Genomic DNA, 864,114 nt, shown 5'->3' on the forward strand with positions numbered 1-864,114 from the left:
GAAATATTTAAGTACTATTTATAAAGAAGAACAAATCCCAAAATTGAATAATATTTTAACGTATTATCTCTTTCTGGGCTCACAAGTAACCTTTTCCAAATATAAAATAATTTTTGCTACCCATGTTCCAATCCTAAAACCTAAAACCTATGAATTTTTCCATTTATATCCTATAATCCAAAATCATACAATATTTATCCCTCCTCAACCTTACTTGGCCAGAAGTCAAGAAGAAGTTAATTCTATTAAAGAAGAATGTCCGGCATTAGAAGAGAAATATTATTGTAAAGAAACGTTTAAGTTTAAAGACAATTGTATTATTGAATTGTTAAAAGGACACTCTGCTGAAAATTGTGTTGTTAGTGTGAAAGTGAAATTTTCTCAACCAACATACAAATTAAAAAAGGAAAATCGATAATATTATCGAAATTAAACTTCAAATTTTTAAATAATTAAATTTATAAATCTCCAAATTTAACTAAAATAGATTTTGACAAATTATATGAAATAAATAAAATTGCTAGAAATATAAAACCAATTCATGAAATTTATAATCCGCAAAGCCATGTATCAATTGGACTATTTACTATAATAATAATAATTATGGTTAATTCGAAAATATAAAAGTAAATTTGTAAGAAAACAGAAATTTGAGGAAAAGAAGAAAGAAAACATCGAATTAAAAGAAGGAAGACAACAAGATATGAAAAATACCTCCGTCATTTTTAATTCTTAGGGATGGAGGAATTACATGGAGAAAATTCTAGAAGGACATTTATATAAAACGCAATTGTATTAAATATCATAAACACTTTATCAGCAATTATTTTATTATAAATACAAATGATTGTAACAACTTGGCAATGAATATATGTATTGTTCTTGAATATATAGTTCATTCAATGAATATTAGTTAGTTCGCTTGTGAGATTAATTGTATTCATTCAACTTATTGTAATGTTGTGTAAAATAATCTTTTAAATAATTTTCGAAAACCGAAAATTATAATTGGTCACATTATTTTATTTCTGAAACACACACACACACACACACATATATATATATATATATATATATATATATATATATATATATATATATATATATATATATATTGAGAAAAACCCTACTATATTTGAGATTTAAAAAAATTCTTTTTCGTAGCTATTTAAACATCAATCACAGTTACAATCTAATCTAAAGGACATCCCCAAAATAATCAATCAAACCAAATAGACGATCTTTAACTAATTATTGAACCATTCTTAAATGATTCTGATATCTCTTGATATCAAATGAATTCATGTATAAAATCTTTTTTGTATCTAGTTATTTATTTTTGTCTTCTAACATAATATAGATGTTGAAAGAGTTACACAGAGTGTACCAAATAATAGTTGATGTCGTTAAAAATCATATTTGAAATTATCTCGAACTACTCAGATTGTTACAACTCCTTTACAAACCAAACATATTATTTTGTTAGATGGGAGCTCCTGTATAGTAAACCGGATTGATCACATTTTTTGAAGAAATGGTAACAATTATGGTTCACGATAAATTTTAGCAATTTTCTTATAAATTTAACTTATATGGAATACTAAAAAAAATTACACGAAGATAAATTACAGTGTGATACATTAGAAAAAAGAAATATAATGAGAATTTCAATTTTGGGCTCACTTTGTATATAAAATAAAAATTATTACAATTTAATCGACTACGATGATATTGCATCTTATTAAAAAAGTCAGTTAGGTAAATTCTTTTTAATAACTTACAGAGGGTTTTTTTATTCAACTACCTCTCATATAAATTTGTATACACCTCTCAAAGGAGTAAAAAAAGTTTAATCTCATTTTCAAAAAATTATGTTTCGCTTGTTTGAGATAATTTCAAAGTAAGGACCTCAAAGACCTCTAATAAAAAAATGTTTTTGATGCGTATTAAAATGACCCCCTAATACTCAACTTTTTAACAAAATTGGCGCACCCTGTATATCAAAACAATTTTCTATTGGAAACAAAGAGAACTAAGCACTTAACAAACAATGTTTCCTAATGAAATTAATACTCAAAATTTATGGAATCCAACTATTCAAGAAGAGATGGCACTATTGAATGACGTTGAATGATGAATTAGATGGCACTAAATTCAAACAACAAATTATTTTCAGTTTCCTATATGTACTAATTATTGTACAAGACGAACAAATACCAGAAAAAAATATTTGAAACCTTCACTTGGAAAGTTTTCTATGAAAAAGAAAACTCGATTATTAGTTTAGTAACAACCTTTTAGCTAATTATGTATTGAGTATCTATCAATCAAAAAAAAAATATGTGAAAAACGATTAGATTAAGTTTTTTTATTAAAAGATCCCCAGTTTAATGCATTTGAAATTTCAAAGTTCCAAAAGAATGGCCGCATATGTAAAGAACAAAAAATAACATTTCTTTTATTTGGTATTGAGAATTCTGTGATTTTAAAGTTTCCCATATTTGGAGTGGTCCTCATCCCCAAATTAAACAAACGACATAAAAAAATATTCTATTGAACATTATGTTCCTCATTAACGTCAAAAATAAATTCAAGATGTAAAAAAGTAAAAGTAAATGAAAAAATTTTTTAACAAAGACAATGGCATCTAAAAAGGGTCTGCACGGTCAATTTTCGTTATCAGTATTATAGCCTCAACATGTATACTTATTTAGGTATTAGTACGATTATTTTTCTAGAATACAGTGATTTCAAAATTTTTCATATTGGTTGGTCCTTTTCTCCAAGTTAAATAAACACACAATTCTTGGAAAAGAGATAAAGGCTGCACGGTCATTTTTCATTAGCGGCATTAAACCCTCGATATAATGTAAACAAACTATTCTACAAACTGATAAAAAGGGTTCCAAAACTGCACCGCACGTGTTGTTTTTCAAATATATTTTACCTCTTATAAATTCTCGATAACCAATGTAGAAAAATCAATAAAGGATACTTTTAACAACAAAAAAGGGTCTAATAATGGTCAATAATAGAATATAATATGTATAAACGAAATATTTCTAAAATAAACACACCGGACTCCATTGTAAACCATTAAAAATATTGAATACTTAACACTCTATAAACAACATAACAATTTCTTATAGAATAACCATTGTTTTTCTGAACATATATTGGCTAAAATTACTAATCAGTGAATAGGATTTCATATTATAATACATCTTTAGTGATTTTTTGAAAAAATATCATGTGATCCTCGTCTCTATCTTAGTATCAGAAAAAAAGTGATGGAGCGTTAGATTGAGCGGATGTTCTTCGTACAAAAGATTACAATTGGGCAACACATATCTTAAAAATCACATACCAATTTCCATTTTCTATGGAAACTTTTCACTTTATACAACTCGATATTATTTTAAAACACGAAAAAGTACCGAATTATTTCACTAAAAAATTCCGTGTATGTCAAACCTTCAAAGAAAATCGCAAGAAAGTTAATTTAAAAACGATTTTTGAAAATTCAATCGGAAATGTACATTCTGTTACCGCCGCCGCCCCCGCCGTCGAATACACATTCATACTAATAATACCTTAAAAGGTAATTAGACTTGAAATCAATCGTTGACTAATGAGTCATTTTTCAAACAAGTGTTGTAGTTGACTACCACTAACATAATACCAAATTTGTTTTTCGCGCTACCCCGTATTTGAAATTTCATAATGTGTACTAGTTTTCATGAAGATTTTTCGACAGATCTTTCTGGAAACAATTGAAAAATCACCAATTACCCTGAATAAATAATTTATATTGAACAATAATTATCACTGGATTTAAAAGAAAAGCCTTTTTACATAGCATTTCAAAAAATTTTAACATAATGAACCTACATTCAAATTAGTGAGAAGAAAATAGCTGTTTACCATACCAATATACATTTACATTCTTTATTTGGGAAATTTAAGGACGTCCCATTTTGTATCAAACTTTTTGTACTTCAATATCTTAGTTTTTTCCCTAGTTTTTTCTTGATTTCATTGTTATTTACCATCGTGAAAATGAACAAGATTCGAGGTAATTCAACCTTCCCCAAAATGTATTGAAACATGTCAAATATCGGGGTGCTGTTTTTCTGTGATCCACTCTGTATAAATTTTGTTGTAACCAATTGACCAAGTTCATCATATAACTCTAATGTGCCCTCCAAAGTATTCTGTTAGTGTCAATTCTCAAAAGGTAATTTTTTTATAATGGTGGTGCAATAAAACATCTGGTTCATATACATAAGAATATTTATTCAAAAAGGTTCAATATTCTGAGTGCTTTTTTTTATATCTATCTGTAATTTGGTATGGATTAAATAGTTCAATTACCAATTCTTCCTTACCAATAACAGGAAAAAACAAATTGAAGAATGTCATGCCTCGATAAGGAACAAGTAAAATGAAAACAAAGGTACGAATTTACAAAGCCACAATCGGACCAATAATGACCTAGAAATGGCTAGAAACATCGAAAACGAGACGACTCTTAAATACAACACTACAAGACCAAAAAAGAAGCAGAAACAATAAACAATATTTGACGAAGACAACGTTAATGAATTATCATCTAAGCTAAAACTTAATTTGATACGTGAAATGATTTATACTCACATAACTTTGTCCACAAAGGAAAGCCATTTTCCATTTCCATGATTTCCATCACTTAAAATCGAATTGATTGTGTTGATTGAATATTTTCGAGTTCTATTTTCGCCATTTTAAGTCGAATCACATCAATTCTCATATATTTGGGTGAGTTTGTATCTTATTTAGTCATATATCGTCTATTTACATCCATTAAGCCGATTGAGGTTGATTGAAAATTTTCGACGTCTAGTTTCGCCGTTTAAATGTTGATTAATATTTTGACATGGCGTCGATTGAGGTCGAATCACATCAAGTCTTATTATTAATTATACTTACAGATTAAATATTAAGTAACCACAATACTCTACTTTCAAATTATCAACTTCGAAAACACTTTTTAGAAATTTTATTTTACACAAACTAATCATAGAATGATTACAATTTACTGTAAATTTTCACAACTGACTGACTAAAAAATGTGTGAGAAAATACTCTTATATTAATGTAAAATGCTGATGAGGTCCTCACACTATGATTCCGTGGAAGGTTTTTGTGGGAATGGTCGAGATAATTCCTCCCCTCATAAATTTAGCTTCCGCAGCTAGCGAGGAAGTTGAACTGTAGAATGGTCCACTTGAGAAGAATTCTCTTCGTCCGGGTTGCAAAATGTCGATAACCATTTCTTGTAAATGCAAAATACAAAACTAAAAAGTAATAACAAGTAAATTAATAAAGTCCATATGGTAAGGTTTTTTGAAATCCAAATGTTAACTTAGGTTGGTTTTCTATGAATTTGTTTTTTAGAGGTTGAAGGTTGTTGAGTTCTATTTCTTCTAGATGGAAGTCGGAGTTTGATGCGGTTGGATGAAGAGTACTGTTATCCAGGTTTAACAGCAATATCGGTTTGCTGAAGCTGCTATATAATTTTTGATTGTTTATGATCGTGTTGTGTGCTATTGACATCCCAAAGGTATTTCCAGAATATAAGTAAAAGTTGTCAAATACTTAGTTTCTTCTTGATTCGGACATTTGAAATTTGCTGTATCGTGGGCTGGAATGATGTACAACCAATGGAAGTTGTTTAATTGCTTTAGAAGTGGTATCGATAGTCGAATTTTGTATCTCTCACAGGCAGAAGTGCGTTCCATTTCCAATAAACTTATTTCACAAAGCATTTCTTGTTGAATTTCTTGCAGATCTATTCACGGGCAGACGTACTGCTGAGGGAGAATCTCTTTGCATGGTTTGTTTGAATATGTGATTGTGATTCATTGTGATTGGGATGAAAATGGCACGTCATATGAAAATGACATGTCATCTATATCGCGACCTAAAATAGTATCAATTTTTTTCTAAAATTTTTGATCATTGAGAATTTTATTTGTTTCCTTAGTATCAATTCATATTTTGGATAATGCGCCTGCAATAAGTTTCCCACGTTTGTATACAATTTTATGGTTGCATTTGTCTAATGTTATTCGCTATTTAACGAGTTTGGCGTCTGGGTTCTTTAGAGAGAAGAACAATTGGAATGGTTTGTGAACGCAAACAATGGTCAAAAAGTTCTTTTTCCGTGATCATAATTACGTTGGGATCGTTTTGTGTATGTGATGCGTAAGCGATTGTAAGATCTTTTCCGATAGTTCCTTGCCAAAATACTGCCCCAAGATCTACGTTACTGGCGTTTGTGGTCAGATAGAATGGTTTTGTGAAGTCGGGAGACTGGAGAATCGGATCTTTGGTCTCGAAGCATGATAGAAATTCGTTATTGTGCCGAATTTTTAAGAAGCAACTATAGTATTTTATTTGTCATTTGTCTTGTGGCCTTGGGTATAGGATAATTTTTAATGGCTTATATTTTATCTGGGCTGTAGTGAAGTGGAGAAAACGATTATATCATCAAAGTAGAATAGGCATTTTTCGTTCTTTATACCTCGCAGTATATTGTCCATACCTCGCTGAACATTAGCTGGAACTGTTTTCAATCCGAATGGCATTCTGAGAAACTCCCAGTGTCCGGATACGGAGCTAAAAGCTGTTTTCTCTATGTCTTTTTCGGCCATCTTGAGCTGATGGAATCCAAAGGCTAATCCAAAGCTGTAAATTATTGACATCTGCCTAGCTTGCCTAATTTTTCCTCAATCGTTTTGTTGCTAAGATGTCTATAGTCAATTACTACACGAAATTTAACTTTATATATACTATGAAATTTTTGATGTGGAATTATAATTTCGCCATTTTTCACATTGGTTTTTGTTTTGATAACTTTTTCCATTCTAGAATCGGTAGTACTAGTATTTATGTCCTTTTCAGTTTTATGAAAGTTTTAAAAATTTTATTCTTTTTTGTGGAGTCATTAACCAACCGCGGGAAAGGTCCAAGTTGGCTTTTAGCAATTTTGAGTTTTCTAGGCCAATAAGCCTTTGGAATAAACTATAAAATTTGAGATTCAAATTACCATCGGAACAATTGAAATTTTTTTTTAAACGGGATTAGAGTGCTATCTTCATGGGCAGACTCATGATAAACTCATTCAACAATAAATGGGTCATAAATTTCCTGAAAAATATTGAAATTCACAATCGGTATTTATGAAGGATCTTGTTGATACAGAATCTATCAATAGTTTAATGTTATACTCGGGGAATATTATATAGGGAAACTCACTGAATTTAAAGATATCGATTTGGGTGCTAAGACTTGTCTGTTTTTTGCGGCACTTTAAGAAAATTTGTAGAATCTTTTGCTCTGTTTTGCTCTTCAAATTGATATTGCTCTTCTCCGGGGTATGAATCATTAGGATAATAATAGTGTTGGAGTCTCGAATATAGGCGTTGGAATTGTTTTGTGGTCGAAAATTTCGGAAACGATTTGGATTTGAAGAACTTGGGTGTGACTTCCTAGTACATGAAAGCATTAGTTCATTCTTCAGTGTATTTCTTGTAAATTTGGATTTTGATTTGGTTTAAAAACGTTATGACTCTGCTGCGATCTGACAGATGGATATGGTTTTTGTCTTCTAAAGGATCTGAAGAAATTATAGGGTATATGAGCCTTAAATTGAACTGGATTATGAATATTAAAATTGTGTCGTTGTTTACAAATAACAAACATTATATATATATATATATATATATATATATATATATATATATATATATATATATATAACGAACATTATATAGAGAAAAATGTTTTAGATTATAAAATAATAAATAATGCAAAAATAATGAAGTAGGTTGATACAGTCCATATATATACATATATATACCTCAAGGGGTCGCACTGCGAATACGGGCGTGGCAAGCCCGAGGTACTCTAGCTAGGCTCACATCTTACTCCCAAGTTGTGAAGTGATCCTTCCCAAAAACCTTCAAATTTCCCTTTTCTCATCCTCCCCGATGCTATTAGGTTTACGAAGGCTAGGGGCTTCCTCTTTCTATCCTTCCCAAAAAAAGAAGAAAGAAGAAAAAGAAAATATGATATATGAGTCAACCCAATGAAACAAAGATGCTATGTAACCCAAGAGGGCGACCAGGCTGGGCTGCTGGATACTGATACTGGAAGAGCTGAGAAAAACCCATTCGAGAAAAGTTCTATGATCGACAGGACACCCCCATCGAAGGTGAGAACTCTATCCTTACCTGATCTCAGCCCACCGGGATTACTGGGAGATCGATCGCTGATTATAGAACAAAAATATAAGAGAAAAAGGGAAGAGAGCACTCTGAGCCTTTTGTCTAAAACCAAACATGCAAAGAAAACTACTCAAGACGTCGGAGCACAAATCTTGAACATAGCGTATAACCTAGCAGAGGAAGCAAAAGCTCTAAATCGCACTGTCCATGAAAGTTCTAATACTAAGAAGGAAATCAGGGAAATATCTGCGAAAATACTACGCCTAACGGAGCAATTCGGAGGATATGAAATTCAGGAAGCCCTAAGAAGCCTCTTGTATAAAAAGCAGACAAAAGAAAACGCCAACGAAGAGGCTAAAATAGAACCAGTTGCTAGAAGTAGCACAGATATAGGAGTACAGTCTGTTAGTATAATGAAGCAGAACAAGGAAGCGCAGACTAATAATATGGACGTCCAAGAAAAACAAATGACGCTACAAGAGATACAAGAGATATCTGCTCCTGGCATAAATAAAGACTCTTTGCAAAGCATTGTTGAGGTACCCTGGGACGAAAAGTGTTTTGTCCATACAAACGTTATCCAAGATAACCTAGAGAAGATAGCGGTTTCAAATAACCTTGTAGTGTATCTAGACCCAAAAACGGCAGGAAAATCAATGGCCATTCGTAAAGTTGCAGAAGCCGTGCCTGAAATTAAAAGACTGGGTTTAATGAACAAACCAGAACCACAACAAGTAGCTTATATTGAGTCTACTAGTAAGGTACACTTTGATGAAACCGATTAACTACAAGAAATTGCGAAGAGTATATTTGTGCCGGAATAGACGAATCCAAAGAAACAATGGAAGTGCTTTTTGAAATATATTGCTTAACGGCAAAAATAGGCGAACTTGCGCAGAAAAAAGATATAAAGAAACTTACGGTAATATTTCAGAAGGAACTGAATTTATCTGAAATACGTAAAGCAGTAGAAATTGCTCTGATGCAGTTTGAACTAAATGTAGAAATTTTTGTCTCAGACGGTATGACACTAAAAAAACAAAATAAACGAAGAGAGTCAAGGGACGAAGCTTTATATATCGAGAGAGGAAATCGTTCTTATGCGGAGCTTTTGAAAGCAGTTAAAGAAGAAGTACATAATAGAAACTTGAACAATAAAATAAAGGCAGCCCGAATGACAAAGGCCGGAGATTTGCTACTTACAATGGAGCGAAATAGCGGAGGAGCAGACGACATAGCTAACGCATTAAAAGATATAAACGGAGAAGGGAAGATAAGAAAACTTGGGGGACAGGAACCACGAGCGGTCTTACACGTCAGAAATATCGACGCGGTCACAAGTAAAGAAGAGATTGAAACAGCAGTGAAGTCACTTATGGCCGGAAGCGAAACAGATTATGTTTCAGTCAGTAATCTTCGTCCTGGTTTCCGAGAGACTCAGATTGTAACCGTTCTAGTTGACAAAAAAACTGGTAAAAAACTTACGGATAAGGGAAATATAAGAATAGGATTTGTAAGCTGCACCGTTAGGCAGAGAGTTAATGTGCTAACATGTTACAAATGCTGGGGTATTGGACACACGACGTGGCAATGTAGCGGACCTGATCGATCCAAATGCTGCAAAAACTGCGGAAAGGAGGGACACCAAAAGAATAAATGCACTGAGAAATCTTACTGTTTAATGTGTAGTGAATCTGGTCACAGACTACACACCATGCGTTGCCCAAGATACCGAAGAGATATCACAAAAGGCGATATAGTGGGAACAGGCTAAGAAATGGCTAAATTTGTACAAATAAATCTAGGTCGCAGGCGACCTGCACACGATCTGCTAAAGCAAACAATAATAGTGAACAATATAGACATTTCAATAGTGAGCGAACCGAATAAAATACTCATAAAAGACTCAAAATGGTACGTTGATGAAAATTTTGATGCAGCTATAGGCATTACCAATAACGATATTCGTGTCCTAAATAGCGGACGAGGCAAGGGCTTCGTGTGGATTGAATACACAGAATTAGTCGTTTTTAGTTGTTACATATCACCTAACCTTACATTAGAAGTATTCGGAATAATTCTGAACCAACTCAAAGACGCCATTGGAGCGCGCAATAAAAAATGCTTAATAGCTGGAGATTTTAACGCGAAGGCGGCAATATGGGTGAGGGGGTGATATGTTGTCTGAATGAGCCGCAGGCCTAGATTTGGTTTCACTAAATCATGGAAATACTCCTACTTTTTCCCGAGGAAACAGTTCATCACACATAGATGTCACCTTTGTCTCAAATGATATAAACAAAATGTTTGCGAGTTGGCAAGTACTGGACCAAGAAACATTGTCTGATCACAATTACATCTTCTTTGAGATAACGTCTTTAGAAACACAAAAAGTAGCTCCTGAAAAAATTATTAAAGGATGGAAAATAGAAGAAAAGAAAATCCAATACTTCATATCTGAGATAAAACAAAAAATACGAGAAGAAACAGACACCCTAAACCCTCAAGGTCTCATGGCGGCTACTAAAAAGGCTTGTCAACGCACATTTCAGCCCACATACAACTATAGTGGGAAGAGAAAACCAGTATACTGGTGGTCATCACAGATCAGTGAGGCCAGAAAAGAATGCCTTTGTAAAAAGAGATACATGACACGTGCAAACAGAATATCCGGAAGCACAGTCGAAGAAAGAGATAAACCAAGAGCCGAATATAAAGAAAAAAGAAATTACTTGAAAAAAATGATAAAAGACGCGAAGAAACACTCCTGGAAAACTGTTATAGAGGAAGTTCAAAACGATGTTTGGGGAAAAGGCTACCAAATAGTGACAAAAAGATTTCTACTAAGACCGAAAACAGAAATCTCACAGGATATCATACTTAAGGAAGCAAGTGGACTATTTCCAAAATATGAAATAACCACCTGGCCACATATTGACATGGTGAGGACGGATATAATACCATGGACACAGGAAGAACTTGTAACGGCAGCAAATAAAATAAAACCAAAGAAGGCGGCTGGACCAAATAAGCTATCACCAGAGATAACTAAGTGTGTAGTGAAATACCTGCCAGAAAAGTTCCTCGATGTGATGAACAGACAACTGTATGCGGGGGAATTTCCCAAAATATGGAAAGTGGAGAAACTAGTGCTAATAGAAAAGCTCAAAAAAACGGACGATTTAAAAACGTCATACAGGCCACTATGTCTCCTGAACTGCATGGGAAAAATTCTTAAACACCTCGTCAAAAATAGATTACTTGCAGAAATAGAAGCAAGAGGAGGTTTTAGCAACTCTCAGTTTGGGTTTCAGAAAGGTATTTCCACTGTGGATGCACTAGCTAGAGTTCTAGAAATCGCAAAAGAAGCAAACATGTGGCATGGGCAAACCGTAAGATATGCTTACTTGTAACGTTAGATGTAAGAAATGCATGGAGAGGTATAGCTGACAGCTTGAAAAAGCGAAACATATCGCCATACCTAATGCGCATGATCACAAGTTATCTAACGGACCGGACACTACTTGTAGGTAATACCATTATGGATGTAACCTGCGGTGTCCCACAGGGCTCGGTACTTGGCCCTCTCCTTTGGAACTTATATTATGACGACTTGTTGCAACTGGATATGCCAAGTAGCGTAAAATTGGTGGCCTACGCTGACGATCTTGCAGTAGTAGTAACAGGAAAGATAAAGACACAGGTAGTAGTAGAAGCTAACATCGCTATTCAAAGAATAGCTGAATGGATGCATTTGAAAAAACTTGGTCTCCACAAACGCGCTGTTAGTGATTTCAGAAATAATACCTATAGAACTGCAGGCTGAGGAACGATACAAAACAAAAGGCAAACAAAGGAATGAGAAGATAGAGATACGTACTGAAACATTAAATCGGTGGCAGGACAAATGGGAACAAGCAGTAACTGGACAATGGACTAGAAGACTGATTCCAAATATTAGAACGTGGGTAAACAGAAAACATGGAGAGGTGAACTACTATCTTAGTCAAATGTTAACAGGACATGGCTGTTTTGAAGCATACTTCCACAGGTTTAAAATCAGTAATACAACGGAATGCACGTACTGTAGCCAAATGGATGACGCCGAACACACATTTTTCGTATGTGCAAAATGGAACCCACAGCGAATTGAAGTTGAACAATATGTAGGAGAAACACTTACTCCAGATAATATTTTACACCATATGTTACAGGATGAAAAAAAATGGAACATAGTATCGGTTATGATCCAGAAAATAATAGAGACAAAAGAAGAAGATAGAAGTAAGCACAGACTAAAATAAGTGTAAGGCAACGCTCGGAATGCTAAAGTAATACTTAACGGTAGTTCCAGCACTCTTCTCAGCAGGTGAATCCACGTATGAGGGGGAAGGGTTTAGTCGGTCGGCAGTACAACAGCCAATAGCCAACCCGACACTATCTAGGCACAATATTGATCAGCCTAGATGTCTGAGAGCAGATTCCTAATCCCCTACCGCCCCCCCTCCCAAAAAATATATATATAACTTAACTTTTAATTTACTGGAACCGTGTTTTTAAAAACTAACTTTATTTCTAACATAAATTCTACCAACAACTTCAATTACAAGACTGATATTTTTTATTACAAACGTGAATTAAATAATCTTTTGGTAAACACAAGCTAAGCAATTCTACAATAAAATAAGTTCTTAATCAGCACAATATACTGTCCACCTAAGGGCAATGGCGTAGGTGACACCTCCCCCTTTAGAAGGAAGCTTCTTCTGGAAGCTGGATCCCATCTTCTGTTGCCTGCGGGTGATTCTTACTTGTCCTTCCTGAATGTTTCCTCTTATACAAAATCCACAAGAAGGCCAATATCAATGCTATATAAAGAAGAATAGTCCAAATACTGGGAATGTGAAAATTAGTGTTATCCCTGAATATTGGCGTTACCAGTTGATTTGGAATATCCTTTAATTTTAATTTTTTTAAATCAATCCTCATTGGAGAAACGTGTAATTGATTTAATTTCAAATTTAATTCATTTATTACAAAAGGTTGTCCAAACGTTTTTTGTTGAAATATTAACTCTTGGTTCCTAAATATAATTTTACATGCTGAATTTTCTATTAAATAAATGCCTTTAAGAGTTCTCACTTCAGTTTCTTGCTTACATTTTATGATTAATTTTTCATCTACGGGAAATATTGCCAAAAATTGATTTATCTCCGGAATAATTTCAATGTGATTCTTAATTATTTCAATTTTTGTATATTGACAATATGTAGAATTTCCTGCTAGCAATATGTTCTCTTCGCATCCATAATTATTATTGTCTTGCAAATGGTTAGGACATTGAAATATATTGCCGCGAGTACAAATGTCATTTAGAGGTTTAATGACATTATTTGATTTAAGTAAAAATTTTGAATTAGGTATTAATGTTACGTATTCTGATTCAATTTCTGTAGTAGTTATAGGTAACATATAAAAAAGATTAAATAAAATATCATAGTTAATGGGTATCGATAAAAAATATTGAATTTGATTATTTTCTACTTTACAAACTACGTCTATGACGGCTTCAAATTCTAAAATATTTTTATGTTTTAATTCAAAGGGTAATTCCGCTTGGTAGTAATAATGCACTTTTTGCAACTCAACAAATAAATCGTGAGATTTTATAATACTTGGATGTAATGTTCTAAGTTTACAGAAGGTCAAGGAATTTTCAACCGTTTCTAAAATGTCTTGAATTACATTGAATGTGATAAGAAGTTCGTTGAATAACTCTTTTAAATATTTAATATTTTCCGCATTTGCTTGAAAATCTAGAATATCTCTTATCTCAAATATTTTCGTTTTTAATAATTTTTCATTATACTGAATGTCCTGAATTGTCTTATTAAAATTATCAGTTATTTGGCGACTAACAGAATATTGCATTCTTATTTGATTTTGCAAGTTTTCTTGGTTTTGTTTTAAATGTTCCATAATTGAATTAATTCTTTCTCCATCTTCAGAGTCCAAGTTTCCTGTTATTGTTTTTACTATTGATCCAAGACCGTTAATTAACCCTCTCTTTGGTCTATCTAAGGTAGAATGAATATTAATGTTATCAAATTTTTCTTCTATACTATTCCTAGTGTACTCTATTATATTTACAATATTTTCTGTTTCAGAATGAAAAAATGTACTATTAGACATATTATATTTAACGTGATTATATTGTATACTTAACTTATTATATTCTACGAGTAGTGGACTTAAATTATAAAAATGAACAAAAGTATGACTGGATTTCTGCAGCTTGGCATATCCAAGATTTATGGGAAGTATTCCCAAGTTATGGGTAACATCTTTTATATTGACTGTTGCGTCTCCGGCGGTGACGAACCTAAAATAAATTTATAAGGAGTCTTTTTAGGACGTTTTATGTTTGAAAGATGAATATTTTCTGAAGTATTTTTGTGTCTAGTAGCGATTTTAGCTGTTTTTAGTCGGTTATTTTTGCTTTTGATTTCTTCACTTTTATATTTATTTTTGGTTTTACCTTGTGCCTGTTTATTACGCACATAGACTTTAGTGGGTATTGTATCTGGTAATTCTTCACGGCTTTTATTTGCTTTAGAGATTACTTTTGATTTATTTTCCTGTAATTTTTTATTTAAATTCGAGTATATAATTTTCATTTTATCTTTATGATTTTGTATATAATTATTAACTACTTGTTGATCAATTTCTATATCGAAAGGTGTGTTACTGGTTATGTGTCCGGTAATTATTTCGTTTGGTTTCAATTTTGTTGCAGAATGAACGCTATAGGCTAATAATGCGTAAAGTATTTTATTTTCAATAGTCTCATTTTAAAAATCTGTTTGATTATTCAAAAGTCTGACGTGTTCAATAATCGTAGAGTGGAATCTTTCAGCAATTCCATTCGATTCTGGATGTTGAGAGCTTATGAAATGAATTTTAATTTTATGCGTTTCTAATAGTTCTTTTACAACAGAATTTTTTAACTCAGTTCCATTGTCCGAAATTATTTGTTCTGGTATACAGTGGTGTGTAAAATATTTAATTAGACTATGAGCTACCTCTATTCCTTGTCTAGATTTTAATCCATACATTTGACCATATTTGGAAAATGAATCTATTATCGTAAGAAATTTACTATTTTCTAAGGTTATCGTGTCTAAATGCAAAATTTGAAAAGGTTTAGTAGCTGTGGGGGTAACATTTAAAAATGGTTTTATTGGTTTTCTATCATATTTGCTTAACTGGCAAACTTCACATTTGTTTATATAAGTTTGTATAGATGCTCTTTGATTTGGCCAGTAATACAAAGTTTTTAATTGATTTTCAGTTTCATCTAGTCCTCTATGATTAGTCTTACCTTCGTGGTAATTTTGAATCACTTCTTTAATTTCATTTAAGGGAACATCTATTAATTTTTTATTACATTTAACAAAGTCAATTTGAGAATCTTGAAAGTGATTTTGTAGAACGACAATGAATTTTTCATAAATTGGGTCTTCGAAATAAATATTTAGTTTTTGGTACTATGTATTCTTTTACGAAATTAATGACATCTTGCTCAAAATTGTTTTTAGATAATTGCACAACAATTCTTTGTTTATTTTCATATAGTTTCATAATAGTAGGTACGGCTGGTTCGAAATTTACTTCCGAAAATATTAATTGATTTTTACCAACATTTATCGCTGAATCTGAAATTGGTATACCAATTACAGGATTTTCCTCATTTGTATGAACAGTTATATCTTCATCGTCATTCTCATTATTATTACTTTCATTATCTGTTTCAACTATTAGCGATACATTATCATCGGTAGTTGATGAGAGTTTTTTATTAAATTTGTCCATATAAACTAATAATTTTTTAGAACATTGAGGTTCTTGTAATTTAGTTTCATTAATATTTAGTTCAGTTCTAACTTTCGAAACATCAAATTTAACATTTTCACAATAAATTTCATTAAAATTTGGGTTGAGGGTTTGTTCGTATTCATCGAATGTCTCAACACTAATAGAAGGGCTTAAATCTACTCGAAAGTTGGATTCTGAAGGATTTAAAATTGTACATAAAGCTATATTATTTTCAACATTCAGGGATTTCTAATTTCCCAATTCGTGTATATGGTATAATTACATTACCATTTTTTACATTTTCAATATTTAATTTAATTACTTGTTCACAACGTGGAGGCACTACTATACAATTCGTGGATCCAGTTTTAATGTCAAAGTAATTCAATTTAATTTGACTATAAGGAGTCATAAGCAAATTATTATTTAAATCGATAATTGCATTAAGTATTTTTAAATTATCCAATCCTAACAAACAATCAAAATGATCGTGAAATTTGAAAACGCAATATTCTAAATTGAGCGGTCTCCTATAATTAAACATTTTAGGGATTGGTATGAGTGTGCAGAAATTTTGTTGACTGCTACCAAAGGCAGATTTTACATGGAAGGGTTTTTTGACATAAGATTTTTTGAAATATTTCTCAGCAACTGCTGGTGTCACAAAGGATCTTGTGCTACCAGTATCAATTAAAACCTTAAGATTTTGTTCTGGAAAAATTATATAGGGTAACACGCTTTCTGAATTATTTAAGTTTAACAATTCGATAATGTTTGGTTTGGTTCCGAGGCTGGTGTCTCTAAAAAATTATCGGATTCATCATTAGTGCAATCAGAATCGTCTATATTATGGAGTTCTTCCGAGATAAAATTTCTAGGTTGATTCGGATTGTGTTGGAACCTATTTTGATCATTTTAAGGGGGTCTAGATGTATTTCTTGTAGACATACTCATTGGAGTTGGATTTGGAAATCTTTGGTTCTGATTGGGTTTAAAGACGTTTTGATCATTATTAGAAAAGTTTGAATTATTCCTATTAGAAGGAGTGTAAGAAGTTGAAGGACGCTTTTGCGGGTTTGATGCGGAATTTCGATTAGTATATTGATAATTCGGAATAGAATTTTGCCTAGGAGGTGGCTGCCTATATGCCACATTATTTTGGAAATTGGTTTTATTTTTATGTGAATTATTTTGCGTATTCAAGGGTGAAAAAACATTTTTCGGATGATTATTCTGGGTCATATAAACTTGAAAATCATTTGTAAGAACATTTAAAGCAATATTCAAATTTTCTGGATTTTTCGTACGCATTAATGTGCCTAAAGGTTCTTTTAAACCGCGTAGCAATACTCTGAGAGCCAAATTTTTAAAGTAATTACCCAAAATTAAATGTTCACTAACATTAGGATGTGTCGTGAGATAAGAAATTTGAAGATTTAATAAATGTTGAATTCTATTATAAAATTCGAAAGGCGTTTCATTACCTTGTTTCATTTCTGAAAGTTCTATACTTAAAGTGTAAATATCTCTTTTGTCAGCATAAGTATTAAGAAGTGCATCTTTTAGATTTTCCCAAGTTCTTATCGTACAAGAAGAAATGTTTATGGCTGCTTCACCTTTTATTTTTGCTAAAATGCTGGACATCAAATATTCATTTTGAAAATCCCCTACATCCACAGTATTATAAAACTTACTTACTAATTTCTCTGAAATTTCTATAAATCTAGGAAGTAATGCATTGTTTCCATCAAATTCGGGTATCATATCAAAATACTCCTTTTTTAAAATAGGTAATTGTGGAGTAGCCATTTTATTAAAATTGTTCGTAGAAAAAAGTTTTGGTGATGCTAAGTTAAATTTTATTTTAGTATTAACAGAGTTTGAGCCTGAATTTGAGTTATTTGAATCAGAATTTGAGTCAGAATCGTCAGATGTGTCAAGTAAATAATTAATATTTCCTCTATATGACATTAAAAACACTTACAGCAATATAATGAAGATCCTTTCCATTGGCTCGGACTGCACAGGAACAACCAATATCCTCTTGATTCTTCCGGTTTCTAGCACAACACAGATCTTCTAGTTGAGTTACTCAGTTCGCCCAACTAAGAGTTCCAATAATTAAACTTTATTTGTTCGAATAGTCAACAAATCGTAGAAACGAACCGAATGTTATATGCTTTAACTTCCGATTGACTATCCTACTGACTGCGCCACTTAACTTTTAATTTACTGGAACCGTGTTTTTAAAAACTAACTTTATTTCTAACATAAATTCTACCAACAACTTCAATTACAAGACTGATATTTTTTATTACAAATGTGAATTAAATAATCTTTTGGTAAACACAAGCTAAGCAATTCTACAATAAAATAAGTTCTTAATCAGCACAATATACTGTCCACCTAAGGGCAATGGCGTAGGTGACATATATATATATATATATATATATATATATATATATATATATATATTATATAGAATATATATACATTATACAGAAAAAAATGTTTTGGATAATAAAATAATAAATAATGCAAAAATAATGAAGTTGGTTGATACAGTCCATATATATATATATATATATATATATATATATATATATATATATATATATATATATATATATATATATATATATATACATACATACATATATATATATATATATATATATATATATATATATTACAGTGCTTTTCAGATAAAAGTATCCACCTTTAATAACTTTTGTAATACTGGTATTTAGAAAAAATCCAAAAACACGTCATTTATGTTGGAAGGGGCAAGCATTATGGCTTATTTAAACTTACTGGAAAAGCCACCCCCTCACCCCTAGCAGCATCCCCTTTATTTTTTTAAATTACTTGTCATATTTTTTATGTAAAATTTGGATACTCCTCTTTGAGCTGATTTCAAAAATGTATAATACTTGTAGGTTAAAGTGGTTAGTTTATGAGATAAACAATTTTTCTTTTAAGAGCACAAATTTTACTTATTATTTACTTTCACCTTATTTGCCTGTACTAAAATGGGTTGTACAACAGTTCAAACTCTTTAATCTTTTTAACTGTGCTATTTATTATGAAGTTACAATAAGTGTTCAAAATGAGTACCATTCACTTCCATACAATGGTATAATCTATTTTGAAATGCCTCTCTGACATTGCTTAATACGGCTGGATTTAATTGTCGACATTCATTTTCTATCCTCTCTCGTAAATCATCCAGAGATTCTGGTTGGGTAGCATAAACTTTTGTTTTTAAATACCCCCATAAAAAGAAGTCTAGGGGTCTTAAATCCGGTGACCTAGGTGGCCACTCCATCATCTGCCCCCTTCTACCTATCCAACGAGCGGGGAATGTTTCGTTTAAAAATTGTCGGACAGGCATAGCATAGTGTGAGGGAGCTCCGTCTTGTTGAAATACCAGTAAATCTTCGGAAAGGTTATCATCATTTTCTATTATTGTTGTAATACGTGGGTCAACCCCTTCCCTGAGTAACTCAAGATATGATTCACCATTTAAATTTCCGTTGATGAAGAAAGGTCCGACAATGTGGTCACCTAGGATACCACACCAAACGTTTAACTTTTGGGGATGTTGTGTATGGAATTCACGCATAATATGTGGATCACTTTCAGCCCAATATCTACAATTATGCCTACTTACTAAGCCATTTAATGACCATGAGCATTCATCAGAAAAACAAATATTGTTTAACAATTGTGGATTGTTATTGATAATTTGCGTCATTGATTCGCAAAACTCTAGACGACGATCAAAATCATCTTCATTCAACTCGTGCACCAACTTAACTTTGTATGGGTGGTACTTGAATTTATGTAGAACTCGGAAAACTGTAGAAGATGAAACACCGATCGCTCTACTTATTCTTGACAACGATTGGGGTTGTTGAGCCTCTAAACTTGCCCTAAAATTGCCACTTGGATTGCTTCGTTATTTACGAGTCCCTCTCGCTTATGCACTTTATTGCAAACAGACCCTGTTGTGGTAAATTTCTCCATCAGTTGAATTACATACTTATGAGTTGCATGTCTTCCGTCATGTAATTCGTTAAATATTCTAGCAGCAGCACAATTATTATTTTGGTAGTATAAACCTACAATTTCAATTCTTTCTTGCAAAGAGTAAACCATTTCAGAGAAACAAAATAAATAATGTATCAAATTACACTATCAATAGTGACTACAAATTCTAGTTGACAATGTCAAACTTTAATAAAAAGTAGAGTTTTTTGTTGTTTGGATTTTTTAAGTAGAATAAATAGCACAGTTAAAAAGATTAAAGAGTTTGAACTGTTGTACAACCCATTTTAGTACAGGCAAATAAGGTGAAAGTAAATAATAAGTAAAATTTGTGCTCTTAAAAGAAAAATTGTTTATCTCATAAACTAACCACTTTAACCTACAAGTATTATACATTTTTGAAATCAGCTCAAAGAGGAGTATCCAAATTTTACATAAAAAATATGACAAGTAATTTAAAAAAATAAAGGGGATGCTGCTAGGGGTGAGGGGGTGGCTTTTCCAGTAAGTTTAAATAAGCCATAATGCTTGCCCCTTCCAACATAAATTGACGTGTTTTTGGATTTTTTCTAAATACCAGTATTACAAAAGTTATTAAAGGTGGATACTTTTATCTGAAAAGCACTGTATATATATATATATATATATATATATATATATATATATATATATATATATATATATATATATATATATGGATTGTATCAACCTACTTCATTTTTTTTGCATTATTTATTATTTTATAATCTAAAACATTTTTTTCTTCGTCTAGTAATGTATAGAAGTATAGTAATGTGGAGTGAAAAGAAATTCGAGTGCATAATCAACAAATTTATATTTCAAAGTGTAGGATTCATATAACACTACTAATGTGGCTAGACTAAGTTATAGATCAGATTTGATTGACAAAAACAGGACATCGGTTGACAAATGATACTTTTAATTTACCAGGCTGTTGTTCCCAAGGTTCACCATCTACTTGCATTGGAGCTTTTTGTTTCAAGTGAATCTGGAAGATAAAAATAAATAGTTTTAAAATATGGATTGTGGTAACAAATAATCTATCTTTTAAGTAATATAACCAAATAAACATGGCATTATGATTTAAAGATGGATTCAATCGAAATACGATTGAATACATCCCCCTATATATTTCAAAATAAGTTTTGAATTTAGGCGTCAACATAAACTACATTTATAACAGTTTTTAGCTTTGAGGAGGGAAAAAAACTGCAGGATTATATATATAATGAACGAGGTCACACAATATATGAAAGAGTAAATATACACTACTTGAAATTGAGATTACAACTGCCAATCGCAAACAATTTATGAACACATCGAATAACAAATTCCCAGTCTTAAATCCGCCCCGACAATTTGAAAGTAATGCACCAAATTCATAAACAAACCAATATTCATTTAAAAAAAAAATTACTTCAAATTTGTCAAAGTTCTATTCATACTAGCTTTGAAATTTGTAAGATAAGATTTTTATTCAATTTCAACAGCAGGCATTTGTCTTTAAGGTGGTAAGTTGAACTGTGTAAATTATGTGGATCGTACATTTGAGGTTAAATTCACCACTCTGCCCATAGTCCCAAATGCCTAGAGATGCGAACATCGGCCGCCGCACAAGACATGTAAGCCAGCAACAAGTGTATTCACAGAACTTAAGCGAAGAAAGACAAAATATAATAAGAGAAAATGCCCGATTGAGACAACGCGTGAGCACACGAAGATCATTGGCATCATATAATCGCTTGGCATTCCAATATGATCCCACTGCGAACTACAGTGATGATGAAAATTTAGATATTGGACTAATGACGACTATATGCCGATATTGCAATGTGCTAAAGTTCAAAAGAGAAACGGCTGGATTGTGCTGCGCAAGTGGAAAAGTCAAACTGGATCCATTACTTACACCACCACAGCCACTGAAACCATTGTTCGATGGAAGTGATCCCGATTCCAGCCATTTTCTTCAACACATCCTTGAATACAATAACTGCTTTCGCATGACTTCCTTTGGAGCTAATATCATTCGAGAAGGCGGCTTCATGCAAGGTAAAAGATACAACACACATAACCAATCACTCACACCAACACAATGAATTGCAACACATAACAACTACATATACACCACACACTACACCATCACACGATCAGAAGTTACACCGTATTCTTCAACAAATGATTGTTTGCAATTACAGATACAAGGACAAATATATCATTTGCATGGTTCAATGGTGTCAACACCAGATGAACCGCATCAACTTCTGCAAATATACTTCATTTCGTCGATGGTGGATCAGCTGAATGTGCGGTGCAATATACAGGGAACACAACAGTTAAAGAGACGAATTATTGAACAGTTGTAAGCATTTTTTCACGCTAATAATGCTGTAGTTGATATGTTTAAAACAGCATTGGAACGAATGCCATCGGATACGCACAAATTTGTCATAAGAGCTGATTTTACCCCAACAGGTGAAGATTCAATGCATCCACCGTTAATGATGTTGCTGCAATTATTGTTGGCGATCCAACTAAATCGCGAGACATTGTCGTTCAGCGAAGAAGCAATATCATGCATCGTGTAAACGTTTGTGTGATGCGTTACAATATCCAATATAGCGTTAGCAGTTGATTTGGAATATCCTTTAATTTTAACCCTTTTAAATCAATCTTCATTGGAGAAACGTGTAATTGATTTAATTTCAAATTTAATTCATTTATTACAAAAGGTTGTCCAAACGTTTTTTGTTGAAATATTAACTCTTGGTTCCCAAATATAATTTTACATGATGAATTTTCTATTGAATAAATGCCTTTAAGAGTTCTCACTTCAGTTTCTTGCTTACATTTTATGATTAATTCTTCTTCTACGGGAAATATTGCCAAAAATTGATTAATCTCCGGAATAATTTCAATATGATTCTTAATTATTTCAATTTTTGTATATTAACAATATGTAGAATTTCCTGCTAGCAATATGTTTTCTTCGCATCCATAATTATTATTGTCTTGCAAATGGTTAGAACATTGAAAAATATTGCCGCGAGTACAAATGTCATTTAGAGGTTTTATTTGATTTAAGTAAAAATTTTGAATTAGGTATTATTACTTATTATTATTATTAGGTATGTTACGTATTCTATTCAAATTATGTAGGTATATACATATAAAAAAGATTAAATAAAATATCATAGTTAATGGGTATCGATAAAAACAAACTACGTCTATGACGGCTTCGATTTCTAAAATATTTTTATGTTTTAATTCAACGGGTAATACGCTTGGTAATAATAATGCACTTTTTGCAACTCTACAATTAAATCGTGAGGTTTTATAATACTTGGATGTAATGTTCTAAGTTTATAGAAGGTCAAGGAATTTTCAACCGTTTCTAAAATGTCTTGAATTACATTGAATGTGATAAGAAGTTCGTTGAATAACTCTTTCAAATATTTAATATTTTCCGCATTTGCTTGAAAATCTAGAATATATCTTATCTCAAATATTTTCGTTTTTAATAATTTTGCATTATACTGAATGTCCTGAATTGTCTTAACAGAATATTTTATTCTTATATGATTTTGCAAGTTTTCTTGGTTTTGTTTTAAATTTTCCATAATTGAATTAATTCTTTCTCCATCTTCAGAGTCCAAGTTTCATGTAATTGTTTTTACTATTGATCCAAGACCGTTAATTAACCCTCTCTTTGGTCTATCTAAGGTAGAATGAATATAAATGTTATCAAATTTTTCTTCTATACTATTCCTAGTCATTATATTTACAATATTTTCCGTTTCAGAATGAAAAAATGTATTATTAGACATATTATATTTAACGTGATTATATTGTATACTTCGCTTATTATATTCTACGAGTAGTGGACTTAAATTATAAAAATGAACAAAAGTATTACTGGATTTCTGCAGCTTGGCATATCCAAGATTTATGGGAAGTATTACCAAGTTATAGGTAACACCTTTTATATTGACTGTTGCGTCTCCGGCGGCGACGAACCTAAAATAAATTAATAGGGAATCTTTTTAGGACGTTTTATGTTTGAAAGATGAATATTTTCTGAATAATTTTTGTGTCTAGTAGCGATTTTAGCTGTTTTTAGTCGGGTATTTTTGCTTTTGATTTCTTCACTTTTATATTTATTTTTGGTTTTACCTTGTGCCTGTTTATTACGTACGTACACTTTAGTGGGTATTGTATCTGGTAATTCTTCACGGCTTTTATTTGCTTTAGAGATTATTTTTGATTTGTTTTCCTGTAATTTTTGATCTAAATTCGAGTATAAAATTTTCATTTTATCTTTATGATTTTGTATATAATTATTAACTACTTGTTGATCAATTTCTATATCGAAAGGTGTGTTACTGTTTATGTGTCCGGTAATTATTTCGTTTGGTTTCAATTTTATTGCAGAATGAACGCTATTATTATAGGCTAATAATGCGTAAAGTATTTTATTTTCAATAGTCTCATTTTAAAAATCTTTTTGATTATTCAAAAGTCTGACGTGTTCAATAATCGTAGAGTGGAATCTTTCAGCAATTCCATTCGATTCTGGATGTGGGGAACTTATGAAATGAATTTTAATTTTATGCGTTTCTAATAGTTCTTTTACAACAGAATTTTTTAACTCAGTTCCATTGTCCGAAATTATTTGTTCTGGTATACAGTAGTGCGTAAAATATTTAATTAGACTATGAGTTACCTCCATTCCTTGTCTAGATTTTAATTCATATATTTGACCATATTTGGAAAATGAATCTATTATCGTAAGAAATTTACTATTTTCTAAGGTTATCGTGTCTAAATGCAAAATTTGGAAAGGTTTAGTAGCTGTGGGGGTAACATTTAAAAATGGTTTTATTGGTTTTCTATCATATTTGCGTTACTGGCAAACTTTTCCCTTAATTTCATTTAAGGGAACATCTATTAATTTTTTATTACATTTAACAAAGTCAATTTGAGAATCTCGAAAGTGATTTTGTAGAACGACAATGAATTTTTCATAAATTGGGTCTTCGAAATAAATATTTAGTTTTTGGTACTATGTATTCTTTCACGAAATTAATGACATCTTGCTCAAAATTGTTTTTAGATAATTGCACAATAATTCTCTGTTTATTTTCATACAGTTTCATAATAGTAGGTACGGCTGGTTCGAAATTTACTTCTGAAAATTTTAATTGATTTTTACCAACATTTATCGCTGAATCTGAAATTGGTATAACAATTACAGGATTTTCCTCATTTGTATGAACAGTTATATCTTCGTCGTCATTCTCCTTATTATTACTTTCATTATCTGTTTCAACTATTAGCGATACATTATCGTCGGGAGTTGATGAGAGTTTTTTATTAAATTTGTCCATATAAACTGATAATATTTTAGAACATTGAGATTCTTGTAATTTAGTTTCATTGATATTTATTTGAATTCGGGATAAATAATCGCTATTGGTATTTAAAGCACCCTTTTCGTATACGATATCATAATCATAAGTTTCAAGCGCCATCTAACAGGTTTTGAACTTGGATCTTTAAGTGAGAATAACCACTGGAGTGGTTTATGATCAGTAACTATTGTAAATTTTCTGCCAAAGAGATAGGGGCGGAAGTATTTAGTTGCCCAAACTATGGCAAGAAGTTCTTTCTCGATTACAGAATAGTTGCATCATTAGGGTTCTGCTGGCGTAAGCCACAGGTAAATCAGTGCCTATTTTTCCTTGACAGCACCTAAAGCATAATTGCTGGCGTCTGTGGTAAGATTAAAGGGTTTTGTAAAATCTGGACATTGAAGTATTGGTTCATTCATCAACAGATTTTTACACATTTCAATGCATTCGACGTAATCTGAATTATTTACATTTATAAATACATCTTTTTTCAGTCTAATAGTTAATGGTTTAGTTAATTTTGAAAAATCTTTTATAAATTTTCGGTAATACCCTAGGAGTCCAAGGAAACCCTTTAATTGTTTTGAATTTTTTTGGAATTGGAAATTTTTGAATTGCTAAAATTTTATCTGGGTTCGGTTTTACACCTTCTGGCGTGACAATATGTCCCAGATATGCTACATCTTTTCGCAAGAATTCGCATTTATAAATTTGTAATTTAAAATTTGAATCTCTTAATTGAATACTTCTTTTAAATTTGTGATGTGTTCTTGTAAACTGGTACTGAACACAATTATATCATCAAGGTACACCAAACATTTTTCGTTCTGTATACCCATTAGGATATTGTCCATGACCCTTTGAAAGGTTGCAGGAGCTCCTTTCAGACCCATGGGCATGCGCACATATTCATAGTGCCCATTTTCTATATTAAAGGCTGTTTTCGGAATATCCTTCTCAGCCATTTCAATCTGATGGAAACCAGAAGCGAGATCTAATGTTGTAAAATATTGACAACGTCCAAGCTTATCTAGTAACGTTGTAATATCTGGCAATGGATATCGATTTCCAATTGTGATCTCATTCAGATTTCGATAGTCAACAACGAGTCGAAACTTCGGCTTTTGAGAAGCATCTAGCTTCTTTGGGACTATCCAAATGTTGCTAGACCATGGAGAATTGGATGGTCTAATAATATTATCACTTAACATTTTTCGTATTTAATTTTGAATTTCCGTTCGGTGAATCTCAGGGTACCTGTATGATTTTGAGTAAATAGGTATTTCATTAGAAGTTTTATTTTACTTGTGAAGGTGAGCTGATTTCCTTCAACATGAAAAATATCACTATACTCTTGAATTAATTTTAATACAGATTGTTTCTCTTCGGAATTCATATGTTCAGTTCTAACTTTCGAAACATCAAATTTAACACTTTCACAATAAATTTCATTAAAATTTGGGTTGAGAGTTTGTTCGTATTCTCGACATGTCTCAATACTAATAGAAGGGCTTAAATTTACTGGAAAGTTGGATTCTGAAGGATTTAAAATTGTACATAAAGCTATATTATTTTCAACTGAAACTGAAATAACACGTACCTGAAGAGGACTTTCAGATATGTGACTTTCTGCGTGACCGAAGATTCTTGATTTCATGGATCTTTTGCTTCACAACCCATGACGAATCTTTGGATAGACTAGATTTTGATTTAGAAGGAATTTTTAAAGAAAAACAGAATAAGAGTAAGAACTAAAACTATTGAATAGCATCTTACCACAAAAATCATACTTAACCTGAAATATTTAAATGGTTTTATACTGCATTTATAATGACAGAGAAAAATAATAATAAATATAGAGAAATTGAAACAGCTAAATCTATAGTCAGATGAATTGGATGTTGACGTGACCGTCGGTAATACAGTGCAACGGAATTACAGAACTCTGGATTGGAACTTCATTACTGAAACGCTAGATGGCGTTGAAGCAACTAGATCTAGAGATTTTTTGACAAATATCTTCCGTAAAGCATATTTTATATGGAAAATATTCTATGTTATTTCTAATACTAGACCTGTCATTTTGGATTTTATCTGCGGAAAAATTCCTAGTGATTTGATTTTGCAAATATCTCGCGACCTATTCCTCGGAGGTTGTTGAATTTCTCTGAGCAAAATTGAATCCTATTTTACAAATTATTTTTTATTTTAGTATTTTAACATTATGCTTAGATTTTATGTTTAAGGAAACTTAACATTTAGTTGAAAGATATTTAAGAAAAGGAAAAGTAAGTCCTACCTCTGTTTTATGACCCCGGACACATGGGTCACACAAAGGACTCTTTTACTTTTCGGAGCATTGCATATATTTTAGTAAAACATCTGTAATTTTACGATTCTTAAGGAGAGGCTTAGACCTCATTGTAAATATTTTATTATTAGTTTTTAAATAGTACAAACCGACTCTTTCAAGCGTGAGGACGCTTCTCGAAAACGTAGTCTTTTAAATAGATTTAATAATAGACTTAATATATGAATGTTAAACACTGTGTATTTCATTTATAAATATAAAACCTAATAATCACGATTACCTATCCATAACTTTCAACAGGTTATGGGCCCAGATAACGTGAATAATTAAATCGTGAAAATAGTGAACTTAAATAATAATTTGTGATCGAAATCAAACTTGTAAAAGTACTTGTTAGACATTCCACAATTAAGTGATAATTGTAGTGTGTGTATAAAAATATTTTAAATAGAAGATATATTAAGTGAATTATTTATTGTGAGTGAATTGAGATAATTCGACACAATGACAAATTCGAACTTAAATTCGCAAAGAGGAATAACTCCTTTTAATGGACAGAATTATAGTATTTGGAAGAAGAGAGTGCGCCTACTGTTGAAAGAGCACCATATACTCAGCATTATTGACGAAAAAATTCCTGTGTTTCCAAATGATAAATGGAATAAAAAGAATGACGTTGCCCATAGTATTGTCGGTTCGCTTTTGGCGGACTCGCTGCTTCATCTTACGGATGTGACATATGCTAAGAATATTTTTGAAAAATTAGATTCTGTATATGATCGAAAAAGTCTTCCAACACAAATGATGATGAATCAAAGACTTTCAGAATTAAAATTAGCGCCTGATATGCCACTAAGAGAACACTCTTGTAAAATCGCGTTTATTGAATCACGAAATTAAAGTGAAAGGACAAAATCGTGATACTAGTACAAAAATATTAGTTGCCGAAAATAGTGATAAATCGAGTGAAAAGAAGTTTCCCTTTCGGAGATCAAATTATAATGGAAAATCAAAATTTAAGAATGGTCACAAGCCATCCAAGAATTTTAAAAACTCTTTTAAAAGTAAAAATAAAACAAAATGCTATCAGTGTGGCCGCATAGGACATATAAGAAGAGATTGCATTTACTTTAAGAAAAACCAAGAGTACAACGAACGAAAAACAACTAAGGCTGCTCAAATTGCTCAATCAGTGGAACCGAATTCGCAAGCTATCACTTTTATGGCTGGTGGAAATAAATTAATTGAAACAAATCAAAATAAAATTGTTTTCTTGCTAGATTCCGGAGCATCCGATCATATTATTAACAGAGAAGACATCGCCAGAACATTTGAGCCACTTGAAACACCAATTAAAATTTTGGTTGCCAAGAGCGAGCAGTACATTTCAGCAACCAAACGAGGTTCAATTAATGTGACAACCAACAAAGACGTAAAGGTGACAATTGGAGAAGTTCTTTACAGTCCAGAAGTCCCATAAAATCTACTGTCGGTTTCCAAGCTCCAAAAGTCAGGCATGGTCATCTTGTTCGATCAGCATGGAGTGAAGATAAGTAAAAATGGTACACTTATCATGCAAGGTAAGCCACTAAATAGTTTGACGCAAATAAACTTTACTATTGAAAATTACGAAATAAATTCTGTCGTCAAAATACTCGACAATAAGAAAATAAATTATGACATTTGGCATAGGAGATTAGGTCATATAAGTAAGGATAAATTTGTAAAATTAAAGATACATAGTATGATAGACGATTTCGAAGAAATAAAAGAAATTAATCCGATTGATAAGATATGTGAAGCTTGTATTAATGGCAAGCAAACTCGATTACCTTTCAATAAAGTTAAAAATCGAGATCATGTAAGAAGACCATTGTTTATTGTACATTCTGATGTATGTGGTCCAATCACTCCGACGGCACTAAATGATAAAAATTATTTTGTCTTATTTCTTGATCATTATACTCATTATTGTGTAGTATATTTGCTTAAACATAAATCAGAGGTGTTTTCAGTATTTAAAGATTTTGTCGCGAAAAGTGAATCACATTTCAATCTCAAATTAAATTACTTATACATAGATAACGGTAGAGAATATTTATCAAATGATATGAAAGATTACTGTAAAAATAAAGGCATAACTTATCATTTAACAGTTCCGCGAACTCCTCAATTAAATGGCGCTGCTGAACGTATGGTTAGAACAATTACAGAAAAAGCTCGATCAATGATAGCTGGATCTCGTTTAGATAAAGTTTTCTGGGGTGATGCAGTTTTAGCAGCAACTTACTTGATAAATATTATTCCGAGTAGAGCATTAAAAATAATGAAGACATCTTATGAGTTGTGGCATAGCAAAAAGGCTTTGTTTAAATATTTAAAAGTATTTGGTTCTACTGTATATGTACATAATAAACTCAATAAAACTAAATTCGATAATAAATCTTGGAAAGGTGTACTGGTTGGTTATGAACCAAATGGTTACAGAGTATGGGATGTAGAATCTTATAAACATGCCGTTGTAAGGGATGTTATTGTGGACGAGACAAATTATTTGGTGTCTCGGCCAGGTATAAAATCTGACAGAACAAATAAGGGTTCCGCAGATGAAACTGATTCATTTGAAGTTTCAGTGATGGAAAATAAATCTGGTAATGATGAACCAGATAGTTTCAATAAATCTGATATTGAGAAATCAGATAGTGTATATAAATCTGATGATGATAAATCAGATAATGTATCTGATATTGAGAAATCAGATAGTGTATGTAAAACTGGTAATGATAAACCAGGTAATGAATCTGATAATGAGAAATCAGATGTACTCTGTGATCCCAGAAATAAATTTCCAAGATTAGAAATAGAAAATAGTGATTTTGACGCCAGTCGTCGGAGGAGTGAAAGGATCAGAGGTCTTCCTAAAATATAATATGATGAATCTGGTAGTCCAGAAGAATGTATGTTATCAGCTCAAATAATAATAAGTGCTGTACCGAAGTCATTTGATGAAATTAAAAATAGGCCGGATAGAGTTCAATGGGAACAAGCTATTGAAAGTGAACTTAATTCACTTGATACAAATAATACTTGGACATTAGTACCAAGACCTACTGATAAAAATATTGTAGACTGTAAATGGGTATTTACAATTAAGAATAATGAATTTGGTAGTCCTTGTAAATATAAAGCTCGCTAGGAGCAAGAGGTTTTAGTCAGGAATATATGGTAGACTATGACGAAACTTTTGCGCCAGTTGCTAGAATATCTAGTTTTAGATTCATTGTCGCTTTTGCCAACCAGAATAATCTGTTACTACACCATATGGATGTAAAAACAGCATTTTTGAATGGCAAATTAAAAGAAAAAATTTTTATGAGAGTACCTGAGGGCGTTCAATGTAAAAAGGGTCAGGTCTGTAAATTAAACAAAGCACTTTATGGTTTGAAGCAGGCAGCCCGGTGTTGGTTTGAGGTATTTGACAAAACTTTAAAATCAATGAATTTTCAAAATTCTCCAGTAGATCGGTGCATTTATATCTTAGATTTGGGGGATATTTCCAGAAATATTTATGTCGTACTATATGTTGATGATCTTGTTATTGCCACTCTGAATAAAGATACGATGAATAGTTTAAAAGAATATTTAATGCATAAATTTCAAATGGTAGATCTTAAAGAAATAAGATTATTTCTAGGTATAAGAGTTTCCAGAACAGAGTCAGTCATAACATTAGATCAAAGTGCGTATGTAAAATTAGTTCTAGAAAAATTTAAGATGCAAGATTGTGATCCAGAAAATAGTCCTCTTGAAAACAAAATAGATTATGAAGCTTTAAATTTAGATAAAAATTGTAATAAGCCATGTCGAAGTATTATTGGTTGTTTGATGTATTTAATCTGAGTTTTTCAGTCAATATTGTTAGTAGATATATGAACAAAAATAATATTAAATTATGGCAATATTTAAAAAGAATCTTAAGATATTTAAAGGGCACAATCGATTTAAAATTAGTATATACCAGAAGTCATTATAAAAATATAATAAGTGGATATGCTGATGCTGATTGGGCGGGTAATATTAATGATAGAAAAAGTACGACGGGTTATCTTTTTAAATTATACGAAAATTGTATTATCTGTTGGGCTGCGAAGCGGCAGACTTCCGTGGCAGGCTCTACTCCGGAAGCTGAATATATGGCTTTGTATGAGGCTGCACGAGAAGCTCTGTGGTTGCGATCACTAGCAGAGAGTATAAAAATATTTATATCAGGTCCTATAATAATATATGAAGATAACAATGGATGCATAAGTATTGCAAATAATCCATCAAGTCACAAAAGATCGAAACATATCGATATAAAATATCACTATTCTAGTGATAAAGTAGAAAAGGGACTAATCAAATTAATTTATATGCCTACAGATCAGCAGATAGCCGATGGATTGACTAAATCACTGACAGGGGCAAAATTTATGGAGTTCAGAACAAGAATGGACTTGAAATAGTTTTTAAGAATATTTTTTGTAACACTATTGTAAATTGGTCTGATAAGGTTTTCCCATGAGACGTTGGGTTTTCCCTTAAACCCTTAAGCAACAAATGTTGGACCAGGTAGAGTCATATAAGTTGATGGACTACGTTGAGAGAAGGGTCATTAGGTTTTTATTCAAGTAAAGATAATATTGTAAGAAATGTATGGAGTACTTAATACTTAGGATTTTAGTTGTAAAATATTATTATGTAGACTGTATTTTTACAAGTTTGTTTTTATGTAAGGGATTTATTTTTGAGGGGGCGTGTTGAATTTCTCTGAGCAAAATTGAATCCTATTTTACAAATTATTTTTATTTTAGTATTTTAACATTATGCTTAGATTTTATGTTTAAGGAAACTTAACATTTAGTTGAAAGATATTTAAGAAAAGGAAAAGTAAGTCCTACCTCTGTTTTATGACCCCGGACACATGGGTCACACAAAGGACTCTTTTACTTTTCGGAGCATTGCATATATTTTAGTAAAACATCTGTAATTTTACGATTCTTAAGGAGAGGCTTAGACCTCATTGTAAATATTTTATTATTAGTTTTTAGTCAGTACAAACCGACTCTTTCAAGCGTGAGGACGCTTCTCGAAAACGTAGTCTTTTAAAATAAAGACTTAATATATGAATGTTAAACACTGTGTATTTCATTTATAAATATAAAACCTAATAATCACGATTACCTAAGCTAAACACAAGCTAAGCAATTCTACAATAAAATAAGTTCTTAATAGCACAATATACTGTTCACCTATGGGCAATGGCGTAGGTGACATATATATATATATATATATATATATATATATATATATATATATATATATATATATATATATATATATATCGCGGGAGGAGCGCACCAAACTCTAGGGGAAAATAATGTAAAAAAATCATATGTTCTTTTCCGATTTTCATTTGTTTTCAAGTTATAGCATATTAAGAAATAAACAAATTATCACATAAAAATTTTCTTTTTCATAGCGTTCTTTCAATAAATGTTCAAAAATACCGCCATTCACTTCTAAACATTTTCTGCTTCGTCTACGAAGAGCGTTTGTTGTTCTCTCAATTGATTCATTTCTTTCTTCTTTAATATGGGCTGCAGTATTATCAATTCGTCTAATTAGTGCATCCCGTGTGTCCACTTTTATTTTGTAGACTTCATTTCTCATCCAGCCCCATAAACAAAAATCTAGAGGTGTGAGGTCTGGAGATTTTGCAGGTCAATTAATGGGACCTCCAAGACCAATCCAACGCCCTGGAAAACGTCCGTCCAAATGTTGCTTGACCTGACGAGCGACATGTGCAGGAGCTCCATCGTGCTGATAGTACATCTGCATTCTAATATTTACAGGAACATCCTCTAGTAGGCCTTGTAATTCATTTTGTAAAAAATTTAGATAGTTGTCTCCTGTGAGACGATTCTCCAAAATAAAAGGGCCAATTAAATAACTGTCAACCAAACCACAGCACACGTTTACAGAAAACCGATGTTGAAAATTGCTTTCGACTGGTGCGTGGGGATTTTCGTTCGACCATACATGATAGTTACGAGTATTATTAATACCATCACGGGTAAATGTAGCTTCATCCGTAAAGAGTATACTCGATACTCACGATGATTATTATTTATCAATCGACAAAACTCCATACGGTTAGCGTAATCCTCTGTATGTAGGTGATGTACTATCTGAAGGATATAAGCCTTGTTCTGGAGTGTGTTTATTACCCTTTTTTGTAGAATTCCCAATTGAGTGACAATTCTCCGTGTGCTATTAGTTGCATCTTCTCCTACTAGATGCAGAATATTTTTTACTTCTACCAAACCTTATCGAGTAGTGCGTTCAGATGATATATTAGCACTGGGAAGCTTACCAGTCTCGCACAATTTATTAAATACTCTAATAAATACGTTTTTATCAGGATATCTTTGGTGTGGGAAACGTTGACGATATTCTTCAGCAGCAGCTGTAGCATTTCCGTTACAGAAACCAAAAGCACCATATTTACATATTCGAAATTTGAATAAGTTTCTGGCATTTTGCAACACTAACAATCACATAAATTCGAAATTAAACATTCAGTTAGTGTTCACTGTACACTGACAGTTCATCAAAACGTCAGAATTATCACATGCCTTTGAGCCTTGAACATGGCATACTTTGATAATGTTAAAATTCAGATATAAGTGGAAAGCTAGATGAAATTTTTAATTACTCCATAACTTGAAAACAAATGAAAATCAGATAAGGACATATGAGTTACATTACATTCTTTTTATGCGTATAATACACTCCTGCGTTTCTCCCGACTCACCCTGTATAAGCAGTTTCTTATTGGGAGCGTGGCAACAAAACACCAAAATGGACTAACTTTAATAAATTTTCCGAGCCTTCGATAACTTATGTATTCATCGTCTGGGAGTAAAATTATGGTCAAATACAATATAAGAATTATATATAAATGTATAATAATAATAATAAAATTTTACTTATAATATTAAATTAAGATTTTCGGTGATTTTTGATAGTATTATTGCTTGTATAAAATTTATAAAATTTTAAACTCATAGAATTCAAAATTCAATATTCAAAATGATGTTGATAGAAATAATGATTGATTGAAATATTGATTCTGGTTACTATATGAATTTTCATTAATTTTTAATTGGTTAGATTTGAATGACGTATAACTTTTATAGCTTAGATAAGGGTAAGTTGTAGTGCTTGATATTCAATATTGATTGGTGAATTTATGGATAACATCAAATTTCAATAGGTTAGATCGTTATGAATGTTTTTTGTAGATTCATAATTCATATTGTTTCCTTCATGATAGACATGAGTCGTTAATGAACATCTGTAATAGATTGAATATTAAGTGTTTGACTATATGCTAGTTTAATATTGTGTTGTTTAAAGATTCCAGAAAGTTTAACGAGTAACTGATTTTATATATGGTAAAGGTGTATATATATGGAATAGAAATGTTGGAAATGACGTTTGAAAATGATGATTCAATGTTTATGTCAATGTCAGATAAATTGTAGAAAATTCGTTTTAAAAGATATGGAGGTTATCAGTTTTCATAAAAAAGTTTGTAAAGTATTTTAATGTTTTTTTTTATGGAAAATTGGATCAAAAATTTTGAGGACTCTATTTTTCATCTGTTTGATCAAATTAATTTTAGTGTTACGTGGGTGATATGAATGATAATTGATATTCAAATTTGAAAATAACTCTCACAATTTAAAAGCCGAATAATTGATACAACAAATGAATTCCCTTTGGAAAATTTTTCGAGCAGACAAGTTATTCATAATAAATCATTTCATAAGATTAAAAACAAATAAAATTAATAATCTTATTAAGAAAAAAATCAATTCTGTTCTTAAAACCCACCACCGAATTATGTATTGTTAGGATTGGATGTAATATCCCTATTTAGTAATGTACACTTAAATATATGCCTTACAGCTCTACAACATAAATGGAGCGATATAAGTAAAAATTGCAAATTTAATAAAGAAACTCTATTAGAATTGATAACATTCATTTTTAACAATACATATTTCTCTTATAATAATAGAAATTACAAACAAATTTTTGGAACACCAATGGGGTCTTCAATATCCCCTATATTAGCAGATTATGTAATGGATTCTATCTGGGACTTTGTAATATCTGTTTTACCCTTCAAATTATTCTTCATTAAAAAGTATGAAATACTTTCGCTAATCAGTCGGCAACTTTCCAAAAGAGTGATAGCAGATTATATCCTGATAGATATTCATTAGCTACTAATGTCTATTTCTTAAGTTGTATTTGACCATAAGAAGCCGCTCCAAATAGTGATTATTACTTACTTCCACAACTTTAGCTTGCCCTAATCTTAACGGTGCTGAAATTCCTACTTGTAGTTGGGCCATATGAAATGAAGAATAAATGCCAACAACTTCTAAAATACCATCATTATACGATTGCAATGTATTTTCTGAACAAACATCAACACACATACCTGAAAATAGAAAACATACGATATGTTAATGATAATTTATCAAAAAAAAATTACTAATTGAAGGTAATAATATAATATTTTATTTTATCAAGCTTAATATTGTTTGCTATTCAAGAACTACCTATGAAGGAAAGGACTGGACTGCAGCTTATACTAAAAAAAACAACAAATACTTCATAAGTAACAAAAGTTCAAGATTATTATCTTTTCTCCTCTCGTAAAAGAGAACTATGGAAAATAAAAAAATCCCACTGTATAATGAAGAATTCTGCTATCTAAAATTGAGGGTATATTTTGAATTAGACGTTGAAAGAATTTATTTTGATCTATTCTTTTATTTGTTTTATGTTGAAAATTCCATGGTGATTAAACTTTTGTGTCTGTCGCAATTCTAGCCTTCTATTTTTTATTCAGTACAGATGGTACATTGAATTTTTCTTTCCTTCAACAATAAGCATAATTGGTAGAATCTGATGTACAGTGATCTTTTTCAAAAAACGTAAGAAAAAATATTAAGGAAATTGATAACCTAATATGAAAATACAACCTTGTCGATAGAGATAAAATACAAAAAAATCTATTGAATGCTGAAATACCAAATGTGAATAAAGTTTTATCTGTAGGTCCTAATTTTGTCCGAAATACAGTACCAGTCGGCTAAATAACTAAACAAGAAATAAAATAACATCTGGTACTTGTAATATTATCTCTTATTCTAAAAATAAGTTGGAAAACAAAAGAATGATATTGAGTCTCGAAATGAACTATAACCAAAGAATTTATAAAACAAAACAAACATCTCAAAATTCTGAATGCAGGTATAATAAAACCAGATTATCTTTATATATGTATCTTCTGTACTTGTGTTTGTAATTTAAATCCTTCTAAACGGCTAACCGATTTTGATTTTTTGTGTGTATTCAACGGGGTTCGAGAATGGTTTAGATTCACAATTCGATCAACTAGATAATGTTTTATCAATGAATTTATTTATTTTTAAATTGTTGTTTATGTTAGAACGTAGAACATAGAATTCCAGTAGACTGCGCTGCAGTCGTGTCAAATATTCGAAAGTTTATTTGAGTTTCAGTTGCGCCTGATAGATGGCGCTGAGATCAGATTCTAAGTTAGCTTAAGTATATTCTAAACTATGGAGACTAGACAACTCATGTGTATGGTGTATAGTGTCTAAACATTCATACTACTATGCTACGATACATATCTGAATTGAGATTCATAAAGGTCAGTTCGGCTGAACACATTTGTTACTTTTTGGTACGTCCATTACATTCTTCTTACGGATATTACTTGAAACTATTTATTTCGAAATTTGTTACTGTTTGGAGGAACATAATTCTTCATAACATTTTCCTAACCTACATAACTATCCTAACCTTCAATTTCTTTTTGTAATTTATAGATTTCAGAGATACAATTTCAAAATTATCTCTCATTTTGAATTATACTGCACTGGAAATAGTGAATATACAAAACTAAGAAATGAAATTATAATTACAATATTTGTTTAGCCCTGTAAACTTTCACTTTTAAAAGTTACCTACATTGATTGTTGTGTATTTTTCATAGTATTTTATTTCTACACAAAAGTGCCACGTCTTCGCGGAAGAGCAAGAAATATTTGGAGAACTTAGAAATTTAGAATTTAGAAATTTAGAATTTAGAAATTTAGAGAACTATCTACATTATAAAAATGTTGCCGCCAAAGCAACATTAATATTCAAGAAAAAACAGAAGGAATGTTGGCTTGAATATTTAAATAGTTTAATTTTGTCTAATATATGGAACAAAGTTAAATGTATTAATAATAAATATCACCAAACTAAAAAACCAAACATAACTCTAGATTAATAGATCAAATATTAGACTCCTTAGCTCCGCCATCAGTTTTAAGCCCCCCATTTTTATCATCAGAAAATTATAATTTTTCATTTCAGTCAAAATCGTAATTCATAGGAAAATCATTTATTCTAGAAGAGCTGCATACTGTACTAAAAACGTCGCGAAATACTGCTCCCGGTATAGATAGTTTCACATACAAAATGATATATAATATTCCTGAAACAGCTAAAATATTTCTTCTCGATATATATAATAGTTAGTGGCTTGGACAAGATTATTCCGATAAATTGAAGGAGATTATTATAACGTTAATACTAAAACCCAATAAAAAACCTGATTCACCGACATCTTTTCGAATTATTTCTTTACTCTCATGCATAACAAAGACTTTTGAACCTTTGATTAAGAATCGGCTGCAGATTTTTATAGAAAGTAACTCCTTGGCACCAAAAGTCAATATGGTTTTCATAGAGATCAAGGAACTGTAGACACTCTAACACAACTTGTCTCAAATATCCAATTATCTATTTCTAAGAACGAATATTTGTTATATCTCTTTATTGACCTAAAAGGAGCCTACGATGTTGTAGATCTCAACATCCTATTTTCTAAAATGAATACGATGAGTATAAACTAAAAGGTATGTGCTAACATTTTGGAACTCTTTAAAAACCGTAAGATATTTATTCGCGATAACAGTAATGTATTACATAGCCTTAGAATAGTAAATAATGGTTTACCTCAAGGATCTATTCTTAGCCCTATTCTTTTTAATATCTATACCACAGACTTGCATGACATTATGGACGATAATATAAAAGAGTCAAAGGATGTTGTACAATCTTGGTTTTAGACTTGCACCAGAGAAATCGGCAGTTTTGTGCTTTACGAGACACCGGCTTCAACTTGCAGAAACAATAATAATCAATAATACCTCCTTTCCTATAGTGGATCATTATTACTTATAAATATCTAGGCATTGTCTTAGACAAAAAACTGATTGGTCTAATCATGTTAGATTTGTGAAGGATAAATGTGAGAAATCTTCGAACTATTTCTAAAACAAAATGGGGAGCTGATGCAGGCATCTCACTTGTCTTTTACAGGGCTTATGTACGCTCGCTCATGGATTATGGTTGCACGTTATATGGATCAAACTCTACCACAAACTTTCTCATTCTTGACAGAATCCAGTACAAAGCCCTGAGAATATGTTTAGGCGTTATGAAATCTTCCCCATGTCATGCAAGTAAGGCGGAAGCACAAGAGCCTCCACTGAAAGTTAGAAGGATTTATTTAGCTTGTTATCAAATCATTAAATACAGAGCATTTAATTCAATACTATTTTCAAAAATAGTGTATACAAAATCTTACCAACAAATACTGGATAAAAAAAAACTCTTCGCCACTAGCTGATGCTTTTGTTGACAACCAAAATACTATATATATATATATATATATATATATATATATATATATATATATATATATATATATCCCAAATAATGAAATATATCCAATTTATAGATGCAAATTTGAGATTATCTTTGTAATCATATCTGACTCCAAATCAGTTCTGTAAGCTCTTCAGGGCTCCCCCTTCAAACATTTCAAAAACAATGTAATTTTCAACATAAAAAACTTACATATTTCATTAGTTCTTCAAATATAAATATAACATTTATCTGGACTAAGGCTCATGTAGGGATCATAGGTAATGAAAAAGCAGATTGTGAAGCCAGGAAATCTATCACGGGAGCAGTTACATACTATCCCCCACAGTACTCTGATCTCATTAGTAATTACAGAAATCTTATTAAATCGGGTTGGTCGAAAATATATGATGATATCGCTAATAAATCTAAAAATCAATACTTTCTTATTCACCCTGATAAAATTCATAAAAACAAATCATATAAACATATAAATAGGGTTAAATTTTAGTTGCTATACAAACCAAAATTATTATGTGGCAAATAGCAGAAGCTGATGCTAGCCGCCCCCACTAAACACACAAGCAGAATGCATTATTGTGCAATGTGTATCGGACAAGCACTTGGAATATATTAAGGATGCAAAAACTGCCGTTGACATGATGAAATCACTAAGTAATGTTTTCGAAAGGAAAAGTCCAAATAATACATAATGAAAAAATTACTGAAACTGAGATGCACTTCTGAGATCTCCAGGACTACTTTATGTAAGTGGAGAGAGTTAGAGGCAGCCGGTGCTAAGTTGGACGAATCTGATAAGGGTTGTTAATTGTTGCTTACTATGCCCGAGAAATATTACACTGTCATAACTGCCATAGAGACAGTCACTACTGCCATAACATTGGAGTTCGTGAAAAGCAGACTTATTGATATTGAGTTGAAGTTCAAGGACAATCATCATAGGGTTTCCGAGAACAAAAACTGTGCACTTATTGCTGGTAAGCAGAGATATACCAACAATGATGGAAAATGCTTTTTGTGTGGAAAGCCAGGTCATTTTGCCTAAAATTGTCACAAAAACAAACATGAAAACAGAGGCAGAGGTCAATTCAGAGGAAGAGGTAGAAAGTATGGAAGAGGATACAGGGGACCAGCACAGACAAGCACTACAGATGATGAAATTGTAGAAAAAGAAAACGAAGAAGATATATGCTTCATAACGGAAGTGGTTAATGCAGGTATAGCAAAAAATAATGAAGCAGAAAACCAGTGAGTTTTTAGACATTCAATTTATTTTAGACAGTGGTACAACTGATCACTTAGTAACTAAAAATGATTTACAGTATATGACTGATATTGTTGATTTAAAGAATAAAATTAGAACTAGGGTTGTAAACGGGAATATTTTGTCAGCAAATATGAAGGGAAAATTAGTAGTTTATTATAAAAATACAAGAATGAATTTAGAAGCTTTGGTGGTACCTAAATTAACACATAATTTGTTAAGGTTACAAGGTTATCTTTCAATAATCAAGTTCTTCCTAGGTCCAAGCACATTAGAGAGTTAATTCATACAGACATAGCTGGCCCAATCTGAGCTCCCACACAGAATAATGAAAAGTACTATCAAGTTATAATTGATGATTTTTCACATTTTATTACAGTGAATCTATTACAGAAAAAATCGGAGGCACAATTTAATTTAATGAATTATATAAGAGAAGACAAGGTTATAGGTGTTCTAGGATAAGGTGCGATAATGGAGGGAAATTCACCCCATCAGAATTGAAAAATTTTTGTCAACAGAAGGGAATTAGACTAGAGTACACTCTACCTTATACGAGCCAGCAAAATGGAGTGAGTGAGCGAGCAAACCGAACACTGTTAGACAAAGTCTGTTTGCAGACACTAATTTGCCAAGGTATCTATGGGGAGAGGCGATTCGAAGCACAGCCTACCAGCTAAATATGTCACTTACCAGATGTCTAAATGGAAATACACCAGCATATGTATTTCTTGGCACGTAGGACCTAAACAAACTGAGAATTTTTGGAAGTAGAGGTTGGTTTTTAAAATCGCCAAACTCTGGAGACAAACTGGAAACGAGAGCTAAAGAGTGCCGTATGGTAGGATACAGCACTAACGGATACCGTGTATGGGACCCTGAGACAAATGAGATCATTATAACTAGAGATATTAGGTTTGATGAGACTGACATACTATATAATGAAGAAAATGAAGATCATACTAAAAATATAGGAAACAAAGATTGAGAAACAGAAAAACATGAAGAAAATAATGAAAAAAATGAAAATAGAGACACTAAAAGAAACGAAAATGGAGGAAATGGAACTGAAAATAATAATGACTCCGAAGAACATATTTTTGAGAGAAATGCGTATCAGAGATCTGAAAACAAGCGACAAATAAATGTACTAAAAAAGTTTACTGACTATGAACTATCCTCTGCATACTGTTTCATAACAGTAGGAGATAAACTAAATAGTTATGAAAGTGCAATCAAGAGTGGAACTGACTGGCAATGTGCAATAAAAAAGGAGCTACAAGCTCATGAAACACGTGGTTTCCAAATAAACGCAAAATTACCGGATAATAAAAAGCCATAGGCACACGATGTATTTTTAAAATAAAGCAAAACAACATAAAAAAGGCTCGACTTGTTACAAAGGGATATCAAGAAGAGTGGCATTACAACGTCTATGCACCAGTAGTCAGATACCAGACAATACGAATGTTTATAACATATGCATTACAAAACAATTGGAAAATCACCCAACTAGATATACCCACCGCTTTTTTGTATGGAAATATTGAAGTTTACATTAGAATACCAGAGAGAGTAACAGTAAAAAATAAAGAACACAACTGTTTACTGTTAAAAAAGGCACTTTATGGACTACGAGAAGCTCCCAAAATGTGGAATGAACGTTTTCAAGAATTTGCCAATAAAAACGGTTTGAAATGCTCTGGTGATGATTTTTGTTTGTATATGGGGGTTGATGTGTATTTACTTATTTGGGTTGATGATATTATAGTAGCAGGTTCACAAAATGATAAAATATTAAATGCTCTTGAAAAAGAATTTTCTGCTAAAAACTTAGGTGACTTAAAAAATTTCTTAGGTATGGAAACCAAAAATGTTAAGAATAACAATACTGCAGGATTGTGCTGCCTTAGTAAAGTAAACTTCCATTATTAACTGCGCAATATGAGCCGTTGCATTCATTGCTTCGTGGCAAAAAACCCAAATAAAGATTTGTTGTGCAACGAAACACGTTTGGTTAAGTATATATAAACGGTGAACGGTGTTTTATTGGGAACGTGGCAAGGAAACATCAAAGTGGACTAACTTCAATATATTTTCAGAGCTTTCGAATACTTATGTATTCATCGTCTGGGACTGAAATTATGGTCAAATACAATAAAAGTAATAAGTATGGATGTATAACAATAATAAAATTTTACTTACAATAATTAGTTAAGATTTCCGGTGATTTTTTATATTGTTAATGCTTGTAGATTATGAAGATTGTAGTTTATAAGATTATGAATGACGTTGATTTTTTATAGGTTAGATAAGGATATGTTGTATTGAATGATGTTTAATATTAATTGGTAAATTTATGGATAACATTAAATTTCGATAGGTTAGGTCGTTATAAGTGAAGTTGAAATTAAAAATTAATGAAAATTCTGATAGTAACCAGAATAAATATTTTAATTAATCAATATTACGATCAACGTCCATTTGAATATTGATTTTTGAATTCTATGTTTTTAAAAATTTATACAAGCATTAATAATATCAAAAATAACCGGAAATCTTAATTAATTATTGTAAGTAAAATTTAATTATTATTATACATTTATACATATTTCTTATATTGTATTTGACCATAATTTCTGTCCCAGACGATGAATACTTAAGTATTCGAAAGCTCTTATACCGCTTAAACTAAAAAACTAATTATATATATATATATATATATATATATATATATATATATATATATTGTTTTTTAGTTTTTTAGTTTAAAAAAAAGAGTAAGAATTATTATTTTCATAATCATTGTGGAGGTGATCTATCAATTAATATAAATGCGCTAATTGTCAGTGTCAATATCATATTTTGATAAAGACTTAAAATTAGTCAAAACCTCAATTTTTACCTATCTTCTAAAAATGATTAGAAAAAACTAATTCTGAAACATAGAGACCTGCCGTTTTTCTAGTTTTTCCCCTTTTGTTAGTGGCAATATATTTTCGATATTATTTTAATCTTGGGTTGTAAGCTCCTCCCATTGCCAACCTTCGCTTTCTGCGTTTAATGTTTTTTTGGAATACTTTCCCATATTTGGAACGTTTTCATCTATTATAGTTTCCCCTTACTTATTTTTTGTATAAATAGTGTTGTGCTCAGCTTGCCCTCTATTGAATTTTTATTTCTTTGTAGAAATTCTTCATTTTTTGTTAAGAAAACTTCCTTGAAAGCGTCTAATTATGTTCTCCATTTCTTTGCGTTTCTTTACTCTACACGTCTTTTTTGTTCTTTATACAGTTTCTCATCTTTATCTATTTCGGTCTGTAACTTTTCTGTTTGGCTCATTTCCTCTTCTCAATTTCTTCTTTAACTTTGTCATCGTTCCTTTTTCCCTACTTCATTTTCTGTGGTATTAATGTGGTTTTCTCTTAATGTTTCCATTCTTCAATATTATAGCTCTGTTGTTCTGCTAGGGTTCTATCCCTTCGAATTTTTTTGTTGTTTTATTATCTATGAGCTTTCCTACTTGTAGTCTTCTTTTTCGTCCCATCTTTCGATTTTTTTTTGTTTGTCCGCATTTGCTCCTCTGTAGGTTCTTACATCTTCCTATTTTCATTAATAGTAGGTCTACCAAGAAATGGTCTATTTGATTAGAATAGTTCCTGCTTGAAGCTATGTTCCTTTGTGTGTGAACTTCGTGCCATCACCGTTGCAAAATTAACCCGTCCTTTTCGTTGTCGTTTGTTTCTTCGTGCTTACTATGTTTTCCTATTACTGGCATATATAATACCTCTTTGCTTATTTTTGCATTGAAATCGCATATCACTGTTTTAATGTCTTTCTTTGGCATCGCGTTAAACTTCACCTTCTTCTCCTTCAGTTTTTGCATGAATGTTCAATATTCTTATATTTTTTTGTGTATTATGATTTCTAGATAACACTTTCGCTCAATATTACTATAAACTTTTTCACTTCTCCAGCATTATGTCTGTCCTTATAGCCCTTGTGATATCTCCACTATTAAAGAATATGATGTTTCCTACTTCGTTTACAAATTCCCCTTTTTGGTTTCTTTCTTTTATCGCTAATATATCGATTTTATATCTATTTATTTCCTTTGTTAAAGCTTTCAGTGTTCTTTTAGCGTATGTACTCCTAACATCACACGTTTCATTGCCCGGTCTGATTTTTGTCATACGTTTTGCTGCGGTGTTTGGTACTGCTAGTTTTTTGATATTATGTTTTGACTTTTTTCCAGCTTATTCTCTTCCAAGTGTCTTCTCCATTTTTGCGATTCAATGAATATTTTCCTATATCCAATTTTTACCCTTTTCCCTGTTTTTTCTTCCTTTGCTTTAGTTCTGACTTTTTTATGTAATTCTCGGTCTTTGAGTGACTGGTCATCCTGTATATATACTTTCTCTTCTCAATTTTTGTTTGTATATGATCACTTTATTTTTGTCTTCTTGATTGACTAATCTGGCTAAACATGTTTTCTTTTCTAACTTCATAGAGAGCTTTTTACTGCGACCTTTACCTGAAGTTCTTTTTCTAGGAAGCTTGCCATTCTGATTCTTAGTTCTTCAAGACACATCCATCCGTTCTCCGATGATGATAAAATTCTTCTACTTTACAAATGTGGAACTACTTCTAAGATGACACAAACATTTAAAGATTAGTCTTCAGTTGTTCTAGATTTTCTGGATAAATATTTTTGCTACTTTATTGACACTAGACCTTGTTACAAGATTTGTATTAGCACATAAATTATTAAAGAATACTCAAATTGAACTATATTATTCAATCGTAGAACTCCCAAATTATGGCATTCAGGTATAGAAAATATTACATGAAAAATAATCAGTATTTCTTAAAAAATAAAAAAAACTCACTCTATATATATATATATATATATATATATATATATATATATATATATATATATAATTTTGACGTTTCGACTTTTCTTTAAGTTTTTATCAAAATATGATATTGACGCTGATAATTTGCTTATTTATATTGATCTATAGATCACCTTCATCATGAATATCAAAATAAGGGTAAAATCAACTTAATTAATTTTTTCCTCAGTCCTTACATCTCAAATATATTTAATTTATTAGAATTTACAAAATAGAGCTATAAATTTTTCTTAAATTTTTTAGATCTTTTTTATCATTTATAGCTTTTTCGTTCTTATGAATGTGAACCATTTCTAAAAATTCCCTCTTTCGTGTATTAGATTCCGTTTCAAGAATTTTTGAATCTTTATAATTGCATTTATGTTTCTTTGATATTTCATGGTTCGTTAATGCAGTTCTATTTTTTTTTATCGTATTGATGACCTCTTAGTCTATTTTCTATGTAGACGGCGTCACAATTAGTACAAGGCACTTGATATATAATATTACTTCTTTTGTTTTTTGGTATTTTAATTTAGTGAAACATTTGGATAGTGTATTATGTCCTCTATGACTTATACTAATATCATATTTATTGAAATAATTCGATAATTGTTGGAACGTCCTTGTACATATGATAAGGAAAAATGTTTTATGTTTTAATGTTTCGTTTCAGTTTTGTTTTTAAATTGATTTTAGTATCTGTTTATCCTTTTCTTGAATATGTTTTTTATCATTTTTCCGGATAATTATTTTCTTTCAATGCAGTTTTTGCTTTTGAATAGCTAAGCATCTAAATTCAGGATCTGATAGTTGGATGGATCTATCAGCCAAACTTATTATATATGTGTATAATTCTGTTTGTATGCTATTCTTTATTTTATATAATGTGACAAGAAAATTGATTCTATATTATTTAGCTCAACCTCGATTGTGAATTGAAATTATTCATGATAGGAATTGAATTTTTTTACTTATGTTTTCAATTTAATTCTTTGGTACAGCAGTAATGCAATCATCTACATATTGGAAAAAGAATGGAATATTTATATCAAGTTTGATTAGAACCGTTTCCTTAAGATCTTCCATTACTAATTGTGCTATAACACTTAAAATAAAAGTATAATAAAAGTTTGTATATTTCATTTTCATATTTGAAATATGTTGTTGTAAGTGTGAGTTCTATAGCTTTTATAAATTCACTTTAAGGTATTTCTGTATATTCTTTAATTTTGTCTCATTTTTTTATTAATTTATTTTTCACAATGATAATATGAATATTTGTATATAAAGAAACCAAATATAACGAAATAAATTCATATTCATTAGGAATTTTGAATATGAAAATGAAATATACAAACAAATTGATGGTTGTGCTATAGGAGCTTCCATTTCAAGTGTTATAGCACAATAAATAATGGAAGATCTTAAGGAAACGGTTCTAAGCAAACTTGATATAAATATTCCATTCTTTTTCCGATATGTAGATAATTCCATTACTGCTGTACCTAAGAATCAAATTGAAAACATAAGTAAAAAATTCAATTCTTATAATGAAAAACTTCAATTCACCAGCGAAGTTGAGCTAAATAATATAGAATCAATTTTCTTGTCACATTATATAAAATTAACAATAGCATACAAACAGAATGATATACGAAACCAACTTTGTTATCAAGATATTTGAACTTCAATTCGTTCAATTCATGTCATTCTATGTCACAGAAAACATCAGTGATAAAACTTTGGCTGATAAATCTATCCAACTAACACTTTTTAATTGGTTAGATTATGAATGACGTTGAATTTTTATAGGTTGTAGTGAATGATGTTTAATATTTATTGGTAAATTTATGGATAACATTATATTTCAATAGGTTAGGTCGTTATAAGTGAAGTTGAAATTTATAGGTTAGGTGCGGTTAGTTAGTTGTTAATGGCGTTGAATTATATAGAATTTGTTTTTTAAAAATATAAAATATATGCATGAATTACACTAAGGTTATTAAAATCAGTTTACTTATTAATGCATTGATCATTTTGGGCCATATATGTTGTTTGTAAAAATAAACGTTTTTTTTTTAGATTTTTCAGTTGTCAATACTTTGGCAGATACTTAATTCATATTGTGTCCTTCATGATAGACATGAGTAGCTAATGAACATCTATCAAGATATAATCTGCTATCACTCTTCTGAGAAGTTATCCGACTGATCAGTGACCTTTTCGACTGACCTTGTACTTTTTATCACAATTTAAACAAGGTATTTCGTATATTATGTTGGACAATGTATTGATTGCTATTTTATCTTTTACTTTAGTAAAAATAGATTGAATATTAAGTGTTTGACTGTATACTTTTTTAATACTACGTTGTTTAAAGATTCCAGAAAGTTTAGGAGTAACTGATATATGGTAAAGGTGTATAAATACATTAAATAGAAATGTTAGAAATGACGTTTGAAAATGATGAATCATGAAAAAATTGTAAAGTATGTTATTTTTTTTTTCATGAAAAATTGGATCAGAAATTTTGAGGACTTTATTTTTCATCTGTTTAATCAAATTAATTTTAGTGTTACGTGATATGAATGACAATTGATATATCTTCCAAACTTATTGGTTTCCTATACCAGTCAATTAAAAGTTTATTACCTTCGTTTCTTATAAATTTAGTATCAAAGAAAGGCAACGATTTTTCAGTATTCTCCTTTTCTATAATAAATTGTATATGAAGTAAAATAATAAATTATCAATTTCATTATATGGAGGGGATAAAATTATATCATCTACATACTTTTTAACGAAGAATAATTTGAATGTTAAAACAGATATTACAAAGTCCAAGAAGATATAATCCATTACATACTCTGTTAATATAAGTTGTTCAAACTGGAGATTACTATTCGATATTACTGAACACTCTACGGGAAAAAATTTAAGAGTAAAGACGCGGAAAGTTATCCAAAGGTGTTTAGTCTTTGCAAAAAATTAGTGATTTACGGTTATTCACCAGGTTTGGCTCCGTCCATCTATCATCTCTTTCCTAAGCTGAAAAAAAAGTTTAAAAAGTCGTGAATTTTCTTCCAACGAGGAAGTGATAAAAGCTGTGAAGGTCTGGTTTGCAAAGCAAGAAGAAACATTTTTTTTGAAAGGTCTAGAAACGTTGCAGGTTCGCTGTAATAAATATATCCAATTAAGAGGAGAATATGTTGAGTAATAAAATATTTTGACATTGAAATTTTGTTTGGTTCTATAGTAGGCTAAGAATTTTTCAATATATCCTCGTATCCTACTCATATCTATCATGAAGGACACAAAGTTTTGACAACTGAAAAAAACTACAAAAAACGTTCATTTTTAGAAACAACTTATATTTCCCAAAATGATCAATGCATCAATGAGAAAACTGATTTAAATAACCTTTAATAACCGTGTAATTTATGCATATCTTTTAGATTTTGAAAAAACAAATTCTATACAAATTCAACGCCATTAACAACCAACTAACCTCACCTAACCTATAAATTTCAAGTTCACTTATAACGACCTAGCCTATAAAATTTATTGTCATTTATATTCTAGCCAATGAATATTCAACTACATTCATAACGACCTAACCTATTGAAATTTAATGTTATTCATAAATTTACCAATCAATATTAAACATCATTCACTACAACTTATCCATATCTAACCTATAAAAATTCAACGTCATTCATAATCTAACCAGTTAAAGAGTGAACTGTTAGTTGGATAGATCTATCAGTCAAACTTTTATTACTGATCTTTTCTGTGATATAGAATGACATCAAATGAAGTTCAAATATCTTGATATCAAGTTGGTTTCGTATACCATTCTGTTTGCTATTGTTAATTTTATATAATGTGACTTCAAGAAAATTGATTTTATTATTTTGTTCGAATTCGATTGTGAATTGATGTTTTTTATGACAAGAATTGAATTTTTTATTTATGATTTGATTATTTGATACGGCAGTAATGCAATCATCTACATATCGGAAAAAGACTAGAATATCTATATCAAGTTTGCTAAGGACAGTTTCCTCGAGATTTTCCATTACTAATTCTGCTATAACACTTAAAATAAAAGTATAATAAAAGTTTGTATATTTCATTTTCATATTGGAAGTACGTAGTTTTTAGTGTGAGTTCTATAGTTTTTTAAATACGTTTCGAGGGAATTCTGTATATTCTTTAATTTGGTCCCATTTTTTATTCAATATTTTTCACAATGGTAATAGGAATATTTGTATATAAAGAAACCTAAAGAATAAATACATATTCGTTTGGAATTTTTATATTTTTAATTTTTACTTTGAAATCTCATGTGTTTTTGTTATAGTATTTGTTTTGGTATAAAATATTTTTCAAATTAGATAATGGGATAAGAGGAGTTTGAATACTTGAAACAATCGGTCGAAGAGGAATTTTAGGCTTGTGCAGCTTTGGTAAACAATATATTTAAGGGGGTAAGGCATTGTGAATTTTCAGTTTTTTTGCATCTCATGGCGAAATAAATAGTTGTTTTTCCCTAGATCGAATTAGATCATTATTGTGTTTTTGATAAGTATTCGTAGGGTCTTGTTTGATTTTTTTTGTAAGTTGTCTAATCGTTTAATAATTTCATCGTTCTATTATTATAATCTCCTGATTTTATAATAACAGTTTTATTAGATTTATCTGCTTCCAAAATTTTGAGATCTCTGTTACGATTGATAAATTTTTTGATTTCAATTATATTTTGGGGTTTGATATTCGTCCAACTATCAGATCCTGAATTTAGATGCTTAGCTATTCAAAAAGTAAAAACTGAATTGAAAGAAAATATGATATATGATAAGTCATGAAGGATATAAATACGTTATCCAAATATTTCACTAAATTAAATTAAAAACACCAAAAAACAAAAGAAGTAATATTATATATCAAGTGCCTTGTACTAATTGTAATGCTGTTTACATTGAGCAGAGCTCTCAATACTTAGAAAATAGAGTAAAAGGCCAGAAATACGATAAAAAACGTGAAATTGCATTAACGAACCATGAAATATCAAAAAAACATAAATTCAATTATAAGGACTTCTTGGAAAAATTCTTGGAACGGAATCTAATACAGGAAAAAGAGAATTTTTAGAAATGACATCCTATGTCTCGAAAAAGTTTGGCTTATAGATTCATCCAACTATCAGATCCTGAATTTAGATGCTAAGTGTATTAAAGTAAGCAGCCAACAGTTTGAACAATTGAGATTATGAATAATTTTTATTTGATTCGAACTACTCACGCTTAATCATTATTCGAAATTAAATGAATATTTAATTAATTTGTAAATTACTTACTTCTTTCAACTAAAAATAATTAGGCAATTTAATACAAAATTAAAAAAAGAATTTGCTCGGGTGGAGAAAAAAAATAGGGGGATAAAAGTGACAACAAACCCTGAGAGCGCGCCACTGGTTACATTTTTTCAGTTTGTTTGTATCAAAATATCACTTTATTAAGGAGCATATTGGTCACCAAATTTGAAAAAAGACAAAAGTATATTATAACATAAAGTATAGAGGGGATGAAATGATGTATTAGAAATTGGTGTTGTTAAGATAGATGATACAAAAAGAAAAAATAATTATTTAATAAATAATTGCAAAGTTGAAATTACAATTGAAATATTTCCTAATTCATTGATATCTATTAAATTGAAATTTGAGGAAATTTCTAATGATCCAGGTTAGGTTATGTTAGGTTATCTAGGAGTATATAAGCAAAGATTCATTCTAAAAGAGGCTTATTATAACCCATAAAAGTAAACTTGAGATCTGAGCGAAATAGATAGTACACAAGGGAGCTCATGTTCCAAATTAACTCTAGCTGGCTATACCTGCCAATCAGAAATGAGAATGATTATTAAAACGCAACTTTATAGCATTTAGACAGAATATCTTTCATTCACACACGAATAATCGATTTTAATATAAAAACTTGGAAGGTTGAACCTAATGCTATTTATTAATTTGGTTGATATCGGATTCCAATTTACGAAACAACAGCCGCAAGTTGCCATGATTGCTATGAAGAATCGTTTAACGATTGACCACAAACCACAACTGCAAAATCGATTTTTATAACTAAAATTCTTGATAGTCCTCTACCATTCTGGTATTTCCAAAATCCAAATGTCCTGATATTGCTCAGAGAAGTCAATGCGGTGGTGCCAGGAGCAGGCTACGCGAAGTCACACAGGTTCCTGGAAAGACAAAATCCTGGCCTTCCCTGCTCCCAGTGTATGATTAGTGCTGGACACAACAAGTCAGCGCAAACTATATAAGCGGAAGAAGGCTCGCTATTCTATAGCATTCCCAAGACCTCCATTTATACAGGGTGTTACAAAAAAAGTGATTCTGTCTCTAGAATAGATAGAAAAATTGAATATATTTGGGTTCTGCTCAGTAAAACATTTTCGTAACTCCATCCGTATTCAATATAAAGGGCGTTGAAAAAAAAAAGTATACGCGTTTTTTACAATTTTGCCGCAATTACTGGCAATATTGTATTGAAATTTTATACGAATATATTTTGGAAGCTGATATATCCCATGAATTTGTTTTTATGTCTGACTCACATATAGGGCGCTAGTTACACGATTTTCAACAAGTAGTATTAAATAATTTAAGTAAAATTTATAGATCTATTTTGTAAATTCTAATAAAACTACAAACAATTTAATTGAATACTGTTATATATTTGAGATGTAGGGACCAAGGGAAAATTAATTTTTCTTATTAGAACAACGTTCTAAGTTGATTTTATCCTTATTTTGATATTCATGATGAAGGTGATCTATAGATCAATATAAATAAGCAAATTGTCAGTGTCAATATCATATTTTGATAACGACTTAAAGAAAAAAATAAAAAGAAGCTTTGCTTCAAGAAAATAAATGGGACTTTGTTTCATTTAAAATAAATAGAAAATTTAAATACAAAATAAAATTATACAGTCCACTTCATTCAATACAACATTTTGGTCATTCGAGCCGATGATTAACAAATTATAAATAAATAAAATTGTGTTGTGCACAAGAAGATCCTTTCAAACTACCGCATCAGGAAGAAGAAACCTGTAAGTCCTTTCCATTTTATTATTTATTCCTCCTCATAGTGTCGTCGATTTCTGATGGAAGAGTTTTTTATTATTGCTTTGCAGTAAATAATATATAGTTCAATACAATTGCAAGATAAAATATTTCAGGTTAACGTTAAACAAAACTATAGGTATTACCTTGTCGGTAAGGCACACTTATTTGACGTAAATTTAAATACAGGTAAAAATTGGTTTCAATATAGGAATATAGTATTGTTCTTTACTTTATTATAAAAAAAATTGCCTTATTTTCTTGCTCAAACATTATCATTCAATATTAAGGTATCGAGATGAATTCACAAGTAATTTGCAATTAATATAAATATCGATTAATACACAACAAATTATTTTGAATTATTCATGTTGTATCTTTAGAAAGGTATTTGCAATAGTTGCATCCTAGATCCTAGTAAGAAAGTAATATACTCCGTTTTTTTCATTAGCCAAGTAGACAAAACATTCGGAGGCGCCAGCGGAGCGGCTAAGTACAAAAAGGTCGCAGTTTTTTCTGTAAAGTTATTACTAGTAAACAAATCAAAACTCATTTCATAGGCGCGCGATAAAAATAAAATAAAATGGCCGAGTCGGAAAAAATGAAGAATTTATATAAGAAAAGGTCTATTATTAAGGCATCAGTTACAAGGTTTGAGAATTTTTTGAAGGAAATCGAACAAGATCCCTCAAAAAGAATTTACGTAGCCGATAGATTCGAAAGATTTAAAGTATCTTTAGACGATTTTGAAACAATTCAATCGGAAATTGAGGAAAATTTAGAAGATACGGAAAGAAATCAAATTGTTTTTGATAAGGATCGTAGAGAATTTGAAAACAAATTTTATGAGTTACTAAATGATGCTAAAACCTTGATGAACACGAACAATGGTGTATCAGATATTGAATCCTTGATAGTCGATAGTTCTAGGCCGCGATCAGGTATATCTCATAATCTAAGATTACCAAAAATTTCCTTACCATCTTTTTCGAGTGAAGAAAATTGTTGGTCATCATTTCACGACCGATTTAAATCACTAATTCATGATGATTCGAGTTTGTCTACAACAGAAAAATTCTTCTATTTGCAATCAGCAGTAAAAGGTGAAGCTGCAAAATTAATAGGTGACTTAGAAAGTAATGATTCAAATTATGAAATAGCATGGGATATGTTAAAAGACAGGTACGAGGATACAAAATCTTTGATTAAAATCCATTTAAAAAATATTTTTGATTTGCCTAAAATCAATAAAGAAAATTTTTTTGACTTAAGAAATTTCTTAGACATATTCAATTTAAATTATAGAGCATTAAGGCAACTAAAAGAACCCGTAGATGAATGGGACAGAATTTTATTATTTTTATTAGAAGAGAAACTTGACAAATATACACGTAAGGAATGGGAAACTGAAATACATAAAATAAAATCCCCGAAAATTGATTTATTTGTTGACTTTTTAAAGGAAAGATGCAGCATAAATAAAAATATAAATAATAATACCAATGTAAAACAGAATAAAGTGTTAAGTCACGCTTCTTTACAGACTAAAGGTCAATTTTGTATATATTGCAATAAATCTGATCATTTCATTTATAATTGTGAAAGTTTTTTGCAGTTAGATGCAGTCTCTAGGCTAAATTCAGTAAGGAAATTAAAGGGTTGCGTAAATTGTCTTCGCAAGGGCCACTTTGCTAATGTTTGTAGAGGATACAATTGTAGCATATGTAACATAACGTATTATTACATATAAGTGAAGCTAGTAATGCAACTAGATTTTTTAATACTAAAGGAAATTTGTCTAATACAACAAATAACGAAAATGAACTTGAAATTAAATCTACAATCGTCAAAAGTGGTGAAACTGCATCCGAAATTAATAGTTTGAGTTATACAAGTATTTTTAATAACTTATTTTATCCACTGCATTGATAGATATCTTCGATGTTAATAATAAACCAGTGCGGTGCAGAGCTCTTTTGGATTCCGGAAGCCAAAGTTCATTTTGTACGACCGAATTAGCACATGCATTGAATTTACCATATAAATCTGTTTCAATTCCAGTAGTAGGTATAAATGCAACAAATTCTACGAATGTTTCTAAAATTTTTCAGGCAAAAATAAAATCAATTTATACTGAATTTGAAGCAAATTTGCCATTTTTAGTCATAGATCAAATTACAGGCAAGGTACCACAGTTTAATATAGATCTTTCAAACATTAAAATTCCTAAAAATTTATTGCTGGCTGACATTACTTTTGATACATCAGCTAAGATTGACATTTTGCTTGGTTGTAATATATTTTACGAACTTTTATTAAGCAATCAAATCAAGTTAGGAAAGAGGCTACCTATTCTACAGGAATCGCATTTGGGGTGGATCATTTCAGGAAATTTTACAGCCCCTTCAATGGCTACATTTTGTAATCTTTCTAAAATAGACGTTCAGGAACAATTAGAGTCCTTTTGGAAAATTGAGGAAGTTTCTAATACGAATCAATCCGTTTACCTAGTAGAAGAAAATAATTGTGAGGAGCATTTCGTAAAAAACTTTTATAGAGAAGGTGTTGGCCGATTTGTTGTTAAATTACCTTTCAAAAAAAAACCTATTTTTGGCCAAACTAGGGATATAGCTCTAAAGCGACTGAAGTCTGTAGAAAAAAGGGTGCTGAATAATAGTTACTTGAATACGGAATATTCTAAATTCATGGAAGATTATTTCAAGTTGGGGCATATGTCCTTGGTAAACGAATCTTTGGGGTCAGAAGTTAAATTCATTTTACCTCACCACTGTGTACTAAAATCTAGTTCTTTGACTACTAAAGTACGGGTAGTTTTTGATGGTTCCTGTAAATCAACTAATAATATCAGTCTGAACGACGTTTTGATGGTGGGTCCAATCATACAACCTGATATATTTAATACATTGTTAAGATTTAGAAAGCACCAAATTGCCTTTACGGCAGATATAGAGAAGATGTACCGACAAATAAAGTTACATCCCTCGGATCGACAATTTCAACATATATTATGGCGAGAAGATAAGTCCAAATCGGTTCAAGAATATGAACTTAATACTGTAACTTACGGCTTAGGTTCCTAGTTCATTTTTAGCCACCAGATGCTTGAAGCAACTGGCTATAGAAAATTCAAAAGATTTTCCCGAGGCAAGTCACGTTATAGAAAACAATTTCTACATGGATGATTTAATCTCAGGAACCGACAGTGTAGAAGACGCCATTTATTTAATCAAACACTTGATAAATATTCTAGATTCTGCTAAATTTCCACTTCGAAAATGGACGTCAAATAGAACAGAAATATTTGAAAATTTAAATCTGGATCTCTCTTCCTCTGAATTTATGATTAAGGATGGATCCAGTACAAAAACGTTAGGAGTCTTTTGGTTCTCCTTAGAGGACGTTTTTAGTTATTCCGCTAACAAATTAAGTATAAAAACTTATACCAAAAGATCGATTCTATCTATAATATCACAAGTTTTTGATCCGTTGGGATTAATCGCCCCGGTGACAATAACGGCAAAAATTTTACTGCAAAAATTGTGGTCACTCAAGGTAGATTGGGACGATGTTTTACTGGATTACTATGTTAAATCGTTTTTAAATTTTTATGACAACATATGTGAAATTAATAAATTAAAAATATCACGTTGTCTGATAATCAATAATGCCATTGAATTAGAACTTCACTGTTTCACTGATGCCTCCACAAGCGCTTATGGAGCAGTAATTTATATTTTATCCCGAAATAATATGGGCTATAAGGTAAGTTTAGCTTGTGCAAAATCCAAGGTAGTACCTTTGAAAACAATTACCCTTCCCCGTCTGGAGCTTATGGCAGCACTTTTAGGTGCACAATTAGCTTCAAGGCTACTGGAATCATTGAATTTATCCTTTGATAAAATAATGTTTTGGTGTGACTCCACAATTACATTGGCGTGGATAAAAAGGGAACCTAGTACTCTTAAGACTTTTGTAGCTAACAGAATATCTCAAATTCAAAGCTTAACGATGGACAATGAATGGAGATATGTGCCTTCTTCGGAAAATCCAGCCGATTTCGTATCAAGGGGAGTACAACCTTCAGAAATTAGCTCATATAAAATGTGGTGGAATGGGCCCTCCTTTTTGCCGCATTCTAGCCAATGGCGTTTAGCTCCAAATAATGGTATTACAAATTTACCAGAAACAAAACTTTCTATAAATTTAACCTTGGGAGCACAGATATGCAATGATTTTGACTTAATATCTAAATACTCTAATTACAAAACTTTATTGCATGTGACTGCGTATTTATTTAGGTTTGCATCGAATTGCAAAAGGTCAGTAAAACTCAGAAATTTAGGTGAACTAACTTTGGAAGAAATTAATATCGCTAAATGTACTTTGATAAAATCAGTACAGTACAAGAATTTTAAACCAGAAATAGACAAACTCAAATCAGGAAAACAGATTTCACGTAAAAGCAAATTGCTTCCTCTTTCACCACTCTTAGATTCCGAAAATATATTGAGAGTTGGTGGCAGGCTGAACAAATCTGATCTATTTTATAACCAAAGGCATCAAATTATCTTACCTTGTAAGGATTATTTCACAGAATTAATTGTTAATCATGAGCACAAAAGGCTTTTTCACGCTGGTACTCAAACAGTACTAGCTACCATTCGAAATGAGTTTTGGCCTCTTTCTGGTCGCCAAGCTATCCGCAGAGTTTTACGAAAATGTGTAAAATGTTTTCGAGTACAGCCTACTGGACTAATTCAAAAAATGGGTGAACTACCTTCATCAAGGGTTAACCCATCAAAGCCATTTCATACGGTAGGTATTGACTATGCTGGCCCATATTTAATAAAGGACAGCAAGCTGCGTAACAAGAAATACATTAAGTCTTATATATGTTTGTTTATATGTTTTTCTTCCAAGGCCACTCACTTAGAACTAGTTAGTGATCTTACCGCTGATGGCTTCCTTAATGCATTCAAAAGATTTATTTCTCGTCGTGGTTTATGTAGGCACATTTATTCAGATAATGCAAGTACCTTTGTAAAGGCAAATAAGGATTTATTAAAGTATTTTGAATTAAGCCAATCTCTAGTTGTTCAAGAGTTTATAACCGATAACTTGATTACTTGGCATTTTAATCCTCCTTACTCTCCTCATATGGGAGGATTGTGGGAACGTGCAATTCGCTCTACTAAACACCTTACTTACCTTACTTATGAAGAATTTTATACTCTTCTATCTCAAATTGAGGGCATCCTAAATTCTCGCCCTCTCCTTCCTCTTACCGAAGATCCTGATGATCTACAGCCTTTGACTCCAGCACATTTCTTAATCGGTACTGCTATTCAAACAATTACAGAGCCAGCTGTTCCTGCTGACCATAAAATTCAGTTATCTCGATACAAGCACTTTTGGACTAGGTGGTCCAAGGACTACTTGAACTTACTCCAGCAGCGACCCAAATGGCGAGTTACTCAAATTGACTCTATCCAAGTGGGATCTATGGTGCTCTTAAAGGAAGATGATACCCCTCCAATGAGTTGGAAATTGGGATGCATAGTAAAGACTCATCCAGGCAGTGATGGACTTGTTAGAGTAGTGACAGTAAAGACTTACAGTGGTATCACTAAACGTGCTATAAATAAAATATGTGTTTTACCTATAGACGATTAAGGGTTATTTGGTTGTACTTATTTTTTACTTGTATATAATTTTATGCTATGTTTATTGCTTTAATGTATATTTTTTTTCTTTTTGAAAGCTGGTACTTTCAAGGCCGGCGCTATGTTTGATTTTGTTTTAATTTTTTATTTAGAAATTCATTCTACTCTACGCCTCTGGCAGTCTCTCTTTCTTCGTTACTTGTCGTTTTTATGTAGCGAGACGAGAACGTAGTATATGTATTACATAGAATGAAGTAAGAACGTTTGGTTCTAATAAAAAGAAGCTTTGCTTCCAGAAAATAAATGGGACTTTGTTTCATTTAAAATAAATAGAAAATTTAAATACAAAATAAAATTATACAGTCCACTTCATTCAATACAACATCTACATCTAGTTGGATGTTCATTAAAAATACTTCTAATTTTTTTTAAATAACTTCTATTCTTAATAAAGTATTATATTTTCATAATAATTGGATAATGTCAATTTAATGTAATTTTAGTAGCCCATATATTTTAGTAGATATGGCATTATAAATTACTATTTCTTCTCATTTGTTGCTGTTGATAACAATAGGCTCAAAAAACAACGTACGAATTTATATGCGGCTTTATTTGAAACGTCATTGGCGGTGAAGATTTTTTATGTATGTATATAGCAGCAGACTCGGAATTTTTTTAGAAAGAATCAGAAAAAATTTGGAATTAAGCCTAATTTAAGGTGGCTTATTCATATATTTTATTCTCATTCGGTACATTCTTTATAAGAACATATTCATGTTATCAAGCAGTTCTGGTCACTTGTGCTCCATGACTGGAATGAAGAAAATTACAAGGAAATCAATTTACCATTCAATTTACTCGTTAATGATTGAAATCTTTGTATTTGGAAAATATTCTTAACTTTTCCGTTCATATTGTCACAACCAATCGTTATTTTTTAGAGTATAATACTGTTAGATACATATATAAAATGTTTCATACTTTACCCCACAAATTCACTCCTGCTCCCCATGAAGAGATATTCAATACAACCACAGATTCCAATTCTGGTAATTCTACTAGCCGACCATCAAGATACAAATCTAGCCGTCGTTCCAAATGTTTACATTCTGATGTTACAGCTTGCTGGGTGCCAAATGTAACATACAGCATCTAGAAAATTCATACTGTTTCATTTTATTTTTTGTAATATTTTTTATCAACACATTTTTTGATAAAACTCACAGCGGTTTTTAACAATAACATTTACACAGAACAGTTTTTGAAACTGTGATACAAATATTTTTATATTTAAAGGAAAATTGAATTCTAGGTACTGAAAATTATTGGTGGAATGATTCCGCAAATAAAGAATGGAAACGTTTTTGTGAATTTCTTTTTCAAATAATAATGAAATTTCCTATTTTCTAACATAATTATTTATTTTGGAAGTAGACTTGTTGAAATAAGTACCGAAAAATGTTAATAAACCAGAAACCAGAAAACAGAAAGCAGTTTCAAGAATGAGTAGAGTAAAAGAACTTCAAACATATTTTAACATCATTATTATGAGGAGAAAATTGAAAGTAGAAAAAATATTCCCGCAATAATGTAAAGTGATACTCAATAAAACATAAAATCTTCATATTCCCTGCATGTGGACGGTATTTATTTTAGCGCAGTATTGATTGATAATACACACAGGAGGTGCACCGATGTAGTTTTTTGGGGGTGGGACATTATAGCTATAGTTCAAATTCCTTACTACACATTAAATAAATTACTGTTATCACTAGCCTTTGGATATTTTGTTCAAACTTATTTTTGCTAAAACTGTATTTACAACCTTTTTAGTTATCAAGTTCATAACGTTACTATCTAAATACTTGTAACTTTTTTAAATAAATAATTTTTTGACACTATTTCTGAAATTAACAGATGGCAACTATCAGAATTTCAAAGATTCTTTAAAATATTTGTTTTGAGACTGAGGTATTTTAAAGCTGTGGGGAGTCGTCTGGTTTGGAAATATTTCTAATCGTACTAAAACTGTGCAGAAAGAGGATCATCACAGAGTAGCCAACTTTTTCATAGAGAATCTGAGTACTTTGTAACCAAAAACTGATTATCAAGACAGACTCCGAATTCAACAACTGATCCAGCAAGTTTTATAATAGCATGAAGGGCTCTGTGGAAGTGAACCAATTCTTACCTAGCTACCTCAAGATAAAATACCTAAAAAGTTGGGTTTCGAGAAAAAATTTACCTCAAAACTAAGAACTGTAGAAGAAAATGGCTCCAAAACAGCACACAGAACTGGAAAAGGATTGTAGGGCCCAGAACGAAGCCCTTGGAGGGCTTGAGCAATACACCAAGTATTTCAATGTAGAGATGGAATTACTGTAAATAGATTATCATCTTGTTCAATAGCCAAGCAACTATTAGAGATCTAGGATCCAATATCATAAGATCCAAGATAGTTTCGGAATGACTGGACTAGTTGGATGATTTATTTAAAAAGAATAAAATAAAATAAAATTGAACAGTTGATGTTTCATTATTATTCAGAATTTTGAGAGATGTATCCACATGAGGAGTATTTTTGGTCCATAAAGAATCAGGGAAAAAGTATTTGAGAAATATCAGTATCACAAACTATCAAAAATATGACACGTGTCTATTAGATTATAATTGAGAAATATTGAGTAATATTTAATTACCTGCAGCCTTTGTTTAGAGGCAAATTTCTGCAACACCGTTCATTTCAGCTCCATAAAAGGTTAAAGGTTTGTCTATGTCAGAATATTACTTTATGGGAGCATATTGGTCACCAAATTTCAAAAAAAAAATTGAAGGCGTTCTTGATTTATGACAAATTTTTAATTTTGATTTAAAATTTTTATGTGGTAGAGCGTTGTCGGTCGAATATAGAGACACCCTGTATTTACAGTTTGATAGGATAATACCAAAACAGCACAATGAAGTAGTAATTCTTAAAGTCTTGTCCATAAAGACCATTTGTTTCAAATTTGAAATTTTCTACGGTGCTAAATGTAATCCTATGTTATGTACAAAGTTCAGGATACTCATTTATGAGTAGTAACACAAAGCAGATTCGATAATGGTAATAGGAAAAACAGACATAGGAGGCAGACAATCGGTTGTGACTTAATGAGGTATGGCATGCGTTGGGTGCGTGCATATGTGCGTGAATGTGTGTGTAATTTTTTTAGAGGTGGGAAAATACTTTTACGTACTTCAGGTACGACGAAGCATGTCGAAGCCTGGACATGTGAAGAATAGTTGCTCCGCATTTTCGTCGACTCTTACACAGGTTGGGTACTCCGGGGAATCTTCATGTTTCCACTTGTAAAGGTATTTACTGAAGCATCCATGTTCGGAGATCATTTAAGTCAGATAATAATTAACCTCTTAATGGGTCCGGCTGGCAACTCTTAGGGCCCTTAGCAGATAAACCGATGCTACTTTCCGTCGTGAAGCCTACGGACTACGGACTCTGTTTGCAGCTTGAAGTTAAGTCTGGGATCGATCATCACTCGGTTAGAATGTGATCTTATATTCCCCAATTTGCAGCATTTATTTCTATTATCATAGTACTTTTTTAGTTCGTCTTTTCCATCTGGCACCTGAGATCGCTTGCAGTGTTGATGACGAGGTCAATGGCGTTGAGAGTGGAGCGACATCTGCGGAAGCCGTATTGGTTTTCTCTTAGTAGTGGTTCTACAACGACTTCTATTCTTCTGTGTAGTATACGCTCAAGGATGGTTCGTCCAGTGGCCAATTGTGTTAGTCTTTCGAATTGCTCCCCTATTTCCATTTTTAGATAACTCCCAGAGTATAGGTAGATATCCGATACCTGCCAGGAGTTGTTTCCTCTGACAATGCTGTTGCTCACGTAGGTGACGTCCACCATTGAGCTCGCCTTTCCTCTGGTGCATGTAGCTTCTTCGCCGCTGTTCAGCAAGATGACATCCAATGTGGGCATCGCCTCCAGTAATTTTTGGCCCCTCACGTTGGTTTCCTTACTACTCCAAGCGATTGCCACATGAGACCGTTGCTTGGCGTCTTCAATCAGTCTATCCAGGAGACTGGTGTATTCCTCAAGTGAGAGACTGGATGGAGCATAGAAATGGATTCCTCCTAGCTTTGCTACTATGAAGCCTGCATCACTATCGACTGTGCACTGGAATGGGAAGTTTCCGCATGACCAGATCACAGACTTAGCGGTGGTATCAGCTACCCAGCACATATTGTCTATATGGCTCCTATATCAGTGAAAGATCAATCTTTAGCTTGTGCACCGTGCACCGCTTGGGGGCCGTTTTTTCTCCCTTTTATGCCTCACTTCTTCTGAGTCAGAGGTATTATATAGTTCCGCCTTTTTGATTGGTTGAGTTTAGATTTTCACGACCGTTTTCGACTTTTTGTGAGTTGTGTGAGTTTCGCTTTCTTTGTAGGCCCCTTCGTATCCGCTAACCTCCATTGGATGACGCCTCCTCATATTCAATCTTCGTATCATTTGCTGTTGTTTCATAATAAATTCTGATATGCGCCAGATGCAAGGTTTGCACCGATAATGTTGGCGTAGGCTCTACACTAGTATCTTCTATAGTTCTCAGCTTCATGGCGGCATTACTAATTGATATTAGCTTGGATTTAACCTCGCTGTGCACATTCATCTTGTGTTTAACAAACTCATGTAATTCCTTTATAAGCTTTCCGCATCGGTTCCAATATTCCGATCTCGTTATCTTCTTATGTTCATTAGGAACTTGTTTTGAATACGTATGTGTGTGCGTGTCCGAGTGTGCCTATGTGTGTATGTGGTGTGCATATGCTATACAGCTCTTTCAAGTCAATTTTGCTCCATCCTCCTTTTGTTTAAAGTTTTCCCACCAATTCAGCGGAGAACGTGCCTATTTTTATGTAGGCAATCTCTGTTGAGGCATCACTTGTACTCTGTTTCCCAGGTAGGGCGAAGTATGCTGAAGCGCGAGCATATAAAGAGATCATTTTGAGCATTTGCTTTGAAGTTTTTTATTTTTGGTTACAAATTTGTTATTGTTACATATTTAAGGAATAATAAAATTTTTTTACGAAAAAATTAATTGAATTTATTGAACTTTTTAGAAGCAAATAACTCGATAACCGATTGAGTTACACGAATCAAAGAAGAGTAACTTTTTTTTGTAGAATTAAACGCTTTTTAATATTTTTTTATTATTTTAGTTGTAAGTTTAGCCCAAAAAAGTTTTCTTTGATTTAATTAACACAAACAAGTGCAACTAGCGCCCTCTATTAGCAATGTTAAATTAGAGTGCAAATTATGATTCCTCATGCCAAAAAATGTAAAATTGCCAATTTTCAAAGATAAATTGTGAAAACACAAAAAATTATTGCGAAAATCAAAATTTAAACTTTGAACACCCCATATATCGGAAACTAGCAATATTTGCATAAGGCATGTTGAGCAGAATCATCATATTTTGAGGTCTAGAATCTACAGTTCAGAGATTGGAGATTCTTAATGAATCACAATATATATATATATATATATATATATATATATATATATATATATATATATATATATATATATATATATATATATATATATTGTTATGGTATGAATATATCCAAAATAAATTATTAAATAATAATAAGATATAAATAAAGCAATAAGTTCAGTTCTGTTATTCGGTTACTTAGAGCAGTTTATCACAAAAAAATAAATAACATTCTTTATATTAAGTTTTGGCCAACACTATATTCTAAATTATTATTTAATTTTGACAAATCCTGTATAATCAAAGAATTTAATCCATAAATTGACAGATAAAAACAGGAGCACCAACTTCAAAAATTTGTGTGACATACCAACATAAATTTTAAGGTTATAAATGATAAAATATAAAAATTTTGACAACTGCAATGATAAAATTAATAACATAGGAATGAAATAAATACAACAAAGAAATTATAGAATAATATTATTTGAATATCACAATAATTTAAAAATTTAGAAATGACAATTTAGTAACTAACTTTTAAAATAAATATCATTGGTTAAAAAAAAATCAAGAATCAAAAAAGAATCAACAACGAAAAAAAGAAAGATTTTTTTTTGCAGGAGAAAAAAGAGAAAAATAATTTTAATTGAAATTTAAAAAATTAAAATCTTGATAAAAAAGGCATAAAATATTCAAAGGATTGATAATTAATAATTGTATAAGTGTAGTAATAAGAAATTAGTGAAAACAATTAAATAAAGTGAAATAAGTGAGAATACTCACAAAGGGACAATTTCCAAGATAAAGAAGTTATGAAAAGGAAAAGAACAGGAGTGGAACTACAGCGGAGTATCTGTTTATTCTGCAAGGCCGTAACAATTTCCAATTTAAAAAAAAATTAAAAATACAACATAACAAACACTTAAGGTACTGTTCTATTAAGTTTAAGTATTTCTTTTAGTATATAATATTTGAGTTCACATTTCCATATAATTTAGTTTTATGAGTGTAATTACGAGCATGAATGAATGAATGAATGTTTGTAAAATAAAATAATTGTAATAGCTAGTTAAGAAATTGTATATTTTGAATATTTTATTCATTATAAAGAACAGACCCGGTCTTAAAACTATTATCATCTGACCTTATAACCATAACAATTTATCGCAATAAAATTTTTTAATTTGACCTCACAATATAATACCCTGAGAATAAAAAAAATAATAACATAATAAAATAAAGAAATTCAAATAATTATTAATGGCGCCCAAATTAAAATCTGATTTTATTTAAAAAAAATTTATAAAAATAAACATTACACATTATCATACCATAACAATATATATATATATATATATATATATATATATATATATATATATATATATATATATATATATATATATATACATATATATATTTGTTAATTTCTTATTTCTTAGACCTTTTGATACATTAATGCATATAAATCTTTCTGTTTTAAAATTAGTTTTTTTTTGATAATTTTTAAAAGAAAGATAAATTTTGATGTTTCGACTTTTCTTTAAGTTTTTATCAAAATATTTTCCAACAACTAAACTATAAATAAATATAACCCAAGTATCTAATTCACTTTAGAAATTGAAAACAACAACAAAATGAATTTCTTAGACATGACAGTTATTAAAATCAATAATAAAATAAAAACTAAATATTATACAAAAGAAACATGGTCTGGAAAATATCTTAATTATAACTCATGCCATCTCAAATCACAAAAAAACAGCGTCGTTATAGGATAACAGTGCATTAAAATTAACTTCTCCATAATATCACCGTGAAGTAATAAAAAAACTCAAAAATACTTTGAAGAATAATCAATACCCAGAAAATCAAATTAATAGAATCATCCGACAACATACATATAAATTACACAATAAGAACAATATAAATTAAGCTACACAAATAAATTCAAGTAAAGAAAAAGATACATATATAGCACTCCCCTATACATACCAACTATCAGAAAAATTGAAATACATTTTATCGAAACATAACATCAATATAAGTCATAGATCACACAACACATTATCACCGCTTTTCACTACACTAAAAAACAAAACTAAAGACACTAAGAAATCTGATATATACTAATATGTTTTATCTATTCTACAAATATAATTAAAATTAAATATTCTTTAGAAAATCCTCCCAAGGAAGGAGCGAAACGTTAAGCTATACATATAGATGTGACATTTCATCGAAGTTTTATTATTTTATCTACGGACCCAAGAAATTAGAAAGAGGAATATGAATATATATGATATAATGAATATATATATATATATATATATATATATATATATATATAATATATATATATATATATATATATATATATATATATATATATATATATATATATATATATTTCTGAGGAAACCTTTCATAGGATTTCCCATGTTACCATTTAAACTCCATGTTAACTTCGGGTCGCCTACCTGCGCGGCCAGACCCTTCTCGCTTCGGGAGGGAGGGCCGGTCGACCACCGACCTTCTCTTGTCAGTCTTTCTACTTGTATTTTATTGTTAATATATTAAATAACAATTTTTTTTGTACATTATTTTCTATATTTTTAATGCTATTTTATTATTTATTAAGCGCTATGAAAATAAATTTATTTTGGTTTTGGAATGAAAAAAATCGAACAACTTTTACAAATGACAGGTATTTACTAATAGCTTGAAACTGTTTTCTTTTTTGTAGTTTCAAAGTATGAACAAAAAAATTGTTATTTAATGTATCAACAATAAAATTCAGGAAAGACTGACCTGAAAAGGTCGGCGGTGCTAAAATGGTCTGGCGGCGCAGGTAGGCGACCCTAAGTTAACATGGAGTTTAAATGGTATCATGGTAACATGGGAAATCCTAATCCTATGGCTGGTTACCTCGGAAAAATATTGTATATATATATATATATATATATATATATATATATATATATATATATATTGTATATTGTATATAAGTTATCGTCTTCATAGACTGAGTTTACTTGGTTATCGAAACGCGCGTCAGACATTATAATTGTTAGTGTTGGTGTCGTGATAATGTAATGAGTAACTACGAGGAGGTATTGATATCTAGTTAGCCAAGACCATTCAATGCATAAACAAAATATTGCGTTACCATAACAACGAATAATAATTTATTAGAAGTGTCAGAGTAAAGTTTGACGTCAAAAAAGTAAACCAGAGTAACGCAACAAATTAAAAGAAAAACATTCATATAAACGCGTTCATCATATAGTTCACGTCAATTTGGACATGAGAAAAATTGCTGCAAAATGGATCCCCAAATGTTTGAATGTTGACCAAAAGCGTGCAAGGGTAGAAGCATCGCGTTATTCAAAATCAAACCAATTAAAAATTATAAAATCCCTATAGTAACCAAAATAAATATTTCATTGAATTTTGAATTCCATGAGTTTAAAAATTTTTACAAGCTTTAATAATATCAAAATTAGTTAGTCCACTTTGGTGTTTCGTTGCCACGTTCCCAATAAAAAACTACTCATAATATAGCTGGCAAAGACTTCTTTACAATTCATATATATATATATATATATATATATATATATATATATATATATATATATATATATGTGTGTGTGTGCATAAGTGTGCGTATGTGTGTGTGCATAAGTGTGCGTATGTGTGTGTGCATAAGTGTGCGTATGTGTGTGTGTGTGCATAAGTGTGCGAATGTGTGTGTGTGCATAAGTGTGCGTATGTGTGTGTGTGCATAATTGTGCGTTGTGTGTGTGCATAAGTGTGCGTATGTGTGTGTGCATAAGTGTGCGTATGTGTGTGTGCATAAGTGTGCGTATGTGTGTGTGCATAAGTGTGTGTGCGTACATAATCTTATTGCAAAATTAGTTATATTACCTATTATATCGGCTGAGCTGTTCTATGATGAATTCTATGAAAACCTTTCCTACCTTATTGATCAGTCTGCTTCCATAGATATAGAAACCACTCTCCCTTGTCCTATGAAAATTTAACGCCACTTGAGCGTCTACTCCAATGCTCAAATAATTGTACATAAAATATGTTTTATTTTGTAATTTTAATCCCAAATGTCTATTTGAGATAACCTCCAATTTCCACCTGGAAATAATAATAATAATAAGTTCATTTATAAATACTTATGCCATTCAGTAGCATCCATATATACATATACATATACATATATATATATATATATATATATATATATATATATATATATATATATATACATATATATATATATATATGTATATGTATGTATATATATGGATGCTTCTATATTGCCACTAACAAAAGAGGAAAAACTAGAAAAACGGCAGGTCTCTATGTTTCAAAATCAGTTTTCCAAATAATTTTCAAAAGATTGAAAACAAAATTGACACTTCAACTAATTTCAAGTTTTTAATCAAAATATGATATTGGCACTGACAATTTGCGTATTTATAATAATCAAAAGATCACCTACATCATAAACATCAAAATGAGAATAAAATCAAAATAGAAATTTATTCTATTAAGAAAAACACAGTGTCACAATTAGTAAAAGGCATTTGATATATATTACTTCTTTGGCTTTTTGTTGTTTTAATTTAGTCAAATATTTGGATAACATATTATGTCCTTTATGACTTAAACCAGGGCCATAGTGATTACTCCAGTAAGTTCCGACGGCCAAATCCATATTATCATTGTTGCCGGTGGTAATAAGTGAAATAGTCCACTGATGAAAAAAAAAAGTCTGAAAAAGTATGCAACGTTTAAAAAAAGCTGCAAATCGGACTAATGTCCGCAAGACGGCAACACTGCATATTTTCCTGTCATTATCTGTAATTTCTAGATTAGTCGTAGAGTACGAGCCATGAGGAGTAACGTGACACGACATTAGGTGGACACAAGCGGAAATAGATAGTACCTTCTATTGCTAACAGATGGTGCTAATAGCACGTATAGAATAATCTCGTTGGTTCGAGAAAGTTCAGGTGTCTTCCACTCACTTCTAGATGGCAGTAATTGGAATATATAAGAAGGCTAGTGGCGCAACCACAAGTGACACTTGTGAAATAAAATTGTGCGTACCTCCTTAAAACGTGTTTGTGAGTGTTTAAGTTTAAGACATCTTTGTAACAGTATTTTGATTTGAATTGTTGCTTTTGTGCTTGATTTAGTAGTATGGAAAAGAAGCGAAAAATTGATAGTGAATTCAGAAAATTCAAAGATCAATGGAACTTCAGTATATCGTAATGTCCAGTAACAAGGCGCTATGTTTGATTTGCAATGAAAGCATAACTGTTCTCAAAGAATATAACATTAAACGTCATTATGAATCAAACCTAACCCCGGAACTTCAAATGGAAATGATTAATCTACAGTGCACTAATATCATTAAGAACAAATATCAAAACTCATCTTTGTTGGAATTTTATAAGAGTCTTCCACTGACATAATTTGATAATTTGCATAAATTTGCTCGTGGGCTGTTTTCTGTTTTTGGTACTACTTATTTGTGTGAGAAGACAGACTCAAAATGAAGTACACAAAAAATGTTTACAGATATAAATTAACTAATGAGCATATTAAATCTCTTTTAATAATTGGTAGAAGTAAAATTAGTCCACAACTACAAACTATTGTCAGGGGAAAATCTTAATTACATAAATCTCATTAGTATTTCTTATGTCATTACGATTGTTGTAAGTTATGTTTTTATTTAAAATGTATAAAGTGTTAGTTGGATTCATTTCAATAATTTATTAGTTATTATATACTGAAGTTAAATTTTCTGCATATTATACATGTCTTTACTCATTACAATTCTGTGTTTCTTTATCTAACTTATCACAAAAGCAATAAGAATAAGCATACAACAATGTTATGAGTAGTTAGCCCATGACCATATCAATGTAGATATCATATTAATAATTATTCAACATAAAATTAGAATACTTCAGTAAACTAAATTTAATTTGCTATAAAAAATATGTTCTCTACAAGGAGTTTTCAAGTATGGATATGGCCCTCGGGCCGTAATTTGGACACCCCTGACTCAAACTAATATCATATTTATTAAAATTTTGATAATTGTTGGGAAAGTCTTTGTACATATGGTACAAGGACTTTCCCAACAATTATCACATCATTTTAATAAATATGATATTAGTATATGTAAGTCATGAAGGACATAATACAGTATCCAAATATTTCACTAAATTGAAATCTAAAACACCAAAAAGCAAAAGAAGTAATATTATATATCAAGTGCCTTGTACTAATTGTGACGCTATTTCTATTTCTATTTTGATTTTATTTTTATTTCGGTGTTCATGATGTGGGTGAACTATTGATTAATATAAATACGCAAATTGTCAGTTTCAATATCATATTTTAATATAGACTTAAAATTAGTCTGAACGTCAATTTGTCATCAATCTTTTAAAAATTATATTACTTTAAAACAGAACAGACCTAAAATCAAGAATATAACTTATCAAAAGGTCTAAGAAATGAGGTATTAAAGGAAATTAATTTGCATATATTTATATTTCAAATACAGTATTAGAAATATGTATAAATGTATAACAATAATAAAATTTAACTTATAATAATTAACTATACATGACCATAGTGGCAGTACAGACGATGAATACATAAGTATTCAAAAACTCGGAAAATATATTAAAGTTACTCCACTTTGTTGTGGCTTTAAACAATGGAAACACTTTACTTATGTACAATGTAAATGAGAGAACTTGAGGAGATAATTAACAACAGACTTCTATGGCATCTCGAATCAGAAAAATTAATATTACCCGAACAGTGGGGCATCCGTAAAAATCGGTCCACGTTAGATAATCTTATAGATCTAGAATTAGACATACGTGAGGTTTTTGCAATAAAACAACACTGCATCGGAATATTTTTTGATATTCGTAAAGCGTAGGATACAGTCTGAAAATACAAAATCGAATCTCAATACATTATTTCTCATAGGGATAAATTCGATTATTGCAAACTGTAAAACGCAAAGAAGATCGAACAAACAATAGCTACAATAGAACATTGATGAAAAACAAGTGGGTTGCGATTCAATACATCGAAAACAAAAGATTTTAAGAAGAACTCAGCTTCAGCCCAAAACTTTATATCTATATAGAGAAAAGTTAGAATATGTGAAAGAACTTCCTAGGAATGATACTCAATCAAAAATTAACATGGAAAACAATATTCTGACATTGCCTACCTGCAATTAACATACATAACAATAGGACACTAGCATCCAAAAACTGAAGTGCAGACTACTCAAGTTTACAACACATATACAAATCATTGATAAGATCTAATCTTGACTACGGAGCGATCGTCTACAACTCTGCTAGAAAAACTATACTACAGTTACTGCAAGTTATTCACAACACAGTACTCCGCTTCTGTTTGGGTGCCTATCGTCCCATCAAGACCCATCCAAGCTTATTTAGAAACTAGGGAGTTACCACTTTCTTACCGAAGACAATATCTGAGCATCTCATACGCGGTCTCTGTATTATCAAATACAAAAAATCCTGTAATCCGTAACGCCATATCTGAATGCTTTAAAAAGAAATTCTCAACCAACTCAACTACTCCTCCTCTTTATCACAGAGTCAACATATATCTATACAGTATGAATCTGTAATTTCCAAATATCTATGATATGTCATCAATAGATGATATCCCCCCATGGACAATACCTCTCCCTACTACAGACCTAGAGCTTGCCCTCCTCAATAAATCAGGAACACCAACAAACGTAATAAAACAAGAATTCCTAAAAACCTTAAGTAAATACGACAACTCTTATAAGGTATACACAGATGCTTCGAAAAATCAAGATGAAACTAGAGCCGCCTTCTACTCCGAAAACCTGTCTAAATCCTTTGTACTCCCTTCTATTACATCTATCCACTCTCCTGATCTGTTTGCCATTCTAGAAGCAATTAAGGAATTTCAGAAAATTGGATCCAAGAAAATCCTTAGAATAACAGATTTTCAAAGTTTACTAACGCTAATCTGCCAGCAATATCCGAATCATCCTCTTACCAATCATATTAAGAAGGAGCTACTCACTTGCAGTAGCAACAATATAAATGTTAATTTCATGTGTGTTTCATCCAGCATCGGAATCGAGGGAAATGAAAGAATAGATGAATTTAGCAAAAAATGTATACAACAATGAGCAATCAGAGAAGAGTAACTATATAGTACATACCGATTTCAAACCATTTTTTAAGAAGAAAATCCAACAAAAATGGCAAGAAAAAGTAAATCAGAACCAACAGGATCTCACGAAAGCGTTAAAAATTATCACGACTCCAACAACATAAGTAGAAGAGAACAAGTGACCCTCTTCCGTCTAAGAGTATCATACATGACTACCTATTAGCGGGAAATCACAAACCAACGTGCGAAATGTGCAATAGTGAATTAACACTGAAACACCTCTTAGTCGATTGTTTAAAATATGACAACGAACGAAAAGTGAATCAATTACCATATTCACTGGGGAAGTTATTTCAAGAAGACCCAAAGATTGTAAAATAAGTAGTAAAATATTACTAACTGTTATTATGAAATCAGAAGATTATAATTATAAACGAGATTAAACGAGAAGACATTTACAAAAAAATTAAACAAGATCCTACGAATTCTTATTAATAGCAAAATAATGATCTAATTCAATCTTTTGAAGAACAACTTTCGCCATCAGATGCAAAAAAATTGAGAATTTAGAATGCCTTACTCACTAAAATGAATGGTTTGCCAAAACTGCACAAACCTGACATATTCCTATTGTAATTGTGAAAAATATATTAATAAAAAATAGAACAAAATTAAAAAATATACAGAAATACCTCAAAATGTATTTATAACAGCTATGATATGTGATATGGGAGCTTCCATTTCAAGTGTTATAGCATTATTAGAAATGAAAGACCTTGAGGAAACTGCCCTAAGCAAACTTGATATACTCGTAAATATTCCATTCTTTTTTCGTTATGTAGATTATTGCATTACAACATAAGTAAAAAATTCAAATTTTATCATAAAAATTCCAATTCAGAATAAAAATCGAACACATCAACAATCAACAATAACGTAAGAACAGAATGGTACACGAAAAGAACTTGGTCCTAAAGATAATTGAACTTCAATTTATGTTACCCTATGTTACAAAAAATAAGTAAAAATAAGTTTGGTTAAAAGATCTATGCTTAGGTATTCAAAAAGCGAAAATTGCATTAAAAGAAAATAGTTTTCCGAAAAAAATGATATTCAACATATTCAAGAAAAGTATGAACAGATACTACAATCAATTAATTTCTTTTCGTGAAAATGTTCTTTCATCATTTTTCTAGATAATTATAATAATTAACAAAGCAGAAATCAGACCATAAAAATTTTTTCTTTTCCCTACCATGTGTACAAGGATTTTCCCAACAATTATCGAATTATTTCAATAAATATAATATTAGTAGAAGTTATAGAGAACATAATAATATGTTATCCAATTATTTCATTAAACTAAAATCTAAAACAGCGAAACAAAAAACGTAATATTATATATCAATATATCAAGTGCCTTGTACTGATTGTGATGCTGTCTACGTAGGGCAGAAATCTCAGTATTTAGAAAATAGAAAAAAAAGTCATCAATATGATGATAAAAACTGAACTTAGAACGAAACACGAATTATCAAAAAACATAAATTCAATTATAAAGATTCAAAAATTCTTGAAACGGAATCTAGTACACAAAAAAAAGAATTTTTAGAAATGGTTCACATTCATAAGAACGAAAAAGTTATAAATGTTAAAAAAGACTTAATTAATTTAAGTAAAATTTATAACTCTATTTTGTAAATTTTAATACAACTACAAATAATTTAATTAATGACTGCATTTTTGAGGTGTAAAAATTAAGGAAGTCGCCAGTAGATTATTTAGGGTAGGAAATTGATAACGAGGTATTTCCAACTACACAAAAAAGGCTACCTGCTATTAAAGAGGCTCCTGAGCCTATTAATTTGACACAATTAAATTGTTTTCTCAAATGCGTCCTTTTGATAAATTGTTAGAAAAAGGTGAAGAAGTCCAGTTTATGACAAAGTTGAGCTTAACACAAGCAGCTCTCAAGTCACTACGATCCGAATAATCCGATAATCGCACCGTGTTAAAGTGGGTGCTATAAATATAGATGGAGTTTTTAGTCAAAGAGTCAATGGTGTTCAGAAGCCGGTATATTTTATACCAAACTCTTTTTGAAAAGCTGTGCAGAATTAATTCATAGAAGTTTTCGTGAAAATCTCGGAGCAAATAAATTAAATCTGTAGTCACTTATTTTGAAAGGAGGGAAATACTATGTTAAGTATAGTTTAGCGTTACACCATTATATTATTACCTGACAGTCAGTCTGTTGGGGATATTCGAGAGAAAGTACCATTAGCTTAGCTTAATCTACAAGAATTTGATTATCCATATTTGTGTATATATGTTACCGGCAATGTGTATAATTCAGGTATTGTATACAATCCCTAGGTAATGTATACAATCCCTGGGGCGTCCAGGCAATGTATGAAATATCATGAATATCATTGTCCATTTCATACTTTACCTAGGTATTGTATACAATTCCTAGGGATTGTATAGAATACCTCCTGGTTCACCGGTAATGTGTAAAATAAATAAATCTTACGACTAAACTAATGTTAGGTAAGCCGGTTAATATCAATAAATCTTAACAGACTTACTTATCAAATAGCGGACAAATAAAACATGTTGTATTTACTTGAAATAACCTTTATTATCAACTTTGAGTGTCAGCTGTTTCAGTTTCTGATGTCTCAGCCGCATCTATTACAGATTCTGAAGATGACTTCATCACTTTTTCTAAATCTTCTTCGCTCTCCAGGTTGTGAGTATCCTCAAAAGGCAAAGATATGCCAACTTTTATTTTCGACCCAAAAAGAGCTTCATAAGGTGTTCTTTTGATTCCTGAGTGAAACGCCCTATTCTTCTTGAGTTGTACAAATCGCAGACCATCACTCCAACGTTCGCTATCGTTATCTTGCATCCAAGTTGTAAGCATGTTTTCAATGTCCTGGTTAGCTCGTTCGACACTCCCTTGACTTTGGGAATGTCTAGGCTTGCCATGCACAATTTTTAAGTTCGGCCAGTATATTTTAAGATTACTGACCACTCGGTTTGCGAATTCTCGACCGTTGTCCGATTGTAAGATGGCTGGTGCACCAATCAGTGTAAAAATATCCAGTAAATTGTACGCTACTTCCTCAGCGCGTTTTGTTTTCAGGGCTCTTAATATGACAAACTTTGTGAGATGATCCTGATAGACCATTATGAATTTATAATCCCGGTCTGGATGAGATTGATAGTCTATCAAATCTACTTGACAGCGAGAATTAAATTCTGTTGAAAGTATGGGCTTCACGACAATCCCTTTTTTTATTCCTTTTTGTTTTTGCTGGCAGGGTTCGCAAAGTTGCAAAAATAGTTCAACATCGTGGCGAGTTATATTCTTATATCTTGAAGAAAGCTCCTTCAGCATTCTGTCTCGTCCTCCATGGCCGATACTTTGATGTGCGTCGTGAAGTATTTGAAATAATTCAGTATCAGCAACGTAGTATATAATATTGTTATTTGTAGTAGCATCCACAGGAAAAATCAACTTATCTTTCTGACCAACAGTTATAACATCATAATGCTTCAATAACCAGTAATCCCGAGAAGCCTTTTTTTCAGCCGTTTTTGCATTTTTTGTTTCTTCTATCAATTGTTCATAACGATTTTTTTCAATAAACGTGCGATTTTTTGTATTTGCTGCTTCTCTTTTTATTTGTAATTGTGAATAAAATCTTTCTCTCATCTCAGCTATTCGTTGTTCGGCCGCCATTTTTTAATAAATTAAATTACTTTCCTACCTGACGAAAATTAGCAAAAATAAAAACTATGGCGCAAATAGCTCAATACACGTGTTAACAGTATCATCGCACGTCGCGAAATGAAATGGAGAAATGCGGCTGTTTGCTTAAATAGTGTCGCGGTATCCTTTTTCTCAAGCGGCGGCTCCTTTGAACTGACCGGCCGCCAGCCCGCCGCGCCCACGCCGTTTCTTGTCAAAGGATTTAATTTTATTTACAAAGGCTACCGCGTGCGGCGTACACCCGAAAGTGAAATTGACAGTTTTATATCGAAGCGCCTCCCTAGTGAAAGATTGTGTTTGTGAACTGTTGTACTACGAATTGAATTTATCCTCAAAAAATCCGACATTTGATAAGATTCTGGATAAATTACACCTATGTACTTACTTCCGTAGCAACCTACAGACGCTCCAGCCGTAAGTCAAACTAAAAGAAAGTATTAATAAAAAAGGTAATTCCACATTTATGTGGAACATAAGTATACGTAGTTCACGCAATTACAGAAGAAAATAAGTACCTAAATATTTTGTTTTGGATTCAGAGCGTGATAATGGCTCTCTTATTAAAAATACGGGTGGTAGTAACTCTGACAGTTCGAGTGATAAAGAATTGTGGTGTAATTTTACTTTGAATTTACCTACTTTCGCATATTTTTGATTAAAATTATCTTTGCACCTAGCTTGTGTGTCCCGATAATTTTTATTCGTATTTTGTTTTATTAAACACAATTGCGTTCGGGTGTACCGACATTATCTAAACGAACTAACTTTGATCGCGCCGCCTTGGCGCCGTACCGTCTCTTGTCAAAGGATTTAATTTTATTTGCAAAGGATACCCGCGTGCGGCGTACACCCGCGAGTGAACGGTCATGCTAAAACGATTCACTTCCATTAATGCTTGAAATGGCGCCTCTAGGATGGGTGTCAGGGTTCTATGAAGCTTACCGTACTTATTTGTTTGTAATAACCACAATTGCGTTCGAGTGTTACATTACCTGCTGCAAGTTTGGCATTGTATAGAATACCTAGGTAAAGTGTAAAATAAATTCTATTTCATACTTTACCTGCCCGTTCTAGGTATTCTATACATTGCTTAGGTATTGTATACAATACCGGATTATACATTACCAAAGTTAGCACTCGTTTGGAATGCATCGATTATCTTGGAAACAACTTGTACGACTTTTATAAATTTTTTTGCGCAATGGTCTTGTGATACAGCCGATATTATGGTGATATCTTCATATAGATCACCCTATATATTTTGTGTTTTTGGAAATCCTTGAGAAATACTATACCATAATTTCGCAGTTATAACTCCATTTACAGTATCTCCACCAAAGTTACAATAAATATTGTACACTTAGATGGCTACGATTGAATACACACGTTTATTTGAATATTCTTTGATAATTTATGTGCTAATACAAATTTCATAATAAAGTATAGTGTCAGTAAGTTGAAAAGTTTAACGAAATTTCCAATAATGAAGTTTTTTTTCTTTAATCTAATTGAAAATACGAGTCAATTCAGGTATTATATTATTTTCCAATAAATCTAAATACGCTGGACTATTTAAGTTACCCTCAATGAAAAAGGGACCAATTATTTTGTTGCCTATTATTCCAGCCCATACATTCAGTTTTTCGGGATATTGGGATTCACGCATCAACGAGGAATGTCACGTGACCAGTATCAACAATTATGCCGATTTACGTTTCTATCAATACAAAAAGTGGCCTCATCGCAAAACATAACATTACTTAAAAATTTTGGATCGTTTTGATTATAACATTGTTCCATCATTAGGTCTATAATCTCTTCACGTCTAAGAAAATCGTCATCTGAACACTCTTGAACCAACATTACTTTCTATGGATGGAATTTATTATAACGTAAAATTGTGGATCGTCTTCTGACAGGACACAAACATATAAAGATTTGTTTTCAGTTGATGTAGTTTTTCTACGCCCTGATTTGGAATAATTTTTTACTGAACAGTTTCGTTTAACTTTTTTATTAATTTACTGACAGTAGATTTCGGTTAGGATATGAATTATTGAAGATATTACACGTTTCTTGTTGCCTTCTACGCCTATCACCGTATCCTAATATCATTAAAATATTAATTCGTTCTTTGTTAGATAGACGATCCATTGTGGCTTTCAATAAACTACAATAATAGTAATTTATTGAAACTTCAAATTTGTTATTGTAGCAGTCATAGCCACATAAATGTATTATTTCAACTTCGGTGGAGATACGCAAATGTAACTATAACTCCGAAATTATGGCATTTGGGTCTAGGGAACATCAGATGAAAAATAATCAGTATATTTTCGAGATTTCGAAAAGCCATAAATATACAAGGAAAGATCTGACAACAATGTAAATACAACCATAATACCGGCCATATAACCATGTACACAAAAATTTATAAAAATCTGTATGTAAAATTCAAATCATAGTTGAGAATTGAAAAGTTGTATTACAAATTTAGCAATTCTCAGACCAATGTTTATACAACATCTAGATAGTTACCTGTCGAGTTCCGAAGTACTGGCCTCACTTATATTTTTCATAACCGCCTCAACGTCGATTTCTGTAGGATATGCATTGCCCCATCCTAACACTCTGGATAAATCGTTACCAGTACCCAATGGTATTATGGCAAGGGAAGGTTCGGGCTAAAATAATAATAAATATTGAATTAACAAATATATTTGTTTATTATGATTATATTTATTTATTATGATGATGTATTATGACGGGTGCCCAACAAGTAGGGAATTGGTTTCAGTACATCTCGGTTAAAAATTTTTAAAGGAAAGCTCAACAAACAAAAAAAAAAATTGTATCAAACTTTCTCAAAATCTCAAAAAGAGCATTAAACATAATATCATAATTAGTAACAAGTGAGAATATTATCATGAAAAAATAAAAAAAGCCAACAATCATTAAAATGGACCTTTTGCTTGTAAATAGTCTCATTTTCACCTTTCTTAGGGAAAAGCAGCATCTCCACCCCTTAAGACCATAGAAGAAAAGATGATGCCATTGTATATATTTTGGTATGTCATGAAATTCTGCTATAAGTCAGTCGAAGTTATAACTGTGATACTGTTGTACAGAACAAACATTGTCGGGATAGTTGATTTTGTAGTTTGACTTAGTAAATATAATTTTTAAAAAGGAGTTCTCCTCCATCAATTAAATATTTGGCGCAGTCAGTAGCATTATTCGGGTCGTGCGTATTGAACGTCCGATATTAGTTTTAACGATTCACCGAGACAATTGAATCTCGTTAGTTATAAAAAATCGGCCTATGTACAGTGTAAATTAAAGATTTTTGGAATTGTTTAACAGTCTATTGAAGACCTGTTCCAGTTCATCCAAATCCAAGAATTAGGACCCACATCGCCTAGTTTCTTCAAGCAGTACAATTTATGAGTTCAGTCAATTTTTTATAAGTAATTCAAACTGTTTTTAGTAAATTTAGGGTTGGTCCTCTATCTATTAGTTCAAACTCAAACAAAACATAAATAAAATTTCAAACATAAATAAAAAAAGGCAAATATTCTTAAACTACACACCGAAGATAATTTTGATGGTAATCTCAATGACTTAAGCAGATTTGTCTTTTAGAGTGAATCAATTATTGCTCATTTCGAAGATAAGGAAAACCCCATTATTTTTCAGAACATTTATCTTTTAAATTCAATAGTATCGAAAAATAAAGGAAATGCTAGACTGTAAATATGAAATGAAAATATGGAGGCTGCTAGATTCCTTAAAATCACATTATATCAAAATTCATATTTTCAGAACCGATTCTAGTTGAAAATTTTAACGAAAAATATTCAGAAAACAATTTTGAAATTAATAACTTAAGAGTGCTCTAATGCAACTTCAGCATAGCCAAAAATTCGAACCACGCATGATGGAAAACAAACTTCGACGCCTTTGACGAAAATAATACGGTACATTCAAATTTTGACGAAAATCCTATAATAGGTATTCCTATCGCCGAATGTGCAGTCAATTAAGGTAAAAACCAAATTTTCACAGATTCAGTATCGCCCTCTTCAGCAAACCTGAAATAAATACTCTTTTTGGAAACAAACAATTATCCAAAAACAACTGTGTTAACGACGCAATAAATTTTATCAAAGAATATATTGTTCCATTAAATTAGAAAAATGTACTAGGAAACTTATCGACGTTACGGAAAAACGAGATATATCCGAAACAATAAAAAACTATAATGAATGAAAAAAATAGTTATTTTCCTAACAAGTGCGGAAAGTGATACTTGACTGCTTGCCCGAACTCCGCTCCGCGTCGCTCGGGACAACTGCAGTCGCATGCGGGAAAGACACTTTACGCATGTGTTAGGAACATTATTTTTTCTACGACCGTATATACAAAAAAGTATACCAACCCATTTTTCAAAAATTATTTTATTCCAACAAACATAACAATATAAAAATCTGTAACTAAAAACTACTAATTATTATAAATATTAATATTGAAAACACAATTTGTTGTATTCTGTAGACTAGTAAGAATTGCCGATCCAGAGGAGTTATTTGGTTTCAATTACGTGAACAGTAATGTATGGGATATATTAGGTATCTTAAACAACAAAATATCAGATACAGAAAAAATAAATTTCATAACGTATCAATAGATTTATAACAGAACAAATACTTAAATATTTTCTCATCTTCTAAGATCCTTAATACGCCTTTTGTTAATATGTTGCGGATTGATGATTTCTGGTAACAAACATTTGAAATAAAACTCCTCTAGATGCTTACACATTTTTTGGTCCCAGAAGTTGTCATCTCGAAATATCTAAAAAAAAAACAATTATGGTAAGTATTAGTTATAATATACTTACTGGATAAACTTACAATTTCAGACTCAATTCCAATAGGTGTCCAAACAATAAAAATACAATAACGACGTTGTGTTATATGGAGTTGCTCTTGTACTTGATAAAAGTAATTGCTGCTACGTTTTAAAAACATACGTTCTTCCCGAGGTTCTGCAAATTTAATAATTTGTTTTTGGATGACGTCTATAGGTGTCGTTTTAGCTGCTGAATAAGGACACTTCACCTCAATAATGCCGTTATCTCCTATTAGACCATCAAGTGTAGCTGCCAAATAGGGCTTTTCAGCATCAACGAATAAACCGCATTCTGCTACAGCGACGTTGTGAATTTCTTCATACAAACGAATTGCAACTTTTTCATGTTCTTTGCCCCAGTTTGTGACTATATTGCCGTGAAATGGATTGTACAGAATTGTTTTAACAACAGCTGCGTAGTGGGTATTTGCAAGTTGTTTGCAAATTTGTCCGAAAACAGAAGCTGTTAGTCTCTTAGATCTCTCTTCTTTCCACAATAAACAGTCTGCTTGGCCGATTGTCTTGTTCTGTAAAATCTCACATTCTTCTTTGCTCAGATGAAGGTTATTGAGGAATTCTTTAACTTTTGATTCGTATTCTTCTTCATGCATATCTGATGACGGAAATCCATAATCTTCATCAGCCTCTGTTATTGCTTTTCTCTTTTGTTTTATTGTGTCAGAAAACAATGTTCGCCTACTTTTTTTCCATGTAATGTTTTGTGCACGTCTTGCAATGATCTTTTTGGTATATATTCCAGGGCTCGCATGGGTCACTTTTTTATGGATATAGCGCGGAAATTCGCCAGCAGGTACGTTGTAGGATATGGCAGCCGCTTCACATCTTGTTGCATAGGAGCGTCGCGCCGTATAATTGATTCTTTTCCCGCCAACAAACTTTGCTACAACAGAATTATAGCATTCTGCAGCATTGTTGTCCATATTTAAAATCAAACTTTCGGCATTTCGCGTAACACGTTCTGCGACATACAAAATATCCTGGAACAGTCCGGAAGCTTTCATTTCAGTTACCCAATCATATCCTTTTTTCTGTTCATCTTGGTCAATGTTTGTCATTTTAGAACAGAAATATGTTTCACATTTTTCGTGGTTTCCAAAAACGTGGTAAGGTCCGTTGTAAATGTCTTTTTTCAATAATCAGACTTTCTCAGCATGGCACTCTTCGCTTTTTTCAGTGGTAATATAATTGATCGCTTCAATAATCCCACTGCGTAAACGTTTTATACTGTTCATCAAAATATTCCTTTGTTTAACACTGACAGGCAGATTTTCGGAACTTGTTTTTTTCTGGGTTAGTGCGCGCAACCGTGTACAATAATTTCGCAACAAGTGATTGTGGCATTCGATTTTTGATACTGGTGCATCGGCCAGTTTTTTTGTCACGTTACTATCACCATCACCAACAAGATATAAATATTTAACACCATGCATCTCGATGCTCTGTTTGAAACCTTCAACTATGATGTTAGATTCCATGCCTGTTGATGGACCAGACCAGTTTTTAAAACACGTGTGTGCAATTGGTTGTTCTTCCTTGTTTTCGGCTCTTGCACACAAGCAACAATATTTGTTGCGTATTCCTAGGAATAATACCTTTTTGGTTTCTTGACCAATGATTACTCCCCCTCGGTGATGTATGGAATGGAATCTTTACCTATGTGTCCCTTTTCGATAGCAATTCTGCGTTTTTGTACGCCAGCTTGTTCTATTATTTCCCAAGCTAACTCGTGGATACTGTCGGCCAATTCATTTTGTATTTTTTGGTACAAATGTGAGCTCATTACAGGCAAATCGCAAAACCCCAATTGTTCCTCTATTTGTGCTAAACCGCCACCAGTGGATATTGCACCTAAGACAATCGCTTGATTCACATTTAACATAGTAGGATCGGGATCAGTGTCCACCCTCTTAGATTCAAGACAGTTGAGCCCTATTTATCAAGGCATGCGCAATAGCTCAAAAAACGCGTACAGCTGGCATTTAGCGTCCTTGTCTAACCAGTAACGTCGTGCACTCACTCTTTGTCACTTTATTTCCAATACCTGGCATCTTTAAATTAAGGAAACTTCAATTTGCGGTTTTATTTTTACAAGCACCTTTATAAAATTAAATACAGAAAAAAATTAGCTTTAATTTGGTGTAAATGAAATTAATATACATAAGTCAGCAGCAACTGTGACTTTTCAAATACACTGTTTTAAAGTGCTATAGGTTGAATTTCCATAAGATGTAAACGAAATGTATTAATAAAATTCAATTAATTAGATTTTAATTAATAGTACTCGCGGGTAATTTTTAATTGGCACCTTATGAAAAATACATTCTCCTACTTATAAAAATACCTTCCAATCAGATTTTGATTGTGTACATTCTTCATGTCATAATTTTGCAGCGGGATCTTAGACTATATTATATGTATAACTGAATAAATAAACTTATAAAACAGGTGTTATACCAAATCTGACATATGTATCAAACTTGGCGTTAAATTTTTTTTGTGAAAGTATTAAATTTACAGTCAAGGTGCTAACAAGTACCATAAATAAAAGTGTACAATTCAATTCTACTTCAACTGCATTCAGTATTGATACAATTATTCAATTCATGTAAATTAACATAATTCAATTAATTCCAAACACATTTTTCCAAATCATTTGGAATCTGATTTTATTCGTACCAATTCAAATGCAATTTTCAGAATTCAGATTCAATTCTTACCAACTCAAAGTCAATCTTTACCACTTCAAATGAAATATTTACTAATTTTAATTCAATGTTTAACAATTCGAAAAAATTCCACCGTTGCATAAAAATTTACTTCATTTCAATTCTTTGTAATCTAATTCAAAGCTTATTATAAGTTGATTACAATGCAATAATAATTCTTTTCTGAAGTGATAATGAATTAATCTCTTTGTGACTGTACCAACCAATTCTTCAGTTCTTAGACCCCCGTTTACAGTTTTTCGGAAATGATTACGAAAACTCATATTCAAAAGTTGATAAACAAGTGCACCTGCAAACCTCGCCTTCGGCTCGGCTTTTGACACTTTGCGCTCGGTTTACAAGAGAGATCACTTTTTTATTTTGGTTTGAAGCACTTTCACCTACCTTTTGCTATAACGAATTTTTTTCATTCTCTGACGTATACGAAGACTAAATTGGTCTTGTATTTTGGCATATTTGCTTGAATAAGTTTCGCCACACAAATATAGTTAAATTCACTTTTGTGTTTTTTGCACTGCACTGCACTGAACTGTGAGATAATTTCGTGAAAATGCGAGAATGAAAAGACGTGTTTTCAAGACAAAGTTCACTAAACGTCTGTCCCTTATAATACAAGGTCAAAATCTCTCCACTTTATGTGGGGAGTTTGTTTATATTACGTAAAACACTTCATCTCTTATCATTATAGCTTTGGTTCTCACCCAAGTGCTCAGCTAAGGGTGGTTTACCACCAAAATCGTGCATCCAGACTAAACAACCGGCCACGCTTCCCTTCGCGTTGATTTTACAAACATTCAACGTCCACTTTTATTCGCAATTTATCGGGTTTATATTATTAACAGTAACAGACACCGATGGGAAATAAAAAACTGTTTAATAGTATTAAATTTACCAAAAGGTGTATAACAGAAAATTTTAAACGTTAAACATATTATTGAGAAACGATATGTACCTAGATAATTAGAAATATATTTTTAAACTAAGTAAATATTAATTTTTGTTTTCTGTCCAGTCTGTTTAGGCACCACCCTGATATTTCAAGTATATTTAAGGAGTAATCTTCAGCATTTCTAAATTACTCACTTCTGTGAGTAATTATTAATAACAGTGTAAGGGACAGTCGCGCGCAACAAAAGTGAGTCGAACATCTGTATTTCAGTCTCATGTCTTTAGCTACCTACACAACGCTCATTTACACTTTAGAGCGGTATCTCTTTCCGAACTTTCGTTGTGCAGTCGACGAAAATATTCGTCGGCCGTCCATTAACGCCTTAAGTCCTGAATATGAGCAGGTTTTGTTTTATAAACAATGTGAACCAATAGGAAATAGTGTAAAGGGTTCATATCGGGTGATCGCGCGGGTCATTCGATAGAACCACTCCTCCCAATCCATCTTCTAGAGATCACATTATTTGAGTATTGCCTCACCACACACGCATAGTGAGGTGGGGTACCATCTTATTGTAGCAAAATATTGTCATTTGGGATATTGCCATTGTCTAAAAATTTCTAATAATGAAGTTTTTTTTTAAATTTAATTGAAAATACTTACTTGGATTTGGAAATATACATGCCAACTCAGGTATAATATTATTTCCCAATAAATCTAAATGGACCATTTAAGTTACCCTGAATGAAAAAGGGACCAATTATTTTGTTGCTTATTATTCCAGCCCATACATTCAGTTTTTCGGGATATTGGGTGTGGGATTCACGCACCAACGAGGATTGTTACGTGACCAGTATCTACAATTATGCCGATTTACGTTTCTATCAATACAAAAAGTGGCCCCATCGCAAAACATAACATTACTTAAAATTTTTGGATCGTTTTGATTATAACATTTTCCCATCATTAGGTCTACAATCTCTTCATGTCTAAGAAAATCGAATCTCGAAAATCTGAACACTCTTGATCCAACATTACTTTCTATGGATGTAGATCGTCTTCTGACAGGACACAAACATATAAAGATTTGTTTTCAGTTGATGCAGTTTTTCTGCACCATGATTTGGATAAATTTTTTACTAAACAGTTTCGTTAAACTTTTTTATTAATTTACTGACAGTAGATCTTGTTTGGGATTTCGGTTAGGATATAAATTATAGAAGATATTACACGTTTATTGTTGACTTCTACGCCTATCACCATATCCTAATATCATTAAAATATTCGTTCATTTTCAGATAAACAATCCATTGTGATTTCCAATAAACTTAAAAAATAATAATTTATTGAAACTTTGACAAATTGTTATTGTAGTAGTCATAGTTACCTAAATGTATTATTTTAACTTCGGCAGAGATAACGCAAATGTAGCTATAAATCCGAAATTATTGAGAACATCGGTTGAAAAATAATAAGTATTTCTTAAGGATTTCGAAAACCGAAAAATATACAGGGTGATCCATTTGAAATTACAAAGTATATTATTTTTCTGGAAAAACGATATAAGTGACAACAATGCAAATACCACCATAATATCGGCCGAATTACAAGACTCTTGCGCAAAAAAATTATAAAAATCGTGCAAGCCGTTTCCGAGATAATTGAGGCGTTCTTTACATAAAATTTACTCTGTATAAAGCAGAAGCTTACAAAGAGCACTTATTGAATTTTGGAGAGGGTATGAATTTGAGAAAAATTAATTCGGTGTTCGGTGTTCGAAGCAACAAATGTCATCGAAACACACTTGAACAGCAGGCAGCTAAAAAAAACAGAAATTGGTTTGGGCGATAGTAAAACCACGTCGAAACACCACAATCCCCAGCGGTCCGCTCAAAAATCAAACCAGCCCCATTTGAATATGAATCGCCTTGATCTTGAGGAGAAGCGCTGACGAAACATTAAAACAGTTCAGTGCCGATATCATGCGCTAGAGAAATCGGTTTTCCCATCAGTAGCGGATAATTGTCTGAAAAGCATGGTGGTGGATGTTTTTGCCGATAGTGTCGAAGATGTCCGAAGCATGCCTATTTTAACACGATTAGATCACACTGATGAGAGCATTGTAGTTCGAAGCGGTCAAATGGAGCCTGACGAGACGTACAATAAAGGTCAGTGATGCGAATGTTGAAGCTTGTCACTTTCACGTGTTGAAACACCGAATTACTAGCACAAATGACTGAACGACTGAACTCATCAAGGAGATTGCTGAACAGGATTATCCAAATAGACGTTCAATCAAATGATACAATTACAACTAAGTGTTTCGCATGGAGCTATAACCAACGTACAAAATCAGTACGCCCTGAAGAAAATACATACATACAAACAATACATTGTTGCAGCTATAAAGAAACTCGTGATACTGCACATGGACTTCATGAGTCTTAAAATGATCGTATTAGATGGTAAAATAAGTATAAGGATTGAAAATGTGCAAGTAATCTTAAAAATTATTGGTGAAGATAACACCATAGTTCGTCAGATATTTCTCTCAAAAAATTTTGTATTAACACCGAGAAGCGAGATGGTAGTTACCGCGGAGCTGGAAAAAAAAGATGCGATGAAACGGTTGGAGTCCTGGAGCCAGTTTCTAGTAGATCAGGCGACAAAAGAATTATTCTAGGAAGACTATCTCGGCAAAGACCAGAACTATCCCGGCTAGACTGTTAAATACAAAAGGCTTCAAACAGAAATTGAAGAAGGTCACGGTTATTGACTTATTGCGAAAGAGCCCGTTTTGTCAGTAGAAAGGATGATGAGAAATGAATTTTTAAACATGGAATAGGCTGTTTGCACGGTAAGGCTGATGTTGCTTGAACAAGAACTTGCAAAACTGATCGCAAGCACCGTTTCCAAAGAAAATAGAAAGACATCTTGAAGTGTAATCAAATTGTTGCAACCCAAAACTACATTTTATTATAAAAGCTAATTAATTTTTTTATAAAACGAAAACGAAAAATATGTTTGAAAAACTCAAAGCTTCTAAAATATTTTTCTGTAAAAATATCAAAATTTATGAGATCCCTTAATTTTATTTTATGTGAGATATATAGATGAAATGTATTAACAACATAATTTGGAAAGAACTTTACAGTTATTGTGATTTGGAACGTAGAAAGTTTATCATTATCATCATAGAGTTTGACTAATAATTCTATGAAACCCATTCATATTAATTGTATTTACAATAATTGGAAAATTGGATAGCTATACTTTATTGATAGTAATTGAACATGATCTTACGTCCAAATCTAGTTTATATGAAGTGGTTAACATCCAAGAAATAGTACCATCTCCTCCTGCCACCAGAATATTAACTTTTTTGGGGGACAAAAGAACACACAATTGCAATGCAGCAAGGGGTTTCCTTTCATTTAAATCTATCACTTGTATTGGGTTGAGATATTTTCTAAATTCCGATAAAATGTATGCACCATCTCCATTTCCAGATTTTTTATTAGCTAAAAAGATACAAAACCTATAAATATTGAATCCCGCGATGTGATTTATTTGTTTATATTATCAATAAATGATAAGAAAAAACTTGAATAGAAAACCATGAAGTTGAATCATTAATATACATATAATATTGCTATAACTTGTATTATTTTTGCTTGACATTCAAACAGTTCGGCTCTTTCCCTTCCATCTGGCTACTTCTATTTATCTAACAGTACGGAGATAAATTATATAATTCATCTGAGCTCCTCGATCTACATATTGGTTATTCAACCATAGGTTAGCTTAATCTATATTTGTAAATTTCTTTCAAAATATAGAAAAAAATAAATAGATCTTCACTAATGTATTTTGTCACAGATAGAAAAAAATTAGTCAGATTTTTTCACTAGACAACTGCTTGAATAAGTGACAAAAATATTACACCGCCCAATCTTCTGAAAACTAGCACCAAAATTGGTTTTGTGTCTGTGGTATGCATCATTAATATCAATAGAACTATTATTTGTATTATTTGTAGAACTATTATTTATATTTTTATTTGAGATATTTTGGATCTAATTTAATTTTTTGATAACACTTCTGACATTTAGTAATTATCATTTCATCATTCATTCATTCAAGTTTGAGTTTTATTATGTTAGCGTTTACATCAATTATAATATTACCTTTTGTATGATATGATTTATGTATGATTCTATAGATTCAAATTATGGAATTATGGAATTCAATTATAACTTCAATAAAATATTGTCTCGAATAAATTTTTTCGTATATTTTGTAAAATCTCTAATGGTGAGAGCTGATGTCATGGGGTAATATGTTCAATGCATCGCCCTGAATTTATATTTTTCAGCTGAACATACTGCTACCAAGTTTAGAGGGTCTCATACTTACGGCTTATGATTGATGATGATGACATTGAATTTTTTATAGAGTATAGAATATATATGCATAGATATTTAAATCAGTTTATTTTTTAATGCACTCATCATTTTGAGCAATATATGTTGTTTGTTAAAACAGACGTTTTTTTTTGTAGATGCTCTTAGTTGTTAAAACTTTCACAGATTCATAATCCATACAATGACCTACATAAAAAACGTGAGAGGCAAGAGAGCATCTATGTAGATATAATTTACTCGCACTTTTCTAAGAGGTTAATGATTGGTGCGTGACCTCTTCGATTGACCAATGTTCTTCTTATTTCAATTTAAACAAGGAATTTCATAAACTATGTTAGGCAACTTATTGGTTGGTTCCTTATCTTTGATTTTAGTAAATGCTCATTAGATTGTCAAATATTTTTTGTAAGCTAGTCTCAAACTGATGAATCCATAGTCAGTCAGTCAAAATTGTTGAGTTTAGATATAAAGTTTATCAAACATGAGTGGGTTTCAAAGTAATATACCAATGACAGTTCAAGGGTATAAAGAAACTTTAGCTTAAGATTCATTAGATGAAAATAGCTTTAGTCAAAATCCTGCTCATTTTCCATCAGTTTTCAATATACGAGGATGTATTGATATCTAGGTAGCCTAGAACAGTTACGCAATAAATTAAAAGAAAAAAGATGTCCGCCGAAAGTGTGAAAATTGAACAATTATAGTATCGAGCCATCATTAAGTACCTGTATTTAAAAGGGTAAAGAGGTAAGCAAATTTACGAAGATATGCTTAATACCCCTGGTGATCAATGTCCTTCGTATGCGACCGTGAAAAATTGGACTGCAAGCTTAAAAGAGGTAAATTTTCCATTGAAGATGATGACCGATCGAGAAGGCCAGTATATTTCAGATAACTGAAGCACTGAATATTTCATACGAACGCATTCATCATATAGTTCACGTCAATTTGGACATGAGAAAAATTGCTGCAAAATGGATCCCCAAATGTTTGTTGACCAAAAGCGGTCGAGGGCAGAAGCATCGCATTCGATCTGTGCTCGATTTGAAAACGATATAGACTTCTTAAACCAATTTGTTACTATGGATGAGACTTGGGTACATTTCTACGATCCAGAAACAAAGCAACAATCGATGGAATGGCGATACTCTGGTTCTCCAAGACCTAAGAAGTTTTCGTTTCCAAAACTCTGCTGGAAATGTTCTTGCTTCAGTTTTTTGGGATTGTCATGAAGTACTCATAATTGATTTTTTGGGTAAGCGTAGAACATAACTGTAGATTACTATTAGACATTATTGACCACTCTAAGGGAAAAAAGTTAAAGAGAAAAGACGCGGAAAGCTATCCAAAGGTGTTTTGTTTTTGCAGGACAACGCCCCTGCACACAAATTTCATGTTGCCATGCAAAAAATTCGTGATTTAGCGTTTGAATTACTAGAGCACCCCCCTTATTCACCAGATTTGGCCTCGTCCATCATCTCTTTCTTCAACTGAAAAAAGTTTAAAAGGTCGTAAATTTTTTTCCAACGAGGAGGTAATAAAAGTTGTTGAGGTCTGGTTTGCAGAGCAAGTAGAAATTTTTTTTTGAAAGGTCTATAGACATTGCAGGTTCGCTGTAATAAATGTATCCAATTAAGAGGAGAATGTGTTGAGTAATAAAATATTTTGACACTCAAATTTTGTTTAGTTCTATGGTAGGCTAGAAATTCTTCAATATATACTCGTGGACATTGTCGCATACTTGGTATTAACAACTTAGTGTGATTGCATTTTTTCACCCTACGACGCCCATTTCTAAATAGGCATCATCCCATTTTCACAATTAGTTAGTTTCCCTAATTGTTATCTCGCCTGATGCCTAAGTCATTGACAGATATAGGATTCGTTTCAAAAGAGAATATGAGTTGTAATGTAAAATTTTCTAAAGTATTTAAAGATTCTTTCCAAAAAATATTGGATTAGAAAGTTTGGGGACTCTATTTTTCATTTTTTTGATTAAATTAATCTTAGTGCTACGCTAGTGATATGAATGAAACTCAATATATCTCTCAGAACTTATACCTGTAAATTGAAATTTTATTATTTTTGTTTCGAATAAATAAAGTTAATATTTATGTCATTGCTATGAATTTAATAATATTTTAAAAGATAAAACAAAATGAAAGGCACCACAATTCACCATTACTGAATGTATGTAGTTTTATTGTTTATTGTCATACTTTTATACATATTTTTACATTGTACTTTGATCATAATTTTAGTCCCCGAAACTTAAAATAGCGGAAGAATAAAACAGATGATGCTCCTTCTTGCAATTTCGAAAAAAATACATTCTTACTACTTTTCTACAAAACAGCATTAAACATATATAAAAATACTCATACGCTAGGAGCAAGACACCAATGTCATCTATAATAGGTTAGGTTTTCAAAACCCAAGACATTTAGATATTTCAAAAACAGAGATACCTAGCAATATTTTACAGTTTCTCACACTTGGCCCTAAATTTAGTATTCAACCTATAATTTAAATTAAAACAGTGTTAGCTAATATTGATTACATATCCTTTTTTCTACAAAATGATCAAGAAAATACTATCGTTATAACCAACCAACTAACATGTGCATGAATCTAAACAATTTTCTATATTTAAAAAACTATTATATAAAAGCAAAATATTTTTAAAAGAAAGTCCAAATTTGATAGTCATATCATTTGAAATTAATGAAACTTTTAATTATAATGAACCACCACAGATGTAATAATACTTTTTAGTTATTCGACTTAAATATATGTCTAACAGCTCTACAGCACAAATGGATTGATACAAGTGAAAAAACTCTTTTAGAAATAATAACATTCATTTTTAATACTGCATATTTTTCTTATAATAAAAAAATTACCAGAAAATTTTTGGAACACCAAGGGGTTATTCAATATCCCCTATACTACTACTATTTTAGTCTTTATTATATATGTTTCACCCTTCAAACTATTCTTCATATAAGAAGAATGTAGACGACATAATTGTATCTCTCCCGTACAATAAAATCGACAATTTGCTATTTTACTTCAATAGTTTCGATCCTCATAAAGAATTGATATTAGAAAGAGAGGATGCTGAACAATCGTTACATTTTCTTGACAACAAAATTTATTCGAAACAAAAATAATAAAATTTCAATTTATTATCATCCACGCAACAGTAAGATTAATTTACTCAATCAAATGAAAAATAGAATCCTTCAAATTTCTAATCCAATATTTCTTAAAAGGAATCTTGGAATATTTTACTTATATCATCCATATCTTTTGAAACAGATTCTATATAATACATCTAAGACTGATTTTGAGATTGGGCGAGAAAAAAATACTTGATCTAACAGTACTATCTTACCTATTTATACACCCTTACTATATATAAAATCAGTTACTCCTAAACTTACCGAAATTTTTGAACAATATTATTTGGAGATAGCTTACAAACGAAATATGACACCTCAATCGCCTTTACTTAACTCAAACTTGTTCAAATTGTGATAAGAAATACGTTAGTCAATCTAAGAGGTCATTCACCAATCGGATGAACTCTCACTCGCGTTTTTTATGTAGGTCATTTTATGGATTATGAATCTACAAAAGTTTTAACTGCAACTACAAAAAAAGCCTATTTTAAGAAACATTATCTATTGCTTAAAATGATCAGTGTACTAAAAAAAACTGAATCAAATAACCTTAGTGTAATATAGTGCATATATTTTAGATTTTGAAAAAACAAAATCTATGGAAAATTCAATGTCATCATCATTAATCATAATCAGTAAGTATGAAACCCTCTAAACTCTTAAAATTTTGACAAGTGAAAGTAACTTCAAAAACGTCTATTTTAACAACATTTGATCAGTGTATTAAGGAAAAAATTTAAGTTTCCTCACGGAAATTTTAATTTTAGATTTAAAAAAAAATTTTATAAAAAATTCAATGTCATCAGTAACCATCTAATCTAACTTATAAAATTTGTCGTGCGTTTAATTACGTTCACGCTGCACGGAAAAAAATTATCACTGCAAATTTTCTCTTTACATCAAACACGTTTTCATAGCATATAAATCTTAAAACAGAAAAATATATATATATATAGTTTAAAACTAAAAAACCTTTAAAGCACACTAAACTAAAAAGTTGAAAATAATGTTTTTTAAAACAAGCTAAAAACAATAAAGGATGGAAATAAATACTAGTATTGTTATTGTGAATACATGGGGCACTTTGTCCCATAGTTCTCGTACTTCAAGCGCCCGATGATTTTTTCGTAATAATACTAATATTTCTAATCCATTATTTTAAGCTTATTAAAAAAAATATTTTAATTTTTAAATTTTATATGTGCTAAGAGGAGCATATTTTTTAGTTTTTAAAACTATATTTATTTCTTAGATGCTCCCGGTAGGACTGAGAAAGAGTTTTTAATATCATTGATTTCGCAAAACGGTAACGCACTTGTACTTGCCTCGTGAGCAGCTACGTTGTTGGAAGGCGATCGAGCAGGATATAAATGAAATACCAACCTGCAACCTCATGATGATATGTAATACATACGATATATGTATACTGCACTTTGAAATAATTAGAAAATTGTTGTTGCTGTCGCTCCAAATATTTACATGGTGATTTGAAATTTAAATAGTTCATAAAACGTGATTGACAACTGACCATATTTGTAGAATAAGCAATTAAAATGTCAACTTTAAATTATGTTATCAATAAATAGCAGTAAGAGTTTAAAATTGAACGTGTGTGTTTTATTTGAGCAGAGTCAAACCTAAGTCCCAATTACATCACAACAAACTGGAATTTTATATGGCGATCCTATTAGTGCGTTAGTGGCATTTTAAAAAACAAAATTCTATTTGATGACAATAGGTAAAACTCAGTAGAAAGAAGTTATTTTTGCACAAAGTGGACATGGTGGCGGTGTTACTACTGATGGACACAACGGCACATTGTGTTAATCGTCAGTCTTATACGTTATTTTTGTCCTCGGTCCATAAAATCTCTATAATTAAGAAATAAACGAGAAATTCTTTGGCAGTTAAGAAATCGTTAAGTGATGATGTACTGCGTCGTGTCAATAGACGATTGTGACCATCTGAGAAGAAAGTGTGGACTACTTGAGAGTAAGATAAGACAAATTTATTAATTCATTGTTTCTCATGACCTCGGAAATTGTACTGTTCTTCAAAGGATAAAAAACTACTTTCCTGGCTAATGCCTCGACCAATATTGAATTACAACTTCTCTGAAGAGCGTGATGTCGATTGACTTTTTTGTCGATACTAACATCCCCAATAGCTCGCCTCTGCAAGGAGAGGTTATAACTATTGACTAGTTTCGACATTATTACGTTTCATCAGAGCAGCTTAAAAACCCTAGTTCGGGCTTGAAACCCGAACTGAAGACAACATCAAAGAACGTCGCTATTTGGTTCATGTAGTTAAACATTCCGCAGCGAACGCTAAATGGCGCCATACTCACATCGAACTGTGAACCACTGGTCAGGTAGAAATCTAGCGTAATCGCCGATAATATAGATACCTATGGTAAATGAGGTGTGTAAAATGTATCAAAATAAAAGATTTCTACTATTCACCTTTGAAATCATTTCGAAATATTTCGAATATGTATCCTGCCGTTCTTTAAAAAATAAAACAAGTAATTTCCTGTCTAATGCCTCGACGAATATTTAATTACAACTCATCTGAATATCGTGATGTCGATCGACCGTTTTGTCTTCCCCATTTGCGATTTTTAAATTCATAGGATTCAAAATTCAATATTTAAAGTGACGTTGATAGAAAGAAAAATTCAGTTACATTCATAACGACCTAGCCTATTTAAATTCAATGTTATTCATAAATTAACCAATTAATATTGAACATCAATCACTACAACTTATCCTTATCTAACCTATAGAAATTCTTATAGGAACAAAAATCTATATTTCAATTCATCAATATTTCTATCAACGTCACTTATTGAATTCTATGAATTTTTACAAGAATTAATACAATTATTGTATCATTGCCACGTTCCCAATTTCAAATATATAGCGGTGATCAATTAAATTATTTATATATATATATATATATATATATATATATATATATATATATATTTATATATATATATATATATAGATAGATAAAAATTGACGTATTTTAAGTCTAATGTTTTGACTTGAAATTTTTCATCAATCTCTTAAAATTATTAAGAAAAACTAATTTTAAAACAGAAGAGACTAATTTTAAGTCTGTATCAAAAAATTAGACTTAAAAGACGTCAATTTTAACTTAATAAAAATTATTACATAAAACTTGTTATGAATCAGACGGAAAATCAAGAACATTTAGATCTATATATCAATATAACTAGACTAGTATAACTAGGCAAATTGTCAGTGTCAATATCATATTTTCATATTTTGTAAAGACTCAAAGAAAAGTCAAAACGTCACAATTTATCTTTCTTTTAAAAATTATCAAAAAAACTAATTTTGAAACAATATATATATATATATATATAAACTCATCGCCTGGATACATCATATTTCATAGCAATTTTTGTCACTGAAACTAAGGTCGAACTCATCGAGAGGGTTTTTCCAAAAATTGCTCAAAATTACTAAGATTATGTTGAGCAAAAGAGTTATATTGGCTGCAAAAAACGTTGATGTCAACGAAATGAGTTTTCAGATTCAAAATTAAATAGCTAGCGAATTAATGACATACAAATCAATTGATTTCCGTATTAACAAAGATTATTTGCTCAACTATCCAACGGATTTTTAAAATCGTTGGAATTGTCGGAATAACTACTTCGTAATTTGCAATTAAGAAAGGATCGGTAATCATTATGTTGCGAAATACATATCAGTAACGTCTTTGTAAAGGCAATTGACAAAAAATAATGTAATCAAAATTAAAAAATAAACATGTTTTTGTCAATAGTTGCCAATAATTGTTTTAATCAATTTTTGAATTTCAAATTTTCATTCTCATTATATTAGAATAATAGATTAAAACTTTAAATTTTATGTAGAATATCTATTCAACCGTTATTCCATAGAAAGATAAAATAAATGTATTTGCGACGACCCTGTTACTATTCATTTTAATATTTTCAATTTAGAACATTCAGATGATTTCTGTTCACAGGTAGGAGGAATCATTTATTGACAGACTTCACTCGCGTGCTGTATCGTCAAGAATTGGTGCAAGGATTATGGAAATCAGATCGGATATAGCGTTCTCAGGCATAAGTACAGAAGAACTCAGCAGTATTAGCTCAGAAATAGTCATTCCTTTTAATCAAATACTTTATCATTCAAAGACGTGCTAGCCATCTTTTTCCAGCGATAGAAACGATTTTATAAATATTTGAACCTCTTAAGTCGTATTTCATAAAAAAGAAAATAATAATACATCCAGAACTTTGAGAAATTTTTTTTTAAATGGCCAGAGGAAGCTGATGTAAATGAGGTTATTGAAAACTGTTCTGTGATAATGAATTGCAGAAATACAAAAATTGAACAAGACCTTTGCCCACTGAAAGTTATTTCCATTTTGCGTAAATTCAAAGACAACAGCGTTCAAATAAGATATTAAAACATGTACATTATTGCAGTACAATATTTACTATCTTAAACTGAAAACTTATACTTATACTAACTTAACTTATACAAAGACACAAAACATTTCACATGAATGACTTTAAAAGATGCTCCTCAAGTTCCCGATACTATAAGTATCCTTCATGCAAAAACTTATGAGTTAAGATAGCTTTTTTCAATTCCTAACTGTTTGTTAATATTACTTAGCTATAGGACATAACGCAAACGTTGAAAGAGCTTTTTCCTTGATAGGTCAGCAATGAACGAAAGAACGCAACAAAAAAAGTTTGATTTTACATACAATGTTTCGTCGCACCTATTGATACTAAGACAATGTCCTCAATAATGTAAGGTGTCCAGCCTTTCTACCCAAATGTCCGGCTAAACTGACGGTCCGTCCGTCCATCACGATACCGTGATATTAATTTTTCGTACTTCATCTCTCTTTCAGTCGAAAGTAGAGAAGTTCATTAACAAATTATACATATAATGCATACACATGCACGCAAACATCAAGAAACTATATCACTTAGTGCGACTTTTTGATATATGTTAGATCTTGCTATAGTCAACTAGGTACCGATAAAAAAGTAAATACTTCGAGATTTATTATTTATATCAACGTTACCTTATTTGTCTATTTTGGAGTGTAGCGCAAGTACATTTTTTTCTTTGTAAAAGTAGATATGGTATGGGAGCAAATCTTTTTCTTACCGACTATTATTAGTGGACACCATTTATCCCAGCAGGGATCCCTAAGAGCTCCTAACAAGAGATGTTTATTTAAAGGTCCTTTACGTTGTATCGTCTGTACACAAGCCGGAGGTATTATTATGTTTCTATATTTACCAAAATCACATTCCTAAAACATAATCACAATTTTTTTTTTAAAATGGCAGTGCGAGGAAACAATTAAATGGAAGGAAACACATTGATTTTTCAGATCTAAGCAAAAATAACATTTTTAATGACACAATTATAAATTGACAAATTAATTGTACGCGGTTGATATCTTCCAAAGTTGTTTGCTGCTCCAATTGATCCTAATTGGACACAAGAAACAAGATCGGCTACTAAAATATTTTATAGGATACTTGAAGTGGTGATAAAGTAGGAATTTGGGAGTATCAAAATATTTTGACAAAGGCCAAAATTGAGCCAGGGCTTTAACAAATGTTTCTTCAAAAAAACAGGTTATTTTTTGGAATAAGTGGGAGTACCATCTTTTCCAGATTTATATTAAAAATAATTAGTCAATTATGGAGATCCTTTATCTCCCCTTCACGCAAATTCTGTAGAAGAAGAGAATAATCATTAATAGTTTAAAAGTTCCCCTCTATTCCGAATGTCTTGTGTTCCTTGCCGCTAAAAATATAGGACTAAAGAATAGTATTATCACTCTATTGAAAGTCGTCAGATAATTTGCTTATTCTTATTTTGCCAAAACATCAGCCATCATTTTATGGCCTTTTTTTCAGTGCGAATTGATTTATTTAGTATACAGTTTCTTTCATTGCAAAACGTAAAAAATTGTTTCCATGCTTACTTTTTCATTTTCACAATATTATGATGCTCAATATTTTGTATCCTTTCGTATGTTGTATTTGATGATAACTATAATATTGAACTAATTTTTGACAACTATTGATATGGGTCAGAATTAAACGGCTCGGTTAATATGATTCGGGCTGAAAATTAATATATACTGGAGAGTACATCAATTTTTAGACTTGATAGTTCAAAATATATAATACATATAAACAAATTGATGGTTGTGCTATGGGAGCTTCCATATAAAGTTAGTAGCACAATTAGTGAATGAAAATCTTCTGTTTTTGTGTTATTATCAATTTCAAATAATAATAATAATAATAATAACAAAAAAATTATAGTAATAATTGTATATAAAGAAACATCTAACAGAGATAAATACATATTTTTCAAATAATTAGATAACGGGGTGAGAGGAATTTGAATACTTGATACAGTTGATTCTGTATACAATTTTGTTTTTATATTATCAATTTCAAATAATATGATAACAAATAATTTAATTTTATTATTTTGTTGAATATCGATTGTGAATTGAAGTTTTTTATGATAGGACTTGAATTCTTTAATTATATTTTAAATTTCATTTTTCAGTACTACTAAAATATTTATGTAAGTTTGCTTAAAACAGTTTTATCAAGGTTTTACATAGTACAACCATTAATTGGTTTATATATTTCAATCTCAGATTTAAGTATGCTGTTCTATAGCCTTGAAAAATTCGTTTTGAGGTCTGTGTGTTTTCTAATCTTATCCCATTTTTTTAATAATATATCCTTCACAATTGTGATAGTAATAATTGTATATAAAGAAACGACGTCTAACAGAGATAAATACATATTTATCAGGAATATTTTTCAAATAATTAGATAAAGGAGTGAGAGGAATTTGTATACTTGATACCATTGGTCGCACTGGTATGTCAGGTTTGTGCAACTTTGGTACACTATAACTTTTAGAGGTTATGGCATTATCAATTTTTAATTTATTTGCATCTATTGGTTATTTTGTTCTTGATAATAGTTTGTAGGGTCCTTTCTAATTTTTTTTGTAAGGTGTCTTATCATTTAATAACCTCTTCTTTTTATTATTATATTCTTCTGATTTTATAATAACAATTTATGTACTTTGAAAGTTTTGAGTTGTTTGTTTTGTTTGATACATTTTTTAATTTTTGTTTTTCAACTTACTTTCAAAATTAGTGTTAATATTACAAGTATCGAATCTTATTTAATATTTTGTTTTGTTAAATACATGATTGGTGCTGTATTCAATATTGCATAAGATATTTGTCACAGGAATAAAAAAACATAAACACTTTAATTTATAAATTAAATTTATAATTCTATTTCTCAAAATAAGTATGAATAATTTAATTAAATATTGCTATATTGAGATATAACAACTTAGAATAAAAAATTATTTAATGCAATAGAAAATAGATTTTTATATTTGATATTCTATTGATTTGTATAATAATAACAATAGAGGGAATTTTGATTTTTGTAATATATTTAATTCTTCTGAATCAAGAAATGATAAACCTAGAATAAAATAAAATTTACCTCAACCAAAACATTTACCTACTTTACAATAATTTAAATAAAATGGCAACTCCACAAATACCTGCTTAAATAAAGAATACCTGGACATGATTCCAGAATTCGATAGAAATAATGCACTACCTAGATTTATTGAAAGTTGGGAGAAATTGATTGATAAATTTTATAATACTATATACTATTTCAAAATGAATATTTTATGTTCAGCAACATAGCGAAAATTAAAGGTGCAGCAGCTAAATATTTCTTCTTGTACTATAAGAACTTGAGAAAATGTTGAAGATACACTTCTTAATACTTTTACTGATAAAGACATATTTACGGGCTAAATATAAAACTTTCAAAAATTAAACAAGATATCGAAATACATTCCGAATTTTATAATCGAATTAAACATGTTAATGAACATAACAGAGTGGTTTAGAACAATCTTTAGGTACGTTAATGCAATATATGCCGAGCTTTCAATCCCAGACGATAAATACATAAGTATTGGAAAGCTCGGAAAATATATTGAAGTTAGTCCACTTTGGTCTTTCCTTGCCATGTTCCCAATAAAAAACTACTATGTTTTACTTATGTCTTGTACCTATTTCTACTTTATCTCTCTCTGAGAAAAATATTATATCTTCTTCCGTAGTATCCAAGAAACATTCGGGTCTAATTCCATAATTGAGCGCTTCTCTATTTACGCTCTCCTATTTTGTTAGGGCGTGTTGTGTGTGACCTATTAAATACCCACATATTACACCACACCAAATGTTAACCTTAAACTCGTGCTGAAAATGTGCAGTATTCTAAAAATAGCTGATTGGCTTATACCTGTTTGCAGACTTAATCGGCGAGTACTAATATCTGGATTCTCCGAAACACAAATTAAAATTTCATCTTCTTCTAAGCGGTTGTAAAGATTTCGGTATAGTTTGTAATTGGGTTGCCTTCGATTTGGGTATAATTGTGAATATCTTCGAGCCGCAGCTAGACTTGATTTGTGTTGTTCGTTAGTCGTTAGCCTCAGAAAACTGATTCTGTTAATATTTGGTGGACAAATTCAGTGAAAAATGTCATCCAGCCAAATTCAAGTGCCTATATTAGAGGCGAATAATTCTCAAAAGGGAAAATTGCATTGAAGCATTGTGTGACCATCCAGACACGAACACGTCATCAGATAATGAACGGAAAGTGTTTCAAAAGGCTGACATTAAGGTCACAGTCAATAATAGTACAGTGGGTAAGTGATAAGTACCTAGATATGATAAAGGATTGTGACAAGGCAAAAGCCCAGCTAAGAAAATCTCAAAAGTGTATTTGAGCGTACAAGCCCCTTTACACGATTGTCTCTGTGGAGGAAATTGGTGACATTAAGACCAAATGCGAATGATAAAATGGAAGACCACTTCTTAAAATTTGAAACTACCTTAAGAGACTTAAAGGAGCAAGGGTCAAACCTCGATTAGGCTGACCAGGTGTGTATTATGTTAATGTCACTTCCATCCAAATTTGACAGCGTTGTGACGGCAATCAAAACAATAACTGGTGCTAAAATGGATTTTGCTAAATCCAGATTTCTTGATGAAAAATTAAAGCTGAACACGAAAGTTGAGAGCGGTGAAAATGAAGTAGCGTTTCAAGCGAGCATTCCAAAAGGGTGTTGCCCCAACAAAAATTCAAGACAAAGAGGAGTACAACGAGGAGGGCGAGGTGGTTCTAGATTTAATAATAGAGGACGTTCAAGAGGTCACTACCAGAATAAGCCTCAAGACACAAAACATGAAAAGAAACAAGAAGCCCACGCTCACACAACAGAGGAAAAGGCGATTGTGTTGTATGCAGCAAATATATGTGATGAGAACATGGGCAAATTGTCATTTTTATTGGATTCTGGTGCAAGTAACCACTTTGTCCAGGAATATTTAGAAAATTACATGTATGACATCAAAGAAATTGATCATCCAACAGAGATACTTATTGCAAATGGAGAAATGGGCAGATATCTGGATTCTCCGAAACACAAATTTCATCTTCTCCTAAGCGGTTGTAAAGATTTCGGTACAGTTTGTAATTGGGTTGCCTTCGATTTGGGTATAATTGTGAATATCTTCGAGCCGCAGCTAGACCACTATAATTTGTCTGAGCAAACACACAAATCATATCGCGCATCTCATTATTGGAAAAATTGTTATGCCTAGGCATTATTTGATAAATAACTATTACACTTGTTAATTACTGAATTATTAATAAATGGTATACTAATGTATTACTTATTCTTATTATTATCCAATTTTTGCTTCTACACAAACTGTCTAAAAGTGACACAAGCCTACTTAAAAAAAACGAAAAATTAAACTCTACAAAAACTGTCTAAAAGTGACACAAGCCTACTTAAAAAAAAACGAAAAATTAAACTCTACACAAACTGTCTAATAGCGACACAAGCCTACTTGAAAAGAAAACGAAAAATTAAACCACGGCTTAATTCACGAATGTGATTTTGATATTAAGATATCATTACGAAAGCGGATCATAAAGTGTATTGAAGTAAATGGTGGGCATTTTGAGCATTTGCTTTGAAGTTTTTTATTTTTGTTTACAAATTTGTTATTGTTACATATTTAAGGAGTAATAAAATTTTTTCATGAAAAAAATTTATTGAACTTTTTAGAAGCAAATAACTCGATAACCGATTGAGTTACACGAATCAAAGAAGAGTAACTTTTTTTGTAGAATTTAACGCTTTTTAATATTTTTTTATTATTTTAGCTGTAAGTTCAGCCCAAAAAAAGTTTACTTTGATTTAATTAACACAAACAAAATCAAAATTTAAATTTAAACTTTGAACACCCTGTATCTCGGAAACTAACAATATTTGCATAAGGCATATTGAGCAGAATCATCATATTTTGAGGTCTAGAATCTACAGTTCAGAGATTGGACATTCTTAATGAATCACCCTGTTTAATGCATTTTGAAACTTTTGTGAACAGAATAATGATCATAGGACAGAATGTAATATGATTTATTGTTTGCATGATTGGCTTAAAAAGCTAGCTCATATCAAATACGATCAAATAAGAAAGGTTCTGAAAAACAGTAGAATAAAATATAAAGAAATAAGTAACCCTTCTGTAGAGATTGTTTTGGATAAGACGATGGGTTCATTTTTCTAAACAGTCAAAGTAGAGCTAAGAAGGATTTATTGAAGTTTCATGAGTTGGAAAAATTAGTTACATGTTTTTCCTAAAACTTGAATATGAAAGTGTAGAAAGCATTAAAAAGTATGTGACTATGATAGAAACACAAACAGAAAACAAGATAAAAAAGATAAGAACAGACAATGAATTAGAATTTGTTAATGCTGAACTAAAGAAACTGGCTGAAATTGACGAGTGAAGTAATGCTAACACACCCTAACAAAATAGGAGAGCGTAAATAGAGAAGCGCTCAATTGTGGAATTAGACCCGAATGTTTCTTGGATACTAAGGAAGAAGATATATTTTTCTCAGAGAGAGATAAAGTAGAAATACAAGACATAATTTTTATTACAGAAAGAGACAAATAGGTACCAAATTTTGCAAGAGAAGAAGAAACAACAATATCTCTATGTTTTAAGGAGAAAGAAATATCAAATGAGAATCGACCTGATAGATAATAGTAACGGATTTAATAATGGAAACCAGGATTTAGACGATGAAACTGATTTATATAGAGAAAATGAAAATCTTGAGATTGCAAACTAGCTAGATGAAGATTTCTGATAAGGATAATATTCAGGATTTTGTTGTCAGGAAAAATAAAAAAAAACTAAGCAGCCTTCATGGATGAATGACTATGAACTTAATGATGCTAATATGTGTTTCTATTATCAGGAAAAGGAACCGTTGACCTATGAAGAGACTGTCACAAGTAACAACATAACTAAGTGGCAGAAATCGATGGAAAGGAGCTTATTGTTCTGAAAGAAAATAACACATGATGTGAAGGTTCTTGCCCAAGAAGAAAAAGTGATAGTGACAGTAAATGAATCTTTAAGGTGACAAATAATAGTAAGTTTAAAGCGATGCTAGTGGCTTGTGGTTTCCAACAAGAAAGTTACAAAAGTTTATATTACAGAAGTGTTCATGAGTTTAGAAGATGAAACAAAAGACAGTTTGCTCTTTAAAGATCAGTGATTATAGCTTTAGTTGATAGATCAAACTAACTATCAGATTCTGAATTTAGATGCTTCAAAAAGCAAAAACTGCATTGAATAAAAATAAATATGCGGAAAAAGTGATAAATACAATATTCAAGAAAAAGATAAATACATAATAAAATCAATAAAGAAACTAAACATCAGAACATAAAACATATTTCCTTGCCATATGGACACGAACTATGATATAGAGGACATAACAAATTTCGCAAATATTTCAAAAACATATAAAAAGGTCTAAGAAGTAGAAACTTAGAGAAAATTTAAATGTTCTTAGATCAGAAAATGATTACTGTTTGTATTCCAAATGCAAAAAAAAAATCAGGAAAGATACAATACAGCGGAAACTGCGAGTAAGCTTTCAAGCAATTCACGAAAATTAGAATACTGAGTTTTTTTTAGAAATTATTTTCTGCTATTGCGTTCAATTTTATTAATCATGAATGAGTATTTTCTAAAATAACAAAGTGACAACCCAGTGAGCACTGAAAAATAAAAGGACAAACTTGAAGCTTCCGATGGAGTTTTCATTAGATAAAAATATTTTAGTCAGAATTTTGCTCATTTTCTACCAGTTCCAATATACTTGCTATCCAGACTGTATCTACAGTTTATCTACTTCAAGCACAACACTGTATAGTCGAAAAATACAACAACAAAGCCACACCGCAATGCCATGAGTGGTCTCCTGGATAGATTATACCAATACTGAAGGGAGGAAATCCCAACATATGTAGTAATTATAGAGGTATTAGTTTGCTTAATACCGTATAGAAAATACTAACAACATTAATAAATGATAAGAATGAAAAAGGTAGTGGAACCAGAAATAGGGGAATACCAAAAAGGTTTTAGGCAACGAAAATCAACAGTAGATAAAATACATATTATAAACCAAGTGATAGAAAAAAGGTATAAGCACAATATTAATATGCAAATGCAAATACCTCAAGTCAAAATTTATCTTACTTTTGTAATATGTTGTAAACAACCAGTGTGCACTGTAATCTGACACCAACAACATCTAAAGTCTATTAATCCAGGATCTCTTGAACATTCTTCATTACAATAACTACAGATGGCAGGAAAAGGTAAATTTCCTGAAATAAATAATGCATTTTCAGATGATAAAATATTAACCAAAAACAATTCATACAGAAAATCATAGAAAATAATTTGAGCATATATTTTTGCAAATTATAATGAAAATATTTTATTATTCTTCTTGTTACCCTCAGACAACTGTACTATAAAATATATGTCCTCAGTAATTATCTTACAAATCAATTCAAAAAATTTTGATTAAACCTTGTACCACCATTAATATATCTCATAGAATAGGTGAAACCAACCTTAATTTTATAATAATCAAGATATTCTCTCCGTTCAAATGATCTTATTGTTAAATATTTAGTGTGTATTTTAACACTTTTCATGTAAACACACCTTTAGTTATATTTACATTTTACGGTTTACTTGTGAACTTACGTTTGTAGTAGTCTATTAAAAAAAATTGATTTTTGATAATGTGGTTGTAATTTCGAAAACGAAATGTATTTAATTGTGCCTTAAATACTTTAAAAGGTTATGGGCCCAGTGAAAACAGTCTGTGCGTGCGCGAATTAATTAAAGATAATTTTTCGTGTGAGACTGGAAAAGACAGTATCAGAAGACTGATCTGTTTGTGGCGTTCCGTTGCGTGGCTCAAGACTTGATTTGTGTTGTTCGTTAGTCGTTAGCCTCAGAAAACTGATTCTGTTAATATTTGGTGGACAAATTCAGTGAAAAATGTCATCCAGCCAAATTCAAGTGCCTATATTAGAGGCGAATAATTCTCAAAAGGGAAAATTGCATTGAAGCATTGTGTGACCATCCAGACACGAACACGTCATCAGATAATGAACGGAAAGTGTTTCAAAAGGCTGACATTAAGGTCACAGTCAATAATAGTACAGTGGGTAAGTGATAAGTACCTAGATATGATAAAGGATTGTGACAAGGCAAAAGCCCAGCTAAGAAAATCTCAAAAGTGTGTTTGAGCGTACAAGCCCCTTTACACGATTGTCTCTGTGGAGGAAATTGGTGACATTAAGACCAAATGCGAATGATAAACTGGAAGACCACTTCTTAAAATTTGAAACTACCTTAAGAGACTTAAAGGAGCAAGGGTCAAACCTCGATTAGACTGACCAGGTGTGTATTATGTTAATGTCACTTCCATCCAAATTTGACAGCGTTGTGACGGCAATCGAAACAATAACTGGTGCTAAAATGGATTTTGCTAAATCCAGATTTCTTGATGAAAAATTAAAGCTGAACACGAAAGTTGAGAGCGGTGAAAATGAAGTAGCGTTTCAAGCGAGCATTCCAAAAGGGTGTTGCCCCAACAAAAATTCAAGACAAAGAGGAGTACAACGAGGAGGGCGAGGTGGTTCTAGGTTTAATAATAGAGGACGTTCAAGAGGTCACTACCAGAATAAGCCTCAAGACACAAAACATGAAAAGAAACAAGAAGCCCACGCTCACACAACAGAGGAAAAGGCGATTGTGTTGTATGCAGCAAATATATGTGATGAGAACAGGGGCAAATTGTTATTTTTATTGGATTCTGGTGCAAGTAACCACTTTGTCCATGAATATTTAGAAAATTACATGTATGACATCAAAGAAATTGATCATCCAACAGAGATACTTATTGCAAATGGAGAAATTCTAAGGACCAAAAAAAGTGGCAAGCTAGATGTCAGATGACAAAATTACGTGATGGTGATTGAATCCCTAATAGTTCCCCAGATTAAACATAACCTATTATCTGTTTCAAAAATTACTAACGATGGACATAAAATCATCGTTGAAAAGCAGAAGACTGCTATAGTTAAAGACAATTTTGAATTAATTTGTCAAAGAAAAGATGGGCTATATGTTTTGAGTATAGATGACATCATAGGCAAGAACCAAACAGTGACAGTGACACAATTAAAGGGGAAAATTATTTCCAAGTAATACTAGATTTTTCCCACTTTCTGATTGTTAAAATCTTATATGTGTATATGGGTAACGGAATGAATAGAATTATTATATGCAAAAATTGAATGATTCATTAATTGATCTGGTGTTAAATTTTTAGTAGTTTCTCTTAAACAACGAAAATGTTCACTCAAACTGGAATGAAATCTTTCGACTGGTGAATTAGAATTACTATTTTTGGCTGTAATATAGAGCAATTCAATTTTATGTAATTTACAAAAGTCTTGCAGGTCATTATTCTTGAACTCTGAATCACAATCAGCTGTTATCTTATACGGTAAACCGTAATGAGTACCATAATTTAATAGATTATCAACAATGGAAACTCCGGTTACACTTGAAATAGGATATGCTTGACCGAATTGAATTACTGAGGGATTTCTATCGAACTTATTCTCCACTTATACTCCACAATTGTTAAGAAAATTTTCTATATATTCTAACATTTTCGGCCAATAATATTTTGCACTTAATGAATTTTTAAGCTCATTAATTCCTTAATGTCCTTTTTAATATATATATATATATATATATATATATATATATATATATATATATATATATATATATATATATATATATATATATATATATATATATATATATATATATATATATATATATATATATATATATATATATATATATATATATAAATGACAAGAAATTGTTCTGGTTTCAAATGGTCTCGAAAATGTAATGTATATAATTATTTTGGATCAATAAATTCTTTAACAAATTGAATTACATTATTTTCCAAATATCTTCTTGATAGGATTACAAACAAACTTATTTAACCGAAATATTTCTCACTTTTTGTTCTTATACTGCTCACCTCGCTACATGTTAATAATATCTGATTGGATTTGCTAAAGAAGAATGGATAGTTTCCAAATCAGAATCATCTTGTATTGGTGGTTGTTCTTGAATATCAGATATAATATTTATTTTATTATCGTTTTTATCATCTTCAATATTTTTAATTTCTTTGTCTCTTACAACTTCCTCAAAATCATCTAAATATGATAAATCCGGTAGCAAATATATATCCATTGGTTCCTTCTCATCTGGTAAATTTTCAATTTCTCTTTGAATTATAGAATCAAGATCATCAATGTGAACATCTACTGATTCTGTTTCCAATGCATTCATGTCACAATTCGTGATAATAGATCGGCCCCAAGTTTACATTTACCTCTTTTGACACTTGCTGTCCAATTTTTCCCGGTCGCATACGAAGGACATTGATCAACAAGGGTATTAAGCATATCCTCGTAAATCTGCTTACTACTTGTTTACAAGTATTAAAATATTTAAAAAATTCTTCTGTATGTTCTACTTTTTTGTCTTTCTTTAAACATGATCTCATTGGTTTTGTTATTCTCGCAAAATTCTTAATAGATTTCCTGTAATATCCTAGGAGTGCTGAAAACGATTTGATTTGTATCTGAGTGTATAGTATAGAAAAAATTTTTATTACTTCAATCTTTTTCGGATATTGTTTAGTTCCTTCCGGTGTAACAATTTGTCCAAGTAATTCCTCACATTTATCTAATTGGATTTTTAAATGAGCTTCTCTTAATTTGTAAAATCCTGCTTGTAAATTTTGAATGTGTTCTTGCAAATTTGTACTAAAAATGATAATATCATCTATGTATATTAAACAGATTTAATTATGCAATTTCATCGATGACGTTTTGAAATGTGGCAGGGGAATTTATCAAGCCAAATGCAACCTGAGAAATTCGTAATGTCCATCATCCACACTAAAGGCTGTTTTACTATCGAGTCTTTTGACATTTGAATTTGATGAAATCTATTTTCCAGGTCCAAGGTTGTAAAATATTGAGCTCTTCCTAATTTACCTAATATATCAGTAGTATTAGGAACTGGATATTTGTCGGAAATAATTTTTCATTTAATTTCCTGTAATCAACTACCAAGCGCCATTTTTGTTTCCCTGGTGCGTCTAATTTTTTACTTAAAATCAAAACTGGTGAACTTCACGGAGAATATGAAGCTCTTATAAATCCTTTTTCTAGCATTTCATTAAATTGTCTTTGAACTTCCTTTTTATAAATATACGGATATGCGGATATCTAGTATAGTATTTAGGCCAATAAAAAGGGCTAGGAACTTCAATTATCGTCCACTAAGGGGGGTGAGACTCCCAAAATACGCGTCAAACTTGTTTTTTGTTTTTGTAATTTCAGAATATCTCAGAAAATCATTGTCTTATCAAAAAAAACTGTAGATTAAGAAAGTGCAAAAAATTTTACAAAAAAAGGTCCTTACAACAATTTCGCCAAATTTCACCGTATTCTGAAAAAAATTGTTGAAGGTAAGCGTTTTCGCGATCTGCATGGCGCGCGGTAAGCTGCATTATTTCAACTAGCGCGGGGAATAAAAATCCATAACTCCCGATTAAAATGTACGATTTTGACGAATCTTACGTCATTTTGAAGATAAATATTTCAGCTTTATATTGACATATTATTATCTCTCATACGCAAAGTGAGCAGCAGCAAAATTGCTTAAGCTCTCATTACACTACTATTTCTAACTGCGTGAAATAATACTCAAGATCATTGAAATCTTGTCTATCTTTATAGCGAGTAAAATTAAGAGTTGAGAAGTACTTAATTGTTAAATTCCATAGCATTTAGTCGGTACCAGTAATGCTGGTTTCAAATACGATTATTATCGAAAATTCGCTTTTTTGGGTTATAAAATCTTGACAGTGTTGATAACTTCAAATGTTGATACCTCAGTAATAAACGCACGTATTAACATGAATCAAAGTGGAATCTGGAAGGAAATATTTACTCTTTTTGAAAGGCTTTATAAAAATGCGCTTACTTGCAGCGATTTAAAATAAAACTCAGTCAATCTTGTAGTAGCTGAAAACATAACTCTGTCGACGTTTACTCGCATTGCATCTTATCTGGGGGAAAATAAAATCAGTCCTCGGAGGGATAACGGCATTCAATAACGGGGAATTCAATACACCCAAAAGAACTATTCAGCAATGTACCTGGGAGAAACCTAGTCCGAGCGGCAGCTGGCAGGCCGCTGTATGTGCCGTGTCTGTGTGTGCGTCGACCGGTTCCGCAGTGGGCGGTCTGCTACAATGCCAGCAGTAGCACGATGTAAACACGACGCTCAGTCCACAATTATTGCTGGTTAAAATCGAAGTTTCGAAAGTTCCCAGTACATGGTCTAATTATGTGTAATGAAAATGATGAGACTTCTAGCTTGACAATTATATTAGACAAGTTTTAGAAATAAAGTATTTGCATTCTCCTGCTGTGTTATTTTATTTATCAGGTCTGTGTTTCATGTCCAACCAAGCTCCACTTTATATTAAGTATTAAAATTGTAAAATATGAGTTCCATGTGCAGGTGAGATGAATGTGTGTTTTCAATAAGTGTATATTGATGTCTGGTCATGGTATTTTCAAAGGTGCAACTAGGATTTAGGAGGAAATGTTAAAACTATTATTGATATTTTATTCAATGAAACTTGACCAACTATCTGATAAGTTTCAACGATTATCCATTTTGCCAAGAAAATTTACTATTTCTTCAAACAGCGACCGATTGCGACACTACATCAGCATATTTCGGAAAGGGAAAGAAATCTTGCATGGATTTAATGGAAAAAAAAAATCAAAATCAAACGAAGATTTGAAAGCAGCGATTGAGTCATTCAAGATTCCTAACCAAAAAAAGAAACCATTTCCGATAGCGGCCTAAAATTTTTATTATCTTTAAACGGGGCACCTGCAAAAATAAACTCAGATATCTGTAGAAAATACTCCCAAGAAAGACATTTTATCGATTTGGGGAGGGAGGATGTGTCACACCAAGGGATTGACAATGTTGCAAGGAATTTTTTTTCTAATAAACTAATAAATTGGAAATTTTTTACAGAATATCCCCTCAAAATACGTTTTTGCCATTTTGTACTATTTCAATTGCATTATGATTATGATTTTTTGTATAGTTTCTTTTTCTTTTAATATTTCTGTTAAAAAATTAAAGTTATGGATTTTGTATTTTGTAGTTTTGAAAGGATATATATTAATATTATTAATAGTTCAGTCATTTTAAGTAGATTTAAGCAAAAAATTCGAAAAATCGAGTCCCAACTATAAAGTCGTTTAAACTTGTTCATTTGACATGCTAAAACTCCTCTCAAAACTCGCATATAATTCGATGTGAACAATCGGGGATCAAAAGTAAAAAAAAAATCGATTTTTTGTACAATTTTTGCAAATAACTCGTTTCCTATGTGTTTTATGCTATTTGTATTTGTTATCAATATTGTATAGCATTAAATTCTCTACAACTTTTGATTCAAAAATTTTTTTATACGGGGAATCGTTATTGAGATAGAGGGCAGAGCGCGCGCGCTTAGAATCCCGTTTGAAATCAACTGGTAGTCCCGATAAAAATAATCTCTGCTCAATTATTTATTTCCAATCAAGTATAAATTCATTTAATAGCACTTACCTACCCGTAGGTAGGTACCTACTTACCTTAGTTACAAAATCGTAAAGAGAAAAATTTCAATCATATTATAATTAAAATCTTATTTATAGTAATTATTCTTGAATAAATAAAAAATAATAGGAAAGTAATAAAAATGTAATTAATGTTTATTAAAAAATGTCATTCGATACATTTGTGATTGTTAAAATTAAAAAAACAAATAAAAAATAATTATACGGACAGTGAGTTCTAATTTCAATTTTCTTCTTCCTCATCGTCGTCTTCCACAGCTCTAAAATTCCAAGGTCGTTATCGTCTTCAATGATATTTGTTTCCAATTCTTCCATGATTTCTGGATCAAAGGTCTGTCTTCATTAACATTGGTTTCATATGGCACAGCATTAAAATATACTTGTCCATAAACTAGTCACAAGCTAAAGAAGACTGCAAACCCGCTTTCCTGCATCCACATCTTGAACCGCAACCACTCTTGCAGTTACAGAATATAGTGTTTAGTAATTCATCTGGAGCAGGTGGTAAGATTGTTGTGACCGGTTTTAGGAACCCGTTACGCATTGTCCAACCCAATTCCTGGGGTTCCAAATAATGTCCTAACCAAGTTTGAGCTTGGTAATAAACACGATTGAAATGTTGGTGAACAACTCCGCATGTTGGTGGGGGACTAACTGCACAGGTTTTTTGAGCTTTGTTAACTTAACGTATTATGCATAGCAGAGATGATTGATACTGTCCACAAATTTTGGAGTATTATAAACTGCTAATAAGGTTTGCAATCCACTTTCAAATAATCTTTGAACTGCACAGTTTTCTTCTTCGAATTCTGCTGCAAGTTCATCCAAATTAGACAGTTTCTCAAATGTCCTTAAAACCTTTTTTTTCCTTTGTTAGAGAGCGCACAAGTCGTGTCACTTAGTGCATGTAGAAACATAAAAAAGGTTTTTTTTAATAAGGATAATCATCGAAACTTCTTGAGGAGTATATTTTCGGTTTAACATTTGCTTTGCCTATTTTTTTGGGAAATTTCTTGTTCATGACATCTTGTACGCCCAATTAAAATCACAAGTAAACCTATATCTTCACCTATTATTATAGCTGTTTTTTCATGTTTCGATTCTTCAACAGCTGTCTCAATGATATCCGCATCATCTCTGGCCTGTTTTGTATTGATATTAAGAGCTTGGAATTTTTTAATAAGCATAGTGATTAGCTTTACTTTATTATTGCGGTTTGACAGGAATTTTTCTTGGCTAATTGGTACAATCATGGTTTCGTCGAAACAAACTTCATATGTTTTCTAAAGTGCAGCAACTCTTCTCTGCAGCTCCATTGCTTTTATGTTTTTGCTGTAATCTGAGTATCCATCAAATACAACAGTAATCGATTTATAATGAGTTTGTAAATACTTAACGTATTTGTCTAATATAATTGAGAAAGTATCTTCTTTACACCATACGACTCGATGTAAGAGAAATCCACCATCAATAATAAACTTCACATTATTCTTATAGAGATGAAAGTCGATAGGTAACATATTATTAGTATATAGTGATGATTTTGTAGTTTTCCTCATCATACCATCATTGTGAAATAGCGCGGTTGGATACGGACTCAACTCATATTGAAGATATTCTTTAAGATTGCTCTCAAATTGCTTGCTGACTGTTATTCTTTGGAATAGTAATAGTGAATCAACCGAAACTTCACAATAATTAATTTTGACTGATTTTTTAACAATTGGAAGTGAATACCTTATCAGAGCGTTTCAATTTTATTTTGTGAAATATTCAATATTCAATTGCATTTTGATCATGTTTTCAAGTCCTATTATTCCATCAAAAAAGTCTTAAAAATTATATAATATGAAATCTATTGTACCATGATAATTAAATTCTTTAAAAGCAGGAATTTTTGCTTGATATCGAATTATTCTACTAATTAAAGGTTTAGTTTCTACATTTGAATGAAAAATACAGTGAGGATGATATTTTCCAACAATTGAAGGTCTTAATAAAGATTTATTACAACCGATATCAATTAATAGTTTTGATTTAGGGTTTTTGATTTCTATATAAGGTAACGGGCTGTTAGCAGCAATATTTATTCCAAATATTATACTTCATTATTATTCTTCTAATTCAAATAAATTTTTAAAATTAATACCATTTCTTCGTTTTTGTCATCATAATAATTATTATAAAATTGTTCAAACGTAAAATTCGGTTTCTCATTTCTTGATTGAAAATATTTAATAATATGATTAATATTAATGTTTCTGGTAGGTCTGCCTGTGAAATTTCTTGATATCATAGACATCGATTCCAGATTTGGCAACTTTTGCACAGATATTTGGTTTGACCTATTATAACATCGAACCTTAGGCTCATAGAATTGGCCATAGAGTTTCTCAAAATTTTCACATTCATCTACATGTTCAGTATTCGGTGACGTTTTTTCGCAATGATTGATTTGACATCGTTTATCTATCTCTTAAATATAATTTGTTACTTATCATTTGTATTGTTTGACTTTTCAAAAGTTTAGTCTGTTTACGGCCTAATCATTATTATTTTCTTCTAATTAAAATAAATTTTCAAAGTTATCTTTCATTTCTTCTTGATGTCGTAAACGTCGGTTCCGGTTTTGGCAAATTTTGCATAGGTATTTGGTTTGGCCGGAAAACGTTTATTCTAGAACATCTGTGCGTTAATCGGATAGTTTCGTCATTGATTGGTGGACTGGGAAAATTATTGTAATTATTATCATTATAATCAGTGTAATGATTATTTCGTGGGTAGTTAAAATGATTTTTATTATTATACTGATGATGATATGAATAATTATTTAATGACATTATTATTATGCGAAAGACTTATGCACTACTCAGCTTAGAACCGGTATTATTTACCTATCCCGGATACAAAGTATCAAAAGGATTAGGCTCGATCCACATAATGAACTTGCGCACTGTGTAGCAAGTATTCAGTATTACAGGCTTCTGGATGTCGGCGAAGGTGTTTTTTGGTAATCTCAGTTTGGCGATGCTATTGTGCATGGTCTTAGGCACGACGCCAGTTGCTGACATAATAACTGGGACTATTTCCACATTTTCGCTGTGCCACATCTGTTTAATCTCAATTGCGAGATCCGCGTATTTGGCCAGTCTCTTGGTGTTTGTTGAGAACGTTGTGAGTGTTCGGTATAGCTACATCGACAAGAAGGACTGAATTGACTCTTCTATTAACCACCACAATGTCAGGTCTGTTATTCGTCACCTGTCTATCGGTGATAATGGACCTATCGTAGTAGAGTCTAAAATTGTCATTTTCGAGCACCTTCTGCGGCTGGTACTTGTAATACGGTGTATACGTATTGAGAAGACCGAACTTGTTGGCCAGTTTCTGGTGGATGATGTTGCACACTTGGTTATGCCGGTGTAGATGTTTGTTGGCACTTTCTGCATTTGTCAAATTGAGTGTTCGGATCCTTAATAATATTTTTCTTGTAGTTATTAGTGTTAATAACTTGATCCTGGATAGTCATCATGAGAACTTCGGTCTCTGGAAAGAGAGTTGAGGGGTGAATAACCCTTATCCGCTTTGGATATAATCCGGTGCAGAGTTGAGATTTCCGATTTAGTATGAAATAATTCACGTAGTTTCATTAGCTGTCGAGAGTGCAGGTTAATAAGGTCAATCAAGCCTCTTCCACCCTCCTTTCGGGGTAATGTTGTTCTAATAGTGGATGACTCTGAATACCCTCTAGCTCTGTTTTCGTCCACTTCAGGATTCCAAAAGAGTACGTTAAAACAGGTATGGCATAGGCGTTGATTGCCTGGACTAAGTTGCCTGCATTTAATTCGGATTGCATAAGTGACTTCACTTTTTTGGTGTATTGATCCTGGATTCTAGCTTTTGCCTGCTTGTGGTCCAGCAGCTTAGCCTGTTGAAATCCTAGATATTTGTAGGTTTCTCCGTTTTTCATTGCCTGTACGATACCTCCGTTGGGAAGTTGGGCATCTCCGTTCATGATAATACCTTTCTCGATATGTAGAGTCTGGCACTTAGACAGTCCAAACTGCATATGTATATCGGTGAAGAATCGATGTGTTTTATCGAGAACATGATTGATTTGATGCTTCTTATTATTATTATTATTATTATTATTATTATTATTATTATTATTATTATTGACTTCTATGTGGAAATTCTAATCAGTAGCGTACAATATGTCGTTAACATCGGATGTACTTATATTTTTGACTTTTTCGAAAGGTATGAGAGATTCCAAATCTTCATTAATTGCTTTTCAAGAAAAATATAATTTATCAGTTGATGGAATATTAAATGATGAAACGCAAGATTTAATGTCAAAACCTCGTTGTTCCCAAAATGAAAATAACTATAGAATTTATTCTAAATGAAAGAAAACGACTTTATACTGGTATTTTCTAGTTAATTTTGAAAATCTAGCAAAGAATGTGGGAAGAAAATTCAAATTTACACTTGTATCAGAGTAAAGATCTTAGACGTTTCAAACCGGACATTGCTATATTGTTTGGCAGGTAGATAAGTACTTAAGTTTAAAGCAGACTGCAGAGGTTGATGGGCGTGTCCAGCACCGTCTAATAGACCTGGAATTATACTTGCTCATGGTTATTTTAATACAGCTGATAGTCAGTGTATCGATAAAACATGGGGTTAAAGCGAACTAAGTTCTTCAAAAGATGATTCACATAGTTTATTGATGGTTCCAGCTCATGAAATCAGCATACTCTGGGATTGAGGCATACTGATACTGAGGCAATTATTTATCCTTGGTACCAAGACAGCATTTAACCGTTTCATGAAGATGATATTATAGGAATGGAAGCTCTATAATTTCCTATACCCATTTTCGTCTATACGTAGGACACAATGAATTTTTGTGGAAATTTTGATCTGAAGAATATGAGCATACCTTCAAATCCTGAATACCTTAGTCTTCCAAAAGAACTCACATCAACTCCGATTGCTCATATCTTTCAGAACTCCGCAAAAAATTGGTAACCTTTGACAAGCAATCGCATCGAATATACACTGCTTCCTTATTTGAATATTGTTGACGATTTTTCGTTAAATTTATCTGTTTATAATTTTATTAATACAATATTTCAAATAAATAGGGGTAGGACTTTCCTATTTTACAATTACCCTGTATATTATTTCTTGATAAAAATTAATATTATTTTATTTTATGTATTCACCTTGTATTCTGTGTGACATGAAATAATAATTGCTTCTCCTTCAACAAGCTTACTTTAGTTTTGTGGTATTTGTGAACCCTGAATACTGAATAATTGTGATGTAAACGTTGAAGAAATTGCACATGCACTTGTATGACATTTTAGCGAAATTATTATTGGTCTGCACGTGCTCATAACTAGAAATATACATAACATTGTATAAGATTAGGTAATCGATTTGGCGGAAATCATCACGTTCCTTTATAATAATAGTCAATATTGAAACACACTTATTTGTTTTTTGCATAACCCCCTACCTTAAAAAAACTTCTTCGCTTCTTCTAAACCCCCTACAGATACCTTCTACACGTAAAAACATACACACTTATTTACTTTTTGTGTCAGAGAAAATATGTACATATTATCACTACTTTCATTCGACATTATAAATCTTTCAATAGTGTCAACACATACAATGTCAAATGACTGTTGGGGAGTACGTGATAACGAGAGACTCATTTTAATCATTTTAAGATTGGAAATAAGTGGTTTCACAAAGAGATTTATTAAACCTATGACAGTTAACTAACCTATATAAAATACTTATCATATTTTTGAACAGTATTGAGAGGTACCAGAGCAAATTTTACTTGTTTTTCATTTGTGACGGGAAGTATATTGGATAGACTAAGAGATCCGTTATTGTCCGGTTTAAAGAGCACAAAGCTCATTTAAAATATCTGACCGAAAAAGGATTAAACATGTATCCAATAATAAATTGTTGAATGTATTTCAAAGTATTGAAATTGCTAAATGTAAGAAAACAAATGGACAAAAGACAAAGGGCTAATTCCTTACAGCCCACTCTATAGTTTAGTAGTATAAATGTGAAGATTCCCGCCAAAGAGGTTTTCAAAGAAATAAATGAAATGTACCCATAATCCCTTTATCAGAAATAATATTGAATGAATGCTAATATAATACTTTCGAGTCTCTTATTCACAGAACTGGCAGAAAATGTGAACAGCACGCAGTCTTAAGAACGTGGAATTTAATTGGTAAATTGAATAACTTTATATATAATACATATATAGACATGTCTTTATATCAAATATATCTTTTCAAATTAAAATAAAGTAGGTATACAGCATACAATTATACTTCACATTTTGATTCCAACGTGACGTCACATTGTGCGAAGAGATAGAGCGTACCTGCGCATAGGCATACATATGTGTATCATGCATACTTTTCCTGCTGGAATTAATTTTCGCAGAAAAAGGTTTGTTGGTAGAAAAATTCAGTATAAAACAGGTAAGTCAACTTATTAGGTTTTTTTTATTTACATTCACTCTCTGAAGACGATAACTTGGTTATCGAGACGCGAAATAAATCACCGAAGGTGGAAAATCAATTTTTAAAAAACTTTATTTATTACTTTACACTTAAAAAACTCCCGACAATAAAATTTACGTTTTCTTATATGACAACTAACTGACTGACTAATTAACATGTCTGTTTTATTTATACATAATGTGTACGTTATGATAAGCGAAATTTTATAGTGTCGTCAGCTTCTTCTATATGGGGTTCTTGGAAATGAGTGCCATAACTCCTCCCTCCTGAAGTTTCAGCTTCCATGGGGTGCAGCTAAGGAAGGTGAACATCTTCGGGTTGATTTTCTTGGATTGGTTTTTTGCGTCGAATTATTTTAAGGGCCCAGTATAAACATAGAAAGATTAGGAGACAATAAATTATTATCGTCCAAGTGCTTGGAATATAGGAAGGTGTATAGTTCTTAAAATTTGGAGTATTTCTGAAAATTCTTTCTCGGAGAGTGTTGAGGTCATCTAGGTCTATTTTTGGAAGGCTAAAATTAGGAATCTTGTTAATGACATTTTCATGATTGGGTATGTACAATCTTGGGATAAAAATGGGTTGGCTTTCAGCTTCTATCGGACCATTATTTATTATAACTTCGGAATTTATGGTAATTTGACAGGATGCTGGGATAGTGGCTAGGTAGGTACCAATGTAGTTGAGGATTTCTTCTTGTTGGTGACAGCTTAATCGGATGTTTGTGTTCTTGGGAAGGACGACGATCCACTGGTTTGATTCTTCGAGTCTTTTTGATAATATTTGAGAGTTACTTAGGAGCATCTGACGGCAGGTGGAAGTGGTCTTGAGGTTTAGAAGTTGAACTTCACATGGACTGTTGGAGTCAACTCGATGTAAGTTCATCTCTTGACACATATATTCTTGTCTAGCTAATTTTACGCATGGTTCGTCCAAAAGTTTGTAGTACAATTCATTTTTTAATAGAAATTTATTTTGAGGAATGATAACCTTCAACTGACTCTCACTCTGAATTGGTATGGGATACAAATGATAAAGTTCGAAATCAAAAGCATAGGCTACAGGTACATGTAAAATGTATGTGATTTTGTTGTTTCTTATGTAATAGGAGACTTATTAAATTTTCAAAAATTGGAATATTGTTTATCTTTAGTTTTATAGGCACTCGATCTTTATTGACATTACCGTATAGTTTTTCCAAAAGTTTGAACAATTCACTAGGTTTTATTATACTTGGGTGCATGATCCCAACTTTTGCAACTGATACTGAATTTTCTATATCTTGTAATATTGAATTTAATATTTCGTACAAATTCAAGATTTGGAAGATTACGTCTCTTATGAAGGCAGTTGTCTCAAAGCTAGATTGATTCCCTATATATGAATCAATTGATTCCAATTTGCGATGTAATATAAATTGATTTTGGTTTATTTGTTGAATACTTTTATTAAAATTGTCTATTAGAGATATTGCTACGGAATTTTGAGTTTTAATTTTATCACTTAATTGATTTTGGTTTTGTTGAAGTTGTCTAATAAGGGTGTCGTAACGTTCTCCGTCATTAGAGTCTAAGTTTCCACTAATAGTTTTGAAAATTGAACCGAGTCAATTGATTAACCCTCGTTTGATTCTGTTTTCGTGAGGTAGTAATTCTGCTAATTTTGTTTCTATTTTTCTTTCCGCAAATTTTAAGAAATGTTTGTGACTAGTTATTTCATTTTGACAAATTTTGTTTTTGATTGCAGTATCAAGAATTAGTATTTGCTTATTTTTTAAATTTTGAAATTGTGTGACTATGGGATTTATATCATAATAATAAAATATTGTTACTTTTACGGTGCCAAGTTTCACGGGTAGTAGACCAGAGTTATCTTGGAGGTTTCTAAGTGTAATTATTTCTTTGAATCCGAGGATTCCGGGTAACCTGAAATGATAATTACGTGTCAAATGAATATATTCTTTTTAAAGGCCGTTTTATGTTACTCATATGAATTTTTCCGTGTTTTGCCGTCGAGACTACTTTGCGTTTGGTATTTACTGATTTGATACTAACCGGTTTATGAAATTTGTTTGCGTTTTTCTGTCTCTTTTTCTTTTTTATAAAAATCTTTTGGTTTGCTACAAATATTTCAGGACCTTCTCGATTTTTATTTATTATTTCTAATCGATTGTCTTTTTGATTAGATAAATCAGCATTGATTTTGGCATACAATAATTTGGAACGTTCTTTATGTTTATTAACATAGTCATTGATTAGAAGTTTATCGATCTCGATATCGAATGGATCATTGTCAGTAATATGTCCGTTAATTACATCCATTGGTTTCAATTTAGTAGCCGAATGTAATGTATTATTATATGCTAGTATAGCATTTGTCATTTTAGTTTCTATAGATGTGTTGGAAAATCCTTCTGAATTTAACAGTCTTAAATGCTCTATTATCGTTGAATGAAATCGTTCTATAATTCCGTTCGATTGAGGGTGATCAGGGGAACAAAAATGAATTTTGATTTTATGTAATCCTAGTAATTCTGTAACTACCGTATTTTTGAATTCTGTGCCATTATCGCAAATAATTTGATTTGGTATACCGTGATGGGAAAAGTGTTTTATCAATTTGTTCGCTATTTCTGTGCCAGAAAGTGTATTTAACTGGTATGCTTGGGCATATTTAGAAAAACTATCAACTATCGTTAAAAATTTTGAGTTTTCAAAAGTGAAGGAATCTATGTGGATGATTTCGAATGGTTTATTCGCAGTCGGTGTCAAATTCATTTTTAAATTTACAGGATGCCTATCATATTTGCACTGTTGGCATATTTCACACTCGTTAATAAATGTTTGAATAGATTTTTTCATTTCCGGCCAATAATACCTTTCTTTGATTCTTTGAAGGGTTTAATTAATTCCGCGGTGGTTTGATTTACTTTCATGATAATTTTTTATTATTTCTTTGATATCGTCCTTGTTTGTGACATCTAGCAATTTTATGGTACATCCTTTTAGTTTTATAGATGATGACTTGAAATATTTTTGTAAGCAAACTGAAAATGGTTCGTAAAGGCTAGGATCTTCGAAGTATAGATGATATTGAACATTTGGAATTATATATTCTTTAATAAGATTGATTACATCATTTTCAAAATTATTTTTAGATAGCTGAACTAGGAACCGTTGTTTATTGCCGAATAAAACGATTCTTTTTATTTTTGCGGGTGAATGTAAAACTGATTTAAGGAATATTTGATTTTTGCCATAATTAACAGCACATTCAATCGACGGTATGCCTATAATTGGATTTTCATCATAATTCGAATGTATTGTATCTCCGCTATCAGTTACATCTTTATTTTGTTGGTCACTAGAGTTTTCCTGAATGTCGTCTTCTGCAATTGTTTCTTCAATGTTGACTATCATTGAGAAATCGTCATTGTCTTGTAAGGTATTGTCGATCGTGGTGTCGTTTATTTGTTTATTGGTAATTGGTGAAGGGGTATTTAAGGTTTGATTCGTTTGTTTTGACGTACTAGGGTTATTGTAATAATTTGAAGTTTCGCCTAAAATTTCATCGACATTTTTCCAAAATGTCTTATCGTTCCAAAATGAATTGGTATCTTTGGTATGGAGTTCTGTTCGCGATAAACCATCTACATTATTTGATTTTCCTTTTCTATAGAAAATTTTATAGTCAAATTCTTCTAATTTAATTCTCCAACGAAGTAATTTGGAATTTGGTTCTTTTAAAGAGTTTAACCACACGAGAGGTTTATGATCTGTTATTATATTGAACTGGCGGCCATATAAATATGGACGAAAGTATTTTATTGCCCAAACAATAGCAAGTAGCTCCTTCTCAATTGTAGAGTACTTTTGCTCTGAGTCATTGAGTGTTCTTGAAGCATATGCTATAGGGAGATCTTGTCCGATAGGACCTTGTGAAAAGATAGCACCTAGTGCTACATTAGAAGCATCGGTAGTAAGATTAAATGTTTTATTGAAGTCTGGGTATTGTAATATTGGTTCGTTAGTCAATAGAGTTTTACAATTCTCAAAACATGTCAAGTATTCGTTGTTAAGTTCAATTTTTGCACCTTTTTTTAAACATTTCGTGAAAGGTTTGGTTAGTCGTGCAAAGTCTTTTATAAAACGTCTGTAGTATCCAAGTAATCCTAAGAATCCTTTGAGTTGCTTGGGTGTTTTAGGAATTGGATAGTCAAGTATTGCTTGAATTTTTTCAGGGTTTGGCTTAACTCCAACTGGCGTAACCACGTGGCCTAGATAAGCGACTTCTTTCCTTAGGAACTCCGATTTATCCAGCTGAACTTTAAAGTTTGCTTCTCTGAGTCTTTGGAAAACCGTTTTTAAGCGTTCTAAATGTTCTTGTAAGGAGATTGAATACACAATAATGTCGTCTAGGTATACAAGGCACATCTCGTTTTGTATACCTCTTAATATATTATCGGCAACACGTTGGAACGTTGCTGGTGCATTTTTCAATCCGAAAGGCATGCGCAGAAACTCCCAATGGCTATTTTCGGTGTTGAATGCTGTTTTTTCAATGTCCTTTTCTTCCATCTCTATTTGATGGAACCCACTAGCTAGGTCAATTGTAGAAAAGTATTGACAATTTCCTAATTTACTAAGTAGTTCTGTAATATTTGGTAGTGGGTATCGATCCTCTATAGTCTTCTCGTTTAATTTTCTATAGTCGATGACTACCCTCCATTTTTGTTGATTACTGGCATCTAATTTTTTGCTTACGACCCATATAGGGGAAGACCAGGGTGAATTTGAAGGCCTTATAATATTAGAATTTAGCATCTTTTGAATTTGATTAGCAACTTCTTGCTTATGTATGAAAGGGTACTGATAAGTTTTTGAATATATAGGTATTTCGTCTGTTGTTCGTATGTTATGTTTAATTTTATTTGTAAACGATAGTGGTTCGCCCTCTTTATAAAATATATCGCTATATTCTTGACAAAGTTTTAGTATTTTTTCCTTTTCTTCTTTGTTCATGTGATCCGTTCTAATTTTGTTAAGGTCTAATGGTGTATTGTGTGAGTCAATATTATTTAGGTCAACGTTTTGTAATTCGTTTTCGTCAAAGCTTTCTACTTGAAATGGTTCTGAAAAATCTAATGATACGGTACTGTCGGATTTATTTAATATTGTTGTTAGAGCATATCCATTTCTTGCAGTAGTAAGACATTGTGGAATTTCACAGTTATAAAAATTTTGATAAGGTACAATAATATCTCCATGAGTGACACTTGTTTTTATTCTAACAACTTGTTGTGTTCTAGGGGATACAGTTACAAGATTAAGGTCAACGTTAACTTCGTGATAATGTAGTTTTATTTTACTAGGAGTGATAAGAAGTCCTTTTTGGAAATTTAATTTTGCTTGTAATATCTTTAAATTGTCTAATTCTATAAGTCCATCAAAAACATTATGAAATTTGAAAAGATAAAATTTTAATTTTGTTGGACTCGGGAGTTTAAATATGTTTGAGGCCGGAATGTCGGCTCGATATTTATGGGCAGACTTTTGGAATACTGTTGTTACTACGAAAGGGTCATTTTTAATTTCGCTAGAATAGTATTTAAAAGCCAAGTCGGGATTTATAAATGATCGACTTGATCCGGTATCTACGAGAAATTTTAGATTATATTCAGGTAAAATGATATAAGGTAATTCACTTGATTTGACGTTATTAAAAGGTATTATGATAGGATTGTTATTTATAGGCGAATTTTCCGAGGCACTTAACGAAAATTTTCGTTTCTATCTACTCTATCGTCATTATTAGAATTAGAATTATTTAAGTAAAGTTGATATAATACATAATTATTATTCAAATATTCCCAATTTTCGGTATCATAGTTTTCTTGAATATCGACGTTATATAATTCTTCAGAAGTATAGTTCGGCCTTTTAGATTGTCTAAAATTATTTGTAGATGGCGGCGGCCTTTTATATATTGGTTCATTTTGAGTATTTGAAGCGGTAGCTCGCGTGCTAATGGACATAGGTGTTGGCTTAGGAAAGTTTGCGTTCGGATTTGGCCTGAAGACGTTTACATTTTGATTGGGCCTGTTGAAAACTTGCGACGCTCTAGGAAAATTTTGATATGTAGTTCTTGGATTTATTGGGATTGGTTGTGAAGGAAAGTTCTGCTGTCTTGTGAACAAATTATTCGGAGTTTGAGAATTGAATGTTTGTGAACTGGAACTGAGCGAATTAAAATTTCGATTCTGATTTTGAATAGGTGATTGATAATTAGGTTTGAAATCATATACTGGTCTCGAGTTATTTTTAAAAGGTTGTATTCTATGATTATTTCTCGATGGATTTTGTAAATAGTGCATGTTTTCCTCTTGTAAAACGAATTGCATTGCTTCGCTTAACGAGGTTGGTTTCATACAACGTATTGTAGTCCCGATAGGTTCTTTTAGTCCAGAAAGAAAAGTTTTCAAGGTTAAATTTTGGTATAATTGTCGTTTTAAATGTTTACCTTCTTCTGTAGATTCGTGTAAGTTTACATAACTGCAAAGTAAGTTCAAAATGTGTAAGCACTTATCGTAAAATGATTGTGGGCTTTCATTAGAACTTTGTCTTAACATTACAAGATCCCTATTGAGACATACTTCATCTCGCTGATCCGAGAAATTTCTCATCGAGACATCTTTCAATTCGTTCCAAGTATTACATGTTTGGATATTAATTACTGTCTTAGCTTTACCCTTTATTTTTGCTATTATCGAATTCAACAAATAAACATTTTGGAAATTATTAGGATTAGTTCTATCAATGAAATTGCTTATGAGTGATTCGCTAACAGAAATAAATCTATTCAAGTCATTTGGATTTCCGTCAAAATCAGGAATACAATTTGAATATTCCCATTTGAAAGATTGTACCGCCATATCTATTTGATTATTTACTGTACTACTTGAATTTGTCGGGTTAGTCAGTAGTGGTTTCTAATAATAAATTATTCAATGCTCGAGTTAGTTCGTTAATAGTTACTTCAGAATTCATAAATTGTACTTACAGAACATAAAGGATGATTTTAAACATGCCTTATTAGCTATGAGAACTCACGACAGGATTCCCGCAGATTTTGGGCAATATGGGTCCCAGATCTCGTTGAATAGTTGGTAGCGGCTTGAACAGATCCTCAGTGGATGGAAGAGACCAAAGATATGGTAACTCACTGCACAAATGTCCTCTACAATAATTCAGCAATTGTAGCTAAGTGTTCGATTTATTTCGGTAAATCGTTAAAACGAAATCGCACATACGATATGTTCGACCCGAAAAATCTTACTGACTGCGCCAAATAAATCACCGAAGGTGGAAAATCAATTTTTAAAAAACTTTATTTATTACTTTACACTTAAAAAACTCCCGACAATAAAATTTACGTTTTCTTATATGACAACTAACTGACTGACTAATTAACATGTCTCTTTTATTTATACATAATGTGTACGTTATGATAAGCGAAATTTTATAGTGTCGTCAGCTTCTTCTATATGGGGTTCTTGGAAATGAGTGCCATAACTCGCGCGTCAGACAGTGAATTATGAGAGTTGGTTGTAGTGGTAGTGTTTATTTTAAAATAAATAGATAATGAGGGAGAGGAGTTTGAATACTTGAAACAATTGGCTGAAGATGTGTGACAGATTTGTACAGTTTTGACAGATCATATATTTCAGGGAGTATGGCATTATGAATTTTCAATTTCTTCGCATCTGATGGCGAAATAAAATGCTGTTTAAATTGTTTGTAAGCTGTCTTATCATTCAATAATCCTATCAATTTATTATTATAATCTTCTGATTTCATAATAACAGTTTTATTAGATTTACCTGCTTTAAAAATGTTGAGATCTTTTTTTTTGTTTGATAAATTCTTTGGTTTTAGTTTAGTATCGTTTTGGAATTAATTTTTAAAATTAGTGATAATATTACAAGTATTAGATTTTATTTTTAGTTTAGTTATTTAGATGATTGGTACTGTATTCAATATATATTTGTCACAGATAATTCTTCGTGTACTACAAATAATTTGTACAAAAGTGGGAGCTTCATTAACTTCATTTCGTATTTCATTGGTGAAATCATCAGTCAATAGGTTGTTATTTCAATATTAGATTATAATTTTTTTTAATATTTATTTTTTAACATTTTTCAAATTTTTGTAAAATATTATTCTATTATATTATAAAAACGAATAATTTGCACTATTATAACACCAAATATATATTTTCTTTCCACAAACCCAATAACCACTTCAGAAAACTGGATGTGTGTGATCATATGATCTCAACATTTATCACAGTAGCCTTTTTGCAACTTAATCAAATAGATTTTGTATATGAGGCTGTGTATTACGTATTTCAGTAGGTTCACCATTTTTATTTTTCACATATTTCGGGTGAGTTTTAACATTTTAAGGATACTTTATCTCTATACTGCTATCTTCACAAATTGCATCCTGCGACCCTGCCCTTGCTTATTAGAATACTCACAGTTTTCAGACATAAAATTCTTCAATGCTTCATGACTGCTGTTGTACTATACTATCTCCGATTAGCAATAAAATGAGGAGTCACGTCGTTTTTCTTACAACAGCTAATTTCAGATGCTCAACATGCTCTAAATCTGCCATAACACACTTCAAACCAAAGGCTATTTCATATTTAACAATATTTTTGTCAGAGATGACTAACCACTCAGTATAACTTGTTCAATGCAACTAGTACATATGTAATAATATCCATATTTAAGTAACTCACAGTTATCTAGTTTTCTTCTCCTTCTAATATCTAAAAACTTATCTAAAAAGCTATTGTTTGGTAGTAAGCTAGATACATCACTATCATTTACTTTAAGCTAGTTCCCACTATTGATAATTTTGATTTCTGTCAATAGAAATGTGACAACAGTGCATGTTGGTTCTTCACTCCTCAGGTGGACACACAGGAGGAAAACATTAGTGTACTTGCATCCTTCTTGAGAAGCCCTGGCATTCCACAGAAGCAATAGCTTCATCTTCGTTCCCAATTACATCTCTCAAGTTAGCAGGACAACTATTCAGAAAATGACTTTTGACTGGACCAAAAATTGCCGCTCAATTGCCGTTTTTTATTTTAATTATTTTTTAAAAAAATAGCATGGTCCGCTAACTTGAGACTCAAGTTAGCGAGACACCCCCTGGAAAATGACTTCTCCGTGTACGACAATTAATTTGAAGTGGATAGATAATTGCCGCTTGATTTGCCGCTCACGAAAATATCATTCCCAAGGTCGGGGTATGATGAGGTCTGGGGCAAAACGGAAAATTTGCAATTCTCCATCTCAAGTTAGCGAGACACCCCCTGGTAAATGACTTCTCCGTGTACGACAATTAATTTGAAGTGGATAGATAATTGGCGCTTGATTTGCCGCTCCCAAAAATATCATTCCCAAGGTCGGGGTATGATGAGGTCTGGGGCAAAATGGGAAAATCGCGATTCTCCATTTCAAGTTAGCGAGACACACCCGGGAAAACATATTTTACATGCTTCCTTGTGTACTCTCTATACTTTCTTATCTGATAGATTTTATATCATTATTTGATCCCGAAATACAACACACTTCTATTGTATGTAAAAACCACCAATACAAGAATGGATGTTGCTGCCAAATGGAGAGCCCAAGAAATCCTTTAATTTATAATAAAATGGGACTTCAATTAATTGTTACCCTATATATTGCTTATACTTCAATACTTTTTGACCATTTACATCTTGGTTGCATCATGCAATAGGAGTTTTCATAACTTAAAGTAATTAAAAATTATCTTCCATCTACAATGTGTCAATAACGACTGGCTAATCTAGCCATGTTTTCAATAGAAAGAAAAATTTCAAAATAAATCGATTTCAAAGAAGTTATTGAGGAGTTCAGTAAATCGAAAGCACAAAAACACATAATAACACACTACAAAAAATACAAAAAACTATCTGATTTGTTGAATCTAATTTTTTTTTGTCGATTGATTCGTATTTTAGTTTCTTCACCCATATCCATTATGTATATATATATTATGTATATATGTTTATTTAGCCTAAATAATTCAAGTCGAATTTAAATTTCAGGTACCAGATTTGAATGAAATGAACATAAACACTTATACATAAAAATGTGAACTAAATCAACAGCTTGTAAAACTACATTTTTTAAAGCTGGGGGGCCTCATTCAACGTTGCCGCCCCGAGCTTCTGACGGGTTTAGTCCGCCACTGTGTAAGACCCACCAAAAATTTTAGGATAATTCAATTGTGGTAAATAATATTTCCAAAACTAATCTTTCATTTAACCATTGTAGAATTTAGAAAATCAAGTAAATAGTGTACCTTTAATCCAATGATGTAATTGATTTTGATCATTGCTAGATATTACTTTACACTTTAATCCAAAGTTAGCCTTTTTCACACAATCTGGATCAGCGCATACGCCACAACAATCACAGTATACTCCAGTTCCATTAAGTAACAAAGTTTCACATATAGAACAATACCATGTCTATAACAAAAAAAAAAAATTAGAAATTGAGTAATTACTGGGTTAAAGTTTAGCAAACTAGAACATAGTAGCAATTAACCTTTGCAGTAATTTTTACAGAACTCCAACTATGTCCCTGTAGGGTCCTACTAACAATAATTGGTCCATCTCCACTTAGTCTTTTGAATATATAAAAACTAATGATACACAATAACACCGCACAAAAGAAACTTGTGAATCCGTAAGGGAGAAATAATTCACCCATTACCCACATTTTAGATTTTATTCCTGCCTAGATTTCAATTCAAATATTGCTAACTTTTTACACAAAATGATTGAATACATAGTGATTGTATTTTACTTGTATATATTTGACCACAGAATTTATTATTTGTGAATCAACAAAACACTGCCATTTTTAACCAAACTCTTGTTTATGTTTTACACTACGCTATAGGAATGGATGATAGGAGAAGGGAGAAAATAATCAACAACGTTGCCAAGTCATAATATTCTATTCACATTCCAAACTGATTTATGTATCCTTGTTTTATAATAAGGCGTTAATATATATATTTTTCATTTTTATTACTGTTTATGCGTTAATACTTCTATATTTATTTAGTTAATGTTATATAAAAGATTCTAGATGTTTAATAATTGTTACTGAGCAGTTATCAACGATTTATCCATTCCCATGGATTTTGCTCTTTATATAGAAAGTTTAATACCAATAAGCTATTTTTATGTAGAAATTCCGACAAATATGAAAGCCACAAACTTCAGTAACTTATAAATTACACTACTCATATTAATTAATGATTAGAAGACAACCATACAAGGGGAATAATAATTTTTAAATTTCTAAAAACCATAGTCAAATGAAACAACCAATCAGTTGATCACATTTACTCATCAGTCTACCAGACCTTATAGACCCTTGCAGAGTAATGGTTAATATTATATAGAGTCGAACATAATTAACTTCATTTTTATTTCTACTGCCAAAAAAATACTACTAAATAATTTGTACGTCACAAAAAAACGAAGATATTATGTTATACCTGCTCTCAGAAAACGTATATTTCTGGCAGAAAATGAAAGCTTTAAATTGAATCAAGTAGTAAATGCTTATTCTAATTCATCAACAAATCTTCTATTTAAACTCTTCTTAAAATCGAGAAAGGATTATAAGGATTATAATTTTTTAGGGAGCTCGATACTTCTATGATTTCTCCATTTTACCTGAGTGTAAATTAGTTGATGATTAGAATCATTTATGATTTTTTTTAAATTGAATCATGATTTTCTACCGCACATGCTCATACGGTATGATCATTGTAGCAGCTGATCCACACTTGAAAAATAATTTTCAAGGTTTTTGGAGGGGTGCAAATAGAAAATTTGACATAATTAGATGGTGCAAATTTATATAAAGCTACATATATAAAAATAGGTTTTCCGAGAGCACTTTTTTTCTTTGCTTTTTTGGAGAAAGCAAATTATTTAATAGTATTTTTCTGATAGTACAAATGGAAACTAGCCTAACCATTTATATAAAATTAATCATTATTCTGCCAGGTTTTATTATGTCTACCAGAGAAGAGAGGATCTTATTATATGATTACGACCCGATTAGTTTCTCAACAACAGTGAACTTGATCCAAATCAGTTTCGGGTTAACTGGGATTCAGGACACAGGGATTCGTGTTAATTTGACTTAATTTGTAATATAATAGTGAAGTAAAATAATGTGAAACCTTTAACCAACAGCTCAATGAAGCAACTCATTTGAATACACAAAAAATATCAAAACAACATCAATGGGTGAAGGAGTTTTGAGAAGAAATTGCAAATAGACACAAAGAAAAAATGGTGGATATGAAAAGGGAGTTCAGTTTATCTTAAAAATGGGTTGAGAAGTCTTGACAAGTGATTTTAGTTTATGTACCCATATTTTATTGTCTTAGATGTATTGTGTTACATTTGATATTTGGAAATTTGTTGTTTCTTAAATTTTTAAGTATTCTATGTCAAGTGCTCATGGAATATTTTGTCTCAATTTTCATCCATTCTTATTCCCAAATTACTTTGTCAAAGTACTCTTGCATTATGCATACTTCCATGTGATCCTGAAATATAACATTTTAAAACATAAGTCAATACATTAATTTTCTAATACGATGCATACCACAAAGTTGCAAACAGCTTGCATTAGGACTCAATAATAGCCTTTTCTATTCATGTTTGATTCTGGATTCCTTGTCTGTTTACATACAAAGTGTTAGTTTAGGGATTCAAATCCAGAGGGCAGATAATTTTATTCAGTGGATGTACGAAAATGATGAGGTGACATAAACTACAGATGACAAAAGTTAGGTTAAACTTATAGATGATGTTATTTATGTTTACTTAAAAATGGTAAGACCGTGAAATGTTTTTTGTACCAATAATAAATATGAACCGTTTTTAATTCCAGTCTGCTATATTCAGTTTCCAAAGTTTATTAACAGTAACACTGTTGATATTATGTACATGTACTTACTTAAAAGGCGTATTTCCTAGTATTCTAGATAAAAACAGAACTGGGTGAGTAAATGTAATTTAATTTGATAATATTAACTTTATACATTATGAATTAAGAGCTAAATAATATTCCGAGTCTATAGATGTTGTATTGAAAAATGAAGATTCTCTATTAACACAGAAGTTAAACGTAAAATTCTCAACAATCATTGTGAATTAATTCAAAAGTCTAAAACAATAGAAAACTATCTAAAAGATAAACTTTTGATCGAATAAATCAACACAATGGGCATCAGATCTCTGAGTGAGCCACGACTAATCTAGATAGTATTACCTGCACTAACATAACATAATTAACTTCTAAATAAAGAAAAGTAATAATTATTCCTGTTTTGAGATGGATTAAATGTGAAGGATGATTTTGTAATACAAATTTGAAAAGTAACTTGACAGGTTCTAAGGTGTTTTATCATTAGAATAGTAAATATAATATTTATACTGATGCAATGACAATTTTACAATCTCCAGTAGCTTCATTTTCACTATATATATGTAAAGGGCCACTTATTAGAAGAAAGCTAATATTTTTGCTCTTTATTATTTTCTACAATAAACTTAAATAAAAAATAAAATGCTGGCTGGTTTCTGACAACTCAAAGACATCAACTCTGCTTTGACATCCTCAGGTAGTTCATTTACTTCTACCCATGTTTCCAATTTCTTGTGGGATTGAAGTTCTTTCTCAATAGATTCTCGGCATTCTGGCTCTTTAATAGCTTCTTGATAGATTTCTGGTTCCCCTGTTACTGAACTAAGGAAAGAATAAGCGATATATATGTCAGTTTTCTCTAATAGATCTTTTACAAGAATTCAAAATTTCACGTTTAATAACTTCATGATAGTGTCTATCTTTTTTTAATATATAAATATAAATAAATTTTTGTTACCATATGACAAATTGTTAATCCTATTTTGAGACTGCTTATTTTGCTATTTTCAACAAATATTTTCGCCTTGTTCTAGTAGTTGAACTGATTTTATGTTTTAAATTTTTTTTGTGGCAGTTAAAACCATATATTAGAGATTTAATTGTTTTTAAAAACAAATAAAGAAGATATACTCTTATTTTCTGAAAGCCTTGCCGCACAAAGAATGGTTATTAAAATACCTTACTGTGTATTATACAAACCAGTAGAGTCTGCTGTTATTAAATCAAACATTAAACATTATGCACTTCTACCTTATATCACTTGAAACAAATACTTCTTCTCTCACCATAGAAGCAATTTACTGTTCACCAAGACAGTCTAAATCAGGTATCATGATTACCTACAAACTCTTGGCTCAAACTTCGTAGTTGCAGGAGACTGGAAGGCCAAACATAACACATACTAATGTGAATTATTTATTCACTGAAGAGCTAATATATGTCAGCAAGATTCCGGATTTGGTAGACTTAGTTGTAATAAAAAGAACTGGTGAAATTCAGAGGGCAATAGAGTCAAACTTCAATTTAATATCAGATCATAGCTCAATAATAATAACTATAAGTATTAGGGTTGGTCAAAAACTCTTAACTTTAATAAGAAGATCCTCTGTATCGCACTTTTTTATTTTTTTCTCAGTCCAATTCATACCTCATCATTAACTGATTGTACAGAAAAATGTTACTGATTTTTGTAGGATATTTGATGCTCTACAAAAAAGGTATCTTACATTTTTTCTGTAAACCTCACCATTTGAATGATATTGAGGATTTAAATTTGATTATTTTAAATCAAATGTCATGATCATGATCAAAATTTTTAATGATACAAATAAATAACAGTAATTTGTAAGGTCAAAATTGAAGCATGTCATTGATGATTCCAAACTTGAAATTAAAAGTACACCTCAATATTTTAATCACCACTTCATTTTGTAGAATTTCAAACAGCTACACTGCAGGTTCAGATCAGTTTTCACATCAGTTTTATTGAATTATTCAAGTCAATAGTATAACATCACTCAATAAGTCACGTGACTGACACACTGCGCTGCCATTGTCAAATCCATGGTTAGAACTCCCAACTTTCAAAAGACTGTGTGATATTTTATGACATTTTGATTAGTCAGAAAAAAGTGACAGCCATTTAAGAGAAGCTTTTTTTGTTATTTTCAAAACAATGGTTTGAAAGCAATTTCGTGTGTTAATTTATCATTGCTTCTTGATGAGAAAAAAAATACTGCACAAGCTCAGTAATGGCTTCAAAACCGACACTGGAGAATTCCTGTCGCAAGTTATCGTTTACAGAGACTGAAGGTGAACTAAAACCTCTTGACTTGACTTATTTTATACTAAATTTTCCCACCAATGAACCTTCTTCCAACGTAACAACCTCTTTGGCGGGAATCTTCACATTCATTCCTTAACTACTAAACTATAGAGTGAGATGTAAGGAGTAGGCCCTTTGTCCCCATTTAAACTGTTCTTACATTTAACAATTTCAAGGCTTTATTATAACTGGCAGCGTGATCGGCAACACTCTATTTTTCGGTTCGTCCATATTTTAAATGAGCTATGTGCTCTTTAAACCGGCTACTAACGAATCTCTTAGTCTGCCCGACATACTTCCCGTCCCAACCATTACAGCTAATTTCACATATACCACTCTTTTCCAAATTTAGTATTTTATCCTTAGGATTACCCAACAACTTCTTTAATGTATGGTTGGATTTATAAACCAATTTAAAACCCACTCTGTTTATAATTCTTTCCAATTCTTTTGTATAAACCGGTTTGGAAAATTTTCTTTTTCTCTATATTGATTTTGGAAAATGATGGTTTCACAGAGATTTCTTAAACCTGTGACGGTCAATTAACTTATCTATAATTCTCATATCATAACCGTTGAATACCAGAAAAAAATTTTCTTTTTCTCTACATTGATTTTGGAAAAGGATGGTTTCACAGAGATTTCTTAAACCTGTGACGGTCAATTAACTTATCTATAATTCTCATATCATAACCGTTGAATACCAGAAAAAAATTTTCTTTTTCTCTACATTGATTTTGGAAAAGGATGGTTTCACAAAGATTTCTTAAACCTGTGACGGTCAATTAACCTATCTATAATTCTCATATCATAACCGTTGAATACAACTACATCAATATCATCAGTAAAGGTCCTTTTCTTATTGTATATCTTGATGTTTAGTGGAAAGTGAATTAAACGAAGTATCAGGAAATGGAGACTAGCCATCTTTTGTTTGTACGTAGCCGTGTTTTTCCTAAACACATCAAATTCTAACTGATTACTCTTCTTAATTACAATAAGTATCTAAAAATGGCCACTATCCATTATTTTCCATTTCGTAAGTGAACTTTATTGATGGACATTTTGGATTGAGTTTCATTTGTTTTTTTGCCTTTTTCGTATTCAATATAATGAAAACATCATAACTGTACGGATACCCTGAGAAAATACTGAAATTCTTGACTAACTTGCTCATGAATAGTTCAGCCATAAATGTTGTTGAATGTAAGAACAGTTTAAATACGGACAGAAGGTCTATGTCTTACAGCCCAATATACAGTTTAGTAGTTAAGGAACAAATGTGAGGATTCATGCTGAAGAGGTTTTCTGCTAGAAATATTTTTCGCGGGAAAAGGTTAAGTTAATAGTGTAATATTTTTTATGTTTATTTACTGTCTCTTAAGCTCTTAATTTATTTAAATACTTTACACAACACTAACTTATAATATAATTCACTTATCACTTTTACTTAACTTAACTTAAATTATTTATTTAAATTTTCCGACTACATTCTATTTCGGTCTGTCACTACGATTATTTCTTATAAACTGAACTAAACTGCGGTACATAAACTAATATATTCCAAAAGAATAGGGTACTTGAATACTTTTTTATACCTAACTACGTTAAGTATATAGTTCTTAACCACACTCTATTTTTTAATTTTTTTTAAACGGTGTATTAGTTAAAAAAAATAAATTTAAATATCTAAATGACGCGCCAAAACGCATTTGTTGTCATATGAATAAGTGTGACGTAAAAAAGTAAGTAAACAGACTTAAGTGAGGCTAGAAATAAATACAGGTTAAACAGAGTTGTTGGGATTCTTTAAAAAAACAGGCTGTGAGTATTCAATTTTGTAGAATACAAGATGACGTATCGTTGGTGCATTATACCAGAATGTACAACTAGTATAAAAACACCAAATAAAGTTTTCCTGCAAATCCCCCGAGAGAAAAAGCGCCAAAAACAATGATTTCAAGCCATACGAAGAGATTATGCAAGCGTCAAACCTGGCAGCCCAGTATATGTTTGTGAAAACCATTTCAATTTAAGTTTTATCTATTGGTATAAAAAAATGTTAACTTATTGTTATTTTTAACTGTAGCTTGAAACAGATTTGGAAAATCATATGTTGTAGAAACTAACCCAACGCAAAAAAAATTGAAAAAAACTGCTGTTCCAACCAAATTCGATTGCCAGAAAGACAGGGAGAAGGCATTTCGTGAAACACCTCGTTCGTTGCCATTAAAACGACCAACGACGAAAAAAAAACCTTCAAAGCTATCATCTTTATGACTACATTTTAATGAAGTTCAAGAAAACAAATGTGATAATAAGGTTACTATAAGAAGGTCTAATTAGTAGTACTTACCTATTTGCTTTTACTCCACGTATTTTAGCCGAAGTAAATAATCGATTATTAGCAAACTATGTAGCAACCATGCATGCATCTACCTTAGGTAGATTGTCCGATCTTGCTTCGATAAATCTTATTTCGGCCATCATTTCAATTGAAATAGTCTTTGAAATCGTTACAAAAACACAAATCGCACTAAACAACCAATGGCGTTTGAAAGGCGACACGCGGCGACCACGTTTCAGTATTTACTTACTTTAAACGTCACAACCGCTGTAACCAATAGAGACATGTTTTCTGTCACGTGTTACTATTCAAATTATCATCAATATATATTTACGATTTATAATATTTTAAGTTATAATATACAATTCAACCTAAATTCATAAATAAGAAATGATATAAAAATTTTTAAATATGTTAAATACCCATATTACCGATCACTGCAAGGACCCAATTCTCAAAAGATCTAGAAAAGAAAGAAAACAAATAAATAAATAGACCTTCCTAGAAATTTTTCAAAAGAAACAATGTAAATAAACCGCCAGCTATAATAAAAAATTATATAAAAAGCAAACATCAAAGGCGGCGCTTTTGCAGAATTTTAGAATTCCTGATATTTCATTAGTAGGTACATCAAAGGTTGCCGCCTTCGCCGAATTTTAGAATAACAATATCCGGACAGGGTCGGCTTGAGGACCCATTTCGCGAACTTGTTCATCACTATAGGATTTAGTTTTCTTTCAGTCTCTGGTAGTTTAAAAAGAGTGTTCAGTATGAATATCACCAACGATTCCAAAAATTCCAACTTAGCTCGTAATTCTTATTAAAGTAAAATTTTTTATACAAATATGGAGTTTTCCTATGTTTATAGTTCTATATATTCAAATTTTAATATATAAATAATATAATTTTTAGTATTATGAAGACGTTTTGGAAATGTGCGAGAATAGGTGAAAGAAAATCACCTTGGATATCAGGATTATGTATAATAATGGCAGTTTCAATATTATTTTTTAATTAAAGTTGTTAATAAATTACAGCATTTATAAAAATCTTTGTAATATTAATCTATATAATAATGAGTTATTTTGTAATGTATTTCATTTTTGTTACTCTATATCTTTTCCAACGGTATTTTCAGAAGAAAAATCGAAAAAAGTCTTTATAATCTTAGTCTGGACACCAGTTATTTAAGCCCCTTTTACTCTACAAAAAAATCTCTAGTCTTGAAAGAATATCTTTAAACTGAAACAAACCACTCATTATTTAATTAAGATTGAGTTGTTTATTGAATCGACATAATAAAGGTTTATATACGAGGACGTATTGATATCTAGTTAGCCTAGACCAGTTCCATGCAAAGTTACCATAGCAACGAACAATAACTTTATTAAATTAAAAGTGTCAGTGTAAAGTATGTATATAATAAATGTATCCAATTAAGAGGAAAATATGTTGAGTAATAAAATATTTTGACATTGAAAGTTTCTTTGGTTTTATAGTAGGCTAAGAATTTTTCAATATATCCTCGTAGTGTGTACTGTGTAGCTGGCGGAGAACAGTTATCCAAATCGGACCTAGCGTTTACACACCTCCAACCTATTCGATAATTCAATATGGTTTATCAGAACAAGAAGTGTGTAATGTATCTTCGGGCTAACCAATGATAGTTGACCATATTTGTATTGAAGCATTAAAACTACTTTATAAAAAATTATGCTAGAAAATAATTTATAAAACTTGGTTTCAATAATCCGATTACCGTACTCGATAAATGCCAAACTATTAAAAACCTCGTATTTAACAACCGCTCTAAATACCAAAATCGTATTGTACACAAAAGCTATGAATAATTATATTTATGGTCGTTAGAGTCACATCAATATGAAAGTAAGTAATTTGATACGTTAATGGAACGTCAAGTGTCTAAGGGACACTTGGAATCACTTAACTATGACGTTGGTTCCCATTAGGTCAGTATACAATAAATCTTAACGAATACAAGTTAAGTAGGTATCTTTATGATTCTTCACAGTCACATTAATCTGAGACGATACGTTAATAGAGGATAAAATAAGGGACACAATCGGATTTGAACAGTATATTTTTTTATATTCGGAAGCGTGTTGTTCAGGAGGCTATGGGGGACCTGGAGATGAGAGTTAAGGTTAATGGAGTGTAGATTAACAATATCAGATCATACATATACATACACATATACAAGATTTCTAAATGTGACATATCCACATAATGGCAGAATCCTCAAAATGCCGTGAAACTCTAGGTCAATAAATGAAGAGATACTAAGACGTATTAACAAACAACTAGAACTTTTCGAAATCATTAAAAAGTGGTAAATGGCATACTTACGGAATATAATTGGAAATATCAATCTCTGCAAATGTTAACCTTCCGGAGGCGCGCCGTTGTAATGAGTGCTATAGGTGTTTTGTTTCGGTTTTCCCTTATACCTGAAGGATTAACATTATTCCACCCCTACCACAATCTTTACACAATAGAAAAAAAACAGCAGTGGTTTAGACATAAACAACCAAAGTGAAAATATTGAAGATTAAGTTATGCGTTAATATTTTTATGTTGTTCAAATAAAACTTGTTTTCAATTTTTGTGATTCTAATACTTATTAATATTATCCTCTATAATTATCATCTAATAGTTTATATAAATAATAAAATATCATTCTATGGATTAAAGGAAGAAGAAATAAAACTACAGTAAAACAAGCACTAGGAGTTAATTTCTGGGTATAATTCAGTTAATTCATTGTTAAAAACTCAGGTTAGAGTAAATAAACTATTTTAACAAAATTAAATGTAAAAATGAACATTCACTTGAAGGTTTTAAATAAAATAAACTTGTGTTGTACTCAGTACAACGCGCGCCTGCTGGGGTCGTAATAAACAGAGACGCGCCCGCCGAAAGGTTAATTGGGGGAAAGATTGAAAGCCGGAGGGGTCGGAGCAAGCATCCATTTATAGGTTGTATTAGAAGAAGAAGATAAAGATAATGTTCGGCATATTGATATAGAATATTGTACTTGTAATATTTCTTGCTAGTGTTGCTACAGAATTAGTATACAACTGTTAAATTCCGATTGTGACAAAGCTCTTGAGAAATTTACTTTGTTCATTAACAATATTTGTAAATATAACCTAGTTTTTAAATATATTTTTGGCTCTTTCACTTCATTCATGTTTTCATTTTTCCATATGAGTGAGAAAAAGGTTGTAAAAATACAAAAACAGTATTTATGAATATTTTTAATATAAAATTACATATCAAGGAATAATATACAGTGATCTACAAAAGAGATATATTATACAAAATTTGTTACATGACTTTTTTAGCTAAAAATATAGAAAACTGTTCTATTCTTATTTATAAAATTAAGTTTTAAGCCTAAACTAAATAATTATACAAATTCTTTATAACATTCTCATCAATATTAGAAATGTACTAACACGAAATTCAAAATTTCTAGTTGTCTATTGATCAAAGAATGGATAGACATAAATAAATATTTGAAATTATACTATCCAAATTAGGTTTTGTTGCAGATGTACACTTTTTTCATTTTAAATGTATTGATAGTCAACAGTAACCTAGATTTTCAGTTACATTGCCATAACCAAATTATAATATTACGCTTCTGATCTAAAGCTTGGTTTATGCAGCCAAAATTAAAAATTACAATTAAACTAACAAATTGAATTACTAGTTACAAGACACTGAAATGCTACTTGTAGTTCATGCAGTTCGCCAGCTTTTAACTTTTTAGTTGGTTAGTCAGGAACTTTCCACATTTGTATGATAAAAAGGATCTATACAGGGAATTTCTAAAAATTTACAATTATCCTTAATTTACTACTTAAACCAAAAAATTGCCACCAAGAAAGTCTAGTTAATTGTTTTAATTTTCGTAACGTAAGGTTACTTAATTGTTTCATAGCTGTCGGTGAGATATGACTTGTTAAAGAAAAAAAGTGCTGATATATTACATAGTGTTAGGTATACCTAATCAAGGAGGTAGATGAAATGGAAGATAGCTGTTAAGACCACATACTAAAATTATGAACTTCACATGAATTGCCTTTTTAGAAAACTCTAAATTTTACTCGTGTGCTGAAACATTTCCACAAAAGACTAGAAAAGTGTGTAAAGTAAGAAAAATATGGATATTTCTCTTTAAGCATACTTTTCAATACAATATATAAACTCTTTTAAATATTGTTCCAAAAAAAAAAAACAAATAAACATAACCTCACATCGGTCGATTCAACGGTCACATGAAATTATAGCACATTGCACTAAAAAAATATATAAAATTTACTATGCTTTATTTATTTGATATTTTAAAGAAGTCTGCTCATACAAGGCACGACATATTAATAAGTCCAGCCAAATAATGAAACATATCGTATGCAAGGTAAATATTTTGATGCAACGGTGAGCGTGAAATTAATCGGTAAGTATAAATTTCAAGCCAACTATTATCGTAATTTTCCATTAACGTAGAGAAAATGGTTTCAACTTTTTTTGTGCAAAAAATGCCAATATTTGTTTATTTTTTCGAACTTTATCTAGTTTTCGAAAAATTAATTTTTAGAACATAACAATCATAACAATAGAATGAGGTGAGAGTAGGGTATGAAATTGACATCTTGCCTTTACTCGTGATCAGTTGAAGAGCAGCCAATAGCAAACTGGATATTCGGATAACTGCAATGGTTAAAACCGTACCATGAATATGGTCTTGATGTATATTAAACTACACCATCCAAGACAGCACTAAAATTAGAACAGGGTGCATATAGGATGAGGTAACAGTATGGGGAGGACATGAAATGGCATCTTCCCATTACTCATTTTACATAATAGGTAATCATTAGTTCATCTATGGATAAGATTGGTTATAAAGGTGCATTATTGAAAACATCAATAATTGGTTGAAGTTTGGTCATTTTGTGCCTTCGATCTAAAGCGGTGTTATCTGCATATTTCCTCAAATCGGTTACGCCTCATTGACTGCGACACCGAAGCATTATGAATATCTTCAGCTTCTTCCCAAAATATTCTCCTGCGTGGTAAGGGAACATAAACACTAACCAAAAGAATTGCAATAAACACATCTTTCTGCTTGAGAATTCAAATCTGCTCATAAACGGCTCAAAACTCAAAGGGGTGGGTTCTTGAAATCGACGAAGTCACCTTTTTCCCATTGAAACGTTACTTCAGTCTTATAATTTTTTTCTAACAGGTTGAACGTGTTTACTACTTGATTGATTATTAACGAATATAATTTCTTTGATTCGCTTAAAATTTTAACAGGGTATCTTTTGGATATTTCTCTATCGATTATCGTTCTTGATATTTAACAAAATACGCTTATTCTCTCTACTCTCCTTCTGGTTTGAGTTGCCGGCTACTCAAATGATTTGGATCAGTATCTTCTTCGTCTTCTGAGTCTAAGTCTGTATGTTCGCCATTATTATCAGAGGGATGGGTTATATATATATATATATATATATATATATATATATATATATATATATATATATATATATGTATGCCTTTTGGAAATATTTGTTCATCATTTATGTGAAAATTTTCGACTTCATCTATCAGATCAGCAACTGCGGTTTTTTCCTAAAAAACAATAAAAAATTACTATAGGTGACCAAGGGGTCGTTAACGACCCTGTAAAAAAACAGCTCGTTGTTTTCATAGAGTATTATAGAATCATATAAAACTACTCACCAATAATAATTTGAAACAAGTGGTGTGCCTGGAAGAGTCGCGTGGTAGCGATAATAAACCTATACGTGTATTTATAACTCAAAAAAAGCTTGTGTCGCCATCTGATATTGTAGCAATAACCAGATTTTATTTCTTGGTTCGATAATGACCCCTTGGGCATTAATGGATTAACCACAAAAATTAAATTATTTTCAAAAAATTTTAATCTCCTAAATCTGCCTTTCAATAACCCAAAACTGTTTTTTATTACAATTCTTGAAGAAGAATGCCTGTAAATGAATTATTTTTGATTATGAGTTAATTGTCTATTGTTTGTAAAAGGTGCTATTAACCACGTCAAGCAAGGATATGCAGAGTCGCCCAATAAAATATCATTTTGAAATAAGTCTTTCAAACCTTTCTCATATAAGGAAGACATCCTCAGAACTCGTGAATCATGCATTGAACCTGCTTCACCACAAAAAAACATCTAAAAACTTTTTTTTATTATCACATTCACCTTGAAGTAATATGCTGTAATCACTTTTTCTATTATAATACACATGAGCTTGGTCTGATACTGGCCGTTTCATATTAACGTGGGTTCCATTAATTGCCCCTATTATACCATTCATTTTTTATAATTTAAAAAATTCTTTTTTCATAATTTGTTTTTACTCACAATTAGACCAAATAATGTACTTGGGTAAATAGTCGACTATTTTGGAAACCACACGATGAGCAGAACTTTTAGTTATATTGATCAGCAATTTGTCTACATGTTTCAGTATTTGCAAAATACCATATGGTCATGTAAACAGCCTTCTTTGAAGATTTTTTTTTCTTCCAGATTTTTATAATCAGACAAAACCTTTGCATTTCTGATTTCATCTACAAAAAGGAAATTCTCTTATTGAACCTAATAATAGGATTATTTGAACTGTACTTAATTCATAATTGCTTTCTTAAAAATTTCAAATTACTGTTAGCATTTGTAAAAGTGCATTCAATCACAACAGATACGCACAGATAGTCACAGACCTTTGCGTTGAGGTTACTTCCTGGCAATTGCATTTTGCATTGCAATTAATTTTATTTTGGTCGCAGGTCAGGAAAGTTTATCGCGTCTCGGTTTTGCTCACAAATGGTGTTGATTTTATTTGTGGACGTCTGAATAGCTTTATGGACAGTATAGTGTAAAGTGTTAAGGGATAGTACTGATGATGTCAATACATAGTTTAAAAATTTTAAAAACCAACATTTTCGTCTTTGAATTTTGAGGAGGAAATACGAACCACTACATATGGAAGACCTACGCCAAAATAAATTATACGACCTGAAAACTACTATGGAGAAATCGGGATTTATCCGAACATTTAATCCTGAAAATTATGGTGAATTGCCCTGGATGTGCGGAAGTTATTCTGTTGGTTTAGAATTCGGTCAAGAATGGATATTCAGATTCGAATCATTTGCATACCGCAGTACAACGTCATCCAAGTTCTGAATCGCATTTACTGGCATCGTTAAAATTAAAGTCATTTGGTTCAACCCGCATAGATTTCAAATTTTAAAACAGAACGAGAAGGTGCTCATGTAACCGGGGCAATTATATGCTATGAACCCATATGATATGCATCACTGGCACGGTCTATGACAGCCAGGTATAGAAAGCGTGTTCACTCAACCATCGATTAATGCTAATTATCCATTCCTTTGTCGTTTCTTGTAAAGAGTGAATGTATAAGACAATGTTCATAATTATGAATATAAAATTAATTTCAATAGTGCCCTCATATTTATTATTCGACTGCCCGGACAATCCAACTACATCAGAAGTGGTAAACAGTGTCTAGAAGTCGTATTTGTGTAGAATGCCGAAATATCTAAAAAATTCGAAGAGACATAACTCAACATCCGGTAGCGATAGCTCCAGTTCCCCTGATGCTGAAAAACAATCATGGAAATCATAAAAATCTAATCCAAGAGATCACATAGGAAATCTGATTACAGGTACTCTAACACTCCTAATGTCGATCCAGAAATCTACCACGGACAGCAAAGCTCTTATTTATTTTTATTTTACTTGCATTGATAAGTTAGTTTTAGGTTAGAATAAAATGAGTTAGAATGAATATCTCAGTATCTATTTGACCCATCATATCAAATCTGTCATTAAATCAGATTTGCTTGTACAACTTCCCAAAACACAGAAATTTAGTTTCTGGATATTTATTGTGTATAAAATATTCGTAATATAAATGATTAATCTATAAAAACTATCAAAAGAGTCATAAAAGTTTACTCATACAAATTCATAAGAACATAATGAAATATAAATGCTTTCCATTACAATAAAAACAATCATTTTGATTTTTTTTTCGTGATGATCTTATAACATTAATTAAGAAGTCAAAAGAATTCATACTTTTCATTCTTTAATTTAGTATACTTGTTGTGGATAAATAATCAAATTATGCGATTGAATTTGGATTGTTTAAAGTAAATTTTCGTGTAAATTGGATATTGTTTAGTTAATGAGGTATTCAAAATCTTTGGTTACAGTAGAAGAACTACATGACCTGAATTCTTAATTCTCGAGTCGCAACCACTAGTCTCAGATAGATTGAGCTAATTAATAAATTTCTATCTGAATTAAATATTATTGAGCACAAGAGAATTGTACCAAATCATACTGTCACTAACCATTGGAAACAGTAGCAAATCAACATTAATACATTTACTAGTCACTATAATAACACATTTTCAAGATGGGAGCCTCAGCTACTAATCTTAACATAATTAAATTAACTAAAGTAAATTTTCATCAAAATTTAATGTGGTTAACTATTTATATATTAAATGAAAGATAGTTCAGTAGAAGACAGACAAACCATACTGACCCTAATTTACCAAATCTGAATCTCAACGACTAGTCTCAGTTAAATTGAGTTAATAAAAGTAAATTTTCATCAAAATGTCAGGAATCTTTAGTTACAGAAGTCAAAATACATGAACCTGAAGTTCACGCATCTACCACATTTTCCAGATCTGAGTCTCAGCGACTAATTTCAATGGAATGTCACTAATCGTTGGTCATATTATCAAAACTACAAATAAAGAATTACTAATCGCTTACTCATCTACTACATTTTCCAGATCTGAGACTCGAGGATTGGTCTCAGTTAAATTAAGTTAATAAAAGTAAAATCCATTAAAATTGGATGTTGTTAGGTAGGAGAGTTATCTTAAATCAAACTGTCGATAATCTCTAGTTGCTGCAGTAAAACTACATGAGGAGAAAGTCTGTTAGCTTACTCATTTACCGCATTTTCCAGATCTGAGTCTCAGCGACTAATTTTAGTGAAATTAGGTTAACTAAATTTAATTTCTCATGTAAATAGAATATTGTTGAACACTAGGGACTAATTCCAAATAATACCGTCACTAAATGTGAGTTACATTATCCAAATTATATGTAAAGAATTACTAATCGCTTACCCATTTACCAAATTTTCCAGATCTACGATTAGGTGACTAATTTCAGTGAAATTGAGTGATTGAGAATTGTTTCAAATCAACCTGTCACTAATCTTTATTTAAAGCAGTAAAACTATGAGCAGTATGTCAGATAGCTTACTAGTCTATCATATTTTTCAGAGCTGAGCCCGAGTGAGCACTCTCAATTAAATTAAATAATTTCTATTTAAACTGAATAATGTTGAGTAGTGTTATTACAAATAATACTGTATATAATCATTAGTTTCAGAAGCAAAACTACAGGTTTTTTAATCGCATGTCCATCTATTATAGTTTTCAGATGTAAGCCTCAGCGACTATTATCTTTCAGCCTCCATGATAATTCAAAGTAAGAAAATTCAGTACAAATGATTGAAACATCATATAGTAAATAACTAAAGCTAACAAAAAGTATTAAATCTGACTTCTTAATAATCATCTAGGTAAAAAGTGACATTAAACTATTTTAAAAAGTTTTTTCTTGGCTTGACTCCTATAACATTAACTAATCTTGTTAGAAATCTATTGACTTATAAATAAATTTAGTTTTTGGCAGTCTTATCAAAATTAATTAATATAAAATGTGCAGTTAAAATTTTATATAAAAACAAATAGACAACAAAATTATCAGAATAAAAGTGTTATACTTTAATAAGAAAAGACCATAGGTTGCATTCTAATATAGAAACTACTGAACATTAAATAGGACAAATAGTAAAATTTTAAGTGAAAACGTCTCATAGAACTTATCGATTCTGGGAGAGAGAGACATCCCTTAAAATATTTTATTGACCCAAACGATTGCAATGAAAAGTTCAAAATCACATTTTGTATGATCTAAAATGACAATCGAGTGATCTATAGGGTTATCAGATTATAAATTATTCATATTTACTTATTATTGGTGCACATACACATATTGTTTTATATATAAATATATATATATATATATATATATATATATATATATATATATATATATATATATATATATATATATATATATTATTTCTAATGAATGAATCACCCTGTATGACTAGTAGATGAAATTCATTGAGAATAAAACGATGAAATGCTGTTGGGGCAGAAGAATGATCAATTTTTACCAAAAATGAATTTTGAGTACCTTTTTTTACATTCGGTTTTTTTTTTATTCATGAAATGGTCGAATATCAAATTACGTTTTCAAATTTGATTGTCTTTTTACATACAGAACGACTGCCCTGGCTTAAAAAAGGAAGAGATCAAAACAAAATTAGGTACTAAACTGTCACATTCTCACTCTAGTAGTAACACTCGACGAAAGAAAAACCCTGTACATAAAATATATAACTTAAAAAAATAGTGAAATGTTGATGAAATGGCAACTATGTATACATTAGAAGCTTTGTATTTTGTATTAAATTGTAAATATTTTAATTTATCTACATCAAGTTATATGATTTCACCGTAAACCATTTTCTTCCTGCATTTTTGAAAACAATGTTCTGTTTCCTGCTCTACTCCATTCAATTAGACAACACATGATCCTAAACTAGTCCGAGAATAAGAGACTCATAACAAGTCTAAACATTTCAATATGTGTACTCAAAAACCTGCTGTTAAAATGCAGATTTAATTAACATTAACAGTCATCATAAATCGAGTAGATTTCAAAAATAGGTGAAATTATCTCTTAAGACAATGATTATCTTTCGATTAACTTAAATACTGTCCATTTTCCTTCAAAATTTGCCTGACACATAATAATTGGGGTATGAACTTCACGTTGAGTTTTCACAGAGTCCAAGTTTAATTTTGAAATAAAGAAAAAAAATGGAAAAGTTTCCACACTTAACAGCAAACTTTTAATAATGTAGAAAAATAAACCTGCTACTTTTGAGAAGTTTATAAAAAAAACTCTGGTAAAATATTTAAATTTTCAAAATAAAAAAGAAATATTTTGAATGGAGTAAACATTATTAAGCTATTAATGCCCAGATATACCATACGGTATCAATAAATCAACTGTTGAGGATCAAATTTTATTCTCGATCTGGCTTAATCCTTTATGAGAGATATGGGTTCAATATTCGCCCACATCGGATGAGTTTAGCTTTTTATATGCTAAACAATTTCAAACAGTGAGCTTCTAGTGCTGTTCCAGACACACCTTCTTTTTCTCTCAAATTTTTGTGGTTTTTATGGTTAAGGCTGGTGGCTTTTTTTGAAAAAAAAATACCTAAAGATGCAGTTTACAAAAATCAATTCATTTTATGCCGTACACTTTATGACTTATGGAAAATAATCAGTTTTTATTGCATAACCTCAAAACCGCAGTAACTTCTGTGTGCTATAAATTCTAAATTTGTTCAATTTATGATTTTTTTAGACAAATACAGGGTTTGGCAATGATACGGAAAGATTTGTGGTGGGGCTTGCAGCGCGCGGTGAAGTGGTAGGGAAGACAGTCACAGGTCTGTCGGGACCCGAGTGGCGTGCCATTTAGTTTTCTAACATTGTATATCAAATGGCTACTCTTATTTCCCATTAATGTATCAAATTACAAAAAAAAAATATTTGGAGTTTACTCCTTAAGAATCGATTTGCATATATAAGGGGCCCGGTACGAGAAAAATGTGATGAGTAAAATCTATCGATGAATGACCTCGTTACGTTTTTGGTGCGTATCCTATGATGCGCAACTTTCTAATTTGTCAGTGTCAACATACTTATATTGCTGTCATTGTGAAGTTCTATTATCATTGTGTTCCGCTAAAGTGAACTGAAAGTATTTTCAAATACCTATGGCAGAAAGAGGTGTAGATGATATTGCCGGAACATCTAACAAACACGTGGTTGCAAGGTACGTTATAATTCATGTATTATATGTATGAGCATGTGCAATTTGTATTTATTAAATATTTTAATAATTATAGATGTAGTTCATATAAATATATATTTGAAAACAACACATAAAATTAGATAATCAACCCAACATGAATTATCGAGCGCATTCACATAAAATAGAAAATTTCTAACCTAACCAAAAATTAATTTTTTTGTCGATGTCTATAAATTCTTCCACGTTATTTTTATATTTTTTGACTAGGAAAAAATCTAAACCTCCAAAAACTCCAGCCGAGAGACAGCGAGCTTACAGATTAAAAAAAAATTAATGAAGAAAGCCCAAAACATTCTGGCAATCGACCAACCCTCAGGATCCGTCGCACCCGTGATTGCTGCACAGTTGCCACCATCAAGTCCTGATATAGGACCCAGAATCATAGAGCACGAAGCAGTCATCGAAACTGTACCATCGAGGCCATCAATAAAACGAAAACCTCAAAAAAGAGTCAACGTTTCGAGTAAAAGACGGAAGCAACGTTCATCAGAACTTAATTTTGATGAAATCCTCCAACTTCCAAGCCGACCTACACTGTCTTCAGGTCTGCCAAATGACGAAATACAACAAGTATTAAATCAGCCAATAGAAAATGAAGATGTTGATGCGTCAATGCAACCGCAAAATCTTCATGATGCTGATGATAGCGTGTACGCTGAGTCAGTCATTGAAGATGAACAAATTGATAATGAAGATGATTTGAATCTAGAGGATATTGTATTGTTTTGATAGACGGGGAGTGACACCGAATAAACTTCTTTATACTGCGATGAAAATATTGCGACTAAGAGTTTGTGACGGTTTAAAAATTGGGTTCAAGCATATCGGTACGGATACCAATATTTCTAAAGAGCAAGTTCTATCTGAAGAATATATAAATACCTGTTTAGAGAGCAACGTAGCTTTTATGAAATGAATTCCTAATTCTGCAGCTTATTGGTCTGCACGTAAGCGAGATCTGTTTGCAATGATGCGGCAGTTGGGTAATCCAACCATGTTTTTGACGATTAGCGCTAATGAAATAGGATGGCCGCAACTTTTAAAACTTCTGCATAAACTCAAGAATAACGGTGAAATATTAACGGTAAACAGATTGAAACATTAAATTATTTTCAAAAAACAACCTTGGTCAATGAAGATGCTGTAAGTTGCGCAATTTACTTCAACAAGCTGGTAAATGTCATCATGTTAATTTTACAATCGAAGAAAGTGAGTCCATTTGGAAAATATAGAGTACTCAATTACTTCAAACGCATTGAGTTTCAACATAGGGGTAGTCCACACGCCCATATATTATTATGGTTGGATAATGCACCTAAGGATGCGTTAGGAGAAAATTATCAAGAAGCAATAGCCTTAATTAATGCTCTTATCTCGGTAAGTTCATCAGAAGCATCTGAACAAATAAAACTTCAAACTCATAAGCATACTTTCACGTGCTTTAAAAGTACACGCGCAAATGCTCGGAAATGTCGGTTTGAGGCGCCTTTCTTGCCTATTCGTGAAACAACAATTCTTATACTTTTGGAGAGCGAAAATCCAGAGTTGAAGAATTTAAAATTACAGTACCAAAATATACGGAAAAACTTAGAAGATAATAATTACGACAACTGAAGAATTTTTACAAGCTAATGACATATTATCAGATGAGAATTACATGAACTTTATTCGAGCTGGAATAAATCGACCGCGAGTATTTATCAAAAAAAAACCTTCTGAAAAATGGCATAAATGTTTCAATCCTTTTATTCTTAGTGTGGTTGGGTCCAATATGGATTTTCAATTCATCACTGAAGAATATTCATGCGCCCAGTATGTCGTTGATTACATCAATAAGACGAATAGAGGAATTAGTGACTTACAACAGAAACTCGTTGATATAATGAATGAGTATCCCGACTTTGACATTATTTCTGCAACTAAAAAACTCAGCGTCAACATACTCAATAGTGTCGAAATGTCAAGTCAAGAAGCTGCGTGGTTTTTATTACGAGAACCTATGTCCAAAGCGTCGATAGCTGTTGATTATATACCCACTTATTGGCCACAACACCGAGAGCGAATCAGAAAAACTCTAAAGGAACTAGCACAACTTGATGATGACACACACATTTGGAAGGAGAATTGGTTTGACAAGTACGAAAAAAGACCCGTTGAACTTGATCACGTCACTTTAGCCCAGTTTGTTTCTCGGTATAATGTTACTGCTAAAGGCATTGTAAAACTCCGGAAGTTTCCAAAAATTATAAGATATCGAAATTATGATATGGGGAAAGAATTATCGGAATATAAAAGAGAAATGGTTACTCTACATATTCCGTTTAGGATTGGAGAAACTGATATTCTGGCAGACATGAAATTTTTACGTATTTTTGAAGAAAATCAAGACGTCATAATGGAAAGAAGAAAAGAATTCGAATCTAATTTAGACATTGCTAAAACTATGGAAATTTGCTCTCGGTTATGTCGGGAAGAAATTGAGCTCAATGATTCACAGGATCATCGGAATCAAGTTTATGTCGAGGAAGATCCGTACCAACTTCTTCTTCAAGATCCTCATTCAAGGATTAATGATGACGTGGTATCAGCGACGATGAATAAGCTCGGTGCGATATGGAAAAAGAAAGAAAATTTGATGTAGACTCGAGACTTTCTTGAATTGATGAGAAAAACAAACGCGAAGCAGTACGAGTTAGCACAACATGTTTATATGGTTGTTAACTTCTCCCAATCCCGTCCCGTTACAGCTTTTTTTAACTGGTCCTGCTGGATGTGGAAAAACATTCTTAATAAAACTTGTCATGGAAATCTGTAATCGGTTCACTGATACGGATGGTTATTGCAATGCTTATCTTGCATGTGCATCTACAGGAAAGGCCGCAGTTGCTATAGGAGGCACGACTGTTCACACTGCTTTCAAAATCACTCTTTCGAGTTTTCAAACACCATTATCAAATGAGGTTAAAGGATTATATAGGTGTTTATTCAAGTTTGTCAAGATGATACTAATTGATGAAATCAGCATGATCGGGGCTGAAATGTTAGATCGTATTGATCTTAGACTGAAAGAAATAACAGGCAATTTTGAAGCTGCTTTTGGTGGATTACACATAATTTTCATCGGTTATTTGAGACAACTGCCCCCTGTAAGAGCTACTCCTATTTGGAAACAAAAAGTTCAACGAATTGATGGTCGGCAATTATGGAGAGGAATCTCTTTTTATGAATTGAATGAAGTCATGCGACAAGAAAATGTTGAATTCTCATCACTGTTGACGAACGTCGGTAATGGAGATCAATTAAATACACATCAGTTGGATATGATTGAGTCAAGGTTCTGTTCAGGCAGAAGCAGAAGAACGCTGTCCTAATGGAATCCGGTTATTTAATGACAACCACTCAGTTGACGCTTATAATTTAAAAATGTTGAGTTCATCTGATGAAATGACCAATTCAATTGCTGATGACGAAATAATTGGATGTTATGGAAATCACGAAAAAGAAAGAGCTGCTAGAAACAGGCTTCATAAGCTTGCTACAATCGACACAGGAGGATTGTCCTACGAAATTATTTTCGTTGTAGATAAGCCATATATGATAACAACCAACATCGACGTAGCTGATGGCTTAGCCAATGGAGCGGTTGGTAAACTTTCGTGTTGAGTTGGATCCTCAAAATCAAGTACTGCGAGTTTGGCTTCTATTTCCAAAAGGTGTTGGTGTTAAAGCTCGCGGGAAAGTGGCTGGTTATGCAAACTCAAAAGGAATCAGTAGAGAATTTGTTCCTATCAACCGTAGATCTGCAACAGTGCCTCTGAACCGAAATAAATCGATTCATGCTAAAAGAAATCATTTCCCACTCAAACCAGCTTGCGCGTTGACCATTCACAAGTCACAAGGAGGAACATTTGATGAAATTGTGTACAAATACCACAAGACACATTCGCAATCTTTGGTCTACGTAGCCTTATCCAGGGTCACGTCTCAAGAAGGCCTTCACATTGTTCCTACTGACAACATTCAACGTTTCTATCATGGTAGACGAAGCAACGCATCAATGGCCCTTTTACGCCAAGAATTTATGAGGCTTTCCACTGCTCAACTCACAACAGTTGATCAGGTTATACTTGATAAAATAAATGATGGAAACATGATTCTCTTCTCACTCAATTGCCAAAGTCTCCAAGCACATGCACGTGATCTCCGTGGTAACGTTGTACAAAAAGCAGATATTTTAATATTATCAGAAACATGGCTTCGCAACGAGGAATCCGTTGAAATTGAAAATTTCAGATGTATATCCCAATATCGACGACCTCACATTAATCGAGGAGGCGGGGTCAGCATTTATCAAAATTTTAATGATTCACACCATGTACTTACTGGCAGTAATGATACTCTCTTAAAAAACAGTATGCATTACAGTCAAACACATTCTTCATTGGGAGACATATGTGCTGCGAGATGTGCTTTGCCTAACGGTAATCACATTGTTATAGTTTCGATTTACATTCCTGTTAATCAAAAGATTAATGATGTAATAGATTTCATTCATGAGGCATTATTGTCTTATACAGAAGGTGGATCAAAATTACTTAGAAAAGAATACCATTTACTGCCGCTCGTACTGAGTGGCGATTTTAATAAAGATGATGGATTGACATTAATAAAATTTTTAAAATCTGAACTGAATTTAGATATTGTTTCTGATAGAGCAATGGGGACAACGAGGTATGGTACAACCATTGATGCGGTATTTTCAAGATTCGTGAACCACGTATATACGAACGTCCATGTGTCTTATTTTAGTTACCATAAACCACTTGTCACTGTAATTAATAATGCAGACAATGTTGATTAAATTAATATTTAAAAAAATGATAATAGTCTGATAATAATAATTACATAATTTATCAACATTCCTAATGATATATTTATGCACATCTGAAATTGACTATTGTAGAAAGTTTAATGTAAAATATTTCGTCGATTAGTTATAATAAATGTATATGAAATGAATAAATTGGATAAATATATATTTATATATGTATATTATTTTCATTAATTAACAAATTTACCCTTTTATACAGTATCAATCTTTTTTAAGTTAAATAAACTCTTTTTGCGTCTGGTTAGACTATCGAACTTAAGGAGTAAACTCTAGTCGTGCGTCGGAGCTGACACACACAATTTTTTTTCAACAATAAAATTATTTACGAAATCAGCGACTTTTTTTTCATTTTTTATAGAATCCAGTTTAGTTTTGTTCAGTCAGAGCCGCCACCGACTAATGATCATGATTATCCTTGGTCCAAAAGTCCGTATATACCTCACAGCTTTGAAACCTTCATCTTTTCAGGAACATATGTTCCAAAAAGGCATACAAACCAGTCGCCAATAAATATTTTTTCAAATGTCCTTGGCGATGATTTTTTAGAATTAATAGTGAAATATCGCTATGCACAACAGAAAAAAATGCACTTGATTTCACTTTGGCAGAGTTGAAAGCATTCATTGGAGATAACTATTATGGGGTTGAATCCACTGCTATGTCTTCGAATTTATTGGTCAACAGACCTGAATATTGCAAATCACAGAATATCAAGTTTAAAGATACTAAAAATTCTTTCGTCTCCTTCACCTCAATGACAATGATTCTATGCTGTAAAAAGGTGATGAAACGTTCGATAGATTATATAAAATTAGGCCCATAATCACCCATTTGCAAAAAAGCTTATGACGGTGGATGAGAGTATGGTTGCCTTCGAGGGCAGAGCACATTTGAAACAGTAGATACCTCAAAAGCTAATAAAGAGAGGCTTTAAAATATTGGCATTATCGTGCTCTGTTACTAGATATCTTCTCAATTTTTCAGTCCATGAAGGAAAAAGGGAGAGCACTAAAGAAGGATCGGTTCGGTACTATATTTGACAAAGAAAAATCGGGTTTTTTGACTGTAGCAGGAGCTTGCAAAAACAATTTTAACACCTAGGGAAATGGTTATGTATCAAGTTCATTGGAACAGAATAGCCATAATATCAAAATTGTAAAACAGTCTAAGGAATAACAAAGAATAGTGATAGACATTGGAGAATATGTGTGCTGGTACAGAACCTTTGGAAGAACCATGTGCATAAAGTGTGATGTTATGTTATGTGTTCCTTGTTTTCCTCAGAATCACTCAAATTAGTGAACATTTACACGTCCATATGTATCTATGTAGCTTTGTATTTACACTTGTTCTAATGATATTACATAATATAAGATTTAATTTACAAAAGCATAAAGATGTGCTTTTGTGTTAATTCATTGTACCTTAACCGCCCCAGTGATACCATATGGTAACAGCTAATATTATTGTTTTCGATTAAATTTATTTTGTTAATAATTTTTATAATCAATACTCTAACCAATATAGAGCAATAAATATGAAAATAAAAATAATTCCGGGCGCTAATGGGTTCAAATGAGTTTTGCATAATGAACAATATGCAGACGCTTTAAAAATTGAATTATTTGATAAAATAATGTTATTGCCAGTAAGCTTCCCAAATGCATTCATCGTTGCCAGTTCATCAATTAAAATCAATAACAAAACTCATTTATCAATTCTACTATCTGATCATTTCCAAATATTTCTGCTTGTGTTTGGCCAACATATCTGTCACAGTCACCAAAGTTTTAATGTTGGAATTCAATTTACCAACAGCTTGTAATTCAGTTATGTGTGCCACACATATGTGATGTAAAGTTGCTAGTTCTTTGGCAGTATCTGGGACTGTAGTGATGCGCGGTTCTCCTGGATCTCCTACCATGGAAAGCTGATCAAGGAAGACAACCATACGTTCTTTATTTTTGAGTATAAACGGATTTACCACTTCCATATAAGGTTCCTAAAAGGGAAAACTTGTTATAAACAGTGCATTTTAGACATTTGATAAATTTAATAGTTTATGTACATTTATGTACTCAAATCCAGATGTTTAATGTTTCAAAATGCAAACCCTAGCCAATAACCAATAAATTCAAACTTTTTCTGAGGATTCAAATAAAGTAGAGAATAATAATGATTCAACCAAAAAAAAAATCCAAAATATTTGATAAACATACCATTGATCAATAAGTCTGTCGATTAGAAGTCGCCATTAATTATATTTTTATATATTTTCCTTGATGTAGACATCATGTTTCAAACGTGTAACATGCTATTCGGCTTGTTACGTTTTTCAAACATTTTGAATATTTCTTTGTTCACGTATTTTGGCAAAGTAGTCACTTCAGATTTATTTATTATAAGTTTCGAGTTTTGAATAAATTAATTTTTTATCGACCTCACACTTATTCGAGAAATTCAATAAAACCTTGGAATTTATCGAATTCAACCCCTACCTATCTACACTTTAAATCAAAGTAAATTATAGTAAATTTGTGGTGATTTTAATCTTTATATTCTCTGGTAAGTTCTATATAAATTCGCATTTTCTATTTATTTGGGGAATAGAACAGATTCTTGTTTAGTTATATTAAAAAAAATATAAATCAGTTGTTTTATATATTAAGAGTATAAGCTACTTTTATTCATATCTGTTCTTTCTACTCGTTCCTTCTTCAGTAATTTCCATTTGTGTTTCCTTCCTCATTTTATTTTTTTCCACAGTTCTACAGCTGCCAGGTTGGAGTTTCAACCACACCCAGAGTATTTAATCAGTACATCACAAACAAAGAAATTCAACTCAACTCCAACAACTGGGAATTCAGTTGAGGGCTACAACCATCCCGATTTCCATAGATAAGTCCCCAGCATAAATAAATCTGAGTTGTTTTTAATTTATAACTGCTTTTTAGGATACGCAGTTAATGAGAATTTACTATTTTTTCAATAAATTTCTAACTTTATAACTTTTTTTATTGTTCTTAACAATAAATATTAATTTGGATAATCGTGTCCGGGGATAGTTTTTATAGTGTTTAATTTTTATTTTTTATTCAATTCAGAGATGTTTCCAGCTTTTTTGCCTTTTTTTTATTAATTGTAATGCTGTTCATTAAAAAAGCTGGTGGCGTTCAATTTAATACTGATTGTTCACCCCATTTGAGTACCAGTTATTTAAATACTTTAACTGAAAACAACTCCTGGGTTTTTTTAACAATGGAAATTAAACAAAAAGAATTCAGTATTCTAAGTATTGTTTTTATTCGGGAAAAATATGGTTAGACTAAAGGCTTCACTTAATTAGTATTGTGGTGAATCTTTTCAAAGAAAATCAACAATCATTAACTGGTACGTGGATGGTTAACTATCGGGACGACTGCTACCTGACTGGTAAAATGTCAAACAAGTCTTGAAAATCGAGATGGAAAAGCACAAAGTGAAATTGAGAGAGAATAGATATCACCAAAATGTCATATGGAAGTTTTTCACTAAAAAACAAAGGCTGTTTAAGCAAAATGAAATTTTTAACGGTAAACGTCAAATGCAAATATAGGCTTCTTTTTGGAAAATTTTGAAAACTAGAAGGTTTATGGCACAATGGCTAGATATCGTGATACATAAAGTTTAAGCTTGAGTTCCTCAGATGAGAAAAATATTATTTTCCGAAGACGAAAAATATGCCGACCGAAAAACTAGCCGGAAACATACAACGTCTTGGATTTTTTCCAACGATTTCGAATAACGAAGTCCACATTTATGGCATTATTGAATCAAATTCGGGATGAAATAGGACCACCTACAAATAAGTAAAACACTAAGTATGATTCCCATAATTAATAAATTGTTATCTTACTGTCCATGTCATTTTAGGGTTGGCTGCATTCAAACTTTTATACAACTTCTACTGACTTAGCGATTTTTAGCTACAGGAAGCATGTTGATAACTGTTGGGAGATTTTATAGGTATTGAGAAATATTCTTCAAGTTGAATAGTGCGGAGATTATGTGAAGCAATGGCACAACCTAGACAGACAGACAGACAGAATATTGTCCGTAATACCTCTCAGAAACTTTAAAAATACAGCCGGGCTTGTTTCCTTTAGAGACTATTAGAATTCAGTTATGGGACCCCTTCACTTTAACAACTAAGTTAAGGGACCCTTTAGTTAAAGTGCCAGTAAGCTTGGGATTTTGAAACCGGCCGTTAGAGAGGTTATGTATTTAAACCAGTTTTAATTATCGGAATTATAATGATTGGGGTTACTAAACAGCTAATGATAAAATGGTTGTGTGACAAACTCTTGGCAGTATGAAGAAAATGCGCTTAAAAATTGAAAGTATTATAATTGATATTGATTATAATTGATAATATGGTCAGAGTGTTAAATTGAAAATAATGCAACTGTCAGTGGGATTGTATAGTATAATACTCTGTTTTTAAACTAGGAGGACCATTTTAGGAAATCTGAAATCACACCACTAGAAATCACTGAGAAGGTTACTAAATTGGAAGGTATGACATAAAATTTCAAAACAATGATAATATCTGAGTTGTTTCTGATCAAATGTAAATAATTCAGAATTAAAGAACCATAATAGACGAAAATTGCATTATTCAGAGAGTAGAGGATGTTTATTTTTCGAAAATTGAGTTATATGAAGCATGAAGATGAGTTTAATAAAAAATTGGTAAAGTCTAAAATATATGAAAATGTTCCATTGCAAGTACACGAACTTATTTGATTTAAAAATAGGAATAAATCATCAAAAATATCTTAATATGATACACTTTGGCAGAATAATGTATTTGTTATAATTTTTTGTATAGATTTCTTAGTTGGAATATTTCATAGCAACATTAGGTAGTTATATCAAACAGGAAATTTCGAAATAGAATGAAAAAGGGCCTATTTTTCAATAAACAACCTTTTACAGTTAATCCTCATTCTGAACATGGCATTTAAGTAATTAGAATCATTCAACTATTGGCATAATTTTTATTAAATATCATTTGTCGCAAATAAATATCAAATAAATATTTTACAGTATATCAGAACTATTAATCACATTGTTTATTATTTGTTAATTAAATAAACAACAAAATTTATATAAGATTTAAATAATTATTCACTGAGAATCTGCCTAACTGTCATCACTAGAAAAAGAAACAATTATCGGTTCTATAAGATCATCCACAATACTATCTAATTTAATCCTCTTCTTTTATGACATATGCAACACAATTTTATCAGTGAATCTTCATCACATTTTCCAAACATATGAATTAAACTTATCTTTAGGTTGTTTTATAATATACATAAATTCAAATCGAACCATATTCATATCAAATAGTATATTTTTAGATTGTAACCATTATTGCATATCTTTTTTTTTTAATGTAGATATGGGAACCTTTTCTGTCCATTATAATTGCAGCATCGTCTGACATTTTTTTTAGAAATTCAGAAAACCAGTTTTCAAATACCAAACCATTCATATCTACAGTATTTTTAATTTCAAATATTAGCAATGCATCTTATTGAAATTATTATTAAAAATTTGCGATTTCCAGATTGATTTTACAAACTTGTAGACAATCCTTTAAGAAAAGCATCTTTTTTTTCTCTCAAATAGATGTATCTATCGATATGTTTTAATTTGTATACTTTTATTTAGCCAGGTTTCATCAAGGTTACAAATGAGTCCCTATTCTCGCCTTTACTGTTTGATGGCTCTAAGGTAATTTCTTCTCCATCTAAAAATGTAATGTTAATAGTACATACCATAAAATAAATAAAGGATCATTCAATTCATATAAAAATTATTATAATTTATGGCTTACCTAAAATTTATATCTTTCACAACAAAGCTCCATTTTTGGGTCTGCCAATACTTGGAATATCTGAGTTTATTTTAAATTAGTTCTGACAAGAACTGTTTTTATATTTTAATAAAACAACAACAAAAACGCAAGTAATTACAAAATGACACTATTTGTTTAAAATTGTCAATAATTTCGAATGGTGCTACAGGTTGAGGACTCAAAATACAACTGTCAAGAGTTTTTTGAAATGCCAAATCAAATAAAAGATCGAAACATTCGCATTTTGAAAAACTCTTGGACATGTTTATTTTGAGTCCTTAACCCGCAACACCATTTGAAATTACATACTAGGAAGTACAATGAAGTCAACAATGACATTGTCAATAATAGTTTATGTCAAAAGTACGATGTAAAACCAATTTGACTAATCAGAAATCTACAGAATTGCCAACTTAAATTCAAATCAGTCCTCCACGTTTCAAAACAGGCTATAGTAGTAAAAAATATAGATATAATTCTCAATTTCTCACCTTTCCTCCAAATTCAACCAAATTAGCTAAATTCTGTAAGCATTTAGCGACCATAACCAAACTTCTTGTAGCCGATGGGGATGGCTGTTCGCTTACCAAACCAAATTGTCTCGGATTTAGTAAGGCGGGACATAATAATCTTAGAAATATAAAACCTGAAACGACACGTGTGCGTACGAAACGTTCATCCGGCCATTTTGCGACGACCGCTTTTTGCAAACATCCACAAATATATCGTACCGATCGTGGACAAGCGTCTGGAGACATAAATATACTAAGCGTTACCTAAAAATATATTCGAAAACGTAAAACTTTTATTTGGATTAAATTAGTAAAATATTTACCTGGTCTAAAATTTGTAATAAAAATTCAGCATTATTGCAAGCGTCATCCAAAGACTCCATTTTAGCTGGATTCAACTCAGCACTTTGCTTACTTTCTAATAATCTCAACACTGTTTCCAATACAGCAGCTTGCAGGAAGCCACCACATTCTGCTTTCATGAATAGGTCCATCAATGTTGTCGCCAAGGATGCAGCTCTAAATAAAGTGGATGTTTCCGTTTCCCTTAATATCTAGAATGAAAAAAAATCTACTGCAATGGATCTTTATATTTTCATTTATATTGAACTGAACTTTTCTCTTGCCTATTAACGTAAACAACTCATTTTACACTGTTTTTTTATTTGATGACATGGGTCATTGACGTCTGGTTTACAAATAATTTTTTATTATACATAATTCAATTTAACCCAGAAGGATCAAGATTTTTTTGCGTTATAGGAACATCAGTCTCTAAGACGAAGATGAAAATTTAGCTTCTTTTTTGTACATTTATTTATTCCATCTTACAGTTTTTGTTATTAGCACATAAGATAGTTCATAGGTAATTAATAAAATCATTGAAAAAAATTGTTTACTCTTCAAATAGAATGTGGAACAAAACATCAGTCCAACACCAAAGTTATAATATAAACAATAAAAAAATGCCAAATATCTCAAAGAAGTAGCTATTAAAGTAAAAGTCAAAACAAATATTTAACATATAAAATTACTATTAATCAAATATAAACGGGTCATTCTAAAATCCGTTGCAGAAAATCATGACATTAAATCTAGATTTCAACAAAAAATGAATTACGTTTAATTTAGATATAAAGGTATTCATGTTATGTGGATAACATTATAAAATGCAATTTTTCGTTTGGCCGCGATCTTTTTTCTCGATTTTAAGAGGATTTACTAGATCTGGGTACAAAAAATAACAATTCTGTTACCATAATATATTTACTAGCAGTTAAACAAAACCATTTTGTTATTCTTCTTGTATGGAATCTATATTAAATAAGTCTCTATTCTCATATTTCACACACTCTTTTAAAATTAGGAGCATAAAAGTAACAGAGTTGTAGGAACAGTAACATATATAACTTCACTTTGCTACTGTCTTTCAGAAACTAATAAAATGAAAAACATCAGGAATATCTTTCCTAACAGCAACAAGTTGATCAGCAGTTCGCTTAAGAAAGCCACCAACACCGTCTGTCCCCCCTTTCCATGTCCGGCCTCAAAAAATTCCAAGTAATTTTAACAAAATTATACTTCAAGAATAGTTTTGTACATGTCAGGGAGAAATTTTGTTTTTGGCGATATTGAATTGCAGGTCCAAAAAAAATAAATGTTCTCAAATAGATGAGTGAAGATGACTCCAAATTGCCGAAGGGCCGTGTAATAGGTTGTTTGAAACTGTGCAAAAAGATTCCACATCTATATTTTGACTTTTCTAACTTAGTTGGATAACACACCAGTATGTAAGGATACTTGGTCTCGATACATTTTTCTATTATATGTTCTACATTGGATTTTATGTCTTCTGTTACATTCTTAGTTATATTTACTTTTTTTCCCGATTTTTCCACAATTTCAGTTTTCCTTACCCATTGGTGTTATTTTGCAAGAATTTCGTTCTTTGTTGTATCATACTTCAGTTTTCTATCAGGACATTAAAAGCAGTTTTCTGACATACACTGCAATGAATCTACATCACAAACTGGTTCATGAATAATCTTGTTCAAATTTAACGTACTAATAAGCTTAGTCTTAGAAAGTGTAGTAGAGAGGTGCGTTATGTTAGTTTCTAGTCGGGAAAGAAACGTTTCCCTTACATCCACCAAAGGAGGCTTTACATAAAATGGTCTGTTTGCAGTGAAATTGCTGTAACAACAATTTTGGTCAGGGTTTCTCGCTAAAATGAATGGAACAGATAGCGTTTTTGCATTTTTGACTTTTAATAAGTTAGTTTCTTTTTTACCCGCGGCGGCCCTAGATACGTCACATTAATAATAATAACTTACTTCTGCTGTATTTAATTCTTTCAATAATTCAGTCTCTCTTCCTTCTGCTCTGAAAACTCTTAAAAGAGCTGTCGCTAAAGGAGCTCTATCGGAGTGACATATTTCTGCTAAAGTTTTGACAGACGTTAAACCAGGTTCTATTAATAATTGTTGCAGAGGACTATATTCTTCTGCCGGCATAACCAAATCATGTAAATACCTAATCAAGATAATTAAAAGTTAGTAATATTTTTATAACGATTTTATACTTAAAATTTCCTTAGGATCATGATTTTTTTAGTAAATAATGAGTGAACTGATGCTTCTGTGATATATACCTTGTTTTAAGTCTTAATGATCCCCATTCGCCCATGGGCGTTAGTCCAGAGAGAGTATACCATTCTTCTCTTTCTTCTCCATTACCTAATGTTGATAATTCCACATGGAGTTCCGCCACTTCCTGCTCTTTTCCTCTCTTACCTTTATTGTGAACAGTTAAAGTGAATGATACAATATCACATGGCACATCACTAGATGGAAAAATTGATCGAGTTAGTACATTAAAATTTACCCACATTTATAATTAATTCTAATTTAGTTCCTATTAACTTCTAATTGCAAAATAATATGTAATATAGAAGAATGCAAGAATTTTCGTTGTGGTTGCTAGTTAATCACTTTATTAAACAATGCAATAAGCTTAAAAAAATTGAAGGAAATAAAATAAAAAAGGTCAATTGCAAACATGGATAGAGCTAATAATTATGAAGAGACTATTAACTATTAACAAATAATAAACTATCAACAAATTCCACACAAGAACCGAAAAGGAAGATGCAAAGTTAAAGGAGATAGGAGAAGAACAATAAGAAAAAACATGCGAAGCTTTACCAAACAGGAAGAAAAATTAAGGGAAATAAAACAAAAATAATAAATTACAAACAGGGGTAGAACTAAAAATTTTGGAGAGTCTATTATGTCAACAAATTTCACACAAGTACCGAAAATGAATATACAAAGTTAAAAGAAATTGGAAAAGAATAATAAGAAATAACACGAAAAGCTTTACCAAACAGGATGGAAAATTAAAGGAAATAAAACAAAAACGATCAATTGCAAACAGGGGTAAGACTAACAATGATGGAGTCTACTACGTCAACAAATTTCATACAAGAACTGAAGAGGAAGATGCAAAGTTAGAAGAAACAGGAGAAGAACAATAAGAAATAACATGAGAAGATAAACAAAACAGGAAATGCTTATGGAATGGCAACTTTATATAAGGTAGGTGAGAGAATAGATTAAAGGTGAAAAATTGTGAATTAATCATGAATCGAATAGCACATATTAAGGGAACGGAAAATAATTTAACATTAAATATTCATCAAAAGGGGCAATAAACTCAATAGGAAAATTATAAGGTGATATATTTGGTACAAAAAGATTAAACTCTATTTAAAATTGTGAAAAAAGACTAAGACACTGATTAGAGCTAAAATTGAAACAAAGAGTAGATTTTAGATTGAAAAAACCAATGATTATATGTTTATCACAATATACTTAATAGAAAGAGAAATAAATATATCTGGTATTTATTGATTCATTTTCATTCATTATGACTTTATGATTATATAAGAAATATGACTAATAGTATTGGAAATTAAAATACTAGACAATTAAGAAACACAAATAAGGTGGTTATTGCAGAGGAATAAAAGGAGAGGACAGTTAGAGTCCATTAATGTTTATAATTATCTTGGAATCTTAGACAATATAGCCTGACAAATTAGTCTTTATAGCAAATTCTAAAAATAAAATCCGAAAGCTAATGAAGTTCTGGTCTTCAGAAATATGAAAATTGAAATCATCATAAATAAAATCAGAGTTGTGATAATGAACAGATATCAAAGCTATAAATAAATTAAAGAAATAAAATATAAGAATAAAACTCTAGAAATAGTAATGATATATGAATATATTGGAAATATACTAACAGAAAACAAGATAATGGATGCACAAGTAGCTAACATGGTTAATGAATTAACAAAAATGTACTACTTACTAAATAAAACAATAGTGGAACATGATTATGTAGCAGAAGTTGGTCAATAAAGGAGAAATAAATAAAAAAGTAATAAACAAAACAAAAAAAATTAATGAAATATCTGAAGAGAATAGAGGAAAAAAATATGTTATACAAGTTTATTCGATATAATTTCAAAAACTATGAAAAACCTAATTTTAAAACAGAAGAGACTTAAAATCAAGACAATTTAGAAACACAAACATATATAAAAGGTCTATGAAATAAAAAATTAAAGAAATTTATAATTTTAATTTGATTGTTGTATTATTATATTTTCAATTCTAACAGTCTAAGAAAAATTATTTAAGTTAGTTAAGTGATGGTGATAAGTGAATTATTATAAGTTGGTGTAATGTAGTGTTTAAATAAATTAAGAACGTAAGAGACCGTGTTTATTAATTCACCCTACGAATAGAAAGAGAGTAAATAAATACTAAAAACGTTACATTATTTTTTTAAACATGACACTGAGTAAAAATATGAGTCAAAAACGTATAGTAAAATAAAAGTTAAAGTTAGCACATTCTTTCAGGTTTACTCATATAATAATTAACTCAAATCAATCATAGTATCACATCAGACCAACAAACATAAAATACAGTCCACTAACCAAATCAAAACATCCAAAATAAGTGAAAAAAAAAACAATTAAATTAAAAAGAAACAGCTGAATTTAATGGAAAATAATAAAGGCTGAAAACATCATTAAAAAATAAAGAGAAGACTAAAAATGAGGAGCTGGGGATGAGATTGGAAAGAACTTAAGATTGTAGACGATAGACAGTGTAAAAAAAAGGTACAAAAGAAACCCTTTTCAGATACCTGAAAAGACAAAAGAAAAGAATTTTCAAAATGTCTTAGAGAAAATTTAAAGCTTGAATCCCAATTGTATTAAATATTTTCTTTATTTTATATATATATATATATATATATATATATATATATATATATATATATATATATATATATATATATATATATATATATAATAAATTGAGCACACTTACTCAAAGACAAACTCTTCATCCCACACGGGATCAGGCCCTGATTTAGTTCTAGTTCTAGCAACTCTAACCTGATTGTTAAGTTGTATGGTAACATATGGTTGTGGCACTAATTTATATGGCAACCGATGTGCATCTATAATATGTAATGTGAGACAACGTAGTTCTCTTAATCTTGGCACTTTAGATGTAGCTTTACTTAATTGGGGTACACAAAGGGGTTTAAGAGCATTCACCCAATCTTGACAATCTTCTGTGGAGCGCGCAGCGAGGTGAGTAACAGTTGCCAAACAAGGAAGTGCCCTTTCTACTAGTTGAAGACAATGGGAACGTTCCCAGAGGCTATCGTGAACCTAAAATTGAAATATGAATTATTTTTTTTCCTGTTTATCAGACTTTAGGTTATGGATTCATTTTTTCTATTTGTAATGTACTGTGGGTAAAAATTTTCCTTTCCAGATAAAGCTTAGTTTTATGAAGCAATTTGTGACGGCTCTAAACGAAGAAGACAATTGAAAGAGCCGAAGTATCAAGGAAAGAAGAGTATTAATGTGGCTGTTAAACTGCCCAATGAAAAGTTCATACTGCAAGCATAGCAGAAGCTTGGCATGGAAAAAGTAAAGTTTTCTTTTGTCAATAATAATTCTTTTAATAAAAATAATAAATAATCCTTAGAGTCTTTACTTCTGATTGTTTTTACTTGATTTTTTTATGTATCAGGGATAGCTACAGCAATTCAAGGGGATTCCGGAGGCAAAATTGGAAAATGTTGATGATTTTGTTGTCAAGTGTCTAAGCAAATAGATTTTAGTGAAGAATTGTTACTTTCACCTTAGCCATTATTAAAAAATTGTTTTAAGTGATTTTTACAGAAAAAAAAATGCAAATGCCTATACTTAAATGTAGTTAAGTATTTAACATTATAACACCTGGGAACGCTTGAAATAGAAGATCTCTGGGAATTAAAGCCATTTAGAATTTTTAAAAGGAGTGGGATTAATTGATCAGCTGTTAACACTGGGTTCCTCAGTATGGCAGCAAGAAAGGGGGACACAATAGATCCTTTGGGTGGCAGTGTATACGAGACCCCAAATCTATATATACATATACATATAATGTTATAAGAATTCAAAGAACATAGCTACTACGTTAAAGTATTAGAGATAAAGAGCTCCATGCCAACGATCTCTGGGTGTGGTTTCCTTGGTCAAATGTGTTGTAACAGTATCGATGCTTGACCTTAAAATACTCAGAGACTGATGTCTTGTTACATTTACCTAATATCACAATTACAGAAAGATTTATCACAAATAAAATTAGGTATAAACAGAATGTTGGAAAATCTCATTATTCAACTTTCAATGTTTGAAATTTTCCTGTTAAAAAAATATATCCCAGATTCCCGAGGGGGGACGCAAGTACCCCTACTATCCCCCCTTGTAGGCGCTCCTGGAATGTATATTATGAAAAAATTTCAACAGTATTTATTATTAGTAACTCATATAACAAACAGAATGGAGACTGGATTTTTTTCACATATTCTATTAACTTACTTGGTATAAATAAGCACATGAGAGATCTATTAGTCCTTTGGGTTTAGTCCTTTTGGGATTATCGTACAAATATAAATGAGTATCAGTTCCATCTACTAAAAGTACAAAATACAATAGTTTCCATTTCTTAGCAGCCTTGTCAGATTTCCTGTGTAAGTATCCTTGATGTTTGATACCTCTCATTTTTTTCAAACCAGCTTGATCTCGACATTCTCTGAGAGTGGCGTATATTTTTTCGGCTTCAGATTTGGCTTTTTGATTTTCAGGCACCCAATCAAGTTGTTTCGAACCATCAACTACAAGCTGAAGCACAAGAGTAATTATTTTAAAATATATCAATTAAAATTAGTACAGTGGTTGATTTCAAACATATTAGCACACTATATACACTTTAAGTAAAATAAGATTGTCTTTGGTATTTTGAAAATCCAATGGATAAAGCAATTTGTTGTTGTATATACCGTCGATGCCCATTTTTAAAGTTTGCAATCAAATTTCGGATTTTTTTAGATGAATTTTCCAGAAAAAAAAACCACCCTACTTGTGCGACTATGATCTGAAACTACTGAATTAATATTTTTTCTATTACACCATTATAGCTTGTCACCAAAAATAAAAAAGTGGGTGGGCTAAGTCACCTCCATGATAGGGGTAACTTTGCCCCCCTCTACATTTTCCTATGTTTATAGGTTCATATTCCCCGTGTGAGCAGTTTTAAACTCTGACATGTTGGAAGGACCAGGATTGAAGGGAATACAAAATTAAATTTACTTTATTCAGTGTATATTTTTATAAAGAAATCTTCATAAACTTGAATTACACCAAATTTAATTCTTTAATTAACTCATTTAGATCACACTTTAAAAATACCTAATGAAAATTAAGGATGGCCAAAGACACTTTAGAAATATTTGAAAAAATCTTGAAAAAAATGGAAAACTTTTCTTTCTTCTGGAGTATCTGCTTTGAGAACAATGTCTGCTCGTTGAATGCTCGCCTCATCTAAAATTCTAGGGAATCTGAATGTTTTTCCCTTGTCAGATGTTCGTAAGGATAAAACTTTTATGTCCCCATCAATACAAAAGCTGAGTATTTTTGCACATGTAATTTGTCACTGATTTCTTTCCTTTAAGTTCAACAACAAGGAAATCGCCAACATTGTATGTGATGCTATCTGGTTCCATAGGTTGGCCAGAAGAAACAGTCTCCAGTCTTCTTTTTCATGGTCCGTCTCGTTCTAACAAGAAAACTAAGGTATATGGATAGAATCCTAAACAAATGTTTGAGATTTACTATAATGAAGCAAAAATTAAGTTTCTACAAATGTGGCCTGAAGTCCCATATACAGTTTGTATTCATATGGTACTTATGTCTATGTCTAAAAAAATGGAAGATTATGAAAAATATAGAATACTGATGAAGAGAAGTACAAAGTTAAACAAAAGCAAGAGAGAAGTGTGGACTAACAAAATATTGGAAGAATTAGAAGAGAACAACAGAAAAAACTACTCAAAAATTTACCAATACACATAACAATAAAACAGGAAAAAAGCTACAGTACAGGCAGATAGCAGGGCTGGGAACAACACTTTAAAAATATTCTAGGAGAAAATGATTTGAACACAGAAGGGGTTTTTATAGACAGAATGGACGGAGACGAACGATTAAATAATTAGAGGATACCATTAAAAAATTGAAACTGAACAAAGCAGGAGGACCAGACGAGATCGTCAAAAAGATAGTAAAATTCGGTGGAAATGAATGCAAAAAAATAAGTAGATGTACTAAAATCAAAATCTACAGAACAGCAATAAAGCCAACAATAACCTATGGAGAAGAAACAATGAATCTAACAAAAGTTTATGAAAAAAACTTAACACCTTCAAAAGAAAAACGGTAAGAAAATACATGGGCTAAGAAAGGTGAGTGATGGACATTATAGAATCCTAATGAATGCAGAAATTAGAGAAATCTTAAATGAGGAGACTATCACTAGATATAAAAAATCTCAGCAAATACGATGGCTAGGACACATAGAAAAGAAGACCAAAAAGCAATTGGGAAAATCAAGTAATAAGTAATCTGAACAAATTAGGAGTCTGTGGATAGTCGAGTAATACCCCAGACACAATACAGTGGAGACTAATTTTAATATATTTTCTGAGCTTTCAAATAGTATTATTATTGCGCCTCATTTCTCCTACATTTTCCAATCATCTTTCTTCTTGTTTGGCTATTATTTGTTTAAGCATTTGATTTTCTTGTTTTAATTCATCTATAATATATGCCTTCAGATAGGTCCATCTTGCCCCACTTGACATTACCAAAGGCCAATGTCCTTTGAGAAGCCTATCAGGCGTTTTGGCTTGAACACTTTGATGTGATTAGTGACGCTAAGCCAGGCTTGTCCAAGTGTTTGAACCACGCACGTATAATTGCAGAGCACTCACCGATGACTTGGTCTGGGGTTTTGTCCTCCATGCCTCAACGGCACTCTGGATTGTCCGTGAGGCCCAAGGTATGGAGATGACGTCTTAAATAACAGTGTCCGGTTAGTAGTACGAGCAAAAATCGTGGTGTGAGACGCGAAGGTGCCTTCGCTTGTGTCATGCCAGGTGTCTTTGATGAGCTCGACTTGCAAATAGACCATTGAGACACGCGATGGCACGCTTTTAGCCACACCAAGGATGGGTTCTGGGCCCATCGTTGAATTCGCCCGACCCAATCTGGCGAGTGAGTATTATAATATAGGGAGAGCCAACACCTAAATAATTGTTATGTTTGTACTATCAAAGTAAATTGACACAAAAAACAGTTTTGGCTTTACTTAGACATATTAACGGTTAATCAAGCAATTATTTCACAATATTTACAAGGATTTCAAATAGTAGATTGTCAAAATACTGAGATTAACACACCGCTACACTTAAAAGTTTTGTTCGATTCCAATTTTATGAGTTGATAATGATTACTGTTAAAGAAAATGCTCAATTTAACCATTTACAACATTTTTAAATAATATAATTAATGAACATTTCACACTTACTGGATGTTGCAATGTGTACCCTTCTACGATCTGTTCCTTTCTATATCTATTAATAACAGCGTCTAAACATTCAAAAATTCTACCACCCATTAAATATCTAACACCTTTTTTTTCAATTCTGAATCGTTGAATTTGGTTATTGATGTGGAAAAACAGTGAGTAATCCCCTGGAGAGTTATCACTAGGTCGTACTAAGAAGCTACCAGGACCAGCTATTTTAATAACAAAATTATTAGATTATTATGATATAAGTTACATAACATGATTTGTACCTTTTACTAATAAGTCTACTGCCTCATTTTTTGTGCAGCTCGGATGAAACCATGGAAATACTGTATTGGGATCTATACTATCATCTAAATCTTCTACTAGTTCCCTAAATATCATTCCTTGTTCACCAGTTCTATGAGCTGTTACCCATAACCAACCATTGCCCATATCATTGTGTACAAAAAATATGTCACCTTTTTTGAAAGTTAGTTCATCAGTATCTGGCATCTTTGTGTATGGTAATATAGCAACAACTCTCTGAAACACATAAAAAACTGTTATACATAACTCTACTAACAAAATTATTATTAGTTGTATAGTCATAGATTAAAGTCTCCATAGATACACACAGCCCAAATATTTTTATGTAATGTTTATTTGGAATCCTGATGGGATCAGAAGTTTGAGCCATGTGCCGCTAATGTTGTGAACATTCTCAATTCATCGCAAATTCAATTCTTTTGAACTTTCCGCTTACAGAACCGAAGTTACCAAATGTAGTTGTTGGCAGTTTTAATATATTAAATTCTATGTTGGTAGGCAATTAAAACAACCAACTGTGTCACCATGAAATCTCTCATAACAGGAAAATTTCCTTCTGCAATGGCGTTGTATTTAAAATAAGTTGTGCTACCATATATACTAGAAAGAAATTGACCAATATACATTTGGTCAGATTTAAAACGTTGATAGATAGGCAACACTTTAAAATGAAACTTAAGGAGACTGTGAAATATAAATAAACAGTTTTGAAGCCAGAATAAAATATTTGCTTTACAAATTCTAGAGACATCTGAGTATTTATGTTTTCATTAGATAATGTGATGTGCAAATCTCAATTAATGTATGGTAGTTTTTATTTTTGACCACATATTATATAGGTTTGATATTGTCGAATTAGTGATTCTTACTTATTTAAACAACTATTCATATTTGAAGCAGAAATTTATTTGAAGGTGATGAATTATATAGATCAATACGCATAGTTTGAGTTAATGATATTAATAATTAAGATTATCAAGATTCCAATAATTATCTTTCTACATATGTATTAATCAAAAAAAAGAGTACATGTTGTTCAAATTTAATCACCATTAAGAAATAAAATATTATATTTCTCACAAGAACTGTTTTTGCATAAGTAGACTGTAATGATACTGATTACTCACATTTTAAATTTTAATTATAATAAAATGACAAATAATAAAAAGATACAATAAATTCTGATACATGTTTACATATTAGTGTGTTATATGTTAATGTCTCTGCATTCCCAAGGGTTGACACTTGACTCTTGCCACTATCTGGCGTAAAGTTTTGGCCAAAATTCATCTATATTGAACAAGAAGAAATCTTGACTTATGTAATTATCTACTTAATATTGACAGCTTGAAGGCATCAAGGCATTAAGTATGACAGATTCGTAGTACCCTCATTATTGCTAAGCATTACTTGCAGATATTTGAGGCCACATAAAAATAAGGGTGATTTAATAAGGGTTGGGTATTATACAGGTTTGATATTGTTGAATTAGTGCTTCTTACTTATTTAAACAACCATTCATATTTGAAGTAGAAATTTATTTGAAGGTGATGAATTATATAGATCAATATGCATAGTTTGAGTTAATATTAAAAATTAAGATATTGAAGATTCCAATCATTATATATCTTACTACATTGTCACTTTTTATAATGTATCCAGAAAGGACTTTGTAATGAGCTGCTTTTGATTTTATTAAAAGCTGACTATGTTTACAATAGTATACTTTTGTCCGTAATACATTTAGAGAAGAGGAAGTAAATTTATATACATTCCATGAAACCTTATTATTGTTTTCAAATCTATTCAATATGAAGTTTTTGAATACTCAGTATGAATAAATATATATAAAAATTTAGTGTGTTCCTATATCATTACCTTAATAACAAGAAAACAGTTTTGTCTACATTAAATGTTTTTTTTTCAAAGAATAATATTTCCCTTTAATCTTACTCTTTCAAAGAGATAAATGGAAGTGTTTTAATTAAATACCTGTTAAAATATAATTTTTAAGCGATTATATCAGAACTATTTAGATGAAATATGATTAAAGGAATTTTTTCTGAAAATGTATTGATTGAGAAATAAATGAATCATCATCTGATAATCATAGTTCATTGCACTTTGTTAATATTTGTATAAAGTCAACAGAATATTGAGCAGAAAATTTACATTACCTTTTTGTCATTAACTGGCTCTGGGGGTGGAACAGGATGAACCAATCTTTCCCTTTTGAGTAAATCACTACATTCTTTATAATACCCAACTAAATCATTCAAAGAAACAAATTGTCTACCTCCTATATAAAAATCTCCACAAACGGCAGTGATTCTAAAATGATTCATGCCGGTTCGTCCCAAATAGGATAAAACATAGCTGCCAGGTTTTCTATCACTTTCCCTTACTAAATAAGCCCCCAATTTATTACATTCCCAAAGTCGTTCCTCAGCTTGGTACCTATCCAAACGTCCATGGTACCACTGTGTTTCAGGGGGAGCATAGTGTGCGCTGTCTCCTAAATCCGGTTCTTCTTGTTCAGGTTTGATGGCCCCCTGGGTTTCTTGTTCATTTCCATCTTCACTTCCTGTGCTTGGGGACCCTAATTTATCTTTATGTATACCGTGATTGTGACCACTACCGGCACGTATAAGATCAGCCATTTTCAAGTTATATCACTGGCACATTACAAGCTTTATATTAACAATCACCTTTTTGGTGACTTAAATAAACTAATTGACTTAAAATGGTTTTTCAGACATTGTTTTATATTCAGATTCGGTGTATTGACGTTTTATGAGTTGACAATACAATTGACAAGAATTTTTTGACATTGACGTATAAGAAGACACATTCTTCATTTTTTTAGTTTGTTAGATTACCATTCTGATTATTTTCATTCGAATGCGTCATTAATTGAAGTAATGCATGGTCGGAAAGATAGACTTTCATACAAATGCTATTGGACTCAGAGATCATAATAAGTTGCATAACTCACTCGATAGGACCTCGTCACGTCGGTCAGGTTTTCCTGGAATCTGGTGAATTTTTTTACTAGCCAAATAAACTATGACGGAAAATACTACAGCTTCGACTTCGCTGTATCCGCCTCTATACGCAACATGTAGTCAATACACCCTAAAAGGACTTTGGTCATCGAACTTTGTTTACAATTTACAATTACAATACGCATGCACGAGTGTCACATGAAAGGAAACCATCCTAAAAATCACCCCAATTTCAGTTCCGCAGAGGAAGAGGAAAATTTTTCCTAAATCAAGCTCATTATTAAAATAAACCATATCTCATGAAAATGTCCCTATTTCCCCCAATAAAATAATCTCTCTCCAAATATTACCATAACTTCTCTAAATTCAAAACGAGAACGGATATTTTCAACTTATAACACAACAAGAAAGCTAATCAAGGACATTTTTTTTAATTGGCACACAAAAACAATCATAAGTTAAATAGAGGACTGTTACAAAATCTATTACAATGCATATATTAAATTACATTTTCTTATACAGCTTGCTGGCTTTGAGAAACTCCACGATTTTCCTTATTTCCGTCGGGCAGTTAAGTGTCTCCTTGAGGTTGGGGAGTCTTTTTATTGTCTCAGCTTCTATTCAAAAAGTTTAGGGAAAGGTGAGAAGTAGATCATTGGCAAGCTGAACTGGAATTTCAGGATGATTCTTTGTGGCTTCTTTGGCATAGCGATCGGCACATTCGTTTCCAGGAATTCCAGTGTGCGATGGAAGCCAGATGAGAGAGATTGTTATATCAAGAGTAATGAGAGTTTGGTAGATGTCATGAATGTTAAGACGAATTGTCGTCTTAAGGACAGGGTGGCTCATTAGCTTCAACATTGACACTAGCGGCAGGGCTTGAGCGAAAGGCACCAAGGCAAAGGCGAAGAGCGGTGTTGTGTACAGAGTTCAATAAGTCAGTTTTAGACTTGGAAACGGAAATATAGATAAAACAACCATAGTCAAACTTTGAGCGTATGAGAGCTCTGTAAACTCTTAGCAGTATAATTTCGTTGGAGCCCCATTGAAGGTGGCTAAGGGTTTTAATTATGTTCAGCCTCTTTAGGCAAATGCCAGTTGAGTCGAGAATCAAAAGTCATACCAAGGATTTTGCACTGATTCACAATAAGTAGAGGGGAGTTATCAAACAAAATTTGAGGTGAGTGAATAGATGTTCTTCGAGAGATTTTTATCAGCATGGATTTGTTTCGGGAAAATGATAATCCTAGGTAGGGGGATCTCTCTTGTAGTAGATTTATTGCGTTTTGGAGCAGTTGGCATGTAGAGGGGACGTATTTACCATGGCAATAAATGATTAGGTCATTAGCGTATTGGATATATTTTACGGGAGATGGGAAGTTGTTACATAGCTCATTTATTGTGAGAATTAATAAAGTAGAGCTTAATACTGAACCTTGAGGGATGCCAATATTTTGTGGATGAGGATGGGAGAGCTTACCGTTTGCGGAAATCCTGAAAATTCTATCAGTTAGGAAATTATGGATGAATGATAATATATGTTACCTTGTAGATTGTATCGAGTAAGTTTATTCAGTATTGCACGTCTGGATATAGAGTCAAAAGCGCCTTCAATGTCGAGAATAGTTGCAATGACGTCCTGATGGTCATTTAATGCAGAGGAGATATTTGTTTGCAAGAGAACAAAGTTGTCGTATGTCGATTGATTACGTCGAAAACCCGATTGTGCGTCGGGAATAAGTTTGTATTTTTCAAGGAACCATTGGAGTCTTCTATTGATTATTTTTTCAAAGAGTTGCAAGTAGTGCAAGTGAGTGAGATTGGACGGAAAGACTTTACCTGCTTTTTTAATTGGAATGATTATAGAGTTGCGCCATGCATCAGGGAACTGGTGAGTATTCCAAATAATGTTATAGATGTCAAGGAGCTTGGAGAGGGACGAGTAGGATAGTTTTTTGAGAAATATAGTTCATTTAAATTAATAGGAGCATTGACAGACGCAATATCGAGAGGATTTAGCTGGAGTGTGGAGGAGGGCTGAATATGTGAGTTATGAAAATCGGACGCCGGATTATGGATGCTGAAATTTTCTTCAAAGTGTTGTGCGAGTGTGTCAGAGATTTTTTGGGTGTCGGTGATAAGCGTTAGATAATAAAGAAGGAATTTTGATATTAGTTTTTTTGCCTTGGATTTGTGCAATTTTTTTCCAAACTTGACTGGGATCTGTACTGTGGGTAAGGGATGAAGTATAACTTTGCTTGACAATAAATTTAGCTTTAGCTTTAGCTTTAAGCCTTTCATGTACAATAAGGTTTTCTTGTGTTTTGTGACGTCTAAACCTATTAAGAGCATGTTTTGATTCATGTATGGCATTCGCAAACCGGACTCCACCATGGAACAGCCCTACATGCCGAGGAAAAGACCGTTTTACCAATGTGAGCTTCGGCAGTCGCAAATATGCTCTTAGTGAACATATTTAGCGTATCGTTTATATTCGTAGAAATGATCAAAGATGATAAGTATGCTTCGAAGAGAGAGGTAAACTCGGGTCAGCTTGCATTTTTTATATGCCAGAAGCTTTTGGCAACAGTGGTTGCCAAAAGAGAAAGAGCAGTTTTAGGGTCACAGAAGCTGAGGTCAATAGCAGAAAAGGAACCTGGGGAGATGTTAAAGTGAGTTTTGGATCCAGTATTTAACAGACAGATATGAGTTGAATTTATGACTTTTTTTTATTGTGTTGCCTCTAGTGCGAGTTTGGGTGGAGCCCCACATAGTGTGATGTGCATTAGAATGTATGGTTGGGGAAGCTGACGAATTAGGTCAGTTAACTCTTTTTCATCAAGGGGGTGGTCCGGTGGAATGTATATATTGCAAATGGTAAATTTATTGGGGCATCAAGTAGTGACAGCTACTACTTCAAGGTTTGTTGATAATGGGAGGTGGGATGAGTATATGTCGCTGGATACAAATATTGAAGTACCGCCACTGGCTCTTATGCCGTTGGTACGGATGTAATGATATCCTTCAAAGTTTCTCGAATTGCATTTATGATCAATTTTGAAGTTGGTTTCTTGGAGACAAAGTAAGTCAGATTTGTGGGAGGAAATGATTTTCTGAATTCTTTCTAGTCGAGGATAAAATCCATTGCAGTTCCACTGTATCAGGGAGAATGTACTTGTTTAGGAAGCAGGGAGAGAGTATTTACTGAGATAATGTCGAGGAGTCAGTGGTATTCCCATCATCAGTAATAGACATTTCGGAAGGAGTTTTTTGTTCGGGGTGTTTAAAGTTAATTCTATTGATTAGACGTGTAATACGGTTTTTTAAAGATCTTTCTTTTATATTAGGATAAATTAGGGACAAACCCTTCAGAAGAAGGGTTATGACGGAAATAAATTTGTTAGCTTCGGGGAGGGGGTCATTGATGCCATACGTGTTATCAAGAAACGCAATAAATTGGGTGCCTGTAAGGGAAAATGATTCAGGAGAATCTTCGAATTGTTTATGTATAACGGAGCGTGATTCAGGGCTTATGAAGTGTCAATCGTTTTTAGTCAGTTTAGATTTTTTGGTTTTCTTTTTTGCAGGGTTTCTGGAGCTGGATGTTGAAAATTCGGGGGGAGGCATTGGATCTGGATGAATATTAGTAGGAGATATAGACTATGGTGAGTCGAGGCTCCTGTCATTCGAACGGGGACGTTTTTCGCTAGTTTTTGATAAGGAAATTAGAGAGGGAAAATGAGAAAAGGTGTCCTCCGAGGATACTACTATTAGTAGTGGCAGTAGAGTCAGCACAAGAGGAGGGAATAAGGTTGACGGAATCATTCGATTTGGGAGAGGGATCTTGAGGGATGGAAGTGTTGGTGCATGAATCAGCAGTGTGCCTAGCCTGTTTGCAGGGAAAGCATTCAAGTTTGTCGGTAGAAATGAATTTTCTGTGTGTTTTGTTTGAATTAACTAGGATGCTTTGGTTGGTTTTTAGAAGTTCGTCGACTTGAGTCGTCGATGATAAATAAATGCATATGCGTCCGTGTGATATTCTGGATGCGAAAATGATATTTTTAGGAGAGACAATGCTACCTATTGATTTAATGTAGTCAAATAGTATAGTGTTGGGGATAGAAGGCATAATGATGGCCTGATCTCGTGAGGGCACAGAAGGCGGTGGAGATTTTGCTGAGGTAGCTGCAGCATATGATAAAGGTGGAGAGTGAATATTTGGATTAGTTTTTGGTAGTGAGGGAAGATTAGACATATTGCTGTGATCTTGGTTGCCATAATCACAGTCAATAGTTGAAATAAATAAGAGAAACGGATCTTATATATAAATAAATCTCAGCTCGAGAAAAACCAAACAGTCTGTGTCTCAGTGATTGGCCTATTGATTTCCAGATACGTAAATAACTTTAAAGTATATTTACCAAATTTTATGATAAAAACGCTGCCTCAACAATTTGTGATATCACATTTTAATTATAACAAAAAGTGAAGAATTTATTATTGTTGGGATTTAACTTAACGATCTGAACCTGACGAGGTATACAGAAAATATCAATGACATTATACTATGGAAAATCTTAAAAAGTTCATTTTTCTGAAGTTAATTCTAAAATTTTAACGATTTTAAATAATAATTGGTTGATTCAGGCTTTGTAAACAAAGTGCTATGTTTTCTGCTTCGATTTAAAGCCGCTTGACATAATTCAATACAACGTGCAAGAAATTGCAAGCAAATCTCTGTAAATAGTAAAAATAAACAAATTCCTAACCTCAAATTTTAACTAATATTTTTTACCTAGTTTAACAATAAAAATAACAAAAAGTTTAGTTTTACGGAAGTCAGCTGATCTGTTAAGCCAAAACTAACTAGATTGCAATTTGCAAGCAAAAAAAAGGCACAAAACCGATAATGTCAAGATCTTGCTTGAAACAATTAGATGAACTTCATCTGCGCATAATAAAAATTCAATAAGTTAATCAAACAAATACCTTGCTAATATTTGATTCATTATTTTGTGACCGGTTTAACAATGATGATAACAAAACTAAGTAAGTAACTAACGAAGTGAAAAAGTGGTCTGTGGATGATTGTCAATAATTATATCTACTGCTATCTTGACTGAAACAATCAGATGAACTTGCTTTTTGATGAACTATTTCAAAATTTTATAGATCCGGACATTGGGGCGCACATAAATACAGTTGAAGGAATGTGAGAAGTAGTCCAACTTTTAGCGTTCATTCGATAACTGTTCCAAATTGTTAGAGAATTACTTACTTGAATTTAAACAGCCACAACTAGAAAACATATTTGAAGCAATATTTCGAGGCATTAAAGTATTCTGATACCTCAGTAGTCATTTCAACTTAAATGGTTTTTTAAGAAATTTATATAGTGTATGACTGGAAAACTCTCAATGTTGTCCTTTTAATCATTTAGCACCTACAGTTTATATCAATTGGTTTTTTGATTCCTGTCTTCTGTAGTACTGGAAGAGTGTACAAAGTATTACGATTCGTGGAAAACACCTAGAGTTTCAATTGACATTTCCATGTGAACATGAATCCAGCTGCGATTCCGCTAACATCGATCTTACCTACTAAAATATGTATGAACATTCGAAAAATTCTCCTAATTTTTAAGATTGTTTTTCTAAAAAAGACCTTCTTTAAAAATATGTGGATTGATGTAAACTATTGTTGTATGAACATGGCAGGAATCAGAAAATCATGACAGGACTGCTTTTTGCAGAGAAAATCTTATTTTCCCAGAAAAATATCTATGGAAATCCAAGGATTTTTCCAGGAATCATAAGTACTTTCTATACTCTTTCAGTACTCCAAAATGCAGGAAATAGAAAATTTTTGAGTGATTTGATATTTCAGGTATCTAATTAGGTAATTTAAGTGAATTCTACTTGACATTATTTAAAAATTTATCAAGATGCTGTATTCCAATGAATGAAATTCAAATAAATTTAGTATTAGTATAAGCGATATACTACTACACCACTAATAGACCGGTGAGTTTAGGCATAAAAATAGTGATCTTATAATAAAAATTCCCGGAAAGCCAAATATTGCTGGAGAGCTGGGGTTTACTATTACTGTTGGGATTATTGATTTTTGGTAGAGTTTATTGTTTATTAAAATGATCAAATAGTTTCGTTTAAGAAAAATATTGTTTATCAAAATAGAGTATGGAAGGTACGTCTATACGATCTAAAGGATCAGAGAGAACTAAATGCTTAGAACTATATTTCTATATAGATTGTAATATTTCAACAATTACAAATAAAGATTTAAAAATACCCATCGATCCTATTTGTGTTACAAAAGTTATTCGGGGTCAAAGGTCAAAATTTGAGATTGTTTGGATTTTTATCGGTAAGTTTTATCAAAAAACTTCAAATCAAATTTTTAGATCTTAAAATTCTCTATAGTTCCAACTTTGTGTGTGTAAATAAATATTGTTTTGTAACAAATAACTTTGAAAACTGTGTATTAATATACAGCATAAGCCATTTTTATTGTCGTCAATGTAAATATATAATTAAGGAACTCAACGCATAACTGTGTTGATCAATTACCCGACTAATATCCTTTATATTTATTTCGTTAAGCAGGTTGATTTGTTAGTACTACTTATTGCAAGGACTCCAATAGATCAATACATTTATTTTGTGAAGTCTGGAAGTGCTCAACAGCGAACAGATATATATTTTTCAAAAAGTTTATCTGCTTATCCCAAATGCCAAAACTATATTTTATTTTTAGATGCGATAACCGGCTGCAACACTTTGATTTGACTGACTGCACTAAAATATTTAAAAACTCATCAACACTATTTATTGCAAATAAGGTTGTAGTGCCAAATGTGGTTGTAAACAAGTCGGGTTACTGTATTCTCCAGCATGTACCAATGACCAAAGTAAGTCTTGCTCAAATGTCCTGTTGAGTACAAAGAGGAAGATTCCTGTGATTTTAACGAAGAGACCAATGACTCAGCCACATTTGAATAATTTATGAATATCTGTCAAGAGGAAGAGGAAGAAGAAGAAATCGGAGAAGACATGACAGTTGAAGTAGATTTTCAAGAGTATGAATCTGATTAAAACGAAACAATAGTTAATCCAATAATCAATAGCAATATCACTAATTAGGTAATATCTAGAACTAGACGGGTATTGTTTCCTTAAATTATCCTAAAATTGTCACGACAGTGGAGTAGGTCTACAGGAGAAACCACGGAAAAAAACGCGCCGAGTACATTATCTCACAGGTGGTGTGGAAATGTGTGCATATCATGTATAATGGGACCCTTAGAGTCGCATTAACTCAGGAATGGTAACTCTTAGAAAAAAAATCATGATGACCATTTTGTAGAGAATTTTAAGATCTACAACTTTGCATTGAGGTTTTTTTTATAAAACTTACCGTTTTCGAGAAAAATTCAAACAACCTTGAATTTTAACCTTTGGCCCCGAATAACTTTTATAGCACACATAGGATCTGTGGGGATTTTTAAAACTATATTTGTAATGGCAAACCTCAGCTTTCCACCAATATTTAGCTTTCCGAGAATTTTTCTTATTTTAAATGTCTATATTGACCGGACTATAAGCGTTCACGACACCTGTAATACTCTTTTGGGCGTTCCGCACATCGAGAACGTCACTCATAACCTTCATGAAGATCCTTGTCAAGAAGTGGGTCGAAGTGAACATTGAAAGAATTAGCGGAATGTTCAAAATTCATGCAACGCAGATTGCAACTATGAAAGTCTATCTCATTATTTGATGCAGTATGGGATAGTATAGGTATTTTTGAAGCATTCTTGTGACGCACTACTATATATTTTACTATCGCTGCAGAAGATATTTTGATTTTCCTATGTAAATTAGTTAATTACTCCACTAAAAAATTCAATAACTTACAAATTATAACATAACCTCATAAAGCTTTCGCTTTATTTTTTCTGTTTTGCTATTCCTTAATATATTATATCTCAACGTTCAAAACGCCTCATAATCCATTCCACTTGGGTTTACGCTTACGCTCTGGACTAAGTAGAACAAGAAGATCGTAGTAGTGAACTTAATTATCGTGAGTATTAAGATGCAAAAATGAAAATGTAGTTTTTGTATGTTTTCGATTATAGTAATGCTTTTTTTAAAATAAAGTAATGAATCTGTTTCTCCGGTAATTTTTACATTTATATAGGCGTATATTTTAGTTTTCTAAATCTTTCTATGTACAGAGTAACAAATTTTTAATTCTCCCACTAATATTAGCAAAAAATTAGTATCAATTTTAGTGATTCTGAAAGAATTAGATAATTTATAGCTCTTTCAACGGGATGTATAATGATAAAACACAACAATACTTTAAATAATAATTTATGGCAGTTTTATTATACATATTTTGGTATAAAAGTTCTTCAAAAACATTTACATTGTTAATATAAACGTAATAAACAAATTATACATATCTTTTTATCTGTGTAATATATAAATAACATATATACAGAAAACGTTCATGACCAGAAAAACTCACAAATAACTCTTAGAGGGAAAACAAATATGAGAAATATTTGAACTACTTTAGTTCTCGACATGCATGTTAGACTAATAAAATATGTCTCAAATCAGAGTCAACGCTTTTATCTGAAAGTTGCCTTTCATGTGAAAAAGTACACTTACTTTGAAACCTGAGGAATTTGTCAATTGTAGCTTGGTGATGATACCCCTTTGTGAGTAAATATTTTCTTTTTTTAATTAACTTCAGGGTATTGTTAATTCTTTTTAGAATAAATTTGTTTCATGTGAGGATTATTTGAATTTGAAATAAAACAATGAACTTATACTCATAAAGTAGTTCTGCAAGCTAAACATGAACAAAAATTGATGATTTGTATTGCCAGTCTCCTTTATGTATAAAAATTTGTATTGTGTTACATTGAAAGTAATAGAAACTTACTACAAAGTGCTACAGATTTATGTACATTAATATATAGAGCTGGTGGTACTTTCAAAAATAATTAGAGTACATACTTCTTACTTAAAACTTGTTTCTATATTGTGTTACATTGAAAGTAATGGAAACTAAACTAAACTAAAAAGTGGTTCAGAATTATATAAATTAATTTTTTGAGTACGCAGTACTTTCAAAAATTAGAGGAGTACTTCTTACTTAAATTTTTTCTCTATATTGTGTTACATTGAAAGTTATGGAAACTGTACTAAAAAGTGGATCATAATTGTGTACATAAATTTGTAGAGGTGGTGGTACTTTCAAAAATAATAACAGTACTTCTTAGTTAAAACTTTTTTCTATATTGTGTTACATTGGAAGTAATGGAAACTGCACTAAAGGGTTGTGGTTCCTTATTACATAAAATGTGTACATAAAGCAGTGTCTTTATTAGCTCTAAAAATTAAGGTGCTACCTTGTGTAATAAAATACATATATGATCTCAAGATAATTTTGAATTATATCAAACGTTTTCTATAAAATTTAACTTTAATTTAACTGAATAAAAAAATTAAATGGTGAAAATAATATATATTTATAATTAATTGACATAATATGTATTTTCATTTCCCATATTTGTTTTGATGTTTATAATATATTACAATAAATTTTGAAGCCTACACTTTTGAACAATAATTGAAAAAGAGATTCTGGTTTTTCTAAAATACTTTAAATAGTGAAATAGCTTTGAAATTCATATTGTATATGCAAAATACAAAATAAAAATGATGTTTTAATATTATATGTAACTATTGCCAAAATTATTTTTTAGCATTCTTTCAAGTAATATTAATAATTTTCTTTTTAATAAAAAATATCATAATTTTCAATTTATGTGCCACTAACTTCACACTCCTGTGTTGTACACATACAAAATATAAATATATGATTCTTAGAAGTTTGGCTGTTTAGTAAAATTTAGTTATTATGTAAGTTTACGGTAGTGGCGAAGGTGAGGAAGAAACTCCACGTATTTTTCAACTGTGATTCCCCTTGGGGTTTTCAAGGAGACAGATATATGTAAGCTTCTTCGATTAGCTAAGTTTTTATTTCTGGAACCCCTAGCATTCATATTGAAAACACTGTTTACACTAACACTACACCAACACCCACGATTACAGTGTCTGACGCGCGTTTCGATAACCAAGTTATCGTGTGTGTTGGTGTAGTGGTAGTGTAAACAGTGTATTCACTATTCTTCTCTTAGCGCACAAATTCGGTCTCCATAATCTCTCATTTTTCTTCTTAGGACCTGGGCACCAATGACAGAGTTTTTACAAATTTATGGTGAAATGTGGAATTTATTCTGTTAAATCAAAGCCTAATATGACACTCGAATCTTCGATAATTGAAATAAAAAATTGAAGTGAATTAATTCATAACATAATCCTTAGTCGATAGTTACATAAGAAAATGTTTTCGAAATAAAGTTTTCTTTACTACTTACAAGAAAATTATTTTTACAAAAAAATAATGTAGCTTTGAATTGTAGTTGTTACCTCTTCTTGCAAGTTCCCACACTGTGTTTATGTTTCTGGTTAATTTATCTTGACTTTGCACAGTTTCATACATAAATTTCCAAATATTCTGTACAACCTTGTCAATAGTATAAATACCTATTTATTAAAAACATGGCAGTAGACGGATAGACACGCCAATGAAAATTTTTTATAGAGGAATTTATTTTTTACTGAATTATTCATAGGTTTGTTGTTAAATAATTTTTTTGAATACCCTCTTGATTTTTTAATGAATTTTATTTATTAATTTTTCTAAGCAAAGATTATTTGAATGAAATTTATATATAGTCTTCAAACATAATTGTTCTAAATTAATTATTAATTACTATTATTAAATTTAATTTCGTTTAGGAAGATTCATTAGTGGAATATATCGCCGTTATTAGTAAAACCAGAATTTTTTACTATTTCAATGATAATAAATAAAAGGATTGACAAAAACATATATTCCAAGTAGTAGTTAAACACTGAGACATTTCATTTATCAAGCGCTGTATAAAAATCAGTGTATATTTCATAAAATAAATATTGGGCTTTAACTTTATGTTACAACGAACAATTTTAAGCACTTTTGTTATAGTCAAGTTACACTTTAAGGTTAATTTTTTCTGTTTTGTTAATACAGAAAAGAAACTGTTCGCTTTTATTCCAAAATCATAATAATAACAAAATCGAGACAACATTTCAATTTTGACAATTTCAGATTAATTCTAATTGAAGACGTTCTCAGTTAAATAATGATGCGAAATTTAGTTTATATATTAATACAACAAAACATAAATAAAAAAGCAGAGTAGTTTGCAGATAGTTTACGTCCAGTTATAAGTTATATAAGTTATAAGTATGTATATATATATATATATATATATATATATATATATATATATATATATATATATATATATATATATATATATATATAAAGGTTAAGTGAAGAAAACATTTTGCGGTATTGAAAAATGTTTTATACAACATAGGAATATAAATTTAAAATCTTCAAACAACATAATAATATTTCAATAGTGCAAGTTTCTATGAAACGTTGCGATAAATTGATCCATGGGAATTCTATTCCTCTTTACCAGAGTTTAGTGGGAATGTGTGAGTGAGAATTTATCGTTGGCTTTCATTCGCTTTCTCTGTTTCGGTATTAGAACAACGTTATTAAACGATTTCTGGTAATTTTCTGCAGTGGGTTGGTGCTCCTGAATAACAGTTTTATTTTGATAGCTGACTGGTCATTATATGGTCATGTGCGAGGTTCGTTGATATACCGTGGAACATTGTTTCGAAAGTACATAATTGCAATTTTAATATATCAGTATTTAAACAATTATTTGATGTTGACTCACATTGTTGAGCCTTTATAACTTTTACTCATGGCATCGAAAAAAGCAATTAACACATTTTCTGTGATAATAGTGACTCCTTTAGCAGTACACCAAGCCATCAACTTTTCATGTTCTTTTTGTAATTTCTTGATTTAACAGGTAGTAAATTATTTATGGCGGTAAAGACCACGTCCCGCAATTCTGGTGGTGTAAATTAAAGTTCTTCAATCGACATTTTTTCTGACTCAAGCAAACTTTTAAATTCAAATGATATTCGTCAAACATGAATCAGTGCTACCAACCGATCACCTACAGTTACGGTGTAATTTCCCTAATATATATTTATAAAAGTTTTTTTATAAATAAATAATATGTAAACAAGCCGAAAAAGATAAAATAGTATAAAACACTCGTATTCGTTTCTTCTTTGGAACTCTTGCTGGAATAAAAAGCCTTCTGTTACTTGTATTTCAATATACTATTCTAACATTTATTTTTAAATTGAGTTAGTGTAGTTTTAATAAATGTATACAAAACAAGACAAAATAGATACCGTAAAGTTTAAGTACAATTCCAAGACAATGTCAAACTGAAATTTTATGAAATTATGAAAACGAATATAAAGTTCTTTTAAAAACAATTGAGCCTATCATAAATTGTAACCGTTTACTTAATATCCCCAAAAAATTAACGACAGGAATTTTAGGGTATTACATTATAGGTGATGAAAATTTAACAAGAAATAAATAAGTCGACTTGCTAAAATATGGATACGGATTAGTTTAACAGTCCTGTTTACAAGAGAAATAATTCTAAGAACGTCGCGAATTCTTATTTTCACTGTCATGTGACCTTTGCCTACATGATTCTGTAGTGAAGTGTTTTAAAAAGCTATTCTGTTAAATTTAAGAGAATGTTATAGTTCCTCAGATTGGATGTAAAAGTAGGGCACAACAGGCTGTTAGATTTGAATAAATTTGGTTTCAAAAACAAGTTTTTCTTTGAGAATATTTTAAATAAGTGTTTATCGACATGAAAGAGTCCAAAATTTGACAAGCTAAGTTAAGTCGGAATTTCTGGAACCGTTGGCCATATTCATACTGAATACACTGTTTACACCACCACTACACCACTACTCACAATTACACTGTCTGACGCGCGTTTCGATAACCAGTTATCGTCTTCAGAGCCTGTAATCAGTGTAATCATGAGTATTGGTGTAGTGGTGATGTAAACTGTGTATTCAGTATGGCAAACTAAGGGATAAGTAATTCTATTTTGCTATTTTTGGAATATCTTTTAAAAAATTACTTCATTTTCAAGGCATTATGAAAACAATAACTTAACAATTTGTTAAAATTATATTATTTTTCACAAATTATAGCTGTACCTTTCTCTTAACTTACTTTAAAATATTAGGAATACTATGTAATGCGAATATGATTGAAGAATAGAGTGTGAACAATTAAATTCATTGTAAAAATTTCGTGTAGTTAGTATTTGATCGCAATGTTATTTTGATTTTTGTTAAAATATGTTATTCCGTTGCGGCCCTGTGGCAATAAATGTTAGTGGCGTTCTTATCTAATTGTTGTAATCTACAGAATTGTGGTTCAGAAAAGAAAATACAACCAAAGAAAAAATCAACGTCCGACGAAAGGAAGCTCAATTTGAAAAATGTGCCAGAAAGTAGAAGAGGTCCCCAGAAAGTTACCAGGAGTTTTAACTGCCACGTGACCTTCTTTTCCCCGTTGTATATTGTTATTACGATGTTAATTTCGCATATTATTTAAAATAATAAGTTTTAAATCTTTTTCTTCCAATCAGAATATTTTAAATCTCTCGCTTTCAAAATTGTATTTGTGAGCAAATAAAAGAACCGCATTGGTCAATTTTGTCAGTTTTTTTGATACAACCAATTTTTTTTAATATTTCTTTATACGACATTTCTATAAAAATTTTGCCAATTTTTTGTATTATTATATTTATTGTTTATTTTTATATTCGTATTTGGAGTCACCCCAAGGGCTATCCTTAAAAGACCACTATTTTAGTTTTATTGTTAGTAGTTTTGCTTTGCATTTATTTATTTTTTTAAGGTAGGTCCCCCATTTTCTTGTTTATAGGGGTGAATAAATATAAAGCTGGACTTTGGACAAAAACCAGCTGGCGCCACTAAGTAAAATCTCTTAACATATAGTTTTTTTGTGAACCACACCCATCTTCACAGTAAGCTAGCAGTAACCTAAGGTTGCCAACAGACAGCCGAAAAAATAAAATCGCAACAGCTGACAATTATGAAAATTTTTTAATATTTGGTTTAAATAAATTAAATTTCCTGTAATTTCTTTATTTTCAAAAGTTTAATTGAATTGACTGTTATAAAATTTAGAAATAATTTGAATGATATTTTATTATAAAAGTTTACTTAATATTGTTTTGAAAATGTGTTAATCAGGCTGTGATAATTTCAATTTATGAAATTTAAAAAAAAAAATTAGAAAAAAAGAACAACAGTAGATCTAGAGTAAAAAATCCCAATAGACCAAACACTCTATTTCAGTCGCATCCGAAACTGCATATGCTCCTCACTTTCACTGGCAGGATGGTAGAATCCTCAAAACTGTCTTTACTAAAGAAACATTATTTAATAGTTTTTAAAGATATATACACTGCCAACAGAAAGTTTCCGGACAAGTTGAAAATTTTTAAAATAAATTATTAAAAGTGAAGTTAAAGCAAGTTTTATTTTAAAAATATTAAAAGATAACATTCTACTATTACAACATGAACATATTTTGTCTCTTTCATGTTATACTGCAACACTATCTATTCATCAAAGAAACCACCTCTGACCGCCACTAATAATTTTTTAACTACACGTGGCATTCCTTTTATAAGTTTTTTTAAAACTTATCCCAAGAGCCTTCCAAAGAGCGTCCAAAGAAGTGGGATTCAATTTTCTAACTTTCCTATCTAGTTCATTCCCCAAGAAATCTATTGGATTTAGATCCGGAGATTGTGGGGGCCATTTCATTATTTCTAACTCACCACTATTTTCTTTATTTTTTAAATAGATGAAACAGAGCTTAGATGTGTCTTGCTGGAACACATACCCACGGCCAATTAGCATGCGTTTTTAATATGTAATGGTAACCATTTCTGTCCAGGGTTCCTTTAATTCCTTTTTTCTGAAGATACACGACGAGCATAAATTCTTCGCTTTTGCTCAAACATTTCGAATTTGGACACATCAGTCCAAAGGACTTGTTTCCAGTTTTCTACAGTCTAATCTTTATGTGCAAGGCCCATTCTAGTTTGAGTGGTTTCTTTGTAGAAATTTTGCTTTTTGTAAGCGTTCCTTTACTACACTTACTGATATCTGTTTATAGTAACTTTCATTGAACCGCCTTTGAATTTCCCGTGCTATAAGCTTCGTATTCATTTTGGACATTATGATTAGGGACTTATCATCTGCTTTAGAAGTTACACGGGGCCTCCCACTCAATTATATTGATTACAAGATTACTGGAAATAATGTCACAAAACAAGAAAATTTACTTATCTTCAAATTAATATAATTATGTGGAAATAATGAAATCACTACTAGAAATTGAAAAACTGCAAAAAATAATTCAGTTACATTCTAAATAGATGACGATATTATTTTGTTTTTCATAAACAGTCCGCGGAGACAGGGAGGAAAGACGATGACGAAGTTAACCCGGCATTAGACAGGTGGTATGACAAACCCTAGCCCTTGAGGAATGCAGAAAAAATATTCGAATTGACCGCCAAAGGACTGTAGCGCCTCAGTACCTTCAAACTAAGTATTCCTCTACACGTGGTTGTTGAAAGCATAGTTCCAGCATAGACACAATGCGAAAAGGACCATTTCAAAGTTGCTGGGGGTTTCACACACCCCACCTGTTTAAACTCGAAACTTTTTTTAGCAGATTTGTTTTATTTTTGTGACATCGTTTCTACAGGTAGGGTCTTCATTTTTATCAACTATGAATATTATTTGTTAATAAACGCTTGTATTAGTTCGTGTATTGATAGGAGATTACGAAGAAGAAGAACAAGATGCCGAAGAAGAAAACTCAGAAATGCAGGAGGTCGACGGCCAACAAAATATCGCAGAACCGGTTGAAATCCATAATTTTTATGGAAAAAATGGAATGACATGGTGTAAGGAATATAACGTAAGAAACGTAAGAACCAGGTCCGAAAATATTATTAATTAAATATTTAACGGAATTAAACAATATTGAAGAAATGGCAAAACTCCGCTTCAATGTTTTTTGCTCTTTTTTGATGAAATGATTAATGCTGATATAGTTGTCAACACTAATCAAAGAATTGCAGAAAAATCTGAAAATTGGAGGGCTTGTTCCCATTATGGAGTGACATGCATAACAGAAATCAAAGCTGTATTTGGGTTTCTTTATTTAGCAGAAACTTTCAGAAATAATCATCGGAATTTGTCTGATCTTTGGACCACTGACGGGACAGGCATGGACGTGCTTCGATGTACGATGAGCCTGCGACGATTCTCATTTTTGGTGTCAGGCTGCTTATTCAATTTCTGAGTATCCAACTATTGACGAAAAATTAGAATCATTTCGCGGTAGGTGCTCCTTCCGGCAGTATATGCCAAACAAACCGGCAAAATATGGCATCAAAGTACATGCCCTGGAGGATGCGCACACATACTATGTTTTGAAGATGGATGTTTATGTAGGGAAGCAACCTGATGGCCCCTTTAATATAAGCAATCGTCCGAAAGACGTAGTAGATTGACTGGTTGCTCCAGTGTCAGGAACAAAACGCAACATCACGTTCGATAATTGATACACCAGTTCTCTCTTGGTCAATCTACGTGAACGTTACAAGTTAACTGCTGTAGAAACCATAAGAAAGAATAAGCCAGATAAGGGAGAGAAATACACTCCAGTATATTTGGTTTCCAGGAGGGATACACTATTGATTTGTATGTCCCTAAAGAGGGTAAGGTTGTGTTACTAATATCATCACTTCATCATGACGATTCAGTGGACATTAATTCTGAAAAGAAACTTCCACAAATAATCTCTTTTTATAATTTGAATAAATGTGGAGAGGATGTCGGGGACGAATTGTCGACATCTTATAATGCATGTCGCAATAGCCGCAGATGACCATTAACAATTTTTTTTTTCATTACTGAATACTGTGAGGATTAACAGCATAATTATACACATGGAGAATAACAAAGTATAGAGAATCCCAAGAAGAATTTTTTAAAAAACATTAGGTATGGAATTAATCAAAGACCACCAGAGATAAAGGCTGTCTAAAACCCCAAGCTTGCTCTCAATTTACGCGGCAATACCAGAAAACTTTTGGGTGAAAATCGGAAGCCTACCTACCAAAAAGAAAAGGCCTAATCAACAGGGAAGATGCTCTGAATGCTCACGTTCACGTGACAGGAAGACTAAATATGTTTGTGAAGCATGTTTCGTATTTTTTTGCCTTGAGCATGCAGATATCTATTGTAAAAATTGTACTAATTGAATACACAATAACTTTTTTGTTACTAGTGATAATTTTATTCGGTTTTTTTTTGTTTGAAAGCCTGCAGTTTTATTTATAATATTCTGTTTCGATTTGTTTAGTATCTTTATTGAAAAATTTTCAGAAAATAAATAAAAAAAGCATCTCATTTTTTACTCTAAAAGAATCCATATTCATGCAATATTCAATAAAAACAAAAAATAATATTTTTATACAAAAATTTTAATATTACCTACTAAGAGGGCCTAGAAAAGCACTAAAATTTTTCCAAAACAGATATCAGGAAGGCATCGCTGACCGAATCAATTTGGGGTTTGCTACACCCCACGTGTCACAGCTCGTAACTATATTTGACGTGTCTAATGCCGGATAACGTGTTTATGTACCATATTTCAATTAAAAAGTAAACAAAAAGCTTGTACAGAAACTTTCCGTTGACAGTAAAACTTATAATAGTTTAAGGGTGTGGGTTGTAGCCATATTAAGTGTCTAGCAATGAGTAACGCGAATTTTTATATTGGTACAAAAGAAATATAAGTAAACTGGAATTTTATACATTTACACATTTAAGATGCACTTTTATACACATTTACTACCTGGTACCTGTCAAGTCACTACGCAGGTGTCATGAGTGAGGATCATTCTTACATGTATTGCGGGTATACATAGAAGAGCTTTCAGCTTTTATTAAAATCCAATGGTCTGGCACTCACGACCTCTTGGACTAATAGATAGATAGAGGCGCATATTTAGGATTTAAAGTTTAGTAGCTAGTTCATCATTACATTGTCACTTTTGTATTCTGCATTTGACATTAGACAATGTTGATTCTCTAGTCCATTACTACCACTACAACTAACTTCTTCGTGATATCCACAACCCCTCTGCAATTTTTTTGCTGATAAACTTTTGACATGTCAACATAAGATAAACTTAAAAACATATTCGGACATAGTATTTGATTTCTTTTATGAGAATGTTAGTTCAAAAAATAATTTCAATTGCTTTCAATCAGATTTAAATTTAGTTTTATTTTAAAGTGCTATGTTAATTAGAAAACAGGAAATAATACCGTGTCTTGATATGAAATATTAAAATGATAATGGTAAGATATTTTATTCAATTACCATATCTAATAAATTTATGAAATCTACTCAATTTTTAAGCAGATTCATATCATAATTCAAAATATAATGAATAATTTGAGTATGCTCACTTCAAAAATATCAATTTCTACAAAAAATCGACCAGTTTCCTTCAAACCTACAAATATAATGATGACATAGGATTTACTGAAATAGCATCAAAATATATTTAAAATGTAATAAACCCAAAAAAACTATTCCTTCCCATTAAAACCAAATGTCATCACATGTACCACTTAAGTTACATTTATATCCTAAGACACACTTTCTGTACCTAAATTACTAGTATGTGTCAAATTCGATTCCAGACTGTTACAATCTGAATCGTTTGAATGCGGACTAGAATAGTTTGCAGCTTCTTGAAGCCTCATCAGCATATTTAAAAGAGGATCCCCTTCGTTTTCTGATTGGGCCGATGGTCCTACTTCAAGACCTACGTCTTTGGCTGAAATGGTAGTTAGACCTTGTGGCGGAGAACCCGGCCATGGATACGTTTCTAGGACAAATTGTGTAGGATCTGTCCAAGGAGCACGACGACCGTACAGTTGAAGACCTTCACGAGCAGCTTCCCGAAGATATGGAGCTAGGGAGTAGTTCCAGACATCTGCGAACCATGCTCGTGCTGCGTCTAATTCGAGAGGACAACCTGTAAGAAAGATTAACGATCGTAAGTTATTTTCTTGTGTAACCAATTTTTCAAGCCAAGCCAGCTCTGGTTGCCAAAGCTGGCGAGAATAGAGCGCCCGTGACATCCACCCGCATACCCCTTGACGACTGCGATACGAACGCGTGTAGACGCATCACGTCATTCACGAATGTCCCTACGGTGTGTGTGTCTGTCATTAAAAGGTTGAATCGAGCTCTGCATAGTTAGAAGTAACTCATCAAAGTTTTCAGCAGTAACCCGCAACTTGTACTCAGAAAGATCTAATCTCAGTCGTTTCAGTAACAAAGCAGAAGATACCATTATAGGTCTATCGCTTAACTATTTCCTTATTTAAAGTCGTTTCGCTTTTTTTTCTTATATATCTATCAACTCTTCTCTTAATAGTGCAGAGATGTTCTTTAAACATTTTTTTTCAACAGACTTTGCCGCGAATTCATTATTTTTTAGCTTCAAACGTCTAAGAAAAATCTGTGAATGAATGGCCTCGTCTCACCAACAGGAGCCAGGCCAACGTTTTCTGGTCTGCAGGACTAGCGCCAGCATTACAAGTCTCGTATAAACTCTACTTTATTCTAAACCGAGCTGCCAAGTATACATTGGAAAAGAGCCGTACCTTACTTTGGGTATCGAGTTATTTTTTTAAAAAAGAAACCAATACTTTAGTTACTTTTGAGGAAATTTTTTGGTTGCTTGTGTATATACTCCATCACATTGACCTTTAACATGCATATAAAAAATTAAGTGGCTATTACTTTGTCGAGTGTGTATTTTTTTGTTAGCATTTTCCTTATAAAGTTTCACATTACTTCTTTAGCAATGTGACAAATTTGGATAAGAGATAGTGATACTCATTATTTTATCCTATTGTTAATTTTCAGAAAAACATTAGTTTAGATTAATCACTGTCTTTACAAATCTGCACATTTGTACTGGCAGGTTTTGAGCCACTAAGTTGGAATTTCTGGAACAGTTGATGATATTCATACTGAACACACTGTTTTCTGCTACCACCACATTAACACTCATAATAATACTCACTGACGCGCGTTTTGATAACCAAGTTATCATCTCCAGACACAAAAGATAGACTCTTTACTCCAATCAATCGTTTCAAATCAGTTTACCCTCGGTCTCTGAAGATGGTTATCTAAATGAGGGTTATTGTGAGTGTCGATATAGTGATAGCCATAAACATTGTGTTAAGTACACAGAACATCACATTTAGCAAATATACATAAAGATGTAGTGCTGTATCAATAACATATATAGATAAATATTTAATTTAAGTTTGCACTTCGGAATCTGTTTGAATTTGATTAGTCGTTCTAGAACTTTAACTTTGAGTGTTGTGCACATTTCAGGAATTTTATTTGTTATTATTTGTTTTTATCCAATTAACCTTTTAGAATCTTTAATATCTATATACACCTTCGGGTTTTCTTTAACCATTTTTCATAACTTCCCGTTCGGTTTTTCGAATTTTTATCTACTTTCGGTAACTAACTCCAACCTTTTTTTCCCGCCTTTTATATTGTTATCAAACGATTGTATTTTTTTTTATTATGTTATTTCACGATGTGTGTTTTTTGTTATACACTGAGAGTACCCTCTCGTAATTTTTTCTTTTTTATATAATTATAAGGTTAAAAATTGACAATGTAATATTCAACATTAATTTATAGGTTATATATCATTATGTTATTTTAAAAATTAATGTTGATTCCGACATCTCTATAATTAATTCTTTGTATATACATGATCTTCACTAAATGTTTTAGTACGCTACTGTTATAATTCATTACAATTGAACTCGAAGTATAGATTTAATTAATTAAATTAAATATGAAATATTAATTTATTTATTTAAAATTAATTTTAAGAAAACAATGGGAAGGTGTTGTGCTGTTCACGGTTGTCTTAGTGGCCGAAAGGCAAGTGAGAATGTAGGAAAAGTGGCATTATTCAAAGTACCAAAAGTGAGTATAACATCAAAGTAATATTCAAAATTTATGTTATTAACAATTAACAAATAATTTTAAAATTTATGTAGTTTTTAAATATTTGAAAAATATATTTTTATTTATCTGGTGGAATATAAAAATACAATTTTTTTAAGAACGTTGAATTGCTTAGTAGATGGACCTCTGCTCAGGGACAAGAATTAAAAGCTACCAGTTTTATTTGTGAATTACACTTTAATTCAGAGGATATAATTAAAACTGAGAGAGAGATTTTAAAAGATGGCAGTGTATATGTGATGAATAAGAAAAAGTTTATTTGCGGAAGAAAGCTGAGCCAAAATTACATGTTACTCATGACGAAAATGAATACAATTGTAGCTTGCTATCAAATAATGATGCTTCAACTATCTCTGATATAAATGGCGATACGATAATCGATGACTGCAGCTTAAGAAAGAATTAACGAAAAAGATAATTAATGATTTCTTAATGATGCGAGGACATTTTCTTGTCAAATGTTTCAAGCTAAAGAAAGAAAAATTCAATGTAAAAAACCTCGTTAAAATTCTAAATTATATTAATAATAAAAATTATTTATCACTTTTATATAAATATTAAATTGTGTTTTTGAATATTTAACATGTTTATATCTTATACTATTTTAATAAATAACACGTTTGACAATAATTTTTTAATTATTTTTTTTTATCAATTATGTAATACTGAAATGAATAGGCAGCATTTGGTAATTTTTAAAAATATTTTAACTATTTAGTTTCTTAGAATATTTTTTCCGGAGAGGTGTCAATAGCAACAAGACTTCCCGCGTAAAAATTTAAACGAGTACTTCTTGAAAAATGACGCACTCTACCGGCAAAAAAATCTGTCCCCTATATTGAGACCATTCGTTTAACATTACGTTAAGACTTCTTATATCTATACTTCGTGACAATTAAACATAATAAATCTGAACGTAAACATGAAGAAAAGTTACATGGTGTATATTTCATATTGTTTTTTAAATGTATGATAAATATGACGTTACTCGTTAAAAAATGAAAAGTTTGAGATTATGCGGCTTAGAAAAACATCGCTTTTACATGATATATCTGAATACAAGATATTAAAATGAATCCTTACGAAAAGAACCTAATTTATGTTGATTTCTCTTATTTCTTAGACACATCATTCACAGCGCCTTTTAGCGACTAAGATCGTTGTGATCGGGGCGAAAACGTCTTCATTACAACATTCACGACGACCCAGGTCAAGAGGTGGGTCGAAGTCAAAGATATGGAGGGGAGAAGAAACTTAGATGAGTGCGGATCCAAATTTATATGGACGCCGTGGAGCCTACATTTTGATTTTTACATGAGTTACAGCGTTGACAAATGTCTGTTATGAAATTATGGTACAGGTGTATCTAAATCATCAGATCTTCACAAATATTATGTTAAGCTAATCTATTTTCAACTATACATTTTAGAAGTATAGCTTTTATTCATCCAATAAGACACATATAGAATTATTTTTTTGAAGTAATTTTACTAAGAAATTGTCTGTACTTACTTAGAAATAGTCTAGGTCCAATAGCAACATCTCCACTACTATGTGTTTCAAGAAAAGCGTTCAAATGTTGCCACACCCTCGGTAACCAACCAAGTATAGCTGCTAGTTCTGGTTGTGGTCCTTGTTCAAGTTCTAATCCAGCTAATCGTCTTCTTAATACTCTTCCTAATAGTCCTCGAGCTGGTTCCATATGTGGCGCTACTAGTACCCATCGAAATCCATGTTGAAGTTGCAAGCTAGTTGCGGAGCAAGCACTTTGTGCCATTGTACCTAGAAGACAGGGAAGATTTCGGGGTAGAGAGCCTAAAGCATCCGCGAGTGTACCGGCTTTATGGAGATTATCCAAGACAACTACGCACGGTAGTACACTATTGTCACCACCTGCTGCTTGTTCGCTTAGATGAGTAAGGTATTGGCGCAATTCCTTACCGGACTTATTGTCGACACTGAAAAGAAATTAAATATCAATTTGTATATTTGATACATTTTACACGGTGAAGATGATTGGTGGAAAGAAGGTGGAAAGAAGTAATCATCATAAGAATACTAATAAATAGAAAATTACAAGATAAGGAAGGAACGAGATATCAGATGTCCCGAGCTTAACCATTTTCAAAAAATTAGAATTGATGAGCTTACGGGAAAAAATCTAAATATAGTGAAACAAAAATGACACAAATCAATAATGTTATTAACTACAAGCCGATAAGTGAACAGCAACAATAATTGAATAATGGGTTTATGGTTCAGTCCAAAATGGCAGTTGACCCTAACGTCATAAAACCTTAGGGTACAAAAAATTATTTCTAAAATTTTCTCTAGATCCTCAATTACTCAATATATAACCAAATTGACGGTTCTGCCATGGGAGCGTCCATTATTAACTGTTATAGTAAAATTAGTGATGAAAAATCTCGAGGCAACTGTCTCAAGCAAATTAGTATTATAAATGCAGTCTTTTGTAATAATTGTGATATTGTTTACATTTTTTAGAAAATAGACTGAAAATCATCTAAGCAATAAAGAACAATACATTAGAAAACATAGTATATTAAAATAACATAGATTTGATTATAAAAATTAAAAAAAATTTGAAGAAGTAAAATAGGAAAAAATAATAAAATTTTTTGAATTGGTTCAAATACATAATTATAAGAGATAAAAAAGTCAAACAATCTAAGTAAAGTTTAAAGTTCTATATTATAAAGTAATTAATTGGTAATTTTATATTGACAAGAAACTTCTGATCTCTTCTTTTTTCAAACTTTACTTTTCTTTATTTTGGAACCAACTGACACTCCTTTTTGTGATATAATAATTAAGGATAAAAATTTTTATTGTGGTTAAAACATGTATAATTATAAATAAAGGTTGTTAATATCAGTTTATATTTTGGAAAAGACCCAAATTAGACTCAAATATCAAGGTATGTAATTATCTATTAAAAGAGCCATTATTAACTAGAAGAGATCCAAAATCAAAACGATTTATGAGTGTATTTAGAATCTAGTATCTTTTTTCATGAAACGTTCCATAACTATAAACCCCACACATGTGTTATCTATAACGCACTTCAAGGTCAACCATATTTACAAGTTCGAATGGTTAACCTTTTGGTTGATTCAAAAGCCAGTAGTGGGAGTGTTTGTGTTCACAGTGCTTTTGATAGTAAATTTCAAACAGCTACGTACGAATTTTCATAATTTAGTTGATTCTTGATCCTTCAATATTTTTGATTTGAAGTAATGACAATATTTTTTATACATCGTCGTTGCACCTCCAAAAACTGCAATGTGCACTTTGGATAATTTTTAAATTATTTTTTATTTCTTATAAAAAAATTAGGATTCATGAAATAAAAATTATTGAATGATTTTATTTTTCGATGCAGCATTATATTTAAAAATCGGATATTTTCTATATAAATTATTTAATTAGTAAACTCAGCGGATTTTGGACGTTTTCACATGCACATAACTGTTTTCGTAAACTAAAGAAGCAAAATAATGAAGTACAATAAATCATTTGTTATAATTTCATTTAAATAAATTACATTATGATAATATTATAATAAAAAAATCGAGAACTCCAGTAAAGTTTATAAATAACAGAATCGACAATTCTCAATAAAATTCTTCTGTTTACGAGGATAGCCCCAGAAATACCTGGCTTGTCCTAGAGATGGCGGTAGTTGTTTGAAAAATACCACTGCATTAGAAAGTAGACAATCTATGCAGTTTGAGGACATCACGTTATTTAGTATTTGTTTAACATCCATCAATAGTGAACGTTTTCAGTGAATTTGTAAAAGTGGAAAAAATTAGTCATCGTTATGTGATACAATACTTTTATTTGAAAGGCTTAGCTCAACCAATAAAAAATATGAACTAGATTCTACTCTGAGTGAGAGTTTAAACGAGGCCATACGACCTGCGAGGACCAGCATCGCAGTGGTCGACCAAATGAGGTGACGACTCCAGAGATGTTGAAGAAACTCCACAAAGTGGTACTAGATGATCGTCGACTGAAAGTGCGCAGGTTAGCAGACATAGTAGGCATTTTAAAAAGAGCGGTACATCGCATATTAACTTAAAATTTGGACATGAGAAAGCTGTACGCAATATAGGTGTCGCGTTTGTTCACAATGGAATAAAAACCACGTCGTGAAGATGTTTCCATCGAGTGTTTGGCAATGTTTCACAGAAATAATGCCGAACTTTTGCTCAGTTTCATAACCATGGATGAAAAGTGGGTCTACAACTTCACACCCGAAACCAAAGAACAATCAAAACAATGGAGTGAAAAGGGAGAACCGGCTCCAAAGAAAGCAAAGACCGTTCCATCTGCAGGCAAGGTCATAGCATCGGTTTGTTGGGATGCGCGTGAGACTATCTTGAAAAAGGAAAAACTACCAAACGGCGAGTGTTATTCGCATTTATTGCAATTTTTGATCGACTTTTTTCAAGTACGATTTGTTCAATTTCAGTTGCTGCTAAAGCACAAAAGAGGGATAAAGTCGTTAGATGCAAAAGTACCATCAGCTTCATGCCGTACATAACAGTGTACGACCTTGTTATTATTCATGGTGAAGTTATGTATCTGGAGTTTTTGTTTACACAATTGTTTAGATACTAATAATTCCGGACAAAGTAGAATGCTTTGCACATCCATTGTGATCACCATTGTATTATCGGAGCACAATGAAATCGTATATTGCTTTGCTGTACGGGCTTCATCTTTTTTCTCTAAATGAAGATCTGCTTCATCGATATTCCCAGTAGTGGATTCGGCACAAGAATCAAACTGGTCCTTCCTAGGTTTTTATCGAGGTGTTCATTGAATAATTTTCTTTCTACTGCTGTTTTTCTATTTGCATCACACCATTTTTCCATTCTTTACAAACTTTGTACATTTGATTATATGGTCTGAATGTTGATTCAACAAAAATAAGTGACGTTAAGGGTCTGCAATAGTGACTTGGGACTTTTGGTAAATATCAATAACAGACTCAGAGATTGATTTAATAGCTTTGGAATTAAACTGTTCATTCTGTATTCTTTTCAATTATCTCGTTTGGGTATGTTTATTCTTTTTGTTAATTTTGATTTAATCATCTTGTCTTTCATTTATATTAGTTTCACTTAAACTACGTCCGTTAGTGCACTTACTTAAATTTACGTTATCTTGTACCCAGTTATTGAAAGCAACCTTTTTATTATGTGGAAAGTCGGTAAAAAGAACCGCCTCCAAACACGAACTCTTATTCCATTTTCATCTGGTAAATAGCAATCATATCCATTATGTTTAAGTGCCTGTCGTTGATTTGTTTCTTTTCTGCGTCTCATAATAATCGATCGAAAATCAACCAAGCATTTGATGTAATATTATTTGGAACTCCAACTTTCTAATTTCCATAACACACCAAAGTGTCGTTTCCTAATTTTTCTATTTATATTACCGCAAATAAAACTTAAACTCTTACGGATTCGTTTAGTTTCTTTATGAGAGAATGAATTCTCTTTTAAATTTCTTGCTTCATTTTGAATTTCAATGTATTCCTTTTCGAACTATTATAATTTTGTCCTCGTAGACGCAGCATTTTATGTTTTCATTTATATAACTAAAATACCAATTTCAGTTGATTTTACATCATCTTCACCAAATCAATGTGAGCTCTCGGCGATAAGATTATGATAGTTACTATTCAAAATCTTTTGCAAATAGATTTTTGTTCAATTGTGTGAATATTTTTCTCACATGTGTTTGAGAAAAGTTCATTTTCTTTGTAATATTTTGGGCTAAATGAATTTTCATTGAAATTTGTCTATATTACGTATTCACTAATTATTTATTCTCTCAGTCAAATATACAAGGTCTGGCTGTTTAATAACGAGACTGCTTACGAAAAAGCGAAAAAATTATAAAAATTATTCTATATTCGAATGTTCCTCTTCAATATACTCCCCTCCCCTCGCTACACAACTTTCCATACGTTTTTTCCATTAAACGAAGCAGTGCTGAAAGTCTTCTTTGGTGAGCTCCTTAAGGAGCTAGAAGCTGAAGATTCTAGATTCTAGAGGCACGTTTTTATTTAAGAGATTTGTTTTTTTAAGTAGAGGATGTTATACCATATTTCAATTTTTCATTTATTTGTTAATGGATTTATTCATTAAAATTAAATCCTGTATATAGGTGCTGGTGGTTTTATTTGGAAGCTGGTTTCAAGGTTCAAGAAATATAACAATAAAATAAAATAAAAACTCAACATCGTCATACATTGTTATCGGCACGAGATAAAAACGCGTTCGATTCAAACCGCTACTGCACAAATACTGTAATAGTGACGGAAATGTGTTTTGGGACGTGCATAGACAAGATATCTAGATACCCAACGCACTACTCATCTTGTACCCAACCCATCTAGGGCGCCTTCTGTTATTTAATAGCTAGACCTCGTAGTCACACGATCATGTTCTAATCTCATTAAAAGCTGGAATATTAATTGAACCTGCTTGCACATAGAGAGTTACTGCGCGCGTTTCAAATGGGTCAAAAAACGCGAAGTACAATACATTATTATTTTCTCCACATAAGGAAGACACACTTTTGCATATACACTTAGGGTGATTTATATTTTCGTTTATCTGTAACAAAAAACTTTTTCCACATTCAACTGATTTTCTATTGACAGAGTTTGATTCATTCGTTATATTAAAACACATTTCATTTTGGCAAAAAATCTAATATAGCTGATTTTGGAGGCGCAACGACGACATGTTCAACTGGCCTACTTTGAAGATCATCCCCGTTATATGCAACCAGCATCGTATCTTGGGTACAGCAATTCCACATATAACACAACAACGATAATCAATAGCATTCACATATTCTCCAAAGAATCATTTTGTCATCAACTAACTTCACCTCATGCATTCAAATGAAAGTTAATACAATAACTTACTTGAAAGTTGCTACTGCTTCGGCGGGATCTCTACCCAAACTCTGGGCGTGGAATTCGGCTAATCTAGTAGCTAAATGTGTTTTTCCCGTGCCTGGTGCACCGCAAAGTACTAATCTTCTATGTTCGGCTAATAATGAAACTAATCTTTGAGCTACTCCTTTTGGAATTAAGGCTTCGAAGGCTAAGGCTGCTACTGGTTGTAAAACGACATGCAAAGTTCCCACTCTTCCGACTGCATATCCGACAGGAAGAAGATCTGGCGGACCGGAATCGGGTTTACGCTCAGCTTCTCCTAGTTTATAACTAGCTATGGCGTCACTACCTGAAAATCAATTGTTTTTATCGTTTGTTACAACTGTTTATAGTTTGAAATAAATCAAAAAAACTTCTCGTAAGTTTATGACTTACCTAAACCAAGTCCACCTCCTGGATCTAATCGAGCGACATATTGTTTAAAGGCACGTCTTACAGAGTTGTCGAGTTGTGCCCAAGATGTCGAAGCGCCGATATTTGTATGTGCTATCGATATTTCTGTATTGGCATTATCATTTAAACCATCATACCCGTAATGTTCAGCATAATACCTGAAATAGCGAAAACATACTTTTAAATCTTATTTATAATAATTTGTACAACATTTAAAACTAGCCTCGATTTCAGGCAAAATTAAAATATTTTCGTAATAAAAATATTGGATATCGCATGCGACAGTTTCAAACGAGCAGAACGTGGGAGCGAGCCACGCAAGTATCATATGTATGAAGATAGATATTATCATCCCGCACCTTCACGAAGGGAGGCGCCATATTGTTTTTATATAAAACGTTTGAATTTACCGGTGCTATTAGGTTGGAAAATTCAAAAGGGGATTGAGGAGTATATATGTCTATAATTTCCAACATAAGCATCAAGTCTGTTTAGGTATTTATTGGAACGCAGAACCAGTTTGTTTAACCCATATTAAGAGAAACCACCGAACCAGCTTCGGTGGATGTTTTCAAATCACTGTATGAAGAGAACCATATGCTGTATAAGTGCTCCTTCAACGTCGAAAACAAGGAACTGAGATTCCCCACCTGAACCTTCGCAACAATTCCTCCGTTTCATTAGCAGACTTGGGCCTGGATTTTTTATGGAAGAGTATAATAACTCTACCCAACATGGCCAACAGTTTGCGTCGAATGGCTTTACGTAACATTATCAAAATGATACAATAAAGATCTGCTTCAGTGTGGTCAAGCTCCAAGTAGTCGATCAGGATATAATAACGATTCATTTTGGTACGTCCAAGCTCCAGACAATCGACCACAAAAGAATAACGATCTGCTTTGGTCTAGTCAAGCTCTAGGAAATCGATCAGGATAACATCGGATGTATTCCAGAATATAGTTAACTTTACAGACAGAGAGTTTCCATGTTTCCAAATTACAGTCTGAAGAGTACTTGTATGCTGAATAAATTCTCTTTCAACGTCCAACGTCGATAACAATAATCTGGACTGTAAGAGGGGTTATTTTAGATTTCCCACTCGAAGGTTCGCAACAAATTCTTCGTTTCTTTAGAAGTATTGAGCGTGGCTTTTTTATGGGAGAGTATAATATCTCTACACAACATGGCGTCGAATTTTGCGTCGGACGTAACATTAGCAAAATGATACAATAATGACCTGTTTAGGTCTGGCCTAGGTAAGTCCACGTAATCGGTCAGGATACAATAACGATTTGTTTGGGTCTGGTCACGCTTCTGGTAATCGGTTAGGATAACACAGGATGTAGCCCAAAATATGATTATCACCACTTTACAAACAGAGTTTCACCTAAAATTCGTTGTTACTGATCGAAGATGTAGCAAAATGATATAATAATGACCTGTTTTGGTCTGGCCAAGCCCAGGTAATCGATCAGGATACAATAACGATTTGTTTTGGTCTGGACACGCTTCTGGTAATAAGTCAGGATAACACCAGATGTAAGATGTATCCCGGAATATAGTCATCATCTCTTTACAGACGGAGTCTCACCTAAAATTTGTTGTTACCGATCGAAGGTTTAGCAAAATGATACAATAATGACATGTTTTGGTCTGGCCAAGCTCCAGGTAATCGATCAGGATACAATAACGATTTGTTTTGGTCTGGTCACGTTTCTGGTAATAGGTCAGGATAACACCAGATGTAAGATGTATCCCGGAATATGGTTATCATCTCTTCACAGACGGAGTCTCACCTAAAATTTGTTGTTACTGATCGAAGGTTTAGCAAAATGATACAATAATGACCTGTTTTGGTCTGGCCAAGCTCCAAGTAATCGATCAGGATACAATAACGATTTGTTTTGGTCTGGTCACGCTTTTGGTAATAAGTATAAGTATAACAGAGATAAGATGTATCCCGGAATATGGTTATCTTCACTTTACAAACGGAGTGTTACCTAAAATTCGTTGTTGCTGATGGAAGGCGCTTCCTAGTTTCTTGTATACAAATTCCATTAAATATCGCAATACATAACAAACCATAGGCATGCCAGCTCTAACGAGAGTTGCCCTTTGGTTATTTTAGACAATTGATGTCCCATTAAAGAGCTTAGTCATGTGATCTCTGTTATATTGAGGTATTCAATATTCTGTCTGCTTGATTGAAAAGAGTGAACCCATTTCAATACATGCATGCTGCCTTCTCATTGCTTTTTCACTATAAAATTCCAAAATATGTGTCTAAATGTCAGTTGTGAGGACATTATTTGTTCATAAAAAACTAATGATTGCTCATCCACTTTCACTACATACTTATACACAAGCTGTATGACAAGTTGAACCACTGTCCCTCTTTGTAGGAGTACAATTTTTTCACAATATTCGGTTTTCCTAGCGTTTTTCTTATCCTCCCTTGCGTACATATTAATCTTTGAACTATTTAGTTAGGGAAAAATATTATAATACAAATCAGTCATCATAGGCTGCATTTTTTTGTAGTAAAATTGTATTTCAAATATAAAATCTATGTTTCCAATATTTACAAACTATCTACAAGTGGTGCTTTGAGGTTAGGTGAGAAAAAAACAATACATTTTGGATTTTATAATATACACGACTTTTAACCGCCATATTTCTCGAGAAGAAAATATCTTTTCGCGTTTGAATTTTGATACTAATATTTACTACTTATATAAATACATAGTTATGATGTATTCGAGCCTCTCGCGTGTAAGTATTGGGCACCCACCGTTAACGTGATCCGCGGCATTGTGGAAAGTCTTTGTAGCCTATAGCATGAAGATGATTTTTTCAATGTCCGGTTTAGAGACCAGCCACCAGTTGTATTTCGCTCCTGTTTAAGCAGAGCAGTTTATTGATTATACAGGTAAGCGTGTCTCAGGATAGGTGTTTCCATTAATCTCCGTAAAAACTGTCTTGCGAACAGACGTCTCCGAGATGTGATGGCTACACTCTTGTCTTATCCTGATCCATTATTTTCACTCTTAGAATATTAGAGCCATTTTACATACACGGTACAAGTAATACTGTAATTTCCCATTGTCAAATCCCAAAAGCTATTTTTTTTCATACATTACAGTTTATAATATTACTGGTGGAATTTGTATTAAAATTAAAACAAAGTTTCCAAAAGAAGAGTTTTGACTATGTTGTCAAAATGTCATTTAACTATTAACCTTACTAATTTGTATTTTGCGTATAGTTGAAAACTAGGTCAAATATATCAACTTACTTTTCAAAACTTTGTGGCTGACCCAAATAAACTGATATCGCTATTCGTTTACCATCGGTTTCTACTTCTGGTGTTGGATCCTCGGTAGGAATGAGGTCACTTAAGGCGTCAATGCTATTACTGCTTCTCGTATCTGTTAAATCTGTCGGTAAATTAGTCGTACCCGTTACCATCCTTTGTAACCGTTCGTTATTCTGTTTCAAACTTAGCATTTCGCTCTAGAACAAAAAAAAACATCTCATTAGTTCAAAATTATTTTTCAAACTTTAGTAAGAAATATTTTTTATGCTGGGTTCATATAGAATAAAATAAGAGAAGAGAAAATGCAGGATGACATGACTTAAGATGACTTAAAATAAAATATTTTTTTAAATAAGACAATAACGAATGAAAAATATTAGTACAAGGTTGGCAACTAAGTACTTTCGCTTTTTACTGATAGAGAGCGTTGCTTTATTTTTCCACCACATCGAAAGCTGAAAAACAACAAAAAAATATTTGGATTACAAAGATGTTGTCTTTTTAGAGCTGCTTCCAAGGAACTAAACGATCAATTCTGATGTTTTCTATCATTAATTAATGAAACTGGATGAAGCAATCTAAGAAAAACGGCCAGAATTGTCAAATCGGAAAATTTTAGAGTTCCACCATGATGATGCAAGGCTTCACACATCTTTGGCAACTCGTGGAAAATTATTGGAGCTTGGCTGGGGAGTGATGCCACATCCATATAGCCCTATTCTGGCACCATCTGATTTGAAGTTTGCAGAATTCTTTCAATGGTCACACTTTCACAAATGACGATGGCCTTCAATCACACCTAGTTTAGTTTTTGCTGATAAGAAATTTTATGAGCGCGGAATCATGAAGCTGAAAGAAAGATTGCAAGAGGTCCTAAAAGGTCCTTGAGCAAAATATATAATTGATTAAAAACTATTCTTTGTTTATTTTATGCTATAAAACCGAAATAACTTTGCCACCAACCAATATTATTGTGAAAAAAGCATCTGGTGCTCTCGATGTACGAGAAATATGGAACAAAGCGCCTCTTTTTAGTTTGATGTGCTCAGAAGCGTGCTTTTTAGTTTTTTAACTATATTTAATTTTCAATTTTTAGTTTCCTATGTTATGAAAGCGTGTTTTTTAAACTATATTTATTTTCCACTTCCAAGTTCGATTTATTGTCAAAAACTTTTTCTGTGAGTTCCAGTCATTAGTATTGTAAATCTCAAACAGAGGGTGTACGGATGTAAAATTCTACTTGAACAACATAATAAAATTTAAGGTGTTTAATTCTTAAGTAATACTGATGCAGGTAGTATAGTAAATCTCCAAAAGAGGGTAGACAGTTGTAAAATTTGTTTCGATGTTAAAGGAAAATTTGCAGTGATAACTCGGGTAATAAACACAATTAAAGTGGTGGGATATACTAACAGTAATAAGCCACAAAGGTGAGTTACAAATACCCAAACAAACAGGCTCACATACAGGTGAACCTAATATAAGCGTGTTAACAAGAGGGTATTTAACACAAAGCTCTGTTGTTAAATCAGCGAAACGACTGCTCTATAAAGGAGTCTTGATGGGGGCAAAAGAGCTTTAAATAGTACAGAGATATGGATAGTATCGTAGACAGGAACGACTTGTCAGATATTAACCTAGAATCCACTCATTTGTTTAATAAGAATTGTCTTTTTGACAGTATTAGTAACAAGCTTCATCCTATCAAGAGGCAAAGTTTTCTCCTTAAAGCTACCTCAAGTATCATTCAGTAAAGTTTTTACCTCTTTACATCCTTCTATTTCAAAAATCTCCAAAAATAAAAAAAGTTATGATATTTCTTGAGTTATATTTACAAACCCACAGACTAGTGTTTAGGTTTGGAATGTATGGGGAAAATTTGTCAACACGATAATGTCACGACTTTCGGAGAATGCGTTTCCAACTAACATAAAATGGAAAGATAAAAGTTTCCTGAAAGTATATTATTTTGTTTTTCAGGAATGTATTATTACGAACTCGTCCACTGACGTAGACTGTGAAGCTAATTCTGTTCTATTATGTTAATAGAATTTGAAGTTTGACGGATGTGGCAGGAATTTCCTTATATTGTTTTTTTATAACTTACTTACAGTATGTTATGGCCGTTTTTAAAGAATCAATTTTAAAGAAGCCATTGTTATTTGTTTGCGGCAAATTAGAGGTTTCGAACATTCTGTATATGAATAACTATAAATACATAACAGTCAGTAAATAATTGAATGCCATATGCATCAGAAAAAGTAAATGATGATTTTGAAGTTAGTAAATAGTCAAGTATTAGTGTATAATTTACTAAATTGTGAATAGTTTAGTGTTTAGTGCATAGGTTAATGTATTTAAAATTAGTTTATAAATAAATTAAGTAAATAATGTATAAAATATGTATAAAATCACCACACTGTTATAAACTGTTTAAAAAAAATTAGAAAAAAACCTTATAGTGTCAACGCCAGTCTGTCCCTTAAAGTTAATTCTCATTTTTTATTTTATTTATTATTTTCTGTTATCTTATGTTATTTTTATTTCCCAGCTTAAGTATATCCGAACGTTCATTTTTTGTGACGGCTATTTACAGCGTCACGTTAGGAACAATGTCACTTTCAACGGGACCGTTAATAAAAAACTGTTTAAATGTACTTAATTCTTGAGCTATTCAGTATATATGATGATGTAATATAACAGGTAGGCTGAAAAGTTCGTAGGCTAGGATAGAAAATATCTTCTTAATAGACTTTGATTTCATTACCCAATATTTGTTGCCTTCAAGGTCCATATAACGATTATAGTGGTTAAACAATTTTTCGATACCATTTTATAGTACGATTTGTCATTAGTATCAAAATAGGCTTCAGTTTCGACGATAACCTCTTCATCGGCGCAAAATTTCTATCCAGCGAGCATTCTCTTTAGATCTGAGAACAGGAGAAAAGTCGATGAGGACCAGATCTTGAGAATACGGTGGATGCGGAAACAAACAGAATACTTACTACGGTTCATCACGTGTAGTCCACTCTGCTGTCTAAAATATTCATTCACGATATGTCGAACACGTTCCTTTAATATCTTTATGATCGCAGCTATTTCAATCAGCTTCATTTTACAGTGATCCTAAATTTTTGTGGACTTTTTTGATATCTTTGTCAGTAACAGTCTCTTTGATGCATCCACTGCATGCATCACCCTCAGTGCTCATTTCACCTCGTTTAAATTCGGGAAACCACTTCTAAACGTTTTATTTTTCTGGGTTAAAGACCGGATAATAATAATAATCCAATTCTTAGCTTCAATGGTATTTTTGTTGGCAAAAAACAATGCTTTAATATCACACGCAAAGATGTTTCAATCAAAATGTTAAAACTCACAAATTGATAGTGGGGCAGCGGTCAACTTTATACATGCGTCTTTTGATGATTAGGGCTAAGTGATAATCATACGGATTTAATACTTGTAGCGCCATTTATTGGTCAGACTACCTCTAATTTTGATGTGTGATGAAGATCTTTACGATCAACGAAACAACGAAAAATTTCAGGGGCCGTGAATTTCCCCTTCGACCCAATTAAGTATAATACTCACTCTCATTTTCATAACTGTATCTTTTAAACTTTCCAATTGATGAGCAGAACTCAATGCTTCTAATCGAATGTCTGTTAATACCAAATCTTTTTCTCGAAGTTGTTTCTGAAGTTCTACTACTTCCAAACCGGGATCTGTAGTTTGGACGGGTGGCGGACTGTGAGCCCTTTCTTCCGTCGTATCACTTTGACATTGTACTTTGGTGACTTTGGCATTTCGTGAAAAAGCTTTGGTGAATGAGCTCCGTAACCAACCTTTCTTTTTCTTTTTGTCGTGTTTATCTAGGCTGCAAGCGGATGAAAGACTAGATACGCTATCAGAAGAAGGTTGTCTGGCTAGACTGGAGCCTATACCAGCTTGGATGGATTGAGCACGAAGGGCGTCCATAGCCTGTCGTAGTTCTTGAAGTTCTGCTTCCTGAAATAAGTGTCTAAATTAGTATTACATAGTAAAGTGAACTAGGTATATTTTTTCCAATATCAATTGCAGCAGACAGTTAGGCGAGGAACAATTCATATTTCATAAATACGCACGGAACTTATAACAAATTAATAGATAAAAATAATGTTTACTCCTCGTATAAAATTCGGTAAACATCTAACAAACCGTCAGTCCACGTGGACTCCACGTGGCAGGAAATATTCCTGCCAGAGACAGTCTGCAAAAGCAGTGGCTTCGTTTGGTGAGATTTATTTAATTCATAAATTTCTTTAAATAAATAGAAATATGGCGTTCTCTAGACCATGGGAGAATGAAGAAAATGAAATTGCACAGTGTAGTGAGAATAAAAGCATATATGAATTTAATAATAAAGATTTAGATATACAAAAACAGCAAGTTATTTTAAATATATTCGAATGTTTAAAAAAGGAAAATATTCAGCTATCTCATAATGCTATCATAATAAGAATTGCTGAATGAACTAGAGTAAATAAATTTTCCATGTACCCAGTAGTCATGAAAGAGGTTGCTGAGGATCATTTACAGAACCGAAAAACATGTAAAGAAAAACTTAAATCAGTTAACAAAACTACTCAAGATTTTATACGTAGGACATTAGAAGAAATACAGCAAAAGGTAGCAGAATATCCAGAATACAATTATACCAGTTTAGACATTGCGTCAAGTTTTGTCAGCATGTGGTTTTAAACACAAAAAACTAAATAAACGGATGACAATAACCGAATCGTTAAGGATAGTTCGATGGCGACAAGATGATTTGCGTCAGATAAAAGACTATCAAAGTTTTAATAGACAAATGGGGTACAAAAAGTGCTCAGTTCACGTCTGGTACCCTGTTTAAATCAAACTCCCTTATAGGCAGGTACATTTTACTCGTCTATTTACAATTTATAATTTAATATTTAGTAGTAGCAAGTAAACGAGGTATAATAATGATTTTTTTCTAAGTTCTATGTACGACTAAAATAAAGTGTATGTATCTAAATAACGTCGTATAATGCAGTCCAATTTATAATGATTCGATTGTTTTTTAGTTTTTATAATTTGCAATTGATATTGGACGAACTATAATAGAATAAGTGACAAATATATATATACAGGTTGGACGCCAGTCTTTGTATGGTTTCTAGTGTGTTTCGTTCTTAGAAAAGTAACGAAATGTATTGAATATAAGATTTTTTAGATGGAACGATAATTATTGAAACTGAAAGTTTTCTGGGATCTAGGTTTGTGTCGACAGAATAATTCATTTTTTGCAGGAATGAAAAGCTGACGTGTTTCTTATTGACTTATTTCCGACGGATCCTTTTAATTTAGACAACTTTATGCTATAATAAGATATTTAATTATTAGAGATCAAATTCCAACAACAATTACTTCATTAAATCAATAATTTGTTGGGATTTTTTCTATTTAGAGATATTTCATATTGAATTGCTCTGATATGAGAAAATTTTCCTCTACAGTGCTTGGATTGGGATGTTTCTAAGTGATTATTATGCGCGCGACGACACGTATATATGTATGTATGGTCTTTGACCTAAAACGGCTCAATGGAAATAAATTATCTAAGCAAATGGATGGAGGGGCGGTTACAGCTGTGGTTGTGTTATTTCTTCTATCTCTATCGTCAGCAATTTGGCGGTTGAATGAGATCATCAGGTTACAGAGAGACTGCAGTAAACCTATAACACAGATCTACGGGGAAAATTCGGGAGTTTGTAGCAAGCCGTTGCTCAGCAGTTAAAGGGGGATAGGCCAGTTTCTTTTCGAGGAGAAGGGTGATCTGGCAGACCAGGGGTAAATAGGATATTCTAGTCGATTAAATAATACGAATTACGTAAAGATGTTAAAAATACTAAGAAGAAACAACTAGTGAACACACTGTTTATACTACCACTACACGAACACTCCAATGACACTGTCTAACGCGCGTTTCAATGACCAAGTGATCGTCTTCAGAGATTCCAGATAAACTTAGTAAACTTCTAAAGACGATAGATTGGTTATCAGACAGTGTAATTATGAGTGTTGGTGTAGTAGTGTATTCAGTATGAATATCACCAACGGTTCCGAAAAATCCTAATTGCGGAACCACTACATCAAAAACGGGAAAAAGGAAACAAAGTTCAATTTTTGCAAAAGTACGACGAATTCATCAAAAAAGTAGTAGCTTTCAATGATAAATATCTGACGGTTTGCAAAAAATACCTATTTTGTTTTATCTTATCAACTACTCTGGTATTTGGAGAAGGCCCAAAGTGTTTAAAGTATATCTTAAATAAGGACTGGATCACGCGGATCAGAATACATGTTTCAAGTTTTCAATTAATTGGAAAAATTAGACTTCAAATTTCAATAGCGAAAAACGCCCGACTTCCATGAAGTATGAAAACAAACTCTTGCAAATATGAGAAATCTGGTTTCACTCAAAAATTATCCAGTAAACAGACACGTCGTATTCAGTGGATCACAAATGTATTTGATGGGTTTTTAGAGAATCGTGATATTTATTGAATCATCACTCAAAGAAAATTTTAAAAGTTGTTAAAATTTTTATCGTTTTCAATTAGTTTGTACGAGACACTTCTGTGACATCTGGTATCTTTTATTTTAAACATTAAAGCAACAAACAAACAATGACGAATTAATACTGTCCAACGAACTAAGATCACGACACAAGCTGTCCCCCATATACGAGGGTTGACTAATAATTCTTCGAACCCAATCTGAAGATAGCAACACTACGCCTAGGCAAATGAAAGAGGAGTTAGACACTATGTAGGATGACTCACCACCATAATTTACATAAAATTCAAATGTAACTTTATCAATTTGACTGACGAAGAGAGATCTGGACTGCCATAAATCGATACTATCGATTAAGGTTAGTGAGATAGGAAAGGTTATTGGCATATAAAAAGAACTCATTTACCATAGACTGACGGAACTTGAATCCACAACTGCACTCATGAAATGAAAAAAACATTTGAGATAATAGATTGCAAAGGGGAAGCAGCTTCTAAAAAGGCAAAGTCGGTTCAATCAGTAGGAAGAGTGATGACGACCCTTTTTTGGCATTGTGGTAATGGACTATTTTCCAAAAATTAACAGAAGTAAACGAATAAATTACAAAAAGCGACCGAATTCGAAATAACAGGCGCAACGCAATGACTTTACACAGGAGGGATAGCTTAGCGCAATAAAAACAACGCTGGCCTTTCGAGCGGTCAAGGACGAACGATCGTGCGGTCATCAGTGCAGAATCGGCAGCGACTAGTGAGGTTATAGATATGATTTAACGAATTTTTTTCAGTTTTTAGAAACTGTTTTACAATTTTTATTACATTTTAACGACATAAGTGTGGTAATATACTCTGAAGAAAATTTCTACTTTGAACAATATCATAAAACTGGGAACCTGGAGTGGTGAAAAGATTGATAAATAAGATAAAAAAGTAGGGAGATATACCTTACAAAATCATTCATGACAAATTTAAAAAGAAAACTTGTGATGACAATGTATACAGAAGAAAAATTCGCAAGCTAAAAAAACTGATAAATTAATATCAATCACTAGGATTCTATTTTATAATAAAATAAAGGGTCCGCGGTGTCCTGTTTTCTAACCTTAAAGTTTCACTAACAGGAGAGATAGATTCATCAGGGGAGGGCGTTATCCATATGTAAGTTCTTATTTTAAGGAGAAAGAAGGCAACTATTATTTGGAAGGGTTCAAAAGGAGACTGAGTTGAAAAATAAGTATGATTATTTAAGAAACGTTTTGTTTCTTTATTAGGCCGAAAACTCGTAACAAAATGAGAAATTTCTAAATAAATAGATAGAATGGTGTGAAATTTTGCTGTAAATTTGTTATTTTGCAGATTTACTGATAACTGCCTATTGCCGGATTTTTTAAATGTGAACAAAATATGTGTATGTTGACCAAATTTTTATTTTTATATGGAGAATCAAATTTTATAACGGTAACCTATAAATATCTCTTTAGTTAAAAAAATCGTTTGTTGTGTTTATTGGATACTAAACATTTACCTTTTTCTCCGATGTAGCGGTCAAATGTTGAAGTCTCTGAGTCATCGAGGTTAGACTCTGCTCGAAAGCCGATACTACATGAGCCTGAAACAAACAGAATATAAATAAATTTTCAATATATCATCATCATCATCATCATCATCATCATCAAGCCTTTCAATCCTTTGGATTATGGCTATAGCTTATAGCGCTTTAAAATCCTCTTTTGAGGTGGATTACTCCTCGGTTTTTATTTTTATTTAATTTATAGTTTATCATTTGTTTTGGCTGCTTTTGTTATTATTTTCCATTCCTTCCGGTTCTGACATTTTTCTCTCCAGTTCTCTATATTAAGTGCTCTTATGTCCTCTATTTCATTTCTCCAAGTATTTCTCGGTCTGCCTCCTCACCTTTTCTACAATGGGGTCCATTGCGTTATTCTTTTGACAATTTCATTTGGTTTTCTTTTCATTATATGCCCAGCCCAGTTGAGTCTTTGTACTTTTATATATCTCACTATATTTTCCTTTCCCAGCTCTTCACTATTTCTTCGTTCTTCTTTGGTCTCCTTTCTCCCTTCTGTTTTATGATCGGACCTGTTATAGTTCTCATTATCTTTCTCTCGGTTCTTTCAAGTTCTTCTTCCCTTTTGTTGATTACTGTTGTTTCCATCGCATACGTGTTTACTAGTCTTATTAGGGTTTCGTACATTTTTTTTCCTTATATTTTTATTTTTTAATAGGTTTTAGTTTTTTCCATAGGTTTAATAGTCTTTTTTGTATCCTTTCCTTTATACTGTCTTTGGTTGTTCGTCCCAACGTTATTCGTAGTTAGTTGAAGGTCGATATTGTTTCAAAATTGTATTTGTTAGTTGGTTTGATCTCTCTTTAGTTTTCCCCCTATTTTCATATATTTTTTTAATGATTTTTCCTGCATTTATTTTTAGTCCGTAATTTATTGCTTCTTCTTCTTCTTACTTATCTCAATATATACAGTTCATTATTAAACTGGGAAACTCTAGCAACGTTTAATAAAAAAATTGGTACAGTTGCAAAAGCAAAGTATTCAAATGTTATATAATGTCTACACTAATTGTCTTTCAAAAATAAGTTTTATATAAATGTTTATGTTATCTATTGTGTCTGGGACTTGTTCAAATGGAAATTTGTGTTAATTCTTTATTTTTATAATTTTGCGGATTATCCGCGAAAGTCGCGCCATTCAATTTCGCGGTTAATCGGTTCTTCAAGCTTACTTGTAATAACGAACATTGGCATGAAGTCAGTGGAGTTATTGGTATGTAGAACGAACTAGAATTTATTTTTTCGCACGTTAATTTTTTGAGATAATTTCCAAGATGTCTATTCAAATTATTATATTAATATAAAATTATAATAATGCTTAAAAAGCTCAAGATAACTAATGTCTTCAACTTGATAAAAATAATATATAGATAGGTAAATAGCTTTCCAATTATTAAAATGAATTATACCTTTCTTAATCTTTTTATATTTCTCACTAAGAAAATAATTATAACTTGAGGTAATTAAAAATGAATAAGAAAAAGGAAATCTCAGCAGGCGAAAGTGGCATAGAAAACAAAATTTTCCATATATTTTTTTTAAAATAAAAATCGGTTCGTTACAAAGATATTTATCCTCAATGCATTTCATCCTAGTTGATCTCTCGTATATGTTAAATAATCAAAATTATAAATATCCAATAAAACGATATCAGCTTAAAGTCGAATGAAAAGTCCCAAATTATATAAATTTTGATCCCTCAAAGTAGTTAGGTCTCGATTAAATTGAATGTACTGTATGACAGGTTTAGTATTTTTTTATTAATCAATTGGTTACAATAAGTAATCATTAAATAATCTGCGCAGTCTTCTCAAAATTTTACCCTTTACCCCTATGCGACGTATTATATTATAATAAGCGTTATATGAAAACTTTTGCATGTCCAAGGATTTTATTCCAATTTTGTTAGCTATGAGAAATATCAGGTAACATTTCGAAAGTCTCGGCTTTATATAAAATATAATGTATGTGTTTTTATACGTTTCTTAAATTGCCAATTTATTGTGTTTGTTCACAACCGTATCAGTGGTATTTACGATATTTTAAATAGTAATATAATAAACAAATTTCTTGTCTATATACAGTTGTTGTAACTAGTTTGATATTATGTAAATCGGAATATACAAGCGGTCCATATGTATGGAGAAAATTCAATATTAGTATTATTATGTACTATGTGAAAAAAATTGAGACAGGTCGATTTTTATTCTTAAATTGACAATTTACAGTATGAAAATATTAACCCCCTCCAGCACTTCACTGAATTATAAGGAGCCCCTCAAAAATTTTAACAAGAAAGGGAGTCGTGTGGCACATTGTTGGCAAGGGATTTTAGTCCTCTGTTAGGCAGTTTTTTAAATTTGGAACACACATAACTAAGAAAATTAATTTTTAAGATGTAAAATTTTCATATTGTCTCTATCACAAAACTCTTCGTAGAATGAAGATAATATTGTCGCATAATATTTAGAATGTATTTTTCAATGTACATTACAATTAAATTAAATTAAATGTCCAAAATGAGTTCTGGGATTATTTTGTTAATTCTTTCCATTATCCTAACTTTTAAATCAGCAATATTGTCTGGTCTATCAAAATATACTTTATATATAATCGGATATTTTCGTATCTATTCTACTAAAACTAAAATTACCCTACAATGGATTCCGGGAGACATCGTAGCGAAGGGAAATGAAATAGCTGATAAGCTCGATAAAGCGGGGGCAGACAAGCTCTTCATGGGACATGAACCCTTCTGTGGTATCAGCTACAGAGCAATTGAAAAAGCTCTGGAAAAGTAGGTAGATAAGAGTAAAACCAATTATTATCTTCATTTTACGTAAAGTTTTGTGATAGAGACATTATCAAAATTTTCTCAATTATGATTGCACCAAATTTAAAAAACCTTATATTGCTTAATATAAGGCCTAAAATTTCCCTCCAGCAAGGTTCCACACGACCCCCTTTCTTATTTAAAAATTTCGAGGGGATGCTTATAACTCAGAGGGGGTGCTGGTGCTGGAGGGGAATAATATTTTCATATCGACCTGTTTCAGCTTTCAGTTTTTTTCATATAGTACATAATAACGTTATAATTGAATTTATTCCATCCATATGGACAGCATTATATGTTTGTACAAGGTTATTCATTGTAGGCTATCCATCCGTTATTATCGTACACTGTAGAAAAAAAATTATCATCGGCATTCACAGTAGTCTCAACTGTGTATGTACAATGATTCTACCGTTGCTTCCACAATGCACAGAATCTTTAGTTATCTTCTGAAGTTAAATCATTTAGGATTAAGAGTAGCATTACTAAAGTCAGTTTTTAAAAATATAGTTGAAAAAACTAAAAAACACTCTTTAAAAGTTAAAAATAGTTTTTAAAATAAGATTAAAACAATAAAGAAAGAAAAATATTAGTATTATTGAGAAAAAAGCGTCGGTTGCTGGATATACGGAACCAATATGAAACCAAGCGCCCCAGCTTTTTTCACACCATACCAGTATTTTATAGTTTTAAGCTTATTTAAAAAATTATTTTTAACTTTTTAGTTTGATGCGCGGACGTTTGAAAATTGGCTTGTGCGGGATATTTGAAAATTGATTCACAATTTCGCGGGAAATTTGAAAATAACTCAAGTAATTTTAAATGCTCGAAGCTAGTTGTCGCATCAAATTGTGATGAAACAAAAGTATTATGCAAAATACTTTCATTTTGCTAACATTTCAAATTCAAATATTGTTGTTTACAAGAAAATATAAATACCTGAAGTTAAAATGCTGTATTTTGTAAAATATTTTGGTTTCATTTACAATTTATGTGACAACCAGGTCCGACCATCTAAATTTCACAATTAAATGGTTTATATAAAATATAGGTAGATGGAATATTGAAACACAAGATTATTATAATTTTTATTTTGTTTTTGACATTTTATAACTATATCCACAAACAAAAAATTTTCCTTCAGACTTTAGCCCGCTTAGGACTGTCAAATGTGAGATGAATATAAAAAATTGGACAACTACATTATAGAAAATATACAATGAGTAAGTAAACACGACAGCACAACTCGCAACAAATAATAACTTTTAAATGCAAAAAAATGCAAATAGCTAATAAACAGACAATATCAAACAACTTTGCAAGATGGACGTTGTTCATTCAATAATCTTAGGTTGTTTCTCGATACATGATTGCAACTTAGTTTCAGAATCCAGATTGACAAACATTCAAAAATAAAACACCAAAAAGTAAGCTTTTAGATGTGAGCCAGTCACAGAGATGGCGTTGAAAATCGTTCTGAACTTCTACTATTCCAGTGCACAGACCCTGGCTCATACTAAAAATTGAGCTACTTTGGCGAGATATTCGTGATAACATACCTCCTTATGGAAGAACTAGATCTCATTATCGTCAGGAATGTATCCGATGGAAATTGATGATTATTTTTACGTGTAAATATATGAATATTGTTAGAAATTGTGCAAACTAAACTAAATAATTACCCTGATTTTATTTAAAAATTTATTTTTCATTTCTTAGTTTCAAATACTATGGAGCGTGTATTTTGGTTTTCTTAACTATATTCTTAAACTTCATTATTCACTTTTCGAACAATAACTCAAAGTTACAAAGTTACCGCAAATTATTCAAATAACATTGTTTACCTTAAAATTTTCCAGTTTTATAACACTAATAGTGAAATATAAGAGATTTTATAATTTTTAACTTATGACACTATTTGAGCGAAGGTGCCATATCTAGATGGTACAAATAAATATAAAGCTATTTACTTCTTGATTCAATGAAAAGCTTCCATTTTTCTGCCCCTCCAGAAGTATACGTTTCCGTGAGCATCGTCTTTGCTTTTTTGGGGGGGTGCAAATTATTTGATAGTATTTTCCTGCTAGTAAAAATAGAAACGAAACTAACCATATGTGATTTTTCCAAAAAAATTCCGATTTTCCGATGTGGAACATATCAATGTAAATGTTAATGATACAGAATCATCAATAAATTTCTAATAATGTAAAAGGCTTATTTAATTTGTTTAACTAATGTATGGCCAAAAAATGTTTTTATATGATGTTATTTAATTTTAAATCGTAGATAGAAAGCCAGAGAGGTATGACCAAAAATTATAGGATAAGGGTGTATTTCTACCCCACTTGGTTATATAAAAATTCAGCAGCCAATAGGTTTTGGACGAGTATTTACTTACTTCAATGCGTATCATTAACACATCCCATTACTATTAACCATTGTTTCGCCCACACGGTTTCTAATCTACTTTTTGTTGTTATTTCTGATTACACAATCCAAAAAAATGTTCACAACATTGTTATTCATTAGTTGTAATATTGGAATAAATAATATATATCATTAGAAATTCAAATTTCTATTTATAGTAGCTGACACAAACTTTGATAGACTTTGGCTGAGTGTGAGTCTGATGATACTTTATTTAAAGTCTTCAATATTGTTATCAGTAATGGTATAGTTAATTATTACGGTACTGGTTAAAATCGCCTGAACAAAATTTTAACCATGGATTACTTGCTAATGTCTACATTTCTTTTCTGCAGCTAGAACTGCCAGCGTCTAGACCAGGGATGGGGAAACTTTTTTCTTCGCGTGCCAATTTTTGTTAACGAAATATATGGCGGGCCAAGTAGCATTACATTATTCACTAAAATGGAAATATTGTTTTAATTTCTCTGAAACACTAAATTATTGTGCAATATTAAAAAATAACATTTTTAATTGAAATTAATTGAACTCAAGTTAGCTGCGAAGTAAAAGGTAGGGGAACACTGGTCTTTGTGGGAACATGTGACATGTGGAACTGTTTTTGTTTCTGCATGACATCATCATAAGCCGGTTCCATTTGTGATGCTGAATTGTTAACAATGGAAAAAGGAACTAAGAATGCAAACTGATCGATTTGCTGCATTTAGAGGGATTTTACAAGATTTTTTGATAATTCCCTAGATAAATATATACCCAATGATTATTTATGAGCAACGCAATGTTGATTCAGCTTATATGTCAAAAAAATGCGTTAATTTTTACAGGATCTTGGTGAATCTAATGAAAATGGAAATAATGAAGCAAAGAGACACAAACGAATTGGGAGATTCGGTTTATGTTCAAGAAATAAATAAATCTTGGAACAAATATGCACACTTTGCATGGAACACGTCATAAGCTTATCCCAAAGTTGCTTCGAAAATAAGCAGCCAAACTATTTTATATGAAAACTTTTCACCATTCTGTTTATCCTATATTTATATAAAATAAATTGTTGGAAAAAACAATGAATTTGTTGTATAATTTAAAAGTGCTCTGTATTTATTGTGTATGTTACAGTTAAAACTAGTTTTTAGATAGATCCGTTATTCTTAGTTAGATCTAGTTTTTAATGTATGCCTTTGTTAGTACTAGAATTAACTAATGCTAAAATCGTATATCAGTTAAAACTAGTTCTTTCTAGACAAAATGCGTAATTCCGAAGTGAGTACCACCACACGACAAGGACCTAGAAATTGTAACCAATGTTAATAGGCAAAGAATGGCATCCAGAGAAACTGCACATCAAAACTTAAAAAAATAAGCCAAGAGACTGACATCGATATCAGATCCAATACACGTTCCAGTAGAAATCGGTGATAATATAACTATACAAATCGCTAATGTTGGCCGAGCAAAAGCAGATCTACATAATATAGTCCGAGTGGTTTTTCAAAAGGATGATCAGGGTTTTCACAAGATAGGAACGAAATATGGAACGCTTGACAAATTATATTGCATATATGAACCTTCTTGTTGCTTCATTGTTTTATCAGTTTAATTATATCCCTTTGTTCTTACTAGTTAAATGTGATATTCAAGTCGGAATTTGACAAGTGCAAAGAAAAATTTTTGCGATGTACCGAATACAAATTTACCTTTGAAATCTGTTGCTAAGGAGCAATAGTATCAGGCCAAGGATTTATGCGCTTCGTATGCAAGAAAGGATGTATGTCAAAAATTGTTTATCTTCATAATTCAAAATGCTATGATAGTTTCTCTTGCAATAACAAGTAGATCCTAATCCTTTTTCAAATGTAAGTTTTACTGATTAGAATTCATTGTATGTTTATCTATGTTCTTTGACAATGTTTTGACATTTTATGGTTGTGTTCTGTACATTTATTTGATTATTTTATTAACCTTCTTATAAATAATATTGTCATCTTGGCAAATAATTAGTCGATGTTCCCTAAAATGTCCCTTTAGTGTTACTATAAGGTTCTTAAGTGTCTTAGATCTTTCCAATAAATATATTTGAGACTATATCTTGTTTTCAATCCCAAATTAGTTTTTCTAGAGCTAGTTTTACCTATAGCTCGATGTGACAACTAGTTTTACTGGAAATCAAATATATAAGTGGTAAATTCTAGTTTTAATTGGGTATTTCTAGTTTGAACTGAATATATCTAGTTTTATCAGAGGCATTAAGTAAAAACTAGTTTTAACTAGGGAAAACGAGTTCTAACGAAGAATGCGTTTTAACTGTAACATGATATTGAAATTTTACGCCGCACTATCTAGTTCCAGATAGCACTGGCTCACAATTCCACCAGTTATAAATACCATATTTCGGATTATATGTCTAGAGCAAATTTGTATGCAACACAATTCACCAGCTAATGTCCACAAGCTTGTGAATGAAACTATCGAAGAATGGTGGAACATCTTTCAAGAAATTATATTGATAAATAGACGAGTTGATGCACTAATTAGTTATGGCTGAAAAACTATTAATTTACCTTTAATAATTTATTGAGTTTTTTATGGATAATAATATGATAATAATTAATTTTTATTTTACATTTTTTTATACATACATATCTTTTCTAGGTTTCATTGCATCAAAAATAATGGAGGGGTGCAAGCTAGTGTATTTAAGAATTCTTTTATAATAAGTAAAAATAAACTTTATTTAGTATGCCTGAGTTTCTCTCACTTTTAGTAGAAGATATTGAGAAAACAGTCATTTAGCGATAAAACAATTTTGATTTGCGTAATTTATTTTGTACAACAAAATAAATAGTGACCATATTCCAAGTGCAAGTATAAAATAAGAGGTCATTTATTAGCAAAAATAGTCTAGAATGATAAATAACAATAAACAAATAAAAATTAAATAGGTCTGGAATTGAATAAAGAAAAGATAAGTGCCTCAATGTGCACATAAGCATTTGTAGAATTCGTTGACCCTATAAAAATAATTTGAATTTAGCTCGTTTAATAGTAAGCTACAGGGTCTTGGGTTCGTTGTGAAGTTTTCAATTATAAATTTCAATTTCTTATTCCTTAGACCTTTCGATATATTTAAGTTTCTAAATGTTATTATAAAAAAATAACAAATCGGTATTCCAGATTATTTGTGTATATGTTACCGGAATTGTATATATTTCCAATATTGTATTAGGAAATGTATAAAAATAATACTTTCTGTAATAAAACACGTTGTTAAAATGACAATAATAATTTTTATTAAAGCACTCGTTGAGACAACAACCTAAACTAACTTAACCTAACCAATAATCACGAGAAGTCTTTCTAGCTGTTATATTTTGCCATGGAAACTTCTTCAATTAACTCTTTATAACGTTCATCTTCAATATGAGCAGTATTCTTAGCGTTTGTTGACGTTCTTAATGACGCTAAAGTACTATAAAATCGCTCTTTCATAAGCGCGATACGTGATTCGGTAGCCATTTTGACCAACAGCGACTTGAGTACACACTGATAGTTAACGCGGCACTAGTATGATCGTCATTTCCGATTGCCATTTAGACAATGTATAGATTTCTTAGGAAATGTGTCTAATATAATTTATTTTACACATTTTCGTGCGATTTTCGGAATTACATACATTTCCTAGGAATTGTATACATTTCCGGTAACATATATACGGTGTTGCACGACATTTTGGCAGTCGAATTTCTCGAAAAAATATTATATAGAATACGGAATTTATAATCAGTGGAAACTTATTTTGATCGCGTTTGTATTCGGCCTTGGCAATTCATCATTTTGATTGTTTTTTCGAGTGTAATGGTGAATGCAGGTTTCATCTATAGTTATGAATCGACGCGAAAAATGAAAATGCCCAATTATTTTTTTCAAACACTACATATAAAATAAACTAGTTACTGAGTAGTATTAAACTGTTAAACAAACAATCGCAGTCCATAAAGCCACAGAAACACGCCCGTACCTGACGAGATATACAGGTTTGTACTTGTTTACGTTCATGTATCACATTTTGAGCACAGTGTTGCCATATGTTAAAAATAAATACAAATAGGTGGTCTACATAATCTTCGAAATGAAAATTAATAATATTGTAGTTTAAATATACAATTACTGCATAAAAATTCTTAAGAAACATAAAATTATTTAAAAAATACAGTGCGTCTAATAATATGGCCAGGGACTGTACATATATTCATTAACACAATGTAAAAATTAATAAATATTATTTCAAAAACTAATCACTCAACTGCCACTTATAACAGGCTGAAAAGTTCGTCGACTTATACACAGATGGCACTACTAGTATTAGATACATATGATTTTAAATTAGCCCTAACTTATAAAAATGTGACAGAAGTTGTACTATCAGTTTGGGAGTTGTAGCTTTTTAAGTGAAGTTTATTTTGTTTTAGTTTGAAGAAATGAAAAATAATTCTCCATTGATTCTTGGCAAAAAATACAATTGAAGTTAAGACAAGGCTTGATTGACATTATTTTAGCTTTGCCTCAAGAACATCAACCATTAAGAAGGGGTTTCCTAAGTTCAAACGAGGAAAAATTGGCACTGAGAACAATGCCAACAGTCATCATCATAAAAGTCTACAAAATAATTTTGGATAACCGTAAAGTAAAGCTGATTGATATATATGAAACTCTGAAGATATCAAAAGAATGTCTTGTACGTATCTTGAATGGATATTTTGGTATGCAAGAGCTTTATTCAAAGTGAGTGCCGTGCAAGCTCAGAATCGATCAAAAACGACAACGAGTTAATTATTCTGACAAATGTTTGGAGATGTATGTGCAATAAGCCCATCAATATGTGACAACAGATGAAATATAGCCGTATCATTCATCATGTCAACAAGGTTATGGCATCAGTATTATGGAATTTGTATGGTATAATAGTCATCGACTATTCAAAAAAAGGAAAAACCATAAACAGCAACTATTACGTGGGGTTATTGGAACATTTGAAGGATGAAATGGTGGAAAAACGAAGAATAAATAAGTACTGTTTCATCAAGACAAAGCACCGTGTAGCAAATCATTGAAAATTATTGAATTGTACTATGCTTCAACCGTATTCTCCAGATCTGGCCCTAAGCGACTTTTTCATGTTCTTTGATTCCAAGGGAATGCTCGCTGGATAGAAATTTTGCTCTATTTTGAGGCTAAAGACAAATCGTACTATAAAAATGGTATCGAAAAATTGTATGCCCTCTAAGGCAACTATATTAAATAATAAAATCCAAATCTATGAAAAATAAACAGATTTTCTTGTTATCTTGTAATAAAACCAAAAATTTTCTGAAATTAATCCAAACAAAAATATACAGTTTTATGTAAGTGTTATTCAAATTATACTGTTTATTTAATCGCTAGACCCTGTATAACCTCTGCACATCTTGATGCCTTGTGTTCTTTTCTCGTTAAAGAGAGAGAGACTCACTATTCATGTTATTTCAACATTAATATATTTTACATCGACCAAATTGTTCTAATAAACAACGAGGACTGAGTGACACACAAATTTAAATATAAAAAAAATTAATAGATACTACGCGTGCGTTTAGGCAATAGAATCCTAATTATAGTCTATTGGATAACTAGTCAATCATGTTGGATTTCGATGACAGATCAATTGATTAGATGCTCTTTTTAAACATGTTTTTTCCGTATATCGACGACACACACCAATAATTTATCTATTTTTTTTTAAATTAGTTGCTGGATTTTCAAACTTGATATGAAATTTTAAGTTTAGCTGACCCAGCAGACTTCGTACTGCCTCAATCGATAAATAAAAGACCTAAAATAAACTAAAATAAACAAACAAAACGAATCCTTTGTTTATTAAAACAAATAGAAAAATGCCAGCATATATATAGTTAGAAACATAATAAATATATTTATCTATCTTATTTCCAAGATATTGTCCCGGTCTGTTTGATTAGTAAGCATGGGCGAGTATTAACGATGATTGTGATGAAAATAATATTACAAATTGGCAGAAAAAGAAGAAAACATGTGTAAAGAAAGAAACAGTTATAAAGGAAAATAAAGTACGTGGTGTAGCACATATTAATCATGTGGGAAAAGAAGTTTCGGCTAGAGTGACTGTTCTAATTCATGTTATTATTGAGTAGATCTTTTGTTTTAGGTGTTCGCGTTTAAAGTGCTTTCAAAATATTAACGACAATAATCGACAGACTTTGATAACTCTATTTAATGACAACAGGGCGTCAAAGGATGAACAAGATTCTTATTTACTTGGCTTAAGATCCATGTGCTCCGCTTCGTCGTAGATCCAGAAAAGTTAGTGATACAAGTGATAATGAACCAAATGCTGAAAAAGGAAATAACAGAATGAAACTGTTTAGTACCAGTGCAGTGTTCTCTTAAAAGATAAGAATTGAAGGCAAAGAATATCCGGTATGTTTTAAGGGGTTTTTAGGCATATTTTGTGTTACTAGAAGGAGAGTAAGAAGACTATAAAATATCTTTTACTTCAATGTAAATCACCACACGATAGAAGAGGAATGCATAATAACAGGCGCAAGAAAATACCGGGGCCTGAAGCGAATTGGATAAAAACCCATATTCAGTCATTTAAAGCTCGGAAATCACATTATTTCAAAAAATCCAAATAAAATTTATACCTTCCAGAAACACTTTTTGTCAAAGCAATATATAAAATGTTTTTAGAAAAGTTTCATATTAATGTATCCTACAAAGCATATTGGTCAGTTTTCACAACATCATTTAATATTAAGTTTGGACTGCAGAGATCTGACACGTGTACCATTTGTGATAGATTTATATCAAAACTAAATTTATGAACTGACTTAGATGAACGTGTTAGTATCGAAACAGAGAAACATCTTCATCTATATAAGGATGACAAATTCTATGATATAAAAAGGGAATGTAAACTTAAAGCAAAGCAAGACCTTATTATGTGCTTATCGTTTGATTACATGCAAAATTTGTCATTGCCCCACATTCAAATTGGTGATGTTTTTTTTGCCAGCTAATTCTGGTATTATGTTTTTGGAGTACATGATTTGGCAACCAATGATGCAACTATGTTCGTTTACGATGAAACTATTGACAAGAAAGGCCAAAATGATGTTACGTCTTTGTTATTGCATTATGTATTTTAACAGAGCAGGTATAAGTAACAAAGACTTAGTGTTGTTTAGTGATGGATTCCCGGGGCAAAATTATTTGATGGTTTGATTTCTTTATGCGTTAGTCCACATTTTTAAAATTTTCAAAACCATTAAATATTATTTTCCTATTCGAGGACATTCCCGACTGCCCAACGATCAAGATTTTCGTTTAATTGAAACAAAAAAAGGAAGAACATTGCAGAAGTACAGTCTGACTGGGATAGATTAATATAAGCAGCAAGCCTTCTTAAGATTGTGAAAGCAGAGCAAAAAGATTTTTTTAATATAGCTGAAGCTCTGAAGCCATTTTTTATGCCAAATCCAAAGCTGAAGTAGACTATATATAAAATGTACATTGTTATCTCAATCTGCAATCAAACCTTGCTCAGCCCAGCACCAGTACTAGTACTGGACCTGAAGTTGAAATAGACAATGAAGACAATAGCAGTGGCGCAGAAGATTGAATAGTGATGCCGATTTTCTTTGCAGTTATTGCAAGTTAACATTTAAAAATAAACATTTCTTTTAACCTTTTGCATATTGAAATCCTCAATTCCATAGAAATTCCCTTAAAACAATCATTGTCCATAAAAAAGGAAAAACTACGTTGTTATTTGAAATATTACCAAAATTTTGATTAATTCTTTTTGGCTGACATTCGCTAATTATAACATAAAATATGTCTTACATAAGAAAAAACCAAATTAAGCAAAATGTTGTGCGCATTTTCCCAAAAAAGTCAAAAATGGACTTTGGTGGTTTTTGTAAGAAACACATCAATTGTTTATTTGGCTTTTTGATTAATATTTCAGTGATTTTTTGATTGTAACGTACATTAAGGATCATATATTCTAAATATTATGCTACATCATTAACCTTATTATGATATTATCAAAAGTTTACATCTTAAAAATTTTTTCAGTTATGATTGCACCAAACTTAAACAAACTTTATATTGCTGAAGAGAGGACTAAAATTTCTCTCCAGCAAGGTTCCACACGACTCACTAATTTAAAATTTTCGAAGGAGGGCTTATAATTCAGAGGGGGTGCTGGAGGGGGATAATATTTTCATACTGTTGTCAATTCAAGAATTTCAATTGTTTTTAAAAAGAATTTCTAATCCTCTGCTGCTTGATCAGTGGAAACATCTGTTCTCGGAAAAAATTGTCTGCAAACTAGCGTCGTCGTATCGCATGGTTCCTGCTCCAGGTGCAGACATTTATAGTGTGGTATCCGTTCTTACAAAGTGAAATTAGACAAGTTTCATAGTTTAAAGTAAGATGTGTATATAATTAATACGTTTTATTTTATAAAAGAAAACATTTCAATATTGAGGTTTTTATGTATTATCTTCTGTTTAGCCCCAACTCGGGAGAGAATTTGCAAATACATTTTAAGTCTGAATTTCTCAGTTCTTTCTTGGGAGATAATTTGCATATTTCCGTAACTATATTTATAAAAGCAGATAATTTCATTTTAATTATTTGTAGTGGCTGTTTTTAAAATTATTTTTCCTAGATTATTTGGTGTTTCAGGAATTCATATAAATTATGAATAAAATAACATTGATACCAAGATAATTTCAACATTGTACATTAAAAAAGCATTTCAATAATAACGAAAGGTGCAGATAATTAAAAACTGGTATTTATTCAACAAGATGGTCTTTACTACAAAACCATATTACCCGCATGTAATTAGTTACCTATATCTCTGGATCTGGTGGTATAAAATATCACTAATGGTTTTTTTTGATATTAAGATTTGAAACTGGTAAAATCAGATGTCCGACTTCGAATATTTTATTAAACATATATGCTGGTAGGATTTTAATTAATTCCTGATGTTTGGCGACAGGTGCAAATAAATTCTATGAGATATTATAATATTGAAATATTACAGAAACGCTTTGAAACTTATTTAGACAAATTTGGAATAAATTCAATAATTGAAATACGAGGATTGTTTGAAAAATTTCCCACCTCAGTTTGAAGATATTTACGCATTCCATTTTGGACTCTAAGCTTCTGTTTGACAATTGTATAAGTGAAGGAGTCGTCGTGAAGATGTTCTATTTTTTAGCATCTCAAAGTCAGTAATCTCAGCTTTATAATGAGTGACTTATGTTGTTATTGAGTTATTTTTTTGGTAAAGAAAATATATCAAACGAAAAGGAATCTTAAACAATGAAAAAGGGTTATAATACACATTGAAGATAATAACAGCTTGAATTCGTCAAAATAATAATTTATTTGAAATTAACCCAGATAGTATTTTCTCTTTTGGCCCCATAGATATTGTTCGATGCTATCCCGTTCTTCAGTAAGCGCCGTTTTGAGAGCCGATTTCGTGGCTGGTGCCCGATTTCTAGTCTGAATTTTTTCTATGTTCATCCCATAAATGCCAATTCATAACGGCAATTTCGACATCCTGTAAAAACTGCCGTATGGAACGTTCAGTATGAGGGCGGGCTTTGTCCTGAATTAGAATGAAATTTTGCCTTATGAAACTGGTGTAGAGCACGACGTAATCTTCTACGGTTCGCCGTTATTCCCCCTGCTTCCGTTGAAATGCCCGCCTAAAGCATCTAGGAACCTCTTGTTATTTTATGCAGCACTGCGCGAATCTTTCTCCAGGGCTTCTGTTGACTCGTTCTTTTCTATCGCTACGATGCAGTCTGACTATACTTTCGTCTAAGAATTGTTCATTAGTCCAATTGTGTCCAACTTTGGAAAATCGTAGAAAATTGTAAACAAGCATAAAAGGTTATTATATATAGTATTTAAACAATACTATTGAAATTTTATTTCGAATAATTTGATAGACAATTATGATAAAACTTCTATAAAAAAAACACATGCAATAACCCTAACTAATTTACACGAAACAAAATTCCTTTAGGACGTTGTTTAATTTAGAATATTCCACCGCGCCTCTGGTGCATTAAACAGAGGTAACGTAAGATGGTTAATAGCAGCCACACCCTTAAATAGGGGTGAAAATACCCTCTTGGTGATATATTATTAAACATGCGATGCACTTTGTAGCTATCTCTCATTTTTCATCCTTTGAGTTTTTTATTAGGTTTTTATGAAGCCTTTCCAAGCATCAAATATCTAATTTGGTTAAGTGTAATGTTACGACAGGGATGAATAGGTATTGTTATTATAGAATTCACAAGAATAATCGAGTGGAGTTCTTTAATTTACAATTACAAAACTTGCGGCATTTATTGAGGAGATTATTAATTCTATTCAAGTATTTAAATTTGTTTTTCTGCTCCCAAGTCAGTAAATGACAAAAATCGCACTATCGATATTTTTTGTAAATGACTTTCTACCAAAAATATATCTTTTAAACAACCAAGTTTCGTAAGTCAGTTCTTTTATTGTAAAAAGTTGTGAGATCCAAGTCAGTCAATTCAGTCACTATTTGAGGGACCTTTGTCTTATGTATACATAGATTTGGGGTCTTGTATACACTGTGACTCAAAGGATCTTTTGTGTCCTCCTTTCTTGCTGTTTCTTGTCTTAAGTTTTTACGTAATTAATTGAAATCTTGTAGTGACGATATAAACATTAAAAATTTTTTATGTTTTAAATATAAATATAAATCGTACTAAAAAATCTAATTCAATATAATATCTATTACATATGTGATTCATTTCGTTTTTAATAAAAAAGGTTATAATGTCTTTTGCGCGTGCGCCTACTCGTGATTTTAATCCCCGCCATGAAATTTCAACTTCTGTTGCAATGTGCCAGTTCGTGATAGTGGTTTTCATGAAGATTAGACAACTCGTGACGAAAGATTATGCAGCTTGCAACACATGAAGAAATACAATAAAAATATTAGATTTTGTATTTAGAAGAGACTAACTTGACTAACCTAACCTAAACTAACCAATTATAAGGGTGCATCATTATGATATATGGAATTATACAAATTACAGCTTCCATAAGTTTTAAAAATTCATGGTATATTGTTTAGTACCTACCTAATGCAATTTGAAGGAAGCTTCGAGGTTTTAGTTTTTGAATTTTTCACTAAATTCAAGGTAATTACCATTGATGAATCCATCACGAGTTGTATTATGTACTCGGACTACCTTTTCGTTTACCTGAAATAATCTTCTATCGACGGTGTAAAATACTGATCAAAGACAACATCAATTCTTGACGCTTTGAATTGAGCTACCAGTCGCAAAATTTTTTAGGGACTCCAAATTTTTTGGGAATATTTTTCATTGTAACAAGAAAAAATCGTCAATTATTACAGAACCTGTCTCACTCGCATCAGTTGCTGCATATGATCCCCACTCTTGCAGCTTTAGACACTTTCAATGCGTCTGGCAGTATGATAGAACCCACAAAACTGTCTGGCTACTGAGGAAACAAAGTTTATTAATTTTCTGAATAACATATCGATGATTAAATTGCAAAAGCTCGTAGGTCATTTATGGGTTTTTGAAGTGCAAATTTTTTAAATAAATTTTTATATTCCTTCAAACTGTAAAATCTCATAAGTTCATGAACAGGGCTCTTAAGACTATGTGCGAAAGTTTCAGACCATCCAGTTTATCCCCCAATAAATCTTTCCTCCAACACCAGGAGTTCTGACTCTAGGCTATAATCACTTCCAGCAGTCCGATCACACTCATAATCAATATCAATCTATCTGAAACAGTCCCAGTTTTATCTAATTTTGTCTTTCTTGGATGAAGCAACAACCAAAATTTAATACATCTTTAAATATATTTCCCTAAATGAGCTGACATATGTTGTGCCGTTCACATCAAATAATTAAACAACATCGCCCACAAGCTTTCGTTAGCGTCTCCTTAGGAGAATTACATGCAATCTTTCAAACCCTAAATTATCTATCTACTGATGGATGTAAACAGATCCTCTCATATCAATAAACTATATTAGAGAAATATATTCCGTACATCCATCATTCAGAATACGGAATTATTTATTAAATGCTATATATTTACAAAACAACCTTATCCCCTTCAAAATTCTCTCCATTACAAGTAATATATTTGTCCCAGCAGTGCTTTCACTGTTCAAAACATTGTTTGAACTCATATTTAGAGATGGCTGCAAGCTCCTGTCTTGTTCTTTTCTTGATGTCTTCAATGTTTTCAAACCGCGGTCCTTTCATGCCCCTTTTCATGCCTCGAAACAAGAAAAAGTCGCACGGAGCCAGGTCAGGCAAGTAAAGTATGTGGGGTAGTGGAATCATGTTATTTTTAACCAAAAACTGGCTAATAGTGATGGTTGAGTGTGCAAGGTGCGTTGTCTTGGTGAAAGAACCAGTTACCTGTTTGCTGAACCGAGCTCCAAGATATTTCAGACAGTTGATCAATTGTCTGTCGACGGTTTGTGCGCACAAGCTCTCGAATTCTTTCAAAATTTCCATCGATTCGGGCAGTTGATGGACGTCCAGAGCGAGGTTTGTCATCAATCGACATGTCACCATTTTTAAATCGAGAAAACCACTCATATACTTGAGTTTTCCCCATAGCATCATCTTTGTAAGTAGTTTTCAACATTAAAACAGTTTCAGCAGCGTTTTTACCGAGTAGAAAACAAAATTTCATAGCGGCACGCTGTTCACTTAAATTTGCCATCATAAAAAAACGAAGCAGCAATGAAACAGTACTAGCAAAAACGGTCACTAGTGACGATCAGAACGTGACAGGTCAACGGCCCGCGCGGCACTGTACTGGTGATGAGTTGCGCTAGACAGGCCCTAGAGGCAGAAATCAGTACTACAAAAGCTCCACCCATGGCAATACTACTCCGGTTACTTTTGGGTACCCCCTTACCCACTCGTATTTATGACTCTTACATGAAATTGAACTTGCGGATCAAGCTGCACAAGAAGCTACGACGGCTAACATCTACAGTGACTCAATACAAATTCAGAATGATCTGATATCTGTGATGGACAAGTTGTAATATGAAACTGAATGATCCATCGACACCTACCTTCCAAAGTCGTAGATATATAGTTGTTGTACGCAGACTACGTATCGGGCATAGTCCACTGGCTCACGGACATTCAATGGCCGCTTTTGACCCAAATGTTGGCATTGCAAATTATATCTCACAGTTAAGCACATACAATTTGGTCACGATACTCCAATAATCACCGTTACCACCAGCTATGAAATTCGCTGCAAGAAATTTTAAATATTCCACGCCTTATCCATTATTTGAAAGATATGAATCTATATAATGAAATATAACTTTTTAATGTAATATAAACAATTTGTTAATGTTTGTCGTAATTAAATTGTGAGTTAATAACTGTACCATGTGTCAATGATCTCAGTTGTCGAGAACATTCATTCAAGTAAAAGAAACTAATACGTATTTTTTTTGTTATGGAGATTTGTATAATTATATTCTAGAAATGATATCATACATACGAAACTAATAAATAATGTTTTCTTTATACCTTAGTTGGAAGTACGTATATTTTTTACTTAATTCGAGGCAGAAAGTTAAAGATTCATGCTTTGGTAAAGCTGCACTTTTTGTAACAGCGATAGCAACGAATACTTCGATTACCATGACTGACATTAGTCATTTCTTATTCAGGCCAGGGCACTTACGAAAAAAAAGGCTTTTGGTGACAAAATTAATAGTAGAAAAAAACAACGCCATCGTGTTCAAGGGGTTAAATAAAAGTTATGTGCATAAAATTCAACATTTTTTGTCTATGCGTTATTTTTTTAAACAATAAAAACACCAAAAAATCGGTACAAATTTTGTTTTTTGCCCAAATATTAAATATTGCCCAAAGACGAGACTTAAATAGGTTCAGCGCAAAACGCAAAAAACAAAATTTGTACCGATTTTTTGGTGTTTTTATTGTTTAAAAAAAATAACGCATAGACAAAAAATGTTGAATTTTACGCACCCTAGAACACGATGGCGTTGTTTTTTTCCTACTATTAATTTTGTCACGTAATTTCGTAAATGCCCTGGCTTAATTATTTACTATTGATGGTACTAAGACACAGTTTGATGGTAAACTGATAGTGAATTTAATTAATTTATGCAATTTAATCTAGAGAGGAACTACCGCAAACAGGAGATCATAAACCTGTCCGATAGTCAAGCTGCCGTTAGAGCTCTAAGCTCCAGTATCATAAGATCCGAACTCGTTTGGGATGGCTAAAGAAAAATTAAACGAGAGGCAGGAAAAATAGAATGATTACAGGACACATCGGAGCAAAAGAAAATGAAACAATGGAAAAGTCTTGGAAAAGAAGGTAAAAACCTATTATTGGGACGACCTACAGGGGCTGAAACAGGCAAAGATTCTTCTGAGAAACTATAACCAGAGTAGATCTGCTGAATGTATCAATCTAAGTAAGAACAATTTACAAATACTAACAGGAGTTCTATCGGGGAACTGTCGCCTCAACAAACAACTGAAGTGGCTAGACTTAATTTGAGGCAGAAAGTTAAAGATTCGTGCTTTGGTAAAGCTGCACTCTTTGCAACAGTCGTAGTAAGGAATACTTCGATTATCCCGACTAACTTTAGTCATTTCTTATTGTTTTCGTTACGTTAGTTATTTATGATTTGTAGTACTAAGACACAGTTTGATAGTGAATTTAATTAGAGAATGATTCCAAAAAATGATCTAAGTTGACGAATCAGCAGACAACGAGGAGATACTGAGAAATTTTTATAAAGTGAAACTAATTATATAATCAGATACAATACCAAAAAAGTCAGCTTTCATTACCCCTTTCAAGATGTACTTTCCAACGGCTATAAAGAAAAATAGTTTGCCCCACACGGGTAGAAGTTTGAAAGCTTTGCACTGCCCGCCTGAAACCCTCGGCTATCATAAAGTCTCAAACTTTCTATCCTGGTAGTGTAATATTCTAATTTTATTACTCATGCGGAATAAGTAGTATCTTGATACAAAGACTGGCTTGTTTATGTGCAGCTGGGGCCATGAAATCTTGCCAAACAACGTCACTAGTGATTCTACATCTTCCACCTCTCCACATAGTACTGGAAGCGTGGCAGGGAAAACATCACTTTGAATGTTTAGAGATGGAATCATCAAAGAAAACCAGTCCCTAAATAATGATCAACCCTGAGACATGCCTCGGGACGAAAAGTTTAGGTTTGAGAAAAATTTTACCTCAATAATAAACTGTAAAAGCAAATGAACAGAAATGCTATCAAAAACAGCAGACGGAACTGGAATAGGGGTGTACAGGCCCAGAACCAAACACTCTGGAAGCCTGGGCAGCGCACCAAGCATTTTTCAAGCAGAAATTTCTGCAGTTCAATCTAGAGAAGAGCTATCGCAAACAGGAGATCATCATCGATTAATTAAGTTAGTTTATTCTATAGTTGTTCATGTTCATGAATGTAATGAAAAAACGTTTTTTTAAACAGTTTTCAGGTGTCGAAATATATAATTTACATTCGTAAATGAAATTGTTATTTGAGTTTGACAAGGTTATTAGGCACAAGCAAATAATACTTATCACACTATCCCTGTTGTACACTAATTGACTGTAAGAACTGTGAATATTAAGATGTTCAATTTTGTACATTGATTGTTTCACATAGATTTATTTAGATAATTTCAAATAATTTGTTTCTATTGCTTGACATATATTATTTTTGAACTTTCCATTTTTCCACTTTATTCATGACCAAAGCGAGTTGTAAGCAAAAAAAATTTTAAAGTGGTAATTTTTGGAAAGGCCAAATTATTTACAATATGAAAATGTTACTTAACATTATTGTTTATTATAGTACCAGTTTTTATAATATGGACGCTGAATACGGCAGAATTCTTTATTATTTTTTTCTTTGTACATATCTTCCTCCTTTACTTAACCAACGTTTTCATTAACGATGTTTACAGCGTTCTGTATAGCTGCTAGGTGTGACTAAGGCACATTCAAAACTCAGAGACTCAGAGACAACATGCAATTAGACTAAGTGTATAAGAGTATACAATTAATACACATGACATCGTGACGAACATTAAACAATTGTTCAATGAACTACGGAAGTCACGTGTTTTTATCATCTCCTGTTTCTTCACATCTTGGCACACTGATACCACCCCTATTATGTGAACGTATTGTATGCACGGCTTCAAGTTTTGTTTTTCAACTTCATCAACTATAAAATTCTAATATACAATTAAATCATTGGCTAAACGTAAGTAATAAATTTCTTTTTATGTAAATAAAAACAATGATGATTTTTAATCAAGGTCGCAATACTTTTTCTCTATTACTTGTTTAAAAAATTACGATTTGGCGTCGCTAATATTTAAAATAAATTCGTATTTATTGCTCAAGAAGGAAAAATTAATTAATCGTGAATGTAAACATCTAAAACAAGACGCAATACTTCATAGACGTACCCGATTAATTTTATTTGAGTGCTGTGAATACACCGTATTAATGGAAACTATATAATACAAACTTCGTTTAAAAGTGGATTTCTAAAGCGCAAGTTTATTAGTGTAGTTTAACCTCAAACTGTCAGTTTAAGCTTTAAATGTAAGTTTGGTCTCATTATTAGATATTAGATGAACTCGACAAGATGCCTACCCTTTTCGTTTTGTTTTTTGTTAATTTTTCATTATACATATTTCTTAAACAATTGAAATTTTAAACCAGACAAGCGAATTTATTATCTTGGAAAGGTTGGGTTATATTTCTGTGGGGATGAAAACAGAGAAAAAAAGTGGGTTTAAGTGTGAACTGTAAAATAAAGCAGCTTTATTATTCGTGGTTTAAACTAGAGTTTCATCCATACTTAAATTTCAGTTTAATCTCCAGGTTTACTCTAAATTTTATATGCCTAAGGCTCAATTTTACAAGTGAGGTTTTAGTCTCAAACGTCAGATATCGACGTAAACTGCAGATATTTTTCGGCGGATTTATGAAAAAAAATATGGGAAATATCTCCCCTGGAGATTTCATATAGTTTTATGACTTTAAATGTGATTATAAACGCACTTCTTCGCATATAACTTCATAGTTCATAACTTTTTTACAAAGCATCAAAGTTCGTATATTTTTTTTTGTTAATCTACACAAAAAACATTTTGGAAAAAAAATTGAAAATGTTTATTTATTCATTTTTTATCTCTAACAGTCAACCTTAGTAAGATACCATTTTGTTAATGGTGAAAATTATCAATTTTTCAAAGTTAACGTTTAATATTGTACACTTGATTACAGTAAGTGATTTTGAGAGAACGTTATTGTTCTTATAACTTTAATGATTACTTAATAAAAAAGGTACAAATGATTATATGTGAAAAAAGATTAATTTTAAGAGAAATTGTTATTATTTTTAATTGTAAAAATATGATAAATCAACATTTTTGTATAATTTTTTTTTCAATTTGTTCGTTTTTTGTGTACATTATGAAAAAAAATATAACAACCTCATTTGATTATTTGGAGAAAATTTATCAACAATTATACGTGAATGAGTGCATTTTCATAAACATTTAAAGCCCTGAAACTAATATAAGTTTTCATTTTTTTTATTCCCATTGGTTTTTTCGTAAATCTGCCGTAAAAACGAAGACTGAAAAAAATTCATGGAAATCGGATTATTTTTCGATTTTCTAGAGCCAAAAAACGAGGGGATCGCGAAAGTAGTAGAATGAAATATAAGTTTTCATATTATAATGACAAAAACACTCCTTGTTTTTTTTTTATTTCAAAACGATACTTACTTTATACCTACTTTACTGAAATTGAATTTTCTCAGCTTATTATCAAATAATTTTCATATCAACCTATAACAATTGCACGTTCATTTACCTTGAATGTATTAATCTGAATCGAATAAAACATCAATTTCAAAATTGTATATTCACTTAAATTGATTTGTTTACAACATATGCAATAGCTAATACCAACTTTATACATCGCACTAATCCCACTAATAATGAAGTCGGCCTTCGTTTGTTTATTACAAAAAGTGGTAATATAATTAATTTGGTTAGGCACGCTAAACCCCTAATATATTACTAAATGGCTATTCTGCAAAAGTGGCTATAGAAACCAGCGCTCGTATTGCGCAAGCTTTTCATTAAGGAACTTGAAATTTTTTGGGATCAATTCCATAAGAGTCATTTCCTAACAGTTCTCAGAAGCTTTATGAACGTCGTCAAAAGTGTGTTATTTACAATGGCGAAGACTTAGAATGCCAATAAATTTTTTGTTTTGATTCTCTCTAATACCATTAATCGAACTTTCCAGATAAAACTCGTATATGCGCTAAAAAATTTCATTTTGTTAGTGTTGTATTTAAAATGATGAGTATCAATTTATTTTAGCCACGAAATTTCATTGCGAGTTAACTGGTTTTCATTATTTTTCATAATAACCTATCGTTACGTCTCTGGTATTATTAACTATGCTACTTTGAATTGAAATTGTTTTTATTTATATTCAGAGTTACTTACCAATGCCATTTGAAGCCTTAAGGCATCTAACACCTTCTTTTGTAAGTTCCAAAAAGTAGTAAACATTTGTGAATACTTTCAGATCAATAAATAATATTGGGGCTACACAACTAAGTATCTGTTTGAAAATTAGTTTTTTTAATAATTTTTAAAAGATAAAAATTGACGTTTCAACTTTTCTTTAAATCTTTATCAAAATATTTTGATAAACACTTCAAGAACAGTAGTGATTTTAAAACAAACATTTAAATTTTAAATAATGTACTATGCGAAGTAACCAACTAAAATTTCTGTCCAGTGATACATCCTGTTTTCAAATGCTTCTCGAACTTTTTGCAACGATTCTGCTGAAATAATATAGCATTCTGTCATGATGCTTTGTAGAGGGGCTTTAAGGGTCCATTCGATGGAGCCCCTTATGCCTATTTATTGTTTAATAAAAACATCTACAACGTTGCAAACTCTTATATCAGCGACGAGTCATTGTTAAACGATGACTAACATTATCTCCCAACTTGGGTTATTAAGAGATCCTCTTCAAGTTGATTATATAAGATCTAATTCTTTTTCAATCAATAAATGTTTGAGGATAATTAAGGGAGGGAATTAATAAACTTCAAGCCATCCCTTTTTTCATAGAATAAAGTGCTAAAGCCATCATAAAGATTGAAATTTTGACCTTGTTTCGGCTCTGGGTTTTTCACCTTCAACTGATTTCTGTAGCCGATTGTTCAAGTGCATTCACGTTAAAAACATTATCTATAAATAATGATTTGGATTTAAGATAGTTAAAACAAATATCTGCCCCTGAGGAAACACAGAAAAATTTTACAGGCTGATTAAAATGTTACAGTTCAATAGACATTTCCTCTTCGTTCTAATTATTGAAATTGCTAGTAACTGTAGGCGTGACGAATTGGTGGAATATTGTAGACAAAGAATCTCTTTTAATAATTGATTCAAAATACGAGCGATTAAAACTTTCATGAATTACATACAAAAATATTTAAAAAAATACATTGCCAAGGAAGAAAAGTACACCACTTTTTCTAAAATAAGTCAAATTAAAGTATTCTACTTAAGTTGTGGTAATGAACACAATTGCCAACATACCGATCAAATAGTCTAAATACTGAAATCTAAACGATGTCAATAACCAGCTAATTTACTGGTACAGAAGAGCTGAAAGTATTTAACAATTGCCGAAGTCTATATAGGCCAGGCCATTTACGAAATTACGTGAAAAAATTAATAGTAGAAAAAAAAAACTCTAGGTGGTGTTCTAGGGGTTAAATAAAAGTTATGTGCATAAAATTCAACATTTTTTGACTATGCGTTATTTTTTTAAACAATAAAAACACCAAAAAATCTTCAAAATAAGCTTTTATAAATTATTTCGATGATTTGTTGCTTAGATAATTTAACCAAAAAGAGAAAATTTTAAATTTTTCAAATTGTTTATAATTTGTTTAATTTTAAATATAAAGGTTTCTTATTCACTGAAAACCGAGATCTCGATGTACTTAACCAATGCTCTAAAGATGGGTCCTGTGGCCCCAATAGTTTTTGCAAAATGGCAATTAAACCATAGGAGACCCTTTTTTCCAAAGGGCCATACCTGCTCACCGGATGGTACTATCATCATTTGGAAAGTCGCGTTGAAAAGAAGAAGAGTTGAACTAAAAATCCCTCATCTCAGTTTTATGAATTTTTTTGGCCTCATAAAATTGTTCAAAAAAGAGGTGAAAAAAAATTTATTGTTTTTTAAGCATTTTATAAAAATATCGTAATACCAATGTCATAATCGGAAAGCTGGCAGTTTAATTTGGGGCGAAGTTAGACATTTTTTTTAAATTCAGTGCGGCTTTGTTTTTCAATATTAAGGAATGTTTTTTGCGTAATTTTGTAGGGGAAGCTTGACATTGTTATCATTAAAAATTTCAATAATCTATAATTGAAAATGTGCATTTGGTATCAGAACAAGTGACACCGTTTTTCTCCGCTGCTCCGCGACAAACGGAGAATTGAGCTAATTTTAATCTTTTTTTAGTAAACTGGGCTAACTCGTTCAGCTAAAATTAGCTGTCACTTTATTTTTTCGCTAAAATTAATAATTTCCCCAGGATTTTCCCCTCTTTGAATTTTGCAATTTTTTCTAAGATTTATTTATTAACTAAATAAACATTTATTCATATTAGCATAAAATACTTTGCATTCTACGTGAAAATACTTAATTTTATGGTTATTAACTGCTTTACTTGAACGGTTTCATACAAAAAATTTAAAAATACTCCTTTTTTGAATTTGAATTTAATAACTTCGCTCCAAATTAAACTGCCAGCTTTCTGAATATGACATTGGTATTACGATATTTTTATAAAATGTTTAAAAAACAATAAATTGTTTATAAATTTTTTTTTCGCCCCTTTTTTGAACACTTTTTTGAGGTTCAAAAAACTGAGATGAGCGATTTTTAGTTCAACTCTTCTTTCCAACGAGACTTTCCAAATGATGAAAGGACCATCCGGTGAGCAAGAATGATCTTTTGAAAAAAAGGGCCTCCTATTTTTTAATTGCCATTTTGCTAAAACTATTGGGGCCACAGGGCCCATCTTTAGAGCACTGCTCAAGTAAATCGAGATCTCGGTTTTCAGTGAATAAGAAATCTTTATATTTAAAATTAAACAAATTATAAAAAATAAAAAGTTTCTCCTTTCGGTTGAATTATCAAAGCAACAAATTATCGAAATTTAATTTATAAAAGCTTATTTTGAAGATTTTCCAATTCTCTACAATACTGCCCATGGTAATAATGACGAGTCTTGCATAGGTTCAGCGCAAAACGCAAAAAACAAAATTTGTACCTTTTTTTCGTAAGTGCCCTGGCCTAATATAAATGATAGTTTAAATGGAAAAATTGAAGCAGTAAAAAATTTTTTTCACGGACTATCGAATGTACAAATAGGGGATCATGTCAGAATATAGGGAACCAGAATATAGGGAACCAGAATATAGACCTGATATTCCTTCGGGATCTGAACTTAAAAGTAAGGACTAAACAAACTGAACAATTACCAAATTTCAAAGTGAATTATTATTCATATTTGCAAAAAAAATTATAATGAAGTGTGAATAGAGAGTCTGTAATAACCAGTTAGCATAAGCATATACAAGAGAAGCACATTTGAATTGACATTTTGAAACAGACAAGTTCAAAATAAGTTATATAGGGTTATGAGAAATTGATAAAACGTACAATATTCATTTGAATATATATAATCTTCTTCTCATGTCGTCTTCGCATTGAAGGTTGGTGACCACGCTTTTAAATGCGTCTCTGTCTCTCGCAATATGAAACAATTCTCCGACCCTTTTTTGCCCTGCATTATGTTCTGTAGCAGTAGGTATTTGTCGTTGCGTAAGATGTATCCTATATAAAATGTTTTTCTTATCTTAATAATAGTCAACAGCTTTTTTTTGCGACCAATTTAGTACTTCGTCATTGGTGATTCTGTCAGTTCAAGGTATCTACAGGATGCGTCCATAGAGCCACATTTCAAATGCCTCAAGTTTTTTGATCATTTGAGCTTTCAATGTCCAAGTTTCCACTGCGTACAGCAGTAATGATCACACATAACATCCCATGAATCCTATTCTGACGTGGAGGTTTAGATTTCTGTTTGCAAACATTGACAAATGTCTTTCGAGCCATTTCAATTCGGATCTTAATTTCTTCGTCTGAATCCATTTGAGCGTTTATGACTGAACCAAGTTTAATTTTAAATAGATACCATCAATCGATAAAATGAAACGTCAAATTTGTCAAAGTTATAGTTTAATCAATATTTTTTTTAATAGGTAGCTAGTTTTTTTACTTTTGATGTAGGTTGTTTCTCTGCATTATAAAATATAATTAAAGTAAGGATCACACAAGTAACAAGTACGAAAACCGAGAAAATTTATAAAAATCGAACTAGATATAAAAAAAGCATTTCAAAATTACTTCAGTTCCCTATAAATTAAAATTGACATTTTCAAAATGTTTTTCCAAACTAGATATATTTAGGAGGTCACTCAATATAAATAAAGAATGAGAGTTAAAGAAAATTGAGGATACTTATATATTTGAAGAATTATCAAATTTAAAACGAGGTCAGCAAATGATAACCAAAACAAAATAAGAAACTCTGTACGTCTCTGACTGGCAGCTGCTTATGATGGCACGTTCCGTCTACAGGCGGAAACATAAAAAAGAAGAAAAGATCGTAAAATGCCGTAAAATTTTATGCTACGATTATAGCTGTGGATTCGCGAAACTTGAATGTTTTGTTTATACATTATTTATCAGTTCCTTTCATTTCGTTATGATTACAACTACTTGTTTTTATGAATGGAATCGATGATAGTCGTAATGATGAAAGAACCAGCATTGAAAAAAAAAGTAAATAAAAGCTCGTTTGCCTTTTATATTAAGACAAGGAATAAAACCATTCAGATTGAACTAACAGTAAATATTATCAGTGAATAATAAAAAGAATATATAAAAGACGAAGACGAAAGTAATTTTAAAAACAAAAACATGGTTATAATATACGCAGTGCGAACTAAATTGCAAGTGTATCAACAATATCAGAAATTTTAAAAAAATTATAAACGGTGTCCCCACAATTTACTTAAACACGCCTTTCCACATAGCAGCTCTGAAGTTCGAATCAGAAAAGGGCAAGTATAGAAGTCCAATTAGAAATCAAAGTTATGTGATTCTAGTGGACCACTACTCTCAGATTCATTTAATTAACCTACTTTCATTTAGATTATATTTTAGGTTCGTCCCAACCAATCAAAAAACAGTCCTTGCTACAGTGGTAATTTTATTGAGTAGCAAAAAATAGCTGATGTGCATGACTTACGATTTGGAATATAATATAATAGAGCAATTAAAAAGATTTTATTGAAAAGTAATATTAGTATACGTACTGGTTTTTTATGTAGTTGTACTACTTTATTAATAAAGAATTGTTATGTTTATGTGTTATGTTATGTGTTTTATTTAATTCTAATTGGTCCTTCAGAGTATTCCATTTTGTTTACGTACTGATAAACTGAATTTATTCTTCAAATTACGTGCACTACTGATAAATAATGTTGACTTAAATGGAATGCAATAAAAAATTTTGATTGATACAATAGGACTAAATTTTCAGTTATAATGATAATTAATTAGCCTTAAAAAATTAATTTCACAAATAAAATATAAAAGAATAGCAAAAAATTCTCTCAAAACAATATTCCTATAAATATATTAGCATAAAAAATTAAAAAAAAAATGCATTTGCGGGAATCGAACCGAGAAAAGCAAAATCTAAAGGCTGAGATCTTGACACCTCGGCCATTCATGGATATACATAGTGTGAAGTACTTCAAAAACTTGTGGGCTGAGAGACTTAGCCTAATGATTTGTAAATTAGCTCAACCTATTTTTATTGAATATTACTTGGGAAATATACAATTGTTTTCACTGCACTAGACAGTATTGCAGCCTATAGCATGCCTACTCTATCTGTAATATCTCTTATGTTCCAATAACCGTTCTAAGAACGGTCCATATTAGCAGGTTGGAACAAACCTTTTGTTTCAATGTGTTATTTTCAGTATTGATTCATGTTACTCATTTAGTTATTGTTATAGACCTCTTAGTATCTAATGTTTAATATTTGAGATTTTTGGACCAATAGGACTAGCTGTGTGTATGTGAAGCCTCAGATACTGAACTTCGATCTTCGTTGTAACTGTACGTAAGTGGAAGTGTTAAGAACAAATAGTAACGTACGTTACTAAAAGGCGAACGTCTCTTATGTCATCTGTAATGATTTAATAACGACATCAAAAATGCATTTGAATTTATTAGATTAAAAACAGCAATCCGAATTTTACATTCTATCCAATCCAATTGAACTGTCTTTTGGCGCCATCTATCGAAAATTGGCATACCCATAATTCTTCATCGAAATATAAATCCACTACCCAGAAAACTTCGTGGGCTCATGCACAACAACTGCACACGATCAAATGCATAGCTTACAGACTCCTTTTTTTCTGTCAACCTTATGATAATTGACTTTTTGGAGGTTATCAATTATCGATTATTTCTATGGTTTTTTGTATATAAATATATATCTGTAATTATGATATTTGTGTTTTGTAGGACGCAGGAGTTAATGTCGATGTTTGTGGAGCGTTATTTCGAAAAATGGATACAGTTGAAAAGCAGTTCATCGATGTTGAAAGAGGAGAACAATCATTTGAAAGGCAAAATGTTTGTATGAATTAAATTGTTTATAACAAATAACTCGATCAGATTTGGGCTCGGTACCCTCGAAAAATCGATTCTGCGCATTAAAAAATATAGGAAAACGCTCTAAATTTGTGTGAAGTATGGTCGACTACGGGAGCCCCCGTAGCTGTCGTACTATAATGCATTTCAAAGGGCTTTTATTGGTCTTTTCTAACTGTACAAAACATTAGAAAAAGGTTTGGATTGTTCAAAAGCACTGTGTATTGAAGGCGTAGGCACATCATTAGATTTTGTTCTATGGGTACCAAAAAAAGTTAGAAATCTTATTTTAATTCCAAGAATCTCTGCCCGACAAATTTCAGCGAAAATACGATTTTAGGAGGTAATTCCATATAGTCAGAAGGCCCAAGTTGTGTATTCTGAACAGTTTAGTTTAGTTGCAACTTGCAAGGTGCAGTGTGCAGTCTATTGTGAATTCTAGTGTGATTATGGACAATTTGGGAAGGCCACGTAAGCGCCGGAAAATCAGTCTTTTAACATTTAATAAAAAACATTAATCCTTACTAATATTATAAATGTGAAAGCGTGGATGTTTGTTACGCTTTCACGCAAAAACTACTTGACGAATCATCATGAAACTTTGTACACATATTCTTAGAGGTACTAGAAGTAACATAGTATACTTTTTATTGTAAAAAAAAAATATTTTTTACAAAAATAAAAAAAAATTGTCAACATATATCAAACCCTAAATACTATATTATCGACATACGATATTACCGACAGTCAAGTCAATATCTATTTAATCTATACATCCAATTTAATTGACTATAGTTTTAGCTGTTTGGAATTTTTGAGGTTAGGTACAATGGTACCTTCAGTGACTGTCACTGAAAGCGTATGTCTAAAAAATGCCTAGGAAGCGAAAATCTTCATTATCTGGAAAAACTTATAATATAGTCTACAAAAATATTCTGGATTAATACTTAGCATCTTATCTTTTTAATTGTTAGAATTCAAAACTATTTATTTTTGTTACATTTGTAACATTTGTTTTTGTATTTCAATAAAGCATGTTTTGAAACTTCATTGTATGTAGTAATTTTTAAAATCGATAATACTAACCAAGCAATAAAATAAAGTTATCACATTGATATATTTCTATTATAATGATTTCTGATCCTTATTTAATGGATTCGATGCTCTTAGTGTTGGGAAAGCTACGATTTACAGAGTTATTAAAAAAGATAAATGTGGCGAGTTTCAAACAGCACGGAAAGCTCCAGGAAAAGTAAAATTTCAAATAGAACATCATTTGAAAGAGAGACTTCGAAAGAAAGTCCATGTTTAGAAAAGAATTTCCGATAGTAGACAAACCACGGTTTGAGATGATAAGGATTAACCTGAATTGACGAACATACACCAAATAAATTTTGGCAAGGTGAAACTTTTACCAGTCAAAGAGAGGTTTTTTCAAACGGCAGTTCAAACGGTTTTATTAAAGATGGTTAATTGATTTTCCAATCTAGTCGTTGTGCTGATGAAGACATGAATGCTAATGTTTTTAAAGAATGTTTCGAACAAATGATAGATCTTCTTTCTCAGATCGATGATATAGTAATGGATAATGCAAGTTATCAATAGCCCGCAACCAAGTGGTTGAAAAAATATTTAAAGAATTGGCTAAATTCAAAGAATATTAAGTTCAATCCTGATTCTGTTAGAAATGAACTGTTTTATTTAAAATTAAAGAGTTTTCCAAGAGTAAAATTGACGTTTAAGTTCCCTCCTAAATTTGATCAACGAATCTAATCTTAAAAGAGTTATGTTCATTACGACTTGATACGAATCATGTGTCCAGCGCCCTCTATGAAATTCAGATATAAAAACAAATTGATGGTATGCATTTTCTTCCAAAACATATAAAATTTCATTACAATGTTGCAAATTGTTTGGTTAAAATCGCGAAAAAAGTGTTTTTTTGTTAAAGTCCTTTTTGTTGAATACGATAACTGTTACACAAATTTTTCAGTTTTCTAGCAATTCTAGAAACGGGGTAACAAATACTATCATATTAAATAAATTTTGAGAAAGTGTTGGTATAAAAACCTAGAAAATAATTCTAATGAAATAATAAAAAGTATACTAACGTTCAACTCCAAACTTGGACATGATTTGTAACGATTCTTCCTCGTTGCTAATTCCCACCATGGCACATTAGGATTTCCAACAGGAGAAACACAACCACAACACTTTCCATTCGTGTACGAACCGTTTAGTCCGTTCAGAGAACCGTTTTCACTACAACAACCGTTTAAACCGTTTTTCGAGTGCGTCGATTGAAAACCGTTTTTAGAATCAATCGAATTGCTGTGAAAACTATTCACTCCGTTTCTATATTCAATATTATTATTGTGAAAACCATTTATAATATTTCTCGAACCTGTCGAGTGTCTATAATGACCATTCAAAGTTGCGAAACCGTTCAAATTACTCGATAATCCTGTGGAATCTTCAGGTACACTAGCTAATGATGGGGGTCTAGGGGGGTTTCGAGGATGACCTATTCTGGGTCGTCGAATAGTTGCAAAACCGTCGTAGACTGTTGAGACCGGCATTGTTAGGCCATTGTGGTTTTTATTTTATTATGTGACGATTAGAAATCTTATAAATTCCAGCAATGGATTAAATTTGCAAATGGATACTGAATAATGTTCAAAGTAAAAAAGAATGTATTAAATTTACATATTTCTTCACCTAAAATCTAAATTGCGATAAAATTTTTTAGCATGTTGTTACCTTAAATAGTAGAGTTCGACAAATTTTTAAAAGTTTGCGAATCTGAATAGTTCTAGAGGCGACGATTCGATTGTTGTAATACGAAAGCCGTTTTTTTTTCAAACTCTGATAGGCTACAAATAAAAGACAAGTTAATATAAAACAATAATTTTATTACCAAAAGATCGGTACACTCAAGGTTACTTTTCGACATAATCACCGAAGAAATTGAGACTTTTGTCATCTCTGGGGACAAGCTTTTCAATACCCTCCTCAAAAAAAGTTGACGCCAATATAGCCTAACCGTTCAGTGAAAATAGAGTACAAAACATACCTTGAAACTTCTGGATATTCCATAGATAAAGCAGTAATGGTGAATCTGCGGTTTTATTTAACCATTATCGTTGAACCAGGTCATCTGAAACGAAAGATTTGCGTCCTTGGCCCCCTTCATTATGCACATCATTAGGGCCATCTTTAAACTTTCGACACCATTCACGCACAACACCATAAAGCATGAAGGTTTCCCCATACACACGACTCATTCTCCGATGGATTTCTGCAGCACTATGGCATTCAGCATGTAGAAAACGAATCACACTTCGCAAAATAATGGTGGACATGTTTTCGTGGTTGTAGCACAACGCCGTCTGACGCCTGAATATCAACAATGGCGAATTGGGTAGTGCGAGAGCTTCGCAGTCGCCTACAGCGCGTGCCCGCTTTCTTCTACCCGCGTAGTATCTGCATGGGGCCATCGGGAGTTGAAAAAAAAACGGCCCTCGTATATGTTTGAACGAACTATTTATCTTAGTAGTAGTTATAGATGAAATATATAAACTAGAATAATTGATGAAGATAAAATCCAAGTAAGGTTAGGTTAGGTTCTTAGATTATAGTTGAATCCCACAATTGTATCACACAACTCATGTTGTGGAGCCATTTTGTAGACAATCAAATTACCCTAAACCAAAAAGTTGTTTCCAACAGTTTCTGAATACCAATAAAAAGAGGAGGATTCAGTTTAGTTTATAAAAACGTAAGCCGATTTAATCTTTTATAAACTTTTTTATTTTACTCACTCTCCAAATGCTATACATGAAAAAATTGCTCTTAATTAGATCTTATTAATTTGACTGGTTTATTTTTAGACTGTTCAAATTTCGTCTACAGCGATAAACGATTCGATGCCAAATTAAACGTTGTCAGCGTATATGACTTGAAGGTCTTTCTCTCTTTCTCTAACAGTAGATAATAGAAAAGATCAAGAATGATGCCGCTAATTAAAGCTACGTTATTGGCAACGGTTGGGTGCGACGAGCGCACAGGCACATTTAGAAAACATTTCGTGCTTCTAGCGCACACTACCTGTGTCGAATCCGAAAGATCATTCGACGAGCGCATAAGAAAATTTGATCTGAACAAAAATTGATAGAAAAAATTATTTTTTCTAAGAATGAGTGTATGTTTGGTTTAAGGTTCAGAATAATTAGAAAATTGCGTATTTTGAAATTTCCACAAAAATGTCTTTTAATTTAAGAATGGTTAGATTAGGTTAAGTTAGGTTAGCTTACGTTAGGTTAGGTTAGATTAGGTTAAGTTAGATTAGGTTAGGTTAAGTAAGAAGACTATGACTATAATCGCATTGATGAGACAGTATTATCAATGTGTTACTCTGTTGTTAACTCTTTTATAATTTTTTTCTTCGTCAAAAGCTGTTTCATCTCTTCAATTTAGTGGAAACTTGATTGAATGAAAGATACAGCGGAACAAAAATTTTGCATATGGGGTTTATCGACAGGTTTGAAAGTCCCATCTGAAAAAGATAAACGACTTATTATCATAGATTTTTTCACGATCGAAGCGATTAGTCCTCAGTTAATATATAATATGCAACAAATAATTTTTTTCAGGTAGGATACAGGAGTTGCTCCTCTGCAGTGCTGGGGCTATGAAGGTTGCGTGGGGTTTTGATTGCTGTCCTACTGGAAAGGAGGAAAAGCGAACGAGATTTGCCAGAAGAAAACGAAAAGAATATCTATTAAATAAAAACGGGGTTTCTTGGTTTGTTTTTTTTTGTTTTATGGAAATTTAATTTTTTTTCTGAAAAATTTAAGGGGGTACAGCTGCAGCTGCATTATTCCTTATCGTCGACTGGATGGTGAATCGGTTCACCTGGTTACAGGGAAACCGCAGAAAACCCTAACAGGGTCGGATTGTGTATAGTCCCAACGTCGTTATCTTTGTCAGTTCATTTTGAGCCATGAAACAGATAAAATAAAATTAAATAAATTGTATTAGATTTAAATTCCCCTTTAAACTATGAGGAAAATGCCAAGTATTATAATGTAATAGTGCGGCCTTGCACAATACTCAAAAAAGCCATAAATTTACGACTTTTTTGGGCACTTTTGTAGATTTTGAAAAATAGTTTACACATATTGGGAGATTATCATGAACAAATGTATGCAGAGCGTACTAAAACCTGGTGGTAAAATATTTTCTTAAATCACCCGCCAACCACTCAATGGAGAAAAGCTCATTTTGCAGATTGGCTTGCTAAGAAAAATATTAAATTTAATGAATTAATTTTGAATATAGATTCACCAAATTTAGCGCGATGTCATAAAGATAAATACATGAAATAAGTAATGGATGAAATAGCACAATAGGCATTAATGTACTTTGATTTAACCTTGCAAATTGCATTGGATAAATCGTCGAATCCGTAATTGTGGATCTAGGCGAAGATACTACTGATGAATCCGAAGACAGCTTAGACGATTCAGATAAGACTAAAGGTAATTTTTATCTGTTAACATTTTTTACACATAATAAAAATAGGTATTCAATTATGTTTATCTATTCATTATTATATGCCTAACATCTCAAAAGACTGTTACATTTATAAGAGAGATATACAAAAAGTATATTATAGTGTTTAATGTACCTAACTTCAAATTGTAAACGTGTAATATCAATTTATGAAGGTTGCTACTTAAGTTTTGAGATATGGCAACACTGATGTGAATATATCAAATCTGACATCGCCATCATAAATTTCGACATTTTTAATGTTGAACTTACTTAAACGTGTTGTTATACGAGTGCTATTTGAGTTGTTTAAAGATCGCTGTGCTTTAGAAGACGTGACAGGCGACGAATCATGAATCTATGCATATGAACCCGAAACTAAATAGTACAGGCAATTTTCGAAATTTTGGGACTTGAAACTCAAAAAAATTTTGAAACGCGAATAACTCGGAAGCTACGAGGAATTCGAAAAAAGGTGCAAGATCAAAAAGAGTAGAGCGCTAAATTCTCTACAGATTGGTCTGGTATCATTTTTTCCTAGCATCAAAATTTTCACTGTAAAATGGGTTCATGCACTCAAAAACATTTTGAATTGCGAATAATTCGAAAACTCTAAGGATTTCGACACAAACTGCCGAGATAAAAAATGTGGAGCTCAATATTCTGTACAAAAAAAGGTTTAAATTTTTTCCTAACCTCCAAATTTTCATTATAAAATGGGTTTGAATGCTCAAAAATGTTATGAATCGGGAATTAATTGGAAACTACGTAGAATTCAAAAAAAAGTGCTGGAGCCAAAACTGTGGATTACATAATGAGTATCTACGTGATTTTGAAAGAGAAACTATTAAGTCTGTCAATATTGAAATAATAATCAACCGAGAAAGAAGATTTTCCAAAATTATGCTAGTTTACCCGAGTAGAAAACAGAGATCTTCACCATCTTGAAGCATTTTGATTTTTCGAAAACGAAGTAGTTTTCCAAGTGTTAGAGCAGTTTCCACGTGTGCTTAAAATAAAAATTGGTTTGAATTCGCACTGGTGGGAATTTGCGAGCGAATGCTCCGGCTTGGACGTTGAGGGAGATTTACTCAGAAATAGTGGTTCCAACGAAAAAATAACTGAAGACCTTTTTTGTAGAAACTTTTATGCTCAACATTATTGAAAAAGTTTTTTTCGAATTCCTCTTAGTTTTCGAGTTATTCGCGTTTCAAAATTTCGAAAATTCGTGCCCGTAATTTTTTCTGAGAATATAGAAAATCAGAAGTGCCCAATTTAATTTCGGGTTTAATCCTATACTGTACTAAAACGACAATTGATTGTATGGGTATTTCAAAACAAGCCAAATCCAATAAAAGTTATGCGCGCACGAAGCAGTTCAAAATTTTTTTTTTTGGAATAACTGAAAATGTTGCCTACGTTTCATTAGAACGGCCAAATCTGAATAGTACACCAGCATTTGCTTCCAAGAAATATTTGAAAAAATCAGGGGAACCAATCGCAGAAGACTAATCATTATCCACCACGACAATGCGAGCTCTCATACATTAATTCAAACAAAAACGTTTTTGAACAGTCAAAACATCGAATTGATGAGTCATTCGCTGTACAGTCTTTGTTTAGCAACCAATTATTGCTTCTTATTACCGCAGATCAAAAATAAATTGCAAATTCAACGTTGTTCTACACATGAAGAAGCGGTTGATGCATTCAAATCACATGTTTTGGAGGTACCTCAATCGGAATGGAAAAATGATTCAGACAATTGGTTCAATCTCATGGAAAAGTGTATTGATCTCAATGGAGAATATTTTTGTTTGTCTATCTCAAAACTTAAGTACTAAGTAAGTAGTAGTGATGTAAATTGTTTTCTTCAAATCATGAAATACTGATTGAGATTTTCAAATTTGTTTTCTTCTTTATACTTTATACTTTATACTTTATACTTTATACTTTATTTATTGGTAACATAAATAATGAGAAGGCATAATTTGTAATATTTTTTTTTTCATAATAAACTCAATCGATAATTATTATTTCCACACGCATATGACCCATCGATTTTCTCTCCCGCTGGATCAGCAAAGGTCTACGTTAGAAATATGAGTCACTCTATGAATTTTTGAAATGCTGCCATTGGAAAATAGATGCATGGGACTCCGGTTTCACATATAGATTTGTATCGCATATAGTTGAAATATGTAACAAATCCTAATTACGTTTAATTGAAAACATATAGCAGCTTTGTTTCAAAATTTAAGAAAAGAAAAAGTTAAGTCAATCAACAAATTAAACAGCCCGAAACTACTACTACAGGTATAATAAAGTAATGGAATAAGTTTACAAAATTGTGGATGTTAAATCGTTACGTAGTACAAAATCATTGTAAATAAGAAAGTATTTGGTTTTTCCAAATGATTTCAGTTTTTGAAAAGTTTAAGCAAAGTACAAACGTCATCAGATTTTCTAGAAACAGTTTAAATTTTCCAGAAAAGTTTATGAAAGTCACAATAACTTTGAGAAATTGCACAAATGAACCAAAAAGAGCTCTTGCTCTGTTATCAAATTGATTTGAGGTTATTTCAGAATTGTTCACATTCCAGAAATTACCATATTTTCAAAAGTTGTTCAAATTTTTCAGATAATCTTTCAGTATAGGTAAATCTTGTCATCCTAATTGATTTGATGTAATGTCTACATAATTTTTGCCCTTAAGCTTCTTGTTTGCCTTGTTCCAAAATATGCCGATAAATTCCAGGTTTTAGAAAATTCCATGAAAAAATCAATCGAGAATAAATCGGCCGATCTTGGAGGCCACTCGATTGTACCGATTGTCGATATAACGCTATTAGGAAATTGACTTGGAGACATCGGTAAAAACCCGAGAATAAATATTTGCAATTTTGTAGTACGTTTTGCGTATGAACCATGGGACAGGTTTCAAGCCTGTTCTCGCGTCCTTGCTTAATGGAAATCATATTAACAATAGATGCAGCAATATGGCGGAACCTGTCATACAAACATCGAGGTTTACCCGTGTTAATAGATATTTTCCCAAACAAATTAATTTCGCTTAGTAGATTTTTAATACTCTCTCCTCAGCTCAGACCTAACCGATTTCTTTTTAAGTTTTTTTTTTTTTTAATTTGAATATACGTGAATAAAAGAACACTCGTCCAAAAATGGGCCATACCTGGCGCTATGGTAAAAGCCTTGCATAGCTCGTATTTTTTAAAATATTTTACGTAACATAACAGAAAGAGCAGAAAAACAGGTAAGAAAATTAGCAAGCCCATACTGTGAAGAATACCGTTTCTCGGGAATTAGTAAAAAACCGAAAAAAAAACGAAATTGTCCTGAATATACCTTAAACCAATTACTACGGATACCAAGAAGCTGTCATCACTAAAGGCCGACACATTTTTCGAATGAGAGAGTTATTGTTATGAAAGATGAAAAATACTTCACATTTTGCTATTCGAAAATCTAAGGAAACGATGGTTTTTATACGGACCATATAAAAACAAGATTCGCTGATAAAGTTCCTCATGGATCGAGTAATGGGAGAAACTGTAGATTCTGAAAGGTATATTAACAATTGCTTTACCAAATTAGTGGTTTTCATACGTCAACATCACGTTGAAAAGGATATAATGTTTTGGCCGGACTTTATCTGAAGGTAACTCAAAGTGTATGATGGAGGTTGCCAAGCAAGAAATGAGGAACAATTACGGCATAGAATTTTTAGAAAAAGACGCATTCAATATTGTTTCACGATAATTTGGGTACAAATTCTCAATCAATTCTAAGGCCAATGAGACTAATTCTAATTTCTACTCACAGCATTTCAATTTTTAAGGCATTTTAAATAAGGTGTTCTTTTTTAAAAAAATAAATTTACCATTTTTTATTGAAGACAAACATAGTTCCTTGGTGTAAATGTTCTAGTTTTCTATTCGACCTATTAAGCTATTGAATCTATTGAATCTATATAGCATCTTCTTTGTTTCTTATGGCGCCATCTATTATTGAAATTTTAAAGTTTGATATAAGAGTTATTCCGTTTCATATAAAAATCACGTTGATCAAATCACATGATATAATTGAATATTCTACCGATTTTGTTAAGAATCTTGTATTCTAATTAAAACCGAAAAATTATTCGAAGTATTGGATCTATAGATAGATTGAAAGATTGATTAGAAAATCCCATCTAAAGAGACAAATAAACAAAAAACAATAGACCAACTAACATAAAAATGAAATAAAATTCAAAATATTTTCAAACCATTATCAAGCACTAACTATGATTTATTATTTGATTCAAATACCAAGCCATTCATCGACAAATCTTTGTGCGCTACCAATATGCGTTTTATAAATGTACAAAGAACTTATCGCAATCAATTATTTTTATTGCTTTCTGCATTACTGATATGCGCTAATAGGCATCACTATTGAAGTAATGAAATAATTCGCAAAGAAAATTAAATACGATGATTTTCTGAAAAGTTTCCGACCTCAACCTAGAAATGTCAGAACTTAAGTTCAGCGATTCTGATCGACAATCGTAAAGTGAGTCGTTTCAAGGATTTTGTGAAAATAGAAATCATTCGGTATCGAAATGTAATTAAATATTTGTTTTTTTAAGAACAGACGTCTACGTAAATGAAGAGAGTTAGACAGTGTATACGAGTCTTTGCATAATCATCTATGATCTTTTGGCAAGCTGAATTCAAACGTAGCCGTATTAAGAGAGGAATATATCAAATATTTCCATCATGAAGATTGACATTATTAATGGTGAACATACTGAGAACGTGTTGTCATACAAGTGCTATTTGAGCTGTTTACAGATACTTGAAGTACCATCTCGAGCCATCTGTATTCAATCGTGTGACATACCATAAGATTGAGTTATAATTGGACATTATACAAATTGACATTTGGCTGTCAAAAATATTTGTACGCGTTGGATACCGCATAATTTGACCTTCGCTCAAATTATGCTCGTGTCGATTGATGCAAAGAAATGCCGAAAAAATTTAATCGCGGTTCTTCAAAATATGTATATAAAATCGTGATAGGCGACGAATCATGGGTCTATGCATATGAACATGAAATGAAACAACAATCGACTGTATGGGCCTTTCAAGACGAGCGAATCCAATAAAAGATGTCCGCGGACGAAGCACTTCGGTCGCCTGTTTTTTCGGAATAACTTGACATGTCGCCACCGTTACATTAGAGCAAAGTAGAACGGTCGATTCTGAATGGTACACCAGCATTTGTGTGCCAGAGGTGTTCGAAAAAACCAGGACAGCAATCGCAGAAGACAAACCATTGTCCACCTCGGCAATGCGAACTCTCACACATCAGTTCAAACAAAAACTTTTTTGAACAAAATTCATGGGTCATCTGCCGAACCCTTGTTGGCACCTTATTATTTCTTCTTATTCCTGCAGATAAAAAATAAATTGCGATTTCAACACCTCAAGCAGCGGAATGGAGAAAATGCTTCAGACAATTTGTTCAAACGCACGCAATAGTGAGAATATTTTGAAAAAGCCATATCCAATTATAAATATTTGTTTTTATCCGTCTCTCTCAAAACTTAAGTAGCAACTCAAGAAAGTTCACTAAATAGTGATGGACGGCCATCGTATTAGGGTTAGAGATATGGAAGAGATTATCGGAATTTCAAAGAATGCATTTGCTATGTGTAAGATACATGTCACGTTTACTCAGATTAGACCAAAAGCGCATTTCAGTGACCATTTTCCAGAACTTTTTGATGCGGTTTAGGTAAAATTATTTGGACTTTTGGCGTCGATTCATAACTGAAGTGGAAATTTGGATCCACCACTATACTCCTGAGATGAAAAATAATGTAAACAGTGCAGTCCAAATCGCGAACCTGTTCTGAGAGGCAAAAACGATTTCCACGTCCGGCAACTCTTTTTTGACATATAGAATTCGAAATAGTTGACAGCCATCGTATTCGCCAGATCTGACTTCCAGTGACTTTCTTCTATATTCTGACCTTAAAGTTTCACTTGGAAGATAGATTTTCAACAGACAAGGATGTTATCGCATTCGTAAACGTCGATTTTGATGAGAAAAAGGGCAACTATTAAGAGTAAAAAAAGTTAGAGCATTACTGCAGTAATTGTATATACTATGTTGAAAAATAAAAATGATTATGGAAAGAATGTTTCTGTATTAGTTTGGAAACTTTTCAAACAACCCTCTTATATCCAAAGAATACATCTAAAATATGATGTAGTCTGAAAAAAGTCTGCGTCTCCGTGACTAATATGATAAACTTCAATTATTATCTAGGTTATAAACAATTCTTCATGTAAAAGATGTGGTTAATTTACTTCCAATAGAATTCAATTTCATTATTTAAATATAGAATTCACACGATATCTGGATATTGTTATCTATCAAGTACCCTACCTGCTGGAATTGTTTTTTAAATGTATTTGTTCCTCTTAAAAGATGACTACTTCAGATACTATAGACGCACGGAAATACTCCGCTATAAGAGTTTTAAAAGCAAAGGAAATCAATTTTAATCGAGAAAAATTCCCAAGTGGGCGATTTAAAATACGCAGACGTTCATTTTAGAATCTCAAACACGTCGACAATTGAAGATGTTCAATATTAACATAATCAGCGTGTTTCTAATAGGACATTTCGAGTAATTTGGTTTGAAACGTCGGCCATATTGTCGTGGTGAACAAAACTTTTGTTTCATATATGTGTTGAATAACGCTATATAACAGCTATTTATCACATTAATAGTAGGTCTTCAATGGGATAATAAATACGAAATTGGAATTACCACACCAAACATCTAATGTGTGGTCCTAATTAAATTTTTTTAAGATTGATATGTTATAATATTTTTAATGAAAAGATTGCGTAGAGTTTAAATTTTGCGAAGATTGCGTATAGCCCACTAGGTTGATGTTTGAAGAAGATAAAACAAGGCCTGACCCTTCTCCCAATTGTCTTAAGACGGCTATAATTATAACTCTGTATAAAGGAGATAAAAATCAATAATCGGCTTTGTTTAAATATAAAATACTTTGTACCCATCAATTTGAGTTTTTAACTAACAAATGCACAAATGATGCTATTTTCTCTCTCTCTCCTTAATAATAAGTACTCTAGCCTATCCACTTAGCAACGCGGAGCATGACCTTTACCTACCTACTCCTCGTTTAGAATAAGTTAACAGCTCAATATTTTACAATGCAAAAAAATGCACTATCACTTGCGAATTGAAATCAAATCGACATCATCTTTTTCCGCGTTCCGCAATAATTTGAGGGTATATTTACTGGAAAGTGCCTTCTACTCTGTAAACGACTTTTAATTATTATATTTAATTCCAGGCATACTGCATACTGGTTTAATATTGCTATGGACTTATATACTAATTATTACTTATTACTATTACTTGTAATTTTGTTACTCATTGTGATTTTCTTCCGTATATTGAAATTTTATTTTATATGTATCTTTATTTAGTTATTTTTATGTTTGTTTTTTAGTTTTTACAAGCTTTTGTCTACAAATTCTAACAATTTTTTAATAATAAAGCATTTTTCTGTTCTCTTGAGGCGTTACAACCAAGAACCACGACTAGATGTTGACTAGAAACATGTGACTTAAACAACAAACTGATTACATAAAACTCACTAACTATAAAGCCGAGTTTACATTATCTAGTAGCTAGAGCAAGTTACTAAAGCCTGTTACTAAAATTAAGTATGGTGTTTTAGCTAGTTTTAGCTTTCTACATTTTGATAGATTTTTAGTTGCCGGAAAGCAGTGGTGGGAGAAACTACTTGCTCAAGTAAATAGAAATTGATTTATTCAATTGACTAAATATTTTACTAAATTAAGTACTTGCGCAAGTACTAAATCAAGTTGTTTTCACCATACAAGCAACTAAATTTGGCTACTTGATTTAGAAACTTGCTTTTAGCTACTTGACACGTGTAAACTCGATTTAACAAGTAGTGTGATTGTCTAACAACTAATGCTTATAGAAGTTACATTTAAATGATATATAGCAAACCTATGTTGTTGATTAAAATTAGGTTAAGTTGGGGTTGCTGTCACATTCTGCAGTCTAACTCTCTCAAACATCATTTTCCAATTCCAGCTCTACTCAATCTTCAAGTATTTATAGAGAATACGCCCATTGCTTTGTCATGATTTATATCATCAGTTATGGAAGATATAATCAAACGAAATATTTTGATAATATCCTTTATCACTTATTCTGATTTCATTTAAATGAGTTGATAATTGATGAGAAAGTACTTGTACATCCTAGTTTTGAATTTTCTCAGGAAAAATATTTTCTCTACATGTTTATACTATAGCGATGTACTTTAAATTAGAATCTGATAGTTCGGCAGCTTTATCAGCCATATCAAAAGAGTGAAAGGGAGAGAGAGAGAAATGCTTATTGTCAAAAATTGTTACAACTTATAGTCAAAAGCTTGCAAAAACTAAAAAACAAACATAAAAATAAATAAATAGAGATGAAACAAATAAAATATCAACTTTTGAATGAAATCAGAATAGGTGATAAAGGGCATTATTAAAATATTTCGTTTGGTTATATCTTCCATAACTGATGATATAAATCATGATAAAGCAATGGGCATATTCTCTATAAATACTTGAAGATTGAGTAGAGCTGAAATTTATCTAAGATTCCGTATAGCTCACCAAATTGATGTTTGAGAGAATTAGACTGCAGAATGTGACAGCAACCCCAACTTAACCTAATTTTAATCAACAACATAGGTTTGCTAAATTCATTTAAATGTAACTTCTGTGAGCATTAGCTGTTAGACAGTTACACTACTTGTTAAACTGAGTTTACACGTGAACTTGATTTGGTACTTGTGCAAGTACCTAATTTAGTAAACTGTATAGTCGATTGAATAGAAACAATTTTTATTTACTTGATCAAGTAGTTTTTCCCACTACTGTTTTCCGGCAACTAAGACGCCAACTAAACGAGTATAGACAGGTTGGTTTAGTATAGTTCATTAGTAGAAAGTGAGGGAATTATTTTTTTATTTGGTAGCGTGTTAAATTGTCTCGTTGGGGTGAAGCGACAATACTAAAGTTTGTAGAAGAATATCGCGAAAGGCGATGCGCCATATACATCTCTTCGACTCATCCAGTTTCGTAGCCAACAACGATTATTTTTATATTTCTTCTGCAAGTGTTTCTGATAATTCACAACATATGTCCAAGATACAATGCCGTATTGCTGCACGTATTTTTTCAGCCATGTTTAATTCCACAGTACTAAATGACAACTAAACCGGAATACTTATCTAAATGAAGACACTCGCTAAAAAACCGTACTTAAGTTTTAGTTACTGGCTTTAGTAGCATGCTCTAGCTACTAGATAGTGTAAACTCGACTTTATAGTTAGTGATTTTTATGTAATCAGTAAGAACTGATTTGTTGTTTAAGTCACATGTTTCTAGTCAACAGCTAGTCGTGGTTCTTGGTTGTAACGCCTCAAGAGAAGTGAGAAATGCTTTATTTTCAAAAAACTGTTACAGTTTGTGCAAAAATAACTAAATAAAGATACATATAAAATAATATTTCAATATACGGAAGAAAACCACAATGAGTAACAAAATTATAGGTAATAGTAATAAGTAATAATTAGTGTATAAGTCCATAGCAAAATTTAACCAGTATGCAGCATGCCTGGAATTAAATATTATTAGAATAGAAGTCGTTTACAGAATAGAAGGCACTTTCCAGTAAATATGACCCCAAATTATTGCGGAATGCGAGAAAAGATGATATCAAATTGATTTCGAGTGGCAAGTGATTGTGCATTTTTTTGCATTGTAAAATATTGAGCCCTTAACTAACTCTAAACCTGGAGTAGGTAGGTAGAGGTCGTGCTCCGCGTTCCTAAGTGGATAGCCGTGCAACCACCTTTCTGAAATTGGAGAAGCGTGCTTACGAATTTAGACACGTTGAGACAAAGAAGATTATAATAGCACAATGATTCAAGGGTGATTAGGTAACTAGATATGAAATAAAATAGGACCTAGTACTGAGCCTTGGGGCACCCCACATTCTATTGGCTTGCAAGAAGACATCGTTTTATCAATCCTCACAAACTGACTTCTGTTGGTAAGGTATGACTTAAACCATGCGAGAGGTGTTCCCCAGAAACCGTAGAACTGAAATTTGTTAATTAAAATTAAAAATATTTAAGTTTTTGAGATAGAATGACATTAATTCATATATCTTGACGACTAAATTGGTTTTTAATAACATTTTTTTGTTTTGTGGATTGAAATGACATTATTTTCGGTCCCCCAATATAAGAAATTATATAATCGAATGGTAATAATGGAATATTGGTAACTTAGGCATGAGTATAAACATAACTGAAATATATTTCGAGATTAAATGAAAACCAATAGTATACCAAGAGGAAGATCAAATACCAGGTGGAAAACGAAGACTGGGTGTAATGAATTGTAATGAAATAGTAAGAGACAAAAAAAGAATGGAGTTAGTGGCATAAAATCACATCGCTGCATATGATAAGCAGAAGAAGAAGAAAATACGAACTGATTTATCTTGAACAACAATAAAAACAGAACAGCAGTACTACAAATAGTACTAAACATTATTTCGTCCCTTATTAAATTCAGAAACTTATAATTTGCCTCTTTGCCTCTCTACATTTTCAATATAATAATTCTTCGAATCGATATTTTTCAAATTAACATTTATTTAGGTAACTACCACTCACCAATTATTTCCGCTAATCTATCATAAATATTTTTTTTTCACTTACATTATTAAATTCGTCCGCTAGATCATCATCTTGTCTGTTTAAAATTGCGCATTAATTATAATTTAATGCTGTCGTAAAGATAAGCCATCCATTAGCCAAACTGATTCCGACAATTTTATTCAACGATCGTGTTTAAATTTAATTTCTAGATTGATTTCGTCATTCAAATGTAAACTTCATGAAATATCTTTTAATATCATTTAATTGATTTTTGTCTGCACTAAACAGATATTTGTATCTTGTGTTAAATAGGTCTTTTAGTTGTAACTACTGGTTAAGATTTTAGGTAAAAAAGTTCGACCGACTTCTGGTGCAAAATGATTATAAAAAAGCATGAAACGTTTCGGAAAAACTGTCGAATTTGACGGAACGCTTTTATCAACACTCACAGATATCGTACTGACAACTATAAAAAAGAAGTGATTAAAAAACGGACGAAAATATAATTCCAGCTAATTTTGATTGGAATTTGATCAGAGAATTGATCGAAAAAATCACCAGAAGCGTTAAAAAAGCTCATCGAGAGACAGTTTACAAATAAAGTACCTAGTTCGGAAAAGAATGTGTACCGAGGTGTATAATTAGTTTGAACAGAAAAAGTATACAATGATGATCGTCATATCAGTGCGAGAAATGTATCTAATGTCGGGCTATGTGTGGTGCAGCGTTTCGAAATGCCACACACAAACAAATTTCTGAATGTGAATATTTTTTATATAGAATATTGATTTTTGAATACACTATATAATGATTAAATTTATGTCTTCTTGATTTTTTCCTTTTTACCTGAAGCAAAAAAGGCATATAAATAGTAAACGAGGGTTGTCTAAAAAGTTTTCGACTTTCAAAGAAACAAAACAATGATTTTCCATAATATTTTTATTTTTGTTTTTTTTTTCAAGTACTGCAATGCTCTAAACTTTTTAACTCTTCAAAAAATTAGTTGCCTTTTTTTCTCAAAATAGGCGTTCACGTATGTAATATTGTCCGCGTCTGATCTCGTGAAACAGGAACTTTAAGGTTAAGAAGCAGGGGAAAGTCGCTGTAGGCCAAATCTGGTTAATATTGTGAGTGGTGGAACAATGCTAAGTGCAATTCGTGGATTTTAGCCATGACGATCATCAAAGTGTGAGATATTGTGTTAAAGGGATTAAAAGCATTTTCTTTTTCTTCAAATGCCGTCGCATTTTTGCCTTATAAGGCAATGAGGCCTGATACTCTCCTGTTTTACCTTTTTGAAGAAAAAATTCGCTCATACCTGGTCAATAAGGACAAGAAAACGTCCATTCGAATGAGTTATCGTTCCAAATTGAGCGAACGTGTTCTTTTGATATGCTGATAGCCTCTTATATATCTCTATCTTTACACCGACGTTCATTCAAATACCAATAATCAAACTTTTTTGATGATATAGCTGATTTTTCGAGTTTTTAGCAGTCCCGAACGTGCGTCGTCGATCAAGCTGTTTCGACCAGCTTTCCAAACTTTTACGTTTTTCAATAATAGTATCTCTGTCTCTCTCTCATTCTATCTCCTCTTACATTTGCGAAGGAATTGCATTTAGAAAAGAAATATTTAACGACAGCCCGATACTCAGTTTTTTTAATTTTTTGGAGAAATATACACAACTATTCACTTATAAGCCTAATATGTGCTGACATCTTCAGGTTGAGATCGGAAACAGAAAATAGTCCGCACCGATGTTTAGAAGTGTCCATTTTGAGGAAATACTAAAACAAGTGGATTCTTGTTCTAAGGACACATTTTTATGATGCAGACATCTGTCAAAAATAAATCTTTTCACTTTCCCATTTCCTGATTTTTTAATATTGGCTATGTTTAGCATATCATTATAAATGCATTTAGATGGAGTATTCACACTCAAAAATGAAATGAAATACGCCTATGGTGCTAATGTCAAATATATGTCACATCAAAAATAGATTGAAAAAATATTTCAAAAAACTAGTAATGGTATGAATACTTGGACTTTGGACTTAATTAATTACATGGACTGCTACTCCTAAAAGGGTTCGTACTTAAGTTTTAAGATATGGCAACACTGATGTGAATATGTCAAATCCGACATTACCAAGTTTGACATTTTTAATGGTAAATGTTCTCAGAACTTATTTTTTTTATTACTAAACTCGCAGTTAAAATCAAGTGTTTTATCTGTAAATATTTGTTAAATTAAGTTAATGATCGAGATCTGTTTAAGGTAAGTAATATTTTATTTAGGTCCTAAAATTTCACGTATTGTTCCGGTGGTAGATTTGATAATTATCTGAGTTAAGAGATGGGCCTAGCCTAACCTAACCTAACCTAACCTAACCTAACTTCTTATTATACGAGTGTTATTTGAGTTGTTTATAGATAATTGAAACATTCATCTAGATGTTAGGTCTTTTAGATATTTTACCACTTTCTCCGCTAAAGTAGCAATCAATGTAACTAAGTATATATGGTATATTCGACTGCAGGACGAGTTGAGATTTTTCTTCGGAAAAGATGAGAAAAAAGTGAGAAAATATCGTCACCCAGTGGCAGTTACTAGCAATTGTGGCTCATATCTATTTATATCCTAAATAATATATGTCCTGCGGTAAGCCATTCATAGCGTTTTTAAATTTTATACTTGGAAGATATATTCGGTACAAGAAGAAGGAATGAACATAACCAAAACAGATGACCACAATTTTATGAGATTATGCATGACATAAAGAAGACAATTTACCTTACGTTTCTGTAGACGATAACTTGTTCATCGAAACGCATGTCAGGACAGTAAAATTGTGAGTGTTGGTGTAGTGGTAGTGTAAACAGTATGTGCAGTATGAATATCATCAATTGAAGAATTCCAATTTAAAATGAATACTAACCCAATTTTGCATTGAATTTTTTTGGGCAACAATATGAATCCAAAATACCAACAGTTGGTTTATGAACTTCTAGACGTCTACAAATTCCTTGGGTCTCGAATGTCATTGAAAATTCATTTCCTTCATTCCCATCCGACATTTTCTCCCGAAAATTTGGGGGCTGTCAGTGATGAGCATGGTGAAAGATTCCTCCAAGATATTAAGAACAATGGAAATTCGGTATCAAGGACGATGGGATTCGGCCAAGATAGATGATTACTGTTGGTTTTTAAAAAGAAAAAGTGCAACTACTCATAAAAGGAAAAAGTTGAGCTAATTGATATTTAAAGTAATTTTTTTATAGTTTTTGTTTTTAATAGATGTGAGGCATGTTTATTAGATATAAACTATAAATATTGTCAATATATACGATTTAAAAAACGGGAATTTTTTTTTTAATAGATATCAAATATTCTACCAATGAATATGGTTCTATAAATGTAACTTAAAAACCTCCACTATTTTGAAAACTCATAAGACTAGGCTTTTTTATCCCAATAAATATAAAGGTGAATGTCTCAATTGCGGAAACATGCAAATAAATAGCAGTAACGTAAGAAAATTCTGGGAAATCATGAGTTATGCTAATCAGTTTTGAATTACTACATTATCAATGCATAGGAGTTTATTCATTCGCTCGCAATCATCTCTTGAATAAAAATCACTTTTGTTGTGGTCACGATACTTCCGATTTAATAGAAAAATATGAAATTTAATACGATAAAAAATAAAAAAGAATGAAAGTTTCAGTTTCGTTTGGACCACTACTGATATTTAATATAACGGTTAATAGGAACGATAAAAGACTTGTACATCTTAACAGGGTATTGAGGATCGTATTTTTGACTAAACCCAAGCCTTCAGAGTGATAATACTTGTATGATTTTGAAAATAATATCGAAAATTCGGATTTTGTTAAAACATTGAATCAAATTTGTATAATAGCAGGATAAAGGAGATGCGTAAAAGGCAGTTGACAGAAAAAAATAATTTTGATTGTAGAAAATTCGGCGAAATTTACAGTAAAGGACATAGTACTGTAAGGCTAGGTGCTGGTATCCACACTATTGAACCTTCAATATGACAAAGATTGGTAATGACAAAGTTATCAAATATATCGCAGATGAAGAGGAAAAAGCACATAATACCGAAGTAGTTATACTAGCAGCAGGACGAAATATTAAAGAAATAAAAATTGAGGCAATAAGGCAATGGAAGATCATTTCACGACAAATGCCAAACGTAGGAGGACTAAGAGAATCAGCAAGAAGAATACTATTAGAAGTTGTAAAATTCGTAATATGAGCGTCCTCGAAAAGACACATGATAAAAGGCTCATGACCTTAATCTAAAAGTCTTAGTCTAAAATAGTTAATCACGGTTTTAAACACCTAGCAAGCAACCTCTATGACAACCTTACTTGCCAAGAAGTCTAGACTGCTACCTGAAGAAAATAATAATAATAAGATGAAGGATTGGGGAAAAAACTAATACCAGATCTAATATCATGTAAATTATGGACAGGTAAACTACTACCTCACACAACTACTAATTAAATACGGATTTTATTAGAAGTATCTACACCTCTTCAACATTAGTACAACGGATAATTGAATCTGCTGCAAACGGCCAGATATAACGTAGGACAACTTTCTTGAATGTAGAAATGAAAAAGAAAAATGAAAGAACCTACTTAAGACCCGCTACCTTTCAGGATATAATAAACAAGATGTTGGATAGTCAAGACAACTGAAATACGGTTCATAGTTCAGAATTAGGTTTTTGAGCGGTCAGGAACCATTGCCTGATAGGCCAGTCGTGTACCATTTAAAACTACTTTAAGCCGATGTCCATTAAAAAGCTGATTAGGCACATTCGTCGATAAAATGGCCTTCTTTCTTCTTGCACCAGCGACATTTCGGATTATCTGCGATGCCGAGAGTATGGAGAAGGCATATTTTATTACTGTGTCCAGTTGAAAGGCTAGTTACTGCGGAATCAACAAATACAGGTCTTTTCCGAATACTGGAAACTACACAAATTCGAGGCATCCCCATACTGTAGACACCACTCGAGTTTTTGCTTTGTCATAAGTCGAATTTCGCGCCTATTCAAGTTGATTTATAGATAGGTAGAAGGTGCATTCATGTGTATCTTTGCTTTTTCCATGCAAGGTGTTTCCAATAATCCATCCCCGTAGCATTTGTCTAGCGAGTAGAGTATTTGGAGATGTAATGGCTCAGAAATAATATTAATAGGGTAGCGAAAAACATATGGGAGGATACGTGGATAACTAAGCCAAAAAATAGAAAATGAAAATACAGTTGAAGGAACAATAGCTGTTCCGCTCCAAATATTGTCAGAAGATTATTTCGAGCAACAGACATTGAAACGCCTCGTCCGCCGTTCCCTTTAGAGAACAAAGTTCCAACTAGTTACTGAACAAATGTATATACTGCAAATTATGTTTAATATCTCACATTTTTTTCATCTATTACTTGGAATAATACAATTTTGTTGAATTATCGATATACCAACTGTCTTTGTGGTCAGTCCTGTATACGATTTTCTTCTATGTACAATGTCGTGACAAGGTGATTTTTATTTGCATTTTTTCCATACTAACAACCGGAATATACGTTTCGTGAAGCGGAGTTGTTCTTCAATCTATCAAATCTTTAATAATATCAACATCAAGGTCGGTTTTTCAAACTAGAAAAATTAAACAAACGGTAACTGAATGTTTTGCCTCGAGTAAAAAAGAACGAAATGAAATAAAAAAAGATCATAAACGTAACCGTAAAATAATCGAATGGTCAGTGGTAAATAGGACGGCCATTCGACAATAATTGGCAACATTTCGAAAACTATATATGTAACATTACCTTTCACACTTGAGTAGATCGAAAAAATCAATTATTTTGCCACTGAAATAGGAATTTTTGCCAAATGTCAGCTTTTCATTTCAATTGGAAAGTCATCTGCATCACAGTTAACACTTTACTAATTGACGGTATAAAGAGGTGTAGTTCCCAAAATATTTTACTAAAATTTTTACCAAAGGTTGTAATTGATTAGGGAAGATAATCCCTGAAAGGATTTTTACTAAAAAATCTTCGTTTGCCTCCCAGAACGCTTTCAAAGTTAAAACAATATTACTAAATATCTCCAAAAATATTGATTGCTTGCTACCGCTCATTAACACACATTAACTCATCACCGCACGACGCACAGTAAGCGAAAATGCTAAAAAGCTAAAAAAAATCGGATAATCTTATGGTAATATAGTAGCAGAATATTTTTGGGTCGCTAATTAGGAACTAGGCATTATTTTTACCAAAAACAAAATGGTGGATCCAATATGGCGACAAAAAAAATCAATGACAACTTGATTGCTAGGAGTAAAAATTGGTTATAAAAAGTATACAAACAAATGAAATAGCACTTATTGGAATATAGATTTTATTCCAAGAAGAAAAGAAAATAAACTAAACTTGAGCTACATTAGCAATCGCTTTCTCACTCTTCATCGCTGAATTCCGACATATGTTTACAGAAGAGAAAATAAACTAAACTCAAGCCTACAACATTAGCAGTAGCTCTCTCACTCTTCATCGCTGAATTCCGAATTATGTTTAAATCAGAGAAAATAAACTAAACGTTAAGTCTATAACATTAGCAGCAATCGCCATGCTGTTAGTTTATTATCAAAAATTAGAAGAAATGAAATTATTGATTCATATAACACCTAAATGTATCTAGGAGAATCTGCAAATATTGCTTATCTGTCGCCTATGTCAGAAAAATCGAGAAATAGATATAGAGGCACTTAATAATCCAAAATATGGTACCAAACAAAGACTGCTACGGCAATTTCAGAAACCGTGCTTTTTTGGCTTACTTTCTCGAAAAAGCTACTGCATTAAAGACTCCATCAAGGTAATGTTGTGAATCCAATCTTTTCATAGAAAAACAAACATATTACCAAATATCTTAAGCCCCGGGCATTTTTAAAAAGTAGAATGTTTGACGTTGTTGATTAAATAAAAACTTATTTCCTAAGTTTGTAGTGGAAACTTGATGAATATAGGGTGTATATTAAGTAAATAAGATATATATTTCATAAGGCATGAATTATTACCACCCAACTATGAATTTTTTAATTTTATTCTATTGCTACGAACGTGTCCCCACCCTAGAGCCAGTCCTGCCTAGATGTATTGAAATTCTAAAATTCGGACAAGGCACGCGCGGCGACTTTAACTAACTTTTTATAAACCGCGGATTCCGTTTTATGTTCTTTTGTTTTGTTTTCTATATTGTTGAACAACTTTATCACTAGACCACATTAGTTCAATTTTTTTCTTACGATGTTCTATGAATGTTTAACTTATGAAAAATCGAAGAAGTGGCTGTGCCAATTTACAACCTTGAGTATAATGTTACTTCTTGTGCCACGGTGTTAAAAATAGCGGCACGTTAAGTTCGCCTTATGGCGTTATTTTATCACATATTCATTAAGAATTTCCATTGCATATTGCAACCAACCGAAAGTCTCTTATTATTAATAATTTTCGTCAATGGCTCAAATTACCTGGTTTCTTTACTGACAACACATACAAAGGAAAATTGCGTTTCCGAAAAACTGTGTGGTCATATTCGAATGTAAACAAAAACCAACAAGTTGTGAACGTTGGAGATACAGACAGTGAGAATGAAACGGGTTATTCGGAATCCAGCAATGAAAAGTGAGAAAGCGATTGCTAATGTTGTAGCTTATGTTCAGTTTATTTTCTCTTCTGTACACATGTCAGAATTCAGCGATTGCTTTATTTTCTCTGCTTTAAACATAATTCGGAATTCAGCGATAAAGAGTGTGGAAGCGATTGCTAATGTTATAGCTTAAGTTTAGTTTATTTTCTCTTCTATAAACATATGTCTATCGTACAGTCCTTGCTTGGCATCCAATAATTTTTTCTTATTCCCGTAGATAAAAAATAAATTGGAAGGTCAACATTTTTCTACATATGAAGAAGCGGTTGATGCGTCCAAATCACATGTTATAAGATTGTAAAAAGTTATTGCTCAAACTGGAAAGATAAAGTGGAGGAGCAGAACGAGAGAATTTTGAGAAAAATTGATGAAGTTGAGTGTATAGGAAGTGTGAACTATAGAAATGGAAAAAGACGACCCAAAAGATTTGATTAAACAATTATTGAAGATATAGGAATGGCTGCTAGTGATCACTTCAATGTAAATACGTTTCTCGTCTCATATCCGAGTTAGCGAAAGGACAAAAAAATGAGATTTATCTCAAAAACCTCATTTCTCATAAAATTGATTTAGAATCAGAATAAGTGAAATTGTTCATGTGAAATGAGCTTCTCTTGCTTGAAAAGGGAACGTTTACAAATTACGTAAGTCATTTTTTTAGAATATTGGATATGCCTAGATAAGGAAACGTCAAGTTTGAAGATACCCATCCCCTCTCTTACGTAAGGAATATGGTTGAAAATATATATATATTTAAGAATTGAAATCACATTAAAAATTATATAATGACACTGCTTGGTTAGGTATATTAAATATGACTTTCAAGTTGTTTTTACTACGTTCGCGTTACTAACAGTAGCTGGTATAGAGTATGCATCAAGTTTTATTCAGCATTCACGTGCAAAAGCTTGAGCTCGCGTTTTATACATTAAGCGAGCATTTGAATCGCAGGTATTAAATTATTATGGGAAATAGCATATGTATGTAGTCAATGACTTTACGTAAGAAAAAGTAAATTTCATCCTTCCTCTCATGTCAGGTTTCATAAGGAATGTTCTCAATCCAACCCCCAATGAGCCTTACGTAATTTGTAAACGTTCCCAAAGAGTTAAGAACTTTTGCTATAGACTATGAGTCATGGAATGCTTTAGCTCTTTCTTGTATAGTCAGACCTAATGAACAAGTTTTCATATAACAATATAATTAATGATTTCGTTGTTAAACTGTGAGTGTGATGAAAAATATTCAAGGATCAAGGTTTTAATGTTACAAAGTTGAGATTGTTTTGATTGAAAATGTAATATGAATAATTGTGAGGTAATGTATTGAATTTCAAAGGTAGTTTAAAGAACTATTATGAATTTGACGTGACTCACATTGTCGTATTGACGACAACGTTAATGTATCCGATTGTTGTTAATCAAATAGAAAATCAAATTTACGGACCTATATATAGGATATATATGGATATATAGGTTTCTAAAAGAATGCGTAAATACGGATGATTCATAGCATGAAAACAAAAAAGATGTTAGTAAACAAACTCAGTTATAAGAAATTTTGTCGAGTAAATAATATTGTAATTCAATAGTTCTGTCAACTTCTAATGATACAGTTAGTTTGTTGTTTCAGCATTAAAGTTTAAATTTATGTACGTCGTATCATTTTATTAGATCATGAAAATGTTTAAGGGACGACTTACAAATAATTAAAACAGAAAATCTGATCATTTAAATATATAAACATTAGATATAATCTAATCTGGGAGTTGGCACTCGTGAAAGAAAATAGCACGAGAGTAATTTCGTGAATGATTTTGCATAAAGTTGATCGTGAAATTGAGGTCAAAAAAACAATAAAAGATATGATATTGTAAGTAAATATTATGAACTGTTTTTTATATAGTGCGATATGAGATTTAGTTTACTTATAATCCGGTTAATTTAGACATTCGACGTTACATAAATTCCCATCAAGTTTAAAATACATTGAGCATAGAATTTGAATGTTCCCCATCATTTCCGTGTATGGAAAAAAATTTATTCAAGATCCAATACGGTGAGCTGGCTACAAAAAACAGGGTCGATATGGTGCGCGCCATTTCAGCTTGTGAACTGGCGGCCCCAACTTAGTACATTACCGAACGCCACTTCTTAAAGTCAGCACAGGTCGGATGTGAAAATGCTAGCCGGTTTTCCCGAACGAAAAAATTGGCTGAAAAACCTCATAATGGGCGCGCGTGAAACCTTTTGTAACGTGGAGTTTAAACCTCAAATAAGAACGGTGTTATAGCGCAAGAAGTTTTGCTTAATGGAAAATTGTTTTTGATGTCTCCATTCAAAATATCTGTTTGAGCTACCAGAAATTAAAAAAAAAATATCATGATACGATGGAAACTCGCTCTTAAAACTTATGGGAATAGTTATACTTTTTGATAAAGTTGTTCAGTATGGAGTAACAGCTCGTGGTGCCCCAAGAAACTGCACTTAGTTGAGACCCCAAAAATCTAATAAAAAAGTTTCGCGCGCGCACGTTATGTGGTTTTTCAGATGAGTTTTCCGACACTCTCGATCACTTCTACGAGGGTTTTCCGGCCTGCAAAACTTCTTGCGCTATTACACTGCTCTTATTTGAGATTTAAACCCCACGTTACAAAAGGTTTCACGCGCGTCCTTTATGAGGTTTTTCAGCCAATTTTTTCGTTCGGGAAAACCGGCTAGCATTTCACATCCGACCTGTGCTGACCTTAAGAAGTGGCGTTTGGTGATGTACTAAGTTGGGGCCGCCAGTTTACAAGCTGATATGGCGCGCACCTTATGGACCCTGTTTTTTGTAGCCAGCTCTGGGTCTAAAAGGTCAAAAAAATAAGTTTTTCGCAATTTGCAGCAAAATTGTAAGTTTTATCATAAAAATAATTCAGTCAAAAATTGTAGATCAAAAATTATCTACGTATCAATACTTTTTTCCTACAAGCTACTGTTTCTGAGATATAATGACTCAAAAAGTTGTAAAAGTTATCGTATATAATAGTTTCACCATTTTCAATAGTAAACTTTTCTTACAACGTTGAAATGAGCCGAGACTTGTGAGTATTTGTAAGGAATTTCTATTGACTAGTGGGAACTGTCATAAGTTCATCAAATAAATTATCAATTTACTAGCAGCTTTGATATTTCTCGTGCAATCATTATAACCATTACATACGACAGAAAATCTGAAACATTATAACTTTTTAACTTTTACAACTTTTTGAATCCTTATATCTCAGAAACTGTGGTTCGTAGAAAAAAGGTATTGATACGTTTCTTATCTCTTTCTCTCTCTCTCTCTCTCTCTCTCTCTCTCTCTCCTCTCTCTCTCTAATACATTCTTTTGTGGTTTGGTATTGAGCCGCCTATATTTGAGACTTTGGGGTCATCCATCATACGTTGATATAGAGGAGAAGTATCTCAAGTGACAATGTGTGAAAAGGGACAGGGGGTTGTGATGTTACATCTCACAATTAAAAATACTAGAACGCGAAATTTAGATGTGAATAAAAAAATTAAAATCCACGAACTTGATTTACATTTATTAATAATTTAGCATTCTCGCTATGAAGTAATCTCTCATATATATATCGCCGAGATATTGAGGTCGTTAAAAAGTTTGGCGGCTATGGCATAAACACTATTTTTCGTGCAATCGTTAAAATAATCAAATAATATAATAATCAATTTGACGATTAAAAAATTTATTTTCTGAATAATTATTTCAACATAATTCAATATTAGAATATAACTTCCAAATATCATCTGTAGGTTCATTATTTGGTTTGTTTTTATTGGGAATCAAACCATAATGTCTTCTGTATGTTCCTAGTGATATACTCGCCCTTTATCTTGTTTTTTTTTGAGAATTAAACCACAATCGTTCTTTTGAAGCTTTATTTCCGATTTTCGAATAATCGAACACTGATAAGTTTGGATTAATCGATTATTTTTGATTATTTTCGATTAATCGATTAATCGAAAATAATCGATTATTTTATATAATCGATAATTGATTATATTGTTTGATAATTGTCCAGCCCTAGTGGTGATACTAATGAGACAATCAATCTAAAATTCGCGTGATGTGGGACAAATTAGACAGAGAAGCCTGAAAGCAATTTCCTACTTTTACTTCAAATGTTTGGAATAACCTCAAAAACTATTGGAACCAAATATATAACGATTATTTTTCGAAATTGTTACTATAACCTAATTTTATGTTCTTCAGAATATAAATTTCAAAATCGATCGTATTGATTTTATTTGTTGTATAGATATCACGCAAACTATAGGGTGGGCAAAAATTTTGACCGGTAGTTTAGATTGAACGTAGGGACATCATTATATTAGGATCGATTTTTATCAGCTGGATTCGTAATATGGACCACTGTGCTCCGACCAATAATGCTCTTTTTCCTTTTACGGTAAAATTTGCGGACAAGTTCGTTTCCAAACGCACCATCGAAAGGAGAGGTTAAGTACTTATCTTTGAGTTAAAAGTGATGCTTCCCTCAAATCGCCCTTATATAATAGTACATGATACTGAAATTCCTACAGGGTGTTTCAAAATAGGCGATCCCTTCTCTAGGATAGATAGAAAACTGAAAACTATTTGGCTTTGTCGTAACGCCATTCGTTTTCAAAATAAAGGGCGTTGAAGAAAAAAATTATACATATTACTTACTGGCAACATTGTATTGAAATTTTATACGAATATGTTTTGGAAGCTGATCCATCCAATGAATTTGTTTTTATGTCTGAGTCTCATAGAGAGCGCTAGTTACACGGTTTGTACCAAGTAGTATTGGACATAACTTTTCATTATTAGATTTATTAAGGAAAATTTCAAGTGAACTTAACATCATTTAATTTCATTCCAAAAAGGTACTCTTTATAAAACTCGATACTGAGACCGTTATCGGAATATTTTGGTTTGAAAATTATGGAGTAATAACCGATGCTGGTATGAAGTATTGATAAATGTATTAATTAAACAAAAAATCACGCGTGAAAATTTAAAAAACGGCTAATAACATAAAATAGAATTGAATTAGAGTAGGTGTTCAAAATTTCTTCCGTTTTTTCGATGGTGTCATTAACGCGATAAAAAATTTTCAATTCGCATAATGCTTACCAATTAATAATAATAATAATTAATAACTTAATCAATACTTTATACCAGCATCGGTTATTATTTTTTAAATTTTTTTTAATACCGTAATGCTAATTAATATAAAAAATGTTTTTATATGATTTAAAAATATTCTAGAGGTACGCCTATGTTGTCGGCGCCATCGCCACTAATGTGTATTTAATTTTTTTGGTAATATCCACATGGAATTACAGTTTTCTTATATATTATACAAGAACAATTACTCACTGAAGGTACGTAGAATCAAAACAAAATTAATGATCGTTTTCTTTATATAAATATAGGTAAGGTCGTGTGGGAACACAGTAATTTGTGGATATTGCATAAGATTGAAACGATAGGATCTGTTTTTATGTATTGCACGTGTTTGCACTGGCCGTGTAATGTATATTCTTCTCTCTTTATATATGTATATGTTAACAGGTAGTTTTGAATGCCTTGAATAAATAAATTTTGACGTTTTAGTTAAAACCTGCACCTTCATCTTAAATATAATTGCATTAAGAACTAATGTAAACTTTTTTTACTAAATATATTTTGAATATTGAACCGTACACATTGAAAGTTCGACAAACAAATCTAACAAATCTATCCAATCTGTTACGTTTATCACCATATTTATTTATCTAGATCCTGCGTGTTCCTTTAACCCGTCTACCCATCCCATTTCCTTTTTTTTTATTCCCAGGGTCTTCAATTTATAATTATTTCATTCTATCTTTATTTTTTTTGTCTGATGTGAAGCGGATTTCCATTTATGATTGGCTACCTCTTTTCTAACGTCGTTTTTATTTTCTTTCTCATCTACAAGTTTCTTTTCTTATCTAATAGTTTTAATATAAACATTTACGTTTCCATTAATTTTTGTCCTTCGTTTGACTTCGTAGGTGTCTGTTTCAGATCTACAAGCAAGGAAGAACCCAATGGCTACATAACCTTGTTTTGAGATATTGAGGGTACTTTTTTCATTTTTAAGATGTAAACTAACTTGCCAAATGCTAACCATGTCAATCTAACTAACTAAAATAATGATTTTTGTTTAGTTTAATTATAGGATGAAAAATATGGAATAGAAAAGAAAGAATGTTTAGAAAACTTTGACTCAGAATGAAATACTGATTGTCAAATTTCACTTGGAACCTGATCTTTTTTATTCCCAAAGTTTAAACTAGCGGCCGCAGGAATCAGTCTTACGCGAAAAATTCAGTGCTGAAACAGGGTCCTGGTCAAATAGTTGATAAATACCATTAGCATTCAATTTATTTTATATTAAATCTTATTTCCAAGTTTTAGTGATAAATCATTGTAATTTTAATATAAGATCTAATCAGAAACAACATTGCCTGACAAGATTTTTAATTACGGATTTCGTCTCAATTTTTGTGATAGTTTTAGCACTTATATACACTTTATTCAATAACAAAATAGAAAGCATGCTCTAAACTCATTGATTCTTTCCTCAAACTACCCTTACACATTTATTTATCGAAAAAAAAATTAGATCTCTCAGAAAAATTCAATAGTACCTCATTGGATAAGCTTATTGATTCTTCTGCTGATTCGTCCTCAAATACTTATTTATCGAAAAAATCATCAGACTGCTCATGATCAACCTGTACAGAATGCATTATGCAGGTAATACATATGTCGGTTTTCTGATTACTTTTTCTATCAGTGACCTTTTTTCCCCTCTTCTAACTGAAGGAACAACTAATTCTAAACGTGAAACGAAGACGATAAAAATATAGGTGCTATAACAAATATACTAACAACAACAATTGTTAAGATAGGAGAGGAAATCGAACAAAAGGTCAATTTTGTCTAGGAAAAAACAAAGAAATACGTAAAAATAAATTAGTGGGATAACAATAGAATGAAATATTATACACACCCAAGAAATGAAAATGGAGGAGAAAAAACCAGGAACAAGTGTCAAAACAAGACTAGGAAGATTTGAAATTAATAAAAAATGAATATGAACGGCATAAAAAGCACCGAGAGGTATGGAAAACAATGAATCTCTCGAAAAGGACAAAATAACAGCAAGAATTTTGAAATTTCATCGATAATCGGTCATTATACTCTGTTTAACAGAACACTGGAAGAAAAAATAATCTCACAACAATTGGAATTAATCCAATCAAGTATCATCTTGTTCAAAAACACTATCGATCATTAACACTCCTTATCGTAATCTATAAGCTCTTCACAAAAATATTAATTAATAGACCAACATTTTAAAGATGCTAATTCATACAAATGGCTGGCTTCAGAAAGGATTTCAGTACAAGTGATCGCATTCTGACCATGACATCTTGATAGTTAGCCAACGAATATAACATACTATATATTGCGTTCTTTGATGTTGAAAAAGCTTTTGGTAGTATTGAACACTGGGCTGTAAAATTTCTTCAATAGTGGAATCCACTACACTATATAACTATATAGGAGGATGGTCCTAGAAATATCTGTCCCAATAAAGAAAACACAATCATTTTGGAACAAAACATATTTATATTTCCCAGCAATAAGTTAATACCCTTTTTATAATATGAATCGTCAAGGTCCTCAAAATAGCATTAACTGCCGCATCACCTCTTCATTATTGAAAAATCTTTGACCACTGAGCTATTTTTTCAAATCTGGGAACAGAAAATAATCCCAGGGGGCTAAATCTGGCGAATAGGGTATATTAGGTAGCAATTTAAACTATAATTAATTAAATTTGGTCATTTCAATGATAGATATCAAACAACACTTTCTTCTTAGCCAAATGCGGCCGTTTTTGATTAATTTTTTAGCCCAGAGTTGCAATAAGCTTGTTAATGAAATAGATAGTCAATGAAAATTAACCCACGCGCATCCCTAAAAACCGACGCCTGTAGATGGAACGGTCTTTGCCTTCTTTGGAGCCGGTTCTCCCATTTCAGACCCTTCGTTTGAATATTCTTTTGTTTCGAGTATGAAGTGATAGACCCACGTTTTATCCATGGTTATGAAACACTCGATGGAAACATCATCATGACGTGGTTTTTGTTCCATGTAAGCAAACGCGGCAACCATATTGCGCACAGCTTTCTTATGTCCAAATTTTCAGTTAATATGCGATGTACCGCACTTTTTGAAATGTTTACTATGTGTGTTAGCTCGCGCATTTTCAGTCGAAGATTTACCCAGTACCACTTTGTCGATTATCTTCAACATTTCTGGTGTCGTCACCTCATGTGGTTGACCACTTCGATGCTGGTCTTAGCAGGTCGTTTAAACTCTGCTACCCAATATTTTACTGTTGATAATAAAGGAACTGTCTCACTCAGAGTAGAATCTAGTTAAGCTTTTCCATTGGTTGGGCTAACGCCTTTCAAATAAAAGTTTTGTATCACAAAACGATGATAAATTTTTTCCATGTTTACAAATTCACCGAAAACGTTCACTATTGATGACTGCCAAACAAATACTTAAAAATGTGACGTCTTCAAACTTCAAACATATGCTGTATGGACTTTGGACTCTGTGTACTTTCTAATACAGATTTATTTTTTTAAGCAACTACAGCCATCTCTAGGTCAAGCTAGATACTTATAGGCCCATTCTCCAAAATTAATTTATGAGGGAACAAAGCAGGTATGCAAAAGAAGGGGTGTGAGACAAGGAGGCATAATATCATCTAAACAATTATTCAAACAAGCCTAAAGGATATCTTGCTTTTAACAAAATTAGTTGAGCAATACTTAAACAACTTAAGGTTTGTGGATGACATCGCATTAAGAACCAATAAAAAAGAAGAACTGCAATAAATGTGACACTATAGCCATAGCTGATAGTATAGATCTCAATATGAACTATGCGAAAACTGAAATTATAATATAAACAGAGGATCACATTATTATAAGTATGAGACAACAACAAATAGATCAAGTTACTAAATATATATCTAGGACAAATGATTTTATTTTCGTGGAGCAGTATCATTTAATGACAACTTCTAATTTGATTGTAGCCATATCGTGATTTTCAAATAAATGCATGTGTAGAAGTGTAAGCTTGGATTTCAGTATGTAAATTCAAGTTCAAAACGTAGAAGTTTACTGCGAACAAGTAATGAGCAAGTATATATTTTTTATCAGGTGAATAAATTGTCGAAACCCATAACATAGAAGAAAGCGACCGACTTCTTCAATAACAGAAATCAACACAGAAGTTGAAGAAACAATTCAAAAAGATCGACTAATTTTGAGTCAGATTCAAGATTGAGAAATGATAGCTTGTATCATTTCTAATGTATTATTATTATATTTTTTCACAATAGTTACTGATAGTGTCACATTTCTTCATCGTCACCGATCTGACGACTTTTATCAATCAAATTGTTACAGGGGACAAAACTTTGCTACATCATTTTGTAACAACAAGCAATGAAGCAGATGTGAAGTGGATGACCCATAAGAAAAAAAGTTACATTCTCTGCCTATAAATTGATGGCAACCATCTTCTGCGATATAAGTGGGGTTACTTTGATTATTGTACTAATTTGGCAAGAGGTTTCGCTATGTAATGTAAAGATTAAGGTATCTTAAGTGACAAGACCAGATCTCATACTGATAAAGTATAGAGTCATATCAGTCAGTAACTATGATGGAGTATCACACATCCAACCCACAGTACTTTTTACATAATGATGTGGAAACATCTGGTGAGATCTGGATCCATCAATACCTAAATAGACTTGGTGATTAGGTCACTCAAATTATTTTTGTTCCTTTCGTTTACTGTCAATAAATATCTCTTTAATCGAGTTGTAACCTTCATTTGATGGCCCAAGTATTCCAATATTCATAATTATGATAATAGTATTCTAAATGAAACGATGACTTGCTGAATATTGTGAATCAAATAGGTCAAAATAATTGAACAATGATTAGAAGAAAATTATATAAACGCTACACAAATTGTAAGTACAAACTAAACAAATTAAGAAATGTTTTGGTTCAGAGACAAAAATTTTATAATGAATTATTATACAAAATTAGTCGTTAAGATATTACGTATGTACTCTTATAATTCGATGATAAGCGTTTGCGCAATTTGTTTACTAATTTATCTAATACATAAAATTTATAGAGACAATGATTAATGATAACGATAAAAATAATAAATTATTTCATTTACTTATTTTCTTAGTTCAAGGAAATGAATATATACACTACTGGTCAAAATATTTGTCCACCTTGTCTTTTTCGTGATACACAAAAAATATAAATGCGATCTAATTTAATATTTATATTTTCAAGGAAATTTATAGATGAGATTTTAGTAATGTTTTTGCTTTTATTATTGAAATTGATGAAATTATAAAAATCCTTTGTTCTTGTAGCCCCATCTATTAGTGAAATTCTGAAGTTTTATATATTAGTTTTATAACATCTCTTTCCAAATAAAATAAATTTCATCTAGTCACGAGATATTATTAAATAATTCTCCAATTTTCAAATTATGTATTGTCATCAAGAACGGGAAAGTAAGACAATTTCAATTAAATACACTCGTGAGCAAAAAATACACTCAGACGACACCCCTGCAATCGCAAGTTACTAGCAAATAAACTGAACACGAAAGCTAATTATATTAACTTCAAAATGATATCAAATATTTTATTGTTTTTTGCATAAAAGAAAACGTGGCTTTTTTGAGGAGGTTTCTGGATAGTTTTGGCAATTTGAATAGAAGCAAAAACGAGTTAGTTTTTATTGAAATCACGCCAATTTCATTAGCTTAATCCTAATGCAGGACCATGCTGCAGGTTCCGTACGGCAGTATATACAGGATACCGAGATTGCCGCTATGGATTGGCCAATGCATAACCCGAACCTAAATCCTATAGATGATTTATAGGATAAAGAGTTCGGTCTAGGAATCGTGCACCAGTCACAAAAGCGGCCCTCAAAACGGCGTTTACTGAAAAATGGGACAGCATGAAGTGAAGAAACTTATTCGATGGAAATACAATTTGAAGCAGTTATTATGGCCAGGAGAGGGATCATTAAATATTGATAGGTTAATTTCAATGAAATTATTATTTTTACGAATTTAAGCTTCTATTTTCTTTACTATTAATTATAATCCTTTTTCATTGTTTAATATTTTTTCTTTCTTTAGTTTTTTCTTTATCTCTAAAAAAAATAACTCAATAACAACATAGACCATTTATTATAAAGGTAATGGCCAGTGGTGGACTAAGCCCGTCAGAGACTCGGGGCGGTAAAGCTGAATAAGGCCGCCAGCTTAAAAAAATGTAGCTTTTCATTCAGTTCACATTCGTATGTATAAATAAGTGTTTATTTCGTTAAAATCTGACAAGTGAAATTTAAATTCAACTTAAATTATTTAGGCTAAATAAACATATATATCTACAATATGGAATGGAAATGGGCGAAGAAAATAAAATACGAATCGATCGACAAAAAAAATTAGATAAAATAGATCGATTTCATTTTAAAGTTTTCTTTCTATTGAAAGCACTGATAGATTAGACAGTCGTTCTTGACCCATTGTAGATCGAAGATAATTTTTAATGGGTGTAAGTTTCGAAAAACTCCTCTCGCATGATGCAACCGAGATGCAAATGTTCCAAAAGTATTGAAATATAAGCGATATACAAGGTAACGTTTCACTGAAGTCCCATTTTATTATAAATTAAAGGATTTCTTGGGCTCTCCATTTGGTAACAACGTCCATACTCGTATCGGTGGCTTTTACATGCCCGCGGTACATTTTTATTTCTTAGAAAACTTGTTCCTTGTCAAATTCACCATAAATTTGTATCAGATTGTCAACTGCTACAGCCATAGCGTCATCTGAAGCTTCTAACATGAACTTTGTTTCAATAATTTGGAAAATATTATTGATTTGTTTCATGGCCCCGTATCGTGACGACAATTCTTGTATAAATCGGTTTATGCATTCATACATTGACCGACGTATTGATAATCCAGTATCATGAGCTGATTCATCCGGAATCGTCCTTTTTATCTTCCTCGTTCAAGGCGTTTAGTTTGGTGATTCTTGTATCCAGAGTCATTTTTGGAGACTGCAAATATTGTTGAACTAAATTCACTTCCTCCGGTATAGTAAGCCAAAATTATATATAGGTTAGAAAGGTAAAATCACAAACAGCCGGCAGGAGCAGGCTTGCTCCTGATCTTGCATCTTTTGTTGGATCTTGAAAATGTTCCAAACTACTCATAATTGTCTCTATGTTCTTTTACAACTTTTACTGGCTCGTAATCAGCATTCCAGCGAGTATACGATAAACGTTTTAATTTTTTTCCAGTTTTCTCTTTCAGTAATTGCCATCTCTGTGTAGATAACGAAAAGAACAAATATAATTTCTCTAGAGAATTAACAACTAATATATCAGGGTGATGAGCACATTGCATTGCCGCGCAGAATTTTTATATTCTGCGCGGCAATGAATTGTTATGGACAAGCGTGACGCTTACCATCAGGCGAGCGATTTGTTGATCTCGTCATCTATTCTCATAAAAAAAAGACTCCTAAACTTTTTTGTTGTGTTTTTACCCAAGGGGAAACCACACGAAGGCATTATGTTGGTTATTTGTTATTGCACTACCACTAAAGACGTGTAGTTCATCTTACGTCCTGAGAAGGAGTGAGTGATGATGAGACATTACAGCTTATTTGATCGTCTTCAAAAGTGCGCTTCTTATGTGCCCTTCCATTTATTTTAAAACTTCGATGGTACTAAGCACATTTTTGAAGTCTTGTTTAGAATTTGATTAGGGGAACGCGGAGACATTTGGTGCCCCCCAAGATCGGAGGACCGGGACGGGCAACCCCTTCCGCCCCCCCTGTTAGTCCGCCACTGGTAATGGCTTTCAGATCCTATAATCAGAAACAGAATGGAAGATACAAATTAATTGCTAGAGACTTGAGTCGATTTTTTAGCTCACGAGTTTAGTTTAAAGTAATTAAAAATTCACACAAGTTAAATCAAGTGGTTTTACTTTTTTCTCATTGGATTTCAAATACTTATACGGACGAGCTATTTCAGTTAATTTTTGGAACTGTTAGAAATTACTAATTGACATCTATAACCTTGTTTTCATCGTTACTCTCTCAGTTATCTTTTCTTATCTGCGGTGAAACGACAGGATTATTGTAAATCAATCTCAAATCATGGTTGTGTATTTCGATACTTTTTTGGAACTTAACGTTAGGAGATAACGTAAATATAAATATAGATCAATTTATCAACATGTGTTTATACTCAGAGGAACCATAATTTAGAAGTTTAGAGACTGGTTTGGTGCGTTTGTATTTATTTTCTAAAAATACCAATAACCGAACAGGTGGTTGGTATATGGACGTCTATTTGGCGGCATTTCTGCTATCGGATACATTGTTTTGTACATTTTCAACGTAATTTTTCCAAATAATATGATACAATATTTTGGTATTACTTGTATGTATAGTATACATTTATGAGACAGTAATAAAATCCAATTTATAATCAAACACTTCATTTTAAATATTAATACAGAATAATCTAAATATCTCCTAAAATTTACAAATGTACCTGAGTCAATACAAATTTTCCGTCTTTTATAACCAAAAGCTGTACAGATCAATAAAAATAGTTGAGGAAAAAAGCCTTTTGTATTAAAGATAACATAGCTACATTCTGTATGCCGTTCATCAAAGGAGAAAACAACTACTTTCCTGGCTAATGCCTGGACGAATATTGAATTATAGTTCTTCCAATATAAATTGCAGATTATAAAAACTTATATAAAAACCCTTGCCGACAATTTTGTTTGATCTACCATAGGCGCAGATACCTCATTTATAAATTAATTATTTATATAAATACTTTTAAAAATATGTATATCTTATGCGACATTGTGATATGGAGAAGAAATTGTCTACGCATTATAAAAGAAATGAGAAACCAGATATTTTATTTAGATGAAATACGTATCAATGTAGAACATCCACCAAATAAATTTTGGCAAGAAGGAACTTTCATAAGTAGAAGACAGGCTTTTTAAATGAAGTTCTGTCCGATTGAAGTAGAGTTCTAATATTCGGCGGAACGCTGCGCCTTTGATGTACGTTGGAAACACACGGATTCCATTTGCTGTTTGTTTTATATAAGCTTTTATTATAGCAGGCGGTTTATTTATATGGTTTCTGTTGAATCATTTAGAGGAAGGTCTATTTATTTGTTTTGTTTCTTTATTTTATGGAACTTTCAAGAATTCTTTTGGTATATATATATATATATATATATATATATATATATATATATATATATATATATGAGTTTCTGTAGCACAGTTAGTTCATTTTATAATAAATAGTCGTAGTGAACAGACTGGAATAGATAGTAATAGAAGAATTTGAATAAATTATTTAAGTTGGTTAATAAAAAGTGATAAGTGATCTGGGGATAGTTTAACATGAAATCGAGGATCCAAACATAACTTTTTGAAATAAATATCGGAAAAATGTTTGTTATATTTGTGCCAATGTCTCTTTAAATGTGACCTAAATCTTGTTTATTCTTGGTTTAAACCGTAGTTTAAGCTTCAGTTTTATCCTAGGTTGTAAAATTGGCCCTAAATATGATATATTTTTTATAATTTGACGCGAATTTCAATAAAAATTTGAAATTACAAAAACCTCATCATTGAATATTTCCGGAAATATTGATTTTAGCGACTAAGTGTTGCGGACCTTTATTGTAGAAAATTGAATTTTCTACAAGTCTGTTCGAATTTTTTTGTAGCTCACGATATAAATACGAAAAAACGCGAATTTCATGGAAAAATCAAATTCAAAGCTCTGTACTATCACACTGGTTCGAGTTACGGCTTGGCCGCAATGGACACTTTTCTCAGCAATCAATTCTGAAAAAACTCCGTCCATGGTCGAAGTGATCCTATGAAATGCCACTGAGCCCAAACTTTCAGGGAATTTTCTATGGGGTAGCTGCAACAAAACTTCACAATGGGACTGGAAATAAATGGTTGAAAAAAAGGCACCCTAATACCCGCATGACACAATGTTCTTGATATATATTTGGCAAAATGTTACTTTAAAAAAAAATGCAATTTTTTACCTTCAGCTGTTTGGAAGAAGTTTGGAAGCAGGTTAATTAGGTGAAAGTATAAGTGTACACCCGATATATTCATTATGTTATTTCATTCATTTATGTTATGAGTTATAACTTGAAAACATAATTTGAATGTCTACTAAAAGAAGTGATATGCCTATGGATTACGAATGCCTCATTCGTAAAAATACACTATAATAAGGAAAAACCGAAAAATCGACATCAAAAATAATGAGGACAAATTGAATGAAAACGAGAGTGAGATGGGTTAGAGACCACCAAAAAGATGTTATGAGAGCTGGAGCTTAGCGCCTCAAGAAGACGTCAGGAGGCTGAATCTTCAAAATTTATCAAGACAGGGTCCTACTAAGAATAGCGAGAAGATGAAGATAAATATCAAATATGTAAGTAAATTATTTATAATGGAATGAACCACAACGAAGTACTTTTCAAAGTAATGATTACATTAACAAAATAGTTTACTACAGAGAAAATGACTGCTAGAATTTTTTCTGTTTGAATAAGATATATTCAAAGTTGAATTTAATTTTTATTGAGGATGGCTCTGATGTGGGAATATATTTCTCTGCAGGATCACACCTTATCACAGATAACCATCATACTTTAGATCTGTTAGTGAAAGTCATCAAAAATTAAGGTTTAAGAAGAATCATTAGAAAAATTATGTGGCTAATGGGTTTGCTTTCAAACTATTATCTTTTTCACACACAATTTTTAATTCTATTAAATCCACATTATCGGAGATAGAAACTTAAAATATGTCATACACCTACACAGATAGACTGAGGATATTTCAAACAGTTCAATATTCACTGAAAATTGAAACGGATGTCTAATTTTATCAAAAATGAAATGTTGATTAACAATCGCATACTTCAATGTGTACCTACCCATAATATCAAGAGAAGAACATGCTGAATGAAATGACAACTAAATGTAGTCCAGTGAACAACGGTTTTACCTCAGATTTCCATTAAGACGCAAAGTCTAATCTATGTAGATATGTGCTTTTACTCTGGGGATGAATACCACCCCAACTAGGAAGTGGTAATTTTTTTGTTGAAACTAACCGTAGAAATAAATAGAAAAAAGCATTCTAAGCACAAATTACTCCAAGGAGTTTTTTCGAATAGTTTATACTTTTTGACATTGTGATTGAAATTCAAAATTTTGGTTACAAAAACGCAAATTTTCAATTTGTCACAAATAACTCAAAATCTTTAGATTTTATCGAAAAAAATTCGAGGAGATTAAATGTAGCTTTCCAAAAAAATTATTTTTTTGGTTATAGACAGAATACAAAGCGAGTTATGATTCATTAAGATGGAACTTATTTAGTGAACCGAAGATTTTTTCTCTTATTAATAACAATATGAAAGATACGTTAAAACTGTTATAGAACAAAAAGTTAGATTTTCTTCAATAAAATTTTGTTTTTTCTTATTTTTTCCTTAACCTCAGAATTAACCGAGATATAATCTTCCAGAGTTCACATTAGAGAGTGACTAGTATCATTTTGGAGCCCTTTTAACGATTCCCTTTTAAAAATTAAGGGTTCAATGTATTCCACACCTTTTTATCCCAATAGATTATAAATTTTCTTACAAAATGGTTTTTTAATCAGCTACCTAGCTCAAATAAAACACAACAATTTAATATGAGTAATATTTTTAACTCTTTAAATAAAATCATAAATGTTTTTTAACTTATTTGCAATAACGGATGATTATAAGGGTGAAAATTTGTGATAAAAACACATTAGAGTTGAATACAATAAAAAACACTTTTAATATAAATCAAGTAGGATAAAGTACTATAATTATTTTTTTTTTCAATTTTGTCATAAGAGGGGTTTGGTTTTTAAGGGCTGAAATACATTGTTTGAGGGTAAAAAAACACAAATGTATTTCTAAAACATCATGCGATCTTTATTCCAATCCTACAAATGTTTTTCAACTTTCTAAATACTTTAACTTTTATTTTTTGAATTTTGACAATAAAGGGTAGTTTTCACCTCTTAAAATACTAATTCCAAAATTTCATGCAAATCCATGCGTCTTAATGCAATTGTGAGGTTATACCATATTTTTACCATTGTCCACTGGACTAATGATACATTTTTTAATGAAGTAAGAATTAAAATGGATTATGGAGAAAAGAAATTCTTCTAACGTAATTTGTATTTATAATTAATCATTACACTTGAAATTTATTGAATTTAGTCTATAAATTTCATAAAATTTTGTAAGTTTCCTTAATTAACTAATGTCAAAAATGTAGCTTGTATTTATGAAAAAAAAAAAACAATGAGATAGGATGTTTGAAATAACTGCTCGAGGCAGATAATAATTTTGTTCTGTGAAACTATTTGTGAATATAGTTGAAAATGTTGAGTAAACCACATTTTATTTAGGGAAAAGTACCTTCTAATTATATAACAGAAAACTTTCATCTAATTATTTTTTGATTCAGAAATAATCATACACTAAAAAAATTAGAATTATGCTATAATCATTTCCATAACAACTATCTATCTAATCATACTTTTAATTCAAATTTTAATGAGGACCAAAGTCTAGTTTTTGTATAATTTACCTTGAAAAGGATCGAAATATCTATTGTTTCCACATAAATAACAAGCCTCACTTATTTTTTCATCCACAATTTTATATAGCAGAAATAATTAAGATTCCTATCAAAGAAATTATAATCATCACCAATGCATTACTGAAGAACACTTTAAACGCATAAATTCACAAATATAAACAATATAGCTATAAAAAATATTTTACCGCACTTTTGAATATACCAACGGTATTGGGTGTTAAATTCATTTACCAACAAAATCGATGTCGTATGAATAATAACAATAATCGATTGTTAAAAATTAGAAAAAATAAGCGCTTTAATATTATTATGTCGACGAGATAACCCAACGTGTTTCAACGATAAAAACCGAACGTTGATTCTCCCGTTTACAACAAGCGCACAACTGAGACTGATTGTCTACTGTTTGAGCATTTGAACTACTATCCTCGGTATTCAGGCGGATGGATAGTTTAATACAGGCTATTTGTCACGCAGTATGAAAAGAATCTTTTGTATATTTACTGAAAAGTCGATCGATTGTTGCGTTTGTAGGGAAAAGGAAAAGATGTGATTTTAGACCGACACCATTTATAAACGGAATGTTTATTTTGTTACGATATTTTGAGACTTTGGAACAGTTAACGACATGATGCATACCTACTTGTAAAACTAAAAAGTGTGTATATAACATGTGCTTTCTATTTTTTGGCGGTATTTATTATTGAGATCTTGACAATTCAAAACTAGACTAGAAATATAAAACTGAATTCTTCTTATTTATATAATCTTGAAAGTACTCGTGTTTGTTATGCACGCAAACTTATTTGTTGACACAATTTATGAATGTTTATTTTAAAAATGACTTTTATATGTAACAATAGGTAACTATTCTCGTTTGAAATAATTTCGAAATTTAATATTTTGATAATGTATTCGGTCGTTCATCAAAGGAGAAAACAACTACTTTCCTGGCTAATGCCTGGACGAATATTGAATTATAGTTCTTCCAACATCAATTGCAGATTATAAAAACTTAAGTAAAAACCCTTGCCGGCAATTTTGTTGGATCTAGCCTATACGTAGATTTTTATAGATTTTATAAATTTATTATTTTTATAAATATTTTTAAAAATATGTATATCTTATGTGAGATGGTATTCGTTAAAAGGCAATCGAATTATTATAAATTGGACGGAAATATACACCGTTATTTAGACAGATGCACTTAATTGTAGTCCTAGTTGGAAAAAAATCATAATTATTATCATTATTACACCATATAACTTGCTAGAACTGAATATCAAATTATAAAACGTAAATAGACGAGTAAAATGTACCTGTCTGTAAGGGAGTTTGGTTTAAACAGGGTACCAGATGTGAACTGAGCCCTTTTAGTACCCCATTCGTTTTTTTTTCTGGGAAAAGGAATTTCAAAGCAAAAACCATAAAGGAAAATAAATTCTTTGCAAATAAAACACCGAAAAAAAAAACATTTCAATTCCGAAGTATCTTTATAAAAAATCATGGTAGTCCGGATCGTCTGAACTGGAGTCATCATTTGATTGAATTATTATGGATTGCAAAGAAGGTGATATATACAAAGACACATACTTACATACATACCACATTTTCTTCTTTGATATCATGTTTAACACAGTTTTTCCAAAGCTCTTGGCAGACTGTCTCTGGCAGGAATATTACGAAATTATGTCAGAAATAAAATCATAAAAATATTTCTGTGTAATTCTATAGAAAGAGCAATTTCATCACATCTAGTTAAGCACCGATGCGGAAAAACTTGATTAAGATAAACTCGTACTACCGCTGTTGTAAATGTTCCATCATGTCTGCGAAGTCAACAGTCAAGTCAAAAAAATTTTAATATTAATACAGTTTGGAAACTTTCAGTTGTTTATTAAGACACTTAATTGTATGAGGAAAATATAACGACGTTGGATAAGTGACTCCCTATGCCTATATAGTATGTAATAATACAATATTGTTTTCAAGAGTATTTTGAAAGAAGAAAGGAAACTGACAGATAGATTTTAGAAAGATTTTTGTTGATAAAAAATTATACCCATATATTTACAATTTCTATGTACCCCTATTCACACTTGTCCCACCCCTATAAAGTCCAATTTCTTGATCCATTCAATTATTTATTCAATTTTTTTCCGAGGTCGCGATTTATAATCATTTATTTCAATTTAATGAGTAACTATTGGAAGCTGCTGGTTGAATATATAAGTAATTCAAGTGAAATTATAGGAATTACCATATTTAGATATGATTTTTTTATTTGATCAATTCATTATTACTTCATATTGGGCTCAACCCATACGAGAAAAAGGAACAAAGACGGTTCCCAATAACTACCGTCCGATTGCTTTAGTCTCAGCAATTCCCAAGGTTATAGAGGAAGTCGTTAACCAGCAAATCTTGATATATTTTGAGTCTGCTAACATCATCAGCGACCATCAATACGGCTTCTGTAAACATAGCTCTACAGGTGACCTCCTGGCCTATGTTACTAACGTATAGCTATAGAGAAATATGAAGAATCCAGAGCAATCGCACTTGATATATCGAAGACTTTCGACAGAGTTTAGCATGACAACCTACTAAATAAATTGAGATCGTACAGTTTGTTGTCCTCACTTATCGACTGGCTTAATAGCTTTCTAGAAAACCATTTCATCCAGGTCGTTATCGATAGACACACCTCAGAAAGGTTTGATGTCAACGCTGGTGTTTCCCAGGGATGTATCTTGTTACGTATTTTCTGCAATCTGATTCGAGTTTAATGCAGGAACTAACCGGGCTGCTATTTTTACAAAAAAACTGGCATTGTAGTTCAGGATTTGGTCCTGTCTGGACATAAAATATCACCATTGACGAACATTCGCTTGGTGTGTGTTTAGGTTGGAAACAATATGTTCTGGCATAGTCTCGAGGCCGATTTAGTCAAGGCACCTTCACAAAAACTTGGAGGTTTTAAGACCAAAAAGCCGTAATAGCTTTTTATTCATCTACAAGGCCCAGATTCGTCCATCTTTTGAATATTGCTCGCACATTTGGATCTAGACTTCCAAGCATATCCAGAAGGTGCGGGATTTAATACAGAAGAGAACAATTCGACTTATAGGCAATACAAAGTTGACCAGAAACGTGGACAAATAAAGCACAGAAGAAAGGTCGCCGATCTGTCTCTGTTTTACCGATTCTACCACGGCAAATGCTCTAGGATAATCCCGCCTTGACCAGACCTACTTGACAAGCTGACGTGGCTCATGAACTCAGAGTTCGCTTGCAAACGCCCCGAACTTCAATTTATCGGGACTCATTTCTTTGGAGAAGTGCAAGTCTGTAGAATCAGCTACCAAGGCACATGTTTCCCGAGCACTATACCCTACAGAAGTTCAAGATCAATATTCATAGGCATCTCCAAAGGCAAGCACCATTCAAATTACTTGCTTTATACATAAATAAAAACTTCGAACAACAACATTTATCTCTGTAGTTAAAGTTATAAACAATGGAAAATATCTTTTTTTGATTGAAGTAATAGCAACCTCACCATTCTAGGTCGTAGTTGGGACTTATGCTTTTGACAGATTGCATTTGAAGTATTTGAACTATTTATTCAACTTATGTTTTTCTCCATTCTTTTCTGTTTATCTATTTCATGTAATCTACCCAACTCTGGCATCTTCCACGACTTATGTCATATGTAAATTTTGACATTTTCGGTTAGTCACCAATTTTACTTATTTAAAGTACAGTGTGTGTAGGTTAAGCTTTCAAAAACGCATGTGAAGTCAACACCAACATCCGAGAAACATGGAATATATCCTAAATGTTAATTCTCCAATAATACTAGAATACAGTTGGTATTATAGGAAACATTCATGATAAAAACAGTTCAAATTTTCTTTAACGTAACCAGATGCTGTAGTATCCGATTTCGATTCTAGTTGTCGTTGGATTGATCTATTGCCACAGTCACTCTTCGCCAAAAAATATTTCACAGAGCCTACCAATTTCAGATAACAAGCAATCTGTAAGAGGTGGGCCCCAAATATATTAATACAAACCATTTGATTGAGCACTTCGTTTTATTATACCGTATGAACACACGGTTTGTATTTTCATTTTGAGAGCACAATGATGAACAGGTACTCCTTCACCAAAAGCAGATAACTAATTCCATTAATATTGGCAACAGTGAAACTCGTTAAGGATGCCGGATCATTTCTATTTGTCGTACAAGCATAAATAGCAGTCTTTACATGGTTATCATTGATGAAGATTTTTGTTCTTCTCATCTAGAAGTTAGAAATGTCCATAAAATAGTTTTAAATCGAATTATAGATTTTCAACTGTTGCCATAAAGATAATTCCTCAATCTACATCATAAAAAATAAAAATTCCTTCATAAGTCCGTCATTATTTCCAGCTAATCAAGTTGACTTAATATTCAAGTATTATTATTGTGTCCACATTTGGAATGAATCCAAGAGACGGGCCTATAATTTATCAGTTGAAATAGTAGAAAAAAGTTCACAAGCTTTCGATGTTTGGCCTTTGTAACCGTTAAAGGTCGTTTTGTGCTCTGCATTTCTCACCGGATGAATGAGGTGTGTTCCCCCAAATTAAGTGATTTTATCGACGATTTTTGGTAGTTTGGGAGATGTTAATATCGGATAGGTAATTTTAGCTTCCCTTATAATTAATGTTTGTTGAGTAACTGCGAGGGAGACCTTTCAATAGTTTTATTGCATAATGGCGTGACTAAGCGGCTATATCTTTGCAAAATGGGAATTGGAGAAAGTTTTTTATATCATATTTTATATTTTGTTGGTTGTCTTCACTATTGTATTTAAATGTAATTTTGTATAAAAAACCATCAAAATTTTGTATTTTATATACATTTCTGTTTACAACTTTCTCAAATTTTGTTTCCACTTATAATCTTTCTAGAGCTTGAATTATTTATGAAAATTTTTTCGATTATTATTTATTATAATATAATTATTACTTAATAATTTTGCAGGTCTCGGGACTGAAAAATTATTTGAGGCATCTGATTGGCTTAAAATGTCAGATATAACAGATTTTCTCTCATATTATCCGTTTTTATTGGACATGTAGATGTTTTTATATTTTTTTCATATGTTCTTTATATTCTTGTTAGAGATTGACAAGTCTTCATAGGCATATTCGCTATTGAATTGAAACATGGCTAATTTAACCGAAAGTTAAATAAATATTTCATATTAGAAAATTATCAAAATAATGGCTAGTTCATTAAAGCCAACTTTACTTTCTTTTAATTTTAATGAAGAGAGTATCGCAACATTGTCGCATTCGACATATAGCTGCTATTTCTAACGTGAATTTTTATCTTTTTTATAAAGTGGTGATAATTTATTTTTTTACTTGATATATCAAAATGACATTATAAGAGTTAAATCTTAGTTCTTCCAATATTATTTGCAGAAGACAGTTATGCGAGGAATAATCAATATTTCATAAATACGCATGGCACTCATACCAAATTAAGCAATGAAAAATAATATTTACTTCACGTATAAAACTCGGTAAACATCTAACAAACCGTCAGTCCACGTGGACTCATCATCTCCACTGTTTACCAATGAAAACATCGATTCGTAAACATAAATGTATTTCTATTGGCCGGAAGGCGTACACAATTTCTTCGAAATATTCCTGGCAGAGACAGTCTGCGAAAGCAGTGGCTTCGTTTGGTGAGATTTATTAGGTTTATAAACTTCTTTAAATAAATAGAAATATGGCGTAATAAAATTGTACAGTGTAGTGATGGTAAAGACAGGTATGAATTTAATGATATACAAACACAGCAAGTTATCTTAAATATATTCGAACGCTTGAAAAAGGAAAATAATAAAAAAAAAGGAAATAAGAATTGCTGAATTAACTAGAGTAAATGAATTTTGCATTGCACCATCCTAAAAAACATTCGCAATTTGTGTTGTAGGTAGTGATTTATTCATATTGTTGTGGTAGATTTGTATTAGAACAAAATGTTGTGTTAGCCTTGTTACAGCAAGCGTTTTTTTTTGGTCATCATTTAATTTGTTCTTCATTTAGTCTGATCTAACCCTTTTTGGCTTTAGCATCAGCCCCCATTACTAATACTGAGGTGGCAGCACTGCTCGGATCGAACATATTGAATACTACGTTCCATTCAAGTGTTGCCAACATAAAATAGACCTCGGACTATGAGCGATGGGTTACAAAGGGGCGCCGTAGACGCCCCTTTTAACCGGTGCCCTGGGCGATCGCCCAATCGCGCCCTACCCTAACGCCGCTTTAGAAGTGCCATCCAAATACGTCTAAGTGGAACTCTTCACCACGACTCTTATTAAGAGACCTTGACCAAAGACCTTGACTAAAGGACACGTGCCTCAAGCTGCTCACATTATTTTATATGAAATGAATTTGAAAAATAAATGGATCATACTTCTTCTTCTTTTAAGCATTAAAAAAATGTAGTTTCGAGTCATTAATAATTCTCCCAAAAGCGACAGTAATAAAATATTGTAAACAAATCAATCGAGCGCGAATTGTGTAGGTATCAAATTTTAATCAAGAATTACAACTCATGACCAATTATATCCGCAATAGTTAATAAAACCGATTGTACAAATATTTCAATTAAGATGATTGAAGCTATTGAGGTACGTAACGTTCGACTGTATTAAAATTGATAATAATTATAGTTATTAAGAAAGTAATTGTGAATCTCGTGTTATGACAAGCGGCCATCTTAGTAAGAGAAACGAAATTAAACATGATCTCACTGAATCACTTAAAATCATTTATTCCATTAACATTTTTGTATTGGATCGACCGCATAATTTCTAGAATATGCTGTGATTGAATAATTAAAACATTTATAAGTAAAAACACATTTACTACAGGATGGTATTTGGAAAAATATATTTATGTTACTTGAAAAAAAGTATGATAGAACGCAATGGAATTAGCGGGTCACTGTGCACGTACAGATTATAAGAAGGAAAGAGTATATACTTGCTTTATGGACCTTAACAAGGTCTCCGACTAATTACGTTTCTAAGTAATCCTAAACATAACAAACAGATATCATAATGTTATAATGTAAAACAAATGTGATACACGACAACTCCAATAAAAATTGCTATGGTTATAGGCCAGTATTGATGGAGACATTATTGAAGATGATTGTGTGATAATAATTGTTGAGTTTAAATTTGCGAAACATCAATTTCTCGACTAGAACTTATCCCTAATTTGAATTTAAATCAGCATAAACGCCTTATCAGGTTATAACAAGGTTAACCTTATTAGGGCAATTATGACGAGGCCATGCTAGGATCCCATCAGGACAACCTTGTTTAAAATTAATTAATTTTCCATCAGGTTCTCCTGATCATGTACATACAAGGAATTTCTCAGGATCCCCTTACTGGAAAGAAGAATATTTCTTATTAAGTTATCCTGACGAAGTATACACTAGGATCACATCAGATTATCCCTATTCAAAATACATTAATTTTTTTTCATGTTTTCCTGATTGACACTGTGATCACATTAGAATGACCCCATTGAAAATAAATCATACTCATGATTCTCTTAGGATCATCTGATAAGTTTCAATGATAAATTGAGTAGCCAAAGGATGCATTCTTCCTTTGTAGGTTTGACGTGAGCTATAAACTGATCGATGAAATTCGAAAATAGCTGCTCGTTCGACCACCCACTAGGTGTTGCTCCACCTATAGAACCTGGAGGAACTCCAGCCATTATTCTTTCTTTGAAAAATACTCTCGACAAAATTAACATAGATGGAATGTAATTTCCGACAGCATTTGCCGCCCCAATAAAGGTTGCCAAGTTGGCTGTTTCGGCGGAGGTACAACCCCCAATTCTTTTTGGTTACAACATGAGATGGTGTCTGGACAGTAGACAAACCCTTTTCGTCTATATTCCATCTTCTATGGGGAGGAAATGGGCCAAACCTGTTTTGAATATTTTCCACGTTGTCAAAAAAAGCATTCACATGTGCTTTGTTGAAACTGGTCTGGATCGGGATCGGGAAAGATCTGTAGATTAGGACTTTCTAATTGACAAAAAGTTTTTACCCTGACTATGCCTTTTCATAGAAAGACGCATCCATTGCTCAGCGTCAATTTTCTCCTCTTTCTGAGGGTCTGGGATTTAAATGCTAATTCCCTAACGTCTTACTTAGTTAGACCATAGTTCATTTTAGAGACTTTTAAAATATAATCTACAAACAAAGTCTCCTCAAGTTCAGAAAATACCTTCTTGGTGTCAAAATTTGCTTTATAGGTATGGTTACATGGAGCGCTGTGATCGATTCAGTTGTCCCCACTATATACTCCGCTCCCTGCCAATAGCGAACCCATCACATGGTAATCTTGACATATGATGGGATATTCGCGAAGTTATTACAACTAACTAATTATGAATTGGTTTCGAAAACTGTTTGAAGTTAAAATATATCCAAGAAGCAATTTGTACGATTTTGGATAAACTTTCTTTAAAATAAGGTACTACTCAATTCCAATTTCCATTTGACATTTTTGAAGGTCATTTGAAAACCAGCTAACAAATTCACTCACTTAGAAATGAGTTTGTACATGGATTGGAATATTTTTAAATTTTCAGGTTGATGTATAGAGGATGAAATGATTTCAAATTGACATCCTGTATGCGTATGTCATGTTTTAGCAACAGGATTTGTTTGCAACTTTCAGATGTAACTCTGCCATATTCTCATTGAAATTCCAAACGGCCGTATTTGGAAATAATTAGGTACATCAACCATTGATCTGTGATTGCTTCCTAACGATTATAAAGAACTTATGTCAATCAGTGAGTACGAAGTTTTCCGCATGCATTAGAATGTTAACGACTAAACTATGAAATTATATTGACATAATTTAACAACTGGAGTCTTGGAATACTTATTTACGATTTCTTTGAAAAGTTGTAATTTTCACGTGTAATTTTTTGTACATCATCAATTGGTACCATCATCAATCTTTTTAATTATACAAAAACATTTAAACAACGAAAAAGATGTATTCACTGTATAGAAATATGGATATTATAGAATGAAAAATACCGTTAAAATATGGAAATATTTCAAATTTCAAAATATATACACACAGAAACTTAAACATTCTTTCTAGCTCTACGAAGCCCTTTTTCAGATAAGTCCACGAAATTTCACAAATTCAGCTTGATGGTTCAGCAGTCCTCTCCATTTTTTTCCTATCCATAGCAATCTATATCCAGTTTATGACCCTAATTCCTCCTAAATTCATTTACTTCACATCTAACAGTCTCAACTTCGGTCTTCCTCTTCCTGTTACACTCTGTATGAACTCTTATCTAACCTTCCACTTTAACTTTTCCTATATGTTCCGGTCATCACATTTTTGCTTTTTTATTATCTTCACCACATTCTCTGCTACCAGAATTTTCTTTAGTTGTTCTTTTGTATACTCAGCATCATTTATAGTCTAAGATCCCACCGTTTGATCTTGCAGGTATCTGCTTTTTGATGAAATTAATTTTAAAGGAATCTTGAGGATGTATGGATAAGAATAGGTTGCCTTGTAAAAATAAACCGCAATTACCTGTAATTAATTTTAATGTCATTAATATACTAATATGACTTGCAGCTATATGTTTTTTCAGTCAATATTACAGAATTTGAAAGAAAATGGTGTCACAAATCAAAATAAAAATGGTTGCCAGCTCTCAGTCGGCCGCAGCATTAGGGTTACCCGGTGTAAACAGGTATATTATTGTTAATAAACTACATTCACCGTTTTTTAAAACTTTTTATGCAAAATTAAAGTTTTATATACATTGAACATGAAAATCCATGGTTGCCAGTTGCACAACTTTATACTATTGTTAACAGCACGGAACAATGCGTTTGCGCTTCCACTTACATGGAGAATTCACAAAAATCATGGCAACCTCTATTTGCGGCCATTGTGCAACTGGCAATCATGGATTTTCATCTTCAATATATATAAAACTTTAATTTTGCATAAATTTGTTTAAAAAAAACCGTGAATGCAGTTAATAACCATTTTTATTTTGATTTGTGACACCATTTTCTTTCAAATGCTGTAAGATTGACTGAAAAAACATATAGCTGCAAGTCATATTAGTATATTAATAACAGGTAATTGTGGCTAATTTTTACAAGGCAACCTATCCTTAATCCATTCCATACATCCTCAAGATTCTTTTAAAATTAATTTCATTAAAAAACAGATACCTGCAAGATCGAGCGGTGGGATCTTAGACTAGGCCTCTTTCTTTGATGTAATCAATGCAGCATAAGTCATGATGGTTTTGATTATTATTTTATATATTTTTAGTTTTGTTCAACACTTTTCTATTTTGTACTAAATTCTCTGTTATCTGCTTGTATCTTATCTTTCACTTTCAGATCCGTTTTTCTCCTAATTTTCCTAATTATTATAACATTTCTCTACTACCATAATATTAACGTAAATAAATAATTGAATACCTATAACATGTGTTAACTGCTTTCCCAGTTGCTACTTCTTCTACAGCAAGATCTAGACCGACTGTTGGAGCTTAGAGCATATTACCTAAACCATCAACTTTACTATAAAAAAAAATAATGAAATCCTAATGATTATTCTTATTTTTCTGTAAATAAAGTTCAAACTAGTATTTCATAAATTTGAAAAAATAGTCTGATTACTGAATTTGATTAAATATATATTTTACGAATTTAATTTATGTCCTAATAAGAATGGCTCTCGGCCATATCTAGGGAACCGTTTATAGTACAGCTTCGGGAAAAAAAATTTATAACAAAAGTGGCCTCGAGTTACAGAGTTGTAAGTCCACCGCTAGAGGGCGTAATTAAATACCTAAAAGAGTTATAATTTCGAAACAACCTAATGAGTAACGTATACGCTAGAGGACGCTATTTATTTATTTTTTTAAATCTAGCTATCCTTGAAAAATGTTGAATGGAAACATGCAGTTTTAATTAAGAAATATAAAAGTAGACCAAATTAGCAACAGAATAGCGAAAACCACATGTCGATATCTTTTTTGTTTTACGAGATATCCTAAGAAATGTGTAAATTTTAAGCATTCTTCTTTTCCACATAAATCACTCCGGTTTGACTAAACGGAATTTAACATTTTTTGACTTCTCCCAATTGTCTTTCCTTGTTCTATTAATAATAGTTCCAATTATTGTCAATATTACTTATGCTGTCACCGGGAAACTGCGTTATGGAAGTTAAAATGGAAATATATAATAACAAGTAGTGGGGCATGAAAAAAAAAAAAAAAAACAAAAAGATATGTCTTGTATCAAATTAATAAACCTAGTAATTTGTTCATTTACGTGTCATTGTGATTTTTGTGCATTAAATTCGATATAAAATTTTCTTAAACGTTATATCTAAGATGATTCTTACAAACGAAGAAGTATTTGATATGATAGGCATTTACTTTGAATGTATAAGAAATGCAACTGATGCGACTAGGGAATATGCTATACAATATCCCCAAAGACGTCATCCCGGTAGCAGAGTTTTTCGTCGACTCATACACCGTTTAAGAACGACAGGAAATGTAAATTTTCCTATATTTAGAAGACGCGGCAGAGGTCGTTCAGAGGAAAACACAATAAATGTTTTGGCATATGTGCAATTTAACCCGCATTTAAGTATTAGAGCAATAAGTAACTTGGAAATAAGCAGAACCACCATTCAACGTATTTTGACATGACACAGGTGAATTATGATGTAAAAAGATATGTTTCTTAAACAAAATATACCCGAATAATATTATTTGTGGGCATGGTTATATGTTAACATAATAATTTATTTATCATTCCGGAAAAATATTTAATAGGACATTATATTTCTTTTAGATTTCATCCATATCATATAGTTCTGCATCAACAATTGGTTGATCGTGATTATGACAGAAGGTTGGATTATTGCAACTGGTTACTACATATGGTATATGACGACTCTCAATTACTGTCACGTATTTTGTGGTCAGACGAAGCTACATTTAGTATGGTACGGTTAACCGGCATAATATGCACTATTGATCACAGAATAATCAACGCTGGTTAAAAGAAATTCAGTATCAGGGGCGATGGTCGGTGAATGTATGGTGTGGTATTGTAGATGGTCAGTTAATTGGACCTTTTATTTATGACAACGCAATTAACGGGGAACGCTACCTGAATTTTATGAGGAATGAATTACCACTTCTAGAAGATATATCACTAGCAACTCGTAGGTCTATGTTGTTTAAGCACGATGGGTGTCCAGCGCATTTCTCTAGACAAGTTAGAGAATTTTTAGATAATGCTTACCCTGATAGGTGGATAGGACGTGGAGACCTATTTTTTTGGCCAGCCAGGTCACTGTCTTAGATTTCTATCTCTTGGGCCGGATTAAAGACCTTGTTTGTGCAATTAGACCCACTACTAGAGATAACATGATCGAGATAATACGAAACGCCATTCAGAGTATTTCGAAAGCAGAAATTGAGACTGCTGTTCAATATACTCTTTAAATAAAAACGCTTGTATCGAAAATGATGGGCGACAATTTGAACATTTATGTTTTCACTAACGAGGTACCTTAAGTTATATTTCCATTTTAACTTCCATAACGCAGTTTCCCGGTGACAGCATAAGTAATATTGACATAATAATTGGAACTATTATTAATAGAACAAGGAAATTCAATTTTGAGGAGTCAAAAAATGTTAAAATACGTTCAGTCAAACCGGAGTACTATATGTTTAAAGGAAAATGCTTAAAATTTACACATTTCTTAGGATATCTCGTAAAACGAAAAAAATATCGACATGCGGTTTTCGCTATTCTGTTGCTAATTTGGTCTACTTTTATATTGCTCAATTAAAACTACATGTTTCCATTCAACATTTTTCAAGAATAGCTAGATTTAAAAAAATAAATAAAAAGCGCCCTATATTGTGTACTTTACTCATTAGGTTGTTTCGAAATTACAACTTACATATAAAGGAGCTCTCTTCAAAAAGACTAATATGTGCATAGATAGGTTAAGTAGAACTGGACTTACAGGCGTTTTTTCATAATAAAGTTCCCACTTCACAAATTTGTAAATTATTCATTTTATAATTTTTGGTATTTAAATACGCCCTCTGGAGGTGAACCTATGATTCTGTAAATAATTTCCAGGTTTTTCTCGAGATCACTTTTTTTATAAATTTTTTTCCCGAAGCTGTACTATAAACGGTTCCCGAGATATAGCCAAGAGCCATTCTTATTGGGACACCCGGTACATATACAGCATGAAATAAATCGTTAAATAATGTCCATAGCAAGATGTGACTCCATGACCCCAATCGCATGTATTTGCATTATTTAACAAACGCCCTCATTTGTACAAACCTTAAAAAGGATAATACACTCGGATAATCCTCCCACATTCCAATAATACGATCAACATCAATACCAACTATACCCATTTCCTATCAACTGTTATCCTAATTATCTTGCTTTTACAAAATCATTTGTTATGTGAAACTGAATGTGAAAATAAGAGATCTCCATGAATATTATATAGAGAAAGTTATTAACATTATGTGTAATTACTACTACTCTAAGAAAAGGAATTAAAAGTCTCTACTTGTTAATTAAATAATCAATTATTCCAACATACGAGGGCGGTTCAAACATAATCAAGACAAACGCTGTACATGCGCGCCTGTATGTTTTGAGGGTCGCGGCTTGATTATGTATTAGCTGGGTCTATTAATAATAGTATGACATAATTTTCTTCGCGAAAACACTTTTTAAGCTCGTCCTACAACCATCAGTGAACGTCAAGTACCGACCGTCGTTGCGCAACGTATTGTCATTCGTTTTTTACTGTGAGAAGGCATTAAAAACATGGCGTTTACGAAATCAATGCGGTAGTGAGTGCCTGAGAAGGTCTGCTGTATTTAAAAGGACCAAAGCGTTCGATCATGATGGTGAAATCGTCGTGACTGAGCCGCATTATCGTCGACGGTGAACCAGAATCATACCAGACAACATTCCCTGTGTAGAACAGCTCTTTTTGGAGGATCCTAGAATGAATATTCGAAAAATTTCCACTGAACTCGGCAAAAGTATTGGTAGTGTAGATTCAACCATCCACAAACACCCTCAATACCGCAAAATAACGGCGCGATGGGTTCCCAAACTGGTGAGCTTCTTTCAAAGATTCATACGGTGAAATGTTTGACGCCACTTGCTGACACAATACGAGGCAAAGTGAATTTTCACTGAAGATGAAACTAATACCGAAAGCAATATGTCGTCTAAAAGTTTATGTGTACTGCATTCTGGGACTGATGATGAGTACTGTAGGTTGACTTCCTGCGCACACAATGTTCCAAAACGATGCTTACTACTCTAACCTTCTGAACGCACAAGTAAAATCTGCCTATCGCTAGAAACTCAGCAGCATTCCAGGTCGAAATATGATTCTCCAGGATAACGCGCGCCCTCATACCTAGTCTTACGTTCGATACAATATCAGAACTGGGGTAGAAGATCCTAGAATATCCCTCCTATAGTCTGGACTTATAACCCTGCCACTACCGCATGATGGCATTACTCAAAGAAGCTATCGGAGATCAACAATTCAAGACCAACGACGGTATCAAGAAGCAAAAATATATAACTAGTGAGGGGAAAACTGTGAATTTTTGTAAATATTTTCGATAATAAATAAATGTTTCTGAGCGTTTGTCTCGAGCATATTTGAACCGCCGTCGTACTTTAATCAATAGCTGCGTTCTCAAACGGGCTGGTGTGAACCTTAAGAATGAAAGATTGCGGATAATGAGTTATTTCTTCTAACTAAAATAATTAGTCCTCATTTGAGCCGAGAGGAGTACATTGGTTCAAACGGCCCAGAATCCAGATATTTGTGAACAATTAATATTTCAATCCCCGACCACCTTTTAACCTCTCAGGAATAAAGAAATAAAGGAACGTTTGTGAAGAATAGGACTGAAAATTGACCTTATAGTGATATATGTGGTTATTATTGAGATATAATTTGAAACAATCAGTTGACGTCTAATTAGTACAAATGAATTCATACTGAGAAAAAAATGGTAGTGACGGTTTTATTATAATAAACAATTAGAACTTCATATTAAACAAAGGTGTTTAGAGTAACTTTTATAAGAGATTTGCAATATATCATTGCGCGTCAAAATCCTCGAAATTTCTCAAAGAAATGAGACATTAGAGAAATACGTTACTTTAAATTGATATCCCATTCACGTCCTACAAAACACACCATAATTTGTTTACATTTTCCTCATTTGTTTTATTCTTCTAGTTGGGTAATTTTCGGAAGAGGATGAAGAAGTTCTTGATAAAGTTATCCGTTATTTTTGAGAGTTCTAAGCCAAAACAATTGGCCCAAAAGCGACTAATGAGGATATTCTAAATGGCCTTGTGGTCAGTTCTGGTTTAAGGATTTCCACACTGAGACTATTTTTAGAAAAATCTATAAGAAAAGTATTTTCTGAAACACATTTGTCGTTTTTTGAAGATAAACTGGCCCAAAAATGTGATTGTGATGACGACAAAGACGATTTTTTGACGGAGTGTGAACCACCCTAATGTTTACCGTTAATGCTATAAATGTTACTGAGGTTACTGTTTCACTGATTGTAACCTAAAGGATCTCATAATTTGATTCAACTCATAAAGGTACAAAAAATATTATGAACATTCCAATTCTACAAATGAGAACAATTATAATGTAATATCTAGAAAATTACAGATTTCGAACTACTATGAGGCGATTTGCTTAACACCTAGAGCAGCGATTTCCAAAGATCAATCCATTGGGGTCAAAATCTATTTCCTTTGAAACGATATAAACCAAAACTGATTTGGAACTTTCAAGATTCTGTATAAGTACCGGGAGAGACTAATATTCAAATAGGGATTATCATGTATAAGTACCAGGAGAGACTAATATTCAAATAGGGAATATCATGTATAAGTACCTAGAGAGACTAATATTAAAATAGGGAATATCATTGTGGGATTTTCAGAAAACTTAATAATGCTATAAGCATGAAGAAGTTTGTGCAAGATAATGATTTTCAGGTAAATTTTTACTACTTTGGATTACATATTTTAATACTGATACCACAGTAGAAGCAATTTTTCAGGTCGTTGAACGATGTTTTAGTGACAAATCTGTTCCGTAGACAAAATTTTTTCCTATTAAAAATGATGTTACACCAAATATGGTCGGTGGTCATCTGCGTTTCATAGCTTACTAGGAGCGGCAATTGTATGAAATACTGGTCATTAACTGCGTGAATAAGAGCCCTATACATTATGAATGCTGTCAACAAGATTTGAATTAATTCTTTGATAGCGGGGGTCCTACTAATTTTTTCCATGTATACAAATTCAGTGAAAACGTTCAATATTGATGGCTACCAAACAAATACAAAACAACGTGGCGTCTTCAAACTTGAAATATATGCTGTATAGATTGTGTAATTTCTTATACAGTGGTATTTTTCAAGCAGCTACCGCCATCTCTAGGTCAGGCCTGGTACTTCTGGGACTATTCTCGTATCAACGCTTTTATTAAGATTGAACAGATTCAAGCATTACTCAGAATCATCAATTCTTTGTTGTTCACATAGCCAAATATTCATTGACGAGGTTCAACACATTCTGTAATATCTTCAAGATATCAGAGCTACATCAAGCAGCTTTGAACTTTTAGGTTTGGGACGTGACCTGGAGCACTGGTAATAATGCGTGGTATTTGGTTCTAGAACCGTTGTAATATTTCAAGGGACACATATCTGCATAATAAAAAAAACCAATAAAGTCATTTCTCCATGAAATGTTGTAGCCATTACGAAATAAAACTGGGAATAATATTCTCTAAAATCCAATAAATAACTTCACAATACAACGCAAAATATTACGGATCAAGTAGTTGTTTACTATACAGCGGCCATTTGTAAATTGACATCATCTGATTTTGGAAATTCCTTAGATTGCTCAATTCATATTTTGCAGGTCCTTTTTCGTTTTACATTTCTTTCGAGTATTGATAAAATCAAATAAAATTTCCCAACAGACACCCTCATAAATTCGAAAAAACCTTCTAGGGCGGTTTTTGATATCTCGATGATGATATTCGTCATATTCATGACTTACTTTGTTAATACGATGGACATTATACTTTGTTTTTCTTCTACTTTTCTTTCTCCTTCCCAATTTAATATTAAATTACACAACGCGTTCTAAACGACATCTTCATAAACACTAGTCTTAATTAATAAATATTTGTGCAGGCAGTGGCTATCGTCTATAGCCGTGATTCCCAAAGTGGTCAAGGTCGACCACCAGGGGTTCACGGGATACTCGACGGGGGTCTACGTTGGGCGTGACTAAGAATGGGGATCCAAAATCGTAAGCGGGTGCCAATGAAAATTTATTTTGTTTCGACAGTGAAGAATTAAAATGTTGGTTTGATTTCTTCGATCAATATCAATTGGTTGATTTTATTATCAAATAATTAACCCTAGCAAGAAATCAATTCTGACTTTCTTCGAAAACTGAAAATTCGTCATTGAAACCCAGCCATAACGCAAATTTTTATAGATAGATCTAATCTTCAGTTTTGTTCGAGATTTGGAAATTGTTGTTAATATAGAGGGTCCAGCAAAATGTTAAAGTGGTCTATGAAACAAAAAAGTTTGGGGACCAATAGCTATAGCATCTCGCCTGCTGTCCGTCACCCGTTGTCCAATGCCTAAAAGTGTAAAGGCGGCATAAGCCATTCTCAAAAAACGCAGACGAGACAAGTGTCGCGCTCACGTGAAGCCCTAACACCAATATCAATTACATTTAGCTAAATCGGTAGAAATTTCCAGGTCCATTCATCATACTGATTTTGTTATAAAGTTCGTATCCTACTTACTATCTGTTGGACGTAAACCGAAGCCTGCTTTTTAAACCACTTCCGACTTAAGCATACTGTATAAACAAACGTTTTTTCATAGTATCTTTTTGTTGTTCTACTAGTCAAACATAACTAATAGTTTTCTTGAATGAATGCTACAAGTTATTAGTTCTCTTTAAGGCAAGAACCAGTAGCGGAAAACGACGGATGCGCGGGTACCACTACCACAATTGTATCTTTTGAAAAATTCCAATCAGCTAGTAAAAACTCGTCGCGAATAACTGCTCGTCAGGCGGCTTGCTTATTCTTTTTCCCCGTCTCTTTCTGTCACATGTATTTGAAAATTATACAGGAAGAGATGTTGAGGTAATAAACCGTACTTAGAGGTATTGGTTGATTTAAGAGTTTTATAGTTGGTGGCTTAATTGATTCTTGTTACTGGGAAACAGAAGGACCATCCATAGTTGTTAAAAAGGAATTGTTAACAATGAATATTTGAGATTTTATTTACGTACTTGTCAACATTCCGAAGGATATACATGAGAGAATTATTCAAAGATGTGGAAAAATGATGTGACGATGCCTTGTTGATAAGTTAATTTATAAAATAACAATCATGAAAGAATGAGAATTTTATTCTTGTTACAGTTATATTTATGTAAATGAAAACTTAATAGAGAACATGATTTATTATTACCTAACCATATAGACCGCTAAGTCTTCTTCCTATAATGAATAAGTTGTTAAAAAAATGACTTGTACGAGTAGAAAAATGCAACCGATTTATCGCAACCGGTCAATATAAGCTTAACCTCAAGTTTGTGGGGTTACCGCCCTTGCCCCCGGCCGCCAACTTGAAAAAAGAGGTGAAAACACGTTTTTCGCGATATCTCTGAAACTATCAATCTTACAAAAAATTTGTAAATACAAATTTTGTAGCAAATCGCATCACCTACAATTATGTCTGTGTGACTTTCTTCCATTAATTTTGTTATTTCCATAATGTTGGTACAGGTTTCTCCAGAATAATGGAGGCACACTGCGGTGAATTTGAGGCCTGATTTTCTTCAACCACATATGCTTCTACAATTTCCTTTACATCTGCAGAAAATTAATTTCATAAGATCGGCGGGTGCTGGATGGCTTCAAATTTTGGATTGGGGGACAAATGTTTCCATGCTTTTTCCAGCCCCAATCTTCAGGATTACAGAATTTTCCAAGCCATGATTGGACCTGGTGATAAACTCGGAGACTGTGAAAATGAGCTGTGTTGGTGGAAATGATGATAAACTGAATGAATTTTTTAATACTTTTAGAATCATTTGTATCTCATAGTGTCTAGAGAATTGTCCTAAGTGCCACCGTATAAAGCAAAACGTTCTCCAACGAGACTGAAAAAAGGTAGATCTTCTTTCTCGTTTCCGGAATAGCCCTTTACTACCAGATGTTTTTCCAGAATTTTTCATTTAAAACGTTGTTACAGCGCTCCAAAGTTGACTGGCTTCGCCAATGCTCATGACAACCCGGTCAAAACAATATGTTTACCTTACTTTTATTTTTTTTATTGTAAATCTATTTTCGTAAATTTGTTTTCAATCTCTACAATTTCACTCATTTACTACTGACTAATTTCCTTACTACAGAATTAAAAAAATATTATTTTGGGTTGACCAGGCTGAATCAGATGCAGATACAATTATCGTTTTTACTGCACCTGCTGCATCCCAATCCTATGATTCCGTGACTATCGTTGGAGAGGATATAGACAACCTTGCGTTGCTCACGACATTAGGAAGGAAAAAGTCAAATATTTTCTTTTTAAAACCTTCAAAAGGGCGTACATCTGTCCAGTCCAGCTCCTCAGCGTTTATGCACGGAGATTTCATAGCGGAAAATTTACTGTTTTTTGAGGATGTAACACAACATCCATCGCGTATAATATGAGTAGACTAAAATTCATAAAAATTCTGGAAGAACATCTGGTGGTAAAAGACTATTCCGGAATGAGAAAGAAGATCCACCTTTTTCCAGTTTCGTTAGTGAAGTAATTTCGTTGCTTTATACCGTGGCACCAAGAACGATTCTCTAGACACTATAGGATACCATCAATTATCCAAGAAAATACTAAAAAATTCATTCAGTTTATCATCGCTTCTTCCAACACATTCTATGCCCATTTTCGTAGTCTCCGAGTGTATCAACAGGTCTAATCAAAGCTTGGAAAATACTATAATCCTGAAGATTTGAAGATTGGGATAGGAAAAGCATGGAAACATTTGTATGCCAATCGAAACTTCGTAGCCTCCAGCTCTCCCTGATCTTACAAAATGAATTTTCTGCAGATGTAAATAAAATTGAGGAAGCATGTGCGGTTGTAGGAAATCAGTCCTCATATGCTCTGCAGTGTGCCTCCATTGTTCTGGAGAAATCTGTACCAACATTATGAAAATAACAAACATTCGACGTTTTATTAGATTATGAGCAACAGTCAGGACCATCGAAGATGAGTAGAATAGCTTGCTAATAATTTATTGATAATATAATGATGTCAAGGTCTAATAGGTCCTCGAAGGGACCTTCTTATGGTTTACCAAGTGCCTTATTAAAATTTATCAAGTGATCTTTACGACTTCTAATGGCAAGTATATTGATCATTCTTCGGGACGCTTCCAACAGATTGAGAATCTTATTTACCAGAGATTTAAAAAAAAATGATTTTCACTTATTTCCTTTTTGAAACCGATCAGTCCCAGAGTTTCATAGTGAAAGTTGAAAATAATAAGTATTTTAGGGGTTAAGAAAGTAATTGGAATACAGATAGGATTTCTAAAAACTTAACATATCCAACAATATATCTTTGTTGCGCAAATCAAAAGTTTTCTATTCCGAAGGTACATGAATTTATATTTCTATTCCATGTAGAGATTATCTCACAAGAATAACGGGACACAAGATGTACGCAATTCTTGGACCGTCCCTTGCACTCTTTTTTCAGTCTCCTACCTTCCTCCTCCTTCCACGACATGGGCCGTGAAGCCGGTCTTGTTCGATTATAATGGAATTCTAATAATCGGCGAATACGCCCAATCGTTTGTCGTTTGTCTTTAATATTAACTATGATGTATGTTTTTTATAAAGAGCGGCGGGTTGTTTGTTATTTTTTTTTAAATATAGTATCTAGAAAGTCCACTTTATTTATTTGTTTTTTAGTTTACTTTCTAGAGTTCTAGAAATGTCCACTCTGATATATATTCGAGCTTAATTAACAGCGAGAGTTAGTTTATATTAAGTCGTAGTGTACGAAACAAAGTGGAATAGTAAACAGTGAATTTGAGGTGAATCACTCAGAAAAGTAGTATTGTGTATTTACGTAATTATACAAATAGTGATGAGTTAATTATTATATAAGTTAGTTAAGTCGAGTGTTTTAATAAATTAAGTAAATAAAAGACAGTGTATAAATTCACCCCACAGTTGAACAACAGTTTAAATAAATTAAGAAATTAGAGAAACATTACAATAAGAAGACAATCTTTCAATCGCGTTTTGTGAAAAAACTACTACTTGTACACAAAATGTGAAAAGATCATTTTTGTAGGAAATTTAATCATCTTTCATTCTACAAGATTAATATCTTTCAAGTATTTATTTTTATATAAATAACTTATAATAAAAAATACATTTTCTTATTTTAAACTTATTTTTTTTTTGTTTTCCGCCACTTCTACACACTTTTTCGGTAAACAATTTAAAGAAAGTGTGTTTCAATTTTTATACTTTGCTTCTTGTACTAAACGATATACTTTATTGAGGTGATGAGACGGTGAATTCTCCGCCTTAAAAAATACTTTTAGTAACACCACAGTTACCATCATTTCAGTTTATTTCGAAAGTACATCGTCAAAAGTTAAAAATAATTATGTACGAAGTTGCTGATAGAAACCCTACATATCTTGTAATCAAATCAATAATCTTTGCTGTGCATACTTCTTCAGTGCAATATAAAGCGTGGTCTAAAAGCAAACAGGATATTGTAAGAGGCTGTTAGCACATTATATCTATCACGGTCAATAGAATTTCAATTTCAGTCAGACACGACAAAGAATAGAAAGAAGGATTTATTATAATTCAAACAGTTTCTTTATATTTCCTAATCGGTTTATGCTTTTGAAGAAAATTTCCTTTTCTGGTTAAATAAATCTGTTAAATAAACGACCTCTTTATGTATTTGATAGAAGGATTTGTTAAGAATTGCCCAGTTTCACTAAAAGCTATAAATACCCAGTAATATTTAAAAATATTTTTCTTGATTAGTAGTGCTCCCGCGCGAAATGTGGCGAAGCAAGCTATAGAAATGCAATTAACTTATATTTATTTGATCCGTATTATCCCCCCTCTAGCACCCCTTCTGAATTATAAGCACCAACTCGAAAATTTTAAATAAGAAAGGGGGTCGTGTGATACATTGTTGGAAAGGAATTTTAGTCCTCTGTTTAGTAATATGAAAATTTTTAAATTTGGTGCAATCATAACCATGTAAATTGATTGTTAAGATGTAAAATTTTGATAATGTCTCTATGAAAAAACTTTACGTAGAATGAAGATAATAATCAAAATGATCCACCATTCACTTCTTGACAATAACCAAGAAGATTTTGGAATTCTAGTACAACATTTTGTATGACATCAATTTATTTTGTTAATTTCTTCTGTTATTCTAACTTTTGAATCATCAATATTCCTATCTATTCTGCTAAACATCAGGAAAAAATCTTTGAAGATACTAAATTATTAGTCATGTAGGTATTTAAAGTTACTAAAAGAAGTCAGTCTAATATTTGTGCGAGTATTAAATTCAATTATGACGCATTTGTCCGAGACTCAAATAATTGACGTTATAACTAAGATTAGTTGTGGTAATAAAATAAGAACTCAATAGGAGGTTTGTCAAAGTTTTAATAATAAATACCCTGGTCAACACGTTTCGCAGTCTACAGCAAAATTAAAAAAAGGTTTCGTGAAATTGGACATGTGAAAAATATTGAAAAACCTGGTAGAAACGTTCAATTTACTCATTAAAAAAATTAGAGGTACTTTTTGAGGAGAATGATGAATGTAAATCATCTGTTTTGAGAGTTTTGCATAAAGATTAAAGTTCAGTTGGTTTAGAAGTTAAATGAAGATGATCCTGACAGAATACAAGAATTTTGTGTATTGATGATGGACAGATTAAACGCAGATTTGAAGTTCATAAACAAAATAGTTTTTTCTGATTAAGCGACGTTTCATTTAAACAGAACAGTTAACAAACAGAAATGTAGATATTGCAACAGATAAAATCCTCACTGGATGTGTGAGACTCTCACTCAATATCCTAAAAACGTGAATGTTTGGGCTTAACAATGAAATTATTGGTCCTTATTTTTTTGAGGAATCCAATTGAGACAGATAGATCTATTTACTACCAACAAGATGGAGCTTCCCAGCATTTTGCACGTACAGTTAGATATTATTTAAACGAGGTTTTTTCCAATAGGTGAATTGGAAGACGTGGAATAATAGAATGGCAGCTTAGATCCCCGATTTGACTCCTCTCAATTACTTCTCATGAGTTCATACAAAATGTTGTACAAGAACTCCAGAATCGCCTCCGGTATTGTCAAGAAGTGAATGGTGGTTATTTTAAACTTTTAATTTGACTGTTAAGTGTATTTAAAATACATTCTAAATATAATGCGACATTATCATTTTCATTCAAGTTTTGTGATGGAGGCATTATCAAAATTTCACATCTTAAAAATTAATTTTCTCAGTTATGATTGCACCAAATTTTGAAAAACTGGGCAGACGACTAAAATGTGTTTTTCACATCGTACTTAATAACCCTAAAATTGAATTTCTTCAAAAATCTAAAGAAATTTGAGTTTAAAATTCGTTTCTTTAAAACGAGCTCTCATGGGAGCCATAGTTAAATTCTTTGATTCCAAATTAAACCAGAATTGCCTCGATATATGAATATATGGATTTGATTGGTAAGAATCAATCAATCTTTTTAATGGTGTCAGTCGTTATAGCGGTTATCGAAAAAAAATAAGAGTTATCAGCTTTAAATTGTTGTATACATATTCAGTAACTGAGCGGAAATTAGGAAAGCATGCGAAATTTAACCACATTTTTTTACAGTTTCTTTTTGATTTCGGCTCATTTCTACACTCACGAACTAAATATATTTCAATGTAACAAACAATTATAATAACCGATGCAGTTATAGACTGGCCAGTATATAAATACACTGCATATACTATATAAGTGTATGTGTAGCAATACCAGACGCTTATTAGCTGTTGTGAAAAAATCAAACCATTATTTTAGTTCATAATTAATCAACTTAATATTTTTAAGCATAAATACATGTGGAATTGAAATTGGTAGACGCGGAAGCCTCGTAAAGACCGTGTTTCTCATTGTTTCGATTACTAATAAAATAAATGTACTTACATTGGTGCTGAGTTGCGAAGTCAACGTGTGCACTTTTTCTTGGGCCTCCGTTAATTCCCTTCTCAGTTTCCTAATTTCGTGAGCTTGTTTTTCCTCAGCCGATGAATACAAACTAGACGCCGTTGAAACCAAGCTGATTGAAGATCCGTGCACTGAAAATAATTAATTCGTAGTAGTATAATAAGTAATAAATATGATTGTAGCGATAATGAAGATCAGAATAAAAAGGAGTACACCAGACTAGGAAAAGAACTACCAGAGAAACACCACAGGAGTTATATATGTATATAGTGATTAAAAAGATGTGAAAAGCGTAGAAGGAAAAACAAACTATGGCGGATGCTGTCAATGTAGCTGCATTGACTTCAGTTAAAGACCCACAAACATCATGAAAAAGAAATTAGATATCACCTTGTTGGCGGATAATAACAAACTGATTGTCAATCCTAAAAACAAAGAACTAATTCTGTTCGTGAGACAATAGAAGATATCTAAGTAACGGGGACCAAAAATAGATGAATGGACAAGAACATTACCTACTAGACGAAGCAAAGTACTTAGGATTGATACTAGATTTCAAAGTTTCAAAACGGAATTCACGCTTTCTACAACTTCATTCTCTGAAAACTATAACTTGTTGTGTTGGTGTAGTGGTAGTGTATACGGTGTACTGAAGGAAGTTGTTGAAATTGTTGAGGACTACAATCAAAGGTAATATATTGGTTGTATACAAAAATCATAAGGTCTATCAAACAAAAAGAATCTCATGAAACTACGAGTACAACAGTAGTGGAAATCACCGGAGCCATGAAAAGTACTGCAAAAGCTTCAATAGAAGCAATCCTAAACCTGGAGCCTATAGAATTGTCCATAGAAAGAGACAGTTATAGTGCTACTAGTGATGGAATTGTTAAAATATGATAATAACACAAGAAGTAAACGTGGTCAAACAGAAGTGAACGCACGATAGTATTAAGCGCAACCATCCAAAAAACAATTTCAAAAATTATAGAAAGAACATCTTTAACTTTGTACTAGATACAAGATATATGAACATATATGAACATATATGTATATGTATATCTTCAGTTATATGTTCATATATCTTGTATCTAGTACAAAGTTAAAGATGTTCTTTCTATAATTTTTGAAATTGTTATATTTTTTTGGATGGTTGCGCTTAATACTATCGTGCGTTCACTACTGTTTGACCACGTTTATATATATATATATATATATATATATATATATATATATATATATGAAACTGGAGGTAGACACATATTAAATTTAAAGCCAACAGATCAACGCAAGATTTGATATTCAGTTTGAGACAAAAACAGACACAGACAATGGAATTAACGTTGGAGCAGTTCATTCAGAGAAAGACTTTGATAGTATAAACAAAAAAAATGTGGGAAATAGAACAGTATTTTACAACAAAAAGTACAAAAACGAAAATCTATGAGTTAGCACAAACCAATGGTAATCTGTAATTGTAAAGCCTAGGTGATAATCAACAGAATGAAGCAGAAAATAATAATATGTAAAATGAAGATACTGAAAAATATACGAGGTGCTTCAAAGCATGTGATTTGAACGCATCAACCGCTTCTTCAGGGGTAGAAAAATGTTTATTTTTGATCTGCGGGAATGAGAAGAAATCGTTGGGTGCCAAAAAAGACTGTTTAGCGGATGCTCCATCAATTCTATTGTATGGTGTACTATTCAAAATTTACGTTGCTCTAATGGAACGGTGGCGACATATCTAGTTATTCCGAGAAAACAGGCGACCATTTGCGACGAAACGTACGTTTACCTAGCGGGCTAATTTTTTCAAAAATAAAAACCTATGGTCCGCTCCCTTAACACATAAGTTAGCGAGCCACCCCCTGAAAAACCGCTTCCCTACGTACGGCAATTATATTTTAACACAACAATAATTGCCGCTTATTTTGCCGTTCAAGAAATCATGGTTGATTTATCCGGACTACATCGGGATCGAGCAAAGTCGGAAAATAGCAGTTTCCCATATAAACTTAGCAAGTCACACCCTGAAAAACCGCTTAATTTATTATTTTAATGGTTAAAATAATTTAAAAAACCGCTTCCCTAGGTACGGCAGTTATATTTGAACCTATTCATAAATTATGTTAATTACCGAAAAAGTCGCGGTATTTGTAACTAAAATACATATTGTTCGCTATCTTAACGCATTAATCAGCGGGATACCCCGTTGAAAAAAGTGCTTCCCAACGTGCGGCTGTGGCATTTCAATGAATCAATAATTATCGCTCAATTTGCAGTACAAAAAAATACCGTTGCATCGCTGTAAATGTTTCGGCGTCAACTTTAAAACGGTAAAACGTAAATTTCCCTTATGAGGGTAGTAAAACATTTGTAATGTTGAACTTTCTCTAGGATGAACACGTGATTACATCAATGTTTTTCAATTCGTGTATAAGTACTGTTCAAGAATTCATCGGTATTATAGATTGAATTTAAAATCGACATTGTCTCATCGTTCATCAAAAATATATGTGAGCAGTTCCACCGAAGTAAATAAGGAGACCCAAAACTGCAAATAAATAAAGTTAGATGATGTAAACGATTCAAATACCTAGGAAGCATAATTTAGGAAGATAAAACAACAAAAGACGATATAAGAAATAAGCAATAAGGAAAAAAAGCTGTACAAATTCATAACTCATTGCTACGGTCAGAAAAAGTTAACCTAAACACAAAAACGACAATATACAAAGTCATAGTGGAACCAATCTTGGCATCTAGCAAAATGCATTCATCTTCAAAGTTATAATGTGGTAAATACACCGTACCACAATAAATACTCAACTTACCATCATCGTTCTTGGGCAAACTGTGCCTCGGAGTACTCGAGTGTGTTGGAGAAAGCGGGAAGGTTCTAGCGCTACCAGGAGCTGGACTGGTAGGTTGAGACCAATGGCTCAAACTACCTATTGGTAGACAATAATACGGTTCAGCTTCGGGTTCAGTATTTCGGTGCATCATGGAGGGATACAGTTTTTCCGATTTTGTAGATCTGAAAGTAACAATTTATAATCAATACCACAACAGCGTTGATCAAAGTACAAGTTAAAATGCGCCTTGCAAACTGTATAGAGTGTACGTTAGCTTAAAAAAATCTAGTTAAAGTTATATACACAGGCTGAACCATATTTTTCTCTATTGTTTTTTCATATCTTTCTACCCTTGTAGCAAGTATGCGTCGATATATATCACAGAAGACATGTTTTCTGAAAACTGGCAAAAATGTACTGCTCCTCAAATAATATATTGAAAGGGAATCTAATTTTCTCCACAACAGATAAGTTGTTGGGTCGAAAACCACTAGTCCAATTCAACCAACCAACCTGATGAACGCATCAGTGGCTTTGAGGTTAAAGTTCACCTGTGACAATATCTTGAGAGGAAGTATCGAAATCATCGGTGTCGTCCACTTGAGAAAGCTTTCACTGTTGAAGTGGGATTCGACAATAGTCATAAGACATGGATGTTCGAGCTGAGAGTCTATCTAGTTTGTGCGTTGAGTATTTTAGGCGCTAGTTGTGTGATTCTTTGAAACATTAATTAAAAATATTGCTCAAGACATCGTATGTGACAATTGTATTATTAGATTATTAGACTTATTTCGATGTTTTTTATTAGTACTCATTTCTATGAAAATAACTAATATAAACATTATAAACATGATATTGGAAGGATCTTCTACCATGAACTGGAGACTGGAGCCTTCTGAGATGTATATGGAGAGTTGTCAGAGACATATTTGTTCACCAATTAAATCTCATGACGATTCAAGAGACTGTTGTGTTTCATGTGGATACTTAATGTTACATTTCTGTGAAGAGATTGTTTGTGTCAAAGTTATAACATAAATCACAAAACATGCCCAATAAGAACGTCAACTTGCTTTGAAAATTTGTAATAAAAATCTGTCGTTACTGTCAATGTCAATTGTCAAGGTAAATAAACATTTGTTTCAATTTCCCAAATGCTTTTTTGATGTGTGTTCTAAATAGTAAGAATTTTGTAAAATTCAATGCTCATTTTCGAATTATTGCTTTTGTGAGAATCACAGTTATGCTATAGAATACGGTAGATATTATGTATTATAAATTTAAATGAACCGCGAAAATAGATTAGTTCTGCAACGTACCATCAAAGGCAATGGCATCGATAATTCGCCATGTTGTTTCCACTGAATCCAACTAAGTTTGCATTTCTTCTTAGGGTATGTTCTGTGAAGTAAACTATAAAGGCATCGTGAAATATGTACAAAGTGGGTTAGAGTGTTCAAAGATAGCTGCACAAATATTTGCATTAAGTAATGCAATAACAGCTTTCCTGTCATAACTGACAAAAATTTTAAGCAAGAGAGCAGACGATTTACGATTTCCTCGTTATCTGGACAGTTTGCTGAAGTTCCTAAAAGTTTTAAGTACGAAATTAGGACGAACCATTTGAGCTATCAGTTTGGTAACAAAAATGCAGATAAAAGTGGACAAAACCAAGCATTTGGATAGCGTTTTTACTTTTCTTTTTTGCCACGACGAAGAAGGCCAAAAAACCAGATAGTAACAGATGATGCAGCATGAGAGATCTACATCTACAACATTTCCGTAAAAGTTTATATAACATGTCAATGAGCCTATGAAATATTTTGCCTATTTCATTAATTAATTATTGTGGCTCAGTAATTAATTTGTCGATATCATTCTTCAGTCGATTAGTTTGAAATAACATTAACTAATTCTCAAAATATTATTTGACAAAAAGGTACTCGAACGATGTAGTACCCACCTATAGTTCCGAAATTACCCCTTGTGACTTTTTTACTTCCTAAATTGAAGTCACATCTCAAAGGAACATATCATGGTGGTATAAACGAGATCAAAGAAGCTGTAACTGGGATTTCAAATGGGTTCACTTCATATAATTACCAAAGATGGTTTTAATAGTGAGTGCAACGCTGGAATCGTTGTGTGAAGATTCTTATTTTTATTGATAAGTTCAGAAAACTTCATTGTCACACCTCATATCTAAACGATTGAGGTCAATAGTAATAATTGCAGAAGCTTCTCTGACTAGATGCATTCTAACTTACAAGAAATATTATTTTATGAATCACAGAAATGTCATATACTTATATGCTTTAGGCGATTTATTCTGGACAACCTGTGTATATATAGTTAAATTATAATGAAATAAATGTCATTTATGGTGTATAGTGTAAAAATAAGCTCGAATACTGTCAGTTACTGTGGTTGTGTGTCTAATGAATCCATAAATTCACTAGTATCTTCATTCGTGTATGGCTGTAAGAAACAATCAAAGCGGACAATACAAACAAGTGCGAAGCTGTTAAATCTGTTTTATGATTTAATATTATGTTCTGACTTCTTGAGATAAATATATTAATTTGTAACGTTTACACTCATCATATTCTCAGTAGAATTAGTTGAGAAACTGTATTTTCCAAATTCTCATTTGAGCTAATTCATAGTTAGTAGAAATAAAAGAATAAGAAATGGTCCTGAACATATTTTAGGATGGTAAAAAAAGTACAGGATGCACTTCATAAAAATGAAGGAGCTAGTATTAGACCAGGAGAAATTGGACATCTGCTCCATTGTTGGATAAAATAATAATGTTAGAAAATCCCTGAAGCTACAAAATATTCCTGAATAGTAGAAGACATTTGAACGACTCAAATATCTAGCCAAATATATTACAAAAAACGGCTTGCACGATTTTTATGAATTTTTGTGCGCAAGGGTTTATGGTAATATTTACATTGTTGTCAGATTTTTCCTTTTTCCGGAAAAATATATATTTTGTGTTTTTAAAAATCCTTAAGAAATACTGATTTTTTATGTAATATTCTCTACACCTAAATGCAATTTAGATGGCTACGATTGAATAAACTCGTTTAATTTGAATATTCTTCAATAATTTATGTGCTAATACAAGTCTTGTAACAAGGTCTAGTGTCAGTAAGTTAGTAAAAAGTTTAACGAAACTGGTGCAGTAAAATATTTATCCAAATCATGAAACAGAAAAACTACAGCAACTGAAAACAAATCGTTAAATGTTTCTGTCATGGATTATTTTAACTTCGGCGGAGATAATGCAAATGTAGCTATAACTTCGAAATTATGACATTTAAGTATAGGAAACATCATATGAAAAGTATTTCTTAAGGATTCCAAAAAGCGAAAAATATACAGGATCATCCTTTTGAAATAATAAAGTTCATTCATCATTTTTACGGGTAAAGGAAAGATCTGACAACAATGTAAATATCACCATAATACAGCCCTTATCACAAGATCCTTGTACATAAAAATATATAAGAATCGTACATCCTTTTCGGAGATAATTGAGGCATTCTGTACATAAAACTCACTCTGTATAAGGTATCCCTGTAGCGCAAGATTTAAATTTGCCGCCAGTAAAGTGTTGACAACCCCCCCCCCCCAAAAGGAATCGAGAACTTACAGTTTAGGGTGGGTGTCCATTATTGAACAATATTAGAAAAATATTAGCGGTCGCAGTTCGAAAATTTCATATAAAATATGGTCGGAATAGTGTGTCAAGTTCGTCAACTGTGAAGAGATTAATTTAAAAAATCCGAAAGATGCCAAACTCACTATTAGTGCAAAAAAGTGTCAGTCTGTATTGGTGGTATTCTTTTGTTTACCTAACCTAACCTAACCTTACAGCATCCTTGTTCTTTGGTTATAGAAATATTTTCGCGTATTGCGCCGATTTACGCCGTGATGTTTTATTTTTAAACTGATATAAAAAAATTGGAGAAAACAATGTCTGAAAGTCAGCAATGTCCTTTGGACGATTGAGCACTGGTAGACAGTGTCAGGAGTTTTCCAAATTTGTGTGACAACAAGGACCCATACAGTAAATTTCTATTGGTTTACCAGTAATTTATAATTATCCTTAATTTACTGCATAAATAAAAAACTACCACCAAGAACGTGTAGTATAATATTAATTTTAATTTAGTTTTAATTTTGCCTTTCATAAACCAAGCTTGAGCCTGATATATAATATTGTTTATTTTATTTTTTGAAGATAGGATGAAATTGCTTAAGGAGCTCAATTTTTTCATACACATTTTAGATCATATACCAAACGACAAGTCAATGATTATAGACAACACTGGCCATCTTTCTTTCCTTTAAAGGATTTACATGATACGGCAGATCAGTTTTGGATAAATTAGTCCACCTAAAATAATTAATTACACTCAGAACAGATTGTTGTGTATTTGTACAGTATGTACAGTATAAAATCTTTAATCAATAGGTATAGTGTTTCAGTGAAATGAGAATCTAATATTAGGGAAAGCGCAGGATATTGCAATTTAGAAAATTGACTTACAAAAAAATTCTATCAACTTCTTCTCCCACGTATACAAGTAACTTGAGAAGTTACTCATTTAATCCATATTTTTATTCAGTTTATAGAAACATAATTGCATGTATAAAAATTCGAACTTTATTGTTTTTGTTTCTTCTAAAGTACACCTATGATAATTAGTACCTACTACCAGTCTCTTATCATAAAATTCAGTAGTAGAATAAATTAAAATTAAGTTAGTTGGCTCAAACTTTAATTTATACCCATTATTATATACTTGTGTGCACAGAAATCGGCCAAATGTAAACTTTTGATTTCAACTATATCTTTTTTCAAATTATTCATCAGATCCAAAATATATATATTATTTGAGAGACAATTTAATATGCTTTGATGTATGAATTCATGAAAACATATCCTATATTCAACACAGTGGAATTAATCCAACATAAGTATTCTTCTTTTTAGCTCATCCAAAAAATGCTATACGGGATTTAGGCCAGGACTATATGCTGGCCACTCCATAACCTGAAAACTCATTCTGAGATGTAATCTTGGCACGATTCTGAAAGTGTGCGGCATTGCATTATCATGCACAAATGTAAATTCGTCTCAAATGAGGTCGACGTAAGGTTCAACATGAATTTCAATATATCTATCCACCATTTAGCCTTTTCTTTCGTGAACATAAACACCTCTACGAATGAACAGGACGATTCGTGCTCCTATAGAAATTGCAACTCAGATCATGCAGGAACCACCTCAATAAGCACTGCGCTTTTTAAGGCAGAAATCTGCCAATTGCTCTTTTGGTTTTAGTTACAGTTTTCTTCTTCGGTCGAGATCAGGTTATTTTCTTGCAGTCTTCGACTTACTGTCCACTGATCACGGAGTTGTGGTTGCACTTGAATAACATTAAGGTAGCAACAGTTCGCTGACCAAGTCCATTTTCGATTTAAACAATAACTTGGGCGGTTTTTTGTGGTGTAGAATGTCACATTGAAGCATATTATATTGTCATACAAACAGCATATTTCTTTTTTTGATCTGATTAATAATTTAAAAAAAATATAGGTCAAGTGTATAGTTTACTGTGGGCCGAGTTCTATGCACACAAGTTTAATAATTTCATTCATATTGAGCTAAACATCAAACTTTTTTGTAACTAATATTTCAAATGTTAACTCTACTCAGAATATAATTAGTTATGCAAGCAACAATATTTACTCAAGCGTCATTTTCACAAAAAGGCCTTTATCCACACTAATACCTTGGAAAAGTCCTTTCTCGGAGATAGCTGTATGTGAGAAACAGTTGTGGTTATAGTATCTAGTTAGTAACATACAAAAAAAATGAATAAAAATAAAAACTTGATGCCAAATAGTGAAGTAAAATAGTAAATTTGTTTAATTTACAACCATCACAACTAATTCAATTATAAACAACCATATTATTGTAATATAAGAACATAATAATAAATATTTAGCTATCATGTTCGTGCAATAAGAGTTTATTAACTTGTCGGTGAGATCAAAACAATTTTATTTTATTTCTAATCACAAAACAGTTTAAAGTTTGACATATTAAGATAATTTCTCATTACAAAATTTGTCTCATACCATTTTTTGTGGCATCAAGTTCTTGTTTGGAATATATATGGTATTTTATTATACAACTAGCGTTTTCCGTCGCGGTTTTGCTCGTGATATGTGCCCGTTCAGTTTTTCATCCAAATCCGATAAGCAGTTTATATATAACACGAAACGTTCAAATAAAGAATAGGTATCTTTGGAGACATAATTGTACAGTAACAACGTGAAAAATGGGTTTGAATTTATTAGATGTCAATCAGCAATCCGAATCTCACAATATATCCAATCCTATTGAATTGGCTATTAACAATTGCGCCATCTATCGAAAATTGGCGTACTCACACATCATTCAGGAATCATCGTGGGCTCATGTACAATAACTTTGCTAAAAATTATCACATGATCAAATACATAGATTACAATTCTATGAAGGACATACAGACAAACATTTATTTTTATATATATAGAAGAAGATAAACAAACTTTTACCAATATTTTTATATAAATTTGTTCAATTTCTTAGACTATTTGATATGTTCTTGATTTCAGGTCTCTTCTGTTTTAAAATTACTTTTTTTAATAATTTTTGATAGACAGATAAGAATTGCCGTTCCGACTTATTTCAGACTTTATCAAAATATTTTTATATATTTTCCTTAATTTCCATACTGTTTTTTTTAAATTCTGGCAACGTCGTTTGAACATGACATCTATGAGGATTACTTTTTTTCTGCCAACCTTATGATAATTGACTTTTTGGCGGTTAATAATTATCGATTATTTCTATGGTTTCTTTGTATATAAATATATATCTGTAATCGCGATATTTGTGTTTTGTAGAACGTAGGTGTTAATGTCGATGGTAGTGAAGCGTTATTTTAAGAAATGGATATGGTCGAATAGCAGTACATCGATATTGGAAATCTTCTAATTCGAGATGAAAGTGCAGAAAGGGATAATGATCATTTGAAAGACGAATTGTCTGTACTGAAACAATGAATTCAGGTAATAATCAATGGGTTATTGTCGAAATTATTTGAAAATAATTGAAATGGATTGAAAATCATTAAACGTAGTATAAAAATAAGAGAAATTTATTGTAAAATAGCCATTGTCATTCCAATTAATTTCATATATTGCCGTGACAGTTGTTGTTACCTCAATAACATTTTTTTGATTGAGATACTGATTCCGTTGCAAGGTCGTGGTGTATTTATGTTTAGAAGAAGAATGGTATTGATACGCCAATTTTCGAGAGATGGCGTAGCTATCATTCTTCTTCGAAACATAAATGCACTTATCAGATACCTTTAATAGCACATGCTCAACAATTTTGCTAAATATCATCACACTGTCACATGCATAGCTCACGATTCTCCTCATTTCGTAGGGACAAACATTCTTTAATAAATTTACTAGCTTTTACCCGCGGCTTTACTCGCATTGAAGCCATTAAATAAGTATCAGTTATCATTACAGTAGAAATGAATCAATGTGTTAATTATATTTTATTACTTGGCAGCGATTATCAATACAATATAAGTTTCAAAAACATAAAACCTACTTTAATGAAATATCAAAAATTTCAAACAGCTGAAACTACAGTTAATAGGATTGGATATTGAGGTGATCATCCGTAATACAGTACTCTGGGTTGGAGTATGCTGGATGGCGTTGAAGAAGCGAAATTGTGAGATTTTTGACAAATAATTTTTTTATCACATGTTTTTCCATTCAACTTTTTACGTTCATTTCTCTTTTTTATCAACGAAAACCACTTAAATTAAATAGTTCTCCTAGAAAATCTGTCACCCAGAAATTTTTTCTTCCTCGGAAATTTTAAATGTATTGGCGAGCATTTAGAGAGTAAACAAATTATGTCCAGTGGTCTCAGAGGGTACTTATTTCTAGGTAGCTTGACGGATGTACTTCTGACTGGTTATATTTTGAACGTTTGACTGTAAATTAAACGAGTGTACCACATAATATTCTTTTACTTAAATTCGCTATTGTGAAATTTACTTGATTTTGATTGGATGTGAGAGTGTATAATTTTGAAAATTTTCAGTTGCACTATGAAAATACTGCATTTTGATTTATCGAGAAAATGTATCATTATGAAACTAATTGTATTGAAAAACATCGTTATAATATGGTATGTATGTAGATATAAAAAACAATAAGACGTCCATATCGGCTTGACACTATTGTATTGATAAATACCATATAATTCGAAAATTAAAAGTGAATTGTGAGGACATCTGTTAGTAAAGGAATACCTTATACTATTGCTTCGACTTAACCTTGATGGTGAATCCCTTAATAATCTTGTATGTGTTAAACTACTTCTGTGACCTGGCAAACTCGTCAAAGATTCCATACTATCCGTCTCTGATAACCTGGGAGCAACTGAATAAGTATTGCTGAAAAAAAAGAGCATAACATGAGTATAAAATATAAAGTTTCGAAGTAATATTATTCTTATGATAAGTTACATGCTTCAACAGCAATTACTCAAACAGATATTATTCCAAGAGACAAAGACGTTCATTTTGACCAGGAGTGATTATTTTCGATGCATATTTCATATTTACTGTTTTCTACTCACAATGTGTAGTTTTATTATCATTGAAGAATAATTGTTCGTTGTTATACGAGAGAAAGACATCATCAGATTTTATCTCCAGGTTATGTGGTTAGTTTTGAAAAAACCTACTATTTTACTTATAGGTAGATCATATCTGCGTTACTAATAAAACATTCAAATAAATAACATACGTCGCATTATATATGACTAACAGATTCTTAAAATTACTTCTTTTTAAAGGCACATTTAAGTTAGTTGTGAAAACAGTAATCGTCAAAAATTGCACTGTCGACACAATTATGCCAACTTATGGAATTTTTCTCCAGTCCTAGGTTTCAACATCTTCAAATAAAAACCTGTTAAACTTGTAGCAAGGGATTAATTAATTATTTAAAAAATCAGATTTGAGGAAAATTATTTATTACTTGAAGTTTTTGATAATTATGAATAAATAATTTTTAAAAATTATAGTCGTGAACGAAATTATTATTTATTGTTCAAAACTTAAAATTTGTTTAATGTTATTATTTTTAATGTTTTATTTATTTAAAAATATTTAATCATTTCTTTTATAAATAATAAAATTTTTTTAGGAGGAATCGAAATTGAAAGTTCATGTGCATGCGTAGACGTATTTTTTTTCTAGGTGCGGATTAGTCGGATAGGTTCGCAGTTGAGTAATGTTGTGTACAGGGTTTCCAATTTAAGGGTTTTCCACCAAGTTTACGGGGAAAATGTGAGAGAGGATGTTTTTAGGGTTGTTATATTTTTAGGGATTTTTAGAACTTCAAGTATATATTTTTTTAATTTCAAATTAAGTAAAATAAAGGTGTAATCGTATAGACACTGGGAAGTTATTTAATGTCAATATGTACGATTAATTTTTTTTTATTGGGGACTTAGGGAGATAACTTTCTGAGAGACGGGAACACCGGTTTTAAAAGTTGAGTGCTTTTGGATGTTTTCTCATAGATAGCATCCGGTCATTAATCAAAAAGGTGGTTTAGAAGACACGAACTCAACTTGATTGCTCAAAAAAGCTGGTAAGTAATGAAAAAAAATAACTAAGATAGGGTTAAGATCTTCAGTAAATACAAAAAAACCACAAGAACTATTACCAAATTTAAGAAGAACTAATTAAAACTAACTTAAATAGTACAAATGGGATAGTAGATGATAAAAAAATATCTCCCAATGCGGAATTATCCCTATCTATTCAGCACTTCTGGTTAATCCATTCTCATTGGTTTCTATGGTGGAACATGTTATGATATTAATGTATTGCCAATGGTCTAATGGTACTGACATAATTCCAGTTTTGGTAATAGATTCGTTCAAGTCAAAATGGTTTTGAGCGCTTTATTAAGAATTTCGACAACTATATTTATAAACCAACTACCCTATTATTGGCAGATAGTAACTACACCTCCGGATCTTAAAAAACCAATAAATGGAGTGAATATGTGGAGCGTTAGTTTTAACTTACCTATGTCTTAACCAAGGAGCATATGGACTGGTGTTTTCTATTGCTTGTGTGTCGGAAAGAGACCCATCACTGGCTTTTGGTCTGACTTGCCGCATAACCAGACCGTAATCTTGGTGCGCTCCACCAGCACCTTTTGGAAGACTTTGTGAACCCATCATAAGACGTTCTCTGACTGACTGACTGAGTTGATTAGCGGTATTACCAGTTAATGAGTAACTCTTGAATTGTGGTGGACTTGCTTCTAAAAGATATACATATAACATATATTATATGTTAAGTAGATACTGAACAAATTTGAAATTTTACGATAAGAAGAGATAACCAAACAAATGCGAAACGAATGCGAAAATTACAATAGCAATAAAAAATAATTTTTTGATCATTTAATTATTTTCTATATCTTTTTACCTATTTGTCATTATAATTTCAACAAAAAGATTGATCGTTCTAGAAATTTTATGAAGAGTTTTGTTAGTGAGTTCTCGAAAGTAGACGGTAGGGTTTTATTCAATTTTATATAGTTGTGATCGTCAAATTTCGATTGTTTTATTGAGCTGTTATTTATTATTCCTATTATCCAAACCAGTCTTCTTTGTAAGACCATCCTTGTTGATCAGTGCTTATGTAGTCTTCTGTTGGAATCTACCTATTCTTTATTATTGATTATTTATAATATAATAACGTCGGAACTAGTCTGTGGTTACAAACCCCTTCTTGCAAATGTGAGCCATCGGGGATGTTAATATCGTTAAAAAGGTCGATTGACATCACGCTCTTCAGAGGAGATGTAATTTTATATTTGTTGAGGCATTAACCAGGAAAGTAGTTGTTTTCTCCTTTGAATACCGGCCGAATATATTTTCGAAATATTAAATTTCGAAATTATTTCAGAGGCGAATAGTAGGAATCGTTTATTTTGATTTATTTTACACATACTTCATTTACCATTGGAATATATATCATCGGCGACTACGCTAGATTTCTACTTGACCAATGGTTCGCAGTTGGAAGTTAGAATGGCGCCGTTAGCGTTCGCTGGGAATTGTTTTCTACATGAACCAAGTAGCGACGCACTTTGACGTTGTTTTCAGTTCGGGTCTCAAGCCCAAACTAGGATTGTTAAGCTACTTTTATGAGACGTAATAACGTCGAAACTAGTCAGTGATTACAAACCCTTCTTTACAACTGCGAGCCATTGGGGATGTTAAGTTCGATTGACATCACGCTCTTCAGAAGAGATGTAATTCAATATTCATCGAGGCATTAGCCAGGAAAGTAGTTGTTTTTTCTTCTGAAGTAAAGTAATTTATTGCCTTTTTATATGGTACAAATCATACTTAAATCCATTATTGCCACATTTTTTTCAGTCACTCAGTGTCCAACTGGCTGCCAAGACTGAAATTGGGTTTCGGCCTGCCTATTTTTCTAAAACTTGGCACAATGAACATTCAAAACAAGTTGATCAAAAGTCTCAAGGGGCACGAAGCGCCAAAATCTACCAACCCTTCGCTGAACTAGCCCTGAAGAGTATATCGGTGCTATAAGAGGAGGGCTTTCGTTCAGTTTTTCCTAAACTTAGCGCAATGATAATTCAAAGAAATCTGTTTAAAAGTGTTAAAAGGCACGAAGCTCCAAAACCACATCCTACTATCGAAAATAACCTGTGAAGTAAATCATATAAGGCAATGCTTAAGTTACTCTGTAATCTACATACATGATACTTCAAGTTAATGAGTGACCACATTAATGAGTACTTTTGATGGGGTTGGGGGTTTGGGGTTTCGTGCCAATTGACACTTTTCATCAGCTTGCTTCAAACTATGAAGTTTCAGGAAAATTTCAGGAAAATTAGACAAAATCCAATGATCACGAGGATTGAGCGAGGTCTTTTGTTTTAAATAAAATACGATTGCTATTTAGAGAATCTTTCCACAAGGTGGAGACTATATTTTGGTGTTTGCGTGCATCGCATCTCAGTCGGCGTCCAGTCATCATTACGTGATATAATTTTTGTTCACAAAAAACTTAAAATCCACGAAAATTTATTAGTAAGTGTGTTAAGTATAGAAAAACAATATAATAATTGAAGTTTTTTATCTGAAAATTGTGTATTTAATTTAAAAACGGACGAAGAGAAAAGGGAACGAATGACTATTTCTGTTGTTTGAAATTCTTCAACCAAAGCTATTTTTATTCAGGATAGGTGCCAAATTTTTTTACAGTTTAAATATGAGTGAAAGGGGATAGGTTTGATATTTCTGAATACCTGAAACAGACATGAAGATGATGATCCATTACTGAATAAAATCGTAACTAGTGACAAAACGTAAGTGAAATACGTCAATTACAAGACAAAATAACAATGCACATAATGGGGCTCCCCCAAACAACTAATTAAATCTTTTCAAACCTTGTCACTAAGGAATTACCAGTTGGAAAAAGTACCATGTATTTTTCATCGATTTCTTGTGGTATCTCAATAAATTGTGCCTTTTCATCATACGATTTAAAATATAATATTCCCAAGTATGAAACAACACGAAAACAAGAAGCTGCCGGCGAGCGTTACCTAATGGCCGAGATTGCTGAGATAGAATTCCAGACAAAAGAGTTTGGTGACTACGTATAAAAGTAAACTTTTAGTTGACCCTTTAGATGTAGATATTTCGTTACTTTCTGAATAGATCTTGTATGAATTTATAAACTAAAGGCAATCTCATTACTGTTCAATACAAACCAATAAGGATTTTCGTTTTGCTACTACTACTTACTGTGAGATTGTTGGAGATCACTCGAACAAGTTTGAGTTCCCCCAGAAACTTTAACTTTCGTTCTGGGAACGGCGGACACAGATGCTGTTTTTCCCGCAGACTGATTTTGGATTACTGGAAAGAGAATGAAAGTTTTTAACCGTAGAATTATTTTAAGATTGGTTTAGTAAGAATTTCGAATTCCCCATTGAATAATAAAAGGATTTGAAGAAGACAAGTTTTCTTAGGAAACGTTTTTTATGTTACAAACAATGAAAGAAGTTATATATATATATATATATATATATATATATTTATATATTGTCAAAAAAACCTAAAATACCAAGAGTGAGTATTAACCTTTTTGCCTAGACCGTTCTAGTGAACACAGCAGTTAACTGATGACTCTTTCATGTTTTATTACCTTGCGAGTGTAATAATGAATGTTTTCCTTTGTTTGTATTATAATATCTTACCTTATCTTATCGTACCTTCGTACCTTACCGATTGGCATTACAGCTCGGTGTAGCCTTAACTTCCTCGACAATTCACCTCAAAACTGGTTAGTTCTTCGTCAACGTTCATACGCAGATTATATTGCAATAAATCAGAAATATAATCATAAATAAAGATTGATAGAACTTTTGAAAGATATAGAAAGAAAATGTGTATAGTTCGTTCCAGTCATTAATGAATCTAATTGAAACTGTATTCGTGAAGGAGTCGGTATCAGAAAATTATTGGAGAGAAAATTCTATAATAGATGGTAAAATTTTCAAAGGTGTCATTATAAACAACCGAGCCCAAACAAGCACTAGCAAAAACAAAGAATACAAAGTGAGCTTATTTTGGAAGCCCGAAGCTCATGAAAAACAGACTAATAACTAGAAAAAGTTAAAAATATACAGGACTCTATCAAGACCAAACTTATGGAAGTGAATGTTGGGTGATGGCTCAAAAAAAACCAAGAAATATTAAGAATATATGAGAGAAAAATTATCAGAAGAGTATAGGGAGGAATTGGAATGAACTAAACCGACTGGAGAACCGAAATAATAGAGAAATCAATGAAATACTGGACAATAAAAACTATGTCCGGTTCATTGAAGCCCAGAGGTTGAGATGGTTCAAAGAATAAAGATCAAATGAATGCCTAAGAGAATTATGAATTCCAATATATGTAGCAGCAGAAAAAGAGATAGACCCCGTATCAAACGGATAAATCAAGTTCACGAAGACTTACAAATAATGAGTGTGAGACGATGGGTAACGTTGGTGAAAACATAGTTATTAGTGTTTTTTATACACTTCGCTAAAAAAGTTTCGCACCACTCTTATAAATGGAAACATTGCTCACAAAATCTTGATTGATTTGTTCCTTATCAGTTTTTGTCTGGTACAGATTGAGAGTACACAGTTTGTGTTTCATTGAGCATTTCTAAATAGATATTGACTCTTGATGAACGTGTATGTAAATTACCTCAAACAGATATTTTCTAATTAACATAAAAAAACTGTAGCATTTAACATTTATATGAATCTTTTTTTAACATGAATGGACAATTCTTTTTGACGAACATATAAAAATGTATCCCTATACCTTGCACAGGTTGTCCATTGGTACTTCCATTAGCAGTACCGTTCACTCCAGTACCATTACGTTTAAAATATCCGAAGCTTTGCGGCACTCCTCTAGCACCCTTTCCAGTTTTTTCCTTTCCGCTACTGCTTCCATGCGGACTTGCTCTTCTTTCTCTTCTGCTTTGCGTAGGACTTCCCGGCGCAGGTGCAGGTGGAGGTGGTGGTGAGCCCACACCTAAAGAATAAACAATATGAGTGTAATTTGAAAAAAAAGAATTTCTAATACAATTTTTTTTATTGGAAAATACTCGGTGTCTTCATCTACGTATATTTTGAGAAAGTAGTGTTACATATAAATTTTTTTACTTCTTAACAATCACAAATAAATTAAATTAGAAAATGTTACATCTTCATGGTTCATAGTCAGGTCAAGTAACTTCTAAAAGTTCCGTCGTGCTCTTACTCCACTTGAAACTCAACAAACCCAACAAAGAAAACACAAAAATTCTGGAAAACTCCAGCACCATACATTTTTCCCAACGATGTTCACTAAGTTTGATACCCTTTTCATAATTCAAGCTCTTCAAAATAGCCATTAACTGCCGACATCACCTCTTTATTGTTTGAAAATCTTTGACCACTGAGCCATTTTTTCAAATCTGGGAACAGAAAATAATCTGAAGGGGCTAAATCTAGCAAATAGGGTGTATGAGGTAGAAATTCAAAGTTTAATTTAAATAATTGATGTTGGCCATTGCCATAACGGATGTGTCAGCTGGTGCATATGAAACTATACTTTCTTCTTAGTTACACTTTATCTTCTTTGAAGTTTATTCTTCCTTTTCAGTCCATTGTTTTGATAGTTCTTTTGTTTCGGCTGTGAAGTAATGGACCCACTCGATAGAAACGAGAACGCCGTTTTTGTTCCATTGTGAGTAAACGCGGCTCCCATCTTGCGCACAGCTTTCTCATGCCCAAATTTTCAGTTAATATGCGATGTAGCGCACTTTTTGAAATGCCTACTATGTCTTCTAGCTCACGCACTTTCAGTCGACGATCATCCAGTACAGCTTTGTGGAATTCCTTAACATTTCTGGAGTCGTCACCTCATTTGGTCGACCACTACGATACTGGTGTTCGCAGGTCGTACGGCCTCGTTTAAACTCTGCTACTCAATATTTTACTGTTGATAACGAAGGAGCAGTCTCGCCCAGAGTAGAATCTAATTAAGCTTTTATATTGGTGGGCTAAGGCCTTTCAAACAAATATTAAACAACGTGGCGTCTTCAAACTTTAAAAATTGTGTAATTGTGTAATTGTGTAATTTCTTATACAGTGGTATTTTCCAAGCAACTACTGCCATCTCTCGGTCAGGCCAGGTACTTCTGGGACCATTCTCATATCATACCATTGAACAGATTCAAGCATTGCTCAGAATCATCAATTCTTTGTTGTTCGCGTAGCCAAATATTCATTGACGATGTTCAACACATTCTGTAATATTTTCAAGTTATCATAGCTACATCAGGCAGCTTTCGACTTGTAGGTGTGGGACGTTACCTGGAGCACTGGTAATAATGCGTGGTATATTGTTCTACAACCGTTGTAATATTTCAAAGTATGAATTTTATTTTTCATATTCAGTTTCAGATTGTTTTTCCATTAACCAATAGTATTGTCTTAGTTTCATGCCTGTTTCCTTTTCAAAAATATGTTGGTTATCCATATAATCTTTGATCTGAATGATTTCTTAGGTATTTAACTTCATTTATCTGTACGAGGGAAAGTTACATGCACACTTTTCATTTCATTTATTTTCATTTTTTATTTGCATTTTTCTTGTCTAGAACCATTTATTTACATGCAATTGAATTTTATGTGATGTTCAGGTTTGTATCGTGTGTTTATTTCAACATTTTCATAATGTTAGATTGACAGAAAAATTAAAAGGAGAACCAGATCCTTTCTTTTAAAATAATTTGCAGACTTTTTCAGTAAACGGTAAATATATTTTTGGAATATATAAATATAATATTAACATATAGGTTTTTATCATTAAGACCAGGATCGATGGAGCAGTTTAATCTGATTCAACAATTAAATTAGATATTTAAACGATATCTTCGACCATAAAAGTTTTTACTCAAATTCAAAGTTTGATGAACTCACCTGGAGAATCAGTATAGCGTTTCCACTGTTGATGATGCGAGTGTTTGGATTCGTGTTTTGAATCTAGGTGGGTATGTTTACCATCGGAAAATGTGTGTTTTGATTCTTGTAGAGAAAGACCATTGCGAGAAGATTTGGAAGTCACTCTGGGAGCTGGTGGTGGAGGGGGAGACTCATTAGAGCCTCCCCTTCTACTGGACTGTTCTGTCAACACGGTGAGGCCGGAGGCGAGACGGGGATTACTGAAAAAAATAATATGAATGTTGAATAATTTATTACAAACTTAATGCGAGTGAATAATGTCAAAATAGTATCATATCGACTGATCAATAGTTTTACATTTTTTCGAGGAAAACTTTTATAATAGATTTTAATTTTTGAAAGAAATTTTTCATTCCTCTTACTAGTAAATCGTATTTTTGCGTTAACAGTTTATGGGGCCGTGGTCCATTAAGAGAATACATGCAATAAGGGTCATTCTAGATGAATTATATCAATAATAGTGACCTTTTCCTACATACTAGCTAGCTACGAATGCACAAATATAGCAAAATTTGGACCATATTAGTTCTGGTGTCTCGAATAAGTGTATTTTTCGACCAATGTTATGGGCAAGTGTTCTGGTTGAGTTTTTTAGTGTGTTATTGTTATAATAGTGTAGTAATTTGGAATTCTTTTATATAAAAATTACTGACTAATATTATACTAGATGTTTATTCTGAAAATTCGGAACTAACCTAAAATAATTACAGTTCATATCAATCGCATTTGTGAATTACTACAGAAATATCTAATTTTATTTCAGACTAGCTAGCAATTCACAAAAAGCTGTAGAAGAATCAGTGTTGTTTTATTGGCTTATTTGAACGGAATTGATGACATAGCATATGATGAAGCAATAAATTTAGACGGAAGAGAAAATACGAATATTCCATGAAAAGGAAGATTACAAATTGGAACTTATTTCAAGAAACAATTGATAAACACATAAATCTCAAGATTTTGACTAAATGGAAAAGAATTGAGGTATAGAATCTAATCTAAATTATTCTGAATGCATCTTGGAAATCAACGTCATCAGCACGAAAGAGATGGAAAGATAAAGAGTAGTAGAGAAAGATAAAATAATTGACCAAAAAGATCTGAAGGCAGACAACAAACATAAACTCAACAAAGCTAGCAGGGATTTAAACATTTAAGTTACAAAGAACATAACATAACAACGCATAACTGGCAGAATTTTTCAGAACCTAACAAGAATAAAAGCTCCCAAAGCCAGACAAAAAAACGAAGAATTAAGTTTATATATACTCATAAGGTATACCAATACTATTCAAGTTTTCTTTGCGGAAAAAGTTCATAAGGTTGTCAGCAGGTAAGCGATGACCTATAAAAACAGCTATTGCTCTGTAGCCTCTATAAATATCAGTCAAGCCAGGTCTGCTCTATAAACTAAAAAGTATCACCATATCGCTTTTATGAAATATTATAGTCCTATTTGCATAACAGGAAAACTTCACTCAAAATATACTGATATATAACAAATTGAATCCGCAGTACCACATGAAAGCGTATTGGAATCAGTACTGTATCTCTCGTTCACCTCAAACTTGCCAATCACTGAACAAACAGCAGTTTCCACCTTCGGACATGGTAAAGCAATTCTATCGGCTTACCACAACTCAGAAGCAGCAACCAGAAATCTCCAATTTAATATAAACAAAATAGAAACATGGCTGAAGAAATGGAAAATAAAAGCCAACGAGTTGAAATTTTAACATATTACATTTACATTGAGAAGAGACCAACGCCATTCAGTCATACTGAGTAACTACCAGCTATCACAAGTAAAGAGCGTAAAATACCAGAGCATACATCTATACAGAAGACCACCGTAGAGAAAACATATATCTAACAAAAGGAAACTTTATGAGCTTTACTGGTACAAAATCACAGTATACAAAACTATTATGAAGTACATTTGGACATATGCCAGTTATGGGAATCTGCGTCCCAATCTAATTTGAAAATCTTACAGTCTGAAGTCTATTAATAGTGAAGCAAACTTTTTAGTGAGAGATATGAAGACACATCCAAATGTGCTCGCAACAAAGTGAATTGCGCCGTTTAAACAATTCAAGCCGATAGACCTTTCGATTATGTTCATGTATCCATCCTTGTAGTTAAAACAAAGGAATAATTGAAAACTTGTATAATCATATCCATAAGGATATTGAAAAAAGATGTCCCTCTTAATCCCGACTATTTCCAAGACATGGTAAATGATTTTTCTCATGATGTAATTAAGTCACATGTGCGTTGAATCGATAGTTCAATAATATTTAATTCGTGGGAAAGTGTGGTAACCTTCATGAGATTAAAATGAGAAGTGGCCAATTTTTCTTATTGTCACTCGGGGAGAAGAAAATAAAACAGCGTATAATCAATCTGTATTTCACTACATTTCAATAGAAACTTATTTTTAATCTAATGGAACATAATAATCTCTATTAACTACTACCTTAGTTGCGATTATTTATACAGTTTGAACATTAATCAACAGCAACAAACGACACACTCGCATTTACATATTTTTTGTTAATTTCATATTCAACCCATTGTGAATTGCTTCATGAAGTAGGTCAATATTAGAAATATTTATAACTTAAATAATAGATATTCAAATAACATTCGATAAAGGATTTTTATTTGTTAGTGTACCAGGTTATTCATTATAAATTATTACCTATCTCTTATCAGTGTCTACAGAAAAAAAATTCAACAAAGTTTTGTGGTTATTTCTAAATTTTGTTGAAATACTATTAAGAGTATAGTAACTTTTACGTTTGATTAGAAATAAGAAAGTTTTTTATCGGAATATTTTGTGTATTTATAAAATATTTTTTTTCCTGATTCCATAAATTGTTTCAACATTTTAGCGCTTGAAACGATTAAGTGTTAATTATTTCCAATCCCATAAAAATATTTGATTGCAGAGTGAAAATCATTTTGGAAACAAAACAATTACAATATTTATTACAATGACAAATTTTATTTCTTGGTAGGGATAAAAAAATCACCGAACATTGGAAGTGTAAGGAATTAGATAAGATTATGTTTATATATATATATATATATATATATATATATATATATATATATATATATATAAATATATAATGAGTAGTTTTTTATTGGGAATGTGGCAAGGAAACACCAAAGTGGACTAACTTCAAAATATTTTCCGAGCTTTCGAATACTTATGTATTCATCGTCTGGGAAATAATTAATTAAGATTGCCGGTGATTTGTGATTTTATTAAAGCTTGTAAAAGATTTTAAACTCATAGAATTCATTATTCAAATTGACATTGATAGAAATATTTCGTCAATGGTCAATGGTTTCAGAATTTCTTCCATATTTTAGTTTAATGTTGATATTGTCCTGTCCCTCCTCTACTTATCTGTTAATACCAAAATTTTTTATATCCGTCATCACCTCTTCTATCAATTTCTTCTTTCGTCTTCCTTTTTACTCTTTCTCCGTTCTACTGATCCTAATAAATTTGGTAAATGTTTGGAAATACGTACTCTCTATTTTTAGTCATAAAAAAAGATAAACCTAATAATTTTTTTATTTTTTTTTATTTCTTGGCGCATTTGATATAAAAATGAGACCTAAGTGAGAGAATAAAAATTTCAAAACACTTTTTTTTACCTAAAAAAATTCAACAATCAGAAATTCCCCGATTTACTGCGAAAACTATACTGCAAAATGAGACCTAGGTCTAAAAACGAAAACTTCAACATTTTTTCTATTTTGCACGTACAGATAGAAACTATTCAAACGAGGTTTTTCCTAATAGGTGGATTGCAAGACGTGGAACGATGGAATGGTCGGCTAGATGCCCAATTTGAATCTTCTCGATTCAATGGGGTTATTTAAAATCAAAAGTATATTTGAATAGACCATATTGTATTGCTAATTAAAAAGTTAGGATAACGGAAGAATTTAACAAAATAACCCCTGACGTCATACGGAATCGCCTCGGTTATTGTCAAGAAGTGAATGGTGGTCATTTTGAACATTTAATTTAATTGTAAAATACATTAAATAATACATTCCAAATATTATGCAACATTGTTATCTTCATTCTACGCAGAGTTTTGTGATAGAGACATTATGAAAATCTTACATCTTAAAAATTAATTTTTTTAGTTATTATTCCATCAAATTTAAAAAAACTTTATATTGCCGAACAGAGGACTAACATCCTTTTCCAACAAGGTATCACACGATCCCCGATATTTTTATACTGTAAGTTCTCAATTGAATAATAAAAAGCGACCTGTTTTAGGTTTTTTTCACATAGTAGATAATAACGCTAGAATTGAATTTATTCCATACATATTATTAATATATAAATATTTATTTGTCAGATTTATGTGAAATTTCTACAGACGACATCAGAAACATGGTAGGAACCAACAATTTACTTTTCGTAGCGAAAGCGTTGTCAACTACTTCCAGATATCGTCCTCGTGTTTTTTCTTATGTCCTTATATATGAAATTTCTCAATCTACCATAGATACAGTTTATTCATATATTTAATTAGAATACTTACAGACGGATTTACAAAACATAGAAGACGTTAAAATAAATAGTTCAGTAATTTAGAAATGAAAATATTTGGCGTATGAAGAAGAGAATCAATGGCAAAATGTTCTAAAAATCATAAAATCATCATCAATTACACTCTTAATCAACTTATCATAAATTCTTAGATATAAAGAAAAAATATGGCATAAAATACGCCGTATATTAAAAAAATGGGAAAAATATATGAAAGAATGTTATGTTATGTTTAGTAGATAGTTGAAAGATTTAATTTAAATTTAACTATATATATATATATATATATATATATATATATATATATATATATGATTAGACATAAAGAATGCTAAATAACACTAACCCCCCATAAAATTGATTATTTTTTATAGTTTACAATGATAAAATATGTACTATATTACTCACCAGAAAGGACAACGTAGCTACGCCTTTTTAAAACTCGTAACTATATTTAACACAGAAAGATAAGAATGTACGTAGACATCGAACAATAGCCGAGAAACAATTGAATTCAGTTAAGAGACCAAAGTTTATCATTTATTTATTTATCCAATATCCAGCTGACATTATTACCGATTCAATTTTTTTACGGAATAATAAAAACAATAATTTATAATGCAAACGCGGTCTGTGGTCTACGACCTAGTTTAATCTTACACGTATACTATAATGTTAAATATTATTCTTAAAAGAATATTAGAAGTTCTATAAAAATATTACAATTTTTTTCTGTTTTTATTTGGTCTAGACCATTCGTCTGCTGATTTCCTATCTTAAGTTGTGTTTTCGAGAGCCTCCTTAATGTCTGCGACCTAATGGAGATTTTGCGAGTCCAAATCTTCACTATATTTCTGTTGGTCATTCTGCTAATATGTATTATCCCATAATCGATTGGATAGTTTCAGATCCAGTGACTTTCTAGTTCATAATTAGCAGTAAAATTACTTCTATTATCGTCTGTTCACATAGGCCGTGAAGGTGGCCCAGTTCAATTATGTTAAACGATATTGAAGTTTGGTGAATGCGCCAATCATAAAGCGGTATTTCTTTGTATAGTCTTTATAAATTATTTACATCTTGTTGTCACGCATTTTATAGAGATAATGCCTTTCTATTTGTTTATAGCATTCTAAATCCTAATTATCTAGAAAACCGTTGGATATAAATAAGCAAATAGTTCAGCAGCAAACTTTAGTAAATAATTTTATGTATTAGGTATCACAATGAATAGTAAAAAGTAAATGGTGTATTTAAATAAATTAGAGTGTTAGGAAATAAATAAGTGTTTAGTAGTAAGTTTTGGTGCATAGTTTAGTGAAGGGCTTCCTGCCTGTGGGTGCCAGTTTTCTCAATAATCCCACGACAAATCAAGATTCTTCGATTTAGTGATGAATAGAAACAATTTTAAACTAAGTACGTTTCCAGTTGTTGAATTCCCACGCTATATTCAGATAATGGGTGTTGAATTTACTCACATCGTTGAACATACTAGACGGATCATATTTGTAAATGAGTGAAGGGGAATATATTTTGAAGAAAAGCTACATTCGGTGGGTAAGATTTCAATGTTTAGAACAAATAGATCAATAGATATCAACAGAACACAATAAATTATTAGTTTTTACAAAATATCAACTAATACCTACAAAAGTTATAATAGGCTCGTTGACAAAACAAAAAGCGTTCTTTTTCACTAAAGAAGAGTCTCTAGGAATAATAATGGAATCTTGAAGGTTGAGGTTACGTCTGATGTCACAATTTTGAAAATTCGGACTCATTACTTGAGAACTGGAGACGGATGTCGTTTTTCAACAAATTGTTAGAATTTTTTGTTTCCCAAACGTATACAAAAGTGTGACTAAACATCACTATTGAAAGTAGATTTCAAGATTGAGTCTATGGAAATTTCTATCAACAACTCACACTCATTCGATTATAGAATGTTCAGCTCTTTGAATACAGAGAATAGGTTGAGCTCCCATTCGTATTCCTGTAGATTCTCATCTTGAGTTATTGGAAAGTAATGCTTCAATGCTTATTTAATAAGTAAGATACACCATACACCTTGTGCAAAAATGTATCACACCGTTTAAAATATATTTAAACAAATAAGTACATTACATTTTTAATAAAATATCACTTTTAGTTTTAACCCTTACGCTCCACGCTGTCACAATCGTGGAAGACTAATCGACAGGCTACATAAAGGTCATACATGCTTTTACTCTGTTGGCTCTCATATATGCTACACCCATTTTAAGTGCTTAAAACAGTTTATGTTTGGCAGCGTTTTTGTCTTGTGATTGAAGGTCATAGTAACGAATTTCGTTCTCTTCTCAATGTTTGAGCCTTACAATGGCAAAAAATCGTAAGGATTGGTCCAGATGTTATTAAATGAAGCTTTGCATGCATAATTATTCAGAATAGGCATAGTAGTAAAGATTTTACTACTTACATATTTGTAAGGTCCAGGAGTTAACATTTACAAAAAGGAGAAAAATGAGAGTGCCTAACGCTGGTATCTTTTCATTAGAGGAACTAAGCAAAATATCAACTTGGAAGAGCTTCCTATAGATCCAAAAAAAATCTACGATCTGCTTGACGAAATTGGATCCGATTTTTTCTGTTCAGATTCAATTTTTCTGAAAACTGAATCTGAAGAAAGTAGCAACGATGAAAAGCAAGGTCCGTCGAATGTCAGTAAAAAAACCTCATCGGATTTGAAATGGATTTAAATACAATTTGAAGGAAAAGACCTGCTAAAAAATATCACAAATATATAGCCGAAGTTTTGCGTCCTTGCGGTTACTTCAGCAAATATTTAAATGACGAGTTTTTTGAAGAACTGACAGCAGAACTGACATTTAGATATCATTTACAGTAAACTGACAGAGAGATAAAACCTAAAATTACTCTAGAAGAGATAAAACAATTTTTTGGCATACAAGTGTTTTAAATTTCCTATTATTCATCTTTACTAGAGCATTGAGTATCGGCTACCAATTATTGCCGATGTAATGAATCGGGACAGATTCTATTAACTTCGTACAAATTTTCCTGTAGTAGATAACCTTGCGGTCTCCAAAGATGTCAAAAAACTGAACCACCTGTGGAAAATTTAGTAAAAAATTCAACATGTGTCGTCTCGAAACTTGTCAAAGTCGGTCAAAAATAAAGTGTGATAAGTGTAAGGTTTATTTGTGTTTAAACAAATATCAAAACTGTTTTGTTACTGTCACTGTGTCACTGTAAATAATTATTTTATATAAAATATATCAGTTAAGTACAAAATATGAGTTTAATCACAGTTGTGCTGGTAGTATGACTCCCATATTACACAATTGTGATAGTCCCTAAAATTCCCGATATTGTCATTTTAAAAATAAGAAAAAAATTGCTCATAAACTGCTAGTAATAATAATTTTTAACTGAATATATAGAAAAATTCAGTTTCAGATGCGTAAGGGTTAAGACATGTTCATTTCTTCTTCTCTAGAATTTTTTATGACCTTTATGACTCTCCTTTTATTCATTGGTTCCACTCGTTTCGGTCCTTTGCTACTTCATTCATGTGTCGTTTTATTTTTTATATTTCCTTTCTATTTCTGATGCTTATATATTGTACATAAGTTTTTCTGGGATTTCTTTTCCTTTTTATGTATTTTTGCATCTGTTTCTTATTTCCTGTTGTTCCCGTTTGAGTTTCTTTTTTAACTACATTATTTTTAATACTGCCCATTCTTATTTTTTCTGTATTTCCTGTATTTGCTTCAGTTATTTCATCTCTGATGTTATTAGTCTATATGTTTTTGTCCGAACATTGTTTTATTTAGAGCATAGTTGGTTGGCTTTTCTTATTCTGATCGCTATGTCTTCAAAAGTTGTTCAAAAGTGGCAACTTTGTTTCTCCATTGTCCTTTGATTATGATATTTTATTCACATTTCTTTAATAATTTTATTTCCTCTCTTTTTTTAGGTTTACCGATAGGCAAATACCGTAGCAATTTTAATTTTTTCGTAGTAGTAGTATCTACAACTCTTAACTTTTACGTCTAATACTGTTCTTCAGATGAAAACCCTTAACTATTTTGTCCAGAAGGCGAAAACAGTTGGTGTAAATGGCGTAAGGCAGAAGCTAAGAATGAGCTGGTCCAATTTCATCACGATAAACCACCTCTGTACAAGTAGCTATCAAACCGGTTTTCGAAGATTTATCGAAAGACGAATTATTAATTCGTTGTTTAGGAGCAGAGACACAATCTTCATTCTGGCCCCAAGATTGTTGAAATTGTTAGCTACTTATCAGTTATCATCTTTACTGAAGGTTTTGAAGGTGTTTTAGAAGTAATGTCGGTTATGGGATGCCCCATTAGCTGCGAAGCCCATACGTATGTTGAGAAATGCGATGAAAAGAGAATCTTACGTTCTTACCGGCGCGTAAGTGATGTCGTTAAACAAGCCAGGATTGAATCAAGAGCTGAACAATCTGCTTTGAAAGAGTTTAAAGTGGAAGAGGAAGGAATACTCTATGGACCAGGTATTACCGATTGAGGGTAAGTTGAGATTATCATAGTTTTAAATGAATTGAAATTTATATGGCACACTCAACACATGTAAACGCATAGAATGAACTATTATCAATCGAAAATTTCCAAAATTTCGATTTTTTTATAGCAAAAAACAAAAAAAAAACGCAAAATTCGCAATTTTTATTTCAAATGTCTACCAAAAGTCCAATTTTTTGTATATTCATTTGATAATAGTCCATTCCGAGCATTTAGGCTTACAGATTAGAACGCCGTTTGCCGTTTTTTTTGTTTCAGATAAGCCAATCAGCTGGAACCGTGGAGGAAGTGCGAGCTCTTATTTTCGATGCGGGGGTGTTCAGAACGCTGTAACTCAAGTTCTACACTATATTTTTAGCTTAAAATTTATATTTATACTGACGAAATATATATTAATAAATAATAATAAACTTAAGGCTCTATCTATTTACAGGTCGTAGAAAATCCCAAAAAAGATGCCGTCACATGGGATGACCCCCTTATGTGGGCTTTATTGGAAGAATCAATCGACAAAACAAATAACGATATTAACATTTATCTAGAAACGACGAAAATAATGAATAGATTTCACACAGCAACGATAATGGTAACATTTTATATGGATCCAATGTTCGGAAAAAAGGCGAATCAGTATAAATCCTATCGAAACTCCTCCATTAATCAATCTTTATTCACGCCCCTGTTAAATTGAGTAAATAATAGAAGAAACGGGAAGCTACTTCAGAAAAAAGCCGAATTCATGATTCATCCTTTCACACTGTTCCCTATTCAAAGAGATTAGTTTTCTGATCCGAAATCAAGCAAACAAGTAACTTGAACGCCGTGTTTCATCTTTCAATTTTCTCTTTTACTAATCTTTTGTAAACACTATCAATAATTCACCAAATCTGAAAGTACACATTTTTCATTTCATTCAACAGACATCTTATTTGATTCCGCTGATATCCCTTCTGATTTCGATGGAAGGTTATTTTTCTAACAATAATAACGATAATACTGACTCGATGAATTTTAAGTAGAGAATAATGAAATTTTAACATTTGTCCGACCTGGAAATCAAATCATTGACATACAAATATTATATTTTAAAAATTTCTTTTCACACTATCTTTGTTATTTTCAATAAATTAACTTCTTTTTAACGTTAAAAATAATTTGTTAACATTAAATTTAACAGCCTCACTATAACTAGAATTTTTTAATTACTTCTTATTTCATCTGTGGCACTAGTGGATCTAAGGGTATGCAAAAAATTTTGATTGTTTTTAATATGAAGAAGTTATGAAGAAGCTATGTAGCGTGAGAGGGTGGTCCCGGAAGTATCTATCTTGACCTATAGATGGGGGTAGTTGCTTGAAATGTACCAACACTTTTATTTGAAAGGAATTAGCCCATAAAAGCTTAACTAGATTCTATTCTGGGTGAGACTGCTCCTTCGTTATGATTAGTAAAATATTTGGTGGCAGAGTTTAAACGAGGCCGTACGACCTACGAAGATCAGCATCGTAGTGATCGATGAGGTGACAACTCCAGAAATTTTGAAGAAAACTCACAAAGCGACTGATGTAGAGGAGGATATGTCAATGAGTACCGAACGGATTCTGAGCAAGAGGTGACACAGATAGAACAACCCGACCAAGGTAAATGGAAGTTCCATAAAAGATGGGCACTTATATTACTATTTCAAAGATGGGATCAAATAGCTGAAACGTGCACCTCCTGGAAATGTACGTACTAGACAAGAAAATATTGTTCTATATCTGCCAGGTACTCTTGGTATTGTAAAAAATGCAAGAAGAATTGAATCATGGAAGTTAGTTATATCGTTGTCTCTGTTGTCCACTTTACCAATATTTACATTACAGCTCTGGAAATTTCGAAGATCGAAGAGATGTTACACAAACATCAGTTGTGGAAACGTGAGAATTTATTGGTTTATTATATTCGGCAGGCCTAGATCATGGAAAAAATCGAAAATAATTGTGGGTCAAGATGGACTAGGCGAAATATTTAGTACGACTATGTCAGAAAGGCGATTTAGATTTCTTTTGACTTAAATACAAGTGCTAAAAGGAAGCAAACAGATAAGTTGGTGCTATAAGAAATATTCTCGAAACATTTGTTATTATTCTGTAGCTGTGACTGAAAGTGCGCGAGCTAGCAGACATAGTAGGCATTTCAAAAAGTGCGCTACATGGCATATTAATATAAAATTTAGACATTAGAAATCTGTGCGCAAGATGGGTGCCGCGTTTGCACACAATGGAACAAAAACAGGGTCGTTTCCATCGTTTGGCAATGTTTAACAGAAATAAAGTGGAATTTTCGCGCCATTTCATAACCATGGATGAAAAGTGGGTCTATCACTCCATAGTCGAAATAAAAGAACAATCAAAAGAAGAGATTGAAATAGGAGAACAGGCTCCAAAGAAGGTGAAAACCGTTCCATCTGCAGGTAACGTCATGGCGTCGGAAACGGCGAGTATTATACAAACGTTTGAGCGAAGAAATCAAGAAAAAAAGGCCGCGTTTGGCAAAGAAGAAAAGTCTCGTTTCATCAAGGCAATGCATCAGCTCACACATCTGTTCTTGTTGCAACGCTAGTGGAGGAGGAGTTCCCCCAGCAGTTTTATTTAAAGGTCAAAGAATGAAACAAGAGTGGCGTGACAACTTGCCACAAGAAAGCAAGCATGATCATTGAGACATTCAATCAATGGATAAAGCACTTTGGAAAATTTAAGCTTCCAGGAAAATACCTTTTAATTTTCGATGGTGCATCTTGCCATATAGATTCATCTATAGTGGAAACTGCAGACTCGTATGGCATCACTATTTTGTGCAATACGACACATGAGCTGCAGCAAATGGACAAGGCTGTATTTAAATCATTCAATCATCATTGGAATGAACAGGTATTGGACTCGCCACAAAGACCAAGCTATAACTAAACAAAAGTTTGGGGAACTATTCTCTATCGTTTGGGATAAAGCAGTAACCCCACAAAATATATTATTAGGTTTCTCTTCAACGGGTTTCTATCCATATAATCCAAATGCTATTGCAGAAGTAGCTTTTCCGCCTAGTGTTTTAACAGAAATAAATCTGGAAGATGACAATAAAATCGTAAAAAAGTTTGGAAGGGAGACCACAACTCAACCTCGACCTTCCAGTTGTCAACCGAAGAAAAACATAGCGCAGATTTCTGGTTGCCATAAATTTAAATCGAAACGACACAGTAAGCTAAAATTGTCGTCATCATGTAACTCTTCATCGGCAGATTACGACATTTCTTCATACAGCGAGGTTTTAACAAAAACCTTTTCCTCAGAAAACGAACCAAAACACAAAATCAAAAAGAGAACATCGGATGAAAAGGTTAAGATGACGAGCATCAAAGAAAAAAGGGTAAAAAATTCAAATATTGACGCAGAAAACATTCAGAGAAAGCTGAATAAAGGAAATGAAGATAAATACTAAGAAGTCTAGCTTGGAATAGAAAACAATAACAGGAAGGCAAGTAGTGATAAAGATGAAAGCTTCCTAAACGTTGGTTTTATCGAAATGTTGGAGACACACTATAAGGATAACCCAAAACCAATCAGAAAAAAAAGCTATAAATAGTAAAGACCCTATTGTAAAGAAATCAGGTTTTTTTACGGAAAGAGTTGTAAAAGTTACCAAAGCGCCAGTAAAAGTCATCAAAACAGAAAAAATCGATTCAAAGAACGAATGATAAAATAAATTTTGTCTGTTCAGATTGCTGCTAATTTTGTCACTGTAAGGTATATTATTTGTTTTGTTGTGATAATTTACTTATTTTTGCAGAGCGTGTTTATGCAAATTTATATTCAGTTCTTCAAAAATATTATTTAGTTTAGTTTATTAGTTCGTTGTTTGTATTCTGAAATAAATACTATCAAATATTCAATTAACGAAAGATTTATGTTTTGACCAGATAAATCTTTTTATATGGGGCATACGCCCTGAATGATCAGTATTGAAAAAACCGATATAATGAAAAAATAAAGAACAAATAATCGTGATGACGTCCATAGATTATATCTTCAAGAATAAGGGTACGCTTTCTATAAAATTTGTATTAGTGGACGCAAAGACATTTTATACTGTTAATTTGGAGGTATATGTTGGCAAGCAGTACGATGGCCCCTTTTCAGAAAACAACTCTCCAAAAGACGTTGTTATCAGACTTTGTGAAAAAATACGTAGCTCTGGAATAAACGGTTGACAATCGGTTTACTAGTTTGCAGCTGAAAAAAGATTTTAACCTAATCCTTCTAGGTACAATGATAATTTTCTCGTCCATCAAATCGGCCTGCACAGTATAGCATGTTTGCTTTTCAACAAATAGCTACGTTAGAATCATACATACTAAAGAAAGGCAGGAATCTTCTTCTAGTATCAGGTTTTCATTACGATGATAATCTCGCGAAAAGACAAACACACCCAAAATACGAGTAATTATAGCTTACAATGAGACCAAAGGAGGAGTTGACTGTATTGAGAAACTTTGCGCGGCAGATATCCGATGGTAATTTTTTATTTGTTTCTCAACGTGGTGAACAATGGATTTTTTCTAATGTACCTGTGTTAGCTTTTTTTAGTTTTTTCGCTGTAAGAGTTGTTTTCTATTGTTTCATGATGTTAAATGGACTCTATAGATACTTTTAGAGCTGAAATTGAGTATGTTTGCAGTTTTTTAGTCAAGCTGTCAGTAAGAGTAAGCTTTCAATCAATTTGTAAAATTTAAAATGAATAGGTGGCAAAGTGATAACCCAGTGGTAGCTGAAAGGTACAAAGACAAACTTAAAACTTTAGGGCCGGGTTTCTTCACTTCATAATAAAGTCCCTACCAAATACTAAATACCGAATAACCAAAAATTCGGTTTCTTCACCTTCTGATAAATAAAACTTACGAAGAAATTAAGTTATTTGCCAAATAAGTTATTAAGCATTCACAACTTTCAATTAAAAAGTTTTGTAGAACTTAAAATCTTATACATCAAAAGTGATTTGTTTATTTATTAAACCTATATTTGATTAGTTCATTTTTCATACAAATAATTAAATATTTAATATGGATGCTTTCCAAAATTTAGAAGATTTGTTTGATGAGGAATTGATTAAGGAAATACAGTAAATTTCAGAAGAGTGAGCTTATTCCGTTTGTCATAAAATTGATCATTACAATGTTTGTTCCGTTGATGAAATTTTTTTACCGTTTTCTTTTACCTTTCCTATCAATTTTTTTCAGTATAAACTATAATTTTCAGACCAACACATCTTTCTCTAACTAGCGACTACTTCAACATAACCTTAACAAAACACGCACACATATAATAAAGCACAGATCGTTGTCACAAACACAGATAATAGGACACCTTCAATAGAAGAACTTTCTTTGCTTATTTCTTTCCTTATTTCATAGATGGAAAATATGGGCATCTTTCATAGTGTTACCAACAGTAGACTATTTGTTGAGTACTTAAAAAAGTGACAAATACTTATTAGTTAGTACGGAGTTAAACAAACTAGAGTGAAGAAACGGTAAACATTTATTCGACAATTAAAACTTCCTACTAAAGTTATGCGGCTAATAACTATACTTCAGGCTTGCAGCTTGCCGCTTACCTATACTAAGCAAAAAAATGCATGGTGGTAATAAACGACAAAGCCACGTTTCCAGAAGGAAATTTCGCACCAGCAACTCTTTAAGAAACAATTTCTCAATAAAACGGTGAATAATAAAGTCTAAAATCGACAAATAAGTTCACAAAACTAACAAAAACTTACGGCAAAAGCATTTGTTCACCCCACAGGGGTTGTTTTTGAATGGACATCGGTTGATTTTGACAATTCATTAGATTCTAGATTACTAATAATAACTTAACGACGATTCATCGTTCCACTTTTTAAATTAGGTTATTCTCTGCTTGTTCAGAATATGTAACTGTTGATTCTCAGATACTTATTGAAGCAACTCTATTCATCATTGTCTATGTTCTCTGTGCTGTGCGCGAGAAGAACAAACTAATAATACGTGACAGCTAGGAGGGTGAACGAGATGAACGAAGCAAGCAAGAAACAACGTCAGACGTCAGAAGTCATGGCGAGAGCACTTTTTAGACAAATTATAGTGTCTTTGAACATTTTCTTATATAGAAGTTAATAAATATAAAAACTATCCACGTTATGCATTATTTTAACATGATAGCAGAGCGTGGTTTGTTAAAAAAGGTAATTGAATAAGAAGATTAAGTCGATATTTGAAAAAGTAAAAAATTGAAGGTAAAATAGAATAGCTTGAAAGCATGGCCGACAAAAGAGACGATTTTGCTTTGCCGATATTTGATGGTAAAGATTGGACCAAATGGAAATTTAGATTAATGCTAGTATTGGAGAGTAAAAATTGCATAAATGTAATTAATGAAAAAATGCCAGAGGGGATAGATGAAGAGGCACAGAGAACAAATTGGAAAAGAAATGATGCCAAAGCAAGATCTCTAATAGTACAAGGTGTGTCAAATGCTCAACTTGAACTAATTATCAACGAAAAAAAAGCATCTGATATGATCCAAAAATTGAATTCAATATATGAACCATCCTCAACAGCATTGAAGCTAATCGCAGAAAGAAAATTATTAGAATTAAAAATGAAAGAAGACGATGATGCTAAAGAATTCTTAACGAGATTCGAACAACACATAAATGAATTACGAAGTATAGGAGAACAAATATCAGAAGATGACCACCTTAATTATCTATTACTTACTCTCCCAGAAACCTATGACAATTTAATAGATATTGTAGATGCATTGCCTCCTAATCAAAGAACTGTAGAATATGTTAAGTCAAAGTTACTCATAGATTTCAAGAAGAATTAAAGAGAATAATACACAAGTATTTAACTCACGAGCAATAAACAGACGAGATCATGTAAAAAATTATGAACAGAATTGTATGAAAAAATGCTTCAAATGTGGACATATGGGTAATATACAGAGATTTTGTACAAGTTATCGCAATACAAGAGGTCATTACAGAGATCACGGGGATCGTAGAGGATCTTTTAGAGGCAGAGGAAGATACAGAGAAGAAACAAGCAGCTCTAACTCGACAGGAAATTTTGCAGATGCACAAGAATACAACTCTTTTCAGGTAACAGTCATGAATTCAGAGAAAGATGTAACAGAAGCAAAAGAAAAAATAACATGGCTTCTAGACAGCGGATGCAGCGATCATATTGTTAATAAAGAGACTTATTTTAACAAGATAAGAGAATTAAAAAAAACAGTAAACATTAAGGTAGGTGACGGTCATATAATAAAAGCCTTGGCTATAGGGACAATAGTAGTAAATTTTACTGTAGGTGATAAAGAAATCAAAACACATTAAAAATTGCTATTTTGCACCAGAAATGTCAAAAAACTTATTAAGTATGTCAAAAATAACTGATAATGGCAATAAAATTTGGGCTCAGCAGAATTATTTGAAAATTCTAAACAAAAATGATGAAACTATTGCATTAGCTGAAAAGAGAGGAAACCTATATGAACTAAATGGTAATATAGTTTTAGAAACTGAATCCAATGTTTGTAATGTTGTAAAAGAAAAGGAAAAATGGCACGTAAATTTTAAAAATCTCTCAATTATGTGTAAAAATAATGTTTGTGAAGGTTTACCCAGTTCATTAGAAAATACACTTATTCAATGTGAAACATGTTTATTGTCAAAAATGACAAACTTGAAATTTAACAACAATAGAAAGAAAGCTAAGGATACTTGTGAGATAATACATACCGATGTTAATGGCCCAATTACCCAGCAAGGTTTCAAAGGTGAAAGATACTTTGTATCTTTTATTGATGACTTTAGCAAATTTGTTATGACATATTGTATACAGTCTAAGGATGAAATTTTTAGTTGCTTTAAACATTATGTGAATCTAATTCAAAATCAAACTGGCCATAAAATTAAAAAAATTAGATGTGACCGGGGCAAAGAATATTTGAATAAAAATTTTTACGAATTTACAAAAGAAAATGGTATTTGGCTAAGACCAAGTCCTAGCTATACACATGAATTAAATGGGGTAGCTGAAAGATACAACAGAAGTTTAATGAATACTGCAAGATGCTTGTTAACAGATGCTAACCTAGATAAAAAATACTGGCCCGAGTGTATAAAAACTGCCACGTATCTTAGTAACAGAGTAACTAAACACAATGATTTCAATAAAACCCCGTATGAATTGTTTTTAGGTAGAAAACCAAATGTTTCAAACTTGAGAGTTTATGGCAGTACAGCTTTTGTAAGGATTAGTGAAACAAATAGGCATTCAAAATTAGAACCCAAATCAGAAAAAGGTATTTTGATAGGGTACTGTGATATGGGCTATCGAATCTTAGTAAATGATAAAATAGTTGAGAGCAGGCATGTGAAATTTGTAGAACAAGATGAAAAGTGCATAAAAATATCGAATGATCTGAATAACGATAGTGTAATTGAAGTGAGAAAGATTGATGAACAAGAAAGAGAGAATGAAGTGAATGAAAATGATAGAAAATTGAATGATAATTCAGAGAGTGAAGTGTTGAATGAGCAAAATGAGTCCAGTAGCAAAATTCCGGATAATAGACCTAAAATAGAAAAAAAAACCTGCTTGGCATAATGACTACATAGTAGATGCATATTTTTCCAATGTTTCAATCCCAAACACATATAATGAAGCTATAGAGTCGAATGAAAAAATCTTCTGGCAAAAAGCTATGGAAAAAGAAATAAATTGTCTAAATGAAAACCAAACATGGGACTTGATAGATATACATGAAGTACCTGAAGATAAAAAGATTATAAAAGTGAAGTGGATTTACAAAGTGAAGTCAGATAATACATTTAAAGCTAGATTAGTTGCTCTTGGTTATCAGCAACCAAAAAGCTTAAAAGAAGAAATATACTCGCCTGTTGCTAAAATGCCCACACTAAAAACTTTGCTGTCTGTAGCATGTAACAGAGGTTGGTACATTCATCAAATGGACGTACAAACAGCCTTCTTGGATGGAAAAATAAATTCTGAAATATATTTACACCAACCTGAAGGATTTCAGTGCAACGAAAACATGGTTTGTAAATTGAATAAAGCCCTATATGGACTACGAGAAAGCTCAAGAGCATGGTATGACTGCTTTCATGAATATATGATTTCTTTAAATTTTAAAAATTCTAAGTATGACAGTTGTCTATATTTTAATATGAATGAAAACCTTGTGTATATTATTTTGTATGTTGATGACTTAATTCTATGTAGCGAAAATGTTGAAATACTGAATGAGATAAAACTAAATTTGAACAAAAAATTCAAAATGAAAGATTTTGGACAGATCAAAAATTATCTTGGGATGGATATCGACTACAACAGACAGGAAAAGCGTATGAGTATAAGTCAGACTAAATATATTGAAATTACAGCAGAAAAATACAACGCATGTGAAAGCAAAAATTTTAAAACGCCAATCGAATTCAATTTAAAGCTAAGCCCAGCTGATACATGTGCAGAAAATATACAGTATAGAAATTTGATAGGTGCCCTGTTATATATTAGTCAGGGCACTCGTCCTGATATCGCATACGCAGTCAATTACCTGAGTGGTTTTCAGAATAGTTACTCGAGCACTCACTATAAATATGCCATATCAATTGGCAGACATTATAACCAAAGCGCTAAGTGTCATAAGATTTGAAAAATTAAGACAACTGTTAAGTATATGTTAAATAGTATTAAGTATATATGGTATGTTATGAGTGTTGCTTCCATAAGTAAGGAGGTGTGTTGATTCTCAGATACTTATTGAAGCAACTCTATTCATCATTGTCTATGTTCTCTGTGCTGTGCGCGAGAAAAACAAACTAACAATACGTGACAGCTAGGAGGGTGAACGAGATGAACGAAGCAAGCAAGAAACAACGTCAGACGTCAGAAGTCATGGCGAGAGCACTTTTTAGACAAATGATAGTGTCTTTGAACATTTTCTTATATAGAAGTTAATAAATATAAAAACTATCCACGTTATTCATTATTTTAACAGTAACAAACCTATTTACCAAGACTTTAATTTAATAAATGCAGTATTTCGAATAATATAAATTCCTGGACTATCTACTATAGTATCGATTTTCCAATTCTTCATCTCTTGGATGTGGTTCGAATGAATTTACAACACTTCAGACGGTCTTTTGTCATATTGCTCGCATAGGTTTTCAGCCAACCAACTAATATTTGTTACAATGACCCAAAAAGTCAAAGCTCTATTGTCTTTAGATTCAAAATCGTAGTTGCTTCAAAAACTGTACAATAATCTTTTATATTTGTACTATTTGGAGCAAGCAGAAAAACGTATTACAAAAGAAAGTGGAAAAAGAAAAAAATCCCAATAAAGTTGGTAATATAAATTAAGTTTGGGTTGTCAAACAAGTTTTCGATTTAACAGAGAAGAAAATCGGATCGTAGTCATATAATATGTCACACAATGTAAAACTTATTTATTCCCCTTAAATCGCTGTCTACTATTAATTCTCATGAGCAAAATCTATTATACGTCTAAATAAATATCATGGATCATTAATGTACAGAAAAGTGATCAAAATCATGAGTTCTTGCCGATCATGTCTGAGACTTCCATCGTTCTGGACAGGAATCCGCAATCAACTGATCGGTGATCTACCTGAACGCGGTTATAGTTTCCGAAAAGTTCTAGAATATCTGGGGTGATTCATCTAATTGCAAGCGTGATTCGTCTAAATCATATAAGTTGATGTACAAACGCTGTTTTTTTCCAACCTCCGATAGGCTATAAATAAAAGACAAGTTCATATAAAACAATAATTTTATTACCAACATAATCACCTAAGAGATTGAGACATTTGTCATATCTGTGGACAAGCTTTTCAATATCCTCTTCAAAGAAAGTTGCCGCTTATGTAGCCTAACCGTTCAGTAGCAATAGAGTACAAAACAGACCTTGGCCCCCTTAATCAAGCACATCATTATGGTATCTTTAAACTTTTGACACCATTCACGCACAACGCCATAACTCATGAAGTTTTCTCCTTACACACGACTCATTATCCGATGGATTTCTGCAGCACTATGGCCTTCAGCCTGTAGAAAACGAATCACACATTCGCAATACACACTGCGGGAGCATCAATAATGGCGGACATATTTGCGTAGCTGTAGCACAACGCCGACTTACGTCAACAATAGCTTAGTGTGTAGTGCGAGAGCTTCGCAGTCGGCTATAGTGCATGCCCGCAGAGCGTCTGTACGATGCGATCGGAAGTTGAAAAAAAACGGCTCTCGTACATGAATAATAATTTCTAGATTTTCTGAAGAATGTAAAAATTTAATAATATATATTGAGTTGCATTTAATATAATAAAATGGCTACTTTCACATGACACACATTATTTTGAAAAAAAAAGTGTATTTAAAAATACAATACATTACATTTATTGATTACATAATTTATTCCATTTGGCTGTTCCACATCCTATAAACGACCTACCGGGCAAATCATAATATGCACTTACGTATTCCCCTGGATAAGTCATTCGAATTAATTGGTAAATGTGATTGCATGTAATATATATTTCTATGATAATGAACAATAAAAAAAGGTCTTATAAAAATTCATTTGCGAGATCAATACAACAGTTTATTTACCGTTCTATATAAATATATTACGTCTTACTTGGGACATAAAATGAATATTTTTGTAAGACGGTGAAATTTTACAGTGCCGTCATTCTTTAAAGAATAGTAAAAAATAATTGTTTGGAGTCATGTATACAAGGAAGTTTATGTTGATTTTAGCGAAGAATGATGATCATGAAACTGTCAATAATTCCAAACTAAATTTCTTTACACATATAATGAATTGGAATTTTGGAATCGTTGATGATAATCATACAGTACAAAACATCTAGTAGTGAGTAATGTCTTCTTAGTTCTTATTGGACCACTAACTTTTCCTTATTTATAGATTTCTTCCTTATTTATAATTGTTATTGTTATACAGCTCAACCAATTCCGATCAACAACAGTTAATGATATGAATAACGATATTGTGAGAAGAAATTTTGTTGGAATGTTTGCAATTTCAACTCCATAGCTACGTCGGAAATTTATCAGCAATCTGGCATCGGATCAACCCAAACATTTACTACAATGTCTTGATTGACAGTTATACCTCTTGATCCACTTCTTAACTTGAAAATGTTTTGTTCTAGAATATTTGGTATACATAGTAATATTCAGCCTATATAGTCAACAAGATGGAATTATTGTTAATTCCACATATCATTATTAAAATTTCAAAATTTATAAACAATTAAATACCGTCAAAAAATCCTTAAAAATAAGGAAATTTACTAAGTAAATTAAAAAATATTGAAAAATAATGATATAATCTAAACACATCTAAAATTCTTTCAGCTTAGAAATATTTATTTATATCAATTTTTAAGCAAACTATAGTACTTTCGCTTTTTACTGATAGAGAGCGTTGCTTTATTTTTTGAATACCGTTTGTCACGTAATACCGGTCACAGATGTAAATTTGGAAGCAAGTAATGCATGATTTTCATTAAAGCTATTACTTTTTTATTTCCGTAAAGGAAAGAAAGCTGCTGCGGCTCACAAAGAAATATGTGAAGTTTATAGTGCTGATTGATTAACAGAGCGCACGTGTCGGAATTGATATCAAAAATTCCGTTTTAAAGATTTTTCCCTCAAAGATTAGCAACGTTCTGGTCGTCCTACTAAAGTTGATGGTGACCAAATTAAAGCCATAATTGAAGAGGATCGTCATATAACTGTTTGATAGGTTGAGAAGAGGTTACATGCATCGCACACAACAATTGAAAAACACTTAGAATGTCTTAGGTCAGTTAAGAAGCTTGATATTTGGGTACCTCACGAATTGAAATAAATTCATTTAACACAAAGAATCAACATTTGTGATATTCTCCCCAAACGAAATGAAACCGACCCTTTCTTGAAAAGAATCATCAGTGGTGATGAAAAATGGGTCTTATACAGTAACATGGTTCGATAACGATCATGAAGCAACTACGATGAACCAGCACAAACCATATCAAAAACTGGAAAACAACAAACAGCTGATGCTGTCAGTTTTGTGGGATTACTAACGTGTTACGTTTTCTGATCTGCTTCTAAGGAACAAAACGATCAATTCTGATATTTATAGTCAATAATTAATGAAACTGGATGAAGTAATCAAAGACACACAGCCAGAATTGTCAAATCGGAAAGGTTTAGTGTTCCATCTACATCATCATGCTACATCTATACAGCCCTGATCTGGCACCATCTGATTACCATTCATTTCGAAGTTTGCAGAATTCTTTGAATGGTCAAACTTTCACAAATTAGGATGACCTTCAATCGCACCTGGTTCAGTTTTTTACTGATAAGGACCATAAATTTGATGAGCGCGGAATCATGAAGTTGAAAAAAAGATGGCAAAAGGTCATTGAGCAAAATGGAAAACATATAATTGATTGAAAACTATTCTTTGTTAAAAAAAAGTACATAACCGAAATTACTTTCTCGCCAACCCATTAGACGATTGTTAACAAAATTTTCCCAAACTTTCTTCATCGATCTGAACTAAAAATACGTTTAAATTATTGTCCTAATTTTTTTTGCTCCATGGAACTTTTCTTACATACATATGTAATAAGATTGCGCCGTGAATACTTTATAATAATTTTTAAATAGTCAATAGTTCTCTACAAAGTTGTGTCAAAAATTTCTCAAAAATTATTGAAAAAGTATATTTATTCATAATTATATAATTCCCAAAACTTCTTTCGTTTCGGCATATCTGCAAAAACCAAAACTATGCTTGGTAAACTGTGTACTTTCAGTCTTTAAGACGATAACTTGGTTATCGAAATGCGCGTCAGACAGTGTAATTGAGTGTGTTGGTGTAGTGATGGTGTAAACAGTGTGTTCAGTATAAAAGATAATAAAAAAATAAGTGTGGGTAAAGATTATGAAATTGTATTTCAATATGCCCTTGAATTAATGACAATAGTAGAATTTAAAAACAACTGAGTCACGATTATTATTTATTTATACAAATTTTAAGTAACACATGAGGATTGAATTATTACATTGCACCTATTAGAAATGCAATCTCCAGTATAGTTGAAATGCTAAAATCCTTGGCCGCCAAGTATAACTGTTTTGCACATACTCTGATTGTAACGTTCCAGTTGGGTAACGATATCAATTGTAGTAAACGCTTTTTTGCAGACAGTGAAGTGGTTTCTTGCGAAAACTTAATTGAGAATTCCATGCTTAGTGCCTGATATAGGCATTCCTTCTGTCTCCTGAGAAATTATAACAGTCCCAATGTTTCTCTTTGCGTTATATTTAACGAACCTGCAGTATTTTCTTGGTTGTCGGTCTCCTTATCAAGTTTACTGCCAGCTGTGACGAATCACTGGTTAAAATTGCAGTATTGCTTCCTATTTCTTCCCTTTCATTAATCACAGGGTCAGTAATATTGGGTTATGTTTTTTTTTTGTTCTCATTCAACTGGTTTAAGTCTTCGTTTAATATAGATTATAGCTATTCTTCTGTATAAAATTCAATTAGTGTGTCTTCAGGAGGACTATGGAATCCAACTTTAGTTTTATAACCAATAAATTGTTTCGTAAGGGCTACGATTTATCCCTGTCATACGATCTGTTCTTCACAAATCGAATAAAACAGAAGATAAAGACTATAGTGATTGGGAATGTCGTGGCTTACTATATAATTACGGTTTTTAATTTTGGCCACATAGCACAGACTTCTTTGATCACTTTGTTAGCAAATTCTCTTTGCAAATAACTAGGTATTCCCAATATAGCAAAAATGTCTAAAAAATGATACGCTACCACTTCTGATCCCTTGGTTCGCTTGGTAAACGTTGCGGCATGAATTTTGTTAGATAATCTTGATACAAAATCGTGGATTGATAGTCACATCAGCTTGTGACTGCTTATCATTACTGGTAATTGGTTTCACAACAAGGCCTTTTTTAAAACTTTTTTTCGACAAGATTCACACTTTAAATACAGGGTGTCCCAGAAATTGCACGCCAGGCTGACACGGGAGGTAGATCAGCTTTAGATCTATCAAATAAAAGCAACATGACCTCAGTAAAAGTTTTTTAGTTTTCGAGATATTAACACTTTTAGTTTTTTTCAGAAAATCTCTACTTTTTGCCCTATTTTTGGCTGTTATGGGCATAAAAAACCTCTAATTTATAATTCTTTTTTTTTTCTGGGCTACCACTAATAGTTGGTTGAGACAACCCAGTATTCATTTTAATAAAAAGTAGCACGACATTAACAAAAAAAAAAACAACTCAATCTTACCTTTTGTTTCAAAGCGAAAACCTTAACTAAAGTTTGGTTAGCGACTGAGTCAGAAAATGTTCTTAAAAACTAGCCTGCTCCTTCCAAAATGGTACAACATTTATAGTTTTTTTTATTAAAAATTGAATAATACCACGTTTTGTCATTGAAGTCGTAATTCTTCGAAATTAAGAAACTAAAAAATAATAGTTTCAATTGAATGCGCAGCCTTCTTTTGTCTCCATATCACTGAGAAACTGAATGACCTTAAACATTTATTGACTATCTCGCTCACACTCATTGTTCGGTCGGTAACGACGTTACGAAGAGGATCAGAGGTAATACCTGCGCACTGCACCGCAGGGGCGCAGGGTAAATTTAGTACTGCTCCTTGTGTTTAGTGCTACACACGTGTTCTTTATTTCCTTCGTCTTGAAGTTTCGGTTTGCATTTTTACGATAACTTCGCATTAACTTGGATTCCGTTTTGCTAGTGTTTGGAATTAGTTTATTGGATACAGTTTCATAACGACGACTTAGCGCTCTTAGTGGACTCGATTTACTTTGTGATTTGGACTGCTTTTAAGATGGCAAATGAACAACCTGTGCTTTTCACCTCTAGTGAGTACACAGACATGTTGTTAATTTATGGTGAGACAAGAAGCGTTTCTTCACGTGCTAAATGCTAAATATTTATTTGAATGTTGTAATTGTAAAATCTAATGAAAATTAAAAAAATACAACCCTATGTTCTGTACCCAAATTATTTTGATGCCAGCCTACAATAACAATTATAAAAGGATAATGGATCATCTCTATTAGACATTGCTAAACTAAAAAGCGATTACAGTAACTAAAAAGTTGTAAGTTGAAGACAAAAGTCGGCTTAACTTTGTATTACGTATTATTTTTTATTTGAAGTATTGCGAAAGTAGTACGACTTCAATGACTATACTTAATATTATTTAATTTTTAGTAAAAAAAAAGCTATGAATATTATACCATTTTTTAAAGAGCACTAAGTAGGCTAGTTTTTAAGAACATTTTCTGACTCAGTCTGGTACATTTTTTTTTCACAGTCGCTAACCAAACTTTAGTTAAGGTTTTCGCTTTGAAACAAAAGGTAAGATTGAGTTGTTTTTTTTTTGTTAATGTCGTGCTACTTTTTATTAAAATGAATACTGGGTTGTCTCAACCAACTATTAGTGGTAGCCCAGAAAAAAAAGAATTATAAATTAGAGGTTTTTTATGCCCATAACAGACAAAAATAGGGCAAAAAGTAGAGATTTTCTGAAAAAACCTAAAAGTGTTAATATCTCGAAAACTAAAAAACTTTTGCTGAGGTCATGTTGCTTTTATTTGATAGATCTAAAGCTGATCTACCTCCCGTGTCAGCCTGGCGTGCAATTTCTGGGACACCCTGTATACTATGATGAGTTCAGCAGTTACATTTGTATATATTAATTTTAATCCTTGCATCATTCTGATTCCGTGTTTAATAATATGACAGTAGTAGATTATTTGAAAAATTTCGTCTAAATGAGCATAGTATACATATGAGATCATGTTTTTCTCCGGAATTATTAGTTTTTATGTTATTGCTGCTGGTTATCATCAGGTGATATCTTAGTAATTTGGTCTTTGATTCTTTTACTTTTATAAGTACTTGACAAAAATTGATCATATATGAGCAACTGTTGTTTTCTCTTGCAAAAAGTACCTTGATAGTTTCATAAAAACGTTTTTTATTTCATCTGCCATTATCAGACACCCATACAAATCGTATTTATTACTTTGGCTAACTTTGTCCCGCTATTATGAATAAAATCCGGATAATGATCACATTTTCTAAACAATTTTGTTTTTATATGAAATGGTCAGTCATGATGTATAATAGCTATTTAATTAGAATGATTGTAACAGTATATAAAAGGGCTCCACGAAGCGAAAACATTTTAATGAAGAATGAAGAAAGTTTGAGAAATTTTATTCATTAACAATTCTATATATTGACTTAAATGAAGAAGGTACGGTGCCGGGAATCAGAATAAATTTCCTCCTCATTAAGAATCTTAAGGAGTCAGGTAAGTATCCGAAAACAGAAAAGCGATAATCATTTTGGCTAAGTCGGAAAAGTCTAATTTACTTTTTAATATAAAAATGAACTTAACAATAATACCTAAATTAGATTTATTTATATTAGGTTGGGTTGTTGTTGTATTTGTATGAATTTGTACATTTTTAAAAATATAGGTTTACATATACTTATCTGACAATTAGTATACTCCAATTTGCCTTACTCAATTAAAATACATATTTTTATATTATCTAATTTAGTTTTTTCGGTTTTAAAACAACACCCTAAAATCGGGTCTAGTTTACATGCATCCCAAATTTCTCTAGTCGAATTTATCAGATCAAAAAATCACCGAATTCACTACCAACTTATAAACGATATAAACCTAAGATACTCGTGTGTTAATTATTATATGCAATGTTCTTTTTATTTAAACGTTATTTGAGTTGTAAATATTAGCCAAGAAGATGTGATAAATGACATTTTTCTGCGCGCTTCTGTACACAATACTTTCGATGTGTATGTTATTATGTCCGGTGTTCTTTCCATTAAATCTTTATTTATATCGTGAATAATGGCTTCTTTCACTGAAGTAGTAGCTACAGAGTGGCTATCTAAAATAAAAGTATACTCGATTATATAATATTATAGATTGACCACCTCATATTTCAATGAATCTGTGTATTTAGTGAATTTGCAAGAAATAGAGAAAAGTGCGAGCCAAGAATTGCTAGAAGTCATACAAAACATCACAATAGGAAATGTCCGTGGGAATAAGAATTCAGTGGTTGATATAAATGAGGAAAATTTTCAAATAATCATAGAGAAACAGTTGCAACATATGGAGAGACTAATATGAGGACAATTTCTCGAAATACTAGAAAGGAAGATACAAAAGAAGAAAGAGCAAAGGAGTGGAACAAGATGAGAAAAATTTCAAATCATCGGAGAAACAACAGATGGTGGGGGAATAGGAGAATAGTCTTATAAAAGTTCGTAGATACTTAAAGGGGAACCAATGCTAGAAGATAAATTACATCATATTAGTATACAGGGATAAAAAATGAACAAACAAAAAAATATAAATGTCTACAAGCAATAATAGAAAGTAATGGAGGATTAGAACAGAAAATGAAAGGAAAACTACGAAAAATTGGTAAACTATTTCATGCAATGAAAGCATGATTCTTTGAGAAGATGTTATAGAAAAAAATTGGAAATAAATTGTTAAAATTATTGAGCTCTTGTAAATGCATCGAAAATTATATTTTTAAGGAAATTAGGAAACAAAACAAAAAAAGGTAAAATAAAAAATGGAATATATAGAGAAGAACTCAAAATAAAACCAGCTAGAGATAAAATATAAATATTTAGGTGGACAAATATCAAAAAACAAATAATCGAATTCAAAATTTCAGGCCAAAATTATAGGAACATCAAAATATGGATTGAAAATTTGAAAGTAGCAGAGATGCAGGGCATAAAATGGGAAGGAATAATAGATCAAGAGATAGAAGGGCACGGAGAAAACAAGTTTATGTCTTAACCTCTAATTAAACAGCTATATACCTCAAGGTAATCTGGCTTAGGATTAAATAAAACAAATATTGCATGCACTTGTCACATTTCAATCGCAGAACAAGATTCAAAATAAAAAAGGATAATCTGAAACATTTACAAGGTGTGTCGTTTTTTTACGAGTGTTCTCACTTAAGATTTGAGATATTAATTTGACATTTCTATCATGATTCGAATTTAATCGGGGTCCCACTTTGCTACAGGATGAATTTCGTGAGCATCATACTATTTGGCTGTTAAAAAGTTTTGTTCGCGTTGGATACCCCATAATTGCTGAAAATTGGTGCAAAGATATGCTGAAAAAATTCAATCGCGGTGCTTCAAAAGATCGTAAAAAACAACGAATCATGAATCTATGTATATGAATCTGAATGGGTCTTTTGAAACGAATCAAATCCAACAAAAAATTTTGGCGCACGAAGCACTTAGAAACAAATGGTCACTTGTCTTTTCAGAATAACTGGATATGTCGCCACCGTCGCATTAGAGCAACGCAGACCAGTCATTTTGAATGGTACACCATCATTTGTTTGCCAGAGTGTTCGAAAAAATCAGGGAAACCAATCGCAGAAGACGAATCATTTTCCACCACACATTAATTCAAACAAAAACGTTTTTGAATAGTCAAAACATCGAATTGATTGGTTATCCGCCGTACAGTCCTTGGTTGACACCCAATGATTTCTTCTTTTCTTAATCCCGCAGATAAAAAATAAATTGTGAGGTTAACGTTCTTCTACACTTGAAGAAGCGGTTGATGCGTTCAAATCACATGTTTTGGAATACTTAATTCGGATTGGAAAATAGGCCTCGATAAATGGTTTAAACCCATGCAAAATTCTATTGATCGTAATGGGGAATATTTTGAAAGCGAATAAAGCCATAACCAATTAAAAATATTGTTGTTTTTATTTGTCTATCTCAAAACTTGAATAGCAACCCTCGTATATTCGTTACATATCTATAAGAACTAAGACAGAAACAGTTTCTCTTTATTGAATGTTCAACAATGTAAAGTTTATACTAAAAACGTCAGTGTACGCAAATTTATAGTTTATGGTTGTACAGTATATTATCATGAAGCATTGCAAATGATTGCCTATTAATAATTTCGAATAATGTTTTGGCCATTGAATATTTTAGCAAAAAATTGCATTTCTAATAGTCAGGATTTTTTACATACCTAGTTCACTACCTTCAACTATATTTAAAAAAATTTGTTCAACTGAACGATCCACAACTTGGATCTGATAGAAAAACACTCTCTTTCGTTGTTGATTACTAACATTTCAATTTTTTTTCCATAAAAAGTCATCAAGAAACTACAAAACTTATTTACTACTACTTTTATGTATGTATACAGTATACTCCTCGAAAAAGTCGTGAACTTAGAAAGTTATCATCACTGTTACAGCTCAAGCCAAGAATATATTGCATTCAATGAATTCATACACATTTGGTTTTTATCGATCCCAGACTAAAAATAAATAAAATCCAATATGAACTGGATTTAGGAGAATTTCCTTAAGATTTGTGATTATAAACAGTATAACCGGAAATGAGTATAGATGTTATCATAACAAATGATTTGTGTTACAGTTCATTTTATCCAAAAATTTATGTATAATGTAGAAATAATGATTGCCTGCCATGCGTCGGTTTAATGAAATTAACATCAACATAATATCACCAAATATAATTTATAGACTTAGATTCTAGAAACATTTGTTATTTTTTGCTCTACACAAAAATAGAAATTACCAAATTATTCAACAATTTTTTCGAATATGAATTCTGAATCGAATTAATTTATTTTATTAAAATTTATTCCTACAAAACATTGATATAACTTCATTCATTATTACTTTTCTGATACTCTCCTATGTAATAATTAATTAAGACACTATATAACAAGTATCAAACAGACGATAATGTTACGGAATCTTTACAGATATTGCTTTGTTCCATTTCTCATAGATATGTTCAACGATTCTATTAATAGTCCGGTCAAATTAGACCAAATAATAAGAGTGAAGTTACATAAATTCCCACCAAGCTGTAAATCAGTAAATTTGTTCAAAAACGGTGAGTTTTATCATGAAAATACTTCAGTCAAAAACTGTGGATCAAAAATTATCTACAGAAAACGTATGGATACTTTTTTTCCTACAAGCCACCATTTCTGAGATATAACGATTCAAAAATTTATTGATTATTGAAACATCAATAAAGTAATTCACTTTGACAAATAGAACTATTTTTGTTGGTGAAGATGTAGACTTACTCATATTACTCACTGCTCAAATTCTAACTGAAAAAAACTTTTTTTCTATAAAACCAGGAAAAGCTCAACATCAATCGGAAATCATTCATAAAAAAGTTAATCTACTTTTGCAAAATGTCAAAATCATGTACTATTTTTACACGCAATAACTGGCTTTGATACGACATGTGCATTTTACAGGAGGGAAGTAACAGTTTTCAAACTGTTTGAAAAACAAGATCTAGTTCAATATGTTGAAGTTTTTGAAAAGAATAATACAACTCGACAAGAAGTTACTAGCAACGGCATTCGCTTTCTTCTTTCTATGTATGGAGTTCCTAAAAAAACTACCTGCTAAGATAAGTATCGGTATCCGTGTTAAAAATACTAGAAGTAAAAAACAAGTTCAATTGGCTTGTCTTCCTCTAACCTCAGTTGATGCTCATCAACATCTTTTTCGGGTATATTACCAAGCTCAATTGTGGCTTGGTTATCAGCTAGACCAGTCATGTAAAAGATAGGGCCCATGGGCCACTTCCGGCCCCCGGTATCAATAAGGGCCGCGATCGCAATGTGTCACAGAAAGAAGAATTATGTTTTTTAGAGCTTTAGGTAGGTCGAGACAAATCTAGAAGATAACGTACATTGCATCGATGAAAATGTTACATACTCGTATAACATAACACAATTTTTTGCAACTGTAAAAAGGGATGCAGTGCTAAATGTGGTTACAAAAAAGTCCGTTTTGTTCTCTGGCATGTACCTCTTGTCAAGCCCGATCGGGTTTTAATATTTAATCAACAACAGTCGACGATCCGTTTAATTACATTGCAATTTATATCACTCAGAAGAATAATTTGAAAATTACGACGTGGAAGATTAAATTTCACAACTTTATTTTAATTTAAATTGCTTTTGTCTTTTCAATCTTTGCTAATTTCCATTATTTTGCAATACTTTCAAATTAATCATGATCACATAAGACTAGTGGAATAGGCCTACTGGGGAAACCACAATAAAGAAATGCGCTAAGTACCTCATAGGTGGTGTGGAAACGTGTACATATTATGACGATTACAACTTTTACAATTTTTACAAATTTTTTGTATGATTATATCTCAGAAACAGTCACTCGAAGGAAAAAAAGTATTCATAAGTTTTTTGTAGATAATTTTATGATCTACAATTTTTGTTTGTAGTATTTTTATGATAAAAAAATCGCGAAAATCTCATTTTTTGACCTTTCACCTTGAATAAAATTTTTTCCATACACGGGAATAATGGGAAACTTGGAAATTTTATTTTTAATTATATTTTAAACAATTTTACTTATTTACAGCTGGGTGGGAATTTATGTAACGAATGTCTAAATTGACCGGACTATAATGAATGTATCATTATTGTTCGACAACAATCATGTCTGGACTACGGTAGGGATTGTTACTTACATAAGTGTCTACCTGATCCCCAACTGCTCCGCGGCTGATTTCGAAAGGCAACGCTCCTTAGGAACAAAATCAGAGATATATCCGCACACGTCATAGTAGCGGGGGACTTTAACGGAAGGGCAATTGAATAAGGAATGACGGAAACTAACAGAGGTGATTGACTTATACTGGAAATATCCACAAGATTAGATCTAGTTGTAGCAAATACGGGAAATACATCAATGTAGAGAAGACTGGGGTTTGGATACTCAAATTCCTGACTTTGTATAAGATACTACCACAAATCAAAGGATAGCGGGTTGTCGTTGACTATACTGCCAGCGGCCACCAGTACATCACTTTCGTTAATGCGAAATACAATATAACCCCACGATGGAAATTCAAAAATGTGGACCTACAGAAATTCTTTGTTGACATCACCGACTATGATGGCGAAGGGCAGAAAAATTGGCAGATGAGGTGGCCAGAATAACAGAGGGCAATAATACAATACCAAAACCCCGACAGAAAAGTAAATGACGACCACAGTACTGGTGGACCCACATATAGCTCAGAAAACACTAATTAACGCTATACGAAGCAGCAAAACGTGATGTTGGAAGGAGTTTAGTGAAAAAGGTGAGCATGAGCCCCTAGGAAACTCGACATAAGACTGGCAAACTGGAAAATCAAACCTCATCAGATCTTAAAGAAGCTCAAGCGCCATGACGGATCGTTGACGTAATTCACCCGACACACTCGATATAAACAAACGTGACAAGCTATACTGAGACTATACTGATACTAAGACCCGTAATTCGGATTTAGAAAGGGTCGGGCAATAATCATAGCAATACAGACGGTACCTTTTTGGAATTGGACAGTATGCCTTCATCTCGACCAGGTGAATAGACATCTTAGAGGCGCTTAAAACAAATCACGCTTACGGTGCGCCGATAATGTAATAGTGGTGATTACTAAACGGTCTGCAGTTAGCAGTTAAAATTGGATTAGACGATGAGACGAGTAGGGCTGTAGATGATAGATCAAGGACTCAGCTCGCTATCTGGGGGTAACCTTAGATACGAAGATGTCTTTCTCGTCACATATACGGAAGACGGCTCGAAGGGCGGTCGATGTTTGAGCTGCAAAATGGCAAACCGTTGCCGAAGAAATGAAGGCTGATGGCGGCGACCATCACTTGATTCTCCTGTATGGGGCGAAGATCTGGTCAAAGGCAAATCTAAATCTAAATCTAAATAAATAAACTTTTTGTTCCATGAAACAACCTCTAAGAATAAGAGAAGAAGAAACCAAGACCAGATTAAACATTAGTTAGTTTCCAAATAGACAAAATATATTTGCGCTTATACCTACATCATTAACAATAGGCAATGCTCAAAGTTACTCAAAATCAAATGTGTTGTGCATTTTATTGGTGGCGCCTCAAAAGTTAACAGAAAATATCAGTTTTTGTTATTCACGTCTAAAATTGTTCAAAATAAACATTAAAATCTGGAAGTAGCTCATCAATTATTTTCGGGAAGTCATCTTTGGAAGTTAGTTGACAGTTGAATCGTGTAAAATGTCACGCAAATGTGTTAATTCTACCGACTTATTTCGTTATATTTGCGGTAAATATATATGTAAAAGCCAAAAAAAGGCTATTACACCTTTAATTAAAAAGTGCTGTCGTATATGTTTCAACCTGGATATTCGCAATCAAGGAAAATATCGGGTACCACACATCTGCTGTGTCTCATGTCACAGAAATTTTATCGGTTGGTTTAATGGACAATATCAAGCAATTGTTCATCTACCAATCACATAAGCAACTGTTATTTATGCTTAATAATATCATAAGCAGTTCGAGAAAATCGAACTATAAGGTAAAATACACGGAGATGTCTTACAGCTCCTGTCAGTCCACAAGTACCGTATTGGAGCTCAATAATCCCATAAGAAATTTGGATTTGTCCAAAGAAAAAGCTGAAGTGTTAAGTTCAAAACTGAAACAGTGGAATCTCCGAAGACGGTAGTTAAAGTTATCGTATACCGTAAACGTCAGAGTTCATTCTTGATTTGTTTTCTAGAGAGAATGACTTGGTGTACTGTAATGACAATGAGGGCTTGATGTTAAAACTGGGTTATGAACATAGGTCAGAGAAATGGAGCCTCTTCATTTATTCCTCGAAGTCTAGTCTAAAAACTATACTGCTTCATAACGGAAATAAATTTCCATCACTACCTTTAGCTTATGTGATTGTTAATTGGGTTTAGGACTATACAAAACACTGTTGCTTTATAAGCGAGTGGAGCAACCGAAATAAAAATATGACGTTGCCAAAAACTGTTCAGGTTCATGGACATAAAAATGTGAAAAATGAACCTTCAGTTCACCCTAAAAGGATAATATCCTTAACTTCACACATCAAATTAGGGTTAATCAATAATTTTATGGAAGCCATGAACAAAATTTTTAAAAAAGGTGTGTATTTATTAGACCCTACGTCAAAAAATTAAATGAAGATCCGGCATTCATTGCCACTTTAATTGAAAATAAAGAGAAGCTTAGATACCATTTCCTAAAGTGACTGAAATCTGTTTGGGTAACTGCAGATCTACTACTACAATACACATTATCAATTGGCATGTAATATATTCTTGGAAATACATATTTTACATTTCCACCTAGTTTTTTCCGGATAATATGGACGCTTTTAGTGACGAGCATGGAGAGTGATTCTATCAAGATATCGCAACAATTGAAAAGCGCTCCCGAGGAAAATAGAACCAGCGATGCTTCCAAACTAATCTGGTCTTTAATTAGGGACACTCCAGACTTCGAATATAGTAGACATATGAAACGGTCTAAGAAAACATGTTTTTTTAAAGCTGATAATAAACTTGGAGTTTCATAAATACTCAAGATTTTTCTTTAACAATTACGAATCACATAATCTTATTCACGAGAGAATGATTAATTTTTTGTTGCCTAATGTAATGAGAGCACGTATAAGTTCAATAATAACAAAATTCGTGAATCGAACAATCCTTAAAATCATCAAGTTTTTCGGGTAAATATATTTTTAAAATTGTAATAATTGAATCACGCCCCATGCTTTGTTATTACGGTTATTTTATTCGTTTTGGCTGCGAATGAGCTGCAATTGAAGGAAACGTTGAAAAGTTGAGCACTGAAGGTTAAAAAAAGACGGTTATATTAAAAAAAAAACTCTTTTTGGTCGATTGGTTTCTGTAATTAATGAACGAACTTCAATATAATTCTCCATACTCTCTATTATGGAAAATGCTTTTAACGTGAAAAAAATTTAGTGAATGGGAACGGGGTGAATGTAGATAGGGTAATGATTATAATGAAAGCCGTATAAAAAATACAGGGTGTCCAGAGGCTGTTAATAAGTTCAAAGGAAAAATATGAATTAATATTAAATGGGTTATTCCAAGATGTATTAAGTATCTATTTGCAATAAATTGATTGTCTATTTTTGAACTGTTCGAAGTGCTCAGGAATGCGAGGAAAATAAAACGTTCGGTCTGTAATATCTCTATTGGTTAATATTCAAATTCACAGACCGACAACCCTATGGTCGTTTCTCGAAAGAAAAAACAATCGATTTCGAATAATGAATTACATCTCCCCCTATACAGGTGACACACACATGCACGCACGAGAAAACCCGTCCCGTCAGGTAACGACTACTGGACAAAGTTCACGGATAGATGCTAAACAAGGCATTTCCCCACCTTCTGTCATTCCAAAAGGTCCCTCGTGCCACAGTCAAAAGAAGATTTTGCTTATGTCGAAAAAAATCACTCCTGTGGATTTTTTTGGTTCAAACCTTGAGTAGTGTATTCTAATAATCTCGATATTTGTTGTTGTGTTGTGACTTCTCCTAAAGCCGAAATATTTTGTCGGTAGTTTAATCATAACTCATATCTGTTCCGACGATTTCACTCATGTCTGGTAGCAAACTTATTGGTCTGTAATTTTGAGAAAAAGTGGGATCTTTCCGGATTATCTCAGTATGATGATATCCGCTTGTTTCTATCTCGATAGAAAGTGTTTTATTCTGAGCATTTTTTTATCATGTTCTTAAGGAATGTTATATCTTTTTTTGGCATGGTTTTCAGCGCTCTGTTTGGAATTACATCCATTAAGAAGCTTTATTTGCCGGTTCGAACCTAAGTAGCTATAGGACTACCATCAGTTTTGCGAATCATAGGGTGTCTTGATCCTTCACGTCTAAATGTTTTTTTATGTTTTCTTCTCTCATGCCTGAGAAGAAGAAGAATTTCCATGGTAATTTCCAGTATATTTTTATTTTCTGTATACTACACCATCCCGTTGGTTCTGTTTACTGGCGCATTGGTTTGCTATCCTTTCTAAGAACTTTTTTATGTTCGTTTATCCTTTTGTCCTACTTTTGTCCTGATACTTTGTTCTATTGTTCCTGATAGTGCTTTTTCGAAGAGACAGACTCATTTTTCTAACGTTCCCCCGGGTTCCTCTAGGTTTTGTGTACTTTGGGATTTTCTAGGTATTCGTTTTTGTTCTCTAATCAAATTTTTCAGATTGCTTATATTTTTAAATGTGTCGTCATGCTACTTCGTTCTATTGCTTCTGATAGTTCTGATAGTGCTTTTTCGAAGAAACGGATCTGCTCTTCTAGCGTTTCCGTATTGTTTATTTCCGTAATCAGTCCTAAGAAGTGTCCCTTTTTAATTTTATCCAGTCGAACATCGCCGCCGATGATATTCCTGATGTATATTGCACCAATATGTCTCTCAACATAACGATAACTATCGGACCGTCCCCTTGCGGTGGGTAATGTGTTTTTCCAGTCCTAACACTGATAGTATGTGTGATCCTCGATGATCTCCTCCAGGTTCTTCACTGTTTCTTCTTGGACTATTCCACGCAGGTGATGTGGCATTAGATCTTCTATGATGATGCCTTGTTTTCTAACTGTAAGCTAACACGTCTTCCTTGTCTTCTTCGTGAATTGTGGTATGCCGATATTATTCTAATCTAATCTAAAATCTAAAAAGGTAGCGATGCCAATGGTAGGCAAGGCAAGGCAATAATGGATCGAAATAATAAAATCTCCTAGGTACTAATATTTTTAAAATTATAATTAATTACAAAAGTATCTAAACTATGAAACGAGGCAAATGAAAAAAGGTTTTATTATCAATTGTTACAAAAAATAAGATTCGAGAACAGGAAACTATACCAGTCTTAGTCATAACTATTTCATTGAAGAACCAATTAAATTTAATTTAATGCGGATAATAAAGTTGCCATATTTATGTCAACGATGTTAACATTATCATTTTTAATAGTTACCATCATCTGGAATTATATAATCCCTAAATTTTTAGTCAAGAGTATCTAAGACACTTTCTGATTACGTATGTAGTGTAATCTTTAAGATAACCAAAATAATTATAAAGTTCAAAAACTCGACGGTCTATGACGTTCAGAGAATCAATAAATCACCTATCTCTTCAAAGAAGGAGAAAAGTTTTGAATAATGAAGACTAATTTATTCCAGAAGAATTATTTTCATTATTTATAAATATTCATATTAATTTTGTAAAAAATGTATTAAAGAAACTCGTGTTTAGTTTAGCTTCAATCTCTGAAGACGATAACTTGGTTATCGAAACGTGCGTCAGACAGTATAAATTGTAAGGTTTGGTGTAAATAATGTATTCAGTATGTGCCAAAAAGATTCTGATAAAAAATTTGCTAAATACATCAAAATTACTTGGAGCACAATTATCACATTCTTGGCATTACTTTATAAAAAAATGTATATCTAATCAAAAGGAAACTTAAGATTCTTGGGATGTGAAATTTCGATTTCCTACGTTTAACATGTGAAATTATTACATTAAGCAAATTAGCCTCTATATTATCAACATGAATACGGTTATTGACAATTCAAAACTTAACAATTAATCTCTTAATAATGGGTATGATCTCCGCTTGTCCCAATAACTTCGATTAGGCATAGATCTTATCAAGTTAGTTATTGTTTGGGGTAGGAAATCTAGCTCGAAGTCTTCTTTTTAGCTCATCCCATAAAGGTAAATTCGTCTCCAATGTAGTCGACAGAAGGTAGAGAAATTGCATCCCAGATCATACAGGAACCACCTTCACAAGCACTCTTCAAGACAGCAATCTGCGAATCGCTCTCTTGGTTTTATACTTCGGAGGCATATTCTGGTCTTATCTGAGAACAGAACAGATCCCCATTGTTCCAATGTCCAATTCAGGCGATTCTGCGCAAAACCCAGACATGCTTGCCGATGAGCTGAAGTAAGTTTTGGACCAATCGAGGGTGTATAGGTATCAGGTTATTCTCCTGCAGTTTTCGTCTTATTGTCCACTAACTAATAGGCACTCCTCGCACCTCAAAGAGCTGTCGTTGCACTAGAACAGTATTCAGTATCGTAGAATCACCTTCAGCCTGTTCCTGGTCGCCTATGAAAGGATCCAGTCACCTCATAACGCTGGCACACTCTTCGAGGTCGTATCCAAATTTCTAGCAACAGCTTGTTGACCAAGTCCATTTTCGATTAAATCAATAACTTGGGCAGCTTTTGTGGTGTAGTATGCATTAAACTAGCCTTCAGTAAAAACCTAAATTAACCTAACCTTGCACAATTATTATTATATAAAAGCTTGTTGCGAAAGTTCGCGTTTATATTTTTGTGAAATTTATATAGTATATGATCAAAAAGTTTCCCTAATTTTGTGTTTTCAATAATTCCACACCAACAGTTTGTATTAATGGGTTATAAAAGTCTACATGTGTGCACACAACACGTTTTAGAATTTTTTTGTTTGTAACGAAAACACTAATTCACAAACACTTATAATTTTTCAAAATATAAGAGCCAATCAAGCCTTATCACCTCTAAATTAGAATTTTTGGAACCATTGGTGCCATTCATGTTGAACACACTGTTTACACTACAGTTTACATTCAGTCTCTGAAGACGATAACTGGGTTGTCGAAGCGCACGTTAAACATTTTAATTGTGATTTTTGGTGTAGTGGTAGTGTAAAAAGTGTGTTCAGTACTTCACACCACGTCAAGTTACATTCATTGTGAATGTGAAAAAATACCACTAAAATGTTTTTTACCAAAATAATACTATATTATAAGTTTTCGGAAAAACTTCAATTTAACTAGATGAAAGAGAACTTCTTAATTACATTGTTTAACATGACTTATACGTTGGGGTTAAATTGTATATGTATATGTAAATGTATACATATCGATTATGATGAAGTGCAGCCTGTTTGCACATTCGTCATCTATGAATATACTCAATCTTCATCATCGAAAATATCATCCTCATCAAGATAAATATTAATTAGATCTATGGCTACATCTAACACTGGTTCTAATTTAAAAGAATCTTTTTTATATTTGAGTGCATGTTGACAGCGATTTTGCCATTCTAAAGGAGAAAAATTCTTTGCACAAATTTTCAACATTTGAAATTCTAAATTTATTTGTTATTTATTAGCAACGCATTGCCATAATCGCCAAAGAGATTGAGACATTTGTCATATATCTGGACAAGCTTTTCAATACCCTCTTCAAAGAAAGTTGCCGCCAATGCTTTGTTAAGCATGTACTCTATGGCTACTGAACTGTTGTTCAGTAGCCATATAGTACAAAACAGACCTTGAAACTTCTGGATATTCCGTAGTAAGCAGTAATGGTGAATGGCGATTTTCTTTAACCATTCTGTCAATTTGTTGAACCAGGTCATCTGAAACAACATATTTACGTCCTTGGCCCCCTTCATTATACACATAATTACGGCCATATTCAAACTTTCGACACTATTCACACACAACACCATCACTCATCAACTTTTCCCCATATACACGACTCATTCTCCGATGGATTTCTGTAGCACTACGGCCTTCAGCCTGTAGACAACGAATCGAACTTGGTGGGAGCATTAATGACGGCAGATAGGTTTGCGCGACTGTAACACAACGCTGACTGACGCCTGAATGTTAACAATGGCGAAAGTGCATGCACCCTTTCTTATGCCCGCATAGCGTCTGCACGGAGCGATGGGAGGTTAAAAAAAAACGGCCCTCGTATGATGACGTTTCAATGTATTGTTACCATGTTACGAAATTTTGTCAACAAGTCTCAAAACTTGACCTCGCATATCATTTTAAATTAAATATTTTTAGGTGTTAGATTTTTCAAATTACGCATTATCTTGCTTCATTAGGGGCTTGCTTGCTTTGTAATATTTTTCACTAAAACTAACTTGTGCACCCTTTTCCTGTATTTTTTGTTAAAGGAATTAATACCTCATCACAATGTGCTTCCAACATCATAAATTTAAATACATTATTCACGAAGTACATTTGATTCTAATATAAATTCTATTATAAATTTTTTTTACAAAATATATGACTGTCTATATAAACGATATTTTGTATTGTATTGTAGCTGCTATATTTGTGAGAACGCGTGACCAACGCGTAACTAATTTGGAATGGTTTTTGGTTCTTATTCGAATATTAAAATTTAAACTGACAATTGAGGCCAGAAGACTTTATTTAGAAAACTCAATTGAATGCTTAACTTATTTTGTTGTTTTATGAACTATATTCAATTTTTGATTCCTTCCGCTATGTATCTTAGTTTAAGATTATTTTTCTACATTTTCATTGCACACAGAAGATCTCCTTTTTTTCTATAATTTTTTCATAAGTACAATACCATGGAATGTAGAAATAGTTTATTTCTTCAATGAAGACAATGAACAAATCCGTATTCTGCCCATGAGTAGCACAAGCAGATGAAGATGAAGACATCAGACTTTATATTTAATCTATGTATAATCAGAGCTCATTTAAACAATCATTAAATATGATAGTTTTTTCACACAAGGAAACCATTTAAATTTCTGTTTCCTTTGACCGGAAAATAAATTTACTCAAAATTAGAAGTAAGTCGTAAGTAAGCTACTTATATGTCTAATTGTTTCTTCATCGAACATTTAACTTTGAGGGTTTCAATTTTTTTAGTCGTAACGGCATATTTTATTCATCATCTTATAGCAAATTATATAGAATAAACAAAACAAAAATAAATCCAATATCTTGATTCATGAATTATTACCAAGACAATATAAGCCCGATTTGCCTTAATTGAAACTATCAAAGGCATTCTAATCAGACACTATAAGTTATTCTAGGACCTTTTTACATTCCAGCACAAGCCTAGAGCACACCTTTTGAGCTATCACTGGCAAATAGAATACTATATTTTTTCTATCACTATTAGTAAGGAAAACAATATATTACGAATTCTGGCTATTAAATAACGAGACAATAAAAAGATTTTATTGTAAAAATTATTCTACATTCGAATGCTTCCCTTCAATATACTCCCCTCCCCTCAACACATACCTTTCCATACGTTTTCTCCATTGAACGAAGCAGTGCAAGCGCTTACACCACTCAAAAAACGCGCACGAGATAGATAATTGTCCCCATTGTCTTGCGACAATTTATAGTACTTAGTTGGAGTTTTTTTCAATTTAACGAGAAATTTGAGATTGATATGTTACTCCTGTTTCTCGTCACACATGGTTTTCGGCACGAGAAAAAAAACACGTTCGATTCAAACCGCTACTGCACAAATTCTATGATAGTGATGGAAATGTGTTTAGGAACGTGCATAGACAAGATATCTGGATACCTAACGCACTACTCGTTTTTTACCTCACTCGTCTAGGGCGCCCTCTAGGCGCGCAGTCTCGTTATTTAATAACCAGACTTCGTATTAATTTTTGTCAACACGATAACAACATAATAAGTTAGAGGTGGATTTTCTTCACCTTTCACATTATATTCACTACATAGTCTGGTAGTTGTACTTGTAATGTTGTTCACACTTTGTATGGTACAGTATTTCTTGTTAATTACCTCTACAATTTTTTTCTTCGTTCTAATTTGTTATTTACATAATCGTCGATGTAACCTGTGACAGATGCGGTTGCTTTCTACCCTCCTAGTTTTTTCATAGATGTGATGCTACTACTACAATATTTTGTTTTTAGTTCTTTATAAAATTAATTCAGTTCCTCTAGAGTAATAGTCTTGATTTTTTTGATCGGACTGGAATTATACTATAATCTATCATATAATTTTCCAGATGGATGTTATGGTGAATATTTTTGGTATAGAGAAGAAAGTCAACAGTGAGGAAGACTTTTACTTCTTTTAATTGATTCAGCAAATACAAAAACACATTTTTAGAAAAAGAAAGTTTTTATTTGCGTTAACTGCCAATCCATAAAATTCTTGCTTCTTATACTTTGATTATGTAAATAGGAAAATTTCTGTTGTGCTTGCGGCTAGCTCCAATATGTTTACGGGATTACTGCTACGTACTCAACTCAACTCAACTCTAGGTATCCCACCTAGACACTCTCAGGAAGTTGGTATATTAAAAAGGAAATCAGTGCCTATTATTTACAGATGACATTCTAATAGTATGAAGAATTCAAGGAGAAGAATTGAAATACAAGTACAGAAAACATGGATCTAGAAATGAAAGACGGTCATCAAATTTGGATTTTGGAATTAAGGACTGAAAAAATAAAGTTTCCAAGAAGGAAAAACGTTTGCGTCCGGCAGGAGACCTAGAGAACCAGAAGAATGGACTAGAGATTAGTGGTCAACGATATTATTTACTGACGAATGCAAGTATAGACCTCATTTTTTTATGTAAAAAGCAAGCACAAGAGGGTAAACCCTATTACAACTTTTACAACTGTAGGTTGTAGTGCTCGGGAAAAGCGTGAATTGGCAGCTGATTCCACAGTCTTACACTTCTCCGATAAGTTGAAGATCTGGGCATCTGCAGGAGAACTCGGTAGTAAGAGTAGGTTTGCAAAAACTGATTTAGGCGGGATTATGTGAGACAGCTCGGAAGAGCATTTGCCGTGGTAGTATCGGTAAAACAGAGTCAGATCGGCGTACGTTTTTCTATTCTCTGCTGTCCAGGTTTCTGGTAAATTTAGGATCACCTATAAGTGTTCTCTTCTGTATTGAGTCGAGTATTTTGAAGATATGCTTGGGAGCCGAGCTCCAAGTGTGCGAGCAATATTCTAAAGTAGACTAGTAAGATTAAGATAATAGCCACACCTACACACAGCTTACGAAGTGTCTGCAGACGCCATCCCATTAAATATATCGGGGTTATAATCCAAAAGAGAGCTAAGTTTATTAACAGTTTTCATGAGAATGAAGAGCTTTTGATCAAATTGAGATTTATCACCGAATTTTTAGTAAGAGAAGAACTAGACTTGTCATTAATGTTAAAGGTAACATATTTAACGGTCTAAATACTTAATTAGTAATTATTATCAATACTACATCTTTGGATTTTTTATGATATCTAATTTTTTTATATTTTTTGACCTATCGCATGGTTATTATGTCACCGAATTAAAATCATTTATTATTTCATCAATATGTGTATTTTTTGGAGTAGAGTATATTACAACGAAACATCGTGGCATGAATATCCTCTATTTGAAATTGAAATTCTTTCGATGACGCTCCAATTTTGTGAATTCTAAAATCTCAAAATTTCATCTATCATTTTGAAAGTAGTTTATATAGAGAAATTCTTACTTGGAAGATGTGAATATTCACGAATTATCTGTATGCTTGAAATGCCTCAAAATCTATTAACAAAATAATTATTATGGTCGATGAAAATCGAAAAGTGTTTACACAGAAAATCCAATTTGAAATAAAAATCAAATAAAAACCAAATATCATTCGACAAGCATAAATTTATATAAAAAATTTTTTTATTCATCGAATTTATAACTTCAATTAATGATAAACTAAAGAAAAAGTTCTTTTATGTTAATAGTAACTCTACTTCTCTGCAGTTATAGCTAGTCCTTTTTATAGCGCGTGATGACCACTAGGTGTTTTTACGTGAATAATTTTGTTATTCATCATTATTCATCAAATTGAATCCAAATTAACAATTTATTAATAAAGATAATTTGAATGGTTATAATCACAATAACATCGAATAAATAATTTTTTGATTAGATGATATAAATTTTCTTCGCCGACTAAAATTATTATAAATTCTATAAGGACAATGATAATTTGACATGAAAACCAAGAAAAACCACAAACAAGACATACCAAAATTATCTGCTATATTAACGTTATCCTTATTCACAATCGCCACTAGCATCACAGCGTACTTGTTAAAATCACTTCTTGATTTGTAGTGAGTTGTTTTTTTTTTCTTCTTCAATAATATTTCTGTTAGGTACTGAAAGTCTGGCGTCTCACTAGAATCGATTTTCGGGGCGCATGTTCGCTGAAGTTCGGCACAACGTGCTTTACTTTTTACTATTCCACCACCGCGCTACAGAACAGTTGAATAACATCTGATCGAGAACCCTCTTTTTAGGAAGGTGGGGGTTATTACGGCCGATATGAGCAACAGGAGGGTGCAAGTGACACTTGGTTGGTAAAGAATTGGGTTATAATTAACAGATTTTTGCTAATTAGACGCATTCGATCAATATCTAAATCTAACCAATATGAAAAATATTTTCTGTTTTATTATCAATAAACAATGAACTTTTGTGAAATGAAAATGGACATTGTTTAAAAAATATTCTACATACTCAACATTTTGGAATCTATATATATATATATATATATATATATATATATATATATATATATATATATATATATATATATATATATATATATATAATTCTTCCAGAATCAATTGCAGATTATAAAAACTCATATATATATATATATATATATATATATATATATATATATATAGATTCCAAAATGTTGAGTATGTAGAATATTTTTTAAACAATGTCCATTTTCATTTCACAAAAGTTGATTGTTTATTGTTTATTGAATATATATATATATATATATATATATATATATATATATATATATATATATATATATATATATATATATATAGTTCTTCCAGAATCAATTGCAGATTATAAAAACTCTTGCCGACAATTTTTTTTGATCTACCATAGGCGTAGATACTTCATTTTATAAATTTATTATTTTTATAAATACTTTTAAAGGAAGTACTCGTTAAAAGGCAATCAAATCATTATAAATTGGACGGCATTATACGCCGTTATGTAGACAGATGCACTTGTGGTCCTACTTGGAATTTGAAGAAAACGTAAATAGTCGAGTAAAATGTACCTGCCTGTAAGGGAGTTTGGTTTAAACAGGGTACCAGACGTGAACTGAGCCCTTTTTGTACCCAATTCGTCTGTTAGAATTTCGGTAGTTTTTTATCTGTCGCAAATAATCTTGTCGCCATTAAACTATCCTTTTCGATTCGGTTATTGTCATTCATTTATTCAATTTTTTTTGTTTAAAACCACATGCTGACAAAACTTGACGTAAAAAAGGGGTCAACAACGGAATTTGAGATAATAAGCTGGAAACTCGTATACAGCTTCATTTTGACGTTCTAAAAGTTGTCTCAAAACTCTCATATTATCTCGTGTCTGCGTCGTGAGATATTCGAGGTCAAAGGTCACGAAAATCGTTTTTTGCAATTATCTCCGTTTCTATGGTTGCAATCACTTTAACACTTATAATGAAAATTAAAGATAAAAACATTTGCCACAACTTTTGTCTCAACTTTTTTTTTATACGCTCAAGCCTTTTTGAGATAGAGAACAGAGAGCACACAGCACTCAGGCAAATATACTGTAATACAAGGGGTCCACCGTATTATTCAGCATTATCAGATTGCTGAATATTTTCCTTTTTTCAGCATTCGAATATATTTAAAATAACTTGCTGTGTTTGTATATCTAAATCTTTACAATTAAATTCACATATATTTTTATTCTCACTACAACGCAATTTCGTTGTCTTCATTAGTCCATGGTTGAAAGGACGCTCATATTTTTATTTATTCAAAGAAATTTATCAATTAAATTAAGCGATGCCAATGTCTGCTAAGAATATCTCGAAGAACTTGTGCACATACAGCTTGGTCAATAGAAATGCATTTATGTTCACGATTTGATATTTTCATCAGTGAACAGTGAAGATGACGAGTCCACGAGGACTGACGATTTGTTAGATGTTTACGAGGAGTAAACATTATTTTTCATTTCTTAATTTGGTATGAGGGCCGTGTGTATTTATGAAATACTGGGTCAAAGATAGATTTAATGTTATATTTGGTCTGTACTGTTGTATGGAACTGAGATTTCGACCCTGGAGGCCACCACAATTAACAATATATAAGCATTTGAGACGTGGTTTCATAGACGAATGCTAAGAACACCACGACTAGGAAACACCACGCAAGGAAATGAAGCAGTTTCAACCAGAGCAAATACAATGGAAATCAGTACTGTGTTTTATAACTTATAATGATGGGAAAAATAGAGCGCCGCAGAGACGCTGGAAGAAAACAAATCTTTTGGTTTAGGAACATCCGGAAATGTTTACTTATAACTATAAATTTAAGGCATGAAGAATTACTTAATTAAAAATATCAATTTTAGATTTCAAGTCATAATTACTTACATAATATTGATTATAAAACTAAATACTGTGTATGGGACCCATCATCTAACCAGTTACTTAATATTTATATATTCATTGTGATAAAGGACATTGACTTTTATATGACATATTCTAGTCGATAAAACATTGTACCAAACCCTATTTATGCATCGATACCTTCAGCTGTCTAATTACAATGAAACTCAATACCACTTCTAACTCCTGTTGTCCAGCTAACGTAAAAACGATAAAGGTAAGGTATAATTTCTATGAATTGCTAACGAAGGAACGGGTCTCATGTTTCTATTTCACGGTAATGGTCAATTCAAGTGAGTATCTAACAATGAAATTATGTCCTTAATAAGAATGGGGCGTAGGTAAGTTTCAAGAAAAGAAGGGAATTACTCCTGGGGGATCTTCCGTAGCAACTGCTGTACTTTTGATTTGATTGATGGTAAAAAAGAGGGCGAAATATATATATAGGAGAATGGAGAGAAAAATTTTAATTAAATCAAGTAGGTAATTTAATAATTTATAATTCTAAAATTTTCTTTGATTCAAAATACGATTGAGAATAAAATAACTTAAATTAAGATAATGTGAACAAGTACCATAAAGTAGAGCTGTCAACATTTATTACAATAAATAATAGTTTGAGAATGGAGTAATCAAAATTCTGAAGTTAAGTTTTTAAAATTTACTAAACAAAAAATGAAAAATGGAGTCAAATTTCTGCAATCAATAGATCGCCTACATCATGAATATCAAAATCAAAAGAGAAATCTGTATGTGAACAACTTCTAGAAATTCTCTCTTCAGTGTATTTGATCCCGTGTCAAGAATTTTTGTTAATTGAATCTATGATTTTTTTATATTTCGTTGATCGTTAAAGCAGTTTTTTTTGTTATTGATGACCTTTTAGTCTATTTTCTAAATACTGAGATGTCTCGGGAGCTTGAAACATATATATCTAAAACAATCCCCATCTTTTTGATGATTCTACAAACTGCTTAGTTAGCTCCAATTTAATATGAAGAGATTTAGATTTTAATTTAGTGAAATATTTGGATAATGTATTACATTCTACCAATTCTAATACTATCTTATATACTAATATTATATCGAAATAATTCGATAGTTATTGGGAAAGTCCTTGTACATATGGTAAAGAAAAATCTGTTTTGTTCCTCAATTGATTATAATATCTATTTATCATTTTCTTGTATACTTGTTTATAATTTTTTCCGGATAATCATTTGATTTCAATACAGTTCTTGCGTTTTGAATAGCTAAGCATTACATCCAGGATCTGATAAATGGATAGATCTATCAGCCAAACTTATTATCACTGATTTTTTTCTGACACAAGATGACACGAATTGAAGTTCAAATATCTTAAAGAAGGTGTTGTATACCATCTTGATCTTATATTACTTTTATATAATATTTTGTTCCATTTCGATTGTGAATTGCAGTTTATTATGATATGAATTGAATTTTTAATTATGTTTTCCATATCATTCTTTGGTACAGCAGTAATGCAATTATCTACATAACGGAAAAAGAATGAGATATTTATATTAAATTTGCTTAAGACAGTTCCCTCAAGATCTTCTATTGCAAATTATGCTATAACCCTTGATATGGAAGATCCCATAGCACAACCATCAATTTGTTGATTTTTTCTTTTCCATATTTGAGTATGTTGTTGTATTTGATAGTTCTATAGCTTTAATGAATTCGTTTTGAGGTGTGTCTGTATATTCTTTAATTTTTTCGCATTTTATATATTTATATATTAAGAAGCTACATCTAACGAAATAAATAAATATTCTTATTCAGTTTTTAAATTTGATTCATGATTAACATGAAAAGGCAGTTCCTTTTGTTACTAAATGCATATCGTATTCAAAAGAAGTTATCATTTAACTAAGATAACAACACTAAAGCAAACCTAACCTAATCGAGGCTAAGGTAAACTTAACCTAACCTAACCTAGCCTTGCCTAATCAGAAAATGGATTCATTTCTTTATTTGTTTAGCAACATCGGTTTTCGATATGTTGAATAAATAAAAACAATTATTTTAGACTTTTTCTACTGTACGTCTTCCCCCATTTCCTAAAATTATACCCCCAAAAGAAAATATTTCGTTGAATTCATTAATCCACTTCATCAAACCGAACCGGAAGGTAACTCCAATTATTGGTAAAAGCAGAAGTACTGATTTTGGACATTTGGAACCTCGATTAAAGGATTCTACGACCTTGAAAACACTAAACTAATGTGATTTCTAGCCAGACTAATATGGAAGTATTGCCCAAACTTCGGTCCCATATTTTTCAACTGCATGAAATATTTTTGCTGAATGCTATGTTTTAAGCTATGCTGATTTCAAAAATAACTTCCATTACTCTCCAACATGTATAGTTTTTTAGCCAAAATAAAAACATAATAATGAGAAACATAAACTATCCGTTACAAGAAACACACAGCACAATATTTATTAAAACCTATCAACAATTATTTTTCGTTATATACAACTTTATGTTTGCACATTTTCCTTGTGAAACCTTTTCTTCTTTTCTTTGATGCTTCCCCGAACTGGTTTTTGGTTTCCTTCTTTGGTTTCTCACTTAAGCATCCACCAGTACTCCACTACTCCACTACTGACATCCCATCATTTTTGGTAATATCTCTTGATAACACGTACATCCTGGTGCAATCTTTCACCTTGTTCTCCACTGAAGACAGCCATGTTTTCAGCAAAATATCCAATATGGGGGTATAAAAAGTGAACTTATAAGCTCATCTTGCACCCTTAAGCTCTATACGCTATCAGCATGCGCTGTACAATATATTCGGGATCCTTGGTTTGGCCCAAAAACTTCTGCACTCCATTTTTGAAAGAATTCCATGTTTCTTTTTCCATTTCTCCCATTGATTCAGGAAATGGGGGATCGGACAAAAAGTTTTCTTATGTTGGAGCCAGTGAAAACTCCTTCTTTTAACTTTGCTTTAGACAATTTCGGGAGCTTGGAACATATATATCTAAAACAATCCCCATCTTTTTGCAATGATTCTACAAACTGCTTAGTTAGCCCCAATTTAATATGAAGAGGTGGCCAGTCAGTTGTTGTCTAGGGTAGCTATCTGGCTTTACTATCCCACAAGTATAGAAAACAAGGGAATCAAAATCTATAAGAAAATGTACGAAAAACATATGCAGTTTTTTATTTGTTGAACTGAGTTATCGAAATGAGAACTTATATTCTAATTCAAAAAATCTAGTATCAAATTTAAATTGGAAAAACATTCTTTAAAGTTCGTTAAGCTAATCAAGCTCTACTACAATTCTTGTTTAATAATGAAGGCTACTTTAAAATCTGGCAACCCCGTACAATACTCACACCAAGTATAATCAACAACTATACTGTTATAAGAATTGGAGAGTAATTTTTTATTGAATCGATAATTATTGTCAATCGGTTATGTCTTGCCAGGAGGTCGTCGTCGCTTATGCAACCCACTGAGCAATTTTACTTCTGTTCCCGTAATGGCTTACCACCGACAACGATGACTCATTCGCCGGCAAAGTGTCAACACTCTCATGTATTCCCTGCTGTCACACTTCGTTTACCACCAGCGTATTTAGGACGGGTTTTGGATGAAAAACAAATATTTATAAAATCTGACAGTGACTTTTTTGGCCAATACAACACTTGGACTTATATTAATATTATACTAATAGGTTTTATGAAAACTTTAGGATTTATAAATATATTAATTTGAAGATACTAGTTGTTATCCAAAAGTACAATGATGGAATTATATATATATATATATATATATATATATATATATATATATATATATAAGTTATAGAAATTCCTTGCGTTGCATTTACGGGGGCTGTCTGATAAGTTTCTGATCGTATAAATGAGCCCTTGTGGAGACTTTTTCTGAAAATGTAAAAATTGAGTATCGAGCTATCATTGAATGTCTAATTGTTTCTGAAAGTCAATACGCCTACGCAAATGAATGAAGAGTTACGACACAGTGGCCAAAGATTCTTCACCATCATTTACAACTAGAAAATTCTGCCAGCTGATGACGAGCATTCAGGACAGCCAAAAACTACGGCAACCAGCGATATCATCGAATGTCGAATTGATATTAGAGAGATAGAATGTATGCATTAGTTATCCGTTCGTTGGTACGGCGATTGCTCACTTTGGATCAAAAGCGCATTTGAATGAACTTTATTCAGGATCCACCACTACACTTCCGAAATGAAAAAACAGTTAAAAATGTGAATTTCAAAATTAGCATTGGTTCTCATCGACATTTTTTCCATAAAAACTGAATGTTGCCACAAATAGTGGATGATTAAACACATTTGAAATAGTTGTGAAATAATTAAAATCAATTAATATCTTTTATAGAGTATCATCTCTCTTCGGATTAGAGTGATATTAACATTATTCTGAAGACACCATTCACTATAACGACATTACCACTCTTAGTTAGACTTTTTGGTCCTTCGAGCCGGATATAAACCTATAGAAGGCTCAAAGGACTAAACAGTGCTATTTTAGTGGTAGTAAGTAATATAATATTTTATAATATAATAATTTTTCAAATTTGTCTGTCTCAAATTATTCAGATCTTCATCCCCAATCATAGATAACTAAACAGTAGATTGAATAAAATATTTGTAATAGCATATTTGGGATCATTTTACTAGATATTTGGTTAGTTTTGACTTTTGAATTCTGAAATTGGTACAAATATTATGTAATACCTTTTTAGAAGGTTGTATACAAAATTTAAGTACGAGCATGTATGCATTATGTTGCAAAATATTATTTATAATTGTTATTTTTTAGTTTAGCTGTAGTATCGTGATAAAATATAAATTGACAATATAAATTAAATATTAACATTGCTTGTGTATATTTCATATCGCTTAAGAGTCTTGCTCTAATGTTGAAAATTGTATTCATACCACATCTTTTCAAAAGCTCTAAATATGTATTGGCCTCCACCAATAAATCATCCCCAATTCTTATTGTTCAATTTTACCTTATTAAGATTAAGCTTCTTGATTTGTATTACTTTTTATTCATTCTGTAGATTCTTCTTAACCCATGAGTGCCTAAATGATTTTTTTTTCGCTTATTGTCAACTTTAACTATTTTTTTTGTTGAGAATTCATCAAATTGACAACTGACCCGACCTATCCCAACCTAGACCCTATCCTTACCTCACACTATTTTGTTTTATATATTGTCAAAGTTGGTAACTATGTTCATGTTAATTTTCAATTTAGTTGAATTGGCAGGCAATAAGTACTTTTTGATATGTGCACACGACAGCGAAGAAGTGAAGGACAGGCAAACGTGCTCTAATTTGTAATCTCAAGAATTGTTAAGTATTGAGCAACAATCCGACGATTGTTAAGCAAGAGTTTTGTTAATCAAAACAAGTATTGTCAAACAATTCAAAAGTTATGATCATTTCGTATCAAATTAAAATTTTGTATTCAAATCTTGTCGCCAAAACTTTGTTCATTAATTTTCTTTCACAGAATTGTGAGAATTGTAAATAAACAAATAAATTGCTTTGTGTTCATTGACAGGTACCTTTTAAAACTCTGTTCAATAAACTGAACAATTTGTCAACTTTGGACTTCATCATTTCTCAACAAAGAACCCAAATCCACTTAAAAATAACAACCAAACCAAACCAAATGGCAGATTTAAGTACAGAATTACAAATATTTTAGTAAAAATAGCAACTTCCTCCGAGGCTTGCAAAGAAGATTTCATAGGCCGGAAAATTGATGGCGACCGTTTTTTAGGAAAGTCATGGGATTGTGTTCATCGACTTTTTCCTGTTTCCTAACCATAAGGTTTTACTTGTAGGCTTAAACGCCTATTTTGAGAAGAAAGACAGTAACTAATAATTTGGAAAAGTTAAGAAGATTAGAACATCGCTGAAAAGCGTATAGAAATGGAGGAAGGTTTCGAAAACTAATTATAATTTTTGAAAAAATGTCTTGCATATGAAAGTACCAGTAAGAGGTAGTACTTCTAAGAGTATTAATTAAAATTTTATGTTACTTTTCTACTTGATCGCATGTCCTAGTAATGACAGATTCTAATCATTGAAACCTTGATGTTTGACAGCACAGTTAGATATAAGGGACTGACAAATATTTTAATTGAATTCAAAGTATTTGTTGAGTAAAAACTTCTTCATGTTTTCGTATGTAATCTTGTGAGTTCATATCAACCACATGCTGTCATGTTAGGTTAGGTTGGTGAATAATGTGTCATAAAAAACCTAACCCAACCTAACCTAAAGACTCATTTTCATGCGATATAATAGTGGTATAACACTTTAAGTCATAACTGTGTTACATTTTTGGTGGTTGTTTTCATGTAATTAAATGTTGCACTTTAAAGTCTAACTTCAGTCTCTGAAGATGATAACTTGTTTAACGAAAGCATTTTCAGTGTTCTGAGATATTGATTATTCATAATAAAACAATTTTAATTATTGTAATAATACTTAATACAAGGGTCGTTACTAAACTTTTAAGATATGGCAACACTAATATGAATATGGCAATTCTGACATTGTCATCATGAAATTTGACATTTTTAATTGTGAACGTACTACGTATTTTCATACGAGTGCTATTTTAGTTGTCTACAGATAACTGAAACATTCATTTTGGTCGTGGAGTAAGCGAACCGATGAACTTTCGACTTTTGGTGATGAAGCACCATCTCGAGCCACCGGATTATGCTAGTTTTTAGAATTCAATATTGGTCGCCTTTCCCTGCAGGATGAATTTCGTGAAGGTCGTCCAACATCGGATGTTGTACCAGAAAACATCGATGCTGTGCGTAAACTGATATTCCATGAACGACATATGAGATACATCTGGATTCAATTTTAAAATTCAGCATTGATTGTTAATTGTTAATTCATACTTAGTTGAAAACTATGAGTTGGAGTCGTTTCAGACTGATGGAAGGATATCAAATGTTCATATCATCACAAACGTATGGCATTGAACATAAATGGAGGATTGATGAGAGCGCTTAGTTGCCAGCATCAGGTTCCTTGATTGATGAACGTAGCTTAACCATAAGAAGTAAGTACAGTTTGATGTACAGTTTTGACGAAGAGGACTCGTATACAAATTTAGGACCTCGCGCATGAGGATAGCAGACAATCGTCAGAAACATATGGATGAGTCTAAATTGGCAGACGCAAGTTCCGTAAAAACCGAATTATTGAGGACTACTGGTTGTTGAGAATGATTAAGGATGGCTTAGTAGCTTTCAGATCAGAAGTTTGCTCCAAGAATCGCCACGATAGTGAGACATTGATTCCACTTATCCTAAAACATGTGGAAGAAAATACGCATAAATGAGTGGCGTACTTTTAACTGCTTTACAGAATACGGTTATCCCCAAGGAGTAAGCATTTTATAGTGACCAATGAGCGCATACTTCTGTGGGCGTAATGTAAGAAAGGACCCGACCATGTTATTGAGTACCGACGGCGACGTTGGGGCACGCAACATGAAAAAGATAAGTTTCAGGCCTTGTTAGATGGGATTCTAGACTTGTATAAATTACGAGATTTGAAAACAATTTTTTAGGTTATATAAGGATTGTTCCAGGTGTCGTTTCAAACTATCTGATTTATATCAATCAATTTATTTTCAAATTATACGCTACTCATGCCATTTTCTGGGTTCAAAACTTTTTTTGTCTAGTTACAGCTGTTGATTCACTTCATAATCCCACACCTTTATTTCCGCAATGAATGTGTGCGTATATTGAGTCTTCACCTCCAACCCAGCCTACATACCAAACCCCATCCCCGTAATTACTGCGTTAAAAATTTATTCGCTGCAACATTTATGCAAAAACAAGAAATTTGATTGCCTAATACGACTATATAGTTTTAAATAATGTTAATTCCACTTTAAAAAGTCATTTTATTATTGAATTCAATGAAGTATTCATACTGAAAACTCCTTCGATTTTGACAAAATTCTTTCGCCGATTCAATTAGCCGTTTCAATCGGTCTATTTCGCAACAGGATTTGTTAGAATGGACCGAGATTTGTTGAGCACTTCGTTCAACTGTGATCGGTTGCAATTCTCCCCATCCGTTACTGTTTGTGTTTTCTTTGTTTATCGGTGCGTCATCCTCATTATCTTCTATTTGTTTATTTATGGTTATAGTTGGACTAAAAAGACTGAAGGGGACGAGATGGTGAAGTGTCGTGATGGTGTGTTGAAAGCGATAAGAATTGACTGAGTTTGTTTTGTTTATTTAGTTATCGTTGTTTGTATCTAACTTACCAAAGTGTATTATATATTTTTCAGATAGCTATGATTTGAAAAGAAACTTTTAATACTGACAGTACCAGAGGTAGAATGAAAATATTAACATAACGATTGATACTAAATAATATAATTTTGTTGATAATAAAATCCTGTGGATACCAATGTCTACAGAGTGACTCATATTGTAGAGAATTTTTATAGATCAATCTAACTAGACGTTTACTGTATACCAAAACTTGCTGAGTTTTTGGAATTTATATATATATATATATATATATATATATATATATATATATATATATATATATATATATATATATATAGCTGAAACAAAAACTTATAAAATGATTAAAATAGAAAATAAAATTAATATGTTTAACATCAAGAACACTGTTGACACTAACACACTCACTGCTGGGCTTGAGCTAACTAGTGAGATAGTCGCTTGGACCTTTCATCCTCGGATGAAAAGGGAGGTCTGAATAACTCAAATATTAGAATAAATAAATCAGAGACGACAACTACGCCACAATACGTAAACAGAGGAATATTCAAGATGTTTGCAGAAAAACGTAACAAGTAGAATGGCATATTACAAAACCTAGCGAAAAGATTTATCTTTAGACTTCTTCGCATGCTATCAATTAATTTACCAACAACTGCCTATGGTATATCATCCTAAACTTCTTGAATTCATAGCTGGAGATCATTTAATTTATATAATAGTGACTGTGTGGGCTATGGAAAGACGGCAATGTTATTTAAACAAAATTGTATGGGACCTTGTGATTGATATAAGAGCTCGTAGTTTACTGTTTGGAATCAGACATGGAACCGTAAAGGATTCTAATATATTAACGAAACAACCAACTCCGTTCAGGTTCGTCAATGCAGTCCATATCATCTATCCTTATGTTGAAACGGAAAAAAGTGTCCTGAACATTGTGGTATCAAGGCGCATCGTAAACGATCCTAGAATATTGACAAAACTACCAACTGTCTTTAGGTTACCATCAATGCAATCTACATGTTCCCTACTTCAGTTGCGTTCAACCAGAAATGTTGGATTTTCACGTCAATGTACATGGGTTTGATTCTACTTTGACCATAGTGAACAAAAATGAGGACTCGCTAATAAGCACTGAGTACAATTTGATTCCACTTCCATTCTCCCTTAAGAGTAGACGATGAAGTGGTTCAGGTCGAATTCATAAAAAAGGTCAACATAACCGCATCCATCAAGATAGTGTTTAGATATGAAAATGATGACCAAAAATCTTAATCGGCGTTTTTGCGATTTGTAGTTTTGTCCTCTCAATACGGTTGTAGCAAGAAATTTTTCTTTCCGGAAGTACGAATTCAATAATATAATTCAATAATTTAAAATTTTAAAGTCGAGATTCATTTCCAAAATTCTTTAAATTTCTTATTATTGAGTACGAAGGTTAACACAACATAATACTGTTGACATTTTATCAAGCTGTTTTCAATCATCACTTTCATGCTAGAAAAAAGACGTTCTATAAAAATCGTTCAACAAATTTTACTTGCTGTACTTTTTATAGTCAGTATATATGTTCGATCTCTATTGGAGTTGGATATAGTAAAAATATAGTATTTTATATATAAAAATTGCTGGGACACCTTGTAAAATATAGATTCAGTTTCATGCGAGTGTGATACATCAATTATAACTTCCTTTTCCTGATTTTTGATCACAATAGGAGGCTACATAAAGAAAAACGTGCTGTGCTCGGTCTGCTGCACTTTTCAGATACACGTAAAGGTCATTAATTTTAAGGGTGTGAGCTAAAACGGATTAAAGCAGTGACGGAGTATGTTTTAGGGTCTAAAATATACAGATATTCACTATAATTTTATCGAAAAATTAAACTTTTAGTTTTGAGGCAAGTTTCTTATCAAGATGTTTCATATTTATAATAATATTGCTGTTGATTCTTAACAGATATGTTTTTCTAAGTGTTATTTGATTCCTTCACCACAATATTTCACTTGCTGGTTCAAGTTTGAAATATAAGAAGATTATGATGGATCTTGTTCAATAGATGCATCCAGATTTGTGAAATAGATTGAATGTTATGTAGAATGCTTCTGAAAATAAGCCTCGCGTATCATTCGGGAACGTAAATTTTATGTGATTTAAATACAAATAAAACTGATTTTCAAGTTCTATCGGACTTTAGATATCAAATATGTAATTTATATAACCTGAAATATTTTATTTTCAACCCATTCCAAAAAAGATTTTTAATTTTATCAACTGATTTCATAAAAAGCAAAGGTTTTTAATCCGAACTGTTCTAATTCAATTATTTGCACTTTACTACATGAAACAATGATCACTACACTATAATTACACACATTTTATATGACTAAAACAGAACCCAGTCTGCTTGTTTCCCTAATTTTTGTTTTTAAATGTTGTATGAAATTATGAAATGCTGAATCTGGTATTGGACAAACATTGTTCTAAATTCACTTTTATAATTCTTCATGTGTAGTTATTTCCTAACCATCAGAATATACGTTTCGTTTGAAATTTCTCCAAAAACATTCAATTAGCTTCAGGTGAAGCCCATTAGGAACATTCCTAGACTTAAGAATAAACGGAATATTCAACTCTGCAAAAGCTTCCACAGCGTCCTTTGCATAATGAGCAGTTGGCATATCTGGTTAAAACACAAAATTTCTTTCAGGATGTTTTTTTATGAACCGCATTAATCTATATCTAACCCACTCTTTTTGATATATTTTGGAGGTTATAGAATTTCCAGAAGTACAAATGTATGCTGAAGAAACACCACGAAAAGATATCGTCAACTATACCAACACTTTCCAGTTGAACTTTTTATGCCTTTGAAATACACTTATGAATTTACTTCCTCGCCTTTCCTTCACCGTTTCACTCCTGTCAAAAATAAAATATGACTCGTCGTCGATAATGATTTCCAGTCCTTTAGTAAGCGACAATTCGTTGTCACTCAGACTACTAAGTCTTGATTTTTGTTCCATTTGTTGCTTCTCTGGGTACAGATTTTCTTGATTTTTGAACTACATTCTGTTTCTTTAAATGTTGCTTTTCGCAGAACTGACTCCCAGTTTTCCATGAGCCGCTCCAACCAAAGCTACTCTCTGCTCCTTTCTTGCTTCTTTGCCTGATCCTGACTTTCTATCAATCAAAATACCTGCTTCAACATGCCGAAAGACATCGACAATTGTTTGGCTATTCTCATTCCTACAAAGTGATTAACCGTAAACGATTTCTTGATATTGTTCAAAATTCTAATTATAATTATTCTATGTTCTGATTTTTTTAGATTCTCTTCACTTGAAACTAAATTTTCAACAGAGTCGTAATGTTTATACACGGGACACTTCACAACTGCGGAAATATGAGAAAAAATTAATAACATTATCAGTCAAAAATGTACGAATTTACATGATGACCGATCGGGTAGGCCAGCTTCTGTGTCAGTTCCCGATAATATCGATGCAGTTCATGACGTGATAGTAGAGAGAGAGAGAGAGATTCGTTGTGAAAAATTAGGAAGGAAGGGTTTTTTTTTGGTAATTTGGTTATGATTTGCATTAGGCCCTGATATAGGAATTTTTTCCTCTGCAGGGCTGGGTGTGGGGATATTTTGTTGGGAAGTGTTTGCTCGGCTGCTTCTAGCGGTGCAGTTACATTTTTTTTTGTTCAAGATTTTTTTTTCTTTTTTATATATATTTTTTTTTGGGGGGGATTTTTTTTTATATATTTTTTTTGTTTATTTTTTGTTTTTTCTTAATCTAATTGGGGGTGGGCGGGTACAGCTGCGGCTGTATTATTCCCTATCGTCGGACATTTGTCTGGAGAATCGGTTCTCCAGGTTGCAGGGAAACCGCAGAAAACCTGCAACTCCGACGATGGATGAAAATGAGGGTGGGTGTTGGGGGTAGGAATTTATCTGATTGATATGGGAGCTATTATTGAGGAAATTGAGGAAGGATGAGGAGGGTCCCTTTCGCAACGGAATTCTTGATTCTATGGATCGAATCAATTAGAAGGGGCTTGGAGGTCATTTAGGCGGCTTGGAATGGGGGTTATGTCAGTATTGACATAAATGGCGTTGCTAGGGCTAAACCTACACTTTTTCAGTGGGACGTGTTTGGTTTTTGGGTGAAAGCGAAATGAATGCGGTTACCCACGCCGCTGGTTACGGTACGGTGTTTGAATTTGAGGCTTCGCAGTAGTGCGAAAGCCCGTGGAAGTTTATACCCTTGGTTAGGGCGTGACGGTAGGCGGTTTCGGAATCTGTAATAATTCGGAACATGGATGTGGGTTTATTTGTGGATCTACCTATAATTCTCCAAGTTTTAAGGACAGGGAATTTCAGGATAGAGAGGATCTCCAGGAACTCTTCTTCGGTGTAAGATTGGTCTACATTCTTGCAGACCAGAGAAAAGGTGGTTTTTTTGGTTTTAGTGGTTAGGGGTTTTTGGGCTCGTTGGGGAGAGTTTATCGGGATTACGACGATTTTCTCGTCGCCTATGGCGTAACGGGTTTTCCTTGCCAACGTTTCGTGATGAAACGTGGAAGGAATTTTGAGGAGGGCGGTTCCATTGGGATTAGCTTTGAGAAAGCTCATTTGTCCCCTCAACAGCTCTTGCGTGTTGAGGAGATTGTAGAGCTCTCTCTGTGAGGTATATTTTGTTGGGAGGTTTCTCAAATTGAGTGTTTGGGTGATGGTTTGGGATTGTTGGTGGGTTCTGGGGGTCTGGGATTGTTGGTGGGTTCTGGGGGTCTGGTGTTGTTGGTGGGTTCTGGGGCTCTGGGTTTGAGTGGGTGCTTGGGGTTTAGTGGTGTTTTGGGTGATTTTATTTGGTTTTTGGGTTTGAGTGGGTGCTTGGGGTTTAGTGGTATTTTGGGTATTTTTTTTAGGCTTATGAGGTATTGAGATTGACTTGGAATTTAGAGGGGGAATATTGGCTTTGGGGATGGCGCCTAGTTGGGTATAATCAACCCGTTGGGATTTAGAGTTGGACGATTTCTGCGAGACCCTAGATGCATAGGAATCCGCAGATGGTGCTGGTGAGGGGGTTCTACTATTCTCGAGTGATTTCCGTTCGATAAAATCAATGACGTTGCGCATTTGAGTGACCTGTTGTGGACTGTACCTCGAGAGTTGTGCGATCATTTCTGCGAAAATTTTCTCCTCGTAAGGAGAATTGGGGTTGGTTGGAAGTGGTGGGAATTCATCGACGGTGGATACAGGTTTACTTCGGGTTTGAATGGGGGAACGGGGTACTCGGGGCATTTTCAAAAGTGAAATGGGTGAAATAAAAAGATCGATAGAGTCAGATCAAGTGAGGATAAGAAATAAGGATTTCGAAAATTGAAATCCTTTGTTAGTACCTAACAAGAGTTGGCTATCAAAGCCGACAGCGGACTCACTGCCGGAGGGAGTTTCCTCCCCGGTTAAAGAATTCCTGACCCTTTTGATTGCCTGTTAGTGTTTTATAAAAATGAAAATAATATTCACCTGAAACTGGCTGATCCTAGGACTCACGTTGGTTCTTGAAACACTTGCCCCCGAAAGGGTTTATTTCATTATAAAAAAAAGCCCCGAAAAGGGCAGGTAGGTAGAGCAACAAAGCCCCGAAAGGGGCATTTTTTGCAATGGTATACGCTAATAATACGAGTTTCTTTGTCAGCGAGAATTTTAATCGCAGTAGGCGACCCTGCGTTTACCGGTGTGTTTTCTAAAATAAAACAGTGACCGATTATACAGCAGTCCTTTAATCCGTACTTGCGACCTTCTCGAAGCGCTCTAAGAAAGCAACTGACGTGATAGTATCAGACCGTCGAGTTGGGCTAAAACGGATATCTGGAGCACTGAATATTTCATACGAACGCGTTCATCATATAGTTCACGTCAATTTGGACATGAGAAAAATTGCTACAAAATGGATCCCCCAATGTTTGAATGTTGACCAAAAGCGTGCAAGGGTAGAAGCATCGCGTTCGATCTGTGCTCGATTTGAAAACGATGTAGACTTCTTGAACCGAATTGTTACTATGGATGAGACTTGGGTACATTTCTACGATCCAGAAACAAAGCAACAATCGATGGAATGGAGACACTCTGGTTCCTCAAGACCTAAGAAGTTTCGTGTCCAAAAATCTGCTGAAAAAGTTCTTGCTTCAGTTTTTTGGGATTGCCATGGAGTAATCATGATTGATTTTTTGGATAAGGGTATAACAATAACTGGAAATTACTATTCGACATTACTGACCACTCTACGGGAAAAAATTAAAGAGAAAAGATGCGGAAAGCTATCCACAGGTGTTTTGTTTTTGCAGTACAACGCCCCTGCACACAAATCTCATGTTGCCATGCAAAAAATTCGTGATTTAGGGTTTGAATTCACCAGATGTGGCTCCGTCTAACTATCATCTCTTTCCTCAACTGAAAATAAGTTTGAAAGGTCGTAAATTTTCTCCCAACGAGGAGGTAATAAAAGCTGTGGAGGTCAGGTTTGCAGAGCAAGAAGAAACATTTTTTTGAAAGTTCTAGAGATCTTGCAGATTTGCTGTAATAAATTTATCCAATTAAGAGGAGAATATGTTGAGTAATAAAATATTTTGACATTGAAATTTTGTTTGGTTCTATAGTAGGATAAGAATTTTTCAATAAATCCTCGTATGTAATTAATTATTTTTGATAAATAAGTCTGAAATTATTTTAAAAAGAAGCAAAAACCAAGACCTCACCGCATCATTCTGCGGACATCTGCTATTTCAATCTAAATTTAAATTAGTGACTTAATAAGTATGTATCTCGATTGTCTCTAAAAAATTGGCTACAATTATCTGTTATAAAGTTGAATGTATTTTATTTATACAAATAGCACCATAATGTACAGACTAATTTTTGACGTAGCAACGTTATGTGCTTTTAGTAGTGTTGAGAATGTCATTATATTGCATTAAACAGTCTTATAAGTTGGGAATAATAGAAAGAATATATAATTTGATTGGTCAGATTTCTAGGTCTGACACAGTTCGCATTTTTCAAAGCTAAAATATTTCACCCAGAAGTATTTACTATAGCCGATTGTGAAGAAGGAATACCATGTCTGGACTGTGCAAATAGTGAAAAACCAAGAATTTTTACTAAAGAAAAAACACAAAGACTGGTAAAAAAAGCAAAAGAGAGAGTCAGGGTTTCCGTAAAAAAAATAACGCGTGAATACCAGACTTCAAAAAGTACCATACCACGGGTATTAGCAAGAAATAATTAAAAATACTAAAAAGATGGAAGTGTCCTAAATAAACCCCAAACCAATTAGCACGGATACCAGATGCCTTCAACTCTAGCGGATGAAATGAAAAATATTTCACACTTGTCAAAACACACGTCAAAACGATGGTTTTTATATGGGCCATATATAAGCGTTCCCCAACAATGTAAAATATAAAGAAAAAACCAAATTCGCTGGTGTATGATTTCGAAAAGAGGTATATCGAGACCATACTAACGAAGTAAGTTAAAGATTCTTGTATATTAACTACAGATTCACCAAATTAGTTGATTTTGTACGTCAAGATCACGTTGGAGACGATATGTTCTAGCCGGACTTAGCGCCCTGCGATTATGCAGGAGCAACTCAAAATTTTCTAAAACAAATCTTATATCTTTTATAACAAAACAAGATAACCCCCATAATTTACGTCAGGCCCAATCAATTGAAGATTTTAGAACACTTTTATTTCGCAAAGTGTATGATGGAGGACGGGAAGAAGAAAATGAGGCGTAGAATTAAATAACACTAGCACGCAAAAAAATTCATTAGGCACCGGCACTAATCTTAGTGATTTGATTTAAAATGACGTTCTGAATTCAAATATAACTGCCGTTTTTTTCCATCACCCACTTCTATTTTTATCAATTTTTGATAATAATAAACTTATGGACATTGATTTTTTGAAGGGGTGAAAACTATTTGAGTCAGAAAATATTATAAATAATAAAGATATATACCATTATTCTATGCTTGCTCTCCTTTTATACCCTGAGGTACAGCTGTCTCATCCCAAAAACCAACAGTACTTCAACAGACTTGAAATCCACTTCCCTGAAAATCTGTTTTCCATCTTAGCGATGTCTTGATGGAAAAGTTCCTTGTGTTCATCGGAAACTGCTCCTAAATTTCCAAGGAAAAAGTTCAGGTGAGAGTGACTGATTTGTACTTAAAGACATGTTACATCCCGTGGCCTTGTACACTAACAGCAATTCCTCGACGTGAGAGCCATAATCATCACTTTTGTGGTTACCCAACAAATTCTTACACACGTCTTGAAATGCAAGCAAGCATGTTTTTCGTTTTGTATATAGCTGTTCATTAAACGTCGAATTTTGGGAAAGTTGTCTAATTTGGGGACACACAAAAAATTTTCTTGATTTTAGCTTCACTAAGAAGAGGAAATTAAGATTATAAAAATTTTAAATGCGTGACTTCACTTATCCATTGCTTTTATAAGCTGCTTGATCAATTTAAGTTTGATGTGCAAAGGTAGCAAGTAAATATTTTCCTTTGGGAACACAGGATTGTCGGCCACATTTTATTGAACAGGGGTAAAATTTTTTCTCAGAGGCCAGTTCCGTACGGTGCAAAGTGTATCTCGGGCTCAACTGTCCCATTCACAAAGGAAGCAGCAATATTATTTGAATAATGCTTGTAGGCCCGTGACTAGAGCAACAACTTTTAAGTCAGCGCAAAGTTTCCATTTATAATCATGATAACAAATTTTATCAAGGATTCGGCTGATATTTTCGTACATCTCCTTATCAACAGAGTATGCAACTGGAATTGATGGTAAGTCATTCCCATTTGCCAACAGGACAAGTTTTAAGCGTTTTTGACAAATGTGTAAACACCCTCCATTTGCTTGGGTCACATGGCATATTTAGCTCTGTTACCAATGAATTGGCATTAGGGCAGAATACTAGGTCTCTACTTTACGAAAAAAGTAATTTCAGGCTCGACTGTTTGGTCTCGTAACAAGAATGTCTCATAAGAAGATTCCAATGTTGAAGTCGCGATCCAAGCATCCAAGTAGTTGAGATTCAGTCTTAATTTACCCCAAATCATCTAATATCAATAAGCAGGTGATGTTGTCAAGAAACTGAATGACACATTTTGAAAATATTGGTGAAATAACGAGCAAAAGAGGTAGTAGTACGATATCCGTTTGAACTCCCGAGAATGTTGGACGCGTGAGGGTTGCTGAAAGAGGAAGCCCGCGGAGGTAAGTGCGTCGGCAGAGTGGAATTTCCGACAGACCTGTCCAAAGAATCTTGAGGTCGGATTTGTAGGACCCTTACAAAATTCACGTGGTTTAACGAAAACGGTTTTGCTGCCCGACGTCAATTGTGCGAAACGTTTTTGGCAATAGTTGGAGAAAATGAGGAGCTTGTTCACAACCTCTGGATGAGTAACGAGGTACATTTTCATCATTTGTGAAGAAACAAAACTCCAAGTACAGAATTTGTCAACGTATGCTTCATGACATGATAGACAATTTGAGAAATCGCCTGCAAGAATTGATTAATCGGGAAAGATGTTATCTGACCGGTTTATTTTTAAACGTAGATTTATTAAACTTACATTTTGTCCATGGTTTTTAATACACAATAAAATTGTAACAATAAAATTTTGAAAATTGCATCCGTTTATTTTTCACAGCCATTTCAAAAATGCCGATCTACTATACTAAAATACTCATTTTTGCAATATTTATTTTAATTCTGTTTTGATGTGACAGAAACAATGACACTTCATGAAACACCTTTCAAATGGTGTGCAACATATTCATATAAAAATATGAGGTAGAGAAAGTGGAAAGAGGATTATAACAAATGACTTTATCGTGAAAATGTGTCTCCCTTACAACAATAATCAACGTGGTGGTCCGTTCTGAATATCATAACCAACTACAACATCCAATGAAATTATAAAAACAAGTAGAGGGTGAAAATTTTATGAACAAAGCGAAAGATAATCAGATAGACATCTCGTTGAAACTCCCCTTCCTTATTTTTCACATATGTTTTCACGCAGTTTTCAATTACTTAGAAACGGGTGTCACCACGAATTTTCTAGATTAAAGTGCAGTCAATCAAGTCGAGTATGTTTGCTTCGTCTCCGTAAGATAAAAAACATTTTAGATGATCAATTGAGAGATAGTGTCAAATCCAATTTTGAAGTGAGTATTCTCTTAAATATTTTTTAGCAAAAGATATATTAAGGAAAATTCAATTGAGATTAAATTGTGATTCCATACGGATAGTTCCTATCTAAAAATGTGAAAATTTTCTCTCCTTTAACTTTTGCTATGTATGATTGATATTTCCCGTTAAAAAACTTCATCAGCAAACCCTCTCCGAATACATCAACTATCTAGATGGTGAGTCAACTGAAGTTTTTAAAGATATAAATTTGAAATTGAACATCTATTGAAAGAAAACTATTCCGACCTGTCACTTATATCGTATAATACTAGGTTTGTTCCAGCAGACTATTAAGTAACTATTTGTTTTAACGCGATATGAAAATTGTGGTCCAACAATATCAAGTTCAAGTAACGAGAAAAAGGTTCATGTTCCAGCACCAAATTGAACTTTTTTAGTACTGATTCGAGACGAGCAAAAACAATTTTAGAACATGTGGACAATTTAGAAAAAACGGACAAACAAAAATATTGAGGACCAAACTCATGTCTCACAATCTTTTCATGCCTGCGGTTTGCGAGCGCTCATTAAAAGAAATGGATAAAAAGTGGTAAGTACCAGTATTTAGGAAATTACTATTCAGACAAAAAATCATTATAAATTTGTCTTTAGCGTTACTCTTCTCGTTATAAACACTTGGTGAGGAATTAATTGGCTGCAATGAATTATTCTGGGGTGGCTCTGGACTAAAATATCCTGGATAGTTTGGAGCATAGCTGTTGACATATGCTTGTATTTTTTCAAACCTCCCATGATCTCCATTTTGGTATTCATTTTATAGCCTGGACGAATTGATTTTAAATCTTATATCTTTAAATTTTAAATCATTGTATCCTCTTCCTATGCCTTTTTTTTCACGATAACTAAATTCTTTACTTTTTTGGTCCCATATTACGTAACGATTTTTAAGTTCACTTATAAATAACTCTTATCAAAATACGTCCTTTCACATTCGTGTCTCGTTACGGACGGATGTGAAGCGGAACGTACGAGATGGCGTTTCTATGCGACAGTTTAAATGGTGTCCACGCTGCTATTCGCAACGATCTCGTTGCATGTTCGCAACGAATTCGCTGCACGTGTGCGGCGCTTTAAAGACGTTCGCAATCCGCAATCCGCAAACCTTATATGTTCTATTTATTTATATATGCAATTAGTAATGCTTATATACTGGAATTTTGTGGCTTAATATCGTGTATTTTGTATTCTTGTTACGTTACGTCTTGTGAAGTTATCCACGGATTTTGAAGATTAATTGGTTAAAACATTTTTAAACACGCGTTTTTAAACATATTCTAAACCAAAAGCATGAAACTTTTTCAAATTTTATTTATCTATTGCAAAGGACACTAAATAAGGAATCTATTGGTAAGAAATTGTTTGTAAGTATTTTTTGTAACGTCAAAAAAGTTCATAAAGCACACGTTTGAGCGCTGACACGCATTGTTCGTTGCGATATCGAAGCACCAATTTTTTCATGCTACAAGGTGGATGATTTTATTAGAGGAACTGAAAAATGGTATCCTGGAAGCAGAAAAATTTTATTCCTATTTCTAGTTGCAGTAAAAAGGCAAAATATTACTTTAAACAAACCGCCGATATCTTAATTTAGATGTCATACATTTGAGCGTTGACATGCATCGATCGTTTTGAAATCGAAATTTTATTTATCTATTGCAAAGGATACTTAATAAGGAACCTATTAATAAAAAACTGTTTGAGGAACCTACTGTGTAAGTATTTTTTATAACGTCAAAAAAAATCATAAAGTTTGAGCGCTGACACGCATTTTTCGTTTTGATATCGAAGCCCCAATTTTTCATGTCACTTGGTGGATGCTTTTATCAATCTAATTTCTGTTCATTGGATGTTGCTTTATATGAATATAGAAGAAAATGTAGTTATTTTTTTTTGTAAAAACTCAGAAACAAACATAAAAATAACTTAATAAATATAAAACAAATAAAAGAAAATTTCAATATACAGAAGAAACTCACGAAGAGTAACAAAATTATTAGGTAATTTTAATACGAAATACTTAGTATTTAAGTCCATAGCAAAAATTAAACCAGTATGTAGCATGTCTGGAATTAAATATTATTATTAGAATAGAAGAGTAGAAGGCACTTTCCATTAAATATGGCCTCAAATTATTGCAGAATGCGTGAAAAGATGATATCGATTTCATTTCAATTGGCAAGTGATTGTGCATTTTTTTGCATTGTAAAATATTGAGGCCTTAACTAATTCTGAACGTGCTATAGGTAGGTAAAGATCGTGCTCCGCATTCCTAAGTGAATAGCCGTGCAACGATCTTTCTGAAATTGGAGAAGAGTGCTTACGAATTAGAGAAACGGATACAAAGATGAATAAGGAAGGAAAAGTCAGAATGTTTAATCTTTTAAAGAAGTGAGTCCTACTGTTTAGCCCGAGTAAATATCTAACAGCTTTCTTTTGAAGATTCGCTCAATTTGTGGAATGATTTCCATCTGCTCTGTTTTAACAACATCAACGGCAAAATGATTCCTTTTGAGCTTATTTTTTATTTAAGAAACGAACTACTTATTGAAATATCACTATAGACATATATTAACGCTTGAGACTACTCACAACTTTTTTTTAACTTGAAATAAAACCCAATGTGAACGGGTCGTCTCTTTCACGAAAGATATTCCAATCGCGATTTCACTGAGCGGTCATAGTTAAAGAATCATAATCCGAAACGGGTCATCGTTAGTTTCGAGACATGAGGGTATATGAAGCAAACTAGTTCCTAAATATTTATGATTGAAGGAGTATCTATTAATCGTGTTGACAAGAATAAAATGTAGAAGGTGTAAGATTTATTCGCTCTGAGAAGAGGCCATATTCTCTTGAAGTATGGCATTATACAGCATTATACCAGAGCTTTGGGGAGTGTATGAAATAGAAGATTAAGATTCTTTTGCAGCTACAGCCAACCCACATCCTTTACTTTCTAAAAGAGGTAGGATCAATTGATCACTGAGTACTCTTAGTGCCATAGCAAGAAAAGGAGAAATAATGGCCGATCTAGAAAAAGATTGGAAAATCTAGAAAGGGAAATATGGCAGAATAATATAATAATTCAAGAAATCGAAGAGAGAGAAAATGAGAATCAACGAAAAATAAAGGAAAATGGTCAGATAATAATAAGAAAACGTAGATCTTCCTGGAAGCTGATTTATTAGAAAGCATCAAAATATGAACATTTGAAACAAATAAAAAGCGACCAATAATTATAATTAAATTAGAATAGTGGAACATGAACATGAAACAAGTTAAACAAATGGATGGTACCAATATATGAAAACCACTCGAAAATATTAAATGGAGAAAGAAAATAGTTGTTACTTCAGAAGAAATTAACGAAAGATAAAAGACACAACGCAACGCTCAAATTAAACAAACAGAGACGACAAGAAACGTACCAAAGCTATCGTTACCCAGAAAATGGAGGGGGAATAAAAAGAAGAAGTGAAAAAACCTGGTAATAAAAGAAAAGAACATGGATATAATGAAAGTCGATGAAGAAACGGAATGGATAATGACTAGGGTTAAAAATAAAAAAAAAAACACAAAAAGAATGGCATTGTGGTATGTCAGCACAATGTTGACAATAGAAAAAATAGAGAGAGAAAAAATGGACATATTGGCACTCCAAGAAATACGATGGAAGAAATAAATAAGAAAAAATATACTCTGTTTCGCGGCGGGGAAGATAGGCAAGGAAAGAACGGTACCGGGTTTATGATAAGCAAAAGGATATTAAGAAATATACTAGAATATGAAGTTATAAATGGGATAATATCAAAGCTAAGAATAAAAAATAGTATTGCAAAAGGGAAACAACAAATTCTTGGAGTCGCAATGTGCATGACATTTGGAATCACAACATGCAAGGCCAAAATTATAAACTCGTGGCCATAAATAACGCACCACCCTTTATTTCAATATCAAAATAAAAAATGTTAATCTTTTGGGCTTTTTTTTATCGCAAAAAGTTAAAGTATCTTAAATGTTCGCGATAAAATGTAGCAAAATTTCTTATCAGCAAATAACTGTTTTTATGGTTTCTTAGAATTTCAGTTTTATGCATATTTTAATATTTCTTTCTATTGTTGTACAAATTGTGGACATCAGTGTCAATCAAGATGTGTTAAAGTCGAGACTAGTTAAACAAAAAATGAATAGTGTTAGGCAGTTAAGTGAACGCGGAGCTGAAAGAATAGCAGAGTTAAATGGACAGGGACAAAGTTATCTTGAAGTGGGAAATGGGAAATCTGTTTGGCATACACGACACAATCATTGGCAGATTGATGCAAAAATTTCAAGAGACCGGTTCACATTCTAGGAGGCCTGGACTAGGACTCCTTTAGTTTTAACTCCTCTAGATGACCGTTTTTTGCAATTAAATTCATTAAGACAAGTGTCGAGCTCAACATCCTTTTACGAGAGGTCCAAAATGTAAATATCTCTGATAGATAGATAAGACGATACCTTCAGAATGCTGATCTACACAGCAAAAGAGCTCTCCGGGCACCTTTGCTAACCACACAGCATCGTGTTGCTAGACTAAGATTTGCAAGGCAACTTTTAGATTGGAATTTAGAAAATTGGTGCCAAGTTTTATTTACTGATGAGACAAGAATCAGTCTAAGAGGTCTAGATGGACGTAATCAAATTCGAAGACGGCGAGGAGAAAAATTTACGCAGTCTTGTATCACTCCCAGGGCGAAGGAGGGTCTATCATGTTTTGGGGAGGAATTTGTTTTGATGTCCGCACATAATTAGTGTCTTATAACTGACATTCTTCAAAATCACGTCGTTCCGTTTGGGCCATTTATTAATGATGCTTTTCGTTTAATGCATGATGCAGCAGATGTTCTGAATTACCTAAACGAAGTAGGAATTCATACCATGGACTGGCCACCAAGAAGTCCAGATATGAATTCTATCAAGTATGTCTGGGACATTTCAAAACGTCGCATTCGTCGTCGAAATCCATCTCTTCAAAATTTAAATGAGCTTTAGCAAGCGGCATTAGAGGAATGTGAGAACATACCTCAAGAAGTGATACAGCACCTAATTGAAAGCATGCCCGGGACATGCAACAATTACATCCAGAGGCGGAAATACACGCTACTAGCGTTTTAAAAAAAGGAACATTATTGTTTAGAATGTGTTGTGGGATCGTGCAGATTTTGAGAATTTCACGTATTCAAAAGTAACAAATTTAATATATTTGATAGTACAGATTTTTTACAATAATTTTTTAAAAAATTATGAACAGAACTATTAGCAATTACAGTTTTTTATTGATGTCAATGTTCTTCTTCTTTTTCCTTTTTTCGCGGCAACCTCGTACTTGCGTTCGAGCTGTCAAATATGCTGCGTTCGAGATATTCAACACTAACAGAATGCAAGTTTTATTTTTAAGAATATTTGGTTTTATTGCGATGTTTTTATTTTCATTCTTTTACTCATTAAAAATCACTCAAAACTACTACACATTTCTTATTATTGCGTCAAAATGATCGAAAAGAAGTAAACAATAGCAATATTACTATTTTATTATACAAAAAAATATTTTCAGAAATCGGGATGGTGCGTTATTTTTGACCACGAGTGTATGTTGAAGAAGACGAAGTGATGTTTGTGATATCTAAAGATTACCAAAAAATTTACAGCCAAGTAACAGATAATTCACTTATCATTTCACACTGATAGATAATAATATAATTCAGTTGTTACTTCACTATACACATTACGAAAATACCCAAATACAATAAGAAATTCAGTTTTAGAAGCTAGTATCATAATTATCATTATTGTGATTTTCATAACACAAATATCATTATTCAATGTTGTTTTTGAAAATTTCACCACGTTCTCAATAAATGTTATAGCCTGGCGTACTAGTATAAACTGATCAACTACAAAACACGACTAGAATAATTAATTTTTCTTGTTTTCGACTCGACTTATCCAAATTCACCTCTTTCCCTTAATCCGGCGAGATTTTCGAAAGTAATAAAGAACATGACCGCCAGTGATGAATGTGGTAATGTCGCTCTATTGTGTTAAATGGCTTTTTCATACAATAACAGGGTTGTTGGTGTTGTTTCCAGAATCACTAATCACCTGCGTGCTATTATTCTCTTCAAACGCAGTAGTAGAAGGGAAAATGAGTATCTATAATATTTGCCACTTTCATCAGTGGTAGTACAATCGAAAAGGAGCATCTCAGATAATTGTTTCATAGTTTGGAAGATTCGTATATGATTATAGAACAGAAAAAAAGAAATACAACGAGGAAAGAAACAGTTATTGAATATAAAGTGGACAGGAAGTTGAACGATGTAAAAATACTGTAAGTATGAAACGAGTTGAGAAAATTCAAATAGTTTCATGTCTTGAAAAATTTGTATAGGATGATAAAACAAAAAATTAGAAATACAATGAGGGAAGAAGAATGAATAGAAACAATACGAAGCTGAAATGTAACAATAATATAAGTTTGGATGGTCCCAGAAGTACTTGGCTCAACAAAGAAAACACAGAAATATATTTATTTTTCAACGAAATATATCCTTGAGGTATATTCTGTACGAATACTATGATAGTTCCTTCACATTTCTGTAGACACAGGTACAACTTTTTTTCTCCTCTTTCGATGCGGTTTTAAATCCTAAGAAATTTTCCTTACCCTTACGCGATTAAATCCTTTTTTTCGATATGATTTTTTTACATGCAACTTTTTGCTATTATGTCTGAAGGCGTGGATTCGAAAACCTGTCGTGAATATGGAAAATTTTTATTGATATTTACTGATTGTTAACTATAAAAAATGCGCTTTAGTCTCTCGCGCCGAGAGTACGACGACTTTTTTACTTGTTTTATTTTCTCTTCATCAAGTCAATTTTTTGAATTTCATTTCTCTCCTCAAACTTTTAGTTTATTCCCTCTGTTTATTATTGATTTCTTCTAAGGTACTCCTCGTATAATAAAATTTGTGTAATGAGTAATTAGAATGGAAGTGCCCCACCGCCATTATGAAATAGATATATCTTTTTAAGGAGAATGGCCGAGGGAGAAGATTAAAATTAATGCCGAAAGGGATTACTCATCCTTTTTGAAGGACGCGTGGAACCCCTTTTACTTGAATCAAGCAGCGTTTAACTCTTTTTGCGTTTATACACGAATGACTTAACAGGATTATTCGTATGTATCCCCTTTCTAAGGGGTATAAGATTTAATTTAGTGGTACATCTATAATTTTAATTTTTAGAAAATACAACGCTTCAATGTTTGTGAGAATTTAACATAACGAGCATTGAAAAATAATTATTTTATTATTTATTACACCAAATGCAACAATGGTGTCGATATGAGTTCGTAAACGTTCTTTAGTGTCTTTGTTTTTCTGTTAATTTTTCAATTGTAACATAAAACGTTACTTCTAATACTTATAAACAGCTACGAGGATATATTGAAAAATTCTTAGCCTACTATAGAACCAAACAAAATTTCAATTTTAAAATATTTCATCACTCAACATATTCTCCTCTTAATTGGATACATTTATTACAGCGAACCTGCAACGTCTGTAGACCTTTCAAAAAAATGTTTCCTCTTGCTCTGCAAACCAGACCTCCACAGCTTTTATTACCTCCTCGTTGAAAGGAAATTTATGACCTTTTCAACTTTTTTTAAATTAAGGAAATAGATGATGGTCGGATGGAGCCAAACCAGGTTAATAAGGGGGTGTTCTAGTAATTCAAACCCGAAATCACGAATTTTTTGCATGGCAACATAACATTTGTGTATAGGGGCGTTGTCCTGCAAAAACAAAACCCCTTTGAATAATTTTCCGCGTCTTTTCTCTTTAATTTTTTCCCGTTTAGTGGTAAGTAATGTCGAATAGTAATCTCCAGTTATTGTTCTACCCTTATCCAAAAAATATTACTCCATGGTAATCCCAAAAAACTGAAGGAACAACATTCAAACATTTGGGGATCCATTTTGAGCACTTTTTCTAATGTCCGAATTGACGTGAACTATATTATGAACGCGTTGGCATGAAATATTCAGTGCTTCAGATATCCGTTTTAGCCCAATTAGACGGTCTGATAAAATCATGTCATGAACTGCATCGATATTTTCAGGGACTGACAGAGAAACTGGCCTTCCCGATCGGTCATCATCTTCACTGGAAAATTTACCTCTTTTGAAGCTTGTAGTCCAATTTTTCACGGTCGCATACGAAAGACATTGATCACTAAGGGTATTAAGCATATCTTCGTAAATGTGCTTACATCTTAACCCTTTTAAATACAGGTACTTGATGATGGCTCAATACCTCAATTTTTCGATTTTCACATTTTTTCTTTTAATTTATTGCATAACTCTAATTCACGTTTTTGATGTGTCAAGCTTTACACTGACACTTCTAATAAATTATTGTTCGTTGCTATGGTAACACAATATTTTGTTTATGCATGGAACTTGTCTAGGTTAACTAGATATCAATACATTTTCGTATTTTGCTCACTATTTCGCGCACGGTGCTGTGGTAATGTAGAAAAATGGAAAAAAGTTACTTCGCATATTGTAATCGATGCCCTAACCTTGTCTTTTTAACATTTATATGAATAATAAATGTGACCAATGAGTGAGGTAATTTTTTTTTATATTCACATTTATCTATAGATCACAATCTTTATTGAATACTTGTGAAGAAAATTGCTATTACCACCTGATTTTAGTTTATAATGTTCAACCTAATTTTTTGGCAATAGATTTTGTAATTTAAAATATTTTGTGACATTTATGAAGAAACGTGATAAGTACCTGCATAATTTCATGAAAACTGAGCTGAGTACCAGTTGAATAGGTTGACTCTTCACAAAAGCTCAAGAATATTAATACCTAACGGTATTGGGAGTGGGAAAAACGAGAAAAAGTTTTTTAAGTAAAAAAAACATTACATTACATAATCCAACTTTATAAGAGGTGTTTATTTATTAAGAAACTTTAACAAAACTAAATATGTAAACTAATACTACAAACTGAGATAAAAACAATGACTTAAAAAAATGGTGACACGCCACCAATAATATTAATGACTGCAAAAAAAATAAACTTCTAACACACTTATGTTTAAACAATACTTATGAACTGGGCAGCCCTAATAGAATTTGATAAAAGCCTTTGTTTTCTTCTTTTAAGAAAAGTATCACTGCCTCCATGTTTTTGTTAATCCGAAATACGACTTCGACATTCAAGCTGTGGCACATGCATATTTTGTTTGACAGTGTAATTGTAAAACACTAACACACAACAAACTAAGGTGATTTGAACAAAATCTTACCACCATAACTGTTTCAAACAAAGGTGATTCGACTATTATATGTGATAGAAAAACTGTGAATTATTCGAAGATAATCAAAGTGAGATGGTCCATTTTTCACGACTTCGTTTCATATAGTTTCAAGTTGTTCAAGCGTTCGAACAGTAAATAGAATCTTTCAGTTGACAAAATTATTTACTTTTTGCACATTTTAGTCTACTTTTGAAGTCAAAGTACATCTTAATAATTCTTCTGCTGTAGCTAACTTTTAAATAATTCATAATACTGAAAAACAATCACAATCACACTACAATCATTCTGTTGTTCAGTTTAACAAAAATTTTTAATAAACCATTAAAATAAAAATTTGTTCTACTAACAAACATTTTTCTCATTATTTTGACATTCAATATCCCAAAATTATAAAAAAATAATAAAATATGTTGTAAGCTTGTATCAGTGAACAACCTCTATCAATTTTATTGAATAAAAATGTATCTTTTATAAACAAAAAACCACGAGAAATATAAATGGGAGACTTACCCATTTGGTAAATGCGCAGGCATAGTTTGTAATCTCCTGGTATACAAAATGGATCCTCCTTCAGACATATATCCATCTGCTATGTCCATAGCGACGGTATTTCTGAGTATCTCTCCATCCGATAAGTATCCGTTAGCTAAAGATATTTCACAATAATCCGATCCACCGTCTGGTTGTACCCTTTGGTACTGTCTCTGTCTGGGCGGCAAAGTCAAAGTGCTACAGTAACCTCGTAACAAAGGCCTCATTGGTTCTATAGATAAATTATCATCTTTCTCCTCTAAGTATACATCTTTGATATGATTAAGGATATCTTTTTGTGTTTCTTTTGGAAGATCTAATTTTTCTCTATTAAGTATATTATTGTAAGATATGTGATTTGTTTCTTTGTCGATTTTCTGTTGCTTTACTTCTTCGTTTGAAGAATCTTTAGGTGTTTGAGGAGCCGGTGGAGGCGGCGATTGATCGGTGACTGCAGTGATATAGTTTACAGGTTCTTTTCGGTTTGGTATGATGTTGTGGCATTCTGATCCACTTTCACTAGAAGGTTTATATATAACTGAACTTTCACTAGAATTACTATGATGACCTGTACTAGCGCTATGACTGCTCTCTGATAGCTGCGTAGAATCTTTATCGGTCTTTATTGGTGATATGAGAGCTACAGTTGGCTTTTGTTGTTTTAGTGATACTTGGGAGCTTTCTCTAGATACTGATATTCCATTTGGTCCTTTGAATGAGCTTACGCTAGCATCTCTTGTGATTTTACTAGTTCCTTTTACTGCGGCAGTTGGTTTAGGTATGCCGGTTCCAGGAACTGGTTGTGCGGCTCCGTTAAGTACTGGTAAATGCGTCGATTTAGGAACCGATTCCTTACTCACCGCAACTCTTATTTTTGGTTCTGCTATTTTAGTCATAGGAAGATTTGCTACTTTGTAAGCATGTTTTTCGACATCAGCTGCGGTTTTGTTTGACTTGTTGCTTGTTATAACTTCCTTTTTGGTAGCATTAGGACTATTTTTAACCTGAGTCGGTTTTCCTGGTCTCGTTTGTTTTAATCTAGAGGTATTACGAACTGGTTTTAGATCTACGTTTGGTTCAAGACTTATACTTGAGTCACTGCGTTCACTTCTAGCTGAGGATACCCCGCTGGAACTACTGGTTCTTTTACCATTACTAGCAGGAGATGGTTTCTCATTATTTTTGAAAAGTTTCAATTTATCTAACATTGAATTTTTTTGAGATTGGTTGTTGCTCTGGTAGGGACTGGTTATTTGAGTGGGTGGAGCTCTAGGTATCATGGACATTGCAGGACTGGTACTTCGGCTGCTGCCTGCAACCGGTCGAACTTTGTCCGGGGGGCATCTCCGAGCTGGTAACGATGAACCTGGTAAAGGAATACTACTGTTTCCCTTATGAACTATCGCCGAAGATCTGTAACAAAACAAAATTTATAATTAGTTAAGCGGAAATTTCAAGATGTTCTTTTTAGTCAGATTCGGTATAGATTTGATCAACCGCATTTGACGAAGGAAAATATGTGATTTTATCAAAGCAATATACGTGTGTCGTTATTTTGGAAGTTCATACATTAAGATACGAGCTTCTACAGTATCCACCATATTTTCCTCGACTATTTTATGTTACAAAATTGAGGAAAAAGATCGGAGGTGAAATAATCGTATAGAATTAAACAATTGTATCCTCTGATCATTTTTAAAGAGTCTATGTATGCCCGGAATTAAATATTATTATTAGAATAGAAGTCGTTTATAGAATAGAAGGCACTTTTCAGTAAATATGCCCTCAAATTATTGTGAAATTTGAGCCCTTAACTAATTCCTCAACCAATTTTTCCATGTTTACAAATTCACTATTGATAACTGCCATACAAATACTAAATAACGTAGCGTCTTCGAACTTAAAACATATGCTGACAGGGACTTTCCAATATAGTGGTATTTTTCAAGCCATCTCAGGCCTGGTACTTCTAGTACCATCCTCGTAAATTAAGCTTCTTCTCATGTAACATTTCAAAGGTAAGTAATTGAGAAACTGCTCAATTATTCGTATGGTTAAACTTAATTCACAAGAACAAAAATTAACAATTATTTTATTAAATTTAGTCCAAATATACGCCTAGTTACTTGTATTATGGCTTAGAAGAAATACTATAAAAATAATTGTAGTATTATCTTCAAAAAAAGTATCAATAAAAATAAATTGAATATATTAAACGGTCAATATTATTCTATTACTGTTGATTTTATATTTTTACCAATAGTCCAGTGATTTTCTTGATTTAGGTAGTTCTCAGGGTACTTTATCGATACAGTGAAAGTTAACATTTTTGTTATGAGATTTATTTTTGTTTAAATTCTGAATTTTGCAAATAACTCGAAATTGATACCAAAGTGAAGGGATCAAAAATGTAGTTTGAGAAATTTAAAACTTAAAAGACATGTGTCTGTGACTCTGCTATACCCAGCTGCAAACCCTTGCTTCAGGTCGTCAATTAAACGATTACCTTCAAAATGAGACCAATTAGACCTTTGAACTCACTCTGTGATAGGAGAACTACTTTTACTAATGCTAGATTTTTTCATAATTGACAAGTTTGGTTACTTTTTTAGTCGTTGAATACTAGCCATTTTCGCAAAATAATGAGAAAACTAAAGCATACATTTTGTAGCTGAGTTGTACAGCTTCAATTTCCTTTCCAAATAAGTTCGTAAAACCTTCGGTTTCGCATCAAAAATATTTTTTTCTTAAAATTTTTTACCATTTTCGATGGTTTGGTTTTAACGCATCATACGGGGGAAACGGAAGCTTACATAAAAGAGAATGGGATGAGCACAGTCATCCTCTATGTAGATATCCATTACAAAAAAGAAACCTCTCTCTACTGGGAGGATTCAATACATCAGCCGAAGATTCTACGGGTATAGCGGGTGCCGTCGGAGCAAAACAGATAGACGGCAAGACATCTTATTAGTGCACGTGTGTGCAAGATTTAACGTTAATAGTTGAATGGACATTGTGAAAAAAAAGTGAAAATGGCCGATAAGGAATCTAATGGGAGTGTTTCATGGTAAAAAATTAATTGATCAGTAAATAGGAATTTTGACGGAGTTTAGAGACATTTTGTCACCGAAAGCAATGAAGCAACCACTAACGCCCTCAGAGATCTTAAAAATGATTTTTTGTAACTGCCAATAAGGTTGTAGTAAATTGTGTAATTGCAAGAAGGTTGGACTGCTACGTAGAAGCTTATGCGGGTCGTGTTTGCAAAATTCATGCACGAATCTGATTCCTGCTGACTTGAGGAAGAAGAATTTTTTGACGGAGGGACCAGTTTTACAGGAAAAGGCAGTGAAGATACACTGACGAACACGGAATTCCTCGGAAGAAATGCTCGTGAGTGATGATGAAATCGAATAAATGTTTAAATATTTATTTTTAAAGATTATCCCGGTCCCATACTTAAGTTTAGAGTACTTACAACAATCAAGATTTTAAAAGAGGATTTCTGGAATTATAGAGATTTTTACAGCTTTTGAGCTTCTTCGAAGGTAATTTCCTGCTCGGTATTTTTTTCAGAAAATTACCTCTAAATTTCAAGTCTTTTTTGAGTTATCCGCAAGAAATGCACTGTTGAAAAAATCCAGTAACATGAAATTCGCTTTTTGTAAGAGTAATTTTGAGAAAAAAATCACAGGGAACCTTTTTTGTAGGAAATGTTTTGAACTACATTTTTGATCCCTTCACATTTTTCGAAATGCGGCAAAATATATCAATTAGCGGCTAAAATTTTGATTTTAACTTTTACGGTATCGATAGAGTACCCTCAGAACTACTTAAATCCAGAAAATCAGCTACATAACTAATTTTCGTGGGTTTTGGCTCTAATTGGGCTGTACTCACTCGATTACTTGTATTGGATGGGAGGCGCTAATATCCCTGCATCACACAATATATCCTGCTTTTTCTATTTCCACAGGACAACCAATATTTGGAAAAAATTTTCTATGATTATAGATTGTTGCCAAAAATACAAGAAATTTCGAAAAAAATATCTCCATTTGTCGCTTATTAATCACTAACGGCTTGGTATCTCAATATTTAATTAATTTAGTTAGTTACCTTAACACAGACAACAATATGTCACTCGTCAGTAAGAAAAATAGATACAATTGAACTATACTTCCAAAGAAGAAAAATTTTTAGCCTGTATCACTCAGATAAACCATTGTGTAAACAGATTAAACCAGTTTGTCATTCTCGTGGTTAAAGTTTGTTTATTAAAAGCAAATAAACAAAAAAGATCCATGAACTTCCACAGACATCCGTTTATTCATTTGCAGTGGCGTACTATATAATATGAACAGAACTGTGAGGATAATCTATTTCAACAAAAGAACTGAACTTTTTAAACAAGATTCTTGTCGTCAAAACTATTAATTTAGATGGAGATATATTTAGAATATTAATGAAACATCTCCAATAAACAATCAATAAAAACTGAAGTCGTAGAATACTAGCTGTTTCTTGATGCTTTTCTCACGCAGCTTTGTGTAATAAGAGGTAATAACTTAAATATGACTGATAGGTATTACGAATCTATGAAAACATAAATAAAGTTTCGGAGTTTAAAAATAGAACTTAGTTTTTGCAGCCAAAATTAAAACTAAATTAAAATTAACATTAAACTAAACTTTCTTGGTAATCCAATAGAAATTCCCTTTATGGGTCCCTGATGTCGTTCAAATGTTGAAAGCTTCTGACATTGTCAGTGACAGTGTTCCTTCAGCGAAAGGACATTGCTGACTTTCAGACACTGCTCTTCCTATTTTTTTTAAATCAGTTTTAAAAACAAAACAATACCACTAATACAGACTAACCTAACAAATTCTGTGCTCATAACCTCATAAAATTAAGAAATTAAAATTGAGAATTGACAAACTCTTCATTTAATTTTAAATTAGATTTACTGTCAATCTTCTGCATTAACTACAAGTAGCATTTCAGTGTCTTTTAACTAGTAATTTATATTCTCAGTTCAAAGTTTAGTTTTTAATTATGGCTGCATAAACCAGGCTATAGATGTGTAATAATTTTTGGTGAAGAGTTAAAACAAATAAAAGGAAGAAAATAATAAATATACTTTATGGTTCGACGTTGACCAAGTTCCACCACCAGTAATTGGAACTACAATCATCGATGAGAATCCTGCAGGTATTTATCTATGGTTTTTATAACATATAGAAGTTAAATAAAAATCATGTGGATAAACATATAAAATTTACACTTTCTTTACAGATAACGTTGATGTGATGTCATTGAAACATCAAACAATAAAAGAGGATGATGCAGAAGAATTAGAAAAAGCTAATGCTAATAAGAGACCCGATTTCAGATTATATACTATGATTAGCAACAATAATGTTCTTTATTTTCTTTGAAGTAATTACATTAAGCTAGTTCAAATCTTGCTCAAAAATTTTTTTTCCAGTAGTGTCTTCCAAGAACATATTAGGAACAAGTTTTTGACTATATTCAGTTTTGATTCTCTGACATTTTGCTATCAAGTACTGTCAGTTTAACGTTAAAAGTAGATTTTTTGGCAACTAGAAACCAATTAGTAGTTTTATCGGACATTGTTCATTTTAAGTTTTACTCCAATAATTTCAACACCACATATGGATTATATTTTCCCAAATGTTGCAACCCTTAAAAAATTACTGATGTTGCATTTGTGTCGTTTGGTGAATTTATAAGAAGTGTTTTTTTTTCTTGTTCACTATATATATATAAAAAAAATGTTAGAAATCGGATCGATGCATTCGGTTACGACCTCGTAAATAAATCATTTGTTTCTATTTTTAATTTTATTTACACTACATACCTTCCCGAAATAAGGAGGAGCATTCATTAAAGACTAAACCTAATACTCCGAAACTGACAGCAAACGTTTAACTGGATATCTATAAATAAAAATAAATAATTCTTAACTGTTCTTTTTCCATTTCCAGCTTATGTAATATACCTACATAAAAAATAGTATTCATTGTGCCTCGTCAAAAACATTTTGATTTTGAAATTAGAAAATGTCGTAATTTAAAAAAAAATGTTCTATTTATAATAACGATCAGAAAGCTGAAACTTTCTGGGCAATTAGCATATTACAAAGACAAAATAAGTTTGAGTTAAGTGAGCGTTTCAAATATGAAATTCAAATCCATAATTGTATCTCAAGATTGAAGAATCATTCAACAACAAACTAACAATGAATTTTTTCATGAAGATTTATATCAACTAAAACACATCTCTGTGACCACATTTAATGACTCCAACACTTTACGTCCGATGAAATAAATCAAGCTCATGAAGGGTGCAAAAACGGTAAAGCCCGTTAAATGGAATTCCTTATGAGTTTATTAAAAGTTTGCTCCAAAACTCTTTATTAAACTAAAAATCCAAGCTTTCGGTAAATGTTATTCCCATCATCAGGAAAACTACAATATAAGTGGAGGTAAATAAAAAATTCAAACCTGTATATAACAGGTGTGTTAAATATATAATATTGAAGTAGACTTACGTTTAATTTGAGGATGAATTCCTAGGTCTTTTCTTAACGAAGTAAGTCATGGCAAAAGATTGAGGAGTTGGGTTGCACATAAACTATGCATGTTTTTGTGAATATTCGGTAAAAAATTCTTGAATATGTAAAAATAGTTGAAATGTGTAATTGAAGTTGATTTAATAACTAAGTAATGCACATATTTTCACAAAATACCAAGTGATGTCAATTACTAAAACTGATTACACTTGTATATCTTAAAATCTCAGTTTTGGTAATTGACATCACATGGTATTATATGAAAATATGTGCATTATTTAGTTATTAAATCAACTTCAATTACATATTTTAAATAAATAACAGGTGTAATACAATCTTTGAGAAAAACTCAGTAAAACCATGGTCAATACTACCGAAAAATCGCAGAGATGAAGTTCTTCTAACACGTCTTCATCTAGGGCCCAGGGGTTCCCAAACTAGGTTGCGGGGCCCCCTGGGAGGGCTTGGAGAAAGTCCAGAGGAGGCGTGACACCCAAATAAATAAATAAAAGAAAACAACAAAAATAATTTACTCAAATCTTTGAAATAAAGTCTTTCTAAGTTTTCATAATTGTTTTTGTAAAGTTTTAATAAAGTTGTAAACTTTATCAAAGAAGGCTACGGTTTTTAAAACTACAAAACACACAAGAGTTCAAGGTTCTCAAAACCGTCCCCCTACATAGCAGTTACTGTCAGACGCAATAGCCGTGTGTACCGAACCTCGGTATGGCCATGGTGTGAGTGCGAGTGCACAGAGCGTTTTTTGCCATCCAGCTTGACGAGAGTACAGACGTAGCATAACGTTGTAATCTGATTGTATATGTTCATTACATTGAAAATGAAAGAATGAAGGATGAACTGATGGTTTTTACTGAGCTGGTGACCACTACTAAAGCTGTAGATGTGATGAAAGCAGTATCAGACAAAAATTATTGGTATATGCACAGAGGTGCTCCTTCAAAGCTCAGTTCTCGCTCAGGCTTTGTACAATTGGTCAAAGAAAAGAATGCTGACGTGGTTGGGATTAATTGTTCTATTCACCACGAAATTTTAGGACCTAAATACAATATAACTTACCTTAAAAATTAATTTAAAAAGATCTCGATCATAAACTTAATTTAACAGATATTTATAGATAGAACACTTAATTTACAGTGAATCGCTAATAACCAGTATACTGTTCATGCGTATTTTTGTAATAAAACAAAGTACAGTCTGGTTGGCATGAAACTATCCTAACTAAGCGGTATAAAAAACAAATTATAGAGGTATCTCACTAGTTAATTGCTTCGCTAACATCTTCACCACCATTAAATCGCTTATATAATTGATGCGAAAAAATTTGTATTCTACGGGAATATCGTACATTTTCACCTTCGATTACCAAAAAGAAAGGTTGTTTTTGTAGACTTTAAAAGAGAATTGTATTAAGCAGCTGTGAGCTCTAAAATAATTCATATAAAAAAATATATATACGATCACACATTTACCTCTATTAAACTAAAGAGTGTCTTGACAAACTTGTTCAGTTTGGTCTAAAATTTAATCATGAATCGACTTACGAAGGAACAACGCTTGCAAATTATTGAATTTTACAATAAAAATTCATGCTCGGTGAAGCATCGCGCATTTCTTCCAATTTATGGTCAGTTTGGTCGTCCTACTGAGGGAACTATTCGGAAGCTTGTGACTCAATTTCGAACCCAGTTTACGATATAGGACATTAAACCATTAACACGCAAACGTACAGTAAGGACCGAAGAAAATATTGCGGCTGTATCCGCCAGTGTTACTGATGATGGTGAAATGTCGATTCGCCGCCGTTCGCAGCAATTGGGCCTCTGTTACTACACTACGTAGAAAATTTTATGAAGCCTTATAAGATACGGCTGGTGCAAGAATTGAAGACACACGATCTCTCACATTGTCTAACATTTGGTGAATGGGCGCTGGCAAAGTTGGATGGAGATCCACTTTTGTGTTCAACGACGAAGCTCATTTCTGGTTGAATGGTTACGTCAACAAGCAAAATTGTCACATCTGGAGTGAAGATCAGCCAAAAGCATTGCAACAGCTACCAATGCTCCCGTAAAAGTCACCGTTTGGTGTGGAATATGGACCGGTGGCATCATCAGGCCGTACTTCTACCGTGTGATGATTGACGATTTTTTGCCTAAAAGGGGAGAATTGGACATGCCTGATATGTGGTTTCAACAAAACAGTGCCACATGGCAAGCGAAACTATGACCAAATTGAGAGTCGCTAGTGGGGAACAGTTTATCTCACGTTTGGGGCCCATCAATTGGCCGCCTAGATCATGTTATTTAACGGCTTTAGACTATTTCTTGTGGGGCCATGCTAAGGCTAAGGTCTACAGGGATAAACCAGCAACGATTGACGCATTGGAAGCCAATATTGAAGCATTTATTCGTAAAATACCGGTCGATATGTTGGAGAGAGTGTGCCATAATTGGAACTAGCACATGGGCTATCGAAAGCGGAGCCGCGGCCAACATCGTTCTATCGATTTCAATAAAGATTTCATGAATTTCTTCAAATTTTTTGTGTTTTTTTTCCAAAATCAAATCCTATACCTCTTAAAAAATCACTGATTAAATGGTTGCTTCAGCAAGAAGTTTGATATAACTGAAGGAGTCCTACAGGGGGATCATTACGCCCGTTGCAGTTTTCTTTGTTTTTGTCAGATATTGAAGATTATTTTAGATTTGTTAGCCGTAAATTAAAAACGTTAGAATCCTATTCCAACTCGATAAGATTAGAAGTAAACATACAAAAAAGTAAAGTATTGATATTTATTAAGGGTGGAGATAACAACTGAAAACTTGATTTCCAAATATAATAACGAACCGGAATAAAAGAAAAAACAACAAATAAAGGCTGGTATAATGAAAATTGTCATGAAATACTAAATAAAAAAAACGGGGCAAGACTAAAATGGATCCAAACTGGCAAGCAACAGGACTTACAAAAATATAATGAGTTAAGAAAAGAATCAAAAAGCGTTAATACAAGAGCAAAAAGAAATTGGATAGACAGCAAAATAAAGGAAATAGAAAGGGAAAATATAAATATAAACTCGAAGAAGTTCTATAAGAGCATACATGAACAAAATAAGGTAAATAAAGGGAAGATAAAAGGCATAAAGGATAGCAACGGAAAAGTTACGGAAGATGAACATCAGTACAAAATGACATGGACGCAATATTTTAAGGAAATACTTACAGATAAAGAAGTATTCCAAGATGAAGAATATTAACAAATAGAAGATCTAGAAAATGCAACCGAAAATACGGATGAACCAACAAGAGAGGAAATCTATGAAATAATCAATAAAAGCCGCAATGGAAAAGCACCTGGATTAGATGGCATTAATATGGAGCTAATAAAATATGGAGGCTTTGACCTCCAATATCGGCTATATGAATTGATCAAAAAGATATGGATCGAAGAAAAAATGCCCGAGGATTGGGAAACTGGTGAAATTATTACTATACACAAAAAAGGGGATCAACAGATATGTAAGAATTACAGAGGACTCACGCTGTTAAACACCGCATATAAAATACTGTCAACACTCATACAAAAAAGAATTTCAAAACAAACCAAAACCATAATTGGACAGTACCAAACCGGGTTTACATCTGGAAAATCTACAATAGATGCTATCCATACGGTCAAGCAGATAATGGAGAAAGCGCATGAGTATAAAATGGAAGTGGAAATACTCTTCATAGATTTTGAACAAGCGTTTGATTCGATAAAAAGAAGTAAGCTCATGTCGGCACTAAAAGAACTGGGAATACACCCCAAACTAAGAAAACTAATACAGTGTACAATGAAGAAAACAACAGTCACAGTAAGGACACAAGTGGGGAACACAGAAGAATTTGAAATAAATCAGGGTGTAAGACAGGGGGATGCTTTATCAACGACGCTGTTCAATTTGGCACTGGAATATGTGATGCGTAAAATAGACAAGAGAACAATAAAAACTAGAAGTGGACAAATAGTAGCATATGCAGACGACATAGCACTTATCACAAGAAGTCGAAACACAATGGAAGAAATGCTAAAGGAAATAGTACTAGAAGGAAGTAAAATGGGTCTTAAAATAAATGAAAAGAAAACAAAAATAATGAGGCTATATAAACGTATTATAAAATAAAAATTGGAAATTTTGATTTTGAGGAAGTAGATACATTCAAGTACTTAGGAATAACCTTAAGTAGTGACGGAAATAAAGAGGCAGAAGTCAAAGAAAAAATAACAGCAGCTAACAGGGCATATTACGCTAACAAAAAACTACTGCAAAACAAAATACTAGGAAAAAGTACAAAAATGAGAATATATAAAACAGAAAATGAGTACCGAAGAAGAATGAACTATGAAATAGCACAAGAAATTAAAGAGGACATAGTAAGAAAAATTAAACAACAAAGAGCAAGATGGCTGGGACATGTATGGAGAGCAGGAGAGGAAACAGTAGCGTACTCAATATTAGATTGGAACCCTGGAAGTGCTAGAAGAAGAGGAAGACCAAGGTCTACATGGTGGCAAGAGGTAAAAGACGACCTTAAGAGAATTGGGATGTGGAACTGGCAAGAAAAAACGAAAGATAGACGAGCCTGGCAGGATATGTGCCACAAGATATAAACAGAAGAGAATGGGGACTGATCTACCCCGAAACAAAGAAAAAAAAAAAATCTAGAAAGCTCGTAAGAGCGGCGTTACCCCATCTGGGGTGTTTAGCCACCATATTATTATTAATAACGAACCTTTGGAGGTAGTAAAAATTTTTACATATTTAGGTGTTACTTTTTCATTTCCGTCCTTATTTCTAAATATGACAAACAAACAGTAATCAAGACTCTACAGGTGCTATTATGAATATTACGTGTCAGTCTAAACTTCATTCTTGGAAAGCTCGTTTGGAACTTAGAATTATATCATTTTATCTTCTCTATCATATGGAATTGGAATCTGGGGATTACGATATGCTAATTTACTTGAACGAGTTCAGGTTAACTTTTGGAGCGGAGATTTGCTAAGACGCAAACTATAGTAGGTGACGTTCAGCAACGATATGATTCTATGATATCAAGATTAAAGATGAAGGCCGCAAAGAATTGATAAATTGATATCAACTAAGCAAGGATTTTATCCAGCAAGATACTAGATAAGATGAATGAAGATATTTTGAAACCGACTGCGTTCAAAATATATATCATCCCGTAATCTATCAAGAACTTAATCGATTAAACGTGGAATATATTCATCATTCAACATAATTTTACATGTTTTGTGTTGACATAATGATTCATTTGCATTAACCGGATTATTCATAGAATCCCATAAATTACCATATAGGTGTAAATCGATAAAATCAGAGACGATGTAAACGTACTTAATTACATTCATGAAATGTTAAATCTAGGTATGACTTGAATGGTTAATTAATCGATTGGAGCAGTTGGTAATAACGACAATTATGTCAGCATTTGTCTCAAGTAGTACAATTTCAATGTTATTTAGTTGTAGAAATGAAAAATTACCTTATTCGGATAAACGTTACATGATCAAATGTTCGAATATAATCATGAAGGCAATTTTTATTGCAAATAATAAATAATTTGTATTGTATTGTATCGGAATAATATTTCCTAGACAATTGGCAGAAGTATAACGATGTAATGGTAATGCTGCTGGTAGCTCTACTCTACTCTACAAACGCGCAGGTCCGTCCACTTAGGAATCTGCTCACAGACAAAGTCTACGACCGGGTGAGAAATAGATCATTCCATCAATCCAAGTCATTCCGACAAAACTTTATCTTAATTTGTGTTGTCTTCGTTCCCTGCTCCTATCCCTTGGTGATTATACTCCCTTGTCTTCATGGTTATGCAAACCGCCATTGAATTATGTTCTTCCGTCTCCTGAGCTAGTACGTTTTACACATTCTTCGGAAAGAGAAGTCATGAACATAGTTTTTCACTGCCTTCTTTAGAGCTGTCCTCCGATGGATAACTTATCCATTAGTCAATGGAAGTACGTAGTAAATAGATCGGAGGGTTTCCTCTTGTGGTTTATTTAGAGTACTAAAGTATGCAGTAGTTATATTCCTACTAGTCGGGAGATCGGCAGTAAACAGTAACAGTAATATTGGACACCACCAATATTACCAGAAAAAGTTTATTTGTTCTCCTCCATATTCTACCATAAAATACATTTCTTACAAACATTATTTTAATATGAGATATATCATATGTGGGAACTGTTCTTTAATTTTGAAAAATGTTCTTTGGTGCCAAACCTTATCGAACTTTTGGTTCACATCAGGAATGGTTGCTACACATTAACTTTTGTCCTCAAAAGGTCGATTTTTGCTATGCTCTTGTTGGATGGTACTATGTTGTTGTTTTAATCTGCGTTTTTTGTGTTTAACAATTTTTGCCACTACCCAGCTATATTTTTCTGTAATTGATTCCTATGGTAAGTTATGGTAGTGGTTGTTATAACTAGAGTTGTTTACTGATGCTATTCATTAATCAGTAGTAGTTGATTTATCAACATTTTTTTAATCTCTTACTCCTTAAACTTTTTTATATAGTTTTGTTGAAAAATTATCTTGATTTTAGGTCTCCATCAATGAAAAGTTCGTTTAAAAGCTTATAATATTAACGTGTGGACTACTTTCAGTCTATATGAAAATATAATTTCATATTTTGATAGTTATCATACTAATTATTCAGTTGGTGGAATTTTCTCAAAAAAATCTAAAGGTAAAGGACAGTTTCCACCAAATTTAATCTCTCAAACTTCTAATTGCCGGATCAACTACTTCTAATAATGTCTTCCAAAAGTTTCTACAAGATTATAGTAAAATTTTCCGTCTTGGGGCCTTCGCAAGAGAATAAATTAGTCCCAAGAGAAATTTGGATTCTCAACAGAATAGAGGGTAGTTGAACAAGTTCGAACGCAATCTTAAATCAAGGTCTTTCGTCTGTGGATTGAATTAAGAGATTGAATAATATAAATATTTAATATTATTATAATAACCTACGAACGCAAGAAATTAGAGAAAAAAAAATAAATTTATACTCAAATGGTTGAAGAAATCTAGTAACTATATATATAATTATAAGTTATTATTTGCATAAATTGTTAGTTGTTATCAGTCCAAAAATATTCTTTGTCTAAGATAGAGACTCCAATTGTCTTGATATTAGACTTTACACAAACAGTGTAGGTGGTTGACATATTGACAATGCATATTATGCAATTCCATCACATCTAAAATCAGACCGTCGAATTGGGCTAAAACGGATATCTGAAGCACTGATTATTTCATACGAACGCGTTCATCATATAGTTCACGTCAATTTGGACATGAGAAAAATTGCTGCAAAATGGATCCCCAAATGTTTGAATGTTGACCAAAAGCATGCAAGGGTAGAAGCATCGCGTTCGATCTGCGCTCGATTTGAAAACGATGTAGACTTCTTAAACCGAATTGTTACTATGGATGAGACTTGGGTACATTTCTACGATCCAGAAACAAAGGAACAATTGATGGAATCGCGACACTCTGGTTTTCCAAGACCTAAGAAGTTTCGTGTCCAAAAATCTGCTGGAAAAGTTCTTGCTTCAGTTTTTTGGGATTGCCATGGAGTAATCATGATTTATTTTTTGGGTAAGGGTTGAATAATAACTGGAGATTACTATTCGACATTACTGACCACTCTATGGGAAAAAATTAAAGAGAAAAGACGCGGAAAGCTATCCAAAGGTGTTTCGGTTTTGTAGGACAAAGTTCCTGCCCACAAATCACATGTTGCCGTACAAAAAATTCCTGATTTAGGGTTTGAATTACTAGAGCACCCCCCTTATTCACCAGATTTGTCTACGTTCAACTATCATCTCTTTTCTCAACTGAAAAAAAGTTTAATAGGTCGTAAATTTTCTTCCAATGAGGAGGTAATAAATGCTGTGGAGGTCTGGTTTGCAGAGCAAGAAGAAAGATTTTTTTAAAAGGTCTAGAGACGTTGCAGGTTCGCTATAATAGATGTATCGAATTAAGAATATGTTGAGTAATGAAATATTTTGACATTGAAATTTTGTTTGATTCTATAGTAGGCTAATAATTTTTCAATATATCCTCGTACTAACACATTGACAATTTTTTCTTCCATTGTTCTAACGCCTCAACCAGACAAAGAGTAAAGATTGTTGACATACAGTTCAACTATTCCATTACATCTAAAATTGATCTTATCAGTCCAAAAAGCTTCGAATAAAAGCTATCCACAGCATTTATCATTCCTATAACTAAATAATATAATCAATCCATTGTTTGAGATCTTCATAATTCAAGATGTTATGCAAAACCATATTATAAGGATAGGTCAATATACATGGTATAAAATAGTATATTTATGATCTTCCAGATATTTAGAACAGTGATGATGCGTGAGACATTGCTCTTGTACAAACGTGGGGATTCAATGTACATACTAACACATTGACAATTTTGGCTCCTATTGTTTTAGAGCCTAAATCTGACTCCCTGCGAGGCAACATGAGAGAACTCAAGTGCGAGAGTTTGGACCGTGCGTGTCGGTTTTTCGAGCGCGAACCAAAGGACGTGAACATGAATTTAAATTGGGATAGGCAGGTACAACTACAAATATCGGTACTATTTTTTCTGCTTCCGAAGAGGCGTAATAATTGTCTTGTTGTACTGTACTGTAGTGTCTTTTAAAGAGAATATGAGAAATAAAAACTTTTCAATTGAATCCTTTTCCGGTATAAACGTCATTTGAAGTTTTGATGGTTTATTTCAAACACCTCAGTTTTTATTCATTTATTTATTATTTTTTTCATTTATTTCCAAGAGTAAAATTGTTCGAATTTTTGTGTTTTTTTGTGGTTATCAGAAAATCTTGACTTCCTTAAGTCAGAAATGTCGCGATGAGATTTTTGTGATCTGCTATACCAGTACACATACAACAATAGACAATACCTTGCACCTTTAAATTATTACATTGCTATTGCTAACTCATAAATTGAATAATAATAAAAATAATTCAAAACATATAAAATAAAAATGAATAAATCCTAAATGTTTACCAAGACATTAATTTCTTCGTGAGGGAGACTGAAGAGAGTTGATTTTACTATTTTTTAATGCGATTTGACTTTCAATTTTAGATTTTTTTAGGTTCAATCGCGGATGGTTAAACACTGTTAGAATAAGAGATTCACAGCATCTTAGACCAATATTTTTAATTGACTTTTTTTCTACATGCATAAGTAGTATTCATTCTGAGTTGTTATATTTAGTCGATATTTATTATTAATAAACAAATTTTAAAATAGTACATTTGTCAAAACTTTGGATTATTTATATAGTAGATCTAAATCAAATAGCAAATATACATCAAAAGTGAAGCAAGACGATTTTATAAACAATTTATGTCTCTAAATATTCTGTTTGGACCTTTGTACGTATGCGCGAATTCATTTTGGAAAAATTTTTCCCACTCTGAGGCTGATATCGTGGTAACATAGTTTTGAAAGACTTCAAGAGCTTCTTGAGTCTAGAAAAAGTCACTAGGCGCTAAATCGGTAGATTCGATGTTTATTTCCATAAAATATTTAGTTGTTCAACGTTCATGCAGCAATATATTGCAGTTTGCGATATCATAACTGACGCCTCTATCTGTTGATAGGTCACATGCCGTTGTTCTTCAATCATTTTGTGCACAACTGAAGAGTGAGAAGAAGACAAAAGGCAGCTAACATTGAGCTAATAAGGCCAGGTACTAGCCACAAGTATCCCCAGCCTACGATTTTCTAGAATTGACTGACGAACTGACGAACAATGTGGTTCCGTTCTCTTCTCAGATGAAAGTAAATTGTGCCTGAATGGTAGCGATATAAGAGATCATGACTACAGAAGATGTGGAGAAAAATTCGAGTATAAGAGAAAACGTGACCTTTAGAGGAGGTTCCTGATTAGTTTAGACGGGAATTTTAATAAATGGAGAACTAGTGTATTAGGCATAGTCGCCTGTTTTATCTTCGACATCCTTGCCTCCTATCCTGCTTCAAGGTTGTCGTTCAACCTTTTTTTGGGTCGGCCGGTATTCCTTCGGTCCAAGGGGATTTCCGCGCGCTATCTTGACCAGTCTGTTGTTGTCCATACGACTTATGTGCTCATTCCATTCTTTCTTTCTTGATAGAACCCATTCGATTGACATTATCTATTCTACACTTTCCCTGTCCAGTAGGATTTTCCAAGCTATCCTGCATAGCACTTTCATCTCTGCTGTTTTGATGTGACACGATCTTGTCTATGAGAGTTGTTAGTTGCTTGGCAAGGCTTTCTCCCCCGTATTTGAGAAGTTCGTTAGTTATGCCATCTTGACCTGGGCTTTTTCTATTTTTGAGCTGTTTGATAGCCGCTTGCACCTCTGTCAATACAAAATGTAGATCTTCGTCTGTCGTTATTTCAGGCGTGTTTGGTTCGTTTCTATTTTCGTCTTCATTCCCATACAGTTCTTGGAGGTACTTGACCCATGTTTCCTTTTGTATTTGGTTTGTCTCGAAGAGCTCATTGACTTTGTCCCTTTATCATTCGCCATATCTATTTCTGGAGGCCGTAAAAATCATTCTGCATATGTTCCCAATATTTCTTTTGTAATCTTCGTACGAATTCAGGGTTTTTGACGTTCAGTCTTTCAGGTAGGCTTCTTTCTTTTCTTGAAATTTAGCTCTCACTTCCTTACAGAACCATGGTGTTTTAGTTCTTTTCTTATTTGTGTAGTTTACTGTCCTGGATCCATCTGTCTCCGATGCCGCTTGTTTGATGTTTGCTTCTATCTTTTTCCAACTAGTGTTCACGCTTTCCTCTGCCTCGATTGGGGTTAATGTTGTTTTTATCTTTTACTCTTTCTTGGTAGTTTGTATTGGTGGAAGGTTCCCATACCAAACCAATATTGTTTTTTTTTCTACTTTTTGTTCTAATTTCCTTTCTTTGAGTTTAGTAGCACTAAAAAATAATTCAGGGTACAATAGTTTCAAGAGCAAGTCAAATTGAATGAATTATTGCATCTTCAATATAAGTGATCAGTTCAATAATCATTTTGAAATTTTCTTGCAAAAATTAGTTGAAATTAGAAAAGAAAATTTGAAATTATACTCGATACTTATTATTAACTTTTAGGGAAAAGTACGATTTCTGTGGTTTCGCAATGCTTAATTATGCGGAAATAAATCGAAAATGAAGAATAAAATTTTTCGATATCTGAATTGAAGTCACAACTAACTTTAGTTCGAGTTACGCTTTATATAACAGATGGCGTTCAATACATAATCTAGAGTAAACTAAAGATTTTATTGCTCTAAATTCAACAAGAGTCTTGTTATTTGACAAACAAAAGGATTTTTATTTAATTTTTATATAATTTACCCTAATATTCCAATAATTTTTGAAAAGAACAGAGTGCTGGAGCAGAATGGGCCGTTGTATATCGTATATCGTTACTCCCTGACAGTTATTAAAAAGTACACGATGAATACAGAAAAAGCTCAAACAGTTTTAGACAGAATCACTGTTGTTTAATATCGTTTATTAAATAAGGACAATATGTAGCAATAATTTGAAGTTTTCATCGATAATTCAATGTAGACATATTCTGTTTCGAGTAAGAAGTACGGTCCGATTGCTATCGAAGGTGAAGGGATAAGTTAGGTTAGGTTTTTTCGACTTCGAGTAACGATATGTCGAAAACGAAGTGAGATATCGAAAAATATTAATATCCATTTTCGATTTTCGATGCCACGGAAACCGTACTTGTACCAACTTTGCACATTGTGTAAGATTCTTTTCTCGTCATGACTATTCAAGAACCTCCTCCAAAGGACGCGTTTTCTTCTATACAACACTTCGAATCTTTCTCCAAGTCTTCGGTAGACTTGTCCTCTTATATCGCTACCATGCAGGTACAATCTGCTTTCGTCAGTCCAATTAACGTATTCTCTGGCAAATAGTAGACGATCCACTCGATGACCGGGGGTTAATTTGAGGCCAGTATCTGGTCTTATAGGTTGAAAATTAGCTGCTTTATATCCTCCTCCCACTATCCAGCTGTGTGCAAAATGATTAAAGAAAAACGGCATGTGACTTATCGACAGATATAGGCGTTTCTTAGGATGTCACAGAATGCAATACAATGGTGCATGAACATCGCATCATTCTTCATAATGACAATGGTAGTTCCCATAAAGCACGTGGAACAATCGAAATATTATATGAAAATAAACATTTAGCCTCTAGTGACATTTTCTTGTTCCTCTTTGTTAAATAAAAGATGCGTGGATAAGAAACTGTTGAAGACTTTCAAAACCATGTTACTACGATATCAGCTTCAGAATGGGAAAAATTTTTCCAAAATGGGTTCACGCATACGAAAAAATGTCCAAACAGGATATTTAGAGACATAAATTGTTTATAAAATCGTCTTGCTTCACTTTTGATGTATATTTGCTATTTGATTTAGATTTACTATACAGTGCTTTTCAGATAAAAGTATCCACCTTTAATAACTTTTGTAATACTGGTATTTAGAAAAAATCCAAAAACACGTCAATTTATGTTGGAAGGGGCAAGCATTATGGCTTATTTAAACTTACTGGAAAAGCCACCCCCTCACCCCTAGCAGCATCCCCTTTATTTTTTTAAATTACTTTTCATATTTTTTATGTAAAATTTGGATACTCCTCTTTGAGCTGATTTCAAAAATGTATAATACTTGTAGGTTAAAGTGGTTAGTTTATGAGATAAACAATTTTTCTTTTAAGAGCACAAATTTTACTTATTATTTACTTTCACCTTATTTGCCTGTACTAAAATGGGTTGTACAACAGTTCAAACTCTTTAATCTTTTTAACTGTGCTATTTATTATGAAGTTACAATAAGTGTTCAAAATGAGTACCATTCACTTCCATACAATGGTATAATCTATTTTGAAATGCCTCTTTGACATTGCTTAATGCGGGTGGAATTAATTGTCGACATTCATTTTCTATTCTCTCTCGTAAATCATCCAGAGATTCTGGTTGGGTAGCATAAACTTTTGTTTTTAAATACCCCCATAAAAAGAAGTCTAGGGGTGTTAAATCCGGTGACCTAGGTGGCCACTCCATCATCTGCCCCCTTCTACCTATCCAACGAGCGGGGAATGTTTCGTTTAAAAATTGTCGGACAGGCATAGCATAGTGTGGGGGAGCTCCGTCTTGTTGAAATACCAGTAAATCTTCGGAAAGGTTATCATCATTTTCTATTATTGTTGTAATACGTGGGTAATTATTCGTAGTTGCATTAATGTTTATAAAACAGAAATTTAAATTTTACTTTAATTACTTAGGTTTTTTTATCATCTATAGCTTTCTTGTTACTATTATCATATACATATCATATACATATATATATATATATATATATATATATATATATATATATATATATATATATATATAAACATATTATGTTTTTCTTGTTTTTAATTCGGTTTCAAGAATTTTTTTAATGTATTATATTTTGATGAAGACCGAACAAAGTTGAGACGGCAATTATTGCAGTTATTTTAAACTGATTTTCAATGAAAAAAGAATAAGCATCAAGACATATCAACACGAAAAAAGTATTCACAAATATAACATGTAAAATCATGTTATTTGTTTTAAAATTTTTATATCTATAGATTTCACAAAAAAAAATCTGTTTATGTGTTTTCAAGTTTTGGAACATTCTTTATAATTATTATTTTTAATTGAATGTTATATACTAACTTTGCTCTTCTAACTTCTGGAGAAGTTGGTAAACTTGTTGATTTTCTTATCCCACTGTTGTTATTTCCCATTTCTATGACGAAAAATATTACTATTCCCTGAAATCCTGCATTTTTATTATCACTACCACAAAATCACGAAACTTCAAAACTCACAAACTTCCGAAATCCAATTTTCATATACACCTATATTGGGTCACATTGTAATTAATTTACAAATATGTATATAAACCTCAGGCATAATATCAAAAAATAAACTCTCCCAACAATTAGTCGTTTTTAAAAAAGAAGAGCACTGTACTCAATTTTATCATTTTTATTCAAATAATGAATTCATTTAAAGAAGTTTCCCGGCAATATCACAAAAAGAATGAACTTGCGCATTAAATGCGATGGTTCATCTGCGTTCCTTGCAGCTGTACCGGCGAATTGCACTGAATACTAAAACTGAAAATGAAAACATAGCCACGAGGTCCACACGCGTTTAACGTTTTACCGGCTACAGCGTTGTCAGACTTTTAGAAAATTCGTTATGGCTTACAGAAATTGTTTTATTACTTACTATTAGTTATTTTCGAATCTGGTATTAAGGTTTCTTTAGTTTTCCTCGGAAATTTCTAAGCATTTGAGCAAACAAAATGGAGAATGGAGTGTATGATAAATTTGGAAATTTGGCGGTTTACTCACTTTCACCATTTCATAGTTTGCGAGATCTAAAAAACTATTACGTAAATAGTTATTAAAAATATAGAATAATATGAACCATCAATTAATAACTCTGTAGAATGATGAATAAAAAATAGGTAAATAAATTTTGTTATATTAAACGTCGCTTGACATAACGCAATAAGACGTGCAATGCAATGCAAGTCGCAATATTTCTTGATTAAAAGCATGCGGAGATGAAGTTCAGTTGATTGATTTGTTCAATAACTCGCACTTGCAACGTTATTAATTTCATGCCATTTTTATTTCGTGTAAGTTTTAATTCTAGGAATGAATGAACTTATATTAAGTCTTAAGTCTAAATTTTCAGGATATTTTAGTTTTCTGGAGAAACCGCCTCAATTGGACCTACTGGTCCTTAAACGTTTAAACTCCTTGTACCAACCACGGTTAATTTTCCTTGAGATACGACACCATGATGCGCTCCAAATCAGGTTTTTGCTTTAAGGATTACAAAATAATATTAATCAATTCTTCTTGTTCATTACTTGTAGAAACATAGAGGTGTATTGAAAGATGCTAACAAATTATTGGAGTCAATGTGATTGAAAATATGAGTTGTTGTTCGAAAGATGCTATTTCAACTAATAAATATATGACCATTCAAACTCGGGACTGATCTACAGTATATACCATCAATTTCTTCTTCCTCAACGAAATACTCCAAAATGATCATTTAAAATGTAGAATAATGAAAATTAGTTAAGGCCGCTTGAATGATGCAATGCAACGTGCAATGCAATGCAAGACGCAATATTTCTTGATCATTCGCAGATGAAATTCATCTGATTGTTTCATGCAAGATCTTAACATTATTGGTTTTGTGCCGCTTTTATTGCATGCAAGTTGCAATTTAGTTACTTTTGGCTTAACAGATCAGCTGACTTTCGTAAAACTTACCTTCTTTATTTTCATTGTTAAACTAAGTACAAAATATTTGTAAAATTTGGAGGTTAGTATTTTGTTTACTTTTACTGTTTACAGAGACTTGAATGCAATTTCTTGCACGTTGTATTGTATTATGTCAAGCGGCCTTTAGACTTCAATGGCAATTAGAGACAGCATGTGCTTAATAACATAAAAAAGGTCGACTTGTATCTAATTAAAAACAATTTTGAAAAGAATTATGAATAAAGTATCAAAGTGTGAAGGGACTAATGGAAAAAACGTTTATGAAAACTATTAATAGGAAAATGAATAATTTGATTTCAATAGATGTAGAATCTATCAATTCTTATAATGCAGATAAACGCAGAAGAAACTGGTAGCATAGAAAGTAGGAGAGTTTCATTACTGAATTAGTATGGCTGTTCCACTACTCAACAAGTTAAAATATTATCAAGGGAAAAATTGATATATAATCTATTGAACGAAATTTTTGAGTCGAATAATAACAACAATTCCTTGTATTTCTTGGTTTATTTAATTTATTTCGTTGCTTTATCTATGTTTCAAGTTTCGATGTTTGACAAAGAAAAAGTTTCTATTCGTCTATTTCATAACACATTCGAAAATTGTAAGTACCGAATATTTGAATATGAGTCTATACTGTCCTTAAAACAAACTTTACTTTAGCTAATATTTTTTTCTGATTAAAATCGTGTTCTCATAGTGACAGAGTGTGTCAGACAGAGGTTTTTGGGTGTCCATCTTGATTGGCAAAAACTTCTATGCCTGACACTAGTGTTATAGAGTTGAGACAAGTAATTTCTGTCAAACTGACAGTTGACCGGTTATAATTTATAGCGTATCTTTAAGGTTAAAAAGGCTGTCTTCTGCCATAACTTGGTCAATAAATATTAAACATTGTTTTTTGTAGAGTCCTAGCAACTTTTGTAGCCACTTTAGAGTTATTCTACATGGTTTTACCGGGTTACTCGTTTTTAATATTCCTCCTATCACAATTGCTACTATCGTTTTATCTGAAACTGTAGTTTATGGATTTTATGGACCTATCCACGCTTCTAAATTATTTTAAAAAACTTATTAGTTCCACCAAATGAGATAACTCTTGTCACTCTATTGATAGTACAGGTTGTCTCATAACGAACCAACTACTTTTGTTGGAAAAAAATACATTATACTTATTTTTATATGTATTTATTAGTATGAATTGAAAGATAAGAAACAAAAACTTTAATCACGAAATTGTTCGAATGGCGGCCATCATGTTGACGTTTGTGTACATTTTCAAAAAACATTTTGAAGAAATAGTCGAGGAATACTCCTGATTTTTTCTTTAATACTGTTTCTTAAATCTGTCAAATTTCGTGGGTTATTCTTGTAGATTCCTGTCTTAAGATAACTCCACAAGAAAAAGTCAGGTGGGGTCAAGTCAGGGCTCCGAGGTGACCATTCAGTATCACCTTTTCTGGGAAGAACATGTGCAATGCAGTTAAAGAGTTGTTAGTGATGTGCGATGTAGCCTCATCCTGTTGGAACCATGTCAGCCGGTTATAATGCTCACATTGTTCCAGTTGAGGCCCGAAAAAATTGGGTATCATATCGACATAGCGTTGTGGAAGTTACAGTCACTGCATGTCCTTTGCTAACTTCATAAATGTAGAGCCCAATAATGCAGTTCGACATAACGAACCACACACGGTGACTTTTGGGCCATATAACAGACATTTATGTGAGGTCTTTTCCCCCCCAAATATAACAATTTTGACGATTTACGTATCCATCCAAATGAAAATGTGCCTCATCGCAGAAGAACACGTTGTTAAAATTGTTAAATCTCTCTAACATTGCATTCACAAAATTCAATTCTTTAACCTTTAGGTTTGAATCAGATCGCATTAAGCGGTGAATTGTCGTTCTTGATAATCCAGGTTGAGAATCACGCTTTCTGACACTGAGTCGAGGCTGTCGGCTGATCTGAAAATTTAAGCAACGTGCTAGAAAATGCCCTAAACTGCTTCGCTCCCGCGCCTCTTTTGATTCTCACTCAATCTTGAAAGAGTTGGATCGTTTTGAGACAACCTGTATATATACTATATGGTAGTATACGTTTAATCTTCAAGAGACAATATTGGATGTCGATCTTTGATTACTTTCAGTTTCATAGAAAACTAATTGCTTATATGAATAATTGAATAATTCTCACATAAAATAAATAATTATATACATACCTTCATGGAATTTGTTAAGGTTTATAAGTGTTTAAATATATAAACAGAATGAATTTATATTTTATTTAAATTTTGTTATAATTCTGAATTATTTATTCACTAAATCTATATAATACCGTTACGGATTTTTATAAGAAACTGTGGCAACGTTGTTGGCTATTTCATTGTAACCCCAAGCTATGAAGAGAGTGCATCTGCCGCTCGGAAGCGTTTTGCCAGTGTCGCCCCCTAAAACGCGATTTACATCAAAATGGAGCTTATGATGAGATGAGGAGTGATGGTGAGGGAGGTCGTGTGTAGGTTGGTGGCAGAGTGTATGTGGCGTGTCTATTTACATCAAATACACCTATTGTAGTTCAAATCATAAATAGCACAGTAAATGAATATAGGTTTTGATTTTATGATTACGTTGAAGTAATTTTATATTTCTAAGGATATGTATGATGTTTGAAGTAGTAATTTGAGCTAATGTAATTAATGTTTTCTCGTGACTAAAATGATTTTTGTTGCCGTCAACTTTTCTTAAAATTTGTACAGCAGAATAAAATTTTTTGGTTTTCAACCCTCTTCATTAATTTTGTAACTGATAAAGATACAAAAATATGTTGTATTCAGAAATCGTAGGGAATCAAGTTGTGTTATAGATATTTCTATATTTGTATTGGCCTGATGGTGTTAACATATTTACCGAAACGTCAATTTTCAAGCTGTTTAAGAAATCTTCAATAGCCTATTCCAAAAAACATAGATCAGTTCCTAAAGTGTTATTTTAATTGAGTTAAAAAACTAAACTTGACTAAATATTACCTCACTATATTAATAAGTAATCCTGCAAAAAATCAGCTCTCCAGTAATAAGCCCTCCTGGTTGAAATATTGATTTTGTATTTTATAATTTCTTCACCCAGTATATCGATATTTTTATCAAAAGAATTTTGCTAAGTATGTAGATGTTAACCATATAAATAGAGCAATTAGAAGAGTTTATTTTTTTAATCATCAATTCTACTTTGCTCTTTTCTGCTTATTGTCCAAGTTTCCTATGCGTAGATAACTGACGGTCTCATTATTGTTTGGTCCATTCTTATTGTAGCTCTTCGTTTAACATTCTTGAAACTATTCCTGCTGCTTTACTACCTTCTGGTAGTCTTTTTTCATCTCCTTTATTTGTGATAGCAACTCTGAGATATTCGATTTATTCCATTTATTCCGTAGCTTTTGTTTCTATTACAATTTATGATAATATCGTTGTCTTTATTACCTTGTATTTTCTTTTTTTCTTGTTGATCGCCAGTCTATATTTTCTTACCTTTTCTTCTTGTAGTTTAAATGCACTTTATAGTTCTTTTCTGGATCTTGCCATGATTACTATGTTGTCCACATATGCTTGACATTGATATTTATTTTTATCAATCAAACCTTGAACTAAGTTGAATAGGACTGTGAGTAATGGGCATTCTTCTCTGAGATTCTCCCTTATCTTAAAATAGTTAGAAGTACTACCTTCCAAAGTGCTCTCGGTTTTACGCATCGTCATTTCCACTATATTCTCTTGCTGTTTACCTAATAATAAAAACTTAGTCTCTTGCTTTAAAGCCTCCTCGGTACTCTCCCACATTTTCTTTATGGTATTTGTCTAATTTGTTTTTAAGTATGTCAGAATTTTGTATCTAACATCTGGAAGTATTAATCCGCGATAGTTATTGCATTCTTCATTGGGATCGTTCTTTTGGATTGTTTTAGTTGATTGTCCGCCTCCATATTTTAAAATTTCTATTGGATTATTCTCCATATGTTTTAAACATCTTTTTACTTCCTCATTTGTTAGTATCGTTATGGCTTGTTCCTTCTCTTCATTAATTTCTTTCTTCGATTCATTTCCCTTTTTATTTAGTTCTTCTTCAGCATCAATTAGTAATTCTTTAAAATATTGAGTGAATCTATTTATTTTCCCTCCTTTATTTTCTATTAAATGTTCCTCTTTTCTTTCCAAAAAGCTTTATGGTTTATCTTCATAAGCTTCTTAAAATTCTAATAATCCCATTCCGTGTTAAGTTTTCTTTCTGCATATCGATTCAGTTTCTATTCTCTATTTCTTTTATTCCTATCAATTTTCTCTAGTGTTGACTTTCAATAATTTTGGATTAGGTACGAAATCCAAACATTATTTTGGTCGCCCTGTAAGAATTTGATTGATTTCTATATTTCACAACACTTATTATACAGGATGTATTTTTATTAGTTTTAGCACACCCTGTACTTCAAACAAATTAATCACCGAACATATTTCAACGCTATACATTTGTTGGTATTTCACGCCTGAATAGTGCCCTTTGTTTTTTCAGTGAAATATTATTCCAACAGTCTGACCAAGGGCGTGTTGTAAAATGTACACGTTAAAAAAATTAAAAAATATTCTTTCGAACATATAAAAACAAAAGGCCACTTGTATGCTTTTGTTTTATTTGAGTTTTATTACTGAAACTCCAGAGTAGTGGATGAATGAGTTCAGTGGGTATATTGTGAGAGCTTTGTCAGTGTATTTTTCTATTTATATTTTATTACGATGCATAATTGAGCATAAAGAACATGTCAACATATATAGGTGCTTTAAAATATCCTTGAAATAGTTAGATCACATAAAATCATGAATATGTTCTGTATATCTAATTAATTAGTTGTTTGGAATTGAATTGAATTTGGAATGTAGCTACAATCTGTAGAAAGCTTACAATCAGAAAAAAACGGTTGAGTTCAAACCAGTACCATTTGCAGTATGCAACGCAATAGTTAGTTCAACCAATGCTAGAAATACAACAAAAAACCGTCAATCGATATCAGATTAGAATCTATTGTTTCGGCTTGTACAATACAACTACGTGTTGTCCTCATCCACTTAAATTCCAAAAGTACAGCAACATGCTTACGAAAATTTAAAGAAAACTACCCATTAAAATGTGCATCGTATTTCGAACGGTATCAAAGGATGCAAACGTGCTGCTTTGCTGACTTACTGGTAAATGAAAGAAGCTTGACTTATGGTGGAGATAATCTAACCAAAGTAAAAGAGAAAGAAATATCCGTTAAAATTTCCCAAAGACTGTATAACATGAACAGGTTGCTGGAGAAAAGGATTAGCTTCTAGTAATTCAATATGGATGAGTACAAAAAACGGATGTACAAATTATCACCCGACACAGTTACTCAAACTCACACTAAATTTGGAGCTTACTTTCACCAGAAAATATCGTTCATGTATTCATAGCTATTGATTGATATGCTGACAAAGATATTAGATGAAAAACAGAAAGTTCTTGAAGATACATTAAGATCAATGATAAATGTGTACAAGTCCCTGATATCTTCGCAATTCCAGCAGCCGAGATGTCTCCGCTCCAAAGAAAAAGGAGCATCACATCAAATGCATTACGTCGATTTGTCAGAATTTACTAGTCTCAAGATATATTACCTATGCTTCAATACGTTATTTACGTACCAAGTTCGGTTGAGTGCAGACTGTACACTAGACAGAAATTTGAACAACCAGTTTGTTTGTCAAGGTCAAAGGTATGAAGCTGGACTAGTGAGTGCTACTATTTGCACCAGATCAACGCAAGCAATAAAGCACGCCATTACAATCCACGACAATGGACAAGATAATTACGAAGAACCAACACTTATTTTATATGTAAATAGAAAGCAAGGAATGCACTTTTTGAAATAATGTTTATTACGCTATAATTATACACATCTTATATAAATGAATCGGCTTCCAGGCGGCTGGCTTTCTTTATTTTTGTTTTTTAATATTGCATTAAATTATGAAGTATTCAATCTGGGATTTGCCGGAGTTTACTCAAAATTCTTTTATTTCATTTCCTTCGGGATACTTTTCCTTTGAGAATTGCATTAATTTAGATCGATCTAACCTTATTTTTCATATATTTTGACGATTGTATAATTTGCAAAAGGAAAAATGTATGCTGAAGAGCGATCACGAGAAGACATCGCCGACTATAACAACACTGTCGAGTAAAACTTTTTGATAATATTTCTAAACCTTTATCGGGCAGAAGCTCGTTGTCACTGAGACAGAAGGTTTGACTTGTTCCATTTCTTACTTCCCAGAATATTTAGGTGCCGATTTTCTCGATTTTTGTACTAGATTCTGTTCCACTGGAATATTGTTCACAAGTTTCTTATCGATTTTGAATTTTTGGCCCAATTTTCACAAACAAGCTCTAAATTTTCTGTAAGTGGCTTTAACCAAAGCTTATTTCTTCTTTTTTGGCGTTTTTGTTTGCTTTTTCTGCTTAATTGTTAGTTTTTTTAAATTCTCCATAATTGAAACCAAATTTTTTAAAAGACACGTAATGTTTATACTTGGGACAGTTGACAACTGTCGAATTATGAGAAAAATTAATAAAATTCTCAGTCAACGCCTCCTTTTCTTGTTTAGCTGTCTAGAAATGTACGGATTCTTTGTCAACACACCTCTAGTGCTTCTTTTTGTTGACCGTATATGAGTTTTTATTTTGAGTGCACCTAATCACACACATTGTACATTTAACCTAATCTACTTTACTGTATTCCCAATAGTTACCTTGGACAGAGAGAGAAGAGAGAATGAAACGCTTTATTGTCAAAAAATTGTTACAATTTGTACACAAAAGAATTGGTGTGTTTGATCTGCTGCTTAAGTCTTAATTATAGAGCAGTTATAGCATTTTGTGGTTATGAATTCGTTCCTTAGCAATCTTCTTTGTCTTTTCTTTGACTGTTTTGATGTATGGAATTTCCAGTGCAGATTTTTATTGTGAACATACCACGGGGCGTTAACTATATTCCTCAATACTCGATTTTGAACTCTGCAGACAAGAATAATTAATTTCACTAATACAGCCCTATAGTTGTCAAGCATGAATCTTTATCGGTTTGAGCATTTGTTTGTACACTAGCACCTTATTTTTCAAAGTAGCAAGACAAAATTTATTGTTAGAAGAGTTAAAAGATGTAATACGTGATTTTGGGTTTTCAAAGCAACAGTTAAAATTTCTTGGTTTTCGTCTTAAGAGGTGAAGTTTACTTGTCAAACTAAAGAAAATTGCAGCTTTTCAACATTTCACATCACAGAAAATTCGTTATGTGTTTGTACTGATTTCGATGTTTTCACACAGGAACTCGATATAGGGCATTCTCCTTATGAATGGTACCTACTTTTAGATGAGATTATGTTCAAAATCACATTACTCATAGTGTTGGCAGCGTGCCAGTTTTTGCTTCCTACAATAAATAATTCAAGTGTACGCAATACCTGTAGTAGCAGAAAAATCAGGTAAGCAGCTGGCTTACTACTAATAGTACCCAGAACTATGTATCCAACTTCCCAACAATATTCGCTTCTAGGTAAGATATTAGAAAAACTCAAAATTATACATACTGGTAAAAGTCAAACTTCAACCCACTTATTGTAATCCAAGTAACCCATCTACTACAGGGCAGGCATCAAATAGCCTATTAAAATTTTCAATTAGATCTCCAGACATCACAGATATGGATTCTAGTGATAGTGACGGCGTAAACTTCAAAATCAAAATAGTGAAGAAACGTCAATTTACGAAATAGAATCACAAACTCGGATATCCAAACTCACTACCAACAAAAAGACAAAATGGTAACGAAAAAATTGAAACTGGAAAACCGAGTATCAAAGAGAGAGTATCAAAACCGATATTCATATATGGTGTGGAAAACGAAGATATGATCGTTAATATTGCTCAAGTAGTGGGAGAAGAAATCTAGTACATCAGAACCCTACATATGAGACCATTAAGATTACGATACACACAACAAATACCTACTTTTCGAAAGCTAAAAAGGCACTAAGACTAAGAAAAAACTTTGTGAAGGCAAAGGTGAAGGACTACGAAGACTGAAAATTAGTAAGTTGCTGGACGATAATGATTTCATAGAAAAGCTTACCACGCAAGAACTTGTAGCTATGACTAATTCGTAAGGGTCTTGAGGACATTTTTTAGCAACAATATGTATTTAAACTATGAACAACTACTTAATGAATTTCTAGATCCTTCAAGAGCTGTCAGCGACGAGCAGCTCGGCACCAAAGACGATGGGATGCAGCTATAATGAGATTACTTCTGTTTGTTAAAGAAGGATCTTATGAAGCAATCAGGTAATGTGAACCAAATGGATATATCAGTTTTCATGGAATATTGTATGTATAACATCCTATTGTAAATTTTAATCGAAGAGGGTAGAACGTAATGCTGAATTTAAAATTGACGTGGATGAATTTCATAAATATTTTTCACAGACGAAATACTAGAGATACACTTCATCGTATATCGTTCGACTTTTATATGAACCTTTAAATCTACATGGATTACTTTATCGGAAGCTTCTGCAATTTCGATAACGTCTAACGGACCCCGTCTTTTGTGTAGCAAATAATGATAGATGACATGCGATGTAAAAATAATATGTAAATCGAGAATATATATAAGTTACCGACCGAGACTGATTTCGGGACAAACTGATTTTGCCTACACCAAACTAAATGATCTTGATATAAATACGCACACTCTGAAATAAACTAGTAGTCACTTATGATGTCCGAATAAAATTCAGGAAACTTAGTCCAGGTAATCAACACCTATGCCACGCCTGTGTTAACGTACTCTTTTGGAGTCCAGAAGTTAACGAAAACAGAGCTAGAGGGTATTCAGAGGTTGACACGAACAATGAAGACGAAGAACAACAACTACCACCCGAAGGCATCCACTATTAGAACAACATTACCCCGAAAAGAGGGTGGGAGATGCTTGATCCACCTTCTTAACCTATACTCCCGACAGGTAATGAAACTACGTGAATTCTTCAATGAGAAATTTACTGCTCCGAGTGCAAATGAATGGCATAAATCAACGAGAGAATAATAGCTCAGCATACGTGAGTAGAATACTATACTTCATCCACAACTACTTAATATTTTTGTTGAAGTTGTTTTCTATGAATATTTTGTTACATAACTAGAAATTTTTGTCCTGAAATCAGGTTTGGCTGTGACATTACATATGAATTTGATGATCGATATAAAAGCAGTAAAAATAACTTCTTTTAAGAAACGCCTTTAAACATTCGACCATTCCTCAATTTGAAGAAAAACAACTGCAAGCAAGCATAAAGATAGTTATTAGTCACAGACCAACTTAAAACGGCTTTTTCGAAAAAAAGAAGAAAAATATGCGCGTCATTGAACCTATATCTGTACTTAGAAGAACTGCTTATATTGTAAGCGAAGAGTGTTTATTTTTGCCGTTGGTTGAATAAACCCGTTCTATATTTTCTGAAGTAATTACGGGCATTGCATTACTTCGGACTGACGATTTATTGTTTACATTGAGATGAACGCATATTTCACTTATTAGATCATGATGTATAGTAATACCATTGATGTAATATGGGTAATTAGAGTACACACATTTTTGAATAATTAACCACTTCCAAAGTATAACAATTGAAAAGTGGAAGTAATCAACTACGTTATCGGTACAAAAAACATTCGAATTCAAACATCAGCGACTACTTTGTTTAGAATTTAGTATAATTTTGATATGTTTTTGAAGTGCAACAGTTTTGTTTGAATATTGAAGGATTATAGAAGATAATTATATATTATATTACTAAAAACCACGAATTCGCAAGATCCTTCTATTTACCTTCGACGTATAATATTTAGATTGGCGAATAAAACCATTATCATTGACCACCCAAAAGTCCAAAACATACATACCAAACTCTCATTGTTCATAATATAACAGACTCTCCCAACTGACTTCCATCGCTCACTGTAATCACTAGAAATGAATCTTCAAGACAAAGAAGCCTCCAACAAACCTTCAAAATCCTATTTCGGCTTGATAATGATCTCAAGGTCATTCGATTCGAAAATCTTTGTGCGATATATGGAGATTTATATAACAATCTTTAAGTTGTATAGTACGGTCAATCGGAATAACAACATGTACTGGAACGACCAGAATCCTCACGACTTCATTGAAGAAGAATTAAACCTGCCTGGGGTGTATGTGTGTGTGAGCAGTTATACGTGGGTTCGTACATTTTTGAAGGTCATGTGACGGACCAAAGTTATATGAAAATGAAGATTTACGTGGGTAAATGGACAACCAGACATAAGAGTACAATTTCGAAAGAGTTGCCAACTTTGTGTATCTAGGAGTAGTAATAGAAGACAAGGGAGTAGAAGAATTAGAATTGAAAGCCAGAATAATTGAAGGAACACAAAAATTCGGAAGTATTAAATCACTGAAGAAGTGAAAATACATGTCGAGAGAAACAAAAAGAAGAATATATAAAAGACCCCACCGCAACATATGCATGTGAGACATGGATATTAAAAAAAGCAGATGCAGCCATGTTGGAAAGATAAGAGAGGAAGATACTAAGAGGATTCAACGGAGGAGTACACACAGAAGAGGGCTGGAGGAAAAGAACTAATAAAGAATTGGAGGAACTTTATGGAGAAGCTACAATAGGCTCGTTTATTAAGGATCAGAGAGTGAGATGGTTGGGTCATGTTGAGAGGCTACATAGAGAATGGATACCAAAATTAGAATTGCAAAGAAGGAATGAATGAATGTGTAATGGAGGACCTAAAAAATAATAATAAAATAATAATAATAATAATAAGAATTGGAGAGAAAAAGCTGTGAACAGGAAGGAACGGAGAAATATTGTGTGGAAAATGCAAAATAGAGGACTTTGATTTACTGAATATATAAAACAATGTAATATTGCCATTCTTGCCCTAGGCCTACATGGACTGTAGATATTAATAAATGGACAACCATCTAATACTCGCAAACATCCGTCCTTTCATACAGGATGAAGCTTTGACGTGACCTATCAAGGACCGCGTTTTTGGAAGAGGACCATGCACCCTTGCCGACCTCCAAACTGCAGCTGAAGGAGAATTTAAAACTCTTAGCGGACAGATTGACATTCTTCGCATTGCTTCAATGAATCTATTATTTTGCACGGTCTATAGTTAATGGCAAATTTTACATTATTTTTGAGGTACATTATATGTAAAGTTATAATTATTGTTTTAACTTCGATTTTAAAGAAAATAATGAAGCGCTTGACGTGATATACGAAAAGTATATTATTGATTCGACGCTTCAATATAGCTGATGAATGTTATTGTACTACTCTGTTGCTGGTTATATCTGCTTGTGTCTTATGCTGAAGAATGAAGTTTCTACGTATGATTTGGCCTTGATCAGTTTGAATGATTATATCTCTTGATAGACCTTCAGGTTTTTCTACTAACCTTGCCCCTTCCCATTGGCGGTGAGCAACTTTGTGTCTGACTTATTCATTAATTTCAAAATTGTATGGATTTCTAGTGTGCTTATTACTGTAGTTGGTGAACCTGAAATATCATTTCTTGATATATTTTTCTAATTTAATAAAGCAAGTTGAACGTCGGACTTGTCAATACTACATTTTTTGAATATGTTCTTGGCACTTGAATTGCTTTTTCAACGAACCCGTTGCCTAGATAGTGATGTGGACTGGATGTGACATGAGTAAATTACCACTCTTTTTGAAAAATCTTGAATTCTTTAAACATGTATTGTGTTCTATTGCCAGTTTGTAGCTCTGCTGGTGTTCCATGTACAGCAAACCATATTTTCAGTTGTTCTTTAACTTCAAATGGAGACTGTCCTTTAAGCTGCTGAAAAACTAAATATCCAGAGTAGCTGTAGCAGATTTCAAGGTAAGTTTTCCTGTTAATTCAAATAGATCAAATGCAACTATTTGTCATGGAAGTAAAGGAATCCTTTTAACTATCACTTTATTTTTAAAATTATCTTTTTGTGTTTGTTCACAGACAGAACAGGTTTTAACCAGTTTTGTGATGTCGTTATATAGTCCCTTCCAGTAGAGAATTTGTATACCTGCATGTCCTTGATGGATATTTTAGATATCTGTGATATTAGTAGTAAAATTTTATTTCCTTTGAAAATTATTTCTTCAATTCTTCTTTAGTTAAAATAGTGTTGTTATTCTTTGAGAAGTTAACTAACTTTTTCTAGAAATCCTTGTATTATTATTTGAAGTAGTAATTGTAAAAGTGGATATTCCTTTGTAGCAGTAATTAACTCTGACATAGATAGCATCGCAGTCTCGAACAAGAACATCTGCTAACGGTATTTCTGTGCCATCACTAAATATGACTTTTGGCGCGTATGGTGCAAGATTAAATATTATGCGTTATAATCCCGCTGGTGCAGATTGTCTCAAGTAGCCTATGGTCTGATTCCACTGTCAGTTCTTTATCTATGTGATCATTCCTAGAAGTCTTTGAGGCTCTGTTTTGTTCATTAGTGTCTTCATTGCCTGTATAGCTTCTACTTTTTCGGGTCTGCTTCTAGTCATTCTGCTGAAACAATGTGCCTCAAGAATTTTATTGTCTCCGATTCAAAAATGCAGTTATTTATATTAAGTTTGAAGCCTTATTTCTTAAGTGTTTCTATGACTTCACTAACGGTTTTTTGTAGATCTCTATATTTTGCATATATAAAAATATCATCGCTTGATACTTCCACGTTTTTAAGTCTTTTAAAAGAATATCTTCCCCATGGGGTAGCGAATACTTTTTCTGTTCTTTCTTAAAGTTTTCTTTGCCCGAATACTTTTGTATCATTATTATTATTTTGTAACATCAGCTGAAATTTCGTCTATAGTGGTGAGCAGAAAATGACGTCTCACTATGTTTTTATTCACATCTGATGGACCTATACAGATTCTTATTATGCCTTTTTGTCTTACAATTACCATAGGACTTAGAGCAGAGGTAAGCTCTGTTTCTGGTTTTATGACGTCTAATTTTACCATTCTGTTAAGTATATCATCTTGACTTCACTTTCTTTCAATGTTTTTACCAATGCAATAAGTTCTAACTTTTCACAGGTCTTAGGATCAGTGTAACCTTTTTTGTTATTTTATCTTCTAGCTAATTAAATTTTTAGTTTGGCTTGGTTTCAGACTTACCTTCGTTTTGTTCATTGAGTTTTTCAGTAACACTAGGCTCCTGTATCTAGTTTGGGAATGAATTTCACTTCACCACTTGTATTTTTTCTGTCCAGTCTGTCTTTTCTCCGGCACTTATGGCTGATATGTATACTTCATCTTCAGAACTATCTGATATTTCTTCTAGCACATTCACTCTGTATTTCTGTTTGTGATGTTTATTCTTAGTGCGGCACATTTTGGCGCAAAGTGACCATTCATATTGCACTCCGTACACGATTTGTTAAATGCTGGACATTCTCTGCATTTATGTTTTGTACCACATCTCTTGCTGTTGAAATATTAATTTTGTTTATTTTTGATACCTTTATTTCTCGCTGCTAATACTTTATCTACTTTGTTTCTACCTTCGAACTCGTCTAGTTGTTTGGAAGTTTGTTCACTAGTATTACAGATTGGTCAAGTCTAGTTTATCTTCTGTTAAAAATTTCTCTCTTAATTGATTCGATAGGAGTTCAAACACTATCTTGTCTTTTAGCATTTCCTCGAGTAAACTGTCAAATTCGCATTTGCTTGCCTGAGTTTTTATTCTAGTTAAAGGTTTTTAATTTATTTTTCTTCGTTTTGTACAATTTTGAAAAATATATATCTTTCAAAAGATATATTCGTTTTGGGTGCGAATACTTTTTAAACTTGTTTTTAATGATTTGAAATTTGTTTTTGTCTGCTTCTCTAAGGTTAAAACTGTTATACATTTCGATTGCTTCAGAGCCTATCACTACCATAAATGTTGCTGCTGGCTTTTTATATAATTTAACAGCGATTACCTACCAATAAAACTGTTGTTGTTATTGTTGTTGTCACTTTTTGTCCGAGTCAATTTGTAGCTGGCGGTTTTATTCCATATGCTGCACCGTTCGTAGCCATTTTCTGTTATTTCACACGTTTTTCTATAATTCTAACACCATGTAACATTGTAATTATCGTTTTAACTACGATTTTAAATGAAATAATCAAGCACCCGTGACATTCGAAAACTAGATTATTGATTGATGTTTCAATTGATATACAGGTGTTACAGTATAGGACCAAAATAAAAGTCCAGATCGTGAATAATTTTATAGTTAAAATTTTGTTTTTTGTTGATACTGTCCTAGACTTCCTATATATATGCACCCGAAATTGTCCCCGACTTTTCTTTCTTTATTTTTGTATTTTATAGCTTTATCTCCCATATGAATTTTACATTTTTATGTCCTTTGGAATAAAGATACTCATACAGCAATGTTTCCGACGTAAAAGAATTCACGTAAACTCACGGAATCTAGAGGAAATATTGTAGGTGTCGACTAGGGTTATAAACATTGATATATATTTTATGGCTTTCGAGTTATTACTTTTTCTTTTCGCCTCTTCCTAATCTTCTGGAATATAATTTTGATTTTTATTCAAATTGTATCACTTTTATTGTTTACTCAGAAGCTGTTTTTACTTATAATGCACTTTCTTTGAAACAGCAATAAACCTAACCGCATTCTGATTATTCTAGAACAATGGAGGATGAATAAACGGCCGCATTGTTGCTACGCAACTAAATTATTCTTTTCGATAAATTATATCGGTTATTCTTGAATTAGAATCAAAACGTGTCAAAAAATTAGCTTAATATGTTTTATCCTATTTTAGAAATAATCATTTTTGAAATACCAGGACATTATGGGCAAATTTCATTTACTGTGCCATAGCGGAGGATATTGAATTGAATTCGAATGTTTGTTCAGTAATCCTAGTATCCATCTTGCAGATAGTTTTTTCATGTATAATCTTTCATGCTCAATATTCCATCACTTTTACGATAGGTAAGTACAAGGACATGGATATATGAACCTCCTCTAGTCTACAAATTTAGTAGTACAGCGAGGTTGTAAACTTCTTAACCCATTCAAATGATAGTTGCAGTATTTCTCCTCAAAATAGGCGTCTCGTCTAATGAAAATCCCTCTTTTGCTAGTGAAAATTTAACATTAGAAAACATGAAAATGGGGATGGGTGGTTAACCAACTTTCTTTCACTTTAAATTCAGTCGCTTTCTCGCTATTTCTACCTTTATCATATCAAGCAGTCGAGCTAATGTAGCCACGAATGAGATCCAAAACATTTTCAGACAACCCTCGTATAAATAAAATGTTTTGCAAATAAGTGACGCCTGTTTAGTTACTTGAAAAACTCATTTAATTTCCTTTTACGTTATTTAGACACAGCGTACAAAAATTAAACAAAAAAAATAATAGAAAAATTCGAATGTTTACAATGTACAAATGAAGAAAAAAAAAAAAATCTTTCGATGTATTAAACTATTTTTTCTACGCCCATGTCTGTAAACGTCAAAAATTTTACTGTCAACATTCCTTGTAAATGACATTTCACAATAACATTCACGTAATGAGATCTCATAACATACACGTGCGTTTTGAGAAGAAAACTTAAAGTTCTAGGTTTATTTAAATTAAAATCAAATTTTTATTTACGTAAGACTATTTGGTCTTTTTACACAGATTAAAAAAGATAAAAACTTTTAACATTAGCGAGATATATTTAGGATTGAAAGAGTGATGCCCCTAAATGTAGGCAGCACCTTATGCAATTTCTTTAAAAATAGGAGACGTTTTCTTAAGTAGCACACGATGAAAATAAATGTCATGTCATTTATATTGTCAATTTCTTGAACAAAATATGATTGTATCCGAACATTTTCCCAACTTCATCTACGAATATGTCTGAAATAATATATAATAAATAATAGTGAAAGTGATGAAATTATGAAAGCTCTACCGGAGATTTTAGAAAAAGCTCAAGCTGCCACACATAATTTGCAACCGCTAAAATCCAAAGAAAGGTACGAAATTACCTATCAAAAATTTATGAATTGGCGACACAAGCATAACTTTAAATCCTTTTCGGAGAATGTTTTATTCGCGTATTTTGAAGAAATAACAAAAACTATAAAGCCATATTCTCTACGGACCATTTATTCGATGCTAAGAACTACACTAAACGTTAATAGCAAATTATCCAAAAATAATCGCCCTACTGAAGTGGAAATCGGTTTTAGACTCAGAAAAATGGGTATCAGAAGAGACAATAGAACACCTACTGTGTCACTGCACAGCATTGGCGTCGAAACGACTACAATGTATGAGGAGTGAAACATTGGAAAGTTTGGAAGGAGCTGGGTGTTAAGAATCTGAATCATTGCTAACTGAAAAAGCAAAAGCAACACGAGTTGTAAGCCTATTACGCACTCATGAAATTCAATTCAAGAACTATATCACTCCTCTTTAGACATTTTTAATGTCAGCTTTATGTACGAAACAAAAAAGGACTCAAATTTTTCGGATCATACTCATTGGCTTTTTTTCACCCAATTTTTAACATAGTCATCACCAGAATTGAGACACTTATGGTATCGTTGGATCTTTCTGTCCTAGAGCTCTACTCTGTGAATTGAACCAGTTTGTAACGGATACCTTCAGCTCTGCGTCGTTTAAAAATGCTCGGAAAACAAGATTTTCCGAAGTACTGGGAGTAATATCAAGATTGTAGGCGATAGTCAAACAACTTCCAGTTAAACTCCGTCAACACAGCTGTTGTGTTTTGAATCGCATGTGGACGAGCTTTGTTATGGAGGAGCACACACCTGCAGTAAAAAGTAAATCACTGTTCATATTTCCGTACGGACATCGTCTGTTTGAATTTAGTCCTAATCGGAGATCCTTTATGCCACCAGTGCATTGACTACTGCTTGTTTTCGGAGAAATTCGTCACAGACATCATGATACCGTTGCAGAAATATCAGTGCTACTCCTAATCGTTGAATTATCTGTTTGGCTGTCAGGTTTTTCGGTGCAAAGATACAGCATCATGCAATGAGGATACGTTCCGTAATAGTGAAAGATGGGTTCTCCATCACGAGCTGCACCGAACCTCGTAGGGGACAGGAAGAGGAATAAGAGCTTGTATTTGGGACGACTGCTACCACGCTAATGACGCGAGGTGCAACCTTTTATGCTGGATAATGATAGATAAGTAGGCGCAATTGAAAAGGCTAATTACGTTTACTTTAAAGAAGACAATCTTTGGAAACTTATTCTCTAGATGCAGCTCTGACGTGTTATATAAAGTAGTTTTTACGAATATATAATGACGCCTTGGGGTCTCAAGGATCGAGATTTGAGAATATCGGTAGCCATTGTACTGGACTAGGAAGCAAATTAGTCAAAAATTTCCTATAATCCCTACCCAAACATTAACTGTAAGTCTCATCCGTCTATTAGGATATTCTTGAACCTTTAATAGTACACTCATTTCAGTATCTTGACTAATAGCAATTTGTTGATTAGCACATACTTCTCTTGTATGCCCCATTTCTCTACATTAGCTTTCTATTTTACTTACCGTACCTTGCAATATGGAAGAAAGGTCGTGTAGTTTCATCTGAATAGATGCTCAGTTATTTGTTTTATTGCTATATCTTCATATCAAGAATTTGAATCTTGTGGATTTCATTTCATTAAAGCAAATTAAAAAATTTAACCAAAAGAACTGAACTTCAAAACATCAAAACATTATTAGATATGACACCATCACGATCTGTTTGTTCGGTATCTAGATTGCTGGTTATTTATAAATGATGATGTTCACAAGTTGCCTATGTATCAAGACATGATATTTTTCAATTTACTTCGATATTTGATAAAGGATGACACCATATCTCTAAAAATTAATAAAAAGCTAAAAAGAAGAAAGACAACTGAGCTAATCCAGCCAAATATAACGATTTTGGAAAAGGATAACAATGAATTAATGTTTGATGATACAAGATATAAGTCCAGTGCAAGAAAAAATTCGGCAGGGGATGTAAAAGTGACATCAGTGTATAGAGATGAAGTGAAAACACCCAAATTATAAATCGAAATCAAAAAAGTTGCGCCAAAATTCCTTTAAGGGCGAGAGTGGTTAGAATATAAACCGAAATATTCTCTATCTAAACTTTTATTGTATAGTTACAGAGCTGATGTTTTTTAGAGTTTTTCTGGATAGTCTTCCTCACACTCTACATACTTTTGCCATCTGAAATGTTTCTCAATCCAACTCGTTCCTCATTTCTATTGTAGGCTGAGCTGTATGCGGTCTGACGTTGTCTTGCAGCACAATCTCACTACAGATTAGAACAAAGATTATATAATCGATAGATCTGCCACTTTGTATAAAAATTTGACGACAAAGTTCGATCCGAGCGACATCTCTCGGACTGGCCCCGTATCAAGAAAAAAGATTTCTATAGTCAAAGATTTGATCTAATGAAACAAAAGTATAATGCTAACATTTCAAATTCAAATATTGTTGTTTACAAGAAAATATAAATACGTGAAATTAAAATGCTCATTAAATAGAGTATTTTGTAAAATATTTTGGTTTCATTTACAATTTATGTGACAACCAGGTCCGACCATCTAAATTTCACAATTAAATGGTTCATATAAGATATAGGTAGATGGAATATTGAAACACAGGATGATTATTATAATTTTAATTTTGTTCTTGACCTTTTATAACTGTATCCACAAACAAAAAATTTTCCTTCACACTTTAGCAGAATGTTTCTGTTTGTACATGGTACATACAACGGTATATAAAAAACTGATTTTATAACCATGGTTAATTAATGAATACCGTTGTCTTCCTTGCAGCTTTCCCTATATTTAACATATGCCATATTCATCAAAACATCTTTATATTGTTGATCTTTGCCCTTCAAAATTTCATTAATAATACCTATGTAATGAAAGATACATATGTTAAAACTAATATTTACATACATATTTATATAATCCTTATGATCTGAACAAAATATTGAGGATATGTTTGTCGAATCCTCCATCAAATTCTTTATGCCTAACAATTTGATTTACTGGGGCAATCTTTCGAAAATTTTATCAGAAAAAATTTTAAAAATATCACAGAATTTTGCTGATGGCGCACTTAAAACATTTTTTTTACCTTCCCGGAATATATTAATGAATTTGTCTTGATTTGACAATATTTTATTTTAACACAAGTGGCATTTGAGACTTTTAAATAATTTCTTCGCTACTGAACCTGCCACATAAGAAGTGACATGATCAAATCCTCTTTATTTTAAGCTTCTATTGAATGGTTTCTTCTTTTCCTCTGCATAACTTTTAAATAGGATTCATAAGAGGTTTATTGTCACAGTAAATATAAGTACTTACCAGGTAAATGTAGAGTTGCCAGTGAAAGTTTTTTTAACCTGCCATTGGGGTTTCTACAAATTGGTTCAAAATGAATATCACATATTCTATTGATGATGATAATACTGTAGCTGCAAGCATTAACTTTATTCTTTGCAACCAAATTCTGCAAAAGTCTTCATTCGTAGGAATGGAATGTCTATAAAAAAGTAAAAAAAGGATAAAATCATTCAACATATTTAAATTGATTTTAATTTAAATATTTTTATGTTGATAAATAGTGAATATTACTCATACCTTATCGCTTTCTTATTCGTGCATCCTGGTACACAGCAGGACTTTACTCGTTTACTCATATTGAGTAAGTAAACACGACAGCACAATTCGCCACAAATAATAACTTTTAAATGCACAAAAATGCAAATAGCGAATAAACAATAAAACACCAAAAAGTAAGCTTTTAGATGTGAGCCAGAAACGAGATTTGTTAATACTTCTTTGGCCGACATATTATTTTTATCAATAATATGAATTGACAGTGTCTGAATTTCGTTGCAAAGATCAAAAGTAGTAGACAAAGAAAGGCACTTTGCGCTTTGAGACTAAATATTTTTTGCATGATGGGGTTCTGTTATTTTTTTTTAAAGGTATTTTGCCTTTTCCGCCCCGTGTTACTGCCGCCCGGGTGCCATATATCCTTGCACCCCCGGCACGGCTCGGCCCTGTTATCATGTACCAAAATATTCTAAACAACACCGTCTCCGCTGACAGTGTAACCTTCGTTTCAACTCTCCATCGACACGTGTTCACTCTTCAGAATAAAGTGGTAGTCCCAAGTCTCGTCTGTGATGGATATTCGGTGCAACAAATGTTCTCCTTTCTCTTCATACCGCTGCAGGAGATGCGTACAAAGTTAGCTTTTTAATTTCTACACAAAATTCAAAAGTCTTCGCACCCATATGGCTGACATTTTGCGGTAATTGTTCATGGATTAATGGCTTAATACAACTTACGCTGATGCCTCATTCTTCAGTCATATTGCGTACAATTCTGCGTCGGTTTTTCGAAAGGAATTTTTCTACATCCTCATCGAAGAGCTTATTCTGGAGTGCCGCGCATGTGGAAATTTATTTACACACTTGTGTCTTGAAGAGGCACCCCGAAGTGCTCGAGTAATTTTTGATAAATGCCCGCAGATTTTACATCTTTGACCTAGAAACGAATAATGATGCGTTGCACAGCACACATTGGTGCATATTTCTCGCCCATGGCTAAAATTACACTAAGAAGAGGGGTTACGCGGTCTGAGTTGTTCTCAACGCTTCATAACTCACCACTCAAACATACAGTGCAGACACTCTTACAACACTTAATTTCTCACGTGTTTACTCTGAAATGGTGGTTTATATTTGAACTACCCTTGTTCAAATAGTACGGTAATGCTTCATCCTTCTCAAACTAACAACAAACTAACATAGTTTAAAGTTATTAAGAATGATGTGTTATGATTAATATTTCATTTTTAAAACTAAAATCTCCCCCACTAATATTGATATGTTACTGATGTTTGTTTGAAAATAAGAGGCTTAAGTTATGTTGACTCAAGCATTAATGAAAACGGCGTAGCTACTGCCATCTACAAAAATGTTTCAAACTGTAGGTGTGTTTTATGAACTTAATAGTATTGAATTCTTACATTCCGTGCTTACTACTTATTATAATAAAATTTAATATGAACTACTTCCAATAATTTATAAGTGAATTTTTTCTGCCAATAATAAATAAAATAAAATAAATAAAAACTTGCTATTGAAATTTTGAATCAAAACCGAAAAAAAAAATTTAGCACATTTAAACTCGAGCCATTACTATCAAGTTTCAAGTGATTTATAACCCGATAAGCACTAATAGGCAGTAAATTTCCACATGAAACTTAACAGCATTAATTTGAAAGAAAGAAGAAAAAAAAACAGTTTATTCCACAACAAACATGAAAGAAGGGGGTAACAGTTACACCCTTTGTCGCCTGATGCCGGTGGGTAACATCTGGTGTAAAATACGGTTCTCGATATTGTGAAATGAAAGGAGTCGGTTACGTTGAAAAATCGATAGGACGCAAGAAAATTGAAAACCGATTGCGACTGCAGATATAACTTATAGAGAACAGAAATAACTTATCAAAGTAATATAAATGACAAATTTATACCCACCTTATTTATAGTTTGTTTCTATATACAGTTATTTCACAAACTAATTTGAGGGTATATGTAAAGTTAAGGCATGGAAATTTATTTTATTACCCATATATATTCAAATTGGACTTGATTGACGTATGTAAAAATGCAAAGATGAAAGATACAAAGCAAGAAGATGAAATTGCACGGGTACTTAAAATATATTTGATTGTCAATACAATTCAGAATATTATTCGCATGAGACAATAAATATATTTTGAAGAATTAAAAAAAAAAACACGCTTCTAAGGAACATCAAACTATTTATTTTGAAATAAGCATCGAACAATAATGAATGAAAAATACTAATATTATTGTGAAAGGAGTATCGGGCGCTCTCGATGTACGAGAAATATGAAACAAAGCGCCCCACGCTTTTGGTGTTAAATTCCAAAGGGCAGACAGTAGTAAAATTTGTTTCGATGTAAAAAGAAAATTTTTAGAGATTATTTATAAATACAATTTGCCAAAAAATCAAGTTTTTCAACAGCATGAACGGGATTTGAACTTACGACCAGCGAATCCGGAGATTGACGCCTTAGCCCATTCGGCAAACGAACGTAATTAAAGTAGTGGGACATACTAACAGTAAGGTGACCCAGCCTAACCTAAACTAATCTAAGCTAACCTAAGCTAACCTAAAACTGGACTAGGCCGTACCAGTTTATTCTAGAGAGTGCGTATTTATATTAAGATCAACTAGTTTGGCCTAGGCTAAACTGGTTTATTCTAGCGGGCTTAGGACAAATTAGTTTGGACAAGGCAATATTAGTTAATCCTATCACGTATAAGAAGTACTAGGTTAGCATACGCAAAATTAGTTTGTCCAGAAATCGGGTTTGGCCGGTAACATACATAATGAGTAATCTAGTCTAAGTGTTAAAACATTAAGTAAGTAAGAAAAACATTACAATAAGGATGTCACGCCCTTCTAAAACTAGTTCCATGTTATTGCATATTATGCCATAAAGAGTTAATATATATATATATATATATATATATATATATATATATATATATATATATATATATATATATATATATATATATATGGGTAAACGCAACATCAGAATTACGAAAATGAACTCAAACTTCAAAATTTAGAAGTGAAACAGTTATGACAGTTGGATTTACTTTGATAAATCGAATACGAGCCTTTAGGATATTTTAAAAGGAACAGCCACATTTCTACAATTTCTCTATTGTTTTTCTTTTACTACTACATTTTGCCCAACATTGTGATTTAACAGATGGTAACGGAATTTCCACTTTTTGGTTGATCTAAAAACGCATCCAAACACTTTTTAAAGGGAACAAAATATGAGAATATATCATGGCGATAAATCTGGACTGTAAGGTGGATGATCAGTTGTTTTCTAGTTCATTGGTGCTAGTTTATACTGCGTTGCAGCTGTGAAGCTTGGGTTGTCGTTGAAAAGCATCACGTCGCGTGACAATTGAAAATTTCGTTTTTTATATCGACCACAGTAGTAAGTTGCGTTAATAGTCTGATATCCCCGCAGAGATCTATCAGTACGGCGCCTCCCTAAACCAAAACAACCGTGGTCAACACTTTCACCACGAAATGAAATCGAAATGAGGCTTTCATGGGGCTTTATTCACCTTTCTATGTCGACTGTACTTGCATGCTTTAATTCTGGGATGTAATGATGTACACATGATGATAACTGTATATAAAAAACTTTTCCGTCTATTTCAAAACATGAAGGATGTCCAATCTGCAGAATTTATTCTCCATTTAGGTGAGTATTTTGGTGAACATTTTCCTGGAGAGGTGCGATTTTCGATAATAATTGGAATGTGATCGCTTCCATAGGAGTACGAGAGAGCCTCCCATGATAGATTGGCAGAAAATGCTGGGTCGCAGAGACTTAAATCGATAGCAGAAGTTTCTCCGGTGGATATGTTGAACCTAGTATGGCTTCCATCATTCAGAAAATTCAGTGGAATGTCGGCAATGAGTTTCTCTAGTATGTGACCTCTTGAGTTTGTCGATTTACTGCCCCAGGTTATGTTATGTGCATTAAAATCTCCAATAATGATTCTTGGACTTGGTATCTGATTTAGTAAGTTTTCTAAGTCTTTGTATTCTATTGTGGAGTCGGGAGCAATGTATATATTACAGATGTAAGAGGTTTTATGGCTGGTGAGTTTTACTACAAGGGCTTCGATATCTGAGTTTACATGGATCTGCTTGTAAAGATTTGCTTATTAAAGTTACCACTCCTCCACTAGCACGTTTGGTATTATTACGAGTTTTGGAGAAGAATTGAAATTGACTGTTTGAATAGCTGCTATCTGGTTTAAGATTGGATTCTTGAAGGCATATGATGTCCGGGGAGTATTCTTTAATAATAACTTGTAGCATACCAAGTCGATGGTAGAAACCATCTATGTTCCATTGAAGAATTGAGTTGAATTTTGGACTAATTTGAGAGGGTTATGTGCGACAAATCAGTTGTTAGTAGATGAATCAGATTCAGAGTCAATTAAGTCTTGGCCAAGATGAGTAAATATCTTTTTTTTAAGTTTGGTGATTCTCGTTTTTGTTGTCTTGTCATTTATGTAGGGATATACTTCGGATAACATAGTAGTAAGCGCAAGGAGGTCAGAAGTGAAATCTAGAGCTATATTTACAGGTTGGAGTGAGCCGGTTACATTATCTAGTAGTACAATTAATTCGTCGTAGTCCAGAATGAAAGGTGACGAATGATTTTCGATGAACTTCTTGCAGGATATTGTTGATTGTTTCTTGCTCGATTTATTCTTTTTTAGTATTGGTTTTGGCTTAGGGAATAATTTTTCGGACGTTATGTTATTATCGCTATCGGGTGTGGGGGTGTCTTCCATAGGCCTTTTGTTTGTGATTTTGGGAATATCTGTTGCATCCGTTTCTGCTTCCATATTCGTTGAAGTTGCGGGCGTCTCTTGATTAAGTGAAGAGTCCTCTGTTGTTGGATAAGAAGTCAATTTTGGTGTATTGATGTTATTTGTTGACGAAGATGGTGGAAGAGTTTGGATTTGGGTTGTAAGAAGAGTTTGGGAAGTCGAGAGCGGTTGAATATTTGATGTTGAACTATATGTATTAGGTTCTGATTGGCTGGAGTTATTGATACATTGTGAGGCTATATGACCATCAGCTTTGCATTTGTAGCATGTTAGTCCATCTTTTTGGAGGAATACTCGGTAGCTGGTTTGTTCGAATTCAATCAGTATGGAGTCTGGAAGCTGTTGCGTATAGGGGCTTACGTAAATCTGTCTTCTGAAGCTTAGGATGTGACTATACTCAGGTAATGTTGCACCGATTTTTGAAACGTCATGGGAGAAACTGGATTTAGACCTAATTTTAATATTTCATCTGTTAGCAGTTGATGAGGGATGGTTGGACTTACATTGGAAAGTATGATTCTATCAGCCGGAGTTATGAGTCGACGAGCTACTAGTTTTTCGCCGTTGACGGTTATGGAGCCATAATTGTTCATGAAGTTGTCAACAACTGATTTGTTTGCCAAGTACATACAGACACGATTGTTCGAAAGCCTTGATGAAAAAATAATATTTTTTGGTTGAATGATTGATCCTAATGGGATAAGGTAGTCCTGTAATTTGGCATTGTTAATAGCGGTAAAAACGATTGCTTGTTGTTTGCTTGGAAAAACAGCTTGGTTAACTGCTGATGAATAGCTTTTGATGACTGTTGTAGGAGTGTCTGACTGTGTATTATTGATTGAAGACATCATTGATATTTGATTTTATTTGGCCGGAATTTGGAATATGGCCCTGGCCGCTATTTGTAAATAGTAGCATGCGAAATTGGTTTGCTGCTTTTATAGGTGAAGTACTAATCGAATTGACTGTGTTTATGATGTGTAATTCACTAAGTTTAGATAACTTGGAGAACAATATAAGTAAGGTGAACTTACAGTTTCTGAAACTACTTCTCACTGTACAAAACTGTGTTAATCAGTGCAATAATTATTTATTCACAATTTAGTAAAAGCTGATAAGGACAGTCTTAAATCTCAGTTAATTAAGGGGTCTCATCCACATGCCGTAACTTTCTCTAAGCAACTGTTAGATATTGGTGATTGGAAAGTTGTTGTACATGAAAATACTGGATGCATAAAATTACAGACTTCTGCACAATCATCGACTCGCAAACTACTCTCATCAATATTATATTTTTTTCACGATGTACAAACACAATATGAAAATAGTAAGAGAGATTTTGGCAGCAAAAAATGTGGACGTCAATGGGTTAAATTTCAAGGTACAACAGTTGTTGCCTGGGGTGTCATACAAATCTATCGATGCAGTTTGCGATGCCAACAAAAGAGTGAATTATCCAATTGAGTTTTTGAATTCATTGGATTTGCCAGGCATGCCATCAAACGTTATTGAAGCCATAATTTTAAATGGCGAGAATGGTTTCAAGGCGAAAATGTGTTGCAGCGACGAATCCCTATGATTCCTACAGCCAATTGAATTTAAACGCACTCAATTCCCAATTATATTGGCATTCGTTATGACGATCAATAAGGCACAAGGCCAGACATTGTATGTATGTGGCTTAGATTTAGAAACACCATGTTTTCCCACGGACAACTATAAGTGGCAAAATATAGTAAGTTAGTTATTTGTATTGAACTTGAAAAGTATTTCGTAGATATAATTTATATGGTAGAACGTTTGCCAGGTCAGCTAGTACGAATATAAAGTTGTACAGTTTGTAATAATGTGTATTAGTAAAATTTACAGGGCTACAAATAATTTGTTCGTTTCTAGATATCGAATCAATAAAATAGGAATTGAAATGATAAGTCCTATTCAGTAGTGGTATTACAGTCAGACACGGTGAGGCGACCACCCAGGGCGTATGACATAAACTGGTCATTCATTGAGCCAGGAATATTTACTCGAAAATTTCCAGCATAAAATCATAAAAAAAATAATCAATTGCTACTTTGTCGAACGAAAATAAAATCATTGGAATGATTGATTTTAAGAACGCCATAATAAATATGCTTAAACAAAGGCTAAAAAATTGAATTTTATTAGTTTTATTAATAAATTATATCTTAATAATCGGTTATTTTAACGGTTTTCGTGAAGCAGTTATGAGGTAGACCTTTTAATTTCTCTCAAACAGTACGGATCTAGCTGTAACCACCACCTAGTTTTAATTTTGTACTAAATAATAACAATTATCTTCCAAAAGGGATAATTCATCTTAATTTCCCTCCTTGTACTACTTCTACTACTTCTTTCTTCTTTCTCTCTTTTTTCAGATCGATCATTCCTTATTCCTACCTCATCTATATCCAGCTTGACTTCTTGTAGCCACTTTTTTATTAGACGTCCTCTTATTCCATCTTGCCCTTCCCCGAGCACAATTGTCTGTGACATTCTGGTAATGTGACCTAACTCTCTTGCTCTTTGTGCTCTAACTATTTATTATTTTGGGTACGTCTTCTTCAGATATTTTAACCTCATCTGAGAATTTTTCTTTTCCATATTTTGAGCTTATTCTGGGCTCATTTTCTACCTGCCCCTGAAAAGTTTTTTGCTTTCAGTATTTTTGATCGTGATTTCGCCGCTCCGCTATCTTTCATAATTATCGTATCTCATAGATTTATAGATTTTATGGTTACTGCTAGATAATCAAATTAATTAACTATTTTCACTTTATTAAATGAATACTAATTTTTATAAATTATTGAAGAGGGTTAAAGTAAGAAATTTCAAATTATGCCATTCGTAAGGTATGCAACATATAATAATATATTAGAAGTTAATGTTATTTACCACATTTAATATTCTGAATACGTTAACAATGCAGTATGAATATTAAACAGTTTTTTTTGACGTTTAACTATGTAAACCCTTTTGACCTCCACCAATGTATAAATTAATACATAAATCATATTGAGTTGTCTATGAAGCGAACTGAAAATGATTCCATCGTCGATTTATTCCCATAAAAACGAATATAATTCCCTCGGGAAGTGGATTGATATTGCTACCGGTTATTGCCTGTATTTCCCACTATTTCCAGGAAACAAGGAGTAAGAGTTTTCGACTGGAAAATTGAATAAAATTATTGCCGTTAATTTTTCTACTTGGTGATATAAAATTATAGAATTGTTGTTCGTTGTAGATGATTTTGATGAAATACTAACTTTTAATATAGTTCCGAAGAATTTAAAGATATAATTTGCAATTAAAACAAAATAATACTAATACCTAAAATATTTTTCTAATGTATCGTAATGAGGAATGAAGAGTGGCATACCCATCGTTCTAGCAATCGTGCGTTAAACGTTTCGACATCGGTGATTCATTATATCATCCGATTCTCCAGGGAGACTGGAACTTGCATTAACCAACACGATCACGATCGTTTTGCTTGATACTTCATTGAATTGTTTCCAAAAATAAGTTATCAAGAGGTTATCAATAGACAATTTGAGATATACCGCCAAAAGTATAAAATCAACTGTTGTTTCCATGTACGTAAAAGCAACTAATAGACCAAGAGATGTCACAGAAGCTAACTGAATGAGGTGGTTAGTCTGTGACTGGACTAGTGCCTTAGATAATCGTTTCGTGATTATGGAAATCGTCGCTGTTCAGACCCGAAATCGTTTAGAAAAAGTCTGTAACGCCAGTGTAAGTAGAACGACAGTTGAAATTATAGAAAAAAATCTTTTTTATAAACCAGCTTTCATTATTTGTTAATAAAATGAACTAAACTAAAAAGTTGAAAAATAACCAAATCTAATAAGAAACATGATATATACAGCATTTTTGAGCTGCTTAATGGCAAATATTAATGGAATACGGCCGGAGAAACAAAGTTTGCTGATGGTATAGAGAGAATCGTCAGGTCCTACCGGACTGTCTGTGCAGAAGCTACCCTAGTGGTGGCGGGTATAATTCTTGTAGACCTCCTGGCTTACGAGCGTAAGAGGATATACAGAAGCAGCTCTGAAATAACACGACAGGATGCGGCAACAATCAAACACCTGAGTGTACGTATTGTGGAAACGACTCAGATGATGCCGATCACACGTTCTTCGTGTGTTATCACTGGAGAGAAGAGATAAAGCAGACTGTCGGCAGCATAAATTCTGATAATATCGTCGAGGTGTTGCTGCACAAGGTAGACGACTGCCTTGTATGACGATATCATAATAACAATAGAACATCATACACGGACAGACCCACCAACCAGAAGTAATAGTCCCTGGTTGGACTGAAATGACAGACGAGGGCGATTTAGTGTGTAGACCCCGGGGTCCCACATATCCATCAGCTTTCCTCGTAGAATCTGTTACTTGGAATCCGCATCTTAAAAAAATAAGAAATATAAGGCTTTATAAGTTCATTTTAACCTTTAACGATATCTTAAAAAAGCTACCGATATAGTGACTGTACTGCTAAGAGCTCGATTTTTTTCCAATTTAGTATAAATCTTCCTGTTATATCACTTAATTAAATAAGTGTTCATTTTCTGATAAAATTTCATTTGCTAAAAAAGTTCCTTAGAGCATACGGTCCATTTCTACCCTAAAGTTTATTGTACACACAGCAAATATTCTATATTTTGGTCGACTTGGTAAACCAGGCACTCTCCAAATAGTTGAAATGATTCATTCGTCTCTACAGACAACAAATTATGATTACGCAGCTTTGTCAGAGAATTAACAGACAGGGAAGTACTTTCACATTTCAGCCCCCCTAACTATAAAAAAACGGCTATAACGACTCTAGAAAAGGCGAAAGGAACAGCAAAGTCAACAACGATGGCTACCCTGAGGGTTTTCTTCTTGAACAAGCCGAAAAAACTAAAGACTAACGGACTTAACGGGCATACCTATTTGTAAGGAATTTTGTTGTCAAGTATTCCAGTAGGAAGGAATGGGACCAAAATAAGAACAAACTGAATGGTTCCAGATAAATCCAAAAAAAGGCGAATTTGAAAGCGCATAGGGGGTGGAAGACACATCGTTTCGTTATTATGGTGCACTTCTGTTGACTATATTAGCGTACACATCTGTACATAGTGCGCAGCTACACGAATGGGATTGAAAAATATGAGTTGATAGCGAAAAGGCGGTAGAACTGCTCTGGATCTCTGAACAATAAAATTTCCAACAAGCTAGATCTTACTGGCAGATTAAGAAAAACTTTAACTGAGGGAAAGGGTGAAAACCAGTCCCAGACATAAGCCAAAATTTTCATAACATGACACAATTTCCTTTGATTAAGCGGCGAAAATTCTGCAGCTGAGCAAAAGGGAGTCAAAGGCTCTGGTAGGTCTGATTACAGGTTTCGCATAGATTGGCTATTACAAATACAATACTACGCTTTTCGGGAAAGCTGATTCTAAGTAATAGAAGAAAGTACGATACATATGCTTTGAGACTGTCAAACTCTTATCAACTCAGGGAGGAAAATCCTGGGCTTAGGTCTATTAGAGGACATTTTTTTTAAATCCATTCAGACCAGATGATTTAGGAGAACCTCCACGGTTTAAGGCAAGAGTGAGAAAATAAACTAGGCAGTTAGGACCAAAAGGACCAAAAAAGCCTTCACATTCCTTCCAGTATTGGTATTAATGGTATCTTCTATAGATCAAGATGTCTCACAGGAAAAGCAGAATCTTATCAATAGAAAATCGAATTGCACATGAGAGCATTTTATGACCATAGATTTTTTTGCAAAATAGGCTCATAAAGTATAATTTGAACATGCAATTCTCTGTTATTCTTATTAAAATATAAATATGTAGGAAATATTCATATTCTAATGACTGATAAATAATTGCATATTCAAATTATACTTTATGAGCATTCTTTTTTTGAGAAAAAATCTATGGTCATACTGGTTTTTATTTTGCTTCCCTCTAAATTCAGGCCCACTAGTGAGCGTCTAATTGCTGAAATTCTGATATTAACTAAGGACGGTTTTTCCCTTCGAAAAATATATGATTAACAATTCACTGTGTGAATCACACGAGAAGTGCGTTCTTGTTTCAGTTCTCTGTATACGATCTGTTGAGGAAACAAAAGCAGGTATTACAAGAAATCTCGCTTGTTTTAGCATTAATCCTTCTAAAATGCAAATTTTCTTGAAACAAGCCAATGAAAGTTAGTCCCTGTTAACATAGTATTCTCGTTTCGGCTCTCAACGCCCTCTGCTTACGCGCCTTCTCAAATTAACTTAGGGGATTTATATTATGCACAAAACAACACTTCCTAATTGGTCGCTTAGTTTATTGTACTCATGTTGAAAATTCTATATATAGGGTGTTTATTTAAAAGCTTATCCGATTATTCAAGTAATTGTTGGATTATTCAGATATGTATTTAAACTTCGAATGCTTGATAAAAAGCTGCAGGACAAAGATGAATAACATAAATTAACAAAAACTGTAGATTACATTAAGTATCAAATTTAATATTTGTTAAAATGTTTATTTTTTTTCATTACACTAGTTTACAAAATTGAACTGTTTTTATACGCCAAAATAAATGTGTTAATCTACCTTCTTTAAACCTAAAAATGTCAGCAGAAATATTTTATTACGAAATAATTTCTTCTTGCAGTCAAATATTTTTTTAACTACCGAACATGGTGTTTGTTGGTGGTTAATGTTTATTCGTTCCCTTTAAATGACAATTAACTTATCAGCTTGATTTATAATGTCGAGTAGAAAGTGTAAAGAAAGTTCTGATCGTTTTTGTTATATTTGTGGACAGTTTATATTTCCAAAAAACAAAAGACACATTGTAGATTCGTTGAAAAGTGCATATCTTCATTATTATGGATTTCCTGTTGTAAATCAAGATAAAAATTGTTATGTGAAAGCTAAAGTTTTATTCTATAAGCCTTTTTTATTAAATATAACACCACCATTGACGTCGTTGAATCTGGAAAATTCTTAAGGCTTATTGTGGACAATTCCTTAAAATGGTAGTTACATATTGCCACCTTATCTAAAAAAGTTTTGTTTTGCGTTGAGATGAGTTTCCAAAGAACTGAACTTATCTCCTCAACAGTCCTTTATGCCCTTATTGAATCGCATCTCCGATACGCCCTTCTCATCTGGGGTACGTGTGGTGCGACTCAATTTAAGCGAATCTTCGAATTACAAAAGAGAGCTGTTAGATATTTACTTGTACTAAACAGCAGGACTCATTGCAGGGACTTCTTTAAAAGAGTAAAAATTCTGACTCTTCCTTCTTTATTCATCTTTGAATCCATTTGCTCAATTTGTTAAGCACACTTCTCCAATTTCAGAAAGATTGTTGCACGGCTATCCACTTAGAAACACGGAGCACTACCTTTACCTACCGTTCACACCGAACCCACGATCAGAATTAGTTAAGGGCTGAATATTTTACAATGCTAAAAAAATGCACAATCATTTGCCAATTGAAATCAAATTGATATCATAGTTTCTCACATTCCGCAATAATTTGAGGGCATATGTACTGGAAAGTGCCTTTTATTTAATTCCGGACATGCTGCATACTGGTTCAATTTTTGCTATGGACTACCACTTATATAATAATTATTATCTCATTGTGGTTTTATTTTGTATATTTATTTAGTTATTTTTATGTTTGATTTGTAGTTTTTACAAGCTATTGTCTACAAATTGTAACAATTTTTTGACAATAGAGCATTTCTCTCTCTCTCTATTTTCAACTCAGGGTTTCAAACTTAGTATTGTGGTGTTTTTTAGCTCCCCTGTATTAAGCGCTTTCCACACAATTTCGATAGGCTTAAGTACGCAATAATAGAGTGTGTGTATTTGGAATTTAGCTTCCTTCTACGCTTAAAGCCCTATTTTTTGTATAATGATTTCCCTCCGGCATTGGAATCACCTTTTCTAACTGCTCATTTACGATTACTAATCCGAAACACTCACTAGTTCTGTATTTCATCATTAAGTATAATTTTCAATTTTGTTTGTCAGTGGTTTATACATAATTATTGAAATATTTAAAACCCTCTCAATGAAATGTCTGAGAAAAACATTTCAAGCCTAACCTGAGCTCTGAGACAACACAGTGTTTATCAAATGATTTATGAGTACGGTTTTTCAGTACTTCCGAAGGTATTGCTCGTTTTCATACTGTTGAGGCCAAATAATCTTATTCCTTGATGGTTACTTTTTCCTATGGTGTGTGCCATGATAGAAAACATCAAGCAAAGAACGTTATTATATAATAGAATGAGGTAGTGGAGGTAAATATGACCCAGCGGGTAATATGGCCCAAAATCGCTAGCACCAAAAGTAAAGTATTTATTCGTAGTCTCACATCAGTAGGCAACTGCGTATATGCCCCCCCTCACACCATTGTATAGGCAACCTTTAGACGCCTCGTGTTTTCGTGTTGTAACTAGTTAGGTTACATCTGCCGCGCTAATCGCATGCTGGTAAGAATCTGTAAGAATCAACGTGAACGCAGTACCCAATTAAAAGAGGTAAGTGTACGTAGTGAAGTAGCTATACACAGATTATTTATTAAGTGATGAAATTCTAAGTGTTGTTTTTACTCATTATGTTGTCTGGATCTACTTTCGGTTAATATGGCCTGCCGATGTGATAGGTTATATAGCCCAGGGGCCTTTGTAAAAACCTGCTCAAGCATTGGTCTCAAGACCAACTTGAACAAGCAGTAGTAGCTGTCAGAAGCGGAAAATCTCAAAGAAATGTATCTTCTAGATTCTAGGTACCAAGGCGCACGTTATGGCGATATTTAGTTCAAGGCTTGTCACAAAAGAAACTGGGTCGTCCAAGCATATTAAATCAGGAACAGGAGAGAAATTTTGTGCAACGGATTAAGCGATACTCTCAAATTGGATTGTCTCTCACTCCCAAACTTGTGCGACATCAAATGTTTCGATATTGTGGTATCAACCACATTCCCAATAACTTTAATAAAGAAAAACAGCTTGCTGGAAAAGACTGGCTTGCTTTGTTTTTAAAAAGAAATGGCGATTTGTCCGTTCGCAGCCTATGAATCCTACGCGTGCTCAGAAACTTAACAAGGCAGTTGTGAGCGACTACTTAAGGATAAACCCCAAAATATATACAACATGGACGAGAAAGGCTGCCACCATCAACAATGCGTTCTGTCCGAGAGAGGAGTACGGCGGGTTGATATGGTTGCGTCTGAACATGCCGAAAATGTAACAATCGTAGCTTGTTGTTATGCTATGGGCAACTCCATTCCACCTATGATATTGTTATGAAGAAAACCCTCAAACCCAGAATTTTGCGATAATTTGCCTTACGGAACTCTGGTAAAAATGGCACCTAAAGGCTCTATGACGACATAACTCTTCAATGACTTTCTAAGACTTTTTTCTCAGTATAAATTGAACGGGTCTACACTGCTTGTGTTTGATGAAGCTACAAGCCATTTAGATTTTACCATTGCTGAAACAGTAAACTTTATTTGCCTTCAAACACAACGCACGAGCTCCAGCCATTGAATAAGGCTATGTTTTGCTTTTTTTAAGCAAACTGGAATCAGGAATTTTTGAGATACTGGGATACCTTCCCACAAAGAAGCCTGAATAAGAGTAGGTTCAACATAATATTTTCCCGTGTTTGGCACAAGTGTATGACGCCGGAAAATATTGTGAGCGGATTTATAGCTACAGGATTGTTCCCTCTAAATCCTGACGCAATACCTCATGGCGCATTCGCACCTTTCTTTAGTAACACAAAGACCCTTGCCCCATGAAATAAATGAAAGTCTTTTGAGTTCCCACTGGCGAATTTAATTAGAAGAAGCAAACCAATTCCTCAACAATCTTCTCCAACTAAGACAATGAATACGTCTTTTCAGGAAATACTTCCAACTCTTACCGAAGGAAAGAATGTTGGAGAGACTAGGGTTAGATGAAAGGTGTTAAATTATAAAGCGCAGTAAGTAACAAAAACCCTTTTCACGGAGGAACATGCCCAAGCAGCTAGGGAATATCCAACTTCGAAACTTTCAGTTCCGTCAACTTCCAAACAACGAAGTTCGATCCCACAGTCCACGTGTAATCAAGCTACACAGGAGTCATGGTTGTGTGCAGCTTATGAAACAGAACACCAACTTGGTATGCGAATGTGTTCAAAATGTTTTACTTGGTATCTAGAGGAATGCGTTGGTCTTGAGCCTAACGACGATGAAGAGTTCCAATGGTGTTGAATGTTTCCTATTTATATTTTACTTTTTTTATGAATTAGAATTAGTTTAATACTTTGTAAACTCATCTTAAATAAATTGAAACGACATCAATATTCTTTAGGTTTGAAGATTTTTACTATCGGCCATATAATCCGACCAGATGTGTAATATGGCCCAAGTGTAATACAATGAACTATTGCATATAACTCTTCTACTGTGAATCATGCTAAATTATATATATATATATATATATATATATATATATATATATATATATATATATATATATATATAGATTATCTACATACTGACATATTATATTGATAAAAATTGTCCGATCAAGTACCATAGTTTTAATAAAAAAAAACAAATATATTAAGGTGGGCCATATTTGCCTCCACTACCTTAGTTGCCAATGAGCCTTACAACCGACGAGATGTTTTTTGGTGAGTATAATTTTTTCGTACGTAAATAGCGACCAAGTTGGAACAACTTTGAAGTTAGTGTGTGGAAAATATAGTAGATCATTTCATAAAGTGACACCAATCAACAGAAGTACGCTTTCTATTTTTGATAGATTTCGTCGTTCTGGCAGTGTCTTGCCAACAGAAAAGAAGGTCCTGCAGGCCAGTAACGGTAAAAACAAATGAGCATCATGGACATTTCATTTATCAGATGCGGCAATTGCCAAACCGATCGGCGAACGTCATCGAAGCTGAATACGTCGATTAGACATTTATTCAAAGATTTAGGTTGATTTCCGTAACGAGCTCAAGTCGGGCACCAGAGAAGACACCAATATATGATTGCTAGGCTTGTGTATGATAGACAATTTTCGACTATAATCTACTAGATTCTAGATTCATTAGATAATGCGAGTTTCTCAAACGAAAGTCGCATCACATTAATAAGCAAATAAGTCGTTTCCTTGGTTACGATAGGCCATACTATATTCCAAAAGCCACTGCATAGTGCCCGTATGACGATTTGGTATGCAATGTCAGCACACTTTGTGATTGGCCATACTGTGGTGACCTTACTTGTCCCATATCTCAGAAGATGGAAAACTAGTTACTGACCATTATTATAACATTACTGTAGGAAAGTCTTAGAGACATTTATCACATTTTCTTGATCTTACATCACTGGATGCTTCCCTATGAGGTATGTTGAATGAAAGCGTCTTAAGCGGTGCAGACTCTCCCAGAACTTATAATAATTCACACCAAATCATTTCTTTTTTAAGGGATGTTGCAGCAACTTGAATTCTCGAATATGTTTGGTTTGCAGTGGTCGTTATGAACGCTATAGAAATAATATATAAGTATTTTCTGCATTGTATATCGAATTAAGTTTCAATCTAAGATTTTCCAATAGTATTTTCGTTTCGATTGAAGTATAATACATAGAAAAGTCAATTTGGAAAGTTTTCCATATGAGTTTCATGACAACGAAGTTAAAACCCTTATTTTGTGGATAATTGATAATGAAATCAGTCAAAAGTCAGTTCAAATACATAAAATTTACGGCAAAGAAATCTATTAGAGACGGAGAATCAAATGTTCTGTACAAAAAAAAAAGAAAGTTTGTTATTTTCGACGTTGTTATAGCGGCAAATATTTTATCCTGCAGTAGGAGTTGACATCAGTAATCCCTTAAAATATCATCGGATACACGATTCTCATTAAAAATAATCCCAGTGGAAACTGATTGGAGCTCGTCTCGGTATTCTCTAATACAGGATGTTTGTAATTATTACTTTTCGGTAATATTCAGATACAACATTTTCGTTACACCAAACTAAAAAATACCATGATAGCAATAATTAAAATTAAAACAAGAGAAATATCCGTCAATTAATCTCATACTACATGAAGTTTTATTAAAATACTAATATGTATTATGATAATAATGTTTTTTTTATAATTCAATTATACCTGGGAACCCAATCTATTGGGTAGGCATTAGATCTTACGATCAGACATTTCACCTTAGTTAAATAGCTCAATTCACTACTTTGAAAAAATACAATTCATTAAGCAAAAAAAATTAGTTTCAATAATCTGACTGGTGTACTCGGCGAATATCAAATTATCAAGAACCCAGTTTCAGTGTAGAAGCTGCCCTAAATACTAAAACTTAACGTATACATAAATAACTATAAATAATTATGAAATCAGTAGACAAGGATATTTATGGTCGTTTAAAGTCACATCAATGTAAGATAAAAGTATAATTGGAGACGACAAGTTAATGGGGTTCGAGTGCCTAGCGTAAATAAGGAACACTTTGAATCACTTAACTATGAGGTTGGTTTCTGTTATGTGTGGTTAGTGTATAAACTGCCTTAAGTACTACATATTATCGTATACAATAATAACTATAAATAATTATAAAATCAGTAGATACGGATATTTATAGTCGTTATAGTCACATTATTATAAGATAACACATTAAGTGATTGTTGAAAATAAGGGACACTTTGAATCACTTAATTATATGAAATCATCTAATTTTATATCGTTCTTCATATCATTGATCTTCCTAGTATGAAATGTCGAATGTTGTTGTGGGTTAGGGACTCAAAATAAATCAACTCAACTCAAAATAACTTGGGTTTTTGGAATCTATCGGCAACACATACGGCACAGAGGTAACTCGATTGTTGAAGTCTTGAGATCAAAAAAAAGATCGAAATATTGGCATTTTGAGAAACCCTTGGACAGTTTTATTTTGAGTCGTGACCTCAAAACACCATTCGAAATTTCATACCAGGAAGGACAATAATACCTAGAATGTTATTTTTAGTGTCAGTTAGATTCATACGCTTCTTCTAAATTATCATCAGGCAACAAAATGTTTTTATCAAATTCGTCGAAAACCAGTTATTATATTTTAGTGATATTAGAAATTTATACGATGAAATAAAGTTACTTTGAAATAAATATATTGGATTAAAATTAATGAAATCCATTTCATCTTCCAGTCCTACAGTAAATATAAGTATTAAGTAACCTCACCCTCATTAGTAGATAACTGAAAAACAGCCGAACTCAAAGTCAAGTTTCAAAAAAAAACCATCCAGACTTCAAGAAACCCTAATTTTTCAGTGGCTTTACTGAATTAAATAAATAATAAAAGATCTATAGGTACGGAACAAATGAGTGATAACTGATACATTGAGTATGTTTTTGGTTTGCTATGTAAACCTTACTTAAAATAATTTTAGACCCAATCGAGTTTAATTGTACATGAGGAATTTCTTGTAAAAAATTAAACACGAATAAAAAATAACGAAAAAGTATAATCCTAACGCAAATGTAAACCTTACAAATTAAAATGGAAACTCAAAACTTTTCATATTAAAACATACAGCCGCATTCTCCGTTGGAACGTATTTTACTTAATTTGCTTTAAAAGCATTCTGACTAATAAAATATCGTCGAGGGATAGGATCCATTAGAGAAGCTGAAATAGGTAAATTTGTATATCTGCAAGCGTTTAATAAACTAGAAAAATGTAGATTAGATTCTAGAAATCACCGAAATTACTAAATGTTTTTTATTTTTTATTATGTAGATAATAGATACATTTCAACTTATGTTCCATTTCACTAGCGACTTTTTAAGATCTAAATTTAGAGAATAGTAAACACTCAAAAACTTTATTACTAGTTTTAGATGATACATTCACACCATATTAACAACTCGTTAAAAAATCACATCTAACTATGGAAATTCAAATATACTACAGTTGTAGAGTTTCCCGTGGACCTCTAAAGGGGCACCTAGATCACTTTTGGAATTACCAGTCTAGAGACAGAAATTTTCATGTAGTTTTTTGCAAGTGGCTTTATTAATACAAAGAACCACACATTTGTTAAATTGTCTTAATGACAGCAGAGTATTTTTCTGATATGCATATTCTTCCACATAGTAGTTGAACGCGTCTTTTTCGCCAGGAAAATTATTATTTAGGCTTATTGGTAAAGCTATCTCTTTTTTTGTACCACTAATCGTGCACTCAGTTTAATTTGTAAGACGAAAGTCTGTTGCGATATAAGAACTACTTACCAGTCTTGGTCTCTGGATAGACGAAGAACTGCAATTATTGCCACACAATGAATCAGTGAATAAATGGAGAAGATGGAGCTAGAGCTAATACATCAGAAAACGGAGGCAGCGCTACTAGTCAAAAATACGATAGCTAAATCTAGTACTTCAAATGTGAAGAGTACAAATTCTTGGAGGTCGAGGTAGTCAAAATAAAAAAGCATACAATATACACATGCAGGAAGGTTTAAGCATTTGCAATTCTCCCATTCATTGAGCTTTGGAATTGATTTAATATCGGTAGTTGTTAAAAATTTTACACACTCCGCACTATCACTATTTACAGCTTCCTTAGCGGGCAGTTCTGCCGTTTCTTTTCATTCCAGTGTGTGGGGGATCCAACAAAATGCTATTTTTTTGTTGTTATGTTGTATTTATCGCAATTGATGCTTGATTTTATTGCTAAGGAATTTGTGGTGTGAATTTTTTGAAGAGTTTGAATTGAACTAAGGGAATCTGTGGATATTAGGTTCGTTTGATGAAGCGGCGATATATGTAGATCGATATATTGCATACAATACAGTAGTGAAAGTGGATGGGGTTGGAGGAGCTCTTAGCATAGATTTGGAGGTTGGTGTAATTATAGCCCGTACCGTACTCATTGAGTATATTATTAAAGTATCCATTAGCGTATGGTTGATGAGGTGTTTATCAAATGAGGTGAGCTCGGTAATGAATTTGGCGCTTTCTATTGTCCATTGTGGAGTCTGAGAAGATTCGCTTGGAAATGATCTGATTCTAAAAAGGTTTGGGAGTTCTGGGTTTATTTGAAAAAAGGGAATTACTTGGAGAAGCAATTTTGGAGGGTACGATTGGAAGGATTCGATTTTACTTTGGTTGCATACGTAAGGCTCAAATATTCATTTCATTGTTATCTACCGATACAATATATATATATATATATATATATATATATATATATATATATATATATATATATATATATATATATATATATATATATATATATATATATATATATATATAATATATATATATATTATATATATAATAACATAATTCCTTCTAGGAACCTTTGTGAAAAACTATACACAATTATTTAATTATTATATATATATATATATATATATATATACATATATATATATATATATATATATATATATATATATATATGGATATCAACCTCGACTTTCAACTTATTTTATGGAAATTAGATAATAAAACTCACAGGGTCATAGCTAAGTTACATTAAGAGTAATAATTAATCAGGAAAGACGAAGTAACTTGCTTTATAATTTTTTCATACAAAACATTGAAATTCCTCGATTTGACAATGACCCAAATACTAATAAAAAGAAATTTGAATCTTCTGGGATATTTATAAATTTATTATCAGTTTTGATACACGTTACTCATCGTATTAGAATATCAAGTTTTGTTTTTTCATTACATTTAAAATTTTATTTCAAAATTTTGAAGTTTTCATCTCCTCAAAAAAGCTTCTCCTCCAAAGCTTCTGATATAGTTTTTATGGCTTTTTTCTCATCCTTAAATTTGTTTTCATTCGTTTGAAATTGGGAAACTGTAATTATGTTTTCTCATTGAAAAAATATAACGATAAAATTGTATGCTTCATTTTCTTCACTTCAGAATTGGATTAAAGTGAGTGAGAATTTTCAGATATTTTTACTAACCACAATGTCCACTATATCAAGCTTGTTTTGATAATCAAGGCTCTCGGTCTCTGAATAGGATAATTCAATTATTGAAACGCGTTTGAAATGGTATTGGATACCTAACAATAAAATTAGGTACCAATATACATATAAGGGTGGTGTTGGTAATTAACCCCGAATTATGGAAATTGATAAATTATTAATAAAAATTGTAGGCAACAGCATCTTATGTCAAATGCAATGTGAAAAGAAGTATAGTCAAAAACAGAACATGAAGATATTGATAAAATAATAAATGCATTTTATAGTTTAACTTGTATTCGTCAATAACTTCCCACACTTAAGGATCATTTATTTATTAGTTATTCATATACACAGTGTTTTGTAACGATTTTCGTATAAAAATGGCCATCATATAATTTGGCCAAAATGTACTTTTTAGAAAATCGATGTTGACTTATATGCGCCACAATGTAGATATCTGTATATTTTTCAGATTATGTACATTTCGTTGCCTACAATTCTTGTCAAAACTTGTTTCAACAATATCATTAAAGCAAATCTCAATATTCTCAAATAAAAAATGAAAACATCATTATAGTATTAATTGCGTTTCCTACGCTTCCGCAACCCGCATAACAAACTCGTATTCGAAGTTGCCTACCTGTTAGGAGTCATCTCTTGCTGTTGCGCGATGACTTGGTGTCTGCCGCCAGTTTTAGCCGCTTGTTTATGTCTCGAGAGAGCGAAGAAGAGCGCTAGAATGGCCTTCAACTTGCCGTCGCGCAGTTCTTGCGCCGAAACATTCTCGATACCGGCGACATGCTGGCTGCGAAGAAACGATAAACACGCGTTGATATTTTCCAACTGAAACAAAATATAAATATTATTACATACACATCGGGCAAACTAGTTTTTGAAATGGTCAGGATATACGACTTACAATAGATAATGACAATTTATGGTAAAAGCCACCATAAATAGCATGGGTGGTTGAAAATTCGACTTGATAGCAGGTAGATAACCTATAGATAAACTTAGATTTTAACATTCGATGATACCAGGTGGGACTCGAATTACTATTAGTCGATTGCATTGATGTGTTGTTGTGTTCGTCAAAAAATTCATACAAAATGAAAGCTATTGACTGTTGTGCATAATAATAAGTGGCGGCGCAAGACGTAAACTTAATGCATTTTGTGAGGCCCTCTTATGGTGCAAGAAGGAGGGATTATAAAATGAAAAATCACTTGAAATTAAACCGTTTTTTAATCATTAAAATGAGAAGAAAAAATAATGGAAGAAACAAAAATTTTCTACTTTTGATTTTACTGAACTTCTTAATGATTGGTTCGTAATTTAACTGCAAAAGCTGAAAGCCTCTCTTGACCCATAGTATTTCTTAAATAATTTTTAATTAGTTGTAATTTTGACAGTCTCTAGTGCAGTCGAGTGAAAAAGAATAATATTTTGCCTCTTTTATCGTACCAATCACTTTACTGCTAATTGTGCTTAATATCAATGTAATTAATTCATTTTGAATATCATGGCTTAGATAATGGTGTGCAATTGTTTATTATTAATGTGTTACCAGAATAAGTTACCAGAATTCTTACTTTTTTTGTCTATTTTTTGAGATTCTCTGTGACCTCTAAATGCCAGATTATGAGAGGTTAAGAAATTTATTACATCAATTAATCTCTCAAACAAATTGCACCAATGTTTATGAGATTCAAGAATTCGTCTTTCGATTTCTTGGTCTAATGTTTTTCCGTGCTTTATTCCTTTCTCTAATATTATCCATTGGAACATATAGGCCATTTGTTCTTCAGTATTCTCATGCCTTTGTAAAATATCACTCAAGTGTTTCCAATCACAGCACCCTTCATGTACCATTTGATTTTTATGAATTGCTAAATAGTCTGCATGGAAAACAGAAAACTTTATTTTCATCACTTGAATAAACCAACCAGCAACGACTTTGAGTTTCATAATTATTTAGTTTTCTTGAGAAATGGGAATTAGAAAAGTGTAGTGCTCATGCAGTGGAGCGAATTTCTTCTTGGCGCCCAAGATCTACCAGATACTCTAGAATAAGAAAAATCGTGTGGTGTGTACTTTTGGATTTTCTATACTGTTTTAAATTTATTTTCGCCTGTGACGCGCCAGGTCCTTAGCACCGGGAGGCCGTGACCGGTGGCTCACACCGCCCACGCCTTACGCCGCCTCTGTGCATAATGCTTAAATTTTTTATACACACAGCTGCTTTTTCGGAGGAATTGCTTTCTTATATGCTAAATAATACTACAATAATTTCGGATGAAGATGTCACTTCAACATTGGCACATTCGAAATCGAGTTTATTGTATTAGATGGTATATTATGTATAGATCGTGTTGAATCACTTTTCCTTGTTTATTTATTTATAGGCAGATGTTCAAAGTTTGATTTTGATGACGCAATTGTTATTCAAAATTCACAATTTCTATTTAAAACAAGAGATTACCCTCTAATAGGGGAAGGGGAAGCATGACGGGGCAGTGAGGTAAGACGGGGTAATGTACACATAAAAAACGTTTATTAATAGAAAACAATAAGGAAATAGGAAGCCTCATTCAACCGAAGGTTGATGCGAGAGAAACTGTGAGCAGGAGTCTTTTGATTACAAACGAAAAACTGCTTTAGCGTTTCGTCGATCTAATTTTTTGTTAAACGTCATTATTTTAAGGTAATTATGATCATCCCATTTTTCCTTTTTGATCTTCAGTTCATAGTTCATAGGTATAAGCGGCCGTTGAAGCTGTTGAGCACATAGGCCTTCAGATGGGCCCGTCGTGCCCCACTTGATGTTACCAAAATCCGATGTACTTTGAGAAGCCGATCAGGTGATTTGGCTTGAACCCTTTGATGTCGTTAGACAGGTTGTGAGGTTTAACCACGTCCATGTGAGTTCAGGGCATATGTGGTATGTTGTTTATAGAAATTCGTTAAATATTTCTTCAGTTAAATTTTTTTTAGAATGGCTTATGAGGCAAGATGAGGTATTCGGGTTAATTAAATTTTCTTGCTAAATAACGTTAATTTATTATTTTTCAGGTAAAATTATGGTACGCACTTAAAAGGAAAAAACCAAATGGGGAGAGTGTTAGGTAGATTTTATGAAAAAAATATATCAAAATTTTAAGCAAAGAGATGGGGTACAAAAAAGCTTGTTCTGCAATCGCAGTGCCTCAGACTACTTTAGGGCGATATGTTAAGAGAATGAAGGAAAGGGGTGAAGATACTATTAGTTTACCTTCAGGCCGAAAAAAAAACTACATTTAGGCATATCTGAAATATTTGAAAGATAAATATTAGCTAGAAAAGGACGAAAACTAGTGGACTCGTTATCATCTGCTGAACGAGGACAGACTATCACCGTAGAAAAATGTTTCAACGCTGCTGCAGCCTACAATCTCCTGTAACGTTTTCACTGCTCACAGCTTGCGTTACTTTTGTTGTTATAAACATTATACGATATACTACTTACCAACTTCTTGTTGTAAATAATTTTCTTTATAAGATATTTTGTCATATTATCTTTGAGTAGAAATATTTACATATTATATTTCATATCTCTTTTGTAGTTTTATATGTACTTGATGGTGACATACTGGGTTCCTGGAATTTAAGTAATTTAGCACAGTTTAATTTGACCTTTTGTTGAAATATTTTTATATAAACAAATTAAATATTTGGTTCATATTCTTTTTAGGTTAAGTCTTGGTCTAAAGAACGCAAGCATTATTCCATATTTGCTAGACGTGGTATAACTGGTTGCAGATTTATGTTGCTTGTAAAAGCCAAATTGCTTCCCCTTAGAAGGTTAGAGCCACATCTAGTAACTGTTCACGAGTTTATTCGTGCAGTATTTCATAAATTTTGTGGATATTGATTTTTGGTTGTTCAGTCCGTTTAAAGGTTGTTTTGATGAGTGATTTGTTAGCTGGTGTTTTAGAAATTGAGCTATTGTTGCACCTGGCTAGATTGTCGTCATGATGTGTGGCCCGATTTTGCTCAATAAGTCTGCTGCTAACTTCATTCATATATTCCTTTGGACTGTCAACCGATTTAAAATTTTTCATTATGGATTTGATTATAAATTTTTAAATTTGGCTACAAATTTTATATTGATATTTCTGACTGAGAATTTGACGATTGGAGAGGTAGTTACCTTGTTCATTTGGACAGCGACCGTGGTAGCGTTAAGATCAATTTCTCCCGAAATTTTTGAAAAGCGGGATTTACCCGGCCTAAAGGAGCCTTCCGCTGTTTCAAAAATTCTGGAATATTAATTTGTTAATTGACGTCCAAGAAGAAGTAGATATACGTTCCCTTCGTTAAAAAGGAAGGTAAGATCTTGTTTTATAAAAGCAGAAATAGTTCTAATTACTGACATATGAACTAGGTTAGGCTCCAAATTATAAACTACCTTTTTATATTGCATTCAGGAAATGTTAAAAAATTAAGTTATAAATTATTTCTTTTAGTAGTCTATAAATTGGCGAAATTTTTCAAAGATTGTATTTTGTTTTTAATTTAATTAGGGACCTAGTTTTGGACATAGGAACTTTATTGGGATTTAAAACTTTAATTTGGATTTAACGTCAAACTTTGACTCGTGGAACTACCTAGTCCAGGACGATTGGATCCTGACCGCATTCCACGGATGTGGTCCTGTTTGTATTCTCCTGACAAGTAGGGAGTTTCATGTGTTATTAAAGGACAGATCAACTCTTATTAGTTTTTTTGTAAAATTTATTTCATTATTTCCTGTAAACTAAAACTCATGAGTTTTGCTGGTAACTTTTTTAACTTGTTTTTTTTTTATAATTTCAAATATAAATAATTGTATTTTATTTTCAACAAGTAGCTTTATTCTAAAGATACCTCAACTTATTTCTATACTTTTCTCAGTTTAGGTTAAAAACTGAGTGGCGCCCCATTTGGAACTTGAAAGCATACCAAATTTCCGTACATATTAAACGCAGCAAAATCTTGCAACGAACCCTGACAACACGCATTAACATGATGAGCTTAGTCGGAGCCCAAAATGTGACCTTTTAGGTTGCACTCCCACTGATGATTTTTCCGAGATAATTATTAAAGCCAGAACTTTCAGATCTACCTCGTGAAAATGGACTAATTATGCTCTGCTTTCCTCCTCAATGGAATGCAGCCTCCAGACGTAGCATTTATGGAACCACTCAGCCATTATTATGATCATGCTGTTACAGATTGGTTGAAATTACATCCTGGATGTGTGGTAAATGTATTCCAGATAAGTGAAATATTTGGCAATGCATACGTTCAGACGGCTACAATGTCCAACGGTATTAATGCATTTAGAAAATCAGGTATATGGACCTATAACCAAAATAATTTCACTAATGATTTTACTTTTGCCAAAACTACGAACATACAAAATATTGCAGACTCATAGAATGTGGAACATCATAGGGTATCAGCAGCCGAAGGTATTCAATATGGAGCAGTGCCATGTATGATTTCAATAACAACAGTCACAACTTTATCTGAAGCTACAACGACATCTTCCACTTCAGCTAGAACAGAGTTAATCAGCGAATGTTACTAGCATGTCATACCAAAAGTGGATAGAACAATCGTCCCAGAACCTAAACCTAGTGTTTTTCTTCTCCTGAATTTTTCATTCGTGCAGAATCTCGTGATCAAATGTCTAGTTTTTCCAAGGAAAAACAGCCATAATAACCTCATACCTTAAATAAATGAGCTGGAAAATTTGAAAACGCCAGGGAAAACATCCAATCCTGATGATTCTCGCCGATGAAGATCTGGAGGAAGCACACATTTGTTTGTTTTGTGAGAAAGTTTCGCCTCCTCCATTATGCTCCAATTTCATTACTCCATCAGAAACTGAACAGAAAAAAATTGAGCACCACAATGAACAATATTTCTCACTCAGAAATATATTTGCAAATGTAAAAGAGTGTTTACTGAAAAAATGATAGCATATTTAGAAAATACTTGAAATAACTTTAAAGTAATTTAACTCCTGCTTTCTATTCCCGACAGTTGGGCGTCTATAGAAGGGATTTTTTCAGTTTTGAATTCAAAATAGTAGGAAGAGAGACACAGTAGTAGTATGTCATTAATAAAAAAAAATGTTTTGATTTATATTAACCTAAGAATTGAATTTATAAAACAGAGCACACTCTTACTTCAGACAAGACATTGTTAAAAAATTCAAAAAGTACAAAGAATTGAAGTGTTTGTAAAAATAAATGAGGTAACAAATTATGACGATTGTCGAACCAGAAGGTCGTTGGAAAATTAACCATTAACTACTGTTGAAGCTTATTTGGAACATAATTACTGAGCTGAGGTTATGGTGACCATCCACATATTTGAAAATGGAAAATAATGTGAAATGAAATTAGTTTGATTAATAAAAAGATCATGTTTCTGAAATCTTACAATTTTTGATGAATAAAGTGAGAACTGCCAAGAAGCAAGTGGTAGAAAAAACTATTGATATAATTAACGAAATTGACATAAAATAGATAAAAAACGAATGAAATAATTATCCATAATTTTTCAAAAAACTGCAGCAATTGGAAATAAACCAATCCTCAATAAGAGTGTGGCTAACTCAACATCTTCATCTTCTAGTCTTCTCTTATCCTTTCGTTTCTTATTCGATTTTGTCTGGTGACACCTCTGGCCCTGCGTAGTGGTACTTTATTTTTGCTACAAGAATTTTGCTTTTGAAAGAGTTTGTAAGTACCCAGCTATCACCGCTCATCTCTTAATAAGTGACCAACTAAAAGAAACACATTTTTTGCAAAAAATTGATTTTATTCATCAGTGTAATCTAACTTCATGTTGCCGCTCTAGGATTTGTTTTTTGCCTAAAAATAGGCTTGAGTTTCAGAAATTGTTTCTTCATTTGAGCTGAATATCTTACTGGGGGCCAGATCTGGATTATACGGTGGATGAGGAGCTAATTCTAAGTGTAATTCGTTCAATTTAACCATCGTTGCCATCGACTTGTGAATCGGTACACTGTCTTGGTGAAACAGCGGCTTTTTCTTCGACATATGAGGCCGTTTTTCTTTGATTCTTTGATTTGATTTCTTTGCATTCAAACGATATAAAACTCTATGTAGTATTCGCTATTGATTATTTTTCCCTTTTGGAGATAATACATTCTAAGCAAATGGTTTTTTGCACATACAAGACAAATGGAATGTCTTTGTACTTTCACATTTTCGGTTGTGAGGTCACCATGACTACCTCGAAACTTTAACTGTAGTTTGCACTATGAACAATAAAATTTTAATCGCAGTTGGTGGTTCAACTTCTACTATCCTGAAGGTATTGATTATATCAAGGTGATAGCGAAAATATACGGTAAGTATACGGTGAGTGTCATTGGGTTTATAATTTTTCTGGGGTGATGGTGACCTCACATCAGTAGTTAAGGGTTAATAAGATTACTTGTTATAATAGGTAGACACATATGTTATTACGGTCACCAATAAGTTGACGGTAGTCAGTACTATTAGTTGTTATTAGATGTGTAAATTAAAAATATGTCAGTGATTTTGAAGATATGGATTTATTACGTTTCCATGGATTTGAGGCTTCAATCCATACAAAATAATATATATATATATATATATATATATATATATATATATATATATATATATATATATATATAGCTTATTTTGGAAAATACTGTATTTCGTAACCCTAGTTAGGATGTTTAATTGAAAATTTTCTCAATTATAAAAGTTCAATATTCTACTTTTATACCACTTTAACAAGTTACAGTAAATATGAGTAATTTATTTAATAAACAACGCTACAGAATTCATCCAATTCATCATATCATATCACCAAAATTCAGTCATAACCTCACAACTTTAATTTCTATTCTATTTTTTCGCAATGTTAATGATGATATGGTTAATTTAAAATACATAACTATTTAGATACTGTAAAATTGGTTAATAAATAAAAAACAGATAAAGTTACATTAACCTTTTTAATTCCACTTGCATGAAGCAACACCAACTACTTTAACCTATGAGTAATAAAAGTGTTCGAAGAATTTTAGTCGTATTAGGATTACTGTGCATGTTTTGATATGAAGATTATAAATAAACGTTAGAGTGTATTATTCACGTTTCCCATACAAAAAACTGTTACAAATGCAAGGATAACTTGAGTACATTATACTATCAAGATTCAGAAGTTATCTAAATAACGTGAATTTTTTTAGAGCACAAGAGCGATCAAACTTGATTACTCTATGAAGCAAAATTGATAAGCACATTTTTCGCCAAATCTACAATTCACCCGGAACTGAATTGATATGAAGTATCAAGACAATTAATTCACGTATATTGCACGTGATCGGGTTAAAAATGCCAAAGTCGATCGTGTAACTGCACTCCGCAATTAAGAAATAATTTGCGATTTAATACAGCAGATTAATAATATACCTTATAAATAATTATGCCCATTTATTATCACAAATACATACAATGTAAACGTGAAGTTTGGAATAGATATAAAATGAACGTCCAAAATATGAAACACATTCATTTGAACATCAGGTTTTAATAATCCATCCGTTGATCATACTTTTATCATATATGTAATACTTCTACATGGACAGTTTCTATATTTCTATAAGTGGAGGGTTAGTTAGTTAATATTTTCTCACTACTGATATTTTAGAGAATTTTTATGCAGGCGCGGTACAGTTAATGTATCTCGAACGAGAGAGAAAACGAATACTGTCAGCACCGTAACGTAGAGACGTTTTCTCCCATAAGAACTGTCCATATAGGAGTATTACATATATGACGTTTACCAAAAGAATTTTGTTTTGTCTCTCTTTAGAAAAGGTAAGGTTAGAATTAATTTTTCATGATATTCTCAATGATCCATTGCAAGAGCTTTGAATTTAAAAAAAGCCAAAAGAGTTGCAACCAAGAAGGATATTTATTGGGAACGTTTATGTCCAAAGTCAAATCAAATTCTGGTACTTGTACCTAAGATATTGTTTAATGTAAAATTTTACTAATTCGATAAAATAACCAAAGTCACAGAAGGTCTGACGGTATGCAGAAACTTTGCAGGGAGGAATGAGGTTGTAACCGAAAGATTCTAAGGTGGATGTACGTGGCAATTGTGAGATCAATCATCACATATGGGGCAGTGGTTTGAGGTACTAAAACTGGTCTGAATAGCACGAAGAAAAATAACTAGAAGGTAAAAAGACTGGCTTGCTTATGTGCAGCTCAGGTCATGAAATATTTCTCAATAGTTTTACGAGAAGTGGGATCAAAACATAATACAAGAAATGAACAGAAATGCCGTTTAGTGGTATACGGACGGATCAAAAATAGCAGACGGAACAGGAATAGGAGTGTACAGGCCCAAAACCAAACACTCTGGGAGCCTCGGCAGCACACCAAGCATTTTTCAAGCAGAAATTTATGAAATTGAAAAATTAGTTCAATTCAATCTAGAGAGGAACTATCGCAAACAGGAGATCATCATCCTGTCTAATAGTTAAGCGGCTATTAGTGTTGTAGGCTCCAATATCATAAAATCCAAACTCGTTTGGTTAGGTTAGGTGAGAAAAATGCCTAAAAAATTAAATGAGCTAGGCAAGAAAAATAAAATTATCCTACAATAGATTCCGGAACACATCGGAGCGAATGGAAATGAAATAGCTGATTAGACAAGCCATTCTTGCTTGAAATCTACAGAATCTATAGTGGTATCAACTACAGAACAATGGAAATATAGAAACTGGAAAAGAAGGTAGATAAAAGCAAAACCAATTATAGGGACAAACTAGAAGGGCCGAGACAAGCAAAGACTCTTCTGGGAAACTATAACAGGAGTAGAATGTATCAACCTAAGTAACAACAATTTTCGAATTCTGCGAATTCTATCAGGAGTTCTATCGGGACACTGTCGTCCTAACAAACATCTAAAGAGGCTAGATCTAGCAGATAATGCGGCTTATTTTGTTGTACAAAGGACGAAACCTCTATCCACATTCTCTCGAAGTGTGAAACTCCTGAATACTACATCTGAGAGCGTATGAAATAGAAGACGAAGATCTCTGGCAATTAAAGCGATCCCACATTCTAGACTTTTCAAAAGGAATGGGATTAATGGATCAGCTGTGAACAGCAGCCCTTCTTCTAAAGGGGAAACACCTACTTACCTAACTAAAACCAGTTGGATATCAAAAAGATTATTTATATTGAATTATTATTATTATATTATTATAATCGCGACGTTCATGAAAATTTCCACTGTAAGTTGGTTAAATTTTTACATTTCACAATGTGTCGTAGTTTTCTAGAACTGTATAATCAGCTATTGTCAAGTTAGTTTAATAGCTTAAGTTCTTACGTAATAAACAGTATCTTTTCAGCGAATAAATTAATCGCGGACGTTTGTCTTTATTTATACATAAAAACGTTAGTCATTCCGCATGCGGTATTCAAAGAAGTCTTTGCATTTCCTATCGACAAACAAATTTATTCAATCGAGAAAGGTAATTGTTAATTGCGTTGTTCTCTTTGTGGAACTAATTATTTTATCCTGTCTGTAAATAGCCGATACACGAATTAACTTAACCCTTAACTAATCAACATCTTCTAGATAACGATATAAACAAACTGTCCCGCATCTTTTAGCTAATAATGGTCACTAACTAATCAACCAAAATTGTCACTTGTATCAACATTACTTCACAGTTTGGTATGACTCACAATGACATCACATTCTGCTAATTTCATTGCCGTTGTCGTATTATGAATCGATCAGCTGATTTAGAAAGAAAATGTAAAATGTCGTCTAAAGTAAAGATAAGTTAGGTAGATGAAAGCATCATGCTACAAATATAATAAAGCTGAAATGAAACAAACTTGAATAGTTCATCTATTCCCACGAATATTTTGGAAGTTATAAGAATAGTTGTATAGGCGGTATAAAATTCTCATAGATCTGTTAAACAAAAAGCAGCTTCTGTCTATGAACGATGCGAACAACAGTACTTGTGGACCTATTAAATAGATCATCATTCGCTTTTGACTCAAGAAGTTGAGGTTGCAGCTTTACAAAATTCAGTTGTTGCAAGAATTGAAGCCTCAGAATGCTGGTCAGAGTGCTTTCCAATGTTTACCATCATCTTCATTTTAACGGACACGTCAACAAGCAAAATTGCCGCTACTGGAGTGCAACCAATTCATTACACAAATATCAGAAACCCCTGAAATGTCAGCGCGAGGAATTATAGGTCTTTACTTTTTTGAAGATTGAAGGAGAGCCACACTTACACTGAATTACAAAATGTGCAGATGCTAGATGACTCATTCGTGTCTGAACTGCAAAGCTTTAATGGTTATAACCGAATAACATCGTTCCAGTAGGACGGAGCAATTTCATACACGTACAATAGATCTCTTCAACAAGTACGTGAAATTTTTCCTGAGAAATTGATCTCCAGGATAGATGACATAAGTTGGTTTCACGCAATCCCGATTTAACACCTATCGGCTTTTTCCCATGGGGCTATGTCAAATTTAAACTTTACGATAATAAACTGATATCCCCAGGCATCTATTTTAGTGCTCGATTAAATAAAAGCTGTTAGTGCAACATTTCGACTATGTTATTTTTAAGAAATAAATTTCCAAGCAAATGATTTTTATACGAAGCAAACATGTTTTGAATCAACCTTTTATTTGTCAAAATTGTTAATGTGAACTTCCTTTTGAGACACCTTGTATATTTATGGTAAGGCTTCTCAGCAAGGAGAAATGGGACTAAAATTATGCCAGATTGCTTTCATACAATGACATTTTGCCGAATAGGTTGTAGGACACATCCTCCATAAAAGTCCTCTTCGTTATTGGAGTGATACTCATTGCGGCCCAGGTTGCTGTCGAAACTAGTAATCACTTATACTACATACAGACAATGATATAGCAAAGCATGATCACCGAATCAAAGCGCCTCCTGAATGGATATCAGAAGAAATTCAAACTGCACGTTTTGTCGGTTAAAGAGGTAATCATCCACATAATTGCTGAATCCACAGCACTACAGAACGTTAGGACTTGATACTTGGCAGCATACTAGATAGAACAGGAAGAGGATATCCCTAAATTAATTAGAGGAACCGAAATAAAGTAGTAGTAAAGTAGAAGACTTCTTCTGTTTTTCTGACTTCACTAATGCCTTCGAATGTGTTCATTCACAAACTGGAGAATTAGGGCATCACATGTGTTCCTTTGAAATGCTTTGTATCTTACCTTGAATGTAGAAATCAACTAGTAAGAGCTAATAGTAAAGTTTCAAGTAATTTACCAGTTGACAGGGGTGTAACGGAGGGTTCAGTTCTAAGTCCAATTCTTTCTTTGGTACATAGTACTGATGTCACAGACTTAAGAATTGATGGTAAATTCACTTTATTTGTGGAAGACACCAGTGTAACCTGGAGTGATTCAGTTATACAAGCTTCACATTCTACCATGGGCAAAGATCTCATTAGTATTAAATCCTGGTCTAACACGAACAGATTCTGTTCAAACTGATAAAATTTTAGTTTTATTAAACAAAGAAGTTTGCAAACCTCTGAAACTCAACAATGACTTAATGCGATCCTCAAAGTTTTTTGGTCTACATATTGACGGTGTCCTTGAATGGTTTGTATATGTAAAAACTTAATGAAAAAAGTATCTTCTGCTTGTTTTGCCATTAAATCTGTTCCATTCTCGTACTGCTTCAACAACTTACTACTCGTTCGAATCGCATCTTCGCTATGGTTTGCTTTTCTGAGGGTCTTGTAGTTTGCACCTTTTCGAATCTATATTCAAATTACAAAAAAGAGCTATTCAATCTTAACTCAACTGAAAGACCCATTCATAGTAAACTAGTTAACTAACTAACTAGTTAACTAGAAGAAAGAATTTGGACATTTACTTGACAATATCTACCTCTGATCTGGTAAAAATTCAATGCCAAAACATCCAATTAACTACCCTCAGAATAAAAAATGTCAAATAGATTTACTGATCTCTCTCTCCCTCTATTCAGAAACTTAGTGGAGGAAGGGGTGCAATAGATCTTTCAGGTTTCTTTAAATCGTCACCTAATCAAGCATACATACATCGAATTAAGCATACTTTGTTCAATTTATGTATATTTCAATATAACTTTATCATTAATAAATGAGTTAGTAGAGCTATTTTGAATAATTAATGATTATTGTACCTAATTCAATTTAGTGGTTAAATAATTAGCAAACTGGGCATTTCAATTTGAAACTTGCCTGATTTACAATTTAAATTAATCGTTTAACCAGTATCGGTAGTTAACAAGTCAGTTTAAATATTTGTAAATCAAATAGCCATGTTTTGCATTCGATATCCCAGTTAATCGTGTGAATTTCTAAAGTGAATATTGGATATTTAAACAACTGCTCTATAACATTTGAATAACAAGAAATAGTGAAGGTTAGGATTATATGCACAGTTCACTTAATTTTGCATGTTTCTCTCCTTAATAGAATCATATAAAATCGAACGTCGGATATTCTGCAATAGGTCAAAATATATTGCTTGTATACTTTGAAACGCATGCTTCACTGTCGTCAAGACCTTCCATAATATTTTGTTCAAATCGGAACAACAGTAGGAAGATATCCGTCATAAATGACAGAGCAATAGAAGAAAAACGATTTTGGCTGAAAGGAGGGAAATTTTTATTTAGAATATGGTTTGTTTTAAGAGTAGCTCTGATATAGGAAGGATTATCCCGTGCAGAGCTGGTATTGGGTTGATTTCTTTGGGGGTGTTGTTTCTTATATAGCGTGAGTCCGCCAACTATCTTGAGAGAAAAAGATATAGCAGAGAATGAAGAAGATCCAAAAGGATTTTGGGGTGTAGTGACTAAGTGAGAGTTTGGGTACAGTTACGGCTATATTATTCCCTTTCGTCGACCATTTGGATGACGCATCAGTTCACCAGAGTTCAAGAAAATCGCAGAGACTCTGTGGTTAGATAAAGGTTATAGTTCATTTAATGGCGAGTAAGAAATCGTCTAGGAACGCTGGGAAATTATCAGGAAGCCCTTGGTAACTAGTATATCAGGGGAATTTTTAGAAAAACAATTGCCTGATAACATGGTCCGAATCAAGTATCGACCATATAGGTTATTTAGGTGGCTTGGAATTGAGGTTATGTCTATATTGACATAAATAGTGTGCGAGAGTTGAATCGCCCATTAACTAATTGTATCAGCGGATTGATTGCTCGCAAAACAAGAGCCCTTCCACAATGTAATTTGATGAGATGCAATGGACATTTGCTCTTTATTCCATTATGGTTCTATATAGGAAGTAGAATAAAGGGTTGGGTTTTTTTGGAGCTTGCTTCCTAACATTGTCCATAGTGACCGTTCAATTACAAGTATTGCGGTTCTTGAAGCTATTTTCCCAAAGCGTCTAGAAGAAAATACTTAGTAACAGTATCACGCTCAGGATGTTGGGATGGTTAGAATCAAAGGCTAGGGTTTTTTTGTGAATTAAGTATACCTCTATTTTCCGCATCAATGCAAAAATTGCTTTAGGGGATTTCGGGATCCGACTCCGAGAGAACGAATGTTAGAAACGGAAGATATAAGTGTGGTTATCTGCATAGAATTGGACCGAATCTTTTAGAATACATGAGTATTATACATATAAATGATGTATAGGAGAGAGCCGAAAGAGGGTCTAATATGGAGCCTTGTTGAACGCCGGTCAGAGGGGTGACTAGTGATTTTGACGTACGGAATGATCGATAAGATATAAAGATATCAGATTTACTATGGGGTATGGTAGACGGATCCTTTCTAGAAAGTTCGTGTATCAGATTAGTTTGAAATATTTTTGGACTAACATGGAAACGGTGTTTTTATCTTTATTGCTTCGATTATGATTGTGTGAAGATAGGTGAAGGCGTTGTGGTTTTATTGTTAGGGCTTGAATTGGAAGTGGAACTTTGGATTTGAATTATTCTCAGAATAGAAGATCCAGATTCTGTCCTAGATCAAACGTTCAGAGACTTTACCTTTCTAAGTAGCGTGTTTGAATGAATTTGGCAGTGAGCTTCAACTATATAAGAGAATGTAGCAAAGCCACATTCTAAGGGATTTTAGGGAAATGCTGTTATAACTGTGAATGTGCTCTAAATAATATGAGGTTGAAAGTCGCAACTTTTAAACATCATTATCGCAATAATTTGTAGCACCTGCCTCGGATTCATGATAGCACATGAAAAGTAGTACATGAATTACTGTTAAATGTAGTTGTGAAAATAACAGTCAGATATGTTTGGTTGAAACAAAATCTAGAGCATACCTTAAAAGACGAGCAAGTAGCTTTTTATCTGGTCAGACAAACCAAATATAACATATATTTTATGCTAAGAGAGAAATTTCAGAAATAAAAAAATTTATATATAATACAAATAGATCTGAGAGCGGTTTTTCACACTGTAGCTAGGGAATAAATATGGAAAAGCTTACAAGACATCAAAATACTAACAGTACTAGTAAAAATAATAGATCCCAAACAAAATTATGAGATGCCAGATAGGAAGAAATTGAATTCAGAAGAAATGAAATGGAAATCAGAAAGAGTGGCAAATATCATTAACAATGATTTATAGTGGTTTTGTTGACTTTGATATGAGAATCATTTCGTATATATTCACACTCAAAACTCATCAATAATTTTAAAAAATTTGTTCTGATTTTCTGTTTATTTCATCTAAAAAAATTAGTTCCTCCTGTTTTGCGCAAAGAGCAGTTTCCAAAGAACTGAACTTATCCACCTCCTCAATAGTATATTATGCCCCTCTTCCTACCTCATTCATCTTCGAATCTGTGTGCCTAATTCGTAAGCACGCTTCTCCAATTTCAGGTAGGTCGTTCCACGGCTATGCACTTAAGAATGCGGAGCCCGACCTTTACCTACCTACTCCACGCTCAGAATTAGTTAAGGGCTCAATTTTTTACAATGCAGAAAAATGCACAATCACTTGCAAATTGAATTCAAATCGATATCATCTTTTCCCGCATTTTTCAATAATTTGTGGGCATATTTACTGGAAAGTGGCTTCTACTCTGTAAACGATTTCTATTCTAATAATAATAATTAATTCCGGGCATGCTGCATACTGGTTTAATTTAGCTATGGACATATATACTACGAGGGTGTACGCAAAAATAACCGAAATTATTTTTTAAATGCTATATATTTACAAAACAACCTTATCCCCTTCAAAATACTCTCCATTACAAGTAATACATTTATCCCAGCGGTGCTTTCACTGTTCGAAACATTGTTTGAACTTATCTTTAGAGATGGCTGCAAGCTCCTGTCTCGTTCTTTTCTTGATGTCTTCAATGTTTTGAAATCGCCGTTCTTTCATGCTCCTTTTCAAGCGTGGAAACAAAAAAAGTCGCACGGAGCCAGTTCAGGCGAGAAAGGTGCGTGGGAAAGCGAAAACATGTTATTTTTAACCAAAAACTGGCTAACAGTGATGACTGAGAGTGCAGGTGCGTTGTCAAAGTGGAAGAACCAGTCACCTATTTGCTGAACCGAGCTCCGAGATATTCCACTGATTTCAGACAGTTGATCAATTGTCTGTCGACAGTCTGTGCGCACAATCTCTCGAATTATTTCAACATTTTCATCGATTCGGGCAGTTGATGGACGTCCAGAGCGAGGTTTGTCATCAATCGACATGTCGCCATTTTTAAATCGAGAAAACCACTCATACACTTGAGTTTTCCCCATAGCATCATCTTTGTAAGCATTTTTCAACATTAAAACAGTTTCAGCAGCGTTTTTACCGAGTAGAAAACAAAATTTCACAGCGGCACGTTGTTCACTTAAATTTGCCATCATAAAAAAACGAAGCAGCAGTGAAACAGCACTAGAAAAAATTATCATTAATGACGAACAGAACGTGGCAGGTCAACAGCCCGCGCGGCACTGAGCTGGCTACGAAATCAGTACTATAAAAGCTCCACCCATGGCAATGCTATTCCGTTACTTTTGGCACCCCCTCGTAATTTATTACCTATTGCTATTACGTATAATTTTGCTACTCATATCAGTTTCCTATTGTACATTGAAATTTTATCGTATTTGTATCTTTATTTAGTTATTTTTAAAATTGTTTCTTGGATTTACAAGCTTTTGTCTACAAATTGTAACAATTTTTTAACAATAAACTATTTCTCTCTGTCTCTTTATGAAACAGTCTCTGTTCATATACTAACTTGTCTTGTTGCATAGCCTTTATTTCGTGATGTTTATTTAATTTATCATCATGTTTGTATAGTAAATCTGATACTTGACCATATTGCGGGGTACTTATACATTTGAAAGACCACACATGAATTAGTTTTTTTGATATCTACTTATTGATAAACTAATCAACTTCAGTTTACTGTTTCCGTCTGAGAGATGACTGCGATTTCTCCGAAAATATATGATGATATTGGCTTACATCAAAAAAATCTGAATGCTATACTTTATCTGAAATTAATGTAAATACATAAAAAACAAGGTTATAATATATAGTTACTAAAATTACCAAGGTCGCTAAACATTTTTTCTCTTTTTTCAGTGGATTGATGACCTTTTTAGAGGAAATAGTTTGAGATTAATCACTTCAGCAATAAGGAGTTTAGACGTATTCTAAGAATTAGAACAATCTAGTGTTCTAATCTAAGGGCCTTTTTACATCGGGCCAACATTATCTGACATTACAATAATTAAAAATGTCGCACATTGTGACAAGAATCGTGAGACATGGCAAGACCTTGGGTCATGTTGCAGACAGTCGTAGCTTGTAAATCCTGAATGAATGAAGTTAACAGTTATAAGGTTTTAAGAAAAGACGGTGGCAAAAAAATATAATGTGGATATAATTCCCTACAAAAATAATCCCAACATTTCAATGACATCTAATTATAGAGATAAATTTGTTTAAATACTTATTTCTTAGACCTCTTCATATGTTTATGTTTCTAATTCTTCTTGATTTTAAGTCTCTTCTGTTTAAAAATTAGTTTTTTTGAAATAATTTTTGAAAGATAGATAAAATTGACCTTTCGACTTTTCTTCAAGTCTTTATCAAAATATCATTTCGACTTTTCTTTAAGTCTTTATCAAAATATCAATTTGCTAATTTTGCAACAGAAGAGACTTAAAATCAAGAACATTTAGAAACATAAAAATTATAAAGATATTTACCATTGTTATGAGTTACTGTTTTTTGTTGTTTGTCAATATTATCATTTCAGTTAAAATAACGGGTGTCTGGTGGCAGAATTGGGATTTGAATTTTGATTTTCTCCGTAACCATTGAGCGGAGAGGCAAGGAGGGGGAAGCGTTGGCAGCGTTATTCGAGCGGGTTATTAAGTCGCGATGTCGTAGTGGACCGGTGAACAACGTCGTTTGCAATCGAAGCCAAAGATTCGTGTGCAATTGCTCGTCGAAGATTTTATTCACGTTACAATATTCGAAGGTTACGTGACGCCTCAAGTGAAGATTTGATTCGATCTTGAGAGCGAAGGTTCCGAACAACAAGTTTAGCAGAAAACAACCTGCGATTGAAAACATTCAACTCGTCGCGACAAGTTTGCGCGATAATCCGCTTCAGTTCGTTCGTAAGAGGGCGGCTGCCTTTGGACTTCCAAAAACTATAGTGCACGAAATATTGAAGAAGAATCTTAAATTTTATCCATTTGAAATTCAAATCGTGCAAATGCTGAAGCCTGATCATAATATGCGCAAAAATTTACTGTGAGAAAATGTTGGAGCGATTTCGCACAGTGAACACTATATTTTTGAGTGATAAAGCCCATTTTCATTTGAATGGAAGTGTAAACTAGCAAAATTGTCATTATTGATCCACTAAAAGACAAAACCCCCGCTTAAAACATCAACTTCATAGTCCCAAAGTTTGGTGTGCGTTGTCAAGCAATAGTTAGACCAAATTTTTTTGAAAATCGTCAAGGGCAAGCAATTGTCTTAGACGATGTTGCTTATAGGGGAATGCTTAAAGATTATTTATTTCCAACAATAAGAGAACATCCTGCCTTCACTTCATATATAGAGTTTCAGCAAGATGGCGCCATGCCACATACTTCTAGGGAGACGATGGCGCTGCTTTGTGACTTCTTGCCTAGCAAATTGAAAAGCTGTTTTGGTGACATACCTTGGCCACCTAGGTCCCCGGATTTTACCCCCATGGAATTTCATTTGTGGGTCTATAGTGTAAGAAACAAGCCAGGTGACAATTGAACTAATATATCGTTTCCGAAGTCAATGGCATCTCGACGGTACTTCTCCAGCGAGTGACAACATTTGTTAAAATTAATACTTCGGTATATGATACGTCATTATAAATATTCTGTGTTTGATAATTTCAAAAAACACTGTATCTAAAAATATTATACATGGTACAATTTCAATAAGAATCCTCAAATTAATATTTTTAAAGCCGGTCCTGGAATTTCTAGCTAATTAGCTTGCCTAGCTGACACCACTAAAATGCTTGATTGTAGTGTACACTGTGTCCAATTTTGGTTGAGACTGCACTGTATCTCAGCTATTATTAAAGATATCGACATGCGATTTTCACGACCCTGTATCACTTTTTATTGTTGTTTTTTTGTAAACACTTTTGAAGCCATAAACAGAAACAAGGCGAAAAAAAAAAATGTTCATTTTTGGATTTTTGCAGATGTTTCATTTCTCAGGTCTTGTATAAGATAGAAAAAAAATTAAAACTTCTTATAATAGATATTTTTACATAAAAGTCAATGGCGTATTTAAAAAAAATTTTTAGAGGCACTGAGTTTAAGATTGGACACAAACTAATTTTTAAATGGAACATCCTGTTTATTTCATCGTAAAATTTTTGAATATATTTTTTTTAAATCAGAGAAATCAATATTTATGTTTGTTTTTTTAATAGTAAGCTATGAATTCTTTCACACATGTTTAAAAGTTGAACATGTATTAAAAAATGTTTTGTTGGTTGCAAACATGGAAACTAAGTCACAGAGTCAAAACAAATCAATAATGATGGCTGTCGGTGTAAACATGGAATCTAAAAATTTTGAAAAGTATGATGTCATAAAATGTTTAAACCTTTCTAACGAAAATGTCGAAACAGCGCTGCAATTATATTTAAACAACTAAAGATGGGCTTATTTCATGTAAATGTTTTTAAAATAGTTATTTAGGCAACAAGTGAGTAAAGTAAAACTTTTTTCCACGAGTAGGACGTTTCGTACGAGTGAAAAAAAGAGTTACTTTACTCACGAGTTTCATACAAAAATTCTTCTACGTCCGTAGACTTATAAAAATTCGACAAAACTTTTATTAAATTTTTATTTTGTAATAGTAATATTAAAAGTACAACTGTGAGTATTATTAATTTGAAGTGAAGACGAAGTTACATTATTATTGGTACTTGAATTGGAAACATTTAACGAGTTCAAAGAAATAACATCGTCTATGTTGCTTGGAATCGTACTAGTTGTTCCCGTTAAAAATTTCACTGCGCAATCAATTTTGTTTGTTATTGAGTCGTCTACGTAACCCTTCGCAACTATCTTGGATTTCCACCCACTGTGCTTCTTTAGTTCAATTATAACACCACCGGAATCCACTAATAGAGACGCCGAAGAGCCCAGTGTAGTTTTTTGGATTAGGTAAATTCAAATATGTTGGGATAAGCGATGGAATTTTTGAAAACTTATTAATTTCTTCACGGGCGCATGTGTTAGATTTTTTGAGTCTATAGCCAACTAATTTATTTTTAAAATATGTTTTAGGGTGTCTTGCAGTTTTGAAGACTTCCACATTATAGATTTAGTTTCAAAGTAAGCTAGTAACATTCTTTCTGTGGAGAGCTGTTTATGCCTTTTTTAGAGCGCCACTCCATAAAAGAATTATATTCCTTTAAATACTGTTCCCTGGATTTCTCAGGGACAAGATTCATAGTCGTTGGAGTTGCCGAGTCAACATCTTCTATTGTGCTGTTTAAACTTTCTTCACCATCACCAATACTACAATCCGACACAAAATGAATTGTTTTGAACGAATACCTAGAAATAAAAGTGTGACAGTTTATAGCCCACTATTTTGATAAAACAATTTTATAATTGCATTAAAAAATGTCACGCTACAGCACTTTTCTTCGCACTTTTTGACCGATCCAGAAATTACATTAATTATAAATGCAAATGAATAAAAAAAATGTGAATATTTTAAGGGGCTTAGAAAAAAGCATAAATTTATGATTTATGATCTGACGAATCCCATATAAATAGCATCGGTATATTTAATAGGCAAAATACAAGACATTGGTAACAAGAAAACCAACATGTTACTTTTGACCGACAGCATCAAGGCCGATTTGTTTTAGTATTTCATGTTTTGTATTGGGCACTTAATTTGAGTATACAATTTTTCACGGTAGCTTAACTGCCGAACGATACCTAAATACATTACAAAATAATATGCTAGGACTGCTTGAGAACAGCGCTATAAGATATATTTCCAGCAAGATGTAGCTAGAGAATATTTAAGCGTTCATTTTGAAGACGCTGGATTGGCACACACGGGCCAATCAGATACCTCCGAGGTCACCGGACTAAAGTATTGTAGAATTTTTCTTTAAAAAATAAGATTTATGCAAATCGGCATAATATATATGGAATCCGAGCAACAACCGAAGAAAGATTCAGAAACTTTATGATTTTAAATGACTTAAGGCGAATTGAAACTGTATGTGGTTTATGTATAAGACATTATGGACTACAGTTTGAACAATTTCATTAGATTCATATGTTTTTTTTTAGTTTTTGTAATTCATTTTCTCATTTGATTCTTGTAATTACAGTTTTTAATATTGAATCTGTACCGATTTTTTTGTTTTCAACATTTTTAACTTTATGTTAGGTTAGAATATAATTAAACAAATAATTAAATGCATGTGTGAAAGAATTCATGACATACTTAAATAAACAATCATAAATATAGATTTTTATGATTGCCAGGTTTTACGTTAAATAAAAACCAATCTTAAAAACAGTGTTCTAAAAAATTTTTTTAAGTATGCCCCTGACTTTAGCAGTTTTAATTTTTTTCTATCTTATACCTGAGACCTGAGAAATAATAACATCTCCAAAAGTCAACATTTTTGTTTTCGCCTTGCATTCGACGAACAAAAGTAGTTGAAATATTTCTCTTTGTAGCTTTAAAAGTTTTATAAAAGTGACACTTTTTAGTAGCCTCATGATATCTTCCCTGCGGGGCTCTACATATAGTAAAAGTAAAAGTATGTGAAGTTCTTCATGATTCACTCTATATAACTGATCAATAAACATTTTATTCTTCTCCTTTGCCGTTTCCATCAGTTATTTCAGGCCAATCAGAGTAGAGTAGAAAGAGATACAGAGTGGTATACCGATGTTTTTTCTCTCTTTATCAGCAGTTTGGAATCACTTAAACAAGCTCCTATACCTCGCTCTCTCTATCTCTAATATTAACCATGATATGTCATGTTTCTGCCACATTTTCGAATTTCTAGAAAAACACATTATTTTTGAAATCAGCGTAACAAAAATTAATAATAGTTGACGATTCTGATTCCAGGTAATCTAACGGAAGGTGAAATTGATTTGTTTTAAATAGTTTAGATACTTATGTTTCCAAATTCTTTCATGGGTAATATTTTCAGTAAATCATAGAGTCGTTTAAAAGTTATTGCGGCGTTTGTGTGCATCTACAAACGGTTGAAAGTGGCATTCAAATTGGATACCATATAATAAAAGATCAACCTAAGCTATTAAGTAGAAACTAGGATATATTATAACGTTGGCAGGACACGCAATGCGAAATACTATATCACTTTAAATACCATGCAGTTCACTTTACAAGGATACACTATAAGCCTGTTAGATATTCCTGCAGAACAGGGGAAAGGGAAACCCTTTGATATGCGGAATACTGTTAATTTAAGATCCTTTAGATATAGTGTTCAGTTTGAAGAGTTAAGGTAAGTATCACAATGCTTTTAACATATTTTTATATAAATATATAAAATGTTAATGATTTCCACTATACTCATACTCGTATATATAATATAAAAGCGTTTTCTTATTGGGAACGTGGCAATGAAACACCAAAGTGGATTAACTTTAATATATTTTCCGAGTTTTCGAATACTTATGTATTCATCGTCTGGGACTGAAATTATGGTCAAATACAATATAAGAAATATGTACTAATGTATAAACAATAGTAAAATTTTACTTACAATAATTAATTGCGATTTGTGCTGGCTTTGAGATGTATAAATTCTAAAAATTTTAAATTCGATATTCAAAGTGTCTGATAGAAATATTGATTCTGGTTACTATTGAATTGACATTGAATTTTTATAGGTTAGATAAGGATAAGGAAGTTGTAGTAAATGATGTTCAATATTTATTGATTAATTTACGGCTAATATTAAATTTTAATAGGCTAGGTCGTTATGAATATAAATGAATATTTATTGGTCCAAATATAAAAGACAATAAATTTTATAGGTTAGTGAGGTTGAACTAGGTGAGATGAGTTGTTTTTTATGGCGTTGAACTTTTATAGGATTTATTTTTACAAAATATAAAAGATATATATATATATATATATATATATATATATATATATATATATATATATATAAAGTACACTAAAATTATTTAAATCAGTTTTCTTATTGATGCATTGATTATTTTAGGCAATATATGTTGTTTATAGCAATAGACGTGTTTTGTAGTTTTTTTCAGTTGTCAAAACTTTGGCAGACTCATAATTCATATTGTATTCTTCATGATGGACATGAGTCGCTAATGAACATCTCTCAGGATATAATCTGCTATCGCTAGATAGAAAGTTATCCGATTGATGAGTGACCTTTTCGACTGACCAATTTCAGGTACTGGGCGGAGGAGAAACACCTCTTCATGCTCAGAAAGTGACAATGTGGTGTGCAATTTCGACAAATGGAATCATCGGTTCGTACATTTTTTAGGATGAGGCTGAAAATGCCGTTACCGTTAATTCTGTGAGATACGTTGCAATGATTCGGACCTCACACTTGAACTTCACCACTTTCCAGTTAATGAAAACACACTTTTTCAACAATATGGTGCAACAAGCCACACTGCAGGAATTTCAATGAATGCGTTGTTCTCGAAAAGGGAATATCGCTTGGCCCCCTCGGTCTCCGGACCTTACTGTTTGCGATTTCTTTTTATAGAATTATCTAAAAACGAAAGTATTTGGAACTGATCCACCCAGGACAATCCCGGCTCTTGAACAACGAATTCGTGACGAGATTGCAGCAATACCTGTTGATATGCTGAGAAGAGTTATGCAGAACTTTCAGGATTGACTCCATGAATGCATAGGTGTCAACGGAGGACATTTGGCAGATGTAGTTTCCAGCATTGTACATTAAATGGCTACACTTTTATTTCCCATTAATGTTATAGAAAAATATTTTTTTAAACAATAAAATGATTTACGAAATCTTCCCATTTCATTGCCAAACCCATATTGTTTGCAAGTTTTTTTCCATGGAGCAATAGAAAACCAAGTTCATTTCATATAAAAAACTGTGAGAAATCTTATAGCGATGATTGGGTTTTTAAATCAATATATACTTATTCAAGTAATGCGAATGTATCGAAAATGTGGAAAGTAACCTAAAGAAACATTGAAATAAATAAAAAAATAACATTCAAGTCTGTGATTGTAAAATAATAATTTTTCTATTATCTCAAGATTATTACGGTATAGATGTGTGTTGATGACCAAGCTATTGCTTTGGATGTATGAAATGAGCGTAGCGTGACTTACTTAGACTTGTCGCTCATACATTTAACAACAGTTCACGACTACAGAGAAAGAAAATGTGCTGTTGTTCAGTTCTTCTTAAAGTGATGGCTGATACAGGTAAATAAAATTTATTTACTGTATGTTAAAATACCAAATACTAATTCTGTAACAAATGAAAAATTGAAATAAACAAAAAAAATAATTCAAGGAAGGGTTTGTCGAAAAAAGTGATGCATTGACAAAATTACTGTTTCATGATTTTAAGAAATATTTATAATCTGAAATTTTGGAAAAGAGGACAGTTTTCATGATTTGTTTTCTTATGTTTATTACTTTTATAGAATGTTTCTTGTATTAAAGATTTATGTTAGATATGAATTTTCATGATTAATAGAGTATTCTTAACAAAAAAATTTTTTATATGAATCTCTAACTCCCATACGAACCAGAAGAAAAATCTAATCAGGAATATGTTGAATAATCGCGAGGTCCTACGCAATCCTGATGAGGACCGTGTAAAGTAATCCTAATCATAACCTTATAAAGTAATCCTGATAAGGATATTATTAGGTAATTCTGAGAAGGATCTTATGGGACACTTCTGATCAGGACTATATAAACTAATCCTGATAAGGACTATGCAAAGTAAACCTGATCAGGACCACATTGGAGATCTGAGTAACATCCTCATCATCTAATCAGAAATATTTTGGGTAATCGTGATTAGAACACGCCAACGCAATCCTTATGAGGACCATGTAAAATAATTCTGATCATAACCTTATAAAGTAATCCTGATAAGGATCTTATGAAGCAATCTTGATAAGAATATTATGAGGCACTTCTAATCAGTACTATATAAAGTAATCCTGACCATGCAAAGTAAACCTGGTCAGGACCTCATTGGAGATCTGCGTTACATTCTCATCATCTAATCAGGAGTATATTGGGTAATTATGATTAGAACAGGGCAATGAAATCCTGATGAGGAGCATGTAAAGTAATCCTGATCATAACCTTATAAAGTAATCCTGATAAGGATCTTATGAGGCAATCCTGATCAAGACTATATAAAGTAATCCTGATAAGGACCATATAAATAAAACCTGATGAGGACCTCATTGGAGATCTGTGTAACATCTTCATCATCTAATCAGAAATATTTTGGGTAACCGTGATTAGAACAGGCCAATGCAATCCTGATGAGGACCATGTAAAGTAATCCTGATCATAACCTTATAAAGTAATCTAATAAGAATCTTATGAGGCACTTCTGATCAGGACTATATAAAGTTACCCTGATAAGGATCTTATAAGGTAAATAAGATCAGGACCTCGTTAGAGATCCGCATTACATTCTCATCAGGTCCTTGTCAGATTATCCCGATCTTCTCTTTACCAGGTTGCGGAATTATCTGATAAGTTTTCTATAGGGTTTTTACAAAAAATTCTAGTCGAGTTCAGTCAATTCTGTTATTTATATTTATTTCTATTACAAAAAACCACAAAATATCATATTTCTATCGTAATATCCTTAATTTCGATATTCGGCTTTGTCTTACATTTTATGTTTCATAACTCTATTGATTGGTAGAATTAGCTTTATTATTTTACTAATACAATTTGTCGTATTCCTTACTATCAATTTATGTTCATTTTTCATATAATTGTATTCTTTACATAAATTAGGGTATTGGCTTATTAAATGTCTTGATGTTAAATTAAATTAAATGTAAGTTGACAGAATAATAATAAATATAATTTACAGTGCGACCGCATCTGACTTCATTATTCTAACAAAATCGCCTTTGGAATAAGCCGCTAATCGATGGGCGCCAAATCTGGAGATTAAGGCGGATTTTTAACTAATTTGAAGCCTTCCTGAGGCTTGTGACTAGGTGCGTTATTTTGATAAAAGAAAGCACCTTTGTGCAACATCTCCCGGCTTTTTTGAACTTAATTAGATATTTTTAGATTCCTTCTTCGTATAATTGTTTGTAATTTTGATAGGGAGTCGATCGCGTTATCGTGTGTTCATATATTTGTATTTAACTCTAGCATAACAGTTACGTGATTTTTCAGTGTGAAATGCCAAAGAAATTTTCAGCATTACGTGAGTTTGAGGAATTGGCTGCAGATAAAAACAACATGTACCGATTCACCATGATCAATTTCACAATAACACCGAAAGCATAATACTATTTCAAAATTTCTCAAATCGGTGATTCCACAACCAACCACCCTGTCTATATTCCAAGAATTATACAAGATGCCTCAAAAGCAAGTTTCCTTTTGTGATGCTAATTGCATGAAAGCACTTCGTAGGGTTTCCTGAGATATGTCAATCGGTAGCCTAGCTTTTGGGAATTTAGTGTACAAAAACGGTAGCTTGACGGCTGTAGCACATGGAAAATCCTGCAATATTCGTAGTATTCTTCAATTAAATGATGCACCAGGCGCTCAACTGATTGGAAATTGGATCGATGAGTTTGAAGAGACTGTATAAACTGGATATACTGGATAAACCAAAATCCAAGTCTTCCAGAACGGTAGACATTGACACTTGGTTTGTTCGTGAGAAGCCCGACTTTTCTATTTGGAAGCGTGCTGTTACTTTAAACGTACATAGATCTTCCTTACAAAATTCAGTTCGTGTGAGAATTGAAGCCCTCACTGGAATGCAACCAATCCAAAATACAAACATCAGAAACTCCCTCATTCGCAAAAAGTGACCATATGGCCTGTGATGTCAGTGCGAGGAATCACAGTTTCTTATTTATTTGAAGGTGAAAGGGGACGCAGAGTTATAGTGGATTCAGAGGCTTATGTGCAAACGATTTCATCGAGCATGAATTGCAAAACTTGGTTATAACTAAAGAACATGATTCCAGAAGGACAGAACAACTTCAAACACGTCCAATAAATCTCTGTCTCGAGTTTGTGACATTTTTTCCTGGCAAATTGATATTCGGGAGAGATACCTCCACGCAGTCCCGATTTAATACCTATAGACTTTTTCCTTTGGTAGTATGTGAAATCTGAAGTTTACGCTAAAAAACCGACTTTCGTGGCACAAAATATCCGTCAGTCAATGATTTACATTTGGATGATGTTATTTTGGGGAAATAAATTCCAAGGCAATGTGTTTTGATACGTCACAAACATACTTTTCTTAAATTTGTTATTATGTATATTGTATATATTGTATTTGTAATGTATATACGAAACTTTTTTGATGAATTTATTGTACCTCCTTCCCCCGCTATGATAGCCGCTGGTCGTGTCTACTCGTACGTTGGTAGAAGTGTCCACCAATTTGATATATGATAGTTATTAAAGCATATTATGTTGGGACACGGCGGCTATTTACTGGAGCCGTGCTCGTTGCTGTTGTTCTATTAGTTTGATACGAGCGTGGAAAACTCCCTGGTGGGTATTTAGAAGGCAACAATACCTGAAATTTGAATTGAGACGATTAACTACGTTTCGTAATACGATTCGTGAACTGAATTTTTGAACAAATAAAGAATATAAATCGAGATTCCGTTGGTATATGTTTCCTGTCGTTGTTATAATTATTCTTGATGATATTTCTCTTTCATTTTGAACATCGAAAAAGCCTCATTTATTTTTATTTTTTTTTTACTTCGGCTGATCATCGAAGCTGCCAACGTTTTAATAACTGAGCCACATGAATAAAAAATAACATTCCTAGAAATAGTCCACTTCGCATAATTTGATAATTGTTTTATCAAAAAGCATACATTATCATTGATATATACTCCTATTTATGAACAATTAATTCATAGAAGCGAAATCAATAATACGATATTATTAAATATAATGTAATATAGAGGAACGGATCACCCCTAAAAAGTCGCTTAGAAAGTGAAAAACCGAAACCTCGTCCTAGTCGCCAAGAATGGTCTATCCTTATATTTTTGAGGTCGCTGAATACGAATATGATATTCATTTTTATCTAAAATTGGGGCTACATGGTCAAAATTGAGTTTTTAATAAAAAATGCGAAAAAATGATTTGCGATTTCGCGTGTTCAACTCGCTGTACCTTTGCAACTAATCGTTATATTTCGATGAAAATTTAATGCCATATACTAGAGCGTATTTTGAACGAAGATAGACTAGTCCAAATTTCCCAAAGCATTTTCCGACGGAACAGAAAATTTTAGAAATTTTTCATGCAGTACTGTGACTTTTTACACACTAATGCAAAAGTTGAGTGATGAAGTTTTTAATTTTCTTTTCCTGAATTCATAGTATTAAAAATTAAAATGCAAAGAAGTTTTGTGGAAATTTTCATATCTTAATATGCAGAAGGAAAAAATACACGGCGATTTCAAGCTAAGAGCGGACGCGCACATGTATGCATGAATCTTTTTCCGGCGATTTATGTCGTTTAATAGTTAATTATTCAATATTTTTACGAAATATTGCCATTGCCACTTTATTCGATGGAAAAATGCTAAAGTCAAAGTGATGCGGCCCATCTGCCACTGGGAACCTTCACTATCATGAAGCAAAAAGAAGTCATGACCATTAAGCCCTTCATTGAATGGTTATATCGAAATTGAATCAAAATTTTAATGGTGCTTCATGTCTTTTAAATACATCTATTGTAGAGACAACTGACAAATACGGCATTACACTGTTTTGCGTCCCAAGTAACACGACCCACTAACCCCACTATGGACAGAGCTTTTGATTGTTAGGTGAGCAAGTGTTTTTATATCTGGCATGTCAAAAAAAAAAGATAGCAGATATTTTGTTTACGGAATTTCCAGAAGTTTCTATGTCTGTTTTGTACTTTATTTTTACTGAAGGTTTATGCTACATTGGCGGCAACTTTCTTTGAAGACGGTATTGAAAAGCTTCTCCACAGATATGACAAATGTCTCAATCTCTTCGGTGATTATATCGAAAAGTAAACGTAAGTGTACCAATCATTTGGTAATAAAATTATTGTTTTATATGAACTTGTCTTCTATTTATAGACTATCGGTGGTTGAAAAAAAAACGGCTCTCGTAATTCATCATGAAAAACATATAAAAAGTTAATTAACATATTCTTCAATCTCAAAATAATATATTTTTCTCTTACTATGGAATAACTGGTTAAGTTACAGTTTTCTATCTCTTTCAATCAATTATCCACTAATCAACTACACAATTATTGACTGTAAAAAACTGTTTATGATAGATACAGTTTTGTCCACCTTGTTTGTTTACTTCATCTTTGTGATGTCATGACAAATATTTATGAGCATGACACCGTTAACGTTATTAACACAAGACATAATATATTCGAAATGAACTCATTATGTGTTACATAATGTTTAACAGTAAACTGTAAATTGTCAAGTGATTCTTTATACCCTGACTCACCTGGTTATATAGACCAGTTATAAGTTCAGTTGTAAAATTATTGCGTATCTCTGTAATTTAGGTTTTATTACCGAATAAGAATAAATAACCTTACAGATTCATGAAAATGTTAAATCAGGACTGCCTTACCTTTTATTAAATGGGAGCTAAATGTGTATATAAATGAACAGAGAACATATGGTATCCATGTACTTTGTATCTTAGCTCTAACTCTATATCTACACTGCGTTATGACCTATTGTTCCATCTGTCATATTCACCTGATCTAGCTTACTCCCATTTTTAATCCTTAGAAATTCAATAAAATGACATGGTAAAAAGTGAATTTATACACATGAGGAGCTTTTTCCGGAAACAAACGCATTTTTGGTGGAAGATTATTTTTTAGATGGTTTGAATGGATTGGAAACTTGCAAGATGTAGGATTGTAGAATATTTTTTACAGTAATGTAGCTATTCTGTTGAACCGTCGTCTTAATTATTTTGGTCAAGTTTATATTTGCACATACGCTGTGAGATTCTTACTAAATTTTTAATCATTTTGGACGCTTAGTTTCTGTTTGATAATCGTATGAGTCAATATACCGATCTCTCCTTAAATATTTGTTTTTTGGCGTGAAGCCTGAACCTTCATTTTCGACCATAAAATTTTGGGTAGTATTCATTCATTGGTTTTCATGAGCCACGTCTACATGTCGAATAGATCTTGCAGATAAGAATATCGAACATTGCCCCGGTTTCTCGTCTTCATAAGAAGTTTCTACCGTGGTTTTGATTTGATTGATTTATTTATACTTGTTAGCAGAAAAACCATTTATAAATGTTGCGGATGTTAGAGTTTCCAGTCAATTTCAGTTGATTTGCGGTGTAAAATTTTGTGTATTTATACAGTATTTGAGTACAAACTACTTATGTAAATTTAACAGCAGTAAAATGAAAAAAAAAACTATGGATGGATATTGAGAGAGCATAATGTTTACTATCCTACAGATTTCCTGACGTAAGTAGGACATAAAAATCCCTACTTTGGTAAGAGTGACTGTATTTTGCGAACAGCATAATGAGATGCATAGTTTTGCATAAAATACTTTCATGGTATAAGTGTACAAGTCCTAACTAAGCTAAGCAAACTAAACTATCGGGATCTGAACTAAAAACAAGTCGGGTGTCCGCCTAGAAATAATCCATTCAAAATCAGTTGCTATTTGTGTGTGGAGTTTAAAAGACGTAACTAATTTGATTGATGAAGAAAGTTTCGCTGACGATTTCAATACTCAATACAGATAAAGGATATTATTAATATTTGATTATCCAAAGAAAAAAAAAAAGAAATCCAAGATTCTGGCTAAGTAAACACATTCAACATATGTCAGAAAGTAGGTAATTTGTTACCTTATTTTGGGAATTAGACGAAGAACATTTCCAGTTATATTACCGTGTCTGAAGATCACAGTTTTATGAGCTGCTGTCAATGATCGCTTCGAATATTACTAAACAAGACACTAATTATCGTAAACTTATAACTCCATAGGAAAGTTTGGCAAATTAAATAAATATATATGTATATAGAACAAGCTTACTGTTTGGTATTGTTGGGTCGTTCAATTCTTTCACTACCTGTTTCCATATTGCATCTTCTTGATAGAATTGCGATGATTCTTATCTACAGTGTTATACAACATTGGAAATTGTTTCACGATTTCAATGAATTTCTCCATCATATTGTTAACTAACTACTAGAGTGAAAAACAACAAGCAACAAGTGGAGAATAGATAAGCCATGTGTGGGAAAACAGTAGGAAGGGGTTCAAACTTAGCTTAGGTAGAAATGGAACGAGTGCTAACCCATCTTGACATAGTCTACATAATTCACTTGGTTTAGCTCTGTTAGTTTTGGGTCGACACAACTACACGTAGAAAATATGCACAGCTACGTGAGCTAAGCTAAACTAGCTTAGTTTAGCTCTTGGTCGACAACTCGCTTGCAGTTAAGTTCAAGAATTCTTATCATACGATTTAGCAAGGAGTGTGATTTTTTATCCATTATTACAAGACAATTAACATTAAATGAAATTCTTGTTACGAACGAGGCCAACTTTACGTGACAAGCTATGTTTAAGTCTCATAACGCACACTACTCATGTGATGATTATGTTTTTGCGAAAACTTAAGTAACAAATTTAGGTCACATTCTGCCTAGAAATTCAAATGGTGCTATGTACATGGATTTTTTAAACAATCATTTATCGAAATATTAGAAGATTTAACGTTAAACAATTTTTTGGATGGAGCTTCACCGTACTTTGATAGAAGGTGTCGTAATTGATTGTGTACCCATTTTTCGAATCGATGGTGCAAAGCTCCTATTCATTGGCCTCTTTGGTCATGAGTTTTTAATCGTTTGAACTATTTAGTTTGATCGTATATTAAGGAAAAAATCAATGCTACAGAGGTAAATTCACTTAAACATCAAGATTTGAAAGACAGAATCCAACCTCACTTTAAAGACCTCATTGCTGATACCCAACAAATAAGAAGAATAATTCTCTGTCTCCATTTCAATTCTTTTCTCGCGATTTTCTGTTCAATTAAAAGGTTTTTTATCATTTTGAGAGCAAAATTTTCCGAAAACGATACACAGTATCGAGTATTAACGAAAGTAACTTTGTGTCGTAAAATTGAATATTGTAAGAATAACTTTTAAAATTTGATTAAGATATATAACCTCAAAATAATATATTTAATACTACTTTCGACAAAATAGTCAAAATGTGTATGAATTTGCTTATCTCAAGGCTGTTTATCTTGAATACGGAGGTAGTTACGAAAATTTTTTAATAATCAAACTCCTATTTTTTCTCCCATTTTACAGACCTTTTTTCTAAACACCATGTCTATTGATTTTCCCTCATTTCCTTCAGACTGTAGAATTTATTGTTATTTTTGTTAAAAAAACTCACATTTTGACACTTTAATTCCACCTTAAAATGAACTATAATTACGCTTATACTATAAGATACGTTCTCGTATAATTACGGATGATTAATTCAAATTCACTCTTTTACATGAATATATTCACATAAACAACGCATCCTATGAACTGGAAACTGGGAAAAGTTGCTTAATTTGTAATGTATTCCATGGAAGAACTTTGAGGAACATAAATTTTGTCTGGTCCATATATAACAACATAGCGACAGAGGGTCACACGAATTAAACTTGACGTTATTGTCAACAGATGGAATAAAAATTAACATGTTTTTAGCGATTCTGTGAAATGAATGTAGTGAAAAAAAATACATTTTACACTTGTCAAATCCAAATAATGATTCATAATATTTATACGAGAAGTTCTAATTCATTATCTTAAAATTTGAATTTGTGTGAGATATAATCGAAACTTGTTATCTGCTTTTTTTAGAATCGCCGATGGTATCGATCGTTCAAATATTCGCCATTGACAGCGCGCAACAAAAATGTCCGATTTTCTATGTCTCTGGTGTACAAATGAGGCTAAAATTTACAATGAGACCTTTGACCCATGAGAAAAATCTAGCCGGATCTACTAATGCCATGATTTCGGTGGGTTGATTCATATCATCCCCTTGTCATTAAATCGCTCCATTATCTACGTGAAGAAAACTGTATATATACACTACCATTCTATAGTTTTTGCTCTCCCCAAAGTTTGCGTGATATATAATAGATCAAAAACATGCTATCGATTTTGTTATTTATATTTTTAAGAACATAGTTGATAAGTATATAGTGAGAATAAAACTACATTCTGTAATTGATACAATGTAAATTTTTAGTTCAACGATATAACCTCCTTTTGCTTTTATTATTTTGGTGCACAATTTTGGCATTTTCTGTGAAAATTTTGACAAATAATCGTCGTTTATTTGGTTCCATTCGTCTTTCAGGATATTACAATGATGTAGTGGAAGTAAGAAGATGTTTCCTGACTTCTCAGTCCAGCATACCTCACAACAACTCTATCGAATTGAGTTTGACAGTTTTAAAATTTGTTTCGATGTAAAAAGAAAATTTATAACGATAATTTCTGGAAATTTTTTTTTCACAACGTGAACGTGATTTGAGCCCGCGGCCGACTAATCCGGAGGAAAACGCCTTAGCTTGCTCGGCTAGCAAACGCAATTGAAGTGGTGGGATATACTAACAATAATAATCCACAAAGGAGAATTGCAAATAAGCAAAGAAACAAACAAGCTCACAAACCCACATACAGGTGAAAGGAGTGTTAAAATAAATATTAGTCTATGAAATCATATCTCGAAACATGTGATTAACATTCGATAATATACAAAATATAGAAAAAATATTGGAAACAATTTTTCGTTAAATCCATAATTATGCCACAAAAATATGTATTTTTATATGGACATTATAATACTTATTTTAATCACTTGATATGGCTAAAGTACGAGGATTTATTGATATCTAGTTAGCCTAGACCGGTTCCATGCATAGCAACGAACCAAAACTTATTAGAAGTGTCAGTGTAAAGTTTGACGTCCAAAAAGTAAATCAGAGTTACGCAATAAATTAAAAGAAAAAATATGTTCAACGAAATTATAAAAATCGAAAAATTGGTGTATCGAGCCATCATCAAGTACCTGTATTTAAAAGGGTTGAGGTAAGCAGATTTACGAAGATATGCTTAATACCCTTGGTGATCAATGTCCTTTGTATGCGACCGTCATGACATTATTTTATCAGACCGTTGAATGCGGCTAAAACGGATATCTGGAGCACTGAATATTTCATACGAACGCGTTCATTATATAGTTCACGTCAATTTGGACATGAGAAAAATTGCTACAAAATGGATCCCCCAATGTTTGAATGTTGACCAAAAGCGTGCAAGGGTAGAAGCATAGCGTTCGATCTGTGCTCGATTTGGAAACGATGTAGACTTCTTAAACCGAATTGTTACTATGGATGAGACTTGGGTACATTTCTACTATCCAGAAACAAAGAAACAATCGATGGAATAACGACACTCTGGTTCTCCAAGACCTAAGAAGTTTCGTGTTCAAAAATCTGCTGTGAAAGTTTTTGGGATTTTTTGGGATTGCCATCGAGTAATCATGATTAATTTTTTGTATAAGGGTAGAACAATAACTGAAGATGACTATTCGATATTACTGACCACTCTACAGAAAAAAATTAAAGAGAAATGACGTTGAAAGCTTTCTAAAGGTGTTTTGTTTTTGAAGGACTACGCCCCTGCACACAAATATCATGTTGCCATGCAAAAAATTCGTGATTTAGGGTTTGAATTATTAGAACACCCCCCTTATTCACCAGATTTGGCACCGTCCGAGTATCATCTCTTTCCTCGACTTAAAAAAAGTTTAAAAGGTCGTAAATTTTCTTCCAACGAGGAGGTAATAAAAGCTGTGGAGGTCTGGTTTGCAGAGCAAGAAGAAACATTTTGTTTGAAAGGTCTAGAGACGTTGCAGTTTCGCTGTAATAAATGTATCCAATTAAGAGGAGAATATGTTGAGTAATAAAATATTTTGACATTGAAATTTTGTTTGGTTCTATAGTAGACTAATATATCCTCGTATTCATAATAATCGATGAAATATTCTTTCCAGAATAAGGAAAACCATTATTTCTATTTAGTTTCCATATCCGAGACCTTAAATTTTGTAGTCTCGAGTGATTTACGAAGTTGTTTAGACCGTTGTATACCAAAATTTACAAACAGTGTATATTCACAAAATTATTCTAGCTATGAGTAATATATTTTAAGTCTTATAAACATACAAACACACCCAGGACGCCAGAAAGTAGTGTGAACGAGTAAACTGAAAATGTAAATCACCAATTTTGCAAATAAAGAACCATTTTTTTGTCTACGAGTTCGCTGCAGTTTGCGTGATAGTGAACCGTAAAATTAAATTGGGTTTTTGACTGTAGTAAACATACGAGGATTCATCTAAAACCACAGGGTATTCAGAAAATTAATGCTAACTACTGAACTACTGAAAAATGTCACAATAAGTGTCAAATTACTTTTGTTGATAAAAATATTTTGAGAATCGTTCGAGATTTTCTTCTGTAAAAATCCCACACTGGTGGCCTTTTGTTTTTTCCATTGTGAACCTATACTGGCACTGAATTCAAACTCATTTTCGATACAGATGACGTTTGGGCTGCTAGTGGTGGCACGTATGGTTTCTTCGGTTTATCGCGAAGTTAGAGGCGCGCTCACAACCCCTTGAGTGGTCTTTGGTATGCTGAATGTGGTTGTGTTTACAGGCGAACACGTGCATTTGATATTGCTTTTTTTATTACAAAATAAGTGTTGTCTGAGTCTTTTGCGTGCAGAAGTTTTTTTGCAACCATCAGTGTTGTTACAAAACATGGATTTCACAGAGAAAGCAAGGTAATTTTTTTTTTGAAATATTTGTTCTTTAATTTTTACGGTTATGTCGTAAAAAAGAATCTCAAAGCGTCTAATGACTCAAGCTGAACTGGAAGAGTTAGCAAATATGTCAAACTTCTCCGATTTGCGAGTAGATGCGTTTTCAATCTTAAACAACATGGTTCATCATGTTCAGATTCCGAGATCAGCTACCAAGAATCACAGAGCAATGCAGGTGACAATCTGGTTAACATTCCCAGCTCTTCACAAACAAAATTATCCCAGAGCTCAGATAATTCCGATAATGAGTGGACTGACACAGATGAAGATCCCACAATATTTCCTTTGACGCCAGACATTCCGGAAAATGCTTCGACCTTACAATATTTCCAGCTGTTTTTTGATGACTCAATCATCGACATAACTGTCCGTGAAACGAACAGACAAGCCAGAAAATTTTTTGATTAACAGCCACCATCTACCCGGAAGAAAAAGAAACTACAATGGCAGGATACATCTGTTCAAAAAAATACATTGGGAAAACAGTGGAGTAAGGATCCGCTGTATTTTCATCCTGTTTTCGGGCAAACGATATCTAGATTTAGATAGATACACCGTAGATCGTGTCTTCAAAAAAAGACCGATTTTGGAAAAAGTACTTTCAAATATAAAATCCGTTTACACTCCAGGGCAACACTTGAGCATTGATGAGGGGATGGTTTTATGGCGACGACGACTGAGTTTTAGCCAGTACATATCCAACAAAGACATAAGTATGGAATTAAACTCTACGCGACAGTGGATTTATCCTAAATATCCTAATTGTTTATGTAGTTAAGGGTACCTTGAGCGACCAAAACGAGTTACATGCCACATCAGTTGTAAAACAACTTTTGGATAATTATTTGGGCAAAGGTCACATACTGTATGTAGACAATTTTTACACCAGTGTCTCACTTGCAGATTTTTTGCTCTCTCAAAATACTGGAATGTTTGGCACTTTAAGAGCTAACAGGAGAGAAAATCCCCAAAAAATGCTCAATAAGAAGCTAAAAAGATGGGAAGCTATCTTGTTGTAACCAAATGGAAAGATAAGAGGGACGTCAGAATAATAAAACACTTGTTATAAACATCAGATGGTTAAAATTATAACCAGAAGAGGCCACGAAAAACTAAAACCACAGAGCCTTCTAGATTACAGTGCTCATATGTCGGGAGTTGACAGAGCCGATCAAATGATGTCATACTATTTTAGTCCAAGAAAGATGGTATCACAAAATTTTTTTTCATTTAGTAGATATCTGCATTTGGGATGCCTGGAGTAGCCGAATCAATCAAATAGGGCGTCAATTATCAGTCAATCTTCTGATTCAGAACGTTCGTTTCGAGGTTTTATCCAGCGCATTTAAGAAAGCTTCATTTAGAAGGAATAAATATACAAAATAGAATCCAAGATTGTCAAAAAAATTTCTCTCCGACATGCCCTTCCCTTCTGAGGTACGTGTGGTGCAATTTGAGCGAATCGTCAAACTACGAAAGAGAGCTGACTAAACAGCAGATTCACTGCTAGGACTTCTGTAAAAGATTAAAAATTCTGACTCTCCCTTCCTTATTCATCTTTGCTTAATTCGTAAGCACACATCTCCAATTTCGGAAGGATCGTTGCACTGCTATTCACGCGAAGCACGACCTTTACCTACCTACTCCACGTGCAGAATTAGTCAAGGGCATTTTACAATGCAAAAAAATGCACTCATGGTCGTACGATCGTTTTCGTAGGCCCCTTTTCTTACAACATAAAATAACTACTTACATAGATGTGGCCATCTACATATAAACTTTGTTTGATAGTTGTTAATGATAGGACAGTGTGTACATTTGTCTCCCTCCAGGAATATATGCTATTTAGTTTTCTGTCGAATGCTATTTAGTTTTCTGTTGATATGAATTTTTGATTGGAGATTTATTATTGTAAAAGCAAGCGATTCTTATATGAGTAGACCCATCATCTTATAGGGTGTTTCTTCATCAAATCTTATTAAAGCCGCCTGGTTTTCAGCTGTTAATTATATAACGTAAAGCTTCATTTGCCACCGATTTCCACATGAATCAACAGGGATCTCAGGATTCGCTGTAGCCCTTGGTTTCTGTAGCCATTAAGTTTTCGACTGCCAGATGTTTCAGTAGTTCTTCTGGCGCTGATAGATAAGAAAATCTTACAATTTTCGCAGCTTCATCAGACATTCTTAGATATAGGTATCGTTTACTTTCTTTCCTCCTCCCATTTTTAGGTTGTTTTGATTGGTAGACCAGCTCCAAGTGGTCGTAACCACTCTGCAGTCCAGTTATTTGCATCAACTCAACTAAACATTGCCGCAATAACTCGATCGTGAGGGTTTTTCATCCAGTAAAGCATGCTGTCCCACATAAAATTTCCAGTACTTATGATCTTCAGTTAACAGCTATATTATCTCACCGGGTACTCTCTCCTGTTAAGTCACCTAATCGATGGAAAATAATTGATTTTGACACTTGCATTAGTTTTAAATTTTTTTTCAGTTATTCCACCTGAGTATAGTTCGAATAATTTTTACTTTTTGGTTTTTGGTATATGTATCAGGAGATTTAAGTTTATGGTATTTCAAATTCTCATTTCAAGTGGAATATTTTCCTTATCGAATCCACTTCATTTAAATGCTGTTATTTCTACCCTCCAATGATATCAATGCTTAGTCTTAAAACAGATTATCCATTCTAATAGTTGTAGAATGCAAAATAAATAAGAAACTGTAATATAGTAAATATTCCTATTAAATGTTGTAAATTAGTGAAGTTGTATTGAAAATAACTTCTTTTAGTGGTAAACAAGAAAGTATAATTCCAAAAAATCAGTAATACAAAAAGCGTTACACGTAATTTTTATTCAGATAATTTTTTGTCAAGATTATATATACCTTCGGTTTGATTGGCATAATTGTTTGAAATAGTATACAAGCTTTGAGCATTCGTTTGGTCATTGCACTTATCGCTAACGTATAAGCTAGAATTTTTCAAAATTCCAGGTTTACAATATCTGTTGTAATTGTAAACATCGTTTAATATCTTCAGAAGGACACAACAAGCAATCATGAATCTTAAAAAACTGGGTAGATATTCCAAAAACCATGAAATCGGCAGAAACGGTAATTTGATCAAAGTGTCCATCACTATTGATTTCAATATAAAATAAAAATATTCAAAATAATTTTTGGAACTATTTTCCAATTTCATTTATGTAGATTTGACATTGAATATTATGTCAATTTTGAAAGATACTTTCTTGGTATTGTTCATTAGGTACGTGGTGTAGAAAAAGAGTGCACGATGTTGAAACGTTGCTTTGTGAGGAGATTTTTTATATTTGATTATGATTTGATTGAAAATGAAGTGTCATGATGGCACTGATTTCATTCGTGTATTAGATTCAGAAGATATGAGCAATAACAGTTAACTTAAAATTTGTATACGGAATGTTTAAAAAAAGGATAACTTATATAGGTATAGGTATAAACCTAAGACCAAATTGGGGTATGTATAGGGATGCAACGTCGCTCATAAAAAACATGGATGCTAGGACATCGATATTTTGAAAAGTGAAACATCGATGTTACAAACATCGAGGTTTATGAACGATATATCGTGTTTTTTTGCAGAAATGAGAAAAATTTTTTAATATTTACTTTTTAAGAATAATCATTATTTTATTTTAACAGAAAACAAGTATGTATTTATTTTTTTAACAGAGAATTTAAATAATAATAATTTTGACAACCTGGTGCCCATTTTTTCAAGAGAAATCGTAGCTCCAGCTTTAGAGAATAACCGCTCTCATTCCTACCTACCTACCAACAACTGACAACACAATAGTCGTCAGTACTCGTCAGTGTGGATAAGCGAAGCAACTGCTCCATGTTGCGTCACCGCGGAAGCGCGTTTGTAATGTTTGTATTGCTGAGCGAACAAGACCCTAAAAAGAAAAATCTAAACTTGTTACTAACTTATTGCAATAAAGATATATGTTTATGTGTCAGCGTGTGTACCTAACATCGTTCATAAAACATCGATCATAAAGAACGATGTTTTAGGTTTCGATATCGATGTTTGCATCCCTAGATATGTACACACTGTTTATTCAAATAGCATAATAGTTTTGAGACTGTTTATTGCAATTTTGTAACGGTGTGAAAAAAAAAGACCTAGCACGTGAAACAGTCAATATTGGTAGTTACAGAGAAAAATACGACGCTGATACTATAAATTTTGAGATACAAGTAAGCATTTTTTTGGAAAATTATTAATCATCATCTATTTCAATTCTAATAATTCTAGTAATGGAACACTCTCAAAAATTGATAAATTGCTGCATATGTCTCATCCTTCATCATAAAACGTCCACCACGTAGGTATTTCTTTGGGTTAACCATACAATCATCACGCGTATCACATAAGTCCAAGAAAGCAATTTCTACCATCAATTTTTTATTTGTAATTGTCGTGATATCTACGCTGCAGTAACTTCCTTGCAAGATTTTTTATTTTAGTACGTTACTGCTTCTCTTTTTTACAGTTGTATTTGTCACTATTCTGCTCCACGCGTATAATAGCGTGATTATTGATATTATGTTTTAGTCTTCGTTTCATTTTATTTCCATATATTTGTTAAGATTGATAAAATCTAGAAGAATGAACGTTGACAATCCAAAGTTTGAGTCGGTGGCACAAAAATGGTCGAAAGAAGTTGAAGATTAGGAAGGTATTTCTGTTGAAGATGCTGATGATGAGTGTCCAGATGGAAGTGCGGTTCTTCTCCAGAGCAAGAGCTAAATTCAGATCATGATTTCGAGGTATCAAAAAATGATACTTCAGTTGCATATTAGGTAAACAAGGATACCATAAGCAAGAGCCCACCAATATTGTCCCACTGAACATAGAATTGCCTACAACTGTTTTCAAATGATGAAGTAGAAGATACAATAACTTAGTCTACCAACGCATTTATCAATCACGCGTATCAAAAATCACAAATAACTGATAATGAGGACGTTGAGTCATTCTAAATTTTGCAGAAGTTGTAAAATCTAGACGCCAAAATTTTTTGCAGATATATAGGAGAACAGTTAGAGTAAAGGTATTAGAGCAGTATATTTGACAATGTCTGTAGCTCGTTTTCGTTTTCTCATAAAATGGATAAGATCTGATTGACAATTAAAAATCAAATACACCTGCAATAAATGAGATGAAGATTTTCGCATTTTGATAAAAAATGGCTAGGCACATAATATGGGAATATATTATGGAAGCACGATAAACAGTATAAAGTGGAGTGGATTGGTGCGGATGTGGTCACAATAATAGCGAAACACATTACATTAGTCATGGAATTACTAGAAAAAAAATGACTATCATAGATAAGATTCGTAGAAATAAGACTCAATTGCTGCTAGAATTTATAAGCGGAAAACCTACAACCTATAGTTATTCACTAGGTTTTTACTAGGGAAACTGCACTTTAATCTCGCATTGTCCAGAAAAGATTGAAGTTGTACTGGCTTTATCAACAATCCATCCCGACGCGGTTATTGATGAGGAATACTGGAAATCAGCAGAAGACGAAGGTAATACGGATTGCAATAGAACCAAATTTATTAACTACTTTGTACTCAATATGATTAGTCCAGAAATTCTCTTCCTCGATCTTATAAACTTATTGATGTAGGAACAAAAATCCCAAGACGAAAATTTTTGGAACACTACGGAACTGGAATGAAACACTACGTATAATATAGCAACGCATGAGATTTTTACTAAAAATCAGTAACGATATGCCAACAGGAATAGAAGATCATAGCTTTGTTCGTGGGGCAAATTGCGAATCAGTTTCGGGACCGATCGCTTGTGCACTTTCAAAAATGTCGTTCACGTGCGCATGCGATCGGTTCCGAAATTTATTCGGAATTTGATCCACGAACAAGGCTAATAATTCAACCTTTGGAAACTTTGAAACTGCTTAGATGAAACACATCATTCTATTGTGACAAATGAGGATCATTAGAAGATAATAGCTAAGCTTCAGTTCATCGAATTTGATTAATGTTCGAATGTCAGCATAATAATTTTTGTTTCGAGAATAATTGAAGGATCTTCTTATTATAAACACAAAGAATGGCTTGCATATGTGCAACCATGGAATCATTCCCAACAGCTGCACTGAAAGTGATTCTAAATCTCACACCTTTCCACATAGTACTCAAACGCGTGACAGAAAAAACATCACAACATCAATTAGAATATTCAAAGATGGAATCATCAAAGAAAAACCGTCCCTATATAATGACCAAACCTGGGACATAAGTCAAGAAGATACATCGAAAAAATTTCTCTCAATTTTAAGCTGTAGAAGTAAATAAATGGCATCAAATGGTAAACGGAAGCGTCTAAAATGGAAGACAGAAATGAACAGGATTGTACGGCCTAGAACCAAACATTCTGAAAGCCTGGTGAAGACAACAAGCATTTTTCAAACAGAAGTCTATGCAATTGAAAAATGTGTTCAGTTCAATCTAGAAAGGAACTATAGCTAAAAGTAAATCGTCATCCTGTCCCATAGCCAAGCAGCAATTAGAGCTTTAATTACCAATATCATAAAATACAAACTCATTTGGGGTTGCCTAGAAAATTTAAACGAGTTAGGCAAGAAAAATAAAATTGCCCTACAATGGATTCCAGAGTGAAAGAAAATGCAATAGCTAATAAGCTCACTAAAGCGTATAATATAAAAGGATTGGAAAAAAAGCAAAATAGGAGCAAATCCCATTATTGGGACAACCTGGAATAAGACAGGCAAAGATTTTCCTGTGAAACTATAAGCAGAAAAGATCTGCTGAATGAGTCAATCTAAGTAAGAGCAATATATGAATACTAACAAGAGTCCTATCAGGGCACTGCCGCCTCAATAGACATCTAAAGACGCTATAATTAGTACCTAGTAGATAATGCAGATTTTGTTGCACCCAGGAGAACTAAACCTCTATCCACGTTCTTTCGAAGTGTGAGGCATTACAGAATTTCTGAGCACTACACCTAGGACCGTATGAATTAGAAGATGAAGATGTCTGGAAGCTACAACCATCCCGTATTCTAGACTTTTCAAGTGGGATTAACAGGTCTGCAGTAAACACTGAGTATACCCAGTATCGCAGAAAGAAAGGGGGTCTTAACAGATCATTTGGGTCGCAGTGCATATGATACCCCAATATTTACAAACATACATACATATACACAAACATTTTTTTCACATTACAAATTTACTAAATGCATCTAATAGTGTGGAAAATCTGGCGTGGGAACCGCAGGGTTAAATAATAACCAAATCATATATGGCTAATTCAATTACTACTTCGAAACCTTCACGTAAAAATTCAACATGACCGATTTTTGTCTTCTTACTTAGAATATTATTGTCGGAAGAAATATTTGATTGCAATCTAAGACTTAGAAACTAATCCCGACTAATTTGTCTTTGCTAATGAAAAAACTAAAAATAACAATGTTTTGTCTCTTTTGTAAATATTACCAGATACTATTCCTCAATTATTAACACACACTATCTGATTTTCAAACGATGCTTGTCAACAATAATGATACTAGTGCATAAAAATCAGAACAGGAAACCCGGAGGTCAACGTGCGCTGATACACATTTCCATGTAGCATTTCCTCATAGACCAAACAAAACAATAACCTTCACAAAGAAACATGCCGCAATCGAAAGTTCTCGGGTTCAAAATTATCATTGTTTGACTGCCAGTCGCCTTTCATTTGTGTAAAATATATTTTCTTCTCATATTCAGAACGTGTCTACAAATGAACCAGCGCAGCGAGTTAAACGACAGTGTTTTTTTTATTTGTATAAGCCAAATGACTACCACGACTTCACAACAGTGACATACTAAAACGGGATAAGCAGTATAGAGAGTACATTTTTGAAATTTTCAATTATTATTAAAAGTTTTCGGACTTTTAGCCTTATTTTACATTTTGGCCCCCATTAGGCGAAATTATATGAAGGTTACTGATTTACTCTCGTAAAGTAGCCATATTTATAGCAGAAATATTTTTGAGTACATATACAGAAAACAAAATCTCTTAAGGTCCTGCATATCGTCATATTTTTTGTTTGATATGAGTAGAGGGCCATCAACGGTGAGTAAAAGTAAATTAAATTGTCCTTCTGGCAGTGACAGTTTTTTTTTGTTTTCCGGATAGTAATAGCATTTTGTTAGCAAAAACTTTTGTACGAGCTTTTGTTAAGAATCATTCGGGGATGTCTTCTCACAAATTTGATTTTCCGTGTTTACCTATTTTTGAATGGACGTTTATTCACATAATATATAGAAAGACATTTGTCCAAGATTTTAAACTGTTTTTTTGTTCACAGTAAGCTTTGCAAAACATAGTTCCACCATGTTCTTGTCAAGGTACTAATGGTCACCAATTGAAAACACGACAGTGATATTATGACTAACGCCTACAAGGAAAATTAAAATCTATTTTTTGGTTCCATTGAAAAGTAATTTTAAGGAGAATTCACTCATCAACATAAAATATACAAAAGGAAATATAATACTAAACGAAGATGATATCATGCATAGGTGGAGACAATATGTTAGAGATCTTTTAGAAGGATAAAATAAAAACAAGGATACCAGAGGACAAGTAGATTAAACAGAAACTCAAACAACAAAAGATGAAATGAATTCAAAAGAAATACAACAGGCAAAACAGAAACTAGGGAAAGCATCAGAAATAAACCAAATGATAAAACAGGCAGAAAGAGAAATAACACTAAAAATCATATTGAAGAAAAAATATGACACAGGTGACAATTATAGAGAAATCACATTACTAAGTACAGTCAGCAAGATATATATGAGAATAATAGAAAACAGACTAAGAGATATAGAAATAACCATAGAAGACTCACAACAAGGATTTGGAACAAATAGAGGAACAGCATATGCATACTTCAGAATAATAATAACTGATAAAGCCATAGAAGAAGAAAGATAGATAAACCTATGTTTTATAGATATTGGAAAAGCAATCGATAGAGTCAATAGAAACGACATGTAAAATCGAAAAACTATGTCAGAGTTAGGCAAGAGGTATCCATTAGGTTCGAAACAACAAAAAGAATAAAGCAAGGATGTATACTAAGCCCATTATTATTTATTATGGTGATAGATGAAGGAATTAAAATAACAAAAAGACTAATTAAACAGTATAAAGTCGGACATTGGAAAATGGAAGATATTAAAATATCGGAGATACTATACGCAGATGACATGGTAATAAAAATGAGAAAACCTTGAACTCCAACTTGAAAAATATACAATGACACAGATAATGAATTTGAAAATAAACGAACAATGCAATCAAGATACAGTTTCTAGCCAAAAAGGAAATATCGAAACAAATAAAAACAGAAATATATAAAAAATAGCCACAAACATATTAACATATAGATCTGAGGTATGGACCATCACACAAAATAAAAAAAATATAGAAATGAGATTATGAGGAAATCAAGATACGATAAAATAAATAATAACATTATGAGAGAAACTTTGAATCTGAAACCAAATCAAAATAAAATAGAAGAAGGACAATTCAGATGATGTTAAGAGAATGTGAGAAGAAAGATTAATGGGGAGGATATATAAAGCACGGACTTATAAAAAACGAAAGGATGACCGAGGAGGAGCTGGACCCAAGAAATTCAGATAGCAGGGGAAAATCAAATAAGATGGCAAGGAATTGAACAAAAGACACAAGATACGAAAGAATGGAAACTGTTGTGGATAAAAGGGCCCACCTAATGACTTAACTCCAACATGCCTTACCCCTGACTAGGGCTTATATTATTGGTTAAGTTAAGTATAAGTTGAGTGTTTCTTCGAACTTAGCACAAGTTCAGAAATAAATTTATTTACTCCAAAGAAATACTAGTTTACCTTCTTGCATTTAGTTATAATAAACAACTATTTTATATTTACTGCAGCATCTTAAGAAGAAATACTAAATAGATAAGAATAAATTGAAAAAAATTTTCAGATGATTTTACCTTATAATATAAAAAAACAAAATAATCGGTAACGTTACGGCACTGGTTGTAAGTGTAATCCTATATGGCCATGAGTCGGTTGTCCATATTGTCCATTGTTGGTGAAATGTCCGAATGCCAATCGCGATTGTAGTGGTTTTTGAATGTTACGTTATGGCGCCGAGAGCCGATGATGGTTATGTTCAAAACAATAGCAACAAGTTTTTTAACTTGATATTTTAAGGAATAATTGAATGTAATATTACCAATTCAGTTATGTTACTGATACAAATGAAATCAGAAACAAAAAAATATTTATATACTTAACTCGAATAAATTCGTCGATTATTTGCGTGTTTCCTACTTAAAATGCTCACATCATTTATAGTGGCGTATTTTGAATTAACTGTAAATACCGATTCCTAAGCTTGACTTTCCGTATGCCGTTGCCGTTCGCGAGTGACGTTTGCCGTTTGATGTCTATTGACGTTCAAGAATGTTGCCGCCGTTAACCTAAAATTTTTGTTATTTTTTTGACGTGTGTACTCCTTTTTTTTCGTTATATTTTTGTGGTTTTGTTTGTAATCCGATATTTACATATTATAGAAAATAACGAAGATTTTTTTTTATTTGAGAGCATTGGGCAAAATTACGTTACAAACCAAAGGATGAGATCGGCTCGTTTCTATTGGTATGAACGGCCGACGGGAGAAATAAAATTCGTTTATATTGAAAATCTAACGGCAAACGGCGACGTCAAACAGCAACTATGATTGGTCTTATGAATTTCTATGTTTTCAATTTTGTAACAGCAAACGTTAATAGCAACGGCAAACTGAAAATCAAGTTTATGAATCGGCCTTAAAGCCTATTAGAACGTCAACAACTTCAGATATACGATGTCGGGATATTAAATAACGAGACTGGTTACGAAAAAGGGTTTTATTATAAAAATTATTCTACATTCGAATGCTCCCCTTCAATATACTCCCCACCCCTCGCCACACTCCTTTGCATACGTTTTTACCATTGATCGAAGCAGTGCTGAAAATCTTCTTTGGTTAGAGCGTTTAGGAGATCTGGGGTTTTTAGCTTTACCGCTTCCATCGACTCAAATCGGGTCCCTTTCAATGCAGATCTTTTTCTAACCATTGTAACCCTTCAAGGATCGAGCAGACCCGTTGACGCAAGTCAGATTTTTTGGCACCAACTTCGCACAGACTTTTGTTATGTGTAATGTTATGTGCACGCACAATTTGGTTGATTTTGGTTACTGTTTCACATGATATTGAATTGTCCCCATAGGCCTCTTGCAACGATTGCAGTCGAAGTTTTTTTTCAATTTAACGAGAAATTTGAGATTGATACACTGCGTTTTCGGCATGAGAAGAAAACACGTTCCTTTCAAACCTACCGCACAAATACTATAATAGTGACGAAAACGTGTTTTGGGACGTGCATAGACAAAATATCTAGATACCCGTGCGCCATCTAGGCACGCAGACTCGTTATTTAATAGCTAGACCTCGTATACAAGGTGGGAGCTTTTCGATTGACATTATTCATTATTTATTTTATTTATTTATTTATTTATTTATTTACCAGAGTAACAGTACATTACATTACAAAGTAATACAAAATCACAAAGTAATCCGACAGAGGAAAACGAGTTTCCTGTTCGCCAGTCTGGAGACGCGAGACAAGCATGGCAAGACCCTCCTAGCCATGTTTGTTCTCCTTACAACTAACTTAAAACTAATACAACCTGTTTTGTATAATGTAACAGTATATAAAAATTTTCAATACAATAATACTTATTTTAATCAACGTCGGTATAATTCCTGTTTAGTTTTATAGACTTAGATCATCTGTTAATATCTTTAACAGGATCAAGTCTTTTCTTAATATATATATTTTCAAAATATAATACCCATAAGTTAAAACTAAAACCCAGTTCTTTAACTTTACCCATTTAATCTATCTTTTACAATCAATAATCTATATCTTTGAGATCGTTCTTCTTGCTTTATTAGATATTACATATATATATTTTCAATAATCCAATCTTTTAATTTTTTGTGAGAAGCTTTCATACTTATATCTAGTTCTTTAAGTTCATTTGGCAACATATTAAATATATTTATTGCTTTAATTTTGTTATTTTTATTACTTACAGTTTTGTATGTTTTTGGAAGCTGTATTAATTTACGTCTTGTAGTACTGCTCGAGTTTAAGTATATATTTTTTAATACGTTATAATAATACTTTCTAGTGCAATCTTGTGTAAGATTTATTGGTTTGTTTTGTGGAAAAGAATTTTTATTTATTATTTTAAGTATCCTATGTTGAAGATTTTGCAGTAGTTGCAAAATACTTTTATATGCACCACCCCATGCAATATTGCCATAACTTATTATACTATGAAAAAATGCGTAGTAAATCATCAATAGTGTATCTGTTGTCATAATTTTTGATAATTTATGGAAAACAAAAAGTAGATATCTTGTTCTTTTAATAGTATGCTCAATATGCTCATTCCATCTGAGATTAAAATCAAAAATGATGCCAACTTCTTCAAGATATATATTCATTGATGATTCCACATTTTCCCAATTCTTACCTATAGAAAAGATTGCGGTATCATCCGCATAAGATACTATATTATCAGGCATACTTATCAATAAATCGTTTACATATAGTATGAATAGCAAAGGACCCAAAATTGTACTTTGTGGTACTCCTGTGTCTATGTTTTCGAAATCGCTATTATCTTGACTTATTCTGACCTTTTGCTTTCTACCATTAAGATAGCTTTTTATTAAATTATTGGCTTTTTCTCTTATACCGTATGCGTACAATTTGTCCAGCAGTATCTCATGATTGACAGTGTCAAAAGCTTTTGCTAGATTAATGAAAGTTATTGCTATCGGAGAACTTTTGTCTAAATTCTCATATATTTTATTTGTAATATAGTTTAGTGCGTCTTTCGTCCTTTTATTTTTGATGAAACCGAATTGTTTTGAACTCAGTATTTTATTTTATGTTATGAAATCCGATATTCTGTTATAAATAATTTTTTCAAAAATTTTAGATAATTCAAAATATCGGTCTATAGTATTCGATTATTTGTTTACTACCAGATTTAAAAATAGGAATCACTTCAGCAAGTTTTAGTGCATCTGGCCAAATTGATTTATCTATGCAATTATTAAATATACTTGCTAGCGTATCACTTATTAGACTAGATATTATCTTGATAGATTTGGCACTTATTTTATCAATACCACCATTTTTGTTTTTCAAATTCTCAATTATTTTCAAAACTTCCGCTTTGTTTGTTGGTTTTATAAAGATTGAATTTGCATTCATTTGCGGTAAGGTTATTGTTTTGTTATTTGGAGTTTTTATACTTTTACTCATTTCTTTTCCCATACTGCAGTAGTGAGAATTCATTATGTCTGCAATTTTATTTTTGTCCCTGACTATTTCATTGCTAGAAGTTTTAATTTCACTTATACTACTTTTATCATGAGATCTATTCTTCCCTATCTTAGAGTTAATTATTGTCCATAATTTCTTAGAGTTTTCAATATTTTGTTCAATATTTTTTTTTCGTGATTGATTTTATCGTCTTTTATAATTCTATTCAATGTTTTGACGAAATTTTTGTATTTGCTTTTTAAATATTCATTGAAAGGATCTAATTTTAGCTGTTTGTATAATGCTTCCTTTTTTCCACATGATTTTACAATTGCTTTCGTAATCCAAGTTTTTCGAGGTAAATTTTTACTTTTTTTACATTTATTGGTCATTACAATTTCAGATTTTTTAAGACAGCTTTGTATTTCTTGTGTTACTAAGTTTATCGCTTCATTTGGATCATATTTCTTGTACTGTGACCAATCAATTGTACTTGCTATGTTTACTAGTTTTTTGTAATTGTATACTTGTTTCTCATTTTTCTCCTTATCTACTTTTGTCAGAGATCTCCTGACGCCAACAAAAAGTGGAAAGTGGTCTGGCATTGGTATATTTAATTTAAAAGTTTTGGCATTAATCTTTTCATTTGTTTTAATAAAAATATTGTCAATGCACGTTCCACCTTCGCTATTCACATCAAAAGGTCTCATTACGCTTGTGAAGCCCGGGAGGAAACCATGATCTACAAAATTATTTAAAAATTCTTCGCTTATATTATCACATTTCAATATATTAATGTTAAAATCACCAATTATAAAATGATTTTTAACATTCTTTTTAATTCTTAAATAATTTTTCAGATTTAATATAAATTCTGTACAGCTAAGATCGTGATATCTGTACTAAGATGATATTTCTAATATGCTGTTGTTACTTAGGCTAATTATTGTGTTCAGAATTTTTAATCTTCCTACTTCTATAATTTCAGTCGTTTGACTTATATTCTTTTTAACGTAAATAACAACACCATCCGACCTGTTTATAGCACTGTTATTATAATATAAGTTATAACCATTTAGTTTATAATATTGACAATGTTCTAATTTCCATGATTTTAAGATGATGATACCTCTAAGAAAGAACAAATTTTCACAACATAGTCATCTGGTTTTTGTTATACACGAAAATCTGCTTTTTAGTGGTGCTACGGTGATTATAGTGGAGACCTCAAAAGTGTATCGCCAATAGTGGATGTCGCGTGGTTATCACGGAATAGCCACATAGGTACTACGGAAATGAGAAACATTTTTTCGTTCAAATTACGTTTTAGGAACTTATCCCGTATGACCCACCTAGCTGACACGTTGCAAAAGGTAGCAATGTAGTTACATCCACTCAGTGTAACTATTTGGGTGTTGTCTTTTTCTCGTTCGCTCTCTGTCTTTATAAGTATATATAATACGTTGATTTGGAATTATACATATTCAATACTTCTATGTCTACGTCGAAATATATTTGATATAATTATTGCTCATTGTTAATTGAAAAAGTGTGATAGTGATTGAATATAAATACCAGTTAACTGACAAATATCGATGCCTCGGCTCGAAATATGAACCGACTGTTCTCTACTTCTTCTTTTTATGTGAAAAAAATAAACTACGTTGATTTCATTTCTTTCAATTATGCATAAAAGTATCAAATAATGTTTTTAATATTTGTAATTTGCCACAATTAAGAAATATATTTTGGGTACTACTGAAAATGCAAAAACTTTTATTCGGAAGCATATTGTATGCTTGATATAATGGCGACTTCATTATTTCATAAATATGACGCCTTACAAAAATATCCACTTTAGAGTAGTTTTTACTAATATTAAAGTAAATGCGGTGATAAAAACTTAACTAAGGTGGTACTTTGTTGGCAAAAACAGTTATGTTTCAATTTGAAAATGATTTTTATTGAATAAGAGGCTATGAAAATAAAATCAATCAGAATTGAAAGTGACAAATCTGAATGGCCCAAAATAATGCGACGGCCAATATGGTTTGCCATAGAGGTTTCAAGTGCATAGATTGTGAATGTATTGGTTACATGATCGCATGGAACTCTGACAGCGCCTCTAACAGTGAATCAAAGAGAGATGAAAGATCTAAAGAGAGAAAGAGCATGATTAATTGTTATTGTATTTTTGATCAATTTATTGAAATGAAACTTAATCTATCAAATATTATTTCACAATCAATATTTCCACCATTATCAAACTTCTAATTTGTTATCAAAATACTCAAATCAAGCATACTGCCAGTTGACAAACTTTCCACTGAGATAAAGCAAGCTGAGAAAAATTTTTATTCATTGAATCATATGAACGATCACCATGTAAATTTTTTGTTGAGAGGAAATCATGGAAATTTTTTCATGTTCAAGCAGTCAGCTAACGTATAATTCACCATGTTATGATCAGCTGACATTTCTTTAAAAATATTAGGAAAACTTTAAGCTGTAAAATTTTTAAATAAAGAGAGAAAGACAGAGAGATTCGTTGCATAAGGAAGTCCGGAAGCCAGCTGCATTTTCAACTAGTAATTCCGTTCCACCCAACTCTGCTTGTTCTGACAAATCCCACCTTAGGAGTGAACGTAATGACCTTCAGCTGGTAAGGTAGCACCGGATCCGTTTGATCCAGGTGTAATAAACTCCGTAAATTCAACTCATTCCGGGATGGCTCAAACTGAATAATATGATATATTTTATTGTATATTTAACAAAAAAACCTTTAGCGCATGTAGGGTGACGTAAAGTCCTTCAGCTGATACGCTGAAGGTCCCCATGAGTGCGCACTCCTAGGTACATTGGTATCAGCGTTGATCGCATAACAGAAATCCTTTCTATCCATGAATTACCGGCTGAATGTTTTATTTTTGTTAAATCCACTATAAATTATCGGATATTCTCGAAGTTGACGCTTTTTCGGCAACTGAATTCGTGATGAATGACGCAGCTAGCTTTGGTCGATGTTTATCAGGCAGAGCAGAAAATTGTTGGTAGCACGAATTGTGATATGAACCCTCTTCTGTTACGACTTTTGGCAAAAATTTCTATCCAAACCATTTTCTTGCCTTTTTCGAACAGAATAGGCAATACCGCAATATTTTTTACTACGAAATTCGCACGTCTCGTCATTTGGTTTGGGTTTCTATACAAAGTGGTACAAAATCGACATTGTACATAGTGCAGTCAATATTTGCAAGAAGTATACCTATAAACCGAGACTGCAATAGAGTTAATTAGGGTCCGCTACCTGTACAATTGACCCCAATAAGCACTTCGGAGAGCTGACCTGCAGCCGTATTTAGATAATTTACTTATTTGCTTTAGTATTGGCAGTAGGCTAAATAATTATAAAGGTCAACAAATTCTTACCTTCAAAATAATTTTATAAGCAATAATTTTTAGCAAGTATTGGCACACATGACAAAAAATTTTATGCGCCTTATAAAAATAAGAGCAGTTACCTGTATAAATAAATTTGATAAACTATTAACTATCTAACTAACAAAAATAAAACATTCAGCCGGTAATTCACGGGTAGAAAGGTAGAAAGGATTTCTGTTTTGCGATCAACGCTGATACCAATGTACCTACGAGTGCAGACTCATGGGGACCTTCAGCGTATCAGCTGAAGGACTTTACGTCACCCTACATGCGCTAAAGGTTTTTTTTGTTAAATATACAATGTAATCTACCATATTATTCAGTTTGAGCCATCCCGAAAGGAGTTGAATTTACGGGGTTTAGTACACCTGGATCAAACGGACCCGGCGCTACCTTGCCAGCTGAAAGTCATTACATTCACTCCTAAGGTGAGTTCTCTCAGGACAAGCAGAATTGGGTGGAATGGAATGACTATTCAAAATATGTAGCTGGCTCCCGGACAGGGAATAGGATCAGAGTTTGTTTGAGTGGGCCCTGATAGAGGAATTGCTCCTCTGCTGGGCTGTGGTTGTGGTAGAAATTTTCAAATAGGAAATGACTAAAAAACCTTTCTATACTCAATTCGTAGGAGGCTCCTACTGCCCGACCCATACACAGAGTCGCAGCTGACGACACTTACTTCAATGTTTTTCGCTCTACTTTTTCACATTTGACGTGAATATTCTTGAGAAAAAAGAAGATTTACCTAAGATATATATACATATATATATATATATATATATATATATATATATATATATATATATATATATATGATTTATTATCTCCTTGAAACTTGTATTATTACCTACAAGCTTCATAATTATCAAGGTGAAAGAGTACCTAATTTAATTCTTATATCAATAATTATCATTAATAATGATAGAAAATAATATGAGTTTCACACAACCTAGTTATTAGTACTGACTAGATAATAGATTTTAGAACAGGCCTGGATTCAGGATATAAATTTCATATACCAATAACAACAATAAAAATAAATTGCAAATGCTAAGGGGATCAAAACACCATACAAAAATGCCATAAATTGACTGGAATGGGAGTGTTCGAGCTCAGAACCAAAGACTCTGAAATCCTGGGTAGCGCACCAAGCATTTTCAATGCAGAAACGTATGCAATTGAAAAATGTGTTCATTTAAATCTAGATATCAATATCATAAAATCCAATTCCAAGTATTTCGTGACACACCAAAGTAAAGGAAAATGAAATAGCTGATAAGCTCGTTAAAGCAGGGGCAGACAAGCCCTTCATGGGACACCAACCCTTCTGTAGTATCAACTATAGTACAATAGGAAAAGCACTGGAAAAGAAGGTAGATAGGAGAAAAACGAATTATTGGGAAAATCTATCCTGGGAAATTATAACTAAAGTAGATCTGCTGAATATATCAACCTAAGTAAGAACAATCTATGAATCCTAACAGGAGTTCTATCGAGGCACTGTAGCCTTAACAAACACCCGAAGACACAAGACCTAACAGATGATGCAGCGTGCAGTTTTTTCTACTCAGAGGTCAAAACCTCTATGCACATTCTCTCGAGGTGTGAAACACTAAGAGCACTACATCTGGGAGCGCTTGAAATAGAAGAAGAAGATCTCTAGCAATTGAAACCATCCCATATTCTACACTTTTCAAGTGGGACACTGATGGATTAGCTGTGATCACTGGGTTGTCCAGTATGGAAACAAGAAAGGGGGACATAATTGGGACACTTTCGGTCGCAGTGTATAAGAGACCCCAAATCTCTATATACTTATAAAAATGCATAGACACAGTTGAATTACACGAAACTTCCGTAACTCATCATAGATTGCGCTACTGTTATTAAACCCATATAAATTTTAATCAAGAACCTTCAAAAGGCAAGTGATTGAATTTGACAACTGACGAACTACTAGTTTGTGAGTTTAAAAAAAATTGATAAAAGGTAATTTTGTGAGTTTACGAAGCATTGCTTTTTGGCAAAAAATATTATTAAAACTAAGGATTGGCTTCATAAACATTATTCGAACTTGAGCATCGAGGACGATGCACGCAAAGCTCAAAAAAGAACCGTAACCGGATAACCGTAAAGTGTAGTTGATTGAGATAGTTGGACTAAATTCATGCGACAAAATTCAGGAGGTGATGGCTAATATGAAATCAATATGGGAATTTATTATAATTTTCTCAGCCCACCCCTGTCCGAGATATTACTCTTGAAAGGTGATGACTAAAATTGAGTTTTTTCTTTCTAAAATTTCAGTAATGCTAGAAACTTGAAATTCTGTAATTTCCCTGCACTTTCAAAGGATTAGCTACGGGTATTTTTTTAATATTCCTGTTATAGTATAAGGGGATGAAATTAACAGCCTTCAATTTATTTCATATCAAAACTTTTTTTTAAGATGAAGTTTTATGAAATGATATTTTAATTTAAAATCATAGATTCATTTGAAAATACTTCTTATTCTTAAATTTTTTTCCCAAAAACAATAGAGAGAAAGAAAAAATAAACACAGTAATTTATAATTTTTTTAATAAATGGAGTGGAAAACAGTAAAGATGTAAAATGTTATACGATTCATAATAAATGCTGGAAATGGCCAGTTCTAGTTTGTTTTTAATTACAAATAATAGTAGGCTCTTGTCATTTCGGCAATTTATTAACCGTATGTACTTAATGTTTATTCAAATTTTAGTAGGCTGATGAAGATTGAGGAGGGCCACAACATTGGTTTTCTCGATATCCAGAGTTAAATCCTTGTGATTTCTGTTTATGAAGTTACCTTAAATTATTAGTCTACACTCCACACATAGTTGATATGAACGATTTGAAGAATCGTATTCAAATAGCGTGTGACACTATAAAAAATACACTGATCATTTTCAACGTTAATTATGAAATCTATTACCTACATTTTATATCTTCACTGTTTCCCATACAATTCATTAAAAAATTATGGTATTTTTTTCTCTGTAGAGGAAATTGGTTTTTAAAGGAAAATTTCAGAATAAAGAATATCTTCAAATGAAACAAGAATTCAAAGTTAACTTAAAATCCTAGTTTTATTCAAAAATATTTCTTATCCTCAAATTTCTTCTCCAAATCAATAGATGCAGAGAAAAAGAAATAAACTCCATAATTTATAATTTTTTTATAGATTGAGTGGATACGAAATGTAATACGATTCAGTATTCACTAATTTACAGTGGTCTGATTTAACAATATAATGACTATGATATCATCTCTATTCTAACCCATAATAGAGAAGCACTTTTTCTGCTATTCTTAAATGAATTTTGCAAATTTATTACCACAAAATTACTACAAATATTCTAGTTTTATTTTCTAAACGAGTACTAATTTCGGTACTGGCAATAATCAAAATCAATTTTGCGTGAATCAAGAGACTGTAATTTTTTAATTCTCACTTATATTCAAGGTCGTACTTGATGATATTATGCTGGAAGTGTGTCTAAGCAATTTATGTGTCTCGATTTAATTCGCAGAAAATTATACTAATGAATTCAGCATGTTCTGCATCAAAGTCAAGGTTTAGTCCAATGTTTCAAAATTAGAGTTTCGCGTTATTCTATTAAAAATAGTTAAACTACTTCTGATAAATGGATTTGAAATAGTTATTTATACTATAAGGAAAGTGATTACAGCTTTAATCGAGAACGATTTTCTGCCTGAGCTATAGGGAGAAATAAATGGCAGTCAATGCCTTTTTCGTGATTGTTACTTACTTCCTCCAAAACAGTGTCCAAATTCGTTGTTTACAATATAGGGAGGACAAAAATTTATTATTACTGTTTTTCTAAATCTTAATATAAAATTTCAATTTGCTTTTACTCTGACCTCCTTATCTGAATAATTGTCATTTATAATTCTACGTTTTCTGTTATCTTTTGTATACTTTTCGAAACATTTTAACCATTTTTGTTTGACAATTTTTTTTTGTTCATACCATTAATCTTTCCACAAGATCAATAATTAAAATGTTCTACTCTGGAAATCCTTATTATAAGATTTCTACTTTAGTTGCCCTTCTGTTCATAATGCAGTATAATATTTTTTTGTGTGTGTTGTGTTTCTAAATTCATGCGACAAAATTCAGGACGTGATTGCTCGTTTTGTTGAATAAAATCAATTTTTTAATAAATTGTGTGTAAAACTTCGCACCCACTTGAATCATGTATAATTCCTCGTGTAAAATTTTTCTAACCGTTGCTTTATCGGCTTTTACAGCCTCGGCAATCATCTAAATATTCATTCGACGATCTGCACGCACAATTAGGTTGATTTTGGTTACTGTTTCAGGAGATGAAATAGTCACAGGACCACCTGGGCGCTGGTCATCTTCAGTGCTCTCTCGGCCCTCATTAAAACGCTTACACCACTAAAAACACGCGCACGACATAGAGAATTGTCCGCTTAGGTCTCTTGCAACAATTTATAGCACTATAACGAGAAATGTAAGATTGATACGCTGTTCTTGTTTTTCGTCATATATGGTTTTCGACACGAGAAAAAAACACGTTCGATTCAAAGTGCTACTGTACAAATACTGTAATAGTAACGGATACGTGTTTTGGGACGTGCATAGACAAGATATCTAGATACCCAACGCACTACTCTTTTTTTGCGGCACCTATCTAAGGCGCCCTTTAGGCGCACAGTCTCGTTATTCGATAGCCAGACCTCGTATGACGATCCAGGAACTTCAATTCTCAACAGCGTTACTTACTAAAGACCTGTGTCTCTATACTTACAAAATTCAATCAACACAATAACTGAAGCCTAATGACTATGCTCACCGAAGAGAGTTTGTTGAATGGATTAGTGAGCATCAACAAATGGATGCTGATTTTTGGGTTTGATAATCGCCAAAATTGTCGTTTTTTAAGGTTCTTGTTCAAATTAAGCCACATTTATGCAGAATGTTCATGGAAGTTTTCGACAAACGAGTGAGTATATTGATGAAAAACTGTGGAGGCCATTTCTCCGGGAGGGTTTCATAATTTACCCTACTCTATGTACAAATTACAATTAAATGACTGGAAAATGTGTTTCCTATTTGATTAAAATCTTATGTTAATTTTGGGACATCCGTAGTTGTTATTGCTGCAAATATACTCCTCAATGATATTCCTTGGAAGATTGTACTTATTCCTATATCGGAAAGGAGTCTTCACTACGGTACATGTGGATTTAATCTGGAGTATATACTACTATCTAATATTAACCTAAATAACATTGCTGTCGTCGGAGATTTATTTCTTCCGGGTGACGTTGATAGCGCCATTCATTAGCAGTTCCATGCCGTCTGTTATAAAGACATTGCTTTGTTACTTCGTTCGTGTTTCGTAAAATCTGTTTGGTAAAATACCATATGTCAATGTTGAAAACTACTTACAACAATGTTGCAATTGTAAAACAACTTCAAAGATGACGTATCAGAAAAACCACAAAGGTACGAGTGACTTGCGTGGTTGAAAAAAGACGATGTGTTAGTAGATTGTAATCTTCGTTGTGGGTGCCTATTAATGCTCCAATTCAACGACGAAGTGTTAAAAAGATTGCGCGAGAGTGTTTTTCAGAAAAGAACCGAGTTGTGACAAACAAAAGATTGATTCTACATACTTTACCCGCTCGACCTGGTCACGTGCGATTTTTATGATTCCAATGCATAAAAAGATGCAAAGCAGAGCAGCGATTCCACAACATTGATGAGTTTAATAAAGAACTAGGAAGCAACTGGTACAGAAGAGTACAAAATCTGCATTAAACAGTGGAAGCACCACTGGGGCATATGTATAAGTGGCAATGGAGAGTTCATTTAAAGAGATAACGTTGTTATATTTATAATAAATTACATATGGTTCGGTTCTATCTCAATTTATCTCCTGAGTAATTACCAAATACTTTACATCATTTTCTTTTAGTAAAATTTAAATTCCTGTATTATATTTTAAGCTATTTGAAGATCTGAGATTATATCATACTTTGGGTTCAGTATTTTGAAATTAGATGCAGTCAGGTCCCGATTTAAAATAATCAGTGATTGGATACGGTTGTCGTGATGCTCCAAATATATTTACCAAATTAATTAACTTATCGATTCATAACGAAAAGTAGTTGTTCTCACATTATATATATATATATATATATATATATATATATATATATATATATATATATATATATATATATATATATATATATATATATATTTATTTATTTGAATTGTAATTTCATGATTTGATATGGATGAAGTAAACATACTTAAAAAGCAGTTTAACACGTTGATGGATGTGGGTGTAGGTTCCTAATGGACTTGTGCCACGCCCTCATTTCTTTTATCAGATCGCTCTCTTTCGTGGCTTTGTCTAATAAATCACAGTAAAACAATCAAGTGTACCCCGTCGACTACCATTAACGATTAAAGGAGGTGTCACCCTTTTATTTTTATTGACAATGATACCGTTTCCGAAATGTACCCACAGGAAATATAAAAGTAGATTTTTACTGGACCCTCGTGGAGATATGGAAATTTATTGAGCTATTAATTAATGAAATGTGTTTATTTATCCACTTTTATATATAGTTTCACTCAATTTCATGCATATTTTCAACTAGTAATTTTCAATGTTTTAGAGTATAGGTTTGTTCGCGATACATATCCTGAACATATTCTGTTATCTTTTCTTCGTTCATTTGTATTGACAAACTTCTCACTGCTCTTTTCCATTGTGGTGTTGTCATTATCATGAACTTCGATTTACCTTCGTTGACTCGTAGATTTACTATCTCTGCCATTTCTCTACAAATTTCCTTAAGTTCGATTTCTGATGTGAAAGGATTACTACATCGTCTGCGTAGGCCAGTAGTTGAATTGTCTTTGTTTTTAGTGTCCCTGTTCTGTTCAAACCGATTCTACTACTATATTGAACAGCTCAGTGGATAATGCTTTAGTTGTCTGGTTGGTCTGGAAACATTTTGATATTCTTTGATTTGCCTTTACCTTCGTTTTTGTCTGTTCGAGTGTCATTTTCGTAAGACTTGTAAGCTTTTTTGGAATACTAAAATCGATCATAATGCTGTACAAATATTTTTATCACAGTATCGTCAGATTTTGGGAAATATGTGAAGACTGAATAAATTTGCAGATCGTATTCATTCTTTGCATTTGCTTCAGAATGGAAATATGGTCTGTGACTGATCTCCCAGATCTAAACCCGGTATATGAATCTATATCAGTAGATTCAAATAACGAGGACTGGAAAGAATTTCATATTTTTTCGTTTCATACAGAAGACAAAGAAGTAAAAATATACATGGTACGCGGGTATTATTATAAGGGTGAAAGTAATCAAATTTTTATCGCAATGAAAGTTATCCGAAATTCATCTGAATATCACTCGTAATACTCTACAGAAATAAGTCGCGAAATACTTCATCATACTATCGATATTCAACCCACGTGAGTTGTTTGAGCGGAAATAGTCTACCATATCGAATATAAAAATAGAATGTAATAAATTTAGTTTACCATCTACTAAATGATGTCATACTTTTTACTAAATAATGGTACGTGATCGGATTTTTGGTTATCTTTGTGTGTAAAAATTGAAGACTACCTCAATCTTACTCGTAAATAATCATGCAACGTTTTGCGACGTTCAAATGTGTATTTAAACTTTTTAAATTCCAAAAATATTTTTTCTCTTCAATATCGTCTTGTGTTTTAAGGCGAATTCAGTATAAAATAAAAAATCCCTAGTGATCAAATGATAGGAAATATTCTATGATGATAATAAAGTTTGAGAGGATTTTCGGTATCGTAAAATATTTGCAAGAGTACGATTTTAGAAGGACCTACATTTTTTTAATTCTTTTGTAAAGAGTGCGAATAACAAATTTTCTTAGATATAGTGGAGAATGGGAAATCAACAAATTGCATTGGTATGACGGACTTTTAACATTAACAGAAATCTGATTCGAGATAGTACGAGGGTTTTACGATAGATGAATAAAAACAAATATTTATAATTGGATATGGCTTTAATATTTTTCAAAATATTCTTCATCAACATAAATACTCTTTACGTTTGAGCCAATTGTAGTATTTTTTCCAGTCCGTTTGAAGTACCTCCAAAACATGAGATGTGAATGCATCAACCGCTTCTTCACGTTGAGAAAAACTTTGACCTCCTTATTTATTTTTGATCTATGAAAATAAGAGAGCCAAACAGGGACTGTACGGTGGATGACCCATCAATTCAAAGTTTTGATAGTTCAAAAACGTTGTTGTTTCCCTGATTTTTTCGAATAAGTCTGGCAAATAAATGCTGGTATACTATTCAGAATTGAACGTTCCGTTCCGTTATTCCGAGAAAACAGTCGTCCATTTGCTTCGAGGTGCTCCGTGCGCGAACAACCTTGACTTAAAACACCCATACAGTCGATTGTTGTTTAGTTTTGGATTCATATGTATGGATCCATAATTCGTCACCTTTCACGGAGCTAATACTTAAATATGCCTCAATCTTTCAGTATGTCCCATGACGATCGGCAGTATCAGTTTACGCACAGTATCGATGTTTTCTGGCACAACAGCCGATTTTGAATGAATTGCACGAAATTCGTCAAGTTGCGAAGTATGACTATGATCGAAATCGGAAAACCAGCGAAACACCGTGACTCGAGATGGTGCTTTATCACCAAAAGTCGAAGCGTGTTTATCTGCACACTGTTGTTATTTAATCTATGTCGAAAGTCATAGAGAATCATTTCGCGAAAATGTTTCCGATTTAATTCCATTTTTTGACAAAGAAGAATGGTTTAAGTATCTGTGAACAACTCACAGACAACACGTTCTGAGTATGTTTGCCATCAAAAATTTTATTATGGCAATGTCAGAATTGACATAACTACATCAGTTTTGCCATATCTCAACCTTAAGTAGCAACCTTGTAAATATGTCCGTAAATTTTTAGTGGTTGAATTCAGAAGTAAAACAATCACCACATATCTATTCACAAATAAAAAAGAGAAATATGTACAAAAAAAGTACACGACGAACAGTTACCATATGCTAATTCATCAACTAACATTAGGCTAAAACTAGTTGCGAATTTACGCTGGAAACCTCAAATAAAAAGAAAAAAAGAACTAGGTATTTTATACAGGAGAATGTTTTGGTTGCTGGAAAGAAGATCCACTCTGTTAATTCATAATAAATTACTTACCTACAGGATTCAACTATAGAGATATAATAGCGAAAACAACACCCAAATAATGCAAATATTCCACAATAAAGTGCCAAGGAGAATCGTTAATGCATCCTTGTATTTTCGACATAGCGGCCTCCATCGGTTCTTGGAGATAGACACTGTAAGTCAGATAACCAGTAAATTTGGAGAGTTATGAACAGCGGTTCTCGAATCTTTTGAACATGGAGGCATCCAAGCTCATCGACAAAGCAACCTAGAGAGAAGACTAAAGAGGACGAAGTCTTCTGAGTTAATTACCTAAGTCTTTAGTGTAAAAGCAGAACAAAGAACGGAATCTTGCATATTAATATTAGTGTTAATTGTAAAAAGGTACTACAATTCAAAAAGCTTCTAAGTAAGACTCTTAGTTTCAAGACATTCATAGTTATTTAGGATAGAATAAAATTGTTACTTACAATGTTAGTGAAAGCTTCAAGCTTTTCTTTAAAAAAATGAACTATAAAATGGTGTATTTTAGGTTTATTTTGAACTATAGTTTAGAGTTAAATATATTCAACTGGCAATGTTTTTCTTTGATACTCCACTGCAACAACTTTAATCATAATATTTTAATAAACAAATTGCAGTACTACAGTTTCAGAGGAACACCTCTCGCATGTTTGCATGTCTTCCTGCATGCCAATAGAATGTGGAGTGCCCCAAGGCTCAGTACTAGACCCTATTCTGTTTCTTCTGTTCATAAATGACATCGCGTATTTAGACATCAGTGGTAGAATATGTCTATTTTCAAACGACACTAGTTTCTCTTGGAAAAACCCTGATCGCATGGCACTTCATAAGACCATATCTAGTGACCTAATCACCTTTAAATCATGGTGCGATTCTAATCTTCTGTGTCTGAGAGTTTCTAAAACTAAAGTTTTACTTTATCACCACTAGTGACGTCGTTGAATCTGCAAAAATTCTCAAGGCTTGTTGTGGACAATTCCTTGAAATGGGCGTTACATATTACCGCCTTATATAAGAAATTAAGTTCATTCTGTTTTGCGCTGAGATCAGTTTCCAAAGACCTGAACTTATCCACCTCCATAACAGTCTATTATGCTCTTATTGAGTCTCATCTTCGACATACCCTTTCCTTCTGGGGTACGTGTGGTGCGACTCAATTTGAACGAATCTTCAAACTAGAAAACAGAGCTGTTAGATATTTAGTCGACCCAAACTGCAGTGCTCACTGCAGGAACTTCTTTGAAAGATTAAAAATTCTGACTCTTCCTTCCTTATTCAGAAAGGACATTGGACGGCTACCCACTTAGGAACGCGGAGCACTTCCTTCACCTATCTACTCCACGTTCAGAATTAGTTAAGGGCTCAATATTTTAAAATGCAAAAAAATGCACAATCACTTGCCAATTGAAATCAAAACTATATCATCTTTTCCAGCGTTCCGCAATAATTTGACTTAGACTTCTTTTCTAATAATATTTAATACCGGGTATGCTGCATACTGGTTTGATTTTGCTAAGGACTTATATACTAATTATTACCTATTATTATTACCTATAATTCTGTTACCCATTGTGGCTGTCTTCTGTAGTTTGAAATTTTTTGTAGTTGTAACTTTATTTAGTTTTTTTTTAGTTATTACAAGCTTTTGTTTACAAATTGAGTCAAGTTTTTGACAATACAGCATTTCTCTTTGTTTATTTTAATATTTCTTTGTATCAGAATTATATGTAACTTATGTGACATAAACCCTAATATGTTAATGTTTTTGATATAAACAAAAGTTTGGTGTGAACAATTTAAATATATTCTTAAAACTCAAAGGTGCCTGACGGTAAAACTTAACGATGTAAGATAATATCGCAGACAGAATAATGGTCCAGGAAAGTGACTGTACCCATGACTCAGGTGGGTGTAAACGGGGACACACAATTAAGTGCATTTCATAACGTTTTATGGAAATATGTATTACTATTTAAGTAGCTTTTTAAATGAAATATGCATAGGTGTTGGAATATTGTTACATTGTATAATTTACGGTTTTCATTAGCGAGAGAATATAATTTTTTAATCTTTAAAGCCGCTTTACACGAACGTGGAAAACAATACAAAAGTAAAACGTCTTAGTTAAAAGCATGTGCAGATAAAGCTATTGATATACGTATCGACAAATGAAACATTTTGACTATAAAACGTGGACTTGGAACGTAATGGCGCCGTAATGAGATTCTGTCCAAAAGTGACCGACATTGAACTGACGTCATTTGACTGGATACGCGGGTACTGGTTCTCATTATAACAATAATTCTAAAAAATTTCCTCAGCGACGTACTTTAAATAGTTATTGCACTCGTCAATATAATCCAAAAGATTAAGGCCTGTAGCAAATATTAAAATGGACATTAATTATTAATTATTATGTACTATGTGAAAAAACGTGAAACAGGTCGCTTTTTATTATACAACCCCTCAAAAATTTGAGATAAGAAATCGTATCGTGTGGCACCGTGATCGAAAGGGGTTTTAATCCTGTGTTCAGCAATATAAAATTTTTTAAATTTGGTGTAATAATAACTGAGAAAATTGATTTTTAAAATGTAAAATTTTGATAATGTCTATCACAAAACGTTACGTAGAATGAAGATAATAATGTAATGTATAATATTTATAATGTATTTTTCATTGTCTTACAATTAAATTCAGGAGTTACTTTGTAAATTTCTTCCGTTATTCCAACTTTTAAATCCCCAATAGTGTTTGGTCTTAGTTAGAATATACTTTAAATTTTAAAATAACCCCATAAGAAGTAATTGATAGGAGTCAAATCGGGGAATCTAGCCGGCCATTCGATCTTCCAGCTTTCAATCCACCTCTTGGGTAAAACCTCGTTTAAATAAATTCTAACTTTACGTGCAAAATGCGGTGGAGCTCCGTCTTGTTGGTAGTAACTAGATCGATCTATTTCATTTGGATGATTAACATCGGGAAAAAGTATTTGTAGCACCAAGAAGTTAATAAAAAAATCTAGATAATCTTCACCATTAACTGTGCCCTCAAAAAAATAAGAGCCAATAATTTCATTGTTAATGATACCAGCCCAAACGTTTACTTTTTTAACATATTGATTGTGAGCTTCACATATCCAGTGATGATTCTCTTTGCTCCAATATCTACAGTTCTGTTTGTTAACCGTTCTGTTTAAATGAAACGTCGGTTCATCAGAGAAAGCTATTTTGTATATGAACTGTAAAGCTGCGTTTATTCTGTCCATCATCAATTCACAAAATTCTTGCCTTCTATCAGGATCATCTTCCTTTAGCTCCTGAACCAACTGAACTCTATAAGGGTGGTATTTTTCTTTATACAAAATTCTCAAAATAGATTAAAAATTTGACAATCCTCTATTTGAGTTCTTGTTTTATTACCACAACCAATCATAATTGAAATATCTATTCTTTGAAGCTGGGACAAAATCTTACACCTTAAAATTAATTTTCGCAGTTAAGATTGTACCTAATTTTAAAAATTTGTATTTGCCGAACAGAGGACTAAAATCCTTTTTCAATAAGGTGACATCCGATTCCCTTTCTTATATAAAATTGAGTGCTAGAGGGGGATAATATTTTCATAATGAAAATTGTCAATTTAATAACAAATTTCGATTGATTTCAGTATTTTTTCACATAGTACATAATAACGCTAAAATTGAATTTATTCCATACATTTGGCCCGCATTATATAGTTTATACACACCGTTGAAAAACTGGGAAATCATTTATCAATAAATATTAAACTGTTCTATATGTGTTTTTTTTCTGATCATTTTCGTCTTCATTCTACTATATTCAGCAAGAAAATTTTTTGTCTACCAGTGTTATTTTTTATAACAATTTAATTAGTTGTGATAAATTTCGTATACTGTTGAGAATTGTTGTGAAGATTATAATCACACAGTTTAATTCTATATACCAGATAAATACATATATTTAAGTAGTAGTTTAGCTCGAATACCACTATTACTTACCATTAAGCAATCATTTACTAACCAGGTACGGTTATTTCGAAACTGAAATAAACAGGCATTAAATTAACACCTTGAATTAACAGCGCCAACACCGATTTCTTCGAAAAAGAAAAGCGTGAAACATGCAAAATTTTGCAATTAAACCGGAAACATTACAGATTATTTTATTGTATTTATCAACTGTTGCTTTTACTATAAAACTGATTGATTAGTTCTTTCTATAGAAACGAATCAATTACGCAATGTTAAAACTCGTTCATGAATTTGGAGGACAATGTTGGAGGAAATGGAAGATAGAGTATCGTTTATAGACAACGAATGGTGGTAAGAAGATGATTACAGTTATAATAAGATGGGAACCATTTAAGATCTGTTAACCATATATTAAGTTATACAATATGTCTCTTATTTTACGCTCTATTAACTGACCGTCCTCAATGTCTCACTAAAGCGATTCCATATGTCCCTTATTTGTGTATTGATGTGATTCTAACGATCAAAAATATAATTAATTATAGCTTTTGTATACAATAGGATTATTGTTTAAGAGAGCATAGACACGCATAGTGCGTTCTATAGACTCTTGACATCCAACGGTAACAGTAGTCAGATTATTGGAATCACTTTATTTATTTATATTTTATGTTACCTAATAAATAGTTTCCAAAGTTGTGAATTGAGTGATTTAACTAAGGATTGATAAAATCAAGAGAGAAAGCAAAATTAATAAGATGGAGAAAATTAGTTGATTTAAAAAATAAGCAGAGCATTAGAACCAATTATTCAACAAAACAAAATTAACCTAAAGCCTAGAGGAAAGTGAACAAAATCAGAATCATCATCAGCATCACATAATTGGAAAGAAAAATATTGAGAACGTGGGCGAGTTACGGAACCAGGCGTTCTACAGAATGCCTGGCATTTTAGGCGAGTTAAAGAGCCGCAGCTGTTAAACAGCCGTTCGCCTACTCGCCTGGAATTCCAGGCGTTCTGCAAAACGCCGGAAATGACAAGCAATATGAGCAATGATGATGAATGATGAATAATAAAAACTATTAGGATTTGTGTGTAAAATTATTTATTCATTTACATATTTAATTTGTCGCTGTTATATACAACAAATTTATAAAAAATCAAGCAATAACAACTATTTGTCGAGTTAATTGTGCAGTATTATTTATTTTTGCAAGGTCCCGATTGGTGACAGCGACTGTTGCATTTGACATTGCTTTTAGGCAATATATTTATAAATATCTATTTTTGTCAATTTTATATAAATTATACTACTTTGAAAAACATTTATTCAAAAGATAGTCAGTCCCTAACTGAATCTCCTCTACCCTCGCGGCCTTGAAAAACATCTGGCTATTCTACTGTCCGTAGGTCTCGTTCATATACATCGTCGGTGTTGCAGGTTTTCTGCAGTTTCCCTGCAACCTAGTGAACCGGTTCTCCAGCCAAATATCCGACGATAGGGAATAAAGCAGCTACAGCTGTATCCTTCCGATCCTTTTTAAATTTAAATTAAACAAAATTAAAAAAAATACAAAAAAAGAATCGAGAAGAACCGTTTTTACTTGTAAGCTTCCTTTCGCTTTCTTCAAGCCAAAATCTCCGCTTTTCCCTCTCCAAAACAGTTAGGCAAACACAACCCCAGCCCTGAGGAGGGGCAATTCCTATATCAGGGCCCACTCCAACAAACAGAAGTTGATTCCACACTTGCATTGATAAATACTGATACTCAACTTTTGTGAAAAATACGCGGAACAAGAAACATGTACAACTATCATGTCTTCTTATTCGAGTATATTATGAAGTTTGAACATGGCTAGGCAATCAACTGAACCCAGAAGACTGGGGTTGGAAAGTGGTAGATAATACTCTGGTTACGTTACTTCCATCTGCTCGAGAAAAATTCCTCAACACTATTTGCTGCAATTGAAAAAAAGGTTGTAGCGCCAAGTGTAGCTGTAAAAAAGTCGGATTGCTGTCTTCTCCAACGTGTAGCAATTACCAAGATTAGTCTTGCTCAAATACTTAGTTGAGTACAATAGAGGAAGATTCCTGTGATTTTAATGAAGAGACCAATGACTCAGCCACATTAAACAATTTATGAGCATCCAGCAAGAGGAAGAGGAAGAAGAAGATATCTAAGAAGACATGACTGTTGAAGTCTACTTTCATGAATATGAATCTGATTAAAATATCTAAAGAAATTGACGGGTACTGTTTCCATAAATTGTCACGACAGTCAGTGGAGTAGGCCTTCAGGAGCAACCACGGTAAAAAAACGCGCCGAGTACACTACCTCACAGGTGATTTGGAAATGTGTGCATATTATGTATAATCGCGATATTTCAGGAATGGCAACTCTTAGAAAAAAAACATGGGTACTATTTTTGTAGAGAATTTCAATATCTACAGCTTTGATTTGAGGTTTTTTATGATAAAACTTACCGTTTTCGAGAAAAATTCTAAAAACCTTAAATTTCTACCTTCGACCCCGAATAACTTTTGTAGCACACATAGGATCGATGGAGATTTTTAAAACTTTATTTGTAATGTTAAACCCCAACTCTCTCACCAATATTTGACTTTGCGGGAAATTTTGTTATTTCAAATGTCTATATTTACCGGACTATATTGTTAGTTAATGAATAGAGAGTTCAGAAAATCCCTATAGAAGTCATTTTTTTATTTGAGTTGTCTATTATTTGCAGGATGAATAATTTCAATTGAAGACATCAAATGCCATATACGAAGATAGTCTGGAATGTTTGCAGCTAAACAAAGAAACAGGACATATTTTACATAATAATTCTCATTTTTCAACAAAGTCTATACACTTGGTTGTGATATAATAGTTAACGTATTTCTCCTCAAAATATGGATACGTACACGATACGTATACTATAGATACATCCTAGTATAAAACTTTGAGGTTATGAAACAGGAAAAGTTACTAGGCGCCAGATCTGGTAATTCGTTGGGTGGTAAACCATTCATACATTCGTGCAATTCATGAAATTTAACCAATGTGATGACCTAAGTGTGAAAAGGAACGTAGTTCTGATAGAAAAGCGCTTTTTTTTCTTCAAATATGATCGCTTCGTTGTCAATGAACACAATGCATGCTATGATTATCACAACCATGACAATTCACTATGTTGACTGTTTTTTCATTGCAAATTTAATCAACAGGTATGAATCAAAAAATATAAAATTTTGCTTAGACCGTGTCAATAGGACTTGGAAATCGTTCATTAAACAAAATACATATGTGAACTAAGAAAGGGCGTAAAGGAATTAAGGGCGGAAACTCTGTCCATAAAAATTTTATTATGAAAAAAGGTAGAGAGAAATGCTTTATTTTCAAAAAATTGTTACAACTTGTAGAAAAACTTGAACTCAAATTATTGCGAAATGCGGAAAAAGATGATATCGATTTGATTTTAATTGGCAATTGGAGGGACCTGAATTAAAGAGTAGAGTCGGTGGATTCTGTATCATACGATGACACGACATAGTCTATACTACTAGAACCGGTCTTAATTATTCTGGTTGGTGCCGTTATATGCATGACCATACCAAAGGAATCAAAAATTGACTGAAGACATTTTTGACCAGCATACATACTGGAATAATCAATATTAAGATCGCCACATAGAATTAATTTACTTTTTAGGAGTAAGAACTTCAGTAAAGTTAGTAGTTTGTGTCAGAAGATATACACAAACAAATTACCAAACTTCCAGTTATGTTGAGCAATTATTCTAACATTTAAGAAAACGGTGAACATATCAAATGAAGAGCGGAGGAACTGAAACTCTATATAAAAAAAAACTATATTGAATATTAGGGAGAAGCTCACAACTTGACACTCCCACCAGTTTAATGGTTCACAACTATGGGACATAATATAATAATTAATGGCCCGTGATATGTCCGCAATAAAGATATATTCCATAGAAAAACAATCAAAGAAGAAATGAAGAAGACTGCTAAAGGTCTCGAAGATCGATCTATCACCACATAAACAACAGTATTGAACCTTGTAGACACAGTCCGTAGGCTCGAACGCCAAGCCTTTTGAACTTATCTGTAAAATATAAAATATTGATTTGTTGCATATTAGTCATTTTAGTAGTACTATTAATGGTTTCAAGACATAACCTTATGTGGCTACCCTCTAGAACAAATTTCTTGTTGCTTGACCTAACAATAAGTCGAGCAGTTTAAACGATTTTGCTCTTCAGATGTTAATTTTTTACAATTATCACCCATATTTCTAAATTTTTAAAGACATTTACTTTGTACTTGTGTGTCAATTATATACTGTCAAATCATAATCAAATGTCAAAAACTAAAGGTGATAGAAGATTATTTGTAATCATTACATTAACAATATATAGAATCAATTGTTGGACTTCCGGTACCATTTTTTTTATTTTGTTGTTCTAATTATAAGGTTCTTTATTTGGAAAATATTGTAATAAAACAATAGAATAAAATACTGTTATCAATTAGTATTTTAGCCAATCCATTCTCTTTGTTAGGTATCATAAAAGAAAATATATATTTAACAACTTGGCCCAAATAAACGAGTAACTGTAAATATGATATAACAATAAATCATGATTCTTGTATCGTGAAAATAAACAATCAAAAACCCAAGGTTGAAAGATAATGTCAGGCTTTATGTATTTTACTATAAAATAAGTGCCCTCTTTATTATAAGTACACGTTTAGTTTGAATCGTGAATATTTTGCTTAACCGTTCATATTGTAGAAACACTAAACAGTATAGTAAATAATAGTACAGACAAATTAAGCGATTTTGAGCTAAAACCTTACAATTTAATTGAGCGGTTTTGATTTCTTAGATTCTTAACAAAATTACGGGCGCGGATTTTCGAAATTTTAAGACTTCAAACGCAAAAAAATTTTAAAACGCGAATAGCTCGATAACTATGAAGAGTTCGAAAAAAATTGCAGTAACAAAAAATGGAGGGTACAAAATTCTCTACAAAAAAGTATTCCAGGTATTTGTTCCTAACCTCAAAATAATCACCTTAAAATGGGTTTATACACTCAAAAATATTTTGAATCGCGAATAACTCGAAAACTATAAGAAACTGGGAAAAAAGTGCAAGAACAAAATTCTCTACAGATTAGTCCGTATGCATTTTTCCTAACTTCATATTCTCAAAAACATTTTGAATTGCGGATAACTCTAACTATGAGGATTTCAAGACAAATTTCCGGGACAAAAAATGTGGAGCACTACATTCTGTACAAAAAAGGTAACAATTTTTTCCTAATCTCAAAATTTCCATTATAAAATGGGTATGAACGCTCAAAAATATTTGTTTACTTCTAAAACGTTGACGGCGTACGCGCGTGGTTGTTGGTGATCATCTCTGCAGGGAAAAGAAACTAGAAGAAAGCTTTTGTTCTCTTAAACCAACGAATACAATATCACGACACGTAATCGATTCTGTGTAACCTGGTTTCACAAATACAGCTTCAAATTTTCGAATAAACTTACTCTTGAATATTTACGGAAAAACAGGACATTTTGAACTTTGTATGCATTTTCAAAGGATTCATCATCCAGAGAATGTTTTTGTATAAACTTATATATCCATTGAAACTTATGTGACCAATATACCTCTTAATCTCGCAAGATTTTCGAAAATTTCCCAAGTCGAAAATTAGACTAGCTCACCCAAGCAGAAAAGTTTGATTTTTTGAGAACGAAGTAGTTCTCCAAGAGTTAGAGGAGTTTCCATGGGCGCCTGGAACGTAAATTGGTTTGCATTCGCACTGGCGGCTCCGGCTTTCGGCGTTGAGGGAGATTTACTCAAAAATAGTGGCTCTAACGAAAAAATAACTCGAGACCTTTCTTGTAGAAAATTTTGTGCTCTACCTTTTTTGTTTAGACAGTTTTTTTCGAATTCCTCTTAGTTTTTGAGTTATTCGCGTTTCAAAATTTACCAGTTCCAAAATTTCGAAAAACAGTTCCCGTAATTTTATTGAGAGTTGCTAAGCTTATTCAGTAACCAAAAACCTCTGAGAATCTAGAAAATCTAAAAGCGTCCAATGTAATTTTGGGTTTAATGCTATTTTACCTTTACTATAATAAAGTACAGGAATTTGTTTATTTTGATATTCATAAAATAGATTGGTCAACGAGTGCTTTTCGGATGTTTAATTGTGCCTAATTTGTTCCTCAATTAGTAAAAAATAATTAAGTCTTTTATTTTTACATCGTTTCTTAATAAGATAATCAAACGAGCCACCATACGATTCTACGTATTACATGTCGTATGATACCAACTTCATAGTACCGTATTTTGGTTTTTGTTGTATCTACAAGTCATTTAGCAGTTTTTCCAGTTTTATTGTGCTCACGAGTGCATCGAATGTATCAAAAACAATATTAGCTACAATTTCTGGTAGTTTTGTTAGATGAAGAACAGCCCAACAACAAGAAAATACTGGTGCGAAAATTGGTTACAAAAATAGCAGTTGAACTCTTATATAAACTTATTACGTGAGCTAAGTACCGATGTACCAATTGAGCAGTCATAAATACAAATTATAAACAAAAAACATACACATTATTTTTTAATTTCCTTTATTAATTATCGTCTGTAGGTAGTGTGCAAATTATTAATTTTCTTTATCAAGAATACATACCTAAGAAGAATATGCTTTGACTTATTTCAATTTTTTCTGGAGAATAACTGGCAATTATTTTATGTATATTTAATTGTTCGTTAATCTCAATATGCCACAAATATGTTTGATTACGATATATATCTATAAATTCTAGATCCAACACTATAGTCCTGAAATGAAACAAACAGTTAAGACAGTGGATTGCAAAGGCCGGAGGTGTTCCGAAAAATACATAATGACGGAAATAGCAAAGAGGCGACTGTATTTGAAGAAAAAGAAAGTGCTTTTCTACCAACACAATTCATTCACTCACATTTTGATGACCGCCATGTCTAAAATGAAGATCGTTTTCTAATTTTGTTTTTTGTACATAAAAGAGCAAAAGAATGTACGGAAAAATATAATTCTACGAGTTGCATATTGTGGATTACGTTAGTTCCATTATAAGCTGATTAATTTCAAACGTGGCTTATCTGCCCTTGTTTGCCGTACGGATTTCGTTATTTGTTTTTATTATTTGTCCGAATCATAATATGAACTAGAGATCGTCCTCGCGATAAAATCGAGCGCTGAAGTTTAATCTTGAAGATTATCTCGAAAATTATGTGATATTTACAGTTTTTTATTTATTCACAGCACACGGTGAGGTTAAGTGAATGGATCATTTCAAAAATCTAGGCTAAATGAAACAAAAAATAATTCCTAATTGAGTATCAAATGTTGTACGAGGTTTTGATAAAAATTCGTCGGAAATACTCAAGGTAAAGTAATTATTATTATATTTCTTTCGGACCGAAATTCTTCATTCTTGTCGACTTACCTTCTTGAGTGGATGAAATTCATATATTCGTTCATCATAAATATCATGAAAAGTAATTAATTTACGAACCTGCTTACTTTTAGATCGGTTTCAATGGCATTCGATATATCGAAAACCATTCTTTCCAATGAAAAAATCCTGTAATTATTTTTACAACATTGATCGTCGAAATATTCCAAAATTGGAATCTCTCACCACACAGATGAATTTCCAGTTATTCAACTGTAAATGATAGATCCAGTCCATTATCATCCGGAAAAATTCAAACCACATTTTCCGGTGTGAAAGCTGCGCATCGGAATTTTCGCATTTATAACATGTCCGACAAAAAAGCACACGACAGAAATTTTTTTAAATGACTCAAAAACATGTAAGTACTCTGAACAAAGTATCTCAACTTGTAAAAATTAGGCAAGAATATCGAAATTAGAGATGCCCAGGTGAATATTTTTATAAGCTAGTATTTTGGTATTCTAAAAATTGTCTCTACCTACTTATCGTGGTGTAATTTGAGGTCAAAGTTCACAAAATTGTTTATTTTCATATTTTCTGCAAATATCTCATTTCCTATGAGGTTTTCGCTAAATACGAGGATGGTCCTAGAAGTACCTGGTCCAACAAAGAAAACAAAAAATTTGGATAAAAAATATTCATTTTTCAACTTCATCTCTTTTCAGCTCTATATATTTTTCCCAGCGATATTCAATACAAGCATTAATACTATCCAAAACCATCAAAAATCTTAATTAATTATTGTAAGTAAAATTTTATAATTGTTATTATATACATTATATATTGTACTTGACCATAATTTCAGTCCCAGACGATGAATACATAAGTATTCGAAAGCTCGGAAAATATATTAAAGTTAGTACACTTTGGTGTTTCCTTGCCACGTTCCCAATAAGAAACCTTTTGTATATAACATCATGAACATCAAAATAAGAATAAAATCAATTTATAAATTTCTTTTAATAAGACAAATTAATTTTTTCTCAGTCCTGACATCCCAAATATGTAGCAGTCCTAGATCAATTAAATTATTTGTAGTTTTATTAGAAATTACAAAATAGAGCGATAAATTTTACTTAAATTATTTAGGTATTTTTTATCATTTATAGCTTTTTCGTTATTATGAATGTGAACCATTTCTAAAAATTTACTTTTTCATGTTTTGGATTCCGTTCCAAGAATTTTTCGAATCTTTATAATTGAATTTATATTTTTTTGATATTCCATGATTGGTTAATGCAGTTTAATTTTTTTTATCGTACTTATGATCTTTTAGTCTATTTTCTAAATACTGAGATGTTTGCCTATGTAGACAGCATCACAATTAGTACAAGGCACTTGATATATAATATTACTTTTTTGGTTTTATGGTGTTTTTGATTTTAATTTAGTGAAATGTTTGGATAACGTAATATGTCCTTTATGACTTATATTAATATCATATTTATTAAAATAATTTGATAGTTGTTGGGGAAGTCCTTGTACATATGGTGAGGAAAAAAGTTTTATGTTTTGATGTTTAGTTTCTGTTCTGTTTTTTAATTGATTGTATTGTCTGCTTATCCTTTTCTTGAATATGTTGTTCACCTTTTTTTCCGGATTAGTATTTTCTTTCAAAGAAAATAATTCAAAGAAAATAATTAATTTTTAAAATTAAGATAGATAAAAATCGGTATTTTGATAGAAGCTTAAAATTATTCGAAACGTCAATTTTTATCTTTCTTTTAAATTATTAGAAAAAGCTAATTTTGAAACATTAGAAGCTCGGAAACTATATTAAAGTAAACATTTTTGTTATATTTTCTTCCTTTTCTGAAACGTTTAATCCTACCATTATTTTTTTGTTTTCAAAAAATTATTGATACTAGTCAATACTTGATGAGTTCTTCAATAATTTTGACTAATAACATGATTATACAACCAGAAAATTTTATAATCGCGCTCTTAAATGCCACAAATTCCGAGTCGAAATATGAAATTTGTTTCTAAAATATTTGCCAAATAATGCACAAAAACGTTTTAGGATCCATAATAACCTTTCAGATTTCAGACATTGGGATAAATACGAGTACTTGCTAGGTTGAAAAAAATTCTCTTCCTCACTGCTGCAAAAAATTTTTTGAAATAATATATGGAGTCAAGTGTTCATTCGATTCTTTTTAATAATTGCGGTACCTATATTAAAATTAAAGAAAAAAATGAAGATTCAGTGCATTTGTAAAAGAACTATAACCAACCTTTTTAATGGAAAACTAACACATCCAATAGGTCACAAGTCACTTTATAAGTAATCCACGAAACAAACACTTATTAATTCCCAATATGTTTCTAATAAGCAGCACTGCACTTAGTAAGACCAAAAATACGAGATCAAAAGGATGTCATAAAAATCCCCGGTACTTTTGTATACGTCAAAAAATATTCGTAAATATACGCGATGTTAACGGATCGTGGACCTTTTTCGAACTTAGCGCGTACTGAAAAACAAAACACACGCGACTGGTCGGATCTCTGTGAGCTGTAAGTTTGTAAACGAAGACTATACTAACGGTGTTGTCAAATCTACTGCGGTTATTGAAATGTTTATTTCTTGTCGTGTAAGATCATTTTTTTTGGAATGGTGTTTATTAATTAATCAGCAGATAAGTCATTAGGGGCGATAAAAACGCTTAATTGGTCGTGAATTCGAAAAAACTGGTCTGCTCAAGTATTTATTATCGTAGTTTGCATTGGAAATATTGAACTTGATATTTGCAATAAATATTCGTGGGAAAATTATAATAACGACATATCGACGTGTAAAAATGAATTTTAACATATTCTTATCCCTCGATACGACAGTTAAATGAATGAAATTAATATCAAAGTAAAATTAATATAATATATGATATACAGACTGTCTCTCATAAGAATCAATTCAGAACAGAGGCGTATAAAGAACTCATAATAAGGGGATTAAATTATTTCTATTCCAAGTTGCATCCCTGAGGAGACCTCAAAATAATGTCCAGAATTTCGAAAAAAATTAATTTCATAGCAACCCTTCATATTAAAAAAAAAAAAAATTTGGTACACTGTATGAAAGTATTAAGGACATTAACTAATGGTAAATAGAAGGCGATCTAACCATTTTGGGAAGTTAATTAGTGATAAACTAACATTAACATATCACAGAAGTTTTTGATCTGTCAGTTGATTTAAAAATCTGTATTTTCATAGCATGGATAATTTGATTCTGAAACTTTTTTACTCTTGTGATTTTTCATAAAAATTTGTCATATTCATATCGAATAACCAAAGACATGTTTTCAACAATGTTATTTATATCCTGATGTAAAGAAATGGACAGAAATTCACCCGCTCAACCATGTCTTGAGATAACAACTCTTGCACATTTTAGACAAGATATGGATGGAGTAAATTACGTCTAATAGTTCATGTACAAATAATCTTGAAATGTCATTCTATCTAGATAAAGTTTCAGTGCTAATATGCCGTTGATCGTCAATTATATCCAAAATAAGCTCTTTATCTCACGCATTCATTTGAATTAACACTATTAAAGTCTTTTTCTTTCTCGAGTCCCTCTGAAGATATTAGACAATGTTTCTCTGTGACGACCACGCGACAAAGAAGCCATCTAAAACCTAGTACCAGTAACATATCCACTGAGAACTTTCCATTCAATAAAAAAATGTATAACAATTCAATTTATAGAAGAACTGAATTGTAATTGGTCAAATTTGTCAATTCATAACCAATTCTTGAATTTTTTGTAACTCGTTAAATAAATTTGTTAAAATCATGGATTTGGTTATCATTATTGTATGAAGATTAAAGAAGTTGAAAATTAAATTATCCATGATATGAAAAAAAATTTTTTTTTAATGAACCGACATAAAAAACGTTTAAAGGTTAGGTTAGCCTTAATTAACTTTCTACAATTTTTCAATCACCTTCTACTTACCATCACTTGATACCCTTTAAAGTCTCATACATTGTACCAAATTTGGTACGAGGGTTGCTTCTTAAGTTTTGAGATGAGGAAATACTGATGTGAATATATCAACTCTGTTATAATAAAGTTTGATATTTTTAATGGTGGAGATACTCAGAACGTGTTGTCATACGAGTTATTTATAGACAACATTCATTTTGGTCAAAAATTACAATTAAATCGCAAAAATTTTCTTGCGATAATTTTCTATGACTCGCGACGTGGATTAAACCAACAGTAGTGTGACGATCAGCTTCGACTTTCGGCGATGAAGTAACATCTCGAGTCACCGCTTAAGTTTGTCATGTGACATACCGTGTCATTGAGGCATACTTGAGAATTTATTCCTCTAGCACACATTCAATATAGCATAACAGTTGGCTGGCAAATAGATTTGCTGCGTTGAATACCGCATAATTTGACAATCAATCAAAAAAAGGTCGTGACGATTGGTGCAAAAAATGCTGTAAAAATTTATTCGGGTTGCTTCAAAAGATGTCTATAAGATCGTCATTAGTGACGATTAATGGATCTATGCCCATGAACCCGAAACTAAACAATAATCGAGTGTATGGGTCTTTCAAGACGAGCCAAATCCAACAAAAGTTGTTCACACACGAAGCACTTCCAAGCAATTGGTCGCCTGTTTTTTCGGAATAACTGGACATGTCGACCCCATTCCTTCAAAGTAACATAGAACGGTCAATTCTGAATGGTACACTAGCATTTGTTTGTCAGAAGTGTTAAAAAAATCAGACAAACTAATTGCAGAAGAAGAATCATTTTCTACCACGACAATGTTTTTAAACAATCAAAACATCAAATTGTTGGATCATCCGCAGCATAATCCTTGTTTGGCATTTAATGATTTCTTCCTATTTCCGCATGTCAAAAATAAATTGCAAGATCAACGTTTCTCTACACCCAAAGAGGTGGTTTATGCGTTCAAATCACATATTTTGGAGCTACCTCAATCGAAATGGAAAAAGTTATTCGACAATTGGTTCACACGTATGCGAAAATTGATCTTATTGACGAATATTTTGAAAAATAATAGAGCCATATCTGTTGTAGAATTTTTGTGGATCAGGTAAAGTAAATAATAAACTCGTGAAAACTGAATACTTTAATTAAAACTCGTAACTCGAACGTTTACAAGTAAAGCAAATAACCGACTGACTCTAGTAAAAATACGATACACTTTTTAGACCACTTTAAACAAGAACAGAGCGTCATTCTTATCGTTAGCAAAACATACACATAAACGAAAAACTAAACCAGTAGATATAAAAACGGTCAACAAATGTATCGATTACAAAAAACTCGTATTTCAGCCTAAAAATGCCGACACGCTAGTCAGTGATGCTTTTAAACACTTCAATACTCTCCCTAAAAGTATAACTGACTAACCAACTCACACAGTCTATAAGCTATTATTTCGAACTAAACCAATTTCCGAAAACAACTTCACAAATTTAGGTTTTGGTAAAGGCTTCGTCATAATATCAGCAACCTGTTCGTCACTAGATACATAAATGACGTCAAATTCGCCCTTAGCATATACATCCCTAACAAAATGATACTTAACATCAATATGTTTTGTACGAGCATGAAATTCTGGGTTCTTTATCAACTTAAGTGCGCTTTGATTATCGATACATAACAATGGATTTTTCACATTTTCTAAACCTACTTCACTGATGATGCGCTTTATCCAAATTAAGTCTTTTACCGCCATAGCCGCACTCACGTATTCGGATTCAGTCGTTGATTGCGCGATACATTGTTGTTTTTTACTGAACCACGTTACAGCCGCACCCCCGAACTTACAAATTACTCCCGAAGTTGACTTTCGCGTATTTACGTCACTCGCGAAATCCGCATCACAGTAGACCTTAAGATGTTCCTTGAAAATTTCCTCCTCAAGATCTCCATACAAGAAAGCTGTCTTGATGTCGAACTGTCGTAGATGAAGCTTCTCCATAGCAGCAAAACTTAACACAACACGAATAGTCTCAAAACGAGCCACGGGACTGAAAGTTTCATTAAAGTCTATCCCGGTTTTCTGCGCACAACCTTTTACGACAAGACGCGCCTTAAACCGCTCAATTTCACCATTGTCTTTATACTTGATACGAAAAACCCAACGATTTCCAATTACCTTTTTGTCAGGAGGTCTTTCAACTAACAACCACGTGTCATTTTGTTGCAGGGAGCTCATTTCTTCTTGCATAGCACGTAACCATTCAGTCGAATGTTCTGATGAAACCGCCTTCTCGAAGCTTTCTGGCTCACTCTGAGCAACCCACGCTACAGGAATACCGTAATAATCTGGAGCATTGATTTTATCCCTGGGACGTAACTGACGTGTTGTAGTTTCTGAAGACACCTCTTCCAAAACTTCTTTTGGCTCTTGCAGCATTTCTGGTATCTGATCTTCATCGTGATTTTCTTCTGATGTATTCTCAAATTGAGTTGATTTTAAAACTATTTTCTCCTCCTTAAAAATCACATCATGACTTAATACCACATCATGTTTTTCCGAAACCCAAATACGATACCCATCAAGATGTTCAAGATATCCGACAAATATGCCTTTCAATGCCTTTTTGTCCAGTTTTCTACGTTTTTGTACAGGTATGTGGACAAAACAATCCGTACCAAAAACTTTTAGGTTACCAATTCTGGGTTTCTCAGCAAACCATAATTCATATGGGCTTTGATCTTTGATTTTGGTTGGTCCTGTTCTATTCAAAACAAATACAGCAGTATTTACAGCTTCGGCCCAAAGAAACTGCGGCAAATGTGGCTTTGCATGTAACATAGAACGTGCTGCTTCCATTAAGGTACGATTTTCTCGTTCGGCACTTCCATTTTGCTCCGGGCAGTAAGGAGTTGTTATTGTATGTTTAATACCTCGTTTGTTCAGGAAATCTTCAACCTCCTTATTCACATATTCGCCCCCACCATCTGTACGCATTTCAATGATGTCTCTACCAAAGCGTGTTTTAATTTCCGCGCTAAAAAGTTCAATTTTGTCTTTGACCTCCGATTTTTCACGAAGAAAATAAACAGTCCGATAATTACTGTAATCGTCTTTGAAAAGTACATAATATCTTTTCTTACCTGGACTTTCCACTTGGATCGGTCCGCACACGTCCGAATGAATAATTGCACGCGGTTGTGATGCAATATTCTCACGTGTACCGAACTTGAGTCTGTGATGTTTACCGAACGCGCACGCATCACACAACTCATTGTTTAACTTAAGTTCAACTCCGCGATTTTTCATAACCATCTGCAGGTGTCGTTTATTTTGATGACATAACCGTTCATGCCAAAGTTGCAGTTGATCATCCACTGACGCGGCAGAAGCATTATCCGGCGAAACCACTCGTATTAAAAGTCGATATAAGTTACCCGCTTCGATCCCGACAGCCACCAATTTTTTACCTCTACGAAATGTACATTGAGTACCATTATGCGTCAGAGTGAAATCGATACCCTTTTTAGCGGCTACGCGAATCGAAAACAAATTTTTCGACATTTCCGGAGTATAGAGGACGTCACATAAAGTTCCTGGGCACCACTCACCGTTTACAAATGTCTCCATATCAATGTCACCACTTCCAAAAGCTTCCACGGCGGCACCATTACCTACATAAACCATAGTTGGTTTTGCAAATTCTTTAAAATTTACAAACCAGGTCCGTCGATTTGTCATATGCTGCGAAGCTCCAGAATCAATGAGCCAATGATTTTGTCCACTCCCGGTAGTATTCCCAACAAAGGCTTCTCTCTTTTTACTTGACGAGCCTTCACTTTTATTTGGACAGTCCTTTAATAGATGTTTTTTGGAGCCACACGAAAAACAACCCCGACAGTCTTTAAACGTGTGGTTGTTTTTGCGGCATAACGAACAACGCGTCACAGAATCAGCTGAAGATGACTTCCCGAAACGATTTTTCTTTCCAGCAAACTTTCCTGAAACTAACGCTACTTTAGACTCATCTTCAACATTTTCTTGACTGCCAAATCTTAGTTCTTCAGTTAGTAGTCTTGTTGTCAAATTTTCTAAAGTACGTTTGCTTTGTTCTGTGGAATCCCAAGCACTGTGAAAGAAGTTGAATTTAGGTGGTAATGTGGAGAGTATTCTCGTTATCAACATAGATTCCGGTATCTTACCACCCAACTTATCCATCTTGTTTGCCAGCTGCTCAAGACTTGATATGTGATGCGCAATACCACCATCATGACTCCACTTAAATTCAAAAAATTGCTTTTGTACCAACGCAAGGCTCTCTTCGGATTTAACATCGTAAACACTGTGCAGTTTTGATCACATTTCATGAGCCGTTGTACAATTCATAATTAACTGCAAGGGTTTTGTTTCAATTGTTGTGACAATCAACTTACGGGCAAGTTTCTCTCTTTTGATCCATTTTTTAAGTATATTCTGGTAGTCCGTAAATCCTTCAGTTGGCCGTTGTTCTGTCCCTTCACAAATTTCTAACGAGTCGTCACTGTCCAATAGCGTTTGCATCACAAACCGCCACTACGACCAGTTGTCAGCATCACGCAGTTTATCTATTTTCGGTTTGTCAATTTCCATTATGGCAAACTTGACCGGCGAACGATAGCCGAATGCACTTAGTTTTTACTCAGTCGCACCCGCACTTCACTTTTCCGTTACACCGAAAAAAACCGAACAATTATTTACTTCCACTACACACCTGGGCCCATAACCTGTTGTAGAATTTTTGTGGATCAGGTGAAGTAGATAATAAACTCGTGAAAACTGAATACTTTAATTAAAACTCGTAACTCGAACGTTTACAAGTAAAGCAAATAACCGACTGACTCTAGTAAAAATACGATACACTTTTTAGACCACTTTAAACAAGAACAGAGCGTCATTCTTATCGTTAGCAAAACATACACATAAACGAAAAACTAAACCAGTAGATATAAAAACGGTCAACAAATGTATCGATTACAAAAAACTCGTATTTCAGCCTAAAAATGCCGACACGCTAGTCAGTGATGCTTTTAAACACTTCAATAATATCCAATTATAATCATTCGTTTTCATTTGTCTTCCTCAAAACAATCAGAGCATTGATAAATAATGAGAATTACTTCAGATTCATTTGAGGTAGGATGAAATTGATAAAATTTACACACAATACTTGTTTAGCAATTAATTAATAAATAACGTTAGTAAACTATTTGGTGGTGGCAAGTTTGTCAGCAGTGACGTAAAAGTTGCTGATTAGCTATTAAATCTCCCGATCCCTTAAAGCTTAATTTAAAGAAACTATTTGAAAATATAATTGAGCTTGATTTGTAATCATTTATGGGGTTATTTTGAGCAATGTATTAAATGAAAATAAGTCAACGTAATGTTTAGAGTGGAATAACTGTCAGTCAGATCGCAAAAATCATTTAAATCCTATGTTTATAAGGTAGATAGTATATAATTGATGATTTTCCTAAAAAAATCAAATATATCATGCCAAAACTTTTTTATTAACTACACTTTATAAAGGTTTAAATGTGCACTAAAAAAGAACAGGTCAGAAAACAAAGTTGATAGGTTAAAGGTCAGAAGTTGATAAAAGAATTAAAAATTACAATACGAAAATTGTAGGTGCTTAAATTTCACATAAATTTCATATCTTTCAAAAATATTTATACTACATCCTCTTATGAAGCGCCCACACTTTTGATATTCTTTTTAATTTTCTGTATTATTACCAACTTCTGACGTCACACGTACCAATCTTGTTCTCCACGACTCCTGCCCTGTCCTTATTTATCAAGTTTTAGTTCCTTTCTAAATTTTTATAAAGTGTGGTTTTTGAAGAAGTTTTTTTATAATATTTTTACGACCTCGTCCAAGACATGGATCGTGAAGCCGGTCTAGAAGTCTAAAATTCGACATTGTTTTCTACATATTTTTATTACAGCGGCGATTTGTCTATATTGTTTTTTATTTCTTAGAATCTGTTTTTAGGAAGGACTTTTAAATTAATCAAGTAAGTAAGAGACATTTTGTATAGATTCGCGCTAACGTTAGAAATAGTTTGAATAAATAAGAAAATATTACAATATATAATTTTCTACTTTTTAATTTTGTAATTGTATTAATAATCAAAACTTTAGATACTACTGATCTAGCAATTGCTTACCTCAAAAATCAAATTGCAAAAAGGTAGACACTGTGGCCTATCAGATTCAATTATAATTATTTATATCAAAACTAATTGTATGTAAGTACCACGAATTGATCAATCAATTCATGGATTTTTTGATTGATTCATATATTCTCATCTGGAGTAAGTGTGCATGCAAAATTTCAAGTTGATTGGTTGACAGGAAGATAGTTAAATATTTGTACCAAACAGACAGTTAGTTTAAATAATGAATCGAACAAAAATAAGAATGACGACAATATTAAAGGGTCGAATAATTGACAACAAAATATTACATTTAATTGACTGATAGTGAATGAATACTAGGCAGAATTTTCTCCCCTACCAACCACGTTCCCCTTGTTAGTTGATTGATAAAAAAGATTTTTGTGTATTAATTTTATTCATCCTGAAAGAAATCAAAAGTAATTTTGTTTATATTAGCTGCTTACGTGTAAACCACCGTAATTTACGCTGCTGAATATTTTTGTAATGTTTTATATTATGCAAAAAATCACTCAACAGATTATAAAGCGACTTGGAAACGTTTTTGAATTTATTTTTCAGAATCAAATTTTGTGAAACCGCTCGTCCAATCTTTTTGAGTATGCTGTGTTTTGGACACTATATTGTAATAATTTTCGTATTTATTTACACTCTTTTTATTCGTGAGGTGAATTAATAAAAACTCTCTCTTACATTATTAATTTATTTACACAATATACAATCCACTTAACTCATAATAATTTACTTATAAATATCAATTAAATAATTTCTGCGATTAATTTTACTAATTCAATCTTTTCACTACTATTTTTTCAAAACTAAACTAACTCCGTTCACAAAATCATTTATATACTTAAATAATATTCTACAAAGTTCTAGAATACAATTATACCAATTTAGAAAAAATGCGTTAAGTTTTGTCAGCATGTGGTTTTAAACACAAAAAACTGAATAAACGGAGGGCAATAACCGAATCGTCAAGGATAGTTCGATGAAGAAAAGATTTGAGTCAGATAAAAAACTACCGGAGTTCTAATAGACATATTGTTCTAAGGGAAACGCATTATAATAATACACACTGGAAGCAAAGACGGTTTGGTGCCCAATGCTTTATTAATATCTGCTAAAAAAATAATTAATTAACATCCCTCCACAGTCAGTAATCATTATGGACAACCCATCCTACTACTTGCGGCAACGCCTTAAGATATCAAATAGCAGTTGTAGCAAAGCTCAAATGTTAGCATTTATGTCTGAAGAGAATATTCCTATTCCTTTCAGCTATTGCAAAATAAGCCTAACAAACAAAGAATTGCTAACTGTTATTTAAGGTTTAAAGTTAGAGAAAATTTATTATATTGATAAGCTGTGCCAAGAACAGGGTTATACTCTTCTCAGACCACTTCCTTACTATTGCATAGTTAACATTATAGAATTACGAAAATGTAATCAGTCTCCAGAACTAAGTAAAGAGGGAGTAGAGCTCGTAAAGAAAGTTCTAGCAGCAGACCGCCAAGAGCTTTGGAAAAACTGTTTTAAACATGTTATCAAAGAAGAAGATTAGTATGTGCTATCACCCTCTTTACAACCCATCATAATTCAATCAAATGATGACTCTAGTTCAGACGATTCTAGCTACCATGATTATTTGTAAAGATACTTTGGAATTGAACTGTTTTCTTTTCTTGTGTTTTTATTTGCAAAGAATATATTTTCCTTCATAGTTTTTTCTTTGAAATTTCGTTTACCAGAAAAAAAACGAATGGGGTACAAAAAGGGCTCAGTTCACGTCTGGTACCCTGTTTAAGCCAAACTCCTTTACAGACAGGTACATTTTACTCGTCGATTCACGTTTTATAATTTAATATTGACTTGTAGCAAGTTAATGAGGTATAATAATAATTTTTTTCAAGTTTGAAATAGGACTACAATTAAGTGGATCTGTCTAAATAACGGCGTATATTGCCATCCAATTTATAATTATTCGATTGCCTTTTAACGAATACTTTCTCTCATAAGATATACATATTTTCAAAAGTATTTATAGAAATAATAAATTTCTTAAATGAGGTATCTGAGCCTAGGGTAGATTAGAACTAAATTCATAATCTGCAATGGATATTGGAAGAACTATACGTATTCAAAAAAGTAATTTATAACTTTAATTTCATGAGTTTTAGGATTATCTGTAATTATTGTAAATTGTGATACAATTTATTTTTGTAAGACATAAAGGTGAGTTTCACTACAACAAATTTGTCATTGTTAACAAAAGTCATAGATAGTTACCAATTCAGATTTTCAATTTTTCTATGTTTAAGAAAGTTTGAAACATTTTTATAGATGGCGGTAACTACACCGTTTGCATTAATGCTTGAGTCAAAACCACTTAAGCCAATTATTTTCGAACAAATATTCCGATATAAGGTAGGGAACTAGTTTTTTTTATAAATTAAAATCCCTCAAAACAACAGATTCTTATAAACCTCAAAATCAAAGCATAGATATTCTTATCAAAGTAAAACACGGCATCCTATCATTATCTTCAAATAAATATTTATTTAAAAGTGTGGATGGTGTGGATGATGTGGTATTAGTTACCAGTAGGTTTGGTTTTGGGAAATCTACGATTTACAGAGTTATTAAAGAAAAGAAATGTGACGAGTTACAAATAGCAAACAACAAAAATAAATTTTCAAATAAAGAATAATTTGGGAAAAAGTGCATGCTTTCTTCTTTAGCAAAGAATTTACATTAGACAAAGCTCATGCTCAGGTTTGAGATGCCCTGAAAACACTCAAGGCATACTATGGGAATTTGAAGAAATTAAAAAAAAATAGTTTACGGTGTAAAAAGCATTCCAGAAAGTCGATTTCAATAGACATAAATGATATTGTAGTTTGAGAATGAAATTACCCAAGAACTATAAATGAAATGAGAACACAAAAATTACAGGCTAAATTCAAACAGATTCAACTGGGTACTGGAAAAAGGCAATAAATCATACGTGTAAAGAAGAAAAGAAACTGTGGATCATATTACTGATGAAGTGATCTAGCCACTCATTGTAAATATTGCTTCCGAAAACTCATATTCTGATTTCGTTTCTGATCTGGATAACTAAATCCACTTATGGTTGGAGAGCTGGTCGCCACTTCGACTAAGGTACTTTCACAAGACTGAAACTTTTTCTATATGTTATTTAATATATTCAAAGTTTTTTGCATATTGCAAATTTATTCAAAAAATGTATCTTCACAAATCTGGCTTTTGAATATATGTTCAATAAGACAATCAGACAGTATGAAAAAAAATTGCCAGATGATTTGCTCGGTTCCAAGTATTTGTAGAATGGATCGAAAGTTGCTAAGACGGGAAGAACAATGTGTTCATCACAAAAGTCTACCGACCCTGTCGACCATCCAGCTAAAGAATTTAATCAGTCGACGCCAAATGAAAGTTGTTTGTTCTGTATTCATTACATACCAAAAATTGCGTTTCGAGTGTTCCATGCAGTGAAAGTAACAGTTCCGTTTTGCAAAATACTTTCGGAACTCTCTGGAGTAGACAGCTTCTTATGACGTCTTTCCCGCACTTGACCGCTTGCCCGAACTCCGCTCCGCGTCGTTCGGGACAACTGCAGTCGCGTGCGGGAAAGTATCACTTTCCGCACTTGTTAGGAAAATAACTATTTTCTACGCTCATGTCTCTAAACGTCAAAAATCGCACTGTCAACATTTCTTGTAAATGACATTTAAGAATAACATGCACGTAATGAGATCTCATAACATACACGTGCGTTTTGAGAAAAAAACTTAAACTCCTTGGTTTAATGAAATTATAATAGAATTTTTATTTATGTAAGACTTTATTTGGTCTATTTACACAAATTTAGTCAATTAAAAAACATAAAAACTTTTAGCATTAGCGAGATATATTTAGGATTGAAAGAGTGATGCCCCTAAATGTAGGCAGCACCTTATGCAATTTCTTTAAAAAAAGGACACGTTTTCTAAAGTAGCATGCTATGAAAATAAATATAAATGTCATGTCATTTATATTGTCAATTTCTTGAACAAAATATGATTGTTCCGAACATTCTCTAAAATTTATTTACGAATATGTTTGACTATTTCCTTCGAAAAATTTAAGCCAACCAAAAAGCTGTAATATTTTATGTTTACCTAGCAACGATCAAATTTCAGCGATAATACTGCACTAGTGCAAATTATCGATAATTTGCACTAGTGCCAAATTTTCGTCTAGGATTAATAAACATTATTTGGTTTTAATTTTATATTTTAAGAAAAGGAACAATTATTGAAAATGCAATTAGAATATACAACTTTACTGGAGGCCGACGATGGTGTTTCTATGCTGCTTCCACCACTTCTTATTGTTACTTCGCTACTGTCATTTCGCATTTTTTGTACAATTTCCTCGTGGTGTTCACTATTTACCTGGAGGTAACTCTTTATCGAGGCCTGATTTGAGTGTCCGGTAATGTTCATAATTTGATTTTCTGAAACTATAACCTTGGCAAGCTGAGTAATTGCCGCAGCACGGTTCGAGTGATTTGTCACTTTTAATCCACTGCGGCGTCTATTACTTGCGTGGATTTCTGCCCAAAACGTAAACTCATTTTGAAATATTTTTTCACAAACAAAACTGTTGTCAATAAGTTACCGTAGATACCAATTCAATGCCAATATGATGATCGTCAACTACGGTATAATTTAAAGAATAACAAATTTTAAACACAGAATTAAGTTTATTTTAAATTAAATTTTTCTCAGGAAATAGTCTGCCAAAATGCCCTCTCGTGTATGTCAAATTGTCTCATAATTTCCTCGAGTGCGCACTCGAGAAAATTAAATTATCGACAATTTGACATGCACTCGGGACATTAATATTGATAATAGTGAAAGTGATGAAATTATGAGAATTCCCTCGGAGATTTTAGAAAAAGCTCAAGCTAAAACACATAATTTGCAACCACTAAAATCCAAAGTAAAGTACGAAATTACCTATAAAAAAATTATGGAATGACGACACAAGCATAACGTTAAAGCCTTTTCGGAGAATGTTTTACTTATGGAAAGGTATCATTTGAGAAAAAACTTTTGGGGTCAAATGAACCATGTTCAACAGTACGCATACTTATAAAAGAACGAAACGTGCTAATATCAGTAAAGAATTGATTAAACATGCTGTTGATGATGTCTTCAAGCTGCTAAAGATAATAAAATATATAGAACTACGCTTTCGAGTTATGTTAATAAGTTAAAAGCTAACCCTGATTCTAATATGTTCAAGGAGTACGCCCCTGAGTCTAATATGTTCAAGGAATACGCCAAGTTTATTCAATTGAACAAGAAAAAATATTAAAGGATCTAAACAAATCTTATACAATTTTCTTTATATTCTATGGTTCAAGTCCATCAGATGGTGGCGGGATTGCTTGTGTATGCGCCGTCAAAAATAATCGAAAAGTACCGGATAGTTGACATAGAAATAAATTAGTTCTATCTCATAGAAAACCAGAACCGACCAGTTTAGGAAAGGCGACTTCATCCAATAAACCAAACATCAGTTTGTTTTATGACAAGCTGGGTACACTTACGGATAAGTACCAATTCCCAGCTTCCGGAATATGGAACATCGACTAAAGTGGTGTTCCAACAGTCTTGAAATCGGCTGAATTAATAGCAGCTGAAGAAAAGTATACTATTGATTCTGGTACGTCTGGTGAAAGTGGTATTAACCTTTAACCGCTACCTAGCGGTATCCCATACCGCCAGTGTTGAATTTCCCGTCTTAATTTTTGAAATGAATTTTTGTCGACCTTGAGATTTCCCGTATCTTTCAAGTTTACGTTGATGCGTACATTACTAGAGCGTTGGCGGTCAGTGGAATAACACGTGAAAGTTTGGAGCGATTTTTTGAGACATACCGGGGAGTAGCGTAAGTATCAAGAAGAAAGTTTGAAACTTTATTAGTCGCACTGAGATTTGATAATGACACGGATAGAGCAAAGAGAACGAAGGAAGATAGAGCTGCAGATATTTCTGGTCTATTTAGGAAATATATGATAATTCTCAAAAAAACTTTTCCTTTGGGACATTTTTTTGCGTAGACGAGAGTCTAGTGGGTTTTGGAGGTCAATGTGGATTCGTAAAGTACATGCCAAAAAAGCCTGCAAAATATGGCGTAAAGATTATGTGCCTCACAGATGCCAGGAATCATTATTTCTATAATGCTTACAATTATTGTACAAAAGGTTCGGATAGTCATGGATTATCAGCAAAAGAAAAAAAATTGCAGGTTCTCATTCAGTCTATGGTAAGGTTAGTAAAGCCTATAGCAAAGACCAACAGAAACGTTACAGCAGATAATTAGTTTAGCAGTTTACAACTTGTGACAGAGTTACAGAACAGAGGAATAACATTTTTGGTTACATTGAAAAAGAACAAGCCGATGATTCCTGCCTCTTTGTGAGTAGTGTAGTGTACGGATTCAAAGAAAACATTACTCAGCTTTCCCATGTTCCTAAGAAAAATAAGGCTGTATTGCGAATTTCTTCAATGCACCATTCTCCAAAAGATGACCCAGATACCATAAAGCCAGAAATAATTGCCGACTACGAATATGTTCAAGGGAGTTGTAGATAGCTTAGATAAGGACGACACGCAGATGGCCCATGGCTGTTTTCGTAGAAATGATGAATATGTGCTCAATCAACGCCCAAATTTTGTATCAAAGCTATAAGAATTACGAACCAATAGATCGCTCCAAGTTCCTCAAAATACTGACAAAAAGTCTAATCACACCATTCATGCAACACCGATATAATGAAAACCTTAGATAATATGTAATAACCAAGAAAGCTAAGATGTCTTATGAAATGTCTACTGCAAATAGTAGAAGATCTCCAAGAAAAAGATCCAAACGATGAGCGACTGCAGACTAAAAAGACCTTTTTCTTATGCCCCTAAAAATTGAAGCAGAAGACATTTTTTGATTGTCGAGAATGCGAAAAACCAATTTGTTTTGATCATGCTAAAAAAATTTCTAACAATTGTGTTTATAGTATACATATTTGCGTATATAGAATTCATCCATTTATTTTGTTTGTTTGGGATGTTTATTTTGGCCTTTTGTTTTTTTTTGCGATTATTAATAAAGAAATAACAAAACAAATAACGTAGTTTTAATTTTCGAAAAAAAAATATGGGTAATGTGAAAATTTTTCACGATAGCGGTTATGTGTTGGAAAGAAATTTAAAGATTACTTTACCGCAAATTGACTACTTGGATGTATAAGACGCAGTAATGGAAATGGTTGGGTAACTGACGATGAGTTTTCGGATTTTATGCAGCACTTTATAAACTATGTAAAACCAACACCAGAGTCTCCAGTTTTATTTTTGTTAAATAACCATTTGTCACATCTAGCAATAAAAACAGTTGAAATTTCCAAGGAAAATGAAGTGAAAATGTTCTATTATACCCATGAGTTTACAGCCGTTAGATATCTCTTATTTTGGCACTTCCAAAAATATATTTTTTCGGCTAATGACACATGGCTTCGTAATAATACAAGGAAGACTATTTCAATTTATGGGATATAAAAACTAGTAACAACAGCTCCTAAATTGGTAGTAACCCCGACAAATATGAGTGGTTAAAAGAATGTAGGTATTCACCATTTCCGCAGAAACTATTTATCTGAAGAAGACTTTCTACTGACAGTCCAGAATCACAATCCCAAGCCCGTGCGCAGTTCGTCTAATTATTTCATGATGTGTGTAAAATTGAATTGTTTGTGATGTCGCCGACTGTCACGATCGTTACTATGGGTACTTAGTTGAAAGAATAGAGATGAGCATAAATGAAAACCTATAACTAAGTGAAATAAGCTGAAATAGCGTGACCTAGTAAAATATATTTTCAGTTTACCTTCAGTCTCTGAAGACGATAACTTGGTTATCGAAACGCGCGTCATTCAGTGTAATTGTGAGTGTTGGAGTAGTGGTGGTGTATTCAGTAAGCTATAAAAGGAGAAAATACAGGAGGGTGGTTAGTTAGTTAACTAAGTTTCCATATCAAGGAAAAGGGTTGGGCCTCAGGCTTTTAACCGAACTAAGAACAATCTAGATTAAGGTTACTCGTACATACCTAACCTAAAATTAGTGGCTCTTTACGGGTAGAATCAGAATCAGAGTCTTGCGATGGAATTATTCAATAATGCAGAAGATGCAATATTATTATAGATCTTATGTCTTGGTCACAATTAAGAATGAGAAAATTGATTGAAGTTGCAGTTTGTTTATTGTAAAATGATTCTCTGGATAAATTATAATTGATCTTTTTATTTTTCTACACAGTTTTGTATGATACTAGTAAATACATTGAAAAAATAACTTAATAACTGAATTAAAATATTCTAATTTCCAAATACCCACAATTACGTTTTCGTATCAAAAGTTGACACGTCATCATTTTCATCACGTTTACCTAGTTTTTCACCTAAAATAAGTTAACGGCAAAATGATGAATTGGTTCTATAATTTAGCCGCGCACTGTAAATAAAAAGCGAACAACAAAGTTTCCCCATTTCTATCGATATCAATAACAACCGACAACACCGCTATGTTAAGTTACTTAATGTTAAGTCCCTACGCCTCCACTTTTATTACACATACGAAGCTTAGCCTACCTGATTCAGATCATGTGACGTAACAATGGCGCGTTCTAGAAATTTCATCTTTTACTACTGAATGGAAATTGACACAGTCACGATCATATGTTGTAACATATTTTTTTCTTTAGAATTAAGAATGTTAGACCGTTCTGATGTATGAATGCATCCGCCATTAGGGTGAAAAGTGCGAATAGGGTACATGTGAAGTTGTTTAATTTACATTTTTAACGACCAGCCGTTGATAGGTGATAGCGGAAAGAGGAAGTCTTGAAAAAAAACTTTGAATATCAAAAGGAAGATGTAAAGTATATCGTCGATAAGCGATAGTGGTAGTGTTTATTTCACGTGGCTTAACCTAGAGGTATGTTTTGGAAAGGGTTGAATATTGTAAACACGTACACGATTAATACTATATAGAGTGATGACTGAATGCTATTAGAAATTGATGAAAAATTATTTGAATTAAATTAAGTGTAAAACCACCACTTTTATTGGATACGGTATCATTTTGTGATAAAAATCCGAAAAAATCAACTCACCCATTTTGATAAAGCCAAAAAGAATTCCTAAAAGGATTTGTATCGATAATCTTCGTTTTCCCCTCATCCCTTTTCATATTTTTTTAAATATATCCAAAATTGTTGATGAGAAAAAAGATTACATTTTTACGTAAACCTATTCTTTTGGCTATATGACCCAACATATCCCGGCTGGTGTCGAATTTACTAACCTAACCTAACCTAACCTAACCAACAGCCAAAGAATAGGTTCACCTAGGTACGACTTTTTTGTAAAGTTTTTTATGAGCTACATTTTATGTATGAAACTTTTATATATATCTCAAATCAATATGTTTGGACATATCTATATGAGCTTTGTCGGTGAAAATCCTTTCAAGTATTATCTTCTCTTATCAAAAATAAAAATTTCAGAGGAGTCATTCGTCATTCATCTTTTCGGAACTTCACCCTCTCTATGGATCTTTGATGCTTTTAAATGAAATTTTATATAAGAAAATATGAACTACGCAATCAAAAGTAGTTCATAGGAAACCTTACATCGACTAAAGAATAAATTAAAGTTCTGCTGAATACGCTGATGATTTCCTAGATTGATTTATGACAAAAATTTTTCATTAGTTGCTCGAAAGTCCGATATAAAATTATTACTTTCCAACCAGTAACTAGAAACAAATAAAAACACTAAAATAAGGAAGTTTATTTTACTTGGCCAATAAAATGAAATTTTCTCTTAGCTGAAGTTCTACCTAACTTTTTTTCAATGTAGCCTTTTTGTTTTTTACTTCAAACTACTATAGAAACAAAAACAGGACTAGAACCTTTTAGTATTAGTGACTTGATGTAGCAGATGTTAACTAATAACAATTGACCATGCGGAGTCTCAGAGATTCCTCTGTATCTCCATTACAAACAACGGAGCTGCTCCTTATACCTTTATAACATTTAGTGTTCATTGAGATATTTTGATTGGTGAAAATGAAATGAAACATACTGCCACTATACCAACTGTCTAACGTGCGTTTCGATAATCAAGTTATCGCCTTCAGAGACTAATGGTAAACTAATATCTATTGACATAACTATTCATAATGAATTGAAGGTGGAAAAACTTCTTCGGCGGAAAATTTTGTATTCATTTCATAACTAATAAACCATAGAGTCGGAGTAGGCCCTTTCACTCTATTCAAACTATTCTTACATTTAACAATGCTTTCAAATACATACTTAAATGTTGTGATTAAATATATTTTTTAACAATATTACATTATGTATTCATTACCATATTACCATTCACAGTGCCCGGCAATACCAGATTTTTCCGTCTATATTTCAAATGAGCTATGTGGTCTTTAAACAGACCTCTTAGTCTGCTCAACAAAAATTTTGTCAGAAACATTATAGCTACTTTCATAAATACTACTGTTTTCCGAATTTTATATTTCATCTTTGAAATTACCTAATAATTGTTTTAACATATTGTAGGATTTATCAATACATCTCCATATTTGACATATTCGTAAAAAATCTTCCTGATATCTGGTTTCCATATTTTTCATTTCCAAATGAAGACGTGAAACATTCCAATAAGGAGGAGTGGAAATGAGTCTCAAAATGTCGTTTGGCTTCTAATCCTCTTATTGTGTTCATCATTAGTTTTCCTTATTTTTATTTGAATCCGTTTTCCTAATTTTTAAGCACGCTTCTCCAATTTCAGAAAGAAAGTTGCATGGCTATCCACTTAGGAACGCGGAGCACGACCTTCAGAATTAGTTAAGGCTCCATATTTTACGATGCAAATAATGCATAATCACTTGACAATTGAAATCAAATCGATATTATGTTTTCCTGCATTCTGCAATAACTTGAGGGTATATTTACTGGAAAACACCTTACATTTTATTGCATATTTGGAAACATCTTGAAATCGCTATTACAATAATATACGGTTATGATGTGTTTTACGGGGTATTCAAAAAGTACTGACCAATTTTTCATAGGAATCGTAACAAGTTTAATACACTGTATAATGTAAAGAAATTTAGAATGAAGATCTGTTTTGGCCAAAGCATTCCGAAAGTAATGAAAATTCTGGAGAATTTATTTCGGAAATCTGGAAAAAAATTTCGTTAATATTCTTTGAATCTAATACAGGGTGAATAAAAATACTAATTGTTCAACTTTCAGTATATAATTATTGTTTTGCACAGAAATATCGAAATATCTAAACTAATAATTTAAGTTATAGGGAGTGCTTGTTAGAAAAAGTATGTTGGTAGTACTTTTCTATACTCATATAAAATGCAGGCTGATTCATTTGAAAAAAATCGTGAAAATTATGAATTAGTATTTTGTTTTACCCTGTATCAGATTCAAAGAATATTGACGAAATGATTTTCCAGATTCTTCACTACTATTCGAACTCTTTGGCCGCAACAGATCTTCATTCTTGAATTTCTCTCACATTGTACAGGGTATTGAACTTGTTAACACAATAATCAATCAGTCTGATGACAGATTTTAACGTTTCCTAGGCAGCTTTGGTACATTGTCTCAACTTGAAACAAGACTTGATGTTAATGCGTGTGCAAATCTAGACATTGCAAACGCGAGCACACTGAAGCAATTTTAGTAGAAGACTTCTGTGGAAAATTGTGGGCTAGGAATAAACGAGAAGAAAACGTATATGGAGCTAAGAAGAGAGTATAGAAAAAAAATATTAGGCAGAAAAAGTTGTGAATTCGAAAACGTGAGGAGAAACACTGACAAATTAGAACGAAGAATGGACCAAAAAAGCTGTGGAATATGGAGTTGATAAAATCAAAATAATTATCTAGATCAGAAAACATTAGAATATATCTAACAGTACTTTGACCAACAGTTACATACGGAACTAAAACATTAGTTTTAATAGAGACAGAAAAAAACGAAATTGGTTATATAGAAAAGGAAGGTGTTGAGGAAAATTTTTGGGGGAATCAAAACGAATAAAGGACTTGAAGAAAAAAAACTGAGTAAGAACTGAACAACGGTATAAATATATACATATATAAATTCTCAAAGAGTGAGCAAACTAAAAGGATGCCGGAAACTAGATTTGCAAAAAGGATTATTAAATTAGGAAAAGGATGTACAAGAAGGAGGGAGATCCAAAAAATATAGTTGGATACAGAGGTGAAGGACATTATGTAGAACCGAATTGAAGTGTAACAGTAAAGAAGCCCAACCTGTGGAGAAGATATTGGAAAGCGGTGGAAGATCGATGAGTGAATGATTGTAATTGCCGCTATAAAACTCTATTTTTGTATTGTTTGTTGTAACAAATTCTTCAAATATATTATTAAGAAACCTACCAATGCGGTAATATCTGCGCAATAATTGAAAATATGATTATACTAGTGATTATTTTGATAACGGCACTGTACCGAAGTTTTTCATTTTGTTTAAAAGCATCCGTACATCCGTTCTAATCCTGACTTTTATTGCTTTATCTTTATCTCCATTTCTAAGTCTAGCAAAGATTTATCAAGCTATGTGCACAGTTCTTTTCTCCGTCACTGACTATGTACCTTTAGCTCTACTGCCAGTCCCTCTGCCGAAGCTAATGAGCCATAATTCTCCATAAGACGATTCTATTCGCGTATAATACTTCATGTTCCTTCAATCCTACCAATCCTGTTTGCCTTCTCTTACAATTATTCTCTCTATTAATTCACAAGCAACTACAAATTTAATTTCTCAGTTGCTCGTGAATTCACTTAAAAGTACTAACTTATCTCGACATAAATACAATAACTTACTACAATCTACTTGTAAAGTATTTGTAGTTCTACTTAAAAAATCCCCCGACCTAATCCTTTATACTGGTGGCTTTAAATCTAACTGTGGTGTCATCCGGCTTCCTGCAGGATCCCGCAAGCACATCGCAATATGTACTGATTCCCCTTTCGTCCATTCAGTAAATTAAAATCCTGCCATGGTGATATTTTCTCAAGTTTTTGTTCATAGTTGTTTCGTCCTTAGTACCAAATAATTTGCATGTGACATTTTCGATACCCATATTCCAATGCCACACCTTGTATTGTGTAAATTTCTTGTTTTTTTGCCTTTAATATTCTTATAAAAAAAAACGAGAGAACATTATGCTTAGTATACTGGCGTTTTCTTGAATGTTTTTTTATATTTACTGTCATGTTTTTATAGCATTCGATGTATTCTTATATAGTCCTTTTGATTCCGTTTATCGTTGTTTCGTCTACTCCTATATTTTTCTGGATCCCCATTATGTAACTTATCGTATCAATTTGATTACAAGAACCTTTTTATGAAAAAAGAAATAATATATAAATTTAACATTACCTAACATTATTTTTTTAACATGATGGCGCTTAGTGTTAATGGTAAAAAATTAACATAAAATATAAAAAATTTAATATCGAATCCGAGTAGTTTAGTTTTATAGTGTCCTGGAACGTCCTCAAAAGTTTTTAAGCAGCGTCCTGAGTTTTCAAATTATAAATTCGCGCGCTTCTTCTCAAATTAGAATACAGAGCAAGCTATCCAGTCAGATTACTATTTAGTTGTAACTATATGTTATAGTATCTAATATCTAATAATTGTAGTCTATAACTTACCTAAGTTTCAAAAATTTGTTGCAAACTAAAGTGTTTGTTTTATATTTTAATAACTATTTTTCAATTTTTATAATTTTATTCAAATATTTTTATCAAAAAGTGTTATTTTAATTACTTGAATTTTATTTCATCTGTTTTCACTAGATATTTATTAAACTATTGCAACTCTATTAATACCATCTGTTTTTAAGGTCAATTGTCCTGGTTTTTTTACTTCAAATCCTGGTTTTTTAAATTTGAGGTTGGAACTCATACTATCAGTATAATAGGACATTCTGTATAAGAAATTATATTAAAAAAAGTTACTAAAATAATCTCTGTATTTTAAATATACACCTCTATAAAAAACTAAAACAATAATCTTGGCTTCCTTCCGGTAGATATTTACAATTTTCTAGTCAATCTAGAGCACCTGTATTTATTTTATGCGTTTCTGGACCGATTCTAGAATAGTTTTTATAAAATAGACCACTACACAATGCACAGATGTGTATATAAATAGCGTCAAGAGGTTTTTTAGCAAAATAATGAGAAAAATTTGTTGACAGATATATTGTTCAATAATAGTCTTTTCCAAAATAGAATCATAATTATGTTTGCCAGCTTGGAATCGGATTTTACTTCACAAATTTTTCTATAAGTTTTGACTCTTTTTAATTAAGAGTTGAAAAAAAAACAAAAAACATATTCTTTTGTTAGGTTGGAAGATTTAGCTTCATATGTTCTTTATGTTTCAATATTTTTAGTCAATTCTCGTGTAGTTTCAATTATCAACATAAGTTGATATCTAATATGATAACTGAAGGATCATTACTATATATTATAGAAAGTGTCCGAGATTTTGGAAGCGGATAGATAGTTGTAATGGGCACGACTAAAAATTATTGAGATATGTTGACTGAAATAATATTTCGATCTTCAGACAAAACTTCAAAATAATCAGTGCAATATAATTTCCAATTTTTGTATGTATATTGTATAAATCCAAGACTAAAATTTGTGACAAAGACTGCCATGGAAAAAAGTTGAATCCTAACATATTAATCATTTAAGAGGAACATTAGAGAAGGAAAGTTCATGCGATTAATTATTATAGGAAAAGATGGATAATAAAAATATAGTTATTGCTTTGTTTAGTGAAAAATATATAAAGTAATGAACAAAATTACTGCTTGGCGTTTGATCAAAATATTTATCACAATATCTGTTGCAAAAGTGACTATTTATTTAAAGAAGAAAAATACAAAGATGAATCTGATATAACGAAAACTATCCCTTTTACGAGCAAGACGCTATTCAATCTCATCATTGGTCCAATGATTAGGGTAGACCCGTACGTCGCGTATTATAGAGAAAATAAAGAAATAAAACATGAGAACTTCGTGGTTACTTCGGAGAAAGTTAGACATGGTACAAGCTCGGTACATCTTTTCAACACAAGATTAATTGAATGTTTGAAAAATGAATATGGAGCTGACGAAGTTGCAAAAATTAAGTATTTCTCAAATTGAGTACCATTGCAATATAAAAAATGTATAACTTTTCCAACTTAGTCAATCACAAAAATCATGGCAAAAAGGGCAAGTGAAGGCGTAGCAGAACAAGACAAGCTTACGGTGCTAGACTTCTGGAACTACTAACAGTAATAACCACATAATAACACCTCTTTCTCTATTCCAGTGGTCCCAAATATCTTTTAAGAAAATTGATTTTATATTTCACCAACAACGACTCCAACGAAGGTTTACGAAAAAAAAAATATTTTTATTAACAAAGTTTTGTAAAAAAAATAAAGACAACGAGTGTCTACAATATATTATATTCAATTATTTGTCTGTCCTCTTCTTGTTCAATAATAAAAATATTGCACACCATTTAGGCCCATAGCCTTGAAATTTATCTTTACTTCTTTCTATCTTAGGTCTTCTTCCACTACTTCACTCCACCGTTTATTGATCTACCTCTTTTCCTCTTGCCTTCTGGTATCTTCTATGCAGCTCAAGAGTTTATCTTCAACCACTCGTTCTAAGTGACCTAGCTATTGTAACCTTCTTGTATTTATAAACGCGCTGATTGGTGACTCATTAAAAATTGTGTAAATTTTATGGTTTGATCATCTCTCTCATCCCAATCTGTCTGCTTTTCTCCAAAGATTCTTCTTAGTATTTTTCTCTCTTATATCTCCAATTACAGTTTAGTTTTATTCGTCATTATCCAGGTTACACAGGCGTATGTCAGGGTGGGTCTCAAAATTATCTTATAAATTCGTATTCGGTCTGGATATCTCTTTCGATGTTAATATTCTTCTAAGGCTGCCTGCAGAGCTGTTACTTTAGGCAACTCTTAGTTCGATTTCCTCTTCTTTTGGCAGTTATTATCTAGTTGTACACCCAAATACATGAAATTTTCGACTTCCTAGAGTTCTATTAATATCTCATCATGTTTATTTATTTGCTTCCACATTTATTCTTTATTTTCATAAACTTGTTTTGTCGCTATTGAAGTATAGGCCTATCTCTTCTGCTGATGTTATAAACTGTTGTGTGGTTTCCTCAAGCTCTCTTCTGTTTCTTGCTATCAAAGTCACATCATCAGCATAAGCTAAGCAATGGTGACTTTTCTTAAATATCATGCCCTTTCTGTTGATACTGGTTCTTCTTATTATGCCTTCCAAAGATAGATTAAATAGTACCAATGATAGGGGGTCGCCTTGTCTTAGTTCTTGTTGTGCTTTGAAAGGTTCACATTTGTTGTTATCAATTTTTACTATATTGTTTGTGTCCAGATTGAAATATTTTAGATAATAATAATCATTTAGCGTATGATAAAAGCTAGGTCTTTACTGTATTTTGAATCTGCAGGCTCACTCATAAATTCTGCACAAATTCATCCATTTAATCCTAGAATACTACCGAACTTAGAAATGACGTATTTGCTCCAAAACATTTCTGTAAGAACCCCACCTATACACATTTCCACTACAGTTACAAGCAGCGCTCTCCTCGCACTTTATTTCAGATGTTCTAGATGGATTATTTGACTTTAATAGAGGGCGCTAGTTACGCGGTTCATACCAAGTAGTATTGACAAGAACTTTCTCAAACATCATTCAATTTTACACCAAAAAGATATTCTTGACAAAACTCGATACTGTGTACCGTTTTCGGAATATTTTGATTTGAAAATTATGAACTAATAACCGATGCTGGTGTAAAGTGATGATAAACGTATTAATTAAATAAGAAATCGAATGATGGTGATTTAAAAAAGGCTAATAATATAAATTAGAATTCAATTGGAGTACTCTACCAATCCATCGATTCGGCAAATGGTTACTCATCCAATTATGACACCTTCTATCAAAGTGCGATGGAGCTCCATTGTTCATGAAAACTAGAGATCTAGAGCAAACCCCAAATATTTCTCATTTTCTATCTATCTAACTATTAAGAGACCTTTTTTTGAAACACCCTATATATTTGTACTAAGAAGCTGGTTAACTAATTCGCCATATATACCTACCTATACCTACTGACGTATTAGTATAACCAAATATTTTATTTACTTAGTGTTCTTCACTTGATTATTATTAAAATCTGGTAATTAACAGGCCTATTTTCTATCACTGCAACACGTCGCAGTCAGGTCTGAGGTATATTTTAGGTTAATGTTTATGATATATACTAATATTAGAACTAGAAGTCAATACATTTCGTTCTAATGGTAACAGTTTTAGTACCTATTTCACTGAATGGGTCGATGCAATGTCCTAGAAATATCCCAGAACAGTGTTATTAGAATGGTTGGCAAACATATAATTATCGTTTTATAAAGCTTGTGATTCAATTCACAAGCTCAGCACTTTGAAGCCGTGGAATCGCTGTCATCACACCATCGAAATGAAAAGAAAAGATGATTTATTATGAAAACAGTAGTAAAACAATAATATTTGGATGGATAAAAAAGTTTAAGAGGCTTCTGATCACAGGAAACGTAATTCATTAGGAAAATTATGGATAAATGGTCGGTAACTTACGGCACACTACATACGCCTGGTAGTTTAAAATGACACGCATAACTTACAATATACAATAAGTATAAGGTGAACAAAAAACCGTACAAACTGTTTGTTTAAATTTAGTTATTTGTAATTTACTATATGGAACAATGGTTACTACACTATAATTATACACATTTTATATAACTGAATCAGCACCCAGTAGGCTTATTTTCCTAATTTTTGTTCTTAACTTAAACTATGTAATGCTGAGTCTAGCGTTTACTCATAATGTGTAGTTGCTTACCAACATTCAAAATATAAGTTTCGTTTAGAATTTCGGAAAAAACGTTAAATTGGTCACAGTATGGCACTTTAGAAACATTTCTAGACTAGTCAATAAAATGTAGAATGCCCTAAGATTCAGTACTGGGCCCTATTTTATTTCTTCTGTTTATAAACGTATCGCCTATCTAGACAAAAGTGGTAAAATATGCCTATTTGCAGACGATACTAGCTTTTCTTGGAGCAACCCTAACCTCACGGCACTTCAGAGGAACATATCTAGTGACCTAATCACCCTAAAATCATGCTGCGATTCTAATCTTCACTGTCGCAACGTTTCTGGGTGGTCTGGGCTTTTAGGGCTTGTTGTGGACAATTTCTTGAAAATAGATTGCCACCTTATCTAAAAAATTGAGTTCCTCCTGTTTTGCGCTGGGATCAGTTTCCAAAGAACTGAACTTATCAATTTCCTTAACAGTTTACTAATTCTTTATTGAGTCGCATCACCGATATGCCCTTCCCTTCTGGGGTACGTGTAGTGCGACTCAAATTACAAAAAAGACCTATTAGATATTTACTTGAACTAAATATCAGGACTCACTGTAGGGACTTCTTTAAAAGATTAAAAATTCTGACTCTTCCTTCCTCACTCATCTTTGATTCCGTTTGCCTAATTCGTAAGCACGCTTCTCCAATGGTTTAACTTTTAGTATTGGCTTACATATTAATTATTACCTATTACTATAACTTAAATTTTGTTATTGTATATTGAAATTTTATTCTATATGTATATTCAACTCTGCAAAAGCCTCCACAACGTTCTTTGCAGAATGAGTTATTGCCATATCTGGCCATAACAAAAAATTTCCTTCGTGATGCTTTTTCTTTATGAACCGCAATTATCTAGATCTAATACACTCTTTTTCATATATTTTGACAGTTAAAGAATTTCCAGAAGGACAAATGTCTACTTCCTCGCTTTTCCAATAATAATAAGTCTGATTATTCGTTTTTAATTTTGTACCATTTGTTGCTTCTCAAAACATTTGGGTGCCGATTCTCTTGATTTTTGATTCTGTTCCTTTGAAAAGTTACATATTTCTCATAAATTTTAAATTTTCTAAAATTGAACTCCCGTCTTTTTTGAACTAGATAATAGAGAAACGATTTCTAAGTTGATTTATATTACAAATTCTTCTACATTTGTATGATACGTGGAAACCTTTTGAAACGAAAATAGATATATTGTGTAAAAATGCGGAACCTAAAGTGCATATAGTTTACTCATGCACTATTCTTCAGACAGTATATGGTACATGCGCTCTTTTGGTATGCCGATAGCCTCTTCTATATCTCCAACTTTAATGCGACGTTAGTCTAGTGATATTTAGTGAAATTTCTGCATTATATCGCTGGTTCTGGCAGTTTTTGGCCGTCCAAACACTTGTCGTCATTATAGCTAATACGTTTTAATTCAGCTGCCCAAAATTTTACAATTGTAAATGATGGTGTAGTCTTCATACACAATGTGTAGCTCCTTTCATTTGCTTTTGCGTATTACTTTTCTAAAATAAATATTTATCTCGATACTCATTATTCTCCAACGACTCACTTATATGATTGTGAAACAGAAACCAGCATCTAAAATTACTAAAATAAGGTTGAGGTGGTTGAAGTTTTGAGATCACGTAGGTAGTATGTACAGATTAATTCTTTCGAATAGTACTTACGTAAGACATTAAATATATCGAATCAAAGAACGAACATAAATGCTTGCGAATACACGCATTCTTGAAGTTTTTGAACATAGAATTAGAAGCGAGAAAATCATATGGCTCCTAGTACAAAAGAATGATAAAGTCAAAAAATAGCTGCTCATTGCAAGTATTGATTCTGTGGATACACATGGATTTGATGAATGTGTGTCAAAATTCATCTCCATTGTTTACCAATGAAAACATCGAAGCTTTCGGAAGGCGTACTGCGTACTGCCGAACAGTCTACGATAAGTAGTAGCGTGTTTAGTGAGATTCATTTAAATCATAATTTTCTTTAAATAGATAGAAATATGGCGTTCGTTCTTTAGACCATGGGCGAATGAAAACAATGAAATATCACAATATAGCGAGAATAAAGACAGGTATGAATTTAATAATAAAGATTCAGATATACAGTTGCATATGCCCGATTTTTTTGAAATTTTAGTATGTTGTGGAGAAAATTATGCTGATTAATTTAATTTAAGGCGCGGAAATTATTCTTTCACATACTTTGAGGTTGAAAATTTAGATAGGTTAGGTTAGGTTAGGTTAGTTTAGGCTCAGTATTTTGGGGAATTTCTATTCAACACGTTCGCGGACACGGACGAAAAATGATGGCTACAAAAAACGCATGGCAATATTTGATGAAATAGAAAAGCTAGAATAATTTTAAAAATACATTTATAATGCAAAAATAGTAGGGATAAATTTTTCATGAAAAAAAAACAACCAGCGGCAAATACCGTCTTGTCCTAGGCCGAATGGAAAATGGGCTTATTGGGAAAAAGACGGCGTATGCCGTCACATAATTTGTGCAAAAAACCTTATTTATTGCAATGTAAATGGAAATATAAAGGCTGTAACTAATTCTTCTACATATGGTATTTTGGTATGGTAGAGGAAGCTTTTCGTGGAAGGTTTTGCATAAGAACTTGGTCTCTTTCCGTTTTTTTTGACGTTTTTGAAGATCCTTAGCATCATTGTATCATTGTATCTAGAAAATGCATGGGCTGATTAGGAAGATGCTCATCCATCGTTTCTTGGGGAAGAGGCTCAACATTGCGTCTTCTTTTTTCCTCCATGATTGGGCCAAGAACGAACTAAATTTCTGTCATCAAAATTTGTATTGGATATGCCTATATGATATGATATGCCTATGACATTTTCTTGAAACTGTAAAAAATTTTGTTTTCTATCGAACTTTCTACGTATATAATACGAATTCGAAAGAGAAATGTCCAAAAGGTGGAACATTACTTTCTTGTACCATCTGATGCTTTTCCTCGGTGAAGAATAATAACTGATCATTTGATCATTACGATCGATAACTGACATATTCATATTATAATGAGATATTTCAACAGGCTTTACTTTATCTTGTCCATACCTGTTTTGAACAGTTACTAACTGAGGATGATATTTAGTAGTAATTGCTAAAACTTCCCGCCTATCATTCCACTTTGAAATGTAGACATTCTTATTTTTTTTCCATATTTCCTATTTGGAGGGCATATGATGCTTCGTCTTTGTATTAAGAGCGTCATATGCGAAAGTGTTAACAGACATTCTTCATATTCAAATAGAAATGAAACAATTATTGAAGATATGTCACGAATATATCCAATAGAAATGGATGATTATTTGTACGTGTAAATAAATGAATGTTGTTAGAAATTGATTTGTGTCATTACATTAGTCGTAACTAATTATATTTAATGTTGGAGAGGATTGGAAGCAGGTGAGGGGGTGTTGAAAGATAGTCTAGATTTTTAACAAACAAAAGATACAGGTACATTTTACTTGTCTATTTACGTTTTATAGTTTAATATTTAGTTGTAGCAACTTAACGAGGTATAATAATGATTTATAAGTGCCAAGTAGTACTACAATTAAGTGTATCAATCTAAATAACGGCGTATAACGCAGTCCAATTGATAATGATTCGATTATCTTTTAACGAAGACTTACTTGGATGTATATTTTCATATTTTTGAAAATATTTATAAAAAATAATGAATTTATAAAATGAGGTATATACGCCTATGGTAGATCCAACGAATTTGTTCTCAGGGTTTTTGTAATCTGCAATTGATATTGAAAGAACTATAACTTCAAATGGTCACCACACGTCGATCAACGTCCGGACTATATTGATGGCAAACACCGCACGTAAATCATAATAAATCTTTTGACCACTTCCATAATTACAAGTACTTTATTTGTAGTGATAATATTCTAGTTCAGTCCCGTTCAATATCACATACTTGCATTATAATTAACAATTAAAATGTGATCACGTACAATTGAATAGGAAGCATGAAAAAAATTTTTATTATATTCACGTAAATAATTGTGCATAGAAAAGAAATCTATAATTTGAAATGAATTCAGTAGTTTCAAATTCAATTTTTTTTTAATGCTTGAAACGTCATTCATTATTTTGTAACCTCACTTCCCCAGCTGGGGATTCATACTCAAGAAATGGTATTAGGTATTATATATTTAACTAGTACTTAGATGGGGTTAACAATTCAATTGGACGCCAAAGCTTTTTAATAAACAAAGATAGAAGTAAAAAAAATGTGAAACATCTTCGAAATGAATGAAAGAATAATCACAACCTAACCATCTCAATAGATAATTCTCCAAAGTAGTATTGATTGCTGTAAATAATTAAAAGAAGTTTTAGCAATTAATTTTGCAAACAAATGTTGAATTGGCTTCAGTATGGCACATTGGAAACATTCCTAGACTTGTCACTAGACGGAATATTCAACTCTGTAAAAGCTCCCACAACTTTCCTTGCAAAATAAGCCATTGCCTGGTCAAAACACGAAATTTTCTTCTGGATTCTTTTTTTTATGAATCACAATAATCCTAACACACTTTTTTTCATATATTTTGGCAGTTGAGGCATGCAGTAGTTCCAAATTCTTTTTTTTAATGCTTGAAACGTCATTTATTATTTGATAACCTCACTTCCCAGCTGGGGATTCGTCTTCTAGAAATGGTATTAGGTATTATATATTTAAATAGTACTTAGATGGGGTGAATAATTCAATTGGACGCCACCAGCTTTTTAATAAACAAAGATAAAAGTAATAAAAAATGTGAAATATCTTCGAAATGATTGAAGGAATAATTACAAAATAACACTATCATCGATAGATGATTCACCAAATTAGTATTAATTACTGTGAACAATGAAAAAAAGTTTGAACAAATAATTTCTCAAAAAACGTTGATTTGGCCTCAGTATGGCGTATTAGGAACATTCCCAGACTTCTCACTAGACGGAATATTCAACTCTGCAAAAGCTCCCACAACTTGCAGAATGAGCCATTGCCTTGCTGTTTACACCACCACTACTACTAGCCATTTAATCTTTTCTGGAATCTCGTTATCTTCCTCTTAGTTCTTTATTTATTGCAAATTCTACTTACTGAGCGAACTGTTTACATCACCACTACACCAACACTCACAATTACACTGTCTGACGCGCGTTTTGATAACCAAGTTATCGTCTTCAGAGACTGGAAAGTAAACCCTACACATTCCTTAACAATTTACCTTTAAGCGTTGGTGTAGTGGTGGTGTAAACAGTTTGTTCAGTAAGTAGAATTTGCAATGAATAAAGAACTAAGAGGAAGATAACGAGATTCCCGAAAAGATTGAATGGCTAAGAGAAAGAAAAGAAAAGATTTATTTGTGAAATATTCAGAGAGGCATTTGAAAACTAAAAAATATCGAGAAACTGGAAAAAGAGGTTGTAAATACCAATATAAGATGCTGTGTGATAATTATCCCGTAAATAGATTGAGATGCTATAAATTAGAAGAACAGATATCTTTCAAATCACATCGATTAACTAAAGAGAGAAAAACATAATTGGAAAGAAACTGGACGCTGGATGAAAAATATTGCTATCATTTATTGATCTTCGAAAAGTCTTCGACACAAAGGAAAGAACAGAATTATTGAGGTACCTGGAAGAGATTGAACTACCTGGGGGACTGAATATTGATCCTATGAGGCGGTAAAGGACAAATATCACGAATGAAATAAGAAGAGATCTTGATGAGTAAAGAGGTAAACTAAAGGTATAGATTGAGCCCATTATTATTTTTATTAGTTATAAATATACGAATAAAACAAAATTTGACAGTAAAACACGATAATATGCTACAAAAATGTCAGATCAGTAAAATTAAGTTTGCTTCTTATTGAAAATTATGTGGGTTGATAACAAATATCAGAAACAAGATAAAGAAGCTGGTAAATATATGGGCAAAAGAAATAGAGAACATAATATTGAAATGAATATTCGTAAAACCAAATTAATTATAATAAATTGTGAGCCACAAGTTCAAAATACAAATGGTATAAATTGAGGCACTGGAAAGAATAACGAAGTTTGTATATCTAGTAGAAATATTTAAACAGAATGGGAATATAGAAGGAGAAATAAGAAAAAGGAGAATAAATCAACTACACACTAAACAAGACCCTACTGGGACGTTAACTTACCAATAGATGTAAGTAAAAATGAGACATTAAGAGTGGAGGAAACGTGGGACAACTGCAGAAATAAAAAGAAGAATAAAGTGGAAACATCTAAATTTATATGTATATGAAATGAAATAGGATAACAAGAAAAGGGTTGGAAGCAGAAAAAACCATAAAGAGAGGAATAGGTAGATTGAGAAGAAAGTAATAGCTTAAATGGGGAAGATAAGAGATGGAAAAAAACCTCATTAAAATTAAAAGATTAGTAGGAGGCAGAAAATAATTGAATCATTGGGTACAGGATGAGTTAGAACCCTTTTCCAACACTTGAAAAGAAAAAAATAAGAAGTGCTAGCGGTACAATCTCAAAAAAGGCATTTATAAATATTTATTAGATTTACATCCTATAGTAACTTGCATATTAGACCATTAATCATGACTCAATCATTCAATTCCGATATTGGATATATTTTGTGAATTAAAAATACTTTATTTATTCCTCTAGGTCGTTTCACATTATATTCAAGATACGTTACTTGAATGAGAATGTCATTAAAACCTTAATACCGACGTAAGTAATTCATTCAAATCTCATTAGCATGTTTAAATTAACGGCCTTCATCTAATCGAGAATGTAGGTGGAAAAAAAGGTCAACAGAATGATTTTTTTTCTTCTCGTTAGATGAATGGCCCTTTATCCATCCAAAAATAAGAGATTATATAAATTCTGAGATAAATTTTACCTGCTACGGGTAGGCCTAGAAATAAATTATCAACGTTAGATACGGAACCGGTAAGAAAATGGAGAAGCAATTACGCTGAGGGTCAAAAAATTCCAATAATATAAAGATTGAAATTACTATGTAGAAGACAAGTTTGAATTTTTAAAATAAAAACAATATTATAATTCACATTTTAGGTATTTTTGTTGATAAGTTTATAAAAGAAACTATATAAAAAGGTCAAAGAAGTAAGAAATATGTTAGATGTTCATAATGGAAAATTGTTTCATAATGATATGATTTGATGATAGATGTATTTTTATATTAGATTACTACTTATTTCCAGTGAATAAGTTTTATAGTGGCACGCCTTAGTTGCAAATTCGTGCATTGAAGTCCCCTAGAATAATCAACATTTCCGTCGTTGGTAATGCTTCGATCGTGTCTTGAAATTGATCGTAGAACAACTCCCGCTCATGCCTGGATTTATTGTCTTCCGGTGCATATACTGATATTACATTGATTTCTTTGCTTTCTGCGCGAATTCTAGCGACGAGTATACGAGACGATATATAACGGCATTCATTTATTATGTTTGACTTATATTTATTGTTTATCAGCAAGGCTACTCCTTCCTTGTCCCTTTCCTGTTTTTTAACCCCATTGTAGATCATTAGGCATTCTTCGTATTGTTTTTGGCCTTTACCTTTCTTTTTAGTTTCCTGTAGGGCGCAAATATCGATGTTGTGATAATTTAGTTCCTTTGTTATCTCTTGCTCTCTAGTGCTGAGTGATATGATGTTCCATGTTGTAAATCGTAGTACATTTTTCTTTTTCCATCTCTGTGTCCTTTTTCTCGCGTGTGTCGTCATCTTTTGTTCAGTCCGGTTCCGAGGCAGGCTGTCGGTTCTATGAGCATATGAGCATATGAGCAGAGTGGAAAATATTAACGAATGGATACTGAGCAGAAAGCGCGAACGGGACGAACACTTAAGAAGAATGAGCGAAGAAAGAATAGTAAGTATAGCATGAAACAACTCACCACTGGGGAAAAGAAGTATGGGAAGGTAAGGAAAAAGATGGAGTGAGAATCTTAGCAACAATTAAGACAATAGGCATGCTGCGAAAATGAACAGGCAATTTGCCTAAAATGGAGTAGAAAGAAGAAGAAGAAGAAGTTTTATACAAAATTTCTCAGCGAGATAGCCCAAATGTTTGAGCCAAACTTCATGGTAACCTCAATTTCAAATAATAATAATGAAGATACTAATAATAATAATAAATTTGAGGTCAGAGGTTAACACAAATAATGATGACGAAGAACAACAACCACCACCCGAAGTCATCCACTATTATAACAACATTATCCCGAAAAGAGAGTGGAAGACGCTTGATCAACCTTCTTAACCTGCTCTCTCGAGAGGTAATGAAACTACGTGAATTCTTTCATAGGAAATCAGAAACCTCAACTCTACATCGGATTATATACAACCTCGCATCGCCAGAATATTACTTGAATATAGTATTGAATAACGGAAAGCTGGAATAGTGGTCATGAAAGGTACTATACGGTAGACATAATCACAACCTTAACTAGCCGCATGTTGGCAAAGAAGCTTCAAATAGATCGCTTGCTAACGAAATCTCTCTCCAGAGACAGAAATAATTACATTTAAAAGAATTTATACCACTCAATTTAAGGTCATTGTGGATTATAACCTTTGACACCTTAACACGTGAAACTTCTTTGAAAAAAATACATATTTATTCTGAGGCATAGTTAATAGATTTTTATGCCTCACATGTACATTCTACATGTATTTTTCTACTTCTTTCAAATGAACAGCTGTCGAGTGACTTAACACTTTCTTAAGAGGGCACATAAAGTGAAGATGGCAACATTCCACATTTTTAACCAATTTAAATAATTATTTTTGGCCGAAATATGGCCATACATACATACATACATACATACATACATAATGCACACGAATTTTCGGTGCCATGTCAAGATAAGGATATTAAAAATATACAATAGTTTCATCTTAGCATAGCTTTTCTGTAAAATTATCTTTAAATGTTCTTTAAAACTCAAGTCCACATCTAGAACTAGTCCTAAGTTCTTAGCAAGTTGTTTTATTACCAATATCTCACTGCCCAACTCCAATTTTAAATTTTGGTGCAAATTTTCTCTACGTCTCTAAGAAGAAAACAGCAAAACAGCAAAACTTCAGTCTTATTCGGATAATCTTAAGGATTTCTGTATTTTTTTATGAAAACGAAGAGATATCTTGAACTTGAACTAATTCATCTATTTTAACAAAAGGTCATGATATAATCAGGGATGGAAGTTATTATAACCTGTAATACCAAATTGTATGACTTTTTTCAGCTACAGTGTACATGCAGCGCGTGTTCAGGTATAGGGCTAGGTAGACATAAACGGAGCGGATTGGGTCGCAGTGAGCTTCGCGCATCTGGAGTGAAAGGACGCTTGAATTAGAGCACGTCGTTTTGCGTTTTGGACTAAAGGAAATGCCACCGGAGACTATTCAAATGCTTCAGGAGGCATTTGGGGATAATTGTCTTTTGAAATCCCAGTCGGATTGTGGTACAAGATGTTCCAGGATGGCTGGGAAAAAGTCGAGGACACTCCGAATTTCGGCATCCGGAAGCAAACTTTAATCCTAAATTTTAATAAAAAGTAATACAATAATTAAGTTAAAGGGTAAACCGCGTCTAGCTGTAGATAAGGATTCTTGGGAGGTCCACTACGACATTGCTTTCGCTCACTCGGCCTTCCTCACGATTGAAAAGTAAAGAGAATTTGGTCCTGTCTGAACAATATCTCCTGACATAGTCACGTGGTCAAATCACGTAAGGCAGGTTCACAAAAACTTGAAGCTTTTTTTATTACCAAAAACTTTGTAATCCGCAACAGCTTCTGATTCCCCTACAAGACCCAGATTCGTCAATTTTGGAGTATTTCTCACTAATTTGGAGCTCGTTTCCCAATCTTGAGGATGCTTGACTTAATACGGAATAAGGCAATTCGACTAGGCGATCCAGAGTTGATCAGAAAATTGAACAGCTTAGAGAATAGAAGAAAGGTCGCTGACCTGACTCTGTTTTACCGATACTACCACGGCAGATGCTCTTTTCAGCTATCCAAAATGAATTTACCTATAGACACCCAGAACGTCCATTTATAAAGACTCCTTCTTTGAAGAACTGAAAGCATGTGGAATCAGCTACCACCTACGTCTTTCTAGAACACTACGATACAGAAGTTCGAAATAAATATCCACAGGCATCTTCTATAATATAACAATAATCGAAATTGGAGGCTATTGCTGATGCAGCAGTACAGATATACAATAATAATTTAAATTGATACAACATTTTTTATCACTTATTGAAAAGAAAGTTCCCAGTACTTCTTAGTCGCCTTGTAATACCTTGATGAACACTCGGTAAAGTCGAAAAGATACATGAACGTGCTCTGCCTGCTCTTTCCTAAACCTATAATGACCCAAGTCATAGTTCCAGCGGTGAAGTTTCGAATGGAGTTCGTAGCATTCAGTTCAAAGCAACCCATAATACGGGAAGTAGATTCCGAATAAGTAGCATTCTTACTAAAATATACTATAATCACTTTATGTAATTTTGTGCAGTATGCAAGTTGCTTTAACTTAATAAATACCAAATTTTTTTATTGATATTTTCCTTGTGTTGAAACTATTCCGACAATCATATTTCCAGTATGGGAGCCAATAATAAAGAAGTTTTACAAAGACTACTAATTTCTTCCAAAGTATAGAATTTTTCACAATATAAGAAAGTGATTAGCTTCCAGTTAAAATATGAGTTGCCATAGAAGAGACTCTACTCTTATATTTATACCTGACCATAACAGTGTTGAATTATCTATAGACCCGATGCCTTTGTCCTTGTCAGTTCATTTCGAGCAATGAAACAGTGTGTATTACAAAGTTCGATAGTGTCTACCAGAAAAGTTAGTAGAAGGAGGCCCCGAAAAATACTTTTCATTGAATGAACTTTCAATATCTCTTTGGAATCTAATGAATACTTAGTAGTGGACCGTTTTCGTAGAGTAATCTCCATAAATTGTCAATTTATCTTATAAAATAATCATCATTATTTGAAACAAATTAAATGGTAAGAAATAGGAACCATTCATTATATTTCGCTGCAAGAAAGATGATTTAGAATGAAGTTAATTAAATTTCCCCCTAATAATTTGGCAAAATATCTATTACATTTAATAAATATGAACAATCGCCTGCACGTGTCTCTTAACAGATTAAATTAAAATATATTTAATAATCTTCTAGATTTCCTCACCATTATAATCTAATACGGATGACGACTGAAATTTGAAATGTCATTGTAGAAAAAGTTTAATCAAACTCTTATAATGATGATTTGTGATGCTAAAGTAGTTTCTCTCTCTCAGATACGCTTTGGGATATTCCTCATTTAACGCTTGTTGGATCTCTTCCCAAAATCTTATTAATCTTACTGTAGCTTGTGTGAGATTTATTTTACAGTGTGGATTAAATTCATTGTTTCGGTTAATGCACGTCTTTATAGAATTATAATTGAATTATAAAATGACATTCTATGACGTGAAAATGTAATCCGTATTTTCAAACCAATCGGATGATAGGCATATCCCTACAGGAAATTACACCTTGATATTATATGTAATCACTAATGAGTGAATTCTATGCTAGCTGTATATTTTGTATATTTGGTCATTTTGTCAATTAAAAAAAAATTATGCTTATTTATAATAATTGTATCGGAATGTCAAAAATGTCAACTGCAATTCTTGGAAAACTGTGGTTGTCTAAAAGCGAATCATTACGGTTTAGTTAGCACCCCTTTCCGGCTCAACCGGGTAGAATATTTCACATAACCAATTAATAATTTCCAACTATTTTCTTATCAGATGCGGTGGGGGCTGAAGTTTTCAAGTTTTCTAAGATTATTTTCGTTCCTAAGTTTTGGTAAATATTTCGTTGGTTCGTGAATATTTAAATTTCAGGCAGTTTTGAAAAATTCATGTTCTTATTCTAGATATCAACAAAACAGAAATTTTCGGTGGCACAACATGTCGGTAGAAAATTAACAAGTTCATATAAAAGAAAATTGATGATTCGAAAAAAATTTTATTACCTTTAGACGGTAGACAATCGTTCATGACTTTATATAGTTAACAACAAGAATTCAATGATACTATCATCAGAAGGTGTTTTGGAAAAATATTTCAAAAAAAGTGTTCTCAATAAAGTTGTCAATGTCTTATGCTGAACATTTTGGAGCAATTAAGAAAATTCTTAGAGTCTAATGCTGAAGACAGACAACATTTTTGTAGTATAAACTATAGAATATAAATAATTAAGAAGAACAAAAAAAGTTGAATCCGTTAAAATTGTTAAAGAATAAAATACCAACCTGGAGCAGGTAGTAAATTCCTCACTGTACAGTGTTTAACAGATTTACCGAGAGTTCAGTCAAAAGAAAATAAAAAAAATCATGAAGGAAACCACTTCAAAAAGATTTTTTGTTATTCAAGGGAAATAAACGAAGAAAGGAGAGTGAATACCTATTACAGATCTTGCCAATTCGTAGATAGCTTCATGTTCTAAGAAGAATTTGCACTTCCTAGAGACTGCGAAATACCACCATACCCAACATGAACGACAAAAATAAAGAGAAGAATTTAGTTTGTGGTACACCTCGAAGATAAGAATACCCAGAATTTTCCACTAAACCCATGGAAATGTAATGCACAGTAAGCAGCAGATATAACGGATAATGGCACATCTTGTCTTATACGAGGATGTATTGATATCTAGTTAGCCTAGACCAGTTCCATGCATTAACAAAATATTGCGTTACCATAGCAAGTTTGATGTCAAAAAAGTAAACCAGAGGTATGCAATAGATTAAAAGACAAAAGATGTCCACCGAAATTGTGAAAATCGAAAAATTGGAGTATCGAGCCATAATTAAGTATGTACCTGTATTTAGAAGGGTTAAGGGGTAAGCAGATTTACGAAGATATGCTTAATACCCTTGGTGATCAATTTTCTTCGTATGCGATCGTGAAAAATTGGACTGCAAGTTTCAAAAGAGGTAAATTTTCCATTGAAGATGATGACCGATTGGGGAGGCCAGTTTCTGTGTCAGTCCCGGAAAATATCGATCAGTTCATGACATGATTTTATCAGACCGTCGAATTGGGTTAAAACGGATATCTAAAGCTCTGAATATTTCATACGAACGCGTTCATCATATAGTTCAAGTCAATTTGGACATGAGAAGAATTGCTGCAAAATGGATCCCCAAATGTTTGAATGTTGGAATCTGCTGGAAAAGTTCTTGCTTCAGTTTTTTGAGATTGCCATGGAGTAATCATGACTGATTTTTTGGATAAAGGTAGAATAATAACTGGAGATTAGTATTCGTCATTACTGACCACTCTACGGAAAAAAATTAAAGAGAAATGACGCGGAAAGCTATCCAAAGGTGTTTTGTTTTTGCAGGACAAAGCCTCTGCACACAAATCTTATGTTTCCATGCAAAAAAATCGTGATTTAGGGTTTGAATTACTGGAACACCCCCCTGATTCACCAGGTCGTAAATTTTGTTCCAAAGAGGAGGTAATGAAAGCTGTAGAGGTCTGGTTTGCAAAGCAAGAAGAAACATTTTTTTGAAAGGTCTAGAGACGTTGCAGGTTCGCTGTAATAAATGTATCCAATTAAGAGGGGAAAGACATACTATTGACTATTGTTATTGTGATGTAACTTTGAAAAACTTGTTGGCGCCAAACAAATGCGAAGGATGATTGATGGGTTTCATATACACAATCTACGTCAAATCGATCCATACATATCCATTTTGTCGATTGTGTAAAAAATTGATAATTGTTTCATAAGTTTTATATCTATCAAATACAAAAACATTTTTTACATAAGATTCCGATCTAAAAATATGAGAGACATTTTTTCCATAATCAACATAGTCTTCATTTGCGTCTTTAAACTTTCTCAATCATGGTATAAAAATAGTTGCCATCTTTCTTCCTCTAATAAGCATCGAGTATGCGATAACGTTTTCGCTGAGTAAACCGCTCCTCGGCAAATGAAGATTTAAGACAAGGAAACGGGAAAAAGTCATTGTGGGCTGGATCTGGTGAGAACTGCAGGTGATAAACCAATTCAAAGTGTTAACCGTGAATTTCAGTCATGGAGATCACCAAAGTGTGATGAGGTCCTATTGGACACAATCCCATGATTATATCCAGAAACAGTCGCGATGACTTTTTCATCCCTTGACATTGTAATCACCTTGTTTAGAACAGGTTCGCCCTTTACAAACCACTGTCTTGGTTGTTTTTTTCACAGCAGGTGTGTAGAGGAAAATCCAGGATTTATCTACAGGTTTGAATTCATGCAAAAAATCCGACACATTTTAATTTAATCACGTTAAAGAGTCCTACAATATATTCATTCAATTTCGCTTCTGGTGTGCAATCGCGGCACTCAATGTTCAGACAGATTACGAATGCTTAGTCCGTTAAATAAATAAAATATGATCTCTAGATATGATTTATCTCTCTGTAAGTTCACTCCGACAATCGTCTAGTACTATTTGGTCAACTTTTTTGATAATATCGCTGTTTGTCGCACTCTGGGGTCGTCCCAAATGCTCAGCGATACATCTATATATGAATTTTTTTTTTATTACAAAATTCGCATCAACCGTATACTGGTTATTAGCGATTTAGTAAAGATTAAGTATCTTATCTATGAATAATTGTTAAATTAAATTTATGATAACGATTTTTCGGTAGTATTGACCATGGTTTTATTGATTCTTTCACTTCACGAAGTTTGTGTGTGGATGTTGACCATTTGATCTCCCATTCATTAAACACTTTACGCACTCCGCATTATCACTAATTACAGCTTCCTTCGCCGTCAGGTCTGTCTCTTCGTTTCCTTTTACTCCAATGTGTGAGGGGATTCAACAGAATACTATTTTTTGTTGTTGTCTTGTATGTATTGCAGTTGTTGCTTGATTTTGATTACTAATGGATTTGTGGTGTGAATTGAAGACTTTGGATTGAGCTAAGAGAGTCTGTGAGTATGACATCATTAGGCTCGTTTGATGAAGCGGCGAAGTGGGTAGCTCGATATATTGCGTATAATTCAGCAGTGAAAGTGAATAGGGTTTGAGGAGCTTTTATCATATATTTGGAGGTTGGTGTAATGATTGCGATCCCCGTACCGTCTTGAGATATTGATGCGTCTGTATAAATATGTACAACGTTTTTGTACTAATCGAGTATGTTATTTAAGTGTCCTTCGATTAGCTTATGGTTGGTGTGGTGTTTGTCAAAAGAGGTGAGATAGGTAATGAATTTCGTGCTTTCTATTGTCCATTGTGGAGTTTGAGAAGATTCGATAGGAAGGCATTCAGGAATAAAGAAATTTAATTCGCTTAGATATGATCGAATTCTAGCATAGAAAGGTTTGAGGGTACTGGGTTTATTTGAAAAAAGATTTGGGAATTTCTTGGAGAAGCAGTTTTGGAGGGTCGGATTGGATGGATTGGATTTTAGTTTGGCTGCATATGTAAGGCTCAAATATATTCTTCTGTCTCCCAAGGATGGTCCCCTGATTCGCAGTACAGACTTTCCACTGGTGTTGTTTTGAATGCACCTGTTATAAAACGTAAGGCTGAGTTGTGAAAGCTGTCGAGTTTTTTCAGTAGCGATTTGTTTGCTGTTGAATATACAATTGATCCCTAATCCAGTTTTGATCAAATAAGTGTTCGGTACAATGTTAGTAATGTTTGTCGATCTGCACCCCATTCTTTTTTCGTTAGCGTTTTCAGTAAGTTCAGTCGTTTGTTGCAAGCTAGAAGAAGGTTTCTAATATGGCAGTTCCAGCTTAGTGTGTGGTCGAATAGTATTCCGAGAAATTTTATTGCTGTTTCCATTTTTATGTCTTCATTATAAAGTTTCAGTACCGGTATATTTGGTATGTTCTTTTGTCTTGTTTTTGCATGAATGTATGAGATTCTACTTACAGTAATGTCTCTGAGTCAAGAACACTTCTATAAGATTCTATCTATAGTTTCACAGATTTTAGGACTGTGATAACTATCGATAAAGAGTTATTTTTATAGGAACTGACAGTTTCACTGTTAACGTTACGGTTGCCAGAGCCAGAACCGACCTACATATGAATTGAAATACTGAAAATCCTACACTAGCAAATAATGGTGCAGAGTCTGGGTATACAGTGTCTAGCTAATATTTCATTTGCGTAGTAGTATTATTTTGTCTAAAAAATATTTAATGACATCTCGATACTCAACTTTTTCCATTCACAGAGAAAAATTGACAACGACTCACTCTTATGATTTTCAAACAGAAACTAAGCGTCCCTAATAACTAAAATATATTTCTTAACTTAAATTGAAATCCTGTTATCTTCAAGTCGAGATCGGAAATTTTTCAGATAACCCTCATAAATATTGGTGTAGGAGAAAGATCTGTCGATTTGTTTCTTTGAGGTCAAAAGTTTTCTATTGGTTATTTGGTTATCTTTCCTTTTTGGAATGCCTCACATCCAAACAAAAAATTTAATCTTAAAGGTCATTCTCGGTGGGTTGGAGAGGGATGTACCAGCTACCACCTATTTTTTGGCCCTCCAAAATATGCAAAGACTCGCTACACTTACTTTTAAGAAGAATTAATAGATTGGTTCCTCATTATATTGAATCAAATTCAACTAAGGTAACTTATTTAATTATAAATTTTTCAAGTTTTTTCCAGAACACCGAAGAAGCGTGTGTAGCATTTCCAATAATAACTGAATGGAATCATGTACTATTATCTTATTATCCATCTCTTTAAAAAGTTTCAAACCTCGTGACTGTCCTTCACATGACGTGTAATTTTTAATTTGTAGTGATAGCAACCATAACAGTATAAAAATAGCTATAGTGTAACTTGTAAGCATCTCTCGTATACGACAATAATAAGTTATAAGCTTTCAGTTATGGAAATTGAAAAGCGGTTCGAATGGATCGTCACGATAGAGAAGAGACTGTTTAATTACCCATTGAATACACATCAAATGTTCCGCAGAGGTAACCGATGACACATGGCAAATGTTTGGCTCCATAATAATTAGATAATTGATATACATTCATTCGTTATGAATAATAATAATAGTAATAACGATATATTAATCAGAAATTGGAATTGCGACCAGAATTAAAGGTATTACTCCGGATTAACTTTATTCACAAAAACACGTTGAAATTTTACAGAAATAGCGGGAAAATTCCTTTCATAAGGAATTAAAATTAAGGAATTAAAAGTTAAAATTCTTATTAGATTCTTTAAAAAAGGTATAGACTTGTGATTATACTTAACACATTCCTTTCAAAAAAATGAGGTCATTGATGTCATTGAATATTTCACTATTGAAACTGGCCGCTCGCTATCTGCAAGCACCGGCCAGAACTAAATGTAGTGGAACCTATAGTGTGATGGGTACACAGCTGCACGCCATCTAACGGCTCTGGTCATAATTTGAAGTGATGGAAAATATAAAATATGGTGGGTTTCTAGGTACATGTATTATTGGGAAGCCATGAACTATTGTTCTAGATATATCTGGAGAAGTTGACTGTTACTCGACTGAAGTTTCTAAACAGAAGGTGTCTGTTACTAGAGAGTTTCTAATCTAGGATTATTGCAAGAGCTTATACAAGGTAGGAGCTCATAGTAGAGCAGTGATATCTTGGTTATTGTAATTAGTGTATTTCTGACAAAATAGTCATTGAAAAGTTTTTAATAGACTTCACATTTCTCTAGTTTCACGTTTTTGAAAAAAATATCGTCGTGAAACTTTTCAGTTTGGTAATTTATTTTCGATTTACTACGAAAGGCAATAAAAATCAAACGCAAGTGTTGTAATGTATAATTCACGACGGCGACTCTTATTGGGCCCCTCTTAGATTTTATCAATATTCAATTTAACAGAATAATCGTTGAGCCAATTGATATTCTGTGCATATGTTCGGTTTCCTTTTTAAACACGCTTTTATTCAGTGAAATATGCAAAAATTTTACGAACCAAAATGTTAATTTGTTCAACTCAATTCTTACCCCATAAAACTTTTATATAATTTATAAAAATATGAAAAAAAATTGAACGAATGAAAATATAGGACCACACACTACTAACTGGTTTATTACATATTTATATGCAGGAGGGAGCTTCGCCACAGTACTGTGTACGGGTGTACTTTAAAGTTCATTTCGGAGAATTGATAGGCATACGAATATTCGTGTGACCAGCGCGATCATGTGATTTGACACCCAGTGATTTCTTAAGGACCACGTTCTTTTAAGAGAACCTTCTAGACTTACATTGATCAAGATAGGCAAACATTTGAACACTTACAGTAAACCTTTTTCAAATCCCTCTTGTAATTTCTTTCAATTAATTCATTTTGACTTTGAATTTTGTCTCTTAATGAAAATTTGTTGCCTGACTTATTCCGACCTCTTTAGCAGGGCGAGTTTCAAAGAAAAGCTTATAATATCCATTGGCACAACAAAAGCAGGGAATATGAGAATGCTCTCAATTTATGTATTCTAAGTAACCTCGGTAAGAAATCAATGTGCTGCCATAAAGATTTGGATTCAGATACGATTCATTCTCTATTTCAAAGACCACCTTGTACCAGAGGTTGCTTTTTCTGAGGGTGGATGGCACATCTTCTCGTGGATGAGCAATTTTTCATTAAAAATTGGTACTAAAATCGATGACTTGGCCAATTCTAAACAACTTTTTTTGTATGAATGTATATTTGAAAGTAAAGACTTTTCAACTTATTCGTGAGTGAAATTGTCGGTTTCCAGGCAAGGAAACCAAGTTTTCAGTAGGTCTTTCGGAAATAACTGATGAAATACGCATTTAATTAAAAAATCTATGAAGAGCAAAATTATAGCTTGAAGAGAAAAATAAAAAATCGTTTATTCATAATATATGCAAATAATAACTTGTTGAGAGTTGATCGGTATTCTCCAAAATGGAATGTTTCTACGTAAAAAAGCAAAAAACCAACGCATTCTTCAAGGTAAACACATAGAATTTTTCCTTGAGTTCCATAAAAAACGTTTATTCTTATTTTAATGTAGTTCAACAAGGCCTAAAATATAGCTATTATGTGTTTTCATGGATATACATGTTCTAATTTTTACAGAAATGTGATTTTTGTTTTTCACTGCTTGATTTTAAGCAATCAAGTTTTCCAAAAAAGCATCTAGAGGTATTTCAAGAGCTATGAGCTCATCTAAATCAGATCAAATATTTGGTATTGGTTAACTATACAATTTAAAAAAATTTTTACCGTGATTTACTGATCTAAAAAATATATAGTTTAATTTCATTTGGTGGCTGTTGGCAGAGTTGCTTCAAATTATTAAAATTAACAAGTATGTTATCAAGCATTTGGACTATTGTGTGTTTAAGAGTACACAGAAAGCAAAACTATGCAATAGTTATTTACGTTATGAGCCCGGGGAGTGATTTAGACCGATACGAGATAGATGTTTATGGGCGAGGCGACGAGTACCGGACGTATATGGTAATATGTTTTTTTCCTACTGTTTTCGTTTTTAAATAAAATGCAAAATGTTGTTAAAATGTGAAACGTCAGATTTGACAATTTCACTGAAATTTGATTATTCTCTTATTATTTAAAAAAATGAAAATTAACAGAAGTCACCAAGGTAACATTGTAAACAAAGGCAGACATATTGAATTAGGATTGGGAGAGTATTGCAAAGTTCAAAGACACCGTAAACTGCCATTTTCCGGACTGAAATTAGTACAGTAAAGTCGATTTTACAGTACAGTATGAGAAAAATAGTTATTTGTATGACAAGAACTGAAAGTGCGTCTTTGTTGAACAAGTCTGAAAATCGCGAGACGAGCGAAGCGAAGCGAGCAACAGACGAGTCCAACAAAGTAGTCGCGGCGTACACAATATTTTTTAGACGACGTATAAGAATGTAACAAAAATTCTAATATATTTTCTCTGGTTGAAGTTTTTGATTATTTTACAGTGTACCCCTTGTTTTGGATATTTGTTGTTGTGAACATCTTTTATTATTGCGAGAGTACTTTTAATCATCGAGAATATAGACCATAAAGTAGAACTTTTCCAGATTTTATATTTTTCAAAAAAATAAACAAGCACAACGTTTTCCATTGGGTTTTTCGCCTTTTCCTGGTGACACCACTTCATAAAGAGCTCGTACTGTTTTTCGTACCTTGCACGAGATTTATCCGGCAACGAATCAAGAACGACCGCATTGCTTTCTTCGATAATATCAGGTGCCGTGGATTCGAATAACTCTTCATTGCTGATGTTTTTTTTATCATCATTCATTGTTATTCAGTGATTTAGACAAAACTTCGGATAAAACAAATATTTTCAGAAAATTAAAAATTTAAGGTTATGCAAAATTATCGAAGTAAAACTGTCAACTGTCAACATTGAAATGGCTAGAATCACATTTAAGTTAAGTTAAAGTTGTCTACTCCAGAGCGTCCCGAAAGTGTTTTGCAGTACGGAGCTGTCACTTTCACTACATGGAACACTCAAAACGCAACGTTCGGTATGTAAATGAATACAAAACGAACAACTTTCAGATGGCGTCGTCTAATATAACATTACGATATATGTCCGTGAAGTTATTATTATGGTACTCGATTAGATATTGCGTACTTAATCACTTCCCGGATTTATACCGTAAATAACTATTACCGTCATTCACTGGAATAAAAATATATAGTTCAATTTCAACTGTTGGCTGTTAACAGAATTGTTTCAAATTATAAAAAAACCGAGTATGTTATCAATAGCATATGCAAGACTAATGAATATACCTTATTGAGATTGCCCACTCACTATTGTGTGCTTGATTTCACAAAAATGATTTAGAGTACGTGAAAAGCAAAACTTTGCAATAGTTATTCACGTAATTAGTTATGGAAAGAGCGATATTGTTCAACAAGCGTAATATTTACCTAAACGAGCGCTAGCGAGTTTTACAAATTACCATAGTTGAACATTATCGCTCTTTCCATAACGTGTTTACGTACAACGTTTAATCTTATTCTCCTTTCTTATAATAATTAAAAAAATCTTCAATTTAAATAAAAATATTATTGTGGAATCAAATGATATTGAAAGTATTGCCACTATGGAAGCAAACAACGACTTTCCATTGATTCAAAACAAGTACAGAAGTAATTACTTAAAATGTCTTCAGATAGCGAATCATTCCATTTCAAGTAAGGGAGTCTGCAAATGCTGCAGTGGGTAGTTTAATACCTGAAAATTTAGAAGTAGATATGCGCTGGCCTAACAAAAATTTGAAAAATGGAACATCAACAAGAAGATAGTACTTGTTTATTTTGAAAATTTATAAACATTGAAGGCGTCGACTTCGTGGACTACATATTCAATGTTGAATCTGAACAACGTGCGCAAAAATATACATATGAAGAAGTAAACTATGCTTTTGGGTTGGCTGAAGGGATGGTCAGCAGGATATCATGCAAGTTATATTTTCAATATAAAAATATATAAAAATTTCAACGCTATTTGAAAGAATAATCATCTTGGGTTTATGAGAACTATTTCCAAAAAGGATAGATATTTGCAGTCGCCAAATGGACATAATACACCTCTAGTTTTGGTTGACTAAGTAACAATTTATATGTGGTAATTAATCAAAAGCTATTGACAGAATGTTGATATCCACAATATGATTTAAAAGACCTAGGAAATTATTGTTAATACGCTGGCTATTTATAATTGTAACTTACCATTTGGGTGGGGGTCTTTGGTTTCCGCTGAATATCTGCGATTTTCTGACATGCTGAAAATAAAAATAAAATCATCAAAGTTCAAATAAATTATATTATCAAAGCCTCTAACTAATAACTCAAATTAAATTTTTATACAAAAATACAAACAATCCGAATTAATTTGATTTCTTCTTTCATAAATGGTAAGTATTTCTTCAAAATTCATTTATTTCAAATTGTTTCTTATAAGATAAGGATAAGAAGAATTTTATTCTTATTCTATACTGAAATCCAATCTAACTGATTTTTAATTGTTGTGAATTACAGTTTATAATAATTTAATCAAATATAGTTATTCCTTTCAATAGTGAAGAAATTTAAAAGTGGCATCGATTAAGCAACAGGGACAAAGATTATTGATTTCAAATGTTCATATATTTTGAGAAACTGAAAAAATATTTGTTTTTGAAACGGATTAAGTTTAAGCAAATTAAAGAGAAGTTGAACACTGTACCATCATTCGCGATCGTAGAATTTTGGGTAGCTGATTTGAAACGTGAAACGATTTGCTGTATCAACTTGACCGACGACGAGGGTTCGGGCGACCAGCAATATAATCCAAAAATCCACCGTCTGGTAGAGAAACGGTATTGTCATATCAAATGAACGGATTTAAGATATGAGGACTGGAAATTTATGCATATATTCCACAAATCATAACTAAACAAAATTTAATATAACGACACACAGTTGATGATAATGAATATATGAGGGGGTACCCAAAAAAAACGGAATAGCATTGCCATGGGTGGAACATTTGTAGTACTGATTTCTGCCGCTAGGGCCTGCCTAACGCAACTCGTCGCCAGTTCAGTGCCACGCGGGCCGTTTACCTGTCACGTTCTGTACGTGACTAGTGATCGTTTTTGCTAGTGCTGTTTCACTGCTGCTTCGTTTTTTTATGAGGGTAAATTTAAGTGAACAACGTGCCACTGTGAAATTTTGTTTTTTACTTGGTAAAAACGCTGCTGAAATTGTTTTAATGTTGAAAACTGCTTACAAAGATGATGCTATGGGGAAAACTCAAGTGTATGAGTGGTTTTCTAGATTTAAAAATGGGCTCATGTCGACTGATGACAAACCTCACTCTGGACGCCCATCAACTGCCCGAAATCACATATTTGGTTAAAAATAACATGGTTCCCTGCCCCACGCACTTTACTCGCCTGACCTGGCTCCCTGCGATTTTTTCTTGTTTCCACTCATGAAAAGAAGCATGAAAGAACGGCGATTTAAAAACATTGAAGACATCAAGAAAAGAACGAGACAGGAGCTTGCAGCCATCTCTAAAGATGAGTTCAAACAATGTTTCGAACAGTGGAAGCACCGCTGGGACAAATGTATTACTTGTAATGGAGAGTATTTGGAAGGGGATAAGGTTGTTTTGTAAATATTCGTAAATATATAGCATTTAAAAAATAGTTCCGGTTATTTTTGGGTACCCCCTCGTACACTGCTGTCTGTGGCCCTCTTAACAATGAAAAATTTTTTTTTTCAGTTTAACGTGCCTCTACAGCGCTGGTCATTGGCACACAAAAACAATTTTATGATACATAAGTTAAATGAAGAACTGTTACAAAATCTATTACAATACGTAAGTTATTTATTTTTTCTCATACAGCTTGGCGGCTTTAAGACACTCTAATGATTTTCTTCATTTCCGTCGGGCAGTTAAGTGTCTCCTTGAGGTTGGTTTTCATATCAAACTGTTGATATAAGGTAGAGTTATTCTCTGCAGTCGGTGAGGATGTGCTTAACAGACACAGGAACGTGACAACTTTGGCAGACAAGACTACTTCCTGACGACATCAAATAGCCGCGAGTAAGTTTTGTGGGGTTGATGGGGAGTCTTCTTATTGTCTCAGCTCCTCTCCTATTCAAAAAGTTGAAGGAAGGGTGAAAAGTAGATGGGTGGATGAAAATTTGATTTGTTCCTATTCGACTAATATACTGCACTTCACCTAATGATTCATCGTTTTAATTGATTGAACACAAACAATTCTGCAGTTTGATTCTGCATAGTTCAATATTTTCTAAATAAAAATAAGAAGCGGCAGAATGACAATAACAAAAGCTTCTATGCATTTTTGAAAGGTTAGAACAAGAAGAATTGTTACGAGTGTTAAATAACGTCAATAAGGACTGAGAAATGTTCATTCGAATGCGCTAATAGTCCAAAATAAGCGAATGCGGTGGTACCCAATGCTTAGTTAGATTACGCAGTGAGGCATATGCATTCGTTTAGTCTTAGATTAACTCTTAAGAGGCTCAACACACCTTCAACATTGGAACGTATTCAAAATCACTGTTGCTTTGAAGATTTCTTACAATGATCAACTTAATCTCTTATAGCGTTGTTGAAACGAAAAGAAACGGTCTGTATGATATATTTGAACAAAATTTTCGGAAGACGTGATAAGATCACCCCTTTAGAAATGAAAAACGATATTAAAGGAGAAAAATAATTGACAATCACGTCGAATAGAATGAAGAAAACCTAATAGTTAAATTCACACATACTGTTTGTTGAGAGGAGTGGGCGGTGTTTCTAAACCCTATTAGGATGAATACATAGATGTAATTACAAAATAAGGCGCGGACTTACGAGCAGAAGTGTAGGCACATGTGAAATACACATGAATAAAGAATGTCATTATGGGTGGTTACTAGTCGTAGGTAAATGCAATGTTTTCAAGTGGGATCTCTATGGTTAACTAATGGGGTTCTATAGTTCGGCGGCTGTAACTATGATTGGGCTAATGTTTCTATTGTACATATACCTAATATTCAATAATAATGAACTAAAAAACTGGTAACCAGTAGATATCTAGATGCTGCTTTTTGCTTGTCCATGAAGCAGCCGCAAAAAGTGTACATAAAGGGTGTTTCAAAAATACGTTACTCCGTCTCTTGGATAGATAGAAAACGAAAATAAAGAAAATCTAGTAAGCATTAGATATCTGGATGCGGTTGTTTGCATTGTCTTCATGAAGCAGCCGCAAAAGTCTACATAAAGGGTGTTTCAAAGACAGGTGACTCCGTCTCTTGGATAGATAGAGATTGTGGGCCTTATGCCTGTAGTTTCCAATTTGTCATCCTTAAGATGTTGATGTCCATGAATCCATACATCTTTTTGGGGGTCTTTCTAAAGGTCGTCGTGTCCCTGGTTTACAGTACAGTGCGTTCTTTGCCAATCTTTCTCTGGTCATCCGGTCCACGTGTTCGTTCCAAGCTCTTCTACGTTTATGTCCCCATCTGACTATGTCTTTCACCTCACATCCATCTCTTATGTCTGTGTTTCTCTTTTGTGTATACGCATATGTTTCATTTCTGTTGTTCGAATGATGTTTTTAGTTCTTTTGTTGTCCGCTCTTGTTTCTATAGTATATGTCAATATGGGTCTAGCGCAGGTTTTGTATATTTTAACTTTTGCCCTTTTGATCACATTGGTATTATTCCAGATAATGTCCCGAAGTGCGCCTGATATTCGGCTGGCTTTGTTTACTTGTCCTTTTACTTCATTTATTCTGTTCTGATCTGCGCTGATTTGTATGCCTAGGTAGTCAAGTGACATTGCCTGTTATATGGTTTTATTTCCTAGGGCGAGTTTGCACCTCATTGGTTCTTTAGAAATGACAAAGGTTTTAGTTTTTGTGTAGAATAAATTTAGGAGCTGCTGTCAGTCCTCTTCGCTCTCTGTCACAATTACAGCGTCATCGGCATAACAGATTACTTTTATTTTTATTTTTTAGATAGAAATTATGAAAATTTGAATTCAATCCATATCATACATTCAAGTTATAATATAAATATTATGAAAATTTTTGTTTTGGAGGAGAATAGCGTTGACCAAACAGATTAAACGTGTATATTTTCAAGTACAGGTATATAATAGAGAGTTGCGGATTTACAAAGGTACAGACCATTGAATTGGAATTGGTGTGTAAATTGGACTTGGACAATAGAGGGATAAGTCCTGTCACTATGAGCAGGGCTAGAGTAAAATTTCAACAGCTTCTCTTGTTTTTGTGAAAAAGATTGTGGCAACAGGTGCTGATGCCGACGGAATGGGCTCGACTATACAATCGCATGTAAGCATTGTGATAACATCAAAAAATAATTTCCAATCTGACAGAGGACAGTTACAAGGAAGAGGAAAAAGAGTTCGAAAATGTTTGAATGAATTTACTACTTGTAAATAAAAATAAAATATTGTAAACATATAATTAATATAATTAATGGCAAAATTGGATTCAGCATGCGAAAACCTTCAAAAAACGAGTTTTGAGCGATTTTTCCTGGTTTCAAATCGTTTAATAATTATACAAGAAATTATGCGAAATGCATTTATTGTACCAGACAAGTTTTTCCGATTTCTTTCATATCTTCCTTGGACTATTTTGGTCGTCATGGTTTACTTCTCCGGTCGTGTAATTCCAGGTTCCTCCACGGATTTTAGGGAAAAATAGAAATATTCTACTTAACCAAGGTACAAAGACACTATATTGAAGCGATTCTTCTAATATTTAAGGAAGATCTGTACTTTTGTTCAATATTGGACAATAGTGATATAACAACAAACCACAAGGAAACAAGGAGTAGACTATACCAGAATATTTCACCAACTTTAAAAGCAAATCAGTGATTTCGGTAGAATGATATGATAAATGTTCAAAAACTGAAAGTTATAGAAGAATCACGCTGAGATCATTAACATTCGAAACCGATGTCAACTTTAGTGCTAAGGGTCTTGTATTGATCTGTAATGACAGTAAAAGATACGAAGATTCAGAACTAATATAAATAATCTTATATAAGTTATCTGGTTAATTACACGGGCTTGGAAAGACAGCTCAACACATGGGATTGACAACGAGGTGGCGAAGAAGTGAAAACAATCAGGTAAACTTTGACACCGGTATGATTTCTTCTAAATAGAAAGAACAGAAATAAAAATAAAGAGCAAGCAAATTTTGAGACCGTGAAATTTATAAATAAATAAATGTACTTAGAGGGATATTATCAGCTATTTAGATCTGCATCTTTTAATCAAATATTAGTTTTTTTTATTAGTTTATAGTGACAGCGCTGACATACTTTTAAATTGATCAGAGAAATATGAGCAGAAATTTGTTGACAACGAAGTGAAATAAGGGGGAAATTTTCCATATGAACATTGTTTATATTTCCTGGCAAATTAATACATCTATTACACAAAATTGCAATAAAATTTGTAATGTTATTGATCACATTTTTAGTTAATAGGTTTTCATGAAATTATTCTTTTTATGAGCTCAATAAACAGGAAAATATTCACTTTGTACCATTTTCCAATAATATACAGTGTGTCTCAGTCCCCGACGTTCGGAAAGTCAGTCGGAAATTTTCGTAAAATCGCTGTAATGGCCTAGTGGTTCGTCTACGTGTTTATCTGTAGCTTCACATCAGTTTGTGATTGTGTATCTATTGTAGTTTTCGAATTATTTTAATTTTGGTCTGTGATCTTATTTTTATATCAGACTTTTTTTATTTTTCTACGGTCTACGGCTCTCGAAGCCGTATGACGATGAAAAGGAGTTGGTTTTTGAAGACAGCTCAGTAGAATCCCGAAGTACCGATAGTGAATCAGAGCAAGAGTGCGATGATAGCAGTATATATGATATATGATATACCTGTTGCAAAATTAACGAGAGGCCCAACTTTCGTTGGTAAAGATGGAAACACGCGATAGAAAAAACGTTGTCCAAACAAAACAGTAAGAACTTGGAAGGAGAATATCATCGTGCAATTATCAGGCGTCAGAAACTGTGGAAAAAATACCAAAATAGCTACAAAATGTTGGTCACTATTTTTCACTGATGAAATGCTTAGGCAGCTACAAAAAGAAGAATAAACAGCATGCAAAACAAGATGAAAAGCGCTGATAAGTCTCAAGAAGGAAACATCAAGAAAAGCGGGACGTGCTTACTAAGCAGACTCTTAAAATCTGAGTAATCGGCACAGTAAATATGTTCATTACTCTAACCAATGGAAGTTCTGAATAAACACAAGAATGACAAAAGACTTAATCGATCTTCTTGTAAAGAATTTCTTCTCTTAATTATGTATATCATTTTAGTACAATGTTAGGATACAAACAAAGTTTCTGTATGAGTTTAATGACCTTTAGTGGGTGAACGGTGACATTTGCCCAATTCTTTTTGTCAAGCTATGTGACCATGGCTACCACATAGAATTATTTCCAGCTATATAATATGCCACAAGAGTAATTGAACGAATAATAATATTTTGCGATCAATATATAATAGACTTTTGCTTATGGGCTTTGGTTCGAGTTCGAGACAAACCCATTTCCCACAATAACTTATTTGTTCGATTGCCAAATAGAAACTAAGCATCCAAAGTAGCTGAAATTTCCTATAGAATCTTTCAAAGTATGTATACAGAAATATATTTCTCAACATATATCAATAAGTGCTGACATCTTCATTGAGATTTAACTCTGAATTTCCGAACAAATTGAATAACCTAAGAACATCAAAACCTAGGTACATAAAACCTCATTCAAACTTGATCTAATTGTAGAATTTCTAAAATTTGTGTAACTACTTTTGGAACTTCCTCTACGGCAGAAAATATTTTAGATGGTAGCCGTGATTGGTTTACTCATGGATATGAGAAAAAAAATTTGAAATTTATCCTCTCTATTTGTCCTAATTGACCTATAAATAACTTGTTTTTATAATAAAGTGAAGTTTTTCTCATAATCTGTGTACGAGTGATGGTTAAGCTCTGTAACTAAATTACTTCCATTGTTGAATATTTATCGAAATGTGGGTTATATTTGACGCCACAGCACGATGATTTCATCTCAAACTTTTATGGATTTAATTCACCTCCAGTGGCGCAATGGCATTGTAATGCAAATTTTGCGGAAAAAAATATGTGAATAGCACTCCGTATACGATAGGACGGGGATATGTAAACATTGTCGGTATACTAGGATAAAAAACGAGGTATTATCATAAACGTATGAAAATTTGAAGCGATACGCGCTTTCAGCTTTAAAATAACGGCGACTCTCCAATCGGGGTGTAGTTTAAAAGTTTTAATTGGATTTTTAATGGTGTTTTTCATTGAATGTTTCCAATATATTGATAAACATAGTTTTGGTTTGGAAATATTCGATGAACAGACAGTTGAAGGAAGTGAACTGATTGCAATAGAATTTGGATTCTATGCGACTGTGTCCTGTTTCATTCGATGACATAACATAAGCCATTTAGAGATACCGCCATATGTCTTAAGGGACGAATATTTAAATCAGAATTATTATAAGTACTGGTGCTTAATTTTTTTGTGATATCCATTTAAATGAAAACAGCGTTCGAAACTTTCAATTCCTTATGCACAATATAATTTTTGTTTACCACGTCAATATGGCCGATGTTTCAAATCACGTTACTCAAAACGACCTATAAGAAAGTTATGAATATGATATTTATCAATATTTTGTGACAAGATATTAGAAGAATTGAAGAAGTGTCTTTGCAACGTTTTTAAATACAGTTAATATGACCAAGTTCAACGATCTAATAGTGACTATACTCTATTTGTGAAGTACACTGAAATATTTTTCCATCATTAATTCTATCACTATTTTTATGAGATACCTGAGCTTTTGAGAATTTAACTTACTGACTGACTCGATGACTTCAGCCAAAAGAACTCCATCGCTGCAATCGGACGCCAACGAGCTGACTCTTTTTTTACTTTTCGCTTTTTCCAGATAATGATTCGCCCAATCGGAGTAAATCTGTAACAGAAAAAATAATATTGAAAACAGTTATTATTCAGGGAAGGTTGTACGCCTAGAAATGTACTTATGAATCTTTTGTAGATTGTAAATTAGAAAATATACATTCAAGTGAACTATATTATAACTATCAATAATTGGATTGTTTTTTTTTCTTTGGAATTCTACCAATGTAATTTAAAATTTTAAAGTTTCCGCTGTCTTAATAAGGGTAGCCCTAGCTGATATATCAGAAGCCTTTCATAATACTGCGGGAGAAAATTGAAACAAATATGTCTTGAAAAAATTATTTATCAGTTTGTATACCTCCCACTAGAGGGCGGAACTGCAAGATTTCTTTTCAGTTAATTTTTATTTTATTTAATTTTTTATATTATTTACATCACCCTACCGCACAAGGGCCAATTAAAAGGTGGGACAGAAATACATAAACTGGACAATTGAAGTTGTAAAGTACAAGTAAGCAATGGTACATTTAGATGATGTGTAAATAATTTACATGCAAAAGTACAAAAAAAAGTAAGTATAACAATTCTAAAATTCCACGAGAACACTGCCAAATACGAATAATGAGAAAGTTATACGTACTCCACGTTCAGAATTAGTTAAGAACTCAATATTTTACAATGCAAAAGAATGCACAATCACTTGCCGATTGAAATCGAATCGATATCATCTTTTCCCGCATTTCGCAATAATTTGAGGGCATATTTACTGGAATGCGCCTTTTACTCTGTAAACGACTTCTACTCCAATAATAATATTTAATTCCGGGCATGCTGCATACTAGTTCAATTTTGCTATTGACTTATATACTAATTAATACCTATTACTATTACCTCTAATTCAATCACTCATTGTGGTGTTCATTCCATATATTGAATTTTATTTTATTGGTATCTTTAATTTTTTAATTTGGTTATTTTTATGATTGTTTTTCAGTTTTTACAAGTTTTTGTCTACAAATTGTAACAATTTTTTGATAATAAAGCATTTCTCTCTCAATCCCCCCCTCTCTCTATCTCTAAATCATTGCATCTGCTTATCCATGTAGTCGACACAGACCGGACCTCTAGAACCCCAAGAAATGCGAAAGAAACTTTTCTAAATTTCGAGAACGCTGCAATGAATTTGGGACTACAAATCAATACGAATCAAACAAAGCTCATGGCTGTGACGAAAAAGTATGCTAGAGCTAATTTAGCTTGAATGTCAACAAACGAAATTCCAGATTTTTAAGAAGAGAAAATTCCAAACTAAAATACCAACCTTCATTATTTTCAAAAGTCATGGTTTAAGTATAATTTACTATAGATTCTGCAGAATATATGAAAATGCAACGATTTATTTTTCAACCACAGTTACATAATTTTGAGGGTTACAAGTATAGAACATGGATCCAGCTCGATGGCATAACCTGTCATCCAACGAAAATTTATACGAGGTCAAAGAAATGTTCCCTAAACAAATTGATCTAGCGCAGAGAATATTCCATAGCCTCCCTGCAGCCCATATCTATCTCCAGTTGATTTCTTTTTAGAGATTCACTTATAGAATGTACAGAGAAAAATACCCCCTTTGGATATTCCACATTTTAAGTTGTTTTATTTTTATTTTATTTTTTCATGGGAATTTTAAGAGCGTTATATTTTTAGGCCATCTCATAAATAAATAAATGTACATTGAGGAATATTGTCAGCTCTTTAGATCTGCATCTTTCATTCAAATATTAGTTTTTCATTAGTTTATAGTGACAGTACTTAGATACTTTTAAATCGATATGAAAAATATAAGCAGAAAGTTGTTGGCAACGAAGTGAAATGAGGGGAAATTTTCCATATAACCGATGCTTATATTTCTTCACAAATTGATACATCTATTACACAAAATTGCAATAAAATTAGTCATGTTATGAATTACGTTTTTGCTTAACGGATTTTCATAACATTACACTTTATGAGCTCAATAAAAAGGAAAATATTCACTAGATACCATTTTCCAGTAACATACAGTATGACTCATTTAAATAATACCTACCGATGTAAACATTTTATTGATGACTAAATTCTGAATGTTTATTTGATTATTCAATAGTGATTTGTTTATAAAAATTAGAATTATATCTACTGGATGTATAATTTTTCCCAATAGCTAAGATCAAAATTGAACAAAATAATATTCATCGATAAACAAATTAGTACAACTAGCTTCAGTTTAAAATATTCCAAAGCTAACAAATTAAAATAAAAGTCCTGTTCCAGAAGATGTTAGTATTATTTCTTAATAATTTTTAGTATAATTTCCTAATGAAACTTTTGCCAATTGAACCAGCATTAATAATAATAAAAGCCCTGCATTGTATGTATGATGATACATACACTGCGACCCAAAGGATCTATTTTGTCCCCTTTTCATGCTGCGATACTGGAGAATCCAGTGTATACACCTGATCCATTAATATCACTCCTTTTCGAAAGCCCAGAATATGGAATGGCTGTAGGTACCAGAGATCTTCGTCTTCTATTCCTAACGCTGGTGTAATCTTAGAAGATGTGTAGTTTCTCACATTTCGAGAGAAAGTCTAGCTTCTTCAGGTTTCCATTAAGGCGACAATGCTTCAACAGGACTCTTTATTAGTATTCGTAAATTGTTTCTGCTTAGGTTAATACATTCAGCAGATCTTCTTTGGTTATATTTGTTATGTGAAAAGAAGTTTAATAAACAAAAAAATCATAAACAGAATTAGAAGGTAGTTTTTAGGAGTTAGAAGGAATAAAAAAAACGATTTACACTAAAGCTGACGTCTAATAGTGAAACTTCCTATAAAATGCTAATGTACTCGTAGATTATGAACTTTGTCTTATGCCATTTGGATTGTTAGTTTTTCCTCAAATATTTTAAATATTCCTTTGTTCACTTATCGTGGCATATTAGTCACTTCAGATTTATCTATTCTAACATTCGAGTTTTTGAAAAATTAATTTGTTATCAACCACTCCTCCATTCGAGAAATTCAATGAAAGCTACAAATCGAATCGAATTCTTCCTCTACCTTCATATTCATTATCTTTATGGATTTCCTTTTGTTTTAAGCAAATTATATATGATAGTTTACATATAAATACGTATTTCCTATTTATAAGGGGACAGAACGAATAGAATAGAACATTCCGGTTTGGTTATTTTTAAAAAGTATAAATTCAGTTTTCTAGAGGATAAGCTTCTTTTGTTCAAATCTACAGCTACCAGATTGGAATTTCAACCACACCTAATCAACCTAACCAGTGCACCACAAAGAAACAAATTCAACTGAATTCGAACAACTGGGAATTCAGTTGAGGGCTGTACACATCCCGGATTTCCTTAGATAAGTCCCATTATTATCTTTAATATATAAATAAAATAATAAAAAATAAAAATTATTTTTAATTCATAACTGCTTTTGTTCTTTGCGCTCTTTTGGATACGCAATTATTGCGAATGTATTATATTTTCAATAAATTTATTTAATTCTGGAACTTTTTTTATTGTACTTAGCAATAAATATTAATTTGGATAATCGTGTCCGGGGATAGTTTTAGTTTGTTCAATCTTTATTTTCAATTCAATTCATAGGGTGTTTCCAGCTTTTCCGCATTTTTAATTACTTGTTAACGTCTTTTGTTAAAAAGCTGGTGGCGTCCAATTAAATATTAGTTGTTTACTCCATCTGAGTACCAGTTATTTATCTATTCAACTGAGGCCGCATACCACTTCCTGATGAAGAGTTTCCTAGCCGGGAAATAAGGTTATAACTTTTATAACCCCAAAATTTGCGAGATGAATTTAAAAAACCTTTATTTAATACAGAAATTTGATTTTTGTAAAAGAATAACAAGAGTTATAAGGCGAATTAGCACAATTTATTTCACAGTCTCGTTCTCTAGAGTTCTTTATGCCCTTTCTAACATCAAAGCATTGAGGTTTTGATTCTTCTCTTATCTATTTTCTCTATTCTCTTAAGACTTTCCTTTTCTTTCTCTTTCTAGTTATTTTAACTGCTACTTTTATTTCACTGTTCATTATAATATTATGCTCTCATCTTAGTTGTATACCTTAATTTTTAATCTCTCCCTATTTGTTTTTCATAGAATATTGTCTTATTTAGAGTTTAGTATATTTAATGAGGCTTTTTGAACTGCTCACTATCTCTATATCTGTTTTCATCTTCTCAGAAAATGATTACCAGTCATTCTTATTTGGCTATTTTACTCATTCTTTGTCATTTCATTACTAAATCTCCTTTATTCAGTTTTGTTTGTTTCCTACAATCATTTTGCATGTTTTTAATTTTTTCAAATCGTCGGTTGTTTCTATCCTTCGCTCTAATTTTTATTCCATTTTCTCAGATGTATCTGCTACTATTAATATATCGTCTGCATAATTTGTATACCTTCACCGATTCCAGGTTACTATAGGTAATTATTGTTTTCAGCGTATAGTTCTTCCCTTTTATCGTTTTATCACCTGCCTCTCCGTCAATTTGGAATTCTTCTCTCACGTTATTATATACTCCTTTAGATATTTCTAGTATTTTTTGAGGGATTTCTATTTTTCTCATACTATTCCATACCATTTTTCTGTCCTATTGAGCCGAATGCTGCTTCTATTCTCATATCTGCCCTATTTCCCTTTCTATTGAACTCCTTCATATGTATAAGCTACCTATCATTTGTATTAATATCCTGAAACTGCTTTTAGATATGAATTCAAAAGGACTTATTCTTATTAGATGAGAGTTGTAAAAGGAACTTGAAATGCGTCTTACACATGAAGGAAATAAGTTTGCATCCATTCCAATTGCCCATGGAACTCAATGAAAACTACCAAAATGTATAATTGAAAAAAAAAATTATTTACTTGATCGCTAGTCTGTGTGGATTTGTTTTAATTTTTTACTTGAAGAACAAAACAGCTATATAAAGTCCCGTTACTTCATTTGTATGAAGAGGGAAGTATCTTCATTGGAAAAAGTTGGTTCGCCTCTAATGAAGTTTTCAAATGTTGGTAAAGGCAATGTAATAATGAAATCGTTATAAAGCAGAGAAAATATACATACTTCGACCATTATATATCAAGTTAGGAATAATGAAGCAATTTGTGCAAGCGTTGGACAAGAAAATAAATAGTTTCAAATACATTTATAGACATGTTTCGAAATTTATTACGGAATAGTTGAAAAGTGGAATATTTGAAAAGTGGAATATTTGAAAAGTGGAATATTTGAAAAGTGGAATATTTGAAAAGTGGAATATTTGAAAGTTTTATTAGTTATACATGTTTCGTAAAGTGGAAAGGTAGGAATAATTTTTTGCTGGTAGTCGAAAATACACACTAAGAGACAGAAAGAGACACACAGACATAAGACACGAATGTTAGATGGAAGACATAGTAAGATGGGACGTAAAAGTAGAATAGCTTGGAACGAACACGTGGAAAGGATGACCAGAGAAAAATTAGCAAAAAACCAGGGTCACGACAACATTTAGGAACACCTCCAGAAAGATGGATGGATTCATAGACATCAACATCTCAAGGATGGCAAGCTGGAAACTACAGGACTAAGGCCCACAATACGTTGAAGAAGTCGAGAATATTGCAAAGAGAGTGCTTATTTCCATCAGGATTTGAAATTTATAGAGGGAAAGCATCAAGGTCGGTGATAGATTACTGCTGGTCATTAAAAATAGATTGTCTTCTGAAATAAAAGCTAATAAATTGTGTTTATTGCAATTTATCATTATGTTTTCGACATTTTCATCTCTATTCACTTGGATGTATCCTAATAAAAACAAAAACGACATGGTATGTTTGTTACCGTGTATAATGTTTTTCGATGTTTGTGATAAAAATTGAAATTGAAAAAAATGAGAGGGAATCACACAAAATTATTAAAACATTTATAAATTTGACCATCAATATATGAGGGCCGAAGTACATGAAGAAAATTCTAGAAGGACATTTATATAAAACGCAATTGTATTAAATATCATAAACACTTTATCAGCAATTATTTCATTATAAATACAAATTATTGTAAACAACTTTCCAATGAATATATGTATCATTCTTGAATATATAGTTCATTCAAAGAATATTAGTTAGTTTGTGAGATTAATTGTATTCATTCAACTTCATAAAATTATTGTAATTTTGTGTAAAATAATTTTTTAGAAATAATTTTCGAGTAGGGAAAATTATAATTGGCGCAGTCAATACGATTAGTGCGGTCGCGATTTTTCACGCAAAGTGCGATAAAAAATTCCGACTAAGTACTTCAGTACAGCAGCACTAGATCTACGTGTTCAACGAGGAACTTCAGGACTTCAGATAGCTGTAAGTGCCAAGTTTCCTTATTTTTATTCCTTTTTTTATCTATCCTTATCAAATCCTGAGTAAGGAAGAGATAATCTAATAATTTTGAACATATAATTTTTATGAACGATTTAGATAACTTATTAAATACATTTTGTAAATTGAACTTAAAAGATAATTCACGTTCCGAAAAAATGGCAACCTCAAGTCCAAAAACCCTAAATTAGGAATTGTTTAAATTAAAATATATCAAACCGTACGACAGAAATATAAATACTTTGAATAAATTCATAAACAGATGTGAAAATTTAATAGAGACGTATTCGGTCTATAATGATCAAGATATCAATAATCATGTCTTGGAATGTATCCAAGTAAAATTAATTGATAAAGCAGAAATGATGGTAGGAAATAGGATTGAACTAAATACCTGGTTCAAACTTAAAGAAGCTTTGATACAATGCTTTGCAGACAGACGTGATTTAGACTATATATTACAAGAACTAACAAGAACACGACCATTTAAAAATGAGAGTCTAATAGCCTTTGGAAATAGACTTCAATTGCTGAAAAGTCAAACAATCCAAAGAATCAGTAATAATTTAAATTTAGGTGAAATTGATAAAAAATGTCAAATAAACCATTGTGAAAAAACAGCTTTGAACACCTTTATAGCAGGATGTTCAGGCATGCTATGGCTTATGTTGACGAGTTCGAAAATTTTGAAAAACTCTATGGCCAATTTTATGAGCCCAGAGTTAAATATAACAATAACAATGCTCAAACGAGTCCAATAAGAAATAATAGAAATAACCAATATAATAATTACAATTCTTTTTACCGACAATATTATGATAATAATTATAACAGAAATAACTATGGAAATAATCAAAGATATAATAACAACAATAATTATAATAATTTTCCTAGTCAACCGATAAATGTAAATCCTATACCACAAAAGAGACAAAATTATCCAACAACCGCGCAGGTGTTTGGCACCAGGAAAAACGTTTTCCGGCCAAACCAAATACCTGTAAACCGTTTACTAAGACCAGAACCGATATCTACGACATCGAGAAATTTTACTGACAGACTCAGTAGACATGTAAAAATTAATCGTAACGATTGTAACCATAATGAAGAAGAAGAAGAAGAAGAAACAATTGATTTCCAACATTTATTTGAGCCAGATGAAAATAATGATCAAATCGTAAATTTTCGAAAAGAGCCTCAGAAAAAGAATTAAAAAAAAAAAGTAAATTTTACTCCTAATAATCCATTAACATATTTTGAAAATTTCATAAAAACTAACGAACCAGAATCCAGCGAACAAGTAAGTGAAATAAATTTCACATCTAATAATTCATCACCAAAAATTCAAAAATTCATAAATTCATAAAAATGAAAGTAGAACTAGATCTCAGTAAATTATTTGATGAAGAAGAAGAAGATAAATTAAATGTAACAGAAAAGAAAATATTATAATGGTAGGAGAAATGAATAATGATACAAAAGGAGATATAGAATTATTTGATAAAATGGAATTAAAAGTAGAATTACAATATAAAGGATTAGATGAATTAAAAATGAATGAAAATGATAATGAAATTGAAGTAAAAGAAAATGTAATAGAATTAAACAGAGATATAAATGAAATAAATAATGATGAGACAATGGAAGAAAAATATATAAATGATTTTATAAAAATAGATAATGATATATTAGAAAAAGAATGTTATGTTATAAAACCTGAATTAAATACAAATATATTGGATATACAAAATCAAAGTAATATCATTGATAAAAGAGAAATAAATAATGAAAATGATGAAGTTAAGATTAATTGTGAAACAATTAACAAAGAATTTGATAGAAATAATAATGAAATAAGTCTAAAATATTTCAATAGGAAATTAAATGCAATATTAAATGAGAAAATAATAGAAGAACTATTTTTGAAAAATAAATATTATCATTCATTAAAATGGTACGCAATTAAAGAAATTATAAAATGGATTTTTATACAAAGACCTTTCTTTCTATTTTATTATTATGTTATAAGAGTAGATAAGATTTAGAATTAATAGATAATAAATAAGTAAAATATAAAAAAAATTAGTAAACTTTTAGAAACTATAATAATAAAAAGTTATTATTAATTAGAATATATATATAAGAAACTTAATAATATAATTCATAACTTTGTTTATTCAACTAATGGAAAAAGAAAATAATAATTAAACTTGAAAAATAATCAAAAATTTAAATTATAATCAATGTAACATAAATGAAACATTTAAAACAATCTCTATAACTTTGAATGAACCTCTTAAATTCTATCCTGTAGAAATAAGCCAATATGAAATTCATAATTTATTCATAATTTAAAAGAGGACGAAAAAAAATAATTAGCGAGAATATAATCGACATAGAGGCAGTAATGAATTAAAGAAATCATTAACTGAAAAATATTATTGGCCTAAAATGTTACAAGATATAGAAAATTTTGTTAATAATTGTGAAATATGTCAAAAGAATAAATATGATAGAAATCCCCCGGTAATTAAATTCAATTTAACCCCAACAGCCATATTCAATGTCAAGTGTGAATCGAACCTCAGTTGTTGATAATATATTAAATTATGTCACTCATCACGGTTTACCTTACAAAATTACAGCTGATTGTGGTTCAGAGTTCAAGAATAACGACCTGCAAGATTTTTGCAAACTACATAGAATTAAATTACATTATACAACATCAAAAAACAGTAACTCCAATTCATCTGTAGAACGTTTTCATTCTAGTCTAATAGAACATTTCAGATGTATAAAAGAAAATAACAAAGATTTAATACCTAATCAATTAATAAAACATTCAATATTGGCATATAATAATTCGATTCGCTCTGTAACACAATTTACACCATTTGAAATTATTAAAGGTCATATAAATAAGCCCGATTGGATAATAATATCCAATTATGTACAAAATCACAAAGAAACATCAAAATTATTATATGAAAAAATCAAAGATAGAAATGCTAATATTTAAGGAAAAATAATCAATAAGAGAAATGAAAATAGAAATGATCCCCCTTCCTATGAAAAATCAAAATACAGCTTATATAAAAACAAAATTCTCAGATAAAAAATTACCTAAATTTAAAAAGGCAGAAATCATATAAGACTCTGGTATATTGTTAGAGACCGATAGAGGAACCTATGACAAAAACATAATCAGAAAACCAAAAACTAAAACAGAAAAATTGTTAAAGAATAATGAAGCTGACGACAGTATTAATATTACTACTACTTTACAAGACAACTAAGACAGAAGACATAACAAGTACAAAAGTAAATAACTTATTTTTACCCATTAATTTAGGAACCAGTACTCTTATATACACTAAACACACTTTTATATATTATATAGATTTAGAATTTATTTATAAACAAATTAATAAGTTGAAACAATATTATTATAGTTTAAAAAATAATCTATCTCAAGCGAACACTACAAATCCTATTTCATATCATAATTTAGCTGAACAATCACTAAGTAGTACAGAAATTTTAATTGATACTCTAGATAAAAAATCAGAAAATATTTATCCACATTTAAGATTAAAAAGAGGATTAATAAATGCAGTAGGAAAAATAGATAAATGGCTTTTTGGAACTCTACATTCAGATGACGAAGAAATATATGATAATGCTATAAATGTTTTACAACAAAATCAAAAACACATAATTCATGAAAAAAAATTACAAATATCACTACATAAAAAAGTAATTGATCATTATAATAAATCGATTACGACTCTATGAAATAATCAACAGAAACTTTCTGACAATTTAGAGAAATTTCACATTTCGATAGAAAATAAAATAATAACTTTGAATAATTTTATAAAATTTCACAGTACAATTTCACTGATTAATCTGGACTGTCAAAGTTTGATTACATTGATTGATAATATTGAAAATGCAATAACATTTTCCAAATTAAATACGATTCATAGTTCAGTAATATCTAGTCAAGAAATTTTAGAAATGATGAAATATTTAATACTATTTATAAAGAAGAAGAAATCCCAAAATTCAATAATATTTTAACGTATTATCTCTTTCTGGGCTCACAAGTAATCTTTTCAAATCTAAAATAATTTTTGCTACTCATGTTCCAATCCTAAAACCTAAAGCCTACGAATTTTTCCATTTATATCCTATAATCCAAAATCATACAATATTTATCCCTCCTCAACCTTACTTGGCCAGAAGTCAAGAAGAAGTTAATTTTATTAAAGAAGAATGTCCGGCATTAGAAGAGAAATATTATTGTAAAGAAACATTTAAGTTAAAAGACAATTGTATTATTGAATTTTTAAAATTGCCGTTTTTTTTTTCAACTTCCGATAGGCTATAAATACAAGACAAGTTCATATAAAACAATAATTTTATTACCAAAAGATTCGTACACTTACGCTTACTTTTCGAGATAATCACCGAAGTGATTGATACATTTGTCATATCTGTAGAGAAGCTTTTCAATACCCTCTTCAAAGAAAGTTGCCGCCAATGAACAGACTTTGAAACTTCCGTAGACAAAGCAGTAATGGCGAATCTGCGGTTTTCTTTAAACATTCTGTGAACTCGTTGAACCAGGTCTCCTGAAACGACAGATTTGCGTCCTTGGCCCCCTTCATGATGCACATCATTACGGCCATCTTTATTTTTTCGACAGCATTCAAGCACAACACCATCTCTCATGAAGTTGTCCATTATCCTATGGATTTCTGCAGCTCTATGGTCTTCAGCTGTAAAAAACGAATCACACTTCCCAATTTACACTTGGCGTTGGCTGTAGCACAACGCCGACTGACGCCTGAATATCAACAATGGCGGAGTGTGCGAGAGATTCGCAGTCGGAGGTTGCAAAAAAATGGCCTTCGTAGAATATTTCCACTTTCTTCGTGACGAACTAATATTTTAGAAGAAGGGACAAATATATTAGAATGGACATTCACTAATTGAAACAAAATATTATCAATATTAATGTCCCGAGTGCATGTCAAATTGTCGATAATTTAATTTTCTCGAGTGCGCGAATGCGCACGAGAGGAAATTATGAGACAATTTGACATGCACGAGAAGGCATTTTGGCAGACTATTTCCTGAGAAAAATTTAATTTAAAATAACCAATAATTGTTCCTTTTCTTAAAATATAAAATTAAAACCAAATGATGTTTATTAATCCTAGATGAAAATTTGGCACTAGTGCAAATTATCGATAATTTACACTAGTGCAGTATTATCGCTAAAATTTGATCGTTGCTAGGTAAACATAAAATATTACAGCTTTTTGGTTGGCTTAAATTTTTCGAAAACTTATTGTCCAGCATCATGTGTAACTACTCTGGCAAATAACTGAGATCTCAGCTGTCCTGTGGAGCAAGGGGTCTGAGAGTGGGGATCACGTGTTGTTTGTATGCGCAAAAAAGTTGCGCAGAAGCCTAATCATGATTGGAAAATTAAATTAACAAGCCGATAATTGTTCAAAATATAAGATATGCAGAAATCATGAAAATACGAGCACATTGAGAACTTTCAAGAATAATCTGGGAAGTTTGGCCTCACAGAGTCTACTGTACGTACGGTTGTGAAAAATTGTGATAAAATATTGCGTTCTCGTAGGAGACCTGCTATTATAGAAAAAATGGAGCAAACGCTTACTGTTCGGATTGAAGATATGAACAAAAAAGATGCTCTAATGAGTCAACATATCATATGTGCTAATGCGTTTTTTTTATATGGCAATAAAGTGAAAGCTCTTCTGCTTTATCTTTCGTTATCAGCAATTGCTGGTTTGAGAAGTGAAAAAAAAAGATTTAATTTTCATAACATTCGTATAACTGGCGAAGCAGCAAGCGCAGATACAGCAACTATGTCCGAATTTCCTACCCAGCTATACAATCTTCCCTCGCATCTAAAATGAATCTTATTTCAGTGGCAACAAAACCTTTAATCACAAGTAATACGGAAGTCGATATAAGTGAGACAAAAAATTTGCATTAGACAAAAAATTTGCATTAAAACAAAAAACTTCAGTGTCAAAATGAATTTATTGAAATAAATTACAGAAAGGATTTGAAAAAAGTCCACTGTGAGTATTCAAATTGATGCTCATCTTGATCAATGTATTTACGGCAATGTTTCTCATCGGAGAAGTAGGTACGGAGAAGCAGGTCCGGCGAAGCATGTCAATCTGTACGGAAGAGTTTCAATTTCTTCCTCAATTGCAGTCTGGAACTTGCATTGTTTAATCATTTATAAAACGATGAGCACATCTTATCATAACACAGACAAAAGTATCTGAAGCACGAATATGCTTGGTTTTAATCTTTTCTGACAGCGTTGCCAGACTTCCGAGCGTTGTTGTTAAACGTTAAAATGTTAAATCTCATTTTATAACTTCTCAGAAAAGTTTTTCATGTCTTAAGAATTTTATTCTAATACATTAGCACTGTAAAGTACGATTTGAATCCCAGAGTATGATAGGTGATGACTTAAACTTCCAAAAAAATTGTTTCATCAAAATAAAATAAATTTTATAATTAAATTTTCCATTTGTGGCAAAAGTGCGGCCTCCTTAAATGGTTTCCACTTATTTCGTTAATACCACCCGGTACATTTAAATTCTATTCATAAAGGCGATGATTATTATATGCTCCACTGAAATCTGATATTCGTCCTGCTGCTTCACAGGAAATCGTGATATTCCTGAAGGATATAGTAGCGTAAATAGCTATTGTAATCCGGGACTTTGTCATTACATTACATTTAAAATCCTCTGGTATAACCGACTGGGAAGGAAATTAGGTGATTTTCTCCACTTCAATGAAAGGGGATATTTTCATTTTCCATTCGTTGTATACTACTGAGGGTACAAGGTCATAGAGATTGGAAAATATCTAGCGGATTTAAATTTTACTTTGTTATTTCGTAATGGGAAAAGAAAATTATGGAATTCAATTGTGTAACTGCAATAGAGTAACATAAAAATGAATAAATATTTCTATATTGATGAGCACTGTTGAAATTCTGACAAATGGGGAACAGAAAGTTTGACATAAATTTTATCAGAATTTTTATTACCGGGAAATATTGACGTCGACGCCTTTTTGGTTTTCACGTTACTAGTAAGACATTACGGAACTTACAAGACATAATTATGGACCGTTATATATTATTCCAACAGGATCTCTTATGTGGTTACTACTGGAAAGGTTAGAAGAGATCATTTGGTTCCAAAAGTTGTTTTCAGCTGCTTACAGTTAATTGCTGGTAACAGCCGAATCCCACTTGAACAATTTTTATTGATGTTAAAGTAGAAACTTATAAAAAACAGAAACAAAGACCAAGGAAAAACTGGACAGATAAAATAAAGATGGTAGGAGTAAAACGAGGAATAAGATGGCAGAAAATAAAGGCAGAAGAACTGGATTCGAAAGAATAGAAACAGTTGTGTAGAAGGGAGACCAAATAATAATTCCTCTCAAGCCACAAAAGTTTTAAACTAAAATAGAATATCACGAACAAAAGTTATATCGATATGAAGTCAGTACTTCAAGTTTGGAAATGGTTCTAGTTATTTAAGTATCTCGAAATGAAAGTCAAAAATTTGGGATTTACTCAATAAACAATTAAACAACGAATCAAAGTGAAAAAAAAACAAATAATTGTAAACCCCTAATTTTGAAATATGTGATTCATCTTTTTCAGATTACAACATTTAGTTTAGAAAATTTAGTTTCTCCCCTACCAAAGTAGAGATAAACATGAAAAATTTACAGTGTCGAAAGCCTTTGACATGAAAAGACAACACGTCAGAAAGCAGAAAAGCACACGGTTTTTACTGCGTCTCTTACACTGTTCTCCCCAATAGGAAACTACCAAAATAAGACTAACATTGTTGCCAGCTTGATCAATGAAGCGTACGAAAATACTTCTGGTTCATATGAAAAACAAAATGTTTATTATCATTCAAAGTATATTAATTTCGAAGAGAAAACAATTTTAATATTATTGACTTACCCCTCTATAGTTTTTGTTCTTATGTTTGCAAATACCTTTTCGATTTTTAATAAATTATCAAATTCTTTCGAGGAAATGTTGTCTCATAACATCCTCTATCGTTGAAGGAATCAATCTAACTCATTTAAATAGAGTCAGCTCTGATAACCTAAGAAAAGCTTATCACAACGTTTTCAAATTTAACAAATTTTGTTCAGACATTTTGGAGTTGAAAACATTTGTTTTGGAAAATAATTGAATACTATACAATATTTTCGTCAAAGAAAAATTGAGGAAAATTATCGAATTTATCTCAGTTTTGCAACAATATCAATTTTAGTCATTAGGGATATAGGAATATAGCTATTAAATAATGTAGTGTCTATCTTGGGTAAACAAATCAGTATAGCCGTAGCTTTTATTCGTATCAGAGATGTTTCTTTTTTTTCAAGGAAAAATTTGAATCTAAATCACGAATCAAGATTTTCTACTTATGAGCCCGACGCCACTCCATCCGATCTCATCTACATCAAAAGCTAAGAATCTTAAATTTTGACAATGCCACTTTTACTGTATTTTCAAAGGCTTATATTCTGATCAATAGTATTACATTCATGCTTTTGCCGAGCTTCATCAAACAATAAATAAAAACCAAACCCGTGGAAGGACATGTCATGGAATCTTCATCAAAATAATGCGCGGTTCCTTTCAAATTGTCTTCTAAGAAATTTTTAGCCAAGTATTAACCATCCACCTCATTTACTGTAACTTGCATCTGTTTTCTAAGGTGAAATTTACTCTTCATTAAACCTGAGAAAGAGAAAATTTCACATGTCTGAACAAGGCTTCCAGAGAGGTTGATCTCGTTATTCAATATCAACAAATTTTATTTCTCATAAAAGAGGATTTAGCATTCAAAAATGTGTTAGCCATTTATGTAACTTGACTATATATCTCTCAGTTTCTTGTCTTTATACTTTGGTCTTAATAGAAACTTATGAGGTCATAATCTTCATACAGCCCATAGAGAAATGCTATAAAGAAGGACAATATAACGATTTCCTGTATAGCCAAGGACACAGATTCATTGATTAAGATATAAAATCTTAAGCAGTCAAACGCATGAAGAGGTTATGAAGTAGAATGTCTTGTAACAAATATTCAGCAAGCGGCTTGGGAGAACCCCTCCTTTGATCAAATACAAAACAGTGTTTTTATAACAGAAAAAGAAATTAGAAAAAATGTCAGCAAAGCAGAGGACCGATTGATAAAATAGATTCAAAAAATACAACATAACAGCTAGCTCGCTAAATCCAGCAAGTTGTAAATACAAAAAATATGCTTTACTCGAGCGGAACCAGCCCTATATTAGTTCATGAGAGATTTCTGCAAACAGTTTGGTATATAACCAGAACTGGAAGCATAGTTGGGCTCCGTTTCTTCGAGGAATATATTGTTTCTATACTCAACAACATTGAAACATTGAAATATGTCTTGGACCACAATTTCAATTAAGAAATCTATCAAAATGAGCTGATGAATATTTATAGCTTTGTGAAGTTATTTGTTTGTTTTAAGTTTTAAGTGCGAGATTTCCGTTCGGAAATGTGGCTTGTTGTTCTTTTTTTCGACCATGCATTGTTATGGTTAGTGAAAGTAAGTACTGAATAGAGTCTAAAAAAGCGGGTTTTGACACACGATCTCGAATGCTCTGGATGATCAGACAGCTACTTCCAGTACCTGTTAAATTTAAGGGCTGATCTATTTTGTTTGCTATTAAAGTCCAGCCTTACATAGGTTTTAATTTCATATAACTTTGAACATAATATAGTAATAGAATTAATTTTTCTATGCTTAGTTAGCAAGACGATTACCACTAAACTTCTTTGTCCTCTTTGTATAGTAGAAAAACTTTATTTAGATATTTTAACGAACAGTTTAGTAGTAAACTGTAGTACTACTTCGAAAAAAAGGTCCATAAATTTCCTGTGTATTCAAGAGAGTGGAGAGAAATCTCTATTAGGTGGTAGTGTTCTGGTTTCTACTGCTCTAATCAATCTTTGCCCCCATTTGTTTCATATTAACCTGTTTCTTCATGTTTTATACGTTATTACGTTTGGAATTTGAGTGAATGAAGCTCCACATTTTTTTCTTGGAATTAATATCACTTATGAAAGAGAAAGGGTGTCATATCTGTTCAAATGACATATCAAGGGTATTCAAAAGATATTATCAATTGATCTAAATAGAAAATACTTACAACTGGATACATTTGAATAAAATAATATATAGATATAGCTATATAGAACTTTTATTTGTCTATTAATACATTTATACTTGCTGAAAAAATAATTATCATTAGAGTTAATAAAATGGAATGAAATACAGTACTATATAAATATATTTTATCAAGTCATAGATCAACTCCACCGGAAGTTTTTCTTTATACCTTACAGCTGCCACTGGGTCATTAGTTGTAACCTCTAAAAGTGTCAAGTGTCATATATTTAAGCATAGAATAGATCCAAGTGATCCAAATTTTGTATATTGCTTGAAAACTTGCAGATGGACTAAAAAATATTCAGTTACAGCTGTATAAGTTCCACTGAAATAAATCGAAATAGTATCTATGAAGTCCACTTAACACCATAAAATATAAAAACAATACATTACAACTCTTACTATTGAAAAAATCAAGAAAAGCCAACACAGGTACATACGAGAAATCGATAATGTACACCACGGACGCACTTTTGAGGTAGATCAGCTTTTATCTTAGAATGCTTGGGGAGTAATGTGATTTCAGTAGGATAGTGCCCCAGTCCATACCGCTATAAATTCTATGACTGTGTTGTGGTAACTATGGTCACATTCCATGACACTCGCGCTGGTCGAATTTAGATTTTTTCTTTTACTTCTTATCTCAACAGTGAAGTGTACATACATCGACCTATGAGCCTTGGATTGTGCAGTTCATATTCTACAATAAATACTTTATAGACTTATGTTAAACTTCAATACTAGACTATATGAATGTTTTGAGAAGAGAATCATCATTTGTATGAGTAAACTGATATTCTCTTTGAAATTACCTTCCTACTGTATCCTTTTGATGTCACAATAAAGTTTTGTTCCAGCATTACTTGTATTTTTCAATTTACTTCCAAACCCCAGATAGATGCAGTTAAGTTAAAAACTATCTTTTTATACTAATGTCCAAAAAAACTCACGTAATTTAAGCACAGATCAGACACAAGTGTTTAAAATTACGTATATTGCTCGAAATCTTGCAAATCAAGAAAAGCCAACATTATTACACTTATATTTAGTGATTCATTTCCATTTCCAAATTTTATTCAATTAAAAATAACTTACCAAAAAGTGCCAGAAAATGAAAAGTGGTCGGTTAAAAATTTGGCCGGTTCAAAAAAAAACCTTGTGGTCATTATGCTTGAGAATATTATTCAAAAAATGAGAAATGATGTATAGAAATTCGTCAAGAAGTCTTTTACAGATTAACTAGAGCTAAATAATCCAATCAGATGATTTAATACTCTAAGAATTGTTGCTGCATTCCGTGAAAAGCTGGCAACGACGCTATCTAAACTTGTGGACTTTTCCATTCGCTATTTGAGTCGAATTCTACGCGGGATCTATAGGTACGTGAGGTGCATTATTTACACCATCTTTATATCCCCTCGACCCCATTTTAACGTCTTAGCCGAAAATCTATACTTTCTAGGGCAAAGTCTCTAAAAAGGGAGAGAAGAGAAAGTTGCCAGGCAATCATATATCTTCTTAATCTGATACCTCCCGCCTTTACTGAACGCAGTCGGATCTCCGTATCGCTGGTTTTTTGTTTCAAAACAAAAAAAAAATCGTTGATGGATGAAGATTTCGTGATAAGACTATGAAAAAAATTTTGTAGGTTATTTTGTACAAATGAATGTCCACAGAATGCATATGGAATTTGAACCAAACTTTAGAATATTTTAATTTTATTACCTCGTGAAATTATAATACAGTTTTTATTATTTTCGTTATAAATTCTTAGATTTCTGAGTGATAATAATTTTAGTCTTTCTTAACCGATTCAATCATAAATCAGTAGCGGATAATTTATATTTTGTAAAGTACACCAAAGAACAAATTTCAGAAACAAATGATGCCCTGTTTCACAAAAAAGTGTTTCGTGTTGACCGGGTATCACAATAAAAGTTTCAAGTCAGTTTCCATCTTCTTACACCTTCAGTTTGTGTACCAGCCTTTTCCTTCTTTGACTACACATATCCAATTTAATCCTCACATCATCCAGATGCCGTTTTTCGAATTCAATCGTGGTCGGACTTCGCTACAGGATGAATTTCTTGAATGTTATCCAAAATCGGCTGATGTTTCAGAAAACATCGATGATGTGAGTCGCCATGTGACATATAGTTACTTTGAGGCATACTTGGATATTAATTTCAATCGCATATATTCAATATTGCATGAGAATTTGACTGTCAAAAAAATTTGTTCTCTATGGATACCACATAATTTGACAATCGCTCAAAAAAAGCTCGTGTTGATGCGGCATTAGTTAAAAAAAAAAACATTTTTGAACAGTCAAAACATTGAATTGGAGGGTCGCCCGCCGTACATTCCTTGTTTGGCACCCAATGATTTCTTCTTATTCCCGCAGATCAAAAATAAATTGCGAGGTCAAGGTTTTTGTACACTCGAAGAAGCGGTTGATGCGTTCAAATCACATTTTTGGAGGTACTTCATTGAAATGGAAAAAAATGCTTCGACAATGGGTTCAAACGCATGCAAAAGTATATTGATCTTAATGGAAAATATTTTGAAAAGCAATTAAGCCATATCCAATTGTTGTGTAAATATTTGTTTTCATTTGACTGTCTGAAAACTCAAATAGCAACCCTCTTATATGTATAGAACATTATATATTTAAACAAATTGTTTTTTGTTACAATTGACATTGATTATCTTACATTGTCAGAAGTGTCTATATCTTATAATTTCATATTCCTTAGTTCTTTTTAATCTAAGAGTACTGAAATATTGAGTGAAAAAAATCCAGAAGCATTCTTTGGCTATTACTTTATAGTATTATCCGCTATTTATGGAGTCTGGCAACAAAATTTCTTATCGTGTGCAAAGTGCTAAAAGGACCATTACCATGTTGAAATCAGATGATAAGCGTACTTGTGAAGAGTATAAAATGATGTTTACTATCCAAATACATCGACCAAAACGTGTTGTACGATTTTCTCAAGTGCCATCTGATGCCACTTACTTTCTTTTGAATAAGCCGCCCGTGGGATTTGTATGATAAACCCGAGATTGTGAAACTCACATTTTATTGCAAATTTAATGAATCGACGAACAAAATCACTTTGTGTGAGATTGAAAGGCACACATAAATATTCGTTCTACTTTTAGTTTTATCGAAATTAGACAGATGAGAAGAAAATCAGAATGAAAATAATATTTTTGAATGAATGCAAAAATGTCCTTCATAACTTATGTAACTTTTTAACAGTTTATAGTCATGTCAATAATTTTGAATTATATTGGCTATAATTTTTCAAATATTGTTTTTTTTTGCAAAAAACTAACGAGACCTTTTTTGTAGATCCTTTTAAAACAAAATCTTCTTTATTTCAAACTTTTATTCCATATCTCTTTGTGTTTAAGAATTAGCTTTAGAAGCAATTAAATTATATAATAGTTATAAACATATTACTTGACCAAACTTGGGCTCAACACCTTTGAAAAATCGATTCTACGTATCAAAAAACATAGGAGAAAACGCTTTGAACGGCTACGGGAGCCCCTCGTAGCTGCCATATTATACTGTTAAATAGCCTACTATTTATTTTTCATGTCTTATCCTGCTATAGTATAGTTTTTTCAATATCAATTGCAGAAGACAGTTATGCGAGGAACAATGAATATTTCATAAATACGCACTCAAAAATAATGTTTACTCCCCGTATAAAATTCAGTAAACATCTAACAAACCGTCAGTCCACGTAGACTCATCATCGAATCGTGAACATAAATTCATTTCTATTGGCCGAAGGTGTTAATTCACAATATCTTCAAAATATTCCTACCAGACAACTTGCGATAAGCATTGGCGTTCATAAATTTCTTTGAATAAATAGAAATATGGCGTTCTTTAGACCTTGTGCAAATGAAGACAATGAAATTGCATAGTGTAGTGGGAATAAAGACAGGTATGAATTTAATAATGAAGAATTATATATTCCAGCATAGCAGTTTATTTTAAATATATTTGAATGTTGCTGTGGATCATTCACAGAATCGAAAAACATGTAAAGAAAAACTGAAATCAGTTGAAAAAGCTACTCAAGATTTTATACGTAGGACAATTTATAATTTATATATAAGGAGAACAGGGTTACAAAATTAGAAGTAATACAGCAAGAGGTTGCAGATTATTCAGAATACAATTGTACAAGTTTCGAAACCCTGCGTCAACTTTTGTCAGCATGTGGTTTTAAAAACAAAAAACTGAATAAACGGATTGCAATAATCGAATCGTCAAGGATTGTTCAATGGCGGTAAGATTATTTGCATCAAATAAAAGACTACGAAAGTTCTAATAGACACATAATTTATCTAGATGAAATATGATTTGACAGTTGCGATGTAGTAAATTTCGGTTGAGTTGACAATAGTAAAAATTGCTGTTTAAATGACCCTACTAAAAAAACATATGTATCTCGTCATGCTGATAGGAATTAATTAGAAATTAGTATTAATTATTATTATGTTGAAAGTTGAGAGAAGTACAACATTTTTCTACCATTATTACTCCTCATTTATTTTTCGTTAACATTTTTACTCGTAATAAATAGAAATATATCCTTAGAATAAAAGCTTGTACGTATTATTTCTATTAAACTTGCCTCTATTATTAACCCGACACATTCACAAACAATGATATATATCAGTTCGTTCGTTTTCTAAAAAATGTAAAAACAAGAAAATGATGTTTGCATGTGCACGAAAGTCCTGAAAGTGGATGGAAATGCATGCGTTTTCACTAAATAATAGAGAACAAACGTATTAGAAAGATAACGTGCGAGTCTGTTCAATTAGAACAACTGATGAAAGCCGCGAGGAGGGTAAAAAGTTAATATTGTGTCACGAATGTTAATAAATACGTCTAGAATTATTTTATTCGTTCCTTGATGTGAATTACATCAGTTATTGCGTCATTTGTTGTAGAAAGAGGACCACTTTGTGTATTTTGAGTTGCTCAGAAACTAGAGAAGTTAGATCTGGCAGCATAGCATTTTTAAACATCACCCTCTGTGAATAGTAGGCGCTCACTGTTGCTACCATAGATTCGCTTTTGAAATTGAAAAAATTTTATTTCAAACAGATATTACAGATCACTTTTATCACCCACAACTCGCTCATAAATGTGCAAATCCTTTAGTCAAATATGTACAAAATTTTTGAAACTATGCAAAAAAATTCTCGTTCATGTATTTATCGATTCACTATCTGTATTTTAATTGTGTATGTTGCTAAAAAAGAAGCTGATTTTTATCTGTTTTTGTCATTCTCAAAAGAAAAAACTTATTGATTGATTTCACACCACCCTTTTTATTGAATTATACTTACTATAATCGTCGGATTACGCATTTTTATAAAAAATAAAAACAGAATTTTCTTCAACTTTTGTACATCGTCATCTGAATCTATAGTCCGGTACAGGGGCAGAATCTTATGAAGAGCTCCACGACAAGATTCTTTTCGATTCGCCTCAGCTTACTTTCTTCATTAATTGAAGTTCTTTGATTCAGATACTAATTACCTTGTTTAGTGAGGTTATGAAGCGTCTGTGGATCCGCTCGGAGCCTGTCGTCTGCTGCAGGGAAGTTAACTTGATGACACCAAAAACCCAGTTGTTATTGTAGTTTCTTCAAACGAATTTATTGACTGCAATTATGTGACAATCTGCTTTTTTCTTTAAATTTTGGCACCGAAATCTAGTATTGCATTTAAATGGCCTAGAGCAAAAGAGTTAAACTCGTGTCGAGTTCATTTAAGAATTGCCTCCCTTTACAATAAAATTTCCCTCCTGTGGGACGTGGGCCCCACGTCGGCAAAACGGATCTACAGGATTATCCTGCTTGATCGACTTTTCGACCCGAATTTACTGGATCATCAAGCTTCTAAGACGTGGATGTAGATTATGATTACTATGAACATTAATAAAATTATTTTCTTAGGTAGACTAATTTTTCCGTATCTTAAAATAGTCAATCACGAGTTTTTGCAAAGATTTTTGGTCCCCGCAACCTTTGATATCAACGTGTAACATTAAGTCAAAATCAATGTGAGAATCGATTTTAAAAATATGCTTACACCTAGTATCATTTATTGGGTTGAAGCCAACCCTTCTAGGGGATGGAAAATATAATATTAAAAATAAGTGCAGGAATGGATAATTCCACGAAAAAATGCTTTATGAACATATTTATTCATGTGATTATCTCTTAAGTTATATGTAGCCGCAAATATTCATTTTTCATGTAAAAAAGATTTTTGGATGGTTTCTAGAAATTAAATTTGAAAATGTACAACTTACAAAAAAAATGTAGGAAATAAAGTTGGAGCCTATCACAAAATGAATGAATTTAACTCAAATTCAGTTATCTAAGTGCAAAAATAACTGAGATATGGCTGGCTAGTTAATTATAATTTTTTCCTACAATTATTAAAATAATAACTATTTACTATCTCAAAACTAATCAAATAACAAATATTATGAAAAAATGTATTCAACATTTTTTAAAGAATTTATAAAAAAATTTCAATGAATTTGATTTCTTATCATTTGAATAAAAATTAATAAACAGAATATGTTCAATAAGTTTGAACACGTTATGATAAATATTTTGAAAATGTAAATACTATTAAAAAAAATTATGCGAACTTAAAAAAAATAATGTAATACATTATATGGCAAAAAATAAAGAAGATATCACAGTTTAAAGATTGTAGTTAAGAGCCAGGCTCTTTGACATTGAGCTTTTGAAAAACGAACAATTATATGAAATTCGAATTACTAGAAATTATAGCAATTGAAATTTACTTTAAAGTGGCTTTTGCATGAATTCCATAGCTATAAAATCAAAAAAGTTATCGCGAGAAAACTAAAGCTATGTTGTCGCAACGTTTTTGGAGTATGTATAAATAAATAGAGCGCGGAGATTACATATTGGTACAGGGTGCGGCAGCATAACTTCCTTTTTTCAAAAGTTAATAAAACTTATTGTATGAATCAGAAAATTTTTATTCGTTTTTTATAATACAGGCACATACATAAAGTTTTGTTTTACTGAGTTTTGAAGATCAAATCAGTTAGGTGACGTCCCCCATTCTCCATACACTGAGTAAACCGATTTCTGGCGTTTGTCATGACTCTTGCCAGCATAGCAGGCGTTATGTTGGCAATTTCTTCCTGGATGTTTGACTTCAAATCTTGTAGGGTCCTTGGACGGTTCACATACACACGGGATTTCAAAAAACCCCATAGGAAATAATCACAAGGGGTCAAATCGGGAGAGCGGGCTGGCCACTCCAAATCGCCCCTAATTGAGATAAGGCGCTCTGGGAAGTGTTCCCTCAAAACAGCCATCGATGTTCTTGAAGTGTGTGCCGTTGCTCCGTCTTGTTGGAACCAAGTGTCCCCTAAGTCCAACTCATCTAGCCGTGGGAAAAAAAATTCCTGTAACATGTTTACATACCGGTGCGAATTCACTGTCACTGTGACTTCATTTTCCTCAAAGAACCAGGGACCAATAATTCCACGTGAGTAAATTGCACACCACACTGTAACTTTAGGTGAATGCAAAGGCCGTTGATGCAATTGTCGAGGATTGGTATCAGCCCAGTAGCGCATGTTTTGTTTGTTTACGGATCCACACAAATGAAAATGGGCTTCATCACTAAAAAAAACAATAGCGTCCTCAGGAACGACTTCCAGAAAAACCTCACACGCGTTCCTCCGAGAATTGAAGTCACGTTCAGAAAGTTCCTGCACAATTGCCATCTTGTATGGATGAAAATGAAGATCATCATGAAGTATTCTCCTCACAGAACGATCGGAAAGTCCAAGGGCAGACGCATGTTTGCGCGCAGAACGCCGTGGTGATCGCAACACTGAAGTTCTAACTAACTCAATGTTCTCCGGTGATCTAATGGGCCGAGGGACTCCAGTTCTTCGTCTTGTCACACTTGCAGTTTGTCTGAACGTAGTGACCCACGTAACAATTGATTTCCGGTCCGGGACAGGGGCCAAGGGGGCTAAATTAAAGCGATTCCGAAAGGCGCGCTGGGTTGCGATCACAGAACATCCGCTCGAAAAGTAAACCTCAACGGCAAACGCACGCTCCTCACTGTTCCAACGCATGATGGCGACTGAACTGTGCCGGGACAAAACTTTATAGTCCCCCCTCTCGAACGAGACCACTAGCACTCCGTTACGACATCTACCGACTAAATGGCGAACTTTTTAAAAAAGGAAGTTATGCTGCCGCACCCTGTATAACCTAGCTACTTCTAGCTTCTTTCGACCGTTCGGAACGATACGCATGTAAGTATACCTGTAAGAATATACATACTTCTTCCATTAAATCGACGACTAGAAATTGTTCCAACAGTCGATGCTTTATATCAACATATAAAACGAGTTTTCCTGCAAACCAAATATGGCTAAGAAAGAAAAATTTTCTTCAACAAATTGGGTATAATCGTACACTTTTTTCTCCTGATTGAATGGGCTAAAAGAGATGACGCTATTCTAATATCAGATAAAAATAACTCCAAAATGATTTTTAATAATAGAATGTGAATGTTTCCGGCCATTAATTAGAAAAATAGGATTTGAATTTAACTGTATTGATTGGATTTTATATGTTCCTATAGATTAAAATGAAAATTTCTCTTTTCACTCTCGTATAAAATTTGTGATATTCGAACTACTCGATGTCACAATAAATAAACTTTAATCAGAGGTTATGTTCGGTGTTTATTGATCACTAGATCATGTTCAACAGTTGGTGAATGGTTTGTTTAATTTAACAGTTGGATAGCACATTAACGATGAATTTATTGGATATGTGTGTACCTACCCAACCTGTTTTACATTATTGACACACATAACAAAGATAATGGAATGTACCAATGAGTTTTGATTACAAAAAAATACGCTAAAAACAGTTTTTTACCACCACAGTGCCAACTCAATATTCGGATTACAAATAAATCAGATTCTTGAATAATCCGAACGCAAATTATGCCGTATGTTTTCGGAGAAAAATTTTCAAAACTTCAAGCACCGTTGTCAAACAACTGACCGGAACATGCTCTCTTTTCCCCACAGGCGTATTCAAAATAAGCAAAAAACTCTGGTCCAATAAAGGTTTACGTATATCTGCAAAGAACATGCGATCTTTATCTCACCTAAGGAAATTCTCGAATGGTGTCTCCTTCCAAAAATTACGTGAAACTATACAGAAAAAATGATCATGAGACAATAAAAGCTGCCAAAGATATTTATTATAATAAGAGACTCTCCAATTCTCGTAATGTTTCTAAAGCGAATGTATCCAATACTCATCTGGAACTGATGGATTTACATCAAAAATATTTTCGAGTCTGCCCGATTGCCCATTAAATCATCTTATCACTTTAATTAACTTTTCATTTCAAAATGGTACTTTTCCCAATTGCCTCAAGACGGCTATTATACCTCTGCATAAACGAGATGAAAATCAAACATCGAATTATCGCTCAATTGTACTCCTTCCAATGCTAGCTAAGATCATTGAGAGATTGGTCAAAAAGAGGCTTTTATCATTTTTGTTTAAATATAAAATAACTAAATAATGTCTACTCAAACTTAAACAGCCATCCCTCCACTGCAACAACTTTTTGTTATTTTTCTAAGGATTTTTTAAATTTTTAATTAATAAATAGCAGTACTACGTTTCCAGGGGAACTCACATGGTTTAAGTCATACCTTATAAACAGAAATCAGCTTGTAAGGGTTGATACAACGATGTCTTCTTGCAGGCCAACAGAATATGGAGTGCCACAAGGCTCAGTACTAGACCCTATTTTGTTTCTTCTGTTTATAAATTGGGATTCTAATCTTCTCGGTCTCAACATTTCTTAAGTTTCTGATGAAGAAACTTTATTATTTTAACTTTATTAACTATGTGTATTAACCCATCCAAATATATGAATTTGACTTTTTCTCTCTTTTCCCATTTGAATATATATCATTTCAAAAATAGTTTCCATACGAAATATGAATTTCAAATATTCACTTGTATGGAATTCGAAGTGTATATTTATAGTTATGTTCTCGTTGTGTATAATTAGTAACACCATATGCCTTAATTGATGTAACTAAAGGCACGTTCGGTTACTTGCAAATTATAAACATTATACGCATTCTTGGCGAGTTTAAAGTGTTTATATGGATAAAAAAGTAAGAAAAGAACAACGATCTCAATATTTTATTTTCAGTAGCATACTTTCAAGTTCATATCGCAGTATACAGTTTGTCGTCTCGGTTAAGATTAGTTTTTACACAGTCACACACTTTTTCAATTCCTAGTTTTGAAATAAGATGGAATTTCTGGAACTGTTGTCTATATTCATGCTGAATACACTGTCTACACTACCACTACACCAACACTCACGTTTACACTGTCTGACGCGCGTTTAGATAACCAAATTATCGTCTTCAGAGACAGAAGGTGAACTAAAATTTAATGACTTCATACGTTTTATACTGAATTTTTCCACCAAGAAAACTTCTCCCGCGAAAATTTATTCCAGCGGGAAAACCTCCTTGGCGGGAATAATCACATCTAGATGTAAGCTTAAGTAGGGACAAAGAGCCAATTCCTTACAGCCCACTCTCTATAGTAGTAGAATTAATTTTCGCGGAATGAGGTTTAATGGTAGGAATTGGTAGAATTAGGTATCTCTGAATACGATAAGTTGGTTATCGAAACGCGCGTCAGACAGTATAATCGAAAGTGTTGGTGTAGTGGTGGTGTAAATAGTGTAATGAGTACCTAGTTTTGAAGAAAATCAACTGATAATTAACCTAATCTACTAGAAGTTTCCAAATGTGAGCAGTAAACCGACTATAAATTTACTATTAGGTAGCAGCAACAAAAATTGTATTATTATCTCGTTGATAGATCTTAAAATGAAGATCTCACTTTTTCTAAACATATTCTCAGCCGTACTTCCCTTCGTCAGCAAAGAAAATGTCAGTAATTCGAAAATCTCTAAATTAATCTCTCATTCTAGATTGTATACTCGAATGTTTATTATACTGGATCGGTGGATACTTTAACAGATCTATACGTATGTTGCGCGTAATGGTCATGGACTCTCGAGCAAAGAAATTAATACATTTCGAGTGCTCCTTGAAGATAGAAATGACATATTTATAATGGTGAAACTTGATGGAACAAAATTCCTGTAAGCGGAAGAGGATATTGACAGTATCTATTTTTGGGATTTGTATGGAATAGTTCCTACGGCAAACGAAGAGTTTTTCCGTTAATCATCAAAGAAGCCTTTGAAATTAGAACGAATACCAAGAAATACAGAAGTGAAACTTGAATTCAGTCGATATGAGCGATGACTACTCCTGTTGCTTGATGATGTAGGCGGTGGACTATGCAATTTGCACTGACATGTAGTAAGGAAGCGAAGCAAAAGATCCAACAATCCAAACGTGCGCGAGTCTTGAATCTTGGAATATCGAGTAAAAATTAGTATAGATTAAAAAAAACTAGAAAACACATCGAACTAAAAAGTTGAAACTAATTTTTAAAATAACAATGATAAATGAAAAATACCAGTTTTATTGTTTCAAGTTCATTTTAATTTTTCTGAATTTGAAGTGCTTTAAAAGCGTGTTTGTCGGTTTTATAAACTATATTTATTTTCTACTTTACAGTTTTTTAATCGATATCACCATCGTAAAATGGCTTTGCTGGTTATATACCTACACCTCGTGGAAATTTGTATCGAGTCGTAACTGTGTAGTTGATAAGGTTGTTGAAGTGCTTAATTTCCAACACGGAGGTCGGAGATTCAAATCCTCTGTCGAACGAATTTTTATCAAATGAGACACTTGCTCTTAGTTCAAAGTAGAGTTACAACAAGTATGTTAATATTGATGTTAATAACATAATAACGAAAAGCACGTGCAGGTAAAAGTTGACCGATTACATCCATGTAGATGTGGAAAAATCTGTGTTGGAGTTTAAATACAATTATATTATGGTACCTTTGATACGTTGAATGTATATTGAAAATTCTATTAGTGAAGAATGTAAAATTATCTTCCAATATTTTGCGGAAATGAGCAAATTGATAGTTTTTGTTCTGTATAGATCATGAAGATGGGGAAAATGCATCGTAGATGGCAAGTAGTTTAAGATAATATGAGGGCCAAGAACTTTCTTCAGAAGATTATTTTCGACACGTCAACAAATTGTTGTTAATAAACTCCAGTGAAATTGTTCAAAAGTTTTTGCAGTAATGTACCAATCCAAGTAGAAACGAGAAGTGACAGAGATGAAATACAGTTTTTGAAGATTATGAAGGCTTCTTCCTGCTCAGGTGTTCAATAGTCTGATTGAAGTCCTTTCAGGAGGAGATTGCTGTTTGCATTATGCAATGTAGCTTAGTAATTATAGGTGAGAAGTATAAATCTACGAGAGGAGTTCAGCATACATAAGATACGATGTTTTTGGTGAGAAGTTTACTTGAACGCGGACCTCAGGTTTACCTGAACGGGGTCCTCAGGAACACGATTGCTCTAAGGAAAAATAGTAAGGCCAGAAGAAGGATACTCAGAAACTATAAAGATGCTTTTTTGTGTTACCATAACATACTTTAAGGACTTACAAAGTTCTATCCATAAATTTACGTCATGAATTGAAATTTGTGGATAGGATCCTTGCTTGGGTATTTAACATATTTATTAGATTATACAGTGCATTTCAGATAAAAGTATCCACCTTTAATAACTTTTGTAATACTGGTATTTAGAAAAAATCCAAAAACACGTCAATTTATGTTGGAAGGGGCAAGCATTATGGCTTATTTAAACTTACTGGAAAAGCCACCCCCTCACCCCTAGCATCCCCTTTATTTTTTTAAATTACTTTTCATATTTTTTATGTAAAATTTGGATACTCCTCTTTGAGCTGATTTCAAAAATGTATAATACTTGTAGATTAAAGTGGTTAGTTTATGAGATAAACAATTTTTCTTTTAAGAGCACAAATTTTACTTATTTACTTACTTTCACCTTATTTGCCTGTACTAAAATGGGTTGTACAACAGTTCAAACTCTTTAATATTTTTAACTGTGCTATTTATTATGAAGTTACAATAAGTGTTCAAAATGAGTACCATTCACTTCCATACAATGGTATAATCTATTTTGAAATGCCTCTCTGACATTGCTTAATACGGCTGGATTTAATTGTCGACATTCATTTTCTATCCTCTCTCGTAAATCATCCAGAGATTCTGGTTGGGTAGCATAAACTTTTATTTTTAAATACCCCCATAAAAAGAAGTCTAAGGGTGTTAAATCCGGTGACCTAGGTGGCCACTCCATCATCTGCCCCCTTCTACCTATCCAACGAGCGGGGAATGTTTCGTTTAAAAATTGTCGGACAGGCATAGCATAGTGTGGGGGAGCTCCGTCTTGTTGAAATACCAGTAAATCTTCGGAAAGGTTATCATCATTTTCTATTATGGTTGTAATACGTGGGTCAACCCCTTCCCTGAGTAACTCAAGATATGATTCACCATTTAAATTTCCGTTGATGAAGAAAGGTCCGACTATGTGGTCACCTAGGATACCACACCAAACGTTTAACTTTTGGACTTTTGGGGATGTTGTGTATGGAATTCACGCATAATATGTGGATCACTTTCAGCCCAATATCTACAATTATGCCTACTTACTAAGCCATTTAATGACCATGAGCATTCATCAGAAAAGCAAATATTGTTTAACAATTGTGGATTGTTATTGATAATTTGCGTCATTGATTCGCAAAACTCTAGACGACGATCAAAATCATCTTCATTCAACTCGTGCACCAACTTAACTTTGTATGGGTGGTACTTGAATTTATGTAGAACTCGGAAAACTGTAGAAGATGAAACACCGATCGCTCTACTTATTGTTGACAACGATTGGGTTTGTTGAGCCTCTAAGATGACTTGCCCTAAAATTGCCACTTGGATTGCTTCGTTTTTTACGAGTCCCTCTCGCTTATGCACTTTATTGCAAACAGACCCTGTTGTGGTAAATTTCTCCATCAGTTGAATTACATACTTATGAGTTGCATGTCTTCCGTCATGTAATTCGTTAAATATTCTAGCAGCAGCTCTTGCACAATTAATATTTTGGTAGTATAAACCTACAATTTCAATTCTTTCTTGCAAAGAGTAAACCATTTCAGAGAAACAAAAGTTTATGCTACCCAACCAGAATCTCTGGATGATTTACGAGAGAGGATAGAAAATGAATGTCGACAATTAAATCCAGCCGTATTAAGCAATGTCAGAGAGGCATTTCAAAATAGATTATACCATTGTATGGAAGTGAATGGTACTCATTTTGAACACTTATTGTAACTTCATAATAAATAGCACAGTTAAAAAGATTAAAGAGTTTGAACTGTTGTACAACCCATTTTAGTACAGGCAAATAAGGTGAAAGTAAATAATAAGTAAAATTTGTGCTCTTAAAAGAAAAATTGTTTATCTCATAAACTAACCACTTTAACCTACAAGTATTATACATTTTTGAAATCAGCTCAAAGAGGAGTATCCAAATTTTACATAAAAAATATGAAAAGTAATTTAAAAAAATAAAGGGGATGATGCTAGGGGTGAGGGGGTGGCTTTTCCAGTAAGTTTAAATAAGCCATAATGCTTGCCCCTTCCAACATAAATTGACGTGTTTTTGGATTTTTTCTAAATACCAGTATTACAAAAGTTATTAAAGGTGGATACTTTTATCTGAAAAGCACTGTATATCACTTCTTATTTATGAATTTAGGTTGGATTGTATTATATTATAACTTGATTTATGAAATTATATTAATTTGAATAATAACACGCCACAGAAAACCTGTTTCTTTTGGTTACTGCGGTTGTAACGTAGAAAGTAAGTAAACACTGAAACGTGGTCGCAAGCGTGTCGCCTTTCAAACGCCATTCTGTTGTTGTGAGTGAAAGTAATTGGTTGTTTAGTGCGATTTGTATTTTGTAGGGGTTTCAAGAATATTCCAATGGAAATAATGGGCGAAATAGGATTTATCGAACCAAGATCGGATAATCTACCTAAGGTAGATGCATTCATAATTGCTAGGTGCTTTGCTAATAATCAATTATTTCCTTCGACCGAAATAAGTGGAGTGAAAGCAGATACGTAAGTACAACTAATTAGACTTTCTTATAGTAACTTCATTATCACATTTGTCTGCACTTTATTAAAATGTAGTCATGAAGATGATAGCTTTGAAGGTTATGTTTTGATTAAAGCTTTCGATGTTAAAACATTTGTATTATCATTCACTGCTGTTTACTTACTTTCTACGTCACACAACGCCACACTCAGTCATGTGACAACAAATGCGTTTTGGCGCGTGATTTAGATATTTAAACTCACTTATTTTTTTTATAAACTAATACACCGTTTACAAAAATAAAAAATAGTGTGTTATTAAGAACGATATACCAAATGTAGTTGAGGTATAAAAAAATGTATGCAAGGGCTCTATTATAGGTGGAGTTAGCACAAAAGGATGATAATCGAAAATTCTAGACACAGATATAAATATTGGAAGGGTGTGGAGCGAAAGAATTTAAAGCAGCTAGAAATATGAATGATTAAATGAAAACAGGGAAAACAGAGACCTGAATATAACGTATCTGAATATAACAATATTTGTCTTTTTCATATATTTATTGTCGCGCTACAAAGGTTATTAGCTACATATCAGTTCAGAATTTGTGATAGAATTAAGTCTCTTTTAAACATTTGCTTAAATTTGCGATATTAGAATTATTGTTAAGTAGAGAGATTATATTGTTTGGGAAGTTGTTAGCTTGTATTTCGTTTTTGTACTTTTCACATTTCAACAATAAATGTTTCATGTTTAGGTTCTCATTACAAGATTCACATATTGGTGTCACTTTAATGTGGTCTAGCCTTAAGCGATCGATTTATATTTGGTCCATATGATTTGTAAGATTGTTTCTACATGGTTGAACGGATAATTTTATATATTTTAATACCAACGACGATCTCTTCCACTCCCTTTGCTACTTGCACTAAATTATTGTTCGGATTAACCCTTTCAGTCATTTGCACTTGCACAATTACTGCTTCGTTGTTATCAGCTGCTTCTTTAGTAGATTGATCTGCTTTCCGTTTCCTGGGATGCTGGTGTGTGATGTGGACTTAACAATTTGATACAGGAAGAAAGAGAGATCAGATAATATCAAGAGCAACAAAAAATAGGCATATAGGAGGTAGAAGATACAATACAAAAAATATCTATGGGAAGAGTAATAGCCTTGGCTTCCAGTTCATTTTTTTAAGTTTAAATTTTACTACAGTATCGATGCTAGCCCGAATCCGTCGATAAAGTGTGTTTTGTGGTTACAGAACCTCAATAACTAGAGTTCTTAATTTGTCACTATTTCTCTAATTAATCATCAAAGTCCAAAGACAAAAATTATTCATTCCCTTATTTTTCAACTCATACAAGGTCATACAAGTTTCTGTTAATGACATGACATAAAGTATTGAGACGCCAAAGAAAAATGCAAAGTGCTATATTTCGGAAAATATTCATAGCAGACACTCACTATAGAACAGTTTATTACTGAAGTATCTTTCGCCTCAGATTGATTTGATCTTAAAGCGTGCTTCGATCAACCTTTCAATCTTCTGATTTAACCTTTCTCATCAGTCACAGCTGCGAAGTGAATAGTAGACGCCATGACTTCCACCTGTGATGCTATGCTTCACGAAAATTACCATCGATGCGTGCTTCAAGCGTCAAGCAGGTTTCTACATTAGCAATAATGTCTGGTACTCTTTAAAGTCTTTGATCAATCCGGTTGGGCAAATGTATTATTTTCTGAATAATTTTCGTTCAACAGCTTTTGACATTTCTATTGGATTATAGTAATGTTTTCCTACATAAATAGCTAGAATTACTGAACTAATCATCATATGTCTGAGATTTAATTTCAAGAGATCTCAATCATAATATTTTGAAACTATTGAATGTGATAATAACCCCATTAGCATTACAATGGCGGAACTTTTGTAGAACGCTTTTCCTCCGCGAGACGTTAGGAAACACTCATTGCCAGTAATTTTTTTCTTGTCGCTGTTCTTACTTCGTTTTCTATGATTCCAAGTTTTAGTGAATAGCGTTCCACTGTGAAATTTAATTTTCCACTTTGTGTGAAAATTCTGCTTAAAGTGTATTAATGTTACATGGATAACAAACGAAATCGACGAAAAAAAAAAAGAAACATTATTCTCATAGATCGCCACAATAATAACTGATGAGCTTTCGTGAGTAGTGAGTTATCTTGTAGCTGTCTTTAGAAATTTGCTGCATTCCTTCTGCTTCGACTGACAATCAAAAGAAAGGTTGAGTTGCAATATGTTGTGATTTTGGAGAATGTCTTGAAACTGTTTTAGATTATCTGTCAAAGGTTGTAACTAATGCCACGTTTTGACCCAGAATCAGGAAGCAGTCAAGTCAATATAAGATGCCATCGTTAGTCTATCCAAAAATATATTGTTAAGTAGAATCAAACAAAAAAACAATATTTATTTCTCCAGTACAGAGCGTCAATCAAACCTTATATTTGAAAGTGTTGAAAAGATTGCGCAATAACAACATAGGAGATTGGTTCTTCTACTGTTACAACGAACCTGAACACATAACTGATTTTGATACAAAATGGTATGTCCAAGCTGTCTTACTCACGGACTTAGTCCGGAGTAACTTTTTCTCCACAGTGAAAACACCATTTAGACGAATATATCAGTGTAATGGCAAATATTTTGAGTGGTCTTCTCTAGTATTTCTTCTACACTTTATAGATTGATTTTTAATTATCATTCACCATTTTACTTACTATTTTTGTCTACTTCGTAGATTTTTTGTCTTATTTATTATTTTTATGAGTATAATCATCAGATCACTCTGTAGAACAAGCTAACCAAATAAATTCACCACCTGTTATCGTCTTTTTTTGACCACAGATCGAATCTCATCCTACTCCAGAGAATACCCTTTCGAGGGTTGAACTTGACACCTTGATTGATGAATCACGTCATCTAAATCGTCTACAGGCAGCTTGATTGATATCCATGAAATATGATGTTTTCTTCACTCTGTTTATTAGCGATATGTAGTTGATTGGTTTTTTATTGGAATCTAAAAGTATTGGATTCATTGTTTTCAAAACGTCGAGCAAGTGTTTGTAAGAAATTGAATAATAAGGTTTGAGTTGGACTATTAAGATATTGTGACATGTCTTCTACCAATTAATCGAAACTGGTTCCAGATATATTGAAAAAAGATCGATTAGACTTTCAAGTATCTAAGGATAGTAGAGATTTGGACGTATTTTTCGTATTTTTTGATACCAGTTGTTATCAGATGTGTAGCAGCAAAATTATGATTGAAAGACCCTTTATACTGTGAAAATCATTTTGATTTATTGAGTTTGTTGTTACCATCGATTCTAGATAAAAAAGGTAGTTTCCTGGTAAAGATGTACTCATTTGATTCAATAACAGAATTAGTTCAGAAATACGTACACTTCTAAGATTAACTGTGTGTGAAATAAGTGTGAAAATTTCCGGCAAGGATGTTTTTTCACTGTAATTATTATTACCCGGATAAGGTTTATTAGGGGAAAGTTTAGTATGAAGTGAGTGAGTTGAGTCAATACACTTTAATTTACTTTCAGTCTCTGAAGACGATAATTTGGTTATCGAAACGCTCGTCTGATAGGGAAATAGTGAGTGTTGATGTAGTGATAGTGTAAACAGTCTGTTAAGTATACGAGTTGAAACTGTATATGGCAAAATACTTATAATAAAATTATTTCTACGTTTGGGTTTTCGGATACGATCTTTTTAACTAAAATATTTTCAAAGATGGCCAACTATAACTTTGTTGTTTTAAATAGAACACCCGGTATATTAATAAATATTTTAAATCTACGTAAAATTTTGGTGTGCTATCGTCTAAAAACTTTATTCGAAATATGCATACTTTTTGAGTTAATAATTTTTTTGTAAAAAATTTGACCGTTACAGACCCTTATAAATTATTTTTTATTTTATTTTGTAAATATATAAATATAATAAAAAAGATTATATAAATTTGCTTTTAATACATGGTAAGTATGGCACAGTTGTTACAAGAACATGTGCTTTCTTCGCAGTAAGATATCCAGATAGACCAAGATCCAAATTACACATTGTTAAAAAATACTTAACAATTTGAAGCTATTCGGTTCATTCTGAGCAAAAGTTAATCGAATTAAACCATTTGTGACAATAATGAGATGTGCTACAAAATTTTATGGAAAATTAAAAGTTAAAGGAAAATAGTCTGATGTTTTAAAGTAAATGTTCAAAATTTCTCCCTTGAACTTCAATGCATTTTTTAACCCTTCTCAGTATGCCTTCATTCGTCGCACGACTTATCATTATCTCAAAAAGGAAAATTTCGAATTCGTAGCTCACAATCTTCTCAAGTTGAGATTGTGAGATTGGATTGTGAGAAACCCTCTTGTTTTATGTGACCCTATATAAAAAAATCTGAAAGCGTCATATCGCGAAAACGAGGGGTCCAGCGAAAAGGACCATTATTTGCTAACCACCTGTCTTCAAATTGCTTTTCTAAAAATGTATTTATGACGATTGAATTGTGAGCAGGAGCACCGTCATGAATGAAAAAAGTTTGTTTAATTCGTCTGGTGGCAAGCGGTCTAAATAATTTTGTTTCAATTTTTTTTAAAATCAAGGTATTTTTCACCTTAAGAGTAAAACATCAAAAAAATACCAAAACGGTGTTTTTACATTATTAATTAAGAATAAATTAATTGATTGTGTTTCCTAACCATTCAAATTCCCATCGTAAAAATGAAGTCTTATTATTTGATTATTGCTAATAGCACAAAAACATTGAACTACCACCGATCTTGAAAAGCACGTTCTTTGGTTAAATGAAGATTATCTTGACTCCAATAATGAGAGTTGTTTCTATTAAATAATACATTTTTCGTAAATTTCGATTCGTCGCAGGAAATTATGTTTTTTTCTATAAATCTTCTTCTTCCTGGCATTTTGATTAAAAATTCAACAAACTCCACTCGTATAATAAAATCAGTTGGTTTGAAATTTTGACACAAATTATAAGAGTAAGGATGCATTTTATGTTATCGTAAAATACGGCGAATCGATGATTACTCTTACGGCAACACGTATTGATGCTCCTGGATAAGCAGTAAAATAAGCAATAACATTAATTTCGGCATTAATATTGTCAATAACTGGTTTAATTCGATTAAATTTTGCTCCAAATGAACCGTATAACTTTCAAATTGTTGAGGATTCTTTTAACAGTATGCGAGTTTGGTCGAGGTCTGTCTGGATATCTTGCAGCAAATAAGGTAGAAGTTCTTGTAACAAGTTTGTCACATTCGCCATGTAGTAAAAGCAAATTTAGATAATCGTTTTTATTTCTTAGTGCTTGTATCAACGGGTTAAAATAAAATTTAAACTACACCTGCATACTAAAAATTTTCAGAAAACATTTAATATCCGTATAACGGTAAAATTTAGGTATAGGAAAGTATGCATGAATTTGCCTTATTTTTTATTCTTGAATGCATTAAAATACAAAAAATGGGTGGTTCTATTTAAAAAAAATAAGAATTTGATATTTATGAAGTTGAACTTTGAACACTTCTTATACACACCGTGTATAAACTGAGAAAATTTTCAACAAAAAATGGTCAAATTTTTCCAAAAAAATCAATAACCCAAAAAGTATTCATTTTCCGAAAAAAGTTTTCAGACAAAAGTATACTAAAATGTATTAATATATAGGGTGCTTTATTTAAAATAACAAAGTTACAGTCGACTTTCGGTAGAACAGCGACTAACTTTTAAAATTTTTTATTTGAAAAGAACGCATCGAAAACCCAACCGTAGAAATACATCGGAGTTTCTCAGAATCTTGTCTTGGGTGGACAAGTTTTCATGTGATAACCCCATAAGTACTTGCAGACTAACAGAGAATTATGTTTCTCAAATTCTTTCAATAGATTTCATCACACCATAAATCTGAAATTTGGATGATGGCTTGAATATTTTCGTTTCGGTAAAATCGATGTATCTACAATACAATCTGGAAAGTTTTTTGTCCAAGAAAATAATAAAACGTTTATTTTTCTTTTAATTAATCTCTGTTTTATTGATAATTGGGCATTTTAATGAACGTTGTAAAGATTTGTTTCTGTATACTGGTTTCTAAATCCAGTAGAATTATATAAATCAAAACATTTGTGTGTTTAGAATCAAGCAATAAAATTTTTAGGTCACTATTTGTTAAACAATATACTTATTTTGTAGGTATGATTTCTTCTAACAAGAATTTAGCTATTGTTTTAGCAGAGGTTTGCAGTACAATTAATGATCAAAAATAAATACTCATCTAGAACTGATGGACTTACATTAAAATTGTTTTCGAGTCTACCCGACTCCACATTACATCACCTTAACACTATAATTAACGTTTTATTTCAAAATGGCACTGTTCCCAATTGCCTTAAGACGGCAATCATTATACATTTGCATAAAGGAGGAGATAAAGATAAACCTTAAGAGAATCGCTTAATTACGTTCCTTGCCATGTTATCTAAGAACATTGAAAGTTTGCTCATAAAAATTAATTTACTATTTTCATTTATGTTTAAATATAAAATATAAAGTACCCACCAATATGAATTTTCAAGTGACAAAGGCACTAATAATGCCTCTCCCTACTAAACAATGTTTACTACAGTATAAACAACAATCATTCCGCTGCAACAACTTTCTATGATTTAGAATGTGGAGTGTCTCAAGGCCCAGTACTGGGCCCTTTTTTGTTTCTACTGCTTATCAACTACATTGCTTATCTAGACATTAGTGGTGTGTCACAGACAATTCTTGTTTGTCTTAAAACAATCTTGATCCCACAGGACCATTTCTAGTCACATCACCCTTAAATCATGGTGAGATTCTAGTCTTCTGTGTCTCAACGTTTCTGAAACTAAATTTTTATCACATAAAAGTACATTATCGCCGTTTGTCGTTTGTACTGAATCATACCACAATTCACGTCGTTGAATCTGTAAAATTCTTAGGGCTTGTTGTTTGAAATTTGAGTTTCATATTGCCACTGAATCTAAAAAAATTACATCTTTTCTGAGCTAAAATAGTTTCCTGATAACTAACACCTCTACAATATTATATTATTCTCTTATTAAGACGCATCTCCGATATTCTCTTCCTTTTCTGGGGTATATTTGGTGCGACTCAATTTGAGTGCATCTTCAAAGTACGAAAGATATAGATTAAATTGAATATCAACTCCAAACATCAGGACTCACTGTCGGGACTTCTTTAAAAGTTCAAAATATTGATTCTCCCGTTTGACTAATTTTTAAGTACGCACAACCTTTACCTACCTACTCCAGAATCAGTTATGGGCTCAATACTTCACAATGCAAAAAATGCACAATCATTTGCCAATTGAAATCACATTTTTAACATCTTTTTCCGCATTTTATAGTTGAAAGCATATTTACTAGAAAGCGACATCTACTATATAAACAACTTTTATTCTAATAGTTATATCTAATTCGAGGCATGCTATGCACTGATTTAATTCTTTTATCGATTTTAATACAAATTATTACCTATTTTAAGGTCACCGTATATTTGGTTTATTATCTGGTTTAATGTTGACAATATAAACATGTAATGTATATTACATATAAAAATTTGCACAGGTACACTTTGAAAGGTATTGTCGTTATTCATCGTAGTTTTCTTGTGTATACTTTATATTTGGAGTTTATTTTAATTGTGTCTTTATTCAACTATTTGAATGCTTGTTTTTTAGTTTTTTACAAGCTTTTGTCTACAAATTGTAAGCAACTTCTTGGTAATAAAGCATTTTTTCTGTCTCTCTCCCTTTTATCTCTCTCCCTTCCACCCATTACCTCTATGATTTTGAATGAGGTTTTTCCTTGTTTTTCATCCACTAAGGGTGTTTGTTCTCAATAGCATACAGTCCGCTGTTCATAAGTAAGACAGCTTGACTTGATGCAAGACAACGTGCAAGAAAGTGCGTGAAATTTTTTACAAAGTCAAAATATTCCATAGAGTGAAATTAAAGTGAAATGAAATAGAAAAAAAGGGTCAGTGAATAACTGCCAATAATGATATCTGCAGCTGCTTCGCTTTTGTAGCCTAATGGACAGGTTAGTCGTTAAACGAGACTTCTCCCTAGAATGGAAACTTGCACGCAATAAAAATGGCAAAAAATCAATAATGTTGCAAGTGCAAGATCTTGCATCGATCAAACTACAATGAACTTCATCTGCGCATGTTTTAGAGCATGACATATTTCGTCTTGCATTGCATTCACGTTATATGTCAAGCGGCCTGTAATAGGTTCTTATTGCTGCTGTCACCCGACTATTTTTTCATGATATTTTTAAATTTTGAAGACAGAAAGACAGAAAATTTCTAAAAATACCATAAAGATTACAAAAATAATGAAGATAGAAATAACTTATACCTTTATGGAAGCTTCAATTTCCACTAATAAGGAAAGTTGATTTAAAGTCCTGTTGAAATTATCCCATGTTAATGGAAACAATAGAACCCTACCCAAATGTTTCCCAAACAAAAACCAATCAAATAACATCACCTCCATTTTATGTCCATATTCGTGAACAACAAAACCTAATGTAAAATTTAAAATTAATTAGTATGCAACTCAGATATAAATTTATGAGTATCTAGTCGATTCAATTAGTTAATGAAGTTATGCGATCTCCCCTACACGAATTTGTTCATTTGCGACCCTTTTCCACCCTATAAATCCTTTTTGTCGTCATTCTATATCATTTTGGATGTGATTAATTGAAATGGACGACACGTATCAACAAAATTTTTGTAATTACAGGGTGAATTATACAGGCTACTGCCAAAGAGCTATAAGGGAAATTCCTACAAGTTTTAAAACTTCCAGATGTAATATACAGAGATAAACGCTCTTGTTTCATAGATGGTCATGATCAAAGCAATGAACCTATTTTTGTGACTTAAAAGCAAACAAGTCATCTTATGGAATGCTCCCAAAAAAATCACAACAATAATACATTAAATTTCTTCATTGAAATTATATACAAAGCGTAGTGGTTCACTCTAATTGAAAATTTTAAGGTACTTATCGACACATGCGTATTGTTCTTTATTTGTACCAATTAAGAAAGCCCACTAACCTTTAATTAATTTTTTTCTACTTGTAGAATTTGTAAATCTCCCGTTTCCTTCAACCAAAACAAACACAAACTGCGCAAACAAATACTTTCTTGTAACTTTCTCATATGTCATGAAAACCATCGATATTTACGCAATCACACATTTTCATGTTTTTTTATGTAGATATGAGTATTTTTGAATCACTATTTCAATATTTCACAAATACAATCAAAAAATTAATCCATATTCTAAATTTATAATTTTTATTGACTCATAGTCTGTGATCCTCGTGAATGTTGGCCCATTTCGCACCAAGCCAGTCGCGTCTAGTCAAGTTTTGTTCAGTCAAGTCACGTCAAAATTTGCTTTCGCACTGAATATGTCGCTTGTTGAGTCTGAGTCAGTCAGTGTTGTGAAGAATTTGTGACAAGATGGATGCACTTCTGCAAGCCATAATTTTACTCAGATTATACAGAAGAAGGAAGATGACGAAAAGACGAAATTGCGACCTTATGCTCGAAGGCAGTTAAATTTTCCCAGCAGAATATTTAATTATCGTTTTTCCAGAGCAAGGCGAACCATAGAGTGTACCTTTGGCATATTAACACAAAAATTTGGCTTATTTCAAAAAGCTATAGAAACTGATGTACAATTAACAGAAAACTCATTAAAAGTGCTTGCATATTACACAATTTTGTCCGACAAGTTCAAAAGGAAAGTGCCAAGATTCTGGTAACCGAGTTTTTGAAACAAAATTCAATCGATCTTCAACTTCAATCCTTAAGACCTACAAGTAAGTATCCACAGAGCAAATACAAAGGCAATGCAGATCCGAGAACTATTCCATGAGAGTATTCCATGTCACCAGAAAGTTCTGTACCATGGCAAAACCAGAATGTCGGGATGTTTTGTAGACAAATCTACATCCATTTTCTCCGCGCATTTGTCACGACTGATTGATTCTTAAAATTTTCGACCGACTGAGTCTCCATAATGGGATTTGACGGGACGCGCTTAGTATGAAACCAGATTTTCACATTCTCTTTGTTTTAATGGTAAGTTAATATTTCCAACTCAAAAGCGTCCGACTTGACTGGACGCGAATGGACTAGAATGACTTGGTGCGAAATGGACCTTACGATCAGCTTAACTATAATTTTAAAACCCAAATTCTAAATTTATCCTATGTAACCCTTCTTATTTATATTTTCTCTGAAATTACGAATTAATGCCTTACTCTATATTGGAATTTTGAGTTATCTCAAGACCAGCAGTGATTGTGTAAGTGTCCACAGCATTTTACTTTCAATTTCTATTTTAAAATAATTCATATTATTTGTTTCAGCTTTTCATTTTCTCATTGAGGCCATGGAGTTAACCAAGAAAAGGAGTGATTCGTTGCGTTGAACAAATAACCACCCTAATCTCACCCCTCTCTTGATAATAGCTTTAAAGTGGGAGCCCCAACGTCGAGATTTTTCAAAATTTCAACGCGGTTCAAGCCGAGAACCTAGTTCTTTTGTGCATAATCCTAAAATACAGGAGGTCTAAGTTTACAGCTGCATTGAAAAAACATCTAAAGTGGGCCAAATAATGGCAAGACAAATATGTGGATTGGAGCTTGTTAAGATATAGTTATTTAATGAAAAATTGATACATCATTATCATTTTCAGTTAAATAAAGCAAAGAAACATGGAAGTTTACATATTTTTCTATTTTTGAAAGGTCTGTTTCAATGACGATACGACACTTGAGATTTTATAGAAAATATAGTTCTATTTCATGGAGAAAAGTATCATCCTCATCATCGGCAAAAGCACTGGATGTATTTACGTAGAAGTATTACAAAATCGGTTGATTCCGCTACTCAGAGAATGGTTGCCAAATAGGAAACTATTCACTTTATAGTTTTCGGCATAAGAAAATATTCAAGAGAAGTGGCTAATGAGTTGATCACCAACAAAACCCAACTTCTAGGAAAAATTATTATTGTGTGGAATCTCCATCCTCAAATTTAGAAGATAGTACAATCTTGCATTGATAGTATGTCGCACAGATTTGAAGCTTTTAAGTAAGAAAAGCTACTACTATCTGAAAAATTTGTCGCTAGTGTACCTGGAGCAATAGGATGTGCTATATCAAAATTTATATTAAGTTTTTTAAATTCTTTTCACGCAGGAACAGAGACAGACTTTTTAATGATCCAAAACATAGTATCATTGAATGTCTTCCAGAGAGAGCAGACGCTATCATTGATAAGAAAACAATAATAATTTCCAAATTCTCATGAAGGAAGAGACTGTTTTATTATTTTGTTCTCATTATATGGAGCACATTCACGATTTCACTTTTTTATTTCTTCTGAAATAATAGGAAGGGAGACGAACTATTTGCTTCAAATATAATTTACTCTCTCCTCACTTCCATTATAAATTTTAGGGGTTGTATCCGCTTCTGTTGATTGCTTGTATATTTTATTTGGAATTTGCTATAGGTACCTAAATATATAGACACCCCAAACACAAGTTTATGAGAAAAAATTATGTTTTTCAATGTTTCTTATACCAAAACTTCCTCTGAAATCATTTATGGACAACAATATCTTCAAATGATTTATTAATAAACCCAACGTGTCAGAGAAAAGTCATCCTTTTATACTCATAATCCACCACACCTGTACCTCGTAGGTCTTAAAGGATATATACGGCGGTATAGGACGAAGACAATGTGTAATTTAATCCTTATGGCGCAACCTTATCACGCAAGTACAGGGTAGATACATTTTCCGTGGTCGCCTTATAAATTAAAGCGAGGGTGTCTTGTTTTGTACACAAATTCAATATTCAAGACATACAGCGGGGCACTACTTGGAAAGATAATGCGAGAGAAGTTAATTTCCTGGAAAATGGAGATATATAAATATCTCAACCATTTCAGCATCAGTTAACGAGAATGGCTTTGTAAATTGGGCACAAACGGAATGAAAACTGCAATAAAATCTTCCAAATGACTTTTATTAAATTTGTTTCCAGATTTGAAAACTATTATAAAAAAATTATCGGTGATAGTCGGCGTCGAAAATAAAAATCAATTTGCCGAATCAACATCAAAATAAATCAACAGAGAAGCAATTTGTTGAACAATGATTACAGAAAATTCTCGGAAATAATATTAATAGGTCGACGGAGCAATGATAAAAGTAACAAATGTGGCGTTTTTTACAGACACAGTGAAAGAAATAACAGAATTTGCAGAAACTAACAGAATACCTCAAGAAGAATGGGAAAGATATCTGATTTTGAATTATTTAAAGGAAATGACAACCATAAACATATTAATATACCACAAATAAGAGAAGAATTACATATCAGTCAGCAAAAAGTACAAAAAGCCCCTGAAGCTCTGAAAAATAGGAAGTCAACCGGGCTAGACGGTATATCAAACAAGCTACCAAGATACGGAGGAGACAGACAACAGCACTTACCAATCTGATCCAAAAAATTACATAAGACCTGAAAGATGGAAAATTAGTACATTGTATCCAATGTTTAAAAAGAAGATAAAAATTGCGCATATATCTATAGGGGCATAAATTTATTAGACACAACTTTGAAACTAGTCACAACGTAATAACAAACAAAATTAACGCAATTATATCTTTGTCGGAAGAACAACAAGGCTTTAGATCCGGAAGGTCTTGCGTGGACGCTGTATTCATATTGAGACAATTAGTTGAGAAATCCATAGAATATAACAAACCAGTCTATCTGTGTTTCATATATCTTCAGAAAGCGTTCGACTGCATTCAACTTGAAGATGTTATACAATGTTATATAATAGAGACATCCTGATAAATATAGTTCACACCATCAAGAACATATATTCCCATAACCAACTCCAAGCCACATTAATAACAAAATGAGAAATGCTGTACCTGTAGCGGCATCAGACAAGGTGATTCATTAAGCCCCTTTTATTCAATATAATAATGAACGAAGTTATAAAAAAGTATGATAGGGCAAAAGGTACCAGATGGGTAACAAACAACTTTGCTACGCGGATGATGACGTACTATTCGCCGAATCCGAGGACGATCTCAAGAAACTTGTTCACATCTTCAACACATTAGGCAAATAGTTACAATATGTTAATTTCAGCTTAGAAAACAAAATGCATGACAACGTCTAAGGAACCTATACGCTGCAAAATAGGAATTGATGGTGATGTAATGCAACAGGTAATAAAATTTAGATATTTAGGAAATAGACATAACGAGCTATGGGGATGTCGAGAATGAGGTGCGACAACAGGTCATCAAAACAAATAAAGTAGTAGGATGGCTCAACAGCACTATTTGGAAAAATAAACATCTTACAAAAGAAACAAAAAGTAGAATATATAAAACAACAATTAGACTTATAATGACATACACAGCAAAGACAAGAACCGATACAAGACAAAAAGACTACTAGATACAACGGAAATTAAAATTCTCAAGAATATAGCAGGGAAAACAATTTTAGACAGATAAAGAAGTGAAAACATAAGAAATACGTCTAAGGTAGAAAATGCAATTGACTGGGTACTAAAACGAAAACAAGAAATGAATAGTCACATTAGCAGAATAACAAGCGAATCGCCAACAGGCCGAAGAAGTATTGGTCGATCGAGAAAGAGATGGATCCAGGAGGCTGAAATTGAAGAAGAAACAGGTTTTAAACCTACCATACAAGAAAGGAGAGGAAGAAGAAGATGTGTAATTATATCTGATAGTAAGTATTCCACGTCGATAAAAACAATTAACTACCAAGTGTCGCGATCGCAAAATATTTAGGCTTAAAATTTCGTAAGCGACAAACGTTTCCACTACAATATTGATCAGTTTACAGTAACCACCATACTGAACATAAACCAGAGGCAGGCCGAATTGCAGAAATGTTGGTAAGATGATGCATGGTAGATATCTGTCTGATGATCATCCAGCTATTTATAAAAGTTACGGAAGTCACAGTGACCTCCCACAACAATCTAAATGGAAAGCATCCTAGAGAACTGCCTGACGTCTATCCACTCATACCAGTCGTGTTTGATATTCCATCCTGGTAGCGAAAATGGGGGATAACCTGATTAGTTTTAAAAAGAAGGGGAATTTGGGACCCAGCAGATCTATTGAGGAATAATTCCAAAATTTTTACGATACTATGGGAAGAGACAGCTCTTACATTAAATCAGATTTAAGCGACGTGAATTGGCGTTTCAAAGAGTTTCAAATGCCGTCGCTGTGACGATGTTCGGTTTTCAAAGTGGGAAGAAAAAAAAAAGAAATAGCATGACGGCACCTTCTAGATCAGAATGTTCCATTGTTAAATAGTATTTCGTTTTGATGGGTGGAGGTTGGTATAGAGAGTCTATCGGGAAAAATATCGATTTCTGCGACGAGGTCTTAACACTAATATAAACGCTGTACACCAACTTTTTTAGTCCAAGAAACTTCATATTCTGGCTCTAGCAAAAACAAATTTCCTCTTGCATATTTTGGATATGACTTACACACCCGATTTAGGTATAATTTTGGACTCTTTGTCTTCGTTAGGGACGACATATCTTGCCAAAAGGGAGAGGATCTTGAACCTTTAGAATTCGAAGTTATCTGGTTTACAACAACTATTGGCAATGAGGGGCGGGTAGCTGAAGATTTTACAGTCACGGACTGACTACAGTTTTCAATGAAGCAACCAGAGTCCTCAATCCAGTGACTTTGCTAGCCTCTGAGACCTGTTTCTATTAACAGACTCTGATCTATGTAACGTGTCAATATGCAACTCTCGAAACATCATATCACAAACTAATTTCAGCAGTGTTTGAACTAACAATCCAAACTCAGGACCCATACGTAAGTTTGTCATTATCCATCAGCCAAATGGAAACATCTGAAGGATTTCCGTTTTATGTTTCCTTGGAATGATGTTGACTTCAACTAACTAACTAACTAACTAATCCTGGCAGGTATGGGTACCTATATACCTTACCCTTCAACGGCTTTGTAGACATAAATACATGAATGATAAAAACTGCACTAGAGCAGTCAATAACAAAAGTGCTGCTCCTCGTAAATTGCGCTCAAATCCTTGTACCAAGAATAGTTCAAACTTTGTTGGCTCGAGAAATTCTTGTAAGCAGACCATAGATGCTTGCAAGGAACGATATAATGTGAGAGTGGAAAGCAAACAAACAAACCTAGTTGCCCAAAGGAGTTAACGTCTGCCTGGTCTGTGACAAAACTAGTCAGCCAAAGTTTGTGAGTCAAAAATTTCACCATTGACTAGAGCAGATGGGTCAATCGCAGTGACCGCAAAAGAGAAGGCAAACTTGTTGGATCGCAAATTCATGATTCGCGAGGAAAACTACCACATTGATCCATCCAGGTCGTTATCGATGATAACATCTTAGAAAGTTCTGTGGTCAACGTTGGTGTTTCCCAGTGTTCCATTTTGTCACCTACTCTCTTTATTTTGTATATCAACAATCTACGCAAACCCGAATGATAGCTTCGCCGATGATACGATGCGGGTTTGTTTAAATCAACCGGCCCAATAAACACGCAAATCCATAAGCAGCAACTGATCACCACCATCAATAGTGATCGTAAAAATATTCTAGAGTGGAGTAGAAGTAATCTAATTGAGGTTAATGCAGTAAAGACATAGACTTCTATTTTACAAAGAAGGCTGGCACTGCAGCTCTGGATTTATGTCCTGTCTGGACATATAATATCACTATCATAAATTCGCTTGTTTGGTGTTGAGGTTTGGAGCAATATGACCTGGCATAGTTACGGAGCTGAATTCGCTACTGCAGCTTCACACAAACTCGAAGCTCTCTTGAGGACTAAAAAGCTTTATACCCCGCAACTGCTTCTTAACCTCTACAATGCCCAAATTCGGTCATCTTTGGAGTATTGCTCACACATTTGGATCTCGGTTTCCATCTATACCTCGAGGATGCTAAACTTAATACAGATAAAAGTAATTTGACTTATAGGCAATCCAGAATTGACCAGAAATCAGCTTAGAGCAAGGAAGAAAGGTTCCTGACCTAACTTTGTTTTACCGATACTAGCACCCAGAACATTTTTTGCAGGACCTACTCGACAGGCAGATGCAGCTCATGAGTAACGAGTTCGCCTGCAGACAGACAGAGCCTATGGAATCAGCTACTAAGGCAAGTCTATCCGGAACACTGAAACCTACGGAAGTTCAAGATCAATATTCACAAGTATCTCCATACGCCAGGCACTACTTGAACTACTCGAGCATAATAGGTTTCACCCTGCTAGCTTTTTACATAAAAAAATAAAGCTGTTAATTTATAAATGTCTTATTGCCTTCTTTCATTTTAATCAATCAGTAGCTACTCTATCTAGAAAGTATTATAACATATAACATATTGATACTTTCCTAATTGTGGGTTTCATACGTGAATTATATAAAAAAAATAGGTGAGATTACAAAATTCTCTCAGAAAAACACAGTTGGTGCATAGATAATAACGGCTCTGCAAATAACTGACATTTTTCTATAAATTAGTCGAATGGATGAATTTAAAAACCATTTTATCATATTCTGAAGTAAGTTGAAGTTTCTGGAACCGTTGGTGATATTTATACTGAAAGTTAACTTCAGTCTCTGAAGAAGACAACTTGGTTATGGAAACGCACGTCCGACAGTGTAATTGTGAGTGTTTTTGGTGTAAACGGTGCATTCAGTATATTCTAAAGTGTTCACTGAACTAATATGTTTTTTTTTCAATCGATTATAAATTGAGCTAATATAGACCTATAAGCTTAAATTAACTGAAAAATGAATATAATATGAGTTTTATATAGAGATTGAATTCCAGTTACATTCTTTTATGTTTGAAATCATAACATTTTTAAATCAAATTCGACCAGGGAAATACTTTAGTATATATATGCCATAAAGAAAATTCACTTTAATTTCCGAATTTTTTTCATGATCTACGAACCATTTAAGAACTAAACGAGATACGATAACATAATTTGCTTTTACGTGACAAGCCTCTAACTTTGAAAAAGGAAAAAACTTCAAAAAAATACCTTATAATGTTAACCTGATATGGAATACATAATGAATCATAGAAAAAATTAAGATATATCCAAATTTTATACTGCGGTGTTTGCAGAAAAAAATCAATTCAAAATTGTTTTTGAGTGAAAATAGATGCTAGTATCAATTTTAGACACATTAGAGTTTGTATGGCTATCCGAACTAGGTCTACCGGACCCATATACATCCGGTTAATGTTCCGTATATTTGTTTATCCTCCCTTTGATTGTTAACAAACCGAACAAAAATGTTATGATTGCAAATCGTTGTTGCGTCCGATCCCTATCGATAATTCCACATCATCCCTTGTTGGATTTGGATATTACATGGATTGGAAACATGGGCGTAGAAGGTAGCAGTGCCAAAAAATTATTTAAATATTTGTTTATCATTGTAATCTTTTTCCTTCAAAGTTTTTGATTAAAGAATCTCTTACTGGCTCATTTATTCACTAAACTAAACAAGTGGTTACTTTCTCGATAGGTATCATAACATATAGCCTAATGAGGTTTTTCTAAAGAGCAGGTTTCTTCATGAATTTATTAAAAAAACTTAGTTGAGCTCACAAAATTTCCTAAGAAAAGCACGGATAGTATAGTGATTTGCTCTGCAAATCATAATCACCGAATCAAATATTTAATGCTACAAGGCACTCAATAAGCTGGCTGTAGAAAAAACTCAAGACGTAAAGAAATTACCGATCTTTCCAAGTTTGGAGCCGCTTAACCGGTTTCAGAACCTGAATTCGTGATATTACAGGAAAAAGGAACATTTAAGTTGTGGGAAATCGAAAAAACAAAGAGGTATGAATCTAATTATGTAGCTGCAGGCAAGCCAAAACTTTCATCGGTCAGCAAAAAAAGGGAGGGAAATACTCTGGTAAGTCTAATCAAGGGATATATTGAAGTTAGTTATCACAAATACAATACAGATAGGACCGCTGATTCGAACTGCTGATTTTATAGAATAGAAAAGGATACACACACAAGATACATCCTCTGCAGCTATCAAGAGCTTATGGATACCTGGAGGATGGTATAAATGTCTGCAGTATTTTCGAATTCTGTTGATTGGACTGTAAAAGTTAAAACGGTTACTAATTCCTTGCAATGGCTTAAATATATGACTTTATTGGAAGAGAGATAAATCGCTCATGTAATTCGAGCAGTTGAACTACGAGTTCAACAAATATCTCTTGATTCCTTGATCACTAATGATGTAGATCGTATTAGTAATATTCTTCAGCAAGCTTTCAATAGGTCCAGACTAAAAACTATTACAGCTTAACTCAGGCATTTTAGATTAGTATTGATAACCACACATGATGTAAATATGTGAAACAAGTACTTGAAAGAGCAATGAATCTTTAGAAATTAGAGAAAATATATATCTGATATGGTCATGATCCGGCAAACTCATTTTTATCTTCAAAAATAAAAATAACATACAACAAAGTCTGACCTGACCTAGAGATGGTGGTAGATGCTGAAAAATACCATTGAACGATTTCAGTGAATTTGTAAACATGGAAAAAATTAGTCACCGTTATGTGATAAAATATGATTCACGTTATGATTAGTAAAATATTGGGTAGCAGAGTTTAAGCGAAGCCATACGACCTGCGAAGACCAGCATCGCAGTAGTCGATCAAATGAGATGACTGAAAGTCCGCGAGCTATCGGAGATAAATAGGTATTTTAAAAAGTGCTGTACATCGCATATTAACTGAAATTCGGAAATGAAAAAGTGGTGCTCAAGATGAAAAGTGAGAACCGGCTCCAACGAAAACGAAGTTCCATCTACAAGCAAAGTCATGCCGGTTTTCTGGAATGAGCGTGTCATAATTTCCATTGACTATCTTGAAAAGGGAAAAACTGTCAACAGCGAGTATTATATGAATTTATTGCAACGTTTGAGCGAATAAATCGGAACATAAACGGCCGCATTTGGCTAAGAAGAAAATGTTGTTTCATTAAGACAATGTAGCAGCTCACACATCCGTTACTGCAATGGCCAAAATTGCTGAATTAAAATTTGAATTGCTACCTTATGCACTATATTCACCAGATTTAGCCCCCTCGGATTATTTTTTGTCTTGACTTGAAAAAATGGCTATTTTGAGAAGCTTGACTATTCTTATTATAAAAAGGGTATCGAACTTATTGAACATCGCTGGGAAAAGTGTATGGAGCTGAAAACAGATAACAATGGAAAATAAATATATTTTATTCTAGAATTTTTATGTTTTCATTGTTGGGGCAGGTAAAATAATATTTGATGTTAGTTTGAGCAAAACTCCATACATCGAAATACATAAAACCAAAATAACCGACGTAATGAACAAATTAGTCAAGCCTTGGTAGATAGTTGTGGAATACTTAAATAGAGTTAAACACAGTGATATTTTGACAACTATAAATAATTACAGAAAGCGTGAGTACACCCAGGAAAGAAATGAATGAGAACAGCTTAAAAAACAGAGGATTTTGGAAAAATGCATATAAACCATACTAGATAGAATAAAGCTTGAGGAGTGCAAGATTATTGAATGATGATCTCACTTTACTGTAGTGGTTGACGTCAACTATTTCTTCTGTTATTTGAATTGAATTGAAATATGCTTCTCCGCAAACTCAAAATACTGTTCAATCAAACACGAATTGAAAATGTTTTCATCAATATGTAAATATTTTGAAAGTTCATTGTATTTAATTTCCGTCGAACATTTCACTATAGTATTCGGCATTGTGTACTGCATTGTTTGGTAATTGTTTGTTTTATCTCAGAAGGTTCTAATTCACAGAAAAAGATAAAAACTGTTCATATTCTATTCAAATGAGTTTTCTTTTCCAGGTTCCGAAATTATAATGAAGTTCCACCTCTTCTTGATATCTACTGATATATTGATTTCAAATATGACGGTTTATGTACAATTTTACAAGAAATTGAATTTTATCAAGTCACTGCCTAATTCTATGAATTGGTTTTACTGTAGAGGAAAGTTTGCTTCATCTGCAGATATGATTTGTAGTCCCAATAGTTAGAAAATTTTTATTCGAATGTGTGTTTAACTTTTCAAGCTATCTAAGTACTGAATGTTCAAACTTTTTTGATAAACTACATTCATAGACACCGAGATATTCTAATTATTAGTTTAATTCTACTTCCAGTGTTCTAATATGACCCTAAAGTTGATACGCAAATGTATAAAATCTCCAAAGAATCAATAATTCAATTTATGAAGAAGGAAGCTCCAAAAATGAAACACATTCGCTACAGTTTATATTGTTAGTTTCCGATTTATTTCCAAGGTCATCTGTGAAAATTACACATAAATCTTACTTATGCTTAGTTTTAATACGCATATAAAGGAAACACTTCTAATTGGGATAGATATGAGCAAAAAACGCGTTATGTGGAAAAGCAATTGGGGAAACCGAGAAAAGATACGTAAATATGATTTTGATAATATGCTGTCTTATGAAAGAAATTCTCTCTGCTTGTAAAAAAGGTCATATGAACACGAATGATGTTGAACATCAGGAATCCTCAAAAATATGTGGAATAGCTAGTGAGTGAGTGAACATCTCAACCGAATGGGTTGCAATAGTTTGCATAGAAGAAAACATATGAAAAACTTATCTGCAAAGTGATTAGCTGATAACTTTTTCATTGAAATTTTATTTTTCAAAACCTCCTCGTAAACTATTTAACATTCACTCCAATGGATATGATTACACTTTTTAATACCAAACATTGCTTAGCAGATTGGTATTTTGCTATATGTTATAATTTTTATGTTTTTTATTTATCAGTCAGGTTCAAAGTAAGTTCAGATATTGATGTGCGAGGTTTAATACAAAGTATTATGCTCCTAAATGTTCTTAATTTTAGGTCTCTTTCTATTTTAAATTGAAGACATAAGGTCAACGAAATAAGAAATTAAAGAAATGAAGTATTATTAAACAACGTAATGCTTAAGCTCAGCTGGACATATGATACCCAGGTATGGGTACTACAAGCAACACAAAGCTATTTTAAGAAGATTTCAATTCAAAGGGTTTCGAATGATAGTGAACGCGCAAAGACATATTCCAAATCACGTAATTTCGATAGTCTAAATGTTCCACCAGTGAAGAAACAGATTCAGAAATATAGTGAACGTCAAAGGGCATCCTGATGTGGTCATCAATCAACTAATAGAGAAGACTTATGAAATGAGAAGATTTAAATGCTATAGACCAAGTGACTATAAACATTAATTAACATGGGTTGAATAAATAGTTTCAATCTTAATGAACCTTTCAGGTTTCTGTTAACAGTTATACCAAGTACCTATTGTCCTTCACGAGAACAGATTGTATAATTAATAAAACAACTTCCTAAAAAAATATATTCAACAAAACGATGGTGATAAAATTCTAGGTTATATACTTTCAGACCCAAATCTGTTAACCAATTTGTTAATATGAACCTTCTGTGTTCTCAAAAACCAAGAGACTTGAGAAAGGGATGTACACCAAGCCCGCTGGTCTTCTTGGTTATTTTTGTTGAAAAGAAGCAAACAAAGATTATAGGAGAAATAGCCTATCGAAATAGCCTATGTGGATGATTTGATACTAATCGTTGAAAAATAATAGCTTTGAATACATAGGATCCGAAGTAACGGATAGAACGTAAAGAAAAATCTATGATGCAACTGGGAAAAAATAGGGGCAGCAACAAAACTATTTGATATATTTTCGTAGCAAACAAAAAGATACCGAAAAGATAGATAAAACTAATAAAAAAAGCTCAGCTGACATGGTTTGGATAAATAAGAGTGGACAGAATAGTAGGAAGAGCTAGAGCCTAACCTAACCTAACCTAGAGCAGCAAAAACGATAAAGGAAAAGGAAGACCAAAGAAAACAGGAAATGAAGAATTTGAGACAGGACAACAAACAAATATTGAATAAGATCAGATAAAATGGAAAGGATGATAATTTGAATAAGTAATACTACGTCGTAGCTCGATTCCACAGATACTTTAAACCTATAAGAGTAGAAAGGATTGGGATTGAGTGAAATAATTATCAAATACAGAAATGTTCTTGTAATTGTCAAGACTTAAGAGGGGAATGTACACCAAGCTCACTGCTCTCCTCTGTTAGCTTCATTGAAAACAAGCAAACAAAAAATAAAGAAGTCATAGTTTCAAAAATAGCCTATTAAGATGATTTGATTCTAATCCTTGAAGACCAAAGACCAATACACAAAAACTTGGAATATATAATGCAAGCTCTGAGAACCTAAACGTTAAGATAAATGAGTAGATCTCAAAGACATGAAATATACCTGATTGAAATAACGATGGAACAGGTGAATAGCATTGAATATCTAGGATCCGAACTAACGAATAATAGAAGAATTGAAGATGAAATACGGAAGAAAATAGGGGCAGCAACAGAACTATTTGATATATCTTCGTTGCAAAAAAAATACCGAAATAAATAAAGATATAAATTTTTGCAAGAGAAGCAATGCGTACACTCAATTCCGGGCCAGAAATAGGGACCACAACGTAAAGCGAAAGAAGTATGATTCGGAGCATGGAGATGAAATAATAGTAATAGAAAAAGCGCAGCTGACATGGTTTGGGTAAATCTGAGAAGACAAAATAGTTGGAATATTATAAGGAGTTAGAGCATCCAAAAAGATACAAAGGGAAACCAATGAAAAAACGAGACGAAGAAGTTGATACAAAAGATCATTAAAACATTGAATGGGATTAGATAAAATGGAAAGAAGAAAAGTTTGGATAAATGATATTACAACCTAGCTTGCCTCCACACGGACTTTACAACCACAAGAGTAGGAAGGCTGAGGATCTAATGAATGCATTGTCAAATACACAAATGTTCTTGTGATTATCAAGATTTAAAAAAAGGATATACACCAAGCCCCTGCTTTTCTTTGTTATTTTTGTTGGAAATAAGCGAAAAAAAATATAGGAGAAGTCATAGTAACAGAAATAGCATATGTAGATGATTTGACAGTAATGGTTGAAAATCAAAGAGCAATACACATAAACTTAGGAGTATATATACAGCAACAGAACAATATACCTTCGTGAAAAAGAAAAAGGTACAGAAAACAGTGATGTTACAAATTATAGAAAGAGTAGCAACGCCTATATCCTCTCTGATTCTCTAATAATTCTCAATCAAATGAATATAAACTAGAAATGATATCGGCATGATTTCCTTGTAATTCAAGCAAGCTGTATCGTCATAAAATAATTCTGGGTTCAGGTACTTTCTATCTATTTTTGGTATCAAAACTACCAAGCTAGAATTGTCTATATAAGATACAATGCTTCAAGTAACATCACATATAATAAAGAAAATTATGCATTCACCGAAAAACTGACCTTGCATATTACGAGTACAAAGAAATTATTCATTATGCGCTCGTAGAAAAATTATTTTGTTACGTCCTTGTTAAATACAGACTTACAGCAACTGCTACAGGAAAAGGATAATAATATTAGAGGGATGGGGGTGGTTTATGAGGGAGGGGTGACTATAGATATTGCTGGTTAGTTTCCGAGTCATTAGATCAGATAGGCGGAAAATTGGGACTCGATGCGTTGATATTACAGAGGAAGGATCATTGAAGTTCAGTAAAAAACTAATAACGAATTTTTCTTCCAAAAATTCCGAGAACGATTTTATTAAAGAAAAAGTTTTAATTCCAGTTATTACCGAGAAAAATATATAAATTGAATTTGTTTTTAATGTGGGTGTACAGTATAGACGAAGATTTGACAATAACCAGGTACTTCTAGGACCATCGTCGTATTCATAAAAGATGGGGCACTGAAAATATGACGAATGCAATAACCTTTTGACAATTTACATATTATATACCCTCAACTACAAAAGTTGAAGGTATATGAGGGTATATGAGTTGTGGACACTGCTGGGGTTTGCTAGTACTTTAAAATGTTTTAACAAATTACCCAGAAAACAATTAATATGAGAGTTGAGAATAAAATAATGTTGAATTTTCAAACGTATTTGAGTTATATCTATGATACTGTATTGTTATGTTTATATTATTAAGCAAAACTTATGTTTCTGATATATTATCAATTATAATTGTTATTAATAATAAATGTTTTTAATTAATAGACGTAAAATTTTCATTATTATAATTATCATCGTCTAATAGCACAATCGAATGCTTATCATTGATGGCCCGCGCCGTCTGATGAGATAAACAAGTGTGGGCCACCAGTGGTCCGCGCTACCCAATAAGACACTCAAGCGCGGGTCACCGATGTCCCGCGCTGTCGTAACTTAATTAATAAAATAACCTACTAATACTCTTCAGACGGTGCCGATGCCTTTTTTCAATTGTAAATGATGAAATTATACTAAAACTTAAACAATATGTTGATAATAAAAACTACGTCGTAGTTTATTATTAACCATCAAAAACAATTTTATGCTCTTCTATATAAAATGATGTTACCAATTTTATTACTTTATGAAAACCACTCTAACCATAAACATTTGTATAATGTATCTTATGGTTATCCATCCGTATCCCTATTAAACACGCTAAGGTTAGCGTCCTAATAATTTCAATCGATTAAGTTAGGAATCGTTAAGAAAGATGAAGAATTTAATTTCCGTTTATTTTTCTTTTCATAGACGGATATTCTCGCTTATAATAGCAGATAAGGATCTGGGCTGAGTAACAAGATATGGGCAATTGACTTCACAAATTAGAAAAGTGCTAGGAAATCTCGTTGCGGTTGTGAACTGGGTTTTCTTCAAGTTTTCTGATTAAAAACATGAAATCGAGAATGGTTCTTTTAGTTGCAGATCAAATTTCGTAATAAGGGATGAGATAAATTTCAACTTTTTTTATTCTTTATAAAAATGCTAGATATTACGTTACGTGTAATTATATCTTATTTATTTAGCAAATGAGAGCCCAACTTTTCACATCTGAGACTTCTATTGGACAAATGTATATAATCGAGAGTATATTCCTGGAAGAAAGTGAAATATTTCTAATACAACATCCTGAGAATAAGATATATAGATGAATATGATCATTTCATCTATTCAAAGAGAAATGACAAACGGCTCACACTTCAAATAATAACACGAACTTGATGTTTTCAGGTTCAGCATTAGGTTTATATATAACGTTTTGTGTCTCAATACTTAATTCAGTTCTTAGTTGCCGTGATAATTGAATATAGTGTTGAGCATCATCGCTAGTTTCTTACAAACAGAGGTAACACAGATATTGTGTATATCCAATCTCATTAAGAATCATACCATTTGAAAATTTCCATTGAACTGCCCCTTAAACCCTTTATACAGGCAAAATTAGTATTTAAAATCTATATAACAAACAAACTACATAGCATATGCATTTCTACTTTTAATCAATATAAGGTAGACAAATACTGGTTTTATTTTCTAAAAATCATATCGTCCAAATGTTGGCCGTTACATCGGACACATTCTTGGAACTTGTTTTCGGTATTTCTTGTCACTCGCTGGAGAAGTGCCACCGAGATGCCATTGACTTCGCGAACGATATTTTCTAACAGTACAGAGATTTGTCAAGGAATGTCAACGAAACAGCTAATCAATTTGTTAAGGAATAAATCACGAAGCAGCGCTATGATCTAACTAGCAGTGTGTGGCGTTGCGCCATCTTGTTGGAAACTATAAGCAACACCGTCTACGGAAATTGCTTGCCCTTGACGATTTTCATGAAAGTAGGGTCCAATTATTCCCCTGCCCATATAAGATATTACTATAGGCCCAGTATAGGTCCAGATTTGGACCAATGTACAACTCTGGCCCTAGCTTAGAAGCCGATATTGGCCCAGACTTGGTTGGAATTTGAGATAATAACAATGTCCCTCGATTAGTTTGCAAGCTTGGACCAGGCCTTAAACATATATAACTTCTGTGGGAGATTCATCTTCCAATAGATTTTCGTCAAATCCTCACAAGCTGTGATTTCATCTTCTGGTGGTAATTCAACAATATCAACTAAGGAGAGAAAGAAGCTGATGATATAGACATATCCGTCTTATGATTTTAACATGATATCACATCATATTTAGAACAAGAAGAAAAAAAAACAAATTTTCATGATCAGAAATATGTTAGAACATAACCTCAAAAATAAAAACAACTGAGAGATTAGTAACTTAGGTTTATTTTAGTGTACTGTACTTATTCTTTTTGTTTAAGAACACAAAATTTGAAGAATCCAAGTTCAGATTTCTATTTCTACAATTGAGGAACAAATTAACAGAGCGAACGATGTGACTCACACATGAAAAATCGACAAAATGAAATTGCAGTAGGGCAAAACTCCGCAATCTACAAATGGGACTCATGGTACTTAATGGGTTAAATTGGTAAGCCTCCTGTGATCGACAACACAATAGCAAATTTTGTAGCTATTAAAAATCTGAGACAAAAAAAAATTTTCAGAGCGCTTTCACTTCACCCTAATAGTAAATGGAAAAATCATAAAATAAATTTTAGGACAAATGTAGAGTTGAATTATTTTTCTCCCTCTACTAGGAGAATATCCCTTTATTTGAAACACCTTATAATAGAGTTAAAAATCTTAATTACCATTGAATAAAATTTGCTTGTTCAGTTTCATTGACCGCAGAAATATTTATTTTGAAAACTAAGAGTTTGATTGCTTCAAATTATTAAACCACAATTAAGGTGACGAATCGGTCACCTAAACAAGGAGATAATTTGAATAGTTTTTACATTGGACCTATTTGCAAAGGGATAAGCTGGTGAACAGTTTCAAGTCTATGCTAATCTAATAAATCGTTCATGTATGTTTACACGAGGTCGCCGGTTTTTATTACTTCTGACATATAAAGAATTTAGTTATCCACTATTTTATGGACTCCTTCAATAGGTTCGTAAAAATTTTATCGCACCAATTCCGTAAACAATTAGGCAAGTTACGATTCGAAGGGAAGCTGCGAAGAGTTATTTCTGGGTTGATTAACAACAAAAAGGTCGTTTTCTTCGGGGGGTTTTTATGACCGAGCCGAATTTATTGAGTGTTATTTTGATAAGAACATGACAATTAAGTACGGATTTAGAACTGTGCATTAATGAGAGATTTTAATGTACAAATAATCTAATTTTCCAGTCACGTTTGACTACGAGGTGCATAAAATTGAAAATAATGATTGTGACTTGAAGTAAAGATAGTATCCAACATTTACAGGGTCGAATTTTTTCGTATATAATGGTATAAAAGTAAAAGTGAACCTGTTTAATATTATTTATCCAAGACTATTGTATAATGTAGGCTTTATACGTTTGTTCGCTCCACTTTAATAATACATATTAATCACGGCAGTTATTAATGAATTCTTTGATCACTACTAAGTGATGTATAGCTTCAATATTGTATTATTTTGCTACGAAAATCGAAAATAAAAATTGCATCAAATGTACCGCTTAATACTCTTAATTCAGTTCTGTATACTGAAAAAAATTCAAAATGTGAATTTTCCTTTACCAAATTGGAACCCAAGACCCGGAGTTGGTAGGCAGGGAGCATTCACATTGAACCATCACCGACTTAGAATGTTTATTGACATACTACGTTTTTCCAACAATTTGTGAATTGCAGCTTTTGAAAGAAAATGAATTTGACTAAAATATCTCAATATTGTTGTTTATGTCCGTAGATCTCAATGTTCTGATATTTCGTATTGTATTTTGTTGAAAACTAATTAAAAATTGATATAGAGAATGAGATTGACTTTCATATAACATCGCTAGGAGATGCTGAAGTTGCCTCACTAAACTTATTACCGGAAATGTCATAAAAAATCAATTTTCTGAATTAACATTGTTGGTATACTTTACTAAATTATCCGCAAAATTTAAATCGTTATCGCTATGGACCTATGCTTACCTATTGGTATGATAACGTCAATGGTGATGTTATTTAATACAAAAGGCTGCAATTTATTTTCATATTTTGAAACTCTAGTTCTACAAACGTTGGACACAGAAGGTTAGAATCGCGTCAAGAATTAAAGGTAATTGGGTCATAGTTATGGTCCTATGACATCAATTATGCTCCAAGAGAAACTAGAATCATCTACAAAAATACATATTATACTACTGATGTCTTGACTAGATGTCGTTGATAAGCAAAAGGAACAAAATAGGGCCTAGTACTGACCCTTGAGGCATTCCATATTTTATTGACTTGCAAAAATACAACGTTGTATCAAATCTTACAATTTGACTTCTATGTTGAGGTATAACTTGAACCAAGCGAGAGGTGCTCCCCTGAAATCGTAGTACCTACTGCAATTTGTTAGTTGAAATTTTATGATTAATACAATCGAAATCCTTAGAAAAATCATTGCTGGTTGTTAAGGCTGGAGTAAACATCATCTAGGAGAGAAAATTTGTACAAATGTTATTTAGAAACCCAAAGAGAAAGATAAAAGCAAATCATGAGAAGGAATGATAGAATTCGTTAAATTTTCGGCTACATTAGTAATTATTAGTGTTATCAGGTGAAGTAGGAATTATACTTGATGAAGAAGCCTTTTTTCTTAGATTATTCTCAATGGACCATGTTCCTTTAGAAACATTACGAGAATTGACGAGTCTCCTATTATAATAAATATCCTTGGCGGGTTTTATTGTCTTTTGACATTTAGTGTTATTGTGAATCTAAAAAATTCAGAGTCCAGATTACCAGAGAGAATGTTCCAGTTAGTTGTTAGATAACGTCGCTTAAATTTCAAGATTTCTTCCGAAAATATACGGCAAAATTTGCGAGAAGCATTTTTGGTATAGGATTTTAGTTAAGTTCACTTCTATCAATACTTTAGTCCAGGCATAATCGGCTCAATCGAGAATTGAATACGCTATTTTTAGCAGACGACGATGCAACTCCCAAATTATGATACTCTGGAAAGATAACGGATCGCCAAAGCATCCCACCTGGGAGTATGACAAAATAGAACATGAAGATATTTAACAGCAATAGCCATCCCACATACTCCACTTTGCATCCCCAAGATCAGAAACCTGGTTAAGAATCTGTTTCGAACTGCTTTGGATGGTATCTCAATTACAGAAGAGAAATTCATCGTGAACATTACTACATGCAGCAAAAGCACGAGAGTTTAATGATGATTTTTTTTGCATTTAGTTCATGATTGGATTTGATGTGTAGACTGTTTTAAATAAAGTTGAAATTTTTGGAACCCTTGGTGATATTCATTCATACTGAATACACTCACGATTACACTATCTGTCGCGCGTTTCGATAACCAATTTATCGTCTTCATAGAAGATGAACAGGTTTACTTTCGTCAGCTAGTGTAATTGTGAGTGTTGGTGTAGTGGTGGTGTAAACATTCAATAAGACGGTTTTGAAGACAAAACATTGTATATAAACAAAGTACCGGACGTAATAGTAATTTAAAACCTTCTATTAATAACCTTCTTTGTGCGAGATGGTCCCAAAGGAGTCAATAATAATTGTTGTAATTTAGTACAGGTCAGCTTATTATTATTTTCATTTTCATTTAACACTACCTATTGAAGCAATTATAGTAATAATAATTAAGTGCTGCTCTTATTTAATTTTTAAAATTCAAATTGAATATCACATTACTCATGTTTTGATTTAAGTTCAATAATACTTATCGTTTTTTTCGTAATCTGACGTGTTCAAATATTTAAATGCCATGAGATACTTAAAATTTTTCAATTTAAATGAAATTGAAACGGGTGTATTGCAAACAAAATTTGTAATATTGTTATTTCTAGTTATTCCGATCATACACACGAATCAATGTAATATTGAGCTACTACTTTTCAAACTAATTTTCCAAACTTCTCAGTCTTCCCATTTTTCACGATTTACGTAAAAAATTTAACCAGCCTTTACCTATATTTCATTCTACGACTACTACAAATCATTCTAAAAGCCGTATTTTAAGTATTCACCCTCTCGCTAACCCTCACACCCAAGGGTTAATATCCATTCCAGTCCGCCTTCAGTGAACATCAACAACGCACTCCGTTATGCCGTTACAGTTTTATATTTGTAAAGGTCACCTAATTCTGGATGTACGTAGACATACACAGTGTGTGGAAGAAAAATTATTTTTTCACTCAGATGTGTAAATAGGTACGTACCTGGATTAAAAAAAGAAGCGTTAGTACTTTCTAATTAAAAAAAAACAAATGGAGATATTCATTTCTTTTCATATTGATCCAATTAAGTATTTGCATGCTTTTGTTGAAAATAGGGCTTCACAAGAGCTCCACACTTTTCTTATCCTTATAAGATTTTTATCCAGGTATCAACTAATATAAATATCCCAAACATTGTTTATGCACAAGATGAAGAACAGAACTAGTAGCTGCTGATGGTCCATACTGAATAAACTGGTAACACCACCACTACACCAACACTCAGTTATACTAAGTTATCGTCTTCAGAAACTAAAGGTAAAATGAGTTTACTTTAGTTTGATGTAGTGTAGTGGTGGTGTAAGCAATGTATTCAGAATGAGTATCGCCTACGATTCCAGAAATTCCAGCTTATTTGCTGATGATCCAGTTTAGAGAAATACTGGTCAATAATGGAACGAGATGGGACACAACGGATAAACTAAATCAATAGTTTAATTAGTCCCGTTATGGAAAAGCTCGCAAAATAGGTCCTTAGGACGGCCCTGTCCAGCTACAGTGGAATTTTAAAATTCGTCGAATTCTCCCGGCTTCTATCATATTTTTTATAAATGGAGAAAGCGTTCTTTTAGAACTTATTATAGCGGGCGCTTTATTCACAGTACTTCTTCTAAATAATTGCTAAGAAAATCTACTTATTCATTTATTTTCTTTATTTTTGTTCTGGAGCTTTCTAGAATTCTATTTAGTTATATAAATGATTTGTGTGAACGCAGTTAGTTTAGTTGTGAGTCGTAGTAAGAAGAACGAGTTAGTTAATGTAATCTTAGAAATGATTTAAGTGATTATATATATATATATATATATATATATATATATATATATATATATATATATATATATATTTCTTTAATTTCTTATTTCTTAGATCTTTTGATATGCTTATGTTTCTAAATCTTCCTGATTTAGATCTCTTCTGTTTCAAAATTATTTTTATTAATAATTTTTGAAAGATTGATAAAATTGACGTTTCGATTTTTCTTTAAGTCTTTATCAAAATATTATATTAACACTGACAATTTGCGTGTTTAGATTGAACAATAGATCATTTTCATCATAAATATCAAAATAAGAATAAAATCAAACTAGAATTATCTTCTAATACGAAAAATTAATTTCTCCCTAGAGATTTACATCTCAAATATATAGCAGTAGTCAATTAAATTATTTGTAGTTTCATTAGAATTTACAAAATAGAACAATAAATTTTACTCAAATTACTTAGGTCTTTTTTTATCAATTATAGATTTTTTGCTCTTATACTTCTAAGCCCTTCTAAAAATTCTCTTCTTCGTGGATTAGATTCCGTTTCAAGAATCTATCCAAATATCAGATCCTGAATTAAGATATTTGAAAAAGCAAAAACTGCATTAAATGAAAATCCGAAAACAATGTTAAACAGCATATTCAAGAAAAGGATAAACAGATAGGTACTACAATCAATTAAAAAGCACAAACAAAACATTGAAACATAAAACATTTTCCGTCATCATATGCACCAGAACTTTCCCAACAATTATCGAATTATTTCAATATATATGATATTAGTATAAGTCATAAAGGACATAATACGTTATCCAAATATTTCATTAAATTAAAATCTAAAGCACCAATAAACAAAAGAAAACAAAAGGTGTCTGCCGTGATAAATATAAGTTCTTAAGAGTATATAGAATAAAATATATCAATGGCAGATCTGGTCAATTACTTTAAAAATTTTATTTTTTTCAGCATTTTCAAAATTGTCTGCTTTAATGTTAATCGCGCGATAATGGTCTGTCATCGTTATTTTCTGATAGTGATAATAATATATTTTCAAATTTAAAAGCGGCAGACGTGGTCAAATGGATTTAAAATTCACCAAAAATTGAAACCTGTCTTACCTGAGCGTCCGTCGCATCCACCACTTTAGGCTTAGTGAGTCCCCACCTTATGTATGGTAGGTATAAGAGCTTCTATGTACAAAAGCTCAGCATTTCGTCGCTGGGTAAGACATTTAATACTTATTTAAAAGTGAGTGATGGTGTTGTTGTTCGAAGGCATGGAAGAAAACAAGGAAGAAAGTAAAACGCAATACAAATATCTTCACTTCAGTGGATAGAATTTCGAATACGTGGACCTTGCAACAGAAAACAGAACCTCTAAGAGAGTAATAACCTTCAAGTACCCTGGGAATCTGATAGACAACAATATAAACTGCTTAACAATCATCAAGTAGTGAGTACAAACTAATTTTAAGGCCCAATTTTTTAAATCTAAGTTGACTGAAGAACAAACTTCTAAACTGCAGCGCTAAAATGTAGATCTACAAAACTTTTACTCGCCAAGCAATATCATGCAGTGGTTAAACATGAACGATACCTCAAAGGTATCCAAATCCAAATATTACAAATCCAAATGTTTGAACATTATTAACGTATGGAAGACTCACAAATGTGAAAAAAGTGTCATGAATGCCAAAGGACACAATACGAGGATAAGAGGGTGTACAAAAATGAGAAAGGTGGACAATGTCACGGACAATTTCTGAACCATGCGAGTTACAGGATAGTGCTCCAAGTCAAGGGACAGGAAGCTATGAAGATCTATTCAGGAGGCCCAGAACCAAACAGCGCTATAGTGACACGTGGTAAAGTTAGTCAAAAATACGTCACTAGCTTTTAAATAATCTGAAGATCTATTCAGGAGGCCCAAGACCAAACAGCGCTATAGTGACACGTGGTAAAGTTAGTTAAAAATACGTCACTAGCTTTTAAATAATCTGGAAGAGTAATAGATTCGAAATTCTAATAGAATATCAAGCTTCATGGAATTTCTCTCTCATGGGATTCAGGTTAAAAGAAGAGATAAATGCTGGAATGCGAATAATCGGTATTTATAGTATCCAGACATTAGCGCGAAACATTTTTTTTTTCGAAATAGTTGTGATTGGTGTCCAATGGTACATAGCAAAGATATAATAGTAATAATAAGTACAAGTAATAATAATAACATTTTGTTAACATGCTTTTCAACAATTGATGTTCATAGATTTGGTTTAGCAGCAATATAATAATTATAAGGAAAGATTCCTATTTGGGCTGTCAACGAGTAAACATCGATTGTTTACCGGTCGTCTAGATGGGCAATTAAATATATACCAGTTTTTACGGTGTTGTGAATAGTGAAAGAATCTGGTTTTCACCAGTGGCGGACCATTAACACAGTTTTGTCCAGTGAGAAGTAGTTTCAGAAACTGTAAGTTCACCTTACTTATATTGTTCTCCAAGTTATCTAAACTTAGTGAATTACACATCATAAACACAGTCAATTCAATTAGTACTTCACCTATAAAAGCAGCAAACCAATTTCGCATGCTACTATTTACAAATAGCGGCCAGGGCCATATTCCAAATTCCGGCCAAATAAAATCAAATATCAATGATGTCTTCAATCAATAATACACAGTCAGACACTCCTACAACAGTCATCAAAAGCTATTCATCAGCAGTTAACCAAGCTGTTTTTCCAAGCAAACAACAAGCAATCGTTTTTTCCGCTATTAACAATGCCAAATTACAGGACTACCTTATCCCATTAGGATCAATCATTCAGCCAAAAAATATTATTTTTTCATCAAGGCTTTCGAACAATCGTGTCTGTATGTACTTGGCAAACAAATCAGTTGTTGACAACTTCATGAACAATTATGGCTCCATAACCGTCAACGGCGAAAAACTAGTAGCTCGTCGACTCATAACTCCGGCTGATAGAATCATACTTTCCAATGTAAGTCCAACCATCCCTCATCAACTGCTAACAGATGAAATATTAAAATTAGGTCTAAATCCAGTTTCTCCCATGACGTTTCTAAAAATCGGTGCAACATTACCTGAGTATAGTCACATCCTAAGCTTCAGAAGACAGATTTACGTAAGCCCCTATACGCAACAGCTTCCAGACTCCATAATGATTGAATTCGAACAAACCAGCTACCGAGTATTCCTCCAAAAAGATGGACTAACATGCTACAAATGCAAAGCTGATGGTCATATAGCCTCACAATGTATCAATAACTCCAGCCAATCAGAACCTAATACATATAGTTCAACATCAAATATTCAACCGCTCTCGACTTCCCAAACTCTTCTTACAACCCAAATCCAAACTCTTACACCATCTTCGTCAACAAATAACATCAATACACAAAAATTGACTTCTTATCCAACAACAGAAGACTCTTCACTTAATCAAGAGACGCCCGCAACTTCAACGAATATGGAAGCAGAAACGGATGCAACAGATATTCCCAAAATCACAAACAAAAGGCCTATGGAAGACACCCCCACACCCGATAGCGATAATAACATAACGCCCGAAAAATTATTCCCTAAGCCAAAACCAATACTAAAAAAGAATAAATCGAGCAAGAAACAATCAACAATATCCTGCAAGAAGTTCATCGAAAATCATTCGCCACCTTTCATTCTGGACTACGACGAATTAATTGTACTACTAGATAATGTAACCGGCTCACTCCAACCTGTAAATATAGCTCTAGATTTCACTTCTGACCTCCTTGCGCTTACTACTATGTTATCCGAAGTATATCCCTACATAAATGACAAGACAACAAAAACGAGAATCACCAAACTTAAAAAAAAGATATTTACTCATCTTGGCCAAGACTTAATTGACTCTGAATCTGATTCATCTACTAACAACTGATTTGTCGCACATAACCCTCTCAAATTAGTCCAAAATTCAACTCAATTCTTCAATGGAACATAGATGGTTTCTACCATCGACTTGGTATGCTACAAGTTATTATTAAAGAATACTCCCCGGACATCATATGCCTTCAAGAATCCAATCTTAAACCAGATAGCAGCTATTCAAACAGTCAATTTCAATTCTTCTCCAAAACTCGTAATAATACCAAACGTGCTAGTGGAGGAGTGGTAACGTTAATAAGCAAATCTTTACAAGCAGATCACTTCCATGTAAACTCAGATATCGAAGCCCTTGTAGTAAAACTCACCAGCCATAAAACCTCTTACATCTGTAATATATACATTGCTCCCGACTCCACAATAGAATACAAAGACTTAGAAAAATTACTAAATCAGATACCAAGTCCAAGAATCATTATTGGAGATTTTAATGCACATAACATAACCTGGGGCAGTAAATCGACAAACTCAAGAGGTCACATACTAGAGAAACTCATTGCCGACATTCCACTGAATTTTCTGAATGATGGAAGCCATACTAGTTTCAACATATCCACCGGAGAAACTTCTGCTATCGATTTAAGTCTCTGCGACCCAGCACTTTCTGCCAATCTATCATGGGAGGCTCTCTCGTACTCCTATGGAAGCGATCACTTTCCAATTATTATCGAAAATCGCACCTCTCCAGGAAAATGTTCACCAAAATACTCACCTAAATGGAGAATAAATTCTGCAGATTGGACATCTTTCAGTAACCAGATTGAGCTAAACATGGATAGCTGCGATAATACCAACGATGTCCAGAAATGTGTATTTAACTTCAATAAAATCATCTTGGATAGTGCCAGCCAGCACATTGGCCAAACAAAAGATATAAAAGGCCATACTCCAGTCCCCTGGTGGAATCAAGATTGCGAAAAAGCTATCAGGGAAGCAAAAGCAGCGTTGAACAAGTATAGGAAATACAAAACTCTCCAAAATCGCTTAGAATTGAAAAAATACAAAGCAAAGGCACAACTTGTGATCAAACAATCCAAGAAAAAATCTTGGCAGGAATATGTTTCTGGAATAAACTCCTCCACTCCAATAAATCAAGTCTGGGCCAAAATAAGAAAAATGAATGGAGATAGTTCAAAAAGCACTATCCGTAGCATTAAACATAATGACCGGTATTACTCATCCACAATAGATATAGCCAATATTTTGGGCCAATCCTACCAAGAACAATCGTCAACCTCAAATTTCACACGCGACTTTCTCAATAACAAGGCTCAAATCGAACAAACTCCCATCAGTTTTGAAGATACACTGGATAACCCTTTAAACCTTCCTATTACTATAGAAGAACTTGACAGCACCTTAGAAAAAATGAAAAACTTGAGCCCAGGTCCAGACAATATTCCAGTCATATTCCTCAAATATCTACCACCTTCAGCAAAACGGCATCTACTGAAGCTTTTCAACAAGACATGGGAAGATAAAGTATTCCCTTCATTATGGTCTGAAGCTATTATTCCACCATTTTTGAAATCTAAAAAGCCCAAACAAGAAGCCAACTCGTACAGACCTATATCACTAATATGCTCAATGGGAAAACTGCTAGAGAAAATTGTCAACCAAAGACTCATGTGACATCTCGAAACTTCTAACCTCCTAATCAACGAACAAACTGGTTTTAGACCAAACTGCTCAACTCTTGACAATATTGTGGATTTGGAAAGTGAGATCAACGAGGCTTTTGCCACCAAACAGGTATGCGTAGCCATTTTCTTCGATATCTCAAAAGCTTTTGATACCTGTTGGACTCCAAACATTCTGATGCAACTACGAAGATGGAATATCACAGGAAATTGCCTAGCTTTCATCAACAACTTCCTTGCCAACAGAACATTCAAGGTTCGGGTTGACCACCTACTATCTGATGCTTACCGCCAAGCAAATGGAACCCCACAAGGCTCAGTTATCAGCCCTACTTTATTTCTGATTGCCATCAACAATATACTCAATAATCTGAAAAAACCATTGAAAGCAAGAGTCTTCGCAGATGACCTAGTAGTTTACATAAAAGGAAAAAATATAAATACAATATCTCTATTTATTCAACAATTCATCACAAATTTGGAACTATGCTCACGTCAATCCTGCTTCAGGTTTTCTGTTACTAAAACAACAGGTGTGGTATTCAGCAGAAATCGTTCATATACTATCCCAAAATTGAAACTTTATAACCAAAATATCAACTTTAAATCATCGGCTAAATTTCTAGGAATGATCTTTGACCATAAGCTTACCTGGAAAGATCACATAGAGAAGTTAGTCCAAACATGTATGAAGCGGCTTAATATAATGAAAAGTCTAGGAAATATAAATTGGGGATCTGACCAAACAACGCTACTACTTATATATAAAACGCTGATTAGGTCTAAAATAGACTACGGCTCCATAGCTTACGCATCTGCCAGAAAAACTGTACTTCGCAAACTCGATGTTATTCATAATACAGCATTAAAAACAGCTTCAGGCTCGTTTACAACATCCCCTAATACCAGCATTCGAAGTCTTCTTGGTGAACCATCATTAAACTACAGACGCTCTATATTGAGCTTGAATTACGCGGCTGCTATATCCACTAATGCTGGAAAACCAGTTTACAATAAGACATTCAACAACATATATAGAGATCTTTTTGATAAAAAACCGCATCTATCAAAGCCATTCTATGCCAGAGTTAGAGATCTTCTTCAGAAATTTAACCTAGAGCTCTCAACAATGTTTCCATCCACTGTCGAACATCCAGCTCCGTGGACAATCTCTACCCCTCGCTGCCAAACTAACTTGACCGGGTTTGATAGGGATACAAATCGCCATGAAATCTTTGCAGAACTCAACAGGATACTGCGTAACTACATTGATTTCAACATAGTCTACACGGATGCTTCGAAATCGGAGGCAGGAGTGGGTGCTGCAGTAGTGACCGCAACTGAATCTTACAGCATAAAATTCTCCCCTCACACAAGCATATTTACGGCAGAACTCTATGCTATCTTTCATGCCCTTAAAGTAACTACCTCCTTCCCAAATCCCAAAACCCTAATTTTAACTGATTCCTTAAGTAGCATTCAATCCTTGAAACATCTCTATCCTAAGCATCCAATATTACAATCAATCAAATCACTGCTTCACAATATCCAGAACGACAAGAAATCTGTCAATTTCATTTGAATTCCTGCTCACATTGGCATCAGAGGCAACGAAAAAGCGGACCTATGTGCGCGTAACGCAATCGTAAACGTTAATGCTGAACTTATAACAAAGTGCGTGGTGAGTGACGCGAGAACACTTATTCGGGAAAAAGTTCACAACTACTGGCAACAAGACTGGCAGCGATCGCAAGACAAACTTCGCGAATTTAAATCAACAGTGACACTGTGGAAGCATCCAAAAATATCACGCAGAGCACAAGTGACTATTACTAGACTTAGAATAGGGCATTGCAAATTTACGCACACTTATCTTTTCAATAATGACAATGCTCCTATATGTGATTCATGTCAAGAACACTTAACAGTGAAACATGTCCTGATCAATTGCACTTCGACACGTACCGGCTAAAATATAGACTACCCACAGACTTAAATATACTCTTAGGTGTAAACTGCCCAGTTGATAAATTGTTGGGATTCCTAAAGGACATTAATCTACTAAACAAAATCTAATATTGTATATTGTTATACACCCCGCTAATCACCTTGGGTGGAAGCGGATTAGCTTGAAATAAAAAAAAATAATTATAAGTAAATTTGGAGAAAAAGAATTTTATGTGATATATGTTATGAGCATTATCTTATGAGATGAAAAACAATCAAATGAGAAAAAGGAAAATTATATGAATATTATCCTGAAAGTAATTCCTCCTATGGAATGATTTGTAGGAGGTAATTTGCTATAAAAAGTGGTCGTATGAACACGGATGCTGCTGAAGTTCCAAGACCGTAACTATTACAGTATTATTGATACAATCCGTGCTCTTTTACGTAGAGATCGTTGCTTAATAGTACGTGAGGTAACTAATGAGGTAAATATTTCCACCTAAAGAGTAAGAGAGGTTACATATGAAAAGCAATCTGCGAGGTGGGTGCTGATCAAGTGGAGTTAAACATTCACATGAATATTTTGATTTATTCATACGTGATTCAAGGGAATTTTTTGTCAAAGTAAGTAAAACTTAAGCAATAAACAAAAACAAAATACTGTCAAAAAATTGCACAAAACAAGAAAACAAAAACCGTTTTTTCGCTCATTGTGTTTTTTTAAATATTTATTAATAAAATGAGAGAATACAAAATTATAGGTTAATATCATGCTGATTTGCTGAGTTTTGTTCAGTTTCGTTTGCTGATAACATTCTTCAACACAAATGTCATTATCACTTCAATCCTACTGCTTAAAAGCTGCTTCAATATCCAATTCTTCCTTTTTAAAATAATGTACCTCCATTATTCAGCTAGAAAGATTCATTCAGTAGTTTCTTTGACCATTGTTAGATGTTTTTATTTTGTACAGAATATATAAAAGAAGAGAAAATGATAGGTTAATATCATGCTGATTTACTGGAACACTTTTCAATGAAAAGTCATTCTTCCATTAAGTCGTACCCGTATTTACATAATTTTTAGTAAGTACCAAGTTATGAAATTAATCTCAATCCTTTCATCAACATTTCCGTTTCTCTCAATTTACAAGGAATAGTTCTTGAGGCTCGTTACGTAGCAATTTGAATCTACCTTAAGTTCAATTTCGCTTGTTGATAACATTATCTTCAGGGGAACACTCACCACAAATGTTATCATCACTTCCATCCTACTGCTGATTCTCGCATAAAACGCTGCTTCAATATCTAATTCCTTCTTTAATGAACCTTAATTTTCTCAGCTAGTAAAAATCATTCATTGGAAAATGGATTTACATGCAATTAAATTGAAATGTTGGTTCTACCCAATTGTACAATTCCATGGTTCATACTGGTATAAACTGGTATACCATACAGAAGTCAAGCAGGGACCACCAACGATCTTATTTTCAGAATAACTCAAATCACGTTTTAGTTTTTCAATTTTGTTTACTAGAATTCAGTAGTATGCTTTCATTATTTCATTATTTATTTTTGTAGAAAAATCAGCTCATGTTCTTTCCGTTTATTTGGTTGAGAACCACTGTTCTAAATCATCCCAGTTTAGATGACTTGTCATTTATATTGTCGTCACTAATAATTACCTAGTGTAATTGTAGAAAAACTCTCCTAAGTGAAATTAATGAGTATCATTGTTCCCAAAACCCCTATGTCGAATTTATTAACAAGTCTCCATATCTCATTTGTTTATTTATTGAATTTATTTGTTAATAGATTTAATAGAAGTCTTCATCAATTATAATTATTGAAATACTGCCAACAATAGTATAAATTTTGGTATATTTTGAAATATATGTTCATTGAATTAATTAAAAGAATCAAACATTCTCATTTGTGGTCGTGTTGGAGGTCAATAAATCAAATCCAATTGTGACTAATTCAATCAATATTAGAGTGTTTGTGAAATGTCATTCGAACATAAGCAAAAGAAGAAGGGGAATAATGAAAAATAGGCAGTATACTTTGAATACTTCAACTTTTATTTTTGACAAATATTGATTAGTATTTTTGCAATATCATTTCTTTTATCATACTTTACCATAAATACTTGAGTATTTGTTAGAAAAATAATACTATCATTTTGGAAGTACTAAGCTGTGGAACAAAATATATTTCATTGAGAAAATGACATAAACTAAAACTAATATGCAGTTCTGAAGAACTCAATTATTTTTATGTTTGTTAGAAACATTCCCCTGTGTAAGAAACGAACAAAACTGGCGGCAATCTAGTTAGCTTCTTGACTCTTTTGGAGTCGAAATCCTCGGAATCTGTACAATCCTAGAACTGTACAAATAATTTTGTATATTGTAGTTATAGATTTTCCAATATCAATTGCAGAAGACAGTTATGCGAGAAACAATCAATATTTCAATCAATAAAAATATCGAATAAATGCATTTCTAAAGGCCGAAGCCGTATGTACAGAATTTCTTCGAAATATTTCTGCGAGAAAGTCAGCGATAAGCATTGGCGTCGCTTGATGAGATTCATTAAACTCATAAATTTCTTCAGATAAATAGAACTATGGCATTCTTTAGACAATGGACGAATTAAGACAATTAAATTGCACAGTGTAGTGAGAATAAAGATTTAAATATACAATTACAGCAAGTTATTTTAAATATATTCGAATGTTTAAAAAGGGAAATATTCAGCAATCTGATGCAATCATAATAAGTGGCAGCAGACCGCCAAGAGCATTGTGTTGAACATGTTATCAAAGAAAGAAAATCGGTATGTGGTATCACCCTCTTCACAACCCATCATAAGTGAATCAAATGATGATTCTCGTTCATCATGATTATTTATAAAGATACTTTGGAATTGAAATGTTTTTTTCTTTTGTTACATTTGCAATGAATTTAGTTTCTTTATGGTTTTGCTTTTAAATTTCGTTTTCCAGAAAAAAACGAATGAGATACAAAAAGCGCTCTGGTACTCTGTTTAAACCAAACTCCTTCACAGGCAGATACATGTTACTCGTCTATTTACGTTTTATAATTAAATATTTATTTGTAGCAAGTTAACGAGATATAATAATGATTTTTTTCATGTAGAACTACAATTAAGTGATCTGTCTAAAAATGGTATATAATTCCGGCAAGAGTTTTTATGATTTGCAATTAATTTAGGAAGAACTATATCTATAAGTATAAAGAATTTGCCGTTTGCAGATTTTTAGTTATTGATTGTAGTCTTCTTTCTTCCTAGGAACAGAATGAATTCAACTACATTTTCTTGACTGTGTTTGTCAGTTTGTTTTATTTCTAGTTACGATTAAAGATCCTTCTCGTATTAAGTATCTTGTGTTCATAAACGCTTCCATATTTGTTCTGCAGCTACATTCTTGGACATTTGATGGGATAAGTTTCTCAAAGTACAATAATTTTTAAAGTTGAGCACTGTAAAGCCTAGAGAAAAATGTAATTGGCACCTGATATCTATTGGATGAATCAGTAGGTAGATCCTCGCAAATACTTTCTTGGTTGGTGAGTGTTAGGATGGCAAATATGAAAATAAGAGAAAGGATCTGGGTAGAAGACTAGGAAATTGGAGTTAGATAATTTTGCGGAATCTACTTGAATGTATGGCAATTAATCGAATCACTGATGTTGGTGCATTCTCTCTGTTCATTTTAATGCTCCGGATAAGGCTGCTATGAATGATATTCAATCTTGTAAAGGTAATAGTTATTAATAAATCAGTAGAAGAAGTAGAATAATTCGGTTAAGTTCATCTTATATGTTCCGTATTTCCATATCGTAGGTTAAACTCGAAAACAAATTTGTTCATATCGGTGTTGAATCTGTTAACTTCAAATACAATGTTGAATGTGAATACTGTGGTGTTTTTCCATAATTTTTCCAGACTATGGTCTTCTCATAGTTTGGAGAAAGTAGTATATTCTGCATAAATTTAGAAATAATTGTGGAAGACTTAAGAAAATTGAAAAACAATATAATACAAAAAGAACTGGAAAAAAGTGAAGAAGATACGCCATTAAGACACAAAGTAGTATATTTTGGATAAATTTAGAAAAAACTGAGGAATCCTTGAGAAACTGGAAAACAATACAATCCAAGAAGAACTGGAGCTTCCAACCACCAATTAAAAATATTAAAGTTAATGTGAAGAACTCATAGAATTGGTCGAAACTGTAATGAACCCAGAAGTATAAATATTTTCAAATTCAATAACCTCACTAAACTGAAAATAAAACATCAACACGCCACTGATCATCGAAGCAGAAGTTTTTGAAAGGGATAGAATCCAATAAGAGTTGGGCTTATGAAACATCACATCCCAATAAGTGGTAATAATGTGGGTCATCGAATTCAATAAAATTGTGTTCTTGTTGGATTAAAGTAGATTAAAATTAATCGACGGAAATGGCATTACTATTGAAGAAAGTGTCAACCGTTGATTATCAATTGAAAATAAATATTCTTAGGAGAAATAAAGTGTTAAATGTTAGATTCCTCTAATCAGATTACGATCTGACTTTTGGAATATGTCTTAGGATTGAATTTTTGGTTTTGTTGGAAGCCTCAAGCTTTAAGGAGAAAATAGATACCGTGTTTAAATAGGATTAACTTAAGAAGTTATGTGATGCGGGGATAGTTGAAGAAGGTGGAAGAAGAAAGTTCACTATATTAATTACAGTAAAGCGCAAGGTGGTACCAAGTAAAAAAGAAATGATTGATTATAGAAATTTCATGTTATTCAATTTATTGTCTTGCATTTTGTAGAAAAACTATTATTCTACGTTTATTCCAATACTATATTACCTCCAATCACCTTGTCGTCGCCCTTTTTTTTAATATTTCAGCTAGCTCAAAAAATTATCAAATTCGATAGAGTAGGGGTGGGTAAACATAAAATGATAGGTACTTTATGAAATATGTTTACTTCTAAATAGTAAAAATATAAGGAATCTATGAATTATTTGATGTACCCCAAGTGATACCAATTGGTTTCCAGCTGTCAGTGTAAATATAATAACATACAATATAGAACTATAAATATGAAGAAATTCACAAATTTATCAATATCTTATCATATATAGATTCTCTTTTGTCATTAAATGGAATTAGTTTACTTGAGTTTAGACAGCGAAAAATTGAAACAAGCTTATATGCACTCGGGAGGCTGTAGCTGATATACTTGCAGCTGCACTCCAAATCACTTCTACACTCGTACCTTTGGGTGGATCAGTTCTTATAAAGTATTTACCTCAATTTATTATTATAGAATTTGTAGCTTATTGGTCAGTACTACACGATCTACAGTCTAAATCAGAGGTGTCAAACTCAATTTTGAAGAGGGCCTTATATTAAATTTTGAATTCGTAGGTGGGCCTGATTGAAAATAAGAAAAATTGAACTGAAATTACTATAACATTTTATTTATTAAATTACATAAGTATATAATAAACGGTTGTTAAGAATCATATTAAAGTTATAAAAGATGGTAGATAATTATGTTGATCTCGAGGATCCAGATACCTGACTTCTCTTGTTTTTGACCTCATTGATGTCAGGTATCATATTCGTTGTAGTTATTTTGAGAATTGATTGGCGATGTTCATTCGTAAGTCTTGTGCGATGTTTGTTCTTATTTATTTTCACGAGGGAAAACATCTGCTCACATAAGTAGCTACCAAACATGCAGGGAATGCGTGCTGCAAACTTTTTTAATTCCGGGTAATTATCCAAACTCTTGAAATATTGTTTATAAAATGTAAGAGTGTTAATCTTATTAAATTTTTATTTCCAAATAGTGTCCGATTGAAGATCTATCAATTCCATTTGCAAATGAACTGGTGCCTGTGAAGCAAAATTGAATGGATTTTTGAAAATTGGGAATTCCATTTTATTCATTTTGTGAGGGTCTTCAAAACGATTGTTGATTTCCGTAATCAAATGTTGCAGAAGCTGAGAATATTCATCCAATTTTTTTTTTGGCACTGTGCCAAATGATTTTTATTTTTCACTTCATTTTTCCTACAGCCTCAACTTTGTTTCAAAGGCATGAATATATGAATACATTTGAGTGACAATCAGAATTTTACCCTGTAATTTTATATTCAGATCAGTCAAGTGTTTATTCATATTTACCAAAAAGGCACAATTAATTCACCAGTCATTGTCATAATCAATTAGTTTGCCTTTTTATAGCAATAATGCTTGAATAGGGTCACATACAAAAACCTTTCTAAAACTACTTTTCGACTGAGCCAACGAACTTCGGTGAAATAAGGGACATAAGAAAACATTCCGTCCAAATCTTGTACAAATTGCGTGAACTGTCTGTGATTTAGTCCTCTTTATAAAATTTAAAATTTTAATTATAGGTTGTACGACATATTCCATTTTCAAATGTTTGGATGTCAATGATTCCTGATGAATTATCAATCAATAAATATCATTTGCTGTTGTAGTACCTGTTAATGGAATGCACTTTAATAGTTCTTCACTTATTTCAAAATGCTCAACAGCAAGTGAAAAGTTTGTCAATTCCTTAATTTTCTCCTTCAGTTGAAGAACCAAATTTTGAGATAAATCATTTATTCTTGTAGCAACAGTGTTGTTTGAATGAAAAATATTTTAAATTATTGACTTTTGAGATGGAATTGAAACATCGGTAACTTTCAACATACAGTTACAACATAAAGTTTTGATCTTTTCGCGATTGCAATAATAAAACTTGATTTTAGGAAATCTTTGCTCTCTGTACTAGCTTTAGTGAATATCGATTGTTGACTTTCAAGTTTAGATTTTAAAGATGACAATGTGTCGATTCTTAATTTTGACATATGATTTGTATCATAGTGTCTCTTCAAATTAAACTCCTTACAAACAACAACTGTTCGATTACAAATCAAACTCAGTGGTTCACCTTTCCATTCCATCAAAAATATACAATTTCCCATTTAGACTGAAAATTCGATACTCACTAACAACTTTACGTTTTTGTAACATTATGCCAAAATCGTAACAATTATGGATATGGCACGCACACGACAAAAACAAATGCACAATATCTTCACAATCACTACTTTGCAGAGCAATTAAAATCCTTCTCCAACCGTATCGCTTCGATTACTCGACTCAACTGACTCACGTCATACCGACGCACTTGTTTTATATGGTTAAGGAAGGTTCTAGCTTGCTGCTAAGAGATGGCGATACTGTCTTTCTCTCTCGCTTGTCTAGACACTTGTCTAGACACTTGTCTGCCCTTGAAATTATATCCGTAGACTTGAGAGTACGAGTATTTAATACATCCATGGAGGAATCGTATAAAGTCTAAGAGTTCTAAAAAACTTAATTCTTCTTTATGTGATACATTGTGATCGCGGGCCTTAATGATACGGCCCAGGAGCCGGAAGTGGCCTGCAGTGCGTATATTTGACATGACTGGTCTAAATGGAGTTGGTAGTGATACTTGGAGAGTAGTTATTTAAGTCTAACTATCGAATGAAGTTGGCGAATTAACAGTTGAATTAATGGCCTTAAGTAATGATAAACTTTTATAATTATCGATGATTTTATGTGGGCTTATTGGTATATCAGTCACTTAAATTTCTAAATCCTCTTATTACAGTTGATTTCCAAAAATTCTGAATATAATTTGAAAGTAACTAATAGTTCTATTTTTTTTCTAGAGGCTGATAATCTAGATATTTTTAAATGCTGAGTACATGTTTAAAATTGATTTCAAATTACCCGCAGAAAAAAAGGAAGAAAAGAACATAAAAAAGTTTTATAAACCATAGAAAGTTCCACACTTAGGGATTTTGGAAATATTTTATGCCTGACCTGCAGATAACCAAGAAAAAATTTCTATGGCACAAGTTGATAGAATGATTAAACACAAATTTATTAATTCCATGGAAAATTTATATGTTAATTAATTTGATTGTCATTAGTGTCAAATCATATAATGGTAAACAAAGAGTGAGTAGCTGATGAAATTATTTTAATCAACAAATGATCATGTTTATTTATATGACTATTTAAGGGTAAGTCTAAAGTTAATAGTACATTCTACAGAAACCGTATACTTTGTTAAGCACAAAATAAATTGAACCCGTAACAACTAATTATAAAAAATGAACGGAGAAAACTTGATGCAGTAAAAAAAAACTTTTGAACATAGAATAAGTTCGTGGTTTTTACGCAAACGGTGGAATGAAAATTAATCAAGAAGGAATATTGACAAGATGGTCACGCATTTCTAAGATGTACTTAATGAAGACGAAAGTGAACCCATAATCCGATATGATTTTTGGGTATGATACCGAGGATATACCTACTCTCAGTGAAATACAAATATCTATAAAAGAAATTAACAATAACCGATCATTCAGGGGTAACAATATTACAGTTAAGTTGTTTGTGGAGATGCAGTAGAAAATATGACACGTTACGATAAGTTCAATCCATCCAGTCGCTATCGTTGGACACACTTCAGAGAGCTTTAAGGTCAACGCTGGTATTCCCCAGGGATGCATCTTGTCACCTACTCTCTTTCTCTTGTACATCAACGATCTACTCCACAAATCATCAAGCCGACGATAGCAAACCGGTGTCGTCGTTCAAATCAGCTGCCCCAATAAACTCGGCTAACACCATAAGCAGCAACAGATCACCACTATCAATAGCGATGGTGAAAATATTCTAGAGTGGAGTAGAAGTAATTTGAGTTTAATGCAATAAAATCATAGGCTGTTGTTTTCAGAAAAAAGGCTGACACTGCAGTTCAGAATTTGGTGTGGAGCTATAAACCCCGCAACAGCTTCTAATCTTCTACAAGACCCAGATTCATCCATATTTGGAATATTGCTCGTACATTTAGAGCTCGGCTTCTAAGTAATCCATAAGATGTTCGACCCAATACAGAAGGGAGCTATTCGATTTATAGGTTGCAAATGCAGCTGAAGATTGTAAATTGAAACCTCCCTCAGTTTATCGCTCAGAAAATCCAAGAGCATTAAAAAATGAATGAAGACTGGTTTGGTCATCATTTGATTTCTGAATTCGAAATGTGATGCTACTAACTGACAATGCACCAGGTCATCCTCCAACTCTAATTAATTTCGATCCACGTGTGAAAGTTTTATTTTTGCCACCAAACACTACCAGTTTGCTTCAACCAATGGACCAATGATTGAAACATTTAAAGCTTACTACAGAAGGCGGTCATTTGCACATTTATATAAAGCTATGAGACAAAACAATGAGCTTTCTGTTAAAGACTTTTGGAAGCAATTCAATGTTTTAGATGCTATAAGAATTATTGGACAATCTTGGAATGAGGTTTCACAAAAAGCTCTCCATGGTGTCTGGAAAAAACTGTGTCCATTTTTTTTTCACCACTGAAACCCAAGGAGAATCAGTATCAGATCCTGAACAAATCGATAGCATAATAGAAGAAATGGTCTATATCGCCAAACAATTAAATTTAGAGGTCGATAATGATGACGTTCAAGAATTACTAGATTGACACAATCAAGAGCTAACAATTGACGAGGTTACAGAAATGCGTAAGTATGAGCAAGACATTGAACAAACTGATTCGATAGAACCAGTTGAATCGGCAAATCAAAAGACAATTGCAAGCTTAATAGAAAGACTCAATTCAATTGAAAACGGGTTACAAGTTTTAGAAAAAATAGATTCTAATGAAGAACGCGTCTCTACTACAAAACGGGAAATGAAAAAATTACTGGTATACTACGAGGAAATTTTGCTTGAGATGAAAATTTTAACTCGTCAGGCAACATTGTTAGAATATATGAAGCCTTCGACATCAAAATAACTTCGGCTTAGGTTACTTCTTTCATAACAATGTAAATTGTTTTATTATCTTACAATTTATTAAACGTTTTTCTTCTAAATTATTGTTTTCTTTAAACTCTGGTCCCGATCGAACATACTTTATATTTAAAGTTGAACCCCGACTTAAGCGAATTCGAATTACACGGTAATCGCTCGGACACACCTACCGCGTAAGTCCGGGGTATTACTGTATATAAAAAGTCTAAGAATTATTAAATTAAAGAAATTTATTTGTATATATGTTACGATTGAAACCCGAATATTGGATAGTACTAGAATTATCCGGATAATGTTAGATTTATCCAAAGAGAGTGATTAAAGTCCGCAAATAGAAAAACGTATGCTGCTTTTCAGGAATTAGCCCGTTAAAACTAGTTTTCAACGTTGTTTGGATGAAACAATAATACTCGTTTATTCGCGTTCAGTAATCAGTGCTCCTAAGAAGCTGGAGGTGACAAGAGGACGACGGACTCAGATGAACGTTCTTGTTTTAAAGAGCGATTTAACAAAAAGCTGCTCAGATTATCGCGTAAAGAATCAAACTCATGCTTTATGAATTCTGCCCAATATGGTGAATTTTTGGAGTCTATAAAAGTAGCAAAAGGTAGCAAATATGAATCGACACTACAGTTTTGATGATTCAAAAGGTTTTATATTTGTTTAGTTGGTGATATTGAAAGACTTATTGTGAGAGTGGCTGATGGCGAAACAAATATAAGGTATTTTGTAAAAAACACGATCTTTGATGTACTGCACGAAATCCACTTGGCAATAGGAAACGGTGGAAAACACGCTAAAGGTATCGGCTCTGGCTTCTACGGCATACGTCAGTATTGGTCTTATACATGCTTTGTAGATTCTTGTTTTCGTTTCTATTCCTAAATGTTTGTTTCTCCACACTATGTCCCTTAACGCACCTGTGGTTGCTTTATGATTGTCCCTTCTATCTCCAGCTTACATCTTAATGGTTCCTTAGATACTGTTAGACATTTAGTTTTCTCTGTTGATATTGCCATAGTGTACTCTTTTGCGGTTTTATTAAATATGTGTAACATTCTTTGTAGGTTGTCTTCGCTATTAGATATCAGTACCGCATCATCCGCGTAGCATAGAATCGTGATGTTTCTGTTTCCTATTTTGTATCCTGGTAGTTCTTTTACTTTTTCTATTATTTTGTCCATAATCAGGTTGACTTAAGCTGTCTTCTTGTCCTACACCTGTGTTCACCTTTATTTCTTCAGACACCTTTCCTTCAACTTTTATTTTAGTGGAGCAGTTCTAATTGAGTTCTTCTATAATTCTTATTATTTTAGGAAATACATTTTTTTCTTTAAGTAAGAATACTATCTCATTGCTAATTTATTACCCAAAAATCGATTCTATTGCTCAAGCGGTTCACGGTGAAAGCTATCGAAATGAGCTTAGCGCGATAATTTATTGCTAATTAATTGGTAAAAGAAAGCATGGGTCTCGGATGCCGAAAACCAACCTCAAGCACCGGACTAGCCCACCCCCTAGCGGCCTTAAGCTACGGCAGTCCGGAAACGCTATCTCGGCAACAAAAATAGTTAAAAAGGAAACAAACATTACAATTGCATATAGAACTGCAAAACCACTACAAACACTTTTCATTGAATTAAAACAACCAGAAGATCCCTTGACAAAAACGAATGTCATCTATAGTATTCCCTGTCAGTACTGCAATAAGATATATGTAATCTCAAAATTTGTAATCACCATGCACTCAACTTAAGAGCGATGCAAAATTGTAAAAACCGACTATTTTATCTTATAATACATTCGTTTATGCAGTATTGTTGTTCGCGTTAAAGTACCCGTAAAATGCAAGACGTATATCCGACAAGAAACTTCTTTTAGAACGAATGCACTCATATTTAAACGCCAGGAGAAGTAGAAAAATCCTTTAGAGCCCTTTTGACGCTACAGTAAATTCGAGACTCTCACATACAATCTATTTGAATTACTTGGTGATATTATTATATTTCGGATAGTGCAAAAAATAACGAGAATTTATGTGTAGTAAAGATTAACTTAAAAAAATTGTTCAATAGAACTGAGAGGCAAAATCCTACAGGACAGGACAATAAACACTTGATTTTGATTGGGATTCCCCAACCAAAATATAAATATAAAGCTGGGACGAACTCTCAAACACAACAAGCGTAGTTCGTGTAGAATAGTAGAGCCGCGAATCGTATATCGGTGTCACTGATTAACAAATTTAAGCGCAATAACTTTGAAATGCGGGGACACTATATATGTAGATATATTATAAAAATGAAATGAACCTATCGTAGTAGAATCTAAAATTGTCATTTTCGAGCACCTTCTGTGGTTGGTACTTGTAATTATTGAAGTGTTTAAAAGCATCACTGACTAGCGTGTCGGCATTTTTAGGCTGAAATACGAGTTTTTTGTAATCGATACATTTGTTGACCGTTTTTATATCTACTGGTTTAGTTTTTCGTTTATGTGTATGTTTTGCTAACGATAAGAATGATGCTCTGTTCTTGTTTAAAGAGGTCTAAAAAGTGTATCGTATTTTTACTAGAGTCAGTCGGTTATTTGCTTTACTTGTAAACGTTCGAGTTACGAGTTTTAATTAAAGTATTCAGTTTTCACGAGTTTATTATTTACTTCACCTGATCCACAAAAATTCTAAAACAGGTAATGGGCCCAGGTGTGTAGTGGAAGTAAATAATTGTTCGGCTATCGTTCGCCGGTCAAGTTTGCCATAATGGAAATTGACAAACCGAAAATAGATAAACTGCGTGATGCTGACAACTGGTCGCAGTGGCGGTTTGTGATGCAAACGCTATTGGACAGTGACGACTCGTTAGAAATTTGTGAAGGGACAGAACAACGACCAACTGAAGGATTTACGGACTACCAGAATATACTTAAAAAATGGATCAAAAGAGAGAAACTTGCCCGTAAGTTGATTGTCACAACAATTGAAACAAAACCCTTGCAGTTAATTATGAATTGTACAACGGCTCATGAAATGTGGTCAAAACTGCACAGTGTTTACGATCTTAAATCCGAAGAGAGCCTTGCGTTGGTACAAAAGCAATTTTTTGAATTTAAGTGGAGTCATGATGGTGGTATTGCGCGTCACATATCAAGTCTTGAGCAGCTGGCAAACAAGATGGATAAGTTGGGTGGTAAGATACCGGAATCTATGTTGATAACGAGAATACTCTCCACATTACCACCTAAATTCAACTTCTTTCACAGTGCTTGGAATTCCACAGAACAAAGCAAACGTACTTTAGAAAATTTGACAACAAGACTACTAACTGAAGAACTAAGATTTGGCAGTCAAGAAAATGTTGAAGATGAGTCTAAAGTAGCGTTAGTTTCAGGAAAGTTTGCTGGAAAGAAAAATCGTCTGTCTGTCCAAATAAAGGTGAAGACTCGTCAAGTAAAAAGAGAGAAGCCTTTGTTGGGGATACTACCGGGAGTGGACAAAATCATTGGCTCATTGATTCTGGAGCTTCGCAGCATATGACAAATCGACGGACCTGGTTTGTAAATTTTAAAGAATTTGCAAAACCAACTATGGTTTATGTAGGTAATGGTGCCGCCGTGGAAGCTTTTGGAAGTGGTGACATTGATATGGAGACATTTGTAAACGATGAGTGGTGCCCAGGAACTTTATGTGACGTCCTCTATACTCCGGAAATGTCGGAAAATTTGTTTTCGGTTCGCGTAGCCGCTAAAAAGGGTATCGATTTCACTCTGACGCATAATGGTACTCAATGTACATTTCGTAGAGGTAAAAAATTGGTGGCTGTCGGGATCGAAGCGGGTAACTTATATCGACTTTTAATGCGAGTGGTTTCGCCGGATAATGCTTCTGCCGCGTCAGTGGATGATCAACTGCAACTTTGGCATGAACGGTTATGTCATCAAAATAAACGACACGTGCAGATGGTTATGAAAAATCGCGGAGTTGAACTTAAGTTAAACAATGAGTTGTGTGATGCGTGCGCGTTCGGTAAACATCACAGACTCAAGTTCGGTACACGTGAGAATATTGCATCACAACCGCGTGCAATTATTCATTCGGACGTGTGCGGACCGATCCAAGTGGAAAGTCCAGGTAAGAAAAGATATTATGTACTTTTCAAAGACGATTACAGTAATTATCGGACTGTTTATTTTCTTCGTGAAAAATCGGAGGTCAAAGACAAAATTGAACTTTTTAGCGCGGAAATTAAAACACGCTTTGGTAGAGACATCATTGAAATGCGTACAGATGGTGGGGGCGAATATGTGAATAAGGAGGTTGAAGATTTCCTGAACAAACGAGGTATTAAACATACAATAACAACTCCTTACTGCCCGGAGCAAAATGGAAGTGCCGAACGAGAAAATCGTACCTTAATGGAAGCAGCACGTTCTATGTTACATGCAAAGCCACATTTGCCGCAGTTTCTTTGGGCCGAAGCTGTAAATACTGCTGTATTTGTTTTGAATAGAACAGGACCAACCAAAATCAAAGATCAAAGCCCATATGAATTATGGTTTGCTGAGAAACCCAGAATTGGTAACCTAAAAGTTTTTGGTACGGATTGTTTTGTCCACATACCTGTACAAAAACGTAGAAAACTGGACAAAAAGGCATTGAAAGGCATATTTGTCGGATATCTTGAACATCTTGATGGGTATCGTATTTGGGTTTCGGAAAAACATGATGTGGTATTAAGTCATGATGTGATTTTTAAGGAGGAGAAAATAGTTTTAAAATCAACTCAATTTGAGAATATATCAGAAGAAAATCACGATGAAGATCAGATACCAGAAATGCTGCAAGAGCCAAAAGAAGTTTTGGAAGAGGTGTCTTCAGAAACTACAACACGTCAGTTACGTCCCAGGGATAAAATCAATGGTCCAGATTATTACGGTATTCTTGTAGCGTGGGTTGCTCAGAGTGAGCCAGAAAGCTTCGAGAAGGCGGTTTCATCAGAACATTCGACTGAATGGTTACGTGCTATGCAAGAAGAAATGAGCTCCCTGCAACAAAATGACACGTGGTTGTTAGTTGAAAGACCTCCTGACAAAAAGGTAATTGGAAATCGTTGGGTTTTTCGTATCAAGTATAAAGACAATGGTGAAATTGAGCGGTTTAAGGCGCGTCTTGTCGTAAAAGGTTGTGCGCAGAAAACCGGGATAGACTTTAATGAAACTTTCAGTCCCGTGGCTCGTTTTGAGACTATTCGTGTTGTGTTAAGTTTTGCTGCTATGGAGAAGCTTCATCTACGACAGTTCGACATCAAGACAGCTTTCTTGTATGGAGATCTTGAGGAGGAAATTTTCAAGGAACATTTTAAGGTTTACTGTGATGCGGATTTCGCGAGTGACGTAAATACGTGAAAGTCAACTTCGGGAGTAATTTGTAAGTTCGGGGGTGCGGCTGTAACGTGGTTCAGTAAAAAACAACAATGTATCGCGCAATCAACGACTGAATCCGAATACGTGAGTGCGGCTATGGCGGTAAAAGACTTAATTTGGTTAAAGCGCATCATCAGTGGAGTAGGTTTAGAAAATGTAAATCAAATCAAAGCGCACTTAAGTTGATAAAGAACCCAGAATTTCATGCTCGTACAAAACATATTGATGATAAGTATCATTTTGTTAGGGATGTATATGCTAAGGGCGAATTTGACGTTATTTATGTATCTAGTGACGAACAGGTTGCTGATATTATGACGAAGCCTTTACCAAAACCTAAATTTGTGAAGTTGTTTTCGGAAATTGGTTTAGTTCGTAATAATAGCTTATAGACTGGGTGAGTTGGTTAGTCAGTTATACTTTTAGGGAGAGTATTGAAGTGTTTAAAAGCATCACTGACTAGCGTGTCGGCATTTTTAGACTGAAATACGAGTTTTTTGTAATCGATACATTTCTTGACCGTTTTTATATCTACTGGTTTAGTTTTTCGTTTATGTGTATGTTTTGCTAACGATAAGAATGACGCTCTGTTCTTATTTAAAGAGGTCTAAAAAGTGTATCGTATTTTTACTAGAGTCAGTCGGTTATTTGCTTTACTTGTAAACGTTCGAGTTACGAGTTTTAATTAAAGTATTCAGTTTTCACGAGTTTATTATTTACTTCACCTGATCCACAAAAATTCTACAACAGTAATACGGTTTTGTAATGGTCTCTGATGTTCGTTGGCACTTTCTGCATTTATATTTATCAGATTGAGTGTTCGGATCCTTAATAACATTTTTCTTGTAGTTATTCGTGTTAATAAGTTGATCCTGGCCAGCCATCTTGAGCCTTGAATCTCTGGAAAGAGATTGCCGCTAGTAAGCCATCTTTTTGAAGCTTCTTTGTCAACATACGGCTGATTGAGGTCGTGATGATGTCCATCGTGCATTTCATGACTGTTCCAGCTTCTCGGTGTCCAATACTATATTCAAGTTAGAATCCTTATCCGCCCTGGATATAATTTGATGTAGGATTGAGGTTTCTGATTTCCTATTCACGTAGTTTCATCTGTCGATAGTTTAGGATAAGAAGGTCGACCAAGCCTCTCCCTCCCTCTTTTCAGGGTAATATTGTTCTAATCGTGGATGACTTCGGGTGGTGGTTGTTGTTCTTCGTCATCATTATTCGTGTCAACCTCTGAATACCCTCTAGCTCTGTTTTCGTCAACTTCTGGACGTTAAACCGAAAAGAATACGTTAAAACAGGCATGACTTCACTCTTTTGGTTTATTGATCCTGTATTCTAACTTTTGCCTGATTGTGGTCCAGTGAGTTAGCCTATTGAAATCATAGGTATTTGTAGGTTTCTCCGCTTTCCATCGCCTGTATGTAGAGCCTTGCACTTAGACAGGACAAATTCCATATGTATATCAGTTGGGAATCGATGTGTTATATCGAGAATGTGATTGATTTGAAGCTTATTTACTGCGTATAGCTTAATATCGTCCATGTAAAGAAGATGGGAGATGGTACATTTGGTGTCTCTGATAGCTTTAATGTTGAATCCGTACTTCATATCATTGAGGACTCGCCCTGGTAATATTCCTCTACGAATGGGTATTTCGTCAGTACTGAGGGATAAATTTTAGCGTAGAGTACGTACCTCCACCTTGAACCACGTGGGTTTTAATGAACCAAAAATCATCTTTTTCAATTTCAAAGATTTCATTTATATTCAACAACGACATTTAATGAAGACAAACTAACAATCGTCATTTTGGAATGGCTTCGACTGAAGACCACATTAGAAACAGCAAAAACAAATAATTCAATGGGATTCTCAAAAGTGCATGCATGGATCATTTAGTGAACCACTTGTGGAGCCACCAAAGAAAATACTAAGATCTACAATAAGATGTTCTACACGATGTGGAGTACCAAGAACAGGTGAAATGAAAAAATATTGATAGAATTTCATTTTATTATTCAATATAGTTGTCTCCGAGGGTAATGGATCAATTATAGTGGCGATAACCTTCTCATTAGAGTAAAATTTATGTCTAACGAGCATTCGGTTGATGTCTAAGAACAGAAAAAAGTCGCTGGGAGTCAAATATGCAGAATACAGTGGATGCGGAAACACATGAATCTCACTAATGCGAGCTCTACTGTAGGGACTCTGTTACATATTTAGAGTGAATTCATATTTTAAAAATATAACCAAATCATTCTACTAATTTCATTATTTCTATATGAGCATATCAGTTGCTTTTTTTCCGCGAATTTTCAAGGTTTTTCCCTATTCAAGTAGTATTTTATAGTTATTGAATATTCTTGTTGTCTGTTGTCTGCCTAATGACCTGGTGCATACATTAATCATTAAAATGATTCCCTTTCAACTCAAATTCTTTCATGCAACTCATTTCTCATAGTATATCACACAGACATTACAGAGGAAAATATTTCAATATCAAGGCTATCCAAAATCAACGTAATCAATCAACAAGCATTTTTATTTCTTTAGCTCAGCATTAGTGTCTTTCTAGTGGTTATTATTATATTGGTGCCCAACCTCAAACTTGTCTTGTTATCTCTAATCAATATATTTCTACAAGAATTCGCATAATCTCAATGGGGGGAGTTTGAACAGAATTTTTGTGTTTACAGATCGACCTTTGTAAATATTTTCTTCAAATTGATATGTAGGAACATACATATATATACAGATACACGTACGGGAGCATAAAAAAGTCAAACCACAAAATCTCCTCTGTTATTGACATTCAAATTTACATAGACCTTTTCCCCGTTGCCCCATGTTCAGTGTTGTATGATTTACGATCCGGACTGTAGCTTTCAGATGAAAAGTAAAATGAGAAAAACAGAATCAAAAAGCAGCTGTGCTTGTGTCTTTTGGGATACAATAGCCAGAGGCGTACATCACATGAAATGGGAAAGGTAAATTCACTAATTCATTCTAATAAAACGCTAATTCGAGAATATACAGCTTGAGTAATAAATGCCTCATAAATTATTTATTCAAGTAATTACATATAAAATAGTTTGAAAATAGATATTAATTGTTTTTTGGCCTATGATACTTGAGTACAAACTTTATGTTTATCGAATTTATATATATATATATATATATATATATATATATATATATATATATATATGTCTGTTTACTTGGAATTTCTTGAATCTCAATTGTTTGAGCCACTGAATAGAGGTATTGTTTACGAAATAAAAATATAAAAAAATTAGATTCTTCGGTTTACATCTTTAACTTACACGTCTGTGATTACGTTTTGTTACTATCTTATCAAGAATACAGAAATTATTTTCTATCAATAATTTACCGAATTTTTATCCATATTTTTCATGCTAAATTAAGTGAATTTATTAGTTTTGGATACATTTTCAACTATGAATTAATAATAAATTTTCTTTAACTTAAAGTTAACAATAATTAATAGAAGAATATGATGAGGTAGTAGAAGAATTTGTTGATGCAGCACCACGTAAACAGCTGGACAAAGAAGAAAATTTGAAAAGAAGTGGATAGTGTAACGAGCAATGCAGAAATGTGAAAAATAATTTCGAAACAAATAACAAAGTAGAGCAGGAAGTGTAAGAGGAAGAGTATGAATAAAAGGGGGAAAAGCGGAAAATTATAAAGAACCAAAAACAGAAGAGTAAGTAAGAATAAAAGAATCATCGGATTGGATAAATTTAGTGCAGGATTATTGAAATACCTAGGAGAAATTGTACATGAATAATTATGTTAGTTTCTAAAGAAAATATGGAGACAAGAAAAGATACCAGTGGGGTGGAGGGAGAGATTAATAGTGATAATAGTAAAAAAGGAAATACCAAAAAGAGAAAGAAAATAATAAGAACAATTATGCACCACACAACAAGTACAATAGGCGTACAAAAGATATATTATGAACAAAAGTATTGATGCAATACACGTGTTAAAGCGGTCGAAAAAATTCAAAATAGATATAGGAATTTTATTCATAGATTTCCAGCAGGCCTTTGACAAAATTTAAACGAAAAAATCGATCCAGCTTTGAAATATATAGTAATATCAAGGTATCAAGGTATCAAGTAATAGCGTACACACACGATATAGCTACAATAGCAAACAAAAATTTAATAAGAGAAATGTTAGAAGAATTAATAATAGAAGAAAATAACTGGTTTGAACTGGTGAAGTGTTTAGGTGTAATATATGAAAAATACCGAATAGTAGAAAAATGAAAATAAAAACTCAATTTAAAGTATATAAAATAACATTAAGGCCCATCATGACTAATGCTACAGGACAAGTGAGAAAGATAGAAGCTGAGATGATGCTGAGAATAGAGAGGAAAATCATGCGTACTATAATGGAACGTATACAGAAAAAAAATTAAGCAATTGAAGAAATACTGGAGGAATAGATTAACAAGAAAAGTATAAAAAATCCGTATTGAAACGTTTATTTTCATCTTTATTCCTAGATTTGGATTTAATTCGTTTATTTGGAATAATCTTTTTGGCTATTTTCAAAGTATGTTGATGTCGAAAGTCGTGATTAAGTAATTGGTAATCAGATTCATTTTGAAAAACATGTATTTGTTTTTATTTCATTATATTTATTGATATTCATACAATTATTTGCAAAAATAGTCTCCACATATACTTTTTATTCTAAAATTGACCTCCAACATATAAATCTTCGGAATCATATGTTTCCAGTTCGATCATTTTCTATGTATTTCAGATCATATTCTTATTGGTCGTAAAACTTTCTAAAAACTTACGGAACACTTTCATTGGTATTCATTGGTATGTATCACAAAACAAAAAAAATTTAACTGTACTGTACTATATTAGTGATCCCTACACTAATGCGATTTTTTTTAATACTAAGATGGTTGTGTGTTTAGGGCGGATATTGTCATTAATAATCTCTGTGCCTCCTATTGCTTACAAATAGTTACGTCGTTCAAAATTGATTCATCGAAAAGCTAATTACTGTCCGTATTTACAATGTAAAATAAAAAATACGGTGAATTGAGAAGGTAACACGAGTTTTAAATCACTTTCTCAAAAACTTTGGAATAATGTTATAACTGGAAACATTTCTGGATAACTTCAAGTAATGAATAAATGCAGGAATTAAACAAAGACCAACACATGGACATATGAGTTAGTTTTATCATTGGTATAGTGTCTCGCTAGAAAAGTACAAACTATCTGTTCGCTACAATATACACCAAAGAACGATGAAATATCTCGCGTTTTATTGAAGTTGACTAAATTTAAAATAAATATGCATTTATTAAGCCACATAAAAAGTAACAAAGGCGTATTAGACATCCAGCATCATTATAAACTAGTATCAGCTTTTTTTTGATCGTACTCACATGACAAGATAATGGGTAAAGCATAACACAGTTTAAATTACTTCTACGAGGGTTGCTACTTTGAGATATTGCAACACTGCTATGATATGTCAAATTTGACATTGTCACCATAAAGTTTGATATTTTTAATGGTGAACATTCATCTTGGTAAAAAATGGAATTGAATCGCGAACATTTTTGTTTTTTGAACTTTCGACGTGAATTAAACCAACTGCAGTGTGCCGATCAACTCGCTTCGACTTTTGAGGATGAAGCACGATCTCGAGGTTTCGTGTTTCCAAAAAAAAAAACATCGATGCTATACGTAAGCTAATATTGCAAGATCGTTATATGACATACCGTGATATTGACGCATTTGAGTATGAGTTCTACCACTAACATACATTCAGTATTCAATATTGAAAAACGATTTGTTCACGTTGGATACCGCATAATTTAACATGTCGATTGGTGTGAAGAAATTTTTAAGAAAGTCAATCGCAGTGCTTCAAAAGACGTTTACAACATAGTGACAGGCGACGAATTACTAAATAACAATCGACTCTATCGGTCTTTCAAGACAAACCAATCTAACAAAACTGCTTGCGCACAAAGCACCTTGAAGCAAAGGATCGCTTGTTTTTTCGCAATAACTGGACGTTCCATTAGAATGTAGAACGGTCAATTCTAAATGGTACATTAACATCTGTTTCCCAGAAGTGTTTGTAACAATCAGAGAAATCATTCGCGGAAGACTTCTCTACAACGACAATGCGAGATCTCACACATCAGTTTACACAAAAACGTTTTTGAATAGTCGAAACTGATGGGTCATTCACCGTACAGTCCTTGTTTGGCACCTTGAAGGAGCAGTTGATGCGTTTAAATCTCATGTTCTAGAAGTACCAAAATCGGAATGAAAAAATTCTTTGACAATTGGTTCAGTCCCATCAAAAGTTTATCTCAATGGAGAAGATTCATTCTCATCACAGTAGTCAACGCAGCGAATACGAGGGAAATATTTCTATATGTGAAATTTCATACAAATTCTTCAAATATTTTTTTCCTCAAAAGATTCAGTATCATCCGTGACTCTCTCTATTTCGAGAACGCAAATTTTAATTATATATTAATTATAAATAATAGTTAAAAAATAACTTTTTAACGCTTTACTATGAATAGTTTTGCTTCCTGATTGACTACTATTTATTTTTATTGAACATTTCGTGTCATTTCTACCACTGCTGACTTTATTTATGGCTCCCAAGATCAAATTGATTGCCTGATGTGAAGAGATTACCTGATACATTCGCCTTCTGCTGTCGTTCCATATACGTATTTGTTTTTGGATAGGTACTTCTGGGACTATCTTTGCGCAAATCACTCGCATGTTGAAGCCCATATGTAACATATTGCCGACGGTTTTTTGATATTCTATGCCAGTCATGAGTGTACGCAAACTGTAGACATTCACGTCGATACAAGTGATAACACAAGTGGATCGTCTTCTACTGATTCACTCTCATAAGCTGTTCTAATCTGTCTTGTATTCGACGTAGAAACTAGATTCAACTAGAAATTGAATAGAGAGACGTTTCTTGTAATATGAGCGGATCATTATTACGACACTTCATTATAAAAAAGGACGAAACATATGATAAACGTATTATCGCCTCTATAGTTCGTTGAAGTAAAAGAAGGAATCAATACAGTGCTGCCAATTCTCGGAATTTGATTGCCATATACCTCGTGTATTATTAGAAACGAGAGCCTTGTTTAATTATTTGCATCTACTATCACAAATATTATATTTGTACAAGTTTTGTTATCAGGAAACGAAACTTTATCCTTTCTTTTTTGGAAAAACAAATTATCATTAATTTTAATTCTGTACACGAATAATTTATTTCACGAACAAACTTTTGACTCACACGGGAGCTTCAAAAGAAATCCAACGAACAATTTAAAAAACTCAATCATTACTTATTTCCTTCAACTTTCATTTACGATACTACACTGGCGTTTTCTCGTTCTATGTTTCTTCCACTATGTCAATTTCACAGTTTTCCCCGATGCTGTTTTGATAAATTTACGAAGTTCCATCTTGTTTGAGGAATACTATATTTACACTTTCATTCTCAATTTGATTGAATACCTGCAGGAAGCACAGTCAGGACTATTTTTAATAAGAAATCCTAACGAGAGTTGACTTTTACTTTATTTTTTTATCCTTTTACGACTTCAGTATGTTCAGACATGAATGGATCAAAAATGTTTCAAGATAATCTCTATTAAGTATTGTATATCAACCTAAAATAAACTTCAAAATTGATGTACCGAACTTAATTTTTTAGATAGACTAATAAAAACAAATATTCATAATTGTGTATACCTGTGTTTTTAAAAATACTTTCAATTGAAGTCAATACACTATGCAAGGTTTGACCAATTTTCGAAGCATTTTTTTCTATTCCAATTGAGGTATCTCCAAAAATGTGATTTGAACGCATCAACCTATTTTTGATCTGGGAGAATAAGAAGAAAACTTTGGATTCCAAACAAGCACTGTTGTTTATGACTCAGCAAATCGATGTTTCGACTGTTCATAAACGTTTTTGTTTGAACGGATGTGTGAGAAATCGCCTTGTAGTGATTGAGAATGAATCGTCTTCTGTGATTGGTTACCTGATTATTTCGATAACTTCTGGCCAACAAATGTTGTTGTACCATTCAGAACTGGCGTTCTACGTTACTCTAATAGCGACGTGTTCAGTTATTCCGAAAAAACAGGCGATCAATTGCTTCAAAGTGCTTCGTGCGCGAACAAGTTTTGTTGGATTTGGCTCGTCTTGACCTTCACAGTCGATTTTTGTTAAGTGTCGAAATCATTTGCATAGATCCAATTCTCTCATAAATTTATGGATGTCTTTTGAAGCACCACGATTGAATTTTTTCAGCATTCCTTTGCACCAATCGATATGAGCTTTTTTTTGAGCAATTGTCAAATTATGTGCTAACTTTTGCGAACAAATCTTTTGACAATCAAATGTTCATGCAATATGGAATGAAGATGACGATTTTGTAATATCAGTTTACTCGCAGCATCGATGTTTTCCGGCACAACAACCGAATTTTGTTGAAGCGAATTAATCGTCGAAAGTCATAGTTCGCGATGTAATGAATAAATGAAGTAATTGTAAACAACTCAAATAGCATTCATATGACAACGCGTTTTGAGTAAGCTCACTATCAAGGATGTCAAACTTCATGATGCCAATGTCAGATTTGACATATTCATATCCATGTTGCCACACTTAACAGCCTTGTAAATTATAAAATACTACTGCGGTACGTTAGTTGAATTAAGAACTAATGTACAGAAGTTATTTATTAAAGTAACGTTTTATATTGAATATCCGCACCATTATTCAAATTAGCATAAAACTCATGTACAGCCGCCTCCTATTTTTAAAGGCGTCGAAGTTTCTCCAACTTCTTTTTACTTGTCAGTAAATGAAAGCCTGTTCTAGTTCAATTTTACGGCTGTCGTTCTGTTTTTAAACTTTTAATGAAAAGCACGTTTTGGCATTGGCTTGTTACAGTGAAATTTTTAGTAATTAAAAATTTTTTGTACCGGCGATGTCGAGTGACTTTTTGTTCGGATGCTTCACGCTTGCATGCTATTTTCACTTGTTCGCTTGGTTAAAAATTGCAATGGGTACTTTGATCTGTGGACGTTGAGAGTTTTTGAGAAATTACTTCTAATATGAAATGCGTTGAAAGTTTTATCTTATGATATTGGAATACGTAGAATTCAACCTTGGATATACATTTGCTATAAATATTTTTGCTAAATATAGAATCAAATCCTTACTTTCATCCGATAACATAAAAACAAGCAGGTTTATAGCAAAGGTTGTCAACATTGTTTCAGCCAAATTTAGTAAATAAATGAATAAATATTTTTTTGATTCCCCATTTCTTAGACCTTTTGATATGTTTCTCCTTCTGATTGAAAATTTTGTTTTTTTAACAGACAGGTTAAAATTTGATGTTCAAAATCTCCATGAATCTTATCTTTTATCTATTATTATCAGTAAATTTCATTATTGTTATACTTTTACCTGTACATATGTTCATATTTTACCTCATTTCAGTGACCTTTTCGACTGACCAATGTTTTTTTTGTCACAATTTAAACATGGTATTTCATATACTATATTAAGTAGTCTATTGATTGGTGTTTTATCTTTTAATTTAGTAAAAATAGATTGAATATTAAGTGTTTGGCTGTATGCTATTTTAATATTGTGTTGATTACAAAATCCAGAAAGTTTAGGAGGAACTAATTTTATATATAGTAAATGTGCATAAATATATGTAATAGAAATGTTAGAAATGACGTTTGTAAATTATAATTCAATGTTCATGTCACTAATCAGTCAGATAACTTTTCCCAAGAGTGATAGCAGATTATATCCTGATAGATGTTCATTAGCGACTCATATCTATCATCAATGACACAATATAAATTATGAATCTGCCAAAGTTTCAACAAATGAAAAAACTAAAAAAAAAGTTTAATATATTGCCCGAAATTATCAATGTATTAATAAGAAAACTGATTCAAATAACCTTAATGTAATTTTAGATTTACAAAAAATAAATTTTATAAAAATTCAACGCCATTAACAACCAACTAACCTCACCTAACCTATAAATTTCAACTTCACTTATAACTACCTAACCTATAAAATTTATTGTCACTTATATTCTAGCCAATGAATATTCAACTACATTCATAATGACCTAACCTATTGAAATTTAATGTTATCCATAAATTTACCAATCAATATTGAACATTATTCACTAAAACTTACCCTTTTCTATCCTATAAAAATTTGACGTCATTAATAATCTAACCAATTAAAAATTAATTAAAATTCCTATAGTAACCAAAATTAATTAACAATTAATTAATCCATATTTCTATCAACGTCAATTTGAATATTGATTTTTGAATTTCTATTAGTTTGAAATTTTTACAAGAATTAATACCATCAAAAATTACCGGAAATTTTTCTTAATTATTGTAAGTGAAAATTTTATTATGTTTATACATTTATACATATTTCTTATATTGTATTTGACCATAATTTCAGTCCCAGACAATGAATACATAAGGATTGAAAAGCTCGGGAGATATATTGAAGTTAGTCCTCTTTGATGTTTCCTTGCCACGTTCCCAATAAGAAACCGCTCATAATATAGCTTATAGCACTTATTGGGAATGTGGCAATGAAACACCAAAGTGGACTAACTTTAATAAATCCCCCGAGCTTTTGAATCCTTATGTATTCATCGTTTGAGAAATAATTGATTAAGATTTTTGGTGGTTTTTAATTGTATTAATTCTTGTAAAAATTTTTAAATTCATAAGTTTAAAATTCAATATTCAAATTGATTGAATTGGAATTAATGTTTGATTCAAGGAATTCAGTATCACTATGACTCAAGGTCATAATGTTTTTTTCTAAATTATACGAGTATGTATCACTCGGATTCGACGTCATATTCAGTTATGTTTCTGTAAAGTCTGCCTATGTATCACTCCGATTTTGGTCAAATTTAGTGTATCTTATTTTCTTTCGTAAGTTTCTTGGTTGTTAAAAACTAGGCAGGAGTATTGGTAGGATTGTGATCTTAAGATAGGGCGATCACAATGTGTGAATTTTAGATAGCCTATGCCAGCGTTCCTATCTAGTTTTCTCATATTGCAAACCGCTAGATTAGCTTAACGTTCGTACTTAGCTTTTCTTCGATTAATTTATCTGTACCTAGTGGTGAGAATCTTATGGCGCGGTATTTATTCTTCTTGTATGTCTATTTGTTATTCTTCCCTGCTCCACTGTCTAAAAGCTAGTAATGGGCCACCGTCTGCACATTTTTTTGAAATCAATTAGTATAGTCTATGGGAAAACTGGTATCTATTATTAATTCAACTACACTGACCGGCAAAATTGTCGTAACACAGGGGAGACCTTTATTTTTAAAATGGAAATACCTATCCAATAATAGAAAAAATATTTATTAAGCGCTAACACATAGCACTTTTCAATAGCTTGATTATCCCTGTTTACAGGTAAGTAATTTTATTAAGGGATGGTTAATTTTAGTAAATTTTATGGCCGAAAAAATACCTGAATTATATTATTTAGAGTAATAAACACAAAAATAATATTAAAAATCAGTATTCTGTTGAGTTTCATAATAAGTGGTTCTCTGTTCAAAATGTCGAGTCAAACGTGCAAAACAAATTTTGTTATATTTGTGGTTAATTTATGGTGAAATCTCAAGCCAGGTCATTTTCCGAAAATGTGAGAAAAGCTTATTTCAAATATTTTGGTACTTTAATTGGAGATCAAAACAAGCAGTGGCTTCCCCAGGCGTGCTATGTTAGTCGTAGCGTGTCATTAGTGCAGTGGATGAATGGGAAGAAAAAAAGCATGCCTTGCCTTTTGCAATTCCAATGGTATGGCGAGAACCTACTAACCATTTTGTTGATAGCTATTTTTGTCTAACAAAGACTGAAGATTATTCTAAGAATGGAAAACACAAGATCGAGTATCTAAATTTGCTATATGACCTGTAGCCCATAACGAAGATTTACCAGTACCGATTGCGCTCTTAGATCCGCAAAATATTGTTTTAGAAGATACTGGAGACAACGTATCATCAGGAAGCTCTGAAGAACAATGCACCGACACTATTTTTACTCCAAGTACCAGAACCGGTGAGCCATATTTGATTGTTCAAAGCGAGTTGAATGATTCAGCACGTATTTTGGGGTTATCAAAGCAAAGGTCTGAACTTCTTGCTTCACGTCTGAAGGAAAGGTACTTGTTAGCCAAAAAGACAAAAATTACTACCTTTAGAAAAAGAAATGCTACATTTTCTACATTCTACAGTATGGAAAATTCGTTGCGTGCGTGTACGGATATTAATAGTTTAATGAAGGAACTTGATATTGAGGATAATACCAGTGAGTGAGTGGCTATTTATTCACTTGTCTAAATACAGATTTAAAGCAGTGTTATTACCCAATGGAAATTTAAAACCGACTATACCAGTTGTTTATTCTGTGAAGATGAAAGGAACAAATGGTAATAGTCGCTTGCTTTAGACAAAATTAACTACAACAAGTGTAAATGGCAGATATGTGGGGACCTGAAAGTCATTGGAATGTTAATGTGACTTCAGGGAGTGTTTACGACATATTGCTGTTTTCTTTGTCTATGGGACAGTCGGGCAGTAGATCAACACTATGTAAAAAAAATTGGTAAGCAAGAAGTGAGTTTCAATAGGAATCTCAAAATGTTAAGTTTATACCCCTTGTAGATCCCCAAAATGTCCTTTTGCCCCCCTTCACATTAAACTTGGATTGATGAAAAACTTTGTAAAGACTATGGATAAAAAGTGTGATGAAAGGAAGGTATTTTTATTGGGTCACAAATAAGAAAATTGCTGGTAATTTTGCAAAAAAACTTAGAACAGACAGGAACTTAGAACGCGAAAGGCATTTCTTAGTGTAGTGAGGGGATTTTTGGGCAATAATATGGATTCAAACTACCAACAGTTAGTTGATGAACTTTTAGATGCCTACAAATCCCTTGGTGCTCGAATGTCATTGGAAATTCATTTCCTCCATTCCCATCTGACATTCTCTCCCGAAAATTTGGGAGCTGTCAGTGATGAGCAGGGTGAAAGGTTCCACCAAGATATTAGAATAATGGAATTGCTCCATGATGGGTGATTACTGTTGGTTTATAAAAAGAGAAAGTGCAACCCCTCATAAAAGGAAAAAGTAGAGCTAATTGATATTTGAACTGATGTTTTTTGAGGTTTCTGTTTTTAATAGATGCGAGGCATATTTATTAGATGTAAATCATAAATATTGTTAATATAAACGGTTTTAAAAACGTGAAATTATTTTTTTAATAAATATTGAATATTTTACCAATGAATATGGTACTATTCAGTGTTATTATTAGTACATGATAGATTGATTTCTGACATTCAATTTAATTTATTGATTTGATATATTTCATATTTGTATTTCATTTTTTTCGCCCAAGGCAGAAACGACAAGAGCTGGCAATATTTTCCTCCAACCTAGCTTAACCAATATTAAGCGTTTGTTTTTTGTAACAATGACTAATGCCTACCCTACCACTTAGTTCACTGTTTGTGACTGATAAATATTTTTCTATGATATTTTATTACTTAATTTCTACTACGGAAATAATTAAGCATACCAAATATAACTAAATCTAAATCGAGTTGTCACAACAGCTTCTTGATATATTACTTATAAACTTAGTGTCTTCCACATTTTCAACGACGTATCCATTTTCTATGATAAAAATAACTTCCGAATAAAACTGTGTTTATTATAATAACAAATACATGTTGAAGCATGTTTAATGTTTACCTTTTCATGAATGTGACGAAATTAAATCGCCTATTTATAAAGATAGAAAATAAAGAGATCAAAGCAAGTTTCATAACAAACTCATAATTTCAGTGCTTCGCTCAATTAACCGGCTGCAAGTAGATTAAAAGTGGATTCGGTTAATGTTGACGTTTTCCATGGGTAACATTGCCAAATTGCATCTCGTTTCTTTCGAAATGTATTTTCTCAAGAAAACGTTATTAGAATCTATGGAAATATTGAGATTTATAGACATTGATATAAGCCGATATAAACTCTTTGTGAAGTTAAGAATAAGTCTGCTGATCAGTTATTCTAGTAATACAGCTTTCTACGAAGTGAAATTTTCTAAAATAAATTATAGTTAGAAAAACTGAGAAGAAGAAAATATTTTTCATCTGCAAATGTATGGATCATTAAGAGATTATTGACAAGTACAATTAATAACAGTTGTCTCTTGTCAATTGACAATTAGATGCAATAATATTATTCAATCGTCATGTCACAATTGAATTATAATGTATTATTCTGACGTATCATTTGGGCCATGCCAGATGAATACAGCGAGTGCGACCACATCATGCTACATCTAACTCTCTTCAAATTATCAGAATGGTGAATGCTTCATTAGCTCAAATTGATATTGTCCTAAAAATCAACGATACTGAACTTTACATACTCATTTCGACGCTCATTGACAACAATTTGTATTTGCAGGGGTGGTGACATCGTATCTATAGAATAACTGAGAGTGAAAATAAATCTCAGTTGCTGAGGGTCACATTGACGACAGTATAAATGATAAGTTATAATGAGAAATAAAAGTTGCGGAAGTGATTATCAACACTATTTGTATATTTTTTCCTCATTGATATCTGCTTTCAGAATTCGTCTTTACATGTTACGATTCTGTATTTTGCCCTTCAACTCAGTCCTACCTCTCTAATATCTTCCAATCCGCGTACAACCAAATTTTCTTTGGTATACCTATCATTGAATATTTCAATCTATGAGCTTTAATGTCACTTTAGTTAGACAGATTCTTGAGTTCTTTGAATAATTTTTATTCCTCTAAAAATTTTCCTCTACACCTTCCTTTCTTATATAACCAGTTTTGTTCTTTTGGCTTTGTTACAATCAATATTTCACTTCATCTATCATCAAGCATCTATTAGATATAATGGAGATATTTGAATAATAAATAAGTGAGAAGTCCAAGAGGAAGATGCGTTAATGAAATGAACATATGGTGAACAGAAAATTTCAAGGAAATGGACGGACACAGAAGTATTGAATAAGTATGTGAAAGAGAAAGGCTAAGACAAAAATAAAAATACTCAATTCTTCCGATAAACTTCAGTAAAAGCTGTAGAAATGAATAAATATAGTTCCCTTACGGCCACATCTGAAGTCTAAAGTTATTCTGCACGGTTTTCTATTAGCTACTTTGATGTAATATTTTTCAACCGCAAGTACCTGCGTCTATTGAGAAGTGCCCAAAATACAGCACTTTGCTTATTTATAATTCAGTTTGTACGTACTATCAACTATAGAAATGAATGTAAAAATTCTAATCTATCTTGTATACAATATACGAGGATTTACTGATATCTAGTTAGCCTAGACCAGTTCCATGCATAAACAAAATATTGCATTACTATAACAACGAACCAAAACTTATTAGAAGTGTCAGTGTAAAGTTTGACGTCAAAGAAGTAAATCAGAGTTACGCAATAAATTAAAAGAAAAAAGATGTCCACCGAAATTGTGCAAATCGAAAAATTGGAGTGTCGAGCCATCATCAAGTACCTGTATTTAAAAGGGTTAAGAGGTAAGCACATTTACGAAGATATGCTCAATACCCTTGGTGATCAATTTCCTTCGTATGCGACCATGAAAAATTGGACTGCAAGCTTCAAAAGAGGTAAATTTTCCATTGAAGATGATGAGCGATCGGAAAGGACAGTTTCTGTGACAGTTCCCGAAAATATCGATGCAGTTTATGAGATGATTTTATCACACCGTCGGATTGAGCTAACGAGGATATCTGAAGCACTGAATATTTCATACGAACGCGTTCATCATAAAGTTCACGTCTATTTGGACATGAGAAAAATAGCTGCAAAATATATCCCCAAATGTTTGAATGTTGACCAAAAGCGTGCAAGGGTAGAAGCATCTCGTTCGATCTATGCTCGATTTTAAAACGATGTAGACTTCTTAAACCAAATTGTTACTATGGATGAGATTAAGTACATTTCTATGATCCAGAAACAAAGCAACAGTCGATGGAATGGCGACACTCTGGTTCTCCAAGACCTAGGAAGTTTTGTGTCCAAAAATCTGCTGAAAAAGTTCTTACTTCAGTTTTTTGGGATTGCCATGGAGTAATCATGATTGATTCTTTCGATAAGGGTAGAACAATAACTGGAGATTACTAATCGACATTATTGACCACTCTACGGGAAAAAATTGAAGAGAAAAGACAGGCGAAAAGCTATACAAAGGTGTTTTGTTTTTGCAGGACAACGCCCCTGCACACAAATCTCATGTTGTCATGTAAAAAATTCGTGATTTAGGGTTTGAATTACTAGAACACCCCCCCCCTTTCTTCCAACTAGGAGATAACGAAAGCTGTGGAGGTCTGGTTTGCAGAGAAAGAAGCAACATTTTTTTTTAAAATTCTAGAGAAGTTGCAGGTTCGCTGTAATAAATGTATCCAATTAATAGGAGAATATGTTGGGTAATAAAATATTTTGACATTGAAATTTTGTTTGGTTCTATAGTAGGCTAAGAGTTTTTCAATATATTATCCTCGTAGACAAAGAATCATCATTTGCTTCCGGAAATTTATTTATCCGCGCAAATTTACCGACTTGCCAATTCGTTATTTCTGTTTTGTTATTTTGTGAGTAAAGTTAATCCAGAACTTTCGGCTTTTATTATTCGCGCGGGTACACTGTGTACTAAATACACGACGGAAAAATCGTTTGAAAACTACTAGATGTTGCAGTTTATATGGAGGGCGGTACATTTTTATTTTATTCAGCTTATTCTATGTCACGAATATACGACACCCTCTTTATTTACTAAAAAATCAAGCCTTGTTTCTATAGTTTTATGTTGGAGAACGCCAAATTATTTTTGGTATTTGTTACCTTGTTACCACAAAATTTAATTAAATCATAGGTTCCCTTTCAACATCCACATAATGAATATCCTCTCCAAATACGTGTTACCAAATATGACCGCAAGCTTGATTGAACAATGTATTGTTCATGTGTATCTCGTGTATTTTTTCATAACATTATGATCAACTGTAACTGTATATACAGTGCTTTTCAGATAAAAGTATCCACCTTTAATAACTTTTGTAATACTGGTATTTAGAAAAAATCCAAAAACACGTCAATTTATGTTGGAAGGGGCAAGCATTATGGCTTATTTAAACTTACTGGAAAAGCCACCCCCTCACCCCTAGCAGCATCCCCTTTATTCTTTTAAATTACTTTTCATATTTTTTAAGTAAAATTTGGATACTCCTCTTTGAGCTGATTTCAAAAATGTATAATACTTGTAGGTTAAAGTGGTTAGTTTATGAGATAAACAATTTTTCTTTTAAGAGCACAAATTTTACTTATTATTTACTTTCACCTTATTTGCCTGTACTAAAATGGGTTTTACAACAGTTCAAACTCTTTAATCTTTTTAACTGTGCTATTTATTATGAATTTACAATAAGTGTTCAAAATGAGTACCATTCACTTCCATACAATGGTATAATCTATTTTGAAACGCCTCTCTGACATTGCTTAATACGGCTGGATTTAATTGTCGGCATTCATTTTCTATCCTCTCTCGTAAATCATCCAGAGATTCTGGTTGGGTAGCATAAACTTTTGTTTTTAAATACCCCCATAAAAAGAAGTCTAGGGGTGTTAAATCCGGTGACCTAGGTGGCCACTCCATCATCTGCCCCCTTCTACCTATCCAACGAGCGGGGAATGTTTCGTTTAAAAATTGTCGGACAGGCATAGCATAGTGTGAGGGAGCTCCGTCTTGTTGAAATACCAGTAAATCTTCGGAAAGGTTATCATCATTTTCTATTATTGTTGTAATACGTGGGTCAACCCCTTCCCTGAGTAACTCAAGATATGATTCACCATTTAAATTTCCGTTGATGAAGAAAAGTCCGACAATGTGGTCACCTAGGATACCACACCAAACGTTTAACTTTTGGGGATGTTGTGTATGGAATTCACGCATAATATGTGGATCACTTTCAGCTCAATATCTACAATTATGCCTACTTACTAAGCCATTTAATGACCATGAGCATTCCTCAGAAAAGCAAATATTGTTTAACAATTGTGGATTGTTATTGATAATTTGCGTCATTGATTCGCAAAACTCTAGACGACGATCAAAATCATCTTCATTCAACTCGTGCACCAACTTAACTTTGTATGGGTGGTACTTGAATTTATGTAGAACTCGGAAAACTGTAGAAGATGAAACACCGATCGCTCTACTTATTGTTGACAACGATTGGGGTTGTTGAGCCTCTAAGCTGACTTGCCCTAAAATTGCCACTTGGATTGCTTCGTTATTTACGAGTCCCTCTCGCTTATGCACTTTATTGCAAACAGACCCTGTTGTGGTAAATTTCTCCATCAGTTGAATTACATACTTATGAGTTGCATGTCTTCCGTCATGTAATTCGTTAAATATTCTAGCAGCAGCTCTTGCACAATTATTATTTTGGTAGTATAAACCTACAATTTCAATTCTTTCTGGCAAAGAGTAAACCAATTCAGAGAAACAAAATAAATAATATATCAAATTACACTATCAATAGTGACTACAAATTCTAGTTGACAATGTCAAACTTTAATAAAAGTAGAGTTTTTTGTTGTTTGGATTTTTTAAGTAGAATAAATAGCACAGTTGAAAAGATTAAAGAGTTTGAACTGTTGTACAACCCATTTTAGTACAGGCAAATAAGGTGAAAGTAAGTAAATAAGTAAAATTTGTGCTCTTAAAAGAAAAATTGTTTATCTCATAAACTAACCACTTTAACCTACAAGTATTATACATTTTTGAAATCAGCTCAAAGAGGAGTATCCAAATTTTACATAAAAAATATGAAAAGTAATTTAAAAAAATAAAGGGGATGCTGCTAGGGGTGAGGGGGTGGCTTTTCCAGTAAGTTTAAATAAGCCATAATGCTTGCCCCTTCCAACATAAATTGACGTGTTTTTGGATTTTTTCTAAATACCAGTATTACAAAAGTTATTAAAGGTGGATACTTTTATCTGAAAAGCACTGTATATATATATATATATATATATATATATATATATATATATATATATATATATATATATATATATATATAAAATATTTCATATTTGAGATGAATGAATATCGAACTGAAGATGAAGAACAAGATGATACGGAGTATATCCGCCTTCAAAGCAAGTAAAATCTGCCTTTGATCCTGCATCTACGAGAATAATCTCAAAAGTTTTCAACTTCAACTGCATTTCTCAATATGAATTTATTTTCAATGAAATATCAGACCCAAATAATTGTAACGTTTACCTTGGATTGGTAGGATAGTAGTGAATGGATTTTGATGAGAAAACCAATTGGGTGTTTAGGAAAAAGTTGTATATATTGAGCTCATGGTACATATTGCTGTTCTATGTATTTTTTTCTATCGATGGACGCTATTATGTGGAAATAGTTTGAATATGTGTATTTAGGTTTCTACTACTACTGACGCTCCTAGGCCATTAGGTGTTTTGGATACGTCGGTGTACAGAAAATGGTATTCTTTGAAGCTTACGTCCGTCATAGTTCGGAACGATTGTGGTATTAGAGAATGGTTTGCTTCTTTTTTTTTTCAAAGAGTTCATCTTAATGTTGATGGTGGGAATAGGAATTGTCCAAAGAGGGGGATGTTAATTTGAAAGAAATCTGGTAATTCAAAAGGTAGGGTGTTTTTATATTGGTGAATTCTTTCATAGAAAAGTTCTTTGTTTGTTCTCAAATAGGTGTTTAAAGCGATCTGTGTTAATTTTTTGATTAACAGGAATATTTTTATTTGACAGAACTGATGTTGCATAGTTCAAACTCAGTTGGATTCTTCGAAGTCGTAGGGGTGATACTCCGATGAAACAGTAAAGGCTTTCAATCGGTGTATTCGATTCTATTCGAGTAGCGATTCTTAGTGTAGTGTTTTGCAATATTTCAAGTTGTTTAATATATGTTTTCTCGCATGATGCGTAAACGATGGAGCCGTAGTCGATTCTTGATATTACAAGTCTTATATCTGACATGTAGAATCAGCGCCCATTTATGGCTGTTAATTATTTTTAATAAATTTAAGCCGTTTTGGCAGACTTTCTTGAGGTGATTAATATGTTGTTTCTGAGATAAGTTTTTTATCGAAGATAATGCCCAGGAACTTTCCACAAATTATAAATTTTGACTGTTTAAATTTAGTACGGGCCTTCCTTGTATGTATTCTTTAGAGAAGTTAATACACTTTGTTTTGGTTACAGAGAATTTCAATCCATTGGTGTTCGATCAGTTGCTTGATTCGTCTAGTGCAGTTGGTATATGCGTTTGAGTTTTTAACTTTTGCAAACAGTATCAGATCATCGGCGTACAATCTTCCTTTTACTAAAGTAGAACATTTGTCGACGATATCAGAGATAATTATGAGAAAGAGGGTGGAATTTATTGTAGACCCTTATGGATCCCATTCTTTTGTAATTTTTTAATAGAGAGGTTAGTATCTTTTCTTATATGGAAGTAAGGAACTACTTACTAATGTGTTCCAAAATTTTTTTCTGCCATTCTCCAAAAATGTGTAGTATCGATTTATTACTTTTTAAACGCCGACCACAGAACTAATGAATACAAGAGATTTATAACAGAAGTTCGAGTGAATCAAGGAGCTAATAATGGGAGCTACAAAAATTAAAATTCTTAATGATACTGAACAAACGTAATGGAAGAATATAATTGAATGGAGGAACATGTAACGACAGGACCATATGAATTGCTTCGATAGTATATCAAGGGAATATAAGAAATAAAAATTTCGAAAGAAGTAGAAAAGAGAATCAACAATGTAAAACATCCAAGGAAATAATAATAGACAGGGAAAAGATAATAAATGCAATATAAAAAAAAATCAATAAAAAAAGTCTGCTTTGTGGACAAGCGAGATTGAAAAGCAAATAAAAATTGAAGGAGGGGCATAGGATAAATATCTATGTGAGAAATAAGAAAAAACAAAATTATGAAATATATGGAGAAAAGAGGAAAAACAAAAACTTCAAAATACATTCAAAGAAACGCTTCATCTAATTATGTCAATGATCTGACTGTTTAATGATATTGAAAGAACCAGGATATCACTTCTTTGGTCAGCTCTTTATGTAGGGGAGCTGGGGGCTATTTGTAATAGGGGCAGGTAGTAACAAGCATTTTTTACCTACATAATAAAAAAACATTCGTTTGATTTTCAACGGCGCAGGTAGCGGTGTTGTGCAGGCGCTCTGATTAAGCTAGGTAATGGACTTTTTATGTTTATACAAAATTGATTATCGTAGATTTCAAGTTGTTTGGAGTTGTTGATTTATACAAATACACTAAGCATTTGTTTAGTTTAAGTATATTTAATGTTATTCTACCCCAAGTAGGCGACTTTTTTCTTAATAGAGGTTATTTCAAAGTCAAACCGTCGGAGCAAAAACCTGTCCTATTACTCGACAATCATCATTCACACGTAATCTTAATAGTGAAAAAAGTAAAAGAAAGTCACGTATCATGCTATCGTTCCCCCCCCCCCCTGTTCACATAATCTACAGCCGTTGGATGTTGGAGTTTATGGTCTGCTACTGCTTCCAGCTTAACAACAGATCTTCCTAATATAGATTCATTTGATAATTGTTCCTTAGATATAAGTGTCCGTGGAATCATAAGTTCCATGCAAAAATTGTTATCCAGAAACTTCAGCTTTACCTGGGGGTCAATCGAACTTTGAGCCGACTCCTGGACATTCTGGTAGTCAAAAGCAAAATGATTTCTCTCCATCTAAAAAAAGCCTCACCCGAAAGCTTTATCACGAAAATTGACTAACCGCCCTCAACGTAAAAGAAAATACTGTGTTCTCATAGACACGCCAGAGAAGAACAAAAACAACACGAAGAAAAGTTAAATAAGACAAAGAAAACACAAGAGACTAAGAAGGGTAAAGGAAAAGGAAAAGATCGATGAGGAAAGATCGAGAGTTTTAAATTCTGATTTGGAATCTGAACCCGAGGAATGGTTTTTCTTAACTTGTGGGAAAACTTATGAAAATTCAAACGAGGAGTGGATACAATTTATTATAAATAAGATGTGGGCACATATGAAATGTGTAACAGGAAAGAAGATCTCATTTGTTTGTCTCAAGTGTGATTCTGATGAAGATTGATTGCATGTTTTACCTACGCCAATCAAAAGACTGATTATTTAAGAAATTGATATTTTGTTACTGGCTGAGAGCCTAAAGTTCCTTTATAGTTTAATAAAGACCATGTTTTTGACAATATTTGATTATTGACATATTAGATTAAGAATAAAACTTAAAATTCTAACTTGTAATGTAGTAAAAAGATGTAATTTGGTCATAAAAAAATCGGAAAGAAACATATTGGAAATCCTATACTTTTCATGTTTATCACGGTATATTAGCTGTTAAGTGCCAAAGGTTTTCCAGGTCCAGAGTAGGTAATTTATATCTGTCTGATACCTATCTCTAAAAGATCAACATTAGATGACATGCATAAGGCAAACGGAGAGGCAAATCCATGTCAGACAATCGAGCTCTGTAACACCCTTAACCAACCTCGGTTGACCATGCATGAACATTAACAGTGAATTAGGAAAACAAAGTAAAATAGGTGTGTATATGCGATTTCTCAACACAGAACAAAGCGATAAGGAAACTTCCTATTCTTTCAAGCTTCTTCCTCAGTTGCAATCAAAAAACCTAACACCATTCATTTTAAAAAACTTAAACGAATTAAATACTAAAGGAACTGGATGGAAAAATATCAAAGTTGATGTACAAATTGATAATCAACCCTCGACTTTTTTGCTATTTTTTTAAATAACATTGTTGAAAATATGTCTTTTGTTATTCGACTTTTCCTTTTTCCTAATAAATTACAGTTGTAGATAAAGTATTAAAAATAAATTATCATTTTTTAATCTTTATGAAGAAATGGTCACTCTGTATGAGACCTGATGTTAGAACTACACGTGGACTATATCTGTCTTCAAAGAAAGTTGCATCTGGCCCTTGATCATGTCTCTATGAGAATTATATGAAAAGTTGAGGACCTGAAACTGAAATTCTCAATGAAATTTCAGCCAATTTGAATACTTAGTTTCATCTTGACAATTGAAAAGTGAGTCGTTATAAAGATTTCTCTGAAAATTTATTAGGAACGCTAAATTTTGAATAGCAGAATTCTAACTATCAGCACGGCTGAACTAACACTCAGGGCGGCGAAAAAATTTAGCAAATACTACTGAACAACCGTCGGATTAAGGTAAGAGAAATAGAAGAGGTTATCGGCGTCGCGTTTGCTCACTTTGGACCAAAAGCGTTTTCAAATGAACTTTTCCAAGGCGGTTCAAGCAAAAAGAGTCGGATTTTTTGCGTCGATTCATGTAGATGAAACTATCACTACATTTATGAATCGAGAAAGCAGTGAAGACAGTGATGTGATCATTTGTTGGATTAGTCATCGTATTTTGTTCATCGACAGTATATCAAAAATGTAAAATAATAAAGGTGAAATTTCAGAAAGCGACCGCATTTAAAAAAAAAAAAAAGAGTAATCTGTGGCTAAAGTATCCATATCCATGAGAAAAAGTCAAATAGTTACTGGAACTTTCTGCCTGAACGTTCTTAAATGACTCTGTGGTAGGATTCTGCGTATTCTTCGCCACGATAACGAACTAACGCATTCTGACGCTGCGGCGGACTTCTGGTTATTCAGATTGAGACTGACAATGACAAGGAATAGTTTGAGTCGATTGAATCCATTAACCAGCAGACAATAGTGGTTTTAAGGACATTGACATCGGCAGACTACTAAAATGGCACCAGAAGTGGAAAGAGCGATGGAACAAGCATGTGGCTTGCTTGAAGATGGTTACTATGAAAGGAGTACTATTATCCTTATATTTGTACTTTTGAATGTATCTCTTCATATTTATAGTTCCTACTCACCTGTTGCATTATAGTTGTTACCATTATTTCATCTTTGATAGTGTATTATTCTAATGTAAATGATTCAGATTCAACAAGTGCCAACGATTAAATTTTCTCTAATTTCTAGACTACGAAGATATATTACAAATCTTGACATAAATAACTATGATAATTAATCTTCTCTTCTTTCAATTAGTTTTGAAAATAAATCACGAAAGATTTCTCAAAAACACGATTCAGAAACGATGCATCAGAATGAATTTATTCCATGCATTCGGCACAAACATGAAACTTGACACTAAATTAGTAAGCTATAAATATATTTTTTTTAGTTGGGTAGTACGAAGTTTTAAAATAAATAGAGCTAACCTACATTTCCGACATATAATCTCTCCGTCGTCATTTTTTGAAAATATACCAAGAGAATTTTCAAAACAAACTATTTCTATTAATAATTCGAAAGTTTGTGAATGTAAAAGATAAAGGAAAAATAGACATTGAGGTATCAGTTACAACCGTATTGACAATTTACTCTCAAGATCGTTCCAGTGAATTAATTATGGACTAATAAATACACTTTTGACTCCATTCCTCTTATTAAGTAGTAGAAACTTACACTAATGAGATTACCTCATTCTTAAAAGTACACTATTCACTATTAAAAACTCTTTGTTATGAAGAAGAAAGCTCCTAACCTCTATAGTAGTCAACTGCGCTTCGTTAAAAACATTATCAATAGTTTGTAGTTCATTTTGAAACTAATTAACAGCAGAGCAAAACTAAGCTACGGAATCTGAAACTGCTTAAGATAGTATTCTTAAAGATAGGGAATAAAACTTTATATTAAATTCTCTAGGTATGGTTTTCTTTTCTTGAAACAGTGGAATGAAGATTTACATTGTCGGATGTGTGTTTTGATAACCAAATTGTCGTATTCAGTGTCTTCAGGCTAGGTTAGGTCACCAATAATTCCAGTAGTAGTACCAGTAGAGTACACTGATTTTGGGAGAATAATCTTTATATATATATAACTCGCTCGGGAACAAGGTTATTAACTTATGATTGAATATTTTTCCTACGACCACTCATTTTTACCTAAGAAAATAGCTTATTTAACACTTGTACTAAAAAATAACAATATATTGAAATGCTTCTTTTTCTTATGTTTTATATGATCTCGAAAGATAGATGGAATACGCGAATACAATATGAATCTGGCTGGGTGCCGAAATGCAAAAGGCCAAATTTAAGAAGACTGAAGAAGTAGACAGTATGATTTTTTGAGGTTATATTAGTGTTTACAATAAAAACTGAACGTTTGTTGTGATTCGTGTTCAAATACTAGTGTCTGCAAGATAATTTAAATGTTAAAATTAAATGTTATTACAATTACTGGGTAATGTAAAACATTCTTTATGACTGTTATGATTGTACTAACGGGTAAGTTCCAAGTTTAAAAATTATATTAAGTAGGCTGTAGTAATTATTGTCAAACACACTTGCAGTCATTTGTAAGCATTGTGCTAGAAAACAAATTGATTCTAGTGATTTTGAAAGTACACCAGAAATAATAGTAGATGCTAAAAACACTTAACTAGCAAATCTCCGAAATCTAGAGTATGGTTTCAATATGCTTATGACGAATTTATTGAATGGAGACAAAGGAAACAAAGAAAAGGTTCGATTTCTTAGAATGTACTTTCGACCTATCTAATGAATTGAAACTACTTTATCTATTGAGCATAATGGTGACTATAACCCAATAAAAGCCAAAGTCCTGTCGCAACAGCTCACACAATTGACTATAAATGATATACAGGATTTGATTACAGCTGCTGTGATGAAAATAACTAATACAAAAAATCATATGTTCAGAAAATTCTCAATTACTGGATAGTTTTATAATATATCTAAAAAATATGCTAATCTTATGCCACCAATCACTCAACTAAAATGTTTTTTCAATTATAAAAATGAAAAATGCACCGAGCAAGTTGTGGGTATAAACAAAATAGGCAAAGTGTCAAAGATAGTGGCAAACTTTTTAAATCTTTAGAATCCAGGACAATATACTTGCCACACATTTAGGCGTTGTTCTACAACAAGTTTGGTAGATGCAGTAGCAAATCTTGTATCTTGCAAAGTATACCTGATTATGACAACTCTATAATCACAAATTTCTTAGTTTCACTCGTAACTTTCACATTCAAAATAAAATAATCTGATATGCATATTACAAAAATAGATTGTATCCACCTAGAAGCCATTAATAAGTTTACTGTGATTTTATTCAAATTCTTTTCGCTTCATTTGATTTTTTTTCTTCTGTTTTGAAGTTTGGATTAATTAACTGGAATCTCCTGGAATATTAATAGAAAGCATATAAAGAAATTGGTCATGTGCGAGATTCATGGACTGAGATATAAAGATAATTTACTATATAAACTGCTTATGTTCCGTTGATATAAAATTTGAATCTAAAGTAAAGTAAAGCTAAAGTATCATTATCATCTTCAGATATTGATATGGTGAGCTCGAAAACATCAAATATATTACATCAGTCAATAAGTCGTGTGATTCACACACAGATGGCACGGCCATTATCGAATCCATATGACGTTTACGAAGTACCAGGTTTCAAAAGGTTGTGTAAAATTTCATGACATTTCAATTAGCCAGGAAAAAATGACAGTCTTTTAAGTGAAGCGACTTTTGCTATTTTCAAAACAATCAATTCAAAATAATGTCGTGTGGTAATTTATTATTCTATTTAAACGTGGTCTTACAGATAACGATGATGGTGAAGGTTCTCGTCTTTCATTCGAGGTGGTGACTCCAGAAGACATAAAAAAAGTCCTCCAATTGGTTCTATCTAATCGTAAATTCAAATTTTGTGAGAAAACTGAGGCTATAAAGATATCAGAAGGAAGTGTATTATGCACAGACATTTGCCATGAGAAAGCTTTTTTCAAAGTGGGTACCGCGTTTCCTCTCAGTTGATCAAAAACATGTTAATTATTCAGAGCAGGGAATGGCCATGTTTACAGATTTTTTGCGTCTTTATATGACAATGGATGAAACATGGCTCCATAACTTACTCTGGATTCAAAACGATCAGCATCTGGGTAATCTGCAGCCGGTGCAACACGTCAGAAGCGTCCAAAGGCACAACAGTCAGCTGGGAAGGTTATGGCTTAAGTATTTGAGGATGGGCATGGAATATGTCCATCGACTATCTACAAAAGGGAGAAACAATCAATAGCGAATACTGGATAGAGTTGTTTGATGAATGCAAAAATCAACGAAAAACAGTCTCATATGTCGAAGAAAAAACCACTGTTTCACCAATACAATGCAATTTTTTATAAGTCAATGGCAATGATGGTTCAATTGGAAGAATTTCACTTCGAATTGCTTCATCATCCTCCGTATAGTCCAGATCAGGCCCCCAGTGATTACTAGCTATTCGCTGATCTCAAAAAATGCTCGCCTGTAAGAAATTCAGCTGAAATGAAGAAGCAATTATTGAAACTGAAGCCTATTTCAAGGCAAAGACAACTCCTTCTAGAAGTTCGGCATCCAGAAAATAGAGAAGCGTTGAAATAATTGTATGTCTCTTGAAGGAGAATACCTTGATGAATAGAATCGATTTTTGGCAAAAAATGGGTTTTTCCTTAGTTAGTCACAAGACTTATTGAGTGATGTGCTAGCCATCGATACACTTTGTATAAATAATCTGTATAGACCATTTCCCATATCACACAAGATAGAAATTCAAACATTACGAGTTGTTGCATAAATGCAGCACATATTATTTACTTAATTCTAATACAATTTCTGCAACTAGTATGTGCACATTATAAACAATAAATTGTTAATTTTTTATGGCTACAACCATGATCGAAATCGTATTTAAAACATGGGAAAAATATTATATAGAAAGAGAACTAGGTATGGAAGCTTGTTCTATTAGGACCGACGGCTGGCAGAGAGAGAAAGAGCATAGGTATCCCATTCTCTACTTCCCTCTACTCTATTCTGATTGAGAAGAGGAGAATAACAAGTTTGGAATTTATATGAGAGTAGAGAGTTGTAAGCCAATACTCTTTCTCTCTCGTCTAATAGTACAATTTCACTTATATGCCACTCACTTAATATTCTCTCTATGACTCCAAAGTTCGTATAAGAAAAGACGTGGAGTTTTTGTTACAGAAGTGCAACAAGATGACATAAAGATAAATGCCAATTGTTCCACACAATAATTAAACCAAGCAGTTTTATATCAGGCAAATGTATATTATGTATATGTATGCTATGATGAGAAATTCCAACAAAAAGTTATTATATCCAGTTTTTTCCATAAAATAACAAACTAACTAACAAACTCACCTGTACTATACTTTTTGTCTGCTTAGTGATATCATCAGTTGACCCCTGCGCCGACCTAGGAGTCTTAATACACCCAGGAAACATCATGTGATTATTCTTCTAACGTTACAATTAATTTGACTCGAATCCTACAGTTATCCTTCGATTACTTTGCCAATATTCCTTGTAATTACGGTCGAATGCATCCTTCGAGTCCTATAGAATAACATTACAAGAATCCCTTTTTTAGCAGTCCTTCTCTGTATCGTATCCTGCCCCTTGCTTTTAGTATCACAATGTGGCGAGAAAACCACCGTTGTCCTGGATAGTCCCGCTGTTATCCTTCCGTTATCCTTAAATTAGCTTTAGTCCATTTATCGCGCATTGTCCACTATTTGGCACTTCACTCACTGAAAGGTTCTCATGTTATTTAATGAAGCTTTAGTTTTAAGCACTTTTAGTTTAGATTTAGTTTCAAATAAAGGAAATATAAATCGGAAGTCACTGAATAGAAATACATGTTTAGAAGTTTCGTTATAGAATATATTTCAAACTCTTTAAAAAATAGTTCACTTGAATTTTTCACACTTGTTCTTAATTATTGATCTATTAACATGAATAAAATGTTTTTAATGGAAATATCTTTGACGTTTTGGTTCAAGTTCTGAAAAAAAAATTTGACTGTAACAAACCTAGCAATAACCGACTTTTATTTAGTTTTGACAAAATTTTTAATAATTTGTGGTAATTATATGCGTTGTTGTGATTTAATTATTGATTTATGTTATTTCATTCGTTTTATAGTATTGATGACTTCTCGATGTATTAAACAAATATTTACTGACGCCTTACATTCAAATGAATGTATACCAACATTTGCTTTTGATTGAAAAAATATTGGATAATAACCAACCGTCAAGTTCACAGCCCAACTAAGCTCTCGATATTTACTTCAACAACTACCATATCTACAACTTCAAAGCAAAAGATTGTCAATTACATTAATTGTATTCTTATTTTAAATCATTTCAATTATATCCTGTTTTAGGGATGCACCGAAAAAGCTCCAGTACTAACAGGTATTCGACAAGGTGACAGTCTGAGCTCATTCTTGTTCAATTTAATTACGGATAAAATGATTAGTAGTGTAAAAGAAGTTTTTGAAGGATAGAGGGAAAGAAGATTAATAAAATATTATGCTACGCCGACGACGATAGCCGATAAAGAGGATGACCTACAGCGTTTACTAGATCGGTTCCTAACAACAGCCGAAAACCTCAATATAAATATATCTGTAGAAAAAAAGAATCAATGGTAATAGCAAAAGAGTCTACAAGATGTAAACTAGCTATTAACGACAACCTCTTTCATCAGTGTATGCAAACTTAAGAGTTGAGATTACAAGCGCCAAAAACGTACAACAAGTAAATGTGGTTTAAGAATATCTGGCTATCTGTTGGACCTCATATGGAAAAACAAATCTATGTCCACCGATAGTAAAGTCCCCATATACAAAACAATCTTAAGACCTATACTTACATATGCAGGGAAAACTCGAGTGGATACAACAAAAACGCAGCAGTGGAAATGGAAACTTTAAGAATTATTAAAGACGTGAGCCTAAGAGATCAAATAACAAGCAAATATTTGAGAGAAAATCTCAAAATCCAGGATATTGTATTATTCACGAGATCGAAATGATGGGCTAATTGGACAAAGGATGAAAAAGCAACTAAGAAAAAACCTCCCGGTGGACCTCCTAAGAGGTTTCATGAAAGCTAGACATCTACTTCTCAAGAGGCTGAATAGTAGAAGAAACAAGACTAAGTCTTAAGAAAATAGAAATAAGAAGAAGAATACTTGACATTGACAATTTGCATAATTATATTAAGCAATAGGGCAATTTAAAATACGAATATCAAAATAAAAATCTGTTCCAACCAACAAAAATGATTTTTCCATTTCAAAAATATGTAACAGCCAACAGTTGAATTAAATATACACCCCACAAAAATTATCGCATCACTCATTATTTTTTAAATATTTCAAATGTATTAAATATTAACAAAACATATAAAATATCAAAAAAATTGTATAGAACATCTATACAAAAAAATGAACAGTGCTTAAACCAAAACCAGCCAATGAATTTCTAATAGTGTGTGTTGCCGCCCCTCGCTCTAATTACAGCTTCCATTCGGTTTGGAAGGTTTCTAACAGGTTCTGGACGTATCCTTGCGGCATGTTTTCCCAGAAGTAAAAAAGAAGAAGTTAAGGTCCGGGCTATGTGCATGCCAATTCAGGGTGGGATCTCGACCTCTTCTAAGTACTGCCGAACCACTCTATCAGCGTGTGGACGAGCAATATCGTGCATTAGCACCGATATGAGGCATATAGGGCACTACATAGGGTTCTAGGATATTGGTTATGTACCTGTCAGCATTTGGTCTTCCATCATACTCTGTACTAACTCCGTGCAACCCTCGAAAGAAATTCCTCCCCAAACCATGATAGAGTCACCACCAAAGCTTTCAGTTTGATCAAAATTAACCTGATCGTGCCGTTCACCACGTCGCTTATATACTGGTACACGCCTATCTGATGAATAGAGCCAAAACCTTGAATCATCCGTGAATAAAATGTTGGACCAATCTTTAATATTCAATTTGCGTATTCTCGAGCAAATTCCAATCTTGCTACTCGATGTTCTCTGGTAATACGTGGACCTCTAGCTGACACTTTGGCTCGTATACCTGCTTCTCTCAGCCTATTTCGAACTGTTTGTAGGCTTATTCGGACATTACGAGCAGCCAACAGAACTGTTTGCAGCCTTCGAGCGGTAGTATGCCCAATTCTTAACGCCGTTAACCTCAAATAACGATCATATACTATCGAAGTTACTCTTCCGCGGCCTTGTCGGGGTCTTTTAGTTAGCTGCCCTGTTTCTTGGTAGCGAATAACAACTCTGGATATGGTGCTTTTTTGAACTCCAATTACCCCGGCGTATCTTTGACTGCGGCCATCTTATGCGATCTCGTTGATTCTAGCGGCTTCTTCATTCCTCACATGTCTTGTTAAACATTGAGCCACGTCCATTATTAACATAATAAATTCAAATTTTCACTATACAATAACCCAATTTGCTTAGAAAGTTCTCGATCTCAATGCATTCTCCGAGACAGAAAGGATTTACTCGAGCATTTTTGCTTTCAAAAAAATTTGTAAGAAATTGTAATATTTTTTTGCCCATGACAAGAAACCATAAATATCTATTAAATTGATACATATACAGATTGTCCCTTAAAATTAAAATTAATATTAAAAATATCCTAAAACACCAGTGATGCGATAATTTTTGTGGGGTGTATATTTATATAATAGAACTATAAACTCAAATTGTTTAGGTCTTTGTTATCAGTATTTCGTTTCTATGTATGTGAACCATTTTAAAAATTCTTTTCTTCTTGTACTTGATTCCGTTTCAAGAATTCTTCAATTTTTATAACTGTAAATATGTTTTTTTGATATATCATGATTTATAAATGCAGTTCTATTTTTTCATCGTATTGATGACCTTCTAATCTATTTCTTCAATACTGACATTTCTACCTTATGTAAGTAAAATAGCGTTACAATCATTACAAGATACTTGATATAAAGTATTACTTTTTTTGTTTCAGATTTTAGATTAGTGAAATATTTCGATGCACTTCCAACTGAAATGACTGAAATGCAAACTAACCTTAAAGATGAACAAAATGAAAGAAAATTAAAAGCGGCGTAACTTTTGCCTCAATTGATTCCGCACCTACATACCGGTGTCATTTGAGTTCCTGACACTTTGTCGACCTCAATCAGTTTATTGCTTGCGCAAAAATGCAGTCTCACCTAAAATTTCTCGTTATCAACATCGTGTGTCGTGATATAGAGTGAAACACCCCAATAACTTGAAGCCTTACTTATTAATGTTTGATTATAGACAAAAAGTTATTGGCGCAAAATAATGGTTGATATGTCGAATTGATTAGCGTCCTTTTTTCCATAAGACATACCTATTGTTTGCAACAGATGAATCCTCGAGTTTGAATTAGTCGGTCGTTTAAATTTGTTAGCCGTTGTTCATAAAAGAGCTGCAATATGTTGGCTTAATTGCAAATTTTTTCTATAAATAGAAACAACACTTTATTCACAACTTCGCTTGGACTTTATTATTTGCGTGTTTAGTATTGTAGATGTTATAGATAACGAAACCCGCACAAGATTTTTTGTACCAACCATTTCATCCAGCATTATTTTATGTTAAATCAGTTTTACTACCTCAGCTACGAGGAGGTCCCGCAGCATCTGGTCTAGTGATTTATTATAAACAATTTAATTGTTTCTAAAGCTTTCATTCCTAAACAAAGAAAGATATGAAAAAAAGTTTCAAACAAAAAATATTTGTTTTAAAAAGATCTATAAGAAAGGTCTTCATAGTTTTTGCAAAAAATCAATATTCAGTAAGTTATCGTCAATATAATGCAAAATTATTGCACAACTGACGTTTTTTCTATTTTATCAGTCATTACTTGGTACGTAGAAAGATTTAAAGCAGCTCATTTTAAGCGTTAAGCTTTAAGCTTCAAACGAGATGTAGGAGACCTTTCAAATATTATCTGTTACAAAAGTTTGAATATAGAAGTTTTCATCGAAAAAAGCACTGTAATTTGCTTATGAGTGTTTTGGGGGTATATAAATTCAGCGCTTTTGATATTTTGAAGTTAATTTTATTTCAATTTTTCTACATCACTGCCTTCGTGATCATCCTCTCGTAATAATCTTCTTGTATCTCCAGGTTCCTTCACTTTTTTGGGGATGAAATCCCCTAGTTCCCTTGCTCTCTGTTGACGTTTTCGAGCTGCATGAATCATAGCTGCATCTGGAATAGCTCCTGATTCTAATATTCTCTTGAAATTATCTGGCTTGTTGAATCTATGAGGTTCTTCATCCTCATAATATAACAAGTCTTCTTTTCCTGCACATATGGCATCTCGGCCACTAAGAATGACTGGGGGTGGTATGGAAAGTTTTCTGTGACTAAAATTTATAACTAAAACAAAATCATTAGTAATTATTGCAGTTTTTTCCTTGCTCTTGAGGCCCTCTTTTTTAACTCTAACTTCTTTCTTTTTATTTTATTTCTCGAAAATATGTGTAGTTTCTTTTTTCTAGAGTGCAGAGCAGTCTGTTGTTTATTATTTTTTCCATTAGTTTGCACATAGCACATGTGAGTGATATAGGTCTATAGGATTCAGGATGGGTTCTAATGGTTTGTGGTTTCAGTATAGGAATTATTATGGATTCACGCAATTTTTCAGGAAAGTTATGCTGCAGCCAGAAGGTATTGAACAGGTTAAGGATGTATTCGTGGGCAATTAAGGGGAGATGTTTCAAGAAGACAACTGGTATTTCATCTGGTCCTGGTGACGTTTTTTTCAGGCTTGAAAGAGCTTCATCATATTCTTGAATGGTGATAGGTAAATTGATGGGTTCGTTTTCATCGAATTGTATCATTACCTCATCCTCATCCGTTTTTGTAAGTTGTAGCTAGTATTGAGACTATATTGGAGTTATCTGTGGTTGTGCGTCCGTCTTTCTCTAGCATGTGTATATTATGGTGCTTGTAAAGTCCTGATATTTTTCTCACTCTTTCCCATACCTCCGTCATGGATGTTTCAGAATTTATTGTTGCTCTTTATTGCTGATTCGCAGTCACTATTCCACCACGGCACAGGATTCCGTCGTTTCAGACGTGTAGTTTTTCCGATTGATATGTTTGCTGCTTGCTGAAAAATACTAATAAAGTTTTCTGAAGCTTCGTCTATATCTGTTATAATTGTGTAAGTTGTCAAACTTTCTGAGATAATTATTTTGAAAAGAGCCCAGTCTGCTTTTTTTAAGTTCCATTTTGGATATAAGTCGTGATTCGTGATTGTGATTTGGTTTTCTATTGTTATGAATGACGATTGGATAGTGGTCACTGTTGTAGGTATAGTCCAGCTGATCGCAAGAAAGAGCTGGAGTCAAAGTTGGGTCACAGATAATGAGGTCAATACATGAACCCTGTTCATGTTAAATCTAGTTGGCTTCCCATCATTTAAGATGGAGAGATTTGCGTCATCAAGAGTATCTCCTAGTAAGCGACCTCTGTGGTTTATTGATGTTGATCCCCACAAGGTGTTATGGGCATTGAAGTCTCCGACTATTATTCTAGGTTAAGGAATTTGTTCCAATAATTCACTTAATTCTTTAGCATCTACTTGATATGCTGGAGGGATGTATACATTGCATATATTTACTTTTGGATTAGTGTGTAGTTCGATAGCTACGGCTTCAGGTTTGTAAGGATCGTAATTTCTGTAGTGTGAAGAGACTTTTCCACAAATATTGCTACTCCTCCGCTAGCTATTTCAGCATTTATTCGGTTCTTGTAGAAGCTGTTAAATTGCCTGAGCGGATCGTTGTTATTGTATTTGAAATTGGTTTCTTGAAGACAAATAACTTCGCATTTCTGTTTGGATAGGATGGTTTGCAACATTGGTAAGTTGTTATAAAAGCCATTGATATTCCATTGTAGTATAGATGTAAAGTCCATGAGAATACGGGGAGAAAAATATTAAAGTAAAGTTTTGGTTCAGTTAGTTAATATTTGTTTGAGATGATTCACTTTCTGTTTCTGAGAGGTCCGTTTCTGGTATGTTCAATTGTAGGTGAGAAAACAGTTTCTTCTTGAATTTAGTGCATCTGCTTTTGATAGATCTGTGTTCAAAGAAAGGGTAAATTTTTGTTAGCATGTCTATTAATCCAGTAAAATCATTTGTGTAGTTCTTTATTATACTAATTCTGATCAGATGAGCCGTAGACATTTTCAAAAAGGTCAGATATCTGGTTGTGGTACAATATTAAAGGAGGATTCTGTTCTGAAATGACTTTTCTAATTGGTTCCATGAGAATTTCTGTAGAGATGTCTGGTTTATTTTTATTTTACTTGGCCTATTTGGTTTGGGGAAAGACGGTTTCTTAGGGTTCTCTGGTTTAATTTCTTCTGTTTGAGGGGGAGGCGTAATTATTTGCTCGTAGTTGCGTTTGGTGCTGTTTTGCGGAATTTCATTTATGTTTATGGGGGGTACATTCTGGGAGTGAGGTGCTATAGGGGTTTCTGATGGGATCTTGGTGTGTGCTTGTGGAGTATTGGCTTCGGTATTTTGGGGCTGCTGGGAAGGTTGGGTGGGTTTTGTGGTAGCTCAGCTATTTGGGGTTGTGCATAAGTTTGTAATTGGGAGTTTTTACAGTTTGCTGCAGTATGACCTGGTTTTTTACAAGTAAAACATAGTAGACGGTCTTGGGATAGGTAAATTCTGTAGCTAGTGTTCTCGTGTGTAATCATTAGACAATCGGGTATTTGGATTGTGGATAGTGAAATAAAGATTTGTCTTCTGAAGCTGTAGATGTGGTTATATTCCGGAATTGTGGAGCTAATTTTGAGGAAAGACATTGGTGAGAGTGTATTGAGACCTATTTTATTAAGTTCATCGATTAGAGCTGAGTGGGGTGTATGGTGGGGCATACATTTGAGAGTATCAATCTTTCGGAAGGTGTTATAAGCTTTCGGGCTTGGATCGAAGTGTTGTTGATAATGATCAGACCTTTATGATAGGTCATGAAGCAGTCTACAGTATCTTCATTTGCGAGGTACATGCATATTCTATTGTTTGTTAGCCTCGATGTGAATAGTATATTTATTGGACCTATTAGTTCTCCAAGTGATATCAGGTAATCTTGAATTTTCAGGTTATCAACAGCTAGAAAAACAATTGCTTGATGTTTTGTAGGAAATTGTGGTTGACTAAGTATAGATGAGTATGTTTTTGTAGGGTTTATATTCTGAGAGCTTCTGTAGTCAGAAGTCCCAACATTTATATTTTGCATCATTAATTTTAGAAATATTTCCGCTTTGATTCTACAGTGCGGTCCTGTTTTGGCACAGGCCACTTCATATCAAGTTGATAAGAGCTGGTTTGTTTTTTTTTGCGAATTCTTCCAAACCGGTGCGGTGTGAAATTGATAGCACAGTGTGAACAAATTCACTGTTTTAGTATGAATGTATGAGATTCTACTTACAGTAATGTCTCTGAGTTAAGAACACTTCTAAACGATTCTATCTATAGTTTCATAGATTTTAGGACTGTGATAACTATCGAAAAAGAGTTATTTTTATAGGAACCCTAAGATGCATCTTGTTTTTTTCAAATTTATATATCCTTAAATTACTTATAAATAAATTGCTTTTTTTCTTGAAAATTTGTACATTCAAACTTCTGTTACCATAATATTTAAAAGATCTACTACATTTCATTTTGAAGCTTAAACTTCAACGTTTAGAATGAGCTGCTTTAAATTTTTCTACGTCATGTAGGAATCACGTAATGATTGATAAGCTGAGAAAAAACAATTTTGCAGTATATTGACGATAACTTTTTAAATATTGATTTTTTGCAAAAAAGTGAGCAGATCTTTTTTGAAGAGCTTTGTAAAACAAATATTTTTTATTTGAAACTTACTCCTATATCTCTCTTTGTTCAAGAGTTTAACCTTTTAAACAATTAAATTGTTTCTACTAAATTACTCGATCAGATTTGGGCTCGACACCCGGAAAAATCGATTCCAGGCATCAAAAAACATAGGAAAATGTTCTAGTGGTGAGGGAATTACTGTGCTATATGTTAAGTTTGAAATTATACAATTATATATAGTTCTTCACTTAGTCCATGTTTCTTTGTATTGTGTTTTCTCCAACATTGTTGAATCCATCTATTTTGACCCTTATTTTTTTGGTATTAGATTAATGTTGATATTTCATAATGGTGAACAAAATTAAACGAAAAAATGGCAATAACGTTCATTACAGCAATATTTTATGTTTTTTATTTTAATAGTTTGGGATTTATTAAAATATAACTTCAGAGCTATAGATTCACTGCTCTATAATAGTTCATAATTCTATAAACAAAATTATTAATGAAAATTGAATTAGTTTCTTCTAGAAATACTGTGTGTTATTGTTTTGTTTCAATTGCTTCAACAACTTCCAAACTCACTATTGTTCATCTAAATCTTAGGAAATATCAATGGATTTGCAGTGTCTGTCGTGTAAAATGAAGCACCACTTCATTTTTAGCTTTAAGATTGACACAACTGGCCTATAGCTTCATTTTTCTTCCTTGCTGTTCCTGGTCTATAAGAACTTCCATATCTAATCGAATTTATTTTCGGAGTAATTTGAGAGTGGACGTTCAAAGTGAAAATTCTATTACGTCGTTTTTCCTTCGCTCTTTTTTGAAGCATGTATTCACCGAAATTGACCAAAAGAAATAAAGTCGAGAGCGCACTATTTAGAAAGATATATATTTAGTTTTTTATCGATGGACGGAAACTCAGATATATTAAAAAAAATTTTACTACGAATAATTTGATACGGAGGGAGTAATGTGAACATATCTACGCTGTAAATATATCGTAAATTGAAAAGAATGGTGTATACAGTGTGTCTACTTAAGTTGTAACCATATGAAGAACTTTTTTATTAATGGTTTTATGAAAAAAAGTTATTCTTGATGAAAAGTTCTGCATGGTCCAAAAGCTAAAATGCAAATATCAGATATCAATTTTTTAAAGCCATATACGAGGTTTCTCAAAAAATTTCAATTTTGTGCAAAAGTAAAGTATTTTTATTTTTCACAATTCAGAAAAATGTGTGATTTTGTGATTATTTACTAATAATTCCGTATTAACCATTCTGGCTAGATACAATTTATCCCTCTTACATGTTAAAAATATGATAACCTTTCTATTTATTACTGTTTTTAAACAACCTTACAATTTACATACGTAATGAATGCATAAGGGTTACATACCTCCTCCTCTGAGAGATTTATGCTATGAAGAACGCCTAAGAATATTTGATCTACCCGCTCTCAGAGAAGGTCGCTTTAGAGGAGGCTTAATAGAAACCTATAAAATTTTTACACATATCCACACTTGCGATCTGGACATTTTCCATGTGAATACAAATCAGCAGTTGAGAGGGCATTAAAGAAAACTATCTAAGGTGAGAAACTGCAAGTTGCCCCGGAGAAACTTTTTGACAAATCGTATAAGATATGTGTGGAATGCATTAGAAGAAGAGATAGTGACTGTTGCAAATACAAACATTTCCACACAATCATGGACACTCAGCTACAAACAATCAAATTGTGCACTACTTTTAGTAGACTGAAAAGTGCGAACAGTATTCTGAAAAACATGTACATACATGTTTAAATTTATAAAACAATAGTTTTTTTCAGCCGCGGATTATTGTCAAACAATAATTATAATAATAATTATTACTATTTATTGTAGAAGTTGAAAAATCCATACAAAGAATATTTATTAAACAGAAACAAACATAATTAAATTTTAATTCAATGTCAGCTTCGACATATTCATCTTCTCTTTGTAAATATGTAATTGTTCTTTTATCAAACTTTTGTATCACTTTTCGTATCATATTGGGAGTAATTGTTTGGAATTCTTCAGAAATATTCCTGTCCAAATGGTCTACATCATCAAATGGTCCCCGCTGATAAACATGCTGTTTTAAGTAACCCCATAAAAAAATTCAGGTCAAATAATGCCTGAATATGTGTGAATCACCTTCCCATTAAACATATTTTCATGGAGTAATCTAACGTTTAATGTACTGTTGATGGAAGCACCGTCTTGTTGGAAACAAATTGTCATACGTTCTTGTAACGGAAGGTCGTGCAAAAAATCACTTAATTGATTTTCTAATAATTGTAAGTATTGTGCGGCATTTAAAGAATGTCGTAAAAAAAGATCCAACTAATTTATTTCTCTACACACCACACAATACATTCGTTTTAAAAGAATATTGAACTGTCGAATGCCTCTATGTTTCTATGCGGATGTCTATTATTAAAAATATTTGCGGCATCACTATGTGTTCTGTAATTGTCTCCAAAAATTAACAAAAGTTCTATTTTTTCTTCAGATTGCGTTAAATTTATTCCGCCAGAATAATTATACGGAATGATTAAAGAATAATCACAAAACATGAATTTTCATAATAAATAGCTGTAATAGCATATTTGAATATAACTTTTAATTCAAAACAACTTTACTTTATAACATTTTTCTGAATTGTAAAATATAAAGATAATTTACTCTCGCACAAAATTTAAATATTTTGATAAACCTCATATTCTGTTTCAAAACTTATATCTTATGGTTGTATTTCAACTTATGGACAATGCAAAACTTTTTATCAAGAATAACTTTTTTTCATAAAACCACTAATAAAACAGTTTTCCATAGTTCCAACTTAAGTAGACATGTATAATTGTATAAATAGTGAAATTGCTTTACTTTCTTTTTATCATTCTTCCTTTGTATATTGAAGATGCTGTACGTATTTGTAATAAATAGTATGGAGAGTGTTATTTATAAAATGAGGGATAATTTTAATTTTTTTTTGATTATTATTCAATGAAGAAAATGAACATTATATATGATATGAGACCCCCTCTATACTAAGTATTGAATGTAAACAATAATATTGTTTACGATATATCGGTAAAGAGAAATTTCCTCAACAATCTGACAATTTTTGAATTTTTTTCTGGTACATTGTTCATAAAAATAAATAAATAATTTTTAATCGTGAAATCTAGTTTGTCACTGGATATTTCACATCAGGAGCCTCGGTTATGAAATAAGTTTTTTGGCGTCAAATGTTTTGCCTCTCTATATACATACGAGGATATATTGAACAATTCTCAGCCTACTATGGAACCAAACAAAATTTTAATGTCAAATATTTTATAACTCCACATATTCTCCTCTTAATTGGATGCATTTATTACAGCGAACCTGCAACGTCTCTAGAACTTTCAAAAAAAAATGTTTCTTCTTGCTCTGAAAACCAGACCTCTACAGCTTTTATTACCTCCTCGTTGGAAGAAAATTTACGACCTTTTAAATTTTTTTTCAGTTGAGAAAAGAGATGGTAGTCGGACGGAGCCAAATCTTGGTAATAAGGAGGGTGTTCTAGTAATTCAAACCCGAAATCACAAATTTTTTGCATGGCAACATGAGTTTTGTTGTGTTGTCCTGCCAAAACAAAGCACCTTTGGATAGCTTCCCGCGTCTTTTCTCTTTTTTATCCCGTTGAATGGTCAGTAATGTCGAATAGTAATCTCCAGTTATTGTTATACCCATATCCAAAAAATCAATCATGATTACTCCATGGCAATCCCAAAAAACTGAGGCAAGAATTTTTCCAGCAGATTTTTGGACACCAAACTTCTTAGGTCTTGGAGAACCAGAGTGTTGCCATTTCATCGATTGTTGCTTTGTTTCTAGATCGTAGAAATGTAGTCAAGTCTCATCCATAGTAACAATTCGGTTTAAGTCTACATCGTTTTCGAATCGAGCATAGATCGAACGCGATGCTTCTACCCTTGCACGCTTTTGGACAACATTCAAACATTTGGGGATCCATTTTGAAGCAATTTTTCTCATTTCCAAATCGACGTGAACTATATGATGAACGCGTTCGTATGAAAAATTCAGTACTTCAGATATCCGTTTTAGCCCAATTCGACGGTCTGATAAAATCATGTCATGAACTGCATCGGTATTTTCGGGGACTGACACAGAAACTGTCCTCTCCGACCGGTCATCATCTTCAATGGAAAATTTACCTCTTTTGAAGCTTACAGGCCAATTTTTCACGGTCGCATACGAAGGACATTGATCACCAAGGGTATTAAGCATATCTTCGTAAATCTGCTTACCTCTTAACCCTTTCAAATACAGGTACTTGATAATGACTCAATACTCAAATTATTCGATTTTCACAATTTCGGTGAACATCTTTTTTCTTCCAATTTATTGCGTACCTCTAGTTTACTTTTTTGACGTCAAACTTTACACTGGCACTTCTAATAAGTTTATTGTTCGTCGCTATGGTAACGCAATATTATGTTTATGTAGGGAACTCGATTGAATCTCGTGGTGTTAGTTTTAATACCCTAGACCAGAGGTTGGCAAAATGCGGCTACGGAGCGGCTCTTTGAACTCTTGAGTATGGCTCTGGCACAAGATTTCTACGGGCTTGTCCGACCTCTAATATTACCCGCCTGTGGACGAAAAAGCCGGTTAATAGTATGTAAGGTCATTTAATATCATCACCCCTGACTGATGTCGATTATTATATATATTAGATCCTCTATTGACAAATACTATTATAAAACAACCATTTTAAATAGGAGGGAAGCGTTTCTCAACAGGTATCAAGATTTTAAAAACAGCAAAGCGATCTTAGCATTCGTCAAAAACCCTTTTAATACTACGATAACAGATTTACAATTTTTTCCTTTTGGCAGCGACATTGGGAACTTGGAAATACAATTACTGGATTTGATAAACAAGGATATATGGAGATCTAAATTTGAACAATTTTGTGTTGATTTGGAAAAATTGGAGAAGAAAAAATGTAAACTAAGTTCTCAACCCAAGTGGTCTGCCTTAAAAAAACCTGAAGAAAGAAGACTTGACCATTTTCAACGCCTGTAATAGTATTCCGGATGCAATATCAGCTAAAAAAACTTGCGTTTTCTGTTCTTTCCCTTCACGACTCAACTTATTCATGCGAACAATCTTTTTCAAGTATGAATCTTTTTAAAAATAAACAAAGAAGTCGTCTCATAAATGAGAACCTGGAAATATACCTAAAATTAAAAACAACAACCTACAAACCGAACTGGAGCAAACCTTCAAAGGAGAACATTTTTCGCATTAAATAGTGTTTATATGGATGCTTTAATAGATATCAATTCAAATTTTTCATCAATGAATAATGTCCATATTAAATATGAAATCAAGTTTTATTATAACAAATCAATTATTGCAAACATTTTATTTCCTATGAGTTTAACACTATTAACATCCGTTGTACAATATGACAATATGACCCAATAGGTCATCAAAGTTTTGAAGATAAATGAGATAAATGAACACACTACCCCTTCATCAACATATACACACATACACACAATTACACTGTCTGACGCTCGTTTCGATAACCAAATTATCGCCTTCAGAGACTGAAAGTGTGGCAGTAGTGTATAGTGTGTTCAGCATTAATATCACCAAGAGGTCCAGAAAATCCAACTCAGTTAAATGAAACAGTAACAAGTGGCGTTTTTAATAACACAATCATGAATTATTCAAAGAAAAAGGTTGAAATGAGATTCTTGAAATGAAATTGTCCAATATCTTGACAATTAACAGCTGTTGAAATTCTTAACACACTTATTCGGTCGTGTCAGGTCAAATGGTATTGATTTCTTGACGAATAACATCTTATGGTTACTGAAAATATTCTGGTCTTTTGGCAATTATATAACTTATCAAAATAAATCTGTTGGAGTAAGATCTGATGTTCTACGCGGTCATTTGATAGACCTCATCTTCCATTATAATGAACTCTCTGGATATTTCCTCGTTTTGCAGATTCTGGTGATTATCAATAGAATATATGGACTAATTTTGCTACTATTTCTGAATATTTTATAACGTGTAAGTGTGTCAAAAGCTCAATCATGCAGTTTCCTTAACCATGGTTATGTAATCGTATGTCGTCAAGTCATGCTTACAACTTCTTTACATAAAAGATGGTCATCGTTAAAGAAATAATAAAACTGGAGTGGGAAAACTAGTACAAGCATGTAATGCCTCCATTGCTGACTTGTTTCATTATGTACGTATTTTGATAGGGAACGAGGTGTAGAAGCTACTCTGCTGGTACAAACTCTCGGGTAGTTCACGAATCATTTCTATAGAGTTCAAAATATTAACAGTATAAAAGATTCCATTTTATAATATTAATGGAATAAAATGGAACAATAGATACCGCAAAATTAATAACCTTCTATTAGTCATTATTACAGAAAAATTTCCTTGTACACTCCAGCGTGGCACTTTCAGCTTCAATCCATTAAGTTTCACGATATCCATTCTAACGAAACAGAAACCTGCCCGTATTACAAATGTCTGCTGTTTATCAATAACAGGTAGTGAATTATAAGACAATTAATCATGCTCATGGCCCCCTCTAATATCAGAAGCTAAATCCCTTCTTCGTGTCTGGGCGGTAAGGCAGCTCCAAAATGACAAGAAGTTTGTATTTTGTGCGTGTGCTTCCAAGAACACGATTATTTGCCAAAGCAAAGGGAAGTTTTAAAGTATGATCGATAGATAAGGAAAAAGAAATATTGACTATGTATGTTTAACTTTGAAAAATATATTCTAATTACCGTGTGATAAGTACTTCAATCTTAATATTTTTAAACGATTTTCATTAATATAGGGCAGGTATTTAATTGTATTCAATATTTATTAGAATTATTATGCATAATTTTACAGAAAATAATTTTATTCATCATCAAAGTAACCACAACTTATATAAACCCCCTTATCTATACGAAGTTTTCACAACTTGAGGGCTTAATGTCAATAAGCTTCAAGAATTATGTCAAAAAATTCTCTTTTCTACCTTGAAACTTTGTTCACGTGAATGTTTCTATATATTGAAAAATAACAAGAAGAGTAAATCGGGCGAATGGGGTGGATGTTCAATGATTGTGTGAGTTTTTTAGAGAATTTTCAGAATGACTGGATGAGATGACAGTATAAGAGTTTTTAACAAAACGATTTATTTAGTGTTCTTTATGTCGGAGTTTTCTATGTAACTTAATTTTATATCCAACGATACTTTATCAACTTTGATTTTTCATAATGTGATGGTTATTAAATCAGAAGGTGGTTAAAAACTAATGAGGTTAGGTTAGGTTAGAAACGCGACGCTAATAAACAACATTTTGTAACTATAACTTACGATTAAGTAAAGTCAAGGTTAACTAGCTAACTTAGCTCAAGACCAGCAGTGTCAACAGTGTTCTCGGAAGTAAACATATTATTTTTATTTTCTATTCGCTATTTTTATAATTGCACATTTTTTGTTTCAGCTTTTTATTTCCTCGGTGGAATTCCAAATAGTAGGCAGATTGAGGCCTTGAAATCAACCAAGAAAAGGCGTGATTCGTTACAGGGTGTAGGCAGATCGAGATCATGGAATCGGTCCCCACCCTTCTCTTGATAATGACTCCAAATCGGGAACCGAAACGTCTATAATTTTCAAAATTCCTACGCGGTTCGATATGTATTAGCTGAATAGATATGGAATAGTTATTTTTCTACGACCGTGCGTTTTAACCCACTTTCCCGCACGCATTTTAGTTTTGAAAGTGTCACTTTCCCGCACTAGTGCGGGAAAGTAAAATTATGCAAATTTTGACCTTATTAGGTAGTTTCTTACTTCTGAGATTATAACTATTGTTACTACAGGTAAATAAATATTTACGAAATAGTCCATCAAATAAAATTTAAACCATTTCTAGCTTTTTGTAGCATTTTTAATTTTTTGAAAATATAAAATAATACAGATATTTTTTATATAACCATGTAATTGTTACTAAAACGTCAAAGTTGTTCAAAACGTCTTGAAAGTGACCGAATATGTGGAATCTTCTTCTAAATTAAACCATATCAAACCGAATCCGATACAATAATATTAATGGATTCATCCGACGAAGAACTTCCCGAAGCCATTTTGAAGGCTGCAAATGAAACTAATTCCGAGCTGTTACCTGCCAAATGACTTAAAACCGTTGCCGTCATCGTCATCTTTATGCGACCTGCAACCGATGCCATCCACATCGACGTCATCTACCTTCCAGTTGAAACCAAATAACTCCACTGGGCCGGCAATTCTTACTAGTCTACAGAATGCAACAAACTGTGTTTTGAATATTAATATTTATAATAATTAGTAGTTTTTAGTTAAAGTTTTGTATATTAAATGGGTTGGCATACTTTTTTGTATATACGGTCGTAGAAAAAATAATGTTCCTAACTCATGCGTAAAGTGTCTTTCCCGCACTTGACCGCTTACCCGAACTCCGCTCCGCGTCGTTCGGGACAACTGCAGTCGCGTGCGGGAAAGTATCACTTTCCGCACTTGTTAGGAAAATAACTATTTTATGTTGGTGTACGTAGTTCCATAGATAAAGTTTGGAAGTTGACTAAGGTATATGGGAAGCATCGAAAGGAGAGGTTCAGGATAATGGAGTGGTGAATATATATATATATATATATATATATATATATATATATATATATATATATATATATATATATATATATATATATCATAACAGTTGTCATTTTAATATAGTCCTTATGGTTTTTATGGAGTTCAGAAGACAGTAGGAACCTTAAGTCTGTAAATGTACCTAGGCTTAATCTTTTTTTGAATGTGTTATTTGAAAACAAACAAGTGATTTGTAGATATATTTTCATTACGTTTCAACGCATTGGAGGCCCCTCACCTTTAACTAACACAAAAATGTACGGATTGCTTGTAAAGTATTAATCGAAGTTCTGTGAAAAATAGAATCAAAATAATGCAATTATCATATACTGTCTGAAAAATTATTAATGAACTCGAATGAACATTTTCCATTTCCCTTATTGATTGATGATTTATGCGGTTTAATCACATTGATCGAATCATTTGAATCGGTTTATTACTGTAGATAAAACCTGGTCCAACCTCGACAATTTGGAACTGAGAAAATAATCAAGACAGTGGATGAAGGGTGGACCTGTTCCGAAAAAGACGGTCTCATCGGCCGGCAAATGGGCCATTTTTAGGATAGTTATGAGATTGTTTTCATCAACACATTAAGAGGAGAGTATCAAAATACCGAGCACCAGAAAGCGACTATATTTGAAGAAAAGAAAGAGCCTTCCCAAGAGTAAAAAGCATATTCTCACACTCCGGTGACAGCCATAGCTAAAATTTGCAAATTGCAACTCAAATTGGTTGACTACTCACCGTCTTCACCTCATCTGGCCCACAGTGTTTTGTTTTCCCGGTTCCTAGCCTTAATGTTTAAGTTGCAGGAAATATTGTCTTCAGACAAAGACGACAAATATTATTTGGAAGGTTTGAAAAGTTTGAATAGACTGGACTAAGTGTTAACTAACTTTAAAAGACACTAAGTTGGAAAAAATAAGTTATTGTGAGAAAAATGTCTTTGAATTTGATTCTTAATTATAACCAAACTTTATTTGCGTAAGTTATGACCTTTGTACACCGTCGCTCGTTAAATAATGTACTATTATAAAATAGGGTGAAGTAAATATTGATATCACATAATATTCTAGGTATAATTATTTATGTCTATGTTATTCACGTTATTTTAAGTTATTCACTGAATAATAATTCATTGTTGAGTTTTGATTTATGTTTAGTTCTAGAAATTGATATCATTTAAAAAGTTTTAAGATATCTAGTGATATCGGGAAGGCCCCGAAAATATCGATGCAGCTCATGACATGACCGTCGAATTGGGCTAAAACGGATCTGATCTGAAGCACTGAATATTTAATACGAACGTGTTCATCATATAGTTCACGTCAATTTGGACATGAGAAAAATTGCTGCATAATATATCCCCAAATGTTTGAATGTTGACCAAAAGCGTGCAAGGGTAGAAGCATCCCGTTCGATCTGTGCTCGATTTGAAAACGATGTAGACTTCTTAAACCGAATTGTTACTATGGATGAGACTTGGGTACATTTCTACGATCCAGAAACAAAGGAACAATTGATGGAATGGCCACACTCTGGTTCTCCAAGACCTGAGAATTTTCGTGTCTAAAAATTTGCTGGAAAAGTTCTTGCTCAAGTTTTTTGGGATTGCCATGGAGTAATCATGATTAATTTTTTGGATAAGGGTAGAACAATAACTGGAGGTTACTACTCGACATTACTAAATACTCCACGGGAAAAAATTGAAGAGAAAAAACGCGGAAAGCTATCCAAAGGTGTTTTTGTTTTTGCAGGACAACGTCCCTGCACACAAATCTAATGTTGCTATACAAAAAATTCGTGATTTAGTGTTTGAATTACTAGAACGCCCCGCTTATTCGCCAGATTTGGCTCCGTTCGACTATCATCTCTTTACTCAACTGAAGAAAAGTTAAAAAGGTCGTAACTTCTCTCCCAACGAGGAGGTAATAAAATCTGAGCAGGTTTTCATAGCAAGAAGAAACATTTTTTTTAAAGGTCTATAGAGACGTTGCAGGTTCGCTATAATAAATATATTCAATTAACCGGAGAATATGTTGGGTAATAAAATCTTTTCACATTGAAATTTTGTTTGGTTCTATAGTAAGCTAAGAATTTTTCAATATATCGTATATTTAGAGATGGAATATCTTATAGAACAAGAACAGGAAGCAAGTAAATTGGATGTATAACAAAGCAGACCAATTCTATTAATCTTAAAAATGAAAATAAAGTTCTTCTATGAGGAATGAACGGACGAAATCAGTTCTTATGACAAATCACACCAAACATTCAGTCATTTTTTGAAAAACTGCCTTATTGTTTCAATTACATAATCCTTTGATCCAATCTCGACAGTTTTGGGAGGATGAAATATCATTTCTAATGAAAGTCGGGAAAAAATATTAATCCATGATAATTTCTGATTTAGCTTTCCTAAACATAATCGCAATCGCCCTGCGTCATTTAACTGAAATGTGACAAATTCTGCATTTGTACATAGAAAAGCCGTTTGCTTGATACATTCTTAAATAAAGTTTGGGTTTTGGAAAACGGTTAATTTTTCTGTATAAATGAATAATTTATTTTTAATCTGGAATATATTTTGAAGAGATTAGTAGAGAAAAGATACTGCATTCGCACCGCTGTTACAACATATACGAAATTTAGTGGCTTCCTTTGTAAAATTAGTCACACATTTTTTTGTGGAACTAATGTGTCACATTTAGAAAATAAACAGTTGAGCCAAGCTAAAGTTTGCTCACGTCTCTTCCTCGACGATATTTTTGGAACACTAATGGTCTAATTACCAGAACCGTCTTGTAAATAGGGCTACGCCGTAAATAGAAGCTAAATTAATTTATCTGTGAGATTGAACAGTCTACCTCGATCCACTATCATATTTGTCTTACTAGTTTTGGTAGTTAGAGAAGGATAATTGCGATAATTCTAACGAAAAATGATGAATATTCATCCTAAATTATTAGTATAATCGTATAAATAGCTAATGCCCCAAAATTATGATATGTTCGAATTTTTAAATAAAATAAAATCCGAATTCCATAATTTAGATTTCGTGGTACTCAAATTATTGTATTCCAACATAAATCAGTTCAATAATTATCAAGTAGGTAATACTGAGATGATGGTGATAAAATAGGAACGGATCACTATCTTATAACTATCACGTTTAATAATCAATACAATCCTATTATCTTTTTCGAAGCTGCCTTGAACGTTTCCTATTGCCAAAGCTCTTGGTGGATATAATTTATTTAACGTTGTAGTCTACGATACGCCGAGGTATTTTTGATTCGGTAGCAAGTTTCTTTTGCCCAGAGTATGAATACTTGCGATTAATCCATGAATTTCAACCAATAGTTATTGGTTTTGCCCATTGTAGAACTTATCTGAATTTGTGACAACGAGAAGAATTCGAACACGAACTTCACAAAAATATGTCTTGGTCAAAAAAATATAAATCACAGCACGTTCTTGCTCCCACTGGGACAAAACTACAATCTTGTATACCGAGGAAATAATTCGCAATTAAAAAATCAATTGGTACACCATCTTATTGTGACAAAATATTTAAAAACTATAAATGGTAGTGTATATGTGTGGCAAAGCCATTTCCGGATATTTGTATAAGTTTTCCTCGGCTTCCTTGAATTTTTACCGTGTGAAAATAAAGTTTTTGAGCCTAAGTGTCTTAACAGGTACTTGTTTTTGAAAATGCGTTCACGGCGGACGATTGTAATAATCATCAGTCATCTATTTCTCAGTTTATTATGTAATTATTCCAGAAGGCACAAAATTTGGTTAAAGAACTTCGATTATGCCGTTTTTCCTCGCAATTCTACAGCTGCTAGGTTGGAGTTTGAGCCACAATCGGTGCACCATCACAAGCAACAAATACAATAAAAAACATCTGGGAATCCAGTTGAGGGCTGCAATCCTACGAATTCATATGAAAACTTACAGCTTACAGCAAAAGGATAACTGGAATTTTTGTGAGCAGATAAATAGAAAAGTGATTAAAAAATTACCAACGAATATAAAGAATGATATCACTACAATTTCTCTTTGATTTGAGCACTTAAGTATAGATAGGTGGAGGACGATTTAGAATACATTCCAAGGTTTTATTGCATTTTTATGGAGTGTGAGGACTATAACAAATTAATTTCTCCAAAAACTGGATTGTTAGAATGAGTAAACCCGAAGTGACTACTGTGCCACAATACGTGAACAAAGAAATATTCAAAACGTAACAATCCGAATGGTATGTTTTACTCTTCATTTTTGTCATCAGCTGATTGTACTCCACTGCCTTCTCATTGCCAATGTTGACACAAGTGATATTACTTGAAAAGTTCTGTACTATTTTTGTTCTATCATTGAACGTGAATATTCGTTAATATTGTGTTAATACATATTATATCTGTTAACTATTTCCTAAATATGTGTAAGAGATTTCATTGATACTTATTATTTATATGATATGACAGTAAAATAAACCTGGAAATAAGATATATCAAAGTGAATCTGAAGATGAAATGGAAAGTTATCTTAGCAGATCGATGACAATAGTAAATAAAATAGATGAAAGTCTCTTCAAAAAAAAATTTCGAAAATGAATACACATTTCGTTAGGTAGAGGTAGGTCTAGAAATAGACTTTCCAGGCATAGTAATCAACCGTGTACTGAATATTGAGTCAACATTTCTGGGGTTCTTGTGTATGAATAAGAAAGGTTATAGCGTGGATTTCATATCAATGCATAAATGAATGAATGTACGAAACCACCAAAGAGGCAATGGTACTTCTGTAGATCCTGACTAATATAATTGGAATATGATGAGGGTTTGAGATATAGTAACACTGATATGAATATGTCAAATCTTACATTGCCATAATAAAGTTTGAGATGTTGAATGGTGAACATGTTATACGATTGCTATTTGCATTGTTTATAGTTACTTGAAATATTCATCTTGATCAAAAAATGAAATTTAACCGCGAACTTTTTCGTGCGATAATTTTCGAAGTGGATTCAACAAACAACAGTGTGCCGATGAACTCGCTTAAACTTTTGTTGATTAAACACTATCACCAGCTACTGGGCTTCGCTTATTTTCCAAATTTAACTGTTTTCGCATTTCGCAGCAGGATGAATTTCGTGAAGGTAGTCCAAAATTGGTTGTTGTGTCAGAAAAAATCGATGCTATGCGTACACTGATATCAAATTGTCACGTGACATACCGTGAGATTGAGGCATACTTGGGCATTAATATGCAATAAATACTGCTTCAAAAGACGTTTATATCCTCGCGGCAGACGACCAATCCCGAACTAAACAGCAATCGATTGTATGGGTCTTTTAAACAAGCCAAATCCAACAAAAGTGGTTCGCACACGAAGAACTACGAAGCAAATGGTGCCTGGTTTTTCGGAATAACTGGATATGTCGCCACCGTTCCATTAGAGCAACGTAAAAAGGTCAATTTGGATTGGTACACCAGTATTTGTTTGCCAGAAGTGCTCGAAAAATTAAGAAAACCAATCGTAGGAGACGATTCATTCTTCACCATGACAATGTGAGCTCTCACACATCAGTTCAAAGAAAAACGACAGATTGTTATTTTGAGAAACAAACTTTGACGATGTGCTCCAAAATTACGTCGTCAAAAAATAATTTAAAAATTTCATGAGGACTTTTTCCCTTCAATTTCATTTTTATATTGTGTTTTCCAATCAATCTTGTGCTCGTACTTTTTTAGAGAAAATAATGTTTCTATTTTTCCCCATTTGGAAACTACCTTTTCTATATTCTTTTTTGTATTCCTAACTGGTTATGTCTCAGTACTATCAGGAATTATTGACTTTTTTTTCTTACTTTGATGAAAAATGGATGTAATCGAATTCTCACCAGAATCATGTTCTGGATGGATATTATGTACTTCAAGATTTTTTTGCCCTAGGTAACGTTGTTTTTCTAGTTGGCTGGTAACCCTAAGTACTCGGACCATCATCGATAGTATATTCTGCATGAATACTGTGGACTTCCAGCGTCCCAGGAACTTTTTCCAATAGATTTTTGTCAACATCCTCGCAATCTGTGACTTCATCTACATCTTCTGGTGGTAATTCAACAATATCAATGGTTTTGACATCATCATTATCTCAAAAGTTAGGATTGTTCAATATCTGTTCAAGGTCTCATACAGACATATATTCTCGATAGGCCATTCCTGTGAAAAACGTGTTCAACTAAGAAAAGAAAGAAACAGACGATATACGCATATCTGACTTATGATTTCAACATGATATGAATCACGATCTCAAATCGTATAAGTATATATTGATGACACATCAGATTTAGACCAACAAGAATATAACAAATTTTCACCCTATCATGCTAAAATCAGAAATATGTTCGAACATAACCACAAAAATAAAGAACAACTAAGAGTTTAGTAACTCGGGATGAGTTTAGTGCAATGTACTTACTCTTTTTGTTTAAAAACAAATAATTCACGGATTCAGGTTCAGATTTATATTTTTACAATTGAGAAACAAATCAACAGTGCGAACGATACAACTCACATGACAAATCAACAAAATGAAATTACTGTAGAGCAAAACTGCGCAATCTCCAAATGGGACTCATGGTACTTAATGGGTTAAAACTAATCTGTCTGCACATTTATGTGAAATTTTGACATATAATATCAGAAATATGGCGCAAAGTAACAGTATAATCACCGTAGAGAAAGTGTTGTCGACCTCATCTATCGAACCGTCCTCGTAATTAACTTGATTCGGATTAAACGGGATTAGTATGCTGCATCATACTAAGTTGAAATGAAAAACAATTCGTCCAATCCTTTAATGCGTTTTAAAAATAATACAAGAATTTGAAGTGCATTCAATCTTGCTCTAATAAAACAGATAATAATAGTGCATTTCATGGAGTGTGTCTAAATTTACACATAAATATGACTCCCTTTTGGTACATTTTCTGATTCATCGGGCTTTTGAACTGACCACTTGATACGCTCGCTCGGAACATCGTTTAAACACTGTTTTGATCTATTTTTAGGATTTAGATTTTAGCTCTTAAGAAACAACACATGTGCTATGAATTAACCAAAATAGTTATTTAGAAAACAAAAGGAAAATATGGTCTACGAAGTAAATACTTTTTTTTCAACTGCTAGCTTATGTACCTAACTTTATTAAATTTTGTTTTTGAAGTAGAGAAAAGTAGAGAAATTGTTCTGAAAAGCTCAAAATCTGCCGTTTTTTGTACATTAACTTGAGAATCATGATAGCTGACCACTCCCTAGGAAATGGTTCTTCTTTTTACAATAACTAAAATATAATTACCACTTAGTTTACCGTTCAAGAAAATATCATTGCCGATACTGGGGCACGTCGGCATCCGGGGCAAAACGGGATTTCTAGACCATTTCTAATGCTAACGAGTCCTGAGGTCGGCAATGATATTTTCGTGGAAGGCAAATCAAGCGGCAATTATCAACCCGCTTTGTTTCACTTATTGCAAGATGGAACTAATATTCAAGGGTGTGGCTCGCTACATTGATAGTTAAGTTAGTTAGTTGGCCACTCCCTGGAATATTGCTTCCCTTTGTAAGGATATTCAAACCGAAATCATAGATAATTGCCAAATTCAATCTTCAAGAAAACACAAACCATGATGCCGGGACATGCTGGCATTGGGCATGCTTATCAACTTGACGGGCTACTTTTTTTCGTGCGGTCATTCGTTTTCAATATTTGAATGATTTCCACTCTTCTTGCCGTTTACGAAAATATCATTGGGCCTGGGAAATGCAGAGAGCGCGGATCTAAATACCCTCTACTTGTCGGGATCTATTCCAAGACAGGTAAGTTTTCAAATAACAAACAACAGAAGCCTGAATTTTATTGACCGCATTATCGATAAGCTTTTCCAAGTGACCAATAAATATCAAATGAGAAATTCCAAAAATGTTATCCCCGATCAACTATTTGTGTATAATCTAAAAATAGCTTTTCACTAGATGAATAATTGCCATTTCCAAATCGTTTTTGTTGCCATTAATTAGTTAAAAAAAAGGACCGGATTGTTACAAGCGCTGTGAGGTGGATATTACGTTAGGAAAATGTTTCAAATAAATAGCCGCACAAAGAAAAGCAACACGTCAGGAGGTGGCCCAAGTTAATAGGCATGCCCTATGTCTTCAAAATAAACCTAATGCTTTTCACCCGTTTCTCTCCATATACCAGCGTGCCCCGACACGGAGTTTGTATTTTCTTTTATGATAATTGAAACGGCAATTATCTATGATTTCAGTTTGAATATCCGTACGAAGGAAAGCAATATTCCATGGATTGGCCAGCTAACTATCAATGTAGCGAGCCACCCCCTGGAATATTAGTTCCCTTTGAACAATAAGTATAACAAAGCACGTAGATAATTGCCACTTGATTTGCCTTACACAAAAATATCATTGCGGACCTCAGGGCTCGTTGGCATTAGGGGTAAAACGGGGAAAAGCCATTTTTTACCATCAAGTCATGGCATGTGAAAATTATCTATGTAGTAGTTATTGTGAAAAAGAAACCCAAATTCTGGGAATTTTAGTACAAAAAACGGTAGTTTTTGAGCTTGTCAAAATTTATGTAAATAACATATATATATATATATATATATATATATATATATATATATATATATATATATATAACATACACATCCATAAATAATAGAACACGATAATTATCATTGGTCTGTATGAAAATCGGCCCTGACGCTAATCTTGACGATTCCTATGTAAAATGACCACCTGAATCCAAATAATATGAGTTTCACCCCATCACCTTCCGTTTGTGAAGGAAATCCCCTACATATTTTTCACTTATTATCTACATATCCCATTTTCTAGCCCCTAAACATTTGAAAGCGGGTTATAAAGTGTGATGTCACCGACCACGTAATCCCAACTTTACTGGTTTAGATTAAACGACTAAGTCAAGAATGTCAACTGGTTTATTAGACGTAGAATGAATGACTACGTGGTGCAATTGTCTACCTGCGCATGCTTGTGCCGGAAGTAGTAATAAATTAAATTGAATGGCTCGAAAGACATTTGTCAAGTACTCCTCAATGTTTGCAAACAGAAATCTAAACCACGTCAGAATAGGATTTATGGAATATTATGTGTAGTCAGTACTGCTTTACGGAGCAGTTATCTGGTCCTTGAAAATGATCAATAAACTTGAGACATTTGAGATGTGGCTCTATAGCCGCAATCTGAAGATACCCTGGACTGACAGAATCGCCAGCGACGAAATACTAAGACGTATTGGTCGAAAAGAAAGAAGAAGAAATCCTGGATCCGTAACATAAGAGAATGGACAAATCACAGCGTCGGAAAATTGTTTCATGTTGCCAGGGACAGAGAGGGACATTTAAAAACGTGGTCGCCAACCTTCAATGAGAAGACGACATGAGTAAAAGAAGAAGATAACACATAAAATTTATAGCAAAGTGTATGGCAACATTGAAACTATATGAAAGTATAAAAAAAGGGAAATGAAATACAAATTTAGTTTCTCGGCAACATCATCTGCTTTCTAATCTAGGACGGAATCTCAACTTCTTGAATCGCGACTTCAACAGTTTTATCTCTTAGAAAATAACGTGAAAATATCTTCTTACAAGACTAACCTAAAAATATTTTTCTCGGAAGATGAAGGCCTAATTCCACTTCATTGATTACAGGGATAAATATGCCGTGTGAACCAGATAAATAAAGGCTGTTCATATATACAAGATTTGAAGTTGTCCTGTTGGCAAATGGGAATGACTTACCATCAATTGCAATTACAACTCTGTTGATAAGAAGGAGACGTACGAAAATAATATCCAAATCCTTGAAAAAGTTAGTTATCATGATTATGAATGGAAACTTTGAGTTGTCTTAAAAGTTGTTGCTCTAGTTACGGGCCTGCAATGAGGATTCACAAAATATTCCTGCTTCCTTTGCAAAAGCGGCAACCGAACCCTAGACAAACATTATACAACATCTTCAAGATTCGACGTTTCTTGAACACCTAAATGCTTGCTTGCACTGAAGACGTGTGTAAAAACAATTTAATATTTATTGTTCACCCCATCTGAGTACCAGTTTTTTATATACTTTAACTGATGCCGAATATCACTTCCTAGGGAAGAGTCTTCTGCCGGGGAAATAAGACTACAACTTTAATTACAAAGTTTATTCAAACTATTAACACATTATCCTATCCGCATTCCTGAAGGTTAATATGTATAATGCAACCAAGATGAAGCCAATGTGTTTGTCAAACACTCAGAACTAGTCTTCAAGTTCAACCCTTTAAAGAGCAACTTCAACTTGAGGCTGAAGTCAAATATTTTCTGAAATCTCCATATCAACTAAAACTTCCCCTATAGAGACTTACCGTAAACCAGGTCAAAAATACAGCTATTGATCCCCGAAAAATCTCCCTGATATGACCTAAATAGCGCAAAATTCTGAAGGAACTATCAAATAAGCGGTTGAAATTTGTAACACAATTGTACAATGTAGTACTAAGAACGGATTATTTTCCAATTCTGTGATAGGTAGTCAAAATTACACTAATTCCCAGAACAAGGAAACCTCCTGAAGATACTACGCTTTACATTTAGCCTATTACCTGTCAAAACTTCAACAAAAATCACTTATAGAGAAAATAGAATCGATTCTAAGAGCCAACAGACTAATACTCAACCACTAATTTAGATTAAGAGAGTAACATACCTTCATAGAAAAAATCACAAAAAAGTACCTATCTTTTGAGGATTAACAACATTGTTCGGCTGCCTTTTTAAAAATCATGCAGGCATTTGACAAGGTATTTACATCCACAGGGAAGTGCACTTGATCTGATCCTTTATCTTATGAACTCAGCTGATATTCAGACACACAACAACGTAACTAACGCATCATATGCGGATGCAACTGGGTCTACAACTCGGTAAACTGTACTGTTTAATAGGTCGAAGATCCTAATTACTTAAAATCCATCTGGATTGATGATACTGAGAGACCCTCTCTGAACTGGATTATTATCGTTATGATACTCATCGCAAAAAAAACTAGAAAAATTCAGCCAGATGAGTCATGGTAAATAAAAGAATACCTTTTACTGGACAAGAAAATTTACTTGTAAGTTTGGCTCTTGTATTATAGCCTGTTGAAGCTTAACTAGTCCAATAAATTGGTTATGATGATATATTTAATGGTAGTCTTCGAGATTTTTACCCAGATGTTGATATTGTTTTAAGTAATCTTTTGAGTATTCCGACTACAAATTGTTCAGGAGAAAGATCTTGTTCTACATTGAAAAGGGTAAAAACTTATTTACGTGTAAGATGGGTCTCGCATTACTATCTATTGTAGCCTAAGTAGTCTAATAAATTGATTATGATGATATATTTAATGGTTGTCTTCGAGATGTTTACCTAGATGTTGATATTGTTTTAAGTAATCTTTCGAGTATTCCGTCTACAAATTGTTCGGGAGAAACATCTTTTTCTACTTTGAAAAGAGTGAAAACCTATTTGTGTACAAGTTTGAATCTAACATTACTGGCTATTGAAGCTCAACTAGTCCAATAAATTGATTATGATGATATATTTAATGGTAGTCTTCGAGATATTTAGGCAGATGTTGATATTACTTTACGTAAATTTTTGAGTATTTCGACTACAAATTGTTCAGAAGAAAGATCTTTTTCTACATTGAAAAGTGTAAAAAGTTCTGGTCTTGTATTACATTGAAGCTTAACTAGTCCAATAAATTGATTACGATGATTTATTTGACATATTTTCTTGGACCAAACTCAAGAAAAAGAAATTTTAAAATTGATCAATATTGAAAAATACCTTTTTTTTATTTTTCCAAAGTTACTACCTTTTATATGTGTAATTAGTTATAATTAAAAATAAAATTCTAAGGAAATACAGTTATTGTGAATTTTAAATAAAAATATTGTATCAAATGAGTTATTCTAATATTAAAGGCAACGCGGCATCAAGCCTGAATCCGTCACTGCCAATAATAGTATTCCTTTCAGTTTATAGATATCCAGGTTTAGGAAGGAAATGCGGCGAATAAAAATCATTTATTTTAATTTAGGTTTCTGGGACAATTATCGAAAAATTGAACAAATAGATTTCGATATTGGTAAAATATTTGTGTTTGTATGTGTTTTATATTTTACTGATATAAATAATCAGGACTATCAATAAACAATGCATGTGTAAGGTTTTTTGATATGGAATATTAAATGAAGATTATCTACTTCCCTATAAAAAAATTTGATTAAGAAGGTATTGATATGATCGTAGAAATATGACACATACAATATATTAATTACCATGTCTTCATTAATAAAAATTAATAGACAAAAAATTATATTCAACTTTTTTTATGAAACTAATTAATCAGACTACAAAATTTGGACTATAATAAATTTTTATAGAAATCGCTATTTTATACATAGTTTTCTATTGTCATTTATATGAAGGTAAAAATAAATTAATTACTATAAAATGAAACATACGGTATCAAACACCGGAATTCCCAATCACCCTATCCACTAAAAAACTTGTCAACCGTAACTTGACACTTCCAGTTGCGTATCTACCCCATCTTAACCCACGTGGTAGACACCCACTCCGCGCACCCCCCGAAAAAAAAACACCAACACGCACGAGGTACTTTGTATGCGATTATTTTTCGAGAGCACGTTTTGTTTTGACTCGGGCGCGATTTCTACTTGCGTCCCGACGCGACGTGGGAATTGCAACGAGGCAATCGACGACCGCGTTTCAACTAGATTATAAGAGGACGATGTACAGGAATAGGTAGTAGAACGCACGCGCGGAGATTTACGAACACGCGACGCGCGGGTTTAAAGTTTGTTTTGATTTTTTATGAACGAAAAAAGTTGTTTTTGTTTTTTGTGTATACGAAAAAACGCTGACTCGAATTATCGACTTTATTATATTATTTACGAGTATGCATCAGCCTTTTATATTATTTAGTGACGATATCAATAATAATCATCATGTTTTTCTAGTTGTTTGATTTAATAATGTCGGTTTTCATATGTGGAAATTACTACGCTTCAATTTAAACACGTCGTTACTTGTTAAGACTAGTCTCTAATTTTATTAAGAAAGAGAAAGAGAGAAATGCTTTATTATCAAAAAATTGTTTGCAATTTGCAGACAAAAGCTTGTAAAAAACTAATAAACAAACATACAAATAACTAAATTAAGATACAAATAAAAAGAAATCTAAATATAAAGCATAAGAAAACTACGATGAGAACGAAATTACCTTTTAAAATGTACATGTTGAAATTAACTATACGGCAATCCTAAAATAAGTAATAATTTGTATTAAAAATATTGAAACATTGAACAATTACATAGCATGTTCCGAATAAAAAATTATGGTAATTTTATAATTTCGCGGTCCCCTCGTTTTTGGCTCTAGAAAATTGAAAAATCATCCGAATGTAAGTAGGCGTGCAACGATCTCTCCAAAATTGGAGAAGCGTGCCTACGACTTAGGTAAACGGATTCAAAGATGAGTGAGGAAGGAAGAGTCATAATTTTTAATCTTAAAGAAGTCCCGGCAGTGAAACCTACTGTTTAGTTTAAGTGAATATCTAACAGCTCTCTTTTGTAGTTTGAAGATTCACTCAAATTGAGTACCACACGTACTACAGAGGGGAAGGGCTTATCGGAGATGCGACTCAATAAGGAGGAGGTGGTATATAAGTTTAGTTCTTTGGAAACTGATCTTAGCCCAAAACATAAAGAACTTAATTTTCCAGATAAAGCGGCAATATGTAGTTCTGCTTCCAAAGAATTGTCCACAATGAGTCCTAAGAATTCTACTGATTCAACGACATCAATGGTGGTGTTATTTAATAAAAAAAGCTTGTGCAAATGTGAATTATTTGAATTCTACATTTCCCCTCTAACAAAAGGTGGTTGATAGCGAGAAAAATGTCTAAATTAAAATTTGTGCCATTTATAATCAGACAACTCTCGATTATTTCATTTCTTTAAAACCAAACTTAGAATTCGAAAAAATAAAAACCATGTTTTTCTTTTAATTTGAAAATTAATGATAGAAAAGTTTCAATAATCTAAACAGAATTCAAATATGAAAATTCTGTTATAACAGTATTGTTTATTATAATACAACAAAGTTGTTTTAACAATGTGACGGTACTGGAGGTGGCACAATCCTTTGTTATTTTCTATTTTTACCACATTTCTGCTACTCAAGAATTCAAGAATAGAACTACTTCAACTAATTTGATTCAGTGTCTTTTAGGATAGTAAAGTCATAGGAAAAAGTAATCAACAAGCAAGAAAGTCAAAATTAAAATTATGAGATTTAAAATCAAGACAATTTCTCAGCAAAAACGTATGAAAAAGGTTTAAGAATTGATAAATTAGAGAAGTTTGATTAAACTCTTATCTATTTTATTAACAAAATGTTTTGTTTTCAGTTTTCGCAAACTTCAAAAAATGAAATTTTGCCTCTACCATAATAAACAACTGTTCCATTAAAATTCGATCGATATATTACATTTTCTACTTTTTTCATTCGACAAGTAATTATATCCCATGTCCATCTCTCAATAGGATTAAAAGATACTTACATGGATTTATTCTGAACTATGTTATTACATATAGGAGAACATATACATTTTTCTTGTCCTTGTTTATCCCTACAAATCCGTGTTCGACCCTAAAAATTTTTCACCAATTTCAATATCATAAACGAACAAATCCCTTGGCTCTGCCAACCGTATCCTCAGAAAAAAATATATTCCTTAAAATACGGACAGCTCAATTTTCTCTCTTGTCCTTTATAGAGATACGTGCATATGTTGCTTACATTATGAATACGGGGAAACTCATTATAACTTTGAATATCTAGTACAGAAGATGGGGGACTTAAATATCAAGATTTGAACAGAAACACTTCTTTATTTTGAGGTACGTTGGACAGTTATTGTCTACTTTTATATCTACTTGGAAATGTGTTAATAAAATAACGTACTTTGCTAATTTTTCCACAAAAAAGTTTTTACACAACTTTTCTTCTAATGGGTGCACCATCACTTTAATGTAACTTCATTTATTCTACGATGATGATCCCAGAATACACAAAATTTTGAGAAAAAATATATTTATTTTTCAATCTCCTTTTAACTCCGTACACTTTTCCCAGCGACATTCAATAAGTTCGGTACCCTTTTTATAGTAAAAAGCGTAAAGCTCCTCAAGTTGGTGGCTATCATCAACTGTCGACATCACTTCTTCATTATTATAAAATCTTAGACCACAAAACCTTTTTTTTAAGTCTAGAAACTGGAAATAATTCTAGGGGGCTAAATCTGGCGAATAGGTGCATGAGGTAGCAATTCAAATTTTAATTTATTAACGTTGGCCATTGCAATAACGGATATTTGAGCTGGTGCATTGTCTTTATTAAACAACAATTTTTTCTTAGCCAAATGCGGCGGGTTTTGCTTGATTTCTTCGCTCAAACGTTGCGATAAGTTTGCATAAGACTCGCCGTCGATAGTTTTTCCATCCAAAAAACCCATACTACAACTTGCCTGCAGATGGAGAGGTCTTGCCTTTTTGGAGCCGGTTTTCCCTATTCATTTCATTGTTTTGATTGTGTTTTTGTTTTGGATGTGAAGTGATGGACGCATACAGGAGCAACGTATTAATCTCAAATTTCTCGTTAAATTGAAAAAACCTCCGATTGAGTGCTAAAAAGAGGTCTACTGGAAAACTATTTATCTTGTGCGCGTGTTTTTGAGTGATGTAAGCGCTTTAGTGAGAACCAAGAGAGCATTGAAGATGAAAAGTACCCAGGTCTCCGTGTGACTGTTTTCACTCCGGAATCAGTGACCAAAATCAACCAAATTATGCGTGTAGATCGTCGAATGAGCATCCGGATGATTGCCGAGGCTGTGAACGCCGATAAAAAAAGACGAGAAAATCTGTGCGAAGTTGACCTGCCCAAAAGCTCTTGCATCAACGGGTCTGCTTAGATTTCCTTGAAAGGTTAAGTTAGATCTTCTTTAAAAGGGACCCGATTTAGTCAATGGAAGTGGAAAAGCAAAGAACGGCAGAGCTCCTAAAGGTTCTCACCAAAGAAGACTTCCAGCAATGCTTCGATCAATGGAAGAGACGTATGGAAAGGTGTGTGGGGAGGGGAGGGGAGTATATTGAAGAAGAGCAATCAAATGTAGAATAATTTTTATAATAAAACCCTTTTTCGTTATCTACTAGCTGGACCTCGTAATCTGATTATTACAAATTTTTCCAGCACAAGTATACCTTTAAAATGTCAACGTAATGTAATCATAAGGTATAGGAATCTATGCATTTCGACATGACGTCAAAATTTGGTAACCCATATATCTTAGGGTGTAGGGCGATATGAATTTTTAATTGATTGAAATTTATTAATGAAATATGAAAATAACTACACGACACCCTAAATTTCAATCAACTGAAATATTTATGTTTGCAGCATCTGGCGAATTCACAATTCAAATTATATTTATCTATTCAAAAGATTACCATCAAATAGTTTGAACTGATGTTGACCAAAAATTTGCTTTAATTTTGTTCGGTGACGAGTATAAACATTCTTCGGCATTCCAAACAAGGGAATAGTGTTCGTTATCTTTCCTTTCGTGCTAATCTTTCCATTTAAATTTGAGTTTGAATTGTCTTATCTCTCATCTCCTTTATTTGATCTATTTACTTTATTATTGGCTTTGGCTTTTTATATGTCTCTTCCTTCCATTTCTCCATTTGATTCTTCTGTTTTTCGCAATATCCTCTTGTGTTTCACTTCAATTTTCATCCTCCTCTATTTTCAGTGTATATTTTTCATTTTTCATAGTTGAGTCGGTAGAATAGTCTGGTTGATTTAATCACCTCATTTCTTATTTCTGCATTTATCTTCCTATCTTGTGTCAATATAGTTACTAGACAGGTACTCATACGCCGTTAGCTTTTTCAATGTCTTGTACTTACATTTTATTCCATTTGTATTTTGATTCTGTTGATCACAATTTATGATCATCTTTGGGTTTCTATGCTCTTCTATTCCTTTGGATTCCGGGACTCCTTGGATTCTGGGAGACACCGGAGTGAAGGGAAATGGAAGAGCTGATAAGCTAGTTAAGGGCAGAAAAGCCCTTCATGGGACCAGATCCCTTCAGTGTTATCACCTATAGAGCAATAGAAAAAGCATTGGAAAAGATAGATGGAAACAAAATCGATTGTTATGACATACTACAGGGGCTGAGACAGTCAAATTATAACCTGAGAAGAACTCCTAAATGTATCAACATAAATAAGAACAATCAGCGAATACTACCAGGAGCTCTAGTGAGGCACTGTCGCCTCGACGAACACTTAATATTTTGTTGCACAGAGGACAAAACTTCTATAGGCATTCTCTCGAAGTTTGAAACACCAGGAAACTCCACAGCTTTACAACTGGGAGCGTATGAAGAAGGAGACATATATCTCCAGCTTATTTCTGGTATTTGACATAGAACCGTATCATCTGCATATAGTAGTAAATCAACTGCTTCGACTTATTATTATTATTATCTTATTCAAAACTAATTTAAGTTGTAATATATGTAAGCTACTATACAGTTTAATCCCTCGTTTCTTCAAGAATTGTATCTAAAGTTGTAAATAATATTATTCCTTTCTACCCAAATGCACCAAAGATAAGGGTGAGATAAATGCTCTCAAGCCTTATAAAATTAGTTGCAACAAAGCATTTCAGCTTAAAGAATGAACTATTTAAGTGGTCTTAACTATTTCCTTACTGTAAGTTGGTTGTAGTTGTGTTGACGTATTTAAGGTTTGCTTTATCAAATTATGTACATAATACTTATACCTTCCGATTTTATTGGGCCACCTTATATATGTATTCAACACATCGAGGGCTGAAACGACATTTATGCTTTCAGTTAGGAACTTAGAAATCCTATTAATATCAGTATGCATACTTGTGTGTTGAAAATGTACGAAAACGTTTTATGACCGAGTTTTTAATTATCTTAATGGGACGTTTGAGATGAGGTTTTACACTGGTGAATGTCGTGGGGTTGAATGACAAATGTTCTTAGGGGTGCCATTCTGAAGTGAACTCGAATCTGCTCAACATATTTCTATAAATAGATAAAGACGAGTAATGAGAAGAAATATATGAAGATTTGTTTCTAGAAACTCTATATTTGGGTACAAATAATAATAATTTTCTACTCCTTTCACATCCAGAAAGTAAATGATTATCCAGCAAGACTGATCTACGTTCGTTGGTTTCTAAATTAACAACCAGTTGATAATACATTTTTGGAGTACTGTTCACTGATAAAGCTGGTTTCAAAAGAGAAAGTTTTATTAATTCCAATAATTTACATTTATTGGTAGATAAAAATCCTCACGGTACAATTCAAACAAAGAATCAACATCGATTTTGTGTTAATGTGTGGGCAGGAATAGTGGGTAATGATTTAGTAGGTCTATATGACCTAAATGGTCAGGGATACTTAGAAATTCTCCAGATTGTAATGCAAGATGAAGCCCCTCCTCACTTCCTTAATAATGTAAATAATCATCTCAATAACATTTTTCCTAATTTTTTGGGGATATCTTGAGAGCTTGGTATATGCAACACCGGTAAATTGAAGGAACGTGATGATCGATAGAATAAACTTCCATTGTGACTCTATGAGGTGGGATCTTGGAATGTTCTTCCAAGTTCAAAAAAATATCCTCCAAAGACTCCGGAAGTTTATTTTGGTTTCACTCTATAAGTTGTAGGCTAACCAACTAAATTTTGTGCCAATCGGCTGACTACAAACTGAAACCAACAACTAAACCTCAACTCTAACATCTGGGAACCCATTTGAAAGCTGCATCCAACCCGGATTTCCAGAGATAAGAATTTAAGGTTATAAAATTTCATAACCTCAAATTCCCCAACTAGAAATTCTTCCTCAGGACGTGGTATTCGGCCTCAGTTAAAGTATATAAATAATTGGTATTCAGAGGAGGTGAATAAATAATATTAAATTGGACTCAACCAGTTTTTTAACGAACGTTGTTGAAAATTAATGAATAAATCCGAAGTGACTACTGTGCCACAATACGTCAACAATGAATATTCAAAATGTTTTCTTCCAACCCCTCTCCTCGGAGAGAAAAAAAAAGAAATTCATGGAATCACTTTCTTGTGTACTTACCAGTCTACGAAGACTAGAAGCCAAAACAAAGAGATTCTGGAGATTAGCAACAAGAAAGTATTGAAATAATGGGTAAAAAAAGCAGTGGAAACAAAAAAGCTGCTTTTTTTCTAATCAAAGATACGACTTCAAAGTTATTGATATAATAATAGTCTATTAATAGCTGTAAATCGTATAACAATATTTCCAATAGAAGTGTATTTCCGTTACTATAAATAAAATATGAACTCTAAGGTAACATTTTCAATTTTTTCACACGATGTACAACAATATACATTTCAATTAGAAATGTTTGTATTTTCAATAAATACTCACAATTTATGAAAATTTTTTTCAGAATATCTCCTAAGCCATAAATTTTATAGAGTTATAAAAAGATTTTTGTTAAAAATCGAGTGAAAAATTCATTCTTGCTATCTTTAAGTTGTACAGATTGTTTCTGTAAATTTTAACAATTCCTAACCATTGGGCATGAGCCGCCCCTGGTCTTCAGATAGTAGTGTAAAATTGTATATTCCGTCCACACTACATGGCCTACGTGATAGTCCATCCAAAATTCATAATTTTCGAATATATAATTTAGATAATACACTTGAATAAGTTCTGATTTCGTATCTTTAAAAGCCTATAACTTATGTATATGAGAAAATTTTTGGAACACCCTGTAGAATTGAACTTATATAGAGTTTGGAATTTTGAATGAATTCACTAGTAACAATATTAAAAATTTTCAGAAAATTATGACTAATTACAGTTGAGTGCGTCGTCTATAAATTTAGAAATATGACGTTAGCTTAGAATTTTTAGGTAGATACTTTATCTACGAGGTCTGGCTATTAAATAATGAGACTGGTTACGAAAAAGGGTTTTATTATCAAAATTATTCTATAATCAAATGCTCCTCTTTAATATACTACCCTCCCCTCGCCACACACTTTTCCATACGTTTTTTTCCATTGATCGAAGCAGTGTTGGAAGTCTTCTCAGTTGAGTGCCTTTAGGAGCTCTGATATTTTTTGCTTTACCGCTTCCATCGACTTAAATTGGGTCTCTTTGAAAGCAGATCTTTTTCTAACATTTCAAGGAAATCTGAGCTTACCCGTTGACGCAAGAGTTTTTGGTCAGGAGTCAGATTTTTTGGCATTGACTGCGCACAGACATTTGTCATGCGTAAAATTGTATAAAATTTTTCTAATCGCTACTTTATCGGCGATTACAGCCTCAACAATCATCTGAATGTTCAATCGACAATCTGTATACACAATTTAGTTGATTTTGGTCACTGGTTCCGGAAACAGTCACAGGAAGACCTGGACGCTGGTCATCTTCAGTGCTCTCTCGAGCATCACCAAAGCGCTTACACCACTCAAAAACACGCGCACGAGAGCATGAGCATGAGAAAAGAACACATTCTTTTCAAACCTTCCTGTACAAATACAATGATATTGACGGAAATGTGTTTTGGGACGTGTATAGACAAGATATCCAGATACCCAACGCACCACTCATCTTCCATCCCATCCGCCTAGGGCGCCCTCTAGGCGCACAGTCTCGTTATTTAATAGTCAGACCTCCTACACTAACTTGAAGCACTATAACTAGTTCCGACTCCAAAACTGATACACCGTGGCTTATAATACAGCTTCGCACAGAAAAATTAGTTGATTTTACCAACATAAATTTTATAGTAATACCAGTAAGAAACCAAAGTAATCACGTGCGCCTGGGAGTATTCAATAATCCTCCTGCTTGTGCACTGATCTCATCGAATATTTCGACAAGTCATTTATCTCATCATTCCCGAATATCGAAATTGAACAAAAATTTCTAAAATGACTATAGCATTTGCAAGACTCAATGACATATCTGATTGAGACTGCTGTCTTGTCCTTTTTGCTTTATACGTTAGAAATGGTTTGGAGTGCCATTCTAAATGTGATAGTGAATTGAAAATATATACTTAGAAGTTTTTACTTACCTCATAATCAATTTATTAATTTTCAAAATAATACGTTTCAGCAATGTTTTTGTTTTCATATTATCAAGCGAAGGTCGAAAACAAAAATAATAAAATCCGTTATTTGTTTACTTTATACCGTTTACAGTTCGTTTTCGGAATCCATTAAATATGACATTACTTTAAACAAAATAAGGAATAACGCGTCAAATCAACCAGAATTATCGAAAGAAAAAGAAGATTTCAAGGAATTTTTTGAGAAAGAAAGAAAAATATTCATCCAAGTAAAATCAAAACCTCCTAGTAAAAAGTTGGAGTTCTAAAAACAAATACATGGAAAGCATTAAGTGAAGTAGACAAAGACGGTGATGTAAATATAGTTTTTATGAATTCTCTTGATGATACTATAAAAATATTTAAATTGGTCTTCCTAAGAATTGTTTTCGAACCTTAAATAGTAATTAAGGTCAAAAGAGTATATTACCATTTCCCTATTCCTTTAGAAATAATTTGAAAAATAAGCTATACAATAATTTTATTTTGATCTCAGAGTATACATGTTCTCAAGTATTGAAGTATAATTATTATAAAAAAAAGAAAGTTTTCTGAATAAAGTTAATAAATTCGTTATATAAGTACTGTTACTGTTACTACAACTCTGTTACTTTTATGTCCCTAATTTCAAAGAGTACAGTTACATTTTTTATAACAGGTTGGTACTTAATCGTTTATTTTATATGTCAGATATATACTATTCTTATTTACGAATAAGAAGTTAATAATATTTTTATAAACTCATTCAACTTTAGTAATTTGAAGAGAGAGAAAGAGAAGAATGCTTTATTGTCAAAAAATTGTAGACAAGCTTGTAAAAACTAATAAAGAAACATAGAAATAACTAAATAAAAATATAAATAAAATAAAATTTCGATATACAGAAGACAACCACAATGAGTAACAAAATTATAGGTAATAGTAATAAGTAATAATTATTATATTAGTCCATAACAAAATTAAAGAAAGAAAGAAATTAAAAAAGATGATATCGATTTGATTTCAATTGGCAAGTGATTGTGCAATTTTTTGAATTGTGAAATAATGAGCCCTTAACTAATTCTGAACGTGGAGTAGGTAAGTAAAGTTCGTGCTCTGCGTTTCTAAGTGGATAGCAGTGAAACGATTGTCTGAAATTGGAGAAGGAGGCTTACGAATCAGGCAAACAGAAGGAAGAGTAAGAATTTCTAATCTTTTAAAGAAGTCCCTGCAGTGAGCCCTGCTGTTTAGTCCGAGTAAATAACAGCTCTCTTTTGTAATGATAAAACTTTAGTTTTAGAAATATTGGTCCTATGAAGTGCCGTGATATCAGGGTTGCTCCAAGAGAAACTAGTGTCGTCTGCAAATAGACATATTTTACCACTGATGTTTACATAGAAGATGTCGTTTATAAAGAGATGAAAAAACCCTTACCAGCTGACTTGTGTTAGTTAGGTATGATTTAAACCATGCGAGAGGTATTCCCCTGAAACCGTAGCATTGCAATTTTTTAATTAAAATACTATAATTAACATAATCGAAAGCCTTAAAACATTGTTGCAGTGGAGTGATTGCTGTTTAGGTTAGAGCAGACATTATTTAGAGGGGAGAATATAGCATCATTGGTGCATTTGTTACTTAAAACCCAAATTGATGGGTGATAAGTATTTTATATTTGAACAAAAATAATAAAATAATATTTTTGACCAAACTTTCTATGATCTCAGATAACGTGGGAAGGAGTGCAATTGGACGATAATCCGATGTTTGATTTTATCTCCTCTTCTATGCAGAGGTATAATTATAGCCGTCTTGAGACAATTGGGAAAAGTGCCATTTTGAAATAAAACATTAATTAAGATGGTTAGTTGATTCAATGTGCAATCAGGCAGACAAGTATTTATTTTGGATGTCATTAATTGTACTGCGAAGCTCTGCTAAAAACTACAGGCATAAAGATGAAACTGTGTAAATTAGCATTAGCATTAGAGTCCGGAAGACATGAAAGCGGATTATGAGTAGGAATTATACAGGGTGCGGCAGCATAACTTCCTTTTTTCAAAAGTTAATAAAACTTATTGTATGAATCAGAAAATTTTTATTCGTTTTTTATAATACAGGCACATACATAAAGTTTTGTTTTACTGAGTTTTGAAGATCAAATCAGTTAGGTGACGTCCCCCATTCTCCATACACTGAGTAAACCGATTTCTGGCGTTTGTCATGACTCTTGCCAGCATAGCAGGCGTTATGTTGGCAATTTCTTCTTGGATGTTCGTCTTCAAATCTTGTAGGGTCCTTGGACGGTTCACATACACACGGGATTTCAAAAAACCCCATAGGAAATAATCACAAGGGGTCAAATCGGACACTCCAAATCGCCCCTAATTGAGATAAGGCGCTCTGGGAAGTGTTCCCTCAAAACAGCCATCGATGTTCTTGAAGTGTGTGCCGTTGCTCCGTCTTGTTGGAACCAAGTGTCCCCTAAGTCCAACTCATCTAGCCGTGGGAAAAAAAATTCCTGTAACATGTTTACATACCGGTGCGAATTCACTGTCACTGTGACTTCATTTTCCTCAAAGAACCAGGGACCAATAATTCCACGTGAGTAAATTGCACACCACACTGTGACTTTAGGTGAATGCAAAGGCCGTTGATGCAATTGTCGAGGATTGGTATCAGCCCAGTAGCGCATGTTTTGTTTGTTTACGGATCCACACAAATGAAAATGGGCTTCATCACTAAAAAAAACAATAGCGTCCTCAGGAACGACTTCCAGAAAAACCTCACACGCGTTCCTCCGAGAATTGAAGTCACGTTCAGAAAGTTCCTGCACAATTGCCATCTTGTATGGATGAAAATGAAGATCATCATGAAGTATTCTCCTCACAGAACGATCGGAAAGTCCAAGGGCAGACGCATGTTTGCGCGCAGAACGCCGTGGTGATCGCAACACTGAAGTTCTAACTAACTCAATGTTCTCCGGTGATCTAATGGGCCGAGGGACTCCAGTTCTTCGTCTTGTCACACTTGCAGTTTGTCTGAACGTAGTGACCCACGTAACAATTGATTTCCGGTCCGGGACAGGGGCCAAGGGGGCTAAATTAAAGCGATTCCGAAAGGCGCGCTGGGTTGCGATCACAGAACATCCGCTCGAAAAGTAAACCTCAACGGCAAACGCACGCTCCTCACTGTTCCAACGCATGATGGCGACTGAACTGTGCCGGGACAAAACTTTATAGTCCCCCCTCTCGAACGAGACCACTAGCACTCCGTTACGACATCTACCGACTAAATGGCGAACTTTTTAAAAAAGGAAGTTATGCTGCCGCACCCTATAGAATTTGATACACTTTTGGCTACATTCACAAAGTAATTATTAAGGTGAAGTGATATTATGCTCGATAAAGAAGCCTTATTTCTCAGCACTTTCACAATGGACCAAGAGAAAAATTATTTCATAAAACATACAAAGTAACAGATGAAACAAATTTTCAAGTATTACTAATAATTAAAAAACAATAAAGTGATTTTGCATGTGAAATATGAGAAGACTTATTTAATATTGATACCAAAGAAGGAGAATAACAAAATGTTTCTGTTGTTTAACTGCTAGTAAATATATTATGGTAACAGAGTTATTATTTTTTGTAACCATCTAATAATGTGAAAATAGAGAAAAATATCGCAGTCAAATGCAAAACTGCATTTTATAATACTATCCACATAAAATGAATACCTTCATCGTATCTACAAAATCTGGCCCCCAACCAGCTTTTCCTCTTTCCTAATCTCTATATTTCACATGCAGGAGAGATTTTCTACAGATGAGGATGTTATTTTATACTTTACCGCCTAGTTTAAAGAAAAAGACGGAAAGCATTATTTGTGACGCTTAATAAAGTTAGAACAAGAAAGGAGACTATGGAAAAAAAATTTTCTGTGAGGTCAGAAAGTTTTCAGACAACCCTCGTAAAAACAATTTCCTGACCGATTATCTGCCTCTTTCATCAATTAAAAGAGGACACTACATGTTTAAGATGAGTTGTACACAAAAATGATAAGAATTAAGCAAAATAATCATATCGCCAAAGAACTTGCTACAAAAAACTCAGCAACTTCTTTCTTTTTGAAGTACTTTGCTCAATAATTGCTTAGAATCTAAATTGTGTTATGTTCTAGTTCTGTCTAGAAACATAAAACTCGATTTTGAGCATATTAAAATCAATGAAACTTTGTTTTCTCACTCACTAAGCTCCTTTATTTTTATTACAATCTCATTCAGAATAGACCCCACTAATATTAGCATTTACTCATACTATCGATTATAAGCCTGACAAGTAGAGAGTGGAAGAAATTTGCTAATTCGCTAATGACAGGTTGAACCCTAATAACATAGATAGTGTCAAGCCCTCCCTCCATAATCATAATACTAAAAGTTCTCGGACCAACCGTCTAAAAAAAGGAGAAAAGAGATTTTCTCAATCCTCGACACGTTTTTTATACTACTGTAAATTACTTCGAACTGTAACTACGCTCAACAACTTTGTAGACAAATTCCAGCGGTTGCCCCTTAAATTAAAAGACATCATGATAGCTCTCGAGTACTAAATTTTCCAGTAACGTACATACATCAGTCTGTCACGTGGCGCAATACCCAAACAAAAAGATTTCGGCATACTTAACTTGTTTATCAACAACCTGGACTAAACATGTGTAACTTAAATTCCAAATCTCTTACAAAACAGTTTCTTTAGTGTTGGTAAGCCGTTTTTTTTATTTTATTTCTGGTCATAAATATTAAATGTCACTTTCCTGACATCCCGTCATTAGTAGATGCGAGTTTTAAATTTTATATTTAGCTACAGACATATAATTAAATGTTTGATGTGCAATGTTGATGTATTGTATTACCCGGAAGACCGATAAATATTTAGATCTAGGATTAAGTTGTCGGAATTAACTTTTTCAAAGTTGATGTGTTGTTTTGAATAGACATAGATAATTATGTATCAGATTATTATCAAGTGAGACAAAAATAAATCTATGCGAATTTGATCAGGACAAAGATTGATGATGTCCATTGGCGTCCTTTAGAAATGCATCTTAGGGGTCGTTCAAGAATTAGGAAAATAGTTGGTGATATGACGAAGTCGCTAAGATGACGAGTAATGAACTTAAGCTACCCAAAACAAGATGGAGCTATGATGTCTACATTAGTTTTTCGGCAAGCGATTGTTGGTTATAGTTCTTCCAATATCAATTGTAGAAGACAGTTATGCAAGGAACAATTCGATAAGCAGTGGCGTGGTTCACCCTCTTTACAACCCTTCTTAATTGAATCAAATGATAACTCTAGTACAGACGATTATGACTACCATTATTATTTATAAAGATACTTTGGAATTGAAATATTTATTGTTTTATTCGAAAAGAATTTACTTTCCTTTATGGTTTTTGCTTTGAAATTTAGTTTTCCACAAAAAAAAAACGAATGGGGTACTAAAAGCGCTCAGTTCACGTCTGGTACCCTGTTTAAGCCAAACACATTTTACTCGTCTATTTACGTTTTGATTTAATATTCAGTTGTAGCAAGTTAATGAAGTATAATAATGATTTTTTTTAAAGTTCCAAGTAAAATTGAAGAAGTAGAATTTAAAAGTATTCATCAAAATAATAATAATAAAAAAAATTGTCGGATAGGGTTTTTATATAAGTTTTTATAATCTGCAATTGATATATGAAAGACTATAACGTTGTAGACTTAGTAGAAATCACATTCAGGCCGTGTTTCTTCAATTCCTAGCAAAGTCCCTACTATTATTTACCGAATAACCAAAATTTCGGTATCTTCACCTTCTAATAAAGTAAACCTCCGAGTAAATCGAGTTATTTGCCAAATAAGTTATTAGGCAGTCACAAGTGCCAATTAAAGAATTTAGTAGAAACTTAACCTTTAATATACATCAAAAGTGGTTTGTTTGTTTATTATACTTATATTTGATTAGTTTATTTTTGAAAATATTCATCATACAAATAATTAAATACATATTTATTATGGATACTTTTCAGGATTTAGAAGATTTGTTTGATGAAGAATTGATTGAGGAAATATAGAAAATTTCAGAACGAGCTTATTCCGCTCATGAAAAAATTGATCATTACAATTTTTTATCCGATGATGAAATTTTTTGACCGTTTTCGTTTTCCTTTCCTATCAACTATATTCAATATAAACTATAATTGTCAGACCCAACACATCTTTCTCCAACTAGTGACTACTTCAACATTAACCCAACAAAACACGTGCAAAAATAATTACGCACAGATCGTTGTCACAAATCATAGAAAACCGTCCAAATGAAGAACGTTTCTTCGCTTATTTTTTTCCTTATACAATACATGGACAATTGCTACATAGGCATCTTTCATAGTGTTACCAACAGTAGACTATTTGTTGAGTTCTTATTAAAGTGACAAATACTTATTAGTTAGTTCGGATTTAAACCGTATAGGGCGAAGAAACGGTAGACATTGATTCGACAATTAAAAGTTCCTACTAAAGTTATGTGGCTAATAACTATTTGGCACTTTATTACAACGTGAAGAAACCAGATCTTGGTGCGTTATCAATAATCAAGCTGAAGTTAAAAATAAACGTTAAGAAAAAAAACTAACTTTTCTAATAATTTCCAGTACACCAGTTAAAACAGCTTTGGAAGTCTTACAAAAAGGGGGAATGGAAGAAGAACGACAAAAGGAATTAAGACAATCAGCAGAAGTAGAAAAGCCAGAAGTGTTGAACTAAAGAAAATAAGCAGCCAAACAGTAAATTCAAAAACCATTAAGCGAAAGGTGTTCAGCTCATCTTTAGAATCATCTTGTGAAGTTCAGACGATAGACACTGAAGATGAACGGGATATAATTGGCTCTGATGATGAAAGTAATTGCATTATATGTGACGACGCAGGAAAAAATAATGAACTTTGGTTCATGCTGGGTGAAATGGACTGGACGTGAAGTAGCAAAGCTAAGCCATAATTTTGAGAATTCTGTCAATAAGTTAAACGTTTAGTTTTATTAATATTTGCGACTTTTTTGTATTACCTACTCAATAATTATTATTTTGTTTAAATAGATCTATGATAACATTGATATTTTTTCTCAACTCATCACATCAATTAAATATATTCGTCATCTTACTTAAGTAAAGAGCTCATATTAGACGCATACTAGATTTTTGATATATTTTTTATTTTTTTGTAACAGCCGTACTCATAAATGTTTACTTTTTTTATTTCATAAGACGAATTATTGATAGATAAGACCTTTGAGTCGTACTATCCCTTCAATCCTTACGTTCGCCATCTTACCCACTCTTACCCTACGTAATGCAATTTTTGACACATCAGCCCCCATGTGACGCACCGTATCGTTTCCCTGCACTCCCTCCTCCACCCTAAAAGTTACGTAACAAACAATTGACGAGTTTTAGCTGCGAACCTCCATTTTGTTGCACAAAGCATCTGAAAGTTGTTAAAATAAAAAAGGCGTTCATGATTTATGGCACATTTTTAATTTTGATTTAAAAGTTTGAACGTTCTATATCTTAGCAACGAGGCCCCACAAGTGTTCGTATTCCTATATCAAAATAAATCGTTTATTGAGATCTCTCTGTAGTAGAGCGTTGTCGGTCGAATATAGAAACACCCTGTATATAAATAATACGTCGCGATAAAGTTTTATGCCAAATTGACCGATTATGTGACTGAAACTTGAAGTATTATATGTGTATGGTAATGATTTTGGTTTTTGAAAAAATTAACAAGAGCTCAGAATTATTTTTTAGACCTCACAGTGATTTTGTTGAGATCATAAAAATGTTGTTTACGTGCTCCGTAATTTTTTCATAAGGTTTGTAAATCTTACATGCTTTCACTTTTTTATTTTGAAGTATGCCGGAGAAAAAAGTTTTCGTCGACTCTATTTCAAAACTAATTTGAGGTCCATACCTCTATAACTGAAATTACTGATAGTTTTAGATACCAATTTGTTTCGTGTCGTAAACTATTTGTGAAAGATTTTGTGCAAGAGACCTGTGAGAATCAAAATTAATCCATCCATTATGGATTCATGGGATACTGATAAAGTTTCAACTTACTTCCACATAATTTAGTTCTAATACGAATTCAAACACTTCATTGACAAAATTCATCTGTTAACTACAGTTTTGTTCCATTCATGATGATACCAGTTGCACAATATTGAAATAAATATCTTTTGAGGAAATTAACGTAAATGTGTCATTGAAATATGGAATTGCAAATTCAGAATACCAAGGATATCATCTTCTAATTCTCATTTCCAGCAAAACAACCAAGTTTTGATTGTTGAATATAAGGGACACAAGTTACCCTAAACAGCCTCCTTTCTGTTTTTAATTTGTGTTGTAGTGAAATTCAGTTTGAGATATTTTTCAAAACAACTTGATTGAGTGGTCGTTCCAGCTCTACTATAATAAAATGGATGGAAGCAGCAAGTTGAAACTTTGTGTGAACCTTGTTTAGACTTGTCACTGATACGTACAAAAAGATTTTTCAGAACGCAGTCTATTTAATCTACTATTAGTCCCAGAGCTGCCTACAAAAAACAGGGTCGATAAGGTGCGCGCCATTTCAGCTTGTTAACTGGCGGCCCCAATTTAGTACATCACCAAACGCAGCTTCTTAAGGTCAGCAAAGGTCGTATATGGAAATGCCAGCCGGTTTTCCCGCACGAACAAATTGGCTGAAAAACCTCATAACGTGCGCGCGCGAAATTTTTTTTATAAGGTTTTTGGGGTCTCAACTAAGAGCAGTGTAATAGCGCAAGAAGTTTTGCAGGCCGGAAAACCTCCGAAAAAAAATTTAAGAAAATCGGCGTATATTTGAAAAGAAAATTTTTCGTATACGCTTAATGGAAAATTATTTTTGATGTCTTCATTAAAAATATCTGATTGAGCTTCCGAAATTAAAAATGTTTATATTTCAGCGAGTTTTCATCGTATCCTGATAATTTTTTTTAATGTCGGGTAGCTTAAACAGATATTTTGAATGGAGACATCAAAAATAACTTTCCACTAAGCCGAGCACGAGGAATTTTCATTTCAAATATACGCCGATTTTCTTCAATTTTTTTCGGAGGTTTTCCGGCCTGAAAAACTTGCGCTTTCACACTGCTTTTAGTTGGGACCCCAAAAACTTGGCTATTTACTGCCATACTCCCCGAGGAATAGTCTGTTCATTAAATAACACCTAAGCAACTGATGGTTGGGATGAACTTCATCAGTTTGACTTGTTAACTGCTTTGTCATATATTATCAAAGGTTTGGCATATATCTAGGAAAAGTACTGAGCAGTGTACTTTGTTGTCACATTTCTATTGATATGGCTAATTTATATTTCTAAAACCAAATTGATAGTTAAGGATTATTTTCTCTCTGCTATTATTATGTTCAAGGTATTAGAATACAGCTTCTCAAATATTAGACAAGTGAAAATAAGTTTTTGTTCTACTCATCTAAAAACAACTGATCTATTTTTATAATTTAAAGTGTACAGGCCTCGAATGTACATCTCTCATTGGTAATGGTAAAACTTCTTGGCATACGATTTTTTCCATTTCACAAAAACACTATGTTTTGAACGTTAAAAATACTTATATTGCAAATTTGAAAAACAAAACACTTTGTGTCGATTAATTTTGTAAATAAAAAATAGCGTTGATAATACTAAGTTATAGTTCGAAAAATGAGTATTTGTTTTATTGAGTTAGTTCCAAATTAAAAAAAAAACTCTTCGTATATTTTCTGTATGACGTTTCAGACCGCTTCGTTCTCATCAAGAATCCAGATATAAACACTTGAGAATGTGAGAATTGAGGGCTATAAGGACCCCCCTATTTCGTATTTCTAGGCAGTAATTATTTGTAAATTGACTTCATAACCCATGACACTTGAAGTGCAATTTAAGGGGCGTCGCAAGTAAACTTACCCTTCAATGAAGCTAAATCTTGAGGGTAAAATTGCAGACGTTCAATGCGTCATTACTGCTAACTATTTCTTTCAGAAAATTTTAATAATACACAACGTTTTTTTCCTTTTTTTTAGTTTTAAAATGTCAAATCACATTCTTTACAGTTCTTTAATTTAAATTTCATTTTATTTAAACCTGATGTCTTTCAATGAACAGTACTTATTGAACAAATATGAGCAAAATTGAGAAAGTTTGACCGCAACTAAAGACTAAATATCAAGGCTGATTCCTTCGCTAGATGTATCATCACAATCTAACCTGTTTTTAATAGACTAACGCTAGAAACTAACAAATTAGAATCTGTTGTAGCATATGTACAGTAGAAGCCATAATTCAAGAGAGTTACAAGTAAGACATTTGCAAGTCGTTTTTTAACGCAGTACAGACAAGAAGAGGAAAATTGTGTTACAAGAATGGATGAATCATGGACCCATCTATATGATGTACAGATCAAAATATGTGAGCATTGGAAGTATCGTGTAACATAATCTAAACCAGAAAACGTCATTCTAAACGTATTTTGATACACTAAAAGCGTAATTTTAGTAGACAGCCAACGACACACCTGGTGAACACATCCTTACTGAAAGGAAACAGTCAGGAATTGATTTCAGAAAATACTGTTGGTGATCAAATTCTTAGCTCACAAAGTCGCTTTCAAGCCAATATGGACCTATGGCATCCAGTTATGGGGGACAGCCTAAAGTTTTACGCACAATCGCTGATGCATCGTAATTTATATCCAACACTGAAATCAGAAAAGATCTTCAAGTGAATTCTGTCCAAGAAAAAATAAGTGCTTACAGTGAATTCTACTTAAACGGACTTAAACAACCATCCGAACGAGTTAGCAGTGAAACTATTTGACAACAGTGAACAAACACAAGATTAAAAGTAACAAAACTATTGATTAGGTTAGGTTAGGTTAGGTTGGGTTGGGTTGGGTTTTATTAAATTTTATTTATAAAATAGTTCCAAATTTTTATTTTTATAGTAGGTTAGAAAGATTTTATTCATACAATAGATGTATGTTTTTTTGTGGGTGTTCCTTTTATTTATTTATTCATTTATTTATTCACTTACTTTATTATCTATATATTTATTTAATATTATGAAAAATTTGGAATTTGGGCGGAGAAATATATATAATTTCCTTGTCCACATGTAAGAGTACCGGAGAACGAGACAAGGAGAAAGAGGCACAAACGGCGCGTGTGAAGTGATGCTCGCTGAGAGCGGTACCGCACGTGTCGGTGGAGAAGAGGGTGGGTTTTTAGCTGGTAGGCGTCCGGTTAGCGAACACCTGGGACACCTTCCCAGGCGTTTTTTGAGATTTTCCCACCCACACAAAAAAAAGATTAGGTTAGGTTAGGTTAGGTTAGGTTAGGTTAGGTTAGGTTAGGTTAGGTTGGGAGGTGCGCGGATGTAATGAAAACTTGTTGTCCTCCCGGCGTACGCAACTCCCAGGGATTCAGAAACAAGGAGGGTGAGAGTCCCACACAAACTCACACCATTGCAACCGCCCGCTGTGAGGACGGCATGAGCTTCCACCCTACCTTGGGGCCAAAATAAAAGGTTAGGTTAGGTTAGGTTAGATGAACAAATACAAAGATTAAAAGTAACAAAACTATTGGAATTGCCATATCGTTTGCGAATGAACATTTATGTATAAAACTATCTTAATTCCTACAAACTCATGAAAAATAAATGTTTCAGAATATCTCATTATGGCAAACGGTTTTCTTGGCATTTACAGGGATTTAAAAATCTGAATATACCCTGAACCATAAGTTTTATCGAGTTGAACAAAGAATACTTTTTTGTTCAAAAATCGATTGAAAAATCATTCATGCTATGGTTAGATTGTACAAGTTGTCCCTATACAAGTTAGGGGATGTTAACCATCGATAATAAGCCGACCGCGACCCTGTAAATTATGGTAATTAATAAAACAGTCTCGTATGGAACCAGCTTCATCAGTAAACAGAACTTCTCCAACAAATATATTATTAAATCGTTGCTTATTTAGAAAGCAACGAACGTAAGTCAGTCTTGCTGGATAATCCTTTACTTACATGACATGCACTTTCTGGATGTGATAAAGGTAGAGAAGTTTATCCTGGAAAATCCTATGAATATTACTCGTTGATACGTTTAATTGTAGTGACATTTTGCGTACGTAAATTGTGGAATCAGCATCAATTGCACAATCTTCTGGCTTCTGACGAGTTTTCAAAAGCCAAACCGTAAATCAAATGCATGTCGACATATTGACTAGGTAAAGGTAAATTCTACCATATTGAAACTTTAAGTACAATATGTTTTCAATAAATATTTATAATTTATGAAAAATTTCATCAGAATATCTTTTTCTTTTTCGGTTTTCTTGGCATGTACAACGATCTAAAAATGTACATAAATTTTGTCGAGTTAATCAAAAAGTACCTTTTTGTTGAAAATATTGAAAGATTCATTCTTGCAGTTGTCTTTCATGTAGAAGTTATAGATTGGTAACCACTGGGCATGACCCACCCCTGACTTTGAGATAGTTTAGAATTATTCATTCCATCAAACACACTATATGGACAAATGTAATCGTCCATGAAAAATTCATAATTTTCTAATATATAATTTAGAAAATCTACATAAATATAATAAATATAATTTCTGATTTCGCAACATTGAAGACCTAGGAACTCGGAACCGAGGGGTCGTATGAGAACATTTTTTCATATCACAGCTTTATTTTTGCGTCATCTACTCTATTCTATGTGTATTTCAATATAGGTACTGATTGCATGTAGTAATTAGCAGGGCAAAAAATCAATTATTTTGTATGCCTAGTCTATAAATTTTGTTAAAAACAAGTTCACAAAATGGTTCCCTAGGCCAGCTTTGTCCAGCTACTGTGGAATTTCAAAATTTCGGCGAATTCGCATGGCGCTTTTCGGGCGGCATCTTCTAAATTCTTATAAATGGTGGAGCTCGTTTGATGTTTATTTTTATATATTTTTTTTAGTGACAGATATTTTATTTATACTATTTCTACAGAATAATTTCTAGGAAACTTTATTTATTCAAGTCTTTTGTTTCTTTTGTTCTAGAACCTTGGAGAATTTTATTTAGGTATATAAATGATTTGTATGGATGCAGTTAGCTGCAGTTTTAAATAATTAGTCGTAGTAAAAAGGAGGAATTAGTAAAAGTAATTCCAGAATTTATTATGATATGTATCACTGAAGTTAAGGGTATTGTATAGTGTGTAAATAAATTAAGAAAGTGAGAGACAGTGTTTCTTAATTCACCCCATGAATAGAAAGAGTGTAAATAAATATGGAAAACATTACAATTGAAATATGATAAATATGACTAAATATTTTTCATACCTAAAGTTTGTTCATAGCTTTTATTAAATGTCTCACGAAAATTACGTCTTCATGCGATATTGCCGAATAAGTAAATGGCACTACCTTTCTATTTAAGATTTGAGGGGTTGTCTTTGCTTCTACTAGAGGGTTCATCTAATTTAGTTTAGAACTAGCCTGGAAATTTTCATGTTTTAAAGTTAGTAAAGATAGTTGTTGAATAGTGTTCGTTATGTACAAATATAGTATCTTTTAGGGTAATAACCCTTCATTTGTCTTGATTTTATACCACCATAACTTCATTTATGTACAATTAAAACTACGATGTTGTGTATTTAAAGTTACGACTGAAGATAGTTAAATACATATTACAGACATAATCACATTTTCAAGTTAAATTCTTGTTTACATTATCTAATTTATTATACACAAAAAGTTTAATGAACTTTTAGACAATTCTGTTCGAGATATAATAAACACTCATCGTCGGTATTCCCTGAAGAGGTATACTTTCCGCTTCTTCCAAGAGAAAGATCGTTTTCCTTTTTCTTTTAAGAGCCCTTCTATTTAGCACGTTATCGTGTTGTAATAGAAAAGGACCGCCACGAAATTGGAGAATGATGTTTTTTTCCAACATCCAAAATAAATGGAATATCAATGCATTTTTCTATTTAAATTTACATATTTAATGGGAGTATGACAGGGGAACTTGATGTTTTTTGGTTGTTTATTCAAGATTAAAATTATAGTGCTCTTAGTGAATATTCATTCTTTATTTATTATTCTTTTCATTGAATTATTTAACTTAATACAATAAGTACAAAACTATCCCAAACAATTTGTTGGCTACAAAAACAAGCGATTATTATTCACTTTGCAAGGTAAACAAATTTGTAAATAGACCTCAACTAACTAGCCCCTTCTATACGAATAGCAGATGGACTGTGGGCAAAAAGCAACAAGGATAAAACAAGCGTGTTTTCCAAACATTTAATACATTTTCTTAAACTGCTGTGATCTTGAAAATAATTTTTTAAATTGTAGTAGATATCAAGCATTTCATTTCCTGGAAACTACGTATCAACTGGAGTCAAAAATTCCATAATAGACAACTCATAATTCAGATGAAGATATACTCAAAAACATCTTCAGGATATGGCTTATTGAGTGGTAGGATTTTGCAGAAACTTTCCAAGAAGTGAGTCCAATATTTAACGCAGCTGTATAATACGGTCCTGAAAACAGGCTACTTTCCACTATCAAGGAAATTAGTACAACTTATTCTGAGACAAAAGACGAAAAAACCAGTTGAAAAAGTGAAGTCATATAGGCCGATCAGTCTTTTAATAATCATTTCCAAACTACTTAGAAAATTACTATTGGAGAAACTTGAATCAGCTATGATGACTAAGCAATTGATACCTGACCACCAGTTCGGCTTCAGATGTCAGCTCAATACCTTAGAATAAGTACACCATATTACTAAAAACATATTCCATTTGAAAATGAAAAATAGTATTCTCTTGCCTTTCAATAGAAAGCACAGGCTGGGATAAAGTCTAGCATGATGGTTTATTCCATAAGATCAAAAAAAATTTCCACAAAACTATTTCCTTTTCCTAAAATCCTATCTACAAGGTAAGCATTTCTAAATAAAATTCCTGGACCAAACTATAACCATGACCTAATAACTTCAGGTGTGCTACAGGGAAGCGTACTGGGACCATTTCTGTATCTTTTGTATACAGCTGATCTTCCCACTCATAACAATGTAATTGCGACATATACAAATGACACTGTATAAACCTCTCACCAAGACCCAGCTGCAGCATCTCGGAGACTGCCATTTCCATCTTGCTCAAATAATGACACAAATGAAGAAATGTCTGTCCATTTCACTCTCACACCGGGTAAGGGCTAAATGTAGAAAAAGATATATTCAATCTAAACCAGAAATATGCTCTAAGGATTAGCAACCATCTTAACAATCTAGCAATTCCCACAGGCTGAGTAGACTTCACACATGTGACTAACCTAATAGATTTTAGAACTGTCAAGCTCAAGAAGACTCAAAAATTTAGTAATAACAACTCCAATACCTAACCCAGTCATTTATATAAAATTATTACTGGATTATTCCCTACATGCCTTGTTGATTGTAACATCTCATTTACGTATTGTAACTACTTCACATGTAGGATATTAAAAAAAATCTTGGAAAACCGACCAATGTTTTTCCAGAATATGGAATTTAATTGTTGTTTCCGAGTGACAAGTCTCCCAGAACACCAAAGGCAGCTGAGCTTACGAGTGATCAAACTGATTGTCTTCACTCCATTCGTAGTAGAAGGAGTAGGAGCTCTTATACTGTTATCAAATATAGCACCAAGAATAGGAAGAGCCAGAAGCAGAAGACGAGCTACCGAGACAATAGAGGCCAAGTTCGTCGCTATAATATATCATTCCTGGTCAAGGTCAAGCAACATAGAGATTTCCAGAAATTGGAACTTTCCTTGAAGCTAGAACTATTTATGGACGGGTGGAAGATTTGGACTCCGCCCAAACCGACCGCATTTAGCACTAAACTCTATACAGAGTGATCACCTATATATTCTCATAGTCACATGAATAGCACTCGCTCCAGTTCAATAGAAATAGTTCATATAGCACTTAGAGTAAGTTAGGGTAGGTTATGATCTTCTTTCATAGTTGTTATTGCTTTTTCAATTGTCTATGACTTATCAATTTGTTCATTGTCAAAATTCGTTATGCACGTAGCAACATGAAGAATTTTCATTGTAAGACCTCAATTATTCAAAACTTAATACTGCAAGATATACGGTACCCAGGAAGCACCTAATGAAATGAGGTCTTACAGTGTAACAGTGTTCTTTCTCTAAGGAAAACGAAGAAGCCTAGTAACAAACTTTTCTTCTTTCATATACCAACAGATTAAATTCTTTGGATGACAAACTTGTAGAAACAAGGATGTAACCTCCTCAAAATACTGGACTCCGTTAGAACTCTCTGTAGACGCTTCCACGGCGAGGACAATATATCTTGGAGATTGCAGTGTATAGTTAACCCCTACATATAACCCAATATTGCTTATTCACGGTCGATGCCCATTTTTATCATTTGCTGATGCTATGAAAGTCTCTTGTAGATAGCTAGATCCATTCTACTAAACCTTCTGGTAACTAAGGATTAGTGGAAACCAATTGTAAACGGAGTTATAGACGGCATTGAACTTTTAGATCAAAGCCGTTATGAAAATTTTCATATATGTCAATTTTTGCCCACGATTCAGATACATTAACATAGCCAGATAAACTTTAGACTGCTTCCCAAAGCTGAGTATGTATAAGATGTTATCAAGATCAACTCAATCTACGGCTAGGTTATAAAGATGATTAGCTGAAGATTCGATAGAATATACCCAGAAGGAGTCATATTTATTCTGATGGAATAGTTTGGAAATATGAACCACAAATAATATGACAGTACATATAAGATATGTAAAACTGCTTATATCTTTTTCATTTACTCGCATTTCTCAGGCCTTTTTGGCGCGACTTGAGCAAAATGAATGACAATAGTGGATTTCAAAGAGAGAATTTGCTCCGAAATGGACACAGACGGATTCATCGACCGTTAGTTATGATGGTTATTGAATTGTGTTGATTTACCACCATAAAGAAGGTGGAACAATAGCAGGAGAGTATTATATATCATTGCTTGATAAAGAAATTGCAAAATAGCAACGGCAATTAAAGAAAAAGAGAGCGCTTTTGGATGACAACCCAAAAAGACAGCAAGAAATGGAGTAGTTGAAGAACTAAGAATCATTTGAAATTGACGAGGATATATTGAAAAATTCTTAGCCTACTGTAGAATCAAACAAAATTTCAATGTCAAAATATTTCATTACTCAACATATTCTCCTCTTAATTGGATACATTTATTACAGCGAACCTTCAACGTCTCTAGACGTTTCAAAAAAATGTTTCTTCTTGATCTTCAAACCAGACCTCTACAGCTTTTATTACCTCCTAGTTGGAAGAAAATTTACGACCTTTTAAAAAGATATGATAGTCCGACGGAGTCAAATTTGGTGAATAAGGGGGGTGTTCTAGTAATTCAAACCCTAAATCACGAATTTTTTGCATGGCAACATGAGATTTGTGTACAGGGGCGTTGTCCTGCAAAAACAAAACACCTTTGGATAGCTTTCCACGTATTTTCTCTTTAATTTCTTCCCGTAGAATGGTCAGTAATATCGAATAGTAATCTCCAGTTATTATTCTACCCTTATCGAAAAAATCAATCATGATTACTCCATGGCAATCCCAAAAATCTGAAACAAGAACATTTTCAGCAGATTTTTGGACACGAAACTTCTTAGGTCTTGGAGAACCAGAGTGTCGCCATTCCAACGATGTAACTCAAGTCTCATCCGTAGTAACAATTCGGTTTAAGAAGTCTACATCGTTTTCAAATCGAGCACAGAACGAACGCGATCCTTCTACCCTTGCACGCTTTTGGTCAACATTCAAACATTTGGAGATCCATTTTATAGCAATTTTTCTTATGTCCAAATTTACGTGAACTATATGATGAACCCGTTGGTATGAAATATTCAGTGCTTCAGATATCCGTTTTAGCCCAATTGACGGTCTGATAAAATCATGTCATGAAGTGCATCGATTTTGGGGACTGATACAGAAACTGTCCTTTCCGATCGCTCATCATCTTCAATGGAAAATTTACCTCTTTTGAAGCTTGCAGTCCAATTTTTCACGGTCGCATACGAAGGACATTGATCACCAAGGGTATTAAGCATATCTTCGTAAATCTGCTTACCTCTTAACCCTTTTAAATACAGGTACTTGATGATGGCTCGACACTCCAATTTTTCGATTTTCACAATTTCTGTGGACATCTGTTTTCTTTTAATTTATTGCGTAACTCTGGTTCATTTTTTGGCGTCAAACTTTACACTGATACTTCTAATAAGTTATTGTTCGTTGCTATAGTAATTAAATATTTTGATTATGCATGGAACCAGTCTAGGCTTACTAGATATCGATACATCCTCCTATTTCATGCATATGGTGTTTATTTATAGTGAATGTAAATCAAATTTTTCCATGCCCTAGCTCCAAAATACCCTTTTTGTCGCGCTTAAAGTGGTTACTTATGGTGAGAAAAAGTAAAAAAGGATTAAGAAAAGCTTCATAACGTTAACTTTATTTCTCGCTTTCCATAAGATAACACAGTTGATTAGCTCAATTTGTTCACACCTTTATTGAAAAGAAAATAAAATGTAAGAAAATATGAACTGATTTGACTCTAAACAGAAATTCGATTTTTCTTAATTTAGTAGCGGTTTTTTATTATTGCACAAAATTGCGTCGAAATGGAATATCAGTTTTTATCTCCCTTTTTATGACCTTTTAGAATTTTTTGGAATAAAATTTACACCAAATTTCAAAGGGATCGAGTTTGAGATATCATGTCAACCACTATTAAAAGTATTTTGAGGAACAAAACCAGTAGAATAACTCGTTCTCCTCGTCCGGAATAGACTACGTCACAAAATCCATTGTATTTCCGGAAATAATGCGATTTTAAAAAAATACGTCTAAGGATATATTTCTAAGAAAGGGTCTAATCTTCGAAAATATGCAAAAATATCTCAAATTTCTATTTGAATTTGTATTTTTTTGTATAGGGCTGTAGAAAACATAATATATACAACATAGTTTTTGTATCCTCCATGTAATAGTCAACTTTTACATTCTTGAATAAAAGTACCACTTTATAAACTTGTTGCATAAATTACTAGTTTCAGATTAAAGAATCTACTTTCATAATTATTTCTTGGCGATGAAAGTTCAAAATTGTTAGGTTAACTAGCGTGAAATTTCGACCCGGTGATCAAGATATCCATGAAACAAATACTTAACACCTCAACAATTCACCAAATACATAAAAACTGTAATAACACGTAGATTTTATTCATGTTCTCCCTTAGGACAATATTGTCAATTAACATCATTAATTTGAGGATTTGATTGAATTATGTTTGAGAAAAAAAGCAACGAAGCCTTCATTCAAAACAAGTGAGTACGCGTCAAGACGCTTTCTATAAGTGAGATTGACGGGTAGAGGGTAAGTCATAGGCACTTAGGGAAGCAACGAATTCAACTTCAATCAAGAATTTATTCTAGTTGGGAGAGAGACCTTTGATCAACGTGAACGTAATCGATAGAACTTACAGGGTGAATTTAACTTTCATTATTGTTAAATAGGTTGAAATATAATATATAGAGCGACGTAATCCAAGAAGAACGATACTATAGAAACCCATTCTTGATTTATTATCTCGAAACTCAGAGAATTATTGGATTTCAATCAATTTGATAGATTTATATGCCATTCATTAGCCCTTATATATATATGATATATATGAGGGCTAATTGCTTTTGTTGTCCCCCGAATCAACCAAGAACTTAAAAAATAGTTGGAGATATCATTCTTATTTGCCGATTCAAGATTAACATATTTTCCCATCCATGTTTGTAATGATCATCAAGATAATAATTAACTATTAATCCAAGGCACTTTTGAACACTTCTTACGAGGTTTTTCCGGCATGTAAAACTTTTTGCGCTATTACACCGCTCTTATATGAGGTTGAAGCCCCACGTTACAAAAGGTTTCGCGCGCGCCCGTTATGAGGTTTTTCAGCTATTTTTTTCTTTCGGGAAAACCGGCTGGCATTTTCATATCCGACCTATGCTGACCTTAAAGTGTGGCATTTGTTGACGTACTAAGCTGGGGCCGCCAGTTTTTAAGCTGGCCAGCTCCCCGTCTAAATATATTCACTAAATTTATGAGAATTAGCGTTGGAGTAAAGTTACAGGTTACAATATGACGTGATGATGATTAACATTTAACCACAGAAAACCGGTTAATATAACCAACAAACGTTACAGTTTACCTGTCTACCGCTCTGTGCGTTTGTGTTCCAGACTAAGTAATTAGTAGCAAACATACCGTCGTAGTGTGACGGTCACCCAAAGTCAATCAGACTTGTTGTCATTTGAAATTTCGAGCCGTTAAAAAGTATCGAAGGTCTGTATTTACTTTACTATTTTTAAATTCTGATTAACTGATTTTGGGTAATGTTTTCGTCATCTAGTATGAATGATGGAGGGGTTCCTAGTCCTTCTAGTGCTTTGAGGAAGCTTCGTGGAAATAGTACAAAAATAAAGTCTTGCTACTGACCTTCATTCGGATAAAGAGTTAATTCCATCGGATCGTGGCTCATAATCTGAGATTTAACTAAGCTCAGAGGAGGAGGAGAAACCAATAACTACTTTTACGGTAAGAATAGATTTGAATGGTAGAAAAATTGTCATGAAGCAAGCGCACACCTCGGATAATTTTGACACAACTGTCTTAGTAATGAGAGTAGTATGTATGTATTCACGGTTGTATTTGATTCTTTAAAGTCGATCAAAAAGATATCAAAAAGTCACTGTTTTGGAGCTTTTCGCAGCGTATCCGAAGCCACTCCATGGAATCTCTTTTGAATGTCTAATTGTAGTAAAAGATCATAGTTTCACCACCTGCTATAATCGATCTGAGTACACTGTCTTGGTACTCGCTACTAAAATCGCTCACAATAATCTACTCGACGCTTATATTGCACTGCGTTTCCTCAGAACACTTGTTTTGGAAATTCCTGTTGTGCAATTTCTTTTGTTTCCAGACATAGAATAATTTCCTCCACTAATTTAATGTTTTCTGAAGGAGTCTTCGTCACAGTTCATCATCTTCTAATGATTCTCGTCCCCAGAGAAACAATTTTTAATAGTTGAGAATTATTTTAGTAATAATCAGAAATTCTCTGGGATAATATGTTCCTACAGTATTTGAAGGATTAATTAATTATGCATTCATCACAGTTTTGTTAGTCAATACCAATAACGGTGAAATTTTAATATTTATCTAATATAATATTATCAATTAATCAGTGAACTTTTTTTAAAAAAGATAGTTCCATTAGAAAATAGTTCCCTGGATCTCAAATGATAAACAGTGTGTTCAGTACGAATATCACCAACGATTCTAGAAATTGTTCCCACTAAATAATATGAGATATCACCCTCTATTTGAGTGAACAAGTGCTTGTTACCGGTTTTCTATGTTGTTCCCACCCTTACATTTCAAACCTGGTTATAGGGCTTATTCCATGTTGATTTATCGTTTTTTAATTGATTCCTGAAGGGAAAAATGATTCCAGTGCCCTTTCTACCTATTTGATTAATTATTGCTTGTTGTTGCTTTTATCTAGAATTGTTTTTAATAGCTTCATGACGAATTCGAAGAATTATTCATATGAAAGGGAAACCATATTATGTAATTGAAGACAAATAAAATAGGTTATAGAATCCCTTGATGTAAGATGCATAAGAACTAGAAAAAAGGTTGATGGTATGCGACTTGGGAAGCGAAACCTGTATTGTCCTCGATGCCTTATGGGCGCCTGAGTCGATTAAAACGGGCGATTATCATGAAGATATGAACAGGAAATCTTTGAGAATTGGCCTAGTAACGTAGCTCCGAACTTAGAAGAGAATTGTATAAATGTTTTAGAGAACTCCAAGCCCGTGCTGGCCCGGATGGATAAGGGATCGTGCCCTCCTGCACCCTCAAGTCACCAGCTCAAAGTAAAACGGCGCCCTCTTGTCATTGAACGAAAATTACGGTTTTTGTGTATCAACTCATTCGTCTATTACATTATTTCTCACTCTCAAAATACGTTTCGTTTATTTGAAAAAGTTGACACAAGAAAGTGAAGTGAATTTATATTTGCTGTAACTCGTTGGCGTAGGAGAAGAATTCCACTGTGAAATTATTTATTATTAAAAACACTCTTGATACTTCCTAAAAAAAGAAGTCTTCTGTGCAGTAACTGCATATTTACAAATGATTTTGTCTCTACAGGACTGCTTACTAAATTCCTAGACGTTGTGACAATAATGATTGCAATGTCTCTTCTGCGTATATTCAAAGTAACTACACTGCTATCAGATCTTCAAATGAAAAACCTTGACTTTTTCAAGGCCGGAGGCTAATAGAGTCAGCAATAATTAGACTGAAAGACCTTTGAGACAGGATCATCAAAAGATTAGAAGACGTTCGTTATAAATTTTATGAAAAGGTTGGGGCATCCTTAAAATTCCAGAATCTGAAAGATTTGTTAATTGAAATAATTTTAATATCAAGCGGACAATGAAAGTGAAGAAAATGGTTGGAGAAAAATGAAAGGATGGAAGAGTTTCTTCATCTCCTGAAGATACTTTTAGTAAAAGTAAAACGTAAATATAAGTGTACAAATATTTACTAATGATTTACAGGTTACCTGCGAACAAGTTTTCAATGTTGAAGTTAATAAAGACTAGATTGGAAGCAATAATGACTGATAACAATTTGTCCTTATGAGAAACGGAGTGAGGCATTGACTCAAGTTGGGGTATTGATAAACTGTGTGAATCAAGTTTTAAAATAAGATTACTTAGTTAAATTAGGTTTTACGAGGGCCTGGTTTTATAATTCTCTTATTCAGGATTTCTTATGAATTTTTCAGCAATGCCACAGTTTCTTATAATTATTTGAACAATACCAACAGTTTTTCTTTTATGTCCATCATGTTGAGTTATAAATTAGTTACACATGCTTCACATGTAAAATTTTTAGAATAAATTCTCGGAAATATATTAATAAGCGTTCAAATTCTAGAAAAATTGTAGGTTAAGGTTAAGAAGTACAAAAAATTTATTTTACACACTCAATACACTTAATTCGCGACATGTTTTGGATGTTTTTTGGAAGTTTACAATAGTTGGGTGGGCTTCTTATATCTGTAAAACTTTCTGTGCTTGCCCATGTATCTTAGAGTCTACAACAATTTGTTCTTTGCACTCTTGGTGATCTTTTCTTTTCCTTTGCAAAGATGTTATGTTCCTACACGTGCCTATAATTCTGTTAGTGATTCAGGCTGTAAGTATCTTATATACAGTGGAAAGACACGTCATAGGTCTGTACTGAGTGGGATCATCCGTCTGGAAGCTCTTTGGAAGCAAATGAGGGGAACCCCCCAGGGCTAGGATTCTGTAGGAGGTGAGAAAATTGCTTCGTTAATTCCCTGTGTACGCTCGGTAATTTTTTATACCAGAAGTTTTGGATATTATCAACTCCCGGTACTTTCCAGTGTGAAAGTGTGAAATCATTAAATAGCATTGGAACAATATTTTATCGCATATTTTTGGTTTTCATCCATACGACATTTCTCTTGTGGTTTTTGGGAGTTGACCACAATGAGGACCAATACTTTTTCAACGTATTTTTTGATGGCAATACTTTTTCGTTTTTATGAAAATTGTTATTCTGTTTTGTGTACTTAATGTATCTTGATAAAAGTTTGGATTACGCTTTCAGCTTCTGCTGAAGCAGATCAATATAATTACGCAAATGTTGTTGATGTTCAAGATGCTGTGTTTGAATACCTATTCTTTTGAAGATTTTACTGATATGCTTCCTCAAGTGTTCGCTCACTCCTAATGGTATCGAAAGATCTTTCTAGGCAGCGTTACCTCCAGGATTTTTTGTTGGTGCCGCTCGAACGTATTGTAGTCGCTGCAGAGGCTTCCTATTAATGAGTCAACTCCCGCAATGATATTAACAGAGTTTTTGTTGATCCTCAGTTTATTTCATTTTGCACGACAAATAGGGTTTGTTGATCTTTGATGATCTAGAAGGACCTCTCCTCGTATTTGCTGCAGAATAGGTGCAGGAAGCAAATTTTTCTTCACAATACTCCTTCTCTGGTCAGCTATTCGTTGTTCCGTTAAGTGCTGCATTTCTGGGTACTTCTTAACTAAATCAAGATGAATGGCGTATCGGTAGGTGATCATATTTTTCTCCCTGCTGGTTGCTTTGAATAGGAGAGCATTATGAATGAATTCAACTCATTGGTCTACTTCATACGTTTCCTACGTAATCCGGCACATTTACTTGCGTCGCCGTAGATACAACAAGAGCCAGTGGAGGAGAGTAAGGGATGTGTTTTTCCATTTTGTTCATCATCACAGTAGCTCTACTCGGCGTCATGCTTCGATTGCCGCTAGCCATTTTTCGAACAGGACCCACTAAGTAAATCCTAAACGGGATGAGAGGTTATTGTTGTACAATGCCCATTCACCCGTTTACTCCGTAAAGTATACATCATGGTGTTTTTGAAATTTAACCTTTGTGCCAGGAGATAGTGATCCCACAAAAAAGCTGAAGAGACCAGTGAAATGAGTAAGGATTGAAGAGTAAAATCTCAGTTTAGTAGACTTTTATCACACGCACGAGACACATTGATGGTAATCTACGAAGAGACTCTACTCATCCACACGGGGTATATCAATATTATTATTATTATGCGAAAAACTTATGCAGTACTCAGCTTAGTGCCGGTATTATTCACCTATCAAAAGGATTAGGCTCCGTTCACATAATGAACTTGCGCACTGTGTAGTAACTGCTCAATATTACAGCCTTCTGAATGTCAGCGGAGATGTTGTTTTTTTTTTGGTAATCTCAGTTTGGCGATGCTATCGTGCAGGGTTTTAGGCTCAACGCCAGTTGCTGATATAATAACTGGGACTTTTTTGCTATGCCACATCTGATTAATCTCAATTGCGAGATCCTCATATTTGGCCAGTTTCTCCTGGTGTTTGTTGACAACGTTATGAGTATGAGATATAGCTACATCGAAAAAAAGGACTGAATTAACTCTTCTATCAACCACCACGATGTCAGGTGTGTTATTCGTCACCTGTATATCGGTGATAATGGACCTATCGTCTAAAATTCTCATTTTTGAGCACCTTCTACGACTGGTACTTATAATACCGTGTATACGTATTGAGAAGACCGAACTTGTTGGCCATTTTTTTTTAGTGGATAATGTTGCACACTTGGTTCTGCCGGTGTAGATAGTCGGTATTAGCTAACACACTACAAGCAGATGTTATATGTTGGATGGTCTCTGATGTTTGTTGGCATTTTCTGCATTTGTCAGATTGAGTGTTCGGATCCTTAATAATATTTTTCTTGTAGTTATTCGTGTTAATAACTTGATTTTGGATAGCCATCATGAAACCTTCGGTCTCTGGAAAAATATTGCCGCTAGTATGCCATCTGTTTGAAGCTTCTTTGCCAACATGCGATTGGTTGAGGTCGCGATGATGCCAACCGTGCAGTGCCTTTCGTGACCACTGTTCCAGCTTCAAAGTGTTCAATACTTTATGTCAGATTCTGGCGATGCGAGTTTGAGAGGTGAATAATTCGCGTAGTTTCATTATGTGTCGAGAATGCAGGTTAAGTGGATATTATATTATTATTATCAATTATTGTTTTTATTATCTTTAAGCTCTTATCAAATTTATATCATTTTGAAAACAAAAATTGTTTACTGGTTTGTTCCGCTGGAATAAAAAGTCCCCACTTTTTGTAGTTGAATACAAATGGTTGTTTTTCTATTAGTTGATTCTTGAGTGATGTTTCCTTACCTAATTGTTCATTTTTACTATTTGATAAAATATAATAAACTCCCGGATTTCGTTTAGTGATATTCTATACAAGCAGCCTCGTCTTAAAGATATAGCAGCTATAAATTTTATACGAGGTATGTTAGATTTTGGATTTTGATTATTGGTAAGAGACAATCCAATTCACTCGGTAAACTACCTATATTAGGTTGTATATCCAAATGATCAATGCAAGGTAATATATTGATAAAGATCAATCTTAGATCGAAAAAAAAGTATTTTATAAAAAAAGGGTTATTATAATACGAAAAATTATATCACAATTGAGCAATTTTGTAGCGTGTATTCCATGAATGAATTTCTTGTGCTAATAACGAATGTCCTTTCTGCTATAATGGCGTCTTTATTATCTCTGTTTACTTTTATTAACTTCGTATTCCAGTCATTAAACATTTACAGTGAACCGAGTGCGGCATGGCTGGTAAACAAGGGTGCTGGTCCGAATTATATCATTAAAAGGGTATTTTGGCATATTCTTGCATAGTGCGTTTTCCCATTTGAATGCAAATTCACCCCGTTGCAGAAGTTAGGGGTCATCCAGAGTGTGTTTGTAGATGTTGAATTTAGATAAGGGTGATTATTTGGTGTCATTATCTCGTTATTTAAATCAAAACCCCTGTGAACTTCAGTTGCAATTTTAAATGGCATCACTGCACATTGAAATGGGGATGAAAAAAGCTTTATTGGTTTTATTATTATCGATTTTCTCATTACCACAATCAGCAAAAAACATGTTTGAAAGTTTTGTTTTTTTTTTCACGTCAAAACAAAAATTCAGAAAATAGTATTGTAGACTTATTGTCACCATATTTTAAAGTTAAAATCTGTTGACAGAATCAACTATAGTCTAGTGATAACTATCTTCATTAACAGCTGATATAGATCTCAAAAATTTGTTGAAATTCAGATGTCCAGCAAATTAAAACTTGAGGTATAACTTTTCTAATATTATTAATAATAAAAAAGTTTTGCAAATGTTGTTTATGTTTCGCTTACGTTTACTTTGGACTCAAAAAAAGTGTATTTATATACCTTGTATCTAAAAGTCCTCTTTCTGAATATAAACTCACAATATTCAACGATTCAATTTTCATACCCTTCCTTATCAAATAAAACCCCTGAAATTGGCACATTCACTTACCTGTACTCCTTTGCCCTCACACCAACAATTCTTTTCTCCCTTTTCGTGCCTTTCGCTGCGTTTCGATGTAAGCTTTTTCGGAGAACCGTTAACCTTATCCAAATTGCCCATGAAACCGTATACAGAGCCAGGAGAAAGTGGAGAAGCTATTCCAGAATCTGTGTCTGAAGATACTTTAACAGTTTGGGTAGCGTTGTGGTCTGGAAAATTAGAAGTGGGATAAAATTATCGTTGAGACTAACTTTGTCTTATTTGGAGGTTAAGTATGTAGATGTATTAACATAAGATTTTGCGTAAACTAAGGCAGGGTCGTATCGAGAAAAATTGAAATACAAATATATCAGCGATCATTGGAGTCAATAACTTATATGGAGAATATAAAATGAAGAATACTATTAGTTGAAATAAACATCATGTTTAATGATATGGAAAATATATGAGGATACATTTTTCAAAATAGCTACTGTAGATTTCTATTTTCGATTTTGAGAGACTTATTCGGCCATTAAACATGCGGTGTTTATAGAGTATATGCACTCATTTTAGATTTTTCTAGATCATTCTAAAAATTTCTAGAAATTTTTCGAACATTCTAAATCGATCTTAATAAATTGCACTCATTTTGGAGCTTTCCAGATCAATCGGGAAATTTCTAGAACATTCTCAATTCTCAAACTAGTGATAAATATTTTGAAAGTGGTTTACGAGAAACAAAAAGTTCGGGATCTTCTGTAATAAGCCTTCTGAAATAGAAATTCGTAAAATTTGTTGAAGAAATCGATTTTATCGTATATAAAGTGCCACTTAATTGAGTAGATTCCAAAACATTTTGCTTTTTTAATTGTATATTTTCAAATATGCCTAATTATTTTGATAAAAGTTTCACCGTTGTGCCAACTTCTTGTTTTTATCTATTCCATCTCCTCGTTCTCTATTTTATTGAGAGATATGTTTTTTATTTATGTCATCCCTCTGTTGATTTATCAACTACTGATACGCATTCAAATTGGGCTAGAGGAAGCGGCGTATAAAGCCTTTGAAACTAAAGAGGTATGGCGAGCTTTTGATAAGCAATAAGCAATCGTCGCTACTTTGTCCAAAGTGTGTGAATAGAATAAGAGTTAATAAGTGGAAGGTTGCATACAAACAGTGTGATCGGCATCCGCACCATTGTTCAGTTACCTCCAGAATTGACAAACAATGTAGACGGTTTTTTTTCAATTTTTTAGTAGCTAGTAAGGCTAATTTAAATATAAAACGAGCGGTTAATATCATTCCACGAGAAAACTCGTAAAATAATCAGAAACGAAGTAATTGGCTTACATTCATTTGACTATCACGTGATTAGTACTGTATATCTTGATGTGTTTGGAAATAATTCGCCATTATAACTTCAAAATTATCTACTCCAGTGTATAAAAATACCTTGATTCACAATCATTTGAATTTGAATCATTTTCCTGGAATGTGGTTAAGCAGATAAAAACCAACTGAATAGGCAGTTTGCTCGCCGAAATTATCAAAAATTATTCTATCATGTGAGGACGTATAGAGAACCGTTTGTTCTATAAATCTAATATAACAGTAAATGAGTTGAGAGAAGGAATTAGAGGCTTATTATTCAGTTTATATTATTTCTGTTTATATTGATGATGAATACTGATCAATATATATTTTTTAAATGTTCGTTGCAACAAATTTACTTTTCCCTTGATTTCCCTGCTAGTTCGTGTATAATCCGTTTGATACCTGAAAGTCATCTTCTCTATTCTAAATGCTATTGTTTCAACCAAAAAGAAAAAAATATGAATATATTGAGGCGACACGTTTACTAAGTGGTGTAATAAATTTAATCCTCACTACTTTAATAAATTGATTACCAGTGTAATATTTTGACACCAGTGATTTGATCCTGTATAGGAATCAAACCAAATCCTTCCTGTGTAGGAGGGCAGCTGCTGTCACCAGTGCCAGAACGGCACCAAGGTAAGACACTTGTCAATTACCCTTTTAGTAAAAAGTGAGTCGTAGGTCCGAGCGGAACACAATATTGCAAGGGCGAGGTTGTCTGGTTTGCCCGCGCCTACTTTACCCTTGGTGGTTTGGCCGTTCTCCCTTGAACGGAAGTGCACCTAAACTGGAGGGGAGATTCGGGAAGGTGAATATCGATATATCAATATGTCTAACGATAAAATTATATTGCAACGATAAAAAACTATAAATATGTGTTCAATGAGGATAACAAAAAAATAAAAAAAAAACAGAGACAATCGAAAAAATGTGTATAAATGTCAAATCCACAAAATATGAGTCTCTCAATCGAATTTATAATAACACAAATGGAGTTTATTAATAAGTAACAATGATCTAAGTTGCTTTTCACGCTGGAACAGAAAATTTCGTATCAGTGCAGATAGAAATTATCTGTCTAGTTATCTGCATTCTATAAAATGCTTGCTTTATTATTTCAATACAAAATCTACTTTTTTTGAAAAAGGAGCAGTCATAAGACGATATATAAATATCACTTAAGACTTCCCGATTGTATAAATTTAATTTTGTATCTAAATTATTCATTCAATAGATTCACGAAAATTACATAAATGTAAGGGTGCTACTGCCCACCAATATTAGATTCATTTCTAAATAGTCCTAATAGAATATGCCAAAAAAAGGGCCGATATCAAAACGAAAAAATCAACTTTCCACTTTCATGCAAATTTTCCTGTACGCCAAATACACTATTGCAAAAAACAAACTATTTTTCATTCACTCTCTTCGATCACGAGACTAACAACCCGTAGTGGCGGGACTGTCTACCCGCTGTCGTGGGACTAGCTCCCATTGGTGGGACTGTGTCCCTGTTGTGGGACTGGTTACCCCCTGTCACAGGACTAGTTTCCCCTTCTCGCGGAACTGATGCCTTTTTTTGAAGGGCTCTCAATTTTATAGAAGATCCTTTCGCTTATTCTACTCTTCGTATAATTGGTTTTTTCGAGGTAAGTAAAATTAATGAACTTCATATTGTAATTGTTTCAATAATAATCGTCACGTTTGTTGGATGTATCTTCTTAATCTTCTTAATCAGTACGTCTACTTATTTAGCAAAATACCAAATCAAAATAATCCAATTATTTTAAACTATCACTATCTTTTATTAATCTTCATCATATATCCGTGTTAGTTACAGTGGATTGATAAGTAAAATTCTACTCGTTATTCTATAAGTAATATTCTACTGGTATCTGATTTATTTTTCATCTCTTCTCATTGTAACAATATGCGGAGACGCCTGATAATTAACAGCTTTGAAATTCACAAGGGATTGAACTCTAAAGGAACCAAAAATTCTGTGCAAAGCTCTAATCTTTTTACTCATATTCCAATTCCATACTTTGTACAAATCAGTTGTTTAATTGACTGTATGTATACAATTCTGTATGTAGATTTTGAAATTAGCAATCATTTTTCATCATAATTCGATTGAGAGTTTTTAATCGAAATAAGTTTCCTACTATACACTGTTGACATAACTGTTGACCGTACACTGCTTTCTAAAGATTCATATCGACAAAACGCATTTAACGGAGTAACATCTTTTATAAATTGTAAATACAAAACTCACCTTGCAAACTTCCAGAGCCCTCTCGAAAACTTCCTGAATTTTCTCTCTTCCTTAAGCCATTTGTCCCGATAAGAAATTCTTTTTCTAGAGGAAAATCCACGTTTACGTCCGGAATTTTCTTTCGATTTTCAACTTGTAACGCTCTGCTCGAGGGAAGAAAGGGGTAGTTGAGTTTGGTTAGATTTCTTAAATGGTCGATTTCTTGTTTCTCCCAAACAGTCGTTTGATTTTCTTTCTTTGGGTTGTTAAAGTTTGACGGGCGACTACAAAATGGAGAATTGATACTCAACAATCAAATGGTTTGGAAAAATCGCTTGAGACTTATTTAAGAAGAGGGTAGAAATTGTTACGATTTCTTATTTTTTATGGAAAATGGGTATCGCTTGAATAAGCTAAATATTTTTCAAGAGTATTCACTTTTATCAATAAAGGAAATCAACAAAAAGAACATATATTTCTATATGTTTAACGAACCAATTAAATCAGTTAAAAAAGGGAGCCCTTTGATTGATTAAATTACTTAACAATTAAATACTTTTACACGGCCAAAGGATAATGTATCTAAGGGAGTTCAATGAATCATATTTCGACTAGGGTTGTTTAATGTCCTACCTAATAAAGGAACCAGACATTTTTCTTCATAATAATCCTTCTTTTCCAACATTTGCCTTCTTTCTTCTCAAAATAAGCGTACTGATTGAAATGTACTTTCTTCTTTCAAACGTTGTTCATCTTATCAATCAAACATATATGACACTTTCCTATTTATTTTTTTTTAGAGAACTAAATTCCATCCCCAAAAACGGCTTCCAACACTTTTGGCGCTAATGGAACCCTTTTTGTCTTTGTCGAAGCAGGTTCGCTCTTCACAATGAATTGTATTCATTGTTTTTTTATTCCAGAAGTGTAGTTGGAATGCAGATTGCTTCAACAATTATGTATCGATACACAAAATCCTGCTTATTTTGCTTAAACCGCATCAATAATAAATCTAACCTCAATTTGTTGATTGTCCAGTACCATTTGGTAAACTTTTTCGAATGCTAATCGTCAGTCAAGTTTGTCTAAAATTTTAGGGATGTAAACGATGGTGCAGTTTCCGTTCACAGTCCCTTTTCATTTGCGAAAGCGAAATGCCTTTGAAAACAAATATTAAATATCAACTTTTCTTTATAACAATATTAATTTGAATATGTGTAATAGTTTATGGTATTCATATTCATACAATTACATTTCAGTTTTTCTGAGGTTTTTGAAGATGATAAATTGGTTAACGAATATGCACCAGACACTATAATTTTGAGTGAGATGCAATGGCAGTATGAAGTTTGTCCAGTAAGCAACAACGATGTTTTATAAGAATTAAAAATACCCTTAATATAAATCTTAACTTTGTACCTTTACCTTAAAACAACTTCCCTGGATCGTCTATTTAAGGGAATTCTACTTGGTAAACAAACAATTACAGTATTTCTATTCGAGTTAGCACTATTCATCTCGTTTTCCCTGTGAAGTTTATATTTGTTTAGAGAAGGATCGTGTAAGGATCTAGCTCGAGTTTTAGGAACGTCTCCGGCACTACGAACTTTTATGCGTCTGGAAGTCGGCGTTGGAGTATCTACAAAAATAAACGTTATTTATATGACCTTAATGGAGAATAAAGCCGAATCTACGAGTCATTTACTGTTAAGGGGACATTCTATCAATAAATGGAAGTAATTTATAGTTCAATTTTTGTGCAGATAATGTGATTTTTCATTGTTTTCAGTCTATGTAAACCAATATGTTGATTGGATTTCTAATTGGATTTCTATACTTCTCACTGAAACATGCAAAAGAGATAAAAAAATAAGAAGATTAAGAGTGTGGAATAATGATCATTATCTATGTATATATATCGATATCAGGGTTTCATTGATTCCACTCCCTTCTGAATATGGATTTGCTGTATCTCCCTAACTTCATCTTCTATTCTATATGCTTCCTGGTATAGTCCTGTTGTAGTCTCAGATTACAATTACTCGTCTCAGTGATTTTTCAAATGAGCGTTTTTTTTTCATCAATATTAGAAACAAGTTTGAATCCTCGTGTTTCCAAATCCATAATTCTGAGCAACATCTTGATTTTTTTCGTAATATATAAATGATTGAAGAGTATCCCATGAATATATTAGCACCATAATCTATTTATTTCAGTCTTAGTGATTTTTCAAACGAAAGTATGTTTTTGATTAATATTTTAATCAAGTTTGACCCCTCTTTTTTCTAAAACCACAACTCTAAGTTACATCCTAGTTTTTATAGACATTCTATATAAGCATCAGATAAAAATATAAGTTCAATATTGCGATCCTTTCAGCCTCAGTGATTTTTCCAAGCGGGTATATGTTTTTCATTAATATTTCAGACAATTTCATATCTTCGAAATATATTAATACTTTAAGAGAATCTCATGAAAATATTAGCTCAATCTTTCAATTATTTCAGTCTCAGTGATTTTTCAAACGAGTATCTGTTTATTATGAATATTTGGAAAGAGTTTGAATCCTTGTGTTTCTAAATGCATAATTCTGAGTAACATCTTGATTTTTTTCGTAATACATAAATGATTTAAGATATCCCATGAAAATATTAGCTCCATATTTCAATTATTCCATCCTAAGTGACTATTCAAACGAGCATCTGTTTCTCATGAATATTTGGAACGAGTTTGAATCCTCCTGGCCTCAAACTTCATTTAACATTTTGTTGACAGTTTAAAAAAGAAAATAACAAAGTTTTGGAGCCCGACGGACAGGTTGGGTGTTACGCGAAAAGCTACTAGACTAAAAGGTATACCAAATCGATAATGTCTCAAGTGCAAATCTTGCATGGAATAATCAGTTAAATTTCATCTACGTATACAAAAAATATTGCGACTTGCATTGCATTGTACGTTGTATTGCATCATGTTCAAGCGGCCTTAAGCAGCATCTTGATTGTTCTTGTTATATGGGGATTCTTTAAGAACATCTCTTCTAAATTGGAACTTCTTTAGTAACTAACATTGTTTGGAATACTCGTATTACAAATCAGAGAAATTCAACCAACAGTGAAGTTTACATCTGTAATTTTAAGATAAAAAAATCTTGTCTCAGTTAATTATATCTACGTATGTATCATTAAACTAACAGTATCTACATTATCACGGAATATCTGTTTGTCGTTTTGGTACAAAACTTAAATTTCAGTGAACAAAAACGAATGGGATAAACTTACCACTCTCTGTATTATATTGGCTTCCTTGACTCCGATGTCCTTGAAGGTGAGAAATAGGAGAGATTTGCTTGAAGACTTCTCCCGGTTTCATTTTATGTATACTAGAATCACGTCGAGACATATTTTCTCTATGGAAAAGCAACTCTCCAAAGTAATTTTCTCCTAATTTCATTTCTGTGTTTTCTTCTCCAGAAAGCTCATTTTCTACGTGGTTCAAGGACTCTTGTTTTCCACCTTCCGAAAAATTAATTGCAAGATTTCCCTTTTCAATCACTCGACTTTTTCCGGTATCTTTCAAATGATGCGAATTATAAGTTGTCTCGTTGTCCGTTAATTTTTTTTCAGCTCTTTTAGTGAAAGAGGGTATTGCTTGGTTATTTTTCCAATGGGAATTGACAAATTCCACAAACGAATCGCTGAAAAATGAAATAATAAAGGAATAATTAAATAACTTCCTATAAGTAAATAATTTTGAAAATACCGATACTAAAACCAATATTTTTTTGCATCTTCTTAAATAAAATTTTTTGACATATACCACCTTAAAGACCACGGGTGGGAAAACATACATAAAAGTTAGCAAATAAACTAAGCTGAACAGTAGGTAGTAGGAGAGAGTGGCATACGCGGATGGGCCCAGAAATACCTGGTCTGACCATATATTATCTAGGGAAAACCATCAACGGCGAGTATTTTGTGAACTTATTGCAACGTTTGAGTGAAGAAATTAAGCAAAAACGGTCACATTTCACTAAGAAAAAAATGTTTCTTCAAAACATTGCACAAGCTCACACATCCGTTATTGTAATCGCCAAAATTGATGAATCAAAGTTTGAATTGCTACCTCATACAATCTTTTCGCCAGATTTAGTACTGTCGGATCATTTTCTGCTCCCAAACTTGAGAAATAGCTCGGTGGTGAAATATTTTCCAACAAGGATTACTGGAAAAAGTCTATAGAGCTAAAAGGAGAATAAGTTGTGAAATAAATATATTTTTTTCCAAAATTTTTGTGTCTTTTTGTTGGGCCAGGTACTTCTGGGACCATCCTCGTAGTCTATTTCTAATACTTTCTGTGTTTATCTTTAAACTAGGCGGTTAATCCTCATCTGTTCAATATATTTCTGCTGCATAAGGAACATTGTGGCAAGGAAATAGAGAAAACCGGCTGGGTGCCAGATCTTGTGAATATGGTGGGTGAGAAAGTAGTTTTCAGTGGAATTCATGAATTTTAGCCATGTAAATAACAGTTGAGCATGTGAAGTTGAAAGTGTTGTCTGTAAAATATGAAGTACGGTTGTACAAACGTTCCATTATCAATTATACCAACAACATTAGTTGTTTTTGACCAGTAACAGTTGTTTGAAAACCGTTCTAGCTACAGTTTCATCGCAGTTGCTTTTCAAAATAAGTATCAAATATGTTCGAAACAATAAGAGACGTGAAGCAAGGATGTATACTAAGCTTATTACATCACCATCTGGAAAATTGGAGTTATAAAAATATCGGAGATACTTTATGCAGTCAACTTAGTAATAATAGCTAAGGATAACAAAACTTTGAACTCAATCTTAAAAATATGTCTACTGTTTATATATAATGAATATGGAAATGAAAAAATACAAGACTAAGATGATGATAATAAGACGAAAGATTGAGATAAAAGTAGAAGAATCACAAACCAACATGGTCGAAAGTTTTAAATCCCTATTATTTTTTGATGTAATGATTATGTGAGGGCTGCTATTAAGTTTTGAGATACGGCAACACTGATGTGAATATGTCAAATCTTACATTGTCACAATAAATTTTAAGATTTTTTATGGTGAACGTACTCAGACCGTGTTGTTATACGAGTGCTATTTGAGTTAATTACAGTTACTTAACACATTAATATTGGTCAGTAAATGGAATAAAGCGTGAAGGTCGTTCAGAAACATCAATGGTCTGCTTAAACTTCAATAATCGCTTAAAAGAAGCACTAGTCGATTGACGCGAGGAAATTCTGTAAAATTCAAAAGCGGGGTCTCAAAAGACGTCTACAGGATCGTGACAGGCGACGATTCATGAATCATGCAAATGAAACTGAAACTAAACAATAATTGAATGTGTGTACAAAGCCCTTCAAAGCTAATGATCGCCTGTTTTTTTGGAATAACTAGACATGTCGTCACCGTTCCATTAGAGCAACGTGGAACGGTCAATAAATGATACACCAGCATTTGTTTGCCAAAACAAAAATCATGGAAACTAATCGTAGACACTCTCCACTACGAGAACAAACTTATTTAAACCGTCAAAAGTTAAATTTATAGGTCAACTGCCATAGAGTCCTTGTTTGGCACCCAATGATTTGTTCTTATTGTCTCAGATCAAAAATAAATTGCGAGGTCACCTGAAGAAGAGGTTAATGCGTTCAAATCTCATGTTTTGGAGTTACCGCAATCGGAATGCAAGAACTATATTAATCCCAATAGAGAGTAGATTGAAATACAGTAAAGCCATAATTATAAATATTTGTTTTTATGAGTCTATTTTAAAACCTAAGTAGCAACCCTCGTATAATCAAAATCAATAAGTTCATTATAGAATTAATTTTATCTACTCAATATAACATATATGAAGAATATTCAAATACCTTGATAAAGGTCGTTTTTTCACAGTGCCTGTTTTGGCTGAAGGCGAATCCCAATCCAAGGAATCGTCGAACTGTCTTGAGGTTTCTTCTTCGTATAATTCAGACACTACACCTCTCCTTCTGACCAATTTATCAGACATTATTTCTTAGACGGGGGAATTTATGTTTCATTCGTCGAAGAGGAAATTTCCATTATGACGATACAAAGTCTTTTTCTAATTGTCACATTTTGAATTTAATATTTTTTTTTCCTCTTCATTACGTTAGTTTAAGTATTTTCAGTTATTTCGATGGGCTCACACACGTTAACTTGGTAAAGATTTTTCAGATTTTTGAAATTTTTCTATATTTATCATTATTTTTTTCTGTCATTACATATATCATTATAAAACTATTTGAATTTTTGAGGTTAAATGATATTCTTTGTTTTAGGTCTAACACTTTGGCTTTAATTCTTACTTTGTTCTTCCTCGAAAGCGGAAATTTGATCTACCCAAAAATTCGTCGCGGGCCGTGCAGCAAAAGTTGTTCGAAAGCAAGAATCTTCTTTTCACGCAGAGCTGAGAAGACAACAGCAAGCAGACCGACAAAGTGTTTTGAGAGCAGCTGATGAGGACATCAGACACGAGTTCGTTTAGAAAAACAAGCTACGCTGCAGGCAGCTAGAAGAGCGATAGAAACGCCAGAACAATCGCAGGCGAGAAGAATTCATAATACAGAAATGCAGACCACTCGCCGTCGAAATTTCATGCGTAGGGATTGGTCGGTATTCAATGGTACTGGGTTTCAATATGATCCTTCAATTGAATATCATATTAATCCTTTCATTGCCATTATCTCAATGAATGAAGAATTTCACTATAGCGATGCTTTCAAATAGAAAGTTTCACTTCCCTCACTTGGTGAACCAGTTAAGTGTTACAGATGAGTCAAAGTAATTTTTAAGCAAAATAAGAGAGTATAATTCTTGCTTTCAAATGATATCCTTTGGAGTTGATAAAGAGATAAGAATGCTCGGATTTTCATCAATTTTTGCTGTACAAGGGATCATTATTTCCAGCATGAAGTTTTGGAGGTGCATTCAACGAATGTTACATAGTTACAATGTTTTGGTGAAGATATTTGAAAGTGCAATAGAAAACTGGCTTTCCGATCATTACAAAGCTGTAATTCATGCTGATCGAAATCCACGTGGTGACCATGAGAGGCGTTATAATGCACCAATGGTCAATGAAGTTGTTGTTTTGGTTACTGGTGACACGTGCTCTCCACGAAACATAGTGTTAGGGGTATATGATAATACACTGAAGCGTGTATACTCATGAATTTTATGATTCGTTGCAGTACCCATAATTTAATGGCTTCAATACAAGCGAAGTATTATATATAAAGCAATCACAACATTACATGAATATGTTTCGTCTCTAAGAAGTTCACAAAATCGAGAATGGAATTGGTTTATGGTAAGTTCCTATTTTCTTAGTCTTGGTTTTGTAACAGTGACTAACATATTAGCCTAAAGAAAGTAAAGGCCGCTTGACATGATGCCAGAAATTGCTTGCAATTTCTTGCTAGGTCAAAATATTGCATAGATGAATATTGCACGTCGCTTGACATTGCGCATCTATGCATTATGGCTACCACTAACAAAAATTCAATAAGTGAATTAAACAAATACCTTACCCAAAAGTTTATTCAATATTTTGTGACCGGTTCAAAAATGATGATAACAAAACTAAATAAGTAAATAACGAAGTGAAAAAGTGGTCGGTGGATCACTGTCATAATCATATCTACTGCTGCTTTGGTTTTCGACCCAAACGGATAGGTTGGTTATCAAGCGAAAAGTAACTAGATTTCTTCCTCACTTACACGCAATGAAAAATGGTACCGAAACGATGAAGTTGCAAGTGCGAGATCTTGCATGGAACAATCAGTCAAATTTCAGCTGTGCATGCTTTTGAACAAGAAATATTGCGTCTTGCATTGTATTGCACGTTGCATACCAAGCGGCCTTAATAGTTGTTTGTCAAAAAAAATGTAACTGGTAATGGTATTATAAATAAACAAGCAGAATTTTACCCATTTCCACTATTCGTATCACAATATGTTGTGGTGTAGTCATTGAAGCGAATAATAGGATCTTACCTCCGAATTTTTTTACTGTGAAGCGATTTGCATGAAATTCTAGAATTTGGCTCATCTTACCCTTTTTATTTTTTTACCTCATAATAAAATCATTTCCAGCCTCTTGAAACCCTTACGTCCCTTGCAAACAACCCCTAAATTGAAAAAATCACAAAAAATTACTCTGGTATGACATGAAATAATTTAAGTATAGAGTAAATAAAATTGTATGTTCTCTATCTTAATAACCGAATTTTTAACCACCTTTCGACCCTTAAAAACAACCCCTTGATATAAAATTGTTTAAAAAAATTTTTTTTACATGGAATGGAAATGATTTAATTTAATACTACTTACACCCATAAATTTATTGCAATTATTCATAATGATTTTTATAAAATTTATGTGGTCGATTTCAATTTTTTAAATTAAATTGTATGAATTATAGTTACACTGCTTAAAATATTATTTATGTAAGGCAGGACTGATTAGTAATAAATATCTATGTAAAAAATACCCCCCAAAAATGTGCTGAAATAAAAAGTGTACTTACATTACTAACATTGTACCGAACACTTATTCGATCAAAACTGGATTATGGATCAATTGTATATTCAACAGCAAACAAATCGCTACTGAAAAAACTCGACAGCTTTCACAAATCAGCCTTACGTTTGATAACCGGTGCATTCAAAACAACACCAGTGGAAAGTCTGTACTGCGAATCAGGGGAACCATCCTTGGGAGACAGAAGAATATATTTGAGCCTCACATATGCTGTCAAACTAAAATCCAATCCTTCCAATCCGACCCTCCAAAACTGCTTCTCCAAGAAATTCCCAAATCTTTTTTCAAATAAACCCAGAACCCCCAAACCTTTCTATGCTAGAATTCGATCATATCTAAGCGAATTAAATTTATTTATTCCTGAATACCTTCCTATCGAATCTTCTCAAACTCCACCACGGACAATAGGAAGCACGAAATTCACTACCCATCTCACCTCTTTCGACAAACATCACACCAACCATAAGCTAAAATAACATACTCAATGAGTACAAAGACTTTGTACATATTTACACAGACGCATCAACATCTCAAGACGGTACGGGGATCGCAATCATTACACCAACCTCCAAATATATGATAAAAGCTCCTCAAACCCTATCCACTTTCACTGCTGAATTATACGCAATATATCGAGCTACCCACTTCGCCGCTTCATCAAACGAGCCTAATCATGTCATACTCACAGACTCTCTAAGCTCAATCCAAAGTCTTCAAAAAATTCACACCACAAATCCATTAGTAATCAAAATCAAGCAAAAACTGAAATACATACAAGACAACAACAAAAAAATAGTATTCTGTTGGATCCCCTCACACATTGAAATAAAAGGAAACGAAGAGGCAGACTTGACGGCTAAGGAAGCAGTAATTAGTGATAATGCGGAGTGCATGAACTTTTTAACTACTACCGATATTAAAACAATCTTAAAGCATAAAGTGTTTAATGAATGGGAGATCAAATGGTCAACATCCACACACAAACTTCGTGAAGTGAAAGACTCAATAAAACCATGGTCAATACTACCGAAAAATCGCAAAGATGAAGTTCTTCTAACACGTCTACGTCTAGGCCATACGCGACTGACGCACAGCTACTTATTTGATGCGAAACCCGAACCAAAATGTAGCTACTGCAATTGCAAATTAACTATAAAACACATAATCACAGAATGTCCATCTCTTAACTCAGAAAGCTCATCATCAAATCTACCACTCGGAACAACACGTGAAATTTTAGGACCAAAATACAACATTACTTACCTTAAAAATTACCTTAAACAAATCTCTATCATAAAATTAATTTAACAATTAATCATAGATTAAATACTTAATCTTTACTAAATCGCTAATAACCAGTATACGATTGATGCGAATTTTGTAATAAAAAAAAAATTTACTAAGTAGAAAAAAAAAAGATTAGTTTTTGGACTATAACCTAACCTAACCTAACTCCGTCAATTTTGATGTTATCACAACTTATAAGAAACTATTTTGAAGGTAATTAAAGAGCTATAACTTTTTTCATAAAAATTTATAGTAAAACGCCTTTTATATTAAAATGGAGAAGGATCAAAGGGCTCGGGAGAGATATGATTGCACTTTAAAAATCATATCTCCGTAAATTTTTGTGTGGCAGAAAAAAAAACCAAATATTTTGTCATTTTTGAGATATTATAAGAAGGTGGTTTTTTAAAGTTTTTTTTTCTTAAAATCGTGAATTTCTTAAAAATATGTGTCTTAAAGCAGCCAAACTGCTAGAATTAATCGAACTCTTTATATTAAAGTTAATTCTAGACGGAATACCATTAATTTTAATTTTGGTGGAAATGACACTTATGAAACCCATTGATTTAAAAGAAAAAACTATAAGATATTCCTCTTATTTGCATTACAGCTCACTCATTTTACGTGTAAAAAAGTAATAGTGCTCATTTCGAAGCTTATTCCAAGCACTACAAAACACTATTTTATTAGAGCACTTTATGAAAAACCGTTTTGTTCAATTTTTTACCTGTTACAATTACTTCATCATAAAATTTTCGTTAAAATGCATAGTTTTGGAGATATTTGCAAAAAACCGATGAAAAACATGAAAAAATACCGAGTTTCCAATTACCAATAACTTAAAAGAATTGAATTTTTGGAAAAATTTTATGAAACATTTTTTCCTCAAAATTAGGGCTTGTATCGATACCAGTTGTTATTTTGAAAAAAAAATTACACCGCCGAGAAGGGGTGGCAGGATGGGTGCAGAGTTTAGATCAATTCCACTTTTGAAGTTAAGGATAAGATGTGCCGAATTCCAAAATTTCATGCAAATCGTTTCACAGTAAAAAAATTCGGAGCAATAACGCTACAATGACTGCACTAAATAGCAAAATAAATTGAAAGAATAGTAATTTCATATTCTCTCAACTGACAACATCTAGTGGAGACTTTCCTTATTACATGTATCATTATAACTTACTATAAATTTATATCAATATTTTAAAATTTGTAGTTAAATGTCATTCTCTTGGGGTAACTACTTCTGCTACATGAAGTACAATGAATTGTACTCTGTTATCTAATTCAATCCCATTTTATTATATCTCAGTTCCGGCGTCGCGATGGGGGGTAGGGGGGAGCAACCAATGAGAGGAAATTTAGCCAACTCAAGTTCGTAAAAAATGCCTACAGGACGACAATGGCCGAAGAAAGGCTCAATTTTTTGATGCTGATGAAAAGCGAGAATGACTTGGTCGACAAGATGATCCTAAAGGATATGGCTGCAAGATATGCCAAATTAAAAGAGAGACGCCTTCACATTAAAGTTTAATCTTAATTGACCTAGAATTGGATTCTCGCGTTTTCAGGCCGTCGTCGTTGATTTACTTTAATACTCGACTGTAAATCGAGCAACAGTCAACATCTCTCTTGAAAATGCTACGCACTGGACCAGGCGAAACGTCGACTACTAAGTAAACCAACGATGGCGGTCTAAAAACTCGAGATTTACCCGTTTTGTTACAATAACTCATATTCATACAAGAATTTAATCATCTTTATGAAAGTAACATGCTAGTTGGGAATTTTTTGAGTACCACTTCTCTTACTTCTTCTCCCCCCCCCCATTAAAATGCCTTCGCGACTCCGGTGTATCTCTGGTCAGTCTTCCAAATCGAAAAGTTTTTCTCTCGCCATGCCCTTTCACTTCTTTTCCGTTACGTACATTACATTCCTTCTGAAAGAGATAACTAGATTTGGAGTGAAATGATATTTTCTATTAGTCCGGGAAAGTGAAGTAAAAAAATTAATCTAACATTAAATTTTACCCCTAAGAAATAGGAACAGTTCGAACCACCATTTTCTTAAGTTCTCTTTTAAATACCGCTTTTGACTCAGCTTGCAAATACATTTTAACACTTGAAAATCAAATTTTAAACGTTGTATTTTAGCAAATCCTACGCCCTTTTACAATATTTTCAATGTTTTAATTTAACTAAAATTTGACACTTTGAATTATAAGAGGCTTTCACGACTATCTTCCAGTATATACAGGGTGTTGCAAAAAAGGTGATCCCATCTCTAGAATTGATAGAAAACTGAAAAATATTTGAGGTTTCCTTAGTAAAAAATTTTCGTAATGCCATCCGTATTCAAGATAAAGGGCGTTTAAGAAAAAAAATATTCAAATTTTTCACGATTTTGCCGCAACTACTGGCAACATTGTATTTATATTTTATACGAATATGTAATGGAAGCTGATACATCGAATGAATTTGCTTTTATGTCTGACTCTCATAGAAGGCGCTAGTTACACTTTTCCAATATTAGATTTATTAAGTAAACTTTCGAGTGAACTTTTAATTTTTATTTTTAATTTTATACCAAAGAGGCAAATTTGATCATTAATTAGTAAGCATAATGTGAATTGAAAATTTTTTGTCGCATAAATGAGACCCTATCGATAAAACGGATACATTTAAAAAAAAACGGGGACTGATGGCTTCCGTTTCTTGTGAAGTTTCACAAAAATTCAGTATAATCAGTATAGGATCTTGTCTTTTAAAGTTAAATAAGTATGGGCACTGAGTTATTGGAGGCCTTAGTATAAAACAAACAACAATTTGATGATCATGTATTGCGGTTCTGGGACTGTTTTATATTAAGGTCCCCGATAGCTGGGTATCCATAATTATTTAACTTTGGATTTTATACGGCAATAGCATTTTCTCTAAGATCGCCATGGAAAATTGTCATTCATTGATAGTTCTGACATTGAGTCAATAATAATTACATTTCTGAAACCTTGTTGGGCGAGTGTTTAGGAAACTCTGGTGCAGCTGTTACGCGTTATACAGGAAAGTTTCCTCGAAGAAACTTACCAAGTAAAAATACATTGAAAACCATTATTCATTGATGGTTAAAACATCCGTCTTCGGTTTTGTTTTGCTTTTGATGTTTTACCAACACATGAACAAGAACTGCAGCTACAGGAAATAGTAGCAATTAGGTATGGGACAACATCGTAAGATGTTTTGAACCCTAATTTTATATATAGAAACTAAATCTTGAATTTGATCTAGAAGAAGACCTCTAAAGCCTCATGAATTGTAGCAATGATTATATATAAAGACTTGAACTATTCTGATGTTACATAGAGCGGCAAAAGTGAACTAGGAGGATTTAAATGAATATAATAATCCTATAAATAGTTTAACTCGTCAAAATCCAACACTGTAACAATAATTTCGAATTTGGACGTTATAAACGTTCTTTAGTTGTTTTCACCATCTTCCTGATTTCATATATTATAACGTTGAAAATAATCCAACTGTGTGGATATTTTTAATCAGAGAATATTCTGAACAAAAAGTATATCCATTTTGGGTGAAGATTATCAGTTTGAAAAAGATTTGAGCCTTTATGCAAAGTGAAAAAAAGGATATAAACATGGTGGTCGATGCAGGGATACGAGGGAATGAATTTTGTATGAGAAGTCATTCCCTTCTCAATAAACTTTGACGTACTTCTGACATTTTAGAAAAACTCTTATTTTTTATCCCACTGCATGAACAACCAAAATTGAGTTTTGAGGTTGCGTATTCACTAACAAACAAACAAACAACGAAGTGGAGAGATGAATCCAAAAATGAGGTCAAAGTAGTGCTGCAAGGATATGCATTTATATATGAGAATTCGTGCCCCTCTCAATGAAATTTGACGTGTATTTTTAAATTTTGAAAAAACTGTTGCCATTTTCTTTTTCTGTACAAGTAAAAGTGAAGTTTCCGTTGGAATGCAATGACTGACCGTAATGTTAATTCTTCTAAATTGGATCTTTTTGAACGTAATTCAGTGATTTGCATCATGAATATGAATGTTGAAATATACTGAAACGTTAAAAAATACTCTTACTGTACAAGCTTAATAAAGATTTGTAGGGCTTAGGTATCTCAAACTTAACATTGTGTCGCGAGATTGTTCATACACTGACAATCAAATAACAGAACAAGTAGAGCTTTCGTTGGAAAGTCACAACTAACTGTTACAGCAAATTTCCTGAATTTGACCTTTATAAAAGTGATTTAGGGGTTTGCATCTCACTTCACTTAAGAAAAGCAAATACATCCATTTCCAGTGAGTGCCAAGTTTCAAAATGATTTGAAGTGTTTAGGTTTCTCAAAATTTATTTATAATAACATAAAATTTATAAAATATATCTTCTCATAACTTAGGATGATATATTGTAGTCTAAGATCTGACTTGGCTAGTTCTTGTATACAAATTTAATGATCGATTGGTAGTTTCAACCAGCAAGTCACATTTTCGGAATAATAAAATAAGAACAGACAAATAACAAGTTTAGAACTTGCGAAAGCTATTATATAATTCGTATATTGAAAGTAGCTACGTCAGACCTTAGGCTACAATATATTATCCTAAGTAACAATAATTAAGACTGAATACACTTTTTACACCATCACTACACCAACACTCACAATTACACTGTCTGACGCGCGTTTCGATAACCAAGTTATCGGCTTCAGAGACTGAAGGTAAACAGTTTACCTTTGTGAGTGTTGGTGTAAACAGTGTATTCCGTATGAATATCGCCAACGGTTTCAGAAATTCCAACTTAACAATAATTAATACTAAATCCCATATAAATCTCCTAATATACAGTATAAGCACTAGATAAAACGGAAATATTCGGATTAAAAATAATTAAGAGTGTTATTCAATTCGTTATATATTCATGTGAAGATTTTGAAATTCACATAAAAATCAGCTGTCATAAGTTTTGATTAGAAATTGGTTGAAATTAGAATAAAAAGATAAAAATTCACTAATTGTTGATTTACCTATCTGCATGCCAAATTTTAACTTTCTAAGTCTTCTAGAACTGGGCTAGAGTTTGGGTCGATAAGTTTGTCATTTATAAAAATATTTTGTTGTTGGTGATGTGTAATGTGTGAAATTTGAAAAAATATCTGGCAAGTCTCAATATATGAACCAAATTTGATACCTTTATATGAAATAGTTTGCGTTATGAGGGGGTCAAAAATGGCTCCAAACGGTTCGTGTTAAATTACGCACGATGCTGCTCGCCAGTTATGTCACTGGAACTTGGATTGACATGTGTCTAGATGCAATATTACAATGTTAAAAAATAATCTCGGTGCGTGGACAAATTAGACTAATACTAAACTGATACGAGGTGAATAAGGATCTCAAAATTTGAATCAAAATTGTGTCGTGATGTCGCCTCTTCAGTGACAAATGAACAAATCAACAAGTAAGTCGAGAAAAGATTGTAAAAATGGGCAGCAACGTTGATTTGCGAGGGAATGAGTTTTATATAAAAAATTTTCTCCTCAATAACATTTGACATACTTTTACACATTTTAAAAAACTCATTCTTCTGAATTCAAACTTTATAAATCTATTTTGCTAGTTTTCATCATTATCGTGGCTTGATGAATTTGGAAATAAATGTTGGATATATTGATACTTCAAAGAATAGCTGCATATCGAGATCCAAGTTAAATAGAGCATCAAAGATAAACTTATTAAAAGAGCAGTACTCGTTATATCAATATTAATTCTCCCCTCACCATTTACACAACAAACACATATTAACCAGACAACAAAAAAACTGAAATCCGATTAAATCACTTCCTTCCCGCTAAACTACTACCCCGGAATAAACACACAATAGAGTATCGCACAGAAAATATCAAATTTCGTCCACTATTAATCCACAAAACGATGCCGAGTAACTAAAACGTAGACATACCGATAGGGTGGTTCGTTGGTCGAATTTATCCAACCGCCCCCCTTTTTCACCAAATGCACCCTCTAACCGCTCGCGGCAATATTGTTGCTCGTTCTTTTACAGATGGTAGATGACTATGAGAGTAGTTGAAACAAGTGAAACAATCTCACGCATCACTTTGGTATATTACCTTAATCAAACAAGCAGTGACAATGTTGGGAGGGTGCGAGGGTGGAAGAATATTGAGAAATGAAGGGTGTGAAGCAACTGCACTGTATACAAAATTTTGAGAAATAAATATCACATTCATTATGTTAATATAGGTTTAATCCTTTTAACAAAGTCACGTACTGGTAAAATTTCTAAGAGAATATTGGTTAAGTGGAACATTCTAGAACGACTTAACAACAACAACCTAATTGGTTAGGTTACAACAAAATGACAGAGGAGAAACATAAGACAAACACTGATTCTCTGGAATCAAGGACATCATGGATCAATCATGTGAAAGAGTTCAAAGTACCCACTAGAGTTAACAACTAGTCTAAATAGAGAGAGTGAAGAGCTTAATCGTGAGAGTAAACTTCAGACGATATCCCCGCACTTCTACTAAAAGTGAGGATGCCTCTTCGGTCCAAGTCACCTAGATAATCCCTATGCAATCCCCTTGGTAGCTCACGTCATAGTCCATGACGCCTTTCCAGAATTGGAGAATCCTTCAGGTATTAACGGATTTGAGGCTAAGCTCTTCTACCAGGTCGTACCTTATGATTTTATCACGTGTGCTAATGAGAGCTAGACAGTTGCATATGGTGTGTATCGTCGTTCCTTTTGCTACTAAACCAGCAATAACGACCGGCGGCGATGTTTGTGGTGTATCTGTTATAACCCAACGGTCCTTTCGCAAAGTCTTGCTTTGTAAAACAATTAGTTGCCACAGCACTGTCTATGGTTATTATGTTATGTAGCTGATTGCGTCGTGGTTAATATAGCTATAATCTCAGTCCATAAATCATATTTCTTTTTCTCTTCTTGTGCTTTTATACTTCTTCCATAGTCAATTTGTTTATTTTGGATCCATTCGTTTCCTAGAAGACCCCATCTGAAGATAAGCTGATTTCAGTTTTATTCCGTTCCTACCTGCTAGGAAGGCTTTAAATTTCTTATCAAGTACGTACGTCCGTTGAATCTATTAGTAGGCCTCATGGGATTTCCATCTGCCCTGAATACCTCACTCATACCATCTATCTAGTTTTATTCACCAAAGCTATTCTTTAGAAATCCAACGCTCATGATAGCTATCGGTGTTGACCATTTCGGTAACAAAAGCGATTAGACTGTCCTCATTGTAACAGGATATAAGTCTGTAGTACCAAGAACTGCAGTAGTCGACGCTGAGTGGTCATTCACTGTGCACAAGATAATCTTAAAATAAAAAGATCGATGACAACATTGATGTATGTTTGAATAACGTTACCAGACTTTGGTAGTAGTATTACGATTTGAAGAATTGAAAATAATGGAATTGTTGATATTATATAAAAAATTAAATCTAGTTCTAGTTTGAGTTGAGTTGAGTTGAACAATATAATGTACTTAATGATATTTGCAATGTCAATATTAATTTATTATTTATTTGCAAAAAGTAATGTTATTTGTACCTCCAGGACAATTATTAATATTTATTTTTCATCATCATTCATTGTTATTCATTAATTTAGATAAAACTTCGGATAAAACAGATAATTTCAGAAAATTAAATATGTGAGGTTATGTAAAATCATCGAAGTGAAATTGTCAACTGTCAACATTGAAGTGACTACAGTCACATCTAAGGAAGTTAAAGTTGTCTACTCTAGAGCGTCTCGAAAGTGTTTTGCAGTGTCACTACATGGAACACTCAAAACGCAACTTTCGGTATGTAAATGAATATAGAATGAACAATTTTCAGATGGCGTAGTCTAAAAAATATTTTTGCTAATTTTATACATTTGAACTTGATGATTAAAGGATGCTTGGAGTCGTATAATTCTTCAAACGATTTTAATTGAATAAAGATACAAAAACTGAGAGCTACATTGATAGAAGTACTTCTATCAACGATAGAATGAATTTATCATATATTATAAAAAGTCATGTAGATTCATAAATGATTCCCTGCCTCAACAAGAGTTGATTAATCAAATTTATTTGCTGCCTTGAGATAATGAGAGCTATTGATTATTGCTAGACAAAAGAAAAATCTCGGCTATAACACTGGTTAGAGTCTTTCTTTGTAGTTGCTTAGAAGAAAAATATAATAAAATCTTGTTGAATTAATGCACCGTAGAAAGTCTAAATTAGTTACTAATCAATGTATATTGACAGTCACTTTCAACTTACTAGACAATCACATAGAAGTGCCTGAACTTTTTCCATTTTAAAAATGTTATTTACCAATTTTATTTCGTGGTCTATTTTGACTTAAAAGTTGCAATATCATAGTTCACTTATCTTTGTAACTATGAGAATAAATAAAAAGTAAGCAGTGCAGTTGTTCGCTCCAATTGATTCAAAAGGGTGTCGGTATTGCTTATTGCACTAGAGTGACCACCCTTGAGGTCGTCTCCCTTCTCTTTCGACGCTATTTGCCGCGTCGTGACTCATAGCATCGAGACACTGACGTCAAATTCCGATAGGGATTCCCCAAAACAAGAGAGGGAAGACAATTTCGACACTGTTGCTTTACCAATTATTACACTTTGGATATACGCAGGATGTATTACGTCACATACGTAGGTGTTTTAGAAGTATTGATGGATTCAACATAAATCGAATTTATAACTCATCGAAGGAAAGATGAATCACAGGACATTTCATAAGGGAGTAGCTGTAAGCATGGGTACGGTTCATTTGCTACTTTTTTATCATTTGAACGGAAATTAGAAGTTTGTGAACTGGTTCAAGCTTTAAAATGGCATTGTATGCTTCTGTTAGTGAAAATTTGAAACTGACATCTAGTCGAGAAGCCAGTGACAAAGATTAAGAGAGAGAAATATGCTTTATTGTCAAAAAATTTTTACAATTTGCATAGAAAAGATTGTAGAAACTAAAAAACCACTATAAGTAACAAAATTATAGGTGATAGTAATAGATAATAACTAGTATAAAGTCTATAGCAAAATTAAACCAGTATGCAACATATCCGGAATTAAATATTATTATTAGAAGTCGTTTACAGAGTAGAAGACACTTGCCAGTAAATATGCCCTCAAATTATTGCGAAATACGGCAAAAGATGATATCGATTTGATTTGAACTGGCAAGTGACTGTGCATTTTTTTCCATTGTAAAATATTGAGCCCTTAAATAATTCTAAACGTGGAGTAGGTAGGTGAAGGTCGTGCTCCGCGTTCCTAACTGAATAGGAGAATAGGAGAAATTGAAATTGGAGGAGCTTGCTTACGAATAAGGCAAACGGATTCGAAGATGAATAAGGAAGGAAAAGTCAACATTTTTCATATTTTAAGGAAGTGCCTGCAGTGAGCCCTGCTGTTTAGTCCGAGAAAATATCTAACAGCTCTATTGTGTAGTTTGAAGATTCGCTCAAATCAAGTTGCACGACACGTACCCCAGAAGGGAAAGGCATATTTACTTAAGTGGAAGCTAGTATCATTTGTGAAGTCTCCTAAATGACAACTGTGGCTGAGTGAAGAAGATTAGCGGCAATAACTTGCCATGCTGGAAAGAAAAAAAATATATTCAATAATGGAGTCAATTCAAAAAACAATCATCTGTCTATAACCACCATACTCAAAGTGTGTTCCGCGGAACCCTAGGGTTCCGCGAAAGCCCTGTAGAGGTTCCGCAAGAATTTAGAACTCACTCGCCACCCTGCACAGTAAAGTAAGTAAAATTTATGGCAAACATATTGCAAGTTCTTTACTTACACCGATCCCTGTACAAAATACGAGAGTCAGAAGATTAAAAAAATATATCTCTACAGTAGCCCAAATATTTATTCAGGACGGCACGCACCTAGATAAAAAGAATAGACTTAATACTTAAGTTTAAGGTGATTTATTTATGCTTTATGTCTCACCGATGAGATCCGCAAGCCGCTTTAGCCTTTGTCTTGATGAAAACCGACCACCGATATCTACTTGTGAGCGCGCAGTCACTTTGATAAAAGCCGCCGTTGAGATTAGACGCTATAAATTGTAAACAAGTGACTTTCGGCTATATAAGTTCAAAACAAGTCGAGATTGTTTACACCGCATTTTTTGTATTTCTATTTTTATTTCGGCTTTTTATTTATCAAAGGCGCCGACTCGAGTATTTTAAAGAATGTTCGAGATCGAGGCTAGGACTATAAAAGCGACGACCGCGCTTCGACACTCGAGTCAGTCGACGATTAGCGTTCGGAGCGATAAGTACCTATTTGCTAGAAACGAAGTTTTTTTTGTTCGACTGCTGTATTCTGATTGTATCAGTTTTATACATATCTTCTTTGGACTAAACTCTTCTACTCAGTAACGATCGTGCGTTAATTTGACCCCACCACCCTGACAAGTAATTATTAATAAAGAAGAATGTAACGTTGGCTTAAAGGCGTTAAACGTGTTGCAACAACATCTTCTAACAAAGCCGAATGTTCAAAAGCAGTACGCGCGGAGTGTACAGCAATTATCGATGATAATGATGCAACGACGTCAAGTTCCACGGTTTCAAAGGCGAAAAAAAGGAAGTATGATGAATCATATATCAGTTTCGGATTTGTTGATTCCAACGGCTCACTTCTCTGCATGTTATGTAGTAAACTGCTTCCTAATAGTTCCTAATAGCACCTGCCAAGTTGCGCCGACATTTAGTAACTGTACATCCCGAGTCTAAAGACAAGAATAGAGAATTTTTGTACGTAAAAAAGAACAGTTATTGGAAAGTCAAAAAAACTATGATGCAAGTAACCCAAACTATCAATGAAAAGGTCACAAAGGCATCATATTTAGTTAGCTATTGCATTGCACAAGAAGGTGAAGCGCACACTATCGCTGAGATTTTAATAAAACCATGTGTGTTAGACATAACACAATGTATGCTCGATGAAAAATCTACAGAGCATCTTTCTACTGTGCCACTATCAAACGATACTGTTTCACGTCGAATTCATGATCTGGCAAGCTACGTCAAACAAGAGCTAGTTACACGTCTACAAAAAGCACGATTCGTCTTGCAAATGGATGTGTCTACTGATGTCGTTGGTCTGGCTATCTTGCTGGTTATCGTGAGATATCCATATGAAAGTTCTTTTGAAGAAGACATGCTTATGTGTTCACCGTTGCCCACAAACACTACCGGAGAAGAAATTTTTACTAAAATAAATATATTTTTTGAAGAAAATAATCTCAGTTGGAACGATTGCATTGACATTTATTTGTACATATGGGGCCAAGGCGATGACGGGTAAAACAGCAGGAGTCGTCTCAAGAATACAAAAAAAAGCACCTAATTGTGGTTCCAGTCATTGTCTCCTGCATAGACAAACACTAGCAATGAAGCAAATGCCGTCAAACCCAAAATTAGTAATGGATGAAGCGGTAAAAATTATTAATTTTATCAAATCATGACCACTACAATCCCGATTGTTCTCATTATTGTGTGAGGATTATGGTAGCAAACATAAAACACTGCTGCTCCATACAGAAGTGCGATGGCTGTCTCAGGGTAAAACTTTAACAAGGCTATTTGAACTTAAAGCTTAAAACAAATATTTCTTTCAGATACTTCTTTTAATTTGAAAGACCGTTTGTACGATAAAACTTGGTTGTTCCGACTGTCTTTCATAGCGGATATCTTTCAAAAACTGAACGAATTAAATTTATCATTGCAAGGTAAACAGACAACAGTGTTCCAGGCCTGTAACAAAATAACTGCCTTAAAAAGAAAATCAGATTTTTGGATTAGTTTCGTTAGTAAGAGAGAAATAGAAAGCTTTACGTTACTCAGTGAGTTTGTTAGCGATAACGACTCAGAAATGTTTCAAGATGATGTATTTGAAGAATTGGTCCAATATCTCACTTCGTTGCGCGCATCTTTTGAGAAGTATTTTCCCGAAGAACAGAATACAAAATTGAAACTGAATTCATGGATTCATAATCCTTTTTTACCCACCGTGCAGAAGCCCGAAAGTATGTCAAATGAGATATATGAATCTCTTTTAGAAATGTCATCAGACACAAGTATGGAGTCATTGTTCAAAACGACATCTCTCAACGATTATTGGTGCAGAATCCGTGATGAATACCCAATGCTTGCCAAAATGGCTCTGAATATTCTTCTTCCATTTCCAACAACATATTTGTGCGAAACAGGATTCTCAACCTATGTAGCCACGAAAACAAAATACCGGAATAGACTGGACGCCGAACCTGATATGAGACTTCAACTGTCTTCTATCAAACCTGATATCAACCAATTAATGAAAAATAAAAAACAGTTCCTTACCTCCCATTAGTTATTTTTTTTTCTTTTTTAATATCTTCTATTTCTATTATTATACTTGTTATGTAAGTAAGTAATAAGTATATGTTACATTCTACGTTTATTATGCTTATTAATAAAGAATATACTTTTAGAGACTATTGTTTTATTGTAGGGTTCCGTCAAGTATTTCGCTTTCCAAAAGGGTTCCGTCACTAAGATAGTTTGAGAACCGCTGGTCTATAACATTATTATTACGTAGTATTATACGTCAGTTAGTGCCTCGAACATGCAGAAAAAATTATACTTTTAAAAAAAGAAATATTCTTTGAAGCACTTTTAACTTTTTTGAAAAATACTCTATTTACAATAAACGACTTATAATTTTTACAGAAAATAACTTAATGGACCCGAATTGCAGTCAACTTATATTTGTTACGTGTTTTGGAATGCACTGAATATTATTTACAGAATGAAGTATAAAAAAATGAATACAAAAAATTCTTTTATTTATAACAAAATATTTCTCAAATAAACAATTGAAAAAAGAAAAAACTATCTTTTTTGAAAATATTCAAGAACACTAGAATTTATGATTTTTTTTAACAGAAAACCAATCGTTTTGTCTTTAAGAATCATAATTCTTGTGAATTAATATAATATAAAACATTTTTTTTCGATTTCCTCATAAATAATGTTTTTGTTTATAACAATTTTTGAACAATAGCAGCTAGACATTATTTTAAACAGCTTTTAAGCATGAGACATCTAAGCTATCAAAATTTTAAAAAAAATTTTTCACCGCGGATTATTGTGTATTGATGTAACCCAGCACCATTTGGATTTTTTTTATTTCTTATTATCTATATTTTCTATGTATAAATAATTTGTTTTTGTGTCAGGGAGACGCAAAGAGCACGGAATTCAGACTTCAGTATTTGGTTCTAATTTCAGGGCTCTGTAAAAATTATAAATAATTGAGCTACAGTTTCGGGAATTCGAACTTTTTTTAGTAAATCAACTGATCTTTTTATTTTTCAAATTTCCGAAATTATTTAAATTCCTCGAGATATTCAAAAAAATCAAACACCCATTTTTTCACTAATTTGCTCATAACTGTACTTGTAATTTTAATTATATACAATATTTTATAGCATTTTTTTGATGAAAATATTGAAGAAATAAAGAATTCATGATCCTTTTCAAATAAATCGATTCATTAATTTCAATATTTAGTCGCAAAAAACGATTTTTAATCAACGAACGCATTTTTTAAGAACAAATAAATGTTTTTGAAGAAGCATTTTCTCTTAAAAAATCATGATTATCGTCAATTAATAAAATATGAAAAATGTTTTTCTCAATTACCCATGAAAAATGTTTTTCTTTAAAACCCTTTTTCACACAATAGCAATTTAAAATTATTTTCAAGTAACTTATAACCATAACACATCAAAGCAATCAAAATTTTTGAAAAAATATTTTCTTTTTACTTTTTTTTTCTTTAATAATGGTTGCTAAAAAATTTAATATAATAGTTCTCCATTTTTTGTTACGGTTATCTATTTCTCAGCCTATTATGAATAATATCACCAAGGGAAATAAATGCTAGGATTTTAGTTTAATAATTATTGAGATTTTTTTGTTAACTTTCAGCTTTCAAAAAATTTTTTTATTCCGCAATAAATAGAGATAAACATTTTTTGATTACAAATTATTGTTTATTCATGTATCCCAACATTACATGAATTAATTTATTCCTTATTAAATCATATTTAATATGTTTAAATGATTTTTTGTTTGTTTTTGGGTCAGAGAGACGCAACTCGGACGTAAGCCATACTATCCGTTTTTGGCTCTTCTTGGAGATCATTTTTCAATTTTCAAATTTAATTTCTTCTTTTCCTCCTTCTTGTATGATAGGTTTAAAACCTGTTTTTTCTTCATTTTTAGCCTCCTGGATCCATTTCTTTCTCGGTCGATCAATACTTCTTCTGCCTGTTGACGAATTATCCTTTGCGATACACACAAGTCTTTCGCTTGTATCTAGTGTGTCTTAGTTGTATCGGGTCTTGTTTCTACTGTATATATCATTATAGATCTAATTGTTGTTTTGATATATTCTACTTTTTGTTTCGTTTGTAAGATGTTTATTTTTCCAAATAGTGCTGTTGAGCCATGCTGCTACTTTATTTGTTTTGACGGCCCGCTGTGTCGCACCTTATTATCGACATCTCCATAGCTCGTTATCTTATTTTTCTTTTTATCTACTATGTAGAAGAAGTCTCTTGAGATCGTGCTCGGATTCAGCGAACAGTACGGCATCATCCGCGTAGCAAAGTATTTTAAGTTGTTTGTTACCCATCTAGTACCCTTTGCCCTGTCGTACTTTTTTTATAACTTTGGTCATTATTATATTGGATAAAAGAGGGCTTAATGAGTCACCTTGTCTGATGCCGCAATTTACAGGTACAGCATTCGTCAACTTGTTAGTAGTGGGTTGGACTTAATTATAGGAATAGATTTTCTCCATGGTGTGACCTATATTTATCGGGATGTCTCTATTATATAACAGATGTATAACATCTTCAAGTTTAATGCAGTCGAACGTTTTCTGAAGGTATAGGAAACCAGATAGGCTGGTTTGTTATATTCTATGGATTTCTCAACTACTTGTCTCAATATGAATACAGCGTCACGCAAGACCTTCCGGATCTGGAGCTTTGTTGTTCTTCCAACAAAGATGTAATTGCGTTAATTTTGTTTGTTTTTACTTTGTGACTAGTTTCAAAATCGTGTCTAGTTATATAGGTATAGTTATTTAGGCACTTTTTATCTCCTTTCTTAAACATTGGAATCATTGTTCTAGTTCTTCATCTGTGAGATCTAGTTTTTTCTTTTGGGTCAGATTGGTAAGTGCTGTTGTTAAACTGTCTCCTCCGTATCTTTGTACATCGTTTGGTATACCGTCTAGCTCGGGAGACATCCTATTTTTCAGAGCTTCAGGGGCTTTTTGTACTTCTTGCTGACTGATATGTAATTCTTCTCTTATTTGTGGTATATTAATATGTTGATGGTTGTCATTTCCTTCAAATAATACTGTCAGATATCTTGCCCATTATTCTTGAGGTATTTTGTTAGATTCTGCAAATTCTGTTATTTCTTTTCGCTGTGTCCACAGGAAACACCACATTTGTTTCTGAGTACCATAAAAATCACTATATAATCTTTTGGAGAATTGTTCCCAATATCAATTCTTTTGTCAGTCCTACTAGTAGATTAGTCTCATTTCGAATTAATCTGTATTGTTCTTGGGTTTCGTAGAATTTTGAACTTCAAATAAGCATTTTCTTTGCATTTATCTTTCCCTTCTTTTGTCTTTTGTCGTTTATTTTATTCCAACTTTCATTTACGTCTTCTGTTTCATTCATTGGGTTCTGATATAGCTTTTGTGTAATTCTGTCTTGGTATAGTTTTTTGTGGAATCTTCCCATAGTGATTCTTTATTGATTCTTTGTCCAGTAAAATTTTTCGAGATATGTATATAAAATAAATCAAATACCCATTTTCTTCACTTAATAGCTTATAACTTTTATAAATGTTCTCAGCGCCTTTTTGGACCTTTCCTTAAATTTTTTAGATAACAATGCGAATCGAATGAGACCTTGGTTCTAAATTTTGGAGACTATTGAACATTTTACAAAAAATGGTACATGTGAAACAGACATTTTCGTTTTCGCTTTGGCTTCAGTACTGTAATATTAAATGTGAAAGTCATTATCAGAGATGTATGCATTTATGATTCATCATCATAATCTATATTAGAATAAGTAGTCAGATGCATATTTAGTAAAATAAAATGAAAATGAATCCTTATTCCACCAAAACTATTTGATTGGGAATAACATTAATTTATAGCATAACTCGTGTCATTCACATGTGCGAAACTATAATATCATCTTGTGTTGATGCAAATGTTTAATATGAATAGGGGTAGACCATAGAATAACATGATATATTTATTATTTCAACCCTCAATAATAATATTGCAGTGTTATTTTGGTCGGATGAATGCATACTATCAGATAAAATTAAAGGGCAAGCTGATAGATGGAGGGTGATAAATTTAAGTATATATACACGAAATAATAAGATTGGTTTTCTAGCGAACTATTTAATATAATTTGAATGTGAAACATGGATTACTCAGATTTCGGTATTTCACAACAATATTATATGTTCTTTCAAAATTAATGCCGTCTACGGTTATAAACCTTTATTATTGATTTGGCACTAATTAAAAGGCATCAGCAACTCAAAATTTCCTCAACAGCTCTAAATTTACTTTATACCAACTCAACAATTCTTAATATTTTTTTGAATTACTTTCTTCCAGTTACTATAAGTCCTAAAGCGTACTTTTAAAATTAAAAAAAAAAACATTTCTAGACTTGATGTAGAAAAGGGAGTTTATAATCTAAAATTCAGTCATATCTTTGATATGACAAATAATTCCAATAATATACAATAGCACAACGTCCTTAATGCTGTAACGAGCTTTTTGGTACCATTTTCAAGGGGAGTCTCCTTACACCTTCAGCTTATTTACTGACTATCGTTTTTGTCCTCTTCTCACAGTTTTTTTTCAGTTTCTCTCCCTCATTTTTTCAAAATCCATTCCCGTCTCATCAATCCTAATCCATCCTGATCTCGGTTTTTCCTTTTCCTCTTCCACTTTGCGTCCACATCACAATCATTCGTATCCCAGAATCTTGTCCAGCCCTCCATATATGTCCCAGCTATCTCACCCTTGCTTCTTTGATTATCCTATTCATAATCTCACCCTCCAGAGCTCTCTATATTTCGATTTGTTCTACTTGTATATGCATGATTTCCTTTTTTTGATTCCCATAATAGTATGTGGGATTTTTTTTCCATCCTCAGCATCATATCGGCCTCTTTCTTTGTTATACTCATTTTAGTATTCCCATTATATCCCATTATAGCACGTGTGGTTTTTTTTAATCCTCAGCATTATATGCGCCTATTTCTTTGTCATACTCAAATTATTTTTGGAAACAGAATTATCATTCTTGTCTTTATAGATTTGCTGGAGCAAAATATTTGGAATTATCGAGGCAGCATTCAGTACCAAAATTAATTCATCTGTTTCTCAATGATGGTAACCCAAATTTCACAAATATAGAAAAATCGTACAGTCAGGTCGATACTAGCCATTATTATATGTGAAGGTTCGTTATAATAATTACTATTTTTACATTGTATTGTGAGAAAGAGATTCATCAATTGGCCTGCTACACCACCAGAACGTACTCCACTAGATTTCATTTTGTGTGTTTATTTAACATCTGAAATATCCTAAATTATATTAGAGACTTGAGAGATGGAATTCATGCCAAAGTAATTGATAATACCTTCTAACAATGCACTCACATATTTATCATTAAAATAACTATGCGTGAGCTATTTTCACAAATATTTGAATTCTTTAGACTTTGAACTCTGCCTGTGATATCGCTGGGTGGACTGAGTAGCTCAGTGGTTTCATAGCCGCTCCCAAGCCCAGCTAAAAGAGGAGGGCTCCAAGTGAGGCTAGCGACCTGCTTGGGTAAAAAAAGTGCTCAGAGATCCAACGGTTTAGCCTCGGATGTGACTGGATTAAATAATAACAACCTGGCGAGAAAAAGGATTAAGCGCAAAAGGAAAACGACTTTACTTAGAATTGGATGCGAATTGGATGCTGGAATGTAACATCATTTAATAATAAAGACCAAGAAATTTTACTCGAAATAAAAAGACACAAATTAGATATATGCGCCCTTTCGGAGACTAAAAAGAAGGGCAAAGGCAACAGCAAATATGGAAACTACATTCTAATATACAACGGCAAGAATAAAAATGAAAGAGCAACATCAGGAGTTGGCTTACTGCTACACGAAAGCTACGAGAACCAAATCAGAAATATAATATACGTTAACGACAGAATACTTCAGGCGACGATCAACCTACAAAAATCAAGACCAACGCATATAAGTATCTACGCACCCGACAGCAGCAAAACACAGGCGGATATAGATATATTCTATCAGACATTACAAACAGTCTTAGACGGTATACCCAATCATGACGGAATAATAATCTTAGGGGATTTCAATGCAAGAATTGGCGATGAACTTATTCCTGGTATCAAAAATCGATTTAACGAAGAAACAATCAATGAGAGTGGTGAAAAAATGATACAACTATGCATACACAATCAACTAAGAATTAATAAACACATAAACACAACATAAATATACATTCGAAAATACACGAGGACATAAATCAACTATAGATTACGTTATTACAAATAAAAATATCCATCCGACAAGAATACAGGATACTAGATCTCTAACTTCTGCAAATGCAGGAACAAACCATCAGCTTGTAATGGCAAAAATGCGAACAACCATTCAACGTTCTTGTAACAAACCTATCGAAGAAGTAAGCAAATTGAATATAGAATCCCTATTAGACAAGTTGACAAAATACCTTCATCAACAAAGGCTCAGAGAGAAAATTGCTGCTAATAATATCCAAAAGACAGATGACATCGAAACAGCATGGACAAAACTAAGAACTAATATAATACAAGCAGCAGAAGGACTGTGGAAGAAGGACTATAAAAAAAAGACGAAGAATAAATACAAAACCGTGGTTTAGACAAGAAGTCAAGATCCTAGCCGAAGAGAGAAGAAAATCGTACTTGCAATACAGATCCAATACAACAACGTATAATGACTATAAAGCTGTAAGAAATAGAGTCAACGAAAATATTCGAAAAATTAAAAGAGATCAGTGGGAGAAGTTTTCGAATGATATGGAACATGATTTATATGGGGGACAGAAAAAATGTAGAATCTTCTGAGGGATAGGAGGAAACCAATAAACGAATACATACAAAATACAAAAATCACGGCAGACGAAAGACATTTTGAAAAACTTTATAGTTCAACACAAGCTAACGTATCAGCACAGGAATTACCCTACGAAGATGAGAACATCAATGGAATACAAAATAGGATTTTCTCCCTGCATAAAATACAACAAATGATAGCCAAGATAGAAGAGGCGACAAACTGTGTAATGAATTACAATCCTTCCATCTGAATGGAAAGAAAGTATTCTGATACCGATTTTAAAAAAGGGAGAAAAAACCGATCCCCAAAATTATCGAGGCATTAGCCTGATGAGTACGGTTCTGAAACTATTCACTAAAATCTTAGCAGAAGAAGTAATGTCTACCGGGATATGTGAAGAACAACAAGATTTCAGAAACAACAGATCTGCTATAGATGCTATATTTATAATGCGCCAAATAACTGAAACAGCCATAGAGTTTAATAAGGCAGCCTTTATGTGCTTCATTGATCTCACCCAAGCGTTTGATAGGATACGCTTAACTGAGGTTATAACTCTACTAAAAAAAAGGAACGTTCACTACAATATAATAAGAGTTATAGAAAAACTTAACACCGATAATTATACCTTTGTGAGAACGGCCATCAAATTAGGAAATAAAATACCTGTGGCAACTGATATCAGACAAGGGGATAGCCTAAGCCCAATCCTGTTCAATATTATAATGGACGAAATCATCAACGAAGTAAAGCAAGCCGGGAGAGGATACCGAATGGGAGACAAAGAGATATAAATAATATGCTATGCTGATGACGCAGTAATAATCTCGGAAGACGAAGATAACCTACAGAAGCTCCTATATAAATTCCAATAAATTGTGAACACGTACAGCATGCAAATATCCACAAAAAAAAAACAAAATCTCTGACAATATCTAGAGAACCGAGAAGATGTAAACTAACGATCTTCGATCAGAGTGTAGAACAAGTGATGTCCTTCAAATATCTAGGGACAAACATAACAAGCGATAGAAATCTAAAGAAAGAAGTAAAAGCACAAACAACAAAGGCAGCATTAATATCAGGATACCTTAGAGATAGAAAAATGAAGAAATAAGGGACATGTGCGATATTCATGATGTAGTAAGATGGACAAGGAGCCGCAGAAGAGAATGGAGAGACCAGGTTGACAAAATTCCAAATAAACGGTTAGCAAAAATTGCAAAGGAAAAGAAACTAGACACAACTCCTGGACGACCACCTATAAGGTGGTATGAAAGCTGGTCCTCAGCATACCAAACTACTCCTGGCAAACCCTTGATGAAAATACAGGACCTAGTCCTAACGTAAGAAGAAGAAGAAGACTTTGAAGATTTTATCTCAAGAACTATGTCCAATTAAGTATGATATATAAATCTATTAAGAAGGGTCTACCTCTCATTATGACTTGATCGTTGAAAAAGACTTTGAATAGATTATTTCGAAATCATTGTATCAGTGAGTTTATCGAATAGACGGTTAAGCCACAAGATCTTACTCCACTGAATTTATTTGTGTAGGTTAATTTGGCTAATAGGCTCAATAATATTCAGAAAGTTGAAAATGGGATTCGCGAGGCAACTAAGACCATTCGACCTGACATGCTTGAGAAAGTGCTGCAAGAATCCAAAACAATACTGGCTTATTGTCAAACTATGTCAGAACCTCAATTTGCGTAACTTATTCGAACTTTTTTTTAAACGGTAACGGTCCACCCTAGACACGCTCATGTGTAAAGACTCGGTTTGAAACAATGGTGTCAAATGCACTAATTATCGGTTCTGTGTGAAATGGGCTTAATAAATATAATATCTGATTAAGAAAGTAGAAAAGTTCTTCGAAAATGTTAAAATATATTTGTGAATATTGTTTAATGTCGACGAAAATGCTTCTGTAATTTTTTGTAATCAGTTCAATTGGTTCAAATAAAACAAAGTGCCATAATTATTGAAACAGTAGTTATACTATTATATATTGGAAAAATAAATCTTTCCACAACTCTATATCGAATTTTTTAATTAAGTGGATAACTTTGCTACTAGCAAATATATTTTGCTCAACTTCCTTCATAAAAACATGCACTAAATATTCTGCATATAATGAAAAAAATGGTGGAATAGTGAAAACTGGAAAAGAACGATAATAAGGAAAATAATCTAGGTCATTGAGAGAACAGATCATCCTGTATTGAAACGGTATCAGGTCAGTTTCAATTACTCAAGCATTTCAAATATTATTCAAGTTCATTGTCCTGCATGTGCCAAATATTTTCAGCATCGGAAAATATTTTCTTTGTAGGGAGATTTTCACTTCTTTTGTTGTAATTTTCCTTCAATAAACCTACTGACTTTCTTATGTTATATGTCAATAACGACTGTTTTCATAAAGAACCTCATTATTTCGAATTATGATTATATTATAACTTTCGTTCTAAATATTGTGAATGCCTTTTCTTATTCATACAATCAAACAATATAATCAATAATGTGTTACTTTTGTAGAATAAATCGGCCACATATCAATGGAACTAAGTGAATAATTTACTGTTTTTGAATTTATCATTCGGTGCAAAAGATTCTTTGTTTATAATAAAACAATAGACATTTTTTTAATTTTTTTAATATATTCCTATTAATACATTTATCTTGATCAAAATAAACATAGTTCTTAATTCAATAATTAATTCACTTGAATTTGTCTTGTAGATGGATTACGATGTTTATATCATTTTTATTCCAAATTTGTGATTTTTCATTTACTTCTTCATCCACCTACTCCTATGTTATCCATAATGAAACGATAATTGACATTATTTTATTTATTTTTTTATTTTTGTGTGTATCTTGTTCAAAAAATTGTTGTTTTTACAATTTTCCCATAAAAATTAAATTAATATTGCGACAAGAGAAGTCGGTTTTTCGTAATTAGAGCGAAAGTCAATTTTCACTCTGACTCTATGCTTCTCTCGTAATTTTAATAATCCCGTATGTAAAAACAAGCAGGTGTTTGGAAAAAATCATTGAAAACTTCTCAAGACATTGCATGCGCCGTCATTCATCAAGAGTGAAATCCAATCCCAAAAAATTGAAGTAAGAACTTTTTGAGCAGATTTTTGGACACGAAACTTCCTAGATCTTGGAGAACCAGAGTGTCGCCATTCCATCGACTGTTGCTTTGTTTCTGGATCATAGAAATGTACTCAAGTCTCACCATAGTAACAATTCGGTTTAAGAAGTCTACATCGTTTTCAAATCGAGCACAGTCCGAACGCGATGCTTCTACCCTTGCACGCTTTTGATCAACATTCAAACATTTGGGGATCCATTTTGTAGCAATTTTTCTTATGTCCAAATTTACGTGAACTATATGATGAATGAACGCGTTCGTATGAAATATTCAGAACTGCATCGATAGTTTCGGGGACTGACACAGAAACTGGCCTTCCCGATCGGACATCATCTTCAATGGAAAATTTACCTCTTTTGAAGCTTGCAGTCCAATTTTTCACGGTCGCATACGAAGAACATTGATCACCAAGGGTATTAAGCATATCTTCTTAAATCTTCTTACCTCTTAACCCTTTTAAATCCAGGTACTTGATGATGGCCCGATACTCCAATTTTTTGATTTTCACAATTTTTTCTTTTAATTTATTGCGTAACTCTAGTTTATTTTTGACGTCAAACTTTACACTGACACTTCTAATAAGTTATTGTTCGTCGATATGGTAATGCAATATTTTGTTTATACATGGAACTGGTCTAGGCAAACTAAATATCAATACATCCTTGTTCACAAATTTATGAACAAGGTTTATCAACCAGTAAACACATGAAACGTGTTTATGTGATGATTGTAAAGAAAATAACGAAGTCAAGTATTAAAATTATTGCGTTTGCAACAAAAATTTGCATATTATTCTATAATCTAAAATTGTTTACATGTGTTAGTTTACACAACAGAAAGCAACAGAAAGTTATTGCTTATTCCCGCGATCGTTCGCTATGATAGAAAAAATTTAGCAATTTCGATATTTTTCTCGTAAAATTTGAAGATTCTGCTTAAAATACTCTCCCCTCTAGAAGTGCTTGGTTAAGTTAAGAGCAGTCGGCCGTAGGGGCAGTTGTTAGTATTATTTTGTATATATTTTGTATAGATCTCAGTAATATCAATTTTTCATTTAATTTATGGGATTTCCAATTTAAAAATGGATAAGAAAGTTGAAGAGCAACTATGGAAATGGTATCACGAAATTCCAACTGACACAGAGCCCATGGATTCAGACGACGACATAAGTGATACTCCGTCTGAACAAAGTTTAATAATACTGACACTGAACAACCAGACGAGGATGATGGCGTTACTACGGCTCGACTCACTACTACTGCCACAGAAGCGTAAACCAAAAGAGACCCTTTCTAAGGTAAAAACCTCAAGGAGTGGCACAAACCTATCATGCTTAGGAGAAAAACACATCCTCAACACCTTATAACACAACTAACTAGTGTTAAATCTATTGCTAAAGGAGCTAGTACTACTTTAGATTGCTGGAAACTATTTTTCCCTGACGAAACCATTGGCAAAATTGTTAGTTTCACGAACCAGAAATTAGCGATAATGAGAGAATCATATTCGCACCCCAGAGACTGTCCATCAACTGATATCGATGAAATTCACGCATTTCTTGGGCTAACATACATGGTGAGCGTAAAAAAACACTTAAATACTTTATGGATTACTGACGGTAGATGTTGTGGATCGACCGAATATTCCGTAGCACGAATTAATAATCGTTGGCTACTAACAGTTTTTTATGCTTTATTAAATATTGCCACAATAAATTCCCAAATAATTCAGAAACATAACACGGGTGAGATAAAAGCAAAAGAGATCTCTCAAAACAGTTGGCATTACCTCATCTAATCAGGCGCTCTTCTATTCTCAACTTGTCTATTCCTCTTCGACAAAAAATATCTATCGTTATTGGCAAAAGACCAATGCAGGCTGTAGCTCCGTTAGAAGATCAGCAGGATAAGCAAAGAGTAAAATCTAAATATTGCCCCAAAAGAAAGAACCGATTTACACAACATCAGTATGCAACTTGTGTCTCTCCAGTACGTAAAAAACACAGACAAACAATTACTTATGTTTGTATTGAATGTGGTAATAATTTTACTGAAAAATCTTTGTAGTTCATATTTTTTTAAAACTATATTTTTGAACTGATCTTAAAAATAGTATTCTGTTAACACTTCAGTGCCATGAGCTCTTAGAGATGTCAACCCGTGTGCCATGTAGTGATTACCAAAATATGAATTTTATGTTATGTTATATGGTTTTGTTTGTACAAATGTACAACAATTTTTTTTCAATAAATTGACAAAAAAATTGTGAACACGGGAGCCGTGTTCAAGGCACCCAGTATGATATCTGATGGAATGTGCCACCGACACACCTAACGTGTCCTTCACAGTTTTTCAATAATAAAAACACTTGGAATTATGAATTATAGCTATATTTGAACAATCAAGGATAATAATAAAAAATAAAATATTTCTTTATGTGGATTATATACATCTTTCATTCTTGCGTTAAAGAAATTAATCAATGGCGGAATGTTATCCATATTGATTTGTTGATTGTCATTATTACTAAAGTGTAAGACACGAAGAATCGAAAGAAATCGATTTCTGCTAAAATTTTTCCCAAATATTGGAATTTAAAATAGAGAGTTAGTTTTCCAATAATCGTTAAGTCTGTTCAGTTTTATCGTACACATGTGAAATAAAAGTCCGAGAAAACGTTTAAACTCTTCTCTAGTAACATCTTTCCACTGTGTAATGCGGCTCTGTGCTCCTTCACTACGTGCAAGAATAACAATTGCATATCTGTTTGTGTTCTCTATAATGAATTCATAAAACTGACGAGAATGTTAAAATATTCAACAGGCACCTTATTTTCAACATTAATTTTTAAACTTGGTACTCTTACAAATGGTATGTGTTCTCTTCTTGGTGCCACTGTTGACCAAGTTTGTTGGGCAAAATCCACCTGTGGTATACGATCTTGCTGAATATCAACATCTTGTGCCATAGTTACATCAATTGATATCTCCTCATCACTAGATTGACTCCTTTGAGTTCATTCGAACTCATTTTCCGAATCTTCCAGAGCTCTTAACAACTCTTCGTCAGTTAGTTTAACAGGTTTTTTTCTGTTTCGAGGTAGATGGTTCACAGAAATCCTCCAGAGCCTACAAATGGTCGAGAAATATTGACCTACCATTTCGTTAAAACCAACACGTGTGATTTCAACAACTCTTAAAATACTTTTCACTTACTCAAACTTTTCATAACACAGATTCACGAAAATAAAAAACCACGTACAACTTGTATTACTACAATACGTAGACTAAATGACCGTACCTATAACAAATTATTATCTGCGTTATCCGGGAATTCCCAATCCGAAATAGTTCTTAGAAGACACAGCAGGTGTGTCGGTGACCGTACTCTTATCTATGAGGCCGGAATTGAAAGTGTTAAAGAAACTTTCTTATTTTATTTTTTAACTTTATTTTGTTAACTATTTATCTAAAAAGTTTCATTCGTAATAATATTCATAATTTACATTCACTTATTATTATTCATTAATCACTTTAAATCTTAGAATAAATCTAACACGCGACCTATAGACTTATGAAAGGAATAGTGACCGTTTCCGAGTTAATCGAAAATAGATCGGTACGACCGCTTTATTGTATCAACAACATTAAGAAATCGTCACCTTAATGCCATTCATGTGCAACGATAACTCGGTGCGAGAAATGACTGTTAGTCAGTGGACAGTAAGACAAAGACTGTAGGAAAAAACCTGATCCCTATAACACCTGCAATTGGTCCTAAACTTAATTCAGTTCATCTACAAGCATGCCCGTGTTTTGTTATAATAATTGGGATCTGTTGTATTCTCAGATGAGACCAGAATATGCCTCCATGGTACAAATCGTGTACCGAAGACCAATACAGCGATTTGTAGATTGCTACTTTGAAGAGCGGAGAGATTATGGAGGTGGTTCCTGCATGATCTGGGGTACTAGAGGTTCAACGGCTGATAGATTCTAGCAATTCATGTGGTACCTTAAGTCTACTACATTGGAGACGAATCGTGCAAGATTATATCGGAGAAGTCGGTTTTCGAGGTATAGAGTGGCCTGCATACAGTCTTGACTTAAATCCTATAGAGCTAAAAGAAGCTAGACTCCCTACCCCAAACTCGATCCCGGAGATCATTGTAGTAGAAGAAGAGTGTCTTAACTTCTTAACATTTGCTTAATCGTATTACTTATTAGGAAAGAGGAGCTCATACCCATTATTAAGAAACCAAGTGTTATATTTTATGTTAATCATAAAAAAGCTTAATTTTCTTAATGCATTAACTTCAGTTAAACATAGGAGACGTTTTTATAAATTCACACTCAAATTAAAGCATATTAAATTCTCTTTCAAACAACATAATTTGATATGATGATCTGATATATGATTTTACAAAAATATAGTTGATTTCTATGCACGCAAATATAGAATCAATTTCAAAGTTGATTCGTGCTTGTTGAATTTGCCTGAACTTTAATTTCTTTTCAGGTTTGTAGTAAATGATCTACAATGCTTTTGGAGTTTTTTCTGTCATTATTAAAATATCTTCGATTATTTTCACGCAAAAATTATACCATTAATTTATCCGTCATTTTATTAAAGGTGAATACCTATATGCATTTGTATGTGTAACCTAACCTATAAAAATTTAAATGGAAATTGGATTTGAATATTTGCTTTGTAGTCATATAGCGGCAAATAAACCGGTAGCCTAAAGCCAAAAACAGAGCATGTAATTAAAACGAGGGGCACAGAGCGAATCTCGATATAGACACCCACTAGGATCTGGATAAGGTTTCCACCAATGGTTATTATTTTCACTAATTCAAGCAGTTGATGGTTTTCAATGAGTGGTCAATAAGGATAAGTATAAAAGTATGTAATTTTTATTCTTGCGAATAAAGAAATAATGAACTATAATGTCTACCTTTTAGTTTACATTGTCTAACATTATTTAATGCACGGTAATATTGGTTATACCAAAGCACGAGCTGCAGGCGAGTAATGTGATTCAGATGGGTTATAACCATAAGCGAAAATACTATAATATACTTCTATAATAGTTCGTAGTTCTTGGCTTCATATACTAATATATAGGGCGTATGCGGAAATCTTTATTCACGCGTCAGTGACAATAAACTTCACACAAAATTTCAACCTGCTGATTCGATCCGTAGTATTATAGCTCAAACGACTACGTAGTCAAGTTGTTTTGAAAAAAGTCTCAAATTGAGTTTTGCATTGTTATAAAATTTTTGACTAAAGAGGGAGTAACACCAACACAAATCAAAAACCAGCTGTTTATAGTGCCTTGTCTATCACTTTTAACAATTAAAAATTGGTCTAAAGTGTTTCCTTGAGGAAGAGAATTATTAAAAGATAATCAAAGTGCGGAAGAACAATAACTACTCCAGAAAGCATTAGTAAGAAAAATTATTTCTGATAATCGGCGCCTAAAAACAAAATAAATTGAAGCACAGACCTCCACCCACTAAATAAGGAGCTTCGCCGTGAGGTCTTTTACTATTATCCGACATCCAAAGAAGATTCCATGGAGTGGCATTGGAAAAAAGAGTCAGTACCAAAAACAGACAATTGCATCAAAAATTTATTGAGAAAAACAAAATCAGTCACACTGCTTCACTTTCCATGGCTATTGTACACGAATGTGACTTCACAGAGATTGAACACCTACCATATAGTCCTGATCTGGCACCGATGGACTATTTTTCGTTTGTAGATTTGAAAGCCGAGTTGAGAGGTAGAATATTGAAAAGCAACGATGAAATTAAACAGGTGGTGTACGAATATTTTGACTTTACATATGCATCATATTTTTATAGACAGATTCTTTATTGTGAACAAATTGTTTACAATTTATAGACAAAAGCTTTGAAAAACTAAGAAACAAACACACAAATAAATAAATAATGACATGAAAGAAAGGTGTTTTGTAAGTATAAAATGTGTAAGAAATTCACTTTTATATGGCCCAACAAAGAAAAAATATATTTATTTTTCAACGTAATCTCCTTTTAGCTCCAAAAATTTTTTCCAGCGATATTTAATAAGTTCGATATTTCTTTTATAATAAGAATCGTCAAGCTCCTCAAAATAGCAGCTAACTGCTAACATAACCTCTTCAAAATAATTCAAGGATGCTAAATCGGGCGAATAGGGTGTATGAGGTAGCAAATCAAGCTTTAATTCATTAATTTTGGCCATTGTAATAACAATGCATTCATATTCTTGCCATAATTATTTAAACATTTTCTGTGTGAAAATTTCAAAAACATGTTTCAAGGTACAGTAACTAAAACACTACTGCAAGGTGGAAAAATAGTGCTGTCAAAGTTTTTGAAAATTGTGATCTCTTGAGTTTGGTGGCAAAACAGGCACATTTTTCTTGGTCTGAGTCAGGAGCAGCATCTTACATCATAAGAGTATGTTGTACGGGTTTTTCGAGATTTTTTGAGATAAACAACAAAAAATATTATGTTATATTGACAAGATGCCCTACATAAAATCCCTGAGGCTGTTGTATGTTCACTGATAAGAAAGGGGAGCTAATTTCATAGATACCACTCTTCTCCATATTTAGTATCTTATCCTTAGGATAACACGTCAATTCTTTTAATGTAATGTAATTTAATGTATCGAGATTTATAAACCAATTTTAAACTTTTTAATGGATTAATTTAGTCATTCCAGCTAATACTAACATTATTGAGTTATCAATATTACCAATAAACTGATCATATTTAACTTCCACAATCCATATTTCTAAACGAATATTTTTATGGAAGTAATTTTCATCACTGGTGGAATAAGTCTCTACTTCACGATACGCAAAAGAAGCTAGGCAAAGGTGTACCTTAGGGGCCCATTTCGATAAATTATGAGTGTATATTCGGCTCGTGAACAGCTTTCTACATTTCTACCCTTATTCGGCGACTTGTACCTTCATGGCTCTGAGCAAAATTCAAAATAAGCAGAACTGCATTAAGACGACTTTGATATACTTTAACAAAGGGTAGAAAATGGAAAGGTACGAGGACAAATAGCCTTCGTCGATGAAACTGAATTAGATACGCTAACAGATAGATATATATTTAATAATTGCTTTTGGAAAGATGAAACATATTCAAAACTTGAATTTTGTCAAGAAATATGATCAACTTCCCCCATGAAACGAAGTAATATTGGAAAAGTAGAGAAACAACTGATTTTATGGGCATAATAAATACATGGACTTTTTTTTATCCAAAGAGGAAGGAAATCTGTATCTGCATCATCAGTAGTCGTACGGGACCGACTATTCTGTGGAGTGGTATTATACTTCTACGGCCCACTAAACCCTTCTTCTTAAAGTAAACCTCTTCAAGGTTCGTAAACTCGATCCGCTTCAGCATTCCTTTTAATGGCTGTTCTATGCTTGGTTAGCGTTTGCTCTGTTCATTCATTGTTCTATGATCGCTTTAGCTGCTGCTTAATGTAATTGGGTCATCGACCAAACTGTTCCGTTACTTCGTCCGTAAAATTGTTCCTGCGTACTCATCTACGACGTCCCAGTTCTCTTCTTTCAAAATCATAATGCCTATGATATCCTGGATAGTGAATTTTCTGATCTTTTTTTTTTACTAGTTCGTAAGCTGCAATAACTGCACATAAAAAATGTGTGTTCTGCTTTGTCAATGGCTTACCCGCAAGCAAGGCAAGTTTGGCTATCTGCTTTGAACAAGTAGGATCGAAAGTACTCGTGCCAAGATAGTAGTTGGGTGAGGTAATCTATCCAGTCTTTACCATATGGTTAGAAGCACGCAGTCCATATACCTCGTTGATCCATATCGTACCTCTGCTGGTCACAACTCTTCATTCTCTTGCGATTCTGGCTTCGTCATTATTCCAATAGCTTTCTACCTATATTTCTGCGTCGTAAAGAAGTATTAAATCTGTAACTGATATCAACAGCCTCTTTTTGGTGGCATTTCTTATTAGTCGGCTTAACGATTGTGTGATTATTGATGCTTTGTCTGTTGGTTGTCTCATATTTTATGGATTATTTCGTTTCAAAAGAGAGCTCCTCAATTTTCATTACTTGGATATTGTCAAACTTTGCATTCTTTATCGGTCTCCTCCACCACTAGTGATAGTCCGAGCAATCTTTTCAGAATCCTGTTGTTGTTGTATCTTGGATTTCTTCTTTGTCCATTCCAGGAATGACGATAGCTATGACATCTTGTAATGTAGTATACGATGGGTAGTTCTAGTCTGAGGATATTATTATAGGATATATTTCAGAGTTTTGGTCCTAGAACTGACCATTGAGCGGCTCCCGTAAATACTCTCTTAGTACTCAGACTATCCCTTGTTTCAAAAAGCATCTGCCTACTGCCAAAGTAATTCTCTACCATGCGAAGTAAGTAAGGAGAAGCATTATACTTATTTGGGAGTTTACTATATTTTCACAAGCCACGTGTCTGAGGTGTGCTGGAAATCATATAACTAGAGAATGTAGAAATAAAGAGGTTGTGTGCATGTACTGTGGGTTTAACAATAACAGATATAATGAAATGTTCAAACAGACCATGAATCAACTGATCATGAGAAGTGTAATATATTCAAAAGGAGCATTGGAAAGTATATTGACTACCTACTACAGAGTGAGACCTGATGTGAGCTAGGAAATTACTATAACAAGAGGATGTTCATGAACAACGCTGAACTGTCTCCACAGGCGCTGAATAACTTAAATAATGGACCATCAATTGATAACCGACATGATTAATGATATTGTAGATGAATGCAAATTTTGAAAAATTACAAATTTCAATTGGGAGCCTCAAGGTCAAACAGTGTGTTATAGTTTAGGATATGCAGATTTCTAGATCGTTGTACGTGTCAAGGAAACCGTTTTTCATAAAGAAACATTCTGAAGAAAATCATCATAAATTGTAATTATTTATTGCAAATACTCACAGGTATCAAAACGCAATTGACTATTTCTAATTGCATAACTGCATACTGTCGAATATTGTGTTATATAAGGAAAAATTTGAAATGTACAAGAATTTAGTTGGTTAATCTTAAGCTTAGCAAATAAAATCAGAATAAAACTATAATTAATGTTCGAAGTGAACTTGGAAAAGCAAGATTCTTCCTTATAGCGTCACGATGGATGGTTATTCTATTCATCATTTTTCTCCTGATGTTTACAAGTGTTGTATTTATTCCATAGGAACGTGGTGGCTATTCCAATTGACCTCTCTGACCAATCTCACAATTAGCAAAAATGTTATTAAGATGATTTTTCACATAATTTAGGAGCGGGGAGGGGATTTATTGACGCTATAATGCAGAATCTTGGAGTGCTCTTCCAAATTCAAAGAAATATCCTCCGTAGACTCCGGAAATGTATAGAAGTGCAAAGTGCCCCACCGCTTTTTTTGTTTTAATTTCATAAGTTGTACGATAACCAACTAAATTTTTTCATATTTCAAATTTTCCTTATGTAAGTTACACAATCTTACACAAGTAAGCAGCTTAATTAGAAATGTTTGATTGTGTTTCAATATCTACTGTGAGTAATAATCACAATTTATGATGATTTTCTTCAGAATGTCTCTTTATGGCTACCGATCTGATAATCTATATATCTCCTAGCGATAAATTCTTTTGAGCTTATCAGAGAAGACCTTTTTGTTAAGAAATCGATCGAAAAATTAGTTTTTGTTAAGAGAAAGTTACGAATTGTTAACAAATCAAATCGAAATTCGAGCAAGTTATTCTCAAAAAACTCTTAAATCATTTCATCACCAAAGTAAAAGTAAATTTATATTTACAAAGTAATTTTAGAAGAACTTGAATTTACTTCAAGTGAAAATATCAACGATCCAGGAATCACTGCAGAGATTTTCTTTTTTGCAAAATCTCCTACTTGTTTGTCTAGATGGAGCAGAATTTTGAACCAATGAAACCGTTAACAAAGTGGACCTTCCTACAGGAATAAGGCAATTTCTAATTTCTTATTAGGTCCAAAAGATATGGTTGACCACTACTGTGTAAGTTATTCATAATTCGTTAGATTTGTGGAAGATATTACTAAGTTAGTATCTACTGTGAAATCTGATTTTTAATTGGGTAAAATACAATTTTTTACTTCGCCTTCTAGTCGATCACCAATAGTGCAGGACATTCATTTACTGCTACTGATTCTCCAATAAACATATTAGTTACAAGCGGTATAAGACTCCATTTTCAGGAACTTTCCAATGACCTACACAACTTCTACTTGGAAAACAGTTGGCTATGATTGTAGCTCAGGGTTTGAATAGGAAAACACTATTCCATTGGAAAGAAATGGCTACAAAAAATCAATTAACGTGTTTCACTTTTTGCTTTCCTTACGCAAAGCAAATACAATACAATTGTAGATGACGGGATATAGATTTTAAAACATTTTGATCATCTCTAAAAATGACTGTAAATGTATGGATCTTTTTAAATGTATATATGAAGGTGCTTTCATCTCACACTGTAAAACGTCTCTTTAAACGTTTCATTTGTGTATATTTAAGAGGAATTCCTTAATTCGCCGAGCTCTATTATTTCTATAATCAGCTTCAGACAAATTCCAAGAGTTCTTTCTCTTGCAACCATTTTCCTGTTGTAATTCAGACAGTTTGGATGAAAATAAGATGTCGATATTATGCAGATGCCGACAAGATATAACATCAGAAACGGGACTTGCTCTCGCTTTTACATTTCTCAGAATTGCCGTTAACGATACGAATTGGAGAAAACAGAGTGAAAAAAAGAACGATATGATACAACATTTATCGCGTTATTGATAAAGTTAATTTGAATACGTATAATCAGCGTTGGAACGAATAAAATGCTAATTAAATGAGTGAACAATTAGTTATTCAAGATGAACGTTGTTTGAGCAAAATCTCGTCAGACGAACTAAAAAGTTCAGTTAATAGGAAGTGAAGAGATTTTGAAGATATGAATTAACAATATGTACAATGAGAACATTGTATAGATTGTATATAGTTCGATAAATTTACGTTAGCCGACAATGAAGCTCTGTTCTTTGGCAGATCTTCATGAGGGCTGTGAGGTAACGCGCGAATTCACACTATGATTCCACAATAACTTCGAAGGTTGCTTATTAAATTTTGAGATATGTGAATATGTCAAATCTGACATTGACATGATGAAATTTGACACTTTCTATGGTTAACGTACTCAGAATGATTTACGAGTGCTGTTTGCACAGTTGTAAGCAGGTAATTAAGTAACATTCATCTTGGTCAAAAAATGATATTAAATCGCACACATTTTCATGCGATGATTTTCTATGAGTTCAGACGTGGATTAAACCAACACAGTAGGCCGATCAAATCGCTTCGACTTTTGGTGATGAAGCCCCAACTCGAGCTACAGTGTTGCGCTGGTTTTCCGAGTTCAATCGTGGTCGCTACAGGATGATTTTATGAAGGTTGTCCAAATTCTACTGTTGCACCAGAAAATATCGATGCAGCATTTGGTTGTCAAAATGATGTGTTCGCTTTGGATACCGCATAATTAGACAATCTCTCAAACAAAACTTCATGTCGATTGGTGGAGAGGAATTCTGGCAAAAATTCAAACGCAGTGCTTCAAAAGATGTCTAGAAGATTATGACGGGCAACGAACCATGGATCTATTTATATAAACCCTAAAAATCAAATAACTGTATGGGACAAAACGAGCCAAAACTAAAAAACGTTGTTCCTGCACGCAGCATTTCGTAGCAAATGGTCGCCTGTTTTTTCAGAATTACTGAACATGTCGCAACATTTGCTTATTTTACCAGCATTTGCTTACCAACGAAACCAATCATATAAAATTCACCACGACAAATCAAAATCTTTTTGAACAATAACAGCGTCGAATTGATGGGCTATCCGTCGTACAGTCCTTGTTTGGTACTCAATGATTTCATTTTATTTCCGCAGATCACCAATAAATTGTGAAGGCAACGTTTTTCTACACCTGAAGAAGCAGTTGATGCGTTTAAATCACATGTCTAAGATTAATCTCAATCGGAATGGAAAAAATACTTTGATATTTGGTTCAAACGCTCGCAGAGGTGCATTTATTTTGACTGAGAATATTTTGAAAAACTATAAAGCCATATCAAATCATGAATAATTGTTTTTAATTTCCTATATCAAAACTAAAGTAGCAGCTTTCATATTTAGACCTACAAAAAAAAAGAAAGTTATTCGAAAGAAGATGGTGGATGACTCAAATACATACACGTACAAAGACGTACATATGTCTGTCTTGCCAGAAGCACACTGGCCAGCAGCCATGAATAAGGATGTGGACGTGTGAACAACGCACTAACCCTTTGTCGCGGGACAAAATTTCGTCTCCGATCGAACAGCCGTGAATGCGCGTGATCTCGCCATAAGCATCCACATTTACGGAGCTTCACTAATATGGAGACGCCATTACGATATGCTCGAGTTGAAGATATGAACTAAGAATTATTTGTTATTAATTATTTAACGATATGAAGAAAATCAATCTTCCCTGTCATGTTGTTGTTGCTACGACTAATCTACTACTACAATTATCATAATCGTAGTTTTTCTGCTATAACTATTGAAACAAATAACTGAGGTCCCAATCCATCTTATTTGTACCAGCTTCTACAATATATTATGAATGTTGTAAGCAATATTTGAAGTGATCACATCAATTCACATGAAGAAAACAACGTCCTTCATAGAGTAATTTACTACATTGAAATTTGCTGGCACCCTTTCTTATCAACTAGATTCAAATCTATGCTGGAGGCTCTTGCTTGACAACTATTTATGAATCCCTGTTGGATTAATAAAATTAGAACAATTGTAAACCAGATAATCATTATCTGAGTAATATCTTTATAAAAAATTGAACAGAAAAAAATATTGACAGTTTCTGCATTTGTTAAAATTACCGAAAATGTTTCACGAATATGTTACTATTTTGTTTTACCAATTTAGATGAATTGTGCTAAGATTTTTCATGATTTAACATTAGAGAGAGAAAAGAGAAAAGCGGAGACAGTGAAATGAAGAAGCTATTCGAAAAACTGAACCACTAGCAACATATAATTTGTGGAAAACGACGAGGCATCTGTATAAAATCTATCTTTAATTGCGAATATTTCCGAAATCACAAATGAAATAGGATATATTTGGTTTGAAAAGTAAAAATACATGAACGTAGCCGTGTCTTGGTTTGCCGTACAATTTTAGAAATAAAATGGGAACTAGTCACCACCTTTTAAGGGTAATATTTTGGAAAAGGGTGAGCTAGGGAGATTTTGTTTTGGGAAAGCTCATCTTAATTTCATACAAGCAATCACCTCCTGAATTTCGTCGACGAAATTATAATCATAATTTCATAAATTTCATAAGAGCTGACCAAAAAAATGAAGAGAGTAGTAACTTTGATACAATACGAGGATATATTGAAAAATTATTAGCCTACTATCCAACCAAACAAAATTTCAATGACAAAATATGTTATTACGCAACATATTCTCAGCGTACCTGCAACGTCTCTAGACCTTTCCTGTAGAGTGGTTATCAATGTCGAATAGTAATCTCCAGTTATTGTTCTACCCTTATTCAAAAAATCAATCATGATTACTCCATGGCAATCCCAAAAAATTGAAGCAAAAACTTTTCCAGTAGATTTTTGAACACGAACCAGAGTGACGCCATTCCATCGATTGATGCTTCGTTTCTGAATCGTAGAAATGCGCCTAAGTCTCATCCATAATAACAATTTGGTTTAAAAAGTCTATCTACATCGTTTTCAAATTGATCACAGATCAAACGCGATGCCTCTACCCTTGCACGCTTTGGTCAACATTCAAACATTTGGGGATCCATTTTGCAGCAATTTTTCTCATCTCCAAATTGACGTGAACTATATGATAAACGCATTCTTATGATTTATTCAGTGGTTCAGATATTCGTTTTAGTCCAATTCGACGGTCTGATAAAATAATGTCATGAACTGGATCGATATTTTCGGGGACTGACACATAAACTGGTCTTCCCGATCGGTCATCATATTCAATGGAAAATTTACCTCTTTTGAAGCTTGCAGTTAAATACAGGTACTTGATGATGGCTCGATACTCCAATTTTTCGATATGCACAATTTCGGTGGACATCTTTTTTCTTTTAATTTATTGTGTAACTCTGGTTCACTTTTTTGACGTCAAACTTTACAATGACACTTCTAATAAGTTCTGTTCGTTGCGATGGTAACGAAATATTTTGTTTATGCATGGAACTGGTCTAGGCTAACTAGATATCAATACATACATACACACATATATAGAGCAACGACTCGACTATTTAATTCTCGTATTATCTAAGAATGTCTATCAAAGATATTGATGAAATTTAATGAATTTGAGTTTTCTAATCAGTTTACTTTCAATGATTTCAAGATATTTTTATCATCTTGACGTAACCACCCTGGAGATACGCTCTGGGACATTATCGTGCATCCCAAGCACGTGCTACTAAAGCATGCGCAGTTAATATCGTTTTTAATGGTAAATCCATACTGGAACATCGGGAATATGCCACAGGAATTCGGGAAACAACAGCCAACGTGGACGTGGAACGTGAATTGTGGATAACAAGGGAAACTATAATGAAGTAATCGACGTTGTTATTGTCTAGTCTTTATTTCGATTCATTCTCCTCACTATGCTACTCGATAAACTTTTATAAATATAATCAACTCCATTTATTACACCATAAAGTAGAGCTATGTAATGATTACAGGGCACGTTGTTTGTAATGGCGGTTATTTATTGAATTTAAGAAATCCTTAAAATTTTTTTTATCAGCTCTTTTCTGGATCTTTCATCATATTCCATATTTTGATTAACAAAGTTCATTAGACCGATTGGGTGCGTTATCGATCCTGGGAACCGGTATCGTTTATTAATGTAATGCGGCATATGAAAATTGCAAATGTTTAAGATTTACGAAACGATTATCTTCATTAATTTTGGTTTGTTTCAAACGCTAAAGATAGCAATATACGTACTTCAGTCTTCTGAAACTTCCGGTTACAGCGGAAATGGACCCAAACTTCGTTATTTTAAACAGAATGCTACGGTTTTTATTAAATTTTTGGAATTCAAATATGAATTTCAGTTATACAATATCTTCTTATTAGGACTATAAAAACTATCAACGATATCAGTTCGTTAAGCTGATATACTGGAACTGAAGTTTTCAAGAAGCGTATGAATGTTACTTGTTCACGTATTCTTAGTAGCTTTGGAAAGAGATGAAAGTGTAGCCAAAGCAAAGACGACTGGTTATTACAAAGAATCCGGTCAATTATTTGTATTAAATATTTGTACATTTAAATTTGTTTGAATCGTAGTTCAGTTTGCGATATTCATATTAAATTTTAAATTTTATGCCTCTATTATTATTAACTATTCAAATTCATTCATTACTCTAAATAACCATTTACTACCGACTGAACTCTTCATTAATTTTGGCCATTGCCATAACGGATGTATGAGCTGCTGAATTGTCTTTCTTCTTAGCCGAATGTGGCCGTTTTTGTTTGATTTCGTCGCAAAAACATCGCAATAAGTTCACATGATACTCGCCGTTGATAGTTGCTGGATATTCTAAGATTTTCAATGAAAATTATTCCATGTGCATCCCAAAAAACTGACGCCATAACCTTGCCTGCATATGGAATGGTTTTAGCCTTCTTTGGAGCTGGTTTCCCTTTTCAGTATATTGTTTTGATCGTTTTTTTGTATTGGGTATGAAGTTATGGACCCATGTTTCATGTATGGTTATGAAACGTTACAAAAATCGGCTTCATTTCTATGAAACATTGCCAAACACTTTATTATTTTCATGATGCTGTTTTTGCTTTATTTTGAGCAAACGCGGCCGGCACCCATCTTGCGTACAGCTATCTCATGTCAAATTTTCAGTTAATATTACACTCTTTGAAATACCTACTATATCTTCTAGCTCGCGCACTTTCAGTAGATGATCATCCAGTACCGCTTCGTGGATTTTCTTCAACATTTCTGGAGTCATCACCTCATTTGGTCGACCACTGTGATGCTGGTCTTGGGAAGTCGTACGCCCTCATTTAAACTCTGCTACACAATATTTCCTACCATTCAAATAAAACTATTGTTTCACATAATTATTTTTTTTTCATGTTTACAAATTCACTGAAAACTTGCCTTATTGATGGCTGCCGAAAAATACTAAACAACGTTTCGTCTTCAAACTTGAAACTTTTGCTGTATGGATTATGTACTTTCTAATACAGTGGTATTTTTCAAGCAACTATCGCCATCTCTAGGTCAGGCCAGGTACTTCTGGAACCATCCTAGTACTTCTACAGGTTTGAGAAAGATGTGGTTTTGTTAACCATTGTAATCAACTTTTAAGTTTATGCTTTATCCTATCAATATTTTTTTCAATTCTTCAATTCTTCCAATTGTTCAGTTTATCTAGATTTCTTCTTTGTTTTTTGTTTTTCTTCGACCACATAATATTTGACGTGTACTATTCAGATTATCACTAATGATTTTAGTAATTTTTCATACCTTGTATGAACGAGTAAATCTTCTGAATTCTATACTTTCGCTAATATATCAACACAAGTGGTAGTAATTCACTTGGAAAGTAAAACGAGCATATGTTGGTGGTAAGTCTGACCGGAAGTCATTTATCTGGCAATTCCTGAAATATTCCCAGGTTAATATAATTAATGCGAATAATTCGCTGTTTTCCAACGAATTCCAGAGAAACTTTCCGAACTCGATATGTAACGTGTGCGGCCGCAGTAAAAAGGTTCAAGGTACCGTAACGTTGGTAATTAGTGCCGCCAGCACTTTTATTTTCGCAAGAAAATGACAGAAAGAGTAATGACTGATTTCATTCCTACTTAACCTAATGCTCTTTATTAATAGTATTAGTAATTTATTTTATATGTACTTACAAATTGTTTATTTTGATTTTCCCTATTGAAAGTTTTTTACAGACTAAAACACGTCCGCTCCGTTTATAAACAAAATAAAAACGTGGAAGAAAATAAAAGTAAGAAATAAAGCAAAGTACGGACCAAACCTAGAAATTTCAGAGCGGTAAGAGACGGATTAAGTGCATTAGATGCGGAAGAGCCTCAGGAAACGTTATGAACAAAAATTGAAAATTGCATTTGTGTAGGGGAAAAATGCATCTCCAGAAGTGCATCCCCATTGGGTAAATTTCGATTTTACCACTCGGAAGGTAATATTTTCCAGGCTATAGATTTCTAATTTTCCAATCTTTCGAGATGCACTTTCCAAAATGCATTTTTCCTCTTCTCTCATTCATAATTTTGTTCATATAATTTACTCAGACTCTTCCGAATCGAATGCTCTTTATTGCATCTCGTGGTACTGCTCAGAAATTCCTAGGTTCTATGCTTCATTTCCCCGACATGAAGTCGATTTTGTAGCATCTTCCTATTTAATGTAATCGTCTTCGTTATCAACAACATGTTGCCATTTAGTGTGTAACTTTTTAACGCAATTTCAACATCACTAAAATTTTCAACAGCTAGTGCAAAGTTTGTCAATTCCTAAATTTTCTCCTTCAGTTGAAGAACCAAATTTTGAGATAAATCATTTATTCTTGAAACAACAGTGTTTCTTGAGAACGAATTATTTTGATATTGACTTTTGAGATGGAAATAAAATATCGATAACTTTCAACATACAGTGAAAGGTTTTGATCTTTTCGCGATTTCTAATGCAATATTAAAATTTGATTTCAGGGCATCTTCGCTCTCTGTATTAGCTTTAGTAAGCATCGATTATTGACCTTGAAGTTTAGATTTTAAAGATGACAATGTGTCGATTCTAATTTTTTGGTGTAACAATCCAATTTTGACTTATGGTTCGTATCATAGTGTCTCTTCAAATTAAACTTTTGACAAACAGCGACTACGTCGCAGTACCATTAAAATCCTTCTCCAATCGTATCGCTTCGATTACTTCACTCAACTAACTCACGTCGCGCAGTCGCTTTGAGCTCATTATTTTTATTCTCAGAAAACCAATAACACCCTACAAGGTATGTTTTTAAATCAAATACGGTAAAGTTTGATTTTATAATAAATTCTATTCTTGTTCAACTTAACTTGAAAGTTCAAAAAAAAGTAAGAATTTTGTTATCATGAGACAGTTGTCTCTCATTTTTTTTTCTGTTTGGATTGCTCTTTTTAATAGGTAGTGAGCAGCCCACAGTTCATCGAAGATCGTATTCTGAGACCCACAAGTATTATATTCGTCTTTTTCCAGTTGTTCATAGATAGCTAGATTTTTTTGCTCCAATACCTGATTAAATATTTCAATGCTGTATGGGCTTTCATCATCTGCAGCGCATGTTTCCTTGTATACTATACGGTCTTGAAAGGCACAGGTTCCAAACATAATTTAGGTACTTTAATCTCGGCAACTTGTACGAGTGGATTCTCAGTGGTAGTGGGTTATAATCCCAAGAAATGATTTATAATTACAAAAGGCAAGTCCTGGCATATGCAGATGACGTAATGCTCATAACCAGAGCAAAACAGGAACAAATGTTCTTTCTACTTGAAAGTTTGAAGTTTGAAGACGAAAATAAATAATTCGACAAGATATTAGCAAGCGGCAATAAAACAGTTGTAGGTCTATGAAACCTATTAAGGTCCAAAAATAACTCAAAGGTAGTGAAGCTAATGCTGGGTCATGAATAAGAAAGAGGAAAACAGGCTAAATGCATGGAAGTGAGGAGTGTTAAGAAGAAGTTTTGGAGGGATGCGAGTTGAACAAGATAATAAGGAAGAAGAACTAATGCGGAGATTGAAATTTTATAAGACAAATAAAACGTTGGTTGGGGTATATCACCAGAATGGAAGAAAACAGATGGGTAAAAAGAGACTTAACAAGTGGAGAAGGTGCAAAAAAAGAAGAGGGCGACCTAGTAGAAAATGGCCAGATGCATGTAAGGAAGACTTACAGAAGTTAGTGCGAATTGACGCACTGCAACCATGAACAAAAGAAGTTGGAGAAAAGCAATAGAAAGACTTCAAGCAGTAAGACCTGCTATATATATTTATATATAAATATGCCCCGGCAAACTTGATATTTTCCTAGTCATCATCGAGGAATTACTGGAAGGAGCTATCTCATTACTTATTTCCACTTTGGTAAATTGTTTTCGCACATCAGAAGAGTTATAACCCTTTCTTTGATGATCCCACGTCATCTTTGACCAGAATTTCTTAAACACACTTTTTCTAAATTCGGTTATTTTGGATCATTGTCCCGTTTTCGCTTTCAAACATTAGTTTCACACCGTGGTTTTAATATTCTCTGTTTTAATACTCATTTTTATTCCATTGCTTTTCATTTTCACATTTTGTTATATTAGTTAAATTTGTTCTGTAGTATTTCTTTTGTTTTTATTTCTATTGTTATATCTTCTTGTTTGAATATTTTTATACCAATTACATAACCCAAAATCCTTTTTTGTCTTGCTCATATGGTTTAAAAATTTTCGTACTCACAGGGTTTGGAAGTATGTGATCAACATTAACCCTCTGATCGGGATATCTTTTTGTATGGAACATCAGTCATAATGACGGCTATGTCTGGAAAGACAATTTATTATTAGTTGTTTTTTTTTGTGGGAAATTTAATTTTTGTCAATCAAAGTTTCCTTTTCAGTAACTACTTGGGATATTAATTTAGGACAAAACTAGAACGTCAAAACGAATTTATATTGCAATTAATAAAAAAAAAACTTGAACAGTCGTATCACTTTGTTACAAAAGTAGGCATCTTTCTAGTTACGTGACTAGTAGTTACAATCTCTCTCATTTCGTTTGGTAAGGCACTAATAAGATATCTGAGAACAAAACAAGAAGAAAAAAACAGTAAACTAATGAAATCACATAGGTTGGTACGAAAAACTACTTTTAAGAAAACAAAAGTCATCTCAATTAGAAACTTGTTCCTCCACAAAATCACATCAATCACTAAAAATCTCTCCAATAAAAAATATGACAAGGAAATATATATTTTTTACCTCTATACACAGTTTCTGCAAATTTTTCTTGTACATTCAGCACAGGCAAGCTGCTAACACTTTTTGGTGAGGGCAAAATCGGCAATTTCCCTGTGTTGAAGTTTATCTGCTGGAGGTGCGGTGGAAGATGTTTCTTGACGTGGGTTTGAAGTACCACTGTCATTATTTGTTCGCAGACGTCTTTCTGATTTTTCTTTTATTTCACTTGCCTCTTTTGACCTTCTTATGAATTATGTTCCAGATGGAATATCGGTTATAATGAACTACTAGGCTTCAAAGAGAAATTACTTATCGCTGAATGACGTCTGGCAGCACCCTACCGAAGCTACCTGCATGGATGTAGTGAACCAACTGGAGTTCTCATAGAAAGCCAGCTCGCTAGCGCCCTGAGCAGTTATTAAAGTATACCATATGTTCCGGTCAAAGGATTGATCATTAAGATAATATCCGGACAAGTCTTATCAACCATTTGTTCATAAAATTAGTAAAGAAAATAAAAGTTTTACTGAAATGATTTATTATGGTATTCTGGTATAAACAATCGAGTAAACAATATTGTTATCTTAATATCTAAGTAGTCATATCCTTATAATTAATATACAATAAGCCTCTTCTTTGATGTGTTACAGCTTCTTTTAATGCTTATATGTATAAAGGCGAGCAGTAAATACTACGGCAACAGGTTAAAAGCTTTTAGTTAGAAATTCAAAACGATAATCAAATTCATAAATTGGACATTATTCTAAGCAATAAAATCACGATTGAAAGTAGAAATAAAAATAGTTGATGAATTCTCTTCAAAATCTATATAAACTGAACTAGATAATGCTATGAAATTTTTTGTTTTCCCACTAGTTTTGTAAAGTCGTAGTATCCCTAATAAAGTAGCCAAGCTCTTGAATCAATGAGGGTAACAAAAAGTTAATCATTTTGAAGAAATTGCTTAAAGATATAAATGATTATCTAGTTAATAATAAAATCAAATTTTTTGGAACAAATAACATATTTGTATAACTTATAAAAACAATAATTTGAAAGGTATTACTAAATAACTTGATCCAAATTTTATGTGAGGCACTTCAACAATATTAAAAACCACAACTGGAACGAACTCTTATAATTATCTAACGTAGTTTTTCAGCACATCTTTTTGATTTTCAACACTATTATTGCATATATTGAACAATGAGCTCGAAATACTGAGACCCAAATCATTAAGAGAAAATGTGTTTCTCGATAAGTTAATGCCCAGTATATTGAACCCAAAATTTCCATGGTTGTAAAGCATTTTCAGAAGAACGAGAATCAAAAAAGATAGAGAGAGAGAGAAATACTTTATCGTCACAAACTTGTTACCATTTATAGACAAAAGCTTGTAAAAACTAAAAAACAAACATAAAAATAAACAAAATATAACAAATAAAATAAAATTTCAATATACAGAAGAAAACCACCATAAGTAACAAAATTACAGGTAACAGTAATAGGTAATAATTAGTATATAAGTCCATAGCAATATTATACCAGTATGCAGTTTGCCTGGAATTAAATATTATTAGAAATCGTTTACAGAGTAGAAGGTACTTTCCATTAAATGCCCTCAAATTATGCGAAATACGGGAAAAGATGATATCGATTTGATTTCAATTGGCAAGTGATTTTGCATTTTTTTGCATTGTAAAATATTGAGCCATTGACTAATTCTGGACGTTGAGTAGGTAGAAAAAGGTCGTGCTCCATATTCCTGAGTAGATAGACTTCAACGAACTATTTAAAATTGGAGAAGCGTGTTTACGAATTTGGCAAATAGATTCAAAGATGAATAAGGAAAGAAGAGTCAGAATTTTTAATCTTTTCAAGAAGTCCCTGCAGTCTCTGTTTAGTTCGAGTAAATATCTAATAGCTCTCTTTTGTAGTTTAAAGATTCGCTCAAATCCCTCAAACTGAGTCGCACCACAGCACGCACCCTAGAACCGAAGAGCATATCGTAGATGCGACTCAATAAGGGCATAATAGACTGTTAAGGAGATGGATAAGTTCAGTTCTTTGGAAACTGCTCTCTGCGCAAAACAGGAGGAAGTTAATTTTTTAGATAAGGTGTGATAAGGTGAAATCTATTTTCAAGAAATTGTCCACAACAAGCCCTAAGAATTTTTTTTAAACGACGTCAATGGTGGTGTTATTTAATGAAAAAGAGGCTGCAATGTATTTTTATATGATAAAACTTTGGTTTTGGAAACGTTGCGACAGAGTAGATTAGAATCGCACCATGATTAAAGCGTGATTAGGTCACTGGAAAAAGTCCTATGAAGTGCCATGAGATCAGGATTGCTCCAAGAGAAACTAGTGTCGTCTGCAAATAGATATATTTTACCACTGATGTCGTTTATAAACAGAAGAAACAAAATAGAGCCTAGTACTGAGCTTTGTGGCACTCCACATTCTATTGGCTTGCAAGATTATATCGTTGTATCAACCCTCACAAGCTGACCTTTGTTGGTAAGGTATGACTTTAACCACGCGAGAGGTGTTCCCCTGAAACCACAGTACTGCAATTTGTTGATTAAAATACACAATCGAAAGTCTTAGAAAAATCATAAAAAGTTGTTGCGTTGGAGTGATAGCTGTTTAGGTTAGAGTAGACTTGGACTTAGAATGGACAGTAATAAACAAAAGAGAAGTGAGATCATGTTCGTTTTACGGTTAACCACATACAGAAAGAGAAACTAAAGCGAAGGAATGGGCTAGAAGGAAACATAGTGAGATACATAAATACTGAATATGAGAATAATTGAATAGAATAAAAGGTATATATATATATATATATATATATATATATATATATATATATATATATATATATATATATATATATATATATATATATATATATATATATATATATATATATATATATATATATAGCTTTGATCAAAAATCAAATTAACACAGTGCCGTTTTGTTGAATATTGAGAGTAGAAACTTTGACAATAACCAACCTCCTGAATCTTCTTGTTTCTTTGTGATATGGGTCTTTGAGAGATATTGAATCGTAATGGAGACAAAAAAGTGCTTTCAATACTGAAACATGAAATGTTCACGAAAAGAAAGCACCAATTTTTCAAGATGATTATTGAGTGAAATATCTAATTAAAAAACAAGACATCAGCAGAAAAAAGTACTTATGTCTGAACAAGAGGAGATATTATACAAATATTGCTTTTCAGAACCTCTCAAGATCAAAATTAGTGTACTGAAACCATCTCAGTATTGGGTACATAGATAGGACAGAATAATAACAATATATACCACTTTGTACGTGAAGAAGTAGAAATACCAAAATAAAAGTTCAAGCACAACCAAAACCGGTAAAAAATTTTATTATGAAAAACAGAAATGAAAATAGTTATCTACCCTAATCTGAAAACAGTTATGGTAGATATAAACCTAAATATATGAAGGCCCTCAACTGCAAGAAAGGATGAAAATATTAAAATAATCCGAGAACTTGTTGGCTGACTGAGAGTCAAAAAGATCAAATGTTGAGAGCAATCGGAATTGGGCATTATTAAAATACGCCTTGTCATATAACAATTTCAATAAACTTATTTTTGACAAATAAAAATAGTCCGGTGACTCTTGAACCTTCTCACTCACTTGACTTGAGTCCTTCTGACTTTTTCCTACACTCTACAGTAAAGTCTTATATGAAGGAACGTCATTTTGGAATATTCCAGTAATGAAGCTTCAGCACTGCTATAGTGAGTAGAGAGACAGTCTCTAGCACTGCGTGTCTTTACGTAGAAATTATTTTGATGAAGATTGCATTCAAGTTTTGAAAAATAGGCGTGTTTTGAAATTTTGAATTATATAGTCAAAAATATTTCATATAAGTTAGATATTGCTGTACACAGAAGGTTTGTATGAAATTTATATTGTTATACAGTATTTTGACTTTTTACTACGTGAAGAAAATTGAGTATAGTTTCCCAAAGCGTAAGTGTAAAATAATATTTATACCTAAGCCAGGAATAAGCACATAACTCCAAGCGAAGTCTGTTAAACCTATCAGCCAATCAGTGTATTGACTTAACTTGAGTAATGGTCATTTAAATCCTTGGAGACAGCTCTTCAATACATCAAAAGAGCAAGTGACCACAAAGATGAATTACTGGGCTTTTTCATCGATAGAGAAGAAGCATTTTTTAATTTTATATTAATCTACACGGGAAGCAGCTAAAAGATGGACGATGGTCAATGAGCTTGTTGAAAAGAATATGCTTGGCGTGCACGCCATAGGATACGTCGACGTTCAACGCCAACACCCTGGAATAATGTTCAGATCTTCGATAGTTTATTTGAAAAATAAAGGAAATTTTCGTATTTTAAAACAAAATTAAGTCATAAGAATCCATATTGATAAGCAAGTGCAGATATTAGCTGCCATTTTATGAACTTTCAGAAGAATTGTTGGCAAAATGTCTCCAATATCTTTACGTTACCGACAGCTTCTATATTTTCCTGACCAAATATGTTTTTTCCCTACTAAAAGATCACTCTCCTAGTTTCCTGAAGTTTGAAGGATCCATTTGAAATACAGATGGGTCAAAGATTCAGCTCAGAGATAGCACCACTTTTTAGTGAGAACAAAGGAGATAATTAACCAGAAGAACAGGAACAAACACAACCATATCTGCTGCGAAAAGCTCTCGTGTCATTTGTATTGGTGATAACCTCTAAAGTGGTACAAAACAGTAACAAGAAACTTTTAAAGTTATCGACGTATATCTATCAAGTCATGTATAACTATTGTTAGAATTTTCTGTAATAGTTTAAGATCATCATACTATTGAATGTGATTGAATATAATATAATACTTCGTATACGCAGCAGATCTACGAGTTTCGCAGAGAAAAAAATAATCAAAGTTAACCAGTATCCCATTTTCTGCTATTCCTTGGTGTTGGGACTCAAAATTTCCTTTATTTTTCCTTCTACTACCCTTTTACAAACCAGCATTATTATTTTGTGTAGCTCCTGAACACCTTTAACTCCAAGGCAGGATGGCAATGTAAGGTCGGGATCATGATAACCTCATGAATATTTTGATAATGTAATCAATTCTCTGTCTACTAACTTAAAATACGTCAATATTGCTTGGGGAAAATATGCTTACGTTCTAAAAAGTTAATTTAACTATGTTAATAAATGCCTGCTTCTTGTTAGTTTGATGAACTTAAACTATTACACTTCTCAATCTTCGTACCCGATAGTTTTATCTAAAGTTAAATGAGCAGAGAAGTTGGACATAGCTTTTTGAATGCTTAGCTGTAAACCACTGGCCCGCGACTCACCAAAAAAGGAACTAAAGCTGATTGAGATGATTACTGATAACCGATGTACATCAAAGCACCTTAGGACGATACGCATCACGCAAGATGCTCAATATCGAAAATACAAAAGTGAAGATACTCGACGAATGACGCTTCCTCCAGGAGTTCTCGACAAAACATCCTGGAGGGAACGCACATAAAAATCCAAATAACAGATATATATATATATATATATATATATATATATATATATATATATATATATGTGGACTTTCTCATGAAGGGTACAAAGAAGGTCTCCATAATCTGTACTTCAACCAAAGAATTCTTCTTGAAAGGGACCGGGTACAATTGCTGCACTGCTGAACGTCCGGCTTCATCAGAACCTATTCCAATAGTTTCTCAAAAACATTATTATTGAACAATTAGATGTCTATTCAATTTTATTCTAATTCCATTCATTTTTATCTATTATAAATATTAAAATAGAATAATGTAAGAATGCTGAAGCTTATATATTAATTAATAGTTATTCACGTAATCACTTCTGCAGTATCAAGAATGACGGAAATGCACAACGCCGACTGACGCCTGAATGTCAACAATGGTCAGTGTCAGTGTCAGAGATTCGCAGCTGCACACAGAGCATGCCCGCTTTCTTCTGCACGCGTAGCATCTGCTCGGAGCGATCGGAGGTTTTAAAATAAAAACGCTAGTTGTCGATAAAAGTTATGTGTCAAGTACCTTCGAAGTAATTTAAAAGTTGTTACTAAAAAAATATAGAAAAATTGCATTCTCCGGTATTATAAAGATTCAGAGTGACCTCATATAAAAAACAAACTAAATTATATTAGTTTCTATTTGGTTCTAAGGCCATACGTCATATACTATTCATCAAACAGATTCCAGATTTCACGAACATCATTTGTTAATAGCATAAAATACTTTGAAAATTTACAAAACTAGAAAATGTTAATCAACTCTTTTATTTATGTTTTGTATACTTATTTTTACATAATTCATATTTATTTATGTAACGTCCGACGTCTACTTTTATAGTTCTTCTTCATACTATCAGAACATAAAGTTTTAGTCATCCTATTAAAAAAAGAAGAAAACGTAAGATTTTGCCTTCATTTCGACTTTTGAATTTGAATATCCTTCTGAATCTTGTGTGAGTGATAACAACAAATGCATACAAAGCACAAAATAGGAGTAGCTGTGATAAGTTTGTCTTTGTAGGTAATAAGATTTTCAAAAAGTGTACAGTGTGCAATGGAACACAATTCGATTTGGACTCTACACTTTATTGTTGAAAGATTGTTTGTCTTAATTTGATTGTGAATCAATAAGTTTCACAATTAAATTTCGCAATAAAATTTAATAATTGTAAAGCCCATTAAAAGTGATGATACGAGATACCGTCTCTTGATTGTGTGATAATGATGAGACTCGATTAACCACCCTCACATCATCAACAGAATTTCTTATTATTTTGAATAATGTTTTTTGACTCATTCATACGATTCGTGTCTGGAAATTAATAGCAGCTTATGCAAATAATAACATTTTATTTTCGTAAACAAGCAATTATCGTTGGGAATATGTACATTCTTCTGTAGCTTCGTTATGGCCAGATAGATAGATAGTCGTTCACGTTATACAAAATTTAATATTTTAATGACCACGTGGCAAGCTTAGTGAGATATATTTTCTTTTTTCATTACTGTTAAGAAGTATTTATTGACAAAATGTTAACATATTATGTAAATTTAAGGATTTGTCGAATAATTTCACATATTTTCAATATTCTCCATGACTAATTTTTTTGTTGTTATGGGGTGGATTCCTGAATTCAATCACAGATATTCCAACAGATATATTACTTTATGTATGACACTTGAACAATTTGTTATAGAAGAAAGAGCTCTGCCATTGATCTAAAGGTCTTCAAATTCGACAAAATTTAGCACACTTGGAAATGTAGATGAGAGAAAAAAATTATTTCATTTATTAAAAAACACGCAAGTTATATGCCTGTCAGATAATTTTTGATCTAAAAATAGTTTTATTAGGAATTAATTCTGAAAGTGACTGGGAAAAAATCGGGATGAGGAAAGTAGTGATAATAATGTATTATAAATTTTTAACACCTCACCTCAATAGATGAACGATGAAGATATGTTATCAAATGTAAACCAAAAGTACTAAGAGGAAACTAAGTACGAAAAGCTGGAGGACTAATCAGTGATTGGAGGAACTACAAAGTTAATAGACTAAGGGCCAGTGCCTGCCAGACATACGTTGAAGTATTAAGGCTGAAAAATTTTTTGCGTGTTCCCACTGGTGCAGGGAACAATGTTTGGGGGTTACAAACCTTGAGTAACTGTGCCTTCGGTAGGTATTAGGTAATAAAGGTGCGCAGTACCTGAGCTCTTTCACTCTTTCAATTATGAAAACTGAAATTTACACAGAGTGTTTAAATGACCATTCTAAGTCATTATTCAAAAGGCCACACCTATCCGAAAGGTCTAACACTCTGCGGTAGAAGGTCAAATGCACTGAGAGAGCATTGCTCAGGTACATGAATGCATAAGAGAGTATTCCTGGAGTTTAAATTCCATAACTAACAAAAAATTTATGTAAATATTACTGAAAAATTATCATACAATAATTTTTAAATAACCAGACATATTCAAAGGGTTAAACACCCCCTTAGACTGGATAAAGTCTAACTAGAACTATACATGAGAGAGCATCAGAAAACTGTTAAGAGAATTTAATACGAAAAAAAATATTTTTTCTTACATAGAAATTAAATTCATATTTTTTATTTATTAATATATGTAAATAAATTAATTTAAGCTTGATATTAATTAGTGGTATAGTTGAATGCAACGATAGGTCACATCGATAGATATATTACTTATGTATATGACTAAATGGAAAAAAAATATCAGTATTTTCTAATTTTTTAGTAGTTTTAAAATAATATAAAGTATATATAAATAGATATGTATTATTAAATAATCATGACATAACTTAAAAAATTTTGAATAATTTAATAATATTGAGCGAAATTTGATTATAATATGTCAAATATTATTTTATCTATTTTTCTTGGGAATATTCTAACTGTTAGGTCTATTTGGAGGTTCTAATATATTCCTTGACACAGTAAAAGGTGGAGTACAATCCAAAAAATGCCTTCGTGAACGTGAATGTGTATAACATATGGCTTTAAATGGTTCGAAGGCGATAAATTACCAATCAGTTATGCACTTAGAACTCCATCAGGTATTTGAGGTAAATTCACTTAACTTAATATTATTCTGATGCTCTCTCTTATAGGTAGGCTTTATCCAGTCTAAGGGGGTGTTTAACCCTTTGATACTGGGTTAATGGGTCTTAACCCATGATAATATAACATGTTCGAATCGAAATGATAATCATGAAATATATTTCTTCACCGAACTCAAACGAACCTATATCAACAGTAAGTTTTTCGGATCGAAAAGTTTTGTTGCTTCTTCAGTTCAAACAACCTAAAATAACAATGATTATAAAATCATTTTTTGACGTTTACGAATAGCTATAACAGAATATATGAATGAGCGATCTGAATCTCTTTCACCTCATGATAACGCCTGCCTCAGATCTTTTAGGTTACTGAATAAGTCTAGCGACTTTAAACCAAATTATGGTCATAGGTTTTCAAAATTTTGGGAGCTCGTAACTGAAAAAATTCGCCTTCACCTGGGATTCTTTTTTGTAGAGAATTTTGTACTCTACATTTTTTGTTTAAATCTTTATAATTCTCCAGTTATTCGCAATTCAAAATGTTTTTAAAGACATGAACCCATTTTACAGTGGAAATTTTGATGTTAGGAAATAATGCTTGCAAACCAGTCTATAGAGAATTTTGTGCTGTACATTTGTTGCCCCAACACTTTTTTCAAGGTATTAGCGATTCAAAATAATATATGCAAAAACCCATTTTAAATTGAAACTTTTGAGATTAGGAACAAATACCTGGGTTACTTTTTTGTAGGGAATTTTGTACGCCTCATTTTTTGTCCCAGCAGTTTGTGTCTAAATCTTCATAATTCTCCAGTTATCCGCAATTCAAAATGTTTTTAAGCACATGAACCCATTTTTGGTGAAAATTTTGAGACTAGGAAACAATGGCAAACCAATGTGTAGAGAATTTTTTGCTGTAATTTTTTGTTCCAAAACTTTTTTGGAACTACTCGTAGTTTTCGAGTTATTCGCGATGCAAAATATTTTTAAGTGAACAAACCCATTTTAAGGTCAGATTTTTGAGGTTAGAAACAAATACCTGGAATACTTTTTTGTGGAGAATTTTGTACCCTACAATTTTTCCGGCAGTTTGTGTCGAAGTCCTCATAGTTTTCGAGTTAAATGCAATTAAAAATGTTTTTGAGTACATTAACCCATTTTACGGAGAAAAATTTAAGGCTAGGAAAAAATACTCATGAACCAATCTGTAGAGAATTTCCTGCTGTACATTTTTTGTTCAAGCACTTTTTTTTCGAGTTCCTCGAAGTTTTCAATTTATTCGCGATTCAAAATATATGTATAAACCCATTCAATGCGATGGTTCGTAGAAGTGAATCGCAAAGAAACTCATTTTTATAGAAAATATTTTTAAAACTTGTTCAACCTTAATTGGCAAGATATATTGCAAAATACTTGCACGTTAATTATTAATTGAATCTTCTTGTAAATTTTTCGTTTGTTGCCCAGCGGATTGGAAGTAAATGAGTATTTAGAAGACTAGTTTACAAAATCTCGAGAAAAATTTGTAAGGGTATTTTCAATCTTTGAATAAAGAATTAAAAAAAAAGTGAAATAAAACCCTAAATCAAGAAGCGGAGTAATATTTACCAAGTACAATATTTATTTGTGCGGAAATCGTCGAAAAAATTGTTTCACGAATTTTTTACTGCATTAAAGGTATTTCAATGAAAAACTAAATCTTCTTACAATCAACAGATTCAGAAAATATCAGACAAATGTCATTTTTGTGATAAAATCTCTAAATTTCAGGTGCGAATCACTTTTTTCTTGTCTGTATCACAATTAAATGTCACAATAGAATGTTTTGACATAATGGATTAGAAAGATTGTAATTTCTCACTTTTCATTATCATTTTCCTTACAGAATGATAAAATTTCTATAAAAAATTGGTGAACTTTGAATTACCTGAAATGAAAATAAAAGTTGTAATTCTCACATTTCAAATATTTTTCTATTATTATTATCATTCACAGACTTTTGGTCGTATGAGTCAGTCATGCAGGAAATTGAGAAGGTGCACTTAAACTGTTAAAAAGTTCTCGTTTGATTTTCCCAAATGTATGGATTGGACCTTTGCTTGATACATCAGTTTGAAAATTTCTATTTAAAAGTCTCACAACTACGATGTCTTAACACATTTTCTCAAACAACATTATAGTACATTATTTAATAATGAATTATTTCCATTTTAAATTTGATCTCTATTGGTTGACAGAAGAGTGCAATTCACCATCTTCACCATCGTCGTCATATAGGTCCCAGTAGAGCAGAGGGCACCTGTTAGTCAGCAGCTCTAAAACGATCAGCTCACTATCCTTATGTGTTGTTTCGAGGCCTCTGTTCAATTTTTGTTATTCTTTCTGTTTCTGGACATTCCTATAGCTTCTGTCTATGTAAAGTTGCATAGTTCTTATCCTGTCTCTTTTTGCCTATTGTATTATAATTTAATGCCTATTAAGTTATGTTTATGCTGGTTTTCATAGCTTATGACCTACCAATCTTCATTTTCACTACGTAATCGTTATGTCCATGGGTGTGAGGACAAAAAAATTCGTATATTTTACTATAGTAGCGCATATTTTATATAACTGAATCAGCACTCGGTCGGCTCGCTTTCCTAATTTTTGTTTTTACGTCTTACATTAAATTATAAAATGCTGAATTTGACATTTGCCGGAGTTTGCTCAAAATCTCCAGAATTTACATTTCGTTCCAAATTTCGTCATAATGTTCAATTGGCTTCAGTTCAGAGGAATATTATAAACTATCCTAGACTCAACAGATGAGATATTCAACTATTAGCAGGTATTACATTTAATCAAAACACAAAAATTGCTTTAGAATGCATCAATCTTGATCTAATACACTCTTTTTAATATTTTGGTAGTTACAGATTTTTCTGAAAGATGTCTGCTAAAGAACAACTACGAGAACATACTTTCGAGTTTATCTTTTTGTATTTTTTGAAATATATTTCTGAATTTACTTCCTCACATTTCTGACAATGAAAAGTCTTATAATTCGCCGTTTAATTTTTATGTGGGATAAAGGAAACCTTTTATAGGAGGTTTGTTTGAGTTGGTCCTGATATAGGAGCTGCTCTTCTGCAGGGCTGGGGTTGTAGTGGTTGCATGGGGTTGTACTTGCTGCCATGGCTGGAAAAGAGGAACTTTAGTCAAAAGTGAAATATGACTCGTCGTCGATAATAATTTCCAAACATTATCGGGCGAAAACTCATCCTAAGACGTTAAAGTGTTAATTTTTGTTCCATTTGCTGCTTTTCAGAGCATTTGAGTGCCAATTTTCTTGATTTTTCCTCTCATTTTTTGGAATATTGTTTACATATTTCTTACCAATTTTGAATGTTCTGCACAATTTTCGCAAACTGACTCCCAATTTTCTATAACTGCTTCAACCAAAGCTTCTCTTTTCTTTTTTGATATTTTTTATGGTTTTCTGCTTCGATAGATTGTCACCGTGAATTGTTTGTCTGACTATTCCCATTCTTCCAAAGTGATCAATCCTAAACGATTTCTTTTGATCTTGATTTTCTTCATAAAACGTGGTAATTATTTTACTTCGTCCTTTTACGCCTATAATTCATAGGCATCTATTATATTTCCTTATTGTGTTTGCAAAATTGAAAAAAGAGTTCATATTGGTCTCAAATAATCTTAATTTTTTTTGTTTTAGAAATACAGTTGAAAGCATTCTTTGAAATTTACTTAGCCGCTTAATAAGCAAAATTGCTCGAACTGCTCTGTTTACCTTCCTTCCAAATAGATGGCGCTTCTTGCTTCGGTTTTGCCGTTTCGCAAAATATTTATATGTATGTTTTTTACCGTTTATGTTGAGTTATTATGTAGCCTGTGATTTTGCATTTCTAGTATGTGATCTCTATTTGTTATTGATAAACATAGTCATAGGTCGATTAGTTCCACAAATAGGTTCCAGTTTATTCCTGATCTTTTATCCTCTGCTAGACTCGAAAATACTGCTTTTGACTTCCTGTAATTTCGACTCAATTGTTTTCTATTTTGACTCAAAAATACTCTTCGTAATTGCTTTGAATCTCAGCCCATCTGTTTTTCATCTTCTTTAGACTCGAAAATACTTTTCCTAATTACTTTGAATCTTAGCCCATCTGTTTATTATCTCCTTTAGGCTTGTAAATACTTTTTCTGATTGCCTGTTATCTCAACTCAGTTGTTTTCTATTTTGACTCGAAAATACTTTTCCTGATTGCCTGTTATTTTGATTAGTTGTTTTCTGTCTTGTAATTTCAACTCATCTGTTTTCTATGTAGTTTTGACTTCTCCTAATTTCTTTCAATTTGATTGTTTGCGGCAGATTTTTGTTACCCTTTAATTTCTTTATTATTCTGTATAATACTTTTTTGTCGTGGGCAATCGTTGCTCCTTATGCTTTTTGATTGATTTTGATTTTGATAGATGTTACTTTGGCCTCGATTACTGCAGTTATCAAGGTCATTTTGTTCGCGTAATCCAATTTTTTAGCTGCAAGTATGACTTTGTATTATTTTAATGTATGGTTTATATCGTCATTTACTTGGATTTAAGGACGTATTTTCAATCCTCTCTTGTACTTGTCCAGTATAGCAACTGTTTCCAATTCTACAATTGCTACGTTAAATTTTTCAATTTATATCTTATATCTTCGGTGTGTTAGCTTAGATTTTCCAATTTGAAAGGGTCACAACTACTACCTATAAATGTAATAAAACTAATTATGTTTCCTAAGCAACTAGCTGGCATCTATGTAAACATCACCTTCATATGGGTGATTACAAAAACCCATATAAACCCAAATTTACAAAAATATTGCAAGCTGTAATTATAGTAAACACCTTCACACCATTCATAAATTTCTTTCCCACTGAAAATTTTCTGGCAGCGAACTTTTTAACAGCTGAAGCGTTCAAATGCTTACTAGCAGTTATTAGAGGGAGTGTAGTGTAAATATAGATGCATTCATTCAAAACCACCAAAAACTAATTCATGTCTTCGATACTACATATCGTTTTTTTAACATATCTATTATGTATGTACACACATTTGACAAAATACTTAGTTGTCTATATATAAAGTTCGACATTTCTATAATCATTATTTTATTATCACCAATAATAAATGAGCTTCCATTAGCTACCCCTTCACAAACAACAGATTATTTTTTCACTAGAAGCACCAAAGATTATGTTCCTATGTCGGAAAACTGGAAATTTTTATTCCTCACCAAATAACTGATTATAATTATCACAGAAGCAGACATTGAATCAAAAGAATTTTATTTTGTAGGTTACGAAACTTGAAATTGATATAACTAGAAAATTCTTATATAGAATCAAGCAAAACATTAACATTGAGCAATTTTTTTTATCAATATAAAGCCTTCCACGTTTTTTCCTTCTCCCGAAATGTCTTATTTATTTTATGACCGTTGGATACAGTTCTGGTGATCTCGTTCCTCTAGTCACTTATATTCCTTAACTAGGAATATTTTCACCTCTAAATACCTCCGAATATCACCTGATATTTTTAAGTATATAAATTTTACGTTTCACTAGTTGCAGCAGTTGTTTTTTCCTTCCTATTCGTTTCAATGCGTTTGTTGAACATCGACATCTTGAAGACATCGAGACGGTTCATGACGTTGGCATTCAGTTACCAATTCCTACAGCATAACTGTATGTAGCATTTCTGTTAAGGATACTCTGAGCTCTTCGATTCTCCTAAGACTCATATTCCATCAATCTACAACTGGTGAACTGAAAAGGAGTTTACATACACGTCTAATTACAATTATAATCGACGTTTTCCTTTGGAAAGAAATGAGTTGTTTAAATTTGTTATTAACAACGTTAGTACCTTCATTTGCACAAATTTCACTTTCAATTTTGTATATGTTGTAGAAATTGTTGATGGGATTTGAATAGAATTTTATCAACAAACTAGCCAAATCTTTTCCATAGCACTGTACAAAAACTGATCAACCAATTATAGTAGATCAACGAAAACAAAATTTTTTATTGTATTATCACATTAGAGATATACAAAGTGTTCCAAAAGAAGGTGAAGGTGAAAAATAATTGGCATATGCTTTTTAGCAAATTTCCATTACGTTATCTACTGGCAACGTTGCAATGAAAGTTTATACGATTGTTTTTGTTTTGGAGGCTTATACATATACAAGTAGTATTGAATTAGATTTCTTGATAAAAATTTTAACACAGATGGCGTTACTGAATTAGTCCGAATCATTTTTCAGTTCTTCGTCTACTGTTAAGACGGGGTCACCTCTATTTGAAATACTCTGTATAGGTACGTTAATAATATTCATATAGCTACCGCTCAAAATATTTCTTCTCGTTAGATAAAGTGTGCCATTGAAATTTGGAGAAATTATGATTCTGTTGCCCACAATATTTTCATATTCTGATTTTCATTCACTCGTCAGAGTGGGATCATAAAGACCTCCAATGGACCCAGAGCCTATTCTTAATGTAGCTAAATTGTCAGCTAAGTACTCTGCTTGCATGACAAACAGGTAAACATATATTGGCCTTTGTTACCGATAAATTGCTATACATAAACAAGAGCTAAATTCGACTGAATACTGGGCTTTTTACCTCACACAATCAGACAATTCAAAGTGCCGATGGTGCGTGCATCTTTTTTAACATTTTTCGTAGCGTATTGTTTCATATTGCTCGTGATCTTCCTTTTTTCCTTCTCCCTGGAATTTTACTTTCTCAAAATATTCTCTTATATCTACTCTATCTATTCTTTGTAGGTGACTCAACCATCCTAGTTCTTTCTTTTCTATGAATTCTTGTATGGGTTCAATTTTTAAATCTTCTCTTATAAGCAAGTTTCAAAGTCCACCATTTCTAGATACTACTTTGACACTTCTAAGCTATTTTAGAATCACCGAAATATGAGAGAATTTGAGAATTGGCCTGTAGAATGATTTGTAAACTTCCATTTTTGTTACTTAAGAGATTCTTTCCTTATTTGCTTGCTTAATGCCTTTTATATTCTATTGCTTCATTCTAAAACCTGTTTTAATGTTTCTTTCAACATAAGTCCTAGGTATTGAAAGGTAATAACTATAAGTTCCTACTGAATCCTGATTTCAATTCTTTCCTTCATATTTGATGCTAACATATCTTTGGTTTTTTATCTTCATTTTTATTCCGTTTTCTGTCAATATTTGGTTCCAGTTGTTCGAATTTTTTTGTAGATCCTTATTGATGTCTGCTATAAGTGAATCAATTCCCTTTTCTGTATTTCTAATTACTCAATTCATAGAAGCTATGAATGGTACTGGGCTCAGACTACTTGCTTATTGTACACTTTGTGTTATGAATGTCTTTGATTTTAATATTTTGTTTATAATCTCATTTCCCGTTTCTTTGTACAAGCATTTAGTAGCTCTCGTTAATTTGCTGCTAACATTTCTTTTTTTCATATTTTCGTTGGTGGGACTCTTTCGAAAGTTTTTCTATATCTAGGAATACAAAACTTACACGTTTAGTTCATTTTCTTACGAATGATATCTTTTATAGTAAACACATGGCCTTCTCTTTTCGATTATTTGTTCTAACCTCCTCAGCGGCGCATATTACAGGAATATTCATCTATAACCACCGCAATTAATCATCCTTTGCTGTCTTTTTTTTATGCACTGGTAGTAGAAAACCCGTTTTCCGGTCTTCAGGGATCTTTTTTTGTATCCATACTGTATTGAAAATTTCTAGCAGGGTTGCTTTATCTCCCAGGTTCCTTATTATCTAGGCTGCGATTTTATAATCTACAGGTGCCTCCATTCTTCAGCTGTTTTATTGCTGCGGGCAACTCCTCTTTAGTTATGAGCTTCCTTCTTTTTCTTGAGTTTTTCCATCCCCTTTATCTCAATAATATGATCAATAATATTCTGTTTCATCGTCTCTTTCATTTTCTGTTCAAGTAGTTTTTAAAAATATTCTCACCAGCGCTCCACTTTATCTACTTCATTCACTGGTACTTTTCCTGCCTGGTTCTTAATTGCTATATTTTTCTGCTTTTCCTAACCTCTACGGCATTTCAATATTCTACAGAAAAGTTTCTGGCTTACTTATCTCCAAATTTCTCCCATTATGTATGTTTGGAGAGCAATCAAAACTTTTTTACTTTATTCTTTATGCTTTTTGTAACTTTTTATCAGAAGTACTATTCTTTTCAAATTGAATAGAAGCAACTATAAATAAAATCTGAGGATTATTTGATTGTATTATTATTTTTCTACGATTAGTTAACACATTTTATACTGCAAAAAATTGATTGACCAAAATATTATTTGAATATCAACTATGTGAAAGGATTTATCTTAGATTAGAATTGTATTTTCGCCGAAATAGAACATATTAATTTTTGGTGTTACCAGCTCCATTAAATAATATATATCCCTGCAGCTTCTCTAAGGATATAATGTAATATTCTTATAAAATATCATTTTTATCACAAAACTACATTCAATAATTACTAAAAAATAATATATGGAAATACTAAATATAACAATTTTATTCTGTACTTCATTAAGTAGTTTATATAGTGTGAACCAAACATTTGCAAATTCGAACCATTGTAATTTACTGAAAATAATGAGTCGACACTATTTGTTAACATTTGGAACACATTCTATACATATCTAAGTACTGTTTAAGAGATATTGTTTCTCCCAAAAATATTGATAAACCGTTTTTTTTTTGGGTAACTCGTTTTTACTACAATTTTATAAAATATATTTTCATATAGACCTACGAGTTTCTTGGACACTATTTTTTTATTTATAATGATATAGTACATTAACAAATTATGTAATCAATAATTTTTGTGTTTAGACATGAGAAAAAAGTTTTTGCTATGAAAATTAAAGATGGAGAAAAAGGAATTGAAAAAGTTTTTAAATTTATTAAGGTTAGTTTTTGTCATATTAGAATTACTATGTACACAAACACTGTGGTTAGTCAAGAGACACTAAGAACAAGGCATCATACCTTCCAAAGTAATTAGATTTTCTACATATTGTTATAAATACAAATAAATTCATGGCAGTTTGTGCCGCCAAATATATATTGCGAGCTATTATTAGTTTCTTACAGGCAGAAAATTCATCGGGAAATAAGTATACGGAAACATCTTTATGAATAATGGCGATGTTTGTGAATGGTATCGAGAATTTGAAAATGTTCATGATGAAGGAGGTCAAGGACGCAACTGTATTTGTACAGCGAATTGACCAGGAGGAAAGGGAAACTCGAAGTGATTGAACGACGCAATTTTCTGATGTTTCAAGATCTGCCCTGTACTAAATAGTTACTGAACAATTGCACTACAGAAAAGTTTGCTCTCGCTGAGTCCCAAAGATGTTGACAGGCAACTACAAAACTCGCTGAATGGATGCAGCTTTGGAGTTTCTTCACCGCTACAATACTGACGGAGAAGTTATTATGAAATCCATTGTGGAAGGTTATAAGACAAGGATTCTGTAAAATAGGCCCGAAACGATAATCACAACAATGGATGCATAAAAATTCTATCTCTAATGGAACCCACAAAATAGTGTGTTGCTTGAGGAGTTTATGCAACCTGATACAATAATTAATGCAGATTCATTTGCTGAAACTTTGCGAAGTTTACGGAGAGCTATTCAAAACAAACGAAGAAGCATGCTGACTACTGGAGTTCTTCTGATCCACGAAAATGCCCGTCTCCACAGCACTCCTGCAATATTTTCGAACATCCACCATACAGTTCCCGCCCTAGATTTCCCCTGAACTGAAGTAGTGGCTTGGAGAGTGACGCTTCCAAACTAACGTGGAGCTCAAAGAAGGTGTTGCATTCTTTGTGTTTTGTGTTTTCAACGTGTCCGGTCGCGTTTCTGCTGTGTATGTCATTATTGATCTTATAACAACTTTGTAAATTCTAGTCGTAGTTTCCGTTCTAATATGTTTGTTTCCCCATATTGTATTACTGAGGCATCCTGCTGCTCTATTGGCTTTCTATATTTGTTTTTTACTTCTGATTCTGCATCTCCATAGCTTGATAGTGTGCTGCCTAAGTAGTTAGTTTCCATATTCTGTTCAACGCTGATAGCTGGTACAGTCAACTTCTATCTTAAGTCTAATCGGTTCTTTGCTAATGAACAGTGTTTTTGTTTTTTGGGATGAAATTACCATAGCTTCTTTGCTACTATGTTGAACTTGTGGACCAATCTTTGTAAGTCGTCTTCACTTTCTGCTATGAGGATAGCATCATCTGCATAGCAGAGAATTTTTATTTCTCATCTTATAACCTCTCCTCCTTTTCACTGTCTTTATTATTTCATCCATTATGAGATTAAAAAGTAGGGGGCTTAAGGAATCTCCTTGTCTTATACCCGTGCCTATGTTTATCTCCTCTGTAAGTTGCTCGTCTATTCTAGCCTCTATTTTGTTGTCCTTGTATGTGTCTTCGATTGTTTTGATAATGTCTAACGGTATTTGTCTATTGTATAAAAGGTGAACCACGTCTTTTAATCTAACTCTGTCAAAAGCTTTTGTCAAGTCAATGAAGTAAATGACTGCCGGTCGATTATATTTTAGAGCTTTCTATGTGATGTATCTAGTTACAAATACTGCGTCTGTACATGATCTCCTACTTCTAAAACCTTGTTGCTCTCATCAAAAGATATTCTTTGATTTATTAGTTGGATTAAAATTTTGGTTGTCATTTTTAGAGTAGTATTCAAAATATTGATTCCTCTATAGATTCCGGTTTATGTTATCTTTTTTAAACAGTGGAATTAGTATACTTGTTTTCCATTCTTCAGGTACTTTTTTATGTTTTTTATATTTTGTTAATGGACAGTGTCAACTGCTCAGTCATTGTTTTCCCACAATTTTCATTTCATCAAAAGTTCATTTGGTATTCCATCACTGCCTGTAGCCCTTCGGTTTTTTAGTTTTCTCTGAGCTTTCTCCACTTCCTTTGTACTCATTCTGGTCTCTTCATCAGTTGTAATTTCTGGTTCATAAACTAATCGAGTTAATTGGGTTGTAATCATATGATATGATGCTCTCTACCCTTGTAGACCGGTCAGTAAATGCATTCAGTTAACGGGTTGTTCCATTTGTCTTTGGTTTTTTGAACAAAAATTACGTATTCCCTGTATTCCCCTCAAATGGTTGTCTACTATTAATTCCCTTGAGCAACGTCATTGATAGGTTTCTGTGTTTATTAAATTTGTAATATGCGTTCGAGGGGGTATATCGTTGGTAACTGCTCAATAACAATTATTAAACATCTAGGATCTCTTATACAACCAAATAAATAACATGGAAGAATTAACACATAAACAAAGTAACAAATATTATAAGTTTTTACAGACCATATTTCAAATGTAAAAATTCCATCGAAAATTGTATGCGATTTGAGTTACAGTTGATGAAAAATTGTTGTTTTGTGAGTGTAGATTTGAAATAATCACATCAAAGGCTTGTCGTTTCCTGAGATTCATATATAACTAATCTAAGGGAAACAGGACTATTATCTTAAGCAGGTTCAAATTTATCAAAAGAAACCGATATTTCAATTGAATGAATTTAAATTATTTTCTTTTTATTGCGTAAAACGATTTTTCGCCTGCATGCCAATGATATTTATATTTATATTTTTTGTTTACTAACGTTGGTTTTGCTTAGTCGGTGACCAAATATTTTTAATGTATTTAAAATAATATTCAATATCTTCACAAATAGACCAGGATAAAAGCCTTGAAAAATAATATAGAGTGAAAAAAAATAATAGTTAGATGAAACCTATTGGAAAAGGAGGAGACCATAATAAAAATGAAAGGAAAAATAATTTACTAGCGATCGGTAGTCGGGAAGGGAAAGGAGGTGAGTTTTTAAAGGAAAAAAACGGTTCATCTCGATTTCCGGTAAAACTACAAGGGGGGGTGCTAGAGGGCCGTCGTTCATTGCTTTTAAGTTAACACTATTTATACAAAATCTTTCCATGCTGTTTTAACACCCCCCTTCACACCTCTTGATCCTTTTTTTTACCCTATTTTACCATAAAAAAATATTTATTGAATTTTCAATTTTGCCATATGTATTTTTCTATGATAAAATAATAATTACTTATTGCTACATCAAGTAACAATGATAATTGTTCATAATTCCACTAAATTAATTTAATATATTTTCCACATATTATTTTCACTAATTAGCTATATTTTTGTCTATATATTTTCAAATAAAATTTATCATTCGTTAATTTTTAGTGTTTTAATTTTTTTCTTTAACTCTTTCTATTTCTTTAACAAGGGATGACCGACGGATGGAACAATTTTTTTTGTGTTCAGTACGCTTTACGTTATCACCCCTAAAGGGTGTCGAAAGGGGTAGGGGATAATTTCTAGATAATTACCTTGATTATTTCGAGATGAAATATTTTTTACCCTTAAAAACTCACCCCTTCTCCGTTTCCGACCTCAGACCGGCAGTAAATTAATTTTCCTTTTATTTTTATCATATTCTCCTTTTTTCCACTGGGTTTCATCCTACTATTATTTTTTTTGTCTCAAAAATTATCGACTTTGGCAGGTAAGATACTATTGATAGCACTCAGTCTCGTTTGACTAACAGTTTTATTAGGTTTGTTCCAACCCATGTAAAAACCGTCGTTGGTACAGTCACGATTCTGCGCAATATGAACGATTCTGTTTTGTGTTCCAATCGACTTGGGTATCGTTAGTGAACCGTATCCGGGACGGTCTTTTCAATACTTGGTACAAGTACTGGTCACAAGAACCGCGCATAGCCGGAGATTGCGCAGAAAATATCATTTAAACGCTTCCAATAACCGTTCAGACTAGCAGGCTGGAACAAACCTATTATGTACACAATCTTAGTAAATTTAAACAGTTATTTAGGCTCTCCGTCTACTACCACAGCTGTATGTACTATCCATCCAACCAAAGGCTTATATTCTGCAAAATACCAAGAACAGAATTCAAATTACTGTAACCAATGCAAAGATTTTAATGTATTAATTTCAAAGAAAGAGATTCTTCATTTGTGTTTGTCGCAAATTACGATAATTTAGTGATAAAAAAAGATTTAAAACAACGATGCGGTATACTGCCCACACTTCATTCATATATTTCTGTACGAAAGAAGCCATATAGAAATGGTGCTGAAAATGTGGTAGGATGGGTATACGCCACAATGTACTACTATTCGCAGATGATTATTTTTAACAGGAAAAAGAAGACGTGGAGTATATGATAACAAAGCTGAAAGACTGATACGAATTATGGGTGTTTATGTATGAATTGAACTGAATATATAGTTATTGAAACATAAGCTGCAAATGAAGTTTTGAGGGAGGAAATTATTAATATCTGCCTAGCTTAGAATTATTTAGGATCGACAAAACACCCACAGATGGTATGTGTGTGAGATGCATAGCCTGAGGAAAACAAGACACAAAGTATTCCCCTTGGACTTCTAACAGACAAAAATTTAAAAAAAGACTATTGAAAAATAATCTTTTAAAGCAAAATAGGGAATAAAATGAGAACAGTCGATTTGGAGTTACAAGAGCCGATAAAATAAGAATCTCAGAAAAGGGAGCACTGCGATGTTACGTAAAAAAATATTAGAACCTAATTGGTCAAAATGATTACTGAAATGGAAGTCTCCACGTGAAACACTTAAAGAATAATCAACTCGAAGATGAACACCATACACTAGACGTGCAATGATAGATATATCCTTGATATTGAGGGATTGAAATGCAAGAGAACTCATGAAGAAAAATGTCCCCTGCTATTAAAAGCGATTAGTTGTCTCAGGTAAAGTACATTGGTTTCTGAAATCATAGTTATCTGTAGTTATTGAAACTTCGCAATTAATTATTAAATTTCTTATTAATAGTAATGAAGAGACATAAAAATCAGGTAAGGAATATTTCTAGCTGCACTTTTTATTTTATTTGTACTAGAAATATGTAGTATAATAATATTTATTTAAGATATTTTTTCACTTTTGTTTTTATTAACCAATATATGAGTCACTTTCTCATCAACTAACTAAACCTGCGTATTAGGGTGACCCGTCCATAAATTTTGTTTCACTTTTCTGTTTTAAAAAATTCTATAACAGTAATACAATATAAGGGTTGAGGCATAAGTCGAGACAACTATTTTTTTTATGTAGATATGTGAACGGATCACGAACGTATAAGTGTCTTGTAGATGTTCTACAAGTTTAATATGTATAAGGATAATAGATGACTCTGTTATAACTGGTAGTACCACAGCGAAGGGATTGCAATCAGTCAATTGTAGAGTGTAACATAAAAATAGCCAATATCCGAGAGAGAAATGCGTTAGAATGTCACAGTGAATTGATGAAAGTCCTTGGAAATGATGTCCTACGTTTGACGACGTCACTTGTCTTCTCTAAGTCCAGTAGCATCCATCGTCTGTCTTGATTCTTCAGCTGCTTAATAACGGCGCGTACCACGTCTATTAGTAAACTAACTGCTAGTATCGAGCGTTGCTCATCACTGATTGACACGTCTTTGTTACGATATCCTAGTGAATCATACCCAACGGCTTCCTTTCATTCACTGTAACATTTTATGAGAATGAAAATGAATGAATGAATGAAAGAAAATGAGAATTCATTAATGAGTGAAAAATCTAGTACGGCTGTAGCGTGTTTTCTCTTCAGGGAACGGAACCAGTAGAATGAAAGGCATCTTCTAGATTCAATTGGTGGAAAGGTTGTTAGTTGTATTTTTGTAAAAATAGAAGAGATTTGAAGAAATGTCACTCAATAGCACCTGTTTATTTTGACCCAGGCTACAAATAATAATTCCATAGTTTAGGCAAGAAAGGAGAATGTGTGTGACAGTATGTGACAGGTCACATTTTCACAATGAAGAACAATTCGGACGGTCTATTGTCATAATTGAAGACGACAAAATAACTGATGAGCACATAAGGAAATTCTTCGAATGTGTTTAGTTTGTGATTCATAACAAATATTTTTCCTACCCTCTTATTCTCTTACCAATATTATCACCAGGAATGGAGATACCTTGTTGGTTTTAAGAGCCTGGGTAATTTTTTTGCATTCCTCTTTGAATAATATTCCTTGTATAGATTTTTAGAAGCAAGGTTTCTCCACTTAAACAAATCCGAAGAATTTTCTTTGTGTGTTCACAGTTAAAGAGGATGTATCGTTCATCCTCTATTCGGATCAGCGATCCTGTCTGTATTGTATCTGTTATACCCGATTTTCGTACGTTTTATTACCAGTATTTCAGTAAGCCAGTCTAAGAGGTTTTTTAACTATGATGATTTAGACCTGCCCGCAACCCAACAATTGAAGCCAGGCCTCTTAGTTTTTCCCCTTCATACAGCTTACGCTATTCCTTAATATGCAAGTAAAGGATTCCCCTTACAGGTTTGCTGTTGGCTTCGATTGCACCTAATATACCTTCTAAGGATACCGTATATTCTCCTGACAGTTCATCAAGCTGCAGCATTCTAGAATAATCTTTTACCTTTTTGTGTAGTCTGTTTATTAAATATCAAAATAAGCCAAGGAATTCAAGCAATCCTGAAGAAAGAAGAATTAGACGTGCAAAAAGTACGACTTCACGTCTTATAATAGTAGCTGCCGGTAATGAGACTCAAAGTGAAAGAGAAGATTATCAAGGTAAGAATAATTTCATTAATTATAACAAATTGTTGATTCAATAACTTTTAGCTAACCTATCTTCAAATAGTGTCATTGTAATAGACAACATCTCCTTATCACACACAGGAAGACAGTGACCACAATTGGTTCAGAAAATCACGTAATGTAAACGTTTACATAAAAGGATTGGAAACAAATTTCTAGTCACTCTTTCATTATTATCAATTTGCGAGAAATCATTTATAGAAACAAAACAAAAGAATCATTTTCTTATAATAACAGAATGAAGAGCAAATAACTTGTTCTTGGTATTGTTGAATGCTTTGGTTGAGCAAATTGTACATATTATACGTCATAGAGAAAAAATGGAAAGATAAAATAATACTTTTCAAACGATTTTCATTTGTTGGTTACATAGCTTAGGACAATATTATTTTTAAAAGTGAATATTCCTCCAAATTCAAAACTCTGCGTTAACACTCTGTGTATTTCTTTCAACTGACGTTTGATGAGTATGTAGAAAAAAGATCTGAGAAAGGCGTTATGAGTACGAAACGTGAAATTAGTTATAAGTGGCTGAGGACCTCAAAAAGTTATTGTCATTATTTATTTTTTCAATATTAAATATTAGCGATATTGATGACATGATAATGATGCTTAGTTTAATAGAAAAAGAAATTATTTCGTACACAAATTTTTTTTACGTCAAATTGTAGTGGGTGTGTAGCTTTATAGAAAAATATCTCAAATTAATGATATTCTCGCTAATGTGAAAATATATAAAATAGGGGATAAAATCTACTTTAACACGTTGAGCCCCAACCAAAACTGATAAACTTTCTCCTAGGTCAAACATTTTTTTAGTATTTTTCATGTGTGGGGTGTGGATCCGAGAAAAAAATCGAAAACTTATTTGAAATAAAAAGTGCGAGAAAATAATGTTTTTTCTTTGCGATCCATAGGCTCTCTGTGGGCCCGAGGTAAAGTTTGCCGCTAAAATTCTTCCCAGGGCCATACCGGTGCTATAGACGGTACACAAAAAACATCACTTTCAGCACTGTTTATTCGAAATGAATATTTTCACTACATTTACTACACCTTACGTGTACTATAGAAAAACAAAAATAATTTTTTTTTGTTTTATTATGCTTTGAACAATAATTCAAGTTTTTTTCTACGTTCATGTCTGTAAACGTCAGAAATCGCAATCAACATTCCTTGTAAATGACATTTAACAATAAGATTCACGTAATGAGATCTCATAACATACATGTGCGTTTTGTGAAGAAAACTTGAATTTCTTGGTTCAATTAAATTACAATCAAATTTTTATTTACGTAAGACTTTATTTGGTCTATGTACACAAATTTAGTCAATTAGAAAACATAAAAACTTTTAAGCATGAGCGAGATATATTTAGGATTGAAAGAGTGATGCTCCTAAATGTAGGCAGCACATTATGCAATTTCTTTAAAAATAGGACACGTTTTCTTAAGTAGCATGCTATGAATGGACGTAGAAAATGTATAAGTACGTTTCACGAGTTCTAAGCCCATTACACACTTATGAAAATTATGGGTTACTTACAAAACTTGTTACGTAATATACTATTATATAAAGTGTACAAAAATGTGTCTTATAAAATATTATATGAGATCAAAGATAATGCTTGTGGGTAAGGTAATATTTACTTATCTGCTTTTTTTATGTTAAAACATTTAGAAACACGCGCGATAGACAATACTAAGTGAGGAAAATTCTTGTGAGCAGATTTCAACAAATACATTCCAAACAAAACAAATAAATACGGTATAAAAAGTATTTAAACTTTGCTGTGAGCGGTATACAGATAGAAAATAAAAATTTATACTAGGAAAGAAAGAGAAGAGAAAGTATCTGTATACGAAAATGTTGTTATGAGTCTGGTAGAAAATTTTTTTGACCAAAGGAAAAAAATTGTAACATACAATTATTATACAAGTTTGTACTGAGCAGAAAATCTGCTAGGAAACCACACTTATTAATTGAAGACATTGAGAGAAAACATGAAAGGACTGTCCATAGACGTTGTGCAAAAGAAGCTGAAGAAACATGAAATTACGAGCAGAGAAAACGAAAAAAAATAACAATACTAA

At 32.6% G+C, this 864,114-nt stretch overlaps 6 protein-coding genes and 1 long non-coding RNA gene across 8 annotated transcripts; 3 read left to right on the forward strand and 4 right to left on the reverse strand.

Annotated features, from left to right (window-relative positions):
- Positions 1-9,111: 9,111 nt before the first annotated feature.
- On the forward strand, positions 9,112-10,044 carry LOC130449818 (uncharacterized). The gene has a single exon (XM_056787853.1). The coding sequence runs from the start codon at positions 9,112-9,114 to the stop codon at positions 10,042-10,044; it is 933 nt and encodes a 310-aa protein (XP_056643831.1).
- A 10,969-nt stretch (positions 10,045-21,013) lies between these two features.
- LOC130449583 (diacylglycerol kinase epsilon) lies at positions 21,014-129,453 on the reverse strand. 2 transcript variants are annotated; one of them, XM_056787512.1, is made up of 10 exons: positions 129,065-129,453; positions 128,817-128,985; positions 105,258-105,388; positions 97,697-97,844; positions 88,193-88,410; positions 78,881-79,026; positions 68,301-68,469; positions 59,797-59,962; positions 36,341-36,492; positions 21,014-21,204 (listed from the first exon to the last, which is right to left on the reverse strand). In XM_056787512.1, exons 1-10 carry the CDS (start codon positions 129,236-129,238, stop codon positions 21,088-21,090), a joined length of 1,590 nt encoding a protein of 529 aa, XP_056643490.1. In that variant the 5' UTR covers positions 129,239-129,453; the 3' UTR covers positions 21,014-21,087. The 2 variants fall into 2 exon arrangements, 1 of the variants encoding a protein (XP_056643490.1); XR_008910467.1 differs by having other exon boundaries at positions 21,065-21,204; positions 59,792-59,962; positions 129,065-129,403.
- On the reverse strand, positions 84,511-86,424 carry LOC130449584 (uncharacterized). The gene is made up of 3 exons (XR_008910468.1): positions 86,277-86,424; positions 85,553-86,216; positions 84,511-85,499 (listed from the first exon to the last, which is right to left on the reverse strand). It is a non-coding gene; the product is annotated as an uncharacterized LOC130449584 (long non-coding RNA).
- A 1,795-nt stretch (positions 129,454-131,248) lies between the features above and the next one.
- LOC130449556 (protein kish-A) lies at positions 131,249-137,633 on the forward strand. Its single transcript, XM_056787448.1, has 3 exons — positions 131,249-131,385; positions 131,444-131,553; positions 137,065-137,633. The coding sequence occupies exons 1-3, from the start codon at positions 131,383-131,385 to the stop codon at positions 137,168-137,170; spliced, it is 219 nt and encodes a 72-aa protein (XP_056643426.1). The 5' UTR covers positions 131,249-131,382; the 3' UTR covers positions 137,171-137,633.
- A 15,905-nt stretch (positions 137,634-153,538) lies between these two features.
- LOC130449555 (ras GTPase-activating protein 1) lies at positions 153,539-172,745 on the reverse strand. The gene is made up of 10 exons (XM_056787447.1): positions 172,108-172,745; positions 169,891-170,146; positions 169,619-169,830; positions 166,573-166,875; positions 165,023-165,372; positions 162,268-162,459; positions 161,951-162,149; positions 159,941-160,171; positions 159,597-159,881; positions 153,539-155,202 (listed from the first exon to the last, which is right to left on the reverse strand). The coding sequence occupies exons 1-10, from the start codon at positions 172,588-172,590 to the stop codon at positions 154,924-154,926; spliced, it is 2,790 nt and encodes a 929-aa protein (XP_056643425.1). The 5' UTR covers positions 172,591-172,745; the 3' UTR covers positions 153,539-154,923.
- An 8,579-nt stretch (positions 172,746-181,324) lies between these two features.
- LOC130449291 (protein sickie) lies at positions 181,325-745,724 on the reverse strand. Its single transcript, XM_056787013.1, has 20 exons — positions 745,329-745,724; positions 715,409-716,051; positions 600,455-600,572; positions 592,715-592,767; positions 468,438-468,640; positions 404,864-406,297; positions 329,634-329,875; positions 327,484-327,699; positions 325,905-326,018; positions 323,134-323,374; positions 321,340-321,483; positions 312,908-313,110; positions 310,050-310,201; positions 213,036-213,119; positions 208,521-208,937; positions 204,903-205,120; positions 201,587-201,762; positions 201,179-201,500; positions 195,718-196,163; positions 181,325-192,166 (listed from the first exon to the last, which is right to left on the reverse strand). Exons 2-20 carry the CDS (start codon positions 715,493-715,495, stop codon positions 191,775-191,777), a joined length of 5,262 nt encoding a protein of 1,753 aa, XP_056642991.1. The 5' UTR covers positions 715,496-716,051; positions 745,329-745,724; the 3' UTR covers positions 181,325-191,774.
- A 67,293-nt stretch (positions 745,725-813,017) lies between these two features.
- Positions 813,018-813,993, forward strand: LOC130449819 (craniofacial development protein 2-like). Its single transcript, XM_056787854.1, has 2 exons — positions 813,018-813,516; positions 813,626-813,993. The coding sequence occupies exons 1-2, from the start codon at positions 813,018-813,020 to the stop codon at positions 813,991-813,993; spliced, it is 867 nt and encodes a 288-aa protein (XP_056643832.1).
- Positions 813,994-864,114: the final 50,121 nt, after the last annotated feature.

The sequence above is a fragment of the Diorhabda sublineata genome, chromosome 10 (assembly GCF_026230105.1).
Source record: "Diorhabda sublineata isolate icDioSubl1.1 chromosome 10, icDioSubl1.1, whole genome shotgun sequence".
Lineage (NCBI taxonomy): Eukaryota > Metazoa > Arthropoda > Insecta > Coleoptera > Chrysomelidae > Diorhabda > Diorhabda sublineata.

What these genes read in the sequence shown, in the direction of transcription:
- LOC130449818 (XM_056787853.1), top strand. Translation starts at nt 9,112, where the DNA reads ATGGAAGTGCTTTTTGAAATATATTGCTTAACGGCAAAAATAGGCGAA.
- LOC130449583 (XM_056787512.1), bottom strand. Translation starts at nt 129,238, where the DNA reads ATGTGGGTAATGGGTGAATTATTTCTCCCTTACGGATTCACAAGTTTC. An exon ending in ATTACATCATTGGATTAAAG is followed by an intron (nt 105,389 to 128,816) that starts GTACACTATTTA and finishes TATTTATTTCAG; the next exon opens with GAAATTTACCTTTTCCTGCC. An exon ending in CATATAAACTAGATTTGGAC is followed by an intron (nt 79,027 to 88,192) that starts GTAAGATCATGT and finishes TTATTATTTTAG; the next exon opens with CCCGAACCTTCCCTTGCCAT.
- LOC130449556 (XM_056787448.1), top strand. An exon ending in CTAGATAAAAACAGAACTGG is followed by an intron (nt 131,554 to 137,064) that starts GTGAGTAAATGT and finishes TATAATTTTTAG; the next exon opens with TATTATGAAGACGTTTTGGA.
- LOC130449555 (XM_056787447.1), bottom strand. Translation starts at nt 172,590, where the DNA reads ATGGCTGATCTTATACGTGCCGGTAGTGGTCACAATCACGGTATACAT. An exon ending in AGTAGACTTATTAGTAAAAG is followed by an intron (nt 169,831 to 169,890) that starts GTACAAATCATG and finishes TTATTAAAATAG; the next exon opens with CTGGTCCTGGTAGCTTCTTA. An exon ending in GATGAAGAGTTTGTCTTTGA is followed by an intron (nt 162,460 to 165,022) that starts GTAAGTGTGCTC and finishes TTTTCCATCTAG; the next exon opens with TGATGTGCCATGTGATATTG.
- LOC130449291 (XM_056787013.1), bottom strand. Translation starts at nt 715,495, where the DNA reads ATGATGTTTCCTGGGTGTATTAAGACTCCTAGGTCGGCGCAGGGGTCA. An exon ending in CTTCGCAACTCAGCACCAAT is followed by an intron (nt 213,120 to 310,049) that starts GTAAGTACATTT and finishes TGTTTGTTTCAG; the next exon opens with GCTCATGTAGTATCGGCTTT. An exon ending in CCGCTACATCGGAGAAAAAG is followed by an intron (nt 208,938 to 213,035) that starts GTAAATGTTTAG and finishes CACTTATTTCAG; the next exon opens with GAAGCAGAACTTCAAGAACT.
- LOC130449819 (XM_056787854.1), top strand. Translation starts at nt 813,018, where the DNA reads ATGCGAATTGGATGCTGGAATGTAACATCATTTAATAATAAAGACCAA. An exon ending in AGAAACAATCAATGAGAGTG is followed by an intron (nt 813,517 to 813,625) that starts GTGAAAAAATGA and finishes AATCAACTATAG; the next exon opens with ATTACGTTATTACAAATAAA.